The sequence below is a fragment of the Harmonia axyridis genome, chromosome 6 (genome assembly GCF_914767665.1).
Source record: "Harmonia axyridis chromosome 6, icHarAxyr1.1, whole genome shotgun sequence".
NCBI classification, from domain to species: domain Eukaryota; kingdom Metazoa; phylum Arthropoda; class Insecta; order Coleoptera; family Coccinellidae; genus Harmonia; species Harmonia axyridis.
Window position 1 is genome coordinate 38,883,883 of NC_059506.1, and position 1,152,676 is coordinate 40,036,558.

Below are 1,152,676 nucleotides of genomic sequence, written 5' to 3' on the forward strand. Positions count from 1 at the left end.
GGTAGATTTAAGGGTGGTTTCATTTCACCGAGACCTTATGGTCTACTGTGTCCGCATCAGAGCTGTTCTCGCTATTAGTTGTCGTAGTTTAACGCTCGCCTTCCAGTTCCAGAGTTCTAATGAACTCCAGTATCTGGGATGGCTTCAAGGAAGTTACTTTCCCACTTCTACGGAGCTGTGTTCCAAACCATTTTTTGCGTTAGCTAGTGATGACGGGGCCTTCCGTTACCAGGTGATCCGGAGCTTCCTCCTCCCCGCAGAATCTACATTCTTCGTTTTCTGCTAGACTCATTCTCTGTTGGGCTTCTTGAGGCGGTAATGCCCTTTAAATAATCCAGTGAGGATATGTAAGATCTAGATACTCTTGGAATGACCAAACCCAGGAAGATTCTGTTAGAGTGTTTCTCTGACGCTTTTTCCTTCTCCTGAAACTCTCTCTTCACCACAGAAAGATTTTGGGTCAATAAAAGGAGTTTGTGCTACTTTTCTGGCTGTGTTCGCCTCTTCATTTCCTTAAATTCCCGAGTAACCACGATCATGAATTGGTAACTCGGGGTCATAAGAACATTAGATCTTTTACGGAGACCGTACATGTCTGGACAGAATCGAGATCCAACACAGAAGTTGAAATCTTCGGGTTGAAAACTTATCACCATGCTGTCGTTCTGTCAATATAGCTGCACCAGTTTGAACGCTTGGATTGGCTAGAAATAAGCCAGAACTACGACCAATTCCTAACCTCTTTTCCTAATCCTGGTCAACAGTTACCAAAAAAATCTTCAATCATATTGGCAAATCGGACAATATTCATGGAAACCTTGACTATCACTTCGTGAGGATTTAGAACTGGCATGTACAGAAGTGTGCTCTTTAGGCTGACCAGTTCAGAACATTAGGAGAGTATGTGGCTTCACATCTGTTGAGGAGATGTGGTAAGGAAGCTAAAATTGTGGAAGCTGCAAGAGATTATTAATGTTAAATGGAAAAAATTCCACGAGTATTTTAGTTGCTCAAGTCTCCGATGTATTTCTCCAGAGGAATCTTTTAGTTTTGAGCCTGTATTGCTTAACTGCTGCCATGAAGATCTGTTTTCCAAGTTTCAAGTCTAGCAGGTGTTACCCTTGATGGCGTTTTCGCAAATGTCACTGCTATATGATATTTGGCCATTGCCAGAACAGCAGGGATTTTGATCATGCAATTTCAAGGTTCTCAGCATATAATTCCACAGTAATATTTCAAAGTTAAGGCTTAGACACCACCATACTCTACATAGCACAGCTTTTTGGGGTTCCTTCAAGAAAATTGTTATAATGTTTCGAAAAAAAAACATTTGTTGCGGACATTTTCTCTCCTACAGCCTTGAGCAGGGTTCAGTCTCTGGAAAGGTGATGACAATGTAGCTGTTTCAAGGAATAATTCAAACATTTGAAATTTTCAAGCTAGATTCCAATCGTTATAATTTCTTGAAAATGATTATTTGGTGTTTCCATCAGGGTCATATCTCGGTCAAGGTCTCCCAGATCCCGTCGTCGGTCCAGACCCGGTTTCCAATCAGGAAACCGACAATTTGCGGTCCAGGCCCACCTTAATCCATCAACGAGTCATTGTACACCAGATTGGCCACCGATTTTCCTTTAATCTCTCGGAAATCTGGCGGCATTTCGCCTTGTCGCAGCCTCCCTCAGAGCCTAGATACGTACCCCACTCCGGTAATGGTCCCGCGGGAGCCTCTTCTCATTCCTGAGGGCTATTACGTACTGATAGTCATTATCCCGCTTGAGGAACCCCGGGAATGCCTCCCTTTTAGGGGACGTGTGTCAGAAGGCCATCAATCTGAATTTCTCATACAAATTGATGGATGGCTCTGAACATGGTGGCGAGATCGACTTTGATTTAGCGCCTGTGGAATTAGATGGGTTGGACCATTTGTTACGTTGGATGGATTGGTGGATTTAATATGGATATTCAGCCTAGCAAGTATCAAGGGTTTTTCTTAGATCAAATGCTGTATTTGGACTACGAAGATATGATAGGGTCTATGATAAAATCAATGACCTCTGGTGGTTAAGACTTGGAAGTTTATTCAAGTGTCAGATAGCAGTGTTGCCTCATCTCAACCTTCATATTTGCGAGATGATGTGCATGATGTTCTTTGTAGATTCAGATCAGCCGTTTTACGGCATTCGTTTACTTTCAATGCAGTCACAGTTTTTATTAGCACTCCTATTTTTGTAATTAGGGTTTTCCTAGACGAATTGAAGAAATAGTGTCATGAGTAAGTTCTTCCGTCTCAGCATACTTAATTCAATTTTAATTGGTGATTGATTGGCATAGATATTATTTTCACTCCATTACAGACGGGTGAGAAGGACACAAAACAGGCATTGCCTAGGTGATTCTCGCCTGTCCATGGAAATTTTAATCTAATTTAGTTTATTATAATTATAAAATTTTGTACAGACTATTGGTTGAAAATATATTTGATTTGATTTGATTTGATTTGATACGTATTTTGAATACGAATTTCCTGCACATGGGAAAATGTGAGATTCCTTGGATAATTTTAAGAAAAAAAAGTCCTTATAACATGAGCCCGCAAACACTTCGTGTTCGAGATACAGAGTGTTTTTTGTAGTCCTATTTTTTTGTTACGATTATACCAGTTTATCGAATCTTCATTAATCTTCGCTACCGCTACTGGTACCGGAATTTATAATCAGTCATAGAGTAATAAACATAGATAGAGGGAGTATACGCAATTTTTACATGTTCCCAACATGGTTAGCTAACGTTGTCGGATTGTGATATTTTACTATATCGTTATGAATATATATTATATTGAATGAAATATATTTATTTGAGTGATTCCCGACTAAATATGCAAATTTGAATATTTGGAATCCGATATTTTTCCTAATTGTCGAATTTATAATAAGCAGAATATTTATTATTTTCTGTATCTACCTGCTGCAATCTGAGGTTTGGCAACTTTTGCTCTCCTAGTGTCATCGGTCGTTTTACGTCGTTTGGCGCGCTTTAATTTTGTTTTCTGAATTTCTGATATATTTAGGTTTTTATTTCAATATGATGATTTGATTTGAGTTAATATGAAACGTTGATTCACTATGGGACATAAGAAGTGCATTCTTTATGGAGAAACTCGCGAATTGAGTGAAATATTGTATCACTGATATGTTTTCATTTCCGCGCGGTTCCTGTCAAATTTGATAGTTCATGTTGGGAACAAATTTTGGTTACTGAAAATGACCTAATATTTGCTCCTCCCTACAACAACTCTCTTACTTAGATTTTCCTGAGGATTACTAGAGAATTATTTGAATTTACCAGAAAAATATCACCCTGTAGATTTGCCTTCTAAATCTAGCATAACACAATGATGAAAAGATGAAAACTTCAAATTGGAATATCTTTGCCTAATTTGAGTAGAATATCTCGTGAAGGAAGCTGCTCTGAGGAAAAAAACTTGAAAAAAAGCTAATTTTAACACCATCTGTAAATGCTCATGAGACCTGTAACACATTGAGATATCTTTAGTTTACTTGTTTGCATTCATAATATAAAGTAGCCTCCTTGTTTTGATTGCATACTGATATCACTGCACCAAACTGAGAACCGGATTCGTCATATATTTACTTGCTTATTTTGATTATTGAATAGGAAATCCCATACAATGATCTTGACTAGTAAATTAGTCGAAATCTTGATAAGATGCAGTTTCAGTTCTTTTGTAAATTCAATGAGATATTTTGAATACATCCCATCAGAGCTGCCAAAGAAAGATACTTATCAAACGTAGATAGTTCTGCTTTATAATATTAAAACATACAGGGTGGGTTTTAAAGAACTTAGCATTGCTAATCTTCAAAGTTTTAAGATGTAAATTTCAATATTATACAGAGGGAACAATAAATGGCAATAATGGAATACTATTCAGCATCTGAACTATATTTTTAAGTAACAATATACAGTTCTTTTGTAGAGTATCGGAAGTACTAGTTATTTTTTACAGAAAAGAACTAAAATACGGAATTAAGATACTTATTTTTGACAGTGTTGAATATTTTGATTGAAAATTTTAATGAATGATTTATCTGGTGCAAAACACAAACAAAAAAACGTGTTTTTCCAAACCATCAAATATAGCACAGATATTGATACAGCTTCATAACGAGAAGGCGTAGAAACCAGTGGCGTAGGCGGTAGCCGATAGCCGCGGGCTGATCGAGATCATTAAGCGATGAAATCTTTGCATAATTCATGACTTTTCTCGGAGAAATGAACGTAACCCCTAACAACGTTTTCCGAACTGCGGAATTGGCCCTGAATAATGGATCGCGCACACTTCGATATTTCCCGCACGGCTCAGATGGATTTCCTTTCTTCTTATTCCGCCACTGTTTCAAAGCTAATGGAATTCTGTATCCCGGACTCGGAATTTTAATTTGGCGAATTTTTCTCGTCGTGAGAGAGGGGGTAGGGGTGGGGGGTGGAAACGCCGCCGGTGCGGGCGTCGACAGGAAATAATTAGTGGTGTTTTCTGAACGGAACATCTTTAAATCTTACGGTCTTAATCTCTGGAAACTGGAACTGTGGAAATTTCCGTTTTGGGGCCAGACGCCAAAAGGTTAAATGACTTTATTCAGTGAAATTCAGGTATTTTTAAGAGAAATCATTATAAATTCCATTAATTTCGAAAGCTTTAATATTCAAAAGAAGTTCTCTGATGAAATATGGAACTTTTCCACAATTGCTTTTCTGCTATTAAAGGTGACCCAAAAATACTATTATTCAGAATCTGATCCATCGACAATATGCTCTGTTAGTGATGACGTCACACACCGCTATTTTAGTTCTCCTGTCAGTGTTCCGAATCCAAACAAATAAATTGTCATTCAAATTAGTACGTTGTCGTTGAAGAAATTGGCTTACTTTGATAAATAAGATTATTTAAGGAACGATTTTACTATTAATTGATAGACAGAAGGCACGAGATTAATGCCAGTATGTTCGAACTTGTAGTTCAACTAATAAACACGGCTTTTTACAAAATCTGAGGAATGATACAGGATTCAAACTTACTGGTATTAACCTCGTTCCTTCTTTCTATCAATTAATACTGAAATCGTTCCTCAAATACTCTTATTTATGAAAATAAGTCAATTCCTTCAACGACACCGTACTAATTTGAATGACAATTTATTTGTTTGGATTCCAAACACTGACAGGAGAACCAAAAATGGCGGTGTGTGACGTCACACTAATGGAGCGTATAAAGGTTAAAAAGTGGTATTCTTCGTGGTCGAAAAACCACTTACGATTCTAAACGAACAGGAAGTCTGAACTAGGCGGTTGTTGCATATAACATCAGAAGAGTCCAAGAAATGGTTTTGAGCGATCGTAAATTCAAGTTGCGAGATATAGCAGTGGAGTTCACTATTTTGATTGACAGATTACGGAATTTGAATTGGAATCGTAAGTTTCGAAGTTCGAAATAATTTATAATTACGCATTAAATTCGTGAATTACGTCTGACGAAATCGATTCAACTCCTCCAGAATTAAGAGAAATTTCGAATAATGTTGAAAATCATTTCACTATATCCAAATTATATTATATTGACGTTTGTTGAAATTTGATAGGATCGGAAGTCAATATAGACAACTACAAAACGAAAAATATAACTGAAAACAATGCTGTAATGAGTTCATTACAGCACTGTTTTCATTACTTTAATGAACTAACTCATTACCATACTGAAATAGAGAAACATGATTTTTGCGTCGCTATGTGACAGGAGATGAAACACTACACTCCTGAGTCGAAGAGAGCGTCAGTTGAGTGACAAGCAGTCGGTGAAAGCCGTCTAAAGCACTAACGCAACCAAAATATCAGACATACTTGGCAAGGTGAGTTCATTCGTATTTGGTATATTGTTCATCGACTATCTCGACAAAGGTACCTAAAACCATCAACAGTGAATATTACATAACGATATTAGATCGATTGAGTGCAAAAATACACATTCAGGCAAAATGAGAGCTTTTTTCGATAAAACAATAACACAAAAACTATGGCTTTCTCATTATCAAAACACCTATGGAGTGATTCACAAATATTCAATCAAGGTATTAAGAGCTTTGTTTTTGTTTGGATTTCGCTCAATATTTACAATAGGTAATAACCTAGTGAGTTTTCAGAGGAAATATCTACTCTCAAACGCAAAACAAATCGTAAATATGATTTAATCTTCATTTCCGAATTCAATAAAAAAAAACAGTATGAAAATTACAGATAACAACTAGAAATGTAAACGAAAGAGTCGAAATTGTTCGAATGCAGCAATTAGTGAAATGAATGTTATCCTAGCGAACGTCAGGCAAGCAAACAGAAGAAAGGTCATGGTTTATATGCAAATAGGGCCATGAGAAAAGAACGAGCTAAAACAAAATTATAGTGTATGAAACATGGAGGATTATAATTATACAAAATGGAATTGTTTCGACTAGCGATGATTATCTCCAGTATTAGAATAGCCAATGTTTAAACAGTAACTGCAGGGAATTCCCCAGGGGTCTCTTCTGCTCAACATGATATTGTCATATTATAATTTACGCTCTGAAAACCTCAGAAGCTTGTCGTAATTGTAGTTGAAACCTCAAGTGTAAAACTGATTGGATAACTGCTTCAAAATTTGAGAATTAGGAGGTTCGAAAGAATTGTTGCAAAATTTACACTTGAAGCCACAAATTTGAAACGTCCTTATTGAAATTTTCATATAATATTAACAGTAGGAGTTTGAACTCCTAAGTAATATAAATCATACCAAATTAAATGATTTCTGCTGGTTATTCCTGTAAAAAGTAAATAATAATCTTAAGGATCATACTTTTGAAGGAATGTCATTCTTCGAGAAACATTTTTCGAAAAAAAAAATTTGAACTTCCCCCAATATTTTTTATTGTAGAATACAGAGGTAAATTATTGACCAATAATTCTGGTACACACTATATACTAAAAATGTTATTGTTTTACCATGGCCAACCCTTTCTCATCCTACAAATAGATAATAAAAAATTACCATTTCCACTCCATCATCCCAAATATTCCGAAGTTGCCGAAAAGAAACCTGAAAAATCCAATACGAAAAAAAGGAACAGATCGGTCCTCTACGGGACGAGAACTCGCGCACTTCGATAGAAAACAACGGACCGCTCCTCGGTCTGTGGACTACCGACGGCGGGCGTCGCGAGGCTCACGGCGGGACGGCGTCGCTTCGACTGGTGCTGACGGTGCGATGTCGGGACGCTCTCTGGAAGCGCCGAGTCTTGGATGGGCAGACATCGATCGCGGGAAGGTGGCTGAGGGTGTGACGGACGGCCAGACCGAAGGTCTTCTTCAGGGGTCTCTTCGAGGATCGCTTCGGTGGAAACTTGGTAGGAGATCTCGGAAAGTGTTCGGCGGATTCGGCTGGAATTTTTTTGGCGCAAGAAGGACATCGGTTATTAACGCAATTTGTTCTTTTTTTTTCGTTGAAAATTTAGTTTTTTCGAAGTTGAAGCTGAGCAGCTTTGGACGTGGTCAGTACTTGGATGGGTGACCTCTGTGTTTTCTTGAGAAAAAATACTATGATTCCACGTTATGCTAAAAAATGTCAATTAGGGTTGCAAATTCCCAAAATACAAAAAGTAATCCTGGTATAACGTAACCTGCAACGTGTAAACTGAAGCAAGTATTTCCAAGTAGATTTCTGAGAAATTATCTGTATTGATTGGCAAAAATTTTCCAAACAGGAAAAGTGCAGATGTTTTGTTAAGTCTTCGGAGATAAAGTGTATTCGTGTGTAAACCAATTTAGTTGTTAAAAGGGTTTCATGAGTTGGAGACAGAGGAATGAACATAGATCGAGGAAGTATACGCAATTTTTATATGCCGCCAACATGGTTAGATTACGTTGTCGGATTGTGATATATTTTCAAATTCACAATTTTACTATATCGTTGTGAATGTTTATTATATTGAATGAAATATATTTATTTCAGTGATTCCCGATTAAATATGCAAATTTGAATATTAGGAATCCGATATTTTTTCCTAATTGTCGAATTTATAAGAAGCAGATTATTTTCTGTATATAGCTGCTGAAATCCAAGGTTTGGCAAGGTTTGCTCTACTAATGTCATTGGTTGTTTCACGTCGTTTAGCGCGCTTGAAGTTTGTTTTCTGAATTTCTGATACATTTAGGTATTTATTTCAATATATTTTGAATTAATGTGAAACGTTGATTCACTATGGGACATAACAAGTGCGTTCTTCGTGGAGAAACTCGCGAATTGAGTGAAATATCGTATCACTGATATGTTTTCATTTCCGCGCGCTTCATGTCAAATTTGATATTTCATGTTGGGGACAAAATTTGCTTATTGAAAATGACATATGCTCCCTCTATCTATGTTTATTACTCTTAGGATGTCAGTTTAATATCTGTTACATAAATGTGCAGTACCTAAAAGAGGTCACAAGTGGGAACCGTGTCTCCTGAAAACTTTATAATTCAGAAAACTATTGTTATCAGCTAAAGACTTTTCTGGAAAGCAAATATTTAGTAAAACGCGTTTCGTTCGGCGTCCCAAATTGCATGCAGTCTCTCAAAACTTTCAACGCTCTTCTGAAAAACCAGATAAGGATTTTTCAATACAAGTTCCGAGTTTTCCGATGCCGGGTCAACGAATCCCTCAGCTTGGTCAGCGTTTCTCGCGACTTTTCAGTCCACCGCCTTCGACAAACGAATAAAACAGTCGTGGGAGGAAGAAAACTGGATCAGGGTTAAGGAATCCATCAACAAGATCAGCCGATAAGCACGACTCTTGCCCCAGAAAAGGGGAAGAATCGCTCGATATACGTTGAACCTGTCAAAAGCTACGCTTACGTTGACGGGAAAACGATTTTTATCATTTGGTTGGGAAAATGACATGTCACAATTCTGATCACGGTAAAGGCACAATCGGATGTGGGAGTGGCATACGGATATTGCGAATGAAGAATTAAACTTTGATGGGGTTTCCTTGAGTGACGTGAAAAATGCACAACGTTTTACTTGGAAAATTGCAGTTGATTTGTTATTCCGTTGTTCGCTTCAAATTTCAATTACAACTCTCTCCGACTTCAGAGTAATAAACGATAGATATATAGAGCATATGTCATTTTCACTAAGCAAATTTTGTCCCCAACATGAACTGTCAAATTTGACATGAAGTGCGCGGAAATGGAAACATATCAGTGATACGATATTTCACTGAATTCGCGAGTTTCTCCACAAAGAACGCACTTCTTATGTCCCAAAGTGAATCAACGTTTCATATCAACTCAAAATATATTGAAATAAATACCTGAAAAAAAAAAAAAAAAAAAAAAAAAAAATAAAAAAAAAAAACAAAATGTGTAACGTTACAATTGCCCATGAGACTCTAAGGACTAATTTCTAGGGGTGGTTTGGCTTATTTGGCAACAAAACTCCTACCCAGGTTTTTACAAATTTAATAAAATCAAAATATACAATGATCGATCCTTTTCACTCCAAACAAATAATAAAATAGAAACTTAACTTAAAATGATTTTAAATGAGCCAGTCTGCCACTAGGATGGAACCTCTTCTGTATATTATCTTCAGCCTTCTGAACACCAATTCTTATCAGGAAGCTATAGTACTCCAGTCCTCATTCAACGAAGTTGGTGTGATAATGCCAGGTATTTCGCAGGAATTCTTTCAGATTCAGAGAGCAAAGTGGTCTAACATACGTACTATCCCAAATTCTGTATCTCAAGGAAGTAGTTCTTGATATTTTTCAATCCCAAGAAAGGTTCCTGTTCCAATCCCACGGGAGGTTTTCTTCGTTCCAATCCCACGGGAGGTTTTCTTCGTTCTAATCCCACGGGAGGTTTTCTTCGTTCTAATCCCACGGGAGGTGCTTTGAGAAAATGAACAAAAATGATATCAGAATATGTTAACTGAATTTACAACTCCTTCTCGGATTTCTAACCAAGAAATTACAAAGAAATCATTACATTTATTATCAAATAAACCTGAGAAGGAGTTTTGCTGACATTATTCGACACAAAAAGAATTCTACCAAACCTGAAATACGTTTCGACAAGATGGATGACTCTAAAAAAAAACTACTGTTTCAAATTAAATTGATTCATTCTGGTGAGATTATTACTTGTTGAATACTAATATTCATGTTAACACTTACCGAGAATCCCGACACAATTCTCGCCGATAAATAAGATTCCGAGTCTCAAATTAAATTAATAATGACTGAAATCTAAATCTACTACTAAATCTACTTATTCTTGCTGGAGTCTCAATCATCATTGAAAATCTTTCAGAAAATTCTCTCCAGGAACGCGCAGATCCGAAAGTACACGATATGAAACGATTAATTGACAAATTACCGCGTCTTCAAAAATTCCAGTAGCGTAACATGGAATGAAGCGTGCAAAATCGTTGCACACACCTCTCACCAGGAAAAAGAAAAAAAAAAATTTTTTTTTTTCTTTATGTATGAATATCTCAAAAACAAAAATACTCGATGGCATCAGATCAAGCACAGCACGTCAAAAGAAAACATACTCCGACTTGTCAACTGGAGCAAATGATAAAAGTTATAATTGGTGTGATATATTACAAGGAAAATTCCGCAAACGTACCATGTCTTACCCAAAACCTATCGAATGTAACTAATTTGAAATATGAAATGCCAAATATTATGACCAATTGCTGAAGGCAAGTTGAAAAAATATATATCGAACAAATAGTCAACCAAATTTAGAAACGACCTGAGCACTAAGGAAAAAGGAAATGAGGGAAAAAGTGAAACAGACTTCAGTTGCCTAAGGCTTCTCTCTAAAAAACGAAAGAGAGATGAGTGTAAAGGAGCTCAATGAGAACTTCTTTACACCCTAAATATTTAAATTACTCAGAGTTGAGTGAAAAGGTGAAACAGAAGTCGGTTGCTGAAGGCCTCTCTCTAAAAAACGAAAGAGGGATGAGGATACTTCACACTGATGTGAAATACCATCATCCTACCGATTCTGGAAAGTCATGCCCAAACGACCTATCGTCAAAAATCTCAATATTAATTTCAGCCACTGCTACTAGGAAGTAAACAGTGCTGCAGTTATATAAATGAAAACTAAAAAAACCGTCTCAACTAAACAAAAGTGAATGAATTTAAAAGGTGCCGTCGCACAACAAGAAAAATCTTCCTGGCACCCGAGACGAAGGTGAACCAGAAAGGGGGGGCATGGAAGATTTTTAGTTTGAGTCCAAAATTTTCAAAAATGACTCCATCATTCTATGTTTCTTGCATAGAACGATGTCAAATCCGATAATGAAACTAAATTGAGGTAAATCCAAAATTAGCAAATATAACGTCAAATCCGGTAATGAAACTAAATTGAGGTAAATCCAAAATCAGCAAATATAACGTCAAATCCGATAATGAAAAGGTAAGGTAAAATCGATATTTATCGACCACGAAAAAATGCGATAACATTCGACAAAGTAGGTAGAAGATAATTAACGCCGTCTGTGAAAAATCAGCCATAAATGGCTCAAAATAGTCAAATAATGTGTACAAAGATGTTCTGTACTGACGTGTATATGAATCAACTGAGCTCAAGGATTCACTTCCCTACCTCCCTCTCCATTGAAGTGATATAACTGAAAGTTCACAGCAACGTTATGTTGGGCGCCAGCAAGTATATAACTTGCAACGATAACGATAAGATAAATGAAAATTGAAGGAAAAATAAGGAAACGGGAAATTGCAACAGTACACAGAAAATAAGAAAAAAAACTGAATCTGTTCAGACCCAAAATAATAAATTTTTCCAAAGTATACTCTCAGTTACGCCAAAATCAATTTGCTCTGCATATCTAAAAGACACTTCAGTCAGATTAACAACAACTTTAAAGGTAAATATAAGTAGTATCCATACTACAACGATAAGATAAATAGTAGCCACCATAAACTAATAGTGGTACAACGATAAACGATAACAGTAGCCACGCTACAAAGATACGATAATAGTAGCCATGCTACAAAGATACGATAATAATTGTCAAAAATAAAGAAAAACATATAATCTGTGTATCTGGAGCAAATTTAGGAAGTAAAGGTTAAAGGCAAAAAGGAATTATTCATCATTGTCATCAGTTTTGTCTAAGTCGGTAGAAACATCACCACGGGTCAGATCTAGTTTTATGTATTTGACATGGGAATTGCCAAGGTCAGTCCCGTTCAAGAAATCTGGATTATTCATTTTATCAGACAAAATAAACAAGAAAAACAATTATATGTAAATATACAGCTACGAAAAAATATATCACGACACGTGTGGTCAATCCGATACCAACGAAAAATATCAAAGACGAGAGAAAAGAAAGAGAGAGAAAAAAAAATTAAACAAAGATAGATTATTATTTTAGAACTGAAAAGGTCGAAATGATAGGAGTAGTTGCCAAAATTTTCGGGCCTCACGTTGTTGCGCCAAAATGTGTAACGTTACAATTGCCCATGAGACTCTAAGGACTAATTTCTAGGGGTGGTTTGGCTTATTTGGCAACAAAACTCCTACCCAGGTTTTTACAAATTTAATAAAATCAAAATATACAATGATCGATCCTTTTCACTCCAAACAAATAATAAAATAGAAACTTAACTTAAAATGATTTTAAATGAGCCAGTCTGCCACTAGGATGGAACCTCTTCTGTATATTATCTTCAGCCTTCTGAACACCAATTCTTATCAGGAAGCTATAGTACTCCAGTCCTCATTCAACGAAGTTGGTGTGATAATGCCAGGTATTTCGCAGGAATTCTTTCAGATTCAGAGAGCAAAGTGGTCTAACATACGTACTATCCCAAATTCTGTATCTCAAGGAAGTAGTTCTTGATATTTTTCAATCCCAAGAAAGGTTCCTGTTCCAATCCCACGGGAGGTTTTCTTCGTTCCAATCCCACGGGAGGTTTTCTTCGTTCTAATCCCACGGGAGGTTTTCTTCGTTCTAATCCCACGGGAGGTGCTTTGAGAAAATGAACAAAAATGATATCAGAATATGTTAACTGAATTTACAACTCCTTCTCGGATTTCTAACCAAGAAATTACAAAGAAATCATTACATTTATTATCAAATAAACCTGAGAAGGAGTTTTGCTGACATTATTCGACACAAAAAGAATTCTACCAAACCTGAAATACGTTTCGACAAGATGGATGACTCTAAAAAAAAACTACTGTTTCAAATTAAATTGATTCATTCTGGTGAGATTATTACTTGTTGAATACTAATATTCATGTTAACACTTACCGAGAATCCCGACACAATTCTCGCCGATAAATAAGATTCCGAGTCTCAAATTAAATTAATAATGACTGAAATCTAAATCTACTACTAAATCTACTTATTCTTGCTGGAGTCTCAATCATCATTGAAAATCTTTCAGAAAATTCTCTCCAGGAACGCGCAGATCCGAAAGTACACGATATGAAACGATTAATTGACAAATTACCGCGTCTTCAAAAATTCCAGTAGCGTAACATGGAATGAAGCGTGCAAAATCGTTGCAAAGTATATCAGAAATTCAGAAAACAAACTTCAAGCGCGCCAAACGGCGTGAAACAACCGATGACACTAGGAGAGTAAAATTTGCCAAACCTTGGATTTCAGCAGGTAGATACAGAAAATAATATTCTGCTTATTATAAATTCGACAATTAGGAAAAATATCGGATTCCAAATATTCAAATCTGCATATTTAATTGAGAATCCCTCAAATAAATATATTTCATTCAATATAATATACATTCATAACGATATAGTAAAATTGTGGATTTGAAAATATATCACAATCCGACAACGTAATCTAACCATGTTGGGGACATGTAAAAATTGCGTATACTTCCTCTATCTATGTTTATTACTCTATGCTGACATTTAATTGAAATATGGTTAGATTTAGATTGGGATTTATTTAAGGAGGTTCTGTTTCACTGCGACTTAATGGTCTATTGTGCCCCCCATCAGAGCTATTCTCTCCATAAAGTAATCTACAGTTCGCCTTGCAGTTCCAGAGTTCTAATGAACTCCAGTATCTGGGATGGCTTCAAGGAAGCTAATTCCACACTTCTACAAGTTTCGTGTCCGAAGTAGATTTTGCGTTGGCTAGTGATGGCGAGGCTTTCCATCACCAGGTGATCCGGAGTTTCTTCCTCCTCCCCACAGAATCTGCACTCGTCATTTTCTTCTTGACCCATTATCATGAGGTGTTTCCTAAGGCGACAATACCCTATGAGGAGAAATATGGTTTTATCGTTTACAAATTTTAGCAACCTTTCACCTAACCTGTTGAAAAAATCATTTTTTCTTGAAAAATCGACATTATTGGTCACCTTTAAGAGTGATGTGATACATTTAGGTACTCCAATACTCATCTAACTCTTCAATACCTTCTCTGTAGAATGACTCGTCTTTGTTTTCGAAATAGGCTTTAACCTCTGCAACAATTTCTTCATTAGAACCAGATTCCTCTCCTTGGAACATTTTTTTTGAGATCTGGAGAATAAACTGGGTGGTCAAGCTGTTGGAAGAGCAATTTGTTGAATTTTACTATGGTTTTCATAGATTTGTGACAAGGATCATTGTCTTGGTGAAAGAAATTTGGACCTTTTCTTTCTTAATTTAATCTTTTAACTGTTGTTATAAATCTGCAGATATTCACGGCCAAGCAGAATTTATTTTCATCGTCCAAGACCATTTTCAATTTGAAATCGTAAAATTATCAGACAATCACACAAAAACATTCAAACTATTTTGACCATCTTCACACTGCGATTTTTGAGACTTTCCGAAAAACTTCAATATACCATAATTTATAACAAGAGTCATATTCCCGAATTGTTGTTCTGACCCTTCCATCTACATTACTCCCCCGTTGGAGGAATAATCTAGGAAAGTTTCTCTCCCTTTTGTCGAGTCTCCAAACTCCCGACAAGTCGATTACAAGAATTCCAAACGAAGTTCATCGAACCACCGGGGTCTGGATTAAAGTTGCCCACAGCATTGTCCGATGGACACCCACGGATATCTGCGGACTAAACGGAACTGGCACCACAAAAACTCTCTCGCAAACTTTGACCGTCCGTTGGCAAAATATGAATCGCGCTAATTCACTTGGCTGGAAAACTTTTTCCCCGTACTCGGAACGACGGTCGATGACGCAAAACTCCAGGCTCGTCTCATTCCTGAAAGCTTCCTGGAAAAGGCCTACTTTTCAGATATCCAATTAACGATGAAAATGTCGAGAGTTTGCGTTAATTTTTAAGTGTTTTACTATGTGGATAGCTTAACTTTTTCCTATGTATGATGTACTATTTGGGATGCTGTATAATTCGGAAATTATCAATTAGCTAGGAAATTTGCTCTATCACAATAGCTTGCTACAGGCAAAAATATCCTGAAAATGTTGAAAAACTGGATTATTACAATTTTAAGCAAACTTTGATATTATAGCTGTTTCCACTACAACACCTCATTTCTATAAAATTTCACGAATTACATTATTTCAAACAGTTAAAAATAAACGAAAAATAGACAAATAAAAGACAGTTTCTGTTCATCCAAATTTTATAGCTGTAGTTTTAATCAGTAACAGCAATAAACAATGGGTTAAAAACATCCAAACAACAAAACTGTAAGCAAAATTGGTATTGAGAAAAGTGGAAGCAAATTTCTATAAATTATCTTACAATCAGATAATATTTTAGATGGAAGATATTTCGATTTTTAACTATCATTCAATACTTTTTTATCCACTTTTCTTTCCGTTCAAGCTAAAAATTCAAAAGTAATTCAATTGGAAAGCTTCTTATTTTCGCCTGAAACTTTCTCAATATTTTTCGACCCTAACCTTGCTTCTTCTATTTGCGACTGTAACTGCTGATAATCAGGACTACCTTCCTTAGTACTTTGACTAGAGGAACCAACGTGTGCTCCTTTCTCCAACTGATTCAGAAGGTTCAATAGGGCTGGAGGTAGATTGGAATTCAATACTTCTTTGGGTAGATCGAGAATATACTGAAGTATACTTTTTCCAACTAAGAACTGAGCTACTTCTTCAGTGAAATTGTTACAATTGTGTGTGAGGAGGCTGTATTTGAATACCCTGCAAAAATAAATAGTGGAGTAAATTTCAACACAATTTTTTTTTTCAGCTCAAAAATATCTTGGTGAGATTGAAGTAAAGCTATCACAACAATTATGATTGATTGGAAAAAATAAATACACTGTGGGTAAGTCCAATTAAAATTCAAGGCACTCAAAAGATATTAGAATAAAAGAGCCGTCCTTAAAAAAAAATTAGTCTATTAAGGTTAGAGGCAGGATATTGTTTTAAGACTTACACAAATGTGGATTCACTCAAGCTGTCGGTGCATTCTGCGAATAATTGATATGCCTCTTCCATATATACCAAAACTTCCTCACGTACTTAGAGATGAAAAAGTAAACACACTCATAAGCAACTATGTTTCTTCGAACTATCAATTCCCCAATTCCTCTAAGATCAATTTTCCAAGTGAAACCTAATAAATCCTCCGTCCAAACACTCAATCCTCCCACCAGAATATCCCCAGTTTCCCGTCAAACTTTCCAGGAAAACCCTATCTTTCCCGATATCTAATTAACGATGGAAACATCAAGTGCCCTCCTTCATCGTCTAGATAGTTATTAAATCCTTGTACTCATCCGGAGATACGAACGATGAATACTCTTAAAATTGAATTAGAATAATGTCCGAAAGGATCTATTAACTCACTATTTTATCTGGGGCATTCTCGTAAATCCAACTTTTACGACTTCCAATAGGTCCTCCTGAAAGAACCGAACGGATTTTTCCATGCGAAATTAAAAGCTCCCTTTATTCCAGAGGCAGCTCTTTTCGTTTTATCGCTTCGAAAATTTTATGAGCTCTCAAGATTACTCGGGAAAAATGATGACGGACTTTGTTTCGACGAATTTTCACAATCTGTTGCTCTGCTGGGGTCAGCAATATTCGACTGGTAATGAAAAACTACGTTCCGTAGAGGAAATGTGTGACTGACAATACCAGATATTTGAAAATTTCAAATTTGGTCGATTTTTGAGGTAATTACTGAAGGGTCATTCATATATCTTAATTCCAAAACTTTTTTCGTCGTCAAAAACCTCAAATTATCCCTTGATGTTTTTTTCTCCTAATAATTCGACTTCTATAGGGTTTTCCAATTTAAAGTTTCATTTTGAATAGCCCGCCATTTGGGCAGCTGTCACTTTTGAAGCTGTCAACTTTTGACATATGACGAATAAAACTACGCCATTACTAAAAATGGAACGATACATACTTCAACATCGACGCATTGAAATTATTAAAATTCACTATAAAAATGGTGAAGTTCGCAAGCACTTCATGTCTACGTGTTCTCGGTTGTCACTAACAACAATTTCTCCGAGAAATTCTTATCTCTATGAAACAATTTATGTCCCTTCCTGAATCCAGCCAATCTCATCAAAATCAGTGTAGTGGAACGAAATATAATAATATAGACTTCCTGTGATTTTCACGTTTGCGTATGCTCAATAAGACGCACTCTACATCTCAAAAAGGTGAAAAAGGATCATCTTCGGTCCAAACAGGATACCTATACCAAAGTCCATTGAAACTGATGAGAAGTATGGAAGTTAAGGTTGTTATAAGGATTTGCAGACACACAAAGAAGTGAATAAGTTTACTTCACTGCATAAAAGAAATAAAATAAACTGTTGAATCCTTTATTGACCCAATTGAAAAACCATAATATCTTACAAATGCCAAACGTAAAAAAAATTTACATTAGAGACAATTTAAACATTATCGTCAGGAAGAAAGTTAATGGTAGAAATAGTTAAAAGATGAATTGATAAAACTCGTCCAAAATTTCAATATATAAATGCCAATAATAAAAAACAAGTATTTTTTAGAGCTTATATTTTAGAATCACCAGGTGAAATTTCTCATTAGCTTCGTTCAGTTCGTACATATCGTTTTAGTTTCTTCTTCCTCCACCTATTTCGGCTATCTGCTGGTCAACTCTTTCACTTGTACCGGAGAAGGTTTTAGGGTCAGGTCCAATCATTTGGATTAGCTGTGGCACTTCTTGCCTTGATACTTGAGAAAACTTTGCTAAGGCTTTCATGCATCTGAAGAGATGTTCTTCTGATGGTTTGACGTTGAAGAATTGCAATACTGCCATAGCTAACTCTACTGCGACATCATCAAATACCTGTCAATATAACAAGAATTAATTTATTTCAACTGTATAAAAATAAAAAAACCCCATTAAAAATTGAAATTACATGAATAGATCATAACTTCAATTTTTACAAGAGCAAAAGCATAAAACGTATTTCCTATTAGTATCGAAAGAAGCGATATTATCGTGATTGTTATTTTTTTAGTGGATAATTATTCAGTAAATTTTTGCAGCTTGTGAAACTGAAAATATTCATATATTACACAGCTTTCAAGAGTATTAAACTTCTATGTTTTAAGGTTTTTTTTGTGTCCTTTTTGTTAATTATGATGAATTTTTCAATTGCACAAAAATAAAATGATATTAAGATGATTCTCGAATTTCCTGACAAAGAATTCACATGATATATGTCTAAGATACTAATATCTGTGCTAAAACAACAACATCCAAAAAAGGAGCCAGACCACAACAAAGCTACCTTGGATAAACAACCTTTGGGCAAAAGTTGACGAATCCTTATATTTTTGAACAACTTCTGAAAAAAATAAAATGAAAAGGGAGTAACTTGTTCAGTTGTTCAGTAATACACAAACTTGAATCTCATTGTCGAAATTTTTCAATGGCAAAATCTTGAAACCTAGATAAATCTGCAACATTTTTTGTGTATTTTTTCTAAACGCGTGTTATGGAAGACTTTTTTGAAACAAATTCATTCCTTTCGATTTTTGATAGCAGCTTAAAAGGTAGCTGAAGTAATTATTACTTTTTATCCAATAAAATGCGTCCTTTCCAGCTTTGAATATTAGAAAATTAACAAAAAAAAATTTAATAAGATTCTGGGATTAGTTTGAACTCTTCGACACTCTTAACCTGATATACATTGATACGGACCACTGTTTTTACCTCCTTACAACCCAAGTTGTGGATGATAGCAGTTCCTCTATCTTGCAACACTTTATCGTCGGACAGCAAGCAGTGAACGCTGACCTTGGTAGTGACTCTGAGGTTGCTGGTCTGCTGACCGTTGAGGTTCCACTCCGATATATACAGGAGCCACTCAGAGGCGCTCAAGTTTGAAAACAAGTTGCAGATCTGAAATTGGACACTCATCTTGTATTTACTGAAACAACAACAGTAATACCAATACTCACAAGGAGACTGAGAGCCTGCTGTTCATCCAGGGTGAGCCTATCTATACCGAAGGCGTAGTTCATGAGGACATGGTCCCTCCTGTCTTGATGTAAAAGAAGGATTATGTCGCTCTTTAGAGCTCCAGCAGCTAGGATATTTATCATCCTAACCCTGGCTTCAACAGGGAAAACTGCATCGGAAAAGAGTCTTCCTACGAACGTTAAGAAGTTATCACTGAGTGCCCAACAACCTTCCCCCTCAAGCATATAAACTGATAATTCCTCCATACATCCTTGTTCAACGGTGGATATTTTACCGTCAATGAGATTGATCAGTGCATCAAACTCGGCTTTAACCTATCGGATCAAATGTTAAAAACGGTTCTTCAAGTCTGAATTTATATTGACTCACATCGATTGCATCGCTAAAAACGATTGGAGGGTTTTTGTCTATCTGCTGTTTTTCCTCTTCTAGTCTCTCTTCCTCTTCCAAAGCTAAAAGTTGTTCCGCTGAAGGTGCGGGAATCTTATTACCATTAACTAGTTCTGCGTCACTCATTGTGTTCTCCTGAGGATAAGAATACCGAATTTCACAACATTTATCAAGTTATTTTTAGTTTTTCAGGTGTTATCAAAACTCACTGTGTCTTGTTCAGTTCCTTCGCCCGCCCTACGTCTTCTTTCACTTTCTTTAGCCTTCTTTCTTTCCCTTTTAAAGAATTTTTGAGTTAATCTTTTTCTCCTCAGTTCTAGTAACAAAGAGTGATACCTATAAGGAATTTTTTTTATTTGTATTGACCTGCTTCAATGCTTTGTGATGAGTAAGTAGCTTTTTCATTGTTAATTCGATTAATTATATTCAGGTGAAAGCTTGAACACACACCAATTGTCGATATACCATTGAAATATTCGGAAAAACTTATGTTGAACAAATAAAAAAGTTAATAAAAAACTTTCAACTCACTTAAACTTTATTTAAACATTTTAAAAGTTATTTGTACAATGAAATTATATCTACAACTTTTTAATCTAAAGCATTTGTTCAACTTGGAAAATTGGTAATAAGTATAATTTGGAAATTATCAATTAGCTAGGAAATTTGCTCTATCACAATAGCTTGCTACAGGCAAAAATATTCTGAAAATGTTGAAAAACTGGATTATTACAATTTTAAGCAAACTTTGATATTATTGCTGTTTCCACTACAACACCTCATTTCTATAAAATTTCACGAATTACATTATTTCAAACAGTTAAAAATAAACGAAAAATAGACAAATAAAAGACAGTTTCTGTTCATCCAAATTTTATAGCTGTAGTTTTAATCAGTAACAGCAATAAACAATGGGTTAAAAACATCCAAACAACAAAACTGTAAGCAAAATTGGTATTGAGAAAAGTGGAAGCAAATTTCTATAAACTATCTTACAATCAGGTAATATTTTAGATGGAAGATATTTCGATTTTAAACTATCATTTAATACTTTTTTATCCACTTTTCTTTTGGTTCAAGCTAAAAATTCAAAAGTAATTCAATTGGAAAGCTTCTTATTTTCGCCTGAAACTTTCTCAATATTTTTCGACCCTAACCTTGCTTCTTCTATTTGCGACTGTAACTGCTGATAATCAGGACTACCTTCCTTAGTACTTTGACTAGAGGAACCAACGTGTGCTCCTTTCTCCAACTGATTCAGAAGGTTCAATAAGGCTGGAGGTAGATTGGAATTCAATACTTCTTTGGGTAGATCGAGAATATACTGAGGAATACTTTTTCCAACTAAGAACTGAGCTACTTCTTCAGTGAAATTGTTACAATTGTGTGTGAAGAGGCTGTATTTGGATCCCCTGCAAAAATAAATAATGGAGTAAATTTCAACACAATTTTTTTTTCAGCTCAAAAATATCTTGGTGAGAATAAAGTAAAGCTATCACAACAACTATGATTGATTGGAAAAAATAAATACACTGTGGGTAAGTCAAATTGAAATTCAAGGCACTCAAAAGATATTAGAATAAAATAGCCGTCCTTAAAAAATATTAGTCTATTAAGGTTAGAGACGGGATATTGTTTTGAGACTTACGCAAATGTGGATTCACTCAAGCTGTCTAGGTATTCTGAGAATACTTGATATGGCACTTCTGTATATCCTAAAACTTCCACACGTAGTGGTCTTCCTAGATGAGTACTTGCCTGGAAAAATACATTCATAAACTGCACTCTCCTTCAAAATAGATTGTTTTTAATATTACTTTTCTGCCTTTAAAGTGAAACCTACCAAATCTCAATTTCAAGACGACATTAAAAATATCAACTTTACAATTCCAAAGCTGAATGCATAGAGAATTAGGCAATACAACACTCGAATCAAAAATAGAACATGTTTAATTTTAGAAATTCTAATTCCAACGTAGAAATGCCTACACAATTGATGAGTCAAATAAAGCCCTCTCCATTTCCTCACTTTATTCTGAAGCTATCCTCAAAGGAGAGGTCTAAGCACCAAATTGAGTATGTTCATTAAGACTGATTTTTTTTTTTTGGAAGAAATACTTACAGGTGCACAACTTTCCACGCCACTGGAATTGAACAAGTGCTCTCGTCCAAAAACAACGATAGATGTATGCCAGATGCCTTCCAAAGATTTACCTGTAATATATAATTTCGACATTAATTTTTTGTCGAAGGACCATTTTTCAAAATCACTACGAACCTATGAACATGGGGGCCATAGTTCTGGCCATTCCCATGGAGAGATCGTAGATGTAGAGTTCCACCTTGTGTTTTTCCATTTTGAAAATTTTGGACAGTTTCTTCCCAACGTTTTAAAATTTCGAGAATTTTCCAAATATTATTTAGATGAACTGTCAAACTTGATCAGGCGTGGGTTACCAACTTAGACACCACAAAAAATTATGAAACGATCGTTATTTCAATTTACCACGAAAATTGCGCACTTTTGAGAATGACTCAACTAAAAATCCGTAGTGACTCAACCGTGAGATGAAAATTGGATGATTTTGCACATTACCGGAGTATGCAGCTCTATTTGCCAATTTTGAGATATAAAAACACGTCAGTATAAATACAAAACTCTTCTCTATTTCAAAATAGTTTGGAGTTCTGCTGCATACTGAAATATTTCACCTGGTTGTAGTTGAATTTATATTTAGATTCAAATTATATTGCATTCTCAGTGAAATGTAACGCATAAACCTGCAAAAACGTTGGAAATACTTGTAGTTTCATTGTGAAAAATTAAACGGATATACGAAAAGATTAAGCAATTAAATCATTTCTTAATTGGTCTAATCTAATTTTTTATCAAAGTTTCACATCAGAATCGTCGAAATATACAATATTACTAATACAATTATGCAATTACGTAATGAATATATTTGGTAATGAATTTTCGCAATTCATAATTTATTCGGTTGCCTACCCTAGCATTTGACAGCTTGGACGTTTTGAGGTTATATGATTTGTAAACAAAAATAAAAATATTTAAAATATTTGTTCATGTTATGGATTTTTCTCCAAAATGATATCTGATGAATCGGAAAATGATGTTTTATTCGAAGACAACAATGAACATGATGTGTATTATAAGAAATACAAGTTGTTACTGGAGGAATGTGCGGAGATTCAGAAATCCAATGAAATTCTAGTATTCAGGTACATATTATAATATTTATATTTACTGGAAACACGAACTAATTTATTTCTTGTAGAATACAAGAAGTGTCAAAGATAGTGAAAAAGAGACATAAAGAAGTGAAATTTTTCAAAAACAGGCTGTTGCAACATTATGGAGAAGATTGGTCGTTGATTCCTAATACAGACATTGTTAAGGAAGAATTTCATACTGGCAAACCAAGTCTTCCTGTTAAAGCTGATAAGATAAAAGAAGAGAAGTTTGATGGTAAATTAGTTAGAAATAGATGTTTGTTCAACTTGTAAACCCTTACATTGTAGATTATGAAGAAAAACCGGAGAAATCCAAAAATAGAAAGTCTGTAAAACGGAAATCAGTAAAAACTGAAAAAGATCCAAATGCTCCCAAAAGACCTTCCAACCCCTTTTTCCAATTTTGTCAAGAGCAGAGGCCAATTCTGATGGAGGAATTGAACTCGAACCTGAAACCTGGCGAAGCTGAACCATCAAAACAAGAATTAACCAGACAATTGGCACTTAGGTGGAAAACTTTATCTGTAAACGATAAGAGGGTAAGTAAAATAATATCAAATTTTCAGTTTTGGGTTAAGTACTAATTGTATTAATTGATTTTAGGTGTATGTTGATATGTATGAAAAATCAAAAGAAAAATATGCTGCTGAAATGACTGAATATAGAATGAAAAATTAATGGAAGTAGTCAAATTTAAAAAATGAGCAGAAATAATTCTGAAAAGTACATCAACAAATCAGAACAAAATGACTGACCCCCTTTTTCAAAAAGGAAGATAAGAGTTCATCGTTTTATTGATGATAAATGATAGTAGACAATACATTCTCCTATTGTTTGCAGTGAATATTTCAATATAATTATTGACATGAGCTTATCTTCTAGAAACAGACAAGATCTGTTATCTGAATTCTATTATACCTTAGTCAATGTTGCTATTGACGATTTATCTAATTGAAGGTTCAATTGTTTTGGAGACCCATTTAATGAGTCCATTTTTAATCTTTTACATTTTTACTAATTACCAATGATTTTTATTTATAAGAATTGTTTACGAACAGCTGTATATAAATACTTCTTTTAGGTTCATAGGTCAGTGCATTAGATGATCATTCATTACATCACCATCTGTGTCGTACACTATGATAATGTTTAATTGTGAATAAACAGGGATTACAACATGATTGATCTTTTATTTTTATTGTTTTTCTTGATTTCTGACTAATATGTTCTTGCCTGATTCCCTGCAAATTTGATCAATTTTTTTAAGAACATGTTCAGTTTTTTGATCAGTGGTACTTTGTTTGTGTTTGTGTTATTTGCTGTTGTGCCATTGTTATTCTTCAAGTTTATAGGTGAGTTGAATTAAGTAAAATGTGGCTAGATAATGAGATTATAGAAAAAAACAATTTTATTGTCTTAGTGTTTCCAGAAAAAATGGTTGAAACATTTTGATTTAACCTAGCAATTCCTAAACATTCAGCCTGTGTTGAATAGCAATTGGATTTTTTTTTTTTCCTTTTAGTCAGTCAATTATTTCTTTCACTATGGTTTGGACTGATATCAATGATATATCCGGAATTGGAATTTATAAGAACTACAACTGTAAGGAGCCTCCTAGATACTCACAGAAACCAAGGCATTGGTGCTATACTCTTGCGAGTTAAGGGTCCCGCCCAACCTCAAGCTGTTATACGACACTTACAAGTGAGAAATCTCATAGTTATTCTCCAATTCACAGTTTTCACTCCATAGGTCCCTTTTTTATTAGGAAGTAGTGAACCGAAAAAGCAAAAATGGTAAACTGAGCTTTCCCAGGCTGCATCAAGCACTTGTAACCAAATGTGGGCAATACGCTTGGAAAAATGTGCAATTCGACATTGAGAAAAACCTGTCTGTTTCAACCGGTATCTTCAAGAATCGACCCATATCAGAGTTCAATATTCAGGTAAATATAGCAAGCTTGTTTTCTCTTACTAAGAATCATGATGAATGCATGCTGATGTCATTATTTACGAGATATTTTGGAGTGCTTATCAGCACTGAATTTGTGGGACAGAACTGATATCATCATCCGCAATAAACATGATGTATGTATACATGAGGTAGTATGTGTTCAATTTGAATGATTAAGATTTCAAAGTCCACATTGTTTAATTTCAAATGTTACGATTAATAATTGTGAATTTCCTACTTTGTTGATAATGGTTTCAGTGATTCCTGTTCACAAAAAATCCTCACAACATATCTAATTACATGTAAAATTGAATTAGGAGTTCCGCAGGACTCTGTCCTTGGACCGCTCTTATTTATTCTGCTTATCCATGTGAAGAAAATTATAAAAATTAAGAAATCAACTGGTTTGAGCGACCAAAGAGGAAGTCTTTGGAACATCATTGAACTCTGTTTTTATTTTTTACAGGAATATGTTAGTGACATAGTCTCGAAATATTTACCTCCCAACTGTTCTCCATGGCACTTGATAATCATTCCAACTTTAGACGATCATCACTACATTCTTTTAAAATTGCACCATATCCTCCTCAATGAAAATCTCAACATTGGAGATCTTCTTCCTCTTATTCCACCAACCAAGCCAAGTACAGGGTATGTATCAAGTTTGGATTGTTATATGAGGAATTTGATTTGAATTCTTTCAGATTTTTTGTCTGCAAGAGTCCGTTGAATGACATCTTCCGGAAGCCGGAGTCAACTCCAATGCTTGTAGAACATCTCGTAACAGAATTGACAAATTTTTGGAACGAATTTTTGTCGAATTACGATCCTTTGGAAAATGTAGCCTTGCTTAAGGACAATCCAAGTTTCACCCAGTTTCTGGGAATAATGCTGGTTACCTTTATAGCGATAATAAAAGAAATCAGACGTGGAATGAGAGTTATCAGACCTGATATTCGTTCCAGGCTCACTTTCGTTTCGTACACAATCGAAAAGGAGAAAAATAAAAGACAATTGACTCTTTCAACTTTCTTCGTTTCGATTCTGATCACGTTAGATCCAAGAAATCTGTTTAAATTTTATTTGAAATTATTTTGGACTCTTTGTATTTCGTTACCAATTTCTTTACCTTCCATCTTCGTTTCGGAGGTTTTTGCCTTGTACCAATGTATTCTTTACGGGTATTGCAGCAATACAAAAGCCTTTGTGGGTGTTGTTAAAACTTACGCGCCACTACTTTATGGTGCCCTGTTTGAGTTTATCGATCTAGCTAGAATAATCTTCTACGCCCCGAAAAATATAATATCGCATATTTTGTGCCAGAAGGAATACCTTCAAACGGTCACTTTAAGTGGTAGAAAATGCGTTGCTTGGTCTGAACCAATAAAATATAATCATCTACAGGCGATTTCGAAAAGTTTCGGGGTTTCAGAGTTAGAAATAATGTTGGCGTCCTTCAGCAAGAACCTTTCGAAATACCTCAACCAAACGGATCATGTAATTCCAGAAGAAATTGCTATATTTTTGAGGAATATCAATTCGAATTACATATTTGCTACTGGGGTGAATATAAGGCCAGAAGACTCCTGCTCCGGTATATTATTCATGGGTTTGCCAATTTTGAACAATGCAAAGGGAGATACCTTGATTGAAAATTTAGTTAAAATTAAGAATAGGTTAAACGAGAGTTTGGAGAAACAGCAGTTGTCTTACTTTTTGACGATATTGCAAACCAAGTACGGGATTTTAACCGAAGTTTTGCCATCTATTCTCCTTATTGTTTATCTGAGGTATTTATCGAGGAAATTTGCCATATCTGTTACTGAAATGTCCAGTAGGCATCCCAATGTCACTCAGAGAACTCTATGGGGCCAAGAGGTAGAAAGTGCAATATATTTCAGACCCCCACAAGCAAATACATGTAAGCTATCTTCTTTTTGATAATTTATAAAAAAAATAACATGAATATTCATGTAAAGGAGTTGATTTCTCATAGTTCAATGCAGTACTGACCTTTCACTGTTTTTAGGTATTTCTGTGTGTTTCAATGAGTATGCTGACCATGTAAAATTGGCTGTCATGTGTGATACCCGCTTGGTACCAAATCATGTTTTATTGGCTAGAAATTTTGTCGAGCACATCGAGGAACTAGCTCAATATACTTCATCTTATCCCCAGTTAACCAAATGAAAAAAGGTTCCAGCAACAAAGATTTCAAATAAATAAATACTACTGGATGAATTTTTCTTTCTTCACCCCAGTAAAAACACATTTCCAGATCTTACTGAATTTAATTCATGTTGAAATTTACTATAGTTTCGCTAAAAACTATATATTTACAAGTAAAATTCTGTTGAAATACAGATATTGAACTTTATAATATTGAATTAACGCTACACAGTCAGAATTGTTGAACATTCAATTGAAATACAGTTGCGGTTTGAAGATGGAAATCTAGAAATCCTAAAAGAGAGTATTTTCACTACAACGAAGGAAGAAACTCCGGAACTTGTCTGAATATCTGAATTTGGCGGTAACTGATGAGTCACCGGCTTTGAAAAAGTAACATCTATTTCATCTAATCACAGTTATGCTTTTTATCAAAAATATTCTAATTTTTGACGAATCTATTTAGGTTCTATATGAAAAAATTAATAAAGCTTCATAAATTTGGCCGAAATTTTAAACTAACGCAATTTACTTAAAAAAATTAGAAAAATATATGTTTATAACACCTTTGACTCACTGAAAAAATTACTACAAACAATTTCAACAACTATCAATAAAAAACAAACTAAAACTATTATGGAGTTCAACTGAGTGTACTTATTTCATCCACTTCAATCAATCTAGTTATCATTTCCGAAATTGTCTTCTAGTAATTTGTCCAGAAATCGTTAACACATGAATCAATACAATGAAAAAACACTCGTAAGTTTTCAGAACAGAAAATTATAAGATATTAATAACACATCTATAAACATCATAAAATACTGGCCACCTAAATTGAAATCCTTCAAAAACCGGGCATATTCATTGAATAATGTTAAAAAAAAGTAAAATACATTCATGGTGTGAGTGTGCTTCATTGCTTCTTCTAGTGAATTTAACCTAACTCTCTATCTCCTTAAAATCTATCTCAAAATAAATATTACACAGCCCCTATACTTTGAACATATTTACAAAATTGGCAAATATAAGGTACTCCAAAACATGAACATTCAAATTATATAATACTTATTAAGGCAAGTTTCGTAGAGAGGATTTATGATTGTATGGAAGGAAATCAAAACAAGAAGGAAACATTCCAAACGAAAAGTTAAAATACTCCAATAAAACAGTGACGGAACATCTTTAAGTTAAATCATCAACTTAAATAATTGTACTTAATACTGAAACAGTACCCATTCAAGGTCATTTAGGCGGGGCGTTAACAGTAAACGCCCCTTAGTAGTCAGTCATTCAGTTGGCTGAAATATGTTTTACGTAAGTAATTACAATACGTATTAACGCTTTATTTTCAAGGTCACTGAAGATGCACTCTGAAAACTACGTAAAAAATGTTTACGTAACGCTCGTTTTCAAGATGAAGGTGAAGTAATAAATTACTTTGAAATTTAAGACGATGAATACTCTACGTATTTACAAAATTTCGGGTAGAAATATTGGCCTTGAATAATAGACCTATATCAAAACTCTGAAAAGGTTCAAAAAGGTGACCTTAACAGCTACGTTTCGATCTCAAGCGGGATTCAAAAAGACTTTCAAAGAGGTATTTCCTACTAAGTGATCACCTAAACTATCATCTACTATCAATATAATTCGTTTATCATCAACAATTTTAACGTTACTATTGACAGAACAATTCCTACCTCTCTTTCGAAAGAGAGTGTCTGTTCCTTTCATATTGACCGGATATCTAATGTTTTTTGTGACCGTTTCCGTTTTTCGTTGCGTCAAAGGCCTCTATGGGATCAGTTTTGGAGTTCCTACAAGACTCCACGTCTAAGGAGACGTTGGACACTTGTCGGGAGACGAATTTTCTGTACCTCTTCAGGATGGGCAGGATCAGCAAGAAAGCTCCGGATATCGCTATGCACACACCGGCGGCGACGAAGGTTATGGTGTAGCTCTTGGTGACGTCACAGATATAACCTGAAAAAACAACCATATGATCAGATTGGAACTATCTTCATGATTATTCAGTTTCTACCTCCTAACGATGGTCCTATAAGGTTCCCAAAACCCTGCACCAGCAGAAGCAACCCATACGCATTGGCGAACCTGTCGATGGATATCAGTTCTACCAATATGATAGACACAAGGGAATAGTTGGCGGCAATGAAAAAACCAAAGGCTCCTGACAGGGCGGATAAGACGGTGTAGTTGGTCGCAAAGGGCATTAGGGCTGTCACACCTCCGCAACAAAACATGCAGAAAGCGTAAATCAGTTCCGCGTTGGCCCAAGGTCGATCGCCCATCCAACCGAGGATTATCTGAAACGTCAACTGTCAACGAAGATATCATAAGTGTGTGTGTATACGTACCTCCCCGACCATATTGACTATTCCTATCATGGATATCAGCAAGGAGGCGTTCTCCGAGGTTACTTTCAGGTTGTTCGTCGCGTAATCGGTCATATAAACGTATGGAACATCGTACCACGTGTACAAAAGAAAGTTAGACAAGGCGAAAACTAAAAATTTCGGATCGGCTAAATGGGAGATATCTATTATGTCGACCAGCAGATCCCAGAGGTCCCATAAGGCGGAGAACCATTGGTTCTTCTCCTTGGACAGGGTGGTCATCGAGTTGCGGTAGATGTCCGGGCAAGAGGAAGCCCTTAGTCTGTAGCGGTTGATGTTCAACATAGCGCCTCTGTAGGACACGGATAGCCTGGAAAGATGTAAGATTGGTGGTGAACAAGGGTAGTCGAGTAAGATAAAGAATAATCACCTGTGTATTCTCAGATCGTTGAGAAAAGCAGTCTTAGGGGCCTTTTTGGGGGGCGCGTTGGCCTTCTCATTCCATTTAAGGAAGAGCTCGTCCTTGATGTTCGTGGTATCAGGAGGCGCGTTACCAATAGTCTTCATGGTGGTGTAGATCTCGTTGTTCAAGCGGGCGGAATCGCTGAAACTCCTTGAAGGCGACAGCAATCCCGGATAATTTTGCTTGATCACGTTGTAGACGTTCTTGTGCGACGCCAACAGTTCTATGACCTCGATAGGCACCTTTTCCCTGTTATCCACGTAGGTAGGCAGATTCACCAGCGAGGAACACAGTCTGTTCTCCGCGTTGTCGCTGGTCTCTGCCTCCGTCGCCTCCAAGATCGGCTGCAAGGCGCTTGCGGTGTTGGTGCTGTTGCTCACCGAGAACGTGTCCACGGAGGAACCCTTGTTCCTACGTTTCAGTTCGCGGTTCCTCTTCCTCTCCTTCGCCAGCTTCTTCTGCTGTTTGAAGGTCCACGGGAGATCCCGCATGAGCAGACCACAAACGGCAAGGTTCAAGAACAAACCGGCGAGGATCAAGGTGGTTCCTCTCCATCCGTACTCGTCGAGGAGGAACTGGATCAAAGGGGCGAAGATGAAAGTGCCGATGCCGCTACCGCAAACCGCCAAGCCGGTGGCAAATGATCTTCTCTTCTCGAAGTAGTAGGCGACGATCACCACGGACGCCACGTAACAAAGGCTCAATCCGAATCCGGCCATCAGGCCGAAGGTCAGATAGAGCATCATCATGCTGTTCATACGCGAGCTTATCATGAAGGCCACAGAAGAGAGGATGGAACCGAAGATGGTGACCTTACGACAGCCATACCTGTCAGTCAAGAAACTAGCTATAGGACCGGACAATAAAGGCATAGCCATGAAGAGGCCTCCCACCACGGCGGTGGTACCGCGGTCCGCGTGGAAATAGTCCACGAACTCGACGAAGATGACGCCGAAACTGAAGGTTATTCCGTCGGCGATCAGGTTCACCATGAAGGAGGCGGCCACGATCACCCAACCCCAACCGCCGTCTGGAGGTCTGGCCTCCGTGTACTCGTCAGAGGATTCACTATCCGAACTTGAACCGGAACTGCTTGAGATGCTTTCTCTGGACCGGAGTAGCGTCTGTTTGACATCCTGATTATCTTCCTGTCGATCGTCTTCGTTGAACTGCACCTGCAATCATAAAAAAAAACAGTTAACATAAGTCTACCTGCCTTAAGGATTTAGTTTTTCGTTAATAGATGTAGGGAGGTTAAGGCTTGGTGGTAAGTTCAGTAGTTTGAATTTAATGTTAAAGGTAAGGAGATTGGAGTTTCTTGCTGCTAAGTAGCAGAGGTTTAGGTTTGAATTTGCAGATAGTGAAGGTTTTGAGGTTAAAGTTTCTGGGTAGTTAATGTTCACAGCTCTAGGTTTATCTTCTCACTTCTTGAAATCTAGATTTTTCAGATGGTAAGAGTAAAATCTGCCTTGGTGGTAAATGCAGGAGGTTTGGCTCTCCCGATGATGAAATTCCAAAGGTTTAGGTTTACCATCTCATAGTTCAAGGTTTAGATTTGCAAATTATGAAAGTCTTTGAGGTTTAGGTTTTCTAGTGATAAGAGGCTCTTAAACTTTACCACCGGTGAACCTAAACCGCCTAGGTTTCCTGGTGGAAGAGGTGAAGAGATTTAGGTTTTCCATGGTTAGAGTATACAGCTTTAGGTTTTAAATTTTGGATTCGTTTTAGCTTTTACATTTCGAGAATTAGATGATGACTGATGAGATTGGTAGTAGGAGCCAAAAGGAATAGCTCTTTGTAACGTCACTTATAGGAATTATAATCAAGGATCTTTCAAAGTTGTTACCCACCCTCAGGATAGGTTTCTCCTCCTCCGCGGGGGTGTCCTGGCCCACCAGGGGGTTCTCGTAGATGGTCCTGGGGGTGCCGTTGGTATAAACGCCCGCGACCAGATCGTTCTTGTCGGCAACACTGTTTCCGTTCGGCGCGTCGGCAACGTCGCGCTTTTCACTCACTGTCGCGTTAATGTCAATGTTTTCGTTATGGTCCATGTCGTTTTCGGCCATTCCTGTAGCTCCCTGCTGAACTGCCTGCGTAAAGACCCCAACAAGCCGGTGATGCTGCAGCTTCTCATGGAACTTTTCATGCGTGCCTTGGTCGACCCGAATTGTCGTGGGCGTTGGTCAGTTGATCTCAGCCGTCGTGCCATGCGGGGCAACAAGATGCGACAGATGATCCACGAAATGTAACTGGAAAAAACAGACACACAAACTGTTAAAAAACTTATTATTAAAAAAAAATTATCGTGTTCTGTTGAAGGATAAGGAAACTAAGACTGCAGACTAACCTAACTCGTTTAGGTTGGGGTCAAACTGAAAATTTCATATGGAATTGAGGTTAGGTCTACCGAAAGTTATGTTATGTTTTCTATTGCGACTCTCCTAGGTAAGGTTCACGGCTTGGCTTGATTTTCAAGCTACTTGGCTTGTTATAAATCATAACAAAATAAAAAATTAAGTTTCTTTATATTGAGAAACCTCCAGGCTTTGTTTGATTTCATAATTTTCCATCTAGGATCTAAGACACATGAGGCATCTTATAGATTTGTCGCCTAATCTATTGCGGGTTTTTTGTAACTGTAAGAGCAGCTCTGAAAAATTGTCTTTCAACAGCAGCTGAAGATGCTGGCCTTGATAAAAAATTCTTGGCTATTTTGGCCAAGTTTGGAAAGATATTTCTGAAACTACCAATAGATTTCATAGAAATTTGGGAAAACTACTAATAAAGTCACAATGGCGAATGCTTCAGTCAAGTAGGTGGTTAAAATGTCAAGCTACTTGGCTTGATGAATCCCTACTCCTAGACGTCTGTGAGACCTTTCAGAAGTTTAGATGAGCTTTTACGAGAAGATAGAGGAAGCTTAAATGATCCCTTTTGGGATTTTTATCCAATTTTGATGGAATCTGGCAGTAGATAGTCCCGTACTAATTTCAGCTTTTTCAGATGTAGGGTACAAGTTGGCGCAAATGTGAATCTCCATATCTTGCGTTCTACTGATCAGTTTCTGAAGAAATTTGGTAGGGATGCTCAAAATGCGTGGATCAATAGCAATTTGATCTCTTTCAAATATCTCAAGATGAGTATTTCGAGTTCTACTGATCCCATGTTAATAAGATTTGGTAAGGGCATGTGGACTAGATCACAAGTGATTCAAAAAGTATTGCAACATTTTCTGATAAATGATGCGTTGTGCATTAGCTAAAATTACCGGGACCTCCGTATTTGGCTTCTATGTATTCGATTTCATGCAAGTTGGTGTGGGTGTTCGAGCTGAGACATAAATGGTTTTAAAGAAATTTTGACTGCTTTGAACATACGGTGCACGTTACGCATGCGCTATTAAGAACTTTTCGGGAGAGAAGACCGAAAATATCATACTGTAAAGGGCTCATTTTGGGAGCGAAGAATTTTCAGTGTATATTGCGATTTTATATTAGTTTGAAGTGTCAAACAAAGATTTCGCGTTGAAAATGTTACATAATCTGTCGATGTTCTTCACATCGATAACAATGAACTGCCGATTTATCATCAACTCTAAAATCAAATTTGATACAAGTAATAATTTTTTTAGGGGCTCACCATGACCATGATGTTTCATTAGTATCAGAAGAGAGAAAATTATCGAATTACGTTCTGGAATAGGCTGGCTGAAACTGATTCGGTAAGTTATCGATCATTATACAAATTTTCATCCCAGTCAATTGTTAAACCGCAGAATTGATTAACGAATTATAATCTCCACGGAATATCGAAGATGTCACGAGGGATCTCCATGTAACATCTTCGATATTCGCGGAAAAACAAGAATCTACCTTCGGGACGTCTCCGAATCGTATTATAATCGTTTTCACCGCGCCATAACTGGATTCCGACTGAACTCTAACCGATAGGAACGGTCGACGAGGCGATTTTTTTTTCAATAGTAATTACGTTTAATAAATGCGGTTGCAGGGAATCGTTTAAAATCGGCAATTCCCTTCCTGCGGTCTCTCGTTTTATCTTCATTAAGATTGATGTTCGTGTACACGAGCGGAATGGGGGATCCCTCGTATAGACTAATTTGTTAGGCGTCTGCCGACTCGAAAACAAAGGTTTCTATCGTTCACTTTGCGTAATTAATTTATACGTGTACACCATAGAGTAATAAATATAGATAGAGGGAGTATACGCAATTTTGACTTGTCCCCAACATGGTTTAGATTACGTTGTCGGATTGTGATATATTTTCAAATCCACAATTTTACTTTATCGTTATGAATGTATATTATATTGAATGAAATATATTTATTTGAGTGATTCCCGATTAAATATGCAAATTTGAATATTTGGAATCCGATATTTTTCCTAATTCTCGAATTTATAATAAGCAGAATATTTATTATTATATGTATCTACCTGCTGTAATCCAAGGTTTGGCAACTTTTGCTCTCTTAGTGTCATCGGTTGTTTCACGTCGTTTGGCGCGCTTGAAATTTGTTTCCTGAATCTCTGATATATTTAGGTATTTATTTCATTATATTTTGAGTTAATATGAAACGTTGATTCACTATGGGACATGAGAAGTGCGTTCTTTGTGGAGAAACTCGCGAATTGAGTGAAATATCGTAACACTGATATGTTTTCATTTCCGCGCGCTTCATGTCAAATTTGAAAGTTCGTGTTGGAGACAAAATTTCCTTACTGAAAATGACATATGCTCCCTCTACCTATGTTCATTACTCTGAGGTATCACGAACTGAAAACCGACGTTTTTCAGTAAAATATTTGGCGTTAAACAGCAGGACGAAAGGTGAAAACACCGCAAATCTGTCAGATGAAATATAACTTCTCCAGGGAGCAATTTACCGCGTCAATAACCACTGAAGATCAAAGGCAACAGCGCATCGTCGATTCCGAATATTGTTAGGGCTGTTCAAGCGGAAGAAACTGGATTTTTTGCGTCGATATGTGACAGAGGATGAAGCTTTGATTCATCACTTCTAGAGTCATATCCAGAGAATTCTCTCCGAGGGGTAATTTCAACATCTAGGGAGGGTAGTCAAAAATTCGTTTTGATTTTGAGAGATAGTTTTTCAAAATATTTCGCATTAAAACAGAAAGTGAAAAAATCGTTGTACATAATTTCAAAATTTTGTTTACAAAGGGTGTTTTTTTTAGAGCTATAAAACTTTAAATTTCAATGAAACAACGATGGAATATTCGATTGACATGAATTTTATTTAACCGTAAGATAATCTTGTGGCATTACATTTTAAATATGATTTCTGGCATATGACCTCCACGGCTGGCTCGGATGTAGTCCAATCTGGACGTCCAATTTTCGATAACTTTTTCCAACATTTGTGGCCGTATATCGGCAATAACACGGCGAATGTTGTCTTCCAAATGGTCAAGGGTTTGTGGCTTATCCGCATAGATCAATGACTTTACATAGCCCCACAGAACGTAGTCTAGCGGTGTTGAATCACAAGATCTTGGAGGCCAATTCACAGGTCCAAACGTGTCTTTCAATAAATCGATTGTGGCACGAGCTGTGTGACATGTTGCGCCGTCTTGTTGGAACCACAGCTTCTGGACATCATGGTTGTTCAATTCAGGAATGAAAAAGTTAGTAATCATGGCTCTATACCGATCACCATTGACTGTAACGTTCTGGCCATCATCGTTTTTGAAGAAGTACGGACCAATGATTCCACCAGCCCATAAAGCGCACCAAACAGTCAGTTTTTCTGGATGTAACGGTGTTTCGACATACACTTGAGGATTAGCTTCACTCCAAATGCGGCAGTTTTGTTTGTTGACGTAGCCATTCAACCAGAAGTGCGCTTCATCGCTAAAATGGACGTAGTGCGCGATACGTATTCCGCACAGAACCATTATTTTCGAAATAAAATTGCACTATTTGCAAGCGTTGTTCAGGCGTGAGTCTATTCATGATTAATTGCCAAACCAAACTGAGAATAAATCACTTGACAGCTGTTAAATCGGTCGCCATATTGAACAAATTAAAGTTATATACCTCGAAAAAAAAAACACCCGTTATATCACATAGTTTTCGAGACTAACATTTTCAATTAGAATTCATTTTGAGACTCCGCAAGTAAGATTGGAACAAACGCAGATCGATATTCTGCCAATTCATGAATCGCCATCAACAGCTGCTCGGATATGTTAGATTAGAAACTTTCTTTTAATGTTCGGGCAATTTCCCAACACCCCCCGTACCTCGAGGCGTAATAACGCGATGATAATATCTGTTTGGAAACACGCGGCTTTAAATACGCATTTGAATTTTTGGCATAAAGACGGTCGGCCGAAAATAGGCCAGAGACGTATCGAAATAGATCCCCTGAATGGGACATAAATAAATAGATTTGACGCAAATTTCGGTCGATTCTCCGAAAAGACGGCATAATCGATCGCCGTTTGGGCGAAAGACGCCAAATTCTCGGCCTCCGGTCGCAATTTCTGATTATGTTGATTTCGTAAGATTTATTTTTCTCGTTGTTGAAGGGATAGATCGAACACGTCCATTTTAAAAGTTTGTTTGTCCGCCAAAGTGTTGTTTATCAGTTATTCTAACAATTCTTGGCAACAATTTATGAAAAAGAGTTCAATTTTTGTTCATTTGTATGACCTAATAGCGATTTTTATACATGAAAACGCCATTCGAGGTTGTAATTGTACAAATGCATAAAATTTACTATTATTTTTGGAAGAAAGCTTATTATCTGAAAATTGCCTAGTTTATCTTCATAATTCTTCAAAAAACAAACCGAATGTATTTTTAAAACATAACATGCTTAAATGTGAATTTATGGTGTCATTTGTATTATACACAAGTGAAATTTATTGAAACATTTCGCGAATGTTGTTACTGCCTGTTGAATTTGGTTTTCTTGATGGATAACAGAATATTAAAACAGAAGAAAAAATGAACGTTTTTGGGAAATCTTGAACACCTTTTATTCTTTAAGATAATTTTCAAATACCTAAGAAGGAAAAATTCATATTGATTAATAAATAAATAATAATAAATCCATAAAAAGTGTTCCAATTTCCAATTGAAGTATTAATCCAAATTGAGGAGAATTTTCCATTTCCGCACCCAAAGTAGAGTCGAAAACTGAGGAAAATTGATAAGCAAATAAGTTAGAATTTGGAATAATGACTGATAAGGTACAGGTGTCATTGAAAATTACAAAAAAGATTTGTGCAATTTTTCCACTACATACTTTTCTTAGTACAGATACTTTCGATGGGTACTTCAAATTCATTTGAGATACTGAGAATGATGATATAATGATTACTACGTAAATTTTCAATTGATTGACCTTTAAAATCGCTTGACGACACTCCCTTCAGATACAGGGTGTTTTCGAAGCGAATGTCAATATTCGAAGATTTGAATTTATGTATTATTTTGAATTGAAACATTGTTTTTTCAAATGACTTCAAAACTGTATTATTAATTATTATTATTAATAATTGGATATGGTATATCCATAGACCATAATCTAGATAATAATAAGAGCTAGATGCACAATAACGCATCTAGCTCTTAGAGTTGCTAAATAAAACTCTGACTCATCCATTACGTATGTTTCATCAAGGTAAGAAAACAAGTTCATTCACTTCAAAATAACTGAAGGAACAGCAATAAATCTTCAATATTTCAAGAACATGTTCGAAATGTCACCAAATTATGCAGCTGAAGGTTGAGATTAAATGTAAGTTATTAGAGTAGAAATGTCATTAATTTATGGCATTTGAAGGTCATAATCAACTGAAAACTGTAGGGAAATGCTATTAGATATGTCGTTTTGAGCATCTAATATCTAACTTAGTGTGCTGGCTAGACAGGCATAGGTAATTTTTAAATAATAGAAATAGATCCCTTTTAGCCTTTAAAACGTATGGATCTTGTTGTCAAATCAAGAGGATCAGTGCTGCAAAACAATCAATTTTTGTATTGAATTTCATTAAAATAGCTTTCGTAGTTGGCGAGTAGACTTCAACAAGTAGATGGAAATTTTTCATTCGATTTTTGTGTATAGTTTAAAAGGTAAAATCTAAAAATATCAACAGCAGGTTAAACATTATTTTTCTTTGAGTAATTCCAAAAGTTTATTTATGGAAATAATGAAATGAATCATCAATATAATAATTTTCAGCTGTAATTTTTCACGGGAATAAGACTCACTTAACGATTTTCAACACTGATATATTAACAACTAGTTAATCATGTGGGAAATCAGTACAACATTGTATGCGGATAACGATAATGATACGAACTATTTCCCAAGTCTAACGATAACTATAATCGATAAAAAAGCACTTGAAATCTACCACTTTTATATATCTTTCCGAATGGATGAAAAGTAAATCATTTCTGTAATAAAGGATATTGTGCGTCAAAACATTTTATATGTGTTTATTTTTACTTAACAAGCGTATAATGAAAACCTACGAGAAAACAGGAATTATCAACAACCCTGTCTAAAGTTAACCATACGCAACTCTTATGAAAACGGAAAACATGATAAAATCACAACAAAACTCGGAAAGACTGAACGAAAACAAAACCAATACTCACAGAACAAAAGCATAACAACAAGCGCCACAGAATAACACAGAAACGTTTGGCGGGTCTAGGGGGAAAAACAACGTGAGGAAACACTAAAGATAAGTAAACAAAAACGTCGGAGAAATCAGTACTTTTTTTTTTACGATCCGGATCGATCGATTTGTGGGTAATAGCGTCCGACGAAAACGTTTGATGTATACACGCGCGGAGAGAGAGAGATTTCGGCGGGCAGAGGTGTTTGGCAGCGATTTTCGCGTCTGAAAAAAGACGCTACGAGGAGACCGCGTTTTGCAGATGGACGATAAATAATTGCTTACACCACATATGACGGTGTCGAGCGGGCTCTTTTTTCCGATAAGTTCACGTTCTGCGACAGAATTCGATCGATTCCCATCGACGGATACGGGGGCCGTACGAGAAGTTCGCCGTAGCCCGACCTTTAGTTTTGACAGCAAAGTGGAACGGTAGATTTGTTGCGGAGAATTACAGGTTATTCCCAATGTTCCCTCTCGAGGATGATCCTCGTTACTGATATACAGGGTGATAATTTATTCCTATGCATGAAAAAAGTTGGGTAAGTTACACACTGGAAAACCACTGGACCGATTTTCATGATCCGATTGATATGAAATTTGAATTTGCCTCCTTCCAGAATAGCAAAATATCCTAAAATCAACGAAAAAAATAAAATACTAGAGAAACTATAGTTATTAGGTATATCCCTGTAATACAGGGTTTTCCAATAAGATGTCTCATTTTGAATACGCTCTATTAGTGTGACGTCACACACCGGCATTTTTGGTTCTCCTGTCAGTGTTCGGAATCCAAACAAATAAATTGTCATTCAAATTAGTACGGTGTCGTTGAAGGAATTGGCTTATTTTCATAAATAAGAGTATTTGAGGAACGATTTCAGTATTAATTGATAGATATAAGTAACGAGGTTAATACCAGTAAGTTTGAATCCTGTATCATTCCCCAGATTTTGTAAAAATCCGTGTTTATCAGTTGAACTTCAAGTTCGAACTTACTGGCATTAATCTCGTGCCTTCTGTCTATCAATTAATAGTAAAATCGTTCCTTAAATAATCTTATTTATCAAAATAAGCCAATTTCTTCAACGACAACGTACTAATATGAATGACAATTTGTTTGTTTGGATTCCGAACACTGACAGGAGAACTAAAATAGCGATGTGTGACGTCATCACTAATAGAGCGTATACCCCGTTATCTGAACAGCTGTCACTTTCGAAGCTGTCATCTTTTGACATATGACAAGTAAAAACTACGCCATTACTAAAATTGGAACGATACACGCTTCCCTCAACGCAGTGATTTTGTTAAAATTCGCTACAAAAATGGTGAAAATATTGCAGTTACAGTTGAACACAACACAGCTAAAGCAATTTTGGATCACCGTGTAGCACCTTCACAGTCGACAATAGTGAAACTGATGGAAAAACTTGGGCAATATAGTGATGTGAAGAATCGAAACCGTGTGCGACGCTCGTCAAAAACAACTGGGAATATTGTTGCTATAGCTCGTAGTATTGACGAAAACCAAGGTTTGCCGATTCCTGATCGATCTTGGGAATTAGACATTCCAAAAACGGCATTAGACCGGAAGGTGTTGATATGAATGATGTTCAATTTCAACAAGACGTGCCAGATGAGCAACAAAAGAATTGCAATTTGGCAAGAAAATTTTCCTGGCTGTGTTATTTCTCGAAGAGGTGTTCACAATTGGCCACCGAAATCTTGTGATTTAACACCTTCAGACTTTTTATTCTTTGGAACTAATGCTCCACAATCAATTCAAAACCTCAATAGAGGAAGATTTTCAATATCAAAAGGAGGAAGCCTTTTATTGGAATACCCTTTATTAATTGCGTCAACTCAGTTATATTAGCTGAAAGTTAATTTAACCAATATAATTTCATTTCAAAACAATATAAATGTCGTCAAAATTTCTGTTATCAGCCAAACGCAACAATTTTTCTATATTTCCGGTAAAATTTCATGATTAATTTGTTTATTTTGAATGTTTAATGAGAAATAAACATATTCAAGTGTGATTAGGATAGTGTTTGTCAACAATCCAAGAGATATTGTAAGTTTATAATGAGTTTGCTAATCATAAACTCAGTCTATACCTATTTTTAATTCACACGAAAAGTTTCAAGGGAAAAAAAACTGTCTCGATAACGGATGATTCGACAGCCATTTTAATTGTTTAATTCAGTCTCCCAATTAATTATGAACCAACAATTTTGGAATGGAGAATATTTTTCTTCGACAAATTGAGCTGATCGTATCGAATATATCGTAAACAAGTTCGGAGAAAATGAAATATATATGTCGTAAGTGGAAAACTTCCGCAACTAGAACCTCCCGAAATCGTATCAACTGGTCCAATAATACAAGAAACGTCGCTCATAAAAAGTTTCCAATTTCACTTGGCCGAAACTGGAAAGAAAGATAAACAACAGGAAATTTCCACGGATGTAAACTCCCCCACGCGAAAAAATGGGCAAAATATTCCACTTACACATCGGCCGGCTACGAAGGCCATCTCGCACAGAAAACCAAACCACAGAAAACCACACGGTGGTAGTTACTACCGCGGAACAGACATAGTAAAAATACTCTCTCGATACAATGAACAGACTAAATTGCGCTAGTATAAATCCACAAAGAAATTAATCTCCTCATCCTTTCTGTATCTATTGTAGTCAAGATACGGTGGTACACTGAACTGGAATCGTTTTATTTGTAATCGTGTCATTATTATTATCGCTCTGGAGGTACATTTACATTGGGATAAGACGTACTTTTCCTAGTTTGTAACTTACGAAAAAAAAAACGATATATGTAATGGGTGCTCGATATCATCTGGCTCTTAGGGAGATTAAAAATGGTTCCAGTGGCTAAACTGATACGGCGGTATATTATAAAGAAATATAAATCGAAGTTTTAGCTATCCATAAGTACCTCCAGATGTTGTCTTGGAATTATCTGAATAGATCTTCCATGATCAGGAATTTCAAATACTTCATAAGGTTGTCTTCAGTGTTGGCACATTGTAACTTCAAAGACGAAAGTGTAAGATTACAAATATAAATTTCAAACGTTAGAAACAAGACAATAATTTCAACGAAATTCCAGCCCATCTAAAATATTTGGAAAATTGCAAGACTAAGTTGATTTATGTGTTCACCAGTTCTGTGGCTCACATCAAGGCCAAAAAAATTGATCCAATTCGAAATGGTTATATTGGCAACACTGTGTAATTAGTTGACATTTCTTATGTCATTTGTGTTCAGTAGGTTATGCCATTCAATTATGGAAAGATACACGCTTCAACAACGTTTAGAAATTGTTTTATCAAAATCAGTGCACATTTGTGAATTCTGAAAGAAATTTACGCTGAATTCATAGACGAAGTTTTTTTATTAATCAATACGCTCTATTAGTGTGACGTCACACACCGCCATTTTTGGTTCTCCTGTCAGTGTTCGGAATCCAAACAAATAAATTGACATTCAAATTAGTAAGGTGTCGTTGAAGGAATTGGCTTATTTTCATAAATAAGAGTATTTGAGCAACGATTTCAGTATTAATTGATAGACAGAAGGAACGAGGTTAATACCAGTAAGTTTGAATCCTGTATAATTCCCAGATTTTGTATGAGGCCGTGTTTATTAGTTGAACTTCAAGTTTGAACTTACTGGCATTAATCTCGTTTCTTCTGTCTATCAATTAATAGTAAAATCGTTCCTTAATTAATATGACGAATAAGCACTGATAACGAACAATTCAACAAGTCCTAAGTGTTGTTCAAGCGTGTATCTTTTCGTGATTAAATGACATAACCTACTGAACATAAATGACATAAGGAATGTCAAAAAATAATACCCAGTGTTGCCATTATAATAATTTTAAATTATACATTCCTATTGGAAACCCCTATACAATAAAATTGTTAGAGTAACCAAGAGCCTCAAAATGAGACTGTTCTTTGTACAATGAGGGAACTATTCTGAAAATGTGCTATAAACTTATAGTTGTGATTCGGTAACCAAACTAAAAACGTAGAGGAATATTCCATGATGAAATCACAACTGAGAATATAAAACGTGGATTAGATATTAGCAAATATATGAAGCTACGATCTCATTTAAAATATCAGAATAAAAGCTGAATCTACAACGAGTAAAAGTTATTCACAAAGGAACAAAAAAAAATTTAAAGGTCAAATTCTTCCTCACTGAACCTGAAAGAAGCATTTGATGTGCGAAATTTTGATGAGGTTAATGTAATAAAACTATAAGGAAGTAAGGAGTCAATGGAATTTTTTTGGCAGACTATTCAAAATTAATCTCTGTAGAATCAGTGAACGAACTGAGAAGTGTATTGAGAATTCGTGCATTATCTTTTGTGGATGTAGAGAATCAATACGACTTGAATGTTTTTTGCATTTACTCAATACTGAGTTTCCCCATAATATCAATAGATGGCATAAATTAAAATGGAAAGTTATCCTTCCTGAAGAGCGTTGAACCTCCGAAAAACACTGCAAAATTGACAGTATTGACACAAAGACTTATTATTGGAATATAATAACGCGTAAGCTTATACACACGTGGCGATAACAGAAAACAATACTACATCACATAGTAACCAATAAAAGTCGGTCTATCTAATCTTCGTTAATATCTAGAAAATGCAAAGAATTACAGAGAGCGATGGAGTAACAACGTTTTCAAAGACAGTCGTCTGGTCCGACGGACTTATCTTGCGAATTCGCAGATTCCTATCTACACTTGGTATAGAGATAACGTACTTTTTCAAGACGATTCATTAGGGATTTCGCAATGTTTTGGAGCGTGGCGGGATAGCTCTATTCATAAAGTAGGCACCTAATTTATATTGGGAGTGCGGGAAAAGTTCGATGAGTAGAATAAATTAATCTGCCAAGTCATATATTCCACCAGTCATTTCAAATTATACAATTTCATCGTTGTTTTGATTAGTGACCGTTTTCCGTTTTAAAAACTGCCGAATTTTCCAAGACAACTAGGCAGCTCATAGCAGACGCAACATTAGAGAAATGTGTGTTCTTGTTTGTTCAACAAACTAACATTTGAATATTTGTCCATGAGAAAATCTCGCTCCGTCGTCGCTCGTTTTCGAACGCATGAGTGTTGGAATTGCCTTCTGCAACGAGTATTAGACGATATTTTCTCTATTTCAGCCAAGTTTTGTGAAATATTGTCGGAATTCAAATTATACATCCTAGTGACTTTTGTATTGTATCTTGGCAGTTGGTGTAACTGTTACGAAAATTGACAGATCACGGAATTGGATTCGTACGTTTTGAATTTTGAAATAATTTATAAAAACGCATGAAATTCGTGAATTATGTCTGACGAAATCGATTTAACACCAACAGAATTCAAAGAAATTGCCAATAATGTTGCGAATCATTTCACTATATCAAAATTATATTGACAATAATTGAAAGTCGGTGTTGAAATTCGATAGAATCGGAAGTCAGTTAAAACAACCATAAAACGAAGAATATAACTTAAAACAATGCTGTTATAAGTTCATTATAGTACTGTTCTCCTGAGTAAAAAAAAGGTTCAGCTGAGGGTAAAGCAGTCGATGAGAATCACTAACACCAGCTGGCAAAGTTATGGCATCCGTATTTTGGGACGTGCTCGGCATATTGTTCATTGAATACCTGGATAAAGGTAAAACCATCAACAGAGAATATTAAATAACGTTATTGGATCAACAGAGTGAAAAAATAATAAAAAATTACTTCAAATAAAAACTTTCACCAAGACAATGTCAAAAACCATGGTCAAATTGAACGAATTGCGCTTCCAACTGGTTGACCACCCAGCTTACTCTGCAGATTTGGCCCCCATAGTGATTACTGGCTTTATGCAGACCTTCCAAAGAATGCTCCAAGGAAAGAAATTAGGCTCTACTAAAGAAGTGATTGCTGTGGTTGAAGCTTATTTTCAAAGCAAATACAAATATTTTCACAGAAAAGGTATTAAAAAGTTGGAAGAGCGTTGGAGTAAATTTATCACTCTTGAAGGCGACTAAGTTGATGACTAAAGTTAAATTTTAAAGAAAAATTGAGTTTTTACTGGTTGAGCCTGTAACTTATCGTGTTGCATATAATTCCTGAGAAATTCACGAAAAGTTTTCATCTTTAACGTTCAAAACAACCTAGATCAACCTTCGTGCCGTGTGTAACGAAGGAAAATCGATTTCCTTCGACTCGAACGCTTTCTCAGAACCGAAACACCTCCGAAGGAGCTTTCCACGTAATTTCCCGGTCAGAGGAAGGCTATAAATAAGCGCGGATCGGATTTCCCGGAGTCCGCGTTGGTTTTTCGCGTGCTGCATTTTCCGACCGCGTCGCATATCAATTTTCCGAAACGGCTCCCAGGAAATGGTGCCCTTTCCCTTGGCCGCCCTACATTGTCAAGGTCGGCAGCCACGTTATCGATCCCTCCTGGAAAATGCGGTTCCGCTGTGAAGGACGCGCGCGGTGCGTTATGCACGGGAAAGCCGCAGTTTTCCTCTGGAAGCGCTTTCCACGAAAAAAATTTTTTTTTCAAAATTTGCCCTTCAACTCATCCCAAAATCGAGTTGAAAAATGTGATCATTATCTCAATTGTAAGCTTTCCAGGAAACGTGGTTATACTCCATTTATTTTAGCATTGGCTTGACGTCAGAGACCAAAGGAAAATGCCGTTGCCAGACTGTCAATAAAATCCTTTAAGTGCTCACAAAACTAATTTTGAAATTCTATACCAAACGTTTTAATGTATATTTGAAGATTAATTGATGATTCATTCAAATTCTTATGGAATCAATGTTTTAAATAAATGCTGATAATCACGAGTATAGCAGATAAAAATCAAATTCCAAAGGTTTATCATTGAAACTTTGGAATACCCATATATTTGCAAATACTAGAATAGATTTAATTTGTACGGGAATTCCAACCATCAATATCGAAAATTCCTCATCGGTACAATCTTATAAAAACTCCTTGTTGAAAAATGGTCCGCTCAAAAACTCAAGTTGGCTGCGTTATTTCCTTCTTGGCGTCAGGAATATGAGCCGAGAATTATGATCAATAACTCTGCGAAGAAGGCAGTTAGTAGTTTTCCCGACCCTCGTTTATATCAAAACGATATTGCCTACCACGCCTAGCAACAGAGTTCCCTCTTAAAAATCGTCCGGAAAACTCTTTACCAATTTTAAATGAATTGTACGACATTTGGCAACCGGGTATAGGTAAAAACTTCGGCCCAAGCCGAAAATAAAACTAATTGCGATAAAGGATAATCAATATTTTGATTTCAATATGTACTTCGAAATTGCGTGTGAGAAATCCATTATTTTGACTGGAATGACAATTTTATGGCATAGAGTAAAAATTGACTGAATTTACCAAATAACCTATCAGTTACATAACAATAAAGGCATCACAGTTTTGTGTAGACCTTCAAGTTTATGTCGCCCGATAAAAGGCTAAAGGTGTCAAATCCCACGATCTCGATGGCCACCGTACTGAAAATAACTCTTTCGACGAAAATCTAGAAAGAAAGCACTCTGCTTAATCTTTGATAATTCATCACTCAACAAGGGCAACAAACACTAGAATAAAAACAACTTTTTTCAATTTATTCGGGAACTACAACGTACGTCTTATCAATAAAAAAAAACAACTACACAGAATCATTAAAATTACAACAGCGGATTCGTGAAAATGCCAACTTAAGTACTATAAAACATTTCCATATCAAAGTTCAACCTCGAACGATACACATATCAAAATTACGCCACCTATCAGTCCACGATTGCAAAAAAAAAAAATTAATCACTCGGCACGCTTATGACGCTCCTGCTACTCCTGCTGCTCATCACACTGCCTTCTTCGTCGCTTCCGCTATCGCTAGAAACCTCCACAGTCTCTTCGTCTTCCTCCTCCTCTTCATCATCGCACTTTCCGTTCTTCCTTGCCATTATCCTCTTGTACTCCCTCACCGTGATCTTCATCGGCGTCATGTCCTTCAGGAAGTGGTACTTGTTGGAGTTCTGCACCACGGTGGCGAGGTTCTGATACTTGAGGGTCTTACCGGAAGGGTCGTCCTGCCTCATGCAGTTGAAACTGTCCACGACCAGCTTCCTGATGAAGAGCTCGGCAGCCTTGCTCATCAGGATCACGGAGTCCTTGCCTACGTTCTCCACGTCAGACGAGCTCTTCATGATCGTGTTGATACGGCCGATCGGCAGATGAGCTGCTTTGGGCGTCGTCGACGCCATTGAGACGCGTTAGATGTCTGCGGTGAGAGAAAAGAAAGAACGTGTAAAAAAAAACAACAAAAAAGAAAATAAGAGAGATGGTTACGCGGAAATGAGTACGAATGGCATTTCTGTGGGTAAGGTTGTTGAAGAGTTCAAGTTCTATTCCATAGAATAATAAACATAGATAGAGGGACTATACGCAATTTTTACATATCCCCAACATGGACAGATTACGTTGTCAGATTGTGATATATTTTCAAATACACAATTTTACTATATCGTTATAAATGTTTATTATATTAAATGAAATATATTTATTTGAATTATTCCCGATTAAATATACAAATTTGAATATTTGAATCCGATATTTTTCCTAATTGTCGAATTTATAATAAGCAGAATATTTATTATTTTCTGTATCTACCTGCTGAAAACCAAAGTTTGGCAACTTCTGCTCTCCTAGTGTCATCGGTTGTTTCACGTCGTTTGGCGCGCTTGAAGTTTGTTTTCTGAATTTCTGATATATTTAGATATTTATTTCAATATATTTTGAGTTAATATGAAACGTTGATTCACTATAGGACATAAGGAGTGCGTTTTTTGTGGAGAAACTCGCGAATTGAGTGAAATATCATATCATTGATATGTTTTCATTTCTGGGCGCTTCATGCCAAATTTGATTGGGGACAAAATTTGCTAACTAACCTAACCTAACTAAAAATGACATATGCTCCCTCTATCTATGTTTATTACTCTGAGGATTTTACCGATCATTCGTCTGAGATCGGTAGTTCAGAATGCTCATGGCTTTTTTTCACACTTTCCCATCATTTTTCACTTGATTTGAACAAATTAACTCCCAACTAATTACTATCAAGTCGTAAAAATTGATGTAATATTTCTGCAACGCTGCTTTCAATTAATAACAATTCCACGAAACATTCCAATTGGCGATAGCCGATGAATCGATCAAACTTTGGATCATTTTGCTTGTTCATAGTTAACCTGCTGAATTGCGCTATAAATATCAATAGTACCATTTTGGAACTAAATTCTAACACATTTTTAATTTTTTATATTCAACACCTTCTGTTGACGAAGTGGTATTTTCAATACAAAAAATAGTAAAGTTACCACCACTAATTGATAATTCTTCACATTTCAATGTGAAAATCTCAACTTGTTTTGCATCAATTCGAATCAATTTCACAAGGAGACACTCGGAATATATTGATTTTTTGACTATATGAATAGTCACCTTCGACCACACGAATTTTGCTAAACATTCGTCGTCAGAACAGTTTCGGAACATTTTCAACGCACCTGAACACAAAATGAATGTAGGTATCTCAATAAAAATATCCCAACTTAAACTTACTAGGCCCATTTTTATTCCCTATTTAAGGGCTTCTTACGTTAAGGCCTCTCAACGAAGGTCTACCTAGGCTGATGCCATTATCATTATGCCAATCTCGATAAAAAAAATTAAATCGATAGATTTCTCACACGGTACCTATTTTATTACCATCTGAAGATCGAACTTCCTCATCCTTATTTTACTAAGAATTGTTAAACCGTGAATGAACCAAATGTATAAGAAACAATTCATGCCAAATAATCTCATTCATTTCCTTCATAAGAATAATCCAAGAATGGAACCTGTAGGTACAGATGTCTACACTTCAGTTAAAACGAAATAATCCATCAATTGATAAAAACCTTTCAAATTAGTTCCTCAATAAGTAATAGCTAATTTCTATTTTCCTTGTCAAATACCTATACAATATTTCCATTGATAAATCGAAAAGGAAAACAAAACCATTATAATTAAAAATAGTGCGATAAAGGCAAATAGCGTATCCCCAGCTCATTCCAACAATTTGGACGATAAACAAACACATCTGGGTCATCTTCAATTACCCCAGATCTGCAACGAATCAATGGTAAATAACAAAAGGGAATTGAGGAAGAATGACCTCCCCCTTTGAAGCCAGCCCAAGTTTAAACGAAAGCGAATGTACTGCCATTATATGTAGAAAACAATGCACTTTTCAAAGTCCAAACACTAGAATTCCCTTCCAATTATTAGATAGATGCGATCAGTGTAACCGAATTTTCATGCAAAGATTATTATTATTTTCCTTTCGTTAACAATTAAGTACTTACCTGGATTAGTTCGCACAAAAATCGATGCTAAAAAACTGCTTTCATCGTGAATTAATGGGTGAAAACACTGACTTATGATCTTACGCTTCGAAAACAGACAACTTAATGAAAGAAAGCCTTTAAACAACCCCAAGTTGAATTGAAAATTTATTGGTTCGATCTACTGTGTTATGATTAGTAAAGGTTGATTGAGAAAATTAAGTAGAAAAGCGGCACAAATCAAATGGAGTATAAAAGAAATGAGATATACCAAATGTATCACAAGAATATTGCTACTAGTGATTGGATTGACGCCTGACGGTTAGTCTTTGGTCTTCAGAAAAAGGAACCTAATTCTAGAGTCACAGAAAATTACCAATGTCCTTCATTCAAATTCACATCAGGCGTTTATCATTCATAATTTAAATACCATAACAATTGACTTTATTATTTTTGATAAGTAGGTAATCAGTATCCTGCATTTTCCGATAACAATGCAATGGTTAATGAGGAAAATTGATATAATCACAGGTGATTTATTTCTATGTTTTCCTCTAATCCTGGAAATGATTTAATTCATCTGTGGCGTGATTGTTGGCAGGTAATATAACCTTATTTCAAGAATCGAATTTCACAAGCTCAAACATCAGTAAACAATGCAGTTTAAAGTACAGGAAAGATTAAAAACGACCTTCCTCTTAATACCTTAAATACTATTTCAAATTTGAGACTAGATGCCAAGAAGTCTCAAAAAAATATGATTCTATTTTCCTCGTAGTCAACAGTAGTTTTTATTTTTTTTATGCACAAATATCGAGTGCTGTGTACTATTATGCCTTTTCTACAAGTCAACAAGAAACTTCTTCTCCTGTTTGTGTTTCTTGTACTGCTATGGATATGTTTCTATACTGAACCTTCCCATCACTTCTCTAGCATTTTTATATATTTCTACAAGACAGATTCAATAAAATGCTACAGATATCAAGGGGAAACCTTGCCCGAAATATCTACAGTTGATGTTAGGAAAGGAAAATCAATATTTTTTCACGAAACTTCTTGTAACTCCTATATCAATGGAAAAATTGTAATTGCTGCAAGAGAGGCTTGTGCCGTGGAATCAGCTGCTCTTTTGAACCCCGATACAGATGTATATTTACTATTTACATCGCCAGGGGTGATTAAACTTGAAGGAACCGAATCAGATAGATTCTTAAAAGCACTGATGAGTTATAAAAATGTAAGACTTCATCATTTGAACTACAAGGCCTATACAAAAGATACTCCTTTGGAGGATTTGTATGAAAGTGGTAGAATTGAAGCTAGTAACTATGCTATGTCTCATGCCAGTGACGTGTTAAGGTAGTTAATTCATGATTGTCAATTGCAAATTTTTAATTTTGCATTTGTAGATATTTGACCTTGTGGAAATATGGTGGCATCTACCTGGATCTTGACGTGGTTGTTATTAAAAATTTAGAATCTCTTCCTCCTAACTTTTCTGGCTGTGAATCTATGGAAAATGTAGCTGCTGGTATTATGGGTTTCGAATCCAATAGTTCAGGACTTGGTAATAGTTTAGCTGAAGAATGTATAATGGATCTGAAAAGTCATTTCAGCGGTACAATATGGGGCAACAATGGACCTGGTGTCGTTACCAGGTGAATATATTTACAGCATAGTTGCCTAATATGTATGTTATGAGACGTTATTCTTGAATATATTTTATTTTTCAGATTGGTTAAAAAACATTGCCACGTGAACAAAATCAAAGATTCAATCGGCAGAGTTTGTGATGATTTCAAAATATACCCACCTGAGACTTTCTACCCTATTCCATGGCCTTCTTGGGAATATTACTTCAAAGAGAAATATTTTGCCAAAGTCATGAATGCAACTTTGAACAGTTACATAATACATGTTTGGAACAAACACAGTACATCATTACGGTTACCTTTGAATTCTAAAAGCGCTTACTCAATGTTTGCGAAAAAATTCTGTCCTAAGGTGTATAAAGAATGTGATGAGTATTTTTAAGGCAGCTTACATAATTTTTTGGGTTGTAAGTATTTTTTAAGCTTCATTTTGTTATTTACGGTTTTTATTGTTTAATTTATTATGGAGGTACTGGTATTTTTAGATTGACTATTGGTAGTTTTTATTGACACAAATATTCACTAATTGTTTTCTGTTGAATTGTATTTATTTCGAGATAACCCGAGATTTTCAAAAAATTCACTAACTGTATATAGATTATTCTACATTAATTTATAATTAAAAATTACTAACTATAATTCCACATTGACTTATTTTGATTATTATACATCAACTTATAATTTAAAATTACTTATGATAATATTAAGGCAATTGTTGTTTATATACATTGAAATGTTTGTTATTTTGATAAATAAAAATAACATAATTTTGTACTGCCAAATTTCAGTCCAACCAAAATTCCTGGTTTTGTTGATTATTCTTATTATAACAGAATTAATGACCAGGAAATATGTTGCTTTGATATATAGTTTTGGTTACGTTTGAATAAATTGGCTTCATTTTGTTAGATGAAGTATGGAGAGTCTTTAAAAAAAAAATTAAAAAAAAAATGATTCTTAGTTCATGCAAAGATGTATTCATAAACTAAGGTCTACTAATTACACCAATCTATAGACCTTGTTCATAAACAAAGTGATCATGAAAATCTCATTGTTTTGTTTTCAGTTTCTGTGAATTACCAACATAACCTTACTTTATCTATAGAGCAATTTCTTAAAATAATTAATCCAAATGTCCTTTTGTTTTATGGAATCGAAATTAATTAGATAATAGGATATTATTATCTTATTCTAAAATAAGTGCCATTCACGAAATAATAATTTTGAATTTGTCATGCTTCCACAGAATTTGATACAAGAATTATTTTGTTGTCTGTGTCTGCTTTATTCGACTGCTATCGGAATTTGAACAATCAATTCTAAATTTTTAATTGAAAGTTATAAAATAGATCACCTAAAATAGAAATGCTGAACTCAGGGTAGATTTTCATTTGATACTGTCGAGAGAAGAAACTAAATTTGATCCATTTCAGGAAATTGAAAGATAAAACAATATTCATAACTGGAGCAAGTAGAGGAATTGGTGAAGCAATAGCTATCAAATGTGCCAAAGATGGGGCCAACGTTGTTATTGCTGCAAAAAGTTCAGAACCACATCCTAAGCTTAGCGGAACGATCTATACAGCAGCCGAAAAAAGTGAGGTTCTTGATCTTTCGTAACCATTGACTAAAACATCTTCGTTCCAGTTGAAAAAGCTGGTGGTAGGGCTCTTCCTTGCATCGTAGATGTTAGATACGAAGATCAAATCCAGAAAGCTATAGATGCAGCTGTCGAAAAATTCGGTGGAATAGATATAGTTATAAATAATGCATCTGCAATAAATCTGACTGGAACAGAAGACTTAGACCTGAAACGATATGATCTTATGCAGAATATAAACACCAGAGGCTCTTTTCTTGTGTAAGTTTTTATAGGAAGTGTTATTACTTATTAATTCTTATTGATTCAGATCAAAATTATGCTTGCCTTATTTGAAAAAAAGTGAACATGCTCATATTCTAAATTTGTCTCCTCCTTTGTCGATGGAGCCTCATTGGTTTGCTCCGCATGTTGGTTATACAATATCAAAATATGGGATGAGTATGTTAGTTCTTGGTATGGCGGAAGAATTTCAACCTTTTAATATTGCTGTGAATGCTCTTTGGCCTCGATATGGTGAGATTTTATTTTAAGAACATTGGAATTGATTCATTTGAATGTTTTAGATTCTTTTGGTGGTTTTTTTGGGTTGGACAGATTTTTTTTGTATTTTAGGAGTTCAAACTGCTGCTTTGGAGATGTTGACCTCTAAAGAGAGTGCAAAATATGCCAGAAAACCAACAATTATGGCAGATGCGGCTTATGCCATTCTGGTACAGGATCCAAAGCAGCCAAATTCTTCAGGCAATTTTCACATAGATGATGAGGTCTTAAAAAATGAGGGTATCACAGATTTTGCGCAGTACTGTGTGGATCCTAATTATAAAGATCAACTGATCATAGACTTCTTTGTCAGCAAGTTATAATATTTTTTGATAGACTTTGGTTAGGGTTTTTATTCATACAAAATTCTATTATTTTTTACTCGTTATAGTTCATTGTTGGTGCATTTGTTAGAATAAGGTTTTATGAGAATATATATCTATTTGTTCATTGATTTTTCTTAGCATCTTAGCAGCAGCTGAATAAATAAATAAAAGGTTTTCTTGTTGGTCGAGATATAGATTGAAAAGTGAATCAGGGTAGTTGTCAACGATTCCAATTTTTCACCACTTTAAAAGCATTTAAATATGAAAGAAATTTCAAACTATATTTTGAAGAAAAAGCCAGAATAGGAATATACATAAATATATATTTATTACAAAAAACATTATTTAACTCGATATAAAATTTGCATAACATTGAAAAACTCTCAAAAAACAATTATCACATTTTCGACTTTAGACTGTTCATCAATTTCTCGAGTTTCAAGGCTTTCTGCAGGTTTCCCTTGATTTTCAACCTACCGGTCATATAGGCTGTTGCTGGTTTGATCTTTCCTGTGAACATTTTGAAGAAGTTTTCGCTGTCCATTTGAAGAGTGGCGTCAGGGCTGTTTGTTGCTTCACCTTGTCCACATTTTCCGGTTCCCGATGTGAGGTCCAAGTACCTGAACGACATCCCAAATTAACTATAGAATTTAGGATTTTGGGAGCAGACTTACCATTTTCCTTCTTCTTTTCCCGTTACAACAAATTGGAAGGAAGCACCTGTACTTTTAACGATGTCCTCCGACAGAGAAGCTTCAATTTTTTTGAACAAGCCTGCAACCTTGCCCTGAGGTCCTTCATTTTGTTCGGCGGCCTCTTGGACTTTTTCTTTACGGAAGTTGTTGATAGAGAGGGGATTGTTTGTGTCTGGAGCATCTCCAACAAAGAAATCGGGCATCAGTTGATCCTTATAGGCAGGATCTACGCAGTATTGGTCAAAATCGGTGATGCCATGCGATTTCAAGACTTCATCGTCTATGTAAAAGTTTCCGGTAGCTTTAGGAGATTTAGGATCTTGAGTTAAGATGGCATAAGCAGCGTCGGACATTATTTCAGGTTTTCTGGCGTACTTGGCGCCTTCATTTTGAGTCAACATGTCAAGGGCTGCAGTTTGGACAGCTGGAAAAAGAAGAGTATAAAAATTTATTTGTCTTCTCAAGGGAAAGGAAAAGGTTGCAAAATTTTCCATGAATTGAATATTTGAAAGATTTTTACGGTGACTGACTATACTGATATTTAGACTCTTATTGTTGAAGTAGTTAAAAAAATTAATGTAAAAAAAAATTCGATTGCCTATAACAATTTGAGAAAATTGCCGACCTGTTCTAGGCCACAAAGCATTAACTGCAATGTTATATGGCCGTAATTCTGCATGGAATCCTAAAACGCACATGCTCATTCCGAACTTAGATATGGTGTAAGCCACGTGTGGGGCAAACCAATAGGGCTTCATGTCCAACGGTGGTGACAGGGTTAGAATGTGAGCATGGGAGCTTTTTTTCAGATACGGAAGACACGTTTTCGAGCTGCAATGATTTTTTTAGGTCAACTTGAAATTGTTTGCGAATAATTAACTCACACTAAAAACGTTCCCCTAGTGTTGATGTCCTGCATCAAATCGTACTTTTTCATCGTTACTTCTTCAGTTCCAATCAAATTGATGGCGGAAGCGTTGTTAATGACTATGTCGATGCCCCCAAATTTTTTCACTGCTTGTTCTACAGCGCTTTGTACTTGAGCTTCGTCCCTGACGTCTACAACGCAAGGCAAAGCCTTGCCGCCGCATTTCTCGACTAAAAATTATCCTGCATTAAGAAATTCGCATTCTTTTCGATAATACAAACTTTCTTCTGCAGCAGTGTAAATGGTCCCCGGAAGGATTTTATGGGGTTCTGCCGTTTTCGCAGCTACTACAATGTTTGCTCCATCCCTGGCCGCTTTCAGCGCTATGGCTTTGCCGATACCCCTGCTGGCCCCTGTGATGAGTATTGTCTTTCCTGCTAGTTTTCTGAAAGAAGAAACTGGTTATGGAGAGATAACAAGGATAGGTTTCCCCGAAGTTACCCCGTATTTATCATGGTTGATTCCTCAAATAACGGTAAGTTGAAACAAATATGTTGGCAAAGTCCAAAGTTTAATTCAATCAGTTCAATTTCAGAGCACTCTATTTGGTTTGGACCTTGCCATTTGTAGATTGATTGTTAACCTCGATTTCACAATTGTGACGTACGCGATCAAAACAGCCTACGATTGATTAGAACTACCGGGTACGAGTAGCAATTTTTCGAATTTGAAATTTAAATTTTATGTTATTTAATTAATCAATTTTCGGGACGTTGGCTACTGTATTATTTTCAACGAAATAGATTCGTCGTTGTTTAGGCTACTTAATATTCCATTTGACGTTGTAATTTTCAGTTTGAAATTTTATATATCGAGGAGAAAATGCCGGCTTTTATGATCTACGAACTGGAACAGACATTGAGCGCTATACGGTTTACCCCCCAAAATGTGGCAACCTGTGAGTGTTATTTTTCAATAACTTAAAATTAAGTCTTCAAGCGTAAATTCGGGTATTGCATAATGGAAACTGCTATTTCGATCTGTTTTCTACTTGGGCCTGTATGGAAGCTCGGGAAATTCAACATATAAATTTCCCGAGCTATCTACATGTAAATTTCAGTTTTTTTTAAATATCTAAAACCGGATTATATGGGTGAAGGGATTATCTCCACCTTAAACCAACGAAACCATTGAATTGATTTTAATGTTTCAGCGGTATCCTTTGGAAATATGACCCAGGAAAAGCTTGTGGAAGACAACATAAAATCAAGGACATTACTGATCTCTTTTCTGCGTATGAGTAGCAAAAGGAAGATGGCCATGCTAACGAAAATGTTCCAGTCGGTTCGCAATCTTCGGACTCTTGCGGACATATTGAACACCTTCGTGTCCGTCAACACCAAGCTGATGACTTATTCTAAAATCTCGTAAGTGTTCTAAATTTTCAATTGGAGCAAAAAATTTGCCTATTCACTTTTTCAATTTGGTAATATAGTTAAAAAATTCATCACTTCCAATGGATTTATTCAATAATAATAGGCTCGAGCGGATTTTTTTCTATTTCTATATTTAAGATAAAAATTAAGAAATCACTTTTGAAAAATATTATTAAATATTATTCCACATAAGTATATGTTTATTAATATTTCCTCTTAACAGTTTCAATTCGGAGATGTATGTTGATATCTATAAATTTTCATCAATGCAACTTCTAATAGAGAATATTAGCTTGAAAAAATCTTCTCTGGCCATACTGCCTTTCCTTTCTCTCGATTCTGAAGGGCGAATCTTTGGGGATTGTCTTACTGATAACCATTTTGTAATATTGTTATTTATATTATTATTTGATCAATTTAGGGATTGTTATATCTTCAAAGTTATATTGAAACAATTCAATTTCACAGGTCAGATTCCAATTCTTCCTATGAACAGTTTGTCCAGGACCATGACAGGATGTTGGATCAAGATGCCCTTGAAGAAATGGTACTTGACAACACAGAATGGTTCACAACTCTGGGAGATGCCGCACAGACAGATATAATAACAAGTGAGTGTAATAACAAGCTTATAGTTTCGAGGTCTATAATAAGACCAGTTTGGAAACGGATGACGCATAGTCAGTTGAATATTTTCAATATTGAACTTATTAACATAATAATAAAATGATTTTCCATCGTATTGACCCTTTCCTTGACCATTGTTTTTAATGAACTAAACTAAAACAAAAGCATTCTTTGTGATTATTAAAACACAAGTAATGATTATATTTAATGGAAAATCTGTATTTGTGACAGTTTGTTGATTTTCATTAATTACTTAGCATATTCCAACATTAATCTCAATCAATTCGTGTGATTTCAGCTGAAACGGGATCGTCAAAACCTCCATGAATATCTTGTGCGAACGGCCCTCAAGGAAAGCTGTTGGTTGTGACTACCGAGGTCTCCCGATTTCAACCCAGATGGTATTACCTGAAAATCTACAGCACCCACGTTTGTCCTGCTGTTGGAATTTAGTTTATTCAGTATATTCACTAAATTTTAACTGAAATGTTTCTTAAAATGAACCTGAGCAATATCTTTGGAATCAAAATTCTCTTTTGTTTTTATGTCTGGAAGGTTTTTGTAAATAAAATAATGTTCCCTATTTTTTCATCAATAAAATAGTAAATTCAATTTTTTTTATTATTTTCTGAAACCTTTCCATTCTCCCCCCCCCATAAAATTCTGAATGAACTAGAAAAGCTACTAATTAGGTTAAAAAAATTTCAATTTGATCCTTTTAGACCACTGAGATTTTGAAAATCCTAGAAACTGGATAGGTCAAATAAAAAAAATTCTAAATGACCTTGACCTTGAAATTCGTCCTTGACCTTGAACTCAAGCTCAGCTTGAAAACGATTTTCGACATTTTCAGTGTGACCGAAGTTTGAAGGTACAACTAATCTAAGTTCAAATCGAAAATTTTCGCGTTAATTTTGGCCAATTTTCGGTCTTACCTTGAGTAAGTAGGTCAAGGGCAGTCCAAGGTCATACTGAAAATTTTTCGTGTTAACCTTGACTTAAATCACCAAAGTCAAACAGAAAAATTCCCACTATTTACGTAAAAAATTTTCGATTTGACCTTGGTGACTTAAGTCAAGGTCGACACGAAAATTCTTCAAATCGAAAATTTTCAGTTTGACCTTGACCTACTTGTTCAAGGTCAAAATGAAAAATTTTCGTGTTGACCTTGGACTGACCTTGACTTAAGTCACCAAGGTCAAACCGAAAAATTTTCACAATTTACGTAAAATTTTTAGATTTGACCTTGGTGACTTAAGTCAAGGTCAGTCCAAGGTCGACACGAAAATTTTTCAATTTGACCTTGACGTAATTGTTCAAGGTCAAATCGAAAATTTTCAGTTTGACCTTGACCTACTTCTTCAAGGTCAAAATGAAAAATTTTCGTGTTGACCTTGGACTGACCTTGACTTAAGTCACCAAGGTCAAACCGAAAAATTTTCACAATTTATTTTACGTAAATTGTGAAAATTTTTCGGTTTGACCTTGGTGACTTAAGTCAAGGTCAGTCCAAGGTCAACACGAAAATTTTTCATTTTGACCTTGAACAAGTAGGTCAAGGTCAAACTGAAAATTTTCGATTTGAAGAATTTTCGTGTCGACCTTGACTTAAGTCACCAAGGTCAAATCGAAAATTTTTTACGTAAATAGTGGGAATTTTTCTGTTTGACTTTGGTGATTTAAGTCAAGGTTAACACGAAAAATTTTCAGTATGACCTTGGACTGCCCTTGACCTACTTACTCAAGGTAAGACCGAAAATTGGCCAAAATTAACGCGAAAATTTTCGATTTGAACTTAGATTAGTTGTACCTTCAAACTTCGGTCACACTGAAAATGTCGAAAATCGTTTTCAAGCTGAGCTTGAGTTCAAGGTCAAGGACGAATTTCAAGGTCAAGGTCATTTAGAATTTTTTTTATTTGACCTATCCAGTTTCTAGGATTTTCAAAATCTCAGTGGTCTAAAAGGATCAAATTGAAATTTTTTTAACCTAATTAGTAGCTTTTCTAGTTCATTCAGAATTTTATGGGGGGGGGGGAATGGAAAGGTTTCAGAAAATAATAAAAAAAATTGAATTTACTATTTTATTGATGAAAAAATAGGGAACATTATTTTATTTACAAAAACCTTCCAGACATAAAAACAAAAGAGAATTTTGATTCCAAAGATATTGCTCAGGTTCATTTTAAGAAACATTTCAGTTAAAATTTAGTGAATATACTGAATAAACTAAATTCCAACAGCAGGACAAACGTGGGTGCTGTAGATTTTCAGGTAATACCATCTGGGTTGAAATCGGGAGACCTCGGTAGTCACAACCAACAGCTTTCCTTGAGGGCCGTTCGCACAAGATATTCATGGAGGTTTTGACGATCCCGTTTCAGCTGAAATCACACGAATTGATTGAGATTAATGTTGGAATATGCTAAGTAATTAATGAAAATCAACAAACTGTCACAAATACAGATTTTCCATTAAATATAATCATTACTTGTGTTTTAATAATCACAAAGAATGCTTTTGTTTTAGTTTAGTTCATTAAAAACAATGGTCAAGGAAAGGGTCAATACGATGGAAAATCATTTTATTATTATGTTAATAAGTTTATTGACCAAGTATCTGGACCAGTTCGGAATCAGATGAAGAAAAGCCAGTTCAATATTTAAAATATCTTCTGATTATGCGTCAAACGATTCCAAACTGGTCCAGACTGCATGCTTAAACAAACCTATTATAGACCACGAAAATATACACATAAAAACAACGATTTGAAATGTGGAAAAAATTTCATTCCGAATTTACTCTCAATTGGGAGTATTGATGAGTTTGTGTGTAGACGTACTTGGATAAAAAAAAATTGGTTTATTCTGAAATAACTTAATGCGGATTAGTAGAATTCCCTTTTTGAAGAAAATAAAAAATACACCCAATTTAATTTGTTTTTCTATTAAATAGGTTTTATGCGTTTATCTGGAGGAAGTATAATAAAAAAAATGTACACTCGTTTAATAAAAATATTCAATACAAGAAGTGCAAAAGGAAAACAAGATGATGAAGAATACAAGTCTAAGACCAGTATGATTTTTCCACAAAACTGTGAAGAACGACTTTTCAAATTTTTTGACTTCCAACCAAGATATGTTTACCAAGATGAGGAGGTGCAAGACAATTTTATTTTTCATTGATCAGTATTGAAACACAAATATTTTTTAGAGTGACTACAATCCAGATAGTCCAACTAATAAAAAAGTAGTAGAGGCAAGAAAACAATGGCAGGCGACTATGGCGAAATTGAGAAAAGATATTGAAGCAGAAATTCAGAAACTGAATGAGCCCATTTTAGACAGAATAGCAGAAAATCAAGCTTCTAAACTGAATATTAAAAAAACAGACGACTCAAAAAATGGCAAAGACAATGGAACAACCAAAAAGACTGCTAAAAGTAAAACACAGGAAGATACAGATATAGATTGGGTGAGTGTACTAGTAAGCTTGACAAGATTCCAAATGAGATTTTATTAAATTAGGTCCAGTTTCTACCAGTTTGGAATGTAAAAAAAATATTTGCTTATCTAGATGAAAAAACCCTATATAATTTGAGAAATGTTAACGACTATTGGGCCACGATATCTAAGGAAGTCTTGGCTGAAAAGAAGGCGAGAGATTATCTGGATTCAGTCATAAAAAAATCTGAGGTGAGTTTTCAATGTTAAAGAGAGAATTATAAACAAATGTTTTTTTTTGTACAAGGAATTCTTGGACAATCTGCTAGATATCTCACCGGCCAGAACTGAAGTAGAAATTGAAGAAAAAGTACTTGTGTCCGAACCTTCAGGTTATAAAAAGAGAAAGGAAAAACAGAGAAGAACAGCAACATCCATTCGAAGAAAAATAGATTCAGAATATCTTCTTCATAGTAAATCAGTGTTGAGTGAATGTTTCAAAGAGGTGAGTTACATCCAGAATTGAGAGAATGGCAACAGGTCATATATTCTTTGGAGAAGTCCGAATTGAAAAAATACACTTCAAATAGTGTAATATGCACTTGAAAGAATATATGGTCTGTTGCCATTCTCCCAATTCTGGATGTTACCCACCTCTCTGAAAAATTGCAAAGTAGAAGGAAAAGAGATATATGCTTTTTCTCACTTTTTTTCCAGTTTGATACCCAAAATGCTATGTTCTTGACGAAACTCAAATCATTTCCGACTGGCATTCCAAATCCTCTGGTCTGCGTTCAAAACGAATCGACAGATATCAGCCTGAGCAATGTTGCCAGTATACACTTGATTCAGGACAATCTGAAAGCTGAGCCAAAATCTCCTCACGGTTCCGAAATGGACAAAGTATCTTCAACTGCTAGCATCATGAGCTTGGTACCATCCATTGTTGTGTCTGTAGATGATATGCAAACTTGGTGAAAAATAATATTTGTATCCTATTTACAATTTTTATCAATAATCATGTTTTGAAAGATATATAGTTTTTTATTACTTCATTCCTTAAATTTCGGAAAAACACAAGTGTCAATTAGGTTATGGTTCGTATATCACCTTGGTTAGTAAGTTGGTGGTCTGTATATGTCAAATTCCTCAAAAACCGGTGACTATTTCCTCAATCTGTCATCGGAGCAAATGTACTTTTATTCTGATTAGGTTCGGTAATCACACCCACTCCGGTGGGCAGTTGTCATTTTAATTTTCAGATTAATGTTTACGAATATTTTCCATGACATCTTAACACTCAAAAACTTCATTATTTCAATTATGAAACAAATACCCTTCAAAACCATTGAGAACTATTATTATATTAGTTATTTACAAATTAAGAGAGATCAACCATTTATAACCTCCAAAATTCTGACAATGAAAAATTTAGTCTACCATTGACAAGTGTCAAGCTGTCCGTAAATACGAAGCAGGTTACCTGACACATTGAAGACCACTAGTATCGCTCTGAAATTCTCGGCGATATACGGACCATACCCTTAATGAAATAAAAATTCTTCTAACCTGGGTACTATCTGAAATGGTGAATTTACAGGAACAATACAACTGAATCCCAAATCACAATGTGATATGCCTGTGAAGGACATTCTTCTTCTTTCTAGTTATAATTTAGTAAACTGCTCGTTTTCTTCAGCTGGCAAATTATCACTCCCATGTTTTCGCAGTCATCACATACTGCTGCGACCAACTGGTGATTTGTCTTGTGCCATTTTCAGTCCCTTCTCATTCCATTCCTTTTCTCTCTTCAATACCCAATCATTGATGTTATCAATTCCACACATGCTTCTGATGTTCATTTGCTTCTTTCCCGATCTGTGAGTTTTTTTGCTGCTATTTTGTATAACACTTTGATATCAGTGGCTTCCAATATTCGGCTTGTTTTTGAGGTTTCCATCCTGGATGGTTCAAAATGGAACAATTCTAAAAATAAAATGGTAAATTATTCACCAATCAGAGAAATAAACTAAAGCCAAGAAAAAGAAAATCACCTGAAAGTATTCCGAACTAACCTGTTATCCACTTCAATTTTTCCTTGTAATCAATATAAGTCAATTTGTAAGATAAAATGAAGATCTATTCTACATAGTAAACATTTACTGAAATATTTCCAAAAAATAACAAGACATTTCAACAATTAAATGCAAAGAAATTATGACTAACAAACAATTGAGAGCATCACTAGAAATATCACAATTATGTCCAACATTAAGAACCTCTTATTACAGAATTGCTAACATAGAAATCCCATAGGAGCTGGTAGAAACAAGCTCAGATGGATATAATGGGGCCATAAGGAGGACAATATTTCCAAAAAATTCAGTCGTACGAGATGTAAAACCAAAAAATTCACTTATAAATTGTTGTAACAGTTTGATTGTTTTAAAAATAACTACGGAAAAAGTATACAAAACCGTGCACCCATTTAGGGCCTCTCCTTTTCTTCTCCATTGGCAAGCCGAACTTGTACAAATCCACACACTCCTCATGCAATTTCTTTTGAAGTTCCTTGTTTTCTGTTATAATTGCTAGTTGGGTTTCCAAGTCCCTTTTAACGGAACGTTCTCCAAAGTTAGGAGAACCAATCAGAGTCAGACAGGGGTAGTTGCAGTTGGGAGGATAGTACCTTAAATTAGAATTCCATAAATAGAACTCTTATATATGCAAAAATTTCATATTATACACGCAAAATTTCAACTTGGATCACTGTTAATGATCTTAATAATCTTACCATAAACCTTTTCCATGATATGTCCAACCATCTCTCAAATATTCACTTAGAATTATTCTGCTATGATGACCATACTTTTCACATTTTTTTCTGAATTTTTGAGCTATTAAACAATAGGCATATGGTATTTGTCCGGCTACTCCTTTAGCTCCTAAAAACCCATTTGCCTGTAATTGAAATTTATTAATATTTAGAAAATGACAGAACATATCTTAATTTTAATGTTCCAAAATAATTACACATTCATTTCAACAATTCACACTGTAGAAACTTTCTCCTATCTTATTCTTCGAACAATTTCTAAAAAATAATAAGATTTGGAGTATAAAAAGGTAAAAACCTAACCTAATCTAAACCAAGGGGATGGAAACATCTAGCCTTAAAAATCACTTTGAATTGAAACATGTCATAGATAATAGACATACAATACCTTGGGATGTGCCATTAGAATATCACAGTTTGCTTTAGAATTGTGTATCAAATTGTTCATATAATCTTCTGTGAGGTTGAAATATCCAGTAGCAATTTTCAATTTAGAATTTTCGGTGGCTTCTTTTATCAATTTTTCTGTGACTAAAGCATCTTGTTCGACTCCCAACTGTCCCATCTGCACCAAAGGGAAAACCCAAGTATCTTAAAAATAACCATTATAGACATGAATCAAAAATTTTCAGTCAAGTATCCTACCATTTCCTTCAGTTTTGTGACTGTTTTGCTCTTCTCTAGTTTCAAGCAAATAACTTTCTACCAGATCTCCTGCACTTTCGACAAATCTATTTTTATTGCCCTCAAAAGGTGATATTATCCATTTTTCATTCAACTTTATGTTATTATGACTGTCCATGGCTAAACTGAACATCTGTACTCTTTCAATCAAACCATTATAAAAATCACAAATTTTTTTGTCTCTTATCAGAAAATATCTATCTTGCCTATTTGTAAAATAATCATTGGACAAATTCGCCCCACTTATAAGAAGGGTATCGTCAAATATATATAATTTCATATGCTGGAGTCCTAATAACTCATTCCACTTGTGCGGTAGAAGTTTCTTGATAAAACCTCTTAAAACTGGGGTGTGGTATAGAGATATTTGACAATTTTCACTATTTTCCTTCAATAATGGTAAAAGAGTTGTTCTAGAATTGTCGGAAAATCTACTACCTCTAGTATAATCTAATAGAATATTGACATTCACTTTTTTTTCTTTAAAATTGGTATTTCCCATAATTTTTTCCACTAGTTCAGTCTCCAATTTTCCACTGCCATAGTACAAACTTGCCAATGTTATTCTTTCTCTTGCGTTAGCACCGAACTGCAGCAATATTTCATAGAACTGAGCGGGATTATTTAAAATACTGATATTTGAAGATTTTACTGGAAAACAAGGAGCTACACTTGTCAACCAACCAAACGGTATCGTCTCTTTGTTCGTGAAAGGATTATGGTAAATTGCATTTTCACTTTGGATAGTCGTTTCGAAAACATTGTTTAAAATTCTTCGAATCATTTTAAACTGGGGAGAATTTAATCGGATTAGATACTTTCTTCAATACTAAGTTGCTGGAATTAGTGAATCAATAGATATCCGCAACTTCTAGAATATATTTGCTCTCTTATTTTCGTAATACAAATAAAAACATATAACCTATAAATTTGACGTTTATTTTGAAGGTCGAAATTTCAGTAGTTCAATTGTAACTAAAGGAAGGTTCACACGCATGGATTAATAAATGAGAAAATACTGAAAAGGAAAACTGGGCATGAACACTGTATGCAAATTTCTTGTTTCCGTGTTATATATTTTTGTAGATCTTGTTTTGGAGTTGATTAGATATTTTTGTTATAATTGAGTTGCAATCAATGAATATTCGAGACTTGCGTTTGCTCGTTAAATTTAATTTCGCAAATGATGTCAATTTATTTTTCAATAAAAAACCAGACATATTGTTCAACTCATTATCTTTTTTTCTTGCAAAATTCTCTGATATCACTTACCATTCGATTTTTTGTTGTCCTCCGTCCGACCATATCGCTTGTATTTTGTCTCGATAATTTTTTCTTTCTTAACATTTTCATCACGAAGGTTTCAAATTTTTTTCTTCACCGTCTGATCACGTTTACAATTCCGCAATGAATTTCTTCTTCCGAGTCTGTGGAAATCGAATAGATTTTAGCTTATTTTCGTTTCGTATACGTTTAAAATGAGCAAAGTTCCTCTGAATAAATATTTTAGGGTATGGTTTGAATTTTTTAAATATAGCTACCGATTGAAAGAAGTTATGGGTATTTTACCTTTTCTATTATCAATATTTTTCGCTTCTTCCCCCAACGTTTCACTTTCTTCTGTACGAAGCATTGTTCACGTTTCTTCGACTATCAAATATTAATTACTGTTCATTTCAAAAACTGTTTCATGTTCTTTCTTGATTTCAATTCACCTTAGAAAAATTGAATTAGTCCATAAGGTGCATTCTACGTCCAAAGTTTGACCTTACCTTCAAAAGATCAAACGAAAATCTTGAATAATGGAAGAGGATAGTTAAAGCTACAAATAAAGAAAATTTGAAATAGTTGATTTAATTCAATAATGAAAGATAAAGGCCATTCAAAAACTGTGTATCGTGGAAAATAACAATAATCAGAGTGTTTAACCATCAGTTCAACATTACAAAACTGTTCTACCTGAGTGTAAAAAAATACAAAATTTCTTCGTGACATCTATTTTTAGTGGTAATGTGAAAAATCTACCTTCTCTTGTGTAATAAATATATAAACTAGCAGGATCTTTGGTTGACTTAAACATTATTTATGACTAGTTTTATAATATCACTTGAAATTAACATTTCTTCTTCATATTCCCCATCCAGAGATTCAGGTTTGGAGGGTTTATTTATTTATTGCTTTTTATCAACATCAAACGAATCTCTGGACAGGAGGAATATCAAAATAACAATATCAATATTCAGGAGTCATTGACTTAAAATTGGTTCCAGCCAATTCGAACACCTCGCTTATCAAAGAAACAACTTTAAGGCAGTTTTAGGTTCTGGACTGTGTTTAGAAATGCATCGCTTAGGAACTACAGTTGGACTTGGAAAAAAAAATCATCAATGACTCCTGGAACCAACATAAATAAATTTAAAAATTTATTTATTTCAGTCTTTGGTACGTTCCAAATAAATAATATCTAGGACTATTTACAATTTTACATGAATTTTGGAATTCGAGCATTTCGCCATATAATTGTTCGAAAAATGCGCACCCCGCTCCAATTGAGCAAACCAAATCGTCGTTAATTCACTGGTATAAAAAAAAAGTTTTTCTCCTCCACGTCTACCTAAACGACAAATCCGAATCCCTTTGGAATAAAACAAAAACGTATTTACACATAAACCAAAAAGAAATTCTCTCGTCCCCGCTACACCCCGAACCTGCTGTACATGTACTGACTGTCCACGCCCTCTCCGAGGTTCTCCAGGGGTCCCACCGAGGGGTTCATCACGTTGAAGAGGATGGCGAAGATCGTGCAGGCCGCGTAGACCCCCAACGCCACCCACCACAGCAGCTGCTCGTGGAGCTTCTGCTCGAAGTTCTTGAGCACCAAGAGGCCGATGGTGAGGCCGGCCAGGGCACCGGTCAGGTGCGCCACGTACGACACTGGCGGGCCAAAGACCTCACCCGCGTACCTCGAGTAGATGGCGTAGCCTACGTCGCAGGATGCTGAAAAAGAAAGACATGTTACTAATCGCTCAAAATTAGAATCGGGCAGATATTACGGGACCGAAGGGAGAACCCTGGGGTACCCCGATCGTTCCGAGAACTCACCTATCGCAATGATGCCCATGAGTTTGAGGATGCCGCTCTGCATGTTGTTGTAGTTGAGCATGATGTTAGCCAGGTGGCCGGCCAAAAGAGCGTAGACACCACCGCTGGCTCCCACCAGGCAGACTTCGGTGTCGAAGACCGAGGTGCCCAAGGAACCGGCCACCACTCCGGCCATGTAGATGAGGGCCACACGCCCGGAACCGTGGACCATCTCCAGAGGCAGGCCCACGACCATCTGCACGACAAGGTTGAAACCCAGATGAAGCCAACTACAAAGAGAAAAGCAGAGTTATTAAATCGTCAAAAAAAAAGACATTTTATTAGCGTAGAAAACAGATCGTTAGAAACCGGCAACGTCGCCAACCGACTGGGATATCTTTCCGAAGACGTTTTCAACCGTTAAGTCATAATCTATCTCGCAAATTGGCTCGAGCAGATTAAGTTATGAAATATCTGGTAAAATACCCTACTTAATCCGGTAATTGAACGTAAAAGCATTATTTTCGCGGTAGTTCTCCTAATTATATCACTTCCTTGTATAACTTTACGATTGTATTATCATTCCGAGAACGAGAATTATATCGAATTTATTGTTCGTTCGGTCGCCCGTCTCGCTCTACTCTCAGAAGGCCTAAGAATGGACGTAAAGCGCGGTCCCACACTCATTAGGCAACGGTGCACTAACAAATTGTTTCCGGTCCAAGTCCTATATTATTTTCGAAATCCACGAACGGTTTCCGGAAACGCTTGTGGAATTCGTTGAGTTCTGTTACGATTTAGGTTATAATATGACATGCTCGAACGCAATGGTTCAACCGAAAAAACTATCTTTTTGATGCCTCCAAAACCTTAAAAGATTTCATAAAAGTAAACGAAAATCATCATTAGTTTGACGAAAACTAGTTGGACCATATTAAACCCGCGCTTTGAATTCTAATGAGTCAGAATTCAAGTTCATTTTGGCCATTAATCCGTCTCAGCTGGCGTTGTCTGCAAAGAATTTTTCTCAACTGGACACATAGTCAACAAAAAAAGATGTTTAGGTTCTCTTGCGAAATTAATTCCGAGAAATTACCAGAAATACGGCGAAATATCACGAGGATGTAAAATAATCATTGTGTTAGACAGATTTGGCTCCGCGTGTTATATTTTCGTATACTTGCTATAATTAGAACTCGTCTTGATTGTTTTCCGTTTAATTAATATCTGCTATACTCTTGATTTCATAAGAATTTGAATGAATCATAATCAATCTTCCAGTATACAATGAAGCGTTTGGAATTTAATCTTAAAATTAGTTTTGAAGGCAGTGAAATAATTTTCTGTAGTCTGCCGATCCACTGTTATAAGAAACTTCCGCCAATAAAAAAAATCTAAAAGAATAAACTTAATTTCTTTTTATTATATCATTAGTTTTTTGTCGATAGTACTTCATCGAAAGGCTGCTTTTCAACGATTACATCAAATCGATTAGTCCAATTGTTCACGACAACTCGACAGTTCAGAGCCAATTAACCTTTTTGTCCTAAGCCGTTTAAGCTTTTTGTTATTGCCGCTTCACGGTCCGTGATTTCGTTAAGTTGCGGTCGCGTGCCGCTCGTTCTCACTTTCCAATCTACAACGACGCTAATTAGGTCTTAAGCGATCTCAAGATTCGACAGATAAACCACCCAAACAACACTCACCCTGCATGCAGCATCATGTAGAGCAGGAACCTCCATATCTCCTTCCTCTTGTCCGGCCTGTAGATGAACACAGAATCGATGGGCACCGGTCCTGCCGGATTCACCTCTCCCCTGACCACCGAGTAGTACACGAAGAATCCGAGCTGCAAAAAAAAACAAAAAATTAGACTTCGTCGCCTCGAAAATAGACCGTTATTAAAAGGATACCAACGGGCCATTACTATATATCAACCGCTCATCAAGGCCCCGAAAAAAGACGAAAATAAGAGAATAAACAAAGCGATAAATAACGCAAATAGCCCCGCCGCAGACGAGGAGACCGTATAAATAAAAGAAGAAGAGATCGATCCACCTCTTTGATCTGTCAACGGGGGGATTACGAAGGATGGAACACCGAACGTAAACGGAAGTGTAGGTATAGGCGAGGATGCGTTCCACGAATTCCTCGGCGCGGTAGACACGTGACCTCGCGGTCTTTCGTTGGACAGGATACGGAAAATTAGATAACGCTGTGGAGGATATGCGGCGCTTCGAGTGCAATTTTTCAATTATGCCGTTGGTCTAGATACGTTTCCGGATGGCGTCACCTAGTTAAGGCTCGTTTGAAGAAAATAAAACGTTTCCTCTTCGGACTGCAGGCTAAATTGAGTAAATGGTGGCCGCGAGATAAATGCCAAAGTGGCTGACATCATACCGACAAAAAAAGAGGAGACTATTTTAAAATTATTTATCGACAAGTTATAGCGCCTATATTACGTGTGAAGAACAGCAAAGAGAATCGTTGCAACCACTCCAATTACAGTCTGAAATAACTAGTTCTTGTTCGTGATGTTTATAATGTCTTTTGCACGGTAATCTCAAATTTTTACTTTGATTTAAATGAATTAGCTTTTAGCTAATCACTGAAAATGTATTTAGTATTCCGGATAAATCAGTTGTAGTGGGTACCAATTGGAGGAATAAGCATAAACAATTGTACCAACTACACTCTTATATTTAATATGCCTAAGTGGGTTATTTTGTAAAACAATATAGCGAAATTTGTCTACATTCTGTTTTCTCATTGTTGACAAAATTGAATGTATTATTCTAGAAATGACGGTAAGTATTAAGGGCGTCGGTAAAATCAATTACTGACGCTTTCTGCCTAAAAACCAATAAGTAAGACCAGATATTATACCGTAAGAAATAAAAAAGTTATATCGTGCAAAAACATTGTAGTGCCTCCTTACTTTCCATCCAGGATAGTAAGCAAGTTGTAAAACTTGAAATTAACGAATTCGTAACTTTGTATTCAAGGTAAAACCGCCAGTTTTGTCAATGAAGATCAGCACGTCTGGCATTTCTCCTCCCCCTTTGTTCTATTTCTGTGAATGTTAGGATTGCGGTAATTCAGATAAAATCCACGGCATCTGGCTCGTGGCACCCTCGAGCTCATTTAGGAAGTAATCAATAGTTCTTCTGGCGTTTCTAGATTCGGGGAAACGAGAAGCGGCACATAAATATACTCGGCGGCACGTGCTCTCTCCCAATTCCACCCTCTTCTGATTCATTAGGCCCATATGGTTTTGACTACCTGCGTCGGCCCATCGATCGAGCCCAATTTTCTGGCGAACGGTAGATTTGGATTCGATCTGCGATAGCCGCACGAAAAAAAAATACGACAGCAAAGATAATTTCGGCGAAAATGTTAACAAACTTTCCAAAATCTGAGTTACTGCATATTGTGTGAATTTTGAAAAATATTTGCTATAAATTAACAAGGAATTCTACAAAGGTCTAGTCTACTGCGTAAAGAAGTGCCTCACACCATGGAAAGTTGCTGATTCTAAGAGATACAAAAAGATATTTGGACAATTAAAAAGTCCCCGCTCTGATGCACAGATGGTGGTGCTGGTATTAAATCCATATGATTTTTAGTTAGTACCAACTTTCAAACGATACGTGTCAAAATTTGACAGCAGTCTGACAGTCACCTGGCAAGGTTATGGCATCGGTATTGGATCGTTTAAAGAATGAGATTATTAAAAAACAGCCCCATTTGAAGAAAAAAAGGTGCTGTTACATCAAGACAATGCACAAATCAATAAAAACAATGGCAAAATTGCATGAATTGGGCTTCGAATTGCTTCTGCATACACCTTATTCGCCAGATCTGGCCCCCAGTGACTTTTTCCTGTTCTCAGACCTCAAAAGAATGCTCGCTGGAAAGAAATTTAGCGGCAGAGAAGAAATAATCGCCGAAAGTGAGGCCTATTCTGAAGCGAAAGACAAATCGTACTAGAAAAATGGTATCAAAAAGTTGTAAGACCGCTATAATCGCTGTATCGCCCTCCAAGGCAACTATGTTGAATAATAAAATCGATTTTTGCCAAAATAATGTGTTTTACTATGGTAAAACGGGGACTTTTCAATTGGACTGTTAATTTGACAATTTTGAGAAAAGTAACTATTCATGTCCTAATCTTAATTTTGAGCCATGTGTTGACTGCGTCTACCCAAAGTACCCTCATCAATCCCTCACCGATCGCTCGTGCCCCGTAGAAACATCTGACGGCTTTCCGAAAACGCGGAAACTTTAAAATTAGCCGCCCCAACGGCACAAGGAGGGTCAAAACCCCCGGAATTTTGTGCATCTGCTCGGTTTTCGTAAACGTCGAAACCGGTCTTTAAATTTAGACCAGATCGGGTGGTTCTTGTGCCTTGAGAATTGCCAGCAGCGCTTCCTATTTATTTCTAGCGATGCGTGTTTGTTTTCGGAAGACGAAAAAAGAGATATATGGGATATAGGTACGATTGTGATGTGGCTGCTGCAACACTTACCTCTACTAGCGTGATGAGCAAGATGAAGACGGGAGGCGGCTTGCAGGTGTACCTGTCGGCGTAGTACTTCCTATCCCTGTCGTCTGTCAAAAACTGATCGGCTATTATCGTTACCATCCTGCTGAAACAGAGATCGAACATTAAAAAATTGCTGGCGCATGCAACGACGAGACAATCATGCAAGCATGCTTCATATTTCGATTGCACAAAACGAATTGCAAAAATCGAAACGTTTAAGTGTAATTAGAGCTTTAACCTCGCGCGGAGAGATGAATTTTCGGACAACCCTGTAGACGGAACAACTTAATTTCATGTGTCAAGGTTGTAACAGCTCATTACTCAAACGCAGACGGATGCCTATGGCGTCTATTTTAGAAGCAGGCGTCGGCCTCTTGTTCTTTTTGGCGTTCGCGCGTTCACGCTTTCTCGGCCGGTGCCAAAGCGGAGAAATTCGAAACGGAAAGGGATCGTACATACTTGCGAAATATTGACGGGTCCTCTGTTATCAGATGATAGTCGCTCTCCGAGGAAACCTCTCTATCCCGGTGATGAACGGCGCATTTGAAGCTTCTAGTCCTCTTGCCGGTCATCTGAAACAAAGCAGGAAAAACGTCAGAAATCTATTACAACAGAGTGGCACTATGCTGAAAAATTCTATGATCGCACCCCTCGAGGGAGGTTACGATCGGATTCTGTGGATCTGTCAAACTAACAAGAGATGAAATTCTATGATTATATTTATTCAGTTACGGATTGTATGAATCCGTCTTTGAATGAGGTTACGATAGTATTCTATGAAATGTCATTTTGACAAAAGGCGAAATTCTGTGAGTCATTGGAGGTGAGGTTATACGATTGAATTCTATGAAATTGACAAGTGAGCGAACGATTTCCGCCGGCCGATAAAGAAGGAATTCCGCGTCGAAATTGAAAATCCGCAAGCCATTGTAGCGACGGCATTTTAACCGAACCATTCGAAATGCTTCAACGGTTAGGCGCATAAATTTACGGGAACGTAGACTTCATCTGTGAAGAATTCCCATTTCCGTAAACGGCAGAAGGCCGCGGACCGAGACCACCGACCATTATTCTCCTCGACTCTGTGAATTCGTTCAAATACTTTTCACGCTCATAGAGCATACCGTTCGTTGATTATTCGGAGCCATCCTTCCATAAACTGTTAATTACTTTGGGGAGAATTGTAATTAGTACAATGGGATCTTCTCGGCATGCCGAGTTCCCCGTAATTAAATGGTACTTTCGAGAATTTATTCGCTTTCAGCGAATTTCTAGACTGAGACGCGGCTACGAAGAAAAAGGGCGAGTCTGTGGCCACCCATGATTCCCGGCCACAGAGAACGCATTGCAGAAGAAAATAACGATAACTCGAAAAAAGAAACAAGTAGTTATTAGATATTAAGAAGAACCTAAGATGCATAGAAAACATGGTGTTTCTACTTATACTATTAAAACTTTCAGACAAAACGGGAGATTTTTCAGGTTAATACCTACTTGATTTCGAGGGATCGCGTCTGTTTCAGATGGCGCATACATCGTTTATATATGACATTTCTCTCGATTCTCGGCTCTCGTGACCTTCGAGTATAGAACTATAATATTTTATATTCTATGCTCGTAACAATCTTCTATAGGTACTCTGTCATTATATTCCATTCATCTAATTGAAAATTCGATAGGAACTGAATTGTAATTTATTGTGAAAGTTTGTCAAGTCTAAAATCAGTATTTCATTTTAAAACGGCGCCAGCCAGATAGTGGGAATTCGAAAATTTCTGAAGAGCACCATCTTACAGAAGTCTGATGGAGCAAAACACCAAAGAAACAGGTGGATATCTCAAAAAGTCTGAAACGAAATCGAATCAGTACACATACCAGGAATTCTATGCAACTTAGCAGGTAGATACAGTTTTACTTCGAATTCCAAATCTATAACATTTATTACTCTATGACACAAACCAAATTATCCCGTCGTCTTTCCCTCTCTATGTTCCCTGACAGCTCCGACTCGCGGCGATTGAATCGTTTCTATAGTTAGTGTACAGTTACTCCATCTGTCGCAACAAACGAGCGTTCTGTACCGCGCCGAACGATTTTTTTCGCATTATTCTATGCACCGCCGAGAGAGCCATTGTGTTCGAGAATCGTTTCCCATCGACTACGCTCTTTATCGCAACGGATTTGCATTGGCATCTAGGCGATTTCTGATATAGAAAATTCAATCACCGTTACGGTGTGTCGATACACCCGGAATCGGGAGCAGTCCGCTCTGAAAACTCCGGTTACACTCGCACCTCCGCGTGATACCAACGGCATGACTGATCACGGGAATTTCACCATTTTTCTGCCATATCCCGACTTTAGTCGCTTAACACTTCTATCTCTCTGCACTGTGTCCGTAAAGTATGGAACAAATTCATTTTTAGCTGAACAGACCATTTTAAGAAATAATCTTGAAACAACTCGATTTTTGATTTTAATTTATTGTAGAAATAATAATCTAATATACAGGGTGAATTACTTTCGAGTAATGACGTCTTCGTCTTTTTTTTTAAATGGAACACCCCCATTTTGTCTCAATTTTCCGATTACTCTAGCTGAGCTGATTCCAAAAATGTATCACATGTTGATTCCAATTGGTACAGGGTGGACAAAATACAATAGTTTTGTGTGTGGTCATTAAGTAACGCTCAATATTCTTTATTAGTTAAATTAACAATATTATCAAAAATACTTATTGTCTAGCGGCAATTGGTTTGAATGTTACACCCTGAAGTTTGTTACATTTTTAGATTAATAAAAATGAGCTGCTTCCAAACATGTTTGGTACTTTTGGTGTAGCAGACAGAATATAAAGGAAATTATTTCTCATTTTTATACATTTTTATTAATTTAAAAATGTAACAAACTACAGGGTGTTACATTTAAACCAATTGCCGCTAGACAATAAGTATTTTTGATAATATTGTTAATTTAACTAATAAAAAATGTTACGCGTTACTTTATGAACACACACAAAACTATTGTATTTTTGTCCACCTGTACCAATTGGAACCAACATGTGATACATTTTTGGAATCAGCTCAGCTAGAGTAATCGGAAAATTGAGACAAAATGGGGGTGTTCCATTAAAAAAAAAAAAGATGGTGACGTCAATACTCGAAAGTAATTCACCCTGTATATTAGATTATTATTTTAAAATACGGTAAATTAAAATCAAAAATCGACGTGTTTCAGGATTATTTCTTAAAATGGTCTGTTTAGCTAAAAATGAATTTGTTCCATACTTTTCGGACATAGTGTATGTTTTCATTTCCCTACTTACGTCAAATTTGATAGTTCATGTTGGGGACAAAATTCGATTACACAAAATAATGTCCCTCAATCTATGATGATTACTCTGAGGTTCGTGTGAAATCTACGAGATCAGAGCTTTTTTTACGAAGTTCCATATTATAATTAAAATAATACTTAATTTGAAACATAGATCGACTTATCCGAGGAGTTATTGTGTAAGGTCGTACGAAGGGTATTTTTTATCGTATATTTTCAGAATTCTCGTCGAGTCGGCCAGACGTAAATGCATGCGATTCCTATCGATTGACTGCATCTACCTCAATCGCGTGATAGCAGCGGCTATTTTGGCACGAACCAAAGCAGGAAAAAAAAACAAAGACGAGGTAGGTTCGTAACGACCCCGTGGCTCACACGGTTCACGTTCACACGGCCGAAAGCGGAGGATGCGAGACGTCCGAGGGTACGTCGGCCGGCCGTAGGAGTGTTTTCGGACGTTGTGAACGGTGTTTATTTGCGGTAAACCAGAAATTACGTCGGTACGAGAGGTTAACTAGAGGCTGCAGTTCGGTGGATGGATCAAGGAGGCGCGTTGCTCTGTTGTTTTTACCCGGCCGGTTCGTATCAAATGTCTACTTACCGGTGCTGCATGCGGCCCGAAAAAGGAAAAAGAAGAACGCGGCATCTGCCGCTCGATGCACCGGCGATATCAAGGTGGTCGAATCCGCCAAGCGAAATCGGAATAAATTAGACTTAGCGCGCGGCGTTTTGTGAGGTCCTCGGAGAAATAAACGTAGATAGAGGGAGCATAATAGGCAAGTTTTGTCCCCAACATGAACTATCAAATTTGACAAGAAGCGCGCGGAAATGAAAACATATCAGTGATACGATATTTCACTCAATTAGCGAGTTTCTCCAAAAAGAACGCACTTCTTATGTCCAATAGTAAATCAACGTTTCATATCAACTCAAAATATATTGAAATAAATACATAAATATATCAGAAATTCGGAAAACAAACTTCAAGATCGTCAAACGACGTGAAACAACCGATAACACTAGGAGAGCAAAAGTTGCCAAACCTTGGATTTCAGCAGGTAGATACAGCAAATAATAAATATTTTGTTTATTATAAATTCGACAATTAGGAAAAATATCGGATTCCAAATATTCAAATTTGCATATTTAATCGGGAATCACTCAAATAAATATATTTCATTCAATATAAAATACATTCATAACGATATAGTAAAATTGTGGATTTGAAAATATATCACAATCCGACAACGTAATCTAACCATGTTGGGGACAAGTAAAAATTGCGTATACTCCCTCTATCTATGTTTATTACTCTATGGTCAGGTCTCATCGTTCCTTCAATTTGACATTCGGGTCATAGAGCCTTAAAATCGCTTAAATCCGTTACTAGGACGGCTGATGTCGTTACCCAACGGGGCAGCGTACCGTAACGTCGTCGTTATTACAATGTTTTTTCCTTCGCTTCCAAATTGCATCAGCATAGCGGAGACACAAAAAGAACGCGCGTATCCGGTATACATGAGCTGAAACAACAGGCGTCTAACCTTGCCTTTACTAACACATATCCGCGATCAGATCGGCAGAACGAGATAAGGACGATTGTTTTCCGTGGCGGAAAATAATATAGGCGTTTCATTCCATTCATTCTTGTGTGTGGCGCATATATCACGGCAAGGTATATCGGATTTATGCAACGTTACCGGATTACATAGGAGTCGAGGTGTCGAAGGACGAAAGGAAAGGCGGTTTTCGCAATGACCGAAAGAATCGTAGAAATAGATTATCGCTTACACTACGACCTCCAAGAAAAAAAATTAGAGAAGCATTCATATTTAGTCGAGAGCTTTTGAGCACTCACTTGTCATTCATGGGCTTATTACGCCCTTAGATAAGCTTAACTACGGTAGAGCGGTGTGACTTTGCCGAACTGCCTAATATTTTAAGTTTCACTTTGTTTTCGTTAAGTTGGCAACATCTTACAGAATTCACGAATCGGAACCTTTAACCAGCCTATATATCTACATGTTGCAACAGTCGCAGTCGTCTGGCGTACTTTGAATGGTGTGCTGTGGTATGTTATGTGAGCGGGTAATTTTTCAACGTGGGTATATATGCGAAACACTAGGAGTTGTGCAGAAGATATGGCGAACGGTACATCAAAAGATTTTAAGCAGCTTACACTACATTCATTAAACGTCACGTTAAAAAAACTGAAAACATTTGGTTGAGAGGATTTCGACATTTCGGGAAATTTTTCTATTGTGGCCCTTTGGCGAGAGACTTTGCCATATAGCAGGTTTGTTTCACCTGTTTTATTTTGAAGCACTATTATGGGTCGTCGATACAAAAAGAAGTTGGATGCAAGGAAATACATATAGTGATTATACGGAAAAAACACTAATCCGAGCAATCAATGCAGTTCGAAATGAAAACATTTCAATACAGACAGCTTCCGAAGTGTACAACGTTCCCAGAAGAACTCTTTGGAATAAAATTAACAAAAGACATATGGGCGAACCCGGAGGCATTAGTGCACTAACATATACCGCCAGCACTTCATTAAATTGCCATAAAACGCATTTTTTAAGGCATTGGCAAACTCGCACTGATTTGCGGGTCACTTGGCCAAATTTTCAAAAATAAAAAAAAAGATATTTTCATCTGATTCTAATCACAGCAGTCGATAACTAAAATGTTAAAATTAAACATACTTTGCACGGGACTCATTTAACAAAAAAACGAAAAAGTTACACAAAGAAAACTATAAAAAGTTGTGCAAATTCACACCGCTCTACGGTACAATTCTGTAGTATCCGAGGGCGCCATTTGGCGCATTAATAAACCAGCGCCTAATGTTTATATTCAAGATCCGAAACCATTCCTTGAAATTTCAAGTTTCCAGGTATTTCCCGGTTCTAAAATCAAAAAGTAAAGATATCTGACGCAATGATAACGAGCGCTCAAAAAACCAATCGAAACTTCGAAATAGGAGCGAAACGTCCGCTAAGAAGCGTAGAGGAAAGTGAAACCGATGCCGAACCGTCGTGGCAATGAACTCGCGGCCAAGTGCGATCTTTTCATAGCTCTATTATTCACCGACAGGTTATTCTAGGCATTCGCGGCGTTCCCCAAGACCCCCCCGGTCGCGACAGCACGTTGCGAATTTAGAATCCTCTCGCGCCGCCGTCGACGTACATCAGCTGATTCAGACGCCGACGACGTCGCCTTTGGACCAACCTCAACCTGAAATCCGTCGCGCCGACACTCTCATTAACGGAATACACCCCAACGGCGGTCATAGAATTGGTTAAAAAGATAACACAACCGGTTTCTGAAAAAACTCGAACGGAACGCACCCCAAATATGAGCGTCATAGAGGAAACGACGAGATGTTGCCAAAACGCGAATATAAATCAGGCAATCAGCCGAAAGATTTTTATGGTTGCGATTTGAGAGGGAAAAAATCGAAGAGGTGAGTAATAACCGGCATGGTAGGATCGGGTAAAAAACTGGAAAATCTGCACACGGGAGTCGCTCGTTGTCCAATTAAGAGTGGCTCATAACGAGCGGTCGGATTCAAAGCAGATCGCGCTAATAGCCTAAGAAATCGGATTTGCATTTACACATGTCGTCGAGTCTCCGTCTACGGTTTTTCTACGAAAGGCGAAATAATAAAAAAAAAATAACCGTTACCTTCGACCACGTATGTCATGTTTGATCGGCGAGACCGCTCCCACGTTTGAACATAGTTCGGCCGATGATGTGTGTGTGAGAAGCGGGATACTCGGCTAATTGTCGATTCTCATAGATTTCCATCGTAAAGATAAAGGAAAAACGATTAAATTTCCGTTGTGAAATCTCTGAATCATCGGCTGCATTACTATACGATGATCGTGGAGTTGACGGAAAAATAGTGCAGCGTTTGACCGAGATAAGATCTGTACAGATAAAACAAAAACGCGTCGAACTATTCAGCTTGATACTAAGTAAAATCGTAAATAGGCATAATCTGATTAGAGAGAAATTTTCCCGCTCCAAATTACGTTTTACCCCTAGAATAAAGATAGAAGGAACGGAAAGTAAACATTTGTGCTCGATCCCGAATACAAGAGAAATGGAAGTTTAGTGTCGCCAATCACAATCGAGCCAGCCGATTGTGTGTGCGAACTATAGACGTGGAGAATCCTGATTTGATTGTTGAATGCTTTATCAGGAATCCTTTTTTCATAACTTCACAATAGCTAAATCATTAAACTGAGAAAAACATTGACCCCTTTGAAACACGAAAGAATTTTCATGAATGAATCACATTGTAAATTATTTTTGAGCATAAATTGATGATTTCGAAATTAATCAAATTATGTTACGCTACTGCTATAGTGTCCCGTCAAACAAGGAGTGACGAATGTTGGCATCAAAACAAATGCATCAGTTACAAGGCGATTTCCATTCCTTCTTATTAATGGTCTAAGGTTTTATCATAATTTCAAATTTTATCGAAATGAAAATCTGCAATTAAGAGTAGAATGTCAATTTGAAGACTAAACAGGGTGGTTTTCAAGATAACCTAAAAAATCATAAAGAATCGACATGAAAAAGTAAAATAACGTATTTCCGATGAAATTCCCGCTGACCATAGAAACTCGGCGCGCACAGAGCGATCGAGTTCTTCTTTTTCGGGCGACGGCCTCCGCCGCCGTCGGCCTTCGGGTGCCAGAGATAAATTGGAATATGAATTTTAACAACTTCATTATTAATCGATTGTCTGTCAAACGTCACTTTACGGGCCGGTCGGCTCGGCGGCGATCAATGTTTCAATAAATCAAGAGGGCCGCGCGGAGCGGTGGTCGATCCATCGGCGGATGCCGTGAATGATTATCCGGTAAGTGGCGCACGACGGGGGGCGGCGGCCGAAACGGTTAAAGGGTAACCGAGCCCCCGACGTTCGGGAATTACATCTACGAGAGTCGGCATTGGCGTAGACAGGTCATATTCAGGTCAGATTATAAACGAGCGCTTGAAAAATCCGGACTTGACGTCGATGTATTTTATTCAATGAATTATGTAAAATTTCCAAATTCCATTCTAAGCAGATAAAACAATAGATGAAGCTCAAACCTGAGACGCATAGAATCCCTGGTGTGTGTACTGATTCGATTTTATTTCAGACTTTTCGAGATATCCATCTGTTGCTTTGGTGTTCTGCTTCACCAGAGTTCGGTAAGGTGGCGCTCTTCAGAAATTTTCGAATTCCCGCTATCTGCCTGGCGCCGTTTAAAAATTAAATACTGATTTTAGACTTTACAAACTTTCACGATAAATTACAATTCAGTTCCTATAGAATTTTTAATGAAATCAATGGAATATAATGACAGAGTAGGTATATAAGATTGTTACGAGCATAGAGTATAAAATATTATTGTTCTATACTCAAAGATCACGAGAGTCGAGAATCGAGAGAAATGTCAAATATAAACGATGTATACGCCATCTGAAACAGATGCGATCCCTCTAAATCAAGTGGATATAAATCTGAAAAATCTCCCGTTTTGTCTGAAAGTTTTACAGGTATAAGTAGACACACTAGGTTTTCTACGCATCTTACTCAAACCTGACGTGGATGCTGAATAAGTTACTTTTAAAGTTTTAACAATTCTTCGTAGAGAGCTTTTCGCATGACCACTTTCCAGTGAATTTCTGAAAACGCGAAATAATTCATCATAGAAATCTAAAAAAACGATCAATATCGACGTTTTTGGCAAAACATTTTAATACCAAGTTCGTGTTCTAGGTACAGTTTAAAACGTCGAACGATCTGAATATTTTGTAACGTATTACCACGCGATGGGAAAGCCAAAGCACCCCGCTCCAACAAAATCGCATGCAGTTACCTCAATGACATGTGGTCTCGTACCACATTGGTACACGACTGCTTAACGTCCAATTTCACCTGATAATCGTCCTCTATGGCGACGCACCAGACCATAAACTGCCGATTCCCGTTTCGGTGAAAAATTAACTTTTTTTTTCGTCTTTCAAGTTCGGCCCGTTTCCGCCATCGACGTTACGTTTTGCCCGAACTGATTGACCCGCCGGAAGCGCGATCGGGTCCCACGTTAATGAAACGGAATGAAAAAGCTCGCGCGGAAAACAAAAGGCGCTAGGCTCTTAGTCTTAATTCTAATGGAAAACAATTCCCATAATTAAGCGGGCGCAAAAAAAAAGAGCACTTAGCCGGCTATATAGAGTGGATAATTAAAAGCAATCTCTCGCGCGTACTCTACATCTTCCACACACGGCGCGATCTGATATTAGAAAACGCGCTGGTCGTGAGAATCGCGACAGGCCGAAACCAAGAGGTGAAAGGACCTTCACACGCCGGGTGAAGAAATTGGGGATGTCCGTAGGTTTCGGAGGCAATTAAGGCAAATGGCCGAGACGTGGGAACGCGACTTGATATGGGAATCGGCATATTTCGAAACGGCGAACATATCGGTCTTAGAGATTAATTAAAATTGTATCCCACCGATCTGATACGTATATGCACTCTATGACATAATTAAATCGGACTGCTTTCTCTTGATTACCTCCAAAAGGTCCAGACCATCAACAGCGATTATTATATAGAGTTATTGGATCGTTTAAAGGATGAAATCGTGAAAAAACGGCCCCATTTGACGAAAAAGAGGTGCTGTTTCATCAAGACAATGCGCCGTGTCACAAATCAATGAAAACAATGGCAAAATTGCATGAATTGGGCTTCGAATTGCTTCTGCATCCACCGTATTCTCCAGATCTGGCCTCCAGCTTCTTTTTCCTGTTTTCAGACCTCAAAAGAATGCTCGCTGGAAAGAAATTTAGCGCCAATGAAGAAGTAATCGCTGAAACTGAGGTCTATTTTGAAGCGAAAGACAAATCGTAATAGAAAAATGTTATCGAAAAGTTGGAAAATTGCTGTATCGCCGTCGAAAACAACTATGTTGAATAATAAAATCGAATTTTGTCAAAAAAATGTGTTTTACTATGGGACTTTTCAATTGGCCTGTTAACTAGGACAGTTATTTTTCGGTTATCTCAATTTTAGAAGATCCACCTGAACAGGTCAACAGAGGTTGAGAAAAAACTGGCGTAAGTAGAGAAAAATTTAAAATACCAAAATTATGTAGGAGCAGAAGAAGATCCCGAGTACCGACGCATCAGCGTCCTCTTCAGACGCCCGTCAATTCTATTTTTGCGGCGTTGTCTTGCACATAGCGGCGTTACCGGCATTCTTTGTCGTCTGCTCAGTCAACGACGCGACGCGATTAATGTCAAGCGGCGACGAAAAAATAAAAATGGGGTCCGAACCGTCTGTCGCTCATTAAAAATACGCCAATGAACATAATTCGGGCAGGTGCCACGCACATAAAACGCCGAACGAAGAAACAGCGGTGAAATGTTTTGACCATACACTCTCGATATTATCGACCGTTCAACGCCAGAACTACACTTTTTTCATATATGTTTTGGCTGAACGTCCTCTCTAGAGATACTATTTTTACGGGCAATTGTCCCTAATTGATACGCGCGTTTAAAAATAGGGATGAGTGAAAGCCGTTCATCGGCGTTGTTTGACAGACGGTCAGAACTGCGATCTACTGAATGTAGAAAACCGACAAGGTACTTAACTAGCTCGTGAACTAACGTTTTTGATGAAAAATCGCAGGTTGTAAGTTCTACCATTTTAGGTGACAGTTCGTGCAATAAAATCAGTGATAATCTGAAATGTTGCCGTTTATAACTAGGTGAAATCGTCGAAATACAGGTTAACAACCATTTCCATAATTCAAGATCGTTAGTTCGTTGCTTATTCGGGTAAAATATCAGTTATAATCATTCAACTCAAAAATTATTAGCAATATCAGAAATTCGCCAACTGACGAATACTATGACAAAACTTAATTCGTAAGTTCTACCATTTTAGATCGCAGTTCTGGAGTTCAGAACACTTGATAAAAATTGAAATGACTATATTCTGAGGCAAAACGATCGTAAGTTCTACCGTTTTAGATCGCAGTTCTGCGATTTAGGAAATTTAATGAAAAACTGTAATGACTGTATTCTTACTGAGGCAAAATGATCGTAAGTTCTACCGTTTTAGCTCACAGTTCTTCGGTTCAGAAAATTTAATGAAAAAATTGTAATGATGGTAAAATTGTAATAATGGAAAAACGATCTTTTTGGATTCGGGCTAAACAACTAAGTAAACTTCTGTAACTGACGAAGTGGTTGACGAAACTAGTCCGCAAAGCGGCCAGACGACATCACTCGGTCCATCCCGTCGTCGGTAAAAACCGACAACACAAATTATTATGCAAAACCCCGTCTAGGTCAACAGTCTGAGCGCGGTGGGCGCGCGTGGGGCCCCCTATATGTATACACAACTAATAAAACGCCCCCGCATACGTCACTTTTTCCCACGGCCGCCGTGCCCAGCCTCGTACCCCTCTCACCCTCCGCCCTGCCCCTTTGGACCGGCGGCGCAACGAAGAGTCAGAGGTCACTGCCATAGCGCCGTATCGCTCTCACCTGTGACGCGCATTTCGTATGAAATTTATCGCCGCGACGATACCGATGTTTGCACGGGTCGCTTTATCGCCCGGGACGCCGAGGACCCCTTATCTGACAACAACAGTCGATCTTTATCGGCGCCGACGATAACAAAAAAATGGGATTCCTACGAGATAACCTCGTCTTGAAGTTGAACCCGATTATAGCGGTGAAACGCGTCAAAAATCTTTTAAACGACGAGATAATTTCGGAACACACCCCCTTGTCAACCATAGAAAACTTCCGTCCGTCTATGGTCAGCAGAAGCACAGAAATTCAAAACCGCTTCTGCGATTCCAATCGGTGAAGAGATAATTTCGGAACACACCCCCTCGTCAACCATAGAAAATTTCCGTCTATGGTCGGCAGAAGCACAGAAATTGAAAACCGCTTCTGCGATTCCAATCTCCATCGGCGGAACGGTCTTCTTCGCCGAGAAGCACCTGTCCCCCTCGGGCAGACGGCGTTACCACACAGAGTGGCATTTTTTACGTTCGCGGTACAAATAGGCGAGCATAGACGTTCCTCTCGTCTCCGAAGCTCGATGGACTCGCACCCGTTTCACTTTCGTCGCACACCGCGATGGAATTCCACCTAACCGGCGGGTATCTGCGTAGTACACGACGTGTCTCCGTCTCCCTCTAGCGCAGAAAACACAGATGTTGGCACTGCTGCACTGGATTCCAGAAATCGCGCTGGAATGCGGTTGGATTATCGCGTGGTCCGCGCGGAACCCACCAGCTGATCATATTTTAATGAGGAGGGAACCGGCACCGGTTCCGAGGCTATGGACGCCGATCGACGAAGATTCGTGCTGATTGACACTCGATTCTTCTATGGTTTGAAAATTTATAACCTAAATGTCATACTGACAACTAACATAGAATAAAATGCAATTTTGTTTTCTATGAATTTCGCATTCACAGAGATGAAAAACTGAATGACCTTCAGTTGATGTCAAACTGACAGATAACTAACCTTCAATGAATGTCAAACTGACAGCGAACATAGAAGAATCGAGGAACAAAGAATATAATAATGTCCTCATAACACAATTCCGAATGGGAGAACTCCGGAGAAGATCGGAGAGAGGCCCCCATAGTGACCAATATTCTCGGCACGTCAAAGCGGCAAGGTTCGGGGTCAACGTCTGGCGCTCCTCGCCTAAGCACACACACGCGGAGATGGGTATCAGCCCCCGCAAAAGACAATATTTGTGCCCATGACAAGATATTATGGCTTCCAGAGCCGTAACGTGTCGGGCCTACCCATTGTCGAAATATCGAGTCGTGGGACTCGTCTACAACTCCCACATGGATTCCCAAGGAACTTATCGAGGCGCATTACCAAAAATAACTGGCAACTTTGGCGTGGAATCCATTTCGGGAATATTGAAAACTTTTTTCATCGAGGATTCGCAAGAAAAATCTATAAGAAAGTATATACAGCGTTGGCAAAAGGTAAGTTGCGTAGAATCCCTGGTACTGTGTGTACCGATTCGATTTTTTTACAGACTTTTTGAGATATCCACCTGTTGCTTTGGTGTTCTGCTTCACCAGAGTTGTGTAAAGTGGCGCTCTTCAGAAATTTTCGAATTCCCGCTATCTGCTTGGCGCCGTTTAAACATGAAGTACTGATTTTAGGCTTTACAAACTTTCACAATAAATTACAATTCAGTTCCTATCGAATTTTTAATGAAATGAATAGAATATAATGACAGAGTATAGAATATTGTTACGAGCATAGAATATAAAATATTTTTGTTCTATACTCAAAGATCACGAGAGCCGAGACTCAAGAGAAATGTCAAATATAAACGATGTATGCGCCATCTGAAACTGACGCGATCCCTCGAAATCAAGTAGGTATAAATCTGAAAAATTTCCCGTTTTGTCTGAAAGTTTCACAGGTTATTTAATGAGCTATATATCTTCCACTTATTCATTAATTTGGTGAGACAATTTTTAGCAATTGTAAAGCAAAATCGCGCAAGTCTTAAATGAGGACATTATACTACTTTCAATTGCCAACCGAAGGTCGATGTAGCAAATTCCCAAAACTACATCAAATCGATCGATTCAAAACCTTAAGCAGGCACCGAGAAGTCTCTTAGGAAGTTTTGAAACTGTCCCGAAGCAATCGTGAGTCACGTAACTCGCTCGATAAACGGTCGTCCGACCTCAAAAACGATGTCACACATCAGCAGAAAGGCGGGCGAATAAACGCTCGCAGCTACGAAGATAGATCGATGGATCTGGCGGCTTCCAGTCTCAGACAGGCACGAACACGAAAACCGAGTACGGCATTGAAATTCCCGGAAACGGTGACGCCTTTGTCTGGCCGCTCTGGAATCTCCCTGTCGAGGCCAATTCGATTCGGCGACGTTTTCGGACGCGAAAATTCCTTTGACGTAAGGAATTTCACAATTTTTCGAAAACTGGTTTATCTTGTGACAGGTGGAGTCTCCATCATTATCGTTATGATGTGATACAGTTGATGAATTTTAATTTTTCAAGTTTTTTTTCCTGGCCAATTTAAATATTCGGAATGTGTTATTTTTTTTATGATTTTTTGTATGATAACTAACTACATTTCTAGGGAGTCATCAAACCAAGTAATTCGACATTTTAACCAACTATTTGACTCGAAAATGAAGCTCGTGAAAAATTACATACTTGAGCTTTACTTGACTTGATTTTAGATATTAATTGCTTAACTTGATATCAAACTACTCGATATTACTTGAGCTTGATATGCACGCGTCGCACGGCATATATTTCTGCAATCTCGTGCGCGCTTAGACTAAACAAGGGGATTCCTCGAGCGCCGAGAGACTCAAGCGTTCGCCAGTGCGACTTTATTAGTAATGTTCTCACATTTCTATGAAATCTATTGGAAGATTCTGGTAGTTTCAGAAATATCTTCCCAAACTTGGCAACAACGGCCAAGGATTTTTTATCAACGCCAGCATCTTCAGCTCCTGTTGAAAAATAATTTTCCAGAGCTCCTCTTACAGTTACAAAAACCTGCAATAGATTAGGCGACAAATCTATAAGATGCCTCATGTGTCTTAGATCCTGGATGGAAAATTATAGAATCAAACAAAGCCTGAAGGTTTCTCGATATCAATAAACTTTATTTTTATGTTATTTCTTATTTTGTTATAATTTATAGCGATTCAATTCACGTTGTTATTTCAAAAAAGTCGATATTTTCGATGAAGTCAAGCTCAAGCCAAGTAGATCGAAAATCAAGCCAAGCCGTGAATCCCTATACATTTCAGCTTTGTTGTGAATTGATAATATTTCAACCAAAACGTTAATTCTGACACCTTTTTCACACTCTTCTCAAGATTGTTGAAATGATTTCGAAACAAAATCACGAATAACTTACACACTGAAAGTAATACAATAGTTTGAACGTGTTCTTCTGTTTGTCTTACAAACAGTGACGTCACGTGCTATGAATAACTTTCAATGTCACATGACTAATGGATAGGTATAACTTCACGTTTCTATTTTTCGAAAATATAAAGCGTTTATCTATTTTATATTTTATCAAAAGCCAACTGCGCTCTATTGCTACAAAAAGAGATCAAGCGGTCAGAACAAACCATATACCTAACGACGTAATGCCTAGTTCAAACGCGGCATGGCTGACACGGTAGCCCCTAATTGGATGTCGCGTTACCGAAAGGGCTTATCTGACGTCGTAAATCGTCGCGACGCCATCTGATACCGTCGGGGGACACCGAGATCTGACCATCTGGGGCACATACGTGGTCCATCATCTTTGCCCGTAGGCCTGCACGCGGCTACCATACACCTATATATCCTAACGAATATGGCAACAAACACGTAGGCAGGACGGCATTTGGTAACTGTTCGAAATTTCGACGGTGTGAACGTACCCACGAATTATCCATAGATCATGACACAAACGGACTCGCTATCTCTCATCGATGGATCCGGTTCGCACGCGGATTCGTATTATTGCTGAAAACGCTGTCGCAACACCTTCGTCGGCGGAGGTTTATCTTATAAGAGTTGCGACATCAAGGCGGCTGTATCATATGGGAAATCGAACCCTCGAAGAGCCTCAAGAGATTCCATCATGCAATAAAAAAAACGTAGAAAGTTAAGAAAAGGTCCTATTCTATGGTCCACATCAAGTGACCTTGAATTTGACAAGTCCGCCGAATGAACTGACATAAATGTTCTTGTCTTAAATTTGGCAGAACTGTAATCTATAATTTTGCAGAATTTCAGCTTTATTTATTTACGTAATTAATTTGTTTATAGCGTTTCATTTTGTCAGTTTATTTCAACTGTGTTTTTCAATTCACTTCGTCACAGATTCTATTTGATTCTGCGTTTTTGCCACTTTGAAATCTATAAAAAAGGTGTATAGTTTCTTTATATTGATAAAAACTTGCTCCTCTTAAAGTCCAGCAGTAACATATTGTTGCAATTAGATTGGATTCAATTAAAATGTTATTTGCAATTGCCATACTTATTAAACTGCCAATACGCAAATAAAAATTGAACTGTTTTGGCTTCATGAATATTAATCTGAGGAAAACTTATTTGATCTTCGGTACACTTTGATTTATTGACTCAAATTTGATTTCCTTCAACGAGAATAATCTGTGCTATATAAAAACAAGCTCCAGCTTCGTTGTCAAATTCTTGTTAGACTAGTTTGTTCTTGTTGAAACTAGTTCTTATCAAAATGATCAATCATTAAAAAAAGAACTACTGCAAATGTTGCAATTATTGGAATTTCATGTACTGACCGGAAATGTTACGTAATTCTTCAAATATAAGATTTACGAAAGAAAAAATAATGTTACCACCGTATTTCCCCGATATGACTCCAGTCGATTCTTTTTCTTTCGAAGTCTTCGTGGCAACCGTTGACGTACGTACAATATTATTGCGATTTTGAAGAAGTCACAACAAATTCGGTCGAATTTTTCCAACAGTAAACCTCTTCGCATTTCTCTGTGTTCCACTGCGTACGTGAAAAAACGCATTGTTCCCTTCCACACCCTACACCGCGAAAAATCCCGCATATACATACATTCGATCGTGAGAAACTCCGCTCAACTCGTATACCCAAATACTCACATACATGCACACACATCGATGAATCACATATTGCCATGCATGCCGGACGTTTGTTCTATGGTCTACCTTGCCCGAGGGGGACCGTGACGTCACGTAGTTTTTTACACCGTGTCGGAAACTGTACGTGACGTGACGATAGGCATTTTCGACCGATTCACCCCGGAAACGCGAAGCGGGCCTAGGCGATTGTGTTCTGTTCGCAAAGACGCTTCATGAATGAAACGTCCGATGATGGGCATCAGTTATTGTTATTGTTAATTTCGAAACGTGTACGGCTGCGGTTTCGAACGTCCTTCAATATCAACGATCGGGATTCTATAAATAGGTATCTGATGAACGATAGGTGGGTACCTATCTCTGCATAGATCGGAAGATAGGTGCCTGTACTCCGTTTTGAGTGGGTATTCTTGTGATATCGATCTTTTTTGAATATCGCGATTTTTAGGTTTTTTACAGGTTGAAGATCGGCGCCAAATTACGTACAATATTTGGAATTTTTCCCAGAACAAAGGATGTAATCATAATTATATTTCCTTTCTCGACTACACAATTCACCATTGTATATGAATGTTTTATTCCATGAAAAAATCACATGTAACCCAAATTTGTATAGTAGGGAATTAAAGTATGTATGTAAGTTCATTTCAGATCTTTCATGATGAATTGAATTTCGTTGTCTATTAAAGGAAAATGTCAAATACCTATACCAAATATCTGATTATATCTACTCGTATCATTATTTTCAATAAGTATCGAATAATCTCAGTATAGGTATTTCAATGTCAATTGCCAAAACATTCAAACTCCTCAACGGTCATCCAAAAAAATCAAATTTGTAGATACTTATATCCATCGTAGAAACGTCCGATAAAAAAAATACTGGTCGATATCATAAAACAAATTACCTACGTAAGATTAACCTTTGGATAATAAATAAATCAAATGAATCAAATCATCAGTTTTTTAAACTTTTTCGACGAATTCAAATATAATGATCTTATATAAAATAAAACGTCGATTTTCCAACGATTTTCGAACATCACAAATCTGATTAGATTTGTCGCGGTTATTCCCAATAAGAAAGTAGGCAGGTATTGAATAGTCATAGGAAAGGTATTTCAATGGTTTCGCAATGTTTGAAGTCCGCGTCTATTCTTATTAGGTATCACAAAATATTACCGATAAAATCTGAAAGATTTATATAAGAAATCTAACAACCTCCGAAAGAAATTTGTTGAAAGCTACCTGTCTGTTGATTGTAGAGTCTAAAAGATTACGTATTTCTAGGTGTAACGGTGATACTTTCCAACCTAATAATACATTGAAAATATGACGTCAATAAACATTAGCATAAAAGTTAGAATTCGAAAACCGCTGAAGATCCCTAAAAAATCGAAAACTATAGCGAATATACTAGAAACTCACCCACATCTCGACAAAAACTGCACCTTGAATGAAACTAAGGCCAACGATATGAATAAACTATTAATTGACGTTCTAAATTCGGTTTTGTTTTGATTATATCTGATAAAATGCAAATCTAATCTATGATCATTGACTCACAACAAGCAGGTCTAGAAACCGAGATAATGAGTGCACCTCTGATTCAATATTGGAAATTCATATTAATTGAATTCGCAATTTTACTTGTCGGGGTTTCCTAATACAGTTCTACTAGATACCGTACGGAAACAAACAGAAATCACGGGAATAATCATAAAAACAACAAACAAATCTGTTCAATTGCGATGATAAATCAACTTACACATTTGCGACGGCAATCTGGTATCCGAACTGATCACAAAAAACAAATGCACAATAATTATCTCGGGAAACACAGAAATTCGATAAGCGGAACACGCGAGCTGGGACTTGTTTAAAACGCGCAACACTCTACTCTCGATGTAAACTGCCAACTGAACCGGTAACTGAACTGACTTGCCGTTTTGGTGCAAGAACTAGAGTAGGGAGGGCCGTCATCCCTACCCCGCGTTTCGCTATTCCGGTTCACCGTTTATACGAAGCGCGCAGCGGGATCTTTCTTCGGCTAGCTATGGGTTTTGCTACGCTTTGCCGCTACGCCGAAATGGGTCTTGGACGGTCGACCAATGACTGGAGAGTACCGACCGTCAGGAGGGGAAGTGGGCGGGCCTAGGCGATTTATTTGGTACAAACTGTTTATCCTATCTTGTCTGGCACGGCTGATTTATTTACAAACACTAAATAGGGGATTTACACCGGCCGTGCAAAATTGAGGAATTGGTATTTATTGGTTTCGGTGGCATTCCTTCACGGTTTAATCGCCTCGAACGATCGGGAATCTGTTTAGTTCATCGCTTTTTGTTGTTGTTTAGGTTGAGGGGAAATTGGGTTAATCGATTTAAATATAATCGAATGAGTCGTACCTGTTGGGAAATTGGGTTTCGTTGAAATTCGTGGTTTGATTGTGACGTTATCGAGATAATGAATCTTTGTTTCGCAAGGGTTTGATGCAACCCGGATAAATTTGACCGATATTTTGACAAAGGCGCAATTATTCACTATAGCATTCTCTAGTTATAAAATAATTAATGATATGTCGTAAGTCGTTGATTAAATCGACTAGCTAGGTATGAAATGGGTAGAAACAGGCTCATTAATTTTTTAATTCGTTACAACGGCAGTTCGAACTCAATTAAACAAAAATTAAAACACTTAACGTACAAGATCTCAGACTTAATTATACTTATTTTTACGACTAGGAAGATACAACAAATAGGTAACGAACGAATCAAGGTCTACAATTACGAAACAGAAAAATTCCTAGCGGATAATTTACAGCTATTTGGTATTCGCAACGCAGGTCGCAGTGTTACCACCTCGATAAAAAAAAAAACGCCAAATTACGCCCTTCCATTATTCTAGACAGACAAATCGACAGAGATAGGGTCGCAGATAAAGGTGACTGTTGCAGAATAAAATAATTATTAACGTCATCCCAATGTTGTAGTTGTCGTCTATCTGTCAACACATCTAAATGGCAGATGCTGCAGGAGCGGAGACGGCCAACTGGTCCAGATGACGAGGGATGGAATTCGCAAAGATATCGTGATTTCAAGTGGCAAGGAGTTCTTGGTTTTGATTATTAAACTGGTGAACTCCAATAGAATAAAATGATTAAATGATGTAGTTTTATTATACTATATCAAGCGATAGAAAGTCGATATTTATGTGATCGAATTCTAAATAAGAATCAATAGTCCCTAGTAAAAAAGTGAATAATAAACATGACGTTGATTATACAAGAAAAAAGCGGTTACACTGCATCAACTGTATTCAAGGCATTTCCTTGTGCAGGAGTGGATCCATAATTAAGATGCAATTTTTCGAATTTTTCAATGACTCTATAACATTTAATCTTAAAAATATTAAAAACTGTGCTTTTCGAAAAAAACGTTGAGAAATAATAGTATGTTCTGAAAAAAGTTGCAGAATAGGCTCCTATTCCAACACGAATGCGAAATTCGAAACGCACGAGTGTTGGAATTTTGTTCTGCAACGAGTATTAGACGGTATTTTCTCTATTTCAGTCAAATTTTGTGAAATGTTGTCGACAATCAAAGAAAAATTCAGATTCTACATCCAAGTGACTTTTGTATTGTATCTTGGCAGTTGGTGTGACTGTTACGAAAATTGACAGATTACGGAATATGAATTTGAATTGTACGTTTCGAATTCTGAAATAATTTATAATTACGCATTGAATTCGTAAATTATGTCTGACGAAATCTATTTAACACCAATAGAATTAATAGAAATTGCGAATAATGTTGAAAATCATTTCATTGTATCCAAATTATATTATATTGACAATACGCTCTATTAGTGATGACGTCACTCAACACCATTTTAGTTCTCCTGTTAGTGTTCGGAATCCAAACAAACAAATTGTCATTCAAATTAGTACGTTGTCGTTGAAGAAATTGGCTTATTTTAATAAATAAGATTATTGATGGAACGATTTTACTATTAATTGATAGACAGAAGGAACGAGATTAATGCCAGTATAAGTTCTAACTTGAAGTACAACTAGTAAACACGGCTTCATACAAAATCTGGGGAATGATACAGGATTCAAACTTACTGGTAATAAACTCGTTCCTTCTGTCTATCAATTAATACTGAAATCGTTCCTCAAATACTCTTCTTTATGAAAATAAGCCAATTCCTTCAACGACACCGTACTAATTTGAATGACAATTTATTTGTTTGGATTCCGAACACTGACAGAAGAACCAAAAAGGGCGGAGTGTGACGTCATATTAATGAAGCGTATGAACTCATTACGATACTGAAATACAGAAAATTATGAAAATTCTGATAGTAAATTTGGATTATATTTAAATACGTTCTTCATGCTAATTTCGTATAGGGAACTCTTCTGATTTAGGATGAGTTGTAAGGCATAACTGTTGACTATTTGAAGTTAAAATCGTAAACCCACGTTTCATTTCATATTACAATGCTTTTTCTGGATACGTGGTCTGAACTGATTCGTTCTAGAAAGTTTTCAGTTATTCAGAGGTATATTTGATATTTTAGTTTGCTATTTCAGTTTCCTGGGTTTTAGAGGCACTAAAATTTGTTAAGTTCCCAAAACTTTTACTTTTATAAGAAGACAACAGTCGAAAGTCAACTAGGCGTATCGGCGAATAATTCGAACGTGGCCCAGTTGGTCGACGAGGGGGTAGAGATGAGAGGGATGGATGGGCCCGTTCGGCGATCGCTGTCAGCAGGCGCCGATGGTGCGATAACAAGTGACGAACGCGCTGCACCCATGCCTCCCATGTTATGAATACAAATATGCCCGACATGTCCATCCGCGGGACGACGGTCGTAGATCAAGTGAGCCAAGGCTGCTGTTGCCGCCGCGGCGTCAGGATGCGGTATACGGCCCAGGTATCTCGATATTGATATGCCGGTAGAGAAGCGGACGACAAATGGACTGCACGTTTTCCGACTCGATTTCGGGAAACTATTCGGTTCTACGTGATCCGACTACGACGTCCTCGACGAGATCCCAATTGGTTTCGGCGTCTATGGTCTTTGAATATGGAGTATGGAGTCAAGGCACTTAGATTTTTGGTTGGTTGGTTGTTTTGGGTAATCTATGGTAATAAAGGCTATTTAAGACTACACTGCTATTTCTATCGAGTGTAGTGGAAATTTTAACCAAAAACTATTGAGCAACGTATAAGTATTCTAATATATCTCGGTTTCTTCGATGTTTACCTGAATTTATCGAAAAATTCCGTAGTAGTCGATATAAATAAATCGTAGATGTCAAACAATAAGCTTAGGTATTTGTAAACATAACGCCATCGAAATATTATTCCATTTGTGTCTGCATCATAATGTTATTCACCAAGATTGGGTAAAATCCTCAGAGAAATAAATATAGATAAGAGGGAGCATGTGTCATTTTCAGTAAGTAAATTATGTCCCAACATGAACTATCAAATAGGACTTGAAGCGCGCGGAAATAAAAACATATCAGTGATACGATATTTCACTCAATTCGCGAGTTTCTCCACAAAGAACGCACTTCTTATGTCCCATAGTGAATCGACGTTTCATATTAACTCAAAATATATTGAGATGAATACCTAAATATATCAGAAATTCAGAGAACAAACTTCAAGCGCGCCAAACGACGTGAAAAAACCGATGACACTAGGAGAGCAAAAGTTGCCAAACCTAGCATTTCAGCAAGTAGATACAGAAAATAATAAATATTCAGCTTATTATAAATTCGACAATTAGGAAAAATGTCGGATTCCAAATATTCAAATTTGCATATTTAATCGAGAATCACTCGAATAAATATATTTCATTCAATATAATATATGTACATTCATAACGACATAGTAAAATTGTGGATTTTGAAAATATATCACAATCCGACAACGTAATCTAACCATGTTGGGGACATGTAAAAATTTCGTATACTCCCTCTATCTATATTTATTATATTCTATGGTAAAATCCAAAACACGACATAGATGTCGGAGTTACGTGAAAAAATGCATCCAACTACTGTCATTCCACCACGAATTCCTGGAACGCTCATCGCCAGCGGTAATGCGCAATTCGAAAAACGTCCGAGTCCTGATGTCGGTATGCAGCGCGACGGAAGGTGACGGACCTCTAAAATTCCAAAAAAGAATCCGCATCAGTAAGGCACCTCTCTAATTCATGCACACATCAAATAAGTGCGTCGCTTAGTATTCATTACGAAACCCCCAGTGGGTGAGTCAGTGTCCGTCCATTCATGCATAGAGTCGGGAGTACGACAAGTACACACACCCGCGGTCTTGAGGATCCGCACACGCGCAGGTGGCGTGGGCGCGATTCAATGAATGACAATTGCGCGCCCGTCACAAACACCGGATGTCGCGGGATTTCATTCAATGGGCCGTTTCCTCCGTTCGCGCCAGGAAATACGAACATACCGGATTCCGTCGGTTTTTAGTCGTTTTTTTGGGCCAGTCGAAATGAGGTATTTCATTCAAGTCGTGACGTGTGTGGAACGCTTTAGCATACCGGACAAAAAATTACGAGACTTTACGTGATATTGCTTAATATGGATACTTGGTTTTTTGTATGAGAAAATGTGAATGTTTAAATGACTATTTTGACTTTCATACAATGTCAATTAAACAAACCTGAGCTTAATGTTTCGTGAAAAACTGTAGATATTTTCGAAATATAGCCAATAAAATTGAAATCAAATGATATTTGTATTCTGCTACACATTTTTTTATCAATTCACTGAATGCGTAAAGATTTCTGCAACGAAAATTGAATATTTGTTATGGAATACCGTTGAAATGTCACAATTCAAAAATACCATTTCAAATTCAATTGCCTAAAATGAATAATAAATAAGGGGACTCAAAATTTAATGAAGCTTTTCGTTCCCAATGCCCGATATGGCAACATATACTGCAAATTACAGGTATAGAAAAGGACTTCAAATCTGTTACGTTCGTTAATGATTAAGTAAACAAAGATTGACATAATTTGATCAGGTTAGAGTAGGGGCCAAAGACCAATTTTGCATTGCAATAGTTGTTCAAACTATCCTATTAGCCACTGCCCACTGTTGTCAATCTTGAAAACTGTATTAAAATAGTTTCTGGCGGGTTATTTAGAAACTCATAATAATTAGGTTTAACTTGGCATTTGCAGTATTAACCCAAGTTGAAAATAAACTTCCATTTCACGTTTTAGCTCAGTAATTGCAAAATTCCTTCCGTTTCTTCTCCTTTGTATCTATGAACTAAAAACGATTTCCATGAAATAGTAAACAGAGTCAAAATAAGAGAAGACTGTATTGGAGTTAACGAAACGACATCCACTTGATTTTTGACGACGAACAATGAAAGCGACATGCAATAGTGCATCAGGATGATGCAAAATCCATGAATTATTCAAGAAACATTCTGGTTGTTTATTATTACAGATTGACCCACGTGAGTGACTCAACATGGCCTCAATTTTTGAATAGAATGAATACTTTCGATTTTGATTCATAGGCATAAAATTTCGAGTTAAGCAAACATTTTTCCAATACATTTCGCACATAAAGTATAGAAAAAGCTAGAATGAAATAATATAATGAGCTATAATAATAATAATAAAGTTTATTCGAGAACTTCAACAAATAAACATAGTTTATCACAGAGGTAATATATACTGACAGAGTGTATTAACCTGTACGTGATACTAAATTAATTTTACATTCTAAAACTGTTCTGCAAAGAAAGGAAACAAAATTTATAAAATCCAAAAAAGTACAAGTGTAATGATATGATATTTACTCGATGAAAATTCATTTCAAAATGAAATTGAATGAAAGTTATTCTATTTTCGGTTTTCATTTCTATAAATGACAATTGTTTCGCTACAATTCAGTAGCTTCCTCAGATTTCAAATTTACATCACATGTGTAGTTATAAAATTACATTGTAAATCATAGATATGAGAAGTGAAAATAGAATAATAGTAATTTAATTTCGATTTTTAGTCATCGTTTACGTTAACATAAGAGATACGAATTTCGCCAAATCACCTATCATTGTTTCAACGTACCCCTTCCAGCATCTTAACGATATCGAACACGTGCCATCGTAAAACCACCCCCTCATAAAACTGCACTTTCAAAGGTGACGCGACAAATTTATCGCTCCTACTATATACCTACAAGATCTCCCCATCGGCCACTTCCTTCTTCAACGTTACCGCGAAATATCACCTGCCCCGTCCTGACGTATAGAAAAACAAAGCGCTCGTTTGTTCTCCGCATAATAGAATAATTCGAAGGGGGCACGCACTCCGTCCACCCTCTCTCCTCGGTCCCCGTCAGCCAAAACCAGAGAGAGGACGATAAAGGAACGTGCCCAGAAATTCGATAAGCAGCATCCGCCGTTCGACATCCTGTCTCTTCGGAAATGCCACGTGATCGCAATTCCGATGCACCGTGTGCGCTTCAAGGTGGATCGCGCGGAGGGTGAGAAACAATAAGGTTTTTCTGGAGGGGTAGGGTAGAAACTGGATTTGATCGTTTATGAGTAGGCCGAAATTGAGTTTTGGCCAAATGCAAATTTTAAGGTTATAGTTGATGATAAGTTGGACTGCTTTTTTAACACCCCAATCGATTAGTCAGAGAAAACCTCGCCCCTACGATGAATCTTCCATCAGATACTAGCGTCCAAAACTTGCATTTCAAATCGAATATTTCGATGACCATAAGTGAATGGTGCATTGTCCCATCCAATCTCTTTTTCGAAGGCTCGTTCAGCCAATGTTTACTTTCCTAAGAGTAATAAACATAGATATAGGGAGCATATGTCATTTGTAGTAAGCAAATTTTGTCCCCAACATAAACTATCAAATTTGACATGAAGCGCGCGGAAAGGAAAACATATCAGTGATACGATATTCCACTCAATTCGCGAGTTTCTCCACAAAGAACGCACTTCTTATGCCCCATAGTGAATCAACGTTTCTTATTAACTCAAAATATATTGAAATGAATACCTAAATATATCAGAAATTCAGAAAACAAACTTCAAGAGCGCCAAACGACGTGAAACAACCGATAACACTATAGGAGAGCAAAATTTGCCAAACCTTGGATTTCAGCAGGTAGATACAGAGAATAATAAATATTCTGCTTATTATAAATTCGACAATTAGAAAAATATCGGATTCCAAATATTCAAATTTGCATATTTAACCGGGAATCACTTAAATAAATATATTTATGATTGAACCTGTGACAGTGATAGTGACTACGACAATGAGGTATACATTTTCGAAGTTGATAATAGTTATTTATAATACAAGTGCAGAAGGCATTGATATTCTTCCACGAGTTCAAAATTCAAAAACGAGCCACGAAGTGGCGAGTTTTTGAATATACGAGTGGTAGAATGAGCCTTCTGAACGAGTATTATACATTATGTTCTCTAATTAATTGCATTTTTGTTGAAATTAATGAAATATTTCCATAAATATCATTTAGTGATTTTTGCATTGGAAAATGTTGGTTGGCAGAACTGATTTCTTCAGGCAAATTGATGAATTGACAGATAAAGCCGTGGCGGAAAGTTCGGAGTACCAACATATAATAATAAAATATAAACATGAAAACTGTGCGTTTCTGATATATTCTCACACGATTTTGTTCTACAAGATGTGGAAGAATGAACGGAATAACCACAGAATTAGAGAAATAATATTCTTAAATCAGGGTAATATACAAAATCACTGTTCACTATTATATTAACAGCTATTAGGTGATCTTTATCAAGATCCTTAAATGAAAGTTCGAAGCTGGTAGACCCAAGAAAAACACCCTATATGCCATATTCAAATAGCAGAAGGCACCCCGGCGTCTCGAGCCACCTGCCTTGTTCCTCCCCGTCTCGGTTTTAGGGTAGATTATAGAGGGTGTTACGGGGCACGTGTCCCGTACACAAATATACCGGACCCATCTGTACCGTTTCTCGTGTTTGCCAAACAGCTCCATGTTTGTCTAGTTCCGGATTTCGAACATGTTCCTTCTTGTCCCTTGACGGAAGGAAAATAAAAGCTGCACACTTTGGTATTAGGGGGTGTTCTTCAGACTAACTATAACCAAATATGTCTCGTCTGCAAACTTTGCTGATGGCAGTGATGAGATTACAAAGAGATAAAAGTGCTTTATTATATGAGTATAAGGAGGATAAAGACATAAAGAGGAAGTACAACATGTACTTATCATAAAATATTATAAAGAAGACTCGAATGTCTCTGCGAGCAAGGAAAACGGAATTATTAACTTCCAAACCTATCAAATTTCAACAAACGTCAATAATTTTCAATATAATACAATTTGGATATAGTGGAAATACACGAATTTAATGCGTAATTGTATAATATTTCAAACTTCGAAACGTACAATTCAAATTCCGTAATCTATCAATTTTTATAACAATCACACCAACTGCCAAGATACAATACAAAAGTCACTAGGATGTATAATCTGTGTTTTTCATTGAATTTCGACAATATTCCACAAAACTTGACTGAAATAGAGAAAATATCGTCTAATACTCCTTGCAGAAAGCAATTCCAACACTCATGAGTTCGCATTCGAGTTGGAATTGAAGCCCATTCTGCAAGTTGTTTTAGAATATACTATTGTCAAAATAGTTATTTATAATACAAGTGCAGAAGCCATTGATATTCTTCCACGAGTTCAAAATTCAAAAACGAGCCACGAAGTGGCGAGTTTTTGAATGAACGAGTGGTAGAATGAGCCTTCTGTACGAGTATTATACATTATTTTCTCTAATTCATTGCATTTTTATTGAAATCACTGAAATATTTCCATGAATATCATTTAGTGATTTTTGCATTGAAAAATGTTGGTTGGCAGAACTGATTTCTTTAAGGCAAATTGATGAATTGACAGATAAAGCCGTGGCGGAGTACCAACATTAATAATAAAATATAACTATGAAAACTGTGCGTTTCTGATATATTCTCGCACGATTTTGTTCTACAAGATGTGGAAGAATGAACGGAATAACCACAGAATTAGAGAAAATAGCTTTATGATATCGTGTCACTTGTTTCATTAAATCGACTTGGTGTTTTAAACCTTGAAAAACTTATTTACCATACAAACATAACAAACGGATCGTCAACGATACTTCATCCTAGCCAAGAAGAAAAGAAAGAAATGACGTCGCATTTATGATTTGTCCCCCCCGAGATCGATAAGGGTGTTCCATCGCACGCCCAGACTCGAGATAATTCTTCGATTTATATTCAATCCCGACCACCTCTCGACAATCAGACGACAAAGAAAATACCCCGGCTGATGGGAAAGAAAAAAAAAAGCCACGAGGTTATGAATGGGCGATGTCGCTCGCGAGGACGCGTCGATCGAAAGCGCGACCGTTAAGCGATCCCCGCATGAATTAACCATGCGGGGCGACCCGTTCGCGCGACAAAAACTCGGAGAGGGTCGGTCGCGGTCCGATGTGTGCCTTATCTCGGCCGATTTTTGCGATCGGCCTAACGGGGCGGAATCCGCGCTCCGGTTTTTGGAACTGCGAGGAGTCGAGCTTCGAAAATAATTCGGTGAGTTTCGTTCGCGCGAACGTGGCATGAATATCGATGCGGCCAAGTTGGCCGACAGACGGTTTTGGCGTTTTCTTTGTTGCAAATTGAGGCTGAGAAACTGTAGTTGCAATGAATATAGTATGTCTTTAGACGAATACACTTATTTTTTCTAAATAGTTATCAATTTAGTGAGTACATGGTCTTCCTTCAAGAGATAGTTTTTGCTGAAAAAACCGAGCTTATTTCGAAAGAAAAAGTACAGGCAATCCGAAAATGTCTGATTTTTCTCCGCCCTACTCACAGGAAAAATATGGCATATTCTCATAGAAGAGAAACCTCTGATTTAGATAAAACCTCAGTGCAATAAACATAGATAGAGGGAGCATTTATGTCATTTTCAGTGAGCAAATTTTGTCCCCAACATAAACTATCAAGTTTGACATGAAGCGCGCGGAAATAAAAACATATCAGTGACACGATATTTCACTCAATTCGCGAGTTTCTCCACGAAGAACGCACTTCTTATGTCCCATAATGAAACAACGTTTCTTATTAACTCAAAATATGAAATGATATTTCCCACAGTATGAGCAATACATAGTTTTTAAATTTAATAAGCTACGAAGAATGCGCTACTTTTCATAGCAGTTGTAGGAAATAGTATATTGTGCAACTAGTGGGGATAGTCCAACTTTTCTCGCGAGTGTGGAAGTTTGTGGTACGAGCCTGAAAGGCGAGTGCCGCAAACACACGAGCGAGAAAAGGACTTTCTCCACATGTTGCACACTATACTTTTCCTACAACTGCACAAATTTCAATAATTCAAGTAATGGACTTGATTCAAATCAAAATGACCTTCGTTGACAGTATGTGCTAATTTATTGCGTTTCCATAGAAACGACTCAAAAACCCAATTTCATTGGTCTACCAAGGGAGGTGTGGGCAAAGTGCCGTGGGGAATAATATTTCCCACAGTATGCGCAATACATAGTTTTGCAATTGAGAAAACTATGCAGAATATGCTACATTTCATAGCAGTTGTAGGAAAACATTTTTAAAACACACTTCACGTTACGTAATCTAATGCTTCATTGGAAGTTTGTGTCAAATATTGGGTTATTTTTAAACAAACTTTATTGCACTCTGAATAAAAATAGAAAGGTTCTTCTATACCATTTCATCATTCTTTAGGTTCGCCTGTTAAACCCAATAACTCCTCACATACATTTTGTGGCGGACTAAGAAAAACATCGTTTTTCTTCAATTCTTCGAAATTTTTATCAGCAATCCTCTGATGAGTCTGTTATTCTCCCAAAACGATACATGGTTCACGAATCACCCCAAAATTATTCAAAGACCAAACCAAACCAAACTGAATCTTACCCTCAAGCTGTTATAGAACAGAGACGGCGTTCCTAAGCACACTTTATAAACGGCAGGTGCGCCCGTTCAAATTCGACAGGTGGTCGATTATTGTTGTCACGTGTCCGGGTCAGGAACAGACGTTCCCGACGACCACAGATCCATACCGTACCATAGAATATTCGCATCTGTCGCGGACGTCGATGAACCACGGAAGCGCATTCAAGGGGGAATATACGAACGGAAGCGTGTCTTGAACGACTGCTGTCGCAAAGATTGAAGACCTACGTAGTGAGTTATAAGTTTTAGGACACCAACAATATTGGTAATATATGAAGAAAGTATTGTGAAGGCGATTTCTGAAAAAGTGTTGGAAATTGTTAAGATGATTGGATTATTCGTTGGTGTAAGTCTATCATTTCGGAAATAAGTCTTATTTGAAAGTTATATTGTAACAATGAGATCAACTCTATAAAGGGAAGCATATCGAACATCTTTCAAGATGCTCAGTCAACATCTGGAAATCATTTGCACGTAAACAAGTTTCTATTGGGAAAAAACATTTATGTCTCGGCCGGAATTAACGAAATTAAACTAATAAAACGCGAAGTAAGTTAACAAGTATGTGTGGACACACAGATCGATAGACGGACAAGGAACAAAAAAGTGGAAAGGTAGTTGATTGAATTAACTTCGATGAGGAAAAAATTTAGGAAATGTTATAACAACAGCCTATAAAAGTAAAAATATACCAGACCTTCATGATCTAGAAAAGAAACAGATTCTCGACATTATAAAGTACCTACGTACCATGATGGTCAAAACAACGACAAATTTTTGGTCTCAATCCCCAAAAGATGTACCTATGTAGAGCCGATAAAAATACGGCATTACCCTTACAAAATCACCCTCATCTAAACCTAAAAAAAAACAAAAAACTTCTTTCGAACGCATCAACCTCAACAATCAACATAGAAAGAGCGATGCGTGCCGTCTCAGTCCGGCAGGAGAGCGAAACGGCCTAAGCAGGTGCACGCAGCAGCAGCAGGAGCAGCAGGAGCGCCGCATAATTCAAAGGGCAGGACCGTGACAGGAACGTGATGACTACCGGCGAAGAACGGGCGGCAGGTTCATCGTCTCCGATGCGCTCATTACGCGGAGCGGTGATTTCGTTATTATTGAGTTGGCGGCACTGGGCCGGAAACTGTACAAGTAAGGATCGCCCGCCGACACGAGTCGCGCGGATATATACGTCTTTTTTTTTAGTAATTTCCACCTTCGGATTGATTGAGACGTTGACGTACGTTTCCTATAGTTTGTTTTTGGGTTTCCTGCTCTTATAGAGAGCCGAAGCATGCTTTTTTACCTAGACAGTAGTTTTTATATATTGGAGAAAAATTTGTTATGCGTAGAGGTGTTTTCTTCTTTGGAAAAAAGTACCGGGAGTTGATCAGAAAAACACAAATTGTACCACTTTTACATATCCAAACTTATTATACTTAGTGGATAACTACGACAAACTTTAGGAGTAGATTTTGCAGGAATCATATTGAACTTGATATTTTGTTTCAGTCAAGATGTTTTATTTATTAGGATAAAAATAGCGTTGTTTACAACAAAAATAATAATTTTGACGAAGTTCAATCAATCGTATTCTTGAGTTCTATGGTTTTATGTCCCCATTCGCCATTTTTAGACTCAATTTGAGCGAATTGAGCATTCGTGTTAGAATAGGAGCCCATTCTGCAACTTGTTTTAGAATATACTATTTCGAAAATGCATGTTGGGCATCCGTTAACAGAACTTCTCCGGGTGGCAGAGAAAATAGTATTACAAAAGCAAAAATAGCTATAAATCATAGACCACATAGTTCCATCCAATGGCAGAGTATTCCTCGAATCAACAGTTCAAAAGACTTTTCGCAACAAGTTTCCAAACAGATATGTTGAATTCTGCGTTTTTTAGTTTGAGAGAGAAAAGCTTCTATAATCCTTTCGCTTAGTCATTTTCATTTCACACTATTCATTACGTCTTATACTGTGGTGGTCCAAGTTCGGAACCTTGAGGCACCCCTGTATTAAAAATATCATTCTAGATATTACCGCTAGTTTTTTTCTCAGAATCTTAATGTTCTCCTATATGAGAAACTTAAATAATCCCAAGATCAACTCTCAGCGTGAGCCGCAATTGCCCTTTTCTCATGTCGTACCGCACTTCTAGATATGGGTCCGAGGCTTGGCGTTCCATTTACACCCAAGCGCGCCCCCAAGGCCGACCTGATTACTTTAACAACGGAAGGCGTCGTCCATAAGTCACGAACGACGCCCGGGCGTAGGTACTTGCGAAATCGCGGCTGATTTATCGACATCGACGTGCGTTTACGCCCAGGCGACGCCGACGGACGCATAAACGGGATATTTATCGAGGGACTCCCGCTAGCTGGCGAAGTACCGGAGGTGGGCCGTCGAAAATGGACCGATGACGAATCAGGTTGTATCGGCGGCGTCACCACCGAGAGAGGCAGTGACGTAAGATGGGCAAATATGCGAGATGATCTCGGATGGCGACTACTGGTGGTGATTCGTAGGATTCTCTGGACTTTTGTTTCGGAAGCGGAGAAATTGGTATGGTTAAATTTATACAGGTTGTGTCGCATATGGTTCAGCCGAGAAACACTTCGATAAGTAATATTTTATTTGGAGTATTTGCACAAGGAAAATCAATCATCATTGATTGGTGTACTGAGTTTAAACGTGGTGAAATGAGCACTGAAGACGGCGAACGCAGTGGACGCCCAAAAGAGGCTGTCACCGACGAAAAAACCAAAAAAGTTCACAAAATATTTTTGAATGACCGTGAAGTGAAGTTGATCGAGATAGTAGACATTGTGGAGATATCATCTGAACCTGTAAATCATATCATTCACGAATATTCGTACATGAGAAAGCTGTGTGCAAAATGGGTGCCGCGCGAGTTCACAATCGATCAAAAGCAACAACGTTTAATGATTCTGAGCAGTGTTTGAAGCTGTTTAAGTGCAATAAACCTGAATTTTTGCGTCGATATGTGACAATGGATGAAACATGGCTTCATCATTTCACTCCGTACTCCAATCGACAGTCAGCTGAGTAGACTGCACACGATGAACCGAATCCAAAGCGAGGAAAACACAACAGTCAGCTGGCAAGGTAATGCATCAGTATCCTGGGATGCGCAAGGTATAATATTCATTGATTACACCCAAAAGCGCCAGATCACCAACAGCGATTATTATATAGCGTTATTGAATCGTTTAGTTTAGAGAATGAAATCGTTAAAAAACAACCACATTTGAAGAAAAAAAGATGCTGTTTCATCAAGACAATGCGCCATGTCACAAATCAATGAAAACAATGGCAAAATTGCATGAATTGAGCTTCGAATTGCTTCTGCATCCACCGTATTCGCCAAATCTGGCCTCCAGCGACTTTTTCCTGTTTTCAGACCTAATGCTCGCTGGAATGGAATTTAGCGCTAATGAAAAAGTAATCGCCGAAACTGAGGCCTATTTCGAAGCGAAAGACAAATCGTACTAGAAAAATGGTATCGAAAAGTTGTAAGATCGCTATAATCGCTGTATCGCCCTCGAAGGCACCTATGTTGAATAATAAAATCGAATTTTGCCAAAAAAATGTGTTTTACTTTAGTAGACCGGGGACTTTTCAATTGGACTGTTAGATCATCCTGTTTGTCGTCGTTTCTTCTATTAACGTGTATGGGCACCTTAAAAGCACCTCCGTACTTTTTTCCGGCAGGTTTTCCCAGTGGTTAATGAGAAGTTACAATAATTACCGAGGTACGCGGACCGCGACACCTCGTAACGATCATAAATATACATTTTATATAAGGAGGAAAAAAAAGAACGCCCGTCATTCTATTAGTGCCGCGTTGGGAATTAGCGAGTAAAGAGAGAATAATGGAAAATTTATGTGGGATCGGTCCGCGGAGGGGCACACGATTCACGCGGTGCGCCCAGACTCGTTAGCTGCCGTTGCCTTGTCTTGTTAAAATTTTTTCCTGCCCCGCAGTCCCAGATAGATGCGAGCAGACAGGAAGTCCCTATTGTCTTGCCCGTAAATGTTCACGTGTTCATGTTTGGAATGCGAGAATTCCGTGGCTTAATGAGAATTATATAATTGCGGAAGTCTCTCATAATTCTATATTTCGATAATAATTGCTGCTACGCGTTTTAATTGGAAAGTGCGTCGGATAAGGGGAATCGTACCTACCCTCGGCGCAAGAAACGTGATTACCTTTTCAAGTGATAGATTAAATTAACACCAAGTTGCTCCAGAAAACCTATTTACTTATACTTCACTTTATTAGGTATTGAAAACGCAAAACTATATCTTGAGATAAGCTGATAAAGTCAAGCACTAAATGCCTGTTTCACCACCTTCTGTTAAAGTCTCGGATAGTCTTACGATAACTTATCCAGCAGATAGGATACTCTGAAGTGGCAGGTAAACTTCCGGATAATTTAACATCTAGATCAGGACGGTGGCAAAATATTCTTATCCACCAAATGACCAAACTTTTTTCTTGAGTCATGACAGGCAATATTGTCATTTGGCTGTGTTTTTTGAATAAACGAGAACGGGAATAGATTAGATATTTCAGTATTTTTTGAAAAATTTTTGGTATAACAATTATTTATGTGAACGTGGATTTTTTAGAGTTTTTGGAAGACGAATTTGACGATTTCGTTGCACATATATTCAAGAAGATGCTCTGAAATCAGATCTCGGATTGATTTTTTTCTTGGACATGATCCACAGGCTTTGTTTTATTTCAAAATCGTCCTTCCAGGATCTAAGACACATGAGACATTTTATAGATTTGTCGCATTACCTATTGCGGGTTTTTGTAACTGTATGAGCAGCTCTGGAAACTTATCTTTCAACAGGAGCTGAAGATGCTGGCGTTGATAAAAAATCCTTGGCCATTTTGGCCAAGTTTGGAAAGATATTTGTGAAACTACCAAAATCTACCAATAGATTTCATAGAAATGCGAGAAAACTACTAATAAAGTCACACTGGCGAATGCTTCAGTCTCTCGGCGCTCGAGGAATTCCCTTATTTAGTCTAAGCGCGCACGAGATTGCAGAAACATATGCCGTACGACGCGCGCATATCAAGCTCAAGTAATATGAAGTAGCTTGATATCAAGTCAAGCAATAAATATCTGAAATCAGGTCAAGTCAAGCTCATCAAGAACGTAATTTTTCATGAGCTTGATTTTCTTGTCAAGTAGTTGGTTAAAATGTCGAGCTACTTGGCTTGATGAATCCCTAATTTGGGAATGGATTCGAACCTTATCGTTTGCAATCGTTTTTCCAAATATAAGCTTGAGTTCTGAACCTAGTGAAGGAACGCAAACTTTCATACTTCGGACATGTTATCCGAAACCAGAAATATAGCCTACTTCAGCTTATTAGGCAGGGCAAGCTTTACGGCAGAAGGGGTCCTGGAAGACGGAGGATATCATGGCTGCGAAATCTAAGACAATGGACAGGAATGACATCTATGGAGCTGTTTCGGGCTGCAGCAAATAAGATCAGATGGGCCATAGTAATCGCCAATGTCCAATGAGGATAAGGCACGACAAGAAGAAGAAGCTTGAGATCTCGGATGCAATAAAAAGATGGAAAAGCCAACATCTCTATCACTCTGAACGACATCCTTGTACTTAACCTTAACGTAGTCCAGTGAAGCAAAAACACGAAAAACGGCGTAAAACACAAATCCGCGGTGTCGGACCAAGCAACAACCTGCATTCCCCGGATTCCTGGCTAATTGACGCTTACCGAGCGGGCCACCGATGCCAAGATAACGAGAGGTGAATTACAACAACAGGGAGGGGTGAGACGCGGAGGTAACGACATGTAGACCAGCGCATCGTTAATGAATGGGGCCCGATAATGAAACCGAAAACTCGACGGGGAGTCTCGGGGGCACCTGTTACCACATCCGTCGGAAGTCGGACGTTGATTGTTCCTGGAAGGGCAGAGAGAGAAACGCGGTTTCGTCCGGTTATGGAACGCACTTCATGCCTTCAGGAAGCCAGAGTTGATTCCGGAATGTTTCAAAATGAGAGGCAGGAAAAGGGGCGGTCCTGGAATAGGTCCTTGGGGAACACCGTTTATAAGATTTTGGTTAGCCGGAGTTATCACTTATTGATAGTATACATTTTCATATAATGCTGTACTATATAGTAAACGAAAGTCTTGAGGTGACTTTAAAGATCATTTCCCAACTCTCACAGCTGCATTCTATCTGTATAGATAGGGTGCAGTATTCCTAAATTAGGGACATAAGGGAAACTCAGAGATATCTTGGATAATTTTAAGAAGTCCTATGAACATTGCCCGCAAACGCTTTGTTTTCGAGATACAGGTTGTTTCTTGTAGTCCTACTCTTATGTGATGATAACACCAGTTTATCGAATCTTCAATAATCTTCGCTACAGATTGGAGTACCAAAACTTATGATTAATTTATTCATCACTGCTAACTAACTGGATTTTCATAATGATTTGGATTTTTCTGAAGATTGCTAGATAATCATTTGAATTTTTTTTTCTCGGAATCGGTAGCAGATACGACAGCACTACAAGAATCCAAAAAGTGTAGAACTGGACCATAGTTCTTGTCACATTTTTATAAACTATCTGTGGTCCAACAAAAGAAGTTTTACAGGAAAGAAGCGGGCACTGTTCCAGAAAGAATCTTAATTTGTATTCAAAATTAGTAGGTGAATCATAAGTCATAAGATAAGAACTTTGAATATATGCCAAATTTGAGTTAAATATCCTTTGAAGGGAAGGTGCTATGAGAAAGAAACTTGAAAAAAATAAACTGTAACGCCCTGTTTGCGGACATATGTTTATAGGACCGTTTTTTCAATGATTTGAGGAATCTGTCATTTTGTTTCATACTTTCGATAAAGAACATCCTGTATATGTCACCAGAATATCTTTTCATATAAGTTCGTTTGAAATTTCTTGTTGTAATTTTCGGAAACACCCAGTATTTCGGAAACATCAGTTTCGACGTAAATTTAGACCTAATTCCCTAATTCATACAGGTGTCTTTTATCTTCACCCGAGCGTTGGCCCACCTACCGTTAGATTGTCGTTTCTTTGTTTCTTAACGAAATATTATAAATATAACATCTAATTAAAGGCTGCTTCATTACTCTTATACGTTTTGAAATTGATTTTGAAGTTATGCTTTCGATTGGATATTGTCATCGTCAAAAGACAATTGAAAAAGAAATCGATGAATCTTCCCCTGAACTATTTCAAAAATGACACCTCGCGAACAGTTTCTCCACCCTACAAATTTCGGAATTTCGATCGCAACTCCGTCTATGTGTCAAAAAATCCCCATCAAAAAAACCGGGGGTCATAAATCCATCCGAGTGGCGCCACTGACACACAATAGGATCCGACAGCGGTGGTGTCGATGAAACGTACGACACAGATGTTATCGCGGCGCGAGATCGATCGCCGTCGATGATCCGTCTGTGGCTGGGGGTCGCGTTCCGTCATCCGTCCGTCTCGGGAGGAGGTGTATAATGGTCCAGTTGTTGTTTGGTCACACAAACAGAGCGGAGCAGAGACCGGCGGCCTAAAGAACACACACGCGGGCACAGGCCGCCTACGATAAATGATTATTTTTATATATTCATTGTCTGAGTCATGTGGAGCCGGCCGTGAGAACGGAGTCACCGGGTTGGGCCCCTCCGTGTTGCCACGATGTGGAGGTGGTCTCTTTATCGATTTGAGTCGGTATTGAAAAGGCGGTGGTACGAAGTTTTTTTTTTTTATGGGTTTGTACCGTTTCGGCTGTATTGTGGAATCGTCGAGATGGCTCAACTTTTTGGAGATTTAAGTTGAGTTATTGTTTGGGCCTACATCAATCTGAGGATCGTACAGGGTGCAGTTTCATGAGATAGGTCTGTGAAGAAATAACCCAGCTTCAACTTGGCCATATTGGAGAAATCACTATTGTAAACGCTGTTCCTAACTAGGAAGAAGTGCACGGGTACTCACACATATCCCTGAAGAACCCCTAAAGACGAATAATATCCATCGATGAGCCGAATCCAAAGCGAGGAAAAACAAAACAGTCAGCTGGCAAGGTTATGGCATCAGTATTCTTGGATGCGCAAGGTATAATATTCATTGATTACCCCAAAAAGGCCAGACCATAAACAGCGATTTAAAGGATGAAATCGTTAAAAAACAGCCCCATTTGAAGAAAAAAAATGCTGTTTCATTAAGACAATGCGCCATGTCATAAATCAATGAAAACAATGGCAAAATTGCATGAATTGGGCTTCGAATTGCCTCTGCATTCACCGTATTCGCCAGATCTGGCCCCCAGTGACTTTTTCCTGTTCGCAGACCTCAAAAGAATGCTCGCTGAAAAGAAATTCAGCGCCAATAAAGAAGTAATCGCCGAAACTAAGGCCTATTTTGAAGCGAAAGACAAATCCTATTACAAAAATGGTATCGAAAAGTTGAAAGATCGTTATAATCGCTGTATCGTCCCCAAAGGCAACTATGTTGAATGATAAAATCGAATTTTGTCAAAAAAATGTGTTTTACTATGGAGGATCGGGAAATTTTCAATTGGCCTGTTATAATGTTTGCGCTTATATCTGGATGATTGAAAATATATGTGTAAGACACATCTAGATTCACATATTGTATTGACTAGGTCTTTACTTGATGAAAATTAATTTCAAAGCGAATTTAAATGATTTGAAATAAACTTCCATCAAATAAAGACCGAGTCAATCCAATATGTAAATCTTTGTCTTACACATATTGTAACTCCCCAAAAATCCTTGGAACAAATGAGAGCGTAAAATAGAGGTTTTTGTCCACAATACTACTAAGCCATAGAGAACTGATAGATGAAGAACACAAACTCTTTTTCCTCCCTCCGAAGGACGAAAACCGGCAACGCGCCACTAGGGTGGGACTCTCACCGCGGTCGTCCTCGATCGTTTCATTTATTTATTTTTTTTTGTTCATCTGTGGGAGATTTAGATTAGGCGATCGCGAGACCACGGAGGTAGGTAAATGACGTTTTATTTAGGGTGTGTTTTTTTCGAGTCCGAGGTGTGAACCCAACGCTGAAAAATGTCGCGGTTGGCAGGCGATAAACCATCGACCCAAGAACGGGGCTCTTTGACCAAGGGGGTCGAGCCAGGGGCGTCCGTAAACGGGACATAAGTACCTGGTTATGATTTCAGCAACATTGTTGGACTTTCTGCGATTTGATTTTTGATAGGAGGCTCGTCTTATGATTTTGCATCTCTCTTGATTGATTTCCAATTCACTTCTTTTTGGGAAAATAGGAAGGAATCACTGTGAATGCCTCAGCTCCAGCATAGCTATATTTTGGAAGTCAAGATCGTAAAATCGGTTTCATCGACTGGGAAGAACTAAATGAGTACTAACACATCTCCCTGAAGAACACATTCGGTAAATCGAAGCCTTAGGCCTAGCAACAAAACCTACCGTCTTGACAAAATATACCGTAGGTAACCCAGAAATCTGGCTCGTGAAAATCTCAATAGTTAGCTAGATTTTTATCAATTTAAAGATTTTTCTTTTGTTAAAGAAACTACCAACCATGTATAATTTTATTTACTCTTGTTCCCTCCTATACCTTTCAGTCATAGAAGTCTAAGATTTCTCTTAAATTTGTCGGTATCCATACCATAAATACATATACATGTTGTAGAGCGAAGGGCCCAGGACGGCTCCCTGGGGCAGCCCCGCCAAGCAGACCTAGGGCTCACCACGGACGACGAGACTTGCGTTCCTGCTGGTCGGACATTCCGACCATAAATAACAGAAACCAGAAGGAGAAGCGGGCAAGTCAGATAGGGCCGAATGGAGGCAAGAATAAGTGCCTCACCTAGTTAATAGCGTAAATATTTCAGTGGACGTGTCTCTGCGCGTTATATCGGCATTCCCGGGGGCCCGGACTGCCCGCGGTTCGGCCCCCTTTTCGCCCAAATAGAAACATAAACGAACGCGTGATTTATGTCCTGGCCCGGGGCTAGTTCGGTCCATGGGACCGAACCTAATTTGGAAGCTTGTCGTTGCTTTATTTGAATATTTTTGCCGAAACCAAGGCCGTTGCGGATCATCGTCAACGACTTGATGCGCTCTATGATAAATAACAATGATATTGGGGAAGGTTGAATGATAAAAACATTGCAAAATTTTATTTAATTTTGCATTATTTCTTTCGCTCGAAAAAATATTCCAAATTCAAAGATTTTTTAATACCTAATAAGCTTATTATGAAATTATGGATTCACGGCTTTGCTTGATATTCAAGCTATTTGGCTTGAGCTTGACTTGAAATCAACTCAACTTCAAGTTAAGTAGTAGTTTTTCAATGTTGAGTCAAGTACTTAATAAATAAATATTTGACTTGGCATTGAAAAACTACTAGTTGACTTGAACTTGATGAGTTGATTTCAAGTCAAGCTCAAGCCAAATAGCTTGAATATCAAGCAAAGACAAGAATCCTCTTTGGATTTGTACCTGTAATCGCTAGAACAGTATGAAAACGCGTATGTCTCCAGATTTTCGACTTCGATGAACTTTGTGTGATGCAGATAAAATTTCAGTTGTATTCGGGATTATTGAAAAGTTGAACCCCGAAATTAATTGAGATATTATATTGCAATAAGTTGAGAGTAACTAAATCAGATTGTCTCTTCTGAAATCTACCTCACCTGAATTTGCTGGTCTACTAAGATCATTTTGGAAAAGATGCAGACTTCTACTACTATGTTTACTACTATGGATGAAACTTGGATACATTTTTAAGACCCAGAAAAAGCACCCAACGATGAAAAAGAGACATTCTGGTTGTCCAAGGAATTTCGAGCTAGAAAATTAACTGGAAATGCTCTTGCTTCAGTCTTTTAACGCTAAAAGTAACTGATAATCTGGATAGGAGTAAAAAAATGACTCAAAATTAAGTATGAAGTATTCGACGTGTTTCATTTGAACATGCCTCTGAACACAAATCGTATGTTGCCATGGAAACAATTGGTGATTTGGGCTAGGTCTGTCTATCATCTCTGAACTAGAAAAAGTCCAAAGACTGGTTAAATATTTTCCAATGAAGACTAAAAAGGTTCAAGAGAAGTTGTGGGGATCTGATTGACCAAGGGAGATAGGAATTTGTGGTTGAAACGTCTAGCAAGTTCGTTTTATCTAATTGAGATATGATCATGATTTCAGAATCTGTTTCCTTCATTACTCTGCTGACAAGTTTCCAACACAACCTCGATTCGGCGCTATAGTAAGAGATATTTCAGCTTTTCGAATCAAAAGTTGCATTCAACCAACATTTCGGCCCAAAACGCAACATTTCAGGAATTCCAGCCGGCCCGTCTTCATTTCCATCTCTTCAGATTTCGTACCGTTGTCCGTTAGCGCCAACGTATAGGAGATAATTGCGAGAGCGAACGAGATCGCAGCACGCGTGGACCCGGGGCCTTTCGCGGCAGAAAAAAACGCCGCAAATTTCCTACTATCGTGCACTTTTCGACATTACCATAACAGCTGGCGTCTGACTGGTAAATTACCGACAAGAGGAGCCGTCCTTTTTTTTTTGCTGCTTCTCGTCGGAGATGATACTCTTGCGGTTTTGCGAGCATGAGGAGGGTGCAATTAGCTATCGTGATGGCGACTTGGAAACTGTGCGTTTCTTTTAAGCGGTCGAATTTTATGAATCTCGAACGTTTAACCAGTTCTGATGGGAGAGGAGTATGAACTCTGATGCTATGGAGCATTTATCAAAGAACGTGTCTCAATTGTTCTCGAAACTAGTGCTCGAGGGAACTAGTTCGAGTTCCACTGATAAACTAAGGAACTAGTTCATCTTCGTTTTAGAAACCCAGTTCTCTAGTTTTGTAAGTTCGTCCAACTATGAAATTTTTATGAATAATTCGTCCTTAAGGTAGCTATTTACTCATTCAGTCAGCCAAGTGAATCACTAAAATGTGGAGAAATTTAAAAACGAACTTCGTAAAAAAGAACTTGCCGAAATTGTTCTCGAAAATAGTACTCGAGGGAACTAGTACGAGTTCCACCGATAAACTAAGTAACTAGTTAGTTCGAGTTCCATCGATAAACTTCGATAAACTAAGAGAACTAGTTCGAGTTCCACCGATAAACTAAGAGAACTAGTTCCTATCCGAACTCGAGTCCAGTTCTCTAGTCTTTAATGCATTTATTCACTCATTCAGTGAGCCTGATGAACCACTTGAATATGAATAAGTTCTCTGATAAGTCGCGAAATAACGAAATATAGAAAAGAACTAGTTCGTAAAAGACTTGAGAGCTGACCTCACTGAATCTTATTCTACTCCATGAATCTTTCAATTGCTTCCCCCATAAAAAATCGATTTGGTCCTCGAAAACTATTTTAGAGTTCAATGTATTTTCTACATGTTTGACTCTGTTAAGTAGCGAACTGATGTACCACTGATAAGAACTGGTTCGCGAAAGACCTAAGAGCTGATTTGATTGATCTATTCTGTTCGTTTCTACAAGTCGTTCAAATGAATTATCATCTCAACAATAAGTTATATGGATCTGGAAGAATATTGAAGTGATTAATAGAGTTTTTCATCTCATGAACTAATGATCTGCATAAAGAACTAGTTCCCAATAGTACTAAGAGCTGAATTACTGGATTATCTTCTTCTATTCTTTGAATTTGAATGGTTAATTGACTAGCCAAGCCATAAAATATTCCGAAAATACATTTTCTGATTGTGGATCCTTGTTAAGAAGAAAATTTACAAATTTCAGAAGAATTGCCTCGTTAGTGAACTACCTCATTTGGACTCTGCAAGTTGTTCTATTGAATGACCTTCTCACCAAAGAGAGATACGTATTGCAACACTCTCCTTTTATTTGCTAAAATGAAAAGACACAAAACAACCATAACGATCAACATTTGAACCAACTTTTAATTTTCCAAAACCAGTGGTCCTAAATCACCGTCTACAGTGATAGTTTTTATCGACCTTCTTTGAACGACGTGCGAAACTCAATTTCCCAAGAGTGACAGAAGGTAAATGCGACTGTTGAACCATAAAAAGCGACAGTGCGGCGGTCAAATTAGGACTACCTCCCCCCGGACCGTAAAAAAGTTTATTGGGACCGATTAAAAGAAAGAATAACGTTGATGTCGATCTTAAACGACTATGTCTCAATATCGTCGTTACCCTTCTTGATTGTTTTTTTATCGCCGTCGGTAAATTTTCGAGATGTCAACCTGTCCGACGGGTTCGATACCTTTTCCCAGATGCGGGGTGTTTGTGTGATGGCGTGGGACGGTTTTGGTCACTGCAGGACGAGCGCCACTGCAAGAATGCGATCGGCCGATTTGATTATCGCATGATTTATCTGTCTTGTTTTCGAGGTCAAGTGTTGATGGAGTGTAATGCTTGGCTCGTTTAGGTAATAAGCAGAAGCTATTAACGTCTAAGCTAAGAATTTGGAAGATCAGTTTTATACGACTTTAGGAGTAGGTAGATGAAATGCAGAAAAAAGGTGTTGAAACGTTTTGACCTTCTCTCGAAGCTAAAAAATATTCTATCGTTCAGTGTACTTCCCTATAAATTGCTCACTTTTATTACCAACGACTTTAGACCCTTCAAAAACATATATTCATCTTCATCTTCAAAACAGAACCCCATAACGAAAACTTCTAAGGCTATGCAGAGTTTATATTCAATCAATTTCTGGTTTGTTTATTGGTGTTAGAAATGTAATTTCCTTGTGGAATTCCTCGATTCAGCAAATAATGGCGTCTTTGAAAGAAGACAGAGAAGGTTTGCACGAAGACCTCAAATATGAATCAATTAACCAAACGTTCTCTATAATGAACTGTGAATAGATCAGTTGATATGGAGAAAAAACGACGATATACTTGGGAATAGTCAAAGATCACTATCCATGGAATGAACTTAGCCGTCATGGAAGAAGATTCACCTCCTCTAAGCCCAGAAAAATAGTCGAACAAGGCCTTGGTTGCGATACCGATGAAAGTAGAAAGGGCCGAATAAAGAACCTTGCGGCACCTCGTGGGAAACAAAGATTGCATTTTTAATGCCTTGGTCGGACCGTCGTCGCATTCAATCTGGTCCAAGACGGTTAAGCATCGTATAAATCACTTCTTCTGGCCTGGAAGGCCTCTCTCGTCAAATTGGAAATTCCGACGCGCTATATAACCGCCGTGGCAAGCGCCGCCTTGGACCGTAAACGGATGCTTCTCGCCTGCCGCAGGTCCCCTCGGATCGTCAAAAAACGGACCGGGAGGAAAAGAGGAGACCGCGAACGAAAAAGAGAAAATCGCCAAATGATTTAATTAAGGAATGATGAGGGAACATTCCGAATATCGCATACTTTAAACCAGTTTCCGAATGCCTGCCCGGGCAGCAGTGGCGGCTGTACTGACGGCCGAGAGGATGAAGGGGGTTATTTGGATGTAGCAAACTCAGGAAAATGATCAGCAATGATTTTCTCCGGTATTCAATTTGAAAAATGTAGACACGAAGCTTATGGGGAGGCTTTAGAATGGGAAGTTTTAATCCCCATTCATGAAAATAGGTGCCACAGATGCAGAACGCAGCTATGAAGGAAGGTGTGATGATAACAGAGATTTTTTAAATAAATGGAAAAGAGATCCCGCAAGACTACTAAAACATCGTTTTTACGTTTTACCATTCAGGAAGAGAAGATATTTCTCAATGATACCAGCAGACGAAGGTATACTATAAAGAAAGCTGTGGCAACAATAATTAAGCTATCTGAGAATGCATTTGGATAGAGGCAACAAAGAGACTATGTTATTGGTATCAGATCATGGTGTTATTGAAGAGAATGGACAATCTGATGAATTTCCAAGGAAAGGGCATGCTGAGCCTGGATTATTTTGCGAGTTTGAAAAATAACACTACAAGACATGAATGGTTGGAAGGTCAGATCTCTCTGGAGAACTTGCCAAATAAAAGCATTAGTGCAATAAGCTCTTGGTACAACAAGAAGAGATTCGAATTATTGTCGAACTACTAATGAAGAATTTTCAACAAAAAAATATCTTATGTACCACATTGATCTATCAGCAGATGAAGTTTTAGGCTCTGACAATCAAGCATGGAAACAGCTTAACCCATTTACTGTGCTAATTTCTAGAATTGGGCTCCTTGAAAAGCATACCTCTACGTCAACCTTTTCCAAATATTCAATAGTAATAGCCAAGACTTTCATGGACTCTTGATCGATATGGTAATTGGTAGATGATCTCCTTTGGTGTTTTAAGGCAAGATATAGAGAATGATATTAAACTGACAGTAGTTCTGAATGGCTGCTGTCTAGAGGTTGCATCATTTATCGATTTTTCTTTGAAAATTAGGACAACAACTATATTTCGGTCAATCAGAAGACTTTCCATGCTAACAAATTTTCTTGGAGACACATAGTGATTTGAGCGAGCAAAAGTTTAATGTCAGAATCCCAGCTGAAATGGGACGTCAATTCGCCACCCAGGAGCTGCGATTTAACACCAACAGACAATTTTTCGTGAGGTGCTGTCGAAGACGAATTTTTCATAGACAAACTGCAGCTCTTCAATTTATTGAAAAACAGTTTCATAACTCGTGGCATCGGCGAAGAACGTCTAATCTAGCACTTTCGTTTTCGGCGAGGAATCCGAGAGTGGAAGGCTCGTTCCTTTCTCCGCTGGAGGAATCCGAGGGACCGCTAGCCGTTTCCTGAGCGCGTCGTGGTTGGCAACAAGAGCAGGAGCGGGGCGAGCGAATTCCGCGCATTGCGACGGAGGTCATCATCGTGGTCGCCAAGGACGATCGCGGGTGGCACCGCTTTTTCACGATCCGATCTTTCTACCTGACCCTCGGCTAGATTAGATTCGCCCGAACGGGGAAAATTGGAACTTTTTTTCGATCGGTTGTAAGGAGAGTTTCGAGCGGAGCTTGGAATTGGAATTTTACGAAATATCAGTAAAATGTCAAATCGGTCGTATCCATAGAGTAATAAACATAGACAGGGGGAGTATACGTAATTTTTACATGTCCCCAACATGGTTAGATTACGTTGTCGGATTGTGATATATTTTCAAATCCACTATTTTACTACATATATCGTTATGAATGTATATTATATTGAATGAAATATATTTATTTGAGTGATTCCCGATTAAATATGCAAATTTGAATATTTGGAATCCGATATTTTTCCTAATTGTCGAATTTATAATAAGCAGAATATTTATGATTTTCTGTATTTACCTGCTGAAATCCAAGGTTTGGCAATTTTTGCTCTCGTTTGGCGCGCTTGAAATGTGTTTTCTGAATTTATGATATATTTAGGTATTCATTTCAGTATATTTTGAGTTGATATGAAACGTTTATTCACTATGGGACTTGAGAAGTGCGTTCTTTGTGGATAAACTCGAAAATTGAGTGAAATATCGTATCACTGATATGTTTTCATTTCCGCGCGCTTCATGTCAAATTTGATAGTTCATTTTGGGGACAAAATTTGCTTATTGAAAATGACATATGCCCCCTCTGTCTATGTTCATTACTCTGAGATAAGGACGCATCTTTAAATTACATATTACTTTGACATCTAACACATAAATGGAAATATAGGCAGTTTTCTAGAAACCTTACAAATATTTTCCATTTCATCAGTAAAATTTCTCGATCATAATACTTTTCTAAACATTTTTCCTTTTACCAAGAAATTTGAAGTAGGTACCACGTCACCCTATAAGAGGGTCAAGATTCACAGGAGATTTATTATTGGGAATAATAAAGCATTATTCTACATCTGGCGCGGTGCGTTAAAAACACGTACCGTAAAAATCCATGTGTTCGCCCTGAAAATTCCCACGTCCAGCAAAATCGACCCAATCGACTCGAAGGCACGAAAACCCTTCTTCGTTGTTATTTTTAAATTATGACACCCATTCAGGGCGCAAGGCCGAATGTTATTTTTTTCATATAATACCCGATTTCGGCACCGCATCGCAACAATGGCCCCGTTTTGAGCCAAAAGACACGTACGAGCAGGAATACTTAATTTTTGGATTACCCCGATGGCATTACTGTAAAATCCTAGGATTATACCTGTGTCCGCTTGTCGGGTCTAGGCATTGTCACAATTCCGGATATTCTCACGTTTTCTTCGTGGTAATTACTGTGGGAAAACGTGTTCCGGGTCTGGTTTTGCCTAGGATTTTTTTTTCGGGCAATAATGAACAATAAATTTTTTTCCTAAATTACCAGCATCGATTGCTCAGATGTTTAGCCGAAAAAAATTGGTATTTTCGATTTTCAACATCCTCCATTCAAAATTTTTGTAAGAAATAATATTATAGTAACAGTAAAAATGACGAAGACGGAGACAAAATTGGATGGAAAATTGAATAATATTACCGAGTTGAATTGCCCTATCAATCATTCAAATATGTATTCAAATTTCTCTCATTATTCACAAAATGAATCCTGATTTTGAAAGAACACTTCCTAATTTTCTAAACTTTACTGAAGCGTATATCTCCATTATCGAATTCAGCCTCAACATGTGGAGAAAGTCCTTTGTTGGACTCTTCCACTTGTTGAACAATATACTATTCTTTATAAAAAATGAATAAGTTATATCAAACGATATCCAAAAAAAAATATTTGACAAATCGAATACATTATGGATCTTCCCTTAGAATCTGAAACTTTTTCTTTTCTTCTTCTATATTTCTTCTATATATGAGCAGCGGGACGGTTCTGAAGTAATGATATTTTCTCTAATTCTGTGGTTATTCCGTTCATTCTTCCACATCTTGTAGAACAAAATCGTGCGAGAATACACAGAAACGCACAGTTTTCATGGTTTTATTTTATTATTATATGTTGGTACTCCGAACTTTCCGCCACGGATTTATCTGTCAATTCATCAATTTGCTTTAAAGAAATCAGTTCTGCCAACCAACATTTTTTATTGCAAAAATCACTAAATGATATTTATGGAAATATTTTATTAATTTCAATAAAAATGCAATGAATTAGAGAAAATAATGTATAATACTCGTACAGAAGGCTCATTCTACCACTCGTTCATTCCAAAACTCGCCACTTCGTGGCTCGTTTTTGAATGTTGAACTCGTGGAAGAATATCAATGCCTTCTGCACTTGTATTATAAATAACTATTCCCCACTTATTTTGAATGATTGAAAAAAAACCGCAAATGATTTTTGCGGAATCCGGCAATGATCTGCCTCCGACTATTCGAATCGTGAGATGAAATCTTGTCGGCGCATCGAACATTTACGGCCGAGATGCCTCTCTTATCTAAGGCCACGTCCACTTATCGAAGGCTTTTAATTTCGGGACCAGATAAGCATAGGGCGAGAATTCCACCGATATCTAGATCTGCTGCCCCCTGTCGTGGTGGGTCCTAATTAGATTAAACTTGTCACACTCTGAGAAATAATTGGCCGGTTAAGATTGTAAGTCAGCGGCGTACAACGAGAAGCGATGAATTATTGCGTATCACTATCTTAGTAGTTCTTGATTCGACAATTTTGATTCTACATGACTTGTTTATCAGTGACTTTTTCCAATGAATTTATAGAATATTCGATAACGAAAACAATTACATAGTTCTATTCCTCCAGAGAATTATACAGTGAAAATATTCATTAAAACTTCAATAAAAAGGTCATAAGAGTTGAACATTATTTAGGCCAAAATTAATAATGAAAAGGCATAATAACTTTCTAAGTATAAATGTAAAGCCCCGAAGCAGGGTTGTAGTTTTTTTTTTGGATCCAGAACCATTTCTAAAGATTAAATGATATTCGAATCTTACTAGGGTAAATTTCTTCAAAATCTATTCTTTGTGTCTCATCGTTTTATTCTTTTACACTGGACATTCTTTATTTACTAGATAATGCACTCCTTTATTGATTAATCGATACATAGAACGCCCATTCAAAATTCAGTTATACCTTACTAAAAAAAAAAAACGTTATGTACGTCTAAAGCAATTCTTCGAAATGTTGTAATTTTATTGAGCCCTCTCGGCCCTGCCCCAAAGGCAAGCCACTGGTCGTAGCCAAGTAGGCACTCGGAGTTGAAGAGGCAAATGATCCAGTTGAGATCCAGATAAATGTATCAGATAATCTTGAGAAATGAACACTTCAAGCTACCTCGATCTAATTGAGACATTAGTCAACGAAAATATCGTTGAGAACTTCGAACTTTAAAGACTACTGCTAGAATAATTTGCGGAATTGATAGAGAAATCACCTCGCTTCGTTAAGTTAATATCTTCCGTGTGGAAAATGACAACGAGTAGGTGTTATGTGAACAGGGCTTTATCGCTATCTCGAACGGGTCTTGCTTATTATGTTGGCACCTGTATAATTCTTATCAATTTATGGGTTGATAGCTAATCCGGTTATTGTATTCGTGTTTAGAATTTATGGAGGTTATGTTGATATTGCCAAATTTGCCAGTAAATCTATCTGACTAAGAACTGAATTATGATGGGGGGTTCAAACCCCCCCCGAAATGTTAAAGATGTCAAAAAAACTTATTTTTTTTTCAAATTCTCGAAAATATTTTTTAATGGAATTTGTAAAAAGTGAATGAAATTATCACTCTCAGTTCAATTAATTTGTAATATGAAAGTTGAATTAAATTACCTCTACGTAATCCAGTCAATTTGTGCTCACATGTGCCCCTCAAAGAAAAGTTATGGGTTAGTTTGATTTTTTGGATCGTATGTAACGGGTGTTTTTTTTCGAGGTATATAACTTTAAGTTGGCATTACTGTTCAAGATGGCGACGGATTTAACAGCTGTCAAGTGATTTATTCTCAGTTCGGTTTGGCAATTCATCATGAATAGACTCACGCCTGAACAACGCTTGAAAATAGTGCAATTTTATTTCGAAAATAATGGTTCTGTGCGGAATACGTATCGCGCTCTACGTCCATTAGCGATGAAGCGCACTTCTGGTTGAATGGCTACGTCAACAAACAAAACTGCCGCATTTGGAGTGAAGCTAATCCTCAAGTGTATGTCGAAACACCGTTACATCTAGAAAAACTGACTGTTTGGTGCGCTTTATGGGCTGGTGGAATCATTGGTTCGTACGTTACAGTCAATGGTGATCGGTATAGAGCCATGATTACTAACTTTTTCATTCCTGAATTGAACAACCATGATGTCCAGGAGCTGTGGTTCCAACAAGACGGCGCAACATGTCACACAGCTCGTGCCACAATCGATTTATTGGAAGACACGTTTGGTGACCGCCTAATTTCACGTTTTGGACCAATTGGCCTCCAAGATCTTGTGATTTAACTCCGCTAGACTACTTTCTGTGGAGCTATGTAAAGTCATTGGTCTATGCGGATAAGCCACAAACCCTTGACCATTTGGAAGACAACATTCGCCGTGTTATTGCCGATATACGGCCACAAATGTTAGAAAAGTCATCGAAAATTGGACGTCCAGATTGGACTACATCTGAGCCAGCTTTGTCGATCATATGCCAGAAATCATATTTAAAATGTAATGCCACAAGATTATCTTGCGGATAAATCAAATTCATATCAATCGAATAATCCATCGTTGTTTTATTGCAATTTAAAGTTCTATAGCTCTAAAAAAAACACCCTTTATTTTTTTGGGTTCTGAATCCGAATCTGAGGTTTAGCACCAAAATTCTGTGACGGAATATAAAAAAAAATACAAAAAAAATTTAATCTTCTGACGTTTTCTTCCATAAAGTTTTTTGTCCGAAAAACCTGGCTCAAACGATAGTTCAAAATTGGCGTATTATATCTATCTCTGCTAAAACTCAGTTGATGAGATAGTTTTAATTTCTTCGATTTATTAACTCTGTTTCTGGGGTACAGAATTCATATTTGAAGTTTGCCACCAAAATTTCATGATAAAACATTGAAAAAAATGCAAAAAAGGTGATAACTATCATTTTTTACAGGATTTTTGCATATAAACTTTCTACTCATAAATTTGAATTTGAGTACTCTGTTGTATAAATATTACGACGGTATTTTTTTCCTGAATATATTCATAGGAATCGATGTAAAGAAATAAACTAAATTTCAAAAAGTGATTTCGAAAATGCTTTTTTCCTCAAAACATACTTGAAAAATAAAACTAGTGAAGATAGACTGAATGGGTTGGCTCTTTTAAAGTTGATATATTTAAAGAGAAAAACATAATATTTTTTTTATAATATGTAAAACCCCCCCCGAAACTGAAACCTGGCTACGCCCGTGATGAGAACTATACATAAATTTCAATATTGAAACTTTCGAATGTTTTCATGTATCTAGGATAGATACAAGATAATAGGTATAATAGATTTTTTGCCATTGAATTAAAGGATCGGAGATACATCAGTCACAAAAGATAGAACCTCAGAGTAATGAACATAGATAGCGGGAGCATATGTCAATTTCAGTAAGCTAATTTTGTCCCCAACATGAACTATCAAATTTCACATGAAACGCTCGAAAATTTAAATATATCAGTGATACAATATATCACTGAGTTTGCAAGTTTCTCCACAAAGAACGCACTTCTTAAGTCCCACAGTGAATAAACGTTTCATATAAACTCAAAATATACTGAAATGAATACCTAAATATATCAAAAATTCAGAAAACAAACTTCAAGCGAGCCAAACGACATGAAACAACCGATGACACTAGGAGAGCAAAAGTTGCTAAACCTTGGATTTCAGCAGGTAAATACAGAAGCTAATAAATATTCTGCTTATTATAAATTCGACAATTAGAAAAAATATCGGATTTCAAATATTCAAATTTTCATATTTAATAACTCAAATGAATATATTTCATTCAATATAATATACATTCATAACGATATAGTAAAATTGTGGATTTGAAAATATATCACAATCCGACAACGTAATCTAACCATGTTGGGAACATGTAAAAATTGCGTATACCTTATCTATCTATGTTTATTACTCTATGGTCTTTATTGTCTAATTTTGATGTTACACTTCAGTGTAACGTCTGAAAAGTCAATCAGCGTCGGAAGGGTTCAGTATCTGGATAGGTGACTACTCTCTTCTACAAATAGACTCCAAATTTTCAAATGAAAGAGCGAGCTGAATTTCCAGCATTCATCGTAATTTTTCCACAATTTTCGATACTATACCCATATTTCAAAACGTAAAGCAAGAAAATTTACAAATCTCCCCTCTCGAAATTTTTTCGACGTAATTTCAAGAAGCACAGAATAGGATACCGCACAGGGAGCTCGCATCAGAGAGCGCTTCTCGTTGCGAGCCGCGCGATATTCTAGTCCTTTTGTGATAAATCCAATCAAATTAATTTGGTTCGTTAGCGGCGAGCCGGCCTGGGGAGGCGTCCGTAAAAATCGCTACGAATGGGTTAATTTAAATAAACCGAGGTGGCTGCGCGGTGTAGGTGGTCCGAGGAGGGGGCGACGGCCAACTGGACGAACATCGGTGATGCCACAATACGCGATTATCATAACAACTCAATTTGGGTGGAAATTTATAGCCGAGATGCCATAACATAAACGGGTATACCTCAAAATAGACTGGTGAAAATTACTTAATCCGGTAGTTGACGATTTTAGAGGAATTGGGTTTATATTATCTAGCTCTATTCCACCAAAAATGTTGAAATTTCATAGCGAAGTCAATATAGTCCATTTATTTCAGTACTGAGTTGACATTAGCAATCGGAGTAGAACGTCGTTGCCAGACTGCCCAAAATATCCTTACTAATTTTTTTAATGTTCATTCTGTTATAATTATAAATATGTGCATTCAATATTGACGGTTCTCCTTTTCATATTCTTTTTATTTTTCAATCATTATTCATCTGGTAACCTAGACAGAATCTTCGGAGGGGATTTGAATGATTGATCTCGAAATACCCAAGTAATCGTTTTCTGGATATTTGGAGAACTTGATTAGCTCTTTGAAAGAGGAATTTTGTTCGATTACTTTAACTGTTTTCAGTGATACTTTTCGTTTTGTGGTTGCCTACAGTGAATTCCGATCCTATTGAATTTCAGGACAAATCAATTGTCAATATAATATAATTTGGTTAAAGTGAAATGATTTGCAACATTATTCGAAATTTCTCTTTACTCTGGTGGTGTTAAATCAATTTCGTTAGACATAATTCACGAATTTAATACGTAATTATAAATTATTCCAAAATTCGAAACGTACAATTCAAATTCCGTAATCTGTCAATTTTTGTAACAGCCACACCAACTGCCAAGATACTGACAAGTCGATAAGGTGTTTAATCGAAATTTTTTATTGAATTTCGACAATATTTCAAAAAACTTGACTGAAATAGAGAAAATATCGTCTAATACTCGTTGCAGAAAGCAATTCCAACACTCTTGCGTTCGAAAACTCGCTCCTTCGTCGCTCGTTTTCGAATTTCGCATTCGTGTTGGAATAGAAGCCCATACTGAAACTTATTTTAGAATATACTATTCTTTGGAGCCTGATAGGCAAACTGATGAACTGTTTTATCTGAAGTCGCACGAAGTGAAATTTTGGCAATAACTGGCAATAAGAATAAGGAGTATTCAATTTTCCAAATCCCTTTTCTCAAAGACATTGAACATAATCGAAATTTATGAAGAGACGTCAAGCGTTGACCAGTTGTGAGACACCGTCGACGAGTTGTGGGTCAGATTGGTCCCGCTCCCGGCACTGCACCGGCCGCTGCGATTTCGGAATCGTATAATCCATTTATCTCCGTCTAAAGATATTGGTTTTCTGACGGATCTTTGTTCTTCTTTTTGTCGACCCAGGGCGCGTACGTTTTTTTAGCCACAAAGATCGCGACGCGGTGTACGGAAACGAGGTCGACGCGACTGAGATCCACCACGAATTTATTTTGTAAAGCTTTTTTTCAGGAATAATTATAATGTTTTTTTTTTATTTTGCATCTATACATTGTAGGAGCCGTATCTACCAAAATTCATGAATTTGTTGTAAACTAGACTTAAGACTGGTTTTTGTTGGTTTAAATTAGAAAAAGGTCGGTTTTGTCTAAATGTAACCTGATGAAGCCACAATGTTGCCGAAACAATTGTCGCAAACATTAAACGATTAGTGAAAATTACTTTGTTTTATTATTTTATCTGAATATGAAAGATAATTATTTGAAAGTCTATTTAAAATTAGTTCATTAATTTCAACTTAATCGCACATATTCCATGTTTACCTACTCCCAACTGTCACGTCACGACTCATGACATAATCAATTTGATATTTTCAAATGTCAAAAAAGCTTTCTTACAGAAAAAAGTGTTATAAGTAATCATCGGAGATGCCAAAGATATTTTTGGAAAGTTTTTTAACAAAAAATTAGAGATAATTCAGAAAATCAGATTCTTCAAAGTACCTAAGTTACTATAAAGTAACTAAGTTCGTTTTTCTGTCAGTTCTGATATAAATAACGATGCAAATAAGTGATAATAATAATAAAAATTATCGAAAATAAACCATATAAATAAAAGTGTTTAGACACTAATAGATAATATCTGATACAAGAGGTAACAAATACTCAAACCCTCCAGAATCTGTGGCTATGCATCATTTCGAGAATCCCCCGAAACTGTACACCCCTAATAACGCTATCAGTGGCAGCAGCAAAAGAGCCCCGATCGCGAATTCGTCCCAGAAATCCATTGTCCACCCCCAGCCAGGCAGTTGGCCCCGCATCAGACAACAGAACAAAGTCGACGCCAAACATATCGATCCTATTTATCATCATCATCGTCCACCACCCGGTCGGTGGCAGAGGCGCAAGGTGTCGATGTGAGTAGTGAGGCCCCATTTTCCAATAACAATTTTTTTTTATTCTCTTCTCCTCGATAGCACATGGCCCGATAATGGGTTCTGGATCGATGCCAAAATATCCGACAAAAGGTACATCAATTGTATCGGGCACGACATGTGCGAGACGGGCGGACCGACAGACGGAGCGGATCGGGTATGGAGCGGGCAGAGGCGTAGAAGTTGGCCGGGCTGCGGGGAGACTATCTGAAAGAATATCATTTGGAAATTCTTATATTCAGGGATTTTGCAGGCAGAATACGCATTTATTCTTCAATATTTGTCGTGTCTTTTTCTCAATCGATCAAAAGCAACAACGTGTTAATGATTCTGAGCAGTGTTTGAAGCTGTTCAAGTGCAATAAACCTGAATTTTTGCGTCGATATGTGACAATGGATGAAACATGACTCCATCATTTCAATCCGGAGTCTAATCGACTGTCAGCTGAGTGGACTGCACACGATGAACCAAATTCAAAGCGAGGAAAACCACAACAATCAGCTGGCAAGGTTATGGGATCAGTATTCTGAGATGCCCAAGGTATAATTTTCATTGATTACCTCCAAAAGTGCTAGACCATAAACTGCGATATATAGCGTTATTGGATCGTTTGAAGGATGAAATCGTTAAAAAACGCCCCATTTGAAGAAAAAAAAGTGCTGTTTCATCAAGACAATGCGCTGTGTCACAAATCAATGAAAACAATAGCAAAATTGCATGAATTGGGCTTCGAATTGCTTCTGCATCCACCGTATTTGCTATATCTGACCCCCAGGAGACTTTTTCCTGTTCTCAGACCACAAAAGAATGCTCGCTAGAAAGAAATTTAGCACCAACGAAGAAGTAATCGCCGAAACTGAGGCCTATTTTGAAGCAAAAGACACATCATCCTACAAAAATTTTATCGGAAAGTTGGAAGATCGCTATAATGGCTGTATCGCCCTCGAAGGCTACTATGTTGAATAATAAAATCGAATTTTACCAAAAAAATGTGTTTCACTATGGTAGACCGGGTTTTTTTCTATTGGCCTGTTATTAATAAAATCCATTCCAGATGGAACATAATTATGGTATTATTATCTACGATTATCAGTGGGAAGGGTCACTTAAGTCAGCGTCTAACTCATCAATTTCTGGCAAATTTTATTAGAAATCTACTAATCTATCTATAAATGATCCTATCTTGATCTTAAAAAGACCATCTCATCTCAGAAAGACAATGAGCTCTGTTGATGGGTGGCACGCCACTGGGCTCCGATAAAAGGCGTCAGAGAAAGCGAAAACGGTACCTAGATAGGTGGGTCTCATCATCATCATCGCCGAGGTGCGGACACATCGGGGGCGGCGATCACCAGGTGTCTTCGATGGCTTCGTGTTACCCGATATTAAGACGCCCGGTGGTGCCACCATCTGCGTATTGACGCGTGCTCGGCACCCCCGTTCTAAACGGGGCAAATATCGAATTACCGGAGGCGAGATGTTGCCTTTTTGTTGGTACGTGTCAACGCACGGGACGAGAGGAGGATCATGGATGATACGATCGAGATCGCTGATAGAACGGTTGGATGACGAAAAGACATTTCTTTTGGATAAGCAGCATCCAAATACGTATCATATATTATAACTTACGATAAAAACTCATATTTCGCTCAGTTTGAATGAAATAATATGAAAATTCCAAAAAAAAGTTGATTTTTTTATTGTGGAGAACTCTATTCACATCTGATTACTCACGTATTTTGAAGTTGCTACCCTTACGTATATCAAGGTATCTATGAATTCCCAAAGAAACTATAGAGATTCTGAAACATTAGAGAAGAATGCGTTGAAAAAATTATAAAATTTTCGAAGTGATCAAAGTCTACGTAAAAACATGTGAAGCGATGATTATAAAAGCATCAGTTGACGTAATGATGCTTTACAAATCAAATACGAATGTGTCTTATTAGTTTCACCCTCGACTAGTAAAAATTTATAAGATTTGAGTACCTTCAACTTATCAAAAGACACATTCTACCAAATTTATATATTCCCTTTGAAGTCAAGGATCTCTATTGTTTGCAACACCTTTCAATTTTCCGAGTAATCTGCAGTTCGTTCTCTTTGAATTCTTCAAAAAATTCCTATCTTGGTCTCTTTCAATTATTTTTCGGCTACTTTTATCTCTGATATAATTTTTCTAGGAATCATTGTGTCTGATGATGTTACTTTTGAGTTTTATATTTCTTGTTTTATTCGAAGTGTTGCTTATTTTTCTGTATCTCTCTATCATCATGGTATTTTTCGTTTTTTCTTCTCATTCATATTTCTACAGCCTCTTTAATTCCTCTTAATGCTCCAATATTCGAGCATCAAAAGAGCCAGCAAATACTTGCAATTAATACATAGTTGCCATGCCTTTACATCAATTAAAGAATTCCGTTCCACTATCAAAATGTTTGTATTCATTATTTTCATTTCAATGGGATCTTTCTGGAATTCCCACAGATCCGTTCACCCAATCTTCGAAAATTAACACCCTCATTTATCGCCAATCGTCCAAATTGAACCATAAAACGCAGTCCCAACACGAAATCGTAAAGAATGGCCTAACCTAAAACCCAAACCGTGACAGACGACGTAATTCACTGTTGACCAAACTTCAAACTACAAACCACCCCCTGATCAAGACGACATTTTTCGAATTCCCCACGGTCACCCGTAGATACAGGGGGTGCGTTAGAGGTACGTGTCGCCGACAAAGCGTTTCGGCATCGACTTTTGCACCTCGAGAAAGACGTACGATAATTCATGGCATTTGACGACGTCGAGATGTCACCGTGTGTGTTCCCCTTTCTATGGGCCTTAATGAGGGCTTGACGAGGGTGACTGGGAATTTATTGGACGGGGTCACGACGGTCACACACCGGACGAAGAAAGAAATTGACGGGGGTGTGTAAGTCTGTGTTGTATGGGTGGAAAGTTTTTTTTTTGTGATTTGTGAGCGGTATCAGAAATTTTATTGTGTCTTTTCTATGGTTATTTTCTATTATGAATCGAGAAGCTCGAATTTAGGGTGTAGTCACTTAACCAACGCATGAAAACGCTCCTTTGATGTCGTATCTATACAGGGTGATTCAACGGGATTGCGTATTAGACGTTATTGGAAAACTAAACATAATTTTGATCTGAAAAATTGCATGTTGAGGTTTGAGACAATGGCCTTTCTCCCTAAAATATTTTCAGATCTCTACAACTTCCGGTTATACCGGAAACAGAATACAACTTCCTTATTTCAAATGGCACACCCAGTATATTATTGCATCATTAATTAGCATTTCTGACGACAATTTCGGCAATATGTCATACCTTGGGTAAAAACTCAACTGTTCATGAGTAAATGGGATTCTTATAGAAAAAATGGTGATGACGGGGACTGACTTTTTTTGAATATTTCGACAAAATAAACTTTTTCGGAAAAATTTTTCTTTTTTTTTCGATTCTGCAAATACGCAGTAGTATAAGATCGTTTGCGGTTTGGACCAAAAATGTACAGGGTGTTCATAAGAAGATCATGAACTTGGACAACTCAAATTCATCAAAACTCAAGATTTTTATATTAGAACCTATATTTTTTATTATTGCAGTCGATTCTACGTACAAAAATAGTGGGGGTTACTCAAGCAAACCCTATACCTAAAATGAATACTTTAAGAGTTAGCGAGAAGAACTTTGAATGGGGAAAAACCGAAATTTCTAACTGTGTGGAGTAGTCTGTGACTTCCGGAAAACACAGGAAGAATTCGATGTTTGGATAATTAAATTTTACATTTCTATGTACATATTGACTTGAAATCAAGACGAGCTCAAGTCAAGTAGCTTGAAAATCAAGCCAGGCCATGAATCCCTAATTAACAATACAAATATGTTTTCAGAAATCTCATATTGTACTCGAAAAAAATAAATAAAAGGTATACAATTACGAAAAAACGAAATAAGCTATTATACCACCGTGGGGTTAGCGGTCTCCCCGATGAACAGGGTGAAAAAGTCCGTGTCCGAAGAAGCCACTCCAAGTGCTAATAACTATAAATACCGATCCGAAAACGCTCGCTCCGATCGCCTATTAGGAGGGGCGTGTCCGCTGCCTACCATAATTACTTATTTGAATATTAATTAGGTTGCTTACGCGATACAGGGCAGAACTGGGCCGAGTCGACCGCAGACGGAATGTCCGAAATCGGTCTAGAAGGCCTCCCTTCCAGACAACCATAAGGGGACAAGGTCGGATTCCTGAGGAATTCCCGCGAATGCTGAGAGAAAGTCTACTCTTAGGTAACGTTGTCGATTGAGAAAAATTGCAGTTGACATTCTAGGTGAGGAATTTACTTCGTTGGAGGTTTACAGCACAATTATAAATAACCTGCACATTCTTCAGTTTATTGTGATTCGCGAGGATTTTGCAGCGATACTTTAAGACAAATATGTAATCATTCCACCATTGTTTTCCAGAAATTTTGTATCAAGGAGAAAAGTGTGAACGTCTCGTGTGATTCGTATTGAAATTGCATGAAAAATTTTGGATGTGTAACAATGTTGAAAGAAATCAAGTAATAATTCAAACAGTTCTTGAATATAGAATAAAGCTTAAATTAATAAGAGGAGCCGAAATCGCCTTGTAACTGATGCATTTGTTTTGAAGCCAACATTCGTCACTCCTTGTCTGACTAGACACTATAGCAGTAGCGTAACATAATTTGATTAATTTCGAAATTATCAATTCATGCCCAAACACAGTTTAAAATGTGATTTATTCATACAAATTCTTTCGTGTTTCAAAAGGGTCAATGTTTTTCTCAGTTTAATGATTTAGCTATTGTGAAGTTATGAAAAAAGGATTCCTGATAAAGCATTCAACAATCAAATCAGGATTCTCGACGCCTATGGCTCCCACACACAATCGGCTAGCTTGATTGTGATTGGTGACACTAAACTTCCATCTCTCTTGTATTCGAGATCGAGCACAAATGTTTACTTTCCGTTCCTTCGATCTATATAATAAGGATAAAAGGAAGACTTAACTAATTGTACCAACATCTCAAGGACAATTCTTTTAACTTCCTGTAACTAAATGCCATAAACAACTGGAATTAGCTGAAGTAAAATACAACGATAATTTTGGCAGTTAAAAGTGAAGAAAAAATGAATTTGAAAGCTTATAGTACAAAACTGGAATGTAGGAATGAATTTGCCATAAATGTCTAGTAACTGAAATTAATTAGTTTCAACATGCATCTAAGTTGGCGAACACAGTAGCGAATATTTATGTGTGAATATTGCTGGGTCCGGTCCTGTCGGCCGATGGTCCCGAGTTCGCTGCTGCCGGCCCGGTATTTTGATAAATTGTTATTAATACTTTTGAAAAATTCGTATCGAACTTATAAAATATGTGTTCCGAAATATGTGGATCGCAGATGCCGGTCGAGTGCGTGGAAACAAAGGAATTTTTATTGGAAATCTATAAGGCCACAGGGCCGTAATGGTCGACGACGTCGTGGGAAAACCTCGGTAAATTGATTGAAGTCGAACGCTCCAGGGGAAACGCGGTAATCGTTTTTTATGATTTATACCCTCGACGGTCGATCGTGGAATCTCTAGGTTTCACTTTTGGTTTATTATTTCCAATAATGAAACGTCGGGATTGTTCTAGGAAAGAAAAAAAACCGGCAGCTTCTGAAGATGCCTTCTCGAAGGTGATGGCTAAAAAAGGATTGAGGTACGCTCAACAAACATTTTATGGGAGACTATTTATAATAAAGCTTTCGAATCTACACTAACAAAGTCAAATCTTGATTTCGTGTCTGTTTGTCGGTCTGTGTAAATGCGAATTTTTGTAGCATCCTCAACTTCTACAATTATTATCCGATTTTGATGAAGTTTGGAATTGATATCCGGTAAGAGTCGTAGATGGTCCCATATAAATTTCAGGTTTGACAGATATAGGGTGCGTCTTGAGTAAGCGTATACGTGTAGTAGGGAATCCAATCCCGCAAATGCGCGATCCCTCTGAAGTTCTGCGAGATCAAAATTGCGGAATTTTCCTTGCGGAATCTTCGGGATTCAATATTGAAATTGCATTTTAGACAATAAAAGCGCAAACGTCTTTTGAAACGTCCCAGAAAGCAATAAACCACTCATAAGTTACAGATGAAGATGTAACACTAGTTACTGCTGAAACTACACTATGATTCATGAGCAGCAAATTGTAAAGTCATTATAACTCGTCATTGAGTAAAGAAAAGGTTAAAGCTTTATTTTCAAAGATGAAAGAGCCGTTCAGTAATGACAAGTATTTAGAAAACTCAGGCCAATATCTGGAATTTCTGGGATAACAGTCAATGTCTACAAATGGCCAAGAAGATACATTTGTTCTTCATAGAAAATCAACATTACGAGATGAAATTAAGGGTTTGACTGACAGGCTGCTAATAGAGACGTCTTTAGAAGATAAAACACAATCCCAAACCGAAGACCGTTTTCACTTATGATGATGAGGATAAAGTACCTTTATCTAATCTAGCAACGAGACGTGAACCATCACCTTTGAATTTAGAAGAGGAATCGAATCATAGTACTCGTACTGCGTGGGTACCAGAATCAAAGGCTTCTTCTATGGCTGTACGAGCACGAGTACGAACAACACTTTGTGGCTTTCCGTGAAATGGCAGGTTTTTAGAGCGAAGGACAAGAAAGAAATGCCGTATCAATTGATAGAGCATTCTTGTATACACATGTGTTGTGTTGAAATTTAAGGAAGTTTTCAAAAGATTCGGAAAAGGTATTACGAAGGAAATATTTTTATTTGAGAAACTTTTATTTATTATTAGTTCTTGAAATAATTCTAGAAAATTATCGCTAAATAGAATTGGAAAAAATTTCAGCTGTTGGCCAATTTGGAACCATTAAGTTTCGTAGAGGAATCGATTCCGCTGTGATTATCCTAGGAGAAGATCATTATTATTAAGTATTAAATCAATAATAGTAATAGCTCGACGATTAAATGGGGAAATTCCTTCAGATTCAGAGGAATCTTAAATTCAAAGAGTTTTTTTTTTCAATTTCAAAAAAGGTAAGGCTATTTCAATTTCTACCAGACCTCATCCATCCACAACCATAAGGGTTAACCCGGCTAATTGCCGGCCGTAACATAATAAGGGCAGGGTCGAACGAAAAAAAAAAATATTGGCAAAACAAAACCGCACACACCAGCGGTCAAAAATGCCCATTCCAATCTAGCCGGGCCAAAAGCGCCGAAATTAGTCGGACAGGCTTTCGAAAAACGACCCTCGGGTGAAACGTCACGCCACCGCGATCGACTCGGCTGCCCCCGCGGGCCCCCAAAAAACCAATTTCACGGCTCGTAAAAGTCCGAGGCGCCAGCCTCCGATCCGTGCCTGATTTATCGCCGTCCGTCCGAATTAACGAAGACGAGAGAGAGAAGGAGAGAGAGAGAGCGTAAAGGTCAAAATTGACCCGTCAGCAGCGCGAACGCCGAGAGAAAAGTTGTCTCCCTCGGGCGGGGGCACAAAAGCGCCGACGCGCGGCCAATTTGGTAGTAAATTTATAATTCGGTCTTCTCTTCTGCCGGTCGATTATTCGGTGGGACCCCCGTTTAAAATTCCACCGCCGGATGATTGTCGGGGCAGCACCGGGAGGAGATAAAGATCGGTATTTCTTGATGGCCGAATTAACTCCGGTCGATATCGGGGGCACCTCTGCCGAGGGGGGTCGACGGGACCAGGGGGGCGACGCATATCGCACGCGAAAAGCTCCAACGCGGTTTTCGCGATAACTCCGTTTTGTATTTATTTCATTTTTTTTTATTTTTAAGGTGTGTTATATTACAAGAACTACGATTGAAAAATTTTCGGCATTACTTTGCGTTCTCATTAGCCAAGTTGCTTGACATTTTAACCAACTACTTGACTTGAAAATCATGCTCGTCAAAAATTACATACTTGAACTCAACTTGATTTTAGATATTTATTGCTTGACTTGATATCAAGCTATTTAATATTACTTGAACTTGATATGCACGCGTCGCATCGGCATATATTTCTGCAAATTTTGTGCACGCTTAGACTAAATAAGGGGATTCCTCGAGCGCCGAGAGACTGAAGCATTTGCCAGTGTGACTATATTAGTAGTTTTCTCACATTTCTATTAAATCTAATGGTAGATTTTGGTAGTTGCAGAAATATCTTTCAAAACTTGTCCAAAATGGTCAAGGATTTTTTATCTACGCCAGCATCTTCAGCTCCTGTTGAAAGACAATTTTCCAGAGCTGCTCTTACAGTTACAAAAACCCGCAATAGGTCAGGCGACAAATCTATAGGATGCCTCATGTGTCTTAAATCCTGGATGGAAAATTATGAAATTGAACAAAGCCTGGAGCCCTGGAGGTTTCTCAATATTGAGAAACTTTATTATTTTTTATTTTGTTTTGATTTATAGTGATTTAATTTATGTTTCTATTTCAAAAAAGTTGATATTTTCGGTATTTTAAACAATAAGTTTGATAAATAAAAGTGTTTATGCAAGGTTTTCAAGTCAAGCTCAGCCCCAGTCCAAAAACCCGCAATAGGTTAGGCGACAAATTTATAAAATGCCTCATCCTGGATAGAAAATTATGAAATCAAACAGAGCCTGGAGGTCTTCAATATATTAAACTTTATTTTTTATTTTGTTATGTTTTATAGTGATTCAATTTATGTTTCAATTTCAAAAAATTTGATATTTTCTGTTCTTTTATACAATAAGTTCAATAAATAATTTTTTTTTTGCAAAGTTCATTCTCATTTCATCATTTTTTTATTGATGTGACACTACACAATAAAACTGCTGGCTCAATTCAAGCACTTAGCTTGAAAATCAAGCCAAGCTGTGGATCCCTAATTAGTGTGCTTTTCTTTAGTTTTATCATTCAAGTTACCTGAAAAGTCAAAGTAATTGTATTTTTGAGAGAGTCAAAATAAATTGAGAGTCATTTCAGAATTGTTTCCTTTCTATTTTGCAGAGAAATTGCAATTCAATTCAAAAAAATGCTATAAACTTATGATAAACCAAAGACCACTAGGCAATCCATGAAAAAACATGTATCACATGGTTAGAACGAAGTTGTAGATGAAAAAACAAATCGAAACAATAATCTAGATTTCGAATTTCGACAAAGAAGCAGATATAAACACGCCCAACTTTGGTGGTTGCTAGGTAACAAAAACAAGTTTTGATTCCGAGTCTGTTTTTCCCGATCCCTACCATCAACTTTCTATATTTCAATTATTCTGGATTTTTCCGGTATATGAGTTTGATTCAGCATCCTCGACTAACTTTAAAATTTCGATCAAGAATTCCGCTTGATTTGTAAACATCATTTCAAATCAACAATCATGTAAACTGCCAAACAATCTTAGAACAATATAAAGAAAACTGATCTTGATATGAAATGACTTTCCAGCAGATGTTGTTATTGAAGTTATGCAGGTATAATAAAAAAATCAACACTCCATATTATTTTTGATCTTGTAACACTATTATCTCCTGACTGAACAGATGTTATGCACGTGCAACGTAAACCTTGTGATCAAAAAAAATTTATATTATTATGGAATATTCGATTTGTCGACGTGAATACCCATATTTCCCCAAATTTCAACAAAATTGCACGTTAAAAAAAAGCTGGACTATACAGGGTGAGTCTTTGATTTGTACATATATTTTAACCGAAGATTCTTGAGGTCAAAAGAAACACTCTTTTCATTTACCATTTTTTCCGATTCGGCCCTGTTAAAAAGATATAGCCATTTTAAATTTTCATAATGAGCTAATTCACCCCTGGTAACCGGAACACCGAAGTTTTCGCAATTATAAGATATACAATTTGAAACTTGGAAATAAGCTACTAAATTGGAAAAACCATCATAAACTCACTTTTAACATTCCATTTGTTGAGAAAGTAGTATTTATAATACAATAAATGAGTTATTCCAATTTCACTGACGATAAATATTAAATATTTTTCTCTTGATTTTCTATTTCATTTGCGATAATCATAACGAATTGAGCTCGCTACCACCCATATTAGCTTAGCTCTGATATTCATAATTCACATCTATTCATTTATTATATCGCATTTATAATATATCGTTGTTTATTTCAATATCGTAGAAGAATTGCAATTTAACCTTACATTCTCAAATAAATAATATTCATCTGTGACAGTTCTAACACAGACTAGTAGTCTGTGGTTTTAAGTTTGAACCTCAAATTTCGAGTGTTGCAAATTTAAACACAGCAGTTCGAATAATCTATGTTCTAACTTCTAACCTAAAATCTAAAATATTCACTTACAGTTTACACTGTTATTGTCTTATGATATTTGCATAAAATGAAAATCATCGAAGATTTGAAGAAACCCAACAGAATATTGAAGTTCCATACATATTTTCAAGAAATTTAAAAACAATTTCCAAAATAATTGTGTGGATACAAAATAAATAAGTGTGCATTCTGATAGAAAGTAATTCCTTTATGAAATGAAGCATTTGATTTGTTCCAACTATCTCATAAAAATAAAAATAATGATCTGCTTCAATATTTTTGGAGCCATCAGTGTGAAAATATGGAAATGAAGTTTTATGGCTCTGTAATCAATGGAAAATGTTAGACTCCACTTGTAATCAAATTTGTTTTATAATATGTACCTATATTATAGCCAACTCTACTACTTGATTCTTCTTGATTTTGCCATTGAAAATAAATGAGAAGTATTCAATATAAATATCCACAGTTGAATATCCTGTTTCTTTCAACTCACCTATTTGTTTTCATATTAAAACAATTATGGCACTCTTGGAAGTATGTCAATCATATGCTCTAGGATGAATTTATGGAATAGCAAAAGAATAAAAGTATTTATTCTCAATCACATGAAAATTTGTCTAGTATGTACTTAGTGGTATGTTTCGATGTGGGTTTGAATGACCCTCGAAGAATACAGTATTGTTCGATAGCAGCAGTCTTTAGTGGGTTATTGACTGTTGTCATTATAATGGGACTATTTTGTGAAAACTTTTTTAAACATGGGCTTTATGGGAAATCTGGACTTTTCAAAATAGGATGTTGATTTTAATGAAGTATCTATTTATTATAAGAGCTGTGTCAAAGCTCAGTAATTTGTAATCAAATAGAAGAGTTGAGGTAAGCTTATTCAAATAACTTCATTTTCAAACCAAGTTGGCTAGTACTTCAATTCTAAAATCTGAGACATGACATCATAGTAAATATTCATTTCTGTGGTTTTTTTTCCACAACAGAACAGAGTTGCATCTAGCCAAAGTACCCAATTTTTCGAATTTCACAGATAATTTTTTTTTTTTAAGATCAAGTTACTCAAAAACGGCGCTTTGTAGGAGAAAATATGAAGAATACTTTTATTTTCCAAATTAGCCAAATATTGTTCAATGAACGTTCAAATTACTTTTAAGAGTTGGGTTCTTCGAATTTCTGGTATTTTTATGTGATGTAATGTTCATAATGAAGAAACTGAAAGATGTGTAGGGAATCTTGTGTTCGGAGAAGATGTATCACATCAAGGAATAGCTATATTTCAAAAATCATTTCCTTCAATAGAACCATTCAAGAGATATAGCTGAAAATCACATTTTTTTATCGATTTTCAACAGCCTGTATCTTTGTAACCGGGCCGAATCGGAAAAAACTATAAAGGAAAAAAGTGTTTCTTTTGACCTCAGGAATCTTCGGTTGAAATATATGTACAAGTCAAAGACTCACCCTGTATACGGCTCAAACTTGATACCAATAATAATGCTTGAAGTTAAAAAAAAAGAGCATTTGGGTACAAAGACCGACAGACAGATATACACAAAACTAAAGTTGTTCAGAATGATCTGGAATGAATTTCGAGAGTGGAAATTTGAAATAGCAGACCAAAAATATATTGAATCCCAAAAGTGAACGCAATGCTTCCACTATCTTTGGTAGCAATAGCTTATGTTATGACACAAGAGCCGTCAAAGCAATTGCAACGTTGTAAACTCGTTGCTCCTACATTAAACGTTCACTTATACACCACTTCCATCATAATATACTATTACATTCAATTATTTTACAAGCAAAATCATGCATAATCGATTTGAATTTATAGGCCGAGTGTAGGTAATACGATTATATTATATCCTGCATAATTTATGCCATCAACAACATTCTTTATTGGTGTTTTACTGGAATTAAATTCAAATCGCAGTTCTAATAGATAAGAAGTATCATCATTTAAACAGAATTTATTGAAAATTTCAAGTTATCTCTTAAAAAACCAACATAAGAATAACAGAAAGGTCCTTCATCTTGATTGATGCCCGCTTTGTTATTATTAAAACCTCTTGATACTACTTGACATAGAGATAAACAAACCCTAAAAGAGATATGTATCTCTATATGACATAAGGAAAATAATAGGAAATGAAAAGATAAGAACAACGAATGACAGACGGGAACTATAAGAGTTTTGGATACTGTACTCAGAGTAATAAAGATAGATAGAGGGAGCATAAGTCATTTTTAGTAAGCAAATTATATCCCCAACACTATCAAGTTTGACATAAAGCGCGCCTAAAAAACATCATATCTTCGGAACGATATTTCACTCAATTCGAGAATTTCCCCACAAACTATGGACTTCTTGTTTCCATTAACATTTCATATTAACTCAAAATATATTGAAATAAATACCTAAATATTTCAGAAATTCAGAAAACAAACTTCAAACGCTCCAAAAGAAGTGAAACAACCGTTGACACTAGGAGAGCAAAAGTTGCCAAACTTTGGATTTCAGCAGGTAGACAGAGAAAATAATAAATATTTTACTTATTATAAATTCGATAATTAGGAAAAATATCGAATTCCAAATACTCAAATTTGCATATTTAATCGGAAATCACTCAAATAAATATATTTCATTCAATTTGATATACATTGATAACGATATAGTAAAATTGTGTATTTGAAAATATATCACAATCCGACAACGTTATCTAATGTTGGGGACCCGTATATTCCCCCTATCTATGTTTATTCGTCTATGGTACTGTATTACTGAAAATCGATCGAAAATACGTCAATCAGTTTGTTCTTATTCAATTCACGAAATAAGAGAAAACCATTTAACAAAATCTTCTTCTGTATATAATTTCGCAACATTTTCGATAAACATATGAAGAAATCTCTAAGATCCCACCGTCCACCAAAAAACTGATGAAACAACAACAAAAACCCCTAATCTACCATACGTGATCTTGAAAAAAAAAAGGCGCAACTAATACCAGCTCGGTTTTTTCCCAGCGCGGGCTCCCCAATGGGACGGGTCGAGGACCCTCGAAAATATACTCGGATAAAAAGCCGTATAATGCAAAAATAATGTTTGCGTTTCGGGCCGTGTCGACAAACAGCCCCAGGGGGGGGAGCCCCGTCGGTCAGGTACCGAACTTGACGTTGACATCGTCATTGTGTCCGCGAGGTATACAGAGTAATTTTCTCTCAATTCCGAGTTCGCTTCGGATGCTGTGAAGAAGAGATTAAAGATGCGTGCGAATTGAAGTGGAAACGGATTTACTTGGTTCGGAGATAAACCTTTTTACTTAGGCTTGTTACACACGACGGGGCGATATGGGCCAGTAGAACAGGGGCGGTTTTAGGAATAAACGAAGGTTTTTTTTATGATCGATAATAGGAATTAAATTTAATTTTTTTTCATTTGGGTTTCTTTAATTTAATTTTTTTAAATCCTTTTCAAGATGTGTGGAAAAATGGTGGATGAAATCTTTAGATTTTAAATAAACACACTCTAATATTTCCCAAGAAAAACTTCAGTCAGTCGGTTTCTCATATAATTATTTTCAAATTTTATACTAGTCAAAAGTTAAAATGTGTTAAAATGTGACTTCTGAAGATTACACCTTTCATTGGATGGAGCACGTCCACTAAATGCCATTACTTCAATATTTCAGAAATTTCAAGAAAAAATGCGAAGAACTCTTTTTTTCTTTTTTTGGAACTTCCCAAGGAAGTGGTAATTGCTTTTGTTTCGACAATGATTCACCTCCTAAAAACTATCACTTTAATTTCGTACCACCCTTCATAATTGATAGTCATGGTAGAAAATGAAATTGATCAAATTCAGGGTGTCAAAGTTAAAAACGTACAATAATGAAAAACTACTTAAGAATGTAAGTAAAATGGATATTTTGGAAGCGAATTTTATTAAAATAATTTCATACCCAATTAAATCATTAGTCTGAGGCTGGAAGACGAAAGATATGAAATCTTCGTGGTATATTTTGGAGAAACAAATATTTGGGACAGCAAAAAGTGTTGGCATGCACAAAATACCACAATTAGATCTATACGGTGAAGGCCAGAGATATTGAATATAAGGCTTTTCTTGGGAATCACAAGTAATAATACCTACCTTTAAAGAAAACACATTATTAGACAAGAAAAGATCAAAAACATCAGTCACGAAGCGTATGGACGATAAAAAAACAAATAGGAGTTTCAGCATCAAAATAATATAACCAACATTGAATAAACACGTATAAGTGACATAATATATAACTGGTAAGTCGATATCTCAGGATGTAATATCAATGATAAATAAATGGATGAATTGAAATTGCCACATCATAGTATCCTCATAATTAATGAGATTTCATCTCTGTCCCTCCGTTCCTCGAATTAGATATGTAAGATATGTACTGTATCGAGAAGTATCAAGGGTTAAGATGTAATTAAAATTCCAGATCTTGGACAAGATCTGAATCTCGCATTCCTTAAGAGGTTTGGATCTTTTGCAAGACTTTTCAAATGGGTTTCTCAGGTAGTACACTATTGATACCCATAAGTCATTCCATGTAAAACCAATAGTGAATCAACGTTTCATATCAACTCAAAATATATTGAAATAAATACCTAAATATGTCAGAAATTCAGAAAACAAACTTCAAGCGCGCCAACCGATGGCTCTAAAAGAGCGAAAGTTGCCTAATCTTGAATTTCAGCAGGTAGATACAGAAAATAATAAATATTCTGCATACTATAAATTCGATAATCAGGAAAAATACAGAATTCCAAATATTTGAATTTGCATATTCAATCAGGAATCACTCAAATAGATATATTTCATTCAATAGAATATATATTGGTAATTCATCATGAATAGACTCACGCCTGAGCATTGAACAACGCTTGCAAATAGTGCAACTTTATTTCGAAAATAATGGTTCTGTGCGGAATACGTATCGCGCACTACGTCCATTTTATTTTGTTTAGCGATGAAGCGCACTTCTGGTTGAATGGCTACGTCAACAAACAAAACTGCCGCATTTGGAGTGAAGCTAATCCTCAAGTGTATGTCGAAACACCGTTACATCCAGAAAAACTGACTGTTTGGTGCGCTTTATGGGCTGGTGGAGTCATTGGTCCGTACTTCTTCAAAAACGATGATGGCCAGAACGTTACAGTCAATGGTGATCGGTATAGAGCCATGATTACTAACTTTTTCATTCCTGAATTGAACAACCATGATGTCCAGGAGCTGTGGTTCCAACAAGACGGCGCAACATGTCACACAGCTCGTGCCACAATCGATTTATTGAAAGACACGTTTGGTGACCGCCTAATTTCACGTTTTGGACCTGTGAATTGGCCTCCAACATCTTGTGATTCAACACCGCTAGACTACTTTCTGTGGGGCTATGTAAAGTCATTGGTCTATGCCGATAAGCCACAAACCCTTGACCATTTGGAAGACAAAATTCGCCGTGTTATCGCCGATATACAGCCACAAATGTTGAAAAAAGTAATCGAAAATTAGACATCCAGATTGGACTACATCCGAGCCAGCCGTGGCGATCATATGCCAGAAATCATATTTAAAATGTAATACCACAAGATTATTTTGCGGATAAATAAAATTGATGTCAATCGAATAATCCATCGTTGTTTTATTGCAATTTAAAGTTCTATAGCTCTAAAAAAAACACCCTTTAGTAAAATTGTGGATTTGAAAATATATCACAATCCGACAACGTAACTAAACCATGTTGGGGACATGTATAAATTGCGTATACCCCTCTATCTATGTTTATTACTTCATGGATGGGACTTATCTTTGACGCTCAGCGTCCCTAATCCGCCCCTGCGCCCCCATCAATCGCGAGTACCTAATGACACCGAATTTCTCGAAACGTCAAAACGTCTGTGGTCTCAATACGGGTCGCACAAAGAATATCCGCAAACGCGTTTTGTTGCCGTTTTACTACCGTGATGGCAAGGTGGCCCGTACTCACAGAGAGAGGAGACAAAGACCGGGGCGGCTCTCTTCTTTGCCGTCAAAGAGCGAGAAGAGATGGCCTCGGCAAATCTGGCCGATTAGCCAACCGCACGGAAAATTATAATGGCATTAAGTATCATTGTGCGCGTATTTTGGGGATACTTTTCTTTCCTCTTCTATCCCCGCATGTATGCACAGTTGAGAAGATCGGATTGAAGATATTAGGTAGGCCGTTCGAAACGCTGTGTGGATGGAATGCGAAGAACACACGGTGTGTTTGTGTTTGTTGTGCCTGAATGAAGAAACGGTAGGGATTTTAACAATGAGAATGGTTTCTTTTCGCCTTTTATATGGGGGTTTTATTCGATATGAGAATTCGGAGGTTTCACATGTGACTGGTGACCTAGAAATGTCTTAGACGAGGATTCCAATGGGAAAATTTCAGCCACTTCTGCGGCTTCTCTTATGAGAAAATAGAAGAATACTTTGTGAAGATGCGCAATCATCGCAATCAATCGAGCGCAAATCTCGAATAACCAGAATAAAATCTTATCGGTTAATTGATCTATGGGATGCTGTATTTGATTCTTAACGTAAATACACATAGGCAATTTTCCGGAATCACAAGTGTGGGATTTGATTATATTTGTTTCAAAGATTAGCACTGGAGAGGTGTTGTGAATGTGATCAATACGTTTCGATTAATTCCGATTTGAGAGAATAGTAAGATCACCAAAATACTAGATTTTCATTTATAATGTATTGAAACTAGAATATTTCAGTTCTACGGAGACAATTCTTAGTATCATAAGCACCAGTCCTATTTCTCAATTATTCATTAGTTAGTTACGTTATTATTCAGCAAAGGCTCAATTGTCACTTTTTCCCTTAGGTATTCATCGAGTCAAGTAGCTTGGCATTTTAACCAACTACTTGACTTGTAAATCAAGCTCGTGAAAAATTACTTACTTGAGCTTGACTTGACTTCATTTAAGATATTTATTGCTTAACTTGACATCAAGCTAATTGATATTACTTGAGCCTGATATGCACGCGTTGCACAGCTTATTTTTTGCAATCTCGTGCGCGCTTAGACTAAATAAGAGGATTCCTCGAGCGCCGAGAGATGAAGCATTCGCCAGTGTGATTTTAATAGTAGTTTTCTCTATTGATAGATTATGGTAGTTTCAGAAATATCTATCCAAACTTGGCCATAATGGCCAAGGATGTTTTAACAACGCCAGCATCTTCAGCTCCTGTTGAAAGACAATTTTCCACAGCTGCTCTTACAGTTACAAAAACCTATAATAGGTCAAGCGACAAATCTATAAGATGCCTCATGTGTCTTAGATCCTAGATGGAAAATTATAAAATTATAAAAAAAATTATAAAAAATTATAAAATATATGATATATAAAATCAAGCAAAGCCTGGAGGTTTCTCAATATTAAGAAACTTCATTATTTTTTATTTTGTTATGATTAATAGTGATTTAATTTATGTTTCTATTCCAAAAAAGTTGATATTTTCGGTATTTTAAACAATAAGTTTGATAAATAAAAGTGTGTTTTCAAGTCAAGCTCAGTTCAAGTATCTTAAAAATCAAGCTAAACCGTGAATCCCTAATTGGAAACTTGTTTTCCTATAAATGAACGAAACAGAATCTGGAATAACGATCATTTTGCAATCAGATAAAACGAACTACTATAGAACTTTCAAACACAAACTTTCATCTCCTTCAACCAACCAGACCTCAATAACTATATAGTAATTAATACGATAATATTCGTCAAACATATGAATTCAAAAATGTTCAAAGTGAAGGACCCTCTAATCTAATCTAATATTGTTTTGAATTAGGTCCCGGATCAAACTTGCTACGTCACAGACACAAATCCTCTTATTATCCCAATTGCCAATTGTATTCCAAAACTTCACATCTGCATCACAAAGAAACAAGAGATCTCTTTATTTACATCAACGTAATTTCCTAACAACTCTACACAACAGATCCAGCTAAACCACGAAGGACACAAAGACAAATCCCCATTCACATTTATCAATCAATCGAAAGATCACAGCCCGAGATTGTTAGAGGCAATTTGACAGTTCACATTTCAATAGGTCCGATCGAGGATCACAAATTTAAACTACGATTGTTCACAAGTGGCGGCTCTCTCTCCATCGAAACTAAACAACGAATTATCGAAGAATAAAGAGGAAAGAACACAAACGGAACGAAAAAAAGGGAACGTTTATAGATCGGATCGTTTAGCGAAAACCACCATAATAGAGCCGTAATAACGGGGTCACAGTCGAACAAAAGAGAGGGAACGCTCCGATGGCGAGTCCGAGAACGAAAAACCACTGTGGGAACATGAAAGGGATTCTGTTTGATCGTATTATTCGATTACGTGCGGCCCATTGAATTCGTAACGAAGTCGGTTGGGAAAACAATTAAAAGTCGTTTGAAAGTCATGCAGTGGAGAGAGAGGCTTTACGTTCGCGGGAAGATGCATGGAAATAACGATAAGGGGTTGTCCATTAATCACGTGATCTCTTTTTTAGCATTTTTTAACCCCCCTCCCCCATTGGTGATACGTAGTGAGGTTTAAGACCACCCCCCCTCCCCCTTCTCAACATCACGTGTATTTTTAGTACCTACAACGAATCTTAAAATTTTCTGAATATTATCTTAATACAGGTATAAACTATAATCTTATTTTATTCTGAAATTAAGGACCATAATAAAAATGTCTACACCAGGTTGCAAGTTTTTTTTGATTGCCATAACAATAATAATAAACGAAGAGTGTAATCATAGGAAAAACATGTATTGTACTAGTACATGAATATATTTAATGTAGTCAAGGTCACTACACGCAGCGCCGTGCCGCTTAATATTTGTTTAAAAATCGCGCGTTTGACGAAAAAATAAATACACGTGATATCTTACTACACACCCCCCCCCTCTCCCCCTTGTGATATTTTCGTGATTTTTATCAAAACCCCCCCCCCCCCCTTTCAAGCCTCACGTGATTAATGGACAACCCCTAAGCTTGCTTAGCACGAGTTGCGTATTTTTTCAGGGCAATGCTGAAACTAAGAAATTTTTCAATTACATTGCGAAGTGAACAAAAATTGGCACCAATCGATATCTCGAAATTAGGGATTCTCGGCTTGGCTTGATTAACAGGCTACTTGGATTGAGCTTGACTTGATTTCGAGTCTTCCGATTGATACGATGACGTATACAGGGTGTCCCAGGAAGAATGCGACAAACGAATACCATAAATTAAGGTCATCATGGAGGACCCGTATCAAGATGTTTCAATAGCCTGAGTGCCTTCGTTGGGGAGTTATTGAACTAAAAAAAATTCACTCATAAGGGAATGCTTATTGATCAACCTGTATGACCGTGCCAAGCAGAGATTTAGAATTTTTATAATGAATTGATTCTTTGTCGTTCCGAAAATGGGAAAAAATCATAACGTTCACGTACAGGGTGATCCAATATTCACGAAAATAGGGAAAGTCTGAAATTTTCCTAGTCCGGATCAGATTTACTCGAATTCAGAAATATCGAAGGAAGGCGATAGGAAAGGGTGACAAAACTTAAAAATTTGAAATTATTCGGTCGATTAGTTAAAGAGTTATTCAACAGTGAAATTTCACGCATAAGATGAATATCACCCTGTATATCCCAAACGAAGGCACTCAGGCGATTGAAACCTCTTGATACGGGCCCTCCTTGATGACTTTAATTCGTGGTATTCGTTTGTCGCATTCTTCCCGGGACACCCTGTATAGCGAAAAAAGCGTGCAATTAACCGAATAGTCCATTATTTCAGGATTTATAGGCTGTAAACAGAAATTTTCAAAGAAAATTTTAATAATATTCTCGAGGCTGTCAATTCTCCTTGAGGCAAGATACGGACTTGAAACATCAATATGCTGTAGATCACATCTCGATCTATAAAAAACGTTTTTGTTTGAGGGGTCTATGACCAATATTTCAGGAGATATTACGGTTTTTGTGTAGCAATATTATTCAAGCAACTACATGCAATTAATTACTTTCTCTAATTCTGTGGTTATTCCGTTCATTCTTCCACATCTTGTAGAACAAAATCGTGCGAGAATATATTAGAAACGCACAGTTTTCATGGTTATATTTTATTATCATATGTTGGTACTCCGAACTTTCCGCCACGGCTTTATCTGTCAATTCATCAATTTGCCTTGAAGAAATCAGTTCTGCCAACCAAGATTTTTCAATGCAAAAATCACTAAATGATATTTATGGAAATATTTCATTAATTTCAATAAAAATGCAATGAATTAGAGAAAATAATGTATAATACTCGTACAGAAGGCTCATTCTACCACTCGTTCATTCAAAAACTCGCCACTTCGTGGCCCGTTTTTGAATTTTGAACTCGTGGAAGAATATCAATGCCTTCTGCACTTGTATTATAAATAACTATACTGTATATCCTTCCAAAACTACCAGATTCTTCAAACATTCACTGGATGTTCCTATTGTGAAATAGATTTTTGTTATATTTAGAGTCTTCTTATTAAATACGCTCTATTCGGCTTCTTCCCTTAATCACTTGATTACCACCTCCCTTTCTAATAAAAACATCACCGTAAAAACAAAAATTCGAGCTCTGTGGTCCGCCATCCATCATCGACGAAACGTCAGAATTCCGTAACGCGAAATCAAACGGCAAACAACACACGTGGGGGGGGGGGCTAATCACCGGGTGCACCTAAGTAATCTACGGGTGTCCCCCCTCCTCCTGGCCATAAGTATACAGGCCGTCGAAATAACACGTCTCGGCGCGCCGCTAAACGACAGAGGGCACCCCCATTAGTGTCAAATGTCATTATTCGTCCTATATATATATATATATATATATATATATATATATATATATACTTCTGATTCGTCCGTCTTGTATCCTTGCCTTTAGGTGGTCCGATCGGCCTTGCCGAATTTCCCTCGTCCCCCTAATTGGCACTCTCATCGTCATCGTCGGCGGATTCTTTGTCATCGCTAGGCGATTCCGTGATCTCAAAGTCACGGCGTAACGATCTTCGGCCGTTGGACCATAGAAGATCAGAGTGAGGCGGCCGGAGTCGACGATTTGTCGGTTTGAGTGATTGATGAGGATTCCTTTGTCGTATTTTTTTTTTTTCGATACTCGCGGGTGGCTCGAGGTTTAATCTAGCGGGCGTTAATAGTTGGGATCGTACCGTGAATAAGACTTCGGCTGCTTCTTCTTTATGGTCTTTCCTTTTCGGTCGCTTTTCAAGTGTGTGTATTGCTTGAATATATTTGTTATTTTTGAATTTTTACGTTTTTCATCGAGGGGCTATTGCACCAAACCACTTTGGAGTTTTCACTTTGTCATTTTGTCAATTTGCAATGTGAAAAATAAAGCTTTTAGACAACAACTCGACTTTTTGCTTCGCACTTTTCAATTCTATGTGAAAAGTTGCAAAATAGTTTGGTGCAAGTTTGGTGAGTAATTCAAAATGAATTGCGTGTGTCCATCTGTAAGCACTTGGGAATCAAATCCTGCAAATTCGGTATCCTTCTGAAATTCTGCGAGATCAAAATTGCGAAATTTTCCATGCGGGATCTTCGGGATCCAATATCGAAATTGCATTTTAAACAATAAAAGCGCAAACGTGTTTTGAAACGTCCCAGAAAGCAATAAACCACTTATAAGTTACGGACGAAGATGCAACACTAGTTACTGCTGAAACTACACTATGATTCATGAGCAGCAAATTGAAAAGTCATTATAACTCGACATTGAGTAAAGAAATGGTTAAAGCTTTATTTTCAAAGATAAAAGAGCGCCGTTCAGTAATGACAAGTATTTAGGAAACTCAGGCAAATATCTGAAATTTCTGGGATAACAGTCAATGTCTACAAATGATCAAGAAATACATTTGTACTTCATAGCAATTCAACATTACGAAATGAAATTAAGAGTTTGACTAACAGGCTTCAAATAGAGACGTCTTTAAAAGACAAAACACAAACCCAAACCGAAGACTATTTCACTTATGATGATGAGGATAAAGTACCTTTATCTAATCTAGCAACGAGACGTGAACCATTGTCTTTGAATTTAAAAAAGCAATCGAATCATAGTATTCGTACTGCGTGGGTACCAGAATCAAAAGCTTCGTCTACGGCTGTACGAACACGAGTACGAACAACACCTGACCAGTTATAAAAACATGAATTGACCCTTTTTGAATGCAGACGGAATACGCTCTATTAATGATGACGTCAAACACCGCTATTTTAGTTCTCCTGTCAGTGTTGGGAATCCAAACAAACAAATTGTCATTCAAATTAGTACGTTGTCGTTGAAGAAATTGGCTTATCTGATAAATAACATTATTTTATCATTTAAGCAACGATTTTACTATTAATTGATAGACAGAAGGCACGAGATTAATGCCAGTAAGTTCGAACTTGAAGTTCAACTAATAAACACGACTTTTTACAAAATCTGGGGAATGATACAGGATTCAAACTTACTGGTATTAACCTCGTTCCTTCTGTCTATCAATTAATACTGAAATCGTTCCTCAAATACTCTTATTTATGAAAATAAACCAATTCCTTAAACGACACCGTACTAATTTGAATGACAATTTATTTGTTTGGATTCCGAACACTGACAGGAGAACTAAAAATGGCGGTGTGTGACTCCACACTAATAAAGCGTATAGGGGTACGGGTACATATTGCGAAGCTACTGGACCAAAATTCTTTTATACATTTTTCTAAATCATGAAAAGGTTCTGGAGGAAAGGAGCGGGTAAAAAAAATACACCCTTCAGATTGACTTTCAAAATCACATGGTGAAAACTGAAAATTGGAATACCAATGCCAAAATCAAGTGAAATTTCTTGTGAAGGAAAGGTGCTATGAGGAAACTAATCTTTAACGGCCTGTATCTCGAAAACAAAGCGTTTGAGGCCCAATATTTATAGGACTTTTTTTTTCTTAAAATAATATCTTAAAATGTATGTATAATGTCATTAAAGTCGAGTTAGTGGTGAAGCCGATAGTGATTCTCTCGCCTTCCCGAAAATCAACCAGCTAAGCCTCAGTTAACGAAGTACTAATCCCTCTCTAACAACAACACTCAATCCCGAGTTGGAGTCAAAGTCGACCGCCCGCAAACACGGACGTTCAAACGTCATATAACGAGCCAGCAGCCTCCTCTCTGTAGAAACAAGGTTATCTCCCCTCGGGTCTGGCCGGTAAACAGATTTTTGTTTGTTGTTTGCCAATCTAGCTAGCGCCGAAAAACAAAACGACACGGGGCGGCTCGCATAGAGACTAGTACCTAATTACGATCGCCGGGCCGGCTAGAATTACAGGGTTCCGTTCCTGGCCTCATATCAGGCTTGATGAGCCTCTGGATCGGCTTCTTCTAGAGCCTCCTTTTGTTTGTTTTAACTACTACTACTACTCGTATAAGAATAAATTTTATATATTGAAGTCGAAATTTTCAGAAAAATGTCATTCTTCTTTCTGCTAAGCTTTGAAACTGAACTTCTGAATAACGAATGATTTCTAGTATAGTATATCCAAAGTCACTTGGACGAAGTCTGAATATTTCAATTATACAAGGGTTGTCCAAGTTTTTAGAAATTCCTTTGGAATTTATGAAAATATTGCTATCAATACTCTCAAATAAACCCCGGTATTTAGCAGATCGTCTTGGAAACAAGAATGTCCCGATTTGATCTTATTGGCTGAATATTTCCCCTCGTATTCCCCTTTCCACTTTGAGAGAGTGGGAGATATAACGATTTTTAGAGGCAAATTCAATTTTTTCCCAAATTTCGAGTTCAAATTCCCCCAAAACCGGGAGCTCTACGAAGAATCGGTGAGCGATGCCATAATGTACGATCTCTGATTAGCCGAATTTCGATCTCACCTGAAAAATTTTTTGTCCAAAAATTTTCGTAAAATTTTCTATACCTGACCCTTAAAAATTTTTTGAAAAATAAAAGTTCCTTCATGGGAATATTGTATCATTTTATTGATTGATTCGACTATGTAGATTACGAAAATGCTTGCAGTTGGGCGGTCAGTACATTATTTCATAAATTATAGGCAAAAATCTGTAATTTTTAAAGAAAAAATTGATAATTTTCCCGAAGCTGCCACTTCTTCTGGACATGGGCTACGCACTTGAAACTCCACTATGTTTTAGAGCGGAACTTGAAGTTTGAAAACGTTTTTATTTGAATGGTCTGTGACGAATGATTCAGGAGATATAACGATTTTTAGAGGCAAATTCAATTTTTTCCCAAATTTCGAGTTCAAATTCCCCCAAAACCGGGAGCTCTACGAAGAATCGGTGAGCGATGCCATAATGTACGATCTCTGATTAGCCGAATTTCGATCTCACCTGAAAAATTTTTTGTCCAAAAATTTTCGTAAAATTTTCTATACCTGACCCTTAAAAATTTTTTGAAAAATAAAAGTTCCTTCATGGGAATATTGTATCATTTTATTGATTGATTCGACTATGTAGATTACGAAAATGCTTGCAGTTGGGCGATCAGTACATTATTACATAAATTATAGGCAAAAATCTGTAATTTTTAAAGAAAAAATTGATAATTTTCCCGAAGCTGCCACTTCTTCTAGACATGGGCTACGCACTTGAAACCTCACTATGTTTTAGAGCGGAACTTGAAGTTTGGAAACGTTTTTATTTGAATGGTCTGTGACGAATGATTCAGGAGATATAACGATTTTTAGAGGCAAATTCAATTTTTTCCCAAATTTCGAGTTCAAATTCCCCCAAAACCGGGAGCTCTACGAAGAATCGGTGAGCGATGCCATAATGTACGATCTCTGATTAGCCGAATTTCGATCTCACCTGAAAAATTTTTTGTCCAAAAATTTTCGTAAAATTTTCTATACCTGACCCTTAAAAATTTTTTGAAAAATAAAAGTTCCTTCATGGGAATATTGTATCATTTTATTGATTGATTCGACTATGTAGATTACGAAAATGCTTGCAGTTGGGCGGTCAGTACATTATTTCATAAATTATAGGCAAAAATCTGTAATTTTTAAAGAAAAAATTGATAATTTTCCCGAAGCTGTCACTTCTTCTAGACATGGGCTACGCACTTGAAACCTCACTATGTTTTAGAGCGGAACTTGAAGTTTGGAAACGTTTTTATTTGAATGGTCTGTGACGAATGATTCAGGAGATATAACGATTTTTAGATCCAAATTCAATTTTTTCCCAAATTTCGAGTTCAAATTCCCCCAAAACCGGGAGCTCTACGAAGAATCGGTGAGCGATGCCATAATGTACGATCTCTGATTAGCCGAATTTCGATCTCACCTGAAAAATTTTTTGTCCAAAAATTTTCGTAAAATTTTCTATACCTGACCCTTAAAAATTTTTTGAAAATTAAAAGTTCCTTCATGGGAATATTGTATCATTTTATTGATTGATTCGACTATGTAGATTACGAAAATGCTTGCAGTTGGGCGGTCAGTACATTATTTCATAAATTATAGGCAAAAATCTGTAATTTTTAAAGAAAAAATTGATAATTTTCCCGAAGCTGCCACTTCTTCTAGACATGGGCTACGCACTTGAAACCTCACTATGTTTTAGAGCGGAACTTGAAGTTTGGAAACGTTTTTATTAGAATGGTCTGTGACGAATGATTCAGGAGATATAACGATTTTTAGAGGCAAATTCAATTTTTTCCCAAATTTCGAGTTCAAATTCCCCCAAAACCGGGAGCTCTACGAAGAATCGGTGAGCGATGCCATAATGTACGATCTCTGATTAGCCGAATTTCGATCTCACCTGAAAAATTTTTTGTCCAAAAATTTTCGTAAAATTTTCTATACCTGACCCTTAAAAATTTTTTGAAAAATAAAAGTTCCTTTATGGGAATATTGTATCATTTTATTGATTGATTCGACTATGTAGATTACGAAAATGCTTGCAGTTGGGCGGTCAGTACATTATTTCATAAATTATAGGCAAAAATCTGTAATTTTTAAAGAAAAAATTGATAATTTTCCCGAAGCTGTCACTTCTTCTAGACATGGGCTACGCACTTGAAACCTCACTATGTTTTAGAGCGGAACTTGAAGTTTGGAAACGTTTTTATTTGAATGGTCTGTGACGAATGATTCAGGAGATATAACGATTTTTAGAGGCAAATTCAATTTTTTCCCAAATTTCGAGTTCAAATTCCCCCAAAACCGGGAGCTCTACGAAGAATCGGTGAGCGATGCCATAATGTACGATCTCTGATTAGCCGAATTTCGATCTCACCTGAAAAATTTTTTGTCCAAAAATTTTCGTAAAATTTTCTATACCTGACCCTTAAAAATTTTTTGAAAAATAAAAGTTCCTTCATGGGAATATTGTATCATTTTATTGATTGATTCGACTATGTAGATTACGAAAATGCTTGCAGTTGGGCGGTCAGTACATTATTTCATAAATTATAGGCAAAAATCGGAAACTTTCAAAGAAAAAATTGATGATTTTCCCGAAGCTGCCACTTCTTCTGGACATGGGCTACGCACTTGAAACTCCACTATGTTTTAGAGCGGAACTTGAAGTTTGAAAACGTTTTTATTTGAATGGTCTGTGACGAATGATTCAGGAGATATAACGATTTTTAGAGGCAAATTCAATTTTTTCCCAAATTTCGAGTTCAAATTCCCCCAAAACCGGGAGCTCTACGAAGAATCGGTGAGCGATGCCATAATGTACGATCTCTGATTAGCCGAATTTCGATCTCACCTGAAAAATTTTTTGTCCAAAAATTTTCGTAAAATTTTCTATACCTGACCCTTAAAAATTTTTTGAAAAATAAAAGTTCCTTCATGGGAATATTGTATCATTTTATTGATTGATTCGACTATGTAGATTACGAAAATGCTTGCAGTTGGGCGGTCAGTACATTATTTCATAAATTATAGGCAAAAATCTGTAATTTTTAAAGAAAAAATTGATAATTTTCCCGAAGCTGCCACTTCTTCTAGACATGGGCTACGCACTTGAAACCTCACTATGTTTTAGAGCGGAACTTGAAGTTTGGAAACGTTTTTATTTGAATGGTCTGTGACGAATGATTCAGGAGATATAACAATTTTTAGAGGCAAATTCAATTTTTTCCCAAATTTCGAGTTCAAATTCCCCCAAAACCGGGAGCTCTACGAAGAATCGGTGAGCGATGCCATAATGTACGATCTCTGATTAGCCGAATTTCGATCTCACCTGAAAAATTTTTTGTCCAAAAATTTTCGTAAAATTTTCTATACCTGACCCTTAAAAATTTTTTGAAAAATAAAAGTTCCTTCATGGGAATATTGTATCATTTTATTGATTGATTCGACTATGTAGATTACGAAAATGCTTGCAGTTGGGCGGTCAGTACATTATTTCATAAATTATAGGCAAAAATCTGTAATTTTTAAAGAAAAAATTGATAATTTTCCCGAAGCTGCCACTTCTTCTAGACATGGGCTACGCACTTGAAACCTCACTATGTTTTAGAGCGGAACTTGAAGTTTGGAAACGTTTTTATTTGAATGGTCTGTGACGAATGATTCAGGAGATATAACGATTTTTAGAGGCAAATTCAATTTTTTCCCAAATTTCGAGTTCAAATTCCCCCAAAACCGGGAGCTCTACGAAGAATCGGTGAGCGATGGCATAATTTACGATCTCTGATTAGCCGAATTTCGATCTCACCTGAAAAATTTTTTGTCCAAAAATTTTCGTAAAATTTTCTATACCTGACCCTTAAAAATTTTTTGAAAAATAAAAGTTCCTTCATGGGAATATTGTATCATTTTATTGATTGATTCGACTATGTAGATTACGAAAATGCTTGCAGTTGGGCGGTCAGTACATTATTTCATAAATTATAGGCAAAAATCTGTAATTTTTAAAGAAAAAATTGATAATTTTCCCGAAGCTGTCACTTCTTCTAGACATGGGCTACGCACTTGAAACCTCACTATGTTTCAGAGCGGAACTTGAAGTTTGGAAACGTTTTTATTTGAATGGTCTGTGACGAATGATTCAGGAGATATAACGATTTTTAGAGGCAAATTCAATTTTTTCCCAAATTTCGAGTTCAAATTCCCCCAAAACCGGGAGCTCTACGAAGAATCGGTGAGCGATGCCATAATGTACGATCTCTGATTAGCCGAATTTCGATCTCACCTGAAAAATTTTTTGTCCAAAAATTTTCGTAAAATTTTCTATACCTGACCCTTAAAAATTTTTTGAAAAATAAAAGTTCCTTCATGGGAATATTGTATCATTTTATTGATTGATTCGACTATGTAGATTACGAAAATGCTTGCAGTTCGGCGGTCAGTACATTATTTCATAAATTATAGGCAAAAATCTGAAACTTTCAAAGAAAAAATTGATAATTTTCCCGAAGCTGCCACTTCTTCTGGACATGGGCTACGCACTTGAAACTCCACTTTGTTTTAGAGCGGAACTTGAAGTTTGAAAACGTTTTTATTTGAATGGTCTGTGACGAATGATTCAGGAGATATAACGATTTTTAGAGGCAAATTCAATTTTTTCCCAAATTTCGAGTTCAAATTCCCCCAAAACCGGGAGCTCTACGAAGAATCGGTGAGCGATGCCATAATGTACGATCTCTGATTAGCCGAATTTCGATCTCACCTGAAAAATTTTTTGTCCAAAAATTTTCGTAAAATTTTCTATACCTGACCCTTAAAAATTTTTTGAAAAATAAAAGTTCCTTCATGGGAATATTGTATCATTTTATTGATTGATTCGACTATGTAGATTACGAAAATGCTTGCAGTTCGGCGGTCAGTACATTATTTCATAAATTATAGGCAAAAATCTGAAACTTTCAAAGAAAAAATTGATAATTTTCCCGAAGCTGCCACTTCTTCTGGACATGGGCTACGCACTTGAAACTCCACTATGTTTTAGAGCGGAACTTGAAGTTTGAAAACGTTTTTATTTGAATGGTCTGTGACGAATGATTCAGGAGATATAACGATTTTTAGAGGCAAATTCAATTTTTTCCCAAATTTCGAGTTCAAATTCCCCCAAAACCGGGAGCTCTACGAAGAATCGGTGAGCGATGCCATAATGTACGATCTCTGATTAGCCGAATTTCGATCTCACCTGAAAAATTTTTTGTCCAAAAATTTTCGTAAAATTTTCTATACCTGACCCTTAAAAATTTTTTGAAAAATAAAAGTTCCTTCATGGGAATATTGTATCATTTTATTGATTGATTCGACTATGTAGATTACGAAAATGCTTGCAGTTGGGCGGTCAGTACATTATTTCATAAATTATAGGCAAAAATCTGAATCTTTCAAAGAAAAAATTGATAATTTTCCCGAAGCTGCCACTTCTTCTGGACATGGGCTACGCAGTTGAAACTCCACTATGTTTTAGAGCGGAACTTGAAGTTTAAAATTGTTTTTATTTGAGGGGTCTGTGACGAATAATTCAGGAGATATAACGTTTTTTAGAGGCAAATTCAATTTTTTCCCAAATTTCGAGTTCAAATTCCCCCAAAACCGGGAGCTCTACGAAGAATCGGTGAGCGATGCCATAATGTACGATCTCTGATTAGCCGAATTTCGATCTCACCTGAAAAATTTGTTGTCCAAAAATTTTCGTAAAATTTTCTATACCTGACCCTTAAAAATTTTTTGAAAAATAAAAGTTCCTTCATGGGAATATTGTATCATTTTATTGATTGATTCGACTATGTAGATTACGAAAATGCTTGCAGTTGGGCGATCAGTACATTATTTCATAAATTATAGGCAAAAATCTGTAATTTTTAAAGAAAAAATTGATAATTTTCCCGAAGCTGCCACTTCTTCTAGACATGGGCTACGCACTTGAAACCTCACTATGTTTTAGAGCGGAACTTGAAGTTTGGAAACGTTTTCATTTGAATGGTCTGTGACGAATGATTCAGGCATGGGCGCCCGCAGAAATTTTTCTCAGGGGGGGCAAAATGAAAATTATTGAAAAACGATAAGGCATCCATGATTGTCATCGAAAACCGGAAAATTGTTGAGAATCTATTACTTCCTTTTTTTCCATGCCCTCTGGATTGAGAAACTAATATTGAGGGTTGTCGTGCTGAAAAATGAGGCAATCAAAATCTCAAGGGGGCCATGGCCCCCCCTGCCCCCCCCCTGCGGGCGCCCATGATTAACATGAGCCCGCAAACGCTTTGTTTTCGAGATATAGGGTATTTCTTGTAGTCCTACTTTTTCGTGATGCCTAATCAGTTAATCGAATCTTTATTAATCTTCGCTACAGATTGGGTAAATAAGTACCAAAACGTATAATTAATTTATTTATCACAGCTACCTAACTGAATCTTTATAATAATTTGGATTTTTCTGAGAATTCCTATAGAGAGCGGTAGCAGATACGACAAAACTACAACAAACCAAAAAGTGAAGTGCTGAACCAGAGTTTCTTTTTAAAATTTTACCCCCATTTCTACGCCCTTGAAAAGAACACAAAAATACAATACACTATCACACTTTAAAACCGTTATAGAACGTTTCAAGACAACGAAAACAAAGCCACCTAATCGTATTTCGCTAAAAAAAAACTCGCCAGACATTGGATCAATACCTGAACAACCAAATCGACTCGAAAACGAACGATTTTTTTTTCTTAGACCTCCCGACACACACACCTTCAACAATCTAGGGATAAAAAAGGCGGCGTGACCAATCCGGGCAATCATCACGTCCGCCCGTGTATTTACCGAGGGGGGCGGGCGGTAATTTGGTGGCGTACCGGCACCGTCACAAAAGGGTGGGCGTTTCCGTTGACGGCCAAAACCAACAGAGTTCTGTTTGTGTGCATTTCTCGCCCATTAATCGGGAAATAAACCCCGGCTGAGCGTCAATTAGGCCGATCATGGGTGGCCACGACGATCGGGGTGGCGGGCGCCATCTGTACGGCCGCGTTCGAACCCGGCGGCGAGATCAAAGACGCGAGAAGTCGCTGTTTTTTTGCGTTTATTTGCAAGGGTGTCGCATTTTATATTTCTACGCTGGCATCCGTGAATATTTGGCGATTTTGTCAAATATGGTACATTCAAAATCAAGTTTATTCACTATATCACTTGTTTTCTTTAATATTACTGATTTATAGAGTGAATGAGTCATTTCATTGACACTTATGACAAATGCGAACCACATAGTTGGCACTTATGACAATTACCAGTCACATCCTTAACACTTATGGCAGATGCGAGTCACAATGTTGACACTTATGACAGATATTCAGGAATGCCAACACGAAATTATCCATTTGTCGAATGACCCTGCAGCGTATAATTCTCAATAAGAATCGAGAACAAAATAAAACACCACCACCAAAAAAAAATCGACTCACCACATTGACGAAGTCCTGAAACGTGATGGCAGGTGTGGTGGCATTTTTGGACCTCTCCAGAAGTATTTCGCGTTTTCCCTGGGAAATTCGTTGACAGAATTCCGCGTCGTTCATCACAATGAGAAATTGATCCCAGGGTATCTCTCCAAAACCCTCGCTGTCGTACTGTTCGTGAAAAAGAATTGCTCAAATTATGTCAAGAGGTGAGCGATGAGGAACACTTACTTTGTCGAAAAACTGCCTCCATTGCTGAAAAAATCGCAGATTGAAAATTCTGGAAATCTTGTATGGAACATCATGTTTCCAGCGCTTTGTGCAAATCAATTGATGAGTCATCAAGTTTTAGTAATTAACTTAGTTAACATTTTTCTTGCCAATTTGACAGAAATAAAAAGGTTTTTTTCATCTTCCCAATGAATAGGTTTTTTTCAGAAAATGATATTCGTTATTTATTCAGATTATTGAAGTGTTCAAGAAACAATAGCCAAACTTAATGTCGGTCTGTTCAGTGGTGCATTACAAATTACCGTGGAAGGTTGAAGACTCAAATTTTATTATAATTTTTTTTAGAAACGTTCAGAATATAACTTGATTTTTATCCTTTCCACAACACACTGTCGATTTATTCACATGTGGTGACTGCATTCTGATGAACTGATGAAACAAAAAGAATCAAACGAGAGGTCTGTTGGAAAAGTTGTTATGTTCAAAAAGAAGGCTGTAGGCTCAAACCCAAAAATGCCCAAACTAGAGCATCCCAAATGAAAAAATATACATATATGTATTTCAATGATTTTTTATGACCAAAACTTGTGCTATCTTACGTGGCCACTAATATCTACTGTAAGAACCGTTCAATCTTTAGAGCAGTGATACCTTGTAGAAATCTGACTATTTAAGATAACTCCTGATAGGAATTATAAAAAGCTCCATAAAAAAAGAAAACTAACAAGTCTATGATTATTTATGACCAAAACTTAGCCACTGATATTACCCGATTTAACGTCAACCAACTATTAATTCGGGGCCAAATCATATTCGAACGAGGTTAAACTGTATATCTTATGACCCTATATATTTCCATAAAAAATTATGTGTTGATTTTTCATTGTTTTTATTTTAGGATTACTTACGTCCCTCAGCAATGCCCTCCTGAGTTCGGCCTCATCCGCCTCGCTACCCAGGTCCGTATGATCGGTGTCGTAGTGGTCGAGATCCCCATGTTCAGGAAAGGAGAACAGGGATCCGGTTATCGTGGCTATAGGACCCGGTTCTATTCCCGATTCCTCCGACTGCCCTAGCGCGACGCTAGTGTTGAACAGGGTCACAGATGGCGACAGTCGATGGGGCCAGGAGGAGTGGGATAGCATTCTGTAACGAAACGATCGGTATTGCAGGCAACATCGAGTCAAAAGAGAAAACTACATATTAGTGATGTCGCGAACGATATGTAATATTATTACAGAAATTCTCAAAAAAAGGATAAAGTAGGAAACTTGAAGTAGGAAGAAGTGTGCTATTATGCAGAATGAACTAGCAGGGCTCTGTAAAAATAGTCGTAGCGGTTTGTTACAAAAATCACAATGAAGATGGCTTTAATTCTGCAGAGATTAGAGCCATCTCTTTATATTTTATAGAGAAACTTTTGCTTATATTTTTACATGGTGGAATTAGCACCCATTAAATTTTTCCTTTTAATGAAAATTAGTGAATATTGTCGTTATTCAATGTTAACGTACTGAAGTGACTTTTCCCCTAATCCTTAATTATTTTAAATTCAACATGAACCTATTTTATTAATTAGTTATCTTGCATTCAATTTTATTATATATTTATCATAAAAAAATGTAACCAAAAAGGCTAACATTGATTTACGTTTTTATTTAATCTTATACTGAAATGGTGGATGCGTTACGGTCTTACGGAAATTTATTGAGTAGGAATAATGTATTATGACTTATAGCATGAGAGGAATCAGTTTATCAACAGAAAAACCTAAGTCAGAGTTTTCTTTCTCCAGATAATCTACATTTACTCTAATTTGAAAATGTACAGCATATTGGACCACCTGTATATGAACACAAAACAATTCAATTAGGGTGCAATAACCTCTCACCTTCACCAGAAGTCGTGACGTTGCGCCTGAGATGCATGAAAAGCCGAAAACTCGGAAAAACCTCTCACGGAACAAAACTCAAAGAAAACGTCGAAAAAAACATTTCCGGTGAACCCGGATTTGAGCTAACGCCAAAAAGTAAAACCGAGCGGCGGTTCAAAACACAAAGAGGAAAACAACACTTTCACTTGCACATTTGGCGTGAGCGCACACTCTGGCCGTTTTCCACGTTGAAATTTTCCCCCAAAGCACATGCAACCCCTAGAGTTCCTGCGCTAAAGCGGTCAGGGTGAAAGCGCTATATACGGTTTCGACTGAATTAGTCATAAATTGGATGCATATCAGGGGAGATCGATATCCCAGCCTTCGAGAAAATTAATTCAAGTGAGGAAAAGTCGCGGAAATCCTGCTAATCGAGCATCTCGAAGGAAAATTATCGCTCACCCAATATACCTACATTTCACGCATATATAAATTTGTGTGTTATGTGCATTGCGGATTCTGAAGCTCCTTATTATATAATATTTATTGATTTGAAGAATATCATCTGGGAAGTGTCCAAAAGAATATTTTATATAAAATGTGCAAATAGTTCGACGGTACTTGTTTACCTTCTACGTTAGTATCGCTCTACAAATGAAACATTTCATTGATTTCATAAAAAAATTGAGAAAATTTCTATTTACATATATTTTATTACATTTATTCCAAATATTGTGTGTAGATATATGCGTTACAAACTTCTACTTAAAAAGAAATTGGGTCAGACTCCAAAAAAAATTCCACAATTGTTCAACATTTTACTTTTAAAGTGATTTGTAAAATTGCATATTTGCTATTAAGAACTATTGATATTTTTACAATTCGTACAAGTTTTTTTGGTATCGAAATGAATTTAAATTTTTTTTTGCAAAAATTATAAACTGCTGAGACCTGAGATCGTTAGTTCAAATATCACGTTGAACTTTTAGATTCTGTGATCCGAACATCGATACGAGGGAGCAGGCCTTCCATCTTTCTTTCCACAACTGCATCAGATCAGCGACGTGACGAGTGGTAAGTGGTCTTAACTTGCTAACTTTAAACTTTCTAAATTTTGTAAAAAATACTACTGTATTTTATCTTGTAATAAGTAAGTACTTTGTGTATGGTTAAATTTTTGAACTACAATTCAATGATTGTTCGGATATATATTGATTCAAATTTGAAATGTTGCCTCATCTTGGGCATGGATGATTGCCAAAATTGCAATGCACCCTAATCTAGTGAGGCTAAATCAAAACCTTGTGTAATCCCAGAAGGCAAACTCGTTGCTTATCTGATTCATGACTTGGGTACAATTATATTATTCGAAAAATTCATTTTGTATAATTCTAACCTTCGATATTAACCTAATCTTATCAATTGCAGACGTGAGCATTCGTCAAGATGGTGAACGGTAGAGTACCGACAGTCTGTTCAAAGACTTACGTCACCCCCAGGCGTCCCTATGAAAAGGCTCGTCTTGACCAGGAATTGAAAATCATCGGTGAATACGGTTTGAGGTGCAAACGTGAGGTATGGAGTGTAAAATACTCGTTGGCCAAAATCCGTAAAGCCGCCAGAGAGCTCTTGACCCTTGAAGAGAAAGACCCCAAACGTCTTTTCGAAGGTAGGTTCCACCAGTATGAAAAATTTTCAATCGCGACACTTACTTGTAACCCCAACGCCACGCTCTGTCTCGTCTTTATGCTAGTCAAGAGTGCCAGAATTTTATTCTTGAAAGGGGAAGACTAATATCCAGCTTAGGAAACAGACTGCATCAGTTTTAATGATGGAAGTCTGTGCCGATAGTGAGGAGACACTTGACTAATGAAAATTGCGTTTTTATTCCTAAATTTTGGATAATACTTGATGCGACCTGCAAAATTTGGGGCACATTATTATTCTACCCCAACGCCACGCTCTGTCTTGTCTTCATGCTAGATAAGAGTGCCAGAATTTATTCTTTAAGGGGAATATAAATATCCAGCTTAGGAAACAGGCTGCGCCAATTTTATGGTGGCAGTCTGTGCCGATAGTGAGGAGACATGAGTCTGACGCTAACAGTATATTGAATACAAAATTGCTTGAAAAATTATTAAGATTTATAAATCTACTTAGTTTGAAATATACTGCATTTACATGGAAATGGAACAAGATGATTTATAGTTTAGTCAAAATTGGAAATGGGCATGGAAAAGTGTATCAGCTTGAAGTTGAATAAATAGATAAAGATCTATAATTAACCCCTCCGCCACGCTCTGTCTTGCCATCATGTAAGTCCAGAGTGCCAGAATTTATTCTTAAAAGGGGAAGATAAAAATCCAGCTTAGGAAACAGGCTGCATCATCAACCATGGTGGAAGTCTGTGCCGATAGTGAGGAGACAATTAATTAAAATTCATACACTAATAGCAGATTTCTCAATCAATTTCCTTGATCCTCTGTATAAACAACAGCAATCAAGTTGATCTGTTATGCGAAACCTGCAATGAGCACTAATTCTTCAACAGATTCAACATATTTTCTTTCCCTTTCAGGTAATGCCCTCCTCCGTAGATTGGTCCGTATCGGTGTCCTTGACGAGAACAGGATGAAGCTCGATTACGTGTTGGGTCTGAAAATTGAGGACTTCTTGGAACGTCGTCTCCAAACTCAGGTCTTCAAATTGGGATTGGCCAAGTCCATCCATCACGCAAGAGTACTCATCAGACAGAGACACATCCGGTAAATGATCCTTTTTCCATTGTTGGCTTTGTACTTTTCTTGAGGGCCACTTAGTTTCGGTTCATCCGAGCTAACGCCCCGAAATATTAATAGTGTAGAACTCAGATTCTACCTGATGCAGGTATGTTGTGTTTAAAACTCTCAACTGATTGTCTATTGACAGTCATTTGAGATACCGAGTCTAGAGTCACTAGTCGATCTTATTAAATGTTTGATTTAGTGCTAAAGAAACTCGAAAAGGAATGATACCAGCTCTTATGCCCCGGTCGCACTGGATCATAGTGTGCTCGGGTACCTCGTGAGGCGACAATACTATATTTAAGAATGAAAGTTTTACCAGTTTGGAAGTACTAAGAGTGTAGAAGTTCTGTTGATCATATTGTTTCTAGTTTTTTAATTTTACCATTGTAAAATTTAACAGTATCATTTTACTGTTAATCTAGAAAAGGAGGAATCGATTTAGATATTTTCTCAAGAATCTTCAGTAGTCCGAGTCTAGAGTCACTAATCGATCGATTGAAATGTTTGGTCTAGTGCTAAAGAAACTCGAAAAGGAATGATACCAGCTCTTATGCCCCGGTCGCACTGGATCATAGTGTGCTCGGGTACCTCGTGAGGCGACAATATTATATGGAGTTCTCCAATAGGAAGGATTTAAATGGTTATAATAGCAACATGTTGCTTTTTTGTACTGTTCTTATGTCATATGTATTCAGTAAGTCATGTCATTTAATCATAGAAATTGTTTTATTTAAATCTGGTACTTCATATAGTGAAATGAATGTTTACTTTCAATTTGTCTACAATAACACGAATTGAATGATATGAACGTATGAAATTGATGTATTTCTCCATCAGTGTGTACATATAATCTAGTATGAAAAGAAAAACACACTAGTTTCAAGTTTTATCTTCAATCGGTTATTGATTTTGACAAAATACTCTACCATCATCAGGCTGCCCTCAAATGACACTAATGTCATACATACAATACTAAATCTTACTGTCATGAAACACAGCAACAAGCTACAAATTACAAAATGCAGCACAAACATGAAAGAACTCTCAATCAATTTATCGAAATTTTCATTAGTCTGAGATATAAAATAAGGTTGTCAATTTATTGATTGGATGACGGATGTAGACAACACAGGCAGGCGTCACGTCTGAACCGCATATCTAAGACTGAAAATTTCGATATATTGATTGAGAGTTCTTTCATGTTTGTACTGTATTTTATAATTTGTAGCTTGTTGCTGTGTTTCACGACAGTAAGATTTTGTTTTGTATGTATGTCATTTCCTTTTTATACATGAGTATCATTTGAGGACAGCCTGATGATAGTAAAGTTTTTTGCCGTAATCGATAGCTGATTGAAGATGAAACTTGAAACTAGAATGTTTTTCTTCTCATACTAGATATGAACGTATAATGTCGTCTATGATAATTTCTTGATATTTGCATAAATAAGTACCGATTTTGATTAAACAATTTCTAAACGTTGTTGAAGCCATGTATCTTCCCATGTTCAAACGGCACAATCTACTAAACATGATTGATATAAGAAATGTGGGAAAATAACACAGTATTGCTATTAGAGCTATTTTAAAATGTATCATTCCTACTGGAAAACCTGATTCAAATTCACAATGACTGTGTTCATCCAGAACTGATTATTTTTTAGTTCCTTTATATTCATATATTTTCTGAAGAATGTCGATATGTATTAGGTTTCCGAGTCTAGAGTCACTAGTCTATCTACTGAAATGTTTGATTTAGTGCTAAAGAAACTTGAAAAGAAATGATACCAGCTCTTATGCCCCGGTCACGCTGGATCATAGCGTGCTCGGGTACCTCGTGAGGCGACAATATACAATTGTTTCATCACAATTTGTAAACCAAAAAATGAAGTCTGAATGATTTAATTAAATTTAACAATGGTTCTGTTCATCTGAAACTCTGATTGTTTTCTGGTGATTGTAAATCAATTCTAGATATTTTATTAAGAATGTCTAGAAGGTTTCCGAGTCTAGAGTCACTAATCAATCTCAACAAAATGTTTGATTTAGTGCTAAAGAAACTCGAAAAGGAATGATACCAGCTCTTATGCCCCGGTCGCACTGGATCATAGTGTGCTCGGGTACCTCGTGAGGCGACAAATATTAATAATAATTATACATTTATTCATTCTCAATCAATACGGACTTCCAACTAGTTGAACTTTTTTTTCTATTCAATTCAATTTCAACTTTCTAAGTTCAATCTCAATTTACTTATTTGTATTTTCAGAGTAAGGAAGCAGGTGGTCAACATACCATCTTTTGTAGTCCGGCTGGACTCTCAAAAGCACATAGATTTCAGTCTGAAATCGCCCTTCGGTGGTGGCCGACCAGGCCGCGTAAAGAGGAAGAACCTCAAGAAGGGTGCAGGATCTGGTGCTGCTAAGGAGGAAGAAGAAGAAGATTAAACTAAGTTTTGTTATATTGCCTATTTTGGTAATAAAAAATAAATGTGATATATGTTGTTTTTATTATATTTCTAATTATTTAAATAAAATTTGATCTAAAAAATATTGTAATGAATATAGTTAGTGGGATTATCCTCGTAACAAATACCATAAACTTATTTGATCTTGAAACGAGGTTTCAATTTTCTTGCTAATTCTATAGCATAGAAATAATCAGTCATCTAAACATGAATCTTAATAAATATAAGTTATATCCCATTATTGGTTCTATTGAAGTAATTATTAAAATACGCTTGAACAGCGTTCAGTCCTCGTAATTTCGAAGTGATTAGGAAAAACTTTTAATCGTAATATTGCTTACGTTAAAAAATCTTTGGTATGTTCCAAAGATGTTCAATAACATTTCAACCGGGTACTATCTAACACTGGGAGACTTGAAGTTGTAATTTCTTAAAATTTTCAGCATGTTTTCGATTTATAATTTCATCAACTCTTGAATATCATATCCAATCAAATTATTCGTTCAAAATTTCTAGTTCGCTTTGGTACCACAGAACAGAGAATAATCTGATGAAAGTTATTGAATAAATTTTATACCGTTGACATTAATCATATAATCTTTCTTCTTCTTTCTCTATTCACTACTAGAAAAGAATATATGGATCGCACCTCCAATTAATCAAATTTAATCCGTCCACTTTTTTTTAGGAAATCGAATATTACTTGTTTCGAAATCGTTGGAATGTTTAGATCACAGATAATATAATAGTTCGCCTTGACCTCTGTCATATGGTCGACCAATAAGCATCTTCCGACCTTTTTGAATACCTACTGAAAATAGATTTTTTGTATTTGATTTAATTATTATTGATGAAACGTTTTGGCGAATTTCATTCAATATGATCTTTCCAAAAATGCGAGAATTACCATAATGATATCGACTCTTTTTCGTGAAGTTATCATGCGAAACGTAATTCGAAGATTGTCAAGTGAATCCTTGATTTCTAATCATTTTTGCGCTATTAATCCATATCCTACGGTTTCACGATCAAATATTGTAGAAAGGAGGTGAGAGCTAAGATTAGATATATCCTGATTAATTTTGAATCATTCATTCTAATTGAGTAAGCTTGAGTGTATTCATTGAAAATAATTGAAATACATAAACAATTGTCATCTAAATATCAAGTGACAGATTGTATGAACATGACGATCTGAACATTTTTTCGATTTTAGGATTTTTCAAACCTTAAATGCTTCTAGTATCACTTGGATTAGAAAAATGTCTGACTCTGTAGCAGGTCCTTCTCTGGGTTCAGCTTCAGGAAAAACACATTCAAAAAATAGATTAATATTAGAAAAGTCACCCTATTTATTACAACATGCTACAAACCCAGTTGATTGGTATCCATGGGGAGAGAAAGCGTTTGAAAAGGCACGCAAAGAAAATAAACTTATTTTCCTCTCAATCGGATACTCTACTTGTCACTGGTGAAGATTTTCAGTTGCTTTGAGTATACTGCATAACTACCTATTTCTAATCTTAGGTGTCATGTAATGGAGAAAGAATCTTTTGAAAATGAAGCTACGGCAGAAATAATGAACAAATACTTTGTAAATATAAAAGTTGACAGAGAAGAACGACCAGATGTTGATCACATGTATATGGATTTCGTTCAAGCTACAATTGGGGGTGGAGGTTGGCCTTTGTCTGTGTTTCTTACTCCCACACTAGAACCTTTGGCTGGAGGCACTTATTTCCCTCCTGAAAATATGCTAGGGAGACCTGGTTTCAAAACCGTTCTCAAGAATATAGCTGAAATGTGGGCAGAAAAAAAGACAGTTTTGGAGACTGCTGGTAAAATAATAGATATGATTCAATCTGTATTGCATAAAATGTATTGAATTTTAAGGTCAAAAAGCTCTGGAAGTTTTGAAGAGTGTGTCAGTAAGTGATTTGGAATCCAGTGGACCTGGAAAAATTTCTGTTCCTGATGAAAACTCTGTGAGACAATGTTTCCACCAATTTGAAAGATCTTTTGATGAGGGATTTGGGGGTTTTTCTAAAGCTCCCAAATTCCCACAACCTTCAAATTTTAATTTTCTATTTCATGTCTATTCAAGAGATAGGGAAAGTCCTGAAGGTATTCGAGCTTTGAATATGTGTTTGAAGACATTAAAAAAAATCGCATATGGGGGAATACACGATCATGTTAATTCAGGTGAGATATTTTATTGTATTCACTTTACAAATATTTAGAAATTGCTCATTGACTCCTTTTAGGTTTTGCCAGATACTCTGTTGATAGCAAATGGCATGTACCACATTTCGAAAAAATGCTTTATGATAATGCTCAATTAGCTGTGAGTTTTTGTGATGCTTTTGTTGCCTCCAAAGACCAATTTTTCTCAGATATAGTCCACGATATTCTTACTTTCGTGAATAGAGATTTGGGACATGAATTAGGAGGTTTCTATGGTGCTGAAGATGCAGGTAGATGAAAACTTTAATGAAAACCTTAACATACAACTATGAGGAAAATATGTGGTTTTGAAAATTTCAGACTCCTATCCAAAACATGGAGCTGCTGAGAAGAAAGAGGGTGCTTTTTGTGTTTGGGAATACTCAGAATTGGAAGAATTCCTTAATTTTGAAAGGGAAAATACACAAGTATTTGAACTGTTTGCTCATCATTTCGGCGTGAAAAAGAATGGAAATGTACCGCCCCAATGTGACCCACATGGGGAACTTCTTGAGAAGAACATCCTCTGCTGTTTCGGGAGCTATGAAGAGACAGCTTCAAAGTTCAACATAACAGTGCCAAAGCTCAAAGAGATATTGCAGGAATGCCTTGGAATTCTCTACAAAGAGAGACAGAAAAGGCCCAAACCCATCACAGACACCAAAATGGTTACCGCATGGCAAGGTCTCATGATTTGCGGCTTTGCTAAAGCAGGTTTCGTTCTTAAAGACCAGAGATACATCAACAGAGCCATTTTGGCTGCTAATTTTGTCAAGAAGTTTCTATATGATGAGGGGACTAAGACATTGTGGAGGTGTTGTTATCGAGGGGACAATAATGAAATCGTGCAAATGTGAGTTAATGCATAAATCTCAATTTTGAAAATATCAAGAGGAAATGTTGATTTTGTAGCAATAACCCCATAAAAGGATTTTTAGAAGATTATGCCTTCCTGATCAGGGGTCTCTTGGATCTTTATGAGGCCTCACTGGATGCGGATTGGCTACAATGGGCAGAAGTCCTTCAGGAAACTCAGGATAGACTATTCTGGGATTCCACAGGGATGGGATACTTTTCTAGTCCTGCTGGTGATTCAAGTATTAAGATTCGATCAAAAGAAGGTAAGACCTAAAAAGTTAGGTGAAGTAACCTGACCTTGTGCTTTTTCATTGTGTTAAGCATCAATTGATTTGATTTTGTTTCAGATCAAGATGGTGCCGAACCTAGTGGCAACTCTGTATCTGTGCACAACCTCCTGAGACTGGCGGCTTACCTGGACAGACAAGACTTGAAGTCGAAAGCTGGTAGGATCCTTACAGTATTCTCTAAAAGGTTGAAGAGTATACCAAGAGCATTTCCTGAAATGTTATCAGGACTCTTGCTTTACCATGACGCCCCGACTCAGGTATGACAAGAAATATATAATGTTCTATCAATGTTACACTGAAATTTTCAAGGTGTTTATAGCGGGAGATGCTAGCGACCAAAACACTGAAGCTCTCGTGGATGTCCTCAGAAGTAGACTCATACCAGGCAGAGTCTTGGCAGTGACAGATGGAAAAGAAGGGATCCTTTACAAAAGGCATCAAACACTAGCTCGATTGAGGTATAGATTTTTACAAATAAAAATTAGTTACTCGATTTTTCTTCTATTGGTTTGTCTTTTAGGCCTATAGGTGGTAAACCTGCAGCGTATGTATGCAGGAACTTTGCTTGTTCTCTGCCAGTAACTGAACCAGAAGACTTGGCAGATTCCTTGGATGCCAAGTGCAGTTTGGCAAGCAACACCAGAGAAAGACTGGTGGATACCCTACAACCTTCATCAAGCGGTGAAGAACCCCACAAGGGGAAATAAAATTGATTAGCCTGTTTAATTTTTTTTTTTGAATCGAAATATCTTGGACAAGAACTGCTTTATGGGCACAGAGATCGAGATTGTACAATGGGAAGCTGTGATTAGATGTTCGCATGATATACTCTCATAATATATAAAGAAAATTGAAATCCTAAATAATATTCGAATAAAGTATATTTAATTACAATATGTTTCTATTCTGATTTTTATTTGGACATTTATTCATTTAATAATTACACCATTTTACAGCTGAGGCCAATAACAGAATGAAAAAATAAAAAATGTTACATAAAAATCGAAATAGTAATTTACGTAACAAGTCCGGAAAATAAGGTTTTTTTGGACGAATAGACAAAATTCCAGGACGAGCGTAAGCGAGTCCTGGAAGTCTGTGAGTCCAAAAAAAACATTTTCGGGCGTGTTGCGTACAATATTTTTTCGGCAACCATGTAAAATAACACTATCGCTGCTGCTTTCCATATTTTATTGCGATAAAAAAAGATGCAAATTTTTGACAACTAATTTCAAATGAACTGTCAGCCGTTATCTCGGTTGCTATGGATTCTATGATTCTTTTCCGGCCTAGACCGGGAAGTACGTACTCCCGGACTAGGCCGGAAAATGCTACTTTCTCAGAGAAAAACCATCCGGGAAGTGAGCACTTCCCGGACGGTTGCCGAAAAATTTAATTTTTAATAAATGGTGGCATACACGATTGTTGCATAACATTTTGTTTATTTGAGCCAAACAATAAATTGACAGAATAACGATAAGTAGAAAACTCAAGTGGAATAAATTAGAAAATTTGGCCAATGTAATTTATTTGCACATATCAAGGTTATATCTATGAATAGACAGAAAATTAAATCTTACAAGTAACAAACTATCTACATCTAAATTTCTTTGTTCAATTTTATTTATGTCGCAATATGGACAGGTACATTTTGGAACTTAACCAACCTCAAGTGAATTTTACACTTCAAAATTACAATAAAATATTTTGAGTCCGCAATTCTAAACAATTTTATACTTCATACAGATTTTCAACAATGGGGTATCACATTAATTTTTTTAAAAAATTATTATTATTGCACTTTCCTCAATTAATACTAGAACTACTATAAGCACTGCTGCAATCAGATTCGTTTACATTTAGTTTAGTTGCTAAATTCTCTAAATCTTCATCTGAATCATAATAATCAGACTGAGCTTGTGGGGACAGTTTGTGACCATTTACAATGTGTGAAGTCAATTTTTCTTTAGCTGCCAAAATAAGGCCAATAAAGGGGGGAGATGGGGCCATAGGTCTGGAAAGATATTCGGGATGATATTGGACAGCAACATAGTATGGGTGATCCTTAAGTTCTAAAATCTCCATACGTTTCTGATCTGTGTCTACACCGACGAATTGAAGACCTAATTTTTCCAATTGTTCTACATATTCAGGATTTACTTCATATCTGTGGCGATGACGTTCTTCTATTTTCTCCTGAGAATTATACAAATACCTACAAAAAAAAATTATAGTTAAAAATGAAACTTACACCGCAATCATTAAATGACTAACCTCAATTTTGAATTGAACTCTGGTTTGAAAACCGTAATTCGTTTTCCTAACCTCATTGTCGCACCCATTTGACCAGGATTGTGTTCTGGCATGTCAATGATTACTGGATAACTTGTAGGAACTTCACATTCCGTAGTATGAGCTCCTTCCATTTTTGCAACATTTCTTGCGAATTCAATGACAGCAGTTTGGAAGCCTAGACAAATTCCAAGGAAAGGTTTGTTATTTTCCCTGCACCATTTACATGCTTCAATTTTTCCTTCAACTCCTCTTTTACCAAAACCTCCTGGCACCACTACACATTCTGCCTTGCATAAATTCCTCCAAGCATCATGATATGCTACTGGATTTGTTAATAAAGTATCCTTTTCCAAGTCTGAAGCTTCTATGAATTGAACAGAAGCTTTATAGCCCAAATGATTACTTGCATGTTGTAAGGCTTTCAGAAGTGAAGCATACGCATCTTCTAACTGAGTATACTTCCCAACAATAACAATTTTAACTTCATATTTCAAATGTTTGATTCGTTCCACCAAATTCCTCCATTTCTTCATATTTCTGTGACTTTCTGAAAATGATTCAATACCAAGATTTAATCTTTCATTCAGGTATTCAATCATGCCATAGTTTTCCATTAAAACAGGTACTTCATAAATTGAAGATAAGTCTGGAATGCTTAGAATTTGTTCTGGATTTACATGACAGAAATTTGATATTTTTTCTTTCACACTATGCCCAAATGGTTTTTCTGATCTACACAGAATGATATCCGGAGACAATCCTAAACCTCTTAGCTCTCTTACAGAGGACTGTGTAGGTTTAGTTTTGTGTTCACCTGTAGAACGAGGCTGAGGAACTAAACTAACATGAGCAATACATATATTATCTCTTTTAACTCTGAATTGAAATTGCCTGAAAGCTTCTACAAATGCCATACTCTCAATATCTCCAATTGTTCCACCGAGCTCTATAATACAAACATCTGGTATCTTGCCATTCAAAGATACAGGTATCTTTGAAACTCTCTCAACCCATTCTTGAATAGCATCAGTTATATGGGGGACAACCTGAACGGTCTTTCCTAAATATTCCCCTTTTCTTTCTCCGTCAATAACATTTTTATAGACTTTACCAGTGGTTATGTTATTATCCCTATGTAAAATTATATCCAGAAATCTTTCGTAATTGCCAAGATCCAGATCTACTTCTCCTCCGTCGTCTAATACATATACTTCGCCATGTTCATAAGGTGAAAAAGTACCAGCATCTTCGTTCAGGTAAGGATCGATTTTAATTGATGTGACTTCGAGTCCCGAACTTTTTAAGATTGTTCCAAACGAACTTGATATGATTCCTTTACCTACACCACTTATTACACCTCCTGTCACCAAAATATATTTCATCTTGTAAGAATATTATTTAAATGCCGTATCAATAAACCGCTAACCACGTTCTTTACTATTTCGCAATGATTTGAGGTTATCCAGTAGTCACAGAATATATTTTGTAGTATTGGCGCTAAGTCAATAAAAACATAGAATGAAATTATTCTGTTTTTTAAAACGAAATTATCAGTCTGAGAACTTGATAATAATTGTGTTTTGTCATAAATTAGACAGAATCATTAAAATTATTGTCCATTCAAAACAATGCTGAAATGTCCAATCATTCTTCTAAAAGCTTGGAAGAAATAAAGAAATACGATGAAAAACAAGTATTTATTACTTTATTATTCGAGAAGATTTTTAATAAACTTGTTTTTAGGACTCAAATAAGGTATATTCGCATTCAACCTCTGATCTGAAGAGAAAGAGGAGTTTACGGAGTGATATTCATAGTGACGAATTGAATGGGAAATATTCAAATTACGATGTGAAAAGACGCAAGAAAGAGGAACAAAAACAAACCATTCCTGACGATGTACCGTCTTGTAGTAAGGAAAAGAGTATTGAATCGAAGTGTACCAACCTTCAACAGTTTCTCCAAGAAGAACTAACATGTAGTATATGCTCTGAACTGTTCATGGATGCTGTTACCCTTAACTGTTCCCATAGTTTTTGTGATTTCTGCATCATAAAATGGATGAAAGAGCAGTCCACTTGTCCCATATGCAGGAAGCCAATCGAGAGCAGAAATTCTTCCTTAGTTTTGGATCGATGCGTCGACAAAGTGGGTATATTCTATGCAATTCTTCGTACACATTACCCTATTAGGTTCACGGTTAATTATTAGATATATCTGCAAATGATGATTTAAAATTATTGACTTATACGAGTCTATATCGAACTTTCAGACATTGGAACATCTACCACAAGAATCGAGAGAACATAGAAGAATGCTGGCCAAAGTCAGAGAAAACCAGAAGGACATTGTTCCCCCAGTTCTTGATCCCGCTGATCCTGATGCCGAGCAGATGATCAATGATTTCCTTTGTTGGTTTGGAGTTACAGAATTTATGGAATTTTTTGATATTAGGAATCAAGATGATGACCGTGCCAATTATAACCAAAACGAGAACTGTACTATAAGTTAGGAAAAACTGTATTTTTGATCAATATGATTAATTTTTTTAATTGTTCATCCGATGAAGTGAGTGCGAATATACATCCAGTAAATGTGAAGGACATTTCTTAGCGCAAGAGTTAATTTTTTGGAAAATATAGAGACTTTTATACGATGATTGTTATTTCCACATTGACCTCAACAATATTTAAAATTCTACAAAAATTGGACCTCTACCAGAAACATTATATCTTCAAAAAAACTATATTCACAGACCTTTCAAGAGTTGATCTATAACATACTGAAGTTTCGAGTCCGTATCTTGAGTAACCGAGAGATGACAGCCTCGGGAAAATGATCGAATTTTTTTAAATTTTAGTTGACACCCTTTAACTTCTATAATATTGGACATAACCCTCAACTGAATGCATTTTTATATTCTCTGACATCGAATCAATGAATAAAGGAAATTTTTAAATTTTCGTCAAAATTTTTTTTTTTAGGTACTTATGAAAAATTAGCGAGAAATTTTTCAGACTTCGATTTGTGCCAATTTAGAAGATGCGGAAATGTAGATTTTGATTCCGTTTACTATTTTGTTCCTGGTCTCCGTAGTTTTCAAAATTTGGTACTTGAATGTTTGGAAAAAGGCAATAAAAGTTCGGTCTCTATAAGAAACGTTTTAACTCGAAAATTAGAAGTAATAAACCCCTGAAATAAAAACGATTTTTTTAGCTGTACTCGACTTTCAAGGCAGTATCATCGCTGATCAGGAAAATTCCCCAAATTTCAGTTTATACACCATAATTTTCGAAATAATGGACTGTTTTGATGACTGATAGTATTTTCGAAATCCCTGACATCGAATCAGGCTTTCACCGAATCAATTCTCTCAAAAATTGAGCCCGAATACAATTCACATTTTTCTGCCTTCTAAACCAAAAGATCGTATTAGTACAACACTTTTCTAACACGCTTACGTGAAACACACTGTACACTGTGCGGGCTGGTATTGAAAAAAAATTTCTGCCATAACCCTGTAAATTTCAGCTCCCTATGAATGGCATAAGCATTATTAATAACAATCGTTCCAGCCGCCATCAGAGAAACTTCCGGTACAGGGGAGGCAGCATCTCTCCGGCAAAAAAAGAAGGTCAATCCTCCGCCGAATCAATCAAGGTAGGTCGAAAACTGGCGAAAGTAGCCCACGGTACATTTTCCCGTTTGCATAGGTGGCGCGTCTGCGCACCATCCCCGAACGCACGCTGTCTCGCTGAAGACTGTTGCATCTTTCAGCGCTCCTCTCTCGGTTCGTCAGTTTTCAGCCAAGACTAACCGAGGCGCTGTAACACACCACGTTTCCCAGAACGGGATTTTCGCGATTTTCCGAACGACAACCCCCTCCCCTCTAGATCAGTGAGTTTTCCCGGAAAATTCCGACTTTTCCGTGGTTTTGTTCGCGAGGGTTTTCCGGATTTTAAAAAGTGCTACACGGTGCTTTTAGGTGGTTTTTTGGTTTTTCCGCACGAGAACAGGTGGGTCTGCATTTTGAGCATGAAAACGACAGATTTTCTCGATAAAGGGTTTAGTGATTTTTTATAACTTTTTTTCACGATCGAATTGTATGCACGACTTATTTCATCTTAAAGTGTAGAGAAAAAGTGGAAAATCTTAAAAATTATGAAATATAACAAGCCAAAGTATAGGTCAGCTCAATTATAAAACAATTAATATCACTGATGATGAATTAAGTACTAAATTATTAAGGAAAATCAATTTTGTTTTTGCTATAAGTAAGAAAGCATAATAAAGATGTTCATAAACAAGAGGAGACCTAGATTTTCATCATAAGAATAACCAATATTCATAATTTCATCGAATTCTTCTCGATTGAATTGAGAATTCTATTAAATCAATACCCACCGATATTCACGAATAAAAAATCGAGAAAACAAATTATGAAATATCAACATACCTTCGGAAGTTTCATGAATGCTGAATGTGTTTCACTGATGTAATTTCCAACTGTAACAATACAAAATATTTTCAAAAATTTTGGATCTTCTTCGAATTATTCAATTGAATTGTTGAATTATGTTGGGCGATAGTTGTTGATCTTTTTTTGTTTACCTTTTTTCAAGTAAACATAGTTCGAGGAAGAAATTCTATTTTTTCACAGTGTAATAAATAGAAAATCAATAAATATCGTCTTCATTCCAACATTCGAAATGATTGTTTAGAGGGAGAAAAACAGAATTACTGGTCTTGTTAAATTATATTCAAGAAAATCATAAAGTTCATTATATAAACAGATCTTCCGAATATAAAGAATTAAAAGTCGAACATATATTTTCATTGGAAAATAAATAAATATACTGAAAACTTATGATAAAATTCCAAAATGAGAAAACTAACAGAGTAGGATTAGCCACATCATATCATACTTTTCTAAATTATTCATTCATTTGATTTTTCAACCTCAATTCCTGTGTTTTTTTCAGATTTTGCGTGATGAGCGAGAAAGACCCCAACACGAAATTTCAAGAAACTTAGTGTCGTTATCGTATTATAGTGACTAGACGCAGTGCTGTCGCAAAATGGCCACAGTTGTGATGTGATAATAGTGATACAGTGCACGCAGAATGCACTACTGTCCTAGCACTGCGGGATATGCCCACTGCAGGTCAGGCTCCGATTCTGGACTCAATCGCAGGGGAAGGTCGGGAGGGAGGAGGAGGGAACAGGATTTTGACAGCGCTGACTCCACCCTTTCGGAGGGTAAGTTTCGTCAAAAGTGTTTTATAGCCAAAAAAAGGATTTTTTATTATTCCATTTCATTGAGTGTTTCAAAATTGGAAGTACAAACGAAAATGACAGATTCCTCGGATTATTTTAAGGAAAAAATGTCCTATTAACATTGCCCCTTAAACGTTCGGTTCTCGAGATAGGTATAGGGTTTTAAAGTTTAATCTTTTTCTCATAGCACCTTCCCTTCTCAAGAAATTCAACTTACATTTGGCAAATATATTCCAATTTGAAGTTTCCATCATGTGATATGCTAATTTTGTATGCAAATTTACAGGGTGATATTTTTTGGGGAACAGTGCCCGCTTCTTTTCTCCAGAATTTATTTTTTGGTGGACCACTGGTAGTTTTAAAAAATGTGTGAAGAAACTTTGCTCCAGTATTCCACTTTTTGATTTCTTGTAGTTTCGTCGTATCTGTTGACAATTTCGAGGAAAAATTCAAACAATTCTCTAGTAACCCTCAGGAAAATCCAAATTCTTATAAATATACATTGAGTGAGCTGTTATGAATACGTTGATTATTGATTTTGGTATCTACTTATTTTCTCTAATTCTGTGGTTATTACGTTCATTCTTCCACATCTTGTAGAACAAAATCCTGCGAGAATATATCAGAAACGCACAGTTTTCATAGTTATATTATATATATTATATTATATTTTCTCTATTTCAGTCGAGTGCTGTGAAATATTGTCGTAATTCAATGAAAAATTTAGATTATAGATTTGTATTGTATATTGGCAGTTGGTGTGACTGTTACGAAAATTGAATTTGAATCGTACTTTTCGAATTTTAAAATAATTTATAATTACGCATTAAATTCGTGAATTATGTCTGTCGAAATCGATTTAACACCAACAGAATTAAGAGAAATTGCGAATAATGTTGCAAATAATTTCACTATATATCCAAATTATATTATATTGACAATTGACTTGTGTTGAAATTTGATAGGATCGAAAGTCAGTGTAGACAACCAAAAAACGAAAAATATAACTGAAAACAATGCTGTAATGCGTTCATTACAGCACTGTTTTTAGTACTGTAATGAAGTCATTACGATACTGAAATAAAGAAAAAAGAATTATTCCCTGCTCTCGTTTGCTTTCAATACATCTGAAACAGAGTCCCGAATATCAAATTCCCGAAAACCCCCTTTCAGCGGTTCCAAATCCAATTCGATCCCCCGTTTTCAATCGGCCATCTTCAGATTTCTGGCCGATTTTTCCAGCCAGTTTTCCCCCGGGACCGGGAAACTTCTCTTCGCGGCGGGATCGGAATTGCATAAAATCAGATTTGTGTCCGTTTGATGTGCTCGGCGCGGAAAACCGCGGCCGGAAAAATCGGGAAAATCGTGGCGTCGGTTTTTCCGAGAAGCGGCACATCCGATACCCGCGAGACTCGGGAAGAAAGGAACCTGTAACTTTGGCCGATATCGGATTACGGCCTCGGGAAACTCGATCCAATATTCGGAAAAACAATGCGAGAGGGAAAGATGAAAAGTTGAAGCAGGGACGGATCGTTTTTCAGTCGCGTAAATTCGGCGTTTCAAGTTTTCCTAGTTGCACGAAATTTTTTGATATCTAAGAAAGCTACAATTGTCTATTATCTAGCGGTCACCTATCCAGACACTAACCTCGGCCGACACTGCTTAGTATACTAATGTTGATATTCGTTTTATTTTCGCTGAGCCTTTATAGAAGCAACTAAGAAATTAATTTTACATATAAGATATTCATTTGTTATTTATACCAATAACAAACCACAGAAATAAAGTCTCCTGAGATTATCACAGTTTGAGAACATCAAGAATTTATTTATTTCAGTTCAAAATCCTACTAGCTCAAGAAATCGATTGATGGATTTCAAAGATTAAAAATATGATTTATTTCTCAGGAACTGACGCAATGTAATCACAGAACATAAGATGCGATTAGCGCATTCGCCATTTTGTTACCATAGTCTTTTTGTTTTGATTTGGGTCACTTTGAAATATTTTTTATACAAGGTGTTCCGGGATTCGAGGTAAACAGGAAACTGAAAGATTTCTTGCGGAGTTTTAAGAAAAAAAGTCCTATAAATATCGGCTCGCAAACGCTTTCTTTTCAAGATACAGGGTGTTTCTTGTAGTCCTACTTTTTTGTGATGATTATTATAGCAGTTTATCGAATCTGTATCAATCAATTTTAACTTCATATTTCAAATGTTTGATTTGTTTCACCAAATTCCTCCATTTCTTCATGTTTCGGTGACTTTCTGAAAATGATTCAATACCAAGATTTAATCTTTCATTCAGGTATTCAATCATGCCATAGTTTTCCATCAAAACAGGTACTTCATAAATTGAAGATAAGTCTGGAATGCTTAGAATTTGTTCTGGATTTACATGACAGAAATTTGATATTTTTTCTTTCACACTATGCCCAAATGGTTTTTCTGATCTACACAGAATGATATCCGGAGACAATCCTAAACCTCTTAGCTCTCTTACAGAGGACTGTGTAGGTTTAGTTTTGTGTTCACCTGTAGAACGAGGCTGAGGAACTAAACTAACATGAGCAATACATATATTATCTCTTTTAACTCTGAATTGAAATTGCCTGAAAGCTTCTACAAATGCCATACTCTCAATTTCTCCAATTGTTCCACCGAGCTCTATAATACGAACATCTGGTATCTTGCCATTCCAAGAAACAGGTATCTTTGCTACTCTCTCAACCCATTCTAGGTTTACGCACAGGTAAATATTTCGTGAAATACATACCTCTGTAATTTTTTTATGTTTATAGTAAATAAACATTAAATTATTATTCTTGTAGAGCATCAGTGATATGAGGAACAACCTGAACTGTCTTTCCTAAGTATACGTGTATGTTATGTGTTATTTAATGGATTCGGTTCTTACTTGGCGGAAATTCATTATAAATAAAATAAAACGAAGTAATTTCCACTATATTATTTAATTGTTAGCAACAATTGTTTTCGCCACACTGTGGCTTCATCAGGCTGATGAAGCCACAGTGTGGCGAAACAATTGTTGCTAACAATTAAATAATATAGTGGAAATTACTTCGTTTTATTTTATTTGTTATGTGTTATGTGTATGTTATCAGTTTATTTAATATTTTAAAATTTAAAAAGTACGATTCAAATTCAAATTCCGTAATCTGTCAATTTTCGTAACAGTCACACCAACAGCTAAGATACAATACAAAAGTCACTAGAATATATAATCTGAAATTTTCATTGAATTTCGACAATATTTCTCAAAACTCGACTGAAATAGAAAAAATATCGTCTAATACTCGATGCAGAAGGCGATTTCAACAATCATCCGTTCGAAAACTCGCTTGTTTTCGAATCTTCGCTTCAGGTTGGGTAAATAAGTACCATAATTAATAATTTATTTTTTCATCGCAGCTTACTAACTGGATCGTTATAATAATTTGGATGATCCTGAGGGTTACAAGAGAATTGTTTGAAATTTTTTTCTAGAAATCGGTATCAGATACGACAAAACTACAAGAAACCAAAAAGTGTAGTCTTGGAGCAAAGTTTCTTTTCACATTTTTTTAAACTATCAGTAAGAAACCAAAAAGAAGTTCTGGAGGAAAAAAGAGGGCACTGTTCCAGGAAAAATATCACCCTGTAGGCAATGAATTCACCTGGACAAGTACATAAAAGTACAATACCACATCATCAATTTTTCCAGCGAACACCTAATCGAGCCCTCTGTCGAATCGAATCCCTTGTCGATAATTCCCGGAACAGCGCATCCCCTAAATTAAATCCGGGAATGCAATACTCCGGATGATATGAATAAGGGTCCGTTAGGCATAAATTCGAGAAGATATTAGGGGTCTCGGCATTCCGACAGAGCGTGGCGCAGTTGCTATACAGCGGTATGGAATTTCATGACGATTAAATGAAGCGAATAATTATCCTTAGACGTTCCCCTTTCCAGAGGGATCGGGTTCTCTGGACCGGGAGATGAGCCCCACCAGTAAAAATCTCCAATAACACTTAATTTTATCAGTGAGTGAGGTTCCTACCTCAGTATTGTAATGTCATTATCATAATCGTTGTCTCTTTGTTGAACCGCCTGTGTTAGATTAGATTAGATAATTGGGGTTGGTTGTCTAGGGTTCAGTCTCTCAGAAATGCGACCATTCAGATCTTTCATTTTAATGCACACTCCTCAAGAGGGTTGCAAATCTAACAGTATCCTAAGAAGCCTTAGCATCAAAAAGATTAGGGACTGGCCTAAGATGCATAGAAAACCTGGTGTGTCTACTTATAAAGGGTTTTTAGAGCTATAGAACTTTAACAACGATGGATTATTCGATTGACATGAATTTTATTTATCCGCAAGATAATCTTGTGGCATTACATTTCAAATATGATTTCTGGCACATGACCGCCACGGCTGGCTCGGATGTATTCCAATCTGGACGTCCAATTTTCGATGACTTTTTCCAACATTTTTGGCCGTATATCGGCAATAACACGACGAATGTTGTCTTCCAAATGGTCAAGGGTTTGTGGCTTATCCGCATAGACCAATGACTTTACATAGCCCCACAGAAAGTAGTCTAGCGGTGTTAAATCACAAGATCTTGGAGCCCAATTCACAGGTCCAAAACGTGAAATTAGGCGGTCACCAAACGTGTACCGATTATTCACGTATCAATCGATAATAAATTAGTAGGATCCAGGCCCTAGACATTTGTACAGCAAGAGTTTGGCTGTTTAGCTTGCTACATAGGTATACGCATGTAAGTTGGTCAACTTGCTCTGAATAGAATGAATTGAGAGAGTAGCGGAAGTTGGAGCTTGCGTTGGGCTAGAAGTAATCAGAGAAAACTAGGAATCATCTTGCCTGCTTCTGTAGCCTCCTTAAAGCCATATAAGATACTCGTTACATAATAATCAATCAATGCTCGTTTGGGAAAAATCAGCTTAATTTTACTTGGAGGTCTTCTAGGAGACCTCACAGAAGCTCAGGAAGAATTGGACAGAACCAGTTGTGTTCTATGTAAGTCTTATTGCTACGTTCTTATGTTGCATTGGGCACAGTATAATAAAGTTAAGTATCTAGGCATCAGCAGTGTTCTGTCTACAGAGGGATAAAATTGCCCTGAGGAGTTAGTGATGCGTTAGGAGAACTAGAAAAGTTCTATTTCGAATTCTCAGCGACACCGCTGGGGAAAAAAATCTCCAGAACTTCTCTAAAGCGTCTGACCCCCCATCATCAGAACAAACTCCAGCCGACAAGATAAATCTTAGGCCCTGAATAAACAGCGATCGTTTTCCCATATTTACGGAACGTCGGCCGACCTGACAAATTAACCTCCACTTCCAGCTCTTCAAATTACGCTATGAATCCAGGCTTGACTGCGTTCCCAATTGGACAGGTCGGACGTAAATCGTCCAATCGCAGCAGTTTCAGCAGTCGTATATCCAGCACACGCGGCAACGTTGATTTTGGGCGATTTACTGGATCGTAAAAGGTGTGTGGAATATCGGAAGCACCTCATTAAACGTCTATTTTTAAAATATGATTAACTTTGAAACTACACCTTCACACGGCGCGCTGGGTAATACGCGTTCAGAGTGTGGCGTTTTTGGGGAATTCTCCAAAAATTGAAGATTTGATATACACTATTGGTAAAGTGTCACATTTCAAATGTACTATTCCAGCCTTTTATAAAAAAAAATAATTACATAATGTGGAAAAAAAATTGGAGCGTATTGTTGATAATAAGTAATAACCTAAATTGAGGTGAATCTACCCAGAATAATTCAAGTTTTTAGGACCTTCCCACTGAGGTACCCAGGGGGATGAAAGGGTTATATCCCCCTCAATTTTTTATTCTTCAGTAAGGAATAAGGTCTATTACTGCAGAGTGTAGTTCAATGAAGTCATACTTTATAGTCGATTTATTTGGTGAGGATTCGAAACATCTTTGAATAGTGCTTGTGAGGTTTTGACTTTGTAAGGAGCGAAGAAGAATGAAAAAGAATAAGAAAGTTGTGTTTACCATCAAACAACGAAAGCTTTAATACGCTCTATTAGTGTGACGTCACACACCGCCATTTTTGGTTCTTCTGTCAGTGTTCGGGATCCAAACAAATAAATTGTCATTCAAATTAGTACGATGTCGTTGAAGGAATTGGCTTATTTTCATAAATAAGAGTATTTGAGGAACGATTTCAGTATTAATTGATAGACAGAAGGAACGAGGTTAATACCAGTAAGTTTGAATCCTGTATCATTTTGATTTTGTAAAAAGTCGTGTTTATTAGTTGAACTTCAAGTTCGGACTTACTGGCATTAATCTCGTACCTTCTGTCTATCAATTAAAAGTAAAATCGTTCCTTAAATAATCTTATTTATCAAAATAAGCCAATTCCTTCAACGACACCGTACTAATTTGAATGACAATTTGTTTGTTTGGATTCCGAACACTGACAGGAGAACTAAAATGGCGGTGTGTGACGTCATCACTATGAGAGCGTATACTTCTGACATGTCATGAGGAACAGCAAATACCAAGTACTGTAGTTGATAATACAAGGAAAAGTGGAAGGCAGGAGGGACCGGGTAGAAGAAGACATTCGTGGTAGTACAATTTCAGGAAGTGGTTTGGCTAGACATCCATACAACTTTTCAGAAACGCAGCGAACAAGATAAAACTTGCCATGTTGATTGCCAACGTCCGGAACGGATAGGGCACGCAAAGAAGAAGAAGAAGGAGCGATTGGGTTTTTATCCTAAGCGATGCCTTTCTGACGAGTATTGTGCAGTATGCAATGCCATCCTTCGGGCATGCGAAGAGTCACCACCGGCCAATCCTGAGTTCTCGAAACCTCAAGCGAAGCATCAGAGTAAGTTCCCGATACAACTAGTCAAAGTCAAAGTAACATGTATTGACGTTGACAGCTAGCAATGAGTAAAGTCCACAACCAGTCGGATCAGAGTAACCTTCGTCAAACTGGCGAACGTTAAAACCAGACGAGCAATCTGTCGAATGCGATGCTGTTCGTCGTTCCCAGGGCCCAATTATTCCCTCTGAATGGAAAAATTCAATTCGCGCCTTTCGTACACAATGGGCCGTAATCACGAGAGAGCCGTCATTTTTACGATACAGTTCGATTCTTTCGGGGCCCCAGGCCCTCTATGATTTATTCGATTTTTCGACGCGAAAATTGGGTTCATCATGGCTCGCACTGAGGACTGCGAAGTGGGTGTCAGTCAGTGCACAATGGGGGCATTGTGCGCGCTCGACAGTTGGAAACGTCGATGAATACAATATATATATACCGTGATTGTACTACCGTGGTCCTGGATACTCCTTCTCGGAACATTTGCGATTGGAGGGTACAGGGATGTTACGGTGTTTTTATGTTTTTTTATGGATTTCATTGATAATATTCTCCAGGCTGCCAATTCTCCTTGTGGCATGTTACGGACTTGAAACTTCAACATGCTTTAGATCACAGCTGGATCTATAAAAACGTCTTTATTTGATGGGGCTGTGACCAATATTTCAAAAGATATAACGATTATTGTGTAGAAATTCAACTTTTACGGTTTTTTTTTCAAATTTCGAGTTGAAAATTTTCCTAAACTGAAAGGTCTACGATGGATTGGAAGTGGTGCCTAATTTTCCTCCGACAATACCATATCGACTTCGATTCGATGACATGGAAGCTTAGCGCTTCTAACGGGTGGTTTTTTTCGAGGTATATAACTTTAAGTTGGCATTAATGTTCAAGATGGCGACCGATTTAACAGCTGTCAGTCAAGTGATTTATTCTCAGTTTGGTTTGGCAATTCATCTTGAATAGGCTCACGCCTGAACAACGCTTGCAAATAATGCAATTTTATTTCGAAACTAATAGTTCTGTGCGGAATACGTATCGCGCACTACGTCTATTTTATTTTGTTTAGCGATGAAGCGCACTTCTGATTGAATGGATGCGTCAACAAACAAAACTGCGGCATTTGAAGTGAAGCTAATTCTCAAGTGTATGTCGAAACACCGTTACATCCAGAAAAACTGACTGTTTGGTGCGCTTTATGGGCTGGTGGAATCATTGGTCCGTACTTCTTCAAAAACGATGATGGCCAGAACGTTACAGTCAATGGTGATCGGTATAGAGCCATGATTACTAACTTTTTCATTCCTGAATTGAACAACCATGATGTCCAGGAGCTGTGGTTCCAACAAGACGGCGCAACATGTCACACAGCTCGTGCCACAATCGATTTATTGAAAGACACGCTTGGTGACCGCCTAATTTCACGTTTTGGACCTGTGAATTGGGCTCCAAGATCGTGATTTAACACCGCTAGACTACTTTCTGTGGGGATATGTAAAGTTATTGGTCTATGCGGATAAGCCACAAACCCTTGACCATTTGAAAGACAACATTGTTGTTCCAACATGTTGGAAAAAGTCATCGAAAATTGGACGTCCAGATTGGACTACATCCGAGCTAGCCGTGGCGGTCATATGCCAGAAATCATATTTAAAATGTAATGCCACAAGATTATCTTGCGGATAAATAAAATTCATGTCAATCGAATAATCCATCGTTGTTTTATTGCAATTTAAAGTTCTATAGCTCTAAAAAAAAACACCCTTTATATTGGCACTTGGTTCCGAAGCCAGAGACTCTAGCGTTGGATGTAACTCCTTACAGCATTGAATCACTCAAGGTTACAGCGTAATATTTGATCGATAAAACATCTCATCGTCTCATTTTAAGAGGCAAAGAAAGACCAAACAGAGTTACCACTCAAAAACTAACTCCAGCGATGAAATGTCCAAACACAACGAGACCACGAACTTTGGACAACCCATCATGAATTTCTATGAACGGCCAAGTTCCGGATCAGGTGACCCTACTGACCATATTTCACATAAATAGAGCCCGGAATTACCGGGTAAGTTTCCTCCACTTCCAAGGGGCCATTCTAATCCATTCCCTTTTGGAGTTCCGGGCTCAGTTCGACGTCCCCTCGTTGTTGTTAATAAATCATCCGGCTGGCACAGTCGCACTTCCAGAAGTCCCGCCATCTGTTTTGGGTTATTGAATAGAGGCCGGGCGTCAATCTGTGATTAAAGCGCCCGCTGCTAGCAGAAACGGCTACATCAAAGCGATCCGGAACCAGGTAGATAGTGGCGTACAGGCCGAAAGTCATTACTTCGACGGGGAAGGAACGGAACGAGGCCCTTACCGGATTTTACTGTTCTCCACCCTGTCGATTCTGTGCCTTGTCGTCAAACGGAAAAACGAGGCGAATTTTACACGTTTCCAGTTTTGAGAGAATGGAGGCTTTCTTGGTGGAGTTGGAGTGCTGAGAGTGTTACGTTTACATTTCAATATTTCAAAATTCTCTCACTCATTATTTCAATTTGTTTTATATTAGAGTAGTTCTCAAAGTAATAAACATAGATAAAATGAGTATATGTCATTTTCAGTAAGCAAATTTTGTCCCCAACATGAACTATCAAATTCGACATGAAGCGCGCGGAAATTAAAACATATCAGTGATACGATATTCCACTCAATTCGCGAGTTTCTACACAAAGAACTCACTTCTTATGTCCCATAGTGAATCAACGTTTCATATTAACACGAAATATATTGAAATAAATACCCAAATATACAAAATATTCAGAAAACAACTTCAAGCGCGCCAAACGACGTGAAATAACCCATGACACTAGGAGAGCAAAAGTTGTCAAACCTTGGATTTCAGCAGGTAGATACAGAAAATAATGAATATTCTGCTTATTATAAATTCGACAATTAGGAAAAATATCGGATTCCAAATATTCAAATTTGCATATTCAATTGGGAATTACTCAAACAATAGTAATTTACGTAACAAGTCCGGAAAATAGGGTTTTTTTGGACGAATAGACAAAATTCCAGGACGAGCGTAAGCGAGTCCTGGAAGTCTGTGAGTCCAAAAAAACCATTTTCGGGCGTGTTGCGTACAATATTTTTTCGGCAACCATGTAGAATAACACTATCGCTGCTGCTTTCCATATTTTATTGCGATTGCGATCAAAAAACATGCAAATTTTTGACAACTAATTTCATATGAACTGTCAGCCGTTATCTCGGTTGCTATGGATTCTATGATTCTTTTCCGGCCTAGTCCGGGAAGTACGTACTTTCCGGACTAGGCCGGGAAATGCTTCTTTCTCAGAAAAAAGCGTCCGGGAAGTGAGCATTTCCCGGACGGTTGCCGAAAAATATATTTTATTCAATATAATATACATTCATAACGATATAGTAAAATTGTGGATTTGAAAATATACCACAATCCGACAACGTAATCTTACCATGTTGGGGACATGTAAAAATTGCTTACACTCCCTCTATCTATGTTTATTACTCTATGTCTAGTACTGACGAGTGGAAGAGTATAGGGTTGAGCAGAAAAGCAGTGGATGCAAATTTGTGTCCACCTAAACTCCGCTCTAAGATTGATATTTATATGTTCAATTTTCTTATGAGAATTTATGTGGGGGTGGTAGTTCAGCGCCACCCCCTCCCCGTAAAAAAGCATGAGATATTCACAAATCGAACGAAGAATTCAAACATGATTTTTAGCTCAAAATGTCAACTTTATCAACCTAAAAAATGTGATTTAAGCTCCTTTCCAACTGCTCACACTAGCAGACTAGTTTTTGACTAAATATCGAAGTGTTTGAAATCGAATGATCCATGGCAATGCAATCGCCGGATGTCTGACAAATCGCTACGTTTGTTTGATGTTGTTATTCCTGCGATCAATTTCAAACCGCCAACGAAGTTTTTTCAACCGACAAAATCAGATCCTCTCTCAGTAACCTCAGACACAAAGCGAAAAAACTCAATAAAAGTCGATACATAAACCCGCTTAACAATAAACACCAACTAAGTCAGTAGATTCGGTCTTTATGAAGCTCTTTGTGCAGTAAATATATCTTTTCAAGCCGATTTAAATTTCGGCCGAGATAGCTCGTACACTAACACATCGTTGGAAACATAAACTCCCGTTGATTTATAATATATCGTTCGAAATAACAAGCTAACCGGGTTACCAAACAAATAAACACGCACATGTTGCTGGGTTCCTCCGTATATCCGATTGTCGAGAAGAAATCTTCACCCTGGATCACCGAATTGGAGTATTAATAACTTCTCTCGATGGGACGCGAACAGAAATCCAATTTAAAAAGAAGAGCACATTTCCATCATCGGAATGTCTACACAGAGGAAATTTATATCTATGGTGTTTACGAGAAATGTCAGTTATCAATGAAACCATAGAGCTCGGCAATTTTTGGGAGTGCGTTCCGTTGATGGTTATTGCTAGATTACATGCTCTTGGTTTACTATGCTTTTTCATGCCACATTTCCGACGAAGATATGGATGTTATTTGTACGTCCATTGTAAAAGCAGAACATTATTTATTTTTATTTCCTGAAAAAAACAACTTGCAACGATTTTGATCGAACAATTCAACCATTTTTAACCTTTTTGGAAGGGTATATAGCAATAAAATATATGAACCCTTCTTGATATGTATACTATTTGAATTTCGAAGGACTAAACATGTTTTTTTTTCCAGAATCTGAGTCAGGATCAGCTGGTTCATGTGGCATAGAAATAGATCCGAATCTGCCATATCCTGGGATAGCGCCCATAGCCCTGCGGTACCTGTCGCAGACCACGAGACCCAGGAGCTGGTGCTTGGCCCTCATCTCGAATCCATATCCTTTTTATACAAAAACAATATTTATTATCGATGCTCGGAAGTTGAGCGTTACAATATTAATCACAAAACCAACTCCGCGTTCCGCCAACTCGGCGAACTTATAATTAACAAAGTTAACCACCCTTTGGCCGAACACGTTACTTCGATCTACCAGAGAAGAAAAAGAATACTCTCGCGTCTACGTCGACACAGAGCGTGTTTGTGTTCGTAACTTTGATTGAAAAGCCATAGAAGGCGCTCGGTTCCATCGATTCCCCTCGAACATGAAAAACGCGAAGGGCTGCGTTCCGATATGCAATCGAGTGCGAATTCTCTCATGAACGCAATTCGGAATTCAATTTAGGGGCTATATACGGAACACCGAATCGATGTTTATTGCCCGTCGCAGTCTGTACAGATTCAACGGAATATGAATTTTATATCGTGCCAGGGGTAGGTTCCGCATGTGTATTTATTAAAAATTCAAGGGGCACATGTGTCGTCGGACTGGTTCATATCTCTTGCGGATTCGTCTTGCCGGGAAACTTCTGGTAAGATGAATTTTGCAGACGCCCGTCCGACATCTGTGTTCCGCAATGAAGGATTAATCTAAGGTTGAGCAGAAGCACTTATTATTTGTTACTTATTCAGGAGTTGGTTTGGCGAATAGTATTGTTTTTTTTATTTTCTTTCTGCGTTGATTTAGGTTTGGAGCCCACGTTATTGGTTATGTTATGGGTGAGTGTCTGTATTGTTATACTTTTTACAGATTGTTATAATTTCGACTCGAAGGACCAGAATGTTTGATATTCACTTATAATTATTTTTATTGAATGCGGATTGAAGAACCGGGAAGGAAAATACTGCAAGAGTTCAAATTTTAGCAAAATTTACTTCAAAGAAAACTACACAAATATATGACAATACTATTTTGACTCGCTAAATGGAATATGCAATTTTCAATTAACAACTTAACATTAATTGATTTACTTCATAAGAGATTGCTTTCATCTTTGCATTATATAGAGCTCGCCTGCCAGTTCCAGAGTTCTTTAGAACTCTGGAACTGGTTCCAGAGAGTTCCAGAGTTCTAAAGAACTCCTGATGGGATGACTCCTTCTTTTAGATGCGTTTCTCTATACCCCAGAAAGGTTCCGGACCAATGAAAGGCGTTTTTGTTTATTTTATGGCAAGTGTACTAACGAAACATATATTATTATGTTTTTTCAGTTATTAGCAATTATCAGAAACAGTTTAACATATATATTTGGTTTAGGAAGGACCAGCACGGTATTCTAAGTCCTTCAATGTGCAAATATTAATATTCAACGGTAAACAAGGTACGCAAACTCAAAAGACGTGTTTGGAATACCTAGAAATACGTGCGAGCTTCTCCACTTAAAGTCATCCCTGCGCCTGATATCTGGAGCACCACCCTCTGCTTGCTTCCCGTGGAGTTTATATAGTGGCTCGAAAGATAAACTCCCTCCCTTGCATTATTATGGCACCCTTAAATAACTGCGTTATCTATTTAACCGACCGAGAATTTGGCAATCCGGAATAAGGTTAATTCGGAGTTACACGTGTAAGTATTTATGGCTCTTATTTGTGAGCCGAAATTAGGGGATGTTTCTGGTTTTCGCGAAACAGCCAGGGCCATTTGGTGGGAAGAAAATCATTATGGCTCTATGATGGAGAATATATCAGTAGGTGGTGGTTCTATGATTATAACATCTGGGTTTTTGAATGGAATAATTCTGGAACTTCTGCTATGTTCTGTGATTAATCTCAAGGATAAGTATACCGTGAATGGCAGGAACATAGAGTTATATCTCCCCTAACATCGATTCAGAAAAAACAGATGTGCAGACCCCGTTTCGCGTAAATTGGTCCAGGACGAGCGTTCGGAAACCACAGAGGCGAGACGCTTCCGCTTCGAACGTCGATTTTCTGGCCTCAGCCTCGCCGACATCTGGTTAAACGATCGCCCGGATTACAAGACACGCTCGGATTACTTTCAGACGTCTCGTCGTCGTGGTGGAGAGCACACAAACTGCCCCGGAGGCTGCTTCATCTCTCCTCCACCCCTCGCCGTCAAGGACACAGCGCGGCGTAATGAAAGGGTAGAATTGTCAAGACGAAAGCGTCGAAAGCCGGTCGAAGAACGCGTGGTGGTGAGACGAAGCGTGGAATTGAATTAATTCTGGTCACGGGGCACGAGGACGTTGATGAGGAGTTAAGTCCCAAGAGGTTGGACCCGTTTTTGGCACGGCTGGAGAGTCGGAGAATCGTTGTCAACGCCTTATTTGCTCTCTAATAGTTAACTTCTAGGAACTTTCTTGAATTTTATAATGGGTGGAAATTTTGATTAAGGAGTCACCGCTGAATTCTCCGGGTATGACCTCGGTTGACTTTTTTTTTTACAAAACTGTTTTTACCTTAGAACATTAATAAGAGGAACGGAAATCGCCTTGTAATTGATGCATTTGTTTTGATGCCAACATTCGTCACTCCTTGTCTGACGGGACACTATAGCAGTAGCGTAACATAATTTGATTAATTTCGAAATTTCAATTCATGCCCAAACACAGTTTGAAATGTGATTTATTCATAAAAATTCTTTCGTGTTTCAAAAGGGTCAATGTTTTTCTCAGTTTAATGATGAAGCTATTGTGAAGTTATGAAAAAAGGATTCCTGCTAAAGCATTCAACAATCAAATCAAGATTCTCCACGCTTATGGCTCGCACACGCAATAGGCTTGCTCGATTGTGATTGGTGACACTAAACTTCTTTCTCTTTTATTCGGGATCGAGCACAAATATTTACTTTCCATTCCTTCGATCTATATTCTGAGGTTTTTACGTACGCACGGTATCTGAAACCTAGGATAGCTTAGGTTTTCAGTTGATAGAGGAATATTTGGGTCGATGTTTGAGAGAGCACTCGAAAAATATATTGATGATTGGATTTTCACTTTGAAAGTTATTAAATAAATTTGGATGAAATTATAGATTAATAATATAAATTTTTTATCTTTCATTGACCAATTCTTTTCACTATTTTAAGAGCTTAGTATTTCTGTTCTGATTTGAGGTAATGACTGAATCAAACAATGAAAAATAAACACTTATGACATTCCTGTTGGAACTCTTCGTCCTTGTTGTAGTTGTTCAAAAGGAGAATAAACCAGTATGTAAGTTCTGTGACTTAGTGGTCTACAGGTCTGTTTGGATTTTTTCTCAATTTTGTGTATTTCTTTATTGCATTTATTCATCTTCAATCATTTTATTTAATTAATTTATCTACTTCATTTACTTGTTTCTTTTTTGTAAAGTTCACAAAGTCATTCGCTCGTCTCTTCGACTGATAATAATAATAATCAGTGTCTCCACGAGATCCTCTTGATAACCCCCTCCCCCCTCTCTAATCACGCTATCTGGGAGGCGAAAACTCGTGTTCCTGGGGGATTCGGCAGTGTCGTTAATTTTTTAGTTCATTAAGGAGATTGGGGGGTTACAACTCCGCTATCTTGGCTCCGCGCCAGCAAGCCCGAGAAGTTAAGTGCATATCAACTCGGGATTCCTGAATTGTTTAGAGTTATCTAATTAGATCGAGACTACACCGTCTCGGGTTTTTTTCGATCGGAAACGGATGGAGCTCTTGTAGAAGCGACGCTGGATTAGTCCTAGGGGGTTTCTTCGGAAGTTTGCTTTATTGTCTTCCTTCACACACCTGTTATTTCTTTTGGGTATCACGAAGGCTGTATCTATACTCATTGTATAAAAACTGTGGTAGTTAGTTAGGTGTATAATCTTCAATTGGGTGATACAGATATTGTAGGTTTGTTGATCTGGATGTATGAAAATAGCAGAAAGAAAGTTGTTGAAGATATACCACTAAAAAAAATACTACCTCTTTCAAATTCACTAAGCTGGTGATAAATTCCGCGTACACGTACTCTAGGCATTTCAACAACAACTGAACATCGACTTTGAATCTCCTTGAACAGCTGGTTTGTTGTAAAATTAGCATTTGAAATAGTTCAGGGTTGTCTCGTTTGACAAGATCTCCTCAAAAGGAGTCTTTCATTTTGTTCATTGCTTTTTGCTCTCAGGAATGAAATACATTGTTTCTCTAATTCTGTGGTTATTCCGTTCACTCTTCTACATCTTGTAGAACAAAAGCGTGCGAGAATATATCAGAAACGCACACTTTTCATGGTTATATTTTATTATTATATGTTGGTACTCCAAACTTTCTACCACGGCTTTATCTGTCAATTCATCAATTTGCCTTGAAGAAATCATTTCTGCCAACCAACATTTTTCAATGCAAAAATCACTGAATGATATTTATGGAAATATTTCATTAATTTCAATAAGAATACAATGAATCATAGAAAATAATGTATAATTCTCGTACAGAAGGCTCATTCTATTACTCGTTCATTCAAAAACTCGCCACTTCGTGACTCGTTTTTGAATTTTGAACTCGTGGAAGAATATCACTGCCTTCTGCACTTGTATTATAAATAACTATTATAAATCTACGAATTCCAAATCTAGGATAGAAACATGTGGCAAAACTCCAAGTGAAAAGCCATAAAACTCCCCCCAAATGAACGTAGTCGCCTCCAAACCACTCCACACGTCTTCGCGCGGCGCAAACAGAACAACCAACCCCTTCAGGTTTTCGGGCTTGTTGAACACGGGTTTTCCCGAATGAAAAACTACCCCGATTAACTCCCCCGCCATTTGTACCCAGAAGTGTGGGATTTTCCGAGTTTTCCAGAGATTTCGCGCCCGGCCGCTCATCCTCCTTCCGGGGTTTTTCTTGGGGGCTCGTTAGCAGGCAGCGGGGTGGTTTGTCGGAATATGTGTGGCTGGGACACCCCCAAGTTTTCCAACCTTTCCTCGGGCTATTGTATGTCCTGCTTCGAATTGGATTTTTTTCGGGAAACGGAGAGGAGATCTGGTTCGGAAAACAAATTTGGAAGTTACGGGGTGAGTAGATGAAGTGGAAATTCACTCAAAACGAGGTCATCCTCAGAAGTATGTATGTAGAGAAAAAATTCTAAATGTCGAGTCGGCTCTGGAAGAAATAGTGTTTATAATTCAGTTGGGCAGATATCTCGAATTCAAATAGTTCAACTTTTTGAGAATCAGAATAATTCGCGGAGAATGATCAACAATAGCAGAATGTGAGGAAGGTTTGCCTTGTGTAAATCTTACGAAAAGTGGAAAACCTAGAATGTAAACAGGACATAAACCAAATCAGTTAATCGAAAAGGCCAATAATATTACTGAAAAGCCATTGATAAAACTATCAACGCATTTATAAGGACACAATTTCCAGAGAATTGAAAATAAGAAGTGTAGAATATCCTGAGAGAAAAAATGACAAAAATATTCGACAATCAGTTAGCGCGAATACCGAGATGTTGCTGTGCTTCAAGTTGCATTCATTTTGCAAATAAAAAGCCATGATCAAAAGTACCTACTTTATCTTTATCCCAACTAATCCAAAAATTGTCCGGACAATGTGAAATTGAAGTATAAGGTCAAATTTGTTGATTGAGTTTAGTTTGGTGAGCGATATTTACAGGTTCTACTCTGAGGTTTTATTTGAGATCAGTAAGAGGCGAAGCTGGGTACAATTGAAGTTACATTTACAACTGCTTACTGTTAATTTTATTCACCAGAATCCTGTTCAAATCCATCATTAAGAGTTTTACCAAACAACATTTCCCCATATATTATATTTCTTCATTCAAATCAATTATGTTTAAAAATTCTTCATTTTGGTTTAATTTCCTAGAATATCTCATTTTGGAGGTTTGTTAACTAATTTAAAGTTGAAAGATTTTCGGAACCACTTGGCGCTTCAATACATTTTTTTGAAACCTACACCCTCCTTCACTGTATAATGAGCTTACCTCTTGAGGATCAATTAATTTCTTACAATTTTTGGGAAATTTACACGTAACAACTTCTCGAAAAAATATTTTTCCTCAAGATTCAACTCTTGGACTGAATAAACCAAATGCACTTGCATAATCCTTAATATCCAACGTGGTTTTTATACAGGCTGGATAGCCTGTATAAAAACCACGTTGAATACGCTCTATTAGTGTGACGTCACACACCGCCATTTTTGGTTCTTCTGTCAGTGTTCGGAATCCAAACAAATGAATTGTCGTTCAAATTAGTACGGTGTCGTTGAAGGAATTAGCTTATTTTCATGAATAAGAGTATTTAAGGAACGATTTCAGTATTAATTGATAGAAAGAAGGAACGAGGTTAATACCAGTAAGTTTGAATCATGTATCATTCCCCAGATTTTGTAAAAAGCAGTGTTTATTAGTTGAACTTCAAGTTCGAACTTACTGGCATTAATCTCGTTCCTTCTGTCTATCAATTAATAGTAAAATCGTTCCTTAAATAATCTTATTTATCAAAATAAGCCAATTTCTTCAACGACAACGTATTCATTTGAATGAAAATTTTTTTGTTTTGATTACGAACACTGAAAGGAGAACTAAAATGGCAGTGTGTGACGTCATCACTAATAGAGCGTAAAACCGTTAATACATGACCGTACCACAACAGGAAGAAGATAATCCATGCAAACTCTGTGACCACACATCACGGTCCTAATTGAGGCCGGGGTCCAGACTATCCCGCAAAGCGCCCGTTCAAAAACGCTTTACGGGCTAATCGTATGCCGATCCCGTAATTACGAACGGCCCGAGATCGATACGGCCGCAGTTGCATCCTCGCAAAATCTGCAGCAACGCCAGCGTAAAACCACCTATCCTATTACGGAACGCGGCCCCTATCGCAAGGACATAGAAAATAGCTAAACAGACGCGTGCGTTCGTTAAGCCGATTATCTCGTCGTTATCGACATCGAACACAGAGTTTTCGTGACAGCGAAAGTTTTGTTTACCGCTGGAAACTTTGCGGTTGGTGCGAATTCCGAAGCTGTTATTAACAGTGACGTGATTGAAGTAACAAACAACATATCGTAGAGCGGTGTGACTTTGCACCATTTTTTATAGTTTTCTTGATGTAACTTTTTCGTTTTTTTGTGAAATGAGTCCTGCGCAAAGTATGTTTAATTTGAACGATTTTTAGAGGCAAATTCAATTTTTTCCCAAATTTCGAGTTCAAATTTCTTTAAAACTGGGAGCTCTACGAAGAATCGGTGAGCAGTGCCATAATTGACGATCTCTGATTAGCCGAATTTCGATCTCACCTGAAAAATTTTTCGTCCAAAAATTTTCGTAAAATTTTCTATACCTGACCCTTAGAAAATTTTCTGAAAAATAAAAGTTCCTTCATGGGAATATTGTATCATTTTATTGATTGATTCGACTATGTAGATTACGAAAATGCTTACAGTTGGGCGATCAGTACATTATTACATAAATTATAGGCAAAAATCTGTAATTTTTAAAGAAAAAATTGATAATTTTCCCGAAGCTGCCACTTCTTCTAGACATGGGCTACGCACTTGAAACCTCACTATGTTTTAGAGCGGAACTTGAAGTTTGGAAAGGTTTTTATTTGAATGGTCTGTGACGAATGATTCAGGAGATATAACGATTTTTAGAGGCAAATTCAATTTTTTCCCAAATTTCGAGTTCAAATTTCTTTAAAACTGGGAGCTCTACAAAAAATCGGTGAGCAGTGCCATAATTGACGATCTCTGATTAGCCGAATTTCGGTCTCACCTGAAAAATTTTTTGTCCTAAAATTTTCGTAAAATTTTCTATACCTAACCCTTAGAAAATTTTCTGAAAAATAAAAGTTCCTTCATGGGAATATAGTATCATTTTATTGATTGATTCGACTATGTAGATTACGAAAATGCTTACAGTTGGGCGATCAGTACATTAATACATAAATTATAGGCAAAAATCTGTAATTTTTAAAGAAAAAATTGATAATTTTCCCGAAGCTGCCACTTCTTCTAGACATGGGCTACGCACTTGAAACCTCACTATGTTTTAGAGCGGAACTTCAAGTTTGGAAACGTTTTTATTTGAATGGCCTGTGACGAATGATTCAGGAGATATAACGATTTTTAGAGGCAAATTCAATTTTTTCCCAAATTTCGAGTTCAAATTTCTTTAAAACTGGGAGCTCTACGAAGAATCGGTGAGCAGTGCCATAATTGACGATCTCTGATTAGCCGAATTTCGATCTCACCTGAAAAATTTTTCGTCCAAAAATTTTCGTAAAATTTTCTATACCTGACCCTTAGAAAATTTTCTGAAAAATAAAAGTTCCTTCATGGGAATATTGTATCATTTTATTGATTGATTCGACTATGTAGATTACGAAAATGCTCACAGTTGGGCGATCAGTACATTATTACATAAATTATAGACAAAAATCTGTAATTTTTAAAGAAAAAATTGATAATTTTCCCGAAGCTGCCACTTCTTCTAGACATGGGCTACGCACTTGAAACCTCACTATGTTTTAGAGCGGAACTTGAAGTTTGGAAACGTTTTTATTTGAATGGCCTGTGACGAATGATTCAGGAGATATAACGATTTTTAGAGGCAAATTCAATTTTTTCCCAAATTTCGAGTTCAAATTTCTTTAAAACTGGGAGCTCTACGAAGAATCGGTGAGCAGTGCCATAATTGACGATCTCTGATTAACCGAATTTCGATCTCACCTGAAAAATTTTTCGTACAAAAATTTTCGTAAAATTTTCTATACCTGACCCTTAGAAAATTTTCTGAAAAATAAAAGTTCCTTTATGGGAATATTGTATCATTTTATTGATTGATTCGACTATGTAGATTACGAAAATGCTTACAGTTGGGCGATCAGTACATTCTTAGATAAATTATAGGCAAAAATCTGTAATTTTTAAAGAAAAAATTTATAATTTTCCCGAAGCTGCCACTTCTTCTAGACATGGGCTACGCACTTGAAACCTCACTATGTTTTAGAGCGGAACTTGAAGTTTGGAAAGGTTTTTATTTGAATGGTCTGTGACGAATGATTCAGGAGATATAACGATTTTTAGAGGCAAATTCAATTTTTTCCCAAATTTCGAGTTCAAATTTCTTCAAAACTGGGAGCTCTACGAAAAATCGGTGAGCAGTGCCATAATTGACGATCTCTGATTAGCCGAATTTCGATCTCAACTGAAAAATTTTTTGTCCTAAAATTTTCGTAAAATTTTCTATACCTAACCCTTAGAAAATTTTCTGAAAAATAAAAGTTCCTTCAAGGGAATATTGTAAAAGTTGCATCCGACTTTTTTTTGTATCGACGACCCATAATTGTGCCTCAAAATAAAACAGGTGAAACAAATTTGGTATGTGGCAATGTCGCCCGCCAAAGGGACACAATAGAAAAATTTCCTGAAGTGTCGAAATCCTCTCAACCAAATATTTTCAGTTTTTTTTAACGTGACGTTCAATGAATGTTAAGTAAGCTGCTAAATATATTTCGATGTACCGTTCGTCATATTTTCTGCAAAACTCCTTGTATTTCGCATATATACCCACGTTAAAAAATTACCCGCTCACATAACATACCGTAGCTCATCATTCAATGTACGCCAGACGACTGCGACGGTTGCAACATGTGGGTATATAGTGTGGTTAAAGGTTCCGATTCGTGATTTCTGTAAGATGTTGCCAACTTTACGAAAACAAAGTGAAACTCAAAATATTAGGCCGTTCGGCAAAGTCACACCGCTCTACCGTACTAAATATAATAAAATAATGTAATTAGCAATAGCGCTCTTAATGTGACACATTTCGGGACCTGCCTAGAAGTTGACGTATTTGTTTTCCCAGGGCACAGAACGAAATGATCTGTCACTTTGGATTCTATGAACCGATGTATCTTGCCCCGCGCGTTTTCTTGTCAGGAAGGGTCTAGTAACGAGGCAGTCTCGTGATTAATTCTCGCCATAACCTAATTGGGGAAATAGCAGGTATATCAATTCTCGTTAACTGTCATCGGGATTTGAAACGTCATCAATTTCACCCCCTTGTCGCATCCAATTAACAGATTGGCGGAGTGTGTCGCCGCCGCCGGTGGTGGGGAGATGGAAAGTTGTTCGGATTCCGGGCACGGTCCGCGCGGCTAGATAATTTAATTGGAAACTTTCTTAATCTTAATATTCCTGATGGGGAAACCGGGACCTTCAGTTTTCGCAACGAACTTTTTCAATTATTGCGACCGTCGAATATTCCCGAGGGAGGGGGAGGTATTTCCGGGAGGAATCACTTTGATCGGCGTCCCTGATGCTATCAAGATGCGATGCTTATAAATATTGATACATATGTCGAAAGAGTAAAAAGATAAGGTCAATGAAACAAAATGGTGAGATTGTATATTGATTGCGAAAAAACGAACATTTCGTAAGAGTTGGAACTTGTTGGACATCTTATCTATGACTTTGAATAGCTAGTGAACCTTTACAAGACATCCACAAAATTTATTTCAAATTGAACTTCGTTCCTGAGTTTTCATAGTTACTACTTTCCCGATTTCAATGGTTTACAACTGTGTGGTTGATCTCGACCATAGAGTAATAAACATAGATAGAGGGAGTATACGCAATTTTTACATGTACCCAACATGGTTAGATTACGTTGTCGGATTGTGATATATTTTAAAATCCACAATTTTACTATATCGTTATCAATGTATATTATATTGAATGAAATATATTTATTTGAGTGGTTTCCGATTGAATATGGGAATTTGAATATTTGGAATCCGATATTTTTCCTAATTGTCGAATTTATAATAAGCAGAATATTTATTATTTTCTGTATCTACCTGCTGAAATCCGAGGTTTGGCAACTTTTGCTCTTCTAGTGTCAACGGTTGTTTCACGTCGTTTGGCGCGCTTTGTTTTCTGAATTTCTGATATATTTAGGTATTTATTTCAATATATTTTGAGTTGGTATGGAACGTTGATTCACTATGAGACATAAGAAGTGCGTTCTTTGTATGGAAACTAGCGAATTGAGTGAAATATCGTATCACTGATATGTTTTCATTTCCGCGTGCTTCATGTCAAATTTGATAGTTCATGTTGGGGACAAAATTTGCATACTGAAGATGACATAAGCTTCCTCTATCTACGTTTATAACTAAGAGGTACTAGGAAATTACTGACGTAAAATCAGGGGCTTTTCAGCTCTCGTCATTCAGGCGCACATTAACGTCAATGCTTTTCTTGTTTTTCTTTGACTAAAATCATGGTTATATTCGTCTACTAAATTATATTTGTTTTTTCTTTGGGTCCTTACCACCCTATCTTCACTCTTTCTTAATTTTTTTCAGAATTTAAAGCTAATAATGTTCTCATCTGTTTTCTAATTGAATTTCGAATCACAAACAACAAATCAACAGATTCCGCCTTATGATAGAGATCAGTTGTGCCAATTTATCGACAAAGTACATATTTTAAAATCGGCAATTTCCAGTACTTCAATGACAGAATTCAGCTATGACGGGTCCTTGAGGAACCAGGTCTTGGATAGTGGAAGTTATAACGAGTCACAGATAGCAAAACCACAGAGTAAAACGCGAAACTTGATAATGGCAACCATCGCACCATCGCACGACGCTTTCAAATGGTCCTTCGAGCCGGATACGCGTAGATATCAATTAACCGGGATCTGCACATCGTATTGATCTGTCATACGATCCTTCCCGTCTATATTTCATCGGCTATGGCGGTTAAACGTCCGACGCGCGAAATCAATCGGATTATATCGTCGTGATTCGCGTAAACGTCGCGTCCCGTTATCTAAATGCGGAATCTTCGTCCGATCGAAACCGGGAAAATCGTCCCGCAGGGGATGACGCTAATTATTTTCGACGAGGTTCGAACGCGTTAACGCCACAATTGATATTCGACGTTGACACCACATTATGGGCATCCGCGCCAGTTTGCGTCGGTTTGTCGGTTTACCGCTTTAGGCGTTTCTGGTCGAAATGTGGTGCCGTATTACGAAAAACGATAATTCGAATGCAATCGAGAATATACAGGGACTTGATGATTTGAAGTATTGTGAAAATTTCATTTGTTGCTAACTTGGCCCAATATTTCTCACTATAATCACGAATGGTTTAAAAACGATATGTTGCCAGTTAAAACAAGTGCGTTCGGCGATATTTTCAATAAATAAAAATACCTATACCTAATGTTGCATTCCACGTTGAATTTCAAATGATAAAAAGGTGAAGATATTATCACTTACAAATTATTATTTAATGGCAATCAAAACAATTGCTTCTTTTATGTGCAAAAACCATACCCCTCTATCTATGTTTATTACTCTATGCCTAGTACTGACGAGTGGAAGAGTATAGGGTTGAGTAGAAAAGCAGTGGATGCAAATTTGTGTCCATCTAAACTCCGCTTTAAGATTGATATTTATAAGTTCAATTTTCTTATGAGTAATTCATGTATATTTTTCTTTCTCCAGACCGACTTCTGGAGGAGGAACCAGCGCTCGAAAACAATCTGAGGTAGGTGTATAAAGTTCCATTCTATCGTGAGTTGGAATCCCTCAAATCTTATCATCTTCGATGCCCCTCAAACCGGCTACGCAGCCAGCATCCCTGACTGTATCTTTGGCAGGGGGAGGGGGGTAGTTCAGCGCCACCCCCACCCCGTAATTACACGGCCGCCACGTCTCTCTCCGAGGATGATGAGAGGCCTAGACTCTCTTCTACTTCTTGGCGGCGTGTCATCCCGGATAAGTGAGGGCAATTAGACGCACTCGGCCTTCGTCGCGACGCCCTTGGGACCTCTAATCAAAATTTAATTTCAGGGCAGGGGACAAAGGCGTCACTCAAAGTCGCGAAATTTCCATCTCGTCACGCGAGCCGTGTAGGTGGCGCTGCGATTGGGGGATGGGGGACCTTGAAGGTTCTGGTCGATGTTCCTCGGAATTGTCGAGAAGGTTTTCGGAAGGTAGTGAAAGTAAATTTGGGATGAAACCGCTCTTAGTTTAGATTCATTCTTCAGAGTTTTTTTTAGGAGAAATTGAAGTGAGTAGCTGAAGCTCAAGATGTTCCTTCAAGAGCCTCAACAGTTTCTTCTGATACTATACATTATCAAAAAATCTCAAAATTAATGCTAACTGATCTTGTTTCCAATTTATTCTGTGATCGCCTTCAAAATAATTCTTTACTGCAGCTTTTACTCGAAGTTTATCTTCATTTATTTTTGTCAACAATGTTCATATACTAATTCACCTATTCTACTTAAGGGATGCTGAGGAACAAGATTCTAGATCACAACCCCAAGCACATATCTCGAGTGAGCGACAGTTCAGAACAGCGCCAATTCCACCATGACAATTGTTTATATAAACAATTTATTCCCCTTCCTCGTCTCAGAAATCTCATTTACATACCCAAGACGATACCACATCTATCAACCGCAACTAATAACATCCCATTACACCGATCCCTCACTGCTAACGAATCCAATCAACCCTCCCTCTGTCATCCTATCACGACCCAAACTGGAGCGATTCTCACCCCCTCGAGCACACGGATCCGCGGACGTGCCGAGATCTGGTCTTCGAGCCCTTAGGGAGTTCCAACTCGGTCCCTTTCGAGCTACCCGTTACCCATACTCAACGCAACTGTATCAGGTTTCAATTCTAATAGATTCGAAAGAAACGAGTCGATAAGTCATGACCAGTTGGACACGCACCGTTCAGCCGTCGAAAAAGGGAAGGGGTATCCTGTAAGCATTCGTTAAAGAGCTCGTTTCTCCTCTCGATGAATGGGGACGGAACTCTTTGAAGTTTGTTCCGCTCGGTCGAAAAATGCGTGGCATCCTCCGGAGCGCGTGCAAAACCCCTTATTCGTGCAGGTATCCCCCACTTCCCTATTTCGCGCCCCTCGCGAACTTGATAATGAACTCGTTACAGCACCTGGGCCGACGTAATTGAACAACTTTGTTGAGCAATGTCCGAAACATCCGTCCAACAAACTGGATTTATAGGACCGCAGACTGGCTCGTTGCCGATATCAGGGGCGTGGGGTGGAGTTGGGAGGGGGTATGGGGACATGAGCGATAGCGGCCGAGCGTCGAAGTTTCGCAAGTGCGATAAGGGAACATCTATTAAGTTGTAATCTGGCAAGTCCGGGGTATTAGCACAGTGGATGATGGGTTCTGAGGACTCTTCTTCAACACACGAACGTGGAGGGATGAGTTGTTGCTAATTCGGAAACGGAAGTTTGGGCCTGAGTTTATGATTAATGTGGTGTGGGTTTTCTTCGAGCGGAAGTTCCGGCGATGGAGACAGTTTTGTTGGTGTTGGAACTTAGGAGGCCTTGGTGAAGACGTTCGGTTTGCTAGGGAATTTTAGCTTGTGAAATAATGAGATTTTGAGGTACAACTAGGTATACCTTCATTCAGCACCCCTACTGCTATTCCTAATCGAGCAAAGTGAATGTCAGAATATTCCATCGATACTACTCTGATAAGATTCACAAAGTATTTTAAATCTAATTCTAAGTTGAAAATGGAGCAGGAAATCGGTTTTAACTTTTTCTAAAAAAAACTGCAAGCTTCTCAGAGTTTCCGCAGAAATTTCCATCCGAGATTATCCGAGTTTTCCACCGATTGATTCTTCTTCGGAAATGAGAATGTCCCCAGCTTGAAAGGTCAATTTCCCTATAATCCAATCTTCCGGAGAGAATCCGCCCGATGAATACTTTTTTTTTCTCGAACTTTCAAATTGAAAGATTCTCGAGAATTCGACGTCGTTTTCTTTGTTTTAAAACCAGGGGTGGAGATGGAAAAGTTTGAACTTCGCTTGTAAAATCGTTGAAATCCGATAATTTCAAGAAAAAAAAACTGGATTTCAATAAAAAACCACATGGTACCCCTTCTCCTTCATGACTGCAAAATGGTGCGTGTCCAACTGGTCATGACATATGAGACTTATCGATCGTTGCGAAACTCTGACGGTAAAATGACATATTTTCATTTTTCAAGTAGGCCACTTCGCTGTCATCCCCGAACGAAATTAGGACGACTATCTCGTCATCTTCAATTTCGACAGCTAAAAAGGCCCCGTTGTCGTTTTATCTCTTTTTCCTTTCACGCGGATCCAATTACGTCAAAACAGAAGCGCATAGCGGGGCCACAGAGATAAATGCCATCCGGAAGGAACAATGAGGTTATTAAGATCGCTTCTGGAGTCGGAGATGATTGCTCTCGAATTGATCGAAAGACCCCCAGCTCTGGATATTTATATCCTGTTAGAAACAGCCTCCAGATAAGGCTGACAGGTTGCTTGATGCCTGTAAAGGCGATATACGGTTCATATTGCTATAGGACAGTTTTATTCGGAGGCGGCTGTGGGTTTGGCAAATACAATTCTGTCCTCCTTTAAAATTTTTCAATTGATAATGGAGAAGTTCGATATGTTGTTTTACTTGAGAGAAACCTCGAAAGAATTCATTCGTGATAACGCTTGAAATTTGTCTACCTGAAAAAACACACAGTGTATCATTTTCTCTTTTTACAATCCGTGCCTAATGAACTGAAATATGACCTAGCCAAATGCCAAATGCGAATAAAATTGTCGTCTTGTACACACGGAAAAAAAATTTCATTAAGCTCGTAATGTAGCGTGGAAAGTACTCATATGTTCGTTCACTAATGCCTGTTCGTTTATTTATGTACCCATGGACGCAAATGTGCTGCTTTTAATGACTCCTTTATCTACACGTAAAGATGGTTGCACTAATGCATTATGTGTTTTAGGATTGTGTTCCTGGTTTCCGAAATGCATAGGATCGATCCGTCTGGTCCATTCAGAGCCAGTTTTAACGTTCTCGGGAATTCGGGAATTGAAAATTAAAGGTGTGAAATCGAGCATGCATTATGAAAGGGACTTGAAGTAGTTTGGGCGGGAATGGATCAGAAAATTCTGTGCGTGATTAAAAAATTATTTTTTAAATATATCTATGTCTACCAAATTTGAGTGACCTCCCATCAATCTTAAGAGGTAATTAGAAGACTCAATAATTCGACACATTTCAGCCAAATGAGAGATATATAATTCCTGAGATACTGAACCTTGTTTAGTACTCAAAATTTTAGATGATTATAACTTCAGAACCATTCAGACATCAAATGATCCTAGATCTTTCCTCTCGAAAGTCTTCACAGATGGATCCCAGAATATTAACAAAAGGCTCAAAGAGATCGAATGAATACCTCTTCATGAAAACTTAGTTTATAGAATTGATAACGGAAGAAAGTGAAAAAAAATCCATACTATCACATTAATCCACGAAATCCAGCGAGTTCTTAATAAAAACCCCACAACCGAATAATTTGCGTTTTGAACGAGTATTTTCCAACCGCACCAGATTTATTTCGGGTGTTTTCCAGCAGACCGACAAATCTCCCGGAAAAACTCCGGAATGAAGTCGAAAAAAAAAACTCGTTTAAAACACAAATTCCCCCAATTTCCATAACCCAACCGAGGCGTCATCCAAGGCTGACCATCAGCCCGATGAAAGATGCATAAGGTGAAAAAAAAACGAAATTGATGTTTTTCTCGCACCTCCCAGTTTTCCCTCCGGGAAATTGAGGGGCATTCAAGAAGTTCCCCGCGATCTTCATAACTCGTTTTATATGCAAAACCGCGACCCGTGCGCGAGAAGAAAAACACCTCATGAATTTCTATGCATCCGCGAGTAGAACCGGAATGACTTGCATGAAGAACTCCGCCATGAATCGGCATAATGGCTTTGCGCTAAGGGAAAACGAGTTATTCCCATAAAGGAGCTCCCGATGGTGCGGGTAACCAGACCCGCACAACCAATTTATTGCCTGAACGGTTATTTGTAAATCTGAGTGGAAATTTTTTTCGTCGGAACCTGTATTTCCATACCGCTGAAAAATTCTGGGTTTTTTAGGGGGGGTCTAGACGGTTTTCCACCTTACAGCTACGAAAGGAATATTCAATAATATCTGGGTCTATTATTTCCCGTTTATTAAATACTAACTAAATTAACTGAAGATGTTGAAAGCGGTAGTAGGCGAAACATGAAGGGAAGAACCGACTAGATCGCTGCTGAGAAGTCTGGAATTTTCTGTGTTGTAACGGGTGTTTTTTTTCAAGGTATATAACTTTAAGTTGGCATTTCTGTTCAAGATAGCGACCGATTTAACAGCTGTCAAGTGATTTATTCTCAGTTTGGTTTGGCAATTCATGAAAGCACACTTCTGGTTGAATGGCTACGTCAACAAACAAAACTGCCGCATTTGGAGGGAAGCTAATCCTCAAGTGTATGTCGAATCACCGTTACATCCAGAAAAACTGACTGTTTGGTGCGCTGGTGGAATCATTGGTCCGTACTTCTTCAAAAACGATGATGGCCAGAACGTTACAGTCAATGGTGATCGGTATAGAGCCATGATTACTAACTTTTTCATTCCTGAATTGAACAACCATGATGTCCAGAAACTGTGGTTCCAACAAGACGGCGCAACATGTCACACAACTCGTTCCACAATCGATTTATTGAAAGACACGTTTGGTGACCGCCTAATTTCACGTTTTGGACCTGTGAATTGGCCTCCAAGATCTTGTGATTTAATAACGCTAGACTACTTTCTGTGGAACTATGTGAAGTCATTGGTCTATGCGAATAAGCCACAAACCCTTGACCATTTGGAAGACAACATTCGCCGTGTTATTGCCGATATACGGCCACAAATGTTGGAAAAAGTCATCGAAAATTGGACGTCCAGATTGGACTACATCCGAGCCAGCCGTGGCGGTCATATGCCAGAAATCATATTTAAAATGTAATGCCACAAGATTATCTTGCGGATAAATAAAATTCATGTCAATCGAATAATCCATCATTGTTTTATTGCAATTTAAAGTTCTTTAGCTCTAAAAAAAACACCCTTTACAATCCGGCCGTGAAAGTCTGGAAAATCGATTTATATTATTCATTGGGTTCTATTTTATGCACCTGGAATGTTGATATTTCAGTGAAAACTCTACATTACCATGTGTTATTTATTTCATATAAATATTTCAGCAACTTCTTATTTATGCATCCATGAAAAATTGTGCTGTAATTATCTTATAATATTAGTAGTAAAATAACAATGAGAACTACAGAAAAACTATACGCATAATTCAAATATTCATAATTCATAAATTCAACTTTAATTTCATGTGATATATCACGTTTTTATTCCTAGTAATTACAAAATCTTTATTATTTTGATCATTACATCGATTTATCATATTTTATGTTCAACATTCTCGTAATTCGAAACAATAATTTTTAAATACTATTAAAACAAAATGTTAACTGTGAAAAATCTTGGGAATCTTAGATTTGCTTTCCTTCATTTACCCTTAATTCGTCCAATCTTACTAAGGGTGGCACAGAAATTAGTTTTCGAACTAAAGACATACCGCATATTATAAAAAAATTAATGAAGACAAGAATAAATGTATTCAGTGAAAAAAAAGTTTGTAAATTAGAATATTAAACAGCCGAAGACCCATTTACGGAATACGGATTATCGGCAACGAAAAAATACCGCTCCAAACTTCCTTGTTATTCCCTTCTGGTGGGATGCCAACCGCGTCTGCGGAATCCTGGAATTCCTGCAGGAATCTCCCGTCCTTCGCGTTGTTTATGCCCGATATAAATTTTTCGGATCGCTTCACTGACCCCCTTCGACGTAATATGAACGTAGGAGAAGACCGCAACGCTTGTCGCCCTCCAAAAAATATTTTGTTTTCGACCTGCCGGTTCGTTCTATTTTGATTCGAGGTTTCGCTTTCGCGTTTGGGGCTGTTTTTTTTTTAGCGAATGAATGGCGAATTGGGCATTGAAAGGTAGCCACGCGTCGATATTGTTCGGAGGCTGAATCCGGGCTTTTTATAATTATGGCGGGGAGCAGAGAAGGGGATTTTGATGAAAGAATGTTTGATGAGAGGAAATTTTTCGATCGATAACTAATTACTGCTCCTCTCTTAATTAGATTTGATGGATCGGGGAAACTGGAGGTACGAAAAATTGAGCTTCCCTTAGAATTTTTACGGTGAACATTTTGTAAGAAAAGAATCTGAAAATATCCGCATTGAATTTGAAAACTGTAAGAAAGAACTGCAGACTGCAAGTTGACCCAAGTTCGAGAGCCTATAAGACTTTTCTGAAGAACTGAACATACTTGAATATAATTGGATTATTGCAACAGTTAAAACAGAAAATCATTCAGAATTTATTACTTAATTACTTAATAATACCAGAGAAGATAAAATTCAAAAAAGTTTTCAGAAAAATCATCCTTTTTTTTTTATAGGCTGAAGTATTTCAGTTCGTAAAATATTTACACTCAGTTGTGCATATAGAATAATTTCATAATCCCAATTTTGAGAACTCAAATAGGCCCAGTGCTCCAGAATTGGAACGTGGGACACCCTGTATACATGAAATTTGGTACAAGGATATGAAGAATATAAGCCGATTATATTATACCCTCTTTTCGCTAAAAATCGCGAAAAAGCAATTGTTATGATTAATATAGTAAAGATGAACCTGAAATTATATAAATTAGTCACCTGGTCAAATTGAATGTGAGTCAGAGCGCGAACAGTTTTTCTGGCGTTTCAATTGTTATAATTTTAAATCGAAGTCCATTACTTAGAGCAATGTTTAGGATTCATTTTTGGGGTAATTTCCGAAACATGCCAACCGAAGATGTGAATTACAGACTGCGACAATATGAAAATGTGGAATGAAATAATGATGACTTTTCGTTGAGACATCAATATTTATAGCAGAAACCAGTTCCTCAAAATTTATCAGATTCTTATAATTCAAAAATCCTACCTTTGAAGTTTCGGGTGGCGTTGACTACTATGGTTACGATATATGGATGCAGTACGATTTTCTTCCTTGTTGATTTTGCTGGAATAAAAATCATAGTTAGAAATGAGCAAATAGTATATTCTCAAACAAGTTGCAACACGAATGCGAAATTGGAACTCCTGAGTGTAGGAATTGCCTCCTGCAACGAGTATTATACGATATTTTCTCTAATTCAGTCAAGATTTGTGGAATATTGTCGAAATTAAATGAGAAACTCAGATTATATAGTCGAGTGACTTTTGTATTGTATCTTGGAAGTTGGTGTGACTGCTACGAAAATTGACAGATTACGGAATTTGAATATGAATCGTACGTTTCGAATTTTGAAATAATTTATAATTTCGCATTAAATTCGTGTATTATGTCAGACGAAATCGCTTTAACACCACCAGAATTAGGAGAAATTTCGAATGATGTTGCAAATCATTTCACTGTATCCAAATTATATTATATTGAAGATTATTGACGTTTGTTTAAATTTGATTGGATTGGAAGTCAGTATAGACAACCACAACACGAAAAAATAACTGGATACGATGCTGTTATGAGTTCATTACCGCACTGTTTTTAGAACTGTGTTGTTACGATACTGAAATAGAGAAAAATTATTAAGCCGAAATTCAGTATAAAAAAAGCATTAACAGCAACTCCGCCAACGTATTCTTATCTTCTTAGAACCGTCAAAAGCGGCATACTAGTCGAACGGAGTGTATCGATCAGAGAAAATTATAACTGACGGATCGAAGACAAAATAATACATCCGAAATATTCGTTAACGTAAACAATAGGATAGGAACATGGCCTCTAGGCGCAACTCGCTTGTCTAAATATTTGGCATACGTCCGGATTAACTGTCAAAACAGTTTATAAAGGTCATTCGGCGCTAAATGATTTATTCACTCTTCTATTTTCAGTAACCGTTCACTTATTCATTATTAATAAATCCACGCCCCCGCGTTATTGTGTACGCTCTCTCTACTGTTTTCAGCAGCGCGCTGATGACAGGAAAGGCAGGTTTAATTCCTTTTTATCGATTTTGCCGCCGATGGCCCTGTGTACGTTTAGGCGATTCTCGATTTTATCTACATGTACGTATGGTATATTTTGAATTGGGTCGTCCTTTTTATATCCTAGTTGAATGACTTCACTTTTTTAGCGTGGGTTTGATTTTCCGATATGAAAGTCAAGAAGCGTTGGGTGAGGTCAGTATCTGGATGGGTGACCACTTTATAAGACATGTGTTGATATTTTAGGATATGACTAAGATACTTGAAATTTTCATCGTCGTTTTTTACTACCTATACTATGTAGGAAAATTGAAGGAATTGACTAATAAAATACGAACTATTCATCCCACTATTCAAAGAATATACACATATTAGGCCAATTGAAAAGTCCCCGGTCTGATGCACAGATGGCGGTGCTAGTATTAAATCCATATGATTTTTAGGTTAGTATCAACCTTCAAACGATACGTGTCAAAATTTGACTGCAGTCCGACCATTAGTTTGTGTAATATTGCGTTGTGGGTGTATCTACTTTTGTTATTTGAAAAAAAAGAATTTCGTGTGCTGATGAAATATTGCTTTTTGAAGGGAAAAAATACAGTTGAAGCAAAATCTTAGCTTGATGAAGAGTTTCCGGAGTCTGCACCAAGAAAATCAACCATCATTTATTGGTATGCTAAGATCAAACGTGGTGAAATGAGCACCGGAGACGGCGAACGCAGTGGACGCCCAAAAGAGGCTACAACTGAAGAAAAAATCAAAAAAGTTCACAAAACAATTTTGAATGACGGTAAAGTGAAGTTGATCGAGATATCAGATATTGTGAAGATATCATCTGAACGTGTACATAATATCATTCACGAATATTTGTACATGAGAAAGCTGAGTGCAAAATGTGTGCCACGCGATCTCACAATCAATCAAAAGCAATAACGTGTTAATGATTATGAGCAGTGTTTGAATCCGTTTAAGTACAATAAACCTGAATTTTGTGTCGATATGTGACATTAGATGAAACATGGCCCTATAATTTCACTCCGGAGTCCAATCGACAGTCAGCTGAGTGGACTGCACACGATGAAACGAATCCAAATCGAGGAAAAACATAACAGTGAGCTAGCAAGGTTATGGCATCAGTTTTCTGGGATGCGCAAGGTATAATATTCATTGATTACCTACAAAAGGACCTGACCATCAACAGCGATTATTATATAGCGTTATTGGATCGTTTAAAGGATAAGATCGTTAAAAAACGGCCCCATTTGAAGAAAAAAAAAAGGTGCCGTTTCATCAAGACAATGCGCTGTGTCACAAATCAATGAAAACAATGGCAAAATTGCATGAATTGAGCTTCGAATTACTTCTGCATTCACCGTATTCGCCAGATCTGGCCCCCAGCGAATTTTTCCTGTTCTCGGACTTCAAAAGAATGTTCGCTGGAAAAAAATTTAGCGCCAATGAAGAAGTAATCGCCGAAACTGGGGTCTATTTTGAAGCGAAAGACAAATCGTACTAGAAAAATGGTATCGAAAAATTGTAAGATCGCTATAATCGCTGTATCGCCCTCGAAGGCAACTATGTTGAATAATAAAATCGAATTTTGTCAAAAAAATGTGTTTTACTATGGTAGACAATTGGCCTGTTAAGATAGCGTATTCTAACAGCTCTGGGAATGCCCAAGATAAATCATCGTCCAAAACCAACGGCGATAAAATTTCCAACAAACCACTCTAATAATCTCTCAATTTTCAACCCCTCATTCCTCCACTCTGCGGCCACTTATCGCCCCCCTGATAACCTAAATGCGACCGCGGCGATCATCTAACCACCCCCCCCCCCCAAAACCCCGTTTAGCGGACGTTTAAATCAAAATAATTACGCGGAGTCCTAATCTCGTTACGGCAATTCGCCCCGCGAGCGGGGCATTTGTCCGCGCGCCCCCAAATCGCCCCGAGATTGCCAGATTGTCGGCACAATATCAATTTGGCCAATTAGGGGACGCGCAGTCTTCGCCTAATGGCATTAGAATTGAGGCGGAAACTACATCGCTCTCTCTGGTCTGGATCTCTCTCTGTGTCGACACAGCGAATTATAAACGAATTGAGTTTCCCGTGGCAAGAGACTCGGGATGCAAATCCGGAAAAGCTTTGTCCCGACAAATTGATGTTTGAGCCGCCCGCAAAACGGGGATTTGAACGGTTCCACCTGTGGGAAAAACTGCTACTTATGTTGGGGAATAAGTGTGCGAGCCTCCTGACGCACCCTTGATGGACTCCGGTAACAGGGGGATATCAAATTTTCCTCGCGAATCGAGGTAGTTGAATGGGAATTTGAGAGGTGGAGTCACATGTGGAAGCACAGATTTTCTTCGTATAAAGACTAAAGAGTATAAAAATTGGTCCAGTGGGTTATCGGTTACTTTTAATCTGGTCAAAAGTTCAAGCTTTGGATGGGGAATAGTTATTTATAATACAAGTGCAGAAGGCATTGATATTCTTCCACGAGTTCAAAATTCAAAAACGAGCCACGAAGTGGCGAGTTTTGGAATGAACGAGTGGTAGAATGAGCCTTCTGTACGAGTATTATACGTTATTTTCTCTAATTCATTGCATTTTCATTGAAATTAATGAAATATTTCCATAAATATAATTTAGTGATTTTTGCATTGAAAAATATTGGTTGGCAGAACTCATTTCTTTAAGGCAATTTGATGAATTGACAGATAAAGCCGTAGCGGAAAGTTCGGAGTGCCAACATAGAATAATAAAATATAACCATGAAAACTGTGCGTTTCTGATATATTCTCGCACGATTTTGTTCTACAAGATGTGGAAGAATGAACGGAATAACCACAGAATTAGAGAAAAAAATTTTCTGATTACGGGGGACGGTCCAACCATTCAGTGATGGGAAAAAAATTAACAGTGTTGTGCCTTGAGTGGCCATGGGACACAGTAACAAAGCCTACACAGAATACAACCGGATCTTCTAATTCATATCTGCTCTACCTCCTGAGGGGTCCCACAGAGGCCTAGGAGAGTCGGGATAGAAAAACATAAATAATATAAATGAGTATAATAATAACTACGATATTGACATTCTAATCTAAAAACCACATGCTCTCTATATTCTAAAACAAAAGAATCAACACCTCTGACTAATCAATCTAATGTGGGATATAATACACCTTGCTTTGGATGCAAGGCAATCAAAACAATGCGAATTGAACAACACGAAAACGATTGCGATGAGAGATTCAGAGAAGAGATAAGGAAAATAACACATTATTTCCCGAAAGATCATAATTTCGACAACAAAAAGATAGAGGATTATGAAACAAATAGAAAGAAAAGTATCTGCAGGGAAATGATTTTCAAGAAAACTGAATGAGATCGTTTTACGACCGCTACACAAGATCTGATAAAATGCTAACAGATGTCGGGAATTCCACAACTGACAAATATGCAAACACATGACAAATGTATGAAAATTAAAATATCACTCACTCTACAGGTGTTTCTATAACAGTGATTGCAATTTCATAATGAACTTTTCAATGTGTATTTTGTTCTTTCTAAGATATTATTCATTTCAGAAAGTGTTACTGTTAACTTCTAATATTTTTCGTACCCAAAAAAATCTAAATTCGCCTAAATGAACCTGTTAGGAAAATATTTCGAACCTAGACTTTGTCACATTTTATTTAAACATGTTTATTTATTCAACTTATAGGTACTTATTTTATAACTTATTTTGTTTGTTCTCTCTGTCGTCTTGATTAAGTCTAAATATATAGACTAAACGTTGGCTTAGTCCAATTTGGTCGCCTGATTCCAAAAGTCCTAACCCTGCAATTTGAACATCATCATGTTCACCCAGGGAAGTGAAAACACCGAATCCAATATAAAAGTCCCTACAAAATATGGATTGCGGCTCTCATAATAACAACTCACATATTGATTAGAAATACCTTGTTAGAGTTTGCTTTGTTACAAGATAGAGTAGAGCCATCGATTTCCATAGCTTTACAGAAAAAACTGCCTTTGTGACTCATAAATGATTCAGAAGAAAACAATGCATCTATAACCGATGTTTGGTATACATTGTGATTGGGCTGCTTTTTTTGGAAAGGAACAATATTGAATAGGTTTTTTGTGCCTCAGTTCGGAGATAATGTTCTTGACGACAAGTGGTTTTGACATGGTTGCCATTTGCCCTACCGTTTGCAAAACAGATCTACACGAGTTATTTCCTAAAAGCGTCACCATCTTATTTGGTGATTAAATTGTCCTGTATTCATGAAATTCGTGGTTTCAAACCTTTTGGTTGTGGAATTATTTGTCGTTAATACATATATATTTTTGATTGGATTTGTCTAAAGGGGGTACCTATTTAAGTCAAACCTATTCTGAAACCCTCAAGTTTCCAAGCTCTCTTGGTTGAAAATTACATTGGTTAGGACTGAATGGACAGAAATTAATTTAATTCAAGAAACGGCATTAAATTCTCAAATTACAGCCGTTCATAGCGCCCACTTCCCTAAAACGAGAGCGCAAATAAATGGATATCATAAAATGTTAGGGCATAATGGAGTAAGTTTTCTCTACGCGATATTTATGAGTTATTAGAGCATTTCATGTAACAATGAACATCAGGGCAGAGTTGGCGTTTCCAGAAAACTACAGATAAACTGCCTTCAACCAAACGAACTCCTCCAAAGCGCTTCGGGAATAATGAATCAAAGCTGTTTTCCCCATCAAAGCAGGCCTCTCTCTCCCCATTGACTACCAAATGAAACATACACAAAACACAAAAGAAATTGATGTCTTTCCTGACGCAACAAAGGAGCTGTTTTTGTCCTCGACGCTCCGGTATGATCGACGTCCCCGCCACCTTATCAAACTCCCGATCACAATAGAGCATCAAAACAACCTCCGAAAGGGAAAACCCCCAAGACTTCCCCCGGTTATTAGTCACGTCATTCTTCAACCCCCCGAACGCATCATCCCCCCGGAAACGTCCTTATTGTCTCGAGGATCGCCCGTCGCGAAAAATAATTTTGAATAATCGTAAAGTGAAGTTGATCAAAATAGCAGACATTGTGAAGATATCATCTGAACGTGTTCATCATATCATTCACGAATATTTGTACCTAAATGAGAAAGCTGTGTGCAAAATGGGTGCTGCAAGAGCTCACAATCGATCAAAAGGAACAACGTGTTAATGATTCTGAGCAGTGTTTGAAGCTGTTTAAATGCAATAAACCTGAATTTTTGCGTCGATATGTGACAACAGATGTAACATGGCCCCATCATTTCACTCCGGAGTCCAGTCGACAGTCAGCTGAGTGGACTGCACACGATGAACCGAATCCAAAGCGAGGAAAAACACAACAGTCAGCTGGCAAGGTTATGGCATCAGTATTCTGGGATGCGCAAGGTATAATATTCTTTGATTACTTCCAAAAGGGCCTGACCATCAACAAGGATTATTATATAGCGTTATTGGATCGTTTGAAGAATGAAATCCTTAAAAAACGGCCCCATTTGAAGAAAGAAAAGGTGCTGTTTCATCAAGACAATGCGCCGTGTCACAAATCAATGAAAACAAAGGCAAAATAGCATGAATTGGGCTTCGAATTGCTTCTGCATCCACCGTATTCGCCAGATCTGTCCCTCAGCGACTTTTTTCTGTTCTCAGACCTCAAAAGAATGCTCGTTGGAAAGAATTTTAGCGCCTATGAAGAAGTAATCGCCGAAACTGAGGCCTATTTTGAAGCGAAAGAAAAATCGTACTAGAAAAATAGTATCGAAAAGTTGTAAGATCGCTATAATCGCTGTATCGCCCTCGAAGGCAACTATGTTGAATAATAAAATCGAATTTTGCCAAAAAAATGTATTTTACTATGGTAGACCGGGGACTTTTCAATTGGTCTGTTACAGACCGCATGAATCTCCATTTCCCGTCACGTGACATAAGGCGAAGAGTGGGAAGTTTCAAACGATCCGGAAAATGGTCGGTAAGTGAATAACGTGGAGCGGGAAAGTTTCGCCCAAGAAAAGACGTATGGTACGTGCATCGACAGTTCGTTTTGCCGAGTTAGGTCGTTATGGTAATGAGGGTCCGTCTTCGACAACTTCTGGATGCTCTCTGATTTCGGTGTTCGGAAAGTTAGGAAGGGATAGGAGTGTTTTCATTCTATTTTGTTAACTGTTTGAGTTTCTTTATTGCCTTGGGACGATCTGTGTGTTGTGTTTGATGACTCTGATTCAATCAAGAATCAAGAGACTTCAAGTGTTTCAAATATTTAGTGGATTCGGTCCTTACTTGATAGAAATTCATTATAACGGGTGTGTTTTTTCGAGGTATATAACTTTAAGTTGGCATTTCTGTTCAAGATGGCGACCGATTTAATAGCTGTCAAGTGATTTATTCTCAGTTTGGTTTGGCAATTGATCATGAATAGCCTCACGCCTGAACAAGGCTTGCAAATAGTGCAATTTTATTTCGAAAATAATGGTTCTGTGTGGAATACGTATCGCGCACTACGTCCATTTTATTTTGTTTAGCGATGAAGAGCACTTCTGGTTGAATGGCTATGTCAACAAACGAAACTGTCGTATTTGGAGTGGAGCTAATCCTCAAGTGTATGTCGAAACACCGTTACATCCAGAAAAACTGACTGTTTGGTGCGCTTTATGGGCTGGTGGAATCATTGGTCCGTACTTCTTCAAAAACGATGATGGCCAGAACGTTACAGTCAATGGTGATCGGTATAGAGCCATGATTACTAACTTTTTCATTCCTGAATTGAACAACCATGATGTCTAGGAGCGGTGGTTCCAACAAGACGGCGCAACATGCCACACAGCTCGTGCCACAATCGATTTATTGAAAGACACGTATTCCCCCGAATTACACTCGTGCATCAAAATGACCGGATAATTTCGCATTCCAGCGTGTTTTTTGTGAAAAACTGCATTCGGTCATTTTCATTTTTGGAGAAATGGCCCTTCACCTTCGGTGTCGGGCTCTTTCTCCAAAAATGAAAATGAACTCATGCAGTTTTCATGACAACACGCTGTCATGCAAAATTATCGGTAATTTTGATGCACTTGTGCAATTACTTACGAAAACTGATCCTCATACTACTAAAAAAACTCATTTTCATTATGTCCTTTTTAGTTTTTATGTTTTTTCGGTCAACGTTCATATTTTGCAGAGTACCGGGGTTTCTATCGGTAGAGCACCTTTGGGTGAACTTCCCCTTGATATTTCTAGTGAAATAAAGACGTTCTTATCATAAAACGTGAAACGCGGTGCCGCGAACTTCGTTCTTCCCGATCGGAGAGGTCGCGCAACAGGCTGCCTGCCTCGTCATCCGGTAGTAGCAGCAGCAGCAGCTACGGCCGGCGCTCAGGTATACGTATTATTGATCGCATCGCCTGAAATAGAGGCGACGGGCGGGCGGTTCGCGATCGGACGAGTTCACCTGTCTGTGTGTGTGCTGCTTTCAAGGGCCACAGCCACACAGAAGATGAGGGTTAGGATGACAGCGGCCGATATTTTTCTTCTTATGTTTAGAACCGGGTCACGGCCGCTTATATGAGGAGAAAGACGCCTTCGCTGTGATTTGAAGAAGAAAGGGTGGATGTGAATTTTTCATGAAGGTTTGTTATGAGTTCGAGGGTGGACTGGAGATGTAGATGGATCTGTGTGACTAGAGATTTGGTTACTTCTTCCCATCTTGCATTTTGATGAAAATATTGGGTTGTCTTGTTTTTTTTAGATTAAACTCGTTTAGACTTCTAAGTGTGAGGTTATTTCTTTCAAGTTGCAGTAGCAAAGCAATAATCATACGATAAGTGAAACATCAAAGACTAGCTCCAGGCTCTGTTTGATTTCATAATTTTCCCTCCAGGATCTAAGACACATAAGGCATCTTATAGTTTTGTTGCCTAACCTATTGTGGGTTTTGTAACTGTAAAAACAACTCTGAAAAATTGTCTTCCAACAGGAGCTAAAGATGCTGGCGTTGATGAAAAATCCTTGCCATTTTCGACAAGTTTGGAAATATATTTCTGAAGCTACCAAAATCTATCAACAAATTTCATAGAAATGTGATAAAACTACTAATAAAGTCACACTAGCCAATCCTTCAGTCTCTCGGCTCTCGAGGAATCCCCTCATTTAGTCTAAGAGCGCACGAGATTGCAGGAATATATGCCGTGCGACGCGTGCATATCAAGCTCAAGTAATATGAAGTAGCTTGATGTCAAGCAATAAATATCTAAAATCAAGTCAAGTCAAGCTCAAGTATGTAATTTTTCACGAGCTTGATTTTCAAGTCAACCAGAGGGTTGGGGGCAATTTCTTTATTTGTGATAATATTTGCTCAAACTCACTCTTTTGCCAGATTGTAATTTGATATGCCCTGAATGTATACCTTTCCACAAAAGAGAGATGAAAATGTTTAACCTCAAATTAGCAGAACAATCGCCGAGAATGTACCCTTTAAAGTTGCCATCCAAGTTAGCGTAGCAGTGCCACTTCAGTATCCCTTTCGAATTACTCTCAAACGCTCTCACTATCGAGTAGATGCACACGAACGAGTTCGCTGCACGCCAGTTTGCCAGGATAATGAGATCAACTAATCCCATATCTATCGATCCGCCATCCCTAAGGACGCGTAAAACGTCAGGTGGGAGCGTGTGCCGCTTTGCTTAACGAAACCGCTGAAGCCGCAAGGTTACGACATAAGAAAATGCCGTCTTTATCGTCTCAGTATCGATTTGATGGTTACGTCGTTGCATTACTGATAGGACAATAAGTTTGGACCGCAGAGTAATAAACGTAGATAGAGGGAGCATAATGTCATTTTCAATAAGCAAATTTTGTCCCCAACATCTATCAAATTTGACATGAAGCGTGCGATGTGCAACTCATTGGTTGAATCAGTTATAAGTGAATGCATCACTGTGTGGGGTGGTTTGAGTAAGACTCATCGTTACAGTCTGGATATTACCCAAAGATCTCTCATAAAAATAATTATGAAAAAAAATAAAACATTCTTCACAGTGAGTCTGTTCGAAGAATCGGGGCTTTTAGAAGTCAGAATGTTGTTTGTACACCATTGTCTACTACGGATGATAAGGTTTCCAGGCCCACTAAAAATTCATTTTCATGCTACTCGTTCTGCTTTCAATGAACCGGTAAATGTGCCTTTATATAATAAAACTCAATCTCAACGATTCTTAACTTAATTGGAACCAGCATTTTTTAACGTATTGCTAGTTCAACGCGATTCCTTTTTAATAAGAAGCAGAGAAAAACTTAAAATTATATGTAGTCGAAAATTTTGAAAGATTATTCTGAAACATAAGAAAGCATTTGATGTGCTACTTCCTCGGGGGTCGTCCTCCACTCTCTCTCCAATGTCCAATATTAGTTTCAATTATGTACATGCATATTCTATACTTTCTTAATTTATTTATTTATTTTTTTTTTCACTATAATTTCCATAAAATAACCTATTGCCAAATGTGAACATCTGGGTGAAGCTACACAACACAAGCTTTAGCTTATGTGTCTCACCCAGACCACTCTGTATTGAGCAGTTACCTCAATATATTTGATTTGAATCAAAATGAGTAATTCTCTCTCTCTATTTTCCTAATGACTTGGCAGTTTGGCCATGCGATCAGGATCAAATTGGTGTGTGGAGTTGGGTCCACCCTAAAAAATCTCAACAATCACAAACTATTTTAACAGTTTAAACTCCACAAACGCTTCAATATCATTTTCAACAAGACTTTCTCAAACTATGGAGCTCCAAAATGGGACGTGAAGAAAAGTAGTAATCTCACCGTGACGACTATATTGGAACTCCAAAAGAATAATTAGTTGTTAATATTTGTTTAGTAGTTATTGAGCAAATCATCTCTCTTTTTAAGATATAAATATCTCATTTTCCTTATCTAGAACACCCGACTGGAGCACTTCTTGGGGTTGCTCCTCATTCAACAATCCCTCCAAACACTCCCGAACCTAAAAAGCGTCCTGATTTCTCCTTCCCCAGAATCCTTCGACTTCCTAACCTCCTTCAGCTGCAGCTATTTAACGGCGTTGTCGTTAAGTAGGTATATTACGTTCAAAATGGGATTTGTCAAAGGCTGAGCCATTCACGGCTGAATGGGAGTCAAGTGAGAGAAGTCTTGATGTATTATTCCCGAACCTTGCGAGTCACGTGATATCGCTGAAGCGGGAGCCATTGTGCGAAGGGGTAGGGAGGAGGGGGATTCCTGCGGGACGGAGGAAGTTTTTGAAGCGGCTCCCGGCAGGGTCTTAGGAACCGACAGATGTATGCCTGTTTTGACATCATCGAGCACTCAGCGGGAAGGATAAACAGGGATGTTTTTCGAGAGGGATGCGTAGTCATAAAAATTTCACGGAGAATATGTATCTTTGAGGGAGTTATGGGCTCGGAACTTGTAGACGGTCGAAGTTTATGATTAGTTGCTCTCTTGGTGGATGACAGTCTGGAGGGTTTGATGAATTGCGTGTTTGTCGCAGTGGAGGGTTTCGTGTAGGGACTTTCTCAGCATTTTTATTTCAAGGTTCATATATTTTGATTTTCTATGGCGATGTGACATTAATACGGCTAATAAAAATGATATAGAGAAGAAGGAATGATATTGAAAAAGAACTCGATCCAAATTTCTGGAGAAATTTTTTCGGGGTTCTGAAATGTTGTAGGTGCATGCAACAGCTCTTTGTTCCACCAGACCGGAGGTTGTTGCATGCACAGGAATCGGACTAAAAAGCTTCTACATATTAGGCCAATAGAAAAGTCCCCGGTCTGATGTACAGATGGCGGTGCTAGTATTAAATACATATGATTTTTAGTTAGTATCAACCTTCAAATGATACTTGTCAAAAGTTGTGTGCAAAATGAGTGCCGCGCGAGCTCACAATCGATCGAAAGCAACAATGCTTTAATGATTCTGAGCAGTGTTTGAGGCAGTTTGAGTGCAATAAACCTGAATTTTCGCGTCGATATTTGACAATGGATGAAACATGGCTCCATCAATTCAATCCCGAGTCCAATTGACAGTCAGCTGAGTGGACTGTACACGATGAACCGAATCCAAAACTTGGAAAAACACAACAGTCAGCTGGCAAGTTTATGGCATCAGTCTTCTGGTATGCGTAAGGTATAATATTCATTGATTACCTCCAAAAGGGCCAGACCATCAACAGCGATTATTATATAGCGTTATTGGATCGTTTAGAGGATGAAATCGTTGAAAAACGGCCCCATTTGAAGAAAAAAAGGTGCTGTTTCATCAAAATAATGCGCCGTGTCATAAATCAATGAAAATAATGGTAAAATTACATGAATATGGCTTCGAATTTCTTCTGCATCCACCGTATACGCCAGATCTGGCCCCAGCGACTTTTTCCTGTTCTCAGAACTCAGAAGAATGATCGTTGGAATAAAGAAAGTTAGCTCCAATGAAGACATTGAGGCCTATTTTGAAACGAAAGACAAATCCTACTACAAAAATGGTATGGAAAAGTTGGAAGATCGCTATAAAAAAATGTGTTTTACTATTGTAGACCGGGGACTTTTCAATTGGCCTGTTATACATTTTTTGCTGTTCAAAAATCCAATTTACCGCATATCACTTTATTGATCTATCGCAACAAAAAAAGGAATGTGATTTCATGAAAAGCTAAATGGACCGCAATTCGAATCTTAAATTCACATTGACATCCCCGAAATTCACAAGCTTATTCGATAAAATATGCGCGATCACGTGTATTTTTAAAGTGTAATCACATAGCTTTTGTCCCGTGCGGTAACTTCGATTGTTCAATTCGAAAAGGGGATTTATTCATCGGCCAACTAAGCCTCATTACAAATTCCATTATGCTATTGGAGATTCCGAGTTAATTGCGCGTTAGATATTTTTCCGATCCATTGGATGTTGGTCGACCGGAAATCGCTCGAAACGAGACAGATGCATTAGTTACTCCGACAGTACGTGGCTAACACGTGGCCCTCGTAACGTGCCGATTTTATGGGGGTTTCTTCGCTAGAACCATAAACTTTTATCGTTCCTTAATGCGGTGCTTAAATTTTCGCGGAAAACGCTTTGACGACGACGCCCGTGCAGAAACGCCACATTCTTCGTGGAAGGCACTAGATAAAAACGGTTTTTTAGAAATCTCATGGAGCTCTATGAATTATTATTGCATCAATAAATTGAATATTCCGATACCTTCGGTGGGACTACCTTATTTTAAATTAAATATTTATTCTGGTGAAAAAGCAGACGCTTTATCGTTTTACTTCAACAGATTATAGAAAATATAGTAGAAGTACTTACAGTTATCTTTTCCTCAAGTACTTATCAGAGATGAAACATTTACAGAATCAGAAAATATACAGCAGTAAACATCTTATTCATCTGGTTTAATCGGCAACACTGTTCGTGTTTTTAGACTAGGTTTCGAATGCTTTTTTTTATAGTTCAAATGGAAACTTCCAAAATCACAATCCCACAAGGTATCCTGTATCTACCAGCTTTAAGAAAGCAAATCAATTTTATCTTTAGCACGTATTTATCTTTTTCTCTATTTCTGTGTTTTTTTTTTTTGTAAATTGGATCTATGTTATGTTTTTGAGAGGTTTTTCTATTTTGTCGGTATTAACGATAAGAATGCTTTCTCATTGGGAATTATTTCTTGAGCTCTTTTATCTTGTTATTAACATCGTGGCTTCAATGTACTGTAGTTATTCGATGAGGAGGCTTGTCTTAAATATTTCAATACCTCCTGGAGGCATTCTGTATCACATATACGTCAAGCTTTCTCTATAAGTGTCTTGATCCTCGATTTTATTGTGGAAGGTAGTTAAAATTCTTGTGCAGATATCTTACTGAGTGAGTTGCCTTTCAACATACCATGTTTTACATTTTCTCAATAGGAAGTCTCGGCTCTCTGGAAACAAAAATAATTTCAGTAAAGAAGCTCTTTTTCTTTCAGTAATTTTTCTAAATGCTTCTGTTGGGTCAGTATTTTACAATGTGATTTAGGAGAAGTTGATAGTAATTTTTAAATAGTTGGAGTTTCAGTTCGGGAGATCCATGTTTAGCTAATTTGGTTCTGAATATTATGATTTGCATGATAATTTGATTTTAATCATTTGTTAAACCTAGTCTGACGACAAAATGTGGTAACTATTGTAAGAATGGCTTTCGATTTTTCATCATTATGAGTCAATAAAAGCTTCAGTTAGATTTAGTATTTTGGTAGCTGAATCGACAGATAGATATTCCTCTATCACATAGCTTTATACTTAATGGTGCTCTCTAAATTATACTATACTAACTGACAAAGAAACTGCAACACCCAGAAGGAGCTGTAATTCGACCTCTTTCAAATTCACTCAGCTAGCGATAAATTCCGTGCGGCATTTTAACAACAATTAAACATCAACTTTGGACTACTCGAGCAGCAGGTTTGTTGTAACATTTAAAAAACGACTACAATATTTAAGTAACAGAAATTGTTTACTTGAAAAAACCTTCTCAATTTTTTCTCCAAATTAATAATTTACTTTTTGCTATATTATCCATGTTTCGCCAAAAAAATTCAAAATTTAAACAGCTCCTTCTGGGTGTTGCAGTTTCTTTTTCAGGTAGTATACTTATCTCTTTTTCCATGGTTTACTGGATATTTTTGCCATTATGCTGAGAGATAAATGAAAACTCCAGTCGAAAAATAAAACATCCAAACTGATGAGAAGCAATCTAAGATACGAACCGACTACCGAGCGCAATCAGCGTCTCTATTCGATTCTCCCGAAAAACAGCATCCTACACTCGACTCCCCAGCATTTCCCCCCCTCCTTGTCCGTATTAAAGTGAACCCATCAGACCGACGTTTTACAGAATGGTAATACCCGGATTACCGCAATTTCCTCCGTCTGAAATATTCAAATCCGGCAGAGCTTTCCGAAAACGGTATTCAAATCGGTGCCCGATTAGGACCCCCCTGTCGGTTACGCTGATGACTGGGGGGGACGGTGGAAAGAGCCGCGGAAGGTGCAAGAGACAATTTGAGGCTTTCAGGGTGCTCTTCGGCTCAGCCGTCGTCTCCGAGGCGTCGATCTTCTCGCTATGTTAATTCACCGTTCGAGATAAGCCGATTACGGGTTGCCAGTACATCTGTACGGGTTGTTTGGGGGATCCTCCGGAATAATAAAATCCGGTAGACGTATTCATCCGGGTGAGAAGACGTACGAATCGTCCTGAAGAGTCGACCGCTTCGATATCGGTGATTGCAACCCTCCCCTCCAAGACATGGATGGCAATTGCTGCTTTTAACCTAACGAAGCGATCAGCTCCCCAAAAACAGGTTATGATGTTGGCGGATTCGACGTGATTTTGTATGCAAATCTGACCGGAAACTAGGCGACGTCAGTTCTCCTTCTGGTTGATTGCTCCTTGCGATTGGGGTATGGCTTTATTGGGGGGTGCACTTAGAGAACCGTCATCAGCCTTTCGGAATATCCTGAGGGGGATTGAAGGTAGCTAGTTATAGTTTGAAAGGTGAGGGTTAGGTTTTAGTCTTTAGATTGTTACATGTGATGTTGTCACGGATGGTTTGTTCAACATGGTTGGAAAATTTCGAGTTGTTCACACGCGGGTATTTTATACCATCATATCAATTGATACAATAACGCAGATGATGAAAATGCCTGCAGTTCAGCGATTAGTCTATTTTTTCAGAAATTATAGGTTGTTAACGAAAATTTTTCAGAAATATTTTGATGATATTCTCGATTTCCTTGAGGCCAGATATGAACTTGAAACTTCAATATGTTAAAGATCACAGCTCGGTCAATATTTATTTATTATTATTAATTGAACTAGGGTCGTTGTGGCTCGGCGAGCCTTCCGGGAACTGCGACCATGTAGATCTTTTGTTCTCTACCCTACTCATTCATGGAAACCCAAGGAGGTCGTCAATGGCGTTGATAAAACTGACAATCTCCTTATGGGACTTGGCTGTTACCTCACGGGTATCCAGGACCGGCTTCCCCATATGAATGGTTCTTAGGCCAGCCAGCTCTGGACACTTGCATATCATGTGTTCAGCTGCATCTGCTTCTGATCCACGGAGCCTGCAAATCTCATCTGCTGACTTTCCCATACGGTACAAACGATGTTTGTACCAATAGTGCCTGTTAGCAGTCCCACCACTACCCTCTGAGCAGCTCGTGACAGCTTCAAGAGCTTTCTGGCATAGTTAGGTGAAATCATCACGAATTTTTGGCCTGAGTAAGTCCAGGAGTGTTTGTCCAATGGGTTATCTCGGTATTCAACTCCCATTGCTAGACCGCAGCCTTATATTGGTCTTTTCCTAGCCCACAGAAAGGCTCAGGTCAGGCAGGTGTTAACCTTGATGCACTTCATCGGCTTTTTCGTTTCCTTCAACACCACAGTGCCCTGGTACCCATAGTAGAGTCACTTTATTTCCTCTAGCCAGTTGATTTATGGTGTTAAGGCACTCCCAGGTCAACAGAGACTGGCAGTACGATTACAGGGATTTCAGCGTGGTTTGGCTGTCCGTGGTGATGTAGACATGTGCCCCCTTGAGGTTCATTCTAAGACACTCCTGAGTGCATACGTAAACAGCCAGTATCTCGGTCTAGCTCGGTCAATAAAAAACGTTTTTATTTGATGGGGCTATGATCAATATTTAAGGGGATATAATGATTATTGTGTGGAGATTCGATTTTTACGGTTTCTTCTAAATCTCGAATTGAAAATTCTCATAAACTCTTCGGTCGACGAACAATCGGTAATCGTCAATTTCTCGTTACACTTCCACGTTGTACTTATTTATTTTTTCCCACGGAAACGTATACTTGATGCTCTATAGTTTAGGCCTTCATAAGTTCAGACTACCCTCTGCATACCTACCTTCCCGAAAACGTCCTAAATGTCTACCGCACCTTAGATTTTAACTATAATAAAATTCCATTCTGTGAAGAAAAAACCCATTTAACCTACCCTTAAGATTTTTCCATTCGACCCGATACTTGTTGCTAAGCCCGGTTCCCATTCAAATCACGACGCACCGTCATTATGCCGGATCCCGATTCGATAACCACCGTTCCGTGAACGGGGCTTTATCTGCCGTAGCTATCGCTTTCTCCGCGGTTTTAGTACCCAATTAAACGGCGGCTGGAAATGACAACGACGTCGATAGACCCCCATCCTGCTTACCCCTAAGGCCGTGTTTACCTTGAGGAATGCTAGAACAGCCACGTTGTGTATCGGCGGGTTGTTCAGCGGATCGGAATATAGGGCTTTTGGAGGGGTGGGGGTGGTTGTTTCCATTGTGTGTCAGAACGCTATTTCGATTACGGGGCTGTTTCTACGGTCATTAGGGTTGAAGAGGGACCGTTGAATGATTAAGGGTGCTGATGAATCGATTTGCGAACTTGATGGAATACCTGATCTGTGGTGACATAACCTCGGTTGTTCGCTGGGAGGCTGTAGTTATAGTTTTGGTTATAGTTTGAAATACGTCTTGTCGAAACAATACTGGAAACTGATTATTCAAAAGGCCAACTCGGAAGGATTGTCGAAAACAGTGACAGTCGTTTTGGCGGGGAAAGATAAAGAGAAGGCTGATTTGGTGCCAATATGTGCGATGTAGATTTCCAACTAGTTACTTGGTAATGATGGTATGATGTAATTGGATATTATTGTTCGAACCTAAACACTCAAATTCTCTGGAATAGGGATGTTGCTTATATTCTGAAATTGCTTTTAATTTTTAGATAAGCCCTATATAAACACGGAAAAAAATTTCATATAGAAAGTAATATAGAAAGTACCAATAAAAAATACGTAAATAAAAAAGTTTTCAAAATTCCCGCTGAAACGCTCCATTCTGTCACGTTATTAGGGTGACGTTACTGCATAAAAGAATCACCACCATAGACAAATTAACAAGTTTACCTATGATCACCACGTGCTAACGGTCTGTCAAACTGAACTAATACACTCTATTAGTGTGACGTCACACACCGCCATTTTTGGTTCTCCTGTCAGTGTTCGGAATCCAAACAAATGAATTGTCATTCAAATTAGTACGGTGTCGTTGGAGGAATTAGGTTATTTTCATAAATGAGAGTATTTGAGGAACTATTTCAGTATTCATTGATGGACAGAAGGAACGAGGTTAACACCAGTAAGTTTGAATCCTGCATCATTCCCCAGATTTTGTGAAAAGCCGTGTTTATTAGTTGAACTTCAAGTTCGAACATACTGGCGTTAATCTCGTTCCTTCTGTCTATCAATTAATAGTAAAATCGTTTCTTAAATAATCTTATCTATCAAAATAAACCAATTTCTTCAACGACAACGTACTAATCTGAATGACAATTTGTTTGTTTGGATTCCGAACACTGACAGGAGAACTAAAATGGCGGTGTGTGACGTCATCACTATTAGAGCGTATTGTCCTGATTGGCGTTCGCAGTCACGTGCTAGTCGATAAGAATCAACACAATTTAAATCAATTTTATTAAATTGAATTCCAGAAATTAGATAATGAAAATGCTATTTTAGTATTTTAAAAACGGCCTTTAATGTGCAAAACCTAAATTCATTTGATTTTATTATATGATGCAACATCCCTATTGTTAAATTGGCAACCCTATTTATTCCCTTCATTTCCAGACACCACAAACCCCCGAGCATCAACCGAATCGAAGTTGAACATTTACCAGTTCAGCATCGAAGTCCATAAAAATCATCAAAGCAACCGCGACCCCTCCAAACCACCTCCCACCTCCGCTCTGACCGCCGCCGCTAAAAATACACAGACCCAGATCTCATTAAGCGTCCAATTAACTTCCCTTTGTCCCCGCCAACCCCTTGCCGCATCAGTAATCAGAGGATCCGCTCTGCCTTTTATATTTCGCCTCTTTTTCCCGTTTTGTATAACAATATTCTGATCACTCCTGATGGGCTCCAGTCTTTATCGCCCTGGAAACGCTGCAGCCTTCCCCTCTTTCTCTTTCTCGACCCCCAGAGGAGGAATGGGGGCGCATTAGGGCAACGAAGCTGTTTCTTAATCATCTCGACGTGCCCGCCGACCTGTTTTGCCCGAATTTAGTACGTTGTATCAATCAGACTGAGAGGAGCGGTAAAAAGATTCGCAATTGGGTTTTTGAGGAGGGCGAATCGCTCTCAAGTTGATGGAGCTTCGTTGAATGATAGATGGAATTTTATTATTATTATTTATATCATTTACAAAAAATCAGAAAAAAAGTTTCCAACTTTAAACTCAAATTTACATAAATTAAATGGAATTCATAAACTACTAGAAAACTGAAGAAACCTGCACATATTTAAAAGTCACTCAACTAAGTAGAGTTAAAGTTATAAAAAATTACACAAGTTAAAGGCGATTCTGCTCTCCAATAAGCTTCACCGAACTTGCACCAAGGCAACCCATTTTGGAAGGGAAAAATATCTGCTGAACTATTATGGGAGCTTTTTTTTTAGAAAAAATAGGATTCATCCTATTTGCGGAATATTCAACAACCTATGTATCATCAGATGATACAGCTTATGTAGAAATATTGTCAGATGCATCTGCTGTGAGAACTTTGAAATGGTTCTCGCTCAATGGGTTGCGCATGAACCATGAAAAGACCAAAAAAGTTTTTTCAGCTTAAGAAACATAAAAAAGAGATAATTAAGTTGATAACAAATAAACAGGGTGTTTCTAAATTGAAGGTGAAAAAAAACATCACAGATTCCTTGCATCATATTAAAAAAAAACCCTATATAAACATGAGCCCGCAAACGCCTTGTTTGGCTTGACTTGGAATAAAGTCAAGCTCAAGCCAAGTAGCTTGAAAACCAAGCCAAGCCATGAATCCCTATCTAAAACTCAAACCGGATACCCATATCGAATTTCATCGTAACCCGATTTACGGATAGACATGACAGGAAACCAAAGTAGCTCAGAATTCTCTGACACACATTTTGTTGATGAAAATTTTCGAATTTGAGACCGATCATCTTACTCAAAGTAATTACAAATTTTCTGACTTCGACAGATTCTAAACCTTCAGAGATTGTTTGATGAAAATTGTTCTTAATCATTATCTTCCATTCAGTTTCAGATTCTTTTTTAGAATGGGTAGTTAACTTCAAATCGATATAATGAAAACTAATATTTAGTACTCCTTTCTGCTTCTTTTCTTTTTGTTTTAGGATCCAATTGGAAATTATAGAGTCGTCAACCGAAAAGAGAGGATGAAGGAAATTTTGTTTTGGTTGAAGAGGAAGTCCTTCAATATAAATTATGTCAGCTTATTCTGTAAACGTTTACACAAACCAGTCACTACACCGATACGGGGAGACAGAGTTTTTGCTGAGGTTTTTATCTGTTCTCTTGTATCATACGTTGAAATGTATGATGCCCCGTTACATTTCCTCTGCTAATACTGCGATTCATCGACACATATGCTTGATTGTTTGAAATTAATATTTTGTATTTGCTCTTTCTCAAAAGAATATATATATATCTTCTTATGACTTCCCTTGACTTGACGCCTGAATGTCCAAGACGTGGCATCAACAACAAACATCATGAATTATACAACTACGACAGTGATGATTTAAAATCTCATTGACATCAAATACAGTCAACAGTAAATACAACTTAACAATTCGAATATATGTCAGCTCTTCAAATCGAACCACCAACTACCCAAACAAGCCCAGCCATCGATATTCATAACGCGAAGAAAACCGCATATTTACGTCGGTATTAAACGTGTATTCCCTAGGGATATCGAGGCTTATCCCCAACGTACCACAAAACAATCGCGACCACGAGTAACAAAACCATAAATATTCATAAGGAAAGTCATGCGTTCCACTCGAATCCCTCCCACCCATCCATCCTACCCCCCACCACCCTAAACGAAACACGCACCAACTCGTTCAGTTCACAATAACAAGCCTCAACCGGTTCTTTTTTCGGACCGAACGCGTCCGCAGATTTATAACGCGTTGTGCGTCCGGCAACCTTGAGGCATATTTCATGCGTCGTATTTCCCGGATCCCGTCCGGGAATTAACGGGAGGACCGTCCTTCCCCCCTTTACTGGCGGCCAGATGAGTTATTTTAAATATCAATTTGCATATTGCCCACGGGCATCCGCCAGATGGGTCGCCCCGTTTTTAGCGCCGACTGTACACGTTACGACATATCGTGAATATTTCATGGCGGAAATGGTTTTTGGGAGAGAGGAGGGTAGAGCTGGACTCGGCCAACTGGTTGTTTAGGGTTTTTTGTACGGTGATTGGGAAGTGATGCGTATGTTCGCTGATGTGAAGTCAGGAGATTTTGGGTGCTTGTTGATTCATTCGCCAATTCCAACCTTGACGACCATATATGATTGCAATACAAATTCATTAAATGGAAATTATGCATATTGATTATTTTGATGGAAATATACAAACTGACAAAGGAACTGCAACACCCAGAAGGAGCTGTTTGGATTTTAATTTTTTTTGGTGAAACAGATAGTATAGCAAAGAGTAAATGATTGAAATTTGGAGAAAAAAATGAAGGGTTTACAATTTTTTCAAATGAATTTGTTAGTTATGTAATTGTCCACCGCGATTATCTATACACTCCCCAACACGTCTCAGCATTAATGCAATAAGACGGTCTATTTCATCTTGAGAGATACTATCCCAAGCTACCTGTACTTCATGTCTCAGAGCCGACAAAGTACGTGAGGGCTGGGGTAAATTTCCAAGCCTTCTACCCATGATGCACCAAAAATGTTCTATGGGAAAAGATCGGGAGATTTGGGCGGCCATGGCAAAAGATTCACATGGGTCACTTCGAAAAAGTTCAAACTAACTCTGGTAACATGAGGTCGGGCAGCATCTTGCTGAAATATTGGATTCTCGAGCCGGTTAAGGTAACGGAGACCATATGGCTCCACTATTTCTTGAAGGTAACACAGCGCTGTCATGTTAATAACGACTAAAGATGACCTATTTGCATGTGCAATTGCACCTCATACCATAAGGCCTACTGTCCGGTGTACATAACGCTGAACATCAAACTGAGGTTCTCTTCAAACTGGCCTTGTTCTCCTAACCACTCATCAGTCAAAGATCGAGTTGTCACAAATCGGTCTCTAATGGCCATAAGTCTTAGACATTTGTGCCCTTTCGAAGTCCGGTACCTACTCTTCTTCGATATTAGGCATTATCAAACCACGCTTGACAACATCTCATGACAGTAGTTAGATTTCTATTTGTATGGTTAGCGATTTTTCGAAATGACAACCCCGCCTCCCGTAGACCAATAATTTGACTTCTTTCAAATTGACTTAACTGGCGATAAATTACAATGCTCTAGGCATTGTAACAACAACTAAACATTGACTTTGGATCTCCTCGAACAGCTGGTTTGTTGTAGAATTCAAAAAACTTGCAAGAAACGACTACAATAATCAAGTAACAAAAATGGTTTACACGAAAAAAGCTTCACGATTTTTTTCTCCAAATTTAATCATTTACTCCTTGCTACACTATCTACCTATGTTTTACCAAAAAAAGACTCAAAATTTAAACATCTCTTTCTGGGTGTTTCACTTTCTTTGTCAGTTAGTATAAATGATTTGTTTGAAGAAGAGAGCTCAAAAATGAAAGTTGCAAAATGGCGGATGCATTAGTTGATCGTGCAACGATAAAGATTTCGCAACATTATATCCTTCATACGTCGGAAGCATCCGGCGCCAAAACTTGTTCTACATAGCGAAGCCAACTCCGATCATAGAAAGATACGCCGCAATCCCGAAGTTTCAGCCTGGGTAAGACGGAATGTAAACAATTCGTATATATCCGCATGTAAGACCAATATGAAACCTCGACGTCAACTCATGTCTTAATGAATACAATCTAATACGTTCCGGGAACATCTCCTATCCCGGTTATATCGTCATCTTCCACATGTCACAGCCGAATTTACATTTCAATGAGAAGACGAGATTCCGAGCGGCACTATCGCCATCTATCAAACATGCTTCCTAATTAATATCGTCTCGAAGGATGCGTACCGCTGTGCTAGATTAATAATTAATACACGCATTGACAGCAGTAATTTCCGGAGATGATTATTGTATCACTGGGGATATGGTGATTTGCCATATGCGTGGCTTCCATGTTGTCCCCTGCTGATTGAGACATTGTCTATGGTATCAACATCTGGATTGTGACGTTTCTTAAGGATGTTGTAGCTGACAGTGTATTGCAGATCTAGTTCTGCATAATTAGTAATTAGTCGGTTTCATGTTCATGAAAGTAATCGCCAATGAAGGATATCAAGGACAGATCAATCTGCTAGTGTGTTATTTCCATAAGACAAGAATTTGATTGCTTGAACTGCGTGAGTGGAAACGACAATCAATTAAGATTTCGAATATTAAAATTCTCGCTTAGTCTCCTTTGTGTTTTGTTACTAGCTCAACAGCTTCGAATGGGCTTGGCCAGTCATCTATGCGATTAAAACCAAGGATTCAGAAAACGCCAAGTAGCTTGACATTTTAACCAACTACTTGACTTGAAAATCAAGCTCGTGAAAATTTACATACTTGAGTTTGACTCGACATGATTTTAGATATTTATTGCTTGACTTGATATCAAGCTAATTGATATTACTTGAGCTTGATACGCACGAGTTGCACGGCATATATTTCTGCAATCTCGTGCGCGCTTGTACTAAATAAGGGGATTCCTCGAGCGTCGAGAGACTGAAACATTCGCCAATGTGAATTTATAAGTAGTTTTCTCACATTTCTATGAAATCTATTGGTAGTTTCAGAATAGTTATTTATAATACAAGTGCAGAAGGCATTGATATTCTTCCACGAGTTCAAAATTCAAAAACGAGCCACGAAGTGGCGAGTTTTGGAATGAACGAGTGGTAGAATGAGCCTTCTGTACGAGTATTATACATTATTTTCTCTAATTCATTGCATTTTCATTGAAACTAATGAAATATTTCCATAAATATATTTTAGTGATTTTCGCATTGAAAAATGTTGGTTGGCAGAACTGATTTCTTTAAGGCAAATTGATGAATTGACAGATAAAGCCGTGGCGGAAAGTTCGGAGTACCAACATAGAATAATAAAATATAACCATGAAAACTGTGCGTTTCTGATATATTCTCGCACGATTTTGTTCTACAAGATGTGGAAGAATGAACGGAATAACCACAGAATTAGAGAAATATCTTTCTTTAACTCTGTGGTTATTCCGTTCATTCTTCCAGATTTTTACACACACAGTTTTAATGGTTACATTTTATTATTATCTGTTGGTACTCCGAACTTTCCTCCACGGCTTTATCTGTCAATTCATCAATTTGCCTTGAAGAAATCAGTTCTGCCAACCAACATTTCTCAATGCAAAAATCACTAAATGATATTTATGGAAATATTTCATTAATTTCAATAAAAATGCAATGAATTAGAGGAAAAAATGTATAATACTCGTACAGTAGGCTCATTCTACTACTCGTTCATTAAAAAACTCGCCACTTCGTGGCTCGTTTTTGAATTTTGAACTCGTGGAAGAATATTAATGCCTTCTGCACTTGTATTATAAATAACTATTCCAAATCTGGCCAAAATGGCCAAGTATTTTTTATCTACACTAGCATCTTCAGCTCCTATTGAATGATAATTTTCGAGAGCTGCTCTTATAGTTACAAAAACCTGCAATAGGTTAGGCAATAAATTTATAAGATGTCTCATGTGTCTTAGATCCTGGATGGAAAATAATGAAATAGTAAGATTTATTTATTTATTATTTGTTTATTAACTATTATTTTGTTATGTTTTATTATTATTATCTATTTAATTTATGTTTCTATTTCAAAAAAGTTGATATTTTCGGTTCTTTTATTCAATAAGTTTAACGAATAAAAGTGTTTTTTGCAAGGTTTCTTCTCATTTCATAATTTTTTTATTGATACACAATAAATCTGCTAAAAATCAAGTAGCTTGATATGATTCAAGTATTTGATAAATAAATACTCGACTTGAGGTTGAAAAACTACTAATTGACTTGAGCTTGACTTGAAATCAAGTCAAGCTCAAGCAAAGTAGCTTGAAAATCAAGCCAAGCCGTGAATCCCTAATTAAAACACTCTACAAAGGCCCATATGGACCTCTAAAACAGCCCGCAGAAACCAGACGCGGGTTCAAAAATCAACCCCTTACTGTCTTAAACGAATTATTCGTTTTATACGATCACACAACCCCATCCACAACGCCGAAAGGGATGCGGCAGCAGGTTTATCGCCCTCTCTCGTGGGGAATATACAGTCGACACAACGACTCGACAAGCCATCCACCCCTAAAAAAAATTGCTCTAATCCATCGCCGGGAGAAAATTGAAATATAACCGTAACATTTTAACAATTTTACATCCTATACGGCACCGCCAGCGTCCGCGTGAATTTACGATCGGCGTCGTATTTAGTCCGAAACGTCTTTTTTACTGCCCGCCCATCGGGTGGCCAAAGTGGCATATTTTAAGTTTGCTCGTAAACGGTGCGGTTTATATCCCTTTGTGATGACTGCAATCGGTATGGTTGATTGGAGGGGTAGGGGGAGTTGCAGGCAATTAGGTCAATTGGGGGGATTGTCTTGGTACTACCCTCATTTTGAACGAAGAGTTTTAAAGAAGTTAAATCTCTGTTATGATCAGAAGGGATAATTTCAGACCTATAGTAGACCATCTAGCTAGGCTTTGGTGAGTCAATAGTAGAAGATTTACAACGAAATATACTGAATTAGCATAAAACAGAGAGTGTTGAAACTTCTTGAGGAGACCTATGTTTCACAACAAGAGCTGGTGATTGTGATGATGATGGAATCTACCAACACTCCTACAACCGTAGAACGAAGAATTTTAAAGAACTCAAATCTCTGTTATGATCCCAGACCTGCTAGACTATCTAGGATTTAGTTAGTTAATATTGAAGATATTCAACAAAATAGGCCGAATCAGCATGAAACAGAGAGTGTAGAAACTTCTTGAGGAGACCTATGTTTCACAAAATAAGAACCTAGATACTGATGGCAGATTCTACCAATAAAAAGTCGATTGAATAGGAATAAAACAAAAGCTTTTCACAACAATTTTCAATGACACTTCAATAATGCAACTAACTGGACTGCATTTTAGGAAACTGTGTGAGCCTGTTCTGAATCTTTGAAATGTGGCAGTCAATGATCCTCAAGACTAAAAAAAAATTCATGAATCTGTTGTAACAAGATGTTTTTCTTATTGATACGGTTGTATGAGTGTTGTTGAAAATTGCCACCATCATCTAGCTACTTGTTTTAAGAAACATAGATCTCTTCATGAAGTTGCTACATATTAATCCACCAAAGCATGGATGGTCTATCAGGTTTGCGGTTATCTCTTGCTTCTATTTTATCCGTGTTTGATTGACTTTTATTTTAGATTCTTGTGGATAACATATATCGAGAAGAATCGAAAGATCAATAATTCCCGAATTATACTATATTCCACTGAACCATCCTACAAAAAAAAACTAGAAACTTCATCAACTAACAGGCCCATTCAGGACGATATTTGAATTAACAGTTCCCAGTCGGAAGGCTTAAAATGACCCATATCACAATATGGCACAGCTGCAACAACTATTAGGTAGCTATTCTATGGTATTCTTCTCTGAACTAACAGAAGGATTTCAAGTTCTACAATGACCCGAAGCTCAGCTTGTAGTAGTTGCAGGATAATTCCATGAATTTTTCTACTTCTCATCAAAAGTCACCAGACAATTTATGTTCGAGTAGATCTTGATGCAGTTCTCATTTTCATCAACTTCACCCATATATGAGTCGCTTTGTTGACTTTTGGCATCATGGCATTTCAAAAACAGCTTGAAACTCTGTCTATGGGATCCCAAGAGCTAAGCATGACCCCACTGTGAGTTGTGATGTATATAAGGCGCCCAAGAATACATCAAGTTATTGGAAAAATAAAGGAAGTAGAAGGGTTTTCAGCCATTTCTGATGGCAGAACTATCGTTAACTAGCCTCACTTCAACTCAAACAACCTACAAGCTTTCGCTTTCCCAAGAGCTGCTTCTAGCAACGAGCAAAAACGAGAAAACGAACAAAAATTCGTTACATCCCCACAACACGACAATAGTCGATGACGCCATAACTTCCTTCACCCTCCAATTTCATGAAGACCTGGAAAATTCCGGCAGTCCGTCTCATTGTTCACCTACGGTGAAAATTCCGGGGCCACGATTATGTTGGTCTCGGTTCGAGTGAACAACGTTGTTGTGCATTGTCGCAGCAGACGGTGGCGGCCAAACTACGTGCCGGCTAATAATGGAATTGTGTGCTTATGACGGGCAACATTTTAGCGAAATTTTAATCTGGCCATTCCGAATGGCAGACGCTGGAACGAGGGACCTCTGGGGGAGAATGTTAGTGAGGGGGATGAAATGGGAATTTTTAATGAGGGCCCGAGGGATGTATACTGGCTGTTTACGATGGGAGAGAGAGACGTGAAAAAGTCGGAATAAGAAGCGGAGATGTGATTGTATTGCTCGTTTCTTGAAGGTTATTGCGACTATTTCTACTTTTGAACGAGCTCTTTGCTTTGGTCCCAGTTGTCGACAGCAGGAGAAAGATTTCGAAAATTATTTTATAGCAACAAACTAAACGATTTATCGAAGAGTATTTTCTTTACATAAAGGGTGTTTTTTTTAGAGCTATAGAACTTTAAATTGCAATAAAACAACGATTATTCTATTGACATAAATTCCATTCATCCGCTAAATAATCTTGTGGCATTACATTTTAAATATGATTTCTGGCATATGACCGCCACGGCTGGTTTGGATGTAGTCCAATCTGGACGTTCAATTTTCGATTACTTCTTCCAACATTTGTGGCCGTATATCGGCAATAACACGGCAAATTGTCTTCCAAAAGGTCAAGGGTTTGTGGCCTAACCGCATAGACCACAGAAAGTAGTCTAGCGGTGTTAAATCACAAGATCTTGGAGGCCAGTTCACAGGTCCAAAACGTGGAATTAGGCGGTCACCAAACGTGTCTTTCAATAAATCGATTGTGGCACGAGCTGTGTGACATGTTGCGCCGTCTTGTTGGAACCACAGCTCCTGGACATCATGATTGTTCAATTCAGGAATGAAAAAGTTAGTAATCATGGCTCTATACCGATCACAATTGACTGTAACGTTCTGGTCATCATCGTTTTTGAAAAAGTACGGACCAATGATTCCACCAGCCCATAAAGCGCACCAAACAGTCAGTTTTTCTGGATGTAACGGTGTTTCGACATACACTTGAGGATTAGCTTCACTCCAAATGCGGCAGTTTTGTTTGTTGAAGTAGCCATTCAACCAGAAGTGCGCTTCATCATTAAACAAAATAAAATGGACGTAGTGCGCGATACGTATTCCGCACAGAACCATTATTTTCTAAATAAAATTGCACTATTTGCAAGCGTTGTTCAGGCATGAGTCTATTCATGATGAATTGCCAAACCAAACTGAGAATAAATCACTTGACTGCTGTTAAATCGGTCGCCATCTTGAACTAAAATTTATATACCTCGAAAAAAAAACACCCGTTACATACTATTTTCATCTGTCGTTTCCATTACTACTGCGGTAAGCATTTTCAAAGGTTCCAAGTTGTAGGCTGTAACTTGACGCTGGATTTCTACGATATGATTTTTTAAATTCTGTCAAACAATACGGAAGCATTAGAAAAAAGATGGGTCTTTATAAATAATTAATTAAAAAGATAAACTAAGTCATGAGTAAATTAAAAAAAATTAAAAAGCCACTAGAGTTTACAATCATTCATAAAGACTATAAACGACGAATATATTCCACCTATTATTGCCTGAGATCGGTAATTATTGATATACGTAATAGTTAATAGTTATAGCGTTTTCTATATTATTCCATTATGGTATCCCTCCAAATGAATTCAATTAGATTAAAATCTACCTACTTAAATACCTAAACGTCAAAAGTGAAGCTTATCGGTATAAAATTAATGTTAAGATCACAAAAGTTTTAACGCGTTCTTATTCCACTACTTAACAAGGCATTATTATAGGCAATTAATTGAAACTATGTTTATTCAATTGATCTAAGTAGGTAATTTGGTCAAAATATAGTATTTTTGTTTTAGTTTCTAAATTTCTGTGGCGTTGGGTGTATTATTATGTAGATTTCGGTAAGTGGTTCAGGATTTAGGTGAATCACTTATCAGCGCTTTTGACCAACAACAGGTAGACAAGATCAAACGTTTCAGCAACACATATCGCAAATACTCCAGAAAGCTGGATAATGCAAAAAACAATAATTTTTCCTACAACTGCTATGAAAAGTAGCGTATTCTTCATAGCTTACTCAATTTCAAGACTATGTATTGCTCATACTGTGGGAAATATTATTCCCCACGGCACTTTGCCCACACCTCCCTTGGTAGACCAATGAAATTGGGCTTTTGAGTCGTTTCTATGGAAACGCAATAAATTAGCACATACTGTCAACGAAGGCCATTTTGATTTGAATCAAGTCCATTACTTGAATTATTGAAATTTGTGCAGTTGTAGGAAAGTATAGTGTGCAACATGTAGAGAAAGTACTTTTCTCGCTCATGTGTTTGCGGCACTCGCCTTTCAGGCTCGTGCCACAAACTTCCACACTCGCGAGAAAAGTTGGACTTTCCCCACTTGTTGCACAATATACTATTTCCAAGTTTACTATCCTATAAAGAAATGAACATTTAACTGGAAATACCGCTAGCTGCATCAGCTGATCAATTTTCCAACACCTAATCTTTCATTAATAGAGTCACAAAAGTGGCAAAAGAGCCACCTGTATCAGATCCCATCGGCACTGTTGCCAAGACACCAATTCCAACGCAAATTCCTGCGGCGTACACCTAGAATTTGCAGAAACCCCAAACATCCTCCCCCAAACTAACATTCCCCATCGGGGGAAAACTGCCGATTGTACTACCCCTCCTCCTCCTCCTTGCACGCATGAAGGAGCCCGCTCTCCCTTCAGAAACTTCGGGGGTCTCCTGCCGGAAAAGCTCCGGTTTTCCCGAGTGCTTCGCGTGATTAGAAAGTTGAGCAGGTGGGAAAACTAATGTTGTCGCATCCCGAGTCGTCGTAACTCACCGCGAGGAAGACGAAAGACGAATAAATTTTGGTCGGCTCTGAGTCAAGACGCGGGGTTGTTTTATTTTTAGCGCAGAGTTCATCCGCCGACTCTTTCGGGAGTGGTTAAGGTCGAATTTGCATCCAAGGGGTCGGGGATGGACTGTTTCAAACGGTACTTTTCGGGAGAAATGGCCTTATGGGTTGTAATGCGATAGGGGAGTCGTATGGAGTTGAAAGGGAAAGTGGAAAATATGTAAATTAATGCGGTAGGTATATAGTCGAAAGTATTCTTGCTGGTTGGGCGTGAAGTAGGAAGAGAAATGTGGGTAGTATATCATTTTTAAATGCCATTTGAAGGTGTTATTCGTTTTGGTGAAAAGGTGGAAAGACTAGAAAATGTGGGACATTTGTAGCACAAGTTCATTCATGCAATTGAACCCTTCAAGACCTCATAACTCTCTATGGCATATATGTGGTTCCATGACTTTCATTTAGATTTGTATTTTATCAAAGTAATACCAAGAGCTTCAAATTTTATCGAGAATTTTTATGTTCCACGAAAAGTTGTTTATTTGGCGGAAATATGATAACAAACCGATTGATCTTTCTCGAAAAACTTAACATTCGAGATAATTAGTGGGAGACTCTGTCCGTATCCATGGTTAAGTCGTTGGCAACGTCAAAGTTGTTAGACCAATCATAAGCTGGTTTTCTCGCGATATGATTGATGGTGTGAAAATTTCGATATGAGTGAAATAGACTTTGAAATGTTTCTTGTTCAGCGTTCGACACATGATATTTGAATTAAAATTGATTTGCATTGATTTCGTGACTCTCAAATGATATTCGTTTGATTAGCCGGTTGGTTGAGTAAGATTACCATTATAAAATGAGGAGTTGTTTTGCTCAAGTGAATTAGGTAACTAGTCATTGAAATCATTTTCATGATGGTTTGAGCTAAGCCTAAAAATAAGGGAATAATTCAGTGGAAATCGATAGGCTCTTCCATTTCAAATTTCATTATTTTCTGTGTACTTTTCCCGATCTTATCTAATCACTCAATCTATTACGTCTTAAGTCTAAAGAAAATATAGCTACTTAGTTGCTTTACTATGGCGTTTTTCTTCAAGCAATTCAGTTCAGTTTGAAATAAAAGACAAACTTAAGAAATAAATTCATCACTAGAGGTGTTTTGTTAAAAGAATTCACGTAAAAGTTAACATGGAGTAAAATCAGTGGGGGGACAGTCTCCGTCTCCATGGTTATGGCCGTATCCATGGTAAAGTCGTTGGCAATGTCAAAGTTGTTAGACCAATCATAAGCTGGTTTTCTCGCGATAACACCAGCTGTCTTAGTTTATGATTGATCATATAGAGTGAAAATTTGGATATGAGTGAAATAGACTGAAATGTTTCTTGTTCAACGTTCGACACATCATATTTGAATTGAAATTGATTTAATCGATTTTGTGACTTGAAACTTGAAAAATTATCTCCTTAAAGAACTGAAGAGCATAGAATCAAATCAACTAGCGATACTATCTGTTCTTCATCTGTTCTTCGATCCGATTACTCCAGATCTCTCTTGGCCCGAGAAACCTGAAATTTTCCAAGACGGTTCAACAATCCAACCCTCAACATTTCATATCTATCTCCAGATACCTCAACTACAATCCAACATATCCGAAAGTCGATATCTTCATGCCGAAATTCACAATAACCTCGATACTCCAAAATCCCGGAGCACCCTCCAATAAAGTAACAAACTTCCACCCTCCCACTCCTCCCCTTCCAATCATACAATAACGCTCCGATTCCTCCTCTACCCCCGATAAAAAAAGAAATAATCTTTTCAACTCTCATCCCCTACCTGCTCGACACACCGGAAAAGTATCGAATACACCTCATCTTTCGCCCCGTTTCAGCGTCCATTGTGGAACACCATTATCCCACCCCCTTTACCCCCTTTTACAGACCGGAACAGGTCTAATAACCGCGGTGGTGTATCCGGCAGGACCGCCGCTCACTTGGATTCCGCTCGCAAGAATGTGCGATTCCCCGAAATTGACCGTATCGGATCCCGACAATGGAACGGGAGCTTCCTGGGGGAACCTGCCGGCGGAACGGCCGAATAGAGCCATTATCCGAGTCCCGGGCACATCCGGAGATTCAATTTTAATCGAGGAATGCGAAAATATCGGCTCACCCGGGTCGCGAGGCTTCTCTATCTCTCGCTCTGTCTGATGTGTTCGCGTTTTTACGGCTTTATGGGAGACGTGGGAACGGGGCTTAGTGCGGAATTGAAGCGATTATTTGAACTGGAGTGTCACTCGAAACGATAATGCCCCCCAGTATATGCCGTTATAGGTCGGTTTCGATCGATGTTTTCGGAGCGGAGTTTCTTGACATTTTGAACCTCTTTTTATTCATCTTCTAGTTCTTCTTTTTATTCTTGTTCTGTTCCCCAACTGACTCTGAATGCTGTCGACTATTTATTTATACCCTGCATTTTCAGCATTTTTTTACGACAATTTCAGCAATATGCCATTCCTTGGCTAAAAACTCAACGGTTCATGAGTAATGGGGTTCTTATGAAAAAATGAAGGCGATGAGGACGCACATTTTTTCACACGATTCTTCAAATACGTAGTTTCATAAGACAGTTTGCGGTTTGGATCAAAATTGTAAAGGGTGTTTATAAGAAGATCATGAACTTGGACAACTCAAATTTATCAAAATTCAAGATTTCCGAATTAGAACCTATATTTTTTATTATTTCAGTCGATTCTACGTCCAAAAATACAGGGGGTTACTTAAGCAAACCCTTTACATAAAATGGATAGTTTGAGAGTTATCGAGGAAGAACTTTTAATGAGAAAAAACAGCAATTTATAACTGTGTGGTGTAGTCTGTGACTACTACGAATATTCAAAGAATTATTCGTATTTGAAAATTGTATTAATTTATAACTCATGAAATATAAAATTTAGTTATCCAAACATCGAATTCTAGTTTCTTTATACCACACAGGTATAAATTGCTGTTTTTTCATTAACAGTTCTTCCTCGATAACTCTTAAACTATCTATTTTATGTAAAGGGTATGCTTAAGTAACCTCCACTATTTTTGGACGTAGAATTGACTGAAATAATAAAAAATGTAGATTCTAATTTGAAAATCTTGAGTGTTGATGAATTTTAGTTGTCCAAGTCCATGATCATAAACACCCTGTACAATTTTGATCCAAACCGCAAACAGCCTTGTGATAGTACGTATTTGCAAAATCGAGAAAGAAAAACATTTTTTCGAAAAACGATTTTTCTGCTGGAATATTCAAAAAATGTGTCACCATTAACTTATGAACCGTTTAGTTTTAACCAAGGTATAAAGCTGAAATTTCTATTCATTAATCCCATTTTTCCCAGAACCGACGACACGCGACCAAAAAAACGCAGTTCCCAAACTTCAACATCCCAACATCAACAACCGCCCTCAATGAAAAAGAACGACCTCATAACTTTCAACGGCCGAGTTATCGCCGCTAAATCAATTTCCTGTTTTTCCGACCTCCGATTGTAACCACCCCCCACTCCTCCACCACCGAGTTTGCCAATTAGTCGAGACTGTCAAGAAAACGCATCAGCACTCGTAGCCTCCGACGACTTTCCAGCCGGTCATTTGGGCCACTCGGAAAAATATGACTCGTGTAAACCGGGCCTCGTACAAAATGGGTCCGAGCGGACTGTCCGCAACAGAGTCTGGCAAAGATGAATCTAATTTGGACCGGAGTGGGCCGGGATAATGGAATGAATCCCGGGAAGTTTTTTTTTCGTCCTTTCTTTTTGACGAGTGAAGAGCGCGGTTTATTCAAGGGGGCTATTGAATTTGATTGGCAACATTATTGTGATTCATGTCGGGTTGTTTATTCAGCGTTCTACCTTCGCTTGCTTGATGGAAATTTGAATTCATCATGGTTTTTTCACTTGAAATTTTAATTGAGTTTATGTTTGAATTTTCATTTATTCTTTGTTGTATTAGGTATTTTACCATTTTATATTCATGAAGATGGAAAGGTTTTTTTATTTGATTAAAACAAATTAATCTATTATTTCACTTTCGCTCGAATATTTCAAAGTACCTTTTATCTAATTATATTTTCATCAGAGCTGCATCATAACATCAATCTCATTCCATAAACTTAAAAGCGACAGCACGCTATTCTACCAAACTACTATGCAACTTCTTCCCGACTTCTAACTTTGCTCTTTTTTTATTCTGATATTTTTTTGTGCTACGTAATTCATCCGAAAAGAAGTAGAATAGTTTGGTTCAACAGGCAGCATAACTAAATATTTGAGCAAGCTGAGTTTTGAAGTTTGCTTAGTAACGAAAACAAGTTCAACTTTTTATTTTTAGTTTGTTTCATCTCAATTCATATGAACTTTGATACGAATTTACGCAGTTTTCTGTTATCTATTCTAACTCGGCAGACCCGGCTAACTTTGAAATTTTAGATCGGAGTTCTTCTTGAGTTGCAATAATTTTGAAAAAATCAATTATACATTATTATCAAAGATACGTCTCGTCAGAGTAGATATCAAATGTGAGGAACAGAGATAAAATTCCATTAGTTAGAGGAAAATAGCAGATGTGGTCATTCGAACAAATCGCCATCTGGGGAGGGGGTACTAGTAAGCGTGTTGTTTATTTGGCAAAAATATGAAAACAAACCGATTGATCTTTCACGAAAAAGTTTAACATTAGAGAGAATAAGTGAGAGACTGAGCGTATCCATGGTTATGGCCGTATCCATGGTTATGTCGTTGGCTCCGTCAAAATTGTTAGACCAATCACAAGTTGGTTTTCTCGCGATAATACCAGCTTTTTTAGTTTATGATTGATCAGATAGAATGAAATATTGGATATAAGTGAAAAAGTCTTTGAAATGTTTGCAGTTCAGCGTTTGGGACAAATTTGAATTAAAATTTGTTTCATTTATTTCGCGAGAATCTCAGAAATTCTCTCCTGAAATGGTCATTCCGAAAACCAAACACATTCAAGCAAATCATCAAAATAAGTTTGGAAATTTCTGACGCGCAGTCAGGAGTTCATCCAATTGAGTCTTGAAGACCACATAACTGTCTATTGGCATGTATGTGGTTTCCATGACTTTAATTTTCATAGTTTAAATTTTGGATTCAATTTTATCTATAGTAATGTCAGTAGTAATTCAATTCATCTCATAAATCAGTCTTTAACTTCATAACTCAACTGAGTTGTTCTCCTCTGGTGTTTCATTCAAGCAATACAGTTGAGTTATGAAATAGAAGACAGATTTATGAGATGAATTAAATTACTACTGACATTACTATAGATAAAATTGAATCCAAAATATAAAATATGAAAATTAAAGACAGATTTAAGAAATAAATTAATCACTTAAGGTATTTTGTTAGATTATTTCACGAACAAATTCAACATTTGAAAGAATTAGTGGGAGACAGCCCGTATCCATGGTAATGGCCGTATCCATGGTAAAGTCGTTGGCAACGTCAAAATTCTTAGAACCAATCACAACCTGGGTTTCCCGCGATAATACCCTCTGCCTTTGGTTTTTGACTGATCAGATAGAGTGAAAATATTGATATGAGTGAAATAGTCTTCGAAAGATTTCTAGTTCAGCGTACGCCACATCATAGTTAAATTGAAATTGATTCAATTGATTTTGTGATTTGAGAATCTGAAAAATTCTCTTCTGAAAAAACTGATCAGCATAGAATTAAACTCATTCTCAAATTGTTATTTTGCGATGATTTCACGGTTAGGTACGTCATGATCTTCATTGAAACATACGTGGATGGAAAATACGATGCAACGCGACTTGAATATTGCCTTTAACCCTTAAACTGTTGTTCTAAATATCGAACACGTCATTTTAGAGGTCCATATATAGCTACACTTCTACCATAATTAAAATAAATAACTTCTATTTCAATTATTATTCTCGATCCCTTTTTTAATTTCTTCGAGCTATTCTCTCCCGAGAAAACTGGAAATAACGTCTATTCATTCATTTTCCTTATTACCTACCTACGCTAATTCATGAATATTAAAGTGACAATCCATTACGACCATCGCCTAAATTGTTTGCTGTCGAATAGCCCCCAGTAAGAATTCTATATACGTCCTATCATTAATAAACGACATTAACGCACCTTGTCAATATTAATGTCAAGACCATCAGAATTCAATTTCTTCATCTTTCTACATCGGTCCGAACTAATAAAACGACTCAATATCCCCAATAGGTTCGATTTATCACCGTCAAGGAAGTCAACACTTGACATAAACTTTCAATTCTTTTCGAAACAAAATTCTTTATGACCTTTTTGTTCCAAATCTTTTCGAGTAGAAAACTTTCGGCATATAGTAGGTATTGAAGATGTTCCCGATTTTATGTGAACACGATTTGGGGCTTCCCGGATTCCTTATTCGGTTCCAGAGTTCCGCCCTTGTTTTCGAAATAAGTAATTCTCGAACTCCGCACTCTAGAACGGTCGATTGGAAAAAAAGTTGCTTATGATTCAATGAACTTCGGAAAACATTAGATGCGGTTATTACAACTCTCGAAATTAAATTAATTTGGAACTGTTGGTTGGATGTTAAATACAGCTAAGTTAATCGGAGAATCCAGAAGGGTACTAGGTATAATTATTTCAAGTGTTTATGTTAATTTGTTTAAATTGGTATTTTTTTTTCTTGAATTGTAGTAATGAGAGTTTAATTAATTTTCTTTTGTTGATGTAATGATAATCTTGTTAATATTTTTTGGCAAATAGATACATCAGTATAGGTATAGGTTGTCCCAGAATATAAAAACTTTGCGGGAACTTCAGATAGTTCTTTTTCGAAATTTAGAATTTTGAATGAGCGTAAAGTGAAGTTGATCGAGATAGCAGACATTATGAAGATATCATCTGAACATGTATATCATATCATTCACGAATATTTGTACATGAGACAGATGTGTGCAAAATGGGTGACGCGCGAGCTAACAATCGATCAAAAGCAACAACGTGTTAATGATTCTGAGTAATTTTTGAAGCTGTTTAAGTGCAATAAACCTGAATTTTTGCTTCGATATGTGACAATGGATGAAACATGGCTCCATCATTTCACTTCGGAATCCAATGGACAGTCAGCTTAGTGGACTGCACACGATGAACCGAATCCAAAGCGAGGAAAAACACAATAGTCAGCTGGCAAGGTTATGGCTTCAGTATTCTGGGATGCGCAAGGTATAATATTCATTGATTACCTCTAAAAGGGCGAGACCATCAACAACTATTATTATATAACGTTATTGAATCGTTGAAAGGATGAAATCGTTAAAAAACAGCTCCATTTGAAGAAAAAAGGTTCTGTTTCATCAAGACAATGCGCCGTGTCACAAATCAATGAAAACAATGTCAAAATTGCACGAATTGGGGTTCGAATTGCTTCTGCATCCACCGTATTTGCCAGATCTGCCCCCCCGCGACTTTTTCCTGTTCTCAGACCTCCAGAGAATGCTCGCTGGAAAGAAATTTAGCGCCAATGAAAAAGTAATCGCCGAAACTGAGGCCTATTTTGAAGCGAAAGCCAAATCGTACTAGAAAAATGGTATCGAAAAGTTGTAAGATCGCTTTAATCGCTGTATCACCCTCGAAAGCAACTATGTTGAATAATAAAATCGAATTTTGCCAAAAAAATGTGTTTTACTATGAAAGACCGAGGACTTTTCAATTGACCTGTTAGGTTGACATTTGGTGTTTCCGTTCTTGAAGAAAATTGTCGGTTATTCTTAACATCAATTCAAAACATCTCTGCTAAGTAGAATGTACCGGGGTTTTCACTATAATTTGACCCCCCATTTAACTTTGTTACTGAAAGAGGTACAAAAAAATGTTTTCTACAAAAGTTTCACGAAATCGACTATTCGTTTTTAAAATGTATTCCTAAAATGAAATATATACAGAGTGGGCAGCATATTGATTGCAACTTCATTTTTTCAAATTGAACACCCTGTATATTTTTTTATATTTGACTAGCTTTTTTCCCCTGATTTCGAATATATAACATATGTTTGGCCTATCTCTCTTATTCTGAGTACCACAGAGTTTCAAATTTTAAGAATCACCTGCTAGCTAAGTAACCAGTCTTCAAGTGGTAGGCTGCGATAACTCAAAATGGCCTTTTTTGAGTTATCTCGATGGCAAAGATATATTACACTGTTCATCGAATATGCACTACACAGAAGCGGAAAATTTTGAAATCTTCACTTTTTTTGAAGAACAATAAAAATAAGAACGCTAAAAGAATATATGGAGTTGCATCCTAATCATCCAATTCCAATTTTTAGTGAAAAACGAATGTCATATAGTTGCCAGCGAGATAACTCAAAAAAAAGGCATTTTGAGTTATCGCAGCCTACCACTTGAAAACTTATTACTGAGCATGCCAGGTGGTTCTTAAAATTTGAAACTCTATGGTACTCAGAATAAGAGAGATAGGCCAAACATATGTTACATATTCGAAATCAGGGGAAAAAGAGCTAGTCAAATATAGAAAAATATACAGGGTGTTCCATTTGAAAAACTGAAGTTGCAATCAATATGTTGCCCACTTTGTATATATTTCGTTTTGTGAAATCATTTCAAAAAACACTAGTCGATTTCTTGAAACTTTTGTAGAAAACATTTTTTTGTACCTCTTCTAGTAACAAAGTTGAAGGGGGGGTCAAATTATGGTGAAAAACCCGGTACATTAAGTTTCATCAGACACAACATAGCAAATAGTTAATTTATGTGTTTCAATTCGAGGATTAGGTTTTTTTTGCGCATTTCGAAGCCATTGACGATATCATGTGACCACCTCCTGCGGGACCATCAAATAAATTTCAGTCTATCAATTTATCCAAGGTCACCTATATGCCGGCCAGTAAAAATAGTTGTTACACCATTGGCGAAAATCCTCGTTAAAGCCACGTATCGAGCACGCTCTAAATCCGGGGTAATAACATACGACCAACTGGCTGATAACAGATTTATGCTAATGTTCCTCACTTCCCTGCATCGCTCGCATACCTCCTGATCCCGATCTGGGTAAACACATCCAGCGGGAATAACATATGTAACGATTATTTTTAACGCGCCCCATTCATTCGAATAAAAGGCGTCGAATAATTGCGATCTACTCTGAACGGAAATGCCTATCAATTTGGATTGTGCTGTTGCGAGATTCGCTCGAGTAAATATAGACGATTGGTGCTGTAAGAAGATGTTGCTGGTCGTAACATTCTTCTTGATATACCATGTGTGCCATCTTCCAGGGCCCCCGCAAGGGACATCAACGCCCGCGTGCGGAACATATTTTGGCGCCCCTTAAAAGGGGGAGGTGGAGAAAAGCACTGCTGGACAATCGGAATTTTTTTTTTAAGTTTTATTGAGAATTTAGTGTAGAATGGTTGAAAATCTATCAGCAACGTTCATTGCCTCAAGAACTTTATGGTGTTAGTTGTAACATAATACATTCCAAATGTCATTCAAAATTCAAGCTGTAAATTATTCATAAAGGCATAAAGATTTGATTAGGATCAATCCAGAAATTGAATGATGTTTTTCTAGATTTGGCTGCTGCAAATTCTTTTATATTATCAATCAATCAAATTTATCGAGTATCTCTTGCTCTATATCTAAGATTGCCAATCCAGAAAATCTTTTTTATGACATGGTAGACTTCAAATAGTTTTTAATTATTTTTAAGTTAGTGAATGATCTCTCACCAGAAGCAACAGACACAGATCACAAGTAAAGTGAGAAGGATTCTTGAGGCAATACTAAGATTCGGTAGAGAAACAACAACAACAACCCGGCCCGGGGACCCGGAGTTGTTTCATGAAACAACCCGGCCCGGGGGACCCGGAGTTGTTTCATGAAACAACCCGGCCCGGGGACCCGGAGTTGTTTCATGAAACAACCCGGCCCGGGGGACCCGGAGTTGTTTCATGAAACAACCCGGCCCGGGGGACCCGGAGTTGTTTCATGAAACAACCCGGCCCGGGGGGACCCGGAGTTGTTTCATGAAACAACCCGGCCCGGGGGACCCGGAGTTGTTTCATGAAACAACCCGGCCCGGGGGACCCGGAGTTGTTTCATGAAACAACCCGGCCCGGGGGACCCGGAGTTGTTTCATGAAACAACCCGGCCCGGGGACCCGGAGTTGTTTCATGAAACAACCCGGCCCGGGGGACCCGGAGTTGTTTCATGAAACAACCCGGCCCGGGGGACCCGGAGTTGTTTCATGAAACAACCCGGCCCGGGGACCCGGAGTTGTTTCATGAAACAACCCGGCCCGGGGGACCCGGAGTTGTTTCATGAAACAACCCGGCCCGGGGGACCCGGAGTTGTTTCATGAAACAACCCGGCCCGGGGGACCCGGAGTTGTTTCATGAAACAACCCGGCCCGGGGGACCCGGAGTTGTTTCATGAAACAACCCGGCCCGGGGGACCCGGAGTTGTTTCATGAAACAACCCGGCCCGGGGGACCCGGAGTTGTTTCATGAAACAACCCGGCCCGGGGGACCCGGAGTTGTTTCATGAAACAACCCGGCCCGGGGGACCCGGAGTTGTTTCATGAAACAACCCGGCCCGGGGGACCCGGAGTTGTTTCATGAAACAACCCGGCCCGGGGGACCCGGAGTTGTTTCATGAAACAACCCGGCCCGGGGGACCCGGAGTTGTTTCATGAAACAACCCGGCCCGGGGGACCCGGAGTTGTTTCATGAAACAACCCGGCCCGGGGACCCGGAGTTGTTTCATGAAACAACCCGGCCCGGGGACCCGGAGTTGTTTCATGAAACAACCCGGCCCGGGGACCCGGAGTTGTTTCATGAAACAACCCGGCCCGGGGACCCGGAGTTGTTTCATGAAACAACCCGGCCCGGGGACCCGGAGTTGTTTCATGAAACAACCCGGCCCGGGGGACCCGGAGTTGTTTCATGAAACAACCCGGCCCGGGGGACCCGGAGTTGTTTCATGAAACAACCCGGCCCGGGGACCCGGAGTTGTTTCATGAAACAACCCGGCCCGGGGACCCGGAGTTGTTTCATGAAACAACCCGGCCCGGGGACCCGGAGTTGTTTCATGAAACAACCCGGCCCGGGGGACCCGGAGTTGTTTCATGAAACAACCCGGCCCGGGGACCCGGAGTTGTTTCATGAAACAACCCGGCCCGGGGACCCGGAGTTGTTTCATGAAACAACCCGGCCCGGGGGACCCGGAGTTGTTTCATGAAACAACCCGGCCCGGGGGTTCTCAAGACAAAAAAAATTTTAAAAAATCTCATTCTTAGAGTCGTATAACTTCTCAGGAAAATGTCTGAAAGTTTTGGCTTACGAGAAATATCCCATTTAATTTTCAACAAAAATGCAATCCGTAATAACTCCCTCACAGAACCCATATTGAAGCAAAAATCTACACCCAAAATTTCGCGAAATGAAAAAATTATGATACATAAACATGAAATCAAACAAGCGCGTGAAAACTACACTTATCAGAGCTCATCTCATTTTCATCTCAACCGAATCCAGCATCCACAATACGAACTTCAAGGCTTTCCCTCCCATCGTACACTCCAGTCCGGCAACGTTATCGAAACCACCCCCGGACGCGTAAAGGCAAAAGCCTGTATAGTACAGAGCGCGAGGTTCGCGCGACGCTCTGTATCACTCGTGGTTTTGTTTATGAATATGCTGCGTTGCGTGTGACAAATCGCAGTACGATACAGAGCAACTGTCGCAATTCCTCGTCCGCCTCACTTGGAATCGTAATATTGACCAGTTACTAGTTGCATATTACACGTTCACGTTGTTATAGGTTATAATTTCTATTTTCTCTTGATTCTATCGCGTGCATCATGGATGAATCAACCTTAAAAAGATTGTTCGGGCGTTTGTGCCAAAATGTAAACATTCTCAATATAACAGCTGTGGACAACAACGAAAAGTTCAGTATTTTAGTGCAGTGTAAGCTTTCAGGAGTGGGCACAGTGGATGAAAAATGTGACAATTGGGTAAAAGATTTTTCATACTCGACCAATACAAACTGGATAACGTTAAGACGTTATCCTAATGCAACTCGCTATGAATTCCGAAAGCTATACGTGTGTCAACACTCATCATTGAATAAAGTAGCTGAACGAAAACGGCAGTCGTGTGAAGTTAGGAACAAAAATTGCAAAGCACAAATAGACATTAAATTCAAAAAAATTAATAGAAACACAATAAAAAATGATGTGCTGTTAAAAGACGGAATTAACGTAGTGATAAAAATAAATTTTCAACATTCCCATAGGATAAATGTGGCACAAGCTTTTCGATACTTGCGTGTGAACAAGACAGTACAAGACATTTTTGAGTCATACTTTATTTCGGGAATGACTCCGTCAGCTGCTAGATTTTATCATGAAATGAAAATAATTGAATCTGGTTCTGAAGAAACGAAGGAAATACAGAATGTAAGTACAGCATATCTTCTTGCTAATGCTAGAGAAAATCCTACTGAGAGGCAGATAAAGTACTTGTATGATAAGTGGCGTTTCTCTCAGTACGGTAGTCGAGAAGAAAAAAGTATGATAGAAGTTCTCAAGAACAGACAGTCCTTGTTGCAGAAATCCGGCGGTACACTAGTCATCAAAGAAAATCCTTTTATCGCAGTTGTTATTACTCCAATAATGCGACGCGCATTTCTTCAAAATTTATGCACTGAAATGGTTTTCGTGGACTCCAGCGGATCTTGCGATCAGACAAATACTTGTGTCACATTTCTATTCACTTCAAACAAAACAGGGGCTGTTCCTATCGCATGCATTCTTCACACATCCCAAACTGAAGCGAATTATACTTTAGCTTTTGCGTCTGCCACTGAAGCAATCGAAGTAGAAAATAGAAAGTTCGATCCAAAAGTGTTTATGACTGATGACAGTGCATCCGAGCGCAATGCGTTATCAGCTGTATTTCCGAACTCCATATTACTTCTATGTACATTCCATCTTTGTCAAGCTTTATGGAGATGGCTCTGGCAAACTGACCATAACGTGAAAAAGGAGGACAGAAGAACAGTGATGGAAATGTTTAGGAACATACTTTACGCTCCAACATTACAAGATTCAGAAGAGAATTATGATTTCTTGATGAGTAATAATATAGTGCAAAGTAACAAAGCATTATATGATCATCTGGAGAAATTGTGGGTCCGCAGAAAAGAATGGTGTATTTCGTACAGAAATAATATAATAACAAGAGGTAACAATACTAATAATTACACTGAAGCTTCAATTAGGATTTTTAAAGATATAGTTTTGCAAAGGTGCAAGGTTTTTAACTCTTGTGCATTGGTTGATTTTATCATCAATGTGTTCGAAAACTACTATAAGCGAAAATTGTTGGAATTTGCAAATTCAAGAAGATCTAAACCCCAAATTGATTATAGAAATATGTGTTTTAGAGCAAAAGATATTAACATTATTTATCAAAGGGACAATACAATTTTCCATGTTGCATCTGAAAAAGATTCCAATTTATTTTATACAGTGAATGCTAAAATTGCTTTTTGTGATTGTCCATCAGGCACAGGTGGCAAATTCTGTAAGCACCTATGCGCAATAGAACAAAAATTTGGTATATTATTTAAAACGTCTCCAGTTCTAAGCGTTCATGACAGAATACAATTAGCCAAATTAGCTGTTGGGCATTCAGCACCAGAGGAATTTTATAAAAATATGGATTCAAACACAACTGATCTTGAAAACTTTGAAAACTCAGTTCAATCAACTAATTCTGTTCCTGCTGAAGTAGACTTAGCAACATCAATGGATTTACAAATGAACGCCGAAGAATGTGAAAGCCGATTTAAAGAAGAAATTAAAAGAATGCGCAGTGAATTTGAGCGCATAACAAGTACGCTCGAAGACAATCAAAGCCCAGAAGCTACTTTATCCATCATTAAGTTTAATGCAGTAATGAACAGCCTGAAAACCCCTTCCCAAATTTTAAACTTTTTGGAAGCTAAAAGTCGAATATGCGGGAGAAAATCTAGAAAAATTCGAGTGCAGCCAACGTCAATTTCGCGACGTAAAAACAAAGCATTGCCTCAATCTGGGAGAATTCAAGCTGGCAGGCCTTCCAAAATTGAAAAACTAAAACGGAAGCACAGCCTTGGAAGCAACATTTCGCATAACCTACCAAATGCTAAGTTACATTGAACTTAATTCTGTATTTCGTTATTTAAAATATATAATGACCCATGTATATATGACTTTTATTGTACGAATATCTACCATTCATCAGGAAGATGAAGGTAGGAATGAATAGATTTTAAAATTCACGAGACAAACCTATACTGTTCAATTGGGTATTTCGCCACAATATTCTCAATTAAACAAAAAGTAATTTTAATTCAGAATCATATGCCAAATTTATGTAAAATAATATGAAAATGCAGTGTTGCAAAATACCTAATTAAGCACGTATAAATATGAACACGACACAAAGACATATATAATTTATTGGCTCTGTATTACACTGGAATTTGTCGTCTGCCATGCAGCGTATTCATAAACAAAGCCACGAGTGATCGAGAGCGCCGCGCGGACCTCGCGCTCTGAACTGTACAGGCCTTTGCCTTTACGCCCCCCGGACTGCATAAACAACAATTCGCCCGGCGGTTTGCACACAAAGAGAAGGAACGCGAGGCGGAACAGTTCAAAAGCGCCGCCACCTAAGTCAATTTCGACGGGGGCAGCGTCGCCGACCGCCGCTCGTCCTGGCTTCGTCCCCCCTTTGTTGGACTTCCACAATTGAATCTTCAAGCTACGTATTATAATTGACGAAATCTCGGGCGCAAGAGACCGTGTGGACACACGTGACCCGGAATTTTTCACGTTTGCAGATTCGCGTTCGACGTTTGTAGGTTATTGGAGGGTGCAAAAGGGAGGAGGGGAACTTAGGTCGTGGTTTCGCATAATGGGATGAGGGAAGGAGGTGGTTAGGTTAGGTTTTTTGGGGGTTGGGATTGGTATCTTCGTTGATGGTGGGGCGTAATTGAAAATTGAAAGCACTGTAAATTTACACAAAGGTTTATTACCTATTTCCTTTTTTATCAATCAATCAATCAATCAACCAATCAATAAGTTTATTAAGAAGTTTATCGAAGAACATCTCAAATCCAAAGATTTTTTTTGTTTTGTCTGAGTTGAATTTGTTAAAATCCGATTACAGCCAACGTCGTAATAGAAAATTCATTCTAAGGTTAAGATCGGCTTATTTTCGAAATAATAATATATTCACTATCAATTTTTACATGGTAGGTACACAAAGTAAATTCCAACAAAATTATATAAATAGTCTGTTTTGATAATACGCTCTATTAGTGTGACGTCACACACCGCCATTTTTGGTTCTCCTGTCAGTGTTCGGAATCCAAAGAAACAAATTGTCATTCAAATAAGTACGTTGTCGTTGAAGGAATTGGCTTATTTTCATAAATAAGAGTATTTGAGGAACGATTTCAGTATTAATTGATAGACAGAAGGAACGAGGTTAATACCAGTAAGTTTGAATCCTGTATCATTCCCCAGATTTTGTATAAAGCCGTGTTTATTAATTGAACTTCAAGTTCGAACTTACTGACATTCATCTCGTTCCTTCTGTCTATCAATTAATGGTGAAATCGTTCCTTAAATAACCTTATTTATCAAAATAAGCCAATTTCTTCTTACTAATTTGAGTGACAATTTGTTTGTTTGATTCCAAACACTAACAGGAGAACTAAAATGGCGGTGTGTGACGTCATCACTAATAGAGCGTATTCCGTAAAAAACACATTTGTTCAGTTATTTTAATAGATATTGACTTTTCGATGATTTACTACAGACTTATGCTCAACATGCGCAACCCGACTCAATCTTTTATCGTAAGTAATTGCACAAGTGCATCAAAATTACCGATAATTTTGCATGACAGCGTGTTGTCATAAAAACTGCATGAGTTCATTTTCATTTTTGGAGAAAGAGCCCGACACCGAAGGTGAAGGGCTCTTTCTCCAAAAATGAAAATGACCGAATGCAGTTTTTCAAAGAAAACACGCTGGAATGCGAAATTATCCGGTCATTTTGATGCACGAGTGTAATTCGGGGGAATATTTCCCGAATGAACTGTTACATTACTTGTCAAACTGATGTAGAATGGAATTGCCATAGATTCGAACTGTGTAAGATGCATAGAAACTAAGCATCTATGAACAGAACAATTATCGCAGTGCAGTTTCGCTTCCTACAATGCAATTATCGCTGTAATTTTCGATAATTGTTCTCCAGATACATAGAATTTTTGACAGGAGGGAAATATTCCAATATAAGCCCAAAAAATTTCGCATAGGCTCGATTTCCCCTACCCCCAAATTCTAACTTCACAATTTTTATCGAATTTAATTTTAGTGGTTTGCACTGAATGTGCAAACCATTTCTTCAGTTCATTCAAGGCGAGTTCTATCTTCTCAATTAAATTATCCCTGCATGAGGTCCAGTGCATGAGCACTGCCATGCCATCGCAGTACGAACATAGGCAGTCACAATCCATATTTTTAAGATCAATCAACGTATCCATATCCTACCGGTATCTATGGATACCGATCCGTCGAGTTCAGATCAATCGCGATAACAGCCGATCTCGGAAGTTGAAACGAACAGGTTTTTTTCTGTAAGTGCGTCAACAGAGACGAAATAGGAAATTCATACTTTTTCTGGTGTGGGACTATGCTTCCTCGTCTTTCGCTCCTCAAAAATTATTTTCGTTCTTCTAACGCTATCATCTCCTGAAAATATATTCAAAGTCAAACTTAAAATCAAAAAAGGTGATATTAGTTACTATATAATTCATAATATATTCAATGTATCGATCAGCTTAAAAGAAATTCTCAAAGTTCAATCAAAATCAAAATACAATAGAGTATAAAACGTTTAATATTCTGTTCCTGGGTATTTTACTTTTGCAAATTTCATGAATCTTCTTTCTATACCCTATCTGAACATCCATACCAAATTTCATCGAATTCATACGAGTAGAAAGTGGGATAAAGGAATTCAAGGAATTTCACGGTTGCACTTGATCAACGCCCACTCTTCATCTGGAAAAGCAGGATTTTTTTTATGGAATTATCTATTGAATGGGAACATAGGTATTCTCGACAAGTGATCTTTCAAAACGTAGATATACTTACTTTCAATGCTCTGATCACTGAATGTACCTATACGTTTTGAGAGATCATTTGTCGAGAATACGTTTCCTGAACTCTCATTCCAAATTTCATGAAAATCGTAAAAGAATTGAAGATATTACAAGGATGTCGAGATTCGCAGACCGACAGACAGACAAACACGAAACTAAAGTTGTTCAGAACGGTGATGATCAAATGCATTTTGTGAGTGGAAATTTTGAAATCGCAGACCAAAAGTAATCAATACAAACTCAAGTTTTACTATTCAATTAATAATTCCAAAAAACGAAAAAGTTGCTTTCTATTGATTGCGAGCACATATGAAAAACAGATAAGAATAGTACAGGTGTTGTTTACTTCAATAATCTCAGACGGAGAATGAATTCAGAGAGAAATGGAAAACGCACATATGGCATCAATGTTAAACAGTGCATTTCCTCATATTAACTTAATTAATTGAATTCCCACGAATATTATATCCGAAAATTCCACCGATATATTACAGGTAGACTCGGAAGCAGTAATGGAAAATCCATCAGGTCTATTGCCATATTAATTTTCGCAAGTTAGATTAGGTCTATTGCAATATTTCATTTTCAGTTGGCAAGATATTGAAAGAAATTTACAATCGAGGAATTGGGAAATATAGGTAGGCTTGCAATGTCATCTATTAAAATAGCCTATCAAGGAAAAAGAAACTGATAAATTTTAATCGATAGACAGAAAAAAGCCCTAGGAAATATACATTCATGTCGTTGAATTCTGTATATAGGTTATTCTAGATTATTCATGAACATAAATTGATATTTGAAATATTTCTAAAGCAACTAGATACATGCTAGATACTCAATTGCTTATTTTTCAAATCAATAAAAAATTAATTGAAATCCAATGGTCAAATCCACCTATTATTATTATATCAGATACAAACTATAAAACTCTTAATAAACAAGAAAAACTTGAATGAAACCCCAATGAGAAAGACAACATTAATACAATTTGAGCAAAACAAAAAATACTGAAATGTCCAACATATGAAAATATAAGTAATTAACTCTATTTAAGAATTCTTGTCCTCCAGATATCGAACCTATTCTTAAACATCTAATATGGAGTTTCAACATCATGCGTAAGTTGATTTCAACAGGCGAAAACGCGGTTGCTCAGAAAATTTTCATAGGATCTCGTACGGGATCTTTCCCACGCCAATTTCAAGTTATGCCCTCTTAGATGATTGCTGTTCAACTCAAAGTAATGAGATAATGCCCTAAAAGTCACAATCTTGTCTCTACGATGCTTACGATCCGCAAATGTGTCAAGACACATGATATACAGATCCAAAATGTCTGCCTAACCATACTAATATCACCTATAAGTATCAATCCCACTGAAAGATCCCATAATTCCCCATATAAAAACCTTTTTTTCCACCGAAAAAAAGAAACAAACAACTCTACACGGAATAATTTCCATTCTATAACCTCTCACAATGAACTCCAACTAATGCCCCTCTCACACTCGCAGCCCGTCGTTCTCAGCGATTGTTATGTGTCCGGAGCCGAATAAAAACCATAATAGACAACTGTAATAATGCCAACGGTCGATCCTGGCTTTTTACGAGCCTGGTTTCGATTTCCCCCTTTCCCCCGACGTTATTAATGCCCCCCGACGACGGTGGGGTTGTTGGCATCGGGAGACGAACAGGCGCCGCGGCGGCGTCCGGTCCTATCCTGCAACTTCCCAAATTTCGACGCTCGGAGGGAGAGATCGTTTCTGGATGCTGCAATCGCGGAATTTGCTCTATCGACTGAAATATAAATTATGTCGTCGGTTTTGCACGTAAAGCCGATTTCACACACCTAGGCGTTTTGGCGAAGCAATTTTGCGTCGGTCGGTTAGTCGTTGAATGAATAATACTTCTGCAGTATTTTCGATGAATTTAATCAGCATATTTCAGGTTTGGTCGAATTTGAATGGGGACTTTTCGATTGCGGGAGTATTCAATTTTCGGAATCACTGAAAACAATTCTTTATGAACTAAATGCTTATAAAGATAAGGAACTTAGGAGAATATACGAATTATTTTATATGATCCAGCTTTCTGAGTCATCTACGATATATGTTACCAAGATTCTGGGTTTTTTTTATTGTTCGCTAGGCCGAAGGCGCCGGTAAATGATTTTTCAGACGTCTAAAATACTTACCGACGCCTCCATAACAATATATACAATTTTAAAAAAATTAATAACCGAAAAAATATAATTTCGGTGTATCCATCTTTCGTAAATAATATTATAAGGGCATCTAATTTTTCCGAAAAAAATCGAAAAAACACGTTGTTAAATAATATTTTCAGAAAAATCATGAGTGCTGGTGGCAACGAAAATTCGAGTTAAAGACGAGGAATTTTGCACCTGCACGAATGATTTTTTCAAAAAAATTTTACTTCACATTATGATTTTTAGATTTTTTTCGTAGGAAAAATTAAATGCCCAAATGGTATTTGACAAGACTATTACATGAGATCATAATTACTTGTTTTCAAATATATTGGAATCTTTCATGACAATAGCTGCTACGTTTTGTCGCGGGTAAACTCGAAAAAACCGGTGACAGGTTCTGTCATACAGTTTTCCCATCTAGAGACCATTTTCAATTTGAAATTGAGCGTTTGTGATTGGTGGAAATTAAGAGGAGGGAAATAAATAGTCATTAACAAAAGAACTTAGACGCATTAATTATAAACATAATATAGTTATGCTTCGTATGCCAGTGGAATTAATGTAACAGAAAATGAGGGGACATAAATTCTTTCGACGTTATAGACACATCATTACAACATATGTATATCAACACATTCGGTGTTATCGATATTCATAATCAGTGAATTTGCTTTGCATCAGATATTAGATTGGCTCATTAAGGATATACAGATGGATTTGAGATCATCCAAGTCTACAGCAAAAACCTAATTGAAGCCCTTACCAGATATTCAGATAGGTCATTTATGAAAATAAAAAAAACAGTGTATCAGGATGAATTCTGGGAGACGTCAAGAAAAAAAATTTGGGATTGTTCAAATGGTGTTGTAAGCATCACGAACTTTATGGACTACATTTCTTAGACAATAATTAGAGTAGTAGTTCCTCCAAACAACTATCTTCTATCAGAAACATATCTATGATTTTTGATACTTATTATAATATTACACTCAATAACTACCTATAGCAGTCAGTGTAGCTAAAACCACAAGAACTTTTCTGTATAGTTTATATATAGTAAAAGTTCTCAACCTGAAATGAAACCAACTCGAAAGTTAGACAAGCGGATTTAGTAATCCACCCCGATATCCTAATTATTCAACAGAAATAAGTTCCCTTTCCGCAAATACCCCATTATACATTCGCTGACTTCCTCAACTTTTCGTCCCATCCGACAACCCTTCGAGGATCCTATCCCACTCCAGGCCACCCCGAAACGACTAAAGAGATACGTGTAGAGGGGGGGGGGAAATCCTTCACCCCCAGGTCTTGAGGATAATTCATCAGACTTGGAAACGAGGTTAAGGACTTTGTTTGAGGCGAAAGGTGAATCGCACCCTTCGAAACAGGGAGGGTGGTAAACTCGGGAATCGAGTCTGAACCGACATCTCAATCATTTTATAATGACTTGTGAGGTAATTCGCTTTCCGCCCTGCCAATCTCAGCCCTTCGTACAGTTGAGGTTATGTCAGTTGGAACCACCTGCATTTTCCACCCTTAATTAGAGGCGCTGTCAGTCTCGCTGGTCTCCATTTTCATCGTAACCCCTAATAAAAATCATAATCCCGGATTTGGCAAGCCGGAATAGGGGTACGGAACCCTTAGCTCTATAACTCAACAACCACTCGACAATTACACGTCGTTTAGCTGGGAAATAAACAGGGTGCCAGTTGGAGCGGAGCCAGTCCAAAAGGGGTACGTTCCGAAAATAGCGAAGACGCCGGATTCTATGCCGATTCCGGGGCATCGCGACTCCTGGAGAGGGTGGCACACGTGGCGCCCACAACCCGGATTTACGGCAGCCCAAATCTGGCCGGTTTCGGCTGAAAGAATGGCTCTTGCACTTGTTGCTCGACTGGGACTAGGAAGGCTGAATTTCAGGATGATTTTTGCGATGTTTCCGGTGCACATTCAGTGCTCTATGTTTCTTGTAATCTTTTCTATGTTTCTATTGATACATATTGGAATATTTCTTATTAGATAGCAGTACCGATATTCCTACCATTAATTGAGTAAAATTTCCTCATCGAGAGAACTGATGCAGCAAAACTGATGAATTTCTTGCGAAATTATGCAGCCATTATTTTGATTTAACCTTAAAACTAATTCAGCGAAACTTGTTATCATCTCCTTTAGATAGACTCAGTTGTGGTTGGAACCAAACTTGATTAAATGAATTCTTTTAGGTTGACTTCAAAAGAAAATGAATTCACTGAAAAGTGTATTTGGAAAATGAATTAAATCGTCAGTTCTCGATTGAAAAAAATGATGTAATCATAACCAAGCATCAGGTGAAGATCATATAATTTAAGATTAAGATTTAATTAAGGAGGCTCCGTTACACTGCGACCTAATGGTCTATTGTACCCCCATCAGAGCTATTCTCTCCATACCGTAATTTACAGCTTGCCTTCCAGTCCCAGAATTCTAATGTACTCGAGTATCTGAAATAGCTTTAAGGAGGCTTATTCCTCACTTCTACAAGTTTCTTGTCCAAAGCAGATTTTGCGTTGGCTAGTGATGGCGAGGCATTCCGTCACCAGGTAATCCATAGTTCCTTTTTTCTCCCTACAGAATCTGAACTCGTCTTTTTCTGCTAGACCCATTCTCATCAGTTGTTTCCTTAGGCGACAATGCCCTGCGAGGAATCCAGTGAGGATCTTGTTAAGATCCAGATACTTCTTGGATCTCGCAGTGTCAAAGTTTCGAAGAAACTTTTTTGAATGATCCGCACCAGGAAGATTCCTCCAGAGTGTTTCTCTCTCGGTTTTTTCCTTCTCCTGAAATTTTTTCTTGTAGATACATCTGACTATACCACAGAAAGGTTCCGAACCGCTGAAAAGAGTTTGTGCTCATTTTCTTGCAAGTGTGTTGGCCTCTTCATTCCCCCTAATTGCCGAGTGGCCGGTAACGCAGACTAAAAAAACCTTGTTATTCTTCATTAAGGTTTTTTCGAATATCATATAATGCTCTGAGCTTATATTTGGATTTAGCAGTTTTTTCTGTATTGGAAGCTTCAGGTCTTCTAAAACTTGTACCCAACAAGTGTAGATGCGTCAAATTTCGACAATGTAAAAATTCCAATATCCTTAATTTTTTCCCAGCATGTTATACGAAAAGTCCGAGAATTCCAGAGCTATAGACAACGAACACTAGCCTTCTACGTCATTCCATTCCAACGTTCTGTTGCATCTCATACAAGAAAACAACTTCAGCCACCATCCCCTAAGCCACCCTGATTAATGTTCCTACCGAACACGCCAACTATTGCGAATGAGGCATAAAACAACCTAATTCTCGCTTCCTACAAGCCATCACCTGAGCCCACGAGTATCGCAGAATATTCCACGGAGTAAATCAAGTGTGGACTGGAGAGATAACGATGCCTACTAGCTCTAGGGATACGAGTTTGGCCGTCTGGAGGCCAATCAACCCTTAAATTTCCCCCCATTCATGTCGGATATGTAGTGGGGTTCTCGTCGGGATGAATCGATGGAATGAATGGATTGGGGATGCATCTTCGGGAAATGGGAATCTGCCACAAGTTGATGTCGTAACTCGTGGAATTTGACGGTGTTTTCTGTGTATTCTGAATATAGGATGTAAAGAGTGTTTTTTTTAGAGCTATAGAACTTGCAATAAAACAACGATGGAGAATAAATCACTTGACAGCTGTTAAATCGGTCGCCATCTTGAACAGTAATGCCAACTTAAAGCTATATATCTCGAAAAAACACCCTATAGGTTAAGGTGAGGAGGGACGAGATCCTGGTACGGATATAGACTCTGTTAAATCAGTAAATAGAATTACGAATTCATTTCCGTATTCGTACGTGCATATTCTGGGGAGATGGCAGCACATTTCCCCTTTAAATTTCGGTTGGAGGATATGCAAGCGGTGTAATCTGAGCATTAGGTATTCATGAGCGTTGTTCAGCAGATTATCTTCAGACAAATACAGCAGTATGTCGAGTTCTGAAAGGGGCGGGTTCCGTAGTTTACGGGTTCTGTTGTGTTCGGGAGCGGACCTGATGTCTCTATAAGGGATGATATTTATAGGAGTCGGGAATGGCGAAATGTCACCATCGGTTTCTGATGCTGTTGAGATAACTGAAAGGGTTGTAGAGGTTCAGTTGGTGAATATGTTCGGATAGTAATGAGTGTTTTTTTTTCGAGGTATATAACTTTAAGTTGGCATTACTGTTCAAAATGGCGACCGATTTATCAGCTGTCAAGTGATTTATTCTCAGTTTGGTTTAGCAATTCATCATAAATAGACTCACGCCTGAACAACGCTTGCAAATAGTGCAATTTTATTTCGAAAATAATGGTTCTGTGCGGAATACGTATCGCGCACTACGTCCATTTTAATTTGTTTAGCGATGAAGCGCACTTCTGGTTGAATGGCTACGTTTAAAACAAAACTGCCGCATTTGTAGTGAAGCTAATCCTCAAGTGTATGTCGAAACACCGTTACATCCAGAAAAACTGACTGTTTGGTGCGCTTTATGGGCTGGTGGAATCATTGGTCCCTACTTCTTCAAAAACGATGATGGCCAGAACGTTACAGTCAATGGTGATCGGTATAGAGCCATGATAACTAACTTTTTTATTCCTGAATTGAACAATCATGATGTCCAGGAGCTGTGGTTCCAACAAGACGGCGCAACATGTCACACAGCTCGTGCCACAATCGATTTATTGATAGACACGTTTGGTGACCGCCTATTTTCACGTTTTGGACCTGTGAATTGGTCTCAAAGATCTTGTGATTTAACACCGCTAGACTACTTTCTGTGGCGCTATGTAAAGTCATTGGTCTATGCGGATAAGCCACAAACCCTCGACCATTTGGAAGACAACATTCGCCGTGTTATTGCCGATATACGGTCACAAATGTTGCAAAAAGTAATCGAAAATTGGACGTCCAGATTGGACTACATCCGAGCCAGCCGTGGCGGTCATATGCCAGAAATCATATTTAAAATGTAATGCCACAAGATTATCTTGCGTATAAATAAAATTCATGTCAATCGAATAATCCATCGATGTTTTATTGCAATTTAAAGTTCTATAGCTCTAAAAAAACACCCTTTATAATAGAGGAACGTCGAAACTGGCAACACGTGACCCTTTGGCAGAGGCGAGCAGAGGTCGTAAAAATCGCGTACATCTCAGACATCCGTTTCAAAGTATACTTTTAAATCGGTGCTACCGGCATTAAGTTAATGCACGGACGTGTGTAATGTTTCCCAAAATGTAACACGTGAAGCTTTGCTGAATGGTGCATTAAATCATCTTCATTACCGCACATAGTTGGCAGGTCGGGTACATCTGGAAAGTTTTCCGAATTAAAATTGGGAGGAGATGTTATGCTGACTTTGTGTATACGTGAGGCGATTGCTGTTTCGTAGGAAGGTATGCTGTTCGGGGGAAAAACTAATGGAATGGACTCGGGAATGGGTTAATAGGACACGGATGTGTTGATCCTTAAAACACGTGCAACGGAATTGAGGGCATGGAGTATCCTCAACATTGCAAGTGCACGTCGGAGTGTATTATACTTTATTTGGATTATACTCCTACTTCTATTATAACTTAAAAAATAAAGCTGGAAATCACCTAATTGTATAGCAGCAGAGTGTTTCTTTCAATTTTTGTTAGTTCATATATCTAATTGATAGATATTATCTCGTATTTTGTAGTTAATCGAAAAAGCTGGATCAAAATCGATACCAGAAATTCGTAATTGTATAAAATATGAAAATTTTAGGGCTTTTCAATAACGATTATACCTACAATTCAAAAATAGTTAACATATTAATTATTCAGTGAAAAACAAGGTTAAATTATGTAAAATAACATGACCAAGACGACTTCTCCCAAAGAGTAATAAACACAGATAGAGGGAGTATACGCAATTTTTACATGTCCTCAACATGGTTGAGTTACGTTGTCGGATTGTGATATATTTTCAAATCTACAATTTTACTATATCGTTATGAATCTATATTAAATTGAATGAAATATATTTAATTCAGTGAATCCCGATCGAATATGCAAATTTAAAAATTTGAAATACGATATTTTTCCTAATTGTCGAATTTATAATAAGCAGAATATTTATTATTTTCTGTATCAACCTGCTGAAATCCAAGGTTTAGAAACTTTTACTCTACTAGTGTCATCGGTTGTTTCACGTCGTCTGGCGCGCTTGAGGTTTGTTTTCTGAATTTCTGATACATTTAGGTATTTATTTCAATATATTTTGAGTTAATATGAAACGTTGATTCATTATGGAACATAAGAAGTGCGTTCTTTGTGGAGAAACTCTCGAATTGAGTGAAATATCATATCACTGATATGTTATCATTTCCGACCGCTTCATGTCATTTTGATAGTTCATGTTGGGGACAAAATTTGCTTACAGAAAATGGCATATGCTCCCTCTATCTATGTTTATTACTCTAAGACTTCTCCCTATATGACATACGATGAATACGATATAACCATTTTCTATAAATGTTATTGTTATTCGTGAGAAGCAAACTCGCACACTTAAGTTCACAGAACTAGGATTCTTCTGAGCAAGTAGCAGGAATTAATCATCCAAAGAACTCACTAGAAGCTCATCAAAATCATATTCAACCAAAATAAACAAAGAAAAAATCAACCTATTAAACTAGCAAAGATGTCATATCCGTATTTTACGATCTTGAATCAACTACTAAACCTATTACGAAGACCACCAGAGAAAGATTCATGAAACTCCCTCTGTCCTCAATTCATGTCTTTACGACCCAACTTAATATCCCAATCCGACCAATTCTGCACTCCCCCGCACACATACGAACGAAACTCCAAGTTCATCCAAGCGACCACTAACCCACAATTCACAGACTTCCCCCCTCTCCAGCCACCGACGTATCGGAGCAACTTGATTCATTACGTCATTTTCGAGATTGAATATCAAATTCCTATCCTAGCCCTCTGAGCTACCTCGATCGCTGGGACATGGTGATGGATAGGGATCCATCTTTAATGAGATATGGTAATGGGGTCGCGTACATCATTCCTCTCCTGGTGATTCAGGAAGCATATCCGGCGAGCACATTCGGACAGAAAAGTCGTAAAGATAAGGGAGAGGAAGCTACGCAAGGACGAGCTCATAACGATGTCGAATGGTAGCTGTAATGTTTCGGATATTGGCGATGTTCAAGCCGAGAATTATTGCTGATACTGGCCTTAGAAGAATTTGGGATTATGTTAGACGGAAGACCACGTCTCAGGACGTCGTTTTCACAATGGAATAAGAGCTGCATCTAAATGGATTATGAATATTCCGGAAGTGGGGGTTCCCCAGGGATACGTTCTAGTCCCTTTAGAATATTAAGCATGCTACATAAACGAATGCAAGTCAGCTTGAACAGACTAAATTGAGCGACTTGCATGAGAGTGTGTAAAGGAAGTTGGAGTTGCATACAGTATTATGATAATGTAAGTCCACTGTGACAATTTTTTAGATTTAGATTTCACATATAATGTAGCTGTAGCAAATAGTATTTCATCAGATGCCATTTCTGTACGCTACCAAGCGAAGTACTAAATTCGTTTTAGAAGTCGACGAGTAAGTTGATAGAGTATATCCAAAGTCTCTTGGAGGAAGCCAGAATATTTAGAGTTTCCACAAATTCCTTTAGGGTCAGTGAATTTATGGCTTAACAATACTTTCAAATAAATCCCGGTATTTAGCGATAATTATATTGTTTGTTTATTTAATTGGTTTCACTTTAACACCCTTGATTCTAAAATAAGGATATGCAATTCGAAAAAGGCACACTTTGAATTAATTGAGATCAATTATCTTCGATATAAAATTGGAGAATTGATAGTAAAAATCTAGGAAGGTGGATGGAATAACTTAAACGAGAATGCCCCACAAACAAGATACCCACTCAACAAGTATGTAGAAGGTTGGACATCACGAAAACAGATGCAAGGGCCAGAAAAACCTGTAGGCCGGCCGTTAACGTGTATCGATACCATTAAATCTGACAACCCTGCCACATTCACCCCCAAAAAAATTTCCCACGAATATATTACAATATTAACCTCCCATCTATCGATCATCTCCTCAAGAGCCCTCATCATCGAACCCCCCTAATTCTTGCAAGTTTTACGATGCGGAACAATTCATCAAAGTCACCCTCGATGAGAGGGCATTTTTCACCACCCCCAACATCCTTCCTCTGCTACAACACAGCTTATCTCTTATGCGCTATCTGTCGTTGACCCTGTCGCTAGCAAATGTCATTAAGGACCCGGAGGATTCATTGATAACTTGTAGCTGAGGGACGGAGAAGGCTTTGAAAAGTAATTTGGAGGAGACAAAAGTGGTGCTCTGCAATTTAAAAGGGTTCTTAGGACGTGTTGGAAATGCTGCAGGTTTCTTAAAATGGATTGGAGGTTTCCTCATCTACTCAGATAATGGTTTATTTTGACAGTCAGTTTAAAAAGCTTGCTCAATGTTTCATATCAACAAGTTACTATTTTCCACTATTTTTTCAGATATAACACCCATATGCTTCCATTCTATATTTTTCCTGTCGATTACTTTATTGAGCATCAATCTTCAGCTCGAACTGGCGAATACGGTGGATGCAGAAGCAATTCGAAGCCCAATTCATAAAATTTTGCCATTGTTTCCATTGATTTGTGACAAAGCGCATTGTCTTGACGAAACAGCACCTTTTTTTTCTTCAGATGGGGCCGTTTTTTAACGATTTCATCCTTTAAACGATCAAATAACGCTATACAATAATCGCTGTTGATAGTCTGGCGCTTTTGAAGGTAATCAATGAATATTATACCATGCGCATTCCAGAATATTGATGCCATAACCTTGCCAGCTGACTGTTGTGGTTTTTCTCGCTTCTCAGCTGACTGTCGATTGGACTCCGGAGTGAAATGATGGAGCCATATTTCACCCATTGTCACATATTGACGCAAAAATTCAGACAGAAGATTTTGCTTCAACTATATTTTTCCCCTTCAAAAAGCCATATTTTATCAGCACTGCTGTCAAATTTTGGCATGTATCGTTTGAAGGTTGGTACCAACTAAAAATCATATAGATTTAATACTAGCACCGCCATCTGTGCATCAGACCGGGGACTTTTCAATTGGCCTATTACTGCGAAAGTTTTTCTATTAAAACAAATTCTGTTGCCAGAAATGGTTATTTGTGTTATTATTTCTTCCATTCTGTCCAAAACTGAAAAATCACCCGTATGGACCATGGAAACTAAATGAGAGCAAGCTGTGATACAAAAATAAGGAAGCAAGGAGGCAGGGAAAAATGTTTGCCGAACTATATCAATTGTGCGCAAAATTCTGTTGAATTGATAAATGAATTAGGAAGAGTGTTGAAAAAATTTCCAAGCTTTTTTGTCCCATAAGAGCCATCGCGAATTAATGAACTAAACACGAGCCTTCAACATTGACAACGCGATGTTTTCAGTAAAGAACTCCCCAAATGACAATTTCAAACCCACTCAAAACATCCAGTCGCCTGGATGCTGAATCCAGTTATCGGAACAATAAAAAAAAAAAAGAAAAGCAGGAACTTATTCCCGATCGAACTTTTTCGAACCACTCAACCTTTACCCCCCCTTCACCCTCCGCTCCGTGCTTCCGGACAAGTACAGACGTGCCCCCACCCCTCGGAGCTTTTCAACCGATCGCAAACATCTCGAGTGCTCGACAAACAGCGCGAAACAAAAAAGCGGGCATTAATAATCCGGAACCCGGCGTCGATTCGGGCGTCGGGACGAAAATTGAAAACGACGAGACGCCACACGCGCCACCTCCCCCCCTGCCCGACTTAGGCCCTTCAGATATCGGAAACGTCTCGTGTGCGGGCACCCTTAAGAACCGTAGAAGTTCGTTTGTAAATTTCGGAAAGCTCTCAAGGAGCGCGTTCGGGGATGGGGCGCGTTTTATTGTTCTGGTGGAGGTTTGGCGTTGGGGCGAGCTGGTTATTGACGGATGCTGAGGGGTTGACGAAAGGAGCCGGATTTGTAGCTGTGTGTTGGGAGGGATTGGACATTGTGGAAATTAAATTTGAATTTTTATGTTGCATTCGAGTTATGTTCACATTTCTTGTTGTAGGTGCGGGTTAGTATGGGATTTAGGGGGTAGATAGTTGATGTAACCGTAGCTTTAGACAAATGGGATAACTCTTGATTGGAATACCGAAGCTATAGATATCGGTGTTATTTTGTAGAGATTGAGTTTATTTTCTACTACAAAATTATTGCTGAAAATTTCTCTATTCAATTTGATTTAAAACGAAAATTCCCTCAATACTCGGTTGCGCGGTCACAACCTGAAGCTGAAGAAGGAACGATTCAATTCCACTGCGAGGAGAAATTTCCTTCCCAATAGGGTTTTTGAGTACTGGAATTCCCTTCCGCCTAGTGTTGTGAATGCTCCATCTATAAACAGTTTTGAAAATCGATATGACGATATTTAGTTTTTTTTTTATCACGCTGGAATATCTTTGCTTTCATCATTGTTCTTTATTTTTCTTGTTTTTCTTTTCCTACATATTTTGGTTGTTTCTATATGTCTGTTAAACACTGCTATGTACTTCTCTTGTGCCCAACTGCTTGTATGACTGTAATGCTATTTATGTATATTGAATCTCACAGGACCATGTCCTTGATTCAAATCTAATTATAATAATAATAATAATAATAAATAACAAAAAGTACGGCATTATACAAAAAGATTGATCATTTGAGGCCGAGAACACGTTTCATGAATTAATTTTGAAGGCAAAAATATCAAAAGAATCGATTTTTGAAGAATTCATATTCCAAGAATGGATGTTTGAGATCAAGATCCGTCAAGTAGCGATTAGGGATTCATCAAGCCAAGTAGCTTGATATTTAAACCAACTATTCAACTTGAAAATCAAGCGCTTGTGAAAAATTACAACGCCAGCATCTTCAGCTCCTGTTGAAAGACAATTTTGCAAAGCTGCTCTTTCAGTTACAAAAACCCGCAATTGGTTAGGCGACAGGTCTATGAGATGCCTCATGTGCCTTAGATCCTGGATGGAAAATTATGAAATCAAACAAAGCCTAGAGGTTTCTCAATATTCAGAAACTTCATTTTTTCAATATATTTTACTTTGCTATGATTTATAGTGATGTTATTTATGTTTCTATTTCGAAAAAGTTGATATTTTGGGTTCTTTTATACGATAAGATTAATAAATCAAAGTGTTTTTTGCAAGATTCCTTCATATGATTTTTTTTATGAAATTTTATGAATTTTAATGAAAGTGACACTACAAAATAAAACTGCTAAAAATCAATTAGCTTGATATGATTCAAGTACCCACTTGATAAATGAATACTTGACTTGACTTGAGATCAAGCTAATCCGTAGTAGCGATCGAAACATCGTTCATTCTCATTTATATTTTTTTAGGAATTTCAATAATAAATATAATGAAATTTTTATGCTTTCGGTTCTTAATTAATCTGAAATTGAATGTATTCTTGGAAAAGTCGATTTAGACAGAGATAAGTAATTTAGTCTCCAGTACCTAATAGAAAATGTATTATTACATAAGGAGAAGAAGTGTCACTTTTCATGGAGAGCTTGTGTTGTGTTGCTAAACTCGCCCTTTGAAGTCGAGCCATGAAAAGTCATTTCTACTCCGAAATTCATGAAAATCTTTTCTAACGCATCTTGAAGAAATCCTCAAATTTATTCAATTAATAACTGAGTACTTTAAGAGGACGTTCTTCTGAGTAAAAATGTTTGACACTTGACAGTAGGACACACCGACAACCCCATAAATTCCAACCCTTTCCAGATCGCGATAATCCCAAACAATGAAACCAACCTAAAAACGCGTTTAATTTTTTACACGCACGTCCAACCGTGGCCCCAAATCGGCGATATATCATCGTAACGACCGGACCAACGAGATACCATTCCCGGAAAAAAATCTCCCCCCCCCCTCCTCCACCGTTTACATCCCATTTTTCATCAGGTTTCCCGGGAAGAGAAGCCTGTTACTCCCCAATTTGCAAGTGCATTTTTCACCCGTCCGAAGGCCCAACTTCTTGCGGGCTCCACAAAGTGGGATAAGGGTAAAAAAACGGGAGGCGAACCCGATTTCCCATATTTTCCCGTCAGGAACAAACTTGTACGGACGGAAATCCATATTTGTCAAAATGATCGGTTTTATCCGGGTTGTTTCGTGTTTTAGTTCGTGGTATCTCATGAATTAGTTGAAAAATATTGTAGGTACGTGACATTTATGATTAGTCTAACTCACACAATGCAATTTGTAGGTGTATTTTTTTATAAAGGATTGTGTAAAAATAGTTGTTCCTTAAAGACGTGATACCTAGATTGAGTAATTTGATAAGGTCGGGAGAAGTAAGTACACAGAAAATAATAAAATTACAAATGAAAGAGCTTATTGATTTCCACTGAATTATTCCCTTACTTCTAGGCTTAGCTCAAATCATTATGCAAAGGATTTTAATGAATATTTCACTTGAGTGTTCTCATACTAGCAAAACAACTCCTCATTTCATAATGGAACCTAATCTCACTCAGCCAACCGGCTAAACAGGCGAATATCATTTGACAGACACAAAATTGATGAAAATCAATCTTAATTTAATAATATCATTGTGCCGAACGCTGAACAAGAAACATTTCAAAGTCTATTTCACCCATATCGCAATTTTCACTCTATCAATCATATCGCGAGAAAACCAGATTATGACTGGTCCAACAATTTTGACGTTGCTAATGACTTTACCATAGATACGGCCATAACCATGGATACGCTCAGTCTCCCACTGATTCTCTCGGATGTTAACTTTTTCGTGAAAGATCAATAGCTTTGTTTTCATATTTTTGCCAAAAAACAAGTTTTCGTGGAAATGAAAAAGTTGTCGATAAAATTTAAAGTCTCATGGTACTTATGACCTTTGATAAAATACAACTCGAAATGTGAGCTATGAAAATGAAAGCCATGGAACCACAGACATGCCAATAGACAGTTATGTGGTCTTCAAGGGTTCAATAGCATGAATGAACTTGTGCTCCAAATTCAAAAACTCCCGACTTCAGAACTTTCCTCACTCATTTTGATAATCTGCTGAGTGTTGTGTTTGGGTTTTAAAATAACCATTTTAGATATTAAAAATTTTCAAATTGCTGTTGAATGGTATCTTTGAATACAATTGTGATTAACATGGTCCAATTAAGATCATGACGTAACCGTGAAAACATCACAAAATTAAAAAATTAGAATGAGTTTGGTTCTATGCTGTTCAGTTTTTTCGGAGAGAATTTTTCAGATTCTCAAGTAACAAAATCAATGAAATCAATTTTAATTCGAATACATATCATGTGCCGACGCTGAGCTGGAAACATTTCGAAGACTATTTCACTCATATCAAAATTTTCATTTCATCTAATCAATCAAAAACTGGAGACTGCTCTTATCTCGAAAAAACTAGCTTATGATTGGTCTAACAACTTTGACGTTGCCAAGGACTTAACCATAGAAACGACCATAACCATGGATACGGACAGTCTCCCACTAATTCTCTAGGATGTTGACTTTGTTCGTGAAATAATCTAACAAAACATCTTCAATAATTGAATGTATTTCTCAAGTCTGCCTTTTATTTCATAACTCAACTAAGGTACTTGAAAACGTCATAGGAAAGCAAATCAGTTCAGTTATGAAAAAAGACATATTTCTGAGATAAATCCAAATAGTAGAAGTAGGTAAATGTAAAAACATCGCAAATCGCAAAATATGAAAATTGGAATATAGCTCTCTTGTTTTCATCAAAATGCTAATTTAGAATTCAGATAATCTATAGCCAATCATTTCGAAAATGCCCAATTGCATCCCTTCCCAAAAAGCGATGTTGGAAAGGGAATTGTTCAAATGACTGCACCTTCATTCGACTAAAATGGGAAATCATCTCTTTTCATCGCATTAGATATCTACTATATCGAGATGCATCGTTGCCAATACTGTGTAGATAATTGATTGTTTGAATATGGTTGCTACTCAAGGACAACTCTCATCGGAAATTTTGAAAGTTAGCCGAGAATTCTGATGACTGATAACTTTAGAAATTCGTATTATGAAAAGTTGAAGCTATGCATCTAGTAAAAACAGATTCAAAATGAAACTTTTCAATCTGTTTTTTGGCTTTCAAAATTCACTGTAAACATAGCTATCTGACTTGATGTTTATTGGGAAAAAAACATGATATGAACATAAATAAGTTTTGATAATTTATCTCAACCCTAAAGGCATATTAATGCAAATAATAAACCAAAAAAGAGGCAATAGTAGATGACTTGGGGTTTTAACACGAGCCTTGTTGAGATTTAGTGGCGAAATAAATAATAGAGTGGCTCCACTGCCTCCTAATGGATTTTTTATTAACTTTTCGTTTCGAACTCTTCGGGAAAGAGAACATCAGTCCAGGCAAGAGTAATGTACCTCCTGGTAGTCTTAATTCTTGCAGATGGAGGGGAATTTAATGGAAATTTATATGTTCCGTCCATGAAGAAGACAAACACCGTATTTTTTGCAACGCAGGAAAGAAAATAGGGAACAGAAATGAAAGATGCTCGAAAAATGGGGGCAACTGGAGAAATATTAAGATAGAATGGGTGGGAATCTGGAAAAAACAATGCAGACGAGTTTGGGAGATTCATGGAATGCTTGAAAATCATGAAACTGGTGGAATAGAAGTGAAAAACTCTAATTGAAATAGAGAAGTGGAAAAAGATAGGAGAAATAGTTTCATACTTCTTCTGAAACAAATAAGGTTGAAGTAAACACGCAGAATTTTCATTTGTGTTGTCATATTGGTGTAGCTAGATATGCTGAAGACTCTGGTTCAATTTCTTTCCTATACTATGGAAATTTTTCCATTTTCCATGGAATGGGAATGGTTTAGGCTGTCTAGATATTAATATACAGGGTGGCCATTTGAAAACGAAACAGACGAGATTACAGACGAAATAAAGTTTTTCGATAGAAATGCTCGGACAGGTCGATTTCTGTTTCGAGGGGGACAACTTAAGATGTAGGTTACGGACGCATAGCGCTTCAACCCTTGCTACTACAACCCTCACCCCCAAATTTTGAATAGGGAAGATGGGGTGAGTGATACCTCATTTGAAAGGTATTTTTATACTGATTTCAGCACAGTAATTGTTTTTTCATTTTATGCATTAGTTCTCGAAATATTCCTAACTAAGTATTTGAAAATGAAGTGGTGTTTTCATGGCACTTGTAGTGTTTTGTGAAAAATCGACATTTTGAGCTTCAAAACAACCATGACTGTGGCTTCCTTCCTAACTAACTAACGCATGAATATTTCGAGAACTAATGCATAAAATGAAAAAACAATTACTGTGCTGAAATCAGTATAAAAATACCTTTAAATTGAGGTATCACTCACCCCATCTTCCCTATTCAAAAATTGGGGGTGGGGGTTGTAGCAGCAAGGGTTGAAGCGCTATGCGTCCGTAACCTACATCTTAAGTTGTCCCCCTCGAAACAGAAATCGACCTGTCCGAGCATTTCTATCGAAAAACTTTATTTCGTCTGTAATCTCGTCTGTTTCGTTTTCAAATGGCCACCCTGTATATTCGTTACTACATATTCGAATGTCCAGGAAAAGAATCAACTCAGTAGAAGTTTAAGTAGGTATACTAAACGTTTTTAATTGAGACTTTTGCATTAGTTCGTATTATTTTCGTTGTGTTATCAATTTGAGATATTTTCTGAATGGAGAATAAGTAGGAATGAGGACTATATCAATCACTATTCATGAATACTTACATAATACAGTGTTGTCGAGTAGCTATCTCAGGATGTAATATTAATCCAACTCTGTAAATCTTCATTCTGGTAGGTATATTGTATCATATTGAGGGAATAGTTTCATTTCCATTTAGTCTTTCGTGAGAGTATTTTGTAGAGTGGGAATTTTCTTCCTAAAAAATTGTAATCACGTGAATAAAAAATGAATACTTGTTATTGAATGTTTTTGAATGCTGGCAGCGCGAAAAAAGAGGTTGAGTGATTTATTTTTGCTTATCCTGGTCAAAATGTCCCGTTTATTCAAACTGTTTTGAATATTTTCCATCGCGTTTCCAAATATCCGGTTGCCCTCCCATTGAAGAAAGATTTGAGAATGATTTTAATGAATTTACTTTTAAAAAAGCAAATCAGCCTATGTCCAGCCCTCTATCTCAAATCCCTCTAGAAATAGACATTCCAAACCGCTCAATTCAAAACTACCCCAGAAATGTGTTAGAAATGAACTGAAATTGAATACAGAAATGATTTGATCAAGCAAACCACCACGATAAAAGTTTTATGAAACCCACCATAAGTGACGCTACATTTGTTATTGTTTCAAAAATGGTTGGAAACGAGGTTCGTGTAGATATTGATAATTTACTGTTTTTTTTTTTATGAAAAAAGACTGATTCTTCAGGAATTGTTAAAATTTCTGTAGAACCACAAACAACTAGCCTAACATATAAGTACAAAATAACCAAATTCTAAAGGACGACGAACCTGCATGGAACACCTCCCCAGCATCTGAATAATATCGAGAAAAGATCACTCTTAATCCCAATTCCCAGTCGAGACGTGGAAAGCTCCGCGCAATAAGTTTCCCCATTTCGGGAAACGTCGAAAATCATATACGCGTTCGAAAAGCCCTTTATCTTGTAAAACAAGCCCGCTCTCGAAAAACGTTCAAACACGTCGCTGCAGAGAGACAGAGGGAGCATTCAGGGAGCGGAAATGAAGGCGTATCGCTACAGGAAGCTGAGCAAATGCCGACGCTCGGGACAAGGGCGTCGGGAGAGAGGGAGTCATCCAGGGCGAAACTGACGAAATAAATAAACCTCGAGAGATATTCAACAGCCGGGAACGGACAAAGGGATAAATATTTATCTGGAATGCGGGGCGGGGGGGGAAATGGCAGCTGCGGGCTGATGGCTTGATGGGATCGTGTGTTCCCTCAATTTTTCGCCTTTTTGGATGCTCAACTCTGGAGTTATGGCGCCGATAACGTCCCGGATTCTTCCTGGAAACATTTCGGGGATGGTGCTGAAGTTGCGGAAATGTTGTGTCGGTAAAAGCATATTTCTTCGTTGTAGAAACAATTCGCTGTGCTTATTTGGAAATTTAACTATTCGGCTATTTCACGTGAAAAAAGAGTAATTTTTTTCTGGTCGGAAAACCAAGCAGTGTTGGGAAGGGACCAGTATCTGGATGGGAGACCGATTCGTCGTACATACGAAGTTTTTTCAATTGACTCAAAATTTTCCTGATAGCGTTCAAACTTGCAATAACAACTGCCTTCACATTAATGTTCAAATGTTAGTTAGGTATATGAAGCAGAGTGGGTAATTAAAAACTGGTTGGACCAGTTTTTGAAAACTTTGATTTTTTTGGGCGCTTAGATGTATGAATATTGTTTTCTACGTCAGTTAATTTGCGTCTGAATGTTTGCATAGTAGCAATTTTAGTAAAGAAGCGTCGAAACCTCAAACTAAATTATACAACTTCAAAAAAAAGGTAACATCTATTGAATTGAGTGTCCCCAACTACATATTGAAAATTCCAAAATTTCCTACGCCGGCTTCACTGTTTTCCAGTTTGGAACGTACCAATATCCCAAATAAACTATTCATCAAATTCCATTCCTTGAGGTACCAAACGAAACGGAAATTACTTTTAAGACGAAAATTCCTGGTTCATTTCAGCATACCAGACCTTCTCCAGCCTGGAAAACAATGAATCCGGCATAGGAAACTCTGGGTATTTTTTTAATATGTTTTAAACAACAATAAAATAGACTATCTGTGCGAAATTTCAGCTTTACTCAATTTACGGCAAAATGTCCAATTAACGGAAACATCAAACGAAGCCAATTTAATCCTTTCAAAGTTAGTTCCTTTTGACTCGGACCGAAGGGTATTGTAATTTAGGCTTAATTATCATTTGTTATTAAGTCCGTGTGCCGTTCTTGTTGACTTGTTGACTATTGTCAATATTTTTCTTTGTTGATTGATGTCAACAGAAATCGGATTGAATCCAACGCTGTCGTGATCATTCCAATTCCCTTTGATCTTGCCGCTATTAGGAAATTCGTTGATCACATGCCAAATAACTGGAAACGCAGAACTAACAACTGTTCATTGAAAATAATAAACCAAAACCACAACTAAAGTCGAATACTGAAAGTACCAAATCTTATTGAAGAATTTCCACTTTTTCCTTTTCAATCACAAATCAAATATATTCAAGCAGATTATCGAAATAAATTAGGAAGACTCTGACGTGAAGTTAGGAGTTTTTGAGCGCACATTCATTCATGCAATTGAGGTCTTGAAGATCACATAACTGTCTATTTGCAATTGTATGTGTCTTCCATGATTACGGCAAAATGTCCAATCAACGACAACATTAAACGGAGCCAATTTAATCCTTTCGAAGTTAGTTTCTTTTGAATCGGACCGAAGGATATCGTACTCAATTATCATTTGTGATTAGATGGTTTGACTATTGCCAATATTGATCAATGTCAACAGAAATCGGATTGAATGTTGTCACGATCATTCCAAATCCCTTTGATCTTGCCGCTAATAGAAAATTCGTTGATCACATGCCAAATAATTGGAAGCTCAGAACTAACAACTGTTCATAGAAAATAATGGACCAAAACCCCAATAAAATCTATTACCAAAAGTACCAAATCTTCGTGAAAAATTTTCACTTTCCACTCACAGATTCCTCTCCCGATAAAACCCTCTCCGGACTTACCAACATTCTTCTTCATCCTCTCCCCCATTCATTTCCCAGAAGATCTACCTCCCCCGATAATGACCTCCCCGCATACCCCCCCTAAAACCCGCCCGCCCGGATTGCGGCACCTTAACCTCCGTCGAAAAAAAAACGACCGGAAGTGTGCCGAATCGGCCGCAAACTTGTTGAATATTTCAGAGGGCGCCTCTCCGCCGACGGGCGTGATGGATGGGCGGCGATCTTTCCACCTGGAATTTTCCGCCACTGTTTTCCGGAATTATGCGATCCCCGCCGTCGATACATCAAAGGGGGAGGGGGTGGTTTGAGGGTTGAAATTTAGCGACCGCTGGGGTCTTTTTTTTAATGTTTTAATATTGGAGATTTGGATTTGAGGGTATTTCGGAGGTTTTTGGTGTCGGGGTTGACTGATTTATTGGCGGATTGAAGGAGAGAGAGAGAGAGTAAATCCTTGTGTATCCGTTTATGAAAGATGGATCTCTAAATCTGGCTTATATACGGACGCACAAGAGGAGAACCAATATTAGGCCAATTGAAAAGTCCCCGGTCTGATGTACAGATGGCGGTGCTAATATTAAATCCATATGATTTTTAGTTAGTACAAACATTCAAACGATACGTGTCAAAATTTGATAGCAGTCCGATCATTAGTTTGTGAGATATTGCGTTTTGAGTGTAGCTACTTTTGTTACTTGAATAAAGATGAAAAAAAAAGAATTTCGTGTGCTGATGAAATATTGCATTTTGATGGGAAAAATACCGTTGAAGCAAAGTCTTGGCTTGATGAAGAGTTTCCGGGATCTGCACCAGAAAAATCAACCATTATTGAAAGGTATGCTAAGTTTAAACGTGGTGAAATGAGCACCGAAGACGGCGAACGCAGTGGACGTCGAAAAGAGGCTGTCACCGACGAAAAAATCAAAAATGTTAACAAAATAATTCTGAATGACCGTAAAGTGAAGTTGATCGAGATAGCAGACATTGTGAAGATATCATCTGAACGTGTACATCATATCATTCACGAATATTTGTATATGAGAAAGCTGTGTGCTTAATGGGTGTCGCGAGAGCTCACAATCGATCAAAAGCAACAACGTGTTAATGATTCTGAGCAGTGCTTGAAGCTGTTCAAGTGCTATAAACTTTGAATTTTTGAGATGTGGATGAAACATGGCTCCATCATTCGACTCCGGAATCCAATCGACAGTTAACTGATTGGACTGCACACGATGAACCAAATCCAAAGCGAAGAAAAACATAACAGTCAGCTGAGACGGTTATGACCTCAGTATACTGGGATGCGCAAGGTATATTCATTGATTACCTCAGAAAGGGCCAGACCATAAACAGCGATTATTATGAAGCGTTATTGGATCGTTTAAAGGATGAAATCGTTAAAAAAACGGTTCCATTTGAAGAAAAAAAAGGTGCTGTTTCATCAAGACAATGCGCCGTGTCACAAATCAATGAAAACAATAGCAAAATTGCATAAATTGGGCTTCGAATTGCTTCTGCACCCACCGTATTCGCCAGATATGGCCCCCAGCAACTGTTTCTTGTTCTCAGACCTCAAACGAATGCTCGCTGGATAGAAATATAGCGCCAATGAAGAAGTAATCGCCAAAACTGAAGCCTATTTTGAAGCCAAAGACAAATCGTACTGAAAAAATGTATCGAAAAGTTGGAAGATCGCTGTATCGCCCTCGAAGGCAACTATGTTGAATTATGAAACTGAAATTTGCCAAAAAAATGTGTTTTACTATGGTAGACCGGGAACTTTTCTAATGGCCTGTTAAAGGTGACTATGTTTAAGTCAACTTTTATTGGTTAGACCAGTTACTTATCTAGTCCTGTAGAATTGCACAAACCCACTTTGTTCCCCGGACTACAAAAGAGTGACAAAGAACCAGATACACACACGTGTACACACTCGACAAACATAAATCTCCTTCTGGGGCAGTCCAAAAGGGAAAATCACTAAAAACAGCGTCATCTGTAACCGAGTGCGGGCCACTCCAAACGTTACCTCGCCTCATTTCCATGAAAAACCTCCTCTTCCCGACGACAATATTGAAGAAACGGATCCTTTGAAATGTCAATTGGCTTTCGTCGGCAGACACAGAGAGGGCGAAAATAGTTCATTAAATATAAGATTGTCCCACTTTGATGGAACCGCGACTTGTAATTAATTAATTTTCCCGCTGCGCCTATACAAGAGTTTTCCCGGCTAGTTCTCCACCCTTCCCTCGGGAAAGGGATACAAAGTAAACAGGGGGACCCCGTCTTGCAGATGATTTATTTCTGCGTAAATATTTTGATGGTCTCAGGAAAGGGTGCAGACGCGAGTTATATCTTGTTAGGTAGTTCCGTCTTGTTGATATTCCCTAGGCGTTATCGAGTTATAGATAATGCATTTGACCTAATTATACGCGATTTATCTTTATAACCTAGTCACACAACGTTCCCAACAAACAACAATGTGGATCTTAATAATCCACATTGTTGTTTCTACCGATTATAATATTCATCTACGATAATTATTGATCAAGATTTAGGTACTTCTCGATAGAGTATAATGAGATTCATTTTGTATATGTAAATTTACAAGTAGAATGTGGGGGCTGAATTTCAAGAGAATTGTCTAAACAAAACCTTTCATCTGGATAAAATAACTGATAACAATGACATTACAATAAATCACATCTTTTATACAGGCTGTTCCTAAATTGGAGGTACAAACGAATATGATTGAGTCCCCGAATAGTTTTGAGAAAAAAATCTCATAAACATGGGCCTGCAAAGGCTTTTTTCCTTGAAATAATCCAAAGAATCTCTCATTTTCGTTTGTACTCCAATTTAGGAACACCGTGTATAGCTATACTTTGTTCTCTCCAAAAGCCGCATGAGCGCTCAAAAGTCAATGCTCTTTCGAATATTTCAAACTATGTATTATCTAATTATAACTTCATCATAGCTGCTGCATCATAATTTTTATTCCATAAACTTGGACGAACAGGGCGCTTATTGCACCAAACTACTTTGCAACTTCTTCTCGACTTCTAACTTTGCTTTTTTCCATCCTGAATTTTTTTGTTCACCGTAATCCATTTGAAAAGTTGCAAAGAAATTTGTTTCAACATTCCCCTGATCTCAAAATTTGAGCAAGCTGCATTTTGAAGGTTGTTTAGTGTAAAAAGCAAGTTCAACTTTCTATTTTGAAACTGTTCCCAACGATTCATATCTATAATACGATATTCTGCAGTTTCCTTGAGTCGCAACCATATTAAAATAATCAATTACACAGTATTGGCAACGATGCGTCTTGATAGAGTAAATATCTAATGCGAGGAAGAGAGATAAAATTCCATTAGTTAAATGAAGATAGAATGATGCGGTCATTTGAACAATTTCCTTGGTGACATCGCTTTCTGAGAAGAGGGGTAAAAGTAGGCGTGTTCTAAATGATTTGGTATAGATTATTTGAATTCTGAGTTAACATATTGATGAAAACAAGAATGCTGCATATCATATTTTTATTTTGCGATGTTTTCACGGTTACGTTATGATCTTTATTGGAATATGTTGATGATTGTTGTATTCAAGGATACCATGCAAAAACGATTTGAAAATTTGTAATATCAATGAGCCTTAACTCAGAAATGGTTATTCTCAAAACCAAGATATTCAAGCAGATTATTAAAATAAGTCAGGAAAATTCTGACGTGAAGTCAGAAGGTTTTGAATTTTGAGCACACGTTCATTCATGCTATTGAACCCTTAATGACCACATAGCTTTTGGCAAGTATGTGGTTTCGATGGCTTTAATTTTCATAGTTCACGAGTGCATCAAATTTTATCGATAATTTTTTCCTTTTTCGCAAAATCTTGTTTATTTGCCCCAAATATGAAAACAAACCGATTGATCTTTCACGAAAAAGTTAACATTCGAGAGAATCAGTGGGAGACTATCCGTATCCTTGGTTATGGTCGTATCCATGGAAATGTCGTTGGCAACGTCAAAGTTGTTAGACCAATCATACGCTGATTTTCTCGCGATAAGCTGTCTTTAGTTCATGATTGATCAGATAGAAGAAAAATTTCGATATGAGTGAAATAGACTTTGAAATCTTTCTTGTTCAACGTTCGACACATCATATTTGAATTAAAATTTATTTTATCGATTTTGTGATTGAAAAATCCCAGAAATTCTTTCCTAAAAAATCTGAACAGAATAGATTCAAATTCATTCTCATATTTTATCAATAGTATAATATACAATAGTACAAGTGATTGTATTTATCTCACATATAAATCTGTCTACTCCATAACTCAAGTGAGTTGCTCTCCTCTGATGACCACTTCAAGGAACTCAGTTGAATTATGAAATGAATTGTAGATCTCAGTGTTCCCCATTTACTCTATTCTTCTCTTCGTAAGCTCAATAACAGTTCCAAACAGTTCTCCAAACTGAAAGAAGAACCTTCGATCACGAATTTCCTAAACAAAATAGCAAGAAGTTTACTATAAGACCATCAAGCTTGATTGAGACAAATCCGCATCTCATCCAACTGCAACTTTTCCAACACCCTCCCAGTTTCCCTAACTCTTTCCGCTCCATTATCCCATCCTTAAAATATAGATAGAAGGAACGGAAAATAAAAATTTGTGTTCAATCCCGAATACAAGAGAGATGGAACTTTAGTGTCACCAATCACAATCGTGCTGACCGATTGTGTATGCGAGTTAGGCGTGGAGAATCCTGATTTGATTGTTGAATGCTCCATCAGGAATCTATTTTCATAACTTCACAATAACTGAATCATTAAACCGAGAAAAACATCGACCCTTTTGAAACACGAAAGAATTTTTATGAATAAATCATATTGTCAACTATTTTTGTGCATGAATTGATCATTTCGAAATTAATCAAATTATGTTACGCTACTGCTTTAGCGTCCAGTCAGATGAGGAGTGACGAATGTTGGCATCAAAACAAAAGCATCAGTTACAAGGCGATTTCCGTTCCTCTTATTAACGTTCTAAGATCCCATCCAGCTTAGCATCCCCGGAGATTAGAACTAACCGCCCCTCCCCACCTTGTCACTAATTAACGGTTATGGATCGCCAATCAAATAATTCCACCGAATAAACAATCTTCCCCCCAGCCTCCTATGTCGATTCGTAATGTAATTAGTTCAATTTGGAGATATCTATTCCATTTGTTATGTCAAATTGCAATTACCGACACGGTTTGGCAACATTGCGTTTCCTGGGGACTAATGCCCCCGAAAATCCAGCGCTGTAATCGGGAAAATCGCCCCGGGGACCCTGATGGCGAGTCGGCAGATGGAAAGGGCTAATTTTTCAGGGTTTTCTGGCTGTCTGGATGAGGCAATTCGTGCTTGACGAAGCGTCGACAGCACCGTGTCGTTTGTCTCCGCGCTATCCCGGGATTGGCCCTGGAAGCAGCATCGATTTTGCGAGTGCCTCTTGTGATTCCAACAAGCCCTGATGTCTACCTCAAATAGGCATTTCAGCCAGGAGGTATGCACCTCTTTCAGTAGGAGCGTAAACACTTGACGAATGTCAACTGGTTAGGCTATGAAGTTTAGGGCCTTCTAGCCGTTGTCTAGTTGGTGTCCTATGAGTGCTTGTCTTAGGAAGAAGATCAATTTGATCCTTTTAGCACTCCTGGAGATTTCTTCCAGTTAGTTTGCTTCTAAAGGAGTTTTCTTATTTTATCTGCCACCAAAGGAACTAAAAGCTAGCAAGCTTTCTTCCTGGGGCATATTATGAGAAATGAAGAGAGATACTCCATACTGCAGAATATAATTCAAGGTGAAGTAGTAGGTGAGAGGAAACCCGGAAGAAGAAGAATATCATGGTTGCAGAACCCGAGAACCTGGTGTGGAAAAAGCTCCAGCAGAACTGTTTTGAGCTGCTACCAAACAAAATTGCCAATATGATTGCCAACATTCAAATCGCATCAGTACTTGAAGAAGAAGCTCTCTCCGTGGAAATGATTTCAAGACCCATACCTCTACCTACCTCGTGTTTAACGTCTTGGATTTGATGCTCGTTTAATTTCTTTTGAGCTTTAACCATGGGACAAGAAGACTTGTCTGGAGTTGTCCAACTCTTCTCGTAAATATTTTGGCTCTTATAGATAGATGTCAAGCTCTCTGAACTTGTAGAGATATCTGAATGTGTGGGTAAGTTTTCTGTACACCCTGTTTCAGTCTACTTTCCAGGATTCTTCTTACCAAAAACTGCAAAGTTGTAGATCTTTAGATTTACATGGTGAACTGAATGTTCGAGAGTCTACTATTCAAATGTCTCAAAAAGACATTTAGATAATGAAGGTGTCATTCACTCATTATAGCTTCTTTTGAGCTTTTTGTATGGCATCCTTTCCTTGAATTCTTCCATAAAGAAGTTTTCGATGACTGGACCTTAGAAGTTGCCCATAGCGACTCCGTTAAGTTTGTAAAATTTGGCATTTTACTGGATATAGCTGGATGTTAGACAAAGCTTAAATAGTTATGTTACGTCGCTTGGAAATATATATTGTTGAAACTGCTTCAATTTGGCAATGTTACGTTTCCTCGAATCTAATGCTCTCAACTTTGTGATCTTGAAAATCACCTCCGCTAATGCTTACGGTGGCTGAGCGAATGTATCAGGCAATTTTTCAGTGCTTTTGAGCATCAACCGATAGCTAATACAGCCCTGCTCACGCAATCCCCGATAATCGATAAATTCAACCAATTACGATGACGATTTGAATTATGGGACGGAATATGAACGAATCCTGTCGAATATAAACGGTGGGTTGTTTATGAGCTCTGAATTAAAGTGGGATTATGGGTAATTATTGCCCCCACTCACGCTACACTTACTTTCCTGTTGTCTCTTTCGGAGTACAACATGCAAGGTGATGTTCGTCCTTTTCGATCGTTATCGTTACATTACGAGGTCGTTTTGGGGGTTGTAAGGGGGTTTATTTCTTGTCTGACAATAGTCGAATGTTCCCTTGAGAACATCACAGAGAAAGAGCTATCTACCTATCTCATGAACGTCCCTATTTGAGAGATTGACAATCATTATTTAGGAACTCGGAGTAATAAACATGGATAGAGGGAGCGTATGTCATTTTCAGTAAGCAAATTTTGTCCCCAACATGGACTATCAAATTTGACATGAAGCGCGCGGAAATGAAAACATATCAGTGATACGATATTTCACTCAATTCGCGAGTTTCTCCACAAAAAACGCACTTCTTATGTCCCAAAGTGAATCAGCGTTTCATATCAACTCAAAATATATTGAAGTGAATAGGTACCTACCTAAATATATCAGAAATTTAGAAAAGAAACTTCAATCGCGTCAAACGACTTAAAACAACCGATGACGCTAGGAGAGCAAAAATTGGATTTCAGCAGGTAGATACAGAAAATAATAAATATTCTGCTTATTATAAATTCGACAATTAGGGAAAATATCGGATTCCAAATATTCAAATTTGCATATTCAATCGGCAATCACTCAAATAAATATATTTCATTCAATATAATATATATTCATAACGATATAGTAAAATTGTGGATTTGAAAATATATCACAATACGACAACGTATTCTAACCATGTTGGGGACATCTTCCATCTCGATGTCCACATTATGGTGAACTCCGTCGTCGAATAGGACTAAAAGATAATCTAAGAGGCAATCTCACCTCGAAAACTCAAATCGAAGCATCAATTCAATTTCTAAAAGATTGTCAACTGTACAATCAAATTTGATTGATATCATTTTAGTTCAACGTTTCCTTTTTTGTGAATATATTATGAACTGTATTATTTGTTATGCCTAGAGGATAAGTACATTGTACCTTGTGTCAATGGCCTAGCTGCTGAGACACGTTAATTTAAATACAAAAATTAAAAAACAATCCGACAACGTAATCTAACCATGTTGAGGACATGTAAAAATTGCGTATACTCTCTCTATCTATGTTTATTACTCTATGGTGATTTCATACAGCCAATTTTAAAGCTTCATGAAGTCACCAATGATTTATGAAAAGGTTATTACACCAGAACTTGTCACCATTTGGTGTTCTTGGGTATGCAGTTTATAGTAATGAGGACAAGTGATACAACCTTCAAAAGTTAATCCTGGACTGGCTATCTCTAAGGAATTACCGAGGAATGAATCACTTCAACAGCAAAATGAAATCAATAATTTTATTAGCCCTTTCAAGAGACAACCATCGATTCAATCGAATAGGTAGCGTTTAATACTACCCTTGAACCCTTTTCCCAAGGCCCCATCCGATATGTGAAAACCCCTCCAGGCCAACACAACCCAGGAGATAAATCCGGGCAGCTCTCGAAAGGAAACCCCTTCGCCAAATCGCTAAACTTCAACTTTTAATGGTCGCCGCAATCATTGTACCGAATCCTTTGTGTCTCCAACAACTCCCCCCTCCTCCTGCCACAGCCTCTCCCCACCCTGCCATTGAAGCGACGGGGAACGAAACGAAGAGCATCCGCCTTCACGTCTTTGATTACGCGAGGATTCAAAAGAGTTCGCTAACGATTCATTTGGCTTTATACGCGCTCGAAAACTGGCGGGACAAAAGTGCACAACCTCTCCAGCGCGCATCGAAAAAAATGCAAGTTTTCCACGCGTAACGACGTATCGCGTGTTAATGAGTACTCGACCATCCTCACACTCGCAAACCTTGATGGGATAACGCGGTAACGTCGTGGAACGAAGCCTCGTTTCTGATCATAGAACTTTGTGTGTTTGTGTGCTCGATGACCCTCCGGGATCTATTCAATTAAAGTTGGAAACACTGATGGCAACTTCGGGCTGTGTTTCTGGTTTGCAGTTTCATTCGCTTGAGTATGAGGTGACAAGCAACCTTATTACGAGATTTAAAAGTTTAAGGTTAGCTTATGCTTATACTCGCTCTGCCTATTTGGTGATACACACTTACAACACCTTCAGTTTCAAAGAAAGAAGCAATAGTGGTTATTGTTTCCTCTATAAAACAAATCATTTAGGAGATTTCAACAACTTACATTAAAGTTTCAAATTCTTCCATTTGAAGCTCTTGGTCCATCAAAGCCAAATATGGGAACGACTTCCAGGAGATCCCTTAGTGACCCAATCCCATGAGGGATCAAACCATGCTCTAAGACCCTTCCATCAATTCCTTTCCTTCGACCTTTTCGCCAACTTAGCTCTAAAGTAGATAGAAGTCTGGATTCGTCTCTTCGATCAATTCCTTTCCTTTGACCTTTTCTCCAAATTAGTTTTAAAGAAGATAGAAGTCTGGATTCGGCACTTAAAGGTGCGTTCACTGAAAAATAAAAGACAATAAGGTACTGCTTATTACAGTGACTTAATAAACCACAGTGGCGACAAGCGTGGTCTTGTTTTGGATTGTCTAAGCCTATAATTTTGGGATTTATTCAAAATGTAAGGTCAATCTTATTCTTAAGTTTTATGGTGAAGCCATATGGTTTGCCATTTTTAGACTCCATTTGAACGAATTGCCACCACTGTATTTTATTGAGTCACTGCACTGCTTATGATCGGGAACTGGAAACTACCAGTATTTTTGTATATAAATGTAAATAATGATTTTGGGCGATCTAGAAATCGTCCAATGAATCGATAGAGACAGCTCCTCAAGTTTGTCACACTACTTGATGGATTCTTCCATGATTGGATGGTGTATCCTTCCATGATTGAATGGCATAACCTGCTGAACACAAATGACATACGAAATGTCGAAAAATAATACACAGTGTTACAATAATACCATTTTCAAATTGTATAATGCCTATTGAAAAGCCCCCAATAAGGAGCAAAACTGATCAATGGATCTAAAATTAATTAACAGGAAAATTCTCAGTGAGGCTGAAAATCGAAGACAGAATATATGAAGTCAACAATTTCAAACTATAAAGCTTTAACTTTCAATACCCACCATTGTAATAATTGTTCAGTCATCACAGCAGATAAATACTCATCAAGGCCATCAAGATCAAAGATGGGAATAACTTCCGGGAGATCCCTTAGTGACCCAACCCCGTGAGGGGTCAAACCATGCTCTAAGACCCTTCCATCAATTCCTTCCCTTTGACCTTTTGGCCATGGTAGCTCTAAAGAAAACTGGTTCACCACTTAAAGTTCCGTTTGGTGGTGATTCTTAACATATCTCAGCAATTGCATTCTGAAAATAAAAGGACAATAAATAGCTATGCTCTAAAAATAACAATAATGAGTTAGTTCTTCTCAATGAGTACAGAAGTTCAAACAGAATATTTATTAGGAATGGAAATACAGGATATCAAAGAGAAGGGCAAAAACTGATGTACTAAGACCTACTTAGAATTGAAAAATGTTTCTGTACAATAGTGTTACATGCCTGACAGGACAATAGAGAGTCGATTTCATGGCACATATCAGAATTGAATAAACAGCAATACCAGAATACAAAGAGATCTACCAATTATTCCATCTGTCCCTCGACTAATTCTGGAGGTCTGGTACGCGTATTTTCTCTTCTGAATGCCGAAATGAGCGTCAAAGGCTCAATGAACTAGTTTTTTTGCATCAAAGCTTTGTTATATTCATTTTGTTGTGAGCTAGACATTTATTAATTATGACTCTGATGGTATATTCTTTCGTTATTGCATCTTTTGATATCGACCTCAATGCTTCGATGGACGCATACAAAACTGAATCGAAAACTTCCTAACCACAAGCTCTAACTGGTAAAATTTTAACATCCATCGGGAAGCACCATGAAGTCTGGATTTATGTAAAAACCAAAACCTCTGAATGAATCACCAACTAATCCAAATCTGCGTACGTCGTGAAATAAAATCAAATCTCCCCGAATCCGATCTAAAAGTAGCCAGACTCGATTAGGCTGAACCCTGCATCCATACGGCCCACTAATCGCCGATAGGAAATGGCAAAATTCACGCTTTCAAACTAAAAGAGATGCCTAATGGAAAAAGGGTAACGGGTTCAGCTAATGTCCAATTTCCCCCCGGCGCGAAGAAACGCCACTGGCCGGATGCTGGCTCCAAATTAACTGCATCCAGGGGAAGACGGACAGATCGACGATGCTGTTAGTCCCGTGTTAATTACGAATCTGCTGGTTACGTATCTGTAATTAATTAAACACCTCGTTGCCTTAATGCGCTAACTGGTTGATGGAAGCGAGAAAAAGTTTGGGAGAGTCTGTGAAGATCTGGACCAACTGGATCTCACCCTAAACCTCGATGTTGTAACTAGTTGTTTTCAATTTGTTTGCAATTGGTTGGTTTAGGCTTACAATGCAGTGAAATCAAGAGAAAGTAATGAAAATGTAGCGTACAAAAATACAGAGCTGTTAAAGTTACTAGTTACAATAAGATACTTCCTGAAAGAGTATCTAAAGCTTCTTTAGGAATCTAGTTATGCTTTTAAACCAGGATCTTGGATATCTAGTTTTTTTTGAGTTACTTTTTCAGATGTTTGATGAGATCATTTTGAGTTCCACCAAGAGTTATCCACGATACTTTTCGGTAGGTACCTATATCTCAGATAACTTCATGTCACAAGATGCAGTAAATGAATTCAGAACGCAGATGGTGCAAAAAAACTGAGTTACTGCATATAGAGTAACCAAAACCAAGATGCATATAGAATTGGCAACAATACGTCTTGATATTGTAGATATCCAATGCGAGGAATATATTTGAAATCCCATCAGTTAAATACCTGAAGGAAGTATGATCAACTTATTTTCCAACATCGCTTTCAGGGAATGGGTATTCGAAATGATTTGGTCTAGCTAATCTGCATTCTGATTCGTAGGGAGAGAGAGATGTACTCTACTCTCATTTATAATTGGACTTTCACTGTTTCTGGAAGGGAAGAGGGGAGAACGTTGTCGCGTGAACGCATTTCACTTCGCATTTCTTTGTAAATCGTAGATATTAAATCCCAAGATACCGACTTGCCAGAGCTGTAGTAGATTACATTATACGCATCGTGAAAATATCTAAGATACGGTAGAGCGGTGTGACTTTGCCAACGGAGGTGACTTTGCCGAACTGCCGAATATTTTAAGTTTCACTTTGTTTTCGTAACGTTGGCAACATCTTACAAAAATCACGAATCGAAACCTTTAACCACACTATGTACCTACATATGGCGAACGGTACATCGAAATATATTTAGCAGCTTACTTTATATTCATTGAACGTCACGTTAAAAAAAACTGAAAAAATTTGGTTGAGGGGATTTCGACATTTCGGGAAATTTTTCTATTGTGACCCTTTCGCGGGAGACATTGCCACATACCAAATTTGTTTCTCCTGTTTTATTTGAAGGCACAATTATGGGTCGTCGATACAAAAAAAAGTTGGATGCAAGGAAATATAGTGATTATACGGACTAATCCGAGCAATCAATGCAGTCGAAATGAAAACATTTCAATACAGACAGCTTCCGAAGTGTACAACATTCGCAGAAGAACTCTTTGGAATAAAATTAAAAAAATATATATGGGCGAACCCGGAGGCATTATTGCACTAACATATACCGCCAACACTTCATTAAATTTTCAAAAAACGCATTTTTAGGGCATTGGCAAACTCGCACCGACTTGCGTGTGACTTTACCAAATTTTTAAAAATAAAAAAAGAGAAGTGTGCACCTTTTCATCTGATTCTAACCAAAGCAGTCGACAACTAAAATGTTCAAAGTAAACATACTTTGCACAGGACTCATTTCACAAAAAAACGAAAAAGTTACACCAAGAAAACTGTAAAAAGTTGTGCAGTCACACCGCTCTACGGTACTTTTTTTTTGAATCTTTGCAAGCAGTATTAAAAAAAAACCACAATCATTCTGAAACCCCAGCTAATTTCAAATCGAATTAATCATTCGCCCCCAGCAGTTCACGAGGTCATACATAGCCAACCATTCATATACCGTCATCTGTCAAACGGTTCATCGCATGTTTCTATGGTCGGAACGCTCGCCTGCAGAGTCCATCGACTTCATTTCATCCGTGAGGCTTTATCGGTTCCCGTGACAATGACAGGCGAGCATATTTTCAATTGTGGCGCGCTACACCGCGGATCATAGATTGTTTTCTCCATTCTGCCTGAACAGCGCTGTGTCTGTGACAAGCCGTTGGGTGCTGCGAATACCAACGTTATGGCACTGAGGCTTTTGTTCAAAGTAATCCCGTGTTTCTCGATGACGAGCGATTTGTTTTTCTGGTTGTCGTTGGGGAATTGCTAACTCGAAGTTGTAATTTTCAGAGTTGTGAGAAAAATAGTACCTATATTATTTCATAAGGCTAGAAGTGTCACTTTTTATTTACCCGCCGAAAGTAGTGATTGAAGGCGAGCCATGAAAGAGTCACTTCTTCACCGAATAAAGTGAAAGTAAAAATCGAGATTTTCTTTTTTCTGTATAACTCATTTGTTTTAGTAGATAACCCCACGAAATTTGGTTTGTAGCCATTATCCAATATAGAGATACTAATGGTGTCTTCAAATTTTTTCTGTTTTCCATTGTTTCAGAGACGCGATAGCAAATGATGATTTCACATAAGAACTCTTCAAATTTGCGTACCTAGACTCGATATTTTTGTAGAGTGTGATACATAGCAGAATTCGAATTTTTTTTATCACTTCATATGAAAAACCAATATGGCGTTCATAAAAAAAAAAGACTATCGCGTCTCTGCAACAATGGAAAACAGAAAAAATCTGACAACGCCATTAGAATCTCTATATTGGATAATGTCCACAAACCGAATTTCGTGGAGTTATCTCCAGTAACGAATGAGTTATACAGAAAAAAAGAAAATCTCGATTTTCAGTTTTTTCGAGATATCTCGGGAACCATTGTAGATTTTTTGGATCTGTTAACACCAACACACTAATCCCTAAATAACCCCAATTTTTTGTAATTCAATTCATCCTGTATCTCTAATGGTTTTTGATATCCCCGTAGTGACCCTCTGAATAATTTAAAAGTGGAAATAGTCATTTAATTCCGATTCTAACGAATTTCAATCAAGTAAAGACCGAGAGTCAATCCAATATTTGAGAAAAGCGTTTTTTGACTCCATAATCCCCTCAAACATAATCTCAAAGTCATTCCAATTCGTGTCCAGCGTAGCAGATACCAATTTCCTTCCAGATACCGAACTGGAAACCTCACCCCCCTCTCCCCCAAAACCGAAAACGTTATGAAACTCTACTGCGAGGCTTACACGTCGAAATAACGCGTGATTAAACCGATTTTCAAACGGAACCCACCCTAATTAAATCGCACAACGTATGGAACTCGGGGAATTAACACAATTCGGCAGGATAGATAGGCGGAGGATGCGGGGGGGACCAGGGGATGATAACGCGATGCGTCTGCGGAGAACCTAATTACCGAAATTTTCGAAGGAGCCTTTCGCTGATTTACGGGCTTGCGGTTAATTGAACCCGGCAATTTCGAGAGTCTCGGCCACGTTGTTTATGAAGACGCACACACGCGTGCCGATTACAACGTTATTGGCCGTCGCGACGCCATCTGGCCCGGGATTACCACGCGGGCATCGATCTGTTTCTTTCAGGCCTGGGGAAATGACCAAGAACAGATTCGGTTCCATTTAATGGTCTGTTTCATAAACTGAAAGGCTCAAATGGCTTTTTTATCTATGGAATCATCAAATAAGAGGGTGCTCCACAGCCAACTTCCACTTTTAAAAGGTCTCACAAAAGAGTGTAACAGATATTTAAAAAAATGCCACTGAAGTTTGGGAATGTAAAATATCATCGACAAAATTAAAGCTGACGCCACTGTTTTAAATAGTATAGCTGAATCATTGAATCCTTCTCAATCACTGACAAATTTTCAGATGAAACTAATTTAAAACAAAAAAATAAGTCAAGCAGGTGTTTTCGAGCACACGTCCATTTATGCTTAAACTGCAGCTCTGGGGACTACATAATTATATAAAAGGTGTTCCTAAATTGTAGATAACAAAAATGACAGATTATTCGGTTCATTTTAAGAATAAAAGGTAATGTAGACAAAGGACCGCAGACGGTTTGCTTTCGAGATACAGGATGTTAAAATTAGAATTATCTTCAAGTTTTTTTTTCTCATACCAGCTTCCCTCAATAAGTTTTTCAATTTAAATTTGGTATATTTCTTCCAATTTGAAATTCTCATCATGTGATATGCTACTTTTGAATTCAAATCTATAGAGTGATATTTTTTAGACCACTTCTTTCCTTCAGAAAGACCACTAGTAGCTTGAAAAAATGTAAAAAGGGACTTTGGTCCAATACTACAGTTTTAGATTTCTCGTAATTTTGTCGTATCTGCTACCGATTTCTCGAAAAAAATTCAAATAATTCTCTAGTAGATAATCCTCAAGAAAATCCAATTATAAAGATTCAGTTAGTAAGTTTTGATGAAGAAATTAATTACAAGTTTTGGTACTAATTTACCCAATCTGTAGAGAAGATTAAAACAGATTTGATAAACTAGTACAATCATCACAAAAAAATAGGACTACAAGAAACACCCTGTATCTCTAAAACAAAGCGTTTACAAGCCCATATTTATAGGACTTTTTTTCTCTTAAAATTATCCAGGGAATCTCTCATTTTCCTTTGTACCTCCAATTTAGGAACACCCTGTATATGTTATCTACAAAGGTGCAATTCGCGCATGAATAGCCGAACGCTCAAAAGCTCTTGAATCCCTGTCAGTTCTTCCGGTTACTAAATTTTTACGATCTGTTCAAGAGAAGAGAGCTCAAATAACAATCTTGATAATTGCTCACTTGTCAATCAGGTTTTTTATTCGCAATAAAATCAGTAACATCTGTGGAAGCAACGTGTACTAACCGGTTGTGAAAAAAAAATTCGAAACGAAATAATTTCCACAAATATAATATGTGAAATTTTATTTGATAATGAATTTCCATCAAGACCTAATCTATTGAATAACCGATTGAAGTAGATATCTACTTTGCTGATAGAAACAAAAAGTGAAATAATCAACTATAAAAAACCATAAGAAATTGTAGATTATCTGGAAAATGAAACAAATGTCAGACAATAGCAACAGTAGAGGTTGCCATTTTTTCCTCGGCCCACTTCATTCCCAGTTCATAATAACAATCGACCAACCAAAAAACTTTCTGTGAATCACAAATCCCACTTGTGGCAATTCCGAGCGGTCCAATATACAAACCAGGTTATGACGAATTTTCAGTTGATAACCCTCAACAACCCTCTCATCAATTCAAATTTTCATGGGTTGGCGATAAATTAATTCATTTCGATTTGTAAATACCGACCACAAAATGAGGTTTTATGTGCAGTTATGATAGAAATGAATATTTTACTGTAATATAAGCCCTCGCAGCAAGATACTGACGGCCGTTTGGACAGCTATGCACATTATCGCGATGAATTATTCGCTGAAATGTGTTTGGGCTGTTTCGATTCGTATGAGAGGTCAGCGAGGCTGGGCTATCGCAAATACAGACATTACAACGCGGATTCCGAAATTAGCCACTGAAAACTCTTGAAATATCAATAACTCTAGTGGCAATGAAGTTACTCTGGTGAGTTGAAATGTTTGTGCCTTTAATAATTTTAAATGTTCAGATAGGGAAATAGTAATCCTGGGGGATCTTGCTGCATTTTGATCGCTAATAATGATCAAAATCAACGTGAAGTAGCCTGTTTGATGAGTGTACTGAAGAGGACTGATACATTGTCATTTGGCACTTTTTCCATTGCTGCATCATCATCACAATTCATACAGCGTCTTACTAAAAAAATTCCATAGCCAATACCAAAAGAAAGAACTCCAACAATAGTCATTCGTTCTTCAGATCTAAAGTATAGATATACCAGTCTTTTTTCAGGTGAATCATCAGATTCCTCAAAATTCAATAAAACCATAAAATACAACACTTTCATTAAGAATATTCCTTAACAAAGATTACATGGTTCGAGAGAGTATCCATGATGGTCATCTTGCTGAACTGCATCACCCTGGGAATGTACCAACCATGTGTAGATGACAAGTGCAAGTCGAACAGGTGTAAAATATTACAGGTGAGCGTTTTAAGAATGAATAATTTGAAATATATTTAGTTTTTGTATCAAAAACCTAATTTGAAAGACACCCCAACATATTTAACTTCTACAAGAGCAATTTCCATAGACGTAGTGGTATCGAAGTTGATACTGTAAGGCCTTTTAGGCTAACTTCTGCTCGACTTAAACTTTTCAGTAGGTTTGGAAAGTGCATACATGATAGCTTTTCATCAATGAGAGTTGGACAATAGGACAACTCTCTGAAGAATCACACCTGCTCAAGCTATGTCTCATACCAAGAAGCTCTTGCAACAGTCACGGACTGAGCTTTAGAATAAGTAGCAATGCTGAAGGAATACTGTCTGTACAATATTCCACAGTATGCAGATCAAATTTGCAGACTTTTTGCATCTGCAGATGCTCAAAACTGGGAAGCCTATGAAGCGCACATCTTGAGAAGTCAGTTCTTGACTATCCAAAGCTCCAGATTTGATGATAACATCTCCTGGGAACTTATTAAGCGAAATACAAGACCAGAAGTTTATCGCTAGATAATCTCAATCTAATCCTGAATGGGGTCAGCATCCAATCGTATCTGAAGAATAACATCTGATACAACTTAGAAAAGTCCCAGAAAACAGCTGACCTCAAAATCTGCGGAGTGTTTTCCCTCCAGTCAATCTCTCTTGTACCTCATCCAAAGTACAGCGCGTATCCAAAACCCAACACAGCTCCAAATTAATACAGAACAATTTCGTTGGAATCTGCACGAGTTGTAACGCATTCGACTGATGGGATTTGTCGGAAAGATTGATAGCGTGGGCAATCCATAAATCCCCGTTTGTGGAAAACAAGAAGGCTTGTGTTTTATCGCGGGGAAAACCGAGATTGAATCTCTTTTTTTGGGCGTGTAAGCCCGCGTGGTTGCATTCACCACATTTGACGAAGGAAGAATGACAAATTCGTGTCGTTTTTCGGACGAAGAAATAGAGGAGGCAATTCCAGGCTTAATTGAACGTAGAACGAGCCACTGGATTCGAACCAGGGATAACGTTGATAGAGCGGAAGGCTAACATTTTCATTTATATGAGATTTCAACATGGCAACGTTGTCCTACTTCCAGCTCAGCACACTTCAATTATCGCATACTATCAAAACAAAACCGAACTTTGGGTTTCTTTTGAATAATATGTTTCTTTTTGTTTCTTGTAGGTGTTCGACGACTTTATCTTCGCCTTCTTCTCCCTGGAGATGACCATCAAGATGATAGCTATGGGTGTCTACGGCAGAGGTTCCTACTTGGCCGATTCCTGGAACCGATTGGACCTGTTTATAGTCCTTTCTGGCGCTATAGAATACGCTCTTCACGTAGATAACCTCAACCTTTCTGCATTTAGGACGATTAGGGTTCTTAGGCCTTTGAGGGCGATCAACAGGATACCAAGTAAGTGAAGTATTGGTTGATAATCTTGTATGCTTTTCTTATAGAGATCTGTTTTTTTTTCAATACCTGAGTTATGAAGATTCTTGTTTAGAAAGTTTATCTCGTTAGCTACCAGATGCGGACCAGATGGACTAACTTAAAACATCTGCCTAGAAGTAACAAAATGACTCTGCTACTTGAACACCAATAAGAAGAACGGAAATCGCCTTGTAACTGATGCATTTGTTTTGATGCCAACATTCATCACTCCTTGTCTGACAGGACACTATAGCAGTAGCGTATCATGATTTGATTAATTTCGAAATTATCAATTCATGCTCAAAGATAGTTTACAATGTGATTTATTCATAAAAATTTTTTCGTGTTTCAAGAGGGTCAATGTTTTTCTCAGTTTAATGATTTAGCTATTGTGAAGTTAAGAAAAAGGGATTCCTTGTAAAGCATTCAACAATCAAATCAGGTTTCTTCACGTCTATGGCTCGCACACACAATCAGCAAGCTCGATTATGATTGGTGACACTAAAGTTCCATCTCTCTTGTATTCGGGATCGAGCACAAATGTTTACTTTCCGTTCCTTCTATCTATATTCTAAGCTCTGCTACGACTTCCCAGACATAGTAGTGTTGGAGGTGTTGAACGCAATGGAGTTGATAAAGTTTAAAGCTTATGAATTTGAGAAAACTGTATGCTGGACCTGAATTCTTCTTTTCACTTGTCAAGAAACTCAAAATATGTGGAGCATAAAGGTTGATCAATAGAGAAATCTGAAGCTGTGCAAGCATAATGTTTCATGAAAGCTGAGACGATCTTAACGTAGAACAGCTGATAAGGCACTATTGATATAAATACCTTCTGAACCGTAAGAGCGTAAAGTCCTATCAGCAGATGAAGTTTGGAAGAACTGTGGAAGGGGAAACATCCGAGTGAACTGAGAACCGAACCGATTATCAGTGATTAGCCAAGTCAGCATCCAAAAACACGATGTGATAGCCTATAACGATGCTGTTAGATTTGCCAACACCTCAGACGATCTCTTGAAAACTGATTGAACAGGTTTTTAGAACAAAAATCTGAATATTTCGAAATTTGGAATGGCTAAATCGATCTCAATCCCTTTATTTAGCGGGCCATCGGTCACCCATCCAGATACTGACCGCATCCAGCTCTGCTTATTCCCAATTTTTTTTTCACTTGTGATTTGATCAGAAACCTCCGTTTCCAGCGGCATATCAATGCAATGAATAAACCAGAATACGTTCGCGTTTCTCATTATCCAGGGACCGACGTAGGCGAATCTGTTTTTCCCGCAAATTTCGATCGCTAATTAATTATAGCAGCCTGGAAGTTGGGCCGTAGCGTTTCCGGTTTAAAAGTTCCGTGCCGAGCCGTGTGTATAGATTGTTAAAATAACGAGGGGATCTCCAAGTTTCGAGAGTTTCCAATTGATAATTGGTTTGTGCGGTTGATTGAACAGAGCAGGTTCGATTGGTTTTGTTGGCGGCTTGGTTGTTAAGGGGACGGGAGGAGGAGGGGTGGCTTGAAGTGTCGAAAGAGAGGGGGGCTGTTGGCTGTTTGTCCTAACAAACAGCTGTTTATTGGCCTACGATGTAAATGTGTCATCCACGCTTTTCCATAACTTTCCAATTATTTAGGTATTAGTTATACAAACTGGATTTTGGTTATTTTCCTCTTGAACAATGAAAGAAGACTGTAATTCAGGGTTGGTGTGGTTCTATTAAGCACCATTTTGGTGTAGGAGGGTTTCCGACAAGACGGAATTATTACTTTTTAAATATTTTTCTGGTAAATAATAGTGAAGTCTCGGTTGCATAAGGATCGGTCAGTACCTCAGTGTAATAAACATAGATAGAGGGAGCATTTGTCATTTTCAGTAAGCAAATTTTGTCCCCAACATGAACTATCAAATTTGACATGAAGTGCGCGGAAATGAAAACATATCAGTGATACGATATTTCACTCAATTCGCGAGTTTCTCCACAAAGAACGCACTTCTTATGTCCCATAATGAATCAACTTTTCATATTAACTCAAAATATATTGAAAAAAATACCTAAATATATCAGAAATTCAGAAAACAAACTTTAAGAGCGCCAAACGACGTTAAACAACCGATGACACTAGGAGAGCAAAAGTTGCCAAACCTTGGATTTCAGCATGTAGATACAGAAAATAATGAATATTCTGCTTATTATAAATTCGACAATTAGGAAAAAAATCGGATTCCAAATATTCAAATTTGCATATTTAATCGGGAATCACTCGAATAAATATATTTCAATATAGATAATATACGATTATAACGATATAGTAAAATTGTGGATTTGAAAATATATCACAATCCGACAACGTAATCTAACCATGTTGGGGACATGTTAAAATTGCGTATACTCCCTCTATCTATGTTTAATACTCTATGGCCACTGCCGATTACCGAACACTCCAGTGATTTTTTTGAACGAGACCCTGCCTCATTCTGTACTTCCTGTACGAAATAGGGAAAAACTTAAACGTTGAATAACATAGGGTCCCTTTTGAATTCCACCCTCATTTCATCAATTCTCAGGAATTCCGTAGCCTATCAACAATTCAACGAAAGATAATCCAATAAGATTGATACTGACCGAGAGGAAAAAATCCTGGATCCCTTTCACCCAAAGGGAAAGGGCAAAAATCACCTCATGTAGGATATTTTTTCGGTCGCGTCCAATATCGTGCCCCTATATATCAAACGTTTTTCCGCCACATAATAAGAAAATCCTCGCTTTCATGAAAAGCGAGTATAGTTGGGGCACCGAAGATATTCCGATCACGTGTCGAATCCCTAGTAACTTTTTCTTGGCGATATTAATGAATGAGATCTCATATCTGAAAGCGCTCTCGACTAAAATCTCTGGGATTTTTGTTTGGCCGAAGTGTAAGGAAGTGGTGTATACTCGTTTAATTGCATTGTTGAGAATGGTTACGGAAACTTGTTTTAGATTTTGGAAGAATGGTAAGCTTTTGCCGAACTGAATGTTTCTGTTCCATGAAACATACAGTTCGATATTTTAAAGTAGATGAAACATAAGGAAAGTTAGATAAATGTACAGGGTGGGCTAAATTTGAGATACCAGAAGTACAGAGAACTATCTTGGCCTATAGCTCGAAAACAAAAGAAGATGCAACAAATTATACCTAAACTGACTCAACAGAGCCAGTCTTGTATAGAACCTTACCGAATCTAAGTGAACCGTATCAGTTCTGAACTGAACCAAACTGGTCCTGAACAGTACTTTATGAGAACTGAACTGTACCTTACAGGAACTGAACTGTACCTTATGGGAACTGAACTGTATCTTAGGGGAACTGAACTGTACCTTACGAGAACTGAACTGTACCTTATGGGAACTGAACTGTACCTTATGGGAACTGAACTGTACCTCACGGGAACTGAACTGTACCATACGAGAACTGACCTGTACCTTACGGGAACTGAACTGTACCTTACCGATCCTGAAAGTATCCCCATATATGTTTCAAACAAATAACACATCGGCAACGTTCCGAAACATATAAATCCCCATTATCCCGATAACCCCCAGCCTCCAATCCAATTCCCCTCCACCCCCCATACGTTCCATTACCGTCCGAAGGAAAGACCTCGTTCCCCCGACAAGATTAACGGGAAAACCTGAGGCGGGGGTGGCGGCGGCGTTGTTATTAATAAACAAGGGTTAGTCAGACTCGGAACAGTCGGCGGGTCGGTTTAAAAAATTCAACAGCGACGTACGGCTTTAGATGGGATGGAGGTCCAAATGAAATGATGGCCGTGTGGAGGTGCATAGGGGAAGGGGGATTATCGAGTCAGGGGATTCTTGTTTTACCACACGAGGGGGAGATTATTGTCTGGGTAATTCACATATAGTTGAGGTGCAGAGGTGCGGTCGTCTTTTTGCGGTAACGCGCGGTTTTGCCGTTACTGTTAATACGTTCGTAGATATTAAAGGGTAGCTTTGAATATTTATCGGGTCGATGACCAGAAAGATGGAATCATTGAGATAAGCCAGGTGTGGCGGCGCCACTGATGTATGCATGTAGGTACGGTTTGGGGAAACAAACCCTCTGGGTCTATATCCATCTTCCACACCGCTTTGCTGTTATACATATTTGCTTTATCATTATGAAAACATGGATTTTACATTCTAGCAACACAAGCAGTGTTATAAAGAAGAGTTCATGTTAACAAATTATTAGGCAAAATTTGCACCAACTCCCGAAATTTCGCCCAAACCTTAGAACATTGATAAGAGGAACAGAAATCGCCTTGTCATTGATGCATTTGTGAAAAACAAATTACTGAACTTACGTTGTCGTCCGAAAAAGTATCGCTTTTTTCGAAATAATAAGATATTAGAAAGCAGATCATAGATATTTTGATTCATTCTGGAGGTACAGGGCGATTCTAAAAATGACGGATTCAAATATTTCGCTTTATTTTTGTTTCTGTTCGAGATATTCGAAAAATTCCAAAATTTTTTTTTCAGTTGTTTTGCGAAAAATTCGAGACAGTCATTTTTCAGAAACGGCCTGTAACTCGAGAATGAATCAAGATATCTATGATCTGCTTTCTGATATCTAATTATTTCGAAAAAACAGATCAGGGATCCTTGAAGATTTTTTCTCCAAGTCTTATAGTTCTCTAGATGCTACATTGAGGATCTAGTTGAAAAAGCGATACTTTTTCATTAAAATAAGAGAATATTCGACTCAAAACTTCCCTACCACCAGCATCAAGAACCACAAATCATTGACCTAAGAAAAAAATTACCCAAAAACCTCCCCGAAAAACAATTACTTCCAAACTTTCGTCACGCGCCTTGCCAGTGCACAGGCCGCAATCTAATAATGGAAATGATCAACGCAAAAATGCGATAACGGCCCGTTCGGAACGGCGAAGGCCAAGCGGTAAAATTGGAAGTAGGAAACGGTCACAGAATAATCCGATTTTCTCGAACGATCCGCGTCCAATGGTCGGAAAGTCAACATGGCGACTTTTGGCGAATCGCTGCTAGCCAGAACGACCCGAGGTCTTTAAAACAGTTCTGGGCAATGCATAAAATACAGGCAGGTGGGTAATAATGCCTCCTCGCCTTTATTCGAATGGAACAATACGCCAGGAAGTCCGCAACATTGCAGCAGGAGATTTATTTAGGTGTGTTTTGGGCTTTGTGTCCTTCTGGACCTTTGGGAATATGTGTGTCGTTTATACCTTAGTGAAACGGGGAAACGAGGAGATGAATTGTTAATTTTTCGGTAGTCCAGGAGCTGATTCGTTCCGTGTAAATCGGTTGGTGAGTTTCCGCCGTTTCCAGTATTCCAACGCGTAGATAAGACTGTATTTTTGGGCGTCCATTTCTATGCGCGTATCATCTTGAGGGTGTAACATAAGTAAATGGAAATGTAGGGTTTTCTGTTTGTTGTTAACCCTACTAACTTATATGAGAATTAAATATGCTCTAGATCAACTCTAAATCTAAAAAAATTCTAGGAATTATAATTCTAGAAGTGCGTAATTGTCTTACAACTCGAGTTGAGTACTAGACTTTTTCTGCGACCATATTCATTTTCATAAAAACTTAAGCAAATCCAAAAACTGTTGGCAAACCGCGGAAGGTCAAAAAGTTATTGGCTATACGCTTACTATTATTCGTTTCCGTGACAACTACTAAAGATTTTATCTTATTCGCTGTGCGATTTACTTTACATATTCTACCTTATTGGCTGTTGATCCTGCACTCTTTTTACGTTGAAGTAAATCGCAGATTTTCACGTTGCACAGTGACTACATAGACACTTACATAGTTGGCGATTTGTACAAATTTCGTCATTTTCTGTAGGGGGAGTAGAAAATAGTATATCGTGCAACAAGTGGGGAAAGCCCAACTTGTAGGAAAAATATCTCGTCACTTTCAATATCTCTATCTTGTGTTTGGATCCCACTAATTTATTATCCATCTATACGTTAATACTTGATACAGCTTCCTTTCCCTCACTATAGTAACTATGGTGATGGGAAAGAAGGGGAACCAATTAAGAACGTATCAGTAGGATCCTACTACTGATTCTATATATTCCGAAATTTTGACATGCATCTCTTGAAGCTTGTAACTAAAGAAAAAATTTCAAATTTCGTGTCCAATTTCCAAGTTTGATACAACCCTTGACCCAATTCTAAAGTCGAATCACCCATATTCACCTCATTTTCCATAATATATCAATTTCTATCAGATTCGTGATGTCATATACCCAAGAACTAATTCACTTATGATGAATAAATGACACAATTTTGACATATAGCAAGATATTTATCCATTATCCAATACCAGATCGTTTAAAATCAGATATCACTTTGACATAATTCAATATAGAGTAACCAACTTATCTGGAAACCTTTTAGAAGATTAATAAATAATCTCCAACTCAGAGAATTGAAGTTGATAAAACAATTAAGCCTATAATACACATGATCCGATCTGTCACAACCATTCCAGTCTCCAATAGATCACCTCCCCCAACACCTGATCAAATCCTCGCACACAGCCTCCCGAGATCGTCCCCAAGGGGGGGCGCCAATTCGATATTAATGAAACATAAAATATGAAAGTCGGGAGATCCCCCGCCGTCCCGTGGGACCGACAAAAAACACGCCGACCCGTCTTCGTTAAACGAATTAAGGACGTCCCCCCCTCGTCTGGACCTAAACGTGAGGGGGGAATGAAGGACGAAACAGCCTTCTCTCGGTTAATACATAATGGAAAAAGCAAACCGATTGATGGGAGGTGACCGCGGCTCGTAAATATCGCTGGAAATTCACTTTCGTCGGCGAGATCAAAGCGACCGAGTTTTCACGGTCATTGGTCGGCGGGGGAATTGATATCAAAGGGGTGGATTTAAGCGATACTCCGGTTGATGGACTTGAAGAGATTAATATGATTTGGCGACCAAAAAACGATAAAATGAATGGAAAAAACGATACCATTGGGAAGAATAAGCTGAAACATCCAACCCTATCTCTCTCCATTCTCTTTATGATAATAAAACAGCGCTGAAGACTGTAGAAAGTTTTCAGATCAGACCGAAAGTTGTATGGAAACGTCTGAAAACTTTTGATAGTTGGCGACATAAAACAGAAAATATTTCCAGATAAAATATCTTTCATCAAACAAAGACAAACTCGAATATGTGCATCAGTAAAGGGTTTATCAGTAAGAATGCAGGATTCAATAAAACATGGTATTCTTTAACGAATGTTGTTAAAGTTATTGAGTTGTGAAGTCGACATTTGGAAATTACTGATGGAACAACATATGTTATGATATCTGTTCCGATATCGATGAAAATTGGTATGGATATTATGATTGGCTGCTTGTGACCTCAGAGTAATAAACATGGTTAGAGAAAACAGATATGTCATTTTTGTTCCCAACATGAACTATCAAATTTGACATGAAGCTCGCGGAAATTAAAACATATCAGTGATACGATATTTCACAAAATTCGCGAGTTTCTCCACGAAGAACGCACTTCTTATGTCCCATAATGAATCAACGTTTCATATTAACCCAAAATATATCGAAGTTGATACCTAAATATATCTGAAATACAGAAAACAAATTTCAAGCGCGCCAAACGACGTGAAATAACCGATGACACTAGGAAAGCAAAAGTTGCCGAACCTTGGATTTCATCAGGTAGATACAGAAAATAATAAATATTCAGCTTATTATAAATTCGACAATTAGGAAAAATATCGAATTCCAAATATTCAAATTTGCATATTTAATCGGGAATCACTCAAATAAATATATTTCATTCAATATAATATACATTCATAACGAAATAGTGGATTTGAAAATATATCACAATCCGACAACGTGATCTAACCATGTTGGGGACATGTAAAAATTGTTTTAATTCAAATTTACTGTGATTCTATTTCAAGCATGATCTATATGATTGAAGATGATAACGACCAAAAGACTATATTCATTTTTTCATCATTCAACTGAATTTCAAAGAGGAAGGAATCAAGGAAACCAATTTCCATCTGACAAATATCGCAAGTTATCACATTTTTTTTTCCCTCGAGGCCGACGAATCCCAAATTGCACAATCTCTCCGTATCCATATTAGAGAATAACTTCACACCGATGTGACAGCAGTTCGTTCATTTCGAACGTAACTTACGTCCCACCCGATATAACCGTCTAGGATGTCTGTCCGTCTGTCAGCTCTCCTCGGCGGCTCCACAAATATATAACTGGCGTAACGTCGACATATCCCCGGATCCAACGTCATTCTCTTATTGAAAATGGAGGAAATTTACTTCTGCTTGATGCTCTCCCCCTCTTGCCTCTAGGGCCTTTGGGGTAATACTGTTCGAACAGTGAGAGCATACAGCTGCAGTACGGGAGTTGTCTTATCGAAGTTTGGAGAGCCTTAACAAGATTATTCTTCAAATGGGATATATAAACGATAAATGTTCTCCATGCGAGACAATACCACTACTAACCTTTTTTTCGTAACTCTTTGTGACAGCAGAAATTGACTAACTGACTCACAAGAAAAATAATAGTTCGAGAACAGAACGTAATCAACAAGAATCTCGTTTCAAGCTAGAAAGTTACGTTCTCAAATTTGCATGACAATTTGGGACCATTAGAGCAGATTATAAAAGCGTTAAAGCTATATCGTATTATTTTAAGCGTTTAATAAGTGGATTTTCAGAGATTAGAAGAACAGAACTGTGAAAAGTCTTTTATGATGACCAATGAAAAATCAGGAACTCACATCATCAAGGAGAGAATTGCAGCATAATTTTTTAGGATTCAGAAAGCAATTTCGGGCTCTAGTTTAGGCTCGCCATGAATTTTTCCTTTTCAATCTCAAGTCAAGTATTGTGAAACCGCCAGGCTTTATTTGATTTCATAATTTTCTATCCAGGATCTAAGACACATGAGGCATTTTATAGATTTACCGTCTAACCTATTGCTAGTTTTTGTAACGATAACAGCAGCTTTGGAAAATTGTCTTTCAACAGGAGCTGAAGATGCTGGCGTTGATAAAAAATCCTTGGCCTTTTTTGTCAAGTTTGGAAAGATATTTCTGGAACTACCAAAATTTACCAATATATTTCATAGGAATGTGAGAAAACTACTAATAAAGTCACACTGGCGAATGCTTCAGTGTCTCGGCGCTCCAGGAATCCCCTTATTTAGTCTAAGCACGCACGAGATTGCAGAAATATATGCCGTCCGACGCTTGCATATCAGGCTCAAGTAATATCAAGTAGCTTGATATCAAGTCAAGCAATAAATATCTTAAATCAAGTCAAGTCAAGCTCAAGTATGTAATTTTTCACGAGCTTGATTGTCAAGTCAAGTAGATGGTTAAAATGTCACGCTACTTGGCTTGATGAATCCCTAATCGGAAGAAACTGGAAACGAAGTAGTTCCAGTCTAAGGAAGACTAAATACTCATAAGAACGTTTTCAGCTGCATCCGCTAGAAGGCGCTGGTGTCTATCTCCAAACAGGAACCCCTTTCAGCATTCCTATAATGCCCGACGCTCCCTTACGTTATTGTAATAAAGGATAAATCGGCGAAAAGCCTCCTACCGGCGAAGGAAAGCTGATTCCGCAAATCGAATTTCCCTGTAAGTAGCTCTTGGAGGTTGGAAAACTTTCGGCTATTACGGTCGGACCTGTCCGGCTCTCGTTGTTGTTTTCTTTACATCCCTCCCGCCCCGAGGGGGTTCCCACGTTCGGGGACGTGTGCCAGATGGAGGTTTGTTTTTTATCGGGCCATTCGGAGCCGGCTCTGCTTCCGAGTTGACCGAAAGTAAGCGCTCTGTCGATTCAACGTCCCGAGAAAGTTGAAGACGTTCGTTCTAAACCTACTAGAAGGCACTCGTAGGCGAAGTTAGTCTGAAAAACGCAGACGTTATTCTGAATGTTTACTCGATTTAGCAAACCGACAAAAAGAAAGTTTACTTCCGCTACTACTCGAGTTGTTCACAAGTTTGAAGTTTGATTCTATGTTGTGCAGTTTTTTTAGGAAAGGAATTCTAGGATTCTTAAGTCACAAAATCAATTGAATCAATTATTAATTGGTTATCATCCATTTTTGTTTAATTAATAAGAAACGAACTGTTCCGAAACGTCGGCGTTGTTATAAATTAAACAATAAAAATAGTGTCCAATATTCCCAATATTTTCTTATTCATGAAATCAATTTTCATTTCAAATTTGATCAGCCGAACGATAAACTAGAAACATTTCACTCCTATCGGAATTTTACCGTATCTGATCAATCACAAACCAAAGACAGCTGGTATTATCGCGAGAAAACCAGCTTATGATTGGTCTAACAATTTTGACGTTTTCAACGACATAACCATGGATACGGCCATAACCATGGATACGGACAGTCTCCCACTAATTCTCATGAATGTTGACTTTGTTCGTGAAATATTCTAAAAAAATATCTTTAGTGATGAATTTATCTTTTAAGTCTGTTTTTCATTTCGTTACTCAACTGTGTAACGTTTTTTTTCTTTTTATCATTTTTATTTTAATATTATTTCTGCTTGGAGAATGAATGTACCGCTGAAGTGGAATCGTCAGGTACACTTTCTAATTGTTTTTGTCTTGTTCGCGATTCTGGTATTGAATTGCCAGAAATTGTGTTGGGGTGGTCATTTCAAATAAATATATCATTTCCCGCTCCTCAAGTATAGGCAACCAATATAACATCTTTTCTCGTCAAATTGTCAAGTCGCAAAAACTTGTTTTGAATCCCATCTGTGAAATATAGATACATCAATTGGAACTCATTTTTCCGTATTTCTCGAGTGTAGAGCATCTCAGCTAATCCGAATAAAGATTTTCTGTCTTCGACCATTTGAGTTGGATTATTTGGAAAATTGCAGATAATATCATAATTTTGCTGATTATTTTGGATATTTATATCACGTTTTGGAATCAAGCAGAATTTCCGTCTTGTACGGGATAAAAATTCTACATACTCTGATAGAAATTTCTATAAAAGCCGCCCTCCATCTTAGGTAATGTAAAGTACAAATTTCAAATGATTGTCTTCATGAGTTTTAATTGCAGGCTTTCAATTCTTTCAATTCTTCTGAATATTTTACTGATTCGATATATAAGTGGATCAACCTGAATTATTGGCGTGTTGGTTGATGCAAAGACATCCCTTGGACATAGGCACCCCCATTGCCTTATACTGAGGGTTGGAATAACTTCTAACCGGTTGGGAGCGAACCGAATTCAACATTTCCATCAACTGGACTTCTCCCTCTGGATGAGTACAACCCTTTTATTTTCATTAGAGAAAATTACCAAAATTAATAATTTATTTTGAATATATTGAATAACCATATTGGACCATATATAGACTCTGAAATTTAACTAAAATCCTACAGTTTATTATTTTATTGTGAATACCATTATCTGTGAAATTCTCTGTAAATGAAAGCCGGCATTCATTCTTTTAAATTATTGTTCATACTTAAGTGCACTCAATTCAAATTCATTAATTACATTTCATATCATAAATATAACGCTTTTCTCTTCAAGTACTTAGTAATTTGGTAGTTTTGGAAATTTTACAGAAAAGTAGGAATCTTGTTTATATTCGATTGATATTATTAAAACTATCTGGCGCCCCCCCTATTTATTGAGCTGTTCATTTTAAATTAAGAAAAAAATTATAGAATCCACCCCTTCTCCACTAGAGCTAAGCCGCGAGCTTCATTTTACCTTATTTATGTTACATCTAGAGAATATTTGAAAATAATTCACTTGTTGAGAAAAATAACGTAACATAAATAATTGGCACCGCAACGTGTGAGGCCCCTTTTTTTTTGAATATATGGTCCATAATTCCTCTTGATAAATTAGTTCTGAATTTTATTCCAAAAATATACCTTAGTTCAACTTAATTGATTATTGAAAAACTTCATTTAGTGCAGATTAGATTTGTTTACTTCTTTTTTTTTTGCTGCTAACATTTGGTTAGATTCATTATCGCTTCCATTACAACGGGTTTTTGTGTATTCTGATTTCATATTCGGTCAATTCTTGGTTTGCATACACTACACGCCAATAAAGTTGTTTCGAAAATTCTTCGGAATATTTTCGATATTTTTTCATTTTTTGTTCCTGAAGTCCTGACTTCATTTGATTTAGTTAATAATTTGGGCTATAGGTTCAATTTTCTCAATTGGTTTAGTGCAATTTTCTCTTTTTTTTTGTGTTTTCATTCAAGTTGTATCGATATGGATTTGCAGTGGGAATGTAATAGGCTATCGAAAGATGAGCTTGAGTATGAGTTGAAAATAAGAGGTTTTGAAGATGTGGGTACAGTGGACAAGATGCGAAGTTGTCTTAGGAATGTTTTGAAATTAGAACGGTCAGGTCAGTCATTAACTTACCCTGCTTATGCGTTGAATTGTGATGAGGAGTTTAAAATTGTTGAGGATAAAATAAAGGAAATAGTTTCTTCGATTGAAATTTTCGAAGGTGATGATAAGACCACGGCGTATAAGAAAATTTCATCAAAAATAGCTCACGTTATGAAAAGAATAGATAGGACTAATCCAACTGAGTCGGATAAAATTAAACTTAGAAGTAGTCTCCTTTCTCAAGCGTTAACATTGATGCCTAAGTTGAAATTTCGTATTAAAAACTTAAAATTTCAAGAAGCGAGCATATTGAATCCGAGTGTTTTCAATATTGATTTGGAAGACGATTTATCTTCTGAGGAAGAAACAGCAGCACATGGTAATATTTGTAATTCGACACCTAAAAACAAAACGTCACATCCAACTGAGTTTAGCGCATTACATCCAAAATCGATTCCTGTTACTAAATGGAACCTCCAATTTTCTGGAGATAGTAAAGATATGTCGGTATTAGCTTTTCTTGAACGTGTTGACGAACTATCAGTTTCTAGACATATTGGAGAACAAGAACTTTTTGAATCGGCTTTTGACCTTTTTCGTGGTTCAGCTTTAACTTGGTTTAGAGCAAATAAAAAGAAATTCAATAATTGGAATGATATCGGGATGGCCTTAAAGAAACAGTTCCTTCCGCACGACTATGACGATCGGTTATTTGAAGAAATCAAGAAACGCACACAGGGAGAAAATGAAAACATCGGTATTTATGTGGCTTGTATGACAACTCTATTTTCGCGCCTATCGTATAATGTTCCTGAATCTGTACAGCTTCGCTTAGTTTTGCGGAATATACTTCCCTTCTTCCAGCTCCATCTTGGATTAATTGAGGTGGATTCCTTAGATCATCTCATTGATCTTTGTTCGAAATTAGAAATAAAGAAACATTCTGTAGAAAATTTCTCGAAGCCTTTACGTCGAAAAAATGATCTTGAACCAGATTTAGCATATGTTGAGGCATCTTCGTCGTCTAGTCATATGGGTTCACAGGTATCATCGGTTACATGTTGGAATTGTAGGAAGCTCGGTCATACATCTCGGGTTTGTAGAGCGACCAAAACCAAACGTTGTTATAAATGCGGTTTTCCTGGTGTTACTGTTCGAGATTGTAAAACATGTTCACGTACCACTGCGATGTCGGAAAACAATTAAGGGGCTCTTCCGAAGGTAGACGGCAGAACCCCGATGATCATTATGCTTCTACCAAAGAACACATTAGTTTCGATCAAACTTCTCATATCACTTCAGAACAAAAAGTTTTATTGGATTTTATAATTTCTCACTCCGGTCATGATGAAAGACCTTACCTTAAGGTTAAAGTTTTCGGAAGAGAATTTCTTGGTTTGCTAGACTCAGGTGCTACTAGGACTATCATGGGAAATGATAGTTGGGAATTATTGAAGCCTTTTGGAATCAATTTGAATAGTGAGGACGCACCGAATTGTAGTGTGGCAAATGGAAATGTCTGTGAAAGTCTTGGGTCGGTCTGTGTTCCCATGGAGCTTATGGGTAAAATTAAACTTGTGAACGTTTTGATCGTTCCATCGCTGAAACATTCATTAATATTAGGGTTAGATTTTTGGAAATCGATGGAGATAGTACCAAACTTGAATCGGGATTGTTGGGAGTTTTCTTGTGATGAAATAAATGTGCAGAATAAATCCGAAAGTCAAATCACCGATAGTAATGATTTATCTGACGCACAACGTGATACTTTGGATAAATTTATAAATGAAAAGTTTGAATTGCAAGGTGATCGGTTGGGATGTACACATCTCACGGAATTTGAGATACAAACGGATTCTCCTCCTATAAAGCAACGGTATTATCCCGTCTCTCATGTTGTTCAACAGCATATTGATTCTGAACTTCAGAAAATGATTGATTTGGGTATTGTTGAGGAATCTCGTAGTCCGTGGTCATCGCCAATATTATTAGTCCGCAAAAAAGAAGGTGGATATCGGTTTTGTGTGGACTACCGGAAATTGAATAAAGTTACGAAACCAGATGCCTATCCTTTACATTTTGTTTCTGCGATTTTGGACAACCTCAAGGGAGCAAAATATCTCTCCTCCATCGATATAAAGTCAGCTTACTGGCAGATTCCTATGAAAGAATCTTCTAAGGAATATACAGCTTTCACGATTCCTAATAGAGGATTGTATCAATTTAAACGCGTTCCATTTGGTTTAAAGAATGCACCTGCTGCTTGGCAGAGGTTTATTGATCGGGTGATTGGTCCTGATTTGGAACCGTATGCTTTCGTATACCTCGATGATATCATTATAATTTCTGACTCCTTCGAGAAGCATATGGAAATCCTTGAAAAAATATTTTCGAGACTATTTGACGCTGGACTTACAGTTAATAAAGAAAAATGTAAGTTTTGTAGGTCTGAACTTCGCTATTTAGGGTATGTTGTGGATAAATTCGGTCTCAGAGTGGATCCTGAGAAGGTTGAAGCTATTTTAAGGATTCCTCGACCTTCTTGTGTTAAAGAAGTTCGGTCATTTATTGGCATGGCTTCTTGGTATAGGAGGTTTATTCCCGATTTTTCTGCCCGAATAAATCCTCTTTGTCGGCTGCTGCGTAAAAATTGGAATTGGAATTCAGAATGTGAAGCCAGCTTCCATTCTGTGAAGGAATATCTTATTAGTGCTCCATTATTACAGTGTCCTGATTTCAGCTTGCCATTTATTGTGCAGACTGATGCAAGTAACTATGGTCTTGGTGCCGTTCTTTCCCAGGAGTCTGATCAAGGTGAAAGGGTCATTTGTTACCTTAGTCGATCACTGACCAAACAGGAACGTGCATATTCCACAACAGAGAAAGAACTCTTATGTGTTGTATGGGCATTGGAAAAGCTCAGGCCGTACTTGGAAGGTACGTCATTTACTGTTGTGACCGACCATCATTCGTTAATTTGGTTGCACAACTTAAAAGAACCGAATGGGAGACTGTGTAGATGGGCTGTTCGCTTACAGCAATTTGATTTCAAGATTATACATCGTAAGGGCAAGGATCATGTTGTTCCTGATCTTCTATCTCGTTCTGTCCCGGTGATAGATAGTATTACTCCTGAGGAAGATCATTCTGATTTTGATATTAATACCGTTAAAGATAAGTGGTATTTATCAATGAGATCAAAAATTCTTGATAGTCCTTTAAAATTTCCACAATGGAGAGTAGAAAATGATAAAATATTTAAATATGTTAAGTGTGATTTTTCTGTGTTGTCAGGTGATGATTTGAATTGGAAACTTGTTGTACCCAAAGAAAATCGTTCGTCTGTTATTCATGCCATTCACTGTGTTCCGACAAGTGGCCATCCTGGTGTTTTCAAAACATATAAGAAAATTTGTGAAAAATATTTTTGGCCTAAAATGCGTTCTGACGTTAGTTGTTTTGTTAAGAAGTGTAAGATATGTATAGGTCATAAATCAGTTCAAAAAAGTCCAGCAGGTTTATTGGGTAGTCGACCAACTATAACGAAACCTTTTCAGATGCTTAGTATCGATTTGATGGGACCTCTTCCGCGATCTACGAAGGGTTATAGTTTTATATTTGTGATCTCTGATTACTTCTCAAAGTTTGTCTTAACTTTTCCGCTAAGATCGGCGAACGCATTGAAGATATGCGAGCATTTGGAAAATGATGTATTCCTTTTATTTGGTGTGCCAAAGTATATCATAGCTGATAATGGTACTCAATTCAGGGGAAAACACTTTACCGACTTGTGCAATAAATATAAGGTGAAAATGTTGTTCAATGCTCTTTACCACCCCCAACATAATCCTGTAGAGAGAGTTAATAGGGTTGTTAAGACTACTCTATCTTGTTATGTACAAGAAAATCATAGGAAATGGGATTTATTCCTTCCGTCTGCAAGTTGTGCCATTCGCACATTAGTCCATGAAGTCACAGGATTCACTCCGTATTTTATAAATTTTGGGCGTGAACATATTATTCGTGGAGATCTTCATGATATAACGATTCCTGATAAAAATATCAATGTGGTCCGTGATAACGTCGATTTGAATAGGTCTGGTAACTTTTTACATTTATACAATAAAGTTAAAGAAAAATTGGAAAGAGCTTATAGAGCTTCCGAGGGAAGATATAATCTTCGAAGACGTCCCGTAGAATATAATGTTGGTGACATCGTCTGGCATAAAAATCATGCTCTATCAAATAAGTCTAAATTTTTTTCTGCTAAATTGAGCCCTCGATATGTCGGTCCATTTAGGATAAAATCTAAGCTTGGTCGTTGGTCTTATGAACTGGAGGATGATTCGAGTAAGTCTTGTGGAATATGGCACGTGAATGATCTGAAGGAAGGATCTGTTGAAGAGTTTGCTTAACTCTTCATTTAACCTGGGGGGGAGTTGTAACGTTTTTTTTCTTTTTATCATTTTTATTTTAATATTATTTCTGCTTGGAGAATGAATGTACCGCTGAAGTGGAATCGTCAGGTACACTTTCTAATTGTTTTTGTCTTGTTCGCGATTCTGGTATTGAATTGCCAGAAATTGTGTTGGGGTGGTCATTTCAAATAAATATATCATTTCCCGCTCCTCAAGTATAGGCAACCAATATAACATCTTTTCTCGTCAAATTGTCAAGTCGCAAAAACTTGTTTTGAATCCCATCTGTGAAATATAGATACATCAATTGGAACTCATTTTTCCGTATTTCTCGAGTGTAGAGCATCTCAGCTAATCCGAATAAAGATTTTCTGTCTTCGACCATTTGAGTTGGATTATTTGGAAAATTGCAGATAATATCATAATTTTGCTGATTATTTTGGATATTTATATCACGTTTTGGAATCAAGCAGAATTTCCGTCTTGTACGGGATAAAAATTCTACATACTCTGATAGAAATTTCTATAAAAGCCGCCCTCCATCTTAGGTAATGTAAAGTACAAATTTCAAATGATTGTCTTCATGAGTTTTAATTGCAGGCTTTCAATTCTTTCAATTCTTCTGAATATTTTACTGATTCGATATATAAGTGGATCAACCTGAATTATTGGCGTGTTGGTTGATGCAAAGACATCCCTTGGACATAGGCACCCCCATTGCCTTATACTGAGGGTTGGAATAACTTCTAACCGGTTGGGAGCGAACCGAATTCAACATTTCCATCAACTGGACTTCTCCCTCTGGATGAGTACAACCCTTTTATTTTCATTAGAGAAAATTACCAAAATTAATAATTTATTTTGAATATATTGAATAACCATATTGGACCATATATAGACTCTGAAATTTAACTAAAATCCTACAGTTTATTATTTTATTGTGAATACCATTATCTGTGAAATTCTCTGTAAATGAAAGCCGGCATTCATTCTTTTAAATTATTGTTCATACTTAAGTGCACTCAATTCAAATTCATTAATTACATTTCATATCATAAATATAACGCTTTTCTCTTCAAGTACTTAGTAATTTGGTAGTTTTGGAAATTTTACAGAAAAGTAGGAATCTTGTTTATATTCGATTGATATTATTAAAACTATCTGGCGCCCCCCCTATTTATTGAGCTGTTCATTTTAAATTAAGAAAAAAATTATAGAATCCACCCCTTCTCCACTAGAGCTAAGCCGCGAGCTTCATTTTACCTTATTTATGTTACATCTAGAGAATATTTGAAAATAATTCACTTGTTGAGAAAAATAACGTAACAACTGGATTGATTGGAGAAAACACCAGGGGAAAGCAACTCATTTGAGTTAAGAAGTTAAAAACAGATTTACGAGATAAATTCAATCGTAAGGTGTAAAACTATTGATAAAAAACAATCCAAAATGTAAATTATGAAAATTAAAGTCAAGTATTCATCAAAATAAGCCAATTTCTTCAACGACAACGTACTAATTTGAATGACAATTTGTTTGTTTGGATTCCGAACACTGACAGGAGAACTAAAATGGCGGTGTGTGACGTAATCACTAATAAAGCGTATAAAGCCACTAAATATCTCCAAAATAACTAATAACACAATATTTTTACGATATCCATCCAGATACCCATCTTAGGACCTATTAAAACCCCATCTACCCCCAATACATCTCCAATCTTCTCTGCATTTTCCGCCTACGCTCTATCCAACTTTTACGATAGAATTATTGGTTCGTCATTTCGTCTTTTACGTCCCTCTGAACGTAGCAAGAAGTAGCAAGATGACTAGATGCTCCTGATGATGGCAACCACCCAAAGCCCTTTCTTATGGTTTATCGGGTTCGAGGACGCTCTATCCGGTTTCGCCAAGACATTAAGGGGGATTATGGTGGTTTTATGAACATCCTTGACGAGGTACTTTCGGAAGAGTTGACGCAAGATGCGAACGCACACCCGATGAATTGATGTATCGGGGGATCCTGGCCGAAGATTACGCGTGGAGGTCGATAAAACACGATATTAAGGGTGTTCGACACGTCCGTTGTAATCGGCGAGACGCCTATTACGCACATAAAGGCAATATGCTCGCGATTTCGTGATAGGAAAGTTGAGCAGCTTTGGTCTGGGTGTGTATCAGGATGGTGGGTCGATTCATTATTTTAAATCTATCTTAGTTTATAATTGAATCCTAAAACAAAAAAAACGGGAAAGGAGTACTAGATATTAGTTTCCATCATATTGATTTGAAGTTAGCAACTCATCCAAAAAAAAAATCTGAAACTGAATGGATAGCTTGGAAGCCACCATGAAAATTATAAATTGGACTAGTATTCACCAAGTGGTCACTGGTTTCTTCTAAAGGGTGTTTTTTTAGAGCTATAGAACTTTAAATTTCAATAAAACAACGATGGATTATTCGATTGACATGAATTTTATTTATCCGCAAGATAATCTTGTGACATTACACTTTAAATATGATTTCTGGCATATGACCATCACGGCTGGCTCGCATGTAGTCCAATCTGGACGTCCAATTTTCGATGACTTTTTCCAACATTTGTGGCCGTATATCGGCAATAACACGGCGAATCTTCCAAATGGTCAAGGGTTTGCGGCTTATCCGCATAGACCAATGACTTTACATAGCCCCACAGAAAGTAGTCTAGCGGTGTTGAATCACAAGATCTTGGAGGCCAATTCACAGGTCCAAAACGTAAAATTAGGCGGTCACCAAACGTGTCTTTCAATAAATCGATTGTGGCACGAGCTGTGTGACATGTTGCGCCGTCTTGTTGGAACCACAGCTCCTGGACATCATGGTTGTTCAATTCAGGAATGAAAAAGTTGGTAATCATGGCTCTATACCGATCACCATTGACTGTAACGTTCTGGCCATCATCGTTTTTGAAGAAGTACGGACCAATGATTCCACCAGCCCATAAAGCGCACCAAACAATCAGTTTTTCTGGATGTAACGGTGTTTCGTCATAAACTTGAGGATTAGCTTCACTCCAAATGCGGCAGTTTTGTTTGTTGACGTAGCCATTCAACCAGAAGTGCGCTTCATCGCTAAACAAAATAAAATGGACGTAGTGCGCGATACGTATTCCGCACAGAACCATTATTTTCGAAATGAAATTGCACTATTTGCAAGCGTTGTTCAGGCGTGAGTCTATTCATGATGAATTGCCAAACCAAACTGAAAATAAATCATTTGCCAGCTGTTAAATCGGTAGTCATCTTGAACAGTAATGCCAACTTAAAGTTATATACCTCGAAAAGAAACACCCGTTAGAAATACACACTAGATTCAGAAACGAGGCAGACAAACAGGAGTTAAAACCTTGCCATCAAATTTCCAGAATAGAAAGATCCAGACGTCATTCTCTGTTCGCATCTAGAAAACCATCAGTAATTCCACGAGAAAAACATTCAAAATTCCCACCCCTTCAACCTCCTTCCCCTCTTCCATAGCCAGCCGAATCTGCATAAACATGACGGAGACGGCCTCGTCTCAAAATTACTCCACTCCACCGTTTGATGCGTTCCGAAAATTATCGATTCCCCAAACGTGTACACCTGCCACCCCTCAAGGAGCGAGGGAGGAGGGGGGTGGTTAATTCGTTAACGTTTTCGAAAGCGTCTTGGTTGTTCCCTTCAAACGTAGGCAACGCGATCCGACTGACGAAATTGATACATGTTGCTGGATGGATGGCTTAATTCGTCGAGGCCAATTGGGGCGGAAGAAGAAGAAGAAGGTCGATCGCGAGACACGAGGGAACTGTCATTCGATAGGTGGAATAAGATGGGAAATTTGCTTGATGGTCCGTTTACTACGTTTCGTGTCATCGTATACTGAGGGGAAATGGGTTTTGGGCTTGATCGTTTGGATGTCGCTCGAACAGAGAAGGAATATAGAGTGAGGATTGGAGGTCATTCTATGCTCGAAACGGTGCGTGGCCAACCGGTCATTATACCTAATTACTTTTAGGAGATCTGTAAATTGTTGTTCTATTAACATGAATATTTCCCTGATACATAGGGTGTTCCTGAATTGGAGGTACAAAGGAAAATGAGAGATTCTTTGGATAATTTTGAGGAAAAAAGTCTTATAGACATGGGCTCCCAACCACTTAGTTTTCGAGATCCAGAGTGTTTCTTGTAGTTGTATTATTCAAAATTAGCAAATCATATGATGACAACTTTCAATTGGAATATCTATGCCAAATTTAAGTTATATATCTTGTAAGCAAGGAGCTATGAGTAAACACCCTGTATTTCGAAAATAGAGTTTGCGGGCCTATGTTAATGGAACTTAATATCACTCTGTAGGTTTGTAATCAAAATTAGCATATCATAAGATCAGAACTTCAAACTGGAATATCTATGGCAAATTTAAGTTATATACATATCTTGTAAGGAAGGTGCTATGAGTAAAAACCCTGTATCTAAAAAAAAAGCGTTTTCGGCGTTTATAGGGCTTTTTTCTTGAAATGATCCGAAGAATTTGTCATTTTTGTTTTATCCCCAATATAGGACCACGTTGTATAGAAATTCTCATGATACCAATGTATAAGAGTAGAATCTACAATTCAGTTAATGGACATTCTTAATGAATCACCCAGTAAAATGCCAACGAAAGCCATTTTGAATTGTATCCATTCTTCTTAAGAGTTCTGATTTCTATTTCATGAAAGTTTACTGGTTATTCACAATCATAGAAAATGCATAGTGTTCACCACGTTCGAAAATCACATTTCCAGAGAATTGTTCGTTTTTTCACTACAAATGAATAATACACTATTGCGTATGAAACCCGCATAGTCGTACACATTGTTTGCTCAAGGATTCAATTAGTGGCGTTGCTCTATCGAGGACCGACAATGTTGTCACAATGTCATTCAAATCGGAGCTTAATCACAGTTCTCGCTAAAATCCTTTTCACGATCTGGTTCATTTGCAAAACAACCAATCCTAGCATTCGATACTATTCACAACTTAAAGCATTAATAAGAGGAACGGAAATCGCCTTGTAACTGATGCATTTGTTTTGATGCCAACATTCGTCACTCCTTGTCTGACGGGACACTATAGCAGTAGCGTAACATAAATTATTCAATTTCGAAACTATCATTTCCTGCTCAAAAATAGTTTCCAATGTTATTTATTCATAAAAATTCTTTCGTGTTTCAAAAGGGTCAATGTTTCCTCAGTTTAATGATTAAGCTATTGTGAAGATATGAAAAAAGGATTCCTGATAAAGCATTCAACAATCAACTCAGGATTATCCACGTCTATGGCTCGCACTCACAATCGGCTAGCTCGACTGTGATTGGTGACACTAAACTTCCATCTCTCTTGTATTCAGGATCGAGCACAAATGTTTACTTTCCGTTCCTTCTATCTATATTCTAAGTTTCACAATGGCGAAACGAAAAATGTCAGTCAGATCTCGCTCTTGAGCGTCAGAAACGTTCAAAGGCGGCTCCGTCAATAGAACATCAAGGGAAAAATCAAGTCGACAGTGCAAGCACATTACGTGAAGAAAAAGAGGCGGTCCATTTCGGCCCATCCGACCGTGAACGACGTCTGGAGTAATTTTCCGACTGGAAATGGTTCCTCCCCCCCCTATTTTCCCTCCAACCCCCTCTCGCGACATCCGACCGCGACTAAGACGACCCAAATTCCCAATTTCGTGTCTCGGGACTCTCCTGTACGATCCCGGAACAGATATTGGTGCACATCTAAATGTAAATTGGACCCTCGGTCTGGTGTTTTTCTCCGTTTTTCAATTATGCGCTCCTTGATTTTGGGATATTGACGACGCGTAAGGCTGAGAACACTCAGCTTGTTTCCTGAGGATTTTTAACGGAACATTATGTGTTTGAATTAGATCTGATGGGGTGTGGATTCTTGGGAATACTGAGACAAGATATATTTTTTTTTTTTTGAAAATGCCCTCATTGGAAATTTATGCCTTCATATCAAACAATTCGTTAACGTAGATGACGAAAATGCTTGCAGTTTCGCGATTAGTCCATTATTTCTGTAATTATAGGTCGAAAACTGATATTTTCAAACGAATTTTTTATAATATTCTCGAGGCTGCCAATTCTCTTAGAGACATGGTAAGGACTTTTTAGAGGCAAATTCAATTTTTTCCCAAATTTCGAGGTCAAATTCCCCAAAACCGGGAGCTCTACGAAGAATCGGGGAGCGATGCCATAATTTACGATCTCTGATTAGCCGAATTTCGATCTCACCTGAAAAATTTTTTGTCCAAAAATTTTCGTAAAATTTTCTATACCTGACCCTTAAAAATTTTTTAAAAAATAAAAGTTCTTTCATGGGAATATTGTATCATTTTATTGATTGATTAGACTATGTAGATTACGAAAATGCTTGCAGTTAGGCGGTCAGTACATTATTTCATAAATTATAGGCAAAAATCTGAAACTTTCAAAGAAAAAATTGATAATTTTCCCGAAGCTGCCACTTCTTCTGGACATGGGCTACGCACTTGAAACTCCACTATGTTTTAGAGCGGAACTTGAAGTTTGAAAACGTTTTTATTTGAGGGGTCTGTGACGAATAATTCAGGAGATATAACGATTTTTAGAGGCAAATTCAATTTTTTCCCAAATTTCGAGTTCAAGTTCCCCCAAAACCGAAAGCTCTACGAAGAATCGATGAGCGATGCCATAATTTACGATCTCTGATTAGCCGAATTTCGATCTCACCTGAAAAATTTTTTGTCCAAAAATTTTCGTAAAATTTTCTATACCTGACCCTTAAAAATTTTTTGAAAAATAAAAGTTCTTTCATGGGAATATTGTATCATTTTATTGATTGATCCGACTATGTAGATTACGAAAATGCTTGCAGTTGGGCGGTCAGTACATTATTTCATAAATTATAGGCAAAAATCTGAAACTTTCAAAGAAAAAATTGATAATTTTCCCGAAGCTGCCACTTCTTCTGGACATGGGCTACGCACTTGAAACTCCACTATGTTTTAGAGCGGAACTTGAAGTTTGAAAACGTTTTTATTTGAGGGGTCTGTGACGAATAATTCAGGAGATATAACGTTTTTTAGAGGCAAATTCAATTTTTTCCCAAATTTCGAGTTCAAATTCCCCCCAAACCGGGAGCTCTACGAAGAATCGGTAATTTACGATCTCTGATTAGCCGAATTTCGATCTCACCTGAAAAATTTTTTGTCCAAAAATGTTCGTAAAATTTTCTATACCTGACCCTTAAAAGTTTTTTGAAAAATAAAAGTTCTTTCATGGGAATATTGTATCATTTTATTGATTGATTCGACTATGTAGATTACGAAAATGCTTGCAGTTGGGCGGTCAGTACATTATTTCATAAATTATAGGCAAAAATCTGAAACTTTCAAAGAAAAAATTGATAATTTTCCCGAAGCTGCCACTTCTTCTGGACATGGGCTACGCACTTGAAACTCCACTATGTTTTAGAGCGGAACTTGAAGTTTGAAAACGTTTTTATTTGAGGGGTCTGTGACGAATAATTCAGGAGATATAACGATTTTTAGAGGCAAATTCAATTTTTTCCCAAATTTCGAGTTCAAATTCCCCCAAAACCGGGAGCTCTACGAAGAATCGGTGAGCGATGCCATAATTTACGATCTCTGATTAGCCGAATTTCGATCTCACCTGAAAAATTTTTTGTCCAAAAATGTTCGTAAAATTTTCTATACCTGACCCTTAAAAATTTTTTGGAAAATAAAAGTTCTTTCATGGGAATATTGTATCATTTTATCGATTGATTCGACTATGTAGATTACGAAGATGCTTGCAGTTGGGCGGTCAGTACATTATTACATAAATTATAGGCAAAAATCTGAAACTTTCAAAGAAAAAATTGATAATTTTCCCGGAGCTGCCACTTCTTCTGGACATGGGCTACGCACTTGAAACTCCACTATGTTTTAGAGCGGAACTTGAAGTTTGAAAACGTTTTTATTTGAGGGGTCTGTGACGAATAATTCAGGAGATATAACGATTTTTAGAGGCAAATTCAATTTTTTCCCAAATTTCGAGTTCAAATTCCCCCAAAACCGGGAGCTCTACGAAGAATCGGTGAGCGATGCCATAATTTACGATCTCTGATTAGCCGAATTTCGATCTCACCTGAAAAATTTTTTGTCCAAAAATTTTCGTAAAATTTTCTATACCTGACCCTTAAAAATTTTTTGAAAAATAAAAGTTCTTTCATGGGAATACTGTATCATTTTATTGATTGATTCGACTATGTAGATTACGAAAATGCTTGCAGTTGGGCGGTCAGTACATTATTTCATAAATTATAGGCAAAAATCTGAAACTTTCAAAGAAAAAATTGATAATTTTCCCGAAGCTGCCACTTCTTCAGGACATGGGCTACGCAATTGAAACTCCACTATGTTTTAGAGCGGAACTTGAAGTTTAAAACGTTTTTATTTGAGGGGTCTGTGACGAATAATTCAGGAGATATAACGTTTTTTAGAGGCAAATTCAATTTTTTCCCAAATTTCGAGTTCAAATTCTTCCCAAACCGGGAGCTCTACGAAGAATCGGTGAGCGATGCCATAATTTACGATCTCTGATTAGCCGAATTTCGATCTCACCTGAAAAATTTTTTGTCCAAAAATTTTCGTAAAATTTTCTATACCTGACCCTTAAAAATTTTTTGAAAAATAAAAGTTCTTTCATGGGAATATTGTATCATTTTATTGATTGATTCGACTATGTAGATTACGAAAATGCTTGCAGTTGGGCGGTCAGTACATTATTTCATAAATTATAGGCAAAAATCTGAAACTTTCAAAAAAAAATTGATAATTTTCCCGAAGCTGCCACTTCTTCTGGACATGGGCTACGCACTTGAAACTCCACTATGTTTTAGAGCGGAACTTGAAGTTTGAAAACGTTTTTATTTGAGGGGTCTGTGACGAATAATTCAGGAGATATAACGATTTTTAGAGGCAAATTCAATTTTTTCCCAAATTTCGAGTTCAAAATCCCCCAAAACCGGGAGCTCTACGAAGAATCGGTGAGCGATGCCATAATTTACGATCTCTGATTAGCCGAATTTCGATCTCACCTGAAAAATTTTTTGTCCAAAAATTTTCGTAAAATTTTCTATACCTGACCCTTAAAAATTTTTTGAAAAATAAAAGTTCTTTCATGGGAATATTGTATCATTTTATTGATTGATTCGACTATGTAGATTACGAAAATGCTTGCAGTTGGGCGGTCAGTACATTATTTCATAAATTATAGGCAAAAATCTGAAACTTTCAAAGAAAAAATTGATAATTTTCCCGAAGCTGCCACTTCTTCAGGACATGGGCTACGCACTTGAAACTCCACTATGTTTTAAAGCGGAACTTGAAGTTTGAAAACGTTTTTATTTGAGGGGTCTGTGACGAATAATTCAGGAGATATAACGTTTTTTAGAGGCAAATTCAATTTTTTCCCAAATTTCGAGTTCAAATTCCCCCCAAACCGGGAGCTCTACGAAGAATCGGTGAGCGATGCCATAATTTACGATCTCTGATTAGCCGAATTTCGATCTCACCTGAAAAATTTTTTGTTCAAAAATTTTCGTAAAATTTTCTATACCTGACCCTTAAAAATTTTTTGAAAAATAAAAGTTCTTTCATGGGAATATTGTATCATTTTATTGATTGATTCGACTATGTAGATTACGAAAATGCTTGCAGTTGGCCGGTCAGTACATTATTTCATAAATTATAGGCAAAAATCTGAAACTTTCAAAGAAAAAATTGATAATTTTCCCGAAGCTGCCACTTCTTCTGGACATGGGCTACGCACTTGAAACTCCACTATGTTTTAGAGCGGAACTTGAAGTTTGAAAACGTTTTTATTTGAGGGGTCTGTGACGAATAATTCAGGAGATATAACGATTTTTAGAGGCAAATTCAATTTTTTCCCAAATTTCGAGTTCAAATTCCCCCAAAACCGGGAGCTCTACGAAGAATCGGTGAGCGATGCCATAATTTACGATCTCTGATTAGCCGAATTTCGATCTCACTTGAAAAATTTTTTGTCCAAAAATTTTCGTAAAATTTTCTATACCTGACCCTTAAAAATTTTTTGAAAAATAAAAGTTCTTTCATGGGAATATTGTATCATTTTATCGATTGATTCGACTATGTAGATTACGAAAATGCTTGCAGTTAGGCGGTCAGTACATTATTTCATAAATTATAGGCAAAAATCTGAAACTTTCAAAGAAAAAATTGATAATTTTCCCGAAGCTGCCACTTCTTCTGGACATGGGCTACGCACTTGAAACTCCACTATGTTTTAGAGCGGAACTTGAAGTTTGAAAACGTTTTTATTTGAGGAGTCTGTGACGAACAATTCAGGAGATATAACGATTTTTAGAGGCAAATTCAATTTTTTCCCAAATTTCGAGTTCAAATTCCCCCAAAACCGGGAGCTCTACGAAGAATCAGTGAGCGATGCCATAATTTACGATCTCTGATTAGCCGAATTTCGATCTCACCTGAAAAATTTTTTGTCCAAAAATTTTCGTAAAATTTTCTATACCTGACCCTTAAAAATTTTTTAAAAAATAAAAGTTCTTTCATGGGAATATTGTATCATTTTATTGATTGATTCGACTATGTAGATTACGAAAATGCTTGCAGTTGGGCGGTCAGTACATTATTTCATAAATTATAGGCAAAAATCTGAAACTTTCAAAGAAAAAATTGATAATTTTCCCGAAGCTGCCACTTCTTCTGGACATGGGCTACGCACTTGAAACTCCACTATGTTTTAGAGCGGAACTTGAAGTTTGAAAACGTTTTTATTTGAGGGGTCTGTGACGAATAATTCAGGAGATATAACGATTTTTAGAGGCAAATTCAATTTTTTCCCAAATTTCGAGTTCAAATTCCCCCAAAACCGGGAGCTCTACGAAGAATCGGTGAGCGATGCCATAATTTACGATCTCTGATTAGCCGAATTTCGATCTCACTTGAAAAATTTTTTGTCCAAAAATTTTCGTAAAATTTTCTATACCTGACCCTTAAAAATTTTTTAAAAAATAAAAGTTCTTTCATGGGAATATTGTATCATTTTATTGATTGATTCGACTATGTAGATTACGAAAATGCTTGCAGTTGGGCGGTCAGTACATTATTTCATAAATTATAGGCAAAAATCTGAAACTTTCAAAGAAAAAATTGATAATTTTCCCGAAGCTGCCACTTCTTCTGGACATGGGCTACGCACTTGAAACTCCACTATGTTTTAGAGCGGAACTTGAAGTTTGAAAACGTTTTTATTTGAGGAGTCTGTGACGAATAATTCAGGAGATATAACGATTTTTAGAGGCAAATTCAATTTTTTCCCAAATTTCGAGTTCAAATTCCCCCAAAACCGGGAGCTCTACGAAGAATCGGTGAGCGATGCCATAATTTACGATCTCTGATTAGCCGAATTTCGATCTCACCTGAAAAATTTTTTGTCCAAAAATTTTCGTAAAATTTTCTATACCTGACCCTTAAAAATTTTTTGAAAAATAAAAGTTCTTTCATGGGAATATTGTATCATTTTATTGATTGATTCGACTATGTAGATTACGAAAATGCTTGCAGTTGGGCGGTCAGTACATTATTTCATAAATTATAGGCAAAAATCTGAAACTTTCAAAGAAAAAATTGATAATTTTCCCGAAGCTGCCACTTCTTCTGGACATGGGCTACGCACTTGAAACTCCACTATGTTTTAGAGCGGAACTTGAAGTTTGAAAACGTTTTTATTTGAGGGGTCTGTGACGAATAATTCAGGAGATATAACGATTTTTAGAGGCAAATTCAATTTTTTCCCAAATTTCGAGTTCAAATTCCCCCAAAACCGGGAGCTCTACGAAGAATCGGTGAGCGATGCCATAATTTACGATCTCTCATTAGCCGAATTTCGATCTCACTTGAAAAATTTTTTGTCCAAAAATTTTCGTAAAATTTTCTATACCTGACCCTTAAAAATTTTTTAAAAAATAAAAGTTCTTTCATGGGAATATTGTATCATTTTATTGATTGATTCGACTATGTAGATTACGAAAATGCTTGCAGTTGGGCGGTCAGTACATTATTTCATAAATTATAGGCAAAAATCTGAAACTTTCAAAGAAAAAATTGATAATTGACATGGGCTACGCACTTGAAACTCCACTATGTTTTAGAGCGGAACTTGAAGTTTGAAAACGTTTTTATTTGAGGAGTCTGTGACGAATAATTCAGGAGATATAACGATTTTTAGAGGCAAATTCAATTTTTTCCCAAATTTCGAGTTCAAATTCCCCCAAAACCGGGAGCTCTACGAAGAATCGGTGAGCGATGCCATAATTTACGATCTCTGATTAGCCGAATTTCGATCTCACCTGAAAAATTTTTTGTCCAAAAATTTTCGTAAAATTTTCTATACCTGACCCTTAAAAATTTTTTGAAAAATAAAAGTTCTTTCATGGGAATATTGTATCATTTTATTGATTGATTCGACTATGTAGATTACGAAAATGCTTGCAGTTGGGCGGTCAGTACATTATTTCATAAATTATAGGCAAAAATCTGAAACTTTCAAAGAAAAAATTGATAATTTTCCCGAAGCTGCCACTTCTTCTGGACATGGGCTACGCACTTGAAACTCCACTATGTTTTAGAGCGGAACTTGAAGTTTGAAAACGTTTTTATTTGAGGGATCTGTGACGAATAATTCAGGAGATATAACGATTTTTAGAGGCAAATTCAATTTTTTCCCAAATTTCGAGTTCAAAATCCCCCAAAACCGGGAGCTCTACGAAGAATCGGTGAGCGATGCCATAATTTACGATCTCTGATTAGCCGAATTTCGATCTCACCTGAAAAATTTTTTGTCCAAAAATTTTCGTAAAATTTTCTATACCTGACCCTTAAAAATTTTTTGAAAAATAAAAGTTCTTTCATGGGAATATTGTATCATTTTATTGATTGATTCGACTATGTAGATTACGAAAATGCTTGCAGTTGGGCGGTCAGTACATTATTTCATAAATTATAGGCAAAAATCTGAAACTTTCAAAGAAAAAATTGATAATTTTCCCGAAGCTGCTACTTCTTCTGGACATGGGCTACGCACTTGAAACTCCACTATGTTTTAGAGCGGAACTTGAAGTTTGAAAACGTTTTTATTTGAGGGATCTGTGACGAATAATTCAGGAGATATAACGATTTTTAGAGGCAAATTCAATTTTTTCCCAAATTTCGAGTTCAAATTCCCCCAAAACCGGGAGCTCTACGAAGAATCGGTGGGCGATGCCATAATTTACGATCTCTGATTAGCCGAATTTCGATCTCACCCGAAAAATTTTTTGTCCAAAAATTTTCGTAAAATTTTCTATACCTGACCCTTAAAAATTTTTTAAAAAATAAAAGTTCTTTCATGGGAATATTGTATCATTTTATTGATTGATTCGACTATGTAGATTACGAAAATGCTTGCAGTTGGGCGGTCAGTACATTATTTCATAAATTATAGGCAAAAATCTGAAACTTTCAAAGAAAAAATTGATAATTTTCCCGAAGCTGCCACTTCTTCTGGACATGGGCTACGCACTTGAAACTCCACTGTGTTTTAGAGCGGAACTTGAAATTTGAAAACGTTTTTATTTGAATGGTCTGTGACGAATAATTCAGGAGATATAACGATTTTTAGAGGCAAATTCAATTTTTTCCCAAATTTCGAGTTCAAATTCCCCCCAAACCGGGAGCTCTACGAAGAATCGGTGAGCGATGCCATAATTTACGATCTCTGATTAGCCGAATTTCGATCTCACTTGAAAAATTTTTTGTCCAAAAATTTTCGTAAAATTTTCTATACCTGACCCTTAAAAATTTTTTAAAAAATAAAAGTTCTTTCATGGGAATATTGTATCATTTTATTGATTGATTCGACTATGTAGATTACGAAAATGCTTGCAGTTGGGCGGTCAGTACATTATTTCATAAATTATAGGCAAAAATCTGAAACTTTCAAAGAAAAAATTGATAATTTTCCCGAAGCTGCCACTTCTTCTGGACATGGGCTACGCACTTGAAACTCCACTATGTTTTAGAGCGGAACTTGAAGTTTGAAAACGTTTTTATTTGAGGGGTCTGTGACGAATAATTCAGGAGATATAACGTTTTTTAGAGGCAAATTCAATTTTTTCCCAAATTTCGAGTTCAAATTCCCCCCAAACCGGGAGCTCTACGAAGAATCGGTGAGCGATGCCATAATTTACGATCTCTGATTAGCCGAATTTCGATCTCACCTGAAAAATTTTTTGTCCAAAAATTTTCGTAAAATTTTCTATACCTGACCCTTAAAAATTTTTTGAAAAATAAAAGTTCTTTCATGGGAATATTGTATCATTTTATCGATTGATTCGACTATGTAGATTACGAAAATGCTTGCAGTTGGGCGGTCAGTACATTATTTCATAAATTATAGGCAAAAATCTGAAACTTTCAAAGAAAAAATTGATAATTTTCCCGAAGCTGCCACTTCTTCTGGACATGGGCTACGCACTTGAAACTCCACTATGTTTTAGAGCGGAACTTGAAGTTTGAAAACGTTTTTATTTGAGGAGTCTGTGACGAATAATTCAGGAGATATAACGATTTTTAGAGGCAAATTCAATTTTTTCCCAAATTTCGAGTTCAAATTCCCCCAAAACCGGGAGCTCTACGAAGAATCGGTGAGCGATGCCATAATTTACGATCTCTGATTAGCCGAATTTCGATCTCACCTGAAAAATTTTTTGTCCAAAAATTTTCGTAAAATTTTCTATACCTGACCCTTAAAAATTTTTTAAAAAATAAAAGTTCTTTCATGGGAATATTGTATCATTTTATTGATTGATTCGACTATGTAGATTACGAAAATGCTTGCAGTTGGGCGGTCAGTACATTATTTCATAAATTATAGGCAAAAATCTGAAACTTTCAAAGAAAAAATTGATAATTTTCCCGAAGCTGCCACTTCTTCTGGACATGGGCTACGCACTTGAAACTCCACTATGTTTTAGAGCGGAACTTGAAGTTTGAAAACGTTTTTATTTGAGGGGTCTGTGACGAATAATTCAGGAGATATAACGATTTTTAGAGGCAAATTCAATTTTTTCCCAAATTTCGAGTTCAAATTCCCCCAAAACCGGGAGCTCTACGAAGAATCGGTGAGCGATGCCATAATTTACGATCTCTGATTAGCCGAATTTCGATCTCACCTGAAAAATTTTTTGTCCAAAAATGTTCGTAAAATTTTCTATACCTGACCCTTAAAAATTTTTTGGAAAATAAAAGTTCTTTCATGGGAATATTGTATCATTTTATCGATTGATTCGACTATGTAGATTACGAAGATGCTTGCAGTTGGGCGGTCAGTACATTATTACATAAATTATAGGCAAAAATCTGAAACTTTCAAAGAAAAAATTGATAATTTTCCCGGAGCTGCCACTTCTTCTGGACATGGGCTACGCACTTGAAACTCCACTATGTTTTAGAGCGGAACTTGAAGTTTGAAAACGTTTTTATTTGAGGGGTCTGTGACGAATAATTCAGGAGATATAACGATTTTTAGAGGCAAATTCAATTTTTTCCCAAATTTCGAGTTCAAATTCCCCCAAAACCGGGAGCTCTACGAAGAATCGGTGAGCGATGCCATAATTTACGATCTCTGATTAGCCGAATTTCGATCTCACCTGAAAAATTTTTTGTCCAAAAATTTTCGTAAAATTTTCTATACCTGACCCTTAAAAATTTTTTGAAAAATAAAAGTTCTTTCATGGGAATACTGTATCATTTTATTGATTGATTCGACTATGTAGATTACGAAAATGCTTGCAGTTGGGCGGTCAGTACATTATTTCATAAATTATAGGCAAAAATCTGAAACTTTCAAAGAAAAAATTGATAATTTTCCCGAAGCTGCCACTTCTTCAGGACATGGGCTACGCAATTGAAACTCCACTATGTTTTAGAGCGGAACTTGAAGTTTAAAACGTTTTTATTTGAGGGGTCTGTGACGAATAATTCAGGAGATATAACGTTTTTTAGAGGCAAATTCAATTTTTTCCCAAATTTCGAGTTCAAATTCTTCCCAAACCGGGAGCTCTACGAAGAATCGGTGAGCGATGCCATAATTTACGATCTCTGATTAGCCGAATTTCGATCTCACCTGAAAAATTTTTTGTCCAAAAATTTTCGTAAAATTTTCTATACCTGACCCTTAAAAATTTTTTGAAAAATAAAAGTTCTTTCATGGGAATATTGTATCATTTTATTGATTGATTCGACTATGTAGATTACGAAAATGCTTGCAGTTGGGCGGTCAGTACATTATTTCATAAATTATAGGCAAAAATCTGAAACTTTCAAAGAAAAAATTGATAATTTTCCCGAAGCTGCCACTTCTTCTGGACATGGGCTACGCACTTGAAACTCCACTATGTTTTAGAGCGGAACTTGAAGTTTGAAAACGTTTTTATTTGAGGGGTCTGTGACGAATAATTCAGGAGATATAACGATTTTTAGAGGCAAATTCAATTTTTTCCCAAATTTCGAGTTCAAAATCCCCCAAAACCGGGAGCTCTACGAAGAATCGGTGAGCGATGCCATAATTTACGATCTCTGATTAGCCGAATTTCGATCTCACCTGAAAAATTTTTTGTCCAAAAATTTTCGTAAAATTTTCTATACCTGACCCTTAAAAATTTTTTGAAAAATAAAAGTTCTTTCATGGGAATATTGTATCATTTTATTGATTGATTCGACTATGTAGATTACGAAAATGCTTGCAGTTGGGCGGTCAGTACATTATTTCATAAATTATAGGCAAAAATCTGAAACTTTCAAAGAAAAAATTGATAATTTTCCCGAAGCTGCCACTTCTTCAGGACATGGGCTACGCACTTGAAACTCCACTATGTTTTAAAGCGGAACTTGAAGTTTGAAAACGTTTTTATTTGAGGGGTCTGTGACGAATAATTCAGGAGATATAACGTTTTTTAGAGGCAAATTCAATTTTTTCCCAAATTTCGAGTTCAAATTCCCCCCAAACCGGGAGCTCTACGAAGAATCGGTGAGCGATGCCATAATTTACGATCTCTGATTAGCCGAATTTCGATCTCACCTGAAAAATTTTTTGTTCAAAAATTTTCGTAAAATTTTCTATACCTGACCCTTAAAAATTTTTTGAAAAATAAAAGTTCTTTCATGGGAATATTGTATCATTTTATTGATTGATTCGACTATGTAGATTACGAAAATGCTTGCAGTTGGGCGGTCAGTACATTATTTCATAAATTATAGGCAAAAATCTGAAACTTTCAAAGAAAAAATTGATAATTTTCCCGAAGCTGCCACTTCTTCTGGACATGGGCTACGCACTTGAAACTCCACTATGTTTTAGAGCGGAACTTGAAGTTTGAAAACGTTTTTATTTGAGGGGTCTGTGACGAATAATTCAGGAGATATAACGATTTTTAGAGGCAAATTCAATTTTTTCCCAAATTTCGAGTTCAAATTCCCCCAAAACCGGGAGCTCTACGAAGAATCGGTGAGCGATGCCATAATTTACGATCTCTGATTAGCCGAATTTCGATCTCACTTGAAAAATTTTTTGTCCAAAAATTTTCGTAAAATTTTCTATACCTGACCCTTAAAAATTTTTTGAAAAATAAAAGTTCTTTCATGGGAATATTGTATCATTTTATCGATTGATTCGACTATGTAGATTACGAAAATGCTTGCAGTTAGGCGGTCAGTACATTATTTCATAAATTATAGGCAAAAATCTGAAACTTTCAAAGAAAAAATTGATAATTTTCCCGAAGCTGCCACTTCTTCTGGACATGGGCTACGCACTTGAAACTCCACTATGTTTTAGAGCGGAACTTGAAGTTTGAAAACGTTTTTATTTGAGGAGTCTGTGACGAACAATTCAGGAGATATAACGATTTTTAGAGGCAAATTCAATTTTTTCCCAAATTTCGAGTTCAAATTCCCCCAAAACCGGGAGCTCTACGAAGAATCAGTGAGCGATGCCATAATTTACGATCTCTGATTAGCCGAATTTCGATCTCACCTGAAAAATTTTTTGTCCAAAAATTTTCGTAAAATTTTCTATACCTGACCCTTAAAAATTTTTTAAAAAATAAAAGTTCTTTCATGGGAATATTGTATCATTTTATTGATTGATTCGACTATGTAGATTACGAAAATGCTTGCAGTTGGGCGGTCAGTACATTATTTCATAAATTATAGGCAAAAATCTGAAACTTTCAAAGAAAAAATTGATAATTTTCCCGAAGCTGCCACTTCTTCTGGACATGGGCTACGCACTTGAAACTCCACTATGTTTTAGAGCGGAACTTGAAGTTTGAAAACGTTTTTATTTGAGGGGTCTGTGACGAATAATTCAGGAGATATAACGATTTTTAGAGGCAAATTCAATTTTTTCCCAAATTTCGAGTTCAAATTCCCCCAAAACCGGGAGCTCTACGAAGAATCGGTGAGCGATGCCATAATTTACGATCTCTGATTAGCCGAATTTCGATCTCACTTGAAAAATTTTTTGTCCAAAAATTTTCGTAAAATTTTCTATACCTGACCCTTAAAAATTTTTTAAAAAATAAAAGTTCTTTCATGGGAATATTGTATCATTTTATTGATTGATTCGACTATGTAGATTACGAAAATGCTTGCAGTTGGGCGGTCAGTACATTATTTCATAAATTATAGGCAAAAATCTGAAACTTTCAAAGAAAAAATTGATAATTTTCCCGAAGCTGCCACTTCTTCTGGACATGGGCTACGCACTTGAAACTCCACTATGTTTTAGAGCGGAACTTGAAGTTTGAAAACGTTTTTATTTGAGGAGTCTGTGACGAATAATTCAGGAGATATAACGATTTTTAGAGGCAAATTCAATTTTTTCCCAAATTTCGAGTTCAAATTCCCCCAAAACCGGGAGCTCTACGAAGAATCGGTGAGCGATGCCATAATTTACGATCTCTGATTAGCCGAATTTCGATCTCACCTGAAAAATTTTTTGTCCAAAAATTTTCGTAAAATTTTCTATACCTGACCCTTAAAAATTTTTTGAAAAATAAAAGTTCTTTCATGGGAATATTGTATCATTTTATTGATTGATTCGACTATGTAGATTACGAAAATGCTTGCAGTTGGGCGGTCAGTACATTATTTCATAAATTATAGGCAAAAATCTGAAACTTTCAAAGAAAAAATTGATAATTTTCCCGAAGCTGCCACTTCTTCTGGACATGGGCTACGCACTTGAAACTCCACTATGTTTTAGAGCGGAACTTGAAGTTTGAAAACGTTTTTATTTGAGGGGTCTGTGACGAATAATTCAGGAGATATAACGATTTTTAGAGGCAAATTCAATTTTTTCCCAAATTTCGAGTTCAAATTCCCCCAAAACCGGGAGCTCTACGAAGAATCGGTGAGCGATGCCATAATTTACGATCTCTCATTAGCCGAATTTCGATCTCACTTGAAAAATTTTTTGTCCAAAAATTTTCGTAAAATTTTCTATACCTGACCCTTAAAAATTTTTTAAAAAATAAAAGTTCTTTCATGGGAATATTGTATCATTTTATTGATTGATTCGACTATGTAGATTACGAAAATGCTTGCAGTTGGGCGGTCAGTACATTATTTCATAAATTATAGGCAAAAATCTGAAACTTTCAAAGAAAAAATTGATAATTGACATGGGCTACGCACTTGAAACTCCACTATGTTTTAGAGCGGAACTTGAAGTTTGAAAACGTTTTTATTTGAGGAGTCTGTGACGAATAATTCAGGAGATATAACGATTTTTAGAGGCAAATTCAATTTTTTCCCAAATTTCGAGTTCAAATTCCCCCAAAACCGGGAGCTCTACGAAGAATCGGTGAGCGATGCCATAATTTACGATCTCTGATTAGCCGAATTTCGATCTCACCTGAAAAATTTTTTGTCCAAAAATTTTCGTAAAATTTTCTATACCTGACCCTTAAAAATTTTTTGAAAAATAAAAGTTCTTTCATGGGAATATTGTATCATTTTATTGATTGATTCGACTATGTAGATTACGAAAATGCTTGCAGTTGGGCGGTCAGTACATTATTTCATAAATTATAGGCAAAAATCTGAAACTTTCAAAGAAAAAATTGATAATTTTCCCGAAGCTGCCACTTCTTCTGGACATGGGCTACGCACTTGAAACTCCACTATGTTTTAGAGCGGAACTTGAAGTTTGAAAACGTTTTTATTTGAGGGATCTGTGACGAATAATTCAGGAGATATAACGATTTTTAGAGGCAAATTCAATTTTTTCCCAAATTTCGAGTTCAAAATCCCCCAAAACCGGGAGCTCTACGAAGAATCGGTGAGCGATGCCATAATTTACGATCTCTGATTAGCCGAATTTCGATCTCACCTGAAAAATTTTTTGTCCAAAAATTTTCGTAAAATTTTCTATACCTGACCCTTAAAAATTTTTTGAAAAATAAAAGTTCTTTCATGGGAATATTGTATCATTTTATTGATTGATTCGACTATGTAGATTACGAAAATGCTTGCAGTTGGGCGGTCAGTACATTATTTCATAAATTATAGGCAAAAATCTGAAACTTTCAAAGAAAAAATTGATAATTTTCCCGAAGCTGCTACTTCTTCTGGACATGGGCTACGCACTTGAAACTCCACTATGTTTTAGAGCGGAACTTGAAGTTTGAAAACGTTTTTATTTGAGGGATCTGTGACGAATAATTCAGGAGATATAACGATTTTTAGAGGCAAATTCAATTTTTTCCCAAATTTCGAGTTCAAATTCCCCCAAAACCGGGAGCTCTACGAAGAATCGGTGGGCGATGCCATAATTTACGATCTCTGATTAGCCGAATTTCGATCTCACCCGAAAAATTTTTTGTCCAAAAATTTTCGTAAAATTTTCTATACCTGACCCTTAAAAATTTTTTAAAAAATAAAAGTTCTTTCATGGGAATATTGTATCATTTTATTGATTGATTCGACTATGTAGATTACGAAAATGCTTGCAGTTGGGCGGTCAGTACATTATTTCATAAATTATAGGCAAAAATCTGAAACTTTCAAAGAAAAAATTGATAATTTTCCCGAAGCTGCCACTTCTTCTGGACATGGGCTACGCACTTGAAACTCCACTGTGTTTTAGAGCGGAACTTGAAATTTGAAAACGTTTTTATTTGAATGGTCTGTGACGAATAATTCAGGAGATATAACGATTTTTAGAGGCAAATTCAATTTTTTCCCAAATTTCGAGTTCAAATTCCCCCCAAACCGGGAGCTCTACGAAGAATCGGTGAGCGATGCCATAATTTACGATCTCTGATTAGCCGAATTTCGATCTCACTTGAAAAATTTTTTGTCCAAAAATTTTCGTAAAATTTTCTATACCTGACCCTTAAAAATTTTTTAAAAAATAAAAGTTCTTTCATGGGAATATTGTATCATTTTATTGATTGATTCGACTATGTAGATTACGAAAATGCTTGCAGTTGGGCGGTCAGTACATTATTTCATAAATTATAGGCAAAAATCTGAAACTTTCAAAGAAAAAATTGATAATTTTCCCGAAGCTGCCACTTCTTCTGGACATGGGCTACGCACTTGAAACTCCACTATGTTTTAGAGCGGAACTTGAAGTTTGAAAACGTTTTTATTTGAGGGGTCTGTGACGAATAATTCAGGAGATATAACGTTTTTTAGAGGCAAATTCAATTTTTTCCCAAATTTCGAGTTCAAATTCCCCCCAAACCGGGAGCTCTACGAAGAATCGGTGAGCGATGCCATAATTTACGATCTCTGATTAGCCGAATTTCGATCTCACCTGAAAAATTTTTTGTCCAAAAATTTTCGTAAAATTTTCTATACCTGACCCTTAAAAATTTTTTGAAAAATAAAAGTTCTTTCATGGGAATATTGTATCATTTTATCGATTGATTCGACTATGTAGATTACGAAAATGCTTGCAGTTGGGCGGTCAGTACATTATTTCATAAATTATAGGCAAAAATCTGAAACTTTCAAAGAAAAAATTGATAATTTTCCCGAAGCTGCCACTTCTTCTGGACATGGGCTACGCACTTGAAACTCCACTATGTTTTAGAGCGGAACTTGAAGTTTGAAAACGTTTTTATTTGAGGAGTCTGTGACGAATAATTCAGGAGATATAACGATTTTTAGAGGCAAATTCAATTTTTTCCCAAATTTCGAGTTCAAATTCCCCCAAAACCGGGAGCTCTACGAAGAATCGGTGAGCGATGCCATAATTTACGATCTCTGATTAGCCGAATTTCGATCTCACCTGAAAAATTTTTTGTCCAAAAATTTTCGTAAAATTTTCTATACCTGACCCTTAAAAATTTTTTAAAAAATAAAAGTTCTTTCATGGGAATATTGTATCATTTTATTGATTGATTCGACTATGTAGATTACGAAAATGCTTGCAGTTGGGCGGTCAGTACATTATTTCATAAATTATAGGCAAAAATCTGAAACTTTCAAAGAAAAAATTGATAATTTTCCCGAAGCTGCCACTTCTTCTGGACATGGGCTACGCACTTGAAACTCCACTATGTTTTAGAGCGGAACTTGAAGTTTGAAAACGTTTTTATTTGAGGAGTCTGTGACGAATAATTCAGGAGATATAACGATTTTTAGAGGCAAATTCAATTTTTTCCCAAATTTCGAGTTCAAATTCCCCCAAAACCGGGAGCTCTACGAAGAATCGGTGAGCGATGCCATAATTTACGATCTCTGATTAGCCGAATTTCGATCTCACCTGAAAAATTTTTTGTCCAAAAATTTTCGTAAAATTTTCTATACCTGACCCTTAAAAATTTTTTGAAAAATAAAAGTTCTTTCATGGGAATATTGTATCATTTTATCGATTGATTCGACTATGTAGATTACGAAGATGCTTGCAGTTGGGCGGTCAGTACATTATTTCATAAATTATAGGCAAAAATCTGAATCTTTCAAAGAAAAAATTGATAATTTTCCCGGAGCTGCCACTTCTTCTGGACATGGGCTACGCACTTGAAACTCCACTATGTTTTAGAGCGGAACTTGTAGTTTGAAAACGTTTTTATTTGAGGGGTCTGTGACGAATAATTCAGGAGATATAACGATTTTTAGAGGCAAATTCAATTTTTTCCCAAATTTCGAGTTCAAATTCCCCCAAAACCGGGAGCTCTACGAAGAATCGGTGAGCGATGCCATAATTTACGATCTCTGATTAGCCGAATTTCGATCTCACTTGAAAAATTTTTTGTCCAAAAATTTTCGTAAAATTTTCTATACCTGACCCTTAAAAATTTTTTAAAAAATAAAAGTTCTTTCATGGGAATATTGTATCATTTTATTGATTGATTCGACTATGTAGATTACGAAAATGCTTGCAGTTGGGCGGTCAGTACATTATTTCATAAATTATAGGCAAAAATCTGAAACTTTCAAAGAAAAAATTGATAATTTTCCCGAAGCTGCCACTTCTTCTGGACATGGGCTACGCACTTGAAACTCCACTATGTTTTAGAGCGGAACTTGAAGTTTGAAAACGTTTTTATTTGAGGGGTCTGTGACGAATAATTCAGGAGATATAACGTTTTTTAGAGGCAAATTCAATTTTTTCCCAAATTTCGAGTTCAAATTCCCCCCAAACCGGGAGCTCTACGAAGAATCGGTGAGCGATGCCATAATTTACAATCTCTGATTAGCCGAATTTCGATCTCACCTGAAAAATTTTTTGTCCAAAAATTTTCGTAAAATTTTCTATACCTGACCCTTAAAAATTTTTTGAAAAATAAAAGTTCTTTCATGGGAATATTGTATCATTTTATCGATTGATTCGACTATGTAGATTACGAAAATGCTTGCAGTTGGGCGGTCAGTACATTATTTCATAAATTATAGGCAAAAATCTGAAACTTTCAAAGAAAAAATTGATAATTTTCCCGAAGCTGCCACTTCTTCTGGACATGGGCTACGCACTTGAAACTCCACTATGTTTTAGAGCGGAACTTGAAGTTTGAAAACGTTTTTATTTGAGGGATCTGTGACGAATAATTCAGGAGATATAACGATTTTTAGAGGCAAATTCAATTTTTTCCCAAATTTCGAGTTCAAATTCCCCCAAAACCGGGAGCTCTACGAAGAATCGGTGGGCGATGCCATAATTTACGATCTCTGATTAGCCGAATTTCGATCTCACCCGAAAAATTTTTTGTCCAAAAATTTTCGTAAAATTTTCTATACCTGACCCTTAAAAATTTTTTAAAAAATAAAAGTTCTTTCATGGGAATATTGTATCATTTTATTGATTGATTCGACTATGTAGATTACGAAAATGCTTGCAGTTGGGCGGTCAGTACATTATTTCATAAATTATAGGCAAAAATCTGAAACTTTCAAAGAAAAAATTGATAATTTTCCCGAAGCTGCCACTTCTTCTGGACATGGGCTACGCACTTGAAACTCCACTGTGTTTTAGAGCGGAACTTGAAATTTGAAAACGTTTTTATTTGAATGGTCTGTGACGAATAATTCAGGAGATATAACGATTTTTAGAGGCAAATTCAATTTTTTCCCAAATTTCGAGTTCAAATTCCCCCCAAACCGGGAGCTCTACGAAGAATCGGTGAGCGATGCCATAATTTACGATCTCTGATTAGCCGAATTTCGATCTCACCTGAAAAATTTTTTGTCCAAAAATTTTCGTAAAATTTTCTATACCTGACCCTTAAAAATTTTTTGAAAAATAAAAGTTCTTTCATGGGAATATTGTATCATTTTATTGATAGATGGATCTAAAAAAAACGTTTTTATTTCAGGAGATATAACGATTATTGTGTAGAAATTCAATTTTTACGGTTTTTTCTAAATTTCGAGTTCGAAAATTTCTTAAACCGTGAGGTCTATGAACAATCGGTGAGCGGTGTTGGGATGAGTGATCCCCAATGAGCCTAATTCCGCTCTTATCCGAATATTTTTCGATGGAAAAATTTGCCTCAAATTTCCTATGAAAAATAGTTATTTATGCAGAAAGTGAATGTTTATTGCACGAGTTGCATACAACATTTTTTCTACGTTCATGCAAAAAGCAAAAAATGATTTATTGTGATGTGGCACTAGGTGTAGGAAAATGAAAAGCACAACTTGAATACTTTATTATTAATATCGATTTGCATTGAAACAGGAACTAATACGTTACGAACAATTTAACTCAAACTTTATTTTTACCCTCAATGTTGAAAGTGAATGAACAATTGGTGCAATTTTCCATATGAATATTTCGTAGTGAAGTACTTTTTAAATCCACTTCTTGATTTGTTACTGCTGTAAACGTACTAGTACTTGGTAACTGTACATCGTTATGTCCTTCAGGCTGAAATATTTGTTTCTCATGATGACAGCACGTTGAAGTAAAATGATAGATGAGTGCAATAAAGAACTTCTTTTTCCACTAAATATAGTTCAATAAAGTTTTGCTTTTTGCATGAATGTAGAAAAAAAAATGTTTTTGAAAGTTTCCACATTGGAATTCTACGATTAAACGTTAAACGACCTCCAACTTTTCGCCATCGAAACATTGTTAGCGACCTCGACTTATCGAAAGAAAACAACCCTCAGACAAGCGCAGTCTAACCTCTCTAATGCCCCCAAGTGCAATTCCTCTTTTTTTTTCGGAAGAGCGAGATGAGCGAGCAGAGGCTACTTTCAGACCCAGGTCACGCCCAGTTCAATTCATCAAAGAGTAATTTAACGTAGCAGGCTATATTGAAATTCCGTACGACGGTGTCGCGCGATTGTTTTCCGGATCGCTAGAGCGACATCTATCGACAGAATCATGATTGGTCGGTGAATCGGAGCGTGGAAAATAATTGACGCGACGCTGATCTGTTTTGATTTTGAGCGGTCTGGGAAGGGACGTGTGGGGGAGGATTTTCCACATATCAAGGAGATTTAGGTTAAGGTCTACGCTGTTGTCATATACATCACGTCCGAGAATGTGGATGAAGGACACCCACGTTGTGTCCGTTTTCTTTCGAAAAGAAAAACAAAACAAAAGCTTCATAAGGACCCAACTATCCCATCACTTCCGATATCTGCTGACATAGGAGGATAAAACAAACAGATTTGATTTGCAGTCCGCCTAAGTCCAGAGGCAGAATATAAAATAATTTTTCTAGTTATGCTTTTTTTCTCATTTGAAAAAATAATAATGAATATGGAATGATTACGATCAAATCTAACAAGATCTAACAAAGGTGTAACACTCAGAGATCATGTAAAAAGGTCAGCAGACGTAAAGGAATAACTGTAGGTACAGAATCTTGGTAAATATGAAAGAGCAGTCAAGAGGCTCTGCAAAGGTTGTGGAGTGGATATCAGACGTAAAACTAGCCTAATGGACAGAAACATAGTACACACCCACCAGATCAGTGATCATGTGAAAGGTCAGAGTACTTAGAAGTTTCTGGGAAGATTTTGGAGTGGATAATAGAAGGTAAGACTGGCCAAATGGACAGAAACATAGTAGACGCGGACCATTAGGCCTCCTACCATAGCGATAGAAAGTCAACTGAAGCTCTGTATACCACAGCAGACACCTTTACAAGAGGCACAAGGTAGAAAACACAGGATGCAGTTCTATTGGAAAACGGAAGGAGAAGAAGAAAAGAATATCAAAGGATACAACTGCAACAGGACCAACAGAACAGACAGATTTCGGAAGTGATCTGATATAATCGTATCGCAGAATTGGCATCGACATCTGAACGTTTGAACTGATCCGATCTCTATACATTAACATTGGCATAATAATAATTATCTGTATTTTAAATTATCCCCAGAAAATATATCATGAATTGAACCGAATTTTTCTGTTTCAGGTATGAGAATCCTGGTGATGCTCCTTCTGGACACCCTGCCCATGCTCGGAAATGTCCTACTGCTATGTTTCTTCGTCTTCTTCATCTTCGGTATCGTGGGAGTGCAGCTGTGGAACGGGGTCTTGAGGCAGCGATGTGCTCCTCCAACTCACATCGCTGCCATGATGCCAACGTAAGCACAATAAATAACTTGTTTCATCTAAATACATATTGTACGATGTTTGTTGACGCGCTCTTGGGATATGATTTGATATCATTGGTGGACTCATCAGCACGGTAGATAAAATAATCTTTGCGGAGAATATTGTAAGATTACTACTGAGAACAACATTTAGGTTAACATCTTCAACGGACTGTATTTCCTGCAGAAAACATTTTCGGATCCATGTTGATGGAACTTTTTTTCTTATTTTAGTCTAGGAAGAGAGATGTTCATGGTCACCCCACTTGTTGAGGGACACCCTGTATATACATATTATGTATAGTGTAGTTCATATACAGCCTAAAGATTATTGTTCTATTAGGCTCAGATGCCGTATGTCAGAGAGAATATTGTATTGTTGTGCCTTGCCAGATTATAGATGTTATATAGGGTGTTAGTGAATAAATGCGAAAAACTTCAAAGGCTGATTCTGGATGGAGCAAGAATGAGAGATTGGTATACATTTTTGGTCGAAAATACTTTGTATTCTGAAATATTGCAGTTTTACTCGAAAACTTACTAAGAGGGAGTTTAACTGACTTATTGACATACAATTAAGGTTTTTATGGTCATTATTGACGTGCATACGGGTATTGATCTCTTTTTTCTTCAAGAAATAATGATACGCAACTGAGACTTTTCACGATAAAGATCTCCCATGCCTTTTTTCTTATGATTTTTATCTTATTATTATCTCTTTATTATTATCTTTATTTTTTATTTCTTTTAGAAATTACCTATTTTTAGATAGTTTTTGATGATGTAACAAATTTAAGATGTTTTATTTTTTTGCATAAAATCGTCGCCTCTTACAAAAAATAGGATGAGAGATATCTCAGTGGCGTACCATTTTTTTTTTTCGAAAAATCTCAACAAAAGTGGTATAGCAAACTGAGGTTATTTCTTCATGCAGATTCATCTCCTAGAGTTCATCGTAATTATTCACCCTGTATTCTCTCGTCTAAGTGCGCGCCAACCTCAGCGAATCCATAATTCGCGTCAAAAACCGGTGATTAAGCCCCACGCACGTTATATCTGATCTCGGCTTTGCCGCTGTCTTTTTTTTTCCAACTGATGGGGTTGGCATTTCGACCTCTTCGGGCGTGCAGAGAAAGTTTCTAGTGGGTGCGCTTGAAGATGATGGATATGCTGATGAGTTCGGGGTTATCCCGACGAAGGGTCCGGGTTATTCCCGTTGTTGATTAATCACAGGAACGTCGGATGCTGTGATGCGGTTGGCCAATTCATGCAGCAATGGTAATCCGCCAGACGTATGAATATCCTGATGTTGTCATTTGCGCCTGTTTGGTTATGTCAAGAGTGACCGTGGTAAGAGGTCCTCCGGCTGATAGTTCACAGCACAAAAAGTTGGCAATGATTGTTTAATTAGCTGTTACACTCCATGAACTTTGAAGAATATGAAGTTTTTTTATTGCTTTGATATGTTGGTATGTCTTTGGCAATGCCAACTGACGTTTGACTTATTAGGTTAGAATGCGCATTGTTTTCTGTGGTTTGAAAATTTTATGTTCGCCGTTTTTTCAAGTGGGAAACTTCTTACACCTGGAGTATGTGTCGACAATAACAGAACTCAGAATGCATTAAATGCTGCCAAAAAATATACACGTCAATATTCAAACGATTAGGAATTTATCCACAAAAGTAGTTTCTTAGTTTCGAAAAAAGGAGGGCTTTGAAATAATATAGGTATAGATATTAGGCCAATTGAAAAGTCCCCGGTCTGATGCACAGATGGTTGTGCTAGTATTAAATCCATATTATTTTTAGTTAGTACCAACCTTCAAACGATACGTGTCAAAATTTGACAGCAGTCCGACCATTAGTTTGTGAAATATTGCGTTGTGGGGGTAGCTACTTTCGTTATTTGAAAAAATATGGGAAAAAAGGCCTTCGTGTGCTGATAAAATATTGATTTTTGAAGGGAAAAAATACAGTTGAAGCGAAATCTTGGCTCGATGAAGAGTTTCCGGGGTCTGCACCAGGAAAATCAACCATCATTGATTGGTATGCTGAGTTTAAAAGTGGTGAAATGAGCACCGAAGTCGGCGAATGCAGTGGACGCCCAGAAGAGGCTGTCACCGACGAAAAAATAAAAAAAAGTTCACAAAATAATTCTGAATGACCGTATAGTGAAGTTGATCAAGATAGGAGACATTGTGAAGATATCATCTGAACGTGTACATCATATCATTCACGAATATTTGTACATGAGAAAACTGTGTGCAAAATGGGTGCCGCGCGAGCTCACAATTGATCAAAAGCAACAACGTGTTAATGATTCTGAGCAGTGTTTGAAGCTGTTTAAGTGCATTTTAAGAAAAAAAAGTTGCTGTGTCATCATGATTATGCACCGTGTCACAAATTAATGAAAAAATGTGTTTTACTATGGTAGATCGGGGACTTTTCAATTGGCCTGTTAGGTATAGACTTTAGATACTTATTTCACATAGGAAGTTTCAGACTAGTTGAACATCCTCAGACCAGATAACGTACAGAAGTACCCACACGAACATGATTTAATGTTTCTGTACAGAATCACCTTTAGTTCAATCAAAAAAATGTCATTCTTGCTCTAAATTCTTTTGTGTTCCTTCAATTGACTGTTTCTCAAAAAACCTTAAATTTTTCAGAGATTTGCCGGAAGAATATGTTATACCCGCCTCGTAAGCCTTAGTTTTCTATGTTGTGTCCATGTTAGACCGTTTCCTTTTCCGGTTCTTCCTATTTCTCTACTTTTTTTTTTCATTCAAACTATCACACTGTTGCACGACACTGAACACTGGCATTACAACTTCGATGTTAGACATTTTAACGTAGGGTCTTCTTGGATATTTTAATTTCTACTCTAATCTTTGTGAATTTTTACTCTTATAAATGATTAATTCTGTTCGAGATCAATACTCTTGTGAATATAACATGGATTGAATTTGTGTGTTAGTGATAGATGTATCGAAGAATTATCAAACGAGAAAGATCAATTTTGGAATTAATTTAAAAAACAGAGATATCTACACGAATTGCAAGCATATAAAAACCGTTTGAAAATTCTTCATACGTTATGAAAACGTAGTGGATATGCTTGTCTCAATGTACATGTACATATTTTGATTAAATGAAATATTTGATTTGAGTAGTCATGCAACGGAGGAATTTTGATATGCATAGATATATATACAACGGAACAATAAATAAATATTTCAACGTACAGCAAAACTCAATTATGTTATGGATGGATATCTCTAATTTTGGTTGACAGAAAGTTTTTAAGGTCAGTGAATAGTCCCGAAAAAGGAATTTCTTCAAAGCAAACGCCATAAAATTTCCTTTGCTATTGAAGACTGGGATTTATTCCATTAACATTCAGTAGATCCATGACTTTCCCCTTTTATTCCACTAATTTTCTCGTATCGGTTTGAATCGAACGGAACTTGACTCCCAAATGCCCGTCATTTATTTCCCAGAAAAAGAAACAGAATTAAGATCTTTCGGGGGGCATTACCATTTCAATGAAATTGGGAACTTTTCCAATTACCTCAATTGAATTACTACCGGAAAAATCGTTCTAATTAATCAAGGGAGACCGAATCAGGAGCTAAAAGTATTTACCGAGGCAGAACCGTAATGAAAAAAAGTTATCAACCCAATTTCACATCCCTGCAGGCACCTCTGGATCTAGAACTATAAGATTAAAGCTTTTTTCAATTAAAAAAATCACGTGTCACACCCTCAACTGTCGACTCCTCTGGAAAACTCACTTATATAGACAAAATCGTAATAAATCTAACCATACCGGTCCTGAATGAGACGAAAAGAAAGGAACAGAGGACACACAAAAAATCCCCCAACTTATTTTCAATTTCCCTCTGTCGGAAAAATTGAATTTCCCGTGTTGGAGAATCAATTAATTCCAAATTAAATTCGAAGGATCTGATAACTGCTACGTCTGCTTTCTTCGCTGTATACAGAAGGGGAAATTTGGCGAAGGACCCTCGAATGGAAAACGGACAAGAAAATTACAACGGAGGGTGCTATGATTCCCCCGAAATTATGCATGAAGGGGCACTCAAGAATTCAGCGTATTCCACAATATCATTTCGTAACTTAAAAATTGTATGCAATTCTAATATCGAGCCTAAAAACTAGTTATCACTTGAAATTGAAGACAACATATAATTTTACTCATTTCTTATTGAATGTTCTCACACAATACTTCTACTGAAAGTAGGTATATTAAATAATAGTGGCCCTCGAACAGATCCCTGTTGCACCCCTGCCTCCCATTAATTGAACATGAAGATCCGATTGATACTGTAAAACAATTTTGTTCCGTGACTCCGAGCTGTATCAATGTTGTTTCCCATTTCAAATATCTTACAGCATCGAAAACTTCGATATGATGTAAATCTATCATTGTTTCTTTCCCACTACACATCTCCCGACTAACCTTCCCCCCCTCTTTCTCAATACCGGTAGTGAACGTATAAAAATTTACGATCCAATAATATTGGTAGTCGCAAGAATTGGAAAAGACAGTGGAAACTTCCCCCACCCTGCGTACATCATAGCCGATAAAACTCGTAAAATACATCGCTATAGCCGCCGTAAAAACGAGACAGCCTAGCTTCGAAGACCATAGAACGGGATCCCCATCCCGAAACACAGATATAAAGATCGTAGATTCAATTAATTCCGCCCATAGACGGATTGTAAATGCCGGTAACGTCGGAAGCTGTAAACGAGGCGAACGAGCGGTAAGAACGCGACACGAAAGTCATAGAATATGTGTTTTAGGAGACGTGCTACCATAGAACGGCGATTAGGGCCGCGTTCCGACACGTGCACGAATGGAGGTCTAACGGGCGTATTTTCCCGTTTTTAAAGTGTATGTAAAGTGTGGAAAACTCGTTACATTTTTGTCCCAGATATGAGGAAAGTTTCGCCCCTACTTTTCTCGCCAGGTAACGGGCCCAATATGGGTCAGATTCTGTTTCGCCAAAGTTTGTATCGTCATGAATAAAACTCGGCGCTGAAGAGGACGTAAAAATGAAATTTGGATGGTGGGAAACGTCATCTTGGTACCCCGAAATGGAAAAAGTTGAAGATCGTATATTTCCCGTTGGCACTTGTTGATTCAGCTTTTTTGATTAACGCCCTCGGAGGCGAAGTTAAACAGAACTTTAGGAGGACGGTCGCTGTTTAATGACGCATCAGAATTCGAAACAGGTTCAAACGAGTCCTCCGAGATGAGTGGGGGTGGGGGAAGGTGCGAAAATTAATATTTGAAGAGGAAGGTGCTTCTCAAACAACTCGAACTCGATGGAAACAATGTAAAAAATTTTTAACACGATGAAATTAACGTTTTTTTCATGGAAAAGATATCGAACACGTATTTTCAGTTGATGGAAGACATGGAAGAGAAGTGTAGCGTATACTAAAATCGATTACTGAACAAAATATTTAGGAAGGAGTCTATTTTGAAGGCGATGAAATGAATTCAGATGAATGAGACATATGTTAGGTTTCGTTCGTCAATTTCCTATAGATTTTCAATAAAGTAATAAAGAAAAATAAAGAGTGATGAAGAAAATATAATATTCAACAAAATTTCAAAGTTTGAAGCTGTATTCGTTCTGAAGAAATTGGACTATTTCTATATACAAGATAAATTGTCTCTTTCCAACATTGATAGCGTTACAGTTTTATAAAATTGAACATTAAATACCTAAAAGCGTAGTATTCTAGCAAGTTCCTTGTGTCAACAAGAAAAACTAGAACTTGACAATTAAGATGCATAGAATCCCTGGTGTGTGTACTGATTCGATTTTGTTTCAGAATTTTTGAGATATCCACCTGTTGCTTTGGTGTTCTGCTTCACCAAAGTTCTGTAAGGTGGCGCTCTTGAAAAATTTTCGAATTTCCGCTATTTGTCTGGTGGCGTTTAAAAATGAAATACTGATTTTAGACTCTACAAACTTTTGCAATAAATTACAATTCAGTTCCTATCGAATTTTTAATGAAATGAATGGAATATAATGACAGAGTATAGAAGATTGTTACGAGCATAGAATATAAAATATTATTGTTCTATATTCAAAAGTCACGAGAGCCGAGAATCGAGAGAAATGTCAAATATAAACGATGTATGCGCCATCTGAAACAGACGCAATCCCTCGAAATCAAGTAGGTATAAATCTGAAAAATCTCCCGTTTAGTCTGATAGTTTTACAGGTATAAGTAGACACACCAGGTTTTCTAAGCATCTTAATTGACAACCCATAAACAAGCCAACTCCGAGTGAATGCCAATTGGCCCAAGTTGAACAGAACACAAAAGCCTTTTTGAGTAAGCCCAGTCTACTCTTCTTCTCTTTCAACCATAGAACTCCCAAATAAAGCCACCATCTCCCCCCAAATGGATTTTCTAACGAGCCAAGCGCAGTATTAATATTGAAAAGTCGGGAACTGTGAGGAAATTTCGAGCTGCCAGCAGCTACACTACTTAATCTAATGAAGTCTCCTTCTCCAGATCCCTTTCATACGAGAGTGGCCGGGTTCCGATATTTCCCGACGCCACCTGAATAATTAATCGAGTTGTAGGCAGACGACAGGTTACAGGAAAACAGGGATAAGGGTGAAATATGAAGGCGTGCGGCTCGTCCCTCATCTAGCCAATCGACCGGGGACAAGGTGACGATGCTGGAGGTTAATGACGGCCCGGAGATCGTGACGGGAAGATGAAGAATGGATCTCTGTGGTTTCGGTCGGTCTATGACACTCGACAAAAAGTTGTTATGAGGTTGGGTTGTTTCGAACAGGTGCTTTATGGTGATCAATTTTATGAGTTAGTTAGTAAGAGCAGAATTTATAACTTCAGGTTAGGTTAGGTTAGATTACGAATAACAAGGTTTTTTGGCTTTAAAAGAAATTGATTGTGAACATTTTCACGTCGGAGGTAACGTTATTAAGCAGATTTTGTCGCATTTGGGGCTAGGAAAATCCAAGAATGATTGTTAAAAAGCCTCTCCATCCATGGCGTGTGACTGTTTGGTGCTATTTTTGAGCTGGTTGAGTGATAGGGCCTTTCTCATTCGAAAATGAGGCTGGTGCAACTGTTGCGGTAAATAGATTGCGCTACCGAGCTATGCTCAATGCCCAAAATTGAAAGATATTGATGTGGGCGACGTTCATTTCCAACAAGACAGCGCTACATGCCGCACAAGCAACGAAAAAAAGCGTAACTTTGCAAGAACAGTTTCCTAATGGCCGTGTAATTTCTGGATCTTGTTATTTAACACCTTAAGACTTTTTTCCTTGGGATCACGTGAAAGATAAGGTATATGCCAATGCTCCACAATCAAAAAGCTTAAAGATATGGAATTCGTTGTGTTTTTGAAGACATACTGCCGTAAATGTGCGAATTGGTCATGAAAATGATATGATGCATTGGAGAATGGAAAGGTCAATGATGGGAGTTACCCTCAGAGATAGGATACCTAACCAAACCATAAATAACCGAACAGGAGTTAGAGACGCAGTTGAGGCTATCTTACAGCTCAAGTGGAGTTGGGCTGGACATGTGGCGAGAATAAGGAAAGGTGGACGAAAACACTTATGGAGTGGAGACCTAGACATGAGGCATATAGAAGTAGAGGACGACCTCCTAGTCGGTGGATAGACGATATAAAAAGAGTAACTGGAAACTGAATTCAGACGGCACAAGACCGAAAAAGATGGCTAGAGTTAAGGGAGGCTTTCGTTCAGCAGTGGAAGGGATAAGCTTTATGATGATATGGTACTGTAACCATAGCCTTTGAGGTTATTTGGTTGATATCGTATTCAATCGTTAAAGACATACCTTCCTTTTCACAATGAAATAGCTATCCATTGGTTTATCTAAAAATATAGTCGTTTTTCTTAATATCAAAATGAAATCTTTAATTGGAATACCCTTTTATATCGTTTATTTGTTTGAAGAAACATCGAAAATTCAGTGCGGAAAAAAAGAAAACTTCTTGTAATTTAATAAGCAATCCACCTAAAAACCTCTTCTCAAACCCCTCCCAACTAAAAAACTGCACCAAAACAAGTCTAACCACAAAACGATGCTCCGTAGTCGCAAATGCTAATCACCTGCCAACCGTAATACGCTACATTGTCAACGTATTACCGTACAAAACCTCCTCACCGTGAACCCGAAGCCGCTGCTCTATGATCCGCTGCAAAAACTCTGTGCGCCGAACGCACCCGCCGTTCCATAATCAAATTTCTTCCACCGTGTTCCCTCGTCTTCTATGACGGGTTGATTCCATCGAATCCGACATAACAATGGAACAAACGAGGCATTGTTCCCGACGTTTGGGACAATGATCCGTCAAGTGTCTAAGGCCTGGATTTCGGGAACGGGTTGGGGGGGGAGGGGGATATATGAAATTCCGCGAGGGGCTGGACGGCAAGAAAAGGGTTCCTCACATGCTAATCGGCAGTTAAATGGCTGCCCTAATGATCTCCAGTCCCGGATTTCCGGCTCGTGGCCTTGGAACGCAGCCTGCTAAAGCGGGGTTCACACCAGGTGAAATGTTTCGTAGCTGTTGGCTTTTAGAAACAGCATCCTTTTGTTTTTTGTAAGCTGTATTACGCAAAGTGTTCATACCTCAGTAAAAAGACGACATTATCCTATTTTATTTGACATTTTCAAATTGTCATTGAATGTTTGATGTCCACATCTGTGTACCTAGTTGACGTTTTTAAAATTACCCGTCCTCTTTATACAGTGACTTAATAAACCACAGTGGCGACAAGCGTAGTCTCGTTTTTGATTGACTTAGCCTAAATATGGCGGCTTTTTGTTTACATTCTCCGTTTACCTGATTTTTGGGATTTATTCAAAATGTAAGACTAATTTTATTTAGTCACTTTAGTATTCTTTAGTTAAATAAATTTGTTCTATAATCTATATACAATCAAATACTATCAGGTCCAATTATTTTGATTTTGACGCGTGTGTCAGTTCAGTTCAGTCAATTGTATTCTCAAGTTCTATGGTTCTATGTCCCCAATCGCCATTTTTAGGCTCAATTTGAACGAATTGTCGCCACTATTTTTGATTAAGTCTCTATGCCCTTTGTATCTTTCAGTAAAATCTGTTGGATATATGTATTCACAAAAAAAATGCAATCTCCCAATTATACGATCTTGACAAAATTCAGAATCAACATTTATTCCTCCGCCATTTTGCAACTTAGTTCGAAATAATAGCGTTCTGTTCCCCTGGAATAAGCATGCAAAATTTAGACAAAAGTGGTTGTTTTTTGCTAACGGGGATATGACAGAAATGGAAAAGGCTTACATCCAGAAGTGAATGGTAGGATGCTAAGAAAGACTAAGTAGAAATAATAAACTTTTATTGAATACAGACAAAGAACAATTAAACGATTATTATATTCTGGGTAAACATACGCCACCAATTCATACGATACTCTTAATTCTTAATTCCTCCCCTTAATGCTGAGAAAATTTTAGGGTCGGTGTAAGACCGGCTTAACGATAACAGAGGGAGGCAGACAGACGTTATTAAATTGCGCGGAGGGCTTTAGGTTTTCATAAACAAGGATGATGGGCAGTTGAGACGGTGATGAAGCGAGGTCCATACAGTTCTCGTTATATGAAGCGTTACAAATTATACAGCTGATGGCGTTCTGCTAAGGCTGCTCTTTTGATTTCTTTCGGTTTTGGGCTCGAGGCTCAGACAATATAGGGGTGGATTAAGCTTGAGTGAAGCTTATATACATATTTGGGGGAATAATCTGGAAGTTGAGGACAAAAATTAAGGAAAATCGGTCAAGGACGATTTTACTACACTGCAAATTTGTCAACAACTACGAATATTGTGTCGATTAACTGATGAATAATGTCGTCAATGAATTCTTCTTACATATGAGCACTTATTTCGACTTATTTATCATTTCTAAACGTTGTAGAAGCGTCCATATTTCTATGATCAAATGACATAACCTATTGAACACAAATGACATAAGAAATGTCAAAAAATTGGACAGTGTTGCCATTGCATCATTTCTATTAGAAATTCGATTTAATTTCGAAAAAAAGTCTCGTTATAGTTTTTAACGAGGAAACGGCGAAGCAAAGAAGATTAGCAGTTAAATTCATGCAGCCCCATTTTTCGCCGTCAGATAAAAACAGGCGAGCGCCGTCAGAATCGATAACTTCCGAAGAAAAAAGCGACTGGGAGAGTAAACAAAACAAGAGTCTCGAATAGGCAAACGCCATCCTGTACAAACAGAGGTGAATCACAACAGAATCGATCTACTCCTTTATATCCAGAAGGCGAAAAACGCCACCTAAAAACAACAACATTATAACGTTGGCTTTCCGGCAGATTATCTCCGAACAAATTACGTGTAATTTTTTTTTCTGTGATAAATCGATGCGAGGGACGACGAATAAGTACATAAACGGCACTTTATATCGCCGAGCTATGTAATAAATTTCTTCGAGTGGTGGTCGTCCATTGCCGTAAGGGTGCATATCTGATGGTGTGAAAGGTTTAGTGGGTGGTAAATTGTAGAGCGGTGTCGTGTTGTCATTTGATGTGTGTCTGTCAACGGAAACTTCTGAAACAAGGTTTTTATGGGAGGTGGAAATGTTTTGCCTTAATTACAAGCTGCGATAAAAACCCTGAATACTCTGAAGCTTTGCGCCCTAAAGGGTGGATTTATGTTAAAACCATTTCTGTTATATTATACCGGATAAAAGTAATGGAACTACATTAGATTAAAGTAATTACATAGAATTCTAGTAACTGGCAGTTGCTCGAAGCTAATATCTGAGATGCATAGAAAACCTGGTGTGTCTACTTATACCTGTAAAGCTTTCAGACAAAACGGAAGATTTTTCAGGTTTATACCTACTTGATTTCGAGGGATCGCGTTTTTTTCAGATGGCGCATACATCGTTTACATTTGACATTTCTCTCAATTCTCGACTCTTGTGAACCAAGGGCGTAGATCTTTTTTTTCTTTGGGGGGATAATCGAAAAAAAAATGTTTGACGACAACTTTTACTCATATCTGTAATGTTAAGAAAAGAAGTTTGATAACGAAGTTTGAACCAAATTACTCGAAATAATTTTTTTTATTACTAATTCGGTTGTTCTTACGAGTTACGAAGGAAAATGAGAAATTACTTGGATAATTTTGAGAAAAAAAAGTTTCATCCTTCCAGAAAAAATATCACCCTGTAGATTTGCATTCAAAATTAGCATATCACATGGTGAAAACTTTAAACTGGAATATCTATGGCCAATTCAAATTGAATATCTTGTGAAGGGAAGGTTATACGAGAAAAAACTTGAACTTCAACAAATGTATCTCAAAACAAAATGTTTGGGGACTCATATAATAGGACTTTTTTTCTTAAAATGATCCGGAAATCTGTCATTTTCATTTGTATCTCCAATTTAGGAACACCGTGTAATTACCCCCAGTATCCCCTCTTTCTACGCACTTGTCGTGAACAATAATATTTTATATTCTATGGTCTGTCATTATATTCCATTCATTTGAGTAAAAATTCGATATGAACTGAATTGTAATTTATTATGAATGTTTGCAGTGTCTAAAATAGTATTTCCTTTTTAAACGGCACCTGACAGATAGCGGGAATTCGAAAAATTTTGAAGAGCGCCACCTTACAGAACTCTGGTTAAGCTGAACACCAAAGCACCAGGTGATCTCTCAAAAAATCTGAAACAAAATCGAATCATTGCATCTTACTAATATCAAACCATGGACAGATACGAGTAAGATGCATAGAATCCTTGGTATGTATACTGATTCGATTTTGTTTCAGACTTTTTGAGATATCCACCTGTTGCTTTGATGTTCTGCTTTACCAGAGTTCTGTAAGGTGGCACTCTTCAGAAATTTTCGAATTCCCGCTATCTACCTGGATCCGTTTAGAAATGAAATTCTCATTTTAGACTTTACAAACTTTCACAATAAATTACAATTCAGTTCCTATCGAATTTTTAATGAAATGAATGGAATATAATGACAGAGTATAGAAGATTGTTACGAGCATAGAATATAAATTATTATTGTTCTTTATTCAAAAGTCACGAGAGCCGAAAGAAATGTCAAATATAAACGATGTATGCGCCATTTGAAACAGACGCGATCCCTCAAAATCAAGTACGTATAAATCATACCATGCGTAAAGGATATTTTATTGCATGATTCATCCTACTTAATATTCAATATATCAAATTTAACGTATGAACTATATTTCTCATGATATCTGAATGAATCTGATCGTGATATAATATATTTTCGAAACTAAAAAACTATTACTTTCATAAAAAAGACAAAACTTTATGTTTTAGCTCAGCATTGAAAGCCTTTGGAAAAAATTAGTGTGAGCCACTAGATTGCTATGGAAAAAGTGTGTCTACAATGTTTTTATTTATAGTACAAACAGGATCAAAGTTAATGTTAAAAATGCCAGAATTTCAATTTAAGCCTATCACTCGAAAACAAAAAAGATAGAGGTATGCAGTGTGCCATTCAAAATTTCTCGATCTCTCAGAGTTAAAATGTTCAGGAATTACCAATTTTGCCCACCGAAAAGGGTCGACAGTATAAATTATCTTTTTCAAATCTTATTCATCTGATTTTTATAGCATAGAAGAGAGGAATAGTATCTCCTGTTTTGGAGTCAAGTTTAAGATAGAACTGATAATTTTTTGACAAGCAGAGAATATATGATCTATCAAGACATGTTTGATTTCATTTATAGCGAAAATAACGCAAGACGTTTCTTGAAAGAAATATATTTTCTCAAAAAAGTATAAGGAATTGATCAATTACCTGTACTATTTTGTCATAGTCGACAATATTACAACAGAAACTGTAAAGTGTAGGGTATATTAAAAAAAAAAAGAAACAGTTTTATTAAATCAATTTTATTTCATGAAATAGCTTCAAGGTACAAAATACAAAACACAAATAATACAATTGAGAAATTATTCATCTAGACAGGAAAGGAAAGATCACAGGATATAGGTCTGGAAGATACAGTGGACAGGAAAGGTAGTAGAACCCGAAAAATCGACTCTCCCACCCTAGAACGTCTCCATTCTTGAATTCTAGTTTTCCTCGTTCGAAAAATTCAATAACACCCATTGCTCTCTCCTAAATTTCCTCGCAACTGGCGTTCCCAACCTCGCCATTAATCCCACTAACCTGTCAAAAGGGTCCCATCCGTCATTTTGACAGTTGAACGCGGTCGGAAATCGTCCTAGAGTCGAGGAATCCATCTTGCGCGCCTCCGTCTAGGTTCATACGGAACCCGAGACGAAGAAAAACGGTTTTTCAACCCGTTACCCGCGACGCGAACAATATTCTCCACCTTTTATGCTGCCGCTCGGGTGAAATACGACTCCCAATTATGGGTCGTGTAAGGCGCTTGTTTTCGGGCCGGTAAAGTAGACGTTTACGTTGCCGGCCGTGGCCAGGAAGGAGGGCTAGTCGTAAATCATCCCCTTGGTAAGTTGATATTTTCATGGGGGGTGAATTGATACGTTACAGGCGTAGGGCGATCTTGATAGACGGCGGCTCAAAAATTGACTTTGTATTCGCGATATTTGATAATTTCAATATGAATATAATGGCTAGCTTCTATTGTCATTAACAAGATGTAACTTCTTCTTCTGAGCACAAATTGCTAGCGTTTTTTCCTTATTAGTTCACTCAAATACAATAGCAAGCTATTGTGAAGGTTTTTGTCCAAAAATACAAGGCATGAGGTTTGTTACTTTCGATATTCTATGCAAATATAATGCAAAAAACCTTTCCCTTATCGCCCAGAAGAAGAGAAGCTAGAGCTTTTCTTCTAGTTGTCATTGAACACCAAGTTACTCCTGACACTCTTCCACAAAAACAGCTTAAAGAAACAGAAATGAACGAATGACGATGAAAACTGTAAAATAGCTTTTATTATATCCCAAAATAAAATCTAAAAGTGTCAAATCAGGAGAACTCGCAGACAACTACTCATACCGTGGTACTCATACCTCACCATAACTACAAACAAAACACTTAGATCTCGACCATCTCTTGAAGAGACAATAACTGCAACAGTGAAGATCGATGTAAATCTAGAACGACTGCACTTTAGATGGCACCGATACCGACCGAATCCTATCCCACTCCTCCGCATCTCAGACATCTTTTCGATTGCAGGGAGATGCGCAAGCACGAATACAAGATCCCGGAACAGGAGGATTTCATATGTAGCAACAGCTCAGGTATGCACACCTGTATCAACCTGATGCCCTATACCTTGGACGGCACCAAGTGCAACCTGACCTACGAGGAGAAGATGCTGATACCCGAGTACAGGAACAACGAAAGCCTGTGCATCAACTGGCATTTCTACTACACCGAGTGCATGGTGACCGGCACGAATCCGTTCAAAGGGACTATATCCTTCGACAACATAGGGCTGGCGTGGGTGTCCATCTTTTTGGTAAGTGCAAAAGTATAATGCTGAAGGCTTTCGCCAAATGAAGAATTTGTCTTGCACAGGTCATTTCTCTAGAGGGATGGACGGAGATAATGTACTACGTCCAAGACGGCCACAGTTTCTGGGACTGGATATACTTTGTCCTGCTCATTGTCGTGAGTACCCCCAGGGTTCTATTCCGTTCCCCTCGAATATCACCGGTATTCCTCTTCCAGATCGGCTCTTTCTTCATGATCAACCTCTGCCTGGTCGTCATAGCTACCCAGTTCTCCGAAACGAAGAAGAGGGAGATGGAGCGCATGCGCCTGGAGCGTGCGCGCTTCCAGAGCAGCAGCACCTTGGCCTCGTCGACTAACAACAGCGAGCCGACCAGCTGTTACGCAGAAATAGTGAAATACATAGCCCACTTGTGGCGTAGGACGAAGAGAAAGGTCTTCAAGAAGATAAGATTGTGGAGAATGAGAAGGGATCAGGGGAAAGAGCAGAAAATAGTGGTAGGAGAGACTATAAGGCTGAATTCTGTGAAGAAACACCATTCGAATTGTTACAAGGTGAAGCAGTTGGTAAGTTCATTCAAAAAATTTTTACTAAATCTATATAAAACCTACCAAGACATAATCATAGACTATCTGAGGATATAATAATAAAATGAAATCATCGACTAAATATTATTGTTGATATTAATTTGTTGTTATGTTATTACCTTATTTAATGTATCTTTGAATATTCGATAAGTGCTTCAGTATATGAATAATTTATTAATACAATTTATTCAGTTTTGAAAATCATTATATAGGTACTTTTCTTTCAAAAAAATAAAAAAGAATTTTGACAAAACAACCCTTCACCATCAACGACAAAAAAGACTATGCTGAATCAAGATAATTTGAAAAAATTTTTGTATTTATTTAGTTTGATCACAAAAGATCTCTAGTTTTTCTAGGACACTAAGAAATTTTATTATTACACTGAATTTAGAATATTATCAGAAGGAAATTATATGGAAAATCTATGAATTTAACAATTTGTTTTTTCCTTGACTACTAATTTTAACGAGTGAAGGTTATTTTGATGTCATCACTGTTTGAATAAAACCCGATTAGGAAGTATTTGTTCACTTACTCAACAGCATTTTCAGAACCCCGGGTTTTTTCAACATGAAGATTTTCTTTACACATCTTAACTATACTTTTCCCAATGATTCATGATTTCATCTTGATTCTAAATCCATTTTATGGTTTCATTCACATGCCCCAGACAAATACAGGATATACTGGAAGAAAAATATACAAAGTATAACTTTCAGTATGTTTATTATCATCTTATTTTAAACATAAAATTTTAAAGTTATCAAAATCATAAATTTATTTGAATTGGCGTTATGATTTATAATAAAACAAAGGAATATCACTCAATGAGACTACTCTATATGCACAAAAAGTCTGGGATGAAACAACAGCAAAACATTCAAAATACCATAGATCGATATAACCAGCTCCACATATCAAGACATCAATATCATGCCCATTCACTCTGTGTTCGAAACTTGTATTAATGTCTTGATAATGGATTTCTTATGATGCTATCGTATCCATGATACTCTATTTGATCGTACATGAACTTTCTATGGACCCTACACTCCAAGCCACACTTCTGAGAGTTACATTTATTACATTCAAAAAAACATCCGGGACATTCCTCATTCAGGCAATCACAAAGATCCAAACCGCTAGATATGTGAATGCCATGTTCATCGTACAATGCACCTGGTGGTTTACGAACATTGCTTGGAGGGTTTATTTTTCTATTGAGCTTCTTACGCTCTCTAGCACTAGTTTCAGGGTTAAAATTACCTAGAAACTTGTCTGCTTCGAGTTTTTTTGTAAGAGAATCTTTAGCTAATGCAGCTTGCCTTCTAGTAGTATAAACCGATGGTTGAATTGAAGTAGTGGATTTTTTCGCTGTTGCTACAGACCTAGTATCTTTGCGTCTAGAACGAATATCTTCATCGCTGCTGGTGGAAGTTGTATCAGAAAAGGAACTCATATTCGTTCTTGTAAAAATATAATCAATCGTTGCAATAGGTATTTATTTATGCCGAATTTTCTAACCTCGCACCACAGAACATCTACTTTTCCAGAACATAGAAATATTAACGAACGAACTAAGAATGGCGGAGGAATGACGTGAACATGATTGAGTTCCGTAAAGCGAACGTATTTCAACATGAATCGCGAGTTTGCGCGAGATCTACCGGCGCATGACAGCGACGATGATCGATACCTTACGAATTTCAAATTTTTAGGCGAAGGAAATTGAATTGTTCTAATTTCTAGTATTTTTCGATATTTTGTTCTGTAATTAATTATTTTTTATAATTTCAGATTCAACAATCTAGTGTATCAACAAATCGAACAGCATCTAGAACTAGCTCGATATGTCTTCATGAATATCCAGTGAAGGAAAATAAAGATAATAAAAATAATGGTGAAGATTATGAACTACCGACAGGTTCAAGAAGCAATGAGGTAGAATATTGATTATATTATTATAAAATAATGGAATAAATTTCTTATATATTTACCATTTTATTCCATTTTAGAGTTCTACTAATCTTCTGGCACCTTCGATCCCTCTTAACAATAGGAGGAGGTCTTCGGTTATGTTTAGTGATGTTATTTTAAGGCATGGAGAGAATTCTTCCCCTCCCAGTTCAAGTGCCAATCTTCTTTCTGTAAATATCGACAGAAAAAACGTTTGTCAGAGCGAGAAAACTACTCAAACAGGTATAGTTCAAAATTATAGGGTAATATGCCCCAACAATTTTACATTAAATGCATAATAAATATATAGAGAATATAGTTTAAATTGTTTTCTTGTGAGTTTTAGGGGATGGAGACATATGGCAAGTCGCACCTATCCAAAATTCTCAAATGCAAATACAGAATCAACAGCAGACAACGCAAGAATGTTGCAACATTATGAATGGTGAGCCTTTGACATGCCAAGAGTTATTGGCTTTAGTTGGAGGTATGAACGCAGCGCTACCCACAGGACCTATTGTCCTGGATACTTTCTTCAGTTCGTTAAGCAATGGCAAGTTGGATAAACCTCTTAAACACAATATATACTTACGATCATTCCTCAATGGTTGTTGCTACATAATTATTTCAGTGGTTTCCTCTCAAACTAAGTTGTAAACATGAACAATTTTTTCAGGCACCAACCGACAAAAATCCATAGAGGAATCCACATACTCCACTCAATTTCCAGAAGAAGATTATTCATGCTGCCAGGATTTATGGCATTGTGAGGCAGAGTACAGAAACGAGACGAGATCTAGATGTTACATCTGCTCGTGCATGATCATCAAGGGCACCTTCAAACTTGCCAGACTTTTTCGAGAACAGATCAAAGCCTTTGTAGAATGGAAGTACTTCCAGCAAGGTATTCTGTTAGCTATTTTGATCAACACACTTTCCATGGGAATAGAGTATCATGAGCAGCCAGAGATATTAACTCATGTAGTGGAAGTCAGTAACATAATATTTTCGGCGATTTTCGCTGTCGAAATGCTATTGAAGATTATTGCGGAAGGACCGTTCGGATACATTTCGAACGGATTTAACGTTTTTGACGGTGTAATTGTAATATTGAGGTAAGTTTTTCATAATAAATGATAATATCTAGTGATATTTTAAAAAACATTTGAAATCTAAAATGGAAACTGATTTCATCTCATCTATGCACGGAACATAGAATACTTTATTATGAATAGAACGGAACAAGTTCTTTGAAACATTTCTACTCGAACTGTTCAGAGAGAGAACATCTATTATTTATTAGACCGATTCTGCAGCTTTTCCGAAAATAACAATGCTTGATTGAATATACCTGTTCTCGTTCTTTGAGAGAACTGAATTGGATCAGCTCTGAATTGGCCTGTTGCGTTTGAAAGAACTGAATCGAGCTGTTTTGCCGTTCTTTGAAAGAACTGAATCGGACTGTTCTTAGTTTAAAAGCAAAACAGGTTTTAAGCTGTTGCGAGAAGAACAGTAAATGAATCGTTAGATACAAGGGTCAATCATTAATATCGAACTGTTTCATTTGTTCCGTAGGAAGGAAATTGAGAATGAGAAATAAAAATATAATTCCGGATTCGAAAATTACATGAGATGAGTTTTATATCCTATTTTGAATTGCAATTATAGAATTGAAAATTGATCGTTATTTAAATTTTTTTCAAAAATACACATTTCCCAAATATATTTTTTGTATGTGTTCGTTTTAAGTTTAAATTTCAATTGATCATTGTTTTTCTCATAATTTTCAATATTTTCTGCTGAAATCCTGGGATTTCACCTGTTCTTTAACAACTCTACCTGTTATTCTATCTTAATTCTAAGGAAACGAAATTGATATGTTGCAGATTCTCTGTGATTCATTGCATTTTTTTACAGCGCTATCGAAATCTGCCAAAAGTTCATGGGAGAATCCCACATGGACTCGGGTTTGTCTGTCCTTAGGACATTCAGACTATTGAGGATTCTGAAGTTGGTGAGATTCATGCCAAATCTGAGACGCCAACTATTTGTCATGTTGAGAACTATGGATAATGTAGCGATTTTTTTCTCATTGCTCATTCTATTTATTTTCATATTTAGGTAAGTTTAGATATGGCTGTTTTCAATTTTATTTTAAGCTGTATAATAAGATAAAATATCAAATTATTGAGAAATGTTAAGCTTTTTATGCAATTCAGAAGATGTTTCTTTCTATTTGGTTCAGTATTTCCTGATTTTTTGGCATTGGGGTTCGAAATTTCTGTGAACGGGGTGGCAATTGATTTCTATTTTCTTGTGGGTGATACTGAATTGAATATGTTTTTTTTTTACGTGCATTTATTTTGATTTCGAATCGATGTTAGATCTATACGTCTTTTTACATATCACTATACTCTATCCAACACTATCCTATTTTTAACTCTCTAACATCAGAATACATAAGAATCTATCGAAAAAGTTGCGAGATCACTAGATTTATTACTACCCGCTGGAAAATGTTGAGTTTCAAATTATTTCGCGACTTTTCCGACAGAATCTTCTTCCAATATATGTGTAAAGGCACAAACTCCATAAACCAGCACAAATTACGACGACCAAGTCACTGTGGACCAACATTTCAATGCAAAAACACAGAAAAGAAACATTCAAACGAAATATTCAAAGTCCAGACGAAGACCACTCACAAAATTTACTCAACAAAAGAAGATGTCCAAATTTTGATTCGAGGATATTGGGCTACAAAATTTATATGACTGCTGTTTCGATCGTTCAAAAGATTTACGAACTGTTCTTTCGGAATAGAATTGAAAATTGTGAATTCCTAGAAATCTGCTGTCAGAGGAGCAGTGGCGTCGAAACTTGAATACATTTTTTCATAAAAACATAAACTATTTCTTCGTTGAATTTTTAACAAGAGTCTGCATTGGAACTAACAAAAAAAAAAGTGAGAAGTTGAATATGGGTACTAAGAGGTGGTGTTTTGGGATGTTCTAGTATACTTGGCATGAACATATTCGGTTGCAAATTCTGCGAAGAGAATGGCAGAGACGAGCACGGCAAATGTTTACTGATAGATGACGACAATAGAGATAGGAAAAATTTCGATTCTTTGCTGTGGGCACTCGTTACAGTCTTTCAGGTATAACCTACTTGATTTAATGCATATATTCAAACTATTTCTGTCACTAGTCAATGTTGGAAAATCCGGAAAACGATATATTAAGAATTGTTAGACTTTACAACCCCTCACTGGAAAAAAATATATCGCTTTTCGGTTTTCTCCCTCAAAAGAATCAGATAAGTGTGCGTTTTTTCGAAAATTCGAGACAGACCCGACTCGATCATCAGGAAGGAAGGTAGGTTGCCATGTTGCCGTTTTTAGCATGATTCTTTCTCACATTTCTGACTATTATTCACTTCTCTACTCTTCACACTAACCCAGCATGTGTCTGCATGTTTTTGTGTGCTTTGTCGTTTTGTTTTCCACTTATTTTTTTGTGACGTCCTAATCAATTGTCACCCCTGCAATAATTATAAACACGGCGGCACACCCAGCAAACCGGCACATCAAAATCCACTGGCAGCACTCCCATACTCAAGAAAAAACTACCCCACCAAGAAACGGTGCCTTTGTATAAAAAAAAATATCGATTGATTCAGTCCTATAAGAATTCTATAGATGGCCAAACTTGGATTTTCAAACAGACATCAGTGATACACAAGGCGTACTTTTTTATGATGTTGGTACATATCTGAAGTAAATATGCCTATGCCAATCTTCAAAGACCTCAAGATATTATGAAACAATACTTGGGAAAATATACATACATTATAAAAAAGTATTATTCGTCAAATGAATTGTTTTCGAAGAAACCAAGTTACGTTGCCACACTGTACTGTGCAGTAGCAAAGGATCTTGTTCCCCCAAACCAAAATTTGTTGTTTTACTTTCTTCGCGTTGATTGAAGTCCCACTTTGAACTGTTCCAACAATGCATGAACAAACACAGTGTGATACCTTGATGTGTGCTTCTTGGATACCTGGGTTTGCTTCTGAACCCCTTTTTTTGTGTCACCTAACAATACAAGACAACCATATATCTAGAACTAGAGAAAGAACCCATTCATCATAAACAGTTCTTTGAGTTCGTACGGCAGAAAAAAAAAGTAGAACAAACTCAAGAAAGTAGTTACAATTAACAGCGTTCGATAGTACTTAGAGAAATCCAGAGATTTACGATTTACCAAAAATTACCTTTCCGAGCACTACATTGTCACAGTTAAACAACCTATTTACAATGTTACATGCCTAAGATTCAATCACCTTTTTGGATTTTCCGAACAGCATACTGGGAATGTACCTTTTCGGTGGTAAGTTTTGCAATTACAAAGACATACAAGGTCACCAACGCGAGTGTACTTGCGAAATGATCGTTTCCAAGGACGAGAGATGCCACTGCGACCGGAAACACTTCAACAACTTCCTCTGGGCTACGGTAACAGTCTTCCAAGTGAGAAACCTTTTTCTATTTATCAATCCGCTCAGATTCCACTAGTTTTAACAAAGGACAAAATCTGCGAGAAATCCAGTCACGCAGATTTTGATCCTTCCCGGCCTTCTTTGCAGCCCGATCTTAACCCTATGGATTTTTCTAGATTTTGACGCAGGAAGACTGGAACCTCGTCCTATCGAACGGTATGGCTAAGACGTCACATTGGGCAGCGTTGTATTTCGTAGCCCTCATGACGTTCGGCAACTACGTATTATTCAACCTGTTGGTAGCCATTTTGGTTGAGGGATTCAGCGCGGAGAGAAACGAGAGGAGAGAGAGGGAACAGAGGGAACTGGCGAGGAGAAAAATGTCCAGTATTCTGGAGGCCAGCCTCAGGAGTAGCTCCGACGAGAGCAACAAGAGTTTGACGAGTTCCAGTGGTAGCTATCTCCAAGTGAGTATCGACGTTGATCCCCAGTCTAGTAGTTTCACTTGTTATTTCGTTGTAGGACTCGAAGAACTGTTGGAGGTCGGCAGAAGAGTTGAGAAAATACAAGGATGTTAAAGACGAGAGGTCCATCATAGGTTTGAGCCACTGCGACTGCAGAGATAGGACCTACGACAACGCCTGCTTCACTCTAGACCCCAAGTGCAACATACAGAAGGAATCCATGTTGAGGCATCCTGGCAGACAACAAGTTAGTTGGTAGATAGAACATCCCGAAAGATTTTATTATCAAACTTTTACGTTCCAGACCTCACCGCCTATCATAACTCATACAGCTGCCACTCCTGAAGATTCACCAGTTACCAACCCAGAGGACTTTCCCGAATTCAGGTATAACGTGATCGTCCCCAATGAGGAGACCCTCGAATACGACGTCAGCGCAGGAGGGATGTCGAGTAACGAATCCTCCCTAAAAACCACGGTAAGTTTCTCAAAACAGACCATTAGAAAATCTTGATTGTCATATTGATTATTTGACGTCTTGCAGTCCCTCAGCCTGCTGAAACCGCCCAGCCTGTCGCCCCCGCCGCTGACCTGCCGACACTTCGACAAATCTCAAGACGACGCCTCCCTACCGCCCCCTCTAGGCAAGATAGTGATCCACAACGAGAAGATCGGCTCCAAGACGATGACCTTCTCGGAGAAGGTCATCATACCAAGCAGCGTACCGGTGGGGTGCGCCAAGACGGACCAGAAGAACGAAAAGGGGAAGATCCAGAGGAAGTGCTCGTGGAAGCTGTCCTCCAGGCCGAGCCTGTGCAGGAAGAAGGGCCGGAACAACTCGACGGAGAGCGAAACGGTACCCTTGAACAACGGCAGGGACCACTCCCAGTGCAACGGAGGCGGAGTCAACAGAAACGTAAGCTTGGACGTCGAAGGCCATTTTTCAAGGTCTCGGATGTGGATTGTTGGGGTCGGGCAGGGGGAATCGGGTAGAAACTGGTGATTTGATCGGGTACTCATCTTGATAATAAGAAGAACATCTTCTGCACTCATTCATCGAACAGCAAATAAATTGAATGGATATTACATAAGTACATTTCATAAATTAACAGCTTCATTTGAAGACCCTTCATAATATCGTAGGCCTCCGAATAGATCCTTGTGGCATCCATCGCATCGTGTTTTTGGCGCCAAAATGTCAACCGAAGATCCCCCTACCCGATTTCAGCATTCTTACCGTCCAGACCGTTCACTCATAGTCGTCATAGATCATTTTACCGTTGTTGTTCGTAAACAGTCAGAGCATAGGTTGGTTTTTCTGCACGATCTCTTGCAGGTGAACTTGAGGAACGATTCTCTCCTCCAATCGACGATCCGTATTAAAAACGACACCCAGCGGGACGCGCCCAACAACAAAAACCTGAAGGGGATCAGTCCTCAAAATTCCATTAGATGTAGATCGAACACGTGCAGTTCTGCATCGCAAGTAACTAGATCAGTTTTTTCACTTCCACGCCGACCGGGCCAACGATTTTCCATCGAAAAATTATCCTAGATATTATTTATTTGGAACGTACCAAAGACTGAAATAAATGAATTTTTAAATTTATTTATGTTGGTTCCAGGAGTCATTGATGTTTTTTTTTTCCAAGTCCAACTGTAGTTCCTAAGCGATGCATTTTTAAACACAGTCCAGAACCTAAAACTGCCTTAAAGTTGTTTCTTTCATAAGCGAGGTGTTCGAATTGGCTGGAACCAATTTTTAGTCAATGACTCCTGAATATTGATATTGTTATTTTGATATTCCTCCTGTCCAGAGATTCGTTTGGTGTTGATAAAAAGCGAAAAATAAATAAGCCCTCCGAACCTGAATCTCTGGATGGGGAATAGGAAGAAAAAATGTTAATTTCAAGTGATATTATAAACTAGTTCTTATATTTTACATTTTGTGGCAATTGAAACGTTAGGATTGTGCATCATTCAAAAAGTGAATTTATTCTTATTATTTCTTCTACTTCTCAATGAAGCATATATTTAATATTGTAATTCATTAGTTCATGATTTCTACTTGTTTGATTTCACTTCAAAATTACCATTATCAGATGGATTGAGACGAGAAGATCTTTGGCCCGTCGGCGCATAGAAATGTAGTTGCTTTATCTGTGCTTCAGCTGCTATCCTCCACAAAACATAGCACACTATAGGCGGTAAAGATCGACGTCCCTATTCGCACGACTATAATTACTTTTAGGTTTCCGTCACCCCGACCCTAACCAGGCACAACAACCCCCTAAGCGCACCACCCCCCCTAGCAGACAAAAACGCCAAGTTCTCGCCGAACCTGGGCCGGAAGTCGAGCGTGGGGGAGCCCAAGTCGGTGAACACGCTCAACGAGAAGATAATAACGGACAGAGCGCTGCCCACCATCAAGATGGAGGACTGCTCCGCCCCCTCTGACAACCCGGACTACCCTTCGGACAGGCTGACCCAGTTTTTTCTCTACTTCGAACCCACGGCCAGCTTCATGAAGGAGAGAGAAGACTATGCGCTGTATCTGTTTCCTTCCGACAGCGGGTGGGTAACGTTGCCAGTTTGTGCCAGTAGAAAGATCTTCATGAGGCGGTGTTTCAGGTTCCGCCAATGGTGCCAGTGGTTCATAGAGCAGAAGTGGTTCGACAACGTGGTCCTGCTGTTCATCGCGCTGAACTGCATAACGCTGGCCATGGAGAGGCCGAACATACCTCCGACCAGCAAGGAGAGGGTGTTCCTATCCTCCTGCAACTACATCTTCACCGTCGTCTTCACGGCCGAGATGTTCGTTAAGGTGGTAGCGGCCGGTATGTGCTACGGTCCGAACGCCTACTTCACCTCCGGTTGGAACATAATGGACGGAGCTCTGGTCATCATCTCCATCGTAGACTTGTTGATGTCGTTCATTAGCTCTTCTAGTCCTAGAATATTCGGAATACTTAGGGTATGTCTCAATCGCTGTGTTCTCCCCCTTTACTATAAATTGGTGTTCCACAAGGGCCTATTATTGGTTTCATGTAATCCTATTATTGCAGGTATTTCGTCTCCTGAGGTCCCTACGACCTTTGCGGGTAATAAACAGAGCACCTGGTCTTAAACTGGTAGTCCAGACTCTACTGTCCTCGTTGAGGCCCATAGGAAATATTGTTCTTATATGTTGTACATTCTTCATTATTTTTGGTATTCTAGGTGTACAGGTAAGGATGGTACTAGAAGGACCTACGGTCATCATAACGTAACACCTTCTCAAAATTACAGTTATTCAAAGGAACCTTTTACCATTGCACGGGTAAGAACATACAGGGCATCCAGAACAAAACCGACTGCTTATCCAGGGATTCCACGAGGTGGGAGAACGAAAAGTACAACTTTGATGACCTGGGGCAGGCCCTAATGTCTTTGTTCGTTTTGAGCTCTAGGGACGGCTGGGTCAACATAATGTACTCGGGATTGGACGCGGTTGGTGTGGATCAACAGGTAGGCATCCTCCAACAGAGCCTTAGATAATTGATCATCCGGTATTTATCGACTTTGATTTCTAGCCAAAAACCAACTACTCCGAGTGGCGTCTCTTATACTTCATCTCTTTCATACTGCTCGTCGGATTCTTCGTGTTGAACATGTTTGTGGGAGTGGTTGTGGAGAACTTCCATAGATGTCGCGAAGAGCAGGAGAAGGAAGAGAGGGTCAGGAGAGCTGCAAAGAGGGCTTTGCAGTTGGAGAAAAGACGAAAGAGTAAGTCATAGCATTTATTCCACCTTCTTGAGGTTGACCACCACTCCCATCAATGTTCTACACCTGAAATTTCTCTTATTTTTCCCAGAAATGAACGAGCCACCCTACTACATCAATTATCCACCCTGGCGTCTCTTCATACACGGTGTGGTGACCTCCAAGTACTTCGATCTGGCCATAGCGGCAGTCATCGGTCTCAACGTGGTCACCATGGCCACCGAGCGTTTCAGGATGCCCGATTTCCAGACGCAGATCCTCAAAATCTTCAATTACTTCTTCACCTCCGTCTTCATAGTCGAGAGTTCGATGAAGCTGATAGCCCTCGGCCTGAAGCTGTACATGAAGGACAAATGGAACCAGCTGGACGTCGCCATAGTCATACTGTCGGTGGTGGGCATCGTGCTCGAGGAGCTGGGTTCCAACATCATCCCCATCAACCCGACGGTGGTGCGGGTCATGCGCGTGATGCGAATAGCGAGGGTCCTGAAGCTGCTGAAGATGGCTAAGGGCATAAGGGCCCTCCTGGACACGGTGATGCAGGCGTTGCCGCAAGTCGGCAACCTGGGCCTGCTGTTCTTCCTGCTCTTTTTCATCTTCGCCGCCCTGGGAGTGGAGCTCTTCGGCCGGCTGAGCTGCGACATTGAAGCCGAGCCGTGTCAAGGTGAGATTCGAACGATCTCTGGTTCTTCCTAAGGTCTTTATTTCCGCCGTTTTTTTTCCACAGGTCTAGGTGAGCACGCCCACTTCAAGAATTTCGGAATGGCTTTCCTCACCCTCTTCAGGGTGGCGACAGGTGACAACTGGAACGGGATCATGAAAGACACCCTCCGAGACGAGACCTGCAGTAAAGACGCAGACTGCGTCACCAACTGCTGCGTCTCCCACCTAATAGCGCCAATATTTTTCGTTGTCTTCGTGCTAATGGCCCAGTTCGTCCTGGTCAACGTCGTAGTAGCCGTAAGTTCTTTCTGATCGTTCTTCGGATTCCCGATAACTTGTCTTTCGTTTTGAAGGTACTAATGAAGCACCTGGAGGAGTCCCACAAGCATTTGGAGGAAGAACAGGACCTGGACAACCAGCTGGAGAGGGAGAAACTGGAGATGGAGGAAAAGAGGGAGCTGTGTCTGGCGTTGCAAATAGACCAAGAGAACCAACAGAAACACAAGCCGTTGACGAAGGTGAGTAAAAAATAATTGAAGACCAAAGTGAATCGTGAAAACCCTCAACAATCAAGACATTAATAGTCCATGCACTTTTAGGTTCTGTCACTACCATCAAACTTCACCTACAACCCTTCTGGAAGCAAGCCGTCCTTCGAAAGAGCCTCACCGATAGGAAGGAGACACAGCCACCACCCTTTCCTACTATCCAACGTGGACAACATAAGGAGCATCGACGAATCCGTGTCCGAAGTCCTCGACATAAGCGAATTCAAGACCAAGAAGGAAAAGAAACTGTTTGGACAGACCAGTTTGGACGAACCCTCCAAGTTCGAGAGGAAAGACAGCGTGAAGAGCGTGAAATCGGAGGTGGTGAAGTCAAGGGAGACGGACAGCAACCTCTTGAGCGTGCAGGTGGGGGAGAGACCGACGCACAAGAGGTACGGCAGCACCAAAAACCTGTTCGTGAAGCAATTTTCGATGGACATCTCGGAAGAGACGCCTTTCCTGGGATCATCAGCCCAACCGGAGACCGTCAGTCTGAACATAATGAAGTACGATTCGCAGGAATCTGTCCAGAGGATCATCGAGGAAAGGAGGAAGATGGAGGGCAAATCCAGCGAGACTGATGAGGACATCTACGACCACAATTGCGAAGAGCGCACGGGGCGCGGAGAGGGCAAGAATGATACGGAGAGCAGATGCTGAGTTGATGAAATTTATTTTTTTATATACTTTGTACATATTGTGTATATTGATTTTGGACGGCGAAGGTCAGGCGGGAATTTTTTTTTAGTTATAAAGCTCAAACTGTCGACTCTCAACTACCCTAAGCAAAAAGCTAAATCAATATTATAAGAGATAAAACTACATCGTTAAACTGAGACGAAGCATCTCAACAATACACCGAAAAACCGTTGAGGTATCCAGAATGATTGCAAAAAATCAGATCCCATCAAGTATCACATATAATTCGAATAAATCAACAAACTAAATGATTATTCAACGGCAATGAATTTTGGCGTCTCCTCGTTTGTTTTTGTAGTTTTCCCGAAAGTAGTAAAACTCAGTTACAATAACCAAAAGTTCAGCATCTCACACAAACTTAATTACGAGTAATGAGACTGTATATTCCAACTAAGGACGTATCTCAAATACATACAACAATCATATAAAAAATCTTCATAGTATGATACGTTTTACGGTTTCTCAGGAAATCAGTATTTTTTAACAAACATCACAATTGAAAGTTCAAAAACAATTTGAATGTGTTGAAAGAATTGAGAATGTAAAAAATTTCGATAGTTAAAGGTACATCTTTGTACTTACAATTTTCATTTCACTGGAGAGTTCAGAAAGTGGCAATCTTTGATAATATACAATATATAAATAGTTTCTCCCAAGTGTGTTCTCTTGTTTCCAAAGGAAATTCGCCGATCTATCTTTGAAACATATCCAGATGTGTTTTCTTGTTCTAGAGTCGTAACTACAAGGAAATTCAAAGAGAAACGTTAGATTAAATAATTCCAAGGGTGAAAAAATAGGTGTTGTTTGTAGTTTTTTCTATCTAGTTATCGATAAATTATATTTTATAGTTGAATTTTTATATTTCAGTATTCCTTATCTTTTTACCTTGAGATTTTATTCGAATTTTTTAGAATACCTATTCGCTGATACGGCAGTAAATATCTTTCTTTTCAACTTCTTTATGTATACACTGATTTGGCTTAACCATAGGCAATCCCAATCATTTTCAATTTAAATTTTAGAATTTTTAGATATATTAACTATATTCAAAAATAAGAAGAAAATCAATCATACTACAAGATAAAGGTAATATATTTTTTTTAACAAATGAAATGACAAAACCTCATGGTAGTTTTCAGGCTTCTTTTAATAAAATTAGATTGCAAAAATGAATGGATACGAAGTAGAATTGAAATATCTAGTTCTCTTTAGGAACGAATGAAAAGATGTATAGATGAACATGTTCGAATGCTTTATCTATTACATCCAATTTCAATTCGTTCGAGTAATTCCAGAGATTAGGAAATTTCTTGTGATTCAGGACAGGGCAGTATAATAGGAATAAATACTTACCGACAATCTTTGAAGCCTTTAAGACCTTCAAAACTTTTGCATTGAGATTTTTCTAAATTTGTAACAATTTCTGAATTAATTGAATTTTTCTACATGATAAATTTCCAATAGCTAGTTCATAATGGATGTATTATATTATAGTTGAATTTTTTGAAACATTGAAATACTCTTCTTTACTTCAAAATTATTGATAACTATTGAGATACAGGTGAATTCAGAAATAACTCCCAAAACCTAGACAATAGTAGATTTATTGATAATTATCAAATTTCCCCTTATTTTGATGGAATCTATACCCTTTTATCAACAATGTTACTCTTCCTGAATGATTTGATGCCAAAATATCCAATGTACTTCTATCTGTGGTGGTTCCTTAAGTAACTTTTAGAATATTGCCAAATAGTGAATTGGTTGCATTTTTTAGATGGGACGGTCTGTGATAAATTTGGTCCCAAATACTTTTTTAATCAATATAAATGTTACCGAATTATTTTCAATCGAAATGGAATTCCAAAGGTTATGAATGAAAACATGGTCACATAATAAAATGCACAACACAGTGTAGCTGAAAATGAAAAGATATAACACCAAACCATAAGAAACCACTCTGTTGGCTCTTGTATTATGCGGCCTTGTTTACATTGTGGAAAATTTGAAGATATGTAATAGAGGATACTATATTTACCTGGTGTTGAATTATTTTTACCATTTTTGTTGATAGTTGCTTTTGTAGTTAGGTTTGAAATTAGTAAATTTCTTCTACTGTGCCTTTCTGTCAAAGAACTGTTTCTTCTTTTGAATATTAGTCTATAGCTGTTGAACTGTACATTGTTGTAATTAGTATCTTTAAGATGGAATAATATTAACAATTTCTTTCGTTCTCATCAATCAAATCTCTACCAATGCCCAAATCCTAGATCAAAAGAATACAACTTAAAAGATCACCTTGTTTACCAAGGCAACAACTAAACAAACATAAGATCGTTAAAAATTTAATGTTACCTCTGTTTGAACGAGAATTTGCCCATAAAGAAATGAATGGAGGTTTATGGATTACGACCAGGAGTGGAAAGAGTTGGGTTGAGAGTTATCTTTACCAAACTGGATAGGGAAATTCCAAACTGAAATTTAATTTAAGAAACACATTTTTATTGATATTCGAGAAAGAAACATTTATAATACAATAGTTCAGTCGAAACAAAAACTGCAAACTCTAATTAAAATAATTAAAAATTTAATGTTACCTCTGTTTGAACGAGAAACTGCCCATAAAGAAATGAACGGAGGTTTATGGATTACGACCAGGAGTGGAAAGAGTTGGGTTGAGAGTTATCTTTACCAAACTGGATAGGGAAATTCCAAACTGAAATTTAATTTAAGAAACACATTTTTATTGATATTCGAGAAAAAAACATTTATATTACAATAGTTAAGTCGAAACAAAAACTGCAAACTCTAATTAAAAAAAAATCACCTTCTTTACTGCTGGTACAGATGTAGTTAGTACGATATTGGAGTATCTTCACGGTCTAGAGAGAGTGTTTGAAGCTCACCTGTTTGATGTAACTGCAAAAATCCATAACAGGCATAAGACCATTGTCTGGAGAAATGTTTTTTCGTTAATTCCTAATCTGAGAGTTAATTGAATGAAAACACCTTCAGAAAGAATCTTGACGATTCGCATTTATTCTGTATATACATCATTTTCTCTGAAAGTACTTCTGGAGGTGTTTCAAATTATTGGACAACATAAATACCTCGGCTTTAATGCTGCATCGCTGTTTCAATCAATTTAGCCACTCATTATGAAGAGAGGGGGTTAACTTAAAAAATTTATCAGATGGTGTTTTATAAATACCTCGTCGTTTTTTGCAAAATTACAGATTACTATGCGTATGCACTAGAGTGTGTATTTGACCAACTGCCATTGTCAACGGCCACTGTGTCGACTGAACACTTTTAGGCTGAAAACTCATAAACAGATCTTTCAACCATTTGCTCGCTGCTACGGTGTTGAAATATCAAAGGAGAAATAAAAGTAACGCCTACATATTATAGCATAATATCGTTAAGGATAAATAAATGATGCAATTGAAAATATGTCGGCAGTTGCTAAGACCCCATTTTTGTGTTTGGCCACTTTCTACCACTATTATTGAGCAGCCAAAAAATAACCAACATAGATGACTCTTTTATCAATAAACATGCCCAAACTGGCAAGAAAACAAATGGACACAACAGAGATCCTGTTTTTTGGAACAATGTTAAACATTTTTGTTGCTTGATTTTCCAAAAATTCCCAAACAAAATGATAAATGTTTTCCCTGTATCAATATGTGTAGTGGCCAAACTATGAAAAAAATGCAACTATAACAATTCAAAAAAGCAGTTCTGCTTCAAATCACTGTTTTATATTTTTACTAACCTGCACGGCTGAAAGAAACAACAGAATGATCAAAGTGAAAATTAGTATTAAATGTACCTTCAATGGCTTGATCTTACTGATCAAAAAAAGAAGAATTTCAGCGCCGATGATGGTGATGCCTTCGTTCTACAAAAAAAAAATTAGTTAGATCATTGAATTGTAGTAGGCAATGAAGTATTCTTACCGTGATCTCGATCTGAGCGATGTTTTTTTTCCTTTTCTCTGTCTCTTCTGTCTGAACGTTCTCTCTCTCTTCTTTGCTTGTCTTTGTCTCGATCCCTTTCCCTCTCTCTATCTTTCTCCCGCGATCTGCTCCGTTTCCTTTCATCTCTGTTCCTAAAAAAACACTTTTCAGTTCAACAAAGAATTCAAATCTTCTATAAATTTACCTATGTTCTGAACGGTTTCTCTCTCTGCTCCTCTCTCTCCTCTTATCACGATCTCTAGATACCTCATCGGGAGACCCTATCCCTCCCACCCTTCCATTCCTCCTTTCATTCTTAACTTCATAGATGAGATCTGTGAGTTCAGCAATAGCAGCCTTCAACTTGGAGAATCCAAGGTGTTGCTTTCCACTCAAGTGATCATCTAATCTTTGCTGGGCATCACCAACAATAAGGAAAGCACCACAAACTTCACACACTTCCATCTGTTTTTCCTGAGCCTGGGCGAGTTCCACACTCCAATGACTGTAAATAAACATATAAATTTAAAAAAATAATCACCGAAATTTATCTACATAGGAACAACAAAACACAAGGGAATATCTTGAAAACTTGATATGGCAGGATCTGATTAATGAACTCACCCAGATTCAATCTGTTTGTTTAAAGCATCTCTCTCATCTTTCAACTTATCACAAAGCATCATTAATCCTTGCGCTTGTTCAACTTTGCCATCTGTTCCGGCCTTCTCTGCTTCAGCCTCTAAACCATTGATACGCTCATTCAGAATGTCTATCTTTTCTTGGTTTTTGTTTGCTTGATTTGGTGCTGTTGCAGGACTTTCTGATTTACCACTTAAAGCCAAGCGATTTTTTCCTATAAACATTCTAATGAGCGAAGGATATATATATAAAACAATAATGTTACCTTTTTGTATTTTTCTTTGAACGTCATTCACCATTGTAGAACAAAATCTCACAAATTCTTCTTGATGATGTAACTTTCTCACTGGTTTAGCTTGTTCATAGAGCTTACGTACTTCTTCATCATGAACTTTAGGGCAAGCACCTAAATCGGCACGGGTGTTCACAAAGAGATCATGGGGGCAAAATTTCACTAGGAAATATGGGCAGTACTGGAAAAAACATTTTCAGTTATGAAAGTAAAAGGTCTTGATTTTTAATGAATCTATGATTTTAAAAACCTATCAACAGCTAGCTTTTGCCAGTTAATACTTACCTCTGGGTCTTCCCAGTTGGGTTCGCGTTTTTTCTCATTAGGGGCCACATTTCTGTTACGACCCATCAACTCATCCAGGAGTTGAGCTGCAGCTTGAGCTGCCATTGTACTCTTAAATTTCAGACAATAACTTTGTCATTAATTATGTAAGTTACAATGGAAATTTTCAGGCTTCACATTAGATAAATGCTCACGTATTTCCTAAAATGATAAAAGAAGCCACTCATAGAATTAATTAAAGTTAGATAGTATTTTTTTAACTCATACCTAAGCTGTAAGAAATCACACAATACAAAATTTTGACGTTTCGAAGTTCAGATCAAAAATTGTCAATTGTCAATGGTTTATACGTCAATTCATAGAACCTTCATCTATGCGACATATGTTCCTGAGAACATTAACAACCATAGATAAACTAGATTAGTTTCTCTATGTTAACAACCAACTAAAGATGAATAGAAATCTTCTTGAAATACTAGTTTTTTGACCCCAATTTTTTCATAGTGAAATCATTGCATAATATCTCTCCAATTTATATTAATAACTTTTCTTATAATGTATTTTTTATCAATTTCTTCGAGAGAAAACTAATTTTATTCTGTTGGAATTTATTTTCACATGTATTTGTACTTGACGCCTTTTCTATTTTGTGAAGTACTGATCAATTAAAAATTACAAAAAGAATACATTAACGAGAGAAGAACCTGAACTGCAAACGATGAAGAAATAAAGGAATATTTCAAGGATCAAGGGCAGAAGGAGAGGTTGGAACCTCTAGTGCACAAATGCAAATTTTGGACTATTATTTATTATTATCTTCTATGTCGTAGAATTTCCAAATTATTGGAAAATAGGTGCTTTATTAATGAAAAAAAAAATTGTACTTTTCACGGGACTGGAACCCGGTATAAGTGGTCCTATGATTAAATCACTCGGCTACAGAGACATGTGGACGATCAGCGGCACAAATGGTTGGTTTTCAGGGGGGGAAAAATCAATCAATCAAATTCATTGCCTCGTCGGGCTCGAGGAGATTCATTACCTCGAATACATTGTTGATAGGAATGTGCTGTAAAAAATATTGTATTTAGTACAATCGAAGCACACACGTTTTAGTTTGATATGAATTTTTCAAAATTTGATTCATTCATTTTTTGCCTTCAAAACGTAAAGATCGTGTTCTCCAGCTAGGAGGATCAATGATTTTAGTGCCAAATTTCTTGCAAATTACTCTTTTCGAGAATAATTTTAGACGTCGAACAGAATTCTACACATTCAAAACGTAAAAGATTAAGAAACCAAAATGTGATGGGAATAAACGAAAGTAAATGAAAAGGAATAAATCTTAGTGCAATTGGGATAGATAAAGAAGTCTGCAAGTTACCCATCAGAGAGTTTATTTCGCGTTTACAATAATTAATTGCATTATTCTAATGTTATATATTTTTCATTAGGCTTCTGCTTAGATTTGAAGTATTTAATTTCGAAGTAAAAACAAAACGCTACCCAAACAAAAACTAAGATTACATCAATTGAAATGAAACATTTTGAGAAGAGCCGCCATCGTCTTATTTTATCACATGGTTTCAAATGAAAAAGAGAAAAAGGAGAATAAAACACAACAATAATCATTCAAAGTAACACAACCTGTCAAATTTGAAATACACAAATTACTCGAAGATCACTGTTATATAAGTAAAGTAAACGAAATTACAATTATATCATCGTTAATATTGAAATAATTATGTATATACAAAAATATTTCACTAAAAAAAATATATTTATAGCTTCTGCACTCCTACCGCCTCATCGTTGCGAAAACTAAATATTACTTATTCAAAATCGCGTTTAAGAACTCGTGAAAAAGTATGAAATGAATCTCGTCCCCCCCCCGTTTTTTCAACTACATTTTTTTGAATTTTTCCCCTTTGTCAGAACATCTTCTCGAATCGATTGTGATCGTTATCGCCGAAAAATATGTACAACAGTCCGACACAATGAACACAAGAAAAAAATACTGCGAATCCCCTTTCCACAACGCATCAATCCCCATCCGGCCATCCTCCTTATAACCTACCGATTATCATCGGGAAAGATTGAAAAGAAATCTCTCAACTATCAAAAAAAATGTAGACTAGAATAATAAAAGCAAACCGCGGGAGAGAAAAATAGGACCTCGGAACTAAAAAAAAAAAAAAAATTCACAGAGGTAACTTTCGAATAAAACTCATCCGACGTAGAAGTTTGTACGTTACGTTTGAAAAAAAAAAAAAGGACAGAATAACAGACGAGGATGGTCTCATTGAAAATTACCCCTCGGTTTTTAAACCTCCCCTCCAGAAGAGACAACTTGGTATTGAACAAAAACAGGATAAAACCGAGAATTCTCATCGCAAAGAGAACAAACAGTTGGTGTTCTTCGATCATTTATAATGTTATTATATTGAGGAAAAAATTATAAATAATCATCCTGAAGAGAATCAGCTGCAAGATCTTTATCACAGTTTATAAAAAATCAATAGAAAAAATTCGTTTGTTAGCTCTACGCGATCCAACTGTTAAAATCGTCGAGACTAAGAAACTAGGACAATCTACAGAGCGTTTCGATGCTGTACCCAATTCTTCTTGGTGTGGTCGAACCTATGAGCCAGCCATTGTTGTTCCAGTAGCTTGTAGCGGTCTTCACTCAGGTACAAAGGTTTTCCCCTCCTAAAAAAAGAGTTAGAGTCAAAAATAGTCGGGCATTCGAAAATTATCGAGGCCACTCACTTTAGATCTCTGTCTTCTTCCTCGTATTCGTCAAGGTACAGAGAGCCCCATAAACAGGCCCTGTGGCCACGGATCACAACAATATAGGTGGATGTCACCACTAGGAATATGCCCGTGCCTGCCCCACACTCTAAAGTGTGGAACACTGCCTCGCAAACGTTTTGTGCCTTGCAACAGCCTTGCTTAAGACAAACAATTGCCCCGCACAAAAGGCATATACTGATTTCCTGAGGCACAGACTGGCATTGACTACAAGGTCGCTCATGGTAATACTGAAACAAAAATTTCGTTAAAATTGAAAATATTATCATATTTGGAAGATTAATTTGTGTATTAATGTCAAAAAACAGCAAATCTTAAGAGAAACTAAAGATTAACTATGTTTTACTCTGTAGGCTATTTCTTGACTGATGTCAAGAAGTAGTCATATTTTCTTTGTATTTTTGTTAACGTTTTTTGATGGAATACAATCAGTATATATCTATAGGAGAAGATTCTCCAATATAAGGGGCCTGTAGAGATCCTGATACACTTGAGAATTCGAAAAATCATTACTTGGAGAATCGGTTCTGGTTGAAGAAACCCTCCCGATTTTGGTGGCAGATTTGGTACTATTTACTTGAATATTGGGGGGGATTTCTAAAGACAGGAGTGATTTATTTTGTCGAAATTGGCCATAGACAATAACAAGGTGGTTATCCTTCTTCAAGAAACCCGCAAGGCAACTGAACAACAACTCCGTGAAAGAGGATTTTTAGCAGGTTATGTATTGATATATTGCCTAATGAGTTCTGTTTGTTCTCTGGCTTATTATGTTGGAAAATCGTTAGTTAGTTTTTGGCCTATGAATTTCGATATGATTCTTTCTTATCCTTCAATTTATTGTGGTGATTTCAATCGTCATCATTCGATGTGGTATCAGATGGAAACTATAACATTTATTGCTCCTTTTTGGTTCTTTTCTTTCTTGTTTTCAGATTTAATTATAATATATGCTTTGTCAACTTCTGTTGAAGAGGAAGGATGAGAGGATTTTATTCGGATGAAGAAGAAGCCCTTGAATATAAATGTCAGCTTATTTTGTATACCAATACATAAACCTATCACTACACCTTTACGGGGAGACAGAGTTTTTGCTGATGTTTTATCTGTTCTCTTGTATCATACGTTGAAATGTATGATGCCCCATTTACATTTCATCTGCTAATACTGAGATTCATTGACACATATGCTTCATTGTTTGAAATTAACGATTTGTATTAATCTTTCTCAAAAGAATATATATACTCTGTAGGATGATTTAGGTTAGGTTAGACTCTGAGACCCCAGAAATTATAGCATTACTACCGAGCCCAACTTATACATTAATTCACAACAAGTAGTATCTAAAATGAATTAACGGATGAAGAAAGAAAACATCAAAATGCTAAACTATCATCAAAGATTGAGACACTAAAGAAAGAAGACGAAAATAAATGATGATAATAATGATAAGTAATGACAAGGATAAAAAAAAGGGATGTATGAACTCAACCGATCGAAAAACGCAAAGCGAAACTGACAATTTCCTTAATAATGAAAAACTATACTCACTGTAAAAATTTTCTCATACTCCCTAGGCAATTGCAACAGTCTTGGTTGGTGCCACCTTATGTGCTGGTCTATCAAGAAACCCCTGGCGGCGATCTGGCTCTTCACGGCGAAGGCCTCGAGCTGTCTGCACCAGCTCTGCGGCGACGCCCTGTGCAACTTGGGCACGGAGGGCCAGTTTAGGGCGGCGGCCGCGTTGAACCTGTCCCAATCGATGGGTTCCGTGACCAGCTCCAGGTAGTAGACCAGCAGCACGAATTCGCTCTGTGCCGTCAGCACGTCGGGCAGCGGCTGTTTGTACAGGTGGTACTTCAGGAGGGTTGCAATGCGCAGGAAGGGCAGACAAAGCTTCTGTACCTGTTGAAAATCGAATTTTAGGTTGGCACTCCCGACAACTGTCAACGATTTTCTGTGCTTCGTTGAATCAGTCGAATGTTCTATGCTCACCTGTTGTTCTAAAGCGACCAAATTGACCTGAGGTTTAGAAGAACCTTCCATAGAGTCTTCTTCTATGTACAGATCGGTGTGACCGATGTAATCGTGAATCAGACCAAGGGCATCGGTGAGGTTTTTGACGTTGCCATCGCCCGAACTCATATGTTTCACACGTTCCCTCTCGGTTCTTGACAGTCCAAGAGACACTTGGGCCACTACTTGGTAGTACAGAAGATTGTAGATCATCTGCACTGTCGTTGTCAGATAGACTGGAAAGAATAATTCGAAAATAAGGGCCATTTTATGGGTTTCTTATGGAAGATTCTTAAGTATGTATTAGAGTAAAAAATACTCACTTTGATCCAGATGCAAGGGAAGGAGCAAGACGAATTGCAACAGTAGAGCGATCGGATCTCTAAGCATGAGTGGCACTTCTCTCTCGATATTGGCCAAAGCGTTCACCGTGTTCTGATTGGGCAAGCCGCATAACTGCTCGAAAGTTGTCCAAGCGGCCCATTTGGCCATCCCCCTAGCTACCCTGGCGTGGAAAGCCAGTACGTGCAGGAGCGGCACTATAAAAAAAAAGAAAAAGTTAACATCCAACGATCCTGGTGTGGCACTTTTCGAACACCCTACCGATACAGTCTCTCTTTGGCAGGAGCGGATTAGGCGGTTCCTCCTGAAAAACGAGCGATCCTCCCCTCTGAATGAGTTCAACTTCGAGATTCGTTCGAGCTATGGACGTTATGAAGAGGAACAGACTGTAAGGTGAGGGCTTGTCGTTGTTCAGTTTGAAAATCGGCTTCAGTTGGGTGCAACTCGACATGTCCTCCATGGCCTTTCCTATGGCTTCGGACATATTGGAGACATTCTGAAATTTTAGGGGTTTATACGGATTCTAGAAGATATATACAGCTAGGAGGGCATCCACTTACTGGTTTTGGTACATTTTCCCTAAGGAAATCCGACAATTCGTCCAACACTTGCGACATACAGGTAGGTTTGGAACTAACCATCTGAGAACGATCTCCGAGCTGGGGAGATAAGGGCAAAACGGAGTTGGCCAACTGTCTGCACAGCGGACACAGATATTCACCCCTGCAATAACAAATTCAAATGTTAACAAACGAACTAAGCAAAAATGGATAACTAAAATAAAACGAAGTAATTCCACTATATTATTTAATTGTTAGCAACAATTGTTTCGCCACACTGTGGCTTCATCAGGCTACATTTCTGAACTGATAAGAGTACAGAGGTTTTCGGAATCTTATATAGGAGCAAAATTGACAGAAAAATATTCGAAAGGGTATCATAAATTACAAAGTTATATTGGACAATTTGCCGCCTGGGATTTCCAAACTATCGGAAGAAATTCAATAAAGGGGGATGAGTTTACATCCGTTTGTTCGTTCAACAGAATATTTTGGGTATTATACCTGTTTATTTCTAGGGATTCTAAGAGTTTTAGTCTTAAGCTCTTGTTTTCTAAATGAAGAATTTCAAAGTTGTTATTGAAGGTATGGTCCCATTCTTTCAAGTGATTAGCGTAGGTTGAAAACGAACTATCAGATGTATAACTCTTTTGGTGTTCCTTTATCCTTTTATTGAAAGATCTTCCTGTTTGTCCAATATAAACCATGGGGCAATCATTACAGGTTAACTTGTAGACACCGGATTTATTTTCTTTATCTGTTTTATCTTTATTGTTTTTAATGAACATCTCTGAGTTGTTACTTGTTTTGAAGGATATTGTGTAATTGAATTTTGTCTTTAGGTATTTAGCAATCTTTTCAGAAATATTATTAACATAAGTTAACGAAAAAAATGAAGTATCAATACCATAATTTACCTTAGGGTATGTTAAAAAAACAAAAATGGAAAGTCTGACTTACTTTTCTGGTGAAAGACTAGGCTGTCTCTGTTGACTCCTCAGAGAGAACAGATAGGAATTCAAACAGTCCAAATGCAAGTGATGACCGCATGTTTGGACGTGAACGCCACCATCCCACCCAGAATTAACAGACAAGAACCAGGATTGCTGAAAAAAAAGGAGAAAATTTAAAAATCTCCAACTCCAGAGAAACAAATCTTAATTTGGCTTGAAGTGAGAAATTAGTACAAATTGATGTGTTCTCCGATCACTTACTGGATCAAAATGTCTGTCCAGTTCCACAATTCTCTTATCGAACTCCGAGGCCAGGGTGTCTTCCGTCCTGAGCAGATGTTTCTCGTCGTCGCTCAGAGGCAGCGTGCCCCTTTCCGGTCTTCCGTGTCTTCTCTTGTGTCCCACACAGCTAGTGGCCTGAACCAACACCACCAATCCCATTGGCTTACTTTCGGTGCTGGCAGTACTTTGTCCGCAAATCACGCAGTCGTACTCAATTTCAGACAAAGGAATCTGTTCGTCTTGTCCTGAAAATGGCGGCAAAACGGTAATCACACACCAAAGTTTGGCCAATTTGCTTCTTCAACACTCAACTTATCAAAAGCTCATAACAAGAGCAAAAAAGTAAAGAAGGTTGAACAAAATAAAAAGAAAACACTTAAAAAATATAGTTATAGGACACAAGAACAAACTAAGTCTCAAATAGTCTTAATATTGTCTCAAAAAGAATTTATCACACACCTGGAGGGGTATCGTTGGTCTCCATATTCTCCATGAACTGTTTCTGTTTGGAGGCAAACTCCGCCATCAGCTTCTGTTGCCTTTCCTTGGCCTTTCTGCGCCTATCCTCCCTCTCCTTGTTATCGTTGGGGTTCTTGCCCTTATCGTTCTCGATAATGGGCCATATCCTCTCCCTGGCCTCGACTAAAAGAACAAAACGGATCAGAACAACGTTGCCACCTCCGAACAGTTCAGATCGTACCTATGCCCTGTTTGCAGTTGTCGTCGGCCAAGGCGAGTCTCTTAAGCAGCTTTCCCACGTAGAAGGGTCCATCCCCAATAGCGGCCCGGTCGTTGATGTCGCCCTTGGCCAGCTCCTTCTCCAGCACAAAGCTGTCTGGCACCCCGGACAAGTTGGAGTGGAGCTTGAGGAGGAGACTGATCAAGTTCTCGTGCACCTTCACCACCGGGACGTTGATGCTGGTGTTGGGTCCCTGCGACAAAAGAGAAAAGAGTGAGGTTATAATGGGCCTAGGGATACCAAGGTGAAACAACCATCCAATGAATCTTATAACACTTCGGAATGGCATTCCATTCATTGAGGATTATTTAACTTATTGCCTATTAAACAATTAGATGTCTTCAATTCAGTTAGTGTTTCAGCAACAACCTCTCTTCGATCCCATAACAAGGATATACAGGGTGCCCGGTTACCTGTGGAACAACGCTTATGTGAAGTTAGATGACATTTGTGTAGTTAAAGTCGCCTTAAACTTTCGTATTTGAGTACCAGAGCGTTGTCCCACTGGCCACCAGACACCCTGTATCTCTTGTCATCTTATCACCGCCCCAGAATGGAAGATGAAAAAACTATAACCCCGAAAAAGATTTTTACAGAAGTGCTATCGATCGTTTCCTTACCTCTAGGGTGGTGCGACGTCTATAGGGGCGGGGCTTCCTGTTTCCAAGGGAAGTAGAGGGCACCAGTTCCGAACTGAGCGAACTGGTGGGAACCAATTCCTTACTGGAGGGGCCTGGCAACTGTGAGGGACGGCCCACTTCGTTGCCGGCCATTAGGGCCGGCAGGTGGGCGGGGGGAGGCAAGGCGGAATGTTCTTGGGGGCCTGAAAAAAGGGAAATATGAGATTATGTCTCTTGATAAAGAGGAAAATATGCAATACTAAAAGGAACCTTGTTACTTCGATTTTAATTTAGGTATATGAAGGTTTAGATTCAAGATCGGTCTCGTGACGATACAGGAGGTAAATCAATAACGATTTCATATTATTGATTGTTTTTTTAACTCCAAGCAATTTTATTAAATTCAAGAATTTTTAATAGTGGAATACATAAAAAATGAGTATTATATTGATATGAATTTGCTGCGAATGGTGCTCAATTTATAATTTCAAACAGCGACACCTATCGGCAAATGTTATACATAAAATCAATTTTGCAGGAAACTGCGAAAGTTTTCAATATGCCATCAATAGATATCGCTACGTTTAATATAATACCAAGTAAAGGACGTCCGTTTCGTTCTTAAACCTTAATAAATCTTCAAACAAGCGTCTTCAGTAGGGTCTTGACTGATCCTATTAGCGGTTGACGAATTTCGGATATGATCTTTGATTATACTCCACTAGCGAACATCCTGATCGCAACGGATGCATTTGCTAAGATCTGACGCTAAGAAGGCCTTTTACAATAAACAAACATAAAAGATTTACTTAGAATTTTAAAAAAGAGCACAGCATGTGCTTCCCAAAATCGCAGATCTGCAAAACCGACATTTTTTCATGAATTGTGACCTTGGAAGTTTGGATGAGAAGATGATACTAATTTCGTTCATTTTTGCGAAATTATCAAGAAACACTGGGGAGTGTGTTCCTTCACGAAGTTACAAAACTTGAATTGGGGTTTGGCTTACCCTCGTGGGGCTGCCTGAATGCGGCCAACGCCATGGTCATGGCGTTCTCCTGAGAATCCTCGATGGACATCGCGGATCCATCGTCGTCATCGTCCGCAGGCACCGAGGCAGGCCAAGGAAGAAGAGCCCCAGACTCCGACTGATCCCAATCTTCGTAAGTCAGCATGTTTACAGCGTCCAGGAAGGGTACTTCCGACATCTTGGTGTCCATGTCGTTACTGTCCCATTCCAGTTCGCCTGAGCGGAAAGAAGAAGCTTATTAGGAATTAAAAAGGTTCGAGTTTCACTTTCATTTCACTTACTGTCCGAGCTGTAAGCCATCGGGAAGATCTCTGGTTCCGGAGTGAGAACCACTTTATGGATGACCCCTGTCATGTTCTCGAATATGTTGTCGGTCTTGTACCAGGCGGAGATGTCCTTGTCTTTCACCTTTTCCTTGGGCATGGAGCTTGCGTTATCATTATTCTTTGTGTCCTGAAATAACCACAAATGTTTCAAAATTATTGTTAGGTTGACATTGACAATCTCGACAATCTCAATATGAGTAGCAATTTATTCATGTTGGCAGCAATTTTCTATGCCATTTGGATCAAATGTCGTATTCGATTGGTACTACTTTTTCTCTGATCAAACTATAGCAATGAGATCTTTTCCTTACCACTGCCAAATTGTCGGATTGTTGGCTGATGATGACAGCCTGTTCCAGAAGGAAAATGATCAAGTTCATAATGTGCTCCGAGACTTCTCCTTTGACAGCCTTGAATAGGACGATGAATGCGACGGCATGGAACACTCTGGATTTTAGAATGCAACGAGGATCGTCGAACGCCTCGCCAACCTTAGATGGGGTTCTGAACGGTGGCCAAGGATTCATGCCAGCCTTGATCTTGCTGTTTTGCCTTGCACTGAAACGAGACGAAAACTGGGTTAAAATCGATTACAAACGGTGCAATTGATCATGGTGCTCAACAATTGTCTTCGATCGTTAAAACATGCTGACCATTCTTGATACTTAAGATCCTATTGCCAACATCGAGAAGAAAAAGAACTTACTACTCTGTGTATCTGTCCATAGAGGTCTGGAAGTCCCTTCGGTGCACGGCGCGCAGCAGAATGTGGATTGGATCGAAAAACTCCTCCCAGACCTGCGCCTTGGGCATGTACATGCCCTGCTGCAGGGTACCGGTCGCCTCCATGGAAGGAGCCCTGTAATCGGCCAGGTCGGCGAGCAGGGACTCGAAATCGCGACTCTGTGTCGTACCGCATCGGTCCGGCATAGACTCGAGCAGTTGCGAGTGGGTTTTGTCTCCGGTGCACAGCAGCGTGATCATCTCCAGCCTGTTGATCTCTCTCTCGGTCAGCCCTAAAAACAGACGTACGTTAAGCAGATCGAATCGGAAAAAAGTCTAGTGGACGCTGCATGGTACAACATAATAAGATAACACAACGTTCATCAGCGCCATCTATGACGTTAAGTCATAGAGATATATATATATATATATATATATATATATATATATATATATATATATATATATATATATATATATATATATAGTCATAGATGGCAACACATCCATACTTACAGTGACTTAATAAACCACAGTGGCAAAAAGCGTGGTCTCGTTCTTGATTGGCAGAGTCAAAATATGGCGGCTTTTTGTTTACATTCTACATTCACTTGACTTGGGATTTACTCAAAATGAGGCTCATTTTATTTAGTCACTGTAGTATTCTTCAGTTAAATAAATTTGTTCTATATACACTCAAATACTATCAGGCCCAATAATTTGGATTTTGACATGTGTCAGTTCAGTCAATTGTATTCTTAAGTTCTATGGTTCTATGTCCCCATTCGCCATTTTTAGGCTCAAATTGAACGAATTGTCGCCACTATGTTTAATTAAGTCACTATATCCATACTTAGACAATCTCTTTCGGGAATTTTTCTAATTGCCCAAGTACAGGGATTTTGAAATGAAATTCACCCTGCTGGTATGGTGACCATCTAAAGCCCAAACTGAATGCTCGTTCCAAATTTCATTGAAATCGGATGAGACTAGTAGAGGTTAAGTCTGTTACAAGGATGTGCGGACACACAGACAGACAGGAAATCAAAGATGTTCAGTATAGTCCGAAATGCAATCTGTGAACGGAAATTTTGAAGTCGGAGTTCAAACATTCTTTCATTCCAATGCTTCCACTATCTTCGGTAGACTCGGAAGCCAAACACGTGAGGATGAAAGTCCATAAATGGCTACAAATCAATCAATGAATCCGATGGATTCACTCATTTATCAATATCTTCGAGAAAAAAAAAATCTGCGATACGTTTTCATTGAAGAAAACTGTTGACGCTGAGAGATTTCTCTACTGCGCAACGTCATATTAATGCAACTCTGAGATTCCCCGTTTTTCCTAGAAAGTACAATAATAGCTGAAACTTTATGTGCGCCTTATCTGTCTCTCGTGATAACATATTGCGTCCACGTTTGTTTTTTTTTCTCTTGTTCATTTTGGAAAAACAAGATATCGACCTTGGTTACTGCATATTGTATTCGGTTCATTCCAGAACTTTATCTCTCTTATTTCTGGCGTCGTAATTATTATATTTATGTGCAAGCAGAATCAAGAATTCGTAAGCTATAAAAAGAATCCTCTCAAGGATTCAGATAAATTGCAAAACCAATTATTCGGACTCTTCAAAGTGCAACTTTAATCGTTATATGCTCTTCTAAAATGTAGAGGATATAAAACATTAGAAATCCTATAGATAAAATCTGTAATTTTTTTCTAAACGAGCTAGATTCATCTGAATTTGAAAATTTAGGGAATACTTCAAAAACTATCCTTGAAAACACAATTTGAGAACATATCAGAAGTTCAGTTCGTTGTTTAAGTGACCTTGTTAAGCTAAATTATCTTTCCCTTATTGCTAATGATTGAAAAAAAAATCAGTAAAACAATTTCTAAACGTTGTTGAAGCGTGTATCATTCCATTATTAAATAGCATAACCTACCCAACAAATTGACATAAGAAACGTCAAAAAATGATACAGTGTTGCCATTATTACCATTTTGAATAGTATCAATAGGAAAACCTGTGTATATAGAGAACTTAATTTTGTTTATCCCATAATATGCTGGTTTTTTTCAATGTTTTGGGAAGATTTTTCTCCTAAACTCACCGAGACTTGTCCGAACGCTTATCAGCGTTACCAAGTAGATCAAGAAACTTTCCATCATGGGCTTGCCATTGTCAAGGTTGAAGTCCTGCTGTAGCGATGAAAAAGGAGACAAGCTCAACCAGCTCTTTCCGTGGAAGCTGGAAGAAGAAGAAGAAGAAGAGAAATTTCAGAATAGAGATCGATGGTAGGTACTTTGAACCACGACTCGTCGTGCAGATACTCACTTATCGACAGTAATCTTGAGATAGTCCTCGGCCGGTATCCTGGTGGCGCAAATTTGTAGAAGACATAGATCGGCGTCCACCATCGTGTTACAGAAGTTGCACTGGATGTAGGTCATGGCCTGGCCCTTGATCTGAAGGCCATTCCTCACCCACAACCCGTTGAGGATCTCGTAGAATGCGACCTGAAACCAAGGGAAGAATTCATATCATTTGGGGAAACGCTGACACATTTCTCTGATGTTTATAGTTTAAATATGCTTCCTATCCAGACTCTGTGAGACCTTCCAGAATCTTAGATCACGGTCCGTTATTTATTAGAAGGACGGTTGTTTTGTTGTTCATGTGTTCACATTTGCAGATGTTTATAGTGTCTATCGAGATCAGATTGGAGACACAACATCTCAGCTAAGCTGTTGACCATCAAAACATTTTCCAGTTTAGCTGAGATGTTGTGTCTCCAATCTGATTTCGTTACACTGTAAAATCTGCAAATGTGAACACATGTTTACATTCAGGAAAATCTATCCGTTTCAATCGAGCTACATTTTAGGTGGGGAAGTGGAAATCATAAAAAAATGGAGCAGATGACTCACGGAATGTTATTCATCTCTAAGTATTTACAATAACCGGAATTTCTACAGAATTAATGTTAAGAGTTAGAAAATGATATGAACGTTGACTAGGACCATAAACGTAATCCAACATTCTTATTTATTTTTCAAGTCGCTTTCTTTAGATTGTCATATATCAGAATTATCCTTGACCTTAGCCTATCTGTTTCTCCGTTCCAACAATTTAAAGAGTGGTTTTTAAATGAGGGACTAATTATGAATGTAGACGAGATTAAGGCGATACTAATGTGTTCCAAACCAAGCCATAGGGGACCAAAAATATTAGGCTGAGGGCACAACGGTTCCAACCAAATTGATGCACTTATTTATTCTTAGACTAGAGGTCGTCCTGCCAGAAATTAGGCATAAATGATTCCGAGAATATGAAATTAATTTCCATGAGCTCTCATAATTACATATCCCCATGAACATTCTCCAACAAATGTAATCTAATGACCTAATCTAATGTCAGATATTAGTTATTTACAGGACTCATCAGATCGGACATGTGGGTGATAAATTCTTTCTGGAATTGTCAAAATTTCCGGAGAATGTCGTACCTTCTCTATAGTTTTCTTATGTTTCAATTTTTTTTGTGAGTTTTCCAAAGGATTGTTTTTATTTAGACTATTTAGAGGATTGGGAAAGCTCAACTTAAACTAGTACTTTCTGAATGAATAATTCCTCCTTAAGAAAGACTTTTAATTAGTTGGGAAGAGTTCAACTGTGTCCGGGACTCGCTTATTCCTATCCTCAGCTGTGTGAGCAATGAACGCGCTTTAAGTACCTGGATTGTTTATGCACACGTCGATAACATAACCGCAGATGGAACAATTACATAGTGCAAATATGATTTATTATATCATACTTGTAAATATGTAGTTCCATACATGACTGTTTCCAAGGAGAGGAAATCTGTTACGGACCACCAGAAGATTAGCGAAATCAACACTTTTAAAATAGCAAAATTGCACCCCTTTTTTCGTGTCTTAACATTAGACCGAAGCTACAGACATATCTTCTATATGTCTTATCTAAGCGTTCGTTTGTTTTTCAACCGTTGTCTTTTTTCTAGGTCAAAGTATCTGCGATTGGCTATTAGAGACGTGCAAACGGCTAAATTCCGGAGTTGTTTAAAAATGGCATTTAGATAGTTATGTACTCTGCTACTCTGGAGGAGGACAAATCCAATAAAACAAAGATCAGTAGTCATTTCAGTCAGTTTGTGAGCATTCTCAGCCCAAAATGATATAGTACCCAATTGCGATGAAATTTTGTATGCTATTCAATATTCCATCACATTTTGCGTTGAGTATCAAAGGGTGAAACAATGTACACAATCATTGAGAAGCAAGAGAGAGAGAGAGAAGTGAAGGTCGTCGACGCTCATAATCCGACACAAACAGATTCGACAATCGCTCCAATCTCGGCAGTCGACAAGACAGTAGCTCACAAAACGTCGGCCACCTTCTACCAACTCGATATCACCGAAATTCTCCGCGTTCGACAACAATGCCTAAGCCATAGAGATCGCAGCGCCTAAAGGTTATCTCTCTTTTCGAAAATAGCCCAAAGCGGCGCAGGCGCTCGATCACCCTGCTCCCAAACAAAGGCGACGCCCGAGACAAGATCGGCTTCGAGAGGGCCGAAACTGTTAGTTTGTTGAACTCTTCGGGGGCTCCCCATTCTTCATCTGTCAATTTGATAAGCGTCTCCGACAAAGCGAACAAGAAACATCGTCGGATCTAGTCAGCTGCTCCTTCGGTCGGTCAGTCAGTCAGTATCGCTGTTGCCCCGGCAACAGACGTTCGCCTACGACAACACAGAATAGAACCCCGGTTCATAGAAAATTCTCCGTTTGCGCGAATGAGGTGAAAACAAGAAAACTTTTAAAAACCAGTGATTTTTGGCGTATCGACGAAGATGTGGTCGGGACGCGTTTTGCCGTTGTTCGTGCTGGCGTTTGCCGCGTCCGGTCACTGCTTGGGGGCGCAACACGTCGTGGACATCGTGGGGATGTCCAAGGATGTGGTCGTCGGCCTGGACAAGGTGTGGGACATTGTGGAAGGACAGATAGACAGGGACATGCCGGTCCCTTTGAGGAACAAGGGGGAGGAGAGGCTGTTCAGGAAGATGAACAAGCTGAACATCAAGCTGGACGAATTGTCGTCCGAGGTCAAGAATGTGGGTACGTTATGAGTGAATTTCCTCGAAGATATGTAGTTACATTAATTGAAATAGATGTTTATGTTAACTCAACTCATACCTCTTTTTTGAGAGTTGATCTTGAAAATGTATCATGTTGTTGTCGATCGCAAAGGTTATCAAAGCAAGTTTTTATATAAACAGCTTGTTCAGCAACGATAACTCAAAAAAATCATTGTTACTCCCGTGATTATTGAATTATTGTACACCGCTTCGAACGTGACGATCTTGTTCCGCTAGTTAAACTTAAAAAAACACACATTTAACGATAATTGGTAAAGTGGTTCAATAAATTTCGAGATGAGATATTTTATACATCAAGGAACGACGGAACCCTACACAGCGTGTGATTAGACATGTACCCAATCATTATTTGGCAATTTAAAGCCAAAACCATAAAAATTTGATCTACAATAATATGCTGCAACATTTGTTATTTTTACGTCAGAACTCCACTTTATCTGCCTCAGTGTTAGTTTTTCTATTTTTAAAGTTTTTACAGTTTTTGCCTTTTCAAAAGGATGTGCGAACACACACAGGCCGACAGATAGACATACACAAAAGCAAAGTAGTACAGAATGATGAAATACACTTTGCAAGCGTTAAATTTCAAAACGAAGAACAAACATACGATAGACCCGGAAGCAAAAATCGATAAAACAAAAACAGGAGCAATACGGAAATCAACAATCCCACCCTCCGATCCAACACGTGCTCGACATGTGCCCGAGCAGCCAATCACTGCCTGGGGAATGACAGATAACGAAAGACCTCTCGAATGGTCCGTCGAACCATGATCGAGGCGCAATTTGTGCCGTTTTCAAATGGCTTAGGAATTTCGCGTTGGTACGCTTCTATTCACCAATCGCGCATACTTTGACCTCGAGAAAAGACAACAAACAAAAGCTCAGATAAGCCAAACGGAGGATGTGTCCGTATCTTCGAGGCCACACACAGGATGTTAAGACGCGAGAAAAGGCGCAATTTTGATATTTTAGAAGTGTCGGTTCCCCCCAATCTTCTGCTGGTCCTCAACAGATTTCCTCTCCATGTTCTATGATCACAGAGCTGAGGATAGGAATCAGCGAGTCCCGGACACTATTCTCAACTGCTGAAAGTCCTTCTCAAGGAGGAATCATTCTTTCAGAACGTCCTTGTTGGAGCTGAACTTTCGCAATGATGTAAATTTAATAGAACATAAAGTTACCGTAACGGAATTAAAATTCGTCCAAAAATGTTGTGTTGTATTGAAAAAAAATATTGACAATTACAACTTTGATGTTTGGTATAATTCTCTAGGCGACCACACCCTGGCCACCCTGATGCGCACCATCCCCGAACACATGAGGCTCGAACTCCGGCTGAACGACCTGCACGACTACATCACCAGGGTGCACATCAGCTACTCCAGGATGCAGCACTACGTCAGGGCGGCCCACAAGTACGAGCAGCTCACGATGGAGGACTTCGCCAAGAAGATGATCTCGCACGACATCAACTCGGTGATCAGCCTGATCGAGAGGATACATGCGTTCGTCGCGCCCCAAGACGAGGGTTTCATCAACACCGGCATCTTGGAACTGCTGGCCAGGACGTTCGACGAGGTGAGATCCGTCGGAGAAGAAAAGGGGGTTAATTTAATGAGATCCTCAGTTTGCGAATCTATGGTTGACCTCAATGAGTCACCATTGAACTTGGCGTGGATTTGAGGTCGGTTCAAGGTCGACTTTCTGAGAATCTGACCACCCTTATTGTAATTCAGCTGTCGATTCAACTGATCTGAATTGGGGTGATGCCCTCCAAAATTAAGGAGGAAAATTCTGTGATTCAATATGACATTTCTCGAATTCTTTCATTTTCGCAAAAACTGGGGATCCTGTGAACTACACCGATCATAAATTTAAGTTTTTAAAACCCCTAAAATTATGTGGACAATTCAAAGTTACTCGATCGATTTATACATCTCATTATTATTCCACTGTTGAAACATTTTTAGGAACCTATATTGAAGACCGGAAGAGATCCAAAGTAAACAAAATTGGTAAGTTCATGTTTATTTAATGAGTGAAATAAGCCATTCGATAGGTTCGTGGATAATCGATATTTTCAATAAAAAGAATCCTCAATTCATTTTTTAAAAGTCATAAAAAATATAAGAGATATCATTCTACATTCGAATGATGTTTGCACGAACCGGAAGAATGGTATATCTATTAAAAACATTATGAAATATGGTTTTACATGTTTACATATGCGAAGGACTGAAAAACATAGTTATTTCAATTATTCGCCAGGAACAATAGATGGGAATTGTTTCGACAAAATTAATTAACCTCAATACTTGATATTCAACGATTCTGATGAATTTTTGAATTACCATTCCAACACATGAATTTCGAAATGAAAACGCTCTAAACTCAAGTTCTCCCACTTCGACAATTACACAATTTATACATAATTTTTCCCAGAATCTCCTTATTGAAAAACTGATCGTTATTGAACTATTATTAATGACAAGGAAATATTTTCAATGAGTCAACAGAAAGTGGCTTTATTATAGGATATCGAGCGGCAAAACAAAAGAAATACGACGTTCAAACTCCCCACCATCACCGGTGGCGGCGATTCCGAGTAAATCATCATCGACTAGTTCCCCGGTATCGTTGTCATTTCCCTCAATTAATTCCTTGAATAAATGTCACGTACGGGGGGCGACCGGAAAGTTTTCGATCAATATACAGCTGATCTGCCCAATTGGTCGTGTTGTTATACGATATTTCGTAATAACACCAAGGAAAGCACGTAATGGAGTTATTTATATCCGAGAATAATGCGCTATTAATACCGGTGTGTATATTTATTTCGGTGTGTCAGTGACCAGCTGACGTGGATTACGTGAAGTTTGTATTGTTAGGTTAGAAAATCTTGAAATTTTGTTGTTGTGGCGATTTTTCAAAATGGAAATCTTTCATAACAAGAATTTGAATCAAATTGCAAATAAAACATCCAAGTCATGAAAATTACGTGAATTATTTACTCCAGATCCAAAAAAAAACTGTTTTTGCTCTACCACTGGTAGTTTAGAAAACTGTTGAAAAAAAAATGGTCTAGTACTATACTTTTTGGTTTCTTGTAGTGAAAGAGTCTAGTAAGTAAGCTGTAATGAATAAATTAATAATAAGTTTTGGTACTAATTTACCCAATCTGTAGCGAAGATTGATAAAGACTGGATAAACTGGTATAGTATTTCCTGAGTCACTTGAAATAGTCCATAAAAACGCTTGGCCAGATTCCCCTTTGAAGTGGATACTGTGATCCACTAAATACCGGGGTTTATTTGAATGTTATTTCTAGGCAATAAATTCACTGGCCCCAAAGGAATCTCTGAGAACTTGGAGAACCCTTGTATAATCGAAATATTCTGGCTTCCTCCAAGTGACTTTGGATATACTATACAATCATCACAAAAAAGTAGGACTACAAGAAACAACCTCTATCTAGAAAACAAAGCGTTTACGGGCCCATGTTTATACGACTTTTTCTGCTTCAATTTATCCAAGAAATCTCTCATTTTCTTCTGTACCTCCAATTTAGGAACATCCTGTATAATTCATAGCATTTTCGTGTTCAAAGATCAAGTGTTATCTCGGCGGAGTAAGCATCGAAAACACATGAATGTTTATAACTTTTTACCTGAGCCGAGTCTGGAAAATTTGCAAAGGAAAAAAAGTGTTTTATTTGACGGGAGGAACCTATAGTTAAATCCCAACCAATATTTGTACCAAATTTCATGCTCGCCGACCGTCATTAGCGAAAATAACAAACCGAAAGGGGCGGAGCAAGCACCTGCGAAAAAAATCGCCTACGCTATCCGACCCCGAAGGACCAAGGGACACCTGGCCGTCTCCCCCGTCCGTCCCACTTCTCGTGCGCGCCCCGTACAAACGGTAAATTCCTTCGGTGCCGAAGTCCGAGCCACACGACCAGCAGCGGCAGCAGTCAGTCTCGATCGAGGCGACAAAGGTGAGTACACGGCGACCCCCGCGAAGACCCCCGAAACCTTGCAAGTGCAGAAATAGAGCGCTAGTAGGGCCCCCCCGACCTAACTGGTTCAGTTCGGTGTCAACGTGTGTAGCCCGAGGCCGAAGATCGAACAGAATCTCCCACGCAACAACAACAATAATAATAGGTAAACATCTGTGTTTGTTTGTGTTCCCCTCTGTGCGATGTGCATGTTGTTTTTAGCGGTGTGTGTGTGCCTTTTCGACGGCTATCCGGCGCGGAGGACCAATTCTTTTGTCCCCGAGGAGGTGTCGATCGCGTGACGTCGATTTAAAAGATCGAATTAGCGAGCTTTCACCGTTAAACGCCATTGAATTAGGAGTCGTTCATTTTGCTTTTATTCCGAGAATCTCGTTTGGTGTTGCGATCGCATGTGGCGTAATTCGTTTAAAGAACCTCGATAATCTCAATTAAGATATCCTATCTTGGAAATACTGGACTTCGTAAGCTTTAGATCTCTTGATCTTCAATGTTCATTCGAAGGATTGATTGAGACCGATAATTTTTTTTTGTTTACAAATTACGACAAGTTAACTGTGATAAATTAACAAATAGACGGATTCCTCATCTATTATTTCTAATAATAAAAGCCTTATGGTAGAAAAATGTTGCCGGAAAGCTTTCCTAAACTTTTCTCAAAAACCGATGAAGTTTAGCATAAAATGTGTTGCTTGTAACCCAGATTCACCTTAATCTAATATTAACCTTATAATTCGAAAAGCAAACATAGTAAACCCGTTTTTAAATTATATCATTAGAATGTTCAAACTTGCAACGAATTACTCGAAAAATTCCGACGCCACGTCTAAATTTTGCGTCCTAATTCTGAAATTATTTGGAATTCAAGCCGAGTCTTATCCCATTCAAGTTCTTCCAATGTTTCTCGATAAAGGCAAGGCGACACCTTCGAGCAGATATCGTTAAAACAATCACTACCTTCAATGTGGAACCACTTACACGAGTTGGAAACACAAAGAAATCAACATTTGAAGAACGATAAAGTAAGCGCTTTTTTCGGCGATAAATCGAAGAACTCGGTCGATAAACTTGGGCAATTATACCGTTTGCCCAAACGATAACGCCTCAATGGATCTTTGGAAGATGTTATCCTTGGTAAACCCAAGATAGATTACTACAAACTATCAATATTGCGCTGTTTTTCCGTAGATAATAACGGATCCCCTTATCTCTGGCAGATCCCACGCCTATGAAATGAACGGAGAACCCGGGTCTGATCTAATTTGTATTTTAACGCGTTGATTGCCATCACAATTAAAACTCTGGCGGTCAATTATTGTCCTTAGTGTGCATTAAACGTGTCGACGATTGAAAGAATTCGGCTGGCATCAGCAACTGTGCAAATTACTACTGTGGCAATTTCAGAGGAAACGAGTTGAATATTCGAACCTTAATTTCGGTGCCGTTGAAATATCAAGAGATAACCGGAATCCTCGTTTCTCGGATTCAACTTTCGTAGCATCTAAGTTATTTAATCTTGAAACGAACGTAAAATTCACCCAATGAACCGACGAGTTTCCGTTGTGTTTCAAATGGATTTTGATGCTCCCAAATTTTCTACGAATTCCTGTCATGGCACAATCTCTTCCACAAATTACAAAGCCGATCGAAATTCCCAAACGTGACGTTTAGAAATTGGAAAAAATGACTCATAAGTTGTTGGTATCTCTTGGGACACTTTAAAACTCTATTTTTCTACTTATTCCAATCTATGAACCTCGACAGATAATACACTTACGTTTCGAAACGCAACATTTAAAACGTACATAATTCTATCAAAACAACAATTGATGAAACCAACAAAACCGTCTAGATACGCATAAATTCCGATAAGAAAAAGTCGATAATCGGCGAATTATGCCGGAGAACAAAACAAAACCAGCGTCTTGCGAAAACTCAAAACAACGACAGAGATAACGAGCTCGAAACTAACACTTCTCCGTCAACAGGACACGAGTTCGTCTGCTGGAGAATTCTCACTTTAACTCGTCCACTCTGGTGATGACCTAAACCGTCAGAAACATGGCGACATTGCACTTCTTCGTGTTGTGCCTCTTCTTCTCGGCGGCACTGTCCGCCGATAAGAAACCGGAACCCAGCGAGCTGGACAGACTGCGTTACGATTTCCTAAAACTGGAAGAGGTGCTCTGGAAGCACACCAACGACCTGGTGGATAACGGCATCAAGGAGAACGAACACGCGCAACTAAGGCTCGTCAAGATGTTCCAGAGGTTCGGGGACAAAATTAGCCAGGTAAACATCCCTCTCCCCCGAAGAGACCCATGCAGAACCCCTCACTGACTTCGTTTATGTTACAGAGACTCCAAAACGACGGCAATATGCCTCAGTTGGAGAACGTGTGGAGTTGGCAGTTGATCTCCGGAGACCTTAAAGGCATCCACGTCCTCTACGAGACCTTCAGGAGGTTCCAGGAGCAACAGACCGACGAGGGTAGGATACCTTCGCCAGCCAAGGCTTGGCTGGATATGGCGGAGACCATTCTGTACGACGCCAAGAGCGGAGTACCGGTTTCTTTGGACAAAATCGACGACGTGGTGCAGAATAGAGGTTTGTTCGATGCTGCGGCGACGGTAAGAAACAACCTATATTGAAATGTTCGATCTTTGAGTAACTTTGATTGTCCCATAAACAACACCCAGCGGTTTCGCGAACTTACAGCCCTATCATCTGTTTCAGGAAGCCACAGCGATAATCTGCGGCAACAACCAGCCTCCGCAACAGATCCTGTACAATCTATTCTCCACCATCGCTGTGACGGAGATCAAAGGCTACTCCATGATCCAATTCTCATACATGTTGCTGAAGATGTACGGAAGAGGTAAGAGCTCATATCACAAGTTAGAAGTCTAGAGAGATATCCCAACATCGAATTCCTCCAGGTAACTTCACCAAGGAAGCCGCCATATCCAAGATGAAGTTCAAGGAACGCACCAACAAGTCTTTCGAGATAGCCAAGAACGCCATGAAGGAGGCTTCCAGGGAATACTGGAGATGCGACCCACGCAAGCACGTCAAGGGAGAGACGTACGAGGAGCTCACGGAATTACTGCAGGGCTACATAATCAACGAGGTCGACATGAACAGGGACAACACGTGCAGAGAGAACTGCGGCGAGTACCAGTACGCCAAGATGTACGGTTGCTTCAAGAACCTGTTCTGCAGGCAGCAGAGACCGTGCAAGGGTAAGATCCTGAACTGCAAATACGTGGACTCGGACATGGAAGTCTGTATCGCGGTGAGTGGATTTTATTCGAGTACTAGTTATACCTAGGAAAGACCTACCTCTCCTAGTACGTCTCAATAATACTGTTATGTGACTTTCTTTTGCCTTTGCAGGGAGATAAGAGCAACCGAAGGTACGAGTCGATAGAGTACGAGAACGGTTTGGTCTACGGCAGAAGACAGTCTTGTCAGAATGGTGCCACCAAAGTCAACAGCTGGTGGAGATGGTTGTTCTGGCACTGCTCCTACTGCATGTGCATCTGCGACGAGCAAGGGCGTTACTCCGATAGGTACTTCAACATGAGACCAGTACTATCGGACGTCGAAGAAAACAAGTAAGAACATCCCATCAAAACATCAATTTCGAAACGAAACCAAACCTATATTTTTTCGCAGGGTCGTCACCGGTCTACGTTTCGTCAAGAAGAACCGCATCATCCACCTGCAGATCCAGCAGGGTACCCTCGAAGAGTTCGGCAACGTCGACCCGAACAGCCTCACGTGGAAACATGTTGACAACTACACGATCTCGGACAGATCCGTGTACAGCGGCAAAGACTACCACATCATGACTTGGGAAAAACGCTCGCTCGATCTGGACGACTTGGAGGCCGACCAAGATCACGTGCTCACCGGGATCAAATTCAAGGAGATCGGCTCCCACCTGAACTTCGAGATTCACACCACACCCTTCAACTACACCACCGGCAAACTGGACCCGACCAAGAGCGTGTGGAAGGATAATCCCAACACGGACGCGTCCCCTAGGAAACCTAGGTAAGACGGGGTGTTCCCCAAGGGTCTGATCTAGTCCCCTGACAGTCCCAAATTTAAGTGTAGGGGTTGTTTTTAACGTGGTTTCTCCTGCGTTTTAGGAGCAAGGTGCTGATGTACAACCCGGATGTTCCGACACGTACCCCTACCCCCTCGATAAAGCTATCCCGCTCGGACCAGTTCATAGAGTTCACGCACACAGACTTCGAGAGGGACGCCGCCCAGACCACTGTGCCCTTCTTGGACGCCCAGCCGGTGTCGCTGATGAAACCAGTGGCGTTGTCGGGGGCGGGGCTATTCTACAAGGGCAGGATCAACTTCGGAGGCTTCGTGACGCCCAAAGTGATCGCGTACGATTACTCAGAGCACCTGGACCCGATCTTCCCGGAACCGATTCCCATAGATTCGGACGAGTTGGTGCCCATGGTGAGCATCGAGGCGTTGGAGACGGAGTCGCCCGTCCAAGTGAAATACCAATGAATATGCATATTCCAGATAATATCTTTAGAGAATACATTGATTTATACTCATTTTTTTTTTCTGTAGGCATAAAGTAGTAGCGATAAATTCAATATAAAATGTGATAAACGAATGTTTAGTCTGTGAGGTGGTAACACAAAGTCAATTTAAGGTGATGAAATGCTAACCTATGGCAATCACTGTATTTTCCATCGTTTATGAAACATGTGATATGTGTAACTTTAGTTTTTTCCAAGCATGAATTTATTTATATAGTCCGTTCTTGGAAATGATGAGTTGATCTGATGGTTGAGCTAGTTTTTATCTCTAGTTTTGAAACGCCCAAAACGCCTAGGTTTCAGTTTCGTTATCTAATCAGAATTTCAGTTACAATTAAAGTTAGTATACAAATGGGACCATCAGATGCCATTTTTTATATTTTAATCTGTTAGTTTATAATTCATATTGAATATTTAGTAAGATAAATACTGAATAATTGTGAGTGTCAAAAAGAAAGAAAGTATCTTTATTTACCCCTGATATTTTGCATCTCGAATAATGATTTGTTTATGAAACTTTATGATCAATAAATTATTGATTCCAAATGAAATTTTCTTTGTTCATGAATGAATCAATTAAATTGTTATCTTCGAAGCTAGGATTATGCTGACAAGATGATAAAATGAAATAGACGGATTGATTAATTTCAAAATTCATACTGAAACATTCGATTACAATGCGCAAATAAATACATGGTATTTGGAAACAATGAAATTGACCAGTGTTGTTCAAGCTCAGATTCGAATGAAATTACCCCGTATAAAAGTGAAACATAACAATATTGAATAAATGAGAAAAGAAGAGGAATTATCACTAAGGAAAATATTTCAATTTCAAATAGTTATACCTTCCACTCAAAGAAACAACTCTTTAATGGATTCTTTTGAGTTGAAAACAACTTTTCTTCAAGGAATAATTATATCCGAATGAAAATATAAAAAATTGTTTCATGTTTTGCATTTTTGCAAGATTAATATTCACTTTATGAACAAAAATCTGATATCTAGAGCTATCCTAATTCTTCGAAGGACTAAAATGTAAAATGGCCGAAATATTTCTTATGAGAACGAACCAGCACCGACAGAACTCAAAGAAATCTTACCTGAACCCTCAACGGATGCATCATCAGTAATTTCAAGGTCTCACTTGACGGCAACACTTCATCTAGGGTTATTCCTTGTTTGGACACAGCTGTACACAGGAAAACTGCCAGATAACGATGCAGTGGCAGGTGAAAAGACACTTGTAGATCATCGTTCTACGAAAAATACAAAATATCAGTCTTTACATTCAAGCCGAGCAACAACAAAAAATTGAGAGAAAAGCCCTGAAGTGAAGTCAGGAGCTTCTGAGCGCTCGTAAATTATTCCTGCGCCAACTGCACCCTTGTGGGTGCAAAGAGAAGCATCTACGTCTGTCGTACTCACCAAGTTGGGCGTGTGAAAGTTGATGGCCTCCATCCACTGTCTAAACTCGTTGAGACATGCCGTGAGCACCCGTCTCGTCAGGTAGGCCGTGCTTGGGTCCGTCAGATGCGATACAAGAGCAGACATTGGATACGCGCTAGCCTCTAATTCGGCGCTGAAAGCAGCATAGTAGGTGTTCGGCTCGAACTCCACATGCTGATTTAGTTCCCTGTGGTTAACGTTCATTCCCTGCACAGATTTAATCACGTTGTATGATGTCATTCGAACAATAGTATATTCTAAAACTAGTTGCAGAATGGGCTCCTATTCCAACACGAATGCGAAATTCGAAAACGAGCGACGAAGGAGCGAGTTTTGGAACGCATGCGTGTTGGAATTGCCTTCTGCAACGAGTATTAGACGATATTTTCTCTATTTCAGTCAAATTTTGCGAAATATTGTCGAAATTCAATGAAAAATTCAGATTATATATCCTAGTGACTTTTGTATTGTATCTTGGCAGTTGGTGTGACTGTTACGAAAATTGACAGATTACGGAATTTGAATATGAATCGTATGTTTCGAATTTAGACATAATTTACAATTACACATTAAATTCGTGAATTATGTCTGACGAAATCGATTTAACACTACCAGAATCATGAGAATTTGCGAAAATGTAGCAAATCATTTCTCTATATTCCGAAATTATATTATATTGACAATTATTGACGTTTGTTGAAATTTGATAGGATTGGAAGTCAGCATAGACAACCACAAAACGAAAAAATAACTGAAAACGATGCTGTAATGAGTTCATTACAGCACTGTTTTTAGAACTGTAATGAAAACTCATTACGATACAGAAATAGAGAAAAAAAATTATTTTATTCTCTTGAACAACATCTAATTCTATAATACTTAAATTAAAATGCGAACCGGTGTGTTGAAAGCAGCATAGTGGGTGTTCGGCTCGAACTCCACATGCTGATTTAGTTCCCTGTGGATAACGTTCATTCCCTGCACAGATTTAATCACGTTGTATGATGTCATTCGAACAAAAAAAATTATTTTATTCTCTTGAACAAAATCTAATTCTATTATACTTAAATTAAAATGCAAACCGGTGTTTGAAAGATTTCCATATTCCGTAAATGGGAGTAGTTGTACGTTAATTAATAATCTTTAGGAAATAGATTGAGGTTATGCAATTAATAATCTATGAATGAAAACTAAAAAATTTTGTGGATTTTGACAATGCATAAACAACAGAACAACTGAAATTTTTATGAAACTATTCACTTCCCAATTCGAATATCCAAACATCTGGCGTTCCACGCCAGATATGCAAGTTTCACATTTGCACAACGTGCAACCTTCATCTGAAGAAGCTGAGTTTTGTACGGGACCATCTATAACCTAAGCAGAATACCATTTCCAAATTCTATTAGAATCAGTTAAGAATTGTAGAACTTGGGGCATTTACAAGAATTTGTCGAATAGCAAGCTACACAAAAGTGAAATTCATGAAATCATCCAATTCAAAATGATAATGGCAACACTGTGTATCATTTTTTGACATTCATTATGTCATTTATGTTCAGTAGGTTATGTCAGACAATCGTAGAAAGATGCAAACTTCACACATCCATGTATTCTTCTTATATTTCTCTCAGAATTCACAAATGAGTTCAATGAAACAATTTCCAAACATCGTTGAAGAGTGATTCAATGGCATAACTTGCTGAACACAAATGACATTAGAAATGTCAAAAAATGATACAGTGTTGCCATTATAACTATTTTAAATCCAAATATCATTCTTAGTCTAATTTTGTGTGGATATTAGTATTGGGTTATAAGTAGTTCTGTTGGAATTTCAGCATAAGCAAAGGTTAAATTCCTGAAATCTTCCTATTCCCTGTTCTACTATCCAGATGTTGATGAATCAAATGGCGCATTTATTGGCAGAGAAATCAGATCAATGAGAAATGCTCATGATATTTTAGTTATCGCTTCCACGAATAGATCGTAGACCAAAATTTCAACCCTACCTCACTAATATGGTTTATTCTAGCAAAAAAACCTATGTATCGCAACAGTTTAACACCATTCGCGTGATCCTCACCTGAAATGAGGATAAGAAGTTGAACCACATTCGGAGTAACATATCATCCTCCATGAATTTGAAAGCTACGGGTCGATGACTAAGCACATTGTTCAGGTCAGAAACGAGGGGCCAATAGCAATGCTCCCTCATCACACTCTTTCCGCAATCGACCACCATGTGGAAGTTCTTGGTGGGATCTGTAAAACATCACCGGTCAGTTACCTGCAGGAATCAGTTCAGGTTCTTTTTTAGAGAAATTTTACTTCAGTTGCCGCCTGGTATACTATTTTGGATAAAAAGGAATGAAACACTCAGAAAAGCCAACGTCTCTTCTTGTATGACTTCTACTTCTTTTTCTGGTCACTCTTTATCCAATACAGTATAAGTGAAAATAAAAAACAAGGACGAAGTAGGTCGTGATCCGCTTACCATTCAGGGTGTTCTGGATGAGTATCTTGCTCATCATGTACTTGAGACTGACAACCATAACGTGCAAAAGATGGAGTTGTTCTGTCATTCTAACCGCCAAGCTTTCATTTGAAAACAATTGAACACTAACGTGTACCACCCGATTGCTTAAAGTATCTGGATCGTTTGACCGTTCCAGCATCATCGGGATCCTGCTGTAGTGCAGCACGAACGCCTTTGTCAGGGCCTCCTAAAACAGTGAACAAAGGTTTCAAGAGGGATATAACACTTATAGTTCTGTATATGCTACAAAATCTCTGTGGCCATGACATAATGTCATTCTTTGACATATGACAGATAGATCTCTTAATATCACATCATATTACCTTGTATTCGGGATCGGGGAGAAGGTGCAGAAGCAAACACACCACCTTCTGGGGAAATTCCAGCTTTACGGTCCAGAAGACCAACTCTTCCAGGAGGGTCTTGTGCACCAGGTGCTCCTGCAGAGACGGACAGTCACGGTATTCGTCCAACGGCGGGGGATTCGGCACAGTTCGAACCGCCTCCTCGTAGATGTTTCGCGATTGGATGAGATATTGGATGTACTCGGCATCCGCCTTGTCGGGGATCTCATTCAATTCTCGGTATTTCTGGAAAGGGGAGAGATCAGTAAGATCCGCAGTAATAATTCTGAGATACACAATAGAATATTCTTCCATCATATAATATATATAGTGCTGAATTGGTAAGGATAGGTTAGGTTATCAGTAAATCGGTATTAATTGAGTCATGGTCGAAATGATTGAATTTTTGTTTATGTTACTATCGGCTATTCCTAGTGTGAGAATACCATTGGAGTTTCTTACCTGTGGATTTGTAAGAGCATTAGTCATAACTCTCCTCATCAAACCTCCCATGTTGTTGAAATCGAACAACATGTTAATGAAACTGTCAGCATATGAGTTTCCTTCTTTGTTGAATCCTTCGTTCAGTCCATTTTTGCTGGAATGAAAGTAAACACATTATTTCCTCTTGAAGATGTACATTAAATTATTCAAATCAGTATTGACAATGTACTTTGTTCTTTATGCATAAACGATAAGTATTGTACTAAATGGCTCGAAGATATAATCACCTTTTACCCAATTCGCTTATAACTGAGATACCGAATACAGTACAGCTCATTGTCGGTTCCACACCAAGCGGTGTAAGTTTCAATAGTGTAATCCCGAAATCGAAGGATAATTCCTCAAAAGCAACAATAGGTGTCGCCCAAGCTCAGAACTCACCTGTTGTCCCTAAGATGCAATATGAGTCTAAATAGGATCCTTGGCATCATAGCTTCGGCCACCAACATCAAATCGGCTGGTGCGGTACCCTTGTTTTTCCTCTTATTCGGACCGTGACGGTCGCAAAACCTGAAAAGAGATCAAAATTAATCAGATCCTGAGGCTGCGACAGTGTCAATTCGAGGTGGGAACCTTTTGGACCAACTCACCCCTGTTCCTTCATCACAGAGGTGTCGCCACAGTCGCAGGCTCCACCCGCTTGACTGAGGAACATGTTGAAGTCGTGCCTGTGGTGGTCGCCCTTCTTGAAGCAGTCCGTGCAGAGGGACATGCAGGGTGATATGCCGCAGGTGCGACATCTGTAGGCCACGAAATTCGGGGTCCACACCAGACCGCATGTTGTGGCGTTGTCGTACTTTCGTACTGCAAGAAAAAGAGAGGAAAATCAGTAAATTTTATATTCAATACAAAGCTAAAATAATGAGACTTATATTGGAATCAAAGGGCCTAGTTAGAGATTGACGGCTTGGCTTGATATTCAAGCTACTTGGCTCAAGCTCAAGATCAAGTAGCTTGAGCTTGACTTGAAATCAACTCAAGTTCAGTAGTAGTAGTAGTAGTTTTTCAATGTCCAGTCAAGTATTTATTCATTGAGTACTTGACTTAACATTGAGTACTTGACTTGAACTTGAGTTGATTTCAAGCTCAAGCTACTTGAGCTTGAGGTTGAGCCAAGTAGCTTGAATATCCAGCCATGAATGTCTAGGCCTAGTACTTAGAACTGTTGTGATTTGCATGCTCTAAGGTGAATTTTTTTTGTATTTTGAATAGTTGATCCCTAGAATTGTCCGATGAAACAAAAATCAAATCACACCTTTTATAGTTTTAATGGAGGCCTTTTTCACAGTGTACTGTTGTCCGCAGCATATTAAAAATGGAAAGAGTCTAATTGAATTAAACTTCACAAAATGGAATATTTAAATTAAAAATGTTTAACTGTACGATAGAACTCTATAGAATGTTATTATTTCCGCAAAAATACTTTTTAATTTTCTTTAATATAGTTTGTTTTCTATGATAATTATTCATCAATAATATTTATATTGAAATGAGTGTGAAAGTTTTGTTTTCAAGATGTTGGTATATGAGTTTCTTTGATTATCATCAAAGAAACTCATATACCAACATCTTGAAAACAAAACAAAGTAATGTCCTGTGTAATGTTTTGCTTCTGTTGAATTTCGTTCAATTTTTCTTGTTCCCTTATTTTTATACTCCTGTTTTGTTGTTTTCGATTATTTTTATATTCTAATAATTTTCTTTACGATTTGGTAGCTTTATATGATATGTTACAATATTGGATCATCTTCAAACACCCAGCAATATTTTCCGTTTTATATGTGAAATAAATTAATGAAATACGCCTTTATTTCTTCCAAAATTGTTACCAAATCAAATAAAAAATTAACTAGACGATCGTAGCATGAAATTTTCATCAAACTAGCTATGCGTATCTGAGTTTGGAGATGATAATCAGTCCCAGGTTTCTTCTAATGCATTCTAATACCCCCCTTCGGTGTATTTTTATGCTTTTTCCCTTTCGTCCGCTGGGCCATGGTTCATAGAACCGGAACCGGCCGAAATGCAGCCAGAATGCATAACAACCACTTTAGAAAGTTGTTAGACAACAACCACTGGGTCATTAAACCCGAAAATAAGTTTTGGGCCGTATCCTGCGTCTAATTTGGAAGCGTTTCTCTTTTTCAAGGCCTATACCAGGTGATTCTTCGAGTGCGTTAGAAGATAGGGCAGCGGGTCGTGCTCGGTCAAAATGCACTTGAGTAGGAAAGTACTACTACTAGGAAGGGGTGAATTTATCTTTAAATTAGTTGAAAACACCGGCATTGCAGTATTCATGTGGGAAATTAGATATTTTAGAACATCAATTTGATTTTATCGTCCCTTTATCTTTTCATGCTTTTAGTCAATGTTAATAACACCGAATACTTTCACCTACATAACGAACTTATGCGGGTTCAAGGTTACGGTCCACGATTGCCTAAATCGAATGGGGAATTAAATCAATTTTAGTTATTACAGCTAATGAAAATTTAAACTTAATTATTATGGGTTTCATTTATGATTTTTTCCGAATTACCTGTAGAAACCATTTGTATTCAGTATTTAAAAAAAAACGCTTGAACAGCTTCGTTACGGCTGCACAAAGTGACAACAGCGCATATTTGTATAGTTAATACAATCGATCAAACGCAAAATATTATATGATAAATGTGAACTATGAGTTCTTATTTTTCTACTCCTGTCGGCTCCTAAGCTAACCTGATCAAATTAAAGCTATCTTTGTTTACCTAATCAACGTAGAACCAGGAAGGAGACAACACTCTTGGATGACCAAATGTTAGTTTGCACCCAAAAGAGAAACAAATTTGAGGTTGTCGCCAATCTTCACTAGAAGAAGCATTAAAACAAGAAGAAATTTTCATTTGAAGGAAAATGACCCATTAGAAAGGAAAATGGGGAACCCTTTTCAATAGAACGCCAAAGGATTAAATGAACAAGACAAATTGAGAAGAAACCTGCATAAATAATCAGGGCCATCTCGTGAAAAACCCCGAAACCTGGCGTTTTGAACTGCAGGAAACTGCAGTCTCCCCCAAATTAGTTCAAATGACCCCGACCCATTCGACCTACGAAAAAAAGTAGTTCAAACGCTCAAAGTCGTTTTTCCTTGGTCGTTTCATAACGAGAAGAAGCGCGAGCAATATTCTAGCCGCGTGGTACCCTTCGGGTGCCCACGGAACGTAAACAAAACCGTCTCGGGGTGTCGGAGGAGGAAGTGCGCCGAACTCGAGGAGTCCAAATTCTTCCGCGAGGTCGATGAACACCCGAAAAACCCGACCGGATCGCGACGTCTCTCTCTGTCTCTCTCTTTCCTCGTCATAGTCGCTGGTCCTTGTAAAAATAGTTGTTACGCATCTCGGCTGTTGTTCCGTCTACTTGGCGTTGGAATAGCTCTGAAGCTGACTCTCCTCGGCGGCCACGTAAGAATTGGGACGAGAGTACCAGGGGTACCAACCTGGCGGTCAAGGAAGAGGAAGAAAACGTTTCGAGATGATGGGCAGTCGATGTCAGAGTTAGCTTTGCGTCTCTCTAGACGCTGAATCAGAACCGGATGTTTATGCAGAGGTTGCTTTATTTTCGAAGTTGATATCATTTCATTCAAGATCTCTTGGTGGTACTCTGATCCTTTTTTTCTTTTCTTTTTCTTCTGGTGGTTGCAGTTATTGAACTCCAATTCAGATGACCGTTTGGTTCTAATGGTCAGATTGAAATGAGACGTTTTTAAAACTATAGTCAAATTGAGAAACAGATATTTTTTGAAGAAGTCGAGGGGAATAATTATATTGTGTGTATGATGAAGAACTTCATATGAACATGGGTCCGCAAACGCTTTGTTTTCGAGCTACAAGGTGTTTCTTGTAGTCCTCCTTTTTTTGTTATGATTATATCAGTTTATCGAATCTTTATCAATCTTCGCTACAGATTGGGTTAATAAGTGCCAAAACTTATTATTAATTTATTCATCACAGCTTACTAACTGGATCTTTATAATAATTTGACTTTTTCCCGAGGGTTACTAGAGAATTATTGAAATTTTTTCTTCGTAACCGGTAGATTATGGTATCAGTATTCTGGGATGCGCAAGGTATAATATTCATTGATTAGCTCCAAAAGGGCCAGACCATCAACAGCGATTATTATATAGCGTTATTGTATCGTTTAAAGGATGAAATCGTCAAAAAACGGCCACATTTGAAGAAAAAAAGGTGCTGTTCCATCAAGACAATGCGCCGTGACACAAATCAATGAAAACAATGGCAAAATTGCATGAATTGGGCTTCGAATTGCTTCTGCATCCATCGTATTCGCCAGATCTGGCCCTCAGCGACTTTTTCCTGTTCTTAGACCTCAAAAGAATGCTCGTTGGAAAGAAATTCAGCGCCAATGAAGAAGTAATCACCTAAACTGAGGCCTAATTTGAAGCGAAAGACAAATCGTACTATAAAAATGGTATCGAAAAGTTGGAAGATCGCTATAATCGCTGTATCGCCCTCGAAGGCAACTCTGTTGCCAAAAAAATGTGTTTTACTATGGTAGACAGGCGACTTTTCAATTGGCCTATTATCAGTACATTCGGCCAAGCAGCGTCGGACGAGATCGGCACCCGGAAGGGCGACCGCTCTATTCACATTCTTGTATGTCCACGAGAAAAAATGTATTCGGAAGCCTCTAATTCCACCCAATTTCATTAAAAAGCGTATATAGGTAGATCAACCAGCTCTCGATCTGGGGTTCCGTGTAGCCGGAACTCCAAACAATTACCTATCGCGCGGCACTTGTCTCGCATAGTCCTCATAAAAATGCATAATGGTCACGCCTCACCGACATCAGTCTACCCAGATAGATATATATAAGAGCGGCCGTATAGATGAATGGCCTTCTGCATGGCATTAAAAAAATAAAAATGCCTCGGCGCAACAACGATCTTCGTCTTCGAGGAAGAAAGTTTAGATAGAAACCGAGAGTACATAACCACTGGGCCATTGTCTAATTCGAAGGAACAGGTTTTTAGGACGTGAAGGTACCCGACGAAGGAACCGGTGAACCATTCACCGAAATGCGTTTGTCTCTCGTTTTTACTTTCTCGATTTTCAACGCGTCGATGACCACGTACAACAAACGCGTATGGAACAACGCACTTTTGAATTCGGGACGTGGCCATTCGATTGTTTTTGGGAAGCGAACTTTCAAACAATGAAACGCCAGTATATTGTTTAGATACTATGTTCAAACATTCAGTTTTGCCTGATCCAACACCTTTCCTTCGATGGAAAAAATTCATTGACAATATACAGGATGTCCCTAAATTGGAGGTTCAAACGAAAATTATAGATTCCTCTGATCATTTTAAGAAAAAAAGTCCAATAAACATAGGCCCGCAAACACTGTGTTTTCGAGCTACAGAGAATGATTGTCTGTGTTGATTGAAGCGGACAGACTCTATGGTCATTATAGGTATTCTCTATTCTCTAGTCTAAGATGCATAGGATTCGATTTTGTTTCAGACTTTTTGAGATATCCACCTGTTGCTTTAGTGTTTTGCTTCACCAGAGTTCTGTAAGGTGGCAATCTTCAGACATTTTCGAATTCCTGCTATCTGCCTGGCGCCGTTTTAACATGAAACACTGATTTTAGACTTGACAAACTCTTACAATAAATTACAATTCAGTTCCTATCGAATTTTTAGTGAAATGAATGGAATATAATGACCGAGTATAGAAGATTGTTACGAGCATAGAATATAAAATATTATTGTTCTATATTCAAAGGTCACGAGAGCCGAGAATCGAGAGAAATGTCAAATATAAACGATGTATGCGCCATCTGAAACAGACGCGATCTCTCGAAATCAAGTAAGTATAAATCTGAAAAATCTCCCGTTTTGTCTGAAAGTTTTACAAGTATAAGTAGACACATCAGGTTTTTATGCATCTTACTCTGATCTTATCGAATAATCCATTATTTTCCAAGGGTGTTTACAGGGTGTTAATAAATTGGGGGTACAAAGAAGATTGACAAGTTCCTCGGATCATTTTAAGAAATAAAGTTCTATGAACATAGACCCCCAAACGCTTTGTTTTCGAGATACAGAATGTTGAAGTTTGATTTTTTCAAGTTTTTTTTCTTATAGCTCCTTCCCTGCCCAAGATATTCAACTTTTCATCATGTGATATGCTAATTTTGAATTCAGAATCCTCCAGATTTTTTTTTAGTGTATCACTGGTAGTGTAGATAAATGTAAAGAGGAACTTTGGTCCAGCACTACACTTTTTGGATTCTTGTAGTTTTAACCTATCTGCTACCGATTTCGACAAAATAATTTCGAACAATTCTCTAGTAATCCTCAGGAAAATCCAAATTATTGTAAATATCCAGTAAGTAAGCTGTGATAAATGAATGAATTATAAGTTTTGGTACTTATTTACTCAATCTGTAGCGAGGATTTATAAAGATTCAATAAACTGGTATAATCATCACAAAAAGTAGGACTGCAAGAAACACCCTGTATCTAGAAAACAAAGCGTTTGGGGGCCTTAATTTATAGGACATTTTTTTCTCAAAATTATGCAAGGAATCTTTCATTTTTCTTTGTACCTCCAATATAGTAGTTGTAACCAAACGTCATTTCGTATGTTACACTTTTCCGTAATACAGATCACGAAAAATCAAGTCGATATTAATAAAATTCCAATTACAAACGACTTTTTCGTTCAATGAAACGACCTCGGAGCAAGAAACGATCGTAATCAAGATACCTTCGATTGGAGATCAATCCGATATAGGTATACCCGATTTTCTATGGACTCAACAATCTTCGAACCATATGAACAGCATAAATGTCGATGTTCCCTACAACATTTATGTCATGTGCAATTAAGTTATCAACGGAAAACCACATTACACGATAAAGTTCGATAGAAACGAGCATATTAAAGTCGAAAAGAAAAGTCCAAGGCTTGTTTGAATACAATGAAATTTCTGAATTAGATAACCTATTTAGGATGTAGAGTCTGATGTGGGATGCAGGTTAATTTCGAATTATTGACACGATACGTAAAATTATCGATAGATTCATTCGGAATTCTTGAGATTAACGTAAATATTTACCAGTTAAATTGGACGATTAGACTATCTGCCAACTTAAAATCCACAAAAGACAAGGACACAGCCTGCTCGAACTTCAAACACGGATGAAAATGTCATCCTGCAAAAATAACTATCGCCAATGAGCATTTGGCTCAGTTAAGTCAATATTCCTCACAAATAAACGAACAATTCATAAAATTTCAGTTCGAGAATATACAGGATGTTCCTAAATTGGAGGTACAAAGGAAAATGAGAGATTCCTTGGATAATTTCGAGAAAAAATGTCCTATAAACATGGGCCTGCAAACGCTTTGTTTTCGAAATACAGGGTGTTTCTTGTAGTCCTACTTTCTGTTATAATAATAATAATAAACTTTATTTTACCAGTTTATCGCTACAGTTTGGGTAAATAGGTAGGTACCAAAACTTATAATTAATTCATTCATCACATCTACAGTGACTTAATAAACCACAGTGGCGACAAGTGTGGTCTCGTTTTTGATTGGCTGAGCCTAAATATGAAGGCTTTTTGTTTACATTCACCGTTTACCTGATTTTTGGGATTTATTCATAATGTAAGGTCCATTTTATTTAGTCACTGTAGTATTCTTCTGTGTAATAAATTTTTTCCAGATACAATCAAAAACTATCAGACCCAATAATTTTCATTTTGACGCGTGTCAGTTCAGTTCAGTCAATTGTATTCTTGAGTTCTATGGTTCTACGTCCCCATTCGCTATTTTTAGGCTCAATTTGAACGAATTGTCGCCTACTAACTGGATCTCAATAATAATTTGGATTTTCCTGAGGATTACTAGAGAATTGTTTGAATATTTTGTCTCGAAATCGATAGCAGATAAGACGAAACTACATCGAACCAAAAAATGTAGTACTGCACCAAAGTTTTTTTTTACATTTTTCTGAACTACCAATGGTCCACCGAAAAAAATTTCAGAAGGAAAGAAGCTGTCACTGTTCCAGAAAAAATATCACCCTGTAGATTTGCATTCAAATTTAGCATATCACATGACGGAAGCTTCAAATTGGAATATCTACGCCAAATTTAAGTTGAATATCTTGTGAAGGGAAGGTGCTATGAAGAAAAACTCGAAAAAGAAATTAATCTTTAACGCCCTTTATCTCGAAAACAAAGCATTCGTGGGCCCATGTTAATAGAACTTTTATTTCCTTAAATTCAAGAACACCCTGTATAATTTAGGAACACCCTGTATAATTAACCTTGAAAAATAATCGATCATTCGATAAGACCAGAGAATCCCGAAGTGGCATAGAATCCCTCCGCTTCAATCAACACAGACAATCATTCCCGTTCTGCTCGATCAATGACATAAACGAAATGGAACACCGAAAATCGAATATCTGTGAGATGCATCAGCCCGTCGTCGACCTGGCAACGCGGCCCACTCCGGGAATGCCTCGTTCTCCAAGACCCTCTCGACATTCAGCGTACGTAACATTGCACCAGATTACTCGATTTTTTACTTCCTTGCTCTACCTTTCCGTCTACCTGCTGATGGTACAACATGCGTCAGCCTTCATTCAACTCATTATAAAAGAGCGAGAGATCTTATCGAACGGCCACCTATTTGTAACGATTTCGTTCAATGTACGAGGGGCAAAAAACGCGAATTAAAGAAGATCGGATCCTCGATAGTCTAGGTCATAGAGGTTTGTTGTGAGTTGCGTCTCGAATGGGATGTAGGTAACAGATGTTTTCTTACATCGGGATGATTTTTCTACCGCGGTTCTCGAGAACAGCTGCCGAGTCTATGGGAAAATCGATTTTGTAATTTTAAGAGCGAGGCCTCGAGATTGTAGACAAAATTGAAAAATCAGAATTAAAAATTGTAAAGAATAAAGTATAAATGTATGTCACACGAGATAAAAATGACCTTGAACCCTTAATAGAGAGAACGAGTCGTAGATGACCCAGATTTCGAACATTACAGATCACTCGAAGCTAGCCAGCCCTTCATTCATGGTAAAATCGTTTTACAAGCTCAAAGTTATACATTAAGTTCAACAACAGATTCCACTCATAAAATTACTCAATTTTTCTGATTTTCCATATTCGGCTCAGGTGAAAAGATATAGGCTGTTAAAGTTCCAAAAAAAATTTAATTCGAATTGAAATTGATTTTAGTGTAATGTTTTCTATAACTAAGAGACATTCTTCAATTATAATTTTTTTATGGTTCTAATGGTTTTCAAGTTATAGCCTTGCCGATCCATAAAACTTCATGGAATCAGCATTAAAAAAAAAAGCAATTATAGATCCAAAGTGATTATAAGGTATTCAATCATTTTAGAAAATTAAATCATTCTTCATCGTTTCTCTCGATTTTTTTTGTTGAAATTTTAGCTAACCATCACTCGATATAGAACAATAAAACCTCATTTCCGAGCTCATTTCATATGCATTTTGTCTGGAATTTCATTATACAGGGTTATAGACTATTTAGAGGGCCACTACAGGGATATCGAAAACCGTAAGAGATACAGGGTGGCTTAAATTACAAAAAAGTTGCCTTATTTAGGGATGAGTGTGTTGGTGTGAACAAATCCGAAATATCTCCATTGGTTCCCGAGATATCTCGAAAAAACTGAACATCGAGATTTTCTTTTTTCTGTATAACTCATTTGTTATTTTCAGTTTTTTCGAGATATCTCGGGAACCATTGAAGATATTTTGGATCTGTAACACCAACACACTTATCCCTAAATAACGCAACTTTTTTGTAATTTAAGCCACCCTGTATCTCCAATGGTTTTCGATATCCCTGTAGTATCCCTCTAAAAAGTTCTAACCCTGAATAAGATTCAACCTGTATAGATAAAAACTTGAATGATTCGCCCAATGCAGAAGAAATACGATACTAACAGGGAGATGAGAACCTGCAAAGCATCGCAGCATTCATAAAGGTACAATTATGACTATTATTACATATCTATGACAATAAACAGCAGCACTAAAACTGACAATAGCAAACCACAAATTGAAGGAATGTTTCGAATTTCCAGCACCTGTCATCCTAGACAAAGAATTTTGATGGTGCACGAACTGAATGCCGGTACTCTATTAACAATGAATAGACGTCGAACAATAGAAGCATAACCACATTTGACGAGGGTGAAGGAAGACAACTCGAGAGGTTCTTACGTTGTTTGTACGTCTATTTTCGAGTACACCTGCAAGGATCATCCCTGGACTGCTTCAATGGGTCGTCCAGACAGAAATTTGACACCGACAGGTAGAAAAAGAAATGGAAAGTTGAGATCTCGCGATTTTGGGAAGAAACTGGGTTGATTTGGGGGATAAACAAAAACGAAAACAAACATTTCTTGTTATTTTTGGACAGGCAGATCTCACGAAGATTTGTTTGTTTTCTTTTGGGGGAGGTTTAGTAGGTTAATGTGTTGATGGCTCGAATAAGGGGTCGTATTTCGTTAATTGATTTTTGGAATTTATGAGTTACCTGTTTATAGTGTGAACTTTCGCTTAAACACTTTGTTTTTTGGTTACAGATGGATAAGAAAGAAGAAATTGGTAAAATATATTTCTTTTGAAATCATAGCCATGGTTCTCTTTCAGCTCATGAAATTCATGGATTTATCTGCTATAATTACTGCAAGAGAAGTTTCGAACAGGATTCTACCCAGATTATAGATTTGTCGAACGATTTATTATCGAAAACCCAAGAATATACAACAAACCAAAATAAATTTCTGCATTAATTCCACTTGATGACTATTCGAGTTCTTTACGTCAAACTTTTAATATATACTTTACTTCCAGAAATAACAACAAAGTTCAAGGACCTATCTTCTAAAATCAAATGGTGTTTCAAGGTCATGCTCGTGCTTTTATTCAGTTCGAATTTGTTAATACAAAACTATAGGATTAACGCCGAAAGAACACATAAATTCCAATCAAGTACACACATAGCAAAGATTTATAAGAGTAAATCCAATGTCGAGTATTAAATAATAGTTAAATCACACAGGTTTTGAATACATTATCGGCGTTATGAGGATAAAAACGTATTAGTTGCATAAGGTGTAATATTATGCTATAATTTATTCCTTCTGTAGAGCAAGAGTCGAACCCTGACAAGACTCTCCTAGATTTTGAACTCTACACTAGACCATTGTTTTCTGCTTTGTTTTCCAATGATTCTGGTTCATTCATTCAGAAAAATCAACATTGATTTTCATGTTACTAATTTCATTGAAAAAAAACCCAAAAGGACGTTAGTGAAATTATTGTTAATTCCAAAAAATAAAGGCTATAACTTTTTAGATGCATTTAATATGATTCCTATCGAAATCCATCGTGTTGCGTTCGATCAAAATAGCAGATATCAGATATTTATAGAAACAACACTCATGATCATTGTTGTTTGTGAATTTTCATAGTAAAACAAGGACATTAATCAGGTCGCAAACAAATCAATAGAAATCGAAAGTGATAGAATTAAATGCATTGTTAGCTTTCTCCTTTCGCAGAAAAAATCGCGATTTGTGCGAAAAAAGCGAAGAGATTAATCCGATGACTCAACTAATGTCATATGGTCCAACTAATTCTTACAAGAAATGTCAGGCAAGGACAAGATTCAGGATTTTGCGTTAAAGTAAGAGACTGACCTGTGTTAGCATATTCATCGGGTGTATTTCCACCAGCTATGAGCCATTTGCACCAATCTATAGTCTCCCATTCGTCTATACATTTCACAGGATTCAGTAAGTTGTCCAACACTTCGTTCAAACATTTGGTGTTGCAGCCTGTGGGATTCTTACAATCAGTCTGGAGGTACACAGCGGTAGCCTTTTTTCCCTTATTCATTAGAACCTTAGCCTTAAAATTCGGATTAGAGGCCATATTCGATATTCAAAATGTCATGTCAGACGAAAATTAACTTTTTCATAAGACCTCTAGCCTCACTTCTATAAAAACCACTGAACTTCAAAGCCCATCACCATGACGTTCTCGAAAATATATCAAACAAAACATAAAAATGTCATTACGCGGAAAGTACGATCAGCTCTTGTAAGTGTCGAATCATAGAATATTTATCACAAGTTGCACGTATATTCATGAAGGTTCCTCGACGTTACATTCAAAACTGATTGTTTTTCCTACTAGTATGCGACAAAACAGCCACACCGAGGTAAACCTTATGTGAAATGAAATAGAAATTGTTTCTGCCTACTTCACCTATACATCCATCTCTTATTATCAACATACGTCTGATACCTTCACTGAACTATTTGAAGCAGTCACAGAATTCATTGGTCCGCTGATTTTGATCCTTATTCGCTCGTGATATAAAGTTCAGAATCAAAGATGAGGTTATTGCTGCTAATCTTGGAACTCGAGAATTCAAAGGACGTCACATGATCATCGACATGAGAAAGATGAGTATTCGTATAAAGTCGTGTATCATCGGTGACGAAGGTTCAATGACTCCCGAAGGAAATCTCTGAAAGTCCTTCAACCATAGAAATAATGAACTGTAATAAATTTTGGAATTATTTCTCGGATTTTCTGTAAAGTCATGATATAAGAAAGAATAATTTCTATTATAATGAAGCCTAATAAATTCTTGAATATATATTTTTCCACGAAAACTTAAGTATTATAAAGAATACATTTTTGTGAAATCTTAGAGTAAGAATATTCTATGTTCTATGTAAAAAACATATTATATTCTATGTAATTCAAATTAACCTGAAATACTGTTCGTTGGCGGTGCTTGATTTCAAATCTGAAATATTCGTTTAATATTTGTGTGATAGAGCACGTGTCTAGCAATATGGATTCTTCTGATTCTGAAAGTGATAATGAAACTACTGCAATTGAACAAGTTGGAAATGAAGTAGTAGGGGATAATAATGAAGAAAAAACAGATGAGAAACCAGTCACATGGCAAGATTTGGTGAGTTTATTCATTCAGCTAATTTATTTAATGTTTTCTGTACTAAATTCATTATTTTACAGGGTTTGGTAGATGTTTTATGCAAAGCATGTGAACAATTGAAATGGAAAGAACCATCGAAAATCCAGAAGGAAGCCATTCCCTTAGCTATTAAGGGAAAAGACATAATTGGACTTGCAGAAACTGGATCGGGAAAAACAGCGGCTTTTGCACTTCCAATCCTTCAATCTCTTCTAGAAAACCCTCAAAGATACTTCGCACTCATTCTCACACCTACCAGAGAGTTGGCTATACAAATATCAGAACAGTTTGAAGCTTTAGGGAGCACTATTGGAGTAAAATGTGCTGTTATTGTTGGAGGAATGGACATGTCGTCTCAAGCTTTATTACTAACACGAAAACCACATATTATAATTGCTACGCCTGGTCGTCTTCTAGATCACTTGACAAACACAAAAGGTTTCAATTTAAAAGCACTCAAATATTTAGTGATGGACGAAGCTGATAGAATCTTAAACATGGACTTTGAAGTTGAGGTTGATAAAATACTGAAAGTTATTCCCAGAGAAAGGAGGACTTACTTATTTTCAGCTACAATGACCAAAAAGGTGAAGAAACTTCAGCGGGCTTGTTTGAACGATCCAGCAAGAGTGGAGGTGTCGACGAAATACCAGACAGTTGAGAAACTGTTACAATATTATATATTCGTTCCTATGAAGTTAAAAGTAAGTTTTCATACTTCATAACTATTTTCAGTTTTATTCATGGTGAAAATTTTCAGGATGTTTATCTAGTTCATATGTTAAACGAGATGGCAGGCAATAGTTTCATGATCTTTTGTGCCACCTGTAACAATACTTTGAGAACAGCGTTGATGTTGAGAAATTTGGGATTTGGAGTTGTACCACTGCACGGAAAAATGTCTCAAAATAAAAGAATTGCATCACTTACCAAGTTCAAAGCGAAGAGTAGGTCACTCTTGATATCCACAGATGTAGCCAGCAGGTTAGTTGGATATTTTTTTTGTTTATTATTGTATATTCACCATAATTTTTTTTCTCAGAGGTTTGGATATACCACACGTTGATGTAGTCATAAATTTTGATATTCCCACACACAGTAAGGACTATATTCACAGGGTTGGAAGGACTGCAAGGGCTGGAAGATCGGGGAAAGCTATTACATTCGTCTCGCAGGTAATATACATTGATTTTTTTATTAACTTGTTGAATTGTCGAGTTACAATGATGTATAACAATTTTATTTGATTCAAACATGAAATATTCTGTTTATTCGTCACTACCTCTGAGAATTTACAAATCAGTCTTATCTTTATATGGTTTCTTTTCGTTGATATTAATTATTTCCTTTTTTATAGTACGATGTTGAACTTTATCAGAGGATTGAGCATCTCATTGGTAAACAATTACCATTGTATAAAACAGAAGAAGACGAAGTTATGGCTCTACAAGAAAGAGTTGCAGAAGCTCAGAGAATAGCTAAAATGGTAAGAATATAATTTTTTTTACTTCAAAATATTGATCTTAGTCTTTCCAATGATGCATTACTCAGTTTTTGATTTAACATGAAAAATTAATCATTATTCGTCACTACCTCTGAGAATAAATTCAAACATAGATTGGGATTTTTATGTTTCCGGAAAAATATTGACCATTTTGTATTTTTTTTTGTAGGAAATTAAGGATATTGATGATAAAAAAGGTGCAGGTAAAAGAAAGAAGGGAGATGCTGATGATGATGACACAGAAGATGCTGTTGGTGTGAGAAAAAGGTTGAACAAAGGAGGAGGGAATAATTATAAAAGAAACAATAAGAATAAAAGACATTAATTTTGTATTATAATTTGTTATTTATTTTGTAATAAAAATATTTATATTATAACTTTTGTTTCATTTCTTTTTTACCAATTTATTTTTGAAATTGATGGTTGGATAACTATTGAATTCATTAATTTTCTTAACTAGATTTTTTTTAGACTCCTCATCATGGAAGAAGCAATTACATGATGAAAAACAAAGATGCATTGAGATGATTTTTGAAAATGTAAGTTATAAAGTTGAAATATTTCAATTTGATTATAAGATTCATATGATGCATAAAAAGATATTTGAAGAAACCATGAAAATCTTGAAATGATCGTCACTACCTCTGATTTCAATGATAATTTCAATTTTCTTTCCACAAAATTATTTCATATCATTGATTCATTCTCTTTTTGTTTCAAGAACGAAATAAAAGATGATTCTATGCAGTCTACAACTGGACTTGGACTAACGAATTGGTAAGTAAAAATTTAAAATTATTCCCCCAATACTCATTATACATAATTAAATTTTATGATGCAGAAAATTAATTTTGAATCAATCATGAAAAATTAATATTATTCGTCACTACCTCTGATTGTTTTTTAATGATTATAAAGCTCCTTTTATATGTTTATTTTTATTAATTGAACATGTTCTCTTTTTTTGTCAGGGAATCAACAAATGATCATTTGAAGTAAACCAGTAACACTTGAAATAACTGAAATGGTAAGTAAAAAAATTGTGAAATAAAAACAGTCATCCATAATAATTAATTGGTTTTAGATTTTATGATGTAAAAAATTAATTTTGAATCAATTATGAAAAGTTCATATTATATTCGTCACTACCTCTGAATTTTTTTTTTACTGATTGAAAGTTCCTTCTAAATGATTTTCATTTTATTGAACGCATTTTCTTTTTTTCTAGGGAAGGAACAATAGATGATATTCAATAGACAACAGTAACTAGCGCTTGAGACAACCGAAATAGTAAGTAAAAAAAATTGTAAAATATCAAGAAAACGTGAAGTCATTGATAATAAATGAATTCCTACCAAATTTTATGATGCAAAAAATTAATTTTGAATCAATTATGAAAAGTTCATATTATATTCGTCACTACCTCTGATTTTTTTTTACTGATTGAAAGTTCCTTCTAAATGATTTTCATTTTATTGAACGTATTTTTCTTTTTTTCTAGGGAAGGAACAATAGATGATATTCAATAGACAACAGTAACTAGCGCTTGAGACAACCGAAATAGTAAGTAAAAAAAAATTGTAAAATATAAAGAAAACGTGAAGTCATTGATAATAAATGAATTGGTACCAAATTTTGTGATGCAAAAAAGTAATTTTGAAATAATTATGAAAGTTATATAATAGTCATCATCGCCTCTGATTTTTTTTTACTGATTGAAAGTTCCTTCTAAATGATTTTCATTTTATTGAACGTATTTTCTTTTTTCTAGGGAAGGAACAATAGATGATATTCAATAGACAACAGTAACTAGCGCTTGAGACAACCGAAATAGTAAGTAAAAAAACATTGTAAAATATAAAGAAAAAGTGAAGTCATTGATAATAAATGAATTGGTACCAAATTTTATGATGTAAAAAAGTAATTTTGAAATAATTATGAGAATTATATAATAGTCATCATTGAATCTGATTTTTTTTTACTGATTGAAAGTTCCTTCTAAATGATTTTCTTTCCATTGACCGCATTTTCTTTTAATTTTAGGGAAGGAACAATGATATTCAATAGATGACAGTAACTAACGCTAGAGATAACCGAAAGAGTGAGTAAAAAAATATTAAAATATAAAAAAAACATGAAATCATTGATGATACATGATTGGTATTAATTTTATGATGCAAAAAAGTAATTTTGAAATAATTATGAAAATTATATACTATTCGTCACTACCTCTGATTTTTATTGTAGTAAACTTAATTTTTAAATAATCTTTTTCTTTTTATTGAACATATTTTTTTTTTAAGGAGAAATGTGTGAATAATGGTTCCAAGTAGACAACATGAACTGGCACTTGAGATAACTCAAATAGTAAGTTGAAATGAAAAAAATTATTATCCAAAGTCTTTCATACTATGTAATTTCTAATGATGCAAAAAAATAATTTTGAAACAATCATGAAAAGTTCATATTATTCGTCACTACCTCTGATAATCTATAAATGATTGAGATATTATTCTCATCTTTGAAATATTTTTCTCACAAAAAGTTTTTTCACAGGAAACAATTATTTGAAGAATAATCGAAAACTTCAGATAGTCAGGAATGGTTGGATAAAATTCATATGGATTTTAATGAAAACTAAAATATATTTTATTTATGTATGAAAACATTTTTCAATAAATTTTAGAATATACAGAAGTTTTTTACTGAAAGAATAATCCTCAAAGACAAAGTCTGTTAAAAATATTCTAAATCAAAAAGATTCATAAGAAAATACCTATTTGAAATAGATAAGTCTCTTCTTAATCTCTAGTTAATTAATTTCATTAGCTGAATTTTAAAGTGTCATACCTTAAATAAGAATTATGTAATCCTCAGCATTCAAGAACGTCAAAATTTATTTTTTTCATGATATTTTAAATGTTTTCACTTGTACTGGTGTCTTCAGAATTTTCCCTTTTTCTTTTTCCTTGATTTCGTTTACTCTTCTGCATTTTATCTTCCCCCACCCTGTTAATAAATAATCATAAATAACTATCAGGTAAAAACAAAAAGATATAAAAAAAAACCTTGAAATACTCACATTGCTTGAGCTCTAGTGCCAGGGCCCCAAAAAGGTTGAGGATTTTCTTGAAATCTTAACAGACCAGATTTTCTCGAGTCTGGATTAGCTAACGGATGAGTCTTGAAGCTGTACTCCTTCTCAGGTTTAACAGATAGTATCTTGGCCACAGGAGTCTCTCCGATTAACCTCTTTTCATGAACAGGATGACCTTGAATCCAACAACGCATTATATCCCATATAACCTTTCCTGGAGCATCGGTTTTAATCCCCGTCTTGTTCATGTGGCTGTAAGACACCCTAAATCCAGCATTCAGAATGGCAGACCTGAAAAAAGATTAACTCGATAAAAGTTCGAAGAAAAATCGTGATTTGAAAGAATTTTTTCTTCTTTAAAATCCAGATCAAAATAAAATCAATTCAAAATCACACATGATACCTAAACATCATTAATTGAAACAATAGTTTTCAAATTAATTATCGAATTACAAACCTTATAGCGAGCATCGGCATTGTTTCAGTATGAAGTGTTCCACTCAGCCTGTCAAGTGTATAATATAGTGGAGAATCGTGTAATTCTTCATTTATCATATTCAGAACACCCTCTATTCTCCGAAAGGTACCTAAGTCTTCTGAAATGTTCTGTAAGAGTTTTTCCACAAAATCTGATGAGTGTATCGGATCTGACCATATTGGACCACCCATCTAACAAAAAAAAAATTGTTTCAATATGTACAGAATAATTCAATTCTTGACAACTCACATGTTGAGTTCCACCACAATGTTCACATTTCATGGGCACTACAGGTACAGCGGGAAGTCCAAATTTGAAATTGTTAGGTTTATCATTTTTTTTCAGACAGCCTAAAGGTTGTAATGTGAAACTATCACAGCCAGTGCAATGAAAAACATTGGAAAGTTTGCTGAAAAGACAATTACTAACATATATTTGATCCCCTCAATAAAATAAAAACTCACCTCAGGGTAAATTTACATTTATGAGCGCTGGTGTATACCCTCACAAAAACCCTTATATAAAAATCAGCAGAAATTGAGAGAAGTGGTACAATATATCTTGAATACCTATTGGCATGGCTTTCAATACACTGAAGTAGGATTCTTACAGCCATTTCATGACAAGATTTGATTTTCAATGACACAGAACCATATTTTGCTAAAAAAAATGTATTCAAATAAATTGGAATCAAATTGAATGAAATATCATACAATAACAAGTTTCTGGAGAATTTCCTGCTAAGATAGCCATATCAGTCGCAGTTACCAATAATAAACCCCCATCAGTTACAGCTTGTATGGCCGAGTCAAGAAAAATAGATGGACATCCGTAAGGATCCAAGTCTATAACATCAAATCTTCCTTCTCTGCGATGCTTGTACATCAACATCCTATAAATTTAAACATTAAAGTTGACAATTAATTGGGTATTTGAATCTATTACGTAGCATCATCATGATTGGGAGTCACAATATCAAGAACTTGATTATCTTCAACATTTCTCTTAATGTCTGCCACAGCCTGTTCAGAAAGATCATTTGCTATAATTTGTTTGATACCAGGAATTTCCTTAGCATATCTTATACTTCGAAGACCAGTTGCTGAAAGAGCCTCCAGAATAGAAATACCATTTTCGAATTTAACTCCTTTCTCTGGTAGATTTGCTGATTGTAGATCATTACTGAAGGTAGGAGATTCCTTTATTTTCTTCAACGAGCTCTTCTCCTCTATGAAGTATCTGGAGAACACTCTCAGTACTAAAATGCTGAAATATAATATGTTTCATCTGCAGACTGGACAATTGTTTGAGGATTTACCTGAGATCTCTGTTGAATTCTTGAACAGGATTATAGAAGACTTTGCCGGCTGTTTTTATCTTTGCACAGCCCTCTACAATTTCCTGGATTAAAATATCATTATTTTTAGTAGTACTGTCGCAATCCATTTTGGTTCTATTTTACCTTGGCCACTTTGATAAGATTCATGGAGAACAATATTGCAATGAATTAATAATATTTCGAATTTTTTTTAAGATTTGAAAACAAATTTATAGGTTAACCCATAGACAAATAAGGATTTTCTCCTTACCAACACAGAATACTAAATTTATTCTTTTCACTAGTAACTTATGACTGTAAATTATAAAAGTCTATGATTTTTGATAAATTCTTATTCGTCCAATATTTTTCCCCGATAAATTCGAATCCCCAAATATTTTCGAATATCATCATAAATTGAATAGCAGAGATCGACAAAGACGGTTTATTCTCAAAATTATCCTCTTTGAGCATTATTGACAGATACTTTTCAACTAAATTGTCTTCTGAATTCGACATAATATGGGTCTGCCTCTGGTTCGTCCATCCATCTGTAGCCACGCAGATGCTCCGGTATGTAATCCACTTCGGTTTCTTCGAACTCCTCGACAATCTCGATCTTCTCTCCCTTGGGGGCCGCCGGACACACCCTCTGGGGCTGCACTGGAGCCGGCGGTTGGGGCGGTCCAAAGAGTCTTCTACGCGGTGGCATACCTGTGAACAATGTTCATATTTATGCAACTGGCATCATTTTTAAGCAGGTGCCAATGCCAATTGCTGAAGCAGCAGTTTATACAGTAGGAATTTCTGAAATGGTCAAGGTTTACCCTTAAAAAATAATCGGGGACCAAAATAGGCCCTTGGGGCACACCCGCATTTACATCAAATGAGCCTGAAACGGGAAAATATGCTAAATATGCTATCTCGATCTTTTTTGTTGGCTTCTCAACTTCCTCCAGTGGTTTCTCAGATGAAAAATGAAATTAAACACGCTCTGGAACCTTACCACCAGGTTCTCCGGCCAGGATATTCCTTCTGGGCAACATCCCACCAGGTGCCCTAGGTGTTGCTCCGGGAGCCACAGGTCTAGCAATCCTCCCAACTCTGGGACGTCTTTGTGGCATAGGCATAGGCATCGGCATGGGCATCGGCATCGGCATAGGCATAGGCATTGGCATTGGTGATACCGGCGCGGATATCGGAGGTCCTTTTGGATATACAGCAACTCCTTGGGATGGTGGAGTGACCACAGGTCTTCGTTGGTCGCCTTCTTCAGGGCGATTGAACTCCAACATAGTCCTTCCTGCGAACAGATGGGTATCGAAATACATTTTGAGGAAACATGTCCATGACTTTTGGTACTGATTTGCAATTTTATCGGACTTTGGGGTATTGGCAAAGAGATAATCTACCTTTAGTCCATCTCCTGGAATTCTCAGGACTGTCCGGATCGTACACCTCGGAGGAAAAGCTAGCCTCTTTCACCCTCTTGAGGACCTTCGGCGTGGTTTCCGGCGGTCTGGAACAAGGCGGCTTCTTCGGTTCCGGCGGAGGTGGCGGTTTTGGCATACAAGGCGCAGGTCTGGGCATACAGGTGGCCGGTTTCGGCCTGCCCGTCGGAGTCCTCGCCGGAGAAGTCGGTCTCGAAGGGGTCCGTTCCGGAGATATTATCTGAGAGAACGGTTATGTAGCGCATATTGTACACGCATTGGATTCACTCACCTGCTGAGCCTGCCACTGGGCCCTCTGCTCCGCCTGGCTCATCTGCTGATCCATCGTCATCGTCGGTATAGCCAAGGACGGCGGCGACGTCACCGGTCCGGGCGCCATCAACGAAGCCGGTACCATGGGACTGCCGTAACTGTCGCCCAACAGCTCTGGAGGGAAGACGTCCTCCTCTCTGAGATCCATGAAGCCAATATCCTCCCTCGGCCTTTGAGCCCTTGAAATCGTACGGTATCGTGAATATCGCGCGGAACCACAGTTGGACCCTTGAGGGACACCCGAATATAGCGACAAACCTGACGTGGGGCGCCATCTGCTGGAAGACGTCCGGTTGACGTGGAGGAGTGGGCGATCTGAAACGATGCGTCGGCAGTGGGCCGATCTTCTGGTGCGGTGGTGTCTGCCAGCCGAAAAGTTGTCTTTGGGGAGCTATCGGGGAAGGCAGGTCTTCTATCGGCGGCAAGGGCTGGTCCAGGATGGTCTCCTGGTAGGGGAACCGGCCCTCGTACTCGTATCCCATCAGTTCCTCCGGGTAGGGACCTGGGGGAGGTGCCGGAGGCAGACCGGACATCATCTCCCTATAGTCTTCAGCCTGAACGGAGATTGTCGTTGAGAGCCAAACTTTGCGATGAAGTAGGACAGGACTCACCTCGGAGTAGAGTTTCTGCGATTCCTCATAACCGGCATGCTCTCCTATGGGGAAGTAGCGTCTAGCCATCGGCATTCGCCTTTGTACCATTTGTTGGCCGGCCTGGAAGCCTTGATCTTTCTTGGCGAAGTCTATTCGATGTCCCATCAGTTCTCTTCTCAGCGCCATAGCATCCATTTCTGGCGAGCCCATCGGAGAGGTTGGTCTTGGTGTAATCTGAATATTTGTTCCTCAAGATAATTAGCAATAAGACCCAGTGAGTGACCCCACTTTGAAAAAGTATAATAGAATCTTTCAATTTTCTTTTTGAATTGTTCCTTACACTATTGTGAGGAAACAAATATTTTTTGAGGGAAAATTAAAAGGTCCTACTTAGGAATTCAATAGAATCAGCTGAGTAGATAACGTAGATTACGAAAATGCTTGCAGTTCAGCGATTGGTCCATTATTTCCGTAATTATAGGTCTAAAACTGATATTTTCAAACGAATTTTTGATGATATTCTCGAGGCTGCGAATTCTCCTAGAACTTGAAACTTTAACATGTTTTAGATCACAGCTGGATCTATAAAAAACGTTTTTGTTTGATGGGGTTGCGACCAATATTTGTGAAGATATAACGATTTTCATAAACTGTGAGATCTACGAGAAATCGGTGAGCAGAGTTAGACTAAACAATCCCAAATCAGCCAAATTTCGCTTATTGTATTTTGAGTAGAAACCTCAGATTCAGGAGTGAACTCACCGCCATCCTCGGAGACGGCATTCCACGGCCTACCACCGGCGGCGGCTGTACCTGGACGGGCGACGGTGGCGGCGTCGGCAGTTCCCAAGCCGAGGGGCCCAGCCTGACCGGACTGGGTATCTCCTCCCTCAAGATCTGCTGCATGGTCTTCCTCTCCGGCATGCCTGGACTGGCCAGGAACGACTCGTCTTCCTGTCCGAAGATGTCAGGGACCCAATAGGCCTCCGGCGGAGGCGCCCACGGCGGCGACGGTTCCGGCGTCGGTGGCTTCGGGGGCCTCGTCTGAAACAAAAGGATAGACGTCGCGGCGTCACTTCGTTCTCTACGCCACCTACCGGTGAGGGCATTCCAGGACTGGCCAAAAAGTCAGGTTCCTCTTCTTCCATGAAAAGATTTTCTGGAGTTTTTTCCGGAGTGCCGTACAACAGATGGAATCGTCCCGGTGCCATGGGCGGAGTAACCGGGGGCGGCGACGGGGGTCTCGGAGAAGGAGGGTAGCCTGCAAAAGTAAACGGTGGAGTTTGGGGAACATACTTCTCGGTGAAATAAACATTTACTCATGTCCTGTTCATCGAACAGATCCGGAGGTTCTTCTTCGAACAGTTCTGGCATATCCTTCGCCTGAAACAGACACATCATAGTAGTCCATCAGAGTGAAAGTGTGTATGCTTTTCGGGGGCCTACCTCGTCTGCCATCTTCTTCAGATACTCCATCCTGTCTGGATCACCCAGAGAGATGTTGAGGAACTCCTCTTCCTCGGCGTTTATCATGTCCTCGTATTCCTCGAACTGTTCGCCCGACATGTCTTCCTCGATAACCTCCCTGGCCAGTTGGGTGGGTTGGGTTTTTCTTGCCAATTGAACCTTCGTAGATCCGATGGTCACCTGCTTCGCTCTGGACTTTGGTCTGCTCGGGTCGTAGAAATCTGTAATAGTTCAAGGTCTAAAAGCTCACCTCCGAGACTTCAATTTACTTTGTCAACTTAAATTTTGACATCCTAGTGTATACATAAGCTTTTAATGAGCTTACCTTCGGGTATCTCGTGCTCCATCAGCCTCTGCTGAAGCGTTATCGCAGGCGAGTAAGCGGCATAGTCCTCCTCGGCGGGCACCAGGTCTATATCCGCCATCTCCTGCGATACGTCGAACATGATGTCCGCGTCCTCCTCCCTGGCCAGCATCTCCTTCAGCGGATCGTACCATTCGTGCAACCCCTCGAACTTGGGGGTGTCCATGTAGTCTTCCGGGTCTGTCGGCACCAGGTCGGGCATCGTCTGGGAGTATGGGAGATCGTGAAAGCTTCATCGGATCGACACGAGGTTCGCTTACCTGATAGATGATATCCTCGTGCGCCAGAGGGTCGAATTCCTCGAACTGCACCTCGCCAGGCACCTCTATCGCTTGTGGTCTGAGACTCGGAGGGGTGCTGTACTGGAAGCGCTGGCTAGGTGGCAGACCTTGAGGAGTACCCGGAGTTCTCGGCATCATGCCAGGACCTCCCACGGAAGGAGGTGTCAGGGCGCGGGGCGGTGGAGGTCCTACGAATGGAAAACTGTCACTAACGTAATGCTTCTCAAGAGCCCTCAGTGTTGGATAAGAGGTTTTTGATAAATTACATTGATACATGCAAAAAATATTCAGGTCCTTACCTGGTGGCGTCCTTGGAGAAACCGCCTGGGGGGCGGGCGGCTTGGGTTGTAAGATCGGCCATTGGGCCCTCTCCGCTTCCATCTCCGACTGGATGTAGGCGTCGTACTCGGCCTGCTTGTGTGCGTACATCTGCTCCAGCTTCTCTTGCGTTATCACCTCCGGCAGGAAGTAACCTGGATCCCTAAGAAACTCCGGCGTGTCCATCTTCGGCGGGCTTGGAGGCGGCGACTCGTAAGCTGGCGGCGTCTCGGCGTCGAAATCGAAGCGGAGGTCTCGCCTCACCGGCCGTCGCGGCGTCGACGGGGATTTCGGCGTCGTCATTCCCACCTTGGCCGAGATGGCCGGCGACGTCTCCAGACTCCTATCCGCGTGCTCTGCTATCCTCTTCAGCGCGTCTAGAGTCGCCCAGGGAGGGGTTTCTGCTGTGATACCTGGGGCCGACGGCTGCGCAGTTCATAATTTTCAATACGAAGAAAAGAGTTGATTCCTATTAAGGTAAACATCAAAAAGAAGTCACTTACCACTGACTCGGGTATGGAACCCTCCGAAACCGTCATCCCCGGCTGCGCACCCCTTGCGGCCATTCTAGGGTCAACAAAAGGAGAAGGTGCGGCTTGAAGAGTCAATGGTCAAGTTAAAATCGCGAAATACTAACAGTGAGTCTACAAACCTGCCCCCTCGCGAGCGAAGTACTGCTCGGCCGGTTGGAACTTCTCCATCGGTCGGATGTCGAACTCGTCGGCCCTGTACCTCAGCTGTTCCCCAAGCTTTCTTATCTCCGGATGCTTGCTGAACACCGGAGGCGTCCGCAACGCATCTGGCCGGTCTGGAGCCACTGAGAATCGACGTCAAGTGAATTTAGCAACTCCGATACGATCTAGACTACTCACGTTGTTGGTAGAGCTCGTACAACCTCTCCAAGATTTGGTATTCTCTTTCCATCTCGTCGTATATGTCATCTGATTCAGGAGAACCGGATGTGACAAAGTTAGTAACTTCGTCCACCGGTCCTCTGGCTTTGGCTCCCTCCTGTTCTTCAAGGGCGGCTTGCTACAAAGCAGAAATACAGGAAAATGTGAATAATACGTAGTGGAGTAAGCTTACCGGGATTCCAGACGTTCCTGCCATTTGCTCGGCGGCGAACTTATCCGGGAACGCCTCTTTGGTCTCTTGCAGTTTCTTTTCCAGTCTCTCCTTCATCTCCTGCATCTCTATCGTACCTTCAGGTTTCTTGCCTGCTTGAAATGGCGATATTATCTATTCTCATTATGGTAATATGGTTTCAACTTACCAACTTTCCTAGGGATGCCTCCTTTCCTTGGTATCCCTTTCCCAGGAATGGCTTTACCCCTATCTGTTTTACTCGGTTTTTCCGAAGGTATTTCCCCTTCGCTTGCCGCCGCTGTCACTTTCACTGGAAAATGTTCACGTTAATTCAGCATATGTAGATTGAGCGCTCTCACCTTTAGAAGTTTTGGGTTTTGGAACCCCGGGTCTCTTAGAAGGACCTGTTGGTATTCCGGTTTTCGTCTCTACCACCTTCGCTTTCTTCTCCTGCTCTTCCAGTTGTTTCTTCTCGCCGGGTTTCAGTAATGCCCCTTTGGCTTTTCCTTTGTTCAGCCCGGTTCTACCTGCCGGTTTCTTCTTCTTGTCTGCCGCTGCATCTTTGCGCTGTTTCTCCTCCTGGGTTTCGACGACCGCTTCAGGCTTTTCCACCATCACTTTGATCACCTGGAAAGAATTTATACGCAGAATTGAGAGAAAACGTCTACAAAAAACTTGAAATCTCAACAAAATAAGCGAATATATACCGTATCTTCGTCTGCGACCAGTTTGACCTCCATCTTGGGAGACGGTTTGGGGCTAGGCTCCATTCCAACAGCCTCCTCAGCCTCCATCTCCATCAGCATCCTCCTCTCGTCGTCATCCAAGGTGGCCAGCGCTTCTGCGATCATGGCGTCGTGCCTATCCAGGTCGGCCTCCATCTCCCTGAACCTCTGCTGCTCCTCGAGTATCAGAGGATCGACTTCCTCCTCCTTCCCAGGTGGTTCCTCCGTCTCCATTGCGTCGACCTCGGCGAGGATGTCTTCCATATTGAACGACGTCTCTAGCAGCTGGATTACTTCGGGATCCTCCGCGTCCAGTTCCCTCCTGGGTGAAATCGACCTGTCGCTGGGTGCTTGTGTAACGTCGGCTGCTGAGACGCCTGGCGATACTGCTTCCTCTGGTGGTGGGGTCTCCGGACCCTCCAGGTCTATGGGTTCCCTGACTTCGATCAGGTTCGAGCCCCAGGTCGGAGGGGGCAGTTCTTCCTCCAACAATCCTCCTTCCCCTTCTCCTGGTAGGACGCCTAGGGGTGGAGCTGGACGGTCGATGTTTTCGAAGGGGGATTTTCTTGCCCTTGATTTCCTACCCCTGGAAAATAAAGGAGGGGGTTTAACAATTAGAAGATTATTTGGATTAATCGATGCTTACATGAATATGCTCTCATCTGGCATGACTCCAGCTGTGGGGTTTCAAAAAAGTAAATTATGAGTAATTGTAGAAGTAGAATTATTGAAAAGGGGTAATGGACGTTGTCAGAAAATTTCTCAAAAGAAAGCAACTCATGCCCTACTTTCATACCTTCACCTCTTTTATAAAGATATTCAATCAACTTACTTTCTTCCAAGATCTTACACTTCTCAGCTTCGTCTGGAGTTTCGGGTCTTGGCTCCATAATGGCGAAGGAGGTCTCGCTAATGTGACCTTGTGGTTCCATCCTCTTAACATCTGTAACAACACGAGTAAAGACAACATAGTCATCAACTAATGAACCGATTTAATTGTGTCTTCATAGACTGACCCCACTCCATTCTCACCTCTTGGGAATACTGCATGCTGCGGATTGTCCCAATCCAGAATAGGATCTTTCGAAATGGCGTAGTAAACGTGCACTCCGAAATTGGGTATGTCTTGCGCTGCCACGTACTCCCTCAGATCGGGAGAGTAGTCGGTGCTGAAGGGAGGCCAGTCTCCAATCTCCCCCCTTATCCTCTTCAGGTAATGGTCTTTCATCGCCTTCTGTTCCTTATCGATGATCTGTCTGGCGACTGCTGCCAACTGGAAGAAAGAGAAGAAGCTCAAAAAGGTTTGAAACGCGTTGCGATCTATCGGAAATAGAGATAGACGAATTGTTTCCTTTTTAAAGGAACAACTTACATCGTAATCTTCCCCAAACTCCTCTAGCTCCTCTTTGGCGTTGGGGTTCTCTGTGAAGGGTCCGGCCAATCTGTGTCGTTGGAGGACGAACAGAAGCAGCTTCAGATAGTCGAGCCTAAGTTTGTCTGGACCACTGGCTGCGTCTCTTAGTTTAGAGAACCAGGACGCTGCTAAGATCCGATCTGAAAGAGAATCGGTGAATGAAGAATATAAACTTGAGGAATCTCACAGATATTCGAAAATCATAGATTTTAGCCACTGTCGGAGCTAAGAATATGCCATAGAAGCACACTTGTTCCTGGTATTAAAAAGTTGTGGAAAACTTTCTCGAGGAAGGACTCAGTTGATTCTGGTAGTCTTACCCTCGGTGCAATTCAGAGTCAGGATCAGGGGTTTGGCAAATTTTGCGTAAAATTCGAAATCAGTCTTGCCGACCTCCCCCATTGCATCGACCATTGTTTAGCCGTCCTGTGATGTTTCGGATCTGTCGTGGCCACCAGATTGTCTTCTAATATTGTGTACATAAGAAATTACTGAAATTTTGACGTTAATTCGGATATTTCAAAATCGCGAACTTGTTTTTCGACGACAAGGACGAGTTGCCATGATTGGATCCTCCTGTCATGCACTGTCATGTTCACGTCGATTAATTGTTTTGTGATGCGTGAAAATTTGTGAGTGTCCTACCCGTCGATCCAAATTCACGTTTTGCTTCTTGTTGAGTGCCTCTTCACGTATTCAGGTGAACATTTTACACCATTAATCTTTCATTCCCTTTTTTCTTTTATTATGTTAATTCGTTGTTTTCCAGTCATGGACGATATGAAAAACCTATTCGAAGGCAAATACCACAAAAGTGGACACTACGACCACAGACATGGATATTCCACGACAGACAAGTACCATCGTTACGCTTACAGAGAACCAAAATTCGACCCGCCTCAATATTGCAGCAGATATGAAAAGGAAACGTACCACATAAGTCAGTCTACCCTGTGCCTGCCTCATCACGGCAAGAACCCCAGCAAATCCACCCTATGCATGCCCTATCACCAGCATAAAACTCCCAGTAAATCGTCTCTATGCTCCCCCAAGAAATACACAAAACCAGTGATAGATTCCGACGTTGCCAGCCTGCCCTACTACATAGTACCAGTTCTGTACGTGCCTCACAAGCCTCTTTACGATGCCAAACAAATGGTGGAGCCGCACGCGTACAAAGCTTACCACTGCAAGTCCAAGAGTCAGCTGCAGAAGGAAGCGAAACGTGCTCCAAAGTTGTCCGACTCCAAGTCCTTGCTGAACCTTTACAAAAACAAGCGCCAGAAGAACAGTTACGATCGTCCTCACGTCCCTAAGCCTGACAAGTACTCGTTCGAATATTACGACGAATACTTCCGAAGATACGTGGAAGAGAAGAAGTCCTCGTCCGACATCAGCTTCTGCACCGAAAAATCCTACTGTCGTCTACCTTTAACCCCCAAGCTGTCATCCAAATTCACGGAAGAGACCTCCGGGTTGGCCTCGGAGAGGAGGAAGTCCATCTCCAAGGATTTCCCGGAGCTGTTCGGCCTGCACACGTCCAAAACCACGGATTTCGCTTTGGACCGGCGCAACGTGCACGAAGAACCCACCTGGGATTCCCCCAGAACCACAGACGCTTTCATAGAGACCGAGATAGCGGTGAAAAGTTGCATTTCGGCCCAAACTTCTTTCGAGAACTTCAATTGGCGCAAGGAGGCGCGTTTGGTAGGGACGGAGACGCAGGGAACGCAGACCTTCCTGAAGGACATAAAGAAAAACGTCCTGTTGATGCCGAAGAGGGAGATCAGCAGGGGGGAGTCTATACCAGAAGAGGTGCCGAAGAGTATCTACGAGGGGAAGGTGTTAAATCCGCAGTTTAGTGAGGGACAGTTGAACAAAAGGAACAGGAAATCATTCGTAAGTAGGAAATATACAGGGGTGTTTCCTTTGGGTATAAGTTTTTCCGGAAAACGCTCTGACAGGTTAATTCCAATTTGGAGAACACATGGTCGAGTTTTCGGGTGAATTTGAATTTTTCCTACCTTTCCAAACAGTAACAGTCTCTTTACTGAACGTTTTCTCTTTAAGATTCTTGTTACTTCACTTGTATTTACAGAAATAACAGGCTGGACAGTTTCATAAAGGTCACCCTGTATGATTGACACTCTATCTCATGGTTTTAATTTTCACTTTTGCAGGGTTTCAACAGAAGCTCTCCAAGATTCGCAGTTAGTAGACTGACAAAATCCGCCGTTTCGAGTTCTTACAGTCCCGGAAAGAAGAGTTCTAGAAAAAGTATGGATTCAGAAAAAACCAGCATAGCTTGAACAATGCTGTTTCGTAGTGAAGTCATCAATCATGTTGTTATGTCTTACGCATCTCATTAAATTGTGTACCCGTGTTGATTCACGAATTTAACTCAAGTCCTACTGGTGATTAATTTGAAAAATTTTATTGAAAAATTGAACACAACAAGCATAAGAACATAAGTAACATTTCGACAACTTTCTGTCAGACGAAAAAAATATTTTTTTCGGCAACCGTCCGGGAAGTGCTCACTTCCCGGACGCTTCTTCTCTGAGGCCGGGAAAGTAGCATTTCCCGGCCTAGTCCGGAAAGTACGTACTTCCCGGACTAGGCCGGAAAAGAATCATAGAATCCATAGCAACCGAGATAACGGCTGACAGTTCAAATGAAATTGGTTGTCAAAAATTTTCATGTTTTTTGATCGCAATCGCAATAAAATATGGAAAGCAGCAGCGATAGTGTTATTTTACATGGTTGCCGAAAAAATATTGTACGCAACACGCCCGAAAATAGTTTTTTTGGACTCACAGACTCGCCTACGCTCGTCCTGGAAGTCTGTCTATTCGTCCAAAAAAACCCTATTTTCCGGACTTGTTACGTAAATTACTATTATTACTACTACTAACATTTCTCTTTCGTACTGGGGTACTGGAGTACTAAAATTTTGGTGGAATGTGACTTAAGTACGCATTTTTCTGATTAACGCATCCGCCAAAAATAAAAGTAAAATATAGCATCCACCATTTCGTATCTATTAAATTGGTAAATTGAATTGAAGTTTATCGTTAATTTGAAAAATTCAATACGCAATAAATTAGTCTTCTGAAATCCAAAATTTTTGCGCTCTAATGAGCTCTTGAAGCTCTATTTGAACATCCCAGGAGCGAGACCCATGGTCCCATATGTCATTCCAAATTCCGCCGAAAAGAAACAAAGGAACAATAGCGAAAAACATGAAAGCGAAAAGAATCGCAACCCTCGATTCAACCCCATCAAATCTGAATGGGAAAAACGAAGCCAAATTACCGAAAGTGCCCTCACGGCCCCCACTTTGGCCGCAAACGCTTTTCACCACGAAATTGTAGTGGGCTATTCAGTCCCGACGTTCAGTTGTATCGCTTCCACCTCCGTTCCATTCGAATCTCCCGAACGTACCCGCGAACCAACGTGTTCCTCGACGCGATCCGATTGGTCCTTCGAGCCCGCTGATTAGTTCAACAGTTGTCAACCAGGTGGCGCATGCCCGATCACCACGAAACCTCTCATGGCGGCCTTAGATTTCAGTTTGTGATGATACAGTGCCTGAATATATAGAGTTTATTTACGTGTTTTGATGTCGATTTTTTCGCCGTTTCGTCTGGTCAAGTTCGACGGTTCCGTGACGAGCTGATGCTTTATTCGACTGTTCGATCCGTCAAAAATGGTTTTACGTTAAAATGTGCAGTGTTGTTACCAAAATAACATTGGGCCTTTGGATAACTGGACGTATTATTGAAAGGTAGGTTGTTCGGGAAGGCCAGCCCTGATCCTTCCGTGTTTGTATGGAACTTCCACGGCCTGAATATACGAAGGAATTCTGTGGATATATTGCCATTTTCTGTTCCATCAATTATAGGTTATATAGTGGTCCCAAAACATTAATCTATTGCCTTCGACTCCGGAGAATGTTCAAGACGAGCTTCGAACTATTCGTAGGAGATTTTTCCTCTTGTAAAAGTTTCGTCAACAGCTGTTGAAGACGGGGAATAGAGTTCAATTTCACCGTCATCGAAGAAGACCTTTGTCACTTCAAATAGATCGAAAACTAATTAAAAACTAGGCTTCCAAATTTCAAGAAGAAACTAGGAAGAATATAATTATTGAACATTCATGGTACAACAGCCCGTTTGTGATATTTTCTTGATGTAAACATTTTTATGTGATTAGTTTTTAGTTTATATTGGTTTTCGCTGAAGCAAGACCGTTTTTCTGATAGCTTATCGGAGAATATACCTTCCTATCAAGTTGCCATTCATTAAATGTGGTACATTCGCCAATAGACTATAGAATTCCAGAGAAGTATTCAATTCGATTGTACCCAAAAGGTTCAGAAAAAAAAACCTGAAATCGCGTTTTAAGTGTTGTTTTAAGAGTAATTACCAAGCGTATTATGTCATATCACCTGAGAATCGTTATTATGATTAGTGGTTTCTGGTTAATTACAACTTTGTTGTCTTCAGGAACCAGGTGGCATTAGTTATGATTAGTTTTTAATGATCGATTCTCGCAAAGTAGATTCATACAAAAACATTCACATCTTGCTTCACATCTGTACATTAGAATATAGAATAGTATTGTTAGATAACAAAATTGTAGAAGAATTCCTTACATTGTTTCAATACTAACTTGTCTAAATTTCACAGGCAAACCAATAATTGTTTGCAGCATGTCACAGTAGATTTATTCGTCATCTTTGTGTTATTGAGTTCATTCTCTTAGATAATTAATGATAACAAAATTGTAGAAGAATACCTAACATTGTTCTAATATATTTAGTAAAAAGCTAACAACCTTTTTTCTCAGGCAAACTTATCACTGTTTGCAGCTTTTCTTATTGCTAACACACCTCTGATCTTTTCCTAATTTTCGTCATTTCTTCCTCTTCTTTGAGTCATTTGTCAAGCCTAATAGACAATAAATTGACCTCAATTGAGCATCAATTCATAGATCGTCATAACTACAAAACTAAATGCTAATGCATAAAGGCAGGGAAAAAAACGGCATATACACTCCACTTGGATAAATAAATATTCTATTCGTCAATTGGTAATTTTGTCGGGTCAACACATGGTACTTTTAAGGGAAACAAGAGATCCTCTTGCAATCTGCGTAATTTTCATAGGAAAACACTTGCAGAAGTATCCTTTTTTTAATCTACCAAACTGTTCAAATTGCACGTCTTCGAGAACACATGGGGGAGTGGTAGATTGAACGCCATATATCAATATTTGCCTGTAGGGGACCACAATTCCTTTTACGACCTCATCACCTCTTTCTCCAAAGCCGCCACCAGAGACAAACAGAATAATCCCTTTTTATCATTATGAACCACCCGGTAGGTAAATCCTTTGACTCGGGCCGACGTCAACGTCTGGGTAGTTTTTATCAAGGGTGGGACAGAGATAAAACCCACTGGAACCGCAATTTTCGACAAGAATGCGGAAACGGATTCTTAATGTTCGTTTCCTATGTCGAGAGGCGACGATATCGGGGTTCCTTTGAAGTCGCCGACGGGCGGCAAGATCAAAGGGACGTCGTTTATGAATCATTGACTGCGATTGTTGGACGAGATCGTTGGAGGGGAATTTGTAAGGGGTTAGTTCCGTGTGACTTTCTATTGGTCTTGATTGCTTTTATTCGATTAACCTAGGGTATGGATCTTTGACACATTTGATTTGTTGTTTTGTGGTAGTTGAACATGGGGGAAACTTTCAGATGAAACACTGGGTTGTTTGTGATGTGAATGACGAATTTGTGACACCTTAATTACTTCTTCAGGTATATAGGACATTTTAAATATACAGGGTGTTAGTGAGGTGGGACAAACTGGAGGGGTTGAATCTGCATGAGACTATGACAGTTTGCTATATAATTTTTGTTCGGCAATGCTTCGTATTCTGAGATACGGAGTGTTAAAAGTTCTTCTTAACTTCTGACTATTTATTGCTTTGAAACTGGTTGAGATATTCGAATGAAATTTTGTGGGTTTCAAGAGGTATTTATTGGCATGCAATTAAGAACTTTATGTTCATCATTGGCGCGCATGCAGATAATGGTCCCTGTTTTTTAAAGAAAAATTATGCACCATATTTCAAGCTTGAAATCTTTTTTTGATTCCTTGTTCAATGTGTGACAAAAAATCTCTCATACATTTTTTCGTTGGGAGCGTTCTTAGCCAAAATAATGAAACATTTCAAAGCGTATTTTTCCCTTTCTTTAATGAATTGCCTTTTATTAGATAGCTGATGATAATAAATTAAAGTTGAGATTTTTTGCATAAATAGAGAACCCCCATGGAGAGATTTTTTCTTACCAATTGAACGAGAAATTAAAAAATGATTGTTATTTTGAAATATATCAGTAGCGTACCATTTTTGTCTTTCAAAAAATTGAAAGCAACGAGAAGAACTTGAATAAATCTTGAAATGAGAAGCAATTGTGAATAAAAATTATAAAGCAAAATGTCACTTCACACCTAATACGCTGTCAATTGTAGAGGCAAAGTACTGATGACTTTGAACCTTTCCTTTTGAAACATCCTGTACATGAAATTTAACGGTAATTCAATAACATCCCTGAGAACCCTTTCAACAGCAATCTTCAACCATAAAAGACAATTACACACGTTCCGACAGCCAATTTTTTGGCCGGCAAGAGGGGCGTCACGAAGAAAAAAAAAGCTTATGAAAGGGCTTGTCCCTTCGAGAAAAAAAAGCTGTCGGACCGTCCGGATTGTAATTCCGTGTAAAATTCAGGTCTTCACCGCAGGGTGCCTGAGTCTCTAATAGCAGTCGGCAAATAAGGGTGCTCATTTCTCGGAAATAGGTCCTTCTTGGATTTGCTCCACCAACATCTCTAGGTATCATCAGGCGGCCGATGGGAGGGTAGGCAGGGTCGTAAATGAGACTCATTTCTTACCACAGGGTGGTAACGATTATTTTTGAGCGTACGCTTTCTCGAAGTGTTAGTGGTTTCGATTGAAATCGACTTCGTCGTTCACGACAATAGAACTCTCATTGTTAGCTAGAAATTTCAATGATGGCACATTAATTGGCTGCTACGGCCATCAAAAATGACTTAATTGACGATATCTATCTGATACTGTATGATCTCGACGTACATTGCTGTCGTTTCTCACGCGTAATTGGATTTCTACTGCAATCTTGAGTGTGTTATTATCTCAGAGTAGTAAACATAGATAGAGGGAGCGTATGTCATTTTCAGTAAGCAAAATTTATCCCGACCATGAACTATCAAATTTGACATGAAGCGCGCGGAAATGAAAACATATCAGTGATACGATATTTCACTCATTTCGCGAGTTTCTCCACAAAGAACGCACTTCTTATGTCCCATAGTGAATCAACGTTTCATTTGAACTCAAAATTAATTGAAATAAATACCTAAATATATCAGAAATTCAGGAAACAAACTTCAAACGCGTCAAACGACGTGAAACCACCGATGACACTAGGAGAGCAAAAGTTACCAAACCTTGGATTTCAGCAGGTAGATACAGAAAATAATAAATATTCAGCTCATTATAAATTCGACAATTATGAAAAATATCGGATTCCCAATACCGATGACACTAGGAGAGCAAAAGTTTACTATATCATTATGAATGTATATGATATTGAATGAAATATATTTATTTGAGTGATTCCCGATTAAATATGCAAACTTGAATATTGGGAATCCGATATTTTTCCTAATTATCGAATTTATAATAAGCAGGATATTTATTATTTTCTGTATCTACCTGCTGAAATCCAAGGTTTGACAACTTTTGCTCTGCTAGAGCCATCGGTTTTTTCACGTCGATTGGCGCGCTTGAAGTTTGTTTTCTGAATTTCTGATATATTTAGGTATTTATTTCAATATATTTTGAGTTGATATGAAACGTTGATTCACTATGGGACATAAGAAGTGCGTTCTTCGTGGAGAAACTCGCGAATTGAGTGAAATATCTTATCACTGATATGTTTTCATTTCCGCGCGCTTCATGTCAAATTTGATAATTCATGTTGAGGACAAAATTTGCTTATTGAAAATGACATATGCTCCCTCTGAGATCCCGACCTTAGTTGACAACAATGGTTGTCAGAACGGTGGCGCGATATTCCTTCGAGAGAAGGCGTGACGGGCCGATACGTCCCTGGTCCCCGATCTCCTAACATCTGTCCATCGGCCGGTTCGTTTTTAGCCGCGGCTCGGTCTCTTTTCTCTCAACCCATCCTCTTTCATCTTCAATGGAAGCCGCCCGTAATTATAATCCACACAGCAGATAGTCCAGGTAACAGCGGCGTTCTCTTCGGCCGGCTGGCATCTCCGAAGAATGATGGCGGCCGAGGCGAACTAAACATCACTTCTTCGCGTAAATTATAAAAACAGGGCGGTGCCTTCACTACCTCCAGTTATATCGGGGGTTTATGCAAATTCGACCGGGGAATTATCTTGCCGTAATTGCCGGTGCGATTGAGGACCATCGACGGAGATTTCTTCATTTCTGTGCTCGGAATTCTCTCTGTCTCCAACAATTAATTTACTTGTGCCCACATCGATCCGTGTATTTCTATGACTCATAATTGTTTGGTTTGAGGGATAGTAGGAGACAGGTCAATCGATACGGATATTGGCAACAATGGTTCAACGTCCACTGACAACTGACGGACATCGAAATTCTACTCGCGGGCGTCACTACTGTTCTTCATTTCCGGTTCCACATTGCGGCCGCATTGAATAACAATAATCGATTCTTGATGCTCCAGTGAATGATAGAGGTCTAGCGTTATATTCTGTGAAATCCGTCTAGAGGTTTTGTATGCATAGAATAAACAAGGTTCTCTCTATGATGCATAGAAAACCTGGTGTGTCTACTTATACCAATAAAACTTTCAGACAAAACGAGAGATTTTTCAGATTTATACCTACTTGATTTCGAGGAATCGCGTCTGTTTCAGATGGCGCATACATCGTTTATATTTGACATTTCTCTCGATTCTCGGCTCTCGTGACTTTTGTGTATGGAACAATATTATTTTATATTCTATGCTCGTAACAATCTTCTATACTCCAACGTGTCGTTATATTCCATTCATTTCATTGAAAATTCGATAGGAACTGAATTGTAATTTATTGTGAAAGTTTGTAAAGTCTAAAATCAGTATTTCATTTTTAAACGGCGCCAGGCAGATAGCGGGAATTCGAAAATTTCTGAAGAGCGCCACCTTACAGATCTCTGGTAAAGCAGAACACCAAAGCAACAGGTGGATATCTCCAGAAAGTCTGAAACAAAAGTGAATCAGTACATACACCAGGGATTCTACGCATCCTAGTTCTCTCCTACTAAAAAATTTTTTGAACTCTACTATGGAAATACTGACGATATTCTTTTTGTCGCTCAATTGGCGCAACTGTCTTCTATATTCACGCGGAGTTTGAGCATCATCTGGCGTTTAGAATGCTTCATTTTGAAACTTTGTATATTGAAAAAAGCAGATTTGTGTGAGTTTCTAGGCAAAATCTTATCAAAACCCGCATCGTATTCCTCTGATATGATTACGGTGGACTTACTTCTCTCTCCAAAACTCGAATTTCCACTTCAAAGAAGAAAATATCAAGTTTATTGGGTAAATACTAAAAAAGTTTTAAAAGCGCATACTCTTAAACACAAACTACAGGTAATTACCATAAATAACCTGTCATTTGTGTGTATAATTATAGGAGCTTCTGCAATGATTGCTCTCTTACGTTTTTAGTCAAATAAACCACTTTATAATCTTCTCAGATAGTTCACTTGAACTGTCAACCCGGACGTTCCCAGTAATGTTGAGAATTCAGGATGATATTAAAGTAAAATTTCAATCGTAGTTTCCAATTCACATATGTAGTCCGCAGTTCCCACGTCGTCATATTCCAAATGCCTATCAACCTGCAATATGTGAAACATCCTCGCAATATGTCACGGTCAGATGGATTTATTGGAATATTCCCGCGATTTTTATTAAATTCCAAACTTACACGCGTCGAAATGAAACATATCTCGGATTCTAAGCGGAATTCCGAAGACGGACCTCTGTACGATAAACCACGTGGGCGCATTCCAAACAGGCCGATCTCTGCCCTCTTCCACTCTGAGGACGGGCCTCGGCTTCATCCGATTTCTAGAAATCTACCCTAAGTACAATTACCGTCCGTTTCTAGGTATGTTTTTATGACCGCGGCGCTTCGATCTCATAATCGACGTTGCCGGATTTAAACACCCGAAGAAACATGTAAGAATTCACAATTATACTTTTGCAGGATTTTCTGCATATGTATTCGTCAACAAAATTACTTGAGACACAACTAGGGAATCCAATCCCACAAATGCTGGATCCCTCTGAAATTCTGTGAGATCGAAATTTCGAGATTTGCGATGGATATAGGATTGATAATTTTTATCCCGTGGTTTTGCGAAAGTGATTTTTTGGAGCGGGATTGGATTCCCTAGAATTGACACAGAGTGTTCAATGCATGTCACAGATAAAACGCCATTCAACCAAGATACCGAATTTCTGGACTCAAACTATCTTCGAATAACCACCGTTATCGTCCGATATGGTTACGATCGACTTTTTTGGTTTCAACACTCAAATTACTCTTCTGAGGGCGAATCATCCTATTGATAAAACATAAAAGAGAAGTAGCATCGAATATTGTAATCAATTTCCGAAAATAGACTCGAAAAATGATCTGATTATCGGTTGATATGATGTATAAGAGGCTTTCTTAGAAAGTGTTATAACAATTTCTGATGAACAATACATATTTCGTATTTCATCGACCAAATCCTGTTATATTTTGGACAAGCCAGAATTGCTGTTCCTGTCGAAGTGATCTCAGAATGTTTCCTCGAGTATTTCGACGATACAAAGCAAAAAGAAGTCATAAGCACGTAACCGTACTGTCCTCGCGGCTTTTGTCCATATCACCCGAAGCGAGCTAAACCCCGCAGGTAACCGACAGAGCAACAATCTGCCAGAAAACAATCCGAGAGAGCGATCATCTGGCTCGCGCGTCGATGGACCGGCAGCAACAGTCGAAAAGTGCCGCGGAGACAGGACATTAAAGAAGAAGACCGATATCTAAACGTCCGCAAAGTGGCATCACGCTCGACGGCCCGACATCAAAGGAGCCGCCGTCGGTGTGTGGTGTCGCGGTCTCCCCGCTCCCCGCCCAGCCGCTCGCGGACTTAAAAATTACGGAACGGTCGAGGCCGCCTTTGATCTGGCCGACAACGACTGGGAGAGCGTTTCGCGCGACCTACTCGAAGTGAGAGTCGCCTTTCGCCCGCGTTTTTAGCCTCATCATGGCTCATGCCGACGGGCGTGAATATTAACTCGATGGTTTCGATTCGTCTATTGTCTCCGTCTGTGGGCGCGCAAGGGCCTCTTTGATCCGCGACGCGGAAAATTGGAGATTTTAGTGGGATCGATTAGCGGACGTGGAAATCGCTTGTTCTAGACTGGCAAGGTGCGGGATTTCGTTTGATCCACTGGCGTGGTGACCTTCTGACGATGTAACGATAATTGATTATGTTACATTACAAAATACTATTACCAATAGAAATGATACGATTTAAAATGGTTATAATGGCAACACGGTGTATTATTTTTTGACATTTCTTGTGTCATTTGCGTTCAGTAGGTTATGACATTTAATCATGAAAAGATACATGCTTCGACAACGTTTTGAAATTGCCAAATTGTTTTATCAAAAGTAGTGCTGATTTGTGAACAACTTAGAGTAATAAACATAGATAGAGGGAGTATACGCAATTTTCACATGTCCCCAACATGTTGAGATTACGTTGTCAGATTGTGATATATTTTCAAATCCACAATTTAATTAAATCGTTATGAATAAATATTAAATTGAATGAAATATATTTATTTGAGTGATTCACGATTAAATAGGCAAAATTTGAATATTTGAAATCCGATATTTTTTCTAATTGTCGATTTTATAATAAGCTGAATATCTATTATTTTCTGTATCAACCTGCTGAAATCCAAGGTTTGTCAACTTTTGCTCTCCTAGTGTCATCGGTTGTTTTCGGAGTTTCTGATATATTAAGGTATTTATTTCATTATATTTTAAGTTGATATGAAACGTTGATTCACTATGGGACATAAGAAGTGCGTTCTTTGTGGAGAAACTCGCGAATTGAGTGAAATATCGTATCACTGATATGTTTTTATTTCCGCGCGCTCTATGTCAAATTTGAGTGTTCATGTTGGGGACAAAATTTGCCTACTGAAAATGGCATATGCTCCCTCTATCTATTTTTATTACTCTGAAGTAAACGCTGAGAGAAATTCATGATGAATTCATGGACGACATTAATCAGTTAATAGACTCGCTATTGGTCGTCTATCTGTTATTTGGATGAATCATAGAGCCGTTTGAAAATGAGCCAGTCAATGGTGTAACATGAATAATGACTTTAGAATGTCATGATGAACAAGGCCTGGTGAAACATAGAGGAGTACTCAATTTATGAGTTTATCTCTCTATTTTATCAAATTTTGCACCCGCAACTCCAACATCAAGATGCATGGCAATCTGTGCGAGAAGAAATGCACGAATTCCTCCGTTAACCCGAAACCGGGTTATCACGACACTGAGATGTCTTTTCTAGCCATCAATCACTCCCGAATCCAATTTTCCAATCCCTGGACAGACCGATGGAGCTTAAAACAACCAGGAAACGAAAAATAAATGAGACTCTCGTAGGACTCCTAACCTAAGCGACATACGACATGCCCCTAATGGAAAAGGCAATGAATCGTGCGGCTCCGTTCTCTGTGCACACGCCGCGACCAGTCACAGAGAAAACGTTTAATGAAACGTCATTCCACGTAACGAATTCCGTTTCGTCGAAAGCCTGAAAAAAACGTCGAAAGATCACTCGGAGAACCTTGATTAGCATGACGAGCGGCCTCCACGGCCGACTGCATGGGAATAAGATAACGAAATCGTAAAAGGCCGGAGGTGGAACACCGACAGACGGGCGACGTCGGCGGGATCCATAGAAATAGATTGGGACCGATATCGGACTGTCATCGCCCGATCGCTTCCTCGTATATCTCTGTGTTTATGGATCGGGGGCCAATCTAATGCTGTTCTGTGGGCCGGCGGAATTCGGGGAGGTGTTGCCCTTTCTACCGTTTTAATGGGAAATCTCCTGCTTTTTAATATACAGGGTGGCCATTTGAAAACGAAACAGACGAGATTACAGACTAAATAAAGTTTTTCGATAGAAATGCTCGGACAGGTCGATTTCTGTTTCGAGGGGGACAACTTAAGATGTAGGTTACGGACGCATAGCGCTTCAACCCTTGCTACTACAACTCTCACCCCCAAATTTTGATTAGGGAAGATGGGGTGAGTGATACCTCATTTGAAAGGTATTTTTATACTGATTTCAGAACAGTAATTTTTTTTTTCATTTTATGCATTAGTTCTCGAAATTTTCTTAACTGAGTATTTGAAAATGAAGTAGTGTTTTCATGGCACTTGTAGTGTTTTGTGAAAAATCGACATTTTGAGCTTCAAAACAACCATGACTGTGGCTTCCTTCCTAACTAACTAACGCATGAATATTTCGAGAACTAATGCATAAAATGAAAAAACAATTACTGTGCTGAAATCAGTATAAAAATACCTTTAAATTGAGGTATCACTCACCCCATCTTCCCTATTCAAAAATTGGGGGTGGGGGTTGTAGCAGCAAGAGTTGAAGCGCTATGCGTCCGTAACCTACATCTTAAGTTGTCCCCCTCGAAACAGAAATCGACCTGTCCGAGCATTTCTATCGAAAAACTTTATTTCGTCTGTAATCTTGTCTGTTTCGTTTTCAAATGGCCACCCTGTATACAAACTATGTATTTAGAATATACCGATAGAAAACAATTCTTGTTTCATAGCGATCGGGATGCTTACAGTGTTTTTTGTGTACGATCCTATAATTTTTTCCTTGGATTGAATACATTAATTTCTGCTACCAATTCCGCGAATACACAAAGCTTTACCATAAACAATTGTATTAACTATACGTTTGTATTTGTTGTGTCACTCAATTCCTAACTTTCCTATGTTGCTGCTGCCATTAATTAGTTTTCGTCTCTTTTCTAATTCATGCTTCTAAAATATCTTCTTTCTTCATTTTTGCCTTAGTAATTTTATCGTATCTCTAATGGTCTTCAAAACTAAAGTTATGCATTTCTTGGATAGTGCATAAATTGAAAATTGGCTAGGACAAATCTGACGTTTTCGTTTCCTACTACAGGCGTAGTAACAATTAATTTCCATCTATTTTTCACGAGTTGTGATACCTTAATTACATCATCACGATTTTTCACTCTTTTCAGCTTTGTTATTTCCGTAATTCCATATTATCCTCGTTGTTACAAAGTTGACTTACCATCTATAATTGCACAGTAGCTTTAACGTTAAAACCTCAATTTACCCAAGGATCTTCACGTCACAAAACACTTTGAAAACCGACTATCTGCGTCACATGGGTGATATGTTCAAATAAAAAAGTCCAAGTTTTGAAGGTGTCTTTTCTTTTTATACAATTTCAACTTAGTCTACGATAATTCAATTTTATACTTATCTTTATATATTTTTTCCTTTATACTCGCATTTCCTTGTTTCTACCAAATGATTCACCATCTACGCCATCAATATCCATGATTCATCATCCCCCAAATTCAGTGGCGTCCCTGTTCATCAAAATTCCAGTCCGGTGTTATCTTATCTGATCCCGTGCATACCTATAAAGTACGTCGAGGCGGCACATCTGTAAAGGAAACGAATATGAGTAACATCGGACCGCTATCAGTTTATAGAGTGTGTTCTATTGCTGGAACCCATTGATACTCGATTTTTAGCGGCTCCCTCAATGATCGGCTTGCTTTATTAGACGTATTTACCTCAAACAAGCAATGTTTGCCGATCACTCGATCTTTGACGTATATCGGTCGCGGAGTTACAATGCGCGCTCGAGTTCAGAGCAATTGCCGACACAATTTCTAGCTAGAGAGAAGGTGCGGAACAGCAGACGGCGTCTATGCCTTTTGATCGACTACGTTGTTTTGAAATCGATAAGGCAGTTCTCTGTAGGTTTATCATTTTCTCCGTTCAACCGATGGAATCTGATTGTGATGTCAAATTTCAATCAATATAAATACGAAATTGAGATTAGCGTTGGAATAGTTTTGTTTATCAGATTTTAAATCAACATTTTATTTAACTATAACACATTCAATAAGTGGGGGGACATAACTCGATACTCCAACGCTTCTCTAACTTTTGAATACTTTTTCTGTAGAATCAATCACTTCTTCATTAGAGCCAAATGTTTTAAAAAGTTAAGTGATGATGAGTTAATATTAAACAAATACAAAAAAAACCAAATCACAACTGCCAACTCGTCAATCGTCAAACGATTAGACAAAAAAGTAGTTTACTAGTTTCGAAAAAAGAAGGACTTTAAAGTAATATATTAGGCCAATTGAAAAGTCCCAGGTCTGATGCACAGATGGCAGTACTAGTATTAAATTCATATTATTTTTAGTTCGTTTCAACCTTCAAACGATACGTGTCAAAATTTGACAGCAGTCCAACCATTAGTTTTGAGATATTGCGTTGTGAGTGTAGCTACTTTTGTTATTTGAAAAAATATGAAAAAAAAATTTCGTGTGCTGATAAAATATTGCTTTTTGAAGGGGAAAAAATACAGTTGAAGCAAAATCTTGGCTTGATGAAGAGTTTCCGGGGTCTGCACCAGGATAATCAACCATCATTGATTGGAATGCTAAGTTAAAACGTGGTGAAAAGAGCACCGAAGAAGGTGAACGCAGTGAACGCCCAAAAGAGGCTGTCACCGACGAAAAAATAAAAAAGTTCACAAAATAATTTTGAATGACCGTAAAGTGAAGTTGATCGAGATAGCAGACGTTGTGAAGATATCATCTGAACGTGTACATCATATCATTCACGAATATTTGTACATGAGAAAGTTGTGTGCAAAATGGGTGCCACACTAGCTCACAATTGGTCAGAATCAACAACGTGTTAATGATTCTGAGCAGTGTTTGAAGCTGTTTAAGTGCAATAAACCTGAATTTTTGCGACGATATATGACAATGGATGAAACATGGCTCAATAATTTCACTCCGGAGTCCAATCGACAGTCAGCAGAGTTGACAAACACAACAATCAGCTAGCAAGGTTATGGCATCAGTATTCTGAGATGCGCAAGGTATAATATTCATTGATTACCTCCAAAAGGGCCAGACCATCAACAGCGATTATTATTTAGCGTTATGGGATCGTTTAAAGAATGAATCGTTAAAAAACGGCACCATTTGAAGAAAAAAAGGTGCTGTTTCATCAAGACAATGCGCCGTGTCACAAATCAATGAAAACAATGGCAAAATTGCATGAATTGGGCTTCGAATTGCTTCTGCATCCAACGTATTCGCCAGATCTGGCCCCCAGCGACTTTTTCCTATTCTCAGACCTCAAAAGAATGCTCACTGGAAAGAAATTTAGCGCCAATGAAGAATCGCCGAAAGTGAGGCCTATTTTGAAGCGGAAGACAAATCGTTCAACAAAAATGGTATCGAAAAGTTGGAAGATCGCTATAATCTCTGTATCGCCCTCGAGGCAACTAGGTTGAATAATAAAATCGAATTCTGCCAAAAAAATGTGTTCTACTATGATAGACCGTAGACTTTTCAATTGGCCTGTTATTAGAAACTCAGCGAGATAGAATTTTCTATGTCTCATTCAGAGATGACATGCCCACTTCGATTGAACGTGAAGCTGAATGTTTGAATGCCCAACTAATTATTGTACGTCTTCGTTGTTTCGCGCCGTGAATTATTCAGGGGTGGCGCGATTGCTTATTGTCAATAAGCACCGGGGGCGGTGGGACAGAGTGCAGAACGTTGTAGGGTCCCATTTGCGAGTACGAGGGTAAAATAAACATTCGTTTTCGCTAAAAGTCATAAAGAATTCAGTAGAGTGGGTCGAGTGCCTTTCATTGTTCTGGATTGGACTTCGTTTCCCGCGTTCTACCAACTGCTGCCAGTTCTCGACGAAGCGCAAAAATGAGAGAGAGTCGGAGAGAACTGGAATTGTTTAGAGAAGCCCATCTAGAGTACTAACGAATTGTTGTTTGAGAGTGACGTTTCAGATTCGAGCCTGTTGGCTCGTGAAGTAATTGAGGAAATATGAATGTAGATAACGTAGAAATACCGTGTCTATGCATCGATGAACTATTTCGAATCTTTTTGTAGAAAAAGTTAGAGGAACGTTAGAATACATCAAAGGTGATTACGTTGATGAATAAAGTCGAATTTCGAAAACAAATTCGTTTTTACTTGTTAGGCACAGGACTTTTTGATTAGAGTGTTATGTTCCTTTTCTTTTGGTTTGTTTATGTTCCTTTTCGATATGTTTTTTTATTTTTATTGTTTCTGCTGCCAATCTCTTCATTATTGTTAGAACTGAATTTTGTTCTTGGGTTTATAAGCTTTGGTTCAAACCTTGCCTTCTACCATCTGTCGTTTGACTAAAAAGGTAAAGATTGGCACAACTTTTATTTGTACAATCAATAGATAAGACACTCCAAGATTTATAGACCTAGGCTCATTTGTTATGTCGTAAGTGATAGAGATACGTTTTTTACATGATCTATTCACATTGTCCTATAATCTAGAAAACCCTGGAAAATAGTCCTGTATTAAGAACGGTGTGCATATTTAAAAATTCAAGTCAGTGTTTCACTATGATCGTATCACATAATAATAAGCATAGATAGAGGGAGTATACACAATTTTTACATGTCCCCAACATGGTTAGATTACGTTGTCAGATTGTGATATATTTTCAAATCCACAATTTTACTATATCGTTATGAATGTATATTTTATTGAAGGAATATATTTATTTCAGTGATTTTCAATTAAATATGCAAATTTGAATATTTGAAATCTGATATTTTTTCTAATTGTCCAATTTATAATAATCAGAATATATATTATTTTCTGTATCAACCTGCTGAAATCCTACGTTTGGCAATTTTTGCTCTCCTAGTGTCATCGGTTGTTTCACGTCGTTTGGCGCGCTTGAAGTTTGTTTTCTGAATTTCTGATATATTTAGGTATTCATATCAATATATTTTGAGTTAATATGAAACGTTAATTCACTATGAGACATAAGAAGTGCGTTCTTAGTGGAGAAACTCGCGAATTGAGTGAAATATCGTATCACTGCTATGTTTTCATTTCCGCGCGCTTCATGTCAATTTGATAGTTCATGTTGGGGACAGAATTTGCTTACTGAAAATGACATATGCTCTCTATCTATATTTAATACTCTGAGGATCGTATCAACCATCAAACAAATGTACCTATACAGCGATATTCCCAGTGCGATCATTCGAAAGAATTTGGTCCCATCAATTTTCGTCCAGTGTAGCATAATTAAGACTTTACGATAAGATCGCGCGTGACAGATCGGCCTACACCTGTTAACAGTTTTGATCTTCCGAAAAGCAACATCCAAGTCGTTTGTCGCGATCCTATTGTGCAACTAAAAATACCCAAAACCCCGAAATTTACTCGCCTTCCCAGCTGTTCCCCAATTATCTCTAAGACGAGAGGAGAAAAAAAAAGCCTTCAATTCCGATTCTCGCACATGAAACATCACGTGACAGCTGAAACGCAACGTTCAGACACCCATGCCGACGTAACGTACCACAATACATTAAAAAAAAAACGAAACAAAACGGAGTCTAACGTGATGGGCAGATAGGCGGTTAATTTACTAATTAAAGGGATACCGTGCGCCGCTCTATGCGCGAGAGAGAGACGGACAATCCTGATTTCTGGCGCCCTTGCGTTCTATGACCGGCACAGAAATCGAACCGATTAATTCGGTTTGATCTATGGTCAGAAATGGAATCGATTAATTCAGATTCGGTTTGATCTATGGTCAGAAATGGAAACGATTAATTCAAATTCGGTTTGATCTATGGTCAGCGCGGCGACGTCCATAGAAATGGAATCGTTTCTTTTATTGTTTAACGCCTCCCGGCCAGCCTTGATACTTGCGCGTGATACCCGCTACAGAATTGAGGGAAACGAGTCCGCTCAGTGGAAACTATTAACGTCTCCATGAGATTGTTCGCGAATCATAGAAAAAAACTTTTATTTAATGGCGATCCGTTCGGGAAACGGTGTGCTATTTCAGAAATGCAGACCGTTGGGAGTCGGCTCCTATCGTGGTCGGAGCTGAAATGCGAACCACTGGAGCCGACGTGACGTTTCTTATGACCGGGGTAAGGAACGGACTAGATAGCATCGGAAATTCGTTGAAAAACATTGAATGAATTCTATGCTTTCTGCGAATATTTTCCTGTGACTGTCGAAAGTCACAGATTCTTAGATAACTTCTATGATTCAGAGATCACAGATTGCAGTAAATAAGGTAGTCGATAGAAATATTTTAAGCATAGAGTAATAAATATAGATAGAGGGAGTATGTGCAATTTTTACATGTATCCAACATGGTTAGATTACGTTGTCGGATTGTGATTTATTTTCAAATCCACAATTTTACTATATCGTTATGAATGTATATTATATTGAATGAAATGTATTCATTTGAGTGATTCCCGATTAAATATGCAAATCTGAATATTTGGAATCCTATATTTTTCCTAATTGTCGAATTTTTAATAAGCAGAATATTTATGATTTTCTGTATCTATCTGCTGAAATCCAAGGTTTGGCAAATTTTGCTCTCCTAGTGTCATCGGTTGTTTCACGTCGTTTGGCGCGCTTGAAGTTTGTTTTCTGAATTTCTGATATATTTAGGTATTTATTTCGATATATTTTGAGTTAATATGAAACGTTGAGTCACTATGGGACATAAGAAGTGCCTTCTTTATGGATTAACTCGCGAATTGAGTGACATATCGTATCACTGATATGTTTTCATTTCCGCGCGCTTCATGTCAAATTTGATAGTTCATGTTGGGGACAAAATTTGCTTACTGAAAATGACATATGCTCCCTTTATCTATGTTTATTACTCTGAGGTCTCCCAAAGTCATTTCTATGAATCCGTCCGACTGTCCTTAAAAGCGATAACGTAAAAACCTAAAAACATGAAGTTTTCAGTGAATATGGCCATTGAAATTCTGCTCGTTCATAAAATAATTCACTTCAAACTTAGCACAGGATTTTGTGTTCATCATAACATTATCAAAACCATAGAAAATAGAAGCAGAACATTGAAAACAAAACTTATTATTTCAGCAACAACCCAGATCCAACCGAATTGAAATTTTGTGTCAATATAGATAACAATTTCAAGTCGTCCAAACCACAAACAAATCAAGGAGAACATGAGGAAAGCACTTACGTGAAGCTCTCGTTCATCAATGCGCCCTAGAAGACCATATATTCAGTTCTGTGGTCTCTAAAGGGCGCATGAATGACGTTCACTCAAGAACTCCCGTCTTCACATCAATGCTTTTCTCATTTCTCAACTAGGACCAGAATTCCTAAAAAGAACAAGATACCAATCTATGAGGATTCATAAATATATCTGTTCCGCCGCGAATCGCACACATTCCTCTATGACTACATGACTTATAACCGTCAAGATCTGTGAGCGTGCAAAATCGGAAAATAACAGTCTCCGAATTCCTCCGGTTGACCAGTACGTCCCTGTAGTAATGGCCTCTGTCGGCTATCTAGCTGCACAAACAGAAAGGCCGAGCGTGGAGAATGCATCTGCGTCGGGGTGGGGTGCGGGGGGTACCAGAGGCTTCGGCTGAATGGCAGGCGGTACCTTTGAAGCCCAGAGGCCGTGAGCAATGGTACCGCCAGTGCTGCTTGCCGCGTTCGCTGACCCGACCCCTCGTTCCATGTTGACGAGTGGTACTCACTTGCGACTGCGGTACTCAACAGGTGATGATCCCAGTCTCCGTAATCAGTGTGTGGCCGCTTGTTACGTAAGGGGTCTGCTACTGTGCGGGGTTTCCCCAAATGGAATCGACCGCCACATATCTCATAAATTATCGACGATCGATCCATAGATAACGACATTCTATCGTGTTCGACCATAGAGCTAGACTATTTTGGGACCACAGAAAACCAAACTCATGGAACATTGCGATGTCGATTTAATGAATAACTATTCAGTACCACCCACAAATTATAATGAATTCTCAGCTGTTTCAATCATATCGACCCTTTTCCAATGAATAAACATCAAATCATTTTATTAACCCGTAATTATTACATGCTTCAATTCAAGTTCACATCAACAGAAGGCTGTTAGATTTCAAGTTCCGAGTTCTAAAACAATTAAACACGTAGAAAATAAACCCAAAACATCACTTGTTGAAAGTAATGAATAACGAAAATCATTGGTCACTCGAAAATATTTTCATCACATATGGCAAAATGACCTATTGCTGAAAGTTTCTTGTTATACAGACCAAAAATGAAAATCAAATTCGAATAATAGCTTCAAATAAATGAAGTGATCATTTCATAACAATAAATGAAAATCTTTCAGCTTAAGACATCCAAGGTTTTCTATTGCATTCAAATTTACACTAACCTCTGAGTCTGAATTGATTTCACCTATAATCACAGCCTTTCTCGATATCAAGTCAATTGCTTTCTGTTCAACAGATTCTTCCAAACTTGGTGAATCCCTTTCACAAAAAGTTACACATATCTGAAACTTTTCTCAATTATGAGGCTTTTATAAAGTTGAAAGTATTTTCTTGATAACAGTTTTTCACCATGAAATCACAGATTACTAGTCTCTGATGAAATACTTTGATTTGGCGGGTAATTAACATAGACATAGAACACAATATTATTTTATGTTTATGGCAAGGAAAATAGTCGATGCCTACTTTTCCTACAATTATAACTATTCAAAACATAATTTCAGACTGAAATATTAGAATATCCTTATTGTCGCAAAACATCTCCATCGACAATCTTCCCTTTTGGCTTAAGGCATAATAAATATATAAGAACATATTTAGAGGAGACGTTCGATTTGTTACGGAGATTTCACATTACACGATGCGGACAGACTAAATAATAACTACTCTGCCACCGTATGAACCATGTTATTACACGTAGAGGAAAACTATTAATTCTCCATAATTTCACGGGTAATTTGTACTTTAATGCTTTACAGAAAAGCTATGCGGGAGTTAATCCTTTCGAAAATAATATCATTAGTTCAGTGAATATGAAATATTTCATACTAATAATGTATTAAATATAGAGTATAAGCTCAAAACTGGGATAATTACTCAATTTTTCACTAGACTTTCCTACAAATTCTTCTATGCTGTCGTATTGAGTTCAAAACGAACTACTGTTAAAATTAGTTCTGAAGTCACCAATGAAATGTCAACATTCAAATATGAAATAAATAACCGTTGAGAATTCAAAAGGTTTGTTCGATATTTGAAATTTAATTCATTAGCTCAATTCAGAATTCTTATTATTTGAGAACAACAATGATTCAATATTATTAATCATGGTAAGAATATAATGAACCGTAAGCATAATTCATATCAATCAAAATTCAGTTTTTAAAGTTGTTTAAGGTTTTTCCAATAATAAATTAAAAGTACCTATAAACCATCAAAATATATATAGCCAAGAATAAAACTATGATGTATATTAATTAAACATGATTGAATCTAAATAATTCAATTTTCAGCTCTAATATCAGCAAGAAATGAAATGAAAAAGACTTCAGACATCCTATATTTTTATTAAGTGGCGTTTGGAGAAAAGTTATTGATTTAAAATGAACCTTATACAACGCATAATATCCCTAAAAAACTACCCCATGGATGAATCATTCTTTCATCATCGATCGAAGAACTGACTTGACTGCAGCATTCATTCAGCATCCAACGTTCTTACGAAACAGATCCCTGTGGCTCGATTACCTCAATAATTTCTGACAGCCTCTCAAAATATTGTATTATTAAAAATCTATTGTGTGTGGTTTTAATATTGATATTTAAATCACTTGTTATTCAGAAAATTGTTGTGTTGTTCTTTTTGGAAACCATGGGGTAGGTATATCGTATTCTTATATTTGGTTTACGTGGATTTTTTTATGTAAGAGGAATGCTGGAGGGTGTATTATGTTCATAATTGATGGGATCAACAATAAGATGCTCCAGTTTATTAATATTTTTCCGCATGACTGATTATTTTCTACCTGAGGTCCTTACTTCCAATTATGAAATTGATATTACCTGAATTATCGTGGGTCTACTCAGATTTCAATATTTCAAATCATGTTTGATATTTTAACTTGGTATTTAGGTCTTAGAATATCCTATAGCCTATTGTATTGTCTGTTATTGGATTATAAAATATGGTATATTACATTCTATTGATTTTCCCCTGTTCAATAGGGCTCTTCTATCCAGTAGTTGCTACGCATGCTTCACGATAAAAAGTCTTTGTTCCGTGAGCTGGCTATCGATTGAAATGTTCTACCACACCCTCGTTTCTGATTTTATTGATTCAATAGGAGCCTAATCCCCTGACTTCTATATTTAATAAACTAACTATTACCTACAATTGAAAAAATATGGAATTTAATATTTGAATATAATGGTTTTAATGGAATTAAATATTTTTTCTGCTGAATAAATTAATACTGAACAGTTTTCTGTGTTTTTTTTTTTAACTTGTAGAGATGACTACATGTTTTTTAATGGTTTATCTACAATTCAATTTTTTTTTCAGCTCCCACCATGACCTCTAAATCTTCAAAATTACCAATTAGAACGAAAAAAAGCACTATCAACGAAAAAAAAATTCCAAGGCCTTTAACGAGGCCTTCATCATATTCTTAACATGTCAGACTGTGAAGATGTGAACAACTCTTCGAAAGTTGGTTGTTCTGTTAATCATTCAAATGTGCCCAATGAGGGCTCAAAATTTTATCTCACCTCACCCAGACCCCCTGTCCCTGGTGAAGAAAGGTCCCAATGTGTCTCCGATTGGGGGCAACCTCAATACCATATGGACAACCCCAGAAATTATGACGGAGACAAGCGACCTCTTGCAAGTGAGTTGAAAAATTGAAGAAAACAGTGAATTTTATCTAACATGAATTTTTTCGTTTAGTACCTCCAAGATCTGTTGCTCCCAGTGCTCCCCCCCAATTGCCACCAAAGCCTAGTGTTTCTCAAACCACAAAGGTGAAAGCAGTTGCAGCAGGGGTCGCTACCTTGAAAGATAAGGGGTCTCCTCCCACTCCTCCCTGTATAAAATGGGCTCAGTCCCTGCTAAATCTTTTGAACGACTCGGATGGAGTCGCTCAATTTATGGAATATTTGGAGAGCGAAGGCCCCCATCATGCGGCAGCATTAAGGTTTTGGCTTGCCTGCGAAGGCGTCAGGAAGCAAGACCAGCAGGATAAAGCACAGCAATATGCGCAGGCTATTTTCAGGTAAGATTTAATTGGACTATTTGAGTCGAACCATTTATTAAAGAGATCTTTTCAGCTTTTTTGTACAGTCTCCATTATTACCAATCGATGAAAATCTACGTGCCCAAATATCGGCTGCTCTGAATTCCAACGAACCTTTGGATATTCCTGTAACAATTTTCGATGAAGCCCAACTGCAGGTTGAAAACGAAATCAACTCGACTACGTACCCAAATTTTTTACAATCGGAAATTTACCTCCAGTGTCTCCAGGTAAGGAATTTACAGGCCCTAGAAAGAATCCTTGCGGGAACCCTTTGAAGCTTTGTTACAACGATCATTTCTTTGTAGGCTGCACAAACAACGCTTCCTGTACCTTACGATGATGAAGTTCTGGAGCCTAGCAACGAATCCTGTACTTCAAGGGAGATTGATGATTTGGAAAATTTGGCTTGTGGTGTGGGATCTCTGCCAACCCTTCATGAAGACCTGGAGTTCATTCCTAAACCACTCATGTCCTACTCCCAGACACCTGGAACTACTGGATGTCACACACCAAATATCAACCAACCTCTGAAACTAACCAAAGACCTATTGCTCTTGTCGCAGCAGCACCGTGCGGCAGAATTGAGGCCCCAATCTGAGGCTTACGCTAGGTGAGTCTTTTTTTTGACACAATTAGCATGCAGCTTCCAAAAGTATCAATTAGATTACTTTCATTTTGTTTGTTTCCCTTTTATTCCGTTTTTTTCCTGCATTATTCTATTGCCTGTGTGATTAGCTTGTTCCTGTACCGCAATATGGGGGCGCACGCAGCTTACAATAGTTACAATCCTGTGTCAAGGCAGGACAGTGAGATGCAATCGCTCAGCAGCCGTTCTGATGTCAGGACCGAATCTGATAACATGTCGATGACCGACAGTTCTGTGTAAGTACTCAGAAGATAAATTATACTCTATCGGATCAACTTTTACCAACTAACATCAGGATTTTAACCAAATTTAAAATATATAACATTCATCTATAAATAAATATTGGAATTAATTTTTTTACTGTAGATCAATGTAATATTGAAAATTTATCTTTCAATGAAAAACGTATAATTGTAGTTGATTCCTTTGAAATAATCGGTGGAGGTGGAGATTCCAAGAAGTAAGTTGTTTTCTGCATGTAGTATGATTTTTTCGAATGAAGCATGTTGAACTTTAATGAAATATTCATGATTTTCCATTAACAACATTAATTCTTCAGAAGTTATTATAGTTTAGATAGCTGAATTGATAAAATTCAAAACGAATACCTAATTTTGTTGACTTTTGTAGTGATGGTCGAACGGTCAGTAGGACTGTAAGACGAAAAGCTGCTATTGAAGCCAAGCGTGCCAAAGAATCTGCAGCTGTCAATAGAGAGACTCATATGCACCAGACAATCATCCCCAGGACCCAAAGGTTGGATGCCAGGAACGCAGAACCCCCAAAGGATCCTCAACAGTTTGCCAACATCCTTATCAAAAAATTGGAGACCATTAATGAGAAAGAAGTGGAATTAGAGCTTGATAGAAGGTTCCGTCTTTTAGAGGTAATTTTCTTTTTTATTTATTTAGTCAACCTAACATATAATTTACAAAAATCCTCATAAATAATTTGACCTAAAATTTCTATTTTGTACTTATAAATGTCTCTTTTAGAATGATTCGGCTACAGTGCCAGAGGATAAGCATAGGATCGAACCTCAGTCTAGAGCTTTGGCGAATGTGCTGAAAGAAAAATTGTTGTTGCTCCAGCCTGAAGACGATGATGATCAAGATATCTTGGACCAACATGTCTCAAGAGTATTCTCAGATCTTACACCGTCTAGATCACCGGGCGTGGTCAGTCCAAGGCCCCATTCTCCTCATAGGAACAGGTAAATTAAAAAACACCAGTATGATAAAATCGGTCAATAAATAATCTCAACTCGATTAAAACTAACTTTAATGTTACCTAACCTAAACTTTCTCAAACCATAATTCAACATAACCTAACTCTATTTATCATTCTAACTTGATCTCCCCTTACTCATTTTATATTTACAATCTAACCTAACTTGATTCGTCATTTTACTTAACCTAACCCTACTGGATTTCTTTTGACAACTTAACCTAATCTCGAATTATCATTGCAGGTATCAAATACCAATCGGCCGACCGAAACGCAGAGACAAGGATGGTTATTCAACGTTCAGCGGTGATTCGGGCAACGTTCACGACTTCCAGGATGGATCGGAACACCGTCTATCCATGGTGAAGTCCAAATCGATGCCAGAGTACGGCGATGATCGCTTCGTGAGGAGCTCTGCCAGTAGGAGATCAGGTTCGAAGAAGACCCTGACCGACTTTACTGACAGCGGAGTCTCTGTAGTTTCTGATACCCCACCTGTGGTTCCTGCTGTTGTACCTGCTCTAGCTAAGGACAATAGGGTGTTGGCTTGGCTGATGGAGGCCGATAGGAGTACTAAGAGTCAGTCTGGAACTCACAGCGAACTGTCTTCCGGAAAACACAGGTTAGTTTTTAATCGGCTGGTCTTGGTGATCTTTTGAAGTTATTTCAATTGGGACCAGATGTCTTTTCTAGCGTCTTTTCAAAATTACGACCGTAATATTTAATTGGCTTATGTAAAATACAAAATCTGGTAATTTATTGGTAGATTTACAAGGAGACAAACACTTATTGTTGCATGTTTACAATATAACCTTAAAAAATCTCCTTGATAAGTTGTTAGTTGAAAGCTATAGTAGTTTGATTCAAATGCGTCAAGTAGTGTTGAATTATGCCCTTAATGACCTCTTAAAAGGTTGGCCTGACCTCTTTAAAAAAGCTTGATCGAGTATTAGTTGGGAGTTGCATTAGTTTGTTTCGAAATCCATTGAGTAGTGTGTTCAATCTGTCCTTAATGGACACGACCTCTTAAAAAGCGGACCTGACCTCTTTAAAAAAAGCTTGATTGAGAATTAGTTGGAAGCTGTATTAGTTTGTTTTGAATCCATGAAGTAGTGTGTTCAATCTGTCCTCAATGGACATGACCTCTTAAAAGGCGGACCTGACCTCTTTAAAAAAAGCTTGATTGAGTATTAGTTGGAAGCTGCATTAGTTAGTTTTGAATCCATCAAGTAGTGTGTTCAATCTGTCCTCAATGGACATGACCTCTTAAAAGGCGGACCTGACCTCTTTAAAAAAGCTTGATCGAGTATTAGTTGGAAGCTGCATTAGTTTGATTCGAGTCTATCAAGTAGTGTACAATCTTCCCTTAATGGACCTCCAAAAAGGTGACGTGATGACCTCTTAATAACCTCAGTCCTTATTGGAAAAACTTCTTAATGAAGTTAGATGGTTGCAGTAGTGGTAGTGGAAAATTGAATTTACTGAAGATCTCAACGTTCTTCTCCGATTTCTAGTAGGCACCGAGCCAAAGGTTTCGTGGGATCCAGGTCTAATTCTTTGGAAAGAGGTGCAGGCGCAGAAGCACTAGGCCCTATGCAACCTTTTACTGCCGATCCGAACATTCCAGTGCCCCCTCTTCCTAACACTATCAATCAGTTGGAGGAAGCTCGCAGAAGATTATTGGACGATGACTTCAGAACGAGATCGAGAGTGAGGTAAGTCATGTTTTCTTGAGTGAATTGCGTCAATACGAATTTGAATTATAATTTTTTTTGTCGTAATTGAGAGAAATATTTATAGAACACGTTTTTGTTCCAGATCTTCCAATAAATATTATCCCGATATGACTCAGAGTGGTCAGTCTACACTTCGTAAATCTACAAGGGGTGTACGTCCAGTTGTACCAGGTACTGGTGCAGTAACACTTGATGAATATACTACAGTTGTGTTTTCCTATGCCGATGAACAGTTCCCTTATCGCATAAAGATTCCCGGCTCCCAAATCACCTTCAGGCAGTTCAAAGAGTATCTTCCAAAGAAAGGAAACTATAGGTAATAAAAAATTACAATAAAATTGATTTTAGAGGTTATATTTAAATCTAACCTATGACATTTATTGACATTAAAAGCTGTGGAGTTTAGGTTAATAAAATTGTTCATTTCTTTCAGATACTTTTTCAAGACTGTTTGCGAAGAGCTGGACAATCAGGTGATCCAAGAAGAATTGAACAAAGATTCTGACCTTTTACCTTTGTGCGAAGGCAAAGTAATGGCTTTAGCGAAGCCGATCGACTGATTAAAACTTAACATTCTGGAAAGAATGCGTACTATTTACAGAGGAAAGAGTCTTCTCGAAATTTTATTGTATTTACTTAAAATGGCGGTTTTTTTACCAGATTGTCTGGATTTTATTTATTTAATTGTAGACGCGTTTTATGACTTGAAATTTGAGATATAATGAAAAATATATTTACTCGACTGCACAACAATGAAAAGAATCATGGGATTCAGTGTGAATTCCTTAATTTTTGTTTATTTATTGCACAGTTATTGGGTTTTTGAAATACGAAAAAAAATTTCACTGCCAGTAGTTATTGTGAAGGGTGGATATCTCCTTAGTTTTGTAAGAACTAAATCAAAAAATATATAATTTATTTATTGCTTTTAAGAATGTCATAATTTTAAAATTATAATTTTGCTTAAAAATTTTCTGTTTTAACTTAGATAAAAATTTTTAAAACGATTTTTAGATATATATAATCAAATGAATTAGGTGCGTAAGGAAGTGCCTTTTTGATGTTCTTCAGCTATTTCAAAATGCAGATGAAATATCGAAATATTCATCTGGATTTTTTGATTCCCCTTAGATTTTGAAACAGATCGGTATTTTTGGTAAGGAATAATTAGTTAGATGTTTTTATAAAGCGAAAATTTTTGGCAGCTTATCATTCATAGTGTAGAGTTTTATTTCGATAGAATAGTTTTCATATACCTCATTTTTTTTTTATTTATGTAACATTTGTAAGAGAACATTACGAAACTGCAATTCTTCAAATAAAAATCAGATACTCATAAGGATCGTTTTCTATTTATAACTGATAAAGTTATAAAATACAGTTCTGGTTTTAGGGAACAAAATGTACAAACCTGCGTTTTCAGAATGTCGATCAACTAATTTTGTATTATAGTAAGTTATGAATCTGTAGATAGCCTATTTTGAATACTTATTTTTATAAAGTATTTTATTTCATAAATTGACAGTATTTTAAAGTATAAGAGGATTTCGAAGTTATTTGACGATCGTCCAAATTGAAAATTAGTAGTGCCATATTTGTAGTTTTCAGTTTATAATTTATTGTTAATGGCAGGCTTATTTCGATCCGACAAAAACGTTCAAGAAAAGATATGAACATTTTTATTTGTAAATATTAACACTGTACACAAAAAACTCACTGTCTCTTATGTTGTTGAAGAATAAATTAGTATTTTCTATTCGTGCGATTTTTATTGTCATTGGAGAAACCCTTCCAAACAAAAATTTGAAAAGGGTTAAGGGTATCTAACACAATGCTGTTAGCATGTAAAAGGTAGATAAATTGAGAAGTATTCATTTGAAGACAAAATACTATTAGAACTTTATTTGGGACGTAAATATTGGAGCGAATACATTAATCTTTCAGATTGCTAGGTCTGGCAACAACGGCTAAGTAACAAAAAGCTCCACATCTTGGTACAGGCTGAGCGGCCAAAAATTCCCCACCATCTGGTGAATTCTCGTACAGTAGTGGTTTGGGATCTTTACCGCCATGTTTTGGATCCGCCCATTCCGCCTCTTTTTCCAGATCGATGCCAACTCCCCCTGGCTGGAAAAATAGGGAACTAGGGGATATTTCAATTTTGTCTAGGTACTTACCAATAAATGAGCAATGGTAGGTAAAGGCGCTTGAGGCGGATTGTCGGTGAAAGGAGGTTGTAACTCCCCCGATTGTATGTTGATCACCAAATAATACATGAAATCATTTCTTAGTTTCATCTCTTCCAAAGATCTGTTGCACTGAGCCAACTTCCTCATCCATCGCACCGCTTTGTGCCTATCTACAAAGGAAACGCAATAAAAACGTCTAAACGGTACCTGCTTTACACACCTTCGCTCTTAGACAAGTTTGATAGCATGGTCTTCGCCAAGAACATGTTGTAGTTACAATCATAGTTCAAATCTTCCGGCGACTCGTTCATCTTGAATGATTTTTAGTTACGGGAATTTGGAGAATTGATAAATGACAGGAAATGAGTCGAACCGGTCAAAAAGTCATGGCGTACATGATGTACAATTTCACGTAAACTTCTACTTGATCGATAATATCATCAATATCGATGGTTCAACTGCTTCGGCAGCAAGCAACAATCAGATACAATATCCAAGTGATTATAATACAAGTAATGGAACAACTATCCATATTATCACTTCCGGAACGCAGCCAATGCTAACGTACCATACCACCTGTGGTTCCGTTGCCTAGCAACGGAAACTTCAAACAAAGATGATTAAATTCGCATTTCAATAAAGAAGTTGAGGTGAAACATGGCAGAACCAACAGAAATGGATTTGTTAGAAGGTAATTATGTTTTATCGAATTAATAGACTCCCAAACAAGTGATATTGCAGCTGTGAAAGAGTCTCTACATAACGATGGCACCTTGGGAAAGTTCAAAGCCGAACTTAGAGCGGCAGTTATGTCGATTCTCAACAAAAACCACATCTCGAATGAACCACCAAAAATACCAGAAGAGACTAAGCTCATCAACGAGCTGATGAGGGAATACATGATTTGGAACGGATACTTATACAGCGAACAGATCTTTACAGCAGGTACGCCTGGTTATATTTTCTTTCTTGGTTTTTGTCTAAGTGTCGACTTTTTGCAGAATGTGGTCATGGTAAAGAAAGGCTTGAAAGGGACGTTTTAACAACGAAGCTGGGAGTGATGGATGACGCCAAAACATCGAAAATTCCACTTCTATACTACATAGTGTCTGCCTTTCAAAACCAACAAGAATAATGCAATTACCATTTGAGACTATTTTTTACCAGATAATAAATATATTTTGTATCGAACTGTCGTTATTCTGTTTTTAAAATACCTTGGATAACTGATATTTCAATACATGTTCATACTTAAAAAAAGAAGATTTTAGATCTATGACAACCATAGAGATATCTCTATGATGACAATCTATGACTCCATAGCCAACTTGTTTGAACGAGTTTATTGAACCAAACGTATAAATTCACAGTTGGACCGATATCGTAAAAATCCTCAACCGAAGCCTCCCCATGTATCTTTTGGCGGTCCAGCTCTTCCTCTCCTCTCCACAGGACGTGGAGTTTGAGGCATGGCAATTTTGCTGTGTGTAGGTTTTTGAGTGGGCAAAGTACCCCCCACTTTCCTCGGTGCAAGAGGCGTGGTTGTCTGCAGCTTCTGGTAGGTGGGCGTGATGTCATCGCCTCCGGGTTCTAGGAGGGAACGATGGGGAGTACCTGAGGCCCCGCCCCCTCCCGGTGGAACCAGAAAGGCTTTAGGTTGCGGACTCCTCTGCCTCACCGTCACCTTCTCCGTTCTCAGCCTTGTCGTGTGCAGTTGCGGTGGCTTCGGTGCCGGTGCCGGTGATTCTGGCGCCTGCACCCTGACCTCTGGCGGCGGAGAGTAGTGGAAGGGCGATTTCTGTAGAAGAAAAGATTGACAGTTAATTGACTTGAAGAGGTTATCGCTGGTGTTTACCTCTGTTTGAGGCGGAGCTCTAGAGGGCGGGGTCTTGATGGGCGAAAAGTGGAAGGGAGACTTCTCCTGGGTAGGAGCGGGTCCTTTTTCGGGAGTCGTGGGTCTTTGTATCCTCGTCTTCGAAGCTTTGGAACGCACCTTCTTGATGACCCCGGCCAAATTCTCTGGTTGGACCTTGAAGGAGCGACATTTGTGATATGATGGTTTGAACTGAGTTGTTTGGCAGAAATTAGACTAAATTGTTCAGAGGATATACTCACCTGACCTCCGTCGGCGATGAGGTTCTCTTCTATCGCCTTCTCCTCTATCTCCGCCGCGTTGTCCGACACCCACGCCGGTTTCTTCTTCATCCTCCTCTTCACGGGGCCTTTGGCAGCGGCCTTCTTCGGCGCCGTTATGTTGGCCTCGTCCACGGCCACTCTCATGGCCGCCTCGGTGTCTATCATGGTCTCCTCCACCTTGTCGGTCAGCGCCTCCAACCTGTAAAAAGCACATTATTAGACTGTTTATATTTAAATCCTTTCGTTAGGCCTTACTGTTTCTGCACGGCTGCCTCCTGCGCCTCCAGCTCTATCCTCTTTGCTTCCGCTTCCGCCTCTCTCTCCTCCGCCTGTTTTATCTCCTCCATCTGCTCATGTTTCAGCTCCTTGAGGCGCTGGTGAAGCCTCTCGTTCTCCGCCGACAGCCTGTCTCCTTCCGTCCTGAGCCAGTTCAGCCGGTGGAAGGCCTGCTGCCTCCTGTGCATCTCTGCCTCGTCCGAGTCTGGCTCCAGCTGGAAACGCAGACCGTTTAACGGAAGAAAAAGAATATACAGTTCTGTGGTTTGTCACGAGTAGCGTTAGATACCACAGATTACTCTCGGATTGAAAACTTTGGACTGGAGAGAAAAACAGGTTTACCAGTTTGGGCACGGGGAACAGCCGGTTCAGATATCCCTTCTTGTCCTCATAGTAGGCCTCGAAGTCGAAGTTGGGCGCGTAGGCGAAGATCTCGTTTATGGCGCGCATCATCTTTTCCGTGTAAATGGTGGTACGTTCCTGTTCGTACTCCCTCAGCTGGATGTGCTGGTTGGTGAGGACGTCGCTCACGTCTTGCGTCATGGTGTCGTAGATCTTGCGGGCCATCGCCCTGAAGGAGTTCATGTCGTCGGTGAGTACTGCCCGAAGGACCTCAGCTGGAACATATATGAGGCGCGTTGGAATTTATTGGGCTCAAATTTATGGCGTAAAAACCACTGTCTAACATCCTACTTCATGGAAAAATCGACAGAAACCCTATTTACAAAGATTTCCTGAACAAAGGCTCCAATCACCATAAATATCAAAAGCAGATGGTGATCCAAGACACTTGAGGAGAGCTCGATGTTTATGTAAGCCAAAACACCTTCAAGAGGAGTTCTATCAATTGAGCCTTCTCGACACTTACTATAGTTGGAAAGATATCGAGGGAGCATCAATGCCAAGACACCAGGTTGCAGAAAAGCTCCATCAGATTGGTCAAAAATGGATTAAGAGCCATATAGAAGGCCCAAAATTGCTAGTAATATGACAATTGTTCAAGATCCTTACCGTTGTCTCCGGTGTAGGGCGCCACAAGCCCAATGAACTCCGCAACTGTCACGTCTGGCGAATCCTTTAAACCCTGCAGGACGCTCTTAATGCCCTTCGTGTCTTCACCCTGCGGTATATTCCTCCTGATGGTCTTCTTCTTATCCTTATCAGCCAGAAGAGGATCTGTATTGGACGAGAAAGAATCGAAATCAACATAATCTGATCAAACCTATCTATCACTTACTGGTTTCGACTTTCTTCAGAGGAATACTGAAGGCTGGATTCTCGTAGATTTTAGGCACAGCTTCAGCTGGTTTTTCCTTCTTTTGCTTCTTCAACTTCTCCGCTGCCATCGGGCATGATGGAGGCTTTAGAGAGGAGGTTTTAGAGGCCACGGGTTTGATCCCTGCCGAACGTGGTCTTGGAGCACCTGCTGACCCAGGTCTGGATTTCGGGGGTTGTATTTTTTTAGACATTTTGGATGATCAACTTTCTTTGGTAACGTAATTTTACAAGCAGTATGCTTTGAATGTGCAGTAGAGGCAGGTTGCTATTAGTATCGTACCAAGAGAAGCGTAGACAATGACCATTTTTGAAGGTTTGCCTTCTAGCTGTGTTTTCTTCTCAATATAAGCACAATAAACAAAGACCTATTAGAAGTATGGGCCCTGGAAGTACTAAGCAATATAACATAACACTAAGAATTTTGAGCAATTATAACAGATAATTTTCAAAGTGACATTTCTTGGAAACAATGACACTTCATGACCTCCCAGTTTTTTTTTCGTGAACCATATGAAAATAAGGTACAGGAAAATCTGAGACTTTTCACCAATATGAAGCTGATATTTCACCATAGAAAAATTCAGAAAAATTAAATAAAATCTGTTGCAGTTATGTTGATTGCGTATTAATTTATCGAATATGAAAATATCTACGGGTAATAGAAGCGAATCTGTGAAGTCTAGAAACAATATTTAAATTAGTAGCTAGTCAACAATGCATAATATTTGTTTGGTGGATATATCTTTGCAAAATCTATCTTCATTCTGGGAATTGAATAGCTGCCTACTTCAAGAAAATTGCATCTGCTTTCCCAAACGAAAGTCAATTGACGTTTCGATGACAGTGCTGCAAAATTTTTCCGAAAAATCAAATCGATGCATCAACCAAATTACTTTCATTAAAAACCACGCATAAATTTTGAGAAAAAGACGAGAATTTGGGCAATTTTGGGAAGTGCTCATTCCAACAGAGAACAACATGGTTATGATGACAACTATAGTGGCTGCTATCGGTGGTACCATGATGCTCATTGGATGCTGTTACTGCATCTACATCAACACAGGACCGGGATCAGGTACTAGGTTTAATATAAATAGGGACAAACGTGAAAGATGTAGAGAAAAAGAAAGGAGGAGATCACGTGACAAGTATCGAGAAGGTACCACATTTTCTAGTTGAACACAGGGTGTTACAGTTTCGGAAATAGTGTTGATCGATGATCTTTAACGTAAGTCATTAGGAGTCTTTGAGGAATCCACTTAGTATAGACGTCAGCAATCATTTTCTTTGGTTATCTTTGGGTTCATTTCCATTTAGATAGTCTAGGAGTGTTTTTGAGAGAGTAACCCTTTTCCAAAACTCCTTCATAGGGTGCAGCATACATGAATAAACAACTTCAATTTTTCTGAAACTTTGGCATCCTAGATATTTGGCCTTAGATTCGACCTATGGAATTTGAGACACCCTGTGTTTAACTTTCAGGTTGCCACTCGCATGACTGTAAACGTGATCACCGAATGCTTGGTAATGCTTGATAACAAGAACCCCAAGTGTCTGCTAGAAGAATGTTAAATTTTTCTGGTGTACCTCCTCTTATTTTATATTAAATGAAGTGAAGGTTACAATTATGTAACCCACAACTGAGATTGATCTTTCATGTTTATTTCCTGATGTTCAGAGGGGACTGAAAAGTATCTTATATTGAGAGATCCATTTGAATCCTCTCTGAAATCGTACCTATACCAAATTTTGTATTGAAAAATAAAATATCTGACTTTGGAAATTATTTGAATTTTAGGAAGAGGGCGTAAGCATCGCTGTCAAGGAGAACACTGGATAGATTCTTAATGATCTCACGTCAAAATCTGCCAAAATTTTAAGTATTTTGACTGCGTCAGCTCAGTTCGACATATCCATTTGAACTCTAGCGTCATTTGAGTCATTTTTCTTTGGTTCGACCTGTGCAAAATTCTGGTATCTCTCCAAAATGTGCTGCATGTTCATGGCTACAATTGGTTCGACCGTGATGGTTTTGGCATGCGTATACTGCATGTATAAACAAGCTTGCCACTGCTGAGATTGGGATAAGTGAGTACGCAACTTTTAAATCTTGAGAAAATATCAATATTCACAATTTGTCATTGCAGGTTTATATGATCCTTCGACGAAATGAGGAGGATAGTCAAAAATTTAATGGTATCGTAAATTTTTGAATAAATTCGATGTAGAAATTGATTCTGTGTTTTAATTGTCTTTCAAAAAAATATTTATTTACTCTTATCATGGTCTATGGAAACCAACTGAATTAAATTCTGTGGTCGACATTTAAATCTCCAATAACATTAAAATTTAGCTGTATTTCAAGTTAGTGTGCTTTGCACGTTTTCTAGTTGTCAAATAGACACTGCGTCGTTTTAGGAACTTTTAAAACAGCGAGTTTCACAAAATTTTCAGTCATGATTGCCTGCTTTATACCTTACCCTCTCTTGATGCTTATGTTGTGTGCTGGCTGCGCTTTCTATTTTTGTTTATAGACAAAGATTCGAGAGAGCTAAATCCAGATGAGTCCACTGATTATTTGTATGTGCTGCACAACATTGCTCACGCTGGGATGTTTTTTCCTTCTTCAGAGAAAAGGCCTTGGATGTAAATGTTGAGGAGCTTTGCGAAAAGTAAGTTTCAATAGCTAAAGTGGTTTTAAGAATTAAAATCCCAAAATTTTACAGGTGATACAGCAACTACTAAAACATTGTTTTGAAGAATGAATAATTGAAAAATCGATAATGATATGTGAATATTTTCTCCGATAAATTATAAATGGATTTTTCTGATTAATGATATTCTTTTATTTCAAGTCAAAAGTTCTGTCAAATTTATTATTTATTTCGAAATCGACGAAAAATGCCTATTAGTTTAGCTTTTTTGAGTGTTCCCATGACTATTCTTGGAATAGGAGGAATTTTATTCCTGTATGTTTATGTTTTAGGAGTTAATAAATCAACTAGAAAAGAATGTTGTGAAATAGATTTGATGGAAAATGAAGCTGAAAAAGAAAAATGCGTAAAATTTAGGCTGAACTACACCACCAACTCTTTCTAAATATTCTAGTAAATTGGCATTTTTTTGTTAAATAAATGTCAATCACCAAAAGCTTTTTATTGATTAAAAATAAAGTAATCAAAATAAAGGCTGAACTTAGATTCCAATAGATCGAAAGACACTTTTAATTTTATATCAGTACAGTCCACAAAAAATAATTTTCAGAGATAAATATTGCAGCTATTATTTCATCTATTCATATTTTCTCTGCGCCTATTCATTATACTACAGATGAAGCCTGGCGTGCATCTCCTCTCTTCACATTCTCTGATCATGATATAAGTGCAGCAACTGCTACCCAAGCAGAGCAAAGCCGCTGCAGCAACACTCATTGCTGTGACTGCCACACAGCAAACCATTTTGGGAAAAGAAAATTTTTCGCTTCTAGGAGCTCACAAAATTTTTCCGAAAGTTCGTCGATTTTGCTGAATAATTTTGACAGACATTATATGATAAGGACATAACCAGACACTGTTGTCAAATGTGAAATGATTTTGATCTGGCCAGGCTGGGAAAAAGAAATAATTCGACTCATACAATTTAATACTGGCTTAAAATTATCTACAACAATCTGATATCCATCTTCGTTTTTTTTTGTATCTGCGGTTCGCTCTCTTGCATCCAGGACATCCTTTGTGAGCACCCTGCATCCTGGGATTGTAGTAGCAAATATATAAACAATAAATGCAAGATAGCCCAAGTATTGTAGAGCCAACTGTCATTGCTGTCACGAAGAACATCTTGATACTGCAGGAATTTGAAAGGGTCTAACATGGGGAAATCTTTCGAAAATGGTCATCTAGGTTCTACAATTTATTAATTTTTCCTTCATTTTTCGGTGGGAATGACTCTAACCATAAGAAAAGGATGATTTTCGGATGAATTTTGACATGAGCAACGATATAACACAGAATATGATCTACAGGACTTGTGCTCTCAAAAGTCTGAAGGTAGAAATTCAGAGAATTACCCAAACCAGATCATAGAAATGTTTTATCAAAACTGTCAAATTACAAGTTATAAATATTTCATGTAATTATCAGTCTCGATATTTTCGCGTAGTACGAGATGTTACCAAAAGATACCGGTAGTTCGAGAAGGCCTAGAGTGGCACAAAATTCCTCGGTGTCGAGCATGCAGAAGCGAAAAAATTGCGGTACACAAACACCCAAAATCGACTGGGAAAGATGCAGTCATATCATAGTAATCGACGGAAAGATCTCGAAGAACGATCAGGATAACTACAAGAAAGCCGTTGATTTCGTCAACAAATGGAATGACGCGATGAACGACTATCTGAAGAAGAGGTCGAGCAAGTCAAAAGTTAAGGAAATGGATGAAGCTTTCTACTTCACACCCATTCCAAATTATATGTCCTTTTTTGTGACCTTACAAGAACTAGATAGTGAGTACTGATCGTGAATCTTTACAGAAATATTACCTTTAAATCAATTACAGATCGATACTTGGATGCTACCAAACCTGTAAGAAAAAACTCGTATTCCCAGACCAAATTCCCCCAAGAGAAAATTGTAGTCGATGTTAAGAGCCAAACCCAGTACGTCAAATCCACAGAAGATCCAAACGACGTGGAGAACATACCTAAAAACATCCAATTGGCACAATACGGAACCTATCCACATAAAAAGACGAACCTTCAAAAATCACAAAGAACCCAATACTCGAACTTTTGCCCACCTTTGAAACATTCCGCAAGGTTCAGCGAGTCCAACATTCGACAGACTAGCTCGAATCGCGCTCAAAACGACCAACCTGGCTACAGTCCGTCAGCTGCGGCCATGAACTCATCTATAAGGCAAAACCACAGCTTCGCGAATTTTAATGTAACTTCCTCTAGCGTTGGCCGACACAAGCATCCTATCCCTGGTCTTTTATCGCCAAATAACAGAATGGCGCCGGAAATAAATGGAAATATGTTCGGAAAGCCACAGAACCCCCTGAGTGTCTTCGTGAGCCAGGGTAACATCCTGAAGAACATCTCCAGGAGTGGCAGTTCCAGCAGCAGTGTGATCCTGAGCGACAAGGACAGCGAGCAGTTGAACTTGGACGACGCAGGAAGCGAAAGAGATGATGTGGAAAGAACATCTTCGCCTTATGGCAACGAAAGGCGGTACGAAGGAAATTTCGACCATAGAGAGGCATCTTCAGGTACAAAGTCGAGGTTTGGACCATTCATCCTGTCTCCTTGCCTCCTTAGTCTTGATCTCTAGATCAAATCACTTGGTTTCAGGATGTGAAGAGGAAGATACGCCGGTGAAACAGCATCCGCTGAATCTCAACGAGAGGGATCTGAACAGCAAGGATAAGAACTTCATCAACTCCATCGGCATCTTCACGGAAGCTGGGGAGCTGAAACCCAACGCCAAGAGTTACCTGGAGACCAAGGAAGACGTCAGAAAGGGCACTTTCAGGGCTCCCAGGCTTTCTCAGATTCACATGACCGAACATTATAATGTTAAGTCTTGCACCTCGGGAAGTTTGTTGTCCGATATTGTGTCTACGAGAAGTTCTGAAATTGACGAATAAAGAATTTTTGAACTCAGTTGATTGATTATTCGCTCATTTTCTGAATGGGTCATCGCTGTGTTACGCTTAGGAGTAACTCAGGGACTCAAGATGTTCAGGCTAAATTTAAATGTAAATAAGCATGCTGAAGTTCTTAACTCTCTGTCACTTTTTCTCTACCTAACACTGTGTGATACACAGTGAGTATAGAAATAAAAATCCAATGGACAAGGGATACTTTTAATTCATTCAAACAGATAATTCAAGAAAAAATGAATGAGGATATCATCATGGTGCGCCTCCACTTGGTTTATTACAGTTATGTTGCTTACTTGGAAAGCACTCTCTAACCACTATACAGCCACAGCAAATACAGCCCATGATGAAGAGTGCTGCAGCACCTATTGTTGTTGCACAGATACAGGACATTCTGAAGAATCTACTTTATTATTACTGCCACACTGAGATTTTCTAGTTTCAGAGAAAAACTTCTCGATCCCACTAATAATTTAATCGAATTATCGTGAATTGTCAAAATGACAAATACCATAGAAATGTCTTCATTATTCTTTGTGATGACAATTATGTTATCTCATCGAATATCAAACATTTTATAATAAATTCGTTTCCAGAATACAATAATCAATTTCCCCATATTTCGTTACATTCAAAGAATTCAATTGAGTCCCTAGTATTACAGTACCTTTTTATTCATCAGAATTTATTCTTATCGTGAGTTACATATCATTTTAATTGTTTAAATAAAAATTGATGCAGGTTTTTCTGGATTATAATGGTTTACAACATCGCTTCTTCCTTGGGAATACTTCTTTCACTATTACGTAGGTGCAACACATGCTTCCCAAACACATTAGAGCTACTGTTACTGCTGCTGTGGCTGCAGATATACAACACATTGTATTATTTAACTGATTTTCACAAATAATACTTGCGATCTAAAAGCAAACTTCACGCTCTTCTAGTGAATTGAAATGTTTGAGTATGTTTGGTATGAAGAAAACAACAAATTTCAATCAGGATAAATTTTGAAAAGTTTGTCAATTATGTCATTAAAGAGTCAGAGAGATCTAAGCACAAAATTTATTACTCAATCGAATTCATATGTCAGATACCTTTTATAAATTAAGCAGGATTCAGACAAATGAATACAAACTACATTTTTCTTATGTGTTTTCTTCTGGTTTGCTTTAAAACCTGTAGTTGAGCTTTTACTCTTTCTGTTGAGCATTTCTTTTTGACTTCTGGTTTTTTTCGTATTTTCGAATCGATCCTTGCTTTGGTTTCGTGATAAAACTCTACTGTCCTTAGTTCTTTGATTGTTTTTGCTTTCTTTTTTCTGTAGCTGCTGATTATTTTTGTTCTTTTCACTCATTGGTGTTCCTTGTTCTTGTTTCTTTCGTTCATTTTCCACAATATTAATTGTTCTTGCGCTGTTTTTCCTTGTGTCACCTTGTTGCTTTCTTATTGCTCCATATTCCTTCTTTTTATCCAATTTTTGATCTTGATTCTTCCTATTTTTATCTTCTGCAATCGTTCTGTTATGTTTACTTCTCTGCGCATCACTACCTCCTTGACTACTCAACTTGTCTACGCTTTTCTGATTGGATTTTGTGATCTCATTGCTTTTTCTTGTTTTCAATTCTTTTTCTCTTGATGTATTCTTTTTATCTATTACTGCTACTTTACTTCTTCGATATTCATCTGTTCGTGGTTCCTCTTTTTCCTTCTTATTTTTGTCTCTTTTTTCAGCCTTTGCAGGTTCCTTGTTGCTTTTATTCATTTCTGATCTTTTTCGAGCTTCTTGACTTTTTTTAACTTCATTTTTACTTTGTTGCTCTTCTTTAATTCTGTTACTTGAATTTACTTTCTGCTGATGTTGATTATGTTCTTTTCCTTTAGCTTCCGTTTTTCGTCTCTGTTCCTTTTCAGTTTGTTTTTCTTTACTTTTACTTTCGAAACTTTTTTTTTCTCCTTCAGTGCTTTTTTCATTTTGACTGGCTTTCGATTTTTGGTATTTTGAACAATCTTTTTGGCATTGCCTATGATCTCCCTTACCTTGATTTTCTTTGTCTCCTCTCTGTTCTTGACTTCGTGGCGCTCGTTTTTCTTTCCGATTTTTCATTTTATCTTGTTCCTTTTTATTCCCCATTTTAACTTCTTCCCTAGATGTACTTTGATCACGTGTATTACTTTCATTCGTTTTACTTCTTTGTTTATTCTCAATTTGTGTCTTCTTTCTTTTCTCATCTTCTTTTCTTTTCCCTTTCTCCTCTGGTTGTTCCCTTTTTTTACGATTATCTGCTTCTTGTTTGGTTTTATTTTTCTCTTCCTCCTCTTTTTTCTGTCTAATCTGGTTTTCTCTCTCTTTTCTTTTCCGCTCTTCGTCTTTTCGTTTTTGTGTATTTTCATTTTCTTTTCTTTTTCTCTCCTCCTCTTCTCTTTTTTGCCTATCCTCATTTTCTTTTCTTTTTCGTTCTTCTTCTTTTCTTTTTCTCTCCTCCTCTTCTCTTTTTTGCCTATCCTCATTTTCTTTTCTTTTTCGTTCTTCTTCTTTTTTCTTGCGATTATCCTCATTTAGTTTTATTCTTTGCTTTTCTTCATCTTCTCGTTTTTTTCTATTCTCATTTTCTTTTTCTTCCCTTCTTCTTTCATCCTCTTCTTTTTTTTTACGATTATCCTCTGCTTGTTTCATTCTTCTTTTCCTTTCATCTTCTTGTTTTTGTCTGTTCTCCTTTTCCTTTTCATTTATTTTCCTTTCATTCTCTTCACGTTTTTTCGCGTCATTTTCAGCTTTTATTCGTTCTTGCTCCATTCTTTTCATTTCCTCTTTATGTTGTTGCTCGCTTCTGCTTCTTTTTTCCTCTAATATCTTTTTCTCTTGCTCTTTTTTCTTTTTATCCTCATCTTCTCTTTTTTTCAGTTCTTGTTCTTGTTTTCTTCTTCTTTCGCTGTCATTCCGTTTTCGATCTTTTTCTTCATTCTCTTTCCTCTTTTTGTCTTGTTCTATCCTTATCTTTTCCTCGTCTTTTCTTTTCTTTGTTTCTTGTTCTTCTTTTTTTCTCTCTTCATTTTTGCGCTTGTCTCTTTCTTTTTGGTCAATTTCTCTCTTTCTTTTTTCTTGTTCTTGTTTTTTCCTCCTTTCATCTTCTTTTTGTTTCTGTCCTTGTAATCGTTTCTTTCTTTCTTCATCCTCTTTCTTTCTTTTCTCTTGATCTATTTTACTTTGTTGCTCTCTTTCTTTTTGTTGCTTTTTTTTCTCTTCACTCTCCCTGGATTTTTTTTCGTGATTTTGTTTTTCCTTTTCATCTTTTTCCCTTCTCATTTGTTGTTGTAGTTTTTTTTCATCCTCTTTTTTTCGTTGCTGTTCACTTTTCTTTTCACTTGAATCCTGATTATTCTCCAGATTTTTTGATCTACTCTTTCTACCATTTTTATCACCTGCTCCCATCTCGAATTGCATATCTGTTTCAGTACTTCTATTACTACAACATTCATTGTCGGACTGTTGACTTTCATCTTTTCTTTGGTCTCTTCCATCATTAACCCTATTCATTGTCGTTATGTATAAACAGAAAACGCCTCCTAGACAGAAAAAAGCAGCTGAAGTACCTGCCATTATTGTAGTAGCAGTTGCTGCTACCATTTCAATGTAGAGCTTTTACATTGTCAAAGGAGGAAATGAACCATCAGCTTTTTTGCTGAGAATCTATGAACAATTGAGATGTACAGCATATGTTAACCATAAGAAGAAGTGTACAGGATGTTATTAGAATAACGAACATCACTTTAAATTCCTTATACTGATTGAGCTAGAGAACCAATTTCAGCATCTGAGGTTACAACTCATCACTTTTGTGGTACAGTAGAGATCGACTAACATGAGCAGCGTGCAGGTTGTCATCAACAGAAGAATCATCACTTTGAATTTTGAGGAATTTGTCGAAAATTCATACGGATTGAAATGATGAAGTTTATGTGACGTTACTAGACATTCCAGTTGCTATAGTTCCGTATATTTCTGCAGGAAAAAAGTTTGTATTATAGGCAAAATTCAGGAGAAATGTTCCCATAACTCGCATCGAATCAATTTCAAACAGAAGAAAAGAAGAAGTTGATGTACCACTAGAAGCATTAGAAGAAAACAGTATTCTTCCTGTATAAAATTGAGGTGTTGTCAAAAGTGTCAAACCTGTCCAAATCGTGAGTAGCCCGAAATAAAAAACCAAATTCGATTCAAGTTCGAACGATGTTTTTGCTGCGAAATCTGAGACACTACTAGACTTCTTATTGATAAAATGGCGTGTGCTTGCCTCGTATCTTGTTGTTGTATATTCAGCGCTAGTTGTCTCATATGCCTCGCTTGTTGGGAGATATATCCTTGTATTGTCAATGCAATAAATAAACGGAAGGAGAAAAAAGCAAATGAAGCAAATAAAGGAGATGGTAAAAATAAAAAAGGACCGAAAGCTCAGAAGAGCAAATCGGACCTAGACGTGAAAGCTGACAAAAAGGAAGATAAAAAAGCAGAAGGAGACAAGAAGCCAGCTCAGAAGAAGCAACCACCACCAAAAAAATAAGATACCATTCCAATAACATCCCATATGTTTTATACACAATTTGTAATGGGCTATCATTTCTGTATTTGAAATAAATTTATGGTTGAAAGGTAATAAGTCTTTTAAGAATCCAAAAGGTATGAGATTCAATTAATATTTCAACAATATAATACCAAATGAAAAATGCACATTCTTCTATCCAAATAGACTTACAATAGGAACAACATTCGTAATAGGTATAGGTTTTAAAAATCATAAACTTTATTGTTAATAGACTATACAGATACAATCTCTTCGTGCACAAATATATTTACAATCATCTATATCAGTCTACATTCCAACGTAATAAATACATCGAGAAGATACTTATCTCAAAAGTGGATAACATATATCACTTTCTCAAGAGAACTGTCCCAAACCTAAGAATACAAATGTTCCTAAAATTGCCATTGTAACAATCAGTTGTTCTAGAGTACAATAACAAAAACCCAGAGGGACCAAAGTATCAGGCTTACACTCGAATCTCGAAGTTCGACTAGGTTGGTAGCTCTGATAGGGGAAATCCGAAGGGTCAAAGGTTTCGCGTCTCATGGTCGGATCATAAGGTGGTGGAGGGTCGTATATAGGACTTGAGAGAGGTATGGTGTAAATCGGCAAGTCAGAATATGGTGGAGGATCCGGTGGCAAGTTTATTGAGCACGTCACACTTGGTGATTGTTGGTTGCCTTGTTGACAAGGTGCAGCTGTCTGGGATTCTTGTGGAATTGGTGGAGGAGCTGGTGAGACATTATCGAAGTTTGTTATTCCTGGATTGTGGTCGTTCTTTGTAGGATCATCTGCTTCTTCCAATCCAAGAACAGACGCGTCGATTTGTACCCTTAGCTCCCCATTGGACCTCGTTAAAGACATTTGTTACATCGATCTAGCCTATAAACATTGAAACAATGATGAAGAATGAACTTGCGCATCCACCAAAATTAGTATTATTTCAATTATTAACCTTCACAATTATCAATAACTTTATTAATCCATAGATTTTGTTATCGATAGAACATGAATAAGGTCGTTAGATAATTAGTTTATTTCTATGTAATTATCGTTCAAAAATCAATAATCTCGAAAAGAATCGAATCACCATGATGATGTTATTCAAAGACTACAAATTGCTCATAGAGAACGTTGTATCGATCATTCAGGCAAAGATAAATGGAAATCAATATAAGAGAACACTCACCTTTTGATTTTCTGGTCGATTTGAACAATAATTGGGAATAGCTTCAGTCGAAGCAGCACAAACCATGATTTCCACTATCGTGGAAATTCATCGAGTATTTGGCGATTTCCATATCTGAGACAATCAAGTACCTATTGCGTATAAAAGGGAAGATAACTAGATAAAAACTTTTGTGCGACTTCAACCAGGTAACGGAAATTTAGCAAATGGATTCGAATTTATTATTTTAATTCTTACGATAAACAAGCCTATTATCTTTTCACGGCAGTACACGAATTCAGTTGATAAAATACATGAAAAATGTTGATTTCATTCCGAGAAATTATATATTTTATCTTATTTGTTTTTGTATTGTAATGCAGCGGTTATTTGTTTTGATATGACGTGTACATAACAGGTGATATGACTGCAATCATTGTGAAATTCTCTAAATATACATAGGTATATGAATTTGCATGATACTGCGAGATAAATTCGAATTTTGCAACTAGATATTAATTGAAACAAGTTAGGTACCTTTATACTCTCTATATTTTCACAAAATATGAGAATTACATTGTATAGCCGTCCAGTTTCGAATTTATTTCAAGTTTATCTTCAGACACCCAAGGCTCTACAAATGGTACAGATAATTCACAGCATTCAGGTGCGAAAAAGGCGAAAAAAAAAACAAAAAAGGGGTATAAAGTTTAAAAAAGAAAAAAAGCACATTCTTGACCATTTTCTCAAAACAATCACTCAAAGAAAACATTATCTCTTATTAAATCAGAAGAGATAATCTTCTTTGTGAAAATGTATTGACACACAATGTTGAGACTCTTTCATTCTAAAGTTAACAATTTAAATTGAAGAGATATTCTTCATAGGTGATATGGAAAAGGGTTTTCCCAAGTTAATTGTTTGATTATCGTAATTACATAATATATCGTCATTTGGTGTAATGGCCTTGACCTTGAATTGAATTTGCAACATATTTCATAATATTTTGACATGGGTTCAATAAACTCATCCCCTCCAACTAACAAGATTTCACTTTCCTATATATAAAAGAAGACACTTGCTGAATCATAATATTGTATTCTGTATACCCGTTTACGTTCGTAATCAATACCAAAAGTGAATAAAAAAATGAAAAACCCACATTTTTGTTGCCACAAAGGAGAAGGAAAACCCAAGCGAAAATTCAAACACCAGAAAGGTCCTCACATGAAAAACTACGGAAACGATGAAAAACAGTTGTTATTCGAACTGTTCAAACATTTTCTGAAAACGAGGTTGGATGGAGAACAAAGAAACCAGGAAAGCCATCAAGAAGAAAACTCTCAAGTTGCCGAACAATGCCAAGCATCTGAAGAAGTTGAAATTGTGAATTCGGACGAAGAGCACTGCGAACGGCCAGGAAGAAAGCAGAAACATTGCGGAAAATTCGGCCCTTTCAAAAGAGGTAGGTGTTTTTATTGTAATTTATTATTGAGACTAAGCGCATCCACCATAACTAGTTTAATTGAAATAAGAATATGAAATCAATTGAAACTTTTTTTAGGTAAGCATCACAAACACTGGGGAAAGCACCATCATGGACATCACAAAATGATGGGTCATCACGGACCCCACCATCATCATCCACACCACGGTATGCACCACCATCATGGTTTCGGCGGACACCACAAGTGTTGAAGGCGCATCCACCATATGTTCAATTGGTTTAATGGAATAACGGCATATAAGCTTTTTATTTATGATTATGTTCCTTTTATTCGAAAAGTATTATTCATAAGAATGGAATATCGAGGCAATAATTCAATGACGTGTTTGTGATGAACAGCATATGAAGTTTGGCGTATTCTCGATATTTATAATTATATTTTAAGCACATGTTTATTTTTATTAGAATGTCATGGGCTTATAGTTAGTTGCTTTAGTTATTGTGAGGAGAGATAGGTAAACTGTAGAGTTTAAGATTATATACAGGGTTTTTCACCATTTTATTAACAATTTGTTATCACATAAGCAAATATTTTTAAATTTGTAACGATAATTATTTATAAATACATTGCAAAAATATAGATGTTTTATTCGAATATTGTATTTCCTTAAAACCTCCGTAAATATCCAAAAAATTTAAAAGGCTATTAAAGTGCAAAAATCCAGAGAAAAAGCTAGGTACAATATCGTTATTCGAAAAATCACATGTTTAAATTTAAAATTCGAGATTGTCCAGTCTTTCCACCAAATCAATTAAGATACTCAACAAGGTCATTCCAGAGGAAGAGGTGCCTCAAAGGATGGTACAAGTGGCACAACAGGTGACCTCGGGTTCTCTGGTGTAAACAACAGGAGCTGGAGCAGTTTGCATATAACTGACACCAACTGGTGCAGGCGCTGGATAACCCACAACTTGTTGGGGATAAGGAGCCATAGGGGTCATAACTGGACCAACGTAACCACCACCAACCCCTGCAAAAGGTCAAATTTGACGCTTAAGGCCCAGGCTTGGTCTCTATCAACTCACCCACTCCTATTCCTATACCGGGTGTGAAAACATCAATGTGAGGAGCGCAGTAGTCCACATGGTGGGGGTAGTAGTCATGGACAACGTCATGATGGACTATATCGTGGTGCACCACGTCGTGGGTGACTATATCTTCGGTATAGCCACCATCATAATACCCTCCATCGTAGTCGCACATACCTAGTTACATAGCAGTTATTTATTCAAAATAACGTAGGAATTTAAGGAAATAAATGACAGTGGAGGTATGAAAAAAGATACGAAATGTCTTATCAAAAGCAGAGGTTATCTGTCAGCAACCACTCATCAATGCAATTTTTATTAGTCTTTTATTCTTTTATGTGTATATAGAAGTAGGTATCGAAATACTTGGCAAATGAATTGTGCTTATACCCTTCAAATGAGGAGTTCATACTCACTAGCTGAAATAAGACACAAATTTCAGTATCACAATCAACAAAATCTACAATTCTCAACGTTCACTTTTCGGAATACCATATTCAACCACACAATTAGTCGAAACGATAACGAGTATCATTTAAATTGCTACAAGTACTGAGTCATAACAACAACAGACAACAGCTCGTCCCAACCACAGTAAAACCGCGACATGAGATCAAGGATAGTTCGAAAAATTCAAGCTGTTATCCCATCGTTCAGTAGGTCGCATGAAGAACGAAAATGAAAACTGTACAGTTCAATGAAAACAAGCTCCATCAATCGATATAATCGGAAGGTCACCGACGCCCGGCGTCGTCTGGACAAAGGCATATGCGGAGGTTAGTTTTGGGATGTTAAATATAGATCAACTCAAATTGGTGGATGCGCGAATTCCAATCACTCATCCACCAATTTTAAGGATTTACAAGGAACATAATTACTGGTACAAGAACTGTTTATATTGAAAGGTTTTTAGGCCGCCAATGCAGAATTAGGCTTGGTTTCTCAGCAGAAAAGCGTTTTTACTTATTTAAAGATAAATTTTTCGGTAAAATTGAAAATATCTCAGTTTTGAGCTGTGTTAGGAAGAAATTGAGGATGTAGATTCCAATTAGGCATTGATGATAAACAGAAAAATGTTTCAACAACTTGGACGAAAACATAGATCGAAAATCTCAGTTGTGGGGCAGCATAAGTCTCAATTGTGTGGCACATACACTCATTTCAGAAAAATTTGTAGAAATTTGTAGAAAAATTTTTCTACAGGTTTAAACGACCATTGTTTTACAAAATTCGCAATATCTTGGCTTTGAAGGGAGTTAGGAGGAAACCGACGGTGGGATAGTATTCAGAATCGAAAATTCTTCATGATATCAAATTTTGAAAGTCCTGCGCTGCCAATTTTTTTTTTTCGAAAAATTATACAAATTGCCGGATATCTCGGTTGACAGTCATCCTAGGAATTACCTGATTGCAAATCGGTATTAAGCATCGAGATAACCTCCTTATATCAAATTTTGAAGCAGGTCCGGCCATAAACTCACCTATTAAAATTTTCCAAATCAGATTTTTTTCTTGGCCTCAGTGGTGCCATCTAGGAAGAATAGCTCCAACTCAGTTATGATGAATAGGTACCCATCACAGGATTCTATCCGTGTTAAGCCGCGGAAAATAGTAGTTCAGTAAAACGCGGAAAGATGGCTCCTAATGATTTAAATTTTTGATATTTTCCAAAAACACTGGCATAATTTGAGTGTTACCAATTCTGAGTTAGGCCTCAATTAAAATAAAAATTTTAACCTTTGTATGATTTTTTCAATGTTGGATGTGAAATATTGAACTCGCTGTATGATGGGTACAGAGGTAACATTAGCTTCAACTTTTTCTACAGAATTAAATGAGAAAATCATCGTTTTATGCTATTCGAAAATAAAACTGAAATGCTTCATTTGATATTAATCATCCTTCAATAATAGTGTTAGGAACATTTTTTTTGGCAGTATTCTTTTTCAATTAATACAGTTTCAATATTTCTCAACCAACTTTGAAAAAACATATACAGACATACAGTGTGAAATTTTCGTCCTATATAAAAAATCAAACACAGTGGGATATAAGATAAATAATCATAAACTGATTTTATGTAGTGTTTTTATTCAGCATGGAGGAAACTAGTTAGTTATATAAAAAATATTAAATTCTCCTTTAAAACTATAAAATCTTGTGGATTTGCTGGTAAAATAATTTCAAATTATTTATTCAACTCATATAACAGGCAATTCTTATTAATTTCTTATGTTTCAAACGTTTCCCCCTTCACCAGTGATGACCATGATGTCCATGGTGATGGTGATGATGATGGTGTTCCCAAGGAGGTGAGTGGTGATGGTGATGATGTGCTGAAAGAAAAAAAAATATTTAACACGGTATAACTTCGGTGACTCGTTTCATTTATAAGTATTGCTTAGCAAGAAAAGCATTAAAAAAAAATTTTTTGTTATTCTAACATGACTGTTAAAAAAAATCCACTCTAAATTATATTATCTATTCTAATATGGTTCAAAATTTCTCTTACGTGGATCAATGTGTATGTCCATATGTGGCACAGGGAACATCCTTGGTTCTATGTGAATTTCAGGCCCATGGTGAGGTCCATGGTGGTGAGGAGGTCCAAAATGTGGCCCAAATGGAGGTGGTGGAGGAGGTCCACAATGATCATGGTGATCATGATGGTGATGGTGATGAGGTCCTACACCCATGTCAAACTTTCAGCTATAGCTTGGACAAAAAACGATTCAATGAAAAGTTCACTCTTCAACAATATTTTTGTTTTGATGAGTCCTAGTACTAAATCAATTATTTATCAGAAAACAATTTGTTTTTTATCAGATAACTCTATATCTAAATGCGTCAATCTTGTGGATCAATAGGATGATAAGGTGATAAGGTTAGTCATGTTTATTTCCAATTGGTACCACTCATACCTTACATGGAAAATTTCATTTTACCTTTAATCGATGAGAAAAAATGATATTGAGTGTTTTTTTGAAATATTTGACTGAATCATTTTCTTATTCATCAAAATTCACCCTGTATTTCAAGGGTTCTTGAAACTATGCATCGGATGTTCTTTGTTAATGACTCTTGAGAGGTTCTTCTTCTACCTAACTCGATGCTTTTCGAAAATATTCAAATTAAAAACAACATTCGTATTTCAGTCTGAGTTTCTTGTCAGAAACAACTTTGTTTATCTTTTGAAGTCATTCTCTTCATAAAATTTCCTATGGCTCATAAAACTCCAAAAAACTTATCTTTAAGAGGCATTTTATGATATCTAAACAAATATTATCCTACGTATTTTCCAATTATAGGTTCAATCAACACTTAAAATGATTCATTTGTTGAGAAACTCTTTTATTATCACTTAATCTATATTTTTTCAAGATTGGATTATCTAATAGTATAAATAGCTAAGTCAAGTAACGGTGTCCTCAGAGGTATTTTTGAAAGATACAGCTGAAAATGTGCGACGATCATCACCACCACCACGATCACCATGATCATCATCACCACCATGAGCACCACGATCATCACCATCATGTCCCACCACCACCAGATCCATGTGTGCACATAGAAACATGTAAGTTTATAATTTTGCTATTGAAATGGAATTTTATCATATTACGTAATAAAATTCGTGAAAAAAAAATTATCTGAGATTTTTCTACCGATGAGATCACATTCTTTATAATAAAGAATAAGTACATATTTATTCTATGCACATTTCGAATTTTCAGAAAAACGAAATTATTGAAATATCATAGATTATCTCTTTTTGCTTATTTTTTGTAGATACTGATGGTCCACCACGATGCTGGGAGGACAACTGCCAAAACAGAGAATGCCGTTATCATTACGGGCATCATAACCAACACCACCACCACAATTGTTGAGAAGACTCGCAATAAAGATATTTTACGTAAATTTTCAATTAGGGAAATAATATCAATGTTTCTATATATTCTTTCCATTAAACTGGGAATTTAATCAATAAATATCAAAAACAAACTTTTCTAATTTTCTTTTGTCCCTTTAATTTTTTATCTAAAATTAATTTATTGGGCTGAATGTTGATTTTCAAGTTATTTTCATGAATTAATCATTTAACCAGATGGATTCTGAATCAATTCTTCTCCTCTATCCTTTCAAGACGAGAAAAACATTGCAAATGAACCTAAATCATTCAATTTCATACTGAAACTTACGAAGGTAAAAAAAAAAACTTGTTATGTGAAAAATTATATTCGCCTGCCCTACATACAAAAAATTCTCATAATCAACAATATGATAAACCAAAATATAGCAATATATACATATAAAAACCAAATGAAACTCAAAGCAATTTACAACAAATAGATAGATACTGTAAAAAACAGTAGTCAAATTTTTGAACATCTCACATATATATAATAAAATTTTTATGTACATAGTAAAGTCTTCTGTAATAATCCTAAATTATCATATACATATTCAGTAAGAACCATACGTCTGTTGATCTCGATCTGAAAATAAAATACAATTCGGTAACACCTTCGATATTATACAGATGTCGTTAGAATCAAGAAATGGTATCTACACTTACGTAACGCCGAAGTTGGGGGCGGTATGTTCATGCCCATGGGCGGGACGTGATTCAAACGGGGGTAATGCTGTCCAATCACATTCACATGAGGGGGCGGTGTTCTATAAATGGCAGTGGGGGGAGTTTGATACGCCGGATTCATCCTAGACTGAGAATGGACAACGGGGGGTGTTTGTGGGGCAGTGGTAATCCCGTAAGAGGGGAGGTAATGTTGGGGTATGTTGTTGATAGTGTGAACTTTCGCTCTTGGGGGAAAAACATGTGGAGGGGGCGAACCTGGAGGTGGAGACGGTGGGGGAAGGTTCTCGTACTCCTCCTCGGACTCTGTGGGTGATACCGGAAAGGTACGTCGCTTTTTCACCTTCACCTGGAAATTTGAAGGATTAAGAAACGAAATATGAAAAAGCATTGAGTGTTATTCACCTTAACCTTTTTCTTCTTTTTCTTTTTGACGGACTTCTTGTGTTTCTTTGGTTTCATCAAAGCTTCGCTTTGGGGAGGTGGTGAAGACAGTTCTTCACCGCCTGACGGCGAAGTTCCCTCTCCCGGCCGAATGCCATCAGCGAATTGGACAGACTTTCTCTCTCTCTCAGTCTTCAGGCTGCTATCCAAGAACCTGCGAAAGAATTCCTCCGTAAAAATCCCAAAAAAATCAAATAGGCAAACATCTGATGTGTTCCACACTCACCTAGAGGTACTAGAGGATAAAATACTCCTGCTGGGATCAAGCCCAGGCGTGCTGCTTATCACTTCAGGTATCATCGCATTGAGGTCCTCGTTCTCCAATCCGATGTATCCATCCAACTCCAGAGCCCTCTACGGATCGATAAACGGTTGAAAAAGATCACACGTATGATACTTGTGGATCACTTACCTTTATCATCTCCTCCGTCGACACTTTCAACCGCATCTTCTTCTTTTTCACCCTCTCTTTCTTCTTCCTTTCCTTCTCCTTCTTCCTCTCCTCTTTCTCCTTGCGTTTCTTCAACCTGTCGGCCAATCTATCGTCCAATACGTTTTCGGCCGACCGCTCCTGTGGAGTCACGTTGGGCGCCATGCTCTTTTCTACTAGGAGAGGGGATCCCTTGGGCGGTTCCGAAAGGAGTGGAGGAGGAGTCACTGGTTCCATCTCAGAGGGTACTATCTGCAGCATGTTGCCGACCTGGAGGATCATCTGGGACGGAGGTGCCTGCTGAAAACCAATCAAATGAAGCGGATGACGCAATTGAAACGACAGGTATTATTGCTAGATGTTGTCATTATAATGAAAAAGGTGAATTACCACTGGTTGAGGAGGCGGTAGTCCAAAGTCCTCGCAGGGTACAACCTGTATAATATTTCCGACCTGCAGATTTTTCGACGAGGTCTTAGCCGGCATCGATGGGAAACTCCCCAAATCAGTGGACATATCGTGATGATGCTGATGTTGATAATTGGAATAAAGCGAGTTTTGACGAGGATCCAGAGATTCCGTATGTTTCGATACAGGTTGATGATGCTGAGGTTCGTTCTCTATTCCCAGGACCTGATTGATCCTTTCGTCGAGAGAAGGCCTTTTAGGAGACAAGGCAAGTCTCTGCCTTCTGCTTGACGGTGCAGGTGTCGAACTAAAAAAGAAAAAGTTAGAGACCAAATTCATCCTCGAATTAAAGTAGGTAAATCAGAGAGCTAGCAGTTGTATCATTCGGCTTTACCTGCACAAAGGCGAACTGGAACTATCTACTGCGTAATGTTGGGGAAGTAAGTCGTCGCTGATTGTCGAATCGGCAACGCTGCGTTTTAGCCCTTCCATCGGACTGAGTCTTGGAGATTTGGACATCCTGCCATACTGGGAAGACTCCCTGGGACTTGGAGATCTTCTTCGGGACGACGGACTGGTTCTAGCAGGGGAGTAGCTCCTCCTCCTCTTTCCCGAAGTGGGAGGTGATCTTCTGTCGCTCCTTTCAGGTCTCCTGGCGTTTCGTCTTGGCGGAGATCTCAATTTAACAGGAATATTATCACCTTATTGTTTCAATTTTTTTTAATATTAACTCACCTGTGTTTTGGCGAGGATTTTTTGTGAATAGGAGATGAATATCTTCTCCTCCTGGGAGAAGAGCCCCTGTGTCTTGAAGGCGACGAGTAATTTCTACTCCTGGAACTTCGTTTCGGCTCCTCCTCTTTTTTCCTATGCTCGTCAACTCTTCTGGTACTGGAGTCTCTTCGTTTTTCATCGTCTCTCTTTTTACCATCATCTTCCTTTCTTCTTTTGTCCCTGGAAGTATTAGAGGGACTTCGACTTCTGAAAGAAAATCATGATGAGCATCATAAAGAAAACCGGGGAATAATTTTGGAAATCACCTAGACTGTTTCCTTTTGAACGAACTCTCAGATTCACGTCTTCCCTCAGTGTCTTTCTCTCTGTCTCTAACCTTTTTATCTGTAATTTTCTCTTCGGTTATCTCCGGCTCTTCCTTCTCTATAACTTCTTTTTTTATCAGTGGATCAATAGCTGCTTTTTCAGGTATGCTCTCTTCGAGTTGGTTATTTTGTACTATATTGCTTTTAGGCGGCAACTCTTCGTCAGAATCATTGTCCAATTTCCAGTTGGATCTTTCTAGTAAAAGTGATTTTTTTTGAATTATTAGACTTGAGAAAGTGAACGGTTTTTTTTGGCTTTGATTAATTGGAGACGGCTGTTGATTATCTTCAGGTTGTTCAATTTCCTTAGTTTTTATTGCAGGCGCTGGAAATTTACAAACATTTCAAAATAAACTAAAAATCGGAATGTCTATAAAAAATTTAGATTTTTCAAAAAATTGGTTGAGTTAGGTTAAGTTTAAGCAACATATCTTCCTCAAAAAATAGCTTTACCTTGCTCCAAAGCAATCTGGGCGGTGGCTTTCATAACGACAGGCATAGTTCCTTGGGACAAATCCAGCTTGGGGGAAGGTACAGGAGCAGGAACAGTTGGTACTTCTGGCATGGGTATTTCGCCAGGTAGAAGTATTTCTTGCAATATCTTGGGATCGGTTGTAGCGAGAATCTTGGGCTGTTCGACTTCCTCATGCCTTCTCCTATTCCTGTCTCTCCGAGACTTAGAAATCACAGACTTAGTTCTACTCGACTTTTGGCAGGGTACTTCGCTTTCACTGCTACTTATCACAATGTCACCAGTTTTATCCCCTCCGGACACGGCTCTCATGAATTCCTGATAAGCGCTCTCGAGTATGGTGTGTGTGGGACTTTTTGTCGAGGATATTTCCGGTGAACTGTGGATGACCATTATGTTTTCGGAACTAGATTTACTGATATTAATCGAGCTGGTAGCAGTTTCATCCGCTGAAAAATTAGGTAAAAAATGTATCCAATAAATAAGAAAAGGTTTTTCCCTCACCTTTATCACTATTTTTCGAGTGGTGTTCTTCCATCAGTCTTCTTTCTCTGGGTGATGAGTGGATATCGTCCGGCCACCTATTCCTATTTTCCAGCCAAATAGGGGACGACTCATGCCTATCCCTGTATTCCATCTCCTCGATCGACTTCTTCCTCTCCAATTCATGTATCCTTATCTTCTCCATCTCCAACTGCATTCGTTGCTTGTTCAAGTTTATTCTTTCCGCTTCCAGCAGCTCGATTTCTTTTCTCATATCTAAATATTCCGGAGAACTGTAAGAGGAAAAAGAGAAAAATTTGAAAAAATTCCTACACTCATTCAAAACACCCATGAAACAATTAAAATTAAATAGTTACCGTGTTCGAGACCTCTTCTTCTCGTGCTTATTGTAACTCCGTTTCGTGAATTTGATGTCCAGGGGCATTTCTAGGACCGGGGAAGCTCCGAACGGGATATCGCTAGGTTTTTTCTTCGAAAAAGCCCTCTCGAACACTTCCTCATCACTCTCCCATCCTCTGTTGCCCCTTTTAGATCCCGGTTTAACAACTGAAACCCCATCGTCACTCTCCCAATTAGATTGGTATTCTTCAGTGTCTGGCGTAGGTTCTGCGGCATTTTCTTCGATCTGGGCTTTTTTCCTCGATTTCTCCTCATCTGTTTTCTTCACAGGAAGTTCGGAACTTAAAATCTGAAAGAAATTTTTCGTCAATATTGCATAATGATTTCTCCACTCGTGTGCTCACCTCATCTACAATTTTCTCATTGACCTTCACTGTTTCCTCGAGCTGTTTCTCTTTCTTCACCTTCAAACTGATCTCTACTTTTTCCGCAGGCACATCTTCCTCATATTCTTTCTGGCTTATGAGCTTTTTTGAGTCTTCAGCTGGTGGCATAACGTCTTCACATTTATCTTCCTTTTCAACTTTCACTTTGACAGGCTTTTCAATTTCCTTCTCTTCCTTCTCCAAATTATGTTGAAATTCCTTCTTCAATTTTTTCAGTATCTCCTTCTTCTTCTGTTTCTTTTTTTGCTTCAACTTCTCTGCCTTAAGTTTCTCTTTCTTCCTCGCTTTCTTCTCTTTTTCTTTCTGTTTCTTTTTTCTAGCCTGTTTTCGCTTTTTTTTCTTCGATTTTTCTTCATCCAATGATGAAGAACTAGAATCAGACTTATGCTCATGTTTCGATTTTTTCTTTTTCTTCTTGTTCTCTTTTTCAATATTACTTTTTCTATCTGGGGTTTCAGCCCATTCATCATCAGAAGGTATGGATTTAACAATACTATCTTGCTTTTTATTGTTTAATTTTTTTTCATTTTCAATCTCTTTTTCCCCTTTTATTTTGGGACTTTCTTTACATGTGTCTTCTGATAATGACATTTTTCTTTCTGGTGTCCAAGATTTTAGCTCTTCAATTTTCGAATCTTCATTTGTACTTTCTGATTTAGTTCTATCTTTCCTTCTGGAAGGAGAATATTTTTTTTTATCTTTATGTCTTTCGACCCCCTTGAATGAAATATATTCAGTTTCTTCTTTTGTTGATTCATTTGTTGTTTTGCTTGCTTCTTCAATTTTCAAATTAGTTTCATTTCTTTCTTTTTTACCCTGGGCACTTTTCTCAAGATGTTCATGCAGATCTAAGGGGAGTTGGTCATCATCTTCCTCGTCATCAGAATAATTAAGAAGAAATGATAATCCTATGGATGTTTCTAATGCTTTTGATTCACTGTCTTTCCAATTTTTCAAATACCAATTTCTCTGACCCATAGGTTCATTCGTTTTGATTCTAAAAATATTAAAATCTTTCTTAACTGAATCATAATATTAAAAAATATACATACTTTTTTGAATTTCTAGTGTAAAATTTTTCCAAGAATTCTTTATGATTTTTATTGGTTCTATTCAGGACTTGTTTCCTATTCAGATAGGGTTCTTTCACTTTAGTTAAATTTTCATTATAAGAGATTCTTGGTCTTGTCAGAGTGAACCTGCAATAAATCACTAAATAATTATCCTAAACCTTAAAACCCTTGAAATAATTTACCTTAAGAATTTATACGGAATCGATACATCTTCTCCCCTGTTATTTTTGAAATGATATGGTTTTATTAAATCAGAAGGAGAATCAAAAAGAAGTTGTCGAAATATACTGGAACAGAAAGATTATTTTAGAAGTCTTAGATAAGAGAAATATAACAAATACTTACTCATTAGGTGTATTACTGCTTTGACTTTTGAAATGAGAATCTTTACACAGCAACTTCTCAAAAGTCCATTGGTCACGTTTGAACTCATCCCAATTTCTCGGATACTTCACCTTTGATTTTTCTGAATATTTATCCCTAGCAGTTGTTATTGTAGGACTGGGAGACCTGCGAGAATATTTGTCTCTGGCTGTTATTATTGTAGGACTAGGGGACCTACGAGTACTATCACTTTTCCTATAATTTCTTACTTTCCTCTCTCTTTTACGAAAAATGAAATTTTGTTCAGAAGATTTAGATCTGGATCTTCTTGTTACCTTCTCAGCTTCATTATTTTGAATTTTATATGACAATTCTGATTTTTTCAATAATTCAATCTCTTCAACAGTAGCCTTAGCTTTATCTATGGTGTTTTCTGTAAAATTATGAGATAAATTATAAACATTGAAACTAAATGAGTGCCTACCTTTCTTCGATTTGATGCCAGCGTTTTCTTGAGATTCGCATTGAATATTCAAAAATTTATCATTGAGACCTGCAGATTTCATTTTTGCTTTAGGAGAAATTAGAATTTGCTTCTGCTGAGCAAATGCTTGTAATCTTTTTTTGGCCTGTAAAGTGTTCTTGAAGGTAGGTTTCAGAGAGTATTCATTATTCTCCTCTTTCAGAGTAGAAGCATCATCATGTTCAATAATATTTTGGGGTGAATTTGAAGATATTTCATTTGGATCCTGTGTTTCTTCTAAACATGAAGAATCCATTGTATATATTGTTACCTTAAACTATATATTATTATTGATTTTTTATCGAAGTTGAATAGAGAAAACTTTACCTTATCTCTCGATTTACAACATTATGAACAATTTTTAATTCACACCATAATTAAACATTTATTGCAAGAGAACCTTCAAAATTGATTAGATATTTTTGGAACTATCATATTTCCCAATGAGAGTATGAGATTAGAAAAATATTTCAGTGGCTTGATAAAAACTTTCAGAATTTCTAACAATTCATCAATATCTTCTGTTTTATTGAAAAGAAAATATTAAATTCATTATTCCAAAATAACACGGTTAATCAATATTTAGGGACTTTAGTGAAATATGTAAGTATATTGGAAATAACCAAACTTAGTAACTTTTCATAACTTCTATGCTCTTTCTCAAATTTAAATTAAATTGATGAATGAATACTATTATATCAATGAAATGTAGGAGTAATTTAATTAATAACCTAAATAAATATTCATATATAAATGAAAATATATATTCAATTATTATGAAGAAGAAGAAGAATTATTTATTGATTTATGTGGTTGTCTGTGTCTACAATACATCAGTTAAAAAGAAGAAAATTTGTTATTTTATGACACTAGATCAATTAACGTCATAGAACAAGTATATATACTTACTCTATGATTAACGTCAACGTACGCCATATTGTCGAAGCTATATACCATTGTTTTGAGAATTGATAACATATTCAAAATATTGAGCATATCTATGAAATGGCTGTTGAAAATAAAGTATGCAATATACTAGTATACATTCAAAAAACATTTTTTAACTTCCTATATTTTTTAGACTGATTACACAGAAGAAGATGATGATTTGGAAGCTTTAAGACTAGCAGCCCTCAATTCTATTAAGAAAAAAAACGAATCAAAATCTAAAAAAGAATTTAATGTATTACCTCATAATAATTATAAAGGAACTTTTAGAGGAGGAAAGAGAAGATTTTTTTCTGGACAAAACAGGGGAGGAAATAGAAATGTATGTCTTACTCCTATGTCATGTAATAACCTACTTTCTCTTATGGCTAGTTTTTACTAAGAACTAACAAGAGAGTGCATAAACGCCACTGAATTCTTAGGTTTAGTTCGTAGTTCTTAGGAATAGTGCATAAACCAGCCATTAAGTTGATCCATTAATTTTGTATTTTTATTTTACAGGGCCAGTACAATAATCAAGTCAGGAATCCTAATCTCATTGCCATCCCAACATCTACAGAAAGCTCTGAAAATACTGAATTACGAGTATCAAAATTTGCCATTAAAAATGAAGACCCTCCCAAGTTGATACTACCTCAAGACAGATATGCTAATTCAACAACTCAAGTGATCGAAGCTGACGGCCCTAGTAGTAAATTTGATAGATATAACAATTCAAATTCTGAGTCTGAAGAAGAGGACGAAATTTCAGAATCTAAATTAGAAAGGTGTGACAGCTTAGAGGCTCTAATGGAAGAATTAGATGCAGAAATATTAGGAGAACCTATCAAAGAAAGGAAAACTAAAGCTAAGAAAGGTTCTCTTGGAACAGACGAGAAAATAAACAAAATGAAGGTAGATGAGATAGTTAAAGCAGAAGAAGAATGTGAGAATGGGGACAAGGATACTGGGAAACCCAGTAGTGAAGAAGTTATTGTTCATAATAAAAGCCCAATAAAGGATATATCTGAATTACCAGATACTACTGAGGAAAAGCCGGAAAGTACAATGAAAGAAGTTAAAGTTGAAAATCAGAGAAAATTCATAAACTCTGGTAAAACCCATCTGCAGAAATCTCCCAGTCAGAGGAAAAGTTTGAACCGTCGAATGAATAATTCCAGAGTCTTCAAGGCCCACCAACCCACAAACAATCCTATCATGCCCCCTAATCACCTAATCATGAATCCTGTACAAGCTCCCCAGTTCACAACAGTTTACAACACAGTACCATCTTATACCATACCCGAAGTGTTCCCAATGAACCTACCCCCTCCATATATCCCACCACCACAGATGCAACAACATATTATGCCCTTAGACATACCCCCCGTAGGATATAATGTACCTCAACTTCAGCCGTTAGTAATAGAACCTCCAACTTCATCTGTTACAATGGGACCCCTATCCCCTAGAAGTGCGGCATTTGTCTTACAGAACCGCGCAATTGTAGAAAAAAGGAAGAGGTCCCCCAGAAGGTCTTTCTCAAGATCTCCCTCTCCAGCTCACCATCGTCCAAGATATTCAAAATCGCCTGTCTCAGGTAGACCCCACAGCCCTGTCCGAAGATCCATGAGCCCTGTCAGAAGACCTTTTAGTCCCCTCCAGAGATCCTCCAGTCCTAGACGCTCACCTGTAAGAAGATCTCTGTCGCCTTATCGCAGGAATAGAGATAAATCCCCAAGAAGAGATTCTCCGAGGAGGTCTCCAAGGCGAGTAAGAAATTCACCCAAAAGATCTCCTAAACATACTAGGGAGTCCCCCAAAAGAAACAAGGAATCTCGTAGAACACCCATCAAAGATCGTTTGGGTAATAGGAGTAAGGTTGAGGAGAAAGAAATCCAGAACAAAGAACAAAATTTATTGAGTTCTCCAAAAAAACAAGATTCTAAGCCACTGGATCCTGTCTTGGAAGCTAGGAAGAGGAAATTTGAATCTAAAGGAATCGTTATGAAAGAAAGGGTAATTAGATTGAAGCCTAAAGAAGATACCGTTCAGAAGGTTCCAGAAGAAAAAACTCCAAAACCTAAGGTTGAGGAAAAATCAAAGCAGAAAACTGCAGAAACCTCAAAACCCAAAGTTGCAGAAAAAACAGAGGATGCCAAGCCGAAGCAAACAGTTGAAAAGGCGCAGGAGAAGCCTCAGGCTAAATCCTCTGTTAGAGAAGAAAACAGTACCAGGATTGTATTGCTTCCCAAAAACGAAACAAAAATCCTAGCCCAAGGGACGACCCCTGTGGCACCCCAAAACCAGTTGGAAGATGCAATGAACGAGTTAGAGATGCTGCTGAAGGACGATGAGGCACTCGAATTGACGGCCAAAGTAGACGATTTGTTCAGCGACGAAGAGACAGATCAAGAAAATGAAGCAAAGAGATCCAAAAACGAAACAGCGAACAGAATAGTTATAAACGGCTTTTCTAAAAAGTCTGAGAAAAAGTGCGACACCAAGGCCAAGTGGAAGTTCGAAGAATCAAGGAAAGAAGTGAATAAAACAAAGAAAGTCAAGAAGGAGCCCCTAACCAATCCAATCGAAAACCGGAAGATTGAGATCAAAATAAGAAATCCCTCGAAATACGAGAAAAATAGCAGTAAGATAGGGCAGTCTTCCAGCGGGAGGAAAGTGGAGTTGACCAAGAAGGAGTCTTTCAGTGGAGAAGACAGTGAACCTGAGATTGTAATGGAGGAGGAGGAGGAAGATATTGAGGTCACCGCCAGTAAAGAAGGTAAAAATACTTAAAGTTATACTTGAGATGCACTTAGTTTCTGGACTTGAATCCCTCTTTAAATAATTTTATTATGAAAAGATTATGTTTATTTATTTGGAAAAGACGACTAATTTTTTTTTCTTCTATTCTTTTCATCATATTTTTCCTCAGAACACTAGTTTGTAGAGTTTGAAAAGTTATAATAATGTTTCAAAGATCATTTTGATATCTTTTGTGATTTCCAAAATTTCAATTTTTTTGAAATAGTGTCTGGAATGAAGCCTTGAAATTTTCTGATGTTATTCAGGAACACCCTGTACACAATATATACTGTTATATTTACCCACTCTAGCTTAAGAAGTATAATTTTTACCAAAATTTTCTCTGAAACTAATAATTTTGTTATTTCCAGGTGATCTTAGGGCACAACTCAGTAGGAAAAGAGCCGAGAGACAAAATAAACTACCTTCTGTTGAAGGTATCCAGTCCAGACTCCTACAGAATGCTCTTGAGGGAGCAGTTTTCAAAAAAAGGAAATCCAAGAAAAAAGAGAAAGAATCCAAAGGTAAACATAAAATATAATTAAACTTCATTGATCTTCTCCCGATAAAGACCTCCAAATGTTCCAAACATTCCCTGAATCATTGTATTTCTTCCTTTAGAGTGCTGCATGATCAAGAAATTGATCAAAAAGCATCGGTGTATTACGGGCCATTGCGATTTGGCAGTGCAATCGAAGAAAAAGATCAAGCTTTTCAGACGATTCGAGATATGCAGACGATTCTTGACAGGTACCCTTTCCTTTTTCCCATGTTCCTTACACACTCAACATATGAGTCTTTTGCCACTATATTGATTGTCAAGGCTCACCCTGTATATTTCCTGAATTTTCAAACAATAAGCTTTTTGACACTGTTTTAAAAAATCTTTGTCCTATTTGTTCCTTTCCTTATAGGTTAGATTTTCACTCTAATTTATGGTTTTTTTCTTTGTTGCAGATGTAAAATTACCCATTCATCTTCGTCTAGGCATAGCGCACGACTCTGACGTTTTTGCTGAATCCATCGTGTCTGAGAAGATTCCCAGAAAGAAATCCAAGAAAAGGAAGCACACAGAAATGGAACAGGTATTGTGTTAGTTGTGAATATTATCATTTATCTATTATTTTAGCTTTATTGTTTGTTATTACACGTTTGTTATAAGATTGACAAGTCACTGTTACACAATGAGTTCCTTGTTGCTTATTATCCAACACAGAAGTATTTATTTATTCTAAATCATCACAAACTGTTAACTTTTGGAGATTTATTTCTTCGCTGTGTGTTGGTATTATTTCTTTTACAAATTTCTGTTATTTGCGTTCGTTTATAAAACTTACTCATTGTTTTTGAGAGTTTATGGAGAAATATTCGTTATTTTCAAATCAAATTTTTCGTTCTGAAGTTTTTATCAATTTTAAAAGTTTTTTATTTTAAACGGGTGGTGTATGAAGATGTATTAAAATCTCCTGAAACTATTTCGTTGTTTTTAAGTGTTTCATATTGAAACTCATCTGTGATACTTATTTATGTGATAAATCTGTGATTTTTTTTTTTTACAAATATTTATTATATATGAAATGTATACTAGTCATACTTGTATATTTTTTATGTGATATTTGAATTTTTTATGGATGGTTTATATTGCTTTTGTAGAGAATGCATAATTCCTTTTTAAAATGTAACAATATTCCATATCCTTCGGAATATCCTTGTATCCTGAACAATCCTGGATCATTTCCAAAGAGAACAATGTGTGAAAATATTGTCCTATAAAAATAACATAGGATCCCTGTATATCTTATCTTTTATTGCATGGATCAGTCCCTCAATTATATTTTTTTTTTCTTCAAACGTTCCATTTGCAAATCATATTTTGCACTGTAATTAGGAATTGAGATAACCAAAATATCTGAACATTTAATGAAATATTTATTACATTTTGGAAAATTTGGATAGAATAGGTTTTTATTCTCAGATTTGTTATAAATTATACGAATATTTCAACATTCTTATTTGTTGATCTGGCTGAACTTCTTGGGACTGATCTGTTTCCATCTCCTTGTAACATTGCTTGATGTAGGGAACAAAATCAAAATTTTATAATATTTTTAATCTGATTTGTAAATTTATTGTGTAGCATAGTTTAAACACACTATTGGCAGGAAAATACTTATAGTTAATTGTTTATGATAGGTATAACCGTTCTCTCTCAGCTAGAGTGTCCACAAAAAATCAACTAGGAGAGGCAACCAACAAAAGTGAAATAAAAAAAAAAAGACTTCCACTGACTTAATTTTCTTCTTTTCAATTTCAGCTGTAAATATATTCGGGATAATCAATTTATTTTAATGCTTATGATTCTTGTAGATTAATTTTGTATTAAAATATAATGTTCACTTTATTTGTATATTTCCAAAATTGAAAAAATATATTAAAATATCTATTGATTAAGTATAATAAAAACTATTAATAGGATAATCATATAATTTCCTTTCTAATTATAACTACAAATCGTAATTTTAATAAATGTAACAATTGTGTATATAGTGTATAGTTTTATTTATAAATATATTTTTTACTGAAAATTTCTATCATTGTACCTGATCTCTGTATGTTTTTGTTGAGTTTTAATAAAAAAACTTTTCCAATATCTTTTTCTAAATGTTCCTCACCTAGGTACTAATTTTTTTTTAATAATATTCTTATTATTATCATTTGTGAATCAATTTTGATAAGAACATTTGATTGGCAAGAATTTTATAAAAGTAAGCCTCAAAATGAATGGCAATATATTATAATCCTTCAGTCTGAATATTTTCAAAGATTTAAAATAATATTATATCATTGCTTATGGCTCAATAGAAATTAATTTTGAATAAAAAGGTGGAGAAAATAAAAGTTTTATTCTTTCATATAAAATTAACAAATATCTTCTTTTTTAAAGTCATTCTTCGTCAGTGGACTCATTGTGTTGTTGCAAATATAACAATACTTGTTTTTTCATCCTTTCATCCAATTTTAAATGGCTTGCTCTGAAAGCTACGTTGGCACAGCCCATATATGGGCATTTTGTTTTTCCCTTTTTTTCTTTAACATAGTTCATAATGGTGTCATAATCGAAATAATGCCCACAAACTGCATTTTTATAAGGCTCTTTTATTAATACTTTACTAATTGGATCTATGGGAGGTTGAAATACATTAGAACAAAGTAAAGAGTCATCTACTCTTTCAAAGTTAGCATCTGACAATGTTTCATTTTCTTGAAGGATTTCCTGGATGTCCGAACCGCTAAATACATCTTTCCATACAGCTGATTCAGTGAGAATTAACTCTGTTTCATCCTCATCGACATATTTCTTATGCAATGCTTCAATATCTAAATCTATATTGTCAATTCTATTCAAATCCTTTTCTATTCTTAATATAGCCCTGTCTGATTTTTCCTTCGAAAAATTAGCCTCACTGTATTCTTTTGCTAGGTCCTTTATGAGAGAAAAAATTTCTGTATCGTTTTTGAGATATTTATCAGATAAATCTTTACAACTTTTTAATGAATCGATACAATGTCCTAATATATTCTCGTAATCATGGGAAGACATCACTCGACACTGATATAACAGCTTAAATGGCTAATTTCTCTCAGAACTTTTAAAAACAACTTTGTTTTCAGTAATCAGTAGTATGACCATAGACCTAATATCCATGGACGTCGCGTTAGAGAGAGAAGTCGGGAGAACGAATAAGATGGAACATCGGAGGGCAGTCTGTCAACTCTCTTGATTTATTGCCCTAGAGAAAGAGAACAATATACATCTCTTTCAACTCGAAGAGTTGAACCACAGACTAGTAATCTGTGGTTGAACGTTAAATCGTTATTCCAAATTTGAATTTCGATAATCATGGATGAATGAATGTTCTCTTTTATCTAATGAAAATTTTCTGTAGCACAATCCTTTTCGAAATGAAAATATTATTCCGAATTTGCTTCTATTTAGTCTCATGAAAAATATTGAGAATTTTTCTACCTGAAGTAAAAGAAATATTACCAATTCAAAAGATGATTGAATCGAATATTACTTATCTTCACCTATAGCCAATAAGAGTATTGCTGATTCCTATACGCAATTATTTATATGTATATTATATTTCCTTGAGATATTAACGAGTCCAACTCATTGTTACATTAAATCCTGTTCTGTCCCCACAATGTCAGAAAGAAGTATGGTCTAAAATTTCTCAATTTTCCTGATTCACATGGTAGAAGTTCATCCAAATATATGCCATATTTTATTCCATCATTGAATTAGGCAAATCGAAATGATAAATATAAAAAAGTATGTAAATTTCATTCTATTCAGTTCATAAAACATATAAATAAATATCATGTCTTTATATCTTTCAATCAGATGATTTTGACATTTGACCATCTCAGAGTAATAAATCACCTATTTTATTGCTTTTAGGTTCTTCACAGATTGCCCTCAGTAGCATCTCTGTTCGAATCAAGAGAAATCATATATTCTTCTCTCTCTAGGTCTTTCTCCTCTACGAGCTTCGGAAAAATCACGTGACACTCGGTCCATGGATATTAGGTCTATGAGTATGACCAATTTAGGGTTATCACTCGAAACTTTTCCTGTTCTTTAAAAGAACAGGTTCTTGCATAGGAAATTGGTTCTCAGCTGTTCCGAAAAAAAGGGAGATAATCCTGTTCTCTTCAAGCTGTTCCTAGAGGAACATAGGTAATCCTGTTCTTTAAAGCTGTTCCCAGAAGAAAAGTATTGAATGCAAAACAAAGATGTTTCACTAGTAGTGTAGTTATATTAATATTCTGTAAGTGTAGTAGTTTAACACTGTTGTATTTAAGTGTTTAACACAGGCTACTTATTCTATACTTTCGGCAACCGGTCCTTTCATAAAAGAACAGTTTAAAAAACACGTTCTAGGTCGGGAATAGAACAGTTTTTACAGTTTGGAACTGTTGGATTTTCATTTTACCTGTTCTTGAACAACTCTTACCATAGAAGTTATCATTTTTTTACACCTAACCTAATAATGTGTTGTAGCCACAGAACATTATTATATAAATTTTTCTGAATATTCGTAAATTAAATTGTAAATAAAATAAGGCTATGAGCTTTCCTAATTCTAATAAAGAAAGAACGATTACATTATTTTTATATCTGGTCAGGTCAACATATAGTAAAAAAATAACACTATTGACAAATAAAATTATTTTCTATGAATCTAGAAAATAGATACTTAATCAAGATTTACTTTATAAAAATAATCATTAATAATATTAATAATATCTGAAATAGCTCTTTTCCAAAATTTAAACAGATTCAAATATGTTGAAACCAAAAGCACTAATAGAGGTTCTTAGCCAAGCTAACACAGGAGGTGTAGAGATAACCTTGTAAGTAAAACTTAATCTATACCAAAATAGCAGCAAACAGAATTTTCTTGTAGATTATTGAACCTTGAGGGTACCCTTTTGGCATATAGTGGCTATGGAGATAAAGATGTTCAAGTTACAGCCGCTATAGCTAGTAATATTTGGTCTACTTATGAAAAGAATGGAAGAAATGCCTTCAGAGAAAATCATCCGCAATTGATACTTATGGAATGTGCTGAAGGAAGGGTAGCTATTACACAAGTTGCTAATCTACTCCTTTGTTTATATGCGAAGTGCAGCGTGGGGTTTGGAATGTTAAAACAAAAAGCTGAAGCCTTAGTTGAATACCTAGATGGACCATTGAAGCAAATTGCAACAGCTTGAGACAACTAATAGAGATTATTCGGTACAACAGCTTTAAATATATGTACATATGAGATTTTATATAATGGAGTGGAATGTAGCAATTATTCTTTCTTATACTTCAATCTAATTAATAGCTAATGGTATATATTTTTTATTCAGCTTAAAAAAAATATATAATCTATTTTTTCATGAAAATGTTTTTGGGTAGCTATTGACCTCAACAATTATCGATTTAACTAAATTGTCCCACCTTTCTGTGAGAAATCAAAACTTCAATATATTTAAAAACACAATTATTGCACAAATTTTCATTTATTCACAAAACATACAAGTTAATTCTTCTGTTTGAAAATAATTAGTTTCATTGACAATCCGTAAAAAAATGTATATTAGATAAATATAAAAAAATATTTATTGGAAGTAGTAAATTAGTGATAATAATAGAATCAATATCAAATGGAATATCTTCATGAAATACCATTTCCATAATATTCAATCTTCTTATACTTTGTAACCTAAGGAGGAGAGTCTAGAAATAAATACTAAGGGTTTTCAGTATGATACAATATCAAGAGAAAAAAATGAAAAATTAAATAGTTCACTTATAATAGAGTATAATATAGTCAAAATTTAGGAGGATTCCTTGAAGTATTTGTTTAAATTCAATGAAATATCAGAAGTATATGAGAATTTACATTTACAAAATCACATATCTAATTCCACAAATATATATTTCTTGGATTGTGATTTGTGAATTTAAAATAAGTTTTATGAATTTCTTTATCTTAGAGACAAAGAGATCAGAACAGTGGCTTGAGTTTTGTCAAGTTAACCTCAAATTTCAGCATCTAAAAATAAAAACAAAAATTGGATGTGAAGAAAAAATTGATAAGTGGTAGAAATCAAAAATAGGTTTCACCTAATTAGGGTTCACCAAAACAAGTATATTACCTTTAACGTTACATTCTAGAACCTTTCTGCTGAAGAACTTTAGCCTTATCTGTATGTTCTACTTTGCTATTTTCACGAGCTCCGTATTCTCTACTGACTACACACAAAAATTCAGCATGTTCCTCTGTCCCATAATTATATTGAGAACCAATATTCACCAATTGCTCAAATTTCCACCCATCAGATAAGGTAGACACCATCTGAAATGAAAATCATCATATGAAAATCACTATAGAAACTTTAGGTTGATGATATTACTTGAGTGAGTTCATCTTCATGGCATTGCAAGACCCTATAGACATGTTTTTGACTATCTTTTGGTGCCTTATTGTCTCTATCACAGATTTTTTCTTTAATCAAATTGATCAACTCTGCAATATTATAGAATTCTGCTTCTTCTAGAACTCCTTCTTCTGCGAGACCATTATTTATGATCAATTTTCCATGTCTTAAATAGTTCAAGATAGGAGAGAAATAGTTAGGATCTCTATCTATTAAATAAGCACCAGTTTCATCCTGAAAATCACATATTAGTTTAACTGCCAATAATTTTCTCTAGTGTGTACTAGTCCTCAATATTCTAACTAGATAAATTCATTTTTTTCCTGTTCTTACCTTGTCAGATTTGAGATCGCTATCCTTTTGAATCAAGCGAAATAAGAATGAATTTGGATCCCTGGCAAGAGTAGTTTTTGTGGTTAAAAAATATGTCCCACCAACATTCAATCTAACCCATTGCTGATTAACTATTTTCGATTTGGGATTTGTAAATACATCTTTATTGTTATGTGAGTAAACTTTCTCCATGTTTAAACAGACAGATAAACTAATCAACAGCAGAACACAATCTTGTTACCACAGAGAACTAAATCAAAAGGATTGGTCGATTTCGGTGATAAGAATTGTGTGAAATGGAAAAACCGCAAATGAATTTCACGAATGCAAAGGAATTAATCATCAGTTTTCAAAACGAGTGATTGGAATGATTTTTCAGCAATTAGAGGTTATGTGCTAATTAAAAACTAATTTTTCTATTGGAGCTTATTTGAAAAGTTTATTGCAGTTGTTAGAGGCAAACAATTAATTTATAGTCCATAATTTCAGGTTTGCATTTACTGAATTGATTGTGGAACATTCCTTCCGGACATAAAATTCGTGAATTCTGTGGTTTGCTTGACATATTTTTTGAGGTTATTTAATCAAAGCTCAAAAGTTTGGGTTGGCAAGTTTTGTTTTGTGAATTATGTATTTTAAGTTCTCCTTGTTTTATAGTTTTATATTTCAAGATTTCTGATCATGTTTGAAATGAAACAATGTGAGTATCTTCATATTTATATACAAATAAACTTTGTTTCTTTGGTAACTATTTACATATTTTAGGATACTGTACAAATAGTATGCAACAATTAGTAACTTTTATATAAGATTCCGAAAAGTTTTTCGTACAACTCAAGAATCACTACAATCCTTGGATTTATTCCAAAAATCTTCCAACTTATCATAAACTTTCGGAATCCTATTATTGAAGTTCAAAGCTTCACATATTCTGCATAGGTGGTAGGATTTACTTTTGAAGTATCCATGTTCGTCGACCACCTCGTAATTCTTTTTCCATTGGAAATAATCCTTATAGTTCTCAGTTTCGTTTAGGTTTAGTATCATTCGAGCCAGATCACTGGGACTCGCATAGTCGTCTACATGAAGGAAAGAATTTGGGGGTAATAATTTCTCGTACGTCTTCTTATTGTACCCCATCACTATGGGGATTGAGTTTTTGTGGTATCCATTCCAGAACACTTTTTCAGTTATGTATTCCCTGCAGTCCGAATTCTCGAAGGATAGGTAGAAGAGGTAGTTGTCGATTGCTGGACAGTCGCTTTTGAAATGCCCAGGACATCTGTATAAAAATTGGAGTTTTAATATTTTGAAAAGCGATTTAGTTACCAAAAGAGGAAGAGACTGAAAAACTGCGTTGAAAACTATAGGGTGTCCCATTTGGGAAACACCATTTTTACTCCATATCTCTGAAACGGTAATTGATTTCTGTGATCTGTTATAAGTATAATATAAATCATAAAAATTAATGAAAAAAACCTTTGAGAATTTTTTGAATATCTATAACAGAAACCAAGATATAGCGAACTATTTGAAACTGTCATTTTTCGGAAACGCCCTGTAACTTGAGAACGAATCAAGATATCTATGATCTGCTTTCTGTTATCTTATTATATCGAAAAAAGAGATCTAGGGCCTTCGAAGATTTTTTTTCTAGGTCTTATAGTTCTCAAGTTTCTTTCAGTGAGTATTGAATTTGAAACATCCTGTACAAAAGAAGGAACTTACGCCGTCTTGTTCCCGCAACGGCCAAAGACATCCAAGCCGATGGACTTGTTTAGCTTCCTCACGTAGTCCCATCTGCGGTTCTTGCCCCCGCAGTTGGACCCTAGGATGGTCACCAGCTTGTCTCTTCTCTTCTTGGGCGTTTCAGTCTTCTTCGCGAGGACTTCTCCAGTTAATTTTCTGGTCCTGCCGTACGGCACAGGCACGTCAGAGTCCATCCTGTAGGTCATGGACCAGTTGAACTTGCCGTTGAACTGTTTGATGTCCACCGACCTCTTGAGGAAGGTGTGGTGAGGGCTTTCGTCAGTCAGGAAGGTCCATATCTGGTCGGTTCTGCCCCGTTTGGGCGGTAGGTCCTCAAGCCCCTTGGTGCGGTGCAGGTGGAAGACCACGAGGTCTGCACTCTTGAGGTCTTTGTCGTCGAAGGAAAACTTGCAATTGTTAACTGAGCAATCCTCTAGAGGATTGTGCCTGAGGAAATAAATTTAAAATTATGTCAGTTTACGTGGTGCTAACCTAACCTAACCTATATTGCTGCAGTTTACACGGTGCTGACCTTACTTGGCCTTACTATACACATCGTGATTCTAATCTTGCTGTGGCTTACACAACGCTAACACTATCTTGCTGCAGTTTACACTGATAATGTAATAATGACAAAGCTTATACAATTTTTTCTTAATTTGCTGCAGTTTACTCACGCAAAGATAACTTTCGAAATTATACATATTTAAGATGCAACTCCGCTGAAGATTGAACTTACGTCTCTTTGGTGTAGTAGTTCAAGTGCCTGTCTTTGATGAATTTGCCGTATTTCCAAAATAGGACCAAAAATTGCTGATCCTTCTGGGGTGGCCTGTCTTCTTCCAAGAACAAGATGCGTCCAAGTACAGACAATCGACTTTTCTGTGAATTAATGTGGATTTCAAATTTTTCTTATAGTAAATTACCAATTTTTTTCACAAACCTCTTCTGCGGATAGATTTCTCCAGGTGCCATCATATTTCTTGACGGTTAAGGTTTCCTTGATCCCTATCTGTTGCAAAGTTTCTTGTTCCTTTCCCAGGAAGAGCAGACATAAAAAGAGCGCCGACAAGAAAATCAAGAAACATTTTTTGGATCTCAAAAGAACTGTTGACGGTCTTCCTGGAAGATAAATATAATACGTTTTTGGTGGTGTTATTTTTTTTCGTAATTATATTTTATCAAGTTTAATTGCACTCTATCGAATCACGTAACAAATTTACATGATAGAACGTCACATACATCTTTGTTTTATGTTAGTCCAGCAGTTAAAATCGAGGTTGCAGAAAGTGTTGTAAACTATGTTTTACTTAACGAGCGTTTATTTAAATGGAACACTGTATCTTGTAATATGTTATTCATCATTTGTCACATAAACATTAATTGTTTATTTCATGCTATTTATTATGACATGTTTCCATTTAGTTTTATAGGTGAACTTGTGCAATACCGAAATAAGCCTGCAATTTTTTGTTTTGGGTTGCATATTTATTGAAGATCAAACACTCGAATTCAGTAATTTCACGAACCTACCCTTAAATTATGTCCATCTATGAACTAAAGATGGTCAGAACCATAGACTTATCAGAATGAGATAAAAAGTCTATGGTCAAAACCATAGACATTCAGATGTTTATGGATCGAACATAAAAGCATCCATCGTTAAAGTTTCGAAAACGATTGTACAATCGTAATATCGAGTTAAACAGTATTAAATCAAGAAATAATTCTTATCTCAATAAATAATTACTAATACATTTGGGTAATCAACTTGGAAAATCGTAAAAAATGCTCTAGAATAATGTTCACTCTTCTTATTCTATTTATGTTTGCTCTCATTGAAACTAGATGTCATAAGGACATAGAATATATTTTCAATGGAATTGAATAAATACACATTTAAATTTTTAATATTGTCAGAGCGTGGAACTGGTTAGATAGTCGGGCTCATTAATATTTGACCTATCCAAATTTCTGGTATATTGTGAAAGTTTTCTTACGTATACGTAATATTATTTGATGAAAATATTAGTTCAATAATTCCGTGGCCTTGATTCTGATTAGGACACCTGGTAAAGCAATGAAATTTCACTTTTATGAAAGAATTTTGTTTCAACTTACTGAGTTACATAGAATTAATGGCAATTATATCAGGGCGTACTCTTTTTTGATAATATTTTATGGTTAAGATTAATCAGAGAACTTTCGAAATAATTCATTTCTATGCTTGCTTACCGCTTTTCAAATTTACATTTCTATCGTAGGCATCATTATTCCACATTATATTATCGCGTTATCGGCTATTGGCACAATTACCGAACTATACATGGTAACATGATCGAAAACAAACACTCGTTTAGGTGATAACGATTGATAGAATTGTATCGAAAAGCGCGAGTCCGGACAACTGAAGATCGTTAATCGATGTTCCCAACAGTTGATGCATCGAACATCAATCGAGCACGGAAGCACAGAATGTGCGGACGACAGCGGCGCTACCAACAAATTAATACGTTTTCGTTTTTTTTCGCGGAACACAGAATTTTCGCTCGTTATTTGTCGTCGATGCTATCGCGTCGTTGTCTGATTTTCGTCTGTTATCGTCCCCCGTATGGCAATAAGCCGGTAATTTGCGTGCTGAAGCATGATTAGTACCTCCGTACGTGTCGCAACGGTAGAAATCGCATTCGTGGGGTTGCGTAAGTTTCGCGTTCTTTTTTATTTCAATGGCGTGCGCCTCCATAGTCGTGTTTTGTCGGGCTAATTGGGATGGAGGTCTCGGATCGAAGGTCGCCTGCTATTTTGTGAAATTCTATGGTCGATGGGATTCTATTAAGATGCATAGAATACCTGGTGTATGTACTGATTCGATTTTGTTTCAGACTTTTTGAGATATCCACCTGTCGCTTTGGTGTTCTGCTTCACCAGAGTTCTGTAAGGTGGCGCTCTTCAGAAATTTTCGAATTCCCGCTATCTGCCTGGCGCCGTTTGAAAATGAAATACTGATTTTAGACTTTACAAACTTCCACAATAAATTACAATTAAGTTCCTATCGAATTTCAAATTAAATGAATGGAAAATAATGACAGAGTATAGAAGATTGTTACGAGCATAGAATATAAAATATTATTGTTCTATAGTCAAAGGTCACGAGAGCGGAGAATCGAGAGAAATGTCAAATATAAACGATGTATGCGCCATCTGAAACAGACGCGATCCCTCGAAATCAAGTAGGTATAAACTGAAAAATCTCCCGTTTTGTCTGAAAAATTTGGAAGATGAAAGTAGACACACCAGGTTTTCTATGCATCTTAGATTCTACCAAGATGTTTAGATTTACTGGTGTGTCCGCTCACTCTGATAAAAGTTTAACGGCGAATGCTAAAGAGACCAGCCTTCTTGTTTTTGATACGATGCTATTAAGATGTTTATTTCTTCTAGTGTATCCATTCATTAGATTTTATTTGAAATAATTCTGGCGACGCGAAGTCGGGATTGCCAAAAGTTCTATTTTCTTCCGTAGATGGCGCTATTTAATGAAGTAGTCACATTTTCATTCAATCAGTAATTTGTGTATTCACGTCTAGGATCTGCAAAACTATTGTTGTCCATTTTATACATTATTTTAATATCTTCAAGATTAAAAACATACTTTTATAATAAAAATAATCTATTAGGGTTTGAACGTACGCCACTGGAATTCTATTTTGAATATTAAATCATCCAGGTAAACTAACTTCGAGGTTGTACCAACAATAATTAACTGCATAGAAGACCTTGACCACTTTTTACGGCAAACTAACACAGCTGTTTTATTGAAATTCGCTTACGACAATAGGTTAATCATCTTCCTAGTGCAAATAGTTTTAATTATTGTGTCGCCGTGATTGCTATTTCGCATGTGATCGTTAAATCGCAATCCACAATTTCCCGCTAATTTGAACTGGGGTCATCGCTGTCTATGAAATTATCGTTTGTATATTTGAATTCTATGAATTAAGTGGGCATAGAGAAAAAATCGAAAAAGTATTATCCTTTCTCTATGGTTTAAATTTTTTCCCGCTGATCATAGAATTCAACGGCAGAAACTACAGAAGAACATATATTTCTATGAATCAAGTGGACATAGAGAAAAAATCAGAAAAGTATTATCCTTCTCTATGGTTTATATTTTTCTTCCGCTGATCATAGAATTCAACGGCAAAAACTACAGAAGAAAATATATAAACAACGATTGAATAGTTCTTGTTCTTATTTCGGAAACTCCAATGATGAATTCTACACCAATAGTAACCCTCATATTTCCCCCGAGGCTTAAAGTCCCCAAGGACAATTGATGTGATTAAGACCCCCGAGTTTTTGGTCACTATTCAAAACTAGCGTCAACGAAAATTGATTTATAACCACTTATGTTCTTATTTATGACTGTGCAGGAGGGGATTAAGACACGTGTTCTTTACTTGGGGTTGGACGGCTTTTATTGAATTGTGATCTCAGAACCATGAGAACGACCCCTAGTTCAAATAGGGGTGAAAAAATTTAATTGCGAGAGGGAGTCTGTTAAAGTGTGAACTCAAATATTTATGTTTTAATTTAACGCTCATAAAGTTCGTAAATAATGAAATTCCATTATGAATATTTAATTGAATTGGAAAAACCGGCCTACGTGTTTCAATAAAGATGAATCAACTAATTCTGTGAATTTAAGGGGAACGATTCTGTGCTCGGGCGTGGATATTTTCAATGATGAACTCACCTCTAAAAATCGAACATTTGATAACCATTTTGCACACAGTTCGTATATATTTTCTTCATCGGCATGATACGATATTACCTCAACATTTTCACATGTTCACGGGAATCGATAAAAAATGTTGCCAAATCAAAACATACTACTTCAGTCACGAGTTATATTTGAATAGTGATTATCATCTATTGATCTAGAGTTGAATCCGAGATTTACTCGCGCTTTTTTCCTGATAAAGGTACCTGTTCAGATGACTCACCTGCATAATCGAACTCTTAAAACCATCATCGAGGAAGGAGAGATGAGCGGTATCTGTGTGATGATGATACGAAGGTAACAACGACGATAATCAATGAAGCAAACCCTTGGTGGGATGTTTAAAGTACGAAATTGACCTTGTGAATGTCATTAATCAACTATTCTGTGCTAATTCGGATCGTTTTTGGAGAATGACGTGATGTTTCTTTGTCTGTGCTCTGAAAAACAAAGTTGCTTCTATGGAGAGTAGATGTGAGCATAGAAAAGTTAATGTTTGCTCGCACAGATTTTTCTGGGAGTGGAACATAGAATGTATAACCCGAAATTCTGCGACTGACTTGATGAATGACCAGAATACTAAGAAAAACGGTCACGGTAGCTTCTGGCGTAAAGTATTCGAATAGTTTCGCTCGGTTTGTTTACACAAATGGTCGAAGGAGCTATCTCTGCCGAAATATCGGTGATAGGTTGTTGTCGGAACATGGCCTAATTACAGGGCGCCAACAGGAAAAAACTCCAGACGTTCTTTGAATCGCTACTCCATCAAAAGACGTTTAACTAGATCCTGGCTCACAAATTATTAACGTTCGAACCTTGAGAGACTCTATAGTTTTAAAATTGAATGTTATAAAAACTTAAATGCACAATTATCGTGTCCGATTGGGTTTTTTTTTGTTATTCAATTTGAAGTCTCGTTAAGAATGATTCCAATATATGTATGTGCAGTGTTTCATTAAGTGCGAGTTTACGGTTGTTATTATTATTATAAGGGGTTATCTTAGTCAGCTTGTTCATCTATGAAATGGAGATCAATGCCCTCTTTATACTCCTATTATAGCGCAATTATCGGGTCTTAAAAACTGAAGACAGTAAACTAGTTATTAGGAGCAATTCACACAGCCATAGACAACTAATTATTATTCCATGAATTGTTGGTGATCCTTTAATGCATAAAATAAAATATCAAATACAGTCATTCTATGACCTAACACTGATATCATAGATTCAATTTATGTTTCTGTGTTCCATCTCGCATAGAATAAAAATACTTTTAGAGGCATTCTATGACCTGTCTGTGACATATCAACATTTCTGTGTTTCGCATCATAGAAAAAAAAACCGAATACATTTCCGCGGTCTTGTGGCGCGTTCCGAAACGTGCCCTTACTGTCACGACGCGTGTTTTCGTCTGTCCAAACGTTTAATCAGGGAGGTGAGGTCGAGTCGACGACCAGTTTAACGAAACACCTACCTCGTTACGGGCATAACGAAAGTGCGTGTCTACAGAGGCCTCGTGAAGAGTTCTTTATTCTCGGGGTCCGAGAGAAGGCAGCTGAAGCTGGTTTGGAATAAGATTTAAGATAATTTGGCGAGACGGAGATCACGCTAAGGGCGGGACAAAGACGGACGTACCTTGTTAGCATGAATTATGGACGCAGTGGCGTGCGGCACATAGCGATTGGAAAGGGGGGTTGGACTGTTGCGTATGAGGTCATAGAATTGAAAGTATTTTTAGTTGGTTCAAATTTGAATTATTGTATTTTTGCAGTAGCGGTTTGAAACGAACTGAATGCTATAAATTGTTGCAAGAAGCCTATGGGGGCAATTCTTCATCACGTGCGCTTGTTTTTTAGTGGTGAAAGCTCTTCAGTGAGGGCCTTGAGAGCACTGAAGATGATCAACGCACAGGTCGCCCTTTCACTGTTTCAACTCCGGAAATAGTGACCAAAATCAACCAAATTGTGTGAGCAGATCATCGAATGAGCATCCAGATGCACAATTTAGTTGATTTTGGTCACTGTTTCCGGTGTTGAAACAAAGACAGGGGACCTGGGCGTTGGTCATCTTCAGTGCTCTCTAGGCCCTCACTGAAGAGCTTACACCACTAAAAAACAAGCGCAAGAGATAAAGAAATGTTCCCCTAGGCTTCTTGCAACAATTAATAGGACTCAGTCGCAGTTTTTTTCAATTTAACGAGAAATTTGAGTTTGATACGTTGCTCCTGTTTTTCGTCACACATGCAGAGCAGAAATTCGTTATCCTGATTAAATGAACTGACAAAATGAAGCATTGTAAACAAAGTAAATGCTAGATGACATTCAAACTCTGCGTGGTTATAGAGAACAGTTATAACTCTGAAAAAAAGGTTTTCAAGTACCCACTTTAATTACTTTTTCAAAAACCTCTTTTAATTTATAGAATATTTCACATGAGACTTTTTCAATACCGTCGTTTTTCAACAACAACATGTGCAATATCAAATATGAGTTGGATTCATTAACAACAATTAAAGTAAAATCCATTTTCAACGCAAGTTCTTAAGCATAAACATAAATTATCGCCAGAAATGAAAAGAAATATGACCAGAGGAGAAGATACGAGTTCCCAGTCAATTTCTCCATTTCTAACCCTCGGGCCTGCTGGACGAGACGCCCATGCGTCGGCCAGATGGACCTTCGCTCAAACCAAAACGAAAGAAAAGCCTCAGAGAAACACGGGAGGCTGGTCGTTCGGATAGTCAACCGATTCGTCCCTTCGATGCTTGACGTGAATTCCTCGGCCGCCTACTACCGACGTTTTCGGAACAAAAATCACCGAAGCAGGCGCCCCAATTAGCTCGCTCGTTAACGAGATCGCCGCGGAAATCGCGAGACCACGTTCCCAAAACGAAGTAGCCGTGGAATTTTCTGTGCTTTCGTGCGAAAATGCCGTGAATTCTTTTCGGTGATTTAAGTGACACATTAAGGTCTTTTAAGATCTCGTCCGGCGGGCATAGAATGCGGTCGACATAGATTTTGATGAACGAGGTGTAATCTGTGAATCCGTGTTTGGATTTCGTTTGACATTTGCTCCCGGTTTGTTGTTGTGAAAGTGTGGAGTAATTCGTTGGGTTGTTCGGAGTTCGTTGCGCTCTTAATGTGGATTCCTGGGATTTTTTGACTACTCGAAATAGGTACGAACATTCCTTTTGGATTATCTTTATGGGTCCGCTCATATTAAAATAAATGTATGCTCGGCTTTACTTTCCATCAGATACGAGATGTTGTCTGTTAGAAGTCATGAATTTGGTGGTCTATGAATCAGATTCTTATCATAGAAATATTAATATCATAGATGTCTTGAAATCAAAACCACTGATTATACCACAGATTCTTGGTACCTATTCTTTTTCGTGAGGTCAGAGTAATAAAATACAAAAGATAATTATAGATCACATAATAGCATGGTCGAAATGATTCATTCTTTTTTTTTTTTTGTTTCAGGGTACATGAAATGTTATTGAGGTGTCATCCCTTTCCTAATGTCTCAAAGGGTGCCATCACGAAACAGAGCACCCTCTTCAGGCCTCCATCAAGATAACACTTTGTATTATCAGGTTAGTTTTTTATAATCACCTTTTACATTTTAGGATATGGCAGAATTTTTTGAATCTTACACTTTTTCCCTATTATCAAACATTTTGCATAGGAAAAGAACTATTCATTTCTGTTATAATTATACTAGTAATGAAATTCAATTAAAAAAAATGCCATAGAAATGAATTGAAGAACACAGGAATCATAGAATCAGGGATTTTAATTCTGTGCTATCTTGTTTTTCTGTGAATCTGTTGTCATCGACCATCGATATCCACCGTTTCTCCTCTTGAACGTCGATGGAATCGTGGAATAATCGGCGGATAATAGCACGGACTATCAAGGCCGATCGTTTCTCGATTGTTTACGACCTGGCGCTGCGTAAAAAGCCAATAATAAGGGCTTGTTGAACGAGCCGAACAAAGAGCAGAGTTAGCAGTCACGTACTACGTTGGAATCTGTGGTCTAGAGGTTCAAGACCTTTCAAGGCGCGAGCGAACGAGAATATTACAAATTATTTCGAGGTGCAAGTATTCTATGCATCTCTTGATTAACGTCATTCTAACCATAGAATTACCAAGAAAAGTAATTATACACAGACAAGTCTTGCGGATACAGTATAGAAACTTTCTATGCAACTCTGATCGACGTCTTTTCAACCACAGATTTACGAGGAAATTTATTTAAGGTATAGAATATTCTTTTCAACCATAGTTTTTGGAAATCACCGGGCCGTCGGATTAAGCACAGAGTGCTCTTTGTGTTTTTGTTTTGATGGCTTTGTCGTTTTTGTCACGCATCGTTCACACTTTGAAAAGAGTCGAGATTTTCAACGCTTCGGGTGTTACGACGTTCATGTGCCTATTGTATTCGCAAACTGGGCTTGAGTTACGGCCAGTTCGAATTGAAAAGGCTGGCAGGTTCCCTTTTGTTTCTTCGGTTTTCGTACCTGCCCTGTGCACTAAGGGCCTCAAATTCTCAATGTAGAATGAGTGGGGCAGATATTTTTCGAATACTTTAGAAAAATTCCTATATTTGCGGGTTTTCTGTGGAATTTCATGGAAGTGATTCACCTCTTTTTTTTGCTATATCCGCAAACGCTAGATTCAAATAGTGGAGAACGTTGAGAGATGAAGATTCGTAGTTTTTATTTTGAATCGTTTGTGACAGCTGCAAAATGGTATGTGCATTTTCAAGAGATTGTGATTCAAAGGGAATAGTTAATTAAACTTGATATTTAGGAAAAAAGTAATTTTATCGTGCCTAACAATCAAATTTATATTCCGAGTTGGTGCTACTGTCTCTATACACTCACGTTTGAGTTGTCATTCAGTTTGTTTACATTAATCCAATTTTAGGATTAATCTCAAGTGCGATTAGCGATTTTTACAATGGATGGAAACTCCAACAAATAATCTGTTTCACGTTGTGCATTGAAAAGCTTAAAGTGTTACATAATTCGTGAGAAACATCGGATTTGCGGGTAGAAAACCGGGATTACCAGTTTTGTATAAATAATCTACAAATCCTATCAACCAACCGTCTTATTTTCCTGATATGGCTGCGGTCGACTTTTTCCCAAAACTCGAATTGCCACTTTCTCAAATTCCCATATTCTGAATTCCACTAATCAATTTACTCAACTTTTTTGTCGACATATAAGTAGGTATACATTTTTTTATATTTATAATGTTATATCCCAAAAAAATACAACTGTCACTGAATAATCAATTGAAGTGTTTCTCTGAAATAAAAGTTTATTTTTTTATCATGGAAAATACAACAGGTATTAACACAATTTAATTAATTATAAAACATACCTGAAATAAAAGAAACAACATTCAAAGTTAATTATTCAATCAATTCAATTCAGAATTCAAATTCTCTCTAATACAAAATTCAGTTTTAATTATTTCTGTCACTTTGACATACAATGTAACTTGATAACATACAACAGTCCCCTTACATATTTTTTTTGGACTCCACACGATCAAAAAAGCAAACAAAAATTCAGAAGGGTAGATACATTGTTCAACTCCCTCCTGAGATTCACTTTTCTAAATATTATACCAAAATATGTTTGTATAACAAAAAAAAGGCAAAAACACTTTTTTTTACACTCATCTCAAAAATCGAATACCAATTCAACAATACAATCGAAAAAATTCTAACTCTTCAATTTTTGCAGGACCCAAATGCGCCCCACCCCTCAAACAACAAGTACGTCCACCACTACCATCACACCACCTCCTCGTCCTCCTCCCACCTCCACCCGAATGTCAGGCTGTACAGGAACAGCTACTCGAACGCAGGTGGCGCCACCGGTCTAGATACTGGACTCAGCGAGGACACCGACACCTACTACGAGTACTACAACGACACGCCCCACTATCAGAATCACCATGGCGATAGGGCGGGGTTTTCCGAGGACAGCGGTTCGGTCAGGTTGCCCTTGTATGAGTCGGAGGACGGTGCTACCACCCTATCCAGAAATAACCCAGGCTATGGGGATAGAGGATCGCAGAATAGGAGGTCGCACATGTACAAGGACAGGTCGAGCACCAGCAGCAATACGGCCACTAGGGATTTGAGGAGGGTGTACCCCAATGCGGAGGAGAATGCCTGGGGCAGGATGTACCAGGAGGTGCCGTCTCCGTAAGTGTCTTTAATAGTTAGGTTAGATGAGCCACGATAGCCCTTAACGAGGCAGTGGCAAGACTATTAACCTAGGTTAGATAGCAATCATGACAGTCCCTAAATTATTATGTTTTCACAGGGATATCCCACCCCCGGAACAAGCCACTCAGCTTAGAACAGTACCAGTACCATCCGGTTATCACAGGCCTCAAAGTCCCTCCAGTTCGGCAGTTGGCAGCACTGTGGTAGATGGATGTGGGGGTAAATGTCAGACTTGCGAGAATGTCTGCTACTTTTTCCTTCAGGTGAGTGTTGAAACACTAATTTATTCATCTCATTAGTTTGATTTAGTTGCTTATCTTTCGACTTTCCTCTTCAGCTGGTTTTCACGATGGGCATCCTGATTGGAGTCTCCTTGTGTATAGCGGGGACTGTCCTACGCAAATCCGCAGCTAGGAACCTGCAGGTGCTCGTTTATATAGGAGCGTTGGTGTCTATGGTGAGCGCTCTGCTGTTATGCATCCAGTGTAACGCAAGGAAGAACGCCAAAAATAGGAAGAAGGCTTTGTGGAACGTTAAGAGGGCGCCAATACCGTTGGAGACCTTGAATATCCACGGTGGGGCTGTTATGCCACAGCAGCAACCGCTGGTGGTTGTTCAAGAGAACAGGACCCAAAGGTTAGAGGATTTATTCATTGTTCTTGTTGCTTAAAAGTGTATCGTTATTGTTTTTTTTAGAGTTGTTCAATTACCTCAAGGATCGATGGAAGTCCAAAGATTTAGGAACTTTGAAGTGTCCCCAGATAGCAGCCTGGAAGAACAGGGCATACCATGGTGGAGAAGAAAAGAAATGAATTAACAAAGAGAAAAAGTACAATGAAATTATTCCTTATGAAGGGAAACCGACCATGTAACGGATTTATCAAATTGGTATTTATACAATGCAATATTAACTTTGATTCGAGTATTTTTGTACAAAGAGTTGAGCTGACGAAGATTTAGAATCAATTTGGATTTTGTACAGTAAAAAGTGTGTATTTTAAAAAATGTAAATGGATTTTTGCTACCTCAAGAGTTTTTGTGTCTAGTCTAGTTGTATATGTGTAATATTTTTGTACATAAAATTGTGATAATAAATTTTAAAATTTATTCAGTGGTTTTGTTTATGACAGCTTGAGAAAGTTGAATAGTAAAGCATAGGGTTTCCCTATAGAAACTATTATTCTAAAAATTGGTGAAACATGTATCTTTCCATGATTGAATGACATAACCTACTGTACACAAATGACATAAGAAATGTCAAAAAATAATACAGTGTTGCCATTATATATCATATTATTCCCAATAGAATTCTCGTAAAATGAGATTTTTGAAGGTAAGTATCTCCAATTTTATTTTGAAACACTTAGCTAAATCCAAATGAAGTGCAATTCAAACAATAAGTTTTCTTGGATGTTGGGGCAGAAGTTATTGCAAAAAAAGTCGATAATTACAAATATTTTATTGGTATTAGAAGTTCATGATCACATTACAGTAGATAAAAAATAAATAAAGATAAATCATAATAATAAATAAAAATCTATATACATCCACATATCCCTCCTTCGCGGCCAAGGAATAGTATAATAAATTTTCATTTATTCCAAATGAAAGTCGCCGTTACCTGAGTAAAAATTAATTGAAATAAAATATTTTCCATCTATCGACATTATCAGCTTCTATTTACAATAAAATCCAGATTTGGGTCAGCAAGATTGCAAAAGTTCACAGAGGGAATATCTCAAAATAATAAATCTCCTGTTAAAAAAATTAAACTATGCAAGTTTTGATTTTAACTATAAATTCTAATCATTTCCATAAATACATCGAATTACATTGCACCGAACGTGAAAAATTCCAATAGAAGCTTCAATTTTACAATTTATATCCTAAGATTAGGGGCAAAATTTTCCCTGAGAATTTCCCACATCTTGAGATATTCGCTCATTAAATCCTATAACATCTCAAAAGTAAACATTTATTATTCATTAGAGAAAATTCAACATTGTTCACCACAGTAAAAAAATAACAGGAAACATATTTAAATTTTTCATTTACAAGTTCTTGATTGTAGCAGCGTATTTTGAGTTTTGGAAATATCTCAAGGGTGTTCTGGATATGAGGAAGATATGTCTCGTGCCCAATTAAATAATTTAAAATTAGTCATTAGTTTCAGTCTTAATTCGATAATAAAACAACTTAAAATCAGTATTTAAATCTCAAGTGAGGCAATTGAATTTTATGCTCTATTCACTTGAAGATCTGAACTGTTTTCCAATTAGTTTCAAAAAGTATTACATAATCAATATAGAGAATAAATCAAATATGGAATACATTTTATCGATATCAAAGTAAATATTTGGTTTTTGATCTCCGCAAATTTCAGTAAAGTTCCAGGCCTCCCCAATCCCTTGATATAACTCCAACCCGCAAAATACATCCCATAAACCTCACCGTTAACACAAAATAGGCAGAAATCCACAATGCACATTAAGAATTCAGTCGTTCACGTTGAAATCTTCACGCAGGATCCCTTCGAGTTCTTTGTTGTCTTTCGCAATGTTCTGATTCATTTTGTCGTTTTCGTATTCAACAAAATCGTCGAAGAGACTTGGCCATGCCTCCGTGTCATCGTAGGAGCTCAGTTCTTCACCGATCGTTTCGCTGAAATTTAAGAACATGTTCCAGGTGTCCCTTGGTATGCCCCGTACCACGTTCTGGTGCGTCTCCAAAAATTCAAGCCAACGTTTGAGGATAGGGGGTTCCTGCCTAGAGAACACAAGTTGCCACAAAACCACAGCCATGTCAGTCGGTAGGATCCTTTGGCCTGCTGCCGTGTCCAGTCCAAATTTGAAGGTGAACCTATACAGGTCTTTGAACAGTTCTGCACTACGATTCACCTCTTGCACTATCTCCGGCAGACGGTTCTGTATCGATTTCACAGAGTCTGCCCTGATAGACTTAAGCCCGGTTACAAACTCCTCGCGAGTAAATCTGCACATCTGTTCTGCATTCAGTTTCCAAGCCAACACTAAAATTTTGAAATCTTCTGGGGGTATCTGAAAAAAAAAAGTTTTTTCTGAATAAAATTTGCGCCAACTACCACATAACTGTTTTTATATACAAAAAAATAAATCTTCACTTTACATACTACCTAAAATCAAGTTAGTAAGCCTGAATAGCTGAAAGCCAAAAAAATTACTTTTCTCACCTGCAAATCTTTACACAACTGCTCGATTCCTTCGGCCAGGATTGATTCTTCATTTTCGTCCTTATAGATGTCGAATAAGGCATTCAGCTTTGTTTCTGATGCCGGTTTGCTGTCCGAAAGTCCCATTATCGGAGCAGACTTGGAATGGGTCTTTCTACCCGGTAAAGGATAAAATCTTCCAACAACTGTTGCAGGGGTGTCTCCTATTACTGGAGACACGGGTGCCAAACTTAAGTGATTTCCGTTACTTACTATCGTCTGATCTGGTGGAGCAGAGGCTGGTATGTGACTTGGGGCAGCGTATAGTCTCACTTCAGGCATATCTAATGGAGATAAATTGTTCAAAAAATAATATGTATGGGGGATTTGTCACCAACTTACCCTCCTTATGGCAATGTGATAATTCCTGGGGCGCAGCAGGTGGCTCCTTGAAGCAGGTGAGGCAATTGCCCATTTGAGGGACACCCTGAACGTATTCGGTTACGTTTCTTAGGGAAAACTAATAGCATTTCCAAGAAGCCTTTAGTTCGATCTGAAATGAATTTGGTATCAGGGGCAATTAAACTCAAATTACAAAATGTTTAATTTCTAATAACATTAATGAGCTACAAAATCCAATAGATTTTATCAAGATATTGTGTCCAAGTTTGTGGAATGAGAAAGTCGCGTAATTTAAAGTAAATCAGAAATGTGCATGAAGAAATTGGCGAAAATGAGTGAGGATATAAATTACTTACTTCAAATTTATTTCGGTCGTTAATGAGTTGCTTATCTCTTCCTACTTTCCATACAAATCTACAAAAAATACATACTTTTGACACTACAGCGATAGAATTTCAAATGCTTCCTCATAGCCAGAGTTATACATAATGGCACTTTTCGATGAATTCCAATAATGAGAAAATTTCAGTTCGTTAAATTATAATTATGAATTTACTAGCTTTCATGTACCCGTATTCAAGTAATTTTAATGTAATTTGCTTTAAGTATTTTCTTGTTTTCATTGGACTTGACAGGACAAGTTTGCTTTTTACAGATGACAGATGATTATAGGAATATAGAATTTAATTATTCGGAAAAAAATATTGAATATTGAATTATATTTATTTCGTACAGTTTTACTTTACCGTATCACAAAGTATTTTTAGATAAAAACTTTTATTGCACTGAAAATTAGAATTAGTGCAATTTTGAAATGTTTAACGGTAGTAAAAAAACGATTTTCATATGTCATTTGTCGAATTTCCATGTCAAAATAATTGTTTTTTTTACGTAACCTATATAAATTGAAGGATTGCCTTGTTTATCACATATTTGGTTGAATCTCGAAGTGATATTGTTGTTCTTTTCTACATAAACCTAAAGTGATTTGTGAAATTTTCCAATAATCTGCATATTCTTTCTAAATTATCTAAATTCCAAATCTAACAAAGGTGCGCTCTCTTAAATGCGTTGTTTGAAGAATTTTCTTCAAAACGACAGCACATAATTTTTCTCACAGAATAGGTTTATAAATCTACAAATCTGGCTACTGAAGTGAGGTACCGTATTGGTATGCGATTGGTGTTGAAAACTTTCATAATCTATACCAGTTCTGATCATTTCTCAGAGAACTAGTCGCACTTCATTGTTTAGTTCATAAGGTATTTGGAAAATTTTGAGTAAAGTACTTAACTTTCAATCTTCAACTTCAATGTCTCTGTTTATAAATAAAGAGGAGGAAATGAACATGGAAAAACGTACGTCTGAAAAACGTAAGTTCACCAATTCATTTCTTATTGATATTGTCAGATTTCAATATATTTTCTCCTACCATTATTTTAAGTATTTATTCAGGTGTCTATTATAATGATAAAAGATAGGAAGAAAACATATTCCAAATTTGATAATAATTTTCAACAATGACAATGTTTAGTTATTTTTGAATCTATGATGTTTTTGGCAAGTATCATGATGGTCCAAAGTATCAAAGTGACATGAGCCAAAGGGAATTGAGTTCTAGGAAAAAATCAATCGGGTCATTTATATTTAGAGAAATCACTGTCAATTTTGAACCCACCCTAATACTCTTTATAAGTAGCTTGAACAAAGAAAGACATTCTGCAAACTAATATAGATAGTTTATTTTTGAAATTGCAATAACCACATGCATTAATATCAATTTTTAATGCAGAGTTCGTTCATCCTTTACATGCTTCTAAATTTAAATCAATTTCGAATCCGAAATAGAATTTATGCTTTATTTGAAAGTCCAAAGTTCAGCATTTTAGCGGTAGGAAAATTACGCAAAGTCTATCATCTTGAAATTGCTAGAAATATACTTATTTTTCTTTTGGACGAGATGAGGTCACTTTGGTCAAGGAAGTCTTATTTGTGGTTGGTTCCGTTTTTTATTCTAATAACCAGCTCGCAGCACATTAAAAAAAATTAAGCTTTTTCAATCTAATTGTTTGAACGTTCCTCAATTATACCTACCTACCTTCTTGATCTCGGCAAACATTTGACCTTTTAAAATAGCAATCTTAACAACGAATGACGCAAAATGGATATAGGTATCTACATTGAATTGAAAGGAAGCATGATCCTTATAGCATTAGCGTTTAAAAATACACTTGTAGGAGTTCTAAACTTGGCAAGTTTTCATCAAGGCGTGAAATCGATTGATTACAGGTTACACCAAATAAAAACGAGTTTTTTCAGTCTCAGAATCATAGAAATATTTCGATTCATACTCGATTTTTTAAATAGATATTCATATATTTCTATGATGTCCTCAGTTTGAATATTATCTGTGGACTTTTTGATTAGACCTCGTAGATAAATATTGTTTCTCAACTATTCTAGATTCGCAGTAATTTTTCACACTTGGAGGTCGAGACAGTCAACAAGAATTATTTACAACGTCCATGACCTAATAACTGTTGTTAACGATTCGCAAAAACAATTAAACCAAGAGTACAGATTGTTCCATAGAAATTTAGGGTGAAAAGTGCAAATTTCATAGAGTGGTTTAATCCTTTTAGAAATTATGAAACTAAAACCCAAAATGCATTTCAAAGGAAAAGGAGATGCAAAATTCAATTGGATATTTTTCAAACTATGTGTAAAACTGAAATTTTTGGTTTACGAAGCATATTTCGGTCGAATCAAAACGGAATGAAGTATCCCAGGCAGAATACTAGAGATCCGGGTCGCCTGGGCTTGTGTAACAGGTTTTATGTTTTGATCATTTCACTTCTTGTTTACTCTCAAAAAGATCCACGTTCAGCCGTCAATATACGATAAGATAATCGAATTTGAAATTTTTTTCTACAATCGCCCGTTTATATCAGTACAACGAAACAACTATATCGCCAGTTTCTCCAGTGAATCGGATGAAATACGCTCGAGATGAGTCAGGATCGTAATAAAAATATTTGCAGAAGGCCCGAACATGAATTATTTTTTTTGGACGCAGGTGGAGCACAGAAAACATGCAAGAAACCCCTACTCAGACAGTTTTCGCCTCTTCTGGTTGCCATGGTGGGCCTGCCTGGAAGGGGAAAGAGCATACTTGCCAAGAGATTGGAGAGATATATGAATTTTACCGGTGACAACACCAAAGGTAAGAAAACAACAATAAAAACTGAAGTTATTTATTTGTTTTGGTTCTGGAGAGGGTTGGCTACACTGCTTTGAAAGTTCTGTGATTGCGATCACAGAAATGTGGAAGTGTCAAATTTAATTTCTATGTTTTTTAAATATAAAAAATCTCAAATTCTTCGTAATTAGTATATGTAACTCGGTATTACGAAAACACTTTCCTTATTTCATGGACTCTGGACTGGTTGTCGACCTTGTAGCGGGATCCCTTTTTATCTTATCTCCATAGAATTTTAAACTGGCCCCCTAGCATGTCCAAACAATTCTTTTTCATCTTTCAGTTGTACTTATCTTTCAGTACATAAACCATAAACCAGTTTGTTAATGGATGCAAAATGTCTAAACTTGTCTGCTCATGCAAGCAACGATTGTTTACTTCAGTATCGAGTTTGTTTATACAGAAGATATTTACTTGCTGAAGTTGACCAGCCCTCAATAAATGTGATTCAGCTTTACTCTACACGGAAATACTGTTGATAAACATGTTTTGTAGTGAAATGACCTGCATTCAAGTGCAGGGTGAATGATTTTCCTATATAAACTACGTTTTTCAATAATTACGATTATCATGACCAATTATGATTGTACAGATATTTTCGATTGAGATGCTATTCACGCGATGAAAGATAAAGACTCATTAATATAATCCATTAACTGTTTGTTTTTGTTTATTGAACCAATTTTCAAAAATAAATGTGCGTTGACGTCAATGATGTACCAGAAGATTTAAAAAATGATATAAATCCTTGTTTTTAAAGTGGCGAAATAAAAAATGCACCAATAACGGAAAAACATAAAGATAACAAGGGATTATTTTCGTTTGTAGCTATAAGGCATTTTCTAACCTAACATCTAACAAATGTCAGCTGTCACAACACACGTACCAACATACTAAATAAAAATACTTCTGGGAACCGCCCTAGGTTCGGCTGTTGGGTAACAACCAACACAGATGTGACAATGGGACACAGTAACGAAGCCTACATTAAACCCAACCGGCTCACCTACCACTTATAAACTCTGATAGGGCTCACAGAGATCTAGTTTTCCGCGATTTAAGAATATCTTCCTTGCAGTATATGACATCAGCGAGTACAGAAGGAAGCACATGGAGAAATACGCCTCTCACGAGATGTTCAAGGCTGACAATCTTCCGGCATTGGGCATACGCATCCAGAGCTTCCGGGAAGCGCTTGAAGATGCGGCCGCCTGGCTAAGCGAGACCGGCAACAAGTTGGCCATCCTTGACGGCCCCAACGTATCCAGGTCCCAGAGAGAAGAGATCTACGATCTGGTTTACACTCAGCTGGGTTTCAGGGTCATGTTCATAGAGTGCGTCTGCGAGGACCGGATGATGCTAGAGAGGAACTTCAAGGTTGGTAACAGTGGCGCCATAGAAAACATTGGAGATTCTGTGGTTGCGACCACAGACTGGAAGTTTTCATATTATTTTTTTTTTGGTGTTGTACAGGAGATACTGCAGTATAGTGCGGATTATAGGGGGATGGCTGCACAGGAAGCTTTGAAAGATCTGACGTTGAAAATGGCGCATTATAAGGCTCAATACGTTTCTCCTTCGTTGGGCAGCGAGTGGGAACTGCCCTGCCCCATGGTGAAGGTACTGGACGGTGGAGAGGGAGGAGTTATTGCCCACGGGGTGAATGGAGTTATGGAAGCCAAGATCTTGTCTTATATCTCAACGCCGAGGCCTTTCCAGCAGACCCTTTATTTCTCTAGGGTAAGCAGTGTTGGTATCATTGATCAGAACTAGATGTCACCATAAGCGGAAAATCTATGGTTCTGTACCGCAGTGGACGAAAAGTATAAGTAATGAGACTGTATTATATTTGAACACCATTTTGAAGCCACCTTTATAATATTAACCGTTTTTAAATAAGAAATGCAGTCTAATTTTCGTCCACTGAATAATTACACATTTTACAACTTTAGAGTGCTAGTTTTAAATTATGTTCTCTTGACAGCATGGAGAAAGCGAATACAACGTTATTGGTAAAATAGGCGGCAACGCCCCGCTCTCCCCTCGTGGACAGAAATATGCTGAATCATTGGCTAAACACGTTAAAGCTCTCAACTTGCCATCACTTCAAGTGTGGACTTCCACACTGGACCGAACCAAGGCTACTAGTTCTGGTATAAAAGCTCCCCAGCTACATCTTCCGGAATTGGATGAGATATATTCGGTATGTCTTGGTTTCTCATCAGATTGCCAGGTTCTAAATGCGTGTTTTTGAATAGGGAGAATGCGAGAGTCTAACTTATGAGGAGCTCCAAGATCTCTTTCCCAAGGAGCTAGCTCTTAGGGATCACCAGAAATTGAAATATCGCTATCCTCAGGGAGAGTCGTATTTGGACGTTATGCGAAGACTTGTCCCTGTATTGATGCAGTTAGAGACTGAGACTAACGTTCTGGTGGTATCACATCAGGCCGTCTTGAGGTGCATTCTGGCTTATTTCTTGGAGAAGCCACTGGAGGAGGTACCTTACATGCATGTGCCCCTTCACACTATCATTAAAGTGAGTTATTCCTTCAAATACAATATTCCTCCTTATGACTTATTATATGGATTTCTAATTCGAAAAATTTGAACTTGAATTAACCACTTATTTTCAGGTAACTCTTCAAGGCTACAACTACAACATAGAAACTATAAAAATGCCGATTGAGTGTGTTGACACTAACAGGCCAAAACCGGCAAACTGTTCGATGAATCGAACAGCAGAGGATGCTCTGAAAACTGTTCCCGCCCATTTTGATGATGTGACTCAGTTGATCCATGCCCTGGAAGCTGTATAAAATAGTCCCTGTGTTTATTAGACTGTTATCGTAGAATTGAAACAAGACAAAACGAAATCAGATTATGGAGTAGTTTCAGAAAAAATTTTCAGTTTGAAATGTTTTTCTACTTTATTTTGTGATATAAATTACGTCAAATTTTTTTTGAAGATTAGGAACCGAGTATTAATTTAGAAAATTTTCTGAAAACTCCATGGTCAAGCTTAATTTCAACTAGATGAAATGTTTCGATGCTTCATTGAGTTTTACTACATATATTTTTAGTTTTTTTTTATTGAGAAGGTTGTTTGGTATTATACATTTTAAAATAGAATTTTTTTAGAAGTAGTTTTAGGTATTGTGCTATTTTTTTTAGTGTACCTAAACAGTTTGAAGTTCTTTTATCTTATTCAAATATTGGATTTGTTGATAGTATTATTGTGATGAATGATTTTAAGAGATGTTTTAATTAAACATGTATAGAATAAATATTCCTAATTTTTTTTTTCCTTTTTACCTATTACCCAATACACTAATAGAATAGATCATAATTAAAAATAAAAGTCCTTAAACTTCATGAAATTTTGTTAAGTTCAAGGAATTTTATTTTTAATTATGATTGAGAAAATGATGCCCGAAATTATAATATTTTTCAAAAAATCCCCCGTTTTGATATGTTGATTCGAAAATCAGTACATCAACTTGAACTAAATTAATTAATTAATTCTCTCTAACGAAAAACATAAACAATTATAAATACTATTGGATACTGAAAACATTGCAATTTATAAAGGTTAATATCTGCAAATTAAAAAACTGAAACCTCCAAAAAATATCTCCCAGATTTCCCCCGAGTGCCCAAAAATCCCCCAAATTTGCGGGAAATCTTTAAATACGCCACTATGTCAACCATGACCATAGAGAACATTTTAACCTACAAAATAATTTACGAACGTTTGCATTGTTTGGATAGATGAAAATATTAGTATTCCTTCTCTTTGATGAACTTCATTTTGTCATATCATAATTTATATTTAATGAGAATTTGATTTTTGCAATATGCAGTGTTCACCTGCAGAAATCGAAAGGAAACGACAAGAAGCACTTAAAAAGTTAGCTAAAAAGAAGTCGCCACTGAGAATCCAAAATCCTCCTGCCAATAGTACAAATGGATATATTCCTCTAGCAGTGTCACCAAAACCAAAATTCAAGTTTACCAAATCTTTCCCAGGTATTTCTAATAAAAATCATAATGCCAAACCTTACGAGAGAACAAAAACAACAAACGATACTACTCCCCAATTTACAACGAATGAGCCCAAAATCACTGCAAAGTGTGTATTACAGAGCGAAACTAGATTTGTTGTAGAACTTTCAGCGTTTAGTTCTCAAGCAATTGAAGTTTTTAAGACCATTCCATCAAAAAATTATGGTAAATAGAGAAATCAGATATTTTTGTGCATTAGTGTAAAATTTTCTCTTTTACAGATACCAAAGAAAGATTGTGGAGCTTTCACATTGATGACTATCAATTATTAGTAACAAATATGAGTGGATTGATGGGTCATTTACAATTTTCAGGATTACCAAAATTTGTTTTAAATTGTGTTAGATCACCCACAAAAGATTTGTCTTTAATCGATTTAAGTCCTATAGAACCTGAATTGAGAAATTCTTTGATGCCATTTCAAAAATATGGGGTTGCGTATGTAATTTTTTATTCATGCTTAAAATAACTTCATTATTATTATTTTCTTCATTAATTTAAAATATAATGAATAGGTTAAGTATATTTGTTATTTTTTTTTACAGATATGGAATTGATAAAGGTGGTAGGTGTCTTATAGCAGATGATATGGGTTTAGGAAAAACATTTCAAGCACTTGGCATTGCAAGTTATTATAGAAAGGACTGGCCATTACTTATTGTTACTACTGCTTCTATGAAGTAAGTAAAAACTGAGAAATTATCACTAAATTTCAATCATACTGACATTACTCGATTTTTAGAAACACTTGGGAACGAACTATTGTAGAATATATTCCAAGTCTTCCATTAAGGCAGTTGTTATACATGGTGACCACTAAAGACTATATCAATGAAGCACTTGTTTTGATTGTAAGCCACGATATGTTCTCAAGGGTAATAGATAAATTGATGGAAAGGAAATTTGGAGTTATTATATTTGACGAGTCTCATACTTTCAAAAATTTTAAAACGAAAGGTATGGCTATAGTGTTGTAGCTTACAATTTTATTTGCTTTATTTGGACAGTATCAGAAAAAACAATTTAGAAAATTGGTAATGTCATTGAAATCTATGTCAATCCTGCCAACTTTTAAGATTGAATTAGTATAGACGAATATAATTGTAGGTGCTCAGTCAGCAATGAAGATAACAAAAACATCGAAAAGAGTAATTCTTCTTAGTGGCACCCCAGCTCTTTCTCGTCCTTCTGAACTTTACACCCAATTATCCTTCATTGACAGTAAATTCTTTGTTAGTTTCACTGAGTACTCCAAAAGATACTGTGACGGTAAGAGTTCCCATTTTGGATGGGACTCTTCTGGTCAATCTAACCTGCAAGAGCTTGAGATCATTTTGGCCCGGAAATTCATGATAAGAAGAACCAAAGATCAAGTTTTGGCCTCTATGCCAAATAAAAATCAGGAAATTATAATGTTAGATGTTAAACTCGACCAGATAAGCAAAGAAGATAGGAAATGTCTTACTTCCTTAGCTGATAAATTCAATTCAAAAAAGGGAAAAGATCAGCATGCTGCTCTGTTGGCTTTCTTCTCGGAAACTGCAAGGATAAAGATTCCTTCCGTTTTGTAAGTTAAATTGATTAACTGCTATAACTCACAGATGGCAAGACTGTATTCTCTGAAATTATTTATTATCCAAACATCTTATTCAATAATTTCACAGGTCTTACATACTGCAAGTACTGGAAGAGAAAAGGAAATTTCTAGTATTTGCCCATCATCAGGTAATGCTAGATGCTATAGGTCAAATTTTAACAAAAAAGGGGAAGAAATTCATGAGGATAGATGGAAGCACCAATTCCTCACAGAGAAATTATTTCATAGAACAGTTTCAGACCAAGGACGATTGTATTTGCGCTGTTCTATCGATAACAGCCGCAAATGCCGGAATAACTCTGACAGCAGCAGAGTTGGTGATATTTGCCGAGTTGCATTGGAACCCTAGTGTAAGTTGCCTTCTTAAAATGTTTTGTCCCAAGTTGAAATTTTGTTTTCCAGATTTTAAGTCAAGCAGAGAGTCGAGCGCACAGAATAGGTCAAGATAAGCCAGTCACAATTCGTTATCTTCTAGCTTCAGGGACTGCCGATGACTCTATTTGGCCTATGCTCCAGAAGAAGCAGAAAATTCTAACCGAAGCAGGACTTTTCAAGGAGAATTTCCAAAATGTTGAAGTTAGACACCAACCTACAACCTCTGAAGTATTATTAACCGAAGGCATTGAATATACAACTTCTCATAATACTTTAGATATTTCTACATATTTCGAGACTTCTAGTGACATGCAAAAAATAAATGATAGTGTTGTCAGTGACTTGAACGATAGTATTATGGAAGACTGTCCTAATCTAAATAAAAGTATTTGTGATAATGGGGTGAACAGTGAAATAAATGTGGACGATATGTTCAATGATGGTTTGGATGATATTTTAGGTAGTATCGATTTTTAAAACTGAAATTTTAATTTATTTGATAAATTTTTGTTTATTTGTATGAAAATTTATTTTCAAACAGGAATATTATGTTTTTAGTTATTGAATAAAACCAAAAAAATAACTCTTATGAAAAAAAGACTTATTTATCTTAGGCAAATATATTTTTACACAACAGTATGTTTTTTATTAATTTCCAGTTGAAAGAAATCTATACAATTTTTGGTGTCAAATAACATGTCTTAGTGCATAAAGGAAAACGTTGGAATCAATGCTTATTTTTAAGATTTCCAAATAATTTCTAAAAAATAAATGTGTTGGTAGCATTCCCGTACTTTTCGGATCACCCTTGTACTTTCAGATTGTTCGAATGGACCTACAATCTACCCATAAAAAAGGCCCAGAATATCCACCATTTCAGAACCTTGATATGACGATTATTTCATTTGAAATAAAAATGAATTAAACATTATATCAGAAAATTTACCAGTTCAATGAAAAAAATCCAAAAGTAACTTTGACAGTTATTTATCGGTGTTTTCAACAACCATAGAATATTTGATGTTCGTTTTGAATGCAAACAAAAACCAAATATAAAACTGTAACAATTGTAATGTAAACAATCTAAAATAAATATTTTTAAAATCACTTCAAACTTCTATAATGGAGTCAAGTGAAACGGATGAGGTACATGAGGTAGACTATTGTGATTTTTTTGCCATTAATAGGTTATTTATAGAAACATTTTCAGAATGCCGATCCTAATGCAACCAAAATAACGACAATAATATCTATAAAAGATTCTGATTCATCCCTTTCCCTTTCTATAACTCCCCCAAGCTTAGGGGATGGTAACAAAGATGAACACACACTTGCTCAATCTGAAGATAGTATATCAGAACATTTGTCTTCTACCTCTACAAGCATTGAGAACGATAGATCTTTAAATGAAATCGAAATAGAACACATTCCTAACTTTCCTCTAGATATTGAAAAAATAGAGGAGGAAAGTAAGCATGACCATAATACTGAAAACTCATTAAGCTCCCACTTTCAGAAAGAAAATAATGCAGTTAATTTGCCTTCATTGGGTAAATGAATTTTTTATAGTAACTGAATTGATTCAATATCATTATTGTGTTTTAGATGAAATGAATTTGTTCAATTCAGAGCAAGGAGAGGTGAAGAGTATCCTAGAAGAAATATTGAATAACGACCAGTTCATATCAGATTCTGAATCACTCTCAAAAAAATCTAAGGAAGATAGTTTTGATATATTTGCTAATTTAGATTTGGAAGACAAGAGTTTAACTGAAAGACTCATGAATCAAGTGGGAAATGATGATTACTTTGGCAATGAAGACCACTTAGATAACGCATCCAAACAAATAGAAGACTTGGAAGAACTGTTGGACATCAAAGAACAGACAATAATCGCTTTAACTGGGGAGTTAGATTCTTTTAGGGATGCAGTTAGTAATCATTCAACAATAAGCATTGGTACTTCAACTGAATATAAACAATTACAGGATGATTATCAGAATAAAGTAAGCTTATTTCATAAGTTATCCAATGAGAACTGTTTCATATAATTTTTTACAGTTTATTGAATACAATCTTGCTATACAGCAGAAAGATGATTTAATCCTTCAGCTGACTGAAAGTCTACAACAATCTATAACAAATAGGGAAGAACTGAAAACACAAGTTGACCATTTTAAAAATGAATTGGAACATTTACATAAACAGTTAGAAACAACTTCTCATATGATATTGAAGAATGAGGTGAAAACTAGATCTCCCGAATTGGAAATAGTTAAAAGAATTGAAGAGGTAAAGTTTCAATGTGTTCTGTTTTTTTCAATTCCTTCATATTTATCTTTCAGGATATTTCATTTGATCTTGAAAATACAAATTTTGAAATCGAATGCTCTAAATTAGAAGAAACTTTAGGAGGAAAACAAGTTGTAATGTTGAATAATATTAGAAAAACAATTAATAAGCATATTGATGAAAATAAAGAAAAGAATGAAGATGCCCTCACCAAAATGAAGGTAGAATACATTGTCTTTGAATATAAATAAATCAATAATATAATCCTGATTGTCTTATATTAATAATAATTGTCTTTATAATCTTTTTAAATTTTCTTCAATTAGGCAACAATGCAAGAAGAAAAAGATTTTTACGAGAAAGAAATTTCAAGAATGAAAGAAACTCTAGAAACAATGAGAAATGGAAATGCAGAAATGATAGAAATCAGACAAGAAATAGAGAGTAAACATCAAAAGGAAATGGAAGATCTGAGAAGATACTTTGAGCAAAAATGTACAGACCTTGAGAAAAAGTAAGTGGTTATTGTTATTACCAAATTCAAGCCAAAATTCTTATTGAATGTATTTAATTTACATGCAGCAGTGAAGTGAAATTAGGGTATGATTAATTTTCGTTTAAATGTTTAACAGTGTGTCGTAAAACTGATTTTGTGAAATTTCAGTTATTCAGAAGAAATTTTCAGTCAGCAATCCCGCAAAAGGTCAGCTTCAATTACTTCTTCCGATAATGAACTTCCTTGCGATATACCAGGTCTTCCAAGTCGTCCAGGTCCTGGAGGGGATGCTCCTTCTTCTCTCGACACTTATCGAATCAATTACACAAAAAGAGCGCTCCAAAACCTTTCTAGAACCGATTTGGTGAATCTGAAGGAAGACTTTAAAAATTTAACTACCATTTTTTCGAAATTCGATGTTGAAAATTCCTCCGAAAATGATTTATCTAAGTTGAAAGACGAATTGGGTAATTTCGATGTGAAGAATTTATTCAAAGTTGAAATGGAAGCCTTCAGGAATGAAATGAAGAACAAATATAATGCCGAATTGGAAATATTGAATCAGGATTACGAGAACAAAGTGGATATGTTGAACGTAAGTTAGTGTTCTAGTCGGTTTATTCCTCATTTGCAGCGTTGTTTTTAAAGGTACAACAGGAAGAGAAATTGAATTCAGTGAGGAAAAAGTATCTGGAAGAGATTGACACCTTGAAGGATATCTTGAATAAGACTAATAAATCTCTTGAGTACAGCTGTTCGGTTCAAGAGGTGGTAAGGTTCCCGTCAGGAAGAGACTTTATATTTCATCTTGAGAATTTAAATTTTCAGGGAAACTCCGGAGACTTTGAAATAAACGAAGTAATCCAGAGCTACGAGAGGAGATTACAAGAACAAGTCACCATGGCCAAAATCGACATTATTGCAGCTCTAGAAAACCAAATACAGGTAAGAATTGCCCATATAAAGATCGAAAATTTACGGTAGAATTCTTCAGAGGCTTGCCGAGAACGAAGGATCGGAGGAAGAGTGGCCCCAAGAGCTGTTAACCCTAAAGGAACGTTTCACTAGGAAGTTCGAGAAAAGGATGGCCGAAATGGAGGAAGACCATCAGAACGAGATGGTAAGAATGAAGGAGGAACACATGAGAAGCCTCAACGGGGCCCTGGAACGGGCTAGAAGGCGCAGCTTGATTGACGGCGATGGCTTGCCGTTACCGGATGGTAAATTGATCGAGGAAAGGTGAGATTCATTGAAATACTTCTTGGGCAAGTATTTTGGCGCTCCATCTTTTGTCCCTGCCGAATAAAACTGCATCTATCCGGATCTTTTTTTCCAGGGATAACTTCAAGAAGCAGGCTGGTTTGCTGAGGAAGCTGCTGGGAGAACTGCTGAAGTACTTCACCCAGTGCGAGGACGAGGTCAACAACACCTTGGTGGATGAGCTGGTCCGTCAAGCCTCTGAAAAAAACTTCACTGACATAGAAAGGGAATTGAACGAGTCCACCTCTTCGACCAGGACGGACAGCAGCACTTCAACCGTAACCCCGTCAGTCAAACGGGTCCACCTGGCCCCCAACTTCAAGGATCTCATGAGCATAGTCGAGAACTCCTCGGAAAGGGAACACCAGGAGTTCTCTGCTGACCTGAAGAACGAGCTTGAGTCTTGTCTGGACAAGCTGAAGTCCGAGGCTAACGCCCTGCTGGCCCTATCGGTGAACGTCACGAAGAAATCCGACTCGGAGGACCAGGCCGATATGAGTGTGGGTTCTCTGAACCGGAAGCTGATCGAGGAGGTTCAGCTGAGGATGAAGGTGGCCGAAGAGGCCGATGCGCAGAGGAACGTTATAGAGACGATGGAGAGGGAGAGAGCAGTGCTGGAGGCACAGGTTGTGGAGCTGATAGAGAGGCTGAATGTGACGCAGACGGATCTGGAGAAGACGCAGATGAAGATGTCCGGGTTGTTGGAGAGCGGTCAGAGGGAGATCGTTTCTGAGGGTTACGGGGGAACTGGTTTCAGAGGGGAGCATGAAGAAGGTGAGTTTTTGATGTTGAGGCTTTTAGTGCTAATGGGGTTCGACAATCGGAGATGAGTCAGTTGGAATTGATAGGTTCTTAGGGTGTATTAGTGGGGTTAGAGTTAATCTCTGGGTGGGAGCAGCATTTCCGATATTTTCAATATGGCGGGATCAACTAACTAAGGTTGCGTTTCCTTCATGGTCAGGTCATGCAGCGATACTTTTCGACGAGCTTCAAGAAAAGGCCAGAACCCTTCTGGTAGGTTCTCAGGCTCACGACCCTGCCCTTCTACACCTCCTGGAAGATCTGGTGGGCGTAGGAGAGAGGATTTTGGAGGAGTACAACGCGGTGAAGAAGGACCTCGAACAGCAGGTAGGTCGTCCGGTATTCCACTCTGACAAATTGATTTTTTTTTTTTTTTGATCATTTGAAATTTTCTTTCCTGATCGTCGATCACGACCGTTCGACGTTGTGATCCCGATGCTTGTGTTAATTCATCTAACAGAGACGTGTGCTGCATGCGGTCATCAGGTTAGGTGCTCATTAATGCTAATTGTAAACACGGCGCGCGAAATTATTAGAGACTGGGTTGCGGTTTGGAAATTCCTCGGGAATGATATTCAGATTCGAGCGCTGATTGAGGTTGTTTCAGTTAATTTACCGCAGATTTGTTTGTTTGCTGCATTCAGAGAACGTATCAAGTATGAATGTCAACAATGAGTTGAGCTTTTGATGACTGAGGATCTATTAAATAAAAAAATCTGTTTACATGACGAGTCTTCTATAGTGGTAGATCAAAAGAATCCATACCGAAGAGGTCTAAGGAATTCATAGATACAGGGTGATTCACCGGGATGGCCTATAAGACGTTTATGGAAAATGATCATAATCTTGAGCTGAAAATTTGCATATTGGGGCTTGGGACAATGATCTTTCTCCCTAAAATATTTTCAGATCTCTACAACTTCCGGTTATACCGGAAACAGACTAATAATTCCTTATTTCGAATGGCACACCCAGTATATTATTAAATCATTAGAAAGTTTTTTTGCCGACAATTTCGGCAATATGCCATACTTTGGGTAAAAACCCAACGGTTCATGAGTTAATGGGATTCTTATGAAAAAAATGGTGGAGTTGGGGACTCACATTTTGTTGAATTTTTCGTTAGAAAAAGCATTTTTCGAAAACATTTTTTTCTTTTTCGATTCTGCAAATACGTAGTATTATGAAACTGTTTGCGGTTTGGAACAAACATATACAGGATGTTTATAAGAAGATCATGAACTTGGACAACTCAAATTAATCAAAACTCAAGATTTTCAAATTAGAACCTATATTTTTTATTATTTCAGTCGATTCTACTTACAAAAACCGTTGAGTTTTTACCCAAGGTATGGCATATTGTCGAAATTGTCGTCAAAAAAAGCTATCTAATGATGTAATAACATACTGGGTGTGCCATTTGAAATAAGGAAGTAGTAGTATGTTTCCATTAAAACCGGAAGTTGTATCGATCTGAAAATATTTTAGAGAGAAAAATCATTGTCTCAAACCTCAATATGCAAATTTTCAGCTCGAAATTATGATTATGATATGTTTCATAGGCCATCCCGGTGAATCATCCTGTATTAGATCGGTGAAATTTTCAACTGATAACTTCTGAAATCTTTCATGAAACTGCAAATTTATCTTGGATAGACTCATTTTGAAAAGTGATACAACAAAATTCAAAGCCCTGTAAATAAGAAATATCTCAATGAAAAAATATTTTATAGATCGCTTTTTATACAGGGTGTTAGTGAATAAGTGCAGGGGCGATTCTGCATGAAAAATAAATGACAGTTTGCTAAATAAATTTGTTCGCGCCAGTCTTTGAGAAAAACTTCAACACCCTGTATCTCCGAATACGAAGCACTAAAATTATTTTTTTAAACAGAATAACCTCCTGTAAATTGTCGCAATTATTTACTAACACCCTGTAGAACCCTAATTGACGTTTAATAAATAGGACTCATCAACGTCTCATAAAGAAATTCAGAGAATATGGACACTTTCATGATTCACCAATTCTTGAGAGTAACCTTATCAATAGAAGACGAGAATATTACGAAACCCTCATTAAATAACATTTAGACTATTCACTTCTCCAATACCCAACGACAAAAACTCGTTAAAAAGGAGTCAAATATCGACGCCAAGTTCACAATTTGTTGATAAACAAACTCACTTCCTATGCTGCAACCGAGGAAAAGCGATAAGGTCCAAAGCAAATAGCTTTCTAATAATTCCCTAATTTATTGAATATCTAGAATAAATAACGAGACGTCTAAACTTGAACTAGTTCGAAAACGGCGAACACCGATTATTTTTGTATGGAATTTTGCGTGAGAAACACTGTGGTGATATTTTTAAGCGTTTTCGCGACTTTAAATTTAGAGTATTTCCCGAGTTGACGGTCGAGTTTAATTTAGCTTAATAAATAGCAGCGGTGTAGTTCCGATGTGATCAGAAATGTGTAATAAGGGAAAAATTAAATTGGACCTAACCAAGTGTGCCAGGTTGTACGGAGATTATTTGGGCACCAAGTGGTCCTACGAAGTGACGAAAAATGTCTTACACGGATTGGAGTCGAAGCTCGAGATGCAGGAAGCGGCTATTGCCTTCCTGAAGACCGTTGGGTTCTGCCCTGTTCAGGTTAGTCGGTGATTTTGGTGTTTATCATCGACGTAAAGTTAGGTTAGGTCAGATTTTGAAAAGCGGATTTGACGGTTGATTGTTTTTTTAGAAATCAAATAATGACCTTTGATTTCTTATGATCATGGACAACATCGTTGTCCAAACGGCGTTAAATGTAAATCAAGATTCCGTGGACAACAGTGTAAATAATTCAAATTTAGTAGAATACAGAGTCTACTGTGATACCTAAGTATTTCATAAACCTGTTGAGGTTATGATGAATTGTTCAGGTTAGGTTAGGTTAGGTTTGCTAATTCTTTTAGTTTGCAGAATTATCAAATAAAATTTCTTAGTACTTTATGGCAAATTTGATACTCCTAAGTATCAAATTTGCCATAAAGTACTAAGAAATTTTACTTAGGAGTATCATGAAGTTCCTTCAATTTCGTTGGTTAGAATTAACAGTGTCTCAGATACTCTTTGAAACGATCTGTATGCTACTCAATATGTTGTAAAAGTCTCACTGAATTTATAAAGAAATCGAAACATTTTCAGCCTGAAATGAATATTCAATATTTTTTTCAAATATAGTACCTAGTTGCTCGAAATAATTTCAAATACTTTTTCAAAAATGAGCTTATGTCCTAATTAGATATATTTCAAAAGGATCCTTGACAGCTCTGTATGTTTATAAATAATTCCAGTAAACAAACAATTGGAAGTTATGAATAATAATATAATTTTTATAATTGATTGTACAACTTTAGAACAGCTTATCCTTTCAACCTCTGACCTCGGATTAGTCATAAAAGTCATGTGAGAAAATATTGATGAACATATATTGGGTTAATTTGGTTTGGTAGATGAATGTAGGTTTAAATATAACCTTCACTTAATTATCTTATCAAATTAACTAGTATTAAACAGAAACCTTCCTTGGATTACTCAAAAAGTCATGAGAGAAAATTTAGTCGAATATTATTTAGGTTATATCAGGTTAGGTTAGGCTCTATCAAATTATCTTACGTCCTATCAAATTGACTGAGATTAAACTAGAAGCTTCGGATTACTCAAAAAGTTATTAGAGTAAATTTAGAACAACATTTTTGAGGTTATGTTAGGTTATGTCGGGTCAGGCAGACATTTTCTTCCTACTCCTTCATACTCCTTACCCTAACCTAAACATTTGGTGACGTTGATGCAGATCGATGTGGCCCACAAAAAATACAAGCAGACCTGCAGGTTCCTGGAGGAACAGGCGTCCGACAGGGAGATGGAAAGGGACGAGTCCCAGAGACAGATCCTCGCGCTCCAAGACCAGCTCAAGGGCTTGGACCGAGACCGGGCCAACTACGTTAACATAAACGAAGAGGTTGGTGCCCCCTTGTTGGGTATAGTCATTTGGGCCAAAGGCCTAGTGCCGTTCGAGTAAAACGAAGATCGGGGCTTGTGAAATTCGAGGTGCTTCGTTTTGTTCGAACGTCTTTATCGTAGTAAATCTAGAACTCTATGCTAATTTTGCACTTTTTCACGCATGTGTCCACCTTGACAGGTTTTTAGAGGAGGTATGTTGAAAAAGCTCGATGTTTGTCTGTCTGTTGTGTTATGGTTCTCATGCGAGGATGTGTGGAAGATCACGGACTGCATTGTTCCTTCCACGTATCTTCCGCTTCTCTAACTGCACTAACCACGTGTTTAACAAGCTCTAATGAACATTTTCAGCAAGGTGTTGGTGAAAAGGCTAGCAGCACAGGTGTTGTAACAGTGAGTGTCACGGCTTACTTCATTCTACGTTAAATGTCACTCGAATAAAGCTTCTTCAATACGCGGAAAAAGGTTTGCCAACTTCTTCTTTCGAACGGGACACTTTAGTCCTCAGGGTTATTATATTCTGGATATATGATATCCCTCCAAATTACATGTGACTTAAGAATATTAATCTCCTTATCTATCTTTGAAGTATCTATTTTCTTTCATTTGATGACAAAGAAGACCTACTGTCTAAGACTTTTGAAATATTTTAGATATCAACCTAATTGAACTGAAAAAGTATCTAACAAAACGTTTGAAACAATAATTTGAGTTATGTCTTTAATTTCTCTTTTAAAAGAGTAAGTACAGCTACTTTTCCAAAAAAGTATCTAAATATCTTTCAAAAGTATACCTCCAATGTATTCCTATGACGTTATATCGATATCCGATAAAGGGAGCCCTCTAATATTGTCAAGGCCGGTTACTTGTCGACTTCCCCCCGTACCTGAAGGAAATGCATCTTCCAAATTGTCGCGTGGAGCGTTCATAAACACGCGTTTATTTTTGATCGCGCTTCTCGGTCTATTTTTGTTACCGAGCCTTCTGATTTCCAACAGTGATTCTTCGCGGAATCCGAAAAGATGGTCACATTCCTTCACGCATAAAGTTTCCCGCTTCGGAAGAAGAAGTTCAAACAGTTCATCCGACTAATCGAAGCCGAAAACCACCAACTTTCAAAATTCTAAAATTTACGAAAATTCCTAGGTCGAGCACTTAGACGGCCAGTTGAAGGAAACCGTTGGTCTCTTGGAGGTCAAGGATCAGAAGCTGAAGGATGTAGAGGCGGAGAAAGATGAGGCGGTGGAGAAGATCTTCTTCCTCAGGGACGTCATAAGGGAGCTGGAATCGCAGCTGAAGGCTAAAACGGAAACTGAGGCCGATCTCAGAACCCTGATTTCCGATTTAGAACAGGTGATAACCCAGCAGACTCAGGAGGTGAAGGAAAAAGCAGATGCGTCTGATGATGTCGACGGCTCCGAAACGCGAAGGTACAGGGAGCAAGTGAGGACGCTAGAGGCTGAGGTGCAGAAGCTGAGGCTAAGTCAAGAGCTGGTGGGAACTGAAGGAGCCCTTAGAGAGCTCAGGAATCAGGTCAGTAACTGCATCCCTCAAAAACCATCCTCAATATTTTTTTCTTAATAATAATATCCTCTTTCAGCTCGCCGAGATTGAAACTACCATCGACAAGAAAACCAAAGAACTCGAAGATCAGAGTTCTATAGCTTCTAACACGACCTGCAGCTCTCCATCTGAAGACATGTCGGTTAGAGACGTTGTAAGTGTAATTTTTTTGAATTATTGGCAATTCTAATACAATTACGTGTCGATTTAGGTTAGACCTAGGACCCCGACAAGCTTGACCGGAAACGATGGTGAGATTCCCCTACAACAATTGGCTAGACTGAAGGAGAAACTGGTGAGGCATGCCAGAGCTGAAGATGCTGCCATGAAGAGAATAAGGGATTTGGAGATGCAAGTCTACAACCTCAAATCTACCAACGAGGTGAGTAAGAACAATTTCAACTTTCTTTTTAATACACTTGGATGCTCAAATGCTATTTGTACTCATCATTTTTTATATGTATGTACAAAATCAGTTTATTTTCTAGGAACATAAGGCAGAGAAAGAAATCCTGAAGAAAGAAATATCCGACCAACTGGGTCTCATATCCTCTCTACAAATCAGACTGGACGATCAAAGGATAAGGGCCGAACATATCGAGAAACAGACCAATTCTTCCCTAGAGAACAAAATCTACGATCTGCAGAGGGAAATCAACGATCTACAAGAGAACCTGCAGGCCAAAAACAAGACGATAACGAATCTGAGCGGTTTGCTGGAAGACATGAAGCAGAAGATGGAGGACAGAGAAAGCGAAGCCAGTATGGCCTCGGAAGACGAGATGATAATAACCATGCAGAAAGAGATCGAGCATCTTAGGAACCAGAACGAGCTCCTTCACAAGAGGTTGAACACCGGTGTGGACATCATACCAAATCTGGTGGAGAATATTATTTCGGACAAGAATTCGGACATAGAATCGTTGAAGCAGAAGTTGGAATCTGCGGAAAGACAACTTGAGATGTACAATTCTTTGAATCTGGACAAGAGCCAAATATCGACTTTGAAGAGTTTGAAGAACTCCGGTACTTCACTTAGTGAAGTCCTGTCTATCATAGAGTTAAGCAGTCCGGACCAAGCCAGAAGAATGCCGGACACTGAACAAGATTCCGATCTTATCAATTTAATCAAGAGGAGACCAATGCTTAAGAACGATACAGTATTTTTACCTTCTGATGATGTCAGAGAGATATCTAGTATTGAGAATTTAGGGGGTTCCAACCCTCATTATTTATCTATCACGCCCTTAGGAAAGAAAAATTCCACAGAGGTTAAATCGGCTGAAAGACATGTACATTTCAATATATCCAACAAAGATTCCAATCAGACTGAAGTGAAAATTCTGATTGCTGAATTGGATAAACTAAGATCGGAGCTAACGCTAAAAGACGAAATGATAAAAGATTGCAATGAAAAATTAAAAACTTTGACGCAACTCGAAAGTAACATAGATTTCTTCCAATCGAAATTGGAGGAAACGCAACATACCTTAAAAGACGTTACTGATAACTTCCAAAAAGAAATAGAAAACAAAGAGGAGAATGAAAAAGATCTGAGGATGGACTTGGTTAAGAAGAACATGTATTTAGAAGAGCAAGAAAAAGAATTGAACATGCTTAGAGAAGACGCAGTCAGAAAAGACGATATGTACCTAAACTTGGCTAAAGAAACTAAAAATCTAAGGAAAGAAAAAGAAGTACTCGAGGACAAAATGAAAGAATTCCAGGAAATCGAAGAAATACTCAACGTCAAAAACGGAGCTATCTTAGAACTGGAGAAACAAGTTGCAGTATTAAAAAACAAAAACTCCGTCGAGGAACAAAACTTAGAACAAAGGTTGAGACAAAATGAAGAACAGTGTGAATCGTTAAAAATCCGCCTGGAGTCTTTCAGTAGAGAGAACGCAAATAAAGACCAGAATATTGCAAAGTTGAAGTCTGACAATGAAAAACTAACTAGGATCGTCAAAATTGAAACCGAAAACGGTGAAAAACTGAGGAAGGATCTACAAAACAGAGATAGTATAATCGAAGAAAACGAAAAGAAAATCAAACGTTTGAGGAAAGAAATTGAAGTCCTGAAAAATGAGAAAGCTGATTTAAAAATGCAAATTGAAATATCTAAACAAGAATTGCTGGCGAAAGAGACGGAATTAAGCGGAAAGATGGAAGAAGGTCTGGTGAAAACTGTTGAAGAGTTGGAGAAGAAAGTGTTAACACTCCAGTTGGAAAACTCCTCTAAGATTGACGACCTGGACAATCTAAATGATAAAGTGAGGAGTTTAAACGAAGAGCTGGGACGTTACCAAGACTTGGTTGCCGAAAAAGATAGGATCATTGCCAGATTCAGGATAGACAGTGAGCAGTTGCAGGCAAACCTGAAAGTGATCCAGAACAAGATGCAAGAAAACGGCAACATAATTGATTTGAGCAAGAAACTTCGCGACGAGCAGATTAAAAACAGCGACCTCATAGAGGAAATCCATATGATGAAAGCACAGATGATGAGCTATGGCATGACCGAGAAAGACAACATGGTTGCCTCACTAGAAGACATAGCGGAGCAGGTCAAGAAAGAACTGGATTATTCGGTAGAAATCGATTCCAACATCATCAATGCTACCGAAGAAATCGAGAGCGTCGAAAGCAATCTAGAATCGAAATACTTGGAGTTGAAAGAGAGATGCAGGGAATACCAGAAGTCCTACAAGATTTTGCAGTACGAACTGGAAAAGAAAAGGTTAGAGTTGGATACTCTCCAACTGGAAGACGGCAATCTGATCGAGCAGCTAAGAATCCAGTTGGAATCTGCTACTGAGAACGAGTTGGAGCTGGAGACCCTTGCCAAATCCTGGAAGAAACAGTGTCAGATGTACGAGACCGAGATCACCAAGCTCAAGAGTCAGATGAGCAACACGAACTCGAAGAGCGAGTCCACGGACTACAAGAACCTGCCGAGCAAGGAAAGCCAGGAGTTGATCAAGCTTAAGAAGGAGGTGGATTCGTTGAACGAGCAGCTAGCGGAGCTGAAGGAAGAAAACAAGGGTTTGAAGAAGAGGAGGAAGGAGTTGGAAAATGACCTGAAGTACAACAAGGAAATGTTAGAGGTGAAGAAGGGGGAGGTCGAGAATTTGGAGAGGAAGATTTCGAATGTCTCGAAGAGAGAAGAGGAACTGAAAGAGAGGCTGCACCAGAAGGTCAAGGAAGTCGAGAACAGCCGTTTTTTGATAGTGAGTGTCTATTTTATTTGTTGTTTACTAACAAAACCTAGCGGGAAGACTTAACTTAGGTTAGGTTAGCATCGAACTTAACATGAACTAGCATACGCTCTTCTTTCTTTTTGGTATATTTTTTTCAGATCAGCTCCTGGATGCTTTTATTATTGAAATAACCATATTCCTGAGAGAATGAATAAAAATTTAATTGAAATATTTTCAGGACGACATGGAAAGAGAGAGAAAAGATATGAAGTTGCAAATGGACAGGCTGAATGCTAATTTGAAGCAGTTGGAGCAGGAAGCAATGAATAGACCAATAGTGCCGTCATCGCCTCACCCTGAAGTGCCTGTTGCTGATCAGCTTATGTCTAAGATTGAGGTATGGAATGTAGAACATAAATTGTGAACAATGTTTTCACGTGTTTTAAACTCTGTTCTAGGAGCTGAATTTTGCAGTTAAGAATGACAAGAGAACAATGGATCTGATATTGAGACTGACCAATGACAACAAAAACTTGAAATGTAAAATATTAGAGTTGGAGAAACATGGAGCTGTCAATGTACCTTCGGAAAATCATATTAATAGGGTAAATATAGAAAGTTTCTTACATGGATCATCATCTTTATTCATAGAAATTTCCTATTTGATTTATAATTATTCTATTCTCATTTTCAGTCTAATTATCTTTTTGCTAAGTGCCTAAGAGTGGAGAGTTACAGGAAAGCCCTTATTTGGCAAAAAAATTATATAGTTTATCTCCTTGGTGCCTACCAAGATACCACTGATCTGGCACCGATGGATAGAGTTCGGAGGGGTCAGAAGAAACTAAGGTTTTCCGGAATTCAGAAATTTAGGTACCTAATAAATTTATATTTATTCATTTCTAATATTCATTTTTTCAATATCAATATTATAACTTGGGATTTCTTCCAGATCTTACGTTTATGCGATAATATCACTTGTCCGAATGAAATCCATCGTTAGAAGATGGCACAGCGGGACAAGGTTCCCAGAAAACGTGAATTCTCGCTACAAGAATATCTCCAGTGAATTGCCTAAAGCTCAGAAGTCTGGACCTGGAAACTTCAAAGTTGGACAGCCTGTATCTCGCCAGCTATTTTCTCCTCTAGCCAGAAGTTCCGGATATGGTCAGTTCGATGGTAACAGTGTAAATTTCAGTGGCCACATAATTACGAGTTCAGAGTCTAGAGGTAACGAGTCTGGTAATCTTGAGAAGCCGGATGATGACCCTTGGAGTGGAGATTCACCTCCGTGCAGGGACAGCTCGAAGAATAAAGGAAGGTTAGTGGAGTTTAGGTTAAGTTAGGTTAAGATTTCGGAAATTATTCTGAAGTTTTAATTAACTGGTTGTGATGAAATCCTTAGTTTTTCAATGCATTTTCTAACTTTGAACTTCTTGAAGGATATCATCGAACCTAACTCTACTGAGAGCGCCGCATCTGTTGAACCAATACGCGGAAAGATATGGAAAAATCGAGGAAAACCTCGAGGCTCTGCTCAATACCGACCCTTCTAAATGAACCTTTTGAGATTTCGTTTTATAATTTTTGTTATTCTCTAAAATAGAGCGAATTTTAATGTTTGTATCAAACATCTTCGGTTTTTAGATTTAAGACATTTCTATGTTATTATTCTATTTATTATTGTTTGTTTTTGAATGTTATTGAACGTTACTCTAGTCTAATAACTTTGTATTATTTATTTACTGATCAATGATGTGCCTTGGATGTATATGCATGGTGCAATTTTAGATGATAAGGACGTTGTGTAAATTTATGATGAAGTCGTTTATATATTTTATAATTTTGGATAGCACATTAAAATTACTTGGAGAATAAGTCGTTAGTTACTTCCATCCTTAACTTTGCTATTGAATGAATGAACAACAGAGATATTCGAGTATTTATTTCTAAAAAATTGGTCTACAATGGCAGGTTCTAACAATTAAAAGAATTACAAAAGTATAAAACTTAACTATACAAAAAACGAGAATATAAATAAAATAATGAGCCTTAAACGATGGTAACTAGAGTGAATCCTATGATATGGTAACGATTATCGAGAAAATAATAATTATTAAAAGGAAACAGGCAGTCCCTAAGTGTGGAACTGGTTTGCTACTTGTCTTGTCGTTTCTCAGTTGGGGTTGCATCTGCAAACACAGCAGGACGGAAACAGAAACCAATCCATAAAGATACCCTTGCAGTCGTTGTCTGGATCGTAGGCTAACAGTCGATGCCATTTGTATTTCTGTTCACAGCCACAATCTCCAGAGCATCGGTTTGTACGAACCTTTCTGTAAAAAATCGAAAAAAAAAAGAAACTTTCAGTATAGGAATATATTCGAAGAAATTTAACTTACGCGCAGGTTTCCTGATGAATGGCTTGTTCAAAATGCTGTGTGTTGACTATGGCCCTTATCTTTCCAGCAGAATTGGATGCCCAGTATGGTGTTATAATTTCCACCTTACTCTGACATGCATCTACCCTAAAAAAAACATTAATAATTGCCAACAAAACAGTTCTAAATTAAAATGAATACACCTCGAAGTACCATCTTGACCGACTTATTTGTGAATCCATAGAAAATAATTGAGCCAAACACCGACCCTTGAAGTACACCGTTGATTATACTTACTTTCCGGTCTCGGAGCTCTGGTTGTTTCTAAATGTCTGTCTGGGGGCTCTGATCTTTCCTAAGAAGGAGTCGGCCCCCCTGAGGGGCTCAGGGCCAGGGTCGAAATGTAGATCTGGCACTCCTGGTTTGGTGGATCTCTTTCTTTTGTTGCCTGTAGGGCCATTAGGAAATATGCCCATGTCAAACTCTCCATACATTCTCTTCATCAGGGCTTTATTCTCATCTATGAATAGTTCGATTCGATCTCTGCAAGATACCAACGTGATAAGGATAAAACTGATAATGTATTTGAAGATGTTTAGGAGAGCATGTGTGAACTTGAAATTGTGGGTACTTACAGTGGATATGTGTTACCAGCTCTTGGACAAAACAGTTGGAAATTTCTTACAAGGCAGGGTACTCCCCTGATATATTCGCCTCTTAGTTCTAAACCCAGGGCCACTGACAGGGCCGTCCAAAGTATCTGCAGAGAATAAACTTTGTTAGGAAATCAGTTTTGAAGAAATATCTAACGACTACTGAGATTATTTGAACAAAACCTTGTGTATGGTATGGTCAATTACATTTAAGGGACTCTTCACGTTAAAATTTCGAAATAAATATATAAAATTGCTTTTGAGTTGAGACAAAATCATTTATATCTAATGAAAAAATTTTCGAAAAACATGAGTTCATTATAAGATTATAAGTTCATTTCTAATTTTCGAAGTTGTTTACAGCGTTCATGATTCAAACGCTTAACTAATCGAATTGCCAAATGCTCCAATGTCAAATCCACGACTGGGCTCTCCATTGACAAACTCCTACAGAATAGTAGAAGTAGTTTTAGTAAACCAGTAAACTTTATTGTCAAATAACGTAGATGAAAGTCAATGTACAAGACCTTGAAACACCTTCAAGTGTGTGGTGCCAGCAGTACCACCCGAGAGTACCAGCTGCCTCACGCAAAATGTTACACTTATAAGGCGCAACATACACGTGGATATTTATCGCGAGGTAAATCCGGACTTTGATGCACAAGTTTCTTGGGATTTTCGTACATTGAAGTTATAATGACATCGAAAACTCAATATAAACTGCCCATCTGTCTTCCAGAGTGTCTCTAGAACCGAAAGAGTTCCTAAACGTACTTTTTGTGACGGATTTGCCGTACGAGAAGTCTTCCCGCCGGCCTTTAGGCTAACCGTCGAGTTCTGTGCTCTCGTTTTGACCTCGATGTGTTCGAAAATACACTTCCTTTCAATGGGACGGCTCGCGTGCTCGGAATTGCAGAAACCCAGCGGTCTATTGATAAGAGAACCAGATAGGGAACAGTCTACTTCAGTATCAATCATAATTTTGGGCGTTGGTCCAAGACAGTTCAGGGTGACGCGACTATCCGTCATATCTGCAGCTCTCGACCTGTTCTTGGGAATGCGCCAGTTTCCTGTTGAGGGTGGAGTATTTTGAACGTGGGGTCCAAGGGTAAACAAACAAACAACACGAGTCGGTGTTGCGACTCAACTGATAAGGAATCTGTCGAGTGGGAAGGCCGAAAATCAGGAAGAAGAAGAAGAAAATATGTATTTTCTATGTGAAAAATTGGGATATGCTTTTGAATGCACTCTACCGCTCATACGAACTTGATAAATTCGATTATATAATATTTTTGGCGCTTCAATATTCAATTCTATTGCAATATACACTTGAATTGATGAAATGAAGCATTGTAAACAAGTCGAATTGACTGAGTATGGAGGACAGTCTTCTACAATCTTTCAAGCTCCTTTTTTAAACATTAATTTACAGTAATTCGTAATTGAATGTTGACATTTGTTTTTTAATTTACTCATATAATATTTTTTAGTATGAACTGTTATCGATCTTGAATTTAACCTCAACTAACCTGAAATTCAGGAAGTCGATTTTGACAGCTGAAACAGGAATTTCGCGAATACAATATGCGATATAAATGATAATTAATAAGCAAAAAGTGGTCGAATAAGTGTGAAGGCTTCGTGGTAATTACCAAATTAATAAATTAGAGTCAGAATCATCACACGATTCAAATTTAATTATTTTTTCTTAAAGCCATCAAAATTCATTCAAATTGGATTCTTCTATCAATGGTTTGCTTGATTTGCTGGCGTATCACCATAGTTCAATGCCGTAAGACCATATGGGTTTGATCACCGTTTTGTATATCAAGACTTGGTTGTCTAGTATCAATTCAGATTTTCTTTCGATACCTCTTTTTGATGGTGTTGTTCCAATTATTATTATTCGTCTAAATATAAACCTAAGCATCGTACTGATGACATTTTCTGCATAGGTTTATTATAGAATTTGACTGCTGGACACTTTTTTCTCAATGTAAATGTTAACTGGGTTGATTTGGACTCTTAAGTTCCCATCTTTCAAACCATTTTGCAGCATGTTTAGGTGGTTTTGTAGGATAAGTTGGCTTGACTCGATTTAAGATATTTATTGTTTGACTTGATATCAAGCTATTTGATATTACTTGAGCTTGATATGCACGCGTCGCACGGCATATATTTCTGCAGTCTCGTGCGCGCTTAGACTAAATAAGGGGATTCCTCGAGCGCCGGGAGACTGAAGCATTTGCCAGTGTGACTTTATTAGTAGTTTTCTCACAATTGTATGAAATATATTGGTAGATTTTGGTAGTTTCAGAAATATCTTTCCAAACTTGGCCAAAATGGCCAAGGATTTTTTATCAACGCAAGCATCTTCAGTTCCTGTTGAAAGACAATTTTCCAGAGCTGCTCTTACAGTTACAAATCCATAAACCTCATGAGTCTTAGATCCTAGATGGAAAATTATGAGATCAAACAAAGTCTGGACATTTATCAATATTAAGAAACTTTATTTCTTCATTATTTTTATTTTGTTATGATTTATAGTGATTTAATTTATGTTTCTATCTCAAAAAGTTGATATTTTCGGTTCTTCTATACAATGAGTTTGATAAATAAAAGTGCTTTTTGCAAGGTTCCTTCTAATTTCATCATTTTTTTATTGATGTGACACTGCATGATAAAACTGCTGAAAATCAACTAGCTTGTTATGATTCAAGTACTTGATAAATAAATACTTGACTTGACTTGAGATTGAAAAACTACTACTGGATTTGAGCTTGACTTGAAATCAAGTCAAACTCAAGTTAAGTAGCTTGAAAATCAAGCCAAGCCGTGGATCCCTAGTCGAGTGGTGATGCTGGATCCCAAATCGATGATCTGGATAACATTTAGACCAAAAAGGTTGTTCTGCATTCGAAAGAATGTAATGCCAATGGAGTCTATTGAAAATTGCTGTTAATATGAATTAATCAATTAATGCCATTGATTCATTATAAAAAATAATTGCGATTGGCGAGATTAAACTAAATCAAGTACGGTAGTTGTGGTACTAGCGAATGGACAAAAGTGAATACGTACGTGAAGTTGTCGAAACGTGCGTGCAATGCTAAACAAAGTGGACTTTCGGCAGAACCTTATATTCTATTCCGGGCCAGACACCGTTGAACTTGCCGTCCTTCCCCGAAAAATCTTTATCAATTCAGATTGGCCCATTGATAAATGAGCGAAATAAGAAAGTTGATAGCGCGCATTTATATTCTCGATCGAAAAAGGTCCGATTCGTAAAGGAATTGCGTCCGACACCGTAAATTGATCATCGCCAACGATAATCTTCGCTTCTGGCTCCTGAATTTAAACTTCTCCGATTAGATGAGGTGAAAGTTATTCGCTGAGCGCCGGGTCAAATGCAAATTTTTCAGTTTTACATAAACAAGACCGGAATTCTGAAACGGCGAAATGTATTTGTTATTATTTAACACTTGGACAGGTCCGTTTGAGTGTACCTGTAATCTTCAGGAAGTCGCGACAGACTGGCGGGGTGGAGGAATATGACCGTTTGTCCAAAATACAAGTCCGGAAAATAGGTTTTTTTTGGACGAATAGACAAAATTCTGTGAGTCCAAAAAAACCATTTTCGGGCGTGTTGCGTACCATATTTTTTCGGCAACCGTGAAGAATAACACTGCTGCTTTCCATATTTAATTACGATTGCGATCAAAAAACATACAACTAATTTCATATGAACTGTCAGCCGTTGTCTCGGTTTCTATGGTAATGATCAACTGCGTTTATTAAAAATATACCTACCAAGATTTTCATATTCACAATGACACAAACGACGTGATTCTTTTCCGGCCTAGTCCGGGAAGTACGTACTTTCCGGACTAGGCCGGGAAATACTACTTTCTCAGAGAAAAAGCGTCCGGGAAGTGAGCACTTCCCGGACGGTTGCCGAAAAAAGGATTTTTTTTCAATTTACAAGTGTTCATTCTTCTGGCCAATTGAAAAGTCCCCGATCTACCATGGTAAAACACATTTTTTTTTGGCTAAATTCGATTTTATTATTCAACGTAGTTGCCTTCGAGGGTCTATACAGCGATTATAGCGATCTTACAACTTTTCGATAACATTTTTGTACTACGATTTGTCTTTCGCTTCAAAATAGGCCTCAGTTTCGGCGATTACTTCTTCATTGGCGCTAAATTTCTTTCCAGCGAGCATTCTTTTGAGGTCTGACAACAGGAAAAAGTCGCTGGGGGCGAGATCTGGGGAATACGGTAGATGCAGAAGCAATTCGAAGCCCAATTCATGCAATTTTGCCATTGTTTTCATCGATTTGTGACACGGCGCATTGTCTTGATGAAACAGCACCTTTTTTTCTTCGAATGGGGCCGTTTTTTAACGATTTAATCCTTTAAACGATCCAATAACGCTATATAATAATCGCTGTTGATAGTCTGGCCCTTTTGGAGGTATTCAATGAATATTATACCTTGCGCATCCCAGAATACTGATGCCATAAACTTGCCAGCTGTCTGTTGGGTTTTTCCTCGCTTTGGATTCGTTTCATCGTGTGCAGTCCACTCAGCTGACTGTTTATTGGGCTCAGGAGTGAAATGATGGAGCCATGTTTAATCCATAGTCACATATCGATGAAAAATTCAGGTTTATTACACTCAAACATCTTCAAACACTGCTCAGAATCATTAACACGTTGTTGCTTTTGGTCGATTGTGAGTTCGCGCGGCACCCATTTTGCACACAGTTTTATCATGTACAAATATTCGTGAATGTTATGATGTACCCATTTTCACAATGTCTGCTATCTCGATCAACTTCACTTTACGGTCATTCAAGATTATTTTGTGAACTCTTTTGATTTTTTCGTCGGTGACAGCCTCTTTTGTGCGTCCACTGCGTTCGTCGTCTTCGGTGCTCATTTCACCTCGTTTAAACTTAGCATACCAATCAATGATTGTTGATTTTCCTGGTGCAGACCCCGGAAACTCTTCATCAAGCCAAGATTTTGCTTCAACTGTATTTTTCCCTTCAAAAAGCAATATTTTATTAGCACACGAAATTCTTTTTTTTCCCCATTTTTTCAAATAACAAAAGATGCTATATTCACAACGCAATATCTCACAAACTAATGGTCGGACTGCTGTCAAATTTTGACACGTATCGTTAGAAGGTTGGTACTAACTAAAAATCACATGGATTTAATACAAGTAACGCCATCTGTGCATCAGACCGAGGACAATTAGCCTAATATTTCCCAAGATCGAAAAACCCGGTTTTTCGTCAACACTATGAGCTTCACAAGCAATATTCTCAGTTGCTCTTGACCGAAGCACACGGTTTCGATTCTTCACATAACTAACTAGCTCCAACAGCTCAAATTTTTTGACCAGTTTCATTATTGCCGATTAATTTTCGCGAATTGTAACTGAAAAAATTTTCCTCATTTTTGTCGTGATTTTAACAATGCGGTGTTGAAGCGTGTATCGTTCCATTTCAAGAAATGGCGTAGTTTGTACTTGTCAAATGACAAAAGACGACAGTTTCAAAAGTGACAGCTGCTCAGATAGCGGGATATTCAAAATGAAAACTCTTATTGAAATCTGTACACTGTATCTTATAAACAACTGAAAAAAAATGGAAATAGACAAACGAACTCTACTAACCTACTCAGATCAATTCCAAGAAGCCGACTCTATAAATGTAAACAATCTCAACCTGAATGTCTTAACTAACTCGTTCACAAAAAAAGAAAAAAAAAACAAAATTACCATTGACAGCTACTGGATAAGCCATTGTATGATAATTAAATACTGGTGCGTTAATTATTTATAATTATCGTTCTCACAGTGGATTTTTTTTGTGTTTCTTATAACGCATTAATCATTTCATGGTTTATATTCCATAAAGAACTCTTTGAACCGTGGTGATTATGACAACACGTAAGCTGATATAAATGTTGTTACGATTGAAAACGTTCAGAATGGGCTGTTTATTTCCCAATAGGTACGAAGACATTCAAGAATAAACATGATTGTATATCGAAAGGGAATCAAGGTAATAACACAATCGACTTATAAGTTATAAGTTTCACTAGGGAAAATTTGCTAGGGAACGTATTTCGCTTAACTTAATGGAAATTTCAAACGAGTATCATATCGATTTTCAACGGATTGTATAATAGGAAGTTATTGGAATTTGTAGAGTAGTTCTTGTTGAAGTTTTGCAATCCAGGTTTTATTAAATTTATCGATTACAGGTATTGGTATAGTGTATCACGTTTAATTAAATATTTGTGCTTGAATTGAGAAACTTCTGGTGTCACAATAATGAATTTCAGTTGAATTCAGCAAAATGGAACATTTTCCGGGAAAATATCGAAAAATAGCTCGATGAACGGCAGATTATAAATATATTGAGTAATTGTCCCATTTATTTCTTATTGATTTTTATTCAGAACTGCCCCAAAAAGGATCTTAGTTACTTTAAAGTTGATACTAAATATTACACCTGGAGAGTCATGTTTCAAAACAGTTTCTCAGATACCTAGATACTTTTCAAAAAGAACTGTACCTTGTGACTTGATCTTAGAAGCCAAAAAGTCTCTTGGATATCGATAAGAATTTGACATATCTAATTAAAAATATCAAAAGTATCTCCAACAGGTTTGTTTATAAGGACAAATAATGAATCTAAAGTTATGATACTTCCATTTTTTTCTCTAATCTGTTGAAATTCCATCACATAATTTGTTGAAAATTTTGTAATAACATTAGTTGGCAGAAAAATACCATTTACATTTCGCTAAGGGAATACCAGAAAATGATGGAACTCGATTAAAATTAAAGATCATATTTTTTTCGACTAACTTGGCGTTGTTCACTAGAAATTCTATATGAGTGGCGTGGAATAGTTATTTATAATACAAGTGCAGAAGGCATTGATATTCTTCCACGAGTTCAAAATTCAAAAACGAGCCACGAAGTGGCGAGTTTTGGAATGAACGAGTGGTAGAATGAGCCTTCTGTACGAGTATTATACATTATTTTCTCTAATTCATTGCATTTTCATTGAAATTAATGAAATATTTCCATAAATATATTTTAGTGATTTTTGCATTGAAAAATGTTGGTTGGCAGAACTGATTTCTTTAAGGCAAATTGATGAATTGACAGATAAAGCCGTGGCGGAAAGTTCGGAGTACCAACATAGAATAATAAAATATTACCATGAAAACTGTGCGTTTCTGATATATTCTCGCACGATTTTGTTCTACAAGATGTGGAAGAATGAACGGAATAACCACAGAACTAGAGAAAATACTTTATTGAATAATTTTAGGTTGGTGCTTCTTTTACCTATCAGAGGTCAAAAAATGCAAGTCTTGAATTTGTGGAATGTTTCATATTTAGTGGAAACAATCATCTGTAAAATATCTGAGGTGGTGTAAGGACACAGTACAAAGTCTACATAGAATCCAATTGTTCCTAATAACTATGTCAGCTTGTCTGAAATTCTGAGATGCCTCAAAATGATCTATTAAAGCCCAAAGAACATCAAAAAAAATTCTCACCATCCTGAGTACTCCTTTGTCCAGACTTATCGACATTTTAACACTCCGCCCATACACTGATCGCACAAAAAATCGGGGAAGACAAAAAAAAACTCTGCACCAGAATCACAAATCTTTCTTTCTCAACCGCATGTTTCGATACAGAGGATCTGACACTTCCTGGCAATGACACAATTGCATTGAGGTTTGAAGATTGCGCTTACCTCAATCTCTCGAAAACATTATAAATACGCCAATTACGATGCTGGCTGATCCCTCTTCTACCGCATTGGTGCCTAACACGGTACTAATAAAAATCTGAATCGTATAGACTGTGTGAATTCAGCATGGTTGATTAATAATTAATTTCAACAACAATGAAGTTTTTGCACAAGGCCGAGGACGATCTTCTCTTCTTCTACTGGGTGTTACGTACGGTACTGATGCTATGGGTGGTACCCTGGTGAATCATAGTACTGTATTACCCAAGTAGAAGTATTCGTTGATGGTCTTAAATTAAATGTAAGTACCTAGGTGCGAGAGTACTTTGAAGTTGTGGTACTTGGTGTGGTACCTCTGATGACTTAATAATGTATGAGTACCGGAAGTCGTAGTGGGCTGTGTTATTGTTTCTTACTATTATTTAACATTCTGAATCTGCCAGACGGTTCGTGCAGTGCAGAGGTGTTGTCAATGCCATTGTTGATTTCGTTCGAATTGAATTTCATGGTTTGTGAAGTCCAACTTTTGATAGAGAGACATGTCTTGTGCGTTCATTTGACATAACACGTCAATAAGACCCTTGCCTGGTGCACATATGACATACTTAACCTTTTTCTGTCGTTAGTACCAAGGTTCAGAAGATGCGTATCAAAGTTTTGGAAATTGGAGTTCAATTTGGATCGAGATATTGAATGATAAGTGATGCTAAATTTGTAACTGCTTGAAAAATAGATGAAAATATGTTTCGTGTATTTAAAAAACCCTGTTTTATGATGGGAAAAAATACTATGAAAGCAAAGCAATGGATTGTTGAGTGTTATTTCAGAAGGTGGTATATTGACCTTTAAATTTGGTTCTAATGAGGTGGTAGTTGCCGAGGTTAAAGCCCTTTTCGAAGGCAAAGACGAATATTTCTACAGAAAAGATTATGAAATGTTCGAGGAGGGTTAATGCCTGCAATATTCAAATTTTGAAGATTTGGTGATCTAACAACAGACGTCGGAATTTTTCAAAGTTTAGGGTTTTTTGATAATCACTGCTAAGTTAATTTGACAAATCTTATAATTGCTGCCTGGGGTGGGATTCCAATTGGTCCACGAAGGTTGTTCTGCGATCGAAAGAAGGTGAAAATAATTTTGAAATGAAATTTAGAAGGGATCAAAAGAGGACACATCCAAGGATGTATGCAAATGTGAACGTACGTCAACATAAAAATTGTTGACAATTATCTTATTCTTATGTTATGAGTTATTATGTCGAACATTTTGGGATATTTTTAAATTAAATGTCTTTCAAAATCTACCTTTGCGGTCTCTAGCGAAAAATCTGAGGTCGAATTTTTACCAAAAACGCGGAATTTCGACACTAGGAAGAAAAAATACCAAGGTTTCCATTAAAATCGAGTATAACGTAACCTTGTCTGTCTACAAGTTTGGGGGACCCATTTCCAAGCAGATAATGAACCATTGTACCAACAAATTATACGTTTTTGCATAAATATCTACGGTTCATCTGAATCCAAGAGCGGATTGAAGCACTCTATCTCTGGATCTTGATACTGGATTCGAATGAAAAAAAATTAATGGTATAAATTGTGTACACCCGTGGAATTTTACATTAACGTCGGATGACTAATGTGGAATTCCTCTGGTTTATACGTATTTTGAAGCTGTGGAAGTCATGGTAATGTGGAGGAAGCACGTAGGAACTCCGAAGGACAGTGACAGAGTTCGATGATTTCTTGGGAGGTGCAACACAATTTAATTTATTATTTTTGAAGGAGTATTTTTTGTAGGGACTCCCTTACGAGTGTTACTATTTATGTATAGGGTGTTTTTTTCGAGGTATATAACTTTAAGTTGGCATTACTGTTCAAGATGGCGACCGATTTAACAGCTGTCAAGTGATTTATTCTCTGTTTGGTTTGGCAATTCATCATGAATAGACTCACGCCTGAACAACCCTTGCAAATAGTGCAATTTTATTTGGAAAATAATAGTTCTGTGCGGAATACGTATCGCGCACTACGTCCATTTTATTTTGTTTAGCGATGAAGCGCACTTCTGGTTGAACGACTACGTCAAAAAACGAAACTGCCGCATTTGGAGTGAAGCTAATCCTCAAGTGTATGTCGAAACACCGTTACATCCAGAAAAACTGACTGTTTGGTGCGCTTTATGGGCTGGTGGAATCATTGGTCCGTACTTCTTCAAAAACGATGATGGCCAGAACGTTACAGTCAATGGTGATCGGTATAGAGCCATGATTACTAACTTTTTCATTCCTGAATTGAACAACCATGATGTCCAGGAGCTGTGGTTCCACAAGACGGCGCAACATGTCACACAGCTCGTGCCACAATCGATTTATTGAAAGACACGTTTGGTGACCGCCTAATTTCACGTTTTGGACCTGTGAATTGGCCTCTAAGATCTTGTGATTTAACACCGCTAGACTACTTTCTGTGGGGCTATGTAAAGTCATTGGTCTATGCGGATAAGTCACAAACCCTTGACCATTTGGAAGACAACAATCGCCGTGTTATTGCCGATATACGGCCACAAATATTGGAAAAAGTTATCGAAAATTCGACGTCCAGATTGGACTACATCCGAGCCAGCCGTAGCGGTCATATGCCAGAAATCATATTTAAAATGTAATGCCACAAGATTATCTTGCGGATAAATGAAATTCATGTCAATCGAATAATCCATCTTTGTTTTATTGCAATTTAAAGTTCTATAGCTCTAAAAAAACATCCTTTACAACCATTTCAAATTGTATCATTCTTATTGGTAAACCCTGTAGTTTCCTCATTTCAATTTCCTTTTTTCGTTCGTCGTTTCAAAAGGATTTTCGTTCGAAATTATCGACGTTACTAAATCATGCAGGATGCAATCAGGAAAAGCCACATTTTCCCAATACTTCGACAACCTCCGTTTGGTAATAATTCTTCTAGCTTGCAACATCCAGATTTATGCTCTTGAATAAATTCATTGTCATGAAAATGGTTCAGTATTCCCACGACTCGTGGACTTACATATTATTTACTTTTAATGTAACGTGACTAACAGGAAATTCCTCTAGACACAATACAAGCAGAGATCAATAAATACGTTTAGCCTTTTCACAATAAATGAAACGGTCTATTATAGAAAACGTCTTGGAGGTTTGATTAAGTCCGTTATTAGCTTATTATAAGCGATTTTGACTAAATACGGTGATCTGAACGGTCGATGGATGTGCAGACATAGGATGTCTGCAGCATTTGAGGTATTACCAAGGTCTGAGAAAGTTCTTCTATTATTTTTGCTTGCGCAAGTTCTTTGATATTGGTTTAATGTTTGTGCAGGTTGGTATTGGCCAGAAGATGCATCCTAAGGAATTTTATCAATGACTTGGAATGGCTCATTTTGTTGTATGAATGGATTTGGTGCTTTCACGTCCTTAAGTAAACATGTTGAAGGTCAAACTACAGGCAAAAAATGGACTAATAATTCCCAATTTTCTATTTGTCCTGTGGAAATAAAACAAGAATTCAACAGTAGCCAATGAGAGTGCAATTAAAACCAGGTATTCACGGCTTGACTTGATATTCAAGCTATTTGAGTTGGGCTTGACTTGAAATCAACTCAAGTTCAAGTCAAGTTGTAGTTTTTCAATGTCAAGTCATTCGTTTCGTCTATATATTTAGAATTTACCAAGGTGAGTTCATTCAGAAGGATAAAGATGATTTGGTTGGGTACATAGAATATTAGAACATTTTTATAAATGAATAAAATCTGTGAAAAGTCTATTAAAAAATTGCTATCACAGCCAGTACACTCTGTTGAATGATTTCTCAGCAGTGATTGTAATTTTTTGATATACTTTATCAGATTTTATTCATTCAACAAAATGTTTCTGTTAATTTTCAATATTCTTTTCTTTGTACCCAAAAAGTCTATTATAAAATTGCAATCACTGTTAGAACAAACTTTTGAATGAATTTCAACAGTTTGTTCCGACAGTAATTGCAATTTTAGAACTGACATTTTAATGTGTATATTTCATTCCCATCTGTTTTGAAAATAACAAAAGTGCCCAATAAATGTATTAAAGTTAAAGAAAATCCAGATAAACTAAAAGATAAAGTGTTAAAAACTCATAAAAATAGATGAGAGCAGGGAGACTAAGATATTTATGTTAAGAGTACGTTAATTTGTGCATATTTCCCTTTTTGTCTGTTCTAATTAAGGATTCACGGCTTGACTTGATATTCAAGCTACTTGACTTGGCTTGACTTGATATCAACTCAAGTTTAAGTCAACTAGTAGTTTTTCAATGTCAAGTCAAGTACTTGATAAATAACTTGACATTGAGAAACTACTACTTGACTTGAAGTTGAGTTGATTTCAAGTCAAGCCCAAGTCAAGTAGCTTGAATATCAAGTCAAGCCGTGAATCCACTCTCATTGAGTACTGTTGAATTCTTGTTTTGCTATTTATTTTAACAGGACAAATCGCAAATTGGGAGTACGCTCTATTAGTGATGACGTCACACACTGCCATTTTAGTTCTCCTGTCAGTGTTCGGAATCCAAACAAACAAATAGTCATTCAAATTAGTACGTTGTCGTTGAAGAAATTGGCTTGTTTTGATGAATAAGATTATTTAAGGAACCATTTTACTATTAATTGATAGACAGAAGGAACGAGATTAATGCCAGTAAGTTCGAACTTGAAGTTCAACTAACAAACACGGCTTTTTACAAAATCTGGGGAATGATACAGGATTCAAACTTACTGGTATTAACCTCGTTCCTTCTGTCTATCATTTCATACTGAAATCGTTCCTCAAATACTCTTATTTATGAAAATAAGCCAATTCCTTCAACGATACCGTACTAATTTGAATGACAATTTATTTGTTTGGATTCCGAACACTGACAGGAGAACCAAAAATGGCGGTGTGTGACGTCACACTAATAGAGCGTATTGTTGGTCTATTTTTTACAATTTTATTGGATTTGAGCTCCCTTTAGTTCCGGCACTTCGTGGAATTTCCAAGGCTTCAGCTTGAAATTCCCCGAATCCGCCTCTGTCAGGTTACTAAACCTAAAGGCTAACTATAGAACGCGCTCCTCTACATTTCGAACACAGATAATCGTTATGTAAGTGAGTCTGGAGGAGAGCAGCGAGAGATGTGTATACAAGACCAATCGCTGACCACCCGAATGACAGATGGATAGACGTGTCACCTGCGACGCCTCTCTCGTTTGCGGCGCCTACGTTTTCACACCGTCTTCGGCATCTCTGCGATCTTTAATTTATTGGTCCGCTCGAACAATGCGATCTAGATGGCTGGTCGGTAGGTCGCGATCTATGCTGCAGGTTGATCCTGGCGCCTACGAAGGTTCTGTGACGTTTTATCGTCGATTCTGTGTTTTGGTCTTCTTCTTTTTGCGATGGGCTGGTTGTTTTAATGGTTATTGTGGCTCAAGATGGGTAGGTTGAGATGTTGGGGTGCAAAACTGACGTGATTAGTATGTGCGAAGGGCCTTAAGGCTATATCTTGTCTAGTCAAACACTAGAGTGGTCAGAGAAAATGGAAAAACTTAACTAGAACTGTCAGAAACAAAGTATCCTTGTTTCTTTGTAGTAGGGATTCACGGCTTGACTTGATATTCGAGCTACTTGACTTGAGCTTGACTTGAAAACAACTCAAGTTCAAGTCAAGTAGGGATTCACGGTTTGGCTTGATATTCAAGCTACTTGGCTCAAGCTCAAGTAGCTTGAGCTTGACTTGAAATAAACTCAAGTTCAAGTCAAGTAGAAGTTTTTCAATGTTAAGTCAAGTACTCAATAAATAAATACTTGACTTGACATTGAAAAATTACTACATGACTTCAAGATGAGTGTATTTCAAGTCAAGCTCAAGCTACTTGAGCCAAGCCGTGAATCCCTAAAGTCAAGTGAATAAATACTTGACTTGACATTGAAAAACTACTACTTGACTTGAACTTGAGTTGTTTTCAAGTCAAGTAGCTTGAATATCAAGTCAAGCCGTGAATCCCTAGTTTGAAGTACTTATTTGAGTTACTCCATTTCGTAGTCATTACCTATTGCATTTTAGTAGAGATAGAAAAAATACTTGAATACCATGAAAAAGTCCTAATTATCAGCTACCACTTTGACCTAAATTGATGCATTATTATTGATGTCATCTTCTAATTGACAACATCTCAAAAAACTGGTTTTATTATGGATAAAGCTATAACCTTTGGCAGAACCGCAGGTGTAGCAGAAAAAAACTTTTTAGTTGTAGGCGATCAATAATTTTCTTCAGACATTCCTCAATTCATAATTGCAGCAGTTTAGAATTCTTTACAAGTCTAGAAAGGCAAAATCCACCGAATGCAAGCTCCTAACAAGCGTATTTCAGGGTTTCGCAAAGATTAGACCATTCCTCGCCGATCTCAACGATTAAAACAGGCTATAAATGTAATATACATGCCATAAATCATTCCGGTAGTCAATAACAACATCTAGATCATCTCTAGTCATTAAATATTCAATCTCGACATCGTAAGATCATCGCCAAGGAGGTCCATGCTCCTTTTGCGATCAAATGCCACAGGCATTCTTATCATACGTCCTGTCCTTTTACATAGGCAATTACACGTTCTTAAACTTTATAAGTATAACTGGAACTTCAACAATTTGAATAAATATAGAACGAGGTCAAACGTTGTACCTTTTCGCTGATTCCGATCATGTTAACTCTGAGGGGAGTTTTGAAAGCGTACCTAATTAACTGAACGGGTTGAAAAAAGATGGCAGCAGAAACAATAGCTCACAGAAACAACGCTGCGAGAGATGCAGAGATGATTTTTTTCGATGACTGACAAAGGGTATTAACATAAATGAAAGCTTCTCGAATGGGTCGTGCATTAAATTAGTAATTAGATCGAGATTTCGAAATCTGAAGAGTACTGCTTCCTCGTGCCTCTTTCAAACTCACTCTAAGGCTGGTTAACACTACATTTGAAGCTGTATGGTGATTTAGGTACTCAATTTTCTATAGCAGATTAACTAGAACCAATAGGACAACCCAAACAAGAACTACCAGAGTTGAGCATAAGAAATCTTGAGTTATTTCTGTGAAAAGCGAGAAGTGTCATTTGAATATCTAGTAGAAAGTGTCATTGTTATCTAGATTCAAAGTTGACCATGTTACCGTGCATTTGCATCATTGCAACTGACAGGAAACGGTTGAATTTTTATGAATGCATTCACGAAAGTAGCACCTTAAAAGGAGAAAGTCAAAGGATTAAAAGTTCATGGTATCTCTGTTCCTTCCACACTCGAAACATGGTTGTGAACATTCAAGAATTGAAGTTTTTGATTCAAGGTAAGGAACTGAAATTGATGAGTCATTTTGGTTTAATACTCTCAATAATGAACCTGCAGAAAAATGATCAAACCTACAACCCTGTCTTCTCTTAATATGAATACAGTAGGTACTGTTAGCTGAACAAATTTTTCCCTTATTTGATACTCTATTATTAGTGGTATTCATTTTAATTATTCTTGTATAGGTAGTACCGATTAAAATCAGTTGATAATTATCACCTTTTCAAGCTTCAATAAACACTTGGGTTCAACTTATTTGATTCCAATTATCAACCCAAGATTACAACAGAGATAAATACACGAGGTTAGTTTTTAAGATACTATAAAATACAAACTCTTATCAGATATATGGAAATAATTACAAATAAAGGCAAACGTAATGGACTGAAATATATAAATGGGTTCTCCCAGAAATTAATAACTTTTTTCCCATTAAGAACTTATTCAGGGCCTTCTTTGCCATAGTGAAAGTACTGAGGTGTGGTACTGACGAATGATCCAAATGCAGAAACGTTTGTCAGATTAGGTACCGTGAATTACTACTCTCAATTGTCATCGTAACCAAGGCGACTAGATTTAAGAAGGCTAATCAATTCAGAAGAGATGACCTTCTAATTCGGAACGATCTAATTGTTCTTGATACGTAAGATCGAGAGTGCTATGATTCATTAGATCCGTCAATTTTTTCACGGGTCAAAGAGCTCTTTTTTGTTCAGGTTATAGACTTCCGTTTCCAAATGGTTTTTTTGGAGGACATCTATCGGATTTTCCAGCAAGATTTTACTTTCCCAAAACCCTACAATAACGTTAAATACAAATAAGAACGTAAGTAGTACTCAAGTCAATAGAAGGAGTACTTTCAAGGCTTTATATTGATTTGATTAATGAATTTATTCGAAACGGGGAGAATTTACTCTCCCAAAACTCTACCATACCGTAAGATAAGAATAACAAAGCAAGTAGTACTCTAGTCACTAGGAAAAGTACTTACAATGCTTCATCTTGATCTAATCAACAAATTTCTTCGAATAACACAAATGCAACTCACCGGAATCTGGACCAGAGTACCATTGTTCAAAACGGGGTAGGAATACAACGGTACCACTGGTACCGAACCGTTCTTGACGTAAATCGGCCCTTGGATCGGAGTCACAGGTGGTACCAACGAAGAATCCTCGTCACCATAGTCATAATCAGCTTCTGGAGGTCCACCGTGGTGGTGAGTATTGTGATGCACATGGGTAGTACCACTGTTATTGTCCGTGGGAATGCCGTAAGGGTAGCCTAAGCTGGGGGGAGGTGGTGATGGGGTACTTTGGGGAGTTGTGTGATGTCCTCTGTATTGAGGTGGAGGAAATTCTTCCTCTAGAAATGGCTTTTGTGGACGTGGGTAGTGGTAAGGCTGTACATTGGGTGGAAAAGGTGGTAGTACCGATGGTTGCGGTGGTTGGTAGAAGTTTGTGGCAGGATTTGGGGTCCCAAAGTATGGGGATGGCACACTGTAGTTGAGGAGGGACATTGTGAGGAGGTGCTTTCACATCTTCTGGATCGACAGTCCCTGGAAAATTTTAATTGAAATTAGTAGGTACGATATACTTGAAACTTTCGTTGTTAAATTTGCTGATGACTTTGTATTGAATATTCTACGTTGGTTTTGAGATGAAGACTAGTAGGTAAAGTACTACCGAGTATATCATTAGAATAATATACAATTTAAAACAATTTCCAAACGTTATTGAAGCATGTATCTTACCATGATTAAATGGCATTACATATTGAACACAATTGACTTAGGAAATGTCAAAAAAGAATACATAGTGTTGCTATTATAACCACTTCAAATTGTATCATTCCTAAGTTAGGTTGTGAATGAAATCTAGATTTAGCTACATAAATTTTAATGCGATAAAATTATCAATGAAGTCAATTTTTTTGGAGGACTGGAGTTTGTTAATGAATGACGTGAAAAAACCAGAATAATTATGGAAATGTAGATCGGAATTCACTAAGAGATAATTATAAGTATAATGAAACAAACTGTTGACATTTGAAAAATGCGACAACTTCAACATTTCATATATAGTCACAATCTGAAACTGGTTCCATTTAAAACCCAGCTCGATATGATTCAGACATCATAATCACATCAGCCAATTATTCACGAGAAAAAGAACCAACATTTCATCGTATTTCATGAACTGCTATGGAAACTTTTCAAGAAGTCGTTTTACAGTACCCAATTATGAGGTAGCGAGAAGGAACAGACGAAATATCAGAATTTGCCAGTTGTAAAACGTTCGTCAAGTGTTAAAATCAACACCAGCCAACGTACGGTACTCACCTAGGCGACAAACAAAAACACACAGTCTTCAAGGCGCGCGAAATCACCGGAAATTGTAGGTGGTACCCGCGGTACGCACTGTGTACCGTGCAGTACACTGAAAAAAGGTCGCGGTTGCCCGTTATCCCGACCGGGATCGCTGCTGCAAACTTTCGTACTCCAATTTCGGACAGTACTGCAGTACCGTGGTACCCGTCTCTGGAAACCGTGTGACTATGTTTGACTTTGGATTTGTTTTCAGTTCACTTTTCATTTCACTCACATGGGACAAGTACCCCACTCGTCGACGTGTACACCCACTTCTTGGACTGCGGTGGTACCTTCTCTTGCCAGTTTTATAAAGAGGATTGCTGGCGAATCGCGGCTCGAAGAAAGCGTTCTGAGTTGACCGTTTTGGTACTTTCTTAGAAAAGAGGTAGTACGACAGTATACAGTAGCTGGTACCGTCAATTATCGCGTGGAAATAATTGTTTGTCGGATTTATCATTGCACAAATATTAGATGTCATTTCCATATTCTATTTGTCGATTGTGAGCGGTTGACTTTGAGGATTTAGGTAGTACCGTAGTCATTCCATGAAAACTCATAACGTTGGGTAGTTCCTTTTTAGTGAAGGGTTTTCCAACAATAGCTTTCATTTTGATATTTGGAAAAACGAATGTTTATTTCATTGTAATAGTTTTAGTCGAATGGTCGTAACGGCTAGTAGTTTTCCATGACAAATTCTCACATTTGTGGCTGTATGTTCTCGATAACTGGATGAATTTCATATCTAAGGTCTTGAATCGAATGTGGAGCAATGGCATAGACCTTATCGTTCACGTGGCTCAAATAAGAAGTCTGAAGGTGTTAAATCACAAGATCTAGGTAGCCCAATGTGATCGCATGGCCAGAAAACTTTATTTTGCATAATTTTGATGTTGGTTTAGTTAAAAATAAACGTGGTTCACATCAATAGCTTCCAATTCGGGCCATAGAAAATCATTACCATGGCTTGGTACAGTAATCCATTCACCGTAACAGTTGCACTAGCCTCAAGTTTCTGAGTAATGTCTAATCAATCACACTAACAGCCCAAAAACTGCACTAAATAGTGATAGGTTGGGGATAGGATTCACGACTTGGCTTGATATTCAAGCTACTTGGCTCAAGCTCAAGTAGCTTGAGCTTACCTTGAAATCAACTCAAGTTCAAATCAAGTAGTAGTTTTTCAATGTCAAGTCAAGTAAGAATTTATTTGTTAAGTACTTGACCTGACATTGAAAAACTACTACTTGACTTGAACTTGAGTTGATTTCAAGTTGAGCTCAAGCTACTGATGTCGATGAAACATATAGGGATTCACAGCTTGGCTTGATATTCAAGCTACTTGGCTCAAGTTTAAGCTCAAGTAGATTGAGCTTGACTTGGAATCAACTCAAGTTCAAGTCAAGTAGTAGTTTTTCAATCTCAAGTCAAATCAAGTATTTATTTATTAACATATCAACATTAACATTGGAAAACTACTACATGACTGGAACTTGAGTTGATTTCAAGTTGAGCTCAAGCTACTTGAGCTTGAGCCAAGTTGCTTGAATATCAAGCCAAGCCGAGAAGTTTTTCAGCAAGCTTTTCAATAATAATTCTTGGATTTTCCGAGCCCCAAATAGGACAATTCTGCTCGTTAACGTAGTCTCCAAGGTGAAATAGGCCTTATAATATATAAGATGATTTTTGATGCATATCAAGGACCCAATCAGCGAAGATACGATGTTGCTGGTAATCGACCGGCTTGAGTTCTTGTGCTAATTGAACTTTAAAAGCCTTAGGACCTACATATTCATGCAAAATAAGGTATATGTCAAATTCCCAAGATCGCCTAGTTCAAACAATATTTTCCTTCTTAAAAAAAATCTTTGTTTCAAAGTGTGCAGAGCTTTCAGCACAAAATATAAAAAGGAATATTTCCTTATCGCCCTGTATATCCCAACAATCACCACAGTCGTTAATATCGACCATTACCTAATGATCTAGGATCTATCAGGATACACGTATCAATATAGATATGAAAGGTCGAAAAACGTATTAAAAAAAATCACAATCACAATAGTGTATTTCCAGCATCAACGCCTAATAACCGAATAATTACAAAAGAATTAATGAAGAAATAAAAGAACGATATCGAACATGGAGACAGGCTGAAATGCCAGGTATTAATAATTATACGTTCTGGTTGATATATTATCGTGAATAAAAATTATATCTGTCGAATAAACGCGGTTATTGATATTATTGCCTGATATAATTAACGATAGAACGAATGTAATAAAGTCAAGGGCCCTCTAAATGGCCAAACAGAAGTTATACACAGACGATTATGGTGATTATTTGATTTGTGGCGAAAAAAGGGATGAGAATTTAGAACGAACGTGTTACGGTTATAAATTGCCTTTTTTCGGTAATGAAAAACCTTCTGGAAATGGGCGGATTTCAACCTAATTGCCGCTGTTAAAGGTGAGAACTGTCCATTTTTTTCGATGGTTTAATTGACATAATTCACAGATAAGTATGATGGATTAGGAACTCTAAAGAGGGTCGTAAAAATTATAATTGAGGACTTTTTTGCTATATTCACTGGAAACTGTTATTTATTCGTTAGATGCATTTATGAAACCGCGCATTTTTGGCTTTTTTACGCTTGAACTTTTCAATTCGAACCTTGGGTACTCATCTCATCATTTCGGAAATTGTTAAGAGATTGTTGGAGAATGAAGACTTTCAAAGTTCAGTTCATACAAGTATTCAAGCAAAACGTTTCCTAGTCCTGGTGTTATCTCTCGAAGAGGTGGTCACATTTGGCTACCTATAACAGGCCAAGTGAAAAGTCCCGATCTACCATAGTAAAACATATTTTTTTGGCAAAATTCGATTTTATTATTCAACATAGTTGACTTCGATGGCGATAAAGCGATTATAGTGATCTTCCAACTTTTTGATACCATTTTTCTAGTACGATTTGTCCTTCGCTTCAAAATAGGCCTTAGTTTCGGCGATTACTTCTTCATTGGCGCTAAATTTCTTTCCAGCGAGCATTCTTTTGAGGTCTGAGAACAGGAAAAAGTCGCTGGGGGCCAGATCTGGCGAATAGGGTGGATGCAGAAGCAATTCGAAGCCCAATTCGTGCAATTTTGCCATTGTTTTCGTTGATTTGTGACACGGCGCATTGTCTTGATGAAACAGCACCTTTTTTTCTTCAATTGGGGCCGTTTATTAACGATTTCATCCTTTAAACGATCCAATAACGCTATATAGTAATCGCTGTTGATGGTCTGGCCCTTTTGGAGGTAATCAATGAATATTATTCTTTGCGCATCCCAGAATACTGATGCCATAACCTTGCCAGCTGACTGTTGTGTTTTTCCTCGCTTTGGATTCGGTTCATCGTGTGCAGCTCACTCAGCTGACTGTCGATTGGACTCTGGAGTGAAATGAGAGCCATGGTGCTGTTGTGGTGTCCATTTGGTTGATATTTTCCATCGTTAGCAGCATAAGTACCTTCCTGTTTACAATGAAATGAACATCCATTGTTTTCTCTTATTTTACTATCAAAATGAAACCTTTTAATGGAAAACCTTTATAATGAGGCATGAGTCATGTTGGTGATGAATTCTCTGATATTGGAATTGTCAGAATTTCCAGAGAACGTTGTTTCGCTATTTCAAATTAAAAAAAAATTCCGTGGATTTTGCCTATTCCTTACAGTTGAAAATTCTTAAGTTATAAATGGTGTAACTGACTTGACTGTGTTTTATTCAAAAGATTTTTTAATCCATTGGCCATTGAACTAACTTGTATCGTTTTCGAGAAGAAAAAAATTCTAACCAATCGTGAACGTTTCAATTCTGGAGAGGTAAACGATCTACTCAAGGTGCAAACGATCTACTGTGCGAACGCACAGGAATACGAATATGATAATGACTAGAATAAATCAAGAATAAATACGAGTCGATAGTAGGCACTATAAATAATCGGACATGCGATAGTTGCATTATTTGCACAAGGATCTAGGCGTCTTCCAGGTATTCCCAGCTTCTTCCGTTCAACTCCCGGACTACAAGCGTTATTCCCGGTTTCCGCGTTAGTGTCTGAGACATTTCCGGGAAGATTGATGGTTGTACAAGCGACAAAAGGATGCTAAATTGTGTTTGAACAATGGGTTTTTTTCAATGGGAACGATGAAAGTTTTATTGCAGATGTTGGAGTACGCTCAGGACTGGTCTTATTCAATTCTGAATTGAAAAATTGTTTTTACGAGATGATTCCATCATTCTTGCGATGGAAACGGGGAAATTCAGATTTTTCAAGCTGAACTGATGAAAAGGCAAGCATTCGTTCATTCTGCAGTTGAAATTTTTTCGGAAAATGATTTATATTATTCATTAAGGTTTATTTCACATTTATTTTGTATTTTTTCAGCCTAATTTGCCCTGAAATATCACCTAACCAATGGAAACTCTCGATAATACCGATACATTTTCTGGATCTTGATTTTTGTCATTTTTTTTCATCAATTCCTATTCTAGGATATTCATCAGTTGATTCATCGTCCCGAAAAAAATTTAGCGATTCGTGCGATCTCTATCTCCACTACAATGAACGGAGACAGTCGCCTTGAAGCAGAACTAGATCGTTTTTTCAATCGACGTATCTAATAATGTATTCCAACCGGAATTTGTATCGATTGCTATCGAAGCATTCCGATACAGTGTTCCTTCGATCGTTGATTAATCAATCAAAAATTCAATGATGTTTCCTATAAATTCAAACGATATTGATCACGTTATGGATTCTGTTTAGTTGTGTGTTTTTAGGAAGTAGATTTTCCGATCAACTGAGGAGACTAGTCTATTTTCTGTGTATTCTGCTTGTTTTCTGAGCTTACAGACAAAAATCGCAAGAATTCTTCAGGGAGATCGATCCGTTGGGAGGACCAAGCACTCTTGAGCCAATGATCATGAGTTCGAACCCCAGGCCAGGAGAGAAATTTTCTAATTACCGGGGATCGTCCAATCATTCGTTGTCGGTAAAAAAAAACATGCGATGAGACACAGTAACAAAGCCTACACATAACAATATTGGTACTCCTAACTTTAAGTTTCTCAAAAAAAAAACCAAAAGATAGAAACACAAAAAATTAAGATTATAACATTAACATCTCAAGATTCACGGAGCAAAAATCTCTCAGATTTGGTTTGACGATAATTTCTAGCCAAAAACTCAACAAATAACATTGAACAGCTACTGTATTTTCCTAATGTGGCATATGAATACACAATAACGTGATTATTTAATTTTCAGTCTTTAAAATTATCGATCGGATTCAAGTAGTCGGATAAATCTTAAATTTCTAATTTCAAGAAGGATTAGATATTTTTTGTCAATAATTTCCCAAAGTCTTCTCAAGTTAGATTCACAATATATCCAAGCAGTTCTCTCAATTCACCTTCAAAGCATCCACCAAATTATGTTGGTATTCTCAATATACTAGGTAGACTTTCATCAATACAAAATACCATTGGCGATTTATTGATTGCAATTATTTCGTCTTTCTTTCCTTAATAATTTAGGTAGGCTAATGAAAAGAAGGAACTCTTGTTCAAAACATAATTTTCATAACAATAAATAACAAGATAACTTGAAAGTTGATCGTTAAAATGCTCAATTTGGTGAAATGAAAATAATTCTGAATAGGCTACTACATTTCGCATTTTTAATGCACTCGCTATGTAAAATTGCAACAATAAACGTTGACCTATGTTTCAAAATCATATTCTGACAAGGGTTTCTGAAACAAGGCAAAATAATAAGAGAAAAATATTATAATACATTTATTAATCACAATAAATAACTTCCTTAAACATCGAATAATCTGAAAAAACTTCCTGTCTTGGGCCTTTTAGCACGTTTAGCTTTTGACACTTCAATTATGATCTTATTGTCAGGCTGGTATGGAGTCCTAACCATAATCTTCAGGATGACGTCATCAGAGTTAGGTACACCCAAAGTCTCGACAGATAGCACATGTCCATCAGGTAGGGCTTGAGCTATATGACTCTTTATGTAAGGCAAGGTCCTACTTATAACTTCACTAAGCCTTGAGTCGGACATGCCATCAGAATTGGTGAATCTGAAGTTCAGTGGAAGGTCAACCAGCTGATCTTTTTCAGCTCCTCTGACTTGAGCCACAGCTCCATTTACTTCGGTGATGACCTTTATCAACAACTCTTTCATAGGATTCTGGGAGTCGATTGGTACAATAGCCTCTTGAACAACATCTGGTTGTTCCCCTTTAACAATCTCTATGATAATAGAATCCTCAACCTTAGGGATCAAGAAACAAACATCTAAATAATCCAGACCATCTGGTCTCGAAGACACCTTATAGGATACTATCAAACCTTTGAGATCTGAAGCCTTCAAAGCTTCTAAAGCTTTACGACAAGAACCATTAAGGTCGTAAGGGTCAAGCTTGAAGGAAAGTTCAAACAGTTGGCTTCCTTTAGGATTCTTTTCGCCCAAACTCTTCAATCCTTTCTCTAGGAGAATCTTGATGGTGTCTTCTAAAGGTGATTCTAAGTCGGTCATGTCGATTGTGGGAATCGTTAGAGCATTCTTGATGAGCAGTAGGCTGTTAGAATCGGCTACTGAGGGTATTTCAACTTCCACAACACCATTTGGTTCATAACTCTTGCGATCTGGGATAGCTTTGGCTAAAATGACCTTAGCAGATGGTTCGAGGTTCTTCACTTTTTCCGAGACAAGTTTGATGACTTCTTCGTTATCTGATGCAGAGTTCTTTTCAGGTGTGTAAACTTTGAGCTTGAGGGTTACAGGTTTTCCTTTGTTTTCTGGATTTTGGGTTACCTTATATACTCCTCTTATAAGAGCCTTACTTACTTCTCCTAGAATAGAAGCATCAGGTTTGTCGAGGTCAACGTCTACTTCCACCATAGGTTGTTCCTCTACCAGATTCTCAACCTGTTTCCTAGGTGGCAACTCGTAGTAATAAGTAACTTGGGTGTCACCGTTTGGAAGAATTTTCGTTCTAGGTACCGGCAAGTTGATTCCAGGTAAAAGAATCTTGAGCACATTTTCTAAAGCTTCTATCAGAAGCGGTGAGGTGTGCTCCTTTGGCAGAATGAAAGGAAGACCTACTAATTTTTTCTCACCGTTATTATTTTTATATACTTCTTCAATTCTTTCCTCTATTCCATCTTTGATAGTTTCGAAACTAAACGGTTCAAGAAGGATTGGCGGTGTCAAAATAACATTATCTGGTTCAGGTTCTTCAGAAGATTCAGGAGATTCAGTTGTTCCAGGAGTTTCAGGAGTTTCAGGCGTTTCAGGTGTTTCAGGGTTTTCAACAGTTTCAGGTGCTTCACTTGGAAACACGATATCTTGATTCTCCTCCTCAACAGATGGTTTGTTTTCTTCTTCGGTGGTAGTGCTAGGTTTTTTAAGGTAGATGATGTATTCGACTTCTCCATTTGGAAGATTCTTAGTTAGGGTTTTTGGTAGAATTTTTCCTGGTAAAATTGCTTCCAACATTTTTTTCAAGGATAACTCTTGGAAGTAACCCAACCCGTCCTTAGGCATAATGAGAGGAATACCGATTATTTGTGGTTTACCGTTGTTTGGTTCACCCAATTCATATACTTCTCGTAAAATCTTTTCTGGGAGATATACATCTTTGGTATTTTTCAAATCGATAGGTGGAATGAGGATAACATTCTCAGGTTGTTCTTCGCCTTCTGTCTTAGGAACTTCTGATGTTTCTGGCAGCACAGTTGATGATACAGCTTCTCTAGTCTCTTTCTCTACTGAAGGCTTGGTTTTTTCTTCAATAGTTTCTTCAGTTGGTTTGTTGGTTGCAGGTTTCTCAACATATACGATGTATTCGACTCCTCCATTTGGAAGATTCTTAGTTCGAGTTTTTGGTAGAACTTTTCCTGGTACAATAATTTCTAATCCTTTCTTCAAAGATTCTTTCAAAAAGAAACTATTTGAAGGCAGAATGAAAGGAATACCTATTATTTGTGGTTTATCGTTGTTTGGATTTTTCACTTCATCTAATTCTCGAAGGATACGTTCGGGGAGAGTTCGGTAATCGACATTTTTATTTATATTGATAGGTGGTATCAAAATAACATTCTCAGGTTGTTCGTCGTTTTCAGTTTTAGGAACTTCACTTGTAATTTGTGATGTTTCTGGTTGCACAGTAGATGAAACAATAGCCTCACGAGATTCTGGTTTCTCTACCTCTACTGAAGGTTGCGTTTGTTCTTCGACAGTAGGCTTTTTGCTGGTGGTAGCAGGTTTCTCGATGAAGATAATATATTCAACATTGCCATTGGGAAGCTTCTTGGTTTGGGTTTCTGGTAAAACTTTTCCGGGAGCAATCAATTCCAATGCTTTCTTCAAGCCTATTTCTATAATCAGACTATTTTTTGACAGTATGAATGGAATGCCTATAATTTGGGGCTCATCGCTGTTTGGCTTGAACATTTCGTTAATTTTTTTGCTAAGGTCACTTATAAAGGTTTCAGAATTGATATTTTCCATTTCGATAGGTTTAACCAACACGGCCTTTTCAAGTTTTCCTTCGTTTTCATTCTGAGGAGCTTCAGTAGAGCCCTTTGATATAGGGGTAGTTTGAGTTGCTTCCGTTACTGGTTCTTGTGTTGCTTGGGTTGATTCTGTGGGTTTCTGACGGTTGGCTTCTAGATCCTTGTAGGTTTTGGAACCTTTCACAGATGGGATTTCGAAATACACAACCACCTCTACTTTTCCATCAGGAGACACTTTAGTTTTAGATGTCACAACAACGCCAGTGGGTTCCAATGATATTAATAGTTTTCCAAGTGGTTTAACAACTTCCTCTTGGAACTGCTCTGGTGTAGCAGTCTCCGGACGTTTCATCACGAAAGGAATAGCCAATATCTTTGGCTTCCCATCATCGGAAGGGTTTGAGGAAGGAGAAAGTTCATCTTCAAGAATCTTTCTGATGTTATCAACTGCAACTTTGCTCGTGGTTAAATCTACAACTTCAGTTACGATTGCATTTTTAGGCACAACATTCTCATTTTGAGTTTCATCTTCTTGGAAATTATTTCTGTTTTCAATGGTCACAGGTTTCTGAGTTGTGGTAGTTGGTTCAACAGGAGGATTTATTCGAACGCTGACATTGATGGTCTGCCTCAAGACCTTTTCGCCACTCTCTTGAGTCTTTACAGATATACCTGAGATGGCTAACCTTGGCACGATACCTTTTAGAACTTTAAGCAATGGTCTCAGAACTTCCAGCTTCACATAGTCTTTGGTTGCCCCATCTGGAGGTAGGATACTGAAAGACAAGGTGAAAACTTGAACAGATTTTGATTCAGGTTTGTAACCCGCTTTGGACAGCTCCTCCGTGAGTATAATTCTAAGGCTCTGAGACAAACCTGATGTGCTCTTTGTGAGGTCTATTTCTGGAACGTTTGAAGGAGGCAGAATTATTTTGTTGTCAGCTGAAGGTACCACAATCTTCAAGTAGGCTTTAACGTTCATTATTCTTCCGGTGGAAGTCTTGGTAACTGCGATTTTGAGAGTTGTTCCTACGTAAGGTACGAGTCTTTCGAGAGCTGTTCTTACAGATTCCTGCAACTCTTTGATGAAGGCCATGGTTGCTTTTGGAGGTGGTTTGATGTTTATTGAGAGTGAAATTATTTGTTGTTGATCGGTAATCTTAACGTCTGCCAGTTCCGGAGCCAATACTTCCTCAAGAGAATCTGCCAAGTTTTTGTTGGGTTTAGACATGTCCAGATAAACCATGCCCTTCTGGGGAGCAGACTGGAGTAGGGGAACGTCGTCATTATCGCTCACTTCGATGACTTCGGTGTTGAGCTGGGAGAAGTTAGAGTACCCTTCTGGAGTGGCTGGCCATGGTTTACCTGCGGATGAAAAAACCATGAAGAGGTAATTAATGGCGAAAAGTATAAACAGTATGTTGGAGCAGGTTCTGTAATAAAGTTTGGGGATTTGAAGTTCACCACCACCAGGAACAAAAAACCCTAGATGTTACTAGTTTTTACATAGATATCAGGAATGAGGGAGTAATAAACAACAACATGCGGTAAGTTTTTTAAGCATCGATAAACACAGTTTGGATTTTCATCAAGTTCGCCACCACCACAAAATATACATTTTTTGATGCTATCAAGAAGCTGTTAGTCCAAAAGGTGAAAACCTTGACCTCAAGATGTGTTCATATACCTGGTGGTATGATTTGGGCTACGTTGCCTCCAGTGCTCAAATATGATGGCCTTATGGGTTTGTATTCAAGGGATATAACACTTTCTTCAATTCTTATTTTAGCTTGTTCTTCTGTTATCAGATATGAGTCTGAATGTTCTAGTGATGCTGGAATAATAAAAATATTTGGAAGGTGAATATTCGGATTGGTTGGATTTTATTTGAATTAAGAATCATCTTGATGAATTTTTTAATTTCTCTTCGTATGAAAATAATCTGCCACTTAGAATTTTTGACCAGTAGTGTCCTGGATCTTAATATACGAAACAATTCCTAAATAATTTTGACTTCACGTCAGTGTTTTCATCATTTTATATAAATACGAAATTTTCCTCGGTCATGTTCAATGAAAATAACATATCTGGAAAAGCTTGATTTGATAGGGATAATCTATCGCCCAAACTGTATACAAATACCAAATTTCAATAAAATCGGATGAGAATTTTGAGAGTTAGGGCAGAAAAAAGGATTTGCAGACACACAGACTTACAGACACGAAAATGAGGTTATTCAGGATGGTCTGAAATGCATTTTGCAATTTTTTTTATCTTGAAATCGGAGACCAACATTTTTTTCCACCCAAAAGTGATTGAAGAGCTTCCTATAAAGGTATATTCGAGAGCAAAAATTATATTTATCGGTTATCAGCCGAAATAAATCTACATTGTGTAGATAGAAACAGTTCTATCGAAACTAAGCGCACTTGTTTCTATCTACAGGAAAAATTTTCGCAGTTGAAAATGATAAAAAGATTTCTTCTTTCAACCAAAATTCGATCTATAGGAATAATGAACTGAAAAGTTTGTTTTTATTTTACGATCATTCTGTTTATATAAACAGATCAACATATGTTGATAATTGAATGAATCATCCGAATTGAAAAAAATTAAGTTTATGTCTAGCAGGGTGCTCTGGAAGTGTTTTTTATTATACCGTGTCGCGTAGTCGCTTGTCAGGTGTTTGTTTACGCGAATTAGTTGAGATTTTATGATCGAGTAAACTATGCTTTTGTTTTTAGTGGATTTCGCGGTCATTTTGTCTAGTGATAGATGTTATTATGCTATATTGAATACGATTTTCGAACAAAAATGTAAGTATCATTGATTCTTTGTATGTAACTCATATAGTTATTTGTCTTTTTCATAATTTCAGATGGTAATTTCTCCTTATTCTCCACTTATCGAAGTAAATTGGAAATTGCTTGGAAAGGTAGGATACAATTATGAATATTGGTGGGTGTTCCTATTCCTGACATACCTACTGAGATTTGGAAATTTGACTAGAATTGTCCATCATTTACATTAGGTAGTTGTAATTGAATTTATCTAAATCTTCCAATTTTGAGAAATTTGATATCTATGCGCATTCTCAAGGGACATAATTCTCTGTGGTTCACTTCTTGGAAAATTTCACAGTTTTGCTCTCGTTTTCGGCCAATAGCTGGTATTTCTTAAAAAATATGTATTCATGATTTTGAGTGATTGACTATCGCAAAAGATTTCTATAATTATTCATTATTTCCAGGAGTACCTACTCTAAATAGTGATGGATATTGTTGGAGCAGAAGTCTTGAATTCCAATTGATCGATATTTTTCCAATTTGAAGGAGAAAAATAATAAGACGTTTTCTAAATGAATAAATACTCAATATGTCTCGACCTTTTTGGCAAAGTAAGGACCGAATTCATTGGATTGATTTCCACAGAAGAGTATGATAAGGAAGGAACTCACAAGGTAATAAAGTTTTTAGGCTTTGAACATATTTTAGTGTTATAGGTTTGCTTTCTTTATACCTACTTTTCAGTTCTCAGTGCAATAAGCTCATGATTTTCAGAATTCAGAGGCATTTCCATTATTTAAATTAGAAATTATGTTCGCTTTATCATATATCTGCAATTAATTACATCTTATCGGACAATATAGAGGTCCTAATGTCTGTAATTTTCAAATTTTGAGTCGGGATTAATCAAACGATAAGTTTTTTGGAAGTGTGATGACCTACACAGATTCACGCAGTCTGTTCAGGAAACGACCGCTCAATCGTTTAAGCGGATATCTAAAGAGATTTTGTTCAAAAATAAAAACTACTTTTATCACCAACATTCTCCAGACAAGTATTGATAATTTCAACTATTCTAAATACTCAAAAATGAACTTACCGTCATCTCCTTGGACGTTTTGGCAGGCCACAAATGCCAGAAGAACCACTATTGGTATCGAAAATACCCGCATTTCAAAGAACTGAAACAAACAGAATGACGATAACTAATTCAGTTCAAAAAAGAAAAAAAAAGTTAACCGGAGGCATATATGGGGAATACGGTGGCCGTACGAAAACGTTTGTTGAGTTTTTAGACAGGAAATTCGACATCGTATAGCTTGAAATCATTCAATTTCTTTCCACAAAACCGGCCTTTTTGAAATATTTGTTCAGAATGTTCAACAAACAAAATTTTTATTAAATTCGTCAAATAGTTCCTGAGATTATAATGGATATATTGAAATTGAATATGAGAATTCCGCAAAAACTCTGCAATAAAACTTCAAAATGTTTACATAGGGGCATAAAGTGGTATGAAAATCATCTCATTTATCGTCAGATTAGCTCTTCATCAAAATTTAGCTGCTTACCTTCGTTCAACGCAACTTCAGATTTATTATCGGCTGTTGTGACTATAACTGAATGGTTTTCCCTGAATGCCGACGATTTATTTTATCGTAAAACGGATAATGTTAAGGTTTGTGGTTTCTTCAATAGCGCTCAAGGAAAATGTAGGCAGTATTGATATATTCCATTCTTTTAATCACATCCTTGGTTTGGTCTATTTTACCTTCTTGATTGAGGAAATGTAGAAAACTCAGCGGCTGACAACAGTTGGCAATTAATATGGATCAAAGTTCAGGATCCTTTTAAGAAAGAAATATTAAGATTTAATTAAGGATAATTAAGGTTTGATCGAGGTGGCGCAATTAAACCTCAACTAACCTACAAATTTGACTTTGACATCTGAAACAATGATTTGGTGAAATCAATATTGAATAAATTTTTGTAATAAATTAATATTATTGTATACAAAAATATCGAAGTACGTATCTACACCCTAATGTTGTGGTGTTCCTTAGTAAACACCCTTAAACTACTCGAACAGGTAGCAACCCGAAGTTATTTTTCGATCAATTACTCCTATTTTCAGCTTCAGAAAATGATTTGAGACTCAATCAAGACATTATTCTTATTAAATTCTTATTGAGGATTAATTTTCGTACTCCCCTCGTACAATTTGTCTTGATATCACAGATAACAGTAATGGTCATCGAATATTTATGTGACCTTTGGTATAGATGGTTGGTTTTTCCGTATATACAAAAAAAGTCTAGATACTTGAAAGCATAATTTTACTTGCTATCGAAGAATGAAACATCATTCTTAATGTATCACGTTATTCTTTATGTTTATCATTGAAACTTCATTGCGAACCGTCGAATATGTGTCTCTATGGTTCATGATCCTGTCAAATTTTCCCGCTAAACTCTGAACGGATAAATATTTTCAACAGTTGTATGAGTCTGTTTTGTTTAAACTTCGAATTTTTATATATAATTGTAATCCTTTGAAAATAAATAATTCAATTATAATCAAAGATAATGGAAGGTTTCGATCATCAAGGAATATTTTTTAGCGATAATTTTTCAGTAGACGATAATCAAAGTAGTGGAGGCGTCGTAAATTTCCAAAATACCAAAAAGAATTTCAAAGAGTTCCTTAGGCAATTTCATACAGAAAATTTCAACTACAAATATAGGTAAACTGGAATAAGAAGTTTTCCTTTTTCCTTTTCAGATCTAATCTGTTGTAATTACAGAGATACGTTGAAACGTAACTACAATCTTCGAAAATTTTACTTAGAGGTGAATATAGAAGATTTGAGGAGCTTCGATGAAACTCTTGCTGACAAATTAACCAAACAGCCCTCTGAATTCTTGGCGTTATTTGAGGAAGCTGCAAGAGATGTTGCAGATGAACTCACCGCCCCTAGGCCTAAAGGCGAAGAAGAAGTGGAGGATATTCAAATTATGCTCACTTCAGACGCCAATCCTTCGAATTTGAGAGATTTGAAGGTATTCGAATGTTAACGTTGATAGAATCAACAAGTACTAAGTTAATTCACATTTCAGTCGGAAGCTGTTTCCCACTTGGTTAAGATCCCTGGTATCATTGTAAGTGCGTCTGGAATCAGGGCAAAAGCTACAAGAATCACACTTCAATGCCGTAGTTGTCACAATATATTGCCAAATCTTACAGTTAAACCTGGATTAGAAGGTTATATTATGCCAAGAACATGTAACACGTAAGTGTCCCAAATTTTTTTATTTATGTAGTACGATAAAATTGGTGGTTATTCTAGAGAACAAGCTGGAAGGCCAAAATGTCCACAAGACCCTTATTTTGTGATGCCTGACAAATGCAAATGTGTAGATTTTCAAACGTTGAAACTCCAAGAATTACCTGATGGTATTCCTCAGGGTGAGATTCCCAGGCATGTGCCTCTCTATTGTGACAGATATCTCTGTGATAAGGTAGTACCAGGGAATAGGGTCAGTGTACTGGGTATATTTTCTATTAGAAAAGTCACAAAGCCATCCCGTGTAAGTTTTAAGAAACCTTTGATTTAACGTATTAATTGATTAAATTATTTTAGGATGGTAGAGATAAGGCTATAACAGGTGTAAGATCGTCGTATATGAGAGTAGTTGGCATTCAACTAAGCAGTGATGGTTTGGGAGTAACTTCATGTTCAACAGTAACGGCAGAGGAAGAAGATCTTTTCAGAAGAATGGCTGCTTCACCAAATATTTATGAACGTTTGGCTAACAACATTGCTCCTTCTATATTTGGTTGTACAGATATTAAAAAGGCTATAACATGTCTTCTCTTTGGAGGTTAGTACCTACGATATCCTCTTTTTATTGTATTGACATTGAAAAATTCAGGTTCACGTAAAAAGCTCCCTGACGGTCTAACCAGAAGAGGAGACATTAACGTTTTATTACTCGGAGATCCTGGTACTGCTAAGTCCCAATTACTGAAGTTTGTACAGAATGTATCACCTATAGCTGTCTACACTTCTGGAAAAGGAAGTTCAGCCGCTGGTTTGACAGCCTCTGTTATGAGGGATCCATCTACAGTAAGAATTCTGTTTACATATCAACATTATAGTTTTAGTAGTTTTCCTAGTAAATTATTGCTATGTTTACAGTAACCGTAGTAACCACCGCAAAATTTGCTTGTTTTAGGTTAGAATTCGGAATTCTTATACTGGCTGTTTCTTTTTAGAGAAATTTTGTTATGGAGGGTGGAGCTATGGTACTTGCTGATGGTGGAGTGGTATGTATCGATGAATTCGATAAAATGAGAGAAGACGATAGAGTTGCCATTCACGAAGCTATGGAGCAACAAACTATCTCCATTGCTAAAGCTGGTATTACCACGACATTGAATACAAGGTGCTCTGTCCTAGCCGCTGCCAACAGTATATTCGGAAGATGGGACGAAACAAAGGTAATAGTGCTTTATCTGGTTGTGGTTGTCACTCAGAATGTTTTGGTTTTAGGGAGAAGAAAATATTGATTTCTTGCCTACCATACTGTCTCGTTTTGACATGATATTCATCGTGAAGGACGAACACGATAAGAATAGGGATATGGTAAGCTTGAATTTTTTTGAGAGAGAATTTTTTCTGATAATTTTTTTTCTTCAGATTTTAGCCCGTCATATAATGAAAGTACACATGAACGCTGGTCAAGAAGTGGAGGAACACAAGGAGGGAGAATTATCTCTGGAACTCATAAAAAAATATATTTATTTTTGCAGATCGTAAGTACAAAAACTTCACTAAACTATTCTGAATAGTTTTTACTCAAATATAAAATTATAGACGATGTGGGCCTCGTTTGAACGCCCAAGCGGCGGAAAAACTAAAAAAACGTTACGTCTTAATGAGATCAGGTTGTTTGCAATCTGAAAAAGACAATAAACAGTCTAGCGGCATTCCAATTACTGTGAGACAACTAGAGGCTGTTATTAGGATCTCAGAGTCTTTGGCTAAGATGCAACTCGCTCCTTTCGCTACTGAGACTCACGTGAACGAAGCTCTGAGGCTGTTCCAGGTCTCAACGTTAGATGCCGCTAATAGCGGTAACTTAGCAGGTAGGCGTCGATTTAGGTTAGGTTAGGTTAGGCGAGATTGACGTTGGTATTTTTGAAATTAGGTGCTGAAGGCTTTACCACAGAGGAAGAACACGAGATGCTGTGCCGTATTGAGAGACAGCTGAAGAGGCGTTTTGCCATAGGTACTCAAGTTTCTCAGCAGAGTATCGTCAATGATTTTGTACAACAACAGTATCCCGAGAGATCGATAATGAAGGTAATTGTGGCTATGATCAGAAGGGGGCAACTCCAGCATAGGATGCAGAGGAAGATGCTCTACAGGATAGCCTAAAGAACAGGAAATATTTTTTTAGATGTTATATTTTTTTTACTTTTTATTGTGTTCGAAATTAGTTGAGGAATAAATGAGTGGAGCACGCTTGACTTTATTTTTTTTTAGGGATTATCTAGTTTAGGATGGTATACTTTATTATTCTATGGTGCGATTAACGTCAAATCCACAGAGATATAAACGTATATCTCTGTGATTTAATCTGCATCGAATTTATTAGGTTAGAACATAACATCGAATGAAAATGTAAATCATCTAGGCACATAGATTAGGACGATAGCATCTACAGCCGCTCTATGTTTTCCCGAATACTGTAGGACGTCAACATGAGCACGTCACGTGACGATTTATTGCTCCGCGACTCGGATGAGTGTTAAGATATCCGGAGGCCAATCTGGCCTCGGCATCGCATCAATCACGCAGATAAGAATCTGTGTCCTTTAAAACTTGTTAAGGGAAATACCGAAGGAGGATGAAAAGCCCTACAAATTAGTTTTCCGCGCTGAGATTAATGTCCGAGGCGGCCGTGCGTTACTACTTCGTCACGGCCTAGATGGCGGGGTTGGGAAAAGATTTTTGCGTTTTTCAAGAATCGACTAGTTTTCGATCGTCTGAATTTTATATAGCAACACCACAGTGCCCGATAGGTTAACCACGATTCGATATTATTATTCAACATAGTTGCCTTCGAGGGCGATACGGCGATTATAGCGATCTTCAACTTTTCGATACCATTTTTCTAGTACGATTTGTCTTTCGCTTCAAAATAGGTCTCAGTTTAGGCGATTACTTCTTTATTGGCGCTAAATTTCTTTCAAGCGAGCATTCTTTTGAGGTCTGAGAACAGGAAAAAGTCGGTGGGGGCCAGATCGGGCGAATACGGTGGATGCAGAAGCAATTTGAAGCCCAATTCATGCAATTTTGTCATTGTTTTCATTGATTTGTGGCTCGGCGCATTGTGTTGATAAAGAAGCACCTTTTTTTTTCCTGAAATGGGGCCGTTTTTTTTAACGATTTCATCTTTTAAAAATTGAAGCAGGATATGAAAAAAACACGAGAAGTGTGTCGGGAGCTTTTGAGCGTTACGCCATTTGCTTTTTTCTTTTTTTTTGTATTTGTCGCCATTTCGAGTTAGACAAAATTATCGCCCATTGTGCCGGAATATCTTAATTTCGAAAATGAGGAAAATCCACCTAACAGAATCCCCAAGACAGCATCAGGAATGTTCAGAGGTACCAAAACCAAGCGCTCCGCTCTTGTCGCGTCAAAGCGCTGGATTTTCAGGCGAGCAGGTTCCCGTTGAGAAGCAATCGTTCAAAAGCGTGCATCCATTGTTCTCTCGGATCTCAAACGGAGTCTGAAGCACCGGAAAACTCATCGAGAAAATTGGCTTCATAGAAACCTCCGCTGTAAGCAAACACAACAAGAGAAATACGGAACCAATTTGGTTTATGAATTACTGAGGGAGATTCTCTCCTTGATTAATCCTTTCTTGTATTCTATACAAAACGCTATCATCATTATATTTCCAAGGGGGGAAAAACTCTGGACGTTTTTCATTAGGAATGAGATGTATATGCGGGAAAAAGCAGATTATAGGCTGAATGGCTTTTGTGACGGTTTCGGCCCAGTAATGGGCTCATAAATATAGGGAAATGGGAGGAAAAACGGAGGGATTTTCCGGAAATGATGATGAGGAGTTTGTTGCGTCGAAATCAAGCGAGATTTCAAGGTCGTTTTATTTAATTTCTTTAGACATCCCTGGCCACGTTACACGTTCTGTGGTTCGCCCATTTCACCGACAAAATATATGTTTTACATAAAAATAAGTAAAATTAAATAATACTTACGTAGTTTGGCTATAACTAAGAAATATCAACATACTGGTGTATCCTCTGATTAGATTTTGTTTAAGTGGCGCTATATAAAAATTTGACTAAGGAAAATATAGGTTGGCAGCGTTAGTTTTTTACCATTTGTACAAAAAAGTAAGGTATAGGAGAGATATCCATGATGTGAATACAAAATGCAGGGGATTGATATCTCCCTCACCACATTGTAGATTTGAAGTTGCTTTGCAGAGAATATATCTCAGTAAACAAACTAGTTAAGGAATATTGAATAGCCAGTTTTGGTTTCTATTTTTTTTTTTGTTAACTTACTGTTATTATTTTTGCCCTTTTAATATAACTATTACTGTATTGTTAGTATGTTTAGATATCCGAGTTCTGTATTGTCTACTTGTTTCATTTTGCTATATTTATTAAACTTAGCATGATTGTTTTTATTAGGGTTTTAATGAAAGAGCAGGGTATGCAAATTTGTATCCACCTGAACTCCGCCCTAATATTGATATTTATACTTTCAGTTTTCCTATTTATGTATATTTTTCTTATTGCGTTAATAAAGTCATTTATTTATCTTTATTTTTATCTGATTAACCTTCTCAAATATCCCCATCATGACCTGCTTGCATGTAGTGACCTGTATGGCAGCAAATTTCCTCTCCAATTTAAGAATTAAAAAATCTTCAATCCAACTACCCCTTCCTGTCCGCATCGATAGACCTCCGCCAATTCTTCAGAGTTCCCACAGTCGGGCCTGTCGCTTGGAAAAACTAAGACCCGCCATGAAAAACTTATCCGAGAGACCCCAAATGAAAATATGAATAATTAAAATTCCCATTTTTAAAGGGGCCTTTTCTACCTTTCAAATGAAATGTTTTTCATCCCCGTGTCCCGGTTTTTCCACTTTATTTGGTTGAGTAATTTCCGCTTTTTCCTTCCTCCCTATCTTTTCATTCGCATTCATGCCGCTTTCCCGACTCTCCCAGCGTCGGTGGTTAATCAACGTAAAGGCTATTTATTATCGGTGTGGTTTTAACGCTCTATATTTCCTGTCTTTTATGTACCTACCCTAGCGGAGATGTGATTTTTCTCCAATTTCTCGATTTGCACACTTCTGAATTTATCGAGCCTAATACCGAAGCTCTTAGTGATAAACTGCACCGAACGCCATCTACTGACGTCACCCTGAAACTATCCCAGTTTTCCATAGGTTTCAAAACTAACTGATGACTCCAAATGGTGATTTTCCGTTCTGTTTGAAGAATTTGCATGTTTTCTTCCACCCTGTACATCCAGAAACCTACCCTACAAGAACGTTCTAACTTAGAGAGCCACTCGACCCTTAGGAACCCCTAATCCGCGATCGGGACAGAAACCGTGGCGTCCACTTATGCAGGAAAGATTTGTAGGAGCGTACCAGGAATCGCATACACAAAGTCCACTACCGGTTCGGAGATATAGAGGCTTAGAGTCCTTCAAAGTTCGAAGGAGAGTAAATCTCTACGAGGACTTCGAGTTGCGACGTATCCTTGCATCTAGATCGATTTGGGGACGAATATATCCTCTTGAAGGCAGCAAATTTCCGATATCGTTTCGATATTATGGGTCTAGTTTCGTAAATATAATCTTTCTTAGTTGTCATGGCTGTAATATCCACTTCAGGTAATCGGGAGCACTAGTCATTATTTAATTCACTTCAATAAAATGTTGTTAAGAAACTATTGAGCCCTGTGATCTAAGAAGAAGTTTAATAGAACGTAGAAAAAATAGCTAGTAGATCTTTCGGATCGGTTATGTGTCAAATTGCGTAGATCTAATAACCCGATCCATAGAGTCCGCTTCGTAAAATTACGTAGATTTCTTTATTAGCGGTTCAAGCTAGAGGTGTTTAACGATTGATTTATAGATGGCGAAAAAGTAGATTTCCAACTAGCAATAACCTTCAAATCATTCTTGTCGGATTATTCAGTTCTCGAGAAAGTGAAGTCTTCCATATTGTAATAAAATTTTCGTATGTCGATGAAACATTGCTTGATGCAGAATCCAGCGACTTCCTTGCGGTTTAAATGATGCTCTTAGACCTGACGATGCCACTTTACCGTTCTCCATGGACCAGACTGAGTCTCTTATAAATTATGACAATAAAAGTGCTTTTTATAGACACTCTTTATCCCCGAGTAGCTGGAATGCGGAGTTCTACGGAACCCAGCGGTTTAATAACGCCATTATTGACCCTGTTACGGTCATCGTTTCATCCCAGGACATCTTCGTTCATACGTTTTTGAGCCAACTTGGCGCGAGATGTTTTATTACGAATTTTGAAGTCACAACAAATTGGGTTTCTCTGGAATTTTTTTCTACTGAATTGAGTTATTCTGGTTTCAAAATCGAGCAGCACATTGGAGAATTAAGCATATACATTTGTGATTCTAGAAAGTGGAGCAGAATGCCCTTATCCTGTTTTGAGAATAGTGAATTTATGATAGTTAGATAGGCAAACAGATTTTTCAAAATTAAGTGAAATTGAGAAACATTTTTTAATGAAAAAAAGACGAAAAGGCACCACGCTCCGGTGTGGGTGTGTGGGGGTGTATAAGGCAGGAGCCACAGTGTTGCCTAGCTGCAGATTCCATCAGAGGTCTCGGGATGAAATACCTCAAATCCCAACAGAGGGCGCGCAATGAAAATTACCTTTTTCCCGAACAAAAGCCCCTTCGAATTATCCCAAACAACAATGGCAACGTCGCCCACTCTCAATCAATTCTAACGACCATCCGAGTTTTCCATTTTTCCCCGAATCGAAAATTGCACTCGTCAAAAAGGGGCTAACGGTGTCTCGAACTCTCCGGGGACCTAACGAACAGCGTCCCGACGTGCGTCCTTATTAGCGTCCTTTTGTTGTCGCGCCGTTTTTCTCGGAAAACGCAATATTTTCGCTAAATGGGAGGCCCTTCGGAAAGACTAATGAATAAATTTTCCGTGAGGGTTTTTCCACGAAGCGAAGATGGAAAAACCGGCGGGTTTCCCGAGTAACAATTGAAATGGAATGGATCTGTATGGGTTTGAATGAAGCGGGGGTGATTTTGCTGCAACTGTTTTCACTAATTAACGCACACGTCGCTTTTTTTTTGTCTGTGATAGGTAGGGTTATAGGCGGAGAGTTTTTCTATTGTGAAAACGTTGGAGAGAAATTTTTCATTCGTCTTGTTTGGGATCTTTGAGTATTAATTGAATTAATCTATCTTTGGGAAAATTGACTTTTTTCCATAATGTTCAAAGTATAGGTATATAACAGGCCAATTGAAAAGTCCCCGGTCCACTATAGTAAAACACGTTTTTTTGGCAAAATTCGATTTTATTATTCAACATAGTTGCCTTCGAAGGCGATACAGCGATTATAGCGATCTTCCAACTTTTCGATACCATTTTTGTTGTACGATTTGTCTTTCGCTTCGAAATGAGCCTAAATTCCGGCGATTACTGCTTCATTGGCGCTAAATTTCTTTCCAGCGACCATTCTTTTGAGGTCTGAGAACAGGAAAAAGTCGCTGGGGGTCAGATAAGGCGAATACGGTGGATGCAGAAGCAATTCGAAGCTCAATTCATGCAATTTTGTCATTGTTTTCATTGATTTGTGACATGGCGCATTGTTTCGATGAAACAGCACCTTTTGTTTTCTTTAATTGGAGCCGTTTTTTAACGATTTCATTCTTTAAACGATCCAATAACGCTATATAATAATCGCTGTTGATGGTCTGGCCCTTTTTGAGGTAATCAATGAATATTATACCTTGCGCATCCCAGAATACTGATGCCATAATCTTGCCACCTGAATGTTGTCTTTTAATAACTTCAAACACTGCTCAGAATTATGAACACTTTGTTTCTTTTGATCGATTGTGAACTCGCGCGGCACCCATTTTGCACACAGCTTTCTAATGTACAAATGTTCGAGAATGATATGATGTACGCGTTCAGATGATATCTTCACAATGTCTGCTATCTCGATCAACTTCACTTTACGGTCATTCAACATTATTTTGTGAACTTTTTTGATTTTTTCGTCGGTGACATCCTATTTTGGGCGACCACTGCGTTCGCCGTCTTCGGTACTCATTTCACCACGTTTAAACTCAGCATACCAATCAATGACGGTTGATTTTCCTGGTGCAAACCCCGGAAACTCTTCATCGAGCCAAGATTTTGCTTCAACTGTGTTTTTGCATTTCAAACAGCAATATTTTTTTCCATCTTTTTTCAAATGAAAAAAGTAGCTACACTCACAACGCAAAATCTCACGAACTAATGGTCGGACTACTGTCAAATTTTGATACGTATCGTTTGAAGGTTGGTACTAACTAAAATCATATGGATTTAATCCTAACACTGCCATCTGTTCATCAGACAATTCGATTGGCCTAATATGTACTTCATATTGCAAGTTGAATATGGTAACTCATGAACTTGTGTAATGTATTTCAAGTGTTATTTGATTATTTATTTCTTTTTATGTTCGCTGTTGGAACTAACGCCCAAAAATCCTACTGGCTTTCGCAGGCACCTTAATTTCTATCGCGTTCATCCTAAAGTTGTCCCATCTTTAAACCGAAAAAACCAAATTGTTCCAATCTTCCCAACATCTTCCACCTACCAAACGTATCCTCTCAAAGAATCTTCGATAATGGAAATCCACTTTCCCCCAAATCGGACTGAATTAAAATCGCCCACCCCAAATTTTCACACAGCGCGACTTTTCCAACCCCCCACCCCCTTCTACCTCCCATCGCGTGCGAATATTTTTTCAATTTCCTCCCTTGTTCCCGTCGAATGCAAATGTCCAAATTTCCGGGGCGACGTCTCCAAGTTATGTAGAATTTCCCGGACTACCTGCCTGGGGGGGTAACACCCGGGGCCTCTTCCCGATTTCCAAGTGTCGCATTTTCCGCGGAAATCTGCGATCCGGGCCGGGTTTTCCCGCAGTAATTCGGGAGTGGGGAAAACTTTTTATCTCGTTTCTGGATTGCCTCTCGCTGGTTCCTCATGGTTTTTCCCCGGGTTGAAAATCTCGTATAAACGTGACGTGCCGAGTGTTTTTTGACTCCGGGCTATCCTTAATTCGACGGATTTTCACGGGGGGAGGGACAGGGGAAAGCGGTGACTTTTCCGGAGTAAACTTGCCAGGTCGACACTTCGTGGTATGATGGAAGTTGGGAAAGAACTTGTTGAAATGAACTGAAGTTTTCGTTGTTTTAAGGCGGAACTTCTTCTGAGGAAAGCCGAGAATTGTGGGAAAGGTGCTGGAAAATGTTACTATAGAAGACCATCATTCTGATGTAACATGTCAATATGATCTATTAGTGATGACATCACACACCGCCATTTTAGTTCTCCTGTCAGTGTTCGGAATCCAAACAAACAAATTGTCATTCAAATTAGTACGTTGTCGTTGAAGAAATTGGCTTATTTTGATAAATAAGATTATTTGAGGAACGATTTTACTTTTAATTGATAGACGGAAGGCACGAGATTAATGCCAGTAAGTTCGAACTTGAAGTTCAACTAATAAACACGGCCTCATACAAAATCTGGGGAATGATACAGGATTCAAACTTACTGGTATTAACCTCCTTCCTTCTGTCTATCAATTAATACTGAAATCGTTCCTCAAATACTCTTATTTATGAAAATAAGCCAATTCCTTCAACGACACCGTACTAATTTGAATGACAATTTATTTGTTTGGATTCCGAATACTGACAGGAGAACCAAAAATGGCGGTGTGTGACGTCACACTAATAGAGCGTATTATTGATTGTTTTCTCTTGATGAAAATCGCGTTGTCATTAGTGTGGTATCCTTTAATTTTTTAATAGACTAGTTGATTTTTTGGAATTCTCAAGAAAAATTGAGTTTTATCAGAGGAGTGTGAAGAGGCAAACATTATTATTATTATTTGAACTGGGGTCGTTGTGGCTCGGTAAGCCTTCCGGGAACTGCGACCATGTAGATCTTTTGTTTTCTACCCTACTCATTCATGGAAACCCAAGGAGGTCGTCAATGACGTTGATGAAACTGACAACCTCCTAAGAGGCCTTGGTCGTTACCGCTCGGGTATCCAGGACCAGCTTACCCAAATGAATGGTTCTTAGGCCAGCCAGCTCTGGACACTTGCATACCATGTGTTCAGCTGTTTCTGCTTCTGATCCACAGAGCCTGCAAATCTCATCTGCTGACTTTCCCATATGGTACAAATGATGTTTGTACCGACAGTGTCCCGTCAGCAGTCCCACCCGAAGCTCGGCTTGTGACAGCTTCAAGAGCTTTCTGGCATACGTAGGTGAAATAATCACGAATTTCTTGGCCTGAGTAAGTCCAGGAGTGTTTGTCCAGGGGTTATCTTGTCATTCAACTCCCATTGCTGGCTTATATTGGTCTTTTCCTAGATCACAGGAAGGCTCATGTCCAGCACTTTTTGCAAGTTCATCGGCTTTTTCGTTTCCTTCAACACCACAGAACCTTCGTACCCATAGAAGAGTCACTTTATTGCCTCTGGCCAGTTGCCTTATGGTGTTACGGCACTCCTATGTCAACAAAGACCCAAGAGGCAAACATCATAGCACAAACAGTAACGACAGCAATTGATGGTATGAATAGTGTCTGGGTGTGCCATTCATTTTCCTTTATTCCTTTAGGTTATAAAGTTGTAGTGGATATAGATCAATTATTCAAGTCCATTTACGTTTTAAAATCGTCAAAAATTTTTTTCATTCCCTCAAAAACTTTTTTGAATAAATTCTGTTTCCAGAATGACCTCAAACATAGTCTATTATTTAAATAGGATATCTGATAAAACATCCTCATCCCTTGTGGTGCATTCCCATCGTCTGTTTTTCCGTTTCGACCCCCTCCAACCCGACCGTCCGGCAGATCTCGACGTGTGTGGAGAGAGGACGTGGACGGTCTAAAATAAACGATCCCCACGTCAGTCTCCGGTCTTTCCTGCCAATTTATCCCCCGTTTTTCGCGCCGAGTGCTGACCCGCGGTCGAAATGAATTATTTAGAGTGTTTGCGACCACCTGTGAATAATAAAAAATTCTCCGTCCGTACCCGGCTTTTCCCCGGGATTGACCCTTTTCTGCGTTCCGACGACGACGACGTCGGTTTTTCGGGGTCCTGTCCGCTCGTCAAATCTGGAGGATATGAATGTATTCGACCCCCCTTAGATTCTCGACCCTTGCGTCAGACACAAAGGGAGGAGTTTATGCGAACTGATGTTTGGATCTTGAATTCTGTCCTTCAGGTGTGTCGCTTTTTGAAAGTGTAGCTAACAAGGGAAATGTGCCTGAGAAGGAGTCCAGACTCATTTCATTGGCTCAGAATCTTTCTGGGGTATAGATAAATGTACCTCAAAAAAGAGATTCAGAAGAAGAAAAAACGGAAAGTGAAACGTTCTGGTGGAATCTTCATGGGTCAGACCATTCCAAACTTTGATACTGCGAGATATTTTTGGGATAGAATCCTGGACACTCAAGCTGGCAATTTTTAGGAGAATCAAAGCATTTGAAGTATGGGTCTTTCGCAGAATGCTCGAAATTTCTTGGACAGTGTCGAAAGAGAGGCTGCTAGGCACTGTTAAAGCAGATAGAGAGCTATTAACATCTGTTAAATGAGGGAAAACAGTCTTCTTCGAACATGTTGTGAGGGGTGATCAGCATCATTTGCTCCAGTTGATCATAAAAGGGAGAAATAAAGGGAAAACGAGGACCAGGAAGAAGACAACACTCCTGGATGGAGAATAAAAGAGACTGGAAAGGCATGAATGTCCAAACGTTAGTTCACATTGCCCAGAAGAGGAATGAATTTGTCATGGTTTTCAGAAGAGGCACTAAAAGAACAAGAAGCAATTTCATCACTATAAACCACACGAGATAAAAAAAAACTGACAACCGAATAATACAATTATCAGAACCGTATCCACGCGAATCTCATTGATGAGCTGAGTCCCCTCCTGGCCCATTCTGGAAGAAAGACCCCGATTAGGGAGAAAACACCGATGTACACCTATAGGAAAGTTTTCCCCCCGGTCGACCCCACATGACTTATTTCCTTGGGGTTGAGGAAGAGCAGCAGGTTCAATATTAATTCAAAGTTATTAATAATTTCTTTGTCAGATCTTCACGGTGTGTTGTGACGCCGAGATTAAAGCGGGATGATAAATTCGAAACTAAATTAATTAAAACTTAAGCCTACATTATACCTGTCTTCTGTTTCGAATTGAAACTTGGCAGAAATCTCGCGTCTGCCCACGTTATATTACGTAATGGAGGGAGGGTCAGGGGGATGGGCTGGTTAAGGGATGATGGAATTTTAGAGGCTGAGAAACGGTCTCATCGCAACCCTTTGCTTGGGGAATTTGTTTTCAGATGATAAAGAGGTTGGTAATAAGCGATATTTTCATTAGGCGTAAGATGAGATTTTCTGAATAGAAGCAATTAGTGATTGTTAATAGCTCAAAGTCAATGAAACAATTTATTTTTCACAAAAAAAAGAAGGAAACATCGAAAGAAATTGGTGATATTCAAATTAAAAGTCTTTCAGTTCGTAGTTTACACTCAACCCAAAAAGAATCTGATCTAGATTTTAATTTGATCCTATTAGATCAGAAAATTTCAGATCCAAAGGGCTTCATTACTTTGCGACCTTATGGTCTAATTGTGCCTCCCCTCAGAGCAGTTCTCGCCATTAGTCATCGTAGACTACCTCCTAGCTCACACTCCAGTTCTAGAGATCTGAAGTATCTGGCGTGGCTTCAAGGAGGTTACTTCCTCACTTCTAAAGGGTATTTTTTTTAGAGCTATAGAACTTTAAATTGCAATAACACAACGTTGGATTATACGATTGACATGAATTTTATTCATCCGTAAGATAATCTTGTGGCATTACATTTTAAGTATGATTTCTGGCATATGACTGACTCGGATGTAGTCCAATCTGGACGTCCAATTTTCGATGACTTTTTCCAACATTTGTTGGCTTATATCGGCAAAAACACGGCGAATGTTGTCTTCCAAATGGTCAAGGGTTTGTGGCTTACCGCATAGACCAATGACTTTACATAGCCTCACAGAAAGTAGTCTAGCGGTGTTAAATCACAATATCTTGGAGGCCAATTCACAGGTCCAAAACGTGAAATTAGGCGGTCAACAAACGTGTCTTTCAATAAATGGATTGTGGCACGAGCTGTGTGACATGTTGCGGCGTCTTGTCGGAACCACAGCTCCTGGACATCATGGTTGTTCAATTCAGGAATGAAAAATTTAGTAATTATGGCTCTATACCGATCACCATTGACTGTAACATTCTGGCCATCATCGTTTTCTAAATAAAATTGCATTATTTGCAAGCGTTGTTCAGGCGTAAGTCTATTCATGATGAATTGACAAACCAAACTGAGGATAAATCACTTGAAAGCTGTTAAATCGGTCGCAATCTTGAACAGTAATGCGAACTTAAAGTTATATACCTCGAACTCAAAGTTATATACCTCGAAAAAAAAACACTCGTTATAATTGAAATTTTTATAACTTTTACTACGCAAAACTTTTTGTGTCTTTTTATTATTTTTTTTTTCGAGAAAAATTGTCCTACCGTGAGTTAAATTCTAACCCTCACTACTGTATCGATTCCTTCCCAACCCTTGAAGGGAGAATCCGCAAAGTACCAGCCTTGCTTCCTGCCGGAAACAACCCGAATCCACCCCGACACTCTGTGTGCATCCCGGGCAAACATCCCCTAATGAGACTGTGCGATCCCCGAAAGCACTAGCCTGATAATTGCGAATTCTGAAAAACCTTCAAGTCATGTGGAAATTTATAATTAAGGGACTGGGGAGTATAAAAAAGACGCTCCGCCGTCGGTTCAAGGTGAGATAGGGAGTAATTAAAGGCAAATAGTGAATTGCCTCCTCTTTGTTTGAATAGACCAATTCGAATTGCGCGAACGGCTGAACTGGGAAAATTGACGAGGACTTTGTGAAACTTCTCGATTGACGCCGAAGACGTCGGAGTTTTTTGAAAGGCAGGTAGGCTGTTTTGAGAGGAATGGAGAAGGTATAAAAGATTCTTGATTGCAGAAGGTGAATTTTTAGGATTCGCAGGAAATTCAACTACTTTTTTTGAATTATCGGATCGTATATATGTTGACCAGTTAATATCTCTTCAAATTTTGCAATTGCCAATATAATACATTTTGGAATGAAACAACCTACTTGTCAGACAGACTTATCATCGAACTTAGGTTTTATTTGAGCTCTGAATGAAACAGTTTACACTTGTTCATTAGATCCAAATTTCTTTACCAGGAAAGAAAGTTAAAAGACAACCCCAGAGTTTTCTTTTAAGCTCTGCAGAAAGTAAGTAATCTCTGGGACCAGATCTGGAGAATGAGCTGGTTGGAACTTTGAGCACCGATGCCAAAGCATGGTGATATTGAAGGCGGTGAACGAGACAAAGAACTTTCAAATAGGGTATCAAGACCCTTCTGTGGGATGGGAATAGAACACAACAGTGTAGCAGTTCAGCAATATGAACTCCGGAATAAGAGATCCTCTGTAGGAATTCAACCAAGAAGCAAATGTAACAACCACTATCTGAACTTCAGGTAATCATAGTGCTGCTGAAGGAACACTGTCTGCAGATAAAGTTTGCAGACTTCTGGAAAGGAAACAGCTGACCCCCTGCTGTATCGCCCTGGAAGGTAACTATGTTGAATAATAAAATCGAATTTTGGCAAAAAAAATGTGTTTTACTATGGTAGACCGGAGACTTCACTCTTTAGCTTCTCTGTAGAAATATTCATATTTGCTTTTAAAGTAGACCCCAACCTCGGCAATCATTTCTTCATTGGAGCCATTTTTTTTCCTAGAGCATTCTTTAGAGGTCTGCAAATATCCAGTGTCCACTGGGTACCTAGATCTGGATAATAAACTGGCCGGTCAAGCAGTTGCAATTATCGTATTATTCAACATAATCAGTAGCATTCATCTAAAAAGTACGAAAAAGCTGCTTGCCTTCAATCCATGACCAAAATCGTAACCAACCAAGCTGGCAACAACAGGAAGCCAGCACACACCTTGCCCTCATCCTTCCACCGTGAAAATCTCACACCATCGACTCATCCGCTGCAAAATGTCACGCCACCTTCATATTTTCCAGCGGCGCGCATCCCGTAGGGTGCCCTAAATTACCGAAAATTTGCATGTGTAAAGCCCGAGGAGACGGGAGACTTCATTATTTCTAGCCGGATATAAATCTTTTATGAGATAAAGAGTCCTGAATTATATTCCTTCATCTGTTATGGATGTTTCATTGGGGAAGTTTCAGACGCGAGTCAGATTTTTCCCGTCTGAAGGGAACGTTCGGCTCAGATATGGGGGAGAAATATTAACATCTTCGTACATAATAAACGTGGTGGATGAAATTAGGGTTGGGATGACATGATACGCTGCTCGCAAAAAATTATATCGTTGGGATTTATGTCATACTATAATGTTAACCTTGTTAAGATGACAAGCTTAGATGTGTAACTCCATCTGTTTTACAAAGACAACAACGATAGGATTGAAGGCTGATACTCTGAGAAGACTAAGTGTTGATTTGTTCGAATGCAGCGTTACAAAACTATGACCAGTTCGATCTTTTCTTCTGCAGGTGGCTGTGCCAATCTGACAACGTCCTTGGCTACAACTTCGTGAAGATTTAGATTCACTGACTTGCCTCTTGAAGAGTAGTTCTTAGGTTGGTCAGTAGCTGGTATTTGCGCAGCAGGGGGTCAGCTGTTTCCTTTCCAGAAGTCTGCAAACTTTATCTGTAGACAATGTTCCTTCAGCAGCACTATGATTACCTGAAGTTCAGATAGTGGTTGTTACATGTGCTTCTCGGTTGAATTCCTACAGAGGATCTCTTATTCCTGAGTTCATAATTGCTGAACTGCTAGACTGTAGTGTTCTACTCCCATTCCACAGAAGGGTCTTGATACCCTTTTTGAAAGTTTTTTGTCTCGTTCACCGCCTTCAATACCACCATGCTCTGGCATCGGTGATCAAAGTTCCAACCAGCACATTCTTCAGATCTGGTCCCAGAGATTACTGACTTTCTGCAGACCTTAAAAGAATACTTTGGAGTTGTCCTTTAAGTTTCTTTCCTGTTAAAGAAATTTGGATCTAATGGACAAGTGTTAACTGTTTCATTCAGAGCTCAAATGAAACCTAAGTTTGATGATAAGTCTGCAGGTTCTTTCATTCCAAAATGTATTACATTTGCAATTGCAAAATTTGAAGAGATATTAACTGGTCAACATGTATACGATCCGATAATTCAAAAAAAGTAGTTGAATTTCCTGCGAATCATAAAAATTCACCTTCTGCAATCAAGAATCTTTTATATCTTCTCCATTCCTTTCAAAACAGCCTACCTGCCTTTCAAAAAACTCCGACGTCTTCAGCGTCAATCGAGAATTTTCACAAAGTCCTCGTCAATTTTCCCAGTTCAGCTGTTCGCGCAATTCGAATTGGTCTATTCAAACAAAGAGGAGGCAATTCACTATTTGCCTTTAATTACTCCCTATCTCACCTTGAACCGACGGCGGAGCGTCTTTTTTATACTCCCCAGTCCCTTAATTATAAATTTCCACATGACTTGAAGGTTTTTCAGAATTCGCAATTATCAGGCTAGTGTAACAATAATATGTTCGATATCATTTTAGTTGCTTTCATCCTTCAGAAATATTGAGCCATATCGGGAATAAAGAACTAAAAGTAATTTTGTGCGTCAATAAATAAGGTGCCTCTCGACCCATCCCTATATATCCCCGTTAATAATCCCTATCTTGCAAGGCGTTAATAAAAAATCTATTCCGCCCCATGTTTGAGGATACCTCCGTAGAAAAACCGCCGGTACGGCTCTATAAACAAGGCCGGATCCGACGCGAAGGGACCAATATCGAAGCCTAGTCCGTTACGTAATTGGAAAAAGGGTCTGATTTGTGTTGTTCCGAATTGATCTCACTCAACGCCGTGCGGTCTCCTGGATGCCGGATTAATTCCCGTTTTTTTCCCGGTTCTACCCGTTTGATATCCTCGAATAGACCCCTCTTCCTTCGGTGTTAACCATCCGATAAGATCTGCAAGTCTACCGCTTTTTTTTGTGTGAATCCGTTTGTTAGGTTGTTAGGCGTGGACTCAATTATGCAAGTTCTGTGGTGCTGATACCGTTCCCTGAGGTTGTAAGAGATGGTTAACTATAGGCAATACGCTCTATTAGTGTGACGCCACACACCGCCATTTTTGGTTTTCCTGTCAGTGTTCGGAATCCAAACAAATAAATTGTCATTCAAATTAGTACGGTGTCGTTGAAGGAATTGGCTTATTTTCATAAATAAGAGTATTTGAAGAATGATTTAGTATTAATTGATAGACAGAAGGAACGAGGTGAATACCAGTAAGTTTGAATCCTGTATCATTCCCCAGATTTTGTAAAAAGCCGTGTTTGTTAGTGGAACTTCAAGTTCGAACTTACTGGCATTAATCTCGTGCCTTCTGTCTATCAATTAATAGTAAAATCGTTTCTTGAATAATCTTATTCATCAAAATAAGCCAATTTCTTCAACGACAACCAATCAAATCAGACTAACAAAAGTCTTAATCTGTTGTAATTTAAGTAACGAACAAATATCTCGCTTTTTTCGACGAACGAAAACGAAAAACTAGAACCGGCGATCGAACGAAAACAATAACGTATAAAACTCTTAGGATCGTATTTCGGGAGACTTCCAGACACATCTCACCTCCCCCCGTCCTCCTCGCGTACCTACCGCAGTAAAAATTTATGGCACCAAAAACTACCCCCGTCTACCCAGAGATACACTCAGGTCTCTGATTCATTCATACCTCCCCCTCATGAAAAAATCACTCTTTGGTCCCGTTGTTCCGGGTATCCGGAGGATTGAGTTATGAATTATTGAAAGGTGTCCCGTGTGCCCGCTCGATTTCCCCCTCCCTTTCCCCCCTCGTACCCCCTCCCTTTACCCGATGCAATAGATCCGGTTGAATCCGTCAAATTCTTTCGTAGAAAATGCTCGGATTGCCTTGCATAATTGACCCAGCGGGCCGGTTGACAGTTTTCCGACTGGACGTATTAATGACGGTTCCGGGAAAGTTAAGAACCCGTTTTTCCGGCTCACCTGACGACGTTTCCTGGGGAAAAGACATTTTCGATTCGGGGGGAAGCTCGATACTTCAGGAGGTTGTTTTTTTTCAAGGGTCACTTTGGAGATTGAGATATCTAATAACTCAACGAATTAATGAATTAATGAATGGATAAATGAATAAACGGATAAATGAATATATGGATAAATGAATAAATAGATGAATGAATGAATTAAAAACAAAATAAATGAAGCAAAAAACGTATAAGGGGATGAGTAAATGGACGAATTACTTTATTGATAAATGAATTGATATATTAAATGATGAATAAATGAATGGAAGAATATTTTAATGAATTAATGAATAAACCAAAGAATGAATTTATGGATTGATTACTGAATGAATCAATGAATAAATAAATATATAAATGATTGAATAATTTGATAAATGGCAAATCAATCTATGAAATAAAGTGGAAATTAATGAATTCAAAAATGAATGAATCAATGAATTAATATATTAATCGATAAATGAATGAATTAATTGATAAATTAATGAATAAATCAACGAATGGATGAATGATTTGAAAACTAAATGAATCAATGAATAAACGAATAAATGAATGAATGAATAATTTGATAAATGTCGAACCAATCTATGCATTAAAGCGGAAATTAATGAATTCAAAAATGAATGAACCAATGAATTGATATATTAATTGATAAATAAGATGAAATAAATGTATTAATGAATGAATGAATTAATAAATTAATGAATAAATTAACGAATGGATGAATGATTTGAAAACTAAATGAATCAATGAATAAATGAATATATAAATGAATAAATAATTTGATAAATGAAAAATCAATCTATGAATCAAAGTGGAAAATTAATGAATACAAAAATGAATGAATCAATGAATAAATAAATGAATCAATGGATGATTGCATTCATAAATGAATGAAATAATTGAGCTACATACGAATGACGGCGCCGTCTAACCATAACTTTGATGAAACCTCCTCTACGCGTCCCTCCGCTCGCAAACCGGAAAACTCGAATGGAAATTCCTCCGGAGCGAATGAAATTAACAACTCCAGAGCCCGATCCGATAAAAATCTCCAATCTCCCCCCCTATCCCATGAAGCCCCATCGTTCCGATCGAACAGCTCCCCCAACCTGCATTTTTCAATTTGCCCCATCAGAAATGAAGGTACGTGTTGAATTACCGCGCTATTGACTTTTCATTCCGATCTCCATTTTCGCGTACCTCCAAGCCGACCGGAGAGGCGGTGGGAGGGTGCATAAGGCAGGTCCCGATATCGGGAAACCGTTCACGTAGAACTTTGATGTCGGGCCCGCAGCGCAGTTAAAACCGAAAGTAACGTCGCAGAAAATTCCGGGTCTTTGTGCAGGAAATCATAAGACGTCGGGGAAACTGAATTTCCCGGATTATCCGATTTTTCCGATAATGTCAATGTTATATTCCCGTCTCCGGTGTCTCGGAAAAAGTTTAATTGGTTCCTATTGCGACCGGGAAATTCCGGGATTTCCGCGAGATTCGATTTGGAACGTCCCGTTCGATCTGAAGAGACTTTTCCGGCTTTTCCGGTCGGTTCAGAGATGAACCTCGGGAAACGCGAAGTTATAAAGCCGTTCAAATTGAAATTATGGAGTGAGAATAAGGACGGGGATCAGTTTGGGGGGTGGGATTTTCGAAGATTCGACTCTGGGAGGGGCTCTAAACTTTCATATTTTCTACTGCTCCCTTCCGTCGGCGGTAAAATAGAAAAAAATCCCTTTTTTTCGTTCGAACCGTCGATGTGGATTCCGCACCAATCAGTTCTTCAGTGGATCTACCGTGATTCCATTTTCGAACCGTCGATGGAAGCAATTTTCCTGGTAGTTCGAAAGAATATTCAAACAAATTCCTTTCATTGGCCCAGAACCTTTCTGTGGTTAGGTGAATGTACTTTTAAGAAAGAGTTTCAGGAGAAGGAAAACACCGAAAGAGAATTACTCTTTCTGGGTTGGATCATTCCGAAGTGTCTTCAAACTTTAAAAGTAAGGGATCTAAGAAGAAGTGTATGGATCTAAGCATGAATATGCTGGACCTCCTCACTGGATTGAGTATGAGATGAGTAGCAGAGAACAATGATTGCAGGTTCTACAGGAAGGAGGAAAAAACTCTGGATCCCCTGGTGACGGAATGCTTTGCCATCGCTAGTTAACGCAAAATAGCTTTGGACCAAATACTTGTAAAAGTGAGGAAGTCATCCAAGATACTAGAGTTCTTTAGAATCCTGGAACTGGAGGGTGAGCTGTAGACTACGACGAATAGCGAGAACAGCTTTGATGGGGAACAATAGACCATGAGGTCGTGGTGTACTGAAATCCCTCTTAAATCTACATCTAGGTATACGCGAAATATTTCGAACAATGCCAGTCTTCATTAAAACGAAGGTTTTATCATTATTCGGGCCCAACATAAAATCACCGTGAAAGAGTGTGAACGAGAAAACAAATCCAACAAAAATCGAGGCTACGAACTGGAAAACACGAAACGAGAAGAAAAAAAAACGTACAGCAGCCCGTTCGATGTAAATCCCTCTCCCGCCAGGTCAGAAAAACCCTTCGCTGCCGTATTCCCCTGCATTTTTTCACTGGAAAACCTCTCCCTCATTAAGGACTTTAAGCGATCAGCATTAGCATCAGAAATGGGGAGCAGAATGACGTTGAATTCATCGACTGACGCCATTATGGACCATTAGGCGTTTGAATATTTCATGTACGTCAAGATTTTTCTTCACGCGTTTCTGGCCGACGCTCCCCGTTCAATCAGTCCGCTCTTCTGGGAAGATCCCGAGGGATAGGCGAAAAATTATGGGGAATTATTATGGGGTTCCTCGACGCGCCGCCTGGTGCCGCTAATGGATGATAAAGTTTATCCTGAAAGCAGGGTTTTTCTGGAGTTGAGTGGGCGATAAAGTCCTTATGGAATTTTAGTGCTGTTCTGATCCTGTGAATCAGTAGAATAGGAACAAAAATCAGGTGTCACAGGTCTAATTTATATGAAGAACATAAGTTATTTATATGCAGAACATAAGTAATTTATATGCAGTCCTGTGGAATTTTAGTGCAGTTCTGATCCTGTGAATCAGTAGAATAGGAATGAAAATCAGGTGTCACAGGTCTAATTTATATGCAGAACATGAGTAATTTATATGCAGAACATAAGTAATTTATATGCAGAACATAAGTAATTTATATGCAGTCCCTATGGAATTTTATTGCAGTTCTGATCCTGTGAATCAGTAGAATAGGAATAAAATCAGGTGTCACAGGTCTAATTTATATGCAGAACATGAGTAATTTATATGCAGAACATAAGTAATTTATATGCAGAACATAAGTAATTTATATGCAGTCCTTATGGAATTTTATTGCAGTTCTGATCCTGTGAATCAGTAGAATAGGAATAAAATCAGGTGTCACAGGTCTAATTTATATGCAGAACATGAGTAATTTATATGCAGAACATAAGTAATTTATATGCAGAACATAAGTAATTTATATGCAGTCCTTATGGAATTTTATTGCAGTTCTGATCCTGTGAATCAGTAGAATAGGAATAAAAATCAGGTGTCACAGGTCTAATTTATATGCAGAACATAAGTAATTTATATGCAGAACATAAGTAGAAAAATATATAAATGAATAAATAAATGAGTGAATAAATTAATAGATTGAGATTAGAAGATTTTGTCTCCATCGAATCCAAACATTCAAAATCACCACACGAAGACAGCATTTGTACCCCATGTCGTATTTTTTCCCTATTAATAAAATGAGCACTTTAAATTGGAAAATCTCAAAAACCTTCCCTAGGTTTACCCTATTTATAATAGAGGCATTTTCACATACATTATTGATTCAATTGCAACAAAAATCGAAATCTCCATGGATAACAAAACCCCTGTTTGGAGCAACAAGAGTTTTACGTCCCCATTCAGAAGACCCGTGCGGGATTATCAGGAATCCTAACGTCTGTGGCGAACCTTACAGCCATTTAAGCCGGTCAATCCATCGACGTATTGGGTATTCATTTATTCAACCCTTCCTGAGTCGAGGGTCTTCATCATACACGGAATGGGGTTTAGGGGTTCAATATGCCCAATCCCTTTTAATCGAATACGTAAGGTGGATCCTTTCATCGGTGCCGTTCCACAATATCGGGCTCTGATTATTTGGAATCGCTTCTGGATGAGGGGATTTAGACACGTGAATTTTCAACCCTTGGGGGTGAGATCTTCGCAAAGTGGCTTCATCTAAAGCATTAAATATTTAGTGTTGGTGATTACTTAACACCGATAGTAAGAGTGGGTGGTAAACTGACAGCGGAGCTATGGTCGTAAAAGAAAGGCAGAGGTAGGAAAGGTATAATGCAGACGGAGGATAGAGGTCATAGCTGCTAAATTCAATGGACGACAAAGGAGTTTCAACCGTAAAACTGGCAGAGGCAGTAATCTGCTGACAAAGCCACTCGACTTGGTTTCTCAATATCTATTGAGAAACCTCCAGGCTTTGTTTGATTTCATAATTTTCCATCCAGGATCTAAGACACATGAGGCATCCTATAGATTTATCGCCTAAACTATTGCGGGTTTTTGTAACTGTAAGAGCAGCTCTGGAAAATTGTCTTTCAACAGAAGCTTAAGACGCTGCCGTTGATAAAAAATCATTGACCATTTTGGCTAAGTTTGGAAAGACATTTCTGAAACTACCAAAATCTTCCAATAGATTTAATAGAAATGCGAGGAAACTACTAATAAAGTCACACTGGTGAATGCTTCAGTCGCTCGGGGAATCCCCTCATTTAGTCTAAGCGCACACGAGATTGCAGAAATATATGCCGTGCGACGCGTGCATATCAAGCTCAAGTGATATCAAGTAGCTTGATATCAAGTCAAGGAATAAATATCTAAAATCAAGTCAAGTATTCAATTTTTCACAAGCTTGATTTTCAAGTCGAGTAGTTGGTTAAAATGTAAAGCTACTAGGTTTGATGAATCCCTAGAGGCCAAGATAGATAGTGGACAACAAAGCCATGACGGTTGAAAGTGGACAGAGGTCAAGACAGACTGATGCAACTATTGGAAAGAAGACAAGAAACCTACATTTAAAGAGATAACCTTGGACAGAGCTTGAGATGGCAAAATGTCGATGGTGAAATAAAGCAGAGGTTAAGATAGCAATGTTTGACCAATTTTCCAGTGAAGAAAGGCAACGTAAGGTGGTTCAACTGGAGCCACAGAATGTATAACGTGCTGAAATTAATTTTTAACTGGTTTAACTGAATCTATCATTATTGGAGGAAATAGAAGTTCTATCGATGTAAATCGCTAAAACAAGAACGATAGTGATTGCACCAGCCAGCCATCCATGATGAATTCATCGCGATTTAATTCTGTCGGCAGCATTGAAAGAAGATTCCTTCCTCCTCCGTTCTACAAATCCTTCCGGAATCTCTTGACTCCAAACACAGCAGACAAAAGCATCGTCCTCTCACTCCGCGTACTCGATTTGCCTAACTCCATCCAACCTTTTTAAATTGTAAATCGAAAAGTTTCATAGTCGCGCCATCCCCATACTCCAAACGACAAATGTTCGTTAAATATTCATTCCGGCTAATTCCTCATCACTTATTCAGGCCATTTGGCCTTATGTTCCTGGCGGAGTGGATCGAGATCGGCGTCTCTCTGAAATCACCTGAGCACACCCCAGAAAAAAAAAGACTTCCTGAAGCTTAAACGAGTGGCGTCGTCTTGTTTCTTTTCCTTGAGGGGTCTTGGTTGGAATAGTCTCTGGATAGTAACATTCAGATGTAACAGGCCAATTGAAAAATCCCTGGTCTACCATAGAACGACACATGTTTTAGCAAAATTCGATTTTATTATTCAACATAGTTGCCTTCGAGGGCGATACAGCGATTATAGTGATCTACCATCTTTTCGATACCATTTTGTAGTACGATCTGTCTTTCGATTCGAAATAGGCCTCAGTTTCGGCGATTACTTCTTCATTGGCGCTGAATCCAGCGAGCATTCTTTTGAGGTCTGAGAACAGGAAAAAGTCGCTGGGGGCCAGATCTGGCGAATACGGAGGATGCAGAAGCAATTCGAAGCCCAATTCATGCAATTTTGCCATTGTTTTCATTGATTTGTGACACGGCGCATTGTCTTGATGAAACAGCTCCATTTTTTTCTTCGAATGGGGCCGTATTTTAACGATTTCATCCTTCAAACGATCCAGTAATGCTATATAATAATCGCTGTTGATGATCTGGCACTTTTGGAGGTAATCAATGAATATTATACCTTGCGCATACCAAAACACTGATGCCATAACCTTGCCACCTGAATGTTGGGTTTTAATAACTTAATAACTGGATGAAATATTCTATCATGAAGAGGAAATAAAATAATGTTTGAAATAATCATCCAAAAAGAGAACATGAAGAGATTCAGCTCGTCGAACACCAGCCAAACCGTTGCCAAAACATGTGGGATGGAACGCCAAGTCAAACTCATTCTTTCCAACATGCCAGCCAGCAAACCAAGATAAACAACCGAATGTTTATCCAAACAAACGGCATCGAAACTGACCCAAACTCAAATTCGAAATTGAAACGAGTTGACAAAGTCCTGGCGAGGCAAATACAAGCCGCCTAGTCCCATACTGCACAGGAATTTCAGTTGAATCGTCGGTATTTAACATCAGTTTTCCAAGGAGAGGCCCTCTCCAAAAGCGAGAGCTACGTGGGGGTAGCTCATTAGCAGTGGCACGCAAGTTTGCCAAACATCTCTGGAATAACAAACAGTTGCATATTTGACCCTCGTCTGAATACGACTTTCTGCTAAACGTTCTGATTCTCTCTTTTGCGTATATCAAATGCTGAGTTGGAGTGATCTATGCCGCATATCAAACAGGTCCGCCAGGGACCTCAGTGGCGTGTTCTCCCACGAGAGGGAGCACATTTTCGTTTGAGCCAGTTGTTAAGTCATCAATTCTTTTCCACGAAGGGGATGGGGGAAATGGAGATTGAATTGAAATGAAGTTATTCTCGAGAAAAATTTGAGTAGTTTTTGTGTGAATTTTTTTAAATTTTTGGATCTATATTGCATAATAATATATTTGGCACGGTCCATTAAGGGTGCATCTTTTTATTGGAGATTTCCTCAATGAGTACACTCTTCATTTAGAGCACCTCTTCATGCGAAATATTCCATATGATTACTTCATTTATATTTGCTCTCTTTTCGTAACTTTCTTTACCGATCATCTTCATGAGTTTTCTATTCATTTTTATAAACTTTTATTATATATATATATATATATATATATATAATATATATATATATATATATATATATATATATATATATATATATATATATATATATATATATATATATATATATATATATATATATATATATATATATATATATATATATATATATATATATATATATATATATATATATATATATATATATATATATATATATATATATATATATATATATATATATATATATATATATATATATATATATATATATATAGATATATATTATATCTTTTTATTAGAGCTCTTTTTTAAAAGGTTTTTCCTTAAGGAACACCCCTCCTGTGAGCTCCGTTTTTAATGAGCGCTCACTCTATTTGATGAGGCTTATAAGAGCTCCTTCAACAGTGCTCAGAAAGATGAGCACTCTCACTTGAGAGAGTTCAATGAAAATGAAAGTCCACCTTTTCATTGAGCGTTATTAGAGTTACTCTTTATTGGAGCTTCTTTCCATTGAACGTCATGAGAGCTCCTTTTCATAATCCATCCCATTTATGAGCTCTCATTTTTATAAGAGCTCACATTTTCATGAGAGCTCTCATTTTTATAAGAGTTCACTGCCGTCATGAGAGTGAGCTCTCACTCTTATGAGAGCTGAGAGCTTTTCTATAAGAGGAGGTTACCCTCCTAATATGATCTCCCCTTCCTTGAAAGTGCTCTCACTCCCAGACATAATTCTTATGTCTCTCTTATATCAAATTCGAAGCCAAAATAAAATCGTCGCAAAGTTTTAACTTCTTTTCAGATTGGCCCTACGCCCATGGCGAGTGTTTCATGCACACCGGGGAGCAGGAGAATTCTCTCCAGCGACTGAAAAATATCTACATCATTTGAATTCAGTGGCGCGCCGACGGACTACAAATGAGAGTGGGGTCGAGGCCCGTGTAGCCGATAAAAAAATCTAATTGTTTTATTCTTGTCTGTTGTATCCGCAAAAAAATGGAGGAAGATGAAAATTTCATGAACGGCGTTATTGAATCCATCGGGCTTGGGGGGCTCTATCGAGTTAGGGGTGGGTGTGCGCGTGGGATGTTTCTGGCTGGGGATGAGATGTTTTCTTTGAAATGCGTCCGGAGAGAATGGCGAACTCTTTATTAGATTATTATTTGTATGGATGCTTGTAAAACAAGACGGGCGTTTGCGGGAACAGGACGGGGTTAGGATGGAGCTGATCTGGAAAGGTTTTAGGAGGCTGGTGGGGTTTTTCAAGAACCAACGAAGAATTTTTGTGTTTTGGTTTATTATTTTTGATTAAGAGCTTAGGAAATTCATAGTTTCTGTTGCTGAAAATGTAGAATAGACTCAGACTTTGAATTATGGTTAAGTTCGTGAGCATTTTGAACATTTGGATCGTTTTGCTTTGAAGAAAAATCATTGGAGAACGTTATCGTGCTATGATGCATCATTTTTTGTGTTTCTTTCTCCTGTTTGGTGAAAAAAATTGGGTGTCACTCTTTTCATATTTCGGTGTAGCTCATTATTTGCAAGAGATATATGACAACAAGCCAGTAACCACTGAAGCATCAAAGGTTTTAATAAGATAATGCTTCAATGAAACAACACCACTCTTCTCTTTTTGCCAGAATCGTGAACTTGTACCATTCGTCTTTATTAGGAGTCTCCCTCTGCCTCCAGTAGAAGGAGAAGGAAGTGAACGAAAATATGTTAAGTGAACTCTTTTGTGAAGACAATCAGGTAATACCTCTCCTCGATTTGGAGCTTGTTCAGTTTCTATGATTGCATTGATTAAAAGTTATGCGTGTATACATGAAACAATGCCATGAAATGTTGTCCCTTGTCCTTCTGAGTCCTCCAAGTAACCCTCAGCAGCAGAAGATCAGAATCTGCTGGAAACGTTTTTGAGGATTGTCTAAATCTGTGAACTATCTATTAAATGTGTAAGCCTAAACAGTTACCGTTCTTTCAGCTTCTCCACGTTACTACACCATTGCGCAGAAATAGTAAAATGGCAGGGTAGTAGAAGAGTCAGGATTTATTAAACTTTCAACTCCTACATCTTTATCGACACAAAGGAACATACTTATCATTTCGTTTGACATCCTAAAATCATCATGAATTTTTGAATAGAATATTCCCCATTGTAAAACACAATCGGACCCCACCAATCACCAAAACTCCACTCTCCTTAACTAGAATCTTCATAATTTCCCCACCCCCCTCCACCAAATAAATATTTACGTGGATTTCCACGGGAAAAACGGAGCGTGGCTTTCTCCAACCTCCCCTACCCCCTAATTATGATCGATGGCAACCGTTTGCCTTTCATTAGTCGTCTTTCGTTTTATCGGTTCCTCGGATTCGCCGGTACCGTCCCATCAGTCATGTTGGAGCGTGTCGCGGACAAACCTGCGGCAACCTGCCTCGACTGGTAGTCGATCTGCACCGAAGATTGACGTCTCGCGGCTCGCTCCAGATCCGGCCTTAATTCTCCGGGCGTCTTCCCGTCTGTAGCTGATTGATGGATTCCGGGATGGTACGGAATACGCCGCTAGATCGTGGACCGGTTGTTTGTCTACGATCGGACAGGCCTGAATTTGAAGGGACCCGTGTGTTTTGAGTGTCAGCTGCGTTCGATGGGTTGTACGTATTTTAGATTGAAGATGTCACAAGACGAGCACGTATGTGAGGATATGTAGGTTAGACTTCCAGAGCAGTCTTTTGATGGATTCGGTTCTCACGGAAATTCGTTCAAAATAAAATAATAATTTCAACAATTTTTTCAATGAAATAAATCTTTTATTATCATCATCATCAAGGGTAAAACCTACCGGACTTTAAGCTTTCTGCGGCCCTGGAAAAGAACCCTACTAGCTACGATCCGGCTGTGGCAACTGAGAAGAAAAAAGATCCTGTGGAGAAGCACCCAGACTGAAGCAAGCAGAACTATATGAGGAATTTTTGCCACTCTACACCAAGAAGCATCTGCAGTTTCCATCAGCTAGGTTTCAGTTCATGTGGGACTGCTGATAGAGCATTTTTGTTACAAATATTATATGGGCATGTCAGCAGATGAAATTTGCAGTCTCTGCAAATTAAAGATAGGAACTAGCAAATGTCTAGATCTGGCTGGTCTAAGGATCACAAGATCTTGGAGGCCAATTCACAGGTCCAAAACGTGAAATTGGTCGGTCACCAAACGTGTCTTTCAATAAATCGATTGTGGCACGAGCTGTGTGACATGTTGCGCCGTCTTGTTGAAACCACAGCTCCTGGACATCATGGTTGTTCAATTCAGGAATGAAAAAGTTAGTAATCATGGCTCCATACCGATCACCATTGACTGTTACGTTTTGGCCATCATCGTTTTTGAAGAAGTACGGACCAATGATTCCACCAGCCCATAAAGCGCACCGTTTTTCTGGATGTAACGGTGTTTCGACATACACTTGAGGATTAGCTTCACTCCAAATGCGGCAGTTTTGTTTGTTGACGTAGCCATTCAACCAGAAGTGCGCTTCATCGCTAAACAAAATAAAATGGACTTAGTGCGCGATACGTATTCCGCACAGAACCATTATTTTCGAAATAAAATTGCACTATTTGCAAGCGTTGTTCAGGCGTGAGTCTATTCATGATGAATTGCCAAAACAAACTGAGAATAAATCAATTGACAGCTGTTGAATCGGTCGCCATCTTGAATAGTAGTGCCAACTTAAAGTTATATACCTCGAAAAAAAAAACACCGGTTATAATACAGTGGCGTACCAAAGAACGGGAAACCTTAGCTCTCATCACTTGCACATTTCTCAAAATTCTGAGAATCAGCAATTCAATCTTTCTTCTCTGACCCAAGACGACGGAACAGCTGAAGCCACATCATACGACGCGGCATCAAAGTCCCACGAATGTCTGGAATTCGCCAATTAATTTGCGGCTCGAAATTAACTTTCGATACCTCCCTCTACCACCCCCCTTCACCTCTCTCACGAACCCCCTTTCGGCACGAACTCCGTAGAGAAGTTAACTCAATTCATCAGGCCCAATTTGTCTCGCGCCCCTCTAATCAATCCCAAAAAGCACCCCTTTCTCTCGCAGCGTTAACTACTTTCTATTTACTCAAAATAGGAGAGTTGGAACGCGTCGTTTTCCGCTACAGAGCCCCTCCCTGTATGGAGGGGGAGGGGGGCTAGAGGCCCCCCCTGCAATTAGGGGGCTCCCTGTAGATGGATAGACGTGGGACTGGTTGATTGTTTCAGCGGATCTTGTATGTGTACAACGAGATGATAAAACTTTGTTGTCCAATTGTGAACAGAGATTTTTTATCCAGTGATATGCCTGGGTACAATTAGGATTTTTTGTGTAGGTTGGGGGAGGGGGGGTTAATCGATCCCAGTGTACGATTTGTTCTATCAAAAATGTTTCTTTTACAGTAGATTTTTTTATTTCAAAGTATCGACAAATTTCTGTTGAGATAATATATCCATCCCCTTGGATCCGCCTATAGAGTGATAAACATATATAGCAATTTCACATGTCCCCAATATGGTTAGATTACGTTGTCGGATTGTGATATTTTTTTCGAATCCACAATTTTACTATATCGTTATGAATGTATTTTATATTGAATGAAATATATTTATTTCAGTGATTCCCGATTAAATATGCAAATTTGAATATTTGGAATCTGATATTTTTTCTAATTGTCGAATTTATAATAAGCGGAATATATATTATTTTTTGTATCTACCTGCTGAAATCCAAGGTTTGGCAACTTTTGCTCTCCTAGTGTCATCGGTTGTTTCACGTCGTTTGGCGCGCTTGAAGTTTGTTTTCTGAATTTCTAATATATTTAAGTATTTATTTCAATATATTTTTAGTTGATATGAAACGTTGATTCACTATGGAACATAAGAAGTGCGTTCTTTGTGGAGAAACTCGCGAATTCAGTGAAATATCTGATATGTTTTCATTTCTGCGCGCATCATGTCAAATTTGATAGTTCATGTCGGGGACAAAATTTCCTTGCTTAAAACAACATATGCTCCCTCTATTTATGTTGATTATTGTGAGGTTGTGTCATTCATCTTGAAAAATTCCTCCAAGTAATGTGATAAACTTGATGAGCTTCATATATCGAATAATTGGAAGATTTATATATCATCCAAAAAACATTATTTACAACAATAAACAAAATTACCAGTTGTGGGTATAGTTCATGACCATAAACAGTACCTAATTTTCTTTTCGTTTCAGGTAAAAGCAACTTTGAGTGCTGAATCCAGTCGTTTTAGAGCTATATTGTTCAAAAGGCCGAAGGGAAGGAATTGATGGAAGGGTCTTAGAGCATGATTTGACCCATTTTGGGGTTGGGTCACTAAGGGATCTCCCGGAAGTTATTCCCATCTTTGATCTTTATGGACAATGTGAGTTCTGCCTTCCTGTGATGCTTGGAGAAATTATTAAATCGGTGAGTTTTGAAATTTAAAGCAAAATATTCGTCTCCATAAAATTAACGTGATAACATTATCTTTGATTTTCTCCAATTTCAGAATTTTCAAGGTGATTCACCATTTTATATGAATTTAACAGTTTTGCGGCTTATAAAGGGTTTTCCAATAGGAATGATGCGATTTAAAATTTAATGAATTATAAACGTTGTTGAAGCCTGTATCGTTCCATGATTGAATGACATAACCCACTGTACACAAATGACATAAGAAATGTAAAAAAAAACAATACACAGTGCCATATATATATATAGCCATTCCGAGGTGTTGTAATGTTATCTACACAAGCCGTTACTCAGCTTTATTTTTTCAAATAATAAACTGCAACTATCCGTGAAACTTATCACTGATATGTTTTCATTTCGGCGCGCTTCATGTCAAATTTGATAGTTCATGTTTGGGACAAAATTTGCTTACCGCAAACGACATATGCTCCCTCTATCTATGATTATTACTCGGAGCATCCGCCCTAGGAAATCCAAACCTATTTCCTCACGTCCGCAAGACAGAGTCGTGTAATTCCCCTTAATCATCCACGAATTTGTGACAGATCGCGCAGTGGATGTCGAAAAATCGGGCTGTAAATCGGGAGGTTTGATTGGGCGATCGCGTGTCGCGGAAGCCAAATCGACCCCTCACCCACTGCCCCCCCCTCCACGCGCGCCGCCACAATCCCATTCGAAACGGCCGTAATGGAAAATAATGACAGTTGTTTCAGGCCGTTCCAAAATGCCGTTGTTTATGCACGTTCGGATCGGCCGTAATCCGTGTCGATCGGGTCTGTGACGAATATTTCAAAAGATATAACGATTTTTGGAGGCAAATTCAATTTTTTCCCAAATTTCGAGTTCAAATTCCCCCAAAACCGGGAGCTCTACGAAGAATCGGTGAGCGATGCCATAATTCACGATCTCTGATTAGCCGAATTTCGATCTCACCTGAAAAATTTTTTGTCCAAAAATTTTCGTAAAATTTTCTATACCTGACCCTTAAAAATTTTTTGAAAAATAAAAGTTCTTTCATGGGAATATTGTATCATTTTATTGATTGATTCGACTATGTAGATTACGAAAATGCTTGCAGTTGGGCGGTCAGTAGGTACATTATTTCATAAATTATAGGCAAAAATCTGAAACTTTCAAAGAAAAAATTGATAATTTTCCCGAAGCTGCCATTTCTGTTGGACATGGGCTACGCACTTGAAACTCCACTATGTTTTGTAGCGGAACTTGAAGTTTGAAAACGTTTTTATTTAAGGGATCTGTGACGAATAATTCAGGAGATATAACGATTTTTAGGGGCAAATTCAATTTTTTCCCAAATTTCGAGTTCAAATTCCCATAGAACCGGGAGCTCTACGAAGAATCGGTGAGCGATGCCATAATTCACGATCTCTGATTAGCCGAATTTCGATCTCACCTGAAAAATTTTTCGTCCAAAAATTTTCGTAAAATTTTCTATACCTGACCCTTAAAAATTTTTTGAAAAATAAAAGGTCTTTCATGGGAATATTGTATCATTTTATTGATTGATTCGACTATGTAGATTACGAAAATGCTTGCAGTTGGGCGGTCAGTACATTATTTCATAATTTATAGGCAAAAATCTGAAACTTAAAAAAAAAAAATTGATAATTTTCCCGAAGCTGCCATTTCTGTTGGACATGGGCTACGCACTTGAAACTCCACTATGTTTTGTAGCGGAACTTGAAGTTTGAAAACGTTTTTATTTGAGGGATCTGTGACGAATAATTCAGGAGATATAACGATTTTTAGGGGCAAATTCAATGTTTTCTTAAATTTCGAGTTCAAATTCTCCCAAAACCGGGAGCTCTACGAAGAATCGGTGAGCGATGCCATAATTCACGATCTCTGATTAGCCGAATTTCGATCTCACCTGAAAAATTTTTTGTCCAAAAATTTTCGTCAAATTTTCTATACCTGACCCTTAAAAATTTTTTGAAAAATAAAAGTTCTTTCATGGGAATATTGTATCAATTTATTGATTGATTCGACTATGTAGATTACGAAAATGCTTGCAGTTGGGCGGTCAGTACATTATTTCATAAATTATAGGCAAAAATCTGAAACTTTCAAAGAAAAAATTGATAATTTTCCCGAAGCTGCCATTTCTGTTGGACATGGGCTACGCACTTAAAACTCCACTATGTTTTGTAGCGGAACTTGAAGTTTGAAAACGTTTTTATTTGAGGGATCTGTGACGAATAATTCAGGAGATATAACGATTTTTAGGGGCAAATTCAATTTTTTCCCAAATTTCGAGTTCAAATTCCCCCAAAACCGGGAGCTCTACGAAGAATCGGTGAGCGATATCATAATTCACGATCTCTGATTAGCCGAGTTTCGATCTCACCTGAAAACATTTTTGTCCAAAAATTTTCGTAAAATTTTCTATACCTGACCCTTAAAAATTTTTTGAAAAATAAAAGTTCTTTCATGGGAATATTGTATCATTTTATTGATTGATTCGACTATGTAGATTACGAAAATGCTTGCAGTTGGGCGGTCAGTACATTATTTCATAAATTATAGGCAAAAATCTGAAACTTTCAAAGAAAAAATTGATAATTTTCCCGAAGCTGCCATTTCTGTTGGACATGGGCTACGCACTTGAAACTCCACTATGTTTTGTAGCGGAACTTGAAGTTTGAAAACGTTTTTATTTGAGGGATCTGTGACGAATATTTCAGGAGATATAACGATTTTTAGGGGCAAATTCAATTTTTTCCCAAATTTCGAGTTCAAATTCCCCCAAAACCGGGAGCTCTACGAAGAATCGGTGAGCGATGCCATAATTCACGATCTCTGATTAGCCGAATTTCGATCTCACCTGAAAAATTTTTTGTCCAAAAATTTTCGTAAAATTTTCTATACCTGACCCTTAAAAATTTTTTGAAAAATAAAAGTTCTTTCATGGGAATATTGTATCATTTTATTGATTGATTCGACTATGTAGATTACGAAAATGCTTGCAGTTGGGCGGTCTGTACTTTATTTCAAAAATTATAGGCAAAAATCTGAAACTTAAAAAAAAAAAATTGATAATTTTCCCGAAGCTGCCATTTCTGTTGGACATGGGTTACGCACTTGAAACTCCACTATGTTTTGTAGCGGAACTTGAAGTTTGAAAACGTTTTTATTTAAGGGATCTGTGACGAATAATTCAGGAGATATAACGATTTTTAGGGGCAAATTCAATTTTTTCCCAAATTTCGAGTTCAAATTCCCCCAAAACCGGGAGCTCTACGAAGAATCGGTGAGCGATGCCATAATTCACGATCTCTGATTAGCCGAATTTCGATCTCACCTGAAAAATTTTTTGTCCAAAAATTTTCGTAAAATTTTCTATACCTGACCCTTAAAAATTTTTTGAAAATAAAAGTTCTTTCATGGGAATATTGTATCATTTTATTGATTGATTCGACTATGTAGATTACGAAAATGCTTGCAGTTGGGCGGTCAGTACATTATTTCATAAATTATAGGCAAAAATCTGAAACTTTCAAAAAAAAAATTGATAATTTTCCCGAAGCTGCCATTTCTGTTGGACATGGGCTACGCACTTGAAACTCCACTATGTTTTGTAGCGGAACTTGAAGTTTGAAAACGTTTTTATTTGAGGGATCTGTGACGAATAATTCAGGAGATATAACGATTTTTAGGGGCAAATTCAATTTTTTCCCAAATTTCGAGTTCAAATTCCCCCAAAACCGGGAGCTCTACGAAGAATCGGTGAGCGATATCATAATTCACGATCTCTGATTAGCCGAGTTTCGATCTCACCTGAAAACATTTTTGTCCAAAAATTTTCGTAAAATTTTCTATACCTGACCCTTAAAAATTTTTTGAAAAATAAAAGTTCTTTCATGGGAATATTGTATCATTTTATTGATTGATTCGACTATGTAGATTACGAAAATGCTTGCAGTTGGGCGGTCAGTACATTATTTCATAAATTATAGGCAAAAATCTGAAACTTTCAAAGAAAAAATTGATAATTTTCCCGAAGCTGCCATTTCTGTTGGACATGGGCTACGCACTTGAAACTCCACTATGTTTTGTAGCGGAACTTGAAGTTTGAAAACGTTTTTATTTAAGGGATCTGTGACGAATAATTCAGGAGATATAACGATTTTTAGGGGCAAATTCAATTTTTTCCCAAATTTCGAGTTCAAATTCCCATAGAACCGGGAGCGCTACGAAGAATCGGTGAGCGATGCCATAATTCACGATCTCTGATTAGCCGAATTTCGATCTCACCTGAAAAATTTTTTGTCCAAAAATTTTCGTAAAATTTTCTATACCTGACCCTTAAAAATTATTTGAAAAATAAAAGTTCTTTCATGGGAATATTGTATCATTTTATTGATTGATTCGACTATGTAGATTACGAAAATGCTTGCAGTTGGGCGGTCAGTACATTATTTCATAAATTATAGGCAAAAATCTGAAACTTTCAAAGAAAAAATTGATAATTTTCCCGAAGCTGCCATTTCTGTTGGACATGGGCTACGAACTTGAAACTCCACTATGTTTTGTAGCGGAACTTGAAGTTTGAAAACGTTTTTATTTAAGGGATCTGTGACGAATAATTCAGGAGATATAACGATTTTTAGGGGCAAATTCAATTTTTTCCCAAATTTCGAGTTCAAATTCCCCCAAAACCGGGAGCTCTACGAAGAATCGGTGAGCGATGCCATAATTCACGATCTCTGATTAGCCGAATTTCGATCTCACCTGAAAAATTTTTTGTCCAAAAATTTTCGTAAAATTTTCTATACCTGACCCTTAAAAATTTTTTGAAAAATAAAAGTTCTTTCATGGGAATATTGTATCATTTTATTGATTGATTCGACTATGTAGATTACGAAAATGCTTGCAGTTGGGCGGTCAGTACATTATTTCATAAATTATAGGCAAAAATCTGAAACTTTCAATGAAAAAATTGATAATTTTCCCGAAGCTGCCATTTCTGTTGGACATGGGCTACGAACTTGAAACTCCACTATGTTTTGTAGCGGAACTTGAAGTTTGAAAACGTTTTTATTTAAGGGATCTGTGACGAATAATTCAGGAGATATAACGATTTTTAGGGGCAAATTCAATTTTTTCCCAAATTTCGAGTTCAGATTCTCCCAAAACCGGGAGCTCTACGAAGAATCGGTGAGCGATGCCATAATTCACGATCTCTGATTAGCCGAATTTCGATCTCACCTGAAAAATTTTTTGTCCAAAAATTTTCGTAAAATTTTCTATACCTGACCCTTAAAAATTTTTTGAAAAATAAAAGTTCTTTCATGGGAATATTGTATCATTTTATTGATTGATTCGACTATGTAGATTACGAAAATGCTTGCAGTTGGGCGGTCAGTACATTATTTCATAAATTATAGGCAAAAATCTGAAACTTTCAATGAAAAAATTGATAATTTTCCCGAAGCTGCCATTTCTGTTGGACATGGGCTACGAACTTGAAACTCCACTATGTTTTGTAGCGGAACTTGAAGTTTGAAAACGTTTTTATTTAAGGGATCTGTGACGAATAATTCAGGAGATATAACGATTTTTAGGGGCAAATTCAATTTTTTCCCAAATTTCGAGTTCAGATTCTCCCAAAACCGGGAGCTCTACGAAGAATCGGTGGGCGATGCCATAATTCACGATCTCTGATTAGCCGAATTTCGATCTCACCTGAAAAATTTTTTGTCCAAAAATTTTCGTAAAATTTTCTATACCTGACCCTTAAAAATTATTTGAAAAATAAAAGTTCTTTCATGGGAATATTGTATCATTTTATTGATTGATTCGACTATGTAGATTACGAAAATGCTTGCAGTTGGGCGGTCAGTACATTATTTCATAAATTATAGGCAAAAATCTGAAACTTTCAAAGAATAAATTGATAATTTTTCCGAAGCTGCCATTTCTGTTGGACATGGGCTACGCACTTGAAACTCCACTATGTTTTGTAGCGGAACTTGAAGTTTGAAAACGTTTTTATTTGAGGGATCTGTGACGAATAATTCAGGAGATATAACGATTTTTAGGGGCAAATTCAATTTTTTCCCAAATTTCGAGTTCAAATTCCCCCAAAACCGGGAGCTCTACGAAGAATCGGTGAGTGATGCCATAATTCACGATCTCTGATTAGCCGAATTTCGATCTCACCTGAAAAATTTTCTGTCCAAAAATTTTCGTAAAATTTTCTATACCTGACCCTTAAAAATTTTTTGAAAAATAAAAGTTCTTTCATGGGAATATTGTATCATTTTATTGATTGATTCGACTATGTAGATTACGAAAATGCTTGCAGTTGGGCGGTCAGTACATTATTTCATAAATTATAGGCAAAAATCTGAAACTTTCAAAGAAAAAATTGATAATTTTCCCGAAGCTGCCATTTCTGTTGGACATGGGCTACGCACTTGAAACTCCACTATGTTTTGTAGCGGAACTTGAAGTTTGAAAACGTTTTTATTTGAGGGATCTGTGACGAATAATTCAGGAGATATAACGATTTTTAGGGGCAAATTCAATTTTTTCCCAAATTTCGAGTTCAAATTCCCCCAAAACCGGGAGCTCTACGAAGAATCGGTGAGTGATGCCATAATTCACGATCTCTGATTAGCCGAATTTCGATCTCACCTGAAAAATTTTTTGTCCAAAAATTTTCGTAAAATTTTCTATACCTGACCCTTAAAAATTTTTTGAAAAATAAAAGTTCTTTCATGGGAATATTGTATCATTTTATTGATTGATTCGACTATGTAGATTACGAAAATGCTTGCAGTTGGGCGGTCAGTACATTATTTCATAAATTATAGGCAAAAATCTGAAACTTTCAAAGAAAAAATTGATAATTTTCCCGAAGCTGCCATTTCTGTTGGACATGGGCTACGCACTTGAAACTCCACTATGTTTTGTAGCGGAACTTGAAGTTTGAAAACGTTTTTATTTGAGGGATCTGTTACGAATAATTCAGGAGATATAACGATTTTTAGGGGCAAATTCAATTTTTTCCCAAATTTCGAGTTCAAATTCCCCCAAAACCAGGAGCTCTACGAAGAATCGGTGAGCGATGCCATAATTCACGATCTCTGATTAGCCGAATTTCGATCTCACCTGAAAAATTTTTTGTCCAAAAATTTTCGTAAAATTTTCTATACCTGACCCTTAAAAATTTTTTGAAAAATAAAAGTTCTTTCATGGGAATATTGTATCATTTTATTGATTGATTCGACTATGTAGATTACGAAAATGCTTGCAGTTGGGCGGTCAGTACATTATTTCATAAATTATAGGCAAAAATCTGAAACTTTCAAAGAAAAAATTGATAATTTTCCCGAAGCTGCCATTTCTGTTGGACATGGGCTACGCACTTGAAACTCCACTATGTTTTGTAGCGGAACTTGAAGTTTGAAAACGTTTTTATTTGAGGGATCTGTGACGAATAATTCAGGAGATATAACGATTTTTAGGGGCAAATTCAATTTTTTCCCAAATTTCGAGTTCAAATTCCCCCAAAACCGGGAGCTCTACGAAGAATCGGTGAGTGATGCCATAATTCACGATCTCTGATTAGCCGAATTTCGATCTCACCTGAAAAATTTTCTGTCCAAAAATTTTCGTAAAATTTTCTATACCTGACCCTTAAAAATTTTTTGAAAAATAAAAGTTCTTTCATGGGAATATTGTATCATTTTATTGATTGATTCGACTATGTAGATTACGAAAATGCTTGCAGTTGGGCGGTCAGTACATTATTTCATAAATTATAGGCAAAAATCTGAAACTTTCAAAGAAAAAATTGATAATTTTCCCGAAGCTGCCATTTCTGTTGGACATGGGCTACGCACTTGAAACTCCACTATGTTTTGTAGCGGAACTTGAAGTTTGAAAACGTTTTTATTTGAGGGATCTGTGACGAATAATTCAGGAGATATAACGATTTTTAGGGGCAAATTCAATTTTTTCCCAAATTTCGAGTTCAAATTCCCCCAAAACCGGGAGCTCTACGAAGAATCGGTGAGCGATGCCATAATTCACGATCTCTGATTAGCCGAATTTCGATCTCACCTGAAAAATTTTTTGTCCAAAAATTTTCGTAAAATTTTCTATACCTGACCCTTAAAAATTTTTTGAAAAATAAAAGTTCTTTCATGGGAATATTGTATCATTTTATTGATTGATTCGACTATGTAGATTACGAAAATGCTTGCAGTTGGGCGGTCAGTACATTATTTCATAAATTATAGGCAAAAATCTGAAACTTTCAAAGAAAAAATTGATAATTTTCCCGAAGCTGCCATTTCTGTTGGACATGGGCTACGCACTTGAAACTCCACTATGTTTTGTAGCGGAACTTGAAGTTTGAAAACGTTTTTATTTGAGGGATCTGTTACGAATAATTCAGGAGATATAACGATTTTTAGGGGCAAATTCAATTTTTTCCCAAATTTCGAGTTCAAATTCCCCCAAAACCAGGAGCTCTACGAAGAATCGGTGAGCGATGCCATAATTCACGATCTCTGATTAGCCGAATTTCGATCTCACCTGAAAAATTTTTTGTCCAAAAATTTTCGTAAAATTTTCTATACCTGACCCTTAAAAATTTTTTGAAAAATAAAAGTTCTTTCATGGGAATATTGTATCATTTTATTGATTGATTCGACTATGTAGATTACGAAAATGCTTGCAGTTGGGCGGTCAGTACATTATTTCATAAATTATAGGCAAAAATCTGAAACTTTCAAAGAAAAAATTGATAATTTTCCCGAAGCTGCCATTTCTGTTGGACATGGGCTACGCACTTGAAACTCCACTATGTTTTGTAGCGGAACTTGAAGTTTGAAAACGTTTTTATTTGAGGGATCTGTGACGAATAATTCAGGAGATATAACGATTTTTAGGGGCAAATTCAATTTTTTCCCAAATTTCGAGTTCAAATTCCCCCAAAACCAGGAGCTCTACGAAGAATCGGTGAGCGATGCCATAATTCACGATCTCTGATTAGCCGAATTTCGATCTCACCTGAAAAATTTTTTGTCCAAAAATTTTCGTAAAATTTTCTATACCTGACCCTTAAAAATTTTTTGAAAAATAAAAGTTCTTTCATGGGAATATTGTATCATTTTATTGATTGATTCGACTATGTAGATTACGAAAATGCTTGCAGTTGGGCGGTCAGTACATTATTTCATAAATTATAGGCAAAAATCTGAAACTTTCAAAGAAAAAATTGATAATTTTCCCGAAGCTGCCATTTCTGTTGGACATGGGCTACGCACTTGAAACTCCACTATGTTTTGTAGCGGAACTTGAAGTTTGAAAACGTTTTTATTTGAGGGATCTGTGACGAATAATTCAGGAGATATAACGATTTTTAGGGGCAAATTCAATTTTTTCCCAAATTTCGAGTTCAAATTCCCCCAAAACCAGGAGCTCTACGAAGAATCGGTGAGCGATGCCATAATTCACGATCTCTGATTAGCCGAATTTCGATCTCACCTGAAAAATTTTTTGTCCAAAAATTTTCGTAAAATTTTCTATATACCTGACCCTTAAAAATTTTTTGAAAAATAAAAGTTCTTTCATGGGAATATTGTATCATTTTATTGATTGATTCGACTATGTAGATTACGAAAATGCTTGCAGTTGGGCGGTCAGTACATTATTTCATAAATTATAGGCAAAAATCTGAAACTTTCAAAGAAAAAATTGATAATTTTCCCGAAGCTGCCATTTCTGTTGGACATGGGCTACGCACTTGAAACTCCACTATGTTTTGTAGCGGAACTTGAAGTTTGAAAACGTTTTTATTTGAGGGATCTGTGACGAATAATTCAGGAGATATAACGATTTTTAGGGGCAAATTCAATTTTTTCCCAAATTTCGAGTTCAAATTCCCCCAAAACCGGGAGCTCTACGAAGAATCGGTGAGCGATGCCATAATTCACGATCTCTGATTAGCCGAATTTCGATCTCACCTGAAAAATTTTCTGTCCAAAAATTTTCGTAAAATTTTCTATACCTGACCCTTAAAAATTTTTTGAAAAATAAAAGTTCTTTCATGGGAATATTGTATCATTTTATTGATTGATTCGACTATGTAGATTACGAAAATGCTTGCAGTTGGGCGGTCAGTACATTATTTCATAAATTATAGGCAAAAATCTGAAACTTTCAAAGAAAAAATTGATAATTTTCCCGAAGCTGCCATTTCTGTTGGACATGGGCTACGCACTTGAAACTCCACTATGTTTTGTAGCGGAACTTGAAGTTTGAAAACGTTTTTATTTGAGGGATCTGTGACGAATAATTCAGGAGATATAACGATTTTTAGGGGCAAATTCAATTTTTTCCCAAATTTCGAGTTCAAATTCCCCCAAAACCGGGAGCTCTACGAAGAATCGGTGAGCGATGCCATAATTCACGATCTCTGATTAGCCGAATTTCGATCTCACCTGAAAAATTTTTTGTCCAAAAATTTTCGTAAAATTTTCTATACCTGACCCTTAAAAATTTTTTGAAAAATAAAAGTTCTTTCATGGGAATATTGTATCATTTTATTGATTGATTCGACTATGTAGATTACGAAAATGCTTGCAGTTGGGCGGTCAGTACATTATTTCATAAATTATAGGCAAAAATCTGAAACTTTCAAAGAAAAAATTGATAATTTTCCCGAAGCTGCCATTTCTGTTGGACATGGGCTACGCACTTGAAACTCCACTATGTTTTGTAGCGGAACTTGAAGTTTGAAAACGTTTTTATTTGAGGGATCTGTGACGAATAATTCAGGAGATATAACGATTTTTAGGGGCAAATTCAATTTTTTCCCAAATTTCGAGTTCAAATTCCCCCAAAACCAGGAGCTCTACGAAGAATCGGTGAGCGATGCCATAATTCACGATCTCTGATTAGCCGAATTTCGATCTCACCTGAAAAATTTTTTGTCCAAAAATTTTCGTAAAATTTTCTATACCTGACCCTTAAAAATTTTTTGAAAAATAAAAGTTCTTTCATGGGAATATTGTATCATTTTATTGATTGATTCGACTATGTAGATTACGAAAATGCTTGCAGTTGGGCGGTCAGTACATTATTTCATAAATTATAGGCAAAAATCTGAAACTTTCAAAGAAAAAATTGATAATTTTCCCGAAGCTGCCATTTCTGTTGGACATGGGCTACGAACTTGAAACTCCACTATGTTTTGTAGCGGAACTTGAAGTTTGAAAACGTTTTTATTTAAGGGATCTGTGACGAATAATTCAGGAGATATAACGATTTTTAGGGGCAAATTCAATTTTTTCCCAAATTTCGAGTTCAGATTCTCCCAAAACCGGGAGCTCTACGAAGAATCGGTGAGCGATGCCATAATTCACGATCTCTGATTAGCCGAATTTCGATCTCACCTGAAAAATTTTCTGTCCAAAAATTTTCGTAAAATTTTCTATACCTGACCCTTAAAAATTTTTTGAAAAATAAAAGTTCTTTCATGGGAATATTGTATCATTTTATTGATTGATTCGACTATGTAGATTACGAAAATGCTTGCAGTTGGGCGGTCAGTACATTATTTCATAAATTATAGGCAAAAATCTGAAACTTTCAAAGAATAAATTGATAATTTTCCCGAAGCTGCCATTTCTGTTGGACATGGGCTACGCACTTGAAACTCCACTATGTTTTGTAGCGGAACTTGAAGTTTGAAAACGTTTTTATTTAAGGGATCTGTGACGAATAATTCAGGAGATATAACGATTTTTAGGGGCAAATTCAATTTTTTCCCAAATTTCGAGTTCAAATTCCCCCAAAACCAGGAGCTCTACGAAGAATCGGTGAGCGATGCCATAATTCACGATCTCTGATTAGCCGAATTTCGATCTCACCTGAAAAATTTTTTGTCCAAAAATTTTCGTAAAATTTTCTATACCTGACCCTTAAAAATTTTTTGAAAAATAAAAGTTCTTTCATGGGAATACTGTATCATTTTATTGATTGATTCGACTATGTAGATTACGAAAATGCTTGCAGTTGGGCGGTCAGTACATTATTTCATAAATTATAGGCAAAAATCTGAAACTTTCAAAGAAAAAATTGATAATTTTCCCGAAGCTGCCATTTCTGTTGGACATGGGCTACGCACTTGAAACTCCACTATGTTTTGTAGCGGAACTTGAAGTTTGAAAACGTTTTTATTTGAGGGATCTGTGACGAATAATTCAGGAGATATAACGATTTTTAGGGGCAAATTCAATTTTTTCCCAAATTTCGAGTTCAAATTCCCCCAAAACCAGGAGCTCTACGAAGAATCGGTGAGCGATGCCATAATTCACGATCTCTGATTAGCCGAATTTCGATCTCACCTGAAAAATTTTTTGTCCAAAAATTTTCGTAAAATTTTCTATACCTGACCCTTAAAAATTTTTTGAAAAATAAAAGTTCTTTCATGGGAATATTGTATCATTTTATTGATTGATTCGACTATGTAGATTACGAAAATGCTTGCAGTTGGGCGGTCAGTACATTATTTCATAAATTATAGGCAAAAATCTGAAACTTTCAAAGAAAAAATTGATAATTTTCCCGAAGCTGCCATTTCTGTTGGACATGGGCTACGCACTTGAAACTCCACTATGTTTTGTAGCGGAACTTGAAGTTTGAAAACGTTTTTATTTGAGGGATCTGTGACGAATAATTCAGGAGATATAACGATTTTTAGGGGCAAATTCAATTTTTTCCCAAATTTCGAGTTCAAATTCCCCCAAAACCAGGAGCTCTACGAAGAATCGGTGAGCGATGCCATAATTCACGATCTCTGATTAGCCGAATTTCGATCTCACCTGAAAAGTTTTTTGTCCAAAAATTTTCGTAAAATTTTCTATACCTGACCCTTAAAAATTTTTTGAAAAATAAAAGTTCTTTCATGGGAATATTGTATCATTTTATTGATTGATTCGACTATGTAGATTACGAAAATGCTTGCAGTTGGGCGGTCAGTACATTATTTCATAAATTATAGGCAAAAATCTGAAACTTTCAAAGAATAAATTGATAATTTTCCCGAAGCTGCCATTTCTGTTGGACATGGGCTACGCACTTGAAACTCCACTATGTTTTGTAGCGGAACTTGAAGTTTGAAAACGTTTTTATTTGAGGGATCTGTGACGAATAATTCAGGAGATATAACGATTTTTAGGGGCAAATTCAATTTTTTCCCAAATTTCGAGTTCAAATTCCTCCAAAACCGGGAGCTCTACGAAGAATCGGTGAGCGATGCCATAATTCACGATCTCTGATTAGCCGAATTTCGATCTCACCTGAAAAATTTTTCGTCCAAAAATTTTCGTAAAATTTTCTATACCTGACCCTTAAAAATTTTTCGAAAAATAAAAGTTCTTTCATGGGAATATTGTATCATTTTATTGATTGATTCGACTATGTAGATTACGAAAATGCTTGCAGTTGGGCGGTCAGTACATTATTTCATAAATTATAGGCAAAAATCTGAAACTTTCAAAGAAAAAATTGATAATTTTCCCGAAGCTGCCATTTCTGTTGGACATGGGCTACGAACTTGAAACTCCACTATGTTTTGTAGCGGAACTTGAAGTTTGAAAACGTTTTTATTTAAGGGATCTGTGACGAATAATTCAGGAGATATAACGATTTTTAGGGGCAAATTCAATTTTTTCCCAAATTTCGAGTTCAGATTCTCCCAAAACCGGGAGCTCTACGAAGAATCGGTGAGCGATGCCATAATTCACGATCTCTGATTAGCCGAATTTCGATCTCACCTGAAAAATTTTCTGTCCAAAAATTTTCGTAAAATTTTCTATACCTGACCCTTAAAAATTTTTTGAAAAATAAAAGTTCTTTCATGGGAATATTGTATCATTTTATTGATTGATTCGACTATGTAGATTACGAAAATGCTTGCAGTTGGGCGGTCAGTACATTATTTCATAAATTATAGGCAAAAATCTGAAACTTTCAAAGAATAAATTGATAATTTTCCCGAAGCTGCCATTTCTGTTGGACATGGGCTACGCACTTGAAACTCCACTATGTTTTGTAGCGGAACTTGAAGTTTGAAAACGTTTTTATTTGAGGGATCTGTGACGAATAATTCAGGAGATATAACGATTTTTAGGGGCAAATTCAATTTTTTCCCAAATTTCGAGTTCAAATTCCCCCAAAACCAGGAGCTCTACGAAGAATCGGTGAGCGATGCCATAATTCACGATCTCTGATTAGCCGAATTTCGATCTCACCTGAAAAATTTTTTGTCCAAAAATTTTCGTAAAATTTTCTATACCTGACCCTTAAAAATTTTTTGAAAAATAAAAGTTCTTTCATGGGAATATTGTATCATTTTATTGATTGATTCGACTATGTAGATTACGAAAATGCTTGCAGTTGGGCGGTCAGTACATTATTTCATAAATTATAGGCAAAAATCTGAAACTTTCAAAGAAAAAATTGATAATTTTCCCGAAGCTGCCATTTCTGTTGGACATGGGCTACGCACTTGAAACTCCACTATGTTTTGTAGCGGAACTTGAAGTTTGAAAACGTTTTTATTTGAGGGATCTGTGACGAATAATTCAGGAGATATAACGATTTTTAGGGGCAAATTCAATTTTTTCCCAAATTTCGAGTTCAAATTCCCCCAAAACCAGGAGCTCTACGAAGAATCGGTGAGCGATGCCATAATTCACGATCTCTGATTAGCCGAATTTCGATCTCACCTGAAAAATTTTTTGTCCAAAAATTTTCGTAAAATTTTCTATACCTGACCCTTAAAAATTTTTTGAAAAATAAAAGTTCTTTCATGGGAATATTGTATCATTTTATTGATTGATTCGACTATGTAGATTACGAAAATGCTTGCAGTTGGGCGGTCAGTACATTATTTCATAAATTATAGGCAAAAATCTGAAACTTTCAAAGAAAAAATTGATAATTTTCCCGAAGCTGCCATTTCTGTTGGACATGGGCTACGCACTTGAAACTCCACTATGTTTTGTAGCGGAACTTGAAGTTTGAAAACGTTTTTATTTGAGGGATCTGTGACGAATAATTCAGGAGATATAACGATTTTTTAGGGGCAAATTCAATTTTTTCCCAAATTTCGAGTTCAAATTCCCCCAAAACCAGGAGCTCTACGAAGAATCGGTGAGCGATGCCATAATTCACGATCTCTGATTAGCCGAATTTCGATCTCACCTGAAAAATTTTTTGTCCAAAAATTTTCGTAAAATTTTCTATACCTGACCCTTAAAAATTTTTTGAAAAATAAAAGTTCTTTCATGGGAATATTGTATCATTTTATTGATTGATTCGACTATGTAGATTACGAAAATGCTTGCAGTTGGGCGGTCAGTACATTATTTCATAAATTATAGGCAAAAATCTGAAACTTTCAAAGAAAAAATTGATAATTTTCCCGAAGCTGCCATTTCTGTTGGACATGGGCTACGCACTTGAAACTCCACTATGTTTTGTAGCGGAACTTGAAGTTTGAAAACGTTTTTATTTGAGGGATCTGTGACGAATAATTCAGGAGATATAACGATTTTTAGGGGCAAATTCAATTTTTTCCCAAATTTCGAGTTCAGATTCTCCCAAAACCGGGAGCTCTACGAAGAATCGGTGAGCGATGCCATAATTCACGATCTCTGATTAGCCGAATTTCGATCTCACCTGAAAAATTTTTCGTCCAAAAATTTTCGTAAAATTTTCTATACCTGACCCTTAAAAATTTTTCGAAAAATAAAAGTTCTTTCATGGGAATATTGTATCATTTTATTGATTGATTCGACTATGTAGATTACGAAAATGCTTGCAGTTGGGCGGTCAGTACATTATTTCATAAATTATAGGCAAAAATCTGAAACTTAAAAAAAAAAAATTGATAATTTTTCCGAAGCTGCCATTTCTGTTGGACATGGGCTACGCACTTGAAACTCCACTATGTTTTGTAGCGGAACTTGAAGTTTGAAAACGTTTTTATTTGAGGGATCTGTGACGAATAATTCAGGAGATATAACGATTTTTAGGGGCAAATTCAATTTTTTCCCAAATTTCGAGTTCAAATTCTCCCAAAACCGGGAGCTCTACGAAGAATCGGTGAGCGATGCCATAATTCACGATCTCTGATTAGCCGAATTTCGATCTCACCTGAAAAATTTTTTGTCCAAAAATTTTCGTAAAATTTTCTATACCTGACCCTTAAAAATTTTTTGAAAAATAAAAGTTCTTTCATGGGAATATTGTATCATTTTATTGATTGATTCGACTATGTAGATTACGAAAATGCTTGCAGTTGGGCGGTCAGTACATTATTACATAAATTATAGGCAAAAATCTGAAACTTTCAAAGAAAGAATTGATAATTTTCCCGAAGCTGCCATTTCTGTTGGACATGGGCTACGCACTTGAAACTCCACTATGTTTTGTAGCGGAACTTGAAGTTTGAAAACGTTGTTATTTAAGGGATCTGTGACGAATAATTCAGGAGATATAACGATTTTTAGGGGCAAATTCAATTTTTTCCCAAATTTCGAGTTCAAATTCCCATAGAACCGGGAGCTCTACGAAGAATCGGTGAGCGATGCCATAATTCACGATCTCTGATTAGCCGAATTTCGATCTCACCTGAAAAATTTTCTGTCCAAAAATTTTCGTAAAATTTTCTATACCTGACCCTTAAAAATTTTTTGAAAAATAAAAGTTCTTTCATGGGAATATTGTATCATTTTATTGATTGATTCGACTTTGTAGATTACGAAAATGCTTGCAGTTGGGCGGTCAGTACATTATTTCATAAATTATAGGCAAAAATCTGAAACTTTCAAAGAATAAATTGATAATTTTCCCGAAGCTGCCATTTCTGTTGGACATGGGCTACGCACTTGAAACTCCACTATGTTTTGTAGCGGAACTTGAAGTTTGAAAACGTTTTTATTTGAGGGATCTGTGACGAATAATTCAGGAGATATAACGATTTTTAGGGGCAAATTCAATTTTTTCCCAAATTTCGAGTTCAAATTCCCCCAAAACCAGGAGCTCTACGAAGAATCGGTGAGCGATGCCATAATTCACGATCTCTGATTAGCCGAATTTCGATCTCACCTGAAAAATTATTGTCCAAAAATTTTCGTAAAATTTTCTATACCTGACCCTTAAAAATTTTTTGAAAAATAAAAGTTCTTTATGGGAATATTGTATTATTTTATTGCTTGATTCGACTATGTAGATTACGAAAATGCTTGCAGTTGGGCGGTCAGTACATTATTTCATAAATTATAGGCAAAAATCTGAAACTTTCAAAGAAAAAATTGATAATTTTCCCGAAGCTGCCATTTCTGTTGGACATGGGCTACGCACTTGAAACTCCACTATGTTTTGTAGCGGAACTTGAAGTTTGAAAACGTTTTTATTTAAGGGATCTGTGACGAATAATTCAGGAGATATAACGATTTTTAGGGGCAAATTCAATTTTTTCCCAAATTTCGAGTTCAGATTCTCCCAAAACCGGGAGCTCTACGAAGAATCGGTGAGCGATGCCATAATTCACGATCTCTGATTAGCCGAATTTCGATCTCACCTGAAAAATTTTCTGTCCAAAAATTTTCGTAAAATTTTCTATACCTGACCCTTAAAAATTTTTTGAAAAATAAAAGTTCTTTCATGGGAATATTGTATCATTTTATTGATTGATTCGACTATGTAGATTACGAAAATGCTTGCAGTTGGGCGGTCAGTACATTATTTCATAAATTATAGGCAAAAATCTGAAACTTTCAAAGAAAAAATTGATAATTTTCCCGAAGCTGCCATTTCTGTTGGACATGGGCTACGCACTTGAAACTCCACTATGTTTTGTAGCGGAACTTGAAGTTTGAAAACGTTTTTATTTGAGGGATCTGTGACGAATAATTCAGGAGATATAACGATTTTTAGGGGCAAATTCAATTTTTTCCCAAATTTCGAGTTCAAATTCCCCCAAAACCAGGAGCTCTACGAAGAATCGGTGAGCGATGCCATAATTCACGATCTCTGATTAGCCGAATTTCGATCTCACCTGAAAAATTTTTTGTCCAAAAATTTTCGTAAAATTTTCTATACCTGACCCTTAAAAATTTTTTGAAAAATAAAAGTTCTTTCATGGGAATATTGTATCATTTTATTGATTGATTCGACTATGTAGATTACGAAAATGCTTGCAGTTGGGCGGTCAGTACATTATTTCATAAATTATAGGAAAAAATCTGAAACTTTCAAAGAAAAAATTGATAATTTTCCCGAAGCTGCCATTTCTGTTGGACATGGGCTACGAACTTGAAACTCCACTATGTTTTGTAGCGGAACTTGAAGTTTGAAAACGTTTTTATTTAAGGGATCTGTGACGAATAATTCAGGAGATATAACGATTTTTAGGGGCAAATTCAATTTTTTCCCAAATTTCGAGTTCAGATTCTCCCAAAACCGGGAGCTCTACGAAGAATCGGTGAGCGATGCCATAATTCACGATCTCTGATTAGCCGAATTTCGATGTCACCTGAAAAATTTTTTGTCCAAAAATTTTCGTAAAATTTCGTAAAAAAATTTTTGAAAAATGAAAGTTCTCTCATGGGAATATTGTATCATTCTATTGATTGATTCGACTATGTAGATTACGAAAATGCTTGCAGTTGGGCGGTCAGTACATTATTTCATAAATTATAGGCAAAAATCTGAAACTTTCAAAGAAAAAATTGATAATTTTCCCGAAGCTGCCACTTCTTCTGGACATGAGCTACGCACTTGAAACTCCACAATGTTTTAGAGCGGAACTTGAAGTTTGAAAACGTTTTTATTTGAGGGGTCTGTGACGAATAATTCAGGAGATATAACGATTTTTAGAGGCAAATTCAATTTTTTCCCAAATTTCGAGTTCAAATTCCCCCAAAACCGGGAGCTCTACGAAGAATCGGTGAGCGATGCCATAATTCACGATCTCTGATTAGCCGAATTTCGATCTCACCTGAAAAATTTTTTGTCCAAAAATTTTCGTAAAATTTTCTATACCTGACCCTTAAAAATTTTTTGAAAAAAAAAGTTCTTTCATGGGAATATTGTATCATTTTATTGATTGATTCGACTATGTAGATTACGAAAATGCTTGCAGTTGGGCGGTCAGTACATTATTTCACAAATTATAGGCAAAAATCTGAAACTTTCAAAGAAAAAAATTGATAATTTTCCCGAAGCTGCCATTTCTGTTGGACATGGGCTACGCACTTGAAACTCCACTATGTTTTGTAGCGGAACTTGAAGTTTGAAAACGTTTTTATTTAAGGGATCTGTGACGAATAATTCAGGAGATATAACGATTTTTAGGGGCAAATTCAATTTTTTCCCAAATTTCGAGTTCAAATACCCCCAAAACCGGGAGCTCTACGAAGAATCGGTGAGCGATGCCATAATTTACGATCTCCGATTAGCCGAATTTCGATTTCACCTGAAAAATTTTTTGTCCAAAAATTTTCGTAAAATTTTCTATACCTGACCCTTAAAAATTTTTTGAAAAATAAAAGTTCTTTCATGGGAATATTGTATCATTTTATTGATTGATTCGACTATGTAGATTACGAAAATGCTTGCAGTTGGGCGGTCAGTACATTATTTCATAAATTATAGGCAAAAATCTGGAACTTTCAAAGAAAAAATTGATAATTTTCCCGAAGCTGCCACTTCTTGTGGACATGGGCTACGCACTTGAAACTCCACTATGTTTCAGAGCGGAACTTGAAGTTTGAAAAACGTTTTTATTTGAAGGGTCTGTGACAAATTTTGGTAGGCAAATTAAATATTTTCATTAATTTGTCACTTCTTTGTAGACACGTGGAAGTATACGTTTTTCTGAATGCTCTTGTATATTTATATCTGCTCATAAAAAACATCCAGTCGTTTTACTTATTGACACCTTTTCACTTAACAAGAATGCGCTATTGCCAAATTTAAAGGAAATTCCACCAATTAGTAGAATCAGTAGAATACATCCCGAGATACAACCTTGATACCAGGTTATAACAAGCTGTATACTGCCGTTTCGCATACAACGTCGATTTTCAATTAAACAGTGAACCATCGCCTCCCCTGCGCATCATCGTATCCTCTAAAATCTGATCTGACCACATAAACAGACACTCACAGCTCTATCCGGTATATAAACCGATATTATAAACACCTGGGATGCTATTTGATATCGTTATAATACCCACTATAAAATAGAATGGAGTATGTAACGTCAGGTTTTCGGATATGGATTTTATTATCGTTTCGAGGTGTCCATCCACCGGGGATTTTGCTGGACTGGCTGGAAATAGTGTGCCGCAGAAGTTGGATATGCGAATAAAGGGTTTTTTTTAGAGCTATAGAACTTTAAATTGCAATAAAACAACGATGGATTATTCGATTGACATGAATTTTATTTATCCGCAAGATAATTTCTGGCATATGACCGCCACGGCTGGCTCGGAGTTTGTAGTCCAATCTGGACGTCCAATTTTCGATGACTTTTTTCAACATTTGTGGCCGTATATCGGCAATAAAACGGCGAATGTTGTCTTCCAAATGGTCAAGGGTTTTTGGCTTATCCGCATAGACCAATGACTTTATATAGCACCTCAGAAAGTAGTCTAGCGGTGTTAAATCACAAGATCTTGGAGGCCAATTCACAGGTCCAAAACGTGAAATTAGGCGGTCACCAAACGTGTCTTTCAATAAATCGATTGTGGCACGGGCTGTGTGACATGTTGCGCCGTCTTGTTGGAACCACAGCTCCTGGACATCATGGTTGTTCAATTCAGGAATGAAAAAGTTAGTAATCATGGCTCCATACCGATCACCATTGACTGTAACGTTCTGGCCATCATCGTTTTTGAAGAGGTACGGACCAATGATTCCACCAGCCCATAAAGCGCACCAAACAGTCAGTTTTTCTGGATTTAACGGTGTTTCGACATACACTTGAGGGTTAGCTTCACTCCAAATGCGGCAGTTTCGTTTGTTGACGTAGCCATTCAACCAGAAGTGCGTTTCATCGCTAAACAAAATAAAATGGAAGTAGTGCGCGATACGTATTCCGCACAGAACCATTATTTTCGAAATAAAATTGCACTATTTGCAAGCGTTGTTCAGGCGTGAGTCTATTCATGATGAATTGCCAAACCAAACTGAGAATAAATCACTTGACAGCTGTGAAATCGGTCGCCATCTTGAACAGTAATGCCAACTTAAAGTTATATACCTCGAAAAAAACACCGGTTATATAAAATGCCCACGACTGGCTGGAAGACTCAGAACGTTGGCCAATTGCTTATATTCTCAATAAAGTCAATTTATTTCTCTGAGATTTGAATGAGTTCACATAGGTTTCATTTGGATTGAAAGCATAGAAAATTCCCTATCCTATTTTGCCACCTTGGGTTGATTCCTTCTCAAGATTTCCTTATTTCATTTGTTGCAGGCAATCCTTATGGCTGTATTGAAGGTACCAATCTGATAAAAACAAATATGTTGGAGATGCTGTGCCAAATAGAACAGGAATTACCGGATTTTCACGACAGAACAATCGGTACGTAAGATTTCCTATTTTATATCCCTGCGAAACAGGTTTCTTTATTTGATTTTGTCTTAGTAGGCTTAGGAAGGGATTCTTGCCTTTGGCAGCTGGGGAATGAGGTGGGATTCTGAGATCGGGGATCGTAACATACAAGGAGTAACAGGATTGTTGATGCTGCGAAGGGTAAAAGGGCAATTTCAAGACGTGTTACTGTCTAGCCATTCGTTATTGGGTGAAAAACGTACTGAACACAAATGACATAAGAAATGTCAAAAAATAACACAGTGTGTTTCCATCTCAGAGTAATAAACATGGATAGAGGGAGCATATGTCAATTTCAGTAAGCAAATTTTGTTCCCAACATGAACTATCAAATTTGACATGAAAAGCGCGGAAATGTAAACATAACAGTGATACGATATTTCACTCAATTGGCGAGTTTCCCCACAAAGAACGCACTTCTTACGTTCCATAGTGAATCAACGTTTCGTATTAACTCAAAATATATTGAAATATATACCTAAATATATCAGAAATTCAGAAAACAAACTTCAAGCGCGCCAAACGACGTGAAACAACCGATGACACTAGGAGAGCAAAAGTTGCCAAACGTTGGATTTCAGCAGGTAGATACAGAAAATAATAAAAATTCTGCTTATTATAAATTCGACAATTAGGAAAAATATCGCATTCGAAATATTAAAATTTGCATATTTAATGGGAAATCAGTCAAATGAATATAATTCATTCAATATAACATACATTCATAACGATATAGCAAAATTGTGGATTTGAAAATGTATCACAATCCGACAACGTAATCTAACCATGTTGGGGACATGTAGAAATTGCGTATACTGCCTCTATCTATGTTTATTACTCTATGGTTTCCATTACAATGATTTTATTCTATTGTAAAACCTGTTGTTAAAAATCGACGCGTTAAAAATACATCAATGGCGTCCCAATTCTAACAGTAACCTAGTGCAGTGGACAAACTTTATGCTGTCATCAATTCCTTCAAACTATGTCTTTTTTTTCAAACGTCCGTTTCTCTTCCGTCGATAAGGTGGAAGTGTCGAAACGACGTAGAATTTCTCGCGCCGTTTAACCGAATGCACCGACGCGCGGCGTCGAAGATCGCCATGGCAGTGCCGGATATTCATATCAATAAAAAGTGGAACTGCCCGAACGCCATACGACCTGCATGTATATGCGGCCTAACGAGACAGATATAATTGCCGTTGGGAATTTATTATATTCGATATTTTCCTTCTGCGCGCCTGCAAAACAATGCGGCCGTTTGGCCGACCGTCGAGCACGTCCCCACGTCGTGATTTATCGTACGGCGGAACTGCCGCTGGGTGGACTGAAAAAAAAAATGGGTGCACCTTCCGCGTGGATATTGGAAGGAGGGGGTCGCGAGGCGCCCCGTTACCCCTTTAGGGTTATGTGATGGACTGTCCCACCTTTATTTTTTTCAAAAAAGTTTTTTTAGGTCTCTCCTCTTGGTGGTTTGGTTCAAGTGAGATTGCTAGTTAATTAAGAGGTGCTATGAACACTTGGTGTCTCTTTTCTCTTATTTATATATAAAGGGTATTTTTTTAGAGCTATAGAACTCCCTACTTCTTCAAAAACGATGATGGCCAGAACGTTACAGCCAATGGTGTTCGGTATAGAGCCATGATTACTAATTTTTTCATTCCTGAATTGAACAACCATGATGTCCAGGAGCTGTGGTTCCAACAAGACGGCGCAACATGTCACACAGCTCGTGCCACAATCGACTTATTGAAAGACACGTTTGGTGACCGCCTAATATCACGTTTTGGACCTGTTAATTGGCCTCCAAGATCTTGTGATTTAACACCGCTAGACTACTTTCTATGGGGCTATGTAAAGTCATTGGTCTATGCGGATAAGCCACAAACTCTTGACCATTTGGAAGAAAACATTCGCCGTGTTATTGCCGATATACGGCCATAAATGTTGGAAAAAGTCATCTAAAATTGGACGTCCAGATTGGACTACATCCGAGCCAGCCATGGAGGTCATCTGCCAGAAATCATATTTAAAATGTAATGCCACAAGATTATCTTGCGGATAAAATTCATGTCAATCGAATAATCCATCATTGTTTTATTGCAATTCAAAGTTCTATAGCTCTAAAAAAAACACCCTTTATAATTATTGGACGAAATGGCTCATCTCAAGGTATCAAACTTCTCCTAAAAAAGTTACATTAACTCCTTCAGTTCTAATTTTTTGGCTATAAAAAAATTGTATCATTCAAATTGATACTTTCGAATGAATTTCTTCAATTTGGAGAATAGAAATAACCTCGGAAATAACAACGAACATTAAATTGAGTGACGAGAAAATTCAAAATTCAATTAACACAAACTGGCCTCATGTGAGCTTGAAAAAAATTAAGATCGTTATAATTCCTAGCGTGGAGACATTTCCCCGGCATAGGCACCTAGTCCATATCTGGTCCGGGACCGAATTAACCAATCCTTTTTTCCCTAGGGGATACATGATAAACGCCTCTAGTTACACCGGACTTTGCTGACCGCCGGTCCGAGACTCAGGATTACAGTGTGGTTTTTGCTAAACAAAAGATAAACGAAACGTGAATGTGTATTAGAATTTAGGGCCTTCATATATTCCGGATGAAATAGAAACGGCAGCTTTCCGGTCAGTTAGCCGGGACCCCAGGGACGCCAACAGAGCGGGAAGTTTCTTAGGCCACGAACGCACGGTACAAAAAAATCGGCATTGGGGGAATACCGCTTCGGCTTGTTTCGCAATAATTGGGGTAGGAGATGGATAAACTTCAGAGAAATGAAAATAGATCGAAATTCAAACAAAATTTGCATAATATCGAACTACGGTTCATTTGAACTACAGGTTCAATAGAACTTCTGGTTCGATTGAACTACTGGATCAATAGAACTACCGCTGAGTCAGTTGATCTACTGGTTCGACTCATGCAGCGATTTTCTGAAGTTTTACGTAAAATTGTGTAAATTCGCTTTCAATATCCGAATTAAGCTCAACCCGTCTTCCGCGTCCACATGTCCGGATATCGATCCCGGGCATGCAGCATCTCGTGTAGTATCCGCATACTTTCGGCCCTTCTGCTCTTCCGAAGTGTCCCATTATTTTTAACGGTCCACTTCAGACGAAAGCGGTCGTGACTTGTCACACGGAGCGGTGCGAACGCACCTTAATGAGAGCTTGTGGGGGCCTTGTAGAGCTACTCCGTCGTTAGAGAGGCCCTGAAGAGTGTTATTGCGGTCGAAACGAGGTATTTCTGGGAATCACCGCGGGTTGTGAGTTATCGTACGAGGAGACGTAGGGGGGAAATCTGAGGGGGTGTTGTTGCGGGGGTGAATTATTTCAGGAATCTGGGATGTGCTCTATCTTTATTTTATGGATATTTCTTTCAGGTCAAAAATAAGATGACAGTTATTATATTTGTGTTATTGAAAATATAAATCTACTGTGTAGTGAAATAATTGTAATTTATATTATTGAAGAAGTTGAATACAATAACTGTCATTTTATTTTCCAGTTCAGAAATCGATGTTTTGAGTATATGAATTTTGGTTTTTTTCATCCAAAATCAGTAATTCATTTTTTCCAATAGGGCAATGATTCCTGGGGCCCTTTACATACTATTTTGAATTGTTATAAAGGCAATACTGTGTAGTATTTTATGACTTTTTTGGCATTTGTGTTCAGTAGGTTATGCCATATAATCTTGGAAAATTCCGCCAAGTAGTTTGATAAACTTGATGAGCTCGGTCTATCGAACATTGGGACGATTTCTAGATAGATCAAAAAACATTATTTACAAGAATAAACAAAAATACTGGTAGTTGCTAGTTTTCTATCATGAGCAGTACCTGATTGTCTTTTTTTTTCAGGTAAACGCAACTTTGAGTGCTGAATCCAGTCTTCTTCAAAATTACATTGTCCAAAAGGTCGAAGAGAAGGAATTGATAGAAGGGTCTTAGAGCATGATTTGACCCCTTTTGGGGTTGGGTCACTGAGGGATCTCCCGGAAGTTATTCCCATCTTTGATCTTTATGGACAATGTGAGTTCTGCCTTCCTGTGATGCTTGGAAAAATTATTAAATCGGTGAGTCTTGAAATTTAAAGCAAAATATTCGTCTCCATAGAATTAACGTGATTACATTATCTTCGATTTTCGCCATTTTCAGAATTTTCAAGTTGATTCACCATTTTATATGAATTCAACAGTTTTGCGGCTTATAAAGGGTTTTCCAATAGAAATGATGTGATTTAAAATTTAATAAATTTTAAACGTCGTTGAAGCGTGTGTCATTCCATGATTGAATGGCATAACCTACTGTACACAAATCACATAAGAAATGTCAAAAAACAATACACAGTGTTGCCATTATAAATTATAACCATTTCAACGTTCTTAGAAGCGACAATTTTTTAGGAGTGATTGAAAAAAAGCCTCATCTATTGGCAGAGTTATTTCATTTGATGCCAGATCGGTTTTTGGACTACGAGAATATCAAACAAACATAAAGGATCAATGTCGACTAGTTTCCGTGAAAATTCTCCGAACAGGTGGATGTTTACATTCGATTCTCAGTTTTCATTTGCCCAAGTGTAAACTATAGCCATTACGAGGGAATGTGTTGTAATGCAATCTACCCAGGCCGTTCCTCAGCTTTATTATTTCCAATAATGAACTGCAACTATCCGTGAAACGAACGCCGAGAACGTGGAATGAAGAAGAAGGTGAACTCGATGGTTGCCGGATACATCCGGGGATAGAGCTGCATGCCGTGACGATACAGCAGCCTTTCCGGGAAGAATAACAGATAAAATTACATTTTTAATTAGCCGCTTCGAAGTCTTCATTAAATCCAGATCGCGGCCTTTGTGTTTTCGCTAGGTTTTAATAAAATCCTTATGAAACGTGGAATTTGGGCTTTATAAAACTTACCAGAACCGACTTTGATTAGCCTTTATTAAAGGAAATTTAATTAAAATAAGAAAATCCGGGCGATATGGTGAAATACACCGAATAGGACAGGGCCGGAATTTCGAACAAGGAAAATCATGATGAGTTAAATTGAAATAAAAAAAATTACCGTATCGAATGGAATATATTCAAGATTTAGGAAGAACAACTTTTATTCGCACTAAACAAGAATCGGTTGAACCTCTTAGTTCCAGAACAAGTTTCTCCTGGAGGAGACAAATCAATGAATTAAATTAAAAAAAAATTCTCTGAAACTTACCTTTTTTTTCATGAAATTTAATGAAAATTAGAAAATTCAAATTAGTCTATGCCTCAGAGTAATAAACATAGATAGCCACGGCTGGCTCGGATGTAGTCCAATCTGGACGTCCAATTTTCGATTACTTTTTCCAACATTTGTGGCCGTATATCGGCAATAACACGGCGAATGTTGTCTTCCAAATGGTCAAGGGTTTGTGGCTTATCCGCATAGACCATACATACATAGCCCCACAGAAAGTAATCTAGCGGTGTTAAATCACAAGATCTTGGAGGCCAATTCACAGGTCTAAAACGTGAAATTAGGCGGTCACCAAACTTGTCTTTCAATAAATCGATTGTGGCACGAGCTGTGTGAAATATTGCGCCGTCTTGTTGGAACCACAGCTGCTGGACATCATGGTTGTTCAATTCAGGAATGAAAAAGTTAGTAATCATGACTCTATATCGATCACCATTGACTGTAACGTTCTGGCCATCATCGTTTTTGAAGAAGTACGGACCAATGATTCCACCAGCCCATAAAGCGCACCAAACAGTCAGTTTTTCTGGATTTAACGGAGTTTCGACATACACTTGAGGATTAGCTTCACTCCAAATGCGGCAGTTTTGTTTGTTGACGTAGCCATTCAACCAGAAGTGCGCTTCATCGCTAAACAAAATAAAATGGACGTAGTGCGCGATACGTATTCCACACAGAACCATTATTTTCGAAATGAAATTGCACTATTTGCAAGCGTTGTTCAGGCGTGAGTCTATTCATGATGAATTGCCAAACCAAACAGAGAATAAATCACTTGACAGCTGTTGAATCGGTCGCCATCTTGAACAGTAATGCCAACTTGAAGTTATATACCTCGAATAAAAACCCCCCATAGTTGTGTTTTTATTTTGATTTACGTAAAAAAATCGTCTCATTCGGAATCCTCTCTTCCCCAAAATTTCCCGATACCGTCCTGCGCCCGCCGTGCTCGATATGAGGCAACGAAAATAATTAAATTTGTTTATAGGTACCATAACGAATATAAGACTAATGAATGAAATTAAAGCGCACCAGAACAACGTTTTCTGCAAGATGGGAATTTTTTGCCAGTTCTGGTTTGATGTTCTCAGATACGAGCTGCTCGATAACTTTGTTGTTTCTTCCGGAAAATTGCTGTTTTTATTGAGTGTGACGATGGGAGTTTGCGCTAGTTGTTCCATCCTAGATGTCGTTACATTTTGGGAGATGTTTAGAAAACTTCTTTCGCGTGCTTGGCATTCTGGGTATACTTAAATGTTTCTAATTATTCGAATTTTTTGTTGGAGTAAATTCGTTTATTCAGAGCGTCACTTTTGTTGTTTTCGATTAAAGTCGTTATGGAGAAAAAAGTTTTTAACTTTTTTAGTTGAAAAAATCTTTTTCTTAGTTCAATTTGAATGATTGGAAAAGAAGTGAACCGCTATACTCAGATGATACCCAACTATAGGGTGTTTTTTTTCGAGGTATATAACTTCAACTTGGCACTACTGTTCAAGATGGCGACCGATTTAACAGCTGTCAAGTGATTTATTCTCAGTTCGGTTTGGCAATTCATCATTACTGGACTCACGCCTGAACAACGCTTGCAAATAGTGCAATTACATTTTGAAAATAATGGTTCTGTGCGGAATACGTATCGCGCACTACGTCCATTTTATTTTGTTTAGCGATGAAGCGCACTTCTGGTTGAATGGCTACGTCAACAAACAAAACTGCCGCATTTGTAGTGAAGCTAATCCTCAAGTGTATGTCGAAACACCGTTACATCCAGAAAAACTGACTGTTTGGTGCGCTTTATGGGCTGGTGGAATCATTGGTCCGTACTTCTTCAAAAACGATGATGGCCAGAATGATCGGTATAGAGCCATGATTACTAACTTTTTCATTCCTGAATTGAACAACCATGATGTCCAGGAGCTGTGGTTCCAACGAGACAGCGCAACATGTCACACAGCTCGTGCCACTATTGATTTATTGGAAGACACGTTTGTTGACCGCCTAATTTCTCGTTTTGGACCTGTGAATTGGCCTCCAAGATCTTGTGATTTAACATCGCTAGACTACTTTCTGTGGGGCTATGTAAAGTCATTGGTCTATGCGGATAAGCCACAAACCCTTGACCATTTTAAAGACAACTTTCGCCGTGTTATTGCCGATATACGGCCACAAATGTTGGAAAAAGTAATCGAAAATTGGACGTCCAGATTGGACTACATCCAAGCCAGCCGTGGCGGTCATATGCCAGAAATCATATTAAAAATGTAATGCCACAAGATTATCTTGCGGATAAAAAAAAATTAATGTCAATCGAATAATCCATCGTTGTTTTATTGCAATTTAAAGTTCTATAGCTCTATAAAAACAACCTTTATCTTAAAGTGAAGATTCTGCACAATTTTTCACTCGATGATTGTCTAAAAAATTCATTCATTTTATAATTTTTTTCTTTTCAATATACTAACTTTTTGCCGAAAAATAAAAAGAAAGCTTAGATACTTCAATGTATTTGAGTTAGCAATAAGATAATTTTTCTGGCAGTTATTTACCTACCTATCATAATCTATATTCGCTTAGAAAAAACTCATCAATCTCTTGAATTTTTTATGGCTGAACGTTAGTTGATTGGGAATATCGTTAAACGATCAGCAAAAGCCCGTAATGTAATAATAGAGATGAGGCTAGGCATTTACCACAAAGCGTCGAAACTTTGTGGTTTTTGAATCATTCAAGGAAATACGGAACTCTAATTGGGGAAAAACAGTTTATTTTGGTGGAAATATCGTGAATTATCGACGAAACAAAACCATTATCCTGAATAATCAAATAACGTATCGTCAGGGAAAATTCATATCGCCTCTAATATTTCTTCACTTCGAAAGTTTGTTTTCGAGTCGTACACCAAACGAAAATCGATGAAAAAATGAGGTTAATCATGCTGTTTTTACCACTGATGTACATGCTGTTTATGGTGGGACCGTCGGAGCAGGTGACATGTGACTGTCCGAGAGTGAAAAGTAGAGTTTGTGCTTCCGACGGTCAAGTGTTCAGGAATTTTTGCGAATATTCGTGTTTCATTCGTAATAATCCAGTGGTTGCTCTTACTCTCACCCAGAAGCCTGATTACGCCTGCTTGGAGGAATTGCTCGATGACTAGAATGTGAAAATTTTCATACCACTTTGTGTATTGTGTTATTTTTTTAATAGAACGTGATAAGTTCATTTGTCGTGTCTTATTTGCTTGGAATTATAAAGTTATTGGAGGGTTTTGATTCAATTTAGAATGGTTATAATGGCAACACTGTGCATTAAATAATTTGACATTTCTTATGTCATTTGTGTTCACTAGGTTATGACTAAAATGCATAGAATCCCTGGTGTGTGTACTGATTCGATTTTGTTTCAGAGATATCCACCTGTTCCTTTGGTATTCTGCTTCACCAGAGTTCTGTAAGGTAGCGCTCTTCAGAAATTTTCGAATTCCCGCCATCTGCCTGGCGCCGTTTAAAAATGAAATGCTGATTTTAAACTTTACAAACTTTCACAATAATTTACAATTCAGTTCCTATCAAATTTTTAATGAAATGAATGGAATATAATGACAGAGTATAAAAGATTGTTACGAGCATAAAATATAAAATGTTATTGTTCTATACTCAAAGGTCACGAGAGCCGAGAAATGAGAGAAATGTCAAATATAAACGATGGATGCGCCATCTGAAACAGACGCGATCCCTCGAAATCAAGTAGGTATAAATCTGAAAAATCTCCCGTTTCCTCTGAAAGTTTTACATGTATAAGTAGACACACCAGGTTTTCTATGCATCTTAGTTGTGACATTTTGTCATGACAAGATAAATGCTTCACATCGTCTAGACATTGTTGGATTGTTTTATGAAAATCAGACCTCATTTGTGTATACGGAGAAAAATTTGAAGAATAATTCATTATTCAGTTAATCGACTCACTGTCGGTTGTACAAACGTCTGAATGTTTTTTTTTTATTTTTCAAATCTTTCAATTCTTCTAATCGAAACGGTGAAAAGTCCAACAAATCAAAGGTCATTAAAATTGAACCAGTCTTTCTTGAGTTATAAATGATGTAACTAACCCTACTTCTTTGATAAACCTGCATAAATTTTGTCAGAATTTCAACGAATAGCAAAACCGCATTCACAAATATTCCCATTTCCAGAAGAAAAACGGAAAAGTTCACGTTACAGACAACGAAAACCCCGATGAAACTATTCGAAAAAAAAACATCGCTCGGTGTATATCTTGGATATTCCAGCAACAAATAAACGTTGTCAGAGCCCGCTCTGAACGTATTAATCCACGATGCTTTATTAAAGTTGCCCAAGTGACTCTATTGTGATGGCGGAAAATGGAAAATATGCCGCGTCTAGCCGTCGACGTTGCCGGTTCGTACGTTGGAACGAATTCTATAATATAATCAGAATGGCGCCTCTCCCATTCGGATACAGCGTGTGCTCTTGACGTCTCGCTCCCGACTACTTGACATTTAATTCGAATTACTTTAAACAACAATGTTCAATGTTTGTCCCAGTTCCTTCAGAGAAGACTCCTGTCGCAGTCAATTCATCGGATGTCACTCTGTGCGAGAAGCTGCGAGAGAAATCAATGGAAAGCTAGTGGGAAATTGTGTGAATTTTCATCTTCCTTATTCCTGTTATTCCCGAATTAGTTTTAATTTTCTGACGATCACAGCCTGTAGATCGATAGAACGACGTTTGAAAGCTATCAGTTGCTTGAGTTTAATATAGAAGGTAGATTAAGAAAACTGACATATCTTTTTAGATATAGAGGATGCTTAAACTGATAAAGTTGAATTACAGTAGTTCCAGAGAACTGCTAGATACCTGGTAGAATTGTCGTTGGATCTACATTGGTAGATATCAAGCTGATAATTAGATCCATGTAGTGGTTCTTTAGATATATCTCTAGAATCTTTAGATCTACATAAAATTCGGGTTAGTAGAATATCTAGTCTTTGTAGCTGATAAATTTACCAGTTACAACGTTCTAGAATTTTAGTTATACCTCTAGAATCTTTAGATCTACATAAAATATGGTGCAGTAGAATATCTAAATCTACATAGCGGTTAGATCTAGTTCTAGTAGCACCTTCCCTTCACTAGATATTGAACTCAAATTTGGCATTGATATTTCAATTAGAAGTTTCCATCATGTGATATGCTAATTTTGAATGCAAATCTACAGGGTGATATTTTTCTGGAACAGTTCTCGCTCCTTTTCTACAGAACTTTTTTTTGGTAGACCATTGGTAGTTTAGGAAAATGTGATGAGATACTTTGGTCCAGTGATACACTTTTGGGTTTTCTGTAGTTTTGTTGTATCTGCTACCGATTTCGAGAAAAACATTCAAGCAATTGTCTAGTAATCTCAGGAAAATCCAAATTATTACAAAGATCCACTTGGTTATCTGTGAGGACTAAATTAATAATGAATTTTGGTACTTATTTACCCAAATCTGTAGCGATGATTCATAGAGTGTAGATACATTGGTACAATCACAATAAAGTAGGACTAAAAGAAACATCCTGTATCTCAAAAACAAAGCGTTTGCAAGCCCATGTTTGAAGGATTTTTTTTCTTAAAATTATATAAGGAACTTCTGATTTTCCTTTGTACATCCAACTTAGGAGATAATACTAAGAATCAAAAATTCAGAAAAACCTGATTGAAAGTACTTTTTTCTATCGCTGGAAAATAAAGGTCGAGTTAAGTATCTCAGAGTTAACATCAAATTATAACCTGCCTAGCTTTGTTACGGTCCTGTCCAGAACGAACAGTAATGCATTTTCCAGATACTCCAACCAAGTAGTCCTGGATACGGTTCTGCAAAAATCCATACGGTGTATTATTAACAGTTTCGTTACAGGGTTCACTGTGTTTGGCACAAGAGGGACTGTCAAGCACTAACGTCTCGTCCCTTCTCGATCATCTTCAGTGCCTTCCCAAGCCAAGTACCCCCTAAAAGTTTAATTGGTGCTTCTGCGACATCAACTTATTATTGAAACAACATAGTCACGTCTAGAGTCACACTGGCGACTATGTAGAAGTTTCCGGATAGTTTCTGGAAAGCCGGAAGTTCAGGCAATTCAGCCATAGCATCGAAGAAAGAGGTGGTGGCATGTGAATAGAACATACTGAAATGTGTATTAGACTTTTTTCTAGTTCATAGAAGCTATACAAGCTTACTATTTACTTGAATATTGAAGGGATTTCTGAGAACAGGAGTGATTTATTTTGTCGACATTGGCCATAGACAATGACGCGGTGGTCATCCTTCTTCAAGAAACCTGCAAGGCAATTGAACTCTCCGTGAAAGAGAATATTTAGCACGCTATGTATTGATATATTGTCTATGAGTTCTGTATGTGATCTGGCTCATTATGTTGGGAAATCATTAGTTAGTTTTTGGCCTGTAAATTTAGATATGATTCTTTCATATCCTTTAATTTATTGTGGTGATTTCAATTGTCCTCATTCATTGTGCTATATGATGGAAACTTCAACATTTATTGCTCCTATCTGGTTCTTTTCTTTCTTGTTTTCAGATTTAATTATGATATATGCGTTGTCAACTTTTGGTGAAAAGGAAGGATAAAAGGATTTTATTTGGATGAAGAAGAAGCCCTTCAATATAAATATGTCAGCTTATTTAGTAAACAAATACAAAAGCCAGTCACTACACCTATGCGGGGAGACAGAGTTTGCTGAGGTTTTTATCTGTTCTCTTGTATCATACGTTGAAATGTTTGATGCCCCGTTTCCATTTCCTCTCCTTTTACTGAGATTCATCGACACATATGCTTCATTGTTTGAAATTAACAATTTGTATTGCTCTTTCTCAGAAGTATATAAACATATACAAGCTTTCAGTTAACAGGTTGATTCAAATCACAAAAAAAATGAGGAAAGAACTAAGGTGAAGTTAGAAGTCTTTGAAAGGACATATGCCTTTTAAATTAGCTTTCGCTGTTAAGATCTGAACCTAAATTGCAAATTCAAAGTTTCTGGGCTCAAAATACGCAAAATACAGACCTCGTGATGAAATGATAGAGCGATCTGTTCAGTGCGCTCAAAAATATGCAATTCACAACTCAATAAGTTAAATACCAGGCAATTGATGTAATTTATTCACCATAGACATATACAAATATATCAAATAAACCATCATATCCATATTTACGCATTCGAAAATAATCCAATCACTTTATATCCATCAGGGTATAACCTCGCAAGTTTTTTCAGTCCTTGTCATACAAAGCTATCGACATTAAACCGTTTTATCAGTCTACATAATTTCCATCAGATTCATCCGATCAATAAATCATAAATTTTATATTACTAATCACCGCTGTGAAATGGAATGGAAAATAAGGTTGATGTGAAACAGAGAGAGCCATTTTAATTATACATGAATAACTTTTTTTTTTCACATTTCATTTCGTCCCTGTTTGCGGTTCTAATGAAAAATAATGACAGCGCATAATGAAGATAATGGGAATTTGATGAATTTTCAGCTTTAATTGAGTTGAAAATATTCTGAAATGAAATATCGATAGGGGAATTTTTCCTTTGGATAAATATTAGATTTGATTTACTCATCAAATATTTTTTGTGAAGTACCGTACATATTTGGATTCAAGATAATATTTACAATACACTTTTCAATGCAGAAAATCAATATGTGTAGCTTGAATTCTCCCTGAAAGATCTTTGTTTATGTCATTATTGCCTATTTGGTAGGAATGGGAGGAACTTGTGGAAATATGGTCATTTTACAGTAGCCACAACTGGCACAAATAACACTGAAGTGGAGGTTTGAAAGTAATAACCATTAGAAGGAGGATTTACACAATATTGCTCTCCTATTTGTTTGAACATAGCACAGTTGTGCAACGAATGGACATTATATAACTGGAACATAATAAGAAAAGTGTGAATTTCAGCTCCATTGCACTTGATTAACGATCACTTCGTCTTGAAGAACCCTGGAAAATCCATCACAGAAAACAGTTCCGCAACAATCAAGTAGACACAGTATAAACATCTTCACTAGATTCATTACAAGATCCATCGAAAGCTATCTCGACGTCCTTCAGATCAGGCGTCCTCTTCTTGAAGCATTTGAACTCGCAAACATTTCCAAAAGTTTTACCATTCGTGGCACAGAGTGGCATCCAAATTCGTGGGCACATGCAGATTGGCTCTGTGACCTCTGTGGAAGTACAGCAGTTCACAAAAAAACTTATTGCGATGAAACAGGCGATCTTGTACATTTTTTTTTGGTTTGATGTAAACGGAGCTCTGTTAATATGCGAATTTAGGAAAGTTCTACGAGATACTAGCGAGATTAGATGATTGGCATTGTCAGGAACTACGTTTTATCTACTGATAAGATGATTATGCATTGGTTGGAATTCCCTATTGTGGAAAGTATTTTATAGCGATTTCGTGACCATGATATGAATCATAACAATAAATTAAGCATCAAAAGATTTCAATGGAGGCTTTTACACTCTCCAACTTTTCTCCTTTAACTTGAAATCAGAGATGTCGTTAGCAATCAATTACTAGACACTCAAAAAAGTATCTTAGAGAGATAACCTGAGATGTTACTGAAGTACTGATTGCAATAGTTTATGAAAATCTAAAACAGCATCTTTGTAAGAGAAATTAGATACGGTATAGAGCGGTGTGACTTTGCCAACGGAGGTGACTTTGCCGAACTGCCTAATATTTTAAGTTTCACTTTATTTTCGTGAAGTTGGCAACATCTTACAGAAATCACGAATCGGAACCTTTAACAACACTATATACCCACATGTTGCAACCGTGGCAGTCGTCTGGCGTACATTGAATGATGAGCTATGGTATGTTATGTGAGCGGGTAATTTTTTAACCTGGGTATATATGCGAAATACTAGGAGTTGTGCAGAAAATATGGCGAACGGTACATCGAAATATATTTAGCAGCTTACTTTACATGCTTTACATTCATTGAACGTCACTTTAAAAAAACTGAAAACATTTGGTTGAGAGGATTTCGACATTTCGGGAAATTTTTCTATTGTAGCCCTTTGGCGGGAGGCATTGCCACATACCAAATTTGTTTCACCTATTTTATTTTGAGGCACAATTATGGGTCGTCGATACAAAAAGAAGTTGGATGCAAGGAAATATAGTAATTATACGGAAAAAACACTAATCCGAGCAATCAATGCAGTTCGAAATGAAAACATTTCAATACAGACAGCTTCCGAAGTGTACAACATTCCCAGAAGAACTCTTTGGGAAAAAAATAACAAAAGATATATATGGGTGAACCTAGAGGCATGAGTGCACTGAAATATACCGCCAGCACTTCATTAAATTGCCAAAAAACGCATTTTTAAGGCATTGGCAAACTCGCACCGATTTGCGGGTCACTTATCCAAATTTTTGAAAATAAAAAAAAAGAAGTGTGCACCTTTTCATCTGATTCTAACCACAGCAATCGACAACTAAAATGTTCAAATTGAACATACTTTGCACAGGACTCATTTCACGAAAAAACGAAAAAGTTACACCAATAAAACTATAAAAAGTGGAGCAAAGTCACACCGCTCTACGGTACTCAAATTTACTCTTTCAGATAGCAACTTATTTTGAATCAAGATACGTTTCAGAGGTATTTTGACAGATTACTTGAAATACTTTTTTGAAACACGTTTCTAATCCGAAAAAACGGGTAACAAAAAACTATTACACCTTCCCCAGAGAATCACTGAAAGCTATACCTACGCCCACAAGGCAGAATTTTCGTTCCTTCAAGAACCAAATATCAACTGCTACATCCCTCCCCTAAAATTCCCAGAGTCTCAAAGCGGAAAATAACGATGTCACTATAAAAAGTCCACGGTTACCTTGACGTCGCTTCCAGTCTCATATTTCAACTTGTTCTCGAGATTATCTTTCAATTTTTGTCGCCATCTCTCGTATCGATACCTTATATTATTTTTTCGCCCACGCGTTATATAGACCCCCGATACGTCTTTGTTGTTTGTCGGGGGATGTTGGGGAAAGAGGGATGGAAAACTAGTATCGAGAAATTGGAGAATGGATGCTGCGATCTGGTCCATGATAGCGACACGGAAAATTGAGATGCGCCCGGATATGTTGGTTCTCTCTGCGTGCAGATGCTAACAAGTTTTTGGCGGTGGAAAGTTTGGAATTTGTTCGCGTCTTGTAAGAGATGCTGGGTGTAGCCGCTCTCAATTGGGTATTCATCGGGAAATTGACCGATTTGAACTTTGAGAATTCGGTTTGATACTCTAACGGATAACTTTTTTTCAGTGCATGTTCTACGAATAGATCTGTCTATACAAGACTATCATTTTGGAATTTTGACACCGGGAATGATCTCAAACCATTCCCAGTTCGACTTAATGACAAATTTGATTCTGACAGTCTGACCGTCCAGCCATTTTCCCATAAACACCAAAACCCCCGAACGAAAAGAGAAATGTGATGACGTCACTGATGACGTTTTCGTGATGAAATTCACTTATATCTTTCCGATAACGATAACTCTCGAACGAAAAGACGTGGATTCTTGAAACTTTCAAGGTATGCTCGGATCTTGAATGCCGCAGTTGAGTTTGTTAATGGGCTGAATCTGGAAAGGGTTTTCCCTGAATATGGATGTTGAAAATTTGGGCAATTTTTTTAATATTCTTCTTGAATTTGTTGTTGATCTGGTAATGCAAGATACAAGTTTGTTAATCGTATGGGATACAAATGTGCTATATATTTTGAAATAAAACACCCTGTATCTCGGGCAGAAGACACCTTTCATTCAGATAATTTGCGTTGAATCTTTATATTTTTAGCTCAAGATTATTGAATCTATTATATCATATTATCAATAAGTTATGAAAATTCGAAGTGCTATTTTTTCACAAAATTTTCCCAGTTCAAGTTGACGTTCCTGGAAGCTGCGTTCGACCTGAAACCGAACCAATCATCCAACTGCAATAAATCCGCCGAAAGAATCAGAGTGACCACAGGACGTGAACCCGAGGAAAAACAGGAAAATTTAATTGAAAAAAAGGGCCGTCACTGCGATAAATTAATAACTTAATTACCGACAATGACAAAAAGGACCGGTCTTCTCGCCTTCGACGACCCCTTCTACACCTCCCCTCCCAAAATCCCCCAAACCCAACCCCCGATTGTTCCAGCAATCTGTGGCAAGTTCTTTATTAATTGCCGTTGCTGAAGCGGTATTTTCGGCGTGGAGGTCAGGGGTGCGGGTGAAAAATGTTTTTTTTTTGTCGTCGGGGATGGATATTGGAAAGTTTAATCGAAATTGGACGGGAATTTCTTATTTGTGGGTATTGGAGCAGTAGATGGGACTCTTAGGAATTTTTCTAGGGAAACTTTCACGGAAGAATGAGAGAATCTTCGCACTAAGAGAAATTAGAAAAGCACCGACGTGAAGTCGGCAGCCTTTGAGCGTTCTTTCATCCATGCGCCACTAGCAGTATCTAGTAGGGATTCAAGCCAAGTACTTGACATTTTGACCGAATAATTGACTTGAAAATCGTTCTCGTGAAAAATTACATACTTGTGCTTGACTTGACTTGATTTTAGATATTTATTGCTTGACTTGATATTACTTGAGCTGTTTATGCTCGCGTCGCACGGCACATATTTCTGCAATCTCGTACGCGCTTGGACTAAATAAGAGGATTCCTTAAGAGCCGAGAGACTGAAGCATTCGCATTATTCGAATTATTAGTAGTTTTCTCAGATTTCTATGAAATCTCTTGGTAGATTTTGGTAGTTTCAGAAATATCTTTCCAAACTTGGTCGAAATGGCCAAGGTTTTTTTTATCAACGCCAGTATATTTAGCTCCTGTTGAAAGACAAATTTCCAGAGCTGATTTTACAGTTAAAAAAACCCGCAATAGGTTAAGCGACAAATCCATAAGATGCCTCATGTGTCATAGATCCTAGATGAAAAATTGTGAAATCAAACAAAGCCTGGAGGTCTCAATATTAAGAAACTTGTTTTTTATTATATCTTAATTTTGTCATGATTTATAGTGATTCAATTCATATTTCTATTTCAAACAAGTTGATATTGAAAAACTACTACATGACTTGATTTCAAGTCAAGCTCAAGCTAAGTAGCTTGAAAATCAAGCCAAGCCTTGAATCCCCAGTATCTAGTAGTATATGTGTGATCTTCAAGGGTGCATTTGGAGATAGTTTTTGATAGTAATAACATAAAAAGTATAAAACTTGATCATAATCGAACATCAAATGGTAACGGCTGGAATAATTAAGTAATTAATAACTTTGAGGGGTTGTCTGTAACTAACTCTTTTGGATGCTAAATCCTGACAAGATTAAATTTATTGAAATTGTCAAACATTCAACTGAAAAACTACACTATTCGGCGTTAAACACAGCCCACCAACACTCAAACCAAAAAAGAACCAAAAAACAAAACCACCCCCTGTAGGAAATTGCCAACAACAACGAACACCCAACTTCAGAATACCCAGGCGTAAAACAGAGCCTCGCGAACAACCCCTAGTCTCTTCCTCGCACCCCTCCCCCCACCCCACGACTACAAAATGTTCTGAAGTAGTAGCGTAACTTGCAACTTGATCGGGCGAAATTCGACCTATAGGTAAACAAGGGCGGTTTTCCACCCCGTATAAAAGTTAGATTAGGAGAGACCAACAAGTTAATTAACTAAGTTACATGGAACAACCACCTTGCTATCCTATTAGGGCAGGATTACCTTCGGCAAGTTCGAGGTGTATCGTCTAGGGGTGGGAAATAGGGGTGCGAAGACGTGATCGGTTCTGGAACGCGCTGATAATTGGAAGCCTATGGGACCAGGGCTGCACTTAAGAAGGAATTGAATATGTAGGAGCCAGCACTGTAATATGCGCCCTTAACACTCAACTTTTCTAAAACTCAAGTAAAGTCATCGTAATAATATGGAAACGAAAAAAAGAAAACAAGAATATTGGGATTGGGTAGAAATTTAAGGCACCAAACTAGTCTAAGCACTCTAAGCACTGACAGATTCATTTCTGGTTACAAAGGAGATGTAGCGACAAAAAGTAATTAGTTATATCTGTGTCTAGCCGAAATTGTAGTCACAATACTTAATATAAATGTACCTAAATTAGTGTCTAAATGGTCTTTCATGGTACATGTGCATACAACTTTCTCATTCATAGGGTTCTCAGAAAGATACAATAGAGAATATCTATCACCTACCCTAATTAGCGTGCAGGCACCATGATACCATTGCGCAAGCATACAACTTAGAGAATAAGAAAAGGAAGAAGAAATTTGCGGTGTACAATATGATTTTATGTTTGTAACCCAGGTAAAAAATTGGGAAAAGGAGAGTTCAGTGAAGTAAGTTATGAGGTGATGATCAGTTGAGTTAGTAGAGTGTTAAGGAGGTTGCAAAGTGCTGCACCACAATAAAGTTCTCTCCTGTCGTCCATCAGCGTTTTAATAATCCCCACGAAAACGTGATATCCCCAAAGAGCGTTTGACAATCTTCCAAACCTGTTAAATATTAAAATGAGGAAGTTCCAGGGTGGATCAGTTCACCTGGATGCCGAAAGAGACAATGTCGAAGCTAGATCATAAAACCTACTCTCGCCCCACTATTTCGCCCAAAACCACCGAGCATAGAACACATAAAATAATTCACTACGAGGATCCGATCCAGTTTTATGGCCACGATCATTTAGCCTGCACAACCCTTCTTCGTGTACCTAGTCGTTAAAGTCAATACGGCTTCCCGGAGCGCCGATATGATCTACGACGCATCTGCAGCCCTCAAAATCCACTTTCCATATTAATCCGTTACGTAACGGCTTCGATCTGATAGTAACGGAGGACCTCTTATCTGGGCCTTACACAATAAACGACTTCCCAACGCCTCTTCCCATAAACTGAGTCATGTAGCCGAGCAGCACAGGCAGTCACGGACATGCACTTGGAGCCCCGGGCGATAAAATTAGCATGGGGCATGGAAATCCATGACGTTGCACACATACGCGTAGCTGGCTATCGGTCGACGGCCGAGGCCATCCCATCCATTGTCATCAAGAAGATTTACGTCGATCTGTGAGGTGTGAAGTCGATGGATATTCGGGCTATTGGCACTTTGGAGCCGGGATTACGCCTGAACTCTTTATTTTCGAAGCGGCGTTAGTCGCAGTGAGTGGTAGAGTGGATTATCTGATGGTGTCATATCGTTTTTTTTTTCAGATGGGAGGGTTGGCACGGGAAATTGGTCCCTGTGGGCTTTCCAGTCGAATGGGTTTGGATATTACCAGAAGGGGAGAGGGTTACAGGACCAACGCAGCCTTTTAACGTCATTTAGAAGTATAACGTTGATTTTTGTAGCTATTTTACCTGCGAGAATGTTTTGGAAGTTCTCAGGAAGAGTTCGTTTTTATCTAAACCTTGAAATATTGAACTTGGTGTCCCCCAAGGCTGCCTACTAGGTCCAGTATAATTCAAAACCCTTTTCAGAGACGAGGAAATATAAGATATTATAGTTGTAAACTATACAATATCTAACCCTCAATAGAATAAACGAATATTTTCCCAGATGGAGGCGAATAAACATCTGAAATCTTCCAAAACCTCCTGTGACAAAAAAAGCTTCCTCACCCTGACAAGAATAGATCTCAGAAATCCTTCCCCAAGCTAGGACTTATATAATTGTTTCGTTCGTTGCAAGAGGATAGACGTTCTAATCCTTGCAAGGTCCACTGGTTCATCTTATCTCGTCTCAGGTACACATTGTGATCAGATAAGAGGGACGAAATGCTGATGGAACAATCCCTGTTGCTGCTAGACTGCTCGACATAAAACTGTTCAACCACGTCAAAGAGAAACCTCTGCTTCTGATCGGACAAATTTCCACTAATATTTCTGATGTGGGTTGCTATGATAACGCATTGTATTCTTCATCTACAGACCATCTGCAGTTTTAATAGTTCTTTGGAACTAGCAATTATAGATGTCGAAAGTGAAGAACTTCCAATTCCTTAAAAAACTCGAGAGTTGGTACAAGAAACGAAGGACTCGTATCAGAACGAAACAATCTACAAATTAAGAGATGCTTCCAATTTCTTCCGTTGTTATTGCTTCCAGTGTACCCGTTCCGGTCAGATATGTCGGAAAAATGCTGGAAATCTTTTCCGTGGAAACCGCGGCCGCTCTCCAGAAAATATTAACAAAGGAGGCTTCTCCGTCCGCTTTTCAATTCCATTGTGCGCCTCCCCTAGACGGTCAGGCTTTTTATCGGCTTTTTTCTCCTGTTTTATATATGTTGCGAGTCTCTTGACCAGTTGTTTCTGCCTTTGTTCGGGCTTGTCGGTAAAAACTTAGATAAATTATTTCTCCCTAATGGGGATTACTGAGGGTCCAGATATATCTGGCCGATGATTGATAAAGACGTGAGTTTTTGTGGCTGCGGAAGGAAAAATCACGTTAGGAGGCATTTTTGTCGAATGACTTTTGTTGGGGGGATGGAAGGAAAAATCTGCGAGAATTTTTTCATTCAGTATTTGTTTTCAGAGGAAAGTTCTTCTCATGTTGGACGGCAGTTAATCTGGTAGTTGTACTGAGTGAAATACTACCAATTTTTGATAGGCTTGTACTGGGTGTATTTTGGAATGGTAGGAAATTGGCTGTACTATGATGCTGGAAAATTGGCTGCACTCTATTTTGGTAATAGGTGTTGAAAATTTGGCTGCATTTTGTTGTAATTCAGTTTAGCCAAAAACCACAAAAAATCTACAGCAATTTTGCGTGGAACTAAAAAGTGTAGAGGAATTGGCTGCAGTTTGTTGTAACTATGAGAAATTGGCCGCATTTTCATGGGGCTTCAAAAAGCGCTGGTAAATTGAGAGTCTTCCTTTATTATTATGCTTTTTTATTCGAGAACTTGTCTGTATTTGAATGTGGTACTAGGAAGTGTTGATTGGCTGTACGAAAAAGGAAATTATCTAGAAATTGGCTGTACGCTGTATTGATATAAAACTGGCTGGGACTTGGTTGTGACTGTGAAATATATTGGAAAATTGGCTGCAACAATTAGGCTGTATTTTTATAAGGAATTACGAAAAATTGGCTGCGATTTCATTATGATCTCATAAAGGAAACTCTGGAAAGCGTTTTTTTTAATGTTCAAACATGATATAAAACTGGCTGGGACTTGGTTGTGACTGTGAAATATATTGGAAAATTGGCTGCAATAATTTGGCTGTATTTTTATGAGAAATTACGAAAAATTGGCTGCGCTTTCATAATGATCTCATGAATGTGACTCTGGAAAGGGTTTTTCTATTCAAACATGATATGAAACTGGCTGGGACTTGGATGTCACTGTGAAATATATTGGAAAATTGGCTGCAACAATTTGGCTGTATTTTTTGAGGAATAACGAAAAATTGGCTGCACTTTCATAATGATATTATGAATGTGACTCTGAAAGGGGTTTTTTCCGGTGTAAGAGTGCATTTATTGCTAATTCGACATTCAGTACAGCTTACATTCTGAACGATGTCGACATAAAGCCAAAATCATACCGGACAAATACGTAAAACTCCGAGCGGATAATCATTTTCGACCCCAGGCGTGCAAAAACTGGAGAGTCGAATCTCTAAATTCTCCCCCGGCCCTGGGAACCCGATCATTCCATTATGAGTATTGGATTTATAGGAGTGAAACTAAACAAATATCCACTCAATTAGATCTGCTTTGGCGGTTAGGTGCCCCCGGGATATGAACGCGGGGATGAGAAATGCAGCCCTGAAAATTAGGGTTGCCGGAATCAGACGCGAATTAAGTGATTATTCGACAGAAATGTGTGTGCGTTGGGAAGAGGAAAGGCAGAGGGATGAATCTCTGTTCCTCTGGGACGTTTTTCGGTTCTCCGTTCTGGAGTTGGATGGCAGTGTCTTTCGACTTAGAAAATATGGAAGAGTTGAACAATTTTTTTAGTGTGGAACAAACCCGAATTTAATAGATGGTTCAATTTTTTTGTATACCGACTGGGGAAGCTGGGAGTGTAGCATTTTGGAACGTCCAGAGTATCATTGTGTGGGAGAGTGGTTTCAGGCAGCATCCAGCCGGTGCTCATGGCCGTTGGCACGGTCAATATTTCAATATAATTAAGTAGTTAACTAACCGCGCAGTTACACTATCTATTATTCAACTGGTCACGTATCATTCGTCTGGACGTTTTGTGCGCCAGAACAGTGGCGTCAAAGATCCTTGCTGGATGCTGCTAAATTTCATCTTTCTACTCTGCTCTGGAAAATGCAAAGAGAAAAAAAAAATTTAGGAAAGATTTGAAGTCCAAATTCTGAAGGTTTCTGAGCTATCTCATTCAAATAAGCTTTCTTGTACCCCAAATTTGAAGTAACATTCCCAAGAATCGTCTATGAAGTTTGGAAAAACTGACATGTTTACTCACAACTGAAAATAGTTTTGAAAACTGAATGGCAACTCTTGCATTGACTTGTCTTCTTGGATTTAATAATGTTAGAACACTTCAGTTCATTTCCAAATCGTTTCTTAGAGCTCTCACTTAAATTTCAGCTTTCATTTCTATAGGGATATATATGTCTTGGCCAAAGTCTAATATTATAGACGATCTATTACATATTTATTCTTTTGAGAAAGAGCAATACAAATTGTTAATTTCAAACAAGGAAGCATATGTGCTGGTGAATCTCAGTATTAGCAGAGGAAATGTAAACGGGACATCATACGTTTCAACGTATGATACAAGAGCACAGATAAAAACCTAAGCAAAAACTCTGTCTCCCCGTATAGGTGTAGTGATTTGTTTATGACATATTAATATTGAAAGGCTTCTTCTTCATCCAAATAAAATCCTTTCATCCTTCCTCTTCACCAGAAGTTGACAACGCATATATTATAATTAAATCTGAAAACAAGAAAGAAAATAACCAAAAAGCAGCAATAAATGTTATGGTTTCCATCTTAAACCACATTGAATAATGACAATTGAAACGACCATAATAAATTGAAGGATCAGAAAGAATCATATCGAAATTTATAGAGCAAAAACTAACTAATGATTTTCCAAGATAATAAGCCAGAGCACAAACAGAACAATAGGCAACATACCAATACATAACTTGCTAAAAATCCTCTTTCACGGAGTTCAGTTGTTCAGATGCCTTGCGGGTTTCTTGAAGAAGGATGACCACCGTGTCATTGTCTATGACCAATGTCGACAAAATGTCGACTCCTGTCTTTAGAAATCCCTTCAATATCCATGTAAATAGTACCAAATCTGCTCCAAAATTTGGAGGGTTTCTTCAACCAGGACCGATTCTCCAAGTGATGATTTTTCGAAACCTCAGGTGTACCAGGATCGCTTAGGGTCCCTTATATTGGGGAATCATCCCCTTTAGATTTATACTGATTGTATTCCAACAAAATACGAAGAAAAACAAACAGGAATATCTTATTTTCCATTGAGCTCCATCAGGTCAAAAAAAAAAACGAATTCATCATCCCATCCATAAACACGTCCATCAACTCAAGTTTCCAAACCGTCGATAAAAGTAACACCTACCCCTCCTCGGCTCCTGGTAACAAGAGGCGCGTCGACTCGTGAACGAACAATCTCATCGGGCCTTAATTCCTTCGTTCATTCCACGCGGAAAAACACCCTGTCGTCCACTACCCCGTAACAGGACGTGGATCGTACAAAGCGGACGTCAGATCAAAGACTCAGGCCTAACGAAGGCGTTAATTACATTAGTACGGACGGGCAAACCTGCCGACCCTTATTACGCGTCCTGTGGCCCTACATATCAAATTCGTCGCGCAAGACTTGTCTTCGGACTCTTCAGCACAGGGAATGGTGACTTTTTCGGTGACACGCTAAGGTTGAATGTAGCATGGGACGCCATCTGTGGTGTCTTCCTCGCCGAATATATCATCAGAGACAAAGTTACTAATCTTTGTTGTTGGTTGTTAAAATACTTAATAGGTGTGCCCCAGGGGTCTATTTTTGTCCCAGTTATTTACTTCATCATTCAATCATCACTCTGAAGCATGAAGAAACTGACTAGGGAAAAAAACTTGACTTTTGTATGAGTGACAGGCCACTGTCAACGACTCGAAGTAGTTGATAAATTTACGAAAAAACATCAAGGATAGTTGTTAGAGCTGAACTGCACCATAAGGCAACAGGCCAGAGGCAATAAAGTGACTCTACTATGGGTACCAGAGCAATGTGGTGTTGAAGGAAATGAAAAAGCCGATGAACTTGCAAAAAGTGCATCAAGGTTAACACCTGCTGGACCTGAGCCTTTCTGTGGGCTAGGAAAATACCAATATACTAAGGCTGAGGTCCAGCAATGGGAGTTGAATAACAGGATAACCCACTGAACAAACACTCCAGGATTTACTCAGGCCAAGAAATTCGTTATGAGTCCACTTTCCTACGCCAGAAAGCTCTTGGAGCTGTAACGAGCCGAGCTTCGGGTGATGGTGGGACTGCTAACGGGGCACTGTCGGTACAAACATCATTTGTAACGTATGGGAAAGTCAGCAGATGAGATTTGCAAGCTCTGTGGATCAGAAGCAGAAACAGCTGAACAGATGGTATGCAAGTGTCCAGAGCTAGTTGGTCTAAGAACCATTCATATGGGGAAGCCGGTCGTGGATACCCTAGAGGTAACGGCCAAGGCCCCTTAAGAGGTTTCCTTGGGTTTCCATGAATGAGTAGATTAGAGAACAAAAGATCTACATGGTCGCAGTTCCCGGAAGGCTTACCGAGCCACAACGACCCCAGTTCAAATAATAATAATAATATATGAGTGACAGGCCACTGTATTATGAAACGAATCGAAGTAGTTCATAAATTCACGAAAACTATGGATGAAATAAACATCATAGAGCACTTGTCCACCAGTAGGAGTTAATCAAAAAAAATGTCCTCCCATAAACTAGTTAGTTTATGGGAGGACATTTTTTTTGTTGAACAAGTTTGTTCCAACAAGGAGATCAGGGGATTTTTCGCCAAAAATTGCTGCAGCTATGAGCTATTGGGGCTGTAGCCAGACACTGTGGTTTGGTGCAGGAAACCTGCTCGTAATCCCTCAGCCAAAGCTCATGAGGACTCCACCCCATGAACGATTTCCTCTGGAGCGATTGAGTAGAATTAGAAAAGATAAAAGATCGGATCTCCAATCTTGAACCAAACATATTCGGCCACCCTGATAAAAACCAACGAAAAGGGCTCCGATTGCTAAAGCGTGACCATTCAAATGGTGCGAAATCAATATTTTGAGCTCTATCGAACATTGTATGGAATCCCATCACTTTCATGTCAGCCACATCGTCGAACATCGATAGGCAAGTTCAACCCCCGCTGTAAACTCGACCCCAAAACTTTTCGGCCCCCCTCTTAACACCGGAAAACAATGGACCATCTCCCAATATGGCTTCGGGACAAAAGCGTAGCAATTATACGTTGCCAGACATCCGAATAAACAGAATCGATTGGATAGAATTAACTCCGTAATGGTGTATAGTTTTGGGGTAGTTTGCATATTCTTGCCGGGCGTTCGATGAGAGGGGGAGGAGGGGGAAGACAACCCCGGAAAACATGTGATATGAGGGGTCGGGGGCTAATGGACGCAATAATAGGGGGAGTGGAGAGGCTTAAGGGTTGAGATTTAACGAGCGAGAGTTATCTGCGGGTTGGAGGTCAGTTTGGGGTTGTTATGGGAAAAATCTGGTGGATTAGGTAGTCAAGGACTTCATGGTCGGGGTTTCTTGATGACCTTACAAGTGTTGGATGAAGATATGGTGAGACCAGCTATCTTGAATTTCTATAAAAGAGTATTGAATTATTATGTTAAGTTTGGATAGAGATTATGCTAGGATCTGGTGATCTATTGGTAGAGCCATTTAAGAATTCCTCTGTTGAAATTCGTTTCACTACATCCGGTATTTTACAAACTGGCACTAAGATGAATCTTGCTAGTAAACTCATGTTTTATTCGTTTTCAACATTCTTTAATTGAAGTGGAAGGGCCAGAGAAAGCTTTGGCACTTTTTCTCCCTAGATACTACAGAGGTCTTGTTATTATTGTGTAGTTGTATCAAGCTGATTCGCTTGTATGTTTTGTTGAGATCCAAACAGTTAATCTTCTGTATTGGCTTGTTTTCTTAGATTGCAAATTTCTTGGAGAAGGTTGCGCTAGCCTTTTTCCTAAATTAAGTTACAGGACTCGTCATCTGCATCAAAAGCATATTGGAGAGAAAGACCAAGATCTGTCATTTCTTCACATTTGTAAGAGACTGGCTGCCACAACAAGAAGATTCCTTTGAGATAAGATGATGACCTTCAGTTGCGTTGGTTTGCATCTGGAAGATTCTGTTACGTATCATACGAAGTGTGCTGTGAATATTATGATTACGGTTTTGGGTGTTATGGGGGTAAATCTCATCAGATATTCATTCCAGGCAAATTGAAATCCCAGAGCTAATTAAAACCAAACAGTGGCAATTCTTGTGACATGAAATCGTCGTCAACGTAGCACAACAAGAAAAATCAAGCCGTTTTCCATCCCTGCCTAACAACCGGAAACGATGAAAATAATTACAACATTACACAAGTACCAATAAATCACCTTTTCGTTTCGAAAGCTCTCCGTTTTCGTCCCTTGTCGGGCCCTTCCGCCAGGCTTCGGGTCCCGGCCAGCAGGATGCCTGCAGCTTTAGTTTCTTCCTCACCGGGACAGTCCGTGTTCTGCCGCGCGCACGCGAAGTCGACGCTCCTGCTGTGTCCTGCCGTGGGTTCCTGCGGGATCAGACCGAAGTCCTTCGACGGCGTGTCGTCGACGCTTCAGCGTCAGTTTGTTTGTTGTCTTTCTTCGGGATAATCTTCGAGGGGGTGAAGTTCCTGCTGGTGTCGCTTGAGGTGAATTTCAGTCCTGAATTTTGGCGTTTCTGGTTTTGATTTATGTTTGAAGGTGGTTTGACTGAGTTGTTAGCTTGAATGAGTGAGGAATGAGGAGTTAAACTTTTTTTTATTGGTTTGGAGGACAACAGGAGGCTGTCAAGGTCACGTTTAGTAAAGAGTCAATTATACTTTGGGATATTTGATTTATGTATTCAAGTGGTAATTGCTGAGGGAATTGAATTATGGACCCCCTCTTATTCCATTTAAATAAATGCTGTGCTGAAATAGCACGAGGAAAGACATCAGAAAAGAATTAGAAGACTCATCTCAAGTTTAGATTTTTTTCAATTAATTATAAGGTAGATTTAGTTGTCAATGGGTTGAGCAGTTCAGCATCTAGATATGCTGAATATGAAATTATATTTTTTTGAAAAAAACAAACGTCGATTTGCTTATTTATTATTTCGTTTAAAGGTCCAAAATTAGAGGAGAAATTATGTTGCACTCACTGCTAACTTAATATTTCTGAGGATGTTTAGACATCGCTGAATGGAAAAAGGGAACTCAATTTTCACAGATTTTCTCTTAAATTATAATACATTTTAATCTATATCGCTGGAAAGGAAAGCAATAAACTCTGATATTGAGTAAATATCAGAAAGTTTTTCTGAATAAATAAAAATATATACGATATAAATATACGATCGAATTGAATCTGTTTTGTTGAAAAATGAGGTTTATAAAATAATGAGATGCTTAAATAAATGAAATGAATAATCAGAAAATAATGAAATAAATAGTTGAAAATTGTTGTGAGTTTTTTAATATTTCAGAAACTATTGGTAAATTGATTTGTTCTCAGAAAAAGACAAGATAAAATTGTTGATATAAAAATGAACCCGAATGGTGCGAATAATTGCTGATACCCGATTTTTATTTCTCAATCTTCCAGTGAACTGATTCTCACGAAATTTTGGATAAGTCTCTTGTCACTATTACTTACTACTAACATTTCCTTTGGATTGAAGCAGTATTTTTTGAAAAGCAAAATTCCAGACGGCTATAACTCCGGAACCATTGGACGGATTTTGCCCATCAATTAACTTAATTTAAGACCTTAAACATACTCAGAACATTCTCTAGGTCGATTTTTGACAGCATTTTTTTACAGTAATTTTTTCTTATTTCAGATAACCGACCATGGATCAGAAGACGTCGTGAACGCATCAGTACGGTCGATCTAGTGCGCCGTGACTTAGAATCAGTGCAGTGTATGTGAAAGTCCGGATATTATGATAAACCAAGGACGTATCTACGATGTTAGCTAGGTCAACTTGAAGGGGAATCATGAAGGGGAAGGAAATCGCCTATTTGGCCGTCTCCCTTTGTCTGTTAACCAGCTTCCTTATCAAGCTCGTAGCAGCGGGCCCTTCGCCAAACAAACGAAGTGAGTATAGAAAACAAACCTATTAATCGCGCTCTCTGTTCTGGTCCAGGATCAGGATTTACGATGATTCGAAACGTTCTAAGGTCGGGTTCGCACGAGGGCGATGAAGCGGAGAAATCCTAGCGTTAGAGAGACGGAGATTATAGAGATATAATGATAAATATCAATTTCTGCCATTTCGTTTTGTTTTTGATGTTATTTGTATCGACTCTACTAGGCCTCTAGAAGCTTAGAGCTGGATTTCTGTGTAGGTTTTGTTGCTGTATCCCAAAACCACTTCAGGAACAGTAATGTTGATTTATTGCCCAACAGGAAATGGTTGGACCGTCTCCCAAAAGCAAAAAATGTCTTACTCTATTCGGGATTGAACTCTAGACCTCTGGTGTCAGAGTACGGGGTGTTCACCACTGGAATTGGTTTGGCAATTTTGCCCATAGAGAAAAAGGTGACTAATTTGGGACCGTAGATTCTTACGCCGTTCACCGTTTCAATCAATCAATCATTTATTTAACAAAGCATCGCAGAACAGAAGGCAATACTTAATAGTCAACTTTACATGTTAAAATTACAGTGATAAAAAAGTCTATTTCTATAATAAATAGTCAATCTTACATTTTAAATTTCTACGATAAAATACAATTCAAAAATAAACATACATCAACAAACAACAAATCAGAAAACAAACGCACAACAACTCAGCTGGACCTGCCGGTTCCATTCAACGGAGGAATTCATCTACGATGTAAAAACTACCATCGATTAAAAATTTTCGGAGAATGCTTTTGAAGCTTCCCACTTCCCACTATCTCTTCTAGTTCTTGAGGTTTCCAACTCGAAGGTTGAAAAAAATTAGCTTGAAATTGAACTCCTACAAGAGACGTTATATCTGTGAAATCATAGATCAAAGACTTATTCAATGAATACTTTTTTTATGGATAAAGAATTCATCTATATCATACTGAAATTTTAAGTCCATATCTCGTTCTACCAAGAAATGAAAGTTTAGTGAAAATTATCAAATTTTTTTCGAAAATTTCAGTTTTAACGTTATAACATTCGAAATAGTAGACTTATCTCATAACTGATAGCAGCAGTTGTTCAGACAGGATGGCGCGAAAAAGCACAAAAATTCACTTCAGTAGTTTTCCTCGAATTTTTTCGGTATCATAACAGTCCAAGACAGAAAGTCGGCTTTTCCCCTCTGCAACGTTTTCTTGTCGACAGGGATAATTGTGAGAGCTTTGGAGATACGCCTAGAGCCAATTAGGGGAGTTAGTCGATTGTTTTTCGCTATTCTTTTCCTCTCTGTTCTCTCGCCTAGTCGGCATGGTTTTCCGCTGTTTTCCAAGACGTAGACATGCCGGAAAACTCTTGTGCAGAGTATCGGGATGTGGAGTTTGTACGTGGAGTTTTCGACAAATGGGTTTTTGTTCTTGCTGAATTTTTGCTCTTTATGGTTTGGTCTGCGGAAATTCTGAATATCGACTGAAACACTTTCGGCCCAAAAATTTGATACTAATTAGTTATATTCGACCGATGGCAGATACTTTAATTTCAAAGGAAAAACCTAAATTTTCATAATATGTTTGAGATATCACTTCGCTGATAAAATTGTTTAATGGAATCTACCCAGTGGTTCTTGAGTTTTAGCTATCAGCAATTTGGTTTTCAAATTAACTGATGAAATATCGATTCGATCGAATGAAACTTAGTGAAGTATCATGCATAACTTCATGAAGAAAAATTATATTTGAACTTGTTGCTCCAAAACTGTCGATTTCACCTGAGGATGAAGATCTGACTCGAAACTGAAGATCTAGACCTAACGATCGCTATTGCAAAACAAGTTCAGGGAAAACTGAGGATCAGTAGCTTCAATGACTGAGACGGTACCTTTAGGCGATCGTTAGGTCGGGATCTTCATTCAGATTTTCATCATCAGTTCGAATCGACAGTTCTGGAAAGACAGATTGCTGTTACGTGAGTAGGCACCTCAACTGATATCAGGAAAACTGACGGCCACAGAATCGAGAGTATTGAATCCTCAATTGCATGTTGAAATGACACCTACTTTAATGCAGATTGGCGAGATATTTTTGCTTTACGTTGGTACAAGAACTTGAAAGAAATTTTCAGAAGAATTCAACTTTTCTGTCTGAACAGAAGCCTTTTCAACTAAAAGACTGGTGTGCCCATAGATTAGATCAGACCTACCTGAGACATTTCATGTGAAGCGAACTCGAGATTGGCAAAATTCCCTTTTCTTCCATAGGTGGCGCTCTTCAACCTAAGAAGTCAATGGGAATTTGGCCAGACTTTCTTGAATAAATCGTCAGTACAATTTTAAACTTTTCAAGTGACAAAAATCGCTCTAAAATTTCCATAAATAATGTCCAATGAAACCATAACCATAGAAAAATAACCGAATCAAATACAACTTCGTCATAAACGAGGCGAAAAACAAACCGGATTTTTTCCCTTATCGGCGGATTTTTTCCCCGTAATTCGATGAACCGAACGGGGCTCAAACCCAATACTGCACTAACACCGATCTACGCGATTAGCCGCGTTCACAATCACGCGTCCACTACGCCGAGAGAGGGCGCGTCGATCGCCTAACGAACTCTCCCCATCCGGATAAAACGGATCCGAAGAATCGGATCGCGACCTTTTCAATCGCGTACCCGACTCGGAAAATTGTTTTACCGTCCAATCCGCGCGATAATTGGATTCATTCCGGCGATTTTGGAACGCGTAGCGAATTGTAAACAAGGGAGGCGATGCAACGACGAAAAAAAAAGAGCGGCGTCGACTATATAATAAGGGATATCCGTTTATTGTGCCGATCGGGGTATCGGGAATAACGCCGATAATAGTTGCTTGCGCTGGACGGCCTTTGCCGTTTATTTTCTGTTTTTGTTTTTTATTTTTTTTTATTTGAGGATTCGTATGGTTGTAGATCCGATGTGGAGTGTTTTGATCGGATGAATTGGAGGTTTTGTGGGATTTTTTGCGGTTGATTGGGGGTGAATTATGTGGGAGTCGGAGGTGGTCAAAGCAGGGGTAAAATGTGACAAAATTATTTGAAATGAGTTTTTTTTTTGTTGAGCATGGATGAGCAACCTTATGAAAGGTCCTTTGGGAAAGAATAAGTAAAAAATATCACCGCTCACTGGCGGTCTTCGATTCGATTCGATTTGGAGTACAAGTATTGGACGCTTGTATCTGGTGGAAGATTAGTCGTAGTCTAGGTATTCTCCTACTGATAGGTTGGGGTTCATTTCCGCTTCCCCAAGAGCTGAATTGCTGCGATGTAGTGTTCTCCTCTAACCCCACACAAGGGTTCTAGTGCAACTAATATCACCCTTGGTGATCTTCTTGCAAGTAGAATGTAGCAGAGTCATTTTATCTCCTCTAGCCAGATCTTTCATATCCTTCTGGTTATCTCAGGTCAGCAGGGAGCTTCTTTTAATCATTTTTAAGCTCTTGACACATTGACCTGGGAGTGCCGTAACACCATAAAGCAATTGGTCAGAGAGTCAATGAAGTGACTCTACTATGGAAATCAGGGCACTGTGGTGTTGAGGAAAACGAAAAAGCCGATGAACTTGCAAAAAGTGCATCAAGGTTAACACCTGCTGGACCTGAGCCTTTCTGTGGGCTAGGAAAAGTCCAATATAAAGCAGCGGCCCAGCAATGGGAGTTGAATAACAGGATAACCCACTGGACAAACACTCCTGGACTTACTCATCCCAAGAAATTCGTGATGATTTCACCTACCTATGCCTGAAACCACTTGAAGCTGTCACGAGCTGAGCTTCGAGTGATGGTGGGACTGCTGACGGGGCACTGTCGGAACAAACATCATTTGTCCCGTATGGGAAAGTCAGCAGATGAGATTTGCAGGCTCTGTGGATCAGTAGCAGAAACAGCTGAACACATGGTATGCAAGTGTCCAGAGCTGGCTGGCTTAAGAACCATTCATATGGGGAAGCTGGTCCTGGATACCCGTGAGGTAACAGCCAAGGCTCCTAAGGAGGTTGTCAGTTTTATCAACGCCATTGACGACCTCCTTGGGTTTCCATGAATGAGTAGGGTAGAGAACAAAAGTCCTACATGGTAGCTGTTCCCGGAAGGCTTACCGAGCCACAACAACCCCAGTTCAAATAATAATGATAAGAGATATTTAATGAATAAATATCCTCAACTTTGGTAGGTTCGCTTCACGATGGAGTTGGGCATTGCGAACAAACCAGGGTGCATTGAGGGCGGTCCTTTGGATGATTTGTAACTTGTTGAACTTCGTTCCTGAGAACGCCCAACACATTGAAGTCATAAAGAGACAGACAATAGTTCTATATATCACCAACATGTTATGACCAGACATGTTTCTGCGACTACAGAACAACGAAGACTATTTTGGCAGCACCATTTTACCCGGCGTTATCTAGATGCTGATTGTATGTCAACTTCTTATCCAAGCATTGTACTTGGGATTTCCAAGGGATATCACATCTTCTTATTTAGACATGGAGGAACAGTTTGACTAACCTTCGTGACAGCAGAAGGGCTGCGCTCTTTTCTGGGTTCATTTTGGCAATGACTTGGGTTGTGGAAAGGTTGGGTAATTTTTTTCGATATTCTGCTTGAATTTTCTATGGTTGGAAGTGTTACTTTTTTGATACAAGCTAAATCTCAACCCAGTTGGATCTGAGGTTACAAAATTGGGTATTGCTTCTTTTTGAATTATCTATTTTTCCGTAGTTTCAATTTATAAGTCAATACAACGCAATCGATCTGTATTCCGAAATGTAATTAAAAGGAAAATCATTAAATGACGAAATTTGTGCCAAAACGTTAGAGTCGCTAACTTCCTGAAAACGTTCAAGCAACCCACCCTCTTTAGAAAATAACCTTCACAAGAAGCTACATCCCCCTCTCTCAACGTCTAGTATCGGACGTCAAACGAATTGTACTCGACGTCAACCTCTTCAGACGTCATCCCCAAACCCGTCGCCACTACCCCATGAATTTTTTTTCGGGGAGGAGGGGTCGTCTCGAGAAGTAGTCGCGATGCAGCAGTTTGAGACGTAAATAATTCTTTGCGACAAGAACAAGCTGTAAGTTGTCCGCGTCCCTTGAGCTGTCGCAAACATCCCCCCGTCGGGAAACTTTGGAATAATATCGCAATTTATAGTTCTGGAACCCCTGGCCGGGACGTTGACATGGTCGAAGTTGTTGTCGAACGTAAGGTCAACACGTCTACGACGCTATCCGGAAGTTTGGACAGAGTTTGGAGAGGAGAGACGTATCTGTGTACTTCGATCGTATGTCGGTTGAAATCTGGCACGAATTTTATTCGGTGGTTTACATGATTGGTCTTCGGGGAAATTTCCACCATTCGAATTGAATCGATTCGAGGAATATTCAGATTTTATTTTTTCGTTCACGAGTGAATAGGTTGGTTTGGTCAGGATTTGAAACTGAGAAAAAGTATTCATAATTCAGTTGGGTAGATGCTTAGAGCTCAAACACTTCTACTTTTTGAAAATCAAAGTATACCTACTCTCAGATCAGATGTTCTTTGGCAAACAATGAATGCCCAAGAATAGAGTCCTGCGGCTGCCCAACTTTTCAGTATTTAAGCGTAGAAATGTTTAAAATTCCTTTGCATCCTCCTAGTTCGAATGCACCACGTACAAATCCAAGAGTTCTCTCGCACCTATCCATCAAATTTCCAGCACGACGACGATGATTGCCCCATTTTCCACCCCCGTAACGGAACCTGGCCCAATTGAAATTCGGCGTAACGACCCCCATCAGGACGTTATTGAACTACATGAGGTTTTACGATCGGAGGCCGCAATAAAAATACCGACCGACTTAGAATTCCTTTCCGATCCTGAAAAACCCCCCCAGACCCCCCGCCCCTGCGTTTCAGTATTCCGCGGCGACAGTCTATACTGTAGTTAATATGCCCACCCCGTCCTGCCCATATTCCCGCCATAAAGGAACCGTAAAAAAGTCCATAAGAAACTTCCGATGTTATGCCTTTAGTGCACCTAGGGGACTGACCCATTTCAATCGAGGGCGTTTCGCCTACTCTTAACAATTTTATAAGGCCCCGAAGACATTTGAATATTATACTTGGACAAAATGTCATTAATCTTTGTTTTATGGCCGGGAAACAACTGGCCTAGATGTATTTCCCCGAAGAATGAAGTTTGGCCGTTAAATATGCATGGTGACTCTGCCTCAACTCCGAGGAGACGTCACGCTTAATGTTGTTATTAGAATTGGGAGGGTAGCCCGGGGGTCCTGAGGGGGTACTCGGGTGCTGTTTGAGAAGTTGCGGTCTGCTAGATGTTGATGGGAAGTTTTTTGGGGGGTAGTGTTTGAGTGGAATCGAGAAGTTTTTTATGTGGAGGTGAGAAGGAGCGTAGTAGCGCTCCATTGGTTTGAAGAGTCAAACAATGAGAACACGTGGCAACTTTGATTGGAGCAGATACGATAATCAACTAGACTAGACAAGTCATCCATTTGTTACACATATGCATTGAAATTAGATATGACAGTGCAGGCTTTTGAAACTGTGGCAAGTTCAATTTTTGTTCAAAACTTGTTTATCTCTTCCAAAGCAAATATACTACTTTTTTCATCAAGATTACCTTGATACGAGTACTCTAACGCTACTTCAACTTTTTGATACATCTTCTGTGGTAAAATTGATACGTATCTCTTGAATTTTTCTTCAACAATCATAAAGTGTCAGTTGTCCTAGAGGCTCATCTTTTGGGAAGTATGAAAACGAGTTAGTTCATCTTAAACTTAGGGATTCATGGCTTGGATTGATTTTCGAGCTGCATGGCTTGAGCTTGACTTGATTTCAAGTCAAGCTCAAGTCAAGTGGCAGTTTTCCAATCTCAAGTCAAGTATTTATTTATCAAGTACTTGAATCATATCAAGCTACTTGATTTTTAGCAGTTTTATTGTGTAGTACCATATGAAAGAAAAATGATGAAATGAGAAGGACCCTTGCAAAAAACACTTTTATTTAATAAACTTGATGTATAAAACAAACGAAAATATCAACGTTTTTGAAATAGAAACATTAATTAAATCACTATAAATCATAACAAAATAAAAATTAGAAAAAAATAAGTTTCTTAATATTGAGAAACCTCGAGGATTGGTTTGATTCCATGATTTTCCATCCAGGATCTAAGATACATGAGGCAAATTATAGATTTGTCGCCTAACCTATTGCAGGTTTTTGTAACTGTAAAAGCAGCTCTGGAACATTGTCTTTCAACAGGAGCTGAAAATGCTGGCGTTGATAAAAAATCCTTGGCCATTTTGGCCAAGTTTGGAAAAATATTTCTGAAATTACCAAATCTACCGAAAGATTTCATAAAAATGTGATAAAACTACTAATAAAGTCATATTGGTTAATGCTTCAGTCTCTCGGCGCTCGAGGAATCCCCTTAATTAGTCTAAGCGAGCACAAGATTGCAGGAATATATGCCGTGCGACGCGTGCATATCAAGCTCAAGTAATATCAAGTAGCTTGGTATCAAGTCAAGGAATAAATATCTAAAATCAAGTCAAGCTCAAGTATGTAATTTTTCACGACCTTGATTTTAAAGTCAAGTAGTTGGTTAAAATGTCAAGCTACTTGGCTGGATGGATCCCTACTTGCACTGTATACCAATTCAAAGATTATTCTCCTGTTGTTTCAATCTTCAGCGAAATCTACAGAATTCTCTCAAGAACGTCCATTTTCAGAATCCCCCAACATAAACCAGCATCACACTGTATCAAATCGGCTGCAAGGACTCCACTATCCAACGAACAATCTCGAAACAGAAAACAAACGGCCTCTTGAAGTTCATTCGGTGATAATTTTTGGCGTATATCTCCGGTAGTAACCCGCATCCAGTTGGAACCTCCTGGGGAAAATACCCCTGATAATTTCCTCGGATAAAGAAGACGTTTGATGTATTGCCAGTCATAAAACTGTCTTGTGGCCAATGATAACCTGGCTCTCTGCTGCCTTCGCACAAAAGAAAGTGGAAAATATTGCTGGCGGGGTATTAGAAGGGATGCCCAACTTATGTTTTCCGATAGTGAATGAGAGGAGGGAGAGAGATAGCGAATGATGTTGCTCTACACGAATTAATACGAAGTGGAAAGTTATGATCTTTGGAATCAATGAATTGGAAGGAAGAATATATTCTATAAACAAACATTATAAATTAATTTATGCATCAACAAACACAAGATTATAAAACATTCTTCAAAGGTAAGAATATACGACTGACGATAGATCTAGCCCACATATCTACTTAGCCTATGAAGGATTTCCAAGGTAAGCTCAGGATGTGTAACTGGATCAATACAGTTGACAGATAAATTGAGCTTATGGATTAAGCCACTTATTCCCGAAGCAAAATGACTGACGAAGTGATGCAGAATGCCAATTATATCCCCTCTAATAATCCCAAGAAACACGTCTGTAATTAAATGATCATCAATAGGAGAATTCCCTCCTCAAGATTGCCGCACCAATTCCTAGAGTAAATGTTTGAACGGCCTGAAAATTATATGTGAATCCTCCTCACCCCCCCGATATAGGGGATCGTAGTCTCCCCCAGCACAGAACTTTGTTCTTAATTCGCTTTCATTATCACTATATCGATCTTTCTAGCAATAATCTTTGTGTTTTCGTTTTCACCTTCATCAGTTGATATTTTGTACTCTAGCAACTAGAAAAGTTTGTATATTTGAAGTTCTCTCCTCGATTTTCTTATTATCCATTCCTCATATATATGATTCCTCGTTTCTAAATTACAGAAACGTCTCATGTATAGGAGAACAGAAAAATATCGGGTCAAGCACAGAGCCTTGATGGACTCCATCTCAAATACATAATAAGTTATTGACTTTTTTCCAACGGTATTCATCATGTATTATCTGTGGGCCAAATTATAACCTGTGGTATAAAAAGGTTGAAAACTAGATTTTCATTCATTTCATCTCTAGAATCAGATCACAAATAACCCGGCAACGCCGATATTTTGATAGCGAGCGCTGTGTTTGGCCCCGGATCGCAAACTTTTGCTCTTTCCTCCATAATTCCGGATTATGAACGCGTCGAAATGAAATAAAGATGAAGGCGGAATGAACCTCCAGGCCCGGCATCTGAGGACAAAAGTTGGCAACTTTGTTGCCGAAGTTTTACAGCCTACCTCGGTTCCTATCGGAGTTTGGTGGCATGAATCTAGCGAGGAATTGATTGTTTCTGGTTCAGTAATTAGAGTTTTTGAGGTGTGGTTTCCGGGTGTCTGGCGTCGAACTATCCATGTGGAAATAAGAAGTTAGGGTTTGGGAATTATCTGGAAGACCTTAGCCTTTTCCGTGAACGCAAAGTTGGAGTTTGTGCTAAGAGGATGAATAAGATGGGATTGGGGGAAATTTGCCATTGTTCAATTATTTTGTTTTTCACAGACCTTTATCTGGTTCTTTAGGAATCCCTTTAAGATTTTCGATTTTCATGAGCCTGGTGAGGAGCACTACAAGGGGAAAGAATACAAGTCGATCTAGAATGACCAAACTCTCTTAAAAATTTATCGAGATGAGCTTGTAAGACTGATGATGGGACATTGTGATATAAATTAGGGATTCACGCCTTGGCTTGATATTCAAACTACTTGGCTCAAGCTCAAGTAGTTTGAGTTTGAGTAGTTTTTCAATATCAAGTCGAATACTTAATATTTGACTTAACATTGAAAAACTACTACTTGACTTGAGCTTGAGTTGATTTCAAGTCAAGCTCAAGCTTCTTGAGCTTGGACTTGAGCCAAGTAGCTTGAATATCAAGGCAAGCCGTGAATTTCTAATATAAATAGCTATTGTAACAAATGGATCCATCACTAGATGCAATAGAGATTAATAATTTTTCTATATTTGGAAAAGAAGAAAAATTTCAACGAAGTTTATGACTTAAACCGTTCTATTCAAATCTTTTCTAACCTCCCAAACGAAAATACCTTCTTGACGAAAACGGCAACGATGCCATTGTCACCTAAATTCGCACCCTCTTCTCCGCACCCTCCCCGGAATCCTCCAATCAGATTCAATCCCCCCAGCGATTCTGCCAATTTCGATATTGTTCTTATCGGCGCCCACCAACAAGTTGTCATTAGGAGAAGACGCGTTAAATGTCGTTCCGAGAATGACGCGTCGAAAGCTTTCAGTTCCGGCCTCGAAGTTTCGAAGTGGAAGTGGTTTGTTTGATCGATATTTTCGACGCCGTTTTGGGCAGGCAAAGATGAGATTGGATCTCGTGACAATAGTGTCGGTTGGGTCTTGGAGAGGAATCGGGACATTTGCTTTCAGCTGGAGGATTTCTGTTTGTTGAGATTCTTTCAACCTTCAAATGAATAATCAATGTTCGTTGAACTGGGGACTAATGGCTGTTGAGAATCTGTTGAAAAATAGAACGAATAAACAGAATTTTAATGAGAATGCAGATGAGGTCCTTAGAAAGTCCCATATCTCGTCGATGTCAATGTCGATGAAACATACCATAAGAATTTTGCTGGAGGTAACAAATGGACTCATTCCTGGTTTGAATCATTCCAAAAAGTTTCTTCGAAATTTTAACACTGTGAGATTAAAGAAGTATCTGGATCTTAGCAAGAATATACTACACCTCCCTACTAGATTCCTCACAGGGCATTGTCGCCTTAGGAAATACCTCATGAGAATGGGTCTAGCAGAAAATTGCGAGTGCAGATTCTGTGGGAGGAGGAAGAAACTCCAGATCACCTGGTGACGGAATGCCTCGCCACCACTAGCCAACGCAAAATCTGCTTTGGATAAGAAACTTGTTGAAGTCAGGAATTAGCCTCCTTAAAGATATCTCAGAAAGTGGAGTTTATTAGAACTCTGGAACTGGAAGGCAAGCTGTAGATCATATTATGGTGAGAATAGCTCTGATGGGGGAACAATAGACCATTAGGTTGCAGTGAAATAGAGCCTCCTTAATTAAATCTTAATCATAAGAAATCGACTCTGTTTTTGGTATTGGAGGCAAGCAACAAGACGATGAACTTTTGAAATGGACTCTTCTGTTAGAAATTATAGAAATTAACACTATGTGACAGCAGTTCAGCAATAGAAGATCAGCAATGGGATATACCTCTGAAAACAAACGAACTTGCTATGTCCAACACAAAAAAGGTCATAAGCTGATAGGTGCTGAGAATAAAATTATTATTGTAGGACTTCTGATGGGACACTGAAGATAAAAGTACCGCTTGTATCTTCTTGGCTAGCCAGTTCTATTCTCAGTAAGTCGGAGGCCTGGCGCACGGATGGCATTATTACTGCCATACCACTTTCTTCTCCTCAGAACCAAGCTTCGAAAGAACATATGGGAACATTCGGTCTGGATGAAGACATTGAGGCGTAGGTGATGCTACATTTCTTGAATAAATACGAGTTTCCTGTGTTTTCTAATGAGAAACATACTATGTAAACAAAGAAATGGCTTGATAAATGTTGTTCAGACTCTGCTCCATCGACAACGACTGTTCAAAGATATGATGACTCTAAAGGACGATGTTGAACGCTTTGGTGTCACAATTATAAAAATTCAACTAGTGAAAAAAGCAGGAACAAAAACTGTTGATCTTATTAAGGGGTAATTGAAGAAATTTTGAAAGCAACAACAATAACGAGCTGTCAGAATTCTCCAAATAAAACAAAGGTTTCCATTCGTAAACCGTGATGGAAAAAGACAGATGAAGAGCCAGAATTCGAATCTACAGCCCTCCTCACCCCTCTGAAAAACCCCCAAATGCCTCATTATCAGCCCATCCTCAAAATTATCGCCCCAAAACGACTTTTGTCAACGATTAATTCCAAGACACTCGTCGCCGAATTTAATTGCTACCACCCCCCCTCCTACCACCCCTTTTTCGCGCCCTTCCTTCCTCTCCACTCCAGACCGCGACCGGTTCAGGACGTGGACCTTTTAATTAAATAGGAAACTTAAATAGTAGCGACCGCCGCACAATTAAATGCTCGAGTCGGCTGTTTGCCGCCTCTCCTTGCCCTTTTTTTCCGTTTCGGCTGTTCTTTGGATTGTTTTTCTTGCGGATTAGGAACGTCCGAAGCTTTCCAGGGAGAGAAAGCTGAGAGTATCCGAATTCGGGAATTGTGTTGAGGAAGAGAGTGTGCGGACGTTAATAGGGTGTCCTTTGGGAGGGTGAGGTGGATTTTTGAGGTTATGGACGAACTTGGAGTATGGATGTTTAAAAATGTATTTCTAAATTAACTTTTTTTTTTCGTTGTCTCAGAATATCTCGAACCAGTTTGAAGATGATTGTATTGATAACAGACTGTTTTTCAATTTTTTTCAATGGTTAGATAAGGGATATTCAGATTCTCCTCTATTGACAACAAAGTTGATGGTATGAATACTTTAAACTTGTTTGGGGAACCACCGACAATGTTGGAAGCTGTAGTCACCCGAATTCAGCATTGTATTTTCATCTTGGAAATGAAATCAAACTATGAAATGAAAAATATCGTCGTCACATGACCGTTGAATTGAAAGTGTGAGGCCAATTGAAAAGTCCTCGGTCTACCATAGTAAAACACATTTTTTTGACAAAATTCGATTTTATTATTCAACATAGTTACCTTTGAAGGCGATACAGCGATTATAGCGATCTTCCAACTTTTCGATACCATTTTTGTAGTACGATTTGTCTTTCGCTTCAAAATAGGCCTTAGTTTCGGCGAGTACTTCTTCATTTTCGCTAAATTTCTTTCCAGCGAGCATTTTTTTGAGGTCTGAGAACAGGAAAAAGTCACTGGGGGCCAGATCTGGCGAAAACGGTGGATGCAGAAGCAATTCGAAGCCCAGTTCAAATGAGGAATTTCTGGTTTTCCTGATTTAAGGTTCTTACTCGATAACTCTTACAGTATTTATTTTAGGTATGGGTTTGCTTAAGTAATCATCACTATTTTCTACCTATAATCGACTGAAAATAATAAAAAATAAAGGTTCTAATTTAAAAATCTTGAGATTTGATGAATTTCAGTTGTTCAAGTTCATGATCTTCTTATGTACATTTTTGGTCAAAACCGCAACAGCCTTATAATACAACGTATTTGCAGAATCGAAAAAGTCAAACATTTTTTCTGTTCACTTTGCAGACACGTTCTCAAATCCGCACAATATAAAACGAGACTCCCAAATCCCTCGTCAACTCTGGTTCCATCAAAGCAACACAATTCAGCCCCCTCCTATATATATATAGGAGTCGAATCACCTCCACTTCCTCCAACGAATTCTGCCGGAGATTCCCCCAAAAGGCAGTCGTCCCCCAAATCAAAACACCCATTCTAGTTCTCCGAGCGAAATCAAGAAGCCATCGTCTTAATGAAAACGACCCTCCTGCAGGCTGAACCCTTGCCGTGAACTCCGTTCCCCGTCACTGACTCTCTCCCGGGGAGGGCCCTCCAAAAACGGGGGGATTGCTGAATCCAGTGCGAAGAAGTTGCCGCAGTCTGTTTGAATTCCGTAATGAACTTAGTCGTGATTAGTGATTGACTGTCGGTGTTTCCATTCGGGATCTTGGAATCTTCATATTCTGCGTTTTGGCTTTATGAAGGATGGTCTAGGGTGTTGACATCCATTTGGGAGCGATGTAGAATGGAAATTTACTCTACAATCAGAGTTTTACTGAAAGATATTATTACTTATACTATTAATTTACAAAGGAGTATGTCGGACGTCTATGTAGCAATATGAGGCCAATTGAAAAGTCACCGGTCTGATGCACAGATGGCAGTGCTAGTATTCAGGGTCGGCGTTAAGGGTGAAACAGTGAAGCGACTGTTTCAGGCGCCTCTTTTCGAGGGGCGGCAATTTAGCCCAGTTTGTGGCCACCCTTTCATGTGAAGGCTTGAAGCTTAAATGTTTCCTGTTAAACACTCATTTTTTTAAGTTGCGACTGCACGTGCCACAAAATGGCGAAGGTGCCGGTCAATGTTTTTGGGCAATTCTTCGAATAACTGACTTTATCTACTCCTATTGAAATATATATTTATTATTCAACTGCTTTTGAGCCATTAATAGTATCTATTAACAAACAGCGTGAGTTATAATAACTCATTGCTATAATATATAATATCGGAAATAATCGGAAAAGATGTCTCTGTGGTTCTGTACTTCTTTGCTTCTATTCGATTGACCGAAAGGGAACATTCCATTATTGCTATTGAGAGGAGGAATGTCATTTTGATAATTTTGACGTTTATAGGTAACTTTTGCGATTTGTTGATAAAGTTCTTCATTAAAAAGATAAAGTATTTATTGTTAAACTCGTAGATAAAGTATAGTATTCAACTTGCGGTAATGGTCATAACTCACTTGATGAATTATCGCTTGCGGCTCGTGCTGCAAACTTCATCTGCGTGAGTTATGACCTTCATTACCGCTCGTTGAATAATATACTATTTAGTTCCGGCATCAGAAATGGTTTCGAAAACCGAAAATACTCCCACCCTTTCCTTCAAACGAATCCATCAATCTTAAACTAACAAATCTAACGAAACCTGAAAGATACTGTACCTGTTTTTAGATCGATCCTGAAGCACGTAACAGTTGTCCGATTTCGGTCCACGAAGAGCACACCTTCGGCAGGACGTCACCGAGCGACATTTCGCATTCCCGGGGTGTTGCTCACCCTTTACCTCGCCACCCCCTTTCACCCCCCCTGTATCATTGTTGGGAATATTCGCCGGATTCTCGGCTAACGTCACGTTTACGCATTTGTAACCCTTTCCGGCTGATGGAATGTACCTGTCAGCGAGGGTGGCGTGACGACCCTTATTCGGTGTATCCCCATTCATTTTGTGTCTCCGAATTATTAATCAGGGACCTTGAGGGGGCGAACCGCAGACCGCAGGGCCTACGGAATTGTCTCCTCGAAGTCCGTTTTTTCGAGGGAGTGGGGGATAATGGAAATTGTAACATCGTCGATTAGTGAGATTTGGGCGGATGTACAACGTGGGGGAACGGGGTGGTTTCTTGCCTTCTGGGGTCGTAAGGGTTGTTTTGTTCGCCGATAGATCGTGTTGGGTATTGTTATCTGGATTTGGATTGGATCAGATGAGAAGAAGAAAGTTTTTTTATTATACTTCAGTTGCATCTGCAGAAGCAATTCGAAGCCCAATTCATTACCATTGTTTTCATTGATTTGTGACACGGTGAATTGTCTTGATAGAACAGCACTTTTTTTTTCTTCAAATAGGACCGTTTTTTAACTATTTCATTCTCTGAACGATCCAATAATGCTATATAATAATCACTGTTGATGGTCTGGTCTTTTTGGAAGTAATCAATGAATATTATACCTTGCGCATCTCAGAATACTTATGCAATAACCTTGTCAGCTGCCTGTTGGGTTTTTCCTCCCTTTGGATTCGGTTTATCGGGTGAGTCCAATCAGCTGACTGTCGATTGGACTCCGGAGTGAAATAATGGAGCCATGTCTCATCCATTGTCACATACCGACGCAAAAATTCAAGTTTATTAAACAGTTTCAAACACTGCTCAAAATCATTAAAACGTTTTTGCTTTTGATCGATTGTGAGCTCGCGCGGCACCCATTTTGCACAAAGCTTTCTCATGTACAGATATTCGTGAACGATATGATGTACACGTTCAGATGATATCTTCACAATATCTGCTATCTCGGTCAACTTCACATTACGGTCATTTAAAATTATTTTGTGAACTTTTTTGATTTTTCCGTCGGTGACAGCCTCTTTAGGGTGTCCACTGCGTTCGCGTTTCGCCACGTTCAAACTTAGCATACCAATCAATGATGGTTGACTTTCCTGGTGCAGACCCCGAAAACTCTTCATTTAGATTTTTCTTCAACTGTAATTTTTCCCTCCAAAAAGCAATATTTTATCAGCACACGAAATTCGTTTTTGATATTTTTCAAATATCAAAATAGCTACACTCACAACGCAATATCTCACAAAATAATGATCGGACTGGTGTCAAATTTTGACACGTATCGTTTGAAGGTTGGTACTAACTAAAAATCATATGGATTTAATACTAGCACCGCCATCTGTGCATCAGAACGGGGACTCTTCAATGGGCCTAATTCAAATATAAATGTTTTTCCCTTTGAAAAACCCTATATTTTCAACGCTAATTTACCAACTGACAAAATCTAAAATTGTGAAAAATTAAAACACAGATGATACACTAGATGATCTTTTTATGGGTATAAAAAATGATTGTGCAAACTTAAAAAGAGAAAGAATTCCAACAAACTCCCAGTGGACTTTTCAAATAATCAAATCCCGATACTTCCCCGACAGGAAGTATCACGTCCTCTCCATTGAAAACCGTCACAAAGAAGCAAACTCGACGCCATAAAACCGAATCGGAAATACAACCGTCGCACCTTTCTCGTTGTGAAAAACGCGGACATTATCAAGTTTCCAGAGCCCCCTTGGAGCTTGTCGAAGTGGCGTGATGGCATCACGAGGTCCCGGAGCAAATATGTTTCGTACCCCTTGGCGGCCATCAAACTGTTACGAGTTTCATCGCCCCTTGCGGTACCCCGCTCAATTTCGCTGCACATATTCGTTTCCCACCCCCTCCGCCCTCCAGATCGAGCGGGTGGCTAACAAATGCACCCCTGTTGAGTCCATTTTTTTCCTCCAGGCACGTTTGAAAAACCGGCAACGTTGGTAGGACTCGTGGTTCTGTTTGAATATACGCAGGGGGGAGTTCGAAAGATCTGTAGTTTGAAAGGAGTTGAAAGTATCACTTGATATTTTTTCAACCATCTGTATGATGGTGTTAACTCAAATGCCTACTATATTTTGAAATATATACTCATATATACTCTTGATTAGATACGTTTAATCCGATCCTGCAACACATTTAGAGTGGACTTTCAGAAATCATTTCTCATCGTGCTATACAAACCAGTTTTTGAAAGCTTCTATTACCCCTTGGTTTGAGGAAAATTTCAGACTTTGCAAATTATTTTTCACTTGAAAATGGAGTTGATAGTCAATCGGAGACTGTTCCTTTTTCAATGCCTCTCCTAGTGAAGATAACTGTCGTTTCAAAGGAGTCACAAGTACCACTTGACAAACAGCTGTATAATGCTGTTGACTTAGATTAATAATTCAATTGCAGACTTGGCGTACTATGAGGATATATTGTGAATTATATACTCTTCATTTGATACGTTCAATTCGATCCTGCAACACATTCAGACCCTTCAAAAGTCAATTCTCATCGTGCTTTACAAACCAGTTATTGAAACCTTCTATTACCTCTTGGTTTGAGGAAAATTTCAGACTTTTCAAATTATTTTTCACTCGAAGAAGGAGTTGATAGCCATCAAAAATATCTCTTTTGAACCGAACTCTTCATCAAATGAAAAATCATCAATTTTATCAAAACCGTATGAACTCTATTCTTTTAACAATATTTTTCGAGAAATGACAGATCATAGGTCACAGATAAGATGCATAGAAAACCTGGTGTGTCTACTTATACCTGTAAAACTTTTAGACAAAACGGAAAATTTTTCAGATTTATACCTACTTGATTTCGAGGGATCCCGTCTGTTTCAGATGGCGCATACATCGTTTATATTTGACATTTCTCTAGATTCTCGGTTCTCGTGACCTTTCTGTATAGAACAATAATATTTTATATTATATGCTAGTAACAATCTTCTATACTCTGTCATTATATTCCATTAATTTCGTTAAAATTCGATAGGAACTGGATTGTAATTTATTGTGAAAATTTGTCTAAAATCATTATTTCATTTTTAAACGGCGCCAGGCAGCTAGCGGGAATTCGAAAATTTCTGAAAAGCGCCACCTTACAGATCTCTGGTGGAGCAGAACGCCAAATCAACATGTGGATATCTCAAAAAGTCCGAAACGAATTCGAATCAGTACACACACCAGGGATTCTATGCATCTTAGTCACAGATAAGGAATACGTGTCAAGTGTGCCTCAATGGCTCCCTCCTTACTAACCCCCTTAACCCTCTCACCGCCTTCAATCAACAGAGAGACAGAGATGATGAAAGTCCCCCCTAGTGAACACTTCCATCTGATGAGGGTCTTGATGACAGTAGCAATTGGATCGATCTCATTAAAGACTGGGATAGTCCAGTAAGCGAAATGTAGCCTTAATGAAGCTTCACGACGACCCCTATCGGACACATCTCGGAACTGAATGGAAGCAGATAATTATGACGTCGAGGAGACTCGAAGACCTGAGAGGGAGTCAGGGTTGCATTTGAGGGATGCTGGATGAGAGTGGATAAGATCTCTAACTGGAATACGAGGTCCTAATCCTCGTGGATGTTGTGGAGTTTGATGTCCTGCAACTTTGAAGGAATTATTCAATTACCGGAAGTGGTTTCAGTAGGAAATATTCATCCTAAATACGTTCCTTTTTTCGATCAGTTTCCTCATTCACATAAATCAGTTGGCACTCTAAAATCTATCACAAACCTCTCTGTATCCATTCCTCGTCGTTATGCAAAGATATCCTCCCAAATTTCCCCGTATTGTCCCATTGAATCCCGCACATTTCCAGCTACACTCCACGTCATTTACCTTCCCATACCACCATAAATATCCGGTCCACACTGATCCCCAAATATATAATAAAAGAACCTCGATAAAATTCAACGATCTCCTTGTGGCGCTCGCAACTGCTATATTCAGGTTATTCCGGACCATTTAGGGGTGACCAGAAGAGATAAGGGCAGTTTCCTGAGTGACTCGATGGAGGAATCAGTGCCCGATATATCCACCCCCTGGGGGTGGCCGTACGGTCGTAGGTGGCGTCTGCATAAGCCTGAAATATTCGGCTGTTTTTCAGGCGATAAGGAGGATCTATAAGTCGACGTGGAGGTATCATTTTTGTTTCTGGATCAGAAAATGGGACTGCGAGATACATCGGTTGTTTTTTGCGGATGATTTAAAACCGGTTGAAGTGGATTTTCATTCAAATTCGGCTTGATGTCTCCCAGGGGATTTTGGAGGGATTGTAGTGGCAATCTTGATATTGGCTATTCGTCTTGTAGATAAACGGATGTTTGGGAGAGTATTGGAGTTAATCATGGAGCAGGATGAAGGGGGAACTGAAGGATAATCTAATCTGGGAGTAAATGGAATTCTGGACAAATGATCATTTTGGATGTTTTCGTTGCAGATAATGTTTCTCTAGTAGAACAATATATATTTTCTTTTTTTGGCAGACTCTAATCTAAGTCACTGTAGCTACCAACCAAATAGATAGTAATATCCAGAAGATCTAGGTCATCTACAGACCTACACAGCCTGTAGACTAACAGGTATAAGATTGATCAGAATTTAATAAGAACACATATTAAGATTGAGTAAAGAAAATGAAGTATAAGGTAAAAAAATTTGTTAAAACATTGAAATTAAGAAAGAACATAAATAAAAAGTAAAAATAAAACAATAAACGAATAAATTTCTTCGTTTCAGAGAATTAATCTCTAGAAGAACTATATATTCTTTTTCTAGCAGACTTTAATCTAAGTTAATAAGAATACATGAACAAATTGAGATTGTGTGAAGAGAATAAAGTATAAGGTATAATAATTTGTTAAAACATCGAAATAAAGAAAGAAAATAAATAAAAAGTAAAAATACAACAATAAACGAATAAATTTCTTCGTTGCAGAGAATTAATCTCTAGAAGAACTATATATTCTTTTTTTGGCAGACTTCAATCTAAGTCACTGCAGCTACCAACCAAATAGATCGTTATATCCAGAAGATATAGATAATATACACAGCCTGTAGAGTTACAGATATAAAATTGATCAATTCATCTTTGTATTTTCAGAATTCGAAATTAAATAAGAATACGTGAACAGACTAAGATTGAATAAAGAGAATGAAGAATAAGGTAACATAATTTTTTGAAGCATCAAAATATAAAAAGAAAATGAATGAAAAGTAAAAATAAAAAATAAACGATAAATTTCGTTTTTTGTGTTGAACGATTCAATTTTCTCAGGATTTCCCCTCCCATACGTTATCAACAAGCCCGATCACGAAAACAACCCCATCCTACAACGATTATCGATCACACCCCGAAAAAATGTTCGGGCCCCCAGCTTTTCCTCCTTACAAAAGAGATTATGAATTTCTCCAAAGTACAAAGGAGGACTGCAAATAAATTATGGAGCGTCGGATTGGGGGGGGGGGAGACGTTGGAGTTTCTTTGTTGCCGGATCCGGCCAAACACAAGAGTTATATCAGGCATGAGAGCAGTTAGATTATGAACTAATATCCCTCTATTGATCTCCAAGGAGACGTGGAAGGCCATGAATTGAAAGGTGGATAACTGCTGGAGGAATAGACACGGAGGGTTGAGGGAGGGGGGTGGTGATCTGAATGAGACATAGGGGGTGGGGGTTGGATTGAAAGACCCCGTTTTGAGAAGTGACTGTTTGATCGAATTCGTCCGAGGAAACAGAATGTTGGGATGCTGTGGTTCTGGACCGGGCATGTGTATTGAAGGTTGAGTAATTGTGTGACTGGGAAGATTCTATTTGTGTAAACAACGCATTTGATATTGGGCTTTTCTTCTTCTAGATTCAATGTATTATTCAGTGAATAATTATTGTTGGTATCTAACTATGCTGAACTTTGATTTGTGTAGGGTGAATCATTTGGTCATTTAGTCTGATCATTCGTTGGTAAAGAAGCTTGGTTTGCTGATAAGATGTTATTGCTCATTATGATTGACTATTTTCTTTTTTTCTATAAACATATATCCTGCGAAAATTAACTTTGACATGCGAAGCTCTAGATTTGAATGGGTATTCGGAAAATTATTTTCATGAGACGTTCTACAGTTATCTAATAACGTTCAACGATACTCTGAAATTTGGAAAATGTGATTTCTTGCCCTGAAAACATGAATCTAGGACGCTCAATGCTAAGTATCACTCTGTCTACTAGCTTCATTAGGGGATTTCTTTTAATCAAAGCAGCGTTGTATTGGGAATGAAAAATAATACCATGGAGTAGAGGAGTTCTCATTCCCAATGCAACGCTGCTTTGATTAGAAGAAATTCTTCAATGAAACGAGTAGACAGAGTGATACTTAACATTAAGCGCCATCTGTTTGTCTCAACCTGAAATTATCGGCATTCCTGCAGGTTTTTACAACAATGAATTGCCTACGTGAAATATTCATTTTGCAATATCAAATCGAATGTGAAAAATGGTTTAACGTCTGTGTTTATAAATGAAATTAATTTCACGGCATTCAGACAATTTTTCAATTCCGGAAAAAGTACCTCCTCGAGTGAGACTCGAACCCGCAACCTCCGAATAACTATAATAGTTCGATGCTTCCTTGATGGCTTAGTGGTTTGAGAATCGAACTAGTTATTCGGAGGTTACGGGTTCGAGTCCCACTCGAGGAGGTACTTTTTTCCAGAATTGAAGAACTGTCTGAATGCCGTGAAATTAATTTCATTCATTAAATCGAACATTTCTTGAGTTTCCGGTGAAATTAACTCCCCTATTTGTATGCTACCTATAAAAAACCCCATTTTTTTCCTGCCGTCGACACTAATTCCCAGAAAATCCCGCAAATTTCCTACATAATCGTTTTTTCACCCCTGAAATTAATCCGCAATCATACGCGTCCGAACATCGTTCGTCGAGAGCGTCCAATTTAAAATCGGACGAGAACGCATTACGGAACCCATTGCTCGCATCTGTAATCCCCCTCCATACCGACCTTAATTTCCCGGAAAAATCGGACGCAATGCGTTTTTTCCGGCGGAAAAACCTTTCCCCCCACCCTGGCGAATATTATTTATGAAACGTATCTCTGGCCGAGAAATATCATCGCCAGGGCCACCTGACTCCGATTGGCGCATATTAAAATGCCTTTTGGGAGGCCTGGATGCTGTGTGTATATTGCGCACTTCGGGCTGTCAAGGTCTCCCGGCGTCCAAGATTTATAGAGCAAATGGGGATGAATTATGGGGTAGTTGACTGGGGGTTGAGTGCCTAAAAAATCGAGTTTAATCATGCGATGGCTAGAAAACTGGGTGAAGATGTTGTCTTGCGTGCTGAAGATCGTGGGACGTTGGATTATACGAAATGATTTATGGACGGCTCGTGCGGAATTGTGAAAAATTTATTTTGGTTGTTTTGTACAGGGCGGGGCGAAATGCATGCTCTATATTGAAGGGTTGAAGGCAAATAGATACTTCAGGGACCATAGAAAAGGGTTTTTATTACTCAGAAGTACATAGTCTTTTCAGAACCATACCTCCTGAGCAGGCCCTACCCAGTCTTTTTTTTTGCAATGGTAGATAGCATTTTTTAATGGGAATTTCATGAAGGCTGTCTTGGCAGAACCAAATGAAATTCTCAACGAATTATCACGTGCCACAGTTGAAAAATCATGGACTGATTCACCAAAAACATAAAAGTATGTTGCCATCCACTAATATTACGAAATCCGATATCGTAAATAAATACCAGAAATAGCAATGGACCCAATATGAATCCTTGTAGTACACCACACTTGAAATGTAAAAATGAACGCACACCACAGATCTCAACTAGGTTCATACGGTTTGACAAATATGATTGTATCAACGGGTGGTCAAAAGTAAATCATGGAAAACCAGATCGAACACTTTAGTTTGAATCATGAAAAGAGAAATAGGTTTCTACTGATCTTCTATTTTCTCATAAAGTTTAGATATCATGATCGCTGACTGAGTTGATCCCTTCATAATACTTGGTCTGATAAGGATGAAAGTTTCGATGTCCTTGGGAATATGGCACATTGTGAAGTGTTTTTCAATAGAAACGATGACTATTAAAAATGGTGAAAACGGCAGCAATGGGTATTGTTCTTCGATATTTGTTATGTCATTTGCATTCAGTATGTTATGCGATTCAATAATGGAAAAGATACATTCAACAACCATTTTGAATTGTCATCATTCCTGTTGGCAATAGGAAGTAGCCAAGTAGCTTGACATTTTTACCAACTACATGAAAATCAAGCTCGTGAAAAATTACATACTTGAGCTTGACTTGATTTTAGATATTTATTGCGTGACTTGATATCAAGCTATTTGATATTACTTGAGCTTGATATGCACGCGTCGCATGGCATATATTTTTGCAATCTCGAGCGTGCTGAGACTATATAAGGGAATTCCTCGAACGCCGAGAGACTGAAGCATTCGCCAGTGTGACTTAATTAGTAGTTTTCTCATTTTCTATGTAATCTATTGGTAGATTCTGGTAGTTTTCGAAAAATCTCTGCAAAATTGGTCAAAATGGCCAAGAATTTTTTCAAGGCCAAAATCTTCAGCTCCTGTTGAAAGACATTTTTTCGGAGCTACTCTTAGAGTTACAGAAAGACTTGAGCTTGACTTGAAATCAAGTCTAGCTCAAGACAAGTAGCTTGAAAATCAAGCCAAGCCGTGAATCCCCAATTGGGAAACCCTTTATTGGTTAGGGATGTCGCTATGTGTCTTTCGTCACAACTTTGAAGAGTTTTTTCCAAGCAAAAATTCAGTTTGTGAAATTTCACCGGGATCAGATTTGTAAGTTTGACCAATTCGTTGCTTTCCCTCTGAAACTAAAAAGTTCAAAGGCAACAAGCGTATGAAAGTTCACATGTTCACATCATATTTTTCGAGTTAGTTTTCCGAAGCCCGTCAGTTTAACAACAAAACCAGCATTCGTACAATGAGAATAAAAAAACCGACCTAACCGAAACAAAAAGAAAAAAAACAACACGAAAAATCTACGCGGCCGCACTCACTTCATCCGCCATATTTCAACGGGCGAATGGACTGCTGCCGGACAGGTCGACAGATGAAAATCCCGAAATCGCATTCTCTTTTTCAACCACCCCCCCTCCACCCCGAACAAATCACGCTATCCAAAGGACGCAAATGCACCCCGGCCGCAGATCGACCGGCGGCGTCGGCATCGCGACGCACGAATTGACCGCGTCACGTCGACGGACCCGTCCGCGCTGAAAAAAATCCTCGACTTTTATGATTTAGCGCTTCATTTATCAAGGCGGCCGCGGAAGAGGGAAAGGCCGACTTGATGAGCCCGGCTCGTCGAGCTCATCTATCATAGGAGGCTGGGAACTCGGCTTTGATATGAATATCCTGGTTGTCGCCAGGGTTTTCCTTCATTCGAAAGTTGTGGGGGACGTAGGGGTATGTTTGAGGGGTTTTTTCGGTAATTTAAATGGTGGGAGAGTCGCGGGGTACAGGTTTTAGTCGATATTTTTTTCTCTGGACGATTTCCTTCCGCTTTGCAGGCTCATGAAGGAACTAACTCCAAAGCTGCTGACGTCTATTCACAGTTTTTCTGATTTTTCTTCATTATACTCAATGAACTATACAGTTTTATTCCTCAAAAAATGATAGTCAAGACTCCTGAGGAAGTCGTGAGATTTGTCAACTCCATATACGATCCCCTCAAGCAATCGGTCATGACACAGGGTATTTGAGCATGAAATCAACAGCGATCCAGTTCTGAAAGAATGAATTACTTATTTATTTTCAACCTGAATTGTTGGAAGTTGACACCAAGATTGAAACCCATAACATTTTTTTTTTAAAAATAATAACACTCGAATGGGAAGCGACTGTAAAAAAATAAGAATATGTTATTGGTAGAAGTCACAGGTCAACCGTTAACCACAAGGAATCGTGCTGTTATATAAGGTGAGTAGCGATAGACCGGTTCCGCTGTTTTTGGAGCTCATCAGTAGATGGCAGCGAAACTTATATTTATATCTACTCACCTTCGATGGCAGCATGGTTTCTTGTGGTTAACTCCAGACCTAGATTTCATCTAGTATGATAATTTAATTGGTGTCTTGGAACTTGATCAACTCCAGAGAGAACTGAAAAAAAAGTGGAATACTAACTAATTATTGTTTTCAGCAGAACTGAACTGAACTAACCACAACAGTGGCGACGTTAGCTTTCAAAGACAAGGGGGCCAAGGGGGAGCCGGATTTTTTTTGGTGGGGCCAAAGTTAATCGAAATAATACGCGAAAATTTTAGTTCTGTTGATCTTGTAATTATTTTAGCCGTACTGTGTCAAATTTTAAGGGATGCAGTAAAATTTAAGGGGTGGCCCGGGCCCCCCCTGGCCAGCCCTAGCGTCGCCACTGAACTATACTAAACATGTACTCAATAAAAATCCAATGTTGAATTTCACTCAAGTCTAATATGATTGAGTATACATGGACAATCAATCATTTTTGCTAAGGACCCAATTAATTTATTTCGAAAACGCACGACGGCACCAGTACCTATCAAACCCTCCCACCCACCAGTGTCGGAAGCCAAAACGGCAAAATCGCAATAGTTCAAACAAACACGCCGAACACGCTAATATAATACTCGCTCGCAGCCATTTCATTTGGCCGCTAAACTTTAATTGTAGTCCATCGGACGGACATCCATTCCGTTCATTTGTTCGGGGGGCGGACGAGGGGGGCGTCCGGTTTCGACCGCCGAATGAAATACGACCTGGGGGCCGTAAATTAAAAACGGTCGAATTCAATAACCGCAAAATATGGAGTACGTGACGTGGCCGTTCGCGTCCCGACGTGGCGCTGTACTTTTCCACGGGAAAATTGACGGGATAATGGGATTTTGTGTTCGGAAAATTGGTGAAAATATGGACCTCTGCAGGGATCCGACAATGATTTTTGAGTTTGACACGATTAGGGGGCGACCTATGGACCTGTCATTCAGTCGGGGGAACAAGCGTGAGGTTGGGCTGGTCGACGGAGATGCACTGCGGCTGTCACGTGAAATTTTAACGCTGACCCAGAGGAATACTATGCATAGATATGCTTTTTCCATATCTTTTCCGAAGCCTAAATCTAAATTTTAACTATTTCGAAATTTTACCATAGCTACTGTATATTTTAAATTTTTTATTGGATTGTTAAAATAATCGGTAGAAGATTTCCAGACCACGCAAAGGTCTTTCTCACCAGTTAGTAAATAAGAACCTTACTGAGTATTGTTGCCTTACTGAGTATTGTTGCCTCCCTGGTCTTCGTTTTCCCTTTATTTTGCCCTTTATGAACAACTGGAGCAATTGATACTGATCGCCCCTCAGCACGTCTCCTAAGAGGGCTGTTTTCCGTCTTTAATAGGTGCTAAATAGCTCTCTTTATGCAATATAAGGCCAATATGGGGGTTGAATAACAGGATAACCCACTGGACAAACACTCCTGGACTTACTCAAGCCAAGATTTTGGTGATCATTTCACCTACCTATGCCAGAAAGCTCTTGAAGCTGTCATGAGACGTGCTTCAGGTGAGGGTGGGACTGCTGACGGGACACTGTCGGTACAAATATCATTTGTACCGTATGAGAAAGTCAGCAGATGAGATTTGCAGGTTATCAGTTCAATAAACGTCATTGACAACCTCCTTGGGTTTCCATGAATGAGTAGGGTAGAGAACAAAAGATCTACATGGTCGCAGTTCCCGGAAGGCTTACCTAGCCACAACGACTCTAGTTCAAATAATAATAATAGAAGTCTTTTCCTTCGCTCAAATACTGATCTAGCATACTCTATTCTTGATCTTATCTTAATGTCTGATTCTTGTCAAATAGAATTAGGGAATTCCAGGATTATAACCGGTGCTCTAGCCGGTTTTTCATGGGTTAAAAGCCTGAAATTCCCAATTCCATCGATTTACTTTCGTGTTTCAATATAGTTCTTCACAGACTAACTTCCAAATTCAAATTCAACCCAAAACTCAGGAAAATTCTGGAATGGGATCTAAATATCAACTTCCACTACGTACAACTCCGCCTAGCAACACCAAACTACCGGGAATAAAACTCAACGACCCCAAACGTGTACAGTGTTCCAAATAACACCAAAAACGCTCTACACCATCTTCTGCACATCATCAAAGACAAGGTAAAAGGACCCCCAACGTAACTCGATTTCTCCAAAACCCCATAAAAGCACAAACGTGCATAAAAATATGCGGAGTTCATCCCTCAAACCTCCATCCACTCCCGGAAAAAATAGCGAAACTACCCCCCCAAACGCGGCCTCGTAGCAATCCAGGAAACAGGAAACTCGGATATAATAATGACATTCGGGAAGTTTTTATTACTCCGGCGATTTTCAACCCCCTGAGAGGGAGACGACGAGAACGAAAAAGATAATGTGAGAAGGGTGGAAGTTTCGCTGTCCTGCGAGAACGGGCGAAATTGTATCCATTGTGGTTTTTGTTGCATATTACCTCGAATAATCTCGAAGGAAGCTGATATATTGAGTAATTTAAGGTATTGTGGGGTTTGTTAATCAACTACCTAACTTGTAGACAATGTGAATTTCAAAATCATAGGCAATTTGTGTTCATTCATCAAAAGTTCTAGCTCAAAATCATATTTATGGAAGGCTTAAGGCTCAAGGTTCGCTGGTGAGCTTCATGGTTCTATTGAGGTCCCCTTCAATTTCTCAAATTCTTCTTCTTAGACCATTCCACCAATTTGGACAACCCTTAGGTATCTTTTAACAGAATATATAGATGCTTTCTTCTTGATTGAACTTAATTGAGACAATCTGGACTCCTCAAATGGTTTACAATCTGCTTGATTATTTCAACGAAGATGTTGGTCCGAATATTTACGGTTAACAATCCAAGTGCACCAAAATTTATCGACGCAGTTTCGCCATGTAAACCCATAACAAACAGTGGCAGTAAAACTCCTCCAGAATTTGTTGTTGCAACGCCAAGGCAAGAACTAAAGCCGTAATATCCCCATGAACCCGCTCCAATAACCAAACTTCAAGTACCCTTTGCTCCTTCATATCGCCAATAACTGGTCCACGGAGACTTTGTTTACCCCCCCCCCCCCTCCACCCTATCTCGACAACGTTGATAACTCAATTCGAGCAATAAATTTCCGCAAGTCCTCTCTGGCTCGTAAATAATCGAACCGCCATCAAATTCATATCTCTCATCTCTGTTTTTCTCGGGCAGTAAAACTCGGAACATCGAATTCATTGAGTCCGGAAGCCGGTTCGGCATTGTACCGGTGCCAATTTCAGGGCAGACGTGAAGTTGCAACGGCCGTAGCTCGCGGGAGCCATGTTGCCGTTTCTATCGCTCTCGCAGGAGATCTAGCTACATCATATTAGAATTTTATTCGATTCAATCTCTCTATTCTAAATCAATGTTTTACTAATGAATATGCTGATGATCGATTAATCTATTTGATCAATAGAATCTACACAAGGTGCGCCATGGATAACTCCTATATTTTAAAGAATCACAATGCTGGAACGGTTGATCCTAGAGGTATGAGGTTGGTCTTCTCTGAAGGAGTGTATGGTGCAGCTTTAGTGCTCATCATCCACTAGTCAAGGGATCAGCATGGCTCGTTGTAGCGACTTGAAATGAAAAGGCTAATTTTGTAACAGCTACATCTTGAAGCCGATGTTTCCAAACCTTATCCAAAGACACTGGACGAACTGAAGATTCCTGTTCATGGTTTTCTTCCACAAGGCCATAGTTTGGGAGACTTAATTTACAAAACAAAAACGGTATCAGTCAATCTTCCAGGCAAACCTTGGCATACTCTACATGATAGGTGTAATTGCTGTTGTTCCATCAACAGCTTCCCTCATCGTTAAGGTTCTCAAAGAACCTCTACGAGACAGGAAGAAGCAGAAGAATGTTAAACATTCGGGATATTTGGCTTTAGATGATGTTGAAATTGCCAAACAAATGAGGCCGAGTTCCATGGCAAGAACACCAGCCGAATCTGTTGAAGAAATCTTAGGTATTTGTCAATCTGTTGGATGTATTTTTGATGAAATCAATGATGGAAGTCTTGAAATCCCAGAGGAATAAATAAAATCCCAAATCTCAAATTCAAATGCGTGGTGCCTACTGAGCCTTGTTTTAACACCTCTCCAGTGATCTGCTGTGTCTCTGACATGTTGCCAAATATATATTGACAGGAGTTTCATATTGTAATGTCTAGATGATGTTGGTTGAGATAATTGACTTCAAACTAAGCTTCTGTTCGTTTCATTGGCAGTAATAGTTATTCTGCATTGCTTTAATATTATCCTGAGTTGGTAAGAGACTTTTTTGGATGTCGATCCGGCAACAGCGCCCCATGTCGGCCGCCCGTGGTCGTACGTCGGCCGTAACAAGGTCTTGTACGAGCTCGCCAGATCGAATTTACGAGCGATGATCGGGAAAAGTTCGGTCGACAACTTTTGGCGGAAATGTATGTATAATGCAGTCTGGCACTCGAAACGCTGAAAGTTCTCGACTTTCCAGCTTTTCACGAACCACTCCGCCGTTTTATTAGTTTGTTATACACACACAGTCAATATTTATTTCGTCTATTACCGGAACGATCTGTTTCCCGTTCTAACGAAGGGAATTTATAACGGTCGAAGAGGTTTTGTTATTCCAACATGAGCTCTCCACTGTTTGTGGATAACGATATGTGGGGTGCTGGTATGATGCGTCACGTTTTGAAGGATTGAATCGATACTGAAATGATGGAAATTTATTTCGAATGAATAATAATAGACGGCCTGATTGTTTGGCAGCATTAGATTATTGCTGTTACAAGCAGAAATGATAATTATACATTTGATCCTATAATTTGTCAAGATGTAACAAAAAGGTGACCAGCTAGCTCACTCAGGAGGAGATTAACCTCTTGGACAGGGTGTAAATTGGAAAATTTAAGGTCTTAAGGTAATTTTAATACCTAACCATCTATTACACAAGTACCAGTAGCAGTACAATGAAGTTGCAAAAAGTGCATCAAGGTTAACACCTGCTGGACCTGAGCCTTTCTGTGGGCTAGGTGAAGACTAGTATAAGACAGCGGTCCAGCAATGGGAGTTAAATAACAGGATAACCCACTGGACAAACACTCCTGGACTTACTCAGGCCAAGAAATTCGTGATGATTTCACCTTCCTATGCCAGAAAGCTCTTGAAGGTCTCACGAGCTGAGCTTCGGGTGATGGTGGGACTGCTGACGGGGCTCTGTCGGTACAAACATCATTTGTACCATATGGAATGGAAAAATCAGCTGATGACATTTGCAGGCTCTGTGGATTAAAAGCAGAAATAGCTGATCACATAGTATGCAAGTGTCCAGAGCTGGCTGCTCTAAGAACCATTCATTTGGGGAAGCCATTCCTGGATACCCGTGAGGTAACAGCCAAGGCCTCTAAGGAGGTTGTCAGTTTTATCAACGCCATTGACGACCTCCTTGTGTTTCCATGAATGAGTAGGGTGAAGAACAAAAGATCTACATGGTCGCAGTTCCCGCAAGCTACAACGACCCCAGTTCAAATAATAATAATTATACAAATTACCAAATCTTTCTCAAATCAGAAGGTTCACCAATAACGTTGGTAGAATCTTTCAGAGATTTAAAGCATTTCAAAATCGAGTTACAATTTATGAAATGAAAACCTTTGAAGATGATTACTGAAATTGTAGGCGTCGTCCAGTGAAAAATATTGAACTTGAAGATATCCATAGAATCATATTCATACCATCTAGCAGAAATAAGACTAATCAACATAAAAATGGAGCGCAAAAACATCTAGACACGTTTTTCAGCATTTTAGAATTCGACGAAAATATCGGGTTTTCAAACAGACCCTGAAAGGGACCTCCGAGGAAAACCGTAAAACCCCATTAATAAAGCTTCTTGTCTCAACTACAACCCCTTTGTACTCCACCCCCTCCCGACCCCTTCGTATATTGTTCGGCGTATACGCCAATATCTGGCTTCGTTCACGACAACTTTTATTAGGTTTACTTTCCACGTCTGGGTCTACTCTATCTCGAGTACGAAGATACACAATTTTCCGGAATCGGAGGAGTAAAGGTGAAAATGTGGCTCGTCTGCCTCCTCTCCCCGTATCTGTTGGTTCCGTTTGTCCGATTGGGGAGAGGGAGGGTATTTGCATATTGTGAACTTTGCTGGATTTCTTATCGCTGGAAGGTGGGGTGGCTGTTTGGGATGCATGCAGCGCGCCGAATTTATCTTGCAGATAAAGGGTTGGGTTCTTGGAGTGGGACGTAGGCGGGGAATTGACTCTTAGGCTGGTTGTTGTGAAAGAGAGAGGAGGCGTTTATTTAAGGGTGACATAGATGTCTGTGCCTGTTGATGTGGAAGATTAGGAAGGGCTCTAGGGTGATGAGATTACCTGGCTGGGAATATCTTCTGGATGTTGGCACCAAATGTAAGTCCAAAGAAGACTCATTTCTGATTAGAGTGCACTGTTACGGTGACTTTCCAAGAAAAAAGGTCCAATGATACATATGAATGGGACAACATACCAAACTGTGACTTTTTGGGGTTTTTTGAGATGTTCTGAAGAGTTATGAGTTGCTCAGTAATGTCAATTTTGTATCAACACACCCTGAAAGATGGGAGTTAGCTTCAACGCTGGTCTATGGAATCATAGTCGAAGAAATTTGATAGAGGGTCATCTGGAAACAGTCAATATATTCCTTTGACAACCATGATCTTGTATGTGTTCACCTTGAGGTCAGTAATCAAAATTCGCCCCCAGCAAGAAAGAATTTCAAACTTAACGAAAAAATGCGAAGAGCGGAAACATTGAACTTTGCATAATAATAAACTAATAAGTAGCTTGACATTTCAATCAAAAATTTGATTTGAAAAGCAAAATTACCTACTTGAGCTTGACTTGACTTGATTTTAGATATTTATTGCTTGACTTGATATCAAGCTACTTGATATAACTTGAACTCGATATGGACGCGTCGCACTGCATATATTTCTGCAATCTCGTGCGCGCTTCGACTGAAGATTCCTCAAGCATCGAGACATTTCTATGAAATCTATTGGTAGATTTTGGTAGTTTAAGAAATATATTTCCAAACTTGGCTAAAATGGCCGAGTATTTTTTATCAACGCCAGCATCTTTAGCTCCTGAGATCACAATTGGCCTCCGGGATCCTGTGATTTACCACCTTCAGACTTCAAGATGGAATTTATTTTTCTTGTAATAGTTTAAGGGATATTTGATCCTGCTCTTTTTATCTTTATAATAATAATGAGGAAATTTGGATGATTTATGCTTTTGCCCATTTTGGCATCGTTAAACACGTAAATGGACTTGGTTTTCCTCTACGAAAACCGCCAATACATTAGCCCGGTTGACCTCGACTACGCGCACACATCTGGCAGTAAATCCCGAAATTTTTTCCCCCAACCCGAATTAATACAACTCCGGTCCTATTATTCAAAATTAACTGCACCAAGCTCCGGGGGCTTACGATCGCTATCTGGGTCGTAAACTCCGGGCGAATTCTATCCCGGAATTCGCTTAGGAAATGCAGCCCGGTCCGTCCGTTATATCTTATGATTTATCATTTTACAACAAGTAGTTTTAATAGAATAAGCGTAGGTTTGTGCGCGCTCGGCGTTCTGTTCAGCGGCTCACATCACCGAAGGCTGAATATCCGGCATGTAATATGGGAAATAAACGTTTTTGCGACGCCATAGAAACGGGATGCACCGGACCCAGCCAGTATAGGGACTTTCGTCCCCATTGTTATTCTGTGACGTTCATTTTAGCGAGGCGTTGCGATAACGCTCGTTTTACGGTTGGAGTTGGCCTGTTGGTTCGTGTTTCTCTGGCTGGGACCCGGAATGGACCCCTGGGGAACACTTTTTTCAATTCTATTCAGCGAACATTGAATATATTTCGCATCGATAAGAGTTTGATTGTTGTCAGTTCCATTATTCTTTCACTAGTTTTATTAAATGATCTCGAGTTTCACAACTGTTCAATTTGTGGCCGTCATGTTTTGTTGGACCATCGATATGATACACGATGCGCTATGGTTGGCTCCCACATTTCGACAAATTATGATGGAATAACGGGCAGTCCCAGATGGGGTTAATCTCGTTCAGAGGATTGTATAGTACAGTTTTTGTGACTTCAATTCAAAAAGGCTAGTCTATAGCGTTCTGACCTACGGCGTGGAAACGATGACACTCACAGTCCACTCAGCCAATCGAATGAGAACCACACAGAGAGCTAATGAAAGGGCTATGTTAGGGATATCCTTGAGAGACCAATGAATGAAGAGATAAGGAGAAGAACGAAGGTGGAAGATGTAATGGGTAGGATAGCGAAAATGAAATGGGCCTGTGTGGGACATGTGGCTCGACAGGAAGACGATCGATGGACTAAGAAAGTTGTGCATTGGAGACCACGGGAACATAAGCGAAGTGTAAGAAGAGCACCAAAACGCTGGTTGGATGATATTAAAACAAAGGTCGGACGATGCTGGCACCGTTTGGCTCAAGATAGGGAAAATTGTAAAATTCGGGGGGAGGCATATGTCCAGGAGTGGATTCAAATAGGCTGTTGAAGAAGAAGAAGAAGTCTATAGCGAATGACCTTCCACACATCGTAAGGCGTAGTCTACAAGTATTCTTGGCCGGATCACAATTCTAGATTGCATTCAAAACTTGAAATAACATGCTGTAGAATAAATGAAAATATGAAAGGCCTGTCTTTTAACGTCAGACCTAGGGATTCAGAGCTTGACTTGATTTCAAGTCAAGCTCAAGTCAAGTAGTAGTTTTTCCATCTCAAGTCGAAACGTAGTTTTTCCGTCTCAAGTCGAGAAGTCATGTCCTCGAAAACATTAAGAATTTCATCTGGGAGGGCTGGAATCGATTATGGATTAGACCTCATCTTCCACAAATGAAAAAATCTAAAGGTATTAAATCCCAAGATCTCGGTGGGCAATTGTGATCCCCAATTCGAGAAAAACACTATTCAAACAGATTCACTCAATTACAATCTAGAATGATGCGAATCTCAAGCTACAAAAACTCCACCGACCATTCCAACCTTTCAACCCCCATAAAGGCCCCCACACACGACCGGACAACGCGCACGGCATTCAATCCCGCGCGACACATCCGGCGCTACATTAAATCAGAAACGACATACATCACCTACAATTCCGAACAGCCATTTACAGGGGCATAATGCTGTAGATTCGAACTGCGGTAAATGCTAATACATCGACAGGACTCGGAGGGAGGGAGAGAGATACGGACGGACGGACAGCTGGGGGCTTCGTAAAGCCGTCCACCGCCGGCGTGACGATGATGGACGAGCCATTGAACGCGCGTTCTACACGGACAACTGTATACGCAGCCTGATAAATGGACCGTTTGCATCATAAAAGTCCGACACACGATGACACCGTCCGACCTGCGTTAAGAGAGGCGCGGATCGATAGTGGGGCCGTCCTTTAGATTTGTGGGATCGACGGTTTGTAACAAACATGGACGTAAATGGATTTTGTATGAGAGGGGTATTCGTAGTATATTGTTGTTTTGATGCCAACATGCACTGCTGATGTATCTACCCTTTAGATCTGGCTAGCCTACTAAACGATCTTGTTGGTAGTGTGAATTACAGAAAGTACAATCGTTTCGGTAATGTTGTAAATCCACTACACATATATTCTTTTGAGAAAGAACAACAAATTGTTAATTTCAAACAATGAAGCATACGTGTCGATGAATCTCAGTATTAGCAGAGGATATGTAAACGGGGCATCATACGTTTCAACGTATGATACAAGAGAACAGATGAAAACCTCAGCAAAAACTCTGTCTCTTCGTATTGGTGTAGTGATTGGTTTTTGTATTTGTTTACAAAATATGCTGACTTATTTATATTGAAGGGCTTCTTCTTAATCCAAATAGAATCCTTTCATCCTTCCTCTTCACCAGATGTTGACAACGCATATATTATAATTAAATCTGAAAACAAAAAAGAAAAGAACCAGTAAGGAGTAATAAATGTTATAGTTTGCATCCTTTACCACATTGAATGATGACAATTGAAATCACCACGATAAATTGAAGGTTAAGAAAGAATCATATCGAAATTGATAGGCCAAAAACTAACTAATGATTTTCCAACTTAATAAGACAGAGCACAAGCAGAACTCAATAGGCAATATATCAATACATAACCTGCTAAAAATCCTCTTTCACGGAGTTGTTGTTCAGTTGCCTTGCGAGTTTCTTGGAGAAGGACGACCACCGCGTCACTGTCTATGGCCAATGTCGACAAAATAAACCACTCCTCTCCTTAGAAATCCCTTCAATATTCAAGTAAATAGTACCAAATCTGCTCTTATATCGGGAGGGTTTCTTCAACCAAGACCGATTCTCCAAGTGATGATTTTACGAATCCTCAGGTGTACCAGGATCGCTACAGGCCCCTTATATTGGGGAATCATCTCCCGTAGATTTAATCTGATTGTATTCCATTAAAAAAATGTTACAAAAATACAAAGAAAACCCCACAACTTGTATAAAGTCTAAAAGTCCGGAAGTTCACTACTCCCCCTCCCTTCTATTTGTTCCCAACGTTAAAAAAAAACAGCATGGAGCGGAGAACGCGCTACAGCGCGGTCCGGAAGGCGACACAACCCCCGAATCGGTTTAGGGGTTAATGTCGCGCGAAGGAATTCACACGGTCCGGAATTTTAAACTCCCGGATTCCGGGCAGAGTCCCGGTCCCGTTCCGGGGTGGTGGGGAGGGTTGGAAATTGAAAACGTGGTAGGCTATGAAAATTAAGCGGAGATTGCGATGTAAAACTGGTCGAGGGTAGGTGTGGGGTCGAAGGGGGTTGTGAATCGATTGTTTTTCGCGGAAATTCGTAGCGGAATTCGGATTGGGTCATTGGTTTTTGATGGTAGGGGATGTTCTGGAAGTTTCAGGGTGGTTTATGGATGCTGAGCCTGAATTTTTCGTATGCACCATCCGGATTCACATAAAACTTTACGATTTTTACATATTCACCTTCCCTTGAACGAATTCGTTGAATTTCATCTCCATGGTGTGGATTTCTACCCTTTCCAAGACTATATTAAGATCGTAAAATAGATGCAACTCAACATACTACGCCATATCTTACTGCTGTGTTAAAAGATACTTAAAGCTAATTCTCTTCCAGGCGACAACAAGAAAGAGCACTGTAATAAGACGGTGGAGATCTACGAAGATGTTTCGAGTCCAGAGGTGACACCAGAGAACTTGGGCAAGCCCATGACATGCTGGTACAGATTCAGGTCCTTCAGAGGAACTCCCAAAGACTGGATACTGAGGATAAAGTTCAACAAGTTCAAAGTAGGCAGATTGGTCAACGCCAGTCATTGCGAAGGAGGTTATATGCAGGTGAGTCGATGGAATTTTGTTTGTGGAAGTGTATACTGAGTGTTTTAACTGGTTCGAGTGCAAGCCCACTTCAAAGGGACACAAAAGATCTTATCTCAATTTCTATTAATTTCTATTGATATGCCAAAAGCTCCGAAACCTTGAACCCTAGTTCATCTCCCCATCACTGCTCCCTATCATACAGCACGAAGAAAAAGAAGCGTCACGTTCCATCATGCATGATAGCACGCGAGCGTCGTTACCGGGAAATTTACTGCGTGGAAAATTCATACGGGGCGGTAAATGTGTCGCGAAAACGCCTATCTCGACGTTGCCATCGATCAGACCCAAAAATTGAATTGCCGACAATGGTTTATAGCCCGGGCCGTACCCCGTTCTGGATACCCCCCGATGTCCTTTGTGTGCGTGCGTCTGGATGTGCCGGGTGAAATTTGTAGGGGATACGGGATGAGATGTGCGAATTTTAGATCGCTTTTTGCATGGGAATTGTTGCTGGAGAGGGAAGGAAATAGTCTTGAAAGGGTACGCAGTGGACAAGGAAAGATTGACATTATCAGATAACTCTTCAATTTCATACAAAAATTAATATTTGGGACAACCAATTTCGTCTCTCCTTTGGTTGGTGAGTACTAAAGTTTGGACAAGGGTTCAGTCTCTTATATTCTTCATCCAGGAGTGTTGTCTCATTCCTGGTTCTCGTTGCCCCTCTATTTTTCCATCTGCGGTCAACTGGAGCAATCAACACTGATCAGTCCTCAATACGTTGAAGTAGACCATTTCCCTCCTTATAATAGCTCTCTTTCTGCATTCACACTGTCTAGCATTTTCTCATTCTTTATCTTTAAGACCAACATTTCAAATCCTTCAATTCACCACAGAGTTGGAAATTTGGGTTTCCAGGCTCCCATCCCATAAGAAAGAACAGAGTATGTATAGCATTTAGCCATTCAATGAATTAGTCCAAGGATGCGTTAAATAGAAAGCTCAAATGCTGATCAAGCATACTCCATTCTTGATCTTACTTCTGGGTCTGGACTGTCAGTTATACAGCATTCCCCCAAGTACTTGATCATGTTCACTTGTAGACCCTCTAGAACGAATAAGAATTGTATTAGGGTGAGTCTTAATAGGGTAAGCAATAAACAAGGGAATTATCAGTTAATCTTGCAACGTTTTTTTATAAACTAAATATATTTACGAAGACATTGAATTCGAATGAATATAGCATGATTTCTGTCTGCAGGACTAATACTGTCGATGGCCAATTGGCCTTTGGTCAATAAATTGCGTTTGTTGTTGTTAGCATGATTTCTTGGACATTAATATTCTTCTACTTCTTTTAGTGCCCATTCTCATGAATATTAGCAACAACCATGACAGTTTTGTCCTTTGGTATGAACTAACGTTTGGTCAGGGTTCCAGTCTTTTATATTCTTCATCCAGGATTTTTGCCTCCTTTTCTGGTTCTTGGTTTTCCCTCTATTTTTCCTTCTACGATCAAATGGAGCAAATAACATTGATCACTCCTCAATACGTATACGAAGTAGACCATTTTCCCTCTTCTAATAGCTCTCTATCTGTATTAACACTGTCTAGCACTCTATCATTCTTTATCTGTCCAAGTAATTTTGAGTATTCTACGAAAGACCAAAATTGGCAATTTCGGTTTCCAGACTTCCATCCCATATGAAAGAACAGAGTATGTATAGCATTTAGCCATTCAATGACTTAGTCCAAGGAGGCTTTATCCAGTACCTTCAAATGCTGATCTAGCATACTCTATTCTTGTTCTGATTTCCAGTTATCCAGCAGCCTAAGTACTTGATTCTGTTTACTTGTAGAATCTCTAGGGTCAAATTGTATTGAGAGTCGAAAGAAGGTATTCGGATAAGACTAGTTTAGATTATAATTATAATGACACATCACGATTCGGATCTCAATAACAACGAAGATATATAATGACAGCGATCAAACACTCAGATGTCTAGGCTCTATTGTGAATATTTAGGCGTACATAGGGTGGTTCAGGTCTTCTGCATGGAGATGTAATTTTTTGTTTGTTTTGTTTTCACTAATGTCTGTAATTAGGAGAGTATCAATAACATAATTGTCTTTCATTATTGAGAAATAGATATTATATTGAATGAACTATATTTCAGTCTTGATCCCCTGCTGCAATTCGATATCAAGCGAAGCGCGCTCAAGTAGAAGGGGCATTATTCAAATCAGACATAACGTCATAGTCCATGCATGATTTGTCGGAGGGACAAAGGATGGACCCGCGTAAATCCCCTTCAATTTCATCGGGCTTTGCGACCAATCAAAACGGCATTAATAGTTGAGATTACAGGATGTTGAACAGGTCAATCATTCCGGATTAAACATGATGATGATTCTGGCGGCCGACGCTGAGGGGGAAGGGGGTTAGGTCAGAGGGTCCGGTTACAGATGACGTTAACAGAGGACGCTCGGTTACGGCTCCAGATAATAACCCTTTCTATATATATGTCGGGATATACTTCGATTGGAGAGGTCCTTCGGCTATTTAGTTTAGTTGGGCATGTTCAATCAACCTTCGAAGTGTAATATTGATTACTTCACGGACATGGGCTTGTCTTAGATGAAAGGATGCGTTCTCTTCATGGTGCGTTTGAGGTCTGGAATATTTAATTCCCTATTGAACTACCCCTTCTTAACAGGCCAATTCAATACTAGCACCGCTATCTGTGCATCAATTAGTCTAATATCAATAAAATAAGTGGTATTCCTTGATGATAATGCTATATCATGCAGGTTGTGGTTAAGTGTGTTCAGCACTAGAGGCTTTTTCTACCAAATATCATTTGTCTAATGAAAGGAGTTCATTTTTCTCGATTCACATAAAAAGAAGTTCAGTTGGTTCAATTGATATAAACCAACGGTGAACTGGATATTTCAGTCCAGAAATTGCTGCAATTTTCAGCCGAACAAAGCCACCAAAAGTGGCGCTTCATGCGTCATAACCTCAATCTTCGCGTAGACGATAATGGCAGCTGACCACCACTTCTTACCTTTTCTCTCCTCGGAATCGACGCCGTCTCGTTCAATTCATGACGTCGAATATTGTCTGTCAGATCTCATCTCGGAGACGGTTTTTCCCTAAGCGTAAAAAAATGCGGGATCTATCAGTCCCTTCGGGTCATGCCCGTGCTTGTGACAGCCCGTCTTGGTGGTCGGAGCCTAATGGGAAGAAGAAGAAGAAGAAAGGGAGAAACGAAAGAACATCGGGATGCATAGACGTCAAGTCCTCTCACGCGTATGACGTTTATACAGGCAGACGTTCAGGATGGACGCATGGTTTTTACCTGCACGTCAAAGGGGAGTGGAATTTTGTTTTGAAAGGATCGTTTATGACGAAATAATGCTATAGGAATTTTGATGATTCAATACAAGAGATGACACTCTGCTAGTTATGTTAATATTGTATCGAAAAAAGCAATTAGACAGCAATTAGTCTGTGTCTAGCCGAAATTGTTGTAACAATGGCCTTTCGTGGTACTTGTGCATACAACTTTCTCATTCATAGGGTTCTTAGGAAGATACAATTCAGAATATCTTTCCCTTACCCTAATTAGTATGCAGGCACCATGATACCATTGCGCAGGCATACAACTTAGAGAATAAGAAAAGGAAGAAGAAATTCACAATGTACAATTTGATCTTTTGTTTTGTAACCCAGGTCTAAAGCTGGGAAAAGGAGAGTTCAGAGGGAGTTAGTTACTAGGTGATGACCAGTTGAGTAAGTAGAATGTTCAAGGATGTTTCCAAGTGCTGTACCACAATAAAGTTCTCGTCTGTCGTCCATCAGTGTTTTAGTAATCCTCACGAAAACGCGATTCATAAAATATCAGATTCCTGGGTTAAAGAATTGGGTCGAAAAACGTTGGTCTCCAATTGGTCCATTTCACAACGAGCAAAACAATCTGTCATTTTTCCTCCGCGACGTAATTCAGAGATCCATTCCAAACCACAGAGATAAATATCCAATTCTCCATCTCCGCGGGAGTGCTAAAAAGCTTTCAGCGTCAAAAGATTACGTAACACGAGAGAATAACGTAAGGATATTCGGGATAAAAACGAAACGCTGCGAACAACGCGAGATCCAACCGTGGCATTAACCCCCTCTCCCTCTTGTTTCCCTTGTAACAGAACAAGCTCGTTATAATAGCTCAGTCCTTCGCCAGACTTCATGCTCAGTTGACTGAGGTACATCGGCTAATTATCATGTTCAACAAGCAGTCAGCACTTTAATGAGAAGATTTATTCGCTGGAGGATGGAATACGGGAAATATTAATTGCAGCAGAAAGTCCCCGTTTTCTTGTTCTCAAAACTCCACATTATGCCATGCTTGTGGAGGGTGTACCTATCTGAGATTCGAAGGGTTTTTTCAGCAAGGCATTGTTATATTCGTTTGGTTATGAATAACACATTTGGAAATGATGGACTATTTGTAAAAAGCCTTCATGACTTTATTGAAAGATGCGTCAGCCTTTATATAGACCTGTTTTGTTGTCTATTGATCAACTTGAATGCTTCGCCAGCTTGTTGGCAAGTTATCCTAAGCATGGGAAGGAAAAAGAATATTGGACATTCCCTCAGGAGAACTGCTAACCGTAGACACGTGTTTCGGGCTCTCGGCCCTCATCAGTACGGTGAAAAAGTGTTAGATGAGCAACACTTGTAGAAAACAACAAACAAACGGAGTCCACAACAGAAGCCAGCCGTCCATTTGTGGTTTCCGCAGGAAGACCCAATGTTTTTTGGGCAACAACCAACATCACCACGTGGGAAGCTACAGCTACCTGCGTGTAATCCAAAATGGACGGCTGACTTCTGTTGTGGACTCCGTTTTTTTGTTGTTTTACTACAAGTGTTGCTCATCTAATACTTTTTCACCTTACTGATGAGGGTGGAAAGCCCGAAACACGTCTCTTCGGTTAGCAATCCTCCTGAGGGCATGTCCAATATGTATTATTTTTCCTTGCTTTACAATAACACTCTCGATAACCTTTTCATAAATCCTAAACATGACTTATCAATGTCATTTTGAATTTGGTGATTTCATTTGAAGCCTTATCAGCTGCTTCTTGACATCAGCTGATAGTACTCTATTCAATTTGTTCATGAAAGAGTTAACGTCCATGGCATCGATTAGATCTCACACAGAACCGTCTAGAGACATGGACGGCTCGCCAGTTGAAGGCTACCTACATCAGTCTCCCCCAAATTGCTGTTTTTCTACTTTCGTCGGCGGATGCTTTATCGTCGTCTGCAGTCGTAGATATCTATCCGAAAAACAACATCCTATTCCAGCTATTACAACGGGACTCGGCAACAGGAATAACATAAATAACACACATCCCCCCAATTTAGCAATTATCTCCACCGTACACCCCTTCTCCTCTAACGTCCTGGTAGAGGCAAGACGGGTTTCCCTAAATGGAACACATAAATTGATGCGAAATATGGCGTGTACGGGACACACTTTAAATCTAGCCTGTGCTGGGTAATTGCGCGAATGATTACGGCCATTTGAAACGGAAGTGGCTAGCCTTCTTCTATGTTTGCAGAAGGGGTTGTTGTTTTGATCGTTTTTGGGAGGGTAACAGGTGAGTTGGGAGGCGATGAGGCGATTGGAGAGGGAGAAACAGTCTAATTGAAAAGTACCCGGTTTATCATAAAAACACATTTTTTTTTTGGAAAAATTCAATTTTATTATTAACATAGTTGCCTTCGAGGACGATACAGCGATCTTCCAACTTTTCGATACCATTTTTCTAGTACGATTTGTCTTTCCCTTCAAAATAGGCCTCAGTTTCGGCGATTACTTCTTCATTGGCGCTAAATTTCTTTCCAGCGAGCATTCTTTGAAGTCTGAGAACAGGAAAAAGTCGCTGGGGGCCAGATCTGGCGAATACGGTGGATGCAGAAGCAATTCGATGCCCAATTCATGCAATTTTGCCATTGTTTTCATTGATTTGTGACACGGCGCATTGTCCTGATTAAACAGCACCTTTTTTCTTCAACTGGAGCCGTTTTTAACGATTTCATCCTTCAAACAATAACGCTATATTATAATCGCTGTTGATGGTCTGGCCCTTTTGGAGACAATCAATAAATATTATACCTTGCGCATCCCAGAATAGGGACGCCATAACCTTGCCAGCTGACTGTTGTGTTTTTCCTCGCTTCGAAGTCGGTTCATCGTGTGCAGTCCACTCAGCTGGCTGTCGATTGGACTCCGGAGTGAAATAATGGAGCCATGTTTCATCCATTGTCACATATCGACGCACAAATTCAGGTTTATTGCACTTAGACAGCTTCAAACACTGCTCAAAATCATTAACACGTTGCTTTTGATCGATTGTCAGCTCGCGCGGCACACATTTTGTACACAGCTTTCTCATGTACGAATATTCGTGAATGATATGATGTACACGTTCAGATGATATCTTCACAATGTCTGCTATCTCAATCAACTTCACTTTACAGTAATTCAATATTATTTTGTGAACTTTTCTGATTTTTTCGTCGGTCGTCCACTGCGTTCGCCGTCTTTGGTGCTCAATTCATCACATTTAAACTCAGCATACCAATCAATGATGGTCAATTTTCGAGAACAAAAGTAGCCACACTCACAACGCACTATCTCCCAAACTAATGGTCGGACGGCTGTCAAATTTTGACACGTATCGTTTGAAGGTTGGTACTAACTACAAATCATATGGATTTAATAATAGCACCGTCATCAGTGCATCAGACCGGGGTTTTTCAATTGGCCTAATAGTTCCTAGGCCGAAGGCGACAATTAGTGATTTTAATGAGGTCGGATGTGTGGAGGGTGTATAAGACAGGGACCTCTGAGTAGCTCCAAGACAGAACGTGCCAAATATTAGGGCTGAGGACGAATCACCCAAGTGTTATTCATCAGCTTTGATAGTAATTGCGCTGATATTTGAAAGAACCAATGCCTACTGTTTTCCAGCGAGCTACATATTTCTCAAATTCCCTTCCCCCCTCGGATTCCATGGTGAATATTAATGACATAGAGGAAAATTGTTAGCGAAACGCCGTTCGTAACACCGCCTGTTCCTTCAGCGCAGCAGTTTGCCGCGCGAGGGCGCTGCAACCACCCTCCATATCGTCGCAATAATTAAGGATAATTAATTTGTTGATTGTGATAAATTGCCGCAGTTATTCGGAGGCAAACTGGCCATTAATATAGTCGTTAAAATCTCATGTATCTTGCTGTTAATTCAATTAATATCGCCGGCTCCCAACGATGAAAGATGAGCCGACTGGTTTTGGTTTGTCTCTTCGGCGCGCTATGAAGAATGCACTCAATGGAGGCGGGGAAAGTGGGTCAAAGTCGTTTGGGAACGATTTAGGTGTGCGGTGAAAATGGTACGCCGCTGATATTGGTGTCGATGGATCTGACTGGAGTGATGAAGGCCTGCTAATCGGGAAGATGGGATCTAGTTCTATGTGAGAATAGCAGAGCACTCTGTGGTTTACATATTGGCGGAGGGTCTTTTCGAATATGTAGATTTTGTGTGTTGTGTAGCTTTCTTTTGTATCATATTGAGACGACTTTTCGATACCTGCACCTTGAAAATATTTTTTTCACGTGAAATTTAAAGTTTTTTCATGGAAATTTAGTACCTCATTATTGATGGATCATCGAAATGCCTGGACAATTTTCTCGAAGCAGCCACCGCTTCTAGATGCAAGATACGGACTTGAAGCCTCACCATTTTCTAGATCAGTACTCAATCTTCAGAAAACGTTTTTATTTGATGGGTCTGTGACCAATATTGCAAGAGATATAACGTTTTTGTATAAAAATTCAATTAATACGGTTTTTTTCCGAAATTTCGAATCCGAATTACAATTACGAAGATCACGAAAGTGTTTGCAATTCGGCGATCAGTCCATTACTTCAGAAATTGTACGTAATAAATCGATATTTTCAGACAAAACTTGGATAGTTTTCTCGAGGTTGCCAATTCTCCTTGAGGCATGATACGGACTTCAAAGTTCCAGAGGAAACAAACAAACACCAGATTTGCATAAATCCTATATCCTACGCAGAAAACTCTTCTTTCTCTCCGCGAAAAAATCCTGTACATCAGCCTAGAAGTTACTGAGATAAAGAGAAACATACAAACTCATTTCACATCAAACCTCACCTCTCATTTTTCAATTCTCTTTCAATAAGCCACGTTCACACCTCGTTCCATAACCCAAGAACCAACAACGAAAATAACAACCCTCCTCATCCCCCCTCCAACTCCAAGATAACCCTCCAGAAACATCACGATTTTCGACGCGTCAATTCCGACAGAAATCTCTCAGCCATTCTCATCCCCCCCATTCCACCCCTCGTTCCTCGTAATCCGAGGGATAGAAACGTTAACACAGTGTTTCATCCGAAATTCATTATCTATGCATTATCCCCTTTCGCGCCCCCCTCCCCCCCGACAACCCCCTCGTCCACGAGCCGATAACGAGAAGCGCGATATCTCAGAGAAGCTGCACGAGCGGGGCGCGACTCTCGCGACGTAGGTGGCGCCCCCTAGACCGGTTTTAATCGCGCCCCAGGTCTGAATTAATCGCCCTTCCTGTTCCTAATGGAATGCGATTTGGAAAATGCGAAAGCAATTGGAAAAATGCAGGGGTGAAGTATGTTCCGGAGCCCGGGGGTATTATCTGCCCCATTCTTCAGCGGCGTGCCGTTTGTTTTTCTATGCGCCTCGGTAACGAGGATTGGAGTAGATGTGGTGGGGGTTGGGATCCGAGCAGGTGCTCATTGGGGAATGATTAGGGTGATTACCAAGGCGGGTTTTCCTATTTTTTTGTTGTTGCTTTGCTTGGAGTTAGATGTCAATTTCAATTAGTGCGACTTGTGTTGCAGCTGTATCTTCGCGTATTATTTAGTTTTAATGCTGTTGCCATTCTTTTCTGGAAGTCCTGGAAAGAGCCTTCAAAAATGTTGAATTGTAGAGAACTTATATCCACAAATTGGTTGGACTTGTAGATTTAAATTATTGTTAGGGTTGTTAGGGTCGATGCAATCAATCCTAAGGAGATCTTCTATACTGTTGGCAAATTTGGCTACATCTTTAGGAGTCTTAGTTTTCACATCGTGAAGATCAAGAACTGGCCTGCCTAGGTGTGTGATCCTTAGGCCAGCTAGTTCCAACCTCAAATTGAGTTATTGGATTCTGTCCCAACCAAGGCAATTCTTTTCATCGGTGATGCCTTGCCCACTCCTCTGGAACACATTTTAAAAGTGGGGGATTTGGCTCTATTTATAGATATTTTCGTGGGCGATTCTCTTCTGAGCAATCCTTCTCTGGAATTCTCTAGATTGTTCTCTAGTAGTGTTCAGTCTTCACACCCCTTCGAGGTAACTTGGGAGACCTCAGTAGAACATCTCTTTTCAAAGACTCGTTAATCCAACGAACAGCGAGGCTTTACAACACATTATCTAGGGAGGAGTTCCCCGAGGTATATAACCTCCAGAAATTCAAGAAGAATTCATGTTTTTCTTGGATTTCTGGAGTTCATGCCTTGGGGAACAACTGTCCAGACAATGTTTTCCAAAGCCTCGCTGTTCGTTGGATGAACGACTCTTTGAAAAGAAATGTTCTGAAATCTCCAAAGAGACCATGAAGCGGTGTGGAGACTGAACACTACTAGTAGACACTCTAGAGACTTGTAGAGGTTGCACGAATGCTGATATTTCAGAACAGAATCGTCCATGAAAATGTTTATAACCAACAAATAGATCCAAATCCCCCACTTTTCCAATGTGTTCCAAAGAAGTGGGTGAGGCACCACCGACGTTTTTGGACAGAATCCAATAGATTCAGGATATGTTTAGGTGGAGTACTTCAGGACAGGTTGAATCTGTGCCTTACTGATGATAATCCCAGATTAAACAACTTCAAAATTCTCAACACAATCAAATTGGAAATAAATATTATCAAATTAGTTGATACAATCAACAGAATATTCTACTGGCATATCCAGCACATGAAAAACAGCTACTTGAAGAACCCCATCATTACTTGGATAACCATCAAAAAAGCAAAGTCCCACCAATGAATTTTTAATATCTCATCAACCCCATAAAAACCAAAAATCAACGTTTTTCCTCCCCGTACGCCTAACAGCGTGAGCATACCCCTTGACCCAAGCTCACCGACGCTCTAAATTATTCACGTGCAGGTCCTTGTTTGAACTGGCTGATGAGACGATGATGGATGTGTACCTTTGTGCACTGTTTGCACCTGAATTCTCTATGCACGGCCATGCATGCAACAATTAATTAGTGTCGATCACCGTCTTGTCTGTCCCCTAAGGGAAGGGGGGAGAGGGTAACTAGGAACGGGGGTCCTATTGATGAGATGGAGCGTTAATGAAACAGGTTCTTCTTGTTTCGCCATCGGCGTTGTTGAATGTTAGTGTCAGGGAGGTACGAGGAGGCAACATTGATATTGCCAGGTGAAATCTGAGACTGACATAATAAACTTTGATATTTTTTGTGGTATAAGTTCCCATAACATTGACGTACGAGCACGATTTTTGTTTTTTACAACAGTAAATTGATAATTTCATCTCTGCCAAAATATAACTTTAAATCGTGGAAATTTTCAAGCTATGAAAATTATAATTTCGACGTGGTCTAAGTTAAGAAAAATGCCCTTATCAACTAAATTCAACTTTTGATGATGAAGCACCTTTTAAAGCTACTGTATTTCGCTGGTACACTGAACTCAAACGTGGACGTAGTTCGCTCAAGGAAGAAGTTAAAGAAGGTACTCTAAAATACGTCGTTGTGCCGGAAAATATTGATGTTGTGCGAAAACTAATTGGAGAAGATTGTCATGTGACTTATGAGAAAATCTAAAGATGTTTAAGCATTAGTATGGCTAGCATACTTAAGATTTTGCACGAACATTTGTGTGTTCGGTAGCTCTGTGTAAGTTGAATTCTTCAATTGTTGAATGATGCTCAAAAAATTGCTTTTGTCGATTGGTGCCATAAAATATAAAATGATTTCGGAATATTACTACATAAATAATAACCTTCATATCTAGAAGAGAGGTCGGCAAAACGTATTTTCCTTGGAATTGACAATATTTTTTCAGGTATTCTTATTGAAAATCTTGTTATTGTTTTTCTTTCCATGTTTTCCTTATTTGTATCATTTTTTATTTTGCTATGACTCATATTCCCGAAAATTAACAATCTTATAGCAGTATTCTAAACGTGTAAAAAAGTAGAAGCAGCTTATAAATCCTCCAAAGTCATTTACCCCATTACACCCCCCTCCTCACTCCAAATAGCATGACCGAATCGAAGAAACTTCGCAGATAACAACTCGTCCTTCCTTCTAGTTCTAATTTCCTGGTCGCAAATTGAACAAAAGACATTAAAAAAGTCTTCCCGAAGAGACTCTCGCCTCCAAGACGATAAAATTGATCCAATTTCTGACGTGGCGGGCGCGAGGGGGTCTGGAAGAGAAGCAGGGGGAGGGAGTGGACGCCCGCAAATTTCGATGCAAATCGTTGCAGTTGTAAGAATACAATTTTAACGCTTTTATTCGATTTTGCGGGGCAGGAAAAATTCGCCGGAAAAGTTTGGAGTCGACAGGAAGAGATAATGGTATTTGTTGCGAGTTTCCGAGCCCATTGGGGCATTTTCGGGAATTCTGGATGACGAGGGGATTTTTCGGGATTCGCGTCTTAATGTTTCGGGCATTTTTTGGTTCATTATTCACGGTAATGAACCTTAGGAATATTTGGTTTATGTTGTATTCGAGAATTTTCTTCAAATGAGACCACTAAGATTTTATATTACTGTACGGTTGACGTGAGAGTTTGGTCCAACACAACTAACATATGACAGTATTCAGAAACACTACAAATTTGGAATTGAGAACTTCTGAAACTGTAACGATTCTTGGATTTTGGGGAAGAAGACGGCAAATCTGTGAATTCTTCAAAAACATGTCGATCAATTTCACTGTTTTCAAAAACTTGTGACGAAAGCATAATAAGGGGTGTTTTTTTTTAGAACTATAGAACTTTAAATTGCAATAAAACAACGATGGATTATTCGATTGACATGAATTTTATTTATCCGCAAGATAATCTTGTGGCATTACATTTTAAATATGATTTCTGGCATATGACCGCCACGGCTGGCTCGGATGTAGTCCAATCTGGACGTCCAATTTTCGATGACTTTTTCCAACATTTGTGGCCGTATATCGGCAATAACACGGCGAATGTTGTCTTCCAAATTGTCAAGGGTTTGTGGCTTAGACTAATGACTTTACATAGCCCCACAGAAAGTTGTCTAGCGGTGTTAAATCACAAGATCTTGGAGGCCAATTCACAGGTCCAAAACGTGAAATTAGGCGGTCATCAAACGTGTCTTTCAATAAATCGATTGTGGCACGAGCTGTGTGACATGTTGCGCCGTCTTGTTGGAACCACAGCTCCTGGACATCATGGTTGTTCAATTCAGGAATGAAAAAGTTAGTAATCTTGGCTCTATACCGATCACCATTGACTGTAACGTTCTGGCCATCATCGTTTTTGAGGAAGTACGGATCAATGATTCCACCAGCCCATAAAGCGCACCAAACAGTCAGTTTTTCTGAATGTAACGGTGTTTCGACATACACTTGAGGATTAGCTTCACTCCAAATGCGCCAGTTTTGTTTGTTGACGTAGCCATTCAACCAGAAATGCGCTTCATCGCTAAACAAAATAAAATGGACGTAGTGCGCGATACGTATTCCGCAGAGAACCATTATTTCCGAAATGAAATTGCACTATTTGCAAGCGTTGTTCAGGCGTGAGTCTATTCATGATGAATTGCCAAACCAAACTGAGAATAAATCACTTGACAGCTGTAAAATCGGTCGCCAGCTTGAACAGTAATGCCAACTTAAAATTATAAACCTCGAAAAAAAACACTCGTTACTAATAAAAAAAAACAATTCTGGAAAATAATTAGTTTTATCGATCATCCATCTACTCATCTATCATCCCCCTGATGAAACTCAAGCGTCAATACCTCAAATCCCCAAAAAAAACACCGTTTGAAACCCGATCCGGCAGATACGAAAATATTGAGGGAGAGGGCCATATCGACGCAATAAAGGTCTTCGTTATAGGCACCTCTCGGAAAGTTATTGCCGCATTCCGCGATTTCACGGCGTATACGACGATAATAAGTAAAAATCCTCGTAGTCGTTGGCTTAGCGCGATATGCATGTGAGAAATTCTGCGCCGTCCTATCTTCCCGCGAACAAGAGATTTGTAGAAGTCAGAAAGTAACCATCCCAAATACTGTTCATTAGAGTTCATTGGAACTCTGGAACTGTTAGGCGAGCTGTATACTACGACTACTACTCGCAAAATAGCTCTGAGGGGAAGCACAATAGACCATAAGGTCACAGTGCCATGATACCCTCTTTGAATCTGCATATACATCTACCCCTTAGAAACCTCTGAAGATGCTTTCCGCAGTAGTAAGCGAAACATTAGGTGAAAAACGAACTAGACCATCATTAAACAGCCGGGAATTTAGAAATTTGGTCAAAATTCTTTTTGAATTATTATTAACACAGAGTATCAGCATTATGAGTTATTCACAATGCTTTTAAATGTTATATCGCAAGAATAATTTCGGACGTTGAAGTCCTGAGAATATTAAATCGTCAAAAACACTAGTTATCTATGAAAAAACACTGATGGAGCTCTACTATCAGAACTGGGATTTATCTCATCGAAAAGCTTGGTGCCTCACTGGTATGATCCTAGCCCATTTTTCCGTTTCCAGAACAATAATTATCACTCAAAAAACATGAAACACTGTAGCTTCCTCCATACTTTCCGCTCATTTACAAGATTGAATAGCTTCATCCCTCCAATAATCAGTCAAATTCACCAAAACCGGCAATACCACCACGTGTCTGCTACCTATATTAAAAATTCCTCATCTCCTTCCCCTATCCCTCTCATTTACACGCTAAAATCCAATATCAGGTGAAAATTAACAAGTGAAAAATCCACCGCGCCTCAGATTCATCAGTTGCTATTAGTGATAAAAAAACGTCTATCGATGTTTCCCTTCCCCCTCCATTCCAAAGCTCAGCGAACCCAGCCGAATCAGAATAAGTAAGCACATCCTATTTCGCTCTCCTCGTTTATTAGAGTCCTCCCGATGTTCCGATCCATTATTTTCCATCGGAGAGGGATGATCGCCGTCGAATTCTAAAATTTCTACGGTCCGGCCTACGATGAGCAAACACGGGATGTTGTGCAATAGCGAAAGCATCGTATTTCGTTTTCGTTCGATACAAAATTGAAACGCCGAAGGGCTATAGAGTGCGCTCCTTTCAATTCATGTTTCAACGCCGCCGTCGGGGTTATTTGGCTAGGCATCTGGAGGGGATGATGAAGGCGCTATTGCTCGCAAATTTCCTGATTAATATTCACGCGGTATAGTTAGGGAGAACCCTCCCCGTTATATCAACATTTCGAGACGTAGGAAACTGTTGGTTAGTAGTGTGATGTTGGGGAGATCTGATGCAATTGTGAAAAAGGTATCAGATGTAGTGGAACCTTCTGTTGGACTGAAAATGAAGACTACAGAGCAGCAAATCTTGCTGTGGAATTTGAGAATAGGACATTTCTGTGGAGAGACACATACGGTTTTGACCATCGTGGAGTTTTTTCCATCTTATACCAAGAGGCTCTTGCAGCTACTATGATCTGAGCTGGGAGGTGTAGAAGATATGCTGACTGGGAACTGTCAGTACAAATACTCTCTAATCTTGTCAACATATGTTTTTTTGCTCATATTTTTTTTATCCCGACTCTCTTACGCTTCTGTGAGACCCTACAAAAACTTATAGCTTGTACAAGAGAACCAGTTTGCAGGCTGTGTGGATTAGAGAAAGAAATAACCTACCACAAACTTTGCAAATGTAGTTGAACCAGTTCTTAAGATGTAACAGGCACAGCTTCTCAGAATTTCGTCACGTACACGTCCTCAAATGAAAAAGAAAAAAATTCTGTGTATCCAAGACATTGCTTAGTGTCACAAACCAATAAAAACCATGATCAACTTGAACAAAGTTCGCTTCCAACTGCTTGGCTACCCAATTTGTTCTCCAGATCTGACCCTCAGTGATCACTGGCTCTTGCAGACCTGAATAATGTTCCAGAGAAAAAAATTTGGTTCTAGTGATGGCTGAGGTTGAAGCCTTTTCCTAAAGCAAAGACGATTTTTTCTACAGAAAGGGTATTGAATTATCGGGTGTCCCAAATTTGTTGTCTAGTGAGAGGATCTGTGAATCCCTTTGAGCTAGAAAGAAATGAATGGCACATAAATTATTACACCAATGGATTATACTAAAAAAGAGCCTGTAGAATGTTGTGGGGACTTTTCATTTCACGCCATTTTCCAATTTTCTCTTATAACTAGAAAACAGTTGAATTTATGAGGTAACGGTTTTCACCAAATTGATTCTCGAACCCAAAAATGTTGCATTAATTTTTTTTCTGTAGCTCGAAGAGATTCTGAGATCCCATCGCTAGACACCAGATAAGGAATTCTAGGCTTGACTTGATATTCAACATTTTGACCAAGGCTTGACTTGAAATCAACCCAAGTTTAAGTCAATGAGTAGTTTTTCGATGTTGAATCAAGTATTTATTCATCAAGCACTTGACTTGACATTGAAAAACTACTACTCAACTTGAACTTGAGTTGATTTCAAGTCAAGCCCAAGTCAGGTAACTTGAATATTATGTCGAGACCAAGTCAAGTAGTTTGAATATCAAGTCAAGACCAAGTCAATATCAAGTCAAGCCAAGAATCCCTAAACAGATACATCAATTGACAATTAAGTAGAAGATTTCTAGGAAATGTTGTCTATTTCTGAGACTTTGTTATACATATAAGCGGCGTGGCACAATTCTCGTCACAAAAACCAACAAGCCTCGAAGCGCCCCAGCGAGCATTAACCTGGTTTCAGCGAATGCGTGTCCGCAATCTGAAAACGCGGTTGTAATGGGCGTAATTACACAGAAAAGCCTTGATTATTCCGTCAACGATAACGCACACGCCGTGTAGGTGGAAAATTCCGACCCTGGCCGGCCCCCCGACTGCGGGGCACCTAACTCCCTCCTGATGGCTTTTTGATTACGGCAGTTTGCCGAGGATCGCGCGGCAACCTTCCCTCCGATCGGTAGGGTAGTTTCCGGTATTCTTATTGCGGCATAAATGATGGTTATTCGAAGCGTAAGGGTTCCTCCGCGCGACGGCTGTTTCGACGTCTCGCCAGAGGTCGGGTTTCCTGCTCGTTTTGCTCCGTTCGTGCCATTAGTTTTCGGGGAATTCATATTTGGAATTTTGTAGTTGGTTGGGAGGAAAATATTGGCTGATTATACGAGGATGTGGAAAAAATGTATGAAGAGTTTTCCAATAGGATTCCCAATAGAATTGAAATGGTTATCATGACTACACTGTGTTTTATTTTCGACATCTTTTGGCATCTTTTCATGATTAAATGGCATATAACCTACTGAAGACATATGGCATAAGAAATGTCAAAACATCATACATATTATTGCCATTTCAAATTATACATGTAATTCCTATTGAAAAACCCTTTTACAGGCCAACACATCTTATTTATTACAGTAAATTGAATATAGGAAACAATCGGCGAGATATAACCTGCTTAGCAATTTCTAAAATCATCTGCTATATTGGTCAATCTGACAACATCTATGGAAGCCTTAGCATAACTTCTTGAGGATTTAGAACTGGCTTGCCTTGAAGAGTATTCTTAAGACTAGTTCTTGATAAGAGCTCGGTAAGCATTCAGCTGCTTTCAGAGTTCGCGAATATCATTTGCCAAGGCCATAGGCCAATAAAATACAGAAGCTATTTATAGTGAGAGTTTCTCATCAACAATTCCACTATAATTCAAAGCTCAGTTTGGGATAGGTGCATGAGGCTTATTATGTAAGAGATGAAGCTCTTCAGTTTTGGAAGTCTGGGTGAATGTTTTCTGGAAAAATCTATTAAATGCCTTTTGCTGAATTACTGCGATATAGTGTTCTTCTCTAACTCCACAGAAGGGTTCAAGTACAACTAATATCACCCTTGCTGATTTTCTTGCAAGTAGAGTGTAGTACAGTCATTTTATTTCCTCTAGCCATATCTTTTATATCCTTCTGGTTATCTCAGGTCAGCAAAGAGCTTCTTGCGATCATTTTTAACCTCTTGACTCGTTGATCTGAGAGTACCAGGACACTGTGGTGTTCAAGAGAACGAAAAAGCCGATGAACTTGCAAAAAGTGCATCAAGGTTAACACCTGCTGGACCTGAGCCTTTCTATGGGCTAAAAAAAGACCAATATGAGGCAGCGGTCCAGCAATGGGAGTTGAATAACTGGATAACTCACTGGACAAACACCCCTGGACTTAGTCAGGCTAAGAAATTCGTGATGATTTCACCTATCTAGACCAGAAAGCTCTTGAAGCTGTCACGAGCCGAGCTTCGGGTGATGGTGGGACTGCTGACGGGGCACTGTCGGTACAAACATCATTTGTACCGTATAGGAAAGGCAGCAGATGAGATTCGCAGGTTCTGTGTATCAGAAGCAGAAACAGCTGAACACATGGTATGCAAGTGTCCAGAGCTGGCTGGCCTAAGAACCATTCATATGGGGAAGCCGGTCCTGGATACCCGTGAGGTAACGGCCAAGGCCCTTGAGGAGGTTGTCGTCATTTTTATCAACGGCATTGACGACCTCCTCGGATTTCCTTGAATGAGTAGGGCGGAGATGGAGAACAAAAGATCTACATGGTCGTAATTTCGTTGACATCAGCTCTAGAAGATGCGATTCATTGGTATTGTTTCCTTCTGCACCACATTTTTATATAATGAAGTCATTGACAATAGACTGGATTGATATTATCCACGAAATAAAAATAATAATTTCAATTGTAGCTGGTCTAGACACAACATCCCCCTAAACATAATGGAACGTTGCGAGAAATGCACGGAACCCCTATCGCGAGCGTTCTACCGTCACCTGAAAATATCGTCGAAACGAATTCAAACCGAGCGCCATCAGTGTTTCGATTCCATCGGAATCAAAACAACGCTCCACGCAACAGTACGCCCCCCTACCCCCTCAACAACCCCCAAATCATATCCAAAACCGAATACAACGCTGGGCTGGGATGGAAACATGCCGTCCCTTCTCTCTCTCTCTCTCCCACTACTGCCGTTTCCCCCGACAAAATCAATCGGGAAAAACACGATCCCGTCAGATTCGAATTGGAATTTATCAAAACTCGACCGGCCTCAATTTCTGTAGAAAATTGCGTTCTCGACGGGTATTTTGGCTTTTCCTCCGGAACATATCTCATGCAGTTTTCGTGGCTGGGAGGATAGATGGCGTCTCTATCGGCGGAAACCTTCTGGTTTCTACTGTTCTTTGAATCATGTAACTGGGCTAACACAACTTATGTTGTGAGTTGATTTTTCAGAAAAACAAATATTTTGTAACGTTACAATTGCCCATGAGACTCTAAGGACTAATTTCTAGGGGTGGTTTGGCTTATTTGGCAAAAAAACTCCTACCCAGGTTTTTACAAATTCAATAAAATTAAAATATACAATAATCGATCCTTTTCACTCCAAACAAATAATGAAATAGAAACTTAACTTGAAACGATATTAAATGAGCCACTCCGCCACCAGGATGGAACCCCTTCTGCAAACTATCTTCAGCCTTCTGAACACCAATTCTTATCAGGAAGCTATAGTACTCAAATCCCCATTCAACGAAGTTGATGTGATAATGCCAGGTATTTCGCAGGTATTCTCTCAGATTCAGGAACTGAAGTGGTCTAACATACGTACTATTCCAAATTCTGTATCTCAAGGAAGTAGTTCTTGATATCTATCAATCCCAAGAAAGGTTTTCCTTGTTCCAATCCCACGGGAGGTTTCTTCGTTTTAATCCCACGGGAGGTTTTCTTCGTTCTAATCCCACGGGAGGTGCGAGAATCCCGACACAATTCTCGCCGATAAATAAGATTCCGAGTCTCAAATTAAATTAATAATGACTGAAATCTAAATCTGAGGTACTTATTCTTGCTGGAGTCTCAATCCTCATTGAAAATATTTCAGAAAATTCTCTCCAGAAACGCGCATCTGCGTTCCGACCGATAGTACACGATATGAAACGATTAATTGACAAATTACCGCGTCTTCAAAAATTCCAGTAGCGTAACATGGAATGAAGCGTGCAAAATCGTTGCAATTTATTCAAAAATTAGGATAAATCAGAGAGCTCCCACCAGATGAGACACCTTAATATACTTGATAGACAATGCTTTTATGAACATTGTCAGATTTTTCAAGACAGTAAGCAATATTCTTCGAAATTATTTAGAATGATATGGACTAGACATACATATGGTAGCAATTCTGAAATGCTGCAACTTCAACCTTCACCGCATTTCCTGAATTCTTAGAAACAGACTAGACGTATTCTCTCAGCTATTCTTCCCTCAACGAAAAGTACGGACCGGATATACCCAACACTCCAAACTAACAAAATAAGCCCCGGCAACTAAAAGTCGTTTTTCACAATCACCGTACGTCGCGAGAGAAACCACCCCCTCATCCACCCTCCAAAAGAGACACAAATGAAAAGTTGATCTTGGCGTGGATTTACAGCATCCCGGAAGATATATCATCCTTTTGGGAAGCGTCAAAAGTTGAGCGAATATGAAAAATGATATTTACACCCCGGCAACTGTATCTTCTTTCGGGACGTTCTTGTTGCAGCGACTTCTGCGCCAACTATTTTTTCTTCCGGTGCGGCGTCTGAAAGTTTCGTGTTTCCTGTTATTCCCCGCATTACGTCTCTCCATTGTGCGGACCTCCTCATAACAGTGGCGGCTCGTGAGCATTTGGGCATACTCGTATCGAAATTGATTTTGAAGTAATATTTTAATAGTTATTTTCTTAACAAGTGCGAAAGCGGAAACTCAAATAGTTTCTTAATTGAAGAGCAAACGAGAATAACTAACAAATACATACAAATAAATTGTAAAGAGGAAGCTAGAATTAATAATATTCAAGTATGCAAGCATGTTCGTTGAAGTCAACTACTCGTTGGTATCACCTCAAGAGACTCTTCATCGCTGTCAAGTTCACTTAGTATTGTCTGAATATCTAATGTTTTAGAGTTTGGCATATGAAGATGCAGTTAGCTTTGCAATTGAAAAATTCCGGAATATCATCATTATGTTTAACTTTCGAGTAAATTAGCTCAACTACTACCATAACTATCATCAAATTTCAGTCTGACAAAGAGAATAGAAGTAGAAGTTGTCCCGTTTGGATTTCTCGGGTTGGAAGTGTTCACCCTGCGATCCCTGATGAGCCGCCACTGCGCCCCACGTCTTTCCATTGTGCGGATCTCCTCAGACCACCGTGGGTTATTCATACGGGCTTTCATATCCACTTCTCTCCATTATTCGAGTGGGGTGTTTTGTGTTCTTCGCAGAATGGTTTATTCAAATTGGCTCGGACGCGTTGGTTTATTTTGCGAAATTTATAACGAGCAGCCCTGGAATTCCGGGAACGCTATCGGCTTGCTGGTTTAACGGGAATTTCGGGATTTCTACCGGTGTGCCTTTCTGAGAAACACGTAGAGGTGGATGTTTATGAAATGGAGCTCGACCGATACGCAAGGGATGGTCTTTCGAGAATTGTGAACGGTTTGTTGAAGCCGCGGAGCAGGAATTTTTGGACGCTTTGGTGCCTCACAGCTTCCCATAAATCTTCAACATCGATTAGTTGAGGAAATTACTTATCCATTCTTTTATGCTAATTTAATTTAGATTGCAATTTGTACTTTGATGTTGGCAAGAGTTATTTGGCTGATGATCTGGCTGATAATCATGCTGAAGCGAGGCGTTGCACTATTTGCAACGGTCTAACAATACAATCGACTATGGGGCTGACCCTTAACCATTCGCATGGAGAATGGGCAGACAACAATAATAATAATAACGACTTCTACTTGAGCAACTCAGCATCAGTTCTCCAAGTGTTTCATCCGATAGGTTTACATTGCATTAAATAGACAGAAGCTGACTTAGACGACTCGAAGGAAAAAACAGCATCGGTTGACGCCCAGAAATCATTTCTTTTTGAATACCGATACCTCAGGACATTGCTGAGATACAGGCGAAGGGAAGATTGTCTTGTTGACCATTATTATTATTTGAACTGTGGTAGTTGTGGCTTAGTAAGCATTCCCGGAACTGCGACCATGTAGATCTTTTGTTTTCTACCCTACTCATTCATGGCAACTCAAGGAGGTCGTCAATGGCGTTGATAAAACTGACAATCTTCTTAGGGGCCTTGGCCGTTACCTTTCGGGTATCCAGGACCAGCTTCCCCTTATGAATGCTTCTTAGGCTAGCCAACTCTGGACACTTACATACCATGTGTTCAGATGTTTCCGCTTCTGATCCACAGAGCTTGCAAATCTCATCTGCTGACTTTCCCATACGGTACAATCGAAGTTTGTACCGACAGTGCCCCGTCACCAGTCCCACCCGAAGCTCGGCTCGTGACAGCTTCAAGAGTTTTCTGGCATACGTAGGTGAAATCATCACGAACTTCTTGGCCTGAGTAAGTCCAGGAGTGTTTACCCAGTGGGTAATCCTGTTATTCAACTCCCATTGCTGGACCACTGCCTTATATTGGTCTTTTCCTAGCCCACAGAAAGGCTCAGGTCCAGCAGGTGTCAACCTTAATGCACTTTTTGCAAGTTCATCGGCTTTTTCATCGCAGTGCCCTGGTACCCATACTAGAGTAGCTTTATTGTGAGAAACAGACTAAGAGAAGATTATCTTGTTGGCCATTCTGGATGGCAGAGTGCTTTGAAGTCTGTTATATACTCAATTCTCAGCTATTCGAGTGAACTTTTGTGAGATTGTGTCACCAATTATTTTCAATCATATTTACTACATCCTGAAACTAATATACCCTGGAGCAAAACTTGCAGTTCTTCCGTCCCTTCAATGAGAATAACGAAACAGACTCCGAAGCCCCGGGGTCACCGAAGGGACAGCACTCCCGCAATTTCCCGCACAGCCATTAAAATCAATGGGAATGGAAATAAAGGAATTGGATAATGCATAACTAATGACATCTTCCTTTCCGGATCGCTGTAATATCCATCCGAGGATATATTCCTTGGCGTCCCGCGGGCTTTGCGGTTATCATGAATTTACATGGGTTCCGTAGCGCCATCCCATCCCTTGGTTCATCCGACAGCCGCCTCCGACGCGATTAGTATTCTTCCGACGAGGCGCATGGCGATGTCGGTGTTGTTGTCGTCGAATGGGCTACGGGACATTATAAATAAGAATGAGTTGTGGATCACATCGGGCGTCGGAGATTTTCTCCGAGGTTCGTTGTTCGGTAGAAGGAGGGAGATGAGAAAATCAATCTGGCAGATGCTGGATTATCCAGTTATGGCCAATAAGTACCAAGGACGTGGATCAATACTCTCATTATATAATAATGAGTACAATATTTAGTACAATTTCCAAACGAGTAATATCATCGTATGATATTAATTATTTATCTGGTTATCTAATGTATCAGCAATAAAAATTGCCATCAACACCAACCATTGTCAGACAGAATGAGTACCTTCGAGGTACTCATGGAGGAGGTAGTTAGGTTAGTTGTCCGCTGGGTGGCGCTCCGCAGTAATTCGTACTGACTAGCGTGTGCCAGCGTTCAATAAGATGCCTGCTATTTCATTTGTTTGTCATCTTGGGTAGGGTTATGCGGTACTGATGATCCCTAATAAGGGTGAAACCGGTATATCGCTATCCTCCCTTGATGACATGCATTCTCCTTGGGTTACTTTCGATTATGATTCCTACGTAATGGCGTGGAGACCTTCTGTCTGACAATGGTTGGTGTTGATTTTTATTGCTGATACATAAGATAACCAGATAAATAATTAATATCATACGATGATATTACTCGTTTGGAAATTGTACTAAATATTGTACTCATTGTTATATTCATCAATTATTTCCGAATATCAGCCGTTTTATTTTGTTATCTCTCATTATATATTATTATTATTATTATTACATATAAATGAAGGCTGAGGTCCAAGTCCTATGTAAGCCTAAAAACTAAAGAAATCAATAAGCTGACTGAATGCATGCAGAGAAAAAAAAAACAATTAATGTATGCATAGAAACAAATTAACCAAATAAGCAACTGTCTATTTTGTTTTTAAAACTATTCACTGAGTCAGAATTCACTACATCACCAGGTAAGCCATTCCATGTCTCGAATATACGGTTGAACAAAAAATATTGTCTCTGTCTTGTGGCAAACTTCTCCTTTTTCAATTTGAAAGTGTGACCTCTCAACCTAACCGCGGATCATTGTTGAAGATGAGAAGTTCTCTAAGGTTAGCATAATTGTACTTGGCTATACGGAAAGATATGCTGACTGGTGTGATGATTTATTGATGCATCAAAACATTCGTCAAATCTATTACAGAGAGTCGATTAGCCTAACATAATTGAGAGCATTTTCAACATTTTTTCCATGAAACAAGGAGAATTGAGGGCGACCGACTTACAACGTGGTTTTTTGGGGCCTCTCGGCAGTATCTAATCGACTGCTGCTCTCTCAGAAGCGTATGGTACGACTTATTTTCAGACTTCGGCCATGCGATTCATGTCGTCCGATTTTCGGTCGATTTGGTATTCTTCCCTTCCCATGTATTCACATTCTCAATTGCCTCAATTATATCCACCTAAACATCAGTAAATACAAGAGATGCTCTGACTTTCATAGTTATGAAACACACCATACTGATACCATAGCCTTCCCCAAACATCGTACAGCATTTGTGTATATCGGTGCTCATTGGATACAAAATTCATATTATTCTAAGCAATTTCAAACGTAAATATCGCTGAGAGTCTCAACCCCCAAAATCCCCCAAACTTCGCCGCATGAAACTCAAAGAATCCCCGCCAAATTATCTGTCCTCAAAGAACAACTCCACTTCCACTCGTCCACGTTTTACGACCACTCTCTCTCCTCATTGTGTGCCGCCTCCATTAGATTAGAACCAGCCGAAACAACTTTCATATTTATCCCCCACCCCCCTTCAGACCGCCGCCCCCCTCTAACCGTTATACTAAACGTGCTTTTTGCGCTTTGTTAGGGGCCCATGAAAATATACGAGGTCTGCCGGCTTCCGGTCTTCGAGGATGGAATGGAAACGCCGCACTTTTATGTTTTTATACGGGAAGCGTCAGTTTGCGGCGGTTTGTTGGGGGTGAAACGACTTTTGGGGGAACCGGCGTGTAAGAGTCGGCAGATTAGGATGCCGGACCGAGTTTGGGTTGGAGGAGACCGTATTTTCTTGATTAGTTTTCTTTTTTTTTCGCGTCTTGACCGCTCGAAGAAACCTCGTACTGAATTACGTTGCTAATTTATTAGATCCTCTCAATTTGTCTTACGGTAAAAACAACTTGAATTTATATCTTCATGTGGATATATACTATTGAACTGTAGAGGGATAAAATATACCAGAAAAAAATTTAGAATTTAAACAGCACCTTCTTGGTGTTGCAGTTTTTTTGTCAGTTAGTATGTTTTGAAGGCATCAAGGAGCCCTCGTATAGTGATCTAAGTGGTGAGAACAGCAGTCACAAGGCTTGAGTTAACATAGAAGATTTCATTTTCGGAAAGGACTGCTATCTTAGAGCTTCTCCAAGACTGACTGAGTGATGAAACGCATTCTGAGAACTTTATAATAAGTTCTCTCATAAGAACTTTCCAGCTCCTTTGCACTGAAAGTCAAACAGGAGTTTACTGACTACAAAAGACATACATTCTTCCTTATATGCACATCGATAATCATGAAGCGTAAGCGTTTTCATCTGATAGTTAAGTTCACGAACTAATATAACATTCATCATTAACGAATTTTTTTGGCTGCCGTTAAAACCGGCTGAATCGAGTTCCGGGGGAACGAGCCCGAGCCTCAGGTGACCCTAGGCAGCCGGTCCCATCTAAATTCTCGTCATAAAACGCCACCGTCTCAGATGAACTTCCAACTACAGCCCCCGTAAATTTCCGATAAGGAACATTAAACAGTTTTAGCCCTGCCGTATTTCATAAAGTTTCCCGTTTTAGTTCCCGGATAGCACGGGACAGGTCGCGGCAAGAGAAATTGATGTCTCAATAAAAATCGTCGGGACTCGCTAACTACCGCGAATGCCGTCGATGTTTCAGTTCTGATTGCGTTTTTCGAACGGAATTTTTCGGTACTGAGGGTGCCCCCGTCGTAACTCAGATTTTTCGAGCCTTAACTCTTTGGTAACGATGTTATTATAGGTCATCTATTGGCGGGTTGTTTGCTTCCAAATCGAACGACAGCACTCTTGATTCTTTGTTTTTCCTAAACGATATGCGACAATGGTTCTAACGATATATAGTGTTTTCTATAGAATAACAGTAGATTTCTATGTAAAACTGGTAAATCCGTAGATCTCAGTGCCGCAGTTCATTCCACAATGGGACAAATGGTTTATTAGGCGATACATTTAAAAAACCAGTCAATGATCTTGTCTGACGAGGCTGAATCTACACTGGATACGCCCCCTTCCGATCAGATACGTTAACATCCGATATCGTAAATCAACGATAGCCTACATTAGTTCCAGTTTTCTAACCCGACGACTTCAGAGCACCCCATACCATAACGCCTACTGTCCGGTGTACATGACACTCAACATCGAACAGAGGTCACCGACGTCGTCTAACCCTTCTTCGGCCATCATGTGAACCGAAGGAGAATCGAAATTCACCAAAAAAGTTGAGCTGATGCCATTCCATATTCCAATGTTGACGTTCTCTGCACCACTGTAATCGTTGCCGGCGATGCTCAACCGTCAGAGGTAACACAAGATGGTGTGGATAATGCTGCAGTCCACAATATCTTTTCCGGCGGTAATACGTTTGGACAGTTACAGAATGACCTTGTTCTCCTTACCACTCATCAGCCAAAGATCGAGTTGTAGCAAATCGGTCTCTAATGGCCATAAGTCTTAAAGGTCCATCTTAAGCTTCATTTGAACCCCTTCGACGTCCGGTGCCTACTCTTCTTTGATTTTGGGCATTATCAAACCACGCTTGACAACATCTCATAACAGTGGTTGGTTTTCTGTTCATACGGATAGCGATTTCTCGAAATAACGACCCTACCTCCAGAAGACCAATAATTCGACCTCTTTCAAATTCACTTAGCTGACGATAAATTTCGCGCACACGTGCTCTCTAGGCATTTTAACCACAACTAAACATCGACTTTGAATATCCTCGAACATTTGATTTGTTTTAAAATTTAAAAAACTTGCAAAAAACGACTACAATATTTAAGTTACAAATGTTTTACCAAAAAAAAAATATATAAGTTTAAACAGCTCCTTCTGGGTGTTGCAGTTTCTTTGTTAGTTAGTATATAATGATCGTCCAATTCTCTCCAAAAGTCTAAACACTTTCTAAAGAATCAAAGACCAAACCCTCGTCGACCATTCGCCCAAATCCCCTCCTAAATCCTACTTGAGGGCAGCATCGACCCTCACGACGGGCCATATCTAACCAGTCCAGCCCTTCGCAAGACCTTCGCAACCCTTCACTTCGATACATCCGCAATGAGTATTCATATCAACCGAACACGGCGACCCTGTTAACGCTCTCTTGTCCGTCGTAGAGACGGCTAGAGAACCTCTCCACTCCAAAACTTGAAAACAATATGGGAGGTAGAGAGCATCCGCACAACGTCGAGTGCCTCCCGATATGACGGGTTCTGAAGGTCCATTTATATTCAGAGTGGCAATCCCAGAAATGCAGACCGAGAGAGCGAACGATGACATAAATATGTCGAGGAGGGGCGCCCGAAGTTAAGTATTCATGTTCGAAATTTTAAGTGAAACATGTAGCTCGAAAGATGGATTCGGATTGAGGGTGTTGACAGGGGTGGATTCGAAGGAGTTGGGATGGGGCTTTCAGGGGAACATGAGTTATGATTTTGTAATAATAGGAAATTATAAATCTACGCTTTCTTCTTTTTTCTTTCTCAGCCTCCATTCGTCCACTCCTGGACTCTTCCTGGTTCCTTCTGATGTTTCCTATCCTACGCCTTCTGATACCAATTTCCAACTGCAATTTCCTTTATATCGTTCGACTTTCATAGTGGAGGTCTGCCTTTACCATTGGACAAATGCTTTCTGAGGACAAGAGTTATGATTCTGTAATGATCGGAAATTGTAGATTCTTTTTTCATACTCAGCTTCTAGTCATCCACTCCTGGATATAGACTCTTCCTGATTCCTTCCAATGCTCCTTCTGAAAGCAATTTGTGTTTGCCATTTTCTTTATGTCGTCCGTCCATCGCATAGTGGAGGTCTACCTACTCTTCTGCTTCTTTGTCTCTTTCAGTCTCCACTGCTTGTTTTTCAGTGTCTATATCTTGTCCCTCTGTCTCCTTGGCTTTGATTCTTTCACGGATTCTCGATTCTTTGCTATGGAACATCGTGAGGTGGGTACCTACTTCATCATATCAGCGTAGCCTTTATCGAAGATAAAGAAAGACACCAAGACTATTTCTTTATTTATAGGCTACTAGACAAAAAGAATTGCAATATCGATTTTAGAAATGTTGATACTTATGATTACAGGCGGTAAAAAGGTATCTCATAGGGTTTGAAAATTAACTAGTTAATGTTTGTGGAGTGATATCGATATGGGACCTTTGAACATTAATAAGAGGAACGGAAATCGCCTTGTATCTGATACATTTGTTTTGATGCCAACATTCGTCACTCCTTGTCTGACGGGACATGTAGCGTAACATAATTTGATTAATTTCGAAATTATCAATTCATGCTCAGAAATAGTTCCCAATGTGATTTATTCATAAAAATTCTTTCGTGTTTCAAAAAGGTCAATGTTTTTCTCAGTTTAATAATTTAGCTATTGTAAAGTTATGAAAAAAAAAATTCCTGATAAAGCATTCAACAATCAAATCAGGATTTTCCACGCCTATGGCTCGCACACACAATCGGCTTGCTCGATTGTGATTGGTGACACTAAACTTCCATCTCTCTTGTATTCGGAATCGAGCACAAATATTTACTTTCCGTTCCTTCTATCTATATTCTAAGTATGGGGCATATTCGAGGCTTGATAAACACTTAGCAACAGCAAGAAAAACCCGTCATATTGACATGTAACCTCAAAATCAATGAGCATAGGAACACATTCGAATCATATGTCGTTGCTGATCCTGTGTCAGTGTTTTTCCGGATTTTCACCCTTAGGGGCGAACCCCAAAATCCACCCCTGTCTAGCCATCCGTGTGGAAATAAGAACCGCTACTCCTCCGGCAACTTCAATAGGCACCAACTTGTACATTAATCGGAGCGTTCTTCCTTTTTAACCCCCCCGTGGAGGAGGAGGAGGCGAGTCTCTCCCCCACCTTCCCGACTGCCCCCGAAAGATATATACGCAAACTTTTCAGAAATATGAACTGGCGGCGCTCTCTACGCGAATTTGTAATTGTGGGTCGGTTTGGGGATGATTGAACGGGGTTATTTATGGGGTTTAAAGTTTTACCGGTTTTTTCTTTTTTCGCGTTCGATGATCGAGAGACTCGTGAGGGATGAAATGGAGGGATGACGGGGACTTGTCTGCAGTTCGTTTGGGCGATTTTTATTCCTTTTTGAGGGTAATGGATTATGGAAATTTCTTGGCTCTATTACCTTTCAGTTATTCTTAATTTTTTGGTGAAATTATTTTGAATTATGGGGTTTTATTTAATTTATCTACTAGAAGTCGAAGTGTCATTAAAGTTAAATATCTATTAGCTGTGTGCAAAATGGGTGCCGCGCGAGCTCACAATCGATCAAAAGCCACAACGTGTTAATGACTCTGAGCAGTGTCTGAAGCTGTTTAAGTGCAATAAACCTGTATTTTTGCGTCGATATGTGACAATGGATGAAACGTGGCTCTATCATTTCACTCCGGAGTCCAATCGACAGGCAGCTGAGTGGATTGCACACGATGAACCGAATCCAATGCGAGGAAAAACACAACAGTCAGCTGCAAGGTTATGGCATCAGTATTCTGGGATGCGCAAGATATAATATTCATTGATTACCTCCAAAAAGGCCAGCCCATAAACAGCGATTATTATATAGCGTTATTGCATCGTTTGAAGGATGAAATCGCCAAAAAAAACGGCCCCATTCGAAAAAAAAGGTGCTGTTCCATCAAGACAATGCGCCTTATTACAAATCAATGGAAACAACGGCAAAATTGCATGAATTGGTCTTCGAATTGTTTCTGCATCCACCGTATTCGCCAGATCTGGCCCCCAGCGATTTTTTCCTGTTCTCAGACCTCAAAAGAATGCTATCGAAAAGTTGTAAGATCGCTATAATCGCTGTATCGCCATCGAAGGCAACTATGTTGAATAATAAAATGGAATTCTGCCAAAAAAAAAGTGTTTACTATGGTAGACCGTGGACTTTTCCATATAACAACATAACATGTTATGTTCGTAAACTCCATGTCTGATTCATTCTTTGGAAAAAGTGAGATATTTCATAAGTAAAGATTTTAGTTTGTGCTTGATTGTCCTTGAGTAGGTATAGCTTGTGACTTTGATGAAACATAAATAAATGGATGAAACGTTAGCTCATACCAAATCAATTGCTTGATTTCAATTGTCCTCACCCTATGATTTGAACTTTAATCTGGTGTTCATTCAAAGACGTAAAAGCACCTAATCCATATTACTGTGCCCCTTTCCACATTAAAACGCCAACCCTGTAACTGGATAGAAAAAACCCTAACTCCAAGAACTAAGACCAACCGGGTCGAAATGACTTATGGCGTTTGGAAGGTCCGGAGGTAGCACATATTTCTCCGGCTCAACCCCAAAACCCCCTCGACCTCTGACCCCTCCCATCCCTTCGGGCCCCCAACGAGGGACCGATTTGGCACCCAATACAGTTAGTATCGATTTATCGTTTCCGTTCATGTTTTGAGGTGAGCCAGTTGCTGTAAATCTCCTTATCTGATGTTGTTCGAGCGGGTAAAAGGGCCCGAACGTGCCTCCCCGTTCTTGAGATAACATCCCTCCGACCCCCGCTGCAACGCGGCTTCGACTCCTGCATCCAGCATCCAGATCGTGCAAAGGGAGGGGGTGCGAGAAATATATCTAATTCGGGAATCTACTTAATTGAGATGTAACGTATGAGAGGCGGCTGGGTGAGTTACTGGGGTTGTGCGAACCGGCAGGGGTGAGGGGGGTTCGGCAAGGGTCGGTTTGTGGGTTTCTGGGAATTCGTAGGGGGGGAAATTTTGGTCGTGAAAAAATTCCTTTAGTGATAGGTTGTAGGATTTGAATTATTTGGTGGAAAAGTTGCCACAACTGGCCTTTATACTCATACTGTTTTTCAATACCGCCTATCCTTTAGTTGGTTCACAATGTTTCATTTTATCTCGTGTGTTGTGTTACTTAGTGACGCCTTCAGTCCAACAACCAGGAAACAAGACCTAATATTATTATTATTTGAACTGGGGTCGTTGTGGCTCGGTAAGCCTTCCGGGAACTGCGTCCATGTAGATCTTTCGTTCTCTACCCTACTCATTCATGGAAACCCAAGGAGGTCGTCAATGGCGTTGATAAAACTGACAACCTCCTTAGGGGCATTGGCCGTTACCTCACGGGTATCCAGGACTGGCAGTCCCATATGAATGGTTTCTAGGTCAGCCAGCTCTGGACACTTGCATACCATGTGTTCTGCTTTTTCTGCTTCTGATCCACAGAGCCTGCAAATCTCATTTGCTGACTTTCCCATGATTCCCAATGATGTTTGTACCGACAGTGCCCCGTAATCACCCGAAGCTCGGCTGGTGACAGCTTCAAGAGCTTTCTGGCGTAGGTAGGTGAAATCATCTCGAATTTCTTGGCCTGAATAAGTCCAGTAGTGTTTGTCTAGTGGGTTATCCTGATATTCAACTCCCATTGCTGGACCGCTGCCTTATATTGATCTTTTCCTAGCCCACAGAAAGGTTCAGGTCCAGTAGGTGTTAACTTTGATGCACTTTTCGCAAGTTCATCGGCTTTTTCGTTTCCTTCAACACCACAGTGCCCTGGTACCCACAGACCTGCTGGTTTGGAAACAAATACAAATTTCTTTTCAATTAGTAACCTTCCAAAGATATCTTTGACATCTCTGGTCGTACTAATCTAAAAGCCTCAATATGAAAGAGATGTATCTTGTATTGGTGTTCTATTTTATCAAACCCAACCGGATTCAAAATTTTCTTTTGAAACCACCACAATCCAAAAAAAAAATAACGCCCGATAATATCACATTAATAATTTCCCGACCAGACCAACACAAATACAATTTCCCTCAGAACCGAAACTTGGCGGATTTTCCGCTGCTCCAGATTGCGAATGCACAACAGAGAGAAACACAATTCTCCAGGCCGAGGAAAAAGCCATCGCTTGGAGAAAAATCGCCGCGAGTTTGTTTTTCTCATTTCAGACATCATATTTCACTTTGCTTCTGTTTTTCCATGTTGGCCCTCGTGATTTCGCCAGATTTATGGCGCGTTTTGTATCGTCGTGGGGCCCTCCACGCCCCTTCGTAGTATCGCCAGTTTTTCACCGAAACTACTACACGCTCCAACGGATCTTGATTTGAATAAATCCGGGATGGAACTCGTATCTTCCAGTCTGGAGGAGCATAGGGGGAAGTTTGGGGATGCATTCCAAGTTTTGCGCGAACCGCTATTGCCGCCTAATTTTTTTTTTCCTGTGGAAATTTATCTTATCTGGGGGGGGTGGATCGATATCTGTTACTTTTGGGCATGTCGATTAGACGTTTTTTCTCCTAGAATTGTGGATTCTTTGACTTGGTCTCAAGAATTTGAAAAAACCCAGAAAAACACAAGGTAGCAAATCAATTTTATCCTTTCCACAACGTTCGTTTCATTAGATAAGGCACACCAGCAGATGGTGATTGATTGAGAGTGACCAGCTGTCTCTAGTATGATTCATTGTTTTTCCATCTGGTTCAGAGGCTACTTACGTCAAGGCGAACAACAACCTAAACATCTGGAATCTTATCTGATTTTGAATGGAGATTGTTTCGATTTATCATTTGGTTCTCAACTCGAAATTTTTAATTTTGGGTTTTTAAAATCTTATCTTCGATGCACTAGAATAGTTATTTCTCTATTCCAGTATCGTAATGAGATCATTACATCACTGAAAACACATTAATGAACTCATTACAGCATTTTTTTCAGTTTTTTGGTTGTCTAAGTCTAAAATGACTTCCGATTCTTTTAAATGTCAACACACTTCAATTGTCAATACAATATAATTTGGATATAGTGAAATGATTTGCAACTTTATTCGAAATTTCCCTTGATTCTGGTGGTGTTAAATCGATCTTGACAGATATAATTCACGAATTTAATGCGTAATTGTTACTATATTTTACAAGCACTATCATTCTAATATCTTTGAACGAATGTTTGTTATAGAAGATCTTTCTGAGTACACAATAGCTCATAAAGATGACATAAGAACCTGCATATTTCTGTGTTATCTTTATGCAGGGTTGCGTACTCATCTGTAGATTTGCATTCGAAATAAGCATATCACATGATAAACACTTTGTGTTGGACTAACTAGGCCAAATTTATATTAAATATCTTAACTTCCACAATCTGTATCCCGAAAACAAAGCATTTCCAGGCCCATGTTCAAAGGCCTTCTTCCCTAAAAATATTCCTAGGAATCTATCATTTCCGTTTGAACCTCCAATTCAGGAACAGCCTGTATATTTCAGAACACAAAATTACCTTACACAGCGACAAATGCTGATCTAAATCGCATGTTTTCCAGGGCTACAAATCATCACGGTAAAAGTCCCAGCACAGTTAATAACAGACCTCGTCCAGACCGGCCGTCAACCTCAACCGCTGATAAAAACATCAACACTAAATCCGCCATTCTTCGAAATTGAAGAACAAAAAGTCTCGCTCGCCACCCCCAACCCAAAGCCGTCCAATTCAATCTCTGCCTCCTCTTATGAACTATCCATTCCGGCCAGAAACTCGAACAGCAGAGAGAGAGCGGAAAAGACATACAGCATAACTGGGTCGCCAAACCGGCAAACTTAGTCCGTTTTACAGCGCGGTTTTTCGAAAATCCTTATTGGACTTTAGCTATATGAAGCGGACGTTACAACCCCCACATACACCGGAAAAGGCGCAGCCTCCTCACTAGCTCGTATGTGGCAGTAAAGGGCAGGGATAAAAACTCGGCGGTTTTATATCTCGGAAACGCCATATTTGCCATTCAGATCCGACCATGGAGGACCAGCAGGGGTTGGGGGTTGGGTTTTTCCGTGCTACCCTCCGGCGGGATTATCATGCCGCTCAGGTCCATATTTGGATTCAATCCGGTTCTTTATTTTCGTTGAATTATCGCCCTTACCCGAAGGGTGCGCGCTGAGTGAATATTGGCCGAGTGGCAGGGGAACTGGGGAGGGAGAAGGGACGTTTAGCAATTCGATTATGATTCCGATCATTCCTTCGCTTATAGGATCTGTTGGAGGAGATTTATCTCTGTTAATGTCGATTGAGTCGTCTTTGAAGAAGAGATACGGAGGGGAATTGGCTTTTTAGGGTGTGTTCTGTTCTGGATTAGCAGTTCAGATGGGAATGAAGCTACTAAATCTATTACAAGGGTTTGAGACTGAGACTAAATTAAGGACGTGAAACCCCGTCTCCAGTAGGTGATTATACTCTGTTCATATATATGGGAAAGGAGCTTGGTCAATCAATTTGCCAATTATGATGCGAATCGAAGTATTTGAAAAGTGAGTCTTTCGCAGAATACTCAAGATTGCTGATAGAGAGATGCTAATATCTAGTATACCTACAAGAAAGAGTTTCAGGAGAAGGAAGAAACCGAAAGAAATATACTCTGGCGAAATCTTCCTGGTTTGAATCACTACAAAAAGTTTCTTTGAAACTTTGACTCTACGAGATCCAAGAAGTATCTGAATATCAGTAAAACTATGCTACACCACCTCACTGGATTCCTCACAGAGCATTGTCGCCTTAAGAAACACCACATGAGAATGGGTCTAAGGGGAAATGACGAGTGCAGATTCTGTAGGGAGGAGGCAGAAACTCTGGATCACCTGGTGACGGAATGCCTCGCCATTGCTAGCCAACGCAAAACCTGCTTTGGACACGAAACTTGTAGAAGTGAGGAATTAGCCTCTTTGAAGCCATCCCAGATATTGGAGTTCATCGAAACCTTTCATATTCTTCAAATTGATAATAGTTCGCAAACTGTCTGTGTCCTTGCTACCAATCAATCAAATAACTATTAATCTTTCAAATGTGTTTTTCTAAAAGCAGCTCATCTCCAAAATTCAAAGCACCTGCAAAACGTCTCGTCGCTACGCTACTGATTCAACCCCCGAACTTCTCGCCAAACACTGGCGAAGTGAATAAACCATACAGCACCCATCCTCAATACGAAATTAAAATCCCAACAGGATGTCGAGAGCATCGCCCTGGGATAACTGATAAATCCCATCCCCCCTCTCCCTGTCCCGCTAACAACCTCGCAGATTCGTGAATTGAAACTCCCGCGAATTCATCCTGTAAACGTTTCCTGAATTATTCAGGACGTTCGACATTCGTCAGGACCTTTTATGTCTCTCCGGATGAGATGACGAGAATGTGGTCGGGTTGTGGATGATGAATAACTCCTTTTGTGGAGGCTGCACTATCTGGTGTCTGCCCGACACGTCGGGCTAGAGATACTCATCTCTATTGAGGACGGTTTTAATTGGAGCTGCTAGGAGAGTTGGGCTCAGTTTTTCGAGCCGTTTGATTCCGGTAATGTCGTTCGCTGACTTTGACCGATTAAAACTTGTGATTTCGTTGGCTTTTCAAGGCTTTCATAACTTTTTCAATGCGGCAAAAGGAGAAATTCAATTGGATTCACTCGGGAGTTGTCAGTGCTCAGAGCAAATTCAAGAAGTTTAGAGCATATAAAAGGTGTTTTTTTTAGAGCTATAGAACTTTGAATTGCAATGAAACAACGATGGATTATTCGATTGACATGAATTTTATTTATCCGCAAGATAATCTTGTGGCATTACATTTTAAATATGATTTCTGGCATATGACCGCCACGGCTGGCTCGGATGTAGTACAATCTGTACTTCCAATTTTCGATGACTTTTTCCAACATTTGTGGCCGTATATCGGCAATAACACGGCGAATGTTGTCTTCCAAATGGTCAAGGGTTTGTGGCTTATCCGCATAGACCAATGACTTTACATAGCCCCACAGAAAGTAGTCCAGCGGTGTTGAATCACAATTCACAGGTCCAAAACGTGAAATTAGGCGATCACTAAACGTGTCTTTCAATAAATCGATTATGGCACGAGCTCTGTGACATGTTGCGCCGTCTTGTTGGAACCACAGCTCCTGGACGTCATGGTTGTTCAATTCAGGAATGAAAAAGTTAGTAATCATGGCTCTATACCGATCACCATTGACTGTAACGTTCTGGCCATCATCGTTTTTGAAGAGGTACGGAACAATGATTCCACCAGCCCATAAAGCGCACCAAACAGTAGTTTTTCTGGATGAAACGGTGTTTCGACATACACTTGAGAATTAGCTTCACTCCAAATGCGGCAGTTTTGTTTGTTGACGTAGCCATTCAACCAGAAGTGCGCTTCATCGCTAAACAAAATAAAATGGACGTAGTGGGCGATACGTATTCCGCACAGAACCATTATTTTCTAAATAAAATTGCCCTATTTGCAAGCGTTGTTCAGGCGTGAGTCTATTCAGGATGAATTACCAAACCGAACTGATAATTAATCACTTGAGAGCTGTTAAATCGGTCGCCATCTTGAACAGTAATATCAACCTAAAGTTATATACCTCGAAAAAAAAACACCCGTTATAAGTGGTATAGAAAAATCAACCAACAGTTCTAATATGGATACATATGTTCATAACGCTAGTGCTCCTAAGTTTTTTGTCTTGTCTAGAATATAAACATTTATGTGTAGATCCAGGCTATGTGGATTTATCAACTGTTTAGAACGTTATTAACCCTTGTAATCTTTCAGCTAGATCGATATTTCATTTTTCCAGTTGTAGCTAAGTATATCTAGATTGAGATTGAGGTCCTTTATCTTGTTAACAAATCTGACAACATTCTTTGTAGCCTTATCTATCTAATCAAAACATTATGACAATCAGTTTTGTATCGCATTCTATCGAGAGAGATCTTCAAGTTCCTCCAAACTCTCCAGGATATATTCCTTCTCGGAAAAATACAAATATTTCCCATTGACATGAATGAATCAAAACGATGGTAGCAGCGAAAAGAAATCATCTAAATGCCCACTTTCGACTACTTCCCATTCCTTTTGACTATCAGAGAAGGAAAACGCAGTACGTCAACCAAACCGAGACATCTCCATTCGTATAACTCGTATTCGTCACAGCGTAACAGAGCCCCGCTCACATTTGCGTGCGTTACAGAGCCCCTCTCAGCCGGTTTTTCCAATATCATTTCATAATTCGTTGACTACGTCACGTGCGTCGACCAGGAAAGAGCTCAAAGCCGACTGCTTTGATGCCTCGAATACCTCGGCGATATACGTTGTAGGCAAGAGAGATTCCATTACGGTGAACACGTGAGTGTGATTCTCACTACATTTTTTAGACTGTGTGGGTGGGTGGTTAGGAGTTTGAGGGCTGGGATGCTGGGGGTGAGTTGTATCCGGTTCTTAAAAGGGAGACAGATGCTTTGTGTTTCGAGTGGAGGTGGGAGTAGAAGTTTAGACTTTTGTGGCTAAACAGAATATTTGACTATTTCGCTAAATTTCAGAAGTGAATTGTTAGTTTCTTGTTGCTGGCATCTTAACCATAGAATTCAGATTTTCCACGAAAGAATTGCAGGCCAGATGATAGATTTTGAAATATGGGAAACGTCGGTTCTAGTAATTCTTTGTCGAGCTAAAAATTTTTCAATTCAACAATATAATTTACAGTTCATATTATCCCAAGCCTAACACTAAGTATGTGCGTTCTTGGTGAGATAAGAAAAATATTGCAAACCATTCTGGATATGTGCTAATGGCTTGTTTTTGTTAATGGTTAAAGAAAGCTAATGAAGAACTCAATTCATTTAATTTTAAGACACTCTTGGGCGCATACGTACTGGCTGTTTATGTATGCACTCAGGAGTGTCTTGAAATGAACCTCAAGGGGGCGCATGTCTTTATCACCACGGACAACCAGACCACACTGAGATCCCTGGAATCGTACTGCAAGGAGTCTCTGTTGACCTGGGAGTGCCGTTACACCATAAGGAAACTGGCCAGAAACAATAAATATGGGTACCAGGGCACTGTGGTGTTGAAGGAAATGAAAAAGCCGATGAACTTGCAAAAAGTGCATCAAGGTTAACACCTGCTGGACCTGAGCTTTTCTGTGGGCTAAGAAAAGACCAATATAAGGCAGCGGTCCAGCATATAATAACAGGAATAACCCACTGGACAAACACTCCTGGACTTACTCAGGTCAAGAAATTCGTGATGATTTCTCCTACCCACTCCAGAAAGCTCTTGAAGCTGTCACGAGCTGAGATTCGGGTTATGTTGGGACTACTGACGGAGCACTGTTGGTACATACATCATTTGTACCGTATGGGAAAGTCAGCAGATGAGATTTGCAGGCTCTGTGGATTGGAAGCAGAAACAGCCGAACACATGGTATGCAAGTGTCCGGAGCTGGCTGGCCTAAGAACCTTTCATATGATAGGGCCAGTCCTGGATACCGAGAGGTAAAGGCCAAGGCCGCTAAGGAGGTTGTCAGTTTCATCAACGTCATTAACGACCTCCTTGGGTTTCCATGAAGGAGTAGTGTAGAGATCAAAAGATCTACATGGTCGCAGTTCCCGGAAGGCTTACCGAGCCACAACGACCCCAGTTGAGAAGAACTGAATAACTCAACTATAAACTGAGTAATAAATTTTTACAATATGCTATCAGAAAGTCAAAGGTAATGTGACAGAAAAAGTATCTTGAGATCAAATTTTTCATTCCTGGATCTGAATACAACTTCTAATAAGCGTAGTTCTGTAGAGGTTGAGGTAACTGGAATAACGAGTAGGAAGTCAAGTTAATGTAGATCTATTAGATCAACAGTTGCCATCAATATCCACTGTTTGAAGAGAACTGTCAGCCCGAACATAAACCAAGCACTTCCGAACGTGTTTTTTCGATCCCCTCCGATCGCCAATAATCCTGGAAAGGTCAATAGAGCCGAGCCGAAAGTCCCGTTTCTCTCCGCGACCTCTAGTGCTCAACCATTTATCACCGTCCCGGTATCGAACAATGGAACAAGACGCTAACAATGCCAGTCGACAATACATTTCCCTTTTTTTATTCGGGCGCCCCCTCGCCCTGTGTGGCCGCTTTAATTCGAGAACTTTTCAAATTTCGTGGAATGAAAAACGGGACTCTGCGCGCTTGATCCTGGCCGCAAATTACAGAGGTTCGCATTATTGGAGGCAATTCGGGACCGGGGTTTCGCAAGGGGCACGTTCCATCAAGCGGTTTCGGGAAGTATCCGCGATATTTCATCCATCCGGGTGGGGAATGTCGATTTGGGGTAGAGAGAGGGGGTTTCAGTTAACATCTTCGTCTTGCTGTAGCAGATGCGGTCCGGATCTGGTAATCGAATGTGGAAGGAGGATCATGCTGCGCTGTTTGGATATTTTCTGGAGAAGACTAATCTCAATTAGCTAGGACAAATATACTAACTGATGAAGAAACTGCAACATCCAGAAGGAGCTGTTTAAATTTTAAATTTTTTTTTGGTAAAACATAGATAGTATAGCAAGGAGTAAATGATTGAAATTTTGAGAAAAAAACGAAGGGTTTACATTTTTTTTTATAAATTTGTTAATAATGTGTTTGTCCACCGCGATGATCTATACACTCCCCAACACGTCTCGTCATTGATGCAATAAGATGGTCTATTTCTTCTTGAGGGATACTATCCCAAGCTACCTGTACTTCATGTCTCAGAGCATCTACTTCTTCTTCTACCCATCATGTCCTTAAGCATGCTCTATGGGCGAAAGATCAGTGGATCTGCGCGGCCATGGCAAATGATTCACAGTTTAAACTCCAGTAACGTGAGGTTGGTCATTATATATTAATATTGGATTCTCGATCCAGTTAAGGTAAGGGAGAGCAAATGGCTCCACTTAGCTGGCGATATATTCCGCATACACGTGCTCTAAACAACTTGGGATCTCCTCGAACAGCTGGTTTGTTGTGAAATTTAAAAAACTTGCAAAGAACGACTACAATATTTAAGTAACAAAAATTGTTTACATGAGAAAACCTTCACGATTTTTCTCTCCAAATTCAATCATTCAACTTGCCATACTATCTATGTTTCACCAAAAAAAAATTAAAATTCAAACAGCTATTTCTGGGTGTTGCGGTCTCTTTGTCAGTTAGTATTAATACAACATTTCTCGAGGTAATTTAAGATAGTTGCTTCTTCATACAGACACGTCACCCACCCAGCCCTCAGATCACTCTTCATCAAAAACTCTCAGTCAAGAACGCATCAGCGCAGCATCACTCTCATCTTTCATCATTATGCGTGCGGGCGTCGGCTCAATACCCTTTGTTTCCTACTTAATCACCTGACAAATGGCTCCGTTGTTTCCTGATCAGCTCTTAATTCGAGCAGGATTTCCGTTCTGCCGGATAATAGTTCAGTTATCCGGTATGTAATTCTGGCTAGGTCCCGCTATCAATCCCTTCCCCCGCACTTGCTGATGAGGCTGCTCGTTGCTGATTGATCGACACGCGTCAGCTGCCGCAGATTCGCGTCGCCCGCAAATCAGTAACAGGATATTGTGGACCGGCGCCCCTAGAAAAAAGTCGATGCGACTTAAGCTCTAATTGAGTGTCCTTTGGTGCTTTCTCATTGGACGTTGTCCGAGTCAGATAACAAATTGTCCAGTCATCGAATCATTTTTGATTGCATTTTCCCTATTTTATTTCAGTAAACTCCTCGGTTCAAAATGAGAAAGATACTTTGTGGAAAAGATCTAAGTTTACAGCTGAAGATCAAGTTGTTAAAATGTTACGTGTTCCTCAATGGAATAGAAGCTTGGAAAACACAGCAGGATATTAGTAATCGCCTGGAGGCGTTCCAAATGTGGAAGTATAGGAGAATCCTCAAGATAATGTGGATAGACAAAGAACCAAATATAGAAGGGTTCAAAAGAATGGGTAAAGAAAGGGACATTCTGAGCAAGATAAAGATTAGAAAGTTGTAGTATTTAGGTTATGGCTGAGAGGGAAGAAATAAACCTAATTGCAGATAGTGATACAGGGAAGAAGGAACATTGGGAGAAGAAGAATCTCCTGGTTAAACAGCTTGAGACAATGGTACAAGTGCAGTTCTGTTGAGTTGTTTAGGGCTACATTGTCGAAGATGAAGGTAGCCATTTTGATAGCCAACCTTCTGAGAGGAGATAGCTCCTGAAGAAGAAGAAGAAGAAACTCCTCGGTTAAACGTCTCTTAATTCCAGTGCTGTTTGGGTTAGGTTACGAGCGAAACCAGAACAGCAACTTTAGATTTACTTAACTTGAAAAATATACTGATTAATTTCTATTGATAATTCGTAGTTATATGATGTAATTACTGGAATGAAGTAGAAATTGAAATTGACAAAAACCCAAGTTTTACTAGATATATAATTTATAATTTCGAAACGAGAAAAATACGCTACATTGATTGCGAGCACATGTGGAAAATATGGTAAACAGATAAGAATAATGCAGGTGTTGTTTACTTCAAGAGCTCAGACGAAAAATGAATGAAAAGTGAAGTGGAAACGTACATATGGCATAAATGTTACATATTGTATTTCCTCACTAACTTAAATTCCCACCAATGAAGTATTGAAAAATTCCTGGGGTCCATTATAAAGATGTGAAACATAGACATGAATGCTAAGGTAGAAGTCGACAAGAGATTTTCGGCTGCATACGAATAGGCAGTAGTTAAGTGCATAATTGTTTCATGAAGTATAGAGTAGGAAAATCAGTTGTAAGAGGTTAGGGTAGCATTGGGAGGATTGGGAGTATAGAAATAACCAGAGTTAAGGTAGTTAGGTTGAGGATAGAAACAGATAGAATTGAATATTTAGGCGGAGATGAACTAAGGGTAAAGCAGAAAGATTACGTCCTCATACCCTTTCTTTTTCTTGGTCCACAAGATGATTAGGATATCATATTACTTGGCACCCTTTTTCTGTTCATTCTTTCCTGGAAGATGAGGAAGAAGAACCTATCCCTTAGAGTCAGCAGGTCACCTTTCTCCAACAGGATTTGTGTGATTATTGAATTCTTCCATTCTACCTGTTACATATTTATATAATAAAAGCTTATTCTGAATTCTTTCCGTACGATTGTCACACATGGCCGTTAGAAATAGCATCATACCACCTTAATATTTAAAAATTGAGGATATGAAAATATAACTTAGTTAGCGAAATGTGTACTTCAAAAAAAGCTCTCTACCCAGAGTCAACCCTTTTCCAGGATTGTTCTTGGTATAAGTCAGAAAGCCATAAGTCTACCTCACGCCTACGTTCAACCATTCCTCCAAACACCCCATCACACTCAAAATCCGGCCCAAATCTCAAAACCCCCTCTGAATCCAAACGGGGCGACCCCACTCTCAATCAACCCCCAAATGCCCTTATAACGGACCGCCACTGCCGCGCCATTAAGGTGACCGCCAAGTGGCGAAATAACAAAGGGACGACCGCAAGACCCGACGAGGCGGTCGTGTCCGGCTCGGCTCTAAGAACCCCCCCTCCCCACTCCTATTAATTCTCCGGGACTTAGGCGTCAAGCGGAGGACCGTCGGATTTTTCCGGGACTCCGGAACCGGATTTGGCCGGCCCGTGTTTGTGTTAATAGTTCGATGGTAATCGGATCAGGTCGGCCGGGTTGATTGGACAACAACGCGGCGCGCACGGATTGTCCTTGTCCGTGCTGGTCCTTCGGCTTCGGATCTGCGGATTTTGCGGGAAGGGGGAGGCTTGGTTCGGACCAGACGAAGGAGAGATTTCTGTTTTCTGTTGTGTATTCATTCTGGAGGGATGTTCCTTCGAAAGATATTAATCTGTTATTGAACAGTATACAGTTTTTACCCCAGGCTAAAATAGAAGGGAACAGTGATGTTCAATTCAGGCCCTCCATGTTGGTAATAAGGCACTTATAGGGGGCATTAAAAAAGTTAATTATAGAATCACAATCTTCTTCTTCATGTACCGTCTCCATTGTGGAGATTGGCAAACATCATTGCATTCTGGAAGCTGGTTTTTGAGCCAGGATAGACTTCTCCTTTCAATAGATCTTCTTCCTAAGTACCGACTAGGCTCGTGCATTTCAAAATGATATATACTAACTGACAAAGAAACTACAAACACCCAGAAGGCGCTGTTTAAATTTCAATTTTTTTCTTGGTAAAACATAGATAGAATAGCAAAGAGTAAATGATTGAAATTTTAAGAAAAAGCGAAGGGTTTACAATTTTTTCTTATAAATTTGTTAATAATGTGTTTGTCCACCGCGATTATCTATACACTCCCCAACACGTCTCGGCATTTTGCAATAAGATGGTCTTCTTGAAGGATACTATCCTAAACTACCTGTACCTCATATCTTAGAGCCGCCAAAATCCGTGGGGGCTGGGGTAAATTTCCAAGCCTTCTACCCATGATGTCCAAACATGCTCTCTGGGCGAAAGATCGGGGAATCTGGGAGGCCATGGCAAACGATTCACACGGGTCGCTTCGAAAAAGTTTAAACTAACTCTGGCAACATGAGGTCGGGCATTATCTTGCTGAAATATTGAATTCTCCAGCCGGTTAAGGTAAGGGAGAACATATAGCTCTTTCGCCAGTATGTTTGGGACACCTAGGGTAGAAGGCTTGCAATCTTACCCCAGCCCTCACGTACTTTGTCGGCTCTGAGACATGAAATACAGGTAGCTTGGGGTAGTATCCCTCCAAAAGTAATAAACCATCTTATTGCATCAATGCCGAGACGTGTTGGGAAGTGTATAGATAATCGAAGTGCAAAAACACATTCTTAACAAATTCATGAAAAAAATTGTAAACCCTTCATTTTTTTCTACAAATTTTAATCATTCACTCCTTGCTATAGTATTTATGTTTTACCAAAAAAAATTAAAATTTAAACAGCTCCTTCTGGGTGTTCCACTTTCTTTATCAGTAAGTATATTATTCGTTTCCAACCTGAAAATATACTCTTGTGCACCACCCTTCAGTATGTTGTATCAAAACGTTTCTATCCTCTCCACCAAATAACCGATCATACCGTCCGTTCTTCCAATCGCCCTAAAAAAACTGGCACAAAAGCACTCAGGCAGATTATAAAGCACTACGGGATCCATTTTGCCCCCGGCATTAATCACATCGGATCACGTCAATCCTTCAAAAACCGTGCAAAACGTTTCAATCGCCCGCCATTTTAATCACGTTAACATCAAACGTCGGCCGAAGTGACTGGCAAGTCAATCTTGGCTCGTAGCCTTCATAAAAACACCGACGTCGTTCATTACTGCATATTGTACAAAGATTCTTGATTGTACGTCTCTTAATGGCTTTCTGCCGTCCATTCTGAATATTGATTTTGCGTTGCTGAGGATGCTGGGTTGTTATTAGAGCTGGGGAAAATTAGGAACGGAGAAAATTCTCACTTCTGCCGGTTTTGCCTAACTGAACTATAATCTACCGATCTTCTTTCAAGTGCCTGAAGGTGAACTTTAAATAAGTTCGAAACAATGTAATCTCCAAATTGTTAATATCCAATTTCTGCTAGTAACAACATGAAAACTTTAAAACTTGTTTTTATCATGATCAATTACCTCTTAATATCGGCTTAAACAGTTCATTACAATAGACGATATTTAAAATCATAAAAATAGAGATTGACTGCTCAATAACATCTTAACCCTCATTAATAGCTTGGCTTAAGCACTTACTTACTTACTTGACCTTTTGAATGTTCTTGTAAATTTGTAAGCTTCAGTTTTTATTGATGACAATTTTGTGGAAAAGTATATGTACAGCTAATTAAAAACTTCTTGTGAACCAAATTGAGGTTATAATGCTATGTAGTACATTGAGGGGAATTATCGTAAGTATTAGCACAAGTGCATCAAAATTACCGATAATTTTGCATGACAGCGTGTTGTCATAAAAACTGCATGAGTTCATTTTCATTTTTGGAGAAAGAGCCCGACACCGAAGGTGGAGGTCCAAAAAGCTAGACCTTTTCTGAAGATATCGTGAATCAGTGTATATTCAAACCTAATCTTGGAAATCGTTCCATCTAGCTCAATCATAATCCCACAACCTCAAACAAACCTTTCTCTAATTCTGTGGTTATTCCGTTCATTCTTCCACATTTTGTAGAACAAAATCGTGCGAGAATATATCAGAAACGCACAGTTTTCATGGTTATATTTTATTATTCTATGTTGGCACTCCGAACTTTCCGCCACGGCTTTATCTGTCATTTCATCAATTTGCCTTAAAGAAATCAGTTCTGCCAACCAACATTTTTCAATGCAAAAATCACTAAAATATATTTATGGAAATATTTCATTAATTTCAATGAATTAGAGAAAATAATGTATAATACTCGTACAGAAGGCTCATTCTACCACTCGTTCATTCCAAAACTCGCCACTTCGTGGCTCGTTTTTGAATTTTGAACTCGTGGAAGAATATCAATGCCTTCTGCACTTGTATTATAAATAACTATTCCACCATCGCCCTACCAATCGTTACACCATCAAGCGAATTTCCATCCCTCTGACCGATTGATTAATTCGAGATCCATCCCCTCTCCGAACCTTCAAAATTATAACGGCCAAACGAACTGAAACTGTATGATGCATTGCTAATCACCTCCATCTGTTCTGTGTTGCTGGCAAATCTGTCTCCTGAGGCCTTAATATCTCCGTGGCACTCTGCGATCGATACCCAGATCTAACGGCAGGAAGCCATTTGGACACGTACGTTTTGGGTTCTTCAGTGGATATTTCAAGTTTAGTATAGAGCCTGTAGAGAACTCGAATGATTTCATGTATCTCACTGAGAAATAGACAAATAGAGACCGTAATCAAGGAGATCGGTAGATCAAAGAGGAGAGATCAGAGCCATTTGGAGACGCATGTTTCTTAGATTTACTCGAATATTTCCCTCCTGTCAAAAATTCTATGTGAATGGAATGCAATTATCGAAAATTAGAGCGATAATTGCATTGTAGGAAGCGAAATAGCACTGCGATAATTGTTTTGTTCATAGATGCATAGTTTCTATGCATCTTACACAGTTCGAATCTATGGCATCTATGGAATCTATGTCACACTGACAAGTTAACATTTTCCATGTAGTAAATCGAGCGTATGAATAAAGAATGACGAATTATGAGGTAATAAAATATTATGTTGATCCAATAATGACTAACATCATCTTTACCGCCATAAATAAATAGGTTAATCGATCCTTAACGATATTGGAAAATGACCAAAACAACTTCGACACCCACGATTTCAAACGGGCTTTGTATTCGTAAAAATGATGACGCAATCGATCAACTCTATAAATAACCCTTGCTTTCCTTCTTCGAAGAAATGCCACGTGACTCAACAAGACCCTGAAAAAGCCGTCTAAAGTGAATATTACATAACATTATTGGATCGATTGAGTGCAGATTATTAAGAAAAACCTTCTCAAATGCGAAAAAATAGCTTCTTTTCCAAGACGATGCTCCTTGTCACCAATCGGTTAAAACCTTGGTCAAATTGACAAATTACTCTTCCAACTGCTTGACACACCAGCTAAATCTCCAGATCTGGCTCCCAGTTGAATTTTCGCAGACCTCTAAAGATTACTCCATAGGAAGAAATTTGGCTCTGATTAAGAGGTGCTTGCGGAGGTTGATATCTACATCGAAAGCAAATCTTCCATAGAAAAGGTAATGGAGATTCAAGATTTAATTAAGGACGTTCCATTCTACTGCTACCTAATGGTCTATTATGCCCCCATCAGAGCTATTTTTGTCTTAGCGTTTTCTCTAGCTGGCCTTCCAGAGTTCTAATGATCTCCAGTAACTGGGATGGCTTCAAGGAGGCTACTTCCTCACTTCTACAAGTTTCTTTTCAAAAGCAGATTTTGCGTTGGCTAGTGATGGCGAGGCATTCCGTCACCAGGTGATTCGGAGTTTCTTCCTCCTCCCCACAGAATCTGCACTCGTCATTTTCTGCTAGACTCATCTTCATGAGAAATGTGAATGAAAGTTAGAGGAGCATTGGGATAGATGTATCATTACTCTTGAAGTTTCGAATTTTCGAGAAGAAATGTGTTTTTACTGTTTTTCTGATTAGACTCTGAGCTTATAGGGGGAGGTATTAAATATATGGTATATATTTCCAGAACCAACTGAACAGCATATTATCTATATGGTACACAGGTGTATTCAATTTGATGAAGAGTGTCGATTCATTAAAATTGAAAGTAACGATAAATAGTAAATAAAGTATTTATTGTCTGGGATCTATAGGTCTTTCGCGATTCGCCCAGGCAAAAACTTGCTATTGCAAACTGACCAACAACCCCCTGGAAAATTCTTGCAATTACACAACATACCCTCAAAGACTCCCGGGGGGCAGGCCACATCCACGAAATACGTGGCCCCATTCCTCGAACGGCTAGAACTGGGCCATAATTCAGTTTTCCACGGCTTGGAGAGGGTATTTCTTGATTAATCCCTAATCAATGGGCCAAGACCTCCTGGCCAATTCGGAATTGGATAGCCCTGAGTAATTGGATACGTTAGCTCGAATTATGTCTCGGAGATATTGAGTTCCGCCGAGGAAAAATAATAATTTAATTGGGTCTGTACCGCCTCGGCCATTTTATTGGATGCGAGCTATCGATCGGAAGAATCAATCTAGCAATTGGCCAGATCTAATTTTGGAGCTTTTTTTCTCTTATAACTTTTATAAAGGGTGTTTTTTTCAGAACTATAGAACTTAAAATTGCAATAAAACAACGATGGATTATTCGATTGACATGAATTTTATTTATCCGCAAGATAATCTTGTGGCATTGCATTTTAAATATGATTTCTGGCATATGACCGCCACGGCTAGCTCGGATGTAGTCCAATCTGGACGTCCAATTTTCTATGACTTTTTCCAACATTTGTGACCGTATATCGGCAATAACACGGCGAATGTTGTCTTCCAAATGGTCAAGGGTTTGTGGCTTATCCGCATAGACCAATGACTTCACATAGCCCCACAGAAAGTAGTCTAGCTGTGTTAAATCACAAGATCTTGGAGGCCAATTCACAGGTCCAAAACGTGAAATTAGGCGGTCACCAAACGTGTCTTTCAATAAATCGATTATGGCACGAGCTGTAAGACATGTTGCGCCGTCTTGTTGGAACCACAGCACCTGGACATCATGGTTGTTCAATTCAGCAATGAAAAAGTTAGTAATCATGGCTCTATACCGATCACCATTGATTGTAACGTTCTGTAAGGCTTTAACACTCCGGAAACTTGTACTTTTGGCTTTGAGGGACATGCAATTTGCAAATTTAGCGATAATTTTTTACTCTTCAATTATTCAAGATTCGAACTCGAAGGACCAAATCAAAAAGTAGCTTCCACGTCGCAGTTAACTCCATCTGTCGCCATCCTAATAACGTAATCGCATATATTACCCCAAAATCGATAAGCCAACTTACCTCGTATGATAAAACGTCCCTCGACAGCCGGTCCTTTTTCCCGGAAAAGTCAATCAATCCCCGCATTTTTTCATAGCCGGCCCATTTCCTCCGTGCGTTTTTCATCGCAGGTAGGACACCCAAGTCCCCCGGGAACCGTTTGTCAGGGGGTAAGTAACTGATTGCCGAGTTATTTCCAGCTGCATTAGCGGGATTACATCTGTATGTAAGATTAATGCCCCGATAACCGCCAGCTGGTTCCTGTTTTTATATTTCGCGATCTGGGAGAATTAGGGGTGTACACTCTGCGAAAATTGAGTGCTCGCAAGATCGAACACCCCCGGGGATGATGAATGGACCCTTTAGGCGATGTATGGGGTTAGTGTATTGGGCTAGTCGGCTGGCAAATTAGTGTTTCCACTCCGAGCAGAACGGAGTTCGTTCGGGAAGAAGAAGAAAAATCGTTGTCCAGTTGGCCACCGCCGCTTCGGGAAATCGGGCTTGGCAGATGTTAACTTTTTTTGGATGTTTTGTGATACGTTATGTTGTGGAAATACCAGAAATTGATCATTCAATATGCTTTTTTAATAATTGATATCGAGTTTGGGGGTTTTCTGTCTTCTGTTTGTTTATGCACGATCTAGTTTTGTTGATGATTCACTTGAAGGAACGTGTTGTTTACTTTTTGCTTGCCCAACATCTGGATAAAATAGTTTAACTTTCTGAAAAATTCAGATTCTAAAATAATAAAACTTAGATATCAACGAAATTAATCGAAAACATCAAAGATCAACGTACAGAATAGTCATTTGCACTAATACCATGTGTGTTAGTGATACACTCAGAATATAGATAGAAGGAACGGAAAGTAAACATTTGTACTCGATACCGTATACAAGAGAGATGGAAGTTTAGTGTCACCAGGGACCTTATTCTCGACAAGTGATCTTTCAAAACGTATACATACATTTCGTGTTCAGAGCACTGAAAGTACGTATACTGTATTGAAGGATCGACCGGTACACTTAACTACTGTATTGTTAAATCTATCGGTACAATGAACTACTGTATTGTAAGATCTACTTAATGTTCTAAGTCATCTACAATTCACTTCCATCTACCGATAGACTGAACTACTATATTGTAAGATCTACCGGTACACTGAATCACTGTATTGTAAGATCTACCGGTACACTGAATTACTGTATTGTAAGATCTACAGGTACACGGAACTACTGTATTGGAAGATCTACCAATACACCGAACTACTGTATTGGAAGATTTACAGGTACACGGAACTACTGTATTATAAGATCTACCGGTACACTGAACTACTGTAACATCGAACTACAGAAAGTTCATCCGGAGAAAATAGCATATTCAGGGCTGAATTTCTCTGCGGACTTTTGTCGCAATTCAGCTCGAAAAATCCTTTGGAAAAACCATTCGTCGAGGGTGGAAACAGCCTTGTTAACATGTCGAATTCCAACTGACGTCGGCAGAACCCCCCTCGGCCAAAAAAAAAAGGGAAACACGGCGCAATAAAGGAACCTAACAGAGTCCACATCCTGGTCGCTAACCGACCGGGGCCGCTTTGAAGTCGACCGAAGAATCCAATTGTGATGTATTCTCGGCCGAAAAATCCAGACTAATTGGCCGAATTGGGCGCCGTCCAGCCCTCAAAGGGCATTCAAAACCTGAACGGCAACCCTTCCCGAAGACTCCATTGAATGGGGGGATCAGAAAGTTATCGAAAAAGTGAATTCGTGAAAGAAGTCTGGGAGATGAAAGGGTTCCGCCGCCGGTCTCTCCGTGATATGGATTTCTCTGTGCGTCCAACCGGAAAAATTTTCAGTCAAAGCGGTTTTCCTCGTTATACGGCCCGGAATTTTCGGCGGAAAAGATGCGACGGGGTTTCTGTAACTTTTCCGGGGGAGTTTTCGGGACGTGCGAGGGAGGGGGCTGGAATCGATTCTGTAGATGCTGGATTGGGTTTTTTTAAGGTTGTTTAGGAACAATGATATCGTTATCGATGAGAACTATGGATTCACTGCTTGGCTTGATTTTCAAGCCACTTGGCTTGAGCTTGACTTGAAAACAATCAAGTTCAAGTCAAGTATTTATTTATCGAGTACTTGAATAATATCAAGCTACTTGATTTTTAGCCGTTTTATTGTGTAGTGTCACATCAATAAAAAAATGATGGAAAGAAAAAGAACCTTGCTAAAAAACACTTACATTCATTAAACTTATTGTATGGAAGAACCAAAAATATCAACTTTTTTGAAATAGAAACAAATTAAATCACTATAATTCATAACAAAATAAAAAATAATCGAAAAATAAAGTTTCTTAATATTGAGAAATCTCCGGGCTTTGTTTGATTTCTAAATTTTCCATCCAGGATCTAAGACACATGAGGCATCCTATGGTTTTGTCGCCTAACCTATTGCGGGTTTTGTTACTGTAAAAACTGCTCTGGAAAATTGTCTTTCAACAGGAGCTGAAGATGCCGGCGTTGATAAAAAATCCTGGGTCATTTTGGCCAAGTTTGGAAAGATATTTCTGAAACTACCAAAATGTACCAATAGATTCCATAGAAATGTGAGAAAACTACTTATAAAGTCACACTGGCGAATGCTTCAGTCTCTCGGCGCTCGAGGAATGCAGAAATATATGCCGTGCGACGCGTGCATATCAAGCTCGAGTGAAATCAAGTAGTTTGATATCAAGTCAAGCAATAAATATCTAAAATCAAGTCGAGTCAAGCTCAAGTATGTAATTTTTGTCGAGCTTGATTTTCGAGTTAAGTTGTTGGTTAAAATATCAAGTTATTTGGCTTGATGAATTCTTAATGAGGACTCTATTCGTTATCGGAATGGATTTGGTTTGGATTGGCTTGGATATGGTACATCAGTTCACTCTTAGAGACCACATAGCTGCATAAAGATATACAGGGGGTTCTTGGATTGAAAATACAGACAAAAATGAGAGAATCGTTGGATAATTTCAAGAAAAAAGGCCCTATAAACATGTGAACTCAATTCAAAACCTAAGGGTTTTTTGTGGAAAGAGACACAATATCAACCCGATTGGTCTAGATCGAATTTATAGTTTTGAAATCAAGGGAAAAGCAAAATATCGAACTTCGGAATTCGAGATTCAAACCTACCCTGAAAATTTCAATTTCTCATGTCTTTTCTTTCGAAAATTATCGTGCACACGGCCTGTCGGACAGACAGAATCGAATTCGAGAATGGATTCGTCATCAGCGAGTCAAACCTTTCCAGACCATTCTCAGCTCAAAATTATCAAATTACATTTTGACGAAATGAAAACAAGTGTTCACAAAATTACAACAACGAGGAAGAACAGACATACCTCACCCTTCAACCTTCTAAAAACCCCTTCCTGAAATTCCAGACAGGCCGACTCCGGCGCGCGTGAATTTTCCGACGTAAATTCAGCATCCCTTCTCAAGTCTTGGCGTGTTACGTCGACTTCCAACGTCCGACCTCAGAACTGGACATGGCATGTCCTATATTAGCGATGAGTTAGTTAGCGCTGCCTCCTAATTTATCAACATCCCAGGAGGATACCCCGGGCCTGTCGGATGTCCGACCCCCGCCGCCCCCTACGCCTCTGGGGGTCCAGGGCCGTCCGACCGCCGGGCTCTGAGGTGATTCGTCTCAATTTCGCAAATTGATATCGACTATACTTAGTTACTTCGCCTTCTCCATTTTACGTGTTTGCGTCCCGCTCCAGGGGTTGCTTTTGGAGGTGGGAGAAATGTGGATTTCCGTCGTTGACGCCCGAGGATAACCTTGGCACGCAGGAGGAATAGCGTTATGTTTCTTGTGTGAGCGGTATGAGGTCCTTTGCTTTATTTCAATTCATTATATCGTTGACTATCTAGAAGTGGTTTCATAAAAGGACAATTTGAAATTGCTAAAAAGCTCGTTCTAATTTCCACTGCACTTTTTGAGAAAGAACAACACAAATTGTTAATTTCAAACAATGAAGCATATATGTCGATGAATCTCAATATTAACAGAGGAAATTTAAATGGGGCATCATACATTTCAACGTATGATACAAGAGAACAGATAAAGACCTCAGCAGAAACTCTGTCTCCCCGTATAGGTGTAGTGATTAGTTTATGTATTTGTTTACAAAATAAGCTGACATATTTATATTGAAGGGCTTCTTCTTCATCCAAATAAAATCCTTTGATCCTTCCTCTTCTCCAGAAGTTGACAACGCATATATTGTAATTAAATCTGAAAACAAAAAAGAAAAGAACCAGAAATGAGCAATAAATGTTATAGTTTCCATCATATACCACATTGAATGATGACAATTGAAATTACCACAATAAATTGAAAGATAAGAAAGAATCATATCTAAATTTATGGACCAAAAACTAACTAATGAATTTCCAACATAATGTGCCAGAGCACAAACAGAACTCATAAGGTAAAATATCAATACATAACCTGCTAAAAATCTTCTTTCACGAAGTTGTTTTTCAGTTGCCTTGCGGGATTCTAGAAGAAAGATGTCATTGTCTAAGGCCAATGTCGACAAAATGAATCAACAGGAATTAGATCATTCGGATTCACTTGTATATATTTTCATTTTATAAATATTGTATGTAAATTTTTCTGGTACCAGATATTTTAAAGATTCGGATTGTGAAATACTTATGTAATTATAAGAGGTGTTTGATCGACCTGGGTTTTTGTCCCTTCCATTTGGTAGATTCAGGGATCTGAACCACGACTCAAACAAACGACTGTTCTCGGGCATTTTGAGTTGTAACGAAGAGGTTACAAAGATTATGAAATTCGATAAAGATTTTGTTTAGAGTTTGTCTATGTATGTATATTTTACAATTTTACAATGGCTGAATATGGAGCAGAGACTCCGTCTCAAATTATACATCGCATTAACGTCTGACCCTTTTCATCTGAGCCCACCCTGTACATCCTGCAAAGCAAAAATGCACTCTCACGCGATCTCCCGAATTCCAATCCCCAGACCGGAATTCATTACCGAAACAATATTTCCGAAAATAAAAAAATCAAACATTCCACCGACTCCCCCTTCTCCCGGTAATCCAGGAATTCCGTACGGGATCCCTGGGGCGCTCGCCCGCTCGCCAGGCCTTTCGGGCCTCAAAAATCTGGACGTCGGGTTTGTTTATCCCACCCCCACCCCTACGGCAGCGCAAACAACCGAGCACATATTTGTCTGGGTCGGCGTATTGCGGATACGTAGGTAATGACGTATTTTACGCTCATTACGCCACAAATACCCCTAAATGGCGGGGCACGGACGGCACTGTGGGTCTCAGAATGGAGCCTGAATAATACTCGAAGGGTCATCTTTAGACCGGACAAATTGTCTCCATGGTAGAAGCCACTTAGGCAAATAATGGTGTTCCTAAAGGATATGATTTAGGGCCATTATTGTTCGATAGCAATTTTCAAGAGACAATAAAATCCAACAGTGAGGATGAAAAGAATATAAATAGCAGAAAAGTTAGCAGAGGGTATTCCTCCAGGCTCTATCTTGTTGAAATCTGCTGTCTATACGGCCCAATCATATCCCAAAAATGACTACATCACCGAAATCACCAACTCTTCTTCTCAAATTGAGAATTAATCGAAAAAAATCTGCACATGCGCTTCTGCCAGGTTATATACGATTTCAACTCGACCTTTTGAAGCTGCACGTTCGGTAATAGGATTCCGCAGCCTAAGATGTGGTGTGACATTCTCTCTTCCAATGCTACATTTCCTTCAAAGCCGTCACAAGGCTTGAATAAAAGCCGCGAGACATCCAAAATACTCCTCCTCCTGTCTTCGAGGCTGGAAGTGGATTTCGCTGTATCCCTGAGTATACTAACGTCGTTTTGTCTGTCGTAAACAAACGCAGGACACGAAAGGGGATGCTGCGAAGAAGAAGGGGTGGTTGGATCCATAAAAACGTCAGTCGAGACGGTGAAGGTAGGTCGTGGAAGTAATGTAGGCTTTCTTTTCTGGATAGAAGACGTAATGAAATCTGCATTTGGATTGTTGGGGGTATGAGGTTCTTTTCGTGGCATTGGAAGGGTATTCTTGATTCGGCAGGATCATCTCAGATGTTATTATTCGTTTTAACTCTTGAACCCTTTTTGAATACCGTACGTTCTGAAGATATATTCCATTTCTAGTCTTCAGATTTAATATCAACATCGAGGGAACAATGTCAAATATTTCAACTTCTTGGACTTGACATTACTGAAGAGTCTCTTAAGGTAATACTTTACCAGAAGTTTGTAGGTTTGTAGTAGAAGCTACTGTAGTTCCAGAAATCCCATCATTAGACATCCAAGTTATAATTTATATAATTATTTATATTGTGCTGTGTTGAATTGAAGCTCTTCTTAAGAATAACACACAGATCTGTTACCCTGTTAGGGTAGCCAGTGTGGTAGCATAGTGGTAATCAGGTTCATTGCCTTTTTAAGCCAATGAACTTGGCAAAAAACATCTGGAAAGATGAAACCAAACTGATTGCAGTTCTTGAAGGCTGCTTTTTAGCAGATCGACTCTTACATTGAACCTCATTAATTCGTTTCAACTCTTACAATCTATTAGCAACATCTTAGGATGAACAAACAGATCTGTTCAGAGATATCAGAATCACCTCCTTTGTCATGTAGATTAAAGGTCATCACACACGACAAGTTTTATCTACACGATATTATGCTCATGAGATTACAACCCTTTACGATACCATAAAATGCAAACCCTCTCCTTGTCTTCTTTCGGCCGCCACCCGGTTGAGACCGTTCCCGATAAACTATTCAATTATGCAGACTGCTCGGCCTCATAAACAAATAATTCCAATTAAGTCGTTTTCCCAATTCCTCATAAACTATAAAGTCGGTGCTGTACGACGTCTGGGGCTGGGCTGGGGTAGCAAGAAACGTTTCGCTAGAACGGGGAGCGTTCTATAAATTGTTGCAAATACCGGGTTCGCTTTTATTGGCGCAGGCAGTTTCCGAACCGTTGGGGGTTGATTTATATCCGTACAAACAATTTTCCGAGAGAGAAGGGGGGGTGGTGTTTTTGCGGGATGGGAAATTCTGTGTGCGTTCCTGCCGATGTGGGATTCATGTATCGACGGGATTTTTCAGCGGCGGGGAATATATGGGACTTTGGGGGTTGGGAAAATGGCTGATGGGAAAGCTGGAGATTTGGTAAGTGAAAAACATGAGTAAAGCTCTGGCGCTAAGTCAGAAAGAAGCTTTTGGGGGGGCTACACTGATTAATCAAAAGTGTTCCAACTTATTTTTTAACTATTGACTTTTTCCCACCTCTTACTTATCTATTACTATATTAACTGGATTCTATTGTGCAATTTTCTACGTTAGACGCATAAAAGTCAGTAATTTTCATTTCATTCATCGAAGATTATTTTTTTTGTTCATTCATATATTCCTTTCTTCATTTATTAATTTTTTATTCATTCATTTACCTTTTTATTTATTCATTAATTCATTTTTCTTTTCATTCATTTATCTATTTATTTATGCATTTATTTCTTTTTCATTCATTCATTTATTTATGTATTCATTCATTTATTTATTTTCGTTTATTTATTTATTGATTCATATAGTCACTCATTAATTCATTTATTTAGTGATTTATTTTTTCATCCTTTTATTTATTTATCATTCTCCATATATACACCTTTAGGTAAATTAAATGTGAGGCTGACAACTGAAACCACGAACTCAAAAACTTTAGTCTAAGATTTGTGACGAACACTGTACGATGTACGATGAAAGATATATTCTCTTAAACTTGATACCTTCAGGAAATCTGTTCAAATTACCGTTGTCGCACCGCCATTTATACTTCCTGATGAAATCCGATGTACCTGTTCATGCCTGGCGCTCCCTCCAACCGTATTCATAATTGGATTTGGGCTCTATTACCCACGTTCTTTGTGCGATTCACGATACGTAGCCGTCAAAGGAGCCACGCCATCTAGATTCTTCACCCAAATTTTCGATTTCACGCGAAAATGGGATATCGTTCTTGTTATCTGCCGACGCCCCATCGCCACGAAAATTACCGCCGAGCTATCACGCCATCTGGCGTGCGGGGCGCAATCTTATCATTCTCGCCGGCGGGTCACCGAAAGCACCCCCATCGAGCCCCTGCGTTTGGGGCCATTTCTCGGTCATCTGGATGACCTTCGATTTGCCGAACTGAGGTTTGTGGATTCCAGTTGGATTTTTTCGTGGATTGGCCACGAATATTCAGAATTGGGTTAACACGAATTGAAGATGACTTAATAAGGTCGTTTTGCTTTGTTGGTATGTTATATAACAGTAAGATTAGGGTCAGGACGTTGCAAAATTGAAGAAGATGGAAAAGAGCATCAAGGGTAACACCCGCTGGACCTTCAAGCCTTCTATGAGCTTGGAAAAGAACAATATAAGCACATCTCCACTATTTAGAGTGAGAGGTAGGGATTCTCGGCTTGGCTTGATTTTCAAGCTACTTGGCTTGAGCTCGACTTGATTTCATAAGTCATCCAGGGTCTAAGACACATGAGGCAATCTAAAAATTTGTCACCTGACCTATTGCGGGTTTTTGTAACTGTAAGAGCAGCTCTGGAAAATTGTCTTTCAACAGGAGCTAAAGATGCTGGCTTTGATAAAAAACCCTTGGCCATCTTGGTCAAGTTTGGAAAGATATTTGTGAAACTACAAAAATTTACCAATAGATTTCATAGGAATGTGAGAAAACTACTAATAGATAGAATAAAGTCACACTGTCAAATGCTTCAGTCTCTCAGCGTTCGAGGAATCCCCTTATTTAGTCCAAGCGAGCACGAGATTGCAGAGGTATATGTCGTGCGACGTGTGCATAACAAGCTCAAGTAATATCAAGTAGCTTGATATCAAGTCAAGCAATAATTATCTAAAATCAAGTCAAGCCGAGCTCAAGTATGTAATTTTTCACGAGCTTGATTTTCAAGTCAAGTAGTTGGTTAAAATGTCAATCTACTTGGCTTGATGAATCCCTAGTGAGAGGACGACAATCATATGATTATGATTTAAATAACTATACTCAGATCTACGTAATGTTGTCTACGTTTTCGAAACAGCGTTAAACATAAATCGAAATACCGTAGATAAGAGTTTGATCATAAAGATCTTAGGCAGTTTAGGTCAGATTGATGTAAATCTGGTTAGACTGTATTGTCCTAAATTTTTTTGCGATAACATTCAATATTTTTCACGCCAAATAATAAATATACTGACAATATTATATGCGGACACAAAATACTTTTCAATTTCTAAAATAATAAGAAAACAATAAAGTATAATAAAACTCACGTATGTTGCTTACAATCAATGAACTTGCGCCTTGTACAATTCCTCCGGGAGCCAACATTCCTTCAGAACCCTCCGTTGTTTTCCACCGGTTTTCACCCTCCCTCAAAATCCCCAAATGTTTACCTCCAACTCCAAACCCCTCCCGATACCGTCTCGAGACGAATGTGCTAGCCGCGACCTGTGACATCTGGGAAGTATTTATTGCCACCCCCTTTTATGGCTGGCGGGAAGGTACGGCCATGAACGTCCGCCGCTGCCTTCTCCTGCCGCACGCGGCAAAGTGGATCCAAACCGTGATTTAGTGCAGCAGAATTAAGGGACTGCCCGTCCCGTGACCGGCCTCTAGAACTACCGTGGACAACCCTAAAAAAGCGAGACTCGTAAACGTGATTCGATATCGGACGAGTGTGGCGTGAATAACGTTGTCTTTTGGGAAGTGTGCCATTTGAGTACGTACGTTTGCAGCGTTGCATCGTTATCAGATTGTATCGGGAATACAAGAAATATATTTGTTCCTCTACATCACAAAATGTCGTTAATATGTTGGGCTGCTCTACTACAAGAGGCTGGGGAAGTTACTAGTCATTCTAGGGGTGTGAATACAGTATTTTACTACTCATAATGCATGGGACACTATAAGGCAAATGGGGCGTAAGAAGAAGATGAATCACATGGATGAAAAATCTGAAGGAAGGGTTAAGTTGCAACTATTTAGAGCAACTGCCTCTTAAGATGGCACTTGAAGAAGAAGGGTTGGAACAAGACTTATTTTCAATGGTTTCAATGATGCATTCTGGTACAGTCTGAAGTTCTATCGTATAGAACTTTTCCACTAACATCTCAAAAGCTGATCAATGATGCAAGTCCTCATTTCCAATTTCCATATGCAATATTTGTATTTAAACATTCATGGGTATGCTAGACATTCATGGGTATGAAGAGTCTCAGCAGGTTTCTACGCGGTATAATTCATCTTTTATTGTTGTTAAACACTAATTCAACTCTTATACTTCCCAATGATGTCAAAAAAAGGATGCTGGTAAATTGTTCCCCATTTCATTAAAAAGGGAATATAAATTATGAGCGTAACGTTAATAAAATGTCAGCAATACAGCGAAATGAGTTCTGCATATACGCCATACACTCTCGTCCGCCTAAAAGCAACTATGGAAGATGATTCAAACGGAAATTCCCAGAGGGGATCTTTAAAGCAAAACAGTGAAACGGCATATCCAACTTTCAACTGTTTCCCCAAGTCCCAAAAAACAGGAGCTTGACCTCAGCCCGTTAAAAGGCCGAAGGGCCACGTCAGCTAGGGCCCAGTACGTCGAAACTTTTCTTCATTAAAGAAAAGTTCGGAGATAAGTTCAAAATTGAACCGTTGGGAAATTCTGCGACCCGAGCGAAGCTTATTTTTCATTCGCTTCTCACGCTAGGAACAATCGCATTTTTCGGTTATTTCAGAGAGATTTCGATAATGGCATTCTGAGAGATTCGGAGATCTGATATTAAAAATAGTTATTTATAATACAAGTGCAGAAGGCATTGATATTCTTCCACGAGTTCAAAATTCAAAAACGAGCCGTGGCGGAAAGTTCGGAGTACCAACATAGAATAATAAAATATAACCATGAAAACTGTGCGTTTCTGATATGTTCTCGCACGATTTTGTTCTACAAGATGTGGAAGAATGTACGGAATAACCACAGAATTAGAGAAAAATTATTATATCTGAGGATTTATCACATTACTAGGTGATGCACAGGATTTTAGGTTCACAGACTATAACTAGTTTGGACTAGGGTTTCTTAATTGAGTGTTAGTCTAAGAATTTTCTCCCTAGTCTGAATGTAGGGTACAAATTTTCAACGTCTCCAAGTGAACTTGACATTGCTGAAGAGTCTCTTCAGGTACTACTTTATCAGGTATCGTTGAAATATGGACAATTGATGTTGGAAAGTTATTTATTATCTGCTTCTGGAAGATTCAAGAAAAAAAGGATCCCATAAGCGAGGAGTGTACTTAGATATCTAAGAGATCTTATTCTCTTATTGGTATCGTTCTACTTCTTTAATGGACCAATGTTCACTTTTTGATTGTACTCCACAGTGCTAAAGAGTTTCTGTGATACCTTCTCAGCAACTATTGAATCTGTAGAATATTCACAAGAGATGTCAAAGGTATATCGAAGTTTTTTTGCAGCAGTGGATTGACCAGGGCGGTATCTAGGTACATAGAGAATCTTGAACACAAAGACATTGTTACTTGTTCTTTTCAACGAAAGAAGAAAATAGATCTATGTTTCAATCTAGTCACACATCTTCACGAAAAATAATGACTCTGCTAAGATCTTCGTTGATTCTCGTCAAAACCGACCGAGGATCGGATCAAAACGCCTATTTTCCCACGAATTAGGCTAAACTCGGATTTAGCCGGCGTTTAATCATCTGCCTAGGTATCAAGATCCGTCCCTGAGGATGGCGACGGTGACGAAACGTCGGCCTTCCGGGGATTGGCCGTATCGTACAGTGGGTCCCATCTCGGATACGTCAGTTATGGAAGTGGTTTTCCGAGCCGGGGTTTTCCCGTGGAAATTTGCATATACGGGAAGATTTATGCACTCCGGGGACCCATCCGGGCCCGGAGTTAGTCCATGAGCTCGACATAATCACCGCATCCATGTGGCGGATTTTCCACTTTCCTATATGCAGTTAACTCTTCTCGGCTTCTAATGGAAATATCTGATATTTTTGTGGAAATGACTCGGGTTTTCCTGGGAGGAGTTTTCAGCGCTCTTAGCGAGTTTAAGCGGTTAGGTAGAATGTGAGGATGTATTTTGTAGGATTTCCTTATGTGGTTTATCCGTTTCTCACTACTTTCAGAGCTCAACAGAAATTATATGTTAAGACATAATCGATGAAATACTTAGATTGGTCGATATTGTAGGTAGTGAGAATATTTCTAATAGTTAGCTCCAAATTTATCATTATCTTAATATTTCAATTCATACGAAATGGTTGTCAAAGTACATACAGGGTGGCCATTTGAAAACGAAACAGACGAGATTACAGACGAAATAGAGTTTTTCGATAGAAATGCTCGGACAGGTCGATTTCTGTTTCGAGGGGGACAACTTAAGATGTAGGTTACGGACGCATAGCGCTTCAACCCTTGCTGCTACAACCCCCACCCCCAATTTTTGAATAGGGAAGAGGGGGTGGGTGATACCTCAATTTAAAGGTATTTTTATACTGATTTCAGCACAGTAATTGTTTTTTCATTTTATGCATTAGTTCTCGAAATATTCATGCGTTAGTTAGTTAGAAAGGAAGCCACAGTCATGGTTGTTTTGAAGCTCAAAATGTCGATTTTTCACAAAACACTACAAGTGCCATGAAAATACCACTTCATTTTCAAATACTTAGTTTAGAATATTTCGAGAACTAATGCATAAAATGAAAAAACAATTAGGTACTGTGCTGAAATCAGTATAAAAATACCTTTCAAATGAGGTATCACTCACCCCATCTTCCCTATTCAAAAATTGGGGGTGGGGGTTGTAGCAGCAAGGGTTGAAGCGCTATGCGTCCGTAACCTACATCTTAAGTTGTCCCCTTCGAAACAGAAATCGACCTGTCCGAGCATTTCTATCGAAAAACTTTATTTCGTCTGTAATCTCGTCTGTTTCGTTTTCAAATGGCCACCCTGTATATTGTTTTATTAGCAGTTCGAAAGTGTGACTTTCTGTGGTGAGAAAGGAAGTTTCACAATTTCAGTTTAGTCAAAAAACTGCTTTTCTCTGAATGAATTATTGCTTTTTTTTGTGAAAGTGTACAACTACGTGTACGTCTATGGAATTCAACTTTAACATAATGGAATATACTTATTGAATTCGAAGAAAAAACTGTGCCTCAAGTCTAGTTGAGGGTATTTCAATTTCTGACAACTGTAATATAATTCAATAATCTATTATGTTCAACTTCCAAATTTTAACTGTTCTGAATAAATTTTAACTGTTCATTTAAATAATTATCAAAATATTCTTCGTTCCATGAAACCGTGATAAAATTATACAGGGTGTCCCTGAATTGGAGGTATAAATGAACACGTTTATGGTACTTTTTTCTCAAAATTACCCGAGAAATGTCTCATTTCACCTTCAATTTAGTAGAAGCCTGTATTACGAGAAGGTATCTCGATCAGACGCGTCCCGAAAAAAATAAAACCGCTCCGTGAAAAATAAAACGAATGTCTCTGGAGCGACGGCAAGGCTTAATATCCTTCCCCTTTATTAGAAGCTTTATGGGCCGCAAGAAGTTAGGAGAACGGCTTCCAGGATTTTTAAATATTAAAATTAACGTCCATCGGTCGTACCTCCCCCAAATTGCTCTATTAAATTTCGCCTCTCCAGGCCCGTAAAGTGGGATTATTTATTCATTAAGGAAGATTATATGCAGAAAATGGGGGGGAATTCTTCCGCCGCTGTATGCAGAACGTCGGAAGACGCGATTACGTTCCACGGGGCGGCTGCCGGTATAAAAAATTGCACTACTTGGGCTTAGGTCGAGGGAAATTGAATTTTTTTTTTTGGTTAATATCTCGAGTCGCGATAGGGGCAGTTTTGAAATATTTCCCGTTCATTAACAGGGATTTGATGGGATTAAGGAGTCGGTCGGTAGATGGCGATGCCTGCTGGGAGAATCACGGTGGAAAGTTCTCCAGGCCAATAATTGTCTTTCATTATTTTTTACTTTATTATACAGGGTTAGAACTATTCAGAGGGGCTCTACATGGTTATCGAAAACCGCGTTATTTAGGAATTAGTGTGTTGGTGTTAACAGATCCGAATATCTCCTTTGGTTCCCGAGATATCTCTAAAAAACTGAAAATCGAGATTTTTTTCTGTATAACTCATTTGTTTTTGGAGATAACTTCACGTAATTCGGTTTGTAGTCATTATCCAATATAGAAATACTAATGATGTCTTCAGAATTTTTTTGTTTTCCATAGTTCCACAGACGCGATAGTCAAGTGATGAGTTCACATAACAACTCTTCAAATTTGCGTACCTAGACTCGATATTTTTGTAGAGTGTGATACATTGTTGAATTCGTAATTTTTGTCTCATCACCTCATGAGGAAAACCAATATGGCATCCATAAAAAATTGACTATCGCGTCTCTGAAACAATGGAAAACAGAAAAAATCTGACGACACCATCAGAATCTCTATATTAGATAATGAAAAAAAAAGAAAATCTCTATTTTCAGTTTTTTCGAGATATCTCGGGAACCATTGGAGATATTTTGTTAATCTGTTAACACCAACACAATAATCCCTAAATAAAGCAACTTTTTTCTAATTTAAGCCACCCTGTATCTCTAACGGTTTTCGATATCCCTGTAGTGCCCCTCTAAATAGTTCTAACCCTGTATTGTGGGGTGGTTGAAACAGGGCTTTTTTCACCTTGTTTGTTGAATACCGTAAGTTCTGGCTTCATTTACAATCTCCACAATCAATATTGATGTCGATTAAAAGAAGGAATGCCAAAAATTTAAACTTCTTGGACTTGACATCACTGAAGAGTCTCTTAAGGTAATACTTTGTCAGGAGTTTGTAGGCATTATCTGTGGAATATGGACGAGTTCTATCTGAGGATTTTCTATTATACCGTCTTGTCTACGATTAAATGATTTTGAATAAAATGGAAAATTACATTTTCCAGAAATCCCATCATTAGACATCTAATTTTAACCACATTGTATTAGAGTTCTATACATTGCGTAGCACTCTACTAGAGAAAAGAACGGAACTCGATGGAAATTTCAAAACGGTGCACGGCCAACTGGTCAATACACTCTGCACCCAAACTTTTCCCCATTTGTCCATCGTCGTTTTCCGAAAAAGGATTATTATCGAATCGACTATAGGAACTTTACAGGATCAAATGCGGCAATAACACGACCTCAAAAGCGATATATTTTCGCTTTGCGATCGAAGCCCTTGTTTATGACGTTATAATATAGCTCTGAACAGTTCGTCGGGCGGCCGGCCGAACAATGGAATATAGCGCCTAATGAATAGACGCCGCCGATCCCGGGCAGCTACCTGCCGTTCCCGGAACGAATATCCATTGCCCTTTTATGTGACAAATGGCCGAAATTATTCAATTCGTTCGTTTATACGCCGCGTCCGGGGCTTCATTATCGGTATATGAATATATCGGCGTGGAATTCGCAGCGGGCGTATATTCTCCGAACGGCGCGGCGGGCGCGTTTTAAATTATACGCGAAATGTTTCATTAGCGTAAAATTCGAATGATTCGGCCGGGGCGCGAGGCTACGTGATCCCGGTATCGGGAAATCGGGAGACACGTACGTCGGTCGAAACGCGTCGATCTGGTCGTTTTGTGCGAATTCTGCAATTGGACGTCTGAAATTAATGTACGCCACTGGATCGATATTGATCATATTTGTCCCAGAATATTCCAGTGAAGCGTTGATGTCAGTCAATAAGTCGAAGGCCTGGCGGAAAAGATGGATCTGTGCTTCTGTACTTCTGCAATTAATAGTATCTATTAACAAGCAGCGTGAGTTATAATAAATAACTCACTACTTATAATAAATTGGAAAAGATGGATTTGTGCTTCTATACTTCTCTGTTTCTATTCGATTGGTCGAAAAGAAACATTTCATTGTTGTTATTGAGGGGAGGAATATCCCAGGGAATATCACTTTAATAAGTTTGACGTTTTCAAATTAAGTTGATATCTAATTATTTTATTTTTTATTTGCTGAAAATTATTATATCAGATAGTGAAGATGAAATATTATCTACATTTTCAAAAGGCAAGCAGCTAATGTTACCATACAGATTTACTTGCCCGAAAAAAATTTAAAGGAGTTTACAAAAATTTTCAAGATTCGTGTAGCAGTAAGAACATTAAGTCATCGTTTACAGGGAATGTTTTTTGATTCATTTAGTGAACTTAGCACTAAATATGGACTCTATATGGACTCTCCACTCCATGCTAAGAAGAACACTCAACATGAATAATGGAATGAATATAGAGAATTTAAAATTACGTAATTTCTTAAACGTCAATCACAGAAACTAAAAAGGCAAAAATTTTCACTGGTTGGTCAAAATTTACACTTAATATTATCAATAAACAAAATGACTAATTACAATCTAAAATTTGTATAGCATTGTTATAGGTAACTAGTAAGGTTTTTCAATAAAGTTCTATCTCTATACTCTGTACTGGATTCGAGCTAGCTGAAGCTAGTTCGATTGTGATTGGCGACACAAAGTTTCCATCTCTCTTGTATTCGGGATCGAGCACAAATGTTTACTTTCCATTCCTTCTATCTATATTCTTGGTCTGTATTTGTTTATGAGTATTTATTGATATAGTGGTAGATAAAGTATAGTATTCAAGTTGCGGTAATGGTCATAACTCACGCAGATGAAGTTGCAGCACGAGCCGCAGGCGAATGCTGTAATCATCAAGTGAGTTATGAGCATTACCGCAAGTTGAATACTATACTTTATCTACGACTATATCAATAAATACTAAGAAACAAATACAACTTGCTGCAACTTCATCTACGTGAGTTATGACCTCCAACTCGTTGAATAATATACTATTTATCCTGCAAATATTATCGGAGTACCCCGCAATCCAGTAAGTCATACCATAGACCGAATCCTTCGAGCACATCCAGCAAAACAACTCCTCGAGACTTGTACGTCATGAAAAAGTCCTGTTTTTCCGTTTTCCCGAGGCTTTTCCAATTATCCGGTCGAAGGGGACAGATGGCCGGCTAATAACCGGGCCAGACGGAGACGTATGAAGCCAGACCGCCTTTCGACGGTCGCTTTTTGTCCGGTATCAGAGAGGCCTGAGGACCGCGAGGGGTTTTATGTCTGTGGCTGAGCCTTTAGGAGACCGCAATCGATTCTTGGAGGAGGAGGAGGAGGAGAGCCGACAAACAAACACGGGTGGTTTTATGCCGTTGCGGGCATTCATATTCGAGATGTTTTTTGGTTTTGTGGACACGTCACCTGGAGATTTTTATGCGTTTTTTGGGAGGCAATTGGAGATGGTAAAGGTCGGCAGGAAGGGCGTATTTGTCTGATGCGCACCTAATATGAGGTAAAACCTTAGGAATGGAGATTGCGTGGGTTTATAAGGGTATGGTGGAATCCAGGCCCTGATTTGGCAGGATTGCAAAAAAGTTTGGCGCGGTGGAGAAGGCAGCCAGAGTTTAACCTTATTCACAAGGAAGTATGTACTTCTTCAAAAACGATGATGGCCAGAACGTTACAGTCAATGATGATTACTAACTTTCTCATTTCTGAATTGAACAACCATGATGTCCAGGAGCTGTGGTTCCAACAAGACGGCGCAACATGTCACACAGCTCGTGCCACAATCGATTTATTGAAAGACACGTTTGGTGACCGCCTAATTTCACGTTTTGGACCTGTGAATTGGCCTCCAACATCTTGTGATTTAACACCGCTAGACTACTTTCTGTGGGGCTATGTAAAGTCATTGGTCTATGCGGATAAGCCACAAACCCTTGACCATTTGGAAGACAACATTCGCCGTGTTATTGCCGATATACGGCCACAAATGTTGGAAAAAGTCATCGAAAATTGGACGTCCAGATTAGACTACATCCGAGCCAGCGGTGGCGGTCATATGCCAGAAATCATATTCAAAATGTAATGCCACAAGATTATCTTGCGGATAAATAAAATTCATGTCAATCGAATAATCCATCGTTGTTTTATTGCAATTTAAAGTTCTATAGCTCTAAAAAAAACACCCTTTATTTAAAAGTTACGTATATATCTGCACGTTTCCTAGACGGACCGCAATTTTTCCGGCCATTTTCATATCGGACACTATCGGAATCCCAACTACGCTGTCTGGTGGAAAAATTGAAAGAAATTTATAAGCATCAATCCGGGACTAACCGGAATCCGGCTCTTGGCGGCGAATGCCACGCATACGATCCCGGATTATCGAATCCCGGCCTGTTTTCTCGCCCGCCCGCCCGCCTGGGGACCGTGGACTTTCCCGAGGCTTTTCCAATTATCCGGTCGAAGGGGACAGATGGCCGGCTAATAACAGGGCCAGACGGAGACGTATGAAGTCTTTTTTTCCGTGGGGAGAAAGTCGATCTTCATAATAATGGAGAAACTTTATTCTGAAACTCTACAACATTATCGAGGAAAGAAAAGAATACGGATTTATGGGATTTTCAATGATGTCTTTGGGTATACTTCTTCATCTTCAAGAATTACAAGTTTTTTTCCTCATGAAATGGAAGTTGTTTATCAGGTTATCATTGATGTTAGGATATATAATACGGATGATCTCCAAAAGGAGCGAAACCGGTCCATTGCTACTCACATTCGATGGCAGCCCGTTTCTCTGTGATAATATTTCAGTTTATCATGATGATTTCTTGGGAATGATGACTATCATATTTCATTTGAGATGTAATTCACTTCTTAGAATTGCCTCATTTCAATTTGGTTTTTTTTTAACAGATATCGTATTGAAAAATAATTGATTCTTTCGATGTAACGGCCTTCCTGGTACTGTCCAAAGCCCTATCTTAGCAGAGGGTTTATAACTCCAACTTATGCAACCATATTACTATCTCCAAACCCCTTCTCGTCACCGTCCGTCAAACACAGATCCCTATCTTCCAAGACATCGATTCCGTCTAATAGGGGCTTAGTGCTGCCCCCTCCACCGCAGACCACAGATTCAGATATCGCAAAACCAGTTATTCCCTGCCCCGTCTCTAAAACGTGACGTGACACGCTTAGCCGATTCTCGCGACATCTAGATATCGTCTTGTCGGACACAGTCTCTGCCGTCTCCCGACTGAGGGGGACGTTTTTCTCAGAGCGAATAAACAGGGCATTTTCCGGATTGGTTGCCATCGTCTGCAGGAATAACCCGAAGGCGGAGGACTTAGAGACGTTGGAAAGAAAATGGAATTTTGGGATCTAGACGCTCGGTTTCACTTTGATCTCTGGGGACGGCGGGGACGTTTTGCAAAAAACTACAGGGTGAATTGACGGCTCGTAGTTTAACGATTCTGTAGGTATGCAATATATAGGAGCGATAGTTCAATTGTTCCTTTGGTAGTTCTAATAAGTTAGTAGTTCTCATGTGCAGGGAGTTGAACTTGGTCTAGGAGCAACAGAATTAATTCTGCTGTCTTTATTAAGGTAAGACTAAGATACATAGAATTCCTGGTGTGTGTACTGATTCGATTTTGTATCAAACTTGTTGATTTAGTGTTCTGCTTCACCAGAGTTCTGTAAGGTGGCGCTCTTCAGAAATTTTCGAATTCCTGCTATGTGCCTGGCGCCGTTTAAAATTGAAATACTGATTTTAGCCTTTAGAAACTTTCACAATAAATCACAATTAAGTTCCTATCGAATTTTTAATTAAATTAATAGAATAAAATGACAGAGTATAGAAGATTGTTACGAGCGTAGTATATGAAATATTATTGGTCTATACTCAAAAGTCACGAGAGCTGAGAATCGAGAGAAATGTCAAATATAAACGATGTATGCGCCATCTGAAACAGACGCGATCCTTTGAAATCAAGTAGGTATAAATCTGAAAAATCTCCCGTTTTGTCTGAAAGTTTTACCGGTATAAGTAGACACACAAGGTTTTCTATGCATCTTAGGTTAGACTCGTTGAAGAAAGATATGTAAGGTTAGGTTTGCAGACTCATTCGGCAACCCAGAGAGCTGGGAAAAATAAAATTTAATGTGGCGGAGGTTGTAATGCTGTCATAAGAGTTCAAAAACAATTTTAAAAAGTCGTATTACTTCCAGTTATAAATTTGTTAGTGTTTTAGTGATTTTTTTGTAGTTATCGTTCAATACTTTTCTCGTTTTTATCTTTTTTTTCATCGTTTTTATTGAAAGTTTTTGAATTATCAATTAAATTTCTCTCCAATATACGCGAACTATTCTCACCCAAAAATTCCTCTCGAAAACCCTTTTCCTAACCCTCCAATTCATCAGAGATACACAAACACATATGGCGGCAGAAAAAGCCCCATACTTTCACAGCAAAGAAAAGCCCCTCTGTCAGTCCGCAACCTCGCAAAATAACAAATTGGCCCGTATTTACGATTGCCATTGACATATTTATCATTGGGGCCCGAATGGCCCAACGAAGCTTCGGCTTTTCGGATATTAAGGAGACGATATGGGGGGTGTAAATCAAAAGGTCGTCGCTGGAAATCTACGGTTTATGGCCCGGAAAGTGAGCCGGGAACGGATCCAGGGAACGACGGGGTTTTCCACTGGATGTGACGATGTCTCCGGAGAAAAGCACACGACCGGAAGTTGATTTCATGCTTCCGGAAGATGTCACGTCTCCAGATAGCGTAATGATCGTTTCATTTCGTCGTTGGCGTAATTGGGCCACATTTTATACACGCTAGGTGTCCGTAACGGCGGGGAAAGAAAGCCGGAAGAAGATCGAGACAAAGCACGAGAAAGAAACGGTGCGGGTTCTTTGTTGGGAAAATGTTGATTGTTCCCAAGCAGGGAAAAGTGGAATTATGCAGTTTCATGGCGAAGAGATAACTGTAGATCATACTATTTTTTATAGCACTAATGACATCACCTGAATCGCACATTTTGACTTAATAAATGTCATTTCATAGTGTAGTGACTCTGCTTGCCCGAGAGATGCCGTCGAGGACTACACATCTCTCAGGAGAACGGCACCGCTTGGAATATGAACCCAAGCGTCCTACAGCTAATTCACCATAATCAATTTATTAGGCCAATTGGAAAGTCCCCGGTTTGATGACAGCTGACGGTGCTAGTATTAAATCCATATGATTTAGTCAGTATCAACTTTCAAACGATACGTGTCAAAATTTGACATCAGTCCGACCATCAGTTTGTGAGATATTGCGTTGTGAGTGTAGCTACTTTTGTTATTCGAAAAAACATGGAAAAAAAACAATTTCCTGTGCTGATAAAACATTGCTTTTTGAAGGGAAAAAATGCAGTTGAAGCAGAAACTTGGCTTGATGAAGAGTTTCCGGGGTCTGCACCATGAAAATCAACCATTATTGATTGGTATGCTAAATTTAAACGTGGTGAAATGAGTGCTGAAGACGGTGAAAGCAGTAGACACCTAAAAGAGGCTGTCACCGACGAAGTTCACAAAATAATTTTGAATGACCGTAAAGTGAAATTGATCGAGATAGCAGACATTGTGAAAATATCATCTGAACTAATAATAATCGCTGTATCGCCCTCAAAGGCAACTATGTTGAATAAAAAATATTCGAAAATCTATCCAGTTGATCCTTCATGCAGTATGTACTGATCCCACCAAATATCCCTGATATTCACTAGCGAAACTCAGTAGGGGACAACCAACACCATACCGCTCCAGATATTCCCGGTATTCCAGCCTATCCCGCATTCAATCGCCAGGTGGCGCCGCCGAATTTCCGCAATTCCCAGCCAGAAATATTATGCGGCCCGATTTCCATTTCCATTAGTCGGAAAACTATTCGGAAAATCGCGTCGTCGGGGGGAAAATTCGGGGGGGACTTGTTCGCGGGAATCTTTCGCTTTTCCGGGCGTCTCAGACGTGACAAGCCGATTTGCATTTTCGCGACGCGCTTTCCCGCGAAAATCACTGCCGGAAAATTCCGCCGGGTTTGCAAATAATCGAGTTTCGGGAGCCGCGTGTTGTTCCCAGGCGGCGCGGGGAGATGTTGGGGGTGAATTTGAGACGTTGTGGGGGGTTGTTTCACCTAGTTTCTGTCGGTTTTCCACGTTGTGACACAGACGCGGCGTTTGCGGGTATCGTTACGGGCTTTTCCGGGTGTTTTTCTTCCTGATTCGGCTGGAAAGGGCTTGCTAGGGGTGTTTTATCGGGATTCTAGCTCGTTATTTTTTGCACAGACGTCTAAAGTGTCGATTTTATCGACGTCTGTTCAAGATGTTGAGCTGAAGCTGCAGTAACCACACTTCGCAGATCTGCAGAATCTTATTAAAGGTTTAACGCATCGTTTCGACCATTGAAACTAAAACTAAAAGTTACTAAACAAATTGACCTGAACTGAAGATCTCTAAACCCCTGAGAAGTGAGCCCTTCATTTTACAGACCTAGATATTGGCTGTTTACGTATGCGCTCAGGAGTGTCTTAAAATGAACTTCAAGGGGCGCATGTCTATATCACCACGGACAGCCATACCATGGTGAGATCTCTGGAATCGTACTACCAGGGGTCTTTGTTGACCTGGGAGTGCCGTAACACCATAAAGCAACTGGCAAGAGGCAATAAAGTGACTCTACTATGAGTACCAGGGTACTGTGGTGTTGAAGGAAACAAAAAAACCGATGAACTTGCAAAAAGTGCATCAAGGTTAACACCTGCTGAGCCTGAGCCTTTCTGTGGGCTAGGAATAGACCAATATGAGGCAGCGGTCCAGCATTGGGAGTTCAATAACAGGATAAACCACTGGACAAACACTCCTGGACTTACTCAGTTCAAGAAATTCGTGATGATTTCACCTACCTTTACCAGAAAGCTCTTGAAGCTGTCAAGAGTTGAGCTTCGGGTGATGGTGGGACTGCTGACGGGGCACTGTCGGTACAAACAGCATTTGTACCGTATGGGTAAGTTAGCGGATGAGATTTGCAGGCTCTGTGGATCAGAAGCAGAAACAGCTGCACACATGGTATGCAAGTGTCAAGAGCTAGCTGGCCTGAGAACCATTCATATGGGGAAGCCGGTCCTGGATACCCGTGATATAACGGCCAAGGCTCCTAAGGAAGTTGTCAGTTTTATCAACGCCATTGACAACCTCCTTGGGTTTCCATGAATGAGTAGGGTAGAGAACAAAAGATCTGCATGGTCGCAGTTCCCAGAAGGCTTACCGAGCCACAACGACCCCAGTTCGAATAATAATAAATATTAAGCAAATTCGAAGGAATATCTACCAAAGAGTGCCAAACTACCAGCCCCCTAGCTTTCTCTTGTACATTGAAAACCCTAAGCAATGGTTGAGGTGAATGAGGTGTTAGACTAATCGAAACTATCTCTTTGTCAACATTTCAATACCTTCCATTATGCCTCAAAACTTTCTATTTGAACTTTTCAAGATGACAACAACGTTCTCAAAAAGATTTGTTGAACACTTCCCAAGATTGAGAAAATTACGACATATACATTTAAAAAAACTCAGACATATCGAATATAAACGTATAGTTAGTACAATTTCCACATTCGTAACATTTTTTAGTACTGGTTTCAATTCAAGTACTATTTATCGAACAGAAACATATTCCCTCAATCTACATTCAATCGAGCAGAACCGGCAACGTCCGCCGAACCTTCGGTCGACTCCAGGATCGGATCTCGGAAGGTTATAAACTTCAAAAACCGGCAATATTAAACGTGTCAAGTCGGCCGTGCCGGCTGATTGAAAAATGGCCCTGCAGACGCAGACAACCTGAAGAACGGCTTTATTAAAAACTTTTCTTATTATGTTATTTTTTTTCCGGGCCTACGGATCCGGGCGGCGACACCGATTTCGCCGCGACAATCTGATCTTCGCAGACGCGTTTAGGAACTTTTATTATTTTTTATGGAGGAGGAGGGGGGAGTTCCAATTTTCCGACCGTTCGGCCGGGTCAAAACAGATGGAGGTCCCCTTTTTCTCCCCCAATCTGGTCGATTAGATCGTTCCTCGTCCCTGATTTAATAAGGGGATTTGGGATTGATGACTTACGATTCTCATTATTGAGGGGGGAGTTTTGTAAGAGAAGGTGAGAAGGGAAAGCCAGGGGAAAAATTCTGAGAGGGAAATTTGAGAACTTTACGAAACACTCAGGCAGGCCAATTTAATGGTCGGTGAGTGTAACACACAGGTGTAAGTTTGGTGGCTAAAAGCACAATAATTAATGAGGGTAACTTTCAGTAGGCTAGCTACCTCATTTCAAAGAGATCTTGGAAATAATAGTTAATGTAGCTGTTAGTTATATCTTCCATAACAATTATACGCTCTGTTCCATCCTCGATGACTCCGTTGTCAATTTCTTTGGCATACAAATTGAACAGAAGGATAGAAAACACACACCCTTGTCTGACTTCTCACATTATAGCCACCTCTTCATATGTCCGACCCTTAACTGTAATATCAGCTGTGTGATTCAAGTATTAGCCTATCTCAGCAGTCTATGCCTTTATCTTCCATTATAGGCATTTCTTTCATTAAATGGGTTCAAATGCCTCCTCATAATCTACAAATCAGGCTAATACATCGATATTTACATCCCCATATCGTTGTATGAGAACTTAGATGCTAAAAAGCGCCTACCTTGTAACAAAACCTGTTCTGGAACTAAATTGAGACATACTGATGTGTTTTTCACATCTGGTGTATAATCTAGAATGAATCACTTCCTGAAGCAACTCGTATACACATATTGAGGATGTTGTATGGCTTTTTTGAAACAGCCCATCAAACTGTGACTTTTGAGTTGTGAGGGAATCTTTGGTGAAGCTGTAAAGGTTGCTGTCAGTTGCCAGAAACGTAATTTTTGCTTATGAACACTCCCTGAAGAATGTTTATCGTAAAGCGAGCTCATGAGGTTTTTCTGGACCAAAATGATCAAAATGATCCCTTCTGAATGAATAAGATGAATAATAGTAGCCCTAGAACGTCCTCTGAGGCACCCCCACAACCCAAGGTTATTGTAAAATAGCTTTTGGTCTTCTAGTGCAACTCTATCACGTCGCGATCGTAACTTGCCAAAACTCTCAGCGTGGAATCAAACCTCTCTGAAACTGTTTACCACTCCAAGCCGTCTCCATCAGGTTCTGCATAATCCTCCGGGATTACAACCCACGTCGACAGACCGAACGGCGTCCATATTTCAAAGTTTTATCCGGAGTAATCGCTAAGTGGGCTCATAATCGAGTGGAGAACTGTAAAAAGGGTTGGGGGTGGGAGCAAAAAGGTGCAAAACATCGCAGACGTCTCCTCTCCGGCCCCCTCGTCACCTCGCCCGCCCCTCGACGTCTCCCGTCGCTTTTAATTGATATAAATTTCTCGGAGACTCCGAGGCCTTAACGAAGAAGTTTTAATAATGGCATCAGCGCAGAGGGGTCGGAGGGGCGTGTGGAGGTACCGAACTTAATTTTTGTCCTAATTTAATTTCCCGAGATTTGGCTTCGTTTGTTGTCATTTTCGTTGCGAAAAACGAGACGTTGGAAAATGAATTCTGATTAGGTTTTGGAGCTCGCTCCAGAGAAATGGATTTTTCTAGGTTATCGTTGGGATTTATGTTTGCCAGATTTGGATTGCAAGCCGTGTTTGATCTATTTGAACTTCAAAGGTCCTAACCCTGCCGGTTGGCAGGATTAGGATCATTGAAATCAGCAACCAATTTGAGTTTAACCAACATTTCATTCGTATGTTTAGTCTTCATCAAGGCTGCAGAGAAAACAAGCAAAATTGAAATAAATTGAAGTATCAAATATGTTTGAATAAAAGGTATAATCAATTTTGAAAACAACAGTCCCAGCGTCTGTGGAAATCATAAAAAAAAACTGATAACTTGTTGATCCATGCTTTGTTTGCATTGCAGCACTGCACAAAAAAATTGGTAAACAAGTTATCAGTTGTTTTCATGATGTTATACAGCTTTTATGATTCCGATTACTAAACCCTCATAGTCTGGAAACTGGAACAACCAGTTTATCGAACATTAAAAATTCAAACCTGTCTACGGCAGATTCGGCAACACCGGTTACTGGGATTCGATTACGAAAACGCCATCTTATCAGATGCTCCGCGAGATTTCATCTCGGAGTTTTGACGAGATGTTTCAGTCTCCAAGATGGATTGCTACGAAAGGAGACAAGAGCAAGGGATTTTTCCATCGCGATATATCAAAAGTTTTCAGATATTCAATCCTGTCTCCTCCCGAAGTTCGGATATAAAGAGGGGAATGAAATGTAATCGAATTAAATGTTGTTATAGATGATGCCAGAGAGACACGGTTGGGTCTTTTCAATCTGCGACACAACTTTTTTTTTTTCTGTTGGTTCGTCCCGTTTCATATCGATATCTGTCAGTGCAAGGGGGAAACTTGTGCCTTATAGACATTCAATCTACTTCTATTCGATCTTATTTTGGACTTCTATTCGATCTTATTTTTCCAACCTTATCCCATCTATGCTTTAGGCGAGCGATTTTAAATCATTTGGTCCTAAAAAATTGAATTTTCATCAAATGGAAAATGATTTCTATTGGGAAAATCAAAGAGGATTCTTTAACTTTTAGACAGGCAAGTAATAACCTGCAATAAATAAATGGTACAGGTCATTCAATAAATACTGGACCTGGAGCACAGATGTAACACATCGCTAGTACTATTGAGGGCCAGATCTGGTGAATACGGTGGATGCAGAAGCAATTTGAAGCCCAATTCTTGCAAATCTGCCATTGTTTTCATTGATTTGTGACACGGCGCATTGTCTTGATGAAACAGCACCTTTTTTTCTTCAAATGGGGCCGGAAACTCTTCATCAAGCCAAGAATCTGCTTCAACTGTATTTTTTCCCTTCAAAAAGCAATATTTTATCAGCACACGATATTCTTTCTTTTTTTTCATCTTTTTTCAAATAACAAAAGTAGCTACACTCACAACGCAATATCTCACAAACTGATGGTCGCACTGGTGTCAAATTTTAACACGTATCGTATGAAAGTTGGTACTAACTAAAAATCATATGGATATGGATACTAGCACTGCCATCTGTGCATCAGACCGGGACTTTTCAAATGGGCCTAATACGTACATCAATTAACTCTGATTTTCATGAGTTCACTAAACGTAAAGCATCGATCAAGATCTCAGATCGATTCCCCACGTTATAGACTAAACGATAACAAGATCAAAGCAGCCGCCACCCTAGGAACCTTCCGATAAGGGTCCATCGACCCCACTCGGTGTACAGAGCCCTCTATTCAGAATCCGTCCGTGTACCAACATAATACCGTAGAAACGAGTGTTATTAATTAGCAGCTCAGAATCCGTAAGTGTGGTGAATGGGCTTTAGTCTAGGGTCTCTAACTAGCAAAGTCTGCTTTTCGAATCTCACACATCACATTTGCCGTTCCGTCGACGATACATAATAGCACCGGGAGGCTGAGGAGGGAAGGAGGAAGCTGGAAATATGGGCCGCAGTGGCGTAAAGTCGAGGTGGGGGTCGGTGATCAATTCCAACTGGCGTCGGTATGATTCATAAAGGGTTATTTTCTAGAGAAGGGGGGGGATTTGGGCGTTTGAGGTTCATAGAGGGCGTTTGTGCGAATCAATTATGTTGTAATGAGTGTCGCGAATGGTTTTATGATATCCTTTTGATGTCTAGATCCTCCGAGATGGCATTCTCGTATTCATCTCGTGATTCTGTGCGCCGTTGCCTGGAGAGATTTGGAAGAGATATGTCAGTCGTTTGAGCTGTTTGCGGCTGTTAAAGTTTAGTTTTAGTGTGAACGGAATGATATAATTGTTTCAGCGTTTGATGATCATTCGAGTAGGTGGGGAAAGAGTGGTTCTGATATTAAAACACAACAATAGTTATGAGGATGCATTATATGAGGTAATAGATGCTGTCTGGAAGGGGGAAGAAAGACTAATAATGACTCAGCCAACATGGTTCTAGAGGACCTGTTCATAGAACAGGTGAACAAAAACTTGGCATGCTGATTACTGACAGTCTAGACCCAGACTGCGAAATGATATCAAGAATAGAGTTTGCTATCTATGTTTATTACTCTGAGCTTGAAACCAATTACATTTATCTCGCCACATCTAAAATGACACATCACTTCTTATATGTGACATTTATTTGCAAATACTACTAAGTTGCTAAGTTATCAACGTCGTTGTTTGGTGCTGCCTCTCTGCATTTAGGTGGAATAAAAAAGAACCTTCCAAATTATCAAGTTTGAGTTTGAAGACTTGGGTTCAATATTCTAGAGAAACCGGTTTATCATCGTTTTGTACTGTTTCATGAAATAGGAGTAAATAATAAAGTATAGTGTGCAAAATTCGCCCAATCCTAATCCAGCTGCTTCGCTCCCATAATCTGAACCAGTTACAACCACCATTTGTATCTCGTTACCGAACCCTTATGAATGATGGAGATGACGTTCTCGCCACGTTCTCGATATCGCCCGGTTGTTCGTTCCCCCCAACGCCCCTCTGGCGTCAACCCCACCCCCAATTTCACCCTCTCGCCACAAGCATTTCAAAACGACGTTGCTCCATAATACACAAGTTGCCAGACAGTTATAGTTGACTAATGAGTATTCTCAGCACCGTTCCGAACTACTTTACTAATTAATTATCAGTTAGAAACCGCCACACGGATGCGTTCAGGCCCGCAAGACAAGGCCGGATCTTTAATTTCGTCCGATGTGATGGATATCCCGGAGGATGTGCTGGATTCCTTTGTATGCGGTTCTCCGATAGGAATGGTGCAATTGTAATGGCAACATTTTGTATATTTTTGATATTTTTCATGTCGTTTGTGTTTAGTAGGTTATGGCATTCAATCATGAAAAAATATACGCTTCCAAAACTCTTAGAAATTGTTAAATGGTTTTATCAAAATCTGTGCTCACTTGTGAATAATAAAAGAAACTTAAGAAGAATTCATGAAAATAATAAAAGAAACTTAAGAAGAATTCATGAACGACATTGTTCGATTGATCGCCTCACTATTCTTCTAGACAAATTTGAAAGAGGTACAGGTGCAGGTGTTAAGAAAATTCACTCTCAAATGTTTCTTTAATACAACGAATTGTGGGTCGATTAACTGAATAATATATTCCATGAATTATTCTTAAATTTCTTTCAGTAATCACAAATGAACACTGGTTTTGATAAAACATTCAAACCGTTTCTAGTTCTTCTTCTGTTAAATAAAAGCGGGCCTAGAGTTGATCCTTGGGGAACACCATTTTCATTATTCATATTTACGAAGGATGTTTTATTTTTAAATTTTGAATTATGTCGGAATGTGAGATGAACGAGTCAGTCTTGTAATATTTTAAAAGAATTAATCCTGATAACCCTTCCATCTGTTTTTTTTTATTTCGGTGAATCCAATGACTTAATTTGTATCGAAAGGACATCGACTTCTCTGAAAGTCCTCCTATCGCCTTCCCTCTATTTCTAAAACCCTTCCAGAACTGATTCACCCCCCCAAAATCCACCCTTTCCACCAACCCCCTTCCCCCCGACCGGTATTCAGCGTTTCGACGTTCGAAATTCCTGAAGAAGGCATTCCCGATGTCACGTCTTGCACGTCGAACATAAACTCACACTCTATACCCCGTCATTCATGAATAATGAAAAGGAAAATTAATTAGGAAGCTCCGCAGTGACGTAACTCTTCGCCCCGTGCCTCGCTCAAGGTAGGGAAATCCAATTATCCGACCATTCATTCGGTTCCGGGCGAGAGAACGCCGAGTTTTCGGCTATAAACACGGGGAGAATTGGCTGGAAAATGTTCCCGGAGTCTCTCGTCGGGGGCGTCTGAAGAATTCCAACATCATTGCCTGTCATTTTACACCAATTGCTTGGGGGGTTTTTTCATCGTGTGTGGTTGGCTGGTGATGATACGTTGGTCGAGAAAAATTGATTAGGAAAGGTTGTCGTTTTTGCTAGTCGGCTATGGAACTCTGGGAAATGTCACAACTAAGGCTCTGTGTGTGTCTGAGCACTTTAAGGTTAGAATCTATGGTCTAAATAAGTGTATTTAGAGAAGCTACCAAAGGCTAGCTTCACTCTCCAGTGATGGATCTGGAAAAGTACATATTCGGTCAATGGAAAGCCTACTAATGCTACTAATAACTAAGAAATATTACATGATCCTTGTTTCGTTAAGTCTGCAATTGCGGAAAGACAACAACTTACCCTATTGCTGCTAGGCTCCCCACGTGATAGACGTGAAAAAAAAATTGTTGAACTCTCAAAAAAATTATCAAAGGTAACATCTATTCAGTCTCTTCCTGAGGGTTAAAAAAACCAGTTCGGAAAGATTTTCAACGATAGGAGTTAGGCAACAGGACAAAACTCTAGAGGAGCACACTAGGAATGGTGCAAGCAAAAATTTTCTCAGAGTTTTTACCATCCTATACCGAGAAGTTTCTGCAGCTGCTAGTAGCTTTGGACTTGATGGATCACAGCAAATTAGATCTCCAGGATGTGTAAATTGGAGAAGGAAAAGCCAAACATGAAGAGCAAATCTTCAATCCCCATATTATAAAGCCGAGATTCCTATCATTGTCAGTGAAATACCAATATAGACTGAAAGTTCTATAACTATCGCAGTTATGAAGACCAATCTCAATCCAATTTGAATCTGAATTCGCAGGTTTTTTTTGTGTTCCCTTGTGGCTTTTATGTACTTAAAAGTATAGTTTAAATCAATGAATGGGAAAAGTCATCGAAAGACTAATCTTGATTTACAGCTTCTATTATTCAACAACATAACGTTAAATGCATAGATGTATATAAGTACTTTTTCAAACTTCTTTCATCATACAAAAAACTCCAAAATACCTCAATATGTTCCTAAAATTACCCAAAAACGTTTCTTTAAACATAGTTGTCAGCTAAGAATACTTAACTATTCTCTATTTTGTTCTAGTTGCCCTACTCTGGTCGTGAGCAAGTAAAATACTAACTCCACATTTTTTTTCCTTTCAGATAGTAGATGGCAACGCCAAAACGGACGTCTCCAACAGGAAAGAGCCAGGCCTCTTCTGCGGCGAGAGCGAACAGCCCCAGATCTTCATGTCGGAGACCTCCTTCGTCAAGGTTCTGTTCCACAGCGACAACTTCACCGACCAGACCTACTTCAGCTTCGACACCAAAGCAGAACAGCAACTGGTGGTCTATCTGAGGTACGGCCAGCATCCGGAGCTGTATCCCAACCGGAGGGGGGAGGTGGTGCATGGGTAAGTCCGGTGATACTTGCAGAAACTAGGTTGTAACGGAGATGTTGCAGGTCTTACTGTGAGAGAATATTTAGAGACTGCCGCTTGCAGACGTGCTACGTGCAATCGCCTGCTTACCCTGGGGTCTACCCTAGGAACCTTCACTGCCGTTATTATCTGAACACACGGTTGCCTTTCATCAAATTGTACATAGAAAACGAGGAGTTCAACATCGATGGACAGAGGTGCGAGAACATCATGACTTGTCCCATGAGGCCGATTTCGTCAGGTGGGTTAAGTACTCTAGTTCCTCATAGGTAGGCTCTAGCCAACAACTTTTATTGTATACCCTGCTTACCTATTTTAAAAATAGACAAGAAAAACAAGGTCTTTTGAATCTGGGTTCCCGGCCACTCGGGATTTAGAGGGAATGAAGAGGCCAACACACTTGCCAGAAAAGGAGCACAAACTGCTTTCATGGGCCTGGAACCTATCTGTGGCGTAGACAAATGTACCTACAAGAAAGAGTTGCAGGAGAAGGAAGTAACCGAAAGAGAAGAAATACTCTGGCGGAATCTTCCTGGTTTGGATCACTCCAAAAAGTTTCTTCGAAACTTTGACTCTACGAGATCCAAGAAGAATCTTAGGATCTTAGTAAAAATATGCTACACCTCCTCACTGGATTCCTTACAGGTCATGGTCGCCTTAGAAAACACCTCATGAGAATGGGTCTAACAGAAAATGACGAGTGCAGGTTCTGTGGGGAGGAGGAAGAAACTCCGGATCACCTGGTGACAGAATGCCTCGCCATCGCTAGCCAAGGCAATACCTTCTTTGGTCACGAAACTTGTAGAAGAGAGAAATTAGCATCTTTGAAGCCATCCCAGATATTGGAGTTCATTAGAACTCTGGAACTGGAAGGCGAGCTGTAAATCATGTTATGGGGAGAATAGTTCTGATGGGGGCCACAATAGAACTCCTTAATTGAATCTAATCTAATCAAATACCCTGCTCACCAATTATCAAGGAGATTTTATGCCTTATTGGCAAACTAAATCGTGTCCATGGAGGACATAGCTATTTCTTTGTAAGGGTCTGGAACTGGCTTGTCCAACAGTATGTTTTTCAGGCTGACCAGTTCTGTGTATTTGTATAGAATGTGTTCAGCAGCTTCTGTAACTTTCTTGTGCCGATACGTAGGAGATATCTATACCAACAGTAAATCGTCAGCAGTACCATATAGCCTTATCTAAATCTCATCAGGTTCCATTTCTTCCAGGCCTCTTATGTCGTTGTCCACTAGGTAGTTGTCTATACTTTTTTTGTGTTAAATAAATATTATTCATCTCTTCGAAAACAACCATTTAGGCTGAACTAGGTAGTTGTCTCAAATATCACGTCCTATCATCGTAGTAGCTTCGAAAGTAATGAAAGTAAATCCATCCAAATTTCCATCTAATCATAACACTCTAGTAGACTGCCCCTGCGATCGATATCTCACCTCCAAGTTCCCGGCTTATCCCTCCAACTTTTTCGGCTATGAACTCTTAACATTGTACGAGTTCTCCCAGATGTTTCGCAGACTTAATTCCCTTCCAAATTAAACGAATGGGTCCTAGCGAGGATACGTGGTTATTGCCTCGGCATCGGGGGAGAGGCCTTCCTCGACGTCGTAAGTTTTTCCCTCCGCCTCATTCCACAGAAAGTTGAGAGTCCGAAAGTGTCCCGCGCGGAAATTAGTGATGTAAAAGTGCCCCGTTTATGTCGCCCTAACTTTTCCCGCTTCGTTTTATTGGCGGGCTGCGTTCGGGCGGCGGAGGTACGAAAATATCAATTCTTCTTGCTGGATTTTCGCCCTACTGGCGGTTGAAAGGAGGATATTTGAACGAACAGTTGACGGAATGTGAGACGGCAGCGCTGTGACGGTCGGTAGTGGAATTAGATGACAGAAATATAAATATTTAAGAAATTTCTTGGTACGTTTGAGTTAAGTTGCATAGAAAACCTGGTGTGTTTACTCATACCTGTAAAACTTTCAGACAAACGGGAGATTTTTCAGATGTATACCTACTTGATATCGAGGGATCGCGTCTGTTTCAGATGGCGCATACATCGTTTACATTTGACATTTCTCTCGATTCTCGGCTCTCGTGACCTTTGAGTATAGAACAATAATATTTTATATTCTATGCTCGTAACAATCTTCTATACTTTGTCATTATATTCCATTAATTTCAGATTCGATAGGAACTGAATTGTTATTTATTGTGAAAGTTTGTAAAGTCTAAAATCAGTATTTCATTTTCAAACGGCGCCAGGCAGATAGCAGGAATTCAAAAATTTCTGAACAGCGCCTCTTACAGAACTCTGGTGAAGCAGAACACCAAAGCAATAGGTAGATATCTCAAAAAGTCTGAAACAAAATCGAATCAGCACACACCAGGGATTCTATGCATCTTAGTTTCAGTTTATTTATCTGTTGAATGGTTTCGTAGCTATTTGAAATAACATTTTTTCAGTATGAGTACTTGAAGACTTCAAAAAAAAATGCTCCAGGAAAAAAAAATTGGCTCTAGCCAATACAAATACGAATCTTTCTATAGAAAGAGTATTGAAAAGTTTGAGGAGCATTAGAGTACTTGTATCACTCTTGAAGGTGACTATTTTGACGAATGAGGTCGAATTTGTAAGAAAGAATGTTTTTTAATAAACTTATTCAGTAATGTGTCTCAATTTCAAGATGCATATTGGCCTGATATTCGTTTTGAACGAATTAAATCGACATTTCGACCTGGAACGTATCCTGAAATATTCAAATCGATATATCTCATCTGTCGTTCCCTTCCTATTTCGGCTTTTATGCGAACGTATTGTTTTTCAGCTTCAGGAAATGGATGAAAACTCAATTTAGGATTTATTTTAGCTGGAGAACCCCCGGGAAACCGAACAATGAAGATTAATAATACCAGTGGGGGATTCAAAGTTGGATAAAAGAACAATGAACCTCAATTAACACTCAACTTTCAATCGAACACATGTAAAACTATACATTAACGAATCTGATGTACTTTTAATGAAGCCACGTTCATATCGAATTTCCTCTGAGAGCTGGTATGTTTTTTCAGGCCAAGAGAACTGTCCGTACGATTATATCAAGATCTACGATGGTAAAAATGAATTCAGCCCGATCATTGGGACGTTTTGTGGCATGGGAAAGTTTCCCTACTCCATAATCGGCACTTCCCAGGACCTCTTCGTCGAATTTGTATCGTCGCCTGCAGGTGAGTTGTAAGGCAACAATTAAACATCAAAAGAGAACTTTTTTACGTCTCCAGTGTTTCCACGCATTCAATTTACAGTTCTGACGATATCCAAATCAGCAAAAATACACGAGCGTTATCTTGTTGTTATAACAACCGATTTGTTTTGTTTCAGGACCTATGTTAAACACCGGATTCCATTTCAACGTAGGCAACTGGCCCGGTCACGTGGATACCGCCGGAAGCAGGAACGGAACCTGCGATTGGCTGTTGTCCAGCGAGTCCCTGAGGGCGTCCGGGGACTCCGAAGGGATCTTCCTGTCAGTGGCGCACTGGTACCCCCCGCACACGAGCTGTACCTACCTTATGCAAGGGGAGGAAGGGGAGATCGTCAGACTGTATTTCCCCAGGTGAGATCCGAATCCATTCAACAGCTGTCAGAGCTGACTCCGTTCCTTCAGTTTCAGGATAAACAGGATAGAATCCCCGATTCAGCCTATAGAGGGCGACTGCGGTGAGTCCTTGACGCTGTACGACGCTTCTTGGCCAGACGACTCGAAGATCATCAAGACCTTCTGCGACACCTTCTCCAAGGCGATGGAAAAGCACGATTTCGTTTCGACTGGAAACGCTCTGTTTGTGAGGTTTGAGAGCAAGACCGGAAGCTACAGCGGGTGAGTTTGAAGGCTCTACTAGCAGTAAACCTAAAAAAAAATTGTGGTCCCTATTTTTAGGAAAAGTAAAAATTTCCTCTTTTTACTTAATACTTGTCATAGCTTCTCTGATTCGAGTTCCTTCATCACGTCACACTTTGAGCTCAACTTTATTATTCTAGCTCCATCTCACCTCAAAATGTTCTAATTATTTTATTTTATTCATTATGTTGTTTTAATTTTTTTATGGCCGATGTCTTCAACATATCCATGATAATATTGTGTGTTTACTTAGGTCTTCCCTTTACTACTGGGCCCACTACGACTTCTTCAACAACACCAAACTAGGGGAACCAGTCCCAGGCAAGGCTTGCGACGAAGTCTTCGCTTCTTGGAGGCAGAGCAAGGGGACTTTGAGGTCTCCTCTCAACACCCTGGTCTACAAGCAAGGAACGGCAAGTGAAGACGTACAGTGTCTGTATAGATTCGTTACGGACAAAAGGCTCTTCGCCAGGGTCATTTTAACCATAAAGAGTATAAGTTTCAAGGTGAGGAAGAATTTCCCAGTTCCTTGGATGATGATCCCAACTTTGAAACGTTCTATTGCAGGATCACCCTTACAACCCGGGTCCATGTTCTAACTGTATCGAAGACAGGGTGGACAAGCTGTTGGTCTGGGAGCCTCTACCTCCTGGTGGCAACTCCACAGTCCACCCTCTACCTCTGAGCAAGGCGGTGCAAAGTGGAGAAGCGACGTGCTTTTGTACTAGACTGCCGCAGCCCAAACAGGTCAGTAGATGCGAAAACTTTAAACTCGTATCTTTTCAAACGCTCGCTTGTAATCTGTTCCAGATCATATCGAAAGGAGAACAGCTGAACCTCCAGCTCATAGTGGACCAAGCACATTCCGCGCTGAGTTATTTCAAGCACAGCGCCCCTCTCTTCGAGGCAACATACGAGTTCGTTCATGGGCCTCTTTGTGGGCCGCCAATAATCCAACCGGTCATAGACGGAGAGATTCACTACCCCTATTACGAGGCCATAGGTTACGTGGAACCTCCGAAGTCCATAAGGTGCATCTGGGAGATCAAGGTTAACAGGGACCGGGACTTATGGTGGGTTTTCTGGAAAATATGAATGTTTATTTGCAGTTTCATGCCTTGAAACTTCTTTGTTGATCGTGAAACTGATTTCAATTTTTGCAGGTTGCATTTCGAGAGGACCAAGTTCGCCTCCAAGTCCTGCGACGACGGTATCGTGGACCTCTTCCTCAGGGGAAAGACAGACCCCTACCTCTCCATCTGCGGGGAAAACGTCTCCATGATCAAGGAACTCCCAATACTCTCCGCCGCTGAACTGAGTCCCGACGGAAGCAATCCTTCCATCACCATCCAGTTCGTGGGCAGGACTTCACCAACCAGGGCGGCCTTCAAGATAGCCTGGACCGAACTCTTCCACTTGCCCAGAAACCAGGACGGCAGCCTCATGAGCTCCAGGTTGACGGAGGGAGGAGATCCCAACAGTGCGGAGGGATGCGAGTTCAGTTGTCCAGGAGATCAAGGACTTTGCATACCCACCAGATTGGTTTGTAACGGCGTCGTCAACTGTCCCAATGTCACGGGGGCTAAAGGTGAGGTCATAGAACGTTTTTTTTTTTTCAGTTTTAGAAAGTCTCGGAGGGATAATTGTAGATAGTACGAGCCGTAGATCAATTTGCTAGTAGTTCTAAAAAGCCAGTATTTGAATTCATTTTTGGCGATGATTCCTCAACCAATATAACAGGCCAATTGAAAATTTTACGGTCTACCATAGTAAAAAATTTTTTTTTTGGCAAAATTCGATTTTATTATTCAACATAATTGCCTTCGAAGGCGATACAGCGATTATAGCGATCTTCCAACTTTTCGATTACATTTTTGGTAACCATTTGTCTTTCGCTTCAAAATAGGCCTCAATTTCGGCGATTACTTCTTCATTGGCGCTAAATGTCTTTCCAGCGAGCATTCTTTTGAGGTCTAAGAACAGGAGAAAGTCGCTGGAGGCCAGATCTGGCGAATCCGGTGGATGCAGAAGCAATTCAAAGCCCAATTCAAGCACTTTTGCCATTGTTTTCAACGATTTGTGACACGGCGCATTGTCTTGATGAAACAGAACCTTCTTTTTCTCAAATGGGGCTGTTTTTCAACGATTTCACCTTTTAAACAATCCAAAAACGCTATATAATGATCGCTTTTGATGGTTCAGACCCTTTTGGAGGTAATCAATGAATATTATGCCTTGCGCATCCCGGAATACCGATGCCATAACCTTGCCAGTTGACTGTTGTGTTTTTCCTCGCTATGGATTCGGTTCATCGTGTGCAGTCCACTCAGCAGTCGATTGGACTCCGGAGTGAAATGATGGAGCCATGTTTTTTCAGAAGTTCGTGAGGGGAATTCAAATGGAGATATTTTTATACAGTATAATTAAGAAAATCCTAACACATCAAATAATCTTCTTATAATATATGAAATTTAATTCTCTGTTTCCTTTTTCCAGAAACAGACTTGAGCGACGAAGCAGAGGAACTTTGCAAGAAAGAGACCATGCCCGAGATCAACCTCAACCTCTTGTACGGGGCTGCGGGACTGCTGGTGCTGCTGACGTGTTCCTGCTGCCTTTGGCTGTGTAGACGCTGTTACAAGTGCTGTTGCACTGACGACGATGACGACGACGACTGAAACTCCTAGACGATTTTTTTTTCAAAGTTCAATTTCTCCCGATGAGCCTTACGAATCGTAGTTTGTAATTGTGATAATGAACAGTCCGAGGGATTCGCCGTACGGCAGGTGCGCGGGTGGGTGGGAGACCGGAGCTTTAACCTCGTCGAGCCGCAACGTCAATTGTTTTGGGGGATAACGCGCTCGAATGAGATAAGGCTAATCTGTTTCATTCCTCGGTCAATAAGATTTAAGTAGAGAACTCTTCAATTCGAATTGTTACGATCGTTGGAATCTGAAGTTTCCATTCGTTTAAAGTTATCCGGAACCTTGACTATCTGAACTAGACTTTCCAGGACGGTCTTGAGCCTTATCCCTCGTATTCGACAGATGGATTAAAATTAATTTTTCTAATTCTCATTGTGAATCGGAAATATAATTATTTTGGAGATAAGTTCTGAAGAACTGGGCAGGGTCACGCTGCAAAAATTTACCAAGAAAAAAGTCTCAGTACTCGGTCTTTTAAGTACCTTTAAAAGTTTAAGACTATACATAAAATTCAGTAAAGAATAAGAAAAAGTAATTAAAACATTAATTCATTACAAGAGACTACAGTCTAAAAAAATAATTATTACTAATCGGTTATTCAGTAATGAAGAAGATGTGAAAATCAAAAATACCAAATAAGAGAAAAACACTAACATTCAATTACAAGAGGAAAACTATACAGGGTTAGAACTATTTAGAGGGGCACTACAGGGAAATCGAAAACCGTTAGAGATACAGGGTGGATTAAATTCCAAAAAAGTTGCGTTATTTAGGTATTAGTGTGTTGGTTTCAACAGATTCGAAATATCTTCAATGGTTTCCGAGATATCTCGAAATAACTGAAAATCGATATTTTCTTTTTTTTTATATATATAACTCATTTGTTTCTGGAGATGATTTCACGAAATTCGGTTCATAGTCATTATCCGATATAGAGATACTAAATTTTTTCTGTTTGTCATTGTTTCAGAGACGCGATAGTCAAGTGATGATTTCACATATCAACTCTTCAAATTTGCATACCTATACTCGATATTTTTGTAGAGTGTGATACATTGTTGAATTTGTAATTTTTTTCTTTATCGCCACATAAGTTAAACCAATATGGCGTCCATAAGAAAAAAAAATTGACTATCGCGTCTCTGAAACAATGACAAACAGAAAAAATTTTATGACACCATTAGAATTTCTATATTGAATAATGACTATAAACCGAATTTCGTGAAGTTATCTCAAGAAACAAACGAGTTATACAGAAAAAAAAATCCCAATTTTCAGTTTTTTCTAGATATCTCGGGAACCATTGGAGATATTTCGGATCTGTTCACACCAACAGTCTAATCCCTAAATAACGCAATTTTTTTGTAATTTAAACCACCCTGAATCTCTAACGGTTTTGTAAATAGTTCTAACTTTCTAATTCTTATTTTCTGGAAAATTATTTTAAACACAAGATACAAAGTGATGCTGCCCAGTTCTGTTAATGAATAACGATACACCTGTGAATAAAAAGATCGACAAATACAAGTACCCTGTGTAGTAGTCTAAGTTTAAGTTAGTACCTATACTGCTCAACTTGAAACTTATTTTCCTAATAGATGCACGATGAGAAAACGACAGAACACACTTCCCAGCTAATGTTATAAATTGTAGTTATCAATTCTCTCTTCCATTACGTTTCATTTTGTCGTTTTACTTGTCGTGAACAATTGTTTATTGCACATTTTTAATGTTGAAAAAGCGAACATGTTCTAAAGTTTGTTTGTAAAAAAAAAATAAATACCTGACTAATTGAATATTTTGTATATAAATTATTGGAAGTTTTCATTTAGACCTAACTTGTACAAAATATTTACATGTAATTTCACATCCCAAATGATAATAAAGTATTGTTTTAAAAATGTGTATTTTTCACTACCTTTTTTATTTTTTCCTACATCAGATATATCTTGTGTGGTATGAGTTCTTTTAGAGTGTTTCAGTTTATCGCCTCTGAAATAACCTTGATCTATATATATAAAAATGAAATCAAGGCTTAAATATCTATTTCATTATTACAATTGGTACTATTTTTAATCAATCAATCAATCATCTTTATTGTTTATTATTATATACAAAAGTATTTACACACGTCAGACATCTGAAATACAACTGTAGGGTGTTTTTTTTCGAGGTATATAACTTTAAGTTGGCATTACTGTTCAAGATGGCGACCGATTTAACAGCTGTCAAGTGATTTATTCTCAGTTTGGTTTGGCAATTCATCATGAATATACTCACGCCTGAACAACGCTTGCAAATAGTGCAATTTCATTTCGAAAATAATGGTTCTGTGCGGAATACTTATCACGCACTACGTCCATTTTATTTTGTTTAGCGATGAAGCGCACTTCTGGTTAAATGGCTACGTCAACAAACAAAACTGCCACATTTGGAGTGAAGCTAATCCTCAAGTGTATGTGGAAACACCGTTACATCCAGAAAAACTGACTATTTGGTGCGCTTTATGGGCTGGTGGAATCATTGGTCCGTACTTCTTCAAAAACGATGATGGCCAGAACGTTACAGTCAATGGTGATCGGTATAAAGCCATGATTACTAACTTTTCCATTCCTGAATTGAACAACCATGATGTCCAGGAGCTGTGGTTCCAACAAGACGGCGCAACATGTCACACAGCTCGTGCCACAATCAATTTATTGAAAGACACGTTTGGTGACCGACTAATTTCACGTTTTGGACTTGTGAATTGGCCTCCAAGATCTTGTGATTTAACATCGCTAGACTACTTTCTGTGGGGCTATGTAAAGCCATTGGTCTATGCGGATAAGCCACAAACCCTTGACCATTTGGAAGACAACATTCGCCGTGTTATTGCCGATATACGGCCACAAATGTTGGAAAAAGTCATGGAAAATTGGACGTCCAGATTGGACTACATCCGAGCCAGCTGTGGCGGTCATATGCCAGAAATCATATTCAAAATGTAATGCCACAAGATTATCTTGCGGATAAATAAAATTCATGTCAATCGAATAACCCATTGTTGTTTAATTGCAATTTAAAGTTCTATAGCTCTAAAAAAAAACACCCTTTATTTCTTTTAGTCTTGGGTGTCAAAACAAGATTTTTTTTTCTAAGATCAGCTCAGCAAGCTGAGCTCTAGTAGTTAAAATCGATTAAACTTTTCTATGAACGATAAATTTTGAAAACTAGAATGCCATACCTAAAATGGGACTCACAAAGCGAATAGTAAGCTGTCCTTAGTGCATCCTGAGGTAGAGACAGCGCAAGACTTCTTAATAGGAATATATTCCTTGATATCCGAGCAGACAGGAAACCAACATGCGCACTCCAAGTGAGCTTAGTGTCCATAAATAATAAGGACTCATCTAAATCGTTTTCGAAGAGGAAATCTAATGCCGTCTTTTCAATCGATTGCAGAGTTTTTTCATTTGAAACCTTGCTCTCCTGTTCCTGTTTTTTTTTACCATTTTCATACTTTTACAAAGGAATAGGTACTATAGTTTTTTTTTATTTTCAGTAGAATTTTTGTTTCTAAAAATGCCGGCAATTAGACGTACAAACTTAAGTCGCAGAACCCATAATGTTGTCAAAGAAATACAAGAGCAAGTCAAGCTGATGAGCAACGTGAAACGCGGAATAAAGTTGAACGGAATCGATGGAACCGGAACCAACAAAATAGAAGTGTTGCGTTTAACCCCTATAGAGCTGCATTTAATTATAACAAAGAAATTGACTACAGTACACTGCATGTCGTTGCTATTGGACCAATGAAGGTTGATATTTCTTGAATATAGGGCGGTGCCAAGTTCACCGGGTCAGCTAGTATTATATAAAGACAAGTTGTTTATGTTTACATACATATGTTAGAACTATCGAATCACTCTTCGGTATTTCTCCGTATAGAAACGCATAGTTAAGGTTCTACCTAGAATCAATATCTCAATCGAGCTCAATAACTTGCAGCATGGAAATAAATTTTAAAGGAAAAAGAGCATTGGTGACAGGTGCAAGCAAAGGTAAAGATTCATTTTTCTGTAGCTGGATTAGACAATCATTTATTGGTTCATTCAAGGAATTGGCAGAGATTTAGCAATAAAATTAGCCAAATGTGGAGCAGAAGTTGTAGCTATAGCTAGAAGTCAAGAACTTTTGGGTAAGTACCAACACTTGTCCCCATATAGAATTAAATCAAAGGTGAATAACGACTACAAGGTGTCCATCAATTTGATTTACGGATGTAGTAGATCTAATGACTCGTTTTCTTTAGAATCGCTCAAAAAAGAAGTACCTTCCATCGAAATAGTAACGTTAGATGTTGGAGACTGGAAGAAAACACAAGAAGTGCTGAGTAATGTAGGTCCCATAGATCTACTTGTGAACAATGCGGCTGTAGCTGCTCTTTATCCAGTAACAAACATTCCAGAAGAGCATTTCGATCAGTAAGATCCCAAATGGCATTGTAATTATCTCTTTTTTCATATAAAACGATTTCAGACTCTTCAACATAAATGTTAAAGCTTGGATGAACGTTTCTCAATGTGTGGTCAAACAAATGCTCCATCGAAAGGTACCTGGTGCCATAGTTAACCTGTCTTCGAAGGCATCTATGGCAGGACTAGAAGGACTTGCTGTATATGCTGCCACTAAAGGTGCTGTAGATGCATACACCAAAGTAGCTGCATTGGAATTAGGATCACACGGTATAAGAATTAACTGCGTGAATCCAACTGTCATTATGACAGATATGGGAAGCATTGTATGGTCAGATCCAAAAATAGCGAACCCTATGAGGGATAAAATACCTTTGAAAAGGTCTAGAACAATTTGAACCTTCAAAGATGAGTGTTTTGAAAAAGTTTTTTTTGTAGGTTTGGGGAAGTCCATGAAGTTGTCGATACCATTCTCTTTCTCTTGAGCGATAAGGCAAGCTTAATCACAGGGGTGTGTTTACCAATCGACGGAGGATACACGGCAGTTTAAACCACTACATGAAGTTCATAATGTTTATTCAATAAAAAAAATTCTATAAAATAAAGAACACTGAATAGATAATATCACATTTATACATAATTCGAGTCTCAGATTTGAGCTTTGACAGGAAGAAACTGACGATGTAGATTCCGAATAAGGTATCGATGCCGATAAGAAATGTTTCAACGACTCCAACAAAAGCACAGATAGAATATCCTAGTTGTGGGACATATACACCCATTTTAAGGGCTTCAGATTTTAGCCACCAGAGAGCAGTTGAATTCCTTTTGAGAATTCATCTCACAAAACTCGAAATATCTCGAAATTGAGACCTTTTATAGGCGAACTAATTGCAGATTTGTAATCGCCGTGGTCGAATGCTTCTTCTTGCAAATTTTCAGCTCAAAAAAATTTTTTCTCAAAATTTACATAAGGTTATAGTCTTGGTTTTTCCGAAAAAATCGACCGTTCAAATTTGAACTTTTTATGTTGTATTCAGAGGGTTTTGCGGATGTAGATTCCATATTAGGCATCGGTTCCTATCAGAAAAATTTTTCTAGAGGTTTAAACGACTATTGTTTTACAAAATTCGCAATATCTCGGCTTTGAAGGGAGTTAGGAGGAAACCGACGGTGGGATAGTATTCAGAATCGGAAATTCTTCATGATATCAAATTTTGAAAGTCCTGCGCTGCCATTTTTTTTTTCAAAAAATTTTACAAATTGTCGAATATCTCGGTTGACAGTCATCCTAAGAATTACCTGATTGCAAATCGGTATTAAGCATCGAGATAACCTCCTTATATCAAATTTTGAAGCAGATCCGGCCATAAACTCACCTATTAAAATTTTCCAAATCAGATTTTTTTCTTGGCCTCAGTGGTGCCATCTAGGAAGAATAGCTCCTTCTCAGTTATGATGAATAGATACCCATTACAGGATTCTATCCGTGTTACGCCGCGGAAAATAGTAGTTCAGTCAAACGCCGACAGATGGCTCCTAATGATTTTAATTTTTAATTTTTTCCAGAAAATCTCGAAATTGAGACCTTTTATAAGCGAACTGATTGCGGATTTGTAATCGCCGTGGTCGAATGCTTCTTCTTGCAAATTTTCAGGTCAAAAAAATTTTTTCTCAAAATTTACATAAGGTTATAGTCTTGGTTTTTCCGAAAAAATCAACCGTTCGAATTTGAACTTTTTATGGTGTATTCAGAGGGTTTTGAGGATGTAGATTCCATATTAGGCATCGGTTCCTATCAGAAAAATTTTTCTAGAGGTTTAAACGACTATTGTTTTACAAAATTCGCAATATCTTGGCTTTGAAGGGAGTTAGGAGGAAGCCGACGGTGGGATAGTATTCAGAATCGAAAATTCTTCATGATATCAAATTTTGAAAGTCCTGCGCCGCCATTTTTTTTTTCAAAAAATTTTACAAATTGTCGGATATCTCGGTTGACAGTCATCCTAGGAATTACCTGATTGCAAATCGGTATTAAGCATCGAGATAACCTCCCTATATCAAATTTCGAAGCAGATCCGGCCATAAACTCACCTATTAAAATTTTCCAAATCAGATTTTTTTCTTGGCCACAGTGGTGTCATCTAGGAAGAATAGCTCTAACTCAGTTATGATGAATAGATACCCATTACAGGATTCTATCCGTGTTACGCCGCGGAAAATAGTAGTTTAGTCAAACGCCGAAAGATGGCTCCTAATGATTTAAATTTTCGATTTTTTCCAGAAAATCTCAAAATTGAGACCTTTTATACGCGAACTGATTGCGGATTTGTAATCGCCGTGGTCGAATGCTTCTTCTTGCAAATTTTCAGGTCAAAAAAATTTTTTCTCGAAAAAATCGACCGTTCGAATTTGAACACTTTATGGTATATTTGAAGAGTTTCGGGAATGTAGATTCTAAAAAGCGAACACGTTCTAAAGTTTGTTTGTAAAAAAATACCTGACTTATTGAATATTTTGTATATAAATTATTGGAAGTTTTCATTTAGACCTAACTTGTACAAAATATTTACATGTAATTTCACATCCCAAATGATAATAAAGTATTGTTTTAAAAATGTGTATTTTTCACTACCTTTTTTATTTTTTCTCAACATCAGATATATCTTGTGTGGTATGAGTTCCTTTAGAGTGTTAAAATTTATCGCCTCTGTATAAATAACCTTGGTATTGTATAAAGACAAGTTGTTTACATACATATGTTAGAATTATCGAATCACTCTTCGGTATTTCTCCGTATAGAAACGCATAGTTAAGGTTCTACCTAGAATCAATATCTCAATCGAGCAAACTTGCAGCATGGAAATAAATTTTAAAGGAAAAAGAGCATTGGTGACAGGTGCAAGCAAAGGTAAAGATTCATTTTTCTGTAGCTAGATTAGACAATCATTTATTGGTTGTTTTAAGGAATTGGCAGAGATTTGGCAATAAAATTAGCCAAATGTGGAGCAGAAGTTGTAGCTATAGCTAGAAGTCAAGAACTTTTGGGTAAGTACCAACACTTGTCCCCATATAGAATTAAATTAAAGGTGAATAACGACTACAAGGTGTCCATCAATTTGGTTTACTGATGTAGTAGATCTAATGACTCGTTTTCTTTAGAATCGCTCAAAAAAGAAGTACCTTCCATCGAAATAGTAACGTTAGATGTTGGAGACTGGAAGAAAACACAAGAAGTGCTGAGTAATGTAGGTCCCATAGATCTACTTGTGAACAATGCGGCTGTAGCTGCTCTTTATCCAGTAACAAACATTCCAGAAGAGCATTTCGATCAGTAAGATCCCAAATGGCATTGTAATTATCTCTTTTTTCATATAAAACGATTTCAGACTCTTCAACATAAATGTTAAAGCTTGGATGAACGTTTCTCAATGTGTGGTCAAACAAATGCTCCATCGAAAGGTACCTGGTGCCATAGTTAACCTGTCTTCGAAGGCATCTATGGCAGGACTAGAAGGACTTGCTGTATATGCTGCCACTAAAGGTGCTGTAGATGCATACACCAAAGTAGCTGCATTGGAATTAGGATCACACGGTATAAGAATTAACTGCGTGAATCCAACTGTCATTATGACAGATATGGGACGCGTTGGATGGTCAGACCCAAAAGTAGCAGACCCTATGATAGAGAAAATACCATTGAAAAGGTCTAGAACAATTTGAACCTATCACTATCAAGATTAGTGTTTGGAAAATGTTTTTTTGTAGGTTTGGGGAAGTCCATGAAGTTGTCGATACCATTCTCTTTCTCTTGAGCGATAAGGCAAGCTTAATCACAGGGGTGTGTTTACCAATCGACGGAGGATACACGGCAGTTTAAACCACTACATGAAGTTCATAATGTTTATTCAGTAAAAATAATTCTATAAAATAAATAACATGGAATAGATAATATCACATTTATACATCTTTGTAAACTTTCCACTTTCACAATCTTGTATGAAACTTCACTCCATACTGCAATTATTCCTTTTTCGACTTGAGCAACCAAGGTATCTGTAACTTTCAAGTACCTTTGCCGAATTTAAAAACGCCCCCTACGCCTTTTCTGATACTTTTATTTTCTGGAGCCTTGAAACGATAAACTTTCAGTAAAACGACAAAAATAAAGGTTTAACACTTACATGTCTTTCACCAAAAAGCATTCTTGCTTTATCTTCCTCTTGTGGGGAGTAACTTTCCTCAGAAGATCCAGTTTTTCTCTTGATAAGTTTCTGCTTGATGGCCTGAGGAGAAAATCAGAAATTAAATAAGTCAAAAAAAAACATATTCAATAAAAAAAAAAAAAAATAGTTGACTACATAAATTAAAATTTTTCACACCAACCTGAGAAACCACTGATATGCTTTTACTGTCATTTCTTATCGCCATTAAAAGATCTAACCAAGTCCAAGTCATATTATGATACTCTAAAGTTGGTATAACTAACGATATGTCTCTCAAATCCTCCAAATTCTTTTCTTTGGACCCTTTGTAACTCAAGCGAATCGGCACCTCTGGTATTTTGATATAAACAAACAGTTTATTCTTCTCCGCTCTTTCCTTCATTATTTCTACATCGTCTATTGGAACATAGAAGTTCGAATCCCTGTTTTTCTTGTTTGCTTTAGTCTTTTTGTGGCCTTTGCTTTCCAATTCTCCATCATCAGACATTCTGTCAGAGTATTCTGGGTGTTCCGTATCTCTTTCCGGAAAACAGAACTTCATCATGGTGTTATAGAATTTCTTAGTTAATTCTACGAAAAAAAAAAAACTATGTGAATTGAACACCTAAATGAATTGTTACCTTCTTACCTATTTTTAGAGGAACAAGATTAATTTCAAAGTGTTCTTTTACGGAAATTCCTCCCACTGGTGGTTTCTCTCTACAGAATATCCTCAACACCTTCTACAATAAAAAAATAAAATATTTTTTGAACAATTACAGTCTTCATTTATTTACCTTGTGTTCGATGGGCATTTCAAACTGTATCTCAGTAGGGCAGATGACCTCTTTGTAAATCTCATTAGGCAACAAATTAGTCATTCTCAAATATCCCAACTCCAAAAGATGAACAACTGAATCATCACTATTCGATTTTTTTGTATACCTTAAAAGATTCACTCAAAATTATAACCTTCCACTTGCAATAATACCAAAAATACTCACAAAAAATTGCTCAGAACCAAATCTGCGATCCCAATTAAACCATCGGCTTCTGTAAGTCTCCATTGTGCGTGTTTAAAACATATTTCATTAGATCTGACAACAGTAATGGGCTTATCACTCCTTGTAGTGGCAAGCCTGCTGTTGGCCAAGAGCTGTCCTTCTTTAAAGCAAGACAGCATCATATCGAGCTCCTCGCTCGCTGCGTTAAGCTGGTTTTTGCAATCATCAACCTGAAAATTGAAGACAGACACCTTAATTTCGAACGGCCGTATGTACGGAACCCAAAGACGGATTTTGCTCAAAAATAAACTGCGGAACTCAAAATCCTGTAAATTTCAAGTTTCTAGTTGCTTCCGTTAAAAATTTATCGTATTTACGGACGGTCAGAATTGAATTTGAGGATGGGTTCTAAATTACAGACTCACCTCTTTGAGTAGAATGTTCAATTCTTTCAAAAGTTCCATGTCTTCGGCATTTTCTGCAAGAGCCTTGCTTATCAAATAGGAATTTTTCTCCAATCTTCTAAGTTTGCTTATCGTTGTCCTCACAACTGTTTGTTGATTTTGTATAGGTTTTCTTTGATCCTCAACGCTATGCAGTTGCAGCTGAAACCTCATCCTGGCCAATTTTTCCAAGGCTTCTTTCCTGTGAGGCTCAACATACAAGAGCAGATTGTTGACGATATCCAGAAGCATCGCATACTGAAATCAAAATCGATTAAGAAAGGTTTACGTCGAAGATTCAACCAAGTTACCTGCAGGGAGTTCGTGCAGACTTCAAGATCGTGATGCATCAGAGTGAAAGCGTCTACAGCTCCCTGGCTTCTATTCCACGGATCCACCTCTTCTTGAGGTGGTGGGGGCACTTCGCAGAGGTTCTCTGGATCCACACTGATGTCACCATAGTTCGCGTAAAAAAATTCACATTTACACCTAGACACAATCCTTTGTAACTGAAGAAAAGAGAAGGAAACATAAGTTTTTGTATCACAAAGGTTATTTGAGGTTATGTGATCCTACCTGACTAGAGTTTGTAGGTCCAACAGTGTCGCTTACAACAGCACCAACTGAGACGCCACTGCCCACCATGTTGGGCACTTCCGAAGGTTCTGAGATCTGTGTTGATTCTTTTTCTTGAATATTGTTTATTGTTAACCACATAATGTTCTCTGGAAATGGAAAAGAGTCTTAAATTTAAACAAAACCTCTTTGCTTTTGTATTTTACCATTAAAACAGTCGTTTTCTCCAGCATTGACAGTCGCGTAATACTGCATGCACTCTAAAAGTCCTGTCCAGGTTGTTTTGGACACCAAGGTCCTGTCCTTCCAAGCTGGCCTGTGTATCCTTTGGAGGATGTCGGCCTTGGCGGCACTCAGGATAACGTATCCCTTGGTTTCACATCCTTTCAGAAGAACTTGAGCATTCACGAGAGAAACTGGATTACAAAAAATTGAATTATTTGTACGAAACCAAAGCATGGCAACACTTGAAGAAATAAATACTTTAAAAGTACTCAGTACCCATTACACTACATAACCTGCAGACGAAACTTACTTTGCCAATTTTTATACTGGACATCATCTTCTTGACAGGCTTGTAGTCCTTGCAAATGTTGCTGTCTTGTAGCAGACAAATCATCGCTATACACTACAGAGTTGTTCTCAGCTTCTGCTATCAACTGTTGCAACATGTTCGCAGCTTGTCCCATCTGCAATTTTGTACCTTGACTTCCTGGAGTTCCATCCTGGACAGAAGCAGAAGGCTGCAGTCCCTAAAAACCGAAAAAGTCACTTTTTTTTTACCTTTCACATTAAAAATTACCTGTAAAGAAGCATTCGGTGGTGTACCAGGACACTCTTTGGTATTCCTTCTCTTCAGGGGAGTGCTGTTACTATCTTTCCTGAATATCTTCAACAAATCAGTAGAAAGGTTCTTCTTCAATTGCTAAAAACAGAAAAAGGTTATAAACCCCCCTAAAACCATTCGACTTTCCCACTAACCCTACTCTTCATGAACGTATCATATAAAGCCAACGCTACATTCCTGTTGCTCTTAGTCCACGCCCCCTTCAGATCGTAAACGACCAGTCTATGAGTGGGCGTGTCCTTGTTCCTGTCGTTGAAGTCTAGGGTTGGCACCACCGCCTCTCTTCCGTAGGAAACCTTGGCGACGGAAAGGCAGAAACACTTCTCCACCGGTTGTTGAAGGGGCACGGCGACCTTCTCCGCGTCCGTATCATCGTGCAAAGCGCTCTTCAGCCAGATCTCGGAGTCGTTGAGGTACGAGGTCATGTAAAGGATGGACCACTCCGCCTTTGGGCGGTGCTTGAGGCCGTCATCTATGGGTACGAGAGATAGAACGTGCTCTGCAAAGAGAGGCTATTGGTGAATGGGCAAAACAAACTCCACCCACTGGATGGAGTTTCGAGAATATAATATAAAGATAGAGGTCTTTAAATATTGATGATAGAGAGTACTAACCCGATGTGGACGACAGACGGTCGCCCAACATTTCGCAACCTCTCTGCATGGCGTAGGACAACCAGTAACACACTTGGAACTTATGCAGGCCTACAATCAGGTGGACCTTCTTGTAATGCCTGCTCAACTGGATCTTCCTGGGCCTAACGTTGGCAAATATCCTGCCTCGTTTGGTGGGTCTAGTGACCCCCGAAAGGATAAGCTTGAGGTTCTCTATCCAACGTAAGGTGCTACCGTACAGTACCAGAGTGGGGTTGTCGAAGTTTATCGATGGATGTTGAGGAGTAGGTGGTCGAGTCTCCAGGACTATGCTGAGGCTCACGTTCTGAGATCTGAAGGCTCGAAATGAATCGTGGACCTACAATAAGGAAACATAGTTACTTATTACACTGGTATTTTTATTTTCTACAGTGTTCTAACCCATACACAGCTACTTATTGTGAATGAAACGTAAAAGGGAACATACTTGATTGCTGGAGTACTCGGGTATCTTATCAGGAGCACATTGGACAACGTTATGATGATCGTTCGGATCACTCAAGCAGTTCCACTTAATGCCCAAGATGAGCTTCAAATTCGGCAAGTGTAGCAGTTGACAATCGTCGTATTTTGAAGCGGTTCTCACGAAAATGTTCAGATCTCCCTTATAGATGAATTTTGCTGAAAGTGATAAGATTATAAATACCGATAGTGTCGAAGAAGCTCACTCACCATTGGTCCAGTCCATTATGAGATTGTTCCAAGTCAGCTCCATCTCCTCGGTTGTGTTGTAAGGATCCAAGGAGGCGTGCAGCAAGACGGTTAGCTGATCTACCACCATTGTAAGTCTGCCGTGCAGAAATAACCTCATTTTATCCCAAAAAGGTAAAGGGGGAGATGGATCCCTCGTAGGTGGGATAATCTTCTCAAAACCTAGAATGTGGTAATAATAATGGTTTTGGAAGATAAGTATCATAGTTTTTTTTTGTCAAATATAAATTTCAACTCACACAAATTGCACATTGCTATGACAGGTTCCCAGCACGGCCCAAAAGCATATCTGTAAGACTTCACCTCGCAGTTGAAATCGTGGTAGTACTTCATTGGTAGCATTCCTCTTTCGACTTCGAAAGGCTCAAAGGGTTCTCCGAGTTCTACTTTGACCGTTCGAATAGCTGGAAATAATTCAAGATATGTGTTAAAATTAAAATTACCACTTTGGGGCAATCTTTTCTAGTCGATAGAAGACATAATTTCACTTTCGAAGGCGATATAATGAATTTGTAGCATTGAGCAATTCCTGGCATTATTTTCGATATAGAAGGAAAAGCATTATTACCAAAAAAAAATGGAAGAATGAATCTGCATTGAACCTTAATTGATCTTTAATACTTCCGGAGTTTATGATGACTTCAAATCGGGTAGTGGAATAAATTAAAGAAGATATCTTTAATATGCAGCATAATTAGTATTATTTTTATGAACCTAATTATCCAGTAAAAAACTATGTAATAAAGCAATCGCAAATACAATCCAATTTCAGTGTTGGCTAGTCAACTTCGTTCAAAAAACAAAAATGAAGATCGTCACAACTCTGTTTGTAATCTCCCTCGTATTGGTTCTTGAAAACGTTGAAGGGTTCGTTGAGAGCGGACTAAAGGTATCTATTTTTTTTTTGTATAGATAAATTTTCAATATTAACACATTATGGTTGGAATTCAGGTATTGGGAAACTCGAAAAAAATGTCGATGGATGGTGGTGATCTTATTGGCAGCATCCTTGAATTCATCATGGATATGATGGAGATGGCCTCAGGCTTCATCGACATGGCAATGTCGATGGGAAGAAAGAAGAGGTCTGCTTTGGAAGGAATATTAATGCCGGAAAATTTAAGATAGAAAGTTGGCTCCCTACATTGAAATGTACTTTATAGATTGAATAAATAATGAACCACATTAAATTCGTTTAGATCTAATTAAAATCTTTTTATCTATGTTAAATGAAATATACAAATATATTAAAGTTGAAAAATAGTCTTTCTGATCAACATTTCAAGGATTATTGAAGACTTCAACAATCCATTATCAATTGAAAATTAATAACTCAAAATAAAACAAGGACACGTCTTGAAACTAATGAGCCATGCACATATTACATTACAGACGATTCGTAAAATAACAAATAATAATCATCTAACATCAATAGATAGAGATCACATAATTATGATTCATTTTCGAAATAATCAGATAATTACGATCAAAATAAAAAAAATCAAATAGCCTGACCCTGTCCTAGTCAGTTTCGTTCCAATTCCCGCAATTACATAGTTCAATCCTTCAAAAAAAATAAAATGCGCAGTGCCAAACTTCAGTTTCTCTTCTACTTGTTCTTAATTGCCTTAATTTCTGCAAAATTTTGCACGTGTCAAGATTTCAACAATGCAAAAAGGGTAATTTATTCTATAATTCTATGCCATACCTTGTAGAACAAAATCGTGCGAGAATATCTCAGTTTCATACAGATTTCATGGTTATATTTCATTATTATATGTTGGTACTCGGAGCTCACTTGTCACAGATTCATAAATCATCTATCAAATTTGTGATACAGAAAAGAGTTCTGCCAACCAAAATTTTTCAATCCAAAAATCACTAAACGATAAAAATTCAGTGAATTAAAGAAAATAATGTATAATACTCGTACAAAAGGCTCATTCTAACACTTGTGGAAGAATACCAATACCTTCTACACTTGTATTATAAATTGAAATTTTCCAAATTATTCATTTTGCAGAGCTTGAACAACTCCAAGAAGATGTTCATAGACGGTGAGAGCATCATGGACTCCATTATAAGCTTCATACTAGACATGATAGAGATGGGCTCAGGAATTTTCGACATGATTATGTCGATAGGGAGGAAGAAAAGATCTACGCTCCAAGAAGTTCTCACCCGATATAACTGATGCAGTCTGAATTATTTGTCTTTATCCGAATAAAATGAATAAATTAAACTCCACCTTCTTACCTCTTTTAGGCGCTTGTTGCTCGGCCCCAATGAGAGTACCGTTGATGAAAAACTGTCTTATATCCATCAACGGTTGCGGGAAATCTCTCAGTTGAAATTTCCACTCTCTGCACCGCAGAGACACGATCCTGCACCAAAGGGTGGAAAATTCGATGCCTTCCTCTGGCCAAGGTGCTTCGGAGTCTATTTCTCTCATCAGGTTCATAACGTTGTTCAAACCGTATATGGAAGGATCGGCCAACACCTAATTTCAAGGAAATTCGTTAGCAAAAACATCAAAGAACACCGGGTCGAAAAACATACGATGATTTCTAATTTGGTCATGCTCCAAGCAAACAATCTTGTTCTTGCCGCAGTCTGCTGCATTTGTTTGGACCGTTGAATGTAGATCTCTGCGTTCTTCTGTTTTAATTTGGTGTATAGATCGTCCACTGTACCGGCTGGTAAGTGTAAGTAGACTTTACAGAGTTGAGCGACCTTAAAAAAAAAGTTACTGTCAGTGAAAATCTAAGCTGAATGATATTTTTACCTTCTCTTTTAGCACTTTTTGTCTCTTTAAACTCTCGTTGTATTCGTCTACCAGAAGCTCAAAGTTATCTCGTAGTTTTACCTCGAAGGGATCGTCACTCATTTCAAACAGAAATTCGTTAACCTACAAGTAAATGGAAATGAAATTTCAAAGTATGTGTTACTCTAAGATAAGGTATAATATACTGGATAAAAAACTGGGGCTATAAAAACTTGTTAAGTTGGTATGCGCGTTTAGACAACTGACATAACTTTCATAGCTTCTCACTTTTAGGTTAGGTTAGGACAAAAGGAGGTGGTCAAAGTCCAATAAGGTAAGTAAGTAAGTACAGCCTGCCTACTTACGTTTATAATCAGATCTCTGGGTAGCTTTCTACCCTCTGAAAACGGAGGCTTTTTGAGGTTATGTAGAATTTTCAACCATTTGATAACGGACAACAGTTGATTCTGCACAGCTTCGGCATAGTTATGGTTATAGGGATAAACCACTTTGAAGAGTTCCAGGGAAACATTCCACGTGTCGTTCCATGGCAAATGAAGGTTTTCAGCGTCTAACCTCTCTTGGCGTACCAGAGGATGATCTTGTAAACCACACATTTTGAAACCGTTGATTGTAAAAATATTCGAATTGTCTATTGCTATGAGGATGGAATCTACTTGTACAGATAAACCGAGTATGTTGTTCGTATCCACCTCCGTTTCAACTGAAAAATTCTGTTTATTACTACGATTAATCTATCAATTGTTACGTAACTCACAAAATGATATTTTAGCAGAATGTCGCTCTGAGATCTCCAAGTTGAAGCAAAAGCAACCTTTTAGGATTAATTTGACGACAGTTCCATTTTTATGATTGTGATTTTGGAAGTCCAGTGCTAGTTCTTCCTTCAAACTATCTAAGAACTCGGCTATGTCTTTATAAAGTAAGAATGCTTTCAGATGAAGGTTGGTAGACCAAAAAAATGTAACCTCTTCCTCCAATTCTATGTACAACTGATTATCACCATCCTCTCGGCCAAACTCCATATTTATCAATTTCACAAAAGCCTAAATTAAAAGTTCATGTTCGAATAAAAATTATCAACTAAATATTAAAACACCCACCTTATAATTCGATATATCTTCGGTCCTCATACAAGAATAATAGTCACCAGCGTTGATTAAGTTAAATATCTTGAATTCCTCAAATTGTACGATATTCGATATGGGATTTCTATCGTATTTCATCAGGTTCAACCTAAATACAAAATACTCTGAGAAAAACAAAATTATAAGAGCTTCATATGTGGAAATACCTGAGTTTTGGGACTGGAAGAAAAAGTTGATTTGCGAAGCTACCAGATTCAAGGAAAATGCTGAGAAATCCGGATATTTCTCCATTTGCTTCATTTCTTGTGATTTCGATAAGTTATATTGCTTAATACATCTGGACAAAAAGTATTTCTGTTAATATTTTTTTGCATTATCGTCCAAGTGTAAAATATGTCTTAACCTAATATTTCAGTAAATAATTTTGAACTCACTTTATGGCAACTAAAATGTACTCCGCAAGTTCAAGAGACCATTCCAATTGCACAGTATCGATCAGAGAACCAATTTTTATCTCTGACGATCCTTCAGTCGTCTTGAATTTAAAAAGACACATACCAATGTATGTAGGAGTACCCCAAACGTGTGTCACCTTAGGATTGTTAAACTCATGACCATTCTGTTTGAAGGACCACCAAAAACACTCCAGCAGGATCTCGATTTGCCAATGTCTACGATTGAGAATGAGGTTTGGTAAACGCGAGATGTACGAGCCATCTGAAAATAAAAATCAAAACATTTTTACCATTTCAGAAAATCTCTTTTTTTTGTTCAATAAGTAAAATCAATAACATATCTAACCTATCCTTTTTTCTTGTGCTTGATCGAGCATGAATCTTAAATGTTTGAATCCGATAGATGAATTCTGTTTGTTCAATTGGAACAGAGCGGAAACGTGGCAAAATTCAGCACAAATGTTTATCGTTAATTTCTTAAGCATCTTCTCTAAATTGGATTCGGAATTCTGTTTCTGCCGAGTGAGATATCTTGAATTTTTCCTGTTATAAGCTTTCAAAAAGTTGTCATACATCCATCTATAAATTACAGTATGTACATAAGTTATGAGTAATGTGTTTAACTGGAGGTACAAGTTGATTACATAGTCTTTGAGCTGCAATTGTAAACATGTGTTTTATTTCGGTTTTTAAGTAGAGTTAGGCATGTTATTACCTTTGCGTCTATTTTCAGGTTGTTCAGTATGAGCAATTTCTCTTTGTTATTCTGTAGCTGTAAGTCATTCATGTAGAAAGAGAATATTATGGGACCTTTATCTGAAGTTTCTTCTTCCGATTTTATTGTTTTGTAGGTTAAGATAACGCTTTTCAACCTTGAACTATATTCTACCTGACTATTTTCCCTGATGCCTTTAAGGGAAATATCTTCAATTCTTATAAAACAATTCTGAAAATTCAATATCAGTAAATCTTTTCTAAAAAAGGTTTTAACTCACTTTTGGTATAATTGGAAGAATTCTTTCAAACAGATTGTCATCCTGCACTTCTCTAGTGGTTATTCTGTTATTACTTGAACTTCCCAGGTTGTAAAATCCATCTTTGATTTGGGCGCTGGACTTAAGTACCTTTATATCTAATTTCTAAAAATTAACATTTCCGATCTCTCTGCAGTAAGTGAAACTAGAAGCACTCACCTCCACTGATAGAGGTCCTTGAGCTACCAGAACTGTTTCCACAGAAATCCCAAAGCCAAACTCTGCCAAGCATGTCTCCTTATTATCTTTTTCAGCATGCCTCAAAACCTTTTAATTTGTATACATTACTCTCTCGAATTCAAAAATTTTGATCAAATAGTCTTACCTTAGCAGTAGCATCCATCAAATTTAATGTGAGAAGAAGAGATTTTGCATTTTTAAATATATTGCCGTCAATATGAAGTTCACTAGCTGTTGAGTGTATAAGACAACCAGGATCTCTTACCCTCAAGAACATAGCAGAAATTGAGTATATATGAACTGCAGTAAACTGAAAATTAGAGAGTGTGGCAAATAAGTAGCATTAAAACATAATATCTATTTTTACCTGTACAAATGTATTAATCAATTTTGGAACCTGTTTATCTTGGAAATCAAATGGTTTATATAGTTGTGTTTCATTTATTAGTGTCATGTCATCTTCCTCGCCTATATTTTTATTGATTCTTACATCTTTCACGACAAGAGTAACAAGTTTAGTCAGGTCAGAATTAAGAAAACTGCTTTTTATTCCTATTTCTTCTATATGCTACAAATTATAATTTACTAAAAGTTCATGAAATTGGATTGCCAGAACTCACTATATGAAATCCATCTTTTACGATCTGAATATTGCACAATTTCAAATAAGGAAAAGCTATTCTTCCAATTCTCACAGAAATATGGAACTTTTTCTCAAAAATCCATGACAGTATTAGAGGAAGAATCCTGAAATAATGCAGTCAAAGATTGTCAAGTTTACTCAAGTGTGTAGTACTCACCAAGAAACAGAAATATATATTAGAAGGATTATTAAGATTAAATACAATATTTCATTCATAGTCGCTTATTTCTCCCCAAATGTTTCTTATTGAAGACTATTAAATAAAAGTATCAAGTGTAGTGTAGAGATCCCATTTGAATATATCAACAAAACATCAAATACTATTATTTTTCATTATATATTTTCCTGATAAAATATAAATACTGTTGATATAAAAAATGACAGTGGTTTCTAACCTCCTTGAACTTCAAATATTCTGTTATTGAAATTAACGTCATCTATATGTGGCTTACCAAACTAACCCTTAAGCCTAAAATTTTCAATATAGAATGTTGTAATAACAGAACAGGTAAAATAAAAGAACAGTTCCGACCACAGACTTCTTATCCTAGATCAGAGAACTGATCCTAGATAAGAATCTGTTCCTATAATCTGTTTTTTTAACCTGTTCTTTAGAACACCTGTTTTTTATTAACGGTGATCAGGTTGCGGAAAATGGTGTTTGGTTGTGGGAAATTGTTGTGAATATTCTCACATTGCAACAATGGAATACTCCTAATTTCCTCCTTTTTTTTATTAAATATAATGTTCAATCGAATCATTGAATTCCTTCATTGTTCATTAAAACATGTTCTTGGAACAGGTTTTCACAACTTGTTCACTTCTTTTCATAACCTTATCTGAAGTTGAAATAATAACCTAAAAAATTCAGTTGAAAATAAATAAGTTTTTGAATTCTTTGATAATAAATAACAATAATAATAATCATGCATAGTTTTTGTAGAAGCTTTTACAAAATGTACATTAAAAGCAAACACCATCATCAATCTTCTCTTGTAAAATTGAGAACAGAAAATTTTACAACAGCGAAAAAATATTTTTGCACTTCAATGACCAATGCTGAAAATAATCAAGAACAAATTTTAAAAGAAGTCAGTAACGGAGACGAAGAAGTGGAATATAAATTGAAGGTTTTGATGATGGAAATAGAGCTTTTTCGGCAGGAAGGAGGATTAGTCCCTGAAAACGATCAACTGAAGGCTAAGCACTATATTCAATTATTGAAACTGAAACATAAAAATGTAAGGAGAAAGCATTTGGAATTCTTGTTCAAAAATGAAAAAAAGAAAGAAAATGAACTAAGAAAAAAAAAAGAAAGAGCATTACAATTAGAAGAACACAAGAAAACGAAACCACCAAAACATGTACCACTTGAAGAATTTGTACAATTGTATGATCTTTCACATAATAATATATTCCTGAGGATTAGGGATAAAACCATTAATGATTTACATAATTCAAAAGCCATGAGAGCTATGACATTTGGCCAAAAATTAATAATTGATTGTGGTTTCCATGATAAAATGACAGAGCGTGAAAATTCCAATTGTGCCAAGCAATTAATGTTTTTGTTTGGTGATAACAGAATTCATAAAGATCCATATGATCTTCATTTTTGCAACTATGATAAGACATCTCCATTAGCTTATCACTTTCATAAATGTATACCTACCTTATATAACCCTGAGTTCCCGCTAAATGTACATCAAGAAAGTTACTTAGACTTATTTCCTAAAGACAAATTAATATACTTAACTCCCCATTGCAGAGAAGAAATGAAGGATTATGACCATGATGCTTTTTATATAATTGGAGCAATAGTGGATAAAGTAAACCAAGCACCTTTATCTTTAGCTAGAGCAAAGGAGCAGAATATAAAAATGGCAAAATTTCCTTTAGACCGATATTTATCATGGGCTGGTGGTTCAGGAAAAAGTCTAACTCTTAATCAAGTATTGTTGATACTCTTAGATTTAAAGGAGACTGGTGATTGGAAATATTCTTTGAGACACGTACCCCAAAGAAAACTACTTCGAGATGAAGAAGTCTTTGAGGAAATGACTAAAAAACTAATGAGGACTAGAAGAAAATGGTCTCCCCAAACAAATTTGAATAATTTAGGTTACAAATATAATAAGAATCGATATGAAACACAAGACTCTAAATATCCTAAAAGTCGATTTTCTGTTAGTAATTCATTCATAAAAAAATAAAATTTAATTTAACAGAGAAGTTTTTCATTCCAGGAATACCTCAATTAATTCAAAACAAACTAAAGATAAACATGCAGTTAGCCCAATATTGCAATATTTACAATTTCATTCCAATGAAGCTGTTACAAATAGAAATTTAGTAAAAAAAAATTCTACCGGCTTAATTTCACATTTTTAAAAACAATTTGATATTTCCTTTTGAAAAACACAATAAACTACACGGCTAATGAAGTCCAAATGTTCTAAAAATAATTAGAAGATTTAAAAGTAAGATAATTATAATAGTTTGACTTAAAAAAAAAAAACTGAATACAAACTGTTGTTACTCATCTAATAATAAGTCATTCAGGGAATTATTAAATTATCTATTAGTTACAAACAGATATTCGAAAAGTTTCAGAAAAAATTTCAAGAATTATTTAACTATCTATTCAGAAAGTAATTGTATAATGCTTAATTGAGTTCTTAAGTACTTTTAAAATGTTTATTTGTCATATTTGTAATGGCTTACCTAATGAGGTTAATGGCCATTCTAAGAATTTTTATCTATATTATTATCAGATAAATAATTCTTGAAATGAGTGTGAAAAAATAGGACAGTTTAATCGTTTTTAAAATTTTTATTTGTCATATTTGTAATGGCTTACCTAATGATGTTAATGGCCATTCTAAGAATTTTTATCTATATTATTATTAGACAAATAATTCTTGAAATGAGTGTGATAAGATAAGATAGGACAGTTTAACCCTTTTTAAAATGTTTATTTGTATGGGGGTGATGAATTAAATCAGATATAATTGACCGAAAATAAAAAACATATTCTTTTTTGAACCTTGAAGTTGCTTTCAAAGTAATGTTCATGTTTTGTTAATAAATATTTGAAAAATTAACATTTTCGCCATTAATACAATTCCACAATCAACAAAACACGAATTGCAAACACAAACGCTGTTATAGAAAGTGTCCTTTCTAATTTGAGCTATGCCACATCAAACAAATAAAAATGGTGTTGGTCGACCATGCTTATTTATTTTTCCCACTAACTGAAACCCTTATGTAAGCACAACATGAATCACCATATAAAATTTACAAAATCCGATAGGAATTCTAGAAGTAACGATGACACAAAACCACCAAAGTTGTTCACAATTGTTTAAAATTCATTTGAGGGGAGAAAATTTTGATAATAATAATAACACTTATGTGACGTCAGTCAATCTTCAATATCTCGATCTAGACTCAACTCCATGTGCTAAAATTTGAAGTTTGGTACGAACGAGTGGTTTGGCACAGGCGGTGCCATCTGTGAGAGGCCCAGTATACCTTAATCAGCGACGAGTTGAAGTGAAGCAAAATATGCGTTCACTTTTAATTCAGTGATCTTTTCAAAATAAAACAATAGTAATTTTACTCATGAAGAGGTTTATTAGTAATGCCTAATTATCTGTATATAATTATTTATAAAGTTATTAACATTTCATGTATATTCACTAATTCAGCTAATATCATTAAAATATGTACAAATTCATTTAACTATTCCCAATTCCCTAAAATTGACATATTTATACAACAAGTACTCCTAAGTTTTATGTACACAAGAAAAATTTACATTTTTCATTTTGAACAAGAATCAACATTCCTATATGTTAAATAATAAAAATATATTTTATATGTTCATTTTTTTGATAGGGTTGCATCAAATTTCCAAAAAGTTGGCTTTTTTTTCATTATCTACCTTTTTCTACAAACACGAATGAAAAAGTATGGGTATGAACAGCAATACTGTTAAATCAGATTGGACATGGACAGAGCTCAATATTTACATCAATAAAATGGTAAACAAAGTAAAAATCACAGATTCCCAAGAATTTACATGAAAACTATCCCATATTCGGCAAAATCGCCATATTTCTAACAGTTTACATGCATATTCCCTAAACGAAAGCCAAAAGAAAGGAAGTGGGGAATTTGTCTTGTTCTGAAGATCTGCAATTCTCCTCTGAGGCTGCATTCGCTTCAAATTGGCCCCAGCAATTTTTTTTCTCAATTTACATTAATAGAGAGATCGATACGATAAAGTCAAATACTGAAGGTTCAGAGAATTCCCAACCTTAAATGCTTCTTTTTGATTAATATTACCTAAACATAGTTCACTTTACTGTATATACAAACATTAAAAACATCTTAGACAGAAAACGATCAGCTAGAAAATGTACAGCTTCTTTTTAGTATCGTTTAGAATTTCTCAGATGTGTGAGCTCCCTCAGAAGATATGTTTCAACGTCCTTGTTGCCTTCTTAAGAAACATCTCAAATACTTTCGAAAATTCCACTATCAATTCTTCAAAGTCCAAAATTTATCAAAAACAAATACGATCTGGATATAATCAACAAACATTTGCCAATACACCGAAAAAGATTTTCTTTGAGAAGTACATACAGAAAAAGTTGTACAATTCAAAATAAAAGAGATAAATAAATATTTTCCGTTCTAAATACAATATGTTACAGATCATAACAACCAATAAAATTATAACAAACAAACGATAACATTTGTATTTGTTGAAAAAAATAAAAAATAGGTGAAATAAATACAAACACCATGCACTCTTCTCAGTAAGACCACTGAACCCCTCTTCCGCTTAAATATTGCAGTATAAATTCTTTTTGGCATTAAAGTCTAGGTTTAAAAAGGTCAATCGTTGGGGCGAAATAAATTCTAAATATCACAATAGTTTGTACAGGAATTAAAAACAAAGAATCAGAGCTCTATAAATTAAAAAATATTATACAGTTTTTCATTCGGTATATACACATGTTTTCTAAAAAAATATATAGATTCGGGTCGAAATCTATTTTCCAAACTTCGAGTATTTTAATTCGTTCAAAATGGAAGGTTACGTGTTTTTTTTTTTTTAAATAAAATGAACTCCGAGGTTCGTGAAAACCAAACATCCATTTCGTTTCGGCTACGACATCTCTCTCTCAGAATGGAAATTTTCAGGTTGGTTTTTTTTTTTGGTAACGCAAAGATAACCAAATTCGCAGGAAATGAATCTTGGATGGATCACCGATGGAACCGAAAAACCTGGGGGGATGGAAAAGAACCGAACCCGATCGATCTCCCATCAAATTTTTTTTTTTTTTACAGTTCCCGATTGTCGGAGGGCGCGCGTTTAAAATTTGGAAAGGCCGAGGGTTCAGCGGGCGACTCAGATTAGTGCTGCGGTGGTGTGATAGAGCTGAACGAGAACCTGCATGTGGACAGGCAGACAGGACAGTCTGTCCTTCGTGTTGGAATCCAAGGCCAGCCACGACAGGGCGTTGTATCCCTCTAAAACATATCTGAAAGAAAAATTCACATCAGTACAGGAATTTCAAGTCTTTCAACATAAAAGTAGGTAGTTGACGATTTTTGGGAAACTGGTTGTTTATATTTCAATAAAAATTATGTCAACATGATTCAACTCGAATTCATATTTTTGACAACAATTTGATATTTCCTTTTGAAAAACACAATAAACTACAGTCATTCAGAGATTTATTAAACCATCTATTAGTTACAAACAGATATTTGAAAAGTTTAAGAAAAAATTTCAAGAATTATTCCACTATCTATTTAGTAAGTAATTGTATAATGATTTATTGAGTTCTTAAGTACTTTTAAAATGTTTATTTGTCAATTTGTAATGGCTTAAAATGGCTTAATTTGTATAATGCTCAAATTGAGTTCTTAAGTACTTTTAAAATGTTTATTTGTCAATTTGTAATGGCTTACCTAATGGGGTTAATGGCCATTCCAAGAATTTCTATCTATATAATCATTAGATAAATGATTCTTGAAATGAGTGTGATAAGATAGGACAGTTTAACCCTTTATTAAATGTTTATTTGTACCAGGGTGATGAATTAAATACGATAAAAATGATCAAAAATAAAAAACATATTCTTTGATGACATTCTTTAGGTTGAATATTGAAATGTTCAACTAAGGAAGTGCCCCCTTTTTCAGGGCACAGCCCGAAAAGTTGCATAAACTTAGTAGAAGTTCAACAGTGTTTAATTTCATATATAGAATAAATTTTCACAATATCTGTAAGTCAAATTGATGCAATAATTACGATCCCTGTTCATAATAATTTGACTCGGAAGGAATTTGATAGAATATTGTTAGACTCTATGGAAAGGCAAAGATTTACATCAAATTTTTTTAACAATTCTCGAAATATCATAATTCCACTGTACCTGTGTAATTTTTATTCTATATGTGTTAGAAATGTGTATGAAATGAATAATAATCATATTGTACCTATCAAACAACAAATTAATACGTATATATTTTTTTTTCTAGGGACATACTAAGAGGAGAATGTAGTATTTGTCTCAGCGAGATATCAGGAGAGATATACCTCACAGGATGCACTCATTGCTTCCATAAGGAGTGCTTGCAGCAATGGATTGCGCATTCAAATGAGTCCTGCCCATTATGTAGGACATCACTAATCATAGAGAAAACCTTCCGGATATTTGATATGAAATCGAAGCGATGAATCATGATTCATCGATTCCATCCGGAAGGTTTTCTTTTTTTTTAATTGTATAATTAAATCTTTGATATAATCATTGACATTGAATAAATAAATATAAATATTGTATAAATAATATTGTGTAAATAAAATGTAATATATTTAAATTATTTAAAATTTTTTTCTTCATCCCAATTCCACTAAAGCTAACCGATGAAGCGTCATTTGATTAAAAATGTAGATGAATGTTCTAAATGAAACAATAATAATATATTTCAAAAATAATCTAGCCAAGAATAGGCATGCTCGTTCAGAAATGGACACAAAGAAGGCCTAATGTGATACGGGGATAATAAAAAATTTCCCTAGAAAAATAAAGTGGAAATAACCTTAAAACGTCGGTTGTGTAGGTGGAATCCAGAGGATGGGAAGTGACTGCAGATTGTTGGAAGAGATCGTCGGAACTCTGTTGCACGTTGGGGCTGTGCAGGTGTAGGGCGTTTTTCAGGAAGGCTGGACAGACGCCTTCGAGATGGGGGCACTGCGACCAAAACCACTTTGGCATTTTTCCGGTGGGCGCGGTCGAGACCAAATAGCCCAGGGCCAACGGCTGCTGGAGGAGAGTTCCCACCTCCTCTGTCTGATCGGAATCGCCCATCTTGTTGTTGCCAGACTGGTAGGGGCTTCCTTGACGACCCATGTTGTTGCCACAGCCTCCCGGACTGCCCGGACCAGATTCTTCTCGTCTTGGGCTTCCTGAAAAACGAATATGAATATTGTGAAAGTTATATAAATGTTTAGATTTAAGATTTTTATTTATATTTCTTTCACACTCGTTTTTGACTTTTCACCCTCTAGCTACACTAGTGCCACCAATTTAGGACAGTTCAACGGATACTTTTGAAATAGAAAGATTATTTTTACCCTTTATTAGAAAAACAATCATAAACTTACTTTTTTCATTTCATTTATTGGTGAACGAAGCAGAACAATACAATAGATGGTAAAGGGAACAGTATTTCTTTTGACCTTAGAAATCTTCTGTTGAATTTAAATGCTACACCCAAAAACGAATTCAATAAATATAAAGCAAATATTTAAATTTAGAAAATTTTATTTGAACAGGATAACTATGTTCAATATTACTCAATGTATAGTTTTTACTCGTTTTAGTTCAATGTTTAAAATTATTATCAAATGAACGTATAAATTAAAGAGAAGAAGAAGAATTATTTTTTATTATTTAATTTGCGAGATCAACAAGTTTTTGCGATACTTATTAATTCACGATTTTTTCCTCTGTTGGCTTCTTGATGAATTTTATTTATTAAAAAAGATATTATTATAAAATATGATTTGATATTTTACAAAATGAAAATAAGGTAACTAGTGATAAACGATTGTGAATGCCAATTTTGTACATTAGATCGTTCGCTGTTAATAACTGGCAAATAACTTTGTATTGAAATCCCCTCAACATTTTAATGAAACTTTTGAATAAACTTTTTAATTGAAAATTTTAAACAAAAAAAAAAGAATTATTTGTTTTTGCTTGTTTTATCTTAATGTTTGTAATTATTATCAAATGAACGTATAAATTAAAGAAAAGAAGAAGAATTATTCTCCTCTATAATGAGAACTTCAGCAATGTACCATACCCTGTTCAAAATTACTACACTCATTAATAGTTCTGTTAGTGTTAATAGTTGAGTTACTATTGGTACTGTGTATACATACTTATTATTGCTGTTATATTCAAAATGGCTACTTTGTGGGGATTGTATCTAGACTGTGTGAAAAGGTAATAATTTGATATTAATTTTCTTTTTATATTTTTGATAATGCTTTACTTTATGAAAGTAGAATTATTGTAGAAGAATTTCTTTTCAACTTATATGTTTTCGTTACCTTACATCCTTACAATAATAATAAAATTTAATTTGCGAGATCAAAAAGTTTTTCGATACTTATTAATTCACGATTTTTTCCTCTGTTGGCTTCTTGATGAATTTTATTTATTATAAAATATGATGATATTTTACAAAATGAAACTAAGGTAACTAGTGATAAACGATTGTGAATGCCCATTTTGTACATTAGATCGTTCGCTGTTAATTACCGGAAAATTACTTTGTATTGAAATCCTCTCAACATTTTAATGAAAAACTAATAAAAAATACTTTGAAAAATCGAAATTTTTACTTAAATACTCCATAATTAATGTCTTAAATGTTATAAATGTATTTTATATGAATTTTATATGCTTAATAATTGTTGTTTTTTTTATTCTTCTAGAGGCATGACATTCAAAGAGAATTGTACGATCTGTTTAGCTCAATTCAATGGACACCTATCTTTGACAAAATGCTGTCACGTGTATCATAGAAGGTGCTTGCGAAAGTGGGTTCGCAGATCTCATGGGTCGTCCTGTCCTATATGCAGAGAACCTCTAAAAATGAATTCCTCGTTATGTGAAGAACCTTCAAATGACTCCAATGTATATGAATTGGATGTGGGTAATGCAGACGAAGCGAGCAATGACGAAGACACAGACGACGAAGACATCGACTACGAAGACACCGACTACGAAGACACATCCGAAGAAGACACATCCGACGAAGACACATCCGACGAAGACACATCCGACGAAGACACAGACGAGGAAGACACCGATGCCGTCGAAGACGATCGAGACGCTGTCACCGAGGCTAAGATCGGTCAAGAAGCTGATCAAGAGGCTAACATTGACAACGATGCCGTCGAAGACTATCGAGAAGCTGTCACCGAGGCTAACATTGATCAAGAAGCCGACCAAGAGGCTAACATTAATCAAGAAGCCGATCAAGAGGCTAACATTGATCAAGAAGCTGATCAAGAGGCTAACGATGATGAAGAGTCTGATATATTTGAAGACAGTGAAGACGATGATATCAATTTAATAATAATTATTATTAATAATAGATTATTGGCCACTCGTCGACGAAGCCGAAGTCATTGCTGATATGGTCAGCGAAGATTACATGGACCGATATGAAATCAGTGAAAATGATGTGTGGTAAATTAGAAATCGAAATATAAATTGTTACTATTTGTGTTTATTTATTTTGTTTATTTTGTTTGTATATTTCGTATGATTAAATTATTTATTTATATATGAGTTTTTTTCCTCCCTTTCCTCAGACTATTAGCCAGCATAAAATTAAATAGAAATGTAAGTGTTACCATCATCTTCAGAAGAAAGAAAATATAGAAGTGCCTTATAGCATTTGTTGACATCGCTATAATATTTTTTTTTACAAATACGTATAATGAACTGCGTTGCCATTCTGAGGAAGAAGTAAACTTTCCTCCGTTCTGTGGCATAGATGTTTTGCGAATATTCTGTAGATTTGGCAACACCGTTCTGTTGTTGTTATTGCATGTCACATCTAGAAGTACATTAAGTGTTAACTTTATTTTACTTTTAATAATAATAATAATGTTTATTGACTAAATCCTACATAATGTCAGGTAAGTCAAAAGGAATAGAGTTCGGCCAAAGCCGATCTTCCACTCTTCCTTATATGAAAAAATTGCACATAAATAATCTGAGTTGATAGTAGCAAAATACATAAAAATACAAAATAACCTATTTCATACAATAAGTCCTATTACATACAATGAGCACGCAAAAACACTAAAAACCTTCAATGAAAAATCAAAATAAATCACAATATTCTCTTCGTTTGTAATCAGCGTTATTTTATACAAGCTTGTGAATTTTAAGTTACATATTGTTAATCTTAATCATAGTAAAACTCGAAAAACATGTATAGTATGTAAAAAATTCGGAAATGAAAACCTAACCTAAAATAGGCAAGTCACGTTTTGAGTCCATAGGCGTAGTATTTGCGAGATATCGAAAACTTAATTCAATGCTAACATTTGTAGGTTTCCTTCATTACTTCTTAAAGAAAAAAATGAAACTAGCTAGTTTTCATTTTGAACTATGATAATTTATTTATATTTTGTATTCAAGTTCAATATCGATTTTTGAAATATTAATCCTTATTAAAGAACAATTGACTACGCCACTGAAATGTTTACTGTACCTGTAGTTGTAAATTTTGCAGGTTTTTTGTTCTCCTATCTCACTTTATCATCATACTGTTGCAATTGATTACAATACAACGCTATTTATTTTTGAGGGCACCTTAATCTTTTCATTCCTGAGCATGAGGAAATGTCATTCCTACAATTAATTAGGTATGAAAAATTGATACGATAAAGCAAAAAATAAAAAAAAAACAGGAAATTCCTCGAAATAATTCACATTAAACAAAATCAGAATTCGATCAATGATCATTTAAAAAGGGTTCTACGGGAAACGTTTGTATAATTGTGACTGTGATAAGAATCAGAAGTTTGTAGTAAACAACATACATTATAAATAATAAAATATCTAACAAATTCAATTAAAGAAATTAACAGGATTAATGAGTTCAACACATAAAAATTGATAAGTCAAATTTTCTATTACAGTTCGCTCGATAGGAGAAAAAGAAAAGCCTTTTTTTCTTTTCTGTACGTTTTTTTCGAAAATTGAAGAGAATTTACAAGCCTCTGGCTAAACATATGAAGAAGAAGAATTTCAATGTTTAAAATTATTATCAAATGATGGTAGAAATTAAAGAAAAGAAGAAGAAAAAGTAACCTCTTCTATGCTGATATCTTTAACAATGTGCAGACCCTGTTAGTTAGTTAGTAGCAAAATTACTATACACATAACTAGTTGTGGTAGTGTCAATAGATGTGTTAATATTTCTATTTCATATACACTTTGTATTCTTTTATTTAATCAGGATGTCTTTGCTGGAATTGTTAATGGACTGCAAGGAAAGGTAAGAATTCGATATTAATTTTCTTTTATATTTTTGATAATGCCTTAGAATAACATAATGATATCTTTAGTTTTTGGAGGTAGAATTGTAGAATTTTTTTTTTTTACTTTTATATGTTTTCGTTGCCTTACAATAATAGTAACATCCAGTTTTGAGATAAAAAAGTTTTTTTTTGTTACTTATTAATTCATTATGTTTTTTCTCTTCTGTAAATTTGGCATTTTGATGAATTTCATTAGTGAGTGCCCATTTTTCGTATTATTCGTTGTAACTATTGATTGATAATTGAATTGAATCATCTTTAACAATGAGATTAAAAATTAATTGAGAATAAATAAAAAAAAAATGAACTTAATACTTAAATATCTCGTAACTAATGTGAATCTATAAAATTATTGTTTCAATTGATATTATTGAATTCACTACTTGTTCGTAAGTTTATCTGAAGGTCTTTCAGCCAAATGTAAATTTATAGATTTGTTGTTTGAAAAAAAAAATACTGAAGAATATTATAAATGTATTCTATATGGAATGAATAATAATCAAGTTGTATCTTTATTTTCTAGAGGCATAACATTCAGAGAGTCATGCAGCATATGTTTAGCTGATTTAAGTGGAAATATATGCTTGACCAAATGCAAGCACACATTCCATAGAAGGTGCTTGCATAAGTGGCTTCGCACATTCCCTGGGACCTCCTGTCCAATGTGCAGAGAACCTCTGACGTTGCCCATACCATACGAGCACATTAAAGATGTGTATACGTTTAAACTTGGTGGGTTAGACAGTGACGAAACAGACCAAGATGAGGAATCTCATGAAGAATCTGCTAACAACGATAATGTCATTGTCGCAGACAATGCCACTACCCAAGGTAATGGCCCTCCTCCATTATTCATCATTACCACTGAAGGTGAGGAATCAGATGAAGAATCGGATGAAGAATCGGACGAAGATCTAGATGACACTACCGATGACCATCCATTATTCATAATTTCCAACGGGGAAGGCACTTTCACGATGTTATTGAATCGAATCAATTAGCAGAGTGAAAGCGGTGGTAATGAATCGAGAATATAAATTGTTAGTCTGCGAAGATTACATGGACCGATATGAAATCAGTGATAATGATGTGTGGTAGAGTGTCTATGAGTTAAAACTCCTGTCAGTTAAGCATTTTCTTATTTGAAAAAAAAAAAAGAATAAAAACGGGCCAATGAGAAAGAAAAAGAATTAGAAATCGAAATATAAATTGTTACTATTTGTGTTTTTTTAACTTGTATATTTTGTATCATTAAATAATTTATTTATATATGAGTTTTTTTCTCCCCTTCCTCAGACTATAAGCCAGCATAAAATTAAATAAAAATGTAAGTGTTACCATCATCTTAAGAAGAAAGAAAATATAGAAGTGCCTTATAGCATTTGTTGACATCGCTATAATATTTTTTTTACAAATACGTATAATGAACTGCGTTGCCATTCTGAGGAAGAAGTAAACTTTCCTCCGTTCTGTGGCATAGATGTTTTGCGAATATTCTGAGGATTTGGGAACACCGTTCTGTTGTTGTTATTGCATGCCACATCTAGAAGTACATTGAGTGTTAACTTCATTTAACTTTTAGGTTTGTAATCTGCGTTATTTCATACAAGTTTGTGAATTTTAAGTTACATATTGATAATTTTAATCATGGTAAAAACTCGAAAAACATGTTTAGTGTTTAAAACATCCGGAATTGAAAACCTAACCTATCTCAGGCAAGTCACGTTTTGAGTCCATAGGCGTAGTATTTGCGAGATATCGAAAACTTAATTCGATGCTAACATTTGTAGGTTTCCTTCATTACTTCTTAAAGAAAAATTAAACTAGCTAGTTTTCATTTTGAAATATGATAATTTATTTATATTTCCTTATTGAGGAACAATTGACTACGTCACTGGAATGTTTACTGTACCTCTAGTTGTAAATTTTGCAGGTTTGATTGTTTTCCTATCACACATTATCATCATACTGTTGCAATTGATTACAATACAACGCTATTTACTTCTGAGGGTACCTCTATCTTTTCTCCGAGGTTAGATATCTTACATACTACGTATGAACATTTGTTCCACCTACCGTTAGGGCTTTGTCCCCCTCCGGTCCCAGAGTCGGTCCAGTTGAAGATGTCGCTAAAGTCGTTCATACCGTCTATGCACTCGGGCATGTCGTCGTTCAGGGCGATGAATATCTCCTCGTCGCCAAGTTCGGGCGTTATGTGCTGCTCCTGGAAGGCCGTCTGCGAGGACTGGGTAGTCGCGCTGGTGGGAAACACCAGTATGTGGGTGCAGGACACGTCTTGCGGCGTAGACAGCTGCGAGTTCACGCTCACCTGGCTGAAACGCTCGTCAGGTGTGAACTCGTCAGGCATCAATCTGAAAAAAATCGAGACGTATGAAGAATAAGCGGAAAATTCCAAGAAAAACATTGCTTCGTTCGGTGACAATCGAATAAATTCCACCGATTGAGTTGAAAGAATACCGTGTAGGCTCATTGTGATGTTTTCACTTTGTTATGTCAGATGTCAAATTGACATCTGAATTAACTATGCTTCAACGATTATCTATGTTCACCAAGTTAAAGCGGATATTTGTGGTCACCAATCTCTGATTAAATGTCTCTTTTTATGTATATTTCAGAGCTTCACAGTATGTCTTAGAAATGAGCATGGATTTAAGTTTATTTTTAATGCAAATATTTTTTATAATACAAGTGCAGAAGGCGTTGATATTCTTCCATGAGTTCAACATATACGTATAACGTGTCAAAGTGACATCTCATTCATCCATAAAAAATGGGAGATATCAAGTTATTTATATTATCTCACAAAAAATATTTTTAGAATTACCATAACCAAATTTTAAAATTTCTAATGTTTTCTATGACAAACTCACCTCAAGGTGGTATCTGGCTCCAGACTGACCAGGCAAGCGCTAAGGATGCAGGGCACCGAAGACGGATACATAAGGGCACACTGTGTACACAATTCCTTAAGATGTTGAGAGGCCTTCAGCAGGTTCTTCTTGCTAAGCAACCAGCTCCATCCTTTCAGTTCTCCGTGGCCAATTCTTCCAAGCCGACCTACCACCAGCCTCCAAGGTCTGGCGCTTTGCGAAAGCACCCCGATTATGAAGTTCATAAGTTTCTCCAGGCCTATCCTTCGAGCAGACGCCTTTTTCCGTCGACTTCTGAAGCAGAAAAACGCTATTATTCGTCGCGTTCACTTCGAATCATATTCTCTTAGATAATAACATAACCTCAAATTGCTTGAAACGTCAAATGTCAGATATGCTAGATTGTGAACAAGGTTCCCATCATTTTTGTGGGAAAATGTTTGTTTATTCTTCAATGCCAAAAAAGTCATAAGGATCATCTGATAGCGATTTACCTGTTTGGTATATCAATGTTTATCGTAATGTTCTCCAAAATTTCCCCCCTTTCATCGGTGGCCACAGCCAGTAACCAGCTCTGATCCTCTGAAAGGCAGTAACTCAGGTAGAGCACCGAAGCCTGATCTCCGGTCCCCTTTCCGAAAGACTCGACAGCCTCAACTTTTTCCCTCATCGGCGCCAAGATATAAGGTGGGGTGTACATCCTGTACGGGGCTCTATTCTTCTCCTAAAAAAACAAAAATCGTAAATGGTGCATACAAAGAAAAAATGGATCGGACTAACATCTTTATTTTTAAGGAAATCATCGGCTTGAGCTGCAGTTCCGAAGCCGGTCAACGACTTCACGTTATTGGTGTGGACCAAGAGTCTCCTGCACTGGGAAAAGATGTTCAAGGAGAGCGCTCTCATGTGGTCGCTGTGTCGCGTCCTGTCCCTGGCCCTGCCCAATTCTACAATGCTCTCCAACGAAATTATCTGTGAAAAAAATCGAACGATCAGTCGAAATTTTAACGATTGAAGAATATTAGGTTGAGTGAGGTTAGGTTACGCACCTGTACGTTGATGTTGCTCCTGATGTTGTTCGGCACGGCGGAGATAACCGAATGGAAGCACCGCAACAAGGCCAGACAGGCCAGCCTCTGCAGTTCGGGTTGATCAGAACCCATGGAGAAGGGCTCCACTAGGTAGATGACAACGCAAGGTACTTCCCTCTCCTCTTCTTCGTGACTGAGATCCAAGGACGATGCGGCGGTATTTGAGGAATTGTCCTTTGTGTTGTCGATATCGGCTGGAGATTAGAAGAAGGAGTTAAGTCAATCGTATCGAGTCATCATAAAACGGATCAATTTTTTTTCACTACTAGACACCATAAATTCTAAATGTCTCAGAATTAGCTCACCAGGACTTTTTGGGGTGGAAGGCGCCTTGTCAGGCGTGGAAGAATGTTGACTGCTGCTACCATCTGGTGTGCTGGGTGGAGGCATCGGACTTGGCGCTGGCTTATCAGAGGGTTCCGGCGGAGGATCCAACAGCGTTTTGTCCATGGTCACCTGTTGCAGGTGAGGGGCCAAGTGGTGTTTGCAAACCTGAAAGTTTAAGACATGTCAACTCAGTGGACAATTTAAAAAAAAAAATGAGTAGTGACAGTTTTCTCAACGAATCACAATCTTTTGCAATTATCACTAACTTTTAGAGTGTCTTTCTGATTGTAACACAATGAATATTGATTCAAAATGTTAGAATATTCCAAATCAAGGTACAATAATGAAATATTTGTGTATTCAGAACTGTCGTTTTATTTTTAGATGCCTTAGTCCACATATAAGTCGATCTCTTACCTGCGCATACAACTTTAGCATATCCGTGGTCTCGCTGTCTCCTAGCATCGTGAACCATTCCTCGACGGCCTCGTTGCCGATCTTGGCCTTTGCCGTCTTACCCACCCTCAAGATCCCGTCTCGAAGCACCTTTGTTATCGGACTGTGCCTACCCAGCTTGCACATCTCGTATGCGGTGCTAAGTTCCTTGAAGAACCACCTGACCCTGGGCAGTATGGAGTCGTTGTCAGGGGCGACGACTATGTAGGCTACGTCTCTCGAATAAGAGTACGGTTCCAGCAGCAGGGTCTCCCAGTGGTGCAGGGCGTAGGGCGACAGACTCAGCCAGTCTTTCTCGTGGCCGACCACAAGCGATGGTATCGGTTGGGGCTCGCAACGATCGTCAGTACCTGAAAAAGACGGCTCGTGGGTATTGTGTGAAACCATCAGACAAATTTTTCATGTGCTCCAATAAAAAAGCTAAAAGGAATAACAAGGAAGAAATCTGTGTTCAAGTAAATATATTCAAATTTTAACACAATCACGCGAATAATTTTTTCTGTTCTGAAATACATGGATAATTGATCTTTTTATTGCATACTCTCTCTATTTCAAATATTTGAATTCATTCTAATAATTGATCATACTCGATTACACATCGCTTTTGATTGGTCATGATCGGGTTTTAATTAATGTATCCTATCAAAATCAAAGAAAAAGATCGAAAATGGAAATCTTAATAATATCTGAGACATAAAATGAAAAAAAAAGTTTTTTTTGAAAATTTTTTTTTTGATTCTCGTATAACCGGAAGTGCCAGAACTTCGAAAATATTTTAGCTGAATAGAGCATCATGAACAATGTCATATTCCGAATTTTCAGATTTCAAATCGGCCCCGTTCTCCAGAAACGTCTAATAGACCGTTGAACTTGAAACACCCTGTATATCGCTGTAGGTAATATTTTGGTGTGAGAAAATTCTATTGAATTCAAAAAAGCTTTTCTATCATGAAGAGAATAATAAGATTCAGATGATATTCAGTTGAAAACGACACATTTAGCTCCTATTTTTATGGAAAATTTTCGTTAAGCAGAATTTTAGTGTTGCGATTCTACATATCAATATCTATTTCAGAGTAGCAAATTCGATATTTTTCAATATTTCACATTATGATTTCGACCAGACGGAAGATATTATGTTCTGGTTCCATTAGTCGAAAATCCTGATTTATCGTGATAAAATTCAGTTGAAAACGAGTTATTTAGTAGTTTGCTCCAATTTTTATGGACTGTTTCGCTTATGCAGAATTTCAGTTTTGCGATTATAAATTTCGATATTTACTTTAGGATATGAAATTCGATATTTTTTAATATTTCGCATATTGATTTCGACCACACAAAATTATGATCTAGTTGAATTATTATTCATGCAAATAATTTTTTCTGTTTGAAATACATGGATAATAAATCTTTTTATGGCATACTGTTATGTTTTCATCAATTTGATCGTTCAAAATCAATATTTCCAGCACATGGAATCTTGAATTTTGATTTGGGAATTATCTTGTTGCATTCGCCACATTGTAATTCCTTCTTCATCGCTTTCTTCTTATGTTTGGTTTTTTTATTGGTGTTATTATCTCCCATGTTTACTTTTTTTACAGCGAATGTAATTAAAAAAGGAAATTCACGTGAACCTCTCTCCCGGATCGAATTTGTGAATTATTTTCGAAGTATAGGATATTTGGGTATATTATTTCTTATTTAATGTCACTTTTCGAAATTATGAACTTTTCAATTTACTGATTTTCAAAATCAATATTACAAGTTTGAGAATAGAATCCTAGATCCCAAAGAAAAGAAGAAGAAAAAGGTATCTGCTCTATGAAGATCTTTAGCTTCATGGTTCTGTTCTCCCTATGTTTTCATTCAGTGTCTTGCTAAACTTAGTAGAAGGTCAACAGTCTTTAATTTCATACATAGATTCACAATGTCTGATATTGCAATTTGTTTCATCCCTGTTAATTATAATTTAACAGAGGAGGAACTTAATAGAATAGTGATAGACTCTATGAAAAGGTAAGGATTTACATCAAATTTTTTTAACAATTCTTGAAATATCATAATTGCACTGTACCTATGTAATTTTTATTCTATATGTGTTAGAAATGTGTATGAAATGAATAATAATCATATTGTACCTATCAAACAACAAATTAATACGTATATTTTTTTTTTTCTAGGGGCGTACTAGATGGAGACTGTAGTGTTTGTCTCAGCGACATATCAGGAGACATATACCTCACGGGATGCGTACACTGTTATCATAAGGAGTGCTTGCAGGAATGGGTTGCGCATTCAAATGAGTCCTGCCCCTTATGTAGGACATCACTGATAATAGAGAAAACCTTCCGGATATTTGATGTGAAATCGAATCGATGAATCATGATTCATCGATTCCATCCGGAAGGTTTTATTTTTTTTTAATTGTATAATTTTGTAAAAAGGATATATATGTCAATGATATAATCATTGACATTGAATAAATAAATATAAATATCGTATAAATAATATTGTGTAAATAAAATGTAATATATTTAAATTATTTGAAATTTTTTCTTCATCCCAATTCCCCTAAAGCTAACCGATGAAGCGTCATTTGATTGAAAATGTAGATGAGTGTTCTGAATGAAACAATAATGATATATTTCAAAACTAATCTAGCCATATATGGCATCCGAATTCGAATTGATTTTACAATCAACGTATTTTTGGCATGGTGCAGTTATTTGGAGAAAAAGTATCGTGCAAAAAAAATCGTGAATTTATTATACTTTCAACTATTTATCAAGCAAATTTTTTCCACCACTGTAACCAAATACTAATACGGTTTATAGTTGATTGAGAGGTACGGTTAAGTTGTGAATTAGAAATATTACCTCTTCCTGCTAGTCGGTGGAACTGTCTCCAGGTCAGGGGTCCTTTCACTGCCGACGGGGCTTCCCACAATCTAGTTTGGCACTTCTTCTGGATGGCATCCTGAAGAAGGGGCCTTAACGTCTTCATCACCCTCACTATGTCTTGGTTACATTGCGGACCGCAAGCTCTCAAAAACGGCCACTTATGTACAGTCATTTTGTTCAACCTGTCGGAAAGTGGGCAGTTTGAAATATGAAAATTTGTATCAGAAATTTAAGGAAGCGGAACAAAAGTTCCTGTAATTTCATTTTTTAGAGATTAAGTTCTGTATTTTTTATTTATTTGGAATTAGAGCTTCTGCGAGCAAGACCTACATTAGTGAAAAAATCTTCAAGGAAAAATAACTTTCAAATATTTCGCTATATCTTGGTTTCTGTTCAAGATATTGGAGACATTCCGAAACGTTTTTTTTCAGTAATTTTTATACTTTTTATGATACTCAGTTCCTAGAAATCGATCATATTTTTTTTTAGAGATATAGGAGAGAGTTGGTGTTTTTTGAATAGGTCACCCTATATACGACATGATTATAATTATACAAAATTGATTAAATCTCGAAATGAATGAAAAATATGTATATCCAAGGTGCCCATAAAGAAAAAATTCGTTAATAAAGCGAAATATTTGAAACAGTAATTTTCTTTCTCTATTTCAGTATCGTAATGAATTCATTACAGTTCTAAAAACAGTGGTGTAATGAACTCATTACAGCATCGTTTTCAGTTTCATATTTTTTGTTTTGTAGTTGTCTATGAATGTAATGAGTAATTGAAAATTATTTCAAAATTCGAAACATACGATTCATATTCAAATTCTGTAGTCTGTCAACTTTCCTTACAGTCACACCAACTGCCAAGTTATAATACAAAAGTCACTAGGATATATAATCTGAATTTTTCATTTAATTTTGACAATATTTCACACAAAACTTGACTGAAATAGAGAAAATATCGTCTAATACTCGTTGTGAAAGGCAATTCGAACCCTCATGTTTATGTTACTTTCGTGTTGGAATAGGAGACCATTCTGCAACTTGTTTTAGAATATACAATTATTTTATTATTACCATATACAATTCATTTAAACGCCTTTTCACATGTCTACTTTCACAGACCTCTGGCACGATTACAATATGCTTTTTTGACGCTCGTTGCGAGGCTAATTTCTGCAGACCTCGAAGTTATTTTTGAGGTTATGTTCAGAAATATTTGAAAGATCAAATCACATTTTCGGCATCGATACATACAATCAACAAAACATGAATTGGGAACACAAAAAAGTGTTACATACAGCGTCCTTTCTAATTCGAGATAGCCACATCAAACAGATAAAAATGATGTTGGTCGACCTGCATTTCATGGGAAAATGTTCATCTTTTATTTAAGACATACAAGAAAAGGCTAGTTTGACACAAGGTTCTTTATGGGTATGGTCCGTAATCGCCGAGAATTTCAGAGTGGTTCAGGTAACCTGCTTCGTATTTACGGACCGCTTGACACTTGTCTATGGTAGACTAAATTTTTCATTGACAGAATTTTGGAGGTTATAAATGGTTGATCTCTTTTCATTTGTAAATTACTGATAGTTCTTAATGGCTCTGAAGAGTATTCGTTTCATGATTAAAATAATACATTTTTTGAGTGTCAGATGTCATGGAAAATATTCGTAAACATTAATCTGAAAATTAAAATGACAACTGCCAACCGGAGTGGGCGTGGTTACCGAACCCAATCAGAATAAAAGTACGGTTGCTCTGGTGACACACAACTCACCGAAGTTTGAGGAAATAGTCACCGGTTTTTGAGGAATTTGACATATAGGGACCACCAACTTACTAACCGTAGTAACCAAGGTGATATACGAACCATACCCTACATAAAGTGTTTATGAACCCTACCGTTGGTTGTTGTGCCTCTGTCCGTTATCCTCCATCTTGCACGAGCCCAAAGCATCCGCGGACGCCTGTTTGCTCTGGTCCAGGGCTACAGCGGTAACTTCGTTGCTGTCCGTGTACTCGAGCACGTTGACCGTGTTCGAAAACACGCCCCTCTGGCTCTTGATGAAGTCGGCCGCCCTACAAAGGGCGTTCACGTTGTTCGGTATCGCGCCGCATTGGTCCCTGATCAGTTCCAGTAGATGGTGGGGCAGACCGTCGATCTGATCGCGGTCCACGGTCGCGTCAGTCTTCAGGGAATTCGTCGACACGAGATAGGTGGACAGGGGTGTCTTTTTCCGCTCGGCGGGGTCGTCCGCCATACCTGGAACAACCCTTATCATAGAGCCGGCTTCCCTAGATATACCTTAAATCAGAAATATAGTGTTATAATGGTCATTTTAGATTGTTCGAGGGGTGTGGGCTTTCAATCCGACAGGTGTTCGAACCAGATGTAGGACGTATACAGATAGAGGAAACAGGTATATAGAGAATTGACAGGTATTCATTTATTTATTAATCGAAAATACAAAATATGTATGTCACGAAAATTTAAAGGAGTAACAGGCCAATTGAAAAGTCCACCATAGTAAAACACATTTTTTTTGGAAAAATTCGATTTAATTATTCAACATAGTTGCCTTCAAGGGCGATTCAGCGATTATAGCGATCTTCCAACATTTCTATTTCATTTTTGTAGTATGATTTGTCTTTCGCTTCGAAATAGGCCTCAGTTTCGGCGATTACTTTTTCATTGGCGCTAAATTTCTTTCCAGCGAGCTTCTTTTAAGATCGGAGAACAGGAAAAAAGTCGCTGGGGTCCAGATCTGGCGAATACGGTGGATGCAGAAGCAATTCGAAGCCCAATTCATGCAATTTTGCCATCGTTTTCATCGATTTGTGACACAGCGCATTTTCTTGTTGAAACAGCACCTTTTTTCTTCAAATGGGGCCGTTTTTTAACGATTTTATCCTTTAAACGTTCCAATAACGCTATATAATAATCGCGCTGTTGATGGTTTGCCCCTTTTGGGGGTAATCAATGAATATTATAACTTGCACATCCCAGAATACTGCTGCCACAACCATGCCAGCTGACCGTTGTGTTTTCCTTGCTTTGGATTCGGTTCATCGTGTGCAGTCCACTCAGCTGACTGTTGATTGGACTACGAAGTCAAATGATGGAGCCCGGTTTGATCCATTGTCACAAATCGACGCAAACATTCAGAGAGAAGATTTTGCTTCAACTGTATTTTTTCCCTTCAAAAAGCAATATTTTATCAGCATACGGAATTTTTTTTTTCATCTTTTTCAAATAACAAAAGTAGCTACTCTCACAGCGCAATATCTCACAAACAATTGGTCGAACTGCTGTCAAATTTTGACACGTATCGTTTGAAGGTTGGTACTAACTAAAAATCATATGGATTTGATACTAGCACCGCCATCTGTGCATCAGACCGGGAACTTTTCAATTGGCCTAATAAAATTGTGTATAGTATCCTTTGGTATGGCTGGGTAAAATCTTCGACAACTTACCAGTGATCTCTTTCTCGTCCTCGTAGAACAGGCCACTCCCATAGGCTAGCCTACGGTTCACCACCGCCGAAAAGCCGCAGCTGCATCTGAGAGAGTCGTCGATAGCTTGGTTCTGGCCGTGGTGGGAGGACGCGGTGGGAGACATCATGCCGTAGGGAGGCGGAGGTTGAGCTAGCATCGCCCCCGGATAGGGGCTGTCCGGGTTGTGTAGGCCGTTGTTCAGGTGGTGGGAGGTGTGGTAAGGTCCGTGGTGAGGAGGCCCCTCTCCGTTCATCAGGTAGACGGCTGCGTCGGATCCTGCAACATTCAATTTAGGGTTAGGGGCGCTATATAGACAAATAAAGCATTTTTTTTCGACATAAACGTTATTTGCATGATTATATTGCTTCGTTGCAAAATGAACCGATCAGGGATAATCATTCATTTAAATTGCAATAAAACAACGATGGATTATTCGATTGACATGAATTTTATTCATCCCAAGATAATCTTGTGACATTACATTTTGAATATGATTTCTGGCATATGACCGCCACGGCTGGCTCGGATGTAGTCCAGTCTGGACGTCCAATTTTCGAAGACTTTTTCCAACAATTGTGGCCGTATATCGGCAATAACACGGCGAATGTTGTCTTCCAAATGGTCAAGGATTTGGACGTAGTGCGCGATACGTATTCCGCACAGAACCATAATTTTCGAAATAAAATTGCACTATTTGCAAGCGTTGTTCAGACATGAGTCTATTCATGATGAATTGCCAAACCAAACTGAGAATAAATCACTTGACAGCTGTTAAATCGGTCGCCATCTTGAACAGTAATGCCAATCAATCTCATAGCAATTCGGTAGTCTTCCGTACATTCATTTTGTCATTGTTTGCCTATACAAGAGAGAACTTGATTTCTAAATAGCGATCGAAACCATGATCGTACTCAAAAACAATAATAACTCACCTCTGATATTCCCCGTTCCGTTACAAACGCATAGTGTGCAACTTTCAAAGTTGTGGTCCCTAAATATATTGAAGGCAGTGTCGGTGAGCAAAATGTTCAATAAGAGGGCGCTTGCTTCGGGTGCCCTCTGAACTGAAGGCGTTTGGACAGCTTCCACGGAATTCAAGTTCTACAAGAGAAACAATCGTTAACTCACTTCCACACAAACTGTCAGCTGTCGACATAGTTAATTTCACCTAAATCTGACAGAACCATAGAATTTAGTTGAGGTGAACAAAATGAATGAAGTAAAACACAATACCTAAACGATTTAGACGTACCTTATTCAGATAGGAACTTGCATTGGACGTAGCAGGACTAGGTAGTTCGTAAGGAGGCGGTGGTCTGAACCCGGGTGGAGAAAATGGATTGACACCACCTGGCTGGTGATGAGGGGTGGTAGGTCCTCCAGATACTATTGTGGGATTCGGCGTAGCTACAGGAGTCAGAGGATTCGCTATAGATACGGTGTTGGATTGGTGATTGGGCGGTTGCTGCACCTAAACATAAAAAAGAAATGAAATGAGGAAAGCACTGTGGCAAAGTCCATTCAGGAATAGATGCCAATTTAATGTCAATAATTCCTGAACGGACTACATTTGTTATGGTATATCGTTCAAACGTCACATTTCAACCTTTTATTCAAAATAGAATTTAATTATCTAAAAAAGAAAAGAATATACATACATATAATAAATAATATATGGGGAGAATTTCATTTATTTTTATACATGATAAAACTTACGGTAGTTGTGGTAGTTTGCGTTGAAGAGGTCTGTGTCTGTGCCTGCTGTTGCGCCTGCTTCTCTGCCAGCTGCATCCACGAAGGCTTGTAGACGCAATGGGGAGGTAGCTGCATCACAGGCAATCCTTGGCTCGGAAGATTGGTCAGGGGTGCATATTTGCTAGAACCGACAATCTTGCACGTTACCGGTGGTTTGAAAACGTAGGACCAGTCATCTACAAAGAAAGCCTTTTAATATCCGACTGTTAGAGGTGAGCAAGATGTCATATTGCCACCAATAGATGGTCTATTACCATACTTAAAAAAAAAAATAAGGGTTTCCGTTAAATGGAAATGAATTTTCTAGATGAGACAAGGTGGACAATAATGTTTAGAAATGTTTGTGGGTCCACTGATCAGATTTTGTTTGAGACAATTCAGGCTGATCATCACAAAAGTCGCCAGTATCAAATATATTTTTAATATACAGGGTGAATCTTTGACTTGTACATATGTTTTAACAGTATATTCAATAGAAACCCTTTTATTCTTTGCCATTTTTCTTGTTGAACGTAGAAATTAAAGAAAAGAAGAGGAATTATTCTCCTCTATAATGAGAACTTCACCAATGTACCATACCCTGTTCAAAATTATATGTACGAGTCAATTTATATGCTACACCCAAAAACGAATTCAATAAATATAAAGCAAATATTTCAATTTAGAAAATTTTATTTGAACAGGATAACTATGTTCAATATTACTCAATGTATAGTTTTTACTCGTTTTATTTCAATGTTTAAAATTATTATCAAATGAACGTATAAATTAAAGAGAAGAAGAAGAATTATTTTTTATTATTTAATTTGCGAGATCAACAAGTTTTTGCGATACTTATTAATTCACGATTTTTTCCTCTGTTGGCTTCTTGATGAATTTTATTTATTAAAAAAGATATTATTATAAAATATGATTTGATATTTTACAAAATGAAAATAAGGTAACTAGTGATAAACGATTGTGAATGCCAATTTTGTACATTAGATCGTTCACTGTTAATAACTGGCCAATAACTTTGTATTGAAATCCCCTCAACATTTTAATGAAACTTTTAAATAAACATTTTAATTGAAAATTTTAAACAAAAAAAAAAGAATTATTTGTTTTTGCTTGTTTTATCTTAATGTTTGAAATTATTATCAAATGAACGTATAAATTAAAGAAAGGAAGAAGAAGAAGAAGAAGAGAAGAAGAATTATTCTCCTCTATAATGAGAACAATGTACCATACCCTGTTCACAATTACTACACTCATTAATAGTTCTGTTAGTGTTAATAGTTGAGTTACTATTGGTACTGTGTATACATACTTATTATTGCTGTTATATTCAAAATGGCTACTTTCTGGGAATTGTATCAAGTGTATCGAGACTGTGTGAAAAGGTAATAATTTGATATTAATTTTCTTTTTATATTTTTGATAATGCTTTAGTTTATGAAAGTAGAATCATTGTAGAAGAATTTCTTTTCAACTTATATGTTTTCGTTACCTTACATCCTTACAATAATAATAAAATTTAATTTGCGAGATCAAAAAGTTTTTCGATACTTATTAATTCACGATTTTTTCCTCTGTTGGCTTCTTGATGAATTTTATTTATTATAAAAGATATTATTATTATAAAATATGATTTGATATTTTAAAAAATGAAACTAAGGTAGCTAGTGATAAACGATTGTGAATGCCTATTTTGTACATTAGATCGTTCGCTGTTAATTACCGGGAAATTACTTTGTATTGAAATCCTCTCAACATTTTAATGAAAAACTAATAAAAAATACTTTGAAAAATCGAAATTTTTACTTTAATACTCCATAATTAATGTCTTAAATGTTATAAATGTATTTTATATGAATTTTATATGCTTAATAATTGTTGTTTTTTTTATTCTTCTAGAGGCATGACATTCAAAGAGGATTGTACGATCTGTTTAGCTCAATTCAATGGACACCTATCTTTGACAAAATGCTGTCACGTGTATCATAGAAGGTGCTTGCGAAAGTGGGTTCGCAGATCTCATGGGTCGTCCTGCCCTATATGCAGAGAACCTCTAAAAATGAATTCCTCGTTATGTGAAGAACCTTCAAATGACTCCGATGTATATGAATTGGATGTGGGTAATGCAGACGAAGCGAGCAATGACGAAGACACAGACGACGAAGACATCGACTACGAAGACACCGACTACGAAGACACATCCGAAGAAGACACATCCGACGAAGACACAGACGAGGAAGACACCGATGCCGTCGAAGACGATCGAGACGCTGTCACCGAGGCTAACATTGATCAAGAAGCCGACCAAGAGGCTAACATTAATCAAGAAGCCGATCAAGAGGCTGACGATGATGAAGAGTCTGATATATTTGAAGACAGTGAAGACGATGATATCAATATAATAATAGATGAATGGCCACTCGTCGACGAAGCCGAAGTCATTGCTGATATGTTCAGCGAAGATTACATGGACCGATATGAAATCAGTGAAAATGATGTGTTTTGGAGTGCCGATCAGTTAAAACTCCTGTCAGTTAAGCATTTTCTTATTTGAAAAAAAAAAAAAAGAATAAAAACGGGCCAATGAGAATTAAAAAGAATAAGAAATCGAAATATAAATTGTTACTATATGTTTTTTTTACTTGTATATTTTGTATGATTAAATAATTTATTTATATATGAGTTTTTTTTCTCCCTTTCCTCGGACTATTAGCCAGCATAAAATTAAATAAAAATGTAAGTGTTACCATCATCCTCAGAAGAAAGAAAATATAGAGGTGCCTTATAGCATTTGTTGACATCGCTGTAATATATTTTTTACAAATACGTATAATGAACTGCGTTGCCATTCTGAAGAAGAAGTAAATTTTCCTTTTTTTTTTTTGCGAATATTCTGTAGATTTGGCAACACCGTTCTGTTGTTGTTATGTGTTAACTTTATTTTACTTTTAATAATAATAATAATGTTCATTGACTAAATTCTACATGATGTCAGGTTAGTCAAAAGGAATAGAGTTTGGCCAAAGCCAATCTTCCACTCTTCCTTATATAAATAAATTGCACATCAATAATCTGAGTTGATAGTAGCAAAATACAAAATAACCCATTTCATACAATAAGTCCTATTACATACAATGAGCACGCAAAAACACTAAAAACCTTCAATGAAAAATCAAAATAAATCACAATATTCTCTTCGTTTGTAATCAGCGTTATTTTATACAAGCTTGTGAATTTTAAGTTACATATTGTTAATCTTAATCATAGTAAAACTCGAAAAACATGTATAGTATGTAAAACATTCGGAAATGAAACCTATCATAGGCAAGCCACGTTTTGAGTCCATAGGTGTAGTATTTGCAAGATATCGAAAACTTAATTCAATGCTAACATTTGTAGGTTTGCTTCATTACTTCTTAAAGAAAAAATGAAACTAGCTAGTTTTCATTTTGAAATATGATAATTTATTTATATTTTGTATTCAAGTTCAATATCGATTTTTGAAATATTAATCCTTATTAAGGAACAAAGTGACTACGCCACTGGAATGTTTACTGTAACTCTAGTTGTAAATTCTGCAGGTTTGTTGTTCTCCTATCTCACTTTATCATCATACTGTTGCAATTGATTACAATACAACGCTATTTACTTTTGAGGGTACCTCAATCTTTTCATTCCTCTAAGCATAAGGAAATGTCATTCCTACAATTAATTAGGTATGAAAAATTGATACGATAAAGATATGATATAGATAAAGCAAAAAATAAAAAAAAACAGGAAATTCCTCGAAATAATTCACATTAAACAATATCAGAATTCGATCAATGATAGAACAGACAAGAAGGGACTGAAAAAAATCTATTCAACACTCATACAAAAAGTAATACACATTAGAGAAAGAGGAGAAACCACAGTTTTGAACATTTTATACTTATGACATTCAATCATTTAACAACATAAGGTGACACGTTGAGGCTGACTATCTCGATATTCGAAACAAATAAGTAGTCGTTATTTAAATGTTTATATTATAGTATTCAAGGAGGTAATGGAACTATCTCTTTGTGTTTTTAATTGAATAATGTTTGTAATTCAATATTATTATTTTTAGACATTTAAAAAGGGTTCTACGGGAAACGTTTGTATAATTGTGACTGTGATAAGAATCAGAAGTTTGTAGTAAACAACATACATTCTAAATAATAAAATATCTAACAAATTCAATTAAAGAAATTAACAGGATTAATGAGTTCAACAAATAAAAATTGATAAGTCAAATTATCTATTACAGTTCGCTCGATAGGAGAAAAAGAGAAGCCTTTTTTTTTTTCTTCTCTGTACGTTTTTTTTCGAAAATTGAAGAGAATTTACAAGCCTCTGGCTAAACATATGAAGAAGAAGAATTTCAATGTTTAAAATTATTATCAAATGATGGTATGAGACTGGGTACATAACCTATGGTTGAGCCCAAATAACCAGATAGAAGAAGAAGAAGAAATGATGGTAGAAATTAAAGAAAAGATGAAGAAAAAGTAACCTCTTCTATGCTGATATCTTTAACAATGTGCAGTACCCTGTTAGTTAGTTAGTAGCAAAATTACTATACACATAACTAGTTGTGGTAGTGTCAATAGATGTGTTAATATTCTTATTTCACATACACTTTGTTTCTTTTATTTAATCAGGATGTCTTTGCTGGAATTGTTAATGGACTGCAAGGAAAGGTAAGAATTCGATATTAATTTTCTTTTATATTTTTGATAATGCCTCAGAATAACATAATGATATCTTTAGTTTTTGGAGGTAGCATTGTAGAAGTTTTTTTTTTTTACTTTTATATGTTTTCGTTGCCTTACAAGAATAGTAACATCCAGTTTTGAGATAAAAGTTTTTTTTTGTTACTTACTAATTCATTATGTTTTTTCTCCTCTGTAAATTTGGCATTTTGATGAATTCATTAGTGAGTGCCCATTATTCAGATTATTCATTGTAACTATTATCAAATTTAATTGAATTGAATCATCTTTAACAATGAGATTAAAAATTAATTGAGAATAAATAAAAAAAATGAACTTAATACTTAAATATCTCGTAACTAATGTAAATCTATAAAATTATTGTTTTAATTGATATTATTGAATTCACTACTTGTTCGTAAGTTTATCTGAAGGTCTTTCAGCCAAATGTAAATTTATAGATTAGTTGTTTGAAAAAAACTGAAGAATATTATAAATGTATTCTATATGGAATGAATAATAATCGAGTTGTATCTTCATTTTCTAGAGGCATAACATTCAGAGAGTCATGCAGCATATGCTTAGCTGATTTAAGTGGAAATATATGCTTGACTAAATGCAAGCACACATTCCATAGAAGGTGCTTGCATAAGTGGCTTCGCACATTCCCTGGGACCTCCTGTCCAATGTGCAGGGAACCTCTGACGTTGCCCATACCATACGAGCACATTAAAGATGTGTATACGTTTAAACTTGGTGGGTTAGACAGTGACGAAACAGACAAAGATGAGGAATCTCATGAAGAATCTGCTAACAACGATAATGTCATTGTCGCAGACAATGCCACTACCCAAGGTAATGGCCCTCCTCCATTATTCATCATTACCACTGAAGGTGAGGAATCGGATGAAGAATCGGACGAAGAATCGGACGAATCAGACGAAGATCTAGATGACAATACCGATGACCATCCATTATTCATAATTTCCAATGGGGAAGGCACTTACGCGTTGTTATTGAATAGGATCAATTAGCGGAGTGAAAGCCGTAGCAATGAATAGTAGTATAATTTTGAATTTTATTTTTTTTTTTTATTACTAATTAGTCTCTGAAGTTTATTTATTTATTTATTTGTGTTTGTATTACTTTAGTAGTTGTTTGTATATTTTGTATTATTATATTATATTTCTTACTTATGCATTTTTCTTCACCTATTTTACAAACTGTTGAAGATAATTCGCAGGCAGTAGCATCAGTTCAGACTACTAGCCAGCATAAAGATGAAAGTATAAGTGTGGGGCTCACCTATGTGCTCCTCAGGAGGGCTGCCCATGTTCGGGTATATCTCCTGTTTTATCCTGACGATACCCTGTGTCAAGTCGGTGAAGTCGGGGGTTTGTGTCTCGATGAGACCACAGGGAGATGGCATCGGGTTGTGTTCCAAACTGGGTGGAGTCGGGAACATCTTGCTCAGTTCCTCGGGCCTCAGGATGCCTATGGCGGGACAACCGCCGCTCCCTGTCGAGCTGTGACCGCCAGAGAAACGTTTAGAGTCTTCGTGGCCCCCGGATAGAGTCGATCCAGGCGGGGTTTGTATTTGCATCTGGAACGGTTGACGTTCGGCTTTAGGTTAAGGTTCGACAATTTGGGTTTTGTATTTGATTAGGTTGGGGTGTAACTAGGAAGATTTACATTTGAATTAGACCAAATAATTCTTTTTTTTTTTTTTACTAAGTCCGAAACTGAAGTAGTAAATACATAGTCCAATGTGAAATCGGGAACTTTTTGAAATAAGTATTCGTTTGAATTTTTCATGAAATTACAATCACTCAATAGAGCAGTATCAGCTGATGTCAAAGAAAAGCTTCAAGGGGGAACTGCATCACATGACTGGAATATAGGCTTCTGATTGGTCACGACTACTTTGAATCAATGTAACATGTCCAATGTGTTATGCATATGCTTTATTCGTTGTGCTTGTGCCCCAGCCGCTGACCAGACCATGTGGGAGTGCTGATACTACTCTATTAACCTGCAAAGTGACACTTTTTGGAACAATATTCTGGGGTTAAGAGGGTTGTTAGATCAGAAGATCATTTTCTCTTGAAAAGATGAATATATGGCTGAATTTCCAGATAACTCATTTTATCCCCCGGTGAACTTTACATACACACAGAATTTCAGTAAAATTTGACTGATGGGTTCTGAGAATAAAATTTCACGAGAAAAAAAAAGTTCTACTCTCGATGATGAAATTTTGAATGCTGTTATTCCACTATTTTGCAACTGATTTCTAGAGACAGTTCATTCAGATAGGTATTTCTTCGAATTTTGAGAAAACTGCATGGGTAAAATATCAGGTATTAAATTTTAGAAAGATTAAGATGATAATTTATTTCTGAATATAAAAGCAACAAATTACAAAAAGCTGTTTTACATCGTTAGAGGCAGTGTCATGCCTAATTTGAGTTATGCCCCATCAAGAGGATTAAAAAATGGTGTTGGTCAACCTGCATTTTGACATGTCATTGAAAAAAGTTCAGTTGAATGTCATACATTATTAAAATGTCAAAAAATAAACCTGAAGGCATGCGCATTTCAAGCACAGACCATTAGGCTCGGAAAAACGACACGAAAAAAAGGCCTAGTATAATAAAATAAACTCACTGCCTCATCGCTGCTAGTGTCATCGGAATTGTCAAATATTTGGTCGAGATCTTTGTACGAAGGCTGTAAACCCTCGCTTGTGAACAGGTTGCCGGTAGTCTTTTTCGCATCTTTGGGTTCTTCTTTCACATTATTGCCTGGGCCCCTCTTGAAGCCGTCCATGTTACAAGAGGACCCGCCTTCTTCGTCAAATTCGTAAGGATCTCCCGGTCTTTTAACACCGTGGGGCATGACCATGCCTGTGGTTGGGTCTATTTCACCCTGCAAATTATTATCAATGAATGAAGTTTTTCGAAATACACAGATGTTTTGTATCAATTACTTTATTTTTTCTCATTATAACTTAGATTGAAATCAACAGAGGCGAAATTTTACATTTAGTATTATCAAGTTCGAAATAAATTTAATAAAGACACCGACGTAAGACTGGTCTTTAACTTAGGGAAAGGAAGGAAACTGGACCTGTTCGAGATGTATGAAATCGCGAAGGCCATCAAAAGCGGCAGAGATAAGTGAGATAACCTAAAACTATGAAAAATAGTGCGAGAAAAAACAAAGTGACACAAAAGTGCCAGTGCTCAATTTTAAAATTAAAAAACTGCATATTAGATGATAAAAAATGTGTATGTCCTTCTGTCATGATTGAAAAACTGAAATAACTTTTGACAAGTAAGTTCGATAATGTTTTAAGTGTTTGTGATTATTTCGTAAAATTGTATCTTCTAGAACTCCAGAGGATGCCGATGAGGCGAAACACGTCGAGTTGATTTTGAAAAAAATTTTAACAATCCATGAGTACAAGCTTACTCTTCATTCTATATTTAGTATTATGTTTTTGTTTCGTAATGAATAAATCGAAACTTTAAATTGAATATAAGTATAGGGACTTACGGTGCATCTTTGTTCCTGGTTCATTTCCTGCTTTACATACGGTTCTGTTTTGACATTGACATTATAAGCCATGTCATAGTTGGTGTTGGACATTCCATTATGGATGTACATCGAGTATATGTCATTTTTGTTCGAGTTTCTTAGGTTTTCTTTGGAATTTGGTTTGTATCTTTTCACAGGATGGTTCAGCCTAAGACAGAAATAATCGATTAAATTAATTGATTCGAATTGACTCATTTCCGAATTAGACAATACTTGGCCGACACTTTTTTATTTATTTATCTATTTATACTGTTACAAACAGACATAATCTAATTACATGTAGCAGTGTGAAAGAAATATAACTAAAAATCTTAAATCTAAACATCTATAAAAAGTATAGGAAGTGTCTATAACAAGATGAAATACAAAAATATACAACACGACAGAAACACAACACAAAATAGGGACACAAATAGGAACAACTCATCTGATATAATACTACAAGTTTAAATTCAATATCACAGCTTGGAGATCAATAAGTTTCTTGAGATATTCAGTAGGTCTATTTCGGAAACCTTTAGCAAATCGTTAACAGTAACTAAGCAGTTATGAATGGGGGAAGTCTTGTTAACAGTTTTGAACATTACATTTCTAGTTCTCAGTCTTAAATCAGGTACATTAAACTTGAAAAGTGATAAAATACAAGGCACACTGATGAGGCCATGTAACACATCAAAAATGAACAAAATTTGGTTTCTTTCTCGACGTTTGCTCAACAATGTGACGTTGAAGTCATTTGAGAGTACATTTCAGTTTTAGGGTTCCAAATGGTGCAGCAGTACTCTAATTTAGATCTAACATACAAGTTGAATAGCCAAAATTCTCAATATGAAATCAAATTTCCTATATGATTCCGAACTGAGCCTGGTAATATGCTCATTGAATTGGAAATTTTTTGTAAAAATTACACCCAAATCTTTGATCTCATCAATGGTTTCTAGTTATGACACTTATGACAAAAAACGTCACTCACCACGCGTTCATCGTGGAATAGTCGTAGAGCATCTCCAAGCTCTGCTCCTCCTCTCCTAGCTCCGCCTCGTAATCCTTGCTGGTGAGGAGGGGTCTCTTCAGGCCACTCCCACCCGGCTGGCTGTTGCCGCCGCACTGGGTGACCTCCGTCTTCACTTCGGGTACGCTAGGTGGCGGCACTTGTGGGCTGTTGGCCTCGCTGACGACCCCCGCGGGCGTTTTGGCTGGCTGTTCGGGCGGCGTGTATGATTTGGTGAAGGGCGACGGGTTAGGAGGATGTGGAGACAGGGTTGGCATCACAGGTTCGCCGGGGGGAACGGAGGCGGGTTGCTGGGAGTGTGGGTTTGGTAAGGGGGACGGAGCTACGGAGGCGGGACTGCCGACAGAAGGTACGGCCATTGATTCTTGAGTACGGGGGTACGACAATGGTCCTTCTTGTTGGTTGAAAGGCGTCGGACACCTGCAAGTAGCCAAACAGTGTTAATATTTTCGATCGGCATGAGAAAAAAGCAAGAAATTCCCTTCATTTGTTGTCATTATTGATCCAACTGTTTTCGATGCGAGTTATATACCTATTTTTTTTTTTTAATATTAGTTAATTTTTTCAATCGTACTATAGCACTGCAAGTTTTCAATTCTACATGGATCTGTTGTTCAAAGAGGGGACAATATAATTTTGATCGTAAATACATCTTTAGAAATACAAGGAAAGTTATCACACTCAGAATGAAAACTAAACAAAGCACTACCATCAGAAAAAGTCCTATCATAACCAAAACACCAACGGATCGATAGAATTGAAGGACTCACTTGGAACACAAGCAGGTGACCCTTTTCGTCGGATCCAACAGATCCCAGTTCCCGTTGAACTCGTTCGAGGCACCGGTAGAGTTATTGGCAGGAGGAGGGCCCCCCAACACGCACTCCTGCCACGTCCGTTCCGTCAACACGCTAGCTGCCGTCGCCTCTCTGCACATAGCGTTCATGTGCTCAGTCGAGACCTGATAGGGGCCCGGTTGGGGCACTTTGCTGTTGATCGGCACAGGAGAGGGTGGCGGCGTTGGCACCAAAACAGGCGTGTCTGAGACGAAAAAAGAAGAAGGCTTAATAAAAGGTCCCAAGGGTTACTCGTCTGGTTCGAGCACTTACTTGTTCCGTTCTTGTTGGGCGAGTTGTTGCCCGTCGCTGCCGGTGTTAGGGTGGGCATGTGAGGGGGCGGGGTCTCGGGCGTGGTTTGAGGCGTGTCGTCGATATCCGTGACCAGAACGTAGCATGAGGGGTACCTCATTTTGACGCCGCCCACCACCACTTCCACAACACTGCTTTCCGAAAGACCCTGTGATCTGTCCACCGGGTAGAACTGACCCCACTCGTCTAGGAGGCGTGCCGAAGAGTCTGCCGACTTGAAGCTGGGGCCCATCAAGGTGCCGCTGAGGCCGAAAGGGGCCAGAATCACTAGAAACAGAAATGTTCAAGGTTAGTCGACTGTTGATGTATACCTTGACGGTACAGAAAATATTTACGGGGTACCATCACAGCCAATTTGAAACAGTACAGGAGATGGATGGTAAGCTTCTAGATGAGGTTTAAGCTTAATAGAGTGTTCTTCAGTGGCTTTTTACTTCCACTAAAAACTCAATTCATTAAATATATGAAATAAGAATCCTTCTATAGCGTCAAGAAGATTCATATTTGAGTTTGATGTTGTGTGTTATGTGGTGTATGTTATGATTGTTTGTATATTTACGATTAAACAGTTGTCAGAATATCTTTCCTGATAGATCAAATTTTTTCAGGAAGGCATAATCAGGAATTCATTTATTTTAGCAATGGCATCATGAGCATGTCCTGCGATCGAAGGAAAATGTCGAAGCCAGACTTCCAAAACAATCTTTTTACTGTTTACAATACGAATTTTGAAATTTTATTCTCAACATTTCATTGTATACTGAAAGATTAATCATGATTCGTTCAAATTTTCATGAAATGCTGATAAACCTCCAAAACCAATTATTGTAAGGAATGAAATAAATACGTACAATGGGAATAAATACTCCATCAACTTAAAACGCTTTAGAAATTCGCCATTCAGGACGTAATGTTATTGCTTAAAAAAAAATACTATTATTTTAATATAATATGTCTGACGTTTTAAAAATATAAAACTGAAAACTCTTCAATTCTGTGCGCTTTTCACGTAATCGTAAATGATCCGAAATTCTATGATTTTCCACAGAAAATTAGCTGGTTTCCAAAGAGAGCTGTCAATTCCGCGAAAAAAAACGTGACTTTTCGGAATCAAATCTATACAAAGAAAGTCGTGAATGTTTCTCGGGAAAACGCCAGTTATCTGGCAAAAAACCGCAAGTACAGCAATTTTCCTCCACAGACCTGGTCGTGGTATTTACTACCCACACGACGTCGCTATCTATGGTAGAGTGTCGATGCGGCACAGTTCATTCAGTCTCGGTTGAATGGGGAATCGGTAAATCAACTATGGAACAGCCAAGGTCGTATTTATTGTTATTTGAGTAGAAAACAAACATTAGATCTTCAGAAATGCACGTAACAAATGAGGTTTGAAAGCGCAGTAATTATACGAACAATAAGGCGGGGTTGTTCGGAGAGCGATCGAGAGATGGCGCCACCCGCATCATTTGGCCTACTTTTCAACAATATTACTTCAGCGATGGTAGTTTCATCGAATGAAAAGATTCGTGTGTTGTGAAATGTGCAGAATTATTCTGAAGGAAGTAGAGACAAACCTCTGAATGATAGAAACATCATTTTCCGTTTATATTTGGATTCAATATCAGGGCATTTTCGGTGATAAAATTGATTGAAATAATTCAACAAATGGTTTATAATAACATTAATAGAATCCCTGGTGTGTGTTCTGATTCAATTTTGTTTCAGACTTTTTGAGATATTCACCTGTTGCTTTGGTGTTCTGCTTCACCAAAGTTCTGTTAGGTGGCGCTCTGCAGAAATTTTCGAATTCCCGCAATCTGCCTTGCGCCTTTAAAAATGAAATACTGATTTTAGACTCTACAAACTTTCACAATAATTTACAATTCAGTTCCTATCGAATTTTTAATGAAATGAATGGAATATATTGACTGAGTATAGAAGATTGTTACGAGCATATAATATAAAATATTAATGTTCTTTACTCAAAGGTCACGAGAGCCGAGAATCGAGAGAAACGATGTATGCGCCATCTGAAACAGACGCGATCCCTCGAAATCAAGTAGGTATAAATCAGAAAAATTTCTCGTTTTGTCTGAAAGTTTTACAGGTATAAGTACTATAAGTAGACACACCAGGTTTTCTATGCATGTTACGATAGACCTATGGTTAAGTTCACTAGACTATCTTCTTCAGTTAGGTAGACCATAGACCAGTGTTTATGGTTAGGTTCGGTAGTTCATGGACAGAGTCCTTTATCTATGGTTACATCATAGACAGATTATTTTTTCTATGGTAAAGTTAGGTTCAAAAAGCCATAGACGAAGTAATCTATGTAGTGAAGTAGGGTTAGTATATCATAGACTGAATATTTTGTCTATGGTCTATATGTTTAGAGCTCTTCTTCTCCTGCCATCGAACACAAAAGTCTACGCCGTCAATAACAAGAAGAAAAATCCTCGTTCTTACCTTTGGTGCCGTTGGTAGCCTGCGCCTGGTGTATGTGCGCACGCGTCAGCCTCCTTACCGGCGGGTGCTGCCTGACATCGACGCTTGCGCACACGGTGCTTTCGCCGTGCACGAAGAAAGCAAAGGAGAAAGACAGGTGGTTGGAGGCGTTAGCGGTCGGCATGGCGGCCGCCTCCTCGTCGAACGCCCCCCCGTTCGTCTGGGTGGCTGCGGGCCTCCTGGGGCCGGTGTACGGCTGCACGAACCACTTGCCCAGCCTGATGAAGTCGCGCGACAGCAGACACCGCTCGATCAGGTTGTGCAGCGCCTTGAACAGCAGCGATCTGCACTTGTAGCTGAGACCGCTCTCCCACGATCCCTGCTCGCCATCTGGAAAAGAATAAGAAAAAACTTTACAAAATCTGTGATCGGAAATGTTTACATATCAAGGTCTATGGTCTGAGGTTGACGAGAGTCTAATCTGTGTTCTCAATCATAGAGTATACGTAATTAAAATCTGTGGTAGATGATAACGATTGTCAAGTTGACGTAACAAACTAACCTCACTTGAATCTGTTTCTACAAAAATTTCTGTGAAGTTTGTGTGATCTTGTGAAAGCTTGAATGCTATTTTATAAATGAGATAGTTTTGGTCAGCTAAGAAGGTAAGAGAAAGCAATTCCTTGGGTAATTTCAAGATAAAAGTCTTATAAACAAACACTTTGCATTCAAAATTAGGATACACATTATGAAAACTCAATAAGGAATATCCTGTATATCGTATTGCTGCAATATATCGACTTTTGAATTTATTTTTAGCAGGAAATTTGCAAGGATAAAACTAAATTAAATTAGTCAACAGGTGGCACTTTATTGGTCTCTGTGAAATTATTTCATTTCAATAATAAAAATGAATTCAAGGTCAATAATAGTGTGACTAAAATATTCTAATTTGATCCATGATATGAAACCTAGAAAGTATAGAAAATCTATGGACACTAAACTAACACCATCGAGTCTGTGATCAAAAATTTGACAATATTCGGAGTAACCTAACTTAAGTAGAATCTGTGATCAAAATATGACACGACAACTGTCATCGTAATTTCTCAGCAATCTATACAAATTTGATGAAGGTAAAAAAAAAACCTCCGTAAACGTATCAAAGTCGCATTTACTGGTTGAGAAACAGCTCTGATAGTCGGTATTTAAGTGGAAAGTTATCTTTAATGCGCGCAATTTTCTCCGGCCGTTACACGCGCTCAAACAACCCAACTCGAGGACTAGCTACACCGTTGATCCGGTTAATTGAAAGGAAGAAACGTTCCCATTGTCCCGAGAATTCCAACTACCTAACCTAACATAACCTACGTTGAACTCATTCCTCGCTTTTGTCCGAACGGATAGTTCTTCCCAAGTTGCTCCGTTTACAACAGAATCTAGAAGCGAGAAAGTCGAGGCTTCACGCTCCAGTACTTGTTTCACAGCTGTTCGGAACCAGATCCGATCTAGTATCGTCCATTACAGAACAATCCATTATTCATATGGACAAAACGCATCAAATTAGATCTCGAAATTAATTAAGTGATCAAGTAACAGTTAATCCGTCCAAAGAGTAACGACGTGATTATCATCTATGATCCGATCAATCACTGAATATTTATGGGGGGACCATCGATCATATCCCGACTAATCGATCTGCATTTCAAGGATCACGACACCCATTAGGTCAATTATCGTATCTCACTTCGATCCGACAAACAAATACCGACCTAAATTCGAAAATTGTTTACAAATAGAACCGAACGCGTCGAGAACGTTTTCGATGACTTTCCGTTTTCGTTTACAAACACCAACTTTGTCAAGACTCGATGATTTTCGTCATAGTTTTAAAAATAACTCGATGGTTCCCCTAAAGCATCGAACATATCGTAGTTGTCAAATGTAAATCGATGGTTTTCCTGAAGCACCGACCACATCGCGATTGTCAAAATGCCTCTGTGTCCTTTTATGTCGTCCGGAACTCGACCGCACATTGTTGCCGGCTAGAGATCGAAGAAGAGGGATTAAAAAAAAAGGGAAAAATCACCGCGGAACGTACCGGTCGCGAGGCGGCAGAAGCACCGGTTACGGCCGAGCTAGAGAGAGATTTACTCGATCCCGCCAAGAAGTTCATCGAACCCGCCGCCGTCCGTCGCACCGGGTCGTGTTTTTTTTTTGTATTCCTCTTCCCCCTCGACATCGGGAAAAACGGACGGTCGCGGCAACAGCCGGGCCCGGCGTTCTCGACGAACCGACGGGAACGCGATTGATTTTCAAGGATAACTGCGATATCGGGACAGAGGTATTTCGGGAGGGAACCCTCTGTGGGTTCTACAGAGGAGGCGTTTCGGTAGAATGGAATTTTCGTTCCACAGAATTGAAAAAATCTATGGAGGTTCTCTTCGACAATACTTCAAGTTAATTTGACAGATGTGTGTGAAATCTATGGTAATTGAGTTTGACACCTGTAACACCATAGAAAATTATTATCTGACAATTAGATTGTTTAATTACACAGAATCGCAACAATCGTAACTGTCAGACACCTGTAGGGACACCATAGAGACCTATGAAAGTTCTCGTCAACAGCATTTTAGTTATTTAATTTGACAGATGTGTGAGAACTCTATGATAATTGCGTCTGACACCTGTTACACCATAGAAAACTATTATCTGACAATTAGATTGTTTAATTACACAGAATCGCAACAATGGTAACTGTGTCAGACACCTGTAGGGCACATCAAAGAGAACTCTTCCAATTATTATGTTATGTTATTAATTCCACACAATGAAAGAATAAAAATTATAAGTTTCCTTATAAAGAAAATAGAATACAACATTGTGAAAAAACGGATATTTTATTAATGGAATCGAAAAATTTAGTAGTTTGATGTAATTTTTTTTTATTATTGGAACATGATCATAAAATGTCATTCCTTCAACTCTTCTTCAGCAATATTAAGATGTCTAAAAACCTGGTGAATGCTGCACCAATTAGATTCTGTTTTGCCAATTTTGAGAATATTAGTTAAGCTTCGTTAAGTCAACTGTAGGTAGCGCTATTGACATATTATGACAGATTCTTGTTATTTCAAATATTTGAATTTATTCTAGTTATCGTTTTGTTAATATTTCACTGCAGATTTACCAAATGGAGATGACTTTTCACTGTTTTCTTCTTGAAATTCCTAGGAAATACAAATATTCGCAAGATGATCATTCCTTGCACTTTTCTTTGGACACGATGCACTTTAAACTATACAAGATATAATATGGAAACAACTAGTTCATTGAAATTCAGTTAAATTTGTTTTCTTAGATTAGGGCCTTACATGAAAGAAAATTTGAAAATCTTTAGTGCTATCGTATTTTTTCTGTCATTAGTGGATTTTATATTTTCTTTCGCCACAGTGACCTTCTAAGGTACATTTTTCTTATAACGAGTAGTTAATAAAAAACAGATCCTTAGAGTTCATCTGTTGATTTGATACTTGATACACCAATCAAATTCAAATCAAAATCAACGGAGAAAAGATCGAAATGAAAAGTATGACATTGTGGCACCGCCACGAAATAAAACTAATATTCTCAATTTGGTCGAATGTCATTGCATTCAAAAATTGACGAGTTCATTCACCATGTTTTTAAACATCTCAAGCAATGTCAAGAAAAGAATAAAAATAACTTTCATTTGGTAACACCTCGTATAAAACAAACCCAACCTACAGAACACAGAATCTAATAACAAATCCCCCGAACATCTGGCGAACCACAGAGCGCCCTAACCGCTTGTACGGGGGTCGTACGAAAAATTACGTGGTTAATCTCTTCATCTCTCACCTGTTACGTTCAGTTCCGGCGCCACCAGCTCGTTCAGGTCCGGCTCTTCGCCGTACCAGAAGATCCACAGCTCCTTGGAGGCGGACAGGTTCAGCGGCGGGGGCTGCGAAGGGGGCGGCGGTCCCAGCTCGAAGACGTCGGTCTGTCTAGGGGTCGAGACGCGCCGCCACACGCAGAGGATGTCGGCGGCGAGACAGCGGGCGTAGCTTCTGAGCACCGGGTCGTCCAGGGGCTCGGACGACCCGTGGGGCCCCGGGGGCCCCCCGCTCGACCCCTCGCACCAGACTAGCTTACGCCATTTTATACCGGAGAGTTCAGTCTGGAAAAAAAAAAGAAAAATGTCGATTATTATCTTGCCCGAAGTTGGTATCGCCTTTCTCTTTTTTCAGGATTTTGAGTCCAATTAGGCAACAATGGAAACCTGTTTTTGCCATTCTATAATTATTCAGAAGGGTGGAAATCTTGTGTTGTTTCTATCGCGTTATCCGGAAGTGAAATAATAGAGAGAAATTAAGGAAAAAACGACAAATATGTTAAAAAATAATAAGAGAACATTTTTTTAGTAACCACACGAGATGTAGAAGAAGTATCAACACTACGAATTGTCATGTATAATGGTTGTCATTTGAAGTTTTTATTTCAGAAAGTCTTTATTTTTCATTAAGTATTGTTGACATAAGTTGTGTTCAATGTTACCAACTAGCATCATTATTATTACTTGTCAATAATAGAAGAGGAATAAAAAACAATAGAAAAATTATAGAAAGTTAAAAAATCGAATATACTGGAGATATACAGGGTGTTCCTAAATTGGGGGTACAAACGAACATGACAGTTTTCCCGGATCATTAAAAAAAGTTCTATAAAGTTCTATGAACCGAATCCAAAGCGAGGAAAAACACAACAGTCAGCTGGCAAGGTTATGGCATCAGTATTCTGGGATGCGTAAGGTATAATATTCATTGATTACCTTCAAAAGGGCCAGACCATCAACAACTATTATTATATAGCGTTATTGGATCGTTTAAAGAATTAAATCGTTGAAAAACCGCCCCATTTGAAGAAAAAAGGTGCTGTTTCATCAAGACAATGCGCCGTGTCACAAATCAATGAAAACAATGGCAAAATTGCATGAATTGGGCTTCGAATTGCTTCTGCATCCACCGTATTCGCCAGATCTGACCCCCAGCGACTTTTTCCTGTTATCAGACCTCAAAAGAATGCTCGCTGTAAAGAAATTTAGCGCCGATGAAGAAGTAATCGCAGAAAATGAGGCCTATTTTGAAGCGAAAGACAAATCGTAGTACAAAAATGGTAACGAGAAGTTGTAAGATCGCTATAATCGCTGTATCGCTGTCGAAGGTAACTATGTTGAATAATAAAATCAAATTTTGCCAAAACAATGTGTTTTACCCACATAGTAGACCAGGGACTTTTCAATTGGCCTGTTACTCGTTAATAATAATAGAAGATATAAAAACAATAAAAAAATTATAGAAAGAAAAAGAAACGAAAATACTGCAGGTGCAAATTGATATTCCTCATGTTACGGAACCCCCATTCGAACGTGTTTCGACACGTACCCGTCCGCTTTTTACTCAGGTTGATCGAACCTTGCCATCTCCCCGTATTCCGGTCATTTGCACGTTTGCACGAACAATTACCCAACGCAGCCGAAATTACGAATAATTCGAGCTGCCGGCCGCGAGTGAAAGTAGAATCGGTCTTTATCGAGGAATTCCGAAGACCCGACACACTTCTCAGCATACCCGAAATTTCGTGAACCGCTTCCGTCTCCCCCCCCTCGAGTCCAGGAAATCTAGGACGAGCCGGCAACGTCGCGGAGGTTCCCCGGAGTGTGAACGTCCCTCGTAGCTCTCTTTCTCTCTCGTTCCCTCGCACGGGTCAACGAGAGTCCGAATCGCGCCGGTTTTGTGGAAGGTTGATTTCTATATTCCAGAAGACCTTGTGAAAATAGAACACCGGCCTGCCAGCTACTCTTTCTCTCTTCCTCTCGAGATGGATTAATTTCAATTTTTTTTCCCGGCGAGGACCTTTCCTCGCACGGAACGCGACCTCGTTAGAGGAGCACAGAAAAAATCGATAATCATTGAATCGCTGAAGCTATTCTGAATGTCTATGCTTCGCTAGATAGTATCGAGATTGATAACAAAGATTACCGAATGGATTTTTATGAGATAAGGCGATTTATTCATACAGAATTCAATAATTGATTGGATTATATGCCAATTAGATGTAATCAAAGGAAACTGTCGTGTTAACAATCTTATTCTATGAAATCGAGGTCAATAAAAGAGTTTTCAATCGCATTCTGTGAAATCAACAGGAACTATCAAGTTGTCAATAACATTCTATGATATCAACGGCACCCCATGTCGAGTTTTCAATTAAATGCTGTGAATTTGAGAGGAACAGTCACGTTTTCATTCCCATTCCAAGAAAACGAGAACAGGTGCCCTACTTGTCAATCCCAAGTGTAACCATGTGAAGTTTCCGTTCTCACGTAAAAGAAAGTAAAACGACTTCTCTCTGTTTCGTAAGCTCGACGTAGGAATTGGTGCAAGGTCGTCGCATAGATCCACAAAACGCGTAAGACAAACCCAAGAATCCACTCGTTCCAAAAATAAAACCATCATCTGCGACCCGTCACAGACATTCCTAGATCCGAAACCTCCCCAACTGTCAAGTTCAAAGTTGCGTTCATCAGATCCAGTTAGCGATGAGACCACCGAACCAAGGGCAAGTTGTCGGTGAGGTTAACAGGCGGATAATGGGCCGCACGGGGAAGAGGACACGAAAAAAGAGAGAGATGGGGAGGTAACTGAATCAAGTCGGTAACCCAGTAGTAGGCCGAAAATATGCCGTTTCGGCGATGTTCGTGCGTCTTCCTTATCTTAATCGGTGCGTGGTGCATAGAGCACCGTGAACCCCCGATTACAGCCGGCGGAAGGACCGCGCGACGTTGCCGGATCGCGCGCGAAATCCTAGAGTTCGGGACGGAACGAAACTTAGGCAGGTCGATAATATTCCCGCGTGCGACGGCGATGACAGGAGCGACAGCGGGGTGGACGATCTCGGATTTTTCGGGTGGTTGGATCGCTAAACGCTTGCGACTTTTATGTTCGAACGTTAAACTTTATGACTTAATACACGGTCGTTTAACGAGCAGGTCTACTGTTCGTGTTTACGTTCGGTAGTTTATTGGTTTTTCGGACGTTTTCGACGATTATTGCTATCTTTTTCGGCCGATAAAGACGTAAGTGCCTAATTGGGGAGGAGATAAAGAAGGACATGTGGTCGACACGACCTTGAACGGGTCCAGGGCCTGTTCGAATTGTATGCGGAGTATAAAATGTTTATATACCTCTTTAGAAGCTTGAATTATGATGGGGTCGGAGTATATAAAATGTTAATATACTTCTTTTCAAGAAGGTTATGGATCATTCGGTTATAAAAAATTTATACCTCGAATTTAATGAAAAGAATGGGTTCATTTGATGATTTTACAAAAACTGACCGAGTATTTCACGAATCTACAAGATTATTTTCTCCTTTCGGTAACAAAATAATTGGTCCGAACCAGGAAGTTACCAAACAGCTTACACCCTCTCAAGATACTGTGAGACACCCATAAATCATGTTTAGTCGAGAACGAGACCACAAAAACTACCTGCTTTCAACGACTCCGGACTGGCGAAAGAAGATGGAACAGGATAATCCGACTAGAAAGGCTCTCAAGACCATTTGTTTTGAGGTGTTACTGAATCTTCTAGTATAAACAGAACCCGAAGAAAAAAGCACATGTTTCGGAGAAATTTTTATGCCAGCTGCCCCTTTTATTCGTATTCAGAAGTGGTGAATTGGTATGACCTCGCATAGATAAGTCGAGCATCATCGGGTACAGCTTTGTTTCTCGCGAATGCGGATCATAGAAACAGATATTATTCCGATTGTCATTTTCATTCGTAGGGTTATAAGATGTCTAAAAACGTGGTGATGCACTCGTCAATTTTTGAACAATGACATTCGACCAAATTGAGATTATTTTCATTTCATGGCGGCGCCGCAATGTCATACCTGTCATTTGGATCTTTTCGCCATTGATTTTGAATTAAATTTGATTGATGTATCAAGTATCAAATCAACAGGGATCAGTTTCCAGTGCAAAATAAACGTTTGTAATATGTATTTTATTAACTTCTCGTTATAAGAAAAATGTACAGAATGTCACTGTGGCGAAAGAAAATATAAAATCCACTAATGACAGCAAAAATACGATAGAACTAAAGATTTTCAAATTTTTTTTCATGTAAGGCCCTAACCTCAGAAAACAAAGATAAGTAAATTTTAATGAACTAGTTGTTTCTTTATTATATCTTTTATAATTTAAAATGCATCGTGTCCAAAGAAAAGTGCAAGGAATATAATCTTGCGAATATTTGTATTTCCTAAGAATTTCAAGATGAAAACAGTGAAAAGTCATCTCCATTTGGTACATCTGCAGTGAAATATTCACAAAACGTTTACTAAAATAAATTCAAATATTTGAAACAACAAAAATCTGTCATACTTTGTTAATAACGCTTCCTATAGTTGACTTAACGAAGTTTAACTAATATTCTCAAAATTGATAAAACAAAATCTAATCAGTGCATTCATCAGGTTTTCAAACATCTTAGCAGGGTAATAGACAAGAGTCACGTTGCTCGATAGTACAGGGGGTGCACAAAAACTTCTCAACTGAAAGAATCCTCAATAGTTTAAAATTGCCCTCCAGGTGAACAATCCCCTTCAATTTATGTAAAACTAAACAAATACCCAACCTGTCAGAGTCTCGATGGGAACCCTCGAAGATTAATTTTCTCATCCTCTTTCTAGCCGCTCTTTTTGGGGTAGGTTATTTCTAGACCTGGTCTTTCCGCTCCCCCTCAGCAAAAAAATCGCCCCAAACGTAGAAAAGAACGAAATATTAAAACGAATAGGTTCAAGGTCGTCGGGAGTTCTTCAAGGTTCGGTTTCGAGAATATCCGGTATTCGGGTTAGGTAGAGACGCGTGTGGTCTCTACCAATGGCGAGACTCGTGCCCGACCTTAGGGGGGCGATGAGCCGGGGGACAGCTGCAAGGCACCCACCCCTAGCAGGAGTGCGACGTTGCCGCGGCGCCGCAATTTTCGCGAGATCTACGAACGGTGCGAAACTAGTCAACGATTACTAGACCTATATAATTCCCGCTCATTTTCGCATCAGAATTGGCAACACCGGCGGGTTACCTTCTGTTGAATAGGAATGTCGGTCGATTTGAGAAGAAGTTGGGAAGCCTAATAACAGTGATTGCCGCTGTAAATATAGGTCTTTTTAACGTTGTGACCGTCGAGATGAATGCAGAGTTACAGATCTCACGCAAAGATTTACTGCTTCAAGTCGATCGAAAGAATTTTCTATTTTTGATACATTCCTATTTCGTCTACTGTCTCGCTGAGAAAAATTAACCGATTTTTATCCATCAAGAACCAATTCTTCGATCAAATTTGATATAATAAGTATTTGCAGTTTTATTAACGTTTTAAAAAGTTACAAACGGTGAATGAAAAGATTTCATTTAGATTTAGAATTTCAATTGAAGGTATTATCATTATAAAATGAAGAATTCAACAATGGAAATAAATAATAAGATGATTAATCGAGAATAGAGACACACCAGTCAAGGTAACAAAGCAAATTCAAAAATTAGATCTAAAATTCAAGAAGAATTGAAAGGATTCTGAAGATTTCCATGAGGAAAACCATTAAGAAAGCATCTTCACAAAATGTAAACAAAACTGAATTGAAAGACAAAAGGAAAACTTCTCCTAGTAAATAATGCAAAACAGAGAAATTTGGACCAGAAAATATTATCTCCAAACAGTTCAAAACTCTTCGACCAACCCCCGTATAGATTTTCCCTCCAATGCACGGGTTCGATCGGAACCCAAGGCCGCCTACGATGAAGCAACAGCCGTCCGGCCCCTCGTGGCATTCCCTTATCGATTTGGAGGAAGGGGGCCACGCCGTCAGCCGGGACGAGAGCGGTGTGAAAAATCTGCGTACAAGAAGGGCCCACCTGCGGCCCCGGAAGGGTAGAGAGGAAAAACAGATTCACGCTCAGCCGGTTTTCGACTCTCCGTCACATCTATCGTCGATCAATAATTCGAATACGTCCCTGTCCCATTTCCAATCCACCCCCTCCGAATCATAGCCGCCTACACATTTCTATGGCCCGATCCAGTTTTGACAACTTCATTAAAATCAGGTTAGAAATTCAACTCGATGGTCCAATTCCACCATAGAGGCTCACAATCGCCACCGATACAGATCGCGGGTCATAGAGCAGACATAATCATCCGATGACGGTGCCGTTTCGCGAAACGTCTTCTTCCTGATACCTCCGCGGGCGGACGCATTCGGTGAGGAATGCGAGAAATCCGCACCAACTATTCCATTCATCCGAGCAGGCCGCTCTACGAGGTGCTCGACAAAAAGCGGTCGCGAAAGGAAGAAGAATTCGCACGTGGTACGGGAGAGACCATCGAGAATTTAGCGATCGGGTTCTATGTCCTCGCGATACGATCTGTCAGCGACAGGTGTGCTAAGGACCATAGAATATACAGATATTCTTATAAGACAAATTTTATTATGGAACAAGGTGAAAGTAAAAGGTAGCAGAATGTTTAAATATTCACGATGAATTTTGTTCTTTATGATATTTAGTTTTCGGCAACAAGAATAACAAGCTAGAATTCTGACTAGTATTTCTTCGTCTTGGGGATCAGAGCTCTTCTTCAAGGCTCTATTCGCAGAAGACGCATGAGATACTTTATCTAGTAATTTGCACTGTTGCCGTGTAGACATGCGAAAAGATGTGAAGAACAGTATTTGCAAATTTATTATGACAAATTAAATTTAACTGAAGATTCAAAGAGCAGAGCTCCAGTACACCGGTTCAATTATAATTCCATGTGAAAGCACAATCATGCAGATAAAATTCGTTCGCGTTTCATTGAAAGTTCGTTCTAAATACTCTGAATTCAAGGAAACAACCACAAAACCACAGAATCGAAAATAGAGAACTGTTGACAAGCGATAGTATCTCTCAATCGACCTTGTTAAGATCGAATTGATATACAATATCATGGGAATCGATAATATTCGACGTATACATGCGAGAAAACGCCTATTATCACAACACAACAGTCTTTAATCTTCATCTGTTTCACCGAACCAGAACGTCAACAACAACAATCATTATAGAATTGATAGAAAACCACTAACCATCTATAGATGCATAGGATCCCCAAGGATCATTGATCGGTAGCAATAATCAACGAATCGATAGAGAACCACAGATGCCCATAGATGCATACCAACTCCAAAGATCATCGATCAGTATCAATAAAAAACGAATCGATAGAAAACCATAGATCGCCCATAGATGCATAGAAACTCCAAAAATCATCGATCAGTATCAAAATCATAGAATTGATAAAGAACCACAGATCGCCCATAGAAGCATAGGAATTCTAAGGATCATCGATCAGTAGCAATAATCATAGAAACGATAAAGAACCACAAATAGTCCACTTATCGATTGCATATCGATCAGATCTCGTAACCCATTTAACGCCTTTTAGCGAAGAGAGAGACGAACAAAGGGTGTCGTTTTCGAGGCAAACACAATCGACTTCGAAAACTATGCACATAAACACGTCGCCAAGGGACGTAACGTACGTAAAACCGACGTTGTCACGTCGTAAGGCTTCCGATGCACCGAGATGCATAACAAAACGACCTTGGGTCGCAGCGATCGAACCGATCGGAAAGAAGGTGGGCGAGGGGGGTTTCGGGACTTCGAAAAATGGGATAGATATTTGAAAAAAAGTCTGAGGACGTAGGAATAATTGTACCTGGGCGACCGACGTTCGGCCGATTGGATCGGAGGCGGCCCCGTGTTCTACATCGCTATCCAAGGATATCGGACAGTGTAACCAAATGTTGCGTTGCAAGTAACAAAAGCTGCATTAAAAATATTGTGTGGAAATCTAGCCGAGAGAAGGTGAAGGAATCGACGGACGTACCGCGCGCGACGTAACCGACGATCCTCGGGACGGCGATCTTCGGCCGTTCTCGATCCGGATCGGCTGTTCAATTTTTAGGATATCACAGATAACAGATTAATTTTGCATATCTGTGACTCACGGCATTCTCGCATAGTACGAAATATCACATAATTGTGAAAAATCTCTAATACTTCAATTATTTGAAGTATTTCGCTAATAATCTTCAAGGTTTCCTATCAGAATACCGGCGACCTGAATATAAAACTAACAGACTGAATTCAAAGCAGCGATTTGTATTCGTTCGTAACTTCAGAATAAACAGTTTCAAGTTATTATTATTCGCAACAGTAAATCGAAACAGCACTTATTTTGAAAGTCAATTCAACTTGACTTGAAGCATAATGTAAACCATTCGTAATGCTTAAGATGTTGCCATTCAAAACAGAGAAGTTTGAAGTATCTTTCGCGTTAAATTTATATTGTTGTTAATCATTTGGGAAATGCTTTAACTTCAAAGTAACAGTCTTATATGATATTTATTCGTCGGTTCCATACAGAACATTCTTTAATAGGGTAATCTTCCCAATAGCAAGTGTATCAATGTTATGAGAAAAGAAAAAACATACGATGATTTCGTGAAGGAGCAAATTAGGTATACAAGTGAAAGTATCATGTTATATTACGGATCTTATATAAGACTATCGAAGAATATGATCGTTTACGAGTAAAACACAAAAATACCTGCATATAAAGCAAGTACGTGCATGTCACAGATAGACCATCGTCATAGAATTAATAAAAATAAAAAAACTTGACGGACCTTTAACGCAAAAACCAGCGATTTGTTTTAAGGATCGCCAGTTGCGGCTGTCGCAGGTACTTGTCAAATAATGGCACAAGTTCTAGACCGTTATTGACCCGGCAACACCGCAGATTTCTCGGTTATTGCGTTCGTTCACTTCACCCGTGAGAGAGAAAGACCGATTTTGGAACACCCGCAATGGTATTAAAGGTTTCACGACAAATAAACAATAAGGAAGACAACAACAATGTAAGAGGAATTTGAGGAAATGATGAATTTTTTTCAGAGTACGAAAGGTGGGAGGTTGCCAGACTTTGCATCTGAGATTGTTTTGAATAAAAATTCGGGGTTTTTCGGGAAATAAACAATTCGATAATTTTAACTTAGATTAGCTATATAGAACGGGAAATCAATTCATTTACATAGAAGAGACGAAATACTAGTAGAAGATAAAGTATCACCGAGACATTCGTGAATGAAAGTCGAAAGAAAAGGAATTTCAAACTCTCGAAATATAACCGAGAATCAAACTGGCGATACGGAGATTCCGATAACGTGTGACACACATTTGTACAGCAGGTAGTTGGAGAATATTAGTCTGAAATTAATAGTATGACCATCGACTTACCAGAGCGAAGAAATTCGTGTGGCAATCTTCTAAACTGGCTCCGTTAGTTTGAAAATTTGGGTGCGTCATGGCTGATCCATTTCCAATGAAACAAACACAGAACAATCACTTAAATCTCAAATACACACCACAAACAATGACATTTCTCGATACTATTTTCCAACTTTCTAGCGATAACTGTAAAATGGCGGATCGGAATCAACAAACCACGAAACTTAGCGCAACGCAAACGAAAGAAGCTCGCAGGCCTGTTAGACATTTCCATTCCTCGGTATCGCCGCTCGAATCTAGCTACGCCATGCGTATACTTGTCACTCTCCTTGCAGCCATTTCTATGATCACGTTGCACACACTTCCGTAGGTCGTAGCTTTGTCCAAACTTTTTATCTAGTCAAAAGAAGATGGCGGCAATATTAAGACATTCTGTATGCAGATTCGGCGAAATTGTAACTCCAGCAACTGTAATTATATTTTAAACACTTATATTTTATCAACACTATTATCTCCGACACTGCTCTATCTTTCCTATGTGCTTAGAATACTCCATTTCATCACAGCAAACACTGAACTATCATTCGATACTGTCACTTACTTTCTCAATGGTTAGAATTCAGTTTTGCATAATTCTTTGTATTTTAGGCTGTCCTGAGGAAATATGCAACTAAAGCCGAGAAAAAGAAAGGAATCGATAGGAAACCAACCCCAACTATTAATTCGACGGCCAAATCCTTAGCTGCTAAAGGGTAAGTATTCGTCCTTGTCAATAGTCCACTGGAACTATCTATCGTTCGGTTGAATTTATCTACTTCTGACGTTGTCAACTGGTTCTTGAATTATGACAAGTATTTCACATTTTCACTTAATCAACGTAGTTAAAGAGGAGATATATAATTTTAAATCATTTTAAAGCTTTTGTGACCGGATTTATCAATCGGAATATTGCTTTTGCCAATTTTTTTCAGTAGTTTCAACAACTTGACAGCGAAGAATAACCTTGATGGTGTTTTTAATCAACACCTTCAGATGGTAGCACCTATCGGGAGTCAATAAATTTGAAACTGCGCTTCCTTATTTTGAATATTTTCAAGTTTCAAAAATTTCAAATTTTTAAAGAAAGTTTTTTATTTTTTCAGATTTTTGAGGCCGCAGAAAGACTATACTCCTCCAAAAGATGTAGACGCGAGTTTGAATGAAATATTCAAAACAGTTTTGGGCGAAAATGTAGAGATTAGCAGTATTTCCCAAAAGACTGATGTTTTGAAGGCCTGTTACTCAAAGTTCCAACATTGTGTACCGAATTCTTTACTGAGGACAGTTCAAACATTGGATGATATCAGAGAGTTCTACAGGACACCAGTAGATACCTCTACACCTTATGATAAATTGAAAAATATGGAACTACCAGAAAACTTACATATTCAAAATGATTATGTCAGATTCCATCCAGGTAAGAAGGTCTTCTTTTCATTAAAATTAAAGTTACATCTTAAATAATTTCGTCTATAAAAACACAATTTTTTTTTAGAAACTGATACAAAATACAACGGTCAGACTGCTTACAATGGAAGGTCAACCATAGTAACAGGGTTAAAATATAAAGACAAATATGCTGGACATATTCAAAAGCCCAATTGGCAATTCAATAGATAGTTGAATGTATTTTTTAAGATATTATTGAAAAAAATAAAATAAGCGTTTAACATCCAGTTTTTATTTACTGACTTGTGAAATATCATAAAAACTATGTCTCAGAGGCTCATAACAACAGTTGAGAAGCGTTTATTTTAAGGTGCAACAGTTTATGCCATCACATATTCCCAACATATATTTTTACATATTCTTTGGAGGAAATATCTATTCAAGATGAAGAGGAAAAAATATTTCTCAAATAAAAAATGAAGTGGATTACAAATGAAACAAAATTTTTTTGCATTATACAAAATTTCATATAAAACAATACATATGAGGGATCTGTTAGAAGGTTCCAAAATTAAAATGAAAAGTCTTCCTTTCAAAGGATGAACCATATCACCTACACTTTTTTCAAATTCAATAACACTTATTCTAATATATAATATAATATTGGATTAAAAATAAAGTATACACGATTAAAGTATTAGCAAATTCTGTTTGGTCAGCGTAATATTTATTATTGCCGTTTAATCTACTATCAATACCAAACTTTTCACTGTCTTCTTTCCTATCAAGTCACCCATAATCTTAAACTCCTCCTCACTATCTAAAGTTCTCTTGAATGTCTTATAGCTCAAAAGCATATTCCCTGCAATTATCTTTAACGAATCTAAATCTTCACGAGTGCACTCTTCAGGGTCACTTGCCGACTGATCTTCATTGAATCTACAATATTTGGTTTTATCCAGTCGATCCACACATTTTTCTATGGGGCACCAATGGCAAGTTTCGGGGCATAGGAGATCGGAAGGGTGTAAGTTACCCTTGTACCTCATTTTTCTGCAGGAGTGCACGTAAAAGCCCATGTAATAGTAGGGGATTCCTAGGGTAGGGTACAGCTCCCTCGCAAACTGGACTTCTCTGGAACAGAAATAATTAAATTTTGCATGAATCTCCTTTGTACCCTTGTAATTACTCAAGTAACATACTGTGAAAACAGATATATGTGCTACTGTCGATGTAATATCATTTATATTAATAATACTCACTTTAGAGCGCCATACGTGCCTAAAGTCAACTCCCTGTAATCAGGATCATAAAAAAAATAAACAGCGCTCACACACTTTGGCAAAATGTCGATGACACCGACTGCAATCAACTTATCGTCAAGCCAATACTGTTGGTGGTAAGAACCAAATGCAGGTACTCTGGGATTGCCCTTGTGATCAGGATGCACCTGGCGCTTGAAATTAAAAAAAAATACTTGTACAATTTTTACATCAGGAAATTTCTATTCCGTACCTTCAGAGGTGTCTTAACCAAGAACCTTAAAAAGCCTTCCAAGCTGTTCTTATGGGGTGGATCATTGTGTATGATATTCTGGTACTTTCTGTACAAGTCGAACTCCAACCTTTCGTATTTCTTCCACTCATTAGGGGAGTTGGTGGGATCTATCAATTTCAACTGAAATTCTTAGAAATAATAAGGATTCAAAAACACTGGTTGTCTCCTTACAGTTAATTTATGTTTGTCGTCGTCCCCAAAATCGTTTAAGAATTCCTCTAGGCTTTTACCCTCAGATTTTGAAGGTTGGGGTGCTATGTTCTGACAGGGGCTTCCCAACTTCTTTATTTTTTTTTCCTGTCTTAAAATTTTTGCCTTTTTGCATGGTGGTCTGTTCGGATCTGGGCCAAGGCCTGTTTTGACAGCCCTCTGTTTGAAGGTTGGGTTAGTATCAGATTGTGCAACATTGATATCTGTGTTGTTCTGTAAAACTCCTAAAAAAAATAGATGATCGATAAATTATTGATAATTATATAAATTAAAGAATCTATGTCACTTGTTTGAACATAATTTGTTCTCACTAAAACCAATACCGGATATTGTTTGGTTTTCATCTGTTTTATCTTGGTTTTCTTGATCAGTATTTTTTTCTTTGGAATCCCTCTCTTTGATTATTTCTTCAATATTATCAGATATCTTTGGACACTCCCTATCATTTATAATTCGTTCTTCACAGCCTTCCTCGGTCTCATTCTCAGGTTCCTTTTTTTCCCTTTCTTTAAGAATTCCAGTTTTCAAAAATCTGTTCAGTTTTTTCATCACTTTCTTTTGTGATTTGGTAGGTTGAAATTCTAATGAACGACACCTACAAAAACAAGGAATTTACTGAGAGAAAAGTGAAAAATGTAGAATTGAAACCTTATCGTATATAACGGACAACAAGTTTCGTCCATGACAGGTTTATAACAGTAATGGCCAGATCTTCTCCACCCTCTGTCTATCAAATTCTGGTACTCCTCAACTTTCAAACTGTGTGCCCACATACCTGGAAGCACTCTGATTATAATTCAATCATGAAAAAATTTTTTTGGAAATGCACCAAACATTATGCTGCCAGAAGGACTTTTGCAGTAGCCGCATTTTTGCTGGTCCTTTTTTGGATACCAACTAACTAAACTTGGGGAAGCCATTGGAAACCTTAATCAGAAAAAGTACCAGCAGAATAAACGGCAATGACACAGTTTCGCTGACATTGAAAATACAAACACAACCTTGATTATGTCATCTGTCGAGATTGACATTAAAATGACAATGAATCATAGTAAACCATAAGAAAGGGCAATTGGGAATAAAAAAGTTAGAATTTTAATTGAATTTCTTTATGACAATTCTTTCGGATAATTTCTACCATACATGTTACCGTATTTACAATCGTAATAAAGGTTTTTATCTCTTGGATCTCTGCCAATATAGCTCGCTTTAGACTTCTCGCTTTGAAAAGTTTTACACAATTTGAAAAACCATAGATTTTCCATAAAGAAGACCAAAATAGCGATGCCGTTCCCGATTCCCCAAATAGCAAATGGTCCCTGCACGTGGTAAACACTTAGTTTTTCCTGACCTTGATCAGCATTTCTTATGAAGTACTTCAGCCTTTCAAACTTGTCCTGAAACTCAACAGTGAGAGTGTACATCAATCCAGCCTCCACGAACTTTTTTATAAACTTATCGAAACTTCTCCTAAATGGATTTCCCTTGTTCATCACCACAGCCAAAGAATAGAAGTTGATTGGCTTGTCTATTATAAATAATTTCACTCGTTTCACCCTAGAATCTATATCTTCCTCTCTAGACTCCTCAAATCTGTTCAGCATGTAATACTGAACGAAGAGTTTAGTAAGAGGAGTGCAGGCCTCCTTGTCCTCGACTTTCTTAAGCCAAAACATCGCCGTATCGTTTTCGTCACTGGAGTACTGATACCTCCTGCAGATGTCGTCCAAACAGTCGTCGTTATCAGACTTTTGAAACCTCTCCAGGTACTCCTCGAGTCCACCGATCACCAGGTTAGATTCTACGATTTCTTGTTCGTTATGGATCTGGTGCTCCTTCACGGCTTTCGTGAGGACGTTGATGAGGTAGCTGGAGTAGACGCAGGTCAATATTAGACCAAACAAGAGTCCACCAAGGAATACCAAGCGTACAACTGTAATAGTTGGTGTTTTGTAGACAGAAGAACTTATAAGAAGCTGTAGAGAGGTTAAAAAACCACCAGATATACTTTGGAGGTAGGGGTTATCCCCGAAATACCTGGAGAAGGTAACTATGAGCCCGGCTAACAAGATAAAAACCGCAAAGATGATGGACCATAGTAAAGGGGCGAAGATGATGGTCAACACCCTCCATTTTTTAACATTGCCAGCTATGGGTACCACCCAAACCAGAATCGGAGACTTGTAACTGTAGGTAAAGTCGAAATCCTCCAACCTATCAGCTTCTGGACCCACGTTCCCGATACCAACCTTGAGGGTGTTGATAATCTCTGCAAAGTTACCGTTCCAAGTTCCATTAACTTTATCCCCCCAATCTTTAGCGTCCTTTGTGACGTTTATGGAGAAGGTGATGTTGTTATGTCTTCCCATCTCTTTCAAGAGCTTGATCTCGATACCCTTATCTTCGTTTATGACGAATGGTTCGTATTTCATAGCTATGGCTTCTATTGTGCAGTTCTTGAAGGTCCTGGGTATCCTGCTCCTCATCAAGGCTCGCAGCCTTGTCTGATGGCCAGAGTTCTTGCAAGACCCAGTGGAGACAAACCTACTCTTCTTCAGGCAGAGCCCTGGACCTAGCAACTTCAACTGGAGGACGTGGACCCCCAAGTTGTCACTCTCAAGGTCGTGCTCGATCACGATCACCTTCAGCATGTGATATTTCCACAGCAACGAGAATAGTTCAGTCAAGGAAAGCCCTACAGGGTGGCTCCAGTATAGGAGAAACTCAGCGAAAGGGTTGAAAGTGGTGGAGTTGAAGACGCTGTGCAGGCTGCTGTCCAAGGTTTCCAAGTTTCCGGCTATTATGACGAAGAAATTTGTGGACTCTTTGGGGACGAAGTTTTTTCTGCATGTTTCGGAATTAGTTAGGTTGGATTCTTTGAAGCATATGGTGGATGATTGGAATTCTGGGTGTGGAGGTTCCCCTAGGAGTTTTAAAGTAGCATTTCCTGAAAAACTTCACTTTAAAAAACAAGTAGAGGAAAAAGTGTGTAACATTTTACCTTCTTTGTTCAAATATCTGATAACCTTGTTCTGCAAATCTTCTATTTCACCTTGATTTCCTGTGACAGTTAAGCTGATCAATGATCTGTCTGTGTATCTGAAGGTCTCCTTGATCACAGTTTCCAGGCATTCAAATGCTGCAGTAGGGATACTCATGAAGATCGATATGTTCTTATAGACATATGGTGGAGTCTGAACAAGTTTGACAGGCACTAGAGGAAGTAAGTACCAAAAAAGATCTTGCAGGTGCATTTTTGAATATATTCGAGGTATTTTTCAGAAATAATAGTTGAAATGAGAATAGTCGAAAGAAGGATTGCATGTTGATGTAGGAAGGCACAATAAGATGAACATGTTTGATAAGGCAGTCAACATGAATACTGTTTTAACATCATTAATACTTTCGTTTTATTTGTTTCTTTGGATATTTGGATGATGACTATTTGATTATTAGGGTTGCTAAATAAGGGTGTTATCTTTGGGGTATGTCAGGTGTTATCAGCAACTATAGATTTTTTTAGTAGGAAAGTAGAAAATTACGAAATGAAATCGTTATATGACTTTAAATAGAATTGTGTTCTGGATTCCATTGAAGTAGCTTTGATTTATTTATAGTTTTCGAAATTAAACTTTTGATATTATGCTCCCAGACTGAAAATTTCACAGTTTACTTTTTGGGTACAATATAATAAAATATCCAATCGGAAATAGTTTTTTCCACCAACAAATCTTTTTCTTGACAACTTAAAAGCTGAAGGTTTGAAATTTGAAGAGAAATCTAAATCTGATCAGTGAATTTTAAAGGCTAAAATATTGAAAACTTCAGTTTTTGCGAACCTGACTGAACAGAATCACGAAAATCAAAATGAGTATAGCCACTATCGTACATAACACAATATTGTCACCGCAAAGTCCCAACTTCAATAGTTTGGGAGTTATAAATTTTCCAATATTATTTTCTTGAATGTTAGAAATGAAATTGGGATTTTTCCTTAAAACAGAAGGAGAAAAACCTCCTCCAACATCGGGAGTCCCGTACTCCCAACAAAAACACTTGTTAACCAGTTTTATAAATAGAGTGGACCGAAGCTCTAATAATAACATTCCACCTAACTAGTTGTAGGTAAATATATATATCGGATTTTACTAATGTAGCGCTTCTCCGGATATTCGGGAAACCAAATTCGCTTTCCACATGTCTTCAACCTGATAAACCAGCGAAATAACAGAAGTTGGAGATGGCTAGAAGAATGGCCACCAAGGTGTACAGGCTGTTCAGGAATTTGGGAGTTGTAGGATATAGGTGAGAGCCATTGTGAGTGTGTTATCTAACACTTTCAACCTTGACCAATTTCTCTACTTCGAACGAGCTAAAAGATTTCAATGTTTTCGATGATTCCAGCTCGAAGAAGAACATCTTCGGTATCCACCCTTTGGTCGTATCTACCGCCTACATAGGGTTGTCGATCGGCCTCTGTTATCTCCTCCGGAGGGCTGTCAAAAGCTGGATGAGCGACAATGTCTTCAGGGACATCTTGCTGGAATTCCTGACTACTTTAGAGATGTGCATTTCCTTCTTCGAATTGATCGTAGGTGAGTACCAGGATTTTGGATAAGTTTGGTGACGTGGCATTATCTCATTCCTCGGAAACTTTGAGAATTTTTTGGCAACGTTTTGGACTCGTGTTTCAATTGGACTAGCTGTCTTTGTTTGTGTTTTTTCGCAAAATTTTCTCATAAATCTAAACATCGTTTTTGAAGTGAAACCAGAATATCTTGAAACATACCAAACGCACAAAATCAAAACTCTAAAACCCCATCTATAACATTTTGCAGTTACTGAAAATTGGGGCATCGAAGCCTATGCCATATTCCTCTTCCTCCTGGTTCTTATTTGGGAAAGAACGTGGACAGATGCCTCAGCCTGCCCTTACACAGCCTTGGAGGAGGTCATCGAAGGCCAGAGGGACTACTCCAACGCAGCCTTGAGGGTGTTTGGTCAGCTTGCAGGTGGTTTGGTCACCTTCTCCTTGGTGCAATTATTTTGGGCGATGGAGCTAGTGCACACCCACAAAGGAAAGGCTTTCGAGGACTGTACTGCCGATCTGCAGGTGCCTATGTGCATGGGGGCCTTCATCGAAGCCTTGGGAACCTGTCTTTGCAGACTGGTCGGACGATGGTTGAGTTTTACAGGGAATAAGTTCGCCAGTTTGATCAATGCGTTGTGCACAACAGTAATTGTTGTTGCCGGTAAGTTTTTTGCTCTTTAAAGTAGCCTCAGATGATAACTCCTTTTCTAGCCTTTGACACGACTGGGGGCTACTTCAATCCAGCCCTGGCCACTTCCCTGAAGTTAGGCTGCGAGGGAAACACCTTCATGGAGCACTTCGTCACCTACTGGGTTGGGGCTGTGATTGGATCTGTTGCTGCTTATTACATCTTCAACAGCCAGAAGGTTCAAGATTACCTGGAGGGTTTCAAACCCAAAACGGAATAAGCTTCCGATATATACTCTATTTACAATTCGCGTCTTCGAATGTACATAATTTTCTTCGATTCCATTCAATATTTCCAATAAATTTTCGACCGACAGTTTGGAGTTTCAATTTTGGGACTACCCACGAGTAAAATAAGATTGGGAATCTATGGTGTGACTCTATGACCTTTTTCAAAAAATTTGAATCAAATCAGATTTATTAATTGATAACTGTAATTATTCACGTCTTCGTTCTGATAATATATGAACTCTGAAACCTCTCCTTGTATTTCTGGTTGCAATCTAAAGGCTGAATGATTCATAACAACGTTCTTGTAAGTACAAAAGAATCCGAAATGAATCACGTATCGCTATCTCCTTCTGTTCTATGCATGGACGTCTTAATTTGGAGGTTAAACGTCAAACGTATAAAGCTGTTATAAAAGACGTAACGATATACCTGCGTGTGAAATTTCGCTTTATCTAATTTGCGGTAAGTCTTCCGTAGTGATTAACTACCCGTAGTGAATCCGCAGCTTTCTAACTTTTTCGCATTGGACGTATTCCTATCAAATTGATAGAACCACAGAAATGAAGTGACTGAAGTCGAAGTTGTTTGCTATTTTTTTTTTGCCCGCTTGATTCTTCTAACTGTTCTTGTGAAAATAGCTATGCTGTTTGGTTCCTCGTATTATCTACGTTAGTGGGTGTTTATGTTTCTACGTATGAAGTAGTAAAAAAGCAACTATTGTTTCGGATACGAGCTAGATTGGTCAGAAAATCCGATCGACTGAAAACATATAACAGAAGCTCTGCTACGAGGACTTTTGAATTCTAATAGGAATTAATCTGAAAAGTGAGTATTTGGTTATAGTCTTGACGTGATTTAGACAAAGAAAACCCTTTTTAGTAAACTGATAAGAGCAACTCAACGAACTAACCTTAAATGACTAACCCTTTGTTGACTTTGTCACACACCTGTTGCTACTGTTGTTTAGAGTGCTATTTCTGCAGGTTTAGAAGAGCGAAATGCCGCCGCAACTGGTCCAGAACAATGTCCAGGAAATACGCGCCAAGATAGCCTACAACGGTGAAGTTCTTATCACATATCTTGACGAAGACATAACACTGGAAAAACTGCATAGGGAAGTGAGAGAAATCTGCCGTTTTTCCCAAGACCAAATCTTCACTATCAAGTGGGTTGATGAGGAGGGTGATCCCTGCACGATTTCCAAACAGCTGGAATTGAACGAAGCCATCAGATTGTACGAGGTCAATAGGGATGTTGAATTGACCATGCACGGTGAGTAGTACAAACTAATCAGAGAATAAGGCTTGCTATCAGTGTAACGGAAACATAATGGAAATGTCTAAAACACTGGTTTCCTTAACTGACTCAACCTGTGATTCGATATACAGAATCTATATCAATGTTGTTGTTGAAGGGGAGTTTTATTCGTATGACAGCAGTATAACATTAAATTTCTAGAATTTTCAAAAAACTTATTGAACACTAGCATTTGATACTTTTATGAAATGACATAGTTGGCTAGCACCTTAAAGATATTGAGGAATTGAGTCTCATTCTGAATCAAAAAATTATTGATTTCCTTGTCAATGAATTAGAATATTTGTTTGTCAAAAAGAAAGAATTGTAGTATGTAGTAGTAGAATGTGGTTTTTATTAATTCATTTTAGATGTGGCGTAACCCTTTTCAAACAATTTTTCATAACTACTTATATATTTATATATCAAAATTATCAAATCGAAGTACTTTTGTATGATATCATGTACTTTTTGAATGAATGAATCAACAAACACATCCTTAACCATATGTTTTGATGTGTTCATTTTCACATCTGGATCATTTTTCAAGGAATTTCTACTGTAAGGAATTTTATTCCGTTTTTGACTGCAAAAATCCTATTAGAAATATCAACCGCTGGTTATTAACAAACCCTGATACCAACTAAACAATTCTCTATGTTGGGAAATTTACGCATATCTCAGGATTTTTGAGAGTTACACACCAGCAATATGCCCTTATCGCCCATAGACCAACGCGAGAAAAAAGACGCTGTACCTACCGACGCGTCCGCCGAGAACGTCCCGACGTTTTTATTCGGATCCTTCGGGGTTGCCGTTATCGATTCTGCCGGCACAGGCGCCTGGGGGTGGTTTGCTGTGTTGCCGCTTCTCGCGGAAAATACGAGGAAGAGGGATCGAAGGGTGCCAAAAGTTTTGTAGATACTTAGCTTTGTTTGGAAGGTTTTAGTTGAGATTTTGGGTGTTGTAGGACCTTCATTAGGGATTTTTTTGAGGAATTATGGGGGGTAGATGTGTGGAAATTGGGGCGTGAACAAAGTTGCTACGGTTTTGAAATGTTATTATTGGATTTTGAAGGCTAAAATCAAGAAAGGAATCTGTCTAGACAAAATTGACAATTGTATCATAAAAACTATAAATTATTTGCTGTTTCATCTCGTGAATTAGAATTTTTTTCAAATAAATTGAAAAAAAAACCGGGAGATACAACTAAAGTACAGATTTTTTTGTTGATTTTTTTCAATTGTAGGCCTACCAATGCTCACTAAATATTCTGGAAAAAGTATAATTACGTTGAAAATGAACAAACTGGAAATGCGATCATTTTCCCGCTATATGCTTTCAGGAAAATCCGATAAATAAAGATAAAATCGCTTCCAGGATCTGAACCTCAATGCGGGCCACAAAAGGACCTTTTCCGCGTGACCTGGACATTTCCCGACCTTTTTTTTCGCTTTTCTCTCCTACCCAAAAAGACCGAAAGCGGAAGCCGCGCAAACTTGAACATGTTCCAACTGGGTCGTCCTTGACTGACGTCAGTAGACGCGTCAACGTCGCATTGCTGTCTGTGGCCCGCCTCCACCTGAAAACCCGAAGGAAAACTCAGTTTTCACCGCCGCCCGTCCGAGCATTTCCCCCCACGCCGGACGATTTTCCGGGAAAAATCCTCGTTTTCGCGATAGACCAGATTTTCCCGGTTTTTCCGGGACGGTGGAAAGCCATCCGGGAAATTCGGGCCAGTTTTCGACGTTGTGAGTGCGTGCGGTTGTTTCGGGATCGATTCCTGGAGGATTTTCCCAGAGGTTTGTGATGGTGGTCGGTTTTCCCACGGTTCTGGGTAACTGCAAGCATATGGTCTGAATTTTCCGACTTTTCCGACTTATTTGTAGGGTGTAGTTTGGCTTATTTTGGTCATGGTGTGTGGTTTCCTTCGGGGAACATCTCCTAACCTCCACCCATAGTTTTAATCCCGGAAAATTCGATTTTTCCCGGCTTTCTGGTGAATCGGAGGTAGAAAGAAAAGCTTTCAACCTTTCTTTTCAACATAAAGAAACTCAACACGCGAAAGAAGTCAGAATAGGGAGTTTGCACGCGAGCTGATGTTATCAGACACTGCAAAAGGACTCTAAATTGGGTTTTCCTTTTTGGTAATTTGCCTCTGGTGATTTCCAGTTTACGAACCTGTTTTGTTGGATCGTAAAACTTCCCAGTTTGACTAAATTTGGACATTTTCAAGGGAAAAATACTACCTTTTAGTTGGAAAAGAATTTTATGTTTTTTTTTACGGCCCTTATCAGGAATATGTGATTAAAGTTGACAAGATCTGGGTCATTTAAAAAAAAATAAAAGGTCTGGGTTAAATCAGTCAGTGAGTTCCTTAAAGCACTTAATGTAAATATTTCAGTGAGAGCACTTGACGTAAATGAGTAGGTCTTATTTCATTAAGGCAAGTATTCATAAACTTATTATGAATGTGTTGGTTCTGATTCAGAATTATATTTCCTCATGAAGAATATTATTGATATGGATTAGTACAGGCGCAAGTTTGAATGAATACAAAATTCTAAAATACCTACTCCACCTCGTGTAATGAACATTTGCGGTACTAATTCAATGACAATAACAAATCACTGCTTAATACATCTGGACAATCTGAAACACAAAGTGCTCAGATTGTTTAGAGTACCACCTACTGACTTCTGTCAGAAATTAAGTACATAATCCTGTTAAATCACTCTAGTATCCATGTAAAGCCACTTAAACACTTACACAAACCTTTTCTGCGGCAACCCAGACATTTCAAAGGTAATAAGACCGATCAAGTGGTTGTTCCCTGTCTGTTAGAATGTTTGATCGTTTCTCGAAGGACCATAAAGACCTGCAGTTACCCAGCACCCACCAAAGGCCTACAAAACTCCCTGAATTCAACCTGCCCCTTTTCAGATAGCAAAACCGCCCCCAACCATGAATTCTATCGTTAACTGACGCGACCAGACCGCCCAAACATGGCCTGGGGCTACTGGAGCGCCACCACCGTGTCCGACCGCGGCAGGAGCCCCCGTCGGAACCAGAACGGTACCTCCAACGCCGCCTCCTCGTCCGGTTCGAGCGGCGGGAGCAGCAGGCTGGACTCCGCCAGCGCCTCCCACCACTCGCACTCCTCTGGCGTACCGCAGGCGGGCGCCGCAGCCGCCCCCAAGACCTACGTCGAAAACCCGCACGCCTCTGTCTCGCACCACCACCACCACGCCGCCCCTGCACCTCCCCACTCCGTTCAGGACTACGACGACATGCCGCCCGCGGTGTTCTCCAGGAGGCCGTCCTTGGACCTGTCCGCTTCTAGTCAGATAGTGGCGCACCCCCAGAACGTGACGCACGTGTGCGCGGCGCACGGTAGTCGTCACGTGACTTGTTTGGGGTCTGCCGGGGGCACGCTGTCGGCGGGGAATACCCTGACGAGGCTGGGGTCCAGGCATACGGCGGTGGAGTACGCGGTGCCCCACCACTTTCACATTCACCACGGTACCAAGTACGTGGAGTACCACCAGCCTCAGCTATCGTTTTCTGATGACGATTCTAGCTCGGAACCTGGATACGCCACAGGTAAATTGTGTTTGTTGCGTGGTTTTTTTTTGTTTTATTTGGTCGATGTTTTGGTTTTTTGTTTTCTTTTTTGCCAGGCACTTGAGTTATTCTCTAACAGCATGGAGTCTCTTGGTTCGATTTGAAACTGATTACCTTTTGAACTTTTTGGTCTTAATGTAAAAGCAATTTGTGACTCTATTGTTCCTTTTTTTTTTGTTTAGAAGAAGGTCCGATTTAACCTTCATTTTTTAGAACAACGAGCTTTTGAAGTGCAATTTCTCTTGGCTTGTTGTGTCGCTAGTGTTTCCTTACTAACCTATTATTTCAGTTTTGGCGTTTGTTGAGTGTTTTTTGTTTTTTAGAGGGTTGTTTTTGATTTTTTCATTGCTGAGTACTTCCGCCAGGAGAAGTAGATTAGATTTATTATTTCGGCTAGGCTTCAATCAGACGTAAGGACATCTTTTATTGCCTTTGCTATCTCATCGTGAAGCTCAAGAACTGTTCGGCCTAGGTGTTTGGTCCTTAGACAAGCCAGTTCTGTCCTTTCTGATTCTTATTTCATCTATCGACTGACCCATTGGGACCTACAGGTATTTGGTATTTGCACTGATAGTGCCTGTGGTAGATTCAGTGGTTTCTTGGTGTAGCTCACATTAGGATTTAAGCTAGGCAGGTGATGTTTTAGCAAGTTCATTAGCTTTTTCATTGTCAAGGTTCTGATCGTGGCCCCAAATACTTTCCCAAGTCTGTGTTGTCTGGTGAAATGAAAAGGACCTAGAGATTGTGGAGAGTTCATAACGAAATTAATACTTTAACAATATTTGGTTTTATGGACTGATAAGAACGAGTACCTTCGAAAGTGTTCCTTTTCTGTTAAGAAGCAAGTCTATACTCTATCCATTAGAAGAATCAATATTTTGCAACTTGTTGGCTCTTTGGCTTAATTTTGTAACGAAGGGATTTCTCCTAGTTGTATATCTTTGTTTGCCTCTAAGGCGCTAATCTACCAGATCCACCGGCAAGCAACAATGTTGCAAACGACCAACGATCTAACACCTCTTGAAAAATCGCTACGTGACGAAACACCAAGCGCTCAGTTTGTTTATATTTGCACAATCTTACCTCGCGAGCTCTTCTGGTTAGCTCAATAAATTATCGCCCTACTCGATGGCGATAATATGTTTGCCCGGTACTCTTGCAGCACACCGATCTTTATCTTCGCTAATAGACGCGCAGGTTGAGATCCGCGCCTTATCTAACCCATATCTGATGCTTATCTGTCCGCGTGCTTATCGAGAACAGATCACAGTACGTCGCAAAACGCGTCCGAAGGGTCGCGGGTAAACTTGTGCGGTAGCGATGATAGAATAGGTGCGAGAGTATGGATCTGGGCAAAGTGAAGGAATGGTGCGATCTGAGCTACTTCAGGACCTACGGCGAGACTTGGTTTTTGCTGTACGGGCAGTTGGGAAACGCTCAGGGTACGGTTCTTGTCCCGCTTTTGTTCGGGTGTTGGGTTGTGCTGGGTTATTGTGAAGTTGTTGTGGTTTTGTGGCGTTGCTAAATGTGGAATGGAGTGTTTTTGTGTGATACTCGACGTATCTAGATGATTTCTTCGAAATTGTTTATCGGATTTGGGTTTTGTATTGGAGAAGATTTCAATAGATGGCCGGGATGTTTTCTGATATCGTTTCATTAAGTTTGATAGGTTTATTTCAGATGATATACGGAAATATTGTTTTATAGGCGTGCAATTTCGTTATATCGTTTTGGGATTAATGAATTTTATCGCGATATAGAACGTTGTAAATCTAGTAGTGACAGCAATACTTTATCGGACGACAAATGAGGTGTTGAGCCGTAGGAGTTCGAGAATGTGGTACACGTACTATTTTTGCTGAAACTGAAATCAACATCATCCTAATTCAAGGATTTTTTTAATATACATATAACAATGTTAGATAACAATCTCATTACTTATAAAATTGTTTGGTTTATCGTTATGACATCGGATAATCATTACTTATTTCAGTTTAATATCTACTTATCTCCCAAAAATATTAAAAAAGGGCAGTGGTGATGACGTTAAGATATGCAGGACATCACCAGAATTGGCCAATACCACATTGAGTTTGTCACTGACTAAAATTCAAAGAAAAATAGATGTCTTGCCGTAGATTTAACATCTCCAAAGTCCCTCCAACAACCAGAAATCCCATAAACCACCCCCAAAGGGAGGTTTCGACATACAAGCGAGGATGTTTGAAACGTGTCGCATTTTGGGGTTTCCGCCCTGTACACAGGGTCGTAAAATTCGACGTTTCCCTGGGGAAAACGAGACTTTATTGCCCTCCACCGCCTCCGGGGGTGTCATCCCCCGGTGTAAATCGTATAAACGCGTGAGGTAACGGATGTTGCGGAGAGGGAACGTATGTTGCGCGTGATGTAGGTACACTGGCGCCGCTCGGCGTTATGACGGGCGTTTTTCGAACTTTCAAAGGTTAAGTTTTTGTTATTCGGTCCTTAATAGTGGAATATTACCTAATTTTCCTAAAATGGTTTCTAAGAGGGCTGCGGGAGGTGTGTATTACAGTGAGATAAGGGAAGTTGTTGTTATAAGTCGTAAACATGGGCGTAGTTGATGGATTTTTAATGGGGGTACTAGTCAATTATTTAATGCGAAATTGATGTCAATAAATCTCTGGAAAAACGTTTAAAACCACATTTTTCCTCGAAAATTACACTATATTCGTCAACACAGTCACATTTAAGGGTAAATAGGAGTGTACTCCTACTCTTTTCCAATATCTTTTTTGTAGAAAGATTCGCCTTTGCTCTCGAAATAGGCTTCAACATCGACAATCGCTTTTTCATTTAGCCAAATTTCTTTCCCTGGAGCATTCTTTTGAAGTCTGCTAATTGCAAGTGATCACTGGAGGCCAGATCTGGGACATAAGCTGGCTGGTCGAGCAGTTCGAAGCACAATTCGTTTAATTTGACCATAAATTTCATTAATTTATGGCAAGGAGCTTTGTCTTGATGATAGAGAATTCATTCTTTTGCATTTGAGGGTGTTTTCTTTATTACTGCTCACTGGGCCCGAAACTTATTGAAAGACGTGTTGGAATAAAAAAGTTTTTTCTTCATCTCTAGGAGCCCGTTGTGAACTCGAAATGTTCCATATCAAAATGCGTCTTCATTTCCGTAAACACTGAATTGTATATAGGTCAAAACACATAAATCTCATGTTTTGAAAATATTCGTGACCTACAACCTTCCGCACGTGTCTCAACAGATCCGTCCTTGAGCCCACAAATCTGGTTCTACATATACAGGGTTAGAACTATCAGAGGGCCACTACAGGGATATCGAAAACTGTTTGAGATACATGGTGGCTTGAATAACAAAAATGTTACGTTATTTAGGGATAAGTGTGTTGGTTTCAACAGATCCAAAATATCTCCAATGGTTCTCGAGATATCTCGAAAAAACTGAAAATCGAGATTTTCTTTTTTTTTCTCTATAACTCATTTGTTTTTGGAGATAGAAAAATGGTTTATAGGCATTATCCAATATAGAGATTCTTATGGTGTCTTCAGTTTTTTTCTGTTCGCCATTGTTTCAGAGATGCGATAGTCAAGTGATTATTTCACATAACAACTCTTCAAATTTGCGTACCTAGACTCGATATTTTTGTAGAGTGTGATACATTGTTGAATTCGTAATATTTTTCTTTATCGCCTCATGAGGGAAACCAATATGGCGTCCATAAGAAAAAAATGACTATCGCGTCTCTGCAACAATGACAAACAGAAAAAATCTGACGACACCATTAGAATCTCTATATTGTATAATGGCTATAAACCAAATTTCGTGAAGTTATTTCCAGAAACAAATGAGTTATATAGTAAAAAAGAAAATCTCGATTTTTAGCTTTTTCGCGATATCTCGGGAACCAATGGAGATATTTTGGATCTGTTAACACCAACACACCAATCCCTGAATAACGCAACTTGTTTGTAATTCAAGCCACCCTGTATCTCTAACGGTTTTCGATATCCCTGTAGTGGCCCTCTAAGTAGTTCTGACCCTGTATATAAATTTCGAAACGCGGTCTCGCTCGCGCGACCATATTCGCCATTGATTGCGTTCAATTTCAATTGGACATTTACAGAGATTACGCGACTTATTAATAGAAGTCTAGAATCGAAGCGTGGTCGATCTAGCACGTCTTGGCGACCGTTGCCCTCTTTTGTTTCGGTGGCGATATACGCGATTTTATAATATACGTCTTATATTTTCGCCGGGGGTTCTGCTTCCGCCAAGGAGGTGAGTTTGCACAGTGGCTTGTGTGGAACCGTCATGAGGTTGTGTTCTTTGTGTCCGACCCCCGTATTTCTCTATTCGCACTCCCCCCATCCTTCTTACGTGGTCTACGCAGCCGAAGGTACGTTGAACTGCAGTTTTTCACGTCCTAGATTTACCGTTGTTTTTCTGCTAGGTTTTTGTTTGATCTGATGGTGTTTTTCTCTTTCTTTATTAGGAGCTGGGTTGGAAGTGGGTTGCTGATTAGTTTTCTTTAGACCTGAAAAGAGATATTGTTGTTTTATTTTGTTTTTACCTGATTCGGTTTTTATTTTAAATTTGATAGTTTTTGTTTCGACCTTAAAGTAAACGGTTTTCCAATACCAATGATACAATTTGAAATGGTTATATTATTTTGTGACATTTCTTATGTCATTTGTGTTCAGTATGTTATACCAATTGACCATAGAAAGATACACGCTGCAACAACGTTTAAAAATTGTTGAATTGTTGTTGTGACTGAATTTGTCTCAAGCGTCTGTCTCGTTTATTTTGTTTCATAATTTCACTGAGTTGCTTGAACGATTCACCTACTAGTACATTACTCAGTTTCGTTATGAAATAAATCGACATACTTATCGCTTGTGGGTTTATTATTGAAATGTTCTATGTCGAAGTAATGAATGAATAAATCTCAGAGTAATAAACGTAGATAGAGGGAGCATATGTCATTTCCATAAAGCAAATTTTGTCCCAATATGAACTAACAAATTTGACATGAAGTGCGCGGAAATGAAAACATATCAGTGATACGATATTTCACTCAATTCGCGAGTTTCTCCACAGAGAACGCACTTCTTATGCTCCATAGTGAATCAACGTTTCATATTAACTCAAAATATATTGAAATAAATACCTAAATATATCAGAAATTCAGAAAACAAACTTCAAGCGCGCCAAACGACGTGAAACAACCGATGACACTAGGAGAGCAAAAGTTGCCAAACCTTGGATTTCAGCAGGTAGATACAGAAAATAATAAATGTTCTGCTTATTATAATTTCGACAATTAGGAAATATATCGGATTCCAAATATTCAAATTTGCAGATTTAATCGGGAATCACTCAAATAAATATATTTCATTCAATATAATATACATTCATAATGATTTAGTAAAATTGTGGATTTGAAAATATATCACAATCCGACAACGTAATCTTACCATGTTGGGGACATGTAAAATTTGCTTTAACTTCCTCTATCCATGTTTATTACTCAACGGAATAAATATATTGCCATTTTCTATGAATTGATGAAACGTCACTTTGACATGTTAAATCAAAATTGATGGAGACTCATAGAAACTTATTTAAATCGAATGTCAACTTGACAACTAGCGCGAAAATTGTCGAGGCTTCTCTGAATTTATCTTTATAGGCAATTACTGACATTTAAGCAAGACTCAAACGGAAAATCAACATAAATTCCGCATACAATCTAAATTCATTTGAAAATAACCATTTCATTTCATAATTCATATTATCTGACGCGTAAAAACTTCGTCGTGAACATAACGGCCATAGAAACCGAGAAGAGCGAACGCGAACCAAAATAGAGACCGGCATAAATTCCACAGAACCCGACCGTGTTCTTCTTATCTCCAGACGGCCTCGGCTCCCCAGCATCCGACGCCGCCGTCGGTTCAATCGGGCTTAATGAACGACGCTGAGATAGTTACGCCGCTCCCCGACCAATATCGCAATATTTAATTTTTAATAAGGTAGTTACGGAATCGGCACGGTTGCCCACCGCTATATCGCGTAATATTTGATGATTGGAGGGGGGGGGGGGACGTGCGCTACTGAACCGGAACGCGGCCCCCATAATGGATTGTATTCTTTTGATCTCGTTAGTATGAACGTTATTCGCGTATTGCCAGAAATTCGGTTTTTTTTTTCGGTGGCACGATTGATTTCGAACAAATTTAAAACCTATATTGATTGCTGAACGCTAAATTTAATTTCAAAATTATAAGTTCCGCCTATTTAGAATGCAGAACAATTGGTTTAATTGAAATCCCACTTTGTTCTATGATCCACAATCCTCATAATGTCAATGTCAAACTGACGCCAACTCTCAGAGTAATAAACATAGACAGAGGGAGCATATGTCATTTTCAGTAAGCAAATTTGATCCCCAACATGAACTATCAAATTTGACATGAAGCGCGCGGAAATGAAAACATATCAGTGATACGATATTTCACTCAATTTGCGAGTTTCTCCAGTAAGATCGCACTTCTTATGTCCCATAGTTATACATTAATAACGATATAGTGAAATTGTGGATTTGAAAATATATCACAATCCGACAACGTAATCTAACCATGTTGGGGACATTTAAAAATTGCGTTTACTCCCTCTATCTATGTTTATTACCCTACGCGTCAACTTATATCTGCAACTTTTTTGTACTTTTTTGACAAGGTGAATTGAATTTAATTTAACAATCAATTCTTCATCATCTAGTCTTATTTAACCTGAATTTCAAAAATTGTGACAATCCTGTAGCACAGAATTAACAAGCAATACAAAATAAAAATAATTATCAAAAGAAAAAAACAGGAATATAATCTCTGAAACTTCAGAGTAACGTCTCCTTCTCAAGTTTGAGTTTAAATCGGATTCCGCCGACTAAAATAGAGCATTCCTACGGACGCAAACTAACAAACAACTAAACCCTACCAGTCGAAAATAATAAATAAACCCTTGAATAGTCGAAAAATTAAAAAAATTCCCGAAACTTCGTATTAAAGCTGCTTTGTTCTCGACCGTTCCCAAATCGTTTCGTCCCAACCGAAACTAGAGTATTATTTATCTGACCCAAACTAACCTCCAAATGGATCCAACCTGCCGATAAATAGAACAAACAACATTTCATAATCAACAACCTCCCAGATAAGATTATTATTCGCAACGATGGGATGTCCGATGAGGGAATGTGAATCACAGAGCGCGGTACAGAAATTTGTTTTCGAAACATAAAAAAAAATTGGTGGTTCATCATGTCGTCCAACATGGGCTTACTAGGTTGTTTTGTTGCAGTTTTTCCAAATGTGCCGCCCCAGCCAGGGATGCCATGCCAGGGAGAGGATAGTAAGTAGTATTTTTTATTTATTTCGTTTGGAAAACAATAAAAACACTCGGCAGAAAAAAAGAACACGAATTTTATAGACTAGGTACAAATTTAAACAGTACAAAGCGAATAAAGAAAAATGTTGTCACGGGTACACGATGTGAGTTTGTTATATTATATTTAAATTTATTGTTTTTTGGTGTAAGTATTTATCCTTCACTTTGGTGTTGTATTAATAAACTACTATTGTGAATTTTAGTCAGCAATGTAGTTCCTTCTTGTTTTTCTGTATTATTATAGTTTGAATAAATTTACTTAATTTATTTTTCTGATTTGCTTTTCACTAGCTCATTGATATAATTCCTAAAGCAAAAAATTTAGATTAGCCCATTGGGGAGTTTCATTTGTTATCCCAATAGGTTATTTGACAATTTTATAGTACCTATTCTCCATAGAGTAATATACATAGATAGAGGGCAATATTTACATGTCCCCAACTGGTTAGATTATGTTGTCGGATTGTGATATATTTTCAAATCCACAATTTTACTATATCGTTATGAATGTATATTATATTGAATGAAATTTATTTGAGTGATTCCCGATTAAATATGCAAATTTGAATATTTGGAATACGATATTTTTCCTAATTGTCGAATTTATAATAAGCAGAATATTTTTTATTTTCTGTATTTACCTGCTGAAATCCAAGGTTTGGCAACTTTTGCTCTCCTAGTGTCATCGGTTGTTCCGCGTCGTTTGACCCGCTTGAAGTTTGTTTTCTGAATTTCTGATATATTTAGGTATTTATTTCAACATATTTTGAGTTAATATGAGACGTTGATTTACTATGGGACATAAGAAGTTCGTTCTTTGTGGAGGAACTCGCGAATTGAGTGAAATATCCTATCACTGATATGTTTTCATTTCCGCGCGCTTCATGTCAAATTTGATAGTTCATGTTGGGGACAAAATTTTCTTACTGAAAATGACATATGCTCCCTCTATCTATGTTTTTAACTCTGAGATATTGCCCAATCTATTGACATTGTCAAAAATGAAAAAATCCAATCGAACTGAGCTTCACAAAAAAAAACGGTTGAATCAGTTGTGACGTCACTGGACGCTAGGTTGAACTTGTATTTTACTCTATATTTTTGAGAAATATTAACGCGTAGTAAAAATACCATTTATGAGCTCAATTAATCTCACTGAATGATTTGAAAAATTTGTCAAATAGCCTTCTGCGATTCCTCTGACCCAACCTAGTTTCGAAACACCCTGTGAAGGTCGATCGGGTATGGGAAGAAGTGACATGTGTGAACAACGCAAAGTGTGTGAAACATTCGTTCGTTGTTTTAGTTTGCAATCAACGATCTGACCGTCGTGCTGCACACTATTTGCGTTTTAAGAATTGTTTGGACCTGACTGGACCTCTCAAAGTTTATGGTCTATATTGGGAAACACCCTGACCACGTTGCCCCGTTATGGGCTAAGGGTGTCTTTATTTTAAACTGAGATGACTGTGATGAAGTTGCTGAAATGCATTCTGTTCTGCGCCCACAATCATCACGAAAAATTCGGTAAATATGTCTCGGAGATGGCCTCCAGATTGTGTCTTTTCTTTTTCGAAAATTGTCGTGTTATATAATTGTTCTTTTGGTTGTTTTCTTTTAAATTCTTATTGTCGCGTTTTTAGTTCGGTTTTGCTTGAGGATATTTTAGAATTTTGTGTTTCTTTGGTTTCTACATAACCTAGATGCAACATTCAACCCTATGTCCGTTTTTTGCGTTTGTTCCAATTTTTTTTTATTTTCAAGGGAGCATTTATAGAAGAGGAGCAAGGAGATGGAGGAAGTTGTATCGTGTGAACGGTCATATATTCCAAGCTAAAAGATTCAATAGAGTGAGTACTATTTCTATCTTTCAATAGGTTAGTGAAAAAATAATAAGTTTTAATCTTAATTTTTTTTTCGAAATATTGTTTAATGATGGAAAGTTTTCATGAATCAAAGTCTTTGAATACTAATTATCACTCTCTCGCCTTCTAACCCATTTCATATTATTTATTTATGGTGAATACAGTTAACTTTCAACTGTTTAGTCATACAACGATTAGTCTTTCGAATATCATCTGCGATAAAATAACTTTACTATCTACTATTTGCTCACTTCCTTCACAATATTTTTTTTTGTGGGGAGAAAATGACTGTTGTGTGCTAATTGTTTACTTTTTATCGAACCAAATGTCGCCCATTTTTTGAAAAAACAATTTTTTCAAGGAAACGCTCATTGAATATTACGAAAAGTTGAAAGTAAGTCTTTCGAAACGTTTTTTCAAGTAACTGTTATGCATTTCTTTTTCCATGTCTTCTTCTTCGATTTTTCGTAATTTCTATTCTGTACATGTTGAATAAAATGAAAGCTGTAGCTGTAGCCGAGTATCGTAGTACTTTGTTTCTGTTTTTCATGAGTAAATACAATATTAATAGAGTAACAACGCTTTTATTAACTTTCTCCCAATAATCAATCATTTCGACGTATTTTCTCACTGTTACAATTCTGTGTAATTTTTTTTAGCGGGCCTTCTGCGCATTTTGCCATGACCGTATATGGGGCCTTGGCCGGCAAGGATTCAAGTGCATCCAGTGCAAGCTTCTGGTGCACAAAAAGTGTCACAAGTTAGTGCAGCTACCCTGTGCCAACGAGCACGTAGAGCCTGTTCTTAGAGACGAACAAAATGGGGCCGAATCCACTGGAGGACAGGTGGGGCTTGTCTCTTCCCCCCACGTCAACGACGCAGGCCTGCAGGATCATCTCCGAGAGTTCCCAGAGGCCCCACAGGCCGACCTATCTGGTAAGTGGTCTCTCCTTCCACCTAGACGACTTCTTAACAGATTCTATCCATTTTTCAGGAGAATCCGTGCCGGTCGAAGACCCCAAAGAAGACCTGGACACCGGTTCGACAAGACAATACTCCCTGAACGACTTCGAGCTGATCAGGGTGATCGGCAGAGGGTCCTATGCCAAGGTGCTGATGGTGGAATTGAAGAAGACCAAGCGTATCTACGCGATGAAGGTAAAAACGTATTTAAAATGAAGGGGTTCCCCATGGGGCTATTCGAGGACCGTTTAAATACCTTAGACATTAATATTAGTAGTGGTGTTAAGATCTCAGGGTTGGAACAACGCAAGGGATGCTACATTCTTCCCCAACGGTTGTTGAACATATTAAAAACATCTTTTTAATTAAACAGGTGATCAAGAAGGCTCTTGTGACTGACGACGAGGACATAGACTGGGTGCAGACCGAAAAGCACGTCTTCGAGACAGCCTCGAACCATCCTTTCCTGGTGGGGCTCCATTCTTGCTTCCAGACGCCAAGCCGTCTGTTTTTCGTCATCGAGTTCGTCAGAGGGGGCGACCTCATGTTCCACATGCAGAGGCAAAGAAGGCTCCCTGAGGAGCACGCAAGGTATATTTCTATACTGATCCAAGACATAGCATCGTTGGCCCTTCGGCCTTTGGCAGAATGGTGCAATGGGAAGTTACGATTGTTGTAATCTGGATTTTGTTTAGGTTTTATGCGGCTGAGATCTCCCTGGCCCTGAACTTCCTTCATTGCAAGGGCATCATCTACAGGGACTTGAAACTGGACAACGTCCTCTTGGACCACGAGGGTCATATCAAGTTGACTGATTACGGAATGTGCAAGGAAGGTATTAGGCCCGGAGACACAACAAGCACATTCTGCGGCACTCCCAACTATATCGCTCCCGAAATTTTGAGAGGAGAAGACTACGGCTTCTCTGTAGATTGGTGGGCTTTAGGTGAGAAAAATATTAGCATATTAGTTTTAGTACTTTACTTTTTCAGTACAAATAAGTATTAAATAATCCTTTGGTTTTTCAGGTGTTTTGTTGTACGAGATGCTGGCAGGAAGATCACCCTTCGACATAGCTGGTGCTTCCGAGAACCCAGACCAAAACACCGAGGACTATCTGTTCCAAGTCATCTTGGAAAAGACCATAAGAATACCGAGGTCTCTCAGTGTCAAGGCCGCCAACGTACTTAAAGGTTTCCTGAACAAGAACCCGGCTGATCGTCTAGGGTGTCACTCACCCGACTCCTTCACCGAGATCACTAGCCATCAATTCTTCAAGAGTATCGACTGGGATATGGTAAACCAATACTTTTGTCAAACCTCACTATGTTGGATATTTTAGGAAAAATCTCTTAGAGATGTTAAGCACTTTGTCTGATCATTTTACTCAATTATTTCTTCGCTTTCCAGCTGGAACAAAAACATGTGCCTCCTCCTTATAAACCAAGACTGGACTCTGATAGAGACTTAGCTAATTTCCCTCCTGAATTCACCGATGAGCCTGTACATCTTACACCAGACGATCCGTAAGTTTTTCCTATATACAAAAACATACCAATTCAACTCAATATAATTTGTTTTCTCTGCCTTTTCATCAATATAATTCGTATTTTCTCACTGTTTCTTTTCAGGCGTGTCATCGAGAAAATCGACCAGTCTGAATTCGAAGGCTTCGAGTACGTTAACCCACTTCTCATGTCGTTGGAGGACTGCGTGTGACATGACATAATGTGTGCACTACATCCAGCTAATCGCCCAACGTTGCCTCCGCCACCTCCTCCCCCGCCCCCCGATCTGCTACATCTCGGAGGGAAATATCTAGAAATGGACAATGTTCGTCCGACTTCGAAATCTCTCTTGCAGAACATATTTTGCTTGCCTTTGAATTAGACGTTTCTCTGGTTGAAGGGGGCTTGGTGTACTGAATTCCGGAAGGCAATGCTGGTGGAAAGAACATTGTTTAAATTATTATCACTTCTGGAGCAGCAAAAAATCACGGAAAGTTAGGTTAATCTGTCAGTGTTCTATGCTATGGTTTCGTGAGTTTCAGTGGTCTTATGAAAATTGTGATTGATATCACAAAGTTTGTTTTGTTATTCTTCAATTTTGTGCTTCAGGACATGTAAACTCCAGTCTACTGTGATTATCGCAAAAGAAATGAGGTTATCTGTGATTATTCTAGCTTTTTTCTTTATCGGAATGAAAATGAAGCCTTTCTGCGAAGTTTATATGATTTAAGTAAGTTTTTCCGAACTTACCATGTTATTCTCTCACCGAAACTCAATTATTGACCAATACTTATTAATTTTCGAAATTTTTATGGAAGGGATTTATTTGATTTCTTAATTGTTGAGCTATTATAGTAAAAAACCTAAAAACTTTGTTCTACGCTTATTCTCTCAGTACGTTTTGCGGTGTAATATCGAATCTCGCAGAATGGTTCATCGAAAAATTAATATTCCAAAGAGTTAATGGCTTGGTGAGAAAAGAAAATGATGTGAATTATTTGTATATTTCAATATCTTGGGTGTTTGAAGGAGTTGGGTATACTTGATGGCCCCCTTGAATACAGAAGGAATTATCCCATGAAATATTGGACAATTGTCAATTGATTCAATCAGTTTTTGAGAAAAAGTAGTTCTGGGGCATTCAAATTCTGGTAGAGTTTTTCTGATACTGCATAATTAAATTTAAGAAAACCCCACTTTTGGACGTGGAAAACAAAAATGCAAAATTGGATAAAGTCTACCATACAAAATGAGAGGCAGCCTGTATAAATACAACCATGACCTTTGTCAAGTTGAGCTGTAAGCTAATCATAAATGTAATTTAAAAATACAGTTTTCTGATTATCAACGAAGCTTGTTAAAAATATATTCATACACAATGCTGTTGAAACTTAGATATTCACTGAAAATTATAATTTTAAAGAAATCGACTTAGGTATAAGAATTGCGAAAATCTACTAAACGCTCTAAAAATATACACGAGTTCTATAAAAGAGAGATTATATTGAAAATAGAAGACTATTGTGAAATTATTTTTTTTCCCAGGATTCAAATGATATTCTGAAAGGAAAGAGAAATTTTGTGAGTGAAAATAACGGCAGTGTTCAAAATAATTTTGTAGGTATCTTTTGTGAAATTGCATTAGGCTTTTTCGAATTTGTGACAATGGAACTTTCAATTAATTGTACTGTTGTGGAGAAATTTTTTTTTCTTTGAGGAATATCGTTTCATATAAGTTTATTTTTCAAATTTATATGTCAAACATATCTTTTTCTGAATTTGTACAGTGTGGGTTAAACTCATTGTATTTTTGCAGAAATTAATTGGTGTTCAGTTGTTTGAGTTGTTGTTGATAATTTGATGAAAAAAATTAACAAAAAAAAATAATGACTGATGTTTAAAGGAAACCATTGAAATGACAAAATGGTTTAAAAATTTTGTATCATATTGAAAAAATTTAGACTAGCTTAATTATGGAAAACTAAGTATATATTATACATACTTCCTCACTTTGAAGACTTTATGTTAAGGGTTCATTTTTTGTGAGAAGTAATGTTTTAAGAATTTGATAATTGGTATTATTTTTCTAAGTATTTTTCACATTCCAGACTGTTTTTGGATGATTTATATATAACTTTTTATGAGTTCATTGTTACAATACCCCTTTTGTATTATTTATAAACTTGAAATGCTATTTTATAATTTATGGAAATATATTCAATATTCACTCATTATATCTTGTTTTATTACCAAAGATGCTCATTCGTTGTCCCCCTTTGAACAAGTAATGAAAAATTTGAATGAAATCCCCGAGTATCACAAGCCAGAAGAAAAAATCATAAATGATTTATTTCGATACAGAAATGAGTGGCTATTTCAGTAAATCCCTTTGTTTTGAGAATCTGTTCCATGATTTTCAAAGGTTAAAAAGTAAGTTGAAAAAAAAAGTACTTCAGAAAGCAATCAATATTTTTTTGATTTTAAAGATTCATTAGTTCTGATATGAAAGATTTCATAGGAATAGGTTAACGATAAAATGAGCATTGAGAGAATCATTAATTGATTTCTATCTATTATCAAGAAAACAAATTAATATAAAAAATAAATACTTATGACAAAAATTATTTACTGTTAGAAAAATCTGGCACAATACCAGAAATAGGAATAAATTTGGTCTGTAAATTCTGAACTAAGTGAAGATCTCTTGTTTATTCAAGTGTGAAGAAATACAACAACTTGCCTTCATCTTCGAGATTGTGTGATAATTTGAAATTTGTCAAATGTATAAAATCCTACAACTCTTAAGTTGACTTGTAGATTTAATGTAAAAAATAAAAAAACAATAAATAAGAAACATTTTTCAAGAGCTAAAACCTATTATTTATTAAGAAACTAGTGTTACATATAAAACATTTGTTGTCAACAAACACAATTACACAAACTGAAATACTAAAATATAATAACTTTCATATTAATTTTATTTAAAATTCTCAATCAAATGTATATCTCTAATTTTCTTCTACCAATTCTGGATCCCCTTCATGTATTTCGATGATAGGCATCCTCCAGCCGCAATCATCTGATAAAAATTGATAGGTTTTAGACGATGAATCATGCAGATTTTTGAAGAAATTCTCATCTTCTTCATTAAGTTCGTACTCATCATTTAGGCTCAAACTAATGAGAGTATGAAGGCTGGCTGGTAACCTTAGTTTAAGGTACCTCAAAACCGAGCTATTATTCAAACAATTTTTTTTTTGTCTGCTCATCTTCAAAACTTTCTTTATCTGATTCAAATCCTTCGTATGCTGCTTTAATTTGTGAAGATATTTGGTTTCCACCGTTTTACAAATTAAACTTTCCAAGGCTTCAGTACTCATTGTTTTAGTTGGAGAAGGGACTCGTAATGCTGAATCATTGGTATTCAGGATTTCATAATTAGGCTTCCCCTGTTTGAGAAGAGGGGCAGGTATCTTTCTCATAGGGGTACTACTATTTTGAATAACTGAAAATTCATTGTTATCTCCTAATATGTACTCTTCTTGATCCTGATACTCCGGTTCTTGTTTGATTCTAGAAACACCATGATCCTTCTTTTCGATGGGAAATAGTGCATCATCATTTAAAATGTAAGATTTCACCTCTTTATTAACCTTATATGAAGGATATGTATCTAGAACAAACACTGTTCCATCTTCATTTGCAGGTAGTACTTGAATATCTTCCATTTTCGGTGAATTCATGCTAGGTTTCACCTTGTCAATATTTGAATGAATAAAAGTAGGTGCTGGTTCATCATATAAGAAGTCTCCATCTAATGTAGGAATTGCTTGTGCCAATAATCTTTTCTTTTCAGCATTCAAAAAACAATTATCTGCAAAATGCACCTCACAAACTACTTTATTTCTGAGCTGGTATTCATCCAAATCGAAAAAACTTGGTTTACAAGCCTTGTTAATCCAGGCTTTGCATCGTTCCTTCTGTTTCACAGGATAGTGAAAGAAATGTATGTTCTGTGAAGTTTTGGTCGTGTTTCTGCATGATTTGTACGAGCACCTACAGCCACCCATGCTAAAAAAAAATAATTTTACAAGCATTCAGCAATAATAAAAATTCAATAAAGTTCCCTAATTTATGATTTTTACCGGCCTTCCCCTTTATTTGTATATAATGAAATACTTTGGCTACATTGCAAAGTTCACTACAAAGTAAACCTAGGTAGGTTCACCTAGAAACAAGAATATCGGTAATGAACAAACGTTATCTACCTGGTGAAGGTGCGTTTGTATCCTTTTATGGCCGGCAGTTTTGTATCTTTAGCGATTACTTTTCATGAATAATTATTTCAATCTCAGGTGAAAAATGCTAAAAGATACAAAGTAGTAAACAAAGTTAATAAGTGTTTGTGGGTTATGGTAATTCTGTGATACAATCTAGAATCATAGAAATCTATCGCAATTGATGACGTTTACATAATGAAATATTGATTAGAATGCACCTGGAAGGTTATATTTCATTAAGAAATAAATTTATGATTTTATTTCATTTCGTTCTCTAATAGTTTAAACAATTAAAAAAATGTTTAATCTGATTAGATAAGAATAGTCACTGTAATGTTATGTATTCTATGGTGCTATCTATTTCTTTTGGTTCAGGAACTTAAAAAAACACCTTTCCAAGTTTCTAAATCCAAATATCTATTGGGAACGAATAGATACCACCATAAAGTTCAAAAGCCGCAAAACACCAATTGAATATATTATCACTCAATCGAAATCTGATCAGTTTAGCTTTTTATTAGTTTTTCCAGGAGTTGGAAAATCTCGAAAGTACTGATGTGAAGTCCTTATAGGTATTTTGTAGAAGAAAAAACTCAATTTTCGAAAGAATTCACTTGGAGAAACGAAAAAATCGTACACTTATCGTATTATACATTTGATGTATGAAATTCAAACGAAAGTCAATTTACATAGGAAATATTTTTTGTCCAAGTTCTAATAATATCTCGATAGATGTTCATAATTTATTAATAATTATTGGTACAACCATGAAATAATACTCGTACAGTACAAGTCTATCGGTTCAGGATCAATTGCATCGCTTGAATACCTAACTGAGTAGGAATATTAAACCCATTTTACGACTTCTTCGTTAGCGAAACTAGTTGTAGAATTCCTGCATGTACCAGGACTAGTTAAGAGCAATATCTACCAACTACTGATGGTTTTCTAATTAGATACGCTTTGAAACAAGTTGATTTGTAGGAAAATTTTAAATATGGTAACGAGCTCTGATGCGCACCATCGAATATCTAAATTGTGCCATAGAAATGATTGTATTGACTGATAAGCGCATCCACCACAATTAATCCAAAAGTTTATTTTGATGTTCGTAATCGGAAATTCTTTTTTTTTTATAACGATAGAAGAGGGGATATTTTATTTAGGGATACCACTGTGGAATCCGATTGGAAAATAGTGAAATAACTCCGAAGATAAGATGTCCTGTTAATTGAAATGTCCGGAGAGGCCGTCACAGGTGCTTAAGTCCATTAATAACGCCACCTCCACCACCGTTGGCGTCCCAGAAACGCCAATGGCTCAATAAATTCCCCGCAAGCTGCTATCTCGACCTCCCCGTGTACTCTGCCTTTACCGCGATACCTGAGAGTCGTTCATTTGTTCAACGATTCACTGAAACAGCCATCGAGTGTTCAGTCGATGATCCGCTCTCTGTTCGAACGTGTACACAGAGCGAGTCATAGAGAGAGAGGGATATACGCGGTTGATTCGCGAGTTTTAATTTTAAAACGAATCAAGACGGCGGTCGCGAAACTTGCATGTTTTGTGCGGGACGCCGTGTAGTATTTTCGTACGAGTTTTGTGCGTTTTCGAGCGCCCCAGAACCGGGTTATTCTCATTGTTCGGCATCGGCCTTCGCCGATTGTTTAACAAGAACCGTCAAAGAGTGGACGCTTATTATTATTCAGTGATCATCGTTGTTTTATGAATTTTCGGTAGTAATTCGACATCTTGGACGTAGTTCGGAATTTCTTGTGTTGTTTTGTGCGATGTGAGATGTGAATGTGGTGCATGCATGTCCATCCTGTGGGAACAAGAGGTCAAAAGCGTGGAGTTTACATCAGAGGAATGTAGAAAAGGTATACATGTATGCAAATTGAAGTTATGTTTGTTGTACTGCGGCAAGGTACTTTGTCTGTTCGTTCACATGGACACCCTCTGTGAAGGCATTTGATATGCGAGATAGAGGCAGTTCCTGTGGAATAACAATTTGGTACCTTGATGTGGAACGCTCTTTTTGACTGTGAGAACTTTAAATGGGTATACCCTCTAATCTAATTAATTGGGGATTTGGTGAATTTTTGCAAAGTCATGCGTACACAGAATCAATGCATAAAATAATCATGTAAGTCTATGGATAAACAATTTTCGTCTGTGGACTCTGAAAATTTCGATGGTTTTCTGTGGTCGGGGATGGAAAATACATAAAATTACTATTTTAATGCAGCAAGCCGCATAATTCACTCCCAATGAACACTGTCTTTAACTTCAGTTAAAATTGCCCGCGAAAAGCTTGAATTGCTCCGAAAATACGAAGGAAATGTGTAAACATTTAATTCAAAGTTCAAATAACAATTTTGCCATCTGCATAGCCGGCTTTGATTTGAAAGCGATGGTCTGCTAGATATTGTGAATTGTGTGTAGATCAAATGATTTTAATGCATTGAAGATATTTTGCGTATTTGTATGAACTAGCTTCACCGAGAGCTTAACCAATTGTCAATATCGAGATTAATGCTATCAACCAAAGGATTGTGAACTGAACTCTTGAAATATAAAGCAACAACATATCTAAAAGTTTTACAATTGAGAAAGAAGATTTTATGCATTAACTTAGCATTATAAATATAAGGAAACAATATGAAAATATTACTAGGTATATATCTGGGGAACGGTCAAAGAAACGCAAAATACATAGTTTATATCTATTCATATTTTTTGTACCGCATTCAAAGTAGGCCATTTCTGAGTTAATGCATTTACGTAAACGAAGAATTCAATTATCCAAACATTTTTTGAAAGTTTCTTCAGTAATCAACGCAAATTTTCAATTCAATGAAAAACATTGTATCAAAGTGGTAATTTGGTTTTTGGAAAAATAATAAAGTCAGCTGGAGGCATACCAGGGAATTAAGTAGCCAATATTTTTTACGCTCAGCGCACAAAACACGCCCATAAGAAAAAATTGACGAAAAGGAGCACTCTGAACAAACTAAAAGGTACTTTATGCTCAAACTCCTCATGAGTATGAAGTACAGCTGTGCCAACTTAGCGACAAAAAGAATTTTAACAATCTCTTCAATTTTACTTTCTAAATGATCGTTTCCTGGTACTGTTTGTTGATCCTTCAGGGACGTAATCAAATTATAAACATCAAATGAAAAGAGGTAGCTCTAGCAAGTGTCAGAATCCGATGTAAGCACCCATCGTGCTCCGCCTCTGAAAAAACATGACCGCGAAAGGCTTGTACCTCTCTAAAAATACCGGGGAAACGTATACACATGCCTAATTATAATTCGCCAGCATCAAGAGTGTGTGCATTCGCTAAAACCAGTTCCGTTGAAATTCCGGCTTCTTCTAACATAACCCCACGCTCTCATGATATTGAGAATATCAATTTTTTTTAACTGACGTTCGAAGGACGACCTGATCTCTTTTCTTACAACTTTTCTCGCTCCCATCCCGTTTCCCTGGAATTCCAGGAAGCGATTTATCAACGACCGAGGATCTGACCGATTGGAAGATCGTAAGTTATAGCCGCAGCTTCTGCTCCAACAGGTAGAAGAAGAAAAGAGCGCTAAGTGGCCGGTGCAATTTACATGCGTCGAATATCTTCATAACGGAAGAAACCGACGCGAGCAGTTGTGCCGGTGTTTTTCTGTGGTCTGGGATGTGATGGGATTTTCTCGATGACTGATAGGTTTCGATTCTGTGGGGATGAGAGAATTTTGTACGTTGGGGGTTCCCCAAGGTGGTGTGCTTGGGTTAACCCTTTTCTTTAAAAGGGGGAATTTTCAGTAGAGGAATCTTCATAGTTTTTCCTGGAAATGTATAAGTAGGGATTCATCAAGCCAAGTAGCTTGACATTTTAACCAACTTATTGACTTGAAAATCAAGTCCGTGAAAAATTACATACTTGAGCTTGACTTGACTTGATTTTAGATATTTATTGCTTAACTTGATATCAAGCTACTTGATATTACTTGAGCTTGATATGCACGCGTCGCACGGCATATATTTCTGCAATCTCGTGCGCGCTTAGACTAAATAAGGGAATTCCTCGAGCGCCGAGAGACTGAAGCATTCGCCAGTGTAACTTTATTAGTAGTTTTCTCACATTTCTATGAAATCTATTGGTAGATTTTGGTAATTTTAGAAATATCTTTCCAAACTTGGCCAAAATGACCAAGGAATTTTTATCAATGCCAGCATCTTCAGCTCCTGTCGAAAGACAATTTTCCAGAGCTGCTCTTACAGTTACAAAAACCCGCAATAGGTTAGGCGACAAATCTATAAGATGCCTCATGTGTCTTAGATCCTGTATGGAAAATTATCAAACAAAGCCTGGATGTTTCTCAATATTAAGAAACTTTTTTTTTTGTTATGATTTATAGTGATTTAATTTATGTTTCTATTTAAAAAAAAGTTGATATTTTCGGTTTTTTCATACAATAAGTTCAATAAATACAAGTGTTTTTCGAAATCAAGTCAAGCTCAAGGCAAGTAGCTTGAAAATCAAGCCAAGCCGTGAATTCCTTTGTATAAGCGTTTCTAGGAAAACGGTGAAAGTGTTATAAATTTTTTCGAACAGAACTTCATCCAAAATCTCTTCTAACAACCACTGTGCTCCTTCAATATTGAATTTAGTCCTTCTTCCACAACTTAAATCATTATTTTGAGGCACTCATTTTTAAATACATAATAGAATATAGGCGATTATTGAACAATATTAAAGTTCTAGTTTTCAGTATTTCTTACTCTAAAATAGTTTGGAATGCGTTAAATTCCTGTTTTTAATAATTGAAGTATTCGTTCTCCTAATGGTTTCATATTGAAAGAAGCCTTCTTTTAAAACAATAAATAGACACATAGTTTGTTTCATTCACTAATTGTCTATACTTTTTCGACATAATGTTATTAAAATCAAAAGTTATTCTGGTAGAAAGTTTTCTAGTTTTAATAGTTAGAAGTAATTTGTATTTTGGTATGAAAAGAAAATAATAAACTTCAATTTCCACAATTTTTGAAGAACAATAAACGTTGTTGAGAACACAGCGTGGCGAAACAATCGTTCTTCCAGCTTCAAACTCGAAATAGAAAATAAAATTTCCATTTTCACACCTAATGGCTCCATAAAAACAGCAGCCACACTCCAATAACCATTGAAAGATCGACTTGACAAGGAATTTCACCGGATTTGCATACTAAACGATGCTCGGCCTCCGTCTCAAACCGACCGTAATCACAGATAACTCTTTTTTTTTACGGATCGCTTCGAGATAACTCCGCGCAATTATTAGCGTGAGATCTCGGCGAACCAGGTCACTTTCTTCTCTAGCAATCGTACAATTGACGGCTTTTCTATCGTTTTTTTTCCATTAATTCCACGTCTAATGGATCGGCCTTGCTTTCGAGCGGATCTCAATCGCCTAGTTCTTTTTGTCGATTGGTGGATCTGATGCGGTGCGTGGCCCACTTATCCGTTTGGTGTTGGGGGAGATGGAGATTTATAATTGGAAGACCGTAATTTGCCATCTTGGGATGGTACCTGAGCGTAGATCGTAAATAAGATCGATCGCCGGTTTTTTTTTTGTGTGTGTTGGCAGGACCGATTGTGGGAGATCGGTGAGTTGGGTCGATGAAAAATGGATTTCGATAATGGGATCGCATCAGGATTGGAAGCTGATTTAATTAAGGTGGCTGTGTTGTATCGATGCAAGGCGAGATATCTTTGGGATTTCGTCGTGTTTTTCAAGTTCTTCGTTGAATTGTCGTAATAAGAGCTCTTTTGTGAATACTGAGAGATATTCAACAGAGAGAAATAACAGGCCAATTGAAAAGTCCCCGGTCTACCATGGTAAAACACATTTTTTTGAAAAAGTTGCCTTCGAGGGCGATACAGCGATTATATAGCGATATTCCAACTTTTCGATACCATTTTTCTAGTACAATTTGTCTTTCGCTCCAAAATAGGCCTTAGTTTCGGCAATTACTTCTTCATTGGCGCTAAATTTCTTTCCAGCGAGCATTCTTTTGAGGTCTGAGAACAGAAAAAATTTGCTGGGGATAGATCTGGATGCAGAAACAATTCGAAACCCAATTCATGCAATTTTGCCATTGTTTTCATTGATTTGTGACACGGCGCATTGTCTTGATGAAACAGCACCTTTTTTTCTTCAAATGGGGACGTTTTTTAACGATTTCATCCTTTAAACGATCCAATAACGCTATATAATAATCGCTGTTTATGGTCTGGCCCTTTTGGAGGGAATCAATGAATATTATACCTTGCGCATCCTAGAATACCGATGCCATAACCTTGCCAGCTGACTGGTGTGTTTTTCCGGTTCATCCTGTGCAGTCCACTCAGCTGACTGTCGATTGGACTCCGAAGTGAAATGATGGAGCCATGTTTCATCCATTGTCACATTTTGACGCAAAAATTCAGGTTTATTGCACTTGAACAGTTTCAAACACTGCTCAGAACCATTAACACGTTGTTGCTTTTGATCGATTGTGAGCTCGCGCGGCACCCATTTTGCAAACAGCTTTCTCATGTACAAATATTCGTGAATGATATGATGTACCCATTCAGATGATATCTTCACAATGTCTGCTATCTGGATTAACTTAACTTTACGGTCATTCAAAATTATTTTGTAAACTTTTTTTATTTTTTCGTCGGTGACAGCCTCTTTTGGGCGTCCACTGCGTTCGCCGTCTTCGGTTCTCATTTCACCACGTTTGAACTAAGCATACCAATCAATGATGGTTGATTTTCCTGGTGCAGACTCCGGAAACTCTTCATCAAGCTAAGATTTTACTTCAACTGTATTTTTTCCCTTCAAAAAGCAATGATTTCCTCTTTTTTAATTAAGAATGGACTTTACAGACTGAATTTATTAGTTGAGTACTTAAAATTCAGAGGAATGAATCTCGGAAGAATTTCGAAATCTCAATGAAAAAATAGATAGCTACATACAGACGTAAAGTAGAAAAATTCAAATAACGTAAGTAACTAAATAATGGCTGTGTATGTATCTGACTATTCTTGAGACTTATACATGGACGTGCCTCAAGAACCCACAAAGGTCATTCCCCGACGTGTCAACATTGACAATACCAGCAGCAGTTCCACGCCTCGTCGGCCCAAAAGCCATATCCACATCTCGATTCAATAACTTTTTTTACGACACAATCTAACAGGCCATTACGGTGAGACGGCCATCGGCCACTCGATTTAATTTAGCGCCCCGCGCAAAAAGAACACTCCGAGTTATGGCACTTTTCAGCCATTAAAATTCCACCTCATTGTCTCTCGCTTGCATCGGGGCAACGGACAGTGAATTTAAATTCATAGGGTTGGCATGATTGATGCGACACAGAGCGCGATCTTGACGGACACGTCACGATCGGATCTGTGTTCGCCGTCGATGGTCGGGTCGTTAGGGTTTCACGGTGTCGGACCATAGAAAAAAAAGGCATTGACGTGAAGTGGTGAATTCGAAAATTACGGACCATAGAGAATTGAATATAGATAGAGGGAATATACGCAGTTTTTACATGTCCCCAACATGGTTAGATTACGTTGTCGGATTGTGAAATATTTTCAAATCCACAATTTTACTATATCGTTATGAATGTATATTATACTGAATGAAATATATTTATTTGAGTGATTCCCGATTAAATATGCAAATTTGAATATTTGGAATCCGATATTTTTCCTAATTGTCGAATTTATAATAATCAGGATATTTATTATTTTCTATATCTACCTGCTGATATCCAAGATTTGGCAACTTTTGCTCTCCTAGTGTCATCGGTTGTTTCACGTCGTTTGGCGCGCTTGGAGTTTGTTTTCTGAATTTCTGATATATTTAGGTATTTATTTCAATATATTTTGAGTTAATATAAAACGTTGATTCACTATGGGGCATAAGAAGTGCGTTCTTTGTGGAGAAACTTGCGAATTGAGTGAAATATCGTATCACTGATATGTTTTCATTTCCGCGCGCATCATGTCAAATTTGATAGCTTATGTTGGGGACAAAATTTGCTCACTGAAAATGACATATGCTCCCTCTATCTATATTTATTACTCTGAGTTATAGACATTGTGACAAAATCTGTTCGGAAAACGAGCGTTCAAAAAAAAGGGAGAGTTAGTGGGTGACATTTGTAGCTTTAGAAAGCGATATTACTCTGTGACTTTTTGCCGTCAGTCGGTCGTTAAGCGCACCGATGACATAGAAAGGAGAACAACGTTTCTCCGCATCTAATTGCGATACAAGATGGCACCACAGTTTGGCGATCTATCCGCAATCAATTTATCCGAGTGTACCGTTTAATTTTCTTGCTTGTCTCTCTAGTGAGAGCTACCGAAAGGAAGGAACAGTTGGCGAATGGCATTTAGGATGTCGGAGTATAGGAGAGGCACGTACTGTAACCGCAGGAAAGACTGTAATTTTGGGACGATTAAAGATCCTCGTTGAACGTGATTAGTTTCGATACAGAAATTACATCTTCATCTCGATCGGAAATTATGAGGAGACGAAAAAGATTGGACTTCGATTTATTTTTTATGGCGTGGTTTAAGAAGTGATTTCGACGAACTCGAATTCCAGTTTTTATCTTGATTATGATCAGAATGAAATTTGACGTTAACCTCAGAGTAATAAACATAGATAGGGGGAGCATATGTCATTTTCAGTAAGCAAATTTTGTCCCCAACATGAACTATCAAATTTGACATGAAGCGTGCGGAAATGAAAACATATCAGTGATACGATATTTCACTCAATTCACGAGTTTCTCCACAAAAAACGCACTTCTTAAGTTCCATAGTGAATCAACGTTTCATATCCACTCTAAATACAGGGTGGCCATTTGAAAACGAAACAGACGAGATTACAGACGAAATAAAGTTTTTCGATAGAAATGCTCGGACAGGTCGATTTCTGTTTCGAGGGGGACAACGGACGCATAGCGCTTCAACCCTTGCTGCTACAACCCCCACCCCCAATTTTTGAATAGGGAAGATGGGGTGAGTGATACCTCAATTTGAAGGTATTTTTATACTGATTTCAGCACAGTAATTGTTTTTTCATTTTATGCATTAGTTCTCGAAATATTCATGCGTTAGTTAGTTAGGAAGGAAGCCACAGTCATGGTTGTTTTGAAGCTCAAAATGTCGATTTTTCACAAAACACTACAAGTGCCATGAAAACACCACTTCATTTTCAAATACTTAGTTGAGAATATTTCGAGAACTAATGCATAAAATGAAAAAACAATTACTGTGCTGAAATCAGTATAAAAATACCTTTCAAATGAGGTATCACTCACCCCATCTTCCCTATTCAAAATTTGGGGGTGAGGGTTGTAGTAGCAAGGGTTGAAGCGCTATGCGTCCGTAACCTACATCTCAAGTTGTCCCCCTCGAAACAGAAATCGACCTGTCCGAGCATTTCTATCGAAAAACCTCATTTCGTCTGTAATCTCGTCTGTTTCGTTTTCAAATGGCCACCCTGTATATTGAGATGAATACCTAAATATATCAGAACTTCAGAAAACAAATTTGAAGCGCGCCAAACGACGTGAAACAACCTATGACACTAGGAGAGCAAAAGTTGCCAAACCTTGGATTTCAGCAGGTAGATACAGAAAATAATGAATATTCTGCTTATTATAAATTCGACAATTAGGAAACAAATCGGATTCCAAATATTCAAATTTGCATATTTAATCGGGAATCACTGAAATAAATGTATTTCATTCAATTTAATATACAGTCATAACGATATAGTAAAATTGTTGATTTGAAAATATATTACAATCCCACAACGTAATCTAACCTTGTTGGGGACATGTAAAAATTGCGTATACTCCCTCTATCTATGTTTATTACTCTATGACGTTAACCGATGGACCATAGACACTTTCAATCACCGATATCTAAAAGTAGAAATGAGTTTTGTAATATTGTTCATAGATTCCTGTCAAAACGATCTGTGGTATGTTGATGTCACAGAATCACGCATAATGGCCGTTCCCTAAATAAAACCACAGAATGGATGATAATGGGGCAAAACTGGACCGGCTGTCATAACATCGGGAAATGTTCGTTTGTTCACGGTCTGGCATTATGATAATTCGTTCTACGTGTGTATTTTCGGATTGCACGGTCGTTAGGGCCCCCACGGTCCCCCCTACACGACACAATAAAACGATAAAAGCGAGATTTAAAAATAAGATAACGGGTCGGAACGAACCATAGAGATATAATACTCAATATACATACTGCATTATACAACCATAGAAAGGACTAATCGACCGGTCGTATAACCGTGACGTTTTTATTGGAACGCCAATTTCGGGTACGGTGTGAACTACCTGTGCTGTTCCCTAATTTATTACCCTGGGGTATTACCGGAATGTTTAGCGGGTGTAATAAAAAAATTAAGGTGTTTATTTTAGGATTATCTGATGGCGAAAGGAACAAATAACAAATTCGGTGGGAGGTTTTATTGCGTGGATAACAAAGGCCGAATTGGAGAAGAAGATTTTCTGTGATTGGAGTAGTTCTTAGAGTAATAAACCTAGATAGAGGGAGCATGTGTCATTTTCAGCATGCAAATTTTGTCCCCAACATGAACTATCAAATTTGACATGAAGCGCGCGGGAATGAAAACATATCAGTGATGCAATATTTCACTCAATTCGCGAGTTTCTTCACAAAGAACGCACTTCTTATGTCCCATAGTGAATCAACGTTTCATTTTAACTCAAAATATATTTAATTAACTACCTAAATATATGAGAAATTCAGAAAACAAACTTCAAGCGCGCCAAACGACGTGAAACAACCGATGATACTAGGAGAGCAAAAGTTGCCAAACCTTGGATATCAGCAAGTAGATACAGAAAATAATAAGTATTCTGCTTATTATAAATTCGACAATTAGGAAAAATATCGGATTCCAAATATTCAAATTTGCATATTTAATCGGGAATCACTCAAATAAATATATTTCATTCAATATAATATACATTCATAACGATATAGTAAAATTGTGTATTTAAAAATATAACACAATCCGACAACGTAATCTAACCATGTTGGAGACATGTAAAATTGCGTATACTCCCTCTATCTATGTTTATTACTCTATGGAGCAGTTGACGGTTACCAGGGCTATCAAAAAGCATGGTTTTAAAATGTATCTAGTTACTTTGGATATCTAGTTACTCTTTAAAGAAACGAAATTATGCTTATCTCAAGAATAATCCAATTATTTTGTAAAATTTGTAGTGTTTTCATGCAGAACCATCGCCAACCTCAGCAAATAGAGTTATCTCCAGCAATCAACCGGACCACCGAGTATCGCATCTCTTTTTCTTCTTCTCGTTGTCAAAGGGACCTGTCGGTAAAGCAGGGACCTACCACCACGTAATTGAGTTCGAACCGATCTCCCTGCTCCGTTTTCGATCTTGGAGCAACGGGGAGTGGTCTCACCTATTCATCAACCTGCGAATAGAAAAGAACGCGCTGAAATAAGACCTAGCGGTTGACGAGGGAGGCGTCGCATTCGCATATCTCTTCCGTTTTCCAGATCGGACGTCCAGATAACGCAGAAGAACGAGGTCCTTTCGTTGTCTCCCTCATTAAGTCCGCCATCTCGGCATAATTAATTATATTGAGAGATGAAAGAGAGCGAGTTATCGCTCCGCGAGGACGTGTAGTTCGGAACGCGGTCATTTTTCAAACCACCGACCGACGGTCTGCGGTCTGTGGTCCTTCGAGCTCGGATTACACTCGCCGATTATCGCTAGAAAATTGATTTTTTTGGAATCCGGGATGGTTAATGCGATAATTGTCGGTTTCAGCGTTTGCGTCTGGTCGGACGGTATTGGTGATGACGGTAATTGAGGTTATGTCGAGACGGCGTGACTTTCGGAATTGCTGGAAAGCAATTGGAACGATTCGCCGGTAGGTAATCTATGACTTCCTGCCGATGTTGTATTGAATAAATCATACTTTTTATGTTGCTTCTTTGCCTAGCATCAATATCTACATTTTCATCAATTAGTCTAGCTATTTGAGAAGAACTATTTACATTACAATGAAAATATCATATGGAGAATCTTGTTTTCCTTAGGAATACAAAAAATGATGAAATGAGAAGGAACCTTGCAAAAAACACTTTCATTTATTAAACTTATTGTATAAAAGAAACGAAAATAACATGCCAAATTACCAAGATCGTCGAGAAATCGACAATCCTGAGTTTTCATCAACAATATGGCCTACTGTAGCAATAATTTCAGTTGTTCTTGAGCGGACGTAGGTACACGGTTTTGATGACAGCTTCAGGAGTGACAGTTGCCCAGCTACCGGAGTGTTCAAAATGAAACTTCTTATTGGAGAACCTTGTATAATTCCTAGATTTTTTGAACTTACAACTGAAAGATCAGATTCGTATTATTGTAACCGATTTTCGTAGCAAATTTTAAGCAAATAGCTCTTATAGTTCCAGAGGCGATCACTGGACGTCGAAAGGCGGTAGAACGTATATTTTTATTCATTTTCTGCACTATCAACGATGACGACGACAATCTGCCAACCAAAAGCTGATTTTCGTAAATAAACAACTTTGCTGACATAAGTCCGGGAAATCTCGTAACACCAAATAACTTCACCGAACATAGAAACGATTTAATGTGATGCAAAGTCGACTTCGTCTAATCTCCACGAAGATCAAGCGGTGTGCCGTACCGTTCTTCGGAGCTAATAGCGACGCGATCTTTCCTAAAGGAACGCAGCCACAACTGGCGGGGTCAGATCTGGGGTTAACAACTTGGAAGTTTCCGTAAATGTCGAGATATTCGATCGTTTATTCCATACATGACGCACTAAACGCTCTACGAGAAATAACAAGCCCGATAAGACCGTAGGCGGAATATCTGCTAGGCTGATTTCACTCGACAAAAAGAAGACGACGGTCTAAGACCGACGTTCTGTCAAAACGGGCGGTTTCTATGGTCCGAATGGCGCGAAACGTCAGTCGGTCTATTAGGCCAATTGAAAAGTCCCCGGTCTGATTCACAGATGTCGGTGTTTGTATTAAATCCATATGATTTTCAGTTAGTACCAATCTTCATTGATTTTCATGAGGCTCCCACATCTCTTGAGCTGAAGATGAGAAATTTGATGATTTTCTCGAGGCTGCCGCCGCTTCAGGAAGCAAGATACAGACTTCTAGCCTCAGAGTGTTATAGATCAGAACTCGATGTTCAAAAAACTTTTTATTTGATGGGTCTGTGACGAATATTTCAGGAGATATAACGGTTTTTCTATAAAAATTCAATTTTTACGGTTTTTTCCAAAATTTCGAATGCCAATATTTCTTGAATAGTGGGTTTTACGCGGAATCGGTGAGCGGAGATGGGTTTGACGGTCCATGATGATTCGAATTCCGGTCTCAGCCGAAATTTTTTTAGGCGAAAATTTTTGCCAAATTTTTCCATACCCCACCCTTAAAAAATTTGAAAAAATTAAAAGTTCTTTCTTGGGAATAATATGCTTATTTCTTGATTGAGCCGGTCATGTAGATCACGAAAATGTGTGCATCTGGGCGATTACTCCATTAATTCAGAAAATATAGGGGTTAAATTGATATTTTCAAACAAAAATTTGATGATTTTCGCGAGGCTGCCGCCGCTTCAGGAAGCAAGATACAGACTTCTAGCCTCAGAGTGTTATAGATCAGAACTCGATGTTCAAAAAACTTTTTATTTGATGGGTCTGTGACGAATATTTCAGGAGATATAACGGTTTTTCTATAAAAATTAAATTTTTACGGTTTTTTCCAAAATTTCGAATGCCAATATTTCTTGAATAGTGGGTTTTACGCGGAATCGGTGAGTGGAGATGGGTTTGACGGTCCATGATGATTCGAATTCCGGTCTTAGCCGAAATTTTTTTAGGCGAAAATTTTTGCCAAATTTTTCCATACCCCACCCTTAAAAAATTTGAAAAAATTAAAAGTTCTTTCTTGGGAATAATATGCTTATTTCTTGATTGAGCCGGTCATGTAGATCACGAAAATGTGTGCATCTGGGCGATTACTCCATTAATTCAGAAAATATAGGGGTTAAATTGATATTTTCAAACAAAAATTTGATGATTTTCGCGAGGCTGCCGCCGCTTCAGGAAGCAAGATACAGACTTCTAGCCTCAGAGTGTTATAGATCAGAACTCGATGTTCAAAAAACTTTTTATTTGATGGGTCTGTGACGAATATTTCAGGAGATATAACGGTTTTTCTATAAAAATTAAATTTTTACGGTTTTTTCCAAAATTTCGAATGCCAATATTTCTTGAATAGTGGGTTTTACGCGGAATCGGTGAGTGGAGATGGGTTTGACGGTCCATGATGATTCGAATTCCGGTCTTAGCCGAAATTTTTTTAGGCGAAAATTTTTGCCAAATTTTTCCATACCCCACCCTTAAAAAATTTGAAAAAATTAAAAGTTCTTTCTTGGGAATAATATGCTTATTTCTTGATTGAGCCGGTCATGTAGATCACGAAAATGTGTGCATCTGGGCGATTACTCCATTAATTCAGAAAATATAGGGGTTAAATTGATATTTTCAAACAAAAATTTGATGATTTTCGCGAGGCTGCCGCCGCTTCAGGAAGCAAGATACAGACTTCTAGCCTCAGAGTGTTATAGATCAGAACTCGATGTTCAAAAAACTTTTTATTTGATGGGTCTGTGACGAATATTTCAGGAGATATAACGGTTTTTCTATAAAAATTCAATTTTTACGTTTTTTTCCAAAATTTCGAATGCCAATATTTCTTGCATACTGGGTTTTACGCGGAATCGATGAGCGGAGATGGGTTTGACGGTCCATGATGATTTGAATTCCGGTCTTAGCCGAAATTTTTTTAGGCGAAAATTTTTGCCAAATTTTTCCATACCCCACCCTTAAAAAATTTGAAAAAATTAAAAGTTCTTCCTTGGGAATAATATGCTTATTTCTTGATTGAGCCGGTCATGTAGATCACGAAAATGTGTGCATCTGGGCGATTACTCCATTAATTCAGAAAATATAGGGGTTAAATTGATATTTTCAAACAAAAATTTGATGATTTTCGCGAGGCTGCCGCCGCTTCAGGAAGCAAGATAACGACTTCTAGCCTCAGAGTGTTATAGATCAGAACTCGATGTTCAAAAAACTCTTTATCTGATGGGTCTGTGACGAATATTTCAGGAGATATAACGGTTTTTCTATAAAAATTCAATTTTTACGGTTTTTTCCAAAATTTCGAATGCCAATATTTCTTGAATAGTGGGTTTTACGCGGAATCGGTGAGCGGAGATGGGTTTGACGGTCCATGATGATTTGAATTCCGGTCTTAGCCGAAATTTTTTTAGGCGAAAATTTTTGCCAAATTTTTCCATACCCCACCCTTAAAAAATTTGAAAAAATTAAAAGTTCTTCCTTGGGAATAATATGCTTATTTCTTGATTGAGCCGGTCATGTAGATCACGAAAATGTGTGCATCTGGGCGATTACTCCATTAATTCAGAAAATATAGGGGTTAAATTGATATTTTCAAACAAAAATTTGATGATTTTCGCGAGGCTGCCGCCGCTTCAGGAAGCAAGATAACGACTTCTAGCCTCAGAGTGTTATAGATCAGAACTCGATGTTCAAAAAACTCTTTATCTGATGGGTCTGTGACGAATATTTCAGGAGATATAACGGTTTTTCTATAAAAATTCAATTTTTACGGTTTTTTCCAAAATTTCGAATGCCAATATTTCTTGAATAGTGGGTTTTACGCGGAATCGGTGAGCGGAGATGGGTTTGACGGTCCATGATGATTTGAATTCCGGTCTTAGCCGAAATTTTTTTAGGCGAAAATTTTTGCCAAATTTTTCCATACCCCACCCTTAAAAAATTTGAAAAAATTAAAAGTTCTTCCTTGGGAATAATATGCTTATTTCTTGATTGAGCCGGTCATGTAGATCACGAAAATGTGTGCATCTGGGCGATTACTCCATTAATTCAGAAAATATAGGGGTTAAATTGATATTTTCAAACAAAAATTTGATGATTTTCGCGAGGCTGCCGCCGCTTCAGGAAGCAAGATAACGACTTCTAGCCTCAGAGTGTTATAGATCAGAACTCGATGTTCAAAAAACTCTTTATCTGATGGGTCTGTGACGAATATTTCAGGAGATATAACGGTTTTTCTATAAAAATTCAATTTTTACGGTTTTTTCCAAAATTTCGAATGCCAATATTTCTTGAATAGTGGGTTTTACGCGGAATCGGTGAGCGGAGATGGGTTTGACGGTCCATGATGATTTGAATTCCGGTCTTAGCCGAAATTTTTTTAGGCGAAAATTTTTGCCAAATTTTTCCATACCCCACCCTTAAAAAATTTGAAAAAATTAAAAGTTCTTCCTTGGGAATAATATGCTTATTTCTTGATTGAGCCGGTCATGTAGATCACGAAAATGTGTGCATCTGGGCGATTACTCCATTAATTCAGAAAATATAGGGGTTAAATTGATATTTTCAAACAAAAATTTGATGATTTTCGCGAGGCTGCCGCCGCTTCAGGAAGCAAGATAACGACTTCTAGCCTCAGAGTGTTATAGATCAGAACTCGATGTTCAAAAAACTTTTTATTTGATGGGTCTGTGACGAATATTTCAGGAGATATAACGGTTTTTCTATAAAAATTCAATTTTTACGGTTTTTTCCAAAATTTCGAATGCCAATATTTCTTGAATAGTGGGTTTTACGCGGAATCGGTGAGCGGAGATGGGTTTGACGGTCCATGATGATTTGAATTCCGGTCTTAGCCGAAATTTTTTTAGGCGAAAATTTTTGCCAAATTTTTCCATACCCCACCCTTAAAAAATTTGAAAAAATTAAAAGTTCTTCCTTGGGAATAATATGCTTATTTCTTGATTGAGCCGGTCATGTAGATCACGAAAATGTGTGCATCTGGGCGATTACTCCATTAATTCAGAAAATATAGGGGTTAAATTGATATTTTCAAACAAAAATTTGATGATTTTCGCGAGGCTGCCGCCGCTTCAGGAAGCAAGATACAGACTTCTAGCCTCAGAATGTTATAGATCAGAACTCGATGTTCAAAAAACTTTTTATTTGATGGGTCTGTGACGAATATTTCAGGAGATATAACGGTTTTTCTATAAAAATTCAATTTTTACGGTTTTTTCCAAAATTTCGAATGCCAATATTTCTTGAATAGTGGGTTTTACGCGGAATCGGTGAGCGGAGATGGGTTTGACGGTCCATGATGATTTAAATTCCGGTCTTAGCCGAAATTTTTTTAGGCGAAAATTTTTGCCAAATTTTTCCATACCCCACCCTTAAAAAATTTGAAAAAATTAAAAGTTCTTCCTTGGGAATAATATGCTTATTTCTTGATTGAGCCGGTCATGTAGATCACGAAAATGTGTGCATCTGGGCGATTACTCCATTAATTCAGAAAATATAAGGGTTAAATTGATATTTTCAAACAAAAATTTGATGATTTTCGCGAGGCTGCCGCCGCTTCAGGAAGCAAGATACAGACTTCTAGCCTCAGAGTGTTATAGATCAGAACTCGATGTTCAAAAAACTTTTTATTTGATGGGTCTGTGACGAATATTTCAGGAGATATAACGGTTTTTCTATAAAAATTCAATTTTTACGGTTTTTTCCAAAATTTCGAATGCCAATATTTCTTGAATAGTGGGTTTTACGCGGAACCGGTGAGCGGAGATGGGTTTGACGGTCCATGATGATTCGAATTCCGGTCTCAGCCGAAATTTGTTTAGGCGAAAATTTTTGCCAAATTTTTCCATACCCCACCCTTAAAAAATTTGAAAAAATTAAAAGTTCTTCCTTGGGAATAATATGCTTATTTCTTGATTGAGCCGGTCATGTAGATCACGAAAATGTGTGCATCTGGGCGATTACTCCATTAATTCAGAAAATATAGGGGTTAAATTGATATTTTCAAACAAAAATTTGATGATTTTCGCGAGGCTGCCGCCGCTTCAGGAAGCAAGATACAGACTTCTAGCCTCAGAATGTTATAGATCAGAACTCGATGTTCAAAAAACTTTTTATTTGATGGGTCTGTGACGAATATTTCAGGAGATATAACGGTTTTTCTATAAAAATTCAATTTTTACGGTTTTTTCCAAAATTTCGAATGCCAATATTTCTTGAATAGTGGGTTTTACGCGGAATCGGTGAGCGGAGATGGGTTTGACGGTCCATGATGATTTGAATTCCGGTCTTAGCCGAAATTTTTTTAGGCGAAAATTTTTGCCAAATTTTTCCATACCCCACCCTTAAAAAATTTGAAAAAATTAAAAGTTCTTCCTTGGGAATAATATGCTTATTTCTTGATTGAGCCGGTCATGTAGATCACGAAAATGTGTGCATCTGGGCGATTACTCCATTAATTCAGAAAATATAGGGGTTAAATTGATATTTTCAAACAAAAATTTGATGATTTTCGCGAGGCTGCCGCCGCTTCAGGAAGCAAGATACAGACTTCTAGCCTCAGAGTGTTATAGATCAGAACTCGATGTTCAAAAAACTTTTTATTTGATGGGTCTGTGACGAATATTTCAGGAGATATAACGGTTTTTCTATAAAAATTCAATTTTTACGGTTTTTTCCAAAATTTCGAATGCCAATATTTCTTGAATAGTGGGTTTTACGCGGAATCGGTGAGCGGAGATGGGTTTGACGGTCCATGATGATTTGAATTCCGGTCTTAGCCGAAATTTTTTTAGGCGAAAATTTTTGCCAAATTTTTCCATACCCTTAAAAAATTTGAAAAAATTAAAAGTTCTTCCTTGGGAATAATATGCTTATTTCTTGATTGAGCCGGTCATGTAGATCACGAAAATGTGTGCATCTGGGCGATTACTCCATTAATTCAGAAAATATAGGGGTTAAATTGATATTTTCAAACAAAAATTTGATGATTTTCTTGAGGCTGCTGCCTCTTCAGGAAGCAAGATACAGACTTCTAGCCTCACAATGTTATAGATCATAACTCGATCTCCAAAAAACGTTTGTATTTGAGGGGTATGTGACGAATATTTCAGGAGTATAACGATTCTTGAATAAAAATTCCAATTTTTACTGATTTTTCCAAAATTGAAGAAGCAAATTCTTTCAATCAAAATAATTTTTCTTCATAAATTGTTATTCACAATACATTTTTTTCTCCCAATCAATGGGTGCCTGGTGGGGGGTGTTACTGCTATGAAAACACCAACGGCCGAGACATACCCCAATAATCAGACAATCAAAAAACAAGGCGGCAAGCGCCCCACCAATCTACCGGAAATGAGCCCAACCGTTCAAATCTCGCTAGAACAATAACAATAAATCCATCCAGCCGTGAAATGCTGTCACTGGCTCAGCCGTACGCACGAGTGCAATTGTTCAGTGGGTGTAATCGAGAACCAGGGCCTTCTCGGATTTCTCCGTTCTTTTTTTCCAGACAATGCAACGTCGCCAGGTGGGCGGCCAAGATCCGAATGTTCTGTGTTCTCGGAACGAGCCCCGGCGATAAGTAAGTCGCCACCATCGGACTCTATGGGCGGATTTAACGAGGCTGCGTTCCGTTAGGACAGATATACGGGCAGTTAACGAGGATTCATTGTCTTATTCTGTGGTTTATACGTGAGGAGCGTAGATTAGAGTTATCCTGATTGAGGTTTGACGACGTCTCTTGGTCGTATAAGAAATAGATTAATTCTGAACGATGTATGGAGTGGATAAGATCTGGAGGGTAATTTGATAGCGTTTCATGATCGAATAGTCAAGTTGTGGTGCCGGTAGACTTGAAATAATCCGGGCTTTTTAGACGGTAACGTTTTATCTACCACTGCGGCAAGCATCTTCAGGGATTTCTCATCCGAGATGATTCTTGTTGTACGGATATTGTAGATATAGGTAGAGTTCATTAAGCCAACCAAGTAGCTTGACATTTTAACCAACTACTTGACTTGAAAATCAAACTCGTGAAAAATTACATACTTGAGTTTGACTTGACTTGATTTTAGATATTTATTGCTTGATTAAATATCAAGCTACTTGATATTACTTGAGCTTCATATGCACGCGTTGCACGGCATATATTTCTGCAATCTCGTGCGCGCTTAGACTAAATAAGGGGATTCCTCGAGCGCCGAGAGACTGAAGCATTCGCCTGTGTATTAGTAGTTTTCTCACATTTCTATGAATTCTATTAGTAAATTTTGGTAGTTTCAGAAATATCTTTTCAAACTTGGCCAAAATGACCAAGAATTTTTTATCAACGCCAGCATCTTCAGCTCCTGTTTATAGACAATTTTCCAGATCTGCTCTTACAGTTACAAAAACCCGTAATAGGTTAGGCGACAAATCTATGAGATGCCTCATGTGTAGATTCTGAATGGAAAATTATGAAATCAGACAAAGCCTGGAGGTTTCTAAATATTGAGAAACTTAATTTTTTTATTATTGTTGATTTTGTTATGATTTATAGTGATTTAATTTATGTTTCTATTTCAAAAAAATTGATATTTTCGATTCTTTCATACATGAAGTTTTATAAATAAAAGTGTTTTTCGTTAGGTTCCTTCTCATTTCATCATTTTTTTGATGATGTGACACTACACAATAATTTGCTAAAAATCAAGCTTGATTTGAAATCAAGTCAAGCTCAAGCCGAGTAGCTTGAAAATCAAGCCAAGCCGTGAATTCCTAATAGAAGAAGACAAAATTTGCGTTTTCAACTACAGTTTTTGATGCTTTTTGTACGCGGATTTGTGACAGTTTCAGTCTATAATTTGCAGGAATCTATAGTTCGAATGACGGCTGAAACTCATAGAAAATCATTAAATTTGTCACAAAAAGAAATCGGTTCGCAGCCGAATAATCCAAATAACTCAAATACAATCCGATTAAAAAATTCCTTATAGACGTCGATTTATAAATCTCAGCCCCACCTGATCGAAAAACAATACATATACCCGATCAACAGTTCTGAATCATCATAATAAACAAATTCCAGCGCGCCCGTAGACATTTCAGAGAAATACGAGTACATATTTCAATTCACAGATTACATAGGACCCTCCGCGGGCCTTGCTAGAACGTTTAATTATTTCAGGTATCGATATACGAGGTATAGACATGTATCGAACGTGTAGGCGAGCCTTAGCGACGACAAACAATCGTCCAGAGAAAATAGACGGTCTGAATTCCCGACATTGACCCAATTCTATGGTTCCAATTCGACGTCACAGTACGTTGAGCACGTTTGCTAAATTGATAATCATCGATTTATAGATCTTGAAGTTGAAGTTAGCTCTGTGACTCGATACGGAGATTGATTTCGCCCGTTGGAGCATAGAAAATCGCGACATGTAACGGAGACGATCATAAACTGGAGCTGCGATGTCACTGAATCGACGGGTGACTCGTTTGAACTACTTTCTTCTTCTTCGGTCCCCAGGACGATGCTGATCGGCAGGAAAGTCACCGAACCTGAGTCGCGATCTTAGATTTTACCGCGCGAATCGTCAATGCGATCATTATCAGCATCCGGTATTCGATTCCAAGAACTGTCTCGTAAAACGCGCGTTACAGAGATCTGGCATCGTCGTAAATCAGGCATTTTTCCGTTTTTAAGTCACTGCTGTTTACAATGGCCGGGCAGTGTTTTCGAAATATCAAAGTCCGGTCGTCAGTTTTGGCAGAAAAATGCGGAGAATCCGTTTGCCAGTGTCTCGTAAAGATATTTTTAGGTGACGTTTGAGCGACGGCTATTGTTCGGCTGAACAAAAGCAGTCGCCTCGATTTTTTTTTTAGATATATAAATAATGTGGACGGAGTAATAGAAACGACGGGTGGCAGGCGTCTTGAAAAATGTTAATCTAACATTGACACGAAAAAGAATAGATACAATGTTTATAAATGTATCTTTCGTCGTTCATAATAACCCAAAAAAATTTATGGATGGTGCCAGAATGATTTCAGATATATTTGGTGATGATGACATCAGATTATATTCATATGGCATTTAGATTCACCAAGGAATTCAAAAGAAATGGCGAGCTCGCACAAAATTGCAGAAATATATGCAGTGGGACGCGTGCATATCAAGCTCAAGTAATATCAAGTAGCTTGATATCAAGTCAACAATAAATATCTAAAATCAAGTCAAGTTCAAGTATGTAATTTTTCACGAGTTTGATTTTCAAGTCAAGTAGTTGGTTAAAATGTCAAGCTACTTGGCTTGATGAATCCCTGGCTCCTATTGTAGACGAGAATTTTTTTCATCCAACCTCGTACTCCCCAAGCACCGTGGTATTTCCTGTCACTTTGACACTTGATATTCTATGATCTGTCAGCTGTCATTCGAACCATCGATTCCAGCAAATCATCGACGTAAACTGTCACAAATCGTGCGATTTCGAGCGGAAACGAAGCCAAGGTTGAATCCACTCACAAAAAGCACAGTTTTCGCCACAGAAGACCATAAAATCCGTGTCGTAACATTCGAACGGACACGACGACCGGTTGACAAATCACCGAAATGAGCCGGAGGTACTGCCAGCCGAATTATAAAACCATCGATCAACCAGAGAGCAGGACGACTTTCACAGAAAAGTCCGCTACCTACATAACTCAACACGTCGTTGAGCCGGTCTGGCGTTAAAAAACGACGACGTTTAGCCCGCGGACGCGCGTCGATATCGAGGGCGATCCGGAATAAATATTAGCGCCATTTAACTCGAGATATCAGTCAAAATATTTTAATCAATCTTTCATTGGCGAACGCTGTGGAAACCACTTAATCGGCTCGTATCTCAGTAGGCTATTAATAGGAGCCTTGGGACGCGTTCCGATCTTTCGGAATCGGAAACGCAGGTTCAATGGCTGCGTCGCCGTCTTTACACACTTTACACTAAGCTAAATAACATAGATGCAGATCTCAACACGATTTTAGATCGACGTAAACGATTTTTATCGAGTCTTGATCTATTTCCATTTTTATTCTTCTTCTTTTAGATGGCGCTTGAATGAACGAGCGCTGAAATATTCTTGAATTCACGTCAGGGTCTTTCTTTCAATTTTTCAATTCCTTTTCTTCTTTTGATACAGTTAACAGTTGAAGCAAAATCTTGGCTTGATGAAGAGTTTTCGGGGTCTGCACCAGAAAAATCAACCATCATTGATTGGTATGCTAAGTTTAAACGTGGTGAAATGAGCACCGAAGACGGCGAACGCAGTGGACGCCCAAAAGAGGCTGTCACCGACGAAAAAATCGAAAAAGTTCACAAAATAATTATGAATGACCGTAAAGTGAAGTTGATCGAGATAGTAGACGTTGTGAAGATATCATCTGAACGTGTAAATCATATCATTCACGAATATTTGTATATGAGAAAGCTGTGTGCAAAATGGGTGCTGCGCGAGCTCAAAGTCGATCAAAAGCAACAATGTGTTGATGATTCTGAGCAGTCTTTGAAGCTATTTAAGTACAATAAAAATGAATTTTGGCGCCGATATATGACAATGGATGAAACATGGCTCCATCATTTCACTCCGGAATCCAATTGATAGTCAGCTGAGTGCACTGCACACGATAAACCGAATCCAAAGCGAGGAAAAACACAACAGTCAGCTGGCAAGGTTATGGCATCTGTATTCTGGCATGTGCAAGGTATAATATTCATTGATTACCACCAAAAGGGCCAGACCCTCAACAGCGATTATTATAAAGCGTTGTTGGATCGTTTGAAAGATGAAATCTTTAAAAAACGGCCCCATTTGAAGAAAAAAGGTGCTGTTTCATCAAGACAATGGGGTGTGTCACAAATCAATGAAAACAATGGCAAAATTGCATGAATTGGGCTTCGACTTGCTTCTGCATCCACCGTATTCGCCAGATCTGGCCCCCAGCGACTTTTTCCTGTTCTCAGACCTCAAAAGAATGCTCGCTGGAAAGAAATTTAGCGCCAATGAAGAAGTAATCGCCTCAACTGAGGCCTATTTTGAAGCGAAAGACGAATTGTACTACAAAAATGGTATCGAAAAGTTGTAAGATCGCTATAATCGCTGTATCGCCCTCGAAGGTAACTATATTGAATGATAAAATCAAATTTTTCCAAAAAAATGTGTTTTACTATGGTAAACCGGGGACTTTTCTATTGGCCTGTTAGTTTTTATTGACTACAGAAAACCATGAAGCAACCGATACTCCTCCTGGCAACGTTCATCGAGTCTCGAAAGATGACACAACCTTATTCTACGGCTCGTTACCTCACATAACAAGCCTTTGGGTGGGTTCCTTGATGGTTTCGAAACAGCACTTATCGAATTTGGGCCGTGCCTTTTCATGACCCATAAAAAATTGCTACTTCTCTCGACCATTGCCAATTGTGTTTTTGCAATCAGAGGAAGTCGCTGTGTTTTTGGTGGGAAAGTTTTGAAACTGTCTTGTGAGTAGACGTTAGAGGAAATGGTGAGTGTTTTTTTTTACCATCCTTAGAGAATCGTATAATTGACAAAATATTTCTACGTGATCCCATCGAAAATTGAACGAATCAGAAATTGATGTTTTATTATAAACTGTTGGCAAAAATAACGACAACATGAAAAACCAGGTAACTATGAAAACAAAAACTGCAAACAATGAGTTCAAACGTCCGAGTATAAAACATAGGTAGAAGAAGCATATGTCATTTTTAAAGAGTAAATTTTGTCTCCAACATGAACTATCAAATTTGATATGAAGCGCGCGGAAATAAAAATATATCATCAGTTATACGATATTTCAGTCAATTCGCGAGTTTCTCAACAAAGAACGCACTGCATATGTCCCATAGTGAATCAACGTTTCTTATTAACTCAAAATATATTGAAATAAATACCTAAATATATCAGAAATTCAGAAAACAAAATTCAAGCGCGCCAAACGACGTGAAACAATCAATGACACTTGGAAAGCAAAAGTTGCCAAACCTTTGATTTCAGCAGGTAGATACGGAAAATAATAAATATTCTGCTTATTATAAATTCGACAATTAGGAAAAATATCGAATTCCAAATATTCAAATTTGCATATTTAATCGGAATCACTGAAATAAATATATTTCATTCAATATAATATACATTCATAACGATATAGTAAAATAGTGGATTTGTAAATATATTACAATCCGACAATGTAACCTAACCATGTTGGGGACATGTAAAAATTGCGTATACTCCCTCTATCTATGTTTATTATACTCTATGGTTCAAACATGCAAGTTTAGAGAATTTAGTCAACCATATATATTCAAATATCTAAAATCTTCTTGCATTATGGTCAAAAATGTTTTCTTCATTATGTTAAACTCAAATTATTTATATCCAATTTGTCGTAGTGAAAAATAGAAAGTATAAAACTTATTTCGATTACTCAAGAAATATTCCACAGCTCTCGAGGTGCAGTGCAAAATTGAATAACGAATTTTTTATAGAAAACCAATAAAGAGTCTCACACACCACCCGATCTCCCCTACGTTCAACTTCCGACAAAACAAAGAGTACCAACCATTCTCTCTGCAATTATAACCGATAACCTCTTCGCGTTGACATCCTTGGGTACCTTACGGATGGTAGATTACGGTCCACCTATGGTACTCTGCGTTTAATCCTAATTAGAATAACGTCGACAGGACAATGGCTCGTCTGAAATGTTGGTATAACCGTCGTTAATACAAACGTAAGAGTCGGTCCCATGTCGATATCTATACAAATTGTCGGTCTTGGTCGTGCCATTGTTTATTGTTCCGATAGTACCAACGTGTCACGCGGGGAACTTGGTTCTTGCGGCCTTAAGAGATGGACTAGGAGTGGTACCTACATGATTCCTGTCGGTTCTTGAAGGTTGTTTTCGATTCGAGGCGATAGAGAAGGATTGAAATGTTTCGATGGGACATTTTAGATTTTCACTATCGTATTGTTTGATAAGATAATTTTCTGGATTGTCTTGAGCTTCTGTTGGCTACCTTGGTTTAAGATTTTGAACTAGAGGTAACACTCAATAAGACCTGAGCCATACCAGTAAAAACACATTTTTTCTTCCAAATTCGCCTTTATACGACAACATAGTCACCTTCAACGGCGATACTAGTACTCCAATGCTCTTCTACCTTTTCAATAACTCTTTTGTATAGGGATTTATGGCTTGGCTTGATTTTCAAGCTACTTGGCTTGAGCTTGACTTGATTTCAAGTCAAGTATTTAGTTATCATGTTATTGAATCATATCATGCTACTTGATTTTTAGCAGTTTTATTGTGCAGTGTTACATCAATAAAAAAATGATGCAATGAGAAGGAACCTTGCAAAAAACACTTTTATGTATTACATTTATTGTATAGAATAACTGAAAATATCAACGTTTTTGAAATAGAAACATGAATTAAATCACTATAAATCATAACAAAAGAAAAATAATGAAAAAATTAAGTTTCTTAATATTGAGAAACCTCCAGGCTTTGTTTGATTTCATAATTTTCCATCCAGGATCTAAGACATATGCGTCATCTTATAAATTTGTCGCCTAACCTATTGCGGGTTTTTGTAATTGTAAGAGCAGCTCTGGACAATTGTCTTTAAACAAGAGCTGTAGATGCTGACGTTGACAAGAAATCGTCTTTATAGATTTGTCGCCTAATTTATTGCGTGTTTTTGTAAGAGCAGCTCTGGAAAATTGTCTTTCAACTGGAGCTGAAGATGCTGGCATTGATAAAAAATCCTTGGCCATTTTGGCCAAATTTGGAAAGATATTTCTGAAACTACCAAAATCTACCAATAGATTTCATAGAAATGTAAGAAAACTACTAATAAAGTCACACTGACGAAAGCTTCAGTCTCTCGGCGCTCGAATAATCCCCTTATTTAGTCTAAGCGCACAAGAGATTGCAGAAATATATGCCGTGCGACGCGTGCATATCAAGCTCAAGTAATATCAAGTAGCTTGATATCAAGTCAAGCAATAAATATCTAAAATCAAGTCAAGTCAAGCTGAGGTATGTAAGTTTTCATGAGCTTGATTTTCAAGTCAAGTAGTATGTTAAAATATCGAGCTACTTGGCTTGATGAATCCCTTACCACAATTGGCCACTGAGATCTTAAGATTCAACTACTATATACTTTTCTCTTTGGGGCCACGTGAAAGATAAAGCCTATGACAATGCTCCACAATCGATTCAAGACCTTAAAGATGGAATTCGTGAAGTTATCGAGAACTCTTAGTAAAAAACCCTTCAGATGTATTTCTGTCATCTAGTCCATTATGTATGAAATAATTAGTTGAATTAGAATTCCTCTTCGATTTTTCTACGATAAGATCATCTAAAGTTGAAGTACCTCTACTAGTAGCAACTACCAGAAATAATTTATACCATAATCGTAGATGTGACGCTAATTATACATATAAATTTCAATCGCTCGATAATTTCACCAGTTATTTTATTTCAAACACGACCTAGAGGCCCAATTCAACCACAAACGCTTCCAATCCAACGGTACCACAACAAAAAACCCACGAGACAGAAGCCGAAACACCTCCTTCAGGCAACCAGAGCGCGCTGCACTCCTGGCGAGCTTTTCCAACGGCCTAATCAAAACCGCGGGCGAAAATATCTGTCATTTTCAATTACCCGGCCTGCTCCGTTAGTCCCGCTGAGAAAAACCTGAGAACCAAATGATAACTATATCACATCCCCGCCTCTAGTACCGTAATTATTTATCGTGTTTAACGAGCCTGTCGACGTGGAACGGTCTATAAAAAAAAGGTTCGTAGTCGTACGTAGTCGCGACCTCTTATCGCCATCTACGATCGCCGATTCGAATTCGAAATTAATTATAACATGTCCAAATATCCAGCAGGAAGTTGTCGGTTATTTATCGTGACGCGTGACAGGATTCTGGTTTCGGAGATCGATATGGAATCGGAGCCATTTTTCATCGCGGGGACCTTGCGGAGGTGGGGTGTGCCGCAGGGCTCGCGTCGAGACCCGGCGTGTTTGTGCGAAACTGCTAATTTGGTGGTATTTGTAGTTTATTTGTTTATTTCGTATTGGGAGCGGAGAATTACAGGTTACCAAGAGAGTTCGTTTGGTATTTCAAACATATTGCTGAAGATATTTACGTTTTATGATACAGAACATTTGTGGTTTTCTGATGCTACTTTTTGAAATGGTATATTGAATATTGAGGGGGGAAGCATAGCGATGACTTCAATTATTGTCTGAGGAAAATAACAAAGAAAAGATATAGATATATTTATGAATTACCCTCATACGGGTTGTTCCTAAATTCGAGATGTAAACAAAAATTACAGTTTCCTCGGATCATTCAAAAATCAAAGAAAGAATGTCCTATAATCATGGGTCCACAAACGCTTTGTTTTCGAGATACAGGGTGTTAGGGTTAGTTTTTTTTCAAGTTTTTCTCCTCGTAGCACCTTCCCCTTACAAGATATTCAACTGAAATTTGGCATTGACATTCCAATTAAAAGTTTTCATCATGTTATATGCTGATTTTGATTTTATATCTACAGGGTGTTATTTTTCTAGAATTTTTATTGGGTGGACACTGGTAGTTTAGAAAAATGTAAAAAAAAAACTTTGGTTCATTACTACACTGTTTGGTTTTTTATAGTTTTGCTGTATCCAAATTATCTATAAGAAAGATCCAAATAGTGAGCTGTGATCAATAAGTTAATTCTGAGTTTTGATACTAATCCAAGCTGTAGCTAAGAATGATATGATAATGAAGATTCGTTAAACTGATATAATCATCACAAAAAGGTAGGAATTACGAGAAACGCCCTGTACTTCGAAAACAGAGTTCATATTCATAGAACTTTTTTCCTTGAAATTATCCAAGGAATCTCTTATATTCCTTTTTACCTTCAATTTAGAAACACCCTGTATACACTGAAGTCTGAACACTGAAATGTTCTTATTGAACGGACTGTGTAGCGATCTCAATTTTAACCTCTCATCGAGCAAATCCACCAGAGCGCAACTTTCCCTTTTCAACATCTCATAAAAATCTATCGAAATTAGTACCAGAGTACTCTAGATCTTAATGACGATATAATTCGTACGAAACTTTTCAAATTACACACGGAAACGCTGATAGCCCGATAAAAACAGAAAATGTCTTCATCTACTTCTAATGACACACCAATGCCCCTCTCTTCCCCCTCATTAGATCATTCTAATCATACCCTAGGATTACCGCGCGAAAAAAACTTCAAACCGTGGCGTTCGAAAAACCTATCACGTGGGCGTCCTCCGGCCCGTCCCTGGTCCACATACCGCCCGGATAACTGTTCCTCGCTCGGGAGAGCATTCATAATAACGAGTGCTATTCGAAATGGACCACATTGTTGCCGTTCGTTCTGATATAATACCCTTGAGTTTAATTCGATACGTAGATATCAGGATGAAATGTGAAATATGGCAACACTGTATAGGGAAAAAAGTTCTAAAATTGATCGTTCATTGAAAACTTTAATTACTTAGTTAAGCACAGGAACTTATCTCGTATGAAATCCTCTGTAACTTAAAATGTTTATTTATGTATCTGTATGTTTTTATGTATCAGCCATTATCAGATAAATAAACTTATATTATTATTATATTATTGAAGAGTTAAATCAATTTCAACTACGAGCTTAAAGCTTTCTGAGTGATCTTAGAATAAAATATCTGGTTTTTTACAACCAAGACTATGATACACTAAAAGATTTGAATGTGTTTGGATAGATGTAATGTCATATTCAATCAAAAGTCAATCGAGATTCGAGAAGTAACTTTCAAATATGCAAATACATCGGCTAAGGCGATTGGTTTATAATTATAACTTCTACGAGTGATCTTTTTTATTCAGTTGTAACTTTCACTTAAGCTTATGAATATGAAGTGATTTTTATTGTAAAGGAAATATATAGGTATCAGGTATCTGTTGAAGAATTGTTTTGTTACTCAATCTGTTCTTCACCTGACGGTTTCGTTCACCACTACTGTTAGCATCTTCAGAGCAACTAAGTCGTGAATTTTAAATCGATTTTTGAATGGTCCATCTCCCATCAGAAACATAAACCTGGCAACGTCGCCCCTTTCAACAACGAAGCAATTCAAAATTGACCACACGAGCAGCGTCGAAAGAGAGACATAAGTGTTGAACCGGACGGTTATTAGCCGGTAGAAGTAGGGTTAGGTTGGCGATCAACCAGTAATTTCGCTGAACGACTGGCTGCTGACCATTAAACATAACTGGGATGTACCCTAGGGGGCCATCATCGTCCCTAAGACGTGGTATGGAAAGCCAAGGCTTTTGCTGGAAAAATCCAAGACATCCGTCCGTTGAAAATAGCTCAAGAACAAAGTGGTACGCGCGTGTAATGGGCCTGTATATAATGATGGGTTGTTGTTTCTTGCTGGACTTGGGGATTCATCGGATACTTGTAGTACGTCTCTTATTAATTCAAGGGGTACAGGACTGGATTTCTCCTTCTATTGCGCTGTAGAAGGTTGCAAGGTTGATCCTCAAGGTTTCAATTCCATTCACAAGGCTCATTTAGTTCGTTGTTTATAAATCAATACTCAAATGCCTTCAATTTTATGAATTATATTTGTTGAACTAGTGAATATTATATAATTGAAGTCGGAAATTAAGACAAAACGTCCTTAAATGCACAAAAAGAAGTCTCTCTCCAAGATAATACTCCTTGTGATAAGAGATAAAAACCATGGTCAATTGCTTATTCTCCAAATCTGTTCCCCCAGTTTACTGATTTTTGCAGACTTCAAAAGCATGCTCTAGGTATAGAAATTTGGCTCTAATGAAGAATTTCTATGATACTATCGGTAGATTTTGGTAGTTTCAGAAATATCTTTCCAAACTTGGTCAAAATGGCCAATGATTTTTTATCAACGCCAGCAACTTCAGCTCCTGTTGAAAGACAATTTTCTAGAGCTGCTCTTACAGTTACAAAAATCCGCAAAAGGTTAGGTGACAAATCCATAAGATGCCTCATATGTCTTAGATCTTGGATGAATTAACTTGAAATAAAGTCAAGCTCAAGCCAAGTAGCTTGAAAATCAAGTCAAGCCGTGAATCCCTACAAATATCTAGGATTTCAGGTATAATTTAAAAGCGTTAATGTTGAAATATACAGATCTGTTTGCCCAAATAATTTCAACTTGCAATATGAAATATATTGAACAGACAGGACAAACCAGATAATATGACCAACATATGGATTTTATCAAAAATAAGCGATTCTCCACCTTTGCAACACATGGCGTAGATAATGATCAGCCTTTCTCCACCATTGTCAACATGAAAATTACACATGTGGAATCAAAAGGAGGGAGAATCAATTATTTAGAACCTATGGAAATTTATTATCTAGTGAACAGTAATAATTTCGAAATAATACCTGAAGACCTAGACATTTGCATAACGATCCTTTTTTACCAAATTTTAGAGCCCTTCTTTAAAATTTTTCATATCACTTTTTTGTACCCGAATTCATATAAATCCTTCATAAATCATTTCCGTTATCGAATGAGAAATCAATCAATATAGGTAACATCTAAAAATTCCGACTCAATTCGATCGCAACTGCATCCCACCGTTTCGGACTTTATGACTCATCCTCTCGCGGTGTGAATAATGCAGATCGCTCGATTTGACATATCCGACCGAATTTTCTGCCAGCTTTAGCGACAAATCGTTCGTGTCTCACGGATTTGCCGGATAGCGCAGTGTCATCGCCAAAATTTCAACAAAACCCTCCGAAAATAACCGATACTACACAGTTTCCGAAACTTACGCGGTATTAACTGCCAAATCGTTTAATAGACCGTTGACCATTTGTTGGAAATTCATCAGGATCTCGGTCACGTGTGCCAGTTTTCGCTATTGTTCGCTCGATTTTGGGGAAATGTATCGGCTAAAGTTTCCACACACGGCGCGATTGAAAAATTATACGAGGTTTTCTAATAAGAGGATTCATTATGAATAGCCCGCTAATACGCTCTATTAGTGTGACGTCACACACCTCCATTTTTGGTTCTCCTGTCAGTGTTCGGAATACGAACAAATAAATTGTCATTCAAATTAGTACGGTAGTACGGTGTCGTTGAAGGAATTGGCTTATTTTCATAAATAAGGGTATTTGAGGAATGATTTCAGTATTAATTGATAGACAGAAGGAACGAGGTTAATACCAGTAAGTTTGAATCCTGTATCATTCCTCAGATTTTGTAAAAAGCCGTGTTTATTAGTTGAACTTCAAGTTCGAACTTACTGGCATCAATCTCGTTCCTTCTGTTTATCAATTAATACTAAAATCGTTCCTTAAATAATCTTATTTATCGAAATAAGCCAATTTCTTCAACGACAACGTACTAATTTGAATGACAATTTGTTTGTTTGGATTCCGAACACTGACAGGAGACCTAAAATGGCGGTGTGTGACATATTCACTAATAGAGCGTATTGGGCAGCTGCCACTTTTGGAGTTGTCATCTTTTGACATTTGTCAAGAAGAACTAAGCTAATACAATAAATGAAGCTGGTGCAACTGTTACAGTTAGGGATTCACGGCTTGGCTTGATTTTCAAGCTACTTGGCTTGAGCTTGACTTGATTTCAAGTCAAGAAGTAGTTTTTCAATCTCAAGTCAAGTATTTATTCATCAAGTTTTGAATCATATCAAGCTACTTGATTTTTAGCAGTTACACTCCAGCAAATGTTATAAGAATGACTTCACGTATCTCCTCATTTTTAGCATTTTATCGAGTTAGGTTAGGTTTTCTGGACGTATAAAAAAGAGGAAATATTAAAGTTATCGTAAATCCGTTTTTCAGCAGGAAAATAAATCATTCGCCATCAAACATAATCATAATGAATAATCTTCTAGGGTATTGCCTGAAAATTGGCCAGAATCGGCTGCTTCCTCATTGCGCCAATGGAAATAATCATTTTAATTGCTGGTTCATAACAGGAAGGCTCGTCTTCGCGCAATGGTTATCATTTACCATATATGAATTAGTCCGCTTTGGTTGGTGGACTGTAATGAGTTACTCTACTATTTTCTTAAGGTAACGGCCGAGGAGATAATGAATTGTCTTGAGAATCTGGCCGAGGAATTTTCGAAGGAACGTATCATCATCAATTTATATGGTTCTGTATGTCGATCCAGGCGATGTGAAGCAGCGAGAATTCTCACTCTAATAGCCAGGTGGTCTTAGGACTTACACAATTGAACTTTCGAACTTTATTGACGATAATATAGGGTTTTCCAATAGGAATTTAAAATGGCAATGGTTGAAAATCAAGCCAAGCTGTGAGTCCCTACAAATGTGTAGGGATCATGGCTTGACTTGATTTTCAAGCTACATGGCTTGAGCTTGACTTGATTTCAAGTCAAGTATTTATTTATCAAGTACTTGAATACTATAAGCTACTTGATTTTTAGCAGTTTTATTGTGTAGTGTCCCATCAATAAAAAAATGATGAATTGAAAAGAACCTTGCGAAAAAAACTTTTATTTATTAAATTTATTGTATAAAAGAACCGAAAATATCAACTTTGTTGAAATAGAAACATAAATTGAATCACTTTGAATCATGACAAAATAAATAATGATAAAATAATTGAGTTTCGTAATATTGAGAAACCTCCAGACTTTGTTTGATTTCATAATTTTCCATTCATGATCTAAGACACATGAGGCATCTTATAGATTTATCGCCTAACCTATTGCGGGTTTTTGTAACTGTAGGAGCAGCTCTGGAAAATTGTCTTTCAACAGGAGCTGAAGATGCTGGCGTTGATAAGCAATTCTTGGCCATTTTGGCCAAGTTTCGAAAGATATTTCTGAAACAACCAAAATCTACCAATAGATTTAATTGAAATGTGAGAAAGCTACTAATAAAGCCACACTGGCAAATGCTTCAGTCTCACGGCACTCGAGGAATTCCCTTTATTTAGTCTAAGCGCGCACGAGATTACAGAAATATATGCCGTGCGACGCGTTCATATCAAGCTCAAGTAATATCAAGTAGCTTGATATCAAGTCAAGCAATAAATACCTAAAATCAAGTCAAGTCAAGCTCAAGTATGTAATTTTTCACAAACTCGATTTTCAAGTCTAGTAGTTGGTTAAAATATCAAGCTACTTGGCTTGATGAATCTCTAGTCATTTGTTTTCAATAGGTTATGTCATTTAATCGTAAAAAGATACACGCTTCAACAACTTTTGAAACAGAGCTTAGATATTTAGATCGCTAATATAGCCATAAATCCAATAATTTATCCGATCTCGAAGGACCAGCGGATCCACGTGGACAACCTTACAGATGTTGACAAGCGTCCGTTAAAGAAATCCTACAACACGTTCAGCGACTTATCAAAACATCGATTCCTAATCCCATCCATTCTCTCGACGCGTTAAAATTAGTCCCGTGTAAGCCGGGCCTAATTGACTCGTAAATTAGGCATCGATCATAACGAGGATCGGAATTAATGAAGCTATCACTAATCTCTCGTTTTTCCACTTCCCAGTGGTATATGGACAATATCAAACGTAAGGAACTCGCTTGATTTTCGATCGATTTCATCTTACGCAACATCGACGAGAAAGAAACCTGTTCCGTAGTGATGCCATTAATCAATGGCAGACTGAGACCTTCGCCGGTGGTTATTTTGGGTAAGTATGGCGAATCTTTATGGCCTAGATGCGTATGAAAGTACCCCGAAATCGATCGCTTCTGAAATCAAGTTGGTTTGTTTGTTGTGATGGGGACGTTCATGTTGGAATATTGTGGGTTTTGGTTTATTGTTGACAATGAATTTTCAGAAAAATTCGATCCTCTTCGATACAATTTTATTTAGTACGATTTGTCTTGCGCTTCAAAATAGGCCTCAGTTCCGGCGATTACTTCTTCATTGGCGCTAAACTTCTTTCCAACGAGCATTCTTTTGAGGTCTGAGAACAGAAAAAAGTCGCTGGGGGCCAGATCTGGCGAATATGGTGGATGCAGAAGCAATTCGACGCCCAATTCATGCAATTTTGCCATTATATTCATTGATTTGTGACACGGCGCATTGTCTTGATGAAACAGCGCCTTTTTTTACTTCAAATGGGGCCGTTTTTTAACGATTTCATTCTTTAAACGATCCAATAAGTTATATAATAATCGCTGTTGATGGTCTGGCCCTTTTGGAGGTAATTAATGAATATTATACCTTGCGCATCCCAGAATACTGATGCCATAACTTTTCCAGCTGACTGTTGTGTTTTTCCTCGCTTTGGATTCGATTCATCGTGTGTAGTCCACTCAGCTGACTGTCGATTGGACTCCGGAGTGAAATGATGGAGCCATGTTTCTTCCATTGTCACATATCGACGCAAAAATTCAGGTTTATTACACAGCTTCAAACACTGCTCAGAATCATTAACACGTTGTTGCTTTTGATCGATTGCACAACTTCATCAAAATATGTTAAGGAATTGGTATTCAAGAATTATATCAGGATGATCACAGCTTATTCAAGTACAAAATCAAAATGACATCTGTTTTCACTCCAGAAATATAACGAGTACATCTAGAAAACAATTCGAAGAATCATTAATCTTTTATTAGTTGTTCCAACTGTACCTGAAGCACTAAATTTTCAGCATGGAAATGAAGCTGTTGAAATATAAATACGTATCAAAGTTCACTGTGTGTCGGCGCGAGGTGATTCATAAAATTCTATCATTTTCTCATCACAATACAAGGAAAGATATACGGTGTGCCAACTAAATTATATCTTTTTTTCAACTTTCTCCGAACTGTGGAGCCAAAATATAACAAGATCTCGTTATTTTAGGCTTCACGATCGATTGAAATCTAGAGAAACAGATATATTCGATATAATTCATATTTAGAAGTCGAGGTGTAAGTGTTTCTATTTTGAATCGGTGTAAATATTTGAAGTTTAACAATTGTCTATACAGAGTGTTAGTGAATAATTTCGACAAACTTCATCGGTTGTTTTACGTCGTTTGACGCACTTGAAGTTATGTTTTCTGAATTTCTGATATATTTAGGTATTTATTTTAATATATTTTGAGTTAAAATGAAACGTTGATTTACTGTGGGACATAAGAAGTGCGTTCTTTGTGGAGAAACTCGCGAATCGAGTGAAATATCGTATCACTGATATGTTTTCATTTCCGCGCGCTTCATGCCAAATTTGATAGTTCATGTTGGGGACAAAATTTGCTTACTGAAAATGACATATTCTTGCTCTATCCATGTTTAATACTCTGAGGATCTGACTAAGTATTAAAGATATTAAATTTTCCCCTCAGTTAATATTTTGCCTTATTTTGACTAAAAAGAATTGAGTAAACTGAATTTGCTGGACTTGTTTTCAGCGTATAAAATGATCTCTTTGTTAAAGAGATGAACAGAAGCAAAACTAAGCAAAAGAAGACTATTGAAGGACTTAATAGTACTTAATAATACACACTTAGGAAGAACATAGTGTGTTTGGTTTCTGTATATCTAGGTGTGTTTGAGATTGGAGTCTATAACTTAGTTTCTCTGTTATTGTTATCAATGTTTCATGTTTTGTTGAGATCATTTCAATTTTAATTTTGTTTTATTAAAATTAGTTTCAAATGGGATGTACCTTACTAATTTATGTATTATTACAGGAATAAATAAATAAAGATCTTTAATAAACTTCCGAATGAAAGTCGTCACCATTGAATTAACGACTTCATTAGAAAATTGTCTTCTTCTTCGCGTACATCTAATACGTGCCATGTAACACTTCGTTGTACAAGTACGTGGTAGAAACGCATTGTTTTAATAGCTTCGTTAACATTACAAGGTGCGTCCGAGCAAAATCCAATATTCGCCTTCCAAGAACATCTCCGAGAAGTTGGAGCAACTCCAAACCAGCTACACCGACAGCTTTCTTGTGTCCGCTGGTACCCGACATCACACTGAATTCGAATTTTATGCAAATAGGTTCCGTGTTTACCGCGCGGTTGTCTTTTTTTTTTACTCCCGCCCCAATGAATAACAAATTCTACACTATTTTTTATGGTTATTCCGATCCTTTTCCCATCGAGTATGATTTACGAGCGTAGGAAATATCGGTTGGAACTGGTTTCGATATTTATTTCCATAGGAATCACTTTTGGTCTTGTCAATTTTTTTAAGACGCTGTATCGAGAAGTGAGAACCAGTGGTGTGGTGTGGGTGGGGTCAATCAGTCGATTTTTGGCTTGGACACACGTGGAAAAATACATGAAAACTGATTCTACTATATTTACATTATATACAGGGTGTTAGAGAATGTGTGTTAAAAACTATGTACAGGGTGTTTATGAATTAGTGCGACTAACTTCAGGGAGTGAATCTTCATGAAAAAATAATGTTTCTCTTAAAAACTGATTATTTATTTATTCATCTGAAACCGGTCGAGATATTCAAATTAAATTTTGTGCGTTGCAAGAGGTATATGTTGCGCATTTATTGACATGAATTTTGTGTTCATAATTGTCCATGTTGCCAAACCTTGGATTTCAGCAGGTAGATACAAAAAATAATGAATATTCTGCTTATTATAAATTCGACAATTAGGAAAATATCGGATTCCAAATATTCAAATTTGCATATTTAATCGGGAATCACTCAAATAAATATATTTCATTCAATATAATATATATTCACAACGATATAGTAGAATTGTGGATTTGAAAATATATCACAACCCGACAACGTAATCTAACCATGTTAGGGACATGTGAAAATTGCGTATACTTCCTCTATCTATGTCAAATCTAGAAACCATGGATAAATTGACTGTATTTCTTGAAAATGATTAGAAAATCACACAGGTGCTAATTCGCGAAATAAAAACATGTATGACTATCACGCAAATCTCAATAGAAATACTACAAACCATCAATTTAGCAAAATCTTCGCTCTCTCTTCCTTATTTGAATTATACCCACTTGATAAACAGTTTGTTGATTGGAATAAAACCGATGGCGACACCAACTTTCATAAACAGGGGTGGCCAAGAGGGGGGCGGATTTTTTTTGGGGGGCCAAAGTAAATCAAAATTAAAGTTCTGCCAATCTTTTCGCCTTAGTATGTCAAATTTTAGGGTGGGGCCAGAAAAATTTTAGGGGGGGCTCGGGTCCCCCCTGGTTCTCCCTAGCGTCGCCACTGAATAAAACTCAAGTAATTTAAGAATTGTTCAAACTAGACTCATATCCGAACATTTTTTCGTAATGTTGTAAAAAATGCTCAGTAATGCAGCTTGTTAGCTACGTTCATCTTAGCCAAACAGTAACCTATTGAATAATAAGCAGTCTTACAGAAAAAATGTACCGAAATCGGCGGAACTTATCCGAAACTAACGCGGAAGAAGCAGAAGAAGCCAAATTCGATTTACTGAGACGAAACAGCTGAGTCATCAATCAGTAAAACTCATCAGCGGCGTTACAAATCATCGAAGGTTCGTTAATAAGAAAGCGGAAAAAAATTCCTAAGAAAGCGACAACGCTGTACCCTACAGTATAGCCAGACTTCGCGCTATTTTCCCTCAAATGCAGACTTTCAGTGTTGCCACATTTCCAAAATATCCCTCTGTCACAGAATTTCCTATCTACAGTGTTGTCAATTCTCCAAAATTTCCCTAAATCCCCGATTTTAATCCCGTTTCTTGTTTCAGGATGACGGATGGCACTGAATGAGCGCGGGCGGCAGCGCAGGCAGCGGCGGCGGCTCAGGGAGCAGCTCATCGACCGCGGCTCTGCGTGCGGCGGCGGCGAAGGGGAACGCAGCGGCGTGCGCCCGGATACTGGGCGGGCAGAGATGCGTGAGGTTCTCCAGGGACGAACAAGGTCGGTCGGCCCTTCACCTTGCCGCCCAGGGCGGACACGCTGCCGTCATCCGGCTGCTGTTGGGCGTTGCGGCGCCCAAAGAGGTCGACTCGCCGGACGGGGATGGTTGTACGCCACTGCAGAGGGCAGCCGCGGATGGACACGAAGAAGTCATCAAGCTGCTGTTGGCCAGAGGCGCCGATGCTGACAGGCAGGACAGCGTGGTGAGTTGAATTTTTTTTTGAGAAATGTTTTACCCTTTATTTGTGCCTTTTTGTTGTGGTTTTATTTGTTAGCTACTAATTATAAGGTAGTGCTTTTTGTGGTGAAAGTGGTGTTTTGTTCGCTTTCTAATAGAATGATTATTCCTTACTACGTCCTCGTATGTGTAATAGAAATTTCCCAAGGTGTCAAAACCTTCATAACATAACGAACACGCTTAGAAGATGATCAAAGTCGCAAGAATGCCTCCACTTCCTCCATCTGGACACCTGAACTGCTGCCAAAATCTCTAATTTATTATCGCATTCTCTTTATGCAGTTGCCAATGGTCCACTTTCGGTGCTTGCCTGTCATTGTTTCCAGAAAGACCCCCTCACGTGTCAAAAATATCGCCTGCAGTCCAGAAAACTGCGCGGAATAATCCAAAATAGACGTCTCGACCTTCCTACGTTTTCATAACTAAACAAATGCTGTCGTTTAATCGTTTAAGCGATAACTTATTGCCGGACAAATCTCTCGGAATTCTTAACTAGCTCCCACGCTCTGTAATTTATGCTACTGTGGACAAAAAGTTAGTTGTTGATGCCGATTAAGTAAAAGGCGCCGAAAATATTTTATTCGACTCATTAATGTTCATTGTGTCTCCATCTTTTATCCCAATATAAAACTGCTTGCCTACATACTATACTAACTTCTTTTTGCTTTCTTGCTTGCATCTTGATCTTCAGGTAGGTACTGCTTCAATATGCTTTCATTTCATTTTATCCATATTATAATAGTCCTTCAAAACTAACATGCATGATAGCTAACATCCGAAACGGATAGGAATTGGAAGAAGAATATATTTCTTCATTTTGTTCACAGCATGGCAACAGCGCCTTGCACGAGGCCTCCTGGAAGGGGTACAGCAAGAGCATAAGACTCCTGTCGGCAGCTGGTGCCAAACTGGACACCCCTAACGCTGGAGGCTTCACCCCACTCCACCTCTGTTGCCAGAACGGTCACAACCAATCCTGCAGGGAGCTGCTTCTGTCTGGGTGTGACGTCGACATCAAAAACCACTATGGTGACACCTCGCTACACACTGCTGCCAGATATGGCCATGCTGGAGTCACCAGGATACTCATTTCCGCCCAATGCAAGGTGAGAACCAAAGGAAATAGTGGTTTACTTGTCCACAAGTACTTTTCTTACATTTTAGCTGTTATTTTTTTTATAACGTCATTATAATATTCGTTTCCATAGGTTTCTGAACAGAACAAGAATGGAGATACTGCCCTGCACATTGCAGCAGCAATGGGAAGACGTAAACTGACTAGGATTATCCTAGAAGCTGGTTGTGATAAGAGGGTGAGGAACAAACAGGGTGAATCTGCCAGGGACATAGCCATACGCAAAGAATTGCACGAGATATTAGCCATCCTAGACGATTGCGCGAGTTTTAGAAGAGACAAGAAGTCCACTCGTAGCAAAAAACCTAGAGGCAAGAGCAAAGTTAGATTCGAAACCAAAGAAGGAGAAGGTAAATATAAGTTTCTCAGTTGTAAAGTTCTAAGATACCTTGGCACGTCCATGATTCTCAAAGATTCGGATAAACTCCAATTTCTCCTTTTTCAGACACCTTGGACCTCGCTAAGGGACGCCACTGGTCCCCGTACGGCTGCCACTACTACCCCGACCCAGAGGCTTTTCCCTCACCTCGCCTGGACTCTCTACCACAAGAACCCCTGAAAAAAGGAGAGCAGTACTACCTGGACCTGGCAGGGAACATCAGGAAAGGTCCTGTAGGAGTGGGATACACTTGTTACTGCGCTCCTCTCTTCAGGCACATCGAAGCCAAGATGGAAAAGGACAAGAAGGAACTCCAGAAGGCTCAGCTGAGGCTGGGACAAAGAGTAGCTGGCTTGGAGCAGAAGCTGAATCGCGGAGTTATGGGAAGAAGGTCGGAGAGGGTGACCATGATGAATAAAGAGCCGCAGGAGCCCCAGCTGCCGAGATCCAGGAGCTTGGAGATGCTGGACAGTATAGAGAAGGGGCCCCTTCAGTCTACAAGGTGAATAAGTTGATGGTGTGGAAGCTTTGGGATTATATTGGGATCTTGTGTATATTTGTTACTTTTCATTGGAGTTGGGCTTGTATAACTTTGTTTTAACACTTGTAGCTTAGGTTTTAACACTAAAACACTTCATGAGCTAGTAAGAAGAGTACAAATGCTGATCGAATGCTATTTTAACTGTTAACCTTCAATTTCAAGGAGCATGGACGAGTTAGACAACGACAACAACAACCTCCCTGACCATCGACCATCAGTAAAAGAACTGGTTGCCAGGATCCAACTCCAGCAGTCTGAGAAGCAACGAGATGGCGAGAACAGCGAAAGTAGCGATGACGAAGACAGCCCCATGAGGTTCTCCCACCAACTGGGCATCATGGGAAACTCTAACCTCTCCCCCATCCCGTCAGAGATGCCCAGGAGTAGGAGTGGCGTGTACAACGCAGACCTAGGGGCCTCCGTCTACGACCCTGGTCCTTCCAGACACCTGGAGCCGACTGTAATCATCAACCACGGAAGAAGCTCGCACGATCACTCTGGTGAGAGTCAAGTCAGCTTTGCGGGGGAGAGCACCAAGTACTACAACTCTGTTAAATATGCGGACTCTTCGAAATACGTGGATTTGAACTCGAGGTTCGCCAAGTTGAGAGTGTTGGACGGTAGGAACAATAACGAGGCGTCTTCTAGGATGATGGACGGCAGTAAGATGTTCGAGAGCACGGCCAGAATGCTGGACAATGTTCACGATACCGCGGACAGAGACACTAACAATGATTCCGGGTATTCCACCAAGGTTTACGGAAGCTCCAAAGGGAATTCCCCAAGTTTATCCGGACAGTTGGAAGGGGATATACCCGGAGCTTCCAGTTTGGTCTAGAACACTTTTCATTTTTCGAGAAGTGCACACTTCGATTTGATCTCGGTTGAATTTTCTGAGATTCCGTTGAATTACACTTTGTATATGTATTTTTGTCCAATTGTATTGGATTATTGTATATTGTAAAAGGTTCGTTTTGTAGATTCTTGATGAACGTACTACATAGAATTTTTTAAGATGATTTTGTTGATTGATAATTATATTTTTAACAAAGAGAATAAAGATCTATATTTTTATTATTGAATATTTTTCTGGTTGTTTTTTTCAAGGCACCCAAAGACAAATGTCTTTCTTTGGACCCAGGAGGAAGGCAAGTGAAAGACTGTTTACTATAACTTGTACATTATATTCGTTTCTTGTCATAAAAATATAAGTAATAAATAGAATTCGTTATCTTATGTATATAAAATATAAAAATATTTAACTATTAATGTAATCATTCGAACATAGGTCTCACTTCGTACCTAAGAAGATACATCTGAAGGGTAAAAGCACTGGTTAGAAGTTTTTGGTGATACATTTGGCAGACTTCAAACCTAAAAAAAAATTGGCACTCACTAAATAGCAATATCTTTCAACAAATCAAAAACTTACCCTGCTTTTGCAAACACCTGTCTGGCACCTTCTTGGCAATCCGTAAAACAAACTTCCAAATTATTATATCTATTTACCTTGCACCATTCTTGCACAGTCTTTGTTAATTTAAGAGCAATGCCTTTTTTTCTATACCTGAAAATAGGGAAGCTTTGATTACTGAATTAAAATACTGTGCTAAAACCTTAGAATATAGATAGAAGGAACGGAAAGTAAACATTTGTGCTCAATTCCGAATACAAGAGAGATGGAACTTTAGTGTCACCAATCACAATTGAGCTAGCCGATTGTGTGTGCGAGCTATAGGCGTGGAGAAACCTGATTTGATTGTTGAATGCTTTATCAGGAATCCTTTTTTCATAACTTCACAATAGCTTAATCATTAAATTGAGAAAAAGATTGACCCTTTTGAAAGACAAAAGAATTTTTATGAATAAATCACATTGTAGACTATTTTTGAGCATCAATTGATAACTTCGAAATTAATCAAATTATGTTACGCTACTGCTATAGTGTCTCCTCAGACAAGGAGTGACGAATATTGGCATCAGTTACAAGGTGATTTCCGTTCCTCTTATTAATGTTCTAAGGCTTAAACTGACCTTTGGTCTACGGCTAATCTGAAAAGCCAAGCCCAATCATTCCTCTTTGCATGCCTCATAACAGCTATCGTACCTACAAGCTGAAAAAATAATATTGTGAATGCTAAACATTATAATATGAAATACATCCTACCCTTCTTTTCATCTTCTTAATATCAACAGCTGCTTCGTTGAATTCGGTCTCTGAGACGATCTTATATTCTAAATGATTCACGTTTGTGGAAAAAATTGGCTCTACAACTTCTGCCACCCAGCATTGTAAAGGTTTTTTGGTGTTTATCAGTTCGGCAGATTTTATCAGTACAGATCCATAAATAACTACGTAGAGTACAGTAAAAACTATAGGGACGGAGAATATGCAGTAAAGCAACGGTACATTCATAAAAATGAACATATAGGCAGATACTAAGGTAATCAACTGGAAAGTTATCTGAAAAACATGAAAATTAGAATCTTTTTAAAGAATTTAATCTAACTCCAACTTACCTCACTTAAAACTACGTTAAGCCAAGAATTAAAAATATTAGAAATGTAGGCATTTCTAACTATATCCGATATATTTGGGAGATCTTGTGGTTTAAATTCTCTTATAACGATGTACAGCATCTTGTATATGTTGAGGCAATTACATCTGAAGGATCCGATAATAATTGGCTTACATTTTTATGTGTTTGTTTCTTTCGAAGCAGAGGAACTTCAAGTTTTTGTTAGGTTAGAATTTTTCGCCTGGGGATGAATCACTTGTTGATATTAGCGTATGTCATTTCAAACACTGTTGATGTAATTTGTGTTGACGAAACAATTTTATATTAAAACAAGTTCTTTTTATTTCCGATTCAGAGATGATATACAACAATTATTCGTATTATTACGGCAACATAAGTTTGATGTTTTTGTTGTAAAATTCATAATGAGGTGGCTGTATTTTTATATATCAATTTTTCATCTGGTGGATGCGCTTTTTCTTCGAGAGGAAGATATAAGAAGAGATTACATCTTGAAGTATTAATGAAGACAAACTTTAGTTATGAACCATAACCTGGGTAATCTTACCCAGAATCATGAATTATCAATATTTCGTTTATAATTCCTCATAAAACGAATGTAATGAACGACAAGGTTAATTTTGAGGTATAATGAATTGGTGAATACGCAGAATATGTTTTTCTATTCAGAAGCAACGGTGTTGTAAACGGTGTTTGCTGATCATTATTCATGGGTGGATGAACCAAGCACATAAGATTTAATTCAAACATGAATCGGCTTTCCCTTTCTGAAATCAGACAAGAATATTTCGCGAATTCAAGCCTTTGATCCCTCTGTTTGCGTGTAACCATTTGTTATTCCTTGACGTTTGCCTGAACTACCTCAAGGAAACTCTTTTCCACAGTTCGCTGACCATCAAAAGCACCCTCCTAAAAGGCCTGTTAAAACAGAATGCCGGAAAATCCTCCATATACAAGGAATTGATTGATGGCGTCTTATTCCAGCTGAAATTAATCTTAGTTGGTTTATTCGAAATGATAGTGTCTTTATTGTTGATGGCACATTCTACAAGTCATCCTTGGGTTCATTGACTGATGCTACACTGGTTTTGGTGAGAAGAAGATGATGCAAATTACATGACTCCAAAATATATCAGGTGTGAGATTTGTTGTAGTCTAGGTGAACTTGATTTTTTCTGATTTGTGGAAAAAATTTCATGGAATTTGCACAACCATAACGAATTTTTGGCTAAAATGGCAATGGAACAATCAGTTTCTGCGATTACTTCTCCATTGGCTCTAAATTTCTTTCTATAGGGAGCATTCTTTTGAGGTCTGAGGACAGGAAAAAGTCGCTGGGGTCCAGATCTGGCGAATATGGTGGATGCAGAAGCAATTCGAACCCAATTCATTGTTTTCATAGATTTGTGACACGGCGCATTATCTTGATGAAGCAATACTTTTCTTTCCTTCAAATGGGACCGTTTTTCAACGATTTCATCCTTCAAACGATCCAATAACGCTATATAATATTCGCTATTGATGGTCTGGCCCTTTTGAAGGTTATCAAAATATTATACTTTGCGCCTCCCAGAATACTGGTGCCATAACCTTGCCAGCTGACTGTTGTGTTTTTCCTCGCTTTGGATTCGGTTCTTCGGGTGCAGTACACTCAGCTGACTGTCGATTGAACTCCATAGTGGAATGATGGAGCCATGTTGGTACTAATGATACTAACTAAAAATCATATGGATCATATGGCCTAATAAAAATAACTCTGAATGTAACTTCAGCAAAGTGATTTTCTAAATAGTTTCATTTGATTTTGTGATATCGTATTTTTCACCACGAATTTACACAAAATATTTGTTTTTAGTAAGATTTCGTGTATAGCATTGACCAAAATACGTGTCCCAGTCATATAACTTCTAATTTAGTTCTCCACCTATTTTTTTCGTTTTTCTGTAGGCAATTCCCTCTCCAATAGATGTTCAAATTTTCCGGCTTAACCCGCTGTATTTTCTATTTTTCCCAAACAATCTAACCTATCAGCTGGACCCTCTTCCCAGATACGTATCTCGTTTTCTCCTTTTTAACTTCGATAAAAAGGCCTCTCGACCATCCTGATCTGTTTGAAATTGGAAACGCTTACGCGAAGAATTTTCCGTATTCAAATAAAAGGAGGGAAATCGGCTAGAATTTTCCGGAACGCTTTTTCACTCTGTTTCGTTCTGGCGAAGAAAATAACGAAAAAAACGATGAGCTATCCGATAGGAAGGACCAGAATCATACCGTGATTAATGAATAATTGCACGAAGACTTGATTTTCATAACTTTTCGAGTGATTTCTACCACAATTTCATTATCTTGAGAGCATACGAGAAAGTGAAGCATTGCATGTACGTATAAAACGCAATGTTACGTATTGTTATTGTTGTAATTACAATTAGATACGTTTTCAACTATTATTCTGGTCTGTTATCATCTTTACGAGGCTTCTGAAGAAATATGTTAGTGTACCATTATTGCAACAAGCAATGTAGAGCGGTCTAGTGATCCAAGAAATTTTTACTGAACACTCATATTTGCTTGTGAAGTGCGACAAGATGCAGATCGTCTTTTTTGTGTGTTTGTGCTTTTTGGGATCGACTTTGTCGCAAGGTAAGTTTGTCGTATTGGTTTTTTTAATTATCATATAATGCGGATGTTTTTATGGAACATTTCATTTTAAATTTTTGAAATAATTTTTTTTCCGTAATACTCTTCGATTCATTGGCTGCATTCACAGGTCTTTTAGTCTTCGATAGATTTTAAGAAAATCTTTTTTAGGATTCATGGTTCAGTCTAGGGACCAACGATCTTTACTCAGTCAGTCCCAGGCCCAACGATTAAAAAATACATTGTTTTAAATTCTATTTTATTCGTCTTTGCTTTCGAAATGAGTGTCAACCTCGGTAATAATTTTTTCATTAGAGCCAAATTTCTTTTCCTGAATCATAATTTTAGGTGACGTGTTATTATTATTGAGTGCCCAATTTCAGACCCCTCCGGAACACCACCACAAATAACAGACCGAATCCTCCACGGCAGCGACTCAGACATAAGAAACCATCCCTACCAAGTGGCCTTGGTAACGACCAACGGTCACCACAAAAAGATCTTATGCGGAGGAGCTTTGGTGGATCCCAAAATCGTCTTCACAGCCGCCCATTGCACCCACGTGGACGAAGAGACCATCAGACCAAACTTGACGGTTCTGGTAGGCGCAAACTCGCTCTTTGACCCTGAGGGCACCTCCCATGAGATCCACAAGGTGATCAAACACCCCAAGTTTCAGTTTAACATGTTTGACAATGATTTTTCGGCTGTTGTTTTGAGAAAACCTGTTGTTTACAATGATAGGGTTCAGCCAATAGCTGTTTCGGAGGTGAGTTTAGTTTGGGTGATGGTTTTTGGTGAAGTTATTGACATTTTGGGTTGTAGGAGGAGCACTCTGGTGGTGTTAAGGGTGTGGTATCTGGATGGGGGCTCACTGAAAGAGGCAGGCCTTCTGTCAACTTGAAATCTGTGAAGTTGGTGCTTGAAGATTGGGATAAGTGTCAGGATCACTTTCCTAGGCCGGTGCATCCTAAGATCACGAAGAATCATATTTGTGTGAAGCCTAGTCACAAAACTACAACTTACGTGAGTATTCTGTGGTAAAAAGTCGTTTACAACCTAGGTATCAGGTGATTTATACTGGAATTATACCTCATTTTAGATTTTTCATAGATCACAATTAGGAATTCAAGGCTTGGCTTGATTTTCAAGCTTGAGCTTGCAAAAAAACTTTTATTTATTAAACTTATTGTATAAAAGAACCGAAGATTGAAAATATCAACTTTTTTGAAATAGAAACATGAATTAAATCACTAAAAATCATAAAACAATAAAAAAATAAAATTTCTTAATATTATAAAACCTCCAAGCTTTGTTTGATCTCATAATTTTCCATCCAGGATCTAAGACACATGAGGCATCTTATAGATTTGTCGCCTAACCTATTACGGGTTCTTGTAACTTTAAGAGCAGCTCTGGAAAATTGTCTTTCAACAGGAGCTGAAGATGCTGGCGTTGATAAAAATCCTTGGTCATTTTGGCCAAGTTTGGAAAGATATTTCTGAAACTACCAAAATCTACCAATAGATTTCATAGAAATATGAGAAAACTACAAATAAAGTCACACTGGCGAATTCTCCAGTCTCTCGGCGCTCGAGGAATCCCCTCATTTAGTCTAAGCTCGAAAAGATTGCAGAAATATATGGTATGCGACGCGTGCATATCAAGCTCAAGTATTATCAAGTAGCTTGATATCGAGTCAAGCAATAAATATCTAAAATCAAGTCAAGTCAAGCTCAAGTATGTAATTTTTCACGAGCTTGATTTTCAAGTCAAGTAGTTAGTTAAAATGTCAAGCTACTTGGCTTGATGAATTCCTAAGCTCAATTCGTCTATGCATCTCAGGTGTGTGTTTCTTGACATGTTAAAATTTCCATTTTGTAATGCTTTCTTTTCTGATTGCAGGGAGATTCAGGAAGTCCATTGGTAATAGATGGAAAGCTAGTTGGCGTGGTGTCCTTCGGAAGAATGGTAGACAAAAAAAGAAAAGCAACAGTTTTCACCAGAGTGAAAAGTTACCTAGACTTCGCGAAGAATGCAGTCGACGAGTTTTTTTAGCGTTTCTTATTAAACTTTTCCAAATACGTTCTACAATATTTTCAAACCCCCCCTCATTTCCAGAGATCCTTCAAGTCCTGACCTAGGAATAAAACAGAAGTTATCGCCAGAAAAAAAAATTTTCAAACCTTCCTGATCCATATCAAACGCGGCGGTAAAGAAGCCACATACCAACCTTTATATAAAACTTATTTTCTCGGCCTTTATTAAATTCTCAACGTGTGTTCTTCGACGTCTTTTTCGCGGGAAAAGTTCGCCTTGTAACATCATCAAGTGAAACTCTCCCAGGAGAAGCGTTTTGCTCGTGGCCTCGAAGTGGAAAATGGAAATTTTCTTATAGTATTTTCGGTATGTATCGAAAGGAGTTCAGCAAATTGGGAATGCAATAAACGATAATGGGTCATGAGCTGTACTGTTCCTTTATTGTAAACTAGGGATTCTTGAGGTCTTGCAATTGGAGGAATTAGGTTGTTCAATAAAGTTTAATTCATACAGGGCGATACTTGCTTATGTATACGATGGAGCAATAAGCATAATATCGGGAGTGGGTAATTTAAAAAGCTTCCATAAAAGTTTTGTTGAAATTGTTTTGGTAGTTGGCAATTGGTGGAAAATACAGAAAGAAACTGAAATTCGATGTTTGGGTATCTAAATTTTACATTTCATGAATTATAATTAATTTTTCGTTGGAATTGTTGAAAATCCATGAACCAATACATGATGACTATTTCCAACATTTGTGGCCGCATATCGGCAATAACACGGCGAATGTTGTCTTCCAAATGGTCAAGGGTTAGTGGCTTATCCGCATAGACCAATGACTTTACATAGCCCCCCAGAAAGTAGTCTAGTGGTGTTAAATCACAAGATCTTGGAGGCCAATTCACACGTCCAAAACGTGAAATTAGGCGGTCACCAAACGTGTCTTTCAATAAATCGATTGTGGCACGAGCTGTGTGACATGTTGCGTCGTCTTGTTGGAACCACAGCTCCTGGACATCATGGTTGTTCAATTCAGGAATGAAAAAGTTAGTAATCATGGCTCTATACCGATCACCATTGACTGTAACGTTCTGGCCATCATCGTTTTTGAAGAAGTACGGACCAATGATTCCACCAGCCCATAAAGCGCACCAAACGGTCAGTTTTTCTGGATGTAACGGTGTTCCGACATACACTTGAGGATTAGCTTCACTCCAAATGTGGCAGTTTTATTTGTTGACGTAGCCATTCAACCAGAAGTGCGCTTCATCGCTAAACAAAATAAAATGGACGTAGTGCCCGATACGTATTCCGCACAGAACCATTATTTTCGAAATAAAATTGCACTATTTGCAAGCGTTGTTCAGGCGTGAGTCTATTCATGATGAATTGCCAAACCAAACTGAGAATAAATCACTTGACAGCTGTTAAATCGAACGCCATCTTGAACAGAAATGCCAACTTAAAGTTATATACCTCGAAAAAAAAACACCCGTTATAAACTATCTAAGATATTCCTTCACGACAGATCTGGATGAAAAATATAAAGGAACATCATTTGGCACTAAAATTCAGGTCAGTTAAGGTAAGATTAGGTTATGTTAGGTTATGTTAGGTTATGTTTAGGATCCTACGGCATTCCTTGTGTACACTCAACTTATTTTTGAGTAAACTCCTTAAGTAGCCTGTTTACGAGATAGAATAACCGACATCTTAAGAGAAGAAACGAGAATACGCTGGCTGATTCTTAGCGAACCGCAACAGCCCAGAATCTGGCGATAAATCAACAGGCAGAGATATTCGGCGAGACGCATTAAGGGGTTGGAAAGTGCACAAGGGTGGTTTCTGTTGCCGAGGAAATTAGAGATCTCGCCAAAGGTGTACGTCCTTAATCGGATAAAGAGCTTTTGGGAAACTCATATTCGGGCTTTTCGGGGTCTCTCCCGTTTATTAAATATCCAAGGGTATTGAATGCCCCAACAACCGACTAATTATTGAGGCCTGACCAGTGCTTTGATGAGGTTGCTTGTGAAATTTTAAGGGCGGTTTTAACATAGAGCCGGATGTCGGTGGTCTATTGATATTCGATGACTGTTGGTGCTGGTGCAAATTTGGCAGGTTAATTTTCAATCATCATATACAATTAAATTTAATAATAATGATTAATTTTTATTAACGACCCTATTCAATAGATTTTTAGTGATGGGAGTCTAAATATACTAACTGACAAAGAAACTGCAACATCCAGAAGGAGCTGTTTAAATTTTAAATTTTTTTTAGTGAAAAATAGATAGTATAGCAAAAAGTGAATGATTGAAATTTGGGGAAAAAACGAAGGGTTTACAATTTTTTTAATAAATCTGTTAATAATATGTTTGTCCACCGCGATTATCTATACACTCCCCAACAAGTCTCGGCATTGATGCAATAAGATGGTCTATTTCTTATTGAGGGATACTATCCCAAGCTACCTATACTTCATGTCTCAGAGCTGCCAATGTCAGTGGAGGCTGGGGTAAATTTCCAAGCCTTCTACCCATAATGTCCCAAATATGCTCTATGGGCGAAAGATCTGGGGATCTGGGCGGCCATGGCAAAGATTCACATGGGTCGCTTCGAAAAAGTTTAAACTAACTTGGCAACATGGGTCGGACATAATCTTGTTGAAATATTGGATTCTCGAGCCGGTTAAGGTGAGGGAGAACATATGGCTCTACTATTTCTTAAAGGTAACACAGCGCTGTCATGTTAGCTCGAATTAAGACTAAAGGTGACCTGCTTGCATGGGCAATAGCACCCCATACCTTAACGCCTACTGTCCGGTGTATATAACGCTCAACATCAATCTGAGGTTCACGTCTTCCTCCCCGACGTAATCTAACCCTTCTTCGGCCATCATATGCACCCAAGTTGAATCGAGATTCATCAGAAAAGACGGCCTGATGCCATTCCACATTCCAATATTGACGTTCTATGCACCACTGTAATCGTTGCTGGCGATGCTCAACCGTCAGAGGTAACACAAGATGTGGTCGATAATGCTGCAGTCCAAAAGACTTTATCCGGCGGTAAACCGTTCGGACACTTACAGAATGACCTTGTTCTCCTAACCACTCATCAGCCAAAGATCGAGTTGTCGCAAAATTTAAAATTTTAACAGCCCCTTCTGGATGTTGCAGTTTCTTTGTCGGTTGATGTAGTTTCCTTTTTGATTGGTACAATGAATCATGATTCTTATATTGTGTTGCTCTTCTTGTTGTGTTGTCTCACTGAAGACGAATTCCACGTTACGGGGTGTTAACATTTTTCTCTTACTATTTATTCATTGTTCTAGAACCGGTCGAGATTTTCAAATAAAATTTGGTGGGTTTCAACAATTTTTTTCTTTGAAAAATTGGGAGCAATAATTAAATAGAAAAGTCAGTAACTTTAACACCTCGTACACCGGGAGACAATTAATTTGATAACAGGAGTTATTCAGACAACTGTATTGAGCTAGAGAGCTCAAAACTTCCTATCTCTCATAAATTCAACAATAGTTCTCTAAATGGAACTGCCATAAAATGCGAACTATTCGAATGGATGGGGACACAAACTGGTCCACGTGGTAGCCCCTTCATCCAATTCCAATAATTGCAACGTAAAACTCCTAAAATGGACTGACAGATCGCCATATCGGCCTAGTAATCCCGCAGTAAACATGATGCTCAAACCGACAACACAAAGCACTTAAAAATAGAATGCAATAACTAATGATCTAATGTATCGGAAACTCTCGAGTAGTCTAACAATAAATAGACCGTAATTAAAGCTTTATCTATTGCATCGATAACATTTCCTATATCGTCGCTAATAACTAGAAATGGCAAATTTGAAACTGTTGCCGTTTTTGATGCAACATTGGACTAGTCGTAAAATTATGCTTCGAACTGACTATTTTGGATTTGATTTTTTTTAAAAAGCAAATTTTTGTTAAAAAAATCGACAATAAAATGGCACATTTTTTTCATTTTCTAGATATGAACGAAAATTGGAATTTTCCATTTTCATCAAGCCTTCCTACAACCATATTTTTGATCTATCTCTATGAAACAAAGTGAAATTTCCAATAGAAATAGGTACCACTTCTCTGTTTTCCTCGAGCAACTCAGTTGAGCTATGAAATAAAAGGCAAACTTATGAGAAAAATTAAATTACAGATTTAATAAACTTTTTCAACTCTGATTTCCACTTTATCTGAACAAATCACAAACCAAAGACGGCTGATATCGCGACAACACCATCTGTCCAAGTTATGATTGGTCTGACAACTCCGCTTATTCCAACGACGACGTAACCATGGATACAGACGTAACCATGGACACAGACAGTTTGACAAATTTAATAATTATAAGTTGCAGACGATAAAATGAGTCACTTCGATTCAACTGAAGCTTTTGGTTGATACCAAAATATTGATTAAAATATAACGTGTAATACAAAAAATCGAAAACATACCTACATATGGAGACAATTTATGACGTTTTGTTGTTTTCATATAATACGAGATGTAGATGAAAGCAACGAAAAACTACAGCATTTATTTTGATAGAGTTGGAGTTCAATATGCGAAAAATTGATGATATTGATTACAAGCTGAGTGATATATCAAAACCATATGGAGCTGTAGTTGTTCCTGGAAGAAGAAAGATTAATTCTGTCGATATGACTTTATACGAATATGGAAATATGTGTTTACAATGAGACAAAGATACACCAGAGGGACTCTAAAAGAATTTTTTTTCATGTAGTAGAACTAGCTTGGTGAGTTAACGAAGCAGCCATTTCCATGTTACATTTTTTTTGAGGAAGAATTTTATAACAAAGGCTTTAAACAGAATTCAATTTGAAAAATATGACGGTGACGTCATTACTCGAATGTAATTCACCCTGTATATTAGATCATTATTTTAAAATACAGTAAATTAAAGTAAAAAATCTACGTGTTTCAGGATTATTTCTTAAAATGGTCTGTTCAGCTAAAAATGAATTTATTCCCTACTTTACGGGCACAGTTTATATCTATATTTTACAAAAAAAAAATGAAAATTTAAAGTTTCTTTGTCAGTTAGTATATATTGATAAATGTTGAATTTCAACAGAAATTCTTGTGTTTCAAGCTACATAGTCGGCATATTTCTTTCGACAGCTCCAATAGGACCTGATTCGCATCCTCAATTCCGATGTCACAAATCTAACTTCCCACATCATAAACTCCCAAATACTTCCCCAAAACCAACAAACGTCGTGATTAAGCCACCTCAAAATGACGACCAATCAGATCGTCTGGATATTATCATCGCTCAATTCATTTCGACATTGGATCGACAAACAAACACGCATCGGCAATTAGTCACATTCAGCCTGGCCTGATGACTCTAATGAGACTTGCCTGTTAATCTAGTTATCTGAATCTGTCAATTAATGGACACCTATCAGTTGTTTTGCAAACGTAAACTGCTGGTCGAATTGAATTAATCCACTTCGATTGAAATGTTCCCTTCTCCCCACAAACCTACGTCAGATAGGTCCTGATAGGCTGCAACGATTCGTTTGCAGAAATCTTCAAGGTTTGTGCTATTTCGGATTATAAAGGCTGTTTTTTTAGAGCTATAGAACTTTAAATTGCAATAAAACAACGATGGATTATTCGATTGAGATGAATTTTATTTATCCGCAAGATAATCTTGAGGCATTACATTTTAAATATGATTTCTGGCATATGACCGCCACGGCTGGCTCGGATGTAGTTCAATCTGGACGTCCAATTTTCGATGACTTTCTCCAACATTTGTGGCCGTATATCGGCAATAACACGGCGAATGTTGTCTTCCAAATGGTCAAGGGTTTGTGGCTTATCCGCATAGACCAATGACTTTACATAGCCCCACAGAAAATAGTCTAGCGGTGTTAAATCATAAGATCTTGGAGGCCAATTCACAGATCCAAAACGTGAAATTAGGCGGTCACCAAACGTGTCTTTCAATAAATCGATTGTGGCACGAGCTGTGTGACATGTTGCGCCGTCTTGTTGGAACCACAGCTCCTGGACATCATGGATGTTCAATTCAGGAATGAAAAAGTTAGTAATTATGGCTCTATACCGATCACCATTGACTGTAACGTTCTGGCCATAATCGTTTTTGAAGAAGTACGGACCAATGATTCCACCAGCCCATAAAGCGCACCAAACAGTCAGTTTTTCAGATGTAACGGTGTTTCGACATACACTTGAGGATTAGCTTCACTCCAAATTTTTAGATTTTCCAAAAGTCATCATTTACATCAATTAACAAAATACACATTTGCTATAATTCTCGATGGTAAGCAGTACCTAATTGTCTGTTTTTTTTCAGGTAAACGCAACTTTGAGTGTTGAATTCAGTCTTCTCTAGAGCTACATTGTCCTAAAGGTCGAAGGGAAGGAATTGATGGAAGGGTCTTAGAGCATGGTTTGACCCCTCTAGGGGTTGGGTCACTAAGGGATTTCCTGGAAGTTATTCCCATCTTTGATCTTGATGGACAATGCGAGTTCTTCTTTCCTGTGATGCTTGGAGAAATTATCAAATCGGTGAGTTTCGAAATTTAAAGCAATATGGTTCAAAATATGCGTCTTCATAGAATTAACGTATAACAGTATCTTCGATTTTCGTCATTTCTGAGAATTTTCAAGTTGATTCACTATTTTAGATGAATTCAGCAGTTTTGCGGCTTATAAAGTGTATTGTAATAGGAATTATTCTCAGAGTAATAAACACAGATCGAAGGAGAATATGTCATTTTCAGTGAGCAAATTTTGTCCCCAACATGAACTATCAAAGTTGATATAAAGTGCGCGGAAATGAAAACATATCAGTGATACGATATTTCATTCAATTCGCGAGTTTCTAGTTCTATAAACAAAGCGTTTGGGGGCCCATGTTTTTGGGACTCTTCTTCTCAAAACAATTAAAGGAATCTCTCATTTTCCTTTGTACCTCCAATTCAGGAACATCCTGTATTATCTAAAAGAATGCAGGAATCCTGCATTCTTTCTCAACTGATAAATTATAAATTCAATAGACTCATACTCGATGAGTCTATTGAATTTATAATTTATCAGTTGAGATCTCAGAGTAATAAACATAGGCAGAGGGAGCATAAGTCATTTTCAGTGAGCAAATTTTGTCCCCAACATGAACTATCTTTTATATGAAGCGCGCGGAAATGAAAACATATCAGTGATACGATATTTCACTCAATTCGCGAGTTTCTCCACAAAAAACGCACTTCTTATGTCCCATAGTGAATCAACGTTTCATTATAACTCAAAATATATTGAAATAAATACCTAAATATATCAGAAATTCAGAAAACAAACTTCAAGCGCGCCAAACGACGTGAAACAACCGATGACACTAGGAGAGCAATAGTTGCCAGCAGGTAGATACAGAAAATAATAAATATTCTGCTCATTATAAATTCGACAATTAGGAAAAATATCGAATTCCAAATATTCAAATTTGCATATTTAATCGGGAATCACTCAAATAAATATATTTCATTCGATATAATATACATTCATAACGATATAGTAAAATTGTGGATTTGAAAATATATCACAATCCGACAACGTTATCTAACCATGTTGGGGACATGTAAAAATTGCGTATACCCCCTCTATCTATGTTTATTACTCTATGGAATTATACAATTTATAATGGCTGAAATGACTATAAAGGCTCAGAAATTCGCTTTCAAATTTGTCTATAATACGACGAATTTAGTCTATTAATTGAATCATTTTATCCATGAATTATTCTTGAAATTTTCTCAGTATTCTCAAATGAGCACTGATATTGATAAAACTATTTAATTTCTAAACATTGCTGGAGTGTGTTTCTTTTCACGATTAAATGGCATAATCTACAGATCAAAAATGACATAAGAAATATGAAAAAAATACAGAATAACCATTTTGAATTGTATCATTCCTATTGGAAAACCCTATATAAATCTATAAACAGAAGAAATGCAAGAATGCAATTGGTGAATGAATGAACACTCAAAAGTGATCATTAGTGCTTTCAAAAAAATTATGTTTCATGAAAATAAGAGAAATGGCAACATACGAAAAAATACAAAAACGGCAGAATTTTTGTTTGGTGTCAAGTTCATGGCAAAAATAACAATAATCCATTAAAATAAGTATAATTTTCAACCATTTTCCTAATGGTTTTCTGAAATGCAAAATCCGGATAAAACTCATCAGGTTATGATCGTTGTGACGTAGTCTCATTCACAAAATTCTGCTTCGGCTAGGTTAGTACCGAGAGCCAGGCCCTTCCTCATAGGTCCCTTCTGAGTATCGCGCCGCCCCTACGGGGGCTGGGGACGGCTACAAGAACGGGCGACTATCGTCGGCCCGAGCCAGAGTTGGCGGTGCAACGATTCGCACCTGTTTTGAAACTGGCTAAAACCACCTGCGATTCCTGAGCGTTCCAATACTTCCCCGCGAGCCTCGAACGAGTGTTCACTCAATTTTTTTTGCTGTTGCGTCTTTTCGGGATTTTTCGACGTGGAAGAACTTACTGGATTTTGATTGGTCGCAAGGGGTAAGTTGAATTTTTTTTTGTGAAGTTTTGAATATTCTCAAGAAAAATATGGAATGATTAACTTCCTCTGGAAGAACTATATTTTTCTCGCTTTTACTTTTCACAAAACTTTTATAGGTCCACTACAAATTTTCCTTACTACTTCATAAAAACTTGGAGTTGAATTGAACATAGAAATTGCTAAATTTTGTAATGTTCGTTTTTTCCTGGATAGGTACTGTTCTTTTAAACAAACTTCATGATTGGTCTTAAATTCAGGTGCACAATTCTGATGCAACAATTCTTAACGAAACTCAAGGTTTCAGGAAATAATTCAATGAAAAAAGTATTGTAAAAACTCCTGACTAAAAGACAAAAACACTTCAAGTTTTTCCCCATTCGATAAATATTCAAAAACAACTCGAAGAAATATTCTCTTGATAATCCTTCTTAGTTTGAATTCTATAATTTCATTCCATATGAATAGTTTTTCAAAAATGTTCTTGTCTTATCTATCACCCCCTAATGAATTTATATGATTAATAACTTCAATGTTCAGAAATTATCACTTAATTATATGCATCTCATTTTTTCTAAGTTTTTTCAATTAATTTTCGAAGAATTGTTTATTTGAAATCATTGAATTCAAAATGAGTAAATAATTACCATAATAGTCGAAGCAATATTATAATAAAACACATTGAAATATTTTCTACCACAATTTCGTTATAGGCTGTTGAACCTGAATTTAGTTTTAATTTATTTTCATAAATTCTGAATGAGTTGGTTTAATAAGCGTTTGAATTTTGGAGGATATTGTTTTCAGAGGATTTCCAATATGTTCATGTTTTTGTTGAGTCCCTACAATGCCTCAGTGGTGTAGTAGTTTTCGGGGTATCGTGTCTTCAGTCGCCCCTATCGTCTACGCCAATGATGATAAGGGCTATTTAGAGCTATTTCCTGATTTTCCGGACTTTACTTCACGAAGAAGTATACTTCTTGACAGTCAGTAGGATGTACGGTTTTCGAGAAAAATTGCTTCAATGTTATCGAGATACCAATATTTGGCCAACAGTTCTCAAAACTTTTGATTCGATCTTCTATTTTGCAACATATTATGAAATGTTTCCTTTGAAACTACTGATTGTGTCTCGATAACATTGAAGTCATTTTTCTCGAAAACGGTACGTCCTAGTGGTTTTTAAGAAGAATACCTTTTTTGTGAAGAAAATTCGGGAAAACCAGTTAATTACTTTGAATTGAACCTACACTAATTGGCGTAGAGGTTTGGGACAACTGAAGACAAAATACCCGTGAAAATTACGCCACTGAGGCATTGTAGTAACTCAACAAATACATGAAAATATTGGAAATCCAATATCTTCCAAAATTCAAACGCTTATTATCCCAACTCTTTCAGAATTTATGAAAATATATAAAAAAAATATTCAAATTCAACAGCCTGTATCTTCGAAGGGATTAGAAAAAAAATTTTTTCGGAAAGAACTTCTTCATTTAACTAGAACTATTACTTCATAAAATTACGACCTGGACTTTTGAATCATCCTTGTATGATTTTCAGAATAATTTCCCTATGCGTTTTCAACGTTTTCCACTACATTTCCATTCATTACCGCCGTGAAAATGCGACAAATCATCGATTTCCACTTCACAGAATAAACCCAGTATTCGCAATAATAATTTTCTTCAATCTCGTTCTTGATAAATCCACCCATTCGAGTAATATCAAGAATTTATACGTTGAATTCATAACGTATGGCACCTACTTTGATTTATTGAGTCAGATTCACAACCGTCGAATCGTTACTTCACCTAGTTTTAAAATTTCTTTCTAACAAGTCATTTAACGAACTTACAGTTTTCCACAGAACTCGTACTTCTGCACTTCTTTGATATGTCTTTCTGCTAATGCCTGTTGAAATGGTGGTAATTCTATCAGTGGATGTGGAAGTCTTTCTGAACTTCAAAGTTGGCAAAATTGCTGTTACATGAGGTCTTGTCATTGTATGAAGGGAAGTTTGCGCTGTATGTTTTAAGTTTTATGTGACTTAGTTGGGAAATACTTGAATTCGTAATGAGTTCTTCATGGTGTCGTATTAACTTGAAACGCACAGAATATTCAACAAAGGGTTTGTTAATCAAATTGATGGTCAAAGTCATCAAGGAAGATATTTTTGTTGAAGCTTCTGGAGGTATACAATAAGATAAAGACTTTTCATTTGCATCCAACTCAATATAAATAAATAAACATGATACAGAATCTTTATGAATGATTGCAACTTCTTCAAAATAATTTTAATCAACTTGTCACGGTTTTGGAACATACAGGGTGATTCACCGGGATGGCCTACTAGACGTTTATGAAAAACTAATCATAATTTTGTGCTGAAAATTTGCATATTGGAGTTTGAGATAATGATCTTTCTTCCTAAAATATTTTCAGATCTCTACAACTTCCGGTTATACCGGAAACAGACTACTACTTCCTTATTTCAAATGGCACACCCAGTATATTATTGCATCATTAGATAGCTTTTTTGACGACAATTTCTGCAATATGCATACCTTGGGTAAGAACTCAACGGTTCATGAGTTGATAGGATCATTTAAAAAAAATGGTGGCGATGGACTCGCATTTTTTCGAATATTTCGGCAGAAAAAGCTTTTTTCGGGAAAAACCTTTATTATTTTCTATTCTTTAGAATAGAAAAAGATAAAAATTCTTCGAAAATAGCTTTTTCTGCCAAAATATTCAAAAAATGTGAGTCCTCATCGCCACCATTTTTTTTTATAAGAATCCCATTAACTCATGAACGGTTGAGTTTCTACCCAAGGTATGCATACTGCAGAAATTGTCGTCAAAAAAGCTATCTGATGATGTAATAATATACTGGGTGTGCCATTTGAAATAAGGAAGTAGTAGTCTGTTTCCGGTATAACTGGAAGTTGTAGAGATTTGAAAATATTTTAGGGAGAAAGATCATTGTCTCAAACTTCAATATGCAAATTTTCAGCACAAAATTATGATTAGTTTCCATAAACGTCTAATAGGCCATCCCGGTAAATCACCCTGTATACTGACCCTGTGCTTACATTATAATATCAAATCTAATAATTATATTCTCGATGAAGAATCAATCAATATAACAAAAAAATGAAATTTTAAAATTTTCGAAAAAATTCTCCTGAGCAACTACAAAAAAAATTTACGGAAATTTTGAATTACACGTGAGTATTTCATGAAACTGGCGCATACACCAATTTGCAACCAAAACAACTTGGTTTCTTCAAACTCAAACTATGAAAAATCTGTAATATTTGAAATATAGAAATTAAACTGGAATCTAATGAAAAATCTGAATTAGAATAATGAATAAAATTCAGAAAACTGATCAAAATTGCATGATAAATAACAGCCAAGTCAAAATTAAATGATTTCGTTTCAATTTCTCCACATTTTTTCGTACCACCCCCGTACATTCTCGTTACAATTTTGTTACGACAGCGTAGGATTGATATGATTAATTTTTCCTTCCGGTTATCACTCCAACTCCAATTTTCCACCGTTTCTAATCGATTCTCGTCTGTTATGAATGAATCACTACCCTTTTCCTGGCAGCTGGCTATTAGTTTTCCCCGCAAATCAACACAAACAAAACTTTCCCGAGAGTGATTCGTCGCTGGGAAAATTATCCCTCTTGATTGAGACGTTTTTTGATGCGGTATTTCGAGATCCTCGTAATCCTCTTATCTTGACAGGATTTTTTTCTCTTTATCGGATTATTGGTATCGGCAAAATGACATAGAATTCGTTGAACAATTTGTCAAATAATATTTCATAAAGGTTTTAACAGGTCAATTGAAAAGTCCCCAGTCTACCATAGTAAAACACATTTTTTTTTGGCAAAATTCGATTTTATTATTCAACAGAGTTGCCTTCGAGGGCGATACAGCGATTATAGCGATCTTACAACTTTTCGATACCATTTTTCTAGTACGATTTGTCTTTCGCTTCGAAGTAGGCCTCCGTTTCGGCGATTACTTCTTCATTGGCGCTAAATTTCTTTCTAGCGAGCATTCTTTTGAGGTCTGACAACAGGAAAAAGTCGCTGGGGGCCAGATCTGGCGAATACGGTGGATGCAGAAGCAATTCGAAGCACAATTCATGCAATTTTGCCATTGTTTTCATTGATTTGTGACACGGCGCATTGTCTTGATGAAACAGCATTTTTTTTCCCCAAATGAGGCCGTTTTTTGACGATTTCATCCTTTAAACGATCCAATAACGCAATATAATAATCGCTGTTGATGGTCTGTCCCTTTTGGAGGCTATCAATAAATATTATTCCTTGTGCATCCCAGAATACTGATGCCATAACCTTGCCAGCGGACTGTTGTGTTTTCCCTCGCTTTGGATTCGGTTCATCGTGTGCAGTCCACTCAGATGACTGTCGATTGGACTCCGGAGTGGAATGATGGAGCCATGTTCCATCTATTGTCACATATCGACGCAAAAATTCAGGTTTATTGAACTTAAAGAGCTTCAAAAACTGCTCAGAATCATTAATATGTTGGTGCTTTTGATCGGTGCTCTTGCTGCAACCATTTTGCACACAACTTTCTCATGTACAAATATTCGTGAATGATAAGATGTACACGTTCAGATGATATCTTCACAATGTCTGCTATCACGATCAACTTCACTTTATTTTCATTCAAAATTATTTTGAGAACTTTTTTGAATTTTTCGTCGGTGACAGCCTCTTTTGGGCGTCCACTGCGTTCGCCGTCTTCGGTGCTCATTTCACCACATTCAAACTTAGCATACCAATCAATGATGGATGATTTTCCTGGTGCAGACCCCGGAAACTCATCTAGCCAAGATTTTGCTTCAACTGTATTTTTTTCCCTTCAAAAAGCAATATTTTATCAGCACACGAAGTTCTTTTTTTTCATCTTTTTTCAAATAACAGAAGTAGCTACACTCACAACGCAATATCTCACAAACTAATGATCGGACTGCTGTCAAATTTTGACTCGTATCGTTTGAAGGTTGGTACTAACCAAAAATCATATGAATTTAATACTAGCACCGCCATCTGTGCATCAGACCGGGGACTTTTCAATTGGCCTAATATGAACTGAAAATTATGGGGGTAGGTTTACCAAATGCGTTTGTTAACAAAATTAAGGGCATGTTTCACTATACTATTTCTGGCTGACAGAATCTGTTGCGTGTACTAGTGAAACAATAATAAAAAAATGTTTATCGCTTGTCCATTCAAAATTCGTTAAACATCTGCAAACGAGCCTATCGATCGGCTAGATACCAATAGAATTACGGTAATAAGAGCCAGTTATTTAATGAAGCAATCATTTCCCATTCACGGGTGCCTCATAAAACACTATGCAAATGACGATCGTAACAAATGAAGCCATGATTTTTTTATGGGTTCATAATGATATTTGACAAATAAAGTTCGATACACCATAATTGTACATTAAATATGACCCTGTTAGAATTTCCACGTACGTATTAATCAACTGGGCGGGCAAAATTAAGTAATTATCACGTGGTTTATTTTGATATCCATCGATTATATTTATTTTGAGTTATCTTCGACATCACGCCGATCAGGTGGAAATTATGGAAAGTAAATTCGATTGCACTGTCGAGTGTTTGCCTACAATAATATATTTTCTGGGTTCGATACCATCAAATTAATACTATACCGCTTTGTTTACGATAATTTTCAGCTAGATATATCAAATTGTTGTTGCATCGTATCCTCGAATACAACAGCAATCAACATGGTCGAATTTTGATCATGAATATCGTTATGAACAGAAAACTCAAACTTTGGAACACGCCTATTTATACCCCTTCCCAGAAATCGATGTTCACATGACATCTAGAATCTTCATTCAACTAAAATGGGATATTATCTTTCCTCGAATTAGATATCTACTCTATGGAGACGCATAGTGTATGAGCTTGCTACTATCCTAAGAGATTCATCTAGCCAAGTAGTTTGATATTTTAACCAACTACTTGACTAGAAAATCAAGCTCGTGAAAAATTACATACTTGAGATTGACTTGACTTGATTTTAGATATTTATTGCTCGAAACAATATCAAGCTACTTGATTTCACTTGAGCTTGATATGCACGCGTTGCACGGCATATATTTCTGCAATCTCGTGCGCGCTTAGACTAAATAAGGGGATTCCTCGAACGCCGAGAGACTGAAGCATTCGCCAGTGTGACTTTATTATTAGTTTTCTCACATTTCTATGAAATCTATAAGTAGATTTTGGTAGTTTCAGAAATATCTTTCCAAACTTTGCCAAAATGACCAAGGGTTTTTTATCAACGCCAGCATCTTCAGCTCCTGTTGAAACACAATTTTCCAGAGCTGCTCTTACAGTTACAAAAACCCGCAATAGGTTAGGCGACAAATTTATAAGATGCCTGTTGGATAGAAATTTATGAAATCAAACTAAGCCTGGAGGTTTCTCAATATTAAAAAAGTTAATTTTTTTATAATTTTTTTTTATGATTCATAGTGATTTAATTTATGTTTTTAATCCGAAAAAATTGATATTTTCGGTTCTTTTATGCAATAAGTTTAATAAATGAAAGTGTTTTTGCAAGGTTCCTTCCCATTTCATCATTTTTTTATATGGACACTTCACAATAAAACTGCTTAAAATCAAGTAGCTTGATATGATTCGAGTACTTGATGAATAAAGACTTGGTTTGAGATTGAAAAACTACGACTTGACTTGAGCTTGACTTGAAAATCAAGCCAAGCCGTGAATCACTAACTATCTTAGATTGTTTACCCTAATTTCGTACCAATAAGCTGTCATAGAACTCCAGAACAGAAGTCCTAGAAGACATAAAATTAAGAAAACATGTTTTAAAAAAAAAACAAATCGGAAATACAAATAGGTTCGTCTTGTACCTAACTAAAAATACCACCATGTCCCAGAGGACTCCTTAAATTTCCCCTGGAACATTTTCCCGAATTAAAAAAGGGTTTCGTGTTCTTTACGTAATGCGATTATCGATGTCTATTCCAACCATTAGCGGTATCAAGGGAGAGGGCTGAGACCCCTATCGATATACTCTCTGCCGAAATCGAGTTATGAAATGTTTTGTATTTCATTATACGCTAGTAGAGGTTAACCACGGTGCTGGTTGAAAGGTATAGGATATAAGAAGCTGGATTCCTACAAGAAATCACTGTGAGTTGTTGCTATCAAAAAAACTGTGAGATTTTTCTATGATCGTGCTGGGAGCAATTAAACTCCAGCTCGATTAAGACGTTCTGAAGAGAAAGAGGCCTATAATTAGTTACTTTTATTGTCTTGTAGACTGCAAATATAAATTTCCAGAGGAAAATATGGACACGCAACTTAGATTTGTTCCAGGTTCTTTTAATATTGCCGTGCTGTCATAGATATTTTTGGAAAACATGTTAGAAGGTAGAAAAGATTGGAAACGTTGTTGACATAGAAACTACATAATATCAAAATCGAATGAAACTATTGGCATACAAAAACAGGAAATAAAAGAAGGCGTTCTATTCAAAGCACATTAATCATGAAGTACCCATAAAATATTCAGATGTTTTCGAAGTGGATTCCCTGATTTTTATGCATTAAACTTCAATCAATTCGATGAATAACTTCAATCAACCTAATGATGATTGAATAATTCTATAATTTATCTGTTTCATCAATATTCCAGTTTGGTAAAGTCAATAATAACCCATTCGGTAGATTAATTGGTGGAAAATGCTCGAAATTCATCTTATATTGGTTTTCACGTGTACCACACATGTTGCCAGTATTCGAAAACTAAAAAAACCGGTTTTCCAACTTCCAATTTACAGCCCGCCGATGCCTAACAATCTCGTGAACAATGGAAGGTTCAATTTGGACTGCCGTCTACTATTTTTTTCGTAAAAAATGTGGCTCGATGGAGGTATTCAATTATATCATTCAAGTACAGCGGTTTCGATTCATTAAGTGCTCCAGACTTCCACTAGTTTCGCGAGGTTTGAATCGGAAAGTATCAAATTGAATATTGATCGATTTCTGTTCAGGAGTATGGGGTGGCCCGTTTGGTGAAAAGCCTCGATTAAAAATTGAACCGATGATTTATTTTTCTGGGCTTACCTGATGTTTATTGGATTGTATTCGATAATAAGCTGTGGAAATGTGGGCGAAGGAAAGGAATTAAGATTTGGTGCGATTTCGTTTTAGATGATATTGGCTCGTTAATTTCGATAATGAACCTTTTAGAAATGTTTGAGTTAATCTTTTGGACGTTTAACGATGAAAATATCAAGGAAATTATGATTTAACAGTATACTCAGCAGTCAAATTCAATTCAATTTTTCGGTATGTTTTACTGTTAACTCAATAACAAAGCAAGATCTAGATTCTAGAGACTACGAATCCCGATGACAGGTGGAACTCTTCAAAATCTAACCAGGATTTTAATTTTTAATAGCCCGCTATCTGGGTACCTGTCACTTTTGAAGCTGCCATCTATTGACATTCGACAAGTAAAGGGTGTTTTTTTCAGAGCTATAGAACTTTAAATTGCAAAAAAACAACGATGGATTATTCGATTGGCATGAATTTTATTTATCCGCAAGATAATCTTGTGGCATTACATTTTAAATATGATTTCTGGCATATGATCGCCACGGCTGGCTCGGATATAGTCCAATCTGGACGTCCAATTTTCGATAACTTTTTCCAACATTTGTGGCCGTATATCGGCAATAACACGGCGAATGTTGTCTTCCAAATTGTCAAGGGTTTGTGGCTTAGACTAATGACTTTACATAGCCCCAACGAAAGAAGTCTAGCGGTGTTAAATCGCAAGATCTTGGAGGCCAATTCAAAGGTCCAAAACGTGAAATAAGGCGGTCACCAAACTTGTCTTTCAATAAATCGATTGTTGTACGAGCTGTGTCACATGTTGCGCCGTCTTGTTGGAACCACAGCTCCTGGACATCATGGTTGTTCAATTCAGGAATGGAAAAGTTAGTAATCATGGCTCTATACCGATCACCATTGACTGTAACGTTCTGGCCATCATCGTTTTTTGAAGAAGTACGGACCAATGATTCCACCAGCCCATAAAGCGCACCAAACAGTCAGTTTTTCTGGATGTAACGGTGTTTCGACATACACTTGAGGATTAGCTTCACTCCAAATGCGGCAGTTTTGTTTGTTGACGTAGCCAACAGAATAAATAGAGAATAAATCACTTGACAGCTGTTAAATCGGTCGCCATCTTGAACAGTAATGCCAACTCAAAGTTATATACCTCGAAAAAAAAAACACCCGTTAGCATCCACCAATCATATATGTATTGAGGGTCTTGTTCCCTAATACTTATGATTCAGAAGGTCAGACAATACGAACTGATCATCACTAATTTGTACTAGAAAAAACCGCTGTAATATTTCCCTCCAAAAACCAAATTTTCGACAAGTTCTCAACCCCAAAAGCTTTCGCATGTTTTCAACCCTAACAACCCCAACTGCGTGGATGAGTTTTTCGACTCCTGCAATTCCTGCTGACTGTGGCGCGTTAAAAACCGGCAGTTTTTCTTCATACGGGTAAATTTCAACGTGAAACAGCTCTCCGCCAGACAGTGTCATGATTATCCCCGAGTCAACCCTTAAACGTGGACTTTTTGAGGATTTATCCGCGTTAATTTCGAGCCAGGTGCAATCCTTGTCGCCTCTCATACATTTTTGAAGTGGCCGAGGATGAGTTTTATGCTTCTCTTGGAGCCTGCCACGCCGAAGAGGGTAAGAATGGGGATAAGTGACAGCGAAATTTGCGAGGGTGTGGGAAGGCAGATCGTCAGGGTAGATGAAGAGATGAGTTTAATTATTGTCTGTTTATTATTCGACAACATTCGTCAAGGAGATGATGAATGTTTTAGATCAATATGTTTTTATTCTGTCTTTAGTAACAAGAACTTATTTTCTTTCTTTTTCTGTTCGGTTTTTGTAAGCAATCGTCTAATCTAACATTTTTGGATTTGGTTGTAACGATGAACCCTGATCAATTTCTTTATCTCGGTTCATTACTATACAGGGTGTTCTTGAATTGGAAGTTCAAAGGAAAATGAGAGATTCCCTGTATGAATTCAAGAAAAAAAGGCCTATAAACATGGGCCTGCAAATGCTTTGTTTTTGAGATACAGTGTGTTTCTTGTAGTCCTTTTTTTTGTGATGATTATACCAGTTCATCGAGTCTTTATTGATATTTGCTACAGATTGAGTCAATAAGTACCAACACTTATAATTAATTTATTCATCACAGATTACTAAGAGGATTTTCATAATAATTTGGATTTTCCTAAGAATTACTAGAGAATTATTTGAAATTTTCTCTCGAAATCGGTAGCCGATACGACAAAACTTCGACTAACGAAAAAGTGTACTACTGAACCTCAGAGTAATAAACAGAGATAGAGGGAGCATATGTCATTTTCAGTAAGCAAATTTTGTCCCCAACATAAACTATTAAATTTGACATGAAGCGCGCGGAAATGAAAACATACCAGTGATACCATATTTCACTCAATTCGCGAGTTTCTCCACAAAGAACGCACATTTTATGTCCCATAGTGAATCTACGTTTTATATCAACTCAAAATATATTGAAATAAATACCTGAATATATCAGAAATTTTGAAAACAAACTTCAAGCGCGCCAAACGACGTGAAACCATCGATGACACTAGTAGCACAAAAGTTGCCAAACCATGGATTTCAGCAGATAGATACATAAAATAATGAATATACTGCTTAATATAAATTCGACAATTAGCGGAAATATCGAATTCCAAATATACCCCAATCATTCACAACAATTTTCAGCTTGAAAATTACACATTTCGCAAAATATAATTGCCCCATCTTTTGCAAAAAACGCAAAAAATAAACCATTACGATTCATAACAAACGAGCAATCATAATGAATGAACGGTTGACTCCAATTTTTTATCACGCTTAATAGCCAAAAATCATTAAAAACAACAAGAGTAGCAATTTGAAACTGATCGATGTTCCAAATTTGACTGGAAGCATCAGTGGCATTACGCGGGAGAGAAACACACACCACAGCATCCACTATTAGCAGGGATTGTAGGATTGAAAAATGGAAATAAATGGATTTTTCTTATCTGGCTGTTATGCGGATGATGCATTGGTACTCACGTCCCATTTTCGATGCATGCCGACAATTTATGAGCTTCAGATCGGAATTGGAGATGCATGCAATCTAGAGGTCGAGTTTGCCACATTGATGTCGGCCCAATGGCCTGGAGAGATGATCGATCAATTCTACAGGAGAAAATCCGTCGGTTCCTCTGATTTTGCATATCGTATTTGCCTATTTGTAGGCTCAGATACTCGAAGAAGTAAAGGGCAAAATGACACTGATTTTGATAGAAAAATTTAACAATTTCTAGGCGTTGTTGAAGCGTGTATCTTTACATAATTGAACAGCATAACCATAGAGAAAGTATACGCATTTTTGCATGTCCCTAACGTGGTTAGGTTACGTTCATGTTGGGGACAAGATTTGCTTACTGAAAATGACATATGCTTCCTCCATCTATGTTTATTACTCCCAGGATGCAAGTTACTTTTACCCAAGAAACAGAAAGAACTAAAACACAACTTTGAAGTCAATAGTATACTCTTTCTGTTAGTTCTGCATCTCAACAATGAAAACATCATAATTCATCAAAAAATCAAATTGTGGTATAACACTTTCTCCCTTCAACTAGTCCTGAAAAATTCTTGCGTAGTTCCAGCGAGTTAAAACCTCTTTTACACGCATTACTTCCACCCCATCTGAGTAAACCTGCACCATATAAAGCTAACAAAAGAGTAGAAACGTTCCCCCTTCACCTCTCTTCCCCCTTTGAAGCTAGGACATTTAGTTCTCGCCTCACATAACGATTGTACTCGACTTGGCACATTAATTATGATAGGAAGGAGAGTCTCTGTGTTTGGGTTCCCTAATCTGCAAAAGTACGTGGAATGTATGACTCTGAATGGGAGGCTGTTGGGCCTGTCGTCATCCGGAGGAGATGTTTGCCTTGCAGGAGTGTTGATTTACTCGGCAGTCGGAAGACAGGGTGAATTTGGATGTGACTTTTACAACTGTCAGGTATATTTGAAATACTGTTAGAGATAACTGTAAAAGTGAGGAAAGCATTGACGTAAAGTCATCGTTTGTACTATTCCTGCCCCAAAAGCAAAAAAAATAGTTCAAATCAATAGTTAAAAGGTTTTGAGCTAAACACCAACTATGACTTTCTATGAGAAATTTTAAATCTCTGATAACTTCAATATTCTTGAATATTTTTCTATATTTAAAACACTTAGATTCAAGATCCAAGTTCCTTTCGATAGGTATCTAAGATACCTATTAGTTGCAACCAGAGAAATTTTGTCATTTCTAAACGTCTTAAGATAGATCACTTCTCAGGACACACAACAATATAGGGTGATTCACCGGAATGGCCTATTGGACTAATTATAATTCTGAGTTAAAAATTTTCATATTGGGGTTTCAGACAATGATCTTTACAACTTCCGGTTATACCGGAAACAGACTACTACTTCCTTATTTCGAATGGCACACCCAGTATATTATTACATCATTAGATAGCTTTCTTTGATGATGATTTCAGTATTTCACTATTTTTGTACGTAGAATCGACTGAAGTAATAAAAATTATAGATTCTAATTTGAAAATTTTGAATTTTGATGAATTTGAGTTGTCCAAGTTCGTGATCTTCTGATAAAAACCCTGTACACTCTTGCTCCAAAATTCAAACAGCCTTATAATACCATCTATTTGCATATCCAAAAAAAATGTGAGTCCCCGACGCCACCATTTTTTTCATAAGAATACCATTAACTCATGAACCGTTGAGTTTTTACCCAAGGTATGGCATATTTCCGAAATTGCCATCAAAAAAGCTATCTAACGATGGAATAATATACTGGGTGTGCCATTTTAAATGAGGAAGCAGTAGTCTGTTTCCGGTATAACCTGAAGTTGTGGAGATCTGAAAATATTTCAGGGAGAAGGATCAGTGTCTCAAACCCCAAGATGCAAATTTTCAGCTCAAAATTAATACAGTTTTCCTTAAACGTCTGATAGGCCATCCCGGTGAATCACCCTGTATTCGAATGTATAAATAATAGCATAAAACAATAGTTGAAAGATTTTGGAACCTTCACCAACTATTTAGTTTCTATGAGAAATTTTGAATCTACGGAATATTTTTCTGAATCTAAAACACTTGAATTAAAAATGAATTTCCTCTTGAAAAGTATCTAAAATACCTAATAATTAACCCCTATAGATAATTCACTTCTTGGGACGCTTAACAATATTTGCAGTCTATTTCATCCAATCAAAATATTTTTCTGAATACAAGACGATGACGCACCTGTCCAGTGCGTTCCTGAATCTAGGACAATCAAACACATGTATCTACCAGATCGATTTCTCCAGGTGGCAATGCTCCTATTTTCGAACCCCTTCCAGAATTGACTGTCGATTACTAACAGCCTCCGAACAGAAGAAGAGTTTATTCGCAACTCATCCAGAATAATTATTCTGCTACAGACACCTTCTTTGACGTTGATCATCCTTATAGACATCCTCACGAAATCTGCAAATATTTGCTATCGAATTATATTTAACGAAAGGCGTCTGGATAGTCCTGGCGTCATGTTACAGATTAGTCATGGCTGAGTTCGGCTATCCAGACCGTGGCTGACACTTCGATAAGTTACTTTCGATATGGAAATTCGTGATTCCGGTTCGCGGGGATGTTCCTGCGGTTGGAAGGCTGAAAAGGGACAGGATGAGGATAACGTTGGGAACCTTTTAATTAACTTCTGGCCTGGAGTTCATGAATGAGATATCAGCGGAATTATTGGCATTCCAATGAGAGAGGGTCTTGGAGATAATCCTTGCTTTCTCAAGCCTGGATTAGTTGGAAGTTCCAACGTTGGAAGGAGGGTATCTCAACTTTTAGAGCTAGTAAAAATGGATGACCATTTGATTTTCGAAAATTATTTTCACCATGAAAGGAATATTCAAGTATAAGACTACTGAAGGAAAGTTGAAAATGGTTATATCAACACTAAGATTTGTTGGATGTCTACAAATCAGATCAATTTAAGTGAAGCAAAGTTCCGTTGTAGGTGACACTAGGCTAAATACAAGAAAGCTGTTCACAACAAATAATGCAGGCAAAGACATTTCATGGGTCAAACTTAAGTTTGATTTGAAAGAGATTGAAGCAATTCCCATCAAATTTTGCATGTTTCTTTAGAGTTATGGTCAATTTTCAATAAGTAACAACTATAATTGGAAAGAGAAGTTTGGCCAATCTCGTACAAACTTTGCTTTAAATCTCTTAAATGATTTTTGAAGTATTGTATCCTAAGAGTAAGTAACAGCGATAGAGGGAGCATCTTATGTCATTTTCAGTAAGCGAATTTTGTCCCCAACATGAACTATCAAATTTAACATGAAGCGCGCGGAAATGAAAACATATCCGTGATACGATATTTCACTCAATTCGCGAGTTTCTCCACAAAGAATGCACTTCTTATGTCCCATAGTGGATCAACGTTTCATATTAACTCAAAATTTATTGGAATAAATACCTAAATATATCAGAAATTCAGAAAACAAACTTCAAGCGCGCCAAACGACGTGAAACAACCGATGACACTAGGAGAGCAAAAGTTGCCAAACCTCGAATTTCAGCAGGTAGATACAGAGAATAATAAATATTCTGCTTATTATAAATTCGACAATTAGGAAAAATATCGGATTCCAAATATTCAAATTTGCATATTTAATCGGGAATCACTGCAATAAATATATTTCATTCAATATAATATGCATTCATAACGATAAAGTAAAATTGTGGATTTGAAAATATATCACAATCCGACCACGTAACTTAACCATGTTGGGGACATGAGAAAATGGCGTATACTCCCTCTTTCTATGTTTATTACTCTATGGTTGTATTTCAATTGACAAACACTTAACCTCATTCCTATTATGGTTTCCTTGTTCCTCGATCGACCGAAAATGTTCAAGTGAAAAATGCCTCGCTACAAACCCACATTAGCTACACAATTGGAGGAAGTGGAGGCACAAAGAACCACCCCACTATTCCTGCAACTACAACGGCGGCGGAGCCTGAACTGTATCTGACGTTTTCAATTAGGAAAATCTGGAATACCGGAGGTAACTCCGTTACCTCGCCAAGTAACTCCTTTTTCGAAGCTCCTAATCCAGTGCCGAATATTTTTCATCGGAAATTGCTGATCCAATCTCATCTCAGGTGCAAAACGGGCTTTAATTAAATATAGATGGGATTCCGAGACAAGCCCTTTTATGCAGTCGAGTCCTGTTTCGATATTAATTTTTATTTATCATACCTTAAGTCCATCTCGGGAATTTTCTTTTGAAAAATCACGGAAAGGGTTTATATTTACGCCCACCAGGACCGTGCTACGTGTTTGACGCAGGAACAATCTTCTGCATCGCCATGGCCTGGAAGATGGATAATTGGAGAAGGTCGTTAGCAATTTGCTACAGACGGAAGAACGTGTTCTGTTATTTATATAGGGACATTTACGGGTTATGGCCTAGGGAAAATTCTTATCTTTGGTTCTACGTGTTTTCCGGATTTTTTGTTGGGGGGCAAAATGACACAGTTCATGGATTCGTTTTTCACATTCGAATATTGACAAATGAACACTACAATTTGTGGTTTCAAGACTCCACGTGTATCCAATATACAGGGTGATTCACGGCGATGGCCTATTAGACGTTCTTGGAAAACTAATCATAATTTTGTGCTGAAAATTTGGATGTTGGGGTTTGAGACAATGATCTTTCTCCCTGAAATATTTTCAGATCTTCACAACTTCCTGTTATACCGGAAACAGAGTACTACTTCCTTATTTCAAATAGCACACTCAGTATATTATTGCATCATTGGGTAGCTTTTTTGATGACAATTTCAGCAAAATGCCATACCTCGGGTGAAAACTTAACCGTTCATGAGTTAATAAGATTCTTATGAAAAAAATGGTGGTGACGAGGGACTCGCATTTTTTTGGATATTTCTGCAGAGAAAGATTTTTTCGAAAAAACCTTTTTCATTTTCGATTCTGCAAGTAGGTGGTATTATAAGGCTGTTTGAATTTTGGAGCAAGAGTGTACATGGTTTTTATCAGAAGATCACGAACTTGGACAACTCAAATTCATCAAAACTCAAGATTTTCTAGTTAGAACCTATATGTTTTATTATTCCAGTCGATTTTACATATAAAAATAGTGGGGGTTACTTAAACAAACCATATACGGTAGAGCGGTGTGACTTTGCCAACGGAGGTGACTTTGCCGAACTGCCTAATATTTTAAGTTTCACTTTGTTTTCGTAAAATTGGCAACATCTGACCGAAATCACGAATCGGAACCTTTAACCACCCTATATACAGACATGTTACAACCGTCGCAGTCGTCTGGCGTACTTTGAATGGTGTGCTACGGTATGTTATGTGAGCGGGTAATTTTTTAACGTGAGTATATATGCGAAATACTAGGAGTTGTGCAGAAAATATGACGAACGGTACATCGAAATATATTTAGCACCTTACTTTACATTCATTAAACGTCACGTTAAAAAAACTGAAAACATTTGGTTGAGACGATTTCGACATTTCGGGAAATTTTTCTATTGTGGCCATTTGGCGGGCAACATTGCCACATACCAAATTTGTTTCATCTGTTTTATTTTGAGGCACAATTATGGTCGTCGATACAAAAAGAAGTTGGATGCAAGGAAATATAGTAATTATACGGAAAAAACACTAATCCGAGCAATCAATGCAATTCAAAATGGAAACATTTCAATACAGACAACTTTCGAAGTGTACAACATTCCCAGAAGAATACTTTGGACTAAAATTTACAAAAGATATATGGTCGAAACCGGAGATATAGGTGCACTAAAATATACCGCCAGCACTCAATTGAATTGCCAAAAAACGCATTTTTAAGGCATTGGCAAACTCGCACCGATTTGCGGGTCACTTTGCCAAATTTTTAAAATTAAAAAGAAGAGAAGGGTGCACCTTTTCATCTGATTCTAACCACAGCAGTCGACAACTAAAATGTTCAAATTAAACATACTTTGCACAGGACTCATTTCACAGAAAAAAACGAAAAAGTTACACCAAGAAAACTATAAAAAGTGGTGCAAAGTCACACCGCTCTACGGTAACTAAAATGAATATTGAATGAATGATGAAACCCAGTTTCTAACTGTGTGAATCAAATTCACTGACTCAGCCATATTCAACATCCCGTATTCTACGATAGTGAATTCATTTTAAAAAAAAAAATTCATCGTTATACGTTCCAATTCGCAAATGAAATTCAAATTCGCATAGGTATGAGCTATTTTTTTTTCACTCAGGGTGCTCCGATATCAAAGACCTGCCGAATTGCAAATATGTGTTGGTGTAGCCCCATCCATGTATTATACAATTCAGCTGTACGCCAAGCCACTTTTGGGATCTACATAAATGTATTATTTATCTGTAACCTTGCACATCTGGTTTTCTGTGAGAAAGGTTATAGATAATAAGCGTAGGTTCAAGGAACTTGGTGTCAACTGTCGTTTTCGATTTTTATTGTATGAATGTTAATTTTTGAGATAGTTTAACCTGCAATAACGCTTTAGGGATGACGTCACACACCGCCATTTAAGTTCTCCTGTCAGTGTTCGGAATCCAAACAAACAAATTGTCATTAAAATTAGTGAGTTGTCGTTGAAGGAATTGACTTATTTTGATAAATAAGATTATTTGAGGAACGATTTTACTATTAATTGATAGACAGAAGGAGCGAGATTAATGCCAGTAAGTTCGAACTTGAAGTTCAACTAATAAACACGCTTTTTACAAAATCTGGGGAATGATACAGGATTCAAACTTACTGGTACTAACCTCGTTCCTTCTGTCTATCAATTAATACTGAAATCGTTCCTAAAATACTCTCATTCATGAAAATAAGCCAATTCTTTCAACGACACCGTACTAATTTGAATGACAATTTATTTGTTTGGATTCTGAACACTGACAGGAGGACCAAAAATGGCGGTGTGTGACGTCACACTAATAGAGCGTATTAGAACTATTGGTCATATGTTTTGACATTCCTAGATAAAATAAAGTTTCCACACTCATGAAAAAAATTGTTTTGAACTCTATGATTTGTGACTGTTGAAAAATGGCCTCAGCGTACGAACGGCAGGCCAGAGGCGTAGAAATCGGCGACAATTTTCCTAATGCAATCAAACTTTTCACCTAAATCATATGGAGCTTTTGTTATGTAGGCATCCATTAATAATCTCCATCATGAGGAAATAACGGTTTCGCCATAGAATTAATTTCCGCTTCTTTCATTCTTTTACTTTTATGCGGAGATACAAGGTTGGAGTCGTTGCCACGTTGCGCTTTCAAGGAAAATTCCGAGAATTGCTGAATATGATATAGAATATAGGTACTTTTCTCGGTACATGTCACTACTGATACTGAATATGCATGGAAAAGCAAGATAATTTTTGTGTTTTTCGTCCCCACTGATTTTTTTTTGTAGTTTCGACATTTCAAGGAAACCCATAAAAAAATTGAGATAAAAGTGAGCTTTTGAAGATTTCAATTGTTTTTTTTTTGAAAATACATCACTCAAAATATTAGGCCAATTGAAGAGTCCCCGGTCTAATGTACAGATGGCGGTGGTGGTATTAAATCCATATGATTTCTAATAAGTACCGACCGACAGTCAGCTGAGTGGACTGCACACGATGAACGGAATCCAAAGCGAGGAAAAACAAAACAGTGAGCTGGCAAGGTTATGGCATCAGTATTCTGGGATGCGCAAGTTATAATAGTCATTGATTACCTCCAAAAGGACCAAACCATCAACAGCGGTTATTATATGGCGTTATTGGATCGTTTGAAGGATGAAATCGTTAAAAAACGGACCCATTTGAAGAAAAAAAGGTGCTGTTTCATCAAGACAATGCGCCGTGTCACAAATCCATGAAAACAATGGCAAAATTGCATGAATTGTGCTTCGAATTACTTTTGCATCCAGCGTATTCGACAGATCCGGCGCCCAGTGACTTTTTTCTGTTCTTTGACCTCAAAAGAATGCTCGCTGGAAAGAAATTTAGCGCCAATGAAGAATTAATCACCGAAACTGAGACTTATTTTGAAGCGAAAGACAAATCGTACTACAAAGATGGTATGGAAAAGTTGGAAGATCGCTATAATCGCTGTATCGCCCTCGAAGGCAACTATGTTCAATAATAAAATCGAATTTTCCAATTTGCCTGTTAGGCCTAGGGGGTAATACACATATTTAACCATCCGTAGAAATTTTGCTTTTACGAGAGTGGTATGATTTATTTGGGGGATTTCTTCCTCGGTTGTAATAATTAGGTCTTCAGGGTCCCTTGTAAGATGTTTGAAATCCTCAGATAGTAATCCCATATAAAAACCACCCGAGCTCAAATCTGTAGAGCGTGGTGGCCAAACACTGAAGCAGCTCGCGCAGAAAGCTGAAAAATATTGTAGAATTTAAATTAAAGGCAATAAAATTGAATGAAGATGACTCTCACATACATCAATGCTATTTTCAGCAGCCTCTTTCGTCATCCTGAAATGAGAATCTGCTGCCTAATTTTCAACTTCCACGTCCACGTTAAATATTGAACAAAATCCCTTCAGAATATTTATTTTAATGGACTTAAGTTGTAAATTGAAATAATCTGACAGTTTTGTCGTCTAGGAAACCAACTATTACCTTCATTCGTACCTAAAAAGCACGTCAATTAGCAAAATCAACCTGGCGCGTGGCAACTCTCCCAGAAAATCGTGCCAATCATGTCAAAAGCGCGAGATCCGACAACCCTACTCTTACCACATGTGTCGGTATCGTAAAATACGACCCTAAACACCCACAAACATCGCGTTTGACGAGCGAAGACGGCGCTGTCACACCTTTTTGACAGATGCCCCCTCCGACCATCAGGTAGCTACAAAACGTTCGCTCTAGAGCGATCGATTTTTAGTTACCGGGCGATACACACGTCGACTTCATAAATAATTCATGCTAAATTTCCATCGGAAAAACCGTGCACAAGTAGCCGTTTTCCCGGCCGCGTATTTTCCCGCTATTAACCAGCAGATAATTACCATAATAAAACCTAGAAAGTAGGCGAGGAGTATATCTTGCTAGGCAACCTTTCCTCACGTCTTTAGCGACGATCACCTGATCTCGAATGAATTAGGCGCAAAAGATGCGTCTAATGGCTTGGGAAAGCTTCCCGGGGGAAAATACGAACGGGAAAGTTGGGGCTTGCTTCGAGGAAAATTGCCACTATTAAAAGTTTTTCGACGTAAATAAATGTCTTTGTGTTGTATTTAGACTGGCAGGGCGAGGTGGAAAATGCATCAGCGAATCGAAGAAAATTGCTAAAATGCTAAATTCGTGATTTGTAAGAAAATCACATAAGTGACACTTATTAGGCCAATTGAAAAGTCCCCGGTCTGATGCACAGATGGCGGTGCTCGTATTAAATCCTTATCATTTTTAGTTAGTGTTAACCACCAAACGATACGTGTCAAAATTTGAAAGCACATGATGAAAACTTGTAATTGGAATATCTATGCCAAATTTAATTGAATAGCTGGTGAAGGACAGGTGCTATGAGAAAAAACTTGAATAAAAATCAAACTTTAACATCTTGTATTTAAAAAAAAAAGAGTTTTCCACCCCATTTTTATAAAACTTTTTTCTTAAAATCATCTAAGGAGTTTCTCATTTTCGTTTGTACCTCCAATTTAGGAAAATCCTGTATAATATACAGTGTTGCCAATTTAACCATTTCAAATAGAATAATACCTAATGAAAAACTCTATATTCATCGTAGACAAAGACTTATAAGTGGTTAAAACACAAGTTCTTAAAAAAAATCAACAATTAGTATATTTTCCTTTCGAACTACCCCCGTAGTTACAAGTCTATCCTAACTAATGAGACAAGCCGGCTTTCCAGCTTCCGTTTCGACCTCAAAAAGTCGCGTGCCGAAAGGAAAAACCCTAGAAAATCCGTGGTTGATACGACCCCATCCACCTACCGGACGTATTTGAAGAGATTGTTTGGATTCGTTTGTGAAGCGTCGCCGACAGTTTTTTATTTCAGGTGAAAACAGCTGACGATGACTTTGGCGGATTAATTAGATCAAAAGGATGCCATCGAATGTTTCTGTGCTCTTTTTTCGTACCTTCCTTTTTCACTCCGCTATAGGGTTATGGAGACTTTTATAATGACGGGAGAATTTTTTTTAGGTTTTTATCGACGAGTTACGTTTCCGTGCTAAAATTATGTTGGAATATTTGTTGGTTTTATTTTTCGTTTGAAAGGATCTATCGGCGTTCAGATAAATCACTAAATTTTGAGTCTCAAATGTTGAAGATATTCTCTTCGAATAAATTTATCCTCTTTTCGTTAAATTTCAACTAGGTATTCATGGCTTGGCTTGATTTTCCAGCTACTCAGCTTGAGCTTTACTTGATTTCAATTCAAGCTCAATTTTAGCAGTTTTATTGTTTAGTGTCACATCAACAAAAAAAATGATGAACCTTGCAAAATCACTTTTATTTATTTAACTTATTGTATGAAAGAACCGATTTCATAATTTTCCATCCAGGATTAAGACACATGAGGCATCTTATAGATTTGTCGCCTAACCAATTGCGGGTTTTTGTTACTGTAAGAGCAGCTTGGGAAAATTGTCTTTCAACAGGAGCTGAAGATGCTGGCGTTGATAAAAAAAATCTTTAGCCAAGTTTGGAAAGGTATTTCTTAAACTACCAAAATCTACCAATAGATTTCATAGAAATCTGAGAGAACTACTAATAATAATCACACTGTCGAATGCTTCAGTCTCTCGGCGTTCGAGGAATCCCCTTATTTAGCTTAAGCGCGCACGAGATTGCAGAAATATATGCCGTGCGACACGTGCATATGAAGCTCAAGTAATATCGAGTAGCTTAATATCAGTCAATCAATAAATATCTAAAATCAAGTCATATCAAGTATGTAATTTTTCACGAGCTTGATTTTCAAGTAAGAAGTTGTTTGAAATGTCAAGCTATTTGGCTTGATGATATTATATCCATTAGTCTGAAAAGAGTTTGCAAGACAAATTCAGATAGATTCGAATTGTGATTTCATTTTCAATGTGAGTAAATCGTGTTTTGTAAAAATAATGATAAATGATAAAAGATTATAAATACTGTGTAGAAAAAACAAGATACAAACATATCCATGCATAAAAATATACCAGATGCTTTCGTTTCTAGGTCAGAATCGTTTTTGCGTTATACTGAAATCGATCCAACACATGGACACATTATTAAAATAGTATAATACGTCTACAGTCTGACAACGGGAACTCTCAAGGCAGCTGACATCGTTTATAGACGATAATTCGAATGCTCCCTCTAACGACACCTGAGATGAGATATATACAGCCCGAATATTGCCTCTCATATTCCCATTACATGTGACATCCTCTTCCACGTGATCATTTTATCGGTTCCATAGACATGTCAAGAAGATTTGAATAATTTTCATATCGCCCTTACACCCAAGGCTAATTTGGGGGGAAGTAAAATGGACGTAACTAATTTTGTTCCAATCTAGCGTGATATTAACAGCCCAATTGGAAAGTCCCCGGTCTACCATAGTAAAACATATATTTTTTTTTTGGCAAAATTCGATTTAATTATTCAACATCTCAGATCTTACAACTTTTCGATACCATTTTTGTAGTACGATTTGTCTTTCGCTTCAAAATAGGCCTCAGTTTCGGCGGTTACTTCTTCATTGACGCTGAATTTCTTTCCACCGGGCATTATTTTGAGGTCTGAGATCAGGAAAAAGTCGCTGTGGGCCAGATCTGGCTAATACGGCGGATGCAGAAGCAATTCGAAGCACAATTCATGCAATTTTGCCATTGTTTTCATTGATTTGTGACACGGCGCATTGTGTAGATGTAACAGCATCTTTTTTTCTTCAAATGGGGCCGTTTTTTAACGATTTCATCCTTTAACCGTTTCAATAACGCTATACAGGGTGTTTCCTAAACATGCGGCAAAAATTCAGGGGGTTGTTCCTTGGACTATTCTAAGAATATTTTGTCCTTTGATGATTTTTGAAAAACCTCTTTGTTTCGAAGATACAGGGCGAACAACATTTTTCATATTTTTAAAATTAATAATAGTTTAAATAAAAATGCGTACCGCACTGTGTTTACTAAGTAGGTACAATTCATTTTTAAATTTGTTTAACAACATTCCAATTACTAAAAACGGCCAGTTTTTTGACTAAAAATTGATAAGTGCAGATGGTAAAGGAATACAGATTAAACACGGTTTTCATTTGAATTCGTTTTGTGATGTATTAGCAATTTTTAGTCAAAAAACTGGCCGTTTTTAGTAATTGGAATGTTGTTAAACAAATTTAAAAATGAATTGTACCTACTTAGTAAACACAGTGCGGTACGCATTTTTATTTAAACTATTATTAATTTTAAAAATATGAAAAATGTTGTTCGCCCTGTATCTTCGAAACAAAGAGGTTTTTCAAAAATCATCAAAGGACAAAATATTCTTAGAATAGTCCAAGGAACAACCCCCTGAATTTTTGCCGCATGTTTAGGAAAGACCCTGTATAACATAATCTATCGGATATAAGCTCTAACTGAAATATCAATATTTTGGTTGAAAAAAACATTATAAACCAGTTTTCGAAAGATGTTCAAATCTCAATCAATTCGAACGTCGACTTGTTTTAAATCGCAACCCCAACCATGCCATGAATGCAACTAATGAATAAAATGTAACATCTGTGATTGGAATTCCGGTTTGCATTCTCTTGAGAGTTCTCTAATTAATTCGATGATATGAAGTGTTAGGATGGCTGTAGACGAAGGGTACAGCACTGTTATGTCATGCCATACAAATTGTTTGTCTGTTCGACAAATATCTCGGTCGCAAATATTTCGATTATTCTCCTCTTTGTAATGAACCTCGTGTGGATTATTCGATAATATCACATTATCATTGATATTTCGGATATCGTTTGTTGGTATTATGAAAACGTTTCACCTCAGTGGTAGGGGAATATTAGGGAACTAGAAAGGGATATCTTCTGATGTTGTCATAGCAACAAATTGAAAATATTTTCTTGTTTTGTATGCTTCGGATTGTGACGAATCTTTGGATTTCAGAGGAACACAATATTTTTATTTATATAAGAACGATGTTTCATACTGGTAACTATTTCAAAGGCCTTATACAGGGTGATTCAACAGAGTGGCCTATTAGACGTTTATGGAAAACTAATCATAATTTTGTGCTGAAAATTTGCATATTGTGGTTTGCGACAATTTCCTTTCTCCCTAAAATATTTTCAGATCTCTACAACTTCCGGTTATACCGGAAAGAGACTACTAATTCCTTATTACAAATAGCACACCCAGTATATTATTGCATCATTAGATGACAATTCCGGCAATATGCCTTACCTTGAGTGAATACTCAACGGTTCTTGAGTTAATGGGATTCTTCTGAAAAAAATGGTGGCGATGAGGACTCTCATTTTCTTGAATATTTCGGAGAAAAAGCTTTTTTCGGAGAACGTTTGCAGGACTATGTTTAAAGGACTTTTTTTATCCAAGGAATCTCTTGTTTTCCTCTGTACCTTCAATTAAGGAACACCTTGTATTTATTCAATTCATGAAATCCTGAATAATACATAAAGCTTTGAGTCTCCACAAAACACTAATCATTGGCAAAAACAGAAATGTTTTTAGTAAAAAACGAAAAGTTGCATCTTTGAACGTCTTCCACAATTTCCGCTAACCCCTGTACTTCACCCTAGGATGGAAAACTCGAAAAAAAAAGTCGATCTTCCTCAACCGCATGATACTCGTTCGAATTACCCCAATTTGTGGACGGTAGATGGCGTAACTCGATTAGGGCAGTTCGGAAAAATGGAAAACAATCTCGTTTATGGGAACTGCCTTTACGTTGCACGAAAATCGAATAAGATCCCGTATAAATATTTGGCCTTGTCGCCAATCAGCTGAATGGCGAAATTCGAGAGATTTAAGCCATTTCCAATATGTCGTCGGTAAAGAGGGAGAATTTGAAATGTGATTTGCGATAAAAAAAATTAGCCGTATATTTGTTTTGTGGAATCACTTAGGTAAACGGCATTTCAAATAAACTCTAAGGTTTGAATGTTTTTGTACCTTTGGTATACAAGGTGATTCACCGGGATGGCCTATTGGACGTTTATGGAAAACTAATTATAATTTTGAGCTGAAAATTTGCATATTGGGTTTTGAGACAATGATTTTTCTTTCTAAAATAGCTCACCTTAAAAAAAACAATAAATTTAAAGTTCCTAAATAGGAAGTTTGAACCTTTCTTCCAATTGATACGATGACGTAGATCGCGAAAATGCTTGCATCTTAACGATTATACCTATATTTCAGGAATTATAAGCTTTAAACTGAAATTTTCTAAAATATTTCAATTATTTTCTAGAGGCTGTCAACTCTTCTTGAGGTAAGATACAGACTTGAAACTACAAAGTTTAGATCAAAGTTCGATCTAAAAAAAATATTTAATTTGAGGGGACCTTGACCAATATTTTAGGAGGTATTAGGAATCTTGTAGAAATCAAAATTTTTACTGATTTTTCCAAAATTTCGAATTAAATTTATCTCGAAAACAAAGCGTTTGCTGGCACAGATTTTTTCTCAAAAGATCCGAGGAATCTATAATTTTCCTTTGTTCGTTGAATGTTTGAGTGTGACGTTTTGGAGCAAGACTCAACAATTTCGGTCAAGCTGCAAAAAGTCCTTCACATCGTATAAAACCTGATATATTTTTGTATAGACTAAAGCAACCATTTCTTCTAGATCCTCTGTTAAATCTTACGTCACACTAAAAAAATATCAGCCCAATCTACATACAATTTCAAAATAAGTCCGAAAAATTTGAAACAAATCCAATCGGATATAGGGAAACCCAAATCCCATAAACCAAATCTCCAAATTCTCGCCTTAGTTCTAATATTCAAATGTACACAGAAACCTCGAAGGTTCGTCTCGCGCGTCTTGGAATAAACCAGTAAAAAATTGCGCAATTACCGGGTAAACTATCCAATCTCCTCTCCGGCGTTTTCAACCTAATTTTTCAAGAAATCCAGCGTCGTCCACGACGGGAGAAAAAGAAGATAACCGAAATGATGTGCAACGAAATGAACAGCCGCTCATTTGGTCATTACGGACCAAAGCGTAAATGAGGCTAAATAAATAAGCATGAGAGAATGCATCGAATTTCTCTCGAAATTCGTTTAATCGGCGATAATTAAAACATTAACACGTGTATTTGAGGTAGCTGGACCGAAAAATGGTAACTCATTAGAAACGGTTTGAGGGGTATCATTATGGAGAGAAGAACTATTTAGATACTCCTGATAGAATTAGAAATAGATCAGAATGTCGAAGAAAATTTTGAATTTCGAGGATGCCGCTTGTTAACAATAATGACTTGATTTGATAATAATATGACTTGATCTCAAGTCAGGTCAGGTATTCATTTATCATTATATATCATATCAATCTACTTGATTTCAAGCAGATTTATAGTGTAGTGTCACATCAATAGAATAATGATGAAATGAGAATGAAACCTTGCAAAAACACTTTTATTTATTAAACTTATTGTATAAAAGAACCGAAAATATCAACTTTTTCGAAATATACATTAAATCACTATAAATCATAACAAAATAAACAATAATAAAAAAGTAACGTTTCTTAATATTGAGAAACCTCCAGGTTTTATTTGATTTCATAATTTTCCATCCAGGATCTAAGACACATGAAGCATCCCATAGATTCGTCACCTAACCTATTGCAGGTTTTTGTTACTGTAAGAGCAGCTCTGGAAAACTCTCTTTCAACCGGAGCTGAAGATGCTGGCGTTGATAAAAAATCCTTGACCATTTTGGCCCAGTTTAGAAAGATATTTCTGAATCTACCAAAATCTACCAATAGATTTCATAGAAATGTGAGAAAACTGCCTACTAATAAAGTCACACTGGCGAATGCTTCAGTCTCTAGGCGCTCAAGGAATCCCCTTATTCAGTCTAAGCGCACACGAGATTGCAGAAATATATGATGTGCGACGCATGCATATCAAGCTCAAGTAATATCAAGTAGCTTAATATCAAGTCAAGCAATAAATATCTAAAATCAAGTCAAGTATGTAATTTTTCACCAGCTTAATTTTGAAGTCGAGTAGTTGGTTAAAATGTCAAGCTACTTGACTTTGTAAATAGGATTTATTTCAATGTAAATAAATTGTAAATAGGATTTATTTCAATGTTCCGAGTGATCTGCCATTTTCGTTTGTACCTGCAATTTAGGAACACCCTGTCTGTATAATGTTGTTTCTTAATTTGCGTACTAACATTTGGGTGAAATGATATCACCCTGCTCCATAAAAAAGCATATATTCAAAAAATAAAAATTTCCTCACGCATAACTAATAACGTTGCGTCTGCTTGCTCAATATTCAAAACCTTCTTTTGTCTATCCCAAACGAAAACTATAGCGATATGAAAACATCAGCACCACCAAGACCAGCCTCTTATTATTTTCCCGAGAAAAAAAAACAGATTTCTCTCTGCGTATAATGTCATCACGTAGTGTAAATATGTATGTTGTCTCTGCTCTCCCTCCGCAAAGGCGTTTTGTCTTATTTATTCCGCTTTGTCTCCTCCGTTCAAGGAGCGGAAGTCCGTCGTCCGCATATATTTTTCACGTTTTGGCGTTATGAAAGAGAAAATTTTTTCAGAGGGGACTCTCGCAACAATGTGGTATGAAATTTGCATGGCCTACTGGCGTGAAACAATTTTTTCAAGATCGGATTTGTTTTTCGATAGAGTTCTCAGTATAATCTCTGTATTTGTTATTGATGTGGAGTGTATTGGCAACGATACATCTTGATATTGTAGAAGGTAGTGAATTTGAGAGAATAATGTATATACTACTTGTACAGAAGCCTCATTCTGAAACTCGTTCATTCAAAACTCGTGGAAGAATATGCCATCTGTACTTGTATTCACAACTATTCTAACTGCTGTTGTTCTGGAAACATCGAATTCGAACCACCCTGTAAATTAGGGATTCATCAAGCCAAGTAGCTTGACATTTTAACCAACTACTTGACTTGAAAATCATTCTTGTGAAAAATTACATACTTGGGCTTGACTTGATTTGATTTTAGATATTTATTGCTCAACTTGATATCAAGCTATTTGATATTACTTGAGCTTGATATGCAAGCGTCGCACGGCATATATTTCTGCAATCTCGTGCGCGCTCAGACTAAATAAGGGGATTCCTCGAGCGCCGAGAGACTGAAGCATTCGCCAGAGTGACCTTATCAGTAGTTTTCTCACATTTCTATGAAATCTATTGGTAAATTTTGGTAGTTCCAGAAATATCTCTCTTGATCAAGATGGCCAAGGATTTTTTATCAACGCCAGCATCTTCAGCTCCTGTTGAAAGACAATTTTCCAGAACTACTCTTACAGTTACAAAAACCCGCAATAGCTTAGGCGACAAATCTTTAAGATGACTCATATGTCTTAGATCCTGGATGGAAAATTATGAAATCAATCAAATATTTTTCAATATTAAGAAACTTAATTCTACATTGATGGACAGTATGGAAATCCACTAAAAAACAACGAAACCGATCCAGTGATTCTTCACACAGTCTGTTAACTTCCAGGACGTTCCTCGTACCCCTTCAACCGCTCCCCAACATAATCCAACTTGCCACCCCCACGGGAAATCACAATCTCCATTAGAATCAATTGGAATCGAGAAAACTCCGGGTGCCTACCTAATAAAGCCACGGAGGTAACAACGTTCGAATTACCTCCCCACCATCTTTCCCTGAAACAGGTGTAGGTATACGCGTCCTCCATCCAGGGGAGAGGGGTGTACGGACGTGCAGTTCCGGAAGATCTGTCACGGATCCGACGGTCCGGATCGTCTCCACCTACGAACTCCCGGACTCCCGGTCCTGAATTATTCCTGGCCAAGACAGTCTAATTAAGGGAGGTTATGTGGATCCTAGTGAATAGCTCATGACATGTGTCACTGGGGCGCAGCCCTTGGGATAGGTCGTGACCGGGTCTAGTAGGCGAGGCCCAGGAGAAGAAGTAGATTGGGAGATGTATCTTTGTTTTCAATACGCCAGCTATGAATACAAATATGTATATTATTTCAAAATTAAAATTCAATGTGGCGGCGGTTGGCATAAAAGAAGAGGGTGTTTTTTTTAGAACTATAGAACTTCAAATTGCAATAAAACAACGATGGATTATTCGATTGACATGAATTTTATTTATCCGCAAGATAATCTTGTGGCATTACATTTTGAATATGATTTCTGGCATATGACCGCCACGGCTGGCTCGGATGTAGTCCAATCTGGACTACAGTCCAGATGACTTATTCCAACATTTGTGACTGTATATCGGCAATAACACGACGAATGTTGTCTTCCAAATGGTCAAGGGTTTGTGGCTTATCCGCATAGACCAATGACTTTACATAGCCCTAGAGAAAGTAGTCTAGCGGTGTTAAATCACAAGATCTTGGAGGCCAATTCACAAGTCCAAAATGTGAAAATATAGGCGGTCACCAAACGTGTCTTTCAATAAATCGATTGTGGCACGAGCTGTGTGACATGTTGCGCCGTCTTGTTGGAACCACAGCTCCTGGACATCATGGATGTTCAATTTAGGAAAGAAAAAGTTAGTAATCATGGCTCTATACCGATCACCATTGACTGTAACGTTCTGGCCATCATCGTTTTTGAAGAAGTACGGACCAATGATTCCACCAGCCCATAAAGCGCACCAAACAGTCAGTTTTTCTGGATGTAACGGTGTTTCGACATACACTTGAGGATTAGCTTCACTCCAAATGCGGCAGTTTTGTTTGTTGACGTAGCCATTCAACCAGAAGTGCGCTTCATCGCAAAACAAAATAAAATGGACGTAGTGCGCGATACGTATTCCGCACAGAACCATTATTTTCGAAACAAAATTGCACTATTTGCAAGCGTTGTTCAGGCGTGAGTCTATTCATGCTGAATTGCCAAACCAAACTGAGAATAAATCACTTGACAGCTGTTAAATCGGTCTCCATCTTGAACAGTAATGCCAACTTAAAGTTATATACCTCGAAAAAAAACACCCGTTACAAAGTATTGCAGCAATGAATGGATTTGCCACAAAATTCGAGAAAAAATGGATGGCACATTTTTGGAGAAACGAAAGAAACTAAAAATTCACATGCCGATATCTTTTTCATTTTCTAGATATGAACGAAAATTGTAATTTTTCATTTTCTTCAAGCCTTCAGAGAAACCATATTTTTGATCTATCTCTATGAAACAATAAATACCACTTTTCTGTTTTCTTCGAGCAACTCAGTTGAGCTATGAAATAGAAGGCAAACTTTTAAGAAAAATAAAATTACAGATTTAATGAACTTTTTCAACTCTGATTTCCACTTTATCTGAACAAATCACAAGCCAAAGACGGCTGATATTATCGCGACAACACCATCTGTCTAAGTTGTGATTGGTCTAACAACTCTGGCGATTCCAACGACGACGTAACCATGGATACAGACGTAACCATGGACACAGACAGTTTGGCAAATTAATAATTATAAGTTGCAGACGATAAAATGAGTCACTTCGATTCAACTGAAACTTTTGGTTGATACCAAAATATTGATTGAAATATAACGAGTAATACAAAAAATCGAAAATATACATATGGAGACAATTTATGACGTTCTCTGTGAAAGGATACTTCAAAGTAGATGCAGATGAAATCAACGAAAAACTACAGGATTTATTTTGATAGAGTTGGAGTTCAATATGCGAAAAATTGATGATATTGATTACTAGCTGAGTGATATCAAAACAATATGGAGCTGAAGTTGTTTCTGAAAGAAGATAGATCAGTTCTGTCGATATGACTTCATACGAATATAGAAATATGTGTTTACAATGTGAAGAAAATACGTCAGAGGGAATCTAAGAGATTTTTCTTTCATATAGGCAGCTGCAGTAGAACTAACTTGGTGAGTTAACAAAGCAGCTTTTTCCATGTTTATTTTTTTTTTAATATGTTACGATAAAAACTGTGCAGACTCTAAATCACTAAAGTACACAAAATTAGGAAAATCTATCCTACGAGATTATACCAAAAACTATAACAGTCTTCTTTTGACGCTTCTACCAGTAAAGCAGTGTTAGTATTGCTGAAAAATAATAAGTCCTAAATCCTATAATATTTTCAGTATCCTCCAGTTCACTTCCGTTCAATCCCCTTATAATCAAGTGTTGCCAACACCCCCACTGTGTCTGGCTGTCAGCCAATGTTTATATTCAATTTCCATCCATCGCATCGTTGGGAAAACCGGGACGTTATAATATCTGGAAAATTTGAGAACCGGCCCATTATCTCATCTAACCCCCCACTGATCTCCAAGTTAAACAATATAGTCTCAGTCAATCTGAAATTTATTAAAAATAAAACGGGGGGAGGAAAACACTCTCCAATCTGGCCTTTAAAGAACGGAAAATGAGATCATCGGAATGTCGAGAATTAAAGTTCAAAGAGCAGGAAATATCTGGTTAACGCTCTGGTTGATTGAGATTTGTTTTTAACGTTTTTAACTTTGATTCAGGTTATGTTTATACATATAAGTAGGGTTTTCCAGAAGGAATGATACAATTAGAGAAATTGTTATAATGACAACAATTTGCGATATTTGTTGACACATTTTTCGTAATTTGTGTTCAGTAGGTTAGGCCATTTGATCATGGAGATTTACACGCTTCAACAACGTTTAATTAGAAATTTTTGAATCGTTTATCAAAATCAGTACTCATTTGGTGTATTGCAGAGGAATTTGGAAATTTTTCAATTATAAATAAAGAATCAATTAATCATATATATTGTTGGTAGCCCCAGAAATCTGACAATTTTTTGGAACAGGTACAAGAATATTTCTAACCCGATACAATCGATAACTCACATGAAATCAAGTGAGAAGTCATATACGTACTTTCGTTTGATTATTTCGGTCCACACCCTATACAGTCTGATTCTGGAGAAAGATACATTACAGCTATGTTATTTCAGGGAATAAATTTGGCAACTGAGTGCATCCATATGTTCTGGTATCAGTGTCTATTATATTCTCTAAACGTAAGATTTCAAGGCCACTAGTTGAGAATTTTAGTGGACTCTCATTTACACTTGAAATCTGAAATAGGTATCAAGACTTTGAATTAGATCATTAGGAAAGCTACAATTTTAAAACTACGAATAGGTTTTTCAAGCCTGCTCTTGGTAGACCCAACGGACTTTGATAGTATATTCTAAATTTCTAAAACAAGTTGCAGAAACTATTCCTCACTGATGCTTTCGTGTTGGAATTGCCTTCTGTAACTAGTATTAGACAATATTTTCTCTATTTCAGTCAAGTTTGTGAAATATTGATGACATTCAATGTAAAATTCATTTTATACATTCTAGTGACTTTTGTATTGTATCTTGGCAGTTGGTGTGACTGTTACGAAAATTGACAGATTACGGAATTTGAATTTGAATGGTACATTTCGAATTTCGAAATAATTTATAATTAGGCATTAAATTCGTGAATTGTGTCTGACGAAATCGATTTAACACCACCAGAATTAAGAGAAATTGTGGATAATGTTGCAAATCATTTCACATTTCACTTTATCCAAATTATATTATATTGACAATTGAAATGTCTTGAAATTTGATAGGATCGGAAGTCAGTGTAGACAACCACAAAACGAAAAATATAACTGAAAACAGAAAAAAATATGCTCAATCTTCAAAATAACAAAAACTGAATGATTAATATTCTAAGATTTTACAATGTTATATTTCCGAATAATTGTAAATACTGGAACAAAACTGGAATGCATCTAAATTCAACTTAAGATTAATAAAACCGAGCGAAAACCCTAATTTCAAGCTTAATATTCTTTAGCCGATCGCTATCAATAGAAAGTACCCCAAATATGAAATCTGCTCGGATCGAACGAAAGAAGACCCAGAGTAATTGAAACTAATGACCATTGTTCTTATGCTAAGAGCTGTGGAAAATCAAACGCCGTAAAGTCTCAGGCTCAAATGGACAATCGTGTCAAGTCTCATCCATCCCAATTATCTTCTTTCTCTAAACTAAACGGTTAAATTATTAATTAACGGCAATTATCGAGAACGCCACTGAAACGCGTTTCTTCTATCTACACATCTTTTACTACACAAAAAAGATGCCCGCCACTGGGACGTTTTGTTTTCGCCAAAAATGACTTCGATGTTATCGAGATAACAATATTTGGCTCACAGTATTCACCACTTCTTATTCGATTCCTTTTTTTGCAACATGAAATTTTTCTTATAAAACTACTGCTGTTTTGATAACATTGAAGACATTTTTCATGAAAATGATGAAAATCTGTGAAGAAAAGTTGGTAAAATCAAGAATTGGCTCTAATTAGCTCCTATCCTCATTGGCGTAGAGGTTTATACCTCAGAGTTATAAACATAGATAGAGGGAGCATATATCATTTTCAGTGAGCAAATTTTGTTCCCAACATGAACTATCAAATTTGACAAGAAGCGCGCGGAAATGAAAACATATCAGTGATACGATATTTCACTCAATTCGCTAGTTTCTACACAAAGAACGTACTTCTTATGTCCCATAGTCAATCAACGTTTCATATTCACTCAAAGTATATTGAAATAAATACCTAAATATATCGGAAATTCAGAAAACAAACTTCAAGCGAGCCGAACGACGTGAAACAACCGATGACACTAGGAGAGCAAAAGTTGCCAAACCTTGGATTTCAGTAGGTAGATACAGAAAATAATAAATATTCTGCTCATTATAAATTCGACAATTAGAAAAAATATCGTATTCCAATTATTCATATTTGCATTTTTAATCGGGAATCACTCAAATAAATATATTTCATTCGATATAAAATACATTCATAATGATATAGTAAAATTGTGGATTTGAAAATATATCACAATCCGACAACGTAATCTAACCAAAAAGTTCCAAAATTCAAACGCTTATTTATTATCCAAACGTGTTAAAAATTCAAAGAAATGAATTTGAAAAAAATTTAAAAAAGAGTTCAAAACCAGTTTCGATTTTAGTTTTTTCGAAATATCTCGGGAACCATTGGAGATATTTTGGATCTGTTCACACCAACACACTCATTTCCTGAATAACGCAACTTTTTTGTAAATTGAGCCACCCTGTATCTCTAACGGTTTTCGATATCCCTCTAGTGCCCCTTTAAATAATTCTAACCCTGTATAAACAATGGTGAAAATAATAATTTTGATATGAAATTTCGCTATTATGAAAATTTGTTCAAGATGCAAGTTTATTGTAATAAAACTTATTTTCAAAATGAATCATGCCGAATTGCAATCAGCAAAACATCTACAATCGTCCACTACTTCCAAATAAAGCCCGCCCGTCCATCGGAATTATTTTCGTAAGGTCAACATCGACGACGACGACATAAAAAAAAATAACACAATTGCACTAGAGAATTTTTCTCGCACCGATTCACCGCCCGATGCCGAAATATGGCGGATTTCGCAAGTACGGCGTCTTGACGCGATGCTTCTTTTATAGTAAAATCCGAAAATAGACCGCACGGCCGCCTCTAAACATAAACGCAGCGTAAGCGGGAGGTGAGGGTATAAAGGTGCGGAGCCGCTCTACGATCCGCCAGTCGCCAGCTCCACTAGCTAACAGTTCCTACGTGCGTTCTTTCGTGTCCCGACAAAAAAAAAACAACCTAAGACAACATGTGTGACGACGATGTTGCGGCTCTCGTCGTTGACAACGGCTCCGGTATGTGCAAGGCCGGTTTCGCCGGAGATGACGCACCACGTGCCGTCTTTCCCTCCATCGTGGGTCGCCCCAGGCACCAGGGTGTGATGGTCGGTATGGGACAGAAGGACTCATACGTTGGAGATGAGGCCCAGAGCAAGAGAGGTATCCTCACCCTGAAATACCCCATCGAGCACGGTATCATCACCAACTGGGACGATATGGAGAAGATCTGGCACCACACCTTCTACAACGAGCTCCGTGTTGCTCCAGAGGAACACCCAGTCCTCTTGACTGAAGCCCCGTTGAACCCCAAGGCTAACAGGGAAAAGATGACCCAGATCATGTTTGAAACCTTCAACACCCCAGCTATGTACGTTGCCATCCAAGCTGTCCTCTCCTTGTACGCTTCCGGTCGTACCACCGGTATCGTCTTGGACTCTGGTGATGGTGTCTCTCACACCGTACCAATCTACGAAGGTTACGCCCTTCCCCACGCCATCCTCCGTCTTGACTTGGCCGGTAGGGACTTGACCGACTACCTCATGAAGATCCTCACCGAAAGGGGTTACTCTTTCACCACCACCGCTGAGAGGGAAATTGTCCGTGACATCAAGGAGAAACTCTGCTATGTCGCTTTGGACTTCGAGCAAGAAATGGCCACAGCTGCCGCCTCCACCTCCTTGGAGAAGTCCTACGAACTTCCCGACGGTCAGGTCATCACCATCGGTAACGAGAGGTTCCGTTGCCCTGAAGCTCTCTTCCAGCCTTCCTTCTTGGGTATGGAATCCTGCGGTATCCACGAAACCGTCTACAACTCCATCATGAAGTGTGACGTTGACATCCGTAAGGACTTGTACGCCAACACCGTCCTCTCCGGAGGTACCACCATGTACCCAGGTATCGCCGACAGGATGCAGAAGGAGATCACCGCCTTGGCTCCCTCGACCATCAAGATCAAGATCATCGCTCCACCTGAGAGGAAATACTCCGTCTGGATCGGAGGATCCATCTTGGCTTCCCTGTCCACCTTCCAACAGATGTGGATCTCCAAGCAGGAATACGACGAATCCGGCCCTGGAATCGTCCACCGCAAATGCTTCTAAGCGCGTGAGTCATCTTCGCCCTGTTATATTGTATATAACTTTTAAATTAAATTTAATTCGAATCGCAATTTTGAGAAATTTGGAACAACTATTTAAGTAAATCAGCAAAGACCGCCAACCCTAGGTCAACCTGTACAATATTATGTAAACTCGACCATATTTGAGAACTGCTATTTTGTTTTTGACTTGGTTATTTATTTATGTCATTGTATTGATTTATATCGATGTATTTTTTTACATTACGCCAATATATTTATACATAAACGTTTGTTAAGTCTGCGTTGTCTTTCCTTTGTCTATTTTTAACCTACCCCCAACTGAGCGGCGCTCCATGTAGGGGCATATAGTGGAGGTGATGCTAATTTTAGATGGGATCTAAATACGGACTTCGGGAGGGCCAGTTCCGCATCTGTATCGTTTTTCGTGTGCGGCTATTTACGATGCTGATCTTGAAGGATAAAATTAGACTTATGAATGAAATTCTAGATTCTTACTGAACTGATTCACTACGAATGTTTTCATCACGCTCTAGTGACCGCAGAGTGTTGAATTCATGAATGCTTGATCCCATAAATGATGGTTAGGAACACAAAAGTGTATCTGGGAATTGGATATTCGAATTTTTATTGGGAATTAGTTCATTGACACAGTTTTGAATACTTTGGAAAGAAAATTGCTGACCTCCTTAAATTTTAATGTACCTAATTGACGATGTGAATTTTGAACATGCAAAATTCAGTATTTTAAATTTGGCTTATGAAGGGGTTATGAATTATTGATAGAAAAAGCTATATCGTGCTGCACAAATACTTTTTGCACATTTCACATGCAATATTCAATCTCATCTGAACTTTCTTGCAACATTTGGGTAAACAAGGCTTTGAGACAACAACTTATATATTCATTATTCAACTGCTTTTAAGCAATTAATAGTATCGATTAACAAACAGCGTGAGTTAAAATAACTCTCTGCTTATAATAAATCGGAAAAGATGGATCTGTGCTTCTATACTCCTCTGCTTCTATTCGATTGGCCGAGAGGGAACATTCTATTATTGTTATTGAGGGGAGGAATGTCCGAGGGAATGTCACTTTAATAATTTTGACGTTTTCAAATTAAGTTGATATCTAATTATTGTGAATGTTTTGCTGAAAACGATTAATTCAGATGATGAAGATGAAATATTATATACATTTCCAAAATACAAGCAGCTAATGTTACCATACAGAATTACTAGCCCGAAAAAATATTAAGGAGTTTACATAAATTTTCAAAATTGGTGTAGCAGTAAGAATATTAGGTCATCGTTTACAGGGAATATTTTTTTTGGTATATTTAAGTGAACTTAGCACTTAATTTAAAGCATTGTGTCTATGGACTTTCCACTACATGCTAAGAAGCACACTCAAAATGAATAATGAAATCAATATAAAGAATTTAAAATTACGTAATTTCTTAAACGTCAATCACAGAAACTAAAGAGGCAAAAATTTTTACTGTTTGGTCAAAATTTACACTTAATGTTATCAATAAACAAAATGAGTAATTACAAGCTGAAATTTGTATAGCATTGTTATAGGTAACTATTAACGTTTTTCAATAAAGCTCTATCTCTGTACTCTGTACTGGATTCGAGCTAGCCGAAGCTAGTTCGATTGTGATTGGCGACACTAAGTTTCCATCTCTCTTGTATTCGGGATCGAGCACAAATATTTACTTTGCGTTCCTTCTATCTATATTCTAAGTCTGTATTTGTTTCTTAGTATTTATTGATATAGTCGTAGATAAAGTATAGTATTCAACTTGCGGCAATGGTCATTACTCACTTGATGAATTACATCTGCGTGAGTTATGACCTACATTACCGCTCGTTGAATAATATACCATTATAACACAGATTTGATATTTATAATCTGTACATCATTTTCTGAATGACAAATCGAATTAACTTGAGGTGTAAATAACTGAATCAACACAAAATTCCTCATTGTTAACACAACTACCCTAACACGCCAATAGAGCACATATGTACAAACGCATCACCGCAACAAGTTCAAAACAGCCATCGCTCAAAGACAAGAAATTAACATACATTTCCGCACTACACCCAGCTTCCCAAGAGGCTGGATATTTCCTCAGGAAATGGCCGTGTCCTACGCCTTCTAGATACCGGCATCACCCACAAAGGATGGGGCTAATTTATGTAGATGACCTGCTTCCATATACAATCGCAGAAACCTTAAGTATGAATGCTTGAGGGTCGAAAAACAGGGGGGTGAAGGGTTAACACGTTTTGAAGGGATATTTCGAAGAAATTAATATGGATATACCTAATGTTTTCTTATGGGGTGGTGTTTTCCATTTTCATGAATTTGGATGAATTCTGCCTTGAGACTTGTTTAAGCGTATCTATAGTTTGAGGGAGTTTATTTGGGTTTCGTCTATGGCTCTTATGGAAATAGGGGCGTCAAGAGTTATATTATTCGAAATTTCATGTGAATACGAAATATGCTACATCGATTATGTCAAGAAGTTGTAATATTTTCTTTGCATTTTTGTAACGTTTTTTTGATGGAATACAATCAGTATAAATCTATGGGAGATGATTCCCTAATATAAGGGGCCTATAAAGATCCTGGTACATTTGAGGTTTCAAAAATTATCACTTAGAGAATCGGTCCTGGTTGAAGACCCTCCTGATTCTGGAGCAGATTTGGTACTATTTACTTGATTTTTGAAGGGATTTCTAAGGTCAGGAGTGATTTATTTTGTTGACATTGGCCATAGACGATGATGCGGTGGTCATCTTTCTTCAAGAAACCCTCAAGGCAACTGAACAACAACTCCGTGAAAGAGGATTTTTAGCAGATTAGGTATTGATATATTGCCTATTGAGTTCTGTTTGTGCTCTAGCTTATTATGTTGGAAAATCATTAGTGAGTTTTTGACTTGAAAATTTCGATATGATTCTTTCGTATCCTTCAATTTATTGTGGTGATTTCAATTGTCATCATTCAATATGGTAGAGGATGGAAAATATAATATTTATTGCCCCTTTCTGGTTCTTTCCTTTTTTGTTTTCAAATTTGATTATAATATATGCGTTGTCAACTTCTGGTGAAGAGGAAGGGTGAAAAGATTTGATCTGGATGAAAAAGAAGCCCTTCAATATAAATTTGTCAGCTTATTTTCTAAACAAATACATAAACCTATCACTACAACTATACGGGGAGACAGAGTTTTTGCTTAGGTTTTTATCTGTTCCCTTGTATCCTACGTTGAAATGTATGATGCTCCGTTTACATTTCCTCTGCTTATATTGAGATTCATCGACACATATGCTTCATTGTTTTAAGTGAACAATTTGTATTGCTCTTTCTCGAATAAATCCGACAATTAGTTTTTCCAAAGGTCAAGAGTAGATCATTAATTTATTTTATCCTATAGAATATTAAAACTTTTTTTATTGGAACAACTGGACTGATGCAACACGTAGGGAGCCAATTATATCATCTCAAATTCGTTGACGATTTTCCATACTAATTTATACACTGTCCAATTTTCATGATTAAAAGAGGAAGCGAAAAAAAACTCTAATGTAATTAATTTCTGATGAAAGGGAGTCCCAGGTCCTGAGGGATTACATGGAACATAAGGCATCGCACGAATCAATGAAATTAAACACACGTATTTGCCTTTATCTGTGTATGGTTGTTTTCCATTCAGTGTGTCCATTGCTTAACGCGTTGTTCGCAGGTTTTGGGTTATTATTTTTAATATGTTCACAAAAAATTGAATCATAAAAAATTATGTTGGGAATTTAATAGTATTTTGTCAATTGATTCGATAACGAAGATCACGAAAATGTCAGTTGGTCGATTAGTCCATCATTTCAGAAATTATAGACTATAAACTGAAATTAAAAAAAAAAAATTTGTTAATTTTCTTGAGGCTGCCACATCTTTCGGGCTCAAGATACATACTTGAAACCTCATCATGTTTTAGATAAGAGCTGGATCAATAAAAAACGTTTGTATTTAAGGGGTCTGTGACAAATATTTCAGGAGATATAACGATTCTTGTATAGAAATTCAAAATTTGACTGATTTTTCCAAAGTTTCTAGTTGGAAATTTTTCTTACTGAGAGGTCTAAGAAAAATTGAATCAAAATATCATGTTCAGTTTGATTTTTTAATTATTTCTCTATTCAATTGACGCTAAGTTGTTATCATCGAATTAAGGACTTCTGCTACGTGAAACCTTCTAGTGTGGCCTGACCTTTACCACAATACCTGAAACGAAATAAAATTCACAAACTCAAAGAAATTATTTGTTTTCTGCTCCCTCCATCCAATTAACTCCGGCGTCTTTTATTCAACAAGTCCACAATCCATATTAAAGGAGTTTTTCGAAACTTTTCCTGAAAACAAAAAGGTTTGTTCATTTAGCATTAATTGTCGAGGGTAGTGCGTGCGAGACCAGGTGATTGAAATATCGATTTTGAAGCCGACTTCTGACCAGATTGTTAACTTTTTCATATTGTAAGGGTTGCTTTTCAAAACGTTAATGTGATCTGAATTATTGTGTTAGTCCGTGAAGGTTGACTTTTATGGTTTCCTATCTTTTCCGGGTGATCTAGATGGTTTTCAAGGTTCTTCTTATGCAATGTGAGGCTGAAGTTTCAGGGACGCAGCGTGATGAAGGCTTTTGAACTCGAATCTGAGTCTGTTGTTCGGAAACTTCACAGGGCGAAATCTTATACTTTGAAAAAATAATTTTATCTACTCCTATTGAATTATATATTCATTATTCAACTGCTTTTGAGCAATTAATTAACAAACAGCATGAGTTATAATAACTCACTATAATAAATCGGAAAAGATGGATCTGTGCTTCTTCTATACTTCTCTGCTTCTATTCGATTGGCCGAAAGGGAACATTCCATTATTGTTATTGAGGGGAGGAATGTCCGAGGGAATGAAAAGGCAAAAATTTCTACTGGTTGGAAATATTAAATTAAATATTCTTCGTTGAATATTTTCATCCATTGTCAAAATCGCAAAACACAAAAAGGATGACAAAACTGACAAAATAGAGCAAGCATTATAACCTATGATGCCTAAATTCTGTCTATATGAAGAATGAATTCGCTTACTTTCTTTATAGAATTTATTTTAAAAATTGCATATTTCCAAATCTGAATTTTTTGGGCCAAAATTCTGAAATCATCAACTTAAATTATTGTCCTAGATTGAAAAACAAAATTATGCCTACGAAAAAAACCTCAATTCTTGTTTGCGGGTCCACTGTAAGGTTTAAACAATATCCAGAACGATCGCACGCCAACCCAATTGAATTGTAGATTTGCCAGACACATCAAGTCTTGAACTTCACGTAAAACATTCTGTCTCGCTTTTTAGCTCCGAATTCTAGCACGAACCGTTGGAACAAATACTGGCTGAGCGAAACCCGAGAATGAGGTTTGAATATACGATCATTCCTTTCGGTTCCTTTTTCTCCCACAACAATGAGAATGGGAATTTTTTTTATTTTAGATTGGGACGTTCGTACTGATAGAAAAGGTCCAGTGGCTTATGGAATTTGGTTATATGAAGTTTTTTCTCGATTTTATACGAGGTGTTTCAAAATAACTTTAGAAAATTCAAGTTCCCATGAACGTAGGGATCCACGGCTTGGCTTGATTTTCAAGCTACTTGGCTTGAGCCTGACTTGATTTCAAGTCATCTTCTTTATATTGAGAAACCTCCAGGCTTTGCTTGATTTCATAATTTTCCATTCAGGATCTAAGACACCTGAGGCATCTTATAGATTTGTTGCCTAACCTATTGCGAGTTTTTGTTACTGTAAGAGCAGCTCTGGAAAATTGTCTTTCAACAGGAGCTGAAGATGCTGGCTTTGATTGAAAAATCCTTGGCCATTTTGGCCAAGTTTGAAAAGATATTTCTGAAACTACCAAAATCTACCAATAGATTTCATAGAAATGTGAGAAAACTACTAATAAAGTCACACTGGTGAATTCTTCAGTCTCTCGGCGCTCGAGGAATCCCCTTATTCATTCTGAGCAAGCAAGAGATTGCAGAATTATATGCCGTGCGACGCGTGCATATCAAGCTCAAGTAATATCAAGTGGCTTGATATCAAGGCAAGCAATAAATATCTAAAATCATCAAGTCAAGTCAAGCTCAAGTATATAATTTTTCACGAGCTTGATTTTCAAGTCAAATAGTTGGTTAAAATGTAAAGCTACTTAGCTTGAAGAATCCCTAGTATTATTATAACTTTTCAAACTTTACAGATAATATTGAAATTCTTCCAAGAAGGGATCAGGGCAGGACCCATATTTCAAAAGAGGAAATGTTCGAAAATTTGAATTCCATCTTTAAGACCTTGAATCGATTGTAGGGCATATCTTCCACATGGTCCCAACGAAAAAAGTCTAAAGGTGTTAAATCACAAGATCTTGTTGGTCAATTATGATCACGGTCAGGAAATTTTTCTTGCAAAACAGCGATTGTTTTATCGCTTGTGTGAAACGTATTGCCGTCTTGTTACAAATGAACGTCGTCCCGAAAAATGTAAATACTATATTTCCATCTCTATAATCTTTATTTGCTCTTCGACAACATATTGAAACGTTTCTTTAAAAACCCATGGCCCGAACCTCCAATTGAACTTCCGGTCCCCTTAACTTCACCTTAATTCGATTCCAAATCGCCGAAACAACAGATCGCCCAACAAACGAAGGCTCGTTTGGCCATGTCCCTCCACAATCTACCCCCAAATCGCATCAAGCAACCCAAACAATCAATCCCGGTCTTATTTACTCCGCTAACTTTTTCTCCTAGATCGCCGAAAACATTTCGAAAACTCCGGGCAAATCCTTCGCGGAAATCCTGACGGGTATGTCGAACCTAATTAGCACGACACGTTCGAATCGGGGGAGGCCTAGGGCAACTTGGCAAGATGCTGTCTCTCTTCGGCTGCTTCTGTTTGCACAAGACGAGGGGGCACAGTTGTGTGTGCGTGTATGTGTGTGTGTATTTACAGAACTTCAAAACCGCTAGGTTGGATTGGAGCTGGTTGTTGATGACATAAGATGTTTGAGGTGTTAATTCCTGTTTCTCGCCTGCGTCTCTTCAAGAGGGAAGATTTAGGGGTTGTTGTATACCCAAATGGGGTTAACTTGTCTTTGGTTGCGAAAAGGCGGAACGAGGGTTTGAAATATTTATTTTGGGAATATAAAGGATTCAGATGTTTTTAATGAAAAACTAGAAAATAAATAGAAATAAATACTCAAAAATAATCGCAAATATCTTAAAATAAATAGATTATGGACCAGTTGTTGAGACATAATTTGCAACATCAATCCAGAGCTTTAACTACTGAAAACTACTGCTGAATAGTATCTAGTTGCAAAATAACAGGCCAATTGAAAAGTCCCTGTCTACCATAGTAAAACACATTTTTTTGGTATCTAATATGCTATTTTATCATTCATAGTTGCTTTCGAGGGCTATACAGCGAGATTAAAGCGATTTTCTTACTTTTAGATACCATTTTTGTAGTACGATTTGTCTTTCGCTTCAAAATGGGCCTCAATTTTGGCGATAACTTCTTCATTGGCGCTAAATTTCTTTTCAGCGAGCATTCTTTTGAGGTCTGAGAACAGGAAAAGGTCGTTGAGGGCCAGATCTGGCGAATACGGTGGATGCAGAAGCAATTCGAAGCTCAATTCATGCAATTTTGCCATTGTTTTCATTGATTTGTGACACAGCGCATTGTCTTGATGAAACAGCACCTTTTTTTCTTCAAATGGGGCCGTTTTTTAACGATTTCATCCTTTAAATGATCCAATAAAGCTATATAATAATCGCTGTTGAGGGTCTGGCCCTTTTGGAGGTTATCAATGAATATTATACTTTGCGCATCTCAGAATACTGATGCCATAACCTTGCCAGCTAATTGTTGTGTTTTTCCTCGTTTCGGATTCGGTTCATTGTGTGGAGTACGCTCAGCTGACTGTCGATTGGACTCCGGAGTGAAATGATGGAGCCATGTTTCATACATTGTCAAATATCGACGCAAACATTTAGGTTTATTGCACTTAAACAGCTTGAAACACTGCTCAGAATCATTAACACGTTGTTGCTTTTGATCGATTGTTAGCTCGCGCGTCACCCATTTTGCACCCAGCTTTCTTATGTACAAATATTCATGAATTATATGATGAACAGATGATATCTTCACAATGTCTGCTATCTTGATCAATTCCACTTTACGGTTATTCGAAATTACGAATATTGAAGAAGTATGAATCGAAAAAACAATTTAAGCCTGAACTATTCCGCTAAATTTTGAATTAACGCTAAATTTTCGAGAAAAAAGCTATGAATGATGAACTGATGGATTATTTTATTCCAATTTAGGATTCTATACATTTCGTAACGTAAACTGTTGAAAGTTTAGGGAAGTTGAATTTGTCTTCTTTGGAACGATTAATTATTGATTTTAATAATAATAACACAACTTTTTCTTGTCATTCTAATTCTGAATGCTTTTCGTGCATCGTAATTTATTTGAAAAGTTGCAAAATACTTTGGTGCAACAGGCGATCAGATTCCTACCACCCTAACAACAACAATACAATCCGGAATAGGTCAAATCCATCCAGCGATAGCAACAATCACTCCAAACGCAAGATCCACATCCTTAAATGGCCAACGTCCAAAACATTTCCTTAAAGAACAAACGTCGCTGACCCTGCCCCACATCCAGCGGCGTACGTGAGTACCAGACATCCATGTTTTCACATCGTATATCTGTTTGTCGAGATGAGAAATTCAGTCTGCTTATAAAAGCATCCCTTCCGCTGTTTTAAGATCTCTAGTGGTCCTTTGGGGATTCTGCTCCTGATTTACGTCAGAAGCTGCGGAAGTTCTCCTCCCGATGTTGTTCTTAAACGTTAAGTGGGCCGCGAGAGACTGTATTTTTTTTCGGGAGTGATCAACCACCTTTGGATGGAAACATTAAGCAGTTTCCTGGAATGCACTTGCCTGAAATAATGGGTGCATTATTTACTGGGCGAAAACATCACGAAGGGGTACAAACAAAGTCTACGTCTGTTCTAGTCGAAAGTTATCATAACCATCCAATTGAGAAAATTAACGTTTTTCTGAATGGCCTACTTCTATCGACTCCAGGCAAAGCCTACCAAAGCTAATTGAAGGTATTATCTCCAGCAAGAAGACCTCTCTCGATGACAGCAACGTGTGAAATGTGTGGATCCTGTCTCTATAAATCCATTATCCAAATTACGACTTATGCTCATGGTTCATCACAAATTGACGTGATTTGCAACATGTTTGGTTATCGATTCATCAGAGCTAGGGACCTTGGCTTCAGATAGGAGAATTGCAAAAATTTGAACTTTTTCCTCAATATAATTACACATTCCAACCATATGATATATTGTCATACTACCAATTCATGCTAAACTGCACATGTGTGTCTATATTAGGTCACTTTTTATTAGAGATGAGATATAATAAATACCATATGTATTATTATTTGTAGCCAGTCCAATTAGATATTCTGAAAATGTTGACGATATATCTGAAATCGTTTTTTAAAAACTGGTTTTCGTTCATAAAATCGTAAATATATATCTTAGAAAAATTGTCTTATTTCCATACGGAAAAACTCCTATAGCCGCTGAGAAATCAACTCCGTCTTTCATGATCATCACACAAGAATTAAGAGATGATGTTGAATTGGACTCACAAAATTCATTCAATTTTCCTTCATAACCTTTTCCCCAAGCTTCAAACAAGGGTACTAACTAGGATACACTACTTTTGATTAAATTCCCAATGACCATAAAGAAATTTTTATTGTTGAATGCATTTTATACTTAAATTTTTTATCTTTATATCAGGTTTACTACTGTTGATAAGGGACTGTAGGTACGCAATAATATTCAGCGCAGAATGATAGAGTTCCATCTGAATATTCATAAAATAGCATCCTTGTTCTTCGGCTAACTTTCAATCTGCATAAAGCTATCAGCATACTGTACATTTCACATAAATGAATTTTCTAATGCCAGAGTCAAGTATCCGTTAGAGAGCAATCTGAGACATTCGCAGATGCATTTTTAGCTCGTTAAAAACAATGGTTTCGTCATTCTGAAGATGCTTTGAAGAAGTAGGTTTCTACTATTTCACAGATGCTCTCGATAGAAGAAGAACGTGAATATCAGTTTTCTTTTTTAACGAGAATAATTCCACATGTAGAAGAATTATCATATATTTTCCTAGAGAAGAACGAATTGTTTTTTTAACCGAAAACTCGAACATATAGCTAGTCAGTCAGATGATGTTGAGAGCGAATTCATCACGGAATGTTAGTCGAATGTGTTGAAAATTCAAATATTCTGACGGAAGATCGATCAAAAATGTTCAAAGTTGAACTAATTAATTTAGAATGATGGAACGTCCTCAGGACCTAGAAATAACATCCTGGCGTAGTTTACGTTCCAGGTAAACTGTTGTACATATTGGGATGGCATGAGAATAGCAAACTTTTTGGCAAAAATGTGATACGGTCTTTCCAGTATGTATCATACTGGATACATTGTTAGTTCCAGTATTTATGAAAAGAGAATATTTAGAATGATCTTTAGGATCAGGATCAGAAAAGAATTTTATTCAAGATTTACGACAATTGAGTTCTTCTGATCTGATTGTGTGAAATGCGTAATAATTTTGTTCAATACACTGTTTTCAGTCTCCTAAGGTCAATTGTTCAAAAATAAACAACATAACCTTGTTACTGTCCTTTTATGTCAACCCCATTTTGACAGATACCGATCTATCTCAATGGAGATACCGAGAAACAGAGTTATGTAGTTCGCACACTTGACAGAAGCAAACCACAGCCTACAATGTTATTGTTACTCAAACTTTCAACGACAGAACGTCAGATTTCGAAACAATCGTTCAGAATCTACCGCAAACTTTGCCAGCCATATACAAAAGCCGAAAACACATGACAAACTCAGCCTCACGATATGAATTGAGAATAGTTCTTTTCTTGTTATGTGGAGAATCTAACATAGGTAATTAGACTACTCTCGAGCAACTTTTTGGCCAAGTTAACCGCCAAAAGTTCTAACAAGAAACTTCCGAAATATAGATGAAGGGGTGCGTTCCTCATTAAGGTGACAAAGTGGGCGCTAAAGGGCGTACCAATCACTTACTCCTGATTGAACTTCGAGAAGTTTTATTACCAACACTCTACGATTATCCTGTTGGATTAAACTTAGATTGATAGGTAGGGAGTTTAGTTAATGTATCATTGATCCCTGCCTCTTCTTTAACGGGGATTTTCAGCTGCTCAGTAAAGGAAACTACTTCTTAAGAGTTACAAATATTTTTAGATACTGATGCGGAAATTGTTGTAGTTGGGAAATGGGAAAAATTTCAGAAAAACAGCTAATTGTAGACCAGAACTTTTGCCAGTTGCAATTTACATCGTTACGTACAGAAGAAATGAAAAAACATTTGGTCCATCACTTCTGAACGTCTAATTATCGAGTTAACCACGTTGATTTGTTCTAAATTTTGCCTTTTGGAATCAATTGTACTTGGACATCCTGTATATCTAGGGATTCATCAAACCAAGTAGGTTGATATTTTAAGCAACTACTTGACTTGAAAATCAAACTCGTGAAAAATTACATACTTGAGCTTGACTTGACTTGATTTTAGATATTTATTGCTTGACTTGATATCAAGCTACTCGATTTTACTTGAGCTTGATTTGCACGCGTCGCACGGCATATATTTCTACAATCTCGTGCGCGCTTAGACTAAATGAGTAGATTCCTCGAGCGCCGAGAGACTGAAGCATTCGCCAGTGTGACTTTATTAGTAGTTTTCTCACATTTCTATGAAATCTATTGGTAGATTTTGGTAGTTTCAGAAATATCTTTCCTATCTTGGCTGAAATGGCCAAGGTTATTTTTATCAACGCCATCATGTTCAGCTCCTATTGAAAGACAATTTTCCAGAGCTGATCTTACAGTTAGAAAAACCCGCAATAGGTTAGGCGACAAATCTATAAAATGCCTCATGTGTCTCAGAGCCTGGATGGATAGTTTAGAAATCGAACAAAACCTGGAGGATTCTCAATATTAAGGAATCTAATTTTTTTTAAACAATAGTTCATAAAGAAACTAGTATTTTCGAATCTATGGTTAACGTATGGCGGTTTAATTTAGAGATATCTGTATATCCTATAATTTGCAATGTTCAGAAAGCTTTTTTTCTCAAAGATTTTTTCCATGAAGAATCTTCCTCATATAAAAACACCTCAGCTCAAAAACCAAATTCTTACACTTGAAGGGGCACTCGTATCTTACCTCTGCCTCTCTCCAATCTCACCGAAAAGCGTCACGTCGTCACAGCCTACCCTGCTGTTTCTCACCACCTACCTGCAGACTCAATTAACCCCCACAAATAATTCAGATGTTGCCAATTAGGGCAGAGCAGAAGCAATTTGAGAGCCGGGATTTCATCTAGACATTAATATCTCGAGAACGGCAGGAAATCTCGAAAGAAAAAAAAAACAGATTTCAATTAAGATTGACCCCTGTATTCGAGGATCGGACAATGCGGCATCATCCTGCTGCAAACCTAAACTCTAAAAAAAAAATACGCAGAGTTGTCCAACAATGAGGGGATGACGAGAGGACTAGAAAAGTTCGGGGAAGATGGCCTGAAGGTACGTGGATGTGGGCCGGGCTTAACGAGCCTGGAAACTCTATAATTCGATTGTAACTTGGCCGAAAATTGACTTCGGTCCACGGTCCGTCTTCGGTGACGTTCTGCGGTTTGAAGGAGGGTGGGGAACATGCAAAACCAGGGGGTGTCTCTAAGGGGCAGTTGGTTATACCCTCAGGACTTCACGGGGTTAGTACAGCTCCTCTCGACAATGGTTATGGGGAAGTTTAGGGACTGAAGTTTGAAGAAAATATTCAATTAGAAGATGACTTTCTTATTTTTGGGTTTCAGGCTTGGTTGCTGTTTATTATTCGGAGGAAGTTTTTCTGTTTTAATGTCAAAGAGAAGCTCAGGAATTTTCTGAATTTCCTTGATTCTCTGGCATTTTTCAACTGTACAAATCCAAGAGATCCTTTAAAACACATTTCTTACATCAGTGTGTAATACAGTTGAAGCAAAATCTTGGCTTGATGAAGAATTTACGGGGTCTGCACCAGGAAAATCATCCATCATTGCTAAGTTTAAACGTGGTGAAATAAGCACCGAAGACGGCGAACGCAGTGGACGCCCAAAAGATGCTGTCATCGACGAAAAAAATCAAAAAAGTTCACAAAATTATTTTGAATAACCCTCAAGTGAAGTTGATCGAGATAGCTGACATTGTGAAGATATCATCTGATCGTGTACATCTTATCATTCACGAATATTTGTACATGAGAAAGTTGTGTACAAAATGGGTGCCACGCGAGCCTACAATCGAACAAAAGCAACAACATGTTAATGATTCTGAGCAGTGTTTGAAGCTGTTCAAGTGCAATTAACCTGAATTTTTGCGTCGATATGTGACAATGGATGAAACATGGCTCCATCATTTCACTTCGGAGTCCAATCGACAGTCAGCAGAGTAGACTGTACACGATGAACCGAATCCAAAGCGAGGAAAAACACAACAGTCAGCTGGCAAGGTTATGGCATCAGTAATCTGGGATGCGCAAGGTATAATATTCATTGATTACCTTCAAAAGGCCCAGACCATCAACAGCGATTATTATATAGCGTTGTTGGATCGTTTAAAGAATGCAATCGCTAATGAAGAAGTAATCGCCAAAACTGATGCCTATTTTGAAGCGAAAGACAAATCGTATTACAAAAATGGTATCGAAAAGTTGTAAGATCGCTATAATCGCTGTATCGCCATCAAAGGCAACTATGTGGAATAATAAAATCGAATATAGTCAAAAACATGTGTTTCACTATGGTAGACCTGGGACTTTTCAATTGGCCTGTTTTATAGACTAGAAAAAAAGTGTCTAATGTTTTTTTTTCAATAAGACAACATTATTAACTTTCGCCGATTTTCGCGATCTTGTTAGTAATCCTCAGAAACGTAGAAGGTATAAAAATAAACCAAAAAAAAACTAAAAATCAACGTGTAAGTGAAAGGTTGATAATCGCTTCGTCAATTCCAACATCCCAACTTCCCAAGCAAGTAACAGCATCTGGACCTCCCGCAGACGCTCCAGACGCGAGTTCCTGGAATCGGTGGAAGCTACGGTGAGGCCCGCGTCGCGGCGTCCCGCCGACTAACGACGCCCGAGGGTGGAGAGACGGTAGGAGGATGCGTCGAGATCGACAGATATTGTTAGGAGTGCCATTAGGAATCGAAGGAAGGACGCTGTAATTTTTATGCGGCACTTCGAGGGGTGTCATCGGAAAAAATTGGTACTTAAAAAGCGTCGTCGGTGTCGCGGCGTCGGGTTGCGTCGCCAATTAATCCGAGATGGAAAGGAATAGGGGTTATGATGGTTTTCGTCGATTTTATGCCCGCTTCTTTGTGTTTCCCACTTTTTCTTTGGTGGGCTTAGAGAAAAAACCGTTAGGTAACTTGAAATTCGGGTAGTTGGCTTTGATTCTATTTCTGCAGCCAAAATCAGCGTGGGAATAGAAGTCTACTATTGTTTTTCTTTAGTTTGAGGGTTTTTCTTCGTTTAGTGCCGCTTCTAGTGAAGATTGACGATAACCAACCCTAAAACATAAATCACTATAAATCATAACAAAATGAAAAATAATAAAAAACAAAGTTTCTGAATATTGAGAAACTCTAGGCTTTATTTGATTTCATGATTTTCCATCCAGGATCTAAGACACATGAGGTATCTTATAGATTTATCGCCTAACCTATTGCGGGTTTTTCAAACTGTAGGAGCAGCTCTGGAATATTGTCTTTCAACAGGAGCTGAAGATGCTGGCGTTGATGAAAAATCCTTGGTCATTTTGGCCAAGTTTGGAAAGATATTTCTGAAACTACCAAAATCTACCAATAGATTTCATAGAAATGTGAGAAAACTACTAATAAAGTCGCACTGGAAAATGCTTCAGTCTCTCGGCGCTCGAGGAATCCCCTTATTTAGTCTAAGCGCGCATGAGATTGCAGAAATATATGCCGTGCGACGCGTGCATATCAAGCTCAACTAATATCAAGTAGCTTGATATCAAGTCAAGCAATAAATATTTAAAGTCAAGTCAAGCTCAAGTAGGTAATTTTTGACGAGCTTGATTTTCAAGTCAAATAGTTGGTTAAAATGTCAAGCTACTTGGCTTGATGAATCCCTACTGAAGATCACCTTCTAAGAAGAAATTGATATTGTATAATTCTTCAAACATACTATAGTATGCTTTCTTCTTCTTTTTTCAGGAATAATGCGTATCTCATCCACTGCAACCTTCACGTTCAGCTTGATTCTCTGCCTAGCACGTTCCGAAGACCACCACAAGAGGGCGCCTTCTGGATTCACCGGAGTCCGTGGCAAAAAATCGATCGTTGAGAATGCCAAGAACGCCATCTTCTTCGAGGAGGATTCCGACGAGGATGACGCCACCAAGGTGGCGACCAACCAGGCGCCACTGCCTGTGGCGTCTCTGCAGTACCCGTCCGGACTGGTGGGCGATATAGACAAGAGGGCGCCATCTATGGGATTCGTGGGGATGAGGGGTAAGAAGCCCTGGTCTTTGGATCCCCGATTTTACGTGGAGGACAGCGACAGGCTGCCGAAGAGGGCACCCAATGGTTTTTTCGGCATGAGGGGCAAGAAAGGAGATGATTCTGGTAGGTATTTTTTATGCATACGAGGTCTGGCTATTAAATAACTGGACTACGCGCCAAGAGGGCGCCATAGAGGGGTGAGAAAAAAACCAGTAGTGCGTTGGGCATCTAGATATCTAGTCTATGCACGTCCAAAACACGTTCTGGTCACTATTATTGTAAAGGGTGTTTTTTAGAGCTATAGAACTTTAAATTGCAATAAATCAACGATGGATTATTCGATTGACATTAATTCTATTTATCCGCAAGACTTTACATAGCCCCACAGAAAGTAGTCTAGCGGTGTTAAATCACAAGATCTTGGAGGCCAATTCACAGGTCCAAAACGTGAAATTAGGCGGTCACCAAACGTGTCTTTCAATAAATCGATTGTGGCACGAACTGTGTGACATGTTGCGCCGTCTTGTTGGAACCACAGCTCCTGGACACAATGGTTGTTCAATTCAGGAATGAAAAAGTTAGTAATTATGGCTCTATACCGATCACCATTGACTGTAACGTTCTGGCCATCATCGTTTTTGAAGAAGTACGGACTCCAACTGTGGCAGTTTTGTTTGTTGACGTAGCCATTCAACCAGAAGTGCGCTTCATCGCTAAACAAAATAAAATGGACGTAGTGCGCGATATGTATTCCGCACAGAACCATTATTTTCGAAATAAAATTGCACTATTTGCAAGCGTTGTTCAAGCGTGAGTCTATTCATGATGAATTGCCAAACCAAACTGAGAATAAATCACTTGACAGCTGTTGAATCGGTCGTAATCTTGAACAGTAATGCCAACTTAAAGTTATATACCTCGAAAAAAAAACACCCGTTAGATAGCCAAGGCACTACTCGTTTTTTCCCCAACCCTTTTACGTCTCGTTAGACAGACCTGGTACATGTGAATTTTTATGTTTTTGTTTGGAACTGAAGAACTGGTGTAAAACTTTTTCAGACTCAGCCTACGACATGGAAAAACGCATGAGCTCTGGCTTCTTTGGCATGCGTGGCAAGAAAGACGACGACCTCTCCGAAGCGTCCCTCTACATGTCTGGAAAAAGAGCACCTTCCATGGGTTTTGTAGGTATGCGTGGAAAGAAGAGATGGGGCCCTTTCGAGCTGAGGGGCAAGAAGATCCCCTATCAGTTCAGGGGAAAGTTCGTGGGCGTGAGAGGAAAAAAGACTTCCTACGATAGCGGAAACGTTGAGACTGAACCTTATCTAGATTCGGACATGAACAGGCTGTTGATGCAACTTCTGGAGGACGAGGAGATGAGGAGGACTGAGGCCGATGAGGTGTAGTCGGTTACTAAGTCTGACTTAATTCAGGTAAAGGGAAGAGAGGGAATGAATAATGTGAAAAAAAGCGCTTAGAAGGCTGAATCCTTTCCCTTTTGGTCTGTAATGCAACATTCAAAGGTTTCCATAAAAAGCCCTAACAAAGTCATGATCTTTCAAGAATGTCCTCTTTCTCGGAGAAAATTCAGACAGCAAAATCCCGTTTTCTGATCCGTCGCTATGCAACGAACTTTCCCGGACTGGTTTTCAACCGGAAAAATTACTTTTCTCTAATTCTGTGGTTATTCCGTTCATTCTTCCACATCTTGGAGAACAAAATCGTGCGAGAATATATCAGAAACGCACAATTTTTAGGGGATATTTTTTATTTTTATATGTTGGTACTCGTAACATTCCGCCACGGCTTCATCTGTCAATTCATCAATTTGCCTTAAAGAAATCAGTTCTGCCAACCAACATTTTTCAATGCAAAAATCACTAAATTATATTTATGGAAATATTTCATTAATTTCAATAAATATGCGATGAATTACAGAAGATAATGTATCTCTTACAGAAGGCTCATTCTACCACTTGTTCATTCAAAAACTCGCCACTTCGTGGCTCGTTTTTTAATTTTGAACTCGTGGAAGAATATCAATGCCTTCTGCACTTGTATTATAAATAACTATTCTGGCCTAGGTTGTCAAAATTCATCCCTACTGGTTTTTATGTAGATAGATATCACAGAGGGATAAACATAGATAGAGGGAGTACACTCAATTTTTACATGTCCCTATCATGGTCAGATTACGTTGTCGTATTGTGATATATTTTCAAATCCACAATTTTACTATATCATTATGAATGTATTTTATATTGAATGAAATAAATTTATTTGAGTGATTCTCGATTAAATATGCAAATTTGAATATTTGGAATCTGATTTTTTTCCTAATTGTCGAATTTATAATAAGCAGATAATTTATTATTTTCTGTATCTACCTGATGAAATCCAAGGTTTGGCAACTTTTGCTCTCCTAGTGTCATCGGTTGTTTCACGTCGTTTGGCGCGCTTGAAGAATGTTATTTGAATTTCTGATATATTCAGGTATTTATTTCGATAAATTTTGAGTTAATATGCAACGTTGATGCACTATGGGACATAAGAAGTGCGTTCTTTGTGGAGAAACTCTCGAATTGAGTGAAACATCATATCACTGATTTGTTTTCATTTCCGCGCGCTTCATGCCAAATTTGATAGTTCATGTTGGGGACAAAGTTTGCTTAGGTACTGAAAAGGACATATGCTCCCTACATCTATGTTTATTACTCTAAGATAGATATATCAAGTTTCTTAATTCATTGTAAACATGAAAAACGTTGAAAGAAATTCAATTCATTTAATGGGACATTTTTCAGTTCACATGTCATGATAATATATGAACACACATTTTTAATGAAAACTTTCTCATTATTTATTAAACTAAATTGCTTTTGTAGGGCATTACATAGTTTAATGCACATGTAGGTACATTGTATTATTTTTTGTGAGTGTCAGATTGTGTGTGGGATACAGATATTGATCCACCTGTCTAGTTTTGCTATTATCACTTTTAAATCTATCAACTTCATTAACTCTTTATGCTGTATGAGAAATTTTATACAATTGACACTATAGGTACTCTTTGAATATTAGGTAAATTCACGCTTGAAACAATACGCTCTATTAGTGATGACGTCACACACCGCCATTTTTGGTTCTCCTGTCAGTGTTCGGAATCTAAACAAACAAATTGTCATTCAAATTAGTACGGTGTCGTTGAAGAAATTGGCTTATTTTGATAAATAAGATCATTTAAGGACCGCTTTTACTATTAATTGATAGACAGAAGGAACGAGATTAATGCCAGTAAGCTCGAATTTGAAGTTCAACTAATAAACACGGCTTTTTACAAAATCTGGGGAATGATACAGGATTCAAACTTACAGGTATTATCCTCGTTCCTTCTGTCTATCAATTAATACTGAAATCGTTCCTCAAATACTCTTATTTATGAAAATAAGCCAATTTCTTCAACGACACCGTACTAATTTGAATGACAATTTATTTGTTTGGATTCCGAACACTGACAGGAGAACCAAAAATGGCGGTGTGTGACGTCACACTAATAGAGCGTATTCACATCAAAAACATACTTCTATTGAATATGTAAGGAATCCAGTGAGGAGCATATTCTTGCTAAGATCCAAATGATTTTTAAATCTCGAGGAAACTTTTTGAGATGATCCAATCCAGGAATATCCCGCTAGAATGTTTCTCTTTCAGTTTTTTCCTCCTCCTGAAACACCAGCTTTATCCAAACTGATGTTTTCCCATCATTCCCATCCATTTGAATATTTGAAGAAGAAGCGGTAACTTTAGTAATTTTTCTGTTTCTATACCTGATTAATTTTGTTTTGTGTTTCAGGTACTTTCAGAAACAGCCAATTGAGTTATCTAGTCCGATCATAGTATTAATTTAAACTAATAAAACAAACCTATTTTCGTCCTTGGACTCTTTAACACTATTGTACATAAGCAAAACGACGAAGAGGAAAAAGATGTATTTTCAAAAGAGAGGATCAATTGTTTTGTCATAGTCGAAGGAGACTCGGTATTTTTCAGAGTTTTAGGCTGGATTTGAACAATACCGTCAACTGGATGCTGGAAGAATGGATCCTCTCGGAAATTACTTGAAAACACGCATATCAATGTGAACTTCTTGAAAAGGAATATATTTACTGTTGAAATGTTTATTCTTGTTCATAATTTTACTGGATGTTCTTTCGATTTCTGCAAAATGTTAGACATCTTTATTTCGATAAATAAATAAATGTGATTTGAAAATTGACTTTTGATTCCCTTTAAGAATAATCGAGAAAAATTAATTTTCCTACAACTGCTATGAAAAGTAGCGTATTCTTCATAACTTACTCAATTTTAAAACTATGTATTGCTCATACTGTGGGAAATATTATTTTGATGATTAAAAAGTAAAATAACTTATTTCCGCTTTATAAAGCGGAAATAAGTTATTTTACTTTTTAATCATCAAGATGAATATCCGACAAGTAAAGACTGAGACAATCAAACACGAAATATTATTTCTCTAATTCTGTGGTTATTCCGTTCATTCTTCCACATCTTGTAGAACAAAATCGTGCGAGAATATATCAGAAACGCACAGTTTTCATGGTTATATTTTATTATTCTATGTTGGCACTCCGAACTTTCCGCCACGGCTTTATCTGTCAATTCATCAATTTGCCTTAAAGAAATCAGTTTTGCCAACCAACATTTTTCAATACAAAAAGCACTAAATTATATTTATGGAAATATTTCATTAATTTCAATGAAAATGCAATGAATTAGAGAAAATAATGTAGAATACTCGTACAGAAGGCTCATTCTACCACTCGTTCATTCCTAAACTCGCCACTTCGTGGCTCGTTTTTGAATTTTGAACTCGTGGAAGAATATCAATGCCTTCTGCACTTGTATTATAAATAACTATTCTCACAGCACTTTTCCCACACCTCGCTTAGTCGCTTGGTAGACCAATGAAATTGGGCTTTTGAGTCGTTTCTATGGAAACGCAATAAATTAACATATATTGTCAACGAAGGCCATTTTGATTTGAATCAAGTCCATTAATTGGAGAAAGTCCTTTTCTCGCTCGTGTGTTTGCGACACTCGCCTTTCAGGCTCGTGCCACAAACTTCCACACTCGCGAGAAAAGTAGGACTTTCCCCACTTGTTGCACACTATACTATTCTCTATTTCAGTATCGTAATGAGTTCATTACAGTTCTAAAAACGGTGCTGTAATGAACTCATTACAGAATCGTTTTCAGTTATATTTTTCGTTTTGTGGTTGTCTCTACTGATTTCCAATCCTATCAAATTTCAACAAACGTCAATAATTGTCAATATAATATAATTTGCATATAGTGAAATGATTTGCAACATTATTCGCAATTTCTCTCAATTCTGGTGGTGCTAAATCGATTTTGTCAGATATAATTCTCGAATTTAATGAGTATTTGTAAGTTATTTCATAACTTGAAACGTACCATTCATATTCAAATTCCGTAATCTGTCAATTTTCGTAACAGTCACACCAACTGCCAATATACAATACAAAAGTCACTAGGATATATAATCTGAATTTTTCATTGAATTTCGACAATATTTCACAAAACTTGACTGAAATAGAGAAAATATCGTCTAACACTCGTTGCAGAAGGCAATTCCAACACTCTTGCGTTCGAAAATTCGCTCCTTCGTCACTAGTTTTCGAATTTCGCATTCGTGTTGGAATGGGAGCCCATTCTACAACTTGTTTTAGAATTTACTATTGGTTGGGTTCCCAACTGTGCAGCCATGAATTTAATATTTAATAAAGAAAAATATGTACTATGAAGCAGAATTACATTAATATCATAAATTTGTCGTTTAATTTCATCCAAGTATTCTTTTGACCCACATTGTCTTGATATTATCCCATTTCCAATTTATTTCTATTCCACTATTTCATAGAAAACTTTCACTATGAAAATAAAATTATCTATCGGGTTCAAAAACTGGTTGACGATCGAAGAATAGATCAACTATGATTTTTCATAAGGTAGTAAATATTGAAAGGGCTTTTGAATATTTGAAAAGGGGGATTAGCTAAAGTTTCAGTGACGATGGGACACAGTAACAAAGCCTAAACCGTATCCCCAAAATAGCACCAGTTTTGTTCTACGAGAATTGGGAAACATAATATGTATGTATAATTATTATATTATACATATAAAGAAATAAATAAGTTTATTGAAGCAAATAAAATAATAATAAATAATTATCCCATAATCTTATCATTTCAATTACTGCAAATTTAAATAAGGTATCTGCTTCTAAGTTTCAGATGAGTCTAGACTCTAGACATTCTCCCATAGATGGCGCTCGATTCAGAAATTTGCAGGATTCTATAAAGGATTTTCCTTTATTATCTTTTCATTCTTTTCATCGTTCCTTTGGTCTACGGTCATCTGTAACATGTCAGATAATTTGTATTGAGGTTTTGTTGTGATTTTTCCAATTGTAATGTTCCTCTCTAACAATTTTTCCTTAGTACGCTTCTAATTTTAGCGATATTATTGTCATGAGAAAGACTATATTATATTTTCAGCAAAATGGTGAGGAAATTGATAGGATTTCATTCATTACAGTATATTAAAGTGTTGGGGTGTTTCTATATCTTCCTTTTCAGGATCAAGAGAAATACATGGAAGCTCTAGAAAGATTGATGGAAGAATTTTTCGGCCATGCCACTGGAAATGAAAGGAGAAACGAGATAGAACACGAATTCGAAGTTTTTAAATCCAGGCCGGATGCTTGGATTTTATGCTCCTATTTCATTGAACACTCCTCTAGTCATTATGTTATTATGTTTTCGCTATCACATTTAGAGGTGATTGGAGTAGACCTTATTCTGAGCAAAAAAAATAGTACTAATTTTTTTATTTCAGTCTGTGATATACAAATTGGACAAGGTTCATTTAGGAGCTCGGAATGAGATCAGACAAATAATTCAAGGTTACCTTTTTACATCTGCGACAAATGCCCCGCACTTTGTTAGAGAGAAGTATGCAAAGTTACTGGTAGATATAGCTAAATTAGACTGGCCTCATGAATACCCAGATTTCATGAATTTTATGGAAGAGGTTCGTATTTTGCACTTAATTCCATTCCTAGGTACCATTCCGATTCAATATGTTCCGTTTACAGCTTTTGAATAAACGGAATAAATATATGATAGGTTTGATCCTAATGCGAATTACAACTGAAGAATTCAACAGCGATTCCCCCATAATAGATGCAAAAAGACATGGAGAGTTGCAGAGACTGATGAAGCCCTACATTCCTAAGTTTTTATCATACATCTGCCTCATATTGGATGGTTTAAGTAAGTGGTATTAATGTTTTTCATGTTCATCTTCACTGAAATAATTTCTTGCAGATAGTAAATCCCGCCCTCCTACCACTACTAATACCCCTGGCACTGCCACTCCACCGCCTTCTCCTACACATCCTGGAATCGAAATGGAACCAGAAAATTTGGTAATACCGATAAATCAGTTTGATCCGCTGACTCACGGTAGAGAAGATGAAATGGACTTAAACCGCGAAGCTTTGAAGACGTTGCAACATTTCTTCACTTGGGTGCCTCTACACATGATAAGTACCAAACTTCTCAAATTCCTTTTTATTGTGATAAATACTCCTAATCATTCGCAGGTGAGGATTATTGGAAAGTAGAGGAATACATTTAATCATGATTATTTTTTTTTTGTTACCATAGGGAGATAGGGATCTGTGTTTATTGGCCTTGTCGACAGTAAATGAGATTTTGTATCGAAAATGTTGCCCTAGAGGTTGTGAATCTTTCTTCATCGATCTGTACCACTATCTTGTGGTTGTTCTGAGAGATTTATCTGCTCTTTCAATTGACAAACTAAAGAATATTGAACCTACGTAAGTTTTGCCTTTTCTGTTGATCAATATCTTTTTAAATAATAAAAAAATGTTTTGGAGAAATTTATTCATCAATTAAATTTTTTTTTGCTTTGTTCCTCTATAACATCAAAATATCAGCGATAAATAAAAATGGCGCTATAATTCTTACTAACCATAACATATTTATATCTTTGTTGTCACATTGCTTGTTCAGAATTTTTATTTTCATGTGATTCCTTGTTTCTTTTACCTTTAATTAACATAAAAGTAATATGAGGAGTTCATAATTTTTCTAATTCATTGGTTTATCAATTAGGTTTCTCAGGTTAGGTTAGGTTATATCTTGCAGAAATTAATTAATTAATTTTCGATTTTGAAAACGATTTCTTTTTTAAGGTTTGTCCAGAAGTTAGCAGAGCTGATTATTCTCTTCAGCCAGCAGCATTTCTGGAGAATTGACAAACAGGCCAAAGTTTCCAGTTTGGACTTTCTATCGTTATTTTATAATTTCACAAATGCATTACCTACTGCTCAATGCTACCATCATTGCCTAACTGCCTGGTCAGCAGTTTTCAAGGTGGTCATACATCAAAATCCCAATGGGTAACTATAATATAATAAAATTGTCTCGAACCTTTTCTGATTGAAGAAATTTAAGGGATCACAGGCAATACGCTTCACTATATCAATTTGTGTATACCATGTTGTTGAGAAAACTGCAGTTTAACTGTTGGGATCAGCTCATGTTCCTCAACAACCAAGAAGTTAACGATGATAATGAAACCGAATGGGCATCGTACGTGAAGATTTCGAACGAGATCATAGCGTTGATGGCTGGATTAGCCCCGATTGAAGTCTTCTCAACGGCTTTGGTCCCTTGGAAGGACTGCTGTGAAGCGTACGAAAGAATAATATTTCACATCCGCAAATGTAAAAACATCGAATACATGGTGGAGAGCCTGGAAGAAATGAGAAGGCTGTACTTTGCACTTATGGATTTCGCAACGTTAACCCAAACACTCGCCAGACTATCTTCGATTTTCATCGATCAGGACGAAGAGGAGGTTTCGAAAGACACGGATTCCGAAATCGAAACCATGTTCCGCAAGCTGCTAGACTGCGCCGAATACTCCAGTCTCTTGGCTGTTTTGGACTTGAAGTTGAATGATAGGGTGGCAGAAAGTCTGGTTTTGGTGTGAGTGACATTCAGTGTGATGCAATTCCCAATTGACTTTTCGAAATTTCAGACACAGCGAACTGATCGCCGCCTTGCGGACTTGGCTTTTCTGGATGTTGCAGAAGAATAAACTGGACGGTAATAAGTTAAACTGGCTTGTGAGGATTGTGGTGAATATACTGATGAAATTATCGAATGCACCGTACCCTATAGCCTACTCAACGACCTGTTTGCTTCATTCGATAACTGACAAAGTGTCTCCGCTACTACTCTTGGAACAGAAAGCTCTAATGGAGTACATGAGAATGACGTGCATCTATAGGCATCCCATTTTGAAGATCAGAGAGTTGATCGATGAATCAGTGTGCAATACTTTTCTCGGGTAATGATTTTTATACAAAACAAGCTTCTTTTGAACTACAGTAAAACCTCGATTATCCGTTTTACTCTGTAATCCGTGCTCGTCGACATTTTCAGTCATCCGTTCCCACGAGCAGACATCCACTCGATTATCCGGGATTCAGTTCATTACGCATGCGCCATTGTAATAATTTGGTATAATTCGAAAATGTTTTAGTCGATGATGTTGAGGAATGGCTAAATTCGGATTTAAATGAACCCGGTTATCAAATACTGGATGATTCAGAAATCGCATCAAAATTTTCCCAACCTAACCACTGTATGGATACAGACGATTAAAGTGTTGAAGAATTTTCCACGCAGGAAATAGTTATTCATAATACAAGTGCAGAAAGCATTGATATTCTTCCAGGAGTTCAAAATTCAAAAACGAGCCACGAAGTGTCGAGTTTTGGAATGAACGAGTGGTAAAATGAGCCTTCTGTACGAGTATTATACATTATTTTCTCTAATTCATTGCATTTTTATTGAAATTAATGCAATATTTCCATAAATATCTTTTAGTGATTTTTGCATTGAAAAATGTTGGTTGGCAGAACTGATTTCTTTAAGGCAAATTGATGAATCGATAGATAAAGCCGTGGCGGAAAGTTCGGAGTACCAACATATAATAATGAAATATAACCATGAAAACTGTGCGTTTCTGATATATTCCCGCACGATTTTCTTCTGCAAGATGTGGAAGAATGAACGGAATAACCACAGAATTAGAGAAACACTGTTTCTGCCGAAGACACGTTGAGATTTGCAAATGGTCTGGTACACTATTTAGAGCAGGAAAATGATACGGATTATATTGATGTCCTCCACTTGAGGAAAATTCGGGCTCACATTTGTCTCAAGATGAATAGTAAAAAAATACAGACAAAAATTACATACTTTTTCAACTAAAATATATACATTCGATGTATTATAAGTACCAATGCAATGATTTGTTTTTCATTTGTATATTTTTATATGGTATTATGATTCTATTGATTTTGTTGCTTAATAAATAATTGTACCCCATACATTTCTCTAAGTTTCATAGTTGTTGTGCGTATTTTGAGGAATTTCGATTGTCCGTGTTTTTCGATTATCCGGGAACCGTTTCCCCTCCATTAGGCCGGATGATCGAGGTTCTACTGTACTTGTAAATTTTGACTAATAATTTAAAACAGGAAGGTTATCGGGTATGTAGTCAAACTTGAACAATTTTAGCTCTTTATTGTTTCAGCCAAGCTTTCGGACAATAACTTGTCCTTCTTCAGGGCTAATCAATGTGAATTGTTCAAGTTTGACTACATACCCGATAACCTTTCTGTTTTAAATTCTTTTGAACTGTTCTGCACTGGCAAAATTAAAAATTCCTGCCATTTGAAGCTATACAGAGAACTTAATCTGTCTTACCCACAGATCTTTATTGCCTTTAGATTTACCTTACCCGTAGATTTCGACCTTACTCACAGATCTACCTTACCCATAAATCTGCCACACCCATAGATCTACCTTATCTATAGCTTACCCACAGATCTACATTAACAATAGATCTAACAGGCCAATTGAAAAGTCCCAGGTAGACCATTTTAAAACACATTTTTGCTTTGGCAAAATTCGATTTTATTATTCAACATAGTTGCCTTCCAGGGTGATACAGCGATTATAGCGATCTTCCAACTTTTCGATACCATTTTATTTAGTTCGATTTGTCTTGCGCTTCAAAATAGGCCTCAGTTTCGGCGGTTACTTCTTCATTGGCGTTAAATTTCTTACCAGCGAGCTTTCTTTTGAGGTCCACGAACAGGAAAAAGTCGCTGAGGATCAGATCTGGCGAATACAGTGGATGCAGAAGCAATTCGAAGCTCAATTCATGGAATTTTGCCATTGTTTTCATTGATTTGTGACACAGCGCATTGTCTTGATGAAACAGCACCTTTTTTTCTTCAAATGAAGCAATTTTTTAACGATTTCATCCTTTAAACGGTCCAATAATGCAATATACTAATCGCTGTTGATGGTCTGGCCCTTTTGGATATAATCAATAAATATTATACCTTGCGCATCTCAGAATACCGATGCCATAACCTTGCCAGCTGACTATTGTGTTTTTCCTCGCTTTGGATTCGGTTCATCGTGTGCATCCCACTCAGCTGACTGTCGATTGGACTCCGGAGTGAAATGATGAAGCCATGTTTCATCCATTGTCACATATCGACGCACAAATTCAGGTTTATTGCAGTTTAACAGCTTCAAACACTGCTCAGAATCATTAACACGTTGTTGCTTTTGGTCGATTATGAGCTCGCGCGTCTGCTATCTCGATCAACTTCACTTTACGGTCATTCCAAATTATTTTGTGAACTTATTTGATTTTTCGTCGGTGACAGACTCTTTTGGGCGTCCACTGCGTTCGCCGTCTTCGGTGCTGATTTCACCACATTTAAACTTAGCATACCAATCAATGATGGATGATTTTCCTGGTGCAGACCCCAGAAACTTCTCATCAGGCCAAGATTTTGCTTCAACTGTATTTTTTCTCTTCAAAAAGCAATATTTTATCAGCACATGAAATTATTTTTTTTCCATCTTTTTTCAAATAACAAAAGGATGTTTTACTTTTGTTATTTGATCATTAGTTTGTGTAACTAATGATCGAATTGCTGTCAAATTCTGACTCGTATCGTTTGAAGGTTGGTACTAACAAAAAATCATATGGATTTAATACCAGCATCGCCATCTAAGCAGCAGACCGGGGACTTTTCGATTGGCCTAATACCTTGTCATTATTATAATGTGATTTAATAATATGAATAGCTCGAAAGGTGGAGGAACATACTTAAATGAAATTATTTATCTTCTTTTTCAGCTTCAGCAATGGTCCAAATTTATCCAAACAAGAAGTAGAACAATTGAAACAGGTTCGTTTTCACCACCTGAACATTTATATAGATACATTATCGTCAGATTTCCTTTCGTTAACCCCAACAACGGAAGAGGTGCTAGTTCGTAGAGTGTCGTCTCAAACGTTGGAATCGTTATCTCACATTATAGATTATTGTGGAAAATTCTCCAACGACAGCAAGGTGACCATAAATAACTGCGTCAACAGCACCATAAAGCACGCCATGAAACTGTTCCCGGCCTACGAGAAGTTATCGGATGTGAGCCAGATGATACTGTCCTTTTTCATCAGTGTTTTTCGTACACTTCAACATCACATAGGCTCTGACGGAACGAGGGAAATCTTGGATCTGTTCCTCAAGCAGGCCTTGCAGAACGTCGACTTGGCGTATGTGGAGAAGTTGCTGCAACTGATGAAGCTGGTCGTGGAAACGAACGCTAGGTCCAACCAGGAGTTTCTGCCACCCATAGTAGGCTTGTGTTTGCACAACCTCTACCCGATGGTGTTCAGTATGAGCGCAGAGAATCCGGATGTGTATTTGGAACTGTTGCAACTATTTTACAGGTATTTTAACTATCCTTCACTATTTTCACTGGAGCATATAAAGGGTGTTTTTTTTTAGAGCTATAGAACTTTAAATTGCAATAAAACAACGATGGATTATTCGATTGACATGAATTTTATTTATCCGCAAGATAATCTTGTGGCATTACATTTTAAATATGATTTCTGGCATATGACCGCCACGGCTGGCTCGGATGTAGTCCAATCTAGACGTCCAATTTTCGATGACTTTTTCCAACATTAGTGGCTGTATATCGGCAATAACACGGAGAATGTTGTCTTCCAAATGGTCAAGGGTTTGTGGCTTATCCGCATAGATCAATGACTTTACATAGCCACACAAAAAGTAGTCTAGCGGTGTTAAATCACAAGATCTTGGAGGCCAATTCACAGGTCCAAAACGTGAAATTAGTCGGTCACCAAACGTGTCTTTCAATAAATCGATTGTGGCACGAGCTGTGTGACATGTTGCGCCGTCTTGTTGGAACCACAGCTCCTGGACATCATGGTTGTTCAATTCAGGGATGAAAAAGTTAGTAATCATGGCTCTATACCGATCACCATTGACTGTAATGTTCTGGCAATCATCGTTTTTGAAGAAGTACGGACCAATGATTTCACCAGCCCATAAAGCACACCAAACAGTCAGTTTTTCTGGATGTAACGGTGTTTCGACATACACTTGAGGATTAGCTTCACTCCAAATTCGGCAGTTTTGTTTGTTGACGTAGCCATTCAACCAGAAGTGCGCTTCATCGCTTAACTAAATAAAATGGACGTAGTGCGCGATACGTATTCCGCACAGAACCATTATTTTCGAAATAAAATTGCACTATTTGCAAGCGTTGTTCAGGCGTGAGTCTATTCATGATGAATTGCCAAACCAAACTGAGAATAAATCACTTGACAGCTGTTAAATCGGTCGCCATCTTGAACAGTAATCCCAACTTAAAGTTATATACCTCGAAAAAAAACACCCTATATCATGAACTAACGTCTGAACCTCTTATTTTCAGTTTGCTGGCACACCGTTGGGCGTATTTTCATCAATCGCAAGTTCGTGCAGGTTATTCTCCTTGCGTAGAAGGTGATTCTGCTGTGGTTCCGCAAAGACCGGCCGAGTTTAAATCGATCCTGGAGGTGTTCGGACAGGCCCTTCTCCAAGAAGACATCAACATCTCCAAATTCAGTATTGGAGCCCTAGAGGATCTCAACCGTCAGAGGAACCTCTACTCAAAGGTAGGATATCTTTGAATATCAAATTCTAACCTATACAGAAATTCATATTGTGATCGATATGATTCATTGTTAACTAGCAGATTTTCCATGAAACATGTTTTTCTCAGCCAATTTTCAGAGAACACCTTCTACTTAACTTCTTGAACGTGTTAATGGAGGCCTTAATGAGTAAAGTATACAGCTTGTTAAGCGAAGATGTTCAAACTGCTATATACCACATGTCATTCCATAACAATCAAATATTCTTCACTACATTCCTGCCTGAATATGTCTCTACTTTGGAGGGGCTGAGCCAAAACCAGCGTCAACAACTCTTGGAAGATTTCAAAAATGATAGTGTAAGTTTTTTCCAATCAATTTATAATGATCATTTCGTAATCGGTTTGTTTCAATCCATTGCTTTATTGAAACAAAATCTATTCTTATAAAAATTATAACATTCAACTCAATTTTGCCGATATAAAAAAATATATCACAGGGTTCCTCTGACGCATCCCGCATTTCAACCGCCATTTATTTCTTCCCCTTCTATTCTTCTTCTGATAACAGAAGTTCTATCCTCAATAGTCTCCCTTATTCCATCTATCCATCTCCTTCCTGGCCTCTCTCTTTTTCTTATGTTCAGGGGTTCGTATTCCTCTGCTAATTTTGGCCACCTTTCCAGGTTCATCCACTTTACCTACGTGTCTATACCATAGCAATTGTTCAGATATAAAAAAAATGAGTAATCTGTTCTGATTTCTTTAATTTTTCTAGGATATGCCCTCCTTCATCAACCATTTGAAAAATTTCGTAAGTAAGACGCAAAATCTGAGAATGTGCAATTCCTAATCAGCATTTGTAATTGACTGATTCTCTATCCTAAGTTCTGAATTGTATTGTATTATTCTGAAGGAATTTGTAAATTGATATATTTATAAAAGGTTTATAAAAGATAACGAGTTTTACCTCTGAAATTTTCAAATTCCTCCTTTACTCCATTCATCCAATGATTTGTCATCGTTTTGAACAATTTCGACTAAATTTCGGAAGCGGACATACAAAGTTCCTAAATACCGCCCTGTGCCTGATAAAAATCGAACCACATATGAGTTGAAGTGCGAATTCTATGGTTTAGAAAATAATGCGCATGTGCATGGCCGACTACGAAATTTTCAATTCGAACGCCATTTTCGACCGCATTTGTTTTTTGTTGATTATGGGTTTTTTATGAAGAATATACTATTTATTTTGAAACTACGAGAATATTATTAATCAAGCCTTATGTGAAAAATAATTTTCATCTTGAGCCAATAATATCAGAATAACGAACGAAATAATAATTCTTATGAATATTGATGTTAAGTCAAGCTGCCTTGCGAAAAACTGGAAGTTATCAACCATCATTGAAAAAAGAATGAATAAAAAGGAAAATAGTTGTGAATGTGAGTGAATTAATTTGATAATGGTCTTATTATAGTATTCTGGTAATATAATATTTAAGTTTAGTTTGATAGTCTGAAGCAAAATCACAGATAGCAATGCATTTCTACAAATAAAATGAGAAAGTTTTATGTATGTGTAAATAGACTGATGACATTTGTTGCATTACTCCCTAGTCTAGAGCAATGAGTATTTCATGAAAATAATTCCCTACTTACTTCATTTTCAAAATCATCGAGATGCATAGTATCCATCTTGGAGAATTGTTTCGTTATTAGAACGAAATGCGCCTGCACGTTAAAATCGACCGTATCATAAGTATTGTGCATCTGAGAATTCCATTGCAGACTACGAAATTTTCAATTGAATTTTTTTCTAGATTGAAAATCATTTTTGAACCGATTGTGGATTTAATTATAATAATTATTCGAGGAGGGTTGCAGATTCTGATAGTATTTCAAAAATAGGAAAGTATTGCCAATAAAGCACTTATGCAAAAAGAAACTGGAATAATTTTCATGTTATGGAAGAAATGAAAGAATAAGTGAGTATGTGCAACTGGAATTACAAATAATTTCACAATATACTTGCTCCACCGGTTTAGTTTTCATTGAATTTTTGTCAAGAAAGGATATTGAATAATTTATGTAGCAAATTTTCAACTGAATTCAACATTTCTTATAAAACTTTTGAAAAATAACGAATTTCCAATAAACAAAGTTTTTCTTTCAGAATTTCAAAAAATAACAACTTCTTTGTATTACTTTATCACTTTATTTTTGAAGATGAACAAATAACTATATCACTCTTCATCCTCCTCCTCTTGTGCCGCACCAGTGTTTGTTCCCTTCTTGAGGTTCTTCCTCTTACAGCGACCTGGGCGGCCACCACCGAAGGGCGATCTCAGACTGAAATCTATGTGCTTTTGGGAGTCCAGCCTGACTACGAAAGATGGTATATTTACCACCTGTTTCCTTACACTGAAAACACAGATCGGTAAGTTAATATGTTAAATTATGGATGGAGGGTATGTTAGTTTATTTTAGTTCGTTCCAAATGGAATAAGAAAAATTATTTTAATTTTTATCATTTTTTTAGTTTTATTGATGAAAAGTAATTCGCTAGTTTTTTTTGTTTGGAGGTTCAGGAGTTTGATGAAATTTCGTTTTCCCAATTCCCAAACTGAATTTCAATTGCTAAAGAATGAAACAAAGGTATCTAATTATTCTTTCGTATCGAATGATTGAAAGATTTAAAAAAAAGGGAAAAATTTCGATATATCAAAATCGATCATTAAAATTCAACTGAAATTAAGTGTGTTCATGAAATATATAATTGCAAATTCAAATAGAAATATCGATTTAAAAAAAAAATAGATAAATTAAAATTATTCCATATTGAACGAACTAAAGGAAAACATTAAAATTCTACAATAACATTTGTCGCCTCACGAGGTACCCGAGCACGCTATGATCCAACGTGACCGGGGCATAAGAGCTGGTATCATTTCTTTTCGAGTTTCTTTAGCACTAAATCGAACACCTAATAAGATCAACTAGTGACTCTAGACTCGGAAAAAGCAATTCTTAAAACTAAAAGATCAATAGAGAAAGGGTCATATGCACCAAAAGTACATCACCTACCTCTCTGCTGAATCTCTGAACTACAGGATGAATACACCAGGGAGGGGCGTTGGCCCGGATAAACCGGGACCAAGTGGCCCCCAAGAAAACTACAAGTCCAAATAGAAATGGAAAAAGGTGACTTTACCGGATGTGTCTCTGTCTGATGAGAACTCGAGCGTGATGGATTGATTTGGCCAATCCCAACTTGAATACCTGGGTCTGGAGACGACGTTCCAAGAAGTCTTCGATTTTCAGGCCCAACACATAATCGAGCTTCATCCTGTTTTCATCCAGGACACCAATACGGACCAATCTACGGAGTAGTGCATTACCTGAAAGTAGAGAGAGATCTTAAAGATCAGTTCGAAGAGGGAGGATTTCCCTTAAAAAAAATAACTATCCACAAACTTATTGTGAAATAATACGACAATTGCTTTAAAAAACTGTCTCCTCACTATCGGCACAGACTTCCACCATGGTTGATGATGCAGCCTGTTTCCTAAGCTGGACTTAATCTTCCCCTTAAAGAATAAAATTCTGGCACTCTTGACTTGCATGGTGGCAGGACAGAGCGTGGCGTTGGGGTAATTGTCTTGTGCTACAAATTTTGCAGGTCACAAAAAACATCCAAAATGCATGGATATGAAACATACTTTCATCAGTTAGTGTCTCCTCACTATCGGCACAGACTTCCATCATTGATACTGATGCAGCCTGTTTCCTAAGCTGGATTTTTATCTTCCCCTTTCAAGAATAAATTCTGGCACTCTGGACTTGCATGTTGGCAAGACAGAGTGTGGCGGAGGGGTTCGTTATAATTATTGATTTTCGAACTTATAGTCAAAGGAGAACAATTTCAACGCAGTGATATTAATTTTAATTTTTTGGATCTAATTGATTCGATATAAGCACTTAATTTGCAGCGTTCTAGGTATCTCAGCAATGAGGCCACCTCTTTTGGAACACCCCATGTATACATGAAATTTCTACAGTTGAAAATTTCAACCGAACTTAGGTTTTTTTAGGAGAAATTTCAATATTGATAAGTTGGGTGGTTAAAAAACAAATAAAGAAATTTCCAAGTTTTTCTCAATCATATTCCAGAAGACCCTTCCTAATTTTGTTCCTTCTTCCTCAGAATCTCTCTTTATTCTACTTATAATTTCATATATCAGAGTGAAACAAAAATCAATCAATTCAACATGAAAAAATTAAACTTACCTTCGAATAGACGTTTGGGATCTTTCTCGTCAAGAGTCAAGAGCTCCCTAGCAGCTTTACGGATCTTGGCCAAAGAGTATTTTACACTCCATACTTCACGTTTGCACCTCAAACCATATTCCCCAATGATTTTCATTTCCTGGTCAAGACGAGCCTTTTCATAAGGACGTCTGGGGGTGACGTAGGTCTTGGAACAGACCAAGGGCACCCTGTTGTTCACCATCTTGAATTAGGCTTTAGCCAATTCCACTGAAATTGAAAGAATTTTAACACGTGGTCGATATGAATCAATGAGTAGATTAAGAGTTACTTGATTGTACCCTTGTCATGAATCAGTTAAGCAACGAGTTTGCAATCTGGGATTAAACAAGGTTTGATTTGGCCTCACTAGATTAGGGTGTATTGCAATTTTTCTGGCAATCATCCATGCCCAAGATGAGGCCTTATTCGAAGAAAATAAGGTGAAGTATCCAAATATTGGATTTACTTGATGGAAATTCATCATTTCAATCGAAATTAAATAACAGCTATTCTTTTTATCTAATCAAGTAATACTCCTAATTGTTTCACTTCACAGTAATTTCTTCAGATTTAAAATTTTTTAACTTGAAATAGTTGAAATAAATAAGATAATTTTCGAAGTAGTTGAAATAAATTTTGGGAACTTACCTGCTTAATATCGAAAATCTTCAGCGAAACTGAATTGCTCTGTTGCTCACGCTTGCTGGTTAGGTTATTCCGTCATTTGAACCATAAATTTTCTGTCATTGACTGTAACATTTTTTTGGACTCGGCTAAATATAATAATTAATTCATTGAATTATTTCAAGAATTTCATAAAACATTAATCGTGACGAGAAGTTATTGAAATGAGCAAATAAAATAATGTTAAATTAACTTTTTTTACAAATAAGATAGCGATAATAGCGCCATCTACAACTGTATTTCACAAGTTAAAAGATGAATTGAAGTACATTTGCCGACGAGAGCTCTATCATTTTATTGAGAGACCGTATTTGAATCCTTTGATATAAATGTCGCAAATTTACGAACTATAATCTATAAAAAAAAGTTATTCAACTGCCATTGCAAATATCTTAGCAATAACATGTTAATAAATAAGTTGTACTTTAATATTTCGTTTGATGGCTTCAGCACCATCTAACCATTGCAAGATGTACTCACTTTTAAATTTGACAGTATTTATCGGTTCATCGACAGTTGAATGATTTTGAATGAATCTATTATATATAGCAATTTGGAAATTTGTGACATTTTTACTAAAATAGCTGAACTGAAGGCTAATACTATTTTTGGTAAAAATATCGAAGATATCTTTCTCATAAGGTAACTGTAATGGATGGTTGGAGCGCCATCTAATTATTGTAGATAGTACTTACCATTAGTTTCAGTCTTTTCGAATAGATGGTGTCTAATACTAAATTGACGTGAAATTAAACACAAACAAAGCTAATTTAAATTTTTCGCTGCAATAGAAATCTCATATAAAGGCCATATCGAAGTTGTTAGTTTGATACTGAACGAGATTTTAGTTCAATTTACAACGTGGCTCGAAGCGATTCATATAATTAAATCAAATTGAATATCATTTCAATTTTCAATATCAAAGAAATTCTGTTTGTCAGGTTATCCTGAAAAAACGTTTTTTCTCTCTGAAACAAGTTGTGCTCTTACATTGTGATATCTAGATTAACAAGTATATTAAAAAAAAACGGAGTTTCTTGAAGCTAAGCCAGCAAAATGCTTTATTGGCAACCGTGGGCAACTTTGTATAAACTTCGACCGAAATTTATTTCTCCATCTTGACGAAGCAGGCTTCGAACTCCTCGAAGAATCCGACCAAAACCTTCCAAACTCCGCGTTCAACTTTAATTGGTTAATTTAGTAAAGTTATATTCGTGGAATTTTTTTCCCTCGCGATTATTCAATTTTTTCTGGCTCCCCTACGCTTTCAATAAGAGGAGGTGATCAAACGAAACTCGAACGTGAAAAGCCGATTTCTGGAGTAGTCGTTATGAGCCGTACAGAATCCTCATAAAGCCCGCTTTTTAATGAGGAAAGTTGCTGTACAACCAAGTCTGCGTCTTTATGAAGTCCCGCACCAGAGTTGCTGAAGAGATGAATGATAAATTGCCGTCTCGGAAGGAATTGAATTGTCTTGGCTTAATTTGCCGCTTTGGCTCGTTTGTTTCCAGTTTGCGGGACTGCATGGTGCTTTACCTGACCTCGTTTAACGTTTGTTGGCTTCCGCTCGAACAAATCAAGTAGGCAGGACTGTCACTGGCTTAATTTCAAGTGGAAATCCTTAATTTTTCATTTATTGGTTGTCGCATTTTTATTTCCGAGATGAATAGAATTTCTCATGACAGGAGCTGGTGCATTTTTTTCAAATCTGAACTGTCTCCGAGTGGTGTTCCCCAAGGTTCTGAATCTAGATCTATGCAATAATGCAGGGGTATTTTTATTTCGTCCAAATTTGTACGATTTGGGGCAAAATGATTAGTTTTTGCCTGAATTAAATTCCATCAGATCGTAAATATGGTAATTTTAGTAAGAAAAGATTTAGACTTCCGAAATTTGAGGTTGATTTATGGAGAAAATCCGCCAAGTAATGTGATAAACTTGATGAGCTTTCGATTTCAAGTAATTAGATGATTTCTCGATTTTCCAAATTATTATTTACAACAACAAAAAAAAAAATACTGGTAGTTACTAGTTCTCGATCAGAAGCAGTACCTAATTGTAATTATTTTCAGTGAACGCAACTTTGAGTGTTGAATCGAGTCGTCTTAGACTTAGCTACGTTGGTCAAAAGGTCGAATGAAAGGAATTGATGGAAGGGTCTTAGAGTATGGTTCGACCTCTTTTCTGCAGTGCTTAGCGAGAATGGCGTATATAAAATTTTCACTTTTGGGGTTTTCGTTTCTATGGAGATTCTTGGGTGAGTTTTTTTTAGCTGATTACGTAGTTGAATTGTTGTATTACTTTGTTAATACGATAATTTAACTTTCAAAACCTTCAAAATACGTGTCAAAATTTGACAGCAGTTCGACCATTAGTTTGTGAGATATTGCGTTGTGAGTGTAGCTACTTTTGTTATTTGAAAATAGACAAAAAAAAATTTCGTGTGCTGATAAAATATTGCTTTTTGAAGGGAAAAAATACAGTTGATCGTAAAGTGCAGTTGATCGAGATAGCAGACATAGTGAAGATATCATCTGAACGTGTACATCATATCATTCACGAATATTTGTACAAGAGGAAGCTGTGTGCAAAATGGGTGCCGCGCGAGCTCACAATCGATCAAAAGCAACAACGTGTTAATGATTCTGAGTAGTGTTTGAAGCTGTTAAAGTGCAATAAAACTGTATTTTTGCGTCGATATGTGACAATGGATGAAACATAGCTTCATCATTTCACTTCGGAGTCCAATCGACAGTCAGCTGGGTGGACTGCACACGATGAACCGAATCCAAAGCGAGGAAAAACACAACAGTCAGCTGGCAAGGTTATGGCATCGGTATTCTGAGATGCGCAAGGTATAATATTTATTGATTATATCCAAAAGGGCCAGACCATCAACAGCGATTTGTATATTGCGTTATTGGACCGTTTAAAGGATGAAATCGTTAAAAAATTGCTTCATTTGAAGAAAAAAATGATGCTGTTTCATCAAGACAACGCGCCGTGTCACAAATCAATGAAAACAATGGCAAAATTGCATGAATTGGACTTCGAATTGCTTCTGCATCCACCGTATTCGCCAGATCTAGCCTCCAGCGACTATTTTCTGTTCTCAGACCTCAAAAGAATGCTCGCTGGAAAGAAATTTAGCGCCAATGACGAAATAATCGTCGAAACTGAGGCCTATTTTGAAGCGAAAGACAAATCGTACAATGAAAATGGTATCGAAAAGTTGGAAGATCGCCATAATCGCTGTATCGTGCTCGAAGGCAACTAAGTTGAATATGTAGGATTTCACATATGCCTACTTATGCGTTTCGTCCCTGGCACACACACCGGACTCATCAGTGTGACTTTGGTATATGTGTGTGTGCCGTGTCACAGACGCTTGGGGAATTTATTATTACCGTGAGCTGCCGGGACTCGAACCCGGCACCTTGTCGCATCTCGGTGAGTGAGTCTACACTCTTAACCTCTAGGCCACCCAGTGCTGTGTTTATTGTTGCTATGTGGAGCTTTATGAGAAGCCGCCACAAATAATAAAATCGAATTTTGACAAAAAAAAAGTGTTAGACCGGGGACTTTTCAATTGGCCTGTTATGATCCGAAACGGCTGCGTTACATAGCTACAAAGTGTTTAAATTCCCAGAAAAATCCAACAAATTCCTACATAACCTAATTATATGTATAAGACCCGCTCGAAACTATTTCGGCAACAAAACCATGCACGAAACTCGGTCCTAAAACCACCCCCACCCTCCCTCTCCTATATAATAATAAAACAACCGGGTATTATTTTAATTCGGCCCGTGCACGTTTTCAATAAACCCTACCCCCCGATTATTCACAGTCCACCTTATACTTACCCCTAATGACAGGTTCCCACCCCTTCGCGGGAACGCGACCCGCTGATTTTTAAACAATTATCGTGATGGATCGGCCAAACCGGAGGCGGGCCGGACACAACGACTTGCCCGCCGCCCCCTGCCGTGTCCGCGGGAATCAATTTGCGATCCACGCCGCCGATACGACGTCCCGACGGCTACCTACTTCTCTCGGTACCGCCAAGCACACGTCAATCCGCAATTAGGCTGGTCGCGCGCGATTTTTTTTTCTGTGTTTCCGCGATTTGAATAATTGACCGGCCGGGTTCGGATCCGGTCGGTAAGGCGATCGGCGATAACGGCGGGACAGGAAGTGCGGCTTGTTTTTCTTGGCGCAACACGGTGAGGGTGCGTTCGCACTTTGGTTTTAGGGGTTGGAAGTATTTGAAGCGTGAGAAGCGTCGCGATGAGGAGTTTTTAGAAACGGAGCGTCGTTCAAATGATATTAGTACCAAATTTCTTTGAAATTGAATAAGTAACAGGCCAATTGAAAAGTCCCCGGTCTACCATTTTTAAACCCATTCTTGTTTTGGCAAAATTCGATTTTATTATTCAACATAGTTTCCTTCGAGGGCGATACAGCGATCTTACAACTTTTCGATACCATTTTTGTAGTACGATTTGTCTTGCGCTTCGAAATAGGCCTCAGTTTCGGCGATTACTTCTTCATTGGAGCTGAATTTCTTTCCAGCGAGCATTCTTTTGAGGTCTGAGAACAGGAAAAAGTCGCTGGGGGCCAGATCTGGCGAAAACGGTGGATGCAGAAACAATTCGAAGCTCAATTCATGTAGTTTTGCCATTGTTTTCATTGATTTGTGACACGGCGCATTGTCTTGATGAAACAGCACCTTTTTTTTCCTCAAATGGGGCCTTTTTTTAACGATTTTATCCTTTGAAGGATCCAATAACGCTATATAATAATCGCCTTTAATGGTCTGGTCCTTTTAGAGATAATCAATGAATATTATACCTTGTGCATCCCAGAATACTGATGCCATAACCTTGCCAGCTGACTGTTGTGTATTTCCTCGCTTTGGATTCGGTTCATCGTGTGCAGTCTTCGGTGCTCATTTCACCACGTTTAAATTTAGCATACCAATCAATGATGGTTGATTTTCCTGATGCAAACCCCGGAAACTCTGTATCAAGCCAAGATTTTGCTTCAACTGTATTTTTTCCCTTCAGAAAGCAATATTTTATCAGCACACAAAATTTTTTGCATCTTTTTTCAATTAACAAAAGTAGCTATACTCACAACGCAATATTTCACAAACTAATGGTCAGATAGCTATCAAATTTTGATTAAATGACGTGAATTTGAGTCTTAAGCTGACATGTTTAATCGAGAATAACTTTATGCAGACATAAATCGACTAATATTTCGATGGCGCTATATTTACAAATGATTAGGTATAGTATATCCAAAGTCACTTGAACTAGTCCATAAAAACGCTTGGCCAGATGTCCCTATGAAGTGGATACCACGATCTGTTAAATACCGGGGTTTATTTGAAAGTTTTGTTAGGCCATAAATTCACTGGCCCCAAAGGAATGTCTGGAAACTTGGACAACCCTTGGATAATCAAAATATTCTGGCTTCCTCCAAGTGTACAATCTATTTATTTCGACTACCACTTACCGCTACAGGCATCTATTGCAAAACGGTGGAAGAAAAGTTGTACTGTACAACTTGTACACCTAATACTTTGTCGATTTGAAAGCTCAGAAAGAAGCATTGGACGGAGTTTGTATCTGCCTGGGTTGTCGCCAACTTAAACATATGTAGATTTATCTAGGAATAACTCAAATAACAGGAATTCCAGAGTGACTTCTGGATATAAACAACTTTACGCTTTAACGTCGTCTTGAATTCTCATTCTTCCAGTCTTCGTTACAACAGACTTCCAAAACCCCTCAAGGGAAAATAATTTTCTAAAAGCATCTCCTACCAAAGGATCGGACAAGAACCTTAACAATCCCCGACCTCTCTCCAACAACTCCAGAATCCCGCAACCAAATCTCGAGACGGCATCGATGCATTCTCCAACCGTGCACACATTCCGGAAACGGGGGACCGAAAGCACGCGTGCAATTTTTCCGGTATCGCGACATAACCGGAGGATTCGGGACCCAAATTGGGTCCCTGGGGACGTCGTGTCGCGTGATTGGATAAGGCTGTCCGGCGTTCTTACGGCGTCCTCTCCTATTTTCCAATTAGCCCAACTGACGTGCACACGCGATTCCAGTCTTTGGTCTTGGCTTTTTGCCCGCTACCCCGGCCTGGGGGGAGATCGCAGCAACGAGATCAAAGCGGTTTGATAAGGTCGATTTATCGGAATGGGGAGGGGGATGTAAACTAATACCGATTATTTGTGAGGTTTCTTTTGGGGGAGTTGACGAAAAAAATTTTATTTATCGGACGATCTCGTGAACGAAATAATGTGAATTTTAAATGATGATTCATATTGTTGTCTTATTCATAAGAAAATTTCATCATTGACTTGAATATACAGGCCTTTTTGAATGATTGTAACATCGTATTGGCCTTTAAATGTTTTTTCTCTAATTCTGTGGTTATTCCGTTCATTCTTCCACATCTTGTAGAACAAAATCGTGCGAGAATATATCAGAAACGCACAGTTTTCATGGGTATATTTCATTATTACATGTTGGTACTCCGAACTTTCCGCCACGGCTTCATCTGTCAATTCATCAATTTGCCTTGAAGAAATCAGTTCTGCCAACAAACATTCTTCAATGCAAAAATCACTAAATTATATTTATGGAAATATTTCATTAATTACAATGAAAATGCAATGAATTAAGAGAAAATAATGTATAATACTCGTACAGAAGGCTCATTCTACCACTCGCTTATTCCAAAACTCGCCACTTCGTGGCTCGTTTTTGAATTTTGAACTCGTGGAAGAATATCAATACCTTCTGCACTTGTATTATAAATAACTATTCCACTTCTCAATAACTGCAATAATACTGCCAACGATTCTATAGAATCTGCCAGAAGTCGAGGTTACAGTCTAAATCACAATTGTTATCGGATAGTTTTTCTTATCACTTTCACAAGAAGGTGATAAGAAAAACTAAATTCAATAATTTTTTATGATTCAGGTACAAATCTGAATTCATAAAAATACTCTGTACGATTTGTAGAACATTCAGTGTCTGAAGATGATCTTGAAATGAGTGCGAAACTGTGTCACGGCTTGAGCTTGACTTGATGTCAAGTCAATCTCAAGCCAAGTAGTAGTTCTTCAATCTCAAGTCAAGTATTTATTTATCAAGTACTAGAATTATATCAAGCTGCCTGATTTTCAGCAATTTTATTGTGTAGTGTCACATCAATGAAAAAAATGATGAAATAAGAGGAAACTTTGCAAAAAACACTTTTATTTATTTTACTTATTGTTTATAAAAAACGAAAATATCAACTTTCTTGAAATAGAAACATAAATTGAATCGCTATAAATCATAACAAAATGAAAAATAATAAAAAATAAAACTTTTAATATTTAAGAAACCTCCAGGCATTGTTTGATTTCATAATTTTCCATCCAGGATCTAAGACAGACGAGGCATCTTATAGATTTGTCGCCTAACCTATTGCAGGGTTTTTGTAACTGTAAGATCAGCTCTGGAAAATTGCCTTTCAACAGGAGCTGTAGATGCTGTAGTTGATAGAAAGTCCTTGGACATTTTGATCAAGTTTGAAAGGATATTTCTGAAACTACCAAAATCAACCAATAGATTTCATAGAAATGTAGGATAACTATTAATAAAGGCGAATGCTTCAGTCTCTCGGCGCTCGAGGAATCCCCCTAATTTAGTCTAAGCGCGCACGATATTGCAGAAATATATGCCGTGCGACGCGTGCATATCAAGCTCAAGTAATATCAAGAAGCTTGATATCAAGTCAAGCAATAAATATTTAAAATCAAGTCAAGTCAAGCTCAAGTATGTAATTTTTCACGAGCTTCATTTTCAAGTCGAGTAGTTGGTTAAAATGTCAAGCTCCTTGGCTTGATGAATCCCTAAATGTAATATCATAATTTTTAGTATCATATCTTTGGTAGTAAAAACATAGAAAGTAAAGAAAGTTGTTTTAACTATACGAATTAGTAATAAAACAGTTCAAATTTTTCTTATGATTTGAACTGCTACGCGATTTCGGCTTGACGTTGATTTCTAGGACATCCTATTCAATGAAATTTCGAAATAGACAATCATAAATCGTGTAGGTATTACCAATTTTCTTAATTTCAAATCTGTAGCTTTCTACACTTGCTCTATTCAAGCCTCTGCTCACCAAAAGAAACAGAGAAACGATAATAACAAAGACAAAAATATACAAGCGGATCATCCCTCCTCGCACAGCCTGTACATCGACATGAACCGGTCGCGACCCGGTTACCGTCGCGCCCTCTACACGACCCGATTACTCAACTTCGAAAAGTTGTATAACGCAATTTGAATTATGGAGATAATGGAACGCAGCAGGCTGTGTCCCGCAGAGATTGCGCCGTCCCGAAAACAAATGATATCGACATGCAAATCGGCGCTCGTTTGTTTAATTATACTTGCGAAAAAACGACGGACGTGCGCGACGGACCCCGGCGATGTCGTTATACCTCTTTTTCCCCGTCCCGACGTCCGACTCGCCCGCGAACGGACGGATAATGAAGTTGTGCGTGGAAAAAAAAGTCGACGCGGGTGTTGAGAGGGATCCTGATCAAATTCGACCTAGATTTCGAGAGGGGCTAGCGTGCCGAGATTTAAAGGGAAGGTTGGGATTATTCGGGGCTCGTTTCGATGCGCGAAAATGCACCGCGAATTCAACACCGTGGTTTGTTTACGATTTCCCCTTTGAATGCGAACGATTCGAAACTTCGATTACCAGTATTTGATTACTAAGATCCAATTATTGATAATCGTATACTCAGGTAATTGGACACTAGCGATTGATTACTAAAGTCCGATTACCAGTATTCGGTTACTGGTAATCGAATACCGATATCCGATTACAGTATTCGATTACCAGTAATCGATTACCGGTAATAGATTACCAATATCCGACTACTTGTAATCGAATACCAGTAATCGATTATTAGAATTTTTTCACCGATTATTACTTCTTCAGTTCCAATCAAATTGATAGCGGAACGTTGTTAACGACTATGTCGGTACATAGTTGATAACAACGTTACGCCATCAATTTTTTCACTGCTTGTTCTACGGCGCTTTGTACTTGAGCTTCGTCCCTGACGTCTACTACGCAAGGTAAAGCCTTGCCGCCGCATTTCTCGTCTAAAAATGATCCTGCATTAAGAAATTCGCATTCTTTTTCGATAATACAAACTTTCTTCTGCAGCAGTGTAAATGGTCCCCGGATGGATTTTATGGGGTTCCGCCTTTTTCGCAGCTACCACAATGTTCCGCCACCTCTAGCCGCTTTCAGTGCTATAGCTTTGCCGATACCGCTGCTGGCCCCTGTGATGAGTATGGTATTTCCTGCTAGTTTTCTGAAAGAAGAACAAGAAACTGATTATGGAGAGATAACAAGGATATGTTTCCTCGAAGTTACCCCGTATTTATCATGGTTGATTCCTCAAATAACGGTAAGTTGAAACAAATATGTTGGCAAAGTCCAAAGTTTAATTCAATCAGTTCAATTTCAGAGCACATTTGGTTTGGACCTTGACATTTGTAGATTGATTGTTAACCTCGATTTCACAATTGTGACGTACGCGGACAAAACAGCCTACGACCATTAGAACTACTGGGTACGAGTAGCAATTTTTCAAATTTTAAATTTCAATTTTATGTTATTTATTTAATCAATGTTCGGGACATTGGCTACTCTATTATTTCAACAAAATAGATTTAAAATTTAGTCTCCAAGCGTAAATTCGGGTATTTTATAATGGAAACTGCTACTTCGAGCTGTTTTCTACTTGGGCCAGTATGGAAGCTCGGGAAATTTAACATATAAATTTCCCGAGCTATCTACATGTAAATTTCAGTTTTTTTTAATATCTAAAACCGGATTATATGGGTGGAGGGATTATCTCCACCTCAAACCAACGAAACCATTAAATTGATTTTAATGTTTCAGCGGTATCCTTTGGAAATATGGCTCAGGAAAGCTCGTGGAAGACAACATAAAATCAAGGACATTACTGATCTCTTTTCTGCGTATGAGTAGCAAAAGGAAGATGGCCATGCTAACGAAAATGTTCCAGTCGGTTCGCAATCTTCAGACTCTTGCGGACATATTGAAGACCTTCGTGTCCGTCAACACCAAGCTGATGACTTATTCGAAAATCTCGTAAGTGTTGTAAATTTTCAATTGAAGCTGAAAATTTGCCTATTCACTTTTTCAATTTCAATTAAAAGATTCATCACTTCCAATGGATTTATTCAATAATAATAGGCTCGAGCGGATTTTTTTTCTATTTCAATATTTAAGATAAAAATTAAGGAATTACTTTTGAAAAATATTATTAAATATTATTCCACATAAGTATATGTTTATTAATATTTCCTCTTAAAAGTTTCAATTCGGAGATGTATGTTGATATCTAGAAATTTTCATCAATACAACTTCTAAAAGAGAATATTAGCTTGAAAAAATTTTCTCTGGCCAAACTGCCTTTCCTTTCTCTCGAATCTGAAGTGCTAATCTTTGGGGATTGTCTTACTGATAGCCATTTTGTAATATTGTTATTTATATTATTATTCGATCAATTAAGGGATGGATATATCTTCAACGTTATATTGAAACAATTCAATTTCACAGGTCAGGTTCCAATTCTTCCTATGAACAGTTTGTCCAGGACCATGACAGGATGTTGGATCAAGATGCCCTTGAAGAAATGGTACTTGATAACACAGAATGGTTCACAACTCTAGAAGATACCGCACAGATAGATATAATAACAAGTGAGTGTAATAACAAGCTTATAGTTTAATGGTCTATAATATGTCTGTTTAAGTAAGCCTTCTGGACCAATTTGGAATCGGATGACGCATAGGCATTTGAATATTTTCAATATTGAACTGGCTTTTCTTCATCTGATTCCAAACTGGTCCAGATACTTGCTCAATAAACTTATTAACATAATAATAAAATGATTTTCCATCGTATTGACACTTTGCTTGACCGAGAGATGGCGTCGTGTGCTGCGCAACTCTCGGAAGTTAGGAACCGCTTGGTATATAAACCGAACTGTTCTACGGTAAAGTCAGAGATGATGAAGGCAGAGACCATTGTTTTTAATGAACTAAACTAAAACAAAAGCATTCTTTGTGATTATTAAAACACAAGTAATGATTATATTTAATGGAAAATCTGTATTCGTGACAGTTTATTGATTTTCTTTAATTATTTAGTATATTCCAACATTAATCTCAATCAATTCGTGTGATTTCAGTTGAAACGGGATCGTCAAAACCTCCATGAATATCTTGTGTGAACGGCCCTCAAGGAAAGCTGTTGGTTGTGACTACCCAGGTCTCCCGATTTCAACCCAGATGATATTACCTGAAAATCTACAGCACCCACGTTTGTCCTGCTGTTGGAATTCAATTTATTTAGTATATTCATTAAATTTAACTAAAATGTTTCTAAAATGAACCTGAGCAATATCTTTGGAATCAAAATTCTCTTTTGTTATATGTCTGAATGTTTTTTGTAAATAAAATAATGTTCCCTATTTTTTCATCAATAAAATAATGAATTCATATTTTTTTATTATTTCTGAAACCTTTCTATTCCCTCCCTAATATTCTGAATGAACTAGAAAATCTAGTAATCAGGTTAAGAAATTTTAGGATATTAAAAATCCTAGAAACTGAATTAGGTCAAATAAAAAAAATTCTAAATGACCTTGACCTTGAAAATCGACCTTGACCTTAAACTCAAGCTAATCTTGAAAACGATTTTCGACATTCACAATGTGACCGAAGTTTGAAGATACAACTATTCAAAGTTCAAGTCGAAAATTTTCAGTTTGACCTTGACTTTGAAATTCGACCTTGACCTTGAACACAAGCTCATCTTGAAAACGATTTTCGACATTTACAATGTGATCTAAAAAGATACAACTATTCAAAAGTCAAATCGAAAATTTTCAGTTTGACCTTGACCTACTTCTCAAGGTCAAAATGAAAAATTTTCGTGTAGACCTTGGCCTGACCTTGACTTAAGTCACCAAGGTCAAATCCAAAAATTTTTCGTTTATTGTGGAAATTTTTCGGTTTGACCTTGGCGATTTAAGTCAAGGTCAGTCCAAGGTCAAAATGAAAAATTTTCGTGTTGACCTTGGGATGACCTTGACTTAAGTCACTTCGGTCAAATCCTAAAATTTCCACAATTAACGAAAAATTTTTGGATTTGACCTTGGTGACTTAAGTCAAGGTCAGTCCAAGGTCAACACGAAAATTTTTCATTTTGACCTTGGACTGACCTTGACTTAAATCGCCAAGGTCAAACCGAAAAATTTCCACAATTAACGAAAAATTTTTGGATTTGACCTTGGTGACTTAAGTCAAGGGCAGTCCAAGGTCAACACGAAAATTTTTCATTTTGACCTTGAGAAGTAGGTCAAGGTCAAACTGAAAATTTTCGATTTGACTTTTGAATAGTTGTATCTTTATCACATTGTAAATGTCGAAAATCGTTTTCAAGATGAGCTTGAGTTCAAGGTCAAGGTCGAATTTCAAAGTCAAGGTCAAACTGAAAATTTTCGATTTGACTTTTGAATAGTTGTATCTTTATCACATTGTAAATGTCGAAAATCGTTTTCAAGATGAGCTTGAGTTCAAGGTCAAGGTCGAATTTCAAAGTCAAGGTCAAACTGAAAATTTTCGATTTGAACTTTGAATAGTTGTATCTTTATCACATTGTAAATGTCGAAAATCGTTTTCAAGATTAGCTTGAGTTTAAGGTCAAGGTCGATTTTCAAGGTCAAGGTCATTTAGAATTCAGTTTCTAGGATTTTTAATATCCTAAAATTTCTTAACCTGATTACTAGATTTTCTAGTTCATTCAGAATATTAGGGAGGGAATAGAAAGGTTTCAGAAATAATAAAAAATATGAATTTATTATTTTATTGATGAAAAAATAGGGAACATTATTTTATTTACAAAAAACATTCAGACATATAAAAAAAGAGAATTTTGATTCCAAAGATATTGCTCAGGTTCATTTTAAGAAACATTTTAGTTAAATTTAGTGAATATACTGAATAAATTAAATTCCAACAGCAGGACAAACATGGGTGCTGTAGATTTTCAGGTAATACCATCTGGCTTGAAATCAGAAGACCCCGATAGTCACAACCAACAGCTTTCCTTGAGGGCCGTTCACACAAGATATTCATGGAGGTTTTGACGATCCCGTTTCAACTGAAATCACACGAATTGATTGAGATTAATGTTGGAATATGCTACATAATTAATGAAAATCAACAAACTGTCAAAAATACAGATTTTCCATTATATATAATCATTACTTGTGTTTTAATAATCACAAAAAATGCTTTTGTTTTAGTTTAGTTCATTAAAAACAATGGTCTCTGCCTTCATCATCTCGGTTCGGTTTATATACCAAGCCCACGACGCCATCTCTCGGTCAAGTAAAGGGTCAATACGATGGAAAATCATTTTATTATTATGTTAATAAGTTTATTGAGCAAGTATCTGGACCAGTTCGGAATCAGATGAAGAAAAGGCAGTTCAATATTCAAAATATTCAAATGCCTAATAATAATACTGAAATATTTTCAAAAATAACAAGACATTTCAACAATTAAATGCAAAGAAATTATGACTAACAAACAATTGAGAGCATCACTAGAAATATCACAATTATGTCCAACATTAAGGACCTCTTATTACAGAATTATTAATATAGAAATTCCATAGGAGCTGGTAGAAACAAGCTCAGATGGATATAGTGGGACCATAAGGAGGACAATATTTCCAAAAAATTCAGTCGTACGAGATGTAAAACCAAAAAATTCACTCATAAATTGTTGTAACAGTTTGATTGTTTTAAAAATAACTACGGAAAAAGTATACAAAACCGTGCACCCATTTAGGGCCTCTCCTTTTCTTCTCCATTGGCAAGCCGAACTTGTACAGATCCACACACTCCTCATGCAATTCCGTTTGAAGTTTCTTGTTTTCTGTTATAATTGCTAGTTGGGTTTCCAAGTCCCTTTTAACGGAACGTTCTCCAAAGTTAGGAGAACCAATCAGAGTCAGACAGGGGTAGTTGCAGTTGGGAGGATAGTACCTGAAATAAGAATTCCATAAATATTACTGTTATGTATGCAAACATTTCATATTATACACGCAAAATATCAACTCGGATCACTGTAAATGATCGAGTGCCTTATGTACATCTTTGAAAATAAGGACAACTTCCATAAACACCAAGAAGTTCACGACCACCACACCAGAACAAAGGACAAAAATGTATTCCACCATTTCACCGTCTGAAGAAAATCCAGAATATGCACATATCAAATGAATCAATTTCAATGTTCTGGAAATGAAATCTCACCATATCGTGGCCAAAGAACATTCACGGCAATATTAAAAGGTTGAAATTCTACAGCCATACCAAGAACCAACATACTCATCCCATATTTTGATGTTGATGATAAGGTCCGATTACTAGTGATCGATTACCGATATCCGATTACCAGTAATCGATTACCGATAGCCGATTACTAGTAATCGATTACTGGTAATCGATTACCGATATCCGATTACTAGTGATCGAATACTGGTAATCGAATACTAGTAATCGAATACCAGTACTCGATTACCAATAATGGAATAACTGATTTCCATCATCCGATTGCTCGTAATTTCGTGCAAATTACGAGATACAGACGAAAAACCACGAGTGAAAACAACAACGTCGACCCATTCTCATATCCCAAACATCATAAACGCGTCTATCGCCTCTGTCATGTTCCCATTTTAATCGAATCAAAGAAAAATCACCCTCTCCTCCGTCCCGTTATCTGCAATTCCAACTCCCCCTCTCCCCACTGCGAGAACCCTATCAGCCGCCTCGATCTCCAACTCGTCCGCGTCGGGAGAAACATCTAATTTTCCCGTTGTCGGCCCATTAAGGGGGACCGGCGATGACATAGTCGCCCCCCTTGGGGGGGCGGCGGCGTATCGACAGGTCTTCCCGTCACGCCCTCTATAATTTCCACTCGAATATGCGGCAGACAGGCGTGAAATTGTGAGTCAAAGGGAATTCCTGATAGTCTCATGTTTTTCTAATTGGCACTGCGAACAACATGAAAGGGGGCAATTTCCTATTTGCGTTACCGGCGTAGTAGCGTCGGGACGTCCAAACAACGCCGTCGGATTCAGACGTCTAAGCGGGCAGAGAAGTCGGTCGAAGCAGGGGTGGATTCGGCACATAAGGTTGACGTTGACAGTTGGACTATGCGTATTTGCGTAGCCTTCGGGCGAAGAACATCTGTCAATTTCAGGAGTCAACGACGTCAACGACTTCAGAGAGCCTTCTAGTTGGATTTCTTTGAGATGCTGTAGATTGGAGTTTGTGTTGGAAGGACCTAAAGCATGTTAGGCCAATTGAAAAGTCCCCGGTCTGAGCACAGATGGCGGTGCTAATACTAAATCCATATGATTTTTAGTTAGTACCAACCTTCAAACGATATGTGTCAAAATTTGACAGCAGTCCGATCATTCGTTTGTGAAATATTGCGTTGTGAGTGTAGCTACTTTTGTTATTTGAAAAAAGAATTTTGTGTGCTGATAAAATATTGCTTTTTGAAGGGAAAAAAATACAGTTTAAGCAAAATCTTGGCTTGATGAAGAGTTTCCGGAGTCTGCACCAGGAAAATCAACGTGTTAATGATTCTGAGCAGTGTTTGAAGCTGTTTAAGTGCGATAAACTTGATCTTTTGCGTCAATATGTGACAATGGCTCCAACATTTCACTCCGGAGTCCAATCGACTTTCAGCTGAGAGAACTGAAAACGATGAACCGAATCCAAGGCGAAGAAAACCACAACAGTCAGCTGGCAAGGTTATGGCATCAGTATTCTGAGATGCGCAAGGTAAAATATTCCTTGATTACCTCCAAAAGAGCCAGACCATCAACAGCGATCATTATATAGCGTTACGGGATCGTTTTAAGGATGAAATCGTCAAAAACCGGCTTCATTTGAAAAAAAAAGCTGCTATTTCATCAGAACAATGCGCCGTGTCACAAATCAATGAAAACAACAGCAAAATTACATGAATTGGGCTTCGAATTGATTTTGCATCCACCGTATTCGCCAGATCTGGCCTCCAGCGACTTTTTCCTGTTCTCAGAGCTCAAAAGAATGCTCGCTGAAAAGGAATTTAGCGCCAATGAAGAAGTAATCGCCGAAACTGAGGCCTATTTGGAAGCGAAAGACAAATCGTACTAGAAAAATGGTATCGAAAAGTAGTAAGATTGCTATAATCGCTGTATCGCCCTCGAAGGCAACTATGTTGAACAATAAAATCGAATTCTGCCAAAAAAAATGTGTTTTACAATGGTAGACCGGGGACTTTTCAATTGGCCTGTTAAATAAATAAAATCTTTATACTGAAAGAATATCACAATATCGAGTACATCGCCGATCGAACAAAGCGGCAGCAACAACTGCAACCCCCTTCAGCACACACGAGGACATTCAACACCGGTCTCCGATATATATAACCCTATCAATAATTCAGACACCTGTAATTGCATTTTCGACGCTGACGTCGTGGGAGTCAGTCCGTTGTATCGACGATGAAACGATGGCGTGCCAATCCCTAACTATTCCCCAGTTTCTCCTCGAACCCCGATGTTTTATTGACAACTTTTATTATTTGCCCTTTTGATTAATTGACGGTCTTGTCGGGAAACTTTATCGCAGGGGCCGTTCTTCAAGTTGGAACCTGAATAATCTAGGAGGCCTCGGGATCGGATCGGCCTTTTCAACTTTTCCCATTATCTTTTCTATTTGTGGTCGATAATTGGCGAAATATGGAACGTCGGTGGTTTTTTTTTCGCGTTGAAAGGTGGTTTTGGGTTTTTGGCGGGTAGGTCAAGGTTGTAATTGTGGAATAATGGAGTTGATGTGATTTGCAATAAGAACTGAACTCACGTCTGACTCACAGATGGCATCGCCACTGTGATACCAACTTTTTCCTCATTAGTACCAAGCTTAAAAAAATGCGTGTCAGAATTTCGGAAAATAGAGTTAGGTCTGGATCGAGCTATTGAAAGTTAAGTGACGCTACATTTGTTTTTGCCAGGCTACAAGCAAATCTTTGAGCTCACATATAATGGATTCTGAGATGGTATTATAGTACCAAAGGAAACTCAATGAAATGGGCAAGAATAACAAATTCTGTTTAGTCCAAAAGACCTGCCAAAAAAGAAGCAAAAACTAATTTCATTGGTCCAGAATCCTCTTAGATTTAAGATTTCATTAAGGAGGTTTCGTTTGACTGCGACCTATTGGTCTATTGTGCTCCCCATCAGAGCTATTCTCTCAATAACGTGATCTACAGCTCGCCTTCCAGTTCCAGAGTTCTGATGAACTCCAATATCTGGAATGGCCTTAAGGAGGTTTATTCCTCACTTCTATAAGTTTCGTGTCCAAGGCAGGTTTTGCTAGCGATGGCGAGGCATTCCTCTTGAGGAATGGGAAAATATACCTACAAGAAAGAGTTTCAGGCAAAGGAAAAAACAGAAAGAGGAACACTCTGGCGGAATCTTCCTGGATTGAATTATTACAAAAAGTTTCTTGGAAATTTTGATACTGAGAGATCGAAGAAGTATCTAAATATTATCAACAATTTGCTACACTTCTTCACTTCTTTACAGAGCATTGCCACCTCAGAAAACACAACATGAGGTGAATGAGTCTAGCGGAAAACGAAGATTGCAGATTCTCTTGAGAGGTGGAAGAAACTCTGAATTATCTGAATTACCGCTAGCCAATGCAAAAATACTTTGGACAAAAAACTTGTAGAAGTGAGGAAGTATAACCTCTTCGAAGCCATTCCAGATACTGGAGTACCTTAGAACTCTGGAACGAGGAAGTTGAAGATTCTCCGCGGAGAATTTTCAATTTCCTCGGTGGCTTAGTCGTTTGAGTATCGGCCTAGTTATTCAGAGGTTGCGGGTTCGAGTCCCGTTCGGAGAGGTACTTTTTCCAGAATTGAAAAATTGTCTGAATGCCATGAAATTAATTTATTTCTGAAGAAATTAATCGGTGAACGAGCGTTCAAAGAATATCAAAATCTCTTTTGGATTTTAAAACATTGAGACCATTTCCAGAAACCGCTCCTCATTTACAACAAAGCTTTATTACCGAAAATGCAGAACCAAAATGAAACATTTTCTACCATAATAATATGCAACTTTCTCACCTTTATGAGACACAGCGTCTCTATGGATATCGTTGACATTAAAAATGTCAACCAATGCGACTCAAAGAACACCTCAATTCATTCCCATCCACGGTTCAGTGGTCCCAGCAAAAACGAAATATTAACCAGCTGCAGCTTTTTCTAATCGAGCGAATCGCGTCACCTTAACGAAAGATCCTCGTTTCTATCGACCTTGTCGCAGTGGCCTTGGGGGGTATAAAGACCTAGAAACGAAAAAAAAATTAGTTATTCGTTTTCCATATCCTTTGAATTTATAGATACTTTTTAAGATTGATTTTCACCCGTCGAAGTGTCAACTGTTGTTTTCAAAAGCATTAAACTTATGGTGGGTTTATGAACCATTCCTAAGAACTTAGACTAAGAATAGAACGCTAACAAATCAATGAGGGCGTTTTTGCATTTTACCTAAGAACTAAGAACTAACACTAGCACTAGAAAATTAACCAACTTTTAACTAAGAACTACGGGCTCAGGTAAAATATAGAAGTGAGCGTGCGCCGCATAGAATTTCAATATTAACAAGAGTACCAGTTTCTATCATTTTATGTTCCGTTATTCGTGTTTATCGATGAAAAGTATTAGGTGTATTTGAAAAAATTGAATTTAATTATTTCACAATCAATATCAATGTCAAACATCACAGAAAAGAACAAATAGGAAGTAGTTCGAGCACGTGCGCATGCCTTAACTAAGAACTAACAAGAGAGTGCATAAACGACACTGAATTCTTAAGTTTATGGTGGATTTATGCACCGTACCTAAGAACTAAGGACTAAGAACTATGAACTAAGAACTAAACCTAAGAATTCAGTGGCGTTTATGCTAGTATTAGTTCTTAGTTCTTAGGAAACGTGCATAAACGCCCTCATTGATTTGTTAGCGTTCAATTCATAGTTCTAAGTTCGTAGTTCTTAGTCTTTAGTTTTTAGGACTGGTGCATAAATCCACCATTAGTTCTTAGTTCGTAGTTCTTAGTCTTTAGTTTTTAGGACTGGTGCATAAATCCACCATTAGTTCTTAGTTCGTAGTTTTTAGTCTTTAGTTCTTAGGACTGGAGCATAAACTCACCATTAGTTCTTAGTTCGTAGTTCTTAGTCTTTAGTTTTTAGGACTGATGCATAAATCCACCATTAGTTCTTAGTTCGTAGTTCTTAGTCTTTAGTTTTTAGGACTGGTGCATAAATCCACCATTAGTTCTTAGTTCGTAGTTCTTAGTCTTTAGTTCTTAGGACTGGTGCATAAACCCACCATTAGTTCTTAGTTCGTAGTTCTCAGTCTTTAGTTCTTAGGAATGGTGCATACACCCACCATTAGTTCTTAGTTCGTAGACCTCAGTCTTTAGTTCTTAGGACTGGTGCATAAATCCACCATTAGTTCTTAGTTCGTAGCTCTCAGTCTTTAGTTCTTAGGAATGGTGCATACACCCACCATTAGTTCTTAGTTCGTAGACCTCAGTCTTTAGTTCTTAGGACTGGTGCATAAATCCACCATTAGTTCGTAGTTCGTAGCTCTCAGTCTTTAGTTCTTAGGAATGGTGCATACACCCACCATTAGTTCTTAGTTCGTAGTTCTCAGTCTTTAGTTCTTAGGACTGGTGCATAAATCCACCATTAGTTCTTAGTTCGTAGTTCTTAGTCTTTAGTTCTTAGGACTGGTGCATAAACCCACCATTAGTTCTTAGTTCGTAGTTCTCAGTCTTTAGTTCTTAGGAATGGTGCATACACCCACCATTAGTTCTTAGTTCGTAGACCTCAGTCTTTAGTTCTTAGGACTGGTGCATAAATCCACCATTAGTTCGTAGTTCGTAGCTCTCAGTCTTTAGTTCTTAGGAATGGTGCATACACCCACCATTAGTTCTTAGTTCGTAGACCTCAGTCTTTAGTTCTTAGGACTGGTGCATAAATCCACCATTAGTTCTTAGTTCGTAGTTCTTAGTCTTTAGTTCTTAGGACTGGTGCATAAATCCACCATTAGTTCTTAGTTCGTAGACCTCAGTCTTTAGTTCTTAGGACTGGTGCATAAATCCACCATTAGTTCTTAGTTCGTAGACCTCAGTCTTTAGTTCTTAGGACTGGTGCATAAATCCACCATTAGTTCGTAGTTCGTAGACCTCAGTCTTTAGTTCTTAGGACTGGTGCATAAATCCACCATTAGTTCTTAGTTCGTAGTTCTTAGTCTTTAGTTCTTAGGACTGGTGCATAAATCCACCATTAGTTCGTAGTTCGTAGCTCTCAGTCTTTAGTTCTTAGGAATGGTGCATACACCCACCATTAGTTCTTAGTTCGTAGACCTCAGTCTTTAGTTCTTAGGACTGGTGCATAAATCCACCATTAGTTCTTAGTTCGTAGACCTCAGTCTTTAGTTCTTAGGACTGGTGCATAAATCCACCATTAGTTCTTAGTTCGTAGTTCTTAGTCTTTAGTTCTTAGGACTGGTGCATAAATCCACCATTAGTTCGTAGTTCGTAGCTCTCAGTCTTTAGTTCTTAGGAATGGTGCATACACCCACCATTAGTTCTTAGTTCGTAGACCTCAGTCTTTAGTTCTTAGGACTGGTGCATAAATCCACCATTAGTTCTTAGTTCGTAGACCTCAGTCTTTAGTTCTTAGGACTGGTGCATAAATCCACCATTAGTTCTTAGTTCGTAGTTCTTAGTCTTTAGTTCTTAGGACTGGTGCATAAATCCACCATTAGTTCGTAGTTCGTAGCTCTCAGTCTTTAGTTCTTAGGAATGGTGCATACACCCACCATTAGTTCTTAGTTCGTAGACCTCAGTCTTTAGTTCTTAGGACTGGTGCATAAATCCACCATTAGTTCTTAGTTCGTAGTTCTTAGTCTTTAGTTCTTAGGACTGGTGCATAAACCCACCATTAGTTCTTAGTTCGTAGTTCTCAGTCTTTAGTTCTTAGGAATGGTGCATACACCCACCATTAGTTCTTAGTTCGTAGACCTCAGTCTTTAGTTCTTAGGACTGGTGCATAAATCCACCATTAGTTCGTAGTTCGTAGCTCTCAGTCTTTAGTTCTTAGGAATGGTGCATACACCCACCATTAGTTCTTAGTTCGTAGACCTCAGTCTTTAGTTCTTAGGACTGGTGCATAAATCCACCATTAGTTCTTAGTTCGTAGCTCTCAGTCTTTAGTTCTTAGGAATGGTGCATACACCCACCATTAGTTCTTAGTTCGTAGACCTCAGTCTTTAGTTCTTAGGACTGGTGCATAAATCCACCATTAGTTCTTAGTTCGTAGTTCTTAGTCTTTAGTTTTTAGGACTGGTGCATAAATCCACCATAAGTTCTTAGTTCGTAGTTCTTAGTCTTTAGTTTTTAGGACTGGTGCATAAATCCACCATTAGTTCTTAGTTCTTAGTCTTTAGTTCTTAGGAATGGTGCATAAACCCACCATTAAAGATTCGCCTGCATCAACTTTGCTTAGGTAGATACTCATAATTTTAATTAGTTTCGTGATAATGTAACATACATTAAGAGTTATAGCGGAATATAATAGAGAATATAATAGAAAATGTTCACGTCATCCACCTCAAACTAATCAACAGAATATACTAAACCTACTGACCTATCTTTGTGAGTGAAAATATCAACGGAGTAAGTAATGGGATCCAAAGTGTCGACAAAGATATTCTTTGCGACAAAGGCATAATTTATAGATATAATATGGTATCATTTATTCACTTTGAGGTCCTTAAAAATTCAAGAAATACTAATCAGGGGTGCTGGCGATGCAATTCGAGTAGTTCGGACCTTTTACTTGATTTTGACGATTGATCGAGCCCTTTGATAATACCGCTAGTTGAAGAATTCGTTGTTTAAATTTTTGCAAGATTCAATTATTGAGCGTTGTGACTTATAATGGATATTCCCCCTGGGTTGGGGGGATATATACCCCTTACTCCATCTCTTTGGGTACGCCACTGCCCCGTCGCAGTCAACGCGGCGTTAAACTATCAACATAAATATGGCGGGGACGTAGAGCGGCGCTTTATAGATTTCGCAACACAAAGGACATATGTAACCCAGAGTCTAATCCGGAGCAGAGCTACAAATGTCACACTGAGTGGGCATAAATCAAATCGAACAACCTTTTCCGGCTGATATACGGCAGTATTTTATTCCGGAAGTATGGCCCCTATACGGGGTGACACTTGATGTTTTTGGGATTATACGCCGACCGTTCTTCGCGTAAATCTCCATTTGGGTGTAATGCTTTAAGTTATTACTTTCGGTTTATTATCGCTTGAGAAGAGGGCGTATTTCAATTTTGTGAATTGCGGAATTTGAATTTAAAGTTGCTTGTTGAATAGATTTATGCAGGATTTCGCAGAACTTTTATTGTGTTGATCATGTCTTTATTGAATTTTCGGGCCAAACTTTGAGATAATATATCTCAAACTAACTATAATCAACAAGTTATTCACGAATAGGGATTCATCAAGCCAAGTAGCTTGACATTTTAACCAAGTACTTGACTTGAAAATAATCCTCTTGAAGAATTACATACTTGAGCTTGACTTGACTTGATTTTAGATAATTATTGCTTGACTTGATATCAAGCTAATTGATATTACTTGAGCTTGACATGCACGTGTCACACGGCATATATTTCTGCAATCTCGTGCGCGCTTAGACTAAACAAGGGAATTCCTCGAGCGCCGAGAGACTGAAGCATTCGCCAGTATGACTTTATTAGTAGTTTCCTCACATTTCTATGGAATCTTTTGGTAGATTTTGGTAGTTTCAGAAATATCTTTTTAAACTTCGCCAAAATGGCCAAGAATTTTTTATCAACGTCAGTATCATCAGCTGCTCTTACAGTTACAAAAACCTGCAATAGGTTAGGTGATAAATCTATAAGATGCCTCATGTGTCTTAGATCCTGGATGGAAAATTATGATATCAAACAAAGCCTGGAGGTTTCTCAATATTAAGAAACTCTATTTTTTTATTTCGTTATGATTTATAGTGATTAAATTTATTTTTCTATTTCAAAAAAGTTAATATTTTCGATTCTTTTATAGAATAAGTTTAATAAATAGAAGTGTTTTTTGCAAGGTTCCTTCTCATTTCATAATTTTTGATTTATGTGACACTACACAATAAAACTGTTAAAAATCAAGTAGCTTGATATGATTCAAGTACTTGATAAATGACTACTTGACTTGACTGAAAAGACTTAGAAACTCGAAATTTTCAGGGTAGGTCCTGATCTTAAATTTTGATGTTAAGTTCATTAATGTGCAAAATCCCCCAGAAGTTTAATAAATATAGTTGTTAATTTCCAAACTGCAGATTCGATCAACATGAAAATGTTGACAAATTGAAGTCTCATGCTAAATTTCATGTTGTTCAGAACTATAGAAAATTTATAAAGAATATCGAAAATAAATTATCCAATCTTTTCGTAACCACGGAAACTAAGAAGATGAGATTTTCGGCGTTTTGTACATTTTTTCTATATTTTGATAGTTATTCGGTACTTCCAAAAACGCAAAAATCAAAAACCAACAACATAACCACAAATTCACCTTTAAATAAACCCCCAAAAACCCCAAAACTTCCAAACAACCCACTCTATACAGATCATTCAAAAGCCTCTCTACAACGCCACAACTTCATCGCATCCCCATTCATCATCACGCCAGTCCAAACTACCCCTTAAACCAGAACAAACGACAAAGGGGGCGTAAAGACGCCCCGTCAACGGCAATTAAGACCGTCATTGTCAAAACGCTGTCCGCTAAGTGCGCCAGGCCAACGTAACGACGCCGACGTCTATTCAAAACAAACCGCCCCGGGGAACTTCTCTTCAGACCTACCCCCCCGCATGTTTATGCACCCCTCGGCCAATTCCCCCCGTTCGCGCCACTGTATCGAGTTTATCGCCCGGTCGATCTTCAATTATTCCGCCCGCAGGCCGGCTACATCACCGGGCGCCCCCCCCGGGAACGGCGAAGATGCTCGCGAGATGAGGGGATGTTTTTTCAACCCCTAGGATGAAAGGGGTGGTGGTGGTGGACGGGATCGTCTTCCGATATCGGAACGAGGAGAGTCGGACAGTTTTGACAGGTCTGGTTCGCGGGAGCAGCGTCGGAATTGGGTCGACGCATCAGGGGCGTCCGGTTTGGGGTAGGATGGGGTTTGTTAACTCAGCGTCGGTTCGGACGTTTTGTTATTTTTTTTCGTAAGGATGGACCTGTATTGTTCGATGCAATAGCTCAAAATTTTGTTTTTTCTGATAATTTTCAAATTACGTGTCCGGATTGAAACTGTGCATCGAGATGTTTAAATTGCATTTAGGTTCTTATGCTAATCGAAATGAAATCCAGAATAGAGTATGCTAGATCAGCATTGGAGGGAATAAAGGGACTTCTGAAATGTGAAAATTACGTAATCGAAAGGTTGAATGATGTATTAATATTTTTCTTTTGAATGAGATGGAAGCCTATGAACACTGAAGTTAGCAATTATGAGGCGTATTTTTTTTTTGCAAGATCCATATATAAATGAGCTACTTCACGCCCTCAAAAGCGGGAGTTAAGTGAGTCTTTTACTCACTTTTTTTTTAGTGAAAAACTGTCTTTTACTACTTAGTCTTACTTACTAAGAATGCATATGCTTTCTTACCCAAGAGAGTATAAGACTCAGTTAACTCTATTTATTACTTAACTGAGTCTTTTACCCCCTTAGTCTTAGTCTTTTATTACTTAGTCTTCACTTACTTAGAAAGCATATGCTTTGTTACCCAAGAGAGTAAAAAACTCACTTAACTCTGTCTTTTACTTAACTGAGTCTTTTAGCCCCTTAGTCTTAGTCTTTTACTACTTAGTCTTTCACTTACTTAGAAAGCATAGATAATGAAAGACTAACTTAACTCTGTCTTATATTTAACAGAGTCTTTTACCCCCTTAGTCTTAGTCTTTTACTAATTAGTCTTTTTAGTCTTGAATTTACTTAGAAAGCATATGTTTTCTCACCCAAGAGAGTAAAAGACTCACTTAACTCTGTCTCATACTTAACTGAGTCTTTTACCCCCTTAGTCTTAGTCCTTTACTACTTAGTCTCATACTTACTTAGAAAGCATAGGCTTTCTTACCCAAGAAATTAAAAGACTCACTCAACTCTGTCTTTTACTTAACTGAGTCTTTTAGTCCCTTAATCTTAGTCTTTTATTACTTAGTCTTTTGCTTACTTAGAAAGCATATGCTTTTTTTACCCAATAGAGTAGAAGACTCTCATAACTCCCGCTTATGTAAAAGCGTAAAGTTTCTTATGGGTCTTGCAAAAAAGGAGTTAGACGAGAGGTGGCGCGCCGCTGTCTTAAAATTGGAGGCGCAAAGAGATCCTGGATAAGCCGGGATCCGGTCCACGTTCGGATGTTTGAAATTGAAAACGGATCATGCGGAATACATTCATCATATCCGGGAGATGGAAATTTAATACTGACTGCTGGAAATTCGGGCCGCGCTTTTATATTATACATCCTTCGCCTTAATTTATGCCGAATTTCGGTTAGCCCCCATTTGTTCATCCCCTAAGAAGGTTGAGTGGTTGATTTATCTGAAGCGTCCCGTGGAAAAGATGACGGGATTGCGGCGTCTGGAGAGGCATACGTCCTGGGGGATAGGTGATGGAAAAATGGGACGTCGTGGAAAACACGTCTTCTGGAAAGGGTGGCGAGAATAACGGGAAATTGGAATTTTTCCGGAGTCTAAATGGGGTTGTTTTGTTCTTGGGATTTTTGTGACCTCTTTGGGTGTTTTGCATTGTAGGATGTTCTGGAATGAATAAGGTTTTCAGAGAGTTAGTTCATCGAAAAATTTTATTCAGTGATGGAGCTAATTTGTGGTTGAATGGATGTGTAAACGAACAGAATTGCAGAATTTCGGGTGATGAAATGTCACTGTGTGGTGTGAAACTGATGTTGGTGGAGTGAAATTATTCCTGATGTTGTTGAGAAAAATCTGCAATATGGTGCCACCTTCCACACAAGTCACCTCAACAATCGAATCATTAAAAATACAATTCGGTGATGAGATTATCTGATGAGAAGCTCCAGTTAATTATCCTCCCAAATAGGGTCTCACGGCTTGGCTAGATTTTCAAGCTACTTGGCTTGGGCAAGTTGGCTTGATTTCATGTCAGCCAGTCTGTAGTTTTTCAATCTCAAGTCAAGTCAAGTATTTATTTATCAAGTACTTGAATCATATCAGGCTACTTGATTTTTAGCAGATCTATTGTGTAGTGTCACATCAATAAAAAAATGATGGAATGAGGAGGAACCTTGCAAGAAACACTTTTATTTATTAAACTTATTGTATAAAAGAACCGAAAATATGAACTTTTTTGAAATATAAACATAAATTAAATCATTATAAAGCATAACGAAATAAAAAAATAGAATTTCTTAATATTGAGAAACCTCCAGGCTTTGTTTGATATCATAATTTTCCATCCAGGATCTAAAACACATGAGACATCTTGTAGATTTGTCGCCTAACCTATTGCGGGTTTTTGTAACTGTAAGAGTAGCTCTGGAAAATTGTCTTTCAACAGGAGCTGAAGATGCTGGCGTTGATACAAAATCCGTGGCCATTTGGCCAAGTTTGAAAAGATATTTCTGAAATTACCAAAATCTACCAGTAGATTTCATAGGAATGTGAGAAAACTACTAAAAAAGTCACACTGGCGAATGCTTCAGTCTCTCGGCGCTCATGGAATCCCCTTTCTTAGTCTAAGCGCGCACGAGATTGCAGAAATATATGCTGTGCGATGCGTTCAGATCAAGCTCGAGTAATATCAAGTATCATGATATCAAGTCAAGCAATAAATATCTAAAATTAAATCAAGTCGAGCTCAAGCATGTAATTTCCCACGAGCTAGATTTTGAAGTCAAGTTGCTGGTTAAAATGTCAAGCTACTTGGCTTGATGAATCCTTAAGGAGAAGTTGTGATTGTCACACACAAAGGTATATGTAAAAAATTGTGTTTCACTATAAAATTAAAATATATATTTTTTATTTTTAAATTGTTTTATCGCTATTGAGACCCCTTTATTTCCTATTTTCATTGTTTCATCCTGTTTTGTGTAGGTATTATCCACATTTTAATTTAGACTTAAGCACCCACTGAGGAACCAGTTTTGTAGACTCATTTCATCTTTGTATCAGTATTATTATTCCAGGTGTTTTTCTAACAAAACTTCATTTGAGGTTATTTCAATTTTCTAGAAATTAAAACTTACGTTACGTCATCTTCCCACAACCAACCAACAAACAAATTCTGCCTTAATACCGTAGCGTCAAAATCCTTACAAATCCCGCTAATTTCGACAAGATCCCCAATATCCATCAACGCCATTAAAAAAAATAACGAACCATCCTTCTTCGCCTACCCTCATCAGCATTAAAAGAAACGATCCCGCGCGCCACCTAGGCGGAAGGTAAGGGAAAAATCGTCCGGATTCCAATTTTTCCTCCCTAATGAAAACCCGGGCATAATTTCCCACCTGCGCCCTTCCGGGAAAATGGAAAATTTCTAATAATTCCGGACCGGGTAATGTCCGTTAACAGCATCTTTTACGGCCTTCTAGATAAAGACGCGGAATTAAAGGGGGCCCGGCCGAATAACCAGGGGCGCGCGTCGGGGTTCCGGGGGGGTCGGTCTTGCGCAGATTGGATTTTGATGGATCCGTAAACTTCGCAGGGAAAACGGGAAAGGGAGGGGGTATGTTTGAAGGAGAGACGAAGGAAAAGCCGTATTTTCCGGAAGATATTCGGGCAGGTGGTTTGGGAAATGATATACACGCGACGTGGCAAACATGCGGATGAGGCAATATTCAGGATGTGGTGGGAGGTCGCGGGTTGTCCTCGGAGGTCAACAGCGGTCACAGAAATACTTTCTCTTAGCAGGTTACCAGTTTTTTTTTTGCTGATGCCAACTCTTCTGTATGAAACGATTGGGAGATATAAGGGTATCTTGTAGAGGTCCAATTTTTAGTTATTTTCTTCAAATTTTGAGTTGAAATTTTTATGGAGCATGAGGTTGACGATACATCTTTTGGGCTGAGAATAAAGACTTGAAACCTCACCATGTTTTAGATCAGAGCTCGACAATATAGAAGGAATCTCAAAGCGATGAAAACAAAACGAATTCAATCTCATCTTCACATCGTTTCGAGTGGCCGAGCGTTTCGAACGTCGAGAGGGCATCACCGCGTTTTTGAACTCTTCGCGAAATATTCGAACAAAACCGACCGGAATACTCGGCTCGAACAATTCGGAAGAAAAACTCCGGGAAACATTCCAGCCCGGGAAAGATTCCAGAAAATTCTCCCGACACTGGCAAAAACGCCCGCTTCGGCGGAGATTTTTTTCCCCTGGATTCGAACAGAACCAGAAATTATAATTCTCCCTTAAAAAAACACAAAAAATTAAAAATTCCTAGATTGGGATTTGATAGTATTCTATCAATTGATATTTTATAACGAAGATCACGAAAATGCTTGCAGTTGGCCGATTAGTCCATTATTTCAGAAATTATAGGCTATAAACTGAAATTTTCATAGAAAAATTTATTGATTTTCTTGAGGCCGCCACATCCCTTGGGCTGAAGATACAGACTTGAAACCTCACCATATGTTTCAGAAAAGAGCTCGATCAATAAAAAACGTTGTTATTTGGGGGATCTGTGATGAATATTTCAGGAGATATAACGATTCTTGTATAGAAATTCAAATTTTTATTGATTTTTCCAAAATTTCGAGTTGAAAATTTCTTAAACTGTCAGGTCTACGAAAAATCGATGAGCGTTGATGGAATTTACGTTCCCTAATTAGCCTTATTATGAACTAACCCGAAAAATTTTATGTCGAAAAATAATTTTCAAAAAAAAAAAAATTGATTCTCTTGGGCTGAAGATACAGACTTGAAACCTCACCATGTTTCAGAAAAGAGCTCGATCAATAAAAAACGTTCTTATTTGGGGATTCTGTGACGAATATTTCAGGAGATATAACGATTTATGCATAGAAATTCAAATTTTTACTGATTTTTCCAAAATTTCGAGTTGAAAATTTCTTGAACTGTCAGGTCTACGAAAAATCGATGAGCGTTTAACGTGTTCTAATTAGCCTAATTTTGAACTAACCCGAAAATTTTTATGCCGCAAAATAATTTAAAAAAAAAAAAAAATTGTTTCTTTTGAGGTTGCCACATCTCTTGGGCTGAAGATATAGACTTGAAACCTCACTATGTTTCAGATCAGAGCTCGATCAATGAAAAACGTGTTTTTTGAGGTGTCTATGAGTAATATTATACAGGGTGTCCCGTAAAGACGACGTCAAACCGAGGGAGAATATAGATCAAAGGATACCTCACCTGCTATGCCAAATTCCCATTATAAAAGTCTTACCGTTTTTTTTTTTGGTAAAATAATGAAGTTTTGCCCTTTCAATATTACTCGCATAATTATTCACCTCAACGAAATTCAATTTTGCCGGCAAATTTTGCGAAAACATCATGCAGATCCAGATTTTTTTACTAATATCATTTGGACCGACTAGTCTTCCTGTACCAAGGATGGGTACATGAAGACCTAAATCCTCTGGACTTCTAATACTGGGACTGCCTGAAAGACAAAGTATACGCAACACCCATACGTGATGCCGAATTGAGAGATCTCAATTCGGCTTCATGAACAAAATAATCCACTACCAAAATTTCCAATAAAAATATTTCTCATAGCCCCCATTTAAAATGTTCAGAGGATGTTCTCAAGTTAAACGTTAAAATCATTCTTCAGCAATATTTTACTGAAAAAATAAACCAAAAAGATGTTAAATTGTACCAACCGTAAGGACAAAACTATTGAAAGGGCAAAAATTCATCATTTTCCAAAAAAAAAAAATATCTCGAAAACGGTAAGACTTTTATAGTGGGAATTATGTCATAGCAGGTGGGTTATCCTTTGATCTACATCCTCCCTGGGTTTGACGTGGTCTTTACGGGACACCCTGTATACTCAAATTAAAAATTTCAATTTGGTTTGGTTAGCTGGCGAATACATTCCAGCCCGAGAAAGAATCCAGAAAATTCTCCCGACATCGGGCAAAAACGCCCGCTCCGGCGGAGATTCTTCTCCCCCGGATTCGCGCAGAACGAGAAATAATAATTCTCCCTTAATCTCGGCCATTCCGGCAATTTTCCCCGCGTTTGTTGCGTCGAAATGAGTCCCTTTGAAAATTACGCACGTCGCCGACGCCCGGGCGTTAGGCGGAGAGAGGTGTTCGAGAACGGATCCCCGCACGGTGTGTAGTACAAGAGTAGAAATAATTGGACGTTTGGGCGGTAATGAGAGTTGACTGGAGCGGGCGTTAAGGCCCTTTTTGCTCGACGCGACGGTCGCTTTGAAAGGCGTCGGTCGGGTCGTGTGCTTCCACGCTGCAGATGACCCTTCCGTATGTTTTATTGATCAAAGTGGGGGTATTTTCAGCGTTTTTGTGATGTTATAAATAAGAGATCGTCGGTTTGAATCTCTTTTACTGTTGATACAGATATTAACTTTACTCAACTAAGTTTACCGTAATTTATTAGAAGTGTCAGTTCTATGAATAGTCATTAACTTAACTAATTGAACTAAAACACTTCATAATTCCTCATTTCACTTATTTACTCATTTCAAGTTAATCTTCAGACTTTTATAATTTCAATTCCTGAAGGTATTTTTATGAATTCAGATGCAAAAGATGAGGTGATACGAAGATGATACGAAATTCCACATGTGAAGCCAAAAGACAGAAGATTCAACTATTCAAAATCAATTGAAATTTGTAAGTTAGGAAATAGAAATTTACTAATTGACGAAGAAACTGTAGCACCTAGAAGGAGCTGATTAAATTTCAATTTTTTTTATTTGGTAAAATATAGATAGTAAAGCAAGAAGTACCTTAATGATTGAAATTTGGATAAAACAACGAAGGGTTTACAATTTTTTTCAATGAATTTGTTAATGATGTGTCTGTCTACCGCGATTATCTATATACTCCCCAACACGATTCGGCATTGATGCAATAAGATGGTCTTTTTCTTCTTGAGGGATACTATCTCAAGTTACCTGTACTTCATGTTTCAGAGCCGCCAAAACCCGTGGGAGCTGGGGTAAATTTCCAAGCCTTCCACCCATGATGTCCCAAAGATGCTCTATGGGCGAAAGATCGGCCATTGCAAAAGATTCACATAGGACTCTTCCAGAAAGTTTAAACTAACAAACAACAACATGAGGTCGGGCATTATCTTGCTGAAATATTGAATTCTCGAGCCGGTTAAGGTGAGGGAGAACATATGGCTCCACTATTTCTTGAAGGTAACGCAGCGCTGTCATGTTACCTCGAATAAAGATTGCTTGCATGTGCAATAGCACCCCATACCATAACGCCTACTGTCCGGTGTACATGACGCTCAACATCAAACTGAAGTTCACGTGTTCTTCGGCCAAGAAGAATCGAGATTCATCAGAAAAGACGACCTGATGCCATTCCTCATTCATATGTTGACGTTCTCTGCACCACTGTAATCGTTGCCGTCGTTCACATGAAATAACCTTCACGATTGTTTCCTTCAAATTCAATCATTTACTCCGTGCTAACTTTCTATGTTTTACCAAAAAAAAATTTAAAATTTAAACAGCTCCTTCCGGGTGTTGCAGTTTCTTTGTCAGTTGTATACCCTTATATACAAGCAGCAGTCACTGTAGCGTCCTGCTTCATAAAATTCAATCGTTTATGCAATTCTATAAATGCTATAAAACGCAAACCACATCAATTCCAAACAAGGTCAAAAGAGTATACTCTTATATATACTTATATAAATATACTCTTATACTGTGCAGTCGCAGTGGCATCCGCCGACGGAAGCGGATCCTCTCAAGAGCCAGATGCGGTGAATCAACCGGGTCCTCCGAAGCGCCCACCGATCTTTCGAATCTTTTCTTAATCAGCGTCCCGCCGCCGCTCCGGTGGCATAATCAAGTCGATTTCTATTTGCGGCGGTGGCGGCGGCGGCGGAAACCCAATTACGCCGCCGCCGGAACAAAGGGCCCCGCCGATCGGCCGACGCTACAGCGGCACGTCAATTTAACGAATACTTACCGGGAAATTGGATCGGGCGTTTCTCTTCCCTCTGCTCTCTCTACTCTGGTTTTTTTTTTTTGCTCGCGCGATTCGTTCGTTAACGGTTTCGACGTTTCGCTTTGGTGCGGCGGCAGCCGCCGTTTGACGTTTTGGAACGGCGCCGTTCATAATCGAAAATAATTAGGGGAATTGATTGCTGCCGGATCGGTCCGGGTCTGCAGTTTGGTTTGGTTTGGGGATTTTTGAGGTTGTTGTTGTTGGAGTGAGGGAGGGAATTCTCGATGAATTTTTGGCGTGTTCGGAATGGTGGCGTATCGGAATGTTGGAGGATCATCGTTTTCAGTTTATACAGAGTGCTCTCCCCAAAGACTCTTAGGGAGAGTTATGAAATATATCTCTAGTAGAATAATGAAGTGCTGTATTATTTTTCTAGATTATTCTATTCGCAGAGTTCCTCGATTTTTTTGACGTTAATATTTTTCAGCACTCTTTTGGTGATGCCACCATCTTCAAGGAAGAAATGAGACAGCTTCATAATTTGTGTCCTATGGGGTACAGAAAAAATTTCGGCGTAGATCTCGAAAATCAGTTGCCCCAATAACTTCAAACTTGAGTACCATAATACCCTGAGAGATGTAAATGAACTTTACCTACTCCTATTGAATTATTTATTCATCATCCAACTGCTTTTAGCAATTAATAGTATCTATTAACAAACAGCGTGAGTTATAATAACTCACTACTATAACCCACTTTAATAAATCGGAAATGATGGATCTGTGCTTCTATACTTCTCTGCTTCTATTCGATTGACCGAAAGGGAACATTCCATTATTGTTATTGAGAGGAGGAATGTCTGAGGGAATGTCACTTTATTAATTCAGACGATTTCAAATTAAGTTGATACCTAATTATTGTGAATGTTATGCTGAAAACGATTAATTCAGATAGTGAAGATGAAATATTATATATATTCTCGAAAGACAAGCAGTTAATGTTACTATACAACATTTCTTGCCCGAAAAAAATATAAATTTTCAAGATTGGCGTAACAGTAAGAACATTAAGTCATCGTTTACAGGGAATGTTTTTCGGTATATTTCAGTGAACTAAACACTAAACATAAACCATCGTCTCTATGGCCTTTCCACTCCGTACTAAGAAGCTCATTTTAGAAATCTATTTCAAAATTACATGAATCTACCGGTAAAAACTCTTCCTGTGTATATTTCCAAATCCGTTGTTATCGCAGCATTCCTATAGATAGCTCGTTGCCGTATCCAATATCATATTAAGAACTAACCCTCCGAAAACAACGTCACGAAATTGTCTAGTTTAAAGTCAGTATCCTCTCTAACATCAGCCGAATCCTTTCCATCCCGTTAACGTCCAACTCCAAGTTGAAACACAATTACCAGGCGAAACAGCAGCTAAATGAGCTTTAAGAGCGTCCAAATTCACCCACCGTATCAAACAAAAACGAAATTGTACCCCCCTCCTCTGACCGGATCAGCATCTCCCCAGCTCGTTTCCCAACTTTACAACCCCCACCCCTTCGCATTAGGTCATACGTTTGGATTGACGCGATCAAAAACGCGCCAACGTACAAAGATGATGGATCAAAGAGAGAGTCCCTCTAATTGAAAGCAAACAAAATCCGTACGTATCGCCGCAAACAGCCCTCTTTTCCTATTGATATCGGCCATTACATAAATTATTCCGGTAACTATGATTCCCTGAAGAGGGAGGTATGGGGTGGAAACGGGCAGAAAAAAAAGGCCGCTTTGCACGGGCACTAATCGAAATTTCGTTCGGGGCGGTTGCACACGCAACATCCGCCAAGCGGTGCAAAAATTCCATAACGGGAGATTGGCACTTAAATTACCGATTTTACGTATACGTATGACTGCTCGTAAAAGCAGGCGTCGCATTCAATATTGTCGAATTGTGAATGCTATCCCTTTGTTGATTCAATGCAATCTGCAAAAATGAGGACGGCACTGAAGTGAAGTCAGAAGCTTTTGAGCGATATTTGACGCACGCGCCAGTTTAGCACATGGATGGCGTGTTTTCCTCTCAATTTTTTTGCGTCTGTATCTGAGAAAATGAAAAAAAGTTTTTCGAAAGAAATAGCTGATTGTAGCTTTTTCAAGATGAGCTGAAGTTCATCTTCAGACACTGAAGATTCTACAAACAGTTGAGTGTTTTTATGAATCCAAGTGAAAAAAGGTCGTAAGAAAAACGAAGAAAGTGCATTTTTGACCGTTTGCAAATGTCTAGCATTTCAGGTGTTAGTTGAATGCGTTGAACATTCTGGAATAAAACAGTTTTATATGTTCACTCCTAATTTCGAAACTATTTTTATTCCCTAACTTACAAATTTCAATTGATTTTAAATAGTTAAATCTCCTGCCTTTTGGCTTCATATGTGGAATTTCGTATCATTTTCAAGCTACTTGGCTTGAGCTTGACTTGATTTCAAGTCAAGTAGTAGTTTTTCAATCTCAAGTCAAATATCAAGTACTTGAATCATATCAAGCTACTTGTTTTTTTTGCAGTTTTATTGTGTAGTGTTACATCACAATGAAACTGCTAAAAATCAAATAGCTTGATGTGATTCAAGTCCTTGATAAATACTCAATTTGACTTGAGATTGAAAAACTATTACTTGACTTGAAATCAAGGCAAGCTCAAGCCAAGTAGCTTGAAAATCAAGCCAAGCCGTGAATCCCTAACTGGAAAGCTGCTCTATCATAATTTTTCCAAGCCATATCCACCATGTATTACCTACCCTAGGTTGGTTTTGTCTTCAATTTGTTATCTTTCTATTTCTTATAATATCAAGGTGATGGTTGCTCTATGTTTCTACGACATTCGAATGTTTTCAACCTCAAAAAATATAATAAATTATGCGTCATTCGAGATAGCAAATTCGTCAAAGGGATCAAATTCATACGAAACTCTCTTATTATCTGCGTCACCAAGTCCAATTTATTCCAGCCCTCTTCGAGGTCTTAACAACTACCGGTTGAATCAACCCTTCCAGGACACACCGAAATCCCCCCTCCCCCGCCTCGGCAAAAAGCCCACGCTTCACCCGGAATCCCGACCTGGCATATTTCACAATCCCGAAAAGCCGAAATATGCAAACATGCACAAAAACGGACGGCGCTATGTTTTCCGGGTCCCCATCGGATCCGGGCAGTGAAAGCTTCCGGGGTCACGGCTACATTTTCGCTATTCCTCAGGATTACCGACCGACATCGTTCAGTCCTGTCGCCCGAATGCTGCTAATGAGGTCGTCCTGACAGCGCATTAATCAAGTCTTGCCATCTACCACCACCCCCTCCTCTTCTCTCTTGGATCGAAGGTGCAGGAGAAGAGACAAGATTTGTGGACATCCCGTTATACTTTTCAATTCCGGGATCCGGAACGGGATGATGGATCTGCGAGGTTGTCGATCCGGTCCGGGAATATCCGGATGATCAATTCGGTCTGTGCCGCTTATATATTTCCTTCCCTTGGAGGTTCATTTGTACGGGAGCGGCAAATTGACTTCCTCTTTTCACAACGCTATTAAATCCGTTATATGCATCTGACCAAATTGTTATTTTTTATAATGTAGCAATACATAATACTGTCACTTTTTTCCGTTCTGGGTATTGGTCAAAATTGGTTGAAAGCTATGAAAAGATGAAAATCCTCAACAACACCACAGAACACATAAACATTGACGGCACACAACTTTAAAATGTAGAAGAATATATAATTAAGAAAATCAAACACCAGAGATAATAAGAAGAATTAGGCTAACTTGGCTGGCTTTTGGAAGGATTAAATATTATATTCAGAAATAACAACATCCCAATAAACCTTAAAAAGAAAGTTTTCGATACCTGCATATTATCAGTTCATGGCCTGGACACCATGGCAATAACTAAGAAGTCTGCAAACCAGCTGAGGGTGATGCAGAGAGCAATAGAACGAACTATGATCAATGTCAGGCTTAGAGACAGAAAAATGAACAAAGAAATCCGACAAAGACCCAGAGTCGTAGATATTAGCTATAATATCACGTGTCCTACCCATTGAAGAATTACTAATGTTCTAAGAGTTGAACAAACTTAACTAAATGAAGATTGAGATGAAAATCATAAAAGTCAACTTGAAGTTTGAGTAGCCAACGAAATCCACGAAATCTCCGGAACTCTTATCTAATAGGTATCAAAAAGAACAGGAATTTTTACTAGGTAATTTTTACTAGGTAAGTTCGACGAACGAGAGCTAAAAAATATGGTATTTCATTTATTCATACAAAATTTGAAATAACATGAAGACAAGATGAAGATCCAGATCACCCTCGATAAAATACACAAAACGAACACTCGGTAAAAATCGAATAAACAAAACATCTTCGAGAACCGGATCTAGAGTTGGATCCTCTCCGCAATTGGCGAATCCAGCACAACCTTCCAATTCCCCAAAGGAAAACCGCTTTGGCAACAATCCACAAATCCATTGAATAATTGACACGTTATTTATCCCCTTTCTTCTCCGACCGCGAGATATTCAGATGAATTTTTCAGCTCTGCCAGCCTCCCCTCCCGGCCCGGGGATCATCCGGGCAGGCAACCGCCATAAAAATAATTAACCCAAAGAGTGCTGCAGGTCGGGACCCGGTCCGAAATTAATACGTAATAAAGCACGTGACGTACAAGGCCGCAACACGGGCTGGGAATCTGGCCACCGGTTCGAAATTTATACTCGGGGGTTGCAAACCCGCCGCCCACCCCGCGCGAAGGAGGGGTGGAACAGGATCGGTTCTCGTGCACGGCACGTCCGCCGCTGGTTTTAATTAAAATTTTAACGGCCCACCGGTGGTAGGTGGAGGGGGTAGTTACGTTTAAGCGTTAGGCGGAAGCTGGGGAAAGTCGCGGGTTTGAGATGGACAGGGAAATTTGAGCGTGGCCTTCGGAAATATCTGATTTGATGCAACTTCGAAGTTGTGGCGAGATGAATTTCTGTCGGTCATGCAGTTACTTCGAACATGAAAGCAAATCACATCAAGATCAAGAGAAAATATTTATATATACCCTTATATACAAGCAGCAGTCGTAGGGATTCATCAAGCCAAGTGGCTTGACATTTTAACCAACTACTTAACTTGAAAATCAAGCTCGTGAAAAATTACATACTTGAGCTTGTTATGACTTGATTTTAGACATTTATTGCTTGACTTGATATCAAGCTACTTGATATTACTTGAGCTTGATATGCACGCGTCGCACGGCATATATTTCTGCAAACTCCTGCGCGCTTAGACTAAATGAGGGGATTCCTCGAGAGTCGAGAGACTGAAGCATTCGCCAGTGTGACTTTATTAGTAGTTTTCACACAATTCTATGAAATCTATTGGTAGAATTTGGTAGTTTCAGAAATATCTTTCCAAACTTGGCCAAAATGACGAAGGATTTTTTTATCAACGCCAGCATCTTCAGCTGCTGTTGAAAGACAATTTTCATAAGCTGCTCTTACGGTTAAAAAAACCTGCAATAGGTTAAACGACAAATCTATAAGATGCCTCATGTGTCTTAGATCCTGGATGGAAAAATATGAAATCAAACAAATCCTGGGGGTTTCTCAATATTAACAACTTTATTTTTTAATTATTTTTTATTTTGTTATGATTCATAGTGATTTAACTTATGTTTATATTTCAAAAAAGTTGTTATTTTCGGTTCTTTTATACAATAAGTTTAATAAATAAAATGGTTTTTTGCAAGGTTTTTCACATTTCATCATTTTATTATTGATGTGAAACTACATAATAACACTGCTAAAAATCAAGTAGCTTGATATGATTCAAGTACTTGATAAATAAATAAGTACTTGACTTGACTTGATATTGAAAAACTACTACTTAACTTGAAGTCAAGTCAAGCTCAATCCAAGTAGCTTGAAAATCAAGCCAAGCCGTGAATCCCTAGTTAGAATTCATTTACTTGATGATAGTGAGTGCGCGTTTAGGTTGAACAATGAGGTGGATAGCAATTCTAAAACTTGATTGGTGGCTCGCTGAATCCTAGAGCTGCGTTTTGTCTCACGATATATTTTTTGTTATTTTCCAGTTGCATCATCGCTAGTGAAAAACCCACTACCTACTTATCTCTCACATCATAATCACCATCAGTGTCACAAAACAAGAGCATCGTTTGAAGCAACCGCCAACTTCATTAACAGCCAACTTAACGGGTCAATTACCCGAGAATATCGTAACCTCCAAAACTTCCTCAGGTCCTTCCGATGTTTGTTAGGGATAAACCCCTCCATAGTTTACGCCAAACAGTAAACAGCCTACTAAGAACCTCCGATCATATTTCCAACGTGTCCCGATTCTCGCGTGTTCATCGGCGTGCGAAATTCGCCCTAGCCCCCCCTTGAATTATTCACCGGCAAAACTCGTTGCCGAAATTACACGACGTGCCGCTAATCCCTCAGCGAGAAACTAGCAGCAAAAACAGACGGCGAGGGGGGTGCGGGCCGGTTCCCGGAACGCTGTTGATGTTTACCCAACAAACAACGCTGTTGTGACTTCGTTATCGTAAGGCCGAGCCTGCGATCAGCATATCGGAGTATCGGAACTTTCGAGAAAGGAAGTTTCCGGATTGAAAAACAACAGGGGAGAGAAGTTTTGATGTTGGTCCAGTGATTTTTTTTTACACGGTACAAAAGTACCTACCAATTTCCAAATTGGTTGTTCGAAATATACTAACTTACAAAGAAATTTAGGTGCAACAGATAAAGTGATAAGAACTAAGAAATTCCATATGTGAAGCCATAAGACAGGAGATCCAACTAAACTGACTTACAAAGAAACTGCAACACCCAGAAGGAGCTGTTTAAATTTTAATTTTTTTTTTGTTGGTAAAACATAGATAGTATAGCAAGGAGTAAATGATAGAAATTTGAAAAAAAACAAAGGGTTTACATTTTTTTTTAATAAATTTGTTAATAATGTGTTTGTCTACCGCGATTATCTATACACTCCCCAACACGTCTCGGCATTGATGCAATAAGATGGTCAATTTCTTCTTGAGGGATACTATCCCAAGCTACCTGTACTTCATGTCTCAGAGTCACTAAAGTCCGCGTGACTGTGGTAAATTTCCAAGCCTTCTACCCATGATGTCCCAAATATGCTAAGGTCGAAAGATCGGGGGATCTGGGCGGCCATGGCAAAAGATTCACATGGGTCGCTTCGAAAAAGTTTAAACTAACTCTGGCAACATGAGATCGGGCATTATCTATTTCTCGAAAAGACAACCCCGCCTCCCGTAGACCAATAATTCGACCTCTTTTAACTTCACTTAGCTGACGATAAATTCCGCGTACACGTGTTCTAGGCATTTTAACAATTACTAAACGACTTTGGATAGCCTCGAACAACTGGATTGTTGCAAAATTTAAAAAACTTGCAAAAAACGACTACAATATTCAAGTAACAAAAATTGTTTACATGAGAATACCTTCACGATTTGTTTCTCCAAATTCAATCATTTACTCCTTGCTATAATATCTACGTTTCACCAAAAAAAAATTAAAATTTAAACAGCTCTTTCTGGGTGTTGCAGTTTCTTTGTCAGTTAGTATAGTTTCGAAAATATGAATTAATAAACAGAACTGTGTTGTTCCAAAATATTCTACTCGTTCAGATATCATCTGAAATCCTAGACGTTCACATCACCGTTTTTACTGAACTTTATAGCACTTTTTGATCCCCTTTTTTTACATGAAGCTTTGTCCCATTTTAGTAACTTCAGTATATGAAGATGAACTTGCAATAAAGTTGGAAACAACGCGGTTACACTATAAAATCCTCAAATTGTTAATATTCAACTTCATTCGAAAAAAAAATAAACAAAGTACCTATAAAACTTGTTTTTTTAATTTATTCTTTGATGATTCAAGATTTTCTACGAGTAAATTATAAATCATACCGTAAAATGTGCAATGTTTCCCAGCTCTAAACTCATTCGTAAATGACATTATCACACCCATTCACGCTTGAATAAATCATAAACGAAGTTATGCACAACATCCCACCTACACTTTTAAAATAAAAACAACAAATAACAGCATCGCACGAAACTAATTTAGTAAATTGCTCTCATTTCCTCTACAAAAAAAAACGAAACAAAATCAAAGCTAACATTCTCCGCCGATATAATGGAATCCAGCAGCAACGCTCACCTGACAAAGAACGCAACAACAACAGCAGCAGCAGCAGCAACAACAACAACAGCCGCCTCGGACGGACGAGAGAGCCCCGTCAGTTGTAATCTTTTTCGCCCGCCCTTTTGTTCTTCGATTGTTTTGAAGTCGCGGCCGATTAGTTCCCCGGGGGCGGGAGGCATTGTTCGGAAAGTTGCCGGACGAATTTTAGCCGACCGTGGCGGTAAACAATGGAGTTATTCGATTCGCGAAAACGAAAACTTTGGACGAGCTGATTAGAAATTCGCCGGATCTGGGGAGAACATTAATAAAATCGGAAACTCTCACCGGAGCTTAGGAATGTTCGGTTGAAGAAATGACGGATTTGATGGGGTGGATCAGCCTGGGATAGGGAAGGTATTTGTGTCAAACAAGAGGCCTAAGTGGGGGCTTAAGGGTCTGGGATACTCTGAAATTAGGATAAGATTGGAATTGGTTGGCTATGAATCAACCTTCCAGAAGTAAAAAAATCGTATTGGAGTAGACAATTCTCCCCTTAGGGTATAGTAGCATCATTGAACTGAAAACCCCCTTTTCATTTTTGAGATGTTCGGTTGTGGATATTGACAGTTCGGTTTTTCATTCTCTGATATACAGAACGAGCAAATTTCATGCTACTAGATTTTATAAGAATAATAGAAGAAACACACTGACAAAAATATAAGAAATCAACATTGTTCAGGATAGTCTGAAATGCATTTTGTTGAAAAAAAAAATGTTGAAAACACAAACTAGGCGTCTAGAGCTTAACTTTTCTTTTGAATGAACTTCTTCAATTCAAATTTTAAAACCGCCATAATTTTCAATGCTTCAGAGTTCAGCTACTTGATGATGGCACTATATACTCCAATTTTTCGTTTTCAATTTTTTTCCAGTTCCATTTGAAAAAAACTGGTTAAAAATCACTGGATGCGCCGGTTTTCCCATGACACATCCCTTGAAGCTGAACAATGCAAGAGATGGAATTGGACGAACGGAAGCCATACCGCACATCATTCATTTTTCAATCAGTCATTCCCACAAACGCCTGGCATAATTCTCGAATTCCATATTAGAATAGAATTGGCGTCACTAATCCAATTTGAAAATGGACGCGTCTCCCTCGTGCGCGACGCCATATCTGATGGTACGTTGCATCAGAAGTGGAACAGTTCTGCTGGATTATCATGGGGCGGAATTTACCCTTTCCTAATGATTTTTCTGATAATCAAATTTCAATGAAGAGCAACTTTTCTATTTTTTGTTAGTTGAGTGTTTTTTTGGAGTTATATTATGGATTTGACCAATATAAGCGATATGCAACACGTTAAAACATAATGATCAGTCTTTTCACAAAATTGAAAACATAAAAATGTGGAATCAAAAGGTAAGAGACTCAGCTATTTAGAGTTCATTGAAATTTATAAACTAGTAAACAGAAATAGTTTCGAATTATGAATGAACCTCAGTGTAATAAATATAGATCGAGGAATCATATTATGTCATTTTCAGTAAGCAAATTTTGTCGCCAACATGAACTTTTAAATCTGACATGAAGCGTGCGGAAATGAAAACATATCAGTGATACGATATTTCACTCAATTCGCGAATTTCTACACAAAGAACGCACTTTTTATGTCCCATAGTGAATCAACGTTTCATATTTACTCAAAATATATTGAAATAAATACCTAAATATATCAGAAATTCAGAAAACAAACTTCAAGCGCGCCAAACGACGTGAAACGACCGATGACACTAGGAGAGCAAAAGTTGCCAAACCTTGGATTTCAGCAGGTAGATACAGAAAATAATGAATATTCTGCTTATTATGAATTCGACAATTAGGAAAACCGGATTCCAAATATTCAAATTTGCATATTTAATCGGGAATCACTAAAATAAATATATTTCATTCAATATAATATAGATTCATAAGGATATAGTAAAATTGTGTATTTGAAAATATATCACAATCCGACAACGTAATTTAACCATGTTGGGAAGATGTAAAAATTGCTTATACTTCCTCTATCTATGTTTATTACTCTATGGAATGAACGAATAGAACTGTGTTATTAGAAAATTTCAACGTGTTCAAATAATCATCTTTTTCGTACGTGAATCGTTATAAATCCTCCTTACATATTGGAGAACCTTTAGTGTCTGAAGATGAACTTGAAACTTGCGAAACTGCGCGATTACGACGATTACACAATGCACTCTACAAAATGTTAATATTTTATGTCATGAAAACAAAGAAAGTATAAAACTTGTTTTTACAATTAGTAACGGCTGAAACGGTTCAATATATTGCAATTTTGGCATAAATTTCGGAAATTACAGACTATCCGGCAACATGATAAGAGCCCAGATCCTCGTTCCCCGGAACAATCGAACAAAAACGCGAATGCGAGAAAATAAAATTGCGATAAATCAGAAAATCCGGGATTTTGCCTACATATGTGGAATTGGCTCCGGACCAGTATAACTCATCGATCTCGAATAAAAATAATCTATTCCGGCAAAAAATCGAAACAGTCGCGCAAGTCCTAATCTCTCCGGGCCATAAATAAAGCCCGGAAAGATTATCCCAGATTCTTAATCGGGTTTTTTTTTTCTGCGAAAGCAAACCCTCTACCCGGAATCCGTCGGCGAAAGCAAAACTCCGGCAAAACAGTCGCTAATCCGATTTCCGGTCTCCCTCTCCCGGCACAGGCGTAGAAATAGGGGGGTACTGGGGCTAATTAACTCCTCCCTAGATTTTCAAAATATCAAATTGCGAATCTTGCAATATTACTTTTCTTCGAAATCCACACTGCAGTACCAATTCGGACCCTTTTACGGTTTATGTGTTTATTAATTTCCTTTATCTATCCGCTTTGTCGCCCTTTTATTTGCCATCTGCGATTTTTGCATTCGTCATCGGTTTGCACTTACCCGTTGTTTTCGGTTTTTTGTATCATTCTCGTCACAGAATTTCAATACTTTAGTTATTAAAGAACTGAACTGAGTGATTCGCATTTAAAATTGTCTGAGCTGTGTTCATTCAAATTACAATTTATTTGTGAAGACATCAGTTTGGAATCGACTATATCTGCAGGGTGTTCCTAATTTGGAGGTACAAATGAAAATGACAGATTCCTCGGATCATTTCAAAAAAAGTCCTAAAACATGATTCCCCAAACACTTTGTTTTTTTTTAATTTTTGATGAACCGCTGGTAGTTAAGAAACAAGTCAAAATAAACTCTGGTTCAGCAATATACTTTTTGGTTTGTTTTAGTTTTATCGTATCTGCTGTAGATTTTTAGCAAAAAAATTCGAGCAACTCTCTTGTAATCCTTAGGAAAATCCAAATTATAATAAGACCGAGCTAGTAAGCTGTAATGAATTAATTAATTATAAGTTCAGGTACTTATTTCCCACTCTATAGCGAAGATTGATAAAGATTTGATAAACAGATATAAGCATCACTAACAAGTACGACACACTAGAAACACCCTGTATCTCGAAAACAAAGCGTTTGCTGGGTCATACTCATGGGACATTTCATCCTTAAAATTATCCAAGGAATCTCTCAATTTCCTCCGTAACTCTAATTTAGAAACATCCAGTATATAAGGTAAGAACAAAATTGGAAATAAAAAATTATTTCGAGTAATTTTGTTCAAACTTCGTTATTGAACTCATTTTTTTCCCATTACAGATATGAGTAAACGTTGTCCTCAAAAAATTTTTTTCGATTACCCCCTAAGAAAAAAAAAGATCTACGCCCCTGTCTCTCGGACAGTCTGTTTGTCCGGCCGCTCTCGCGGATTACGCGTGCCGTAAGCGGGCGTTATCCGGGCGACAAATTGGAGGCCCCCCCGGGCGTTTATAAATGATGGGCGTGCGTCCGGTCCTGGTGAAGGGGTTCGGCAATAATGGATGAACGCATCTCGGGTTACAAGGTGTAATGAGGAAGGGGAGCGCGATATATATTTTGTGCGAATTTGATTAAGTGCCGCCCCCACGACCCTGCCGGGGGATTAACGGTGACTTGTTAAGCCCGGTCTGCCTTGAAACTTTGAGCCGGGGGATCGGCGGACTGGAAGAATGCGGCTTTTGATGTTGGATTTTCGCTGCATCAGGGAAGGGTATCGATCCGACGCCACTGACGTTGCTCTCTTATTTCGTGTAATTATCGGTGTACTAGCACGACAACTGAGGATTTTGGAGTGATCATTGACACTTTGCGGTATGAATTGCGACGTTTTATTTTACATTAGTGGCACTTATGACTTTCACGCATTTGGCGGGATTGACGAATATCGTGACTGTAAACTGATGAGAAAACACAAGGCAACACTGTCCAATCAATCTATATATGAAAACCAATTCGGCAGAACTGAAACATATGAAAAATTCACTAAAAAAAAACCTCAAAACTAAATTAACTACATATACTGAAGATACAACGTTTTCTGGTGAATATTATGAGTTTGATATGGAATACTAGCATTTCGACAGGTGGTTGAATTCAATATAATGTTTCAACTGAAAATGAAAATTTTAAAAAATTTTCTTTTATGATATTGTTCCATTGCAATAGTAAACAGCAGCTACACTAAAAAAAAAACTTGGTTTTCCCACGTATTGCACACGTGCAATATTCTACGATTTTCAAGAATAGCTAGTAAACTTTCACTAAATAGCTATCAAAACGCTTAAGTGAATTGATTTATTCGAAAATGGTGACATAAGTCAGGTGATCGACTCACTATTCGTCGTATTGTAGACCAATTTCAAAATGGATTCAAGAGTACTAGTACCAAGTGCAGAGCAACACTTGGTACCAGTTTATGAAATCTATTTAGGTAGTTTCAGAATTATCTTTCCAATCTTGGCCAAAATGGCCAAGGTTTTTTTACCAACGCCAGCATCTTCAGCTCCTGTTGAAAGACAATTTTCCACAGCTGCTCTTACAGTTACAAAAAACCGCAATAGGTTAGGCGACAACTCTATAAGATGCCTCATATGTCTTAGATCCTGAATGGATAATTATGAAATCAAGCAAAGCCTGGAGGTTTCTCTATATTAAAAAACTTTATTTTTTATTATTTCTTATTTTGTTATAATTTATAGTGATTTAATTTATGTTTCTAATTCGAAGAAGTTGATATAAGTTTAATAAATAAAAGTGTTTTTTGTAAGGTTTATCCTTATTTCATAATTTTTTTATTGATGTACCCTACACAATGAAACTGCTAAAAATGAAGTAGCTGTTTATATAGGGTTTATCTACAAATTAAAAGCAATTCCAAAATATAAGCAACATCCCTATTATAGCTATTTTAAATTGTAGATTGTAAAGATGAATACAAACTCATTCCAAAAAAAAGTTTTTCATGCAATGGATAACTTTTTCAAATCCATTATCCAAAAATAAATCCCTGAAACCGACTTCCCTCTCCAACAAAATCCATCCAGATCTCCATCCCTTAGCGGCTGAAAGACAGACCGACGACCCGATACAATCCCCAACCAAAAAAAAAAATAAAACAAAATAACAACTCCGTTTTTCCATCAATCATAATTCGGAACGTCAGCCATCGTTCGATTTATTTCTCAATCATCGCGTCCGAATTAACCGCGGAGAGCGTCCTTAGCGTCGGGACGCGGGGACAAATAAGGTGATCGATCATCATTTGTCACCAAGCGCTGCTGGGTGGTGGATCTTCCAGCATCGGGTGGCTAAGTGACGATACGTGTCGGATGGGTATGGTGATGTGTGTCGCGGGATCGATAAAGAAGATAACGATGTCATCTCTATTCTCTATGACTGAGCTTTCGATGCCCGATAGCAGAAAATGAACCAAGAGGTTGAAGAAAACGAACAGTTAAAAAAGGAAAATATAGAATATTATTATTCTAATTTCCATATGGTTTTTCGTTTATTCAAAAAAATGTTCCAAGAATTCGCGCAGAAAATTATAAGTATCTTAATAACTTTGAAATGACTTAATTACATTGATGTCTTTAAGGTGCTGTTAAGATGCATAGAATCTCTGGTGTGTGTACTGATTCGATTTTGTTTCAGACTTCTTGAGATATCTACCTGTTATTTTGGTGTTCTACTTCACCAGAGTTCTGTGAGGTGGCGCTCTTCAGAAATTTTCGAATTCCCGCTATCTGCCTGGCGCCGTTTAAAAATCAAACACTGATTTTAGACTTTACAAACTTTCACAACAGATTACAATTCAGTTCCAATCGAATACTTAATGAAATGAATGGAATATAATGACAGAGTATAGAAGATTTTTGCGAGCATAGAATATTAAATGTTATTGTTCTATACTCAAAGGTAACGAGAGTCGAGAATCGAGAGAAATGTCAAATATAAACGATGTATGCGCCAACTGAAACAGACGCGATCCCTCGAAATCAAGTAAGTATAAATCTGAAAAATCTCCCGTTTTGTCAGAAAGTTTTACAGGAATAAGTAGACACTCCAGGTTTTCAATGCATCTTAGGTGCTGTATCTCGATCCCTATTATTTTCAGGCAAAAAATAATAAGATAATAGGCACTTCACGATAATGACGTCACCGTGAAAACATCGCTAATAAAAATATGACAATGCATCATTCTTGTTTACAAAATACTGATTCAGTTCAGAATTGAAATAATCTAGTCTAGACAGTCATTTCAAACACGCCTACTTTCCACTCCTTTTTCTTCAAAGCAACGTTGGAAAGGGAATTGAAACTCGCGCATTTACTATCTTGATTAGACTAATAAAATTTCATATAACTGTTCTTGGCATTGGATATCCTCTCTATCGAGATATATCGGTGCAAATACTGTGTAGAAATCGAAAATCGAAGAAAATACCTAATATTAATTATACATTGAAATATAAGTGTTCTTCGGTTTCTGCCCTAATTTTTGCGATTTTGATAAACATAAAAATACAACATTTTGCAAGAACTTTGAAATCCTTATTATCAATAACACGCAAAATCTCAATAAGATTGAATATTTTTTTCAACTGATTTTATTCAACTGATGAATGGTTAGAAAATCGATCTTGGGATTGATTCGTTTGAACCACCTTGGATAACTTAAAGAAAAAAGTTTAATAAACAAACCCTTTACTTTCGAGATACAGGGTGTTTATTGTAGTCTTACTTTTTTATGATTATACCAGTTTATCGAGTCTTTATTATTCTTCGCTACAGATTGGGTAAATGAGTACATACCTACCTAAATTTGTAATTTATTCATTCTTCTCAGACCTCTAACTTTAGAATAATTTGGAGTTTCCTGAGGATTACTAGAAAATTGTTTTAATTTTTTCTCGAAATTGGTAGCAGATACGAAAAAACTACAAATAATCAAAAAGTGTACAACTGGACCAAAGTTTCTTTTCATATCTAAACTAACCAGAGGTAAACCAAAAAGAGTTCAAGAGGAAAAAAGCAGGCACTCCTCGATAAAAGATATCATCCTGTAGATTGGCATTCAAAATTAGCATATCACATAATGAAAACTTCAAATTGGAGTATCTATGCCACATTTAAGTTAAATATCTTGTGCTATGAGAAAAAAAATTGAAAAAAATCATATGTATCTCGAAAACAAAGTGTTTGCGGCACATGTTTTATTTCTTGAAATAATCCAAGGAATCTGTCATTTTTTTTTACTTGCAATTTATATTGATTGATAGTGGGTAATAGTATTTAGTATCTAATCGAATATCGCAATTGGTAATCAATTATTGTGAGAAGTAACCTGAAATAGGTGACCGGTTATTGCAAACAGTAGTCGATTAAAGTAATCGGTATTCGGTTATTTCGAATTTTAGGACGGATTCGTCAACAGTTAGACGAACCTTATCTTCAGCGACTTCTTCGCCTCAAAATTCGAAAATTACGCACTTTGTGACGAAATAACGAGTCCCAAAAACCGGTAACACACCCGTGTGTGGAACCTTTACATCAGTCATCCCACACCAAAATTTCCCTCTTTCAAGTCGAAATCGGGCTTGCGGAACCCGTCGTACAAGTCACCGCTGCATCTTAAACGCGTAAATCAAGTCCTCTCCCCGGCACATCGAACCCCCCCAAGGAGATGATCCTCAGACCGTCCAAAAATCCGTGTTTTTCGACTTATGCAAATATTGGGGGATGTGGGGCCGCCTTTATATTTGCACAAGCCGAAGACGCGACTCCACTCCATCGTTTCGAGGGCTCCTCGCCTCCGGGAGGTCGAGACGTGGCATCCCTTCCAAATCGCCCGACTCCGGAGGCCCGCAAACCTCTCCGGCAAATACGTTTTTCTCTCCTCTCCACGCCTCGTTAACTCCTCAACCGGATTATGCCGTTGACCGACCGTGCATGTGTGGGAAAACCCGCATGTGTCTGAGGACCTTTTCTGACGTGCGGTGATTGAAAACGGGGACGTAAAGGACGCACACATGTGACGGGATTTGATGGAGAGGAAAACGTGACGCGTGTGCGTGAGGTCTGATTTTAACGTACTAGGTCAATTGAAAAGTCTCCGGTCTAATGCAGAGATGGCGGTGCTGGTATTGAATCCATATGATTTTTAGTTAGTACCGAACTTCAAACGATACGTGTCAAAATTTGACAGCAGTCCGACCATTAGTTTGAGAGATATTGCGTTGTGAGTGTAGCTACTTTTGTTATTTGAAAAAAGATGGAAAAAAAAGAATTTCGTGTGCTGATAAAATATTGCTTTTTGAAAGGAAAAAATACAGTTGAAGCTAAATCTTGGCATGATGAAGAGTTTCCGGGGTCTGCACTAGGGGAATCAACCATCATTGATATGTATGATAAGTTTAAAAGTGGTGAAATGAGCACCGAAGACGACGAACGCAGTGGACGCCCAAAAGAGACTGTCACCGACGGAAAAATCGATAAAGTTCACAAAATAATTTTGAATGAACGTAAATAGAAGTTGATCGAGATAGCAGACATTGCGAAGATATCATCTGAACGTGTACTTCATATCATTCACGAATATTTGTACATGAGAAAGCTGTGTGCAAAATAGGTGCCGCGCGAGCTCACAATCCATCAAAAGCAACAACGTGTTAATGATTCTGAGCAGTTTTTGAAGCAGTTTAAGTGCAATGAGCCTGAATTTTTGCGTCGATATGTGACAATGCAAGAAATATGGCTCCATCATTTCACTCCGGAGTGCAATCAACATCCGAATCAAAGAAAAACACAACAATCAGCTGGCAAGGCTATGGCATCAGTATTCTGGGATGCGCAAGGTATAATATTCATTGATTACTTCTTAAAGGTCCAGACTATCAACAGCGATTATTATATAGCGTTATTGGATAATTTTGAGCATGGAATCGTCAAAAAACGGCCCCATTTGAAGAAAAAAAGGGGCTGTTTCATCAAGACAATGCGCCGTGTCACAAATCAATTACAACAATGGTAAAATTGCATGAATTGGGCTTCAAATTGCTTCTGCATCCAGCGGTTTTTTCCTATTATCAGACCTCAAAAGAATGTTCGCTGGAATTAAATTTAGTGCCAATAAAGAAGTAACCGCTGAAACTGAGGCCTATTTTGAATTTTGAATTTTACAAAAATGGTATCGACAAGTTGAAAGATCGCTATAATCGCTGTATCGCCCTGGAAAGCAACTATGTTTAACAATAAAATCGAATTTTGTCGGAAAAATGTCTTGAACTATGGTGGATCAGGGGCTTTTCAATTAGTACAGTTCTGTAGTCTCTATAAGAGTTCAATTGTCGCATGAATGAACGAGCACTCATAAGCTCCTGACTTCACGTCAGAGTTTTTCGGTTTGAGTTTAAACGATCGACATTTCGAATGGAAATTCACTTGGAATAACAGGCATATCTGCGAATATTTACGATTTTTCACTTCATTGAAACGAAAATGTACTCAAAAACCACTAGGAATAAAAAACCCAAATGAGATACGGCAGCCTGACTAAACACAGAAAAGATCAACTTACCAATTCAAGATTTTATCAATCGAGTCTCTGAATCAATTTATTTTCCGAATTTTTCTATGAACGAATAAAGCAAATGCACCATTTGACTGCCATCCCTTTATCTATGGCGACTTTTATCTATATATTTCTCACTTTGACTTGTGAACAGTTTATATTCGAGTGAAATACCTGCAAGATTATTCAAAATTAGAATTTAATTATTATTATTAAGTTTTCATAATCAACAAGTGTTGTACAGCGCCAATCAAATCAGAAAGAAATAAACAAACCAAACTACTTTAATACTTGTTAAGTACCGATATGTAATATGAAGAGAGTACCGCTTACATTCTCTTAGAAAACAAAATTACCCGACAAAAAAATCCATAACGCTAATCGAAAAAACAAATGAAAATGGAACAATAACAGATTAATTTATATAAATACCTTCCACATATAAAACACATTCCAAAAGTTCTGTCAATTTCTCACTATTCACTTATTCACCTTGTGTAACTAGAATTCTTTACTAAAGAATTTTTACAGTTGTTAACTTACTTGAATTCGAATTCTCAATCGACCACTTCCATATTATAACTCAAATCTTCTTACCAATTCACTGGATGATTCAAGATTCTGTTGAACATAGGTTCCTTTATTAATTTATTGTCTTGACTATTCCATCTAAATAGCTTGTATGGGAACCTACAAAGTTATACAGAAATAAAATGGGGGCAAAAAAAAGGGTAAATAATTCTGAAGTTTTCATTTTACGAAGAACAAATGCAATAATGAAGATGAGCAATTCTTTGTTTCTACTATTTTCACATCTGACTCGAAAACTTCCCAGAATTCATGGTAATGCATGCCGCTCTTATAAATGTTCAAAAGAGAAATGAAAATTTACATTGACTCATCTAAAGCGTTCTTTAGGAACTTCATACGAATTATTGAGTAAATTGAAATAACTTACCAGATAATATTCATCTAATATGTACATTTTCTTAATGAATTAACCAGGAAACATCACATTTGTTTGGAATATTCTCAAGACAGAATTTTATTACGTCTTAAAATTATGCAAATCATTGCACTTCAATTATTTCGAAAGAAATATTTCTATGGAACATATTTGGTGGATGCGCCATTGTTCTAGATTGTCTATGACGTCTTCAATTTCATTTTCCTATTGAAGTTTTTCTCTATATGATTCGTTGCTGGGTTAATATCTCCAAATTTTTCGTCAATCTTGTCCTTTTATCCATATTTTCTGTCTTGTAAATGGTTTATATTGAAATCCAATACCTGCAAGGAGATGGGAGATATAGAAATGAATAATAAAATATGTCACAATGCTCACAATATTTCCATTATCATAATAACTGAGTTTTTTCCTAGCCAAGATTCCTTATGGGCTCATTTATAATCAGAAATATGTAATGCACCAGATGAAAATAAAAGATACTGCTATAAGACTATACTAATCAAATACTGATAAGTAGAAGTTCTTTCTTATCCCAGATTACAGGTATCTGTAATCTGTGCTTCTTATGAAGGAAGCATATTCATAGAACAACGTTATTGTGAACTAATGGATGTAGGTACTCTGTGTTTTTGTGTATATAAATGTTGATAAGGCATGGAATCGCTTGTGATTCATGCAATTCTTATTTTGAGATTGAAAAATTGAACCCTAAAGTCTTAATAAATACTTTATTTCAATATTCGATTTCTTGCGTCATTATCAGTTATAATCGTATAAGCATAGTACAAGGAATTCTTTAAACATACTGTGGTATGATTGATTGTAAAGTGTGCCATGGCGAAGGGTGGAATTGGAACTTGAACTTTATCGACCAATATTTTGATGACTCGATTAAGTTATTGAAGAACAGATAAAACTCACTCCAATCAATAATCCTATAAAAAACGGTTCTTGAATGAATTTTTCTTTTATGTTTTCCATCAATTGGAAACAGAACAACTTCGTGAATAATTGAAGTAGATATCACCATTTTCAGAATGAATGTAAAAGTTCAAGTTCAACGTACTGTTTTCCACTAACAAACAGAATCTCAACCGAAATTTCTTGTTGCAATAAGCTGGCATTTAAATCAACTCGAAATAGCGAAGCACTCTACTTGATTTCTCCAGTGGGGATCAGAGAATCTTGTTTCCTTTGTTGAATGAGAAAATTATTCACCAGTTAAAAGCGTATTTCGAGACATCAATTGGTGAATGTGTCTGCTACGTATGTTCAATTCTTTCATGAATTTGTTTTTTTAGAGCTATAGAACTTTAAATTGCAATAAAACAACGATGGATTATTCGATTGACATGAATTTCATTTATCCGCAAGATAATCTTGTGGCATTACATTTTAAATATGATTTCTGGCATATGACCGCCATGGCTGGCTCGGATGTAGTCCAATTTTCGATTACTTTTCCAACATTTGTGGCCGTATATCGGCAATAACACGACGAATGTTGTCTGCCAAATGGTCAAGGGTTTGTGGCTTATCCGCATAGACCAATGACTTTACATAGACCCACAGACAGTAGTCTGGCGGTGTTAAATCACAAGATCTTGGAGGCCAACTCACAGGTCCAAAACGTGAAATTAGGCGGTCACCAAACGTGTCTTTCAATAAATCGATTGTGGCACGAGCTGTGTGACATGTTGCTCATTGTCTTGTTGGAACCACAGCTCCTGGACATCATGGTTGTTCAATTCAGGAATGAAAAAGTTAGTAATCATGGCTCTATACCGATCACCATTGACTGTAACGTTCTGGCCATCATCGTTTTTGAAGAAGTACGGACCAATGATTCCACCAGCCCATAAAGCGCACCAAACAGTCAGTTTTTCTGGATGTAACGGTGTTTCGACATACACTTGAGGATTAGCTTCACTCCAAATGCGGCAGTTTTGTTTGTTGACGTAGCCATTCAACCAGTAGTGCGCTTCATCGCTAAACAAAATAAAATGGACGTAGTGCGCGATACGTATTCCGCACAGAACCATTATTTTCGAAATAAAATAGCACTGTTTGCAAGCGTTGTTCAGGCGTGAGTCTATTCATGATGAATTGCCAAACCAAACTGAGAATAAATCACTTGACAGCTGTTACATCGGTAGCCACCTTGAACAGTTATGCCAACTTAAAGTTATATACCTCGAAAAAAAACACCACACCCTATATAACATGGTGAACCTCACAGAGCGTTAACAAACCTAGTCAAAATTGGGTCGAGAATGAATCCTAAAGGTTAACGCAGTGGCCTTTTGGGTTCCATTCCATTTGGCGTTGATTGCACATACGTCCTGTTTAGGCCACCACACTCGTTTCATAATATATTTATATGATTTTTCATGTGCTAATGGAACACGTGGGATTGGCCATGAACGGGGTAACAGTGTTTTGCTTTTTCTACCCTGTTTTCAACGGAATTTACTTACTCGGACTTTCCACGAATGTGAGAATTATTAACGTTTGAGTGGAGTGAAAAGGCATTATATAGGGTGTTACTATAGGAATAATAAAATTTAAAATGGTTATCATGGCAACAGTGTAAATAATTTTTGACATTTCTTATGCCATTTGTGTTCCGTAAGTTATAGCATTCAATCATGGAAAGAGAAATTTCAAAGTGAATTTTATTTAGATAGCACAAGTGAATAAAAAATAATGAGCAAAACGTAAGCTTGAGCTGACCGATGCAAAACGTAAAGGTAGTAGGAAGGATTTTCTGATGAAATCCTTATTTTCAAAGTCGATTTTCAACGTTTTTCTGTTCACATCGATGCGAATCACCATGTCTGAGATGGAAAAAAAAATATCCCGAAAAATAAAAAAAGCTTACGGCACGCGGTGTTCCCAAGCGGTCACCCATCCAAGTACTAACCGCGCCCGACGCTGCTTGGCTTCAGTGTTCTGACGAGAACTGGCATTTTCAGCGTGGTATGGCCGTAAACAACAGAAATTGCGATATTTCGAATTATATCTCACAACATATGTTTTGTATGACGATAAATTTCAATATTACCCAAAAAGGAAAAAATGCGAATGAATGGTGGTATTAGATATCATTTTTGACTATAACTGTAGGTACCACTTTTAAATTTGTCTAAAATAATACCATGAATAGTGGAATCGACTAACTAAATAATGTACCTAGTCCATGAATTCTTGAATTCCTCTGAATAAACAGACATATTCGAGCTATCCATAAACGCATAATTATTCTAGTTGACTTTTTGAACGTATATTTTACGAGTGATTTCAATGGTGAAATTGCAGGTAATTATTAATGGGGTGATATTCAAAATGAGATAAACTTGTTATTGTTCGAATTGCGACCTCTAAATATTGACAATAGTTCTATTGATGTGTATATTTTGGCTGATTATTCATATAATAAACCTTTGAAATCGATTTTTGGTGGTGAATATTTTGTGGGATATTTTGAATCATTCAGGACTCGTTATTGCCATTCCTTCCAGTTATGAAATATCAACGAATTGGTTTGCATTGCTTTCCGTACTTGCTCTTAGTATTATTTCTACTTTGGTTACTTTGATTCTGAATATTCTCTTCAAAATTACTTGTGACCCATTTCTATCCCAATTTCAATGGAAGTTTTGGACACACAATTTCTGGCAAAAACCTAGAGGTATTCCCCTGGTATTACATCCATTTTCGAGGCAATCTTTCTCAGTGGGTAGAAAATATAGAAGAGAAGTCAGATCCAATAACTGTAAAAAAATACATATTCTGTATTTTATAGGACGATTCCCAGTAGGCACTGATTTTTATGTATATTATAGTGAATATAGATAAATAAACAAGCACCTGAGTGCCCTTATAGTGCATTACTCGAATATTTCTCTTCTGAGTCTACCTTATCGTTTATAACTAGCAATTGCGTTCAAACCCCTAGGATATGATTAATTTTTAGATTTATTCTTTCGAGTTCAAGTCGGATTGTTCCGTGAGATAGACGAAATAATAAACCTTCGTGTACAGTTTACAGTATTTGTAATCTAGTTTCCGTGAAAACGAAAAAATGCCACAGACCAATAGGATAACGAAATATTATACGACTCGGAACGTTTTAATAGCAATTCTCCTTCTCTTTATCCTCGGGGAGTGCCGCTAATCGAAACGAAATAACAATTTTCGTTCAAATTGAAAAACGCGAACTAACACAACAGACACGACATTTTCTCTAATTATACTCGATATTCCCTGCCCTCTTCAAACACAAAACGTCCAATTCCCCATCGGGACCCTCGTATCGTATGCATAGACGATCGTAGCGTGAGATCATCCATTATACCCGCCCAATTTCGGGAGGCGACGCACGCCACTGTCGATCGCAATAAATATTGCATTTTTCATTATCTCGGACCGCCACATATCAAAAAAGTTCACAAAATAATTTTGAATAGATCAAAAGCAACAACGTGTTGATGATTCAGAGCAGTGCTTGAAGCTGTTTAAGTGCAATAAACCTGAATTTTTGCATAGATATGTGGCATGGATGAAACAAGGCTCCACTATTTCATTCCGGAGTCCAATCGACAGTCAGCCGAGTAGACTGACTACACACGATGAACCAAATCTAAAGCGAGAGGAAAAACACAACAGTCAGCTGGCACAAGGTTATGGCATCAGTATTCTGGGATGCGCAAGGAATAATATTTATTGATTACCTCCAAAAGGGCCAGACCATCAACAGCGATTATTATATAGGGTTATTGGATCGTTTAAAGGATGAAATCGTTGAAAAACGGCCCAATTTGCTGAAAAAAAAAGTGCTGTTTCATCAAGACAAATCAATTAAAACATGTTTTCATGCAAAATTGCATGAAATGGGCTTCGAATTGCTTCTGCATCCTCCGTATTCGCCAGATCTGGCCCCCAGCGACTTTTTCCTCTTCTCAGACCTCAAAAAGAATGCTCGCTGGACAGAAATTTAGCGCCAATGAAGAAGTAATCGCCGAAACAGAGGCCTATTTTTAAGCAAAAGACAAAACGTACTACAAAAATGGTATCGACAAGTTGGAAGATCGCTTTAATCGCTGTATCGCCCTGGAAAGCAACTATGTTGAATAATAAAATCGAATTCCGCCCAAAAAAATGTGTTTTACTATAGTAGACCGGGGATTTTTCAATCGGCCCAATTTCGCGAGGTGACGCACGCCACTGTCTGTAGCAATAAATATTGCACCTTTCATTATCTCGAACCGACACATATCGCTCGTCCTCCCCCCTCCCACTTAACGCAACAGCAATAACAGCGGCTGTTGATCGGCTGAAAGTATATCGGACGTACAGGGGATCGATGATGGCACATCCGCTATACAGCGTCGACAACGGGCTTTACAACTGGAGGGCGCTGTTCAACATCGTGCGCCGGCATTAAAAATTAACGTCCTGTCTCTATATGAGAGATTTTGGGTTCGTTATGACTCCGGTTCTGTATAGGACGTGTTGGTCGTTAAAACGACGTGATTGGGTCGTTTTTTATCGGATACGGTTCTGGAAACTGCCGATTTTATTATGCCTGTTGGGGGATGTTCGATAATAGATACCCCAACACCCAGTAAAATTATTTGTTTTCGATAACTTTTTGTGTACCAGTTTGTTATTACAAAAACAACACATGAATAACATTCTGAACGCTTTTGGGAGCTGTATTTCAGTGATCCATGTAGGTCCAGCAACCTTAGAATCACTGATGGGGCGTGAGATTTTAGTCAGAACGAAATTATCATTTTTCTATTTCACCTACTTCATTACAGTACTGAAAACAGTGCTGTAATAAACTCATTACAGTGTACCAGTGTACAGCTCATATTTTCAATTTGAAATTAACGAGAACGAGTTTTTTTTGGAAAATTAAATACCTTGACTGAAGTAGGTTATTTCATCAGTGTAAAATTCCAAAAATTTTGTAATTCTCCATTGAAATACAGCATCAAAATGGATCTGTACTGAAAAATCTAGTGGATAAGATAGTGTACATCTTAAATGATATATAGTTTATAATTAAATCTTTGAAAAGTAGGTACGCAACTTTATCGCAACAGTCTCGTATCACAATATCAAATACGATAGTTACAATCAGATTCAAAACAATCTGCAGGCTGAATATGATACTGAAAGGTAAAAAGTTGATCATTGTTGCCAGATGTTTATATGTGTGCTCTAGAACGTTTTTAAAAGAACCTCAAAGGAGCGAACATACAGCTTTGGCAACAATACGTCTCGATAGAGAAGGTATCTAATGCGAAGAACAGAGATAAAATCCCATTAGTTGAATGAAGATAGAATGATACGGTCATTTGAACTTGGAACAATTTCCATGACAACGTCTTTGGGAAGGGGTACAAGAAGGCGAGTGGCTGTTGACTGTCGAGATTCGAAATTTCGACTTGTATTTTGTAGGAAAGGAGAATGATGAATTGCCATATTTTATTTTGCGAAGTTTTCTCGATGACGTCATTATCGTAATTCGATCATGTTTATCACTGTTGTGTTCGTGGATAAGATGTAACAGTGATTTAAAATTTTTAATATCAATTAGCCAAGGCTGTACACTCTAGGTTTTTCAGTGCAGATTTATTTTGATTCTGAGCAATTTCTTTCGAATTTGAATCGCAGAGTCAATAGCATCGTTGACTTCAAGTCAAGCTCAAGCCGAGTAGCTTGAAAATCAAGCCATGCCGTGAATCCCTATGTGGATGTTGAGCAGTTTTGGGTGGGGACAGTGTCTGTATATAAATCAAACAAGGTTTGCCTTTAAAGCTTTTCCAGATTTCTTGACGTTCTTCATTACGTCATTTCGCAGAGTATCCCAGAAGACGTGATGGAAAATCAACATCGCCAGAGTTGAAGAGATAACAAGAGATATCAATGTCAGCCTATCAAAAGAAAACCGGTTTCATTTCAGAACAGGCCCAAAACGTCCCCTTTCAGGCAAAGCCTATTGGGGACACTCCATAAAAAGCATTTATTCAACACCGGGGGCAAGATAAGAAACAAAGCCTGCTCATAAACAGGAGATCCGTCGTGTTCGAACCCTCGAAAATCATCCGAAATCCCATCTCCATACATCCGATAGACGCCTTCAGCGTCCCATCAAGGTCCGTCTCCCCCCTCCACCCGACTTATCGGTCCTCGAGAGAGCAAATTGAAAACACCATTGTCGCACAAATCATGGGGGTAATTTCCACCCCCGGCGTATAAATCAAAGGAAATGAGGGGGCGTATCTCCCCCAAAAGAACAAATAGACGTCGCCGACGATGCCGCAGCAGCGTCGTTTTGAAAGCCGCAATATAGGAAGAACATCTTGATCGTTGCCTTTATTTCCTGCTTCTAACGACTGTACTGCGTTATGCTTTTTGACTTTTGGGGTTGAGGGAGGGGGAGAATATGGGAAGGAAGCAGGTGTAACGTTTTATTCCGGCAGATATGGAGGGATGAATTTCCATTTGGGGCGAGGAGGGAAATTTGCGTTTTTTCGCTTGATGTAAGGAGTCCCCGGTGACTTCTGACAAATGGATTCAAACGACTTGCTTGAATTTTTTTATTTCCAAACGAATTTTAGGGAGCTAAAAAATCCCTCTAGTTGTGGAAGTTCCTCGAATAACAGGCCAATTGAAAAGTCCCCGGTCTACCATAGTGAAACTTGTTTTTTTTTGGCAAAATTCGATTTCATTATTCAATTTAGATGCCTTCAAAGGCGATACAGCGGTTATAGCGATCTTACAACTTTTTGTTACCATTTTTGTAGTACGATTTGTCTTTTGCTTCAAAATAGGCCTCAGTTTCGACATTTACTTCTTCATTGGCGCTAAATTTCTTTCCAACGAGCATTCTTTTGAGGTCTGAGAACAGGAAAAAGTCCTAGGCCATAACCTTGCCAGCCTACTGTTGTGTTTTTCCTCGCTTTGGATTCGGTTCATCGTGTGCAGTCCACTCAACTGACTGTCGATTGGACTCCGGAGTGAAATGATGAAGCCATGTTTCATCCATTGTCACATATCGAAAACTCAGGTTTATTGCACTTAAACAGCTTCAAACACTGATCAGAGTCATTAACACGTTGTTGCTTTTGTTGTGAGCTCGAGCGGCACCCATTTTGCGCACAGCTTTCTCATGTACAAATATTCGTGAATGATATGATGATGTACACGTTGAGATGATATCTTCATAATGTCTGCTATCTCGATCAACTTCACTTTACAGGCATTCAAAATTATTTTGTGAACTTTTTTGATTTTTTCGTCGGTGACAGCCTCTTTTGGGCGTCCACTGCGTTCACCGTCTTCGGTGCTCGTTTAAACTCAGCATACTAATCAATGAAGATTGATTTTCCTGGTGCAGACCCCGGAAACTCTTCATCAAGCCAAGATTTTACTTCAACAGTATTTTTCCCTTTAAAAAGCAACATTTATCAGCACACGAAATCCCTTTTTTTCCTAATATTCGTTCAAATAACAAAAGTAGCTACACTCCCAACGCAATATCTCACAAACTAATAGTCGGACTGCTGTCAAACTTTGACACGTATCGTTTGAAGGTTATGCATCAGACCGGGGACTTTTCTACTGGCCTAATATACAAGCTCTTTCTTTTATTTTATTACATCATTTTAACTGCCTACTCTGTTGTAATATAAAGAGTCTATATAATTTTTATGTCGACTGCGAGTCAGCATACTTTTCGGAAAGACGCTCAATTTCTCTCAATCTTCCATCATTCTCTCCAAACTCTTCCGAATGTCTATCATTATGACCTTCAGTAACTACAAAACAGACAAAAACCCAAGGAACAACCGAAAACAGTTAAGGGTAGACCGTTACGAAGAAGAGGTCGAATAAATCTCCCCTTAGACACCACTCCGGTCGTAATCGTCCCGAAATAAAAGACCGCTCCTTCAGAACCCCGACCCGATTAGGAGGAGGCGTAGGAGGAAACCCAGGACTAATCACGTGTTTGCCGGTCGGCATCATCAAACGATCTGCGGCGATCATCAAACGTCGGTCCCAAAACCACTCAATTACCGGCTCGCCTCATTTCCTAGTAATCTAACATAATTATGAGAGTCAACAATCCCGGCCGTTCCTGTTTGGCATGGAATCAAAGCTTAATATTGCCCGATTGGGCATAGATTGAAGTTTGATTTGGTCGGTCTGCGGGCATACGCCGGTAATGCGATCTAGCTGTTGCGTTCGGCCGAATCGGACATCGCAAGTGCGGTGGTTTATTTTTTTTTTTATTTTGAGGACGATATCGTAGCTTCGGTAAATATCAATTATACTGATGATGATGACCTTTATTAGGGTGAATGGGGAATTCGTGTCGGTTGGACATAATCTAGGAGTTTGTGGTCTTAATGTGTGGGTGGGATTGGTAGTCGATTGAGTTATATCAGATAATGAGCTGAGTTTTTACGACTTCCTCATTTTGTATGTTTATTTTAGTACGCGTTTTCAGTGTTTTCGATTTATCGATAGGAATGCTCATCATTTCCCGAGGTTTCTATTGGCGTTTGAGCGTATTTGTAACCCAGCTACTATTTATGTTATTGTAGATTTAAACTTTCTTTTCAGAACTGTTGTTATTGATGGCAGATTGTAAAGAGCTTTAGTATTGATAACTAACAATAGGTTTGAAATTAATATATCCTCTAAAGTTTTACATTCGAACATAGGTGGTAGTACGATTTTAAAAAGAAAGGAAATAATTAATAATGTATATTCAATGATATTTTTGAACACTTGGGAATTGATATCAACCGAACAGATGTTTTAGCTTTTTCAAAGTCAATGTGGTTTGACTATGTTTTCCATTTCTACTTGAAATTGAACCGGTTTTCTCTTGATGAGATTGATATTTCTTATCAGCTCCTCAACTCTGACGATATTGCTCATTCATCAGGCCATCTGGGAAGCTCTGTAATAGTTTATTGTGCAACAAGTGGGGAAAGTCCAACTTTTCTAGCGAGTGTGGAAGTTTGTGGCACGAGCCTGAAAGGCGAGTGTCGCGAACACACGAGCGAGAAAAGGACTTTCTCCACATGTTGCACACTATACTTTTCCTACAACTGCACAAATTTCAATAATTCAAGTAATGGACTTGATTCAAATCAAAATGGCCTTCGTTGACAGAATGTGCTAATTTATTGCGTTTCCATAGAAACGACTCAAAAGCCCAATTTCATTGGTCTACCAAGCGAGGTGCGAGTAAAATGCCGTGAGAAATAATATTTCCCACAGTATGAGCAATACATGATTTTGACATTAAGTAAGCTATGAAGAATAAGCTACTTTTCATAGCTGTTGTAGGAGAAATGTTTTAATGAAAAACGACAAGAAATATTGAAAAATTTAATGGCAATGTTTGACTCACATCCAGACACTGATCCCACCCAAAATTGCTCAAAATCCATAAAAGTCAGACTCATTTCATTTATACCATTTTGGTAAAAAATTGAAGAGCGATCTGTTCGCAGAATGAGAGGCCCAATAGTGCACCGGACGCAGAAAACCACTATGCAAAAAAAAGACAATTTCTCATTTGGTATGACATGAGCCAGTATATAAATTTCCTCAAAAAAGTCTTCAACCAGTTGAAAATATATTTTTGGACTTTTCCGTGAAAATTCTCGTTTAAAAATCATATGCCCAAGATATGTACTCATTCTGTTTCCTAAAAAAGTTCATTCGATAAATAATGGTATTTTATGAACACGTACTTGATGTCGAAGGAACATAATATGTAATAGCATTTTCAAACGTTTTTCAAGTGAATATGGTGTTTACAATTAATTGTTACTGAAAACGGTGCATGGCCAACTGGTCATCACTTCCACACGACTCCGACCAACTGGTCCAAATGTTCCCGGACCATCTCAAAGAAAACCCATTCATCTCACTTTCAAATCACTCCAACATCTCCGCCATTTCTCAAAAACCCACTCCGGCAGTAAAAACCTAGCAAAACCCCGAAACAAACACCGCTATCGTCGTTTACACCCCCTCCATAGCATCCCACCTTGCTGTATTTCACAGTCCCAATAAAATAACCTAATGTAAGACCTCCCGGTTCCTGAAGGCGCTAAAGACGACTCTTCCACCGTGGCGTATCGAATAAAAACGGGCGACAGTGTATTATTTTTCCGCTTCCGCCCTGGCGGATTGTTTTTACTGCCGCTGTAAAATATCAGGGACTAGATGTCGTCGCGGCGCTGCACAATGCGTCTCTCCTGCTGCCAACGGATTCCAGATATGATGTAGATGCGAGAAACCCTGGGGTGGGTGGGAGGCCTTATTTACGGGAGAAAGAGTTAACGCGGCCGCAGACACCAAGGGTGTAGATCTTTTTTTTTCTTTGGGGGGGGGGGGGTGTGGTAATCGAAAAAACAATTTTTTGATGATATTGTTTACATATACCTATAATGTGAGAAAAAGAGTTTTTGATAACGAAGTTTGAACCAAATTACTCGAAATAATTTTTTTTATTATCAATTCGATTGTTCTTTTCTTACACTGGGTGTTCCTGAATTGGAGTTACGTAGGAAAATGAGAGATTTCTTGAATAGTTTTGAAAATAAAATTCCCCATAAACTTGAGCCCGCCAACGCTTTGTTTTCGAGATACAGGGTGTTTCTTGTAGTCCTACTTTTTTATGATGCTTAACCAGTTTATCGAATCTTTATTAATCTTCGCTACAGAGTTGGTAAATAAGTACCAAAACTTATAATTATTTTATTTATCACAGCTACCGCACTGAATCTTTATAATAATTTGGATTTTCCTGAGAATTACTATAGAGAGCTGTTTGAATTGTTTTCTCGAAATCCATTGCAGATACGACAAAACTACAACAAACCAAAAAGTGTAATACTGACCCAAGAGTTTCTTTTAAAATTTTTCTAAACTACCAGTGGTTCACAAAAAAATAATTCTGGAGAAAAGAAGCTGGCATCGTTCCAAAAAAAATTCACCCTGTAGATTTGCATTTAAAATTAGGATATCATATGATGAAAACTTTGAATTGGACTATCTATGCCAATTCAAGTTAAATATCTTGTAAAGGGAAGGTGCTATGAGAGAAAAACTTGAACTTTAACACCTGTATCTCAAAAACTAAGCGTTTGAGGACTCGTGTTATAGGACTTTTTTTCTTGCAATGATCCGAGAAATCTATCATTTTCATTTGTACCTCCAATTTAGGAACACCGAGTAGATATAGTCAATTCGAAACTGAAGTCTTCACAAATAAATTGCAATTTGAATGAAACAAAATAAATTGTACAACACAGTTCAGACAATTTTTCGATGAGAATTACTCAGTTCAATCCTTAGATAACTACAGTATTGGAATTTTGAGACGAGAAGGTACAAAAAACCGAAAACAACGGGTAAGTGTATACCGATAAAGAATGCAAAAATAACAGATGGCAAATAAGAGGCCGAGAAAGCGGATAGATAAAGGAAAATAATGAACCTCGGACATAGACGTGGTTGTAGTGCAATAAAAGTACTCATCTTGAAAGCGATAATAAACTCATAAACCGTAAAGGGATCCGATTTTTTACTGACATGTCGATTCCAAGGAAAGTAAAATGATTATTACTGGTTCATTTTATGGAGAAACATTCGTTCTTCGTATTTGCGAAATTTCTACAATGGGGGTAATTACCCCCAATACCCCCTTCATTTCTACGCCCTCGTGACAAACCCGGGGGTGGGTGGGAGGCCTTATTTACGGGAGAAAGAGTTAACGCGCCCGCAAAGACACCCTCTCTTGGTCGTTTTTGCATCTTCAATTCTGCAGCGCGCGATGTTTCGCGTTTTTAGGGATTTCGTGCGAGAGCCAAGTGTGGTGGAATTGAGGACGTCTGGGTGCATTGTTATGGCGACGGGAGATATTTCCTGGTGTCCGTGATGCTTCGCGTGTGTGGGGATTAATAATTCAGCTGGGATATGGAATGGAATTCTTTGCTTCCAAGGGTTACGGTTGCGTCGATTTGACAACGTCGTCTGGGTCATCTGCGTTTCACAGTTTCTTTCGGTTATTCATCAAACCTGCAGTTTGCGCTTGAATAGGATGGCAGAAACTGGCTCGACGACAATAACCTGATATTTATTGTCGTTGTAAATTCGAAATTCGGAGGCTCAACGAAATGTTTAGTACCTAATTGTCGATAAACTAAGCTCGTCTTTTCTTTCTGATTGGGCTTCTGATTCTTTATGTCTACCCAACGACAAAGAATAATGAGATGAATTCAATCACAAAAGCATTTTTATTACACTCTCATAGACAAAGTGAGATGTGAAAAATTAGAATTATAGAATTTGTCACTCACACAACAATCTGAAATCAATCAATAACCAATCTGAGTCAACAGTGGTTACAAGTCCGGTGTTATCGATTATCTGAGTTGAGTTTCATAGGTTCACTTGACAAGTGCGTGAAAAAGTCAGTTATATATGTAAAAATATTATGTTGATGTTCCGTAGTTCGTGAAAACGAGAAAGTCGACAAGACTATACAACTAAATGCCCCGAATAAGTTACCTCTTTTCAATAAAATAATTATATTAGGTATTCATCAAGCCAAGTAGCTTGACATTTTAACCAACTAGTTGATTTGAAAATCAAGTTCGTGAAATATTACATACTTGAGTTTGACTTGACTTGATTGTAGATATTTATTGCTTGACTTGATATCAAGCTACTTGATATTACTTGAGCTTGATATGCACGCGTCGCACGGCATATATTTCTGCAATCTCGTGCGCGCATAGACTAAATAAGGGGATTCCTCGATCGCCGAGAGACTGAAGCCTTCGCCAGTGTGACTTTATTTGTAGTTTTCTCACTTTTCTATGAAATGTATTGGTAGATTTTGATAGTTTTAGAAATATTTTTCCAAACTTGGCCAAAATGTCCAAGGATTTTTAACAACGCCAGCATCTTCAGCTCCTGTTGAAAGATAATTTTCCAGAGCTGCTCTTACAGTTACAAAAACCCGCAATAGGTTAGGCAACAAATCTATAAGATGTCACATGTATCTTAGATCCTGGTTGGAAAATTTTGAAATCAAACAAAGCCAGGAGGTTTCTCCATAATAAGATATTTCAAAAAAATTGATAATTTCGGTTCTTTTATGCAATAAGTTCAATGAATAAAAGTGTTTTTGCAAGGTTCCTTCTCATTTCATCATTTTTTTATTGATGTGACACTACACAAAAAAAAAACCGGCTAAAAATAAAGTTGCTTGATATGATTCGATTCAAGACCCACTTGATAAATAAATACTTGACTCGAGATTGAAAAGCCACCACCTGACTTAAGCTTGACTTGAAATCAAGTCAAGCTCAATTTGCTGAATAAATATATTTGGAAATTATATATGAAAAAACACAAATCAGTGAACTGGCTTCCGTAGTTTGTGAAAACGTGAAAAGATGTAAGTCGACTACATTACGAGCAGAATTTTGTCTGTTATCTCAGTGGAATTTTCAATAACATAAGTAAATTATAAACGATTGTATTTTATCTATGCTGGGTTCAATTTCGTGACCTCAATTTAGTTCTCAACTCTAATTGCATCAGTTTTGAAGCAAATTCTCGTTAGAACTGTCGCAATGCGAAATTCGAGTAAGGATGCCAAACTCATCCGAAATGAAAACTGCAGACTATTTAAACTAAAATATTCAAACTACTTTTTCCCAATAAACTCCTTCTACCTCCCCCCCCCACTCCACATTCGTTGAAAATCCCTCGCGTAATAAGTTAAAAATACCCCCGAACGCTAATAATATATTCAACTACTCCATCCACACTGGGATTTAAAACACGACATCAACATTTCGCCGTATCCAACATCGCTGTCACGTTCCGAAAGCATACACATCAGAACGGAACCCTTAGCCTCCCCCGGGCCTGCAACGATACCCCCCCGGGACCGCCCCTGACTCCTTCCTTTCACACCTCTCTCTCCTCCGCCATAAATTAACATCGTCCAGCTCGATAATGTCAGAAAATAATCTACAAATAATTTGTCAGGCTTATCTCGTGTCGCAGGGGGCCATGCACGACGGTCATCACGGGGACGAGACCACGGTATTAAAAAAACGGGACGTGAGCGGCGAGGTAACGAGCTGGCGCGACAGCGCATTGCACACACGGCATTGTTAATGAAAACTGTTATTTATTATGTTTATCATGCGAGTAATGGTAAAAATGGGTTATTTTCGAGGGTGGCGTGCGTATAACATGACGCAGAGGCGGCTTGATTTTTTAACGCGACAGCTCCGTTGACGGCTCTGACGTTGAATTTAACTTTCTGTTTTCCTAATTCGGTTTTTTATGGAAGCGTTGAGATTCGCGTTCTCTCCCACTTCAATTCTAGCTCGGACAGTACTGGCAACGATGCGTCTAGATACGGTAGAATATCTAATGAGAGGAACAGATATAAAATTCAATTAGTTGAATGAGGATAGAATGATGCGGTCATTTGAACTTAGAACAATTACCATGGCAACATCTTTGGGAAGGGGTACAAGCAGGCGTGTTCGAAATGACTGTCGAGATTACCTGAATTTTGTAGGAAACAAGATTGATGTATTGCAATATTTTATTTTGCGAAGTTTTCACGGTTCATGATCGTAATTCGACCATGTTTGGATTCACTGAATTTTTCCACAAAGAAATGTATAATTTTTATTTTGTATCACTAGATATATCATAGATTGGAGAATAATGAAACGATTGAAAAACCTTTCAATTTTCGAAGTGATACAAAATAAAAATTATACATTTCTTTGTGGAAAAATTCAGTGAATCCAAACATGGTTCATTAACATAGAATTACCAATTTTTCTTAAACAATACTTTAAGCTAATTGTCATTATCACTTTCTCATTTTGTAATATTTCCATTTATTGATATTCTGAATTTTCAATTCGGAATATACGAGAACGAACAATTTTTTTTTGAAAAATTAAATAGTCTGATGTATTTTCATTAGAGTGTAAAATTCCAGAAATTTTTTAATTCGGCATTGAAATACAGAATCAAAATGAATCTGCACTGAAAAATCTAGTGAGAAAGGTAGTGTACGTCTTTAAAGATATAGGTATAGTAAATAATTAAATCTTTTGAAGGTACGCAGCTTTATCCAAACGTTCTCGTATCACAATATCAAATACCTACGAAAGTTAGTTCCTAGTGTTCGTGCAATCTCAGATTCATAACAATCTGTTGGCTGAATATGATACTGGAGAGTTAAAAGTTAATCATTGTTGTCAGATGTTTATATGTGTGCTCTAGAGTGTTTTCAAAAGAAAATCAAAGGAACGAACATACAGTTTTGGCAACAATACGTCTCGATAGTGTAGATATCAAATGCAAGGAACAGAGATAAAATCCCATTAGTTGAATGAAGATAGAATGATGCGGTCATTTGAACTTAGAACAATTACCATGACAACATCTTTGGGAAGGGGTACAAGTAGGCGTATTCGAAGTGACTGTCGAGATTATCTTATCTGAAATTCAACTTGTATTTTGAAGGAAAGCAGAATGATATATTGTCATATTTAATTTTGCGAAGTTTTCACGATGACGTCATGATCGTGATTCGACTATGTTTATCGCAGTTTTGTTCGTGGAACCAGCGATTTAAAATTTTGAATATCAATTAGCCAAGTGTATACACACTAGGTTTTTCAGTACAGATTCATTTTGATTCTGTGCGTTAATCGCTTGATCGATTCATTCAATTTTCGGAAGAAACCTTCATATGGCAGTTTTGGACTCACAGATTTTTTCTAGGAAAAAATTTAAAGTTTTTATCTTGTATCAAAATTGAAAAGAATTTTTCAATCGTATCTTTTTTCTTCAATGATGAATTCCAATAATTTTCTTGAACTATACTCAAAGCCAATTGTCATTTATCATTGATATCGTGAATTTTCAAATTGAAATTAACGAGAACTAATAATTTTTTTTTGAAAAATTAAACAGACATGTAGATATTTTCATCAGAGTGTAAAATGGAGTGGATGTGACACTACACAATAAAACTGCTAAAAAGTAAGTAGCTTGATTTGACTACTACATAGGTAGGTACTTGACTTGAGCTTGACTTGAAATCAAGCTCAATCCAAGTAGCACGAAAATCAAGCCAAGCAGTGAATCCCCACTCTCTACCGAGTGTTTCATTAACTATCAAACGGCTCTTCATAATTTCCATCGCGTTTTAAACTGACAGACGACGTCTGATCCGGGCACGCAAGATCGATCTGGAAGTTTCGCAGTTTTCCCGTCAGCCTCCAAGTCCGGAGCACGTCTAATTATCCGGGGGAATTAATATTCTGCGACCGCCCATTTAAACATCGCATAGATCCAATTATTGTTCGACAAGGAAAAGGGAAAAAGCGCCCCTAGCTGTTTCTCCAAATACTTGCTGCTGACGTTTTTAATGAGAAAAGTTGGCGGCGAGGTCTGAGACGGAAATCTGAAGGTGAGGCTGAGAGGAAATGAATAATAAGATCGCCGGATCTTCCAAGATTTTTGAACTCTCCTACTCCGAATTCTATCGTTTACATCAACATATTTTCGAATTATTTGAAAATTCTTGTGGATTGTGTGAATAAACTGAAATTTTGCATACAAGTTTCTTGCAGTTTCAAGCTTCATTCAAAATTTCAGGAGCTTTGGAGCATTCATGTGTAGGGATTGAAGGCTTGGCTTGATTTCAAGTTACTTGGCTTGAGCCAAGTAGGCCAGTAGTTTTTCAATTTCAAGTCAAGTCAAGTATTTATTTATCAAGTACTTGAATCATATCAATCTTCTTGAATTTTAACAGTTTTATTGTTTAGTGTCACATCAATAAAAAAATGAATGAATGAGAAGGAACCTTGCGAAATTACTTTTATTTATTAAAATTATTGTATAAAAGATCCGAAAATATCAATTTCTTTTTGAAATAGAAACATGAATTAAATCACTATAAATCATAACAAAATAAAAAATAATACAAAAAAAAAGTTTCTCAATATTGAGAAACCTCCAAGCTTCATTTGATTTCATAATTTTCCATCCAATATCTAAAACACATGAGGAATCTTATAGATTTGTCGCCTAACCTATTGTGGGTTTTTGTTGCTGTAAGAGCAGTTCTGGAAAATTGTCTTTCAACAGGAGCTGAAGATGATGGCGTTGATAAAAAATCCATGGCCATTTTGGCCAAGTTTTTTAGGCTAAGTTTGGAAAGATATTTCTAAAACTACCAAAATCTACCAATAGATTTCATAGAAATGTTAAAAATCTACTAATAAAGTCACATTGGCGAATGCTTCAGTCTTTCGGCGCTCGAGGAATCCCCTTATTTAGTTTAAGTGCGCACGAGACTGCAGAAATATATGCCGTGCGACGCGTGCATATCAAGCTCAAGTAATATCAAGTAGCTTGATTTCAAGTCAAACAATAAATTACTACAATCAAGTCAAGTCAATCTCAAGTATGTAACTTTTCACGAGCTTGATTTTCAAGTCGAGTAGTTGATGAAAATGTCAAGCTACTTGGCTTGATGAAGCCTCGGATATACCTAAAACGGTTCTGTGGTCTCCAAAAACCTAATTGGCGCACGAATGAACGAGCTCTCAAAGGCTCCCGAATTCACGTCAGTGCTCTCCTGGATTTTAATGAGAAAAGTTAGCGGCATCAAGCAAGGTCGAAGGAGGCCGGGAAATCTGGAGGTAAGGCGGATGGGAGGAAATGAATAATAAATTCGTATCTTCGTCGATTTTCCGTTCCGTAATTCGGCCACTTTTCCACCTCCCCCCCTCGTTTGTTTTGCACTTTAACAATCGAACGGTGTCGGTTTACGCGCGCGAGAGAGGTCTTCCTTAATTTGTAGGTTAGGATGCGGGGGATTCCACGCCGCGGCGGGGTGTCGGGTTCCTCTTCTCTGTTACGCGAGTTCGTTTTCTTTCCGCATTATGGCCGTACAATGTTACTCCCTGGGGTTATACAGGGTGGGGTATAATGTACTCGAAGACCCTTGGGGTGTTGCTCCTCCAAGTCTACCTTTTGCTCTATGAATACGAAATTTGGATTTTATTGGAGGGTGGACTTGTTAATCAATTCAAGGGGGTAGTTATGCCCTCTTGTAGTTGTTGTAGTTGTAGATAGTTGGAGAAGAAAATCTGTTGTCGGTATATTCACGTTAGGGATCCATCAAGCCAAGTAGCTTGATATGTTAACCAACTACTTGACTTGAAAATCTAGCTCGTAAAAAATTACATACTTGAGCTTGACTTGACTTGATTTTAGATATTTATTGCTAAACATGATATCAAGTTACTTGATATTACTTGAGCTTGATATGCACGCGTCGCACGGAATATATTTCTGCAATCTCGTGCGCGCTTAGACTAAATAAGGAGATTCCTTTTGCGCCGAGAGACTGAAGCATTCGTCAGTGTGACTTAATTAGTAGTTTTCTCACATTTCTATGAAATCTATTGGTAGATTTTGGCAGTTTCAGAAATATCTTTCCTAACTTGTCCAAAATGTCCAAGAATTTTTTATCAACGCCAGCATCTTCAGCTCCTGTTGAAAGACAATTTTGCAAAGCTGCTCTTACAGTTACAAAAACCCGCAAAAGGTTAGGCGATATATCTATAAGATGCCTCATGTGTCTTAGATCCTGGATGGAAAATTATGAAATCAAACAAAGCCTGGAGGTTTCTCAATATTAAGAAACTTGATTTGTTTTTTTCATTTTGTTATGATTTATAGTGATTTAATTTATATTTCTATTTCAAAAAAGTTGATATTCTCGGTTCTTTCATACAATAAGTTCAATAAATAAAAGTGTTTTATGGAAAACTGCTAAAAATCAAGTATTTTGATATGATTCAAATACTTGATGACAGAATACTTGGCTTGACTTAACTGATACGATCGTCTAAACCGATCATAACGAACGAGAGTCCTACAATGATCCAAATTTTGTTAGGATCGTAACACTAGAATATCAATAGTGACAAAAAACACATATGAGTATATCGTAACGTTGTCACATCCCAATATCAGATACGTTAGATCGTACAATCTCAAATTCATAATAATTTGCAGACTGAATATGATACTGGAGCGCTAAACGTTAATCATTGTTGCCAGATGTTTATATGTGTGCTCCAGAATGTTTTTAAAAGAACCTCAAAGGAACGAACATACAGTTTTGGCAACAATACGTCTCGATAGTGTAGATATCAAATGAAAGGAACAGAGATAAAATCCCATTAGTTGAATGAAGATAGAATGATGCGGTCATTTGAACTTAGAACAATTTCCATGCCAACATCTTTGGGAAGGGGTACGAGTAGGCGTGTTCGAAATGACTGTCGAGATTATCTGCATTTCGACTTGTATTTTGTAGGAAAGGAGAATGATGTATTGCAATATTTTATTTCGCGAAGTTTTCACGGTGACGTCATGATCGTTATTCGACCATGTTTATCACTGTTGTGTTCGTGAATACGATGTACCAGCGATTTAAAATTTTGAATATCAATTAGCCAAGGGTGTTCCTACATATTAGGTTTTTCAGTGCAGATTCATTCTGATTCTGTACGTAGGTACGGTCTTTAGACGGAACTACGATTTCATTTTTGCGTTATATCTAGAAGTATTGAATGAATTAAGTACATACGCACCATATTCTATATAAAAAAATAACGCTCAAACGGTTGTATTCCTCGTAATTCAAACCAGCCCAAAAGGTCATCATCGGACATCGTCTTTCACAATCAGATATAATATATATATATATATAACCACATCGAAATGGGAAACATTTACCGACGCCATTAGGTTATTCCTGTCGACGTTCGAACGTCATCGAAACAGGAAGAGCATCAACATTTCATGGCATACTTCGTGGCATCAAACTTCCCCCGATAAAATCGATGCATTAACAATTCATTTTCCGCCAAGGGAGCAGAGGACAAAAGAAAAATCAATTTCCACCAACTGTGAATGGTCTCTTAATGATCACTCGACTATTTTCAATTGCAATCCCATGCACCCAATGCACATGGGTGGCTAATGGAGATTGATTGCCGTCCTAGATATTATCATGTATTTTTTTTTCTTTACCTAAGGAATTAATGAACTCAGATGACTTTGAACGTCCCTGAATTATGTATGCGAGTCATCAGGATTTTAATGCCCAGATCGTGGCAGTTTTTGAGTAAGGTTGAGCCAATGGTAGCTGGAGATATTCCATTAGGGCGAAGGGAAATACAAACACTGCTAACGATGGCAGTTTTTCCTTTCGATCTTTTGATCATTTTCTCTTTGTCGGAAAATACAGTCGATGAAATCTTATGTAGGACTGCCTCGTGAGATTTGTTATTATATGCTGCATGAATGCAAACTGAGAATTTTAGAAAAAAGTTGTAAGTACCTTCCATATAGTTTGTTTTTTCAATTGAAAATCGGTCGTTTTGATAGTCATTCTTCTCTATCCTTTCTTATGAAGAATGTCACAGAATTGCCTGTAATTCACCACCTTATTTTCCGATCAAGTACAGGATTAGCGATTTATCAAGCCAAGTAGCTTGACACTTTAACTACTTGACGTGAAAATCAAGCTCGTGAAAAATTACATACTTGAGCTTGATTTGACTTGATTTTAAAGATTTATTTCACATATTTATTTACCAGAGCTGCTCTTACAGTTACAAAAACCCGCAATAGAGGATAGATGACAAATCTATAAGATGCCTCATGTGTCTTAGATCCAGGATGAAAAATTATATGAAATCAAACAAAGCCTGGAGGTTTGTCAATATTAAAAAACTTTATTTTTTTATTATTTTTCATTTTGTTATGATTTATAGTGATTTAATTTATGTTTCTATTTCAAAAAAGTTGATATTTTCTGTTGTTTATACAATAAGTTTAATAAATAAAAGTGTTTTTTTGCTACGTTCCTTCTCATTTCATCATTTTTTCATTGATGTGGCACTCAGTGGCGTACCCAAGGGGGAGGATAATGGGATATATCCCCCCAGGAGGAATATCCATTATTATGTAACAACCTCATATATCACAATCTTATTATGAGTAAGCAAACTTCTTCAAAAGAAGGAAAATTTGAATTTTTTTTTTCTTTATCCCCCCTCCCCCAAGGCTTATGTCTGGGTACGCCACTGGTGGCACTACACAATAAAACTGCTGAAAATCAAGTAGCTTGATATGATTCAAGTACTTGATAAATAAATACTTGTCTTGATTTGAGATTGAAAAACTACTATTTGACTTGAGCTTGACTTGAAATCAACTCAAACTCAAGCTAAGTAGATTGAAAATCAAACCAAGACGCGAATCCCTATTAATTATATAAACTTTCACAGTATTTTCGTTTTTAAAATACGGAGGTGCCTTATTGATTACTAGTTTCGGGACACCAGTAGATTCACTAGGTTCATACTGTTGTATCATACGGTTTTTAGTTCAATAGCCGAATAGCCTATGTGTTATCAATCCCCGAAGTTCTCCATACGTGTTGATTTACGATCATAAATCAAAGACGGCAACGCACCTATCCAAACCGGGCTGCCCCTCCCTCTCAAAAATATCCACAATTTCAACTGGAAAATCGGGTTCATTGAAACAAAACAAACATTAAAAACCTCCCCGGGGACCTCCCCACCATATAACGTATGTATAATCTCGAAATCGCTATACCATTTTCAATTAACCGCCTCATTTCCACATGATTTAATGATAACAAATGGTTTTTTCTTCGCGTGTCTACCCCCGGGAAAATACGCAATTGATTTATATTACTTGGAGGGAAAAGGGACAGACCTTATACTGTCGGGAGACACGCAATTTTTTCTCTCTCCGCTTGAAGCCGCCCCCAACTAGATAGTCACATCGTCGTTAGTCATATCCATTATTTTTTCACGTGATATAGGGGAGGGGGTGGAGACTTTATGGATACGTCGTTTTTTACTCTGAGTATGAGGGGGTGGATATTTCCTGTTTCTCGGGAAATTGAGCGGCTAAGAATGAGTTGGACAGCTGACGTGTCTGCGTTTGGTTTATCGTTTCCAATGATGGACTTTTCCGATCGTTTGGGAAAATGGAAATGTACACGTTTTCGTAGGAGATTGGCAACAAGAATCAAGTCAGGGGTAGAGTATTTTCATTTCGATATAAAGTTCAAAGATAATTCATAACACTAAAGAACAAAATTATTCACTTACAATTGAGAAATATATGAATAAAATTAAAGGAAAAATACTACACTACTAAGCAATGTAAAGTGGAAGCACTATCAATGAAATTTTATGTTTTATACAGATATGCTGGTATGAAAAACCCTACAATAATGGTCAAAAATTCAAGAAGTCTAAGTGCTGAATTGTAACAATTCTCAAAAGTACCTTTAAGTATTAGGAAAACAATACTCATACGATGAATAGAGGAAACGATGAAATTAAACAACTACTGGATGCTTGCTTTCTTGAGGAACTAATGATGGAACTGAATTCTGAAAAATTGGTTTAATAGACCCAGCCATACCTTGACTAACCCTGTGATAAAGGCGATCGAAATCAAGCGACCAATTTGGACTAAGCCTCCTCTCTAAATTGAAAATCTTGAGTTTTGATGAATTTGAGTTGTCCAAGTTCATGATCTTCTTATAACACCCTGTACATGTTTGGCCCAAACCACAAACAGTCTTATAATACTACGTATTTGCAGAATCGAAAAAAAAATTGTTCTAAAAAAGCTATCTAATGATGCAATAATATACTCGGTGTGCCATTTGAAATGAGGTAGTAGTAGTCTGTTACCGGTATAATTGTCTCTAAGCCCAATATGCAAATTTTCAGTTCAAAATTATGATTAGTTTTCCATAAACGTCTAATAGGCCACCTTATATTCAAACTTCATCAAGGCTACAAAGGAAACAAACAAAATAGGTATGAGTTGAAGAGAAAAATATGTATGAATGAAACAAATAAGTAACAAAGTCAATATTTAAAATGTATTATTATTTCAATTTGTTTCGTAACCCACTATCTTTGTGTTGTCAAAGTCGAATGTAAGATCTTCTTATATCTCTGAATCTTTCATCGCAATGGTATTTTGATGTTTCTCTGCAGTCTTGATGAAGCCTAAATATGAAAACACAAAATCCTTTCATTTAGTTTTACGATTTTCACGAAAGATTTATAAACGCCTCCTACGAAAAACTCCAGAAATTGTAATGATTCAGTAAAGTTAAAAATTTCGATTCGACCTTCATCCCCACCACTTCCCCGTTATTTGAGGCCGCTGGGCTACTTAGTTAAAGATTAATAACTCTGCTACGAGCCCCCCCTGCGGTGTTGTCGTGACCAAACCCACTAGATCCGGAATTTCCGCCGGAGCCTTATCGGTTTTGACTGAGGTATGGGACACGTGATGTTTTACACCCTCTTCCTGACGCCAATCCACTAATTCTTCGGCCGGCTCTCTTGGGGGGAGCCAACAACGACGCACGATATGTTTGTGTTGTGCTGACTTCGCCGGAGTGCTCCACGAAGTGGGAAAACAATAGGGTCCTTCTTACGAATTGGGAAAAGAGCTTTTTATTATTATTACTGCCAAGGAATAAGAGCTGCGTGTTGTTGTGGTGGGGGAGATTCTGGAGGGTTATTGCGTGGATGGAAGTTGGCTTGGATGAATCGGGAAAGCACTTGTTTTATGGGGCGCTTTATTGGGGATGACAATACCAGAATGTTGGTATATTAAGATTTGGTGGTTGTATTAGGGCAATTGAAAAGTCCCCGGTCTGTTGCACAGATGGCGGTGCTAGTATTAAATCCATATGAAATATGGCTCCATCATTTCACTCCGTAGTCAAATCGACAATCAGCTGAGTGGACTACACACGATGAACCGAATCCAAAGCGAGGAAAAACAAAACAGTCAGCTGGCAAAGTTATGGCATTAGTATTCTGGGATGCGCAAGGTATAATATTCATTGTCTGGCCCTTTTGGAGGTACCAAAAGGGCCAGACCGTCAACAGCGATTATTATATAGCTTTATTGGATCGTTAAAAAACGACTCCATTTGAAGAAAAATAAGATTCTGTTTCATCAAGACAATGCGCCAAATCGATGAAAACAATGGCAAAATTGCATTAATTGGGCTTCGAGTTGCTTCTGCATCCACCGTATTCGCCAGATCTGGCCCCCAGCGACTTTTTCCTGTTCTCAGACCTCAAAAGAATACTCACTTGAAAGAAATTTAGCGCCATTGAAGAAGTGATCGTCGAAACTGAGGCCTATTTTGGAGCGAAAGACAAATCGTACTACCTATACAAAAATGGTATCGAAAAGTGGTAAGATCGCTATAATCGCTGTATCGCCCTCGAAGGCAACTATGTTGAATAATAAAATCGAATTTTGCCAAAAAAATGTGTTTTACTATGGTAGACCGAGGTCTTTTCAATTGGCTTGTTACTTGCCTGGAACAATATCTTCAAACTGATATAACAAAAACCGGTTTATCATATCGCGATAGTGTTTGCTATTTACTGTTTCTGCTTTGGAGTTTAGCTACATTGGATCCAGATGTTGCCAATCTGATCGTCTGACTGGAGTTCAGGCATGAATCATTCATGGCTGTTTCAAAAACCATTTAAGCTTGTTAATGAAGCCTGAAAATGATTTTTTTCTTCCACGTGACAATCTCTTCACGAACTCCCATGATTTACTCAGCGGTTTTTATTATAATCTCTTATATTTTTTCCAGTTATTCCGTAAGACAGCTATGTAACGGAGTGTTATCATCTCCAAATACTGATCCAACGTCCAACGCTGCTTACCATCCAGATCAGGAATTAGTATATTGTGCAGAAGTGGAGAAAGTCCAACTTTTCGAGCAAGAAAAGGACTATCTCCACATTTTGCACACTATACTTTTCCTACAACTGCACAAATTTCAATAATTCAAGTAATGGACTTGATTCAAATCAAAATGGCCTTCGTTGACAGTATGTGCTAATTTATTGCGTTTCCATAGAAAGGACTCAAAAGCCAATTTCATTGGTCTACCAAGCGAGGTGCAGGCAAAGTGCCGTGGGGAATAATATTTCCCACAGTATTAGCAATACATAGTTTTGAAATTGAGTAAGCTATGAAGAATACGCTACTTTTCATAGCAGTTGTAGGAAAACTTAATTTTCTTGTAGTGAAAACCTTACATTTTAGTTCGTACGTGTCCTGCTCAAGCTTCCTCCGGTATGTCCAGATTCCGAAGCCGGAATTCCCAATCGGTGCTTCGAGTACGGAACCCCAAACCGATCTCGATTCAATTTCCGTCCTATTCATCGCCATCACGGCGACAGGCCCGTCCTTTGCCGATTAATTTGCCGATAAATGTTGATATGTTATTATTGGACGTTTTTGGGGCACGAACACAACAAAAAGCTTTTGAAACGGCGTTAGCGATTGTGACCGCTATGGAATTTATAATACATTCGAGGTATTTATTGATTTTGCGTGGCAAGAATGCGGCAGCCGTTCGTTAAAATATGGTTTCTAGGAGAAATTACGATATATGTGGATTCTTTTGACATACGAAAAAAAATACGGATACCTAAGAATCATTGGCCAGAAGACTGAAGAAAAATTATTCCACGGAAAATTAATAGTGCGCTCATGGCTTAATTCTACCGTATTTTTCATCAATTAGATCACGTAGATCACGAAAATGCTAATTGTTTTGTGATCAGTCTATTATTTCAGTATTTATAGCGTAAAAACTGAAATTCTCGAAAAAAGTTAACAATTTTCGAAAGACTGTCATCTTTCCATGGAGATAGATACAAACCCAAAATTTCGAATTGCTATAGATAAAGTCCTAACCTACAAAAAACATTTTCATTTAAGACGTCTGTGACCTATAGTTCCAGAGATAAATCGTTTCTTGTAGAAATTCAATTTTACCAATTTTCTTTATGCAGGTTTGCGATTATGTGACAATGAATGGAACATGCCTCCATAATTTCACTCCGGAGTCCAATCAACAGTCAGCTGAGTGGACTGCACACGATGAACCGAATCCAAAGCGAGGAAAAACACAACAGTCAGCTCGCAAGGTTATGGCATCAGTATTCTGGGATGCGCAAGGCATAATATTCATTGATTTACCTCCAAAAGGGCCAGACCATCAACAGCGATTATTATATAGCGTTATTGGATGGTTTAAAGGATGAAATCGTTAAAAAACGGCCCCATTTGAAGAAAAAGTGGTGCTGTTTCATCAAGACAATGCTCCGTGTCACAAATCAATGAAAACAATGGCAAAATTGCATGAATTGGGCTTCGAATTGCTTCCGCATCTATAGTATTCGCCAGATCTGACCCCCAGCGACTTTTTCCTGTTCTCAGACCTCAAAAGAATGCTCGCTGGAAGAAATTTAGCGCTAATGAAGAAGTAATAGCCGAAACTGAGGCCTATTTTGAAGCGAAAGACAAATCGTACTACAAAAATGGTATCGAAAAGTTGGAAGTTCGCTATAATCGCTGTATCGCCCTCGAAGGCAACTATGTGGAATAATAAAATCGAATTTTCCCAAAAAAAATGAGTTTTACTATGGTAGACCGGGGACTTTTCAATTGGCCTTATTGCTATCAGCTGTTTTAAATCCTACGAAATTCAACTACTGCTCCTCTTTAATAAACTAGATCAACGATCTCAAGTTTACCGATAAGCCTCATGTTACATCGTTTTTTCCATCGATCCGTGAATAATTCGATTCACTTATCTCCCCATTAATCTAGACTAGATAGAAGCGAAACCGATCCTTTGATCGGCCCCGGCGAAAGCAGAGCTCAAACCGAATCCCATTAGAGATTCAAACACCCCCCGTAGATGTCTATCGATCACACCCTCCTCGACGTCCCCTTGTCCGATGTAACGACCTAGACAAGCCCATTATTTTTTCACTATACTTGCACTCTTTACAAACGAAAAACCAACAAATTGAATTAAAGCAGAGCGCGCGTTCGAAGAGGGTTCTCGCGACGCTAAAATATTCAGTGCGGCGGTATAAATGATAGGGCGATGATATTTATAGACTTGGAGGGTCGGTTTCCATCCGAGGGGGTGGCGAATTTCTGGTAATTTGGGTGAATAGGATATGAATTGTGGACCGTTGGGGGTGTATTTGATGGGAACAGGTTTCGGTTCGTGGTATACGGGCGCGGAATAAATGATGGAAGGATATAGATTGCCTTTTTGTTGTGGCCCGGTTGAAGACGTGAATTTTCTTGGGTTTATTAGGGTTGATATTGATTTTCGATAGGAAGAGTAATGAATACAGGAAGTGAAATGCTTAGTTAGTGTCAATTTCAGTTTTTGTGTTGATCCTCAGATCGAAATCTAATTTAGTTGAAAAAAACATTTGAAAAAAAACAGTTAAAGAGGAACTGTTGAAGAAAGAAAAGTTGAAAAAAAGTGAGAAAAGAACGGTTGAAAACCAGTTAAAAAGAACATTTAAAAAGAACTGTTGGAAAAGAACAGTTAGAGAAGAACAGTCGAACAATTGATTTGAATAGTTGAAAAGAACAGTTGAGAAGAACAGTTAGAAAGAACAGTTGAAAAGAACTGCCAGAAAAAACAGTTGAAAAGAACATTTAAAAATAACAGTTAAAAAGAACAGTTGAAAAGAACAGTTGAAAAGAACAGTTAGAAAGAACAGTTGAAAAGAACAGTAAAAGAGAACTATTTAAAAGAACAGTTAAAAAAACAGTTGAAAAGAACAGTTGACAAGAACAGTGGAAAAGAACAGTTAAAAAGAACAGTTAAAAAGAAGAGTCGAAAAGAACAGTTGGAAAGAACAGTTAGAAAGAACAGTTGAAAAGAACAGTTAAAGAAAACTAATTAAAAGAACAGTTAAAAAGAACAGTTGGAAAAAACAGTTGAAAAAAGCAGTTGAAAAGAACAGTTATTGAGAACAGTTGAAACGAACAATTAAAAAACAGTTAAAAGAGAACCGTTAAAAAACCGTTAATTTGAACAGTTGAAAAATTGTTAATTTGAACAGTTAAAAAGAATATTCAAAAGGGAACAGTTGTTCGTTTTAACTGAACATTTAAAAAAGAACCTTCAAACTAAACATTTTGAAAAAAAAACAGTTCGAAGGAACACTTCATAGAGACAGTTGAAAAGAACATTAAAAAAACAGTTAAACTTAACAGTTGAAAAGAACAGTTCAAAAAGAACAGTAACAAAAAAACAGTCGAGATTGTTGACAAATTAGGATTTGTCACCAATCAAACTTAATACATTTGGTAATCGGTATAGGTACCGATTACCAAATGTATTAATTTAAGGTGACAGTCATTCATACATCCCTGTATATCGAAAACTTCCTCAGCACCAACAAAAATAACCTCTTCCCTTATCTATGCATTCTTCTCTCGTCCTACCAACCAACTAACATTCCCACTATCTCTTCAACTCCACTCCTTAGATCGAAATCTAATTCTTCCCTTGCATAACTGAGTAGCTACGAATCTGCGTTAAAAGCTGCTCGTCTTCACTCGAATATGTCTAGACATCGCGGCATCGAACCTACCAACACCAAATCACTCCCAGTCTCATTCCGGGCCTAAATTATTCATTATAGGTGTTGATTCTTTCCCGATTCCCGCTACGGGACCATATCCGAGTTGGCGTTGTCGATGAATATTTCAGGATCGCGAAACGTGTGCAGCACTAATGGATGAGGAGGAGTAGGATAGGTTAACACAAGATTTCGATTAGGACACTTCACGCATCCGGGGAAGACGTTCAAGTGGGGACGTGCTGTGCATTATGCAGAAGAAGCTGGCGATCTGGGATATCTTAGTTGGATTCCTTCGTATAGTAGGTGGAAGGTTTAGGGATCTGTGATTTAGGATACACTGATTTGTGGAGGGAGAAGGGAAATAAATTTAAAAATAAGGAAAGTATGCTGTTTTGAAGGCTGGTTTCTTGGGAAGGTTTCTTTTACTATTATAAAAACGTTTTTCAACGAAAACTAGGGATTCATCAAGTCAAGAAGTTTAACATTAACCAATAAACGGGTGTTTTTTTTCGAGGTATATAACATTAAGTTGGCATTTCTGTTCAAGATCTTGTGATTTAACACCGCTAGACTACTTTCTGTGGGGCTATGTAAAGTCATTGGTCTATGCGGATAAGCCACAAACCCTTGACCATTTGGAAGACAACATTCGCCGTGTTATTGCCGATATACGGCCACAAATGTTGGAAAAAGTCTTCGAAAATTGGACGTCCAGATTGGACTACATCCGAGCCAGCCGTGGCGGTCATATGCCAGAAATCATATTTAAAATGTAATGCCACAAGATTATCTTGCGGATAAATAAAATTCATCCATCGTTGTTTTATTGCAATTTAAAGTTCTATAGCTCTAAAAAAACACCCTTTATAATATCTCATTTTATTGAATCTTGACATTTCAGATTTTTATCGATTTGTTTTTCACTAATAAAAATTCCGTCGGAAAAATTCCATCAATGTCAGATAATCATTTCCCATCCACAAGTGAAATCTTATCATGTATTCCCCACTTTTCCCCAATCTCTACCCGAACAAGATCTCTTAAAAAGGAAAAGCCCACCGGAAAAACCCCCACCCGCAATGATTGCCGCGTGCTTTCCATTTCCGCGGGTGAAAACATCCCGTCAGATTTCCCGTGGCGTCAAAGCACACGCGTCATCTCATTAGCATCAAGTGAAAATTCGTCTTTGAAGTCCGGAAAAGCGTGCCTAATTCGGACCTTTGTCATGCAAACTAAAAACGAGAGTACACTCCATTCTGCTCCGAAAATTGGACCGCGGGACGAGGCAGTCGGGCGGAAAAGCAACGTGTGTTTTTCATTTTCGCTTATTTTTCCGTAACGATCGTTCCTCGGCGCTTCGGAAAATGAGTTATTATTCGAGAAGACACGTTCCGCGGAGGCTCACGGGGATTTTTCACGTTTTCCCTCCGGGCCGAGATCAAACGGGAAAAAAGCGCGTTCGTTAAATTGATGTACACGCTAAACGATATAAGCGCTCTCTTGTTATGGGCGGCTGTGCCACATCGGCACGAGGACTTTCGAGGACGAATCTCTCCTCTTTTCCGCTTCGATCTCGTTTGATTCGATGGAATTGACGTTACGTAGTTAATCCCTCTACCGATCGAGGTCTTCCGCTTTTGAATCGAAAATGTCTCCTTGATTCAACAGTTCTTTTTTGACAGTTTTTTTGAAAGAACAGTTGAGCAGTACAGTTGAAGAACTGTAAAGAACAGTTAAAAAAAAACACTTGAAATGGAAAAGTTGAAAAAGACCAATTTAACTGAACAGTTTGAAAGAATAGTTAAATTGAACAGTTGGAAGAACAACAACAAACAGTAAAAGAATAGTTGAACTGAACCATTCCAAGAACAGTTGAACTGAACAGTTGAAAAGAACAATCGAACTGAAGAGTTCAAAAACAGTGAAAAAGAACTGAGTTGAATTCAACAGTAAAAAAAGAACAGTTGAAGAGAACAGTAAAAAAGAATAGTTGAAAAGAACAGTAAAGGAAGAACAGTTAAAAACCAACAGTTAAAGAGGACAGTCAAATAGAACAGTTGAATAGAACATTTAAATAAAACAGTTGAGTAGAACAGTTGAATAGAACAGTTGATTAGAACAGTTGATTAGAACAGTTGAATAGAACAGTTAACTAGAACAGTTGATAAAAACAGTTGAATAGAACAGTTGAACTGAAGATTAAAAGAGAACAGTTGGAGAGAACAGTTGAAATGAACAGTAAAGAAAGAACATTTAAAAAACAACAGTTAAAAAGGACAGTCAAATAGAACAGTTAAATAGAACAGTTGAATTGAACAGTAGTAAAGAACAGTTAGAGAAAACAGTTGAAATGAACAGCTGAAAGAACATTTTAAAAGAACAGCTTTCTGGAAAGTTCGATAGTTGAAAAGAACAGTTGAAAAGTTTCTACTGTTTAACTGTTACTTTTTTAACTGTTTCTACTGTTTTTTTCACAGTTTTTTCAGTCAAATTTTCCATTCTTGCATTTTTGAACGATTCAACTGTTAAACAATTCAACAGTCTCAGAATTGTTAGTGTTTGTGCGTTAGTAAGGCAGTCAAATTGTTGAAATTGTTAACTGTTGAACTTTCAATTTGTTGAATTTAAGAGTTCTGTTATTATGTGAAAGAAATGTGGCTTATATAATGCTGAAACCCTATCCACATTATAGATACTTGATCTATCCAGTTCACAGTGGTTGTGTTTACTGGAATTTTCTTTAGACATTAAGAGTTAGAAAAGTGCAGTTAATAACAGTTCAGATCGAAATTATTATACCCAGAATTTGCGTTATTCTGCATCGAAAGAAAACACTGTTGTAACAAGGATTTTGGAAACTCGGGGTGAACATAGTCTAAAATTACAGACATAAAGATTTTCTGTCAGTCCGATTTCAATCCTCGCCCACGCAATAGATATAGGCAGCCGGTTTTTTCTGGCCTGGAACCCGGAATCGGCTTCCGTGAAATCGATCCTTCGTTCGTCTATCAATTACCGAAATTGGTTTAATGAAAACTTGATGTTGCAGACCCGCCTATCCCTCCTACGTATTCGATTATCAGAAAGAAGTGTCACTACAATGAAAAACGATACGACGACCTTTATTGAGAATAACGGCTTTCCGATAGACGCCGCACGCCAAAATGTTGTGGTAATTATAATCAATCTATTATTTCACCCTTCGCTCTGAAAAGAACCATTTCGAAAAGAACTGTGATGAACGGAACTTTTTTGATGAGAACTCAAAAGTAACACTTTGAACGCTTTTCAAGTCAACAGTTAGAAAAATGGAATTCCATTTTGTAGTGTAATGATTCTGAGCAGTGTTTGAAGCTGTTCAAGTGCAATAAACCTGAATTTTTGCATAGATATGTGACAATAGATGAATCATGGCTCCATCATTTCGCTCCGAAGTCCAATCGACAGTCAGCTGAGTGGACTGCACACGATGACCTGAATCCAAAGCAAGGAAAAACACAACCTTTCAACTGGCAAGGTTACGGCATCATATCATATTCTGCGATGCGCAAGGTATAATATTCATTGATTAACTCCAAAAGGGCCAGACCATCAACAGCGATTATTATATAGCGTTATTGGACCGTTTAAACGATGAAATTGCAAAAAACGGCCAAGACAATGCGCTGTGTCACAAATCAATGAAACAATGGCAAAATTGCATAAATTGGGCTTCGAATTGCTTCTGCATCCACCGTATTCGCCAGATCTGGCCCCCAGCGACTTTTTCCTGTTCTAAGACTTCAAACGAATGCTTGCTGAAAAGAAATTTAACGTCAATGAAGAAGAAATCGCCGAAACTGAGGCCTATTTTGAAGCGAAAGACAACTCGTAGTACAAAAATGGTATCGAAAAGTTGTAAGATCGCTATAATCGCTGTAACGTCCTCGAAAGCAACTATGTTGAATAATAAAATCGAATTTTGACAAAACAAAAACGTGTTTAAAAATGGTCGACCGGGGACTTTTCAATTGGCCTGTTGAGAATAATTTCTTTCAATTTCGTATTTCTCGAACCACGTAAGTATGCACTTGCTGGCATACAAAATTGTTGACTTTCTCCATCTCGTGCTCAACATGCACCTCGCCACCCTCGTTAAATATATAATACAACCATAATAAAGTCAGTTTGATACCTGGTATTACGTTACATGGAAGCGTTTATATACAGGAGCAGCGAAATCTCGAAACGTGTAATTTTAGACGAGGTAACCCCCAATTTTCCTACGAGCCTCGTGATCGATTTCCCATACATTTTCCAACGGTTCGCCAGAACAGGTACACGGTTTCACCATTAATTTGGCAGGAAAAATTATATACACTCCGATTTTTACGAGGCAGATTTGAAGGGTTATGGCGGGCACATGGGAACCAATCCCGTGGAGAGAGAGCAACATGATCGGTCTCGAACAAAGGCGAGGAATTTTCCGGAGATGCCAGATGCTCCGGCCGGATGCTGAGTGGCAGCTGACACTCGTCGAATCGTTGAAAATTCACGCTTTTTGATGAAGCGAGATTCGCGGAAACTAAAAATGAAATCTGACCGGGAAAATGCATGCGATATTTTCATTGAAAAATATAATCGCTTTCGATTCGGGGAAATAACTCGCTATAGAAAGTCAGTCAGAGGATATGAAATGTGTTTGCTGATTCATCGTGATTTTTTTTTTAATTTGCGTCATGTTTTCAAAGCTGCCTGAAAAAGTCATTTAGTTATTATGCAAACTTAGTTACTGAAGCTTGAATAACTATTATTTTTTATACTTTCCTGAAAAAATTCAAAGTCCTCGAATAAAAAAAATAATCGTGGATACTTATCTGAAAGAATATAAGCTAGTTTACCTATCACCAAGTATGTATAGTTTTTGGGATTTAACTTCAAAAGAGAACAGTTGAAAAGAACAGTTGAAAAAAACAGTTGAAAAGAACAGTTGAAAACAAACAGTTTCCAAGAACAGTTTCAAAGAACAGTTGAACTGTTCTTTAAAACTGTTTTTTTAAACAGTTTTGAAGAACGGTTTTAAAGAACAGTTTTAAAGAACTGAACAACTGTTCCTAAAAAACTGTTCTCTAAAACTGTTTTTTAAAACTGTTCTTCAAAACTGTTCTCTAAAACTGTTCTTTAAAACTGTTCTTTGAACTGTTCTTTAAAACTGTTCTTTGAAACTGTTCTTTAATACTGTTCTTTAAAACTGTTCTTTAAAACTGTTCTTCAAAACTGTTCTTTGAAACAGTTCTTTAAAACTGTTCTTTAAAACTGTTCTTTAAAACTGTTCTTCAAAACTGTTCTTCAAAACTGTTCTTTAAAACTGTTAAACTGTTAAAACAGTTTTTGAGAACAGTTTTAAAGAACAGTTTTGAAGAACAGTTTTAAAGAACAGTTTCGAAGAACAGTTTTGAAGAACAGTTTTAAAGAACAGTTCAAAGAACAGTTTTAGAGAACAGTTCAAAGAACAGTTTTAGAGAACAGTTTTTTTACAGTTCTTTAAAACTGTTCTTTCAAACTGTTCTTCAAAACTGTTCCCAAAAACTGTTCTTTAAAACTGTTCTTCAAAACTGTTCTCTAAAACTGTTCTTTGAAACTGTTCTTTAAAACTGTTCTTTAAAACTGTTCTTCAAAACTGTTCTTCAAAACTGTTCCCAAAAACTGTTCTTTGAAACTGTTCTTTAAAACTGTTCTTTAAAACTGTTCTTTATAGCTGTTCTTCAAAACTGTTCTCCAAAACTGTTCTTCAAAACTGCTCTCTAAAACTGTTCTTTATAACTGTTCTTCAAAACTGTTCTCCAAAACTGTTCTTCAAAACTGCTCTCTAAAACTGTTCTCTAAAACTGTTCTTTAACTGTTCTTTTAAGTTCAAGAGTTTTTTTTAACTGTTCTTTTTAACTTTTTAAAGGAACAGTAGTTCCTTTAACTTAACAAAAAGAACAGTAAACTGAACAGTTGAAAAGAGCAATTCTGTAGCTTCATAACGAAAAAATAATGACTAGAATTATTATTGAGTGAAGTAATCGATCGACTGAAATAAGGTTCAAATCGTTCAAAATATTCGAGTTGAGAATTAAATTTTCAGTCTGAAATAGTCTTTTTTCGAAAAAAAAAAGGTCCAGACTGTAACAATTTCCAAAGTTGCTCTCAAATCTGAGGAATTAGGCCAACGGGATTTTTCAAATAAATCCTATCATATGCAGTCGATTAAATATTGGTTCTTTGTCGATGTGATGGAATGTTAAATTGTTAGGATCTGTCTTTTCATAATTACCTATTGTCTCTACTTCAAGGCAAATATTCAAAACCTTAAAGAGTGGGCGAGCCAAGTTTCCAAATGTTTTCCCTGATGAATCCAATGACCCATCATTTGTAATGAACCAAAAGAGCAATTTCGTCATTTACCCATAATGGAAAAAGTTTCGCCATTGTCACGTAAAAGTATTCACCATAAAACCCCAAACTTTGAAATAAAACTATCCAACTACGTTGCACATTAACCACACATGACTTCCCCCAATTTCTCGACGTTATGATCTGAATCTACCACCTGCAATACTCGGATTACCCCAAAACTGCCGTCACTCTCAATTTACCCCAACAGTTTCCCCTATATGGCAATTCGTTTCCATAGGAGCGCGCGTAAATGCGGTCTTCGCCATTACGACCATCAATTCCGCCGTTTCAACTGCAAAGAATGCCTGTACTTTCCTACGTACAGACATTTACGATGTTATTCAATTAAGTTTTTATATAGGGGGTAGTTTTTCATGCCGCGTCGGACATTCGAAGGGTGGAAGGGGGGTATAAAATATCCCCGATATTGGCGGGTCCGGACCAAAAACGTAAATTATGGTACGACGTGCGACGTATAGGCCGCAATTTATGTCCACGCTCTAGATAACTTGGAGCGGATGAAAACGTAGTCTTTTTGTTGTTCGGGCCGGGGGTTGGAATTTCATTAAGATACGCTGGGGAGTTGGGGGTCCAGATGGTTGGGGGCTGATGGGGGTTTCATATCGGTGTTTACGGATGATTGACAAGTTGTTTTCGACAGGTGAAACGGACGCCTATTCACATGTGATCACATATGAAGTGATTATATGTAGATCAGAATAAAAATCTACGTAACCGCATTCTGTATTAAGGATTCACGTCTTGAGCTTGACTTGATTTCAAGTGAAGCTCAAGTCAATTTGTAGTTCTTCAATCTGAAGTCAAGTATTTATTTATCAAGTACTTGAATCATATCATGCTACCTACTTGATTTTTAGCAGTTTTATTGTGTAGTGTCACATCAATGAAAAAAAATGATGAAATGAGAAGGAACCTCGCAAAAAACACTATTATTCATTAAACTCATTGTATAAAAAAAATCGAAAATATAAACTTTTTTGAAATAGTAACATAAATTTAATCACTATAAATCATAACAAAATAATAAATATTGAGAAACCTTCAGGCTTTGTTTGATTTAATAATTTTGCATCCATGATCTTAGACACATGAGGCATCTAATAGATTTGTCGCCTAACCTATTGTGGATTTTTGTTACTGTAAGTTCAGCTTTGGAAAATTGTCTTTCAACATGTGCTGAAGATGCTGACGTTGTTGAAAAATCCTTGACCATTTTGGCCAAGTTTGGAAAGATATTTCTGAAACTATCAAAATCTACCGATAGATTTCATAGAAATGTGAGAAAACTACTAAAAAAGTCACACTGGCTAATGCTTCAGTCTCTCGGCGCTCGAGAAATCCCCTTATTGGGTCTAAGCGTGCACGAGATTGCAGAAATATATGCCGTGCAATGAGTGCATATCAAGCTCAAGTAATATCAAGTAGCTTGATATCAAGTCAAGCAATAAATATCCAAAATCAAGTTAAGCTCAAGTTTGTAATTTTTCACGAGCTTGATTTTCAAGTCAAGTTGTTGGTTAAAATGTCAAGCTACTTGGCTTGATGAATCCCTCTTCTGTAGTCAAAATACAGAGCTAGCAATTAGATTAATATATATTTCCCCTTTCTTCTTTACTTACGAGGGTTTAATAACAAGATGAAAGGGTACAAATTCTGAAGCAGGCTAATGATGCAATGTTGGACACTTGGGTAGAAGGATGACGAAGCGTTTCTTGATTTTATAATTGGGAAATATGACTGGTGCTTCTAATACAAAAATTTGCCTTCGTAGAACTGAAGTATTCTAGTTTCAAGAGATTTTAATTGCGAAGTATTTCGGTTACCTCAGTATTCTTTTGATTTTGAATTAATCGAAACATGATTATGAAAACACCATTCCAATGCTAATCTTTCCGTGAAATGAATTAGTCAAATCTCAAATTTGTTGTTGAGAAAACTATTCAGTACCTATTCACTTCAAAAAAATCAATGACAGCATCCAATATAGTAATAAACCGAGATGAAGGATATCATTCTGGTTATTCGAGATTTGAGCTCGATTATTCCCAACAATTGCTCACCTTCGTGCAGTATATTCAAATTTGAACGTTACATAAGTACTTTAAACTAGGTTAATCTGAACGGAATAAACCTTATAACTACTCGAAACTAATATTAGGAGAAATGGGACAATCCGATATAAATAGAATTTACTAAGGGTAGTGACGTTATAAACGAAGAGAACCTTTAAGGTTTACGTGACTTGATTTGTAAGGAATGTCATGAATTAGAGCGAAACAATACATGGTTTTTGGAATCACGATAATGTACCAAAGCGATTTGTAATCATTATTTGTTAGTATTTTGTCCGGAACAAATTGAATATCTTTTGAGAGTTTCGTATCAGCCAGATCTAGCTCTGTATTGATTCAGAGGAATCAAAAAAAAATTCCTTAAGAAAATTTTCAAATCCTTTTTTATCATTCAATTTTCTACGTCAAATTAGCAGCTACGTTGCCGAATTGAATTTTATTTCTTCGTTTTTCACGTCCAGCAGTGGAAGCAGAAGGCTGGATGATAATGATATACAGGGTGATTCAACGTGATGGCCTATTAGACGTTTATGGTAAACTAATATCAATATTGTGCTGACAATTTATATATTGGGGTTTGAGATGATGATCTTTCTCCCTGAAATATTTTCAGAGTTCTACAACATGTTATAGCAGAAACCGACTATACCTACTACTTTCTTACTTCAAATGGCACACTCAGTATATTATTGCATTATCAAATAGTTTAGTTGATGACAATTTCAGCAATATGCAACATTTGGGTATAAACTCAACGGTTCATGAGCTAATGAGATTCTTATAAAAAATCTTATGAAAAAGTTTTTTCCAAAAAACTTTTTCATAAGAATTGTAATCAATTGTTCGTTGGGATGGTTGAGAATCCATAAACCAATAAAATTTTCAATAACGAATAGGTAATTAATGACATTTCACGAAATGTCAAATTTAGTTATTCAAATATAGTTATTTATAATACAAGTGCAGAAGGCATTGATATTCCTCCACGAGTTTTTGAATGAACGAGTGGTAGAATGAGCCTTCTGTACGAGTATTATACATTATTTTCTCTAATTCATTACATTTTTATTGAAATTAATGAAATAATTCCATAAATATCATTTAGTGATTTTTGCATTGAAAAATGTTGGTTGGCAGAACTGATTTATTTAAGGCAAATTGATGAATTGACAGATAAAGCCGTGGCGGAAAGTTCGGAGTACCAACATTTAATAATAAAATATAACCATGAAAACTGTGCGTTTCTGATATATTCTCGCACGATTTTGTTCTGCAAGATGTGGAAGAATGAACGGAATAACCACAGAATTAGAGAAACAAATATCGACTTCTAGTTTCTATGTTTTCTGGAAGTCATAGTTGATAAATACAATCCTCTTTCGCTGACGAATAATTCAATCATCGAAATATTGACTCGAACGAGGTTTACCATCGAAAACAAAACACGGAGTAGGTATTCCCCTCTCAATATGTCCCGGGATCCGTCGCGTACAATCCGCAAAGTAACAAAAGTGCTATCCCTAATCCCGGAATGTACCTCCGACAGGATCGATAAATCAAAACAGAGGAAACAGAGTCGCCTTGCCGTGCAAAATCCTGAAAGCAGGAAAATCTTGACGACTTGATTTAGGGCCTTAACTTTTTACCGGAACACGAAAACAGGTGTGACGGATGAAGAGATCCAACGCCGTGGCTCAGTTGGGGGGGGGCCGAAGGGGGGTGGTGCTAGCGTTGGAGGAACGGGGGGGTAGAGAGAGATACACTCGTAATTACGAGCTCGCAAAAGCAACTCCTCTCGCTAAGTGCTGGAGGCGGGTTCAGGAAATTAAAAAGAAGGACCTGGCTGTATACACTTTTACACTTCCGCCTCACTTTTGATGTTGATAAACTGAGGTAAAGGGTGAGGCTTGTCGCTGGCATGATAACTTGTAGAGTGGTATGGATAAGGCGCTTCGGATGCCTTTATATAGAGCCGGGGACAATTAGAGGCACGGGGATTTCGGCTGTGGAGATAGCGCACTGGGAGTTCTATCTGATCTTCGTTTCGTCAGCAGAATGAGCTGTTGTTGTGGTTGGTAGGAATGTCGGAAAAACGAATAATAAGTTTTCCAATTAGTGGATTCGTTTGATCATGGGTTGAGGGATAATTTCTGGCGGGATTTGATGAACTTATAAGGAAGTTTTAGATGAGATATATGATTTAAATTAAAACAATAGAAATTAATCTTTATAATTCAATGGATTCGTTCCTTACTTGTTGGAAATTCATTATAAATAAAATAAAATGAAACTCAGTATTATCCACGAATGTTTCAATGTTTATAACAATTTTTTTGCCAACACTGTGGCTTCCTCATCAGGTTACATTTCAACTGAATATGAATATTAAGATACGAAATGTAACCTATAGAAACCACAGGATTGGCTAAAAGTGACTGAAAAATACTTTGTTTCATTTCATTTCAAATCTTTATCATTCCTTCGAGACAAGTCAACATAGAAACATACATTGAATCACTATAAATCATAATAAAATAAATAATAATAAAGAATGAAGTCTCTTAATATTGAGAAACCTCTAGGCTTTGTTTGATTTCATAATTTTCCATCCATGATGTAAGACACATGCACATATCAACCTCAAGTAATATCAAGTAGCTTGATATCAAGTCAAGCAATAAATATCTTATTTATGTGTTTTATGTAATTTTTCAGGAGCTTGATTTTCAAGTCAAGTGGTTGATTAAAATGACAAGCTACTTGGCTCGATGAATCCCTTATAACAGAGGTCGAACAATACATCATTTCAAAGGTTTACATTTAGAAGTGGATCTAGATGCAGGTGTTATAAGAATACAATTATTGCTGTGCATTCTATTTAAAAGACCGGCTAATTATAATTTCGTCTGCAAAATTGTATCGTTCACTTTGTTCGATCATGGCAACCCTAATTTGCACGAAATTCGTGCTAAGTTGTCTTTACAGATCCCTAGATTCGATAGCAAGTTCAAATTATTTCACAACGTTTTTATGGTGTTAAATATTTCATGTTATTTCGTGCGAAACGTTGAATAATATATTCGACAAATTGTATTGAATAATTTTTTGCGAATCTACATTTTTGTCATCGTTGGGGAAAACACTATATAACTCTCGTGCTCAAACAGAGTGATAAATTGCCCAGAAAGAAACATAAAAAAAGTTCTTCACGGACATCAAGTCAATTTAGCGAAAAATCCAGTAGAACATCGTCCGCTTACAACTCAAGCTCAAGTATGTAACTTTTAACGAGCATGATTTTCAAGTCAAGCTACTCGGCTTGATGAATCTCTATATGAATAAATTCTAAACGATATGGATAATAAGCATTCAAATGTTGACAGATATTGTACTCATTGGATTTCCAATATGTACATTTTTTTGTTGAGTTCCCTACTTCTTACAATGCTTCAGTGGCGTATTTTTCGGGGGTATCATGTTTTCAATCACACTCAACCTCTACATCAATTAGGACTTTTCTCCACCGAAATTCGAAATTCTAAAAACTCAAAAAGCTTCTGTGAGGAGAAACAATTGGCACTCTGCAAAATAAACTCGGACTTTTCACTGGTAATATGCAAATATTTCCTCGATTTTCCAATTTCAAAATGTTCCCCCACCACCGTGAAAATATTAGCCTCATTCCCCGAAGAAAAACACGCGAAACGTCGAGAAAGATAATCGTCGGAAAAGCCGATTGTGGCACGAAAGTAATCGCGGCAGGTTTTCCCGTGAAAATTCCCAAGTGGCGTTCGACAATCTCCCCCCGTTCTCCCTCCCAATATATCCCCTACGAGTTTATCTTAGCGTTTATTAAATCCGAAAATTGGATCCTTCCATAATAGCCTGCCCCCCGTCCCCCAGCTTCCTGAAGATGTTCAACGAACACAGAAAGCCTTAAACGGCCTTCATCATCGCATCTTCCGGCCAACTTCAAACCGGGGTACAAGCAATTACCCCTGATTTATGAAATTTAAATGCGTATTTATCGCGGGAAAACTTCATTTCCCGCAGTTTTCTCTCGTCTCGTCACCCCGCCCCGATAAGGTTATCGCGACCCTCGGAGTTTTTCCGCGAGATCGGGAAAACTCTGTTGGAGGCAGATAACAATAAGCGTGAAATATGAACTCGGGATCTCTTTCCTCCTTAAATGAAAATCGATAATTTGGAGGGACATGGGGACAGTTCGGAGATTTTCATTCTTCGGTCGCGGGACTTTGGGTGATATATGGGAGAACTTGGGGAAATATTCTCCTGTCGGGGATTTACCAGACTCCATCACAGGTGATTTTCCAGTCCTCCTCTCGAATATATAGTGATTTATGTAGGCGCGTGATGTTCTACTGGATTTTTCGCTAAATTGACTTGATGTCTGCGAAGAACTTTTTTTTTTATGTTTCTTTCGGGGCAATTTATCACCCTGTTTGGGCACGAGTGTTATATGGTGTTTTCCCAACGACAAAAATGTAGATTCGCAGAAAATTATTCAATACAATTTGTCGAATAAATTATTCAACGTTTCGCACGAAATGACATGAAATATTTAACACCATAAAAACGTTGTGAAATAATTTGAACCTGCTATCGAATCTAGGGATCTATAAAGACAACTTAGCACGAATTTCGTGCAAATTAGGGGCGGCCATGATCGAACAAAGTAAACGATACAATTTTGCAGACGTTATTATAATTAGCTGGTCTTTTGAATAAAATGCGCAGCAATAATTGCATTTTTTATTACACCTGCACCTCGATCAACTTTTAAATAAAAACCTTTGAAACTATGTGTTGTTCGACCCCTGTTAGTAGGGATTGATCAAGCCTATTAGCTTGACATTTCAAGCAACTACTTGACTTGAAAATCAAGCGCCTGCAAAATACATACTTAAGATTGACTTGACCAGATTTTAAATATTCATTGCTTGACTTGATATCTAGCTACTTGATATTACTTGAGCTTGATATGCACGAGTCGCACGGTATATATTTCTGCAATCTCGTGCGCGCTTAGACTAAATAAGGGGATTCCTCGAGCGCCAAGAGACTGAAGCATTCGCCAGTGTGACTTTATTAGTAGTTTTCTCACATTTCTTTGGAATCTATTGGTAGATTTTGGTAGTTTCAGAATATCTTTCCAAACTCGGCCAAAATGGCAAGGATTTTTTATCAACGCCAGCATCTTTAGCTCCTGTTTAAAGACAATTTTCCAGAGCTGCTCTTACAATTACAAAAACCCACAATAATAGGCGACAAATCTATAAGATGCCTCATGTGTCTTAGATCCTGAATGAAAAATTATGAAATCAAACAAAGGCAGGAGGTTTCTCAATATAAAGAAACTTTTTTTGTTTTTTATTTCTTATTCAGTTATGATTTAATTTATGGTTCTACTTCAAAGAAGTTGATATTTTCGGTTCTTTTATACAATTAGAAATAAATAATAGTATTTTTTGCAAGTTTCCTTTTCATTTCATCTTTTTTTCATTAATGTGATACTACAAAATAAAACTGCTAAAAATCAAGTAGCTTGATATGATTCAAGTACTTGATAAATAAATACTCGACTTAGGATTGAAAAACTACTACTTGTAGCTTGAAAATAATGTCAAATCGTGAATCCCTCCCAGTTAGCATTTAGAATTCTTCTAAAAATGTAAAAAATTTTATGACTGTCCTGTTTCCACGTCAATGCTTTCCTTATTTTCCTCTATGGATCGAGCAAATATTATTTCGTAATTATATACTCGGTCAGAATCAATATTTCCGTTCTGAAATCAATTCCAAACATCGGTCGACAAACTACAAAATCCACGATAATGAATGATAACTACATATTTACATGCGTAAATATATCAGTGACGCAAAATTGATTGAAAAATACCATATTATCGAACACTTCGTTACGTCAGTAAAACATCGGATAACATCGGTAAATACGTCGGAATTCGAATAAAAAAACATCGAAGAAAGCATCGAAAACACCTGAAAGGTTTCAGAAAGGAAATAATGGGCTGGAACCCTTCAATTTACAGAACGAACTCCATTCATGGGGCTTCATTGAATTGGGGCGCTTATAACGCTGTTTTCCCTATTCAAAATTGGCATCAATCATTCTCGACAACCCTTTCTTCTGTGCTCCGGCGAGAAGAGAGCGGTCTGTGATCGGAATATCTGGCGTATAATTCGCCAAATTGGGTTCGTGACGTACACAAAAACAATCATTCCTCCTTCAATTTCCTCGCCGAGTTTTCTTTAATCTTTTCCGTTTCCCCCTAAATAATTCGAGACGTTGAAAAGAACGAATTGCAAAGGGGATAGGTTGTCAGTTGAGCGTTAATAAATAAGGAGTCGAAAAGTATAGAAAAAATAACGAGAAAGGTCGAATCTAATTATCTACAGTTGAGGGGTGGGGGAAAGACCCCCCCGATTACAATCTTTCGCTTTGAACGACATCCGTACTCGACGTTTTTCCAATTCGTGAAACACTCTCTCGCGCTTCTTCAAATTGCGGATGTAACGGGATTAGTTCGATTTAGGTGGAATTAGAATCGGGAAAAGCTCAAGCGGGGGCTTTTGAACGTCTTTTCATCTGCCCGTTCACGTTAGAAATTTTCAATTCGTGGTCGCCCATCCGGATACTAACCTCGTCCAACGCTGCTTCACTCACTGTTCACACTGACTAAACATGATTTTGATTGAAATTTGCATGAATTTTCAGTCAATATTTCAAAACTAATCATCAAAATCGAACCATACCCGGACACCATTTTGAAAGATGAAATTTTCGGGTTGCAGACTGAAGCACAAAACTCAACAATTACTGAAATTATTGCATCAATCCCAAGGCTCATTATTACTGTGTACCTTTTTCTGTTATTTATGTTCAATGGGATATGTCATTTAATCGTAGAAATATATACGCTTCAACAACGTTTAGAAATTGTTAAATTGTTTTATCAAAACGCTGTTAATAGACGACATCATTCACTCAAAGGGTTCACTATTCTCTGTTATTGTAGACGAATTTTAGAGTGATACCAAGTACGGCTCAGTTGTTGGTACTGGCACTATTGTATCGTGTAAAGAAAATTCACTTTAAAATTATTTCTACAATACGACTAGAGATTTTTCAAGCCAAGTCGCTTGACATTTCAACTAATTACTTGACTTGAAAATCAAGCTCGTGAAAAATTACATACTTGATCTTGACTTGACTTGATTTTAGATATTTATTGCTTGACTTGATATCAAGCTACTTGATATTACTTGAGCTTGATATGCACGCTTCGCACGGCATATATTTCTGCAATCTCGTGTGCGCTTAGACTAAATAAGGGGATTCCTCGAGCGCCGAGAGAATGAAACATTCACCAGTGTGACTTTATTAGTAGTTTTCTCACATTTCTTCGAAATCTATTGGTAGATTTTGGTAGTTTCAGAAATATCTTTCCAAACTTGGCCAAAATGGTCAAGGATTTTTTATCTATGCCAGTATCTTCAGCTCCTGTTGAAAGACAGTTTTTCAGAGCTCTTTCTCTCACTTGAAATCAATTCAAGCTCATGCCAAGTAGCTTGAAAATCAAGCCATGCCGTGAATCCCTAAATACGATGAATAGTGATCCACCTGAATAATATCGTTCATGAATTCTTTTAAAATTTTTGTCAGTATTCATAAATGAGCTATGATTTTGATAAAACAATTCGACAACTTCAAAACTTTATTGAAGCGTTTATCGTTCCATGATTGAATGACATAAAATACTGAACACAAATGACATAAGAAATATAAAAAATAATACACAGCGACGTGCTAACATCGAATGATAGTTGTTCAGGTATGAAATATTTATTTATTCTCTCCGTGCTTATGTTTAGTCGATTATATCATCTCTTAATGGTGTATTAACGGAAAGGTTCAATGTACACGCGAAACGAATTATTAACGACTCTTAACGATGATTTTGTGTATCAATAACTTATTAAGAGACCACTAAGTAAACCAATTCGGGAAATATCCTAAATCGGTACTCTTTCATTCTATCGAATTAAATTATTCACGTAATTGTTATCCTTCTTTTTTAATGTTTTTTCTGGGCAAGAATTTCTATATTGAATCATCAATGGAGTTTTAACACTGTTATTATCAATACTCTAGTGCATTATGATCGTCTACAAATATTATTACATTATGTCAAAGTGTAAATTATGTAATACCCAAGTAGGGATTCACGGCTTGGCTTGATTTTCAAGCTACTTGACTTGAGCTTGACTTGATTTCAAGTCAAGCTCAAAACCAGTAGTAGTTTTTCAATCTCAAGACAAGTCAAGTATTCATTAATCAAATACTCGAATCATATCAAGCTACTTGATTTTTAGCAGTTTTATTGTTCAGTGTAACATCAATAAAAAAAATGATGAAACGAGAAGGAACCTTGCAAAAAAACACTTTTATTCATTAAACTTATTATATAAAATAACCGAGAATATCGATTTTTTTTAAGTAGAAACATGAATTAAATTACTATAAATTTTAACAAAATGAAAAAATAAAGTTTCTCAATATTAAGAAACCTCCAGCCTCTGTTTGATTTTATAATTTTCCATCCAGGATCTAAGACACATGAAGCATCTTATAGATTTGTCGATACTGCGAGTTGCAAGTATCTGGATTTAAGCAAGAATATACTCCTTACTGGATTCCTTACAAGGCATTGTCACTTCAGCAGGAATCACCTCATGAAAATGAATCTAGCAGAAAACGAAAAGTATTGCTATTATAACCATTTTGAATTGTGTCATTCGTATTGGGAAACCCTATATAATTCTTTCAAAATGCCCCAATTGATCAAACGGTTATTATTTGACTGTAATACATTCCCGAACCTTTACTGAATAAATTCCTCGAAGTAGTCAAATATGTACCTTGCATTCATGAATTCTATCGTCAAATAAAAAAATTTCATTTAATTTCCCCTCTCCAATCCGTTGGAACCGAGGTTGGAACCAATCTCTTATCACACGGAAAGGACGGAAGCAAGTAAAAGAGAGAAACATCCCAGGCCATTCTGGCCACGTCTACCGTAAATCAATGCAAAAATGCAGATGTTCAAGAAATACACGATTCTAGGTACTCGCATTCCATTAAGTTTCAAATTTGTGCACCTAATTGCAGGCGCAAATGCAAAACGAGCTCGACTCTGTGGAAGATTCACAACAAATTATTGCAGGCGATTTGAATACGCTCAGCTGCATACAGCGCGGCCCGGAATTCACTTCTTCTTGTCGGGGGATGATTTGAGGGAGCGGGTTTAAAGTTTGGATGTGCACGCTCGGATTGCGATGGTTTATTTTTTGGAGTGGAATGTATCGGGGGAGAAATACGAGGGTGTTAAAATGTTGCGGATGAATTTGAACGTGTTGTATTTCTTGCTTTGTGTACTTTTGAATCGGGGGATGTTTTCTGAATGGGGTTCGGGATAAATCCTTGGTATTTACAGCTTTTGGAGGACCATGTATTATTCTGGAAAATGTGTTTTCTTCTCGATTATCTGATTATCTAGCTCAATACTAGGAATTGTAGTTACGTTAGGGGGATTCATCACGTCACTCAATATCTCATAAATTAGCTCTGCTGAAATTGCGTGTTAACAAAGCTTTAAAAAATAGGTCTTTAATAAATAACTTTCTTAGCTATTAGGCCAATTGAAAAGTCCCCGTTCTGGTGCTCAGCTGACGGTGCTAGTATCAAATGCAAATGATTTTTAGTTAGTACAAACCTTCAAACGGTACGTGTCAAAATTTGAAGCAGTCCGACCATTAGTTTGTGAGATATTGCGTTGAGTGTGTAGCTACTTTTGTTATTTAAAAAAATTGAAAAAAAAAGAATTTCGTGTGCTAATCAAATATCAAGAAAAATTTTGGCTTGATGGAGAGTTTCCGAGGTCTGCACCAGGAAAATCAACCATCATTGATTGGTATGCTAAGTTTAAACAAGATGAAATAAGCACCGAAGATGGCGAACACAGTGGACGCCCAAGAGATGTTGTCACCGACGAAAAAATCAAAAAATTCCACAAAATAATTCTGAAAATTTGAAAATTTCGTAAAGTGAAGTTGATCGAGATAGCAGACATTGTGAATATATCTTCTGGATGTGTACATCATATCATTCACGAATATTTGTACATGAGAAAGCTGTGTGCAAAATGGTTGACGCGCGAGCTCACAATCCATCAAAAGTAAAAAAGTGTTAATGATTCTAAGCAGTGTTTGAAACTATTTAAGGGCAATTAACCTGAATTCTTGCGTCAATATGTGACAATGGATGAAACATGACTCCATCATTTCATTCCGAATTCCAATCGACAGTCAGCTGAGTGGATTGCACACGATGAACCGAATTCAAAGCTAGGAAAAACACAACAGTCAGCTGGCAAGATTATGACATCAGTATTCTGGGATGCGCAAGTTTTAATATTCATTGATTACCTCCATAAGGGCCAGACCTTCAACAGCGATTATTATATTGCGTTATTGGATCGTTTAAAGGATGAAATCGTTAAAAAACGTCTCCATTTGAAAAAAAAAGGTGCTGTTTCATCCAGACAATGCGCCGTGTCACAAATCAATGAAAACAATGGCAAAATTGCATGAATTGGGCTTCGAATTGCTTCTGCATCCACCGTATTCGCCAGATCTGGCCCCCAGCGACTTTTTCCTGTTCTCAGACCTCGAAAGAATGCTCGCTAGAAAGAAATTCAGCGCCAATGAAGAAGTAATCGCCAAAACTGAGGCCTATTTTGAAGAGAAAGACAAATCGTACTAGAAAAATGGTAACGAAAACTTGAAAGATCGCTATAATCGCTGTATCGCCCTCGAAGGCAACTATGTTGAATAATAAAATCGAATTTTGCCAAAACAATGTGTTTTACTATGGAAGACCAGGGACTTTTCAATTGGCCTGTTGGAGACGTTGTCTACTAAGGGGTTGAACTTAAAAAAACAGAAACTCCGTTGACAGAACGTGGTAACTTCAACCCCCAAGTTGGTATCAGTCGGCCAACTACAGGGAAAAGTGAAAAATAATCCTCCTTTCAAAAGGGATCCTTCAGAAAGGATTATCTCCGTCAGAGTTTCGGACTGGCTGTATCATATCTCTGTTTCACACCAGCAAATCGTAAATCCGAGTTGTGGAGTGGATGAAATCCAGCGCCAACTCGTAATTAAGTGGAGAAGGCAATGATGGCGGAACAGAGACGGTCGGCCGGTCGGACGGAGACGGAGAAAACTGTTTTTCCGGACTACCGAATAAGATGCGGGGTCGGGGGTGGTTTACATTAACATTTTAATTTTGGGCTCTTTCGTTTTAAATTTTAATTAAAATCCGTCTGGCGGTCTCTAACATTTCATCGCTAATTCGTCGGAATGAACCGCCGAGGAATTTTTTTTCAACCCCCCCGCCATGTTTTTTGGACCCGTCTAGATAATTGAAATTTTGTTTTCCGTTTCGTTCGTTTTCCATTTATTAACGGTCCCTTAATCTGCACAATTGGGTTTAACGCGTACGGGGTGACGGGGGTAGAGGTTCTTCCCCCAAGAGCGTAGATCTTTTTTTTGGAGGGGGTAATCGAAAAAAAATTTTTTACGACATTATTAACTCATATCCATAATGTAAGGAATAGAGGTTTGATAACAAAGTTTGAACCAAATTACTCGAAATAATTTTTTTCATTACCGATTCGATTGTTCTCATCTTATACTGGGTGTTCCTGAATTAGAGTTACGAAGGAAAATGAGAGATTCCTGGGATAATTTTAAGAATAAAAGTCCCATAAACATGAGCCCACAAACGCTTTGTTTTCGAGATACAGGGTGTTTCTTGTAGTCCTACTTTTTTATGATGCTTAACCAGTTCATCGAATCGTTATTAATCTTGGCTACAGAGTTGATAAATAAGTACCAAAACTTTATAAATATGAATTATTTCATTTCTCACAGCTACCTAACTGGGTCTTTATAATAATTTGAATTTTCCTGAGAATTACTATAGAGAGCTGTTTGAATTTTTTTCTCGAAATCGATGCAGATACGACAAAACTACAACAAACCAAAAAGTGTAGTACTCAACCAGAGTTTCATTATAAATTTTCCTAAACTACCTGCGATTCACAAAGAAATAATTCTGAAGGAAAGAAGCGGGCACCCTTCCAGAAAAAATTCGCCCTGTAGTTCTACATTCAAAATTAGGACATCACATGATGAAAACTTTAAATGGGAATATCTATGCCAATTCACTAAATATCTTGTGAAGGGAAGGTGCTATGAGAGAAAATCTTGAACTTTAACACCTGTATCTCAAAAACAAAGCGTTTGTGGACTCATGTTATAGGACTTTTTTCTTGAAATGTTCCGAGAAATCTGTCATTTTCATTTGTACCTCCAATTAAGGAACACCCTGTAGATATAGTCAATTCGAAACTGATGTCTTCACAAGTAAATTGCAATTTGAATGAAACACAATGAATTGTACAACACAGCCCAGACAATTATTCGATGCGAATTACTCAGTTAAGTCCTTTGATAACTACAGTATTGAAATTTCGTGACGAGAATGATACAAAAAACCGAAAACAACGGGTAAGTGTATACCGATGAAGAATGCTATAATTACAGATGGCAAATAAGGGGCGATGCCGAGAAAACGGATATGATAAAGGAAAATGATGAACCTCGGATATAGACGAGCTCGTAGTGCACTAAAAGTACTCATCTTGAAAGCGATAATGAACTCATAAACCATAAAGGGTTCCAATTTTTTACTGACGGGTCGATTTCAAAGGAGAGTAAAAGAAAGTAAAAGAGTTATTGGTTCATTTTTACTAATTCGTCTTTGCGAGATTTCTGAAATTTTATATTTTGAAAATCTGTACCCCCCCCCTATTTCTACGCCCTTGTTCCTCCCTTTACCCTTCCAGGCCGACTTAATAAGGAGACTCGACTTTTACGGTCGGGATGACGTGGTTTATCGCTCGGGAGATAAGCGAACTACGTGGCATAAATCACTAGGCACTTTGAGCTATGTTTGCGCGTAATTACAAATGACTTGACCCTTAACTTCCATTCTTTCATTTGTGCTGGAAAATTCTCTGGCTATATTTCTTCGCGACGGGGTGTTGTCAACGCTACAGTCCTTCCCTAGGCTTCGCGTTTTGTTTGTGGGACTTCTTGGCGAACTGGAATTGATAAATATATTTTGTTCAATTCGAAAACCCTATGTCTTATGTATGTGCATGGGTGGTCCATACTTACTGAACTTGTTTTATTGGTCGTATTGTCTGTTTGTTTTGAAGGCAAAACAGGTTTCAGATATTGTTATCCTTCTGCTTTCATATTGATAGGATAAGCAATAAAATGAAATAAAATTCTTTAATCAGTTTCAAGTTGAGGAAGTATAGGGATCACTTTTAGTATGAACAACACTTCCAGTAGAAAATTCTTCTCCTAAAATGCTTTTAATACCAGCATGATCAAGCCTATCTCTCTTTGAGTCGGCAAGAGATTCATCAAACCAGCTTGACATTTTAACCAACTACTTGACTTGAAAATCAAGCTCGTGAAAAATTCTTACTAGAGCTTGACTTGACTTGATTTTAGATATTTATTGTCTGACTTGATATCAAGCTACTTCATGTTACTGGAGCTTGAAATGCACGCGTCGCACGGCATATATTTCTGTAATCTCGTGGGCGCTTAGACTAAATAAGGGGATTCCTCGATCGCCGAGAGACTGAAGCATTCGCCAGTGTGACTTTATTAGTAGTTTTCTCACATTTCTATGAAATCTATTGGTAGATTTTGGTGGTTTCAAAAATATCTTTACAAACTTGGCGAAAATGGCCAATGGTTTTTTCATCAACGCCAGAATCTTCAGCTCCTGTTGAAAGACAATTTTCCAGAGCTGCTCTTACAGTTACAAAAACACGCAATAGATTAGGCGACAAATCTATAAGATGCCTTATGTGTCTTAGATCATGTATGGAAAATTATGAAATCAAACAAAGCCTGGAGGTTTCTCAATATTAAGAAACATATTTTATTATTTTTATTTTGTTATGATTTATAGTGATTTAACTTATGTTTCTATTTCAAAGTATTTGATATTTTCGGTTATTGGATACAATAAGTTCAAGAAATAAAAGTGTTTTTTTTTGCAGTCATTTTATCCTTGAACCTTTCACCACCAACCCCTTGAGTCAACTTTTCATTCCCCGTTTCGCGCGACAGCGTTGCCAGAGTGCATCAATAAGATCTTAATGCACTTCTCTCTCTCTCGAATCGACCATAAATCGACCTCAAAAATGATCCGGTCTGAACAATTGCCGGCGTCTCGCAATTGAACGTGATATATATACGGGGGCAGGACGGGAAATTAAAGGAGGGGGGCGGCATTAAAAGGGCAAGAAATTCCGCACGTTCGGCTCTAGAGAAATTGAATTTCCAAATTTAGTTGGACGCGTAAATCAGGACCGCGCCAGGCTGCGTCGCGGTTAACCTGAATTTATGCCGATATGCCCGATGTTCATATCCCGGTCCTGAGATGTGACGTCGGGATGCGGGATCATAGTTCAGGGCACCTGTAATTACGGAGAGGGGAGATATTGGACGGTTTCCTTATTCCAAGGATGACAGGATGCTAAAGTGGGTTCCTGCAGGAATGACTTCTCTTGGAATTAGTTTGAAAAACTAATAAAGTTGATACTGCCGGGATGATTTTCATGTTGGAAAATATATACGATGCAACATTGATGAACAAGTTCACATTAAGCGAAGGGCTTCATCTATTTAATAACTTGGTAATAAGCTTAGCATTTTTTTAAATTATGAGAAATTCAGGGAATTGGACGCCCAAAACAGGATGTCACGAAAATAAAAAAAATTCACAAAATAATTTGGAATGACCGTAAAGTAAAGTTGATCGAGATAGCAGCAGACATTGCGAAGATATCATCTGAACGTGTACATCATATCATTCACGAATATTTGTTTATGAGAAAGCTGTGTGCAAAATGGGTGCCGCGCGAGCTCACAATCGATCAAAAGCAACAACGTGTTAATGATTCTGAGCAGTGTTTGAAGATGTTTAAGTGCAATGAACCTGAATTTTTGCGTCGATATGTGACAATGGATGAAAAATGGCACTATCATTTCACTTCGGAGTCCAATCGACAGTCAGCTGATTGGACTGCACACGATGAACCGAAGCCAAAGCGAGGAAAAACAAAAGTCAGGTGGCAAGGTTATGGCATCAGTATTCTGGGATGCGCAAGGTATAATATTCATTGATTACCTCCAAAAGGGCCAGACCATCAACATCGATTAATATATAGCGTTATTGGATTTTTAAAAGGATGAAATCGTTAAAAAACAGCTCCATTTGAAGAAAAAAGATGCCGTTTCCTCAAGACAATGCGCCGTATAACAAATCAATGAAAACAATGGCAAAATTGCATGAATTGGGCTTCGAATTGCTTCTGCATACACCGTATTCGCCAGATCTGCCCCCCCGCGAGTTTTTCCTGTTCTCAGACCTCAAAAGAATGCTCGTTGGAAAGAAATTTAGCGTCAATGAAAAAGTAATCGCCGAAACTGAGGCCTATTTTGAAGCGAAAGACAAATTGTAGTACAAAAATGGTATCGAAAAGTTGGAAGATCGCTATAATCGCTGTATCTCTCTCATAGGCAACTGTGTTAAATAATAAAATCGAATTGTGCCAAAAAAATGTGTTTTACTATGGTAGATCGGGGACTTTTCAATTGGCCTGTTATACCATTTTGCTGGAAGTAAAGTGAGTTAATTTTCTTCAAAAATAAAATTCATTATGATTTTGAACTGGAATATTATATATTGCTCGTCTCAATCGGTATAAAAAATTTCTCAGGATCGGAAACTATGGTAATTTTTCGGTAAAAATGATCGTATTCGAACGGGTCCATTACAGACGCATGGAAAGAATTGCTAATACCACAGGATAGTAGCTCGGACGAAATTCTAATCGAACTTTCATAAAATTTCAGGTAACCACTCCACTTCAACCGTCAATCTCTCACACGATGAACCGTATAAACATTACAAAGAAGACATACTCCATAATCAACACAACAAACCGCCAGCAGAACCGTCCATTATTCCCTATAAAATCCCAATTCCCGGACCGTCCAACAAACCGCGAGAGAAACCCCTATCCGTCCGAGCGTAAAAGTCATCAGTATGATGGCCTCGGCGGGCTTATCGAATCAGCGGGTCGCCCGGCATCCGAGACCCCGGCAAAAATCTCTGATCCGACAGCGCATCGAGCCGTCCTTTGTACCTACCAAATTTGATTCTTGCGGACTCCGGCAATAGGTATCGGGGACTGGATCCTACGGCGCGGGGAAATGGCCCACCAAATTGGATACCTCCGGGTCTCCTTTCTTCGCCGAAATATTGTTATCTCGGTCGCGACACTCTTTCTCCGGCGCGCACAAAGGGTCTCGTATAAGAATTTATTGGATCGCTGTTCGGACACCTGCTACTTGGACGCGTGTTTGTTGCAGACGGGATTACGGTTGACGGGTATGAGATACGGGGAGGGGTAGGACGTCGGGTTTGTTTCCCACAATTCTGGATGATGTGGGTACCTTGGTGAGCGCCCACCCTTTTATGCTGATTGGGAAAAAAAGGACCGTGGTTTTAGTTATTTATCGCGGTTGACTCTTCGCGTTACGTTGTTTTCTTGAAGATGTTGTCAAGAGAATTTTAAGGATATGTCTCTATGAAAAATTAATTTCGCCTAGAAAATGGTAAGAAGCGGAAATGGCAAATACGTTTAACTTTATGATTATGCAAGAGATATAATCTTTGAATCATAACTTGTTCCAAATTTCAAAACTCTATTCTGAGCTTAATTTCGAGTTGATCGCATAATCAGAACCACAGAAAATATCAGAAGATAATGGAAAGAAATTAACCTATATTTCCGTGATTCATCAAACCAAGTAGCTTGACATTTTAATTTAACCAAATATTCGACTTTAAAATCAAGCTCGTGAAAAGTTACATACTTGAGCTTGACTTGACTTGATTTTAGATATTTATTGCTTGACTTGATATCAAGCTACTTAATAACACATGAACTTGATATGCACGCGTCGCACGGCATATGTTTCTGCAATCTCGTGCGCGCTTACACTAAATAAGGGGATTCCTCGAGCGCCGAGAGACTGAAGCATTCGCCAGTGTGACTTTATTAGTAGTTTTCTCAAATTTCTATGGAATCTATAGGTAGATTTTGGTAGTTTCAGAATGATCTTTCCAGACTTGGCCAAAATGGCCAAGGATTTTTCATCAACGCCAGCATTTCAGCTCCAATTTTCCAGAGCTGCTTTTACATTTATAAAAACCCGCAATAGGTTAGGCGACAAATCTATAAGATGCCTCATGTTTCTTAGATCCTGAATGGAAAATCATGAAATCAAACAAAGCCTGAAGGTTTCTCAATATTGAGAAACTTTATTATTTTTTATTTTGTTATGATTTAAAGCGATTTAATTTATGTTTCTATTTCGAAAAAGTTGCTATTATGGGTTCTTTTACTTCATATTCCATCATTTTCCATTGATGTGACACTGCACAATAAAACTGCTAGAAATCAAGTAGCTTGATATGATTCAAGTACTTGATAAAGAAATATTTGACTTGACTTGACTTGAGATTGAAAAACTACTACTTGAAATCAAGTCAAGTTCAAGCCTCATAGCTTGAAAATCAAGCCAAGCTGTGAATCCCTAAGAGAACCGAAGGGGTTGAAATTTGGGTTAAGATTTTTCAATTTAATATAAAATAATTATATCAAGATCCGCCCAGAAATTCGTGTTGATAACTGCATCAGAACCATAAAATATTCACGAAGAATATCGGAAAAAACCTAATATTTCAGCGAATTCATACAATTTTCAAAAATCATCTCTAGTGGGCATAGACAGAAATCGGTTGTTTCGAAGTGAATTTACTAATAAGTATTGGATAGATAAAAAGTTTGATTCCCAAGAATCTGTTCCTTTCCAAAGTAATTCTGCGAATAAAACAACAATGCAACAATAAAAAAACTTATCATTCGATTTTTAAGAAAATTACTCTTCCAAGATATAATCCGACAAGTCTAAAAAAGTACAGATTTTTTCATCCAGCGCCCTCCCCAAATCCAATCAACAAGTGGAGAGCCCCGTTAACGAAGATAGATTCGTCCGTCAACAGGTCTGCCGGTTGTTGTTTTTTTTTCTTCAAGCCCCACAGCGCGAAAATTGATCCTAGCCAGTAGAGTAGATCCCGATCACGGGGCGTAAAACACGGGAACTGGGAAGAGTACGGCAGCATCCAGAATTTGAATAACTGCGCGCAACGTTCGTGAGTAGTTGATCCGAAACGCGTGCTCACCTTTAGATCGTTAAAGGGGGGGCTTATAGCGAAATTAATATCCGGCCTTAGACGACAAACGGCAAACGACAGTTTAATAGGAGCCTCCGCTGCAGGTCGCGACTTGTTCGAAAGCCATTAAAGCAAGGGAGCACTAGCTTTTATTGTGTTACCTCCACGCTTACTCGAGTGTGCTGAGAACGCAAAACTGTTCGCGGGTGACGCGTTTCCGAATTGGGTTTGGAATTTCGAATTGTCTGGTTGGCTCTAGTGGGCTGCTGCAAGTTTCAGCCTATGGTTCATTATTGATATCGAAAACAGCAGAAATTCAGATCAAATTTCTACGAAAGGCTTCAAATTTTGATTTTATATTTACTGAAATCTTGGGTAATATGTCTTGACTTGATTTCAAGTCAAGCTCAAGTCAAGTACGTGAATCATATCAAGCTACTTGATTTTTAGCAATTTTACTGTGTAGTGTCACATCAATAAAAAATGATGAAATGAGAAGGAACCTTGCAAAAAACTCTTTTATTTATTAAACTTATTGTATAAAAGAACCGAAAATATCAACTTTTTTGAAATATAGAAACATAAATTGAATCAGTATAAATCAAAACAAAATGAAAAATAATAAAAAAATAAAGTTTCTCAATATTGAGAATCCTCCAGCCTTTGTTTGATTTTATAATTTTCCATCCAGGATATAAGACACATAAGGCATCTTTTAGATTTGTCGCCTAACCTATTGCGAGTTTTTGTTACTGTAAGAGCAGCTCTGGAAAACTGTCTTTCAATAGGAGCTGAAGATGCTGGCGTTGATAAAAAATCCTTGGCCATTTTGGCCAACTTTGGAAAGAAATTTCTGAAACTACCAAAATCTACCATAAGAGTTCATAGAAATGTGAGAAAACTACAAATAAAGTGACACTGGCGAATGCTTCAGTCTCTCGGCACTCGAGGAATCCCCTTATTTAGTTTAAGCGCGCACGAGATCGAAGAAATATCAGCACAATCAAAATTGCAATTAGTGTAGAATCTAACTAAACATCAAATAGGAAATACTTGCTTATTAATCCTGAACTCTTATCAGATGATATAATAAACGCTAGAATCCAGGATTTTGGTAGTCAACATCAAACACTATACTATTAGAGTAAAATGTAATAAGATTCAGATTTATTTACATTACTTTTTCCCTTCCTGCTCCTGACTCTGCACTTCCTTATGCATAACAGACTAAGGAAATAAGGCAGGACCGTTCTCAGAGTAGAACGTTACATGTTGTCTCGCATGTTTTGCAGTCGTACAAGACAAGTGTGTATAGAAGTCTAATTGGGATCCCAAGTATCAAATGGTTTATCGTGTTCTTGTCTCATCTCATTCTCAGCCACTTTATTCGCGAGATAAATTAATATACCGGGGTAATGTGCATGATGTAGACTCATATTGCCTAGATTCAGACCAGCCTTGTTTCAGTGATAATTTACTTTTGAATCAGTCATAATTTCCAAATATTCTAAATTACTATTACATACAATTCTCTTTATGAATTGAAGAAACAATTCCGTGAGCAACTGCTCTCGTGACAGCTTAGTTATGTAATGTAATTCTAGTTGATTATTGCAGGGAAATTGATTGGGGTACGTATTTTAAATACAAGTTTTCCTGCTTGAGTTACTTAGTTGAGTATGTTCTCTTGTGGAATATCGTAGCCTAGACCTCGGCTAGATACTTATTGTGATGTATGAAATAGTACGAAATGAAGGCCGGTAGCACAACAATTTGCTGGTATTCTTAGTGATTCATCAAGCCGAGTAGTTTGACATTTTAACCAACTATTTCAATTGAAATTCAACCTTGTGAAAAATTACATACTTGATATTACTTGAGCTTGATATGCACGCGTCGCATGGCATATATTTCTGCAAACTCGTGCGAGCTAAGATTAAATAAGGGTATTACTCGAGTGCCGAGAGACTGGAGCATTCGCCAGTAGTTTTCTCAAATTTCTATGAAATCTATTGGTAGAATTTGGTAGTTTCGGAAGTATCTTTCCAAACTTGGCCAAAATGGCCAAGGGTTTTTTATCAACGTCAGCATCTTCAGCTCCTGTTGAAAGAAAATTTTCCAGATCTGCTCTTACAGTTACAAAATCCCTGCAATAGGTTAGGCGACAAATTTATAAGATGCCTGGTCTGTCTTAGATCCTGGATGGAAAATTATGAAATCAGACAAAGCCTGGAGGTTCCTCAATATTGAGAAACTTAATTTTTATTATTTTTGATTTTGTTATGATTTAAAGTGATTTAATTTATGTTTCTATTTTAAAAAAATCAATATTTTCGTTTCTTTTATACAATATGTTTAATGAATAAAAGTGTTTTTTGCAATGTCCAACCAAGTAGCTTGATAATCAAGCCAAGCCGTGAATACCTAGACATTCCCCTCAGTAAAGATTATCCGGCACCCCATCCCCACATTTTGGAGGTCTCTGCCATCCCAATTAGACGATATCCGATAAAATCTTGATCGTCGCTAAATGCCTCCGACTGCACCCGCACTATAAATGGCCAATAAGTCGATAGATGGCATCTCGTTACATCACGATGCGATCAACCCCTTACTCCTCCTAACCCCCCTCCACGTTGATTAATTACCTCACGGTACCCCGATAAACAGTCGAACAACGAACGAACACCGCGTCTGCAGCTAATGGCTGACGCCTCCGCCAACATTGAAATTGATCGATAGAAGTTGAGAGTGTTGCCGGATACAGTCACTTAACGTCTAATCTCCGTTTTTCCATCGTCGAGATTGAAATATGGCCGTTATTGATGGCACGGCCAGGAGATCAATCTCCGCGGACACGCCGAGAGAGAGATCGTTCGGATTATCGTATAGCATCTGACGTATCAACAAGTTTTAGGCGAGTTGATAATGGGAGATTTTCCCTAACACGACTACCGGTGTTAGAGGAACAGGTTTTAAGTCCTGATCGTCGAACAAACTCGTCTTGTCGAGTGCAATTTTTCTTTTTGCAAATTTTTATATTCTAGCCTGCGTTTTTGTTGCTTTCATTTGAAAATGAAGAAAACTTAGAGCAGGTCTTGTTCATAATAATTCTCTCGGAAATGATTTGTTTACAGTTCTTGTTCTGGCAGTATGTATCTTAAAAGTAGAATTATTTTTAAGATACTGTTAGAACTGTTCAACATTTCGGAGAGAACTGTTTAGTTAGTTAATTGAAACAAGAACTGATATAATTCAAACAGTTTCGAAGAGAACTGTTCCCAACGGTTCTGTTTGAAACAGTTCTCTCCAAAATTATTTGTTTGCAGTTCTTGTTCTAACATTATACTAAAAGTAATTCTAGGTATTCAACAATTCACAGAGACCTATTTAGATAATTAGTTAGAACAAGAACTGATATAATTGAAATCATTTTCAGAGAAAACTGTTTAAAATAGTTTTAGCAGTTCTTGCTTAGACTAAGTACCTTGAAAGTAATTCTATTAAAAATAGGCCTTTAGTGGGACATTCTCAACGATTCTGTTTCAAACAGTTCTCTCAAAAATTATTCAAATTATAGAAATTCTTGAGATTACTAACTTTAAAAGTTATTTTATTCAAAATTTTAATAGGCCTCTGCAGGGATGTTGTTCACAGTTCAATTTTAAATAGTTCTCTCTGAAATTATTCGAATTATATCAGTTCTTGTTCGGACTTCGGACTAAGTACTTCTATTCAAAATTTCGGAGGAAACTGTTTGTAACAGAAAAAACTGCTAAGAACGTCTCTGCAGAAGACTGTTTTGAAGGAAATACTTTTGAAATAATTAGTTAGAACAAGATTTGCTATAATTCGAATAATTTCGGAGAGAACTGTTTGAGACAGTTAAATATAGCTGTTCTTATTCAGACTAAGTACCTTATGAGTTCTAATTAAAGTATGTCTCTACGAGGACGATCACAACCGTTCTGTTTCAAACAGTTCTCCCTAAATGTATTTAAATTATAGCAATTCTTGTTCTAAGTATTTCAAAAGTCATTCTATTTAGAATTTAAATAGGCATCTGCATGGAAGTTCTTTACTGATCGGTTTCAAACAGTTCTATCTGAAATTATTTGAATTATATCAATTCTTGTTCTGACTAAGTATTTCTATTCAAAATTTCGGAGGGAACGGTTTGAAAGAGAACTGTCAGGAACTTCCGTGCAGAGGACAATTTTGAAGGAAATACTTTTGAAATAATTAGTTAGAACACGAACTGCTATAATTTCGGAGAGAACTGTTCGAGACAGTTATAGCAGTTCTTGTTCAGACTGAGTACCTTGAAAGTTCTAATCAAAATAGGCCTCTATGGAGGCGTTCTCAACCGTTCTGTTTTAAACAGATCTCTTTAAAATTGTTTTAATTATAAAAATTCCTGTTCAAACTAAATAAGTTAAAATTAATTCTATTCGAAATGAGCCTCCGCAGAGATGTTCGTCACAGTTCTGTTTAAAACAGTTCTCTGTGAAATTATTTGAATTATATCAGTTCTTGTTCTGACTCGGTATCTTGAAAGTATTTATATTCAAATTTCGGAGAGAACCAGAACTGTCAGGAACGTCCCTCCAAAGGAATATTTCTAAAAGAAATACATTTGAGATAGTTAGAACACGAACTGCTATAATTCAAATTATTTTGGAGAGAACTGTTCGAAACTGTTATAGCAGTTCAGACTAAGTACCTTAAAAGTAGTTCTAATCAAAATAGGCCTCTCCGGAAACGTTCTCAACCGTTCTGTTTCAAAAAGATTTCTTTAAAATTATAGCAGTTCTTGTTCACACTCAATATCTTGAAAGTAATTCCATTCTAAATGGGCATCTGCAGAGATGTTCATAACAGTTCTGTTCCAAACAGTTCCTTATACAAAACGTTCGAATTTCAAGCCGTTGTTCAACGATCTGATATCTCAGACTTCCGGTTAAGTTTCTTGTAATCGGAAATACAAGACAGCGATGCCTCATCCTTGAGGGTCGCCACAAGATCCGACCAAAGTGGGTCACGCTCCGAAAGAAATAATTTCCTAGCTGCAGATTCGTCGAATTTCCTCGTCACGTAGCAATTTCAAAAGGACCGTCGCCGAAGAGGTAGAAAACCAATTATCTGATCCCATCACGGACGTAAAGAGGTGTCCTCTCTCCCGCCGCCGCTTCGTCCGATTTCGTTTTCCCGGCCCGGGGTGCGGAAAAACTCATAACTCGGACGGCGCGCGAGAGGGGCGAGAGACAATATCCGATACAGTGTGTTCATTACGGGACCGATGAAGTCGAAGGCAAACAGGGGATTGTTTGTAGTGGGAGCGGGAAATGAAGCGAGTTATGAAATCGGGATGATTGGGGAACCCCCCCCCCCCGTTCGTTATGACCGGTTCAGACGATCGGAGCAGTTCACGGTTCCGGTTCAGTTCAGGTTTCAGTTCAGTTCACGTTTCATTTCAGTTTAGGCGATCAGTTCAGTTCTCATTGCGTACTAGTCATTTTTGTTACTGTGTCAAATTCGTTAGAATTTTGGACTGTAGTTCTGGAAGATACTTTCGTTTATGGTGAATCACAAAATATTTGGAATTTAACCTTCTATCTATCCTTTTTTTATATCACTTTGAAATGTTTTTTCAATCGTATCTTTTTTCATTTCAATGGTGAATCACAAAATATTTGGAATTGAACCCTCTGATGAAAATACATCAGTCTATTTAGAATTTTTCAAAAAACAATGTATTCGTTCTCGTGTATTTCAATTTGAAAATTCAGAATATCAATAAATGAAAATATTACAAAATGAGAAAGCGATAAATGACAATTGTCCTAAAGTATTGTTAATGAAAAATTGGTAATTCCATGTTAATGAAAAAATGTTGGAATTAATCATTGAAAATGAAATGAGAAAGATACGATTGAAAGCCTCATCTAAAATTTCCAAGTGATAAAAAACAACTATAAATTCTTTTGTGGAAAAAATCAGTGAGTCCGAACTGCCATATGAAGGTTTCTTCCGAAAATTGAATGAATCGATCAAGCTATTAACGCACAAAATCAAAATGAATCTGCACTGATAAAACTAGTGTATACACCCTTGGCTAATTGATATTCAAAATTTTAAATCGCTGGTACATCGTATCCACGAACACAACAGTGATAAACATGGTAGAATTACGATCATGACGTCACCGTGAAAACTTCGCAAGACAAAATAATATGGCAATAAATAAATCTCGTTTCCTACAAAATACAAGTCGAAATTCAGATAATCTCGACAGTCATTTCGAGCACGCCTACTTGTACCCCTTCCCAAAGATGTTGGCATGGAAATTGTTCAAATGACCGCATCATTCTATCTTCTTTCAACTAATGGGATTTTATCTCTGTTCCTTGCATTTGATATCTACACTATCGAGACGTATTGTTGCCAAAGCTGTATGTTCGCTCCTTTGATTTTCTTTTGAAAACATTCTAGAGCACACATATAAACAGCTGGCAACAATGATAAACTTTTAGCGCTCCAGTATTATATTCAACCTGCAGATTATTCTGAATTTGAGATTGTACGAACTATCGTATCTGCTATTGCGATGTGACAACGTTACGATATGTATGTGTACCTTTGCCACTACTGATATTCTAGTGATACGTTCCTAAAAATATTCTGCACATCGTTATGGTCGTGTTCACAGTATTTTTGAAACACAAATTTTCAATTTGTAAGGCACGACGGATGGATGATCGGAACCAAATAATCCAAAATTCTAATGAAATGTTAGAACTACCGAAATAAACCACAAAAAGCTTCCAAAGTCATAAAAATTTTTGTCTAACTTCAAATAGATATGAAAATATAATCAATATTACATAAAAAATATATCTATCATCTATGATATGGATTCATTAAATGAAGTGTCACATAATCAAACAATGCGGAAATAGAATCACTGTCATTTAATTTCGAATTGACTGAAACTGAACTGGGAACTGGGAAGTGAATATCACCGTCGAAAAAGACCTTTAGGCGTACGTCTGCACGAGAGTAATCAGAACAGAATGGATGCCGGAGGGCTGCTTCAAGCAGCGATATGTCGTGTCGAATTATTGTTTGATGATCGGGCCCGGATAAGGACATCGTTATTCAGCAAACACACGGGCTTGTAATGATGTTTTTCTCGAATTGGTTCACTGCCAGGTTGAGTGTTGTGTCGTGTCGCCTTCCCAGTTGTTTATTTTTCGACTGTAGGTATATCTCCCCGATCTGAATCAAGTGGACTTTTGCTCGAGATACGCGGGCGCTCTTTTAGATGGTAGCAGGGATAGAAAAAATCGAGAACAGTCAAGTATTAGCACAGTTCTGTGGTCTCTACAGGGTGATTCACCGGGATGGCCTATTAGACGTTTATGGAAAACTAATCATAATTTTGAACTGAAAATTTGCATATCGGGGTTTGAGATAATGATCTTCCTCCCTAAAATATTTTCAGAACTCTACAACTTCCGGTCGTACCGGAAACAGACTACTACTTCCTTATTTCAAATGGCTCACCCAGTATGTTATTGCATCAGTAGATAGCTTTTTTTATGGCAATTTTGGCAATATGCCATACCTTGGGAAAAACTCAACGATTGATGAGTTATTGGGATTCTTATGAAAAAAATGGTAGCGATAGGGACTCACATTTTTTTTAATATTACCGCAGAAAGAGCTTTTTCCAAAAAAAAATTTTTCTTCTTCAATTCCGCAAATACGAAGTATTATAAGACTGTTTGCAGTTTAGGCCAAAAATGTACAGGATGTTTATAAGAAGATCATGAACTTGGACAACTCAAATTCATCAAAACTCAAGATTTTCAAATTAGAACCTATATTTTTTATTATTTCAGTCGATACTACGTCCAAAAATAGTGGGGGTAACTTAAGCAAACCTTATACCTAAAATGAATACTTTAAGAGTTATCGAGGAAGAACTTTAAATGAGGAAAAACCGCTACCTATTCATAACTGTGTGGAGTAGTCTGTGATTTCCGAAAAACAAAGAGAGAAACTAAAATTCAATGTTTTCATAACAAAATTTGACATATCAAGAATTTTAATGAATTATTCGTAATTGAAAATTGTATTGGTTTATGGATTTCTCAACAATCCCAACGAAAAATTAATTAAATTTAGTAGTCCATTTGAAATAAGGAAGTAGTAGTCTGTTTCCGGTATAAGCGGAAGTTGTAGAGATCTGAAAATATTTTAGTGAGAAACATCATTGTCTCAAACCCCAATATGCAAATTTTCAGCTCAAAATTATGATTAGTTTTCCATAAACGTCTACTAGGCCATCCCGTATAAAACACCCTGTATAAAAGTTTAATTGTCGCATGAATGAACGAACGCTCATAAGCTCCTGTCTTCACGTCGGAGCTTTTCGGTTTGATATTAGACGATCGACATTTCGAATGAAAATTCACTTGAAATAACAGGCATATCTGCGAATATACGATTTTCACTTCATTGAAATGAAAATGTACTGAAAGACCACTAGGAATAAAAAACCCAAATGCAAAATTTTGAGATACCGCAGTCTGACTAAACAAAGCAGAGATCAACTTACCAATTCAAGATTTCATCAATCCAGTCTCTGAATTAATTCATATTCCTTATTTTTCTATGAACGAATACCTAGTGCCATCACTGCCATCCCATTGCCTATGGCGACTTTTATCTATACATTTCTCCTTTCGCCTTGTTAACATCTTATATTCGAGTGAAATACCTGCAAGATCATTTAAAATTAGAAATTAAAATATCACAATATCATTATGAAGTTTTCATAATCAACAAGTGTTGTACTGCACCAATCAAATCAGAAAGAAATAAACAAACTAGACTACAATAATACTAGTTAAGTACCGATATGTAATATGAAAGGACTACCGCTTATAACCTCATAAAAAGCTAAATTACTCGACAAATAAACCATAACGCTAATCGAAAAAACACAACATGAAAATTGAATGATAACATAAAAATTTATTTAAATACCTTCCACATATAAAACACATTCCAAAGATTCTGTCAATTTCTCACTATGCACCTTGTGTAATTAGAATTGTTTACTAAAGAATTTTTACAGTTGTTAACTTACTTGAATTCGAATTTTCAATCGACTACTTCCATATTATAACTCAAATCTTCTTACCAATTCACTGGATGATTCAAGATTCTGTTGAACATAGGTTTCTTTATTAATTTATTGTCTCGACTATTCCATCTAAATAGCTTGTATGGGAGTTGAACACCTACAAAGTTATATAGAATTAAAATGGGGGCAAAAAAAGGCTAAATAATTCTGAAGTTTTCATTTTACGAAGAACAAATGCAATAATGAAGATGAGCAATTCTTTGTTTTTACTATTTTTACATCTGACTCGAAAACAGAATTCATGGTAATGCATGCAGCTCTTATAAATTTTCGAAAGAGAAATGAAAATATTCAATGACTCTTCTAAAGCGATCTTTAGGAACTTCATACGAATTATTGAGTAAATTGGAATAACTTACCAGATAATATTCATCTAATATGTACATTTTCTTGATGGAATAACCAGAAAACATCAAATCTGCTTGGAATATTATCAAGACAGAATTTTATTACGTCTTAAAATTATGCAAATCATTGCATTTCAATTGTTTCGAAAGAAATATTTCTATGGACGAATTTGGCGGATGCGCCATTGTTCTAGATTGTCTATGACTTCTTGCATTTCATATTCCAATTGAAATCTTTCTCTATATGCCAATAAGATTCGTCTGATTCTTTGCTGGGTTAATATCTCCAAATTTTCCGCCAATCTTGTCGTTTTATCCATATTTTCTGTCTTGTAAATAGTTTATATTGAAATCCAATACCTGCAAGGAGATGGGAGACATAGAAGTAAATAATAAAATATGTCACAATGCTCACAAAATTTCCATTATCATAATTCCTGAGTTTTTTCTTCGCCAAGATTCCTTATAGGCTCATTTATAATCAGAAATATGTAATGCACCAATCTAATCAGATGAAAATAAAAGATACTGCTATGAGACTAAACTAATCAAATACTGATAAGTAGAAGTTCTTTCTTATCACAAATTACAGGTATCTGTAATCTGTGCTTCTTGTGAAGGAAGCCCTGCATATTCATAGAACAACGTTATTGTGAACTAATGGATGTAGGTACTCTGTGTTTTTGTGTATATGAATGTTGATAAAGCATGGAATCACTTGTGATTCATGCAATTCTCATGTTTAAAATATTGAACCCTAAGGTCTTAATAAATATTAAATAATAAATATTTCTTGCGTCATTATCGGTTATAATCGTAAGTTTGTATAAGCATATTATAAGGAATTCTTTATAGATACATACTATGGAATGATTGATTGTAAAGCGTGCCATGGCGAAGGGTGAAATTGGAACTTGAACTTTATCGACTAATATTTTGATGACTCGATTAAGTTTTTGAAGAACAGCACTTCGCTTCAACAAAACTTTTGGAGTTTTTGAGCGCTCGTTCATCCATGCTCCTATTGTGCCATAGGAGACCGCTGTCAAATTTTGACACGTATCGTTTGAAGGTTGGTACTAACTAAAAATCATATAGATTTAATACTAGCACCGCCATCTTTGCATCAGACCGGGGACTTTTCAATTGGCCTAAGAGGATCATGTGGTTTATCATGATGTCATTGTTGTCGGTTAGTTTTGCTTATTTGCCGGACGTCGTAGTAGTAGTAGTCGGACTACCACTCAAGTTCGTTCCATATTCCGACGGTAATAAATGAAATCTATTATAGGTCCACCCTAAGCGGTGTGCGGCCAACTGGTCAATCAGTTCCAATTTTTTTTTTCGAAAACCCCTTCATTTCAGAATAAATAAACCAAAGGATACATTCAATGCTGAACGTTAATGATATTTTGCATCAACAACCCCCTCTACAAATTCAATAAAACCCGTCGACGTAAGCACGAAACCGCGCTTTGATATTCAGAATGTCCAACGGATAAAATCTCGGATATCCGGCCGAGCTCGTTTATCGGACCTCAAAGCGTCGATTTCGGCCCTCGTAAATCTGCCTGCGTAAGTGGTTGGACCGTAAGGGAGGGGGAGGCGGATATAATCGTCTTGACCAGATTAGCCCGTTCGACGGTACTCGAAACTCCGTATCCGGAATCCGGAATATCCGCTTTATATCGCCGATTCCGCCGTTATACAAATCCCCGGAAACTTTTATTGGTTCCCTCATTATGACGATCATTCGATTGAGGGGGTTGCGGGGGTAGGTTTTGTGGGGTAGTGATTTGAATCCTGGGAATTTTAACGATCTTCCGATTCTTTCAGGTTGTCTTTTCCACTAACGTTTTCTAAGGGGTTTCTGGTTTCCGGGAAGTTACGGAATAGATTAGGTTTCGTCCTGCAGGGAGTCTTCGGGAATACTTTTTTAGGTATTCATTAATCGCAATTACTTTGTAGGTATAACTAGGAACGCCAAAATTTTTATTATTCATCTGAATTTCATTCATTGCATTCAGAGGAGGAATCTAGAGTAACAAATTGACGTAATAAGCATATTCCCATCCAGGGAGGTTATTCTAATTTACACTATTTTTGATATTTCAAACCTTAGTAAATTCATTAAAAATAATAAAGACATTACGAACAAGATGATGAATCGGAAGTCTCTGAGTTATCATTCGTTGATTTCCACAATGTACACAAATATTTCGTAACGTTGCATCTTGCATCACAGTATCAGATACGGTTGTTCGTACAATCTCAAATTCAGAATTTCGACTTGTATTTTCTAGGGAAGGAGAATGATGTATTGCCATATTTCATTTCGCGAAGTTTTCACAGTGCCGTCATGGGTACACTTCGACCATGTTCATCACTGTTGTATTCGTGGATACGATGTAGGTACCAGCGATTTAAAATTTTGATTATCAATTAGCCAAGAGCATACACACTAGGTTTTTTAGTGCAGATTTATTTTGATTCTGTGCGTTAATCGTTTGATCGATTCATTCAATTTTTGGAAGAAATTTTCATATGGTAGTTTGGATTCACTGATTTTTTTCACAATTATAGGTATTTCAGGCCGAGAATAATGAATAATCAAATTAGAACATCGTAGAATGACAGTGTATCATTTTTAATGTGAAAACAAAAGCAAGCTATTCACGTCGCAAAATTTTTATAAGAATCGACATCCCATACATACGCATATATATATATTATTTTCAACTCCTATTCATGGTTGATGACTGTTTTGCAATGATATCTGGTCAAGCGTTTCTATGGACTAGTTCAAGTGACTTTGGATATACTATACATCTGGATAAAACCAGTTTACAATTCTCACAATGTGAAATCGTCGTCAGGTTTGTCAACAAATAATAATCATAGACCATCTCCCGATTGACCAGAACATCAAAATATAAGATCAATATTGCTTTTACCCATTCGACCCCAATCTTGTTCTCACGGCCATCAAGGCCATAGTTGACAAAGACAGACCCCTTAAAATTGAAACAACAGCAAAGTGCTCATCTTTGTCAGTTGACTTGACCCAAATTGTTCCATCACCAGGTCGACATAACAAAATCCCATGGAACAATTTCATCTGATGTGTCCCGTCTCCATGGCATCCCAAACTTTCATCTCTCCGTAATAACATACCGGGCGCACACCGACTCGTAAAACGTGAGTTTCCCAAACCTGCATTTCCACCGCTCCCACACCTACAGGATTTTAATAACATCTACACCCCCTCCCCACCTTAAATTTAATATGTTCCTTCGGGGCCATTGTCTCTCTCCGACATGTTCATGTGACAATTATCGTTCCCCTCCAGAAATAAATCAACCCGGGACTTTCCGGGTGAAACTATTCCAGCCCTGAAGACGTCGGATTAATTATCAAAGTGAGCCAGACTAGAATTCGGGGTGGGGATGACTTGTTGATGAACCAGACAAATGGCGAGCGGCAGTCGCCTGGAATGGGCCATTTACCTGGATGAGGTATATAGGGCGATCGCGCACAATGGGAGAGCTGTCGTAAATCCGGGAGACGTGAGAAGTTGCAGCGCCGAGGATATGACATTCTTTCGTCCTGAGTAGGCTGTGGGCGATGAGTTACTACGTCGATTACGTGAATTATGTAGTGGGGAGGTTTGCAATCTACTCGCTGAAGAATTTCCTGTAATAGCCAGGGCTTTTAAGATAGAGGGGCTCCCGGTTTTCATTCCTGTCAGGGGAAACGAGCGATAAATTGCAATTAAGGTTTTAATCATGATGCATTCGTCAGGAGTGAAGTAGGTTCTGAAAGGTTTGTCAAATTATTGCTCGAATAGATTCCTGAGATGAACGAATTCCTTCAAGACAAGTGACGATTTTAAGTCATCATTTCTCACCATATGGCGATGTTGAATTTAGTTCAATATTAGTTCAAAATTCAGGAGAGATTTCTCTGTGTTTCATTTATCTTAGTATATCAAACATATCAGTTTACTCTATACGTGACCAACAAGTTCACCAACAATGTTTTTGTTGGAGTTACCTACTTTACTCAAAACATTAACATGAGAGGCTTGAAAATTAAACGACGAGAACAGATTCTGGGGTAGGGAGAAGAACCTCCTGAATCACCTGGTGAAGTTTTACCTCGTCATCTCTAGCCAACAGAAGCAATATTTTGAACAAGAGACTTGTAACCTCCTTTAAGTACGCTCATGACGTCACCGTTAAAATCTCGCAAAATAAAATATAAGAATACAAAATTCTGGTTTCCCACAAATTAGCAACTAAGAATTCGATAAATCTCGGCCAAGTCATTTCGAACACGCCTACTTGTACCCCTTCCCAAAGATGTTGGCATGGAAATTGTTCTAAGTTCAAATGACCGCATCATTCTATCTTCTTTCAACTAATGGGATTTTATCTCTGTTCCTTGCATTAAATATCTACTCTGTCGAGACGTATTGTTGCCAAAGCTGTATGTTCGCTCCTTTGAGGTTCTTTAGAAAACATTCCAGAGCACACATATAAACATCTGGCAACAATGATTAACTTTTAGTGCTCCAGTACCTATCATATTATTCAGATTTCAACCTGCAGATTATTCTGAATCTGAGTAAGAACTATCGTATCTGATATTGGGATGAGACAACGTTAGGATATAGGCATAGAAATGTGTATCTTCCAAAGATTTTTACATTATCGAGACGTATCTTTGCCACTACTGATATTCTAGAGATACGATCATCACAAAATTCTGCATAACATCATTTTTTGGTCACGGTATTTTTAAAGTTTTTTGAAACACAAATTTTGGATTTGTGAGGGACAGATAGATGGATCGGAACCACATAATCCAAAATTCTTATGAAATTTTAAACCCACAGAAACAAAGCAGAAAAAGCTGTTCAAAGTTATAAAATTGTCTTGTTTTTGCCTAACTTCGAGAAGACATGAAAATAAACTCAATATTCGATAAAGCACTGCAGAATCTGATAAATAGAATAAAATTTTCAATGTTAGGTAACCTTAGAACTAGAGAAATAAGAAAATTTTTCCATGTAGGTAGATATAATTAGTGTAAAACTGAGAGTAATGTTAAAAAAAAACTTAACAAAATGAAATCAATCGCTTTCGTATGTACTCGAATGAGAATATCTCCGCTTCAATACGTCCAAACAGTAATTTTCTACGGAATTACAGTCAGTACTACTTCCGTTTCCAGTTTCATCCGCAGTTCCTTCGCCAGGACGAGATTCTTCCTCCTTTTCTTGCAACTGAGCCATCCTTTTCGATATTAGAACTTTCTTTTGTTCCACCGCTGTAGCTACCGGTTTTGGCCTAGGTCGAACCCTTTTTCTTTTCTCTCTTAAAAAAATCATACCTATTTTTTTCCTAAACCATTTTCAATTTTTTTTATTTTTTCATACCTTGGCACTTCTAATCCTTTCCTGGACTTCCCAATCTTCCTCACCTTCCTGGCGAGTCTGTAATAAGGAACTTTTTCGCTAACATCCATCTCTTGCCACAGCCTGCCAGCTTTTTCGGCCAGTTCGTTCAGGTTCAATCCGTCCCTGCTCTTGCAGAGCTCCAGGAAGAAGTTCACGAAGGGGTGAGATGTGATGTTGGACAGTTTCTGCTGTAACAATCGTGTTTCGGACGAGGCACCGCGCATGTTCACTTGAATTTACCTCGGAGATGTTTCGAGAGGAAAGTATGACAAATTTGATAGTTCTAAGGGCATTTCTATGGGTAACCTTTGTGTCGGTCACGGTTGTCGGGAATAGAAAGTCTCGCTCTATGCTCCCATCCAGGGATGAACTAAGATGCATAGAAAACCTGGTGTGTCTACTAAGATGCATAGAAAACCTGGTGTGTCTACTAAGATGCATAGAAAACCTGGTGTGTCTACTAAGATGCATAGAAAACCTGGTGTGTCTACTAAGATGCATAGAAAACCTGGTGTGTCTACTAAGATGCATAGAAAACCTGGTGTGTCTACTAAGATGCATAGAAAACCTGGTGTGTCTACTTATACCTGTAAAACTTTCAGACAAAACGGGAGATTTTTCAGATTTATACCTACTTGATTTCAAGGGATCGCGGTCTGTTTCAGATGGCGCATACATCGTTTGCATTTGACATTCCTCTCAATTCTCGACTCTCGTGAATCAAGGGCGTAGATCTTTTTTTTCTTGGGGGGGATAATCGAGAAAAAAATTTCTGACGACAACTTTTACTCATATCTGTAATGTTAGAAAAAGAAGTTTGATAACGAAGTTTGAACCAAATTACTCGAAATAATTGTTTTTATAACCAATTCGGTTTGTTCTTACTTTATACTGGGTGTTCTCAAATTAGAGTTACGAAGGAAAATGAGAAATTACTTGGATAATTTTGAGAAAAAAAAACTTCATGAATATGAGCCCACAAAAGCTTTGCTTTCAATATACAGGTTGTTTCTAGTATGTCGTACTTTTTGTGATGCTTATATCAGTTTATCAAATATTTAGTAATCTTCGCTACATATTGGGTTAATAAATACCAAAACTTATAATTAAGGCATTCATTAGAGCTTACTAGCTGGATCTTTATAATAATTTGGATTTTCCTGAGGATTACTTACTAGAGATTTTTCTCGAAATCGATAGCAGATACGACAAAACTATAACAAACCAAAAAGTGTAGTACTGGACCAGAGTTTTTTTCTACATTTTTCTAAACTAACAGCCATTCACCAAAATATAGTTTTGGAGAAAGGAAGCAGGCATCCTTCCAGAAAAAATATCACCCTGTAGATTTGCATTCGAAATTAGCATATCACATGGTGAAAACTTTAAACTGGCCAATTCAAATTAAATATCTTGTGAAGGGAAGGTTATACGAGAAAAAACTTAAACTTTAACACATGTATCTCAAAACAAAATGTTTGGGGACTTTTTTTCTTAAAATGCTCCGGAAATCTGTCATTTTCATTTGTATCTCCAATTTAGGAACACCGTGTAATTACCCCCAGTATCCCCCCATTTCTACGCTCTTGTCGTGAACTTTGAGTATAGAACAATAATATTTTATATTCTATGGTCTGTCATTATATTCCATTTATTTGATTAATAATTCGATATGAACTGAATTGTTATTTATTGTGAATGTTTGCAGTGTCTAAAATCAGTATTTCCTTTTTAAACTCTGGCGAAGCAGAACAACAAAGCAACAGGTATATATATATCTCTGAAACAAAATCGAATCATTAAACACATCAGTGATTCTATGCATCTTAGGGTGAACCAACATGCATCGATGTTTCGTATTTTCGCAAAGTTTTAAGCAATCGAAAGTTCTATGGTCCCATAGCTTTCGCTGATTGGAATCAGATCAAGTTTCTTGGAACGAGCTGTCAGAAACGCTGAGCGGTGGGATCTCCTTTTAACCCTCAACAAATCACCGCAGCAGGATACGGGATTAGAGCTTGATTGCTTTCGAATGCGGATGCCTTATATCGAGTGGTTGGTCAAAAGGATGGTCGCTGGCAATTCTTGTGCGATACAGCTAGGCTAGTCTGTGAATTTGACATACTAAAAGTTTACTACATACTTTGTCAAAAATTGATTGGAAGTGGTAAATGAAACACGAAATATTTGCCCTTTTCGAAATGATACTCTCACGTCAATCAACAATTCATTCATTAAAACTTCCCGGGATCACGAAAAAAAATCCTAAACCTATTTCAAAAATTAAAAGCCAGTTGCACCATTTGCCTAATCGGTGATTAAAAATTTAAACATCGATTACGTTCTGATTTCTCTTGCACCATCTGTCAAATGACGTTTAATGTGGCCTAATCACCGATTACACTAAACAGGAAAATTTGGACGTTTATTTTCCCGATTAGTTTTAAATAAGATGTCTAAAAACCAGGTGTATGAACTGATTAGCTTTTGTTTTGCCAATTTTGAGAATATTAGTTAAGCTTCGTTATGTCAACCTTAGGTAGCGCTATCAACAAATTAAGATTCTCGTTATTTATTATTTACGAGTTTTGTGCCATTATGTACCTATATGTATATCTTTCATTATAGTTATGATCTATGGAAGTAATTCTTGTAATTGAAATACCAATAAACTCTCTCTATTACAAATATTTGAATTCATTCCAGTAAACGTTTCGTGTTTTGTTTCACGACTTAGCACGATCATACTCGGTTACACGTCGCTTTTGATTGGTCAGTATCGGGTTTTAATTCATGTATCCAATCAAAAACAACAGAAAAAAGATCGAAATAACAAGTATGACATTGCGGCGCCGCCACGAACTAAAACTAATATTTTCAATTTGGTCGAATGTCATTGCATTCAAAATTTGACGAGTGCATTCACCATGTTTTTAGACATCTTAAATGTGGCCTAATCACCGATTACACTAAACAGGAAAATTTGGACGTTTATTTTCCCGATTAGTTTTAAACAGGGTTCTGCGCATAGACCTAATATCAATTTGACATTAGGTCTATGGTTCTGAGCAACTCAAAACGTCGAAACATATGATTTATTACATAACCTGAATATTATTTCTTTATGGACATAACTTGATGGTGTCATATTGTATGTTTCTGTGTTTGGTTTTGTGAGGAATTTCAGAATTGAAATATGGATTCAGATTCAGATCGTGACTTATCGTTCAATGACAATTTATAATAATAATTTGTAATTTATGTTAACTTTGTCACGATAAGAACAGAGAACATTATACTAGAAAATTGATAGTCCTGATTTTTCTATGATCACCGTCAATATTTTGAAATGTTGCCAAACATATCCCCTGTTTAGCTAAACATCGATTATTATCAATCGGTGCAATCGGTAGAAATTATAATCATGGATTAGTACTAAACATTGATTAGGTAAACAGCGTTTAATTTTTGAATGGTGCAATTGGCCCTTAGACTTCATCATTTTCTCGAAGCTGCGAACTCTCCCTAAGGCAAGCTACGGACTTAAAACCTCAACATGTTTTAGATCATAATATTTTAGAAGATTTTTGTGTAGAGATTCAATTTTTACGGTTTTTTTTCCAAATTAGGAGTTCAAAATTCTCATAAACTGTTAGGTCCACTAAGAATAGCAGGAGGGAAAATTCATCTTCAATGTTCAAAATATCAAAAGTTCCAATGAGGATAAACATATGGTGTTGTGTTCAAAACATGGAAGTTGGCACTGCTAACTGTTACATGGCATGCCCCTCTTGCAAAGTTTTCATTGAAAAACTGGGTCCAAGCGTTGTTTCGAAAGTCTGCGTTTATTCATTATCCAGTTCAAAACATCTGGTGGTTGCAACTTTATTTACAATCCATTTTTCCATTACATCCTGTTCGAAACTACCCATAAATATACTCAGGAAAAATAAGTTATTCATGAATTATTTCAACATAGTGATGGCATTATAAGTGGTCTTTACCATTTTTCACTCATACTAGCAACTATTTTATATTCTAAATTACCTTATTACCTATACGAAATTATTATTGACAATCAATATTTGTGCGCATCAATTTCAATTCGAATTTGGTGAACTACTTATCTACTTTCAAACCTGCAACTATAGTAACTGAAAAATATCTCATAGGTCACTACCTACTACGATGGTAAAATTATTCATATTTATCATAATAGAATATTTGCCAGTATTATTAAAAATTGGAAGAGAACATTTCAAATGCCATTGCAATATTGAAATAATTAAAGGAATACTTGTATTTCATAAGGGAATTTGCTATACAAAATATAGATTAGAAATAACGTGTGTAACCGTCGGATGATCTTAACTTGATAATGAATAAATTCAGCCAATTTAAAAAACGCTCGGACCCAGTTTTTCAATAACAACTTTGTAAGATGGGCATGCTTTGCAACAGTTTGCAGTGCCAACTTTCTTGTTTTAAATACAACTCCGACTGTTATTCCATATCTGTACTTTTTAAAAAACTCCAGATGTAATATCTGTAGCTACTTCAACTGTCTCGGGAATATCACTGTCCATTTTTATTGATTCTGATTTGGTTACTAGAGTTTTATGAAAAAGATAACTAAGCTGACCTGCTACCAGTTTTCACGAAGATCTTATCGTCTTCAGAAATTAAAGTTTACGCAACCGTTTGGAAAATTTCAGATAAATTTAATGTACAGAGCTGCCTGATGATTGGATCTTTGTTTTAGCTGCTCTAGTTCCGGAGATCCCATTCTTAGATATTGAATTTGAACCACCCTGCACACTCTCACAAATCTTCTAAAAGTCCAAGGATATTATTATAGATTGATTCCGTTGTTCGTACAATCTCAGATTCAAAACGATATGCTACCTGAATATGATATTGGAGGGTTAAAGTTGATCATTGTTGCCAGATGTTTATATGTGTGCTCTAGAATGTTTTCAAAAGAAAATCAAAGGAACGAACATACAGCTTTGGCAACAATACGTCTCGATACAGTAGATACTTAATGCGAAGAACAGATATAAAATCCCATTAGTTGAATGAAGATAGAATGATGCGGTCATTTGAACTTAGAACAATTACCATGACAACATCTTTTGGGAAGGGGTACGAGAAGGCGAATGACTGTCGAGATTATCTTATCTGAAATTGAACTTGTATTTTGACGGAAAGCAGAATGATATATTCCACATTTTATTTTGCGAAGTTTTCACGATGACGTCATGATCGTAGTTCGACTATGTTTATCGCTGTTGTGTTCGTGGATACGATGAACCAGCGATTTGAAATTTTGAATATCAATTAGCGAAGGGTGTACACACTAGGTTGGTAGATCCGTAAAGTATGGAACAAATTCATGTTTAGCTGAACATAACATTTTAAGAAATAATCCTGAAACACGTCAATTTTTGATTTTAATTTACCGTATTTTAACATAATAATCTAATATACAGGGTGAATTACTTTCGAGTAATGACGTCACCGTAATTTTTTTTTAGATGGAACACCCCCATTTTGTCTCAATTTTCTGATTACTCTAGCTGAGCTGATTCCAAAAATGTATCACATGTTAATTCCAATTGATACAGGGTGGACAAAAATACAATAGTTTTGTGTGTGCTCATGAAGTAACGCGTAACATTCTTTATTAGTTAAATTAACAATATTATCAAAAATACTTATTGTCTAGCGGGAATTGGTTTGAATGTAACACCCAGTAGTTTTTTGCATTTTTAGATTAATAAAAATGTATAAAAATAAGAAATAATTTCTTTCATAAACTGTCTGCTAGACCACAAGTACCGAACATGTTTGGAAACAGCTCATTTTTATTAATTTAAGAATGTAACAAACTACAGGGTGTTACATTCAAACCAATTGCCGCTAGACAATAAGTATTTTTGATAATATTGTTAATTTAACTAATAAAGAATGTTACGCGTTACTTTATAAGCACACACAAAACTAATGTATTTTTGTCCAACTTGTACCAATTGGAATCAACATGTGATACATTTTTGGAATCAGCTCAGCTAGAGTAATCGGAAAATTGAGACAAAATGGGGGTGTTCCATTTGAAAAAATGACGGTAACGTCATTACTCGAAAGTAATTCACCCTGTATATTAGATTATTATTTTAAAATACGGTAAATTGAAATAAAAAATCGACGTGTTTCAGGATCATTCCTTAAAATGGTCTGTTTAGCTACAAATTAATTTGTTCTATGCTTTACGGCACAGTGTGTCAGTGTATATAAGAAGTGTTTATTGAAAAAAAAATGCATAAAATACAATTCCGAATCTCAACAATTTTTCCTCACTGTATCACATCCAGTAATCACATTCTGCATTTCTAAAATAGCAACCAGCTCAAAACGTCTATATCGTAGAAGTTTCCAAGACTCCAAAGTGGCCGAAAAGATCCGATCTATGTATACCTACTTCGATCCATACATACGCTTTCCTCTTAGAAATCAGAAATTTCTCCATTTCCGAATCCACCTTATCCTTCCAAATCTCAGTCCGACGACAATCGAGCGAATCGATCTAGCGACCCATTCAAGCAACAGCAGATACGCGTCCGTATAAAATATCGGCACGAGAGACTAGGCGTGTTCTCCACTTTGCCCGCTCCCCGATAAGGACACTATTTATAACTGATAATAAAGCCTAATAGAATTCGTCACGTGAACTTTTTCAACGCGAGAATGGTCGCTGATCCTCCCTCGCGATACCTAATTTTATTTTAATGAGTTTCTTCGTATCCAACAAAGCCCGCTCTCGTTATGGCCTCCGGACATGAGCTGCGCGGCACGGAAGTGCCCCCAGGGGGGCGTAGGGGGTGGGTTTTGTCGTCTAGGTTCAGGGGCGTAGATCTTTTTTTTTCTTGGAGAGGGGTTCAAGCGAAAAAAAATTTTTTGACAACAACTTTTACTCATATTAGTAATGTGAGAATAGTTATTTATAAAACAAGTGCAGAAGGCATTGATATTCTTCCATGAGTTCAAAATTCAAAAACGAGCCACGAAGTGGCGAGTTTTGGAATGAACGAGTGGTAGAATGAGCCTTCTGTACGAGTATTATACATTATTTTCTCTAATTCATTGCACATTTATCGAAATTAATGAAATATTTCAATAACGTACAGGCTCACGCCTCTGTGATTATATGTTTATACCCTGTAGCTTACAGAATAAACCATATTATTATTATTATTTATTATTATTAAATATCATTTAGTGATTTTTGCATTGAAAAATGTTGGTTGGCATAACTGATTTCTTTAAGGCAAATTGATGAATTGACAACTAAAGCCGTGGCGGAAAGTTCGGAGTACCAACATATAATAATAAAATATAACCATGAAAACTGTGCGTTTCTGATATATTCTTGCACGATTTTGTTCTACAAGATGTGGAAGAATGAACGGAATAACCACAGAATTAGAGAAAAATTAGTTTGATAACGAAGTTTGAACCAAATTACTCGAAATAATTTTTTATTACTAATTCGGTTGTTCTTAACTTATACTGGGTGTTCCTACGTTACGAAGGAAAATGAGAGATTTTTTGGGTAATTTCAAGAATAAAAAGTGCCATGAATGTAATCCCGCAAACGCTATGTCTTCGAGATACAGGGTGTTTCTAGTGTGTCGTACTTTTTAGTGATGCTCATATCAGTTTATCGAATCTTTATTAATCTTCGCAACAGAGTGGGAAATAAGTACCTCAGCTTATAATTAATTCATTCATTACAGCTTACTAGCTGGATCTTTATTATAATTTGGATTTTCCTGAGGATTACAAGAGAGCTGTTTGAATTTTTTTTACCTCGAAATCTATAGCAGATACGATAAACCTATAACAAACCAAAAAGAGTAGTGTTGGACCAGAGTTTCTTTTTAAATTTTTCTAAACTACCAATGGTTCACAAAAAATAATTCTGGAGGAAAGAAGCGGCCACCCTTCCAGTAAAAATTCACCCTGTAGATTTGCATTCAAAATTAGGATATCACATGATGAAAACTTTAAATTGAAATATCTATGTCAATTCAAATGAATAATCTTGTGGAGGGAAGGTTCTATGAGAAAAAACTCAAACTTTAAGTCCTGTATGTCAAAAAAAAAGTGTTTGGGGACTTATGTTATAGGACTTTTTTTCTTGAAATGATCCGAAAAATCTGTTTTTTTTTTCAACCTCCAATTTAGGAACACCGTGTAGATATAGTCAATTCAAACCTGATGTCTTCACAAATAAATTGCAATTTGAATGAAACACAATAAATGGTATAACACATCCTAGACAATTTTTCTATGCGAATTACTATGTTCAGTTCTTTGATAACTACAGTATTGCAATTTTGTGACGAGAATGATACAAAAAACCGAAAACAACAAGTGTATACCGATGACGAATGCAGAAATCACATATGGCAAATAAGAGGCCGACAAAGCGGATAGATAAAAGAATAGTAATTTACGTAACAAGTCCGGAAAATAGGGTTTTTTTGGACGAATAGACAAAATTCCAGGACGAGCGTAAGCGGGAAATGCTACTTTCTCAGAGAAAAAGCGTCCGGGAAGTGAGCACTTCCCGGACGGTTGCCGAAAAAATAATAAACATTGGACAAAGTTGAGCTCGTAGTACAATTAAAGTAATCATCTTGAAAGCGATAATAAACTCATAAACCGTAAAAGGGTCCGATTTTTTACTGACGTGTCGATTTCAAAGGAGAGAGAAATTATTATTATTGGTTCATTTTATGGAGAAATTTTTGTTCTTCATCTTAACGAGAATTCTGCAATTTTATATTTTCGAAATCTTGAGGGGGTAATTACCCCCAGTACCCCCCATTTCTACGCCCTTGGGGGGTGGTTTGTCGTCTAGGTTTAGGTATCAGGGTCGCGTGATAATTGTTTCGTGGAAGCGAGTAGGGGTGACGATGACAGCTTTCCGTCATCTCCAAACAATGCAGCTACTTGATGGATTGTACGGAAGCAATCGCCGATTTATAGACTGGCATTATCCAACTCTGTTTCCTATCTGCGTCGCTTTAGTAGACGATAAAGCGGATGGGACTATAGAAGCGATTATGAAATAATTAAGGGATCTATTATGGCGCAGCTGAACAAGCTACCGTTCTTTCTCAGCCTTTACGTGGTGACGGGGAATTCAAAACAGTGTAAATAATCCCCTCAACTCGATTCTCTGACAATGGGACTCTTTGTTGTGTCGAGTAATTAGTGAACCTTGAATTTTTCCGTGTCTAGTTAAAAATTAAATCCGTGGAAGGTATGCAGATAGGTATATGGAAACGTTCTCGTATCACAATATCAAATACGATACCTATTACAATCAGATTCAAAACAATCTGCTAGCTGAATATGATACTGGAAGGTAAAAAGTTAATCATTGTTGCCAGTTGTTTAAACGTGTACTTCAGAATGTTTTTACAAGAACCTCAAAGGAGCGAACATACAGCTTTGGCAACAATACGTCTCGATAGTGTAGATATCAAATGCAAGGAACAGAGATAAAATCCCATTAGTTGAATGAAGATAGAATGATGCGGTCATTTGAACTTAGAACAATTTCCATGCCAACATCTTTGGGAAGGGGTACAAGTAGGCGTGTTCGAATTGACTGTCGAGATAATCTGAAGTCTGAGTTGATATCTTATGGGAATTGAGAATTTTGTATTCTCATATTATTTTATTTCGCGATGTTTTTATGGTGACGTCATAAACGTAATTCGACCATGTTAACCACTGACTGACTGAAGCATTCACCTTTATTAGTAGTTTTCTCACATTTCTATGAAATCTATTGGAAGATTTTGATAGCTTTAGAATATTATTATTACTACGTATATTTCCAGTGTTCAAAAAAATGGGTTTCTTATGGTGGATTTATGCAACGTACCTAAGAACTAAGGACTAAGAACTACGAACTTAGAACTAAATCTAAGAATTCAGTGGCGTTTATGCACTCTCTTGTTAGTTTTTAGTTAAGGAATGCGCAAGTGCTCGAACTACTTTCTATTTGTTCTATACCTACTTTGATGTTTGACATTGATATTGATTGCGAAAAAATTAAATTCAATTTTTTCAGATACACCTAATACTTTTCATCGATAAACAAGAATAACAGAACATTTGATAGAAAGTGATACTCGTTAATATTGAAATTCTATGCGGCGCACGCGCACTTCTATATTTTATCTAATGGTGGATTTATGCACCAGTCCTAAGAACTAAGACTAAACCTAAGACCAAAGAACTAAGAATTTAATGCTAACAAATCAAAGAGGGCGTTTATGCACGTTTCCTAAGGACTAAGAACCAACACTAGCAGGCCAACTGTTAACTAAGAACTAAGGGCTCAGGTAAAATATAGAGGTGTGCGTGCGCGCATAGAATTTCAATATTAACGAGTACCAGTTTCTATCATTTTATGTTCTTCATTCGTGTTTATCGATAGAAAGTATTAGGTGTATTTGAAAAAATTATATTCAATTTTTTCACAATGAATATCAATGTCAAACATCAAAGTATAGAACAAATAGAAAGTAGTTCGAGCACGTGCGTAAGCCTTAACTAAGAACTAACAAGAGAGTGCATAAACGCCACTGAATTCTTAGGTTTAGTTCTTAGTCCTTAGTTCTTAGGTACGGTGCATAAATCCAACATTAGTTAAAAGTTGGTCAACTTTCTCTTGCTAGGTAAAGTGCATAAACCGCCCTTATTGATTTGTTAGCGTTCAATTCTTAGTTCTTAGGTTTAGTCTTAGTTCTTAGGAATGAAGCATAAACCCTTAAGTAAAGTCCTACTTCTAGGTCTAGACGAATGCTAAATTCTGAGCTTATTACAAGACGTAAAAGGATTGCACCAGAACCGGTAGATGCAAACCGATATCTCCTTACCTTGGAGAGAGAGAATAACGAGCAACGTCCCGCCTGCCCCCTCGGCTAATAACGTCCCCCTATCCCCACCCCCACCCCCATTCCAGTGTTCTTCTGAAATATGCATATATATCATAAAAATACGTTCCATTATTACGGGCCTCGGCTGCCAGAATCAACGTTATCTAGAAGTTTTCATTATTCCGACCTGAATTTATGTGCAATAACCTTCCTCACCTGCTAGCTGAATTTCCTGCCATCCTGGATCGAGGACAGCCAACTTTTACGCCGGTTATACTCTACAGGATGGTCACCCCAAGATCTACATGGAAGAGCACACATATGTTGATCTGGTGATTGAATTGAGTGGTTTAAGGTTATCTTTTATGATCAAAGGTGTTACAGAAGATTTTGAAGGGTCTAATTAAAAAAAAAAGAGAATCTCTTTCAGGAATCAACCTAACTCGAAAATTTATAAAATTTTACATTTATAAAGGGTGTTTTTTTTAGGACTATAGAACTTTGAATTGCAATAAAACAACGATGGATTATTCTATTGACATGAATTTTATTTATCCGCAAGATAATCTTGTGGCATTACATTTTAAATATGATTTCTGGCATATGACCGCCACGGCTGGCTCGGATGTAGTCCAATCTGGACGTCCAATTTTCGATGACTTTTTCCAACATTTGTGGCCGTATATCGGCAATAACACGGCGAATGTTGTCTTCCAAATGGTCAAGGGTTTGTGGCTTATCCGCATAGACCAATGACTTTACATAGCCCCACAGAAAATAGTCTAGCGGTGTTAAATCACAAGATCTTGGAGGCCAATTCACAGGTCCAAAACGTGAAATTAGGCGGTCACCAAACGTGTCTTTCAATAAATCGATTGTAGCACGAGCTGTGTGACATGTTGCGCCGTCTTGTTGGAACCACAGCTCCTGGACATCATGGTTGTTCAATTCAGGAATGAAAAAGTTAGTAATCATGGCTCTATACCGATCACCAATGACTGTAACGTTCCGGCCATCATCGTTTTTGAAGAAGTACGGACCAATGATTCCACCAGCCCATAAAGCGCACCAAACAGTCAGCTCAAAATATCAAAGGAGGCTTGAAATTTTTATTTCAAATCAACACATCAAATCTAATAATATTTTCGATATTCTTCTGCGCGCGAAATGGAAATGGTTTTTTTTCAAGCAAATGTGAATATTCATATTGACCGAATTTGCAATATTGAAATTAACAGAAAAACAAATTTTCGAACAGTTATTTTCACTGCACTCCCATTTAATCGGATTAAACCATTACCAACTCAACTACGGCATTCGAGATCCGAACTGAGCCTAAAAATTTCAAATTTTCAGGTTTTTCCGTTCGAGAGTTAGGTATTTTATTAACAGCTGAACGGCGCAACAGAATCGAATGCGAGAACGAATTAGTTAAACTCATACTCATTTATTCAAAATTGGGAGATTTTTTTCCGGAAAAACCAACAAACATCAATGCAAAGGTTCAGTGGTCAATTTTCTTCTCTGATTTTTGAATGACTATTTTCTGTAGATGAAAATAATTGAGTTTTTATTTTTCTGACACCTGAAGAAGGCCTAATAAAGTCCGAAACGTTGTGAAAGAATAATTATTATTATCATCACTAGTCAGCATCTTGAATTCTTGTGAAAAACCCGATATGAAAGTTTTAAATAGAATCGGACCATAATCACAAAATTCATTGTCATTGGTCATTCGATGACGTAACAGAGAAATTCAACCACAGATTCTTGATCATAAATTGAAGGAATGCTTAAACCCCGCCTACAAATCTGTGGTTATTAGCAGACTTCATTATTTAGTAGTCTATGACAATGACTTGTAAAAATACGCAAATATTCACGTGAATCAATACGTTCTTCTTCAGATAGTTATTTCTAAGGTATTTTATGCACATTTTTCATACAAATTAGATTTGATCTTATGTTTCATTTCACGAAATGCTATAAATGATACTAAATATATTGTTTGTTATAGATTTATGATGTCCCATCAGTCAATTGCTAACTTTTAGTGTCCATCAGTGATGACGAAAATAACAGACAAGGAAGTTCTGTAGGAGTAGGAAAAGAATGAATCGAAGTTTATAATGACGAGAAGCTATTTCCCGATGAGGAAAGAACCAATCGGTGAGTACTCAGAACAATTATTATATGTAGTAAGTTCATTCAAAGAAAACAACTTTATACGAATTCTATCCAAGTACCTATAACGTTTAAGATTTTAATCGTAGGGAAAGACAACTTCAAAATTCATTTGTTTCTACTTTTTTGTATGAGATCTGGAATTGCCCAAAATTGTTGAATCGACAGTATTTTGAGGCTTTTTTTAAATCCTACTGCTATCTGCTATAAAAAGTTGTTTTCCAATGATCTTTATACTTGAACGAAGTCAAGTGTTTCAGAATAAGATATTGATACTTGAGAGTATGGATTCTTGGGTGATTGATTATAAGTATAAATTAGCTATATAAGTACTGAACCTATTCACTTTTGTGCTACAGGGTACCTATGTACGTTTCAAGAATATATGAATATAGACAAATAATTTGGAAAGAAGTATTTCTACTGTACAGGGTGGGCAAATTTCGATGTTTTAGCACTACAACTTTTGAACCAGAAGAGATAGACAAAATCTGATACCCACTTCTCGATCTCTTTTTCTGAGAAACTAAAAAGGGTAGTTTTCGTTTTTGGCCACCTTCTTTTGTTTTCGAGTTATAAGCGAAAATTGGAAAAATGGCGAAATCGAAAAACAGTTATATCACCGCTAATACTGATGATAGAGGTCTGAAATTAAAACATTATACAGGCACTTTTTTACGTAGAATCCAGTGGCGTGCTCGTATTTCCAAAACGGTTTTTAATTACAAAGCTATGACCCAAAGTTATGTTTTTTTAAATGGGAACACTAGATTTTCGTGCCATTTTCTGAAAGCTTAATTTTTACTGATTTCAAAAATATATAACATCGTATGATTCGGATCAATATAAATAATAGAAAATGGCCAAAAACCTCTTTTCACCTAAGAGTCTCAATATTTCTATGGTTTCAACTGTTGATGAACACAGAAAAATTGAGCTTTCTATAACAAGAGCAGTGTCCTTCCATCAATCTGATTATTTCTATGCTTTTCACTTATTTCTACAAAATTCGAATCTAGATATGTTTTATAAATTTTTTATCTAAAAATTGATTTGGAAATAACGGAGAAACCACAAGATCGAATTTTTCAATCGAAAGAGTTGTATTGAGATGCATGTATCAGGAGATTATTTACATAGGTCTCCAGAATCAATACGCACAAGTACCAATCCATTTTAAACAGCATATGAAACAATGCATATCTGATTGAACTCAAGATTTTAATTACGAAGGGACAAACAAGAAATAATATTTAACCTAATAATGACAACAATTGCACAATGCACAGTCGACACCTCTTCTCGATATTTCAATAGATGAATATTTGAAACTGTGTTCAAGCTACCTAGGAAACTTTTTCCAAGTTCGTTTATCTTTTCGAAACTATTTGTATAAAATAAATATAGGTTCGAATTTTGTAGAAATAAGTGAAAAGCATAGAAATAATCAGATTGACGGAAGGACACTGCTCTTGTTATAGAAAGCTCAATTTTTCAGTGCTCATCAACAGTTGAAACCATAGAAATATTGAGATATAAATGTTTTTCGATATCGCCATTTTTCCAATTTTCGCTTATAACTTATAACAAAAGAAGGTGGCCAAAAATGAATACTACCCTTGTTAGTTTCTCAGAAAAAGAGATCGAGAAGTGGGTATCAGATTTTGTCTATCTCCTCTGGTTCAAAAGTTGTAGTGCTAAAACATCGAAATTTGCCCACCCTGTACAGGGTAGGCAAATTTTGATTTTTTAGTACTACAACTTTTAAACCAGAGTAGATAGACAAAATCTGATACCACATCCTCGGTCTCTTTTTCTGAGAAACTAACAAGGGTAGTATTCATTTTTGACCACCTTCTTTTGTTTTCGAGTTATAAGCAAAAATTGGAAAAATGGCGATATCGAAAAACATTTATATCTCCGTTAATACTGATGATAGAGCTCTAAAATTAAAACATTATACAGGCAGAATCCAGTGGCGTGTTCGTCTTTTCAGCAGGATTTTTAATTACAAAGCTGTGAACCAAATTTATAAAATATAGTTATCTAGATTCAAATTTTGTAGAAATTGGTAAAAAGCATAGAAATGATTAGATTGACGAAAGGGCACTGCTCTTGTTATAGAAATCTCTATTTTTTTGTGTTAATCAACAGTTGCAACCATAGAAATATTGAGACTCTTAGTTAAAAAAAAGGTTTTTGATCATTTTCTATTATTTATACTAATACATAACACCCTGTACAAACCACTACCCTACATCAATAAATAGCAAATCGTCCAACGAATCTACCCTCTTTGGAATTCCCGCAAATTTGGAAAAAAGCTCTTGAAGACTTCCGAAAGAATCTCGGTTTTCATCAATCGCCAGAGCCCTCCTTTGTCCCATCCAGGCATCCAAGAAAACCCCCCCTTATTCGCAGCAAACAGCAAGAAAGGCGCCCCTTGGATTTGAACTGCGTCCGACCGGAAATTTGGTATTTAAAATATTTCCATCCAGCAGCGTACGTAAAAAAGGCGGACGGATGGAGCTCCCCCCCCCTCTGTCCCCCTCACCCCACCGATCGAACGAAGGATCGGGGGGCGGCATCATTAATATTTCGCCCCCAAAGACGGCGGCGGTAGAGAACCGCTTTTGATCATCTCCGCCGGGATGTGCGTCGGGCCGTGAGCGATGCGTCCCCCGGAATCCGATTCCGGAGCGCGCGGTGATTTGAGGCCCCCTTTACCTACCCCTTCCACCTTGCGATTACCAGACCGATGAGTTGTGTTTATTTTTTTTTTCCCGGATTCCGCTTGGATCTCTTGACTTTCCTCTCTGTGGGCTTGTTGGGGATTTTTTCCAATTTGCCAACTCGACGAAACGCCAATGTACAGGGTGGTTGACGTCTGGCGATGGGATTTCCGAAATTAAAGTATGGATATAAATATAAAAAATTGACATATTTGTATCTATTCCTCCACAATAATATATCTTTATGATATATTTGGATTATTTTTGTCTTAGAATATAATTCCAATTCTAAAAATGACAAAATTAATAATCAACCAAAAGAAAATTGAAAATAACTTAAACTGTACAAATTGAGTAAACGGTTAACAAATTGAATAACTAAATTTACATAAAGACAGACGTACGTTTCGGAATTTTTGTATTCGATAATGAAAATTTTCCTCATCACTGCCTTATAGTTCGACAAAAACTGAATTTACCAAGTCAACACCTGTATATTTACTTCACAAAACTTGCTATATACTGGTACTGAAAGTTAAAATAACTCGTCTATATTTGGTTCAGTTTTCATTTCAACTTTATGGTTTTTTCAAAGTCAATATAATGAAAATATAGACTGTAAATTCAGTGAATTTTTGTGTTCTAATCATCTTTGAGTGATAATACATTTATTCCAGTAGATATGCACATTTATTTCACCTGGAAAAAAAAAACGAACTTCTACAGGTTGTTTGGGCGTGCTGTGCGATGATTCTGTCAAGTTATCCAACATGAGGACCTTGTGCTAACTTGAGGAGGGCCGAAGACCTCAACATTTTCGGACTGTTTTTGGTTTTTTCCTCATATCTTCTAACCTAATGAGTTTTCTACCAGAACGTTCATTTTTGAAATTGTGAAGCATTAAATTCTCTAAAATTTTGTATTCACAAACTTTTTCGTAAACCCAATATCAATCGAGATATAGTCAATCAAAATAATAGTCCAGTATATAAAGCAAAAAAAGTGGGATCTGCTAGTCTAGTTAAATCTTTTGAAGGTACGCAAATATATCCAAACGTTCTCGTATCGCAATATCAAATACGTAGTGTTCGTACAATCTCAGATTCAAAACAATTTGCAGGCTGAATATGATACTGGAGTGTTAAAAGCTAATCATTGTTGCCAGTTGTTTATATGTGTGTTCTAGAATGTTTTCATAAGAACCTCGAAGGAGCGAACATACAGTTTTGGCAACAATACGTCTCGATAGACAAGGTATCTAATGCGAGGAACAGATATAAAATCTCATTAGTTGAAAGAAGATAGAATGATACGGTCATTTGAACTTAAAACAATTTCCATGACAACATCTTTGGGAAGGGGTACAAGTAGGCGTGCTCGAAATGACTGACGAGATTATCTGAATTTAGACTTGTATTTTGTAGGAAACGAGATTGATGTATTGCCATATTTTATTTAGCGAAGTTTTCATGGTTACGTCATGATCGTAACTAGAGCATGTTTATCACTGTTGTGTTCGTGGATACGATTTACTAGCGATTTAGAATTTTGAATCATTGAAATCAGGCCAACGTTTCGTCTGTGTATTTAGACTTTATCAAGACAAGTTCATTTAGTCGAATGAAACTGATTTGTTCAGCTACAGAGAATTTTGGAAATTATCATTAACACTTTTTTTAACACAAAACCTAAGAAATATATGCCTTAATGAAGTCTAAAAAATACGAAACATAGGGGTAGTTCAAATTGGTCACCTGATTTCCATGGTAATTTTTACTTTTACATATTTACCCAAATACGTGAAAGTACCAAATCCATCTTATTCAAAATTTCTGAACTATCTATTTTCAAACCCGCCACCAGTATCTAACTAACTCAAAAACATATCAAAGCCAACTACTGGGATGATAAAAATATACATAAAACCTCTATATTCATTACAAGATTTACAAAGTAAACTAATCACGAAGATTAGCAAACAAAAAATTCCCATTTCCCTAAACGTTGCAGTCTCTCCCCTAAAGCTGCCACACCTGCAAGCGCTTGCCCGCTCTATAATTAACGAACTCTCGTGAACCTTTACGACAAAAACTTGTCCGATTCCGGGCGTCCGGCTGGCCGTAACAGCAGTGTCGTAGGTGGCGGAAAGAGCCCCGCCATGATTGTTTTGATTAAACACATGTCCCCGCCATGTGTTCCGATGCACGGGGGCGGGGGGCGGCAACCCGAAATTAACGGCTGGAATTATTCGGTCTCCCGTAGTACTACCGCCGATGAGGCACGTTCGCCGATAATTAATTTGAGGTTAGCTCCGGGCTCAAACAGTCTTGGGCTCATTACCGGAAAAGCCAATTCCAAGTTCGGTGATTTGTTCCCGGTTTAGAACGCGTCTTTTTCTCCCGGATTATACCCCGGGCTGAGCTTGTCGCAGTATTGCGCGGGTTGTTCATGGTCCTTCGAGCCAGGATAGCTTTGAATAGTTGGGTGCTGCCTGGTGTTTTGCGTTTTGCCAGATCGTTAATTATAATTATTTAACTTGGATGTTTTAGGATTAGTTAAGTGCCGCAAGCGTTCCATGCTCATACTGAGAGCATCTCGAGAATTTTAAGACTTAGAAGAAAAAATCTTCATGGATCACTGATCTCTTTTTTCAAAATAATAAGATATCAAAAAGCAGATTACACTTTCCGAAGAATTATTGTTTCAAATACTTCACTATATCTTGATTTATGTTCGAGATATCCGATAAATTCTAAAACGTTTTTTTCCGAAATTATTATGGTTTATATGACTAATGACTCCTAACATATCAAAGAAATGAATTACCGTTTCAGAGATATATTGGATAGTTGGTGACTTTTAAATCCTTGACGATTTTTTCTCTAAGTCTTATAGTTCTCGAGTTGCTTTCAGTGAGCATCGAATTTGCAACACCTTGTATAGGCTGGTTCAAATTCTTAGGCAATGAATTTGAACCACCCTGTAGGGCTCTCTGTAACTACAGCAGTATTCTTTGTGGCGTCATTGGCAATTGACGATGGCTTGATTTGATTTCAAGTCGACCTCAAGTCATCTAGTAGTTTTTCAATCTCAAGTCAAGTCAAGTATTTATTTATCAAGTACTTGAATCATATCAAGCTACTTGATTTTTAGCAGTTTTATTGTGTAGTGCCACATCAATAAAAAAATGATGAAATGAGAAGGAACCTAGCAAAAAACACTCTTATTAATTGAACTCATTGTATAAAAGAACCGGAAATTTCAACTTTTTTGAAATAGAAACATAAAAACATAAATCATAACAAAATTAAAAATGAAGTTTCTGATATTGAGAAAACTCCAGACTTTGTTTGATTTCATTATTTTCCATCCATGATCTAAGACACATGCGGCATCTTATAGATTCGTCGCCTTACCTTTTGCAGGTTTTTGTAACTGTAAGAGCAGCTCTGGTAAATTGTCTTTCAACAGGAGCTGAAGATGCTGGCATTGATAAAAAATCCTTGGCCATTTTGGCCAAGTTTGGAAAGATATTTCTGAAACTACCAAAATTTAGCAATAAATTTCATAGAAATGTGAGAAAACTACTAATAAAGTCACACTGGCGAATGCTTCAGTCTCTCGGCGTTCGAGGAATCCTCTTATTTAGTCTAAGCGCGCACAAGATTGCAGAAATATATACCGTGCGACGCGTACATATCATACTCAAGTAATATCAAGTAGCTTAATATCAAGTCAAGCCAATAAATATCTAAAATTAAGGCAAGTCAAGCTCAAGTATGTAATTTTTCACGAGCTCAATTTTCAAGTCAACTAGTTGGTTAAAATGTCAAGTTATACATGGCTCGATGAATGCCTATACCCAAAATTAACCACCAAGTGTCTTTTACCTTCATTAGACTCGTAAGCAATAGATACATATTTCGACAAACCGCAATAGTCAATTTCTTAGAACTAGCGTTCAACAGAAGATCTTTATTACGAGCAATAATAGCACTAATGAAACATCGCTCGGTGAAATAAAAGAAAAGAAACCGGAGTTCGAACCCTAAATCCCCCACCTGGTCATATCAATCTGGCGTAAATGCCACTTGTCACAACGTAACAACGGCATGAAAACCATCCTCTCCAACGGCCCTAATGAAGGTAATGAAATCGGCCGCCGTAAAAACATTTATTGCCCATCATATGCGAGTCACGCGGCGTTGCGATTACCTCCCTTCCTACCCCTTTCCTCCAAATCGCCACCCCCTATTTCCCTATTTTCCCGCGAAATACGTCAACGCCATCTAGCGGCAAGCCGGTCCTTTCATCGACTGGGACAAATGCAGGCTTGGTCGGGGTTGGACTCATTCAGATGTAAAGCCGCCGAAACGTATTTCTTGAAGGAGATTTCCCTCAAAGGAAATGGGCCGTGAGGAGGGGGGTAGATGAGGAGGATGATAGATATGACTGGTGAAAGGCAGGCTGTGTGTGTTGTTGGGAATAAGGGTTGAGAATCGATGGATATACGGCCCGATTCGCATGATAATGAGGGTGGTTTCTTACACCTCTCTGTGGAGATTAGATCTTTCACTAGACTGAACGAATGTTCTTGTCGTTTTTGTACAGCATTGGCAACGATGCGTCTCGATAGAGTAGAACATAGGCATGATATGCTGTCATTACAACAATTTCCTTTCAACCATCGCTTTGAGTCTCTAGAAAGTGAGATATGAAAGTTTCGATGTTAGCTGTTTCCAAAGTAGCAAGGTTCATATTAGTGCCAACCTTGGAAAACGGATCCATTTTATCATTATAACAATCTAGCATCATAGCATTCTAGTTTTTGCCTTGGTTTGTGAATTGATTCCATGCTATGTCAAGTGAGTTTTCTCCTCAGGAATTATTTTTACTTGTACCCCTGTACCAGATAGCGATGTTAGCATGGTAATTGTTCAAATGACCGTTTCTACTGTCTTCATTTAACTGATGGGATTTTATCTCTGTTCCTCGCGTTAGATATTTACTCTATCGAGACGTATTGTTGCCAAAGCTGCATGTTCGCTCCTTTGAGGTTCTTTTGAAAACATTCTGGGCACACTTATAAAAAGCTTGCTACAATAGAGAACCTTCAAAGATGTTCAATACCTTTCTCACTATGTTTTTCAGTGCAGATACAAATGTATCTGCAGAGACAAATGTGTCTGCACTGAAAAACATAGTGAGAAAGGTATTGATATTGATTCTGTGCGGAAATCGCTCGTTATTTTTTTCAATTTTGGAAGATACCTTCGTAGTTCAATAATGAATTACGAAATTTTTGGAATTTTACACTTTGTTGAAAATACAGAAAGCGATAAATGACAATTCTTCGAAACTTTAATACTGCGAGATTTAAGAGATATTTGAATCAAGAATATGCAACACCTCTTCACTAGATTCCTTACAAGACATTGTAGTTCTACAATTTACAAGGTTTAATGAAATTTCAATGCCTAATAAAACCCTTTTAGTATGCTTGAGCACCACACGTCTCGTTAAAGCTATAAAAAACCACCCGTAATCAATCCAACCCATTCGATCAATCCGGACCTGTGTCATTCCAATCTCCCTGAAACGCACCGAACTTCGACTCTCTCGATCCAACTAGATTCCGCCATCGGCCGAAAATACGACATATCCATCGCAACCGTGTCTCGCCAGTATTTCAATTGAATTAAACTACCGACTGGTGGTGGTGGGAGGTAGGAGCGTCGTAAATCGAGGTGGGGGGTGGAGGGGTCCGACCTGCGACGTTTTTATTGCTTTCTGATAGTTTCTTTGAGCCGGCAGCAGCACCTTTCGCATTTCTCTCACATAAATTACGTTGATGTAATGCCGGGCGGTCGCGTGCTCAGCCGGATATGAGAGGTGGGGTGGTCGGGAAGGGGATCGGATGTCAGGGGGTGGTAATGGATATCTGGATAATTGTCGAACGGTACACATGTCGCGCCATTTGTTTATTGCTTTAGTCGAAGTAGGGGGATATTGGTCATCTGACTTAATGAGAATGGGGTGATGTATAGGGAGAAATTTGGGGAAAATGCGTGAAGAATTTTGAGCTGAAAATGGTTTTAACTCCGTATCGCACTAGGCCTTTTTCGTGTCTAGAAGGGTAGCCAATTGAAAAGTCCCCGGCCTTCCATAGTAAAACACATTTTTTTGGCTAAATTCGATTTTATTATTTTACATAGTTGCCTTCGAGGGCGATACAGCGATCTTCCAACTTTTGGACATCATTTTTGTAGTACGATTTGTCTTTCGCTTCGAAATAGGCCTCATTCTCGGCAATCACGTCTTCATTGACGCTGAATTTCTTTCCAGCGAGCATTCTTTTGAGGTCTGAGAACAGGAAAAGGTCGCTGGGGGCCAAATCTGGAGAATACGGTGGATGCAGAAGCAATTCGAAGCCCAATTCATGCAATTTTGCCCTTGTTTTCATTGATTTGTGACACGGCGCATTGTCTTGATAAAACAGCACCTTTTTTTCTTCAAATGGGGCCGGTTTTCAACGATTTCATCCTTTAAACGATCCAAAATGCTGTATAATAATCGTTGTTGATGGTCTGGCCCTTTTGGAGGTTATCAATGAATATTATACCTTGCCCATCCCAGAATACTAATGTCATAACCTTACCAACTGACTGTTGTGTTTTCCTCGCTGTGGATTAGGTTCATCGTGTGCAATCCACTCAGCTGACTGTCGATTGGACTCCGGAGTGAAATGATGGAGCCATGTTTCATCCATTGTCACATATCGACGCAAAAATTCAGGTTGATTGCACTTAAACAGCTTCAAAAACTGCTCAGAATCATTAACACGTTGTTACTTT

At 37.6% G+C, this 1,152,676-nt stretch overlaps 71 protein-coding genes, 6 long non-coding RNA genes and 1 other non-coding gene across 133 annotated transcripts; 42 read left to right on the forward strand and 36 right to left on the reverse strand.

Annotated features, from left to right (window-relative positions):
* Positions 1 to 17,874: 17,874 nt before the first annotated feature.
* On the reverse strand, positions 17,875 to 22,713 carry LOC123683323. Of its 3 annotated transcripts, XM_045622285.1 has the most exons (10): positions 22,191 to 22,713; positions 22,035 to 22,126; positions 21,561 to 21,670; positions 21,070 to 21,324; positions 20,122 to 20,248; positions 19,892 to 20,047; positions 19,501 to 19,836; positions 19,253 to 19,441; positions 18,828 to 18,884; positions 17,875 to 18,379 (listed from the first exon to the last, which is right to left on the reverse strand). In XM_045622285.1, the coding sequence occupies exons 1-10, from the start codon at positions 22,267 to 22,269 to the stop codon at positions 18,143 to 18,145; spliced, it is 1,638 nt and encodes a 545-aa protein (XP_045478241.1). In that variant the 5' UTR covers positions 22,270 to 22,713; the 3' UTR covers positions 17,875 to 18,142. The 3 variants fall into 3 exon arrangements, with proteins under 3 accessions (XP_045478241.1, XP_045478243.1, XP_045478242.1); XM_045622287.1 differs by lacking the exon at positions 18,828 to 18,884; XM_045622286.1 differs by lacking the exon at positions 18,828 to 18,884 and having other exon boundaries at positions 19,241 to 19,441.
* Positions 22,714 to 22,909: 196 nt separating this feature from the next.
* LOC123683329 (high mobility group protein B3-like) lies at positions 22,910 to 24,345 on the forward strand. Its single transcript, XM_045622301.1, has 4 exons — positions 22,910 to 23,152; positions 23,209 to 23,399; positions 23,453 to 23,703; positions 23,768 to 24,345. Exons 1-4 carry the CDS (start codon positions 23,019 to 23,021, stop codon positions 23,840 to 23,842), a joined length of 651 nt encoding a protein of 216 aa, XP_045478257.1. The 5' UTR covers positions 22,910 to 23,018; the 3' UTR covers positions 23,843 to 24,345.
* Positions 24,281 to 27,354, forward strand: LOC123683322. Its single transcript, XM_045622284.1, has 6 exons — positions 24,281 to 24,516; positions 24,687 to 24,868; positions 24,933 to 25,109; positions 25,584 to 25,768; positions 25,822 to 27,038; positions 27,147 to 27,354. Exons 1-6 carry the CDS (start codon positions 24,435 to 24,437, stop codon positions 27,305 to 27,307), a joined length of 2,004 nt encoding a protein of 667 aa, XP_045478240.1. The 5' UTR covers positions 24,281 to 24,434; the 3' UTR covers positions 27,308 to 27,354.
* A 34-nt stretch (positions 27,355 to 27,388) lies between these two features.
* Positions 27,389 to 49,583, reverse strand: LOC123683321 (monocarboxylate transporter 12-like). Of its 3 annotated transcripts, none has more exons than XM_045622281.1 (6): positions 49,262 to 49,583; positions 31,957 to 32,355; positions 30,074 to 31,281; positions 29,665 to 30,013; positions 29,331 to 29,613; positions 27,389 to 29,272 (listed from the first exon to the last, which is right to left on the reverse strand). In XM_045622281.1, exons 2-6 carry the CDS (start codon positions 32,170 to 32,172, stop codon positions 29,037 to 29,039), a joined length of 2,292 nt encoding a protein of 763 aa, XP_045478237.1. In that variant the 5' UTR covers positions 32,173 to 32,355; positions 49,262 to 49,583; the 3' UTR covers positions 27,389 to 29,036. The 3 variants fall into 3 exon arrangements, with proteins under 3 accessions (XP_045478237.1, XP_045478238.1, XP_045478236.1); XM_045622282.1 differs by lacking the exon at positions 49,262 to 49,583 and adding an exon at positions 41,304 to 41,486; XM_045622280.1 differs by lacking the exon at positions 49,262 to 49,583 and adding an exon at positions 38,763 to 39,280.
* On the reverse strand, positions 46,664 to 47,113 carry LOC123683161 (chromatin accessibility complex 16kD protein). The gene has a single exon (XM_045622061.1). The coding sequence runs from the start codon at positions 47,111 to 47,113 to the stop codon at positions 46,664 to 46,666; it is 450 nt and encodes a 149-aa protein (XP_045478017.1).
* Positions 49,584 to 49,743: 160 nt separating the features above from the next.
* LOC123683327 (lactosylceramide 4-alpha-galactosyltransferase-like) lies at positions 49,744 to 51,666 on the forward strand. Its single transcript, XM_045622298.1, has 3 exons — positions 49,744 to 50,599; positions 50,650 to 50,898; positions 50,974 to 51,666. Exons 1-3 carry the CDS (start codon positions 50,043 to 50,045, stop codon positions 51,272 to 51,274), a joined length of 1,107 nt encoding a protein of 368 aa, XP_045478254.1. The 5' UTR covers positions 49,744 to 50,042; the 3' UTR covers positions 51,275 to 51,666.
* A 450-nt stretch (positions 51,667 to 52,116) lies between these two features.
* On the forward strand, positions 52,117 to 53,485 carry LOC123683328 (hydroxysteroid dehydrogenase-like protein 2). 2 transcript variants are annotated; one of them, XM_045622299.1, is made up of 5 exons: positions 52,117 to 52,271; positions 52,326 to 52,489; positions 52,540 to 52,753; positions 52,803 to 53,008; positions 53,108 to 53,485. In XM_045622299.1, the coding sequence occupies exons 1-5, from the start codon at positions 52,258 to 52,260 to the stop codon at positions 53,356 to 53,358; spliced, it is 849 nt and encodes a 282-aa protein (XP_045478255.1). In that variant the 5' UTR covers positions 52,117 to 52,257; the 3' UTR covers positions 53,359 to 53,485. The 2 variants fall into 2 exon arrangements, with proteins under 2 accessions (XP_045478255.1, XP_045478256.1); XM_045622300.1 differs by having other exon boundaries at positions 52,543 to 52,753.
* A 179-nt stretch (positions 53,486 to 53,664) lies between these two features.
* LOC123683326 (hydroxysteroid dehydrogenase-like protein 2) lies at positions 53,665 to 55,584 on the reverse strand. Its single transcript, XM_045622297.1, has 6 exons — positions 55,426 to 55,584; positions 55,206 to 55,369; positions 54,941 to 55,154; positions 54,682 to 54,887; positions 54,036 to 54,480; positions 53,665 to 53,981 (listed from the first exon to the last, which is right to left on the reverse strand). Exons 1-6 carry the CDS (start codon positions 55,437 to 55,439, stop codon positions 53,759 to 53,761), a joined length of 1,266 nt encoding a protein of 421 aa, XP_045478253.1. The 5' UTR covers positions 55,440 to 55,584; the 3' UTR covers positions 53,665 to 53,758.
* Positions 55,585 to 55,652: 68 nt separating this feature from the next.
* On the forward strand, positions 55,653 to 61,464 carry LOC123683324. 3 transcript variants are annotated; one of them, XM_045622288.1, is made up of 8 exons: positions 55,653 to 55,882; positions 56,138 to 56,351; positions 56,829 to 56,971; positions 59,942 to 60,144; positions 60,200 to 60,460; positions 60,514 to 60,681; positions 60,737 to 60,934; positions 61,147 to 61,464. In XM_045622288.1, exons 1-8 carry the CDS (start codon positions 55,807 to 55,809, stop codon positions 61,405 to 61,407), a joined length of 1,524 nt encoding a protein of 507 aa, XP_045478244.1. In that variant the 5' UTR covers positions 55,653 to 55,806; the 3' UTR covers positions 61,408 to 61,464. The 3 variants fall into 3 exon arrangements, with proteins under 3 accessions (XP_045478244.1, XP_045478246.1, XP_045478245.1); XM_045622290.1 differs by lacking the exon at positions 55,653 to 55,882 and adding an exon at positions 55,889 to 56,033; XM_045622289.1 differs by lacking the exon at positions 55,653 to 55,882 and adding an exon at positions 55,890 to 56,077.
* Positions 59,057 to 160,874, reverse strand: LOC123683325 (protein rhomboid-like). Of its 5 annotated transcripts, XM_045622295.1 has the most exons (14): positions 160,664 to 160,874; positions 159,681 to 159,918; positions 158,773 to 158,796; positions 158,548 to 158,712; positions 72,037 to 72,149; positions 71,560 to 71,680; positions 68,737 to 68,879; positions 67,052 to 67,320; positions 65,722 to 66,946; positions 65,519 to 65,664; positions 65,222 to 65,376; positions 61,999 to 62,415; positions 61,136 to 61,381; positions 59,057 to 59,370 (listed from the first exon to the last, which is right to left on the reverse strand). In XM_045622295.1, the coding sequence occupies exons 2-9, from the start codon at positions 159,915 to 159,917 to the stop codon at positions 66,645 to 66,647; spliced, it is 1,374 nt and encodes a 457-aa protein (XP_045478251.1). In that variant the 5' UTR covers position 159,918; positions 160,664 to 160,874; the 3' UTR covers positions 59,057 to 59,370; positions 61,136 to 61,381; positions 61,999 to 62,415; positions 65,222 to 65,376; positions 65,519 to 65,664; positions 65,722 to 66,644. The 5 variants fall into 5 exon arrangements, with proteins under 5 accessions (XP_045478251.1, XP_045478250.1, XP_045478252.1 ...); XM_045622294.1 differs by having other exon boundaries at positions 65,519 to 66,946; XM_045622296.1 differs by having other exon boundaries at positions 65,519 to 66,946; positions 71,560 to 71,677; positions 160,664 to 160,849.
* Positions 160,875 to 161,571: 697 nt separating this feature from the next.
* On the forward strand, positions 161,572 to 165,925 carry LOC123683334 (40S ribosomal protein S9). Its single transcript, XM_045622308.1, has 4 exons — positions 161,572 to 161,719; positions 162,074 to 162,314; positions 163,224 to 163,410; positions 165,700 to 165,925. The coding sequence occupies exons 2-4, from the start codon at positions 162,092 to 162,094 to the stop codon at positions 165,875 to 165,877; spliced, it is 588 nt and encodes a 195-aa protein (XP_045478264.1). The 5' UTR covers positions 161,572 to 161,719; positions 162,074 to 162,091; the 3' UTR covers positions 165,878 to 165,925.
* A 684-nt stretch (positions 165,926 to 166,609) lies between these two features.
* LOC123683331 (spermatogenesis-associated protein 20) lies at positions 166,610 to 170,162 on the forward strand. 2 transcript variants are annotated; one of them, XM_045622303.1, is made up of 10 exons: positions 166,610 to 166,945; positions 167,114 to 167,368; positions 167,425 to 167,735; positions 167,791 to 168,099; positions 168,162 to 168,371; positions 168,442 to 168,973; positions 169,033 to 169,241; positions 169,326 to 169,525; positions 169,578 to 169,726; positions 169,789 to 170,162. In XM_045622303.1, the coding sequence occupies exons 1-10, from the start codon at positions 166,809 to 166,811 to the stop codon at positions 169,973 to 169,975; spliced, it is 2,499 nt and encodes an 832-aa protein (XP_045478259.1). In that variant the 5' UTR covers positions 166,610 to 166,808; the 3' UTR covers positions 169,976 to 170,162. The 2 variants fall into 2 exon arrangements, with proteins under 2 accessions (XP_045478259.1, XP_045478260.1); XM_045622304.1 differs by lacking the exon at positions 167,114 to 167,368 and having other exon boundaries at positions 166,646 to 166,945.
* Positions 170,163 to 170,869: 707 nt separating this feature from the next.
* LOC123683332 (CTP synthase-like) lies at positions 170,870 to 173,038 on the reverse strand. The gene is made up of 2 exons (XM_045622305.1): positions 171,543 to 173,038; positions 170,870 to 171,483 (listed from the first exon to the last, which is right to left on the reverse strand). The coding sequence occupies exons 1-2, from the start codon at positions 172,943 to 172,945 to the stop codon at positions 171,075 to 171,077; spliced, it is 1,812 nt and encodes a 603-aa protein (XP_045478261.1). The 5' UTR covers positions 172,946 to 173,038; the 3' UTR covers positions 170,870 to 171,074.
* A 75-nt stretch (positions 173,039 to 173,113) lies between these two features.
* Positions 173,114 to 174,220, forward strand: LOC123683333 (E3 ubiquitin-protein ligase RNF8-like). The gene is made up of 3 exons (XM_045622307.1): positions 173,114 to 173,256; positions 173,307 to 173,711; positions 173,836 to 174,220. The coding sequence occupies exons 1-3, from the start codon at positions 173,200 to 173,202 to the stop codon at positions 174,073 to 174,075; spliced, it is 702 nt and encodes a 233-aa protein (XP_045478263.1). The 5' UTR covers positions 173,114 to 173,199; the 3' UTR covers positions 174,076 to 174,220.
* A 1,105-nt stretch (positions 174,221 to 175,325) lies between these two features.
* On the forward strand, positions 175,326 to 370,105 carry LOC123683335 (voltage-dependent T-type calcium channel subunit alpha-1G). 2 transcript variants are annotated; one of them, XM_045622310.1, is made up of 29 exons: positions 175,326 to 175,579; positions 176,546 to 176,822; positions 188,491 to 188,632; positions 294,449 to 294,560; positions 295,755 to 295,986; positions 339,938 to 340,109; positions 354,418 to 354,703; positions 354,763 to 354,855; positions 354,916 to 355,263; positions 357,085 to 357,228; positions 357,303 to 357,486; positions 357,590 to 357,796; positions 357,920 to 358,358; positions 359,161 to 359,364; positions 360,259 to 360,403; positions 361,920 to 362,210; positions 362,266 to 362,454; positions 362,512 to 362,685; positions 362,752 to 363,123; positions 363,544 to 363,693; positions 364,459 to 364,781; positions 364,839 to 365,181; positions 365,273 to 365,434; positions 365,496 to 365,714; positions 365,780 to 365,972; positions 366,061 to 366,633; positions 366,697 to 366,929; positions 366,986 to 367,150; positions 367,232 to 370,105. In XM_045622310.1, the coding sequence occupies exons 2-29, from the start codon at positions 176,687 to 176,689 to the stop codon at positions 367,838 to 367,840; spliced, it is 6,840 nt and encodes a 2,279-aa protein (XP_045478266.1). In that variant the 5' UTR covers positions 175,326 to 175,579; positions 176,546 to 176,686; the 3' UTR covers positions 367,841 to 370,105. The 2 variants fall into 2 exon arrangements, with proteins under 2 accessions (XP_045478266.1, XP_045478265.1); XM_045622309.1 differs by lacking the exon at positions 360,259 to 360,403 and adding an exon at positions 361,609 to 361,774 and having other exon boundaries at positions 175,327 to 175,579.
* LOC123683338 lies at positions 306,592 to 307,346 on the forward strand. Its single transcript, XR_006747968.1, has 2 exons — positions 306,592 to 307,111; positions 307,164 to 307,346. It is a non-coding gene; the product is annotated as an uncharacterized LOC123683338 (long non-coding RNA).
* On the reverse strand, positions 355,997 to 356,878 carry LOC123683337 (ARL14 effector protein). The gene has a single exon (XM_045622314.1). It carries the CDS (start codon positions 356,744 to 356,746, stop codon positions 356,252 to 356,254), a length of 495 nt encoding a protein of 164 aa, XP_045478270.1. The 5' UTR covers positions 356,747 to 356,878; the 3' UTR covers positions 355,997 to 356,251.
* LOC123683336 (luc7-like protein 3) lies at positions 370,017 to 373,462 on the reverse strand. Of its 3 annotated transcripts, XR_006747967.1 has the most exons (11): positions 373,328 to 373,462; positions 373,061 to 373,261; positions 372,749 to 372,956; positions 372,466 to 372,697; positions 372,047 to 372,346; positions 371,842 to 371,993; positions 371,715 to 371,783; positions 370,707 to 370,798; positions 370,477 to 370,595; positions 370,235 to 370,353; positions 370,017 to 370,145 (listed from the first exon to the last, which is right to left on the reverse strand). XR_006747967.1 is itself a non-coding variant. In XM_045622312.1 (8 exons), exons 2-7 carry the CDS (start codon positions 373,163 to 373,165, stop codon positions 371,755 to 371,757), a joined length of 1,026 nt encoding a protein of 341 aa, XP_045478268.1. In that variant the 5' UTR covers positions 373,166 to 373,261; positions 373,328 to 373,462; the 3' UTR covers positions 370,602 to 370,798; positions 371,715 to 371,754. The 3 variants fall into 3 exon arrangements, 2 of the variants coding, with proteins under 2 accessions (XP_045478268.1, XP_045478267.1); XM_045622312.1 differs by lacking the exons at positions 370,017 to 370,145; positions 370,235 to 370,353; positions 370,477 to 370,595 and having other exon boundaries at positions 370,602 to 370,798; XM_045622311.1 differs by lacking the exons at positions 370,017 to 370,145; positions 370,235 to 370,353; positions 370,477 to 370,595 and having other exon boundaries at positions 370,602 to 371,783.
* Positions 373,463 to 373,905: 443 nt separating this feature from the next.
* LOC123683339 (E3 ubiquitin-protein ligase Ubr3) lies at positions 373,906 to 414,449 on the reverse strand. Of its 4 annotated transcripts, none has more exons than XM_045622315.1 (28): positions 413,847 to 414,449; positions 402,662 to 402,875; positions 402,453 to 402,581; positions 402,030 to 402,165; positions 401,547 to 401,813; positions 401,182 to 401,410; positions 400,771 to 400,949; positions 398,664 to 398,891; positions 398,339 to 398,494; positions 385,805 to 385,986; positions 385,581 to 385,717; positions 383,446 to 383,755; positions 383,051 to 383,297; positions 382,695 to 382,866; positions 382,393 to 382,647; positions 381,384 to 381,586; positions 380,725 to 380,956; positions 380,484 to 380,666; positions 380,004 to 380,269; positions 379,750 to 379,895; positions 378,790 to 378,952; positions 378,491 to 378,725; positions 378,211 to 378,426; positions 377,867 to 378,123; positions 377,423 to 377,776; positions 375,830 to 376,101; positions 375,676 to 375,769; positions 373,906 to 374,129 (listed from the first exon to the last, which is right to left on the reverse strand). In XM_045622315.1, the coding sequence occupies exons 1-28, from the start codon at positions 414,079 to 414,081 to the stop codon at positions 374,055 to 374,057; spliced, it is 5,772 nt and encodes a 1,923-aa protein (XP_045478271.1). In that variant the 5' UTR covers positions 414,082 to 414,449; the 3' UTR covers positions 373,906 to 374,054. The 4 variants fall into 4 exon arrangements, with proteins under 4 accessions (XP_045478271.1, XP_045478272.1, XP_045478273.1 ...); XM_045622316.1 differs by having other exon boundaries at positions 373,907 to 374,129; positions 382,393 to 382,629; positions 413,847 to 414,448; XM_045622317.1 differs by lacking the exon at positions 373,906 to 374,129 and having other exon boundaries at positions 374,441 to 375,769; positions 413,847 to 414,448.
* LOC123683340 lies at positions 387,838 to 397,786 on the forward strand. 2 transcript variants are annotated; one of them, XM_045622320.1, is made up of 8 exons: positions 392,609 to 392,809; positions 394,650 to 394,953; positions 395,019 to 395,291; positions 395,398 to 395,539; positions 395,601 to 395,956; positions 396,058 to 396,278; positions 396,340 to 396,720; positions 396,819 to 397,786. In XM_045622320.1, the coding sequence occupies exons 2-8, from the start codon at positions 394,723 to 394,725 to the stop codon at positions 397,195 to 397,197; spliced, it is 1,983 nt and encodes a 660-aa protein (XP_045478276.1). In that variant the 5' UTR covers positions 392,609 to 392,809; positions 394,650 to 394,722; the 3' UTR covers positions 397,198 to 397,786. The 2 variants fall into 2 exon arrangements, with proteins under 2 accessions (XP_045478275.1, XP_045478276.1); XM_045622319.1 differs by lacking the exons at positions 392,609 to 392,809; positions 394,650 to 394,953; positions 395,019 to 395,291 and adding exons at positions 387,838 to 388,603; positions 389,920 to 390,224.
* A 467-nt stretch (positions 414,450 to 414,916) lies between the features above and the next one.
* On the forward strand, positions 414,917 to 418,758 carry LOC123683342 (probable ATP-dependent RNA helicase DDX47). Of its 5 annotated transcripts, XM_045622324.1 has the most exons (11): positions 414,917 to 415,138; positions 415,201 to 415,863; positions 415,920 to 416,143; positions 416,202 to 416,334; positions 416,517 to 416,645; positions 416,833 to 417,440; positions 417,635 to 417,690; positions 417,892 to 417,953; positions 418,165 to 418,226; positions 418,435 to 418,496; positions 418,707 to 418,758. In XM_045622324.1, the coding sequence occupies exons 1-6, from the start codon at positions 415,016 to 415,018 to the stop codon at positions 416,986 to 416,988; spliced, it is 1,428 nt and encodes a 475-aa protein (XP_045478280.1). In that variant the 5' UTR covers positions 414,917 to 415,015; the 3' UTR covers positions 416,989 to 417,440; positions 417,635 to 417,690; positions 417,892 to 417,953; positions 418,165 to 418,226; positions 418,435 to 418,496; positions 418,707 to 418,758. The 5 variants fall into 5 exon arrangements, with proteins under 5 accessions (XP_045478280.1, XP_045478282.1, XP_045478281.1 ...); XM_045622326.1 differs by lacking the exon at positions 418,165 to 418,226; XM_045622325.1 differs by lacking the exon at positions 417,892 to 417,953.
* Positions 418,759 to 419,288: 530 nt separating this feature from the next.
* On the reverse strand, positions 419,289 to 421,822 carry LOC123683341 (probable tRNA (guanine(26)-N(2))-dimethyltransferase). 2 transcript variants are annotated; one of them, XM_045622323.1, is made up of 9 exons: positions 421,701 to 421,822; positions 421,557 to 421,639; positions 421,184 to 421,504; positions 420,952 to 421,130; positions 420,703 to 420,898; positions 420,488 to 420,647; positions 420,218 to 420,429; positions 419,746 to 420,051; positions 419,289 to 419,672 (listed from the first exon to the last, which is right to left on the reverse strand). In XM_045622323.1, the coding sequence occupies exons 1-9, from the start codon at positions 421,722 to 421,724 to the stop codon at positions 419,579 to 419,581; spliced, it is 1,575 nt and encodes a 524-aa protein (XP_045478279.1). In that variant the 5' UTR covers positions 421,725 to 421,822; the 3' UTR covers positions 419,289 to 419,578. The 2 variants fall into 2 exon arrangements, with proteins under 2 accessions (XP_045478279.1, XP_045478277.1); XM_045622321.1 differs by having other exon boundaries at positions 421,557 to 421,816.
* Positions 421,823 to 421,987: 165 nt separating this feature from the next.
* On the reverse strand, positions 421,988 to 430,137 carry LOC123683343 (titin-like). 2 transcript variants are annotated; one of them, XM_045622330.1, is made up of 25 exons: positions 429,888 to 430,137; positions 429,526 to 429,707; positions 429,186 to 429,426; positions 428,986 to 429,096; positions 428,800 to 428,830; positions 428,136 to 428,739; positions 427,788 to 428,055; positions 427,616 to 427,738; positions 427,429 to 427,559; positions 427,215 to 427,374; positions 426,995 to 427,159; positions 426,846 to 426,937; positions 426,324 to 426,768; positions 426,004 to 426,212; positions 425,705 to 425,948; positions 425,359 to 425,600; positions 425,232 to 425,295; positions 425,010 to 425,173; positions 424,675 to 424,956; positions 423,931 to 424,146; positions 423,578 to 423,873; positions 423,279 to 423,498; positions 422,969 to 423,227; positions 422,563 to 422,859; positions 421,988 to 422,270 (listed from the first exon to the last, which is right to left on the reverse strand). In XM_045622330.1, the coding sequence occupies exons 1-25, from the start codon at positions 429,979 to 429,981 to the stop codon at positions 422,047 to 422,049; spliced, it is 5,364 nt and encodes a 1,787-aa protein (XP_045478286.1). In that variant the 5' UTR covers positions 429,982 to 430,137; the 3' UTR covers positions 421,988 to 422,046. The 2 variants fall into 2 exon arrangements, with proteins under 2 accessions (XP_045478286.1, XP_045478285.1); XM_045622329.1 differs by having other exon boundaries at positions 427,429 to 427,562.
* Positions 430,126 to 431,954, forward strand: LOC123683344. The gene is made up of 3 exons (XM_045622331.1): positions 430,126 to 430,267; positions 430,337 to 431,466; positions 431,748 to 431,954. The coding sequence occupies exons 2-3, from the start codon at positions 430,339 to 430,341 to the stop codon at positions 431,874 to 431,876; spliced, it is 1,257 nt and encodes a 418-aa protein (XP_045478287.1). The 5' UTR covers positions 430,126 to 430,267; positions 430,337 to 430,338; the 3' UTR covers positions 431,877 to 431,954.
* A 796-nt stretch (positions 431,955 to 432,750) lies between these two features.
* Positions 432,751 to 459,594, forward strand: LOC123683346 (axin). 4 transcript variants are annotated; one of them, XM_045622333.1, is made up of 13 exons: positions 452,112 to 452,262; positions 452,446 to 452,809; positions 453,495 to 453,819; positions 453,879 to 454,203; positions 454,259 to 454,454; positions 454,533 to 454,837; positions 454,963 to 455,109; positions 455,504 to 455,759; positions 455,869 to 456,086; positions 456,345 to 456,722; positions 457,615 to 457,815; positions 457,919 to 458,152; positions 458,270 to 459,594. In XM_045622333.1, exons 3-13 carry the CDS (start codon positions 453,606 to 453,608, stop codon positions 458,394 to 458,396), a joined length of 2,601 nt encoding a protein of 866 aa, XP_045478289.1. In that variant the 5' UTR covers positions 452,112 to 452,262; positions 452,446 to 452,809; positions 453,495 to 453,605; the 3' UTR covers positions 458,397 to 459,594. The 4 variants fall into 4 exon arrangements, with proteins under 4 accessions (XP_045478291.1, XP_045478288.1, XP_045478289.1 ...); XM_045622332.1 differs by lacking the exons at positions 452,112 to 452,262; positions 452,446 to 452,809 and adding an exon at positions 432,754 to 433,354; XM_045622334.1 differs by lacking the exon at positions 452,446 to 452,809 and having other exon boundaries at positions 452,243 to 452,262.
* A 129-nt stretch (positions 459,595 to 459,723) lies between these two features.
* LOC123683351 lies at positions 459,724 to 460,420 on the reverse strand. The gene is made up of 3 exons (XM_045622341.1): positions 460,246 to 460,420; positions 460,014 to 460,195; positions 459,724 to 459,963 (listed from the first exon to the last, which is right to left on the reverse strand). The coding sequence occupies exons 1-3, from the start codon at positions 460,334 to 460,336 to the stop codon at positions 459,769 to 459,771; spliced, it is 468 nt and encodes a 155-aa protein (XP_045478297.1). The 5' UTR covers positions 460,337 to 460,420; the 3' UTR covers positions 459,724 to 459,768.
* A 167-nt stretch (positions 460,421 to 460,587) lies between these two features.
* LOC123683352 lies at positions 460,588 to 461,216 on the forward strand. The gene is made up of 3 exons (XM_045622342.1): positions 460,588 to 460,716; positions 460,767 to 460,970; positions 461,027 to 461,216. The coding sequence occupies exons 1-3, from the start codon at positions 460,683 to 460,685 to the stop codon at positions 461,158 to 461,160; spliced, it is 372 nt and encodes a 123-aa protein (XP_045478298.1). The 5' UTR covers positions 460,588 to 460,682; the 3' UTR covers positions 461,161 to 461,216.
* A 137-nt stretch (positions 461,217 to 461,353) lies between these two features.
* On the reverse strand, positions 461,354 to 464,181 carry LOC123683348 (proteoglycan 4-like). The gene is made up of 7 exons (XM_045622338.1): positions 463,675 to 464,181; positions 463,449 to 463,613; positions 462,780 to 463,054; positions 462,417 to 462,652; positions 462,141 to 462,360; positions 461,881 to 462,054; positions 461,354 to 461,823 (listed from the first exon to the last, which is right to left on the reverse strand). Exons 1-7 carry the CDS (start codon positions 463,904 to 463,906, stop codon positions 461,419 to 461,421), a joined length of 1,707 nt encoding a protein of 568 aa, XP_045478294.1. The 5' UTR covers positions 463,907 to 464,181; the 3' UTR covers positions 461,354 to 461,418.
* A 134-nt stretch (positions 464,182 to 464,315) lies between these two features.
* Positions 464,316 to 465,365, forward strand: LOC123683353. Its single transcript, XR_006747969.1, has 2 exons — positions 464,316 to 464,874; positions 465,198 to 465,365. It is a non-coding gene; the product is annotated as an uncharacterized LOC123683353 (long non-coding RNA).
* A 2,408-nt stretch (positions 465,366 to 467,773) lies between these two features.
* Positions 467,774 to 469,377, forward strand: LOC123683349. The gene is made up of 3 exons (XM_045622339.1): positions 467,774 to 468,219; positions 468,273 to 468,983; positions 469,066 to 469,377. Exons 1-3 carry the CDS (start codon positions 467,883 to 467,885, stop codon positions 469,359 to 469,361), a joined length of 1,344 nt encoding a protein of 447 aa, XP_045478295.1. The 5' UTR covers positions 467,774 to 467,882; the 3' UTR covers positions 469,362 to 469,377.
* Positions 469,378 to 469,566: 189 nt separating this feature from the next.
* LOC123683347 (trichohyalin-like) lies at positions 469,567 to 474,037 on the reverse strand. The gene is made up of 2 exons (XM_045622337.1): positions 471,841 to 474,037; positions 469,567 to 471,771 (listed from the first exon to the last, which is right to left on the reverse strand). Exons 1-2 carry the CDS (start codon positions 473,002 to 473,004, stop codon positions 470,449 to 470,451), a joined length of 2,487 nt encoding a protein of 828 aa, XP_045478293.1. The 5' UTR covers positions 473,005 to 474,037; the 3' UTR covers positions 469,567 to 470,448.
* Positions 474,038 to 474,156: 119 nt separating this feature from the next.
* Positions 474,157 to 475,465, reverse strand: LOC123683350 (proline-rich receptor-like protein kinase PERK10). Its single transcript, XM_045622340.1, has 2 exons — positions 475,152 to 475,465; positions 474,157 to 474,844 (listed from the first exon to the last, which is right to left on the reverse strand). The coding sequence occupies exon 2, from the start codon at positions 474,824 to 474,826 to the stop codon at positions 474,317 to 474,319; it is 510 nt and encodes a 169-aa protein (XP_045478296.1). The 5' UTR covers positions 474,827 to 474,844; positions 475,152 to 475,465; the 3' UTR covers positions 474,157 to 474,316.
* A 751-nt stretch (positions 475,466 to 476,216) lies between these two features.
* Positions 476,217 to 477,232, forward strand: LOC123683357 (histidine-rich glycoprotein-like). Its single transcript, XM_045622353.1, has 2 exons — positions 476,217 to 476,595; positions 476,695 to 477,232. The coding sequence occupies exons 1-2, from the start codon at positions 476,280 to 476,282 to the stop codon at positions 476,826 to 476,828; spliced, it is 450 nt and encodes a 149-aa protein (XP_045478309.1). The 5' UTR covers positions 476,217 to 476,279; the 3' UTR covers positions 476,829 to 477,232.
* LOC123683358 lies at positions 477,118 to 478,380 on the reverse strand. Its single transcript, XM_045622354.1, has 3 exons — positions 478,083 to 478,380; positions 477,664 to 477,843; positions 477,118 to 477,608 (listed from the first exon to the last, which is right to left on the reverse strand). Exons 2-3 carry the CDS (start codon positions 477,839 to 477,841, stop codon positions 477,430 to 477,432), a joined length of 357 nt encoding a protein of 118 aa, XP_045478310.1. The 5' UTR covers positions 477,842 to 477,843; positions 478,083 to 478,380; the 3' UTR covers positions 477,118 to 477,429.
* Positions 478,381 to 479,844: 1,464 nt separating this feature from the next.
* LOC123683359 (histidine-rich glycoprotein-like) lies at positions 479,845 to 480,456 on the reverse strand. The gene is made up of 2 exons (XM_045622355.1): positions 480,179 to 480,456; positions 479,845 to 480,002 (listed from the first exon to the last, which is right to left on the reverse strand). Exons 1-2 carry the CDS (start codon positions 480,360 to 480,362, stop codon positions 479,920 to 479,922), a joined length of 267 nt encoding a protein of 88 aa, XP_045478311.1. The 5' UTR covers positions 480,363 to 480,456; the 3' UTR covers positions 479,845 to 479,919.
* A 148-nt stretch (positions 480,457 to 480,604) lies between these two features.
* On the forward strand, positions 480,605 to 481,671 carry LOC123683360. Its single transcript, XR_006747970.1, has 2 exons — positions 480,605 to 481,243; positions 481,456 to 481,671. It is a non-coding gene; the product is annotated as an uncharacterized LOC123683360 (long non-coding RNA).
* Positions 481,672 to 481,889: 218 nt separating this feature from the next.
* On the reverse strand, positions 481,890 to 488,924 carry LOC123683354 (daf-12-interacting protein 1-like). Of its 3 annotated transcripts, none has more exons than XM_045622345.1 (18): positions 488,654 to 488,924; positions 488,288 to 488,597; positions 487,825 to 488,236; positions 487,662 to 487,766; positions 487,459 to 487,605; positions 486,365 to 487,403; positions 485,978 to 486,309; positions 485,622 to 485,893; positions 485,099 to 485,566; positions 484,586 to 484,970; positions 484,281 to 484,526; positions 483,940 to 484,221; positions 483,528 to 483,852; positions 483,120 to 483,437; positions 482,934 to 483,061; positions 482,669 to 482,861; positions 482,246 to 482,612; positions 481,890 to 482,165 (listed from the first exon to the last, which is right to left on the reverse strand). In XM_045622345.1, the coding sequence occupies exons 2-18, from the start codon at positions 488,580 to 488,582 to the stop codon at positions 482,134 to 482,136; spliced, it is 5,346 nt and encodes a 1,781-aa protein (XP_045478301.1). In that variant the 5' UTR covers positions 488,583 to 488,597; positions 488,654 to 488,924; the 3' UTR covers positions 481,890 to 482,133. The 3 variants fall into 3 exon arrangements, with proteins under 3 accessions (XP_045478301.1, XP_045478302.1, XP_045478300.1); XM_045622346.1 differs by having other exon boundaries at positions 483,120 to 483,434; positions 488,288 to 488,603; XM_045622344.1 differs by having other exon boundaries at positions 488,288 to 488,603.
* Positions 488,925 to 489,229: 305 nt separating this feature from the next.
* Positions 489,230 to 494,463, forward strand: LOC123683355 (muscle M-line assembly protein unc-89-like). Of its 4 annotated transcripts, XM_045622348.1 has the most exons (7): positions 489,256 to 489,349; positions 489,408 to 489,596; positions 489,776 to 492,035; positions 492,430 to 492,582; positions 492,680 to 492,808; positions 493,016 to 493,143; positions 494,252 to 494,463. In XM_045622348.1, the coding sequence occupies exons 1-7, from the start codon at positions 489,332 to 489,334 to the stop codon at positions 494,255 to 494,257; spliced, it is 2,883 nt and encodes a 960-aa protein (XP_045478304.1). In that variant the 5' UTR covers positions 489,256 to 489,331; the 3' UTR covers positions 494,258 to 494,463. The 4 variants fall into 4 exon arrangements, with proteins under 4 accessions (XP_045478303.1, XP_045478304.1, XP_045478306.1 ...); XM_045622347.1 differs by having other exon boundaries at positions 489,230 to 489,349; positions 493,016 to 494,463; XM_045622350.1 differs by lacking the exon at positions 492,680 to 492,808.
* A 483-nt stretch (positions 494,464 to 494,946) lies between these two features.
* LOC123683356 lies at positions 494,947 to 496,684 on the reverse strand. Its single transcript, XM_045622351.1, has 2 exons — positions 496,668 to 496,684; positions 494,947 to 495,746 (listed from the first exon to the last, which is right to left on the reverse strand). The coding sequence occupies exon 2, from the start codon at positions 495,657 to 495,659 to the stop codon at positions 495,003 to 495,005; it is 657 nt and encodes a 218-aa protein (XP_045478307.1). The 5' UTR covers positions 495,660 to 495,746; positions 496,668 to 496,684; the 3' UTR covers positions 494,947 to 495,002.
* A 622-nt stretch (positions 496,685 to 497,306) lies between these two features.
* On the forward strand, positions 497,307 to 498,117 carry LOC123683364 (ragulator complex protein LAMTOR2). The gene is made up of 2 exons (XM_045622362.1): positions 497,307 to 497,479; positions 497,533 to 498,117. The coding sequence occupies exons 1-2, from the start codon at positions 497,412 to 497,414 to the stop codon at positions 497,840 to 497,842; spliced, it is 378 nt and encodes a 125-aa protein (XP_045478318.1). The 5' UTR covers positions 497,307 to 497,411; the 3' UTR covers positions 497,843 to 498,117.
* Positions 498,118 to 498,413: 296 nt separating this feature from the next.
* On the reverse strand, positions 498,414 to 499,760 carry LOC123683363 (BTB/POZ domain-containing protein KCTD5). The gene is made up of 4 exons (XM_045622361.1): positions 499,391 to 499,760; positions 499,034 to 499,291; positions 498,776 to 498,975; positions 498,414 to 498,672 (listed from the first exon to the last, which is right to left on the reverse strand). Exons 1-3 carry the CDS (start codon positions 499,580 to 499,582, stop codon positions 498,784 to 498,786), a joined length of 642 nt encoding a protein of 213 aa, XP_045478317.1. The 5' UTR covers positions 499,583 to 499,760; the 3' UTR covers positions 498,414 to 498,672; positions 498,776 to 498,783.
* Positions 499,761 to 499,941: 181 nt separating this feature from the next.
* On the forward strand, positions 499,942 to 513,286 carry LOC123683362. Of its 2 annotated transcripts, none has more exons than XM_045622358.1 (6): positions 499,942 to 500,090; positions 509,408 to 509,520; positions 511,689 to 512,155; positions 512,277 to 512,442; positions 512,517 to 512,815; positions 512,876 to 513,286. In XM_045622358.1, the coding sequence occupies exons 2-6, from the start codon at positions 509,446 to 509,448 to the stop codon at positions 512,994 to 512,996; spliced, it is 1,128 nt and encodes a 375-aa protein (XP_045478314.1). In that variant the 5' UTR covers positions 499,942 to 500,090; positions 509,408 to 509,445; the 3' UTR covers positions 512,997 to 513,286. The 2 variants fall into 2 exon arrangements, with proteins under 2 accessions (XP_045478314.1, XP_045478315.1); XM_045622359.1 differs by lacking the exon at positions 499,942 to 500,090 and adding an exon at positions 508,648 to 509,097.
* Positions 500,096 to 506,074, reverse strand: LOC123683361 (alpha-(1,3)-fucosyltransferase 7-like). Of its 2 annotated transcripts, none has more exons than XM_045622357.1 (5): positions 505,896 to 506,074; positions 502,083 to 502,261; positions 501,879 to 502,021; positions 501,119 to 501,586; positions 500,096 to 500,672 (listed from the first exon to the last, which is right to left on the reverse strand). In XM_045622357.1, the coding sequence occupies exons 1-5, from the start codon at positions 505,921 to 505,923 to the stop codon at positions 500,225 to 500,227; spliced, it is 1,266 nt and encodes a 421-aa protein (XP_045478313.1). In that variant the 5' UTR covers positions 505,924 to 506,074; the 3' UTR covers positions 500,096 to 500,224. The 2 variants fall into 2 exon arrangements, with proteins under 2 accessions (XP_045478313.1, XP_045478312.1); XM_045622356.1 differs by lacking the exon at positions 505,896 to 506,074 and adding an exon at positions 503,375 to 503,763.
* A 333-nt stretch (positions 513,287 to 513,619) lies between the features above and the next one.
* LOC123683366 (DCN1-like protein 3) lies at positions 513,620 to 516,426 on the reverse strand. Its single transcript, XM_045622365.1, has 4 exons — positions 516,125 to 516,426; positions 515,769 to 515,919; positions 515,388 to 515,710; positions 513,620 to 515,235 (listed from the first exon to the last, which is right to left on the reverse strand). Exons 2-4 carry the CDS (start codon positions 515,839 to 515,841, stop codon positions 514,675 to 514,677), a joined length of 957 nt encoding a protein of 318 aa, XP_045478321.1. The 5' UTR covers positions 515,842 to 515,919; positions 516,125 to 516,426; the 3' UTR covers positions 513,620 to 514,674.
* Positions 516,427 to 516,671: 245 nt separating this feature from the next.
* On the forward strand, positions 516,672 to 522,314 carry LOC123683365 (6-phosphofructo-2-kinase/fructose-2,6-bisphosphatase-like). Of its 2 annotated transcripts, XM_045622364.1 has the most exons (7): positions 516,672 to 517,141; positions 518,845 to 518,991; positions 520,106 to 520,404; positions 520,501 to 520,767; positions 521,012 to 521,230; positions 521,286 to 521,564; positions 521,662 to 522,314. In XM_045622364.1, exons 1-7 carry the CDS (start codon positions 517,081 to 517,083, stop codon positions 521,842 to 521,844), a joined length of 1,455 nt encoding a protein of 484 aa, XP_045478320.1. In that variant the 5' UTR covers positions 516,672 to 517,080; the 3' UTR covers positions 521,845 to 522,314. The 2 variants fall into 2 exon arrangements, with proteins under 2 accessions (XP_045478320.1, XP_045478319.1); XM_045622363.1 differs by having other exon boundaries at positions 516,687 to 517,141; positions 520,106 to 520,767.
* Positions 517,495 to 518,230, reverse strand: LOC123683367. The gene is made up of 2 exons (XR_006747971.1): positions 517,867 to 518,230; positions 517,495 to 517,819 (listed from the first exon to the last, which is right to left on the reverse strand). It is a non-coding gene; the product is annotated as an uncharacterized LOC123683367 (long non-coding RNA).
* Positions 522,315 to 522,751: 437 nt separating the features above from the next.
* LOC123683369 (SWI/SNF-related matrix-associated actin-dependent regulator of chromatin subfamily A-like protein 1) lies at positions 522,752 to 525,698 on the forward strand. Its single transcript, XM_045622372.1, has 7 exons — positions 522,752 to 523,255; positions 523,312 to 523,528; positions 523,636 to 523,770; positions 523,833 to 524,047; positions 524,198 to 524,657; positions 524,755 to 525,037; positions 525,090 to 525,698. The coding sequence occupies exons 1-7, from the start codon at positions 522,883 to 522,885 to the stop codon at positions 525,537 to 525,539; spliced, it is 2,133 nt and encodes a 710-aa protein (XP_045478328.1). The 5' UTR covers positions 522,752 to 522,882; the 3' UTR covers positions 525,540 to 525,698.
* Positions 525,699 to 526,058: 360 nt separating this feature from the next.
* On the forward strand, positions 526,059 to 540,557 carry LOC123683368 (A-kinase anchor protein 9-like). Of its 5 annotated transcripts, none has more exons than XM_045622366.1 (23): positions 526,059 to 526,217; positions 526,273 to 526,612; positions 526,668 to 527,068; positions 527,124 to 527,354; positions 527,408 to 527,575; positions 527,681 to 527,868; positions 528,019 to 528,445; positions 528,499 to 528,621; positions 528,679 to 528,795; positions 528,845 to 529,089; positions 529,187 to 529,884; positions 530,072 to 530,238; positions 533,750 to 533,917; positions 534,268 to 534,309; positions 535,063 to 535,449; positions 535,517 to 535,633; positions 535,691 to 535,861; positions 535,968 to 538,709; positions 538,918 to 539,076; positions 539,138 to 539,284; positions 539,374 to 539,552; positions 539,632 to 540,000; positions 540,122 to 540,557. In XM_045622366.1, exons 1-23 carry the CDS (start codon positions 526,185 to 526,187, stop codon positions 540,237 to 540,239), a joined length of 7,737 nt encoding a protein of 2,578 aa, XP_045478322.1. In that variant the 5' UTR covers positions 526,059 to 526,184; the 3' UTR covers positions 540,240 to 540,557. The 5 variants fall into 5 exon arrangements, with proteins under 5 accessions (XP_045478322.1, XP_045478324.1, XP_045478325.1 ...); XM_045622368.1 differs by having other exon boundaries at positions 528,499 to 528,618; XM_045622369.1 differs by lacking the exon at positions 534,268 to 534,309.
* Positions 540,558 to 540,609: 52 nt separating this feature from the next.
* LOC123683370 (protein spaetzle 3) lies at positions 540,610 to 559,554 on the reverse strand. Its single transcript, XM_045622373.1, has 6 exons — positions 559,243 to 559,554; positions 557,950 to 558,459; positions 541,696 to 541,820; positions 541,358 to 541,603; positions 541,082 to 541,207; positions 540,610 to 541,015 (listed from the first exon to the last, which is right to left on the reverse strand). The coding sequence occupies exons 2-6, from the start codon at positions 558,418 to 558,420 to the stop codon at positions 540,856 to 540,858; spliced, it is 1,128 nt and encodes a 375-aa protein (XP_045478329.1). The 5' UTR covers positions 558,421 to 558,459; positions 559,243 to 559,554; the 3' UTR covers positions 540,610 to 540,855.
* Positions 559,555 to 565,094: 5,540 nt separating this feature from the next.
* Positions 565,095 to 572,289, reverse strand: LOC123683371. 2 transcript variants are annotated; one of them, XM_045622374.1, is made up of 4 exons: positions 572,206 to 572,289; positions 571,734 to 571,815; positions 569,536 to 569,682; positions 565,095 to 569,213 (listed from the first exon to the last, which is right to left on the reverse strand). In XM_045622374.1, the coding sequence occupies exons 2-4, from the start codon at positions 571,804 to 571,806 to the stop codon at positions 565,135 to 565,137; spliced, it is 4,299 nt and encodes a 1,432-aa protein (XP_045478330.1). In that variant the 5' UTR covers positions 571,807 to 571,815; positions 572,206 to 572,289; the 3' UTR covers positions 565,095 to 565,134. The 2 variants fall into 2 exon arrangements, with proteins under 2 accessions (XP_045478330.1, XP_045478331.1); XM_045622375.1 differs by lacking the exon at positions 569,536 to 569,682 and having other exon boundaries at positions 572,206 to 572,287.
* On the forward strand, positions 571,190 to 576,161 carry LOC123683373 (DNA replication licensing factor Mcm5). 2 transcript variants are annotated; one of them, XM_045622382.1, is made up of 11 exons: positions 571,190 to 571,308; positions 573,416 to 573,693; positions 573,751 to 573,923; positions 573,981 to 574,221; positions 574,275 to 574,515; positions 574,567 to 574,760; positions 574,910 to 575,134; positions 575,187 to 575,279; positions 575,334 to 575,449; positions 575,511 to 575,782; positions 575,845 to 576,161. In XM_045622382.1, the coding sequence occupies exons 2-11, from the start codon at positions 573,649 to 573,651 to the stop codon at positions 576,072 to 576,074; spliced, it is 1,830 nt and encodes a 609-aa protein (XP_045478338.1). In that variant the 5' UTR covers positions 571,190 to 571,308; positions 573,416 to 573,648; the 3' UTR covers positions 576,075 to 576,161. The 2 variants fall into 2 exon arrangements, with proteins under 2 accessions (XP_045478338.1, XP_045478337.1); XM_045622381.1 differs by lacking the exon at positions 571,190 to 571,308 and adding an exon at positions 573,087 to 573,377 and having other exon boundaries at positions 573,438 to 573,693.
* Positions 576,162 to 604,759: 28,598 nt separating this feature from the next.
* On the forward strand, positions 604,760 to 778,608 carry LOC123683372. Of its 4 annotated transcripts, none has more exons than XM_045622379.1 (13): positions 604,760 to 604,967; positions 630,579 to 630,793; positions 655,194 to 655,450; positions 691,654 to 691,874; positions 771,288 to 771,538; positions 771,589 to 771,806; positions 774,643 to 774,798; positions 774,953 to 775,187; positions 775,239 to 775,451; positions 775,726 to 775,978; positions 776,040 to 776,545; positions 776,636 to 777,060; positions 777,969 to 778,608. In XM_045622379.1, the coding sequence occupies exons 3-13, from the start codon at positions 655,351 to 655,353 to the stop codon at positions 778,148 to 778,150; spliced, it is 2,760 nt and encodes a 919-aa protein (XP_045478335.1). In that variant the 5' UTR covers positions 604,760 to 604,967; positions 630,579 to 630,793; positions 655,194 to 655,350; the 3' UTR covers positions 778,151 to 778,608. The 4 variants fall into 4 exon arrangements, with proteins under 4 accessions (XP_045478335.1, XP_045478334.1, XP_045478336.1 ...); XM_045622380.1 differs by lacking the exons at positions 604,760 to 604,967; positions 630,579 to 630,793 and adding an exon at positions 653,850 to 654,021 and having other exon boundaries at positions 776,040 to 776,219; positions 776,283 to 776,545; XM_045622378.1 differs by lacking the exon at positions 630,579 to 630,793.
* A 3,445-nt stretch (positions 778,609 to 782,053) lies between these two features.
* On the forward strand, positions 782,054 to 783,256 carry LOC123683379 (L-xylulose reductase-like). The gene is made up of 5 exons (XM_045622386.1): positions 782,054 to 782,220; positions 782,277 to 782,357; positions 782,472 to 782,643; positions 782,699 to 783,016; positions 783,073 to 783,256. The coding sequence occupies exons 1-5, from the start codon at positions 782,169 to 782,171 to the stop codon at positions 783,182 to 783,184; spliced, it is 735 nt and encodes a 244-aa protein (XP_045478342.1). The 5' UTR covers positions 782,054 to 782,168; the 3' UTR covers positions 783,185 to 783,256.
* Positions 783,257 to 785,375: 2,119 nt separating this feature from the next.
* Positions 785,376 to 786,597, forward strand: LOC123683376 (L-xylulose reductase-like). Its single transcript, XM_045622385.1, has 5 exons — positions 785,376 to 785,545; positions 785,602 to 785,682; positions 785,797 to 785,968; positions 786,024 to 786,341; positions 786,403 to 786,597. Exons 1-5 carry the CDS (start codon positions 785,494 to 785,496, stop codon positions 786,512 to 786,514), a joined length of 735 nt encoding a protein of 244 aa, XP_045478341.1. The 5' UTR covers positions 785,376 to 785,493; the 3' UTR covers positions 786,515 to 786,597.
* On the reverse strand, positions 786,524 to 797,643 carry LOC123683374 (protein KIAA0100). The gene is made up of 33 exons (XM_045622383.1): positions 797,416 to 797,643; positions 797,236 to 797,362; positions 796,983 to 797,183; positions 796,761 to 796,925; positions 796,595 to 796,702; positions 796,397 to 796,540; positions 796,117 to 796,347; positions 795,748 to 796,057; positions 795,381 to 795,663; positions 795,153 to 795,283; positions 794,962 to 795,110; positions 794,616 to 794,904; positions 794,203 to 794,561; positions 793,859 to 793,981; positions 793,633 to 793,806; positions 793,330 to 793,573; positions 791,313 to 791,477; positions 791,035 to 791,235; positions 790,790 to 790,983; positions 790,324 to 790,681; positions 789,844 to 790,208; positions 789,665 to 789,787; positions 789,398 to 789,614; positions 789,069 to 789,278; positions 788,863 to 789,011; positions 788,598 to 788,795; positions 788,269 to 788,544; positions 787,844 to 788,073; positions 787,637 to 787,784; positions 787,489 to 787,582; positions 787,021 to 787,430; positions 786,819 to 786,920; positions 786,524 to 786,765 (listed from the first exon to the last, which is right to left on the reverse strand). Exons 1-33 carry the CDS (start codon positions 797,472 to 797,474, stop codon positions 786,700 to 786,702), a joined length of 6,603 nt encoding a protein of 2,200 aa, XP_045478339.1. The 5' UTR covers positions 797,475 to 797,643; the 3' UTR covers positions 786,524 to 786,699.
* Positions 797,644 to 798,833: 1,190 nt separating this feature from the next.
* Positions 798,834 to 799,485, forward strand: LOC123683375 (mitochondrial ribonuclease P protein 1 homolog). Its single transcript, XM_045622384.1, has 2 exons — positions 798,834 to 798,967; positions 799,027 to 799,485. Exons 1-2 carry the CDS (start codon positions 798,957 to 798,959, stop codon positions 799,469 to 799,471), a joined length of 456 nt encoding a protein of 151 aa, XP_045478340.1. The 5' UTR covers positions 798,834 to 798,956; the 3' UTR covers positions 799,472 to 799,485.
* A 2,906-nt stretch (positions 799,486 to 802,391) lies between these two features.
* LOC123683380 (mediator of RNA polymerase II transcription subunit 13) lies at positions 802,392 to 848,570 on the reverse strand. Of its 4 annotated transcripts, none has more exons than XM_045622390.1 (24): positions 848,223 to 848,570; positions 838,679 to 838,997; positions 834,815 to 835,183; positions 832,307 to 832,612; positions 831,968 to 832,238; positions 831,159 to 831,617; positions 830,144 to 830,333; positions 829,253 to 829,513; positions 827,891 to 828,188; positions 821,814 to 822,028; positions 821,350 to 821,568; positions 821,030 to 821,198; positions 820,077 to 820,373; positions 818,502 to 818,862; positions 816,565 to 816,770; positions 813,647 to 814,035; positions 813,208 to 813,394; positions 812,861 to 813,096; positions 812,592 to 812,783; positions 812,306 to 812,535; positions 811,812 to 812,105; positions 810,997 to 811,292; positions 804,387 to 804,753; positions 802,392 to 802,816 (listed from the first exon to the last, which is right to left on the reverse strand). In XM_045622390.1, the coding sequence occupies exons 1-24, from the start codon at positions 848,289 to 848,291 to the stop codon at positions 802,684 to 802,686; spliced, it is 6,333 nt and encodes a 2,110-aa protein (XP_045478346.1). In that variant the 5' UTR covers positions 848,292 to 848,570; the 3' UTR covers positions 802,392 to 802,683. The 4 variants fall into 4 exon arrangements, with proteins under 4 accessions (XP_045478346.1, XP_045478344.1, XP_045478343.1 ...); XM_045622388.1 differs by having other exon boundaries at positions 811,812 to 812,102; positions 818,502 to 818,904; XM_045622387.1 differs by having other exon boundaries at positions 818,502 to 818,904.
* LOC123683387 (serine-aspartate repeat-containing protein C-like) lies at positions 804,836 to 807,254 on the forward strand. The gene is made up of 2 exons (XM_045622398.1): positions 804,836 to 805,798; positions 806,293 to 807,254. Exons 1-2 carry the CDS (start codon positions 805,758 to 805,760, stop codon positions 806,996 to 806,998), a joined length of 747 nt encoding a protein of 248 aa, XP_045478354.1. The 5' UTR covers positions 804,836 to 805,757; the 3' UTR covers positions 806,999 to 807,254.
* On the forward strand, positions 807,978 to 810,986 carry LOC123683390 (putative RING-H2 finger protein ATL61). The gene is made up of 2 exons (XM_045622402.1): positions 807,978 to 808,877; positions 809,444 to 810,986. The coding sequence occupies exons 1-2, from the start codon at positions 808,840 to 808,842 to the stop codon at positions 809,919 to 809,921; spliced, it is 516 nt and encodes a 171-aa protein (XP_045478358.1). The 5' UTR covers positions 807,978 to 808,839; the 3' UTR covers positions 809,922 to 810,986.
* Positions 815,262 to 816,171, forward strand: LOC123683391 (probable E3 ubiquitin-protein ligase XERICO). The gene is made up of 2 exons (XM_045622403.1): positions 815,262 to 815,704; positions 815,869 to 816,171. Exons 1-2 carry the CDS (start codon positions 815,616 to 815,618, stop codon positions 816,065 to 816,067), a joined length of 288 nt encoding a protein of 95 aa, XP_045478359.1. The 5' UTR covers positions 815,262 to 815,615; the 3' UTR covers positions 816,068 to 816,171.
* LOC123683389 (E3 ubiquitin-protein ligase RNF13-like) lies at positions 826,508 to 827,869 on the forward strand. Its single transcript, XM_045622400.1, has 2 exons — positions 826,508 to 826,573; positions 827,133 to 827,869. Exons 1-2 carry the CDS (start codon positions 826,536 to 826,538, stop codon positions 827,617 to 827,619), a joined length of 525 nt encoding a protein of 174 aa, XP_045478356.1. The 5' UTR covers positions 826,508 to 826,535; the 3' UTR covers positions 827,620 to 827,869.
* LOC123683388 (39S ribosomal protein L50, mitochondrial) lies at positions 848,544 to 849,922 on the forward strand. Its single transcript, XM_045622399.1, has 4 exons — positions 848,544 to 848,683; positions 848,862 to 848,965; positions 849,356 to 849,669; positions 849,748 to 849,922. Exons 1-4 carry the CDS (start codon positions 848,624 to 848,626, stop codon positions 849,870 to 849,872), a joined length of 603 nt encoding a protein of 200 aa, XP_045478355.1. The 5' UTR covers positions 848,544 to 848,623; the 3' UTR covers positions 849,873 to 849,922.
* A 198-nt stretch (positions 849,923 to 850,120) lies between these two features.
* On the reverse strand, positions 850,121 to 852,422 carry LOC123683383 (arginyl-tRNA--protein transferase 1). Its single transcript, XM_045622395.1, has 7 exons — positions 852,238 to 852,422; positions 852,057 to 852,183; positions 851,732 to 852,003; positions 851,370 to 851,632; positions 851,157 to 851,318; positions 850,904 to 851,097; positions 850,121 to 850,775 (listed from the first exon to the last, which is right to left on the reverse strand). The coding sequence occupies exons 1-7, from the start codon at positions 852,326 to 852,328 to the stop codon at positions 850,382 to 850,384; spliced, it is 1,503 nt and encodes a 500-aa protein (XP_045478351.1). The 5' UTR covers positions 852,329 to 852,422; the 3' UTR covers positions 850,121 to 850,381.
* Positions 852,423 to 852,453: 31 nt separating this feature from the next.
* Positions 852,454 to 855,414, reverse strand: LOC123683382. Its single transcript, XM_045622394.1, has 2 exons — positions 854,410 to 855,414; positions 852,454 to 854,355 (listed from the first exon to the last, which is right to left on the reverse strand). The coding sequence occupies exons 1-2, from the start codon at positions 854,660 to 854,662 to the stop codon at positions 852,518 to 852,520; spliced, it is 2,091 nt and encodes a 696-aa protein (XP_045478350.1). The 5' UTR covers positions 854,663 to 855,414; the 3' UTR covers positions 852,454 to 852,517.
* A 100-nt stretch (positions 855,415 to 855,514) lies between these two features.
* Positions 855,515 to 857,002, forward strand: LOC123683385 (aquaporin-11). The gene is made up of 4 exons (XM_045622397.1): positions 855,515 to 855,713; positions 855,813 to 856,003; positions 856,247 to 856,660; positions 856,711 to 857,002. The coding sequence occupies exons 1-4, from the start codon at positions 855,649 to 855,651 to the stop codon at positions 856,905 to 856,907; spliced, it is 867 nt and encodes a 288-aa protein (XP_045478353.1). The 5' UTR covers positions 855,515 to 855,648; the 3' UTR covers positions 856,908 to 857,002.
* A 305-nt stretch (positions 857,003 to 857,307) lies between these two features.
* LOC123683381 (atypical protein kinase C) lies at positions 857,308 to 875,865 on the forward strand. 2 transcript variants are annotated; one of them, XM_045622393.1, is made up of 11 exons: positions 857,308 to 857,742; positions 857,901 to 858,189; positions 869,209 to 869,259; positions 871,060 to 871,145; positions 871,820 to 872,096; positions 872,155 to 872,318; positions 872,497 to 872,714; positions 872,819 to 873,069; positions 873,152 to 873,420; positions 873,534 to 873,649; positions 873,755 to 875,865. In XM_045622393.1, the coding sequence occupies exons 2-11, from the start codon at positions 857,916 to 857,918 to the stop codon at positions 873,840 to 873,842; spliced, it is 1,794 nt and encodes a 597-aa protein (XP_045478349.1). In that variant the 5' UTR covers positions 857,308 to 857,742; positions 857,901 to 857,915; the 3' UTR covers positions 873,843 to 875,865. The 2 variants fall into 2 exon arrangements, with proteins under 2 accessions (XP_045478349.1, XP_045478348.1); XM_045622392.1 differs by lacking the exons at positions 857,308 to 857,742; positions 857,901 to 858,189 and adding an exon at positions 861,157 to 861,816.
* Positions 875,866 to 876,486: 621 nt separating this feature from the next.
* On the reverse strand, positions 876,487 to 878,061 carry LOC123683384. The gene is made up of 2 exons (XM_045622396.1): positions 877,900 to 878,061; positions 876,487 to 877,702 (listed from the first exon to the last, which is right to left on the reverse strand). Exon 2 carries the CDS (start codon positions 877,699 to 877,701, stop codon positions 876,640 to 876,642), a length of 1,062 nt encoding a protein of 353 aa, XP_045478352.1. The 5' UTR covers position 877,702; positions 877,900 to 878,061; the 3' UTR covers positions 876,487 to 876,639.
* Positions 878,062 to 879,309: 1,248 nt separating this feature from the next.
* On the forward strand, positions 879,310 to 920,364 carry LOC123683392. The gene is made up of 6 exons (XM_045622404.1): positions 879,310 to 879,791; positions 916,818 to 917,192; positions 918,055 to 918,333; positions 918,436 to 918,712; positions 918,808 to 919,243; positions 919,445 to 920,364. The coding sequence occupies exons 2-6, from the start codon at positions 916,836 to 916,838 to the stop codon at positions 920,118 to 920,120; spliced, it is 2,025 nt and encodes a 674-aa protein (XP_045478360.1). The 5' UTR covers positions 879,310 to 879,791; positions 916,818 to 916,835; the 3' UTR covers positions 920,121 to 920,364.
* An 81-nt stretch (positions 920,365 to 920,445) lies between these two features.
* LOC123683393 lies at positions 920,446 to 922,060 on the reverse strand. The gene is made up of 5 exons (XM_045622405.1): positions 921,803 to 922,060; positions 921,450 to 921,746; positions 921,317 to 921,396; positions 920,715 to 920,849; positions 920,446 to 920,656 (listed from the first exon to the last, which is right to left on the reverse strand). Exons 1-5 carry the CDS (start codon positions 921,920 to 921,922, stop codon positions 920,557 to 920,559), a joined length of 732 nt encoding a protein of 243 aa, XP_045478361.1. The 5' UTR covers positions 921,923 to 922,060; the 3' UTR covers positions 920,446 to 920,556.
* Positions 922,061 to 924,327: 2,267 nt separating this feature from the next.
* Positions 924,328 to 926,531, forward strand: LOC123683394 (trypsin epsilon-like). The gene is made up of 4 exons (XM_045622406.1): positions 924,328 to 924,462; positions 924,843 to 925,228; positions 925,285 to 925,485; positions 926,365 to 926,531. Exons 1-4 carry the CDS (start codon positions 924,408 to 924,410, stop codon positions 926,515 to 926,517), a joined length of 795 nt encoding a protein of 264 aa, XP_045478362.1. The 5' UTR covers positions 924,328 to 924,407; the 3' UTR covers positions 926,518 to 926,531.
* Positions 926,532 to 934,933: 8,402 nt separating this feature from the next.
* On the forward strand, positions 934,934 to 991,568 carry LOC123683396 (tachykinins). 3 transcript variants are annotated; one of them, XM_045622408.1, is made up of 4 exons: positions 934,934 to 935,132; positions 987,009 to 987,419; positions 988,356 to 988,729; positions 991,150 to 991,568. In XM_045622408.1, the coding sequence occupies exons 2-3, from the start codon at positions 987,014 to 987,016 to the stop codon at positions 988,700 to 988,702; spliced, it is 753 nt and encodes a 250-aa protein (XP_045478364.1). In that variant the 5' UTR covers positions 934,934 to 935,132; positions 987,009 to 987,013; the 3' UTR covers positions 988,703 to 988,729; positions 991,150 to 991,568. The 3 variants fall into 3 exon arrangements, with proteins under 3 accessions (XP_045478364.1, XP_045478366.1, XP_045478365.1); XM_045622410.1 differs by lacking the exon at positions 934,934 to 935,132 and adding an exon at positions 960,933 to 960,954; XM_045622409.1 differs by lacking the exon at positions 934,934 to 935,132 and adding an exon at positions 966,553 to 966,575.
* Positions 970,235 to 971,788, forward strand: LOC123683395 (actin, muscle). The gene has a single exon (XM_045622407.1). It carries the CDS (start codon positions 970,379 to 970,381, stop codon positions 971,507 to 971,509), a length of 1,131 nt encoding a protein of 376 aa, XP_045478363.1. The 5' UTR covers positions 970,235 to 970,378; the 3' UTR covers positions 971,510 to 971,788.
* A 2,161-nt stretch (positions 991,569 to 993,729) lies between the features above and the next one.
* LOC123683398 (exportin-6) lies at positions 993,730 to 1,018,120 on the forward strand. 5 transcript variants are annotated; one of them, XM_045622415.1, is made up of 21 exons: positions 993,730 to 993,903; positions 993,978 to 994,178; positions 994,237 to 994,431; positions 994,496 to 994,673; positions 994,728 to 995,005; positions 995,070 to 995,242; positions 995,621 to 995,827; positions 995,883 to 996,419; positions 996,472 to 996,783; positions 999,667 to 1,000,266; positions 1,001,283 to 1,001,505; positions 1,001,613 to 1,001,843; positions 1,002,262 to 1,002,929; positions 1,003,307 to 1,003,471; positions 1,003,800 to 1,003,923; positions 1,008,551 to 1,008,735; positions 1,015,749 to 1,015,995; positions 1,016,056 to 1,016,160; positions 1,016,493 to 1,016,705; positions 1,017,177 to 1,017,319; positions 1,017,811 to 1,018,120. In XM_045622415.1, the coding sequence occupies exons 1-13, from the start codon at positions 993,901 to 993,903 to the stop codon at positions 1,002,334 to 1,002,336; spliced, it is 3,213 nt and encodes a 1,070-aa protein (XP_045478371.1). In that variant the 5' UTR covers positions 993,730 to 993,900; the 3' UTR covers positions 1,002,337 to 1,002,929; positions 1,003,307 to 1,003,471; positions 1,003,800 to 1,003,923; positions 1,008,551 to 1,008,735; positions 1,015,749 to 1,015,995; positions 1,016,056 to 1,016,160; positions 1,016,493 to 1,016,705; positions 1,017,177 to 1,017,319; positions 1,017,811 to 1,018,120. The 5 variants fall into 5 exon arrangements, with proteins under 5 accessions (XP_045478371.1, XP_045478368.1, XP_045478367.1 ...); XM_045622412.1 differs by having other exon boundaries at positions 1,015,749 to 1,016,160; XM_045622411.1 differs by lacking the exon at positions 1,016,056 to 1,016,160.
* LOC123683399 (40S ribosomal protein S9-like) lies at positions 1,003,682 to 1,006,586 on the reverse strand. Its single transcript, XM_045622417.1, has 4 exons — positions 1,006,443 to 1,006,586; positions 1,005,774 to 1,006,022; positions 1,004,698 to 1,004,884; positions 1,003,682 to 1,003,907 (listed from the first exon to the last, which is right to left on the reverse strand). Exons 2-4 carry the CDS (start codon positions 1,005,994 to 1,005,996, stop codon positions 1,003,730 to 1,003,732), a joined length of 588 nt encoding a protein of 195 aa, XP_045478373.1. The 5' UTR covers positions 1,005,997 to 1,006,022; positions 1,006,443 to 1,006,586; the 3' UTR covers positions 1,003,682 to 1,003,729.
* A 1,353-nt stretch (positions 1,018,121 to 1,019,473) lies between the features above and the next one.
* Positions 1,019,474 to 1,025,030, reverse strand: LOC123683400. Its single transcript, XR_006747972.1, has 2 exons — positions 1,024,829 to 1,025,030; positions 1,019,474 to 1,020,678 (listed from the first exon to the last, which is right to left on the reverse strand). It is a non-coding gene; the product is annotated as an uncharacterized LOC123683400 (long non-coding RNA).
* Positions 1,025,031 to 1,058,201: 33,171 nt separating this feature from the next.
* On the reverse strand, positions 1,058,202 to 1,124,828 carry LOC123683401. The gene is made up of 4 exons (XR_006747973.1): positions 1,124,497 to 1,124,828; positions 1,124,081 to 1,124,234; positions 1,123,547 to 1,123,708; positions 1,058,202 to 1,058,529 (listed from the first exon to the last, which is right to left on the reverse strand). It is a non-coding gene; the product is annotated as an uncharacterized LOC123683401 (long non-coding RNA).
* On the reverse strand, positions 1,061,084 to 1,061,202 carry LOC123683517. The gene has a single exon (XR_006747994.1). It is a non-coding gene; the product is annotated as a 5S ribosomal RNA (ribosomal RNA).
* Positions 1,124,829 to 1,129,546: 4,718 nt separating the features above from the next.
* LOC123683402 lies at positions 1,129,547 to 1,130,247 on the reverse strand. Its single transcript, XM_045622418.1, has 2 exons — positions 1,129,925 to 1,130,247; positions 1,129,547 to 1,129,862 (listed from the first exon to the last, which is right to left on the reverse strand). Exons 1-2 carry the CDS (start codon positions 1,130,167 to 1,130,169, stop codon positions 1,129,619 to 1,129,621), a joined length of 489 nt encoding a protein of 162 aa, XP_045478374.1. The 5' UTR covers positions 1,130,170 to 1,130,247; the 3' UTR covers positions 1,129,547 to 1,129,618.
* Between the last annotated feature and the right edge of the window lie 22,429 nt (positions 1,130,248 to 1,152,676).

Excerpts from the sequence above, each read along its gene's own strand:
- LOC123683351 (XM_045622341.1), bottom strand. The coding sequence starts at position 460,336 with ATGAACGAGTCGCCGGAAGATTTGAACTATGATTGTAACTACAACATG. Across the intron at positions 460,196-460,245 it reads AAACTTGTCTAAGAGCGAAG|ATAGGCACAAAGCGGTGCGA; the intron begins GTGTGTAAAGCA and ends TTTCCTTTGTAG. Across the intron at positions 459,964-460,013 it reads CTACCATTGCTCATTTATTG|CCAGGGGGAGTTGGCATCGA; the intron begins GTAAGTACCTAG and ends CTATTTTTCCAG.
- LOC123683328 (XM_045622299.1), top strand. Across the intron at positions 52,490-52,539 it reads CTATACAGCAGCCGAAAAAA|TTGAAAAAGCTGGTGGTAGG; the intron begins GTGAGGTTCTTG and ends TCTTCGTTCCAG. Across the intron at positions 53,009-53,107 it reads TGCTCTTTGGCCTCGATATG|GAGTTCAAACTGCTGCTTTG; the intron begins GTGAGATTTTAT and ends TTTGTATTTTAG.
- LOC123683382 (XM_045622394.1), bottom strand. The coding sequence starts at position 854,662 with ATGCACCTGCAAGATCTTTTTTGGTACTTACTTCCTCTAGTGCCTGTC. Across the intron at positions 854,356-854,409 it reads CAGATATTTGAACAAAGAAG|GAAATGCTACTTTAAAACTC; the intron begins GTAAAATGTTAC and ends GAAGTTTTTCAG.
- LOC123683395 (XM_045622407.1), top strand. The coding sequence starts at position 970,379 with ATGTGTGACGACGATGTTGCGGCTCTCGTCGTTGACAACGGCTCCGGT.
- LOC123683350 (XM_045622340.1), bottom strand. The coding sequence starts at position 474,826 with ATGTCTTTAACGAGGTCCAATGGGGAGCTAAGGGTACAAATCGACGCG.
- LOC123683381 (XM_045622392.1), top strand. The coding sequence starts at position 861,219 with ATGGCCTGGGGCTACTGGAGCGCCACCACCGTGTCCGACCGCGGCAGG. Across the intron at positions 861,817-869,208 it reads GGAACCTGGATACGCCACAG|TTTTTCCAAATGTGCCGCCC; the intron begins GTAAATTGTGTT and ends GTTTTGTTGCAG. Across the intron at positions 872,319-872,496 it reads AGCGTATCTACGCGATGAAG|GTGATCAAGAAGGCTCTTGT; the intron begins GTAAAAACGTAT and ends TTAATTAAACAG.
- LOC123683327 (XM_045622298.1), top strand. The coding sequence starts at position 50,043 with ATGCACAAATATCGAGTGCTGTGTACTATTATGCCTTTTCTACAAGTC. Across the intron at positions 50,600-50,649 it reads CATGCCAGTGACGTGTTAAG|ATATTTGACCTTGTGGAAAT; the intron begins GTAGTTAATTCA and ends TTGCATTTGTAG. Across the intron at positions 50,899-50,973 it reads GGACCTGGTGTCGTTACCAG|ATTGGTTAAAAAACATTGCC; the intron begins GTGAATATATTT and ends TTTATTTTTCAG.
- LOC123683346 (XM_045622332.1), top strand. The coding sequence starts at position 453,606 with ATGTCAGACTGTGAAGATGTGAACAACTCTTCGAAAGTTGGTTGTTCT. Across the intron at positions 453,820-453,878 it reads AGACAAGCGACCTCTTGCAA|TACCTCCAAGATCTGTTGCT; the intron begins GTGAGTTGAAAA and ends TTTTTCGTTTAG. Across the intron at positions 456,087-456,344 it reads CATTCTCCTCATAGGAACAG|GTATCAAATACCAATCGGCC; the intron begins GTAAATTAAAAA and ends TTATCATTGCAG.
- LOC123683343 (XM_045622329.1), bottom strand. The coding sequence starts at position 429,981 with ATGGTCGATGCAATGGGGGAGGTCGGCAAGACTGATTTCGAATTTTAC. Across the intron at positions 429,708-429,887 it reads GACTCTGAATTGCACCGAGG|ATCGGATCTTAGCAGCGTCC; the intron begins GTAAGACTACCA and ends ATTCTCTTTCAG. Across the intron at positions 427,739-427,787 it reads AAAACCCAAAACTTCTAAAG|TGAAAGTGACAGCGGCGGCA; the intron begins GTGAGAGCGCTC and ends AACATTTTCCAG.
- LOC123683402 (XM_045622418.1), bottom strand. The coding sequence starts at position 1,130,169 with ATGCGCGGTGCCTCGTCCGAAACACGATTGTTACAGCAGAAACTGTCC. Across the intron at positions 1,129,863-1,129,924 it reads AAAGGATTAGAAGTGCCAAG|AGAGAAAAGAAAAAGGGTTC; the intron begins GTATGAAAAAAT and ends GATTTTTTTAAG.
- LOC123683352 (XM_045622342.1), top strand. The coding sequence starts at position 460,683 with ATGGCAGAACCAACAGAAATGGATTTGTTAGAAG. Across the intron at positions 460,717-460,766 it reads AGAAATGGATTTGTTAGAAG|CTGTGAAAGAGTCTCTACAT; the intron begins GTAATTATGTTT and ends GTGATATTGCAG. Across the intron at positions 460,971-461,026 it reads CGAACAGATCTTTACAGCAG|AATGTGGTCATGGTAAAGAA; the intron begins GTACGCCTGGTT and ends GACTTTTTGCAG.
- LOC123683365 (XM_045622363.1), top strand. The coding sequence starts at position 517,081 with ATGTCTCTGTTTATAAATAAAGAGGAGGAAATGAACATGGAAAAACGT. Across the intron at positions 521,231-521,285 it reads AATTGGATGAGATATATTCG|GGAGAATGCGAGAGTCTAAC; the intron begins GTATGTCTTGGT and ends GTTTTTGAATAG. Across the intron at positions 521,565-521,661 it reads CCCTTCACACTATCATTAAA|GTAACTCTTCAAGGCTACAA; the intron begins GTGAGTTATTCC and ends ACTTATTTTCAG.
- LOC123683384 (XM_045622396.1), bottom strand. The coding sequence starts at position 877,701 with ATGGGTGGCTGTAGGTGCTCGTACAAATCATGCAGAAACACGACCAAA.
- LOC123683329 (XM_045622301.1), top strand. The coding sequence starts at position 23,019 with ATGATATCTGATGAATCGGAAAATGATGTTTTATTCGAAGACAACAAT. Across the intron at positions 23,153-23,208 it reads AATGAAATTCTAGTATTCAG|AATACAAGAAGTGTCAAAGA; the intron begins GTACATATTATA and ends TATTTCTTGTAG. Across the intron at positions 23,704-23,767 it reads TATCTGTAAACGATAAGAGG|GTGTATGTTGATATGTATGA; the intron begins GTAAGTAAAATA and ends AATTGATTTTAG.
- LOC123683373 (XM_045622381.1), top strand. The coding sequence starts at position 573,220 with ATGGAAGGTTTCGATCATCAAGGAATATTTTTTAGCGATAATTTTTCA. Across the intron at positions 573,378-573,437 it reads AATTTCAACTACAAATATAG|AGATACGTTGAAACGTAACT; the intron begins GTAAACTGGAAT and ends TTGTAATTACAG. Across the intron at positions 575,783-575,844 it reads TAATAGCGGTAACTTAGCAG|GTGCTGAAGGCTTTACCACA; the intron begins GTAGGCGTCGAT and ends TTTTGAAATTAG.
- LOC123683325 (XM_045622292.1), bottom strand. The coding sequence starts at position 64,733 with ATGATTCGAAGAATTTTAAACAATGTTTTCGAAACGACTATCCAAAGT. Across the intron at positions 63,857-63,910 it reads TCACAAAACTGAAGGAAATG|ATACTTGGGTTTTCCCTTTG; the intron begins GTAGGATACTTG and ends GTTATTTTTAAG. Across the intron at positions 63,391-63,653 it reads TTCTAATGGCACATCCCAAG|GCAAATGGGTTTTTAGGAGC; the intron begins GTATTGTATGTC and ends TTTCAATTACAG.
- LOC123683359 (XM_045622355.1), bottom strand. The coding sequence starts at position 480,362 with ATGGGTGTAGGACCTCATCACCATCACCATCATGATCACCATGATCAT. Across the intron at positions 480,003-480,178 it reads GGACATACACATTGATCCAC|CACATCATCACCATCACCAC; the intron begins GTAAGAGAAATT and ends TTTTTCTTTCAG.
- LOC123683344 (XM_045622331.1), top strand. The coding sequence starts at position 430,339 with ATGGACGATATGAAAAACCTATTCGAAGGCAAATACCACAAAAGTGGA. Across the intron at positions 431,467-431,747 it reads AAAGGAACAGGAAATCATTC|GGTTTCAACAGAAGCTCTCC; the intron begins GTAAGTAGGAAA and ends TCACTTTTGCAG.
- LOC123683340 (XM_045622319.1), top strand. The coding sequence starts at position 388,339 with ATGTGGTCGGGACGCGTTTTGCCGTTGTTCGTGCTGGCGTTTGCCGCG. Across the intron at positions 395,957-396,057 it reads ACATGGAAGTCTGTATCGCG|GGAGATAAGAGCAACCGAAG; the intron begins GTGAGTGGATTT and ends TTGCCTTTGCAG. Across the intron at positions 396,279-396,339 it reads TCGGACGTCGAAGAAAACAA|GGTCGTCACCGGTCTACGTT; the intron begins GTAAGAACATCC and ends ATTTTTTCGCAG.
- LOC123683380 (XM_045622387.1), bottom strand. The coding sequence starts at position 848,291 with ATGACGCACCCAAATTTTCAAACTAACGGAGCCAGTTTAGAAGATTGC. Across the intron at positions 822,029-827,890 it reads CCCTCCTGAGGAGCACATAG|ATGACTGGTCCTACGTTTTC; the intron begins GTGAGCCCCACA and ends CTTTCTTTGTAG. Across the intron at positions 821,569-821,813 it reads CGCAAACTACCACAACTACC|GTGCAGCAACCGCCCAATCA; the intron begins GTAAGTTTTATC and ends TTTTATGTTTAG.
- LOC123683336 (XM_045622312.1), bottom strand. The coding sequence starts at position 373,165 with ATGGCAGCTCAAGCTGCAGCTCAACTCCTGGATGAGTTGATGGGTCGT. Across the intron at positions 372,957-373,060 it reads CCAACTGGGAAGACCCAGAG|TACTGCCCATATTTCCTAGT; the intron begins GTAAGTATTAAC and ends TGTTTTTTCCAG. Across the intron at positions 371,784-371,841 it reads TCGCTCAGATCGAGATCACG|AACGAAGGCATCACCATCAT; the intron begins GTAAGAATACTT and ends TTTTTTTTGTAG.
- LOC123683364 (XM_045622362.1), top strand. The coding sequence starts at position 497,412 with ATGTTGAAACCAAAAGCACTAATAGAGGTTCTTAGCCAAGCTAACACA. Across the intron at positions 497,480-497,532 it reads GGAGGTGTAGAGATAACCTT|ATTATTGAACCTTGAGGGTA; the intron begins GTAAGTAAAACT and ends ATTTTCTTGTAG.
- LOC123683348 (XM_045622338.1), bottom strand. The coding sequence starts at position 463,906 with ATGTCTAAAAAAATACAACCCCCGAAATCCAGACCTGGGTCAGCAGGT. Across the intron at positions 462,653-462,779 it reads TGTTCCCCGTGCCCAAACTG|CTGGAGCCAGACTCGGACGA; the intron begins GTAAACCTGTTT and ends CTGCGTTTCCAG. Across the intron at positions 461,824-461,880 it reads GAGCTCCGCCTCAAACAGAG|AAATCGCCCTTCCACTACTC; the intron begins GTAAACACCAGC and ends TTTCTTCTACAG.
- LOC123683356 (XM_045622351.1), bottom strand. The coding sequence starts at position 495,659 with ATGTCTTCCCATGATTACGAGAATATATTAGGACATTGTATCGATTCA.
- LOC123683333 (XM_045622307.1), top strand. The coding sequence starts at position 173,200 with ATGTCCAATCATTCTTCTAAAAGCTTGGAAGAAATAAAGAAATACGAT. Across the intron at positions 173,257-173,306 it reads AGAAATACGATGAAAAACAA|GACTCAAATAAGGTATATTC; the intron begins GTATTTATTACT and ends ACTTGTTTTTAG. Across the intron at positions 173,712-173,835 it reads TGGATCGATGCGTCGACAAA|ACATTGGAACATCTACCACA; the intron begins GTGGGTATATTC and ends TCGAACTTTCAG.
- LOC123683349 (XM_045622339.1), top strand. The coding sequence starts at position 467,883 with ATGTTACCAAAAGATACCGGTAGTTCGAGAAGGCCTAGAGTGGCACAA. Across the intron at positions 468,220-468,272 it reads GACCTTACAAGAACTAGATA|ATCGATACTTGGATGCTACC; the intron begins GTGAGTACTGAT and ends AATCAATTACAG. Across the intron at positions 468,984-469,065 it reads CCATAGAGAGGCATCTTCAG|GATGTGAAGAGGAAGATACG; the intron begins GTACAAAGTCGA and ends ACTTGGTTTCAG.
- LOC123683337 (XM_045622314.1), bottom strand. The coding sequence starts at position 356,746 with ATGAGTTCCTTTTCTGATACAACTTCCACCAGCAGCGATGAAGATATT.
- LOC123683363 (XM_045622361.1), bottom strand. The coding sequence starts at position 499,582 with ATGGAGAAAGTTTACTCACATAACAATAAAGATGTATTTACAAATCCC. Across the intron at positions 499,292-499,390 it reads GCGATCTCAAATCTGACAAG|GATGAAACTGGTGCTTATTT; the intron begins GTAAGAACAGGA and ends TGTGATTTTCAG. Across the intron at positions 498,976-499,033 it reads ATGAAGATGAACTCACTCAA|ATGGTGTCTACCTTATCTGA; the intron begins GTAATATCATCA and ends TTTTCATTTCAG.
- LOC123683331 (XM_045622303.1), top strand. The coding sequence starts at position 166,809 with ATGATATCGACTCTTTTTCGTGAAGTTATCATGCGAAACGTAATTCGA. Across the intron at positions 167,736-167,790 it reads GACAGTTTTGGAGACTGCTG|GTCAAAAAGCTCTGGAAGTT; the intron begins GTAAAATAATAG and ends TTGAATTTTAAG. Across the intron at positions 168,372-168,441 it reads CTATGGTGCTGAAGATGCAG|ACTCCTATCCAAAACATGGA; the intron begins GTAGATGAAAAC and ends TGAAAATTTCAG.
- LOC123683342 (XM_045622324.1), top strand. The coding sequence starts at position 415,016 with ATGGATTCTTCTGATTCTGAAAGTGATAATGAAACTACTGCAATTGAA. Across the intron at positions 416,144-416,201 it reads TCCACAGATGTAGCCAGCAG|AGGTTTGGATATACCACACG; the intron begins GTTAGTTGGATA and ends TTTTTTTCTCAG. Across the intron at positions 416,646-416,832 it reads CTCAGAGAATAGCTAAAATG|GAAATTAAGGATATTGATGA; the intron begins GTAAGAATATAA and ends TTTTTTTTGTAG.
- LOC123683361 (XM_045622356.1), bottom strand. The coding sequence starts at position 503,420 with ATGTGGAATAATGATGCCTACGATAGAAATGTAAATTTGAAAAGCG. Across the intron at positions 502,022-502,082 it reads GAAATCTATCCGCAGAAGAG|AAAAGTCGATTGTCTGTACT; the intron begins GTTTGTGAAAAA and ends ATTAATTCACAG. Across the intron at positions 501,587-501,878 it reads AACTACTACACCAAAGAGAC|GCACAATCCTCTAGAGGATT; the intron begins GTAAGTTCAATC and ends TTATTTCCTCAG.
- LOC123683358 (XM_045622354.1), bottom strand. The coding sequence starts at position 477,841 with ATGTGCGACTACGATGGAGGGTATTATGATGGTGGCTATACCGAAGAT. Across the intron at positions 477,609-477,663 it reads CGGTATAGGAATAGGAGTGG|GGGTTGGTGGTGGTTACGTT; the intron begins GTGAGTTGATAG and ends GACCTTTTGCAG.
- LOC123683374 (XM_045622383.1), bottom strand. The coding sequence starts at position 797,474 with ATGAATGAAATATTGTATTTAATCTTAATAATCCTTCTAATATATATT. Across the intron at positions 789,788-789,843 it reads ATACGTTCATGAAGAGTAGG|CAATTGAAGAAGAACCTTTC; the intron begins GTTAGTGGGAAA and ends TTCTGTTTTTAG. Across the intron at positions 788,796-788,862 it reads GACCTACAAACTCTAGTCAG|TTACAAAGGATTGTGTCTAG; the intron begins GTAGGATCACAT and ends TCTTTTCTTCAG.
- LOC123683341 (XM_045622321.1), bottom strand. The coding sequence starts at position 421,684 with ATGGATTGCGACAGTACTACTAAAAATAATGATATTTTAATCCAGGAA. Across the intron at positions 421,131-421,183 it reads CCCAATCATGATGATGCTAC|GATGTTGATGTACAAGCATC; the intron begins GTAATAGATTCA and ends TTAAATTTATAG. Across the intron at positions 420,899-420,951 it reads TTCTCCAGAAACTTGTTATT|CAAAATATGGTTCTGTGTCA; the intron begins GTATGATATTTC and ends CATTTTTTTTAG.
- LOC123683370 (XM_045622373.1), bottom strand. The coding sequence starts at position 558,420 with ATGTCCCTCCTCAACTACAGTGTGCCATCCCCATACTTTGGGACCCCA. Across the intron at positions 541,821-557,949 it reads GTACTCTGGTCCAGATTCCG|ATACTTTGGACGGCCCTGTC; the intron begins GTGAGTTGCATT and ends TATTCTCTGCAG. Across the intron at positions 541,604-541,695 it reads GCTGGTAACACATATCCACT|AGATCGAATCGAACTATTCA; the intron begins GTAAGTACCCAC and ends GGTATCTTGCAG.
- LOC123683335 (XM_045622309.1), top strand. The coding sequence starts at position 176,687 with ATGCACTACTGTCCTAGCACTGCGGGATATGCCCACTGCAGGTCAGGC. Across the intron at positions 295,987-339,937 it reads GGCGATCAACAGGATACCAA|GTATGAGAATCCTGGTGATG; the intron begins GTAAGTGAAGTA and ends TTTCTGTTTCAG. Across the intron at positions 366,634-366,696 it reads TGAAGCCGAGCCGTGTCAAG|GTCTAGGTGAGCACGCCCAC; the intron begins GTGAGATTCGAA and ends TTTTTTCCACAG.
- LOC123683385 (XM_045622397.1), top strand. The coding sequence starts at position 855,649 with ATGGCTAGAAGAATGGCCACCAAGGTGTACAGGCTGTTCAGGAATTTG. Across the intron at positions 856,004-856,246 it reads CTTCTTCGAATTGATCGTAG|TTACTGAAAATTGGGGCATC; the intron begins GTGAGTACCAGG and ends AACATTTTGCAG. Across the intron at positions 856,661-856,710 it reads AACAGTAATTGTTGTTGCCG|CCTTTGACACGACTGGGGGC; the intron begins GTAAGTTTTTTG and ends CTCCTTTTCTAG.
- LOC123683392 (XM_045622404.1), top strand. The coding sequence starts at position 916,836 with ATGAGCGCGGGCGGCAGCGCAGGCAGCGGCGGCGGCTCAGGGAGCAGC. Across the intron at positions 917,193-918,054 it reads CTGACAGGCAGGACAGCGTG|CATGGCAACAGCGCCTTGCA; the intron begins GTGAGTTGAATT and ends TTTTGTTCACAG. Across the intron at positions 919,244-919,444 it reads GGGCCCCTTCAGTCTACAAG|GAGCATGGACGAGTTAGACA; the intron begins GTGAATAAGTTG and ends TTCAATTTCAAG.
- LOC123683376 (XM_045622385.1), top strand. The coding sequence starts at position 785,494 with ATGGAAATAAATTTTAAAGGAAAAAGAGCATTGGTGACAGGTGCAAGC. Across the intron at positions 785,546-785,601 it reads GGTGACAGGTGCAAGCAAAG|GAATTGGCAGAGATTTGGCA; the intron begins GTAAAGATTCAT and ends GGTTGTTTTAAG. Across the intron at positions 785,683-785,796 it reads TAGAAGTCAAGAACTTTTGG|AATCGCTCAAAAAAGAAGTA; the intron begins GTAAGTACCAAC and ends CGTTTTCTTTAG.
- LOC123683357 (XM_045622353.1), top strand. The coding sequence starts at position 476,280 with ATGAAAAACCCACATTTTTGTTGCCACAAAGGAGAAGGAAAACCCAAG. Across the intron at positions 476,596-476,694 it reads ATTCGGCCCTTTCAAAAGAG|GTAAGCATCACAAACACTGG; the intron begins GTAGGTGTTTTT and ends AACTTTTTTTAG.
- LOC123683383 (XM_045622395.1), bottom strand. The coding sequence starts at position 852,328 with ATGGCTTCCCCAAGTTTAGTTAGTTGGTATCCAAAAAAGGACCAGCAA. Across the intron at positions 851,319-851,369 it reads ACGACAAACATAAATTAACT|TTGAAATTGATAGATCCCAC; the intron begins GTAAGGAGACAA and ends TAAGAATTTCAG. Across the intron at positions 851,098-851,156 it reads TGGTTAAGACACCTCTGAAG|CGCCAGGTGCATCCTGATCA; the intron begins GTACGGAATAGA and ends TTTAATTTCAAG.
- LOC123683399 (XM_045622417.1), bottom strand. The coding sequence starts at position 1,005,996 with ATGGTGAACAACAGGGTGCCCTTGGTCTGTTCCAAGACCTACGTCACC. Across the intron at positions 1,004,885-1,005,773 it reads TCCCAAACGTCTATTCGAAG|GTAATGCACTACTCCGTAGA; the intron begins GTAAGTTTAATT and ends CTCTACTTTCAG. Across the intron at positions 1,003,908-1,004,697 it reads ATCAGACAGAGACACATCCG|TGTAAGGAAACAGGTGGTAA; the intron begins GTAAAGTCACCT and ends CTGTGTTTTCAG.
- LOC123683390 (XM_045622402.1), top strand. The coding sequence starts at position 808,840 with ATGTCTTTGCTGGAATTGTTAATGGACTGCAAGGAAAG. Across the intron at positions 808,878-809,443 it reads TTAATGGACTGCAAGGAAAG|AGGCATAACATTCAGAGAGT; the intron begins GTAAGAATTCGA and ends TTTATTTTCTAG.
- LOC123683324 (XM_045622288.1), top strand. The coding sequence starts at position 55,807 with ATGCCGGCTTTTATGATCTACGAACTGGAACAGACATTGAGCGCTATA. Across the intron at positions 56,352-56,828 it reads ATGACTTATTCTAAAATCTC|GTCAGATTCCAATTCTTCCT; the intron begins GTAAGTGTTCTA and ends TCAATTTCACAG. Across the intron at positions 60,935-61,146 it reads TGAGTGAATGTTTCAAAGAG|TTTGATACCCAAAATGCTAT; the intron begins GTGAGTTACATC and ends CTTTTTTTCCAG.
- LOC123683394 (XM_045622406.1), top strand. The coding sequence starts at position 924,408 with ATGCAGATCGTCTTTTTTGTGTGTTTGTGCTTTTTGGGATCGACTTTG. Across the intron at positions 924,463-924,842 it reads GGGATCGACTTTGTCGCAAG|ACCCCTCCGGAACACCACCA; the intron begins GTAAGTTTGTCG and ends GCCCAATTTCAG. Across the intron at positions 925,229-925,284 it reads AGCCAATAGCTGTTTCGGAG|GAGGAGCACTCTGGTGGTGT; the intron begins GTGAGTTTAGTT and ends TTTGGGTTGTAG.
- LOC123683339 (XM_045622315.1), bottom strand. The coding sequence starts at position 414,081 with ATGGCCTCTAATCCGAATTTTAAGGCTAAGGTTCTAATGAATAAGGGA. Across the intron at positions 400,950-401,181 it reads CATCCAGAACACCCTGAATG|ATCCCACCAAGAACTTCCAC; the intron begins GTAAGCGGATCA and ends GATGTTTTACAG. Across the intron at positions 378,953-379,749 it reads CCTAGTCTTTCACCAGAAAA|GGGTGAATATCTGTGTCCGC; the intron begins GTAAGTCAGACT and ends TTGTTATTGCAG.
- LOC123683334 (XM_045622308.1), top strand. The coding sequence starts at position 162,092 with ATGGTGAACGGTAGAGTACCGACAGTCTGTTCAAAGACTTACGTCACC. Across the intron at positions 162,315-163,223 it reads CCCCAAACGTCTTTTCGAAG|GTAATGCCCTCCTCCGTAGA; the intron begins GTAGGTTCCACC and ends TTTCCCTTTCAG. Across the intron at positions 163,411-165,699 it reads ATCAGACAGAGACACATCCG|AGTAAGGAAGCAGGTGGTCA; the intron begins GTAAATGATCCT and ends TTGTATTTTCAG.
- LOC123683366 (XM_045622365.1), bottom strand. The coding sequence starts at position 515,841 with ATGGGCAATTGCCTCACCTGCTTCAAGGAGCCACCTGCTGCGCCCCAG. Across the intron at positions 515,711-515,768 it reads ATCACATTGCCATAAGGAGG|ATATGCCTGAAGTGAGACTA; the intron begins GTAAGTTGGTGA and ends TATCTCCATTAG. Across the intron at positions 515,236-515,387 it reads AGTTGTGTAAAGATTTGCAG|ATACCCCCAGAAGATTTCAA; the intron begins GTGAGAAAAGTA and ends TTTTTTTTTCAG.
- LOC123683398 (XM_045622412.1), top strand. Across the intron at positions 995,828-995,882 it reads ATACATCAAAATCCCAATGG|GGATCACAGGCAATACGCTT; the intron begins GTAACTATAATA and ends AAGAAATTTAAG. Across the intron at positions 1,000,267-1,001,282 it reads CTGTTGCAACTATTTTACAG|TTTGCTGGCACACCGTTGGG; the intron begins GTATTTTAACTA and ends TCTTATTTTCAG.
- LOC123683372 (XM_045622379.1), top strand. The coding sequence starts at position 655,351 with ATGAAGGGGAAGGAAATCGCCTATTTGGCCGTCTCCCTTTGTCTGTTA. Across the intron at positions 655,451-691,653 it reads CCCTTCGCCAAACAAACGAA|GCGACAACAAGAAAGAGCAC; the intron begins GTGAGTATAGAA and ends ATTCTCTTCCAG. Across the intron at positions 771,807-774,642 it reads CATGAGGCCGATTTCGTCAG|GCCAAGAGAACTGTCCGTAC; the intron begins GTGGGTTAAGTA and ends ATGTTTTTTCAG.
- LOC123683391 (XM_045622403.1), top strand. The coding sequence starts at position 815,616 with ATGTCTGATATTGCAATTTGTTTCATCCCTGTTAATTATAATTTAACA. Across the intron at positions 815,705-815,868 it reads GTGATAGACTCTATGAAAAG|GGGCGTACTAGATGGAGACT; the intron begins GTAAGGATTTAC and ends TTTTTTTTCTAG.
- LOC123683379 (XM_045622386.1), top strand. The coding sequence starts at position 782,169 with ATGGAAATAAATTTTAAAGGAAAAAGAGCATTGGTGACAGGTGCAAGC. Across the intron at positions 782,221-782,276 it reads GGTGACAGGTGCAAGCAAAG|GAATTGGCAGAGATTTAGCA; the intron begins GTAAAGATTCAT and ends GGTTCATTCAAG. Across the intron at positions 782,644-782,698 it reads CCAGAAGAGCATTTCGATCA|ACTCTTCAACATAAATGTTA; the intron begins GTAAGATCCCAA and ends AAACGATTTCAG.
- LOC123683354 (XM_045622345.1), bottom strand. The coding sequence starts at position 488,582 with ATGGATTCTTCATGTTTAGAAGAAACACAGGATCCAAATGAAATATCT. Across the intron at positions 488,237-488,287 it reads TGGCATCAAATCGAAGAAAG|AAAACACCATAGATAAAGCT; the intron begins GTAGGCACTCAT and ends ATAATTTTACAG. Across the intron at positions 482,166-482,245 it reads GCCCCCAACTTCGGCGTTAC|ATCGAGATCAACAGACGTAT; the intron begins GTAAGTGTAGAT and ends TTTTATTTTCAG.
- LOC123683161 (XM_045622061.1), bottom strand. The coding sequence starts at position 47,113 with ATGGCGTCGACGACGCCCAAAGCAGCTCATCTGCCGATCGGCCGTATC.
- LOC123683362 (XM_045622358.1), top strand. The coding sequence starts at position 509,446 with ATGTCTCAAAGGGTGCCATCACGAAACAGAGCACCCTCTTCAGGCCTC. Across the intron at positions 512,156-512,276 it reads TACCAGGAGGTGCCGTCTCC|GGATATCCCACCCCCGGAAC; the intron begins GTAAGTGTCTTT and ends ATGTTTTCACAG. Across the intron at positions 512,816-512,875 it reads CAAGAGAACAGGACCCAAAG|AGTTGTTCAATTACCTCAAG; the intron begins GTTAGAGGATTT and ends TGTTTTTTTTAG.
- LOC123683321 (XM_045622281.1), bottom strand. The coding sequence starts at position 32,172 with ATGGCCGAAAACGACATGGACCATAACGAAAACATTGACATTAACGCG. Across the intron at positions 31,282-31,956 it reads AGGAGAAACCTATCCTGAGG|GTGCAGTTCAACGAAGACGA; the intron begins GTGGGTAACAAC and ends TTATGATTGCAG. Across the intron at positions 29,273-29,330 it reads TATAGGACCATCGTTAGGAG|GTTATATCTGTGACGTCACC; the intron begins GTAGAAACTGAA and ends TTGTTTTTTCAG.
- LOC123683323 (XM_045622285.1), bottom strand. The coding sequence starts at position 22,269 with ATGGAAAAACACAAGGTGGAACTCTACATCTACGATCTCTCCATGGGA. Across the intron at positions 21,325-21,560 it reads TTGAGTGAATCCACATTTGC|GGGATCCAAATACAGCCTCT; the intron begins GTAAGTCTCAAA and ends TTATTTTTGCAG. Across the intron at positions 19,837-19,891 it reads TTTTTAGCGATGCAATCGAT|GTTAAAGCCGAGTTTGATGC; the intron begins GTGAGTCAATAT and ends TTGATCCGATAG.
- LOC123683389 (XM_045622400.1), top strand. The coding sequence starts at position 826,536 with ATGTCTTTGCTGGAATTGTTAATGGACTGCAAGGAAAG. Across the intron at positions 826,574-827,132 it reads TTAATGGACTGCAAGGAAAG|AGGCATAACATTCAGAGAGT; the intron begins GTAAGAATTCGA and ends TTCATTTTCTAG.
- LOC123683388 (XM_045622399.1), top strand. The coding sequence starts at position 848,624 with ATGGCGGCAATATTAAGACATTCTGTATGCAGATTCGGCGAAATTGTA. Across the intron at positions 848,684-848,861 it reads AAATTGTAACTCCAGCAACT|GCTGTCCTGAGGAAATATGC; the intron begins GTAATTATATTT and ends TTTGTATTTTAG. Across the intron at positions 849,670-849,747 it reads TTATGTCAGATTCCATCCAG|AAACTGATACAAAATACAAC; the intron begins GTAAGAAGGTCT and ends ATTTTTTTTTAG.
- LOC123683322 (XM_045622284.1), top strand. The coding sequence starts at position 24,435 with ATGTTCAGTTTTTTGATCAGTGGTACTTTGTTTGTGTTTGTGTTATTT. Across the intron at positions 24,517-24,686 it reads GTTATTCTTCAAGTTTATAG|TCAGTCAATTATTTCTTTCA; the intron begins GTGAGTTGAATT and ends TTTTCCTTTTAG. Across the intron at positions 25,769-25,821 it reads CCAACCAAGCCAAGTACAGG|ATTTTTTGTCTGCAAGAGTC; the intron begins GTATGTATCAAG and ends GAATTCTTTCAG.
- LOC123683393 (XM_045622405.1), bottom strand. The coding sequence starts at position 921,922 with ATGCTGTACATCGTTATAAGAGAATTTAAACCACAAGATCTCCCAAAT. Across the intron at positions 921,747-921,802 it reads TTAACGTAGTTTTAAGTGAG|ATAACTTTCCAGTTGATTAC; the intron begins GTAAGTTGGAGT and ends CATGTTTTTCAG. Across the intron at positions 921,397-921,449 it reads TTAAGAAGATGAAAAGAAGG|CTTGTAGGTACGATAGCTGT; the intron begins GTAGGATGTATT and ends TTATTTTTTCAG.
- LOC123683326 (XM_045622297.1), bottom strand. Across the intron at positions 54,888-54,940 it reads ACTAGGGGAACGTTTTTAGT|CTCGAAAACGTGTCTTCCGT; the intron begins GTGAGTTAATTA and ends AAATCATTGCAG. Across the intron at positions 54,481-54,681 it reads TGCTTTGTGGCCTAGAACAG|CTGTCCAAACTGCAGCCCTT; the intron begins GTCGGCAATTTT and ends TTCTTTTTCCAG.
- LOC123683371 (XM_045622374.1), bottom strand. The coding sequence starts at position 571,806 with ATGCGGGTATTTTCGATACCAATAGTGGTTCTTCTGGCATTTGTGGCC. Across the intron at positions 569,683-571,733 it reads AAACGTCCAAGGAGATGACG|CATCACTAGAACATTCAGAC; the intron begins GTAAGTTCATTT and ends TTATTATTCCAG. Across the intron at positions 569,214-569,535 it reads AGCCCAAATCATACCACCAG|GTAAACCATGGCCAGCCACT; the intron begins GTATATGAACAC and ends TTTCATCCGCAG.
- LOC123683368 (XM_045622366.1), top strand. The coding sequence starts at position 526,185 with ATGGAGTCAAGTGAAACGGATGAGGTACATGAG. Across the intron at positions 529,090-529,186 it reads GGTAAATTGATCGAGGAAAG|GGATAACTTCAAGAAGCAGG; the intron begins GTGAGATTCATT and ends CTTTTTTTCCAG. Across the intron at positions 538,710-538,917 it reads AGAACAGCCGTTTTTTGATA|GACGACATGGAAAGAGAGAG; the intron begins GTGAGTGTCTAT and ends AAATATTTTCAG.
- LOC123683387 (XM_045622398.1), top strand. The coding sequence starts at position 805,758 with ATGGCTACTTTGTGGGGATTGTATCTAGACTGTGTGAAAAG. Across the intron at positions 805,799-806,292 it reads TATCTAGACTGTGTGAAAAG|AGGCATGACATTCAAAGAGA; the intron begins GTAATAATTTGA and ends TTATTCTTCTAG.
- LOC123683396 (XM_045622408.1), top strand. The coding sequence starts at position 987,014 with ATGCGTATCTCATCCACTGCAACCTTCACGTTCAGCTTGATTCTCTGC. Across the intron at positions 987,420-988,355 it reads CAAGAAAGGAGATGATTCTG|ACTCAGCCTACGACATGGAA; the intron begins GTAGGTATTTTT and ends AAACTTTTTCAG.
- LOC123683332 (XM_045622305.1), bottom strand. The coding sequence starts at position 172,945 with ATGAAATATATTTTGGTGACAGGAGGTGTAATAAGTGGTGTAGGTAAA. Across the intron at positions 171,484-171,542 it reads GAGTTCAATTCAAAATTGAG|GTATTTGTATAATTCTCAGG; the intron begins GTTAGTCATTTA and ends TTTTTTTTGTAG.
- LOC123683355 (XM_045622347.1), top strand. Across the intron at positions 492,036-492,429 it reads GGTCACCGCCAGTAAAGAAG|GTGATCTTAGGGCACAACTC; the intron begins GTAAAAATACTT and ends TGTTATTTCCAG. Across the intron at positions 492,809-493,015 it reads ATGCAGACGATTCTTGACAG|ATGTAAAATTACCCATTCAT; the intron begins GTACCCTTTCCT and ends TCTTTGTTGCAG.
- LOC123683369 (XM_045622372.1), top strand. The coding sequence starts at position 522,883 with ATGCAGTGTTCACCTGCAGAAATCGAAAGGAAACGACAAGAAGCACTT. Across the intron at positions 523,771-523,832 it reads GTTACTACTGCTTCTATGAA|AAACACTTGGGAACGAACTA; the intron begins GTAAGTAAAAAC and ends CTCGATTTTTAG. Across the intron at positions 525,038-525,089 it reads AGTTGCATTGGAACCCTAGT|ATTTTAAGTCAAGCAGAGAG; the intron begins GTAAGTTGCCTT and ends TTTGTTTTCCAG.
- LOC123683347 (XM_045622337.1), bottom strand. The coding sequence starts at position 473,004 with ATGGTAGCAGCAACTGCTACTACAATAATGGCAGGTACTTCAGCTGCT. Across the intron at positions 471,772-471,840 it reads AGGAGAGAAAAAGAAAAGAA|AATGAAAATACACAAAAACG; the intron begins GAAGAACGAAAA and ends AAAAGAAAAGAA.